We start from the raw sequence: 1,086,196 nt of genomic DNA, 5'->3' as shown, positions 1-1,086,196 counted from the left end.
ATATTTCAAGTCAAATGAATCTTTGGTTGTGTCTTTCACAGATAGCTTGAAATTCTGTTTAAATGTTGCACAACTCAAAGCTGAACAAGAGATGAATGAATGATTCCCTTTATTTTCTGGAAAGGCTTACATCACAGTCAGTGAAATGTGACCATTTCCCAGGGTAGTCCTGAGTCACTGGTTGGTTAGTTCAGCCCCTTTTTTAACAGTTTAATCAGAACAGCAGCGTTCCGCCTTCATGCAGCCTCTCCGTGCTGTGTTCAAACAGGCAGAGCAGTCCCACAGCCGGATGGATGTCAGAGTAAGAGGGAGAGCCAGTGTGGCGGGACAGACACAGTTTGTTATCTAAAAATCATAGAGTGGAGCAGCAATATCCTGGTTTGTTTGATTCAGTGTAAACAAGCAAAGGTGGAAATACTATAGTGATGATGTCTTTAACAGCTTTAAAGACATCATCACTATAGGCCTATGTGACAGACATGGGGCCGTAAACACAAACGTGTTCCCTGATAAAAAACATGTTTACTTCCTACTCTGTTGTCATAATAAAACTATTTTTCATTTTTTCTGTGACATGAGATGAAGTCATTTTACAGACTGAGAGAGACATCGATTACAGTTTGCTAACTTTAGCCACCATAAGCTACGAGTGTTAGAGGAACAGTGAAACCTCCATTTGCAATAAATTAATGGAGATTTTTTTACAAGATTTTCTAACTTCAGACTTAATTATGCAAGAGGAAGATCTGCAGCACTTCTCTAGTCTAGATGTGCATCCATGTGCAGAACCTTCTCCATCATAAATAGCCAACATTTTCCTTTGTTTTATAATAAACAGCATCTCCTTCACATTTATGCATGTGTGTGTGTGTGTTTGTGTAAGTGTTGTGCACATCTCAACTTTATGACAATTTTTTGGATGAAAGAAGTCATGTACATGAGTATGTATTCATAACACTGGCAATCCAGTACAGCTTGTAACACCCCCCCCCCCCCCCCCCCCCCCCCCTTGCTCTGTTCACCATAACATGTTTTTCTAAGGACTGAAAACACACAGAAAAGAGTGGCTCTTACGTAATGACCATTCTGACTTCAACACAATCAAGTCATACATCGGGTCAATTACAAGGTCATTTGTTGGTTGTTTCCTTTTTTCATACATAAGCATGAGTCGCAGCCATATGATACCATTTCATTTCACATTAACGATGGCTCAGCCAGCTGTTCCTCACATGATCATTCACTGGAAACCAAAAACATGTTTTCCACTTATCTAATTAAAATATGTATTCAGTTAAATAAATGAATGAATGTATGATTTGTCAAAGTCTGTCTACTATTGTGTGATCCTGCATGTTGGATAGGATTTGCAGGTTTCTCTGTGACAAAAGGTGAATGTACCATATACTGATTTTATATACGTCTTTAAGTGTATTATATGTTAAAGAATGTGAGGGAAACTGCAGTGGGGTGTAGCAGAGTTACCCAAATCATATTTAACAGAACATTTAAATGCAAAGTTGATAAACAAATCACTTTGTTTCTGCATTTTGTTTCCGACCCACCACTTCAGAAGAGCATCTTCTCAAACAGGCATGTTGAGGCTACGTGGACAATAAGAGACCACAGGAACTCTGCTTTCCTCGGGTTGTTTTGTGTTCTCTCCTTCACCATCGGGACCACAACACAGAGAAAGCTTTGGAGAGGCTTATTTCCTCCTTTAAAAAATATACTAATTTGTACTTGAAACCCTGCAGGAAAACATAATAGACAGCAACTGGAGATTTTTCACCTCTCATTCAAGAGGCTTCTTCAGCGCTGAAGACTCATGGCAGGAAGGTTATACCTTTATTCCACTTTGACATTCTACTGATGAGGTAACAAGAAGAGGGATTGGTGTTTCACCTCGATGTTGTCACTGAGCTGTATCAATGTTTTTGCGTTAAAGGGAGACCTGGAATAGTGGGACAGATGCAGACACTGTTGTGTTACTCGTCTCATCTCTGATTTTCAGAACGCGGCCATGCAATCTGAAATCACCCATACACACAGGTAGAGCCAACTTGTCTTGTCTTCTGAGCTGCAGCATAGTGGGATCTTTGTCTGAACGCTGCCACTGACAGTTGGAGTGACCCAGGTATTTAACCTTTGCAGTGTCATTGTCAAGGTCACTGAGGTCACTCGGCCCATTGGTGCTCCTGGCTGTTGTAACAGAAGTCGATCGAGTTGTTGAAGTCACCTGAGGCCAAGGGCAATTGGTCGTGGAATCTTCTGAGGAATTAATTCTACACGTCCACGGCCGCCCTTTACACTTCTTTCAAACAACACGTCCCTTATCCCAAATAGGTCAAGAGTGTCCCTCCTCCCTCAGGTGAAGACAAACTGCTGCTTCTCATCCTGACGAGCTGGTCTTTCTCTGTTGAGCCTGTGAAGCTATTTCACTGTAAAAGGCCCTTTTCACTCTTAAACTGGATGAAAGACGGTTCACTTTATTACTCAAGAATGGAAAACACTGCATTGTATTTTATGACAGACCATAACCAGAGTTTCAGATGTGCTATAAAAGTCAATGGTTTAAATCCTTAACTGACACTGTGACATTTTCTGGCCTCTACAGTTTGACGACCAAACATAATTCTTCCCCTGGTATCTTTTCTACATCAGTGGGATGGAGCTCCTGTAAGTGAATGTAACCTCACAAACCAGGCTGTGCTGAGACAGAGAGGGTGAGCCAGTGTCTTTATCGTGGCATCTTCCCAAAAGAGTAATTACACAGAAGAGAAAGAGCTGTCAGGACTCAATCCTAAGCAGAAACTGGGAGGTTGTTGTTGAAAATACTGCAGAGATGTAATCACAGGTCGGCAGGCACCATGGTTCCAGGGGCAGACTTAATATGCTCAAGAAAGAGAACGTTTCTACCGTGAAGACCTGCTTTCCTGAGTCCTTAAAGGCATAGATCGCCAAATAATGAAAAATCTGCTGATTATCTACTCACCACTATGCCGATGGAGGGGTGGTTGAAGTGTTTGAGTCTTAGTGGTAAACAGCGGTTCATCCAAATCCAATACAATTGAAGTAAATGGGGGCTTTCTTCATCCAAGAAACACTAAGTAATTCTCATTTACACCAAGTCTTAAGCCTAAATGTCCGCTAGAGGAAGTGGCGATGCTAGCGACATTTAGATTAAATGTAACTGACACCATTTCGACCATGAATGTGGGAACACTTGGATGTTTTTTCTGGTGTTTTCTTATGTCCGAGGAAGGGGTCACTTTGGCTGCAACAGTCTTTATCCTTGAAGATCGGTAAAGTGGGGAGTAGATAATGAGTGGATTTCCTTCATTTTGGTCAACTATCCCTCTAGATATAAGATGGGTGGGGTGACAATAATAGATCTTGACTGCAAGTGCGCATGCAAGTTCAAGTCTCATACTATTAACATCATTGTGTTAACACCATAATATCACCTCAGACGTGACCTCTCACAGTTTCTATGAAGCATCAGAATACACAGAGCCGTGCAGAGGGATACAGATGCAATGATTTAAGGGAACCGCTGTCAGTGGGACACTCGTAGGAAATTGGAATCAGATGGAGATTAGACAGTAAGGAATATGTTTCCCCCTCGGAGGTAAAGTGAGGAGAGAGGACGGGCTGGGGGGAAGAGGGGGGGCTGTGCCGTGCAGCTTATGGCAGCGGTGACCTGTGAACAGAGGAAATTGACTTATGCTGTAAGCCCAGCTTCTCTGGAGAGCTAATTTACCCGTCTCCCTCTGGACATTTACCTTCGTCTGCAATAAATCAGGAAAAAACGGACTGATTTAAATTCTGTCTGCTTTTATCTGTTGACTTATTGTGTCTCTGCGGTGGACAAACTCATGGAAAAAGAGTCCTCGGGGAGTTTCAAAACAGAAAAACAACAAGTGGTAACTCACACAGCACAGAGTCCCTTTCTTTTGTTTTCTGTCTGGTGGGTTGGGGGGGTGAGGGTACACGCAAACTACAGCATTGCAGTTTTAAAACACATAACCGCTGCTATGTTTTTAAAGTTCTGGAAATGCAGGGAAATTTGGAAACTGTTGGAAAATCGGCCCTCGTTTCAGATTGAAAACTCCAGGACTGAATTGTAGTGAGGACGAGCAGTAACAGAGAGGTTTGGAAATGATAGCACGCCCACTTCCTGATTGGTTCACGACACGCCTGCCAGCAATGAAGGCAAAACATCGTTAACACCCGGTCCGAGACAAGAAATTTCACCTTACACCGCCTTTGTCTCCATGCTTCATATTTTTCTGTAACTGAGCAACCAACCAACTGTCGAGTAGAAAAATCAACTTCCTGTTTACATCGGCAATCCCACGCCCAGTGTGCGTTAACGGTCACGTGACATGTGTTTTTAAATGTGTTAGAAAGGACATTCTTTACAAAACGGAGCTCAAACGACTTGTTTTGGATCAGCTGGTGGCTGGAGTTGTTCTGCTCCTGTCGGGTCGCTCGGCAGACAGCTGTGCTTCCAGAGAGGCGGTTGGTGAAGAGCAGGAAATTATGAGACGTGTCAGAACAAGACTGATATTTTCAAGCTGCACATTTTTCTCCCTGCTGGAGACTTCTGTCTGTCTGTTTGGACAAAGCACTAAACACACACACACACACACACACACACACACACACACACACACACACACACACACACACACACACACACACACATGCATACAATCAGTCTTACACACACTTGCGTAAGCGCACACTCATTCGCCTCTTATTCATACTCAGTCATGCATGTGCAGATGAAGACTGACACCTACACACCACACATTATGAATATGCCTTTTGATCTGTGTTATTCTGCATATTGTTTCTGGGAATCAAATGAATGTGCAACAACTCTAGCTTTTAATAGATTTCTATGATGTGATATAAATATATATTGTATGATTTCTGTGTAAAGATCACTAGATATTTTTGGGCTAATATGCAAAAACACCCAAAACAGGTGCTGTCATATGGAAAACATGTGACTCAGGGTTTCTTATCGTCCCAGGTGATATTCTACTGATTCCATCAATACTAAAAGATTGAGTGATAGTACAATCAACAATCAGATAGTATAGAGCAGCACTTCTCTGGGTGTAAACATGCTGAGATATGAGCTTTATCGCCCTCATATCTCCCACATCTGGGATCTCTCTCTCTCACTCTCCATCTCCCTCATGCTCCCCATGTTCCCTTTGTTTTTGTTGTTTTTAATCCAGCAGTTGTTGCATCAGCAGAACCGTTGTGTGTGTGTGTGTGTGTCACGCTGAAGTAGCTTCTGTTTTTTTTTCCACATATCCTGATAAGCAGGTGCATGTACGAGCACAGACTTGTGATGTATGTCCCTCTCCCACTCTCTCTCTCTCACACATACACACACACACACACACACACACACACACACACACACACACACACACACACACAAACTGTACACAAACACAGGAGCACGAAAATCCCTACCTACCCAGAACAGGAGTGGATTTCCTTTTTCTTTTTTTCCTGTGGTTTTTGAATAATTATGTTTGTTATGAACAGATTTGCCGATTTCTGAGACTGTTCAAACATTCAACACAAGCAAACCTCAGCCTCATTCAAACATCTGAGTGTATATTCAAATGTGTGTTTGCCTGGTGTAACATTGTATACACACACACACACACACACACACACACACACACACACTGCACACGCCCACCACACACTTACAGCCCTGGGACATTACGTCTCATTCATACAAATTCTACATCCAGACCTGAGCATGTTCTGTTCTGACTGTGACTGGATTCGTAACAGTTTGGTTGATCTCTTTAATTCTCCACGTCAGCTGAGGAAAACAAAAATCACACCACTTTGTCGATTTGAAATGTCTATCACTTTTAATACCTGCACTAATATCAGAACACTACATTATCTCTGCCTCCTTCACGGCATCTCTCTCCTCTATCCAGATCCACCTCGGAGGGAGACTTTCCTGTTTCTCCCTCCGTCTCTTTCTTTCAGCTGTTTGAAGAGGAGGCGTACACTGACAGCTCTCGTCACCACCTTCCCTCTTTATGCAAAAAGCAGCGTCGTGGCCGGATGCCACGGGTAGGCACTGTAAACATCACTCCCTTTCTCTCCCTCCCTCCAACACAATAGCGGCAAACGTAATTGAGGCATGCGAGTCTGTGGCTGCCGTATGCCAAACATGGGCCGGATAAATTGCTGGGAAGGAGGTAATGGAGGGAAGAACTGAGAAACAACGTGTGCCTTTGATTCAATCCCTCGTGAAGGATTGATTCAAATCTACGAAGGATCAAATTTACTTGAAAATTAAACAAAAAGTTGTAAAAAAAAGAGATAAAACCTGGATTTTCATTTAGCTTCTTGTTTGTTAAAATTCGTTAATTTCTCATCCAGTAGTCATTAGGCTTCAAAGTGTTATTTATATAAGTGTTACGACAAGTTGCTTAAGTACGGCCCTTCCTGGTCTAAGAGGAGCGCATCTCTCCCTCCGCTCACTCGCCTGCACGCTGCAAACAAGTCTGGGCAGCTTTGTATCTCATCCCTCTTTGGATAAACACAGGCAGGAAATGAATGTGGTTTTACAATGATTCACTCCATACTGGAAGCATTTGCTGTCAAAGAAATCCATTCAAAGCAGCTTTGGCTTCACATGTTTACTATTTTCTTTTGCCCTGGCAGATATGTATCTTTTCATTTGCTTATTTCCTATACCTCTAGAACACACCTCATCCAGGACACATTCAGGTTGTTTTGCTCTAACTCGAACAGTTCATGTCTGAGTTTTGAAGAATTTTGACAAAAGGGAGCATTTTCAACAACTTTTTTTCCCATCTCCCTCTTTTCTGCTCTGCTATCTTTATAAGTGGAAAGTCAAAGTGCCAGAGGGCTACAGCTTTAACCATGGAGTACAGCTGGGGAGGGACTGTCAGCCGGAGTAATGAGCTTTACCTTTAGCTGAACCATAAAGGCTGGTGCCTGCCTATGGGCATCGCTGCTCTGAAGTGAGGACAACACACAAACACTTGCACATGTACACTCAACATCTCCCTGGTTGTAATATGACCCCCCCCCCCCCACACACACCACTACCACCATGTCCGGCTACAGTCAGAGGCTCCGGTTGTTGTTACAGAGGTCCTTGAGTGACCATTGTCAGGAATCATAACTTGCTGAGTGTGTGCGATTTCAAGGTATAGAAAACTATGACTGATCGACCTCAACATGAAATGTGCTCATTGGCTGTTTGTGAGCTATGGAACTGATTTTAAAGTAAATTCCTTAAAATTATAAATGTATTTGCTCAATGGTCGTCCTGCAGAATGTGGCCTCCTCACACATAATAACTTCAAAAGATCACATCTTTTAGATGGCTTTATCATTTAAATTAAAAATTATAATAGTATGATCATATAATTTAAAAATCTCAAATTACATTGCATTTATGTCATTATGTGGAACTTTACTTAACGAGGAACCAAACTTTTTATAAGTTGATATAATCTTTTACTGTCTTTCTTACTCATGAATTATTTTAAAATCATTTTAAATATAAATGTTTCTTTCTTACCTTATCTAAGCAATGGATGAAATCACTGCATGTAATATATGAGTAATGTTTTGAGAAGACAGAAGCAGATACATTGATAACGTGACTCAGTGTTTCCTCTCAGCTCGGCAGCATCTTACAGCATCACCGCTCACTGTACTTGTCTAATTCAGCTGACTGGAAATAAATGATGTAAGGCTCTAACTTCTATTCAGTTTCAACAAGATGAGACATGCTGATGCGAAATAGAGTTAATAGCAAATGCTTCCCGATATCCAGATTGAGAGTCAAAGACCATTGGGCCTTATTAAACCAGGGACTATCTCTTTTGTGGACTGGAAACAACAAACGCAGTCATATGATCCAGAAACAAATTGGATCACGCATTGTAATAATACACAAAAGTCATTATATTCGCATTGTTTCCACAGTCGGCACCTTATGACCAGCAGCACATCCATGGTTAAACGTTCTTCCCTTCAAAGGTTAATGTGAGCAATTTCAAGGTGTCAGCAGAGCCACTGTGCCGCCTGATGACCGACAATAGGCCCTGATGCACCGTGAGCTCATGTGCAGAATGAGACGTAATCAAGCAGTGCAACATGTTTGCTTTTAATGTTGATATAGTCTAGTCCTGTGATTGCTGATGTGCTTTTGTGCAATTGCATGTCACTTGTGCATAATATGCATGACTCTCTCTTATAAGGGAAACTAGAATGCCACCAACCTCCACCGAGGCCCAACAGACCTCTTATGAAACTACATTTGAATTCACACAAACAAAAACTGCTCTAAAAACTCACATGTAGGTAGAAGCTTTCCACACTCACATCCTTCTTCCAGCATTTCCTCTGAATAAAAAAACATTGAACTCATCATGTGTGGTAAGAGCCGAGCTGTAACGGCAGCAGGTGGTTTCTGCTTCACCAATGTGACGCAGCCGCTGACGTGGCATTAACCTCCCGTGTAGTCATGTGCTCCCAGGCTCTGTCCGCTGGGCTTGGGAATCAGCCATGTGTCGGGCCGGCGAGGACACGAAGAACGGATGAACAGTGAGACACAGACGGATCAATAATTCCTGCTAATCCATAATCCCGTCAACAGTGACAACAATAAGCGGCGAATGTTACTTTTCCACTTATTGTTTTTTATTGATCCATGATGTATAGTTGGTGCTTAAAATGTAATTGAATTAAAGACCTTTTATTTTTATACTTTTGGTTTTTGCCTTTTATTTTGTGAAGCGCTTTGTAACCTTGTGCTTTACAAATAAAATGATTATTATTATTTATTTCAGCTGTTTTCAGAGACAAACAACTTAAGGACCAGAGGAGCCACGAGTGTGATGTCTTGTTGTTGTGTCTCCGTCCTTCTGACTGTAGTAAACCAGTGCAGAGCGCTGTGTGTAAAACACAGCACACTGTGTGTTTACAGGCCTGTTTGTTGACCAAGCAGCTTGTTCCCATTACCGCACTCGGGCCTAGGTGAACAAGACTTGCTTGTACATTTGTTAGCAGGGGAGACGCCAGATGCTTTTCATTAGATAGATGAGCGGCGACAACCATCCTGTGTAATTTATCTGTTTTTGTGTCAGGGTGAATATGAAAGAAGACGAGGGCTCTTCCTGGTGTTGGACTGCGTTTGTGTGTGAAGGGAGGTTGTGTGAGTGTGAGACTAGAAGCCACCGCAGCAGATAATCCGGCTCCAGAGCTGAAAGTTGTGTGACGTGGCAGGTCTGCAGATATACGGTTGGTGAGGTTCTCTTTATTCTGCAAGAGGCCGGCGGAGGAGACGCAGTGTGTTCCCTGAGAACCCAAGACATCTGCTGTCTGTGAGAAGAGAACACAGGGACCAGGCCGGGGACTCAGGGGGTCCCCCGGTGGTCCCGTCCACACTGGCACAGGCCGTCCACTGACCGACTAATTGGTGAGGGGCCTGTGTGCGTGAGCGGGTGAGGGAGGGGCGTCTGGGTGGCAAGCCAGAGAGGAAGGAAGACAGGCCACCTCGTTCCCACAGGGTAAGGGAAGAGGAGAAAAAAAACAGCGACCAAACTACAGAAGAGGACAGGAGTAATAGATGCCCCCCCCCCCCTTCTCCTTCCCTCTGTAGCCCTTCCAGACCCAGACTCCAGACTAGCCTCATCCTTGTAATTTAGATTAATTTCTTCCACATTTTCCTCAGGGATTAGGCAAACCAACCCCTCCGCCCCCCCTCCCGTCCCCAACACACATACTCACAGGCACGCACACTCGCCTAACCCCCCCCCCCACCATACTTGCTTAATGCTCTCATTATTGAACTACATTCCCCTCACAGCTCACCCCCACCCCCGGCTCTCCCTGCACACACACACACACACTCTGAAGTTAAAAAACTCCCTCATCGCTGATCAGTGTTGATCTTTTAAGGTCATTAAATGATTCCCCTGATTATGTGAATGAAACTGTTTCGTCTTATTTAACTTCATTAATGAAATGGTCCGCTCCAAAGTCAACTCGGAGTTATTGCCCTTTCAGATGCTGTCACAAGATGAGTTATTAAGTATTTTCACTACGCCGCTTTTGTAAATGAGAGCAATTATTGGCCAAAGTTGCCTGTTATGGAACAAAGAGGAGGAGTTTTCTTTTTCGTTTTTTTTTCCCTCTCATGTCTGAGAGGTTTTCTTGTAAATAAAGGATTGTGAGCTCTTCGCGGAGCATCACTGAACTGGACAGCGACAAAATGAGATTGTTGTCAGAACGCTACAAAATCCATTTCACAGTGAAACACACGTACACGTCTTGTTCCTCCAGGCAACAATCAAGTTGTCTGTGTTGTCCGACTGCAGTTGAACACAACACAGCAGGGAAATACCAGCAGCGTGAGTATACTCACCGTACCTCCAGGTGTGTGGACTTAATGCCACACAGGAGCGAGTCACGCTGGGAGCAGACGTTCCTCAAAACAACAAGAAAATACTAGGACCTGTGTAAATCCAGAAATGTACATCTCAGGCACTTAGACATTAATCACATCACGGATCTTTTAAATGTTGTGATTCATCCATCAGTTGTATTTTCTCTGACAAATTGAGATTTACCATTGTGGTTCACTGGAGTTTGTGTGTTGTACTGAATTCCTTTCCTATGTACAGTACATCTTACCTTGTCTGTCTTTATCCTTTTATCTTTTATTTTCTCATTTCCCACTTTCTTCTACCTGGAAAGCACTCTTTTGAAATCTGCTTCATGTAGCCAGTTATTCAGTGTGAATGTTATTTGTGTAATTTACCTAAAAGTATCTGAGACACATTTATGAGATACGGTTTGAGTAGTGAGACAAGAACACAAGATTAGACTGCAAACTAGAAAGGGACTTAATAGAGCACCAGCCTCCGCCAAGGCCCATCAGTTCCCATCAAGCAATTTAATGATTCCATGTAGAAACAATAAAAATGTATAAAGAAATCCTTTATTGTCTATATTGGTAAAGACAGTGATGAATAATTCTGTATTAAGATTTAATCGGTTCTTTCTTAGCTCCCATCCTTTCATTAACTTTCATGGAAATCCGTTCATCAGTTATTGCGCAATCCTGCTGATAACAGCCAAACAAACAAAGACCTGTCCTCTGTCCTAAGCACGTAACTCTAAATCAACATAAAAATCTTCATTGAAACAAGCATTTTAGAAACAAACATTCATTTTAATTTTGTAACTTTTTTCATGCTGATACTTTTCCCAGAGAGATTTAGATTAGATTAGATTAGATTTCTTTATTTATCCACACAACGGGGAAATTCACTTGTTACAGCAAAAAAGAGAAAAACAGAATTTAAATAACAGTGCCGAAGCAACAATAAAAAAGAAAGATCAAAATATATACACTACTAAACTACACATAATGAGAGTAAAAATATACAGAAAACAAAAACAAAAAACAACCTGCAAAACAGACACTGTGCAAAAGCAGGTACTGGGGAGAAAGTGGAGTGATGTAAGTGTTATTGTAATGAAAACAAAAGTATTATAAGTAATATTGCAACAGTAGTGACCATGATACAGAAAAAATAATTAAAAAGTAAGTGACCATAATATAAATAATACTACAAGATAGTATAAAGGAAAATATAACCACTAACTGTGCTTGTTTGTACAACTCGTGCTCATAAACTTGAACATAACTGTGCCTATAGAGAACTTTAATCCTTTGGTTGAATTAGTTTTACATATATAATGTTTGGTTGCCTGCTTTAAGGGACGAGTAACGTCTCCTCTGACACAAACTGCTCCGCTGTTCCACAGTTTCTCACCTGTCAGGGAGGAGTGCTCCAAGATTTATTCAAACGAGGATGAATGAAAACATTTCAATGAATTTGGCTGAAATACAGACAAACGTGTGAGGACCGAACCATCTCCTGCTCTGAAGTGCCTCTTCTGAAGATTTAATTTGACTTTCATTCTCTGTCCCATCTTCTTTCTGAGAGTTTCCTAAATGGCAATCTAATCATCTGGAGATCGGTTTGCTCCTCCTTTCTTTTTTATAGCTCACATTTTATCCTCAAATGATCATCTTGCTTCCTGCATTTATTGAACTAGACCTTGACTCCTGATTTACACATGAGAATCTCCTGTCATCACGATGACTTATCGCTGATGACATGGGGTATTAAGACTTGGGTTTAACTCATAAAGTGGTTTCAGTGGTCGGGAAGTGCAAGCAAGCGATTAGTCTGACTGCAAATGAGCCTTAATGTACAACAGATTTCAAAGGCAGTCATTGAAGGGAAGTGGTTGGGATGAATGGAAAAGGGGGTAAGAGTGAAGTTGTAAGTATGTGGGAACATGTCGAGCGCGATGATGTGAAATGTGTTACAGTATGGGGTGTATAAAAGTAATGCAATGATTGGATTGTTGGAAGAAGCTGATTTAATTTCCTGTATTTTTCTCCCTGAGATAAGTTTCTAAAAATGAATCTCTTCAGTAATTCTAAGACTATTTTAAAAAACTTTGAGCCCAACTGTATGAATTACAACTGGATCTCTGATTTCAAAAACTGTATTATCTAAATGCTGTACAGCAACTGAATATGGAAAAATCTGTACTTGGGGGTATTGTATTAGAAGAATTGTTTTAAATTGAAGATTTCTGTTTCTGTATGTCGGTTTATAATTGTATGAATATGCTTACATTTCATGAGCTTACGTTCCCTGTCAACTTTTATGAATCACAAACAAATCATGAAAGCCATTATAAACTGTTATCTTAGCACTATATAAGTCTTTTTTTAAAGCAATTCATGCAAAAATATTTTAATTCGATTTTAGAAAGAAAAATGTTGCATCGAGTTTGAACTTTTTGGCACATTTTCCATCTTTCCTGACAGTTCTGTCATGTGACTTGCTGTGACCTACATATAAAGGTCGTTCAGTCAGAACTGGCATGAAATACAACTACACTTCACTGAGTCTGGAGTTGACAAGTAGCCCTGGGCATCCTAATGAGATCAAAAGATTCTATTAGTATGTCAGATATTATCTCTGGAAATAAAAGGAGTATAGGAGTTTTCTTTTTTTCCATAAAAGGCGGAGAAGGGAAGGCAGCAGGTAACCTTAACAAGTCGGCGCTTGCCTTCGTTTCCCAGCTTCATGGGGTGTGTCAGAGGTGAATTAGTCAGAATGTCTCACGGTTGAGACGAAAACGTCTGACCAGTTACTATGTTGGTTGTGTTGTGGAAAACACATGGTGAGGGATGACACATTAAACAGGTGCATTGTGGTCTGATTGGAAAAGACTAGGTAGATTTCTGGTGGTAGACTTTAACTGTACTATCTATACGTGGTTTTTTTTCACTGATATTAAGATTAAAATTGAAGAGTTCAAATTTAAGACGATACTCATCTGACATGTTCTACTAGAGAGGATCTCCTGTGAATGGGAGACGTGAACGTTTAATACGTCTTTGAAGATTCTCTCTCAACCAGTTTGTGGTATTTATAAGAGCTATAAAAAGGCAATTGGACGTTTCACCAACAGCTTCAACCAACAGCTCATGGCCGCTCATAGCAACCCCTGCAAAATGGCAGAATGACAATATGAAAGACAAAACAGACAGGGAAAGAGAGAGAGAGGGGGGGGGCAGGATAAATAATCAAAGCCTCAGTCACAGGGAGAAAGAAATCTTCCTCTTTCTCCCTCTGTCAACCTCCAGCAATACCTCCTTCCCCTTTTTTTTTTTCACCACCTCCTCCCACTATTCACTCTCTCTGAGCCGAGTGTACGAGCTCACGCGAGTAACTGAAGGCAGTTAAAGTCAACCGCTGCCAGGGCAGTGATCCTCTGAGTTGACAGGTCTGGTTAAACAGGTTCTGAGGGGAGAGGCTGATACTTGTTTTAACTGCAAGGTATGGCCCACTACTGCTGCTGCTGCTGCTGCCTCTGTAGCATTCAGCCTGGCCGGTGTGAGACGCTGTTAAACCCACTGACCTCCAGTGCAGGATATGTACATGTGCAGAGTTTGTTTTGTCACATTCACCTGGTTATAGTCGAGAAAAGTTTGTTTTTACTCATATAGAGTTCAATTTGTCGGTGGTGGTGGGTGGGGGTCGGCCTGTGAGTTTAATATAATGTGGCATAACGGATGTTTTTAGTTTTCTGGATGAGATCAAAGACAAATTTCCCGCTTGGTCTGGAGAATGAAGCTTGTTCTATTTTACTGTCTGCAGCACATATGAGGAGTAATGTTGACACAATACACCGTGGTGGATCCCAGCACTGCAGTTGTTCTTGTATGTCCGACGTTAATGCTCAAATGTGATTCGGTCAGCACTGGTTTGGAGTTACTCTGGCTCAGCCGTTTAGCAGTCCCCCCCCTGAAACGCATAAACAGACAGACCACATGAATCAGCAGGGACCGGCCAGGCAAGTTATGATTAAGCAAGCTTGCGCCACATGTAAATCCCATCTGCAGTTTTGCATTGCTTTGTTTTCGCACACACATCAAAGGAATTGTCATCTGCAGGGTGAAACTTGCAGTGCCACATTTGCAGAGATGAAATTCACCTTGAAACTCAAGACTGTTCACAGGGAGCACACCTGCTCCACAACACGGAGAACACAGGGACTGTCAGCGAGCCGCGACCTTAGGAAGACATGGGTATGAAAGTGATGGGCTTCCAGCACAAACTACTTAGTATGTGTCAATAGCTTTCTAAGTTTAAACATGAACAAGACACTTGTCCGCCCTCAGCTATCTCTGCTCATCACATGATGTACTTTTGAGGTCCATGCCTTCACTGAACCACACAGCCTATTTGTGATGCTAAGTGAGAGCAGATAATGATGGCTACTGTTCCCATTCGTTTGGGGTTTTTCTTTGGCGTTTATTAATAGGAGAATTTTCCAACACATGACTAAACCATCATCTGTGAAATACTGCTGAAAAGAAGGCTACAGAACAATAGGGCTATCCATTAACAAAATGTGTGTGTGTGTGTGTGTGTGTGTGTGTGTGTGTGTGTGTGTGTGTGTGTGTGTGTGTGTGTGTGTGTGTGTGTGTGTGTGTGTGTGTGTGTGTGTGTGTGTGTGTGTGTGTGTGTGTGTGTGTGTGGCCCCGGCGACATCACTGACTCACTGAATCAGACTTTAGTCTTTCTTTTTATTTTCATTTTTCCTGAAACTTTAAAACAGTTTTTTTTACATATTTTCAAAAAAAGGTATATCATGCCCACTTCCTAACCTCTACTCGATAAAAAACTAACCCATTTATAAAAGTTTAACACATCATCATCATCATCATCATCATCATCATAAAAAGTTAAACCATACACCAGAATGATACCATTATTTACACAAGCCCATTAAATTACAACATAAATTAGAAAATATTTACATCCAGAACAAGACACTGGATAAAATTCTATGTGTGGAATTTAATGTCTAATTAAAAGATTTTTTGAAGAAGGAAATATGTACATTTACACACACTCTCACAACATGCATACACGCCGGCAGGACTGAACTGGTTGGTGGGTTGATGTCAACGTGAGGTTTTTAAATACTAATGATGATTAATACCTAACAGTCACAGAAAAATAACATGTTCTCACTGCCTGGTATAAAAGATAGAGTAACAATGGAAGCACTGCTATGCCTGTAAACCACATGAACACTGAAGAGGCTTCTATTATAACAACTTTGAAGTCTCTGGTTTCTGACCAAACACAGATTGACAAACCCAAAATCGTCATTTCTTATTCAGGCTTACATAAGACTCAAATCATCTCTCGTGAAACAAAGCACAATAACACTGGAGCCATTTTGAAGTGGTTGTACAAATCAAGCATAAAAAAGTAAAGAAAACGAAGTGGATATTCTTCTCTCTCTTTTTCTCATATAAAAATTGTCCTGTTGCAAGTCCATTGAGACACAGGAAATCAGTGGATTTGCCTCCAGACGGAGCAGAAGGGGGAAAGCTGAGAGGAATTCACAGCCACAGCAACTCATCTTGAAATGATGTCCTCTAGGGAGAGAAAAAAACAGTATGCACTTTGTTCTTTTTTCCTCTTCTTGTCAACAGAGTGCAGGTCCCATGGTTGTAGCGTTGGCACATTGGCAACTGCATAGGACTGCAGAGTGGTCGCCACTATAGGGTCTGTAGTACATCTTCACAGGAGGCGCTCCCGTCAGGATCGGTCCGCGGGCGTTAACCTCGAGGTGCCAAAACTGCAGCCGGCTGTGACAAGTTTTTTTTAGAAATCCTCAAACTTCAAAAAAATATATGAATCTAACAGTGCGAGCATACAGTACGTTCATACACAGTCACGCACAAATTCAGCTTTCAAAAAAAGACAATACTAGATATTGATTTTCAAAAAAAGTCCAAAAGGGCAGACAGGGCAGCGAGATTAAGGGGCTAGAGGACGGGGGGGGGGGGGGGGGGGGGGTTTCTCAAGTTCGTAGGGATTCTCCTTTGAGCTCTCATTTCCTGTGCTTGTCCATTTTGTCGGCAGATTTGCTTCCACTGTCTGAGGATCCCTGGGTGTCGTTGCCTGAGCTCAGGTACATCTTGTCCACTTGTTTGAGCGCCTCGTTCAGGTAGTTCTGCAGCGAGGTCATGGCGGCGCAGATGGCCGGAGAGCCGAAGCCGTGAGTGATGAGGCTGAAGTGGGTCAGGCAGCCTTGGATTCCCTGCTCCATGATGGGAGCCGGCCGAGAGTTCCCCAGAGGCGATCGATCCTGAGTGAGCAGGTCGGTGAACTCCTTGCAGATTTGCCTGAAGGTGGAAAAAAAAACACTGATTTAGGAGGACAGGGGAAAGTGCTTAGATTGACCACATCGACTGATTCACTGTGGCACGAGTGCAACCAGATAACACTGCAGGTAATTCAATAAGCAAAATGATCCGGTCATCCAGGAAATTCTATGCAAACTCTATCCATGGACACTCACTTGGCAGCGAGGAGCATGTTCTTCCGAGAGTTGACCTCGTTGCGTTCTACGTGCGGCCGGCCGAGGTATTCAGCGATCGCCTTCGCAGGGAACTCCGTCTCACACACGTAACCGAAGTCTCTCGCTAAATGAACAGCTTCACCTGAAAGACAAGAACGAGGAATAAATGGCTTTAGTCAGAGATGAAACACAGATCATCAACGCAGCAGTTAAAGGTGAAAAATGCCCCTGATCTCAAACTCAGGCTCTATGTTTAGGAATAAATACAGATTCTTATTATTTATATATACATATCACGGCCTGCCCTTTCACGCTAGTCAGAAATGAATTGGAAAGCTGGTCAGCCTCAGCAATTTATCGATTTACAGCTTCACACTAGCGCTCGGCTTTGGACGTGATTACCCGAGCATCAAGGCACATGAAGAGAAGCAGCTGAACTACAGAATAATCAGCTGGGCTCAGTCTTCTGGCCCCCGGCAGGAAGAACTAGTGAGATGAACATATTTCCGTCTTGAGGGTGGTTTGACTTGCATGGTCATAATGGGTTTATGTGGATAAATGCTAGCACAGAGTGCCCACGGCACCAACAGTACCACTTATTGATAGACACGCACATCATTTGAGGACGCAGGCAACCATTCAGAAGCACAAGATTTAAGGTCAGCTGGGCCTCCTGGCGAGTCGAACACAAGATAACAAGGCTTAATTCAGCTTTGAAGGTCTCGAAATAACACAAGCCTCCAGTCATTCTCCTCCACAAAATCATCAGCCCGTTTAAAAATTAGGCATGTAGAGGAGCATGGGAGAGAGAAAAGCATGTTCTACCTCAGCCCGCGGCAGGTAGCTGTGATTCAAGTCGTACTGTGATCGCAGCCAGGCCTCCCTGACTGATGAGGATGTTGACAGGGGAAGGTAAAGGTGTTGTGTCATCATCAAAACTACGTAACGGCCTGACTTTGAATAACTGAATAACTGTGGCCATGTTACACGATAAAGGTGTTAAATATAAAGTGTTGGTCCACTCTCTTTGACCAAACCCTCTTCTCTTCCCCATGTCTCTGCTCGCGCCTCAACCGGTCGAGGCTGGTGGCAGATGTTGGGTTTCTCTCTATAAAAATGCGAAATTTCAAGCTCACAATGTTAAGAGAGCTCAACGCTATAAAAAGAAGACTTAATTGAATTTAATCGAAGTTTGTTTAGTTTCTGACAGGATTATACAATTGTGCAGAGTCAGTGCGGAGATGTTTATTCGCGCTATTCTGTTTCTTCATAAGGGTTCAAAAAAGACAATAACCTAAAAATTAGAAGACTGAGTTAAAAAGGATGATATCAGGTCATTGTCGATAACACAAGACATCGGTCAAGAATCATTTACTCATTCATTCTGATTTTGGCGAAATGGACAGAATCACCATGGGAATAAAAGGACAACATTGATTTTTTTTTTTTGTTTTACTGACACAAGTTCCTCAAGATGAAAAGCCAGTGCTTAAAACACAAATGGACATTCCTACGTGCTATAGAGCGACATTCCAGTCGGTGCGAACAGCAATTACACCCGAGAAGCTGCTGTGAACCACTGAGTGACATGGCATACCTTCTACGAGTGAGGTAAGCAGGGTGACGTTGGCGGCCTTCCTCCTTCCTGCCGGCAGGTTCAGCCCAATTTTATCCAGCTTTTCTCTCAGGGAACGCCCGCCATTTTTTGACTTGGCTCTGCAGGAAGTACACAAAAACACAGGGTGAGTCTACAGCCAAAAAGTAATTCATGGATTATTCACAATAACAGTTTTTCTCCCATAGGTGTGTTTGCTCAGGGGGCTTAGGGAATTAATAAAGGATTTGGCAGGATTTGATTATCATGATTATTTATTTCTTTTGGACAAACATGATGTGAAACGAACAGAACAATCCAACGACTGGAACCCATACTGTAAAAAACAACTTGTCAGATGAGACCTCTCACTGGGACGCTCTCATCCTACACTTAAAAAACTACAAGAAACACACAAACAGCCTCTCCTGACCTAAAAAACACTGAAACAATTGATGGCTCCACTCAAAAAAAAGCATAGCAGAGAAATCACTCATACATGTGTTTGCAGAAACACTTAAACTCAGCACTTGCCATGGCCAATTCAGTTTTCCGCATGACAGGAGAGGAGCAGGCTATGAGGGGGAGCATTTTCAGGGAGGCGTGTGTGTGTGTGTGTGTGTGTGTGTGTGTGTGTGTGTGTGTGTGTGTGTGTGTGTGTGGGCCCCCACTCCTTCACCCCCTGCTCCCCCCGCTGTCCCTCAGATAACTATCCTCCTATTGCTATATGACCTACTTAAAAACTGACTATGATTGTTTGTGTGTGTGTACATGTACGTGTGTGTGTGTGTGCACATGTCAGCACTAACACATACACATGGGAAGTGGCAAACGTGCACTCCAAGCACAAAACGCTCCAGTCAGGACATACTGTAGCCTCCCAGTCCCTCAGCAGACTGCCACACTAACATATGTGCCATAAGGTCAACTGCTCTGCCACGGATAAATGTACGCACGCGGCGGCGCCTGACAGACGCACAAACACACCCAGTGACTCTTCAGATCGGGACTAAACTGCGTTGATGTAACCTATCTCCAGAGGAAGCAGGGAACCAAAATTGCCGACCACACAAAGAATGTCACGAACCTTACGCAGAAAAACACACAACTGATGAGCCACAGCAACTGAGCCGAGTTGTGCCTTTAGAGAAAGTCTTTCCCCATGAGCTGCTGAGCTTCAGTTAACAGATCACAGGCCGTTCACCACTGAGACAATCACACAAGCTTATCTAGAGCTAGAGCAACACAGCTCTAGATAGAAACCAACCAAATGAGTTATGCTCTGCATGGTTAGTTACCTTGATTTTTGTGAATCAGTGCAAGTGTATTTCTATGTATTTTCTAAGTATTTCTATGTATTTCTTAGAGTCTGAGCACTCACCTGCGTAAAACGCCTCCCAGCAGCGATGCGTTGAGACACTCGGGGGGTGACAGGCGTCTCTGGACCTCGGCCACGGTGACCTTGTACTTGGAAGTGGAGCTCAGCAGGGAGAGGCGGCCCGGGACGGAGCAGAACACCTCGGTGGGATTTGACACCATGCCCAGCAGGGACTCTTTCTGGAAGGGAAGACCCAGCGCATTTCCTTTGGGCAGAGTGATGGGACCTGCAGGGTGTGGAAGAAAAGCAAAAGGAACATGTGTGAGAGAGTGAAAAAGGAAAAAGAAATAGAATTGCAACAGGATTTGTTTACACGTGTGCACTTTTCCCGTGTGTGTCTGCGTAAGCTCAAATCAGCGAGTGTGTGTGCAGCTCTAAACAAGTGAGAAAAACAGTGTCTGCCACACTAAAGTATACAAAAAAATCAACTGTTGAAGACGGTTGAAATACTGTGTGGTTTTCCAAACACTGGATGCCTGCTGGTTTTTAAAAATGCCCTCATGCCAAACACCATCCACAAACAGGTACACACACACACACACAGACGGCCTCTTCAACTGAGCCACAGATTTACCTCAGAACTTTAGTAACAGAGAGAAATGTGTGTCTATTTCTGGCTGCCCCCCAGCCCCTCCCAAAGAGAAATGTGTTCACAGATTCAAAGACGATAAAAAACCAACCCACAAAAGCACTGACAGTCATCAGACAAACACAACAGTACAGCACAACTACAAAAAAAACAGGGCTATCTTCATCCTCACCCGCAAGAACGCCCCCCTGATAATAAGTCCTCTGTAAGCGATCAAGGTTCCTGCCACCTCGTAGTCCTAATACTGAGACAGAAATCACAGAGTCACATGGGCGCTGCAAGGCTCCTCTGGGGCACATGCTTGGGAATGACATCCCATTGTTTACAAGTGGAAAACCTAGATCGCCCATGGCGTGCCCTTAAGCATGGGAACAATATAATGAGCCATCACTGATTTATGTAACAAATGCAGACAGGCTGGTTTACTGTGGCGTGCACATGGCTCTCTGCTTGCGAGCGTGCAACACAATACTCTCACACTTTGTGCAGAAATGTATCTAGCGTCTATCTGTCTATCTGCAGTATTTTTCTTGAATATGATTCAAATTTTAAAAAAAGAGTGAGAGAATAGCAGAATCGCTGGAGCTGATCTTTTTCTCTCTCTAAACTCAAAGTCTGTTTCATGGAGCCGCGATGACAAAAACAGCAGGAGTGAGTTCCCTTCAAAACAGTTCATGTCCCAACAAATTACTGAGCTGTCCTTCACATGCGAGCCTAATGCCACACCCCACCCAAAGCTGGTTCTGCAGAGCCAAGACGCTGCTGCTTCGAGATCAACTCGTAATTTCCTGTTAACGTGATCTGAAAAGAGCTGCAATTGCGAGCTTAGCCGGCCTAGAGATGATCCGAAGCTTTCCTCCGCTCTCGCACTCAACACCGAGGGGTTGTGATGTTGCTCAATTTTCATGTCATGTCAGCTGCGGCACTGACACTTTACTTTTTCTGTTTTTGTTGAAAGGAATCTGTTTTGTTTTTTCCACTGGGCATCCATTCAAGCACCTTCACTAACAGAATAGGCTGAGCTTAGATAAGTGCATCTCACGGTTAGGAGGATTATCACTGTGTGCAAGTGTGAGCAGGAGACTCCTCCTTTGCTCTGGCCTCAGACTGAGTGGCGTGACATGTCACTATAGAAGTAATTGTTTTGACATTTCTAAATATGAAGAGGGTGAGAAGAAAATGTGCAGTCCTTACAATACATTAAATTGCTGCATATTTATCTAGTTGTGGAAAGACACAAGAACATCAGGCGGATTTTTTCAAAACTTTTACACTAATGGTTAGAATAATCATAAACATGGTATTAACTCACCTTTCTTGATGACTGTCTGATCGGCCATTATAATACTGTGGTCATCTACATGCTGGCAAAGGAGAAAAGAGGAGGCAATAAGCAAACACATGCACAACTGAAAAATGACAGACGTAGCAAGCTGAATTTAATTTCTGCACGGCCCATATAAATCATGCACTTTAAAATCTGCTTTAAATTACCATTTCCTCTTTTTTTAGCCTATTTTCTGCAAAACAAACAAAACAAACGTATAAGGCCTGATTCACTTGTGAAGGTTTCTACTGGGACTTTAGTGACCTTTGATTATTTTTAATCCTCTGTGTAATAAAAACAACATCTCTAAATGTTACGATATGCAAACAGAGCGCATCAATTTTCTTTACTGCATGATTGTGTGTATAAAAGAAGATTAGTCATGCTGCATACTTGTCTTGCAACATTAGAGAAATGACTGTTAGACCTTTGAATGTCTCTTTTTTTAATACAAATGCTTTTTATATTGTTTGCACACATCTTATTTGTTTCTGTCAATAACATAATAATTATTGCCCATATTGTGTCACAATCACATGCAAAAACATGGCTTCCACACAACTTCAGCTCTAATTTCCAATCATCCACTCACTTGAACATCCTCCAGTCCGTGGCCCATGTCATGCATGCCCATGCTGTCCCCGATCCCCGACGACTCGAGGCTGTGTGCGTGCGGGGGGAGCAGCTCCGGCCGGCGGAACCCTTCCCTCCTCCCCCCGGAGGAGCCTCCGTCCAGGCCCAGGATCTGACTCGCCAGGCCGCTCCGTGCGTGCGAGCCCAGCCCGTCCTGGCCCTGGCGGCCGGGCCACTGCTGCTGGTTCGACGCCGGCGACTGGTGCAGGGAGTTGATGTTGAAGGGGTCGCCCAGGTGGGAGTACGGGTCTCCGGACTGCGGGTAGTTGATGGGCTGGTAGGGTGGGGGGAAGTAGGGGGGCTGGAAGTCCGAGCTGGCCGAGTGGGAGAGGGCCGGGGACGGGCTGTAGAGGTGCTGGCTGACTGCCGGCAGGTGAGGCAGCCGCGGGTTCCCGTTGCTGCTGCCATCGTGTCTTTCCTGGGGGGGGACAGACAGGACGGGATGAGACAGAGGACAACAACACGGGGGGACACATGTGTCCCTCAAGGGAGTAAAGTGACTTTCACTGTGTCCACTGTCAAAACTAAAATGTTGTTAAAGAAGTTAATATAAGATTATGTGACATTTACGCGCCCATTCGTCCTCTAATAAAGTTTTATTTATATTTAATTATGGTAATTCTCACTGGTTAGTAAAGGCCAACATCAATAATGAGGCAGCATAATAAAGTGAAGAAGAAAGAAGTTTTTATATGACTATTTATTTTTAATTATAATTATTTTTAGGTCAATTGCTTCTGGGGTTTTTTATTATAAAAATACACATTTAATTCTAGCAAACGCAAAACATTTTTTTTTCAAAGTTTAAAAACTTTTGTCCACCTATACTGTCCGCCATTTTCCCTCTTTTGCATTACTTTATATTTTGTTAGGTTTATAAATATGGAGAAAAACCATCAGCCATTGTTGTCGTTGAATCGCAAAGTTTCCATGTCCCTGAAAAGGCAGTTTGGTTTTTTTTGGTCTCTTGAGTTTCTCTGGAATAAACTCACCTCGCAGTCATCCTCATACTTCACGTTGTCGGCTAATTTCCACAACATTGTGACAGAGGAATAAAAAAACCTCTCTCTCCTTTAGCAAAAAAGACGAAAAAATATAAAGATCTGAGATAGAGACCGTCGGCTGCGCGTTTTTAAATCCAGGTGTGACCCACTGAGGAGCTTCCTGGTGCTCGTGACACTTCTCGCTTCCTCTGGACGGGTCGCAGGCTGGAGGAACCGAGGCAGCGGACGGATGGTTCCGGGCCTCAGGTGTGAATGTCCACGGCGGCTCTGGGAGAGAAGGATCCCGGTGGTGTGTGTTTCCCCTCCGCTCCGGTCACTGCTGTGCAAGTGGGCGACGGCGGCGGCGCATTGAAGAAGCTCGACTCCCTCTCATGGACGAACCGGAGACGTTCAGTCTTATTGGCGCAAAACGTGAAGTATATCTGCAGCCGCGGTGGGCGTCACCCTTGCGCCATGATGCAAGTATATGAGATGAAGGGGGGGGGGTTATTGAAATATGGCTGATTGGCGGGAGGGTGCACCAATCAGAGGTCGGTGCGTCTGTGCCGCTTCCAGACATGTGCACCCACAGGGGCTTCACTTTAAAGATCCATCCCACCCCCTGGTTTGTTTTACTCTGTTTGTTTTCATATCCTCGAGTCACTTCAACCATGGGCTTTTATTTTGAAGAGGATCACCTGCACAGTCTGGATCATATCTGGATTCCCCTCACTGAAACAATTCACCCATTTATCAATGAAAGGACTTGGCCTTTTTGTGTATTTTTACTTGTTGCTATAGATGTGATGCCTATCTCTTAAAAACAAACAAACAAACACAATCAATAAAAGAACCCTTGTTTTACTAGGTTGCTAGGGTACCGAGTTCTGAAGCTGAGTACAGTATAACGTTGCTATGGGATGGAGCTGCTCTACAATGTTTACAGTGTTGTCAACGAGATTGTGTTAAACAGGCTACATCGATGTGACCGGAGGTAATGAAGTGTTTAATGGGATCTATTATTTATTCATGTATATATTCTTCGGATTTTACAGGAAGGCTATGTCACTATATAAATCATTTGCATTATTACAGTGACATCAAAGTTTATTTTAATTACAACGTATTAAAATTTACGTATTATTTTAATAATCGTTGTTTTTATAATAATATAATTATTCATATATCCTCATCCAGCAGAGGTATAGAATAACAGCCTTCGCTCCAAAATGACTATTCGCTTAAAATGAAAAAATGCATTTCTCCCCGAGCTGAATTGATTCATTAAAGAATAATGTGCGTTGAAATGAAACCCGGTCCTTTCCTCCTGTGGGTGCTTCACGGTGTGGTGTTGAAGTGCTCGTTACAAACCGCAATGAGCCTCAGGGGCTTAACAGCATCACAGTCTGAAAAACCCTCTAAAGCTCAAAGGAGCTCAACAAACAACTCTTACTCAACTTCATTTACATTTCTGGTGGAGCTAAAAAAGAAAAAACAACAAAGCTGCTTCTGGAGCTTTTCACATGCACCACATCTCCAGAAGAGGCCTAATGATATTTGTCTTTTTTTTTAATTATAAGCACCTAACTGCGTAATTATGTGGATACACTTATTCTAGTGTTTATAGACACTAATGTACTCCACGTCCATTAGAGGCTATTTCATTCATTAGCGGGGTGCAATTTGACGAGCAGGCTCCTACATGTCAGATTATAATTTGTGAGATTAATGGAGAGACCTTTGTCTTTGAGGAGAACAGCCTGTGGCGTCCGTCCTGCACCCAAGCTGTGATGGACGTCTGCGCATGGGAACAACAGGACGTGGGCGACTGAGGATTATCTTTTCTGGGGTTTTTTGTGTTTTTTTTTTAGCGAGTTGGTCCTTGGCTTGTCGTGATGCGAAGCAGAAGTGAAATGCGCACTGATTACATGTGATTTAACGGTGGGATCTATAAGGAGGTTAGGCACGCCTGGCCTGACGGTGAGCTTCTCTGCAGCCCCGGTACTCAGCTCGTCGCTTTAGTAAAACCGGCTCAGCTCAGGAAGTCAGGTGAAAGGATTGAAATGCATACAATGCAGGAGAAATACTAGTAATAATAATAATAATTCTTACTATTGGTTTGCTGTAATTTAACTTTCCATAATGCAAAATAAAAGAAGTCTGGCGTGGCTTTTTACGTTAAATTCCATTTTTTGGAACACCCAATAAAAAAGTCCCTGATAAATACCTAAATAATATTTAGGTTACTGCAAATCTTGTTAATACCTATATTACCTTTCATATATATATTTACTATATATTACTTTATATTACATTATATTTGTCTTGGCATTATTCACAGAGCATTTGAGACCTTTATGATAATTATAATAATAAAAATAGTACATTTGATCTGTTAAGCGCTTTTCAAGAAATTAAAAGACACTTGACATATCATTTAAAAGAAAGTCACATTTAATATTAAAACATGAAAAATATAATATCCCCATCATAGGAGGTGAGTTTTCAGAGCAGATTTAAAAGGGGACATTCTCCTGTTTTCTGTTTTCACAAATAAATAAATCAAATTTAGGAATTAAATCAAATTCTACTGTGTTTTTAGTATATCATATTATTTTAGTTAAAGTATTTTTTTCTCAGTTTGTCTTGTTTACGATCCAGTAGCTTCAAACCACATTACTCCAACACGAGTGGAGAAAATAATCACAGGTTCTTCCAAAAAAAAAAACAAAGCTCGCACGGGTCCGCGCCGGATTAAAACCAGGTGATTATCACAGGAAGTCAATAAAACACTGTTAACAAAAATCAAACCAGCGATAAATATGGTGCCGGTTAGATGGAATCGTCCGGGAGAAGCAGAACAGACGCGTGCACTCACCCTCCAGTCTATCCTCTCCAGCACAGACATCTGAAAGGCTCCGGTCGCAGCGGGTGAGTGAAACCGGCTCAGTTTTACATTGCTGACTTCACCTGAGGGCCGAGCACTGCGCATGCGCCGTCCACCGTGATACACCTGAGTGGGAGTATATCAAAACAAATGATCAATAGATACCCCCCGAAAAAACTCAAACTTTTATTTCCTATATATAATTATTATTATTATAATAAAGCAACACGTATAGTCAAATTGATTACGGTGAGGGAAAGAGTTTAATACATTAAAATACATTGTTTGTTTTGTAATATTAAATCACTATATAGGATTACACTTTGGATTTATTGTTAAGTTCATATTGATCTGCTATTGATGAGTTTTAAAAAGAAAAAGAAAGAAACAATGTCACACGCAGAAAATGTGGCAAAGAATAAGAAGTGGGGGAATTTTCAAGATGAGGTAATTCCACCCCCCCCCCCCCCCCAGAGCCACATCGCCCCGGGGGCTGACTCGAAATAATCTGCTTTCAAAAAGCCACTGAAGCTTCTTTAAAGGCCTGAACTGGCTCCTGTTATCTGATCTGCAGAAGACTTCAGCTTAAAGTAATGATCAGATCAAAGTGTCTGCGCTGCTCGGCTGAGAAAGAGAAGAGAGCCTCACCTTCTCCGATGCGCGGCCCCGACACCTGCCCCAGTCCCATCAACATCTCACATCAGGATGGGAAACGACCGTGCGTGTCGTTGAAGCTTTTATTTTGCTGTAAAAACTATTGCACTTTAAATGCAAAACACCAGCTGTAGGAATATTGTATCAAAACACTGGAACGGTTGAGGCCTGGATTCTAAATTTCACTTGATTTCCAAATATCCATGCTGTCTCTCAATGGATGAAAGTTGTAAATAAATGTAATAAAAGACAAATCTCAGTGCAATTCATCACAAATGTCACATGAAAATCAATTGAAAGGAAAATTGTATTTATAGCAGTAAATCCGTGCCTGGCCTATAATGGCCCCTGACTGTTCCACCATTCACTATATGGTACATTACTCGCATTTTTATAAACATCCATTCAGAATTAAAATAAATCTTTGATATTTGTATTCTTTAATTGGGGGGCACATCAAGCAAATATGTGGTTTAGGGGGAAAGTAGTTAAACTAGTGATTCTATAGATAGATATTCTGCATTTGCTCCTCAGGCTAAGTTAAAAAGTCAGAAATGAAAGGTTAATTACAGAAGAAATATTCATACAAGCTCATGTGTTTCTTACTATTAACGCAGAATCTCTCTGAACGTTATTTAACAAACTGTATGTGCGCAGGAATATAAATGATCACTGAACAGAGAAGCAGCAGCTGGATGTGGAAGAGAGGAGCCGCTGTTTGTTTGAATGTTCAGCCGCACTGATTGGATTATTTATGGTGGAACTTACATTTAATGAGATGCAGGCAAACTCTGCTGTGCGGGCTCCATCCAGTTTTATTCACAGTCCGCGGTTCCGTCGTTTCATGCAGTTTCAGGGGACGAGCATGTTAAGATACACACGTCTCTGCTGCCGCCTAGTGGCTGCGTGCTCACATCACAATAAGGCTGATATGGTTTCAAGTTTGCGTATACAATATTTGTTAAAAATTTTAAAAACATCACATCATTTAAAAACTCAATGTACACTTCTCAATATTGCTACTTGTCATATTTATTCCAAAGACTTGCATATTTTTTTTCTTTGAAAATGACACTGAATGGTTATTTGAAGTCTGACGTGTTATTTTTACCTTAAAAGAAGTGAAATTACTTTGTTTAAATAATCAAATTCACAATCTGCAAACACATCTTTCAGCACAGTGTTAAAGCAAACACTCTTTGGAAAGTTCAAACATCTAAGTGAATAAAACAATAGAATGCTTACCTCCACCAACAAGTAAGAGTCCTCTTATGAAACCACATTCAGATTCTCTAGATCAAGCTTTTTATTTGGATTTACACCAAACTTCACACACTCGAAAATATATCAGTCCCCTAAACAGGTCAGATTTTTTTTTCCCACCACGAGCTATGAATCATTCTCAGATAAATCAGGGACAATACCAAAATATCTCTCCATTGTTTGAGTTGATGCAGACAACATTGGTCACGATTGAAACTATTTAAATAAACAATTTCACTTATGCAGACTAGAGAGAAAAAGGTTTTTGTGGTTTCTTTAACACAGTTAAAAGACTGGACCTTGAATCAGAACTCATTTAAGACTTTCTTAAGTGAAAAAGATTTTCCTGATTTCAAGACTTGAATCTAAACCGTGAATGTAAAAAATATATTTAGAAAAGCCATTTATCACATATTTCCATTTTTTCACTCATTTGTTTTGTTGTGATCAATTCTTCATTATATATTTAATGTAATAATCGAAGTAGAATAAAATGAAAACTATTTTCCAAACAATGGATGTGTTTTTTTATTTCAACATGTGTTATTTGACTTTTGAAATACGTATCTGTACTGTGCAGGAAAATATAAGGATGGTAGATTTGTATTTGAAATTATTTAAATCGTGCAAATGTTCAAATGCAGAGTTGCTGCTGCCCATTTCTAGAGAAATGAAATTCAGCCCACTTACTGTAAATATTTTGGAAGTTGGGGGAAGTGCAGATCTGCAGTATTACAGTGCACACACACAAACAGGATGTGACAGAAGCTGATAGACGAAGAGCTGAAGACATGGCACAAACGGTGAGTCTCCTGCTGCTCATTAGTTACAGTAGATTTAGTTTTTGCTCTTTTACAGTGAAACAGTTTTAAGTTTTTTGTGAACATAAAAAAAAGTGAAGAAAATACAGAGTTCTGGTCCATAAGGGGTTGACTGAACAGAACTTAAGTTTTATAAACTTTAATCAAATGTAACTGAACAGAATCGGATCTGAACAAAGACAAAAACAGATCTAACAAAGGGGAAGAAATATAATGACTGATCAGAGCATTTCATAAACAAAAGGAGCAAACAAAGAAAAAGAGACAGAGAGAGAGAAAGTGAAAGTGAGTTGCAGAGTTTGGTCTTTCTGATTTAATGCTGCCTCAACTTCTTCACATCTTCAACAGAACGTCTTGTTGTCTTCACCTTTGATGATTTAATGCGTGAACGACGAGGACGTTCATTTCGTGGGAGTAAAATCAAAATAATGATAGAGTTCCAACAAAACTAATGAAACAATGGGTTCATTTGTTTTCTCCCATCAAACGAAAAACTACCTTTTTTCACATGCACTTTATTCAAACCACTTGGTGAATACAGCACCTGAACAGGTGGATGTTAGACACACATGTTGTCTACAATCTAATCGATGTCAAGTGAATGTGGTCTCAGTCCACGAAGCTGACGACCACAGGACGTACGTATCTCTGACAAATGTTCAGTGCGCTCCATGAATTACAATGTGAAACCAAATCTAAACAGATCAAATGGAAACAATGTTGGTTTCAGACGTTTTGGTGTGAAAACGACTCCAGTAAATTTTCCCACAAGTCCTGATTCATTAGTCGAGTTTCTTTCGTACGTCAACCTGTGGCAGGGCTGTGTTGTCGTATGACCCTCGTGCTCGTGCACACACACAAATACGACAGGAAGGCACGATGAAGATCCCTTTGATCACTGCACCTTTACATTGAATATATGTCCAGTTTATCATTTATATTAGTATTTCATGTTTTTTTTTAGTGTAATGCAAAACCAGGAGACCTGATCGCGATAACCCATTTGCTCTATAAGCACTGGGTTGTCTACATTGGAGGGGATGAAGTGGTTCATTTCGGTAAAGGTGGTGAGTGAAGTGATAACTATATTCACGTTAGAATATAACAATGGCATGACGTGTATTTCATGATGGCACCTTCCTCCTTTCCTCTCTCTTTGCCTCGCTGTTCTTCCTGTTTGTCTTTTCTATAAAACACACAGGTGGTGGCTCATCTGGCTCATTTGGCTCATCTTGCTCATCTGGCCGCGGAATAGTGAAGCGTGAGAAGTTCACCAAAGTGGACGGCTATCCCGATGGCCATGTCAACAATCTGCTGGATGAAAAGTACGTTGCTCGTGACCCTTCCATCATAGTGAAGGAGGCCTGTGCGATGGTGGGCCCACTGCCAAAGTACGACGTTGCCGGTTACAACTGTGAGCACTTTGCTACCGAGATGCGATACGGCAAGGCAGAGTCTCGACAGGTGTGTATCTAACTGTTGTGCCCGTTAACCTCGTTAACTCTTCCACAGCAAAATTAGTGGGTAGATGTTGTGTTTTTTAAGGCGATTGACAGTAGACGAGTCTTCCTTTCTGTTTTCTCCACAAAGTGAGTCATGGTCTTGAACGCTCCGCTAACTGAGAAGCTCTCTCTACAACTCTGATATGACTCAAAAGAATCAAAGAGACAGGATTCCTTATAGTTATCTGAAGTGCATGTATTGGAGATACTGATATTAGGGATATAAAACATTTCTGATACTAATACATCAGCTGATATTTATTCCTATGGTGTCGTTATCAAACCCTTATTACATAAGAATGTAAATGAGGCTTGATATTATACCTTTTAATTGTAAAATCTACTTTAAATTAATATGAATACAAATAAAGCATAATAAAGCAAATATATAGAGCGTGAAATGAGTGGAAACAATTAAAATGACCCTCAGAAGGAATATAAATTTTCTGAAAGGCTATTGCAGAATAAATAATGATTAATTGAAAATACATCTTTAAATAGTAGTAATAGTAATTTAATGTTTTTGTTTGGTAAATCTGTTTTATAAACACTTTTAAACAGGTAAAGTTTAGTTAGTTTGGTTAAGTTTTTGCAGCCCACAGGGAAACCACATCATAACATTATGTACAATCGGGTTTATAATAAACTCAGATGCCATGTGAACACAATGAATCGGTAGATGATTTATAATAGAGTAAACAAACTTTTGAAACATTTCAACTCTAATCACAGCAGAACAGATGTAGTTAAAACTCATTTTATTGAGCCCTTTAACTTTTTATTTATCTGTTTATTTATTTATTTAACACAATCTACTGTGACTGAATGAATGCAGATGTGAGTCCATTGTGATATTTCAAACACTGCAGGAAGATGAACAAACTCTTAATCACTGGGTTCATCTGTCACCTTCACTGTGTCGTGTACATAATAATCCAGAATGTTAAACCAACCATCTCACAGCCATTAAAGGTCCAGTGTGTACGATTAAGGTGAAAGGATCTATTGGCAGAAATTAAATATATACAATAATACTTTTGATGTTTCCACTAGAGTGTTTCATCTAAATTGTAAAAAAAAAAAAAATTGTTTTCTTGAACCTAGAATGGGTTGTTTATATTTAAATACTTCATATGAAAATACTCTATATTTAAATACTTTATATTTACATCAGGAGCTGGTCCTCTCTTTTGAGGCACCCATGCTTTTTACAGTAGCCCAGACTGGACAAAGTAAATCTTTTGAGTTTCTATGAAGCTGCCACAGGTTCTCTCTCATGTTCGGAAGGGGGGGGGTGTTCAGCTGCAACCTGACACTTCACCACTAGATGTAACTAGATTGAACCTTTGAGTGTGGTTTCATAAGGGGACTGTGGCAGCGCTTAACTGAGTGACATTCAACTCGTCCAGATTCTGATTGAATGCAAAATTATCAAAATGTTTTGACCTTCAGTTTGTCGATTGTTTAAAAAATAATGGTTTGTCTCATTTTTTCTCTCGTAGGTGAGAAATGCCACTATTGTTGCCACCGCCGGCTACACCGCAGGCACCCTAGCCGCCGCAGCCGGCACAGGCGCCGCACTCGCCGTCGGAGCCCCCGTTATTGTTGCAGGATGCGTAGTAGGTGGGGTAGTGGCTCTCTGTGGTGCTGCGATGGGCTTTGATGATTTGTTGTCTTAAGAGGAACAGGAAGACATGAAGAAGAAAACAAGAACAAATTCAAAACACTGGCAACAATGAATGTTTGCATGTAGCTGACAGTGATTATGATTTAAACTTTTTAAAAATAAACGATTTCACTCCTGCAGTGATAGTGTCCGTGGTCATAGATCAAAGGAATCTTTATTTCTTGCAAAGGTGACGTCTCTCTCTCTCTCTCTCCTTCACCAAAAGAGACGATGCTGTCATAACTCCACTGTGCATTGTCCTATCACCACCAAACTACTGTCTCATGATCAGAGCCCAAGCCTGAACAGCTCTATGTGTCGATATTTCCTGTCATTATTTATTTTTTTCAGGCAAAACGCATGCAACGCTTTAAAATGCATGTGCTCGGCCCCGCCCAGTGCTGCTTTGCAGTCCTACTAATTTAAGAAATATTTTATTGTTGGTACTTTCCAGGGTTGAGCAATCCTGGTTATTATTATTATTCAGGCAAATGAATTGGCTTTAATTATTATTATAATTCATTAAATGTTTATTTGTATTGGCTTTTTGAGCGCTTTAATTATTATTGTTATAATTCATTAAATGTATATTTGTACTTATTATGTTCATATTAATTCTTCAGTGAAGTAAATTTAACTGCTCAAATCTGGCCAACAAAAAAACCTGTAGGCTCAACCCACTCCTGTCCTGGGTTAAAATACGATGTTCACACGGCTCTTCCTCTTCACAAGAAAGGAAACAGGAACCTCGGAAGAAGCCCACCACTTTGTCAGCCGCACACTATGGTATATACAGTAATATCTCCAAACCTCGCCCTGAGTCACAGAGGATAATTTAATTTGTAGGACAATCTTTTTCCCACATGTAGTTTTTTTTTTTTACATTTGAAGAATCGTTAACCATTAACTTCAATTGTGTTGGATTCAGCTGCAACTCTATTTATCCCTGAAACTCCAAAAGTGTGTTGTGGACACAAACACTTCACCCACCCCTCCATCGGCATAGTGGTGAGGAGATAGAGTACCATCACTTTTACATAAAATATCTGGTTCCTCCACCAGTGACCCTGTCTGAGAAATCGGCTGTTATTGATCTGCTTGTATCTTTAGAAAACACTGAAGGATACTCATGGGACAACATGTTTTTGACGCCAAGAAGACAATGTCGGTTTTAGTCGTTTCGACCGACTCCGATGCCGTCAGCTGCTTCTCCTCATCATCACACTGAAAACTAACCCTCACAACATCACACCTCTTACACCTGAGCACATGGAATCTGCTGCATGTGGTAAGATATTTGTATGGTTTGTTTTTAGTGTGGATCTCCCTGTGAAATGCACAACAGGGATTTGCTGCAGCTGCCGTCATCACAGGAAATAATTGCTCTACATTGCACTTGCTAGCTCTGTGTAACCAGGCATCAGGTTACAGAAGCAACACCAAATAACGGCAATTAGTACCGCCTTGTATTTCTAATATACACGGCACAAAACATTAATACAGGCTGTGGAAATCATTGTGACAAACTATGCACTTGAATAGAAAATTTATTTTGACATTCGCTGTCCAACTGAAACAAGAAGAACAGAACATTTTTGAAAGTCCAACTGTCTGAAGAAAATAATTTTAAAAAAAGAACACCCATTAGGAGCTGCTATAGAGATATGGACCTGTGACAATGGCGAGTGACATCAAGCCTATATATAGGCTGTCCACTAGGAGACGTCAGAGTGACAGTGATAATGGAGTCACCCTGGCATCAATTCTCAAAGCACCGGTGCCTTAGGACACACTGATGGAGGGGAATACGTGGGGGAGGCATTAGGAGACAAAACAAAGAGTCTGGACAGCTTGGGGAGCCATTAACAAAATGTTCACAACAAGTAAACACTGAGCTGCTGGGGATCGGAGAGACACGGAGGGAATGGGTCCACATAGTGATGGCATTATTAAAAGGTCATGAGGGTAATGTGTGTGTGACTGTATGTGTGTGTCTGTGTATATGTTTGCACAAACTCGTCTTTGGATTTTTTTTAGCGCCAAATTCTCATTGTAAGGACAGTTGGATTGCGTGTGTGCGTGTGTGCGTGTGTGTGTGTGTGTGTGTGTGTGTGTGTGTGTGTGAGCTGGGTTTGCTGAACCAGATTCATCAGTAATCTATCGTAAATGGGTCAAAATTTCTGGAGCAATCTAAAAATGGTGGCCTCTGCTTTACTGGGTGAGAGCTACTAGAAGTGATACGGGGTATGGGTAACCCAGTTCGATGTCTGATCTTTAGTGCGCTTGGCGGAGCTGTGGGTCGTGAACAGGGACTTGAAGACTTCAGACCTCTCCTCCATTTTCTGGAAGGACCTCTTGGTTGAGGACTTTGTGTCTTCAGACTTTGTGTCTTCAGCAGAGCTGGAGGTTGTGGAGGGTCCAGCCACGTCTGGGGCGAGAACTGGCAAAAGAAAAAAACAGGAAGATTAGCACAAAGAAAAACAGGGCAAAGACAAGAAAGGAAGGGAGTAAGACCTAAAATGGGATCAGGTTTACCTAAGTTTGTCTCTCCTTATTTTGTTATTTAATTTCCTTTCAGCCTGTTGATTTGTGAAGGAGCAGCGCCTCTACTACGAGTCCCCCAGGAGGTCGGAACTCCACACCCTATCTCTAAGGCTGAGCCCAGCCCAGGAAAACTCCTTCTTCCATATTGCTTATGATTTGAAATTTGGACAAACTATTTTTGAATGCTCTCTGGACTTTGCCTCGGTAAAGACATAACTTAAAGGCAAACAGTTTACAGAGGATACCCACCGATCAATCAGAACATTAAAACAAGTTTCTATATTCTTAACCCTAGAACACTAACGTCAGGTGTTTTTTAACCGAGCGAGTGTGGTCATGGGTTTGCCATTGTGTTGCTGCTGTCTGAGTGGCATTGGTCCTTGAGTAGCTTCAGTCTGCTCACTCACGTCATAGAAGGTCGGCTAGTATCCTGCTCCCATCCCTGGTTTTTCAATTTTTAACCAATGTTAGTGATAGAGGGTAAAATATTTGTTGAATATGATATAAGTAGGGCTGGGCAAGTTAACTCGTTTCAATGGAGTTAACTCGAGTTAACTCAAGTGATGAGTTAACTCGAGTAATTATTTTATCTCGTATTCACTCAGGTTTGATTATTTATTGTTTTATTGTGAAAGTCAGGCTTTTATTTTGTGAAGGTCTGTTGCTGACTGCTGCAGAACAGGAAAAAAGAAAATAATGCTGCAGAACAGGAAAAAAAAAAAAAATTGGCGGATAAACAATCGAGTTAACTCATCACTTGAGTTAACTCGATTAAAACGAGTTAACTTGCCCAGCCCTAGATATAAGTTGTAAATGATGGAGGGAGACTGTGCCTTCACCGGACATGTCCCAGGAACAGCTCTATTATTTATTTTTTTAGGAATTTTTCTTTAACGACTACCTAATTTTTCACTAATTTTAGAGCCTTTTTATAAGTTCCCCCCATGATACCTTTTTTTGGTTTTATGGGATGTTGTATCCTTTTTTTGGTTTTATGGGATGTTGTATCGGGGAAAATAAAAGAAGAGTACTTCAAATTGCCATGTATTGTACATTAATATATTTTGATAAGAAGTATTTTTCATCGGGTATATTATATTGAGTAAAATGTATCCCACGTTAGTGATGGTGTTCTAGGGTTAATGGCATCCTACTACAAAAGCCATAATCCCCAGTGGAACAAAATACTTTCAAAGGCATCAGATACACCAGGTAATACAGTGAAGACAATGATCAACGAGGGGAAAAATATGCCACCAAGATCAGGATGTTCCTCCAAAACAGATTAACAGACGAGGAGGAAACTGGTCAGGCTGCCAAGAGGCCTGTGGCAACAATAAAGGAGCTGCAAGTATTCTTGTCAAGCGCTGGTTGCTCCATATGTGTTAAAACAAAATCTCCAGTATTCTTAGTGTGGCTAGTCCATGGGATAGGATCACAAGATGGAAGCTTTTTCTCACAGGGAGAAAAATAAATAAAAAATGGCAACCGCAAAAGAGGATTTAAGATACGGAACGAACCAGCAAGAGCCTCAAACTGAGGTGACCCGTGAAGTGAAATGTGGAAAATACTGCTCAGTCAATATGTGTCGAGCTGATATATTCCAATCACAAAAACATGCTTCATCAATTATTACTTAAAGATTGTGCACACTGATGCATTAATAATTTCTATAATTTTAAACCATTTAAGTTGTTTTTTTCACTTGATTTTGATAAGTTATACAAAAAATTCTAGACTGAAAAGTTCTGGGGAATGAAACCAATATATTCACTTAAAGTTTACATTATAGTTTTGTTTGTCTGTATTAATTAAAGCAAAGTATAAGCTACATGACCAGTTACCCTGACTACAGCTCGTGAGAGGGAGGGAACCAGAATAGGACAATTTTATTAAGACGGAGAATAATTCAATGTTCTCGGAGGAATCACAATTTGTCCAAAGATTTCTACGTTTTGACTCAAGTAACACAAAGCAGCATCGAGTGCCTTTCAGCCAATGTCCTGTTCACTTGCGAGGAGAAATCCTTTGATTGTCCTCAAACTGAACAGGAAGTCATGCCAATGCTTTCTGAGGACAAACAATAGTGGAGTTCTCGGATCTAACTTCCCTAAAAAGCACTAAGAGAAGGTGTGTTTAATAAAATAGACATGATGAAATAAATTCAACCATCATTTAGACCATCACCTAACACAATACAAATCAGGAGATGAGATGTGTTAGGATCCAGGTTACTTACCCCAAGTTATATCACATCACCGTGTTCTTAGTATTTACTGAGTATCTGTATTTCATGTGAGATAAGTGTTTGGGATATCCACCAAACTCCACTAAAGCACATTCAAAACAGGTATTCAAATAAACAAGGAGGAAAGGCTCCGGGGTTTTGTTAGCAGCTGGATTTTGTTTATGTAAATGCTGATGTGATCTATCTCAACAAAATAAATGATGCCTCCAACAGGCTTTACACAAACCTGCTGGTGTAGACACAGTTTCAGCTTCTTTGCTCTTCTTTGATTTCTAAAACAGGAAAGGAGATGTACTGATTAGAAGGGGTACATGCAAATCATTCTCAAGACACACATACAATGGTCAAGTTTATCAACTGCAACCACAGATTATTATTTTATCATCTTGGATTATTTGTTATTCAAATACTTATTTTAACTCACCTTTGTTTTGGCGCTGGCTCGCTTTGCTTCCATCTTCTCCCTCAGCTTCTCCCCCTCCTCCTTGGACCCATTGAGAAATACAATGTTCTCGTGTTTGAACGGGTCCCCACACTGTAGAACAAACATGACGCCTTGGTTAACTGCATGGACATATATAGATAGAATATAAATGTTGTGATATCTTAAATCACAAGTTGAACTCAGGAAACATCAGGTCTCAAGATGTTGATTTTTTTTAAATGTACTACTGCGTCACATATTGTGCCATTGTGGAGCAATATCTGTTTCAAATGTATTCTGTGGAAAGAGCATATTTCCAAAGAACACAAAATTAAGCGGAACAACTCTGTGCACAACAGGTAGGAACATGTACTCCTACTTTCACTTGCAAAGCATTAGCTTGTTTATACTGCCTGATGGAAATCCCAAGACATATTTGGAGTTCAAGAGACCCACATTAGTATTCAACTGATGCAAAGTAAACATGCAAATTCAGCTGGTCAGTCAGAAATGATGATATTCAGGAGACTTCATTGACCAAAGATGGCAAAGCAACTCACAGTCACACTGCATTGTACACTATCAGCAAGAATAAAACAATATGAGCCTTCTCTGTTTTTGTAATCGAGTTATATCTAGAAATCTTTCTGTTTTGGGGGTTTTAGTAGTCTGGGATTTACCTACGCAAGTGCAACTGATTCATGAGGTGGATTAAGCCATTTAAAGGTTTACAGACAGTATATTATTGACGACCTGGATGACACATGAGTTAATTTATCAAGAGTTTGTAAATCTTTACAAGTACAAGGGAAAACACAACCATAAACAAGCACAAATATCAAACCCAGAGTTACCAGCAGGGGATCTATTGTGTGGCCGTAATGCGGCCTCAGTGGGTGTGAACTCCAGCCATGTGCTCTGTTCAACACAAGAGGGATAATCTCAGGAGCTGACCAAGCAGCAAATAAATTCAGTGGGCGCTGCTCTGAAGTCAGTCACTCTGCTGTTGCTACTGCCCACAATGACACAGGCCACTGGTGAGCTGAGCACCTTATCATCGAGTCAGTGCACAAGTCGACCAGAACGTTTTCTTTACCCGAAAGGACGACGAGAAGGTGAACAAAACAGATTAACTGGTGGTGGCACTCGGAGGAGTTTGATAGGTGCACCTTCAACTGGGGAGATGGACTGGAATTTAACACATCTGAGAGAGAAAAGGGAAACTGAGAAAAAACTATGTGAAGAACCAACCCACCAGTGATTAGGGAGCTGTATGGGGGAGGAGAGTGGTTAAAACCTCTCAGAGAAAGACAGAGACAGAGACAGAGGCGAGAGAGAGAGAGAGAGAGCGAGAGCGAGGGGGCGGGTGCATAAGGTACGACTGTGCCTGTGTGTCAGGTGTGTGCGTTATTGCTGGTAACCAGGCAGGGACTGACTCAATCTCATGGGGATGTGGGGGAAAGTGACTCAATACAACCGGAGAGAAATATCACGCAGAGATCACACTAACGAACCAGTTTGGCTCAGACGCACGACAGAATCTGCTCCTGCTGTCATCGCTGCTGTTGCTGCTCATGATGGGGATGACTTGTGTTCTTTGTTGTACTCTGGATTGATGGTAACAAGACATGTGGAATATCTGTTTCGGTGACACAATGCTTGGAACAGGCCTCTGATGTCGGTTTGCTTCTTCATCATACGGACTACAGACTGAACTGCCTCTGAGGTAACTGCCTACCCTTTGGATTTTTTTCTTGACACACTGTGTAGTAATAAGGTAAAAAATATATATTATCACAAAGAATATCAATTAGTATCCGTAACATTGAGGTTAGGCGAGCCGCAAATTCTTCCTTATTGCGTGTAGGGTAGTAGCTGGTTTGTTAGTAAATAACCCTGAATGTCACTTACAGTAAAATTAGGGTTAATTGTCAATAAAGACACTAAATAATAAGACTGAAGTATTAAGATGTCAAGTTTGTGAATTAGGCATACAAATGCTAACCTTATTACACATCACATAGTAACTTAATAAGGACTATAAATGGCAAGTATAATGTCCTTCCTAGGCTATTAAATGCAAAAACATAACAATACTACATAGTTTAACAACATGCATTGTAGGTTACATGCATTGTAGGTTATCAGGAAGCAGACGTGTAAATGATTTTGAAATCGGTTTGAAACCATTTGGCTATCTAAAATCTCACAAAAATGTTGTATGTTTATTTATGCTATATGTTGTGCCTTGCAGATGTAGGTCCTGAGTTTTTAAATTATTTTTTTATTCAGTGAGCCAACTTCACTTACATTATTTCGAGCAAATAAATAAACATCAGTTATTTGTTAAACTTAAAAAAAAATATATGGTTCCGTATCCAAAGAAAACCAACGAATATTTTCAAAGACCCAGACTTAAAATATTTAGTTTTTGCTTGGAATCGGTTTCATCTTGGGTTTTTGTTGGAGTAGTGGAGTCAAAACATCTCTTTACAGGTGAGAATTATTCCAGATTGATTAGGAAAATCTTACGAAAATGGATATGTGTATATATATACAAACACACACAACTATATTCTGCGGAGAGTAAGAACATTTCTGCTCACATATTAGTGAAGGAGGCCAGTTGTCTCTGACTAAATCTGGTGCACTAAACTATATTTCTTTTCCACCTACAAACTGTCATCTATTAGTGCTAACCTACATAATTAACCCTATTCAACATCCCTTGGGGTTCAGAACCTGAATGAAAATAACCAATCTAAATGTCTTTTTTGCAGGAGTTGTATCTCTGGTGGTGCTTTCTGGCTAAGGTGAAGTGGGGCTATTATGTGGCAGCTTGAAGGGGCAAAATGCAGCTTCCTGTTATGCCTGGGAATGAGTATTATTATTTGTTCCGTTATTTACTTGAGGGTCAGTATACCGACAGCACCCAAGCCTTCAGAGCCTTCAAGCTGCAGGCCCTTTTGCCCTGAATGTGAAGCTGTCCTGCCCGGCACTGAGATAGGAGACGAATGGCTCCGCCGTGACTGCCAGGTACGTTTTTCTTTATTATGGGTACCACTATAATAAATATAAATGATTTTTGGATCAAAACCAAGAAGAAGTAGTTTCTTTCGCAGACATGTCACTCTCAAATCTCTCGGAGCTATATTTCCGTCGAGGAATTATTTCCGGCACAGACTCCCATTGGCTCTAATTTTAATTTTTACAGAAATGTCTGGAAAAAGCAAAACGGAAAAATAAATCATAACTCGCGCCCACAGGCCCATTTCTTAACTCTCACCAAAACCTGGTTGTTCTTTAAAGTCTTGGGATTCTCAAAATGTTTTCATTTTACAGATAGGAATTAAGGTTTTTGAGTAACAAGCATTTGTTTGAGGAGAGCTCTAGAGTGTAGAAATATATCTGCCCCATTGGGTCCCATGTTAATTTTCGGATGATATTTTTGGAATGAGCAGTACGTTTCTAACTTCCTCACACGGCCTCATTTTTTGACTAACCAATAATATAGATATCTGCTCGTTCATCCAAAGTCGTGTGATTCTCACGCTGTTTCATTACACAGATAGGAATAATAGAATTTGCATTTTGTTCGCGACATTCTCTGACACAGGTGCGGTCGTTAGTGAGGATACACACGCAGAGGGAGGGGCCAAAGGGAGAAAGGGAGACAGTGGGATCTTTATATTAACTACCTCAAGGGTATTGATCAACTCTGTAGTTAGTGCAGGGGGTAGATCAGTTGGACAGTGACTCAGAGGTGGTGAGGTCAAGTCCAGGTGTAGGCAGAGCTTTAACATTGATTTTTCTTTGTTTTTCAGAGGGGGACTTTTTAACTCTATAAATATACAACTTTCTATGATTTTGAACAACAATGTGATTGGCTCTTCATCGGAGCCCAATCCTGAACACATCTATGAGTGTGTACAGCCATGGCCAAAAGTTTTGAGAATGACACAAGTATTGGTTTTCACAAAGTGTGTTGCTTCAATGTTTTCAGATCTTTTTATCAGAAGTTACTATGGTATACTGAAGTATAATTACAAGTGTCAAAGGATTTTATTGACAATTACATTAAGTTTATGCAAGGAGTCAATATTTGCAGTGTTGACCCTTCTTTTTCAAGACCTCTGCAATTCACCTTGGTATGCTGTCAATTAACTTCTGGGCCACATCCTGACTGATGGCAGCTCATTCTTGCATAATCAATGCTTGGACTTTGTCATATTTTGTGGGTTTTTGTTTGTCCACCCGCCTCTTGAAGATTGACCACAAATTCTCAATGGGATTAAGGTCTGGGGAGTTTCTTAGCCACGGACCCAAAATTTTGATGTTTTTTTCCCCGAGCCACTTAGTTATCACTTTCGCTTGATGGCAAGGTGCTCCTTCATGCTGGAAAAGGCATTGTTCCTCACCAAACGGTTATTGGATGGTTGAGAGAAGTGGCTCTCCGAGGATGTTTTGGTACCATTCTTTATTCATGGCTGTGTTCTTTGGCAAAATTGTTAGTGAGCCCACTCCCTTGGCTGAGAAGCAACCCCACACATTAATGTTCTCAGGTTGCTTTACTGTTGGCACTGCACAGGACTGATAGTAGCGCTCACCTTTTCTTCTCCAGACAAGCTTTTTTCCAGATGCCCTAAACAATCGGTAAGGGGATTCATCAGAAAAAATGACTTTACCCCAGTCCTCAGCAGTCCAATCCCTGTACCTTTGACAGAATATCAGTCTGTCCCTGATGTTTTTCCTGAAGAGAAGTGTCTTCTTTGCTTCCCTTCTTGACACCAGGCCATCATCCAAAAGTCTTCGCCTCACTGTGCGTGCAGGTGCACTCACACCTGCCTGCTGCCATTCCTGAGCAACCTCTGCACTAGTGGTACTCCGATCCTGCAGTTGAATCAACTTTAGGAGACGGTTCTGGCGCTTGCTGGACGTCCTCGGGCGCCCTGAAGCCTTTTTAACAATAATTGAACCTCTCTCCTTGAAGTTCTTGATGATCCAATAAATGATAAATTCAGGTGCAATCTACCTGGCAGCAATATCCTGGCCTCTGAAGTCCTTTTTGTGCAAAGCAATGATGACTGCACGTGTTTCCTTGCAGGTAACCATGGTTAACAGAGGAAGAATAATGATTTCAAGCATCACCCTCCTTTTAAAGCTTCCAGTCTGCTATTCTGTCTAAATCAGCATGACAGAGTGATCTCCAGACTTGTCCCCATCAACACTCTCCCCTGTGTTAACAAGAGAATCACTGACATGATGTCAGCTGGTCCTTTTGTGGCAGGGCTGAAATGCAGTGGAAATGTTTTTTTGGGGATTTAGTTCCTTTTCTTGGCAAAGAGGGACTTTGCAATTAATTGCAATTCATCTGATCACTCTTCATAACATTCTTGAGTATATGCAAATTGCCATTATAAAAACTGAGGCAGCAGACTTTGTGAAAATGTATATTTGTGTCACTCAAAACTTTTGGCCACGGCTGTATGCAGTGATAGTGATAGCGCCATCAACTGGTCAGTGTGAAGATGAAGTGAGCAATCGGTCCCAAATTCCAGACTCATCAGAGCACTAACCTGAAGAGATCTATGAGTGTGTATGCAGTGATAGTGATAGCACCACCTAAATCAAGTCTGCCTCGCTCTCTTTTAAACCAGTCAGTCTGTCTTTCTCTCTCTATCTGGGTTTCTCTTCTAAACTGGTACATTTTCTCTCTCTCATAAAGCAGCCAGTCTGTGTCTCTCTCTCTTCCCAACCTTGATCATGTAACATGCAGCTTTAAAAAGACTTTTTCTGGAGCCAGCAGCAAGCACTAGCCACCCATTTGAAATTTCTCGGCAGGAGGAATTTTCTAGTTGTCTATCTTCTTTCTGCCATTGTGAAATAAACATTAAGGGGCAGGGAAGCTAACTCAGGAAAGAAAAATGAGTATACTGACAAACACCAGTAGAGACCCTTTAAAAGTTATATGAGTAAAATTAAGCTTTAATAAAAGTTGTATTGTATTATTCTTGTCTGCAGGTGGAAAGCTATATCCTGAATAGTCAACTGCAGTGTTCCAATTTGGCCAGAGAGCTGCACTTCATCACAAGACCTCTGAGCCGTGAGGAGGAAGACTACCCTTTAGCATTTATTTTGACTGTTCACAAAGAGCTGGAGGTTTTTGTGCGCCTGCTGCGGGCCATTTACATGCCACAGAATGTCTACTGTATTCATGTGGATGCTAAGGCTCCATGGGAGTACCAGGAGGCCATACGGAAGCTAGTCAGCTGCTTTCAAAACACTTTCCTCTCCAGCCACAGCGAGACGGTGACCTACGCTGGGTTTTCCCGTCTGCAAGCAGATGTGAACTGCATGAGGGATCTTGCCCAGTCCAAGATAGGCTGGAGGAAGGTGGTGAATCTGTGTGGACAGGATTTCCCTGTCAAAAGCAACCTGGAACTGGTGCAGTACATGCAGAGCAAAGAGTGGAGGGACAGAAACATGACGCCTGGGGTGAAGCAGCCGGTGCATATGAGGCACAGGACAGAGTTTGAGCACCTTGAGATCACAGGCTTACATGTTGTTCTGAAAAGGATGGGGCTGAAGAAAAGTCCTCCTCCACATAATCTGCAAGTTTACTTTGGAACAGCCTACTATGCTCTCACGAGGCCCTTTGTCTATTTTGTTCTAAAAAGCCCAATAGCACAGGATCTCTTGGAGTGGTCCAAAGACACGTTCAGCCCAGATGAGCACTACTTCGTGACACTCAACCACGTCAAAGGTAGTCTTTGTTTTGAATTGTTACACAAACACGCTCCCACTGCTGCTAACATTACTTTTCTGCCCAACAAATACCAGTATAAAGCTATTAATTATTAACTGGTCTGATTATAATAGGTAAACACTCGGGAGCTGAAACACAATACAATCAAAGGTCAAACTGCACATTTGACTGTTGGTATAGTAGAGTAAAGTAACACTTCATTGTCCCAGGGTACTTATTTACATACCTACACAAAGAATCATTAGTATACAGGTTAAGGCCAAAAGTAAGGTAGTCAAAAATTCACTCATATCAGTATGACAAGAGAATTTAAATAAGGAAAGTAAAGAAGAGGAGGCATCGAATCACATCCTCAGCTAATCAAAGGCCAAAAAATATTTGTTAAAGCCAAAAGCTGATGCATTTACCTCATGTATCTTTTGCAACCCTATACAAAAACAGTGCTGAGAGTCCAATAAAATGACCTCTGGTTACAAGTGGTCAGTCAGCAAGCTCACATTTATTCCCTCTCCCAGACAGGTATGCTCCCTCCTCATTTAGACCGAATTCCATATGTCCTGAAGCTGGATGGGCCAATCACAGCCATTTATCTGAAAGATTCTATCAGCTATCGAAATAGTATTACACATACCGCAAGATATAGTTTCTCATATTCTTCTCTGAGGTATGTTACACATTTCGTTGCTCTGATTAGTAAAAGTTCGGTTCTCTACCAGTTGATAATGTTCCAACAATCCCAGGCAGAAGCAGACTTGTATTTGTACTACTGGACCTCTGTCCCCGGTTCCCTTTAATAATGTATAGAGCAAAAGAAGAAACTCTCTTATGAAAGGCCAGAACTTCTCTTTGGTCTTCAGACAAAATCAGTGCTAGGAAAGACTGTTCATTAAACAGACAAATTCATCTACCACTGGACCATGACTCTGCTCTTTACTGTGTAATAAGCTGACCATTAAAGAATCAAAGATCAGACCAGTCTTATGCCATTAAGCACCTAATTGGTCTGGCGTTAGTCATTAGTGTTCAAGAAGAACAAAAGTGGGGAAAGGATGCAGCCCTGAGGGGCCCAGTGAAGGATGAGAGTGTACTAGATCTAGATCTACTAGAACATTCACTTGAACTCTCTGTTTTCTGTTTGTAATACATGAAGGAAACAACACTTCGCACTTACTTTTTATTCTTTTGAAGTTTGACTGGTGCTTGTTTAATTAATTTATCTTGTTGTGCCCTTCAGCGATGATTTAATGGCACCCGACTTGAGAATTAGATCCACCGGCTGATTACCTCAATGCAACCAACTGTTAATATTCCCATAAGAGTCCTGGATTCGAAATGAGCAGTCATTAACATTTTCTTTTACAGATTTTAAGGACATTCAGTTACAATTTCCCCTAAATTTCCACAATTGCAATTGTTGCACACTGTAGGTTGCTGTCATTTCTCACACTTGTGTAATGCTTGAGCCCAAAGAGATCAATAAAATGTTCCTCCTACACCAATGGAGAAACATGGTCTTGATAAGGGAACCGGCCTAATATGTATCCTTGAGTTGAAATGTCACCAGACTTGAAACCATCAATACTGATATTGCTATGTCAAACAAGAGACTCGTGCAGTTTAGAGGGGGAGAGTGTAACAAGGTTTATATACTGTAAAACTCATTAAGTAGAATTTTATCTACTATTTCAGCTGTGCAAAATCTCTTGAAGGAGCCTTCCAAGGGAGGGAAACTATCCAGCAAGTTCGCTTTTCTATGTGAAGCATCCTGTTCTTTCTCCCACGCTGTGCATGTACCACTCCCAAAGAGGGCTACAGAAACCCCAAGAATTCAATTATCTTGTATAACAATGATTTGTATGATCTGATTATGTGTTTAAAGAAGCTCCAGGCAGCCACATAAATGGAGAATGGGAAGGAGACATCCGGTCAATCAAGTGGAAGGATCAAGAGGGGAGTACACATAACGGCTGCAAAGGTACAGTACTGCAGAGCATGTCTATTTATAGAGGTATTAATTTATTGATTAATAACTGTACTACAAGGCTTAACTATGTTCTAGCTTCATTCCTGGTGCTATGAAAAAAATTCTCTTACGTAATTTGTAAACAACCATTTACTGCCAAGACAGTCCATTTTTGGTCCTATATATGGCCTTTTGTCTGCAAACAGGATTATAGGACCATTTACTGGCTAAGATAACTCAAGATTTACTAAACAGAAGAACAGATAGGAGGATTAATTTGATATGAAGTCCCCTGTAATAGGTTTAGTCAGTGCTTTATACGATCTTTTACTGGTAGAAGATGTGATTTTTATTTAGCAATGAAATACACACAGCGGGGTCCAAAAGACTGAGACCACTAATATAATGTTGATGTTACTTTCCAGGGCACTACGTACGAGGCATCTGTATCTATGGAATACAGGACCTGCCTTGGATCATTGAAAGGAACAGCATGTTTGCCAATAAGTTTGCGAGAGACTCCTTTCCTGAGGTGCTGGACTGTCTGGAGCAGTGGCACAGAAACAAGGTGCTCAGCCAGTCGACTGTTCCCATAGAGCCATCATGGCTGCTGGCTACACGGAGCAACTCAAGCAGCAGCAGCTACTTTAACAGCAGCGCTCAAGCATGACTCGCTGTTGACATCCTCAGCAAAAGACTGGCTACATGCAGTTCAGATGATTTGCAATTCCAAAAGGTGTGAGCAGGAAAATACTGCGCTGAAAACCAAGGGATGATGCACTGTACATGTCGTAAGTCTGTCGCATGACTACGGTTCACTGATATATTTGCCTGTATATTATTTTTATAACAAGGGGATAATTTATATAAATCAGAGAATTGAAATCTCTTTGCTGTACCGTAATGCATTCAGAGCAAGTGTTCGACTCTTTATAAGAAACATGCAAGTCAAAAACTAATACCATTTGGAACAACTAGAAGACACAAAGTATTGAATAAACCACTGTATATAGACTTAATATCGTTTAATTTAATCAAATATGCAATGTTGTTCAATTCAATCTTTGTCAGTATGTTGTCCAGTTTTACAAACTTATGTCTGTCAAATCCTTATTAAATGAATTAAGGAGCTGGTGTAAAGAAATAAAGACAAATCCAAGAATAAGCTCTGTTCTCTTTTTCTTTCTTTGCTTCATACTAATGTTCACTTTAATGTGTGCAACTTCAGTCAGAGTGATTGTAGAGGTTATATTCCGGAGTTGTTTCTTTCCAAAATACAATACAAAGGAATACTCAATTCAAAAAGGTAATTTAAATAATTTTCTTCAAAATTAAGGTCAGTTGTATTTCAACCATGGAGCACTGTGGTTTCAGAATCTGTTCCTTGCTAAGTAAAACTGATCTGTGCTAATATACTTCACTTCAGATAACAGATAAAACCAGGGTGACTCTATATCCTTTACACTGCAATTATTCAAAATTGTGTCACTGTCACAAAGTGGTTGAAAAGAGAGACAGACATTAACCTGTACCCATGACTATATACCTAGTTTGACTGCTGCAGCTTTTAGTTTAAATGTTCTAATCCAAGTGTAACCTGTGTGGTCGAAATTTATCTTGAGATGTGAAATAAAGAGTTTCTCAGATTAGAGTTGCCTTAGTTAATACTAAGGGTTACACATTCAGCGAGGGTGCTCAAAGTGGAACTCCCCAAAGACAAAAAAATCAGGTTCTACTACATTGTGGTGTTTCTAAGCATACACGTTGTTGAGGAAGCGATTCCAGAAGTCAGGGTTAACACGAATAGTGTAACATCACAAGCTAGACACTGATCAGTGAAGGTTTCCATTACACCTGTTAATTCTGAAAACGTAGTTTATTTCTGTGCTGAGGCTTAAATCTTCCTCTAAAAGAATTTAACAGAAATTTTAAGGAAGATATTGGTGAACAAGGCCCAGAGTTCCTTTTTGAGCCAAGATGAGATACACTAATAACACCAGTTTTCTCAAACATAAAAGCCCTGTGTACTGTGTTAGCAGATATAAAATACGTTTCCATTTGATTTATTGTATATAAAAGCATATACAGTAGTAAACAGAGGTTAGAGGACTAGCCCAGGTAATGTATTTTTTCCTTTCCTAGCTTGTTTTTTTTGTCTACTTTTGTGGGTGTTGAATTTTGAATAGAACAAGCCATCACCTCAAAGGATGCGGTTGAGGTGACAGAAATGTTTCACACAAGTGACACGACAGAAAAGGCAATGTCAGCCCAACAGCTGCGGAAGCTGCATGTGAAGATGTAGCTCCTCAACACAAGACAGGAGTGTGCAGCTCACACACAGCACCCCTCATTACAAGTGTGAAAACAGTGTTTGTGCTAATAACCATCGTTTTTATGGAAGACATCAAAAAAAGAGGTACATGCATGTTGCAGGTTGAAGTTAGAATTAGACATTTAGGGGAAGACCGTCCAAAGCAAACACTAATGTATCAGGAAGCTTTCACCAAACAATATTGTGATTGAAAAATACGACATGATTTACAGATGTCCAAGAACTTTTTACTTTTTTGGGCTTCGTACTTCCTGCAAACTTTGGTCGGAATTTGAGCATGTCTATGCCCTGAAATAATAATGATAATAATAAAAATAATCCTTACAATTTAAATAGGGCCTCACTAGGGCTGCTCAATTAATCGAAATATATTCGTGATTACGATTATTGGGTCAAACGATCTCCAAACTACTATAATCGAGTTGAAACGATTATTTGACATTTTTTTCTAAAGAGACGCGCATGCGCAATTCGGTCCCTCCCCTAAAGCATTCAACGCGGCCCCGCTGACTGGCACTCGCTCTCAAGTAGCTGTGAAGTGAAGGAGGCGAGTTTTGTGTTTCGGGACCGGAGGTATTTAAAAAACAGCGCGAGTGAAAATGGCAGAGGGAGGGCAGCCCCGTCTGATCGACTCTTCGAATCCGACGAGCAGCAGCACACAGTGTAGCGGCCGCGTGGCGCGCATCGTCCGCTCTACAGCGTGCAGCCGTCCGGCTGTTCACACCGGACCCGCGCGGGTCAGCTCGCGATTCTCCCCTTTTTGTTGTATGGAACCGGGCACCGATATCCTGCATGGTTTCACGGAGGAATAAGACACGCAGCCGTAATCGGTGTTTACCAGAACCGGAAGTGACTGGTACTTCCGGTTAGTCATTTAAAAAAATAAGGGCACATATTAATAATCGTTGAATAATCGTGATTTTGTTTTTGTCCAAAATAATCGTGATTATGATTTTTTCCATAATCAAGCAGCCCTAGGCCTCACCCTGTCTCACTCTGTTCGGTGCTCGGGCCCTAAAAAAGTACACTTTGTCAGCAGTGTACGATTTTATTTAAATGTATACAGGGTTTCCCCCAGAAAACTTGCTAAGCCTGGTGGTAGGATGGCTAGAAGGCAGCCGCGGGGGAGGGGGTGTTGAGTCGAGTCGGATTTTGAGCTGGACACCATTGTTTCTTATACTCTAAACATGTTGCACTTTGTTTAATATGCACACCTAACTTTTTTATTTTGAAAAGGGGTTAAATAGATACTTTGATATCTTTTTGAGTTGCACTGCTGACTTAACTTATAAGCCCTCTTTTTTATTTATTTTTATCAAGTTGGAGTTGCTAGTTTAAACCTACAGTTTTGCACTTTAATATTTGAGCCTTTGTTTACATTTTGTTTTGTGCTGCATTAACATAGCAGTCAGGCCTCTTATTTCAGAAACAATGAACCGTAACAGTTTGGTTACCAATAAAAGGTAAGCCTACTACTTCTTTGCTTTCAGCCAGCTACTCAAACAGACAAGCAACGAAATAACAAACAAACAAAATACACAGGCAAGTGTCGGCCTACTTTGAAATAAATTAAACACAGAACTTTGTAGGGCTATTTGAGTCCTCCTCATATTTGTGGAAAATGTATGAAATAAGAAGTACCCTATTTTTAAATAAATAAAACCAAATAGCTGCAGCCTAATCGTGTAACGGACTAGGTTTATGTTTGGGTTTGACTTATGTTCAGTAAAACACTGTGTTGAAGGAGCGTTCTGATGTCTGACGGTCAGTGAAGGTGACGTATGTTCAGTAAAACACTGTGTTGAAGGAGCGTTCTGATGTCCGAGGGTCAGTGAATGGGTCTGGGTGGGACATGTGACTGTTTGGACCAATAGGATGGTTGCTTGGGGATCGGGGCCATGTCTGTGAACGGGGCTCAATGAGGAAGTGAAGTGTTGTTGATGTGCGCGAATGACAGATTTTTTTTTTTTTTTTTTTAAATAAAAAAAACAATCGACGCTTAGCCTGGCGGGGGGGAAGCCTGGCGGCCCGCCAGGCCTATACAGCACTGGGGGAAACCCTGGTATATATATCTCAAGTTTTGTCAATTGTACAGGAAGCAACCATATGTAGCCATATTCTGATGAGTAAAGTCATCCCATAAACTATGTGCATTTTGAGGGAGTTAGTCAGTAATTAAGTCCTTCGTGTCGGTGAAATTGTTACATCATCTACAAAGTTACTACAGGCTACACAGACAAAAGAGGGAATGGTTAAACAGGAGTGACAGCCACAGGGAAAGACAGGATGAAATAACGCTCACCTTATGGCAGATTTCTGTCTTGACCTCCTTCAGGGCTCGCTCGGAGAAGACACAGCCACATGTTTGCAGGTAACAAAACCTGAAAAAGAAAACATATACTGATTATTATAATGAATAAAATTATATTAAAAGAGAAATGCTTCTTTCTTGAACTTTCCCAGTCTCTCTCTTTTTGGCTTTAACCTGTACAAAGTGAACACAATTCATAACTAAGCTCTTCTGTGTTTGTGAGAAGATACTGGTGACATAACAATGTATAGCTTATTTTAACTTAATACTGAATGTCATACAAGCAAATAAATCATAACACAGCTCATAGTAGACACAGAGGCCCGTAGAAAACACAAAAATAGAGATATCCTGAATTTAAAGGAATATTGTGATCAAATGTCACTGAGCGAGGAAGTTAATGGGTCTACAGCTGCGCACAATTGAATGGAGAGGCTTCCTTTAAAATATTTCTTGTTTGTGATTGATGAGTATTCTTGGGTTCTTCTTCTTTATGTTGTTTACCTGTGCTTGCCATTCATCTCCAACCCAACGACAGGGCAAATAAACAAGCCACAGTTGATGTCCTCATAACGGTCTCCTTTGGCATTTCTTCTTTCTCCCTCCCACTCAGGGTTATCGGTCAAGCTCAGCTCCTTTATGTCCTGGAAATGGACAGGAGGAATGAACATGTAAAAAAAGCATGAAACCACGCAGGACATCTAGGAGAAATGCACATGGGCATAAACCCCAATACAAATCGGAAACTTTGCAGAAGATATTTGCGACATCGTTGTGCAGTACCTTTATCCCACGGATGTGTGTAACAGTCTCAGTGTTGGGTCTCTCTGCAGTTTTATCCAGCAGATATTCGATGATTGCATCTTTGTTAAAGAGCCTGAAACATAGCACAGTTCAAACGTTTAGTGCATTGCGAGTTTCATCGTGGAGCAATTTATACTTTACAGTTGTAACAAGGCGGATGATTTAGCCTGAGTGAAGATGGACATGAAGTCAACCCTCACCTTCCCAGGTCGCAGGACACGATCGGACGTCGGAGTCTCTCCTGGCTCAAGGCACAGTATTTCCATTTGGCGGCCAACTCTGCATTTTTATCGACCTGCAGGCAAAATCAAAGCACTACAATCAAATCCTATTCCAGGGAGAAAGTCAAGCTCATGAGTCCATGAGCTCTGTCAGTGATGCTACACATGCAAATACTGCTTTTACAACTACAACGCTTTCAATCACTATCTACTAAACACTGTGATTTCTGCGTCTCATATTCACCAAATTTCTCAGGATGACGTGTCACACTTAACAGATGAATTACGTAAAGGATTCACAGTATTAGTCTTTTAGCTTTGCCCTCGATGACGAATGTCCTATAATGGTTAGCTTATATATTTTTGAGGACAGTTAGCTAGCTTGTTAGCTTAACTTCGTGTACATATCGAGTTCGACAGGACATTAAATGGGTTAATTATGTGATGTATAATTTATTTAATGGTTTACAAGATCAAAGGCAGAAAATAATGCCGCTAGCATGCTAGCTGGCTAAGGGTTAGCATTCTACTAACAGACTTCCACATCGTCACAAGGAGAAAAAGTTCAAACTAAACAAACATAACAAACCTGCTCGACTTTCTTCGGGCCTTTCACCAACTCGTGTCTTTTGGGTATGGTCCCACCGTCACATCCCATCTTGAAGAGCCGACCTGAGACGTCTACACAGCGGGTTAGCTCGATGTGCGTCACAGCTCCACACAGACAGGAAGTCCCTGGGTTGTAAACAAACTCCGAGTGACGTGAGCTGCAAATCTCGCGAGATGTGTGGCCGGAGCGTATGTCGCCATCTAGCGGCTGAAGGCTGTAAATACTCAAACCCCAATTCAGGCGTATTTTCTATCATTGGCCACAGAGCGGAGGCATCGCTCCAAAAAAGAGTATTATAGGTTCTGTTCAGCCAGCAGCTCTGATGGAAGATCAGTTACCATTAAAAAATACATTACAACATTTAAAAAATATATTTGTGGAAAGATCAAATCAAATATGCTTTATTTCTCAGATGGGGAAATCCTTCTTGTGCCAAAGTGCTACAGCGGCTGCAGAACCGTACATTGTGCAACAAACAGCAAAAAACACTGCACAAGGAGATATGTGTGAGACCCCAGAATTATAATGCACAATAAAAGCGAGTTGAAGTTTTCACCTGCCCTAAAAACGCTTAAAGTGATAAAACACTAAAAGAATATAACACATAAAAGATGAAGAAAAGAGAAAAAAATGGCATGAAAACCTAAAAACCAAGGGCAAAGGTTAAACATGGCCGAATCAACATGTTTCCTCATTGAGTAGTGTGATAGACGTTGGGATGACTGAGAGCTTGAGGCAGTCGATCTTACACTCATAGGCTCTGTAACGTCTGCCTGATGGTAACCGGTCAAAAATAGAGAACAGTGTGTGTGGCGGGTAATTAAGGATCCTATCTGCTGGTCTGACCACAGAACCTTTAGATGGTCTGAAGAGGAGAATTGTCCTTTTCATCCATCACCTTCAAAGCCGTTCAGCAACTATTACCAAGAAGAACTTTAGATGATAATCTTTCATGATGGTTTTGATTACTGCACAATCGTTCATTTGTAAAATGAAAAAGTAGATGAAAAGAATAGGACCTTCTCAAGCAGAAAAACACTGAGCTGAGAAAGGAGGATGCACTGTACACTTCTTAAGTCTGTAGCATGACTACAGTCACTCACATATTTGTCTATTTGTTGTTGTGATAACCAGAGCACAATTTATATACCAACGAATCTATATATGTATGTTTAGGCATAATATTCTTTAATTGAACCAAAAATGCAATGTTGTTTAAATTAATATTTGTGCGTATTAAGTCCAGTTTGACAAACAAACTGTTGTCTGTCAATCTTTTTTTAATAAATCTAGGAATTGTTTTTAACAAAGATTCTCCCTCTTATGATGGTTTTGTTTACTGCCTAAGTATATATTTCTTAAACCAACAAGTACCTGCAAAGAAGAGGATCTATTAAGGTAATAAGTATAAGTATGTTACAGGAAGAAAAAGGAAGGTTTTGTTATGGTACAATAAAATCATAACTTCAGCATATTGTAAGTATTATACCAAAAAAATTGACAAACATGTACTCAGTATTGCCATGAGAAATTCATGTTAACAGTAAACCAATAAAATGCTATATCCAAACATGGCCTTACGTAAACCACCAAACACTATTGTAGTTGTGCATGTAATTATGAAAAAAACAACTTCCCCCACATTACTTCACTCCTCAGCTGCCCATCCATCCATGAGACGTTCTCAGCCAGCCATTAAAGCCAGGACTAGTAAGTGACATTAGTCTGGCTCTCAGGCCCGGTGTCAGAGTGGTCTAAAGATGAAAGTTTCCTTGGAAGACAGTTCAATGAGTGCTAATGAGATCTGTTTCCTGTGCCTTGCAGGCTGCAGATTAGTTTACTATCGATGGCGCTGTCCAAGAGCGACCATTAGTTTGGGGAATACCCCACCGGAGACATCTCTGGCAGCATGACTGATAATCGGAGTGGAAGAGAAGACGGAATAAAAACAGACCGTTTGACTTCATTTTGGCTGAAAAAGTAGATTTCGACCTCTTTGTGTTGACCACCAGCTGCTGCTGCGGTTTCGCGAAATGAACAGATACAAACACAAAAACATGTCTCCATTCTGCACGTTGGTTTCGATTGGTTCTTCCTGTAAATTATAAATTGTGTTATGCGTCTTATTGAATTTGCCCCCTTTCTCACACAGAGCTAAATGTTTAGTATGGATTTTCATTAGAGACATTGGAGTGAAAGCTCTGTTAGCAAACTATCTTGGAGAGAGTGGAGGGCCCCGAGCTGATGGTGGAAACCCACACCTCAAGAACGTGCACTGCACAATCGCCACTGGACAAAAGGAGACAAGAACAATGGTCCGCTGTTTCAGTCTTGCGAGTTTTGTTGTTTTCAAAACTTCAGAATTAGAGCTGCTTTCTTGGGAACAGTGTATTTTTTCTTAGGGTCAAAGTTTGTTCACTATGGCCTCTACCTGATGCACCTGATCATAAAAAGTTACTGAGAGGTAACATGCTTTTTTTTTTACTCCTTTCAGCTCTAATTCAAGACACAAATTGCACAATTAAACCCACAGTATTTTGGAATTCCAAGGCTTATCCCAAAATGCCTGTTAATGCTGGAGCTGCACGATTAAAAATTCATAGTTTATTTCTTCTCATTTACTTGATGAGTTCAGAAATCATAGTTTTCATATGATAGAGAAAGATGGGAGTTATCTAAATACACAGAGATGCCCTGACATGACAGTAAAATGACAATTGGGATCGGGTCGCAAAAAATTATCATTATTATTGCACATTACCTCAAACTATAAGTACATTTTTCACATAGTTTGGATTTCTGTTCAAAAAGTTTGACACTTAGAAAATTAGGCAGCAATGTACAAATGGGTTTATTCTAACAAAGGAGGTTATGTTTCTACCCCGGTCCGTTTTTTTGTTGGTTTGATTGAAAGCTAGTTTATCCAAAACTACTGGATGGATTACCATGAAACTTTGTGGAAGGATGCGGTATGTGTCAGGAAATAACTCATTCATTTGTGGTGCGGATCTGGAACATAGTGAGATGAGTGGGTGTTTTTTTGTTTGTTTTTTTACGTTTTCACAGATCTTGATGAAAAAAACAGGCATATTTAAAAGACTGATACCTGTGCGTGTGTGTAATCTGGTGCAGCTTGATTAGATTTAAGGAGAATGTCGGACTTGGTGGAGGTATGTGCTCTGCTAAGTGCCTTTCTACTTCATTTAGTTTATCACATCTGACAAATCCAAAGCCAGAATGTGTCACTTCCAGTAGATCCTGATTTTAACCAATCACATCTTCTCTTAACAGTTGAATCTGAAGAGTTTCCTCCCAGACCTCCTTCTCTGACCGACCCTCCCACCACACACACTCATATCTTCCTTACCCGCTGTGGTGCTGCTCAGCACGGCTGACCCAAAGAAAACCCCAACCACCAAGCGCCCATCCAACCTCATGTTTATACTTCCATGATGAGTCCAACCTGCCCAATCAGACTTCCCCTGACTGGCCTTGAACTGAAACTGTATACATCTTAACCATCCCAGCCATCCGAAGCAGCCAGTGGAGACCAAGGCTGCATTAATTGCACCAACCAGCGCTGGTAGAGCACCGAGTCCAATGCATTTAGCGTCTCTAATTGGGGAGGAATTGCTTTGTTTACATTGCCGCTGGTGGATAGAGCCGGACCCTCTGCAGCCGACCGAGCTGAAGCTCGAGGAAGGAGGAGTCTGGAACTGCCTCGTCCCTGTCGGAGCTGGGCGGAAATTATTTGGAGCAGAGTTCAGGGATATTTACTCAGATTTATCAAGAGGAGGGAAATGAGATGAATCTCGTTTTTAACCTTTAACTTGAATTGATATAATATCAATTTGATCATTTGTGTTAACTTGGATAATGTCATTTTATGAGAGGATCCTTCTAAAGGGCTATATTGATTCCTAATGTAAAACCACTAGGGGGGATAATTTAATTATCTAATAAATATTCAATTGACAATTATTAAATATCCTTAAACAAGTGAAAATAGAGGGAAAAGTCCCCTTACATTTTCCAAATCCTCAGGAATCACCTTGACATGATGATATGTCATATTTGAGCAACTGGAAGCAGCAAGCAATTAATTCATTTTTTTTATTTATAAAATCATTAATCATCTGATAGAATAAATTTATTTCCCTATGTGACATGACTATAATCCCCAAACCCCTGAGCACAAAAGAGATTATATAATATAGAGATGGATAAACCACACATCAAGAATTCAGTTATAAATTCATCTTCCACCGCAACACTTCCCCTCAATAAAAAGTCTGTTGTGGGAGATCTTAATTCAGAGACCACTGTACTCACTCACCTCTTACGCCGTGTATCAGGCCATATTCAAGTTCATGGACCTTCTGTATAATGAGAAATCCAAAACCCTGGAAAAAGCCCACCACATCCAAACACTGCAACGGGTTACCACACACACAAATCGACCACAATTATTTTCTCATTCCTCTTTCTGTTTATGTTCAATCTCACATAGCTAGAATGATGTCAGTTGGAAACACTGCACATAACAAATTTTTCTATCCTCCTGCAGTGGGATAAACCTGCTTGAACTTTTGCCACATATCGATACAGATCTTTGATTGCACTGTAAAATATACCCCCATGTATTCTGGCGTTAGGTCATAAACAGGGAACTTCAGCAGAACTTCTAGTTTTTTTGTTGTAATTTATTATATGATCAGAGTGAAATCCCAAATCGAAAGTTATTTTAGGTGATTCAATTTGGATTTGGGAACGCTGCTGCTGATGAGTCAGCAGGAAGAAAGTTAGGTTTTGTCAGTGTCTCTCTGCGTCCAGGATTAAACCGATAGAGAAAAACATGCCCGATGTTGCCATGATTCCTTCAGCAGATGACGATGGACCGGTTTTCCTCGTTGCACCAGCCTGCTGCCATGTGACAGTTTTAATCCGGCAGCTGTGCTGAAGTGAACAGCTCAACGTTTTAAAAACTCCACAAAGCACTGGGACCTTTTCATGATATCAGCCAAGCCACACACACACACACACACACACACACACACACACACACACACACACACACACACACACACACACACACACACACACATGGACACCTGGACACATTTTTACCATCAGCCAGCTTCTGATTATCTTTTCCACTGTGGCAACACCAGACCCAACACTCTGCAGACAACAGAGCCACAAACAGATAAATAGATACATGCACACACACATGGCTCAGATACACATGTATACATTCGCTGTCTGTATAAACAGACAAATATGGGACACACTCGCATACGATCATTGGTTCCTCTTTGATTTCTGTGACTGTGGAAGGAAAGTCTCCATACATCAGTGGAGGCTATATGAATGGAACAATTGGTTGTGCGCTGGCAGCACAGGCTCAGTCACTTCTCATTAGCTTGACGGGATCCCCGAAAGGTTCTGACAGCGTCCTGGCTGTGATCGGCGTGGCCCCGGGTGATGGGGACATACCTGTGGCTGCCTTGAGTACTCATGTGGGCACGTGGTGGAGACGTTTCAAGCGCACGTAGCAGCTGAGGCCTGGCAGCAGCGGTAGCAACGGTTCTGGGTGTTTGCGCCAGCCGCCGCCTCACCCTACACGTCCTCTGCATAATAAAACTCACTCTCACTCTTTTTCATTTCGCTCTCACCCCATCTCATGCTCTCTCTCACACACCCCTGCCCACACACACTCACATTACACCGACGTGAGGGGAAACGGTGGCTGATGCTGTGCCTTGCTGAGCCCAGCGCCGGCTTAGAACGTGAACCAAAAGTCTATTTAGAAACCAGTTGACGTTGTTAAACTTTGGAGGTTTGCAGCTTCCCATGCTTTCGGTATTGATGCCATGCTAAGCTAAGCCGACGGGCTAATGGACCCAGCTACATATGCAGCAGTGAGAGTCTTTTTATCAATCATCTTATCTTAGAATTAGCAAGAAAACAAATAAACTTACCTACCCAAGAGTTTATTAGTGCTTTAATATTAGGCCACATACACATACAACATGGTCTGTGTTTTAGTCTGGAAAGGCAGAGACGGCGATATTTTGAAACTAACCTCTTGCTGCTTGCTGATTGGGCTTTTTCAGTCAAGAAGTAACCTTTGCTGATTTGTCAGGCTCCTGTCACATGACTGGCATTGGCCTCAGCCACCAGTATAGAACTTATAATGCATAATTGTTGCTACAATGATACAAATAGGAGACAAGCTGTTATTCAACCATTCTGTGACAATTCTGCAACAAACAACCAAATGCTTCCTGTTCACACTGGCATGCGCAAGCCCAGTGTACATAAGTGTTCACGTGATATGCGTTTGTATGGACGGGGATTAGAACCCAGAACCAAAACGCTACTGTGCACTAAAATCCTCTTGGTTTGAAAGCAGTTTTCAAATGATCCTGAGCTATTTTCTTTTGCTGTGTCATATTTGCAATTTCCCTGAGAACCAATGTTCTTGTGTCAATTATGGTGTTTTCCATGTGTCCACTTTAGGACACCACCCATTTCTTCTGTGATCTCTTGGAAATGAGTCTGCAAGCATTTTTATTCAGTCGCCTCCAAAGATGTCTCTCTGAGGGGTCTTTGGACGAACACATGTTTTTAATAAGCCTCTTTGCGTCTGGCCTTGCATAAATGTTTAGCAGCGTTCCTTCTGGGAACTGGGGCCTGTCTTTACAGTGGAGGCTAATCAGCTGTAAATTCTCTTTTAAAAAGGAAAGGAGGGCATGGAAGGAGTTAATCTCAGAGGCCCATTGCACTCTGTGTCTCCCAGTGTATTCTTTCTCTCTCTCACACACACACACACAGACATGCACACTCCTTCTAGAAAGTGCAAAGGAGGGGATGATGACAAAAAGGGAAAAAAGAGGAGAGAAGAAAAGCTGGAGGCTTTGACAAATGATCTAATAAACAGGTAGGGAAATTACAGGCTAGGTGCCCGCTGGGAGAGGAAGTGGGGCAGTAAATATCTTTTTAAAGCTGTCAATAAATTTGCAGTGCTGAGTTGAGAGAAGCATCCACGGTTAGAGGCGAGAGCAAAGGAGATTGGGCTCCTGTGTGAGAACAACTGGTTCAGTGACGCATGCTGTGAGTGTGAGTAAATATTCTGAGATATGACACAATGAGAGAAAGGTGGGGAAATATAGTGGAGTAGAAAACTATTGATTTTAACATAATTTGCTCTAAAAGACTATTTAAGTGTGGAAAAGTTTAAAATGCACACATGCACAACTTTGTATAGCTTCATGTTATTTATCTTTAAATGTGTATATATATATATTTGGTTTGAATACTCTCTCTCCGTTATTACCTTATACTTAAAATATTTGTATTGTCTATATCTCCATTAGCACACACTTCTTTACAGTGACAGCCTTGAAGTGTTCTGGGGGCGAGACACTGCAGTTTACTTATTCCTGACTTTTTTGACCCTTTATTCTTCTTATGCTCTTGTGTTTTACGGTTTTGTGTGCTACTGGATGCCTACATTTCCCCTTCGGGATCAATAAAGTATCTACCTATTTATCATTTGGTATAATTGTATTTAACGATGAGAGATGTGAATTGCGTACTTGTTCAGATGCAGGTGAGGAGCCGTGAGACAGAGCCATCGTTTGTTGTCTGTCTCCGTGCGAGTGAACGAGCGACGATAGAGAGACTGTTATCACCGGCTCTGCCCCCGCACTTGGCAGGGAGTCTGTCAGAGTCTAATAAAGTTCACTGACACCACCGTGTCTTTCCCACACCTTTCAAGCAGCCTCGTTACTCAGCAGCTCAATTAAAGCTGATTTAAGGGTTCACCTGTGTGCCTATTGGCAAATGTTGCCCCCCCGGGCGGTGCTTCCGTTTGACTGACGGGTTGATGAGATAATGACAGACAGCCACAGGTCTCACCCGCAGTCACCTGTTCCAGCCCTGCCACGCTGATTGGTTAATCATCCAGGCGAAGTCGACCCTCCAGAAAATGTGAAGCTGCAGGAGTAGAAGTAGGAAACAGTGAAGGACACAAGTGTAATGAGAAAATTCTAACTGTCTTTGTCGCCTCAAGTCGTAACAAAAAGACATCTGACATTTTCACATTCTTAATATTAACAAGGTTGTTATCCAGGACAGCTGTTTCACTGCTTTTAGCAAATTGAATGTCAAGAGGTCTTTTAAAAGTCTTAAAAACTATGTTGAAAAGATGTGGTGAAGTTAAACATCTAGACGGAAAAATGAACAACTCAAAGTGTTTCTCTTGTTAATAACAAATGTAGGAAATTGGAATTTCGGACCTCCCAGTCATCCCAGTCATCCCGACATAACAATAAAAAGAAAACATGCATTTTTTCTCCCCTTTGCCCCGTCTTCCTCCATTGTGTTCACAGAAGATTGCCATTAGTCACTGTGGTATAAAAATAAAAGATGGCTCTTTTTTTTGTGCCGGCTATGATGGGCAGTATGACATATTTTTCTAAGGACAGGAAATCTGGTGTGACACATTATCGGCTTTGTGATCACTCATTACCGAATATGTGCGCTCTCTCTCTCTCTTTCTTAAACACACATAATCACAAGGTCGCGTGCTCGGCCACAAACACAACAGAGGGTTCTGAAGATATGCAAGAAGAAGCAGGACATGGATACTTTGTTTAACACCTTCCTCCTCACCCTTGGAGCGGACCCTCTTAAGTTTCTGTTTGGTAAGCAGAGAGAACATCCCTGAGCCGCTTCTGTTCTCCACTTCCCAGGAGCGTTCTCATCCCGAGGATAATGTTTCACTGCTGCAGAGGTGTGATAGCAAAAAGGTCTGAGACCTCCAGGCCAATTAAACACAGCCCGGATAACGAGTTAGACCACTGCGTTGGGTGTTAGCATCTCTGGTGTCCGGGTTGATACACATAAGAAATAGTAAATGCCAGTAAGTATGGTACTGTTTTAAAATATGTCATTTATGAAAGATGTGGAAACATCAAATCAATAACTTTATGCCTCTTAATTCAGACTGAAGAAACTATATTAGGCCCCTGCTGCCTACCAGGCGGTGAGGCAGTGAATTAATAAGGAATAATGCAGTTATTAGTTCTTATTATTTCACCTTAGAAATTTAGATGAGTTCTGTCTTCTTTCTGACCCAGAAAAGTGAATTCTTGCTTTTGTCTTGTCACTATTGCAGTGCACTATACTTTACATGAAAGTCAATACTCAGAGTCTCAGCTTACAGAATGCTGCCGCTGATATTTTAACCAATAAAAAGCACATAAGGCCTATTTCTCTCTAATTCTTGCCCCCCCTTCATTTGCTGCCTGTTAAATTCAGGGCTGATTTTAAGATTATTTTCCAAACTTTAAAATTTCAGCACAGCCGTTATTACAGAGCTACTGATTCCCTATGACTTAAACTGTAATCTGAAATCTTCCAACCAACACTTGCGAGTAGTTCCTGAGTCAAGTAACCAAAGATGAGACTTGCTATCACGTTACCTGTTGCATAAAAACATATTTTTATAGAAAAGACCTTTAATGCATGAGTTATAATTGTTTTTAAATTGTGTTATTTATTTCTTATATTTTCCTTTATCTGTCTTTTTGATTTGTCTTTGTTTGGTCTGTGCTGTTTTATTCCCATGGAGTTTCTAAAGCAATTTGTAACCTTGTTTAGATAAGAGCAATATTAATAAAGTTGTATTTATTATTATTAACGTGCAAATCAACACATCCATAAAATGTGACAGCTATCGTTTGGCTCATGATTGCAAACTGTTGTTGTTTTCATTTGAAATAATGAAGGATACTCAGATGTTTTTTCTCCAAATAGATGAAGCATGTAGCAAGAATACACAATCTTGTGTGTTCCTTGTTATCAATCAATATCGTTTTAACACATTCCAATACTTTTCCAGAATTTAATCGAGACCCTCTTGATCCAAAGCACCGTAGCCATCTTACCTGGTTGCCCTTCAGACAGCTTCGGCTAATAAATGCCACTCTTAATCATTCTTCCGTCCCTCACACACTTTTGGGTTTAATTTTGCCTAACTGTGCCAGGGACCAAGGTTCAAACCCCTGTGACATTTATCCAGCCGCCCTTGAAGCAGAAGCAGGAGCTACCAAACAGGCATCACTTCCAATCATCGTCACGACCTCGGAGCCCTCGGAGAACAAGCAGCCTGAGTCGAGGTCTCCAGTTTCATCTGCTAAACTTCCTCAAAACCCCACAGGCCTCAGCAGCGCTCCCTGGGATCTCCGTTCCCTCCGACCCGCTGCTTCTCCCTCTCCTGCAGGAATGCGTGTGTGTGTTCTCGCTGAAAATCAGACGGAGGGGAAAAAAATCACTGCAGGATGATACCGTGTCTTTTTCAAGCCATTATCTTCTTTTTTTTTTGATGGGCAATTGACTTTGGGAACAGGAGTTTGCGGCAAGGGAGGGGTGGTGGTGGTGGAGTCGGCCGCTGCTTGCCAGTAGGAGCTCCGGGGCCTCCTGCCCTGCGCTGCTGTGATGCCTCTGTGCTGAGTTTGGCTTGGCCCGCGTCTCTGCACTTGATGGTTTATTCATATTCAGCGGTGCAGGACGCTGTGCCATGAGGTTCCTCTCACACTCCATATGTCTGCAAGGGAGTGACAGAGGGGAGGTATGAATCCCAGCTCTGCTGCACCGGCCTTTGAAATGCTTTTTACTCTCGTCTTCAGATTGAAAAAGCCGACACCACAGATTTTCCTCTGAAAATGTTTTACAGCCAATCAAATACGTTTTTTTTGCCACAATAATTCGATTGTAGTCTACTCTACGTCTATTCATGCGCAGTGTAATCTATTATTTTTCCAATGTTTGTTTTATTCTCATCAGTTCCATTCTACTCTTTTCTTGTCTTTCAGACTGGTTTAGTTTCTAGTCGACATCAACCCCATGAATTCCTGTGGTTTCTTCAGCCTCGGAGATACTGGAAAAAGAAAGACGTTACCAAATAAAGCTTGTGTCCATCTTTACATCTGAACAGGGAGAAAAATTTGGCAAAATTTAGGCTTTGCGTATGTTCCAGCCTCCCGTTCAATCATAACCCTGCATTTCCACAACTTGCACGTAAACACACAACTTGGTTGAACGGCACCACGACCAAAAAAGTCTAATCTCCCCTCGGCCATTGTGTCGATGGCTTCTATCTGTCAATGAACAGGAATACTTGCTATTCACAAACAAACAACATCAACTTCCCCCTTGAACAGCCCAGTCAAAACAAGCGGCAAAGGCTGGCTTGTCCGCACTGCCCCACTTAATCAAAGCCAGATGTCTCCTCAAAAACTATTTCTCTCTTTTCCTCACTGCACCCCTTTCTCCCAGCGCTCGCTCCCCTCCTCCTCCTCCTCCCCCCACATTCCCTTTCCTGTCTGAGATTGTGTAGACGGCTGGTCCTCGGCAGTCGTGATTTGGCTCTCGTGTCCGTCTTTCTGTCTTTTTCTCTCTCTCTCTCTCTCTCTCCCCCTCCGCTTTCCCTCCCTGTCCCCTCTTGCTGTCTCCAGGATCAGCATCTTGTCAGGGAGGCGTGGACCTGCGTTGACCCTTTGCAGCGTTCACAATCATTCAGGGTGAAGAATTAGACCCACATGGCAGATGCTGCCAGTGAAGTGCGTCCTGCGGAATAACTTCCAGTCGATCCGCCTGCCCATTTGATGTGATGGCGATTTTGAAACACATGCCACAGCCTGCCCGTCTCACTAAGAGCCCTCGACTCCCTCCTGTTTACTTAAGCTTGAGCCGTGTCCCTTCAGCTACAGATCTTTGAAGAGAACAATCTTGTGGCTGTCGACACACCATTCTCGGTTTGTCAGGGCCGGAGCCAGGCAAAGAGGGATTGCTAAATTACTTTTCCACCTCAGTGCCGAGGGAAAACACCCTTTCCCGGAGATGCTGAACAATACAGGCAGTCCTTCAATGCTAACTGCTCTTTAGGGGGGAAACCTCTGGAGCTCGTCCCCCCGCTGCTGCTGCTGCTCTCAGCCGGGGCTATCTCACTCAGCCTCTTTAATCTGAGAGGCAAATAGCCCCCAGTGTTGTCCTTAGAGTCCAGGCACAACTCCGGGCAGCTCAATGGGTCCTTGGAGAGCAGCAACAAAGGCACGAGGGGAAGTGTTTGAAGTCGGCGTGGTGATTGGCACTAATTTACTGGCTTTTTAGCCCCTTTTTGTACGTGTGCGTTACATGATCGTGTAAACCCTCACAGAATTAGCAGCGATTTATTCCACTGCACGAAAAACAGGAGCAGTTTTGTCAAGAGTGTCAAATGTTCAGCGTCATTATGTGGAGACCACAGATGGTATCTGACGGAATCTGAAAGTCTCTTTTTCTTTCTTTTCTTCACGGTTGCAAATGAAAACAACGGCCAAACATACTAATTTAGTTTCAGCCTTCATTTAGAAAAACATTAAGCAAAGATTGAATGTAGATTATTTAACTTTTTCCAAACTTAATCACATTAATCACCGGGCTATTACCTCAGTTTATTTACAACATAATCATACTTTAGAAAATTGTATATATAATCTTGAAAAATGGCTTTACAATATATTTAACCATCGTCACATTATAACTCAACAGTACTGAGTCGAAGAGCTCCATATGTTACATGTGCCCTTGAGTTATTTTTACATTCCATTAAAATGTATGTTGAGTACAGTATATTACCAGCGCTGGCAGTGTTGCAGAAGGAAACAGGCTGATGGGGGCCATTTAAAATACAAGCAGACTGGCTTCCTCTAGCCTATTTCTATCATTTCCAGACTTTGTTTTCTTCTGCGTGGCGTAACAACCATAACATTTTCAGAAACCTCCATTCCGTAAAACGGTATGGAAACAGTATCAGAACCAGGTATTGTAAAATAACTCCTAAGATTCTCTTTTGAATTTAAGTATTTTAAAATCATCAACAATCAATTTTTCTAATCCTGCTTGTTAAATGCTCCTTCAACACTTTCCCTCAGTCCCATAGATCTATCAGGCTGGACTTCATGCCTGACTTGCAGGCTGTGGACGGTGCTTCCCTGCTTCACTGGCATCGAGGGGATGGAGGAAGGGGCAAGCGGATTCTTGAAGGGGACACTTGTGGGAAGGAAAAGGGTCTCATTGCGAGAGATCAGCTTGTGTAAACATTCAGGTTAATGAAGCTCAGTGGGCCTAATCCTCAGCCCTCTCCCTCGCTGTGGCCTCAAACCCTATCACCCCTCCCCAGAATCCCCAGCCGCCCCTACCCCACCGCTTTCCACATAATCCTTTGCAGGAGTGGGCACTGTCAATCAAAAAGACCCCAGAGAAGAAAGGCAGGGGAAGATGCAGGCATGCACTCGGTGTGTAGTGGTATAAGTGTTTATATTTGCATACACCTTTGCATGGGATTGTTAGTGTTGAGGATACCTTACCTGTGCACAAGCATTTGGTCGCTGCATGCTTTAGGATGGGATTCAGTTTGGGGGGGATATCCTACAACTTCAAACCATATGAGCGGAGAAGGTGGAAGCCGTGGGTCCAGACCAGGACTCGGGGGTAATCAGCAACATATGAACCGTATACGTGCGAGGGGAAAAGGGGATAAAGGAGCAACGATGGTGAGGACGGAAAGGCAGGTTTCCAGGCTAAGCTCTCAAAATACTGACATCACACATTGTAGTCGGGCTTCCAGGCCCACTGAGCTGAAGGATATTATTGTATATGTCTATATGTACGGCCCCGAGGCAAATCGCATATAAAAGAAAATAACTAAACAATGATTTTTGTGGTTGAGCAATGAACCCGCTGAGCATTTGTGTGCAAGGTTGTCGAGGTCCAGACTCTATCAAGTGATTGTATGCTGCATATGAATTGCAATGGGCATTTATAAAATTTTATGAATTTGTCTAGTGTTACTCAGGACCTGTCAGTGTAAAATCAATCAAACCCTACTCTATATATATATATGTATGTAGTTGTAGTAGATAAATAAAATATCTTTTTTAATAATATTTTATAATTATTTGAGCATTGTTTTATTTTGTTTTTAACCAAGTGGTAAAGCCAAAGATAAATTTCCATAGCGTACGTGAAGAATAAAGTTTCTAACTAACCAAGTAATTCAATATTGCATTAAATCACATTAAGATCAAGTCCAGCTGAGACGAGATGTAATGACCTGTCAGTGGGACCCTCCCTCATCCTCTTCGTCACTACTCCCCATGTAATGGGCCCTCGGCAGTTTTCTGTAATGAGCAGCAAATTGAGACTTGAGACGAATACTTATCATCAACTATCTAAAATGTATTCCTGCAATGCAAAGTAGTGTAAATGCCACGGACACCTCATCATTCCGATGTTAATACACAAACTCACTCAAACGACTGTGGTGGTTGTGTTGCCCTGTAGAGTGATGTCGGACTCCGGGTGTTTCCCTGTGCGTAAGCAGCTTTGCATCTTTGTCATTCACTGGAGTTGCCCTAAGGACCAGTAAACAGTATTAACTCACACACAGCCCAGCTGGCGGGTGGCCACGGCATCATGACACAGATACCTGGGGATAACGTGCAGGTGTTTGTGTGTGGGATGACATGTACAGTATGTGTGTGGTTGTGTGAATAGATGCGTTTTCACTTCCTTCTTGGCCAACTCCCTGCACTGTCTTCAACAACAGCAACAATACGCTCACAGCCCAGGGACAGAGCCCGAACTGGCCATTCAACTCCACTGTTGCCATATCAGTTCCAGCTCGACATGAGGGCAGGGAGGAGTTGTACACTGAGCTGGTGTTTTATTCATTTTTTTGCTTTTACCGTGGTTTGAAAGGATTCTTTTTGAGACAGGACAGTGAGTGTGGGACTCTGTTTGTCAGGTGACGCCTGTCATCTCAAGACAGAGGACATTTGCCCCTTAAATCACCTGAAAACCTGAATCATTATTCAATTCAGAGAAAAGCAAATCTGACAAAACTTACATCTTTGGCATCACAATATTGGCAAACAGTAGAATTAATAACATTTATTGGATTTATTTCCCCTTAAAAACGGCAGAAAGAAGCCGCTGCTATCCTCGTAAAGGTGTGCAGGGCATGCAGGGTAATTTTGGACGACCCCTTGACGCCATGACGAGACATGGCAGTATTAACTTTCTGCCCATATCTGGCCTTTGGTCTCTCTCTCCATTTTCTCACAGTTCTCATTTCCATGTCTTCTTCTACCTTTGCCCCAACCAAAGGTTTGGCTGCCGTTTTATGATGGCACAGTTATTGTGATGATCTTGATTTATGGTCTAATACGCTTCTCCCTCATTTATTCCTTCTCCCTTGGTTCCCATAAATCAGTGTGGATATGGAGCCAAGCTTGGCTACGTGCCACTCGTGCCACAGCAAAACACACCTCAAGGGACGAGTAGGGCCTGAAAAACAAGGAGGCAGGGAGGAGGGAGAGGGTAGGAGACAAATCAAACGCACCTGAATAGCACCAAGATCCAGTCATTTCCTTTCACAATAAAGTCAGTGACATTTACTGTTGATATAAGACCTTTTGCACTTTTTAATCACGAACGCAGAATAGGAAAACATTTGTTGGACTCTCTCAAACTATTTATTGGCAGAGCTGTCATAAAGTTTTCACATTGAGCTTTGAAGGAATAAAATGAGCCTTGTTAACACCACACAGACGAGTAGGCTTCTGTTCTCTGAAACCTGATGGTGGCAGAAATGGTGAAAACGAGAGAGAGAGTGAGAGAGAGAGAGAGAGAGAGAGAGAGAGAGAGAGAGAGAGAGAGAGAGAGAGAGAGAGAGAGAGAGAGAGAGAGGTAAACATGGGGTGGTTTGGGGTTCCCCTGGCATTCTGTATCAAGCCAGAGGAACACAAACATGCACACAAACCACACACACCCACACATGAATGCCGAAGTGTTCAGTCCGGCCGCTGGCTCCGAACCAACATTAACACGTTACCGTCCACAGCCACGTGTGGCACCATCGAGTAACACCGGGGTGTCGAGCCAGCTTTCTTCTTCTGTGGTGAAGCTGCTGTGTGGCACCAGAGAAAGGAGCCAGCAGTGTCCCTGCCAACTCCCCCCTGCCCTCTTCTTCTTCTGTGGTGGTGGTGGAGCTGATGTGCTGTGGTGACAGGGGTTGCCTGCAACACAGCGATGGACCCTCACTTGACTGAATTATCTCATCAGGGTCCTTTTATTAGGAACTCAGCAGGCTTATTATTTTTATTATTAAGGGCCTGTGTTTTCATCCTGAGGATGCCAGGCTTCAGTGAACACAGCTGTTTCTCCTCAACTCCTATGCTTTCTTTACTTAAGAGGTGCTTTCGCAAAATGCCGTTCAGATATTTTTCTTCAGCATCCCCCCCGCTCCCTACCCGTCCTTCTCACTGGTCTGGCTTTCTCTTTCTTTTCTTTTTTTCTTCCCTAGGCAGGATTAGGCCAAGTTTAACAACCATGTCTACAGGATGGAGTGACAGGCTAGTAAAATTATGTTGAGCACAGCGAGCCAGATAATCATTAAAGTATGAAATAATAGATCCAAGTTGGCCTGGTTTGTCTCGAGCCTAAACATTCAAAATGCCTTTCTCAACTTTACATTATAGGAGCAAACTTTGATGTGAATTATCTGTACCCAGTTATGTAATAATGGTTAAATATACCTCCTTAAAAAGAAAGAAATGACCACAACAGCAAGGGAGTTAAAGGGATTATTTGTCATGAACCTATTTAAAACAGACATTCGTCCTCCAAGTGTATAATTGCTGAACCGTTGCATTCTTAAGTGGTTTATTGTCGTCTATCATTCATCACACCCCCTGTGTCTTTCAGGAGAGGGTCATGAAGTGAACGTAGAGACATCAGGCTGTCGGCTAATAACCTGGCAGTGGAAGTCTGATCAATAGCGCGTCTCGGGTTTCTCATCACCGAGAGAAAGTGTAGCAGCAGCTGTTTGAAGCTTCAGACTTGACGTGAACTGAGGAGCTGCACGATAAGGCGAGATGTGTTCCTCACAGGGTCTTTACATTTATATGTGCACTTCATGTCAGAGATGATAGATCAGGTTAAAGTGCAGCAAAGAAAGAGGTATTGTGGACGCTCGGCATCCACTTTAAGAAGGAGGCTAGTCCACTATCCTGTGAAAAGATGAAAACCAACAATGTATTAGTCCGTCTCTACTTTCTGACTCATTCAGTATGTTCCAACTGGATATGTAAATAACAGCGATCAAATCAAGCTTTCATTATTTATAAAGACAACTCATTTCTTATAATAAACAGTGTGGTTTTTATTCAGCAAATAATTATATTTTGAATATTTTCAGCCATTTAGTCTCATTTATTAGTAAAATTCAACTCATTGTTGGATTTTGGGGGTTTTCCGTGTAATTTCCTTAAACAGTTGTTTTTGTTTTTAAACAAACCAAATGGAACTAATTTTGCCTTAAGTAAGATTTAGTATTTATGACTTTTAGATTGTTTAAAAAAAATCATCTGAGGGGCGTTATAGTTATTCATGATTGTAATCAAATGTTATTTAATCACATTAAATCATTGGATGTCGTCTGCTCATCACAACTATCTAGTTCTAACATCCCATGTAAAGCCACCAGTAGTATTTAACAGATACCGCAGACCCTAGTTGTTCAATAATTCAGACCAGACCGTAGGAACTATAAGGCCCCGTGTTCACGAGCTCCCTAACAACTTCTGAGGACTGTGATAAAGACGGAGACAACCAAGAAACATTTCTCACAAATTCAAACCGTGCAGCGGGAGCTCAAGCCGCGTTCAGAAGCAGAAAACATGATTCACACATTGAGTCACGCAGACACACCAGCAGCCATCGCTTTTTATGGATCCCGAAAGTCCTATTATCACAAAGCTCGGGCAGCGGAACAGGCGCGTATCCTCCGAAGCTCTGTCCCAGCGCCCAGTGAGTCAGGCGTAATATTGGCTTTTCAGCTGCCGGGCCTATATATCGCTCTCAGAACCGCTCAGACTTGTCAGAATCCCAGTGTGGTTGCTGCTTTTACGAGGACAAAGGTTTTTTACCAGCGTCTCGATCTGGCAGCGAGTGGATCTGCGTGGATCACTGCGGTGAAAAGACCGAATGAAAAACATTTTTTGGAATAATAGCGATGAAAGGGAGATAACAAAGTAAGACGGATCGCAGAAGTACAACTCGGTGACAGTTTGAGCAAATGATCTGTCGGGAACATGTTGTGCTCCAATGAAAAATAAAGACATTCAGCTGTGTAAACCTCCTTTAAATGTTAAAAACTCCTGATGCTGCGTTTATTGTAGATTTACCCTGTTGAGAATTGCATGACCTTTTGTTGGGGCCAACGTGCAGTTTAACTTTTCATGTGCCCAGAATGTTTTTTTTTTCCACATAGGGTAAATTTAACCATTGAGTCATGCTTTACTTCTTCACCACAGCTCGACAGTGGTGAGACTAGACGTAAAACCATGTAGGGGGGGAGGGTCACTCATGATGTTAAGAAGAAAAACACTCAGCATCCATTTGTCATGGTCCCAGGACAGTCGGCCTCTACTCTCCATCATGCTGGTTGTTAATCAATAAAGTGATTACCTTAATAGAATGAGCGGTGCCTTTTAAAAGCCTCTTTACTTGTCGGATAATAAAATCCGCTGATACAGAATCTGTTCCTGATCAGATATGTGAATTATTGATAAGCTAATTGAATCTCTGGGGCAGGGACACATGGGGTTGTTAATAATTGAAACGTCATCTGGATTAATACGTATATGTGTTGTCTTGTTAACACAACAAGAATTTAACCGTCATCTGACTTTGATCGCCCTGAAATTTCCCCCTCAGCTGTGTGCAGACTTATTAAAACCAAGCCGCACGTCCTTCACTACCCAGCCTGAGTAATAACAGGGTAATGCAGTAAGTCAAACAGTCTTGTTCTAATTAGGTGTGGTTGTGTGTGGTGTTCCAGCGCCTGTCGACTGCTCATAGACACGACCATAAACACTTCGGGGCCTCGGCGCTCAGCGGACTCGCGGCGCAGTCCTCGGCACAGGGATGGATCCAATAATGCTCTCGTCTCTTGTGTTTTCTCTTTAGAGGGAAAAAGAGAGAAAACACGACGATCACAAGGCAACGTTGGTGCAAAAACAAAAGAAGGAAAGACAGTGAAGAAGAGGGAGGAGGGGAAAAAACACAGAGGGTACCAAAACAAAGAGGATCTCAGATCACAACGTGCACAGAGGGAGCGTGAGACACAGGTTCACTTCATCTCGACATTAAAAAAATATTTGACAGCCGTTTGTTTAAAATATTGTATTTATAAAACCTTCTTAAAGAAGAATGGGGCATAAAACTGAGCAGTTGGGGTTTTGGTCTCTAACTGATACTTGAAGAAAAGTCATAATTATATTGCTAACTTGAATCCAGAATTATAACAATATACTTAAAAATGTATACTTTTAATATCCAAAAATTATTATTATATGCTCAATGAATCACAATGTCATGCAAAACCAAACTAATTTCCGTGATAAAGGCAAAAATGCAAAAGTATTTTTTATTTAAAAAAGGTAGAAGAGAAATGCAAGTGTGTTTTAAACATACAAGCAAATAGATACTTGATAAAAACTAAACTGCATCTATGTGTTGAATGGAAAGCATCACAAGAACAGGTGCACATAGAAATATTAGATACATCATAGAAAAAATAGATACTACACAGTGCATGGATACACAAATAGTCACGAATAAAGAGAATCAAGTGTCTTGTGTTTGCAGTTATAGTGGCATGATATCATTTTTACACTTCAATAGTTTTATTGTCATCATATTTTGTAGATTTCTATATATCTGTCATTCAACATCTACAGCAGGTGTTTAATGGCGCAAAACCAATAACTAAATCTAATTACTTTAATATGAGGAAGTATTTAAATGCTCCATTGAGTAAAGTGATGTTGTTGACGGTTTAGTAGTTTCTTGTGTGTGCGCTCTGTAGTGAGGTGTTAACACTGAAACTACCTCTCTCTCTCTCTCTCTCTCTCTCTCTCTCTCTCTCTCTCTCCGTCCCTCTCTCAGCCTTCAGGTGCACCTGGGCGGAGTTTTCACACACTTTGCAGTGACAGGACAATGTGTGGAGAGGTGAGGCCACGGTGAAAATCCACCGCCTGGAGCCACCAAGCAGACCAGAGAGGAAATGAACACATCGCTTCTTTTTTCTTTTTCTTTAACTTCACACCTTTACTCCAACTCTCCTCCTCCCCCTCCCCTCCCTCCCTCTTTATCTCTCGCTCAATCACCCCAGGCATCGAACTGATAATCCAAAAGGTCACCTGTGGCCTCCCTCTCCCGTGTTCTCGCTCTCTCTATCTCTCTCTCTCACCCCTCCCTTCTCTGCTTCTACAATGAGGTGAAAAAGAAAGAGAAAACCAGCCCGAGGGAGTTTCCCTCCTGATCACCGGCCAGGTAACTCTGGGAGTCAAGCAAGTGTCTCGTCTTCTCATCTGCGAGTTTCTCCCTCATCGCTTCCTTGTTCTCTGAGACCCGGTTCCTCCATTCATGAGGGTGAAGAGGTGCAGAGTGTAAGCCGAAGCGTCAACACTCTGAAGTTAGTTCACGTCTTTTCTTTTTTCTTTTTTAAAGCCATCTCAATTTTCGATTTTACCCTCAAAGATTAACGTTTACAATATTGCATAAAATAAAAAAAGGCTTATATTCCTGTAATAGATATACAATGTTAAAATAAAAACTATGTCCGATACATCTTGGCTCTTAGAGTGAAGATAAGATAATTCTTTATTGATAAACACGGGTGGAATTCAGGTATTGCAGCAGCCCAGGTACAGAATAAATACATGTAAACGAGAGAATAGAATTTAGAAAACTATCTCTAACAGAACAAGACACAACAATAAGATACGTAAATGTAAAGTAGGGCCAAACAATATAAATACATATACACATATTTAACATATTTATAGAGCTGATAAAACAGAGAAGTTTCATGCTGCTGACCCCCGATTCAGTTTGAATACTCTGCGGCTGCGTTTTAGTCTGGATGGCGAAGATTCTCACAACCCCTTACTGATTTGTCACGACTTTTCATCAGACTCTTACAACCTGATGGAAGAGAACAACCACCATTAACTTTGGGCCACCAGTGAAGAACGGGATGAACCATGACAAGCGTCTGCCGGCCCTGTTATCTTTGCTAACAGCTGTTCTGCAGTTTTTATGATGATAAAACCGCTGACATGTGTAGGAGACGAGACATTATTGTCTGGTCGTGACAGTCTGTGGTTTCCACTGCTGTTGAAGAGTCTGAGGGCGGTGGGCACATTTGTTCTTAGGAGGGATAGACGATCATACTTTATTCATATATTATATCTATATTGTGTTGGCACATAGCAGCTTTCACAAGCGCATTTCATATTTCTTAAAAGAGCCTGACAATGTAATTTTCAAAAAGTACAGTTCATATTGTTCACCTTTCAGTAACAAATCTCCCCTATCATCCATTAGCTTCCTGCGCGGCTCTCAGGTTTCATTGATTTGCAGCAGTCGATTCTGTGACTTTGTGGAAGCCCTGGGTGGCAGGGGTGAAAGGTCAAAGGTCAAGGGTAGGTCACTCGCCTGCATTTCATTTGGGATAAATTATTAACAACACAGCGAACAATCACGTACAACATGTCCTGTTTGGAATGAGCACTAATTATCGATTTAAGTACATTGTTCCTGTTAACACCTATTGAATAAACATCAAGCAAGAGTTTATCCAACTGCTTCGAGAGACTTAACGGCTGAAACGACAAATGAGCCATAATCCTGAGTAAGAACGTGGGCTCTGCTGTTTGCTCTGGGTATTAAGTGTTGTGGTGCGTCTGACTCAGACTGAGTCAATTTATTATCCTCATTAAAAATGATCGTTTTCCTCTTTTTCAGACGTACGATGACATACTGTGAAACTACACTTCATTATCCATGGATATATTTCTGAAGGGATGTGAACACAATTCAAACATTAGGATTAACTGAAGCTGCTTCATATTTGCCCTTAGCTGAAAAGAGCTTAAGTATAAGTTTACATGACACCTCAACGTGGTGGGTTGGATAAATGTGTCTCGTGACCACATTCAGTATCTTAAGTTAGTTTTATTTGCTTTATCTTCTTGTGAGCTAACGGTTGTTGTGACCCAGAGAGGGAAAGCAACTTCTTCTACATCACCTCACTGGTTTCAGACTGAACTATCAATTTTGACCATGCGCAAAACTCCAGGATAAAAAGAGAGGGGGCCATACATGAAGAAGACACCGATGAAGATGTCAGCTTGGAAAGACAACCAGATAGCTCGAGAGCTTGTGGAGATAAGACACCGCCGTTGATGTGATGTAAACAAACATCTGATCGCCTCAGCGAAATTAATAAATGATGTCCCGCATAGCGCGCCAACCCTCATGTCTGAAAACGGCTTTAGACAAAAATCTGTTTCAGATTGCAAGGCAGTGGGGATTCTGTATCTCAGGAAGCCACAAAGGAGTTTTAGAAATTCTCCCTTTTCATTCAAAAAAAGACACTCTGACTCTTTGTGTCTGTGATGTTTAACTTTTTCTCTCTTGTTCTCAACTTTGTGGTTTCCAGCTTTCTGTTGTCTTTGTGGAGTGTGTCAAGATTTATGAGAAGAGACGCAGCCTCAGCTTGATGATGATGATTCTTAATTTTATCGCACCAACTGCTGTTTTGTACTTTATATCTGAAAATGTGTTTCCTTTTCATTCTTTCTCTCCGACCCTCTTTCATTCTTTCTTTCCCTCTACCCCGATCTTATTACTCTCTCTACCCTACAACTCACTTCCTTCTGCTGACAGTGATTAAACCTTTTCCTCGCCTCCCAATAGAAAGGCAGAAATCACACAGACGTGCACATACAGGTCATGTAATGAACTCTAGTTTCCTTTAGCCTTCCAGCCATGGGAATCCAACACAGCACATCCAGCGATGACATCATGCAGTACCCAGGTCAAATGTTATATCTTATCATTATCATAACAAACCCACATAAAAGCGTTGGCTCTGTGGTTGATAGGTCATGAACCTTTGCACTGTACGGAACCGTTCTATATCAAAGAACACGTATTTTAAGATGTCAGGACTTTGTTTGTATTAAGAAGAGCAGTCTATTCATGTGATGATTGTCATAGGAGTTGTATTGCTTGCTGCAGACAAGAGAGGGAATCCCCTCCTCCCTTCAGTTTTGTTGTTACACAACAATGTAAGACAGCCACCTAGTATTGTTTTTTGGATATAATCTTTTCTTTAAGCAGGTTGTGTAATTGCACTTGGCAATAATTTACATTTATGAAGATGTTATGAGTTATATGAGATCCAACAGAGACATGGACCTTTTCACGCTCAGTGCAACTGCCCCAGGGTAAGAAGAAGATTTATGTGCAATTACAGACAACACACGAGGAAATGTAATATTTGTGAGATACATGTCTGGAGACAATGAACCTCATTGTACATACGTTTACTGAGATACTAAAGACAGTATCACACATTCTTATACACGCAACAAATACCAGTGTTAGCATCACTTGGACCAATGGGTGTTTTTTTTTAAAATTACTTTCATAGTTTGATGATCTTTAGTTTCAACTTTTGTCCAGACTGAAATATAACTAGTCAGGATTACCATTACATTTTTTGCACACTTTCATGGTTCCCAGAGGATAAACCCAAGACCTTTACTCTGACGTCACCATTAAGGGGCAGTGGCAACTATTGCATGCAGTGAATTATTGGTGTACAGAGGATTTATCCCTATGACTCTCTGACCCACCGACTTTATAATATTTTTAAATAATACATGTATAATATTTTTATATGAGCATTTATTTTTGTAACATTTTTATATTTATGTTTGGACTTAACTCACCAAAGCAATTTCCTTATATGTGTAAACCTACTTTGTAATAAACCCGAATTGTAATTCCAATTCTGGCTTTTCCGCTAGTACCTCGAAGTTTTGATTTATCCAGTGAAACATCTCAACATCTGCAGATCATCCAAATGCAAAATGAACATTTCTGAAGGTTCCTTGACGTTTCCTCAAAGGCCACAAGGAGTTTAGAGTTTGTTTTGACCGATATGACTCAACAACTGTTGGATCGATCGCCTGGAAATTTAGTTCCGATATTTCTTGTTCCCCTCAGGATGACCTGTCGGCTATATGACCCACAAACACCTCTCCTTCATCCTCAGCTTCACGTTAGCACTTAACTCAAAGCACTGCACATGTAAAACCTATGTTAAACTTAAAAAACTAAAATTGGTGCATGTTTTGAGTCCACGTCGATATGAACACACATTAAATCCCATAAATAATAACCTTAGATATTTCACATAGTGAGAATAGCTTGATTGTCAACACTTCAAACCGCAATTTCCGTAACTAAATCTCTCTGACTGCTTCGAATACTGCGAAGCAAAAGTTCAGTTTCTTATTTCATCTCAATGAGGAAGTTTTCCCCATGTTTTTCTTTAAACACTGAGGTCAGAGTTCGGGGTCAACAAACACAACAGAGGCTTGTGAATGAGTCAGCACTTTGCTCATGGAGACAACAGCAGAGCAAAATGATTGACACGAGGTAAAAAGTGACTAATGATCGGAATAGCTGTGGTAAATATCATTTAGTTTCCAACAAGTTCATTTACATTTTTTTTTCTGTGATGCCAGAAAATGCAGAAAACATTACCTGAAGGAAAAAACCATCCACAAGGACTAATTATCATCGTCTAACAATTTCACACCTCCGTCAGAAAATTGTGCAGAAAAAGAAAAAACCCATTCATTGTCAACACAACAAAGGGCCGTGTTGTTGCGAAACTATTTCACACCATTCCTCAAGTCACATGGACGGAGCAGAAACACAATACTCTCAACCCGCCTCGTCTTTGTCAGAGCGAGCGAGTTCCCCAGCGCTTTCACGCACGGATCCTGAAGTCCGATGATTCCTGCTCGGCCGTGGGAACTCGTAACGCTCGGTGCGCACGTATCCGTCTCACCTCTGGGCCCGCGCGCAGGAAATGGAATTGTTGAAAGTGTGTTTTTGTGTGTCGCCGCACGGGGTGTGGGTGGAAGGTTTCAAAAAGCAAAAAAAAATGGCTGTGGAATTTTCTCAGGAGATTGTCCATCACACGAGGGAGGGAGGGAGAGAGGGAGGGAGGCAGTCTGAGGTTTTTGCATTATTTGCATACAAGAGTGGATTATGAATCATCAGCAGTGACAACAAGTGCCAATTGTCATTTGAGTTTCAGGTTTGCAGTTGAGTTTTCATTAGGCAGACAGGAGTTTACAGTTGTGAGTCAGGGCGTTAAGTGTTATTCTATCACTGATAACCATTGTGAGTGATGGAAGTGACATTTCGTTGACCCGGGGTTCACACAGCATGTAACAGTAATTTCACACAGGTTGACACAACCACTGTTGTGTTTGTACACATGGGAAAACAGACAGAAGAGTCAGATGAAGACTTGCCCCGAGGATGTTCAATTCCACATATCCGCTCAGACATTCCTTCAAACATTTAATGCGGTGTGCTACAGTTCCTGGGTTCGGTGGGAAACGTGTCCGCGGACGAAACACACTTTCTCACGGATCATCGGTGAAAGCCAGAGGCTGCTGCAGAGGATGAGTCGTAACCACTCAGTGAATGAATAGAGATATTTAATGGGATTGAATGACAACCACTGGGGGGATAGTGCTCATCCAGCAAGTGAACGCCTTAATGATGTTTATATTAATGCAGTCAAATCTCAGCTTCTTTAAATTCCTTCAGCATTCAAAGCTTTTCAACTTATAATCACAAAACAAAGGAACAAAAAAGCAAACCCTGAGTCCAGCTGCTGACAACAGATGAGGCTAAATTCACTGGTGGTTTTCGAGGTCATAATTTGTGGCGTTTGTACAGGGAGGGACAAAATACCATGAACACCTCACTAATAGGGTTCAGCACAGCAACATCATAAAACCACAGAGTCACAAATCACCGGAGATGAATCATCGCCTCACTGTCACAGGTTGTATTTTTCACAGGTCTGTTTTAATGGATCCTATTCACTGTGCAGGTATTTATATGAACGTGTCTGCCCTCTGTAGAAACTGGAACAGAGCTTCACTCCTGCACTGTGACATCTATGTTTCATGATCTGAACTTAACCAGTATTCTCAGCTTCGAGGTCCAGTGACCATTAAGAGACGATGAATTTAATGCTGGGAGCCTTCCACATATATGCACACTTACATGTGCATTTCTAATACTATTTCTCATGCTCCACAAACATTAGTCATCTTATACAGTATATCAGTCCGGCGGGGCAGCTCCTGCAGGCTGGGGTTTCATCCCGCTGTGGAACCAACTCCGCCTGAGGCTTACAGCCCCAAACATCTGTTGTAATTTCTGTCAAATTGAATTTTTATTACCTGGTCATTAAAGCCCCAGCAATGGCAAAACCAGATGGTTTCTTGCTGACCTTACAACTGGTTCTTTTTTATGGCGTTGGTGAAAATTGAACCAAAGGAAGCCGTGCGCTTTATAAAATTAAGGCAATCATTCCCACATTCCTGAGACATGGGGGGCACTGGGGAGGGCAGAGCAGCGGAGGGGTGCAGAGCAACAGTGCAGGGGAGTATAAGCGTAATTTTGTATGTGTCCATGTATTTTTATGTGTATAAAGTACATGTATGCATGTATGCAGCAGTAAACTTTGTGGGTAAATTCCTGCAGAGTTGGGGTGGGGCTGCACACGATCAGTTTTAAATAATGTGGTTTTATGATTTTGCAAAACTTGGTCTGTGACAAAAGCGTTATCAGAACATAAATGCATCTCAAATATCAAGCAAATTGTTTCTAACATGTTAAAGAAAAAGAGGCTGGCTGTTCGAAAAAAGGTATCAGAACCAGTTGTCCTGCGTTTTTAAGCAAAACACTTTGATTGTAAACTATCAGCATTTGGATTGTTCCGTGTCAAATTGTGATCTGTAATATATCACGTAGTTAAAAAAATTTAAAAAACGTTCCCTTTTCGTGCGTGTGTTCCTGAGGGGCCTCTTGGCTGCTCGGTTAGAGGCCAGGGTCAGTTAAATAACACTCACAACATATAACCAGCATGGGTGAGGGCTGTCTCACTGGGAGGGAGGGCTGCTCCATCACTGGTCCCTGTGGGGAGCAATGGAGGGATGCTGGGTGTGTTTATTAGAGACAGAGGGAAGGGAAAATAAATGTAGAAGAGTGAGGTTGGAATTGTTCTCTGAATAAAGGATTCAGAAAGCACCTATGATCAGAAAACATTCTCATAGAGATGGGTAAAGCTTGAACAAATGAGAATTATAATGGTTGGAGGTGTTTGCACAGGGAGCATGAGGGTTCACTGGATGAACAGATGACAATTAAAACAATAAGAGTCATGCTGAGGCTCCAGAGATAACAGGTTAGATTCTCTTCACCTCTGTCATCAAAACACCAAATAATAAAACAAACAGAATACCTCCTGTAAGAAGGATGTTTTAACCATTTGCGGTGGTGCAACACTTTACCAAGACATTTTTTTCTCCCATCTGTGATTGTAGAAAGAATCTATTGGTGTGAATAGGGTGGACAGGAACAGACAGCAAACAGAGTCCACTATTAACATGTGATCACTGCCATTTGTTCCTCAGAACACAAACAAGAGCCTCACTCAAGATCATGTTCGTATTCTTATCCTACATTTCTCTTATATTTGTTGCCGAAAAAGTTAACAATAAAATAGCCTGTTTGTCGGATGGCTGCAGCTCACAGATAAAGCGGGTCGTCCACTGATCAGAGGGACGGTGGTTCGATCCCAGGCTCTTCCACTCTACACTTGGGCAATACACTGAACCCCAAATTGCCCAGACAGATGTGTTGGCAGTGTGTGATCGATGTGTGATGGAGAAAGTGCGACACACAGATGAACTTTGTGAATGGGTGAATAGAAAAACTGCACTATAATGTGTTTTGAGTGTTAATCAAGGCTAGAAAAGTGCTTTGTAAATACAGATTATTTACCATATAGTCAAAATTAGTGAATGACGGCTCCTTTCTAGTTATTTATTTACTTAAAGAAAAGACATATCTGGCTGTAGAGGGAGTAACTGGCACAAAAATAAAATGAAATTGCAGGAGGAAGATGGAGATGTGACCTAAAATCAGCAAGAGAACAGATGTTGAGGATGTGTCAGAGTCACAGAAGGAAGATTTGGGATTGAGAGTCAAAACAGACTTTATGCTTTGCAGGCTGGGTCGAGGATTCATCTAAACTCAGATGTGGTGCTTATAGACCTCTTCCCTCTCTCACCTTCTCCTTTCCAGCTTTTCTCAGAATCGATCAACATAGGATAATAATGTGACGTTTCATGTCGATGTTTCACACAACGTATAGTTTAACTTTAACAGCCGTTCAAGTCAGATCCCTGCCCGGCTGACATCTTCTTCATTGCTCCTCTATAATCTCGGGAGCACCACTTTCCCGTCTCACGACAGGAGGAACGCCGATGACACACTGTGACAGTAACTGTGTCAGAGGACACCGCCAGCTGGCAGGAGGATCCACAGACAGCCGAGCGAAGCCATTGGAGGAAGAGAGAGACAATGGCAGCTTTTATTTCTCCACCACACATTCCAGTGGAAGAAAGGAGCCTGGCCGCACGCCTGCTGTTTGAACCAGAGGCGCTAGTTCATGGCGTCTGGGTCACGGTACTTCCCAGAGTCACTGTCATTTTCTACCTCAGTGTTGCAATGTCACAACACAGGAGGGTTTTTTTCCAGTGTGTTATTGTGCAATTTTCCTTTCATCAACAACATGGGGAAACATTTGTGTAGATTGGTCGTTGACATCACTCCGTTGATGAGATCAGAGCTGTGCATCAAAAAAGAGCCAATAAAAACAACACACTCTATTTTTAACATTTGTACAGTATATTCACCTTTCTGCCCGGATTCATCACGTTTCGGAGAATTACGATATTGTCCGTGTAAGTTTAGTGGCAGTTTAGTTCAGCTCCTCACAAACAGAGGAAAAGCCTTTTTTTTTACCTGTTGAGAAAGTTGTATTGTCATAGTTAAATTTTTTTCTTTGACTCCACTGACGTCTTCACTCTGCATTGACAAATCAAATCTTAGGTCAGATCAACTTTTAAAGCCATAATTTTTCCCGGAAAAGAACAGGCGCAAATAACAGACGTCTGTGTGACCACAAAAATAATTTTCCTGGATAACATTCCCAAGGAAACGTGTAGTTATGGCATCAACAGCCAGAAATGTCCTTCCATGACCTGCTCAGCCATACCTCTCCCTTCACTGTGAACGTCTCACTACGACCATGTTTAATGACAACCCTGAACACAGTCATCAAACACAAATCACTAATGAGTAAACCGCAAACCGAAGACAGGGTTGAAGCGATCTCTGTTCCGGGCCAATGCTCCGAAGCTTCTCTCCAGACTCATCAATGTCATCACTCAGCCGGAGATTCCAGTCCGTCCACTGACAGCAGTCCCAGTAAACCAGCGTGCTCTGCTGTTGCATCACGCCACGCTCACTGTTTACTGACTGAAGGCCCTAAATCCTTTCCCCCCCGACAACAAAATGTCCTGTCCTCCTTATACCAACACCATCACTCTTTCAGCTGACAAGTGCCAAAAGCAACAGGTCCAGTCACATTCTTTAGGGGATTTTGGAAAGAATTCCTGTTCAAGTAGGAAATTACTAGCTGAAGATATTCCTGATAAGAACAGTTGGGGAAACAGATCGGTGATTCGAGGCACACAATGTGGGTTTTGTTTGATTTAAAGGGAGTCTTCTATCCCAGCAACTAGTTGCACCCATGCAATGAAAATATACTCTCCTCAAATAGGCCTGTAGCTAGTTGGGATTTGTCGATATTTCATGAATACGAGTGTAGTGCCCCATGTTCTAAGTTTGTCTGTTTGGAATGGGCTGTTTTCTTGTCCTGTGGTGAAGCTGGTTGCAGCGATTGAGCCACTGCGAGTAAACACCGACTTGAGTCCACGGAATCCTGAAGGCTTCTCCCTTAATTCAAAGTTTTGTGAAGCTTGACTCAGTTTGCAAAAAGCAGAGGTGGAGAATCAGTCGGTTTCATTCCCACCGTGGTGAACGGGCCGTTGTCGTGAACACGCTGTTGTCTTGATCGATGTCACTTATGTTGATGAGTCCCGGAGTTGCTAAATTCAAAGTTTATTATTCTTCAACGAGTGCACCAAGTTGTCCAAATCACACCAAATTCAGCACTGCACTTCCTTGGGCCCCTAACACATCGTAGATTGACCTTAAGGAATGAAAATGTACATTTATCTGACAAATGGCAAGTATGAAGCCGATAGGAATGGTTCTTCGAGATATTTCCTCCACATACAGATAGACAGAGATTTCTGGACTAATTAGATCTAATGTAGCAGCAGAAAGTTCCTCCATCTCCTTGTCTCTCTTTTTTGCTTTTGTCCTGACACATTGTTTAAAACAACACCTTTTTTCACACAGGACACGTGTTGTTATCCAGTGTGTTTGAAAGCCATATCACCCTGGAGGATGTTCTTTTCTTTTCTTTTGGAAAGGTCAGCGATGCAGACATGGGCCCAGATGTGAAGTAGCACGAATCTCCCCCAGGTGCCCTCACATATCCATGTCTGCGGGTGTTGAGACGAAGTCACCCGGGGCTTCCTGTTGTCCCCCGCTCAGGAGAACCTGTTTCCTCCTGGGCCAGGGCTCCCAGCTCCAACACACTCTTCCTCATGTTACAGAATACACAACGAGACAATGGCACAAAGTCGGGCACGTATGAAGCAGACACACAAACACTCACACATATATGTTGTCATTATATTGAGCAAACACAGAGGCAGAGGATGAGACACCTGCGTGGTGCCTTCGGGGAAACGTTCGGGGGGGAAAATATGATGGTTGCGCTCCGGCAGACAGAATTGACAAATCTTGCTTTTCTTCAGCTCAGCGGTTGTTTTTAAAACTCAACCCACATGACCTGTTTTGGTAACCTTGAAAGATCTTTGACTTTTCCCACATACACCACCATGAGCAGGTGATATGCTGCAGGCCTACAGGGTTAAATATCAGAATATGATCATGAATGTAGAAAAGGGGGGTTGGATGATTTAAATGAAAATGGAGGATGTTAAGGTTTTACTGTAGAAGACAAATGTGCAGATGATAGTTTATCTGTGGAGGATTTGGGATCTTTAAGCTGAGTAAATCAAAATAAGAGAAAAGATCTGATATAGTGGAATAATTAGAGGTTATATGTCATATTTGATTAATTCCACAGATTATAAGAAGCTTTCCCCCCTCAACACAGGCTATTTTACGTTTTTAGTTTGAGAATATTTAATAATAATTAATAACACATTTGATCAAGATTTATAAGTCCAAGAATTTAAGAGACTTATTCTGTATTTGCTTGTTATGTTAATTTACATTTATTTTCAATTCACAAAATTTAAATTCGAGCTGCAAAAACTTTGCAGATCAGGATTTTAAATGTCAGTCAATGCTTCCTCATTAGCCAACTATCCAACACAATATGTACGATTTGAAAAAAAAATTATCACATCAATCTATAGCTGCAACGCTGAGATTCTAAAATAATTTATTTAAATGCAAAGTAGTTATTTTACCATTAAAAGTTATGTGCACTGTACAAGCAGCACTGTAAACCACAAACACCAAATATATCTCACTCAGGTTATACCAATTTTTTGTATGTGCAATGTTACATATCTTATGTGCAATCCTATCACATTGTATATATTCTGTTCAGATGTATATGTCATGTTTACATTGTATATATTGTTTCTATTTTTATAATTTCTCCTTGTATTGTATTTCTTTTTCTGATATTTCTATTTTCCCTCATTTTTTCTCCTTTGCCGCTGTATGACAAATTCCCACAGTGGGAATACTACAGGATTTTTACCTTATCCTATTTTGAAAATGCTAAAGTACTTTTTCTTAAGTATAATACATTATCGAAAGCAAGGTGTTGACATATTAGCACCTTCATTTGATGTGTAATAACTGCAAATGTAAAACAGAGAAATGGCCCCTGTAAGTCATTTGGACACACACACACAAACACACACACACACACACACACACACACACACACACACACACACACACACAAACACACACACACACACACACACACACACACACACACACACACAAAGACAGTAAAAGATAACAAACCCACTTGATAAATAAGTCAACAGCCTGGAGTTATTTACCACAAACTAACAAATCCTCATGTGTGGAGGGCAGGCAGGGAGTCTGCAGCTTCACACGGGCTCAGTGAATAGTTCTGAGGGTCGTTGTGTCAACAAACGTGGAGAAGAGCCCTCCACCAAACAAAGATTCTACGCACAGATAGAGAGGAGAAGAGGAGGAGGAGGAGGAGGAGGAATAAATGAGAGATAAGGATTTGGAGGGGCGGTGCACACACACACACACACACACACACACACACACACACACACACACACACACACACACACACATGCACTCACACACTGCTCTGTGGGAGGAGGAGGAGGAGGAACCAGAAATCTTCTTCGCTGGTGGAGTTAACATCACTTCCACACCGCCTGCAAAGCAAACGCGCTCCTGACGCTGCAGAAGTGAGATCGATGTGAGAGAGTGTGTGTCTGTGTGTGTGTGTGTGTTTGCAGAAAGCTGTCAGCTGTCAGCACCCGGAGCCTCCTGACACACAGCCTGCGCTTCTTCTTCTCCTTCTCCCTCCTGTTCCTCCTCTTCCTCCTCTTCCTCGGCCCGGCTGCTGAGGGTCCGCAGCGCCGCTTCTCCGTGCCAGAGGTTTGCGGGACGTGCGTGAGAAGTGCGCGGAGCCTCGTCCTCTGGGCATGGACACGCAGCTGCTCCGACTGGAACTGGGATTTAGCTTTTCTGCGTAATCTGCTCCCCGAATAATGGTAAGTGAGAGATCTTCCCTTCTTCTCCCGCAGTGGAGCTGGCTTCTCTTCCCTCTGCACCTTGAGTTCGATGCCATCTCGTTCGTTTATTCTGGTCGAACCATCAAATTAATTCAAATAACCTGGAACATGTCTCTAGTAAATGCATGTCAGCTTCCTCTGTGCTCACATGTAGATCATGGTATTAAGATGAGGACGATGCACCCTTATAGCCCCTAGCCCCTCTTGTAAGGATTCATAAAATTTGATTATGATGAGTATATTACAGTTATAAGATTATGATAAAGTAAGCATAAAAATGACAATTTAATTTCCTAACTCCCTCCAGTCTAAGAGTCCAGCTGTTTCCTCCACTCAGTTGTACTATAATGCAAATATAATGTTGAGAATATTGAATACACATGTATATATTTTCATGTCGTGTGTACGTTTCGGAGAAAATAAGAAGAAGCAGATATTGTTGTTATGATAATATTTTAAAGGTAAAGGGACCTCAGAGGCCTGATGCAAACATTAAATGCTTGGTGAACTTTTAGGCCTTTAGGCGACCCATCTTGAAATGCACAACAACAATAATTTAGCTGATGCAAAAGAGAATTGTGACCTGTATTTATATTTATTGTGTAGTTTCACATTTTCTGTCAGCTCTGGATACTGTCACATATTCTTATTTTTTCAGCTCCTTTACATTAATAATAGTCAGAAACAGAACACTCTCAACTCGTCCATCAACAAATCTCTTATTTGTGTCTGAGTGAGTCCTTGAATAGATGTGGGAGGGGGGGGCAAGTGTGTGTGTCTGTGTGTGTGTGTGTGTGTGTGTGTGTGTGTGTGTGTGTGTGTGTGTGTGTGTGTGTGTGTGTGAGGCACCTTCTCTTTTGATTGAGCTCCTTTGTTTTTCTTGGTGCTGCTTGAATCCGTGCAGCACTTTCAGCTCGGGCCTAAGTACAGAAGATTACACCCAAATCACTGACACCCACCGCTCCCCCCCCACACACACCCTCCAGCAGCCAGGCAGGGACCCTCATTAACTAAAATTAGGGGGGTGCCTCGCTAAGCATTTTTCAAAGGCCGGCATTCATATTTTTCAAGGACCCCTTCATGGCTCCAGACTAGAAACGTACCCACTGTGTTTTGCCAACTGTTTAAAATCGGACCCTCAAACGGTTCTATCAGCTGCAGAGTGTGAGCAGCAGAGATCGCCCCCCCCCCCCTTGGCTTTTTAAAAGAAATGTAAATAAACAGTTGAGAAGCCAAGAAATGTGACGTCGCACCTTATTGCAATTATTATAATCTGGTTGGATTCAAATAATAATAGATACATGATAAATAAATAACTGGAGCTCAATTAGAACGTGTGTTTTATGAGAATGTATTGAAAACTAAATTTAGATTTTAAGGCTCCTCTAGCTGTGTTTTTATTTGAGTTTTGCACATTGTTGTTGCAGGAAAAGCAAAAAGAAACTGCAGAGAAATGTGATTCCTATACCAAAAGTGTCACTTATTTCTGAATTTTAAAAATAACCTGGACGCATGTTTTCTCTTTGTCAGTGTCAATTATCTGTCATGTGACGGGTCGTGGATTTCTCTAAATCTCCTTATGAAGCAGTATTTTTAACATGCAGGGGTCCGAAGCGGGGGGGGGGATTTGAGGTGTGCTCAGACCACATACCGAAGGTGTGCGCTCGGGTGTGTTTGATTTAACACTGTGGTTCTTCTCCTAATAACATTAGGCCTCATTTCTGCACTCCCTCTCCCCCCGACAGGCCCGGGACCCTCTCCCTCTCTCTCCCTCTCTCTCTCTCCCCCTACAGCCTTTTCCTCAGGCTTCATGGTTCTTATTACCAGCTCTAATAAATTGTGAATAAGCAGCAGCCCGAAAAGTCCCGAGCTGCGGAGAATTCCCCATCCTGTAGCACCAGGCACCCCCTCTTAAGAAAACACAAATTAATTCCAAACCCCTCTGTAGCCAAACGTTTGTGGAATGATAAATATTTTCATAGGAAGTTCTGCTCTTCCTGACTTTATCTGCACCAATTTCATTATATTTTCTATCACGGCTCTTGATGTCTTCTGGCTTCCGTGCATTTCTCTCCCTCTCTTTCCCTTTCTCCTCCTCTTCTCTCTCCCTTTACTCCCTCTTTCTCTGTCTCTCTCTCCTCTCTCTCTCTGGGAGTCAAACAACCCTGCTGACCTGAGCTTGAGGTTACACCAGACCTGTCATGTTGCCTCATATAATCTTAAAAGATCTTCAATCCACGCTGTCAGTCTGAGATGAAGCCGTCATCCCAGAGATAAAAACAATAAAAGCCATTCAGTGTCAGTATAGACGTCACAGATCGATTTGCTGCACTGAAGTGAAAATGTTCTGCATCTGGTAAAGTCAAAGTTTGAGACTTTTTCATTTAGATGCAGCCTTATTGAATTCATGCTCAGTTTTTATGTCTTTGTTTATTCAGAGTTTATCCATCTAAATGTACATAATCCTAATTTGACAATTTAGAGAAATTTACAGGAGAATGCTCCAACTCTTTGTTCTTGTGCATAACAGCAGATCAAGATGATTTTTAGCATTATACATTAGTTTTTGCTCAATTTGACAATGACAAACTCATTCAGTAAATAATTTTAGTATTAATTCAAGTGCTGTTGAAAATACCATTAAATATTCTCTATAAATGTATTAAAACACTAAAGACTGCTTTAAAGTAATGCCTAAATATTTGTTTATTTGTGTATATATTTATTTACCTATAATTTATAGTAGTATCACTATCAACGTACTTCATGTAAAAAACATCTGTAGGTGCAAATATGTCCACACTAAGGCAGCATTCATGTATATCTCACATGTGCAGCTGTCTCACAGCTATTTTGTACAAAGCAAAATAGATAATTATGTGTTCATTTAATTTTAAGGCTTAGAAACAACAGAGAGGTGATGTTAACTTAGAAGAAAGATATTTAATTTGATTAAAAAATTTGATTCAAATTTCACTTCCTCTTCTCTACTCATTATGAATTTAGCCAACGTTTCCTTTGTGAGTATTTGCTTTGCATCTTCCACACTTTTTACAATACATTTGTGTGATACAGAAGCTTGGTCATTAATGGAACAATACATTCATATCAGAAGAAGTGTGTGTGTTTTGTTGTGAGACTTCTTCATCTTCACATGCGTGTCAGTGTGTTCAGTGAAATGAAAGATCAGACCTCTGAAGAGTTGCTTGTGACACTATTGGTTAATCTTCTTTCCTCTCAAACAGTTTTTAGGCTCAGAAGTGATCACTCTCTTCCCCCTAAATGTCTCCCCCTCTCCCGCTCTTCCCTCCCTTTTTTAATTCCCCCTAAGCCACGGAGAAAGAGAGAGAGAGCGAGCGGGAGCGAGTGCCCGCGGAGGCCTCGTGGTGATGTGTGTGTCAGCAGGCAGCAGCTGTCTCTGTGGCGATCTCCGCTCTCCTTATCATATCCTGAGAACGGTGGAGCCACACACATCGTAGCCGAGCCACTGTGACCATATTTCATTCCTTCGTGCTTAATAGCCGTTTGGGTACTTTCCACTGAAATAGAAAGTTTTTTTTAATAATTGTCCCAGTGGCTCTGGGAGTGTTTTCTTAGGTGTCAGAATTTTTCCTCTGCATCAGTTTTCCTCACTAAGATAAACAGGAGTTTTTCCATTTTCTGCTATCTGCATTGATCGTTAATAAAGGGTGTTAATCACTCTCTTGCTTCCTCTTTTTCCTCACTTTCTCTCTCTCTCTCTCTCTCTCTCTCTCTCTCGCACACACACACAGTAAATCTACCAGTAAACAAGTAATTGGACCTCAGTCCGCCTGTAACGCCTGCGAGCCTCAGCTACCAGGGAGCTCGGCCCGGCCAGCTGTTAGCAACTAGGGCGGCCACTCGCCATCGTCTGCCGAGGACACTGATGGAGGGCCAACCTTTCTGTCCTAATGACTAATAAAGCAGCGGGTCTGGGAGTGTGTGTGTTCATTAGAGAAGCCAGGAGCACTCATGCAGTCAGGCGTGTGTCAGTTTCGAGTGTGCACGTGTGTGTGTGTGTGTTGGGTGCGACCGCCCTCCCATCACTGGACCAGATGTTTTTTACCTGGGAGCCAGACCACCATCTGACTGGGGTCAGCCTAGTCCTCCTCCAACCCCACACCCGCTCCTCCCGGGGGCTGCTGGGAGGTCTGCCAGCTGTCCCTCATTCTGACCCCCCGTCTCAGGGCACTGGTTCTGGGGGAGAAGGGGTCTGGGCTCTGGGGTAGGTGGTCCTTCTCGGATTTGGCAATATTACCAGTGGAAAATGATTAGGGGTTGTTATGAGAGTGAGAGCGCCGGGGTATGGGGCAGTGGCGGCGAGTGATGAGGAATGAGAGAAAGAAACAAAAAGGATCAGAAAGCCAAATTCTGTGAGAAGTCATTTACAAGAGGAGTGAGGAGCATGTGCTGGAGAAACAGAGATAAAGACACTGGCATTGTTGAATTCAGAGCATTTGATTACTGGGGGATGGGGGGGGGGACTCCCTTCTGGCTTTAAAGCAGACTTGTAGCAGGAGCTAGTCAAGTGGAAAGAAAAGGCCACCGGGTCTAAAGTTACAGAGAAGAGAGTTGGCAACAGGTTCACTGCTGCCAGAGATTAATTAGAGCCTCTCATAGAATGACCCCTATTTCTTTCAAAGCTGCTCTGTGTGTGTGTGTGTGTGTGTGTGTGGGTGGGTGTGTGTGCGTGTGTGTCTATACAGGGATCCCTCTCATATTGAACCGGTTGCTCAAGCCTCCTGATGTATTGTGCTTGATGCAAACACCCCAGTTGAGTTATAATCTGGGAACGAGTGCTGATCACACAGATAATAATCAGGTGACAGAAACCTGGGAACATCTTACTCTTGTGCTTTTGCTTTTCGGTGACTCAGCAAATGTCCGTGTTGCACTGTGGAGTCGACGAAACCCAAACAGGTTGCTGTCGACATTATCATTCTCTTTTTGTTTATAATGTTTATTTACTTACTTATATATTGTTTTTGATGATGACATCTCAGAGTGAACAGAAACAGTATGTTATTAGTGTGTTAAGTCTAAACATAAACTCAGTATTCAGCTGGAATACTGAGAGTTTCCTTCACAGTCTGCACATCCTCCAAAGTCATTACTGGCAGTGATGATGCTGAAATTCATTGTGTAATTATTATGCTGAGTATCCACAGCTTCTGCAGGATCTCCTCTTCTTATTATCACTCTGCATGCGGTCGCTGTGGAGTAAAGGAGTCAGTTTGCTTAAAAGCAAGTGCTTGTTGGACACACACGTACACACACACACACACACACACACACACACACACACACAGCGACACACACATACTTGGAATACATTTGCTTCTTAATGAAGACTCTGGTTGCTGAGGTCAAGGTGGGTTATGAACACCGAACATCTGTTAACAGACCACCAGCTCCACTCTGCACAACTTATATACAAAATTCAATTTGCTCTTTGAAAATGTTTCATTTTCTACAATTCTCTCTTTTACACCACTTCACACCTTAGTATAATATAAAATAATTACATATTGTGGCAAACGCGATGGCAATTTGTGAGTTTTTGGAAGCTCTTTGTTGGAGTCAAAATCATCTTTTTTTAAATCAATTAATCATTTAAGTAACTATTTTATACAAAAATCCAAATGAGCCCTGGTCCAAGTTTTATAACATATGGTTTTGTAATTTTTGTAAATTTTAAATCGTCTGGATAACAGGAAATTATTATATTTGGCATTGTCACAAAAATAACTGGTTCAAGAATCAATAATGAAAAAATTCTTAGTTGCAGCCTTGACTTTGAGCAGAACTGAATCATTCTTGTGCTTTTGGATTGTATTTTTTAATCATTTCTTTATCGGTGCAGAAATTCATTTGGTGCATATCTGGTTTAGAAGTATTATCAGAGTTTGAAGCATCGGAAAGTTCAGCTTCTCTGTTTTTATTGAGATTTTAAAAAAGACCAGAAGATAAAAACTGTTGATCTTAGGAGGTGTCGGCTTTGTTTTTACTTCTGAATGTGGAATTAGTTGGGAAAAAAAGGCACTGTGATGCTAAAGCTTATATTACCGAGATAAGATGCTGGATGATTTACTATCTTTCCTCTGCAGTCTGTCGTGTTGAACTGTCAGCCGTGTGTCAAAGGTGCCTAAAGAGGGCAGAAGCTGCCAGATGGCACCGATCTCAACCACGGAAAAGCCTGATAGTGTCACACAAAAACTAAAATACTGGCCCCTTGTTCTGCGTCTTTTATCAGCCACTGAGAGAGAGAGAGAGAGGGCGAGAGAGAGGGTTTTTTTGTGTAGAGATGAATCAAGCTCTCACACCCCCCCTCAGGCACTTAGGCAGACTGTCCGAATGTGGGGCTCCAGGTGGGGTCCCATATGGCACCATAACAGAGCCGAGAGTCACCTCGTCCCTCTGCTGATCCAGAACCATAATGTTTCTAGAAAAGGTCAAATGATCAGAGGGGGGGGCACAGACTCTGGCCTGTTGTACCCAGTCGTTAAAAAAAAAACACTGACACAGCACATATATTGACACTGCACACAACGTTCTATCCCAACACACAAACACACACACACACATCAGACGCGTGACATTTTATTGACATTTTTGATTAATGTAAATAATTAATTTTCTTAGCATGCAACATCCACAACTTCTTCAGTTCACTTCTTACATAAAATGTCGCATGTGGATCCTATGGAGTTAAGGGCTCAATAAGATGAAAATAATCTAGTTGTTGAAAGTTAATTAGATTAAGAAATCTTTTTTTTCTTTAAATGTATATTAACACTTGACCAGAGACAGTTTTGTTTACTGCTGCTGCCTTTAAGGACAATTTTTTTTCTGCAATATGAATGGATACAGTTGGTGTTCACTCCCTAGTCAAATTAAACTCTTCAGTGGAAACAGGTTTTTATCGGCTTTGACGGAAAGGAGACACCTTTGCTGAATGCACTAATTTGGAAAGACAGCAGGTCGACAGGGAGCGCCTCAGTATTTGCGGCATTCGTGACGTTGAACATGAAACTCTGGGCAAACTCCTCCACTGGCAAGGGGGCATTTCAGCAGTTTACACAGGTCTACAAAAGAAAAACAAGCTGTGTAAACTCTATACTATTTTCGGCCCAAAGATCCCCTGCAACAAATTGCACACAGTTGTTGATATTAGTCGCCTAAATATGTCCATGAATTATTCTGTGGGAAATCCATGGAAAAATAGCAATACAAAATAAAAGAAATCCTTGACCTGCACTTTTGTCCTGATCCACACCAAAATCAAATGGGTTCTTTCTTGGTCCATGTGACACCCATGTATCAGGTTCAGTGCAAATCCAAACCAACGGATAGGGGTTAAAACATAACCTCCTCGGTGGAGAGTCAATCTACATAGTTTTAGATCTTCAGTTGTTTTCGAGCAACCTTGTTGTGAGCACGACTCCTCAGTTGACACCGAGGGATCATCAATGGATCAACGTGTCTGTCATCTTCTCGTCACTCAACAGCCTAGTTGAACATGTTAATGTGCATAAACCCCGTGTATTCCTTTAACTGTATCAGATGACATGTCAACTTAAAGCACAACACACCATCCTGTGATGTAATCCGTCAGCACAAAGGCTCGAATTCGATACCCGTGAAAGACGCAGTGGTCTAGCAGAACCCTGGGACCCAGGTGAAGCTGGTGGGACTGGCCTCGTGGCCCTGTGGCCTCCTGTGGCCCTGCTGGGTTTGTTTTAGCTTCAGTTTCAGCCCTCAGCCCTCCACTTCTCTGCTGAGCCGCGCTCGTCTTCCCTCCGGTGTCCTGCCGTTCCCATGGCCTTGTGCGCCCTGCTCGCAGGCCTCACCCTGAACCAGGAAGTGCCTTTGTGTCACACACAGATTTCATGTTTGTGTGTACATGCATGTGCGTGCATTTAGGACCGTTGCAGGGATGCAGCTGAAGTCAAGAGGACTCTGAACAGGCTTTCATTTTTGATCCCTGCAGGGAAGCACACTAGCACTTTCCTTGTTTTTCCTGTGTAGTGTTGGATCAGTGTGACTCTCCTGAGCTGCACAGTCTGTGATGTGGGACGGATCCGGCTCTCTGATCAGATTCAAACTGGTTTAATGGTCATTTCTGAAATGGAAATAAAAGCTTAGCAGAAACGCAGAAAACACATGAACACGTGTGTTAGATTGAAAGTCATGATTTGATGCCTACTTTGGTGGTTTGTTATTATTACCTTTGTCTTCACCCTTGTCCATTTGGTTGTTGGTTGGTTTGTTTTAAAGCATGATTACACAAAAACCACTGGACAGATTACCATGAAACTTAATGGAAGGATGTGGTATCGGTCAGGGAATTAAAATTTTAGTGCAGAACACGATCCTGCGCGGATCCGTGATTTGTTTTATATATAAAAAATATATATATTTAATATTGCGAAATAGGGTGTTTTCAACATTTTATTGATTTCTCAGAGAATAATTTTAAAAACACTTTTTACAGTATGTGTTATTTGGTGCAGACCCCCCCCCCCCCCCAAAAAAAAACGTATCTAGTGAATCTTAATGTGGTTGCATAAGGGGACTGTTGGATCGATTGAGCCAATCAGTTATAGAAAGTTGTAAAATAAGTAAATTTAGACCCAATTAGAAGATAATAAGGCCATTGATACCTAGTTTTTTTTCATTCTCTTAAAGGCTATTATTGACAAACAGTAAATTACCTCATTAGTGACAGATTTACAGTCTGTTATCTTTATGTCCATTAAGCTGACACTGTGCAGGTGGATTTTTGGTCCCAGAGTCCTTGCGGCTGCTTCACGGTAGAAAAGCACTTATTTACTCAGAAAACACCAAACACCATCGTGGCTGTTTTCAAAGCCAGGAGTTCAGCGTCATCAGTGGAGCTGACACAACACGAGATGTGTTTTCTTGCTCTGTCCAAGTCGTTAATAACTTGAGAGCGGCGCAAACGTTACTGTGACTCTGCCCAAAGCTTTTAATACCACCGACAGTGACGCTTTTGCTCACATGTTTCTGTCTCTTTTTCAGCTTTACTTTCCCCCCCCTCCCTTCTCACCTTGATCCCTCTCTGCTGCTGTAAAAACCCCGCTGCCCCTATAATTCATGACTGTCATCTGTCTCTGTCGTAGTGTTGTCAGAGAGGTCGGAGGTCAGGCAGTTAGCTGCAGCTCTGCGGGACTGGAATGGCCCAGAGGCGAAAGAGACGGAGACAGAAGGAGGGGACAAAGACAGAAATTAAATTAATGGAATATAGCTCGGCCTGTTTTGCACAAATAAACAAAAAGGTTGTGGTGATGTTGTGGAAACAAGAGAGTTTAGACTCTTTTTTTTAATTCTCTAAAACACATTGTACATGCAAACACTGAAGCAATATGCCCCTATGCAGCGATTTGGTCCCGACCTGCTCCCTCTTCAGTCAGCATGAGGTCGGTATGGATGTTGGACCATGGTTCCGTGAAAACACTCCAGTTCACCCTAAAGATGCTGGTTACGGTTATGGTCTTTTTCCTCAAACAGGTGCTGCAAAATATATTATAATAGAGATGTACCTCTAATGGAACTCATTGTGTTGGTCCTACAGACAAGAGCAGACGTACACCTGCACGTTTCTCAGTACAGCTTCGATCACCCACAGTTTAGATTGACCACCACCTTGTGTGATTGGGATTTAAACTCTGCAGTCTGCAGTAGTTACTTTGACTAATTCATGTTACATTGACTTTTTCACCTTCAGCCTACTCATATTGTCATGGTAATGGTTTGGGCCGTAGTACACGATAAGTATTTTATAGCTCCATAGTGAATATGCATAATACACGATATACCCAATAGTTAGAAATTTAAATCATTAATATCTTAATGACTTTGATTAGTTCAGTGTATTTAATACCGAATGTGCTCATCAATGCCAAAAAAAACAGTGAGAATTCGTCACAGCAGTCCTGCTCATTGAGTCACAGAAGTACACTACAACCCCATTGGAAAGTGTATTGCATATTTCCCTCTGTCTCACTGTGTCACCCTATCTGAGTGTCTGTTGTCTTACAAAGCTCTATTGTCTCTTCTTATCATCAGAATGTACGCGAGACATTGTGCTGAGCGGAGGATCATGACTAACTCACACTCTGCTCTTATTTAGAATCTGGACCGCAGCCTAGCTCTGGGTGCTTTTCCTGGTTTATTTCTTTTAAGAAGCCACATGAACAGAATGAGTCAGCAGAGGTGCAGCGGAGCGTTTTGTAACATTTTCCCAAGAAACAATGTCACCTGTCAGGGTTCTTTAACTCATCTGACTGTCAGACCCCCGCTCTTCTCACCGATACCACATGTATCTTGTTCTATAAACCTTCTCGCCTCTTGAACACGAGCACACGGAGAGAATCGCTCCTCTCGCCATCCTGATGCAAACGGAGCCTGAGGCACGTCGCCGGGTGTCACTCCCCTGCACACCTGTATCCTGACGCCGTGTTTCTTTGCTATTGTTTCCACAGGAGAGTTGACGGCTTGAGAGGAACCTGACGAACAGCAGCGTGACAGGATAAAGAGGAGAAAGCTACAGAGGCAGGTGAGAGAAAAAGCCGGCTGCAGAATAACAGAACAGCCTCTGGTCACAAGGACGGAGCAAAACAAACTGTAGATTAAATGTGAGAAAGTTTTCAAACTTGACAAACATGTCTCTCTGTGACATTTTAAATTTTTTTTCTTGAAGCTGTAGATTTTCCTCCTTGTTCCTCATTTTTTAATCTGTTTTCATGTGACTTTTCCAACAGTGCCTCATTCACAGAGCTTCTCATCGTCTATTTCAAACTCATCACGTCTAATACAGGTGAGCTTTCGTCGTTTGTTTATGAAATTAAGAATTTATATCTGTTCTGTTATCTCTCCATCATTCTATCTATCTCTATCTCTGTCTCTATCTCTATATCTGTCTCTATCTCTATCTCTATCTCTATCTCTATCTCTATCTCTATCTCTATCTCTATCTCTATCTCTATCTCTATCTCTATCTCTATCTCTATCTCTATCTCTATCTCTATCTCTATCTCTTTCTATCTATCTATCTATCTCTATGTATATATATATTTATGTATCTCTCTCTCTCTCTGTCTCTCTATCTATCATCATTAAAATGTTAAATACTAACAGATTCAAGTCTGTTGGAAAAGAGAACTGTGAAAGAGGTCCGAAAGTTTTTTCGTCCCTATTTAGAATTATTTAAATTTCAGATTCAGATTCAGCCCAGCACTTCCCTTTTAATCCTGTTTGCCGCATTCATTCCTCTACTTGTTAACACAAAGAGAACCTGTTAATATATTTCCATGTCTCTGACAGCTGAGCATGAACTTCCCCACCATCACCTCAAACCGTGACACATGTTGTGGTTGTGCATTTCCTCATTGTTTCTTCTTGCTGCAGGACCAAGCGTCATGGCTGCTTACGGACAGACCCAGTACAGCCCGGCGCTCCAGCCGGCGGGACCTTACGCTCCGTACACTCACCACACGCAGGGCTACAGCATGCCGTCGTACAGTGAGTACACACGTCCAGAAAAATCATCTCTAAAGAAGCTAATGAAATGTTGGTCATGTTCCAAACAGGTATTTAGATTCTGCATGTCAGAATGACTCAGCTTTTTTGTTCATGAACAAACCCGATATGAATGTCATCCGAGGACAAACCTTCACCAGCGCCCAACCCTTCCCTTAAATTCTGCAGCAACTCCATCACCATCATTTAGACATAGTTATACAACTATTAAAGAACGTGTGAATTATAGATTGAATTGAATCCATGTTATCTTGTCACCACATTTAAATGAGCTAGATCCTGATTTTTAATTGGCTCCGCAACAAATGGCACAAACACAGAAATACTAGTTTAATAATTAAAACAAGATCAATTCATTATTCCCTAAGAAACAAAATGTTAAAGAAAGTGATTTAAAGGTTATTGGATCAGACCGTTTGTCCAGATCTTTGAAATAATCGTTCCACCGGGTTTCATGGTAATATGCAAACAAACAAACAGACAGGGGTGATAACATAAACTCTTTGGTGTAGGTAAAGAACAATATGACAACAACTACGTACAGTATAACTCGAGGAAACGAGACAGATGACACCCAGTGTGTAAAGTGGTAAACGTGAGATGAGCACACGTTTAATTTGCAATTGCAAAAAGCTTGTTGTGATATATGAGGAAATGGTGTTGAGGTTGTAAGAAAATAATTTCCATGAGTTAGACAAATCTACATGCACGTTCATTCAAATGCATAATTTGTTTTTATCAGCTAACCGATCAAAGCCCCAGGGATAATAGTCAATCAAACTTTGCACTAAATCAGTTATTGACCGATAAGTCTCCTCTGTCTTCTCTAGGCTTGGTGTGGATACGGTTGAATATACAGTAAATGTTTTGCTTTCTCTACAGATATTAAAACAGAGGACGGTCTGAGTCACTCTCCAGGACAGACCACAGGACTGTTGGGATACTCGAACTTCAGCAGCTCGACTCCCAGTCCGAGTCTCTACAGCTACTCACACACACACGGTCAGTCTGAAACTCTGTAAACACTGAATATAAGAACACACTCTCACACACAAACCAGCACGCAGACCTTTCACTATCGTTGAAATTACTGGCAGGAGCATCCTTCCTTATCCTCCCAACTCTTGCACTCTTTTTTGTTAGCCCTCCTCCTCCTCCTCCTCTTTCCTTTACTCTCCTCTCTTCTCGTCATCTTTCTCTCCTTCCCTCTGCCACACCTGTTCTCCATTAGCTGCGGTCTGGACTCCTGGCGTCAAAAGTCTCCCCACCCCTCCTCTTTTCTCGGGGTCAGGCCCCCTTTCTCCGCTCAGACCAACAACACAGCATGCGAGCACTTGTGTCTTTCAGAGAAAAAAAGAGAGAGAGAGAGAGTAGGAAAACAGATAGAAAGAAGGGAAAAGAAATGTCGGGGGTGGAAGAAAAGAAAAACAGAATAATGTAGAAAAACAAAAGATGGGTATATGGGCCTTTGCCAAACACCAACTTCATGTAAGAAGTGGTGGTATGCTTTGGTGTGTGTGTGTGTGTGTGTGTGTGTGTGTGTGTGTGTGTGTGTGTGTGTGTGTGTGTGTGTGTGTGTGTGTGTGTGTGTGTGTGTGTGTGTGGGTCTGTGTGTGTCTGTCTGTACACATTCCTCAGTCGCCCGGCGCCCAGAGCATGACTCGCTCAGTGCGACTTTATGGCTTTGAAAGCAGCGTAAAATTGACCTTGTGTGTGAGAGGTCGGGGGTTAAGGTGCATTTTAGGGGGGGGGGGAGCAGCAAGACCCTGTTTTCCACTGTGAGTCAAATAGAGACAAAACGGTAAAAGAAACTGTAAACATGATGGGTGGATGGTACTTTGAATTTCCTTGATGTGATTACATACTGTAAATCCAAGGTTTTAAAAATGCCTAGGAAGTGATACTAGCACTAAATGTAATATGAACTTGCGCTTTGAAGACAGTGTTTTCCAAATTTTTTTTAAGTTTGTTTTGTTGAGGGATGTAACGTGGATGTAAAGTGTAAGTGCACCTACATGAGCAAGCGTACTGTTAAATGGTGGCTTGTTTTTTAAGTTAGCTTTACTATTGTTCCTACAGTGGAAAGTTTGAAATACATCAGTCAACCATGGCCAACTGCATGATCACACGTCAAACTGACTTTATGAGTAGTCTCATCCTGTCGAAATACATTTGGCTGTGAACCAAGTATCCTCCTAGTATTAGACGATACCGTGGTTGTATTAAGTTGTAATTATTGGCATCAAGCAATGTTGGGTTTTGTCAGGTTTTTGGTCGCTTGCATGAGAATCACTGTGTCACTGAAATCTACACCTTGAGCATTCTTCTGTGAAACAAACACCAGTTGAGCAAATTAAGCCACGTTTGAAACATCCATTCTGAAACATTGCAGCGCAGGCAGAGAACAAGCTCAAATCAAAATCAAGATCAAAATGTCTGAGTTACGAAAACGTAGTTGAGCAAGCTTTACAAATGCATTACAATCTTTTGCTGCTTTTGCTAGTTGGCATTATCAAGGAAGTTAAAATAATTTAAATCACGTTGCAGCTCAATGTCTGATTTTGAAGGTGCTATGTTTTCTGGCATGTTATCAAATTGTTGAGGTGACGTGAATCAATTTAAATGTCAGTAACTCCGATCAGTCCATTTGATTTGATTTGCTGTCTGATGTGACATGTGATCGAGATGCCAGCTGGTTTATGTAAACTTAAAGTATTCTGTTTCCTCATTGGGAAAAGAGATTATCACTCATCCAAATAGTTGTAGATTGACTCTGTCACCTCTAATTGTTCACCAGAAATTAATTTTACACTAATTATTGCAAGTTGCAAGTTATGATTAATTTGTACCCATCCAGCTAATTGCTGAGAAGTGGGAAGACAGCTCTTGTGAACCGAGAAACACAAGCTTAAAGATAAAAGTTAAAACCAGAGGTTATCTACACTTCTACACAACCGGAACCCTATACCTTATAAACATCCATCACAATCTATAGACTGACCGAGCATATCAACATTTATTTACTGTATTTACCACATATTTATTGTGTAATGACAGATTATTACTAACATACAAAGTACCTAACTTTGTTTTTAGCTCCAAGATCTTTTAATCGTTGTCTATGACACTGAGGGCCAAAGATAAAGTAAAAGTTATGGAAGTGACACCAAGCCTACAACACTGGAATTATCCTTTATCACAACAGTGTCATTACTCTTCAGTAGTGCTGATTTTTAGTGGTATTCTGTATAATCCTGATTCAGACCGTGAATTTAACGGGTTACACTATCAGATTTCCAGCCTCCCAGATTCTAGTTTTCCATATCTCTCCCTCTTTAAGAGAATATTCAGATGTCAGACATTACACAGGAATGTAAATATCCATGTAAACACACTTTTGATGAAACCTCTCGCAAACGACAGAGCCTTCGATGACTGTGCTGCTCGAGAGCCCGACTGTTGGACCAACAAACATTGTTGAGCGGCGTGCAGTCTGAGTTTGAAGGACAATGTTCCCAAACAAAATAAATTTGTTTGAATATTTTTATGCATAAATCATTAACTGCAAACTTCAAACGGTAATAAACTGCCACGACAACCAAATGTTTGGAGGATTTCAGAATGTTTCCATGTCATCCATTATACTGTACACAATACTCAAGGACACACACACACACAAACACACACACACACATTATACAAAAAGCCATCAAAATACTATGTGTACAACAGAAACCAAATGGGGACTATTGGAGCCTTTCTGTGTTTACTCCACAGACCTCCTGTATTTTCCCTTCAGCCGCTTTGAAGACTGTTGTGTTGTTTTGTTGGAGGTTTCACTGTGGTTCATCCATTCAGCCATTACTCTGGGTTTGTCATGCACTGTGGAGAGGAGAGGAAGGAATTAGGGGGGGGGGGAGGGGCAGGAGACAGCAGCAGTGGATTGATGGAATGAATTGAGAAAAGAGTTCAGCTCGTCAGAGGAGAAGAGACTCCGTCCTGATGATCACCGAGGAGCAACGGTTAGAAGTCAAACAGGATAGGTTAATTACGGCAAAGAACCGCAGCTCAACTTTCCAGCCCTCGCCTCTAATTACTGAAACGGCCTCTCCACCACACGTCTTAATTCATCAGGAAGCAAATCCCACCCTTTTAAATCAACACTACAGTTGGAAACCAAACTCGTCTGCGAGTGTATACCGATCTGTTTTATGTTTGACTACATGATATCTAATTGCAGTGCACACAATCATCTGTCAGCTGAGGTCGAGCTTGTCAATAAAAGGCCATTGTGTTACATCTCCATGTAATTGTGTTTTACCTGAAATGAAGCGACAGGTACATCAACACAACAGTCACAACAATGGCGATCGTTTTAGACTCTGGCTCCAAATGGTGGCGTTCGTATCCATGATATTTAAGCTACATTTCTGAGTATTAGAAGGAAGTGGACATGTGTTGTCCATCTTCATATACAGCCTAATCATTTTATATTTGTTCTTTGTAACGAATTTTCAAAAACCAAGGCCCTCAGTTGTCCCCATGCTTTCCTATCTATCATTGAAAGGTGTAAATCATCCAAACATCTGCCTGAACAGGTTCAAATTACCTTTCTGCACAAACACAATTAACACACTCTTTTGCAATCAGTGTCAAAAGTTCATCCGTTGTCTCTCGGCTCATGCCCAGCCCTTCTGCAAGTGATTCAGAAAAAAAAAAGAGAGAGAAACACTTTGTGAGATATTCAGCCGACAGGCAAACAGACAAGAGGTGGAATGAAAGTTTTTTAATGTTGTCCAGTGCCGTGGGTGGAGGTGAAGAAGACGTAATTAATCAGCCACACAAACAGAACGGACAGACTTGACGGGAGGATGCCGGAGTGAGACAGTGTTTTACTTTGGTTAGAGAATGGCTCGGAGGAAGACATTCCTGCCTTAGCTTGAGTAGAAACGGAGAAGACTCTCACCACAGCAGCAGCAGCAGCAGAAATAGGATTTTCCCACATGTATTTTTGTATCAAACATAATTGTCACTCATCCAAGAGGAGATTAATTGACTGGACTTGGTTTGGGATAATTGTAGATGAGTCGTTGGTCGTCACCCGAGACCTCGTGTGAATGGTGAATATATGATAAACAATAACTGATATACTTCACTCCAGCTCCTGCAGCTCTGAACTGTCACAGAGTCAAAGTTTACTGCTCATTACGTCCACCGCTCAGTTTCAAATATCATATCAGATGCTGTAAAATCATGACAAGTCTAATCTCCCAACATTTAACTGAATGTAATAGTTTTTCATGCTGCATGATGTATTATCATCTGATAGTTTGTTCTACTCGTCATTTCTCAGGTGCTGGAATTCCATCTGGAATATTTCAAGGCTCCCATGCAATCTCCAGTACAACCGCATTCAACCCAACCCAGCAGGTGTGTAATTCAACCTCAGCCAATGTTTACTGCTGAGATGTGTAAAAATCCCCATAAATAATGTTTTAATTTAGCTGCTGTCATTTCTCTAATACCCGTGATTTACTTTTGCTTGTGTATATTTAGATTTGTTTGTGACGTGCTTGTCTCTGTGTTGACAGGAGTTTTCAGCGTACTCGAGCTACAGCCAGGGTCAGTACTCTCAGTATTACAACTCACATCACTACAACAGCCCGTACCTAACCGGCAGCAACATCAGCCCTGCCATCACGGCTCCGTTAGCCTATCAGCATCCAGAGCACCCGGTCATGCTGCCCAATCACAGCCCAGAGTCACACACAGGTGAGGGGGAAGTCGACCACGTGTCCTTTTTGTGTATTTTTCACAGTTTTTCTCCCATATTGAGATAGTAATTAGATTCTGCTCCAATTAACTGCAACACACCTGATAAACAGTGTCAGGACAATAGGGCAATTGTTTTGTATTGTTTTCTTTAAAGTGTAACGTGAGTGCGATCCGGCTCATCTGTAAAGAAACAGCTACAGTTTTGCATGTGGAGCCTTTAAATTTGTTCAAGAGGAAGGAGCAGCCTGGCAATCAACCCCCAGGTGAAATTAGTTCGCTGAACTTGAGGAGAAGATTGGACTGACATGAGATGATTTCTCATCTGTCTAATGAGAATCGACAAGTACTTTAAAGTGTTTACTTGATTGTAAGAATTAAAGTTAATGGTCTTCATGGTCTGTATTTATATTCAGAATAGCGCTTTTCTAGTCTTAATGACCACACACGTTCTTTTCACACACATTTATGCAGCCAAGGATCAAACTCCCAGACTTCTGGTTAGTGCACGACCCGCTCAACCCCCTGAGCCAAAGCCGTGTAGCGTAGTTCTAAATAGTATTTTTAAAATATTGTTGTAAGTTTACTAACTAATAACTAATTAACTCTTAAGTGCATTTTTTTCTGGGTTCGACAAGTTCTGGGACCGACAGTACAAGACAGATTTAAAAAAAAGAAGTATATAAGAAATATCTCAGACTCTGAAGTTTAAAAAGACGATTCGGCAACTTCATTGTGTGGCTGTGTTTCTCAGCAGAGTACCACCCACCGCCTAGTCCCCCCACACCAGGTAAAGAGGAGGGGGTCCCAGCCCGGCGGGGGTCCGATGGGAAGTTGAGAGGCAGGAAACGAGCGAGTGACCCGGCTCCACCGCTGGACTCTGACATCGAGGTAAACACACACTCACACTGTGGAGAATTATCAGTATTTCTCGGCACTATTTATCTTTCTCTCTCTCTCTCTCTCTCTCTCTCTCTCTCTCTCTCTCTCTCTCTCTCTCTCTCTCTCTCTCTCTCTCTCGCTCTCAGAGACACACAGACTTTCATGAGGTTAACATTACATATCTGTTATTTCACTGCAGCGGGTGTTTATCTGGGACCTGGATGAAACCATCATCATTTTCCATTCGCTCCTCACGGGAACCTTCTCCTCACGATTTGGCAAGGTAAGGCCAACTCAACCGCTCCCTCTGTGTCGCTCACTGTAAGACGTGCACGCTCTCGGCTCCTCCCACTTTCATTACAGTTGACTCTGCAGCAGGTAGCCAGGTACAGTTTGGCACAACGTCCTCACAACAACAAACTCTCCAGCCAACTCGCCCTTTGTTTCAGTTGCTTATTTGACTAACAGTCGAGGGTTCGAGTCCACAACCTTTGGCTCTCGTCCCTGAGCATTTTCACACGCTGGCTGTTTTGCCTTGCTGCCCTCTTGTTTCTTTTCATACTGCACCAAGGTTGTTTAGCTACCCCAGCATCCTGCGGCGTGATTGACACCCAGCGGGGTCTTCACATAACAGACCGGCAGCTGACCAGGGGCGGACAGTGGTGCGTTTCTTGTTGTTGGCCGCGGATCCGTGTTTTGAATTCTCACGGTCCCCCTGCGGGTTGACACAAGGCTGATGGGAGTTTGAGAGCAGCGTCTCTGATGCGTGCGTGCATGCCGTTGTTTCTTTTTCTTGTCTTCCTCTGCCACGGAGAGAGAGTGGGGTGAAGAGGAGGGGGGATAAAAGAGGGGAGGAAGAGCCAGTGAGCGAGAGATAGAGAGCAAAGAGAGTGGATGTGTTGAAATGTGACTCATGTGCCAAAAATTCCTGATTCCTCCCACCACCCAAAAGGCCCGGCTGCTGGATCCAGGGGAAGCTCAGTTGGACGGATTCTGACATCAAAACTCAGACATGCAGCAGAGGAGTTGAATGAGTGACAGCAGAGAAACAGATTAACAATCCAAAGCGTCAGGGCGGCTCACAGGGCTTTATTTTCTTCTCCTCCTCTTAAATGTGCGGCCTCTGATCAACCATTCTACATTTTTTTCTGGCATGAGCTGTCTCCGCTCTGAGTCCTGGGTTCGACACCCTGACTCTTCCCATGAGCTTATTAAACTCTCATCATAAACAAATGTTTTTGATGCGTATAAACGTGAAGGCAGGTCCGGGCCCTGCAGCGGTAATAACAGGAAAGACAAATGGATGCGTTGAAAGAAAGTTGTTTTTTGCCGGCTCGCTGAAGAGCCAGAGGTGAACGCTGGAGATCCACTCGAAGAGCCGCTCCTCCATTATCTCATCCATCTTACAGCAGCCCCCCCCTCCGCCATGTAGTGTGTGAGTGTCCCTCCGGAGGCCCGTCTTTCATATCAGCCGTCCCCTGCCTGACAGTGAAGGTGGGAACTGAATGAATCAGGAGCTTTCCCTGTGAATTCTTGTCTCAGATTAGCAGACGGGGATTTGTTTGTCTCTGCAGGAAGGCGATTACAGATAATTATTTCAATTATTAGATAAGCAGAACAAACCTCTCTTAAGCCCTTAACTCCTCCCTCTTGATCCTTTGCATTCATCTCTTCCTTTTCTGGACAGTGTTTTGCAATCCTGCCCCTCGTCCTATTCTCCTTACTCCTATTGAACTTCTGCCGCCCTTAGTCCCCAGTTACCCTTTTCTCCTTGCACCCTTTTGTTTAAGAGGGGAGGCGGCAAGGGGGGGGGGGAGGTTTAGTCATTTTCACCATTTACCCTCCATGTGTCATCAAGCCCGTTTCTAAACCTCAGAGGAGCCAGGAGACAGCTCTGCTTGGCAACTCGTCTGATCTTCACCTTTGGCTGACACCTCTCTGTTCCTCCCGTCTCGCTGTCGGAGACGAGCCAACGCTGTGGAGCAGACGACACGGCGAGCAGACACACACCTTCTTTTGTGGTCGTGAACAACAGCGCGCCCAAGCTGTGTGTCTTCCTGCCCATCATGATTTACGCGTTTATCCGGGTGATGGTTTAGTGTCTTCTTATTGGCAAACAGAGCTGAAGTTGGTGCAACGCTACACTCAGGTATTTGCTCTACTTTTCCACTGGAGAGGAAACGAGCAGAGAGACCTGGTGGTGTGAGGTGTCGATAGAAAGAGAAAAATGGAAAACATCTAGAAAAGGAACGATATATCATTATATCATTTACCTGCTCTTTGTCCTGGAATAACGATGAAATCTGTAATAAGCTCCGGCGTATTTGTCGGGTAAATAGAACAGAGGAAGCCATTTTCAATAATCATGTGAGCATGCTTAACAATGATATATATATATAAATAAATCACAAGTTGCTTCTTTTTTTGCCTCATCACAGGAAGCAATTGATTTTCATCAATTTCCTTCAATTTTATTTAATTACTCTCGGTAGAAACTCGGTGGAGCTGTGTATCTCATTAGTGGCGTGGCCCCAGGGTGTCGGCCTGTCTGCAAACTCTCTGAAAGAACTATCAGATAAACTGATGGATCCATTTGATTCAGACTCTCTTAGTGCCCGGAGGATAACTGTGGATAAATACGACTGCAACATTTTTTGGCATTAATCAATCTGCATCTCTGCCAAATGTTTGGTCTTTTGCTCGTAAAAGAACTCAAACGGAATTAATTAAATATCAAATCAGTTACAGAAGTAACCTGTCAATTCATCTCCTGTTGATCAATAGACAGATTCAGCTTTTATTCTCATCCTTTTAGGTGTAGAACTAGCTTTAATGATTCTGTTTCCTGCACCATCATCAAGTCAGAAAGTATTTTGTATATTTATTATCATATATTAGTACAACTAATGGCCTTTCCATCATGCTCAGCTGTATTTTGTTTGCACGCTAACAAGAAATGTGTCCTGAGTCGCCCAATGAGCCCTCAGCTGCTCAACTGACGTCCAGAATTTAAGTATTATCGTTGGAGGCAGTGTGCACTTACTGGTAAAAAGATAAGACTTAGACGGAGAAAGCGAGCTCATGCAATGACATCTACAGATTTATAACGAAACATCTTGGGTGGTTCCAACTGTAATGTTTCCAATTCCTCATTCTTCTTTAAGTTTCCAGTGCATCGCTGCCTCCTCCTTCGCAAACCAAAGTGATATTTGTTTGTTTGGCCTGTACATACACAGAGGGCGGGGGGGGGGGGCAGTGGATCCGATCAGAAACCGTCACTCAGGACACATTCTACCAGCAGGTGTGAGCTGACCCACTCGTGTTCGGATCACCCAGGACGCAGGTTAACGCAGAGGCGTGAGCCCGGCCCCGAGTCAGGAGCGATAGTAAAGATAAGAATCGGCGTTTGACTAACACATATGATGAATCGCCTGTTCACACTTGCCTCTCCCTCAAACCTGTTTCTGTCAATCCCAGTGAAAAGGAAAGAGAGTTCGGAGGACGAGCCCGGCAGCTGCTCTGACAGGACGAGAAGAGTGACAGGACTCATAATGCTGGATCTGATTTAACTGATTATTCTCTCTGTACAAAAAAACCATCAATCTCAGCTTGGTTTCATTATTTATGAATTCACTGTCAGAGGCGCGGCCGCTGAAGTGACAGAGAAGCTGTTGTTTTTACGTCATTTGCATTAACGAGGTCAAACCAGTTTTCACTCATCGAAAAGTGTATTTGACACAGATCATAACTGAGCCTGAGGGGGAAGTTATTTCCACTTTGCTACACATATATACATTTAACAAATACACAGCTAAGCCTTTAAGCCTCGGAGCGATTTGTGTGTAAAGTCATTAATGCTAAGGTGTGTGTGTGCGTTCTTGTGTGTGTTTGCATCAGGACTCGTCCAAGGCCGTGTCTCTTGGTCTGTGGATGGAGGAGATGATCTTCAATCTGGCTGACTCCAGACTCTTCTTCAACGATCTGGAGGTGAGTTTTGAAAACCGGCGTCAGAATTGAATTTGCAGAAAATCCAAAAAGTTGCAGGACGACATTTCGTTCTGTTGACTGCTCTCTGAGATTCTGTTTCCTTTCGATAGTACTACAACTTTTTCGCATTTTCTTCACTGCCCACTTGTTTTTATTCAATTATGTTGATGTTATTTACATTGCATTTCCTTACTGTAATTTGGAAAATAGCAGCAGTGACGGCGTCACCACAGCTGACCAGTAAACCCTCCCTGTAATATCCCAGCAAGAGCTTTGACATTTGCAGTTTTTTTTTCTGCCTGGCACGAAGCTCCGAAGCTGTCGTTGCATAAACGTCCGTCCTGCTTTAACACTTACTGCAGCATTTTCCAAACAATTTGCCTTCCTGAAGCGACGCTCCAGCTAGAACAGTAAAAGGAGGTGTTGTTCGCTGCTGGCGTCCTCGCTCTCTCCCAGTCCGACTCAACCCGCTGCCTGAAAACCCAGCAGAGACTTCAGGGCGACCTCTGAGGAGAAATGAAAGGATTGTACCGCCTGCTAGCGACCGAACCGTGCACATGTTTTTCATCCTGCATTCCTCAGCCTTCCACTGACAATGAAGAAAAAAGAGATTAGCGAGGGCTGGCCCAAGAGAGAGAGAGAGAGAGAGAGAGAGAGAAAGTACACTTTGTGCTGTAATTATAGGTGTGTGTCTGACTATCCGAGAGGAAAATTAGTCAAGTGGGAGGAGGAGCAGTCGAGCAGAGGGTAAGGAGCCAACAGGGCCATTTGCAAACCTGGTTTTTATCCCCTCCTTTGTTGTCAGGGCTCAGAACAAAAGCAACGGTCGACTGACAACTGCTGCTGAGTCCTCAGGTGCAATTATCCTGTCGCTCTGGAAGCAGTAGCAGCGGGCAGGAGTTCACCTTATTGTAATCGGTGACTGCCTGATTGTTTGACATTAGCAATCCAAATAGAAAATGATTGAGAACCAATGATGAGATAAAAGCTGCTTTCAGACATGCACGGAACATTTTCCTGAAATTATAACTTTTCCTGCCAGCCCCCAAGTAAAATGTCCAAATGAGCCAATGTGAGAATAAAGCAGGGAAATGTGCTGATGACGTTTCTAGCATGTGTCCCTCGTAGGTTAAAGTTCAAGTTAAGTTAAGTTGGAGCATATTTGAGTACAGTATTGTATTTGCATTGTTGGGTCAGTAGCAGCATCTGTGCCGGGTCGCCTGGCACCTGAGTGGGAGGAGAGGTGTAGCTGGGGGAAGATGAGGTAGCGTCTCTGTCTGGCTCAGGAAAGAAAGACTGAAAGGTGATAGCAGATCCTGTCTGTCCCGGGTCACTGCCTCACAACACGGAGATGCACCAGGACTCTGTCTCTGCACATACGTGTGTGTGTGTGTGTGTGTGTTTCTCTCTGTGTGTGTGTTCATGTGAAGACAGAAGGTTGTTGGATTTAGAGGCTTGTAACTGCAGAACCTAGAAGACAGAGAAATAAGAGAGTCCTTTTTTTAAGAGGCACTTCCTGTCAGCTTTTTATGCTTCTTGTTTTCGTTTCGTCCAACGTCTCCAATATTAATAAGCGCGGTCAAGTCTCTGATTTAACTGCGCGATGCTTGAAGTGCTTTGGCTGCAGCCGCATGTTTAAACTCCAGTGTGGTTTTTAATCCCAGTGGTTTGGTTGATTTCATTAGTGTCCAACAGAGAAGAACAGCGTGCACGCTACTGCGCTCGTCAAAGACAATGAGCCTTTCTTCAGGGGATGTTTTTTTTATTGGATGCACTATAAAAAAATTTAGATTTACTTTCATTTCCTAGGTGGTTACACTCTTTTCCCCGTATTGACTGTCCTATGCCTGTGGCGCCTCCCTGTCTCAGGTCCCGACACATTATTTCCTCTCTCCCTGACTTTTATTTGAGCTTTCTTTCTTTTTTTTTGTAGTTGCTATCACTCTCAGAGGCTCCCCTAAAGAGGAGAGACCTGTCTGTGCAGAGCTCAACTCTGAAATGGATCTCCTGACATATCCGCTCTCCTTTTCATTTCCCAGGAATGTGACCAGGTTCATATTGATGACGTGGCATCAGATGACAACGGACAGGACCTGAGGTAAAGCTTCTGCTGTGTAACTGTTCTTAAAGCTCTGCTGAGCCGCTCTGGTGGTTCGACTGTGGCTCGTGAACCAGACTTGCCCTCCAGGCTTTAGTGCACAGGAGGAAGAGAAACAAGAAGTAGCAGGGAGATGAGACGAGGAGTGTGTGTGTCTGTGTTTTCATGCATGCAAGCATGTGCATGTCTTTTATTTTCCCAACATCCACAGCCGTATAATATGTCGCGGGATTATCCAACGCTTTCATTCCTCATCAGAATATCTGTTTATAATTCCCTCTGTCTCGCTCCGTCCAGACGTTTTATTGCATTAAACTTGCTGAAGCACTTTCAGGAGAGATCTGACAAAGTGCCAGACTGCACCAAAGCACTTTTCTCCAGTTTGTTTTACTGAACTTGGCCTTTTTCATCTCAAAGTTTTTTTTGTATTTACCCACGCTGGATGTATATACTTCATGATTTCTTACTGACAAAGCTTCATTCATTGCTACGTTCATTTTTAAAGCATTTCTTGTCCCTGACATTTTTTGCGGTTGCACTGGCACAACTCCCTAAATGTGATGAATGGTTTAACCACCGCCTTCTTCTTCATAGCCTGAATAGTTTGAATCAATTCCTAGAGCACAAAGATTTATGCAGTTGTACCACTTCTTCAAAACACTGACGATAGCACCATTATAAGATGCTCAGGGAAGAATACAGCGTGTTTCTGTCTTTATGATCTACATCCTGACTGTTTCCTGTATTGCGATCCCGCAGCACTTACAACTTTGGGTCGGACGGCTTCCAGAGCCCAGCGGGGGCCGGCTCTCTGTGCCTGGGGTCGGGGGTCCATGGGGGGGTGGACTGGATGAGGAAACTGGCTTTCCGATACCGCAGAGTCAAGGAGATCTACAACACGTACAAGAATAATGTTGGTGGTAAGCTGACGATTTATTTACACGTAACACTGAGACTTAAAGGAATTTTCTGTTATCTTGTATGTGAAGATGTTTGGACTATGTCAACTTCTCCGATGGCCAACTTGGGTTAAAAAAGACCAAATAATGTCAAGAACTGAAAAAAGTGCGGATTCAAACCAAAGTTGTATGACTGGGATTTATTAGTTTTTGATGCAGAATGTAGACCTTCTTCACTAAAGTGCATCTCGTGCTGTATTTCACTAACCAAACAATTGCTGAAGATCAAAACACAGCGAGGATATAACCATAAACACCTGCTCCTTCCAAAAATGAAAATCTTTCTAAGAAAAATATTTATTTACCCATGTATGACCTATTAAACAAACTGAATCACGATGTGGTGAAGACCCGCTGACAGCAACCAGACATGTTTGTTTGTCAACCAGGACGATGAGTCAGCTGTTTTTCAGCAGGCTCTGACTCTGCTGATTACTCCCGGCCGCTCCAACTCGGCTGGAAAGCATGTGTCTGAGGTTTTGGCTGCAGGGTTTAATGCGAGACAGTCGTCCGTCCAGGGAACTGCAGAAAGTCCCGCTGTCGAAGGAAAGCCGTGTCTTTGGGTTCAGGTTTATGTGCTGGAGCAGTGGGGGGGTTCAGATCGTCCCTGACGGTCGGACTTGTGTCTCTCAGGTTTGCTGGGCAGCCCCAAGCGAGAGGAGTGGCTGCAGCTGAGGCGAGAGATGGAGGTGCTGACTGACCTGTGGCTGACTCAGGCTCTCAAAGCTCTGGCGCTCATCAACTCCAGGTCAGTTCCTGCTGTAATACATTGATTCACATTTGATTTATAGCACCATTTGATATTTTCTTAATATAATACAAATAAATTTGAGTTGTTGCTGTTTCATTTATTGTTTAAGATAAGAAGTACAACATGTCACTGTCAAATAAACAAATGTGAACTTATACAAAATATTGTAGCAGTTTAATGTGAAGGTAATTTGAACTTCTTAATGAAGTTGGGTCATTTAATCTTTAATATTGCATCATATTTTAGAAGCAAGCTAGAAGATAGTAGCTAGAAGCAAGCTAGAAGATAGAAGATGTAGTGCCACAGTGGCACTACATGAAAATACTAAAGTAAAGTACATACACATCAGAATATTATAGTACAGTGTAAAACTCAAGTAAATGTACTTTACACCACCGGTCTTAAACGTAACCATATTGTAATTGTGTGTGTTTCAGGCCGAACTGTGTGAACGTGTTGGTGACGACCACCCAGCTCATCCCAGCTCTGTCCAAGGTGCTGCTGTACGGACTGGGCTCAGCTTTCCCAATAGAAAACATATACAGTGCCACCAAAACAGGTGAGAGAAACAATCACAGATGATAAACACTACAGGCCTCAACCTCCGTTAGACTGTTTATCTAAATGTAACACTTCCACCTCTGGTTCTCCCTCGTGTCGAAGGCAAGGAGAGCTGCTTCGAGCGCATCTCCCAGAGATTCGGGCGGAGAGCAGTGTACGTGGTGATAGGAGATGGAGCCGAAGAAGAGGCTGTGGCCAAGAAGGTACAACTCACTTTTATATTATTATATATTCAGTGATACTGCTGAAAAATGAGCCAGAGCTCATCGTTTAACTTTAAAAGACACTTGATTTCTGCAGTTTCTTTGTCCAAGTTTTTATTTATTTAATCTTTGATTGATTGATAATCTGCCTCAAATAAACTTTGGATTTCATTTTTTGTTTTCCTCAGAAGAACATGCCGTTCTGGAGGGTGTCCTGTCGGCCTGATCTGGAAGCTCTGAGCCATGCACTGGAGCTGGACTACCTCTAGAGGGCGCCATTTACCAAACTCCACTCTTTTTTTCGATCTGAAACTTGAGACGCTCCTGAGTACCTGAGTGCAGCCGGGGGGTGGGGGGCTGAATGTGCCCCCAGAGACTGATTAAGAGTCAGTATTTGCTACTTGGAGTGAGCCCCCGGGCGGACAGTTTCACAGCCTGAGGAGCTGTGAGGATCTGCAGTTTATCTCCGACTCATAAACATGAAGCCAGAAGACCTGGACCAAAAAGACAAGTGTAAATTAAAAAAAGGGACCAAAGCTTCATAACCGACCCCAGGAAAAGTTTTTTTTTAATAATTCAGTTCATGTCAAGTTTATGGCAACAAAGAATGCACTGAAAGCTAACTCTTACATCCTTTTTTAATGAAAACACAGTGAGTATGTCTGCACGGAGGAAACGTTCAGAATGGAGTTAGACTGTCTGTGTCTTTTTTATATTTGTTGTGACTCGGCCAACGCTATTTTAAAATCATGGGATAGATTTGACATCCAATATTATTTTAGAATCGCTTTTTTATTCACGTCAGGTAGATAAACATCACATAACATTCTCCTCATAGTTAGAGGCTATTGAAAATAGTCTGTGTTTTTATCATTAAAATGTGAGCTATTTATTATTGGTTCAATTGGTTTATATAGTTTGGGAGCTTTACATGGAAAACTTTCCCCTTCAAAGACCAAAACTCTGCTCTTGTAAAATATGTTTGGACGTTGTCTTGAAGATGCTGTATCATAGGATCCGTCCTTTTCTGGGTTGTACATGTTTTTCCTGTTTTAATTCTTCTTTTCTGTCCTTGTTTAATTGTTTAATTTCCCAATAACCTGTTTGTAATATAGATGAACTGGTATGGTTGTGCATGTGCCGATTACACTGCCTGTCAGCTTAGCTATGATCTGTATATAAAGCTTTATTGTCGATTTGTTTTGACAGAGTGAAAAATAGATTAATAAAGATAAATTAATTGTATTGTGGTGGAACGGCGAGTTGAGTTTCATTTGAATTCACTCAATATAAAGACAAATAAAACATAAGACAAACAAATGAGTGAATCATTAATAATCATGATTTGCATTATATGTAACTGTCAAAGGATTTAAAAAACGGGCACTGACCCGAAATGAACTTTTTCTTTTTTGAGTAAAAGTCTCCCTCTTCAGGGGATAAAGAGAACTACAATAATAGTAATCAACATTGATAGATTTGGCTTCTACACAAAACATTTCACACATCATGTACTTAAACAAATTCATTTTGCTTTATTTTGATAAAAAAAAGTACAATATTACATTTTAATCTTAATCTTTTTCAATTTCAAGTAAAGATGGAGATTTTTCAACTATCAGTGTTGATTGTCGTGGCTCAAGCACAAAAATAAATAAATATCAATATCATGAATATAAATAACATTAACATTATATACACAGCAACAGGAAAGCATGAGGACGGCAGCAGGATGTGTTTTGTTTGTTACAAACTGGATGAGATGTTTCTGAGGCACAAAACAGTGATGTCACATATGTGAGAATCTTGCCCAAACACAGGATTTGATCTAAGCTCTGTTGACAGAGACCATCTTGAAGCCCCTGATAGTGGAGTTGATGTTGATCAGCGACAGGTTCGCCTGCAGCATCCTCATTCCCACCATGCTGGGGGTGAAAGTGATGCGTTGCTCTACTTTCCCTCCTGGATGCAGCGGCAGCATCCTGCAGGAAGAGACAGAAGATGAACATTAAGTACTTTTACTGTGGAACTGCCCAAACCGGTTCCTGTGTTCCCTGATTTGTTTTCACCTGCTTGAACCTGACTTCATTGAACCACTTCACATGGTGACAGCCAAGTTAAGCTCATTTTCCCATTGTTAAACTTTATACACACATTGTAGCTAACTGTCAGGTTATATTTTCGCAGCTCATAAAACAACAGTGCCTGCAAATAATTATAGGTCTGGATTTGGATTGAGCACTGAACAAACACATAAGCAGAAGAACACAACACGCCCACATTCCATCAGCATGGACAGCCTGTCCTGCCATGTTCTGCCCGGTGACACTCCTTTTTGGTTACTGTTCCTTTCATTATTCTCTTTTATTTGTTTAAGCCACTTGTGATGTGTTTCTACAACAGTAAACATTCAACCCACAAAAACCAGCTCTCGTCATTCTTACCTGAAGTTAATCTTGCCCTGGACGAGCCCGGCCCCGGCGATGGTGAGCACTCCGCTCACCATGTGAGAAAACGGGTTAGTGAAGGTCACCACAGCCGTGTGCTCCTTGTTCGGCACAATGGAGTCTTCATCTGAGATCTGTTGGACACGTGTGTTTTAGTGAAGCTTGAGAATCCCCTTAAACTAGCCCTGAAATCACCTTAAAGTGAGAAAATATCCCGTATATACTAGATATGCTTTTTGATTGAAGATATATAATTAGGTTTTCGTAAACAGAATATTGAAGTTTTTGAAATTTTAAAACCACAAATGCGCATTTTTTTCTGCTCCTGCACCATCACATAAATTAGTTAATGTTCTAGATGTTTTTTGAATGAACATTATCATTTAAATTAGCATTATTTATTTAATATTTATTAAGTTCTTTGTTGAAATTCATTATAGACCTCGTGAAAGTTTGATCAACTATTTGCTGTGTTGCATGGAGAGAAATTAAATGTTGAATAAATATCTGGTGGTATTCTCTTAATCCCTTAACGTAAGTGAATTTAACATCTAAATTTAAGCAAAAACTGGTGAAGCAAAAAATCCAAATCTCCTCAAAGTACCTGTATGTTGAGCTGTGGGCTGGAGATGTTGAACTCCTCTGTGGCCAGAACCCGCTTGTCACTGGCCCTGTCCTCCAGGACCACTGCCAGGTTGATGAGGTTGTCCCCCACCACGTCCTCATACTGGGCCGGGAGGATCTGATGCGTCAGAGTCTTGACTGCAAAGAGTGGGCGGAGACGGTGAGTGAGTGAAATTCATCATCTACTAAATCCACAAACGTCTGTGGGATATATATCTTGTGAACTGTTGATCTAATCGACTTCATACTCATCATGTCTATTATAAACTGGCCAAGAAAGTGCAGTGCCGAGTTCGAACATGTCTTTTTGCATTTTCTAACTTCCCTCTGCATCATAAACTGTTTATAAAAAGCTCTGCACTCAACGTCCAGCACAAAAAGAATAAGAAAAGTGAGAGTGTGTAGTAGCACTGTTGTGAGGAGGACTCACTAATAAGGAGGAATCATTCTAGAGTAGCTCCGGATCATTAACTCAGGCCAAGAGAACAGCCCATTCCAAACAGGCAGGTTTGGAATGGGCACTTTTTACAATTTTACAATAAATTCTGAAAAGCACGATAATGCTTCATAATTGATAAATCTGAGTTTATAGTCGAGTGAGAAGTAGATCTACCTTCCATGGGTGCCAGCTGTATGAGGCCCTGCATTTGCCAGAATGTGTCCGAGGGGCTGTGGTTGTATTCCTTGGCCTGAGCGTTGAGATGCATTGTCATGGTCTTGGCAACGCGTTGTTTGTTCATGACTTTCACGGTGAAGCTGATCGGCTCGCCGGCCACCGGAGCCTTGTCCAGGTTCAGGGAGACGAACACTCCTCTGGACGAGTCTGTGGAATAAATGCGACGAAATCCAAAGGGTGAGACCATGTGTGATTGAACAACTGATAACTCGGATTAACGTATAAACAAATTGGAAAATAGAAACGTACCTCTCCTCAATGTTGAGTCGTCTGATGTCCCGGAGCTTCTGGATGAGATTGTGGAAGTCGGACCTGTTTGGTAAAGATAAACAGATAATGTGAGCAGAGTGGGAATGATGGATTGAAGTGAACACAAGGCCACTTCTCTAAATCAGCTATAGGGAGCATTTATAAAAGTGTCTGGATCTTACTTTTGATGAATTTGTAGTCTCCTGTGATTCTCTGCATTCTGGGGAACCCAACAGCTTTGGTGCAGGTGAGGGATCCCACTTTCTCTGTGTCTTTGTTGAGGCCCACCACCCGGCCCTGGCTCACGATGATGGTGTGCACGTCGGCGTTGACCTCGGCGCAGACGAAGGGGACGTCGTAGAGCAGGTCCGTGCGCCGGTCCTTGATCGCTTTGACTGGAGATGGACCGCAGCAGAACACTCCTGGGGTGAAGGGAGAGCCCGGGGAAGAAAACAAGAGGGTTGTGTTAGAAGGAGGTCAGTTGGTGGGATTTCATGTTATATGATCGAGAATGTTTCCCACACACCTCCACTCCTGTTCTGAGGAGTCGGGTCCAGAACCTGCCAACCGTCCATATCAACTCCAATGTCCGGACGAGTCATCCAGCACTCCACCCAGACGTGGAAGTTCCTGTCAACGGCGGGGGAAAAAGAAGATTTCACTGAGCATTGAATTGCTATCATAATTGTTGTTGTTTGTAATTTTTGTGTTATGATTTTTTACTGACCATATGCTGTCATTGCTGTGTTTCAGCTTCTCCCCCTTCTCGCTGTAGTACTCCTCGATCGTCAGGTTGCCGTTGGTGTCGTGAGCGGAGTTGAAGTTCGTCACCACACGACAAGGAATGCCAAGAACTCTCATGACTGAAAGACGTAATCAGAGAAGGGAACACACACACGTTACACACTGATGATGGTATCTGACATTGCACAATGGAAAAAAAAAACAATGACCCAGCGAGACATCAGACGTGACAGATGTTTTAATTTCAAGCGTCTGTACATTCTGGGTGATGTAACTACCTGTGCACATGACGGCTGCAAACACCCAGCACTGCCCGTACTTGACTGGGCTGTAGCTGGACTGGGCCCACTGCCTCAGGATGTCACCGCTCCCAGTCCACACGGACGGGTTCAGTCCGTCCTTGAAGTCCCCGGACCAGTTCCCTTTCAGGACGCCGCGGTCGTCTTCACAGTTGATCTGAACATGGAACAGAGAGAGGAGACACGTGTCATTAACCTTATCCGTGCACTTTCAGTTCCCATGAGATTGAAAAGCAAGTCTGGGCACCTCGCTCTGACATGGTTGACATCTGACATTGCTCAGTTTGCCAATTGCAGTTTAATAACAACTCTCACTGACTGTTGTGTTTGGTAATTGCCTCATCTCTGCATGCGACATCTAATGATCCAGAACTTCGTGTTCATTTTTAGCAAAATCTGGCAAAAACACTGTCCCACCTCAGGCCGTAACTTGTTTTTAATAAGCAGGTTTCAGGAGAGATTTCTCATGTTGTCATGCAAAGTGAATGAAAGCACGGATCAAGCAGAGCAGCAGCAGGAGGAGGAGATATGAGTTGTTCCCTCACCATGGCAGACACCACCCGGCTGATGTACACGGGGTTGTTCCTCTTCAAGTAGTCTCCTCTCCTGTTGTGCTGGTGCTGGGGACTGACCTGCAGCAGATTCAGACACGCCTCCAGAACCCCAGGCTCGTACTGCATAGGGAGGAAGAGAGAAAGGATTCGATTAAATTCACTGCGACACACAAATGGCTTAAAACAGGTTTATAAGACATTATTATTTAGAGAAAGAAAAATAACTGATTGGAAAGAAATAAACTAGAAACCACAGCAGCAGCATTAATCATAACACTGAACAAATAAACCTTTTTCCATGGTTTAGAACCAAAGGCTGCAAACTTTAAGCATTCAAATTAATCAAACATTACATCCTGTCATCATCCGTCCAACAGAACCTTTTCATTTCATTTACTATCGTCATATTAGGAGCAATACAGAAGAAAATGTGATTTAATATTTCTTCATTCACACAATTCACACAATTCACACAATTCACACAATTCACACAACCTTTTGTCCTCAGGGTTGTTTTTGTATTGTTGTTGATGAAAGTCAAGATTTGTGATTTTGTGTTACCTAAAATGTGTATTGTATTTAAACCCCTTGTTTAATCCCTCTTATATTCTGATGGAGTTGAAGCCAACCAAGACTAAAACAAATTTAGAAATATTCAGAGGCATTTTTTATTCAATAATACAGCGCTGGGTTATCATTAGTAAAGAATGTTAGGAGTTTTTTTCATAAAAAAAGAAAATCTGTTGAAAAGATCATATTTCCATACCTGATCAAATGACCACGGCATCGACACAAGGTTCATAGTCGTCCCCATGAACAGCAACCCAGAGTCGTTCTGGACATATTCCTCTTTCTGGTCCTCAAAGGGAATGTACACCGAGTCTTCTGCAGGAAATAAAGCAGACATTCAGCTCATCGTAGTGATTTCACATTTTAAATCTTTATCCTCTTCTCTCAGGTTAGAATCACTGAAGGGGTTGCACAGTCCAGCACTAAACTATATCTTTAAAAAAAACATGTCTGGTTTTATTAGATAACTGCGGCTGCCCTGGTGAGTCTGGTTAGGGTTAAGTATAAAGGGTTTAGGGAGAATGGGATTTCAACAGCTACCCATCCAAAACACTTTTTCATGCCTTCACTTACCAGGGCACCAGGGATTGCAGACCAGGATGAATTTGCCGTAGGTGCGCGCCCGCTTGCTGCCCTGAGAGAACAGACTCAGCTGGAATCCGTAGAGACCAACTGGGGCCGTGGAAGGAGAGGAGATGTAGATGGAGACATTCTGAGGGTCCAGGTTGTCCTGGTCCATATAAGCTTTCCACTTGGTTGAGGACACCTTATTGCAGAAAGTGACCGGCATGATCACATACAGGCGGCCTGAAGGAGAAAAGAGAGGAAGATTTAATGAGTCCAGACACCTACAGAGCCGTAATCCAATTAGAATTCAATGTAGGTCTAGTTTACCCAGCATGACTTTGACCCTGAGAGAGTCGGTCGTGTGGTTGAAGGGTCGGCCCCCCAGCTGCAGACTGATCCTGAAGGTGGCTCCTCTCCGCACCACCAGGGACTTGGAGCTGCTGAAGCCGTCGGTCTTGTGTCTCTGCAGGTTTTCTGATCTTTCCAGATCGACATCTTTGATGATTATGTCTGCAAATCAAGAGAGACGATTGGTGAAATTGCTCCAGAAAAAATGCATTTGCCTATCAAATGGCACACAACCTAAAAACTTCTCTCTATCACAGATGACTAGCATGAATAAAAAAAGTTGAATAAGTTGAATAATAAAAGAGTAAAAGGGTAAGAGGAAAAGAGAGTCGAATCTCACCTTCCATTTGCTAGTGTGTCTTTCGGAGCAGTGGTTGAGTGCGTGTGTCCCTTGAGTTGCCATCCACAGCCTTATAAAGCCTTGCCACACCCCTGGTATTTGTAACCAAGGCCCTGGAGGCATGTAGCACAAAGCAGGCGCCACGCGATGGAACACCGCTCCTTGGCGTGTTCATTCCAGATGTTCAGATTCATGCGTAAGGACGTCCTTGGTCGTGAGTAATCAGACCAGCCCAGTTTGACAGGGTTTTGATCTGAAGTTCTGAACGAGCTGTTGCACAATTCTGTGTGAAATTGCACCGGGGTCAGATGGTTTCTACTGTAACCTCAAACAGTGACTGTGTTGTTTATTTATCCGTGTTTTGAATCCGTCATTTTCCATTGACTAAGTTCAGTGTTTAATAAAAGTTTAACTGTACATACTGCTATTGTCTATAAATTGACTTGAAATATTTTACATCCATTCGCTTTCTCAGAGTATTCGTCAACTCCTCCTTGTAGATTTCTGTGGAACTGCACAGGTTCAGGAGAAAGTCAGATCTCCTGTGAGTAATCACACCCGAACAAGATCAATGAAAGATCATGGATCTGGAGTTGATTACATTCGTTTGCTGGACAAGCCTGTGTTGTGAGTGATGAAAGAGCTTGAGTCCGATTACAGTAGCAACATGTCACACAATGTCTAAAGCTGAAATCTACAGAAGATTTTATATAAACAGATGTTTGTGTTTTACAAAATCTCTGATGAAATATGGATCGAGACCATCAGGCAAAACGTCATCGCTCCTAATTACACTCAATTGGTAAGATAATGAGAATTGATGGAACACTTGAGAATTCTTTTCATAGAACAGGAATATAGACATGAACAATCTTGTTGGCTCAACCTTTCTCTCTCTACCCCCCCCCCCCCACACACACACACACACACACACACACACACACACACACACACACTCTTTAATCAGCAGTGACTGCCCTTGAAACTTAGACACCGTGACTTCTGCCCCAGATCAGTGTGTGTAGGAGTTCTCTTATTCCCATTAATTGACTTGCCACCTCTGTACAGTGGAATCATGTCCAGTCACCTGCTGATCACGCCTGGTATGTACAATATGGGAGAGTCATTTTTTCTGAATGAATATTGACTTATTGTCACGACAGGAGCTGCTGTCTGTTCTATCTTCTGGTTTCTACCTGGTGTCTTCATATCATCAGAGTTAAATATAAGAACTTGAATAGATAAGATGTATAGATATATAAGACCATTCTACAGTTACAATAAATAAAGTTTCAATTTGGTCTATGGATCATTTTAGGACTTTTAGGATCTAGCAGCCGGTCAGACAACTTTGATTAAGACTGAAATATAAAACTATTGGATGGACTGTCCCTCAATTTCATCCAGACATGTGTGGTACCTAGATAATGAAGCCGTATGACTTTGGTGATGCTGAAGCTGTCTCTGCTATGTCTCTCCAGGTATCCAGATGTTCAATTAAAGACGTTAAGACAAATTTAAGAGAAGTAATTGTTCCTGAAGTCAACCTCCAAACTTGAGTTACACTTATTCAATCTAACACTAGTTTCCCTTAGGGCTAGAACAAAATAAATGGGGTAACACATTTTAAAAGCAGTTTCAGAGACTCACACTTTTAGCTCATTTAAATTCCAATGACCACTTGCTGAAACAGTACCTGCATTCTTTAACAAACCACAAAGTAAAAGTCATGTCTTCCATGTTTTATTTATGTCAAATTATGACAGTAAAAGTATTAATTTAATGTATCCACTCGCAATCAAAAACATTATATATAGCAAATTCTTTTAATTTAAGTTTGCATAACATCAGTTTAGACCCTGGATGGATGGAGGGATGGAATGACTTCAGTATGGGACATTTTTAGAAAGTAAGTTGCAGTTCAATCAATTTACATAGTTGAATTTGCAGATGTGACGATGAACCCTTTGAACACAGAAGTAAACTGAAGACATGTGACGACAACACTTTTATTCAGCCCTCATTGAACATTGGAGGACACACCTTCCCCTTTGGAACTAACATAAACGTTTGCTTATGTATTAGAAAAGTATCCAGTATTTCTGGTGGAGGTGCAGCAGGGAGGAGCTTGACGTCTGAACAAACATTCAAACATTCCAGCAGAGTAGATACACAACAGAGCAAACACACAACATGTGAGTCATGTGCTCACCTGCAGTACTTCCGGCGGTCGTCCTAACAAGCTGCACACTTTGCAGAAAAATACACTCGGTGCTAAACTTGAAAAGCTTCTGTTTTCAGTTTTTATTTATTGTGTATTGCGTAATTTCAGTTGTCACAACAAATTGCATTAAAACATCTTTTACCTTTGACTCTGCAGCAGTTGATTTTATGGATCTGGGCTGTTTGTCAACAACAAACTGACACAAATAACCAATCAGCCGCAGGGAAAACGCTTCGGACAAAGACATGGACACGTAAAGCTGGTTCGGCCTAATATCAAAGACACTTTAATGTGCGGACGTGCTTCAGCTCCACATTCGGCTAAAAACAAATCATGAACAATGACACAAGAACATAAATAGGTTGGCGAATCATAAAACTCACAATCATACAAAACACGAATCAACTAATAATTGAAAGAAGGCAACATTCAACATCACTGGAATATTAGTAAGTACTAGTAATGACACATGAGAATGTTATTCATCATCTGCAGGACTGTGATGCTTTCTGGTCTTAACCAAGAAAAATATATCTCAACTACAACTACAAGAGCAGAATGAGAAAAACAAAGTATATCAGTTATACTGCTACTGGCCCAGTTTATTTCAGAGATGATTAAAAGATCGCTTACTTATTAAAAAGCTCTTAAAAGTCGTGGTACTATCTACTGATTAGACTTATCTTCAAACTTTTCAATTGGGCTTTTGATCAAATTTTACTGATTCATTTACAGGTATATACTTTTAATCTATGTTAAATATCTGGATTGTTTTCATATTAATATTCTACTTTTCCATTTCTGGTTTTACTCACCTCAATACATAATTTATTGCACACTTAATATTATGAATTTATAACTTGTGTTTCCTTCCAAATTATGAAGGAATTTCCTCAGCTCCTCATTTGCTGTATTTATTCATACCACAGTGGTTTATACTGTTCTGCGGCGAGCTTTAATCATATTCAAAATAAAAAGCTAGTTTCACTTTTAAGCCGCTGTCCTGGGTTTATTATAAACAAGGAAGTCGGTGATGTCGTGCCACACGTTGCTGTCGTGGTAGAGGTAGTTCATGGAGGACTGCAGTGAGGGCTGCAGGGTGTGGGGGTGGTACTCAAACAGCCACAGGACGACGCCCCACACCAGCGTGGCGAAGAGCGGGAAGGGGTCGCGTTTGGGCTGCGGCACGATTCCTTTCTCCACGGCCAGACGAGACAGGGCGAACAGGATCCTGGACAGCAGGTACATGTTGATCTGAGGAACATTGAATAAATCGGTTACAGACTTTGGTTTGGAAAGATTCTGCAGAAACAGAGGGTTTTTTCTGGAGGCGTGTCAAACCTGGCTGTTGATGCTGTTGTTGCTGCCAAACACCAACCAGCCGCCGGCACACGCTGCCAGAAAGGAGTGGGACTGTAAACTCTTCCCCTGGATCCTCTGCTGCAGGGTCTGAAGTCCTTTGTATGTGAACACGAAGCACGCCAGGTTACGCGAGTGGGTGTAGGTGGCCTTCAAGATGGCTCTGAGCTTGTCCTTCAAACTATGGATGGCAAGAGAAGATACACATAGATTCAGATTCAGATTTAGACAAATTTACTGATCAAGAGGACACAAATTTTCAGCTTAACCTATTCACGATCACACACACAACATCCAATATGATACAGGTCAACAAAGAGTGGTCAGCGAAGGTCATCAAGATAAAGATAAGATAAGAATATATATATATATATAGCAACATGCAATACATAAGTGTGAGAAATATAGAAAAGTATGAATGTAAATAAACGTATATATAGTGTACAGACAGGAAAAATATGTGCAGAATGAAAATAAATAAAGAATATATGATAAGGGGGTAAAATAAGTAGCAATAAACGACAATATAGCTACTTTAATAATCCTAAGGGTAAGTTGGGGCATTGATCACACCTCAGGGTCATGTTGTGTTGATAAGAAACTGTGATTTACAAACACAGTGAATCATACCTGCCACTTCTGAAGAGGAATGTCATCACCAGGGCGTGAGGGGCTCGGATCTTTGCTCCATACCTGAGAAACACACACATTTACACAAAGTTACCAAACTGTCATGAAGAGTCAACAATCTGTTCCCTGGAGCTGCTGATGTTCCCTGTCAGCTCGCAGCTGATTGGTCCACAGACACACTACAGATCTTTAATTTAACTTTCTACTGAACTGAGCTTATTGTTTTTTATAACGAGTTCACTCACACGACTCCGTTCCGGAATCCCTTCAGAACAGCCAGAGCCGCTTTGTGTTTCTCCTGCTGCAGCAGGTTGTTGACGGTGAACAGCAGAGTTCTCACCAGGTCCGACCCGGCAGCCGCCATCGTTTCTGACGGACAGGACACGGTGTGGCACACAAGCGACGTGTCACAGAGAATGGTGTCCGTGGTGCTGCACCGCGGTGAAGGTTCCTACGGAGTAACTCCAGCTAAAAACCAAACTAGATTTAAAATGAGTTTAAAACGGTTTCATGCTATAAGATTTTTGTTTTATGTTATTAAATTTTTTTGCATTATTAAAAATATTTTAAATAAATCCACATTTATCAAAACACAACACTTGAGAACACTTTTACAGTTTAAATGGTTTGAGAAATAATATAATTTGAAACAGGTCATGCTTTGGAAAATTATTCTTTCATTAATGATAAAACACAGGTGGAATATTTCAGTGAGCAATTTCTACTTAATGTTTGTCTGGTGGTGCAGCTATAGAGCAATGCTTCATAAAGCCATTAGTCATTCAATTATTGCATGTGAATGTGTGGACATATACATGTGAGACCAAGAGGTAACGTGCAGACACATTTTGTGACACATTTCAGAGAAATGTACGGGAGATTAAAAACAGATTACAAGAGTCTGAGCAGACGTTTCAGAAAAGAAAAGATGCCTCATGTCTTATTTAAGATATCAACATGTTGACACTCCCAAGTTTGGATGGTGTGTTCAGCGGCTACTGATCCTGCAAGTTTGAAGAAGACTGTTAATAAAATAACATCCTCTACTTGAGGTGAATGTAACAACACCACAAAGTAGAAGCTCAGAAGTGAACTTAAGTAGAAATACAGAATCAGCTAAATTTATTTAGGATATCAAGAAGTAGATGAATTTAAGTGGAATGCTTGTTTCTGTATTCAACTTGGTCTGAAGGCAAAGTTCTGAACAGACAGTTAAGCTTACTGGAGATTATAGCATCTGGTTGGATGGGAGCTGTTTCTATAATATTTGCAACTTTTTGATGTGCAAAGTATTGAATATTGTTGTTGAACAAATGTCAAATGAGTAAATGATTCCCTCTAACCAGTTTTCAGGAGCTCTTACAGCACCACCTGCAATTTGTTTTTGCAGCCTCCATTAACCTTTTCAGAACTACTATTTTTCCACCAATAGTTTGTTTTCCTCTCCACAGGCGCCAAAGTGCTGCTCATTGTTGGATCTGTTGGTTTCTCTATCATTTTTAAGAACTCGACCTTTACATGTTATGATTTGGCACCTTAAATTGTATTCAATATTTCCTTAACATCTGCTGACCTTTTATTCTTTATTCATTTGTTTTTTATTGCCATGTATGTTTTGAAGAACTTTGTTTAGATAAGTGCTAAACAAGTTAAATTACTAGTAGTGCCCTGTATATTTCGACAAAAAAACATTAGAAATCACAAGTCATAATTTAAAAAGATTTATTAAGCATACATAGTCATCTTTGAGTTCACGTTGGGAAAGTTTTCAGAGTGAAAATATGATATATGAATAGAATGGGATGAAGAGACAGTTTATGTCGTTTATGAAGGGATTTTGCTTTGATAATTTCTGGTGGTCCCAACTGGAGCGGCTCATGTAAATCGCAGTAAAAGTGGAGTAATTAAGGATTTACACATGAAGTTGTATTCATTTTTTTCAGGGAAATCAACAGGCAGGTGCACAGTATTCTTTTTATTTCCTTTTCCAAATGCTGGGAATATTATATTTTCATATTTTTTCATGTTGCTAAAGAATATGAAAAAAAAAAGCTGCCTTATGTTTATTTTGAAGAAATATAGTATAGTCAACTAAGGTGGAAAAATAATTAATACAAATGACACCTCCAGGAGCCCAGTGTTAATATCATTTTATTACAGTTTTTTTCCTCAATCAATCCAGTTCATTGTCACATGAAACCCATTCTCCAAATAAATAGTATTCCACCACTGACCTTCACTTATCAAAACAAAGCTTCAGCTTCCAAAGAAAAGAAAAACTATCAACATGATTTACAATGTAATCGTCACAACTAAAAACACCATTTTGCATATTTCTATACATTTAACTGCCAAATGGTGGGAAACACAGCAGTGATTAAAACAGTGAAGTGGTTAATTCAGCCAGTTTTGAAAGTCAAGGTGCCGTGTCACTAGTTGGAATCTGTCAACAGGTTCAACATTTTTAATCACAATTCTTTTTAAGATAATCATCTCGTCACAAGCCGGGACTCTGGTAGCCACACACAGAGTTTGTAGGTGTGTTTGTATATTGAATCGCTGCCAGTGAACGAATACAGGTGGCGTCATGTGACTCATCTGACGCGATTAACTTTTAAGCCGAAACTGTTTTTTCCTGAGGGTCAGAACACCTGTCTGTTCAAAGATGGGAGAGATTAAATCAGTATAAGAACAACCAGCATATTTTGTATCAGCCTCATGAAACTAAATGGTATGAAAAAAAAACTTTTGCGTTTAGCTGGAAACTGAAGGGAAGCTGCTGAAATTCAAATTGTATTAAAGATTTTTCAGAGATGTGGGATACATATAGAAATTTCATCATGTAAGGATGCACCACACCACCTATACACAATACAGAGCGGTTTATTAGCGATTAAAAAAATATCACATTAAAATTCATTAATTTGGCTCCGTTCATATTACCCAACAAGACTGATGAATACACAGTAGGGACACAAGTTAATATCGTGTATGAATAGGAATCCATTATTGTGATAGGCCCGGTAAGAAAATCTTTCAAATCCACAGTGATGAAGCAGGTCAAGAACTTTGAACACCTGATTATTTAAAAGTGCCTAAAAGGACAAATCAGTATTTAAAAAAAGAACAGAAACTTAGTGGGTAAAATACAACCAATATTAAATATGTTATAATTCAGAGGATGTAAATAACTGTTGATGACTGAAGTCAAATGGTTAACATAAAATTATGGGAAAAAAACCTTTGGTGGATCGATTCCATAGATGTTCGATCAAAATCAAACTCCTGAAACTAAAAGAAAACTCTGTTGTTTGACATTAGTGGAGCTATTTTTGGAAAAAGACACAAAATGATCTATCTCTGTACAAATCTTAATACCTCACACCCTATAAAACTAGGGATAATTACTATTATATTAATTCAAATCCTACTGATCAGTTTAAGCCTGCAACTCAAGGGGGTCCGCTGCTTGTGTCAACTATATGCAAGGATATTTACAAAAACTGCTTTAGTCCCTTCACGAGTGCAAGTTTCTGTGTCTTAATCAGTGATCTATGATGATGCTTAGTTCAGGATAACTACCAGAGAACTGGCTACCATTCCGTGGGTGCACGTCGTTATTTATTTTCCTTAACGCTCCCACATCATCAGTACCAGCTCGTCACTATCCAGAGACCCCCGCACTCATAAAGGGAGTTTTCTATTATGGTCAAACAGGCTGATGTAATAACACACAGCACAGATTTAGGGAAGGCAAAGTTCATCAAAGCAAATCGCATCCGTAGTAGTTTCACCACATTTCATATTGGGAATTTTAATTCAATATTGTTATTAAAATAATGAAACAAATCACTTTTGGCTCTATAACTGGCAAACGTTTTCTACGAAACTATTGCACATAAAAAATACAACCTTTCTTAAGAACAATCACAATGGTCTTACTGCTTAGCTATGTTCAAAGTTTGATCTCATTATCATTAAGTTAACAAATTAAACCTGTAAAATAATTCTTACAGATAGCATGATTATAATTATAAAAGTTGTTAAAAGAAATTTCACATGTGCTATGGGTCAGTCCAATAACGTGGAGAAAAATCATCCTTTCATCCTTTGGGAAAAAGACAAATTAAAACCCGAGTCTGACAGATCCAAAACCATACATGTGCCTTTTACGTCGCTTTGAGATATGAATCTTTTTATTTCAAGTCAAAACACACAAGTATGGTTCTTTGCTCTGAAATGTTTCGTTCTGCATAGACCCCAAAAAGGCGGCTGCTAAGAAGTTACTACTGCAGAGATTCACGGGTAGCAAGTGTAGAAACTGCACTTGCGTAATGCGCAGCGAGTGCAGACACGACAGAGCGAGAAAGGCGTCTCTTCTCTTCCACCGCCTGATGATGGGCTGAACAGTGATGAGTAAGATCATCTGGATTAGGGAGCAACTGATGCGTGATAAGTGAAACAGGGTCACTTTAGGTCTTGTGTGATGCAAACTCAAGTGAAACCGTCTCACCGAACAGCTCAGAATCAGCTGTGGCTGCATATGGCGAAGTGGACGTAAATAAAAAACTTCTTACATCCATCTACCAGTTATCAGCGGCTCCTGGCTGCAGGCGGAATCTGTTGGAGAGTGCTCTCGTCTGAAATGGCTCCTCCAGACCCTCCTGCAGGTCCTGCTCTTATTGCATCACTCCTGCCCGAAGCCTTCAGTCTCTTCTATGGCGAACATGAGTTTCTCCTTCATCTGCTCGTAGCTCTTGTACGGAGGGAGGTCCAGACGATTAAAGCTACATGGAGAAATGAGAGAGAAACTTTATCTTGGATTCAATGTGTAACCTCTAATCATAAAACAAAACAATGTAATGGCAATCAATATTAAAAAAATGCGATGATGAATTGTATTAAATTTCAAACAAAGATCATACTTTACACATCAAAGATTATTACCCTTATAATTGTTTTAAACAAACAATATCTGATGATCAAAAAATGCTTTGACTTTCCTCCCTGTTAAATGTTGCCACAATAAAATGACCTGGTTACTAAACCTGCTGTAGTTGCTGCATTAATTATGTATGATGCTTCATAAAAGCATTCACTAAACAAACTACTGTAACCATTCTAAATTGAGAAAAACTGCATTCTTACATACTATCATACAACTATAAATACCTAATTAAAGATCAACAACAAAGGAAGGCTTGAGAGTGAGTTGAATGAGAAATGACTCAGAGGGTTTGGTCATCAGGTCTGTTTGGATCAGGTATTTCACCTAAACCCTCGAAGTGTGTGTCAGCAGACGCAGGTCTTACCATGTGTGGCTTCGTGGAAGCCAGTTGTCTTTGCCCACTTTCTCAATGCAGAACTTTTGGGGACCGTTGCTTCCTGTATAAATGAATAACCATAAAGACAATTAAATAACATACTGTACAATCCGTGTGTGTTTGTGTGTTAGTGTGTGTATTTTGGTTACCCAGCAGGTCAGAGAAGCCACCAACAGGAAGGCGGCAGGTTCCTGTGACAAACTGCAGCAGTCTCATCCTCTTCTCATTGTCCATCTCCTTCACAAACTGTCAACAGATTATTCGATGTTTGTAGCCCTTAACAAATTCAGGATGATACACTAATAATTAAAAAAATCTACAATACTCCCACAGTCTCATGTTATTTCTTTATTTTAATCAAAATATTTGTACATTTTTGGAGTCACTTGAGATTGACAGTCATTGTTTTAGTCATGGCTGTCAAGAAATCCCAAATCTACTATTATGAGAAGTGATAAATCTGTAATAGAAATGGATCTTACAGTTAGATTTGAACACTGCAGTCTGAGTGCGTGTAACAGGACATGAAGAATGTACCAACCTGCCAGAACCAGAGAATCTGCTTGCTGCTTCGGGCATAGTGCCTGTAGATTGTGCTTCGCTGCCAGTCCACCAGGTCGATCTCCTGCATTCCACACAGCATCACCTACAGGCAAGAGGGAAGCAACGTCTTTATTGGATGTATTCAAATGTTTTTTCAGAGGACCCAAGTAGCCCAAATACTTTCCAGTTTTAATAAAGGTTGGGTAGAATAGTACCTCCAACTCTTTAGCATCAAAGTACTGAAGATATTGCTGGGGCAGGACTTCATTGAAGCCCTCAAAGAACGCCTGGGTCTGCTCCTCCACACCTCTGGACAGCCGCCACTCTGCCACCAACCTGAAGACAAAGATATGAAGATTAATACAATGAACTCACACAGAGTGAAGAAGAACTGTGAGTGCACTAGAAAAGTGGATATAACCGAGCAGGATTGACACAGATGGTGGGTGAGAGCAGAAGGACGCAGCCGTACCTGATGTATTCCTCCTTGTTTTCCTCTGTTACTTGGAGGTTCCCTCCATCTGGTTTCAGATCATGGGTGGTCACCTCCCCCAGGATCTCCTTGTCGACTGAGAAGAACATCTCCAGAGCACACTCCTCTATGTTATTATCCCTGCAGGCCAGAGAGTCGTCATCAGTATCAGCAAGTTAAAAATGGAATATATCTTGATGTGTACATTTAATATAAGGTATAAACTAGGCTACATCACAGCAGATGACCAACAAGCCAGTTTAGCCTGATCTTCAGCCCAACCCATCATGCACATTGCCTTGAGCTACCCCCCCCCCACTAACTTGCACATTACAGTGTGCTTCCCCAGACCTACTTGATCCATATGAGGGAGTTGTAAAACTCTGGATCTATGGACTCGAGATCTTTGAGAGCAAGGGCTTTGTTCAGGATGCGCTTGTAGAAGGGCAGAGAGAAGCCTGTGTCGATGAACTTTCCGTGGAACAAGGCCTGAAAAGGAAAACGAAGGAGTGATGAATTTCCTGGGGCAATATCAATCATGTCATTACCACCTTGTGACTAAATATTGACGTGCACTTGGGAGTATGTTGCCAAATAGTTAATTTACCATGGCAATGAAGCGTCCTATGAACTTGAAGTACTTCAGGTGATCCGGGTTGATGTAAGAGGCAGGGTTGATCTGCAGACAATAGTTGTCCTTGCCAGCATACTCAAACAAACAGTACATGGGGTTCAGAACCTCATGAGACAGCAAGAAAAACCATTCCCTGAAAAAAATGGAACCGCATGACAAAAAGAAGTTTGGGTGAGGTGGTTTGAAAATCTTGCAGATCAAGATAGATACCATCACAAGATGATACGCTGTGATTACAACAGCTTTAATGTTTTGTGAGGTAAGGGTGGCATCCAAAAAGTCACACATGATGACAACACACACCTAATGAGTCACATAATGGAACTCTAGGCAAAATTCAGTGGAACTAACCTTGCCACACCACCATAGTCCAAGCCCTCCTCTCCGGGGAAAATGATCCAGAGTCTCCGCCTCAGATCTTGAGGGTGAAAGCTCATGATCTGTGAATGCAGAGAGAGGATTTAAACAGTTCCACACAAGCAGCTGACAGGACAGTGATGTGAAACAGGAAAACAGAGGGAGGGGACAGTGTGTTCAGATCATCACCTGTTGAAAGGAATCCTCAAACAAAGTTTTCCTGCTGACGGTAATCTTGATGTGCTGAGCCATTGACATTTGCTTAAAGGGAAGGAAAACATGAAATATATATAAATACTTACATTTTAGATAACGTGTAGACTTTGTGCACCAGCAAACTGATTACGTACATTAACCTATCTCATATTCAAGAACTAGGGGATAGATAGAATATATCATATCAATACATAATTATTATAGTAAACAACGCTGTAAATTTTGCTGAGCAACAGCGACCTCTGCAGCCACCAAAAGCCAGTGGCTTAACGGTGGATATTCCCAAACCAGAAGTGCTGTCGCTGTAACAAACAAGCCAATCTCCATTTAGTCATGAACGCTATTTTCTTCTAGCTTCTACTCTTTTTTAAACTGATCAACAGCTGAGCATTACAGTTGTGTATCACTACAACAGTCATTCAGGGTGCAAGGTAGATATGAAAGAGGCAACGTTCTCCTTATTGCAGTCAGCATACCATTACAAAGATTTGTGGCTATTCTTTTAAAAAGGTATGTTTTCAACAGTTTTCTACTTAAAGTAAGTTGTATAGATGAGAGATGCAGGATGTAAGCACCAGTGTTGCACGTACCTGACACCAGAACCGGAAGTATTGCACTTTGGCTTTAAAGTCCCTGACATAGGTTATCTGTGGCCCATTCTCACTGTGGAAAAGATCAGAGGGAAACTCATCAGAAAAACAAAATACATTTAGATAATGTGCTGTATATGGGTTGATGACAGAGGCCTCTGTTAAGGCTTTTTCAGGTTTACACTGCCCACAAAAGATCATGATGAGGATCAGCAGACATTACACTGATCTGATATAAATGTATTTAAACTAGGGCTGTCAAAGTTAAAGCGTTAATCTATGAAATTATTGTGACCTAGATTAATGCGATAAAATATTTTAACGCAGTTAACGCAGCTTTGTTTACATCCGGTGTGCGGAAGAAAATTCAGCTCCTTGAGCAAGCTGCCAGCGTCGCCCTTCAAACACAGCCCGTCAAATGATTAGTCCCATCTGAATGAAAGCACAGCAAACTGCACAAGGACAGCAGGAAGAGTGGCTAGTTCAAGATGTTGCCACCCGGTGGAATTCTGCCTTGGAGATGATCAAACGGATCCAGCGAAACAAGGGTCCGCTCGCTGCCACCCTGGCTCAGCGCTGGCTGAACTATATTTCTTTTATTTTGCCGTGTCTGTCTTATTTTGAAGGCCCACAGCAGGAACTTCTGGGGAATAGTGTAGGAGCGCACCCTTTATTATCTCAGAAGCAGTTTCCCCCGGTCTGAGTGAGTTGTGTCGCTCTGTCTGTTAGTGTTTTAGTTAGTTTCTAATGGTTATTTTAGTGTATGAAACTGGTTTAGTAATATGCAACTTTTCTTTTGTAGATAACTGTGACTGTGTCCCGTTATATGTTACAGAAAATAAAGTTAAACTGTTTCACTAAGCCTGAGTCAAGTGAAGTGAATGAAGAACGCAGCAGTAAAAACAGAGACCGTCACACAGGCAACTCCACTCTTTCCGTCCTCTCATGTGCATTTTTTTAATCTTCCTCGAACTGTGTGTGTGTGTTTGTGCGCATGTTCGTTTGTGTAGTCCTACGCCGGCTGCACACCGGACGCGTAAGCGTCGCGTAGATCCCTAGCACGCCGGGGCCAGGCTGCACACCGGACACGCTGAACTCCGCGGCGGTCATCCTGCGATTCCTCTCCGTGATCACACATACAGCTGATATTTGTCATTAACTGCAACGGTGTCCCAGCATTTGTCCTTTTTAATGTTGTCTTTAAACAACACAGCCGAGGATCGTACAGCTCACTGTACTACTTCTCCACTTCAATTATTAATTTAATGTCATCCATCTTCAAGAACTTCTCCGCAGTTTGCTCCGCTCAATGTCGGGTGTGGAGGGTAAACTACGTATTCTTCACTCAAGCCTATGTGGAGAATACGTATTCGTAATGGTGTCTCAAATACACTTTTTTTTTACCTTTTACTAATCTGGATGTTTCACTGAAGAAAGAAGCAGTGTAATTTTTTCCAAGGACATTGGGAATATTTTCAGCTGTTGTTTTTAAATATTTATTTTTACAAAATTTATCATACATGATATTTAACGACATGGCTGCCACTTTATAGGTAGGTGTTATAGGCCTGAGTCTCTTTGAAAAAATAAAATACAGGCTGTCTGAAGTGATTTCTTGTTAATTCATTAGATTTAGTCTTTAGAAGAAAAACAAACTTTTAATCACGATTAATCGCGATTAATGAATTTCAAAATGTGAGATTAATTAGTTAATTTTTTTTAATCTTTTGACAGCCCTAATTTAAACATGAACTAATACAAATCTTTATCTACTCTCGTTTAATTATTTACCCTGGGTAATGCAGACCATGGTGGATATCTCAATTACATAGTTCTTATGACTATAGGGCTCAAGATTATATATATATAAAGATAGACAGAGAAAACAGCTGTGAGACAGTTTACACCAGATAACTTACAGTGAAGATTTCCCCGTTCGAGGATCAATGTAGGTTGTGGTTCGTCTGTTGTGATCCACAAAGTACGGAATGCCATCCACAGTGAACCTCATCTCCCAAGCCTCTGGCAGAGGTTTATCATTCAGCAGCCTGAATAATACAAGAGGGAATATGCATAAAAACAACTGTGTGACATTACAAGTGACTCTGGGGAAATTAATACAAATGAAAGTGTCAAAGTAGACAAGACCAATTCTACACAAGTTAGTAAGACCATACATATCTTCACATTGGAATAATAGTTAGCAATATGTACAATATTATATTTTCCTTAAAACAAATACCTTGGGGTTTGTCAATATATATTTTATTCAGCTAAATTACTTGAACGCGTTTGTGTCCAACTACTGGACATTGTTAGTCTCCAATAGAGTAGAGTAGATGCAATATCTGTCACTCAGATCACTGGACCAGCTTAAACAGATTCTCTTCTCTGAGCTTCCTCATGAACACTGACGCCGAGTTGGTGACAGATTAGCGCCTCCCACAGGCAATGAGGCAAAAGTGCAGTTTAGGTTTTTATCCTTATTGAAAATATTACATAACACTTAAATGGTAGAATCATTTTCATCGGTATGACAAAGAATGTCATTGTCAAGATGCACACACACATAAAAAACACACACACTCACCCTTGCCTCCTGGGGTCCTCCCACTGTGTCATCCGAGTTGGATGATGAACAAAATACACTCTGCCATTGGTGTCCGTTCTCTTTTCTGACATGAAAAAGAAAAAAGAATGAAATATTTTCTGGGTATTCATTTACTCTAAAACATATCTACTAAAACATGCTATTTTACATCTCAGTGACAACACCTAAATGTGTAATACTCAGTGTTATTTACCCCAACCGTGAGGCAGAGGTCCCAGTGGGTCAAACTCTTTATTGGCTGTATTTGCCAACTGGTCTTGGAGCTGAACAAGAAAGGAAATGAGACACATGTTGATTAAGACGAAACGGAACAACTGCATTTAGCAATTTGTATGAGGCAGTTGCTCCTAATCTAATATACCCTCAAGGGGCCGTAGTGTTATTTTGTAGGACCCCGAGATGATATGTGGAGGATAAACACACTCTTTGTAATGGTTGTAAATCTGTATTTTGTGCAGAACCTATAAGCTTCTCTTTCAGTCTGAAAAGTGAGGATTAAACTAAATTCTCTTTTTCTTAATGAAAAAAACGTGAAGAAATGTTACGAATCTTTGAACTGTGTTTCACGAACAAAGATATTGACTAAGATTGTGACTGCTCTCACCCCATAAATGAACCTCTGGTTAAACTGCTGCATGGCTCCCTGCAGCTGGCTGCGCTGGTTCTGCCACTCCTCATAGTTACGCACTGACTCCTGTGTGGGACGTTGCCACGTAGTGGTTCTGGTTATGTGGTCGACGTAATACACTCTACCCATAGGGTCCACCCTGCGCTCCCACCTACAGGAAAAGGAGAACAAAAAGAAGTCAGTGCTGAGTCAAGATTTTTCCATTTTAATATGTCTATAAACTAAAACAGCAACAATCACATGAGTATTGATGGTATCAAAGATAAGTTGTACCCTGAAGGCAGAGGGTCAGGTCTCTCCCAGGTTGTCCTTTTCTCAATGTGATCCACATAGTACATTCGCCCGTTTTGGTCCACCCTTTGTTCCCACCTCCATGAATCCAAACAAAACAAAACAGACCCAAATAGAAAAGAAACAGGTTTAGAAAGGAAACCAACAGTAAATATATTCTAGAACTGAAAAGGAAAATAGGACATATCGTTTCCTATCGTGCTCTACCGTTTATTTAATTGAGTCCCAAATCTCACAATTTAAGGTGTTATTTTTATCATTTGGTTGAGACTTTATGTTCTTGACTTGACACAGATGCATGCAGGGAATTTGCATCAACTCAACACAAACAAACATGGAGGAGTGTGAATGTCACTCAGAACTGGCTAATTCTGAACAGGAGAGGGACAAATACCTAAAGGTGTGGCTAGTGCTTTAACTTGGGTGTGGTTATGGTGTGAAAAGGATAACAGATCATTATACCATACTTTGCTGGTCCCCACAACACACCAACACCACTAACCTCTTTTACCACATACACAAGAATCATATAAAACCGTAGAGTGTCGACTGATAAGGGAAGTACAGTAAAGTGCTCAAAACAAACCCAGACTCCCGACAATACAAGAGGCTGTTGTCTCTGACATACAATATTGAAAGTGGCAGCCTGTGTAGCTCACATCTGCAAAAACTTCAAATTATAACATTGATAGAGGATTTCACAGAAAATGTGCTATGTCGTGATCTGCATTGTTATCTTGATATAAAATCATCTAAATCAGGATGTGCTCTTGGTCATATTGAACAGCCCTATCTATTAATTCTGAAAAACAAGCAAGTGTCTCTTTACCCTGGTGCCAAGGGACCGTTGCTGATGGGTGTGACTCTTGGAGTTGCAGCAGCCACAGCATCTGGCGCTGTGGCCTCTGGTTTGGGACCAGATGCTGTTGGTGGGGAACTTGCAGTCGCTGCTCCCAAGTCATCAGGCTGATCTGAACCTGCACTGGCAGACACCTGAGAGGAGCCGTCAGAGGGTGGGGCTTCACTCAGCTCACTAGGGGAGGAACTGCTAGAAGAGGCTGTGGAGAGGAGCAGGGTCAAGGGCAGAGGAGAGAACGAGAAGTGTATGAATTAATTTGTTTCTTCTCTGATTGCAGGATTTACACAAGCTGTTTCTGTATACAAAAGAAGATCCAGAGGATGTGAGACTGTGAAAAGAATGTTATTTTGTATAACTAGAATGTTAAATGAATGAGGCAATAAATTGGAAAGTCCCTAATGTCTCTTTGATATCTTATTTCTGGTTTCCTACTTGGTGAGGCTGCAGGTCTGCGAGGCGTTGGAGGAGGAGGTCGGTTTGGTCGGGGAGGACGCGAGCCAGTGGAGCCCCCTGGTGACCGCGGTGGAGAAGCAGTTCCATTGACAGCCTGACCATTTGGTACTATTACCCAGTCCTCAGAGCCACTGGAGGGGGAAGTGTCTCTGCTTGACCTGGAGATCAAAATGCAACTATTACCACTTACGTCACTCTACAGACAGAGTATGATTTTTGACCAAAAGTAAAATGAGATTCATGCCTCATATGCTTTTCTATTACCAAACCACTAAACTAATGATATGCACAAACAACCATGTATGAGTCTAGAATTAAAAGTCTATCAAACCTGTTTCCAGTGTCTCCATTTTGTTTCGCAGTTCCATTTTGAACAGCAGCTAGAATGACATAGACAAAGAAAGCCACTGAAATGTATGCAAACAATGTTACATATCGCACCTCTGATTACATAGCACAAGTATGTCATCTGAACTCACACACTGGGACGGCAACATGCCTTCTGGTTTGGTTCAGTGTGCACAAGCAAAGACGGCATGACAAGAGGTCTTCTAAATGGCAATATAACTAGAACAACTAGCACTAACTATAGAAGCCATGCCCACAACAGAAAGCTACACAGCACGCCATCAAACTCAGAAGATTAACATTCAGCCATTAAATAGAATCAACAGTTAACTATTAAATAATTTTGTTATCAGTGTAAGAATGAAATGTGTTAGTTTTTATTTCAGCAAAAGTTGATGACTGTGAAACTGATTACAAATGAAAAGGAAGAATCTTGCAGTAGACTAATAAATTAAATGGCTTTGGATTGTAACTGTGGTCAATCTCGTGTTTCTTGTCGTGTCAACCTCTGTATGAGTTTTCTTACCATGTTCTGTCTCTGCTTGGGCCAAGGTTTCAGCATCCACCTGCATGCCGTCCAGACAGACTGAAAGGTCACCTACAATATCCTTGGGGTCCCTTTCGGAGTGCAGCTGCAGTGTCTGCACCACCTCACACACTGGGATGGGGACGACATGTTGAACACATGAACTCATCACTCAGTAGCAGAAGAAACGCAATAAAAACATTTTCCAGGGTTGCACTGAACTAGACACAATGTCCCATGTATTCATGCTCTTCCTCCTGACACTATGTTCTGCCCTCGGGGAGTATGGCACTTTAAAGATGGCAGTATCTGTCAGCTCAAAGCACTTTAATCACATGAGGCAATGGGGTCAATATGGACAAGACTTATGTCACCTGTTTGTGGGTGCTGACCAGGTCTGAAGGAGGCCATTTTAGTGAGTTATAAACACACTCGGAGCACAGAGGATGTCATTAACTTAGGTAAGGCCTCTATCTCGGTTAAGGTTGTTGCGCTTATCAAAGCCCAATAAAGCATTCCCATAACAAATACCTGCTGATAGGCACTCTTACATATTACATGTCCGAAATTTGCACAACATCTGCCAAATATAACATGCTGCTGATAGACATGGGCGCACAAAACAAATATTGAAAGTGAGATTACAAGGGATATAACTTGTTATTATCCTGAAATATATAAGCCTGCAGTGGGAGCTCTTTCCTGATGACCTCATAATGTTCTAGGGGAATCAACCTCCCCCTGAGCCTGGAACTAATAATGCCATACTCTACTTCTTCAGCAATATTTCTCATTCTAGTTACTGCAAACAAAGCACAATATGTCCAGACAGCAGAATAAGATCCTAGTTGTCGAATGTCAAAAAGTATAAATATTAGTGAGAAGTTTTATATATAATTGATTGACTTTTAGAAAGAAAACAAATGAAGATACAATTAGAATAGCCCATAGAAAGTAGTGTGAACTCACATTTCATTTCATTACTCCTGAGGCTCTCAAGGATTTCCAGTGTGGCCATCCCCAGCAGGATATCAGCCTTCAGTGTCTGGTGGCTCCAAACACGAAAGACCAGTTTGCTGACCGGAGTCACAATTCTGTAATAAAGTGAGAAGATGAAATGGGTCTGCAGCCGAGAACAAGATTAAGGATGATCTGCACAACTGCTCGTTGTCAAATAGATTTGATGAAATCAATCTGAGGGAGGTCCACGGTAAAGGGCTAAAACTTATTCTATACATTTGAATTTGTAATCATTGCAATGGAATATCTTTTCAGTAGAACCATAAAAGCCATTTGTTGAAGTGCTTCTGCTCCAAATGACGAGAGTCTTACTTACACTGTGAGAGCCTGCTTCCATTTGGGACTGTGCGTGTTGTTGACCTTCTCTGTCTTCTTTGACTGGCCGTCCACAGCTACCTCAACATACGGACTGGGGCCGAACCAGTTCTTTTTGTTTTCCTTCAGCCTGGCTGAAAGCACTAGAACGAAAACAGCAGCATGTATTAAATTAATTACTACAAAATGTTAACCAACTTTGGCAGCGACTATCAAAGGGCAATGATTAGCTGCCAAGAAAGTTTGTCTGACATTCAGTCCAAAACATCATGTCCGTAGCTACTTTTGATTTGCTTGTTGTTACCACACAAACCGTCGTCAACAGAAAGTAACAACACATCATCCGCCATCCAAAGCAAACGCACTAGCGGAATGAAAGGTGGGTGCAGGAGATAATGATAATTGTTGCTACACATCCCAGTGACGCACTCACACAGGCCCCACAGAGACACTCCCCTGCACTACACAACACCACACAGTCACACACACACATCCCTGTCCACTGCTAGTGACTGATCTGTGACTGGCATGCAGCACACACATACATCTACCTTTGCCCCAACACTAACCTGACAGTTTCCAAAACAAAGATTGAACGACCTTCACCACAGCAACTTTATCACAATTCTTACAATTCTTACAATAACAACAACTTACCCGTGACTTGCAGTTGGGACTTCATGGTTCATCCATAACACTGCAGCCTTGTTCGGCTGCACCTGCGACAACTACAACCAGGGAGAGCAAATGTTAACATCGGACACTTCATGCAGGTGAACTATTTAAAGAGTGAGCGGGTGTGTAGTCTGCTCAGGTACACCACAATAGCCTGGCTTTACCTACAATGGCAACTATGGATTAAGAAGTAAACCCAACAAAAACAAAGGGCTGTATTTGCCTCTACAGTGAATTAGTGTCTCTACAGCCTTAAATTATGAATCCACAATAACATTTCAGATGAGTTTGTATAGTGCATGAATGTAACAAACTTATTTTCCACATATTTTTGACATATCTTCCACTAAAAGGCAGCATGACTTAATTCACTGGCTTTATCTTGCTCTGGAATCACTTGCTGTGAACATGACACCTCTGTTGCCATGTCTGCTGAATGGAGATGTGAAATGTTATCGTTCAGACAAAACACTGCGACCTCAAGCAGTGATTTGTGTCCCAACTACGTCAAGAAACCTTCCATAACAGAAAATCCCTTCCGTAACTCGGCCACTTGTAAGCCTCACTAAACCAGACCATAGGTTAGCTCCTCTGCTGCGGGCGGCTCGGGTGGGTTGACACAGGTAAAGTCAGATTATCTACAGAGACTCAGAGAATCCACATAAAGTTAAAAAGGCGACATGTTCCCTCGCTGCTGCCTGCAACGTGAAGCCAGTTGCCCATACAACATGTAGCTGTGCCTGTTAGCATCGAGGCTAGCCAACAGGAGATTTAGTCGTCAAGACAACTTCAAACACAACGTTCCACCGCGATATTGTCCCGGTGTTATTCACCATAAGGATAATGGGGATGTTCTGAAGTGTGAATTTCTCACAGAAAGTGTGAAGTTCCAGCAGCTGGAGCAACTTCGCTCGCCGACCGTGAGCTTTAGCATCAAGTGACGTTCCTGATGCTAACAGCAGGCTGCTAACTCATTAGCTCCCTTCGTCGGCTGGAGGAAATCGTACATTTCTGATGAAATGACCGATGTGACAGCTCGTACCTGATGTGAGGAGACGACGGGGAGACACGGAGACTTTTGGTTTTCCCCGATAACTAGCGTGTTGACAGGGAGCCGCCTGCCATCACCAGCACGGAGTCGTGTTCCGTTAGCTAGCACAGGACCTGCTTTTCCGGTGCAGCGTTTCAAAACAAAGGAATGCAAAGCTTTAATACTTTGTGTTAATACTGAACATTACCTATGAACTTTGAAGTATTTATTGCTTTAATCTCATGAGATTATTACTCAAATTTTTAAAAGATAATTTAAAGTCCCAACAATAGCAACCATCGATAAAAACAGGAATGCTAATAAATGAGTGTATCTCTATAGAGTTATCACATTACATTACATTACATGTCATTTAGCTGACGCTTTTGCTCCGGTAACAGAACTAGATTTAGTAATTTTTTGTTTTTTTTATTCAGTTATTATTTTTTTTATGCACCTTAACTGCGTTTGGAAATGTGCAATATAAATAAAATGTATTATTATTATTATTTCATATTTTTTTAGTAGCAGTATTAGTCTTAGTGTGCTAATTACTAGTAGATGAATAACCATATATTACTAGTCATAGATTATTTTCATTATTAGCAGTAATATTGGTAGTATTAGTATTATAAAGTGTAAGTAAGATAGAAGGGCATTATGGTCACTTGTTCACACTTTTATTTTGAAGGCTCAAACGGTACGACGTTGGAACTGACACTTACGTCAACACAGGATACACTTTTTACGATTAAATAATTACATAAATGTCAGTTTCACTAAATTCGTATTGTGTGTCTGATTCTAACGGTGTTTTATCGTTTTGATAAATAACACAACTAGGACGGCATTACACCGATGATGACGCACGCACGCCACCATTGCTGGACACGCCCACGTGATGTGACATCCTGTCGCTCGGTCTCGTGACACCGGTCAGCTGTTAACATCCAGACTCGGTCCCTGGTTTTAAATGTCGTGTTGTTCTGTTCAGTAGAAGAGTAAACTGTTCTGAGATCATCTCCACGGCCGCTGAGGATGTTGTCTCGACTGCTGAAGGAGCACCAGGCCAAGCAGAATGAGCGGAAGGAGCAGCAGGGTGAGGGGCTGCTTCCTGTTAGCTCCGATGCTAACGAGGCTAAAAACAAAGCCCTCGGTCTCCTCTGTGTCTGTGTTGACGACTTGTTGTTTGTTTCCCTGCACAGAAAGACGAAGGCGTGAAGCCATCACTGCAGCCACCAGCCTGACGGAGGCCATGGTGGACCACCTCAACGTCGGGTAGGGCTCTTGTGATGGATGCTCGGCTGTGTGGCTGCGGTCATGTGCTCTCGAGGGCTGTGAAAGACCCGAGCAAGCCCTACTTTGAAAGTTGATTTCTCTCAAAATTGTACAGAAAAACCTTCTGAAACTTGACAAACAGACAGTGGAGGTCACAATGAACAAGAGTGAGGTGAAATATCTGTGTCACCCCCTCAAAATAGTATTTCAAATGAGCAAGTTATGAGTGCCATGATACAAAAATGTCATTTTCATTAAAAAACATATTTATAATAATCCATTTCATTATAATTGTTAATGTCTTGTATGGGAAACAAATCAATCTCCATAATAAATCTCATTTATGTTTCAGTTTTTGTCTTCAGCACTGTATCCTAAGACCACAAATAGACCACATGACCGCAGTGCTGTGTGGTAACTCACACATAGCCAGACCTACTAGTGGTGATGAAGATGATAGATGATGATGAGGTTATGGACAAGTTAGGATGGGATATGTAAATGGTAAATGGATTTGTATTTATATAGCGCTTTTCTAGTCTGATGAAGACCACTCAAAGCGCTTTACAGTACAGTTTCACATTCACCCATTCACACACACATTCATACAGTGCATCTACTTGCAGCACTTTGTTATTCTATGGGGGGCTATTGAGGGTTCAGCATCTTGCCCAAGGACACTTCGGCATGCAGATGGTTCAGACTGGGGATCGAACCGCCGACCTTCAGGTTGGAGGACGACCACTCTACCCCTCAGCCACAGCCGCCCATGTAGTAACACTCCAGTTACGGAGAGGCGGTGGACTAGCGGCAGAAACTTGGACTATGGGCAGAAAAGGTCTCTGGTTCGACTCCACGGAGAAACAACAAAAAGACGAACCTGGATTGATCTGTCCAAAAATCCAAGTGGATTCTCCCTACCCTGTCTAGTGCCCCTGAGCAAGGCACCTTACTCCCGCAACATCTGCTCCCCGGGCGCCGTACATGGCTGCTCACTGCTCTGTGTGTCCTGCACCAGATGGGTTAAAAGCAGAGGTTAAATTTCCCTCCTTGCATGAGTGTGCTTGTGCATGTCTGTGCATGTGTTTGGGACAAATAAATGTATCTTAATCGTATCTTACTCAGTACCCATTTGCTGGCCCAACATGACACAACACAATAGAAGCCATCACTTCATTTGTTATTCATTGCCTTGGTTGAGTACTGCCCTCCAGCTTCTGAACCAAGTACATTAAGTTTGTACTCAAGAGTTATTTTGCCTGGTTCACTTACAGATTTCAGTCAAGCTGACCCACCCAGGGTGCCCTACACCTCTTTCTGAACCGATAAAATAAAGCAATCTATTCCTGGCAGTGTGAAGTTGTTCCAGTGAGTGAGAAAACCACAAATAGTACATTGAGATTGTGAAAGTTGTGATTAAACCAAGACAATCAGCTTAAAGAACCAGAGTCGAACCGAGAGACCATTGTTGTGTCGCTCGACTGTGAAAAAGATTATGACCAAAATCCTTTAGTGACTTGAAAAGATTAAGACTTATTTGAATATTGCAGAATATCAAGAGGATAAGTGGACAAATTAATGGCTCCTGCGTAGTTAATACAATTTCATTCTCACATGCCACAGTATATATATAAACACAACTATATATGTTAATGTATGAACTGTACTGCCTCTCTGTTTTACTGTAGGGTTTCTCAGGCATACGTAAACCAACGTAAGCTGGACCATGAGGTGAAGACTCTCCAAGTGCAGGCGAGCCAGTTCTCCAAACAGACTGCTCAGTGGATCGGGATGGTGGAGGGCTTCAATCAGGCCCTTAAGGTAGGATACGCCTTTTCAGGAATCTATTCTTATAGTATATAACATCTTATGTATACTTTATTGAACCGGGAAGGTCCCATTGAGATATAATAGCTCTTCTGCCATGGAGTCCTGGTCAAGGCAGGCAGCCAAGTTAGGTAAAGCCTTAGTTGTAATTTGTTACAATATGTAACAATATAACTTTATATAAGCATGTACGTTTGGCAGTCGAATCATCTCCTGAGGTGCCTCTGTTCCTAATATATAGAGTTTAATTCTCTAAAGGATATCTACTACCACATTCCACAAATCAAATTGCAACTTTTAATGAGGGGCAGGAAAGTCATGGTCATGCCGATCACTCCGTTCATGTTGACTTTCAACGTGCTGTGAAAGAATGACCCAGTCACACTATAATGAATTCTATGATTCAGCTTTAATAAAAAAAAAATATCACATACTTCAGATTTAACCATATTCACTGTCTCATCCCTTGGAGCAGCAGTTCAATTTGCATTTTATATACAATGCTTTATCATCTTAACTAAAAGCAGGTTCATTTTTAATGAAAGGGCCTTGACACTGAGATCTGAGTGGATTTGACAGGTGGTAGAATTTATCAATAAGTTGCTTCCTTTGCTGTTTTCCAGCTCATGTCATCTTCACATTGATATATTTGAAGCTTGGAGATGTTAAAGACTTGTCTGTTGCTGCTCCTGATGAGGTGTTAGACTGGTAAATGTAAAAAAGTGTCAACCGTTGTCCTCTTCTTCTGAACAGGAAATTGGTGATGTGGAGAACTGGGCACGGAGTATTGAGATGGACATGAGGACCATTGCCACAGCTCTGGAGTACGTGCACAAGGGTCCAATTCAGTCTGCTTCCTCATAAACTACATGGGAAACACTGGGATGAAACAGAAATCCACCTGACCCCTGTCACAGAGATGCCAGCAGCAGGGACTCTGCTCGTATGCACTCTCTCTGATTGGGCTAATGCTGAGGATTACTTTGTGCAGAGCATCACTGCTTCAGTGGGAGCTACAGTATTAACCAGGGCGACCACACAGTGATGCTGGAGTTCAAAGATCAGAGAGTAAAATGAAATTGGTCTTGAATATGTGACAAATAACAGGAAATGAGTAATTGTGTGGAACAAACTTGAACATTATTGAATTGTTAAGGTTTTGCATGTAAAAACTTAGTATTTTCTTTTAGTAGAAGGTTAAAGGGGCCCTGCAACGCCATCTGTAACACTTGAACATACATCAGTGTGATAAAAACTGCTTAACATGACCGCATATGGAGAAAGTTGGGTTTATTATAATGCATCCAGCCACCAGGGGGCGATCAGGGTGATTTGGCTTCAATTTGGAGAGCTGTCATTTCGTCCATATTTATATACAGTCTACGGTCTGTTGTATCTCCGCAAAGCATTTAGTAAGAAAGGCCTTGTTTCACCACCTGATAACTAAAATATGTCTATTTTTATTTATTTTATGTCTGTGTATATTGACTGCTTAACGTTTAGTAACCATTTGGTGATCGAACATTTTATTTTTAATAAAAGTTGAGAATGATGTTGGCGTTTCTTTTCTTTTGAAAATAAACTAAATTGATTCAATCTATAGCACAAAAAATGTTTATACATGAGGCTTCACAAAGAGTTTTTACAGAAATGGACAGAAAAGTTTGCATAAAGGACCTTATTTGTAAGAGGGAAGTTTAAGCCGGAAAAGGATTCTCCTGTCAATATGTACTGAAACACATTTAGTTAAATGCTAACTTAAAAAACAAACACTGGGAGGCCAGAAGAGATGACAGTGAGTGTGAGAATTTAGACTAATGTATTGATAAGCCACAATACGCAGTACAGTACAATGGTTACAGTCGACACTCTGAGACGTTAGCTCTTACATAGTATACAGCATTTATTGTTCAGGCTTGTAAACTGATATACTGGGTCACTGAATTCAATGAGCCAATGAGATTATACACATTTTTCAGGGTATACACAACGTAAGATAATCGCAAACATAAAGTATGTTATGCCTGCATTTACACACAGAAAAATCAGGCTCTGAGAGTTTTGGCAATATTTCTTCTCAACTGTTCGAGAGAGACTTTTGGAAAGTAGTTAATGCTCTGTGAGAAGTTGGAATATGTCCAATAAATTCTTTGATATCCAAGTTTGCAAATTGTACAGGAGAGTCTCTCTGCAAGTCCAAACACTTTTAGTCTTAAACACACACACACACACATTGTGGATTGGGGATTACCAATTGCGGACTTGTCTTAAGGGATAAACCAGAGGGATAAAGCCTCCCTCTGACCAGCCTCTGAGTTAGGACAGAAGAAACACCAGAAAGGGAAAGGGAAGAGGACGGGGAACTTCCATCACTTCTTGAAAAATACGAAAGGTAAGATAAAACCCTTTTTTTTATAAATATCTGTTTTATTACTGAATTACCAATGAGTATTTTTTCTGTCATGTATGTTGTGGCTCAGTTTTTTCTCGTCATAACATGGATCTCTAATGGTGATGGTCACAATTTATCATAGTGGGATCTAAATGCGAGCTTACAGCAAAGAGTAATTCAGTTTTCAATTTAAGGTTTGTTATATCTAATCAAAGTAAAGTGATCGTTTATTATTATGTCATATTTTGTAAGTTTTTATCGATATATATTTCCTAGTGTTATGAAACAAAATGTAATATTCCTAACTTGAGCTTTAATTTTACAGGGTCATTAATTTTTTAACCGAACAGCAACAGCATGGACACAGCACCTTATTTAAATCTGCAGCCAATTTGAATATAATGGTTATTTTGAACCCTGTATGTATATTATTCTGGTATTCTAATTAATAAGCCTGAAAAGTAATTGGTTTTCTGCAGTGAGCAGCTTAGGCAGCTCAGTCACGGGCCTTACAGTTATGCTTCAAAACAATGCACCCCCCACCCCCCCTGCCCCGGCTCTGGTGCTCTCACAGATGCCTCTCTTTCCTCCCTAAGACTCTTATCCAAAGATTTCTCATGTGCCCAAAGCAGTTCTGTATTACCCTTACCTAAGGCCCTCAGTGAACAAATTCATTGTTCTCCATAGTTATCAAAAAGGATCAACAGACCACATACTTAAAAGCAAAACAACTACATTATTATGAAATCGAGTAGGGATTTGATTGTGGGAATGCCTGGAATTTTCTTGTGAGTATTTCCTCATTCTGTTCAAGTCCCTGAAAAGGAGATTTGGAAGTTGGCCGTGTCGCTACCCAGTAACTTTTGCTCAACATGTTTTTTCAGTAAGCACCAAGTCCTCCAGGTGACCAACACCCCTCCTCTAGTCCTGGAAGCAGCATGGATACACAGATCATCTATAACCTTTTAGGGTAAGAAATACCAACGGGTCATTTTGGGCAATGATTTGAACACATTTGATATATTTTGATATGTTCTAAATCCACATGATCTCTCTTTCAGGGAGAATGCTTGGTTGTACGTCTGCACCACCTTTGCAGTAGTGTGGATTCTTGTGTGGCTGTACAGAGACAACCTGGAGATCGAGGAGATCACGGACAAGTACGTCTTTGTGAGCGGCTGCGACACCGGGTTTGGAAACCTGCTGTGTAAGAATCTCGATCGCAAAGGTTTCCGAGTGCTGGCTGGCTGTCTCACGGAGAAGGGAGCTGATGATCTGAGGAGGCAGGCGGGCCCCAGTCTGAAGACTGTCCTCCTTGATGTGAGCAATCAGGACAGCATCCAGAAAGCCATGGAGTTCACCAAGAAGGAGGTTGGGGATAAGGGTGAGAGATGATTTTCTTGATTTAGAAATAAGAGATAACTCTTTATTAAAGGCCCAACTCAACAAAAATATCGTCTATGTCCTCTGTAGGCCTGTGGGGTATCGTGAACAACGCTGGACGCTCACTGCCGATGGGCCCTTCAGAGTGGATGCAAGTGGAGGATTTTCACAGCGTGTTGAAAGTCAACATGAACGGAGTGATCGGCATGACCATGACTTTCCTGCCCCTCATTAAAAAGGCTCGTGGCCGCATCGTAAATGTAGCGTCAGTGCTGGGCAGAGTGGCCGCAAATGGTGGAGGATACTGCATCTCCAAGTTTGCAGTGGAGTCTTTCTCCGACTGCCTCAGGTGAGAGTTACGACCCGAATTCACAGAGAGAAGCTCAGAGCAACTTTCTGAATACGGCAGAGTTCTGTTAAACACAGAGAAAGTATTTTGTGTCTTTTCCTGACCATTACAACGGCCTCCAGTATATTCAGATCATTAGGAGAAGAAGTTATACAAGGCACACTCTTTATTGTGCATGCAATTTAGAGTGCTCACTGTAAACATTTTCAGTCATGTAAAAGTGTCACAACCTGGATCAAGGCTGAACAACGAAGGGAAGACCACACTTGAGTTAAACCCAAAAAGTTCTAAATAACACCAAAACCAAATGCTATAAAAGCCAAACTATTATTTGTGGTAGTATTTATATTTTTGACATCTACCAAACTTACTTACTACAACATTAAACATAGTCCAGGACCCAAATATTATTCATATCAATGACTTTTAACTGACCTGTAAGGCAGGAGTAAATTCATTATTAACCGTTATTTGTTTCCACTTCTAAATCATTTATAAATTGTCCTTTCATGGTAATTGTTTGTCTTTTATTTATAGATTATGGACACATGTTAATCTACATGATCTTTACTTTACCCAGGAGAGATATAAACTACTTTGGAATCAATGTGTGCATCATCGAGCCGGGGTTCTTCAAGACGGCGGTGACGAGCCTCGACCCCATCGAGAGGGAGCTGCATCGCTTGTGGAACCAGCTCAGCCCTGAAGTCCAAGCCAGCTACGGAGACAAGTACCTGGACAAGTGTAAGTACACACCAGGCCACCGGATAGGATTTCAGTGGACTGTAGCACCTCATATTGACCTAGATTGGCCAAACACACAAGTCTGCCAAGGCCCCAAATTCCCCTTACAGTAAATATAGCTGCATCAAAATTTAAACACTCATAGATGTTAGTCCCTTAGTTAATATGCCAGATAAATGATTAGTTCTGTTTCTGTGCTTCCTCTCGTCAGACATCAAGGTCCAGCGTCTGATCATGAACGCTGTTTGTGACACTGACCTCACTAAGGTGACAGGCTGCATGGAGCACGCTCTGACGGCGGCGCACCCCCGCACCAGATACAGCGCAGGCTGGGACGCCAAGCTTCTGTGGATCCCCCTCTCCTACATGCCTTCCTTTGTTGTTGATATCGGACTGAAGCTGGTGCTGCCGCGTCCTGCAAAGAGCGTGTGACTCGTCATGACCTAAAAGAAAAGAAATCTATTCACAGTTATCAGCCTTTTTGTTTCATGTCAATCGTGTCACTTTGATGAATTATATATATATATAAATATATCTACCTGTAAATGCCTTTGTGTGCAACATCTGCTTGACACTTTTAGACAATAAAAAAGAAAAGTAATGCATTTGTACTATAACATTTGCTGAATTAATATTTTGTCAATTATTTGTGTTCCTTTTTGTGTTTGAGGCCAAAATAACTTAAATTTACTGTTTAGAAAAAGTGTTATAGCAGAAACAAATAAACGGAAAAACCAAAAGCCACAATGAGAAAAACTTTACCTGCATGACCTGGACCATGAAATATCCTCCGCAGGTTACACTGAGGGGAAGCATCGCCATAATTGATCAATTATCGTTTTACATGTATCGAAAACTTTTGTGGAAGTTATTTTCAAGTTTTGAAATTGGCTGACTAAATGCTGAGTGGGCGGGACACCTGTGTGCTCTCCTCTGGTTTGCTGCTGCAGCTGTCACTTGGCTGACAGCTGCAACATGAGGTGCTGCAGCTGTCACACATTACACCCCCACCCACCCCTCCACCTACCCAGCCCCTCACTGCTGCTTTCAAGTTCACATCGTAAAAATAGTTTTGTTTATTTTCAAACAACTCACCTGATGATATATTGTGAGTCCATATACACAACGAGCCTTTGATATTAATTGTATATATTAAATCTTAATGTCAAATAAATACACGTTCAATTTAAGTGTCAAAGGCTGAATCTAAATCGAAACATCAAATCTAATTTTGAAACACTAAATATAAATGTTCAATCTTATCCGTCCTCGTCAGTCATTGGATCTAAAGCGGGAGCAGCATATAAAGTGTTGAACATCATGGAAATGTCATCATAATGATTCAGCTACACAATCTCTAGAATTATTGCGTCACTTTCACACGGACAGTCTTGTGGAAAGGTTAAATTCCCGACCGCACGTGAAGGCAGCAGAACGCACATGCAGTCAGTGACCTGAGTCGCAGATAATAAAACCTGCTTTTAAACTTAACTGTCTCGTTCATCCGCTGCTTCCCCAGACTGTGGCTGCGGATCAGCCGCATCATGTTGTGTGTGAGGCCGCTGCGGCTGCTCTCCAACTCCGTTCAACTCCTGAGGAACCCAGAAGCGGCGAGGAAGACACTGGACATCCAGGCAGGAGCAGCAGGAGCATGTTGCCTGAGCTCCAGATCCTCCACTGCTCACATTGATCATCATGTCAAAGTGTGAGTGTTTGGTGAAGAGCTGATCACCTACCTGATGCTGCTGTGGGGGGGTCCACACCTCCACTCTGCTGAAAGACAACAAGGTTCACATTCAGGAATATTCACACACCTCTCCACGGATCCCCTCAGGTCAACCAAGGTTTCTCTTATCTTGACTGCACAGGACAAATAACTCACTTGTGCAAGATGAATACTTTTTATCGATTTGTGTTTCCAACAAATCAGTGAATCAACCTTTATTTACACACAAATGTAATGCTGTCAACTTACAACTACACCGGTTGTGTTAAGGTTTAATTTGCACAAAGCTATCTCACACACTTTAAAAACATTAGATAACGCTAACGATATAATATTTTTGTACACAAACACCCAAAACAGCTTGAATGCTTCTTTTTACGAGGTTACTTTTCTCTTTACCAGGGATGTGCAGTCGCGGCCTCTCAGCTCCGGAGTGGACGACATGCTTTTCTACGCCATCACAGAGGGAAAGGACCAAGTTCCCATCTCGCACTTTACCTCAGTGAGTAGCTGAAAACATCCTGTTTGTCCGCTGCTTGTATCAAAGACTTTATATTAAGATTTGTATCTCCACCTTGCAACTGTACGAATAGAATGAAGCCAAAATGTCTGCTATACAGGCGCCGCCATCTTGCATTGGTGACGTATTTTGGAGCCAGAGTTCGTCTCAGTCTCAGGTCATCGTGACATTTCACAGTTTCACAGTTTTTGCAGCAATAAATAACAAGTTAAAATCAAACGTACTGGAAAAAAAAAACACTTGAACAAACATCGATTTGATAAGAGCCACATAATGTGACATAAACCATCTCGGACTTTTACTTTTTAATTTGGCCCATGCCCCATATGTCAACATGGAGGACCTTTACTGCAGCCAGCCACCAGGTGGTCATGTCGCCATCTTTTTATATAGTTAATGTTAAATATACAAAACTTCTACTGTATCTATGGTGTCCATCTCTGTGCGCAGGCCCTGAGGAGAACCGGCCTCCATCCGTCCGACCCTCGTCTGAAGGACTGCATGGAGAAGCTTCGACAGGCCGTGAATGACTCTGCTGGTGAGGCCATGATGGACAGAAAACTTTTCCAGAGGTGAGACGGCAGCAGATTGGAATTATCTCTATAGCTCCTGTCAAACACACACAGTTGGGGCCGCCATGTTTTTTACCGTAGCCCAGGATGGACAAACTTAACACCTTTTTTGAGTTTTTACACAACTGAAGGATTCAGCTGCAACATACAACTTCACCACTAGATGTCACTGAATTCTACGCACTGTAACGTCAAACTAAAAACACAGACATGCCAACTGACCCAAGATGTGAGATTAAATAGAATCAATGAATAGAAAATGACTGCTGTGATTAAGTCCTTCGGCTGCTGCAGATACTTTATAGTTTCCACTGACCTTTTGCACACCGGCTACTAAAGTACCTTCTATATCTGGACACCTCCTCTGGTGCAATGATTGGTGTGAATGCATCATGATCCGACTGGGATTTTGGAAGTAGCTTGCCTCGCATTGTTTTCAGATTTTAGGAAAGTGTAAACACAATCCCTACAATGTGTCGACATCTCTTCAGCTCATATGAGACCACCTCAAATTACCCACACGTCGGATTTGATCCGGAGATTAGACAGATCCAATCTGAATCGTGTCTCAAAAATTTAAGGTGGAAACTTATAACCTACAGATTATAAGTTTCCACCTCCCACAGATTAAAGATGCCGTTCCTCAGTAACCCATCATGTGCTGTGTTTTTTTTTTCTTTTCTTCCTTTGTGGGAAAAATAAGAATTGATTTTCACTCAAAGTGATGGACTGAAAACGCAGCAGATGAGCAAGTCAAACACGGGAACCCACGGTGCATCTTTAATGAGGATCGCTGTCTGAACGCAGCGGATTCAGTCACAGAGCTGACGGGAAACATCACCAGAGATTCCTCTCACTTTATTTCCTGTTTCTTAGAGCGCCGCCTCTCGACGCAGAATTGACATCCATCTCGCCGCCAACTGTCTCATGGGGTTTTGTTTTCCATTCAGCACCCTTTGAAGTCATGACACCGAACTATTTTTAGTCTGACCTTCTCACAACAATCCATTGTAATGAGGGATTTGTTGTATGTGACTTGCTGCGTGATTGTCTCTCCGCTTGTTCCAACCCCTGGTCCCTCTTTTTTTAAATTTCTTTTGTCCTCCCTGACTTTACTTCACGGATAAGAAGTGATTCATGTCTATTTTAAATGTAGGATTAAAAATGTGGAGGAATTTAGAACCACTAAAAACTGAGAACACATGTATGATGTGATGTAGTCAAATGCAGCACTTGAAGCTCATGATTTCAATGCTCAGTGTCTGAAACGCTTTGATTTGATGCTGTTTTATTAGTTCAGACAGAAAGTGCATGATACCAACTTTAAACCTTATTCGCCCACAATGTGAAGGTCTAGAAATAATTATCACTGTTTTATAAAATTCAGTCGAGAAAATAAGGTGGATGTTTGAAATTCTTTATTATTTCTAGAATATGTAATCTATCAGATATTTGCTTTCAGATAGGACAAATGATAACACAGCAAAAAAGGTAATTTAGCTCGACAATAAAAGCTATGATATGCACAGATATGTCTAATACTATTTAAGTTGATTATCCTGTAGGCAGCCCGTGGTGTAAGAAAATAAAAATCCTCTGTATTTACCATCATGCTGATGAAAGCATGTTGCCCAGTCCGATCTCTCTTAGCTGCTCTGCGCTCCCACAGAGAACGAGGATATTACATTGACTTGCATTCATTTCCTGGAGACTTACTCTAAAACTCAACAATAACAACCTCTTACCCAATGCTAACCCTACTGTGAACTTAACCTTAAGCTAACCTCAACCTAACGTGTCCTCACCTCAAACTCGACCTTTGGAATATGTGTCCCCAGAAAGTCCCTGGGAGAACATATTTAAGTCCCCACAACATTTGTAAAACCAAGATCACACACACACACCACACACACACACACACACACACACACACACACACACACACAAACAAATAGTATATAAACCATGTTATTGCAACTTTAAAGTCTCAGTAACAGCACTGTAATTTTCTGTTTATTCGTCCTGAGAAACTGTCTGTAAACCTCACATCTCCTGTCAGTTGGCATGTCTGTGTTTTTGGTTAAAGGTACAGTAAGTATAATTTAGTGACTCGAGTAGAATCTAGCGGTGAAGTTGCATGTTGCAGCTGAGTACCCCTCAGGTCATCCTCTCCTTCCAAACATGACAGAGAACCTGTGGTAGCCTTCAGTTGTCATAAAAACTCAAAGGTGTTTAGTTTGTCCAGTATGGGCTACTGTAAAAAACATGGCGGCCTCCGTAGAGACAAGCCGCTCCCGAAGTAAATAAACAGTATTTAAATATAAAGGGCCCATTCTATGGTTAAGAAAACAACAATTCCTACAATTTAGATGAAACACACTATTGAAAACATCACTAGGATTATTTTATATTAAATTTCTGCCGATAGATCCCTTTCACCTAAATCTTACACACTGGAGCTTTAACTCACCTCTGCTCTGTTGTTGTTCTTTCAGATGTGCTGGTGGAAACATCGTCCTGCTGATCCAGGCCTTCAGGAAGAAATTCATCATCCCCGAGTTTGATACATTCGCACAGAAAATAAATGAAATCTACAAGAGAGTAGGAAATCAAACTGATGGGAAGGTGTGTGCTGCATCTGTTTGTTTGTTTCTCAGACATGGAAATGTTAATATAGAATCTGTTTATTTTGCTATTGAGGGGCCTTTGGCAGAAAATGCACACTGTAAGAATCCCGACTGTGTCCCACTTCTCCAAAATTATTTGCTACTTACATCTTCTCTCCTGCCGAGCCTTTACTTCTGACACTTGTTTCAGAATCTTAAATCGTGAGATCTGATTGTTAGTGTTTCCCTTGTACATCCTAGGTTGCAGACTACATCCCCCAGCTCGCCAAATTCAGCCCAGAACTCTGGGGCGTGTCTTTATGCACAGTGGACGGCCAAAGGTAGGAGTTACAGACTCATACTGGACAAAATAATAGAATATTAACTTTATTTGCATTGCACTTATCTAAACAAGGTTATAAAATGCTTCAATCTCACCACAAGGTTCATTCAGTCTTAGATCAAGAGCTGTCGATCGTATGAAACCATCTTCCTTTGCAGATGGAGATTTTAATTTTCGCCATTGAATTATATTAAAGTTTAAAATCTAAAGAATTTTTCTCCACGCTGCCTCAAAAGTTGATATCGATTTGAAGGATGCTGAGGAACGATGTGGTCGAAAGCTCACAGCTACTAAATGGATCTAAACTATTAGATTGTTATAAGTCTATAAATTAATTGTTATATATTTCAGTCATTACAGTTTTTGAGTAGTACTCTCCCCATTTTCTATTAGTACCAATGAAATGTGCAGTAACAAGACACCTGATCCTCAAACTGCCCAGTGCTGCTGACTGAGTGATGTGATGTTGTGACTGTGATGTACCTGGCCTCTTTATTCATTTTCCTCCAGACACTCGGTGGGTGACACCAAGCAGCCGTTCTGCCTGCAGTCCTGTGTGAAGCCCCTGCAGTACGCCATCGCCGTCCACCAGGCGGGAACAGAGAAGGTTCACCAGTATGTGGGCATGGAGCCCAGCGGACTCAAGTTCAACATGCTCTCACTCGATGATGAAGGTGTGTGAGGCCTCTGCACTGTGCGGTTACATCACAGATCTTGTAGAAAAATGGATGTTTACTCTGGTTCTGGAAAATTAAGCCTATGCGGAAAAAGGCCAGAAACTTGTATTCTCTCTAATGACCAGCAGAGGGCGACTCCATTGGCCGCTGAAATAAGTTACTTTCAATGGAATTATTTATCACATCAGGAGAGGTTTTCTCGATTTTGAGTTTATGGCCATTTTAATCTCTTTTTTTAATTGAGAAATGATTAAATAATGAAAAAGGCTTGAATTGTATTGTATTTAGATTGTTTGTGTTTTTCACATCGACTGCTTGTTCACAATGCTACTGAATCGAATTTAAAACAACAGACTGCTACTGACCTTCAATTTATTTAAATGTGTTGTTTGGTTTGCACCTCAGTAGGTTAGAGCATGCTTCATACAGACACAAGACAACATGCATAACACAACACACACCAGGTCTTCATGAGTTAATGAATTGTTCTGTATTTAGTTCATATCTAACCCTGTGTTTGGATATGGTCTGATATCATACGTTGAAGTAGCAGAAAAATCCCAATGAACTTGACTTGATTCATGGAAAGAAAACTCCCATTTTCCACCGAACTCCTCATCAACACTGAACCTTATCTTGTCGTCCTCTCCTGCAGATAAGCCCCACAACCCGATGGTGAACGCTGGGGCCATAGTGATCAGCTCTCTTATCAAGGTAAACACAAGCAGACAAGTGCAGGCCGCTGTGTGAAAGTTGAATCAGCGCCGTAAATCACTCTCCCTCCGGTAAAAGTCACCGACACAAAAACATAACTGTGTCAACTTGGAGGTGCAGATATAAAAAAAATGTTCTAGGATAACATATTTTTTGAAGAATGCATTTTACAGATTGTTGCATCAACAACATGCACTGGCTGTCAATTATTTTCTTGTTTTTCGTCCTCTTTTATAGTTTAATTTAAAGAAAACATCTCCTACACATTTCTCCTTCTCGTGTTTTATTCTAAATGACCCTGTGTATCCCGGTAATGTGCCGTGCATGTCCTGGTTCAGAGCCGGCAGGTTTCTGAATGAGTCGGTTGTTGTGATGATGATCATTAACGACAAAGCCTGGGGCGGGAAATGTCGTTGAGCAGCAGTAGCAAGTTACGAATATAACTTCAAGGATGGTGGAATATTTGGCACGTTCAAGTTGTGTTACAGATTCAAACCAGAAAAAACTGGGATTAGAATCATCTTTTTTTGTTTTTAAGCATGTTTCATGAAATTCTTCTTGAACTCTACCTGGACTCTGTTTTATAATCTCCTCCTGTTTCCCCTCTCACTGCACCAGCTGATAAACGGATGTTGAGTTGTGCAATCACCGATGCATTCATGTGCTGTTTCACACTGCATAAAAGCCAAGCTGAAGTCACACGTATTGTTCATGAATGAATGTGGCAATCACGATATTTCTATATGAACCCTTTTCTCTCACTCTGTTTTCAGCCTTGTTCAAATAAGGCCGACAAGTTTGACTATGTGAGTAACTTTCCTCTTTGTTAAAACCATGAATTTCAAACTGTGGCGTGATTATTTTACTGTGCTCACAGATGCAGCAGTGCACATAAAACTATCGTTTATGCTTAGGTTATGGAGTTTGTGAAGAAGATGGCCGGCCAAGAATATGTTGGATTCAGCAACGCCACGTGAGTGCACTGTCAATCATTTAGAGATATTGTATTGTTTAAATATCTTGGTTTAACACACCTAAGTTCTGAGACCGGGCCTTGGCAGATTGCCTGTCCGCCGCCCCATTGCATTATTGATGTTTCGGTATCGACCCCTTCTGCTCGTACCTCTCAGGTTCCAGTCAGAAAAGGAAACGGGCGACAGAAATTTTGCCATCGGATATTACATGAAAGAGAAGAAGGTCAGTCACAGGACGTTTGCTTGCTGCGTTAAAATAGGTGGGATTATGAATTATTAGTTTCAATTCTCTTACATCTGTTTTAAGGAGAAACAAGACAATAAATCATTTTATTATTGATATAAAAAGAACTGAAACCCTGATAAACTACCATAACAATTCCCCTAAAGCCACAGTGACGTCTTTCAATGTCTCTGTAAATGCTCAATGATAAATGGAGAAAAACAGAAAATCATCTCACAGGAGAAGCTCAGGCCAGAGAATGTTTTGAACACATGAACCTAAATAATTATTTAAATCATTTTTTAGCATTTAAATCATCAATTCATTAATTGCATGCAAATATACAAAACAATACAATAAGGTGATATTTTGAAAAGCTAGATTTTATTGTTGTGTGGTGAAACATATTTTCAAAATGATGAGATCCCTGATCACTTTTCTGATTATGCGTCCTTTCAGATTTTTTCTTTTGATTTTTAAGCCCAATAACGATAAAATACAACATACTCTTTTCTAAAATAATATTTTTTTTTATGTTTCCAGTTAAATATTAAACATCAATATTTCATCCATTGTTGTTGCCATCATCAGTTTGCTCGTCCAATCATCTTTAAGGCCAATTAAACTCTCTCTGTGCAGCTGCTCCATATGTATATTACATATATTTCCCTCCATACATCAACACATTTCCAACTTAGTGCAGTTATGTGTGACCTTTTGACCCTGGGAGCTGTGTTGTAGAAGGTGCCAGAATAAGTCAGAGCTTTATGAACTGGTTTAGATATTCTGGATTTTCTGGTAGTATAGTACAATGTTTACAATCAGTCAAATAATCATGTTGATTATATTTAACTCAACAGTGTTTTCCACCAGGAGCAGATATGATCGATGCCCTAGATTTCTACTTCCAGGTAAACGTCATGAATAGAACATTTCATTGAACAATTCTTAGTTTAAATGAAAAACATTTCCACCCTTAACGGTTTCTGCTCTCAGCTCTGCTCAATCGAGGTGACGTGTGAATCCGGGAGTGTCATGGCGGCCACTCTAGCCAACGGGGGAATTTGTCCGATCACAGGAAAACTAGTCCTGAGTGACGAGGCTGTGAGGAATACTCTGAGTCTCATGCACTCGTGTGGCATGTATGACTTCTCTGGACAGATGGCGTTTCACGTGAGTAACACAAGGAGGTGCCACTCCACCACTACACAAATCAATGCCATTAAAAATACTGTGTTCCCATCCCTCAGGTGGGCTTACCGGCCAAGTCGGGCGTGTCTGGTGCGATACTGCTGGTGATTCCCAACGTGATGGGAGTGATGTGTTGGTCTCCTCCACTGGACAGAGTGGGCAACAGCGTCCGGGGAATCAACTTCTGTGAGGCAAGAGCGAGACACACACTGATTATTTTTGTAGATTTGTACCAAGGGAAAAAAAATCTGTTTGTTGTGAACTTAAACCATTAATATCCTCAAGATGTAAAAAATGCAATGGAAAACATCATGGTGACTGGGCAGCAGCCATTAGCTTTGACATGCCTGTGTCATGCATTGTGTTTTCCCTATTTCTTTAACGGTCAATTTGAGCTGAAGCTAGACGTTCACTGCTGTTAGTGAGAGGGATGTGAATATAAAAGTATATATATATGTGTAGCGTTTTAATATATATAACACAAGAAAGTGCAGGAAAAAATTATATTGTTTTTATTGATGGCCCACAAGAAAGAAGGTAAACAATTCTTACAAAATGAAAGAATATTCGAGTCCAGCTTTGTGTCTGCGACATTATAAGTTGAAGTTTTCCGTCTTTAGTTGAACTGCTGGTTTTCATCACATTTTCAACACAAGAAAACTCCTGTAGCATTTCCCTCTTAAACTCAATAAAAACTGTCTCTCTCCCTCAGGAGCTCGTGTCGCTTTTTAATTTCCACAATTATGACAACTTGAGGCACTTTGTGAAGAAGCAGGATCCTCGCAGGCAGGACGGGGACGACAGGGTGAGCTGCTCATCGGTTTGTTGATTTTTAGATTAAAAATATGTATAAGTGCTTTCTTTATGTTTCTCCTGTGTGTTTACAGAACAAGTCTGTTTTCAACTTGATGTTCGCTGCCTACAGTGGAGACGTGTCGGCCCTGAGAAGGTTCAGTTCCTCATCTGTGTGTCCTATAAGATAAATGAGCTTGTTCTGTCCCATATACAAATGTTGCACAGAGATATTTTAATGTAAAGAATATTTTTGTATTTAACATGTAAATGGTAAATTCTTTATTCATCTCCATCTGGTTTGTCATGGAACATATTTTTGATTCCTCTTGCTGCTCGTTGATTAGCTCAAATATGAAAGCAAAGCTAATATATGCTAAAATGTTCATTTCTATATATAAACATATTTTCTTACTGTTTTTATTTACTTCAGGTTTGCTCTCTCGTCCATGGACATGGATCTCAAGGACTATGACTCTCGGACAGCTCTACATGTGGCTGCAGCAGAAGGTAAGACCCACATGTTCTTCGTCATTTGTGTTTCTTCAGTTTTAGTTTAATGAAAAACCAATGCCAGCTTCTCAAATGAACTATACAAAACATTTCTGTAACCAGAAATAAAGATTCTGGAACATGTCGTGGCAATTTCTACAATCCCACTACCAACGAGGAAACGAGACACAAAATTATCTTACAGTATTGTCACACTTTAATGCTCAGAGCATGGTGCATACCACAGAGTTTAGTTGTAATATGCACCCAGATAGAAAATATTTCACTGTCTTTATACATTTGGCTAACCACTCCCATACTGGAGGGGGTGTGTTAAACAGTCAAAGGTTGAGATTCTTTGATCACATGAATACAACAATGCCTAGTCGAGGGCAATCAAGGCAATATGCATTTAGTGGCTACAGGAAACACAGCATGATCAAAGAGAGGAATCAGCAATAAACATTTAGTGTAGAGAAAATTAAGGTTACAGTGGCTATGGTAATCAGGTCAATACACATTCAATAGTACAGGAGGCAGCATGATAAAGGTTACATTAACATAGAGAAAACCAGGTTACTGTGTCTAGTGATTCAATCATGATCAAACAGAGGGGAAATACATGATTATAATGGTCAAACTGTTATATTTCCCTTACAAACACAACCATAAAATATGACAAATATGAGTTAATATTAAAACAAAACAGATAATAACACTTCACAAATAAAAGTTTTCATATTGGCGAATATTGGTAACCATAAATTCCGACACTGATATTTATCCTAAAGGCTCAAATCAGCCTACTCATAATCAATCAAGCCCTAATCAACACTGATGTTAGTTATATATCAGTAACAGTCATTGATGGTGGCAGGTGGACTTTGGTCAAATGCTAAACTGAGGCTGTCCTGAGACCCTTTGACCACCAGGCTGCGCTCTACCTGTTCAGCTACAGAATCCAGCTTCGCCCTTAATGAGGAGCGGTTGTCACAGCAACACAAGAGCACTATTAGTCACACTAATTTATTTCTAGAGATAATTATAATTAGCTGTCATTGTCAGAAACGAGAACCACAATGTATAACTCCCACTCTCTGTAACTTTATTTTTATCTCTGTGTGTCATCTGGAATATAGTGTGTATCTGTGAGCGACGCACACACAGAGATACACTTGTTGAGTTATTTGTTTTGACGCTCACCAGTGTAATGAGGTCTCGCTCCATTTGTTCTCATGATTAACTGCAGAGGTTCAGTTCCTCTGGCTGACTTTACACAAGACCACTAATTAACCAACTCACTTACACTTACACTCCTGCGCCATATGTGTGTCTCCTGTTGTGGTTTGAATTCTGTCTCGGTGCAGATTGAATGCTCCGCTGCAGCGTTTTCTTCAGTCACATTCTTTTTCAGAAACTGATGGTGAGCGAGTCATTTGTTTAGATCATTACAAAACAAAGGAATAATATACCTAAATCTGATTCTGAGTCGGATGGTGAGCGCAGGAGGATATTGTTGTATTTTTAGAAGCTTTATTTGTTTGCCTCTGGTGAGAAACTGTTATATCTCCTGTTTATTCTCAGGTCACATCGATGCTGTAGTGTTTCTGACTGAAACCTGTAAAGTGAATCCGTTCGTAAAGGACAGGTGAGTTCAGCATCTTTAAAGTCTTCTTCACAGCTCCTTATTTAATTATGATCCTATATTTGAACCCATAGTTCTGTTTCTTGCCGTCCCTTATATTGCAGACAGTATTTAGAGGCATTTTATTTCCTATATCGATTCTCCTGTGGTGACGCTGGTTGTAGTTTTCTTTCTGAAACTGTAAAAGTAACCTGTAGATATTGAGCCAGGAAGAGAAAAGAGCTGTTCACCTGTTTATTCAAAGATTATTTGCATTGAGCGCATCATTGGTCCAAATCAAACCAAATTCCAGACCATGACAAAACATGTCAAGTAAGTGTAGAGAATTAGATGAACGGTTCTGGAGACACGTGAGCCACATACACACAGACAGCGATTTCTGGAATTATTTGACAGATTATAAAATAGATATATCTAACAGCACGGCATTAAAACAGAGATTAACATATTGCCTATAAGGTTTATTTAAATAATAACTTCTTAGAGTGAACCTTCGATCTTAAATCCTCTTTACCATTGTGTGAAAACTTTGCTCCATAATCTATCGGCTCACTTCCCTCTTCATCACGACCTTCACCTCTCGCTGTGCAGGTGGGGGAACCTGCCGGTGGACGACGCCCTGCAGTTCGGACATGACGAAGCCGTGAAGGTGCTGAAGGACTATCAGCAGCGAACGCAGCACACTGGGGCCGAGCCCTCGCCCAAGCTGGGCACCATCGAGGTCATGGTGTGATGGTGTGAGGGCCGTCATGACAACTGTTGATACGTATTTGTGGAATTGAGAGAGAAATATCGATCGACCTGTGCCGATCTATTCCATCTCTGTGAATTAACTATGCAAACTGGAGTTTACAACAGCTTTTTCTAACTTATAACAGTACTTTTGACTGTTTCTGTTTCTATTCTCTTATTTGACTATGTTGAAAACTGGATTCTACATGATCCCAGTAAAACTCACGGGAGGTTCATTGTATATGTTTTGTTGTTAAGCTGTAAATACTTGTGCTGGACCCCTGATACAAAAATGAATTATTTTTGGTGTTTTAATATTTATTCACATCTTAACCTGACATCACCAAAGATAATTTGTGTTGTAGAATATTTTGACATTGAACACATGCATAAAACTAGTTTTTTATTAGATTATATTTCTTCTGCCGCCTGTAGTTTAACTTTTGTTTGATTTCCTGAGGTTATTCAAAGCACCGTGCAGGCAGCGATTTGAAATATTAAGCAGCATCCACTAGATCACCTGAATACATGAGGAAGAAGCAGCGGGGGGGGGGGGGGGCGGAGCCTGAGCTGGACTTTTTTATATGCTGCTATCAGAAGTGTGTGTTTGCATATGTTTTTTATGAAACTGTAAAATAAAGTAATAAGAGCTATTCAGCCGTGGCTACAGTTAATAAAACATGCTGAGTCATGGCCAGAACATTTGAACTGAGTTGGTGTGTTTATTATTTCTAATTTAATTACATTTTGACAGACTGTTTCTTTACGTGCCCTGTAGCCAATATACACGTGGAGACAGGGGTGGACTGGCCCTCTGGCATACCGGGCATAATCCCGGTGGGCCGTTGACCCAATGTGGGCCGGTCTGGTCCGCTATGTTGTTGTTTTGTTTTTTTTCTCTTCTTCCTCTCTAAATTCCCTCCAATTGGGCCGGCCAATTGGCTACAGAGGGCTAGCAGTGTGTTGCCAGCATCGACACATATTATTGGTCTATTGTTTGTCATTGTCAATCAATCATGGGCTGACAGGCTCAGAGAGCCCCGACAGTGCTGTCAATCACATCACAAACCGGGGGCGGGACCTCATGGCATTGGCGGGGGGGGGGGGTCGCGGGACTGGCTGCTGCTGAGACAGAAACTTAACTTAATGGATAATAAGAGTAAAAAAACGCCCGGGTGGCGCTGAGAAGCATCGGGAAAAAAGCTGAAGTCTCTGGAGGTGGAGGCTGCTAAATGTGCCAAACTGACGGACCTATGTGGTGCCGGGTTCACCAGCCCAGCAGCAGCAGGTGCGCCGGGAGACGAGCGAGGAGGACTCGACAATGATGAGCGAGTGGAGGCAGACAGGTGAGCGCGCATTTTCAATTTTCAATACATTCTCCAAACTGGCTCGTTACTTGAGCAGCGGAGGTTGGCGTCGCACGCCTCTACCCACGGCGCACCCCCCTCTCTCTCTCTCACTCTCTCACTCTCTCTCACTCTCTCGCTGCCCCCTCCCTCCTGAGATGTGCAGGTCCGGTGGCGTGTTTGCCGTTGGGGGGGGGGGGGGGGGGGGGTGCAGCGCTCCGCAGGTTCACCTTCAGAAATCTTGTTACGACTTTTACTTCCTCTAGAATAGGATAAGAGATAGTGTCTCATTTTGTGTGCCTATAGTATAGTGGTTATACTGTGGTTTATTAATGTTCTTGGGCAGACACAAGAGGCACTTGTTTATAGTTAATTAGAAGTTCAGATGCACTGGTCCATTACTATTTCAACCTCAGCATCTAGGGTTCAAAATTGGTAAAATTATACATTATATGCATATTGTTGTTGTAATTTTTCAGTCAGTTGAGATAAATCTTGAGGAGAAACATTTTGGGTTGTTTTGTGTCTGTATAGACCTACTATAAAAAGCACTTTGCATTTTTAATTTTAGTTCTTGTACTTTTGATACTTAAGTACATTTCGACACCAGATACTTTTGATACTTAAGTACTTTTAATATGAGCTACTTTAAGACATTTAGAAGACATAAGTTACGTCAATTTAATGGCAGATGTGCTCGGCTAATTATGTGGGCCGGTCTGAGCCAAAAAATGCCCGGGCCGTTTTGTTCTCCCAGTCCAGCCCTGCGTGGAGATCATTGTTGCATACAAAATACACATTTTTATTTCATCCAGCAGGTGGCCCTCCACCCTCACAGAGCAAATGTATGTAATCTTAACCAGTGAAGCCACAGCATCCATTACACTGAACATCCCTGCAGGATGGGAACATTATTAAACAGGCAGACTTCATATCAGACCGACCTGATCTGCTGCAACCTCAACACTTTGTCCTGACGCCACCTTCCTCCTCTGCAGCAGCAGGCAGGAAGTCCTGCTTCAGCCGAGCAGGCGAACCTCCACCAGCTAATGAGAAAACACTCACTGACTAAATATTTTCAAATACAGATTTATTCTGCTATTTGGATTTGACTCCTGCAGGTGAAAGGCCTCTCCTGAATTACATAAGACTAATGTTGATGTGAACTTTAAATAACAACAACTTTCCTCCTCTAAGTTGACTTATCTATTTATCACACTTTTCATGGCGTCTCCTGGATAGACGACCTCTGACCCCACTGAGCAGAACTTGAGCAGTGACTTTAACTTTCCTCCTCTCAGTTGACGGAGCTGTCAGCAGCAGCAGCACTGGTTTGTTCATGTCGCAGCTTGCAGATGAGTCAGCCTCTCTTCAAAAACTCAGTATATATATATCTCCCTGTAGTAAGTCACACAGGTCGTTCATGCAGATGTTTCCCATCTCACGATTATCCAGCACAGTCGAGGCCGCTGTGAAGCAGCTATTTGTTTTTCCTCTGATAACCACTTAATCTTTCTGACAGCTCAGTGACTGATGAAGGTAGATTCACTGAGAAACTGCATTTTTCCTCAAGGTGATTTTCCCCGATGCACATTTTATGGAGATATTTAAAACATTTAAGAACATGTCTATTTGTGAATAATGAGGCATTGAATTTAATTGATGACACTCAAGGTAAAATTCAACATATGTGTTTGCGACATATGTTAATGTCATATTAATATTCTAAATCAAATTTATTTAATTTGGTGTAATTGAATTGACTCTGATTTTTGTTTTGTATAAATCACCTGTGTGCAGTGAAACCCTGCTGTTTAGTTTGTTGTTGTTTATACGCACACATGTCAGTAAACACATTGTTGCAGTTATGAATAAATAATATGCAGCTGGCGTAAGTGGACGACGGGAGGATTCTAAAGAGTTTCTTTCCTTGCGCATACTTATCTTAAATTTTGTCATTTAATAGGTCTTTAAGTTAACATTTACAATTGTGTGATATATTTTTTGTCTTTTTTCCATTAAAAGCTGTATTTAACAATCCCTGTATGTGTCAGTGAAACTTTTAAAATACATTTTGGAGCCAAATTTCATCCCTCACAAATTAGCCGATATAACTGGTAATTTATCAAATCTGGAATAGATCTACAGGGTTTTATTCTCATTAACCTAAAATACACTCCACCTCCACTCGTGCTTTTCTTAAATCTTAAAAAGATCAATGTCTTTTACACAAAATACAACACAAGCAAAACTCGTTACAGTGAAAATGACATTTTATTGTGATGGAGTCACACAGAAGAAGAGATGAATCCCGAGTCTTCTCCCGTCTCCATGGAGACTGTCCTTCTCAACCCATGATCTGGCAAAGAGAGGATAAATGAATCATTACGTGATTATCCTCAAGGAGCTGAACAAAATACTGAACAAATAAGGTGTAGGTCTACAAAATGAATAGATGTAGAGAAGAGATTGTGATTATACTGCAATTGCTGTATATGGCTATAGCGTGATTCATCAAAAGACGTCATCACTTCATGTATAACTCACAATAATGCAAATGTCATGACTGTTTATCTTTCAATTTCTCAGTGGTTGTGTTAAATACTGACGTTGTTCATCCAGCTGATGTAGGCGGAGGAGCGGGTGAAGACGGTGGGCTTCTTGGTGGCGTTGCAGCCGGAGGAGGACACGAAGCTGGTCACACCGTGGACCACCCACTGGCCGTTGACGCTGCAGTTCAGGGGGCCGCCGGAGTCACCCTGGATTCAGAGATAACACAAGAGACAGTTCATGATGGACGTCTTTACTTCTGCACGTTGAAGAAGTGCAGTTTTTCAAAGAGCAACATGTTCCCACCTGCTTCACACATCCTCTTTTAATCTCAGACAGCCTTGAGCAAGTTTGTGCACAACATGAGCTTTTTGTGCAGCTCAAGCACTACAGTCTGGATCTCTGTGAGTGACTTATGGCCCCGCTGATGCAGCAAGTAATCCCTCATGTGTCCTGCAAAGTATCTTCCTTGACAAGAAGGGGTCAGGCCTCAGCTCTGACATTCAATTTTACTTTTCCTGGTGGAGTAGAACGGAATTTTGACAAGTTCCTTTTCTGTGTTTCTCCCAGTCTGCTTGAACTAAACATCACTCCTGCCATCTTAATCATAGAAGAAGCTCTGGAGGAACTGGGTTCCATATCTTACTCTTACCTGCTGAAATAAGAGCCAGATTTTAATTAAGGTTCATAGTTGCTAACGACTGTAGATCAGTTAATCGATCGGTTAAACACACTAATGAAAATACATTTGGCATTTGTTAAAAGATACTCTGTCCAGTGTTGATCTTTTCAATTTTATAATAATGCAGTTATAAATGTTACTAAGCTATTAATTAATGCTTAATTAGGTGGTCAATATCCTCAGCATCTTTAAGGATAGGGTAATAAAAGGTGGGTATTCAAAAAGTCTAAATTATTTTTACAAATTTTTGATTTTTTTCCTCGTCACTCTAAATAATACTTTCTTCATTTTTTTCACTTGTTTAAATAATCTCCTTTTTATTTATTGAAATATACAAACAGGTGTTACCCTGAAAAAGATGTCAGGCTCCAGGTTTACTGTCAAATAAAGTGAGAATGGATTACCCGGCCCTCACTCACCTGGCATCCAGAGTCTCTGCCGCCACCGGCACACACCATGGAGGTCTTCACCGTGCTGCCCCACCATCCGTAGCTGGTGCAGGTCTTGTGGTCAACAACAGGCAGGGACGCCTGTTTGAGCTGAGCAGAGAGCTGACCTCCGGCTGAGTACGACACAGAAACATATATCAGCTTTGTTGCTGGATGTAAACACCGAACAGATTAATTCATCATGTACTGTATCGTGATGTCCCACTGACTCTGGGTGCGTCCCCATCCAGTGATGTAGCAGGGGTTGTTGTGGGGCAGGACCTGACCACTGGGGGGGAGGGCGGCCAGCTGGACGTAGTTGTTCAGGGAAGCTTCAGAGGACAGACGCAGGAGAGCAATGTCCCACCTGAGGGTCAAAAGAGACATGTCCCCGTATGGTCAAGACAAAATAAATATGGTAATTTTAAGACATAAAAATATGTATTCAAATGAGCACACAAATTGAAATATCCAGATAATGCGGCTGTTATATGAAACATCATGTTAGAAAACAGCTTTTTAAAATTTTTCCTGACTTTTACATGTTTGCAGATATATCTAGATTCCACTTTTATAACGTCTGATATACATGTATCAGAATTTGCTGTTTTTCTGTGCAAAAGTGGGTCAGACCACGACTCGTGATCATCGCTCACCCTCCAGCCACGCTGTTGGAGTTCCAGTTGGGGTGGACGTAGACGCGGCTCACGCTCATGTACTGTTCTTTGCCTTCGTGGGAGTTCAGGTTGTGTTCTCCAAGAACAACACGCCAAGTCCTGGAGCTGTGGAGATAGAAACAACAGAAATGCTTCATTCCTACACTGTCTGCCAGCGGATTATCTCTAATAACCTGACACACATTGAAAACCAGTCCAATTTTTATATAGGTGCCTTAGCTCTGCAATGACACCATTGGGAAATATAATGAAATATGTTAATGCAAATGTTCAGCTTTTACAACATGTCTCCTGTTACTTCATCCGCATTTCTTATAAGATTTAGAACCAGCAGCTAGTCCTTGATGTATGAATCACCCACCGGTCCACACAGTGAGCAGCGGTCATGACCCATCCTCTCCTGACCAGGGTTCCTCCACAGGTGTGGTGGAAGCTGGAGCCAGATTTATACTGAAGAGAGATCTGACAAAACCACAACAGAGAGAAATTACAACCACAACAAAGGACCTTCTCTTCACATCCTTTATTGTATCATTATTTTGTCTCTTTGGTTTAACATATAAAATATTAACCATAACCCTATTAATCCAATCACCTTAGTGCTTTAGTGATTTAAAAAATTAATTGTTCCAGTTTTAACCTGAAATTAAAGTGAGTTGTGATGAAAATATATTTGCTCTTATAATGAATCTTAATCTGGTCACTCATTCTTGGCACCTAGATATCCAACCTCTCCCTCCACAGTAAGGTGAGTCCAAATGATACCAAACCAGCACCGATGTGGAATTAACATCGGTGCCACAGCAAAATACCAACGTAAAAAATGTCAAGAGTATTTTTATGCAGTGGGTTAAATGATCTGAACCCTTGTCCCTCCACTGAGGTCCAGTCAAACAAAGCTGCACCGTACCTGCCAGGGCCAGGTGTTGGCTGGGGCCACTGAACCTCCCACAACTCTCTCCTCCACACTGTCCTCCTCCAGATACCTGGGCTCGGGCTCCAGCTGGGCCAGCGCTGAGGGAAACACAGGCGACAGAACAGTCAGACAGGAAGCGTTCAAGCGTTTGCAGAATGAGAAAAGAGGAGAGGAATCAGACGCCATTTACCGAGGGCTGCGAAAGAGATCAACACCAGAAACCTGAGCATGTCTGCGGTCGTCTGAAACTTCCTGTACTGAAGACTTCTGTCCACCACTCTTTTATACCCCATGTGTGTATGTGTGTGGGCGTGTCTGTGTGTGTCCACCTGTGTCTGTCTCACCGTTATCACTACAGTGGATTCATTTGTGGAACAGCTGACTCAGCCATGGATCCATTTTTTTTCCACAAGTAACAGATTATATGTATTTATATATATAGCCCGATATTTGCCCAGAGGGACTTATCTATATGTGCAGCAGATGTGTCGCTCTGTCCTCAGACCCTCATGTCACTGTTTGCTGCTTTAAGGGAAATTTACGATTTGTCAAAGATAGAAAGAGGCTTAAAACAGCTCCCACCAATCGTTCAAACCCATTGTCAGGTGCATTTTATTCGGCTGAGTCCATGGTTATAACTGTTCACTTATAGTAAACCAAACTGAGGTGAACAACCACTGAGATAAGTCAAAAATCGTAGCTTTAATGCAAAGTATTGTCGTACTGTGGTAGATGAAGATTATGCTCAAAGTTACTGAGTGGGATGAAGACATTTAGATGCAAAGATCATATCATATTTTCTGTAAATGAAATGTAAGCTGGAGCGGCTGGAAACATTAACCACCTTGGTAATACTTTCAAACAGTAGGAAAGTATAAGAACTTATAGGGTTGTACTCTAGGGTTGTTTTATATGTAATAAGTGGGACTTGTGCTACAGGAGGGGATCAGCCTGTAGAGCATATATCATGGAATGATCCACAGCTTTCAAGGAGTGATATTGTGCTTTTTCATTTTTTACTTCCCTCTGGTGGGTTACATATGTTTGTTTGTGTTCATAAAAGGTCTGAAAAGTTAAAAAGCTCTTCTCCACAGTAAATACTGCTCCTAAAACTCCTGATACAGAAATCCCAGCTCCACCGTGGGCAACAGTTAGAGCAGCTGAGCTCCACACACACAGAAGGTAAATGGGAACAAGCAGTGAGGAGGTACAGTAATGGGGGGGCATGCATTGTGCAGCCTGGCCTAATGCAAATTACTTGTTTTGATTAATATAGATTAATAGTTTTATTATGATTGTTTAAAAGCTTAACAAGCCCAAGGCTACAGGGCAGTATTACACATAAAGGTGTTGTTAAGTATTCATGAGGCTCTGTGGATCTGATATTACTCAGTGTGTGTTCAGTACAGTTAAGAGCTGCTGCAGCATGTGGCTTGGTTTAAAAGAGAAACAGATTGGTATTGTAATGGACATGGTGGTTTGGGTAAATTAGGCAACACACTGAGACAGATAGAGTTGTTACTGAAGTACATAGGCCTGGAATGTGAATTTAAGGCAAAATGACCAAGTTTGAGCTTCATCTTTCAAGCTGTGTACCAGTTTAATGGAGGTTCCAGGAAGTAGACATAAGCAATATATATTTTCACTGTGCAAATACCAACCACACATCCTGGAGCTGCAGAGCAACACTACAGACAACTCATCACTGGCGTGCTACACGAGATCTAAGCTCTGTTAGCTGCTCATCTGAACCCGGACCACAGCAGGAGAGGATTACTGTGCATGTGACCCACAAACTGCTGCTGCCTCACAGTGAAACATACTGAATCTATATCTGACATATCCGTCTATATCATCAAGCATTTCTAATAATTTACATCATGGTGACTTTCTTTTTGTCCCATATCAAAGACAAGTACCTAAAATGTGACTGTGTAAACAACATGAATAACACAGGAAAAGAAAAACACACAAACACACAAACACACACACACTTATATATTCATATTATAACAAAAAGAACAATTGCACTAATTTTTTTGATTAGATGTAATGATGAGCCTGGGAATCGAACCCTCTGGTTAGAGGATGACCTGCTGTACCTCCTCAGCCACAGCCACCTGTAACCTTGTATACAGAGTTGTGTCTTAGAGGTGTGACATCTATTTATAAGAGTTTTAAAATATCTTGCTAGAAACATACATAACAGTAATCCTCTGATAATAAAAGCATAGCTGAGAGCGGCTATATTTCAGTATCTTCACATAAAGAACAGAGCCCCCTAGACCCTGCTTTCACCTTGTTTATGGAGGATACTATATGTTTCTATAAAATAAGTTCTTCATGTTTTCTATCATTGATCAGATTTCACATAAAAGGGTGTGAGAAATGGATCTGAGCGAAAGAAGAAAGAAAATAGTCTGTGTGTGTGTTTTTCGGATTATAGTCTGATTCTCACTGTAGACAGACACTTATCATGCCTCGAATGTTCCCTCTGGTAGTTACCTCAGCACAGCCTCTTCCTTCTAAAATGTCACTAAAGCACCACAGAGGCAACGCAAAGGGCAACGCAAACCTTCGATTTATTAAACACCAAACAGAGAAGCTGGTGATCAGAGCTAAAATTGAATAAAACTTGAATTTCAAAACTACAGGCAAAATGCTGCAGAACCAGGTTCACTCAGGGCTGCTGGTTCTCGGCAAACAGATACAGATTTATTTGCAACATGGTCGTGTTGTTGCTGCAGCGGCTGCTCGTCAGTGCACTCGTCCTGTTTCTGTCACAGACGGAACTTGATGTTCTGAGCGAGAAAAAGTTGACTCAGAAGTTTAAGAGTAAGATAGCGTTGGGATTAGATTTGCTGGGTTTAGATGAATAAGAACAGGATGAATGTGGATGACGGTGTGTAGACATCATATGATTAGGAGTGTCAACATGTGAAATTTCATCGGCACTTCTCATTTTCACACAAAAATCTGAAAACTGAAAAATTGATCTTGAAACTGTTTTATTGGAGGAAGGTTTAAACGGACAAAGTCCCAGAGAGAGATGAGGCCCAACTTCAAGGATTGTCCATGACCTGCATGGAGAGAGTAAAGCAAACATTCAGTCAACTGCTTCTTAATGCTAATTATTTAACCTGCCAATCTGTGGTAGTTAGGGGACCAGGCTGCAAAGTGCATTAAGTGATTAAAGTAAAAGAGTTTGTATCCTTTGGCTTTTTTCGCAAGTTTTTACTCTTATGTTTTTATTTTCATCACTGACCGAATACATCCATGTCACGTAGGCAGACACACGGGTGAAGACCGTGGGCTTCTGGGGAGCATTGCATCCCATACCCGACACGAAGCTGGCGACACCGTGGACATAATAACTGTTGTTAATCCAGCAGCTAAGCGGACCACCGAAGTCTCCCTATACAGTAACAACAACACAAAGAAGACACACACAGACATGACATACAGTCTTCACTGTAAGAGTTATTAAAGACACAATGTTCAACACTGATTATCTTTGCAGGGGTCACATGACATTTCATACATAGGAATCATAGTGGGGAAACTTCTGCTGATTATGAGTGACATCTGTTTGAACAGGTGTGTTATCAGGTGGGGCTCATGTGAAAAGCTGTATTTTTTAGTTTGAGTGGATTTTTCTCAGCTGGTGAGATAATGGATTAATATTTAACAGGTATAACCCTGGGTTTGCTTGGTTTCTATTTTTTGATCTGTGTACTGAATAGTTTCATACTAGCAGACTCACATTGCACGCTGACTGAGCCCCTCCTCCAGCACAGATCATGGTGGTCTTGACGGTGCTGCCCCACCAACCAGCGCTGGTGCAGGTCTGGTGGTCAACAATGGGAAGTAAGGCGTATCTCATCCTGTCGGACATGCTTCCATCAGCTGAGGGTGCACAGGGGAGTCAGTGTCAGATACTGGTTTACAGTCTGAACAATGAATGTGAGAAGCTGCGTGTGACTCACTGGAGATGCGTCCGTATCCAGTGATGTAGCAGGGGGTGTCGTCAGGCAGCATCTCAGCAGAAGATGGCAGACCTGGCAGCTTCACATTCAGGTTCATGGAGACGTCAGAGGACAGCCGCAACAGGGCGATGTCGTTACTAAAGATTAATAGAAATCTGACTCCTTTGCTATACTTCAATTCTTCTAGTCTTATCGTCACTGTAAACTGTGGCCATATTTTCCACAAACATCACCAGAAACATCCTGACCAAAAATTAGTGAGTGACTTTTAAAGAAATAAACTAATCAAACAGAATATATTATAACATCATTCAATTCTTAAATTCAGGCCCAGCAAGTTAAATAGTAATGCTGGAGAATAGACCCGTTAAAAAAGACGTTTATCTCCAATATTCAGTAAAGAAACTTCAAATTCTTTAGAATTCTAAACAGAGTTTGGTTTATTCATTACAGAGGCAGCTCTTTGGGATAAGGAAGCCGGGGATCATGGGTAATATCCACCGTCCAGTTGTGTCAGTTCAGTGAGTGGGAAAAAACTGAATCGCTCAGCCCAACAGGATTAATGACCACATTTGACTGCAGAGGGCGCTGTTGCTCAGTAAAAGTTACATTGTGTTGCTTTAAATGAAATCGGAGGTTTCTTTCCAAAGTGTTTTGTCTATAATGGCAGATATTGGAGTAGATTAACAAATGTCCTCACCCTGAGGAGATGCTGTAATTGTTCCAGTCCGGATGGATATATACACCGATGACATCCCTGACTTGCCCTGCCCCGTGATGACTGTTCAGGATAAGATCACCCATGACGGCGCGCACGGAGCCGGAACTGTCACAGCAGAGATTAGTACTTTAGTTTCCACATTGAAACATAATAGAAACAAAAAGAAAAATCATGTCTAAAATTTGAATAATGGAAGGTTGACGGTATTGTATGTGTTACCTGTACACACAGTGAGCAGCAGTCAGGACCCATCTTCTACTGATCAGAGATCCTCCACAGAAATGGTGATACTTTCCATCCGAGTAGAACTGGAGAGAAACCTGGAGCAGGACTCACAAAATATTCTCATCAACACAAAGTCAAACGGAGCCTTAAAAAGAGATTGAAGACCATTTCTCATATGAGTCATTTTCAGTCTCACAATATCTTTATAAAGACAACACGCTCCAGTTAGATCTCAACACATTCAAGTCAAATTGAAAGTGATGTAAGTTATCAAGCCAATGGATTATATGAATAACTTTTTGCTAAATAGAAGCAGTACTTTATTTTTATGTATTACGACTTCATGGAAATTATTTTTCTTAACTTCCAATGAGATACGTATGAGATGCCCATATTTATTTCCTTGCCAAATGTTCAATAAGTGGCCTGATACCATTGTTTCATCTGTATGCTGCGTAAGAGAACACATTGAGGTTAGCTTAGCTCCGCATAAAGAAAGGGAACAGTTCAATAATTACAAATAATTTCTGAATTGTCTTGTGTGTAATTACTAAGGCTGTCAATGTTAACGCGTTAACGCGTGTGATTAATCTGGAAACCTTAACGCGTTATTTATTTTTTTACGCAAATTAATCACATCACCAAGTCTGACCACAATTTCCTGCCGTAGTCCTCCAGCGCGGATGTTCACCTGCCTGCGGGTGAAGAAGGAGCGAAGTGATGAGTGAGGAGACGGACCCCGGTGTGCTTAACGGCAAATTTAGATTTAAAGAGCTTGCGAATGGGAGTTTAGATAAAACCAGAGTTGTTTGTACATACTGCAGTGATGAACTGTCTTTCCACCGTAGTACAACGAGTCTGAAGTACCATCTCTGTGCAAAGCACCTCTTTGCTAACACAGATGCTAACACCGAGACGAGTTCAAGCGGTGCTCGTCAAGCTAAGCTGGCGGAGTGCAGCAGAGCCGGCTCTGTCAACAAGACGACAACAGCTAAGCTAACTAATGCTATCGCTAAATGGGTCGCAACAGACTGCAGACCCATCAACATCGTTGAAGACAAGGGGCTTTGAGACATTATCCAGATCGCCTCAGGGGACCCATCCTACAAAACGCCTTCGAGGGGAACTATTGTCACAAGAATCCATGAACTCTATGGAGGTGAAAAGGCAACGAAAGTGGAGCAGCTGGCACGAGCTTCATTTATTGCACTGACAGGAGACCACTGGACATCAGTAAGCAACCATAACTACCTTGGCATAACAGCTCATCTAATAGCTGATAATTGGCAGCTGCACTCGTTTGCGTTAGGTGTAGTGAAAACAGAGGAGAGGCATGACGTTGCTAAAGAGTGGGGGGATAACGAACAGGGTCATCACTATTGGAACAGATAGTGGTCGTAATATGGTAGCGGCAGCCAGGAGTCTACCAGTCGAGCATATGCCTTGTGTAGCTCACATTATACACAAACGATCACAGTGTCTCTCCGTGACAGCGGGTTTGATGGTGCATTAGCCAAGTGCCGTAAAATAGTCGGACATTTTAAACTCAGTCCTGCAAACACAGCAGAGCTGAAAGTTCAGCAAGCTTCCCATGGACAGACAGAGGAGTCACTCATCCAGGATGTATCCACACGCTGGAATTCAACACTGGAGATGATAAAGCGTATCCAGCACAACAAAGAGCCACTGAAGGCAACACTTGCCCAGCAGAAGCACAACTTGGCCACGCTAACCTCAGCTGAATATGACAGGCTAGCAAATTTGGAAACACTGCTGGGGCCATGCAGGTAAAGTGATTTTCCTAGTCTCAACTTATTTATTTTCTCCAATATATTTTATTTTAGAAATAATTTTAGGCCTGTCCACTATATGGGTGTTATGAATGAAAAAAGTAGTCTATAATTCTGTCTTGTTTGTGTGTTTGAAGGTACGTTACTGAGCTCTTGGGGGGTGACAAATATGTGTCCTGCTCTGTGGTCCTGCCTGCACTCTGCCACCTTCTGCGTACAATGGAGGTTTCAGATGTTGACCCTGCCTACATAGTGCGCTTCAAGGCTGCATTCAAAGGGGACCTGAACACACGAAAGGAGAACACAAACCTGTCATGGTTAAAGCTAGCAACAGCTCTAGATCCCAGATTCAATGACCTCAGGTGTGTGCCCAAAGCAGAGAGGGAAGAGGTGTGGCAAAAGCTGAGTCAGATGCTGAAGGACAGAGAAACTGAATCACAGCCCTGCAGCGATGAAATGGAACCAGAACCACCAAAGAAGAAAGTGGCTCTCCTACTGTTGGGGTCAGAGTCAGAGTCTGATGAGGATCCAGATTTTAATGACAAAACTCTGGACAGGTATAGTGCAGAGCCCAGTGTCAGCATAGACACATGTCCACTTCAGTGGTGGTCAGCACACACTGGTGCCCATGGTAGGATGGCACATCTTGCACAAAAGTACTTGGCCACACCTGCCTCAACAGTGCCATGTGAGAGACTATTTTCTTTGGCAGGCCACAGAACAGAAGAAGAGGTCAGCTTTGTCATCTGAAAATGTCAACAAGCTAGTTTGCCTGAGTAACTGGTTAAAAGAAAAGTAGACGATTAATTGGTTGACTGAAGTCATGTCACACAACACCTTTGCACACAGTTATTGTTATTGAAATAAGTGTGTAAAAGGACTGTTCACTTTGTTTCTTTTAAGACACTTATGACATTCAGTTTATAATTCAGCTTTCAGCCCACTCAATGTAATGTTGACTTTATTTGGGTGAAATGTTACCTCAAAGTTTACAGACAAGCTGTTTATATTTACTTTGTAGCAGAAGATAACAGTTTCTCATATGCTTGTCTTCTATTTAAGTTGGCAGCTCGTTATGGATGTTGTTGGCAAGGCCAAGCACTCCATGAGACTTTGTATTCATTCTAATGATGAGGCCCTCTAATCAGTCAAACTTCTATGCAGTCATAGAGTAGAGCCCAAATTCAGAGGCGTGTTTACTACAGTGGCACACAGGTGCCCGTGATGAGCAGGTTAAAAAAAAGACTGTTTGCATTGTATGGGTGTTGTTGCTTTGTGAATTAAGATATTCTAATTGGCTGAGATGTAAAATAAAGTTTTAAAAAGCCCTAACCACTTTGTCATACATTTCTTTATTCAAACACCGTAATTGTAAATAGTAGTATTTTAATTGTGTGATTAATCATGATTTATCACAACCTATTGCCTTGATTAACTTGATTAATTTTTTTAATCGATTAACAGCCCTAGTAGTTACATATCACCATATTTTAAAAACAGTAATATGGGGCATGGTATATGGAGAGTGAAATCTGCACTGTGATGACCGTGGAGCCGAGGCCACAGTAACAAGGTCCCACCAACATACACACTACATCACAAGTAAATCTCAGCTATCAATCAAGACATTCCATCCCTGTTTTGTACCATCAAATAACTGATTAAATCCTACTGAAAAAAATAACATTTAGTCAGATAAAACAACCCCACTTTTCCGTAAATAACACATTTGATTAACTTTCTTATGAAAATTAAAGAGAATGTGGTTTCATCTGCCTTCTACTTGATATTTTTTGAAGAACTGGATCTTGCACCTTAACAATTTAATATTTAACATTCAGCTTGACTGTGTGATTCTGTACCTGCCAGGACCAGTGGTACTCAGAGCCCACCGCCTCACCTCCCACAACTCTTCCTGCAGCGCTGCTCTCTACGAAGTTAGACCCAAGCTCTGACTCAGACAGCACTGAGAAACACGGGGAAACTCATTATATCATCACCGGAAACATCGCCTCGTGTTTATTATTATCCTCAAAGACAAAAAAGATGTTTCCATCTGTATCGTGTTTTCTGTGCGGCCTTACCCACCTGTGGCTGTTAGAGCAGCGAACAGCAGGAACACCAGCATCTCTGTGAGGCCCGTGTGTTTCTAAATAGCAAGTCTGACTCTTTTATATCCTGATCTGACCTTCATTTGATGCGGCCCCTCTGCTGAGCTCAGAAAAGCACCTGTCGTCGGTCACAGACTTTATCTCAGTTTGTGATAGTGTGTGACAGCGTGTGTAGCCGTGGCACAGCTGTGGTTGCGTAAATGTACTGATAACAAAAAAGTCTTCTCAGCACAAACAATTTGGGCAAGTTTATTTTTTGCAAAACAAGTCGAAACAAGTGCAGAGACACAGAAGATGAAAACAGGTTTAAACGTGCTCTGTCTCCTGCAGCGTGGAGGACTCTTGTTTACACCAGGATCTGGAAAAAGAGGAGAAGTGATCAGACATCTTATACGATAAAACGCTGTAAAATAACATGGCTCTCTACAAATCAGTCATGCTGACCGAGTCCATCCAGTCGATGTAGGCGGACACGCGGGTGAAGACGGTGGGCTTCCTGGGAGTATTGCATCCGTAACCGGACACAAAGCTGGCAATTCCATGGACGTAGTATCTTCCATTAACCAGGCAGTTCAGAGGACCACCAGAGTCACCCTGACAGGAGTAAGGATGAATTGATTATATATATAGATTCAGTGTATACGAATACAAATAACACAAAGTTGACTTATCTTATCGGGAATTACCTTCCTACTTAAGTTTATGATTTAGTATGTGTCTCTGTCTCAGAGGCGTGGACTCACATTGCATCCAGACTCAGCACCTCCACCACCACACACCATGGTGGTCTTGACAGTGCTGCCCCACCAGCTGCTGCTGGAGCAGGTCTCGTGGCCGACCAGAGGAAGATAGGCCTGTTTCAGCTGCGCAGATATGCTACCACCAGCTGGACGCGGCCACATGTGAAGGATAAGTTAAGTTGAGCTGTATGGTAAGAATACACCCAATGGAAAACGACAGGTGCCCAGAGGGATCATACAGTCAACTCACTGGAGGTGAGACCCCATCCGGTGACGTAGCAGAGGTTGTTGTGAGGCAGGATCTGGCCCTGGGGAGGCAGAGAGCCCAGCTGGACGTAGGAGTTCAGGGTGGCCTCAGCTGAGAGACGCAGGAGAGCAATGTCCCACCTGAGGGTCAAATAAATATGTCCTCACATCGGCATGTAAAGCTTGTGAAGTCTGCAGGGCGATGGACCAAACAGAAGGAACCAATCACAAGTTTGAAACCAGGGAGGACAATTTGTCTCTTGGTTAGACCAACACTTTCTGGATGGGATGTTTGTGTCCCAATATCAGTTTCGATTGCACAAACATGTTTTAAGAAATTGATTCCTTTCAAAAATGGTTTCAACAAGGTCAGGACTGCTTTTAAAGTAACACATATCTCTCTTTTAAAATTAACAAAAGCCTATTGAGTCTTTTTCCAGCAGAAAAAAACCACAATCCTCACCCTTTAGCGACGCTGCTGCTGTCCCATCCGGGATGGATGTAAACTTTGACGACATCCATGATCTGCTCGCTGCCACTGTTCTTGTAAAGGTCATGTTCACCCATAACAACACGCCATGTCCTCTGGCTGTAATAAACAAAATAAAAACACAGAGAAACTTTTATGCTATTATATGTTATTATAAATATTTTTGGTATCATTGATTAGATACGTTTGTGACTTAAATGACAGTAAGAGCCTCGTGAATTTAATAACAGAATACATTTTAGACCACAAAACACCATTAACTGATGTCTATGTTTGTGTCACTTGACTTTCTAATCAATTCAATGACTCCGGTCTGGTGAGAGACAGTTATAAATGAGAATGTGAGAAGTGTTCTCATGCTGGTGACACGGAAATACATCATAGCTGGGTCTTAAGATAAGAGTAAGCAATGCATTTGAAACAAAAGAAAGCTAAATAATAACATTTAAAATGTGCACAACTGAAGAAGAGTAAGTCTGGTTTATCCTCATATGTTACCTGTCCACGCAGTGAGCAGCAGTCATAACCCAGCCTCTCTCAATCAGGGTTCCTCCACATGTGTGGCGGTATGAGCTTCCAGATTTGTACTGAAGAGAGATCTGAAAGTGGAAGAAGCAGACCTTCAGCAGCCGTGTGTGGATGGCACTGAGTAATTCATGAATCTGCATTTAAACACGGAAGCTGCTCTTGACTCTGTGTTCCAGTAGTTTACCTGCCAGGGCCAGGAGTTGGGTCTGGCCACCTCACCTCCCACCACTCTTTCCAAGCCCTCTTCCAGATACCTGGGCTCGGGCCGGGGAACGGCCAGCACTGCTCAAAGAAAAATACAAATACAAAACATTGGTGTGATTCATATGTGGTTTCCTACAAACCTCACAATGTTGTTTACTTTCCACCGGCAAGAGAAAGACCAAATTAAGGAGGCCTGGATGAAATGGTAGATCAGAGCATCTGCAACTCTTGTGTGTTGACTCAACTTAAAACAAATGAGTGACTGGATGACAGGAGAAAAGAGCGACTGAGGCAGAGACAGATAAAATGGAAACATATCTCAGTGTGTGTGATGTCTCTTTCCTACCCAGGGCTGCGAGACTCGTCAAAATCAGAAACCGGAGCATGTCTGCAAATTTGCTGGAATGTTTCTGCAGCAGAGGAACGTCGCTCTCCTTCTTATATACGTCAAGTTGACCTTCAGCTGGTGCAGGAAACCGTGGAAATAATTTTCCCTGTGACAAAAGCCAAGTATGCACCTGTGCTGTATCTCACACAGTGTTATCTCAGGTGCTTACCACACACCTCCTGCTTTGACCAGTGGGAAATGCTCCGGAATGAAGAATGACACATAGACATAAAAGTTTATCTCAATGCCACGAGTCCGAGTGATTTAAAGGTCTTAGACGGGTTTTAGAAACATATCTTGGTTCATGAAAATCCACCACATTATATCAGGGGATTACTTATAGGAATAAATACATACTGAATGAATGACTATGTAACCAAGTGACAAACATCACAATGAAACCCACAGTTTCCAAAATGACCTTTCAGTGCGTGGAAATTAATATTCTGTTGAAAGGCAGTGCAAGTTTTTATGGTTATTTACATGAAAACAGACTTGGCCTGAATGAAACATGAAGAAACATAGCACACACTATAATAATAATCTTTTCCTTCAGAGTTACAGTGATAAACCTTCTTCCTGTGACTTGTGACATCATCTGGTTTAGATGCTTATTCTCTGTCAGTGTTAAGAACCCTAAAGTCATTAGAAAGGTTTAAAACAACATTAATGACATCACTATAGTACTGAGTAAATAAAGACAGGAGCTGGAGAATTTGTCAATAACTAATTCTATATACATATATATATATATATTTGAGTCTATTGACAAAGGACATTATTTGTCTGAATCTGAAAATGCCAAAAAAGAAACTAGTACAGCAGTTTCAAACACAGAATATTATAAATGTTATTATTTATAAGTAATTTTATATCATTATGTTATAGTTATTTTTACGTTTTATGAAATAGTGGTCCTTTTTTATATTATATTAATTAGATTTATTATAGAAAATAGGGTTGTTTTGGACCAGAAAATAAAATATTTGTGCAGTGATGAAACACAAGACAGTGTTACAGCTCAACACTAGAGGGGGTTAAAGACTAGCACGAACACAGAATCTCAATTTGGTCCCTTGTAGGATCTGCACTTCTCAGGAGACTTATTAACACATGACATCCTGTCCTCAGAACCTAAACTTCATACAAGTCTAGTGAATCTGATGCAGATTTCTGTGTCGCATTTCAATGAGATCAGTGGAAACATTTGAAGACAAAGTCAAAATCTACGTTTTCAACTGGTGAGATTTCAATCCAGTGTGAGAACTGAGTTCAGGAAGATTTCTCTGACCTCTCTGACACCGAAGATGAATTACTCGATAATGACTGTACGTGTCTGAGTAAAATATAAATATTCATGTATATTTAAGCCATTTATGCGTACTTAACTGGTCATGCTGCTTCAAACAATAAGTGTCTGGACAATGGGAAGGCCTGTGATATGTCCCTCTTTTATAAAATAGTCTTTAACGAGGCAGAAAGTCATTAAAACTGTACGGATTTGGGATTATTGCCTTATCGGGCACTTATTAAGATAGCTTGGCTGACTGGTAATTGAGCTGGCCCCCTGACACACAGGCAAAAAAAGGTTCTTATGCAGCAAGACTTCCTGATCAACAGGGGCATCACATTTTCACCATTTTCACACAGCGCGTCCTCGTCCCCTACGAACTCCTCCGCGCAGCCCTCCACCTCCCCAGCCTTCTCCTGCAGAGGCCTGATTCAAACGTGGAGATCAAAGACAGGAAGTGCTGGGGTTGTGTTAATTAAAGATGTTTGTTCATGATACAGCTTCCTCTCGTTAATGAACAGTCGATTTAGTTCCCATAAAGATGGCTCACATGCGCAGGCAGGAAATTGAGATTCAAAAAAAAATAATTAATGGGATGCACTGATTGGGTACGAGATAGGAAGTCAGGGAGGGTTATCTCCGGGTAACTGTTGATTATGTCAATGTGGCGCTATTTGAGCAGATCACACTGTGTCAGAGAAAAGGCTAACACTGATGCCGATATACATTCATTCATTCTGGCATCCTCTGTAATTAGTGCTGGTGTGCGGAGCTGTTTTTATTAGAAATCCTTGACTTTTTCTGAGGCACGGTGAGTAAAATAGAAAATGAGCGGAATGCGAATTGCGTGAGAATAATGGAGATATTTGCAGATACCTATAGTATGAATAAGAAAGCTGCTCTGCTGTTGAGCACGAGGAGGAGCACTGCATTGTATTTGTACACCGGTGCCTTTAAAGCAGTATTAAACAATTAAAAATAAAAAATGCATTATTTGTGAGCAGCAGAACAAGCTGTAATCGACAGTGACACATTATACAAGGACCATATGGGGTCAGATATACACAGTCAAACAGACATAAGACACATCATTGTATAGCAACATCGTTACTTATGGTGACTCTCAATGAACAGCAGTGAGAGAAAATAAAATAAATAAACATGATGAGTAGGATTTCCTCAATCTACTATATAGGTGGATTGCATTCATTAGAGCGTAGACCTCCGGCAAGGCCCAACAGTCCCCTTATGAAACCACATTTTAAATTCAGTGTTTCATCATGATCAATGAGAGAAACTGAAAAATAAATTCCTGGATCTACTTCCTTATCCGGGTCCACACCAAAATGTAAAAGGTTTTTTACTGGCCCACACTGAATTCTTCCAAGTTTTCCTGGTAATCCATCTAGTAGTTTCTAAGTAGACATGCTAGCTAACAAACAAACAAACAAACATACAAACGGACAGGGGTGAAAAGGAGGTTACTTGGGGGAAAATAAGTAAAGGCATTCGGATGATGGAGGTAAACAGTGCAAACAGTGCAGAATAAAAACATATTGCACAAAAGCAGAGGCATGTGAGCAGAAACATAATGTTTGCTCTCTGTATATAATAAAACAAATATATATATATATATATATATATATATATATATATATACATGTGTATATACATTTATTGTATATAGAACAACCTGAAACACAAATTCTCTGGTTAACACCAATAGCAATGAGCCATTTTCAAATCAAAATCGGTTATTTAATTTGAAAATATCGCCGCTGTAAGCAGTGAAGACATTTCATAATTTGATTGATATTTATACGTGAAAAAAACTATTTTTGCAGTTGCACTTCTTGCCATTGGTCTAAGTACAACAGTGAATCACTCAGAGATATCATTTGACAATATCTTTCTGTGACCGGAGTTCGACAGAAGGGAAACTGTCACAGAGTCATCTGGTTCTCACAGAGCTTTTTATTTTTATTATTTATTTGTCTCTCCTTGCTCCGTCTTTAACATTCTCTTCGGCTCTCTGGTGTTATTATGTCAATAAAAGTCTTTACTGTGTGTGGAGTTGCAGCGCTAAATAACTGCGCACCATGGCACTAATCCTCACACACTCCACAGGGACTCGCAGCATTAGCACTTTCCCCTGCTATCTGAGGAGGTGTGAAGGGAAGCATCACAGCTGCCATGTGTCCTGCCTGGTGACAGCAGAGAAACTGATCCACTCGGCTGTTTGCAACCTTTAATTGCAATTATATCACAGTGAAAACAATCAATACATCCTCCTACACACCCTTCTTTCACACACCCACTATCTCTGAGGAACCTCCACCGGCTAACTTTCCCTCTCACATTTCCTCCCTCTCTCCTTTCACCCTGCCTCTCTTTATATAAATATATATATATGGAGAAAAGGTAACATATAGGCGTAGGGCGATGTGGTTTATGGGGGGGGGGGGGCAGGGACGAGGTGGTGCAGCAGCAGGAACCTGCTCCTGGAGAAAGATGATCTGCTGTGGCTGTGAGTGCCTGATTGATCCTGTGGAGTTCTGTTCATCCATCTCCGTCCTCCAGCGAGATGCTACTGCGGCTTTCACCTCTGTTGCTGCTCGCCTGCTCCCTCTCCTCTCCCCTGTTCCCCCATCATGCCCCCGGGCTCAGCTGCCGCCGTGCTGCCGGGTCCTGGCCCTCGGCTGCAGCAGTGATAAGCTCTAGTGGAGTGGAAAAGGAGGCTACCGCTCTGAGCCTCCCTCACTGGGTGATGGAGGGAGCTGGAAAGGTGGATAAAGACTGGCTTTCCACGTTGCCTCATCCTTGTCGCTCTGTGTGTGGCAGTGGTTAGGTCATTAGGCGGCTTTTTAAATCTGATATTCACTCATTAACTGGGAATTCCCGCCTTGAAAAAATGTTAAGTATCACCACATGAGATGAAATAAGCTCTGGTATGAAATTTGTGAGCAAAAATGTAAAATGTTTTGATGAGGTGGATGAATAAGTGTCCGTATTGGTACCAGTGTTACATGGACATCTAATCAACTGCCTGTCTCGCCTGTTTGCAGGTTTCTCACTGCGCTGCACATTGATATCTTTCACTGACTGTCAACGTAATTACACACCCAAGAGACACGGAAGAAAATTGTCTGTCTACAGTGTATGACAATTAGCACAATTTCGCAGAGAGGACATCAGTCACTTGGAATAAGTGAGCTGTGAAAACAGTCACTTGTTCATTTGCAGACTAATGTGTCGCTGTTTGAATTACAGAATCCATTCAGACAATCAAAGGTAGCGTCTGTGTCACAGCGATGGATGATGAGTGATGGGCTGGTGACACTGGGCAGTTTGATGATGCCTGAACATGATCTGACTTTAACAACACAGATCAGACATAAGGCAAACATCTTATTTGAAAATCTGCTTTGGGTTCTGTCACTTTTTGCGAGAATGCGATCTCTGAGCTTCACTGGGTCCAAGCGATGCATAACTTGTGCCTGCCTTCATGAACTTGGATAATTTTGAAAAGAGAAAGGAAATGAAGTTAGAAATGTGAGTGAATGGATGGCCACAGTGTTGTTCTTGTTATATGATGCACATAATCCAAAGAAGCGGTGGATGTTAAACATGATCATCGTTATATGAAATCAAATAAAAACTCATCTGCTAGTTTTATTTCCTGAGTGTTGCATTTAAAAAGATTTGGATTTATAGTAAGACATAAAGCCAGCTGACGCCATGACGAGGGCCTTAAGGTGTAATTAGACAGAATGGTGTGTTCTCTAACTTGTTGCAACACAACTAACCCTAAAGATATGCATTCACTGAAATAGCAGATTAGGTTTTTCAGATGTAAGTGTTCCTCTCCCTCTTCCTCTGCCAGGCACACACAGATATTTCATGTGGATTCACTGAAAATTCATGCTGATTTATTTGTGATAAAAGTGGAGGGGTTCTCTCGCCTCTGTTTAATTAATTCTGTCTTACTGAGGTAGCAATGTGAGTTAAAGCTATTGATTTGAGCCCATGTGACCATCCAGCTGCTCTATAAATCATAAAAAGGGAATCTCGGAATGTCTCTATCAAGAAATTTCCATAAGTCACTCTCACATCTCTTAGTATGTATTATTTAAATTCAAAGGTTTATAAGCATTACACATGTGAACATTTTTAAAACAGGACTTGAAAACTCTGTGTTCTTAATTTTAACCAAAAATTATTCAGAATAAGTACATACGCACTTCTCATGGTCAGGAGTAAAACATAATTGCTGGTGATTTGATTTTCAATTATCTTGGTAATGAAAATTATTTCTTTCATGGCATATTATAGACTAGGTGCCCACTCTGCTCAGCTTGTATCTCGTACATGCAGAAGCACAATGCAATTTACTTTACTGCCATCCTCTCTCAAGTAGAACAGCGAACTGTGCAGCGGACCACCAATGAAATAAGAGACCAAGACAAAGAGGGGGAGTGAGGGGCTCGAGTGAGGCATGCGTGTGAATATTTAATTAGCTGTTAATGAATAGAAGCCATTAGGATTAATTCCTCCTTACGGCTAATTCAAATGATCTTTTCCACTCCTCTGGAGAGCAGATGTTGGTGTGCACGAGACTTAGGTGGCGTTTTCCTTCCTGTCCCTTAATGGGGCTTCAGCTGCGGACAATAGCCAATCATTTAAACTTGTGTAGCGGTAATGAATCAAGTCATCAGCGAATATGCAATTAGTAGCTATTCTCAGCAGCTTCCTTTTCTCATAAAGATTATAAAGAAGTGGTGCAACAATTGGGTTATACCTTCTAAAAAGTAAAACTTAAATGTGACCACGGTGAAAGAGGATCATGCCTGCGAGCCAAAAAATATGCAACATCACATTAAGCATTTCATCGCTTTTGCCCGGCGCCTCGATTTGTTAAAATGTCAACACCGTAAATGTAAAATAAATGTAAAGGTCTCGATTTACCAGCTCTCCAAATATCTCCAGACACTCATCTTGGATCGAGCCCGAGGCTGAGAGCTCACAAAGTTTGTGAATGATGATTCCAAAACTTTTCCTCCACGGGCGCAGGATCAATCTTGCTGCGAAGAGACCCGATGCTGTATCGAGCTGGAGACACAGATAAATAACCCATGTTCAGACCCAATCAACCACTCTAACAGGTGCAGGAGTGGCGGTGGTAAGATGACACCAGACCTCCACATCCACAAATTGCTTTCCACCATGTTCTCCGTCTGTGCCAACCACACACTGATATCAAAGTGAGTCCAGATTTAATGGCAATTCCTTTAAAAGAGTAGTATAGACTTAGTGACCGAGTAAATGCTCTTCAAGTGTAAGATTATAAGGTGGTTTCCTACCTAACACTCAATCATTTGGCTTGTGAATTAGTTCTGCAATCAATTCCCTCAAGAGTCTGATTTTGCAATTGCCTACATGAAAAAACAACTCCAGAATGGAGGGTTGTACACTTTCTGCTGAGCGTTAGCAGCCTGACATGATTTGCTCTTAAAACACATACTACAGGGACCAAAAGTCTGAGACCACTCTCTCTAAAGGGGAAAGTAGTAGCGGAATAACACGTTACAGAGCCGAGGAAGTAGGGAAATACCCTGTGAAAGTTGCATACATAAGTATAACATCACTTGACAGAGACGGCATCTTGTTGAACTGCAACACAAATAGCTCAACAGGAATATCAAGGCTTTCCCCTGCTTTCAATAAAGGCGCCCTTGAATGATAATGATCATTGCCCAGTAGGATAGTGCACATTTGTCTGGGCTGGGACCTGCAGATACTCATTATTAGATCTAACGACCATCTGTCTATGAAGGCCTTGTCTGTCACCCTTTTGATGATGTCATGTCCTGGACCAGTGCCGGGAGGACAGTTGCTTGGAAGCAGCTTCTGGGTGGGGGCTTGAAACAGACTTAAATCATCGGGGTCAAGAGCCTCTTGCTCCGTCTGTGTCCCGCTTGCCTGACGATAACTAAAAAGACTTGTCAATGGGACCCCAGAGTGTGTTGGTATCCCCTGCCAGATCCCTGTGAGCGGGCTGGCACACCACGTAGCCTTGGCCAAAGTAAAAAGCCAGTCAGCGTGGATTGAGCAGTGAGGACACAAGAGAGGAGAGGAGAGATTTACTCTCACCACTCGTGTAATCCCAATGAAATATTAAAGGAGACTTGACCTCACAAAAGTGTTATGGAGACAAACCTCTTGTTTCCCATGTGCCAGCATAAATCATTTCTCCATGTTAGTGCTCTACCCTACAGTATGTAATACACTTTACAATATGCAGATCAGTATTGACACAGATTGCATTATTTAGCAGTTAGCTAATAAGGGTGCGCAGCTACTAATCGACCCTTAGCTTAGCCCAATTCCTTCCAGTGAACGCCCGGCTATCACGCTAGCATGTACCGCAGTGTGTTTGCAAAGATACCAACAACAGATTTACAACTCAGTTCTAAGACAGGGTTAGGGTCATTTTTTAAGCGGTTGTTCTTCGGTTTCAGCAGGTTTTCAGTATGATAGGAAGATTTTTCATTTCTATCTGATGACTCGGTTTCATCGGCTGAAAGGCAGACAGCCACCGTCAGATATTATCAGCTGTAGGCTGCAGCTCGCTAATGAATTAAGCTAGCAGTAACTCAGTGGGAAACAGATGGGGAAAGCGACATGAGGACAAAAGCAGAAAACAACAAAACTGAATTACAGGGCCGCAACACATAGATTAGGTTTATTATTCATTGCGCTCATATTTTAATGCAATATTTTTCACTGTTACAATGGAAAAGGCTGAAAGGATCGGGACTAACAGATGCTTTTGCTAAAAAAATCCAGCCTCTATAGCAAGTTGAGTGTTCTAGGATTGAACAGGGTTTTCTGTTATATTAAAAAAAGCATAACTTGTAATTGTAATCAAACAAAATAATGTGTGTAGACCAAGGTGATTTCATATAATGAGCAGCCACTGGACAGGCTTTTGCTTTTGGATATTTTGGAGTTTTGTAAAGTGAAGAAAACATGACTAATGGTAGATGTGGATAAATAATCATAGGAGTTTGGAAAAATCTGTTGCAAAAGCTGCCACACTGGAGCGAGCCATCACAAGTACATAAACACGTACACTGACCAATCATGACAGAGGCTGTTGACATTGTTGTTTGCAGCAGTAGACATGGAGGATAAAAGCAAATAGCCTTAAGAAAAAGGAATCATCATCTTTGAGGGAGCACACAGACAGGAACATCTGTTTTTTTATATTTATATGTCTGTGAGGAACCATACAAAAAGGAATAGCTGCCATTATTGTATTTTGTTCCTGCTTGTTCACAGTGGCACTTTGTGAGACCACCCCCGTCCCTTCTTACTCTTATGTCATGCATTTAAATGCTTGGTTTAAAGAAAAAGCCTTTTGTTTCCCCTATGACTAACAATAATTACTCCTGTTTTTTAAACAAGTATCGATTTAAATAACAGTTTTATATGATCAGGGTAACAAAAATGAGATTTGTTTTTTTGTCTGTAAACGTATATAGGACAATACAACCAATTCGGGAGTAATGGCTCCTTCCAATTCTGTATTGGACTGATAACAGCAAAGCTTCACAAGTTGATTTTCAAATATGTGATCAAATAAAAAGATATACATTTTCGGCATTTTGACGATTTTGCACTGTCACTATTGTGTCACGGTCAGTTAATGGTGAGTATTTTGAAGATTACCACAAAAGTGCTTTTGAGATATTTTCAACTATTCTACACATTTGACATGTTCACTGTCAGTCCAAGGGAATAATCGTTTTACTTCCAGATAGATGGACAATAAGGTGAAGGTGACATGGCGCAGAACAGCAAAATGCATGAGAGAGACTTTCAGGAAAGACAGGCTGTTCTTCCAGAAAGTTAAATATCAATCTGAAACAACAAGAAAAAGGAAAGACAGGCAGCTGAAATCATGAGACAGGACAGGACCCGCATTTAAGAGGGATTGGCTGCTGCTACTCCTGTCATGAAAAGTAATGTTTTAATCTAGTCCAAATGGTTCTCGATGGTGTAGTAAACAGCTGAATCATTTGTGGGCCAGGAGGTGGAGGACTACAGTTGGTTTTTGTATAGTTCATCTTGCCTATCTGTACAAGACCCACACATTTGTACCCTGACTCTTACTTGATAATCTGTGAGTATAATTAGGTCTTCCTCCTTTCATGGAAAATCTAATATTTCTTTTCAACTTCTGAGCTTTCAAGATGTCCTTTCTAAAAAAATAAAGAGCCACTTTCATGGTGTCAGTTGATGGAAATATATTCATGAGCAGGAAAGCTGAGACAGAGCTGAACAGCCTGTAAAGAAAGCAGCATAAAGCAAGCACCGTCAGACAGGCCTATTCATCCAGGTTCCTCTGAGGAGCGTTACACCATCAGTTTACAAACTAATGCAAGTGGAGAGAAGTATCATCTCAGTAAGCAACTCAATCATCATAGACAACTATCATAAAACCTAAATTTGGCTAAATGTACAACCGAGCACCTGCTATCAAAGTTCACCTCAGTAATTCAATATCTATTGTCGTATCAAACCCACTTGTGTCACCGCTTCTACCCAGAATTCACATCACCTGACAGATCAGAGCGTGGATCATCTTCCTCGCACTGCTTGCTGATCAATATGAGATGCAGGCTTTATAGACGTCTGCCACGTTGTCACAGTCAATACTATGGCAAATGGCAATTATGGACGCATTATGAACAATTTCATGGGTGAGCTCCCCTCGCATCTTGGCAATATGGCTTCTATGACATATTTGGCACTGGCACTCTTGCGACACATCTGCCTTATTGCCTATGTTTGGCTTACTCACTCACTCTGACATATTTGGATGTTCCACTCAGTCAGCTACACAGAATTGGTCAAGGGAGAAAATAGATTTGTTTGGGGATTTGTGTGAGTCTGTGTAAAATAGTGTGTATGCATGCATTGACACTCGATATGAAATCATAAATAATGGGTTTCTTTGGATTTCTTTTTTTAAATTAAACTAGAGTCCCTGTGTGCCATATGTGCTTCAACCAACAGCTGCCAAAATGCCTCTGGTTTGTAGATGATGATCAACTCCAGAAATGCACTGAAAGGCAAAAACAACTTTGCCAAAGCTCTGCATGGTGGAGAATATTCCTTTTTTTCTATTAATGCTGAACAATCCAAAACCAATTCCACTTATTCTTGTAGATTATCTCAGAGCTAGGGAAAATTGAACAATAATAACCAAGCTAAATTAACGCATTGTGTTTCTCCTGAACATAATTATATTTAATTATAAACAGAGAAATCTAGCAAAAGCAATTCTACCTTACTAAATTCACCCTGCGCAGGACTAGAGTTAGTCAAGTTTGTAAAATGTACTGTTTAGGTTTACCCTAAAGGTCTTCCGTACTGAAGCTACACACCTGACTTCTGCACCACACACTTCACCTCTGTATTGTGAGTGTTGGAAACGCGGTGTGATGTTAGCCCTGCTCGGTTCTCATGTCTCATCGGCTTCCACGGTCATGTGACATAGGCCGAATAAATATGTTACGTCTGTTCTGGCACGAATATGACAAACTTACCACGACTGATGCAGCCACCCATGTTTTTTACTTATCGATATTTTTTAAATTGAATCAATACCAAATGAGTTGTGATTATGAAAGTATCGATCCCGTACAATCCATCCGCCCAGAGCTCAGAGGTCACATCATCAAAAAAAAGCAAAGGTACTGGAGCCAACAATGAATTTTTGAATTAGAAATGAATAAAAGTTTATAATACAAAATAAAGTACTAAAGTTGGTCAAGTTATCCCGTTATAGTTTTTATCAATCGTCTTCTAAAATGCACTGTTTATTTTTGTCCTTACAGGCTTCCATACTTGAGCTACTCTTCTGACTTAACTTAAAGTACGAAAGCCGCCATTTTGTTAAAATTTAAAGATAATTTAACGTTTAAAACCAGGTAGATTAACGCTTTGTGCTTCTCATGTACAAAACCACAGGTGACGTTTTGTCCACAATTCACTTTACAAAATAAATAAATATCGTAACTTTCACCGACAGAAAGTAAAAACTAGCTGCTAGCTAGTTTTTAGACATGTTAGCTAGCTGGACCAGAGGAGCAGGGGGTGAGTTAACAGACATATTTTGTATTTATTTTGTATTTATATATATATATATAACTCTATATATAACTCTCTCTCTCTCTATATATATATTTATAGAGAGAGAGTTATATATATATAACTGTGTGTTTTACTACTACATGTATGTCCTGGGTGGAGGCTGAGACTTGTCGGAGTGACACGGACGTGGGGCTTCGTCACCCGGCGGAGGACACACGTCGTCCTATCCCTGCTCGCTCCTGTCCGGGGGCGAGTTTAATTGATCCGGGCAAACCGCGAGGTGGCTTCCCCCTGGATCCAGGGCACCGAGCTGCTTCTCCGTGGAGCCAGGATTCCATCCCACATTTAGCCTTTTATTTCTCCCCACAACACACTCGTACTGGAGGAGAAACCAACCGGCATTGAGGGACCCAAACCTGGCCAATTACCCCCCGCATTGTGGAGGCAGCAGCCCGGAGGAGGAGGGGATGGAAGCGGGCAGGCGAGCGGAGGAGCACCGGGGAGGCAGCGGGTCTGTGACGGAGCCAGCTCCTCTGTGAGGCAGCTGTGGACAACCCGGGACGTCGGCTGCGATTAACCCGCTGAAGGAGGCGAGGAACCAGGGGGTGTTTGTCAGTGTGCACCCGTGGTGGAGGTCGACGAGGAGCCGGGGGAAGCCGTGTACCCAGCAGCCAGCTCCTCCACGCCGGGGAGCATCGCACCGCCGCTCCGCTGTGAAGCCGATCGTCTGGTTCTCTCTCGCCGCGGTGATCCGTCATGTTGTCTCCCTGCTCAGCCTGATCTTGTTTTTTCAGTATTATTGTTTTTTATTGTCACACAGAAACTGCCAGGTGTTTTTCTGCGTGAAACCCAACATCAACTCTGTGGTTCTAGAGGGAAAGTGTGCAAGGAGAGACCGGGATAATTCATCGTGGAAGTGTGACCCTCCTCCTCCTCTCCTCCTCTCCTCCTCCTCCTCCTCAGCCGAGGTACCACACATGCTTTCTCCCCCCACCTCCACTTTTCTCGTGTTTTTGTGCACGCTAGAGGTGTTTTGAGGAGTATTGGCGTTAAAAAAAAAATGCGTAAAAGGCTGCGAGTGATGCAACATCTCCCACGGGCTGCATGAGAAACACATGCGTGGCAGGGCGTGAACTTGCAGACACTTAACATCCTTCCCATCACTAAAGCATCTGCTGATCTATAAAGGCTCATTCTGCAGACCCCCTTCCAAGCAGCCATCCCCCTGAATCCATCCAAAGTCCTCATCATGGATCTCAAAGCGGACTCGGAGGACCTGGACTACAAGCGACCTGCTCCCATCGAGGTGTTCGCCAGCAGGTCCACGCTGCACGGCATCTCGCACATGTTCACCTACGAGCGGATGTGCATCAAGCGCACCCTGTGGATCTTGTTCTTCCTGGGCTCACTGGGAGTGCTGGTGCTGGTGTGCGTGGACCGAGTGCAGTTCTACTTCCAGTACCCGCACGTCACCAAGCTGGACGAGGTGTCCGCCCCGATGATGAATTTCCCCTCGGTCACCTTCTGCAACCTCAACTCCTTCCGCTTCCACCGGGTGACCCGCAACGACCTGTACCACGCCGGGGAGCTCCTGGCCTTGCTCAACGGCAGGTGTGTGTCTGTGTGTGTGTGTCTGTGTGTGTGTGTGTGTGTGTGTGTGTGTGTTCACTTCCCCATTGTGCTTCACACTGTGCGTGTAGTGCTGCCACATGGAGCAGCTCTACCTGTTGGTGTATGCATGTCTTCCCACAGATAACTCCTCATCTTTGATTCCCTGCCATGGAATTACCAAGCCACCTCTTAACAGCCACTTTCTTCCAACATGCACGATACAACTAACGCATAGTCAGCACACGCACACACACACACACACACACACACACACACACACAAACACACACACACACACACACACACACACACACACACACACACACACACACACACAGACACACACAAACAGACGCTTGGATGATAAGATTCCTCCTCAGGGAAAACCCATCTGTGAGGATTTAGCAGTTGTTGATTCGGGATTTGAACGTGTCCAATGCACAACACCAGGCGACCGCGATAAGACCGAAACATTTATTTGGGTACATTCTTCTGCAGTTATCCCATAGCTCAAGACCAATAGACGACTAATTCCCTGAAACTCCCTCTTTAGCTGCAGTAAACGGTGTTGATGCTTCATTTGTAAGGCCCAGCAGTTTAAATCCCTCAGGTACGAGCGAATGTTGAACTTTGGGGTTTAAGCTTACGAAATGCAACTTTATAGATGCACTGTAATGTCTGAAAAGTCTCAGGTGAAATCCTTAAAGTGCCAGGAAGTGTTTTTACACCTGTCTCGCAGACCGCTGAGAGATGTTTGGACATGATTGAAAAAACATGTAAAATCTTTCACGGGTCTGTGTGAATGTGAACTTGGACTTGACATTAGCCTGAGGTGAGAAGGGGTTGAAGGGTGTTGCCTGAGAGTGGAGCAGGCATGGCATTAGAACTGGTGATTTAATAATGTGGTGACATTACAGATCACGTCAGCTGAAATCCACATTGCAGACGTAATCTGCTGTGTGTATGAAACCCAATCTATCAACATTCAATGTACCCCCTCACATCAATTATTGGAAATATGTTGATACAGTTTTTAATCTGAAAGGGTGAGCAGGAACACATTTGTATCACAGATCATGTGAATCCCACAGGTAACAGATAATGGAGGAGCTATTTCTAAGTGGTTATAAAATGATGAAGGAGAAAAGGCCTCCTGTGTATTTTCCTTGCTTCATCATTTTACAGTCCATGTGATACGCATACCTCAATATTGGATAAGTAGATGAGTAGATTTTTAAATCCCCTGCTGACGAAGTGCAGAGAGACGTGTGTGATTCACAGCTGCCATCCCCTCTCTTTACACTCCTTGTTTTCTGCTGTGCTTTGATCATTCAGTCTTTTTTCGGCAGCCCTGACAAGCTCACTGCTGTCGATATTCAAACTTCTGACTTTAAGATTTCCTCACTTTTTCTGTTCCTAAGCCACCCAGCATATTCTGATCACGTTCAGCAGCACAGTGCAGATGACCGTCCTCCACTCCATACTCGCAGCTAGAGCCGTCTGAAATTCACTCACACACACAACCACTGCTCGCTGCCCTTATGCAGAAATACACATGGACGCGTCTAAATACCCTTTTTCACACATTATTCAGTGTATTTTTATCATATTGATCCACACAGCTCTGCAGCCTGAGGCACAGCTGGAGTGTGCTACATGCTAGAATGACATAAATTCAATTTTCCCATTTTCATACTGAATATCGCCACTCCATGACCTCTATATATGCATCCATATTACAGGTGATAACCTTACAGGAAAGGAAATGGATTCCATTGCTCGGGGCTGCAGTTGGAGAGCTTTATGGTGTAGATTTCAACCAGTGTCCATACATCCTACGTGGATTCATTTCTCTGTGTTTGCACAGACTGTTGTAATGGCAAACCATTAAAATATCTACATGCTGAATTTACTAGTGCAGGTCCAGCCAGATTTCCGGGATGAAGTGAGACGTGAAAATCATAAGGACAAGAGCAGTGAATATTGAAGAGGGAGGACACAGAAAAATGAAATCAGTGGCACTTGCTCCAAGTGACTTTGGAGCGAGCTGGCTTCTGACGGAGGAAGGGGACTGTAGAGGCAATTAACTTGTGTCTCGTAAGCTTGTGATGAACAAGTCTTTATCCCTGTGTAATTAGTGCTGTTTGTTAAGCTACAGAGTTGTCCCGCTGATTAGCGCTCTGGCTCACTGTTCCTAGCCCCCTTGCTTTCCTTACACGAGCCACACACCCCTCTACTTCCTCTACAGATCGGTTCAGTATGTGATATTTTCCTAAATTATTACAAAACCAGGTTTGTTGGTAGGTCAGTCTCTCACAGTCCAGAGGTAGAAAAGGTACCGTGTGATAAGGACTATAGATTAATAACAGAAGAACTTGAACCTAACTTGTAGATAAAGAAGTTCTCAGGGTTTCCTCTTCTAAATTAAACATTGATTGGGTGGAAAACACTTTAGTGGCAAACTTCTAGATATCAGGCAGCGTGCTGTTGGCTTTGTTAGAAAACGGCAGAAGAAAAACAAAGTGCTATGCTGCTGTGAGACTTTGTCAGGAAGCAGCAGCGGTATCACTGATGCCAGGCTGTCTTAGATACAATGAAATTCATAGCTGAACTGTGAGTTACTTCACCTTAACTCACTCCACTCCTGCAGTCATCATGCAAAAAGAAAAATCAATCCCACAAAAAAACCAGATCACTTTTTCCTTATTGTTTTTGCAGGTTGGAGTCACACTTGGTAGTGTGGAAAATTACTAGTAATTTGCTCAGTTTGACTTGAATTGTGTCCCAATGGCAATTATATGATAATTAATAAAAAGAGAGGTCACTTTGGAAGTAGGTGTGGGTGATGTAGTGCACGCTGCCAAAAAAGCGTTGAATCAGCTCATGAAAAGTCAGAGAAGCGAGTCCTGTGCTTGCACAGTTCTCAAGCTTTAACATAACCTGAGCTTGCAAACATGCTGAAAAGTCACGTAAGCAGGTTGTGAAGTGCCACAAAATGTGACGCTCGATAACTTTAACCGTGTTTTCTGTCTCAGCAAGATCACAGGTCCTAACCAGGATTTAAGTGGTGTAAAGAGAAAAGTGCTGGGGAGAGGATGGAGGGAAGCCAGATCATTCTGCAGATAACAGGAAAGCAGAGAGATGCCACTAAAGCGGATTTTTCAAATGTGGGCTCATTTTTATTCATATTGTCTTTTGTAGTAATTGTGTTGCAGAGAGAGGATTAACAATGGACAGACATAATTAGGCAATTTAGTATTTATTAAGGTTTTTAACAGATGAAATGTGAGTACTTTGGTTCTGAATTTCACTGCCAATTGGGCACTGGTGCCTACTGGACCGAATCACCTCTCAGAGATACGTGCCTCATTTCGATGCCTCGGCAATGTACGGAAATAGTCGCCCTGCTTACAGACGATATAAACCTCATGTACCAAGTTAACAATACATTGTGGTTGCAACACACTCTGTATATGGCTCTGGTAGCACGTCACTTTAGCCTGCAGCTACCTCGAACTCTAGTCAACAAAATGCCTAAAGCTCAATGGCCACAATTGTGGTTTGTGTGAACCCATAGCAAGCCAATCAGCAGGATGTTGGGGCATCCATGGCCCCTGCCGCCAGGAGTATATTTAAGTTATTTGTAATTCAAACAGTTAATAGATCATATTTTAAAATTCAATATCCGATTTGCCTTAGAAATACAAAAGCTGTACTTATCATTGAGTGTTTTTTATTTAAAAAAAAAAACATTGTTTAATCACTGATACTGATTTGTAAGAATAGATTTAGCACCAAGGCAAAACCCAAAGGATACCTGGAACTAGTGATAAGTATATTTTGCTTCTTTTGTTTGTTTATACAGTTGCTCATCAGTACAATATAGATGTGTTTGGGTTCACCCCACCTCTCAGTGGCTCTTGATTGCATTTCTAGGATCTTGTCCAGAATGGCAGTGTGTGCTGCATTGCCATTAAGATGTGATTGTCAAAACTCTGCCTCCAGGAATCATTCCAGTTACTGCATTTTCAAGGAGACTGCACAAACGATACAGTCCTCGTTAGTGTATGACTTTAATTAGCGCAGAGTGGATAATTACCTGATATTATATCAAGATGTGTTACACATTGCTGTGTCACACTGCCTTGAGATGTTCACACATCTTAATACAATTTCCAGTGGATAAAGATTTTTGCTTGTTTATATAAACATGTATAAGTGAGTAAGTGAAGTTTTGACAAAGTACAGTTTTATGACAACATTTTCACAGTCAAAGTTCAATCAGCAGTTGCTCTTGTAGCCTCGCTCCTCTCATTAGGCATCGGAGTGATGCAGATTTTCCTTCATTCGTTTTAGACACCACAAGAAAATTAAAGTGGTTGTGGCCCGTAATCCAATTTAGCCTCCCCCGCCCCTATGTAGCGAGTTTGCTGTGATTGCTTTAGGGAGCAGTGGCAGGGCAATATTAAAAATCTACCCATATTATTGTGATTGTATGCGCTTCAACTAAAGCCTCCTGACTCGGGGATCTGAGCACAGCGTCTTAAGTGCTCTCCTGGCAGCTTTGTGTTGCCTATAAGACACAGGCTCAGGATAAAATTCAATTAAGTTCAGTATACACAACATCAGGCGGTATCTTCTTATTAGACTTAAGCATGACAGTATCGTGATGCAGTGCCTGTGTGGGCGAGAAGTACTTTAGAGCTGAGATTTTTCTCTTGCCATCAAACATCACACATCTTTTTCCGTGATTAAATCTGACCTACAGGGCTACGTGTTTTCAGTCATTACCATCATCGTTTCACTTCCAGACAGCAGCTAGTAATAACTGGTTTCATACCGGCAAATATTTAATTTTCAATAAATGTCCGTTTTGGGGTAAGACAATGGTGAATGAGCCCTGCAGTGTTTATTAATTTGCAGTTTTATGAGCTGTTTTTCTGTGGTGACGTTCCTGGAAATAATAATGAGTTCTGTTAATGTAATCTCGATGAGCAGATATCGGAATATGAATGCTGAATACTTAATTGCTGTCAGACAGTAGTTGGTCTGTTCTGAAATCACTGCTACAACAAATAATTCCTACTGCTGCAGCTTCACATTAAAAGCATTTAACTAAAACAAAACACAACTCAACTTTTGTTATATAGTAGTCACAGGAAATGCCAAGTGTTTGTCAGCTTGGCGCTTACTGCTAATGTTCATCAAAACTTCCTCTAAGACAACGACGATTGTCATAATTATTTGACAGCAGATCAGTTCAAATCTTTGTAGGAAGTAATTGAACAAGGCTGCAGGCGACACCCTCACTGCACACATCCATTACCCATTAACCCCACACAACCTTCATTTGCCTTGATGTAATTTCTACAACAGCCCGATTCTTTAATTTGTCGTGTATTCAATCCATGAGCAAGTGATGTTGGCTGTTCTCCTAATGAAAATGTAAACTAAAACACTTTGAATCATTGATGTTACTGTTCAGTGGGAGTGATAGTTGAATCTTTGATCAGTTATCTGATAAATTATGTTTGGAATAAGCTTTGAAAAACGCTATCTTAAAAAAAAGTTTAGATGTTTCTTGTTTTTTTATGCTTAATTTGACGGGGATATTGCGTGACATTCAATTCAACACTTGTTAAGAACGATAGTTTCAATCTTCTCTATAACAGCACTGCTTAAGAAAAACAATGATAGATTCACATGTCACGTCTGTGTTATGAGAACAGTGAAGAGAAACCGTCTTCATTTCAAATTACAGAACATCAAGTCTCACGTGGTGAATATTTTTTATTTCATTCTGTTTGTAGCAGGTAAACAACACTGCAGCTGCAGAACATATTACATTTCTTGTAATTTGGTCGAAACATGAGTTGAGAACTCGTCGCCAGTTGAATATGAAGGCAGCTCTTACAAAATAAGGAATCTAGTATTTCATATTTTATACATGGATCAACTTACATTATTCCCATCATCAAGGGACAACATCTAGCTCTTGAGCAGTGACAAAAGCTTGACCTTGTGGAATTAAAACAAATCTTTGAAGATTTACCACCAATTACCATTTGAGATAGTATCCATATCCACGAGAAATAACACTGCTGTCAGCATCCACAAAGTCATCCACAGATTTATTGTATGAGGAGAGGCGTATGCTTTTGTCTCTCATGGTTTGCAATTCTAATTCTGGTTCTCCTCAGCTTGGGCCAGACTTATTCATGTTTGTGAATGTAAACTGAGCTGTCCAAAATTATTGCAATATCACAATACATGAACCCCATTCTAAGATGGCTGCTGCTCTCGGGCATCCCACACAAATTCATGACTTCATATCAAAAGCTACACCCCACTTCAGAAGTAACAGACGGACAGACTTCTGTGTTGCTTGATTCCCAAAACCATTAAACATGCGTTTACTGTGCTGTTCACTCTGATAGACTCCGTGTGTCCTAACAAATTGTTCTCGTAAGTGTCTGTCAGTAATGCTTAATCTTGGCGCTACATAATTTGGATGCGTGTTCCACTGATGGCCCGTTGCTCAGCGGGGGTCATCAATGAGCTGTCCTCTCTCCGAGCGAGGCCACACTAGTTAATTGAGGTTAATTTGTATCTGGGAGTGACTGTGGGCAGGTGCTGGAGGATGATGGTGGCTGTCAGCAGAGGCATGTCCCCCCCCCCCCCCCAATGTTTTCCTTCCGTGAGTGTGGAGATTGAGTTTTAGTTTGGTGTGTGTCGATACACACAAAATGAATTCAACTTTGTCATGTGTTTTGGAGTGAAGAGACACAGAACAGGAGAAATTCAAGTGTGTGTGTGTATATGCTTCCCTACGTGATACACCTCATTACATTTTGCAGCAGATGCTAGATGAAGCGTTTTGTTTGATTTGAACTTTATGTAGGCTTTCCTAGAGTGTGCAGAATCCTCAGCATGAATTAAAGCATTATGAGCATTGTTATGCTTACAACGTAAAAATGTACTGCCACCACAGTTAATCCTAATTATTTGGCAGATTGATTAACATGATTGTGTGAAAAGAAATATTCTCCCTTCTCTAAGTAATGAGCTATTTTCTCCGAATCAGCAGTGACCGTTGTGGCTGGCACACCACAGCTAGGCTGCCACTTTCAGAGAACGTGAAAGTGTTTGTTATTGTCAGAATATTATAAATATGCTCTTTTTGCTGCTTATCTAATAATTTCTTACTAGTTCATCTCATAAACTGTATATAAAGATGGATTACTTGGATGACAAAGTTGGCCATCTCGCGCTTCTCGCATCATTTGGAGCCAGATTCTCAGCTGTCTATCATGTTGTTTCACCCACTTTGTTTTTGTATGAAATCAAACAGCGAAAACCAAACGTACAAGAAATATGAACCACACTAGTGAGTGAAGAACTAGGCTGCTGTGCACTTGGATTTTCATATTTTGCTCCATATCCCATCTGCTAATATGGAGAAGGTTGGATTTGTAAAACATCTCCCTGCCAAACTCTTTAAATTTGTATTTTTACAGGGAGTTGACATACAGCTAAGGCTGAATCCCAACTAATCCATTTAAGTTTTAAAAGGCGACACACCTGGCATCCAAACTAGTCCCTAGAACAGAGACTTTTGTAAATGCGGCATTACACAATTTAGTTTGAAAACTTAGCCTCAGTGTTTTAGACTACAAGGACAGAAATGGAAATGCTGACGCAGTTATCTGGCTGTTTGGGACCTTCAGTCATGACATATTCTCCCTGAGTTGTAACGCACCTTTTTGTAATGTCATCCTTTTTCTGTGTGGGCTCCTTTCCGATGGCTTCCTCCATCGATGCATAATGCTCCAAGTACCACTCAAATATGGTGTACTTATACTCATGTTCCTTTCAGAGTAGAAAAACCTGCTTCCTGTTTACACCAGCATGTCTGCCAAGTGTATGTGAATGTTCATTTAATGTACTGTATTTTCAGGAGTTTCACTGTTCTATCTCTGGTAATTCCTTGACACTGTATCTGTTTGAAGATAGTGTAGGAGACTTCAGAATTGCAGTGAAAATTAGTTTGACCTTTTTGAAATGTACTTGTTTGAAGTGTTTCTTGCTGTTCATATCTGGAGTAAGCCTTTTCATAAAACTGTTTTCTTGTTTCACATACAGGAAGAGAGAAGCTAAAAAAAGACAAAAAGGAGATAAACCCATATTGTGATATTCTTTGAGAAAAGGTCCAGGTGATTTATGGGATTAGTGCATATGCTTGTGTGTTTATGAATGTGCCTCGTAATGTTCACATTAAGTAATTCCAGAACATTCTTGTCCAGGTATGAGATCCGGGACCCGCACCTGGTGGAAGAACATGTCATGCAAGTCCTGAAGGAAAAGGCCGATTTTGACAACTATAAGCCCCGGCCCTTCAACATGCGTGAATTCTACGACCGCACGGGCCACGACATCAAGGAGATGCTGCTTTCCTGCTACTACCGGGGCATGGAGTGCAGTCCTGAAGACTTCAAAGTGGTGAGTCTGGAAATGTCAACAGTTAAATGTCCTCTGCAGTGCCAGCTGAGGCCTGCCAACGCGTTTGAATTCCAAGGTCAGCACTGATAGAGTTTATTATGACGTCTATATCCTTTTGAGCATTGTTGAGCAATCATCGCTTTTCGGGGAAATGACAGGTCAGGATATAGATGATATTGAATTGGACCCCATCAGTCCAGATCCGGAAGGACTGAGAATCGTTGTATTCCACTGTGATGGAGTCACTTTGAGAGTATATCATTGTTCTATGTGCAAATCTGATGTCGTGCTGGCCCTTGTGTGATAGTTTAGTCTCTGAAAGGCTGAGCAAACCTCTCATGAAAGATTGAAACTTGCTATTTTGCTGAACCCTGGGTCAGTACCATAACACTTGCTTTATGAGTAAGAAGTTTAAAAAATCTGTTGCTCTGGGAGATTTGGTGCCACTGTTGTTTTTTTCTTTTCTTTTGTTTTATATCCTGGAACCTGTGTGGCCTTTTATATCTGCTGTACAGTATACAGATTTATCAGATACAGCTGTAGTAACAGCCCCTAAGCTGCCTGGAGTGCGTGGAGCTTACCTTGTCCTGATCGTCATCTTATGGTTGTCATCAGTTTGGTTGTAAATTTGATTTCATGTCTGTATAGTAATAGCGGTAATTTTTGCTTCAAGATGATGACTACACAATACGATCATTTCTTTTGTAATGTGTATTTTGCTGATACAAAGAAATGAACAAAAACGATCATAACTTTACTTGGAAATATTTTGTTTATTTGTTAGACATTTGGAAGTCTGGTTTTTTTTGGGTGGTGGACAAGAAGCGCACAGTGTTTTTATTTTGGCTTTTTGTCTGACAGCGGCTACTTACTACGGCTGGTAATAAGTATGGAGTTGATAACAACATTGACTCTAAACCATATATTTAATGTATAATACAGTCGGGGTCTGAAATTAACACCCGTCAAGTGCCAGATGTGGGCAGATTGTCCGTTTGGGAAGTAAATCTCAGAAGAATAACCGCCCCACTGGCAGGTAGATGTATGTACCAAAATAGTCAAGTAATAAAACACCATCCTGAGAGTCTGTACAGCTTTTTGATTTACAGCCCAGCTCTACACACAAATGCACACACACGCACACGCACGGGCGCACACACACACAAACACTGTCACAGCTCCACAAATGGATCTTACATAGACTTTATTTTTCTAGAGACTTGTATTAACCCTAAACATAATCGATAACTATCCAACTCTAACCTGAAACTTTACATAAGTGGAAATGTTAAAAAAATAACTGTCAAATTTCTCCTAGGGACAAACACAAATGAGGATCCTCAGAATATTGTCTTTGTTAGGGGTCCTTGCCTGGAAGAAAAATTCTTAGTATTTAACCGCATGCTTTTTCTTGAGAAAGTAGAGCTTTTTTGCTTCTGAATGGATTCAGTGCAGCTCCTGTGAACACCATTTAGTGTTGTGCTCACCTTGCTGTCACTTGTAAAGTCAAACCTGTCATAGCCGTCTTGGAGATAAACTGGAGATTCTTATAACGGACTCTCTTTACAGAACTGACCCTCACAAACTCTATGAGCTTTTTAAAGTGTAGCAGAGTGCTTGGCTAGCTTAAAAAAATCCTGCCTCCTGCTTTTATTTGCCATTTTGCATAAAAGCAGTCACTTTACTCATAACAATAAAGGTGTGCTTCACATGACGAAGCAAAGTGCGCCTCCAGACCAGTGCACCAGTTTGACAAATAACGTTAATGTCTGTAAGCAGAAAATGTGCCTGAAGACGAGTGTAAATCTCTCTCTCCTGTTTCACTCCTTACTCTGTCCTTCAGTGGCCCTTAGAGGTAGAATATCTCATGCTCTGAGGATCTCTGCCCTGTATACCGTAAAACCATGTAGTACAGGAGTGGGCTGCAACACGGCCCACTTGGTACGGCTCCTGTAATGTGCTGATGTGTCCACATTTACTGTAGTTAGTTGTGCTTATGGCAGATGGTGCGTCGCAGGGCTCTGCTGTATTAATGCAGTTGTGGACCTGGATGGAACAGCTCAGCAGAGAGTACTAATGGGGTGGAAAGAATCTTCAGTGTGATAGCAAAAGAATAAAGAAAGGACGATGAACACTCCCTCCACCCTCTTCCTCCAAACCCCAGAGCATGGAAGCAGTAAAACTGTGATTAACACTGTCGGCAGCTTCTGCTTGTTTACCCCTGGCATCTCCACCGTGCCTCACTAGCTGCTCCCTGCCTGGGGAAGATAGCCAGAAACAAATGGTCTCTCTACATATGGCATCCAGGCTTCCAGTTGCAATGCAATGTTTTATCTGTGCTAAATAGGAGTCAGGCCGCAGCTATAGAAACACTGAATAGAGGTCGTCTGCGAGGGAAAGGTGAGAGGTTTGTAATTCCATGTAATCTTCTGATGGATGTATGGTTTCTGATACTTGACAGCTTCGACTGTGTCAGAACTGATTTCACACTGTTTTCAGGTTCACATGCAGGTATTGAGTCAACCATTATCCAATCAGAGGTACTGTCTCTGTCTCTATCAGTTAATCGTCACTGGTCCCAGTATGCAATGAAACGCAGTACTATATAACCAATTTACAGGCGTTGCTTCGGGAAGCATAAAGAATTGCTTAACACCCTCTATCTCTAGACCCCCTCAGTTCCACTTATTGTGTCCCTGCCTCGCCTTTCTCCTCTGAAAGACTAATTAGCAATGCAGAAGGCTTGGCTGACGTCTTTTAGCTCGGCTGATATTAAAGAACAGCAGGGAAGACATTTTTGCCCAAAATGAATGGCCTTCAACTCCTGATTCAAAGCTGCAGGAGACCATACAAAAAGTGAGACTAATACAAAGACCTTTTAAAGAAGCGATGACATACTGACACGCGGATAAATCACCATTGTAGATAATGTTATTGAGTACACACTTTAGTCCTTCTCACTGTATCCTTAAGCAATTATCTGTAGATAACATGCTGATAGGTGATTGATGTCACAGTGTTTAAGCTATTCCAACTTGAGCACTTCTAGACACCCACGTCTGATTTCAATCGCCAGGGAAAACTCTGACAGACTTTGCAAGACTCAACGCTGAAGGCGAGGGGGTTAGCAGAGAACATCAGGGAAAAAAAGAGAGAGAGAGAGAGGGAGGGAAAGCTAGGACATGAGAGAGAAAAATATGAACTAGAAAGAAAGAGGAGAGGAGGAGGGGGAGGAGGAGGAGGAGGAGAGACTGAGGCCCAGGTAACAACAAAGTCCTTGAGATGAAACTGAACAAAATGGTCAAGTGCAGCACAGAAATACAAAAACACAGAACAGTAGCTGCCACACCAGCAGCAGCAGTAGAAGTGCTATCAGGAGACACAGGTTTGTGCCCATTTACTCTCAGACGCTGCAGAGCTGCTGTATCTCCCGTTTCCACCTGGCCAGTGCCACAAAGAAGCATGGCCGCTCAACAGGTTCCTCCTATCCACTCCTATATTTGAGTTAAAAAGGGAAATGTCAGGTGTTAAACCTGTGTATAAAGACGACATGACAGATCACTCAAAGTGAGGCTAAATAATTTAAATTGCTCCCTAGGGGTTTGCCTTTTTTGATAGGATATGCTAAGTGTGAAAGGGGGGGTGGGGGGGGGAGACAGGATAAACACACAGCAAAAAGCTTCAAGTGGGAATCTTACTAGCGACTGCTTTAGAAGACTGTAGCTATTCAGCTGCCTATGGTTGGTTTGAATGATGATGATGCTATAAAATGGGGTGAAAGGTCACGATGGACAGCTGCGATACCAAGGCTTCACATCATGATTGCTACTATGCATACTGCGGGGTTAGATATTTGAGATGTGGAGATGTGTTCTTTGGAAGACCATACATGACTTAAGTATAAATAAATAAATGTATAAATAAATACAGAAATAAATAAATAAATGCATACATAAATAAGGAAATAAATACAGAAATACAGAAATGTATAAATAAAGGTCTTAAATATATTTCCACATTTCTTCATTTCCACATTTCTGTGTCCGTATGCTAATGAGAAAGGCGGGCCTAACCGCAGTCTCATGCAGGATTGGTAAACTGAGCTACACACACACACACAGGCCCCGGGGCTCCGCCCCCCACACCACCACACAGTTGCTCAGAAGCAGAAGCAGTGACTGAGATCTGAGCTCGTCACTGTGAAGCAACCGTTCAGTGACTTTGTAGAACAGTGGAAACAGTGAAAACACTGAGTTTCTCTGGTCACATCTGCTCAGAGATCAGCTGCTTCATGGGCAGAGCAGAAGTTGCAGGTGGTTTGTACCGAGCTGGAGTTTCTGTTTCCTCCTCCTCTCTGCTCTCTCCTTGTGCTCAGTAGAACACGAGACGTGATGCTCACAGTCAGGATAACTGACACATAAACATCCTAATAAAAAATAACCTTAATTAACCCGCTGAACTTGAACTAGTTCATTGAACTGGCTCAACACTGCAAACAGCTTCTGGACAGGAGTCAGCATTTAAAGGCAGAAGTAGAAGGGCTGGATCATTACACTCCTGTGACCAGTCCTGCATGAGACTGCGGTTAGGCCCGACTTTCTCATCAGCATACGGACACAGAAATGTGGAAATGAAGAAATGTGGAAATATATTTAAGACATTTATTTAAACATTTCTGTATTTATTTCTGTATTTATTTCTGTATTTATTTATTTATACTTAAGTCATGTATGGTCCTTCATAGTGTCCTTCTATACACAGTATATGTTTCTAACCATATACACAAAAGAAAATAATAGTATTCTTAACAATGTATATCATGGTGATATATAGAAAATATCTCGGTTTCTCTCTGCCAGTGGCGAGCTCACTTGTTCACATGGATGCATTCTACTTATAGCTCAAATGTTCATAAGATGTTTGGTTGACTGTGTAAGAGCCTGATTTGTATTATTCCATGATTTGAATTATTGACAATGATGTGAAATCATCAGTCGGGTCAGTAAGGTAAATCAGCTTAAGGAGATGTGAGGATGTCCTTTGATCATTAAATTGCAAATTGATAGGTTTTGTTTAAGTTTATGAACTTGACATTTTAAGACTTTCAAGCTTAATTGAACTGAGACACAATTGTCTTTGAACAACATTGAAATTATAACAATACTTTTTCTTACCTCCTACAACTACATCTCTGTATGAGGAAACTTCAAAACACACAAAAGCTTCCTGAAAACGTTCTTTACTATTTTAACGCTCTAAGCAATAAACTATAATTTTACCTTCAGCAATGTTAGCCTGTCATGCAGGTAAGTGAATAAAGTTTTAAGATAGCCTCAGTGAAATATTTGTGAGGTTAGTTAATTGTTTATTTAGATTTTTTCATGTCCTTTTAGTAGTTCCAGTCAGGCCATTTACATTCCCTGTCAAATCTGTGACTTGCCCCCATCACCCAGCCTCCCTCCACCTTCAGCTACCCAGACTCTTACATAATCACTAATCATTCTATTGAGCTATTGTCTCCATTTGAGCTGTACCTTGACCACCAGAGTCCACCCTTGGTGTTACAGATAAGTGTCGGTAATGAGATGAGATCAATAGAGAAAGCTTTTAAGAGACACCTGCTCATGGATCACTTTTCACAAGCCCTGTTGTAATCAATGCAGATGTTGAAGTCTTTGTGGAACATAACTCTCCCTTCACAATCGTTAGTTCTTAATGAATGCAAACACTCCTCCTCCATGCTCATGTAAAGCGATCCCTCAGATAAGTAGCATGGGTGTTTTTTTTCCCTTTGTGTTTTCAGGGACTGCGTTTCAATGCTGAGCAGCGGTGTTAGTTTAATGGTTTAGACTTTGAGCTGTGGCAGCTTCACTTCTGATTTCATAAGCATAACAAAAACCCCAATGTAATTTGATTATAGACTTTTGAATTGTGATGACTGTTGAGGCCGAGTGGAGCACCTGCCATTTGTGATTTTAAAAGTTCAACCCTGCTGTAATGCCCCATTCCTCATCAACTGTTTTTGACACACCTCACCTTTGTTCCACCCTTTTTTAGTCATTGCTATTCACGTCTCATCCATCAGCTCAGAGCCGTTTTCTCTCTTGAGGATAAATCAATCAATTTGCTATTACTGTAGGACTCTTGAAGACATGGATCAATTAGGTTGTTGCTGAGTAATGGATGCATCCCTAATGAAAATAATTCCTTCCCTCAGAGTGAAACAAGGCCAGTGGCTCTCCCTGAAACGAACCTGTCTTTCAGTCTCATCATATTGCAATTCAAACAGGAAATTTAATAATTAGGAAATACACATTATGTAGGTGGCCCATTGAAAACATTTTTTCAGCCAATCAAAATGTTGATTGAAATATCTGACACCAAAGTCATTTTAGGTGTTCAGCAAAATATATTGTTCTCAAGTCCTTCTCATGAACAACCATTCTGTGTTCTGTTTATTGTTTTGTCTGATTAGTTTAGTTTTTAAACTGGAAAGCTAAACCAGGTGTTTTTCATTCATTGCCCATGTGTAATCCATGTGTCTTCTGTTTTGTTAAGTTTACATCTTCTCTACTATTACTTGGAATGGCAGAAGTGCACATCAGTTTGTTTTTTGGTTGGTTTGTTTGTTTGTTAGCTAGATTTGCCCAAAAACTACTGTATGGATTTTAACAAAATTTGGTGGAATGAATTAACACAGATCAGGGAGGGACCCATTCAATTTTGTTATGTTTTTTTTTTATCAATTTCTATAAGTTTTTTTTGTGACCTTTTCACTGATAACTCGGGGAGTTATTCATCTGATCTGTATGAAAGAGAGGGGACTGATTCTTAGTCTGCAATTTGCTGCAGTGTTTCAAGGGATCTATTGAGCCTTGGCCGAGGTGTGTACTCTCCTGAGTACCATCTTAGTTTCTATTCTGTTTTTCTCTCGGAGAGCACTGGATATATTATATTAATAATTATACCTAGCTAATGTTTTATATACAACTTGCCAAATGTTTAATCACTTATAAATAAGTTGTAAAATATTGTGATAACAGTAGTTTTTAGAAGGGAAAGATGTTTGTAACACACATTGTGATACATCATTTATGTATGTTAACAACATTTAGGACATTCAATTAAAACGGTGTGGGTTTATAATTGTATTTGCACACTGTCTGACATTGGTGATCTTTGCGCACAGTATATTTATGTCTGGTTTTTAAAGTAGAAATTGACAAATCAAGAGCAAACGCCACACTGAGCGATTTGACAGCAGCCAATCCTGCTCAATAGCCTAGTTTTCACTGGTTCTGTGAGCAGGGAACGCAGGGAATCATAAGAGGCGTAGATTTTCTGTCACGGTGCTTTTAAAAGGCCCGACTACAGTTTGTCCCCCTGACCCCTTTTACAAATACACAGAAAGGCTGCTTTCACCTCTTTTTTGTATTTCTAATTGCTAAGTAGAGAAAGACAATTTTGACAAAGTAGTTTCCTGGTGTGTGAGGTGCAGGTTGGACAAAAGGTGAGAATAGGAGGGAAACGCGGATTAAGGCTAATTTAGTAACATTCAGCGGGAGATCAGAGAATCCATTTATTCCATGTGACCTTGTCACTGCTCCCACCCTTATAAAAATGATTTTTAATAATCAGTTGGGTGAGGGAGACGTGCAATGAAGGGGTTAGGGGAAGAAGGGAAGAAAGGGAGGGAACTTATCCCTTAAAGAATCAATTATAAACACTTTGGTTGAGATCAGAAGCAAGGGATGGCTGCGCAGGGCTTTAGGGGGAGGGAGAGGAATAGAAAGTGGATGAGGCAGGAAAACTGTCCTGAAATAAGAATGTCAGTGTGTGCCAGCGGGGGAGTCTCTGTTTGGCTGTGGGTTGGTGGTGCTGCGCTCCGAGTGGGAACAGGAGGAAGGAGGTGGGGATTGATAGACACTGAGGGAGCGCTGCAGCGCACCAGCTGAATGAGAAGCAGGGTATACTGGGCTCCGTATGCTGAGGTCCTCCCTGCATGCACAGTGTTTAAAGCTCTCAGCTCTCTCTCAGTTCGCAACACTTGACTGCAAACAGTGGATGTATGGTTCAGATTGTGCAGACAGTCGGAGTGATTATTCACAAAGCACTGGCAGGTGGCACACTGCTGCATTAGTCAGCTAATTACCACCCAGAGTCATACTAGCAGGGTTGAATTTTTCTTTTTTCATTTTTTAGTAGTTGAGTAATAACTTGGAGGAAACCTGTTACATTTACCTCGGTACATTACTTTCTGTAAATTGTACTCCTCCCTCCAGTTCATTAAAACCGTTTGAATATATATAAAAAAAATCCCTGGGAAAAATGATTAATGGTTTAGGTATTTAAAGTTGATCCATATAATTATATCAGCTGATTGATGAATGAAAGCACGCTTATGTTCTGTTTCCCATGGTTACATGATGTAGCTTTTGTCTCAACAGTAACATTAAATATGACACTTGGTGAGGCAAGCGACAGACACGTCAAAGAGGTGTTTTATTATTTCACAGACGACAGGGTACAGATACTGTCATCATGCGCTCCAGCGTCTGGGAATAGTTGGTGGATTTGTAACACCACCAGCTCCCCTTGGGATGCAGCTTGTTCATCTTCCCAGTCGCTGCCTTGGTTATTTTTTACTTTTCCTCGTCTCTTGGGTAAATCCAGTTCTTTTAAAAACACTGCATCGACTTTCAGTTGACTTCAGAGGTTTTTGAGTTAGCGGAGCTTCTACATATACAACAACACTAATGCATCGTTAATTGTGTCCTTGTTGCCCAATAGAAAAACAAACCATTTACTTTATAACAAATATTTTTTCCTGAATGCATCAACATGTGCATTAGTGATGCGTGGATTGCAGTAACACCCACGGACTCGCTTTTAATCCGCGGCTGGGTCGGCAGGGTTGAAAAAAATTGTATTTCTGATTAATAGCGGATGGGTTTGGGTGGGTGAAATAGGCATCATACATCATTAATGTTGGAAATATTATTTTACATTCTCAAAAAGACTGAATCTTGTGCATTCCTGCTACGAGCACTGCAAGCAGGCGCTCATTTAAAGGAGGCAGGCTCATCACTGATGCCAGACGGAGTCTCACTGTTTGTGCATTTTTACAATTTATAGTCAATGGAAACATAGGACAATATTTGTCCAGTGCAGAGGGAGTATGTCTTTTGTGTATTTTGGACCGCGGTAAAAGGATGTGCCTGGCAAATCTGAAAACAGGGAGAAATTGAGATGTACTGGGTTTGTTAGTGGAGGGATAAGCATAGATAGCTTTTAAAGAACAGGTGAAAGGTAAGACCATATAGCAATATGCTATTGAGTCGGAACAAAGCCTTTCTCTACTGATATGTTTTAATCTTGTGATGTTTTGATGTTTATTGATGAATACATCTGTGATTCTCTCGCTGTGAAGAGTTACGATGACGTGGCTCTGATGTGTTTGCAGCACGTCTTCGCAGCCCCGGTTAGTCACTCATCAGTCAACAGTTGTCAACTGGATTAATACAATATGCTTGAGACTCCTTGATGAAAAAAGGGACTTGTCACTCAAGACTGAATCAACATCCATGTGTCACTGTCTTTTGTTTACTCACTCAGGCAACAGCTCATCCATAGTCTATAGCATTTGTTACCTCTGTCAAAGAGGTTATGTTTTCCCCAATTATAGTGCTGTGGCTGTGTCTGACAGTGAAAATAGGGCAATGGGAATATTGTCATCTCAGTCATGTCAGGGGAAGACCAGATTCAGAAATGCTCAAATTTTTTTGGTGACCAAACATTGACCTTTGTTTGTACAAAAAGATTTTTGAGACAATTCTTCATGGCAACTTGTGTTGCTTTCTGTTTTTATGCCTACGCAGTGGTGACATCTGTGACTAGAGGCATTATGTTTTCAGCATTACGATTTCCATCCTCTCATCCATCTGTTCATCCATCCATCACATTCTCGTGAACAGAATGATATTTGACACAATTTCATACACATGTCCCTTTGGATAAAATGATGACACTTCACCATGACATCCTAATATTATGCAGAGGTCTAGACTGCAACTCAACACAGTGGACCTCTCAGATTTTACTCCTACAAGGAGATATATTTGCTTAAAATCCAAGAATAGGGATTATGGCTGCCTCGTGTATCCTAAATCTGTTTGGTGCAATTGGTTGAGCTCGTACTTATCCATAAAAAAATATGCAATATGCACATGAACAGTAGGGGCAGTGCAGAGGCAGATACTCACCTTGGTCACATCATCATTGATTTATTTAATTTTGTTGTTGTGATATGCTTTGCTAACAGATAGTTTGGGGTCTAGGGACAGCTGGACCTCTGAATGAACAATGTTGGCTGCAGTATGGGGACAACTAATTCCCACTTGTATCGTTATCCAACCAAGACACCATACCTAAGAACACACTGCATATAAGAACATGTTGGAGAGATCGGAGCTTCAGGAAGCAAGCAAACACACGCACACACAATGTGAGGATGAGACACAATTCACATACACTTTGGGTAGAGACTTCCAGTAGAACATGCACACGCACACGTCAGCACTGGCAACAAGACTCAGAACAAGGGACAAAAATTAATGGTGCAGATATTCAAATGAAAAGACGCCTTTGCAATGCGATTCAGCCTCTGTGTATTCTTCACGAGAAATCTTCAACAACACTATATGCATAGTACAAATCTCGCAGAGTACACACAGCAAGTATGTGAACAATTACGCTCCGAGTGGATCTGGTTGTCCACGCAAACATCAATATCTTTAGCCCTTAGAGTAACACTGTTGAGCACTGGAGGGTCAAACCAAACTGTTCTCAAGTTCAAGGTGTCCTGTGTGAAGATACTGACTCAGGTCTCCAGTGATCTGTATCTGGACATGAAGTAGTGGATCAAACCTTCACAAGAAAAAATCTGCATACCTTCCAGCAGTGTTTCAATATTTATCCTCGCCTGCAGGATCCCAAGAGATTCTTTTTTTTTTCTTTCTCAGCCTCATTTGTACACTGTATGAATGTCACTTTTTAATGTTTAATTAACCACATTTGGCAATTCGTTAAACAAAAAGTAACTTTCTAACTGCCGTAACCCTGGTGCTGTATCCTACTTTCTTTCCTAACCTTCTTCCTTTCCGCTTAAGACAACTGTCAGTCATTATCTTTTCATGTCGAGCTTCCTCAGTTCTCAGGCTCTTTATCCCACTATTCCCTCGTGATGGGCTTTTCTTTTCTTTCTTTTTTTTTAAACCAGCAGCAGGGTTTGGTGATGGGATTTGAAGGCATCAGAAATCACTTACAGTTTGCTGAGTGTACAGTTTGCACCAGCCCAGTTCAGTGTGTGCAGACCGCAGAAAGGTGCAGGCAGCATATTCATGCAGTCCATCTAATTTATGGCTTTCTTCAGTATTAAATATGTGTGTAGGTTGCTGGGTGTGTGTATGCATGTGTGCATGGAAACAGGTCACCCTCAGTACAAAGCTCCAAAAATAAAATATCCAGCTCTTAGAGCTTCTGCTATACAGTAAGATGCTGACCTGCAACTTTGTCGGTTAAACCTCCCAAAAATCTACTTCATGTTCTCTTTTTATCTCTTCTTCACTTTAGGAACATTTAAGCAGAAAAGTTGCCAATTTCTTTGGTTGTAATTTTCTAGAGTGGAGCAGTTCTGCTTCTCCAGCTGTTTCCTAGTGATTGAGTTCATGCAAGTGTGTCGTATATGCATCTGTTTTTAATTTATGTTTACTCTAAAACCTTATGTTGTTTATATTTTCAGACATTGTCTTTTACTCTCGACACTGTTCTTCTCGCCTGTCGACCACTCCCAAGCGCTTTACAATTTATGAGTCATTCATATACAAACATTAATCATTTGGTGCTGTTGGATGTCCATGTCTTGCTCATGGACACTTGGGCAGTCTGCCTCCTGAGCCAGGCTGCCGCATGCTGCTGTCATACAGGCAACGAAAAACCATTTATGTTATTCTGCAGCTCTGGCCACCGCAGCATTTTTTTTATATAATATGGGAAAGTAATTTTGTCCTAATTCCAGACTGACGGTGAAAATGAATGTGCCAAGCCTGGGTTACAAATCAGTAGATGGGGGGGATGACAGCCGAGTGGACCCAGCTAAAAAACTGTGGCTGCACCGTTATTTTGTCACAGAGTTTACGTTCCTGCTTTTAGTACCTGAGGGGCAAACAGCTGGGCAGATGAGTACTGAGATTATTGTTTATGGAAGGGGGGGGTTGTAGTAGAGTTACGATAACCAGATCCATTACCTACACAGCAGAGGCAGAATCTGACAAGTGTCTTACTCCACTCGTGCAACCTTGGGAACTGTTTCTCTTGGCTTAGTTCAAATTCTGGTGACAGTTTATGTAACACTGTGTCTTGGTAATTACAAAAAGCCTAACAACTGCGACAGCACATTTTCCACTGCCCTTTTGTTTGTCGTTTTACCCTCGAAGGTATTTGTTTAATTGCTGAAAGCCTTGTGCTTCATTTCAGGCACCTGGGTCATGTCAACCAGCCGTGCTCGGGCTTTTATTAGACATTCATTTTCCAAGGTACTTCTTATTTCACTTCTGTGACTGACTGAAAGAGCAGGAGGTTATTTCATAAGTCTTACAATCGGTGAGCACTAACTTCACTATCCTAAAGAAAATCTTCTGGTTATGTATTAACGCTTAACTTGAAGTTTTTGGCCAGATAATGCCACTTTGATGAAAGGACTCTTTTTGCCAATTTTCTATGTTGTTGTGCATGTACCTGTACACGTTCTTCACAAAATGGTTATTTTTCACCTCTTATCATGAGAATAAAATCAGTTTCACTTCTGCAAAACCAGTTATTGGTTGCCATAAAACATGTTTGGATAATTACAAACGATTGAGATAAATTCACCCACATTTCTATTGACGGTTCAAAATTAAAAGTCTGCGTGTGTTAGTTAGAAAACAGCAGGGTTCCTCTTGGGGAAATGATTGGTTGTCATAAGAAAATAGGCTTTTTCGATTTAACGATGAAGGTTAAATCACTTGAAATTACAGATTTCAATAGAAGAATGTACTTGTCTCCTTGTTTATGCAACATTTCCTCGATATTTATCAGCCGGAGCTCCTCAAAAGCGGCCTTTCCTCTGACATTAGCTTCAACACTTAACCTTTACCAGATGGACACTACAGTGTCTGTTTTTTGGGTTCAAGGCACTAGACAGAGTCACAGCTCGAATAATCACTTTGTCCAACAGGCTATAAGAGGATAATGGTTTGTGCTAAGAGAGGGACCTGCCCTTCGAATTCCTTTTTGCTAGTCCTGCTCATGTCATGTCTGGGTGTCGCAGTGTCTTTTCCCTGAGACACAAAATGTAGCCAGGCTTAGTTTTCCAGTTCAAAGCCTGGTTTAGTCGGGTAGCAGAGAGTCACTTCATGTGCGAGAGAAATAAAAAGCTTCCACTTAACCCTGCTGTGCATGACTTCATCCTGCAGATTATATTCAGCTGACTGAAGGTAGGAGGGTCAGTGTGTCGAGGACATGGGCATGTGTTGGTTTTCCCATTATCATTTGTGTCTACTTCCTGAAGATGACACAGGTCCAGGAATGAATGCATTTATAATCCACCTTGCATCAGTAAAAGTCTATCTACACTGAAACTCCTGATATCAAAGAGACAAATACATACAAATGCATATACCCCAGGCACCACCTTTTTCATCCTAAGATATTTGTATTGTTTTTGTTTTTTCATGAGTGTTAGAAACATGCTCACAAACTGTTGGTGAATCCTGCTGAGGATCTCCAGCTGTGTTCTCACAGAAGCTCATTTGAACTTTCTTCTGACTTTGTTGTACCAGATGAAGAAAGTGTGTACTATGTCCAGAGGCTCTCACTTGGACATTTGTTATCTCACATACAGCCCCTCCGGAGAATGGGCCGGAGGTTCTCCGGAGTTCAGTGCATATCTGAAAGCAACAATGAAACAGGCTGTAGACTATGTCTCTGTATGATGTCATTTTTTAACTTCATAGTGATGTAATAATATAATTTCGTCCACATGATCATATATTGTTTTATATCTAGATAAGTTTCAGGTCAATTTGGTTTTGGTGCCAGAAACACTAGTCTGAGGTTGGTATTAGTATGCAAATCAGCCTGAAAAAAAAACAATCTGTTGTCCTTTTCAGGAATTGTCATTCCACCATCAAACACATCATATTGATATATTTATGCTATACCCTGCGTGTGCTGCATGCTCGAGTAGATAATAATGCGGGCGTGTGAATTTACAATTTGTGTGTGCTCATATGCATGATTACATGTATGCATATCCCCAAAGCTTTCAGCAGGAGTGCCATAGGTCAGTGCACTGAAGTGCGCCTCAGATTTTCTAGAGAGAGAGGAGACCTCTCGCATTTATCAGGAGTGAAGAGAGCAGCAGTAAACAGCCATTACTATGCACCGTCACAGTTTGGACTCGCATTACAATTACTGCCTGTCTTTTGGTCGGAGTGGATCTGCTCGCCCATTGGTGTCATATAATAAAATGTGGGATACCAAAAAGGCATTTTTTTTTGCAGTTAAACAGTTCATAATGAACCGTTTGGGTAATGAGGCGGCGAGCCGTGAGGCAGAGAGGGACAATGGCAAACATTGCAAATGGCAGCGAGCGATGGGTCCACTTTGTCATTAACCTGCCCTTGCCTGTCTCTGGGAATAGGCTTAATTTCCTGCTAGTAGTCCTGATATTATTCCCTCCTCCTTTTCCCTCCCATCAATATTGCATAGGTTGACCACAAGCTTGACATGTGCATATTATGTTTCTCTTGCTAAAAGTACAGAACTGACATAATCCAGCATGCACAGATGAGCTATTCTTTCTTCTCAGTCTGTGTCTGAGTGAAACACTGAAGCACTTCAGACATCATTGATCATAAGATACATGTATCTTTCATGGGCAACCATTCACCAGCCACTATGCTTCATTGTCACCTTGGTCATCATGGCCGGGGGAAACGGAATCTTTCTCATCTCACAGACAATCTGTGTGAATATATATATATATTTATAAACCACTAAACCTTTCTCCCTGTTGGATGTTCTGTCTTTTCTGCAGCTGTGATACAACCACAGGGCGATAGAATGAAGGTTAGAGAAGCGAGCTAGTAAGTGAAAGATTGTCTTATTAACTCGCTGGGAAAATTTGGTTTGAAAAATAAATGTGAAACAATCCTCAACATCTAGAGCTGAAATACGCTTGAGGAACACACTGAATCCAAAACGTGCTCGGTGGCCACCAGTGAAATACTGGTAAGCTTACAAGTGCAGAGGGAGAGGAGGAAAATAAGATGATGAAAAGGCTTTGTCATTTGTAACAGGAACGTAATCAATGATGGCAGGATGTCATCACCCGCAGACTATTTTAAAGTCCATATTTTTTTGGCCTCAAGCAAGGATTTCAAATGGAAATTAAATCTTTTATATTTATATCTTTTTTACAGTGGTGCAGTTTGATTTTTATGAAAGCTGTGGATATTTGAATAAAAGAAAAAAACAAAAAGTATGTTTTTTGAGATACACAGGAAAGTTTTATGTTATGGGCTGAACTATTTTCTGTTCCATATGAGACAATTGCGAAGACTTTACGGCTCTGAGAACTTAATTTCTTTGAGTTTATGATCAAATGGCTTAGTGGAGGGTCAACAAACCACAGACTCTGGTTTCTAATCTCAAGTGAGCCAATTTAATGCCAACCACCCGGCAGTTTATCTCAAATTACGTGCTTGTTTTTCAAGCCCTTTTTAATATGTGACCAGACAAACACCCTCTCAGGATCCTTACATGACCTGATAATTTCATATTTTAATAACAGACAGATTTCCAACACAAATATATATAAATTACTTTGGTAGAGGCTTTTTGAAAAGCATTTGTAAAGTAAATGCTCAGAGGCACTTTCCACCATGATTATTCTGTCTGTATATAATCACCTCTGTGACTCGGAGCAGTGTCGTTACGGAAGTTCTAACATTACTGAAATCAATGTTTTCTCTTAAGTGTTAAGAATTTCCAAAAGCTCCAAGTACCTCGCTCAATAATTAGTATACCAGACATACAGGAGTCAATTTAACCTTTTACGTTGCACAGCATTGGCAATCAATTTATAATTATGAAATGTAATACCTGACAAATGTTTACTATGAGGGAGCAATTTGCACACTTCATCCGTCTCACTTGAGTATCTGTGTACATGAAAGATTTATTTAAACATGAATTCATTCACTAAAACTTGATGCATGAACTGGTTTATTCACAGATCTACAGAAGGCAAACACAGTTTCATGTCCACTTTGTGATGATTTTTAAACGCTGTTACTAGAACATCCACCATCTTAGATTTCAGAAAATCTGCGCAGGTATCCTCATTGCATTTAATGAAGAACAAACATACACTGATCAGGCTTTGAAGAGAGAGGGTAATGAAAGCTGATCAACACTGGCTGAGCATTTCCCACTGGCAGGGAAACAGAGATTAAGCAGAAACTCAGTTGCAAGAAGCTGATGTTCCAGTGAAAAGACACAGGCCAAGAAGACAAATGTAGTTTAATGGCAAAGTGGTAAGATGGCAAAACCAACGGGAGAAACCACGGTGGGCTGCCACAGATAGAGATATCGGTTTTTAAAACTCAGGCTGAATTAAAGAGTAAGACGTGATGCAATGACTGTTTAGAAATAAAAAGCTTTCAGTTTACATAGGCCTAACAAGTAAATGTTATTCATACTTCAGTTTTCACGAGCTGATATTAAGGAAAACAAATGTTTTTTCTTGGCAGATGCAAAACAAAATTCAACACTTTGCAGATTTATTCATATTAAAGGATTTTCTTTTCATATGAACAAAGCATGACTTTTTTCCTCCAAAATAATGTAAATTGTGGCATTTGTTGTTATGAGGCACAGAGCATGTATGGCATAATGTTATTACCTTTTGTGCTTTCAAAATAAACTTCTGTGTATTACAGAGTTTCACTATTACACAAAATGTAGTAATACTTTCTGAGCAATAAGCAATGCTGGCGGGCCTCTGAAACTAAGTGGGTAAAATGAATGGATGTGTCAGACAGCAGAGGGAAATGTGATTTAATATTCCCTCTTTGGCTGCAGATGATATGCAAACTTAATTGAATTGTGTTACCTTATTCGTGCTCAAACGCTAAATTAATATAAGCAGATAGTTTTCCATGTTAATGTTTGAGCTTTTAAAACACAGAGACTGAAGAGTAGAAAAGTCGCATAAATAAATCAAAACCTTCATCTTGCTCGCTCATTGCGTTTAAGATAATAAACGGGAAAAACAATGTCTATTATCTATAATCCTCAGCTCAACATTGACAGCTGTTGGTGACACAGTGAGAGGGACGTCAGAATTCCTCTCTCTGTTGCATCCTGACAGCAGAGACCACAGACTCTGACTTGTGTCCTGACCGAGGTAGGCGTGTGTCTCATAGCATGGTACACATGGGTGTCATGAATATCCCAGGGTCTGCTGCAGCTATTGAGCGTGAGCGAGTGAAACTGTGATCTAGCATTCTCACACCAAACGTACACATAGCACAATAGCACTTCAGCCAACACCCATGGGGGTAATATGAGTCCCCCCTTCCCTGCTAAGACACCATAAAAGGCAATTAAACAACTAATCCGGTCGAAGCCAAACAAGGTTGTTGAAATGGAATAGAGCATTTAGGGGTTGACTAACACTTCAACTGGAATGGGGCCTATGTCATGTTTCTCCTTCCAGTGTATTGAACGTTGGAAGCTGATGAGTGGGTATATGGATGGGAAGTTGCAGCTTTGAAAATGTGTCTCTTGTATTGCATTTCATTGTATCCTCTTCCACTGTTGTTGTTAATCACATCGTGTGAGCAGGTAATGAAGTTTCTGGGCCTGAAGAATGCAGTAATCCATCCTAATAATGGTCTTCTTGGTGTGGTTTACATGTTATTGTCTCTCACTTAGTGAGGGAAATAGGCTTCCCAATAGGTCAGTGCAAACAGCTTAACGGCCAGACACATTAGAGATGTGTTGATTGTATTTGTGTATGCCTGTATTCACAAAGGAAGTAGCAATATGGCATATTCATATGAGATGTATTTAATAATCGACCTAATTCCACAAACGTCTGTCTGTCTCTCTGTCTGAATGTGGAGCGTGTATCTTGCAAACCATCCATCTTATTGACTTCATACTTGGCATGTGTATTGTTAATGGTCTCGGGAAGTGCTGTACCGAGTTTAGTGCAATTTGGACACGTTACACGTTATCAATAAAAATGTGAATAGATAGACTACCAGCACTCTGGCAAGTTGTGTTCAAAGTAGAACTTTCATTTTGTTGCTGTAATGCTTTATGTCAAGCTGAATAACACAGCTTTTATTTTGAAAAGTTGTGGACTTCAGTCTGAAGATTTTGGTTGATTAAGCGACCTCGGAAAAAGTAACATGTGATATGAAAAACTAACACCAGTCAAGTAAATCATATCTGAACAAAAATGAAGCAAATTCAGTTTCATTTTATGAAAATGCATTTATTATAAAATGTTAATTTACAGACAACCCAGGTAGGATTAACACAAACTTAATTCTGCACCATAGACTGTCTCTGCACACATTGTCGAACACACAATCAATACAAAAGTAACTTTATATTGAACAGTTTGAGGAGGACTCACTAATGGCAAGGCATATTTCAGAAGCATCAACACAGGCCAGGCAAACAGCCTTTTCCAAACACACATGTTTAGAACGGGCACTGCATTAGTAATAATGATAACATCTAACAATCGGGGATTGAATAATGAATACACAGTTTGAAGTGAGCTCCAGAAAGTAGGTCACACATGCTAAGAAATGTGACCATAATCTTGATTTAAACCCCACAACAAAATAAATAAGCAAATAATGCAGAAACGCCTTATGTATCCATTCTTCAGCGACTTTAAACCCACAAACAGTTGCATATGCATAAATTTCACAGGCAACCCATCCGACTTAGCCTGAGTGCCTGTTCCTTCGCTGCTTCTCGAGCCAAAAGCTTTGCATCATTAGCCACCCAGGACCTGGTTTACCCCTCATTCCTGTAATTAGAATCCAGCCTCTGCAGCTGAGATACGACCAGCAGCTTAGTCTGTTCAGATACTTGCTGGCCGTGCAGCTGCGGATCCTAGATGCTCTCAGAATTAAGGGCAGACTTTATGAAGTGAATCAAGGCCTTACATGAACCCGCCGTTTGGGGAATATATTACAATTTCTTCAAAGAAGAGGGGCCCGCTGAACGAGTTGGTTGTCATCTATTGACTCATATTTCATTTAAGCCACAAACGGTCCAGAGGTGCTCCCCTCTTCATTATGACTATATGTAAGCCCAGACCACCTCAGGGTCAGTTGACTTCAATTATATAGAAACAAAAACTAATCTGTTGCTGGTTTCCTTCTGGGTGTTGGGACTCCTAATGTTTCGCAATGTAATGAAAATGTTCAGTCACACTTAGAGAAAAATGAAGTTATTATTCTGTCAAAGCCGATTCTGGCCCTCAGGAGCAACGTTTGGCGGCAGAGACACGTCTGTGTCTTAGGTCATAAAACAAAGGGTCAGGCAGGTTTGGTCTTTATGTGTCTGAGCAACAGTTGCTAAACCAAGAAAGGAAAAATAGAAAGTTGTTGATTGATTTGAGATATTCACTTCTATACAGGTCTGTAAAATGAAACCTTATATTTTCAAACATAAACCTACATTCTTTGTTTCAGCTTTTTGAAACCTATATATTTTGAGACATTTCCAACATGTAAACAGCAAAGAATATCTACATTTAGCTGGAAAATGTCAAAGTCAAGGTCCCATTTACTCTCATGAAGTGGAATCTACTTTGCCTACAGGTTACATACAAAAGCTTATCTCTCATTAAGTCTGAACATTACTACTGCATATTACTCTCTAGGTACTACCTTTGTGACTGCTACTAATTGTACTACTCCTTATTCATCACTGAGAGCTGCTATACATAATATCACTAGTACTTTTCAAATACTACCATGGACTCCTGTTTAGCTATAAACAACTCATAGCTACAACAATCTTCTTTTAAAATCGTTATGCATTATGATGATAATTCACCATTAGTTGTGCTAGTGCAGCTTCTCTATATATTTCTTTCTTGCCTTCATTCATTTCCTGTCTTTTATTTATTTTCCTCTCTTGTCTGCATGCATGTTTTTCTCTCTCACCCCGGCCTTACTTGAGAGGAAGCATCTTTTCAGGTTCAGGTTGTACTATTGACTATCTGCTCTTTCTTTTGCTGCTTTTATCATCTCCACTAAGGAGGAAAGTATTGCTGTTTGTCCATTTGTCTGTCCTTCAGCAGGATAACTAAAAAAAAATTAACAGATTTTTTTTGAAATATGGTAAATGGATGGGATATGGACCAAGGAAGAACCCATCAAATATTGGAGGAAGATTGCCTTGAACTTTGTGAGATACAGCCTTTTTTGATGTAAAATTAGGAATATTAAAGGGACTGATCTCTTTGTGTAATTTGGTGCAACTTGATTGAATTTTTAAGGATGGTTGGGCCTGGGTGGAGGTAATTTAGTTGCCGTTCTTTAGTAGGCCAAAGGCTTTTTGTGGGTTTATACACATTTGGATTATTACTTTTTTTATAGTCTTATATATAATTTATATAAAGTACACGTTTATTCTAGCTATTGGATCATCTAGTGTCTTTTATCATACAGACACTAGATGTCTGTACTAGATGTTTGCTTTTGTGAATGGGTATTTGTGATGCTTCAAATATGTTATTTATCTGTTTTGATTTGTGGACTAATTCTAAATAAGCATGACAGCATATTTTGGTTTTGTTTTGTAATTTTTCTGTATAATTACCATTATAAGGTAAAACTGAAAGGAAATAGGGGGAACAAAAAAAATCCTACTCCCCGTTTTCTTCAGAGAGATAATCATTTTTTGCTCTGACAAATGGTTTTCCCTTCGTTTTCCTCATTACAGTTAATGCAGTATGTTGCAAATAAACAAATAATGGACACAGGCCAAACAATAAGCCTTTTGTGAGGACGCCTAAATTCTCTACTCTGCTCCAAGTTCAGATTTGTGTCCTACTGCATCTTGCGTACAATGCAATTTGTTTTCCATGTTTTCGGCGTTTATCAACAAACCACACTACAGCCTACATATTCCAACTGGATGATTATATCAATGTAGCCACTGTGCATGGATTAGAATGAAGGAGAGATTATCTGTCAGTTTGTGTGTGTGTATGTTTGTGTGTGTATTGGATGCCACACAGTAAATTGCAACTTTTCTATTTATTGCAGTGCAACTGTGTCAAAAAAGCTAAGACTGGGTCAGAAAATTGCCAAAGAGGAGAAAAGTATGTATTCTTGTAGAATGGAATACATATACTGTGTGTACATATATACATACAGTGGTTTATGGTAATGCAGTTGGCTCTCCTGTAGCCCTGGCTGGGATGATGATGATGATGAGGTGCAAATCTAAAAGCCATTACACCTCCCCATGAGTTCTATTATCACCGCTGACTGATAATTGCATTGGGCTGTGGTGCTACGAGAGCGACAGCCTGGTGCTGGTGCCTTTCTTTACAGTGCCGGCAGATATGATCTTTGAGTGCACTGGTGCGAACACTGTGGACTTTTCATAGTGGCCTTTTGTGTCACATGGGCCAGACGGAGTTGAGACTGTGCGATAGGAACAGGAAGAAAAGGGCGAGGAAGTTAATGTTAATTAACAGAGAAGAATGAGGGAGGGGACGGCAAAATCAAATCTCATTTATGAGAATATTTACTGGCCCTCTGCTCCACTTTTTATTCATCCTTTTCTTTCAGAAAAGGGAATGGAGAGGCTGGTTTTTACCATTAAAGGGATGATGGGTCATGCAAGGATGGCTAAGTGGAGAAAGGTGAAGTGAAATGACATCTCTCTCATGCCATCACTAAATTAATGCTGTTATTACTTTTGTAAGTGGATTTTTATCCCTCTATATGCGTTCCCTCTTTCAGTCACTGATATTTAACTTTAGATGAGCCAGGCTGAAAAGATTCCCGAAGGAGGAATCTGTTTGTTTCAATGGAGATTTTTTAATGAGGTAGCAGTAGCCAAGAGGTGAGGATAATAAGCTTGTGGTCACTGGTGAGATTTTCAGTCCAACTGAGAAATGCCTAGCAGGAGATGTGAGAGAACACACTCCATTTACTGATCAACTAAACCGCTGTGATGCCTCAGAGCAAGGTAGTGATCTTAATTAATCCAACCGAGCTGCCCACCAGCAAACATTGTTGTGGTATTAACAAGCTTCTCCTAAGTGTGTGTGCGTATTTGCCATTGCTGAAAACGACAGTCTGTGCGAAAATGAAAAGTATACCCAGTCTTTTTTGTGGTTTCTTCCCGATAACAGAAAAAAGCAGTTGAAACAGGGAGCAACCACCATCTTTGGATCCATGTTAAACAGGGAAACATGCATCCCATTCAATCATTTACTGCTAAGGAGACATCATAAAACTGAACATGCAGTAGATCAAAAGTTTATTTGTATGTGCCTGTTCTCACTAGGATCATTATACACATTTATATGGATGTGGTGAAGCAGGCAGAAGGCTGCTCATCTCCCTTCCCCTTGATCTTTGAAAAAAGATGCATCTGCACTTATTTTCTGTCTCTCCTGCCTCATCATTACCTCAGAGATCTGCCTCCATCTCTCTCTCTTGTTTAACCCGGGTTGTCCATCAAGAGCTCTGCTTTGATATTCATGTAGTAGCATGATTGAGATGCGAAGCAGATCGTTTCAAGGTCCGAGGTCATCTTCCTCTCCTCGGTTGTTTCCTGCTCACCTCTGGTACCTTTTTTTCCCCTCCCTTCTCCTATCATATCCAATCTCTTTTGGATCTTCTTCCTCCTGTCTGTTGCTTCTTTGAGGTTGTATAACTGATTCAACACCTGTATCCCATTGTCTTTGGTCAGCTTGATGTTTGTGTAAGGAATTAAGGTGAAATAATGGAAGGAAGAAAAGAAACAATTTAATTCTTTCACTTTTAAAAACGTTGCATCTTTTGTTTTATTTTACGCTGTGTAAAACATCACAGACTGTTTCTTGCTCTCTAGTCTGTTTCTCTCGAGGTATTCCGAAGTAGCTTTGCCAATTCGCCTGCAGCTACCACTGGTGGGGTATAAAGAGTTGGTACTTTGGACTGAAGGATAAAATAAACCTACTCCTAATTGTTGAACTTATGTGAGGCTCGAGAAAAGTTGTGACCCCCTGAGAAAAGCACAGAGAAAGGACTAAGCCACTTGATCTGGTTTTACCCTGGATATGTGATTTCTCCCTGCAGACTGAACTAAACTGAACCGTTACCCTTTGGAGAGGCGGTGGACTAGTGGCAGAAACTTGGACTATCGGCAGAAAAGCTCTCTGGTTCGTCTCTGGTTCGACTCCACGGAGAAACAACATAAAGACGAACCTGGATTGATCTGTCCGAAAATCCAAGAGGATTCTCCCTACCCTGTCTAGTGCCCCTGAGCAAGGCACCTTGCTCCCCCAACATCTGCTCCCCGGGCGCTGTACACGGCTGCCCACTGCTCTGTGTGTCCTGCACCAGATGGGTTAAAAGCAGAGGTTAAATTTCCCTCCTTGCATGAGTGTGCTTGTGCATGTCTGTGCATGTGTTTGGGACAAATAAATGTATCTTAATCTTAATCTTTTTTGCGTCACAGTGTCTCTGAGGTGGTGCTGTAATATTGTCTTTGTTCACTTTGTCACATATTTGTCAGTTCCTTTAATTACAATGACAGCGAGAACATGCTGATGTGCTGCTTGGTGCATGTTTCTGAACAAATCTGGTGTAACTCCTGTCACAAACTGTTAGTTTACACCCACGCTGCAGTCCCACACACACACAGATGCCCATTCATCTTTTTTACGCACACTAACTCAAACTGATACTCGTATCATGCCATGCTAGTAAAGTGTGATGCAGCCGTGGCCTTTTGATACCTAGGTCTTCTAAGTTGTAGGAGGACAAGCTGTGTAGACCTCCGATATGTGTTAGCTCCCCTCCGGCCACAGCATTTGCACCACTGACCTTTTCAGACAGGCCCATCGCTGGCCATTTCTCTGAAGCCAATATCTAGTGATTTATTTCATTTGGCTGCCCGGGTACATCCTCTCGGCTGGACCGCGCCGCCTTAGGCAAAGATAAAGCTGCGTTCTGAGCCCTGGGGGGATTCAGCCGCTGTCATATCCCCACCCTACACAGAGAAACACTACCAACGCAACAGCATAGGACAGGGATCAGCATTAAGAGTCACATGTGGCTTGGACCTTGTCTGTGCTTTGCATTGGAGTTCTGGAGTATGACCAGACACATCAACCCAACCACTTAAAATGGTAAAACTGGCAATAAGAAAAAACAGCATTGCATTGTTCGCTGTTGTTTGACAACCAGGCCATGTCTTCAGGGCAGAAACCCTTCTGTCTCTGTGTTAGAGTGAACAGCAGTGGCAGGGGAAGGGAGCAGCGTGTAGAGGAGGCTGGAAATGGACTTTGCAGGACGTGGACCTATAGAGGCTCGCCTGCAGCCAGACCATTTGGTATTTGCCCTCTGAGGGTCGTGCCAGTAAACTCTCAGAGGTCATCATGAGAGACAGCATCCATCCCACACACTCCTACTCACTGAGAATTTCACAAAGTTTTTCAAAGTGAGGGATTTGGAGTGTCATACTGGGTCTCTGTTGGTGCATTGAAGTGCAATAACCTCAGTAGTTTCCTCATTGAAAATGTCAAATGGCAGGTTTGAAATGAAGCTTCTGGATTGAAAGCTTAAATGTGAGAGTAGTCTCAGGCTCTCGTCGTCACTTCTGTTTTTTACTAGCACTTTTTTTTATTAGACGTTTACAGTTTTACCTTTTGAAACAAAAGGGAAAAAGAACATCTTGTCATCTGTTACTCAAGTATCCATTCACATACATTTAAAGACATGTGATGAGAGCCTTAGTGTCATGTGTCACTCAAACAACATGCATCAGTCCATCATGTGCAGCTTATTTTGAGCAGTTTGTCAATCCTCTTTTCATTTTCAGTATATTTGCACTGCTGCTTCACTGTTAAAACATCCATAAAGTTGTACCGTCCTCTGCAGCTAGGAAGGAATCAGTGGCAGATACCACTTTCCCTGTGTGGGACACAGTTCTCCAGGCTAAGCCTGAGTTGTAGTTGCAATATTTTTTCAGTTGATTGTGGCACACAATGTTGTACATAGATAGATGACTTTTGGTAAAGGTAATTCGGTATTTGGAAATAAAGTAACACACTTCCTTTTTGACTGCACGAGACACATTCCTCCTTGCTTCTAAGGCCCCCCCCCCCACAGACAGCACACCAAATAAATGCCAGGGAGCTGATGCTTCTGTCACCACCACCACTGCTGCAGCTGTAGTTAAAGTCCAGTCTCTCAGTTCTTCCCTCACCCTGCTGCTCTCCCTACGTTATCATCATTCCCCTTAATATACAACCTGACATTAAATGTTTTAATATTATCTAAAGCTCTTGCTTTTAACTCAGTAGTGATAAAAACAGTCAATGGGGACAGGCAACAGAGCAATGTTTGGATTTTCAACATTACAGACACTTCTGCTGTTTTGAGTTTTTCAAATGGTAATTTGACAAATATGTTTTGATGTAAAAGAGTTCAGTCGTAGAGATTCAAAGGATTTAAGCTGAAAAAACATGATTACATCTATGTCTACTCTCTACATTTTGGAAAACACACTATGCATGATACTGATAGTAGGCAATTTTCCAGATTTTGTGTGTGTGTGTGTGTATATATATATTTATATATAATCTGACTCACTTTGTCTTTGTACTTCACCAAATATACCCCAAAAGACTATGAGACTATGTTAAGATCACATAACCATTCTAACTCAGCAGATGTCTTTTTTATTTTAAACAATCATTCAGATACAAACACTGCTCTTGTACACCAACACACACACACACACGCACACACACACACACACACACACACACACACACACACACACACACACACACACACACACACACACACACACACACACCTCGCACTGTATGTGCTGCTAAGGACTTTTTATCTTGACAGGTGCAGATCACTGTGCACACAGACATTGCGGCTTCAATGCAAACCTACCTATGTGTACACAAATGCAAATTTGTCTTAATTTAGAACCCATCAATGCAAAGCAAATATTGACCACCCCTTTTCAACTGAGGGCAAATATGGACAGTGCTGTGTTTTCAATGAGAGGACAGACATTGTGGTTGTCTGGTGAAATCTATATAAGCTGTCAGCATTATTTGTGCTGAATTGTATTGAAAACATGGTACAATAATATAGAACAAGGGATCAGAGCATAGATCAGTTTTCTGTCCAGTGACAAACGTGGACTGTCTTCTCAGTATTTATCAATTTCCCATTCACAAAATGCGTTTAAATTGTAACTGGGAAATGGATCTAATAGTGAGAAAAGCTATCTCTAAAAATGTTATTTTCTTTACTGTGAAATGACATCTCTCAAAAGCTTTATCTTCCCAGTGAAACTTCAGTTCCTGACAGAAGTCTGGGAGAAGACGTTGACAGATCTTCCTTGATCTTCTTTCCTTGGGACTCTTGTATCAGTAATATCTCAGATGACAGAATTCTCAGTAGTTCATAACACATTCAAAATGCATGATGTGTTGTGATCTTAGTAAAAGGGGGTGACTCGCACTTTTCCTTGAGTAGAAAATCTGTTACATCTGTTCCTTTGCTACTATCGCTCCGCGCACTTCACTGCACTAAATCTGTGGCATGTCCTCAGGAGACTTATGGTAATCAGTACCTTAAGTACAATTAAATTAAATGTGGGAGCACAAAACAAGAAAGGTCACAGGACCTCATCACAAGATCCCCAGATCCCCAGATTGTTCCCCAGATCCTCCAGTGCACATGTCAAAGTGTGATGTCAGTGAATAGATATGGTGTGTGTTATTGGGTTAATGTTACTAGTAGTGCTATGAGTGTTTGTTAAGGCTAGAAAAGCATCATAATCTTGCAATACATTTTTTTTTATCAGTAAAGGAAACAGTGCTTGTTTTTTTTTACGCATTTTAAATGTAATAAAATATAAATAAACACATTTTTTTGACATACAGTAACTGCTAAACTTAATACATCTTTTTAAAAAGCACTGGAGGGTTTGAGACGAGGGCAGCCCTTTCAAGGTTTAAAGAATCAAACTAATTATCCCATAATTTTGTTTCTGAACATGTTCAAGTTAAAAAGATGTTTCTCATGAATCAACTTAATCCTTTAAAACATCACCTGACTCATTGCTCCTTGTATTTCAAGCCACTGAATTTCAGTATCTGGAAAGACGACTCTTTCCAAGACTATTCAACTCTTTCCAGTGCTGTTAGTATTTATGAACATGTTACACACAGAATATATTAATCAGTGAAGACCTCTTTTTTGTATACCAGTCCTTATGGTGAAAACTTACAAAGTCCAATCGAATATCAGAAGGAAGTGACACATTAAACACATTGAGGCCTGCATTTGGTTAATAGTGCAAAAATATACTGTATGTTTTGAAATGACAAGATAGATATGAAAAATTAAGGAATGTGGCTTTAATAAAAGGTTGTTATATAAGTTTGTAGACATGTGGGGGGGACCTTTTAAAGCTCTAGTGCAGTCAACACTGTCAGTTGGGGGTTATTCAAAAGAAAAAAAGTTGTGAGCCGCACAAGCTTGAAAGCGATGTCAATACGTCGATGAGTGAATGATGGTCTTGCTGTTTTTTGAATTCTGGCTTGAATATTTATTTATGCTGTATGTGATGAAATCCATCCCCTGCCGCCAAAAACAGCATCATTTATAATCCATGTGTGAGCACTACAAATTACATACAGTGATATTTCAAAGATGGAGTAGCCTGAGATGAACTTGTTTCATGTGACAGGCTCTGGCAGCAGCAGCAGCTATGATGACGACACAAGCGATGCAGTGGCTCTTTACTGAGGGGCGTCGATGTTCTGCATTATTTCAATGTTACATAAAAGAAATCATTCAACTACAGCAGACAAACCTTGAGAATGTGATTAACTACCTGGCGTCGTTCGTGTTTGGCTCAGGGACACTTCTCACCTAAAAGACAAACAGTGTTTGATCACACAAAAGAATTTGAAACAAGTCGTCTCTCTCTTTCATGTCCGTACAGTTGGAACGTTTCACAGAATTCAGACTCTCTCTCAATCCATCCGGCAGTGGAGCTATTCGCTTATTATGTGTCTCCCTGTGTGGCAGACAGGCAGTGATCGCCTTAGGGCACGCGACCACAGTGTGTTCACAGATTGGACTTCATTAAAGTGCAGAAGATTGCACCGGACAGGGATCACACCCACCCACCCGTCTCTCTCTCTTTCTCTCCCTCACTCCGTCTCACTTGACAGACTGAACTAGTGTCCCGATGGCTGAAATTAAATATACAAGCAAAAAATAAATAAATAATGTGGGCTGGGAAATTGATGAAAGTTATCTTATTAAAACTTGAAAGAGGGATGGAAAAAAGCTGAACTACCAATCGGCCAGCTGGCCACTAAGTGTGTGTGCATATGTATACATGCAGGTAAGTGGTGCAGGTCATCACAGGCTTGGAACGATGTATACTTTTTCAAATCTTGTAACCTTGGCAACGTCCCCAGTAACAGCTTTTCAATTTAGAACGATCTCCATCCAGACAAATGTTTCAGCTCATTAATAGAAGTAGCCACCGTCCATTTTAAAACACATGACTATGTACATATGATGGTCATGTGTTTACCGCTGAAAACAGAAAGCAGATGGTTTAATCTGAAGTTTGATGCTTTGCTGCAAAAGACACCAATGGCGAAAAGTAAGACAAGGGATTTCTTTGCTACCCCACTGGTACAATTTTGAATCTTCCATTATGGAAATATATATATCTTTTTTTAATTTTTTTTATAAATTAATCAAGTCCAAGTAATTTTCAAGATAGTTTTTCCTTTATTACAACCCCACAAATAAAAGATGTGATGACTCTGTTCTCAATTTATTTCACGCTCAATAACCCAGGAGATTGTTTCTCACATTCTGCAAATGCAGACTAACACTTTGTGTCTCTCACTATTTGGGTGTTTGGTTGGTTTAGGTCTCTGTGAAGGTTTGGATGTGTGGAAATGCATGTCAGCAGTCCAGCATGCTGGAACTTTGATATTTCTATGTAAATGAGCGCTTGCTTTCTATGGTAGACTGCAGAGGGCATGGTAAACATGTAAACAGAGTGAGGATGTTTGCTTGAATAAAATATGCAAGAGCCCGGTGGTCTCCAACAGGTTCTATTTTACTTCTGCAACTTGTGATGTGGACAGACATTACAATCCACAAGATGGGACAAAGTAAAGGAATAGAATACATTTTTCTGCCTTTCCTTTAACTTGTGTATCTATTAGTAAAGAAGAGTATTGAATGATACGGAGGAAATTGTTTTCCACATTGTGACAGAAGGAATGTAGAGTATGCATGTTTTGTGATGAGCTACTAGTGAAGAAGCTGAAAGCTCCTACAGACTGAGAATTTGAAGGCTGCCTTGGTGCCACTGCAGAACTGATAGAGGTAAAATTGTACATTGTGTGCCAACCTTGTGCATTTTCCTCCTACAAATATCTGAGTATGTTAGTGTGCTGGCAAAACCTGGTAAGGCCTTTTGTTAGAATATTAAACAAAAGTAAGTGAACATATCTGTTGAGCTGTTTATGGGCCTGATCACATGCAACAATAATTCCTTGAGCTGTAAAGCAATGACGATTCCAAGCCTGGTACATTGACCTGCCTCTGCAGAGTTCTATAGACTGTTTGCACTTCCTGATGAGGTTGTCATTCTGAGGAAGAAAAGCAGTTAAGTTAGCATCTCTGTTTGGGACTACCTGCTGCTGTGAGTTGTTCTTTTAAGTGCTGACTCTTCCAAAGATGGTGAATGGTCTGTATTTATGTAGCTTTTCCAGTCTTGATGACCACGCAAAGTTTTTTACAGTTCAGCTTTTTGCTATTCAATCCCAATGACTGATACATATATGTTGCACTTCTTTACACAAACAAGCAGTTTTGGGACATACAAAAACTAAAAATTAAGCTAAAACAAATGGGTAATTTGTAAAGATAATTTCGGAATTGCCTGAACAGAAAGGGGGTTAGGCTTTCAAAGGTTTTACAAAGAAATATTTTGTCATTTAAGTAACTTGTTGGGATCCCCAGACATGGGATACTCCTCTTATCAGTGCCCTCTGTCTTTAAGACCATTCAGACTCATGCAGATTAAATAAGAGCACTTCTAACTGTTTTTATCATCTCTTCCCTCCGTGCTCTTGTTAGCATGCAGAAGACTTGCAGAGCACACTCTGGCCTGGAGAGAAACGTTAACAAGGACAAGAGACATCAGAGGAGAGTGAAATAAAGCAAAACCTAATATATTTGAAGAAATGGTTTTAGAGGAACTGCTGCCTGCTTTATTTTTTTTCAAACTACTCAGACAAAGTTATCTGTATTACGTGTCCATTTTACTTTCCCCTTGAATGTCTGGCAATCTGCAGACAGACTACCTCACTTAACCTCATGTATAATAAATGGATGCTGAGAAACTCAAAAAGGACGTCTTCCCACCGAATGTAATGTAGACGCTTTCGAAAACAGAGGATGTTGCTTCAGCTGGGATGGTTTGCATCAGAGTCCACCATGTCTTACTGCAGGGAGTTTAATTTCAATTTGTGCTTGGTGTGTTGAGCGGCCATCCCCATCCTGGGAGGTGTCTTTCCAACATCCTTATACATAATGTATAGGTTATTTGAAATCCTGAAAGTCCCAGTTAAGTTTGTCAGTTTAATTCATGAATAATTTCCACCTTGTTTTCCCTGGGCTTGTTACGCCTTCTCTCCTCTCAGATCCTCTCTCTATCCTGCTGCTCTGTGTGTCTCTCCTCCTCAGGCACTTTCATGTGTATGAAAAACCACACCTCATCTATCTCTCCCCAAACCTAGAACCAACAAAGTCTTCCTGTTTAGCTTTCTTCTCAAACCTCAATCCTTCTTTGTGTCCTTAATAGCCTCCAGTTCCCCTGTTCAGATGGGTATTTCGAAACCTGTCATGGTGACCAGATGGCCCCAGATGTTGAAACACACTTGACCGGTTAAGGCCCTCTGATGAGAGGAGAAGAGAAAAATATGTAAACCATGTGGAAATATTGTTGCCGTTTAGATATGAACCTCAGATGTGACTCGGTTTGTTATGATCTCTGGTGAGCACTGGCTCGAGTGTTCACTGTTGTTCTCAGTACAAAGAGTGTCGCAATGACAGGCTAACAAAGGATCTCTCTTAGTAAAGTGGTTAAAGAAATGCGCATTCAGCAAAGTCTTTATTTACATTACATTCTCGCTCCTCAGTCGACCTCTCCCGGGAGTTTTAAAAAACAATTCTGCATCAATAACAGAAGGATCATCTTCAGATACTCTTCTCTATAATCTTAAGCAAGCCCATATTACAAATTGGAAAGTACATCACACACTGCAGGATGTTATTATGATTAAGTGGCACCAGCCCACTCACCTAATGTGACCTCATAAGAAAGCAGACGTAAACAAAATGGTGAAAACTTGCTCCAACGTTAAGTAGAAACGATTCTGGACGAGAAAATGTTTCGAGAAACGTGTTCAACACAGGATATCGATTCTTCCGTCTAGGTTTTAACTGGCATGTCAGCAGCAACATGCTTGCCGGCGTTAGCCTCAGAATGTTTACTCAGAATGCTCTGTTCAGTCTGTGCCACTAGTCGGAACATTTGATCATTATCGGGGCGGCAAAGATTATACTGCAGACGGTTCAGGAGGTTTAAGAACGGCTCTGTGACCCTTTACACCACCAGATAATCTAGGGCAAACATCAGTTTTACCAAGGTTAACGATTTCCAAATTCCTGAAGTTTTTTTTATTTTTTATATTGAGTTCTGTGTCCAGCGTTAGTCTCAGCCCATCTGCCCCCATTCTGTAAAACCTGAGCATTATTTCTGCCTGGTGGACTTAACACCAAGTTTTGTGAAGCCAGAGGAAAACAAAGTGTGAGTAAACGTTTGGCTCTTTCAATCTTTCTCCTCCTCCAATCAACTTCCTTTCCTCTATCCAACTTCTTCTCCCTCTCTACCTCTCGGGTCTCAAGGCCATCCAGCACCATCCCTGGACCCAACAGTCATTCAACCGCCCACTCAGGTGGCTCCAGCGGGGGGAAATTGGAGCCATGCATCACTCCCCCGTAGATTGACGATAGAAAAATTCCATTACAGTCTGTAACATGTCTCTGGAGAGATGTCCCAAAGAGAGGAGGGAGGGTAGGCGGAGAGGAAGAGAAAGAAGGAGTGGGAATGTTTAAAAGAGAGAACAAGGGAGTATTTTGATAAAGAGTGTCCAGCTAGGGTACAGACATGATAAAAGGGTAATGGCTGCAAAGAATGGCCATTACAATGTATCACTGTCATACCAGCAGGACCAGAGCAGCTGCGGGACTATTTGAAATGATTCAGCTACTCTCTCCAAGGAGCTGTGACACTGGGACTACGACTTTAATCAGTCTCAAAACCAGCGCACATTAACACCACATGCAGCCGTGCACCTGATACAAGTGCACAGAAGAGCACCCGCTAGCAGGAAATCATCCTCACGAGAGACCATTCCTTCTCCATGTGCACAAACGTGTTCCCATGGGAACAGGGCTGTGAGATATCCATTACAGCATTGCTCCTCTTATCAAAACTATAATCTCACCGGTGAGAACGGTAATAAAGCTATACATGAAAAAATGATCTGCTCGCGGGGCACATTTTGTGTCTTTTCATACAACTTTGGACTGTCAAAAAGTTATTTTTAGGGGCGCCATTACCTTTCCCTCAAGTTCAAGCACTATCCTACAGAAGCTTTGTTAAGCAATTCGTTAAGCAATTCGTTATTAACCAACCGCTTAAAGTGAATATTTCCCGGGACAAGCGTGATCACTATAAGCCGTTTCCACAATACTAGAATTTTGTCCAGAGGCGGAGGATGCACGAGATTTTATTGGGGGGACCGACTCGCAATGCTCTATGTAGGAAAAATCCAGGATATATAGAAAATTCTACTTGAATGTGTATTAGGTTTACTGGATTACATTGCAGATGGAATTGAATTCTTCCTCATCAAAAATAACATATCAGATGTCCACAATTCTCCTTGCTCACAATTGTCTTTCTTATGTGATCCTTCTTCCCAGGACAAATTATATTACTTTCGCAATTCATGTGTATTGGACTTTGCGTTCCACATATGCATTATTCAATTTTTGGATATGTGGATATCTGATATATATTTTTACTATAAAATACTCCCATATCTGTCCGGCTGTTACATTATATAAATGTGATATCACATATCCAATATAAAAACTTTTCCAAATATCATTACATTTCTTTTGAATATCCAAAAATGCTTAAAATCCGTGGGATATTCAAACTTTTCAGATATTATTAATAGGATCCTGCATGGAGTTTCTTTCCTATCCTCATTTTAAAGAGTGTGGTCGTCCTTCATTTCTTTGTTCAGGTTGTGTAACTCCTTACCCTCAAACCTCTGCCCTCTCTCTTAAAGCCCCTGCTTGTGTGTAAATGAGCTCGCCTCAAAGCGGTTAAACAGCTCGTAATGGACACTGTACGAGGATAAACAAGTGCTCCTGCAATGAGGCAGATTTTATTGGTCTATCTAAAACCTGGCATTCTAATTGGCTGGGACATTTTCACAGGGTCATTTTCATAAAAATTGGGAGAGCAGAAATCTGAGGGCAGAATTTTCCTGAGCAGACTGAAGCAGCCGGAGCACAAGAAGGACTCTAGTCTGAGCCATTTGATCATTAATTTACAATCAGTAGGGACTTAATTACACCTGCTCATTAAGGCAAATGTCTAATCAGCATCATTTGATGGCAACTTAATGACATGGTTTAGAGCAGGGGTGTCCAAACTTTTTATCCCGAGGGCCACATACAGAAAAAAATACGAAGGTCTGGGCCACTCACGCCGCCACGCCCCCCTGCCCTGGAGCGGACTGTTGACAATCGCGTCGCTCAGGGCGGGGGGGGGCGTAACGGTGTTAACTGAGAAGTACAATACAGTGGGCCATAGTCCATTACATTACATTTAGCTGACGCTTTTATCCAAAGTACTTATAATAAGTGCATTCAAGGGTACCCGAGGGTACAAACCCAGAACAAAAAAAATCAAGAAAGTACAATTTCTTCAAAAATAGAGCGAAACTACAATAAGTGTGCTATAAGTAAGTGCCATTTAAGTGCTACTAAATTGTTAGTTTCAAAAAAAAAAAAAAATTTTTTTTAATTTTTTTGAGGCGGGCCAATTTAAAATGGATGGCGGGCCGCAGTTGGCCCGCGGGCCGTAGTTTGGACACCCCTGGTTTAGTTTTTGATCAGACCAAATTATTTGCTTCCCAGTTTGGTTTGGTTTGTTAGGGCGGTGTGTTGAAGAGGACGAGTAGAATGATACATCAGAAACTGGCAGATTAATTGTGAAAACACTTTTTTTTTGTAATTGTCTTATCTTGGATCAAACGTCCATTTCCAAAGAGCATCTATTTTCATGATATGAATATGTGCTTAGAAACTATCAAGAACGATATTTTTCATGGCCCATAGGCTCTGCCATTTTTCACTTATGATGAGTGTATTGGAGACGCTCATTCATCTTTTAAGAGTGTCTCCAGTTATGATGATTCCTCTTGGGCTTGAGAAGGCTTGTAAAATAGATTATAGGGTATTAAGCCTCAGTATACTTTTGGGAAACGGGGGTTTACAACTAATAGTCATATGTGTGAGATTTGTTCCTGGACCGAATGCTCCGAGCTACAGGTGCGAGTGCAGCATCAGAAACACTGGACAGTGAAATCGAAACCCCGAAGACGGTGAGCAACAGGCGACTCACCTGAAAGGAAAGGAAAGGTCAGGGAAGTGTTTTCATGATGACAGGAGGCGATAATTACTTGAGCAGGCATGTTTCACAATAATAGGATGTATCAATACCTGATTATATTTTTTAAATATGTCATTCACTATAGTTTTAACAGGCTAAATTCTTTGTGGCACAGATCCAACACGTTGCTGGAAACAGCATAAGATTCTGGTCCATGCCGACGCGATGGCAGCTTTGTCACCTCAAGTAGGCAGTGGCATTTAAATGATGCTCATTTGAAATGGCCCGATGTGCAACAAGAAAATATTCTCCACACCATTACACCACCACTGGAAGCCTCAACCTATTTGCACAACATGCAGTAATTTCAGCTTTCAAATGTTTGTGTCACTGCAATAGCAAAGCTGCTTTTCAGCTGGTGCACACTAACACAGAGGAGACGTACTGTTTGTGAGAGCCACTGTGGTAAGTGTTTGTCTGAAAACTAAGAGCACTGTTGTTTCATCTTGCTAAGAATTTGTTTTGTTCTTTGGTTGAAGGGTTTAAGTAAAGGAAAATCTACCAGTTAGTATTCCTGCAAAAGTTGTACAAAACCTACCAGTATCAGCTGCTGGGGGCTGGGAAGGAATGTTTTAAAAGTAACATGATGTTTTAATTATGGCTGTTGAATAGGGTTGCTGCAATAGTGTATGTTACATTGTTTTCAGGGTTAGGGGAAGACATTTCCACACTGAGGTGTCCCACTTTTTAAATGTTTCATGAATAACATAAAAATGTAACACAGATAAAATCAAGTTGCTGTTATCTGATGTGCTCTGCAATTTTACTTTCATATTTGACCAACATTTATTGAGTATGTATTCAACTGACAGATTTCTTTTTGGCACAATAGCTATATCAATCAGAATTATCCCCACATGAGAGATCACAAGAGAGACAGAGGAAGAGGAAATGTCCCCGCTATTAAGAGAAGGACGTCAACTCTGAGCTGAACTTTCACCTTCTTAGATGTGTGGTTTTCAAATGCTGTCTTTAAACAGGTGCGGATGGAATATTACAGGTGTTCTGCTGCGACTTCTGTTTTCAAAGCTGCGGTGAGTCGATAAGATTTTACTGACACCAGCATCAACACGCTGACCCCCATCTCTCATTCACTGTCACAGAAAAGAGCTGAGGTGAACTACAGCACAGTGAGATGGACGGGAAGGAGAAGAGATAAGGTGGACAGGGAAGGAGGCAGTGGTGAAAGGAAATGAAAAGGGAAGGAAGAAAGAAAATTAAAAGGGTATTATGGCTTAACACTACAAATGGCAGATCAAGTGTTTGTAAATATCACCAATTAATTTAATTCACTCTGTCTTTGTGTTAAATTTAGCTCTTTATTATGTTTAATTGATTTAAATCAAAATGCATTACACGGCAATCTGAAAGGTTTAAATTTAACTTGTAATCTTAACTGTATTACCAGTTAATGGATCAGTGTTGTAAATGCATTTGTAATTTTCCTGAATAACGACAGATGGGAGTATATTAAATATAAAATACAAAATCTATGACTAAAATGTTGTTTCTCACCTTGTTTTACCGCAGTTCTTTTGTTATAATTGGAGGCCGGCTGTGGTGCTTAGTGTTTCTTTTCTTTCTTATAATCATCATGTGAATTTTGAGAATTTTCAGTCAATTTGGTACTTATAATATTATTAATATTAAAGAGGAATTATGAAAGTGTCATTTAAGTCTACCAGGAATGTTGGATTGAAAGGTTGTTTTTTAGTTTTCCTTTACTTCCAAATTGTTTGGTCTACTTTTAGTCACCAATAAAATCAAACCTTGTCTACATCTAGGCAACACAAAGTATGAGCTTGTGTTCATCTAATTTCACAGCTCACATCCCAACAACTAGTACAATGTTGCTAAATCACAAAGGACATTTTTTAATCTCAAAATGAGCTTTTTGTTAAAACCATTACAAATACTAAAGCAACACACAGAGACATGAAACCTTCTATGATCAGCTGTGTTTGGCTCATTACGCTCACTGGCCAACACGTGCATGTTTACAACTAGATCAAATTCAGCTCAATACAGCAGCTTTTGTGTCCAGCATTGTCTGCCGACTGCATTTTTATTTAAGCTACTTTTGGCAATCATGAGAAACTCTGTTTATCATTTACGATCGATGGATAATCTCCTCAAAAACTACAACCAGTTTTATCATTTGGAAAAAGCTTTTGATTCAGGGTCCTCCGTGATTTCCATGATCATTGTCTCTGTTATCATAGTGTGTACAAGGCAGGAAACATTTTGTTGCTCTTTTTTCAAACTAAAGAATTGCAGGCGGTTTATCGGGCAGCCAAGAGTCAGACAGGAACAATCTGGGTTTGTAGTGTTGATAACAGCAGCAACTGAATAGGACTCTAGAACTGCATATAAGTTTAGAGCCATCATGCCTGTCCCGCTGTAGTTCCAGAGTCTTTGAATGTGAACAGAGACAAAGATGCAGCCTCACCCCCAAGACTCTGTTTGTGTTTCAGCGTCTGTGTGTCTCTCTCAGCACTACAGGAGCTTTTATGTCTGATGATGAGGCAGATGACAAGAGAACAGGTTGAAGGACTAATGGCCTTATAAACAGCTGGGGTCAGCATGGGAGGGAAAAACCAGAGAGACCAACAGAAATGACAGCTATTTGGACAGGGAGACTGGAGGAGAAGCAGACAGGGATACAAGAAAGAAGGAAAGGTATATGGCCTGGCAAAGAAACAAGTAATGACTGCAGAGAGGAAGGACTGGGAGGCAAGCATGGCGACAGAAAAGAGGAATAAACAGATTGGTAGGACGGCACACACACTGTCAATCTGCCTTCCTACTGAAATCCTACCGTTTCTATCTTAATGCAGCGTGTTGTGTAAATACATCACCTTCCAGTTGCTGATTGTGTGGAGACTGGCGCACAGACATATTTAGACAGAGAGAGAAGGAGAGAGAGAGAGATGATGAGAGGGAAAGATGGTTGGAAGTAATCAGACAAAAAAGTAAGAAGACAGACACAGGGGCAGACAGAGGAAATCAGATGGGCTGGGACCAGACAGAATACTGCAGAGGCACTGGGTGGCAGACATCAAGGGGCGTTCCACCTGCTGAGGTCCTACATGAAGGACATCTCTTCTCTGTGTGTGTGTGTGTGCGTGTGTGTGTGCGTGTGCGTGTGTGTTTTATTATCAATGCACGGTATCTTGTTTGGATGTGACCCCCGTCGTGTTTACGCTCCAGTGTTGGTTTATCTTTGCTTGTGGGTGTGCATCTTTGTGTGTGTGTGTGTGTGTGTGTGTGTGTGTGTGTGTGTGTGTGTGTGTGTGTGTGTGTGTGTGTGTGTGTGTGTGTATGTGTGTGTACTGGCTTATCTGTGCAGCGTGAACTGAATATGTTTGCACCAGATGCCAAGGAATGCCACATGTTGTAAAAAAAACACTAAGCACGTAAACAATGAATGGTGCTTATAGTTGCATCTGTTCATCCACTTCAATATCCTTCCATGTTGCCTTTCCTCTCTCTCTTCTACCCCAAATCAAACAAGCGTATTTTTCGCCATGAGAGACACGATGGAAATCAGTGCCGCCATCACACCTGATATAATTTGATTGATTCAATTCTAGAGACAATGTGTAGTTTGTGATGTAATTACTTAACATCTTCTTGCACTGGGCTCAGCACAAGCTTTGCAAGAGTCTTCTGTAAATAAATATTGTATCTAATCAAATATGTCAATCATTAAGACAATGGTTCTCAAGCTGCAGCCCTTAAATCTCAGCTTAAGCCAAAAGCTGAATTGAGCAGGATGGCAGCCGGCAGTTTGACGTGTAACTAGCATCACTAGTATCTGTGTTGTATCCCAGTGTTTACTGGAATAGATCCATCAATAGCGTTATTAGAGCCACCTCTCCTTTTCCCGATATGGCGAGTCACAGTGTCCGCTGTGAAAAGGAAGGTCTGAGTCATAGACGCTATTTAAAGATTGACGACAGCTCCCCAAAAGTAGAGTAAAAGTGACCTGATCGTCCCCTGGTGGCTGGATGCAGTATAGGTCATATAACCCTGACTTGTCCTTGTTAGTGGATTGGACAAAGTAAATGAACACTTATTAATAATAATAATAATAATAATAATAATAATAATAATAAATTTGGCTTTGATTAGTTAGATGCTATAAAAACAATGTGAAAAATGATGGTGGAACACTAACGTCGGTAAGACCTCTAGCGTTGCTCGCTACTGCACAAAATCTGTCTCCAAATGTTGTCATATAGGATGGCAACATTCTTTTCAGGGATATTTCGGCTTTATTTTTGTACAGTGGGAGGATGCAGAGATGCATCCTTCATCTTTATATAAAGTCTTTGGTCTGAGTTCTAATGAAAGATTAACATCAGTACCCTGATGATGCTTGCAAGGCTGTCAAGATTCAGGTTGAAAGGATTTATTCAGAGTGCTGAATTGGACTGTGGTGATGTTTTTTAAATCTCTGCTCTTGTAATGACCTGATTGTGAAAGTCTTTGCTTTGATGGATTATATCAATAGCACTATTTGTCTGTTTGTTTGCTTTGTATTTGATATTTCTTTTTCGAAAACAGAGAAGCAAGGAAATTGATGTAAAATAGCTGAACTGTTTCAAATTGTTTCAGACCTTTATCACATAATCTTTGAATTATACACTAATATATGAAACAGCCTTTAGTATAACCTTCTTTCAAATGATAACCAGTGGCTGTTATCTAAGATATATGGTACCTATTTCTGGAGCGGGGTAGAGGAGAGGCTGCAAATAACCAACACAACAGATATTAAGTGTAAAACTGATGCAAAATTACAAACATCAGCCACTGCCATCTATGAATGTTATCTCAGTTGTGAAAGGCCCTTGGCAACAGGCGAATATTGGCTGATTTCCATGTTTGGCTCATAAATCAGTGCATCTCTACTCAGCTATCTTACTTGTCTTGACCAGCTCACCATGACTCGGAAGTTCAGTACCAATTTTAAAATGCTGACTCACTACTGTGAGGGTAGGATGGCCCATAGGCTCTGCCATTGGTTCACCTCTATTCATAAGCCAATTCTGGGTCTGCTCTCAATATGTGTCTGCATCATGCAGAAAAATAGTAGACAGTAGTCTTTCTGTCCTTCACATAAATACATTTATTCAATATTTATTTCTGATTTACATTGGGATACACAGATCTCCTTTTCTCTGAATCTGATTCAGATTTTTTGTTTCCAAACTAAAGAGACTTGATGATAATATAGGTGAGATGTAATTGCTCTTCATCTTTTTATCAAGTAACATACAGTATGAGACTATAATAACACAACACTTACCTAAAAATGGAGATGCATACTCCACATACACATTTATATTGTTGTACAAGGTTTGTGGAGTTGTGTTGTCACAATTTCCTTAACAATACTTACACTATTCCTTATGAATTACATACTAATCCAGCATTTTGGTCACTGCATTGTTAGCATGTGTTTACATTGTGTCACTGTGTAAAAAGTGCAACTGGAGGTGTTTGTAGTTCCGCGAGTTGGAAAAGGAAAGCACCTTACAAGAAATTGCACTTCAGGAATATAATGCCAGTTCCCTGTGACCCTGCAGTGAGTCTTTCGACAATCCACTACTGGGTTATTGTGAAACACCAATTTTGTCCCTAGACTCTGTTAGTGGTTGAGTAATGTGTCAAGATGCCAGTGGCTCTGCTTAATCAAACCTCCAAGGAGGGTCTTTATTGACTCACAGAGGAGCCCAGCAAATTTGGACTTTCAAGGCCCTGCACGCCCACAAATGTAGTTGAGTTACTTTGGCTGATTGGACCTCGGGTTGAAATTGGGTGAATCTATACTAGGAATTACCTAAAACTTCAAAAAATACATGCAATAGAAAGAATGGGAAAAGTATAAGCTGTCTTTATCTGACAGGAAAGGCTTAAACAACAGGAGCGTGAGGAAGGTGTCAGTCAAGTATGATGTTTACAGTTGATGAGTGTGTGTGAACACCGGAGTGACCACAGCACAGCAATAAAGCACTATCTTCTAATCCTGTCATGAGCTCCACACATCAAACTTCCTGACATATAAGCTGTAACTTTATGTCCTAGCTGGGATATTGTTGGTAGACATGTTGGACCATTTTGTACAAAAGCAGTCAAGGGAGTCTACTATGTCTAGAAGAAGAATCTTCACATTTGTGTAAAATCGTTACGCAGTTGTACCGACATTATTAGGTCACCCCCCCTTAAAAAGTACAGAGTACAGTGCCCACCACTATTGTGCCACTCTGCCTATGCAAAGTACAATGCATTGTTGATACAATGCACCGCTTAACATTTAGAATCGCCCACATGCTTTTCAGCAAACACTCAACAAAAAAGCAGCAAAAATATTAAAATGTGGATTAAGATATGTAGAATGTATTTGTTTTTCATAAAGCTTTCACTCAGAAACTCACATCTCTCATGTGTGAGCTGCCACCGCCTCCTAAACCAGTGAACATATCTGATAAAGAGACAACACAACAAACCCAACAGCCATTAGCTCCCTGTTCCCACTGCTGTCTGCTTTGCCAGGGATTTACTGAAGCCCCACTGTATTGTCTTGCCACAAATGCTGCGAAACATCTACATAAACAACACGTGAAGTCCAATGGCTCCTTTCACTGGCAGCTCAGAGCTGGCCTGCCTGCCTGCAGCCACAGTGTACTGGCTGTGTGGTGGCTCACTGCTGGGTATTATCTCCTCCACGTCCATATGCCTCTGTGATGGGCCGTCTCTGGGCTGTTTGTCGGTGTCTTCCTGATTTCCCCCAACATATATCTTTCCCCTCCTCTCCCTTTGTCTTCTTTTCACTGTCTTTCTATCTCGGTCTCACACACATACCAACAAGGCCGGGTGACAACACACTCAGCAGTTATCCGTCTCTCTGCCTCCTTTCATTCTCCGTCTTAAACATTCACACACAGAGTAACAACACACAGCACAGTAGCTCCTCTTGAACATCATTCCTCATCCTTGTGAAACTGTGCTAACTGAGGGCCTGTTGTTTTTTTTTGATCATTTGAAAACAAGCACACTTGCTGTAAAAGGATAAGACGTTTCAAAAGCCAACACTTAATTTGTTGAGAATTTTTTGTTTAGCCAATTCCTGATGTATTTTACTCATTTGTGCCACTAGTGTCCAAAAACTAAAAACACATCAGTGAGCCACATTGTAGAACCAGGTGACATCTTCCTTTATCACTGTGAATATAGTATGAACCATAGACTATATATTAGAGAGAGAGATGAAGGAAATGCCTGCTCCCAAAGAAATTTCCCCAGCAAATATAGGTTTCCCTTTCTTATTAAGATAAATTAAACTCTATATTTGTGACCTGTTTTTGAAGGTTTTGTTAAAACAAATGTGCTGAAGTGGACACAGAAGTGGGAAAAAACTGAGTCACTGGAAAGTTGCAAAGTTTTTATTCCAACAAAAATGTAAAATAAATAAACAAGGAGCAAGACTGATTTTGTATCTTCTGCTGACTTGATAAGTCCTGCAACATGTGGACTGAAGATGATGCCAGCACAGGCAGTCCCTCTCTGCCGGGGCTGGTTCGCCCTGAAGCTGTCTGTCTGCGTTTTCTTTTCCCTTCTTAGAAACCTGCAGGAAGGTGTTGGGAAATACGCCTGGGATATAGTGCCTCAGGCTCCTGGTGTTCCTGCAGTGTCAGTGTGTGTGTCTTTCTATATGTGTGTGTGTGTGTGCACATGAGTATGTCTGTATGTCCATGTCACGGACAGCGGTGATTGATGTGCTACCTGTCCGATCCTGATTAATAACACTCCAGGCCGATGTCATGAAGCATACTCCAGCAGCATACATTCATGCATACATAGAGACACATGGCAACTCAACCGTAAGTCTGCACATATGATGTAGATGCTTCCTCTGCTACTGCAAACATGTGAAATACAAACAAACATTAGCATAATATACTGTGTCCCCTCATGCGTGGTACTGTATCACCCATTTGCCAAAAGATTCAGTCCGCCGCTGGAATCGTAAACAACAAATTGGTCTCAGTATTTTAGATATCTGCTGGGCATCCGACCAAGTTTGATCTGGAAAGAAAATAGAGCATTGGAAAAAGAAAAAGAAAAAAAAAGGAAGTATCACATAAAATAATCATATTATACACAACTATATATTCGTTTTTTTAAAATGTATTTTCATTAATGAAAAAATAAGAATAGCAAGTTTTGTAAATAAAACTCATAATATTGGATAATAAAAAGCAAAAAAATTAAGGCAAACATTCCATCATCACCTTTATTTCCAATGCATTATTATGCAAAATAATCATATTGCAAACTACCATGATTTATATTAAAATGTTTCCTAATTAATTAATTAAAATTATTAAACTTTGGGCTAGTGATCACAGAATAATAATAAAGGATTCATTTCTGTTTGATTCTTATTCTGCCCTTGACTCCGTTAGGTGCTTCAGTTCCCTCGAGCTCTCCTCTTCACCCCCTCATCGGCAGCACAGCTATCCTAAGTGATAAATAGGCTTCAATTAAGGGCCTGCTTTGTAGACCGCAATGTGTCATCTCTGCCTAGGTTGCCTTAACATTTATTCAATAAGGATTCAGCAGTGAGCAAGAGAGAGGGAGAAAAGACAAATGGATCTGAAAGATTCCACGTCATGTTCGTCTGCTATCAGGGAAAGAGCCTCGCAATGATTATTGCACTGGCGTCGCCACCGCAGTTAAGCGTTGGTGTTGTATTCATCAAAACAAGCTTGAAGGCAGCTCAGTGTGATTAGGTTATTTCTTGGCTAACTAATGACTATTATTCTTCATGACAGGAGATTAACTGTGTGTCTGTGTTTACTCCGTAAACAACCTCCGGCTCGTTCCACAATGAGTTTTGGTGCTTTCCCAGAACGGTAAAGAGAAAACTTGTAAATTGAGATTTGATGCTTTTCCCTTTTCACACAGATACATCTTATACTTGAAATGGGTGTTGGTGGGATACCTAATGGGTGCCGTATTTGTTTGTTGCCTTTTTTTTCCTTTGGAGTCTGAGGCAAATGTGTCAGTGATGCAGAGCTGAGGAGAAGAATGAGGGTTACCTGTCTCTGTTTGGCTTTAAAATGCTCATTACTGTGACATGGTGCAAAGCAACGCAGGTCACCTTGGAGAGAATTGCTTTTCTGTAACATTTGATTAAGGACCCACTATGTCTTGTGCCTTTTTGAATACCATGAAACTCTGTTTAAGCCGAGCCCAAACTGACATTTCAGCAGAGAAAGCACTGTCATACATTTATGGTCTTATAAATATTGAGAGCCATCATGAGGCCCTTTATCAGCCGTGTTCCCAGTCTGAGTTTGTAACAGTGGAACGGTTTGATATTTTAATCACAAGAAGCATTTGTACAAGCCAAACATGGGAAAAAGTTTTAAATGAGAGTAATGTGATTTAGATGAACTAAGTCCAGCTGATTTTCTGCCGTGTGTGTACGTGAATTGTCTGTAAACCTCTAGAGCAAATATCCGAGCGAGAGGCTCTGGACTTTCTCTGTAGCTTCACCGTCCAGCCTCCTACAGACCCCATTCTGCAGACATCCTCCAGAATTAGTTTCGTAAACCGGCTTAAGTGTGTGTGAGTGAGAATCCCTCTGCTAGTTTGATTAAATGAGGGTCCTGGTAGGTTGTTTCCTGCCAAAGTAATGAATGATCTGTTCTCTGTGGAGAAGTTAAGAGGAGAGACGGGAAGGGGAGGCTAGGGGAGTGGAGGGGGAGGAGTTGGGCAGGGATCAGGTAGTAGAGTAAAGTTGAAGAATGGATCGGCACAGAGGTGCGGTGTGGAATTAAAAGGAGACTGGATAGTGACAGGGGATGAGAGAGGGAACACACTGACTGAGGATCTTCACCAGAGAAAGCTTCGATTAGCTAATTTAACAGGATTCAGCACTTGTCTTAGTTAGTGCTCTTTGTTCTGAGAAGTTTAGTGAGATGAACTCTGGGGTCTGGAGCATTCATACGTATAGATAAGAGAGCTCTGCATGAGATGTTGAACATAATGCAGCGCCTTCATCACTTATAGCTACTATAGGGATACGTTATGCATCTACATTTATGTGTGTACCCCCGGGGATCAACACACGACACCTTACAGTTTGTTAGATCTCAAGACGTGCGTATAGGTACGTGCTGCAAGCGAAGCACTAGTCATATTAAACTGCAGGAGGCTTTGATGTAGTCATTTCATGCCTCTAAATTTGTCCCAGCGGATCCCGTCACTCGGGTCTGCCACAGGAATCACAGCTGAATGTATGAAGCCACATTATCATGTTATGACCGTGTTTCTGGCACCAGGGGCTGATGACTGGTGACTGGAGGCTCTGCCACCAGCCAGCAACACCTTATGAGCATTACCAGTAGAAAATGTGGCTCATTTACCCACTCTTCATGGCATGTAGGTGTTTGTATGTTCCCGACTTACAGCACGTAACGATACGTCTATCAAACTGAAATGTGTAGTGTGTTCACATAGTACATGAGCTGGTAGGTGTTGCACTAAAGTCAGGTGGAGAGCAGACACCCTGTCGTCTCATGTGAATGTGACATCTACATGAAACGGCCTCTGCAAGCATGATAACTAACTTATACAGCTCCTGTCTCCATTTAACAATTTTAATTGGTGGCGTTTGTTCAGATACGTCTTAGATAAGGGCTTGTGAGTAGGTTGACGTAATAGAGCTGAATTATTTGACACCTCACAGCTCCATGACTGTGTATGTGCGTGTGAGGGAGCATCGATGCACTTGAAATATTATTCAGCCTGGGTTCCCCCTGCCCATCTGTTCTCTGCGTGTTCCACTTGCTCAGCCTGGCTTGTTTTGGGTTGCGTGTCCCCCTGCAGGCAGTCATTTAAAGACATGCATCCATGTGTCTCTCGCTCACCTCTGCTGGATCCGCTCAGGGGGGTTCGGCTCTGTAAGTGAATTGACCTCTGAGCCCCCCCTCTGTGTGGGCGTATTTCCCAGAATGCTCGGTTTGGAGGCAGCGTTCACTGGGCACCTCATTATGTTGAAAGAGAGGACTCAAGGGAGGCAGACAGGTTTTTGGGAGCAACATCCCTTCTGGCTGCGCTTCATAGACTTTTCTTGGCAGACGAATTTGTGTTTTGTTTTGTTTTTTTCGGTAGTGTTTGTTTTTCTCTCCTCTCACTCTCGATTGCATTGTTCCATAATATTATTATGAATCTAGCATTTTAATTGAGGGTGGTGCCTCTGAGGTTCGATTCAACCCAATTTAAAGTGGTTTAATTTGAACCCCGAGGTCTGTGCTCAGTGTTAATTATGGGAAGTTCAGCTAACAATTAAATGCATGCATGTCTGGTGTTGCATTGAGGAAGAGGGCAAGGTGAGGATGAGACTTCTAGCGTCTTTGGGAGCATTTATAAAACACGCACATTCTAATAGATGTTGCTTGGTGAACGGGTCACCGGCCAAATAATAATCTCCTGTTTCTGGGAACAAGATAATCTGATGGTTAAGTAAGTGTAGAAGCTGTTAATTCCAGGTGTCTTTGAGGTTTAGGTTATACATGCCCAAGGTTATAGAGTTGAGTAGCAAAATGGAGTTTTATGCAGGACTAACATGTGGTTTATATTGTTATCTCACTTGAGACATGTGCTGTGAATTCCCATGGCTTCTTTAAACACACCCTGCTAAAAACGAGGGATTCAAAGTACACATTTGATGAAGTGTGTTTATATGCTGTGGAGACCAGATGGAAAGAAGCAGCACACAGTACAAATAAATATAAGGGTTCTGGCTGCAAAACAAATTCCATTTCACAGACACTGCAGTTTGCTGTTTAATTAGATTAAACCAGTTCAGCCTGCTGAGCTCCTCTCCCAGTGACGCAGACCCTCCAGTCTGACACTGTTTGTGAGTTCCTCAGAGTCTCCTTCTTGGCTCAGTGTTCGTTCTAATTCGTCATACATGTAGTCTTGATCCAAGAGGTTTAATATTCACAGACAGTGCTACAGTTCACTAAGAGGTACTGTGGATAAAGATAACCTGTTGCAACGTTTTTATCCTTCAGCTTTCTCTTTTCCCTATTTCTCTACCAAAGTTAAATAAGTAAAGTTTATATAATATGATTTAGAGATAGTATTACACATAGTTAATCTTAAGAAAATATCTATATGACAAATTCTGTTCACATTAAAAGAACCTTGAAGATAAATACATCTGCTGTAGTAGTAGTGAGCAAGGTGAAGAGTGAGTCTGCCCATTTTTTTCCGAGTTTCTTCGTACAATTACTGCTGTTGGCCAGAGTGATGAACAGTGACAGAGGCCAGGGACACCCATTCTGCTGAGGCCATCACTCACCACTGCCTTTACGGACTGAGGTTGACAGATTAATAATATTGGCTCTGACATTCAGCATTTTTATGGGATTTTAGAAACTTTGTTTTAAATCCATTTGTCAATAAAATGTATTAAGTTAAAAAAATCACCACTTTGGCTCCGATGCAGCCACCGCTCTCTGTCTGCAGACAGCACTTGAACAGACACCCTCCTGAATCACAGAACGGTGTGGTATAAATTGTGAATGTGTGTGTTTTGCACGCTCTATTGAGCGTGGCAGTGAGTTGCTGGTACAGGCACACTGCTCTTACTCTTTCTGGCTGCGTTTGTGACCTTTTACAACTCACAAACATCCCTCCAGGAGTCTGTCATGACCTCAGGAACATGATAGACCAATGTGCACACCTACTGAGCTTTCAGGTAAACAAGACCGAAAAATGTTTATGTGAATGTCTACAACCTCGGCATTCCGGATTAGTCTTGCAAGCACATACACATGTTTGGCCTTTGACTGCATATATTTTATGAGAAGAACAAGGTGGAAACAGAGGTTTATTTGTGTCTCCTACACTAACCTCTGATTTCAATAAAAGTGTGAGATTGCACAGCCCTGTCTCGGATGTTGCATCCTCAAATAACTTCAATTTATTGAATTGTTTCAATGATTCATTTAATAAATTGTATTCCTAATTATTTTGTTTTTAGAAAAATATCCGCTAGCTACATTATATTGAAAGGCAAGTTTTAATGAGGTACTAATTTAATAAAAGGCAGCAGAGTCACTAGGAGGAAGTCTGGGCAAATAACTCACACACCAGAGACTTCACATCCTGATCTTAGGTTAGTTTTTCAACAAAGTGCTCCATTGTAAATTAACACATTGTGTCTCAAGTCACGTTTTCTGTATTAAACCAAACCACAAGCTTTTCCTAAACTGTGAATGTGACAACATAACCAGTGTTTCCCATCAACTTCTCAGACTGTAGTGGCTTGTCAAAGTCTTGTTTGTCCTGCTGGTATGATCTGAGCATTACTTACACTTATCATAATAAAATGTTTTATCTCAGGAAAATGTTATGCCTTTATTTAACGCATTTACTAAACCCCTGGTTTGATGCAGCAGCACCCGTAATCCAAAACAAATTTCTCCCACGCGAGACAAAGTAACCTTAAAATATACCTTAAAATATATATATATATATATATATATATATATATATATATATATATATATATATATATATATATATATATATATATATATATATATACACTGCTGTAGCTCTCTCTCATAACATCTGTAAAGTTTTATCCATCCTCTACAGCCAGACAGAATGAGGCAAATGCGTTTGCTTTGTATGCTCTGGAGACAAGCATACATTTCTCATCAGAAAGGAGACAGGCAGACCTGCCCTCTATGTGCACCTGGCGCACAAAGAAGAATAATGCATGTGTGTTCATAACATAAGAATCAACGCTTCATTAGCCCAGCTCCCCCATCTCTTCATCTCTACACACATAAATCTAGGCTGTTTGACAGATGTTCCCCTAGTTTTATTTCTGCAGTTGAGACATCCAGAGACGCAATGAACTACTTTTTACTCATAATTCATTTATTTTCTTTGTTGCAGGAGAACATGTTACACCAGCCTCCAGATACAACTGCAGGTTAATAACACGTTCATGGCTGACCAAGTCGATTAAGGCTACGAGCAACCCATAATGAAACACGTATGGTAAAATACAAAAGTTAAGCATTTACGCTTCATTAATAAAAATAGAATAGCTGTAATGAATAACCTCATGAATGTCTGGTGCTAAAGTATAGGATGAGTTGTTAACCTAATTTAAAGAAAACATTCCCACCTACTTTCCATACGTAATAATGGCAGAGAAGATCCTGTTGCTGTCTTTTAAGAAGAACTGAAAGAAGTGGGTCTTCATGGAAGGTGACAGAGGTTTGAAAAAAGTTCTATGAAAGTCAAAATCCCACGAAGAGAAAGTCAGTATAGAAATTAGGGTTATCGATGTTGGATGATTTCAGAGCTCTTTCTAAAGCTGTCTTTGGCTTTGTGTAGTTTTTGAGGGTGTGCACGACTGCAACAGTTAACAATGAGTGATTACAAGGATTAGTTCTCTAAGCACGTATTTAATGTAAGACTAGATATATTTTAAGTTGTCTCACAAAAACCTGCAGTCATCATGTATAGAAGGAGATGTGCCCCTGGACAATGACATCTCAATTTCCCCAACAAGAGAATCAGCCATCGTTGAAACACACATGGCGACTTTAAATGTTGAAGTCAGTTGTCACTGTGAGCTGTGAATGAAGGTTTCAGCTCTCCTTAAAGATGGAGCAACCCTGTTTGTCTCCTTTGGGAACACAGCTTCTCTCATCAGCCTTTAGCAGCTCACAGCGTTGGCGCTATGGCAACAGCGCAACAGAGATCACGGAGGCAGCCCAGAGAAATCAGTGAGGAACAATGTAGCATACAACAGATAACATCAGAAGTCAACATTGGTGCAGAACAGAGGCTGGAGATGGAGGATCTGGGTTCTGCCTCCCTTGCTATCGCCGCTGGTGACAAAACTATTTGAAAATGGCCAATATACATATAGACTTCTTAGGAATAAACGATAAAGATAAAAGTTAACCTCACATTTAAAGGAAACAAGCAATTTCAATAAGCAAAGTCTTTTCATGAAAGAGATTTTACCAAACTCTTTGAAAGTTATTGTTTGAAAATATCTGTCACCTGTGTTCACATGGGCTGTTTGCCTGCTCACGTACAAAGAATAAAAGCCTGAGAAGGGAAGGTATCATATGTTAATACACGTGTTAGTATGTGTGAGCGTGTCGTACATAAATACATGACAAGTGGTGGAAGAGGTGCTCCATTTTATTTTGTCTTTCACCTGAAAACACTTCTTCTCTCTGTGAGGCTGAACATCACTTAAGGCCATCCCGCTGTATTTATGAGTCTCTCTATCCATGTTACACCACTCAGTCCCTCATCCACCTTCACTCATTGCATTGGATTTAATTGAAATGCCACCATGAATAATACCAAATGGCCGTGGTGGAGGGACATTTGGCTCAGCTCCACATTTAAATGTCCTCAAATGAGTGAGTGGCAGCTGTGAGGATCAAGTGTCTTCAAAATGACATTTGCCTTGAAAGAGGCAGTGGTAGCAGCAGCTTTGGAAGAAGGGGGTGAGACATGTTCGGAGTAGCAATGACTGTCTGAGTGACAGAGGAGCAGAGGAGAGGGAGGGTGGCACTGGATCGCTCCCTCTTCAGATTGCCTCCTCAATGCAATTTATTTCTAAGTTTGATTCAGTCTAGTGGGATCCGAGCAGGCCATTGAGCATCGAGATACACATTCTCTTACCCTTCAGGCGGCCCATTCGTCGAGATTTGGCTTCCCAGTGTTTAGAGACTTGTTAGCCATCTTTCTGTGGTGGAAAATAGGTGGAGGTGAGGAAATGTGCCGAGCGTCAACCCATGCGGGTCCATTAAGTCTCCTTCAGCTTTCATCTTACCCACAGATTGACTGACTCAGGGACAAAGTTACACCGTTGGTTGAGTGTTTCGGTCACGTTTCATAATAAATCGCCCTAATGCATCTCATTCAATTCCCTGCACGACAACTGGCACAGACATGAACGAACTTTCAACCTGGTCTGTCAGTGATTATTGTACAGCAGCCCGGCAAGTTCACAAGGTTTGATAGTTTCATGTTAGATTTCAGTCATAGTTTTTTCACACTTAATATTATGATTATTGTTGCACTGAGCTTTAGAGGAATGAAAACAGAAGGTTTTAAATGTGTTAGTTTGCATGTTAGCAGCAGTGCTGTAGTGAATAATCACATGCTAAAGTAGAAGTACTAATACTACATTGTCAAAGTACTTGCAAATGTTAATTGAAAGCATGTGTGTATTAAAATAAAATTATATATTTATATTTAGTATTTTAAATCCAACTGCAATAAAGATAATGTTTATTATGGATTCATCATCTGATTATTTTCTCTATTAATTGATTGATTATTGTTTTGTAAAAACAATAGGAGGAAATGCTTACAAGGGTGATTAACAAACCATTATTAAAAATACTTGCAAATTAAATGCAAGTTTGTGACAGTGAAGCCAGACCCATCCAGTCTGAATCTTTCATTTAAACACTTACACACAAACTTGTGTCAGCCCCCTGAGCTGGTAACATTGTGTGTGCTTGTGTGTGTGTGTGCTTGTGTTTCTTTATGGGGTCAGATCAGGGGTACTGTGTGTGTCTGTAAGTCAGACTTTACTGACTGAAGAGACAACAGAGATGCAGCCAGTGTCCATGATGTGGAAAATGATTCAGATAGCTTGTTATATGGTTCACCTTTATAATCTGTGTATTAAAGTTACTAGTGGGGCACATATGGAGGCCTGAACGGAGGGATGATGCTCTTTAACATGGACGAACATGTTGGAAGTGTTCCCTCTTTCGGGATCCACTTTGTGTCAATGACCCTTTTTGGAATATGTAAAGTAATCTACTGCTGATTTCCTCTTTTGGTGATGGAGATCGTAAATCGTATTCTCTCTGCCATCTACTCTGTGTGTGTTTGTCGAGTAGAAGACATATGAAGGCATCTGTTTGTTTGTATTTTTCAATACCGGGATAAATTACATGATGGGCTAGTAATCAATTATCATAACATGACTCTGGGATATTACTACAACACTACACACTTGTAGAAGTAAATGTTGCTCACAGCACAGCCGTTAAGTCTAACTCAGAGGGATTATGTCAGGTAGCAACATGTTTACAATGTCAGCCATGTTTCACACTGTCATACTGGAACAGCTCAACTGTGAACTTTGAATTTAGTGAAATCATTTAACATTTTAGATGCATGCTGAACATGTTTTCTACCGATAGATTGATATTCACCATATTCCATATATAACAAGGGAACTGCCCCTAAATGGCTGCATTAGATGAGAAGCATTGGGTTTAACAGTAATATGTCAAAGTCTTTAATCCCTCTTCAATTCTCTTTTAATGACTTTCCTTTCTGGCTCATCAGTTTTTCAATTGACTCTTCATTTTCTTAAAGGATTATTTTTCTATTATGTAAATGCAAGGAAATAAACACCTAGCGACAGATGGGGAAGAAAGATGATTCCGGTGCTTCCTCTTGATTTACCATCCCCCCCTACACTGACACACTCATACATGTTGTCATACATGGACCTAAATGTATGTGATGCATTAGACACTCACACTCACACTCACACTCACACTCACACTCACACTCACACTCACACTCACACTCACACTCACACTCACACTCACACACGCACACGCACACACACATACACACACACACACACACACACACACACACACACACACACACACACACACACACACACACACACACACACATCCACACACAGGCCTTCATTAGTTCCTTTCTCATCATTGTTTACCCTGGGCAGAGGCAGGGATGCTCCACTGGTTTTCACATCAATCTGCCACAGCAGTAGCATCATCACACTCCCTGCCTCTTCTTCGGTTCCCTCCCCCTTTACGCACACACACACACGCACACACACACACATGCACTTAATGCACTGTTGCATCTTTCAACGTCCCTTTACCAATGCCAGCAGGAATGCATATATTACACAAATACAAGCGAGATACTCAAGCAACACTTTCTGTCCGTTTCATTACTCACAGCAGCGGTGGCCGTACACACCAAAGCAGACACACACACACAGACACATACACACTCACATTCAAGCAAAATGCTCTTAGTCCTGCCAGCCTGTTTGTGGCAGATGGTGGCAGACCCACAGCTTCTGGCACTGCTCTGATCTTGCTGGGAGGGAAGTACCAGACAAATGAACAGGTGATGGAAGGAAGTAGTTTTTTCTAAATGAGATTTTAATGGAATTCAACATAACAGAGGCCTAAAATTTGGAATAATGACAAAAAACTTTTAAATTCTTGTGTTGAATATTTGTTTTATGGTACCAAGATAACCAGCTAGTGTCAGGGATAAGGGCTTATTGCAAAGTTAGCACAACTTGTGTCCACCCAAGTTGAAAATAATATTTTGCAAATTCACTTGTTCTTTTTCCACTTGCTCATAAAATCTTCACTGCTAAAAGTGAAATCGGTGCCCGAAGCTTCAGAGTGTGACCGTTTTGGTTGCGAATGGGACTAAACCTTTTCTGTGGCTGCACCGGTGCGCCTGACATTTAGCAGGTCTGTCTACGTGTGCTTATGTGTGTAGCTTTATTTGTTATCCCCACCAGCAGTCCGCGATGACCTACCCGTAGCCTGACTCTGATTGGATCTGACCCTGTTATGAGTGGGGTAAAAAATAAAGAGTGTGTTTATGAAAGTGTGTCCGGTACAAAATTAGAGAAAAACTGGATTTCGGATTTATCGTCACATCTGTGCTCCAGCCCTTGATCAGAGGAGGTAACCGCTCCACTACCTGTCTCCCCTGTCCCCTGATAAAATGTCTAATCCTGACCCAATGTCTTCAGCAGAGATAACCTAATCGGACTCTGAGCTAGAGCTGCAATTTCAATAGAGAAAAAAATCTTTATCTACACCTTTTTTTCTGTTTACAATGTGAATGGAAACAGACAAAAAAGGTCATGTTAGGACACACGTTAATAAAAGGCCAGTAGTATACATAACGTTTTATCCTGGTTTTGTTAATTTATAAGTATAAGTAAGTATTGGAATCCAGACATGTTGAGTATTTTTTGATACATGTTAAGTATCAGTAGGAGGCCTAATTCAACAAAAAATATACTGATGTTCAAGAATAATCTGAATTTAATTATGTGCATTCGTTTAAAAACCCTTGTATTATTGTCATAGGAATGAAATGGCAAAAAACATTAAAGAATGTATACCTCCAACAATGCCAAACACTTCTCCATGTGTCTGTCTAGCTCTGATATAGAAAAAGGAAGCAGACTGCACCAAGTTGTACAATCTCATAGATCACACCATAAATATGTCAGTTTTTTACATTCTCAGTCAAACATTATATGTCCTGAGATCCACACCCTCAAAATGCCCTATTTTGTTAAGGAACGTGATTTAAAAGTAATTACTGGATCTTTTCCTTTTTCCAGAATCGCACCAAGATATATTGTGTTCTTCCCCGACCCATGTCCCATGCCTAATGCCTCTGACACATAAAGATACCTCCTTCTTAGCATAGGTAAATAAAACAGAGATATGAATCGAATAACATCTGATCTGATTTTAATATTTGTACTCACACAGCTCCAGTCTCTGTGGTGTTCACGTTTACTAATTGATATTCTAATTGATGATTTTGTTGACCACTCCCGTTTGAGTTTACATTGTATTAATGTGGAGTGTCACACCTTTCAAACCTAAGGACAGGTTGACCTTATGAAATGGAGTCGTGGAGTTGGACGGATGATCTTTATTTGTTTGTGAAAAGGGCAGCTGGAGATCAACAATAATGGGTCTCCTGCTACATCGATTAATGATACAACGGCACATTTGTAAAAGTCCGGCTGCTGAGTCGAGGTGAAGAGTCACCAAGCTCCTGAACCACGATCAGCAAAATGTTTTTTTTCAATCAAATACAGAGATTCATGTACTCTCTTTTGTATTTAATAGCTTATGTTTAGCATCTGCACACATTTGTATGCAATGTCTTTCATCGTATTGATAAACCACCATCACATTTAGTGAGTTTTAAGAATCCAAAAGGAGATTCTCTGCTTTTAGACGTTAGAGTAGCTGCTTTCAACGCCTGGACTGCAAGAAATTCAGGGCAGGACAAATGAAGGATTAAGGCATTCTAATCCCCAAGCAAGGCAGTTAGCTCTATGTTCGCTCACTGGAGATATTTACAAGCCATGAGTAGAAGTGAATGTGAATGTGTGGATCTTGGTAAATTTTACATGGCTGCAAACTTGAAACTGAGAGCAAATAGAAAAGACAAAAGAATAGCAGAGGATAAAAGAGACAGAATGCATTAAAACCTACGCACAGAGTACAAACCACACATAAAATTAAAACGATCACGAAGATGATTTTAAATGTGCATTCATTTGGCTCCTCTGAAATGAGGCCATTCCAAAAATCCATTCATCCATCGAGGGTCGCCGATGGAGCTGGAGCCAATCCCTGCTGTTATTGGGCAAGAGGCAGAGGTACACCCTGGACAGGTCACCAGTCCATCTCAGGGCCAACATACAAAAAAACATTAACAACCACAGTTAGAGGCTCCAGTTTAACAAACCCCATTCTGCTTGTCTTTGGACTGTGGCAGGATACCACAGTTCAAAGAGAAATCCCATGCAGACGTGGAGAGAACATGAATACTCAACCCAGACAGACCCAGGCTGAACTGGGATTCTGAACTGGAAGGCAATAGTGCTAAACAATAATTAACTGCCCTGTTTCATTCCATCCCTGCAAAAAAAAGGAAAAACAAAATTATTCCACTAATATACATGAAATGCACAAATTTGTTATCTTGTCCCCGCTATCATAATTAAGGCATAAGCATATTCCCAGAGTTTGTGTCTGTAGCTGCTGTACTCATTATACCAACAAGCCCTGTGCAGCCAACTATTTAACACAGAGATTCAAAAAGATTCTAGAAGATAAGAACAATTTTAAGAGAAGATACAGAAGTTATTCATATCGTGGATTTGGGCATTTTGTTACAAAGTAATTAGTAAGAGGAACCAGGGCTGCTGCTCCTCTCCTTTTCTTTCAGTTTTTGAAGTGAATCTGCAAGATGCAATCTACATTTGAGAAATAAACCCATTATTTATACTGTTGGAAGCCAAATGAGGTACGTCTATTAGATGGAATATTCAGGCTGCACCTACCCTCCTCTCAGGAAAGATGATAGTTAGCTTCAAAGAAAAAATAATATGCCATGTTTGTAAACAATATGATGAAGCCATTGAGGTGGGTAAGTTTTGAGGCAAATAAAGACCGACGAATATTTATATTGTTTGTAAAAATTAGTACTGTCTGAATATTTGTATTGAAACCAGAGCCTCCCATTACTCCCTGTCACTCCCCACTGCAGTTACAGTGATTTTTATATCAGGGCTTAGTGCAGTAGGTGCTGTCAGGCAACCAATCAGTCAGAGAGTCCTGCTGTTATGGTCGTGCTCTGACATGTTGTTCTCTGACCCCTCCCCCCTGGATGACCCTGCTTAGCCCACGTATATCACTCATACTGCACTCATACTGATGGACGTGGGCACCGGCCAGTAGATCACCCTGAGTTCAGACACTTCATTGACAGTGTCTGAGTGCATGGCAAAGAGGAATGACCTGACTCCATCTTTACACGCTTTACCACAGTTACCTGCCGTGACAGAGTGGCTGCTGTTATTATCGGTGTGTCATCGTGACCCAACGTGGACCTGGAGTCTTCCACCGCAGCGGGGAGAGACCACAGGGCTGGTTTAAAGAAGTTTGTGTGTTTATGTGTCAGTGGACGGATTTTATCAACACAACAGAGTTACAACAGTGCAAGATAAAGTCATGAAACTTTACAAGGGTGTTATCGAGATCAAGATACAGACATAGTTCTCATGTGCACTCTCAGAGTACTCGCGTAATAAAAATTACTACTGACTACTCACCCTGGGTCAGAGTGTTATTTTGTCGTTGGGCGTCTCGACTGGTGTGATCACATTGTATGTTGTGTTTGTCTTTAATATTTACACATTATTTTTCAGACTGCTTCAGTTTCCATTTAAAATGACACTGACATGCACATTCAGAATTCTGCGGTTTACCCATCAAAGTATAACACAAGCAATCTATGAATGGTCATTCAATTAAAAACATAAAAAAACTAAAACATGGTAATTCCCTTTTTTTCTTTTCATACAACATTGGCACAGCGTGGTTAACTTTAAATTGACATTGTTTTGTTAATCCTCTTGTTTGAAATAGGAAATAGACGATGCTTGGGCTGAACTTTGTATTAATCGTACATATTTACTTCTCAATACATTTCGCAGTTTGTACTCTTGTCACTCACCCTTCACCCTGAGACCATCAACTATTTCTTTACGCCTACAGTCGTTCTTTCCCCTCTGGCACACTTAGTGAATCATTCCAGACAGCTTTTTAAATCACACAAAGCTTTTAATATTTTTAATGGGATATATATATATATATTTAATTTATATATGATTGATCAGGTTCTGTCAGCCCAGTGGAGACAGTTTGTCCAGCCACTTTCCTCTCCGCTCCTCTGTGCTGCTGACAGACAGACAGACAGCTGGTTCTGATTAGAAACGTCCAGTGAAGGTCAGAGTCGATTTGTAGTGAACAGACTTAACATTTCCACAGCACTGACACCCTGCTCACGTCTCTCTCTCGCTGTGGACTCCTGGTCAGACTTCCAATCAAAGCTACATTCCGCTGCTGCAACAACTGAACAATTGCGACAAACTTCTAATGTATTTTATGCGTGTGTGTTTGTTTGTTTGTGTGTGTGTGTGTGTGCGTGCTTGGTATGTGTAAATTATATATATATTTTGTATATAATATCATACATTTTATTATGAGTACCGAGTTATAAAGGGGCCATCCTGTGTTTTTCAGCCTGGGCCCTACATTTGTAAATGTGTGTGTGTAAATAAATGTTTGGAATGGGAGCCGTAGATCGCCTCTGCAAGCAGCCACAATGTTATCTTATGGGGCGACAGTCCATTTAGTGTCCAATAAAAGTATTTTATCTTCCACCAATTAAAAGGCTCAGATTGTTGTTGAGTCTGGCAACATTACATATGTCTTACTCAACAAGAAGTACTTGAATTCCCAATTAAAATTAAGGCTCTTTCTTCACAGATTGCATGCTGTATAAACTTCATACAAGTGTGTACTTGTGATAAATCTTCGTGCTTTGACAGTATCTCTCAAATAATACGAGTTCAAATCCTCTCTAAAAAGAGGCTCATTCTCTAAATATGCTATGCCTTTGTATTTCGTAATAAAATTCCCTAGAGAACGTTTTTGATTTACAGCGCTGTGTGATCGCTGTTTCTCTATCATGTTCCGTAGATACAGACGGCAGCTGGCCGCCCACTCCCGTGTTTTCAATAATTGCCATCTTAAGTCAAGGTGTACTGCAGTTGCCAGTGTTGTGGGTCTGACTGACAATGTAGCACATCACATATACACTAAAACAATATCTGTCATCCAAACTGGAGTTGCACAAGGTAGACAGGCACCAGATAGCTCACCACACTCACAGACTCTTAGCTCAGCTCTGTCTTATCTTTAAAAACGGCTCATCAGGAGGTCTTCTCCTACAGGGTCTGCTTTTTGATGATGGGGGTACAAGAACCTTTGTTTCATCACTTTGTTTCTTCAGTAGAAACCTATGATAGCTTTCTTTCACAGGGCCAGAGTCTGTTTTTTGAATAACTCTACAAAGTAGGTCATTTTCTATATTTGTATTATATAAGTTAGAGTATTGATTTTGAAATGTTTTGATTGATATTACTGTTAATACTTGTCTTACGCCACTTCTTACACAGCCTCACAGTCATTGGTGCAGGATACATTTTGTGCAGATATTCATGATTCATCGTCATTCTTAATGTCTCCTTTTACATATTATGTAAAAATCCCTTGTTTTCTTGGCATAGGTTTTGCATTACAGGTTATCCATACAAAAACATGTCAGTGTGATTTGTCTTTATAATGCAAATGTCTCTGCTGGATCATTGCGGTGATTTACAGTTCAAACAATGGACCATACTAATTATATGCATCTGAACTCAAATCCGTCCAACTACTCAATGGACATCACCGTTTGTCATTCCTCACGTATCTCGGTTATAATTAATAGTGTCACGTACACTGATGAATGAGACAGTTTGCTTTTTAAGATAATTGAATATTAAAGAGATGCAGTTTGCAGCACTGAATCCACAGGTGTTGATTCCATGCACGAATAAGATTGAGAGCAAAACTTAATTTAAATGTAATAGCTATTGAGTAATGCTATTTGATTTGTTGATTTGTTGCACCGGCTTACCTTAAGATAAATTTAATTAGTAAGGCCTTTCATTGCCTTAATTTATATGGTATTTTTCCACTCTTAAGAAAATGTATAGCGCTGTTGGCTCACAGTGACTGCATTAATTTTGTTAAATGGTTTGGAGATTTATTGAAAAGCACGTACTTTGCATGAATTGAAGTTTGCTGTAAAGATTAAAGTCAAAGAACTAATTATAATATTCAAGGTGAAAATGGAGAAGGGAAAGAAACTGTAGGCGATCCTAAATCCTCAATGGCACCAACCTAAAGGTGCTTTGTCTCCTGTTCTAGGAGCCGGCGATGCTTTAAAACTACAAAAACAGCTGAATCCATCAGTGGAAAGCACATGGATTTTTTTTCCTCTTTAATGAGCAACTTCAAAGCAAGCTCAAAAGCACTGTTTAAGTGTCCTTCACACACAACAAGCGTGTTTATTTGGGTTTTGCGCTGTACACACCTTGTACACTTTTTATGTCACTGCAGCAAAATGACATCTTGAAGGATGGCCGGATTTTTGCTCGTCATAATATTGCTTTATCACCTCCAGCACCACAAGAACAGTAAAGGTGTTATTATTCTTCTCAGTATTTTACCAGTCTACTCTCTGAAGGAATGCACTGTGGTTACACCCCCTGACCTCTTCTCACCGCCCAGCAGCTCATTTTCTGTGTCCACACTCGTAGCAGAAATAACACACATCACTGAGTGTTGTAATTGCTGACACATTGGAGCTTAATAGGCTATCTGGGCAGTATGGATGTACTGGTAACACCTTTTTCTTCTTCTATGCCAAGTTCTAATGTCAGCTCAACGGTGGGTCAGGGCATTCAAATTTTACAGGACTACAAACTGTTTAGCTTCTATCTGAAGGAGTCATCTGGATTGTGAGTCTTATATCGGTACTGCACTGCAGCAACCCATTTCAAAATCTATAATGAATGTTTGGTTTTGTTGCTTGAAAAATGACGTAAATCATTAACACATTATTGTAAAAGCTGCTTGTTAATTGTCTGTCCATAGATTCAATGATTAATCTACAAATCCTATCTCTTCTATTTGGCATTCTCATAATGAAATCGTAGCCAATCTGAGTTTCTCTAAATCAGCTCAAACTGCAGTGTAAGGCCAATAAATGGGTGTAGTGATTCACTGCTCCCTTCTGTCACATGGGGCATTGATAAATTCACACCAATCAAGAATATTATATGAATTAAACGAGATATGCAAGCCCTTTATACAAACTGGATTTCTAGAATATTAGTTAGATTCACTGTATTAACAAAATTGTCATATTAACACAGCTGATGCCACATATATGTTGCATGTTCATTCGAAGTCAAGAGGATGGTGATGAGGGAAGAAGTTAATGTGCTAATGTACAGTTGATGGATACAGTTCCTCTTGGTAAAATGTACTTGGTGGTTTAATTTGAGGATCAGAAAGCTCGTCTCTACTGAAAGCGTCATGTACATTAGTTCATGTAATGGCACCACCACACCATTAATAATTGCTTCCAGCTGACATGGAATGAACTAACATTTCCCGGATTGAGACGGTCTAATAGCCTGTGGAATGAGCTGCATTACAATCGCCCTCAACGATGTGGTCACATTGCATTACTGTGTATTTCTGAAGGGAGTAATCGTGTGGATTTTTGAAGGACATGTAGGATTTTATGAGATAAAATGGACGTGTCATCGCTGTGATGGCCTGCGGAAAATATCCAATTATCATCATCTTTCAGCCGGACACAAGCTTGTAGCTGCACTTAATTTATCATATCTTACTCGCTAAAAGCATGAGGTCAGTGTTTGTCTTGTGATAGAGGCTGTGTTTCATACTGTACTATAAATCCAAGCCCTGGAGGACATCAACTTAAGTTTTAAGAAGTCTTGCTTAAACTACAACTTTTTCTTGGAGATGTGTGATGTATGTGGGAGAAGGGAAGGCATACAGCTATTCGGTGAAGCCGAGACTTCTGACTTATATCTATTTGTAAGAATGAGTCAAATTTCCTTTGTATCCATTGCTGTGCAACATGCTCTTGTATCACTGTGTCTGACTGAGAGCTGAATCTCAGGAGCTGTGCTACAGAAAGGACAGCTGGTTTTGTCAGCTCTGGTGTCCAGTTGGTGTGGATTGGACAGATTGACGCTTCCATAATGTTTATGCATTACTGAAGTGTCATTTCAAGTATTCAATCCCCTTAGGAAAGAAATGTTGTACTTAAATTGAAATAGCCTTGATTCTTTGCGTTGTGAGTTTTTCAAGATGTAAACTGTCCTTGCATGTTGACGATATTGCATCACATAATTAGTTGATGAGTATTTGTCAGCCGCACATTTCCTGTTGCCAATCTTCCGTTCTACCACATCCCAAAGGTTTTCTAATGGGTTCAGATAGGGTGACTGGGAAAACCACTGAAGTGCTTAGAACTTATCGTCATGTTTGTGAAACCAGTTTGAGGTGACGTTCACATTGCAAAAAGGTGCATCATGCCTGAAGCGGCCATTGGTAAATTGTGGACGTTAGGGGATGTGCATGGTCAGCAACAGCACTCAGATTGTGTTTGGAATTAAAACAATGGATTAATGCTGTTGACAAATATCTTCATGCCTCAGAAATAATTGAGATTCATCTGACCAGGCTACTGGGGACAATTTGCCTAATTTGGGGAAATATGGCATAAACGGAATCCCTTTCATCTTTGGTCATTGGATACAATCTCATAGGATCTTGTAATAAGGTATAAAAGCAAATGAATATACAATCATTGACACATGAGATTAACAGCCACTTGCAATTTACAGAATTTTAGCAAATGACAAACATAAATAAGCATGACAATCCAGATCTTGATATTCATGTTTTCATTTATTTTGAAAGAAAGTTCTAGTGTTGAAACTCTTGCCACAACAGACAGTAGCCCCCCTGCTGCTACAGTGACCAATGCAATCTCAAACACAGCCCTGCAGGGCCATTTGCTCCAATTTGTTAATCTGGTCCCATCTTCCACCTCCTCCAAGAGGGTTTAGATTGTCTTTTGATGTGGACACCAATCTTCTGTGGTATCTGGTCAAGGCAGTAAATGGCCTAATTTAACTAATTTACAACTGTGGTAAAGGAAATAGTGTTAAAGCGAGGGTGAAACCTATGGAGGTATCCTTCAGGAACATTTAGGTTTGTACTGTTCCTCTCAGAAATATCCTACACTATGTTTTTCAATTCAGCATTTGTGAGACTGTTCCCCCTGCAGTCCAGAGTTCTGCTCTTGGCTGACAGAATTTATATGGTTTAGTGATGTTGTAGCCTGTCCATCAAAATGACAAAACCGGGTTTTCCCAGATGTTTTTCTATTCACCAAAGTTGTAAAGAGTGGGTACCTGAGTAACCGTAGTCTTTCTGTCAGCGTAAACATGGACATCTCTTTAATCCTTTCAGGAACAACACTGAACAGCCACTCACTACAATTTTAATGTAAACACGGGCGTGTTTGACAATTGTAGGAGATCAGCAATTTCATAAATTCTCCAACCAGCAAGCAACATTAACATAGTTGTCATTGTTGATAATCAGAAGTGAGCACTACATATGTATTGAACATTACATAGAAAAATCTCATTTACACTCTCCTGTTATTCACAGCAATGGAGCATGGAGACAATGACACTGAACTGTATGTTTGTCCCGTAAATGTTCCAAAAGCGGGATGTCAACTGAGTTTATGTCATGTTCTTCAAATTCTTCCTGCCTGCCAAGGAGGGTTTGGGTTAATGGTTTGACTTCATGGATTTTCTAACAGGTTATGGGTGGGATTTCGTCTGGTGCTGCCAATGTTCAGTCTGACAGGTAGAGAGAGGAGATAACGGTGGGGTTTGGTTAAGAGCACTCCTCACAGCTCTACATTAAACCATCTTCATTTTCATATCATTATGGGTTAAAGAGGACAAATACAGTATATACATGGTACTATGTACAGTGTCTATATTGTATACATATCGTTATGTTACGTTACGGAGGGTATGCATTGTCACTCTTGCGCTTATTTTTTTCAGAGTCACAGTGTATTTCATGACAGTAAACAGTGAGTATCAGAGGACTCTGACTCTGTCCCGTCTTTCACTGTAATCATGTCTCAGATGCTTATGTCATTATCTAAGGAGTTGTCACTATTGAGAAACTTCCCCACACGGCCTCATGTGAGATAAAAGCAATATTTTTCCTGATTCTCATTAGGAGCAGTTGAGTCGCACCACCAGCACAATAATAAATGACAGAGGAGAAAACACACAATTAGACTGATGGTCTGCTGGGAAAGCAATGACATTCAGTTATTTCATGTTCTATATTTAGGCGCTGTGCTTCACACAGACGTCACAAGAGAACTAAGGAGACCCCTGGGATGTGGATTCGCACATTTTGTGTGTGAGTGTGCACGTGTATTCAGGTAGCCATGTGTAAGTGAGCAAAGACTGCTCATTTATACAATTGGGACCTCAAAAGGTGTAGCAATCAATAAAAGACAGAGGACCAAAGGGCAAAGAGTCATCTCCCACTCTAATCACCATCTTAACCTTCAACATATCTGCAGGCCTGACAGGCTGCTCACGGCCAAGCTGCTGAGAAGATGCACCTGCAAATCCAGACGTGTTGAAAACTAGTTGAGAGGATGTGGAGAGAAGATGCATAGAAAAATACTAAATGTAAGGCTAACCGAAAAATGCACAAAAAAGTCATTATTTTCACAAACGTGTAGTGACAGATTCATGTTTGTGTTAGATTTTGTGTTTGATTTGTGTAGCTTTTATAAACTATGTCATGCTAGAAGCTTTTAATGTTATTTCTCTCTGGAGCAAACACAAAAATAACTATTTTCAATGTGGCGAGGGGAAGGAGGGGCGACAGAATTTCAGTTTTCTGGTGTAGTCTACTACTGAGAGGGAATCTAGACAAAGAAAAACTGACACTCAGACTTGTGGTCACACCGATTCACATTTTCAAAGGACAACTTCTACCTCTTTTCTAAGACATCTCCTTCCTTCCTCCATCCTTCCTCTTCTTGAGAGCAAGGAAATTGCAGTTTATCCACCCTACTGTGTTTCCTTGTGCCTCCATGTCTCCGCTCCGCATTCCCCATTTGTCTTCTTTTCTCTGTTGTTGTTTTGTCTGTTTCCCTTACTATCCTTCTTCCTCACAGAAAAGATAAGTGCCATTGGGTTTCTCTCGCTCCATATTGTCCTCCTGCTCAGAAAAGTCTGTCTGTTTTTAATGAGCTCTGCGTCTTTGGCTCTCAGCCCCGGGCTGTCCACTACTGACCTGTTGGCATTTACTTCTCTCTGCCTCTCTCCTCCTCCTCCGTTCCTTTTTTCTCCCTCCCTGTGAAGCTTTTTTTTTCTCTTCGATTAAAAATGAAATGAATTGGTGTTCAGTCTACCTAAACATCACCTACTGGCCACTACGACTCAAAGCTATTATTTACCAATCGTCGTGGTAGCAGCACAATAGCTTACAAACTGCACCTTTCTACCCACAGACAAAAGATCAACACATTCAAAACATTCAACACATTTCTCCTCAGCGGAGCAGTTTTTAGGAACAACTTCAATTTCTCATGAGATAAATCTCTGCTTTCATTGCCTGAATTACAGTAAACAGCTCACACCAATCTTTGCGTCTTTCAGGTAGCATTTTCAGCGCAATAAATAGAGTTGAACAGCTGGCCTATCAGCCAGACATCTGATCTTTAGACTGCACTCCATCAAACTGGGAGGCAGTGGGCACTTGATGAGTGCCATGACCTTTAGCAGCATATCTGCCACAGCGGCCTTCGATCACGGCTGATTGGGAGATGGGGCTCAGTCACTGGCCAGACCGGAGGTGGTCTTCTGCTGCATGACTGGATGCTGCAACTGCTCCATTTCATTAATCTTCTCTGCAGTGCTCTGAAAATTGTACAGACACACTGTATTTGTATCAAGACCGACATCACACACACACACACACATACACACTAGGGATGGGCATTCGATTAAATTGTCTTAATCGATCGTCGGGAGATTTAATGACGAATTTTCGATTAATCATTAATATTTTTATATTCAAAAATTCACTATTTATAGGCTATATAAAAATGCAGTGAAAATAAAAAAAAACAAAGCGTGTTTCCTCATTCAGATCTTTATTACAAGATGAACAAAATATGCGCTGCCGTAACCTCAAGCAGCGGAGCCGACAGCTAGAAGCCGGTGCTACTAAACACTAATAATATAAAAAACAAGCATGTTAAACAATAACTTAACCACAAATATATAATACTTAGGTCTGACAGGTTTTGCCACATGTAACTAAAACTATCAAACAAGGCACCGAGTCGAGAAAGCTTCATAAAAATAACTAGTAACTCACATACAACTTCAGCACCAGCCTACTGACTTATGTTGAGAAAGATGACATGTAAACATGCTCTGGAGTCAGACGCGAACGCAGCCTGGTGACCGTCAGTCCAGCTGCTTAAACAACTCGCTCTGAGAGGACTGACGTCGCCGTGATACCATACAGTCTATGCATGATACACAGGTAGCTCCGTGCTAACTTGGCTAGCCTGGGGAACGTTATTCTCTGCTCGTTGTGCATCGCAGCTCCTCCGTGCTAACACCGAGTTGATGCTAGGTTGAGAGTGAGACCGAGAGCAGGACGCGCCGCCATTAACCAGCGTCGGATGTGCGTTCTTCAAGTGGTACATCATTTGAGTCGTGGCCGAGTTGTATTTAAACACAGCTTCGCAGTGTTTGCAGTGAACCAAGTCATTGTTTAATTCTAAATGGTCCCAAGCTAAACTTCGCCGTGACTTCTTCGTGTTTACTTTGGAAATGGTAACACGGTAACTCGCAGGTAACTGAGTAGGTCTGTGGCGTTTTTTTCAAACACTGCCCCCCGTGGTCAAATGTGTAATTACCCAATTAATCGATGAAAACATTATTTCATCGAGGAAATTCTTAATGATCAATTAATCGATCGTCGATTAATTATGCCCATCCCTAATACACACACACACACATACACACACACACACACACACACACACACACACACACACACACACACACACACACACACACTCACACACAGATACACACACACACACTTCCACAAAGTCTCAAGTCAGGGTCTGCAGTCTTTGGAGGACTTGGTCTACGAAGGCAAAATCAAAATGAGACGTTCTGGTCTATGGAGGATTTATTCTTGCGTCACCGGCTCCTGCTCTTTCCATTGTATCATTAGCTAATTTGAGCTGTTGCACTTGACTTTTACTTGGCCAGCTGCATGCGTAGCTCTTCAGCTTCACCACTGGCATGCAGTGAATCTTTGAGATAGGCTGGCCAAGAGAGATCCACATGTTGGCTGCTTTAGTTGTATTTGTCAATCGCTTTGAACGAGCCTCTCATGGGACCATTTAGTTGCCACTGTGATGTAGTTGCACTTCAATTGCAGCCTCCACTGATTGTCTCACTTTGCCCCTGAACTTGACCACCCAAGCATTTGCTTTTCCCAAGTGGGGACATGACCAACTGTCCCCAATTAACAAGTCTGCAATTTGTGTCCAAAGGTAGCCTATTATACATGCACACACACGTACACACCCACACACTTGCCCGCCCCATGCAGTGATATGACCTATACCTCTCTGTAATTATCCTGGTTGTTCCGGGGTTTATTTTTTTTATTCCTGATTCTTTGTGATGTTGCTCTATACTTCTTTCATTTCCGCCTGCTTTTTCTCCTCTGCACACAAACGCATATTACTAACCCCTCAGGTGCACTAGAAAGTACATTTTGACCTTTCCATTCCGCTTCAAACTATTACCTCTGCCAAGTGTGAAAAGAAAGACGTCTCTTGTGTTCCCTCATTATGTAATAGGTTCAGGTGCCTAGAACTCATTAAAAAACAGTGAGATCTGACAAATGCAAAAATCTTTTCGTCTTATGTTTGACATAAGCTACACTGTAGGAATCAATTGCGATAACTGTAGCTTGCCAAATACACAGGTTATGCTTTGATATTATTGCGAATGTTATTAATTAACAATAAGCGCATATTTTTCTTCCTTCTGTACATCAGTGTGTGTGTGACTGCCCTTTGATTCTGTACAAAGAGGAAAGTCAGAGCAGCGTGTTTTTATCAGCAACACACTCCGATGGAGAGATAAAGCAACGTATGCAGGAGCTGTTGTCAGCCTCCGTCTGAGTCTGTCTGTCGCTCCCTCTCTATCTCTGTGCAACACAAGCCACCCACAGAATCAACTGCCATCTCTGCTCCTCCTCCTGCTGGCTTCCTTTTCATTCCATGTCAGAGCAACTCCAACTCCCCGGCCTTTTAAACATGCTTTAAAAGGAGCAATGCATAGACTGAATGCATACTGACATGGACAGGGAGCTGATGCCCCTATCGGCAAGACAGCCTCCTTTGTCTGTGCTTTCCAACACTGTTTCAAATCCCTAAAGCAAAATAAATCCTTTTTTTGTTCGGTTTTGTTGAGGTTGTGGTCTTTTTGGTAAAAGTCTTAATATTTTTGCTGATCCATCTCTGCTGAGCCTGCGGCTCTTTTACCTTGTCCTCACTTTGTTTTTGACATAGTAGCATAAATATGGGCCTTTTTAGGCACTATCTGAAATAATGCCGTCCTTCCCCTTGGGAGGACAGTCCCTGCACTTAGTTATTTACAGTATATTAATATTTACTTTAATGCGAGGTACAACTTGTATAGTTGTACAAGCACAATGCAAAAAATGTGTGATGTCCTCGTGGGCAAGTCTGCAGCCTTCTTGGCAACACCCCAGGGGGGTATTTAAGGCTAATAAGACAAGGCTCATATCTAAGTGAATTGGAGAGATTCACAGCTGCACTTTCAGGGATCTCTGGGAAAATAACAGCTGCTTGTGCAGAATCACAAACGCAATCTGATAAAAACAGCTGAAAATGTCAGATTTGCCCCAAAACAAGTTGTGTTGGCTATATAATATAATAGTCGCAGCCTCTAAATATTTCAAATTATTAAAAATGTCAATATCTAAAAAGCTAAATCATTTTAGTTTAATTTGTTTCAGTCAAGGCAGTAAACACATGAGACCTCAGCACCCTATAATAAACAGGAATACGCCGTCTGTCTCCACAAAGGAAGAAAATACAGGTGTTGTCACTGAGATTTTTCTCTGTTGTTCGACAAATTATGTGCGTGAATTGGTATAAACACTATCTGGTGAATAGGCTGCCGTGTATGTCAATGAGTGAGTCAGCAGTGACCCTCACTGTATTCTTTCCACTATATGAGTTAATTCACTGTTTATTTGTGTAAATTGAAACCCCATAACGGAGGGAAAATTGTGACTTCCCATTCACCAATTGTACATTAAATGAACACGGCCCTCATCGGGGACACTCTAAGGGCTTCGGCTCATCTTTCGTGTCTGTGATGTCACATAACATTGAAAGTCTGCAGCGTATACTCCATGTGAAGTCAGTAACCAAGACGTTCCCTCGCAGCCACCTCTGCTCCCATGTGAGGCATCTTATATAAATCACAGCATATTCTCACCATTGTGTTGTTAAATTGAGTTGTGAAGAAGCTGCTAAGAGAGACGGTCAAGGTAATGAATTTCCACTCACTGTGCTCCAAGAGATAATTCTCTGCTGTGGTTTGCATAACCTATGAGCCTGACAGGACTCTAAGCCATTTTCACGCATAGAATGCAGCTTCCCAAATAGGAGGTTTGGGGTTTTAGAGAAGCTTATACAAGCAAAAGGATTTGAGCCTTCCTACGTCTCACAGGAATACTCCTGAGGTTGTAATTTCTGTCTGCAAACATTCACAGACACAAGACACCTATGTGAAATAAAAGTTAATGTTTTCCAAGTTAAGTGCCTGTGTTGTTTGACTGAACAAAAATAGAAGAGTATTAAGAACTAACAAGATAGTTATCCAACTACTTTACATGCATTTATTAATACAGGTAATCTGTATTTCTCTCTGACCTCCTTCTTCCCGTCTCTTTCCCTCCCTCCCTTGTTCTCTCTCTCTGATGCTATCTCACCAGGAGGTTTTGTTTCCAAGGGCATGTGCCGGATCAGCGTTTATTTTTTTATTATTTTCCCCAAAATGTGAAATACTCCTCAGCAGTGGCTTTGGGCATCTAGTCAATGAAGGCATGCGAAGTAAAGGACTTCAGGATTAGCGGGAGGTACACCAGCCAGCTAGGCAGGCCAGGGGGGGCATCACTATTTGCTGTTTAAATGGCCCAAGGAACACCTATTATTTTCACAATCATACAGAATTTCTAACGAAACCCGGCACTGATGTGGCAGGTTGGACTCAAAAAAGCAGGCGTCCAAATGGAAACCAGTGCTCATTAGGAGAGGAAGCTATTGATCCAGTGCAGCACTTCCAACGTGCTCTGGTTCCAAGGCTGGCTAACATCGTATAGATCCCAGTCAGACCTGTTAACATCCTTCCTGCAGTGGACCATACTAAGTACAGGTGGGATTCACCCGAACAATATCGTCAATGTGTCTAGAGAATCGATCCCTCAGACACATTATAGGTGGTCTGGGACACATGTGGCCGTTCTTTTAGCTTTTTGAACAGAAATGCATTCTGGGTCACATATAAAGAACCCATTACTCAACTGATGTTTTCTGATACAAGCATTACTACGCCTCAGAGCACCCATTAGTTGATTTGTCAAGGGCATCACCACAGTTTAAACCCTGATCACCCTAACATGACTCTTAATGTCTCGTAGAGGTGTTCGCAGCACCTATTAACTCCACTCTCGTTCTTTCTCACTCGTGACACAAACACATTGATAACAGACACGTCTGACCGAACTCAGACTCGGTAAACACAACATCATTTGGTCTCAGCGTACTGAAATAGTGTGTGCAAAATATTGAAGGAAGGCAGATCTGATCAAGTGGTGACCGACTGAACTAGAGCTGACCATTGGGTTTGAATCTCTTAGGACGGATGTTAATGTCGTCTCTGAACTGTCCTCTGCTTGAATGGCACTCATTTCTATTTCAGAGGTGAGCACTGAGCAGTATGCAACGAGTCTCTCCCTCCTGAGAAGGCATGAAGGAAACACGAGCGCATAACACACATCAGATAGGTAACACTGTGCCCAGCAACCCAAGCGAGACTTCATCAGAAATATTCCTCCCTCGCCCCCCCTCCCCTCCATTCTCCCTTTGTGTGCCAGCTACAATACAGCACGATCAGACCTGTTTGTGATATCGCACATCAAAGACTGAGTGAGTGAAGTAGCACAGAGGCTCATTTCCATACCAGTCCAACGCGTTCCGGAGAATCTGTCTCGCGCTAATACAACAGCCATCATTACAGCGATGCAAAGGCGGGAACGAGTCAGTGATTCATTCCAGCGTGCTGCTCCAGAGCTTCATTTACAAGTGGATTTTTAATTCATTAGCTGCATAATAAGGTTAATGCAAGACAGAATAGAAACTCAATTGGGAATTCCCAGAAATTAATAAAACATGAATTGTAACTCTGAAATGTGTTGAGGTTTAGGGCGGAGGAGAGATGCTGCTCATTGGTGATCCAGCTGAGTGAGTGACAATCAAGTAGGGCTCAGAGTAAAATATCATAACATAATGTTTAGATTAGTCGCGCCTGTTTGCCTTATCGCAATGTTGAATTATCGGAATTAACTCCTCTTGCACATTATCCATATAACGTATTACAAGTTTATCGTATTATATCATTATATATATATATATATTCCACCAAGTTATATCTACCATATATTTATTCAATTCAATTTTATTTGTATAGCGCAAAAGCATACCATACATGTGAAAAGGTTTGGATCTTTGCTTAACTCTCTCCAGTTAAATCAGATGAACAAAAGCCCTCCATTGTATAGTTTTAAGGTTTGATCCCAACGATTACATTTTCCTTAATAAATTGGCAGACTTGCCTTCTGAGTGTAACTTCTCTTTTCTTAAATTAGACTGCCAAATAAATGTTGTAGAGAGCCGGGCAGCTTTGATTGCCTCCAATCAACTTAATGCCCATTTTGTGCTTTCTGCTGCTCTTTAAAAACTTAATTGCAGCAATGAAGTGTTTGACTCTGAGTAGTTTGTCTGTGGTAGACGCATCTCAGCTAACAAGCTTGTCAGCAGTTCACACGGTTCAGCGGAGTTACCTTGGTCACGCAGCTTTAGACGATAGGACCTTTTTTTCTTCTTTTTTTTCTGACTTGTCGATCATGCTGCTCGCTGTGTGAACATGGATTCAATTTATCTTCTTCCCAGGTGAACCGTCAGACATATTGTTGAGCGTGCATCCTCACATTTGATCACTATCCCACCCGTGTCACTGTCTGGAAGCGGTGTTGGTGTATCGATGTCTGGATTAGTTTTCTGCTTCCTGCTGGAAAAGTTGCAGTTCAGTCATGCTCAGAATGTCAACTTCATATATATTCAGAGATTGTTGGACCCCGGCAGCTGCTCTATGCACGGAATCTACCAATTAAATCCACAAACATCTGTCTGTCTGTTTGTCTGTATGTGGAATGCATATCTCGCAAACAGTTAATCTAATCGCCTTCACAAATGTATTGTTTAAGGCCCAGGGAAGTGACGTGTCACACATGATATATTCAATATTAATGAACTTTGAATAAACAGGCGAGTAGCAGTTAGGTTGTCGCCAGATAATTGGGATAAGTTTATCATTTTTATTCCAACATATTGGACGGACAAAGACCATAACTCATTTACTCTGTTACTGTATATATGTATATACTTTATTCTACTTTATTTTATTTTATTTTATTCTATTTCTTATATATTGTTGTTTTTCTTATATTGTTGTTTTTATGTTCAGTGCACCAACGACACCAAGTCAATTTCCTATATGTGCAAACATACCTGGCAAATAAAAGAATTCTGATTCTGATTCTGATTCTGATTCAGGGGTGTCTAAGGTGCGGATCTGCGTCACGACAGCAACATTCATTCTGTTTGACAATTTGTCTTCAAAGTAAAAGCACAATAGTCGTTTTTGGTGCCGTGAAGCTTTATATTGAGCAGAATTACAGAGCTTTTAATTTGAAAAGTTGTGAACTTGGCTCTAAAGGTTATATTGAATGTGCCGACTTTGGAAATAGCTGCCTTGCTATGTTAAAAAAAAACAACAGCAGTCAAATAAATCAATCCCATGGACACATGTTAACAATAATAGAGCAAAATCTGTTTCATTTTATGATAAACACTCTGATCTCCATTGCAGATTAACCAAGTAGAATAAATTCAAAGTTTTCTACCTTCACTCTTCACCATATACTGTTTATAAAAAGCTCTGCACACAATATCCAACATGCAAACAATAACAAAGTATTGTTGAACTGTTTGAAGAAGACTGAAGCTCTAGAGCATTAACCCAGGCCAAGTAAACAGACTATTCCAGACAGGCGTGTTTAAAATAGGCACTGCACTAGCTTATATACATCTATACACCAGTGTGTTTTTGTATATACATTTTGTGAGCTAGTGTTGGTGCTCCAAATATAGATGTGTATCAGTACCTGTGTTTATCGAGGCAAGAAAGAGTGATGGGCGAGCTGTGAGGCCTGCAGGCGGGGAGAGGGCTAAATGGAGACGTATCGTTGCAGGTATAGTTCTGCTGTGCTACTCCACAGGCCGGCTAATGAGGAAGTTTAGCCACAGGGGTCTCTCTATTAAAAACAACAACGGCAAGAGATGGAAGGAGAAAAAACAACCTGATCTCATCACGATCTCTCTGAGAAAAACAGTGGTGAAAGACCAGTTCTCAATCAGATTGGACAGCTACATCCCGGAGGTGTGGTTCTAAAAAAGAGGTAGGAGTGGAGGGGAAGACAGAGGAAAGGAGTGGAGGGAGAAGAGAAATAAGCGAGAAGAAACAGTTTTGTAGAAGAAAAGCTTGTGTTCTAGGTGAAATAGGAAGATGTCGGAGGCAGAAGAAAGAGGGAGCGAATGAACAAATGCTTAAATAAGAAAAATATGGCGCACAAAGGAGAAAAAAGCCCACAAGAGGATGAAAGAAACGAATGATAGATTTCCTCCAGGAGTGTTTCTTCAAAAGATTTCCTCAAGAAAGAGCTGCACTCTGCCTGAAATTTGTCAAAGGCATAGTGGGAAAAAATACACTTACAGCTCAATCCTGATTTGCTGTCAAATCCAATACATCAAGGCCACATAAAATGATGGTGTCAGTGTTGTGAAAAACGGTCGTGTTTTTTACTATCATGTCTGCAATGTTTTACTTCAGCTTGCCCTGTGCCCCGGGGCAGAGATATGATGTTGTTTATAAGGTTACAATCTGTCGACTGGATCATTTTTTGAGATAATTGTTGCAGTAATACTGACACACACACAGGTGTAATATCTGTGTCTACTTTTTTTGGTACATTACGAATAGTAGCCTCTGGCAGAGGTATGTGACTTTTGTGAGATAAAGCCGAGACAATCGAATTAAGTGAGTGTGAAACACAAACACAAGTCTTAAATGTTGACTCAGGATTAAAATCACGGTGAAGAATGAACACTCAAAATGTTATAGTCATTACTGTTCAGTAAACAACGTCTTTCTCCTGAATGCTCCCATCCGATTGTCATCTAAAGAAAAGGTTGACATCTTTAATAATATTTCTCGGTGATGTTTCAGTTTGTCCTTCTGTGTGACTGTGTTGTGAAAGACACAATCCAGGTTCGATAACTCTTAGTTAAACAAAAGCACACAGAGTTAAAACTGCAGCTCATTAAACCACAAGAGGCTGTTCTTCATTTGAAGCTTTTAATCCACAGCAACAACTCACTTTCAGTGAAAGTGGCCAGCAACTCAGGGAGAGCATATATACTTAAGCCAGTTTATATCAGGAAACATCTACTGTTAAACTATATGATGCAAGAATTTGCAGCTATTACTTAGTGACTGTGTTTACACAGAAATAATGAATCAGGGAGTCCAATGCGTGGATCCATAAAAACAAAGACATAATATGTCACGCCTGTTTTAGGTCAGTTTTGTTGATTATCTTTGATAATTGGGATTATAAATGAACAGTCAGTAGCTCTGCCAAGGCCCAACAATCCCCTGGAACTCCATTTAGCTGAACTAATTGCACACACTCATAGATTTCAGACCCCATAGCTTATTTTTATGCTTTCATGCCGCCGACAGAGTCGTGAACGCTATATTTGGAAAATGCCTTGAGGAAATTTCATTGAATGTGTTACTAACGTTGACTCAAAGATGATCTGATCAGATTTTGGTGGAAAGATCCAAGGTCAAGGCCACAGTGACCTTACAAAGCAAATTTTTCACCTGGTGAAAATGAAATCTCTGGAATGTCATCAAGGAAAGATCAACTCTTGATTTTCGTAGCCAAAGGTCAAAGTTACAGCCCTCAAAAAGTATGTTTATGTTTTTCTCGAACGTGATATCTTAAGAACATCTTGAGGGAATGTCTTCAGATGCTTGAGTCTCACTCTCTTCTCACCCACCCCTCCATCTTTACAGTGCTGAGTAGGTAATGAGTGAATGTTCATTTAATAAGTCTCTCGATAATTCAGTGGCTGTATTAAGCCCTCAACTTGAGAGAGATGCTACACTCAAACCTGACACACTCATGTAGTGATGCAGCCTATTTAAGACACTCACTGTTTTCCTCTGTTTACTTAAAAACTGTCTTTTGCTAACACGTCTGAAAAAGCTTGCTTCCTCCACATGTCTGTTTCCTGTTCCTTGTCACTTCAGCTGTCAGCCTCCTATGACTCCATTAAGCCTGAAGCAGATTTCTCTTTTTTTTTCAGTTGGTATTTTCCGTCCATGGCAGTTTTCCCCCTCAGGGTTTACCCTCCGAGGAGAAGCCAAATATCGCTGAGTCTCTCCACTAAGCTAGATATTTGCTGCTTGTAGTAACATACCTATCAAGATGTGGCATCAGTGTTAAGGTTGTGTTTGGGCACCTGCAGTGTAAGCTCCGAGGCTGCCAGCGCCGTTCCATTGCGTTCTCACAGATATGGTTTATATCTAATTTTCCTTATGCTGTTATCATTTACTGCACCCGGGCAGATGTTTGAATTGATAAGAAGAAAAAATGGCAATGATTATTAAGATGTCATTATCAAACCCATATGACAAACAAATGTATCTGAGGCTTGATATTTTAAAGCTGTAATCATTATTCCCTGCATTGTTTATTCTGTAAAATATAAGTTTACAAATTGAATTTCCTAACATGGACACAGATATACTGACTCATATCAGCTGATCTTTAATCGGCCAAGCAATAGACTAGTCAGGCTTTTGTATGTACAACTTTCATAGATGTAATAAACTTCTCACCATTTACCTACATTTGCAAAAATACTAAAACTAATAACACACACTGAAGATGGACAAGCGAGCAAATTAAATAGTTTTCCATGGAACCAAAACCTTCCCTGCTCATGACGGTGTCGAACCAATGGAAATTAGAATCAGGGAACAGATACTCCATTAGGTAGAATATAAGGATTTGTCTCCAAGGATAGTAAATTGAATTCTGTTCGGTTTTGGAAAAATAGGTTTTAATATGCCTGTTGGGATTATTATATAATTTTATAGTTTTAATTGATTAATTAAGAGGATAATCAGAAGATTAGTCCATCCTCGACAGATCTTCATTATCTGTGGGTGAACAGTGTTAATATTCTCTAATAATGTAAAGACAAGATGATGAATCAACTAATAGATGAACTAATCGGCATTTGAATAATCGTTCATTACAATCATTAGCTGTGGTTAGCATGTTCAAAACGTGTTTAATGAAACACTGACGGGACAGCAGAGGTGATGTGTTCCAGCCGTGCCCCTCGTGTACACGTCCTTCTTTTTCTCATGTGGATCGGGACAAAGTCAAACTGGTCATTAGCTCCATCGATCTTTTTTAAGCCAGCTAATCACGATCGATTTGCTGCTGGTCACCGGATTGGCTCCATTGACATCACTGGGCTGAACCGTCCCAGCTGGTCCTTCCTATGTGCTAATGACAGACAAGGTTAGTCTCCCTCCGCTCAGAAGGTTCGACTTCTATTGACTCTCTTCTAAATGTGTCCTGCAATGTCACTGAGGCAATTAAAGGAGCTGTATTTTAGCGCATCTTCGCAAAAATGAATTCAGGGTTTAATATATCACGACTCAAGTATTGGTCATCAAAAGAAATCCTCTGCAGAGCCTTGTCAGTAATTGTAATGGAGAGGTGATATAACACCAGTCGACACCCTGCAGTGCAGTGTTGTTTAATCCTGCGAGTTCCCCCCCATTTCCTCGCATCTCCTGCTTCTCCATCCCTTTCTTCATCCTTCATGCACCTCCCTTCCACCCCCCCCCCCCCCCCCCCGTAGGAGTGCCTGATTCATTTTCCCAGTAACAGCCTCAGTTCCCCGTGATTTATATGTTTATGGTCATTACTGACGTTGAGTAATATATTTCCTCTTTTCCCCCCTCTTCTCTGTCTTCCCGCGTCTCTCTCTTGGCAGAGCCCTGGGGTCCTGCAAGGAATATCAATTACTTTGTTCCTGTTTAATCACAGCCCTTCACTCCCTCTCACGACACCACTTTAAGGCACAAAGAAGTTTTAGCCTTTGAGTCGTCTGTTGTTTTATTTTGTCCCTTTAACAATAACCAGCAAAGACCATTGTTCTTATCATCTGAGAACAACGATGCGATTTGTTCTCATTGGTAATAAATTCTCCTTTCAGCTGTGAATTATTATAATCATCTGTTGTTGACACTGACACTCCTGCGATGTATTAATGAGAATCTATTCACACTGGATCTTTATTTCTGAATTGCTGCTCATGTCTTTGTTGTTGTTTTCTGTCCTGTGGATGAATGATTGTATCTATTCCGGGATGTGATCCATATCTGATTCCAGTTAAAGTCACAGAAGTCAAAAAGAGCAGAGAGCAGCTATAATAATATAACCATCTATTTTCTTGGCCTTTGTGCTTCTCCAACTTTCCTTCACACATTTCAGTGCAGGGTCGTTCTAGTCTTAAATGCAGGCAGTGCTTCTAATTAAAATCAAATGTGGTGTTCTTCACCCCTTTACATCCATATACATGTTCTATTGTCTTCATTGCTGAGGCTAAACCCCGTCAAGATCCACAAGGAGAAATATGTGAGAGTGATACTGTCACTGCAGCACGGAAGAATCAGGTTTTTAGCATGAAATAATACAGGCTGTACATGTTCATGAGATCAGTACTAAATCTATATTTTTACAGCTTTGCACTTATTTGAAAATGTAAGGTAACAACAGCAATCACCAAAAAAAAAGGTAACTTAAGTATTTTGTCAGCAAAAAAGCCAACTGTATGGATTTACTTGTTTCTTTGTTTCCATAAGTCAGATTGCTGACCAGCCTTATCAATTGTTTTGGTAGAAATTATAATTCTAATTTACAATATATAATGACTTTTGTCGAGCAACCAAACTGAATTCATGGATTAATTGAAAAAATAATCAGTAGATCAATTGATAATGAAAATAATCCTGTGTTGCAGCCATAGAAAGTGATGACTAGTAGCAGAGAGTCATTGATTCATGGATTCCAGATAAGCATGCACAACCTTTTCAGTGCACTCACATTCACACATGATAAAAATGCATTCCTGACTCAGAATAGCTCAACTGGAGCAGCTCAGGGTTAAGTGCCGGGCTCAAGAGCCGGGTCAAGTACAGTTGTGTGGGTTTTATGTGTCAGGGCAGATGATGTTTATTTACTTTCACTGCACAGCCTTGTGAAGGTATTTAGTCCTGAGCGTGAGGCTAATGTGACCCACCAGCTCAAATAGAGGCAGTTGGTGTTTGGTTGGGAAAATATGCAGATAAACAGTATTATCAAATGGACAGACGTGCGTTATCACCCGTCTGACCTTCAGTCATTTGATGCACAGAGAGGAGAGAGAAAGAGGGGAGGACCAGTGAGACCAAAGTCAACCTCGTCATTACTGGAACCTCGTCATTACATCAAAGTATCTTCCCACAGTCGTTCTCTCGGAAATTCCTGGATAGCATCAGCTTTGCGCTGCCTGACAGAAAACAAGCTCGGTTTTCATTTCGGTGACTTTATTTATCATCCAGCTCCTCTTTATAATATCCAGCTTTCTCAGCACAGAACCCTAATGAACCAGGACTCTCTGTACAGTATGGACTCCTTTTTTTCTCTTTGAATTTAAATAAGCCCAGCCAGGTAGCTGCTCGCAGCATTTTTCAAAGAGGACTGGTGCCATCCCTTATTGGCAACATTTCATCCCCTTAAGTACAGTGTCTTAAAGTGACTTCAAAAGCCGATGAGGGCAGTCAGTTCATTCCCTTGCATAAGAAACCCAGTGCAGAAAAGTACTAAAGGCTAGTTTTATTAAACTAAACCATGGTAGGGTAAACCCAAACCTACGTAAGCCCTTAATCAGTGAAATAAAGTGTGGCCATACGACCGCTTTTGGGATCTCTACATCTATTATTTAGTGGGAGAGAAACATATAAGGAGCTTACAGGCGGAAGGAAAACTAGGAAAAATAAAATAAAATATAATAAGCAAGATGCGAGTAGCACTGTCCTTATCAGTCTGATAACAGAAGATGCTTTGCCTCCCTAAGCTGTGTTTTCACTGAGGAGTTTTCACTGCCTCTGATGCAAATATCATCTGGCTTGTAAATTGGCCATGGTGGTATAATAGCAAACGACTTGATGCTGTCACTGCACCTCCTTGGGACATAGTTTAATCACTGGCTCTTTTTGATGTCGACGCCGTGTGGGTTTACTCATCAAGCGCCGCTATATTTCTAATACACAGTCGCGATTGTATTCCTTCTTTCCCCTGAAAATACATTTTTTTTTGCATCATCTTCATGCTGTGTGCCTCAAGATGCCGCAAACAAGTTAATTTACACGTGAAGCGGAAAGTTGCGTGTTAAAATACATCTGAGTTATATCCAAGCACTCTGTGTTATAAACCAAGCACAAACTAATAGTTTTATGCAGTTGAATAATTATTTTTGCAACTTTTGCCAAGGATAAGATGCCGAGTGAGAAAGAATTAAAAAAGATGAGGGTCAGAACCGTCTCATCTACCACCACGAAATAGAAGTGACCTTGTGTCTCTCTGGGCCGGCCGTCTTCGGAGGCTGAATTAACTTTCCCCATCACTCTCACCTCCTCTGATGTGTATGGCATACATGCCACAACACAAGCCTGCAGCCTCATGTTTATTAATTTCTTTGGGCGAGAGATCCTCTAAATCATTGACCCTCTTTTAGTGCCTGGTGCTCCAGCTGAGCATGGGAATGGGGAGGGCATATTGATTTTGCCCCCTTCTCATCAGTAGTCCGGCCCTTATTTGGGATGAAGAAATGGTAAATCTCATATAGCGAGCTGCTGTCAGGGCCTGTCCGGATCCTAATCTTCACTAGCTGATGGTTCTCTAATCTTTTTACCATCTACTACTCATTAAAGGCTGACGAGGTAAATGTACAGTGTTAAAACATCGCATTAATTCTCAGGACATTCTCAGGAACTTGATAAAGGAAAGTTTTTTTTCACAGCTTGGATATGACACAGCAGCAAAAAAAAATGCCTTGAATACGTTTTCCAATTTCTTTAAGATAGACTGGTACGTGCTCACAACAACAGAACTCATTATTCTGTTAACAGATTCCTCGACAATAGAACAAAGCCCCTTTGAGAACAGACTTTTGTAATGACCTTTCCCTACGTTCTTATAATTCAAAGAAAATAACAGCTTTCCTTGAGATCATATATCTCCTTTACTGCTGTTTTCTTGACGTCAGTGGTCACTTTAAAGTTTTTGTTGCATGGAAATTGTGCACCCTCAATTGTTTTCTACACTTCCTTTTCCCTAAGCTGACCCCTGGAGGTTACATTTAAAGGAGCAAATGGTCACATGACGACAGACTCATTACGAGCTTATTGAACAGCGGGTCTTGCTGTCTGAAGTGTGACTGAAACCTTCCACCCACTTGCACCTCTGCTCCACTGTGGGATGGAAATTAATTTGCCCCGGATGGGAATTTCAGACGTGGCGGTATTTGTTAACCACGGTACACACGGTCATGGAAGCGGTGAGTGTGTAAATGTAGCAGACTGATGATTGATCACGTCGATGGATGGATGAATGCATGGATGGATGGCCAGGTGGTAGCATGCATTATTAAAGCCTCCGGGGCTACAGGCTGTTGAACAACCCTCTTAGTGAAATTGGAAAAATCAGGAGCTGTCAGAGATCCTTTCCCCAATAAGCTAATTTATCCACTTCTTTGATACATTTTGGGGTTTACTTGATGATACAATGTAATGTGGTTAGCAAATGAGCAAAAATCTAATCTTGTTTTAGAAAGTGATGAGGGCGGCGCAGTCCTGTGAGTGCTTGCTCTCTTAGTCCTGCAAATAAATTGAGGTACTCTCAATAATCTAGTTATAAACTCCCCCTTGGAGCGCTTGTCATATTATCTGACATGACAAATAGACCCAAGCTCTGGCTTCTGGCTCCCACCCTCCCTCTCTGGCACCCTTTCTGCTCTCTGTTGTATTTTTATTTTTCCAACCACCCCCTCTTCAGTCCTCCTTCCTCCTTCTCTCCTTCTCCCGCCCGAAAAAAGTGGGTACGGAGATGCACCAGGTGCTTTCGCTCAGATATCCATTCGTGATTGGCCATGATGAGGCCATTGAATCTGGCTCAGCTGAGCGTCCATCATGTGTCAAGGAATGGGCGGCGCTACAGGAGAGAATGTTTGTTTGGCACTTGAAAGGGTCCTGCACATTGTGTAGCAGTGATAGAGCGGTTGTCAGCGTGTGTTTGACTGAAGGACAAAGGGACAGGGGGAAAAAAACACTCAGATTGGTGCTGACTAGGCTTTTACAACATTTGCACGTACTCGCTCCCAGCTGTGCCTTGACATGTGTGTATACAACTCTGCTCTGATGGGCCTTGTTAGCGCTCTGGCCTCGGAAAAGCAGCAATGTGTGTTCTAGCTCATAACTGATTAGAGTGCCGACATGAGTTGGTGCCTGCCAAAGCTCTGACTCATCACGACTTGATAAGTACGACAGTGGACATTATTGCCCGAGCTCTGTAACCATTTGTCTGAAGGTAATACTTGAAATTACATTAATGTTTAACTCATTTACAACAAGAAAAGCCACAGGTGCAAGTTGAACTTTAAGGTTGGGGAATTTACCCAAAAAATTATCTGGGGAAATACAAAGCAAGCCGCCATGGTCTAAATTGTTCATGGGAAAAACTAATGTTGATGATATTATACAAAATATATAGATAATCTCCCCACATGCAATTAGTTAGCCAGCTGGTTAGTAGTGACAGACTGTGCAAAGTACCATCTGCACTTTATCTGTCAGTCGACTTTTTTCAGACAAATCCTGCTGAGGAACTCCGGAGAATTGGATCTGGACGCAGTTTCCTTTAACACATGCACAATGCAGCGGGTGGGGGTTCTCTGTTTAAAAGAAACCACAACAACAACACCTCCACAGAATTCAGGTGAGGGTTGGTTGCACAGACAGGATGTTGCATACTGGTTCTGCTGCAGAGATCATATGACTTTGATGACATTACATCGACACTTGGGGATGGCTCCTATCATTAAGTCTCTTCACATCTCAGTGTTTTTTTTCATTTTTGTGTATGTATTAGTAGGAGTGCCATCAACCCCCTCAATCGCTAGCCTTGAATCTGTAATCACATCGACTTCTACAGATTTTGTGCTTCCTTTAAACTTGGGGGCCAGGCTGGGAAAGTCCGAAAACACACACATATACCTCCTCTGGAGAATCTGCGTCGAACCTCCGGATTTCAGTGCATGCCTGAAAGCACCTGAAGAGTAAATGTTCTTGTCACAGGTTACACCACTGCAAACTGTGGCAATAAAGTAAATTAAAACTTTGAATCCGAGTGTGACAAAGTTAGGCCAGTATATTTCTATAATTTATTGTTTTTATAAAGTAAACTGGGGGTGTTGGTGTCACAGGATTAAAACTTTGAAGAAAAAAGCACGACCCACGCTGAGTTTCGAGCAGACTCGAGTCTTATTTTAGAGCAGTGCAAAATTAATGATATATCTGTAGCATGAAATAAAAGTTATGCACTGAGACTAATTTCTGGTAGAATATATACAGTAACAACACTTTCAAAAGGCTTTTAAAATACATGTAAAAGGCACAATACATATGGCCATTCCTCTGTGTCATTTGCATTAATGTCAGACAAGACACAGTCAAAACCCTTTTACTAGTCACAACATTCCATGTATTACAATAAATATGCAATATGGCTGGTAAAACCTGCAAAAAAAATAATCCTTATTGTCTATTTAAGGGGTTTAGACTCAACAAATGCCTCCATATGGAAGGAGTTAGCTGCAAATGTATATGTATGCAACAATGCAGATGGAGGTCCTGAAAGCAGTCTCAGTAATTACTGATATTAGTGGCGAGATCCCCAAGCTGTGTGACTCTGGGCCTGCCCTGATAAATTGGCTTTATGAAAATGCCACCGAGTGACATATTTAAACCATTCAGCTTGATAGCTGTGTCCCTCTCGGCTCTTGTATTAAAAGACAGCCTGCATGCCCAGCTAGTATTGCTCTTAGGGGGAGCGAGAGAGAGAGAAAGAGAGCAGGGGTGGTTAGGTAGAAGCAGGAGGGTGAGAGAAAGAGAGAGAGAGCGATAAAGTCACAGTGGATTAAACAGGCTGAAGGAGAAAAGGCTGATTTGGAATGTGTGCAGAGGAGGACAGGAGACAGAGAGACAGAGAGGTAATAGGTTGGACTAAATGATAATTACATTCAGAGGGGAACCAGTGCTGCCTTGTTATACAGCCGGACAGACAGCCAATCAGAGAGCGGCTGTCGTGGGCCTGTCGGTCACAGCCAGAGAAAAAAAGGACAGGACTTTCTGACTCTGACCGAATACACTGGTGTTTCCATGGAGTCCATTGATTTCAAAAGTAGATGTATGATATCTCCATTGATTTCACTTGTGTTCATCCGCTATAACCCAATCTGCCATCCATCTCCACTTTAAGTGCAGTGCTAATTACACTGACCTTAACACCACTGCTCCGTCTCAGTCTAGTCTCTTTTTATAGTTCTTACACTAAAAGCACTTGATGGCCCGACTGCCGCCAGCTGCATATCATCATTAGATAGTCATCACTACACATTGTGAATTTCAAGCATGTCATAAATAGCCACACCACTTGAGATGCAGCGTGCTCGCGCGCCTCCTGTAGCTCGCTCTCACACAAGCAAATATTTGCCGGCGTCTTTGGCTTCAGTCTGCATCACAATGAAGTCCCTCTTTAAACTGTTCACCGTGCACTGAGCAGCCCCTTGTCTGCTTTCCTGTCATCTGCAGCCACGTCGCTGCAGTGTGCAGGAGAAAGAAAGAGGTCCTCTCTGTGAAGGCTTGAGATGGTAGAGTCAGCGTGTGTCCAAACCAAGATCTGCTTGTCACTGTTAAACAGGTAGTGACACAAACCAGCTGCTTCAGGGAGCAGTTTTCTACCCGAAGGCTGTGGGCTTTTACAAATGAACCAGCCAGATTGTGTTTGACATTGAATTTGCCACTGACCGTGATCAGTCTGTGAGTAACTCTGAGCAGGGGAACCTCGTTTTTGTTTGGTCCTCGAGATTATTTTCCGGTATTTTGGACTTTGATAGAGTGGAGTGAAGCAGAACAACAGTTCTGGGGAAGGTCTGTTTTATTATCATAATAAACGGACAAAAGGACAAAAATCAACCTCCACCATGTTGCTTTGTTGGAGGAATGGTGCTGTGCTGAAGTGCTGTGTACAGATGCCCTGTTTGTACATGTGATTGGGTGATTGTGACTTGTACTGTTGAGAGCTTTGAGTGGTCGAAAGGAAAAAGCAAAGTAAAGTCTTTCAGTAATAACACATATAATTATAGAATACTATTTTGGATGCTGCTACCATGGCAACGGCGATGGCAACGAGTATATTGCGTCATTTTTTACTGATATCTCACTTACCTGAGCCTGGATACCTGCTGGTGAGGATGGTCCCCAGCCACACATGACAACGTCCTGAAGCACAACCAGATCATACAGTAGACAGATTCCTCTGATGATAGCATACCGGTCAACACGCTCGACTGTGAACCCATCAGTGAATCTGCTACAGTGAGTCTGTCATTTTATCATTGTCCCCGAGTCTGCTATCGGTCAAGGTCAGGTTTAAAGGAAGTGCTCTGATGCCACTGTGTTTTCCTCATATTTCTTTCGAGCACCGCTGCAGTATATACTTCACACCTCTCGCTTTGTGCTTTGGTGTTATTTTTTACCTTTTGTTTTGTTTTTGATCTGCCTATATTCACAATGTGGGAAAAACTGTCTTTTAAAAGTTTGAAAAGACAGCCGATGAGACATAAACAAACCTTGCATATCTGTGTTTTAGTCTTACGGTGCACCAAGGGTTAGTGATAAAGTTGGGAAAGGTGGAATGGAAAAAAAAAGGTGTAGAAATTCACTGCTTTCCTCTTCTTGATATCAAGAGATGTGAAACGCTGTTAAGCAAGGAAGCTTTTCCTATTGACAGGTAAGCTGCAGCTTTTAAGTCAACATGAGGAACCAAAATATATAACAAGGCTCAAATATCTATCGTGAACATTTGTTTTTTTTTGGGCTCAATCCAATGATCTCTTCTTTAATATATATATATAAAACCAGAAGCTTGACTACCAGCGTCAAGAGCCTCCTGACACTCTTGAAAAACCTCTGTTCCAAAAACATGATTCCACTTGTCATCTTTTACCAGCCAAATAAGTCTAACTCTGTGTATTGTAAATATAGAACTGGTTTCCTGAAGGGCAGAGATCTTGGAGAATATGCTGGATATGATTATTTTCAATGAGGAAGATTCAAGTTAGACACGAAAGACGATGATTCCCAGTCGAGGCACTTGAATAGCAGCACTGGGTCAACGTTCTCAGCATGCATCAGAGGGGAAGTTGACACACACAGAGGAATATGCAGAGTTTATATTGATTTCTGTGTATGTGAGCTCTTTGCTTCATGTGAGAGGGAGCTCACAAGGCACTGTATAGATGTGTTAACCAGCCTGGTATATAACATCTGGAGTCATTAACATTGTCTTTCATGCAGGGTAAATATCGGTTAAAGATGCTGTGCAGGAAACTCAAGAAAGAAAAAGGGTTGATGGAAGCTGAAAAGAAAATCTACGCAATCTACGAATAATCATCTGTATCGTGGGCTCAGTCACCTTTGCTCTACTTTAAATGAGAAATGTGCTGTTGGGCCACAACAACTCACTTAAAATATAGGCCATTGTTTCTTTCCGTATTGTTTGCTCCTATCAGGGGAGCTTCAGCGTATGAAGCTGTGTGTATCAGATATCCCCATGTTGAAAGATTAAGACGGAATATTGTGTTTTGGAGAACGGCATCATTGCCTTTGGCCCCTTCCTCATTCTACCACAGCATCTTCTGGGAATGGACCGAGCTCGTTTCTTGTTTATTCGCTCGTGGTGTTTCATGTGCAGGCCGAATTCACTGGATCCTGCAATAAGGATTTATGAATGCTAGGCTATTGACTGAAAACTGAAAAGATATTACAAAAATGACGTTGCCTCTGTTGCCTTTTGTAATATCTTTATTTTGTCATCTTGATTGTCCTTCTCGCCTCAATTCAAATTCTGATTGAAAGAAGATTTATGAGGTTCACAGATATTATCTGAAAGCATCACGTGTCCATTCAGTGTGTGTGTGTGTGTGTGTGTGTCTGTGATAGAAGCACAACTCAGATACGTCACATAATTTATCTTGAAGCATCAGCATCCACCCTGTCCTCTCTGTGCATGTGTGTGTGTGTGTGCGTGTGTGTGTGTGTGTGTGTGTGTGTGCGTGTGACTATATGCATGTTCTGAGTAATGGGCTTTGTGCATCCTCTGTTGCTGACGGCCAGGATGTATCCATGGCAACGCCAGGTCGATCCTAGCTGAAAGCGGAGCTGGTGAGGGGGACTTGAAAGAGAGCGTTAAACCCCCCCCTCTCATCTGGCCTGCGCTCTTCCCACTCTGACCATGGCGAGAGGCCCTGTTGGAATCCCGGCCCGAGGGGTTACATACTTCAGCTGTGACCGAGGACACTCGCATCACAACACTGCCACCTTTTGAACTAATGTGAAAATGAACTCTCTAAACGTTCTCACGATTTTTTTGTTTTTGTTTTTGTATTGTTTTCTGTGCTGTAAATTGGCTCAGGGGTCGTTTGTTGAAACAAATGATTTCCCCAGAAGACTGAAAGTACCAGAACACGAGGGTTGACAGAGTTGACAGGAAATGAAGGGATAAGGAGATGAAGATGGTCTCCAGCTGGATGTGAATCAGGGCGGGTTAATGGTACAATACGCGAGTTGTGTTGCTGTTTAATTCATGTTATGATGAAATGTATTTCTAGGGACAATTTGCTCTTGATTTAAAAGCCCAAAGCTGTATTTTATCAGTGGATGAATCCAATGGCTGTTTTTAATGTAATCTGTAGCTTTGTTGACCCTTTTTTCTGCAGATGAAAACTTTCATCAAGTTTAATTTAGGGTTTGACACAGGAAACGTCTTTTGATATGAACTTCAAACAACGTGATAAAAAACGTGACATGCTCCTGCTTAGAATACGTGACAATATTAACAAAAAATACACAGTGAGACATACAAAGCACCAGTAGAAAGGGCTGTTGTCATCATGTTTTACCTTCTTCACTCCTTCATACTGATGCCTGTCAGCTCCTCAGATGTCTTGTCAAAACAGTTTCAGCCCCAGAGAGAGGAGGATAAAATGTGCTGCTGCTGCCCCCTGGTGGACATCAACTTGCACACTGAGGCAGAGCATGATGTGAGAGCAATGAGTAATGACAGGCCGGGTTGAATAAACATAGTTAAATGGGGAAGAATTTAGCAAGACAATCATGTTTGGTTCTGGATTTATTTCTTTGAGAGGAACATAGAAGTCAAAACAAAGCCGAGATTTATTGCCACCCTGTCCGCATCAATAAATCTGCCCTGACAGCGTAATTAAGATATTTTGGCAGAACGGACGTGAACCTCAATCATCAGATTCCATTCAGGGGGTCAGTGAACGCCTTCGCACAGTATAATTTCCCCGGCAGCAGTTTCACAAGCAGCCATCTTGTGCCACATCTGGGATGTAAGCGTGTGTGAATATTCATGCGGTGGCACGTCTCAGAAGGTCCAGACGCTGCAGCTGAGGGAGCGCTGTGACCTTCTTGTTAGGTCAGGCTGAATGCCAGAGGCGATCTAGTAATCACTACAGCCGTACATATTCAAAAACCAGCGGCTACCACCAGGCGCTGTTTAGCAGGCTCCACGACTCAGCCAGATCAAGGTCGAGGCCTTGGTGCTTTTGTTTGCTCTTTTCAAGCTTCAGAGCTGTAGCTAAACACATATTGACCAAGTCTGCTGCCATTCTCACCCGCTCAGTTTCCGCCTGATGAAAACACGCCGGCGGGTTGTTATGCTTGTAAAAGCTCAACATGATGGATCGGTTTGCGTAATGTGCTTCCCGTTGGTTTTACAGGTTTAATGTGGCTGCTCCTCCGAGGTATCTGTGGTATCATTAGCTTTAGGTTTTTATTGTAAAGAATACCGTCATGGCCCCCCCCTGACTGCGTCTAAGGTTTCCTTCTCTGGCAACTTCGTCTTTCTGAAATTAATCTCAGCAGTCTAATGGAGGTGGATCAATGCGGATGGATCGGTCTCTTACATTTCCTTTTCATAACACAACCAACACCACCGCTGGGAATCTGCATTTATCTCCATGGTCAATAACGAGAGGATCAATTTAAGATTATGTTCTCTCTCTCTCTCTCTCTCTCTCTCTCTCTCTCTCTCTCTCTCTCTCTCTCTCTCTCTCTCTCTCTCTCTCTCTCTCTCTCTCTCTTTCCTACTTGTTCATATGTATGTCCAGTAAAGCTGCTCGCCATAAAACAGCTCAAGGCTATGTGGGGGTTTGTAATTCGAAAGTGATCTGTTGTTAATTGGAGGCATTAGAGTAGATTGCTTGATTTTCCTCCTTGGTCTGTTCCCTTCACTTTACTTAGTACTAGACAAGAAATCACTGAGTCGCTTTGATTTCCCTGAAATTACACATCGTAATATCAGATCTTGTAGAGCATATAACGTGTTCTGACAAATTCCAGGATGAGAATCTTTTTCGGTTGCTCGTCTGAGTTCATTTCAGTAACGGCTAAGTATGATTTGCATTCAATTACACAACTGTGCTGAGTTCATTTTCCTTCTGAAGTGAGGTCACGCCGCACAGTCAAATCAGCAGAAATAAACAGCCTATGCAGAGCTTTTGCTACTGTACACCGGCTGCTTTTCTCTTTCACTGTCTCTCCTCCACCATGTGAAACCTTGTGTTTTTTTTCCTGTAAATGGTGAAACTGCCCCGGCACGGTGACCTGTGGCTGGGCCCTGCGGGAGTATTCTGTTTCCTATACTCCCTATGGCCGCACCTTCTTTGCTCTCCTCCTCTTACCCCCACTCCCTCCTTCTCCTTCTCTTCTTCTTCCTCATCTTCTTCCTCTCGTCTTTGAATTTGTACTAAGGGATGGATCTGCCCCAGAGACACAAGGACGAACCCGAGGCAAGGCAACTCAGTTCAACTCAGAGTAGATGTGAATGGCGGTGAGCAGAGTGTGTGTGTGGTTTGAGTTTCATCTTGTGCTCTTTACTTCACATGATGTTTTGACGTCATCTGGGACAGTGGGTTTGATCCGCTCTGTATTTTGATTGACACAATTCAAGTCAGCCGACTTTGAAGCAGAATTCATACTTCCCTGACATTTCGAGAGGTGTCTGGTTTGTGACTTCCAGGATTATCTCAACTGATGGTCTTGCGTCACCACTTCTGTTCTTGAATAACTTAATTCCTTCCAAGACGTTGGACTCTTTAAGGACCAGACTTATTGCTTTAATATTTCTATGCGTTAAAATTTATTCATCCTGCCACCATGCCGGTCCGAATCATGTGCACCATCTCCTTTGCTGCGGACGACGAGCCCAGCAGAGGATATGGCAAAGACCCATTTGATGACCACTACAAGCCCGTGAAGAAGGGTTACGGCGAGAGGGAATCGCAGGACTACCTGGATGGAGGTAGTCAGGTGGGTGATTACAATGAGGAAGAGGACGAGGTGGGGGAGGTGGATGACCTGGCCACTTTCTGCAGCGGTTGCTCGCTCCACGGCGCCAACCATGTGTTCGTGGAGGGGAAGAAGTTCGGGGTTCGTCAGGGTTTGTGGGCGACGGTCTTCACCATGGCACTGTCTGCGTTCTTGTTCCAGGTGGCCGACAGGGTCATGTACTACCTCTCATACGATCACATCACCATGCTGGATGAACAATTTGCCAAGAACATGACCTTTCCGGCCGTCACTCTATGTAACTACAACTTTGTGCGAAAGTCTCAGATGAGCTTCAGTGACTTGATTTTCATGGGACCTCTGCTGGGCTTCGAGGAAGGTATGGCCCCCGGGTTCCCACTTGCCGAGGAGCCCGATCGGCTGCCGGGCTCTCGCTTCAGCATGGATGAATTCTACACCCGCACTCGTCACCGCATAGAGGACATTCTGCTGGAGTGTTCCTTCAGAGGTTTAGAGTGTGGTCCTGAGAACTTCCAACAGGTAAGAAATGCCTTCCAGATAGTTTGAAATATTTACTATTTCTGGGAACAAGCATATTTTTAGTTGGACACTTAATTTACAGCAAGCGTCTCTAATCTGTCTGGTAGAATTGATGGTTTGGTTCCGTCAGTTATATTTCTTTTCCCATTTCCCAAAAAGGAAGAGAGGGAGGCTGTTAGATTTCAATAAGGGCGATCACATATTGGATTTCATTGTAATAAAATAACAACGTCCTGTAAAATCTACTACTCAAGTTGAAACTGTGATACCACAATATTTAGAAAAGAGAGGGGAACTTTGTAGAAAATCACTGATCCTGAAGAAAGCGTTAATTTGCAGTAATACAGTTACTTACACTCTTAGTCATTGCTATAAATAAAAGTGAATTTTTCAAGTCAGCGTATCTGCTTTAATGAAACTCCATTGTAAATAACAAAAGACTAGACATAATTAAATCAGGTTCCATTACTTAATTGGTATACTTGGCATACAGCTGTTTTTATTGAATTAAACAGGCACTGGAGAAGTGTCCGTGTTGCTCAGATCAATTTTAACTGCAGTCTGATGCAAGTCACACATTTCCTGTTGTTTTGGCATTTTTGGTTGTGTTACTGCTGCCCCATGCACATCAGAAAGCACTCAGGAGGAAGTCGGAATTACCAAGTAGTGTTGACAATATCCAGCTATTGGCCTATTGATTTGCTTGACCTTTGCACAGATACAGATAGGTATGTGCGGACTGCTAATGGATGTACTAGCGTTACAAGAGCCGCAATTATATCAGCGTGTAAAAGCAAGTACATGACACATTAATCTAATTTTAGACCCGATCACACCAGGATCTGTGTTGTTTGTTAATGTACCGTTTATTGGTATCATGATTGTATCCTTACTTATTTGACTATCAGTGAAAGAAGTTGTTAAACCAGCGGCCGAATAAATATTTTGGTCATCGACAAAAAAACAATATTCATGATTTGTTGGGCAGGGAGAAAAGTTTTGCTTCGACAGGTCACTATAAATCCTACTTTACTTATTTTTAATCAGGTTTCATTATCTTTTCTGAAATATGCCCAGGTCTGACAATCAGTATCATTTATGGAAAATAGTTGGGTGTGTGGACAATGTCCTTGAGGTGAAATAGGACCAGCTGTCATCCTCTGTTGATATGCTTTTCTAGACAAAGTGCTGTGACTGCAGTGCAGTCTGCCATTTTATCAGCAGTGGAGGCAGTGAGCAGACTGTGTTCAGTGACAGATATGTGTTTGATTTGTTTGAAAGGTATTATTTAAATCCTGAATGATTGATTGATTGATTGGTAGTAATATAATAAGTGATTAAATAGACATGTCAAATCAGTGTCATGAATCAGAAATATGATTTATTTATATATCTATGTGTCTTAAACGGACGTATTAACATGTCACAGGAAAGATAAAACAAACGAGACGAGCAGAGTGACATGACATAAAACACTGAACATCTGTCTCAACGGTGATTTTCATCAGGAAGTTTCAAAGCATCAGCCTGAAATGAAAGCAGCTCTGACATTATGAGGTTGGGATCTTTAGAAGTTGAGAGCAGTGGAGGGCTGCATCTTGTCAAGCAGCACACACACTCTCTGAGTTTAGGGAAAACAAGAGTGTGGATGTGAAATGAAGGTCCTGGATGGTGAAAGTGTGGAAGTGAAACCTGGAGAAGTAAAGGAGACGTGTGAATACGCTTTATCAGCCTCAGCAGATGGTTCCACAAAGGTACAAATAATTAAAATCAGTCTCTTTATTTGCGTGGTAGCGCGTGCAAGCAAAAAGAAAATTAATGATTCTGCAGTAAAACTGAATTATTGCCGCAGTGAAGAAGGTGAAATGGAAAACAACAAAACTAACTTTATGAAGGTTGAAAGTAGTGTCACCTCACAGAGCTCTTTTTGTCTTTGGAAACTTTACAAATCTTCACTGTGAAGCTATCCTGCTTGTTGACGCAAACAGCCAGCATGATTTATCCTCGGCATAAAAAAGAGGGTTAACTTTAGCTCTGACAGCTCACTATAGATCTTACTCTACATATTTTTAGTCAGAGTTCATTATCTTTTCCAGGCAAAAACCTGAATTATGTCCAGGGCTGACAATCAGTATCATAAATGAAAAAGAGTTGGGTGTGAGGACAATGTCCTTGAGGTGAAATAGGACCAGCTGTCATCCTCTGTTGATATCCCTTTTTAGACAAAGTGCTGTGACTGCAGTGCAGTCTGCCATTTTATCAGCACGTGGGGAGGCAGTGAGCAGACTGTGTTCAGTGACAGATAATGCCGCCTTGGAGCAGTTTAAAACTCATTCTTGCTTTCCTAACGTCTTATTTTGAATTAACTGGGGATGCTTCTTCGATCACATTATCATGAAGCTGTGACAGGCTCTGGATTCAAATGAGTAGAACATCTGTTGTTGCACCAAGTATCTTCAAACAGTCATTGATCCAAACTTTCCACGGATCTTGGTGATTCTGGTTATCTGCGTGTGATCCAAATAAAGATCCGGAACTAGGATATGAACATGTGGTTTCTTAAGGAGACTGTTTGACCTTGGTGGAGGAACAGTATGCGCTCTATTGAATACCGCTCTTATATACTCTCTACCCATTCATCCATCAATTATCTATACCACTTGTCCATTTAGAGTGGCAGGGGAAGCTATATCTGCGATAACTGATAACAGAACAAACTGCAATGAAGCCTTCCGAAGCCTCCTCTGCGTCATTTATGAAAGAGTCTAACTATCAACATGAACATTTGATGAAGTTGTGGATTATTTCATGTTAGTCTCAAAAAGAGGATGAGACTTGTTTCCTTTTTGGTAATTAATGCAAATGAGTATTTAGGAAATAATTTCATGTAGCCTTAGTGGTGTGAGTTGTCTTTTACAGATTATGAATGTCCTGTTTGTAATGTATATATCGTTTCTAAATGGAATGATGAGTACATGCCTGCAGGTTTCAAGTCACTCCATTAAAGATAAAAACCTGACAAACATGAGTGACAAGTAATTATTTCTGTATCTGCTCTAATTAGACTAATTACCTCTGTTGACAATTTCCCTTGAATCCTTCTGTATGACAGGAAGCCTCCATCTAAAGTAATCATGATTATTCCTTCAGCTCATGCACCGTCATGCAACTCTAATGAATCAAGGTTTTCTCCCTATTTGTGTAATTTGTCTCCATAGCAACGTTAAAATGTTCTTGACGTTGTTCAGGACAGGTTTTATAAGCAGCTATTTAAGGAAAGCTTTCTCTCTAAGACACTTGGTTGGTGATTTTGTGTGTGTAGATACCTGGTAGCTCAACAGGCACATTGATTATGCAAAAGTATGCTGAGATAGACCTGTATATTTGTATACACACACACACACACACACACACACACACACACACACACACACACACACATGCCGCGTATGTGTCAGGATGAAAGATGAAGGATATCTTTGAACATTTAGAAATCCAGTCTTTTCTTTTCTACCTGTACCAAATGCAATGCAACAAACAGAATATGTTAAATATTGAAGGGTATGGCAGTGCCTATATGTAGACCACAGAATATATAAGGACGGGCGACATGACAGCTCCCCAAAAGTGAAGCCAAAGCATCTCGATTGCACCCCTGGTGGCTGCCTACAGTAAAGTCCATAAACCCTGCCTCCTCCATGTTGGTGGATAGGACATGAACCAAACAAAAAATATAAAGAGCACATCAAACCGATTTTTCTGGAAAATTGTTTCTATGGTTTACCAAATTCACCGGTGGGACCTTAATCCCGTGGCTCCACTACTGCGCAGACTCTGGCAACAAATAACCTCAGAACAAGATGGCAGCAACTTCCATCTTTATAAAGTCCATGATACATTCAGATACACACACCCCAAAGACGCGTGAAACCTGTGTCATCATTTTATTTATATAGCATTTAAAACAACTTGGTTGACCAAAGTGCTTTACAGGTGTAATGGTACAACAAAAGGACAGTAAAATTGTATACATCATAGTGCAAGTAATACAAATATAATAATATTATTAATGTAAAATAATTAAAATTAAAATAAATGACTAATGACTGTGTTGTCTTTGCTCAGGGTAAGATACAGAGATATAGCTCTAACCCTGACCAACATATCACATTAACTGTATTGTTCTCTCTACAAATGTACTACAGACATAAAGTTTTGCAAGCAGCAGCCTATGGAGCTCAGTGTTAACAATGGATTATATTATAATAAGTCTAAAGTTGTAAATGTTGTTCAGTACTTTATAAGTAGATTTTAGTCTAGATGAACTGAAGCTCTTTTCCAGTGATCAAAAAATCCTTAAGGGAGGAGTTGAAACCCAAAAATGTAATTAACATTTAATCAGTGATCAATAAAGAATCAATAAATAATTACAGCTTTTAAATCCTGCACTAGAAAGTGGTGCAACAATATGACATCTGCAAATCACTTACAAGAAAAAAGAGAGAGCACCATTAATGCTAACAGGCTCGCTACACCCTTATGTCCTTTAGGAAAGACTTGCTTATATCTATACAGCAGCCTAAGTTCACCCCACAGCATGCATTATGTATTACCGCTGTCATTTTCCTAAGAAGAAAATCAATAGAGTCTATTTATTTTGTGTAATGTGGTAAATTGCAACGCCACAGGTCCGAGTCTGGAGAACCTTGAACTCCTGCTGGAGCCTGTTTATTTTATCTACTAAAGAGCAACTAATGTTCCTGCAGCCCTTCACTGCTGGTGGACTCGGGGGGGATAAAGTGTGTTGATTGATTGGTTTCTGTCTCCCTCTGTCTCCAGAGTTTCTGTCCATCGCTCTTCCCTCTCCATCTCTCTGTCCAACATCTCAGTCTGGTGGTTGAAAGTACGTTACTGTGTGTGTTTGTGTGTGTGTGTGTGTGTGTGTGTCTTGCTCTGGGCTGGATCAGTAGTGAAGCTCGGCTAACGCCCTGAAAAGAGGTGATTCGGGTTGCAGCATTTCTGTCTCGGAGCAGAATGTGAGCCTCCCTCAGAGAAGTGATCGAAACCCTTGCTTCCTGCTCGGGCCACAGCCCATTAGATTCAGCTTCCCTTTCTCCCCAGCTCAGCATTGTCAACAGAACCAGCCAGTGGCTCCGGTTACGCCCTTCTCCTGTCTTGTCAAGAGCATCCATCCGTGCACCCCAGGCTCAGGCTCTAACGGACAGATACCCAGACCCGACTAAGAGGGAATATTTTATTTTCTCAGAAAGGACAAATTAAATGCCAGAGCTCGCCTCAGCATCTGCTGTGAGGGCTTGTTACGGTTTCGGCATTTCTTTTAAGCTGCCTTTGGGCAGAGATCGTATCAGGGAAACTGTAATGTAATTATCCTCGGGCATTTGCCATGATAAATTAGATGCCCATAAATTGTCTTTAAAAAGAACAGCATGGTAAATCAAAATGTAACGGTAAAACAAATTAAAACATCACAAAGAATAAAGATTAAATGAATATTGCGCCGCTGACACTGAGTGCGTGCTGAACTCGTGCCGCTCGTGGTGCAACAGTTGCTCGACACCTTGTGCAGTTAGGCTAATTAAACTGTCGCTTCTTCAAATGGAAATTGATTTTTTGCGTCTCTGTAATGTGGAATCATTTTGTGATGTATTTGATCTGTCTTTGGTCAAGTGAAGTGCTTTCATGCAGCCTGATGGATGTTCAATTCTCAGTGTTTCATTAGTTTGTTTAAAATGCAGGCGGCACAACAACACACTTAATAAGTGGATTTAAATGCATCTGTGCATGACAAACTGCCTGTTCTTTGCACGTAGTGTATGCACGTGTCGTTTTAGTTCTTTGCGCCTGACCTCTTCATGAACACAGTGAAATGAGATGAGGGATTTAAAATTTCAGGTTATGGAAATGAGTTTGATTAAGAAAAAGTATGGGCTCAGTCAGAGAGTGGCCATTAACGCAGTGCCCCTCTCCTCTCAGAGGTGACAGCACAAGACCATCAAATATTTATGGTGACACTGAAATGCCTATTGCTGTCTGTGACTTATCTCATGTGCTTGGCCATTATTCTCAGATCACAGGTTCAGAGGTGCCCTCTTTTAAGATCAGCTAGAGCTTATCACTTATACATTTAAAGCAAGTCTGTGGGCTGAGGCTCAACTAGATTTTAAATTTGATATTTACAGTAACTTCAATTTGATCCAATATTTCTCTTCCAACTCATTTCAAAAAGTCTGATGATCTGTGAGTGAAAACTCTGATATTCATCAAAGCTCTACTTTGATTTCAAGGCTTTTCAACATGTTATTCCCCTTTTGCTGACATGCACTTAAATCAGAAAGTGGTCACAAGGGGGCAGTGTTTCACAATGAATTTTTGAGCATAAACTGGCTTTCATGGAGCCTCTTGCTCTGATGTGCTCGATGCAGTTTCTTTTATCTTTTTGTGTATAACAAATAAACGTAACCCCATCTTTTATAGAATCATTTGACTCCCACTAAGTAGGACATCAGGATCTCTGCGTTGCATCGACTGTTAGGCTGTAAAAGAAAATCCATAATAACCTTTCAGCAGGTTTTCTTTTAAACAGTCTGAGATTAAGCTAGACCTCTGCACCTCCTCGTGGTTCTGTGTTAAGTGGTTGACTAGGTTGTTTCGGTTGATTTACCATGAAAGCAGGTGATGAGTTGTTCTGTTGAACATATTGAGTCTTGTGAAGATGTCTGACGTCTCAGGGCAGTATCCACCATGGCGTTGAAGGTACTCTTTGAAGATATAAAAAACCCAGATGACTTGACAAACTCCTGGCTCCAGCTACTTCTGGTCAAGCTTGTGTATTGCGTGTGCATGTGTAGCATGCGCATCTGGCCAAGCTGTGTGGAAAGGGCTTAGAACAGAGGGGGGAGAAGAGTTTATAGTATAGAGTTTTGCTTATTCCAGAGTTTTGCTTACTGCAGCTTTAAAGCGTCGTGCAGAATTGCTGCCAGCAGTTGCATTTTTTAAAAGAACCATTCCCCGAGGGATTAAACTCTATTTGTGTGTTGTGGGGATTAAAAAAAAAAAGAAATATTACAAATTCCAACACGAGCTGAGGTTTGTTTACTGTGGCCACAGACGGCCTTGACAGAAACTCATCCCCTCGTTCATTCTCCACCTTCTCTTCTCTTTTTATCTGTTTGTTTGACTCGCCTCAGATCCCACCCGTTTCAATTAAACCTCTCATCAGTCACCTTTTGAAGGCTGATGACGAGAGGTGCAGCAGTAGCCTGCTAGAACGAGGCCAATAGGACATAAGGACTGTCTCATTTAAATTGGACGGATATTCCTCTCTCCAGCATGAGCCAACACTTCATAACACAAACGATAGTGGATCATTAAAGTGGCATAAATGGAAGGACAGACCTTTCGCTATACTCGTCAACGAAGATGAATGACACAATGATGTGTAAATGAGGGACACCGCAATTTTGCCGGAGCAATTATATATGAATAAGACATACGACAAGTGTCCTGAACAGAGCCAATAGCCACCTACAAGTAGTTCATTAGGCTGATGAGAGGTCTTTAATGGCTTCCTACAGGGTTGTCCTTCATATCAGAGCTGGAAAAAAAAAAGAAGTCTGGCTCCAAATGACAGAAAGGATGTCAGAGGAGCTTTAGGGAGAAAAGGTATCGTCAGCTTCAGAGAATGGCTCCGTGTTTTTCTTTTCCATCGTCTTCTTTAGTGTGTCTGTCAGTGTGTGTCCCCACGTTAGGGATGTGTGTGTTACGTGTGCAGGTGGATGCCCAAAGGCGATTGGTGTTTATGGACAAAATGGTATTTCCTGCCTCCCCTCTCCAGGGTTTCATAGGTGACTACATCGGTTGTGGTCAACGGGACTCCGTTAGGAAGAACATTGAATCAGCAGGACACTTAACCTCACACATGTATCCACGTTGACATTATCTATTTATATTTACGCGTTTGTGTGTGTGCAAGAGAGTTTTAAAACACTGTTTCAAAATGCATTAGTATGGATGTAGCCTGATTAGCCCCGGTTAACCTCTGTGGCAAAGTACCTGAAGTGCAAATGATCTCAACATTGTAAACACACTTGCACTGAGCTAATGTTAGCGGGAGGTCTATTGATTGATTGGTCTTTGTTTCATCCCAGGAACTGAGAGTCAATCACTGCAGGTCGGCAGCTGGAACCTTTGGGCAAAGCTGGAAAAGGGGCTGATTATGTTATTCAGCAACACACACAGCGAAACACAACTCAAGATTGAGATCGAGTGAAAGAAATATATTCATCAGTGGGGAGGTGTGTCTTTTTTAATTCCAACCTCCACCTCCCTGTTCAGTCAGCCTCAGACCAGGAGTGATTAGGGGGACGAAGGCAAATAAATCATGCCGGCAATTAGCAGCCTACTTTGCACACAAACACACACCTGCAGATATAACGTACACACACACACTCATGGGGGCCATCAGCCATCATATTGCTCCCAGTACATGTATCTCCAGAGGACCCGTTACAGTGACGACTGAAATGAAATCAAAATGAAAGATCCATTTAGGTGCAACCCAACGTGCAGCCGGGGTTGGACCTTTTCATCTTTTCTGGCAGTCTGATCTTCCACAGTGTGTGTGTGTGCGTGTGCGCTGTGTGAGTTTTCCCAGAGAGTTGTCAGCCAGTTGGACTTCTATCGACCCTCCTTCGTTAGCCCTGCTTCCCCTGCTTGTCTGACATCCCCCTGACAAGGAGAACAGACACAGAATTCGGACGTACACAAATTGCGGCGACGGAGCTGGAATAAAAGCATCGGTCCAGGCAAGAAATCGATGAAGTGTTTTGTTTCTTTGTTTGTCATCTGTCAGAATATGCTGGTTAATAGCATCTCATAAGCCTGTGATTATAAACTGATCTTAAGCTGGGCAGAGACTGAAATTAATAGGACGTGACAGGATATCCGTGGAGGATCTCCGCTTGAGAAGGCTCTTGATCGTACTTATACAGAATTAAACATCAAAGCCAACTCGGTGTAATCTTATGAAAGGGTAAGACGTTTATGATTCAACTTGCCTCTCAGGGAGAGGGCAGGTGGTACTCCAGCTTGTATTCCTGTAAAAACAAACCAGATTTAAGGATATATATTATCATGAAGAGAGGGAAGTGTGCAGGTGTGATGAAGGTATACATGTAAGAATCATTCAAATATGTAGGAACGTTCAAAAGGCTATGAATTTTAATATTATTGTCTTCCTTGCCAAGTAATTAAAGGAATTAAAGTAATAGTGTGACATTTTGGAAAGAATACAAATTTCCTTTTATTTCCAAGAGTGATATAAGGAAGATTGATGCAGTCCAACTTAATACGGACCCCTTTTAGCTTATTACCCATAAATCAGTATTTGAGAATTATGTTGAGTAACAAGAATTATATCAAACCCTCAGAGCTCATAAATTAACGCATGATATGTTCATTTAATCCATAGTCCAATTTTAGTGATGAGCTATGACTTGTCGCACAACAGTTTATTTGTGTGCCCAACCCTTCTGTGCATCAGCTGCAGCTACAGCGCTGGTTGGCAATGAGTCACTGGTGTCAAACCTGCTACATGCTGTCACTGCACCTGCTCCTGGTTAAAATATCATGACTCCAGACCCGTGCCTGACACGATTGATCAATCTTTTCATCTCCGTCGCACAATGAAAGCACATGATTTCCAAAATGCTGAACTATTAATACATTCCTAAAACCCCACCGCTGTGTGAGTGCTTTTTGACTACCCTGGAGTTCTGAGCTCCAGCGTAGCAAACACACCTCCACAAATAATAGAACAAATGGAAAGGATTTGGTTTTACAAGGATGATTCATTTGTAAATGTCAGGCAGAAAGGGACCATTTATTTCACAAAGGGCCATTCATTCATTTCTCTCTGAGCGGCAAATAGGTGGCATCGGCCCTGCGGGGACTGGGTGACTGTTCGCTATAGCTAGGAGCCGCACTCTGAAAGTCATTTATCACAACCATTTCCCCTTTCCCGAACTCTCTCCAGCCCAGCTGTCATGATGCTGCCGAGATGAATTAGCGGTGTCATCCTGTGTTTCTCTGTGCGGGTATAAGGATACTCTTACTGCCCCTGGGGCTGTAAATATAAACCTGCTCCATCTATCCACAATAGTTATACAGTAAGACTCCTGAATCCATTTTCAGATCAGTGCATTGATGTATAACAGGTGGCCATTCATGGGGGTAATGCCACAGTCGAACCTTTAAAAACCTGAAAAGAGGAGATTTTGGAAACCATCCGAGCTTGGTATCCTGCGCATTGTTCAACACACCAGCTATTCACCGTGTTTAACCATCTGGTCCGAGGCTGACTTGTGCACGCCGTCGCTATATCCGTTTTTTAAGTGTTTTCAATGCAGTAAAACGCTTCCCAAGGCGGCGCTTCACATGCTACTTTACAGCGCCAAGACTTCACACAGTGCCTAAAAAAGCTTCTTTAATGTACAATCACTGCTAAATGGGACAAAGTGGGCTTTTAAAGTCCCAAAGGAGTTTAAATGTTTTTATTTGGCGGTTTTAAAGCACACCACATTGATGCCGGAAATGTTTTGGTTGCCAGTTTGTTTCACTCTTGTCTAGATGGAGAAGCCTCTTAAACAAGCTGCATTTATATCGCTTGACACTTGAATACATTTCATGAAAGAAACAAGCAATGAGATTTTGTGGAACAGAGATGGTTTTAAAATAAGAATTTATACAGGATTACCAAACATAATTGATGTTCATGGTATTGAACTATTTATGGACGATTTAAAAAAAAAAGAGTATTGCACTACCATCAAATCAGAGGCCTGACTAGAATTTTTTTTTTTATCTGATTTCAGCTGGGGTCAGTGCCCCCCTCGCCCTACCCCTAGATGCGCCCCTGCATATGTGTACAATTGGTGGATTAGCCCTTCATTTAGCAGTTTCACTAGTTTCACAGCAGTTTCCAGTATGACGCTGCCAATCCCACAAAAAGCAGAGATGGCTTTCAAGCAGACATTACTCTTTCACAGCATGCACCCTATAATTAACTATGTTATGTTCAGGTTGGCACTGCGGTGCAGTCGTTTGCACTGTCGCCTCACAGCTGTGGGGATGTTCTCCCTGTGTCTGTCTGGGTTCTCTCTTCAAAGACATGCAGCTTAGCTTCTTTGGTGTCTCTAAATTGTCTGTAGGTGTTAATGTGAGAGTGATGGTTGTTTGTCTCTACCAGCCCTGACAGGGACTGGCGACACGGGTGTACTCTGCGTCTCCACCACTGGCAGCTGGGATTGGCTCCAGCTCCCACACAACCCTCAAAGGAAAAGCAGTATAGATAATAGATGGATGGATGATGTGTACGTAGCAGCACGAAGGTTCTACTCATTTATGACACTTATTGTGCCGCATTCAATAAATTATATTAGTTTAAAAACCAAGGACAAACGTTCACAGCACACAGCAGAGTGTGTCTGATGACGTTCTTCAACTTTTAGCTTTGTTTCAGTGTCTCAGCCTGAAGCTCTGGGTTCACAGGATTGCAGAGAAGCTCTTGAACTTCTACCACTGACTCTCATCTCACACTGTTCCTACAGTAGAGTTGCACTTACCTGACGGGTTATTTAAATTCGTATAGCCCCAGAGATTAAAGAGGCTGCAGGAGAAGTGGCTTTTGTGACATTTGTCCCTTTATGGCAGATCATGTGCACAATTATCCTCAAAATTGTGTCTGTAAATCACCACCTGCTCCTCTGACAGCCCCCGCAGCTACAGGACCATGACTGCCACTGCTGCTCTCCATGCCTCCTCCCCATTTCTTTTCCTTTGCTCCATCTTTCGCCGCCTCCCTCCCTCTCTTGCGTTCTCTTTGCCTGCTCTCTGGTCCCCCAGCGGGAGACACAGAAGAGACTGCAGCAACCAGAAGAGCCAGAGAGAATATGGAGATCACAGAGAGAGGGGGAAAGAGAGAAGCAGAGTAAAGAACAAAGGTGTGTGTGAGGAGGGTTGACATATAATGTTAAGACACGCAGCAGAGAACGGCAGAAGGGGGGGGAAGTGCGTTGTGTTCATACCCTGGCAAAAACACTTGGGGTTTGTACTGTAGGTACTGAGGGTAAACAGAGAGTCTAGAGAAGTAATGACAGCGCTAGAGTTTGTTCAGCCAAATAGATTTAAGACATAGTGGTGAGGCGAGAGGTCGGGAGGGAAGCTGGGCAGCGTTGTTTGCCTGGTGGCATGTAGTTTGACTCAACTCATGTCAAGGTCCAGGTTGGCCAGCACCCCCCCGGTGTGGACCCAGAATGACAGTTTGATTAACTGCCGAGCACCTCGACACCCCAAGCTCTCGCAAACACGTCTTCCAGCATCGGAGCAGGCAGGCAGACAAACAGAGCAGCATGGACCTCAGAGGCTCGTTTACTCCTCAGCCTCCACATTTCAGAGAGGATCTTAATGTTGCTTCATTATCTCCCTATTCAGATTAAGAATTAATACATTTTCATTGATTTGCAAGCTCAATAATTGCAATCCACAGGCTCAGTGTAGTTTATTTTATTAAGATTAGATAGATAGATGGATAACAGTTCATTTGAATGTACCACACTTGCATTTTAAAGAGCTGTATTACATCATGCTGTGATCACGACTGCAGATTGTCTCCCTTTGTGCATCATCATTTATTACAATCTATCTGCAATAATCACCTTACTGTTGTATATACTGTATGACAGTATACATATTGTAGTACAGTCCACAAAATGTACATAGTTGTACATTGTTCTTCTTTTTACATTCATTTTTTGTATTTTTATTGTAATCTTTTCTTTTTATAAATCTATATTTTGTTTTGCAACTGTAATGAAACCCAATTTCTCCTCAGGGATCAATAAAGTATTTATAATTCGGATTCCCAGTTCCCAGTTCCCCAGACTCCCAATCAAACACTTTCTCTTCCAACTATCAGCAGATTCATCAACAGGCAGATTTATCAAAATAAACTTAAAGCCCCTATATAAGTCTGCAGTGCCTGCACTGTAAACACACAACAATGTATTATAGGCTGTATTATTCTCAGCACATCTATTCAAGCATAGGCATTTCTCCATGGAGACCTTGGGAGAAAGTGTAAAACAGAGAAGGAAAGAAATTCTTAGAAAATAAATATATAAAGCAAACAAAAAGACGCTAGTAATAAAAGAGGCAAAGATGTCTTTCATTGTTTTATATAAATATATTAAAGATGGGAACTTTAAAAAAAAAAAATCTGCCCCCGGTTTGAATACTAATTGTGGTGGTTTAAGGAAAACTACTGCATGTAATTGAGCCCTGAGCATGGAGCACACTGCCTGCCAAAAGGTAGCCTGGCTAGCTCGCTAAAATCACAAGATATGATATGACGTAAAGTGGCGGCTATTAAATTTCGGTGCTTGTCGCTGTCATTTTCATTTATCTTTTTAACCTTTAAATGCTTCGTTGGCCCCCCCTGATTGAAATTGAGGTCCTTTTCTCATTTGGAGGAACTGTCAAAGCTGCAAAAACAGCCATCTACTGATTACTCCCATTCACATTAGCTCCCAGCGATCAAGCAACTAATACACTGTAGAGTTTAATAGCCTGCGAGGGGAATTCATGACTTCAGTTTCCAGCAGATACTGACATTTGTGAACTGAGAATGTTTTCCGTAATTGCGTCCCTTTTTGTTTCACTGTGGCGCGGCTGACAGGTCTGACTTCCAAAATGTGTCTATAAATTTACGCGGCACGCCGTCAGGGTGTTAACCAAAGTCCCCATCAACGCACCATTCAACGGTTCTCAGATTCGTCTCAATAACATCATTGAAATGACTTTGCAAGAGACGGATTCACGCTCACAAAATGCTGATTGAACTGTCTGTGATCATTAGAATGTCGCACTGTAATTCCATTTAAAGTAACAGTCCTGGGCTGCCTGCAACTTGTGGTTTGGAGAGAAAGGTGATTCAAAAGTTCTGCTGTGGGAGTGTAAACTTTGGAAAGTCAGTGGGTTTTTTAAGCCAATGTCTACATTGAGAAAGAAGAAAACAGCTTTTTTATGGGATTTATGTTTTAATTTCCCTGTAATACCTCGACTAAGGAGGTTGTGTTTTCACCCTATTTGTTTGTTGGTTGTTTTTTTTGGTAGCAGGATTATGTAAAAACAACTGAATGGATTTGCACGAAACCTGGTGGGAGGATGGGTCAAGGGCCAATAAACAACCCATCGAATCACGGCAAAGGAGCAGATCAAGGATTTTTTTTTAACTTTCTTTATCAAAACGTGAATGGAGACGATAGCTGTGTCTCAATGGAGGGACCATGTCCTTCAGAGTATGAAGACCGCCTCCTTAAGGGGCCGTGTAGACCGTGAAGGCGACAGTCTCTGCAAAGAATTTCTGTGATCGCCGTCACTAGCTTGTCCCGCTCGTACTGCTTCTGATAAGCAATAGAGCTTCACTTTGACACGTTGAGAAAGTTTTAAAGGCCGATGGTTTTTCCTAACGTGTGTTTGCTGTCCGGGTGAGTTGAGGCATTATATTTAAGCATCTGAAGTCTCATCGCTTACAGGCTCTGAACAGCGGTTTGTCATCAAGGCACAATACATCCTGGGATAGGTTTAACCGAGGTGGACACATTTGTCGACCGCAGTTGAAGGAGCCTTTGAAATGTGACAATGACACAATCCGTCTTCAGATGCATGCAGCCTCTGAGGGATGCAGCCCCTCAGTGGAGACACCGCTGTTTTCCCCGATCCAAATAATTCATGGAAATCAGACATGTTTGGGGATTTATATCTATGATGGGGCAATTTTTTGGAGTGTATCCAAATAAAAAGCAGGATGTTGTTGATATAAATATGGTAGTTTAGTGTCGTTTCCTTGGCTTAGCTATAAGGCTCGAGTTTAAAGGGAGTGTTGTGCGTTGATCGCCATTCCAGTCCACTGTTGATTCATGATGTATTTTATGATCCAGTCAATTAAACAGGATATTTATTTACGCCTCAGATTCTTAGTTATTAATAGACCAAAGCTTTAACCCATAACAAATATTCCCATTCGCTCCCATAATGGGAACATTAGTGAAACTCTTAAACTGCAGTTTCACATCAGCGTGCATTTGTTATTCTGTTGTTGTTAAAGTTGCTGTGGGATTGTGTTTCCCTGTCAAGCGGGTGCATCATTATCCCTTCATCCAGACGGATTAGCTCGTTCCACAGAGCCTCTCCTCTCCGCTCCTCTCCTCTCTCTGTCTTGATGAGTTGGCCGGGGAAACGGTGTTGAAACAAATGCTGTTGAATGCCAAAAGTGTCAGGCTCCATCTCAGGTGAATTCTAATGCACCACCCGCAGTATTTTCAGACATAAATTACAATTACATGTTCACACCACAATGTTTACGCCTAGAATTCAGTCACTGTTTTGCGTTGGATTTTTCATTCATGTTGGTTTGTCTTGTCCTCTCATTTTTGTACTCGCCTGTTCACAGATGTGATTGCTCTCTATGCATGACATCAAACTGCACTGAATCAAGCATATACTGGTACAAGCATTGAATATGCGACGGTGGGATCTCACTCCACCGTTATCATGGGCCCAAGAGCAGCCATTCCCCATGACACCCCAAACATTAGTAATCACCCGAGTAAATGACTTGTTTGTCCTCAGAAGGGACATAATGGTATGTGCTACAGAATGCTGCCGAGGAGGGAATGAAAGTGAAAAGTCTTAGCTGGCCTAGTCCTGTTTGAACCACTCTCATGTCATCCTCTATTCCTTGTTGTGCTCAAATTTGTGTCATGTACTATCTTTATGTGCTATTAAGTAGACTGCAGTTGGTTAAAATAGAGTCTGCAGCTCAGTATTCCCGTGAATGCAGGATGTAGCGAGCCCTTTGTGTAGCAAGGCAGAAAATCGAAAGATGTGAGAATCGGGCTGGTTGATTCATGGGGAGCATGTTTATCTTTAGTGCGGAAGGCTGGAGTTTGCGCCCTTTCACTGACTTGCAATTAGAGATCAGCTCACTGCAATGTAGTGGCTTGATTATACTGCACTTCATCATATCATGCACAGATACTGTAAAAGACAAGAGCATCCGATGCTTACAAAAGTGTAAGCATCGGACATCCACGTACAACATTGCAGGTCGCAAAACTGTTAAACGCTAAGATTCACAACTATTAAATGTCAATTTATTTTTCCTTTTTGTATTTTTCTATCAATTTTTCATATGATAACATTGTGCACACCAGGTTAATTGCTGAGATGAGAAAACACTGCATATCACAAAGTCATCTGACAGGGCAGAGTACTCTGATGGGTTTTAAACCAGCCTCCCGGCATGGCTTGTTTAATCTGCCAGGGGCCGTGGGGCCAAAACTGACTTTACATGAGCTGGGAAATGTGGAGAGTGTTTCTATGCTGCTCTACGACCTGGTCTTATGCGTATGATTTTTGAAATAAACAACATAACATAAAATTGAAATGATAAAGATTCAAAACAGGAGCTTCTTAAAGACGGTACAATCACTCACCTTCATGACCATACAATGCTTTATTTGTGCATGTTCCAAACAAGACATTCAAAATACATTTGGAAAAAACGGAAAATATGAAAGCCAAAACCACCACACGACTGCCAAAGTAACAACACAGCTACATGAGCCACAACACGTCTGTGAAAGTGACAATGCAACAGCCACAACACAACTATAGGTACAGGCACACGTACCACCCATAAGCAGGAAGAACACAAACCTTTTTGCTTGCTCCAAGCACCTGTACCGTTACACCTCAAATAGACAGGCATTACATTCTAAGTGCCAACTGATTTATTCAGGTTTTCACGCCTCACTTTACCCATATATTAACACCTTGACCGCAGTGTGTAACTCATTGTCAACATTCCTTGTCACTCTCTTTCCTTGTGGTTGTGTTTCGGTTTCTGTTGTGTGGCTTGAGCAGTCTTGTTGTGGCTTCTGCAGGTTGTGGCTTTTGGGTTCTTCTTTTCCTTTAATGCACTTTAGAGACTTCTCGGTCACCATTCACCAGAAAGTGATTACAAAATATTTACTTCACCACGCAAACCAATCATCCAATCGCAGTGGTTACATTGGAAGGGACTGAGGTTGCTGCTCAGCCTCGAGTCTGTAGCAGTTACCCAGTTTGCCTGGTCGGCAAGTAGCCCTGCCACACTGATAGCCAAACAAAAGAGGAAGGCAAAAGGAAGGTGTTATGGTTTAACTTGCATTCCATGTTGACCCTGGTCCTTTATGAGTTGTGCAAGAATGGATTATTATTACCAACAGTTACTCAGTTTTTCCTTCGATTCAAGTGTTTTGTAATCTGGTTAATTTATTAGCATTTTTCCTACATGTCTGATTGTCTGGCTGCTCGTGGCTTTTGCCCTGTTAGACTTCTTTGTAGTGATGGCACCTTGTTCCCAGACACACATTAATACACACTGTACCCAAAATGTAGGACAGAGAGTGAGAGTCAGGCCTGCATGAGACACAGCTTTTACTGTGAACACCAAGTGATGACTACCAACCAAGCATGAACCTCCACTTAACCTACACCCCAAGAGAGAAGGATGGTGTTTATCAATGGTGCATTCAAGCCTCTGCTGCTCGCCGCACACAGGTTTCCCTCCCCGCAGCCGAACTGGGACACTGCAGGGTCGAAACCCCCATCAAATCTGAGTTAGGCTCTTCAGGAACTTTTTGTTGTCCCCATAACGTTTCACATCTTACTGTGAAACGCATCAGGAAGTTGACAGTCAGGAATGTCCTCAAAATCCCTATGGATGTGAGTCTTTCCTTCTTTTTTTAAATTTGTTATCCTAAACATTTAAAATTCAACTGGTTGAAGAACACTACTAACTTCTATAGGATAATGCAGTGTCCATTTTTTTAAGGAAGAATGCAAATTAGGAGCCAGGGGGGGTGCGTGTGGGTGTGTTCATGTTTTTGTTACCTCTTTCCAGATTAAATACTGACTTTATAAGGACCAGTTGACCTCATGGGGACCAAAGCTCAGTCCTAACGAGAAAAAAAATAATTTCTTACATCTTGGTTAAGGATGCTAAAATATGAAACATGGTTAGGGATAACGTTTTGGTTAATTTGTCCACAATGCAAAGTTCTGTGCAAACATTAGGGATTATGGTTCATGTGTGTGTTGGTGCCTTTAGGATATTTTTCAGCATAAACACTGACCTTGCCAGGACCAGTTGACCTCATGGGCACCGAATGATGTGTCAAACCTTAATTTCTTCTGTCTTGATTAAGGTTAGAGGTGAGATGGGAATCGTGGTTAGGTTAGGGTTAGTCATGAATTGGTCAGGGTTAAGGTTGGGGATAAGGTTTTGGTTACAGGCTGTCCACAATGACGTCAATACAAAGTCCTAAAAGGGATAGTTGCTCCAACCTGTGTGTGTGTGTTATTAGGAGCCAGGAGGGATAATGGTGTGTGTGTGTGTGTGTGTTGGTGTGTACATGTTTTTGTTACCTCTAAGTTTGCTAAAATATGAATCATGGTTAGGGATAAAGTTTTGGTTAATCTGTCCACAATGGACCTTTTTCAACATAAACACTGACCTTGCCAGGACCGGTTGAGTATTTATGCGTCAATTCTTAATTTCTGCCGTCCTGATTAAGGTTAGAGGTGATATGGGATAGTGGTTAGGTTAGAGTTAGTCATGAATTGGTCAGGGTTAAGGTTGGGGATAAGGTTTTGGTTACAGGCTGTCCACAATGAAGTCAATGCAAAGTCCTAAAAGGGATAGTTGCTCCAACCTGTGTGTGTGTGTTATTAGGAGCCAGGAGGGATTATGTGTGTGTGAGGAGGACGAGGAAAGGGAGGCTGAAATTGACAGTGAGAATGATATGTTTGTGGTAGGGTGGTGGGGGGGGGGCAGACAGAAGAAACATGTAATTACAATATGACTCTGGGTTTTTTAACTAAATCCACAGTCTCTCGGAGTGATTTCCTCCACATCTTTCAGAGACTAACTGCTGGCAATTTATAAAGATATAATCCCCTGGACTGAATGTTGGTGCACAGTGTGGCTCAGTGAATCATTGTGAGACTCACTGCCCCCCCATCCGCGCCACCAGCTGCCTCTCAGAGCCCGAGGAGCAGCGAGCGGAGCTGCGCACTCCTCCTCCCTCAGCCACACGAGCAGCAGGCAGCACTGTGGCACGCGGCGGGACCCCCAATGTCCCCAGCGCGCACCTGCGTCCCTCCACCATGTGCCAGGGTGCCCAGTCCGGATCCAAACCGGGACCGGGCTCCCTCACGGAAGCCGGGAAGCTCTTCCTGAAGCACAGCACCCTGCACGGCTTGAGGCACATCTTCCTCAGCGGCTCGTACCCGCGGAGACTCGCCTGGCTCCTGGCGGTGCTCGCCGCCCTGGCGCTGCTCTTCACCTGGTCCTCCAACCGGGTCCGCTACCTGCTCTCCTCGCCCGTGCACACCAAGGCGCACATGGGCTACGCCAAGCGGCTCGTGTTCCCCGCGGTCACCATCTGCAACCAGAACCTGCTGCTGCCCCGGCGCATGAAGAAGACGGACATCTTCAGCGCCGGGAGGTGGCTCGGGCTCCTGGGGAGGAACTGGCAGATGTCCCCCGCTGCGAGGGAGGCTCTGGCTCCTCTGCGGGGACAGGAGGGAGGGAGCCCGGCGCCGGACGAGCCCTCCTGGTCCCCGCTGTCCCGGATCCTGGACTTCGACCACTTTCTGCCTCCGCCCCGGGAGCAGCAGCCGTCCATGCGGCAGCTGCTGGACCGACTGGGACACCAGCTGGAGGAGATGCTGCTGCACTGCCGCTACCAGGGGGAGCTGTGCGGGCCGAGGAACTTCAGCACCGTGAGTCAAGCCAAAGTTCCCCCCCACCCACCTCCACCACCCCCTCCCAACAGGTTGATGCATCTCTCAGAGGCAGATGCAGCTTTTTGCATGAGGCTGAACTGGTTGTAATTGCCTGTCACTATCTTCTGTGGATGGATATCAAGTGGCTGTGTAATTAATTGGCTTTGAAGCCATGCAATCAGCAGGCTGCGCACATCTCTCCGCACTGTTGCTGGGCTATGTGCCTCACTCGTTCAATTAACTCTCTCATATATAGCTTTTAAGCTGCGGCCATGTAAATGCAGCAATTACATTCCTGCGTAGTCTCACGCTGAGCACTGAGTGATTTGTTTTACATATTTGTATTCCAGCCGACAATACAGCTCCACAGTTGCTCTTATATTCCTGTAGTTTTACCTAAATCACTTGGGAAAGCACTTGATGTGTTTGTGTAATATTAGCTTGTTCCAGGGGCGTCGTTAGGCCTGTTTTAGGGGGGCTGAAGCCCCCCTAAAATGTTGTTCAGCCCCCCCAAATAATTATTGGGATTAAAAAAAAAAAAAAAAAAAATTTAATTAATTTTTTTAAATTAAACTATTGTTTTACACATGGACAAGTTATTTATAACTCTAACATGCTATATATGTGAGTGCGTTTCTGGTTTTTATGTTTTCTCCCGCTTCAAATTACAATCCAATAGCCTCTCATAACACTTAACAATAAAAGACCAGGCACTAGGACCTTGGGGAGTCTGCATCGCTGCTGCGCTGGCTTTCTCACTCTGCCAAGTAACGTCTCTCATCAAGACAGCAGGATTACAGCCAAGGAGTTTAGCTCATAGTAAATGATGCACAGAGTGAAATTGTAAGTACAGGTGGTTACAGAATGTGGCTATCTGTAGTTTCTAACGATTGTTACCTGCTTAAATTTAGGTTTACTTGAGGCAAATGAAAGGGAATATTGTAATGAGCTATGTTAACACTAAGCTAGCTAGCTAGCTATTTTGTTAGAAAATGTCTCCAGTGAGCAAGAGTGTGAATGAGCAAATTTGAAATGTAAGAAATAACTATCGACAGCTCTCTATTCTTTGCATTAATATCTATCTCTAGTATTTTAAAACAATAATATCAGTGCCTATAGAATGTTGATGTTTATAATCAGTTAATGCTATTTAAAACTAAATGTCATAGTGTCCCTCATAACGCTATTTTACCGGTATATCATCCAATTCATTGACCAGATGGATATAAGAAGATTCTTTAGCAGAGGTGACAGCTCCGCCCTAGTCAAAACAAGTATATCCGTCTTTCCTTTACAAGCAGGAAAATGATTTCTCTCTATTTGAGAAAAGTTCATATTTGTGTTGTCAAATTTCACAATGACCCTGAAATTCTGTCTCTTCTTTTATCTTATACTGAATGAATGCAAGCAAAGATACAGAGAAAAATCACAGTCTTTCTGATTGTCTGAAACACTGGATATCCGCAGCCCCAAATGAGCCCAAAAAAAATTGGCGCGCGCTGCGCGCGCAAACATTCAACGTCCTTAGGGGCTAAGCCCCCCCTTTCTTTCAATCCTAGAAACGCCCCTGGCTTGTTCACATTTGATCGAGCTCTCTTTGAGTCTCGCTTTTCACTCGTAGAACGTCTGGGTTCAACATCAACTGATGTCAAAAGTTGACTCATTTCATTGGAGACCATTTTAGAACACAGCACGTTTCTGCTCTTCCCCCCCATACGGTCTGAACTGGTCTCTACTCTGTCGTCCATTCCCACCGGATCAATGTGTTCACAATCCTGTGCTCACAAGAGACCAATCTGGCCCTAAAGAAGTTTTATGATTCATTTAGCAACGCTTTACAATGCTCCCTGACTGTGATGAGGAGCAGTCAGGCCCGGGCTCGCTGGTAAACTGCAGCCCCATTGACTGCACTTCACTGTTGACTGGAGAAAAATATGAAAACCATTGTTCCCCTCTCCCACCTCTTTAACAAAATCCGTTTTCAGTTAAGTAGAATTTCGTGTCTTGTTTGAAATAGTTAGATCTTTTTTGGTTTCAGCAGACGTGACCGAGTGTTATTTCCTATTTGTATCTGAAACCTCTCGCCTGGGTGGTTGCTCTCGGCCTCTGTGGCATCAAAACATATCCTCAAATAATGCATCAAAGAATCTGCCTCTCTTGTACTCGCAGATTTAAAAGCAACACGTCCGGAACCACAAGTCAAGTTATCACAGGCAGACACATTGCTTCTCAGCAGCATCTTTAGGAACGCTCCGTGTTGTTGTTGTAGAGCATTTTAAAGGGTGACCAAGCAGAAGCAACCTGTTTCGGAGATAAACATTGAGCCCAGCTCTGAGTTTGGGGGATATGTTAGTGCATAGGTAATCGATGCTCGGCCTCTGGGTGAGCAAGATGAGCTGTCGGCGTGAGTCAGGCCAATAGAATCAGTCACACTTGAGAAGTAGGTTGCGGAAGAGGAAGGCGAGCCTGTCCACGTACAACGGGCTTCGGGATCTATTGACTTTTGTGCAGGAACCCCCCCCATGTGGCCGGGGTCTCTCATGGAACTCGTAAATTTGGTTTCCGCCCCTCGGCCTCATCAATCCATCCGTCCCTCCATGCAGCTGCTCAATCCTTCGTTATCTGTTTCCTGGAACAACACACATGCTTCATTCTCTCCTCACTTGCAGATTTTGTAAAACATTGATTTCAGTTACGAAATCAACCCGAGAACATAGCCAGCCTCTGCCCCCCCCATGTCCCCGCTTGACTGACAGTTTGAATCTTAATGGAGGTCCATTTTTCTCTTTTTGTTTCCTGTCTGAAATATCAATGTAATGGGTGCATTTTTAATTTTATTGTAAATATAGTCTATAACACTTTGAGAGAAAATGCCTCATGATATAAGTAGTACTTAAAATGTTAGTGGACTGCATTTCTATAACTCTTGAGTTTGAACACACATTTGAAGCTCTTTACAGTGAGTCACATTCATACAGTGATTATATATATATGCAGCACTTCTACCACTCAATCATGTGTCTTGCCCAAGGACACGTCAACATGTAGACTGGAGGAGCCTTGGATTGGACCACCAGCCTTTCCCACTAAGTTTAGATCCACTTTACCTCCTGATCCACATCCGCCCCCCCAGTTCTTGTTCTTTGCTCTTTATCTGCTCTCACCAGACTCTCAGCTCAGACACAGCTTCCTCCACACTTTGCAGAGTAGAAGTTTGCACGTTCTACTCTGTCTGGCAAAACTCCACCACCTCTCTATCTGCCAACTGCAGCTTCATTAGTCGCCAAGGCAGAGCAGACATACACATTTTATTCAACAGGTGTGAGTCCCTTGCCCCCTCTTGACTGGAGAAGCTCTGCTCTCAACTGTCTCACTCTCTCTCTCTCTCTACATGCACATTTAGCCCAGACCTGCTCTCTGATAGCTTTAGTCAGAGGCATTTCGGAAACGTTATTAGAGGTTTGAAGAAATAACCCAATGGAATATATTCAATTTCTAAGGTATTTCATAAACCCAGCCTCCTTCATGTTAGTGGATGGGACATGGACCAAGCTATAAAAGATTATAGAGAACACATCAAATAAATTAGATGGTTTCTGTGATTACAGGTAGTTCTCATAACACTGAAGGGTTCATTTTTCTAGTAGCTTAAGTTATATTAGTTATTGAATAGTTATCTGTATAGTGGGAGGAAGGGGAGACAAACTGTTCATCATTACATACATTCTATGTTCCCTTCCCATAGCTTTTATGTGTTCCTTTATTTTTTGAACACTAGTTAATGGCCTATACACCACAGTGACAATATCAAGAAATCTGAGTTGATTCACTGCCACACTGGACCCCGACAATCTTTCATAGGTGGTGTTTTTGTAACTGTCACAACACATTGCACCTTGTTGCTCAGAACCAATCTCGAAATCAATGGAGAGGAGAGAAAGTGGTTCATCGGGGAACTTTAGGGAACAGCTTGTGCATCCTTGTCACATTGTCATGTGAGGATAGCCAAGGGCCATCTCAACAGCCACGGCCTGTCTGTCTGTGAATTATTTATCGAAAGAGAGAGACAGTGACATTTCCCCACCCTGGTAGAACGACACAGGGTGATGTCTCTCTCTGCGTTTTTCCTCACACAGGTCGGTGCGCTTTAAATATTTATCTTCTGTGTTTACAACTTACAGAGATATCATGCCTCTCTGCTTTAGATGCAACGTGAAGGGCTCAGTGTTCAGCGGAGCAAGAACCAACCTCAATATGGGATTTACTCACTCGGGAAAAGCTGCTTAAGAAACGCAAATATTTGTTCACCCGTAATGCTTAATGTACTCGAACTAAAAGGTTAACAGCAACAGATTACTAATGTTTACCATCACTGTGTATAAACTGCACTCATGCTGCCGAGAATTAATTTGTTTTATCCAAGAAACGGTTTTGTGTTTGGGGATAATGGGCTTTCTGCTTCAGGTAAAAGGATTTCTCTTTACCAAAATAATACAAAGCTGCAGAAACACTCTCAGCAACAGAGGACAAGAGAGAAAGTTTGATAGAAAGACAAGAAGAAACGTGTTGAGAGTAAACGTAAACCTCAGAGCTACAGCACACAGTGAAGATTCTGACTCCCCAAGGTCAGCACCGGCACCCACCGCTGCTCTTCACTCCATGCAGCCAGCACAATCTCCTGGTTACCACAGCAACTCTGACTATACAAGCCTCCTGTAGTCAGTCACCACATTATCAACACTTACACGCAGATGGCAAGCAGGGGTGGACGTACACACCTCCATGCAAATACTACAGACACACTCATATTCATGCATGCTTTTTCACATTGTTGTATGTGTATGCACACTTGGGAACATGCACACAGATAAACACACACTCACAAACATCACGGTTGTCTTGATCCGCCAAATGCTTTTCTCTTCTCAGTGTGATCTATGCTGCCTCTTTCTCTAAATGTTCTAATTTATCTCTTGGAGATTCTGTCTATCTGAGCTGTAAACGGGTAAAACCTTTAGAATAAGTCGTCCGTAGAAGTTAATTAGTTGTAGATTTTTAAATAAAACATGGCTTGTTTGGCTGTTGCAGGATTTAATGGGGGAAAAAAACTGTCTGAGACTTAAAAAGCAGTAGACATTTCCTTCCTGCAGGCTTTTCCCTGAGTTGCGGATGCAAGGACGCTCTGATTTCACAAGATTTCCCTGCATTTACATTCCAAAAAGCAATGATATGCAGTGATCAGATTTTAGCCAGAGACGACTCTGCGACTAAGATGGATTTCAGGGCCATTTTATTGATGTTTGGAGTCTGCTCTGGAGTCTCCGCACATAGGCGGGCGTTGCAGCCGCTGCTTTTTACTCAGTTTTTCAACTTACGCACTTGAAAGGTCACATCTCATATTGTGTCGACTATCAGACTGCTTTTTATTACATTTCGCCACTTTGCGTCTTAAAAGCTCCTATATACCCCGCGCCATGGGAGGCAATCTATCGTGGCTCACGCTTCATTCTCCCGCCCCACACTCCACTGTCCAGGTTTCACGTAATACTAACTTTTTTATTGTGAGACATGGCTGCAATTTTTTCTCTCAGCTCGGTGCATCTGCCGTCTGTGACATCTGAGTAATTTGTCACGGACGGCCAACGTCTGATTCATAAGTCGCCTGTGTGATAAACGCCTCGCTGTGTGTTCCCAAGATCCTCACAAAGCACATTCACATGATGGGAAGTTGCCACCTTTTTCTGCCGCCTCAGCAGAAATACAAGCCATTTGTGTCGTAATGCGGTTATTTTTACTGCCATGTTACACCGGAGCCTTGTCTTTTATGGATGTTGTTATAGACGGACAAAGAGTGGAAGTAAGAGACTTATTTTCTCTACACAATCCTCCCGTTTTGTTTCTTTTCACCATTTTGTCTTATTTATGTCAGGACGTTGAAGGTTAATGGTGAGTTGATTTGGAGCTAGGTTGTTGTGATTGTCCAGCTAGACAAGCGGGAGTAGGGGAATGTTTTATTTTGGATCCCGCCCATGTTTTTTCATCCCCTAATGTCTGATGATTTGATTACACATCCATTAGTTCACTGGCAATCATGTCTTTGCCAATAGGTCACAGATCCCTGCTGCGCCCCCCCCCCAGCATCCCTCCAGCTCATCCCGTTATACAATGTGTGCCGTCCTGTTTGCATCGGTGGCCGTGTGTCGCCGAGATAAAAGTGGAACTGGAGCATGTTGAGCTAATTCAATCGGATGCTTTGAATACATTCGGAAAACTCAAGCCAGATGATGATTTGATTAAAGATGAAGTGGTTAAGTGGATTTCAAGCACCAATGCCAAAGATTCACTGGTTCCTGATTTGTAAAAGTGAATATTCGCTGTTTTATTAAGTTTTCTACTATATGAAACCGAATATTGTTTGTATTGTGGTCTGTTCTTAGATTTTTGTGAACCACATAATCGATTGTGAAAATAATCAGCAAATTAATCAAAAGCAATAATTATCGTAAGCTGCAGGTTAAGATTTGATGATGATTAGGGCTGCAAAACAAAGATAATGTTGGTCTTCAATTAACCTGCTTATGGTTTTAATTATGAATCCACAAAAACTACATTATGTTTTTTGTTTTAAGTGTTCAAAACGGGCGTTAAAAAAAGCTGATGTGTAAGCAGCGGGAACCAATGAATGTGTGTAATATTTATTTATTTAATGATTAAAGATGCTTAATTGTCTGTCATGTGCATAATTGATTCATTTAATAATAGTTTCAGCTCCGATAATGAGCCATAGTTATGAAACACGAGTCATTACCTCTCTTTAAAACATCAACAGTCTGTGTTTGAAATAGAAAAGAAACCGCAGCAAGTTTTTGGGAGATTTGTTTTGATGCCAGCTGTCGTTGTTGTTGTTTGGGAGATTGCTCAGGCAGAGGATATCCCGGTTCGGAATAAAAGTCGTGTCAAGCTCACTCAAGCACACAGTGTGTCATGCAGCACCGAGAGCAGGGAGAGCTCCGTACTGTATATCAACAGCATCTTAACAGAGTAAGTCCTCTGAGGTTTGTGGGTGTGGGTGGGGGTTACTCTGTGTGCTTTCTTATTTGCTTCTGAAACAATCTCCCACTCAGCACCCCCTTTATCTGCACTCCTCAAGGATTCAACATGTATAGCTGGAAAATGAGATTTCACTCCAGGGTCAGGGGGGAGAGTCATAGGTTACTTTTCTCTTGTGTCAACTCACTAAAATCTTTGTTTATTCTGTGTTTTTCAGATTTTCACACGCTACGGAAAATGCTACACCTTTAACTCAGGCCAAGATGGACGACCCCTGATGGTGACGATGAAGGGAGGGATGGGAAATGGCCTGGAGCTGATGCTGGATATCCAGCAGGATGAATACTTGCCTGTTTGGGGAGAGACTGGTAGGATCACCTGGAGGATACTTCATAAGAAACATCCCGTGTTCTTAAGACTGTAGCTAAAACCACATGATGTGTATGTTTGCCTATAATGAGTTGAGTTATAGAGAGAATTTTAAATCAGTTCAATACCAAACTAGCAACTTATTTTCAGTGTCGGTGCTTTGAGAAGGCTCAGGGGGAAGAAGTGATTTCCCTCTTATCCCTCATATGGAGGCCTGACTCAGCTATACTGTACTCACTGCAAGTCCCTTCTGATGTGATTGTAAAACCATAAATCCATTTCACTGCAGTGAACATATGCATACTTACGGCTAAATAAGATTTGTCCCAAATTTGCACTTATTATGGACCTCGATTTTTCACATTAGTCAGACGCAGAAGTAAGTTCAGGATGAAAAATACACTCTTTTTAATGCAGAGTGCTCAGTTCACAGGAATTAGGCCAACAGAATCAAAGTGCCAAAAAAACTCTCAAAGATAATGGTCATACTCTTAGGAACTGAATGTGGGACGATGAACTCTAAGTTGACAATATGAACTGGCAAAACACAGGAGGAACACACAGATACTGTGTCTCAATTCAGCCCCAATTCAGGGGCTCCATTGGGTGGATCCTCCTTGGGTCAACCTGTCCCAGGATTAATTGTGCTTTAGTGACAAAGCATTTTTCAAAGAGGTAATGGAAATGAGACAAGTGATGCTTCACTCACTCATCAGGCCTTAACTCAAACAAACAGCTTTGTTCAAAAAAACAAGGGACATCAAAACGTTCTCATTGTGTCCAACTACAGCTCCATTGCATGACGACAGCCTTTAGGGCGAGACAAGCTGTTGAAGCCGATCCAGGAACTCCTCTGTCAACCAGACCGTCTTATTTTGGTTCAGCCTTTATTGTCTATGCAGCTCACGAAGGAGGCGCAGACACAGTCCTCGAAGGAGGTGGCCCCTGAATTAGGACACCGCTAGACTTAGGGCACGGTCACACCAACGGGAATGTAGCAGCGGCAAACGTTTGCCTCCTGGTTCACTTTCAATCTGTGCAAGCGAGGAGGTGAATAAAACATTTGCCTCCTTTGCAAAATCAAATTGCAGCATGGCTTTGTGTGGAGTTCAACTTTGGTGAACTTTGACCTTCGATACTCGCTTCGCATTCACATATTTGTGACCATGCCCTCAATACTCAAAGGGAGACGATGAGACACAGGTGTGAGATATAAGGGAAGGTGTGGGTATCAGATGCAGAGGAGACACCGGAGGATCAGAATTGAAGAGACCTGATGTGACTTTAACATAAAACGGGAAACAAGAAGTAATTTAACCAAACATATGGATGAGACACTTCTGTGAAACATTGTCCTTAATAATGAGAGATGATCCTGATTAATAGATGGTCGGATCATTTGAGATCCTCTCACTGTGTCCATGGATAATATTGACTAAACCGTTTAAAGACCTTTCGATATTGTTGAGGAGAATTTAATTTCATTGGAATATAATTGTGTCACTTTTCCGCTGGGTTTAAAGTGCACATGAATCAAACAAGCAGAGAACCATATGGCCGATATGAGATCAATGCAGTCTGGAGCCTCATCCCTTCAGGGTCAACCCCTCATCAACACAGTGGAGTCTCCTCGGTGCTGCTCCACCAGACTCTGGAAGTCAGATTTTAATGCTGCCGCGGCCACTGCTGTGTCTTTGTATCAATATTTAATTCGCTCTGAGAAATAAATGTAAAGAGTTCAGTGTGGTCACGAGAAACACTGCACACGAAGCACAAAGCAGAAGGCTGTGATCTGAATGTAATATTTAAATATGAAGCTGCATCTACTCTAAATGATTTAATAACTTTATATGTTGGTGGTGTAAGATTATTTAATGTTGAAGGGCTTTTATAAGAGCAGACATGGTGGAAAACTAAAAATCCAATCCCTATAATACAGTGATTTTGTCTTGTAGTTTTAATTTTTACCTTCACCACCAAGGTTTGGTTTTCAATTGTGTCTGTTTATGTATTTTTCAGCCAGATTATGTAAAAAGTCTTGAACCAATTTGAACCAAACTTGTGGAGTAATGGTGCATGAGCCACAGAACAACACATTAAGTGTTGATCTGGTTAAAGGGCAGACTCACAGTTTGTCCACATTAAAATGTTTTTACATGAAAGACAAAACGGCCTTAACAGAGGTACACAATAAAGTGCTTTCTAAACTGTTCTATTCTAACCTTGTGAGATAGGACATTGCATCTCAGTAAATCATAAATGGGTTTTGATTTAAAAAAAAAGAAATCCGACATCAACATGATGAGATCTATGAGTTTGGTGCAGATGATCCGATTACTGCCTTTCTCTGTAGGATTGTTTGGCCTTGACAGAGGAACACTCTCCACAGAGTGGCCTTTTCCTTCAACTCAATTGTTGTTGTTGTTGTTGTTGTGGATCTCTGGAAAAAATATCAAACCGCTGATTCCTTGAGAATCATATTCAGTTTATCTAGCGACTGAACGCTTTTGCCATTAATTCTGAAATGAGACAGATTGGCCCTGATTAATCCCATTACACCAGCATTTAGCACCTGTTTTTTAATCTGGCTGAATGCCCTGCAGTGCATCATGTGCCAGACAAACATCTGGGGCCTCATTTATCAAAGCACACATAAAAAAAAGTTAGTTCTAAGTGCACATGTCTGTTCCTTTAAGAAAAAATAAATTAGGTATTTATCAAATGTACATGCACATCTTCACGCGTTGAACATTGATGAGTTTTACATGTTCTACATCCATCTCCCTGTGCACATGCATTAACATAATCACACTCAGAATGCCAATCAACCTGTTAGCCTTAATAGAGAGTTATGTGTTATGGACTAAAGCAGCACATGAGAAAGAGCTGCTTCTCCAAAAGATTTATGGACCTGAGTTTCACCTTGTGTGTGTTTCTGCATTGTTACTAGTATTGTTTTTGTTGCTTTGTGTTTTAAAATATGTCTTCTATTTATAGCATTACTTTGTTAGCATACAGTTAATTATTCTGAGCAAATGCGGTCACGCCGCATGAGATGCAAGTTTTGCAAAATGGGAAAGTTTGCCTTTGGAAAAGCTCATGTTGCTGTTAACGAATTGACTGTACAATGTCCAACATCTCCATTAACGTTTTACACCTGAGAACCTGAGATCTCCAGAGTCATTGATAAAGAAGATGCCAAGTCAAACTGGCTTTTCCAAAAATAAAAGTTGATTTCCACATGATTTGCTTCACACAATGCATCCACTGACACAATTCTACTCTTTTGATGCAATTAATTGTTAATCCTGAACACTGATTAGCAAATGTAAACACATTCTTAACAACACGTTCTCCACAGGTGCAAAGTTATTCATGTAAGAGAATCCAGACATAAAAGAGGCATATAAGGCAGAGTTTTATTCTGAAACATTGATTATTTTATTTTCTAAATAACTAAAATGTCCTCAAGAACAACAGCTACAGTTTATCTATTGATACACGCGTCTGTGTTTGTGTGTAATCAGTTTTCACACAGTTATTCCTGTGTATTGCTAGCCTGGGTGCCAGACGAACTTACCCCCGCCCACAACATTTTTTGGTCGGGAAGTTCGGTCTGGAGTCGCTCCGTTGGCGAGAATTTATCTCCGAACAGAAGCTGTTCGGACCAATCAAATTGTCAGGGCGACTTTTTACAATGATGGACAGATGATCAACAGTTACGTCATTAATCACGTCACCAAAGAGCGCTTGGGTTGACTTTGTTTTCCACAAACATGCCTGCCGCTGGAGAGCTGAGATGTGTAGATGCTGCCATTGAGTCTGTAAGTTCTCCGTGTATCCTTAAATTATTTTTACAACACAGGCAAAAATCATCTTCTTCTACTTCTTCCAGCGTACGTGCAGTTGAGCTCTGTTGACAACAACTATGCGTCGCTCAACATACGTCACATACTACGTTGCTCTGATTGGTTGTAGGTCTATTCAATTGAGCGAAGAGGCATTTTTTTCCCTGGTGCGGTTGAAACACGCCCCATAATCACAGCCTAATGGAGCGGTCTCAGACTCATATTCTGACTAGAATCATGAGTATGACGTCAGGCTAGTGTATTGCTGGATGTTTGTCAGTACATCTGGTCATAAGTGGTTCTAAATGTATTTTAAGCATAAGAAATTGATGAATTCATCCCTTGCATACAAATGATTGGAAACAAGGTTTAAAGCTGGAGTACTTTCACATATAAATTACATTCAAGCCTTTGCCAACAAGTTCACACGGTGTAGCACCAGTACCGAGTAAATCTCTGTATTTTATATCTGGTGGCATTGGAGACATTCCCGCGCTGAAGGATCAGTAAAGATTTGTTTGCAAGAGATGAAGTGGGGGTGTGGTAGAGCCTATATGGTGGGAAAACTTTGGAAGCATCCAAGAAAAGTTTTTTTTAATCTGATGTTACAGATAAAAAAGAACCTTATTATATTGGGAAGATGAAATATCGTGTAAAAAAGAAACAGATCCACCAGCGAAGATAATACTCATAAGCACGTGTTGAAAGTGTTGAGTACAAACTGTCACCATCAGGTCTAAACTAATGGTTACCAGTTTAAAACAAAATCCTGAATATTGCATGAATCCATTTTTTACAGCTACCTTTCCTGTTCAATGTTACAAAGGGGCAGGAGTTTATCACAGCAAACACCAGGTTAGAGGCAGGTTACATGAGGGACAGCACGCCGGAGAGTGAAACTGTCCATCAGTATAAAGACGCCCACATTCACACCTACGGGCAGATTAGAGTTTGTACCTCTCCTGACCTGCTCGTGTTTGGACTGTGGGTGGAAACGTTTCGACCAGAGGAAACCCAGGCCGAGAGAACATACAGACTCCACACAGGAACAATACTGCCTGGCATGTTGGCTCAAGATAACCCCCCCCCCCCCCCCTCCCCCGGTCCTTTCCTCAGTAAGGATAAGAAAATCACAGGCGAGCACAGCAGGCTACATTGAAAGTGAGATCCAAGAATATGTGTGCGTTGGCGGCTGTGACAAGGTTATAATTTCCTTGTTAAAACCACTGCTGGTTATATCGACTTCTCTGCCAAGCACATTTCTGTGTAATTGTTGCATACCTGGAATTATTTCACAACAAATCACAGACAAGGAAATAACTCGGAGGCGCCTGAACGTGCTCGAACAGCGTCAAGTATGATCGAGTTTCCACTTCATTCCGAGGTTCCGTCCAAATTTCATTATAGCGCTTGTATAGGGATGACAGATGGCCATGACCAAGAGCAAAAGGCAGGAAACAGGCATCCTACTTCATCCCCGTGGCAGTGCTCAAAGGGACAAAACCTTCTGAATCCTGCCCGCCATCGGAACAACAAGGGCAGCCGGGTAACTGCAACTGTGATAGACATATGTTTGAGCCACTGTGTCATTGTGATGTTCCCCCCCGATCTCAGTATCAAAGAGGCCCATCTGCGTCATTCAGAATCTATACAGCGGAGTGCTGCAGTGAAGGGAGCTGTCAGCTGTATTGATTTTCCTTTTATCATCATCCTCATTTATTTATTAATTTATCCATTCACTCTTGTTTCCCCTTGCAGTAAATAAGACTCCTCTGGGGCACATATTAAAGGAAGTCCATCTCCTTTATGCTCTCGCTCTGTACCGGCTCACGTTAACTCCTGAGACACCTCAGTGTGGCTGTCAACTCTGCAGGTTCATTGGTTTAAGTAATGAAAAAGCAAAGAGCCCCTGTTAGCTCAACTAAGGCTACAGCTAAATGCGTTTTCCACAAGTTCTCATGGGTCATTGATTTTTCCGGCTCTGTTTTTATCTTGACAACGTGTGCATACAAATCGTCTTCCCTGTTGTAACCGTCCTGACCTTTTTCTTGTCAACAGACGAGACGTCGTTCGAAGCCGGGATCAAAGTTCAGATCCACACCCAGGAAGAGCCGCCGTTCATCGACCAGCTGGGCTTCGGAGTCGCACCCGGGTTTCAGACCTTCGTTTCCTGTCAAGAGCAACGGGTACGTCTTGGGGAGGGGGGGGCGGCAGAAAGGAAATAAAGAACATGCAATATTATATGTCTGCACAGGTTGTCAGGAAGAAACTGCAGCTTAACATGAGTCAATCTAACGTTTGGCAATTCAAAGATATGTTATGATGATAAATACAATAATTTCCTGTTCTGTTTTAATAATGAAAATCTTCATTTCTAAAGCTGTTTGGTGCATTGATGTAACATGGTCGATTTCAGCTGGAAGGCTGTTACAGAGTCTGGGGGCCTTGGCAGCAAATTCCCAAATGTATGCTGGAGCGTGGTGTGATTTAAATGTAATGATTAAAAGATTTTCGGAGAATGATGAAAGTCGTTCATAAAAACAGGACTGAACACTGACATTAAAGCCAAAGTCCTTAATGTCTGGCTTAATGGAGGGTGGCAGGTTTTCAAATTTAGCATTAAATTCTGATGTGTTAAATGATCCCAAAAATAATGTTGTGTGTCGTTGACATATCAATGGGAGGAAAATTATGTCACATATTCTTCAGCCAAGTTTTCTCAGGGCTTTGAGCAGAGTTCTGACAGTCATTAGATTGTGCCATTTAGAAAGTCAGACATGTTCTAATCCTGACAGTGTGTCAGCATGGCTCTAACCAATTAGGATTTATTTTCTGTTAAGTTGTCTTTTTTAATATAGTCTACTTTAGAAAACCTTTCAATAAGCAAACATGTTTCAGTGTCAAAGTCAAGGCTTTTCAGACATTTTCCAGACTTTGCCTTTCACATATGAAGAATTCACAGAAGAATTTTCAGGTCGTTCCAGGTCGACATCTTTGTTGGTGTCTTCTATGTGTTGGGATATTTATATTATTTCAGTTTAATGCCCACTCTTGCTGGGAATTCTCTGGGAATTTTCCTGCTGTATTCTAACGTAAGCATCAGCACTCCTTCCAGAGAAGATCCAGAGCAACTGACCAGACTTTTGCACTCTCACATCCATGCCCCTCTGGAATATTTCACACTTCAGTGCATTTTTGAAAGCCGCTTATTTTAACATGGAAAATCACCTTGCCACCATGTTTTACATTGTGGTCATAAACTGGGACAGTGGCCGACAAAATCGATGTTGTATCCTGGAATCATTGAGGGTATTTTGGAGCTTTCAACATCCAGCGTGAGCCAGGTGACCCTTCCGGGGAGGATCAAGCCCTGGCCGGAGTCCCAGTAGCACTCACTCTCTGCTGCTCATTCCCCTTGATCCACAAGCATCTGGAGGCTGAGCTGTGAGGCTCCTGATGGCTCTGCCCTCGTCTCCCCTTGTCACTCCCAGCAGACTCACTGAGAGCTTCACTGGACTTTTTCTGAGCCACTTGGTATCTCTGTCTTTTGAAATTTTAAACAGACGGCACCAGCTGTTCAGTTTTGCAGGCTTATCAGAAACTCTCTCTCTCTCTCTTTTACCAGTGTCAAGGCAAATATGACTCATTTATGATTTATTTAGAGCTCCACTAGGTAATGTTTGAAGAGAATATTGACTTTAATGACTCTGTTATGTGAAAAGGTGGCTGGTTCTAAAAATAATGAAAACATTACCACACAACTCTGTGCTCTGCTCAGATTCTAACCTCTGGTAGCTGACTGTTATTAGTTTTCCTGCTTCACACACGGACGTAACCTGGAGTAAACATGAAATACTGTGACGCCTCTATAACAGCAAAACAGCTCAGTTCATAGAGACATTTATTTTTCTCCCTTACAAACATTTCCAATCAGTAAACAGCCACTTGTATTTGCACATCTACTTTAATAATTTATATTTAATGTTATTTTATACCTCCACTCTACCACATTTCTGAGGAAAGTAGGGTTCTACACCTATTAACAAATCACTTTTTAGTCTAAGATTTTAAATATAAATAAAAATGTTCTTTGCAAGATTGAACCAACTGCTTCCAACTTTTTTGGCTTGCGTTCAGAAAAGCAGTGGTTTGTCACCGTCCTTCACAGCTCAGAAGTCTGTGAGATTTAACTACTTTTTCAGGTCCAAGGTGGATTCAAGTTTGGTGTTATATTTCACAAAAGAGAAAAATACCAACAAATTCTATGCAGAAAATGAATACAGACTGGTGTTTCAGTTTTTTTCCCTCTTTCCTAACCCATTAATCATGTCACGACCCCTCACACTTATCTTCTGATTGGAGACAGAGCCAGAGCACTGGACTAAAATATTCAACCAGCTACAGGAATAAAATACCATTTACACATTGTTGCATCAGTATTATACTAATTAATAATGTATCTCTAACATTTTCTAGACAATTTTCCACAAGTTTAACAAAGAGACTTATTATTCTTCTCATATTTTAAATAAATTTTACTATAAAAGATTTGAATCCAGAACCTATTTGTGAAGGATCATTCTACCAATGTTGTATTGATACTTAAACTTGAACATAGTGATTCCTATATATGGATTTTCCCGAGTGTGATTCACTGCATGTGCGTCAGTGGCCGAGCCACAGATCACAGTTACACACTTGTCACCGGACCCGCTCCAGCCTCTGTCGGACCCCGGGGAGTTGAAGCGAGCCCCCCCACATTGTAAGCACTGCACTCTCAGCACAATGCTGCGTTTTCAAGGACAAACGCGACTCCACTTTCACAGAGAAGAGGCTGAATCAATCCTGTGCTTCTTTCTCATCGAAGGGAAAGAAGTCTGCCCGAGGGTCATCAGTAACCTGGCAGTTGGAGCGACAGCTACTATTATTTTGTTTAATGTGATGGAGGTTGAAAAGACTGTTTTGATTGCTGGAAATCTGATGCTGAGCCTCCAGTGTTAAACCATCAATCCCATAGCGAGAGGAACTGTGTTTGTGGGGCCCCTTGGCGACCTTGGGCCCATGTGCAGTCTACACACCCGGGGCCTAACAACTCTCAGAAACTTTCCCCTGTCAGTTTGTAGAACGTCCCACAAAATGTGTATCGGTCTATTCCTCTGAAATGTGAATAATCCTGCAGGGCATGGTGGCGATCGTGCAGCCAGACAAATCTTATGCCATGACTCCTAATCTGCTACAAAACCATGCCAAATGAATGGAGGAGAGAAAAGGGGATGAATTTGGGCGAGATCTCAGTCCTTCCACGTCCCCCCCACTAGTGAGTGTGTTCCAGTGTCGACGCGCTGCAGCAGGATTTTGCATGCTGCCGATGTCGCCTCTGTAGGAGACTGTCCCTCTTTGTTTTTCTCTCTATCTCACAGGCTCCTTTTGCTTTTTCCGTCTCCAACATTCATTACAATTCCTGTAACACTGTTAGTCTCTTTTTAATATGATTCTCCACCTCTCTCGCTCCTCTTCTCTTCCTCCCTATTTATTTATTTATTTCATTGGCTGGCAGGCTCGCTCTTCATTAATCTAATGCAGCTCGGTCACATTTATTCCATTCTGTGCTTCAGCAGTCCTGTAGTGCTTCCTCCCAATTAACATATTAAGCAACAACTTGACAATGTTTCCTCACTCAGCTCCTCTCCATCCCCCCGTGCTGCTGTCCACTGAGTCATGCTGACTTTCTCCTTCCCACCTTTTACCCTTTCAGTTTTGCGCTCCCTCGCTCCGTTAATGACGGGGGGACTTCAGGTCTCAATCTTTCCATGATTTGTTTTTGTCTTCATGGTCGTTAAACAGCTAACAGCACACTAAAATGTCATTAAATCTCTCATGCCAGATTCACTTCTTGTGCAGGGAGAATTAAGCTTTTGCAGAAGTTTAATCAGGGTGGAAGTAATGTTGCCACTCGGTGGTTGAGGCCGGCTGAGTGGGGCTTTAGAGAATTCTGAGGAATGGAAACAGTGACCTCTGAGCACGAGAGAGCCATTATCAAGTCACATGGTTCCACCAGTTGATCCAATCCATGTGATGGGCTGAATAAATACTTAACTAGCGATTATCGATTGGCACATTTTACCCAGCAGTGATGGCTTTTATGTTTTATGTGACATTGGCGAAGGTCCTTCATGTGAAAAACAGCAGAGGAATCATTAAAGTCTCCAGATTAGATGGGAGTTGGAGATATCTGGTTTTCTTGGTTGCGCTGTACCGTACCTCTGCATGTGGATGAATACTGTATGTGCGTGTTGAACATCGCTGTGGGTTATTAGTAACCAAATCCAGTATTTGACACACATGGCTGCCTCCTGCACTTCAGAACAAATTGTAAAACGCAGTTTTCTAAATGACAACACTGGCCTTTAATTTATTGCCGTGTGAGCACTCAGTGATGCACTGTTTGGACTGATGAGATGAAAACACACGGGCGATTTTATAGCTTCCTAATTCATATCATGCAGCTAATTTTGCCCTTCCGTTTTTTTCCCCTGTAAGATGGCTGAAATTTTAATGAATAACTAATAGCTAATATTGTAAAATGATATTCAAATTGCCAAATGCAGCCTGCTGAAACATGAGAGAACATGAATACATCTAATATAAGTTCTAAAAAATGTAAAACTGTATAGTGGCCTGATGGCTGCACAATTACATTGGTTTAATAAGAACTGCCTGAAATGACAGAAAACCCATCTTTTAGAATAATGTATTTGCACTTAAACCTTTTAAATTGGTCCTTGTCCCACAGATGGAGGAGGCAGGATGTATGTGCAGTTAGCAACCTGGGGGCAATCGAGATGTTTTGGCTTCACCTTTTGGGAGCCGTCATGTCGTCCATCTTTATATATCGTGTGTATTCAAAACACAAGGAACACAGCACAATGCTTTGCCCTGAAGTGAATCTGTTTAGAATGAAGCTCTGAGAACATCACAGCTCTACTACCCAGCTGATTCAGTTCCTGCATGAAGAGTGGGCTGCACAATGACAGCACCGAGTGAGACTAGGAATAGGAGAAGCGTAGGAGAGAAGCTCCCACAATAAGCACCACTGCACACATGTATTTACCTTGGAGGGAGAATGAGATTCACCCTCTGTGCCAAATACAGTAAATGTGTAATAAGCAAAGCAACAAGCGTATATTCCTACTGACAGAAAGCTTTAACAGGGCACAGATCAGGTGTGTTTTATAATTAAAGTGGTTTTGCTTCTGTCTCTCTCCCTCAGCTGACGTACCTGCCTCCGCCGTGGGGCGACTGCAAGGCCTCAGCGATGGACTCTGACTTCTTCAGCAGCTACAGCATCACAGCCTGTCGCATCGACTGCGAGACACGATACCTGGTGGAGAACTGCAACTGCAGGATGGTCCACATGCCCGGTAGGCCCCAGAGGAAGCGTCCCATCACTGGATATCTCTGTATTTGATGGAGAGGATCCACAGTGTCTGCAGTTGTGGCCGGCAGTCCTGTCGTCTGAACAATTCTTAAGCTTTTTGTCAGCGACTGCAGAGAATCAGATACTTTCGCACTCCGGCGAATTGGAAAACTCTCTATTTTCACTTTGTGTTTGTGCAGTGATGCTGTCGACCCTCTGCATTTAATCACTGTGTGGTATCTGAGATGGCAAATTGAAAAAGGCTTCGGCTCAGAGGAAACGTTTGGATCCAGCCTCCGTTAACCTTCACTCTCCTGTCCAATAAGTGTTAATGTCTCTATCCTCAATCAGGGTCACTTTGAGCCGCGTGTTGCATGAAGGGAGCCAGACAATCTGCCCGTGTGATAATCAGGATTAGCTGCTACCTTGCAATGATTGTGCAGTTGATTAATACAGTTACAATCCAGTGTAGATTGTTCTCCGCTCCCGTTCATGTCTCCTATCTCCGTGTCAGGATGAAGCAAAACGCAGAGAATCAATGCAAAGGGGAAATAATTTACAAAACATCCAGGACATGTATTTCCCCCCCCCCGTGTTGTCCTGATAGAAGGGTGAGGGACGGCTCGGAAGACGGAGAGGGGGATGGACACTAATGAGAGGCAGTGAAAGTACAGAAAAAAAAAGTGAGATCAATTACTAGATGAGATCAAGGATGTAACATCCAATCATGATAATCAGAGTAATGACATCGTGTGTAGAATTGATTACAAGCGCAGATCTCCTTGTCGTTGGTGCATCTTCTTTCCCTCGCTCCTACTTTGTGTTCGGACTGTGAACGCTGTGTCTCTTCTGCCTGTCCTCAGGAGACGCCCCGTACTGCACCCCCGAGCAGTACAAAGAGTGTGCAGATCCCGCCTTGGGTAAGGAGATAACCCAGCATGCTGCATGTGTGTGTGTGTGTGTGTGTGTGTCTGTGCTGTGTGTGCGTATACACTGTTCATTGTGTTGCCTGTGCCCCATTGCTCGGAGCCTCTGATCCAGGTTGATAACAGATGATATGACGTGTTCAGCCCGATGGCAGCCCTTCTCAAATAGTCCCGTCTGGCCTGGCACTGAGACTCTGCTTCTCACACGCCCCTGTCTCTCCATCAGCTGATACATTTCATTTTTCATGTGTGTTGCCTGCTTTCTTCTTCCTTTTATTGACTTGTTATTTCAAGAAGCTGGCCTGTGGCTGCTGCTGCTGCTGTCCTTCCTCCTCTGTGGCCGCCTGTCTTCTATCTTTTTGAGTTTCTTATAAGAGTCTCTTGGGTCTCAACTCCTTTCACAAGTTTTCTTTGATGCCTCTCGCTCCGCTGGCATTTTGTTTGTCATCCTAGGGCGGCAACAAATCTATCGGTCCCAATGGCTGCTCTCCTTCAATCTCTGTGTTTTCTCTCTCCCTCCCTGTCCACTTCGTTTCTCCAGACTTTCTTGTCGAGAGGGATAATGACTACTGCGTGTGCGAGACGCCGTGCAACTTGACGCGCTACGGTAAAGAGATGTCCTTTGTCAAGATACCCAGCAAAGCCTCGGCCAAGTATCTTGCCAAGAAATACAACAAGACAGAGCAGTACATAGCGTAAGTCACCGATTTTATGTCTTACTTGTACTTTGTCTGTCCTATTTTTATTTTATTACACTTCACTTTTTATTCCCTTTTTCACGTTATCATCTTGGTGCAGTTCGGTACAACCAGTCTATTGCTGGCTACTAAAGAACTTCACATGAAGCAGAAAAATAAATGTCTATTAGTGTTTTGTATATATATTCAATTTTGGGGGTTTGGTCAGGAATTCATTATTACCATTCATGGAATTTCACTGCAGTTTTTGTTTTATAAAATGTGTCCAAATAAATTATTGTGATTGCAAACAGTAGAAGGCAAACTCATTGTATTTTACAGCAATTCGATTATTTTCATGTGACTTTTCACACATTTGCCAAATTTATTGTGTATACTTGGCCAGGACTAATGCAACACATCTGAAATGAATCCCTTCTCTAATGTTCAATTTATATTGAAACTGTTTTATAGAGGGGATGACTCAGACCTATGGCAGCTTTAGAGGATGTGGCTGGTGCTGCTGTTGAGTTTGTTGCATTGTACGGAGATGAGATCTGTTATATCACCTCCCCTCACTGGACACAGTAATAGAAATGCCTGCAACCAGCTCCAGTCAGGACAACAATCATACAGTTGAATCATCGCCCTGATGAAACCGTTTCAGAATGAACTGAACATGAGGCCTGAAGTTCGGATTCACTGCAGGATTGTTGTACCAGGCTGGCTCAGTTTTCAGAGAGTTGTACCTAGTGTATAAAATAAATTTCCCTTCAGCCTCATTACGCAGCCATACTTAATATTTTGTGCCAACTTTCTACCAGCTTCCTTTGTCTCCTTATGTTTTCCTTTATTGTTTCTTTCAAAGGAATACAAAAAGCCAAGTTTATTTGTATGCACATTTCAACAAGGCAATTCAAATTGCTTTACATACAATATAAAAGGCATCATGTCAAATTGTAAAAGCAACACGAGACAATACAAAAAGAGATGTTAAAGAGTTACATATAGAATACAATAAATGACATAAGAAATAAAAGAGTGAGAGTAACTGTGCAGTGTAAGAGATGATTGTTTATCTGATTTTACTGGAAAACAACAGAGTCGTTGGTATTGATTTAGAAGAACTAAGAAGTGCAGCAGACCTGCAGTTCCCTATATGTGGAGCATAAAAACTGAAGCTGCTTCTTTATCTTTAGTTTTGACTCCGGGCACAGAAGGCAGACGTGTTGCAGACGACCTGAGGGCCCTGGATGGTTCATAACGTAGCAGGAGATCAGAAGTGTAGTTTTGGCCTCGAGCCATTCAGTGCTTTATAAACCAACAGCAGGATTTTGAAGTAAATTCCCCAGACATGTTCACACATTTACTTAAAAGACACAAAGTCTCCCTCAAAAAAAAGCTCTCACTTTCTAAAACAAATCTCAAGTATTTGATAATCATCCATCTGGAAGAATTTATATTGAATTAATGACATTTTATGAACGGTGCAGCCCTTAAATCATCATATAATGAACTAGAATGGCTCTCCATAGAGCGTATACCTCTGCAAAGGCCCAACTGTCCCACTGCAACCAATCAAGCCGCACCACAATCCACACACTCATAGATGTCAGTCCCCTGAATATGCATATGAGTCTTTTCATTGAGATTCATGTATTATTCTTGGTGACAATGTTGAATAACACCAGATCTCACAATTTTAAAGAAATCTGTGCCAACATTTAATAGGTTTTCTTGTGACGTGCTCCATCCTTCCACCTTTTTGTGTAAATCCACTTTGTGTTTGGGAAAACAGCAGGAGGGCAAACAGCACCTCCTCGGTGGAGATAAGAAATAATGGACTTCTTTTCCTGTTGTTTCCAGGCTTGGTTGTAGAAAATTGTGTAACAGCAGTGAAATGATTTCAAGAGAATTTCTAGGAATGAAAATGCTGTAGTTGATAATGCAGGTTTATGCTTCTGCCATTAGTCCCCTCTCCTCTCTAATGGGTTTCTCACTGTATCCCTGTTTAGCCACACAGTGCTGGTAATTCTCAGATGTGCTCCTGGTCCCGATCATGATGCACTAAGGCTAAAACCTGATGTTTACAATCGTTTTTAATCGGATTAAACCTCTTTATCACACAAACAGCTTTGAAGCCACATTGTAATTCTCTCAATACACAAGGTCGTGTCATCTATGTCAGTCACCAGCATAAACAAGAAGGGGAAAAGTTCACAAAGACAAGTAAGATTTTGTATTTGATTGAGGATCTCCAGTGTGTCGGCTCGAAGGCTGCACAGTAGCTGCTGTAACCAGATCACCCGCTCAACTCAAACCTGCATTTTTACTCATTGAGATAAGGAAATAGAGAATACAGCTTCCAGTCAAAGATTAACTGAATCAGCCAAGTACTGAGTGTGTCTTTGCCAAATCTACTGAAAAGCTCAAAGTAGTTCAGGGAAATACAGAGACGACACAATAACAGTTGAATCACAAACCCTCCCCTTCTGTCTTCTGAAGGTTTTCCCTGTGCACAGATGTGAGTTCATCCAGTCAAATTTTTTTTTATTGGCTGTATTTCCGAGCGAGTGTTTACTGGTGTGGAACTGACGTCTGTGGCAGTGCATCGTCTTTCCCTCGGGACCCATAACCACACGGCATTATGGGCTGTAACTGGGGGCAACTGGTTTGTTCCCATTGGGGTACATGGAAAAATTTAAGGAGTTTTAAGTGACAAGTCTAAACCATAGACTGTATAAAAAGATGGATGACATGACAGCTCCCAAAAAGTGAAATAAAATCATCTTTACGTCCCCTGGTGGCTGGCTGCACTTTAGGTCATAAACCCTGCCTCCTCCATGTTAGTGGATGGGACCAAAATATAAAGTCAAAGTACACGTTGGATATTTTTTCCTCAAAGATGGTTTCTTGTCAGTTCGGTAGTTCTCATCACTCTGATATATGTACAGGTGCTCGTTTTTCAGTACTTTTGGTTCCAATTCTTCATTTGATGTAATCAAAATGTCTGGAAAACTCATGATTGACAGCTGGAACTGAGTCATTACTGGTTGAGTGTGTATATCTCCACAATTTGCATAAAGTACTGGATGAATGCTTCAAATACAGTTGATAAATAATTCAAATGTTTTTTCAGGATGTGAATAAATAGCTGAGCTAAAGCGAAAAGTAATGAATGGCTGAAACAGCTAAAAGTCGGAAATATGAAGCACATGTGAAATAATTGTAATAATTGTGTAATAGCTCAAAAGAGTGAATAAACTGATGAAATATAATACTAGTAAATAGTTTTAAAAAGGTAGAGGGACTAATCGTTGAAATACCAAAACGATAATCAATAAACAGCTGAAAATAAAAGTTAAGTTAATAATGATCAACTTAAATATAAGCAGTAAACCAGCACCCCAAGCACAAAAAGGAAAGTACAAAGTAAATTTGAGGTTTTGATCTCGACTGCAGGGGGGAGCGGAGTCAGACTCACTCCTCAGAGAGGATATTCAGGAGTCAAAATAACAGCCTGCCGTGCCCAGGGCCTTTAAACTAATCCTGTCCTTTTTTCTTTCTGCTGAAGTAACAAGTTTGAAACTTTAACATGGTACAGACCCAAACAGCTCTCTTCATTTCCCTTGTATTCCTCAGTGACCTTCCCTTTGGGAAATTGCAACAGGTTATTTGCTAAACTTGATGCGTCGGCCCTGCTATCAGCAGGAAGTTGCAGTCGTCGTCTCCTCCTTTAAATCTCTGATGAGAGGAGATATCTGATAATGTGACTTATGACTGTGTGTTTCCCGCTCTGTTTACAGTGATAACATTCTGGTGCTGGATATCTACTTTGAAGCACTGAACTATGAGACCATTGAACAAAAGAAAGCCTATGAATTGGCCGGTCTTCTGGGTAAGGAGCTGGCTGTCTCAGGTCTCACTATGCAACATGGAAGATACTTTATTCAGAGTGACAGTAACACAAAGACTTGTGGCGTTATTGCGGCTTTTCATTTTAAAGTCTAAGTACATTTCTCATGAACTTTTCAATTTTACTCCACCACGTTTATCAGCAAATATCTGAACTTCTGATCTACTCCACTACATATTTACAGTGCATTGCTTTTAGTGCTCAAATATTTTGTATAAGTTATAATTAATGAGATTAGTTCACATCGTTAACATTAGACCCCGCCTCCTACAGCAGCACTCTCAAGTCGAAAAGTTATGTGATACTTTTACTTTAACTTGATACATCTTTGCATATTTCCATGTACTTTTACTTAAGTAAAATATGTGAGTGCTTACTCCACCACCGGTCAGTTATTAATTTACTATTTGTGATTTTTGATTGATCTTTCCAGGTGACATTGGAGGTCAGATGGGTCTTTTCATCGGAGCCAGCCTCCTCACCATCCTTGAACTCTTCGACTATCTATACGAGGTAGAATGTCTCATTTTAGAAAAACGTCTCGCATTATCTGGAGCCTTTTACTCTGATAAAAAATTTAAATCTGTGGTACAGTCAATGATGTAACACAACAGCCAGAGCTAGGCATATATCTTCTACACTTTGCCTGATGGGGCCAGACACTGTGTGTTTCATTTTGTCCTGTCCAGTATTGGACTGACAGTTTTTTCACACCAGTACGTGTTTTTGTTTGCATGACTAACACCGGCCTTCACAAGCCTGCACCTCATCTCTGTGACGTCCTCGCATCTTAGCTGCAGCAACGCTGAATACATTAACATTTTTGCTCTATTACGTTTTAGATTAGTCAGGACGTGTGTGTCTGTTCTCGTTAGGGTTACCCTGGGCTGTGTGGTTCTGCTTTACCTTCTCTTCTTCCAGAGACTTCTCTTTGCGTATGTTAGTCCTTGATTGAAGCTGCTGCAGGTGGACAGGATGAAAGGCAGCTGCAGCTTATGTGCCTTATCCAAGGAGAAACATGTTTATAGACGCATCAAATTGATCTCATTTGAGTCTCAGCTTCCTCGATCCTTCGGTCCGGCTCTGAAATATGTAAAGTAGCAAAAGGGAGAGGGCATTTTAATGCTCTCCGAAAACACGATGAACTGTTGTGCCACCTAGACAGTGCATGTCTCCGCCAAGGCTAATGCCAAGACTTACCATGGGAAAGAAAGTTGGAGAAAAAAACCTGGCTTCGCAAGTTTATTCAGATCTGCTCTGAATTTTACTGAGTTCTGACTTGGGTTATTCCCAACCCGTACACAAAATGTCCCGGATAGCGTTTTTTGCATAATCCTGCCAGACGGATAAACAAACTGGAAAAACACTCAGTAGAGCACAAACCTCCGCCGAGGCCCAATCGTCCCCTAAAATCCAATCAAGCTGCACCAACCAAAGTCCAAAATTTGACTATATATTTATTTAACCATTAATTATTCCCTGGGAAGTTTGTGATATTATTATTATTATTATTATGATTATTATTATTTTTATTATTATTATCTATGAAAATAAATTCCCGGTGCTGCCCCCTAATCCAGGTTTTTTCCAGGTTCTTCCATGTCACATCCTTTCACCAAGTTTCATGGAAATCTGTTGGGTTGTTTTTGCTTAATCTTGCTGACAAACAAACATAGAAACCATATAAGGTCACTGAGGTAATAATGTGTTTTGATCCCAGAAGGTCAGTGATGTCTTTGCTTGCCTATTTTCAGGTGATCAAGTATAAGATGTGCCGCTGCATGAAGAAGAAACACAAAGGCCACAACAACAACGACAGGGGAGCTGTGCTGAGCCTGGATGATGTGAAACGCCATGTCAGTAGGCAGCTGCTATGTACTATCACTGTGTCTCACTGAGGTGGTGATGGAGGGAAGGGAGAAGCAAACGGAGGAATTCGGGGAGGGGAGCAAAAGACTTGAGAGACACGAAAAGGGAGGGATTGGGATGTGAGGGAGCGAAACTTGAGAGAGAGAGAGAGAGAGAGAGAGAGAGAGGGAGAAGAGTAGGAGAGCGGAAAGTGGCTTGCATTTAATCAAAGCTGGGGGACAGGAGCAGCAGGGACAGTCTGGAATTAGAGCTTCAGAAGGTGTGACAGCTCACTTATTTCCAAGTGTAAATGCAGCTAGATCACTTTAATTATAAGTCAGAGCCCGAGCACAGAAACAGGGAAGGAGGAGCTGCTAATCTGAGCTGCTCGTGACTTTACTGGGGGTTTTTTCATTATTTTTCTGTGTAGTTGTCATGAATTAGCTTCCTCTCGCCTCCTGGCCCTGCTAGTTGCTCATGTCATGTGTTTTTATGACTAAGATTTTCTCCAATTTGTTCTGGACGTGATGCCACCTCCGCTGTGCTTTTTCCTTCCCTTTATCTCACCGCTTCATCCTCTGCTCATCACTTCTTCTTCATCCGCCTCCGTCCTCCATCTTACCATCTTTCTCTCTCGTTGTCAGGCTCCTTGCGAGACCCTGCGTACACCATCAACGTATCCTGGCAACATGCTACCTCATCACCCGGCCCAGGGTAACTTTGAAGACTTCACTTGCTGAGCAGACCCCGAGGTGGGAGCATCAAAGTGCGTGTTATGCAACCAAAGCCAACCACACAACAAGAACTATCCAACACGGGGGAAGTGCGAGGAACTCATACGAAGTCGAACAGAGGCACTTTGTTTTTCCTCGAAATGGAGGACAAATCCAAAACGACGAAAAAACTTTCACCCGGGGCCGAGTGGAGAGGATATCCCAAATATAAATCTGTCAGTTAACTCTTCTGTCTCTTCTGTGTTTTCCTCTGGAATACTGCCGCAAAGGATGCTCATGGAGGAACCTTGCCAACACGGACCTCTCTCTTTCAAAAGACAAAACAAGTGTAAAAAAATTAATAAATGAATAAGGGAAAATGTACAGTTATCTCACCATTATCAGAAAAAAAAAGAGCCCCCATGCCTTTATATATAAACACAGCAGAACACAACAGTTTCACACGCCACTGGCCTGCTGGTGGGACACACACCCATACTGCTTACCCCACTGTACATGTAGCAACATCTGTAACCGTTGCAGCGCTCTCCATGAAACAACAGCTGGACTTTGTGTAGTTTGTTTGCGAATGTATCTATGTTCCCAGTGAGTGTAGTCGGGGGTGTGGGGTGGGGTACTTTCAGGGGGGTCGTGGCGGCCGTGGTAGTGGTAGAGTTTGCATCATCTACCATTTAAAACCTGTACTGGTGAAGATTTCAGGTCTCATCATGTAAATGCATGCTTGTATTTGTCCAGTGCATGTTTTTTAGTTTCCTTTTTTCATTTTGAACATACATATAATTACCAAGTTTGCCTCAATGCTAGACAGATGATACATCCCATGTGTGTTTCCGTGTGCGTGAGTCTGTGTGTGTGTGTGCGTGTGTGTGCCAACATCCCTACTCGAGCAGGTACAGCGAGACTCTATTTTGCAACTGGATGAGCTGCAATTTAAATTTAATTTGTCATCCGTTTTCTTTTCTTTCCGTTTTCACATGTGCCAGATGAGTTAAAGCGTCTTCATTCGACTTCATTTCTTCTTATCTCGACTCCTGGATGAGGTGACGTCGTTTTTTCGTTCTTTGTTTGTGGGGGTTTTAAATTTTATTTCTGTATCTGTATTCTAGTTGCAAACGTCTTATCAAAGCACAATACCGCCAGTATGTAGAGGTGATGTAAAGAAAATGTACTATTCTTCTTGATATATTGTCATATTATTAATATCGTATTGATCCAACAGTTTTTTCGGTTGTTTCTTTCTTTCATATAAAACATATTCAGTATTGCCTGGGAATCCTGTCTTCATCCTCCAGGTAAAAGACTGGTCCATTTAGTTATCGCAGCATAAATAAAATGTAAATATCATCTCATCTGTGAATTTTTCTTCTCTAAAGCCTTCGTTTGTCTTTTTTTTGGGCAAAGCAATGTATTTTTTTCAACTTCAAATGCTGTGCAAATGTTCATTAGTAATCATGAGTAGCCCTCAGAAAATTTGACTGAGAATTCCACACTTCATCCGAGACGTGTCGCTATCTCTGGTTCCTCCAATCAACATGTTATCGAGTGTTTTGCTTCATACAACGATTTCTTGGAATTGAATCAGCATTACGTGAAGGGGTTTGAGGGCAGGAGGCTGCTAATAACTAGATATTTCTTATCTGCTTCAGCCGTTCATTTTTGCTGCAGTTCAACAGCTTCAAGCAGCAACATTGACATTTTGGGAGCCTCGTGCTCTTGAAATGTAATTATACTTTCAGCTGCTGTACGACACAGGGATGGATGAAAGACGTCCCACACGGCCGATACAAATTTTTAAGAAGATTGTCAATAAACCAGCAGCCGCATATTCTACTTCTCGTGTATGCTACTGTACATGTGTAGCTGCCGAGTGCCATGCTCCTGTTTAAACAAGCAGCGTGGTGATGAATGACTCTGTTAATATTAGAGCCCAGTTATTCGCCCTTACACATGGTCGGCCCCAAATATCCTGTTCGCTCCTCAGTCCCCCCCATGTGACTCCGCGGCTACCAGACATTAAGGGTTGTTCTGTGACTGAGGAGGAGTTTACTTTTGCCTTATCATTTTTTCGTGGTGTCTGTGAGTGGGAAACCAAACTTCAACATTGTTCATCAAATGTGAGGGTGCATTCATTTTTTATTATTCAGAGGAGAAACCTCAGCTGGTTACCACACATTAGTAACCAAGTGTTAAAGCTCCCGGGAGCCAGCTCCAACATCCCAGCCAAGACTTTCTTCTTTCCCTTTTTTTTTTAATGTTTGAAACAAGAAGGGTTTTTTCGTTATTTTCTGTTGTACCTGCCAAGTAGACAAATTAATCAAAAAAATAAAAGTTGATGCTGTTCATTTCCTGCTGGCATTTGTGTCTTTGTCTCGGTGACAGCCACGAGTCAGGAGATTACAGGCTGGGTCAGGATACAGGAGAGCTGCCGCCCGGTGACATAAATCCTGCAGAAGATGCTTGTTGCATCCTGATCAGGCTCCTGGGGAAAAGCAGGTGGGAGGAGAGGAGACAAACTGGAAATCTCTTTAAGTAAATCTGAATTCACAAAGATTTCCACCAGTTAATTGTTGTTACCAGATCCAGAAGTTTCCTCATCTGTGCTCTGTGGATGAGGTTGAATCATTTGCACTCATTTCACCTTCTAATGCAAACATGAGAGATTGACTCCCTCCTTGTTTTCACCTTGTCTGCAGCCAGTCGGTGGACGGTATAGAAACCAGCTACCGTGATGAAATCGGTCCCAAACTGTCGTAAACGGATGTAACACCCTCAGCTAATCACCACAAGCATCTGTGTGATATTTACTTGGGGGGTCATATTCATGCAGGGAACTTCTTATGATTGTTGTTTTATTTTAATGAGGGTTGTTGGGAGGATGTCTGCACCCACATCTGTCACTTTAATCAGGCCGGCTGCTGTCACCCAACATGTGCTCAGACTCAGGATCTTTATAGACCAGAGGTATAATTTCCTCCTAATCCTATTGTCACGTCTTGTTATCAACATCAACAAGGATATTACACTCCTGTTGCACAATCCCTCAATATGCTGTCCAGTGTGTATTGTGAGTTTCAGTCATTAAATGAACACAAATACAAAATTCATCTAGTTTGGGGCTCGTGTAGTAGTAAACTGTATCTAGAACAAATGGTTTTGGCATAGTGTTTGTGTTTATTTAATATTACCCTTCAGTTAATTAACCTTCATTTTCAGTTTTTAAGTATGTGATTATTTATGACTTTTATGATCAGTGTTCTCTCTGCTCCACCACATGTACATCAGTCCCTTAAACATAGCTGGTCTTTTAATTTAATTATTCCCTGAGAAATTGGAGAAAATGTCGAAAAATACAATGTTAGAGAAAGTGAAGTAAAATTGTGAATGCAGGACTTCATGTAACTGAGTAATTCTACTACTATTGCTCAAGTAAACCACTTAATACTTTTTCCTTCACTGCCCCACCCTAGTTTACGAGACTATACTAACACTGGGTCAAAATAACTTAAAATAACTCATTGCATATGAGATCAGGGAGGAATATGACTCAAAGTGTTACATTTTGATGCAGTGGTTCTCAGTTGTTATTATAAGACTGTGATATAATATTAGATCTAAAGTTACGGTACAGAAATAAATATTTAAAGTAGAACTGACACTCCAGCTTGTCTCTGTGCTCTTTCTCCAGCCTTCATGTCATGTGAGTCACGTCAGTGGTATAAATTTATCCTGTCAGATCTGTCAGTGCAATTAGGATGCTCAGCCATTTGTCAGAGATAAGGCCGCGGCCGGGCTCCTCTGGGCTCCACTTTACATTCAGCTCGTTAAGGGGATTAATAATTATAGCGCAGTCAAATTTCACAACACAGAAAGACGCCATATGAGATTTGGAGACTGGAGTCCGCCTGATTTGTCCTTTCATTTGTTTAAAGTGTGAACCCCGGCTCATTTGTTAAATATCAGGCTGTCAGGAGGCGGACAAAGGACAAACCTAATCAGCTGTCATCGCACACACAAAGGATGTAGAATCCTCTCTGGAGATTTGAAGAACAATGCAGTGGATCAGATGCTCCAGATTCCTATAAATGTGGAATTTGCGACACTTTGTTCAGAAATACACAATGTGTCCCCCGTCCTCCCTCATCTGACTCGCAGGATCACACACTGATCAAACACAAACAGGCTATGCAAACAGATGGGATGCCGTGTTCAGTACTGTTGTAGCTCCGTACTAATTGGAGGGAGAAGTGTAATGACATCAAAGTTTGGAAACAAGAAAGTGTTGGATTCCTTGTGCACGACCCCAGCTGCTTACACACTCAAACAGAAACCACCACACAGACTCAACATCATCTCTCACTGGCTCGCTAATGTAACAATGATGACGATGTAGATTTGAAGGTCATTAAAAACCGTTTAACTTTAAAAATCCATCCTGTCAGAGAGGTGCAAATTAACAAGGTCGGAGTTAAATCACTTATTTATGAACCAATGCTGTGATGAGAGAAATTAACAAAATATTGAAACGAATTTATTTTGATTTGTGGTTTTTGTGATAACTTGTTTCATATGTGGACATGAGGCATCGACAAATTCAAGCATTGGAAAACCAAAAGTTCCCACTTATACAATATAAACTTTTGCCGCTGTTAATACTTTCTATGTTGTAATCGTTCACAGGTAAAGATTAAACAAAGTCATTATATCCATACAGGTCTATACTAATGTTTTAAACACGATTATTATCATATCACGTTGCAGCATCAAATAATTAATTGTGTCTCTTGTTCTTCGCTCTATGTGCAACGACCTGGACATGCTGCATGATTTTCCGAATTTGGGATCAATAAAGTACATCTATCTATCTATGCATATGTCTATATATCCAACCATCTATCCATCTATCTGTCCATATTAATACTTTACATTTAAATATTAAATTTAGCTGACGCTTTTATCCAAAGCGACTTACAATAAGTGCATTCAACCCCGAGGGTGCAAACCCAGACAAACAAGAATCAAGAATGTACAATTTCTTCAAAAATAAAGTAAAACTACAAAGTGCTGTAAGTAAGTGCCACTTACGTGCTCAAAATTGTTAGTTTCAAAATGTTATTCAAGGTATAGTCGGAAGAGGTATGCTTTTTACTTTGCTGCGGAAGATGTGTAAACTTTCTGATGACAGGATTTCGATGGGGAGCTCATTCCATCATTTAGGAGCCGGGACAGCAAACTGTTCTGATTTTGATGAGTGTTTAATACTTGAATTTTGAATGCAGGACTTTTACATGTAACATTAGTTTTAAATGTATATGTTTGTATTTTGTCGATAGAAAAAGATTTGTGTCTTCCACCGGGAATTTAATGAGATTCTGCTAAATCATTTTTTTTTCCAATAATCAATAACCAGCTCAGTGTTGCTGCAGTACCCTAGCCCTCCAGCAGGGGGCACCGAGCCTCCGCAGCCACTTCCCGCGGCTCAGCTCTCGCGATAACTCGGCTGCTCCACCGGCGGCGTCATTCACAGAGGAGATGGCGGCCAGAGGCGGTTTCCAGACGATACCTCCGGGTGGCGGCGGCGGAGCAATGGGACCTGGACCCCCGATACCGGGTGTGGGACCAGGCATGGGGCCGGGGACTCCCTCGGGAAGGATGGGCCCGTCGTCGGCCGCGCAGAACCACATGTACCGCTCCCCGATGCCCGGGCCTGGATACCCGGTGAGATATCGCTCCATCTTGGCTCCTGACGTGTTAGCCTGTCCGCTAGAACAAAGCCTCCCCACCGCTGCTGCTTTGTCACTGGCGGCTAGCTTCCACCTCTGGGCCCCGGCTCCCCTCGACCCACCGCCCGGTCGAGGAGCAGCTAAACCCCGCCACCGGCACGTACACACAGGGACCACTTTGACCGAGTGTGAGAGTTTGTTCGCCGGTTTGAATCCGCCGAACCTCCCGCCTGCTAGCGTTAAAGCTTAGCTAGCTAGTTAGTCACGGTAGCCCAATTAGCTCCGTTGGCTAACGAGGCTAGCTTTCCAGTTTACTGCTCGGTTCTCTTTACTGAAAACAAACCATTAACTATCGGAAGTCATTTAAATTAATACTAGCTCGACAAAGTGAGCTTCTGATATCTGGTGGTTTTTGACTTTGCGGAGTTTGTTTGCAGGAGAAAGTTTAAAAGGCTCGCACAGCTCCGTGGTTCGTTGTGCAGATTCTGAATGAGTCGATGCTAATCCTCAGATATAAACAGATCACAGGAGGGACTCGAACCAGGACCAGGTGGTACAGTCTGTTAAAGACAGATCACCCGCTGGAGCTCTTCAATTTGTCTTTTCCCTGCATGTAGTGAAGCTGCAGGCTGCTGGAGGTATTACACGTCCACGCAACTAGTCCAAGATGGTCACTCCATAAAAGTCAATTACATGACTTTGATCCTACTTGTTCAGTTAAGTCATCAACCGACAGAGACAATAAATAGCCAGTGTATTGGTTTTGTTTTATTTTAAGTCATTCAAACTTTAAGGTGTGTTGTTCTAACTTCTCAAATAGGACTTTTCCCTCATTATTACCACAGGATGAACATCTGAGGGAAGTCGATGTTGTAGTTCCGATAAGTAGAAGAGCGGATTCATGGAAGAGATGAAAGTCTTTTGTGACGAGTAGTCTACTGCAGACTTCTTGCTCTCTGGAGTTATAACAGGATCTGTTCAAAGTATTTATCCATTTTCCATTTGTTTTACTCTGCACTTGAAATGAAAAGAAACTCCTTTGTCAGGGAGGTTCATTGAAACATTCAATTTTATAAAAGTACCCTGATCGTATGTAAAAGATTTCTACTACTATTGTCATTGAATTAATCAGAGTAACACCCAACCCTTCCTTCTTATGCAAACATCAAAACCCATAAATACATAGGGTAAGGGTTAATGTTCATTTCACATTTTTAACCACTGGACACAAGATGTCTCCCACTTCACACGTGCTGTGCATCTAGAAAATATTTAGACCTCTTCGGCTTTTAAAAAAAATGTAAATTCTTCATCAACGACTGGCTTTCAGTAAGAAGAAACGTTTTGCCTTTTGCAGACACATCTGAAACTAATTGACAATTTCTCCAGATGCAATTTTAACAAAGTACATTTTAGAGCTGAGGGGGTTTAAAACCTTGACCTACACATTATTGTCACGATGTTGGTGGATTTGTCCGTGTGCGATTTTGGGATTATAACTATAAATCTGATCTTTTGTGCAGTGTTTTCATTAGACTTGCATCCTATAGTGGATCATTAGTGATCTCCAGCTAATATACTGTTTCATAGAATCATGACAAAAATCAGGTCGTCAATGCTGATCTGCAGGGGTTGAAGTGTTTGCTGCCTAGCTACTGGCAGCCTGAAGCACGAGTGAAAGGATAGTGTATATTTTTTTTCTCCAGCAGCCTTGACTGCTGTCAGTCTTACGAGCTGCCTTTCACCACGTAGTCAAAGAGGATTCCGTACCCTGAATACTGCTGAACTCGAGTTGTTCTCGGGTAAACCAAGGTTGTGCTGATGTATTGTGTGAAAAGCACTTAATGATCAACATACGGTCCCTTTTCTGCCCACACTGCGCTTTGTGGAAAAGGTAGAGCACAAACATCCACCCCGTGCTGTTGACAAGCCAATGTCCGTCACTCTTCCTCCCCTCCACCCTTTCACCACCGCCTGAGGAGATAGTCCCTTAAATTATCTATCATTTGTCAGATTGGCTCCTGGAGGGAACACTGCAGTCAGAGATTTTTCATTCATCGGCTTCTTCTCGCCCGCACTCATGCAGTCAGGTGCACAGAGTCGCCTCTTTGAGTTTTTAGCACACGGTTTGGTGAGTTGGTCTCAGTGTTTGTTCGGCTTTTACTCGTTGGAATGAGTTTGCGTGCACGTTGCTGCTGCCTCTTGTTGTAGGACAATCGATGTTCCAGGCAGATGTGTCTTTAATGAAAAAAAGAACATCTTGTTTTAATTCTGTTTGGTGAATTATTTGACATGAGCCAATGTGCTGCTTATGTGTTGTTGCTTATTCACATTTCAGCACTGAATCGTTTTGTGTTATCGAATCCTTTGTCTTATAGCAGATATGACCACCATATTAGACAAAACACGTACAGAGTAAAGTGAAAGGATGTGAGGATCGTGGCTATTAATCTGCCTTTTTCTTTCCCTCAAACGCCATTTCAAGGCTCTCATCACACACGCTGACCTTGGAAATGCAGGGTGCTTTACAAATGAGCCGTTTTGTTCTTTCACCGTTTCAGGCGTTTTTTTAGATTCACTGCAACTCGCGGACCCGTAAATTAAAATGGAAATGCACACATTAATTACTAGAAATTATTCCTCTTAGGAGGCATGATGATTAAGATTCACTCTAAGCGAACAGGGTGTTTCACATCTCTGAGCACGCATCCATTCCTCTTTTTGAAAAATGGTTTTCAAGAAGTGTTTAGTGAAAAGTGATTAAAACTTCAGGACAGTGTCCAGTTAACAGAAATTTACCTCCAGCTAAATTGCTCGTGTTTGAGTGGGGCACTTTCAAAGATTGTGACCTCTTTGTGTGGGTCGGGACAACGGTTTAAAGTTGGAATATTATTCATATTTTGAGTTATGGACCGGTGCAGAGCAGATTCCTGCACCCGAGGCGGAAAATACGAAACACTGGCGGAGTCTGTTTCACATCTGCAATACCTCAAAGCAGATGATCAGATATTTCTGTGCTCCAGATTTAGTGGCTGTAAAAAGAATCCCCAGAAAGTATTGTCTTTGTGTTTTTCTTACGATAGTAATTTTGACTTGTCTTTTCTGTGCAGAGACCGGGCATGCCCCCCTCCAGCCGTATGACCCCTCAGGGACCAGCCATGGGGCCCCCAGGATACGGCAACAGCCCTGTTTCTCGCCCTGGGATGCCTGGTGTGATGGACCCGTCTCGTAAGAGGCCAGCCCCTCAGCAGATTCAGCAGGTTCAGCAGCAGCAGAACCGCAACCAGCAGTAAGCCCCCCCCCCCAGCCCCTTGTTATGAGTCTTTGTTACATTACTGTTGCAGAGTCTTCACCTCCGGATGAGGAGAGAATGCACAGAGCTGCCTGACTCACTCTCAAACATCTTGCTTTGTTAATTTGTTTTTACAGCACAAAGAAGAAGAAGATGGCTGATAAAATTCTACCTCAAAGGGTGAGTATTAGTCAAATTCCTCTGAACAGAAATCCATTTATTTTGGCCTTGCGTGTGTTGGAGAGATTATATTTGTAAGTCCATTCGAATGTAAATTCAGATGCTTCAAAAAAGGGTTGTTCCTGAGAGCTGTGTTCAACGTCCTAGGAGTGTTTGCACTTCACAGTATCGTCAGTGTACTTTGAGTGGACTGCATTTATCTGGTCCTTTTCCAGTCTTATCGAGAGCTCAAACCTTACCCACTTTACAATATTGGTTATATTCACACTCGCAGTCATATAGACGGTGCTGTACATACAGTGTTTAACAGGAACCAGGGATCAAACCATTAACCTTCTTAGTGGGTGACCACACTACCTCCAGGTTTCCTCAAAACTGCCATTAAAAGTTATTAAAACATCTTGTATTACATTTACAAAGGTGTTGAATATTCTTTCTAGCCTGCTGTGGGAATTAATGTTCCCTATAAAAATATGTGTGCGATTTGACCAAAATCCTGGGAAATCTCAAAGTCGTGCAAAATACTTCCTGAACATTGTGCTGATCTGTTGCAGTGACTGGAAGCACATGTTTAATGTAATTGCTGCGAAAGAAGGTTCAACCAGTTATTACATCCAATGATTCACTTACTTTCTCCTCCAGCATTGTGAATATTTAATGCCCATGATCAATGCAGACACATTAGCTCAAGCTTATCTTATTACCTTGAGCATCACTGCAAAGAACCAGATAATTTAGCCGGGTTCACAAACCTTTTCTCATCACTAATGCACAGCTCCTCTTTGAGATACAGAGTAACTAGATAAATTGCTGCCATAACGTTTAAGAATCAATACATAAGGATATGGTTGATAACTGACAGGGAATTTCTTGAGGCGTAATCTCTTGTACTTGTTTAATGTTGCTCCAGTTGTTACAAGTATCTTCTCTATTGTTCCAGATCAGGGAACTGGTCCCAGAGTCTCAGGCTTATATGGATCTGCTGGCTTTTGAGAGGAAGCTGGACCAGACCATCATGCGCAAAAGGCTGGACATCCAAGAAGCCCTCAAGAGGCCCATCAAGGTACGGTTTCATTTAACTCTTGACTGCCTCATACTCTCCTGTTCGAACCTTAAATACATTTTAAAGTCATATAGCAGTTTCCGTTAAAGAAACCTAAGGTTGGCCACTAGAGTTATTTATCAATATAGATATCAAGCCAGTGTTGAGTGATAGAAACGTATGAATTTAAAGTGAGTTTGCCTTGACTGATTGTTTTTAGCAAAAGAGGAAGCTTCGGATCTTCATATCGAACACCTTCAACCCTGCCAAGCCGGATGCCGAGGACGGAGAAGGCACAGTTGCATCGTGGGAGCTGCGTGTTGAAGGACGTCTGCTGGAAGATGTAAGCTAATTTAAACACTGCACATTTTATTTCCCAAGTTGTGACTGTTGTCTAATTTAAACATACTTGTGTGTGTCTAATTCAATATGTCATACTGTAGGATGTACTATCTAGTGGGTACTAACAAAAGAACCATTTTTCAGTTTTGCATCATTTTTTCATTAAGTTGTCATAAATGGTTATTTGTAATGGAGCCTCTTTCCCTCCAGTTCCTTGTAATATTTATATAGCAGTGGTTTAAGCTAATATCTTTCTCTTCCATTACGCTTTCTTCAGACAAATTAAAAAGATAAAGCACCAAATAACTCACTGGGACTCGTAGTGCTTCTGTCTGTTTCATTTTGCCCTTCAGTTTAATAAAGAGACAAATCAGATATTGGAGAATTCCCTCTCTAGGCATAATTTGGTGGCAGTTTGGTGTATTTGAATATTAAACAGATATTTTCTCTTATGTTTATTTAATTGTTTGTCATAACTATTTAATCCTTGGTATAACGACAAAATATTTCTTGTGTTGATTATGATTTAGATCAAATGCTTCACTTCACTGGAGCGACCAGACATACATATTGCACTGATAATTCAAACCAAATAGCTGCATTTATTTCCGAAAACATGAATAACATGAATAACCTGTGTTTTGCAGACAGCCGTGTCCAAGTATGAAGCCACCAAACAGAAGAGGAAGTTTTCTTCTTTCTTCAAGTCCCTGGTGATTGAGTTGGACAAGGACCTTTATGGACCAGATAATCACCTTGTGGAAGTAAGATCACTCACTGTGTATCTCAGTATGTACGTCTGATGTATGTATATATATATATATATAATATATACCGAGATAAGTACAATTCTATAATAATTAGGGGTGCAACGATTAGTCGACGTCGTCGACAAAAATCGATGACAAGAATAGTCGCCGACGAATTTACTAGTCGATGATTCGTTGGTTACGTCATAGCACGTGTTTTCGTGCCGTGCAGTTGAACTAAACGTCGTTTTACCGGAGGTGCTGATGAAAGCAGCTGAGGAGTGAGCCATCTCGCTCCCTTCCTATCTCTGAAAGTCGCGCATGTGCAATAGCGTCAAAACACGGAGCAATGCCGGCCTCCGCTGCAGCAGCATCGCGTACCAGAAAGTAAACTGTTCGGGAGAACTTCACCCGTAACAGCCCGAAAAAAAACTACCTTCAGTATTTGTTGCAGCGGACCTCCTCTCCATGGAAGCAGGAAACGTGCATGTGAGGAGGAGGAGTCACGTGTGACATCGTAACGGAGACAATGCGGACTCGCCTCCGTTACGATGTTATATATACACATTCTGTGCGCAGGATTATAGCATCCATTACAAAAATATGGTTTAAACTTTTTATTAACAAGTTTAAAAGCGAATTGTTATCCTATTGCCTGACAAACGCCTTTTATTAATCATAATTATTTAGTCAGAAGAAGACTGTAGTTTCGTTTGTTGTTTTTATTAATGTTACTTTCCCTGTCATTTTTGTTAACAGGAAAAATGAATACTTGATTTTTAATTTATTTGTTTTATTAGCACTTTGCCTGTACTTGCTTTTAAATGGACAAAAACTTGATTTTTCGTTGCTTTTGTGTCAACAGTACCCTTATATGCAACAAGGTTTATTTAAAGACATTTTTTTGGAATGAAGTAACAATCTTTTGTGCCTTTATTTTCAGTCATCACATGCCTCGAACAACCTCAAGCTAAATTTAAAAGCTGTTTGCTAAATAAGAGCAATTGAGAATTTGTGTCATTCATAATCCGATTAGTCGATTAATCGTTTCAATAATCGGTGACTAATCGACTATCAGAATAGTCGTAAGTTGCAGCCCTAATAATAATAAATAATTTAATAATACCACTATGGCATTGTGAAAAAATCTGGTATTGTATTAGCATAAAATTAAACTCTAATGTCGAATTGGAAGAAATGCTGCATTGGATTAGTGGTCACTGATTTTATGTTCAATACATCCTTTCATGTTCAATTAACGCTGAGGATCTTTTGTAATTGTTCCACTAAATGGAAGAATATCTGTTCATAAACTGATCAGTAAATTCTTGTTAGTAAAATGTCCGTCATCTCTTTTAGTGGCACAGGACCGCCACCACCCAGGAGACTGATGGTTTCCAGGTGAAGAGGCCAGGTGATGTCGGTGTTCGCTGCACCGTCCTCCTCATGCTTGACTACCAGGTAAATGCTCAGTGGTTTTTTCCGTCTGTCAAAACATTGACCAATTTGCCAGTCACAATGGACCGTGACATATATTTAAAGAAATATCTTCCTGATAGATAACCTGAATCACTTTCTAACAACAAATTTACCTGTTCCAAACAGCCCCCTCAGTTCAAGCTGGACCCCCGGCTGGCTCGTATGCTGGGTATCCACACCCAGACCAGACCTGTTATCATTCAGGCCCTTTGGCAGTACGTCAAGACCCACAAACTCCAGGACCCTCATGAGCGCGAGTTCATCAACTGTGACAAGTACCTGCAGCAGGTGAGTGGAGCCCTGTAGAAGTTTAACACATCTTAAAAATAGTTTTGTTATATTAACATACAGCAAAGGGGGAAAATGAGATTAATCCAAGTGGTGAACACAAACTGTAGCTGGTGCATGAAGCTGGAATGATAGACAGTCTCATGGTTGTCTTGGTTAATTCTCACTCCTGAAATTAAACAGTCACTCTCTTCTCCTACTTTCTCTCCTTTTATGGAGTCTCTCTTTCTCTCTGTCACTGACTGGTTTCCCTGTGAATTGGCAGAATAAAAAGATTTAGTGAAAAGAGCAGAGGAGAATGTATTTGTTCAGAGTAGATATGTCAAACACAAAAGCAGCTGAGCAACAAACCATCATGGGCACAGAACTAGCTGCAATTAAGCCTGGGATATACAAAATCAACTTTAATCAGGGTTTTCATCATACGGTGTAAAAGGTGATGCCATAAAAACTAAAATCCAAATTCCAGCATTTGAGAAGCTGAAACCTCAATTTTTACTTGATAAAGAATTTGAGTGAATTATCAAAGCAGTAGCCGATTTGTTTTCTGTCGATCGACTACTTGTTTCCACTCTATTGTTCAATTTCTCAGCCCTAAGCAAGAACTAAGCTTAAAGGCTCAGTGTGTAGGATTTGGGTGAAAAAGATCTATCAGCAGAAACTGAATATAAAAACACAGTGGTGATGTTTTCACTGGTGTGTTTCATCTAAATTGTACATGTTGTTGTTGTCCTTACCCTAGAATGGGCCTTATATTTAAACACTTTATATTTACATTAGTATTGGGTCCTCACTATGGAGACAGCCATGCTTTTTTTACAGTAGCCCAGACTGGAGAATCTAAACACCTTTTGAGTTTTGATGAAGGCTACCACAGGTTCTCTTTCATGTTTGGAAGTGGTGGAGTGCCACATGCAACTCCACCACTAGATGTCACTAAATTCTACACACTGAACCTTTAAGAAACTCATTTTCTGTTTATCTGAAGGCCACTGTGGGTTTCCCCACACAAGCCTGGAAGGAGAGGGTGAGACAATGGGTTTTCAGTTCACCACTAAATCCCACACACTAAACTTTCAATCTTCTTAAAACATATGAAACTACAATTATGCCTCTAATTTTATTATATTTTTGTGATGTAAGTGGTCAGGTTCTCTCTTACTCTAATCGTGAGTTGTTTTCATTGTTTCAGATTTTTGAGACCCAGAGAATGAAGTTCTCCGAGATCCCGCAGCGCTTGCATGCACTGCTGATGCCTCCAGAGCCCATCATCATCAACCATGTGATCAGGTACTGGGAGAGTATTAGAAGCTGGATAAATGGCTTGTGACACTAATTTCCCTGTTGAACTGTTGCAAAAGGAGAAGTTGCAAAAACATGATGTAAAACTTTACTTGCATACAATACAAATATTAAATCAAAGTAGTTACCAGTTTTCCATTGATCGACCAATTTGTTAATATGTATTTAGGTCTTTAGTGTGTTATGGTCTGTCATCACGTGGCTTTTTTAACAGTGAACACACAAAACAAATCACTGTATAACCTGTATTAACTTTTTTTACAGTGTGGACCCTAATGACCAAAAGAAGACTGCTTGCTATGACATTGATGTGGAAGTGGACGACACACTGAAGACCCAGATGAACTCCTTCCTGCTCTCCACTGCCAGTCAGCAGGAAATAGCAGGACTGGACAACAAGGTAGAGCCGTCACCAGCTCTTCTTTTTACAGATGTCACAGAGTTTTGTGTTTGTCCCTGAGATTTATGGACAGAAGTGTGTGGTCACAGTGGCCAGTTGTTTCCTTTTTCATGCAATTTCCATAGGGTAGGAAAAAAAAATTTGGGGGTTCTTTTTCGTTCCTTATAATTTGTATCAAAAGTCTTGTCAATTTCCAGCTTCCATCGGCTCTAACCTCAATTTCAAGCGCACTCGACTTAAATTTAATGTGAAAGAGCTATTTTCTTCCTATTGTGTGAACCTGCTGAGGCTAATTTCACACATATCTGCTTCCTTGAATTGTTGCCGGTGTATTGTTGCCTTCTCTCTCGTCGGTATTGGGGTCTTTTTGACCTCCTGCTGACAACTATTACCTTGACCGTGATGGCTACAATCACATTGATAAGACATGGAGCCGTTCCCTGAAAAGACGTCCTACTGTGTCGTCTTTGTTCGGAGACAAGTCAACAATATAAAATCAGAGAGTTTGTTTTCTGTTGCGAGGCGCCGCTCTTTTTTTTTTTTATATACTTCAGTCAGAGTTTAGATTGCTGATATCTGATACGGTTCGCAGCAGAGCCTGTATTGGTTGTCTCAGCCATTGTTGACACACAACCAATCTTATATAAACTCAGATACAGGACCGACTGCTTTTATTCTACCTGTGTTCAAACCACTCTTTTCAAAATACATCTTTCATGGATATAATGATGTGCATTTTGTGTGTTATTAGACAAAAACACAACGATGAGGCCATAGAATAGTGAATCTAGTTTTTCTGGTGTTCCGCACACTTAGAGAATGCATCTGTTTATGTTCAGCGTTGTGGAGAGACTGATTAAAATGGAGAAAGCATTAGAACATGTTTAAGAGCTTCAGTACCATCTGAATCATTTTCCTTGAGGTGTCACTCTGATTAAGAGTTTATTTAGGTTAAGTTTTTGTTTTTGCTGCTGATTTCCAGTGCGTAAAAGAAATTATAACCCATCTAGGGCTTAAGTGGTGAAGAAAAACCTTTATCTGTCCTGAGCAAAGTTATCTCTTGATGTGCTATTTGATTAATCTGTCTATATTAATATTTAATCAATACCTAATTCACTGCTTAATTCCCACAGATCCATGAAACCATTGAGACCATCAACCAGCTGAAGACCCAGAGAGAGTTCATGCTGAGTTTTGCCAGAGATCCTCAGGGCTTTATCAACGATTGGCTGCAGTCCCAGTGCAGAGACCTCAAGGTCAGTGTGTCAGTCATCACCTAGAACTCCTAGAACTGTATCGTTAAGTGAACTTGAAGCACTCTTTTGTTTTTGATCCACTCTCGTTGTAGATACCATGTTGTTTCTGCCTCGAAAAACAATTCACCTTCGAACATGAATCCAAGCTGTCAGTGGAGCTTCTTTAAACGTCTTTGTGCTGCAGCATGCTTTTAAATGAGAGCAAAGGTGCAGCCGCGTTAAGTTTTTAGTTTGTTGTTGTGGTGTCAATTCAAGAGAAACCACTTTGAACACTGAAGGTCTTTTTGGCTACATGTTTGTTTTAACAACACATAGATCAGATGGATGTAGAAGCATCACCACCTGTTTCTCCACAGACCAGTGTCACTGGGGCGAAGTGCTTCACTGCAGACTTGTAGTCTTTTGAGTTGTTAGTTTCCAACCAGAGACACTTAGTGCCCTGTCACTACTGTGGTGGCTTCACCCACCTGCCTCACGAAATTCTGTTTTCATGTAGTGTAAAAAGATTTGTGAAGAAGCCCCTGAGTTCTGACCATCAAATCACTGCACTTTGTTTTTTAGCTGCTTCTTAACACTCAGAACGAAACAGGAGCACATTGAGCTGTAAACTAAACAATTCAACTCTCGTTAAAAACTGACTGAACCACAAAACTATGACTCCATCTTGCAGCAGTTGATGGAAACGGGTCAATGCCTCCTGATTGGTCCGCTCTCAGACACCTGGCAGGAGAGATGTAATGTTTGTTATAACTGAGATATGACATGAACACACGTTTGCTTTGTGCGATGTGGTTTATGTTTCTCTTTTGTGGACTCGAGAACTTTTTTTTATAGCCCTTTTGAGGTACATTTTGTGATTTGGTTTATAACATAAAATGGACTCCATTTAAAGCCCATTCGAAGGCAACAGGTACAATCACAATACGTGTTAATACTAGACAATGAATGGAAGGAATCAATGACGGAAGCAGAATTAGTCGATGTAATTATGATTCAGTGAATACAAGAAACCCGCACTTCTAAATTCACACCATCTTTACCACCAACAGATGATGGATACCTTGTCATTTAAACTATTGACAACCACTTGACATTCGCTAACGTCTCAAACATCAAATGGCAATCCGATAAATCAGAATAAATCCAAGGATAAACACACACACTGGCATTTGGAACCCTGAGTAATCTTTAAGTTCAGAAAACGTCTTGCCGTCTAGCCGTGTTTTGCTGTGTCACAGTGACATTGATCTAAATCCAAGGTTCATCTGCGGAAAGACAAAACTTAAATGATGTAACTGTGTAGACACTGTCCACACAAGCTGCCCCCCCCCCTCTCACACACACACACCAGGCTCAAGCTGCTATCTCAAGTGTGTGACAGGAGCGCAGAGCATGTCTAACGAATAACAACATGTCTGACTGGATTCACTCCTGCAGAGGGAGACGATTACCTGCTGACCACCTGTCATCCACCTGCAGTGTGGAATCTGTGGAGTCCAGAGCTCGCTGGCTGCTCCACTTCAGCTTATCAGAAAACAATATATATATATATATATATATATATATATATTTTTATCAGCATGGTCATCGTAACTACAGTCGTTGTTTGATTCAGTGTCTTCAACAGAATCCTTCTTCCTGTGTTTTTGTTTTCTATGTGATTTGTCAGCCTCTGGGCTCATTGAAGTTCTCTTTATCAATGTTTATTTTCTGTTACCAGACCATGACTGATGTGGTAGGAAACCCAGAAGAAGAGCGTCGGGCTGAGTTCTACTACCAGCCGTGGGCTCAGGAGGCCGTCTGTCGCTACTTCTACTCCAAGGTAATCACGCTCTCCTCCGCCCATTTTTCCTTTACAACTTAACCCATGCATTTAAAAAAAATGTTCGGGTCATCCTCTGACTCTTCCTCTTGCAGCAGTGATTATAGTTTGTCTACAATTCAATCAGGGTTTATACCAAAGAGTGTAACTAAAGATGGATGACACATCTTCCTTCTGTTGTACAAAACTGAGGCGAACATATCCCTGATAGTAAGTGCTGCTATCCCAGTAGTTATTCTGAACTGGTGCCGTGGTTTCAAGGTCCCGCTGATGCATGTCCTCGAACAATTGTCAACAATCAGTCTCAGCTGTCTATCATGACAGTTCACCCTGTTTTTATAGCATCAAATTATTAAAATCAGACATAGCAGAACAATTAATACTTGAACAAACAAAGTCATGTCGTCTTTCTTTATATTCAGTCTATGATTAATACCAGCAAATATAATATATAAACATAAATACACAAGGAAAGAGAAAGACGGGGAAAAACAAATCCTAAAACTTACAAATTCGTACAAACAAACCTTGATACACAAGTAATGCTCATTCCTCTTAACGCAGAGCCAAATGAAATATTTCCTTTCCTTGCCTGAGATGTTCTCCTCTGATCACATTCATGTTATAACTCATATTTCCCCACCGCAGAGGCAAATAGCTCCCCTGTTTCCTAAAATTAAATTTACTAATGCCATATATGATGATAAGCCATTTACCTATGGATGGTTTCTTTTTATTTTCCCAGTTAAGAGCTGGCAGCCCTGACGTGCATATTAACGTGTGCAGTGCTCATTTTTCATATTAAACTCGTGGGGATATTAATTCATATTTTAGATCTTTAAGTGTAATGTATTGAAACCAACTGTCAACATCCGTCCTACATTCCTTCACCACGCTAGTGCTCATCTAACACAATTTAATTTATTGTATGTTCCAGGGATCTAACTTTGAAATTAGTGAATTTTAACTGAAGTAACTCAAACGTACACATCAGCCATTTATATCTGTACCGTATTTAACTTTTCTATTGTTACATCCTAATTAATGAAGGCGTGGAGCCTTTTTTCTTAAATTTAAGCGTTATAATTATTTTATTAATCGATATATTTGCACATTATTTTCTTAGACTTGATCATTTGTTTATGAAATGTCAGAAAATCAAGATTAAACATCTGGACATAACTTCATACAAACAGTGATGTTGGTCCAAGGTTTTATTGAAACCTTTAAATTAATAGTTTTCTCTCTTTTTAAAGTCGGAGCTACAGATACTAATCATTTTCTCATAGAGTTTACTATCATTTCTAAGATGGAAGTTGATCCATTTATTATCATATCATCGACGAGAAGCAGAAAAAGAAAATCATTACAATGGAAAGAATATTTAACATCTTCACTGTAAAACTAAGATTAACCAAAACAATAAATTGATCATCTTAATAGTTCCCAATGAATCTGTTTAATGGAGCCACATCTTCGTTTATTCATTTCACCTTCAGTGCTAATGTAGAAACACTCTTCAGTCTTGGTCCTGTTGGTTTAATGACGTTCACAGGTTCATCGGGACGTTGCTGATTTAAATCTGTGTGAAATTGTCTTTTAGGTCCAGCAGAGACGACAGGAGCTGGAGCAGGCGCTCGGCATCAGGAACACCTAAAAACATCTGGACACGCGGCAGATGTGCTGTCAGAGAAGACTGATGTGTCTGAGTTTGTGGCGGGCGGGGGAGGGGTGCAAACTTCTTACCACTGGCCTGCAGACGCAAGACAAACCCAGACAGACATAGATACTACATGGTTTTACTGTTATATAGGATTTTTCTTACTTTCAGTAGCTACTTCCACACTTTTGTACGGAACTTCTTGAGCACAATGTATTTCCTCCTGCATGTCCAAGGTTCAGGCACCTGGAAGCATTCCTTTTCTCTCCATACGTACAAACAGACTGAACTCAGTGTCCCGGGGTCGTAACAAATCTTTAAATCAGCTTGAATTTGTTGATTCTCTTTCCCCCCCGGTCTGGAAAGTAAATTTACTTTGTACACTCCACCTGACGCTCGCCCCTTCAGTTAGATATTGATCGTGACTGTGTTTGTAATCAATCCAATCACTCATTGTTTTCTTTGGACAGTTGGTGCCGCAGTCGGTCCTGACAGAAAATGCATTTCTGTGGAAAAGCGGTTACTTTTTGTTTAGTGCCATTTAGTATGAAGTTGTTTTATTTTCTTCTTCTTGTTCATTACCATTGATCTTTGTTTTTTATGTGTATTATACAGTACTTGTCTTGTTAGATAGTACAGATTATCAAGGAAGTAGCTAGTATGAGTACCTCTAGTCTATATAGTTTTGTACATAATGAGCAGAAAAAAACTGAAAATGGATGTGAAGTAAAAATTGTATCTCTTATCCTGACAGATCTTTTTCTTAACTTTTTGTCTACGCTGCGATAGTTGAACCAGTATTTATATTAATCGGCCCTTCGCTCACGGAGCCCAGTGATTTAGCTACTTCAGCGTAAAGAGTACGTAAAGTCCCGTTTGATGAACCACTTCTCCACAGGGCTGAATCCACTCAGCATTCATGTCGCCTGCAAGTGGGAGGAGTTAAATCTACTGCTCATAGTTTTGTGTACTTTTGAACATGTGCAGAGAAGTTAAGAATCACTTGAGCTCTGTTTCACGTGTGGACGAGCTGATGTGAAGATTCGTTGCTTCTTTGACACTGCTGAAGACCTGACACCTCTGTGGTTTAATGGTTGTCTAACTGATGAAGATGAAGACGAGGGTCCTGGCTGAATCTCTTGTGTGTTTGCATTTCATTAACAAATTCCAAGAATACACTAATGTGGGTTTGGGGAGGTGCATGATTTGGAACGAGTTGTGGGAACCTCTGGGATGTAAAACACAACACTGGTTGGACTGCAGTAATATTTTAATCTGCAGACTTTTTCATGGACCAAACCTATTTTTCTGTATGTTCTTATGTTATAATAAAGGATATGTAAAATGTAGATGTATGTGCCAACTTCTTTTGTTAGTGTTTTGTGTTTATAATGAAAAACCACTTTCATTTCCCTCCATCGATTTACAATTGATTGCCTCAATTCATTATTTGTTTTAGTGCAACAAATGTTTAAGAAATTATTAAAACTGTACTTGAGTCAAAAACTGAAGCCAATACATAAATGTAAAAAAAATATATTAACCCTTTGATACACAACATGGGTCAAAAGTGACCCGGTGGAGTTTTAATTGTAAATATCTTTGCAATAAATTTATTTCATCATTCAGAATTCCAGGAATTCCTCAATTAACTTGTTTTTGATCATTACACATTCTTATTTTTATTTTGCCTTATTTACTTTTTTAATAAAAAAATTTTTTGTATCACTACACCTCTAAGGCACAACATGGGTCAAAAATGACCCGTATTCATTTCACATGTTATTTCATGCATGGCTGTGCTTCTTTGCTATATATTTTAAAATCTATTTATTTAATCATTTAATATAACAAAGTATTAATTAAAATATCTTGTTTTTGATTACCACAAATCATTATTTTCATTTTGTCTGTTTTAATTTTTGAACTAAAATGTTTTTTGTATTACTACATCAAGTTTACACTCATGGGTCAAAAATGACCCGTATTCATTTCACATGTTATTTCATGCATGGCTGTGCTTCTTTGCTATATATTTTAAAATCTATTTATTTAATCATTTAATATAACAAAGTATTAATTAAAATATCTTGTTTTTGATTACCACAAATCATTATTTTCATTTTCTCTGTCTTAATTTTTGAACTAAAATGGTTTTTGTATTACTACATCAAGTTTACACACATGGGTCCAAAATGTCCCATGTATGCAAGTGTGAATTTGATAGGAGCCTTTGATTTGTAAATGTTTGTAGTTAGGAACATGTTTACTGTGGACAACCTTTCACATGCCACACTTGTCAGAACTACTTGTCAGAACTAAACGGGCTGCTTTTGCACATCTGATTCATGTAAGTCTTATTTTACAATTGTTTTACCTAAGAAAATATTTGATATCTTGTGAAAAGATAACTGCACATAACATTTAACATTATTTCCCTCTACTGGTGGGAAAGATAAATATGTCCAATATTATTAGCTAGCTGTTAACATATTCTCTTTTAGCTAGCTAATGTTAGCTTATGTAAGCTAGGTAAATTCTAGCTAATGATAGCTAGGTCAACATGATTTAGTTCTGACAAGTAGTTTTGACAAGTGTGGCATGTGAAAAGTTGTCCACAGTAAACATGTTCCTAACTACAAACATTTACAAATCAAAGGTTCCTATCAAATTCACACTTGCATACATGGATCATTTTTTACCCATGTGTGTAAACGTGATGAGGTAATTTAGTTCAAAAATTAAGACAGAGAAAATGAAAATAATGATTTGTGGTAATCAAAAACAAGATATTTTAATGAATACTTTGAAATATTAAATTATTAAATGAATAGATTTTAAAAGATATAGCAAAGAAGCGTGCTAATGAATGTGAAATGAATACGGGTCATTTTTTACCCATGGAAGGGTAGTGATACAAAAATGTTTTTTATTAAAAAAGTAGAAAAGGACAAATGAAAATAAGAATTTGTGATGATCAAAAACAAGTTAATTGAGGAATTCCTGAAATTCTGAATGATGAAATAAATGTATTGCAAAGATATTTACAATTTAAACTCCATCGGGTCATTTTTGACCCATGTGTGTAAACCTGATTTAAAAATACAAAAACTATTTTAGTTCATAAATTATGAAAGATAAAATGAAAATAAGGATTTGTGGTAATCAAAAACAAGATATTAAATGAATACTTTGAATATTAAATGATGAAATAATTCGATTTCCAAAAATATAGCAAAGAAACACTCAGCCGTGCATGAAATAACATTGTAAGTCATTTTTGACCCATGTTGTGCCTTAGAGGGGGTTTGCATAGCTTGTGTATCAAAGGGTTAATTATACCACACTTAATTTCCGAATCAAGTAAAAGTACACAAATGTTGAAAATAAATGTCTCCTCGCTGATATATCATAAAACCTTTAATGCTGATGCAGGAATATGTTAACAGCAGCTGGTTAAGGTGGAGCTACTTAATAGTAAAGTTGTTGAGACTTAATTTCTGGTCAATGTCTTTTTGGTTAAACTACCAACTCTCACCAAATTCTTCTTAAAGAATCATGGTCGAGAACGGTTTTGGAACCACTGGCTTAATAACAGACTTGATTCGGTTTTTTTTATTTCCATAACAATCAGCCATCGAGTCTTTCCCAGACACTTTGGTATCTTTGTTTCTTTATGCCTGACATCTGCTGGTAGGAAAACATGCTTTACTTTAGTTTTTTAATATATATATTGGCCAATATATCAATTAAAATTCATTATATTGTTGAGGTATCTACTGTTTTTCAATCCCTGGCCTTATTTAGATAAAAAAAATAACTTGGTATAATGGACAGTATGCCATGATCACAAATGTTGTTTTGCTCAAACCTGTTTATGAAAAATAGTTTTTTATTTTTAATAAAGTCAGTGGTTCAAGTTAAGACTATATTAGTGTGACGTGAGTCTCAGTTTGCTTTGCACAGGTACAGTCAGAAGAAAACTTAGTACTTTCAGTACTTTTCAGGAAAAGTACTTTTATACTTTTACTTAAGTAGAGAATGTGTGTGTGTAGTAAGTTAAGTAGAGAGTGGGGGGCGGAGCAGACCAGCCAGGAGCAGAGGGAGGGCCTGGGCCTCCTCAGCTGTTTGTCCGGTATATAAACTCTGCGTCTCGGCCTCACTGCGTCTTCGCACCGGCAGCAGCAGCAGATCCGTCTGGAAAGTTCAAACACAGGATGGCAGCTCCGAAGAAAGTGTGTGTGATCGGCTCTGGTAACTGGTGAGTGGAGCTTTGAACTATTCTGATGCACTTCTGCAGGTCTGAGACTGTGGAGTTAAAACCAGTGGTGGTGCAGGTTTATCAATGCAGCTGTCAACAGTATAGAACAGTCACAGGCACCATAGCTGTGTTTTTGCGGCCTGGATAAGATTACAGACAATGTTTCTTTCAGTTTTTGAGTCTAAAAGTTTTGAAACTTGGCAGCAGGAAGAAAACTTAAGTCCCAGTGAACCTGAACGTGTTTCATGAGAGTGAGATGAGAGCAGAGAGGAGCTGTTTGATTCAATGCTCAGAGATCTTAGTATGAGACTCTCCACACTCTTTGTGTCATTAAACAACATTAGTGTTGAATCAGCTTCGCCCTCAGCCTGCGTGACCTTTACTGCAGTCAGTGAAGCGTCACCCTGGTAAATGTAAAAATAACACACCCTGAAAGTACTCTAGTGCAAGTAACAGTAGAAATATTACAATATAAAAGTACTGTACTAACAGTAAAAGTGGAAATAACACAATGTAAGAAATACTTCAATACAAGTTGAAATAACACACTATAAAAGTACACTAGAACGAGTAAAAGTAGAATTTGCCATAATGTAAAAATACTCCAGTACAAGTTAAAATACAAATATCACACTGTTAATACACTCCAGTATAAGTAAAATTATATATACCGCACAGTAAAGGTATGTATTGTTGTACTGGTATGTATGTGTAACTGTATTTTTGATATATATATAGTTTTGCTTTACTAGACGTTTACAAGAGGGTAATTGGACCAATTTATCTTTGATGATGCATCATGTTTTGTTAGTAAATTCTTATTTGACATAGTTATTATGTTATATATTTGTAGTTAAAAGTACAATATTCCACCTCAGTGTCTTGTAAAGTGTTTGCAGATAATAGAAACATTCAGGTCAAAAAGTGATAAAGTAAATACCAATGTAAAGACTTTAGTTCTGTTGATATTCAATACCATGTGTTTCAATGAGAGGTTTTTGTTTTTCATGTCCAGTGTTATTTTTGGCTGGAAAATCAATCAATCAATCAAGTTTATTTGTATAGCCCACATTCACAAATAACAATTCGTCTCATAGGGCTTTAACATTGTGTGACATCCTCTGTCCTTAACCCTCAACAAGAGTAAGGAAAAACTACTAAAAACCCTTTTCACAGGTAAAAATATGTAGAAACCTCAGAGAGAGCCACAGGTGAGGGATCCCTCTCTCAGGATGGACAGAAGTGCAATAGATGTCAGGTGTAAGAAAACATCATCAGGATTTTTAGCAGCATCGATGAGGGTAAACATTTTTCAATACTATGTGTCAGGCAGTCCCGCTGCAATCACAGTCTCTGGCCAGTAGCCAGCAAGACCACGATCCAGCATCAGGATGGGATCCACTATAATCCACAGTCATTGTCCACCGCCGCCAGTTAGAATCCATTATCAGCTGCCGCCTCGGTCGTGGTCCCTCATCATCCGATGCCAACGCGACAAAGGATCCTCCATTACAACGACGATCAGCTGGCACGATACAGAATCCACCGAACTGGATCCACCATTGCGACCTCTGACGCGCGATCCACAATCATAATCCACGGTGTGGCCACAGCTGTGGCCCTGCATCCGCGGGCGCTAAGGCACAGAAACTCCGGGAAAGGGGTCAAGTTAGTAACATGTACTGATGAGATAAGAATTATCTTGTTGTGATAAATATGGAGAAAAGGAAGGAGAAGCAGGAAAGAGAAGCTCCGTGTGTCTTGTGTCATAAATTCCCTGTGCGTCTTAGCATCATCAGGGGTTTTTGCCATTTAATCAATTTTGGAACATCGCACTAATTACCTCTAACTATAAGCTTTATCAAAAAGGAAGGTTTTGAGTCTACTTTTAAACGAACAGAGCGTGTCTGCTTCCCTAACTGAAAGTGAGAGATTATTCCACAGGAGTGGGGCTTGATGGCTAAAAGCTCTGGCTCCTACTCTACTTTTAGAGACTTTAGGGACAACAAGTAAACCTGAGTTCTGGGATCGGAGTGCTCTGGTAGGTTGATATGGAACTAACATCTCTTTAAGGTAAAGAGGTGCCATATCATTAAGGGCCTTGAAGGTGAGGAGGAGAATTTTAAATTCTATTCTTGATTTTACAGGAAGCCAGTGTAGCGATGCTAATACTGGAGAAATGTGCTCTCTTTTCTTAGTTCTCATCAGGACACGTGCTGCGGCATTTTGCAGAGTCTTTAACGACTTGCTGCTGGAGCCTGATAATAGTGAATTACAGTAGTCCAGTCTCGATGTAACAAAGGCGTGGACTAGTTTTTCTGCATCTTTTTGCGAAAGAACATGTCTGATTTTTGAGATATTACGCAAGTGGAAAAACGCGGTCCTAGAAATTACTTTTAAGTGACTATTAAAGGACAAATCAGGATCGAAGATCACTCCCAAGTTCCTGACTGTGTCATTGGAAGCCAGTGTTGGGGAGTAACGGAATACATGTAACGGCGTTACGTATTTAGAATACAAATTATGAGTAACTGTATTCCGTTACAGTTACAAATTAAATAGATGGTATTCAGAATACAGTTACATTGTTGAAATCAGTGGATTACATGACGGTACTTCTCTGTTTCACGAGTTTAATCACTGTCTCGTAAATCCACCGGAGGCAAAGCCCCCAGGAAGCAGCTGGAGACCAGGGCTGCCGTATAGCGCCCCGGCCCCCTGCGGCGTGAAGAAGCCTCACCGCGACCGGCTCGGGACCGTTACAGGCCCGGGACCATGGCTCGGAGAGAGTTCCGTCGCTACCAGAAATCTACGGAGCTGCTGATCCGCAAGCTGCCCTTCCAGCACCTGGTGAGAGAAGACCGACCTGCGCTTCCAGAGCTCCGCTGTCATGGCTCTGCAGGAGGCCAGCGAGGCACGCAGGGTTCACACCGGACGCTGAAGCGCCGGGCAGCGCTAATAATATCACCCGTTGACCCAGTAGTATAAAAGCATATAGTCACTTGTTGCTCCAACATTAACTGCAACAGCGTCCCAATTTAATTTCATCCATCTTCAAGAACTTCTCCGCTGTTTGCTCCGTTCAATGTCGGGTGTCGAGGGTAAATTACGTATTCTCCGCCCCCCCCCCCCCCCCCCCTCTCTTTTTATCTTTATGACTGCTTGTGTGTCTGTATGGAGGGGGGCATTTAATAATGTGATCGGTCAAATTGGTAAATTTAAAACTCCAGGACAACAGAAGGGGAATACAAACTATGGGATGCATGCTTTATCATTTATATCATATAAAATATGTCATCAATATCGTTTAAAATCATTTTTCAGTGTGTTTCCTGGAGCGATATGCTCGTGTCAAGCGCAAAAAATAGACGTGACGCCGAAACGATCGCTGCACGGCGCGAGGCAGCCTTGGCCTCCGGTAGGACCCGCACAGAGGTGGGAGTGGATGGGAGCCGGACATCCAGCGGGCCCGCAGCATCGGTGGAGAGAGAGTTTAAACTGCTGCTGCTCCCCTGACTATAACAACGCCGCAATCATACACTTAAAAAATGCAATACAAACCGGAAGTATTCCAAGTATTCAGAATACGTTACTCAGATTAGTTAATGTAATGGAATACGTTACAGATTACATTTTTGTGCATGTATTCTGTATTCTGTAACGGAATACGTTTTGAAAGTATCCTTCCCAACACTGTTGGAAGCAAGGGCAATGTCATCTAGCGCAGCTATATCATTAGATAATGTTTCTCTAAGGTGTTTAGGGCCGAGTATTATAACCTCTGTTTTATCTGAGTTTAATAAGAGAAAATTGCGGGTCATCCAGGTTTTTATGTCCTTGAGACATGCTCGAAGTTTAGTTAATTGATTACTTTGATCAGGTTTTATTGACAAATATAACTGGGTGTCATCCGCATAGCAGTGGAAATTTACCGAGTGTGTCCTGATAATGTTTCCTAGTGGAAGCATATATAATGAGAATAAAATTGGGCCGAGCACAGACCCCTGTGGGACACCATGGTTAACTTTGGTGCGCACCGATGACTCATCATTGATTTGAACGAATTGGGAGCGATCAGCAAAATAAGATTTAAACCAGTTTAAGGCCGTTCCTTTAATGTTAATTAACTGTTTTAGCATCTGAAAAATCTTTGAAGTCATGTGATGTGAAATGTTTACACTACAGTCGAAGTAAATGAATGGAGCTCCATGTGTCAGCTGACATCTGATAACTATTGAAAACACTTAGATACGTCAATGTCTCTGAGTCAGTCATTACTTTGGACTGTAAGAAATATACATTATACAATTAATAAATCTTAAAAAGCCCAGTGTTAAAATGGTAATCCTCATGTGTCTCTCTACGTGTCCACAGGGGCTCTGCCATTGCCAAGATTGTTGGCGCCAACGCAGCCAAGTACGACCAGTTCGACACCACAGTGAACATGTGGGTGTTCGAGGAGACGGTGAACGGACGTAAACTCACAGAAATCATCAACACAGACCACGAGAATGTGAAGTACCTGCCCGGCCACAAGCTGCCGCCCAACGTGGTACGACAAGTACACGATACTGAAATGAAGGAAATAGGAGGAAAAGATTTCAGAAACTGAACAGTTTGCTCTTTTACCTGAGTGAAGTCTTGATTCCTCTCTTCCTCAGGTGGGTGTTCCAGAACTGGTGGATTCGGTGAAAGGAGCCGACATCCTGATCTTTGTGATCCCTCACCAGTTCATCGTGAGAGTGTGCGACACCATCAAAGATCACATCAAGAAGGACGCTGTGGGAATGTCTCTCATCAAGGTAACGTCCACACAGAGGTCTGTGAGAGCTGTGGTGTTTCCTCTCTGATTGTCTCACGTGAGTTTTGTGGGGGGGTTCTGTCTCCTGCAGGGCATCGATTCCAGTCCGGAGGGTCTGAAGCTGATCTCAGAGGTGATCCGAGGGAAGCTGGGCATCACCATGTCCGTCCTCATGGGAGCAAACATCGCCAACGAGGTCGCTGAGGAGAAGTTCTGTGAAACAACCATCGGTAGGAGTTTAATACTCGATGAAGCATGTGGGGGGGGAAATGGCAGAAACTCAATCTGCAGTGGTGCATTGGTTCAAAGTTTCAACAAGCAAGTCTACTTTTTCTTCTCAATGTTTTATTTGTCTTTATTTCCTTTATTTGTCTTTTGAATTATCACATTTCTGATATGTTGGAATCATTTTTGTAGTACCGTATAGTTTGAGGTTTTTTGTTTTGCCATTTTATTGTACATTATAGTATATATTTTAAATAATCGCATTATAGAAACTGATTATTTAATCTTTTCTGATAGGGTGTAAAGACAAAACATACGGGTCCATGCTGAAGGAGCTGATGCAGACCACCAACTTCCGTGTGACCGTGGTGGAGGAGTCGGATGTAGTGGAGATCTGTGGAGCTCTGAAGGTCGACTTCTCCTCTAATCTAATCTGATATTCAAAACCATTAGAGAGCCAGCAGACATTTCAATTTATGTTTGTGCTTTAAAATACACAAGGAAACATGCATAACAAGATGCTCCAGATGCATATTTATGAAATTATGTTTTTGTATCTACTGTACTTTCACTTTAAACTCAGGTTAAGCCTTCTTGTCTATGATGCTGCAGATGTGTTTACATGCTGGTCAATTTAAAACTTTTCTACTGAGAACTTTAAAATTACATGCTTAAGATGCTTGACCAATAATTGGTCCAAATGTTTTGATTGTACATTAGATTGTGATCGTTTGGGTATTTCTTTATATCGAAATAATATTCAACAGGATGTATATTTCATAAAACCAGCAAAGAGATAGCCCCAGTCTTTAGTGGCCATTTAGAGCGTAGTCCTAGTAGGTATTGGTACAAAGAGGCTTCACAGTAACTTGTCCTCTGTCTTCGTCGTTGCAGAACATCGTGGCGGTCGGAGCAGGTTTCTGTGACGGTCTGGGCTTTGGCGACAACACCAAGGCAGCTGTGATTCGTCTCGGCCTGATGGAGATGATCGCCTTTGCTAAGTTCTTCTGCACGGCGTGCCCTGTCTCCCCCGCCACCTTCCTGGAGAGCTGCGGCATCGCTGACCTCATCACCACCTGCTATGGGGGACGCAACCGCAAGATCGGGGAGGCCTTCGCCAAAACAGGAAAAGTACGAGGAGAACCTTTTCTCCCCGTGTGTGTGTGTGTGTGTTCATCTTTATCTGAGATAATAACGTGAAGCCAATGATCTCTGTGGTCAGACCATCGAGCAGCTGGAGAACGAGCTGCTGAACGGACAGAAGCTCCAAGGTCCAGCAACTGCGATGGAGGTCCACGAAATCCTGAAACAGAAAAACATGGTTGACAAGTACGTTTGTCTCATATTTGATCGATTGTCTCTTATTTTTTTAAATCATATATTGGTTTTTTTACACTTTGGTTTTTGCATTGATCAAACGAATAGGATTCAAAGCTTTATTTATTTAATTTCAATGTAGTTAACCTAATGCTAAGCTAAGCTAACTGGCTGTTAGCTGTAGCTTCATACATCAGTGTGAAAGTGGTTTAAATCTAAAGCTTCATTCCAAAAATTCCCCAAATGTTCACCAGCTCCTTCTTAGTCCTTTCCACCTTTCTAACATCCTTCTCTGGTCTCTCCAGGTTCCCTCTGTTCACCGCTGTTTACCAGATCTGCTTCAACAGCCACCCGGTCGCTGAGTTCATCAAGTGTTTGCAGAACCACCCAGAGCACAAGTGAGGGACCGACGCTCGGGGAAAAGGACTTTTTGCACTAGAAAACCAAAGAGTTTATATGATTGAGACGTCAGCTGAAGAATGTGCCTCATCCTGACAACTCCAACAGAGAAAAGAAAGAAACCTGTCCTCCCTCCGCCTGAGCTGCTGTGTCGACCTGCTGTAACGTCTGACTCCTCCTCCCCCTCCGCTCTAACGTAACGATTCTTAACTGTACGTGTCGTCAATCTACCAGGTCTTAAAAGTGTGAAGAATTTGAGTTAAATACACGTCACCCTGACCTGGATGTTTGGAAATGTTACATCATGTCTTGGGTGTCAAGTGCCTTCTCACCGTGTTAAACAAAGCACTGAACACAACAACCACAACCCCCCCTTTTACCGAGATGTAACCGATAAGTGAACAAGGTTTACTTTTTTGAATAAATGATTGTTAATGGTGTGTTTTCCGAGTTGTCTCTCTGACTGGCTGGTGTGTGTCTGCAGGATTCCCTCAGAGAGAGTCTCTGCAGCAGCAGCCTCACCGTAACCCGACCCGAGCTCAACCGCGCTGCCACTCTAAACGCTTCACCTTTACCATTTTCTACCGTGTTACTGCAACCTTTCCCTGAGCACATGTCCTGTCTCAGTGTCAGGCCTCGGAACTGATGGTCGTTTGCTCAGCAAGATTAAATAAAGACATTTCTGTGTTTTTCAACCTACTTTATGAAGAGGTTTCTTATATTCTGTTGATTCACTTGAAAACATCTCTGGGGATTTCTGTTAAGATGCAAGAAGGCCGGTGTGTTTTCATCATTAGCCATCTGTCCCTCACCATGTGCCGACGTGTTTGAAGGCCGCTCAGTCCCTGTAAGGCAGAATGCATGAGAATGTCAGCTGAAGGCCTCAAGAAACACTGTGGAAGTACAAATACTACCACAGCTTTTATCAAAAGCGATTTACAATTGTGCATTCAACCATGAGGGTACAGACCCAGAACAACAAGAATCAAGAAAGTACAATTTCTAAAAAAAAACTACAAAGTGCTGTAAGTTAGTGCCATTTAAGTGCTACTAAATTGTTAGTTTCAAAATTGTATTCAAGTTATATATATATATATATACATAAAACACAAAAATCCTTCCCATGGACGTCCTCTCTTCCCACTTATATCTTCACTTTTTTGTGTTCATCAGCTCATTACCTCTGAAGTGTTGTTGACGTTGACCTTGACCTGGTATCAATTGCAGTCTGTTCATTACTCGATTCCCTCGCTGGAATTCCCTTGCATAGTTAATGAGTCAACTGCCCGGTGAGATTTCTAATAATAACGTGCTCCAGAGAAGCAAATGTCCATCTATAATTAGACGGGCGGACAACACTGCAGCTGCCTCATCCCCTGCAACACCAGTGGAGGGAGGCCTCTTTTTGAAACACTAAACCATTGTGGTGTAGAGTGACTGTTTCATATTTCAAATTGAACACATTTTAAAGGGGTCCACTCTCCAAACATCTGAGCTGGCCTGAAGTGGCCTCAGCCTTTTTGACCTTATGGTATGTTTGAGCTGTTGCAGAATATTCCTTGACACTGTGTAGTTGTAATACACCCTCTGGCCACTTGAGAGAGCCACCTCCTCAGCCACGAGCCCATCACTTATCATCCGCTGTGATCCGCTGCCTCTGATAAGGAACTTTATGAGGTGACCTATCTGCTGCTCAGAGGACGCAGGTCAAACCAACACGTAAGTAAAGAGCACAGCTTCGATAGGACATGTGAGACTGTCGTGTGGCTCCAACAGAGAAACACCAGGGAGGTTATGACATGTCCTGAAGCACTGAACCCATCCCTTCTCCCGGGGAGGAGGGACTCAGTCACTCCTGCTTCCTCAAACCAGCCTCCATCTGTCAAGTTAACTGGTGAGAGACAGAAACCACAGGAAGCTCAGCTGATCAACTTTCAAAACTAACACAGGGACTCTATGAGAGAAGAATGAGAACAGCTGGATTCGGTTGACAAAGCGAGAAACTACCCAGGGGCCCGAGAGCCACGAGATGAAGGATGGAGGAACCATTGTAGCGGAAATTGTCCTTCAGTAATATCTAGGATCTAGTATCGAGAATTTTTCTAAATTGGGGGCCTTACCGGAGCCACAATTTATACAGAGGTGACAATTATACATCTGACATCCATGCACCATTACTGATTCAGTGAGGTGCACATTTAAATCCTTCCATATTGACTGTTAGCTCTATATTTTGGGAAATGTTCCTTGTTTAAGCTTTAAAAGTCATATTTATTGTTAGTTTTGTTAGTGAGTTATTAAGACAACTGACAGGACAGGGATACTCCAGTGCCCCCCCCCCCCTGGCCCAGCCCCTCCCAGATAGCTGATGTGAGACATTATTGGCCAAAGCTGGGCCAGAACTATTTTTGCTCTGTGTGATTGGCTGTGCTCAATAAGTTCAGAGAGAGAGACTGATACGCCTGTGTTCAGGACCTCTCTGACTACCTAAATACTTAATATCAAACATATTTACTGTATATATTTGGATATTTTTCAAAGTAAAGTTCAACATGTGTAGAGTCAAATCAGTTAAATTCTGGATATTTCAAAGTACTGTAAAAACACTTTTCTCAATAAGTTCAGAGAGAAACTGATATGCCTGTGTCCAGGACCTCTCTGACTACCTACATACTGAATATCAAACAATTTTTAATGTATAGATTTGGAGATTTTTCAAAGTAAAGTCCAACATGTGTACTATCAAATCAGTTAATTTATGGATATTTCAAAGTTCTATAAAACACTTTGCTCAATAAGTTCAGCGAGAGACGGATATGCCTGTGTTCAGGACCTCTCTGACTACCTACATACTGAATATCAAACATTTTAACTGTTTAGTTTTGGAGATTTTTCAAAGTAAAGTCCAACATTTTCCCTTAGGAATATATCATTTCTGGATATTTCAAAGAAGGGTAAAAACACTTTGCTCAATAAGTTCATAGAGAGACTGATATGCCTGTGTTCAGGACCTCTCTGACTACCTACATACTGAATATCAAATATATTTACCATATAGATTTGGAGATTTTTCAAAGTAAAGTCCAACATGTGTCCAATCAAATCAGTCTATTTCTGGATAATTCAAAGTTCTATAAAGACACTTGCTGCTTTAATGTATAGATTTGGAGATTTTTCAAAGTAAAGTCCAACATGTGTACTATCAAATCAGTTAATTTATGGATATTTCAAAGTTCTATAAAAACACTTTTCTCAATAAGTTCATAGAGAGACTGATATGCCTGTGTTCAGGACCTCTCTGACTACCTACATACTGAATATCAAACATTTTAACTGTATAGATTTGGAGATTTTTCAAAGTAAAGTCCAACATTTTCACTTAGGAATATTTCATTTCTGGATATTTCAAAGTTTTATAAAAACACTTTGCTCAATAAGTTCAGAGAGAGACTGATATGCCTGTGTTCGGGACCTCTCTGACTACCTACATACTATATATCACTCATATTTACTGTATAGATTTGGAGATTTTTCAAAGTAAAGTCCAACATTTTCACTTAGGAATATTTCATTTCTGTATTTTTCAAAGTACTGTAAAATAACTTTGTTCAATAAGTTCATAGAGAGACTGATATGCCTGTGTTGAGGACCTCTCTGACTACCTACATACTGAATATCAAACTCATCAAACAATATTTACTGTATAGATTTGGAGATTTTTCAAAGAAAAGTCCAACAGGTGTCCACTCAAATCACTTCATTTCTGGATATTTCAAAGTTCTATAAAAACACTTTTCTCAATAAGTTCAGAGAGAGACCTATAGAGAGAGATATGCCTGTGTTCAGGAACTAAATTGATAGTCAAATGCTATTCATAAAAATGACACTCGAGACAATATATACTTCTTGTGAATATAATTCAATCCATTTCTTTTTCAATTTTGCATTTTGTATATGCTCCATGTCAACAGTTTATTTTGAAAAACGCTTTGGATGCGTTTACCATCAATGTCAGTATATGCGCGCAGTAGAATGTTTGTGTCGGCTGATTTGACCACAGTAGCAGGAGGTATGTGGGGCCGGATGACAGAGGTCAGTTTGGGGCCACATCTGTTTGGTCTGTGTGTGGGCAGCGGTTTCCTGTTTTGCCTGGCTGATGGTCCAGTGTTTGGTAATATGTAACAAAAAAAAATATCATCCAAATCAGAACCAGACAAACCAGTGATTCTCTGTGGATGTTATTCGGCAGGTGAGTGGTTTACTTCTTGAATACCGTTAGGTGTCTTATTTTGATACGTGAGGCGGAAGTGGAGCCGCTGGTGAAGCTGTGGAAGAGGAGGAGGAGGGAGGAGGAGGAGAAGAAGAAGAAGGAGCTGGTCAGTCATCAAAAGTGAGGTAGAGGCAGAAGTTTCTCAGCTTTTCCCCGTGGAGGAGGAAGCTGTTTCCCTGTGGGGGGGGGACGAGCTTCCACCAACATGGCTGCTCTCTCCGCCTGGTTCTGGAGCGAGCGGTTCTGGCTTCCACACAACGTCACCTGGGCGGACCTGGCGGACCCGGCGCCCGGGCTGGAGTACCCCAAAGCCGGGCATTTGCTCGCCGCCTTGCCGCTGGCCCTGGTGATCTTCTCCGTCCGGATCTTCTTCGAGAGGTTCGTGTTTTCCCGGTGTTTCCCTGTGATGGTTCCCGCTTGACGAGGGAGGACCAGCACCACCGTGTCATCATCACTACTACACAACACTACTACACAACACTACTGTTTAAACTGACATCTTATTTCCCTTCTTCACGATAAACACGTGCAAGAAACTACTTTAAAACACACGGACTTCAAATGCAGCCATTCCCCGAACTCCTGTCACATATTCATGAGTAATCGATAACCGATAATCTGATTGATCAGATCTCATCTGATGCATGTGTGTGTTTGTTTGTGTGTGTGTGGTTGTAAAAGTTGAGCTGTTTTCTACTCAGGTAATAACGTGATGACGTGATATTGGACAACACACACACACACACACACACACACACACACACACACACACACACACACAGACACACACACACACACACACAAAGGATAGAGTTGTCTCCATGGCTTCCCCCAAAAGGAAGACAAGCCCCCCAACATGAGTAATAACTGGACAACACACACACACACACACACACATGCACACACACACACACACACACACACACACACACACACACACACACACACACACACACACACACACACACACACACACACTCAAAGGATAGAGTTGTCTCCATGGCTTCCCCAAAAGGAAGACAAGCCCCCCAACATGTGTAGTAACTGGACAACACACACACACACACACATGCACACACGCACACACACACACACACACACACACACACACACACACACAGACACACACATACTGAAAGGATAGAGTTGTCTCCATGGCTTCCCCCAAAAGGAAGACAAGCCCCCCAACATGTGTAGTAACTGGACAACACACATACATACACACACACGCACACAAACACACACACACACACACACACACACACACACACACACACACACACACACACACACACACACACACACACAAAGGATAGAGTTGTCTCCATGGCTTCCCCAAAAGAAAGACAAGCCCCCCAACATGAGTAATAACTGGACAACACACATACATACACACTCACACACACACACACACACACACACACACACACACACACACACACACACACACACACACACTCACATGCACACACACACACACACACACACACAAAGGATAGAGTTGTCTCCATGGCTTCCCCAAAAGAAAGACAAGCCCCCCAACATGAGTAATAACTGGACAACACACACACACACACACACACACACACACACACATACACACACACACACACACACTTAAAACACAAAAAACCACACCAGACATTCAAAGAAAAGTCTCTGATGGCAGTTTTCTCATTTGAGCTTCAGAACTTATTACTGTTAGATCTGCACTCACTTTCCTCTCACGTGTTTGATCTGCTGTAGATGTGTAGAGTTTCCTTTCCCACTCTCTAAAATCCTGACAAACTTGTAATGGAAGTTTGCATTTTTGCACCAAGCTGCAGAATAAAAGCACGACGGGGAAGTGGTGCTAAAAACACCCATTATGAACGTTTTTATTCCATTTATCAAGGAACATTTCCATTCTTACTTTGCTTTATCAAACCATAGCTATAGTGTCTTTGTTTGGACAGTGTTAAAGCTGGTCTGAGGTCAGATGTCGGGCTTCAGGATATAGAAACAGTGCGATACAGTACTTGAACATATCAGCAGTGATATAAGATAAAGTGGAGCTTTATAATGATCTGGCTCTCTGTGCATCATCTCCCAGGACTTTAATCACATGGCACTGGACATATTGTGCATTGTATTCAATGTAAAAGTTCTTTCAACTGATTGAAAGAAATGTAAACTCGATGCATATTGATGCAGCCATTTGGAAATAGTCTTTAAAACTTTTCTCCATCTAGCTCAGCGCTGACATCACCAGGACTGTTATTTTACAAGTACATGATAGATGCTTCAAATACTTTGAATATAAGAGTATTGTGTAATGTCGCCCATTTCTATCATTAGTCAACGACATGGCTATAAAGTATTATTTGATCAAGGGTCACATGGTAATGAGGTTTTACATAAACTGCTTGCTGTAATTGTCAGACATCAACGAGACAAATACAGGGATTACACCTCAATGCTTCACACATAGAAACACTCAGGCAACGTAGCTGTTTGTAAAGGAGTGACATAAAGTATGCTCTTCAGATTCATACTTTTAATGTCTGTTAATATTTGAAAAGGTTTACGTGCTCCAAAGTTCAGAAAACACATCACTTGTGTCTGTTACTGTTGATTGTTGCAGCCATAGAGAACATGAGTCTCTGTCTGAAACACTTGGTTTTAGCTCCTGTCTCTTTAAGGCCCCCCCTCCCGGTGAAGCCCAGTCTGCTCTGATTGGCCAGCTGACCCACTCTGTTGTGATTGGTCAATGGCTTCCGGTGTGTGTAGGAATATTCGTGTTCCGCTCTCGCTTTTACTTAGCTTTGTTTAATGTCACATAACATCACAGGGATGAGGAAGTATCGTTTCAAAGTTTCAGGATCTTCAGGAGCAGTGTTTTCTGTGGGAAGAGGAGCTCAATTCATTTATAATCCATTTTAGATACACCAAAAAACATAGAACACACAAGAGGAGAAACGGAACAATTGTGTTATATCTCCTTTAAATATTTCTGTAAATCTGTATGATCCAGGTATAGTGTTGTCACTCTTGGCCGACATGGCACCTGCATGGCCGGCGTCAGTCTTTGTGTGTTTGGTCTGGACGTGGTCAAGTGTCTGTAGATAAGGAGCGATCAGATATCGGAGGTGTCTGAGTCGAGCTGCTGAGGCGTCTGACCTGGTGCCTCTCGAACAGGATCCTGAGTCCAGCTTGATCCAGGTGGATGTTATCAGAGAGTTCACTCTGTCACCGCTCGACACCCTGAGCGGCCGCCAGGCTCATTCATTTATTTATCAGAGAAAAACATCACACCACAGCTTGAGTTCCGCCTCCTCTCTCTGTAACTAACACACACACACACACACACTTCACACTTCATTGCCACAGTTGTTGAATTAATTCCATGAATAACCCAGTTTTCTAAAACTGAGCTGATTTAAGATTTACATTTTTTTTCTTTATTCAATAAACCAAGTTCTCATATCGGTGCATCAGAAAACATATGCTGAAAGCCAGGATTTTTTCCGGCTTTATACTTCTAAAAGAAATTTAAATGACTCAGCCGCACCATTTCGGCATTGAGCAAAACCTGTGTTCTTTGGAAAGCACAGATCATAGCTCGTCTTCGTCATACTGGTTTTACACAATCTTCTATGTGTGAGAACTTGCCCTAAAGATGAGATGATCTGTCAATATGTGAGAATCGTCACAGGCACTTTTTCCTTCGAGTAGCTTTTCAAAGTTCGTCACTTCGCTGGCCTCTGCTGCTTTTATTTACCTTGGTCCTTCAAAAGAAGAGCTTTTATACATAACCATGAAGCTTGTCTTCAGGAGTCCTCTTTTATCTTTAGGCAGTTCCTCTCTCAGACTAACGGGAAGGCTGCCCCCCCCCTCCCCCCCTTTGTGGACCAGTTTCTTCTTGTTTGATGGAAATCACGGCTCTGCTGTTGGCTCTGACTTTGCAGCCGGGCTGTTCTGTGTGTTCAGGCCCTCGTAAGCCTTGTCATGAGTTAAGCTGTGTTGAGTCTATTGGACTTAACCTGGATGTGTTTGGCATTAGGAGTAGACAGATCTGCTTTATAAGTTGTTGTTAAAACTGATTCCTCTCAAACAAACTCCAAGTTATTCTGTCTCAACCCCCGAGGAAGCACAGGAAGAGACTGTAAACTAAATCCTTTATAGCACGTTTAACATCCTTCTTCTTATTTCTCCCACTTAACCGGCAAAGCTGTGTTAGACACAAACTGGAACTAAACAATTTAAATGGAAACCACAGTGAAACGTGTCTATGAATAGAGCTGAGCCGGTTCCTCAGACCTGGCCCTGGCACTGGGAGGTTTCCCCCCCGTGTCAAGGTTGTGTCCAGCCTGCAGGCGGGACCACACCGTGCCTTGTTACCTTGTGTACGTCCCAGTGGTCCAGTTGTGAGGAGGAACAGGGATGTTTTGACGTTTGACACAAATAGATTAGCTCGTCTCTCGCCTTTTCCCCCGTCCTGTTGCTGCAGACCGGCGATAATCACTTCAGACTCGGGCTTGTGGGAGTTATTTCTGTCGCTTCGCCCTCCTGTGTGTCATAAATCCTAAAGGCCTGTGCTTACAAGATAATGGAGACTGTTGCATATCTCTGTGCTGCATCAGCTCATCTTCTATCTCACCCCTTTGATTGAATAACAGTTTAATAGAGAGATTGTTAGAGAGCGATTGACGGTACCTATTATGCGGTGAATCCGACTTATCGGCTGAATCATATTTATATCACCTTGCTGCACTTGAGCTTTTAAGCAATCAAAGGTCCAAACACTGATCTCTGCCTGTCGACTGTGCTCGTTAAAATGGTTTTATGCTCTAATGAGATGTGGTGTTGAGATGTTGATTGTTGAACATCATCAAGTCAGATATCCGGTCTAATGTCTCTGCAGAATACACTTTATGTTTTTCACGTGCCCACTCCCACCCTGTCATCAGGCCAGTCTACTTTCAGTGACGTCACAATTATTCCATATGTGAAGTGAAACTGCTTCACAAAGGTCATTGTAATGTGGGGAAGTTAGACGTCCTCTTTAAGAAAACATTAAAGAACCAGATTTTGGCTCTATACTCAGTGTGTAAGATAGAATCTGGCTCTTCCTTTTTCTTTGAATGAATATGTGTATATAATAAATACACCTGCGCAGCGTAGACTTTATACAGCCCAGTAGTGACTGTGATCTACTTACCTGTCCCTGCTTCAAACTAAATACCACTGAAGATCAAGAAGTACACAGCGCTGAAAGGTAAACCAGGCTCCTGCAGGGAGACAATAAAGACGAGTGGTGAATGGTTTTTACATCAGACAAAAGGCCTTGTTTTTTGTCTCTGTCCCACGGAATACAATGGGTCAGGCTATTCTGTGGTGAGTGTCAGGTTCCCTCCGCCAGGAAACCTCTCCTTGTACACGGCAGAAGACAAGAGAGGTTTTATGATCAAGGAGATTTCATTATGAATTCACGATTGCTAAAATGATACCTGAAGAACCTGATAATATCAGGCTGTGAAGGAGCACTGGGTGAGATTTCCAAACCACCACAGTAAAGATGAGATCACTAGAAACCCCCTTCTTTTATTTCTTTTTTTTCTCTGGTTTTGCAGAATGTGTTATTCCCTGGGGAAGAACATCCTAAAATAAATCCTGGATCCACACAAACATTTTTAAAGGGTTCTTTCTTGTACGATGTCCCATGCACTTTTTTGCTTAATACTTCTGTAAAACCAACAAAATGCATGGTTTATACCAAACTGTAGATTTGACCGTATATTCAACATGTTTTGGTTGTAAACTGTGGACAGATTACTCACTCAGTCTAAAGTCGGAAAGCTTCTGTCACATTTAAAATTCTAGAGGGGCGTAGATTTCCTCTCGTCAGTCACTGTCACTAAGTTCCGTCTTCACTCCACTTTTTAAGCCGGAGGCATGAACTTACTGAACTTTGCATTCCTGTGGAAGTTTTATGTCCCGACAGAAATAATGACAGTTCACAAGTGACGTCTTTACAAACAGACCAAATGATTGCTGCTCATTCTAACCGAATACTTCAGATAACAGCGTGAAATGATCGATTTGATGTTTTTGACCTTGTGTTCAGTTGAAGCATGAATATCTGGCTCTAATTCAAACACGTACTAAACCCTGAGCCGCAGAACTTAGAGATTGACCTTGTGGAATCAGACCCTGCTTTCACTACATGTCTCTTGGTCTCCTTTAAGTAATGAATATTCGTCAGGAATTTCTTTTTTTGCGGCAGCAGGGCACACAGCTTTGTAAATGATTTATTGAATCTTTTTGTTCTGCTCAACAATGGAACAGTATTTAAAGGGGTAGTTCTCACAGTTTATTTTGGCTTGAGTTGGCACAGGAGTGGATATTTATTTAGGTACATGGGTAGTTGTGAGATTTGTTTGTCCAAAAACATGAGAATGTTTCTGCTGATTACTCTTGTGTTATTACACTTTATGTTGCTGATAATCTTTCCCCAGACTGAGGGCGAGTCACAGGTTTATGAATTTGCCAATTAACACTTGTTCAACTTTATATCTGAGCTACTTCTTCTTTAAAGAAAATGGACTGATGCCTTATTTGGACATGCAAGAAATCTTTCTCACAAATAATTATTTATGGTCATAATACACATAACAAGCCCACGTGGTTATATCATAGCAGAAAGCACAAGTGGCCAATAACAGCTAATACGCCGTTCTCTGTGCATGTGTAGTATCTGGATCATTTACGACATTCCTCAGAGCAACATTTATGTTGACCTCAGTCATAATGCAGAACAAACACACACAGGCGAGGGTCACGTGAGGTCACAGGGTTCCCATCATGGAGGAGGCATCGACGAATCACTGGGGGGATTTTTTCAGAATCTCCCCCTCAGCATGTGTTTCCTGTGTTTCATCCTCTGATGGTCATTAGCTCGCAACACATCAAGCACCCGGTCTTGTCTCTTCTCTCCCTCTGAAAACATGTGACGTGCAGCCAGAGGAAGATGAGGGATTAACACAGTTTATAAAGGTGGTTTGAAAATGACTGAACCAGACCTGAACCTGTAGCTTAGTGTGATCAACTCAAACAGATTAATCCAACTTTTTGTCCAGGCCGTTCTCTGACAGCTGATGTGATATCACTGTAGTAGAAGTAGTAGTATGACTTGGTTGGGCTTCAGTCCATTCTAATGCTCTGTGAGCAACTCTATATCACTACTGTTTGACATGTATTATCAAAACGCTTTCAAGTTACATTCATGTATTTTTCCCTGAATGGTGAATGTGTGAAGTTCAAGTTTTAACATCACATCTCACACGCTGACCTCTGTTACAGATTTATCGCCAGCTTCTGTGCACAGAGTCTCCACCTTCAACCAGGAGTTGGAAGAAGAGCTCAGCCCAATGCAGTGCTGGAGAAAGTTTATACATCCATCACAAAGGTTGGATTTTATTTTTGACAGCGTCTCTTTCTTTTATTTACTTTTTAAAACAAGCATTTAGGTGCTGGAGTATGAAAAAATTGTTGAGATTAGGAGATTAGACCGATTTCCCATGTTAACGAAATGCAAACATTCACATCCCCACATCGTACGGGGCTTTGTTTCTCCCCTGTTGGATTCAGTAACCCAACCTGAAGTTGTTTGCTGTTTCTTGTCCCTCTGCACAGAGTCCGGACTCCAGACATCTGGACGGCCTCTCCAAACAGCTGGACTGGGATGTGCGAAAGATCCAGCGTTGGTTCAGACACCGCAGGAACCAAGACAAGCCCAGCACGCACACTAAGTTCTGCGAGAGCATGTAGGTCGACGTCTTCTGTGTTCACCTTTAACCTGATCTGCAGGCTTGAGCTAAGAAACCACTGGTTGTGTTTGTGTATGGATGAAGTGTCTTTCTGGAGACAGCACTGAGTTAAAAAAAAAAAAAAAAGTTGTCCGTTCCTTTAAGGCTTCTTTTTTCAATAATTTGGATTAAAATTAAAAACACACATCCAATCACTTCTTTCTAAGTATGGGTTCTGGCATCATGTTTTGTTAATGTTGGAGCAAATGGATGTTAAATGTTTAATGTTGTTTCTCTCTCAATCTTGTTTCTTGGATCATAATCTCCTCTCTTTTTTTCTAGGTGGAGGTTAACATTCTATCTGTGCATATTTATCTATGGCTTCCGGTTTTTGTTGCAGGTGAGCAGAGTCTCAGCGTGTTTCTTCATTTGTTACACAATTTAAAAGCTGGATATATTTCCAGTACGTTATGGCATAATCAGTGGTTTACTAAAATAATGTTTGTTTTCAGTCCCCTTGGATGTGGGATACACGACATTGCTGGTACGGTTATCCCTATCAGGTAAGATGCAGTTCTATTCTCTATATAATCTGTAATGCAGTCCAATTCAATTTAAACCTCAGAAATTAAAGGTAAAGCAACAATATCAAGAACTGAACAGGGCTTTTGTAAAACCGTTTTTTATTGTCAAGCTTTACTCAGTTTAAAATAACAGCCCTAATTCTCTCTATATTTATATTTCAACAATACAACTCACAGATAATCAGGTGCTGCTTAGAAACCCTGTTGCTAAGATACTATGACCTTTGCTGGTGCTACTGTCGAATTACATGCATTCACCCATCGTTCGTCCCTTGGGTTTGGAGATGTGATGATACAAAAAAGGAGATAATGATGTTGTTTACACCTGGTTTGTTTCCCTCTCACATCTCTAGTTGTATCAGACCAGGTCGAGCTGTTTTAAAAAAAAATAATGAGCACAACTGATTTATGATTTTTATTTTATTTCTCTCAACTGTAGATTTATATGGAATTTAAAATAAGGTTGAAGGTAAATTTGAAAATAGTGTCAATAGCAGTCACACAGCAGTAACAGTAAATTGTCCTGCTCAGTATCTTGATCACATTTTCTTTTAAAGTTTAAGGTACATCATCTCCTCTGTGTCCTGTGTCAAGTATAGACAAAATTCCGTAGATCCTAATAAAATAAATGTAATTGTGCTTATATCTAAAAACAATACAAAGTTAAATATGCTACAATTAAATACTGTATCCATTATTAACCTTCAAACCATGTTAAGCTCTCACTCGTCGTTCAGATTTCAGTCTCATACAGATCAGATTTCCATCAGTAAACGTCTCAAGCTGCAGGTTCACGTTCAGATTTGTTGTTTGATTACAGCAGGAGGATTTAAAAATGCTTCACAGATACGTGTTATCTGTCTGATGCTCTTTCAGACGGACAGAGTTTCACACCCTGACGCACTACATCATGCTTAATCTGCTGTGTTGTTGAAAAGGAATGACTGTGTCACTGAAAAACACAGCTTCTCACGTCTTATCGCCAAAGAAACCCGACGATCCATTGGACCGGGATGTGTGTGTTGATTTGCAACAGTGCTGCTCAGTGGTGGTCACCTGACGTCCTTTAACTATCACCTCTGTGGAAAATCTAGCGTTGTTTCATTTAAAAGAATAAGATTGTTCTTTAATGCGACTCCTTAAACCCGCCTTTCCTCTCCTCTCTGTGTCTCCAGGTCCTGACCCCGGGTCTTTACCACTACTATGTGATCGAATTGGCCTTCTACTGTTCACTCATGTTCTCGCAGTTCTCCGACATAAAAAGGAAGGTGAGACAAAACGACTCTGGCTCTGTGAGACTAGACACTGGATCCTCCGCAGCTGCCACTCCCTGTTACACGTTTATGTTACTACGTCTATTGTTCATCATTTGGCAGCAGAGAATGTCTGTCTGTCTGTGTGTGTGCAAGACTGATGCAGGTTGCAGGTTTTTCGAATGTGTGCACATTGTTGTGTTCATTTTGGAGAGGGTCATGTGGGCCGAGCGGATGCTGCTCGCTGAGTGAAGGCCTTGTATTTTCAGCACGAGGGCGCCTGCAGTCATGTGATTGTCGGATGGAGCAGGCCTAACTCCATTAGAATGACAGACATTCCACACAGTGCCAGTGTATTAGAGCTGGAGTTTCAGCCACAGTCACTTGCCTTTATTGTTTTACATGCTTTCGCACCACAAATGTCTGGAATGCGAGACTGAGGCAGTCATCTAATGATCCTCGTTTTAAATTGACGTCTCGATTTAGTTTTAATTCAGGGTTTTAATTTCATGATCTCATGGTGAGATGAGGCCAGTAAAACTCATCTGATTTGTAGATGTTTGTGTTAAACAAACATCTACATTCAGGAATTGTGGGAATCGTTTCTGCTGAAATCGATTGCAAATCAGAGCCCTATGCAATCAAACAGCCCTGTGTTTGTGTGTAAATAATCCTGTGTTTGTGTGTAAATAATCCTGCGGCTGTGGCTGAGGGGTAGAGTGGTCGTCCTCCAACCTGAAGGTCGGCGGTTCGATCCCCAGTCTGAACCATCTGCATGCCGAAGTGTCCTTGGGCAAGATGCTGAACCCTCAATAGCCCCCCATAGAATAACAAAGTGCTGCAAGTAGATGCACTGTATGAATGTGTGTGTGAATGGGTGAATGTGAAACTGTACTGTAAAGCGCTTTGAGTGGTCTTCATCAGACTAGAAAAGCGCTATATAAATATAAATCCAAATCCAAATCCATTTAATGAGGCTAAAAGCTGTGGAAGCTCCACTCAGTTGCAAAGTGAATATTCATTCATAAGTTGTGTGTTTATATGCACATTAATGGGATATTTCCAACAGGCTAAAGAGACAGTATTCAGGCTACAATAGTGATTTTAAAATGTGAAGAGATAAACAGATGATTCTTTAAAGATTATTTGAAGAAGATGATGATAAAGGTTTTGACATTTGACCTAAATGCACATTGATGTTCCTCTTGTTTTAAAAGACCATTAAAGTTTCAGAATGTAATCTGAATTATTTTAATGCAAGTGAAAGATGCTTTTATAAAGAATCCGTAGACAAGACGATACGACTACAGGGGAAATCTGCCGTAATAAAGCAGCAAAGGGGAAAGTAGAAATGACACTACTGTTTAAGTTATAAATAAGTAAAGATACAATATAAACTCAAGGAAAAATAAAATATTTAAAAGAATGAGAACAGTGTTAGGATAATATGTACAGTGTAACTTGATTGCACATATATAAGATTGAAATTGCACAGATAAATTAGTTAACAACCTGAATAAGTTATAAAAGGAGCAGTTCAAATTTTTCAGTCTTACAGTAGCAGCAGCAATTCATGACCAAACACATTGTTGACTAACTCAACAACCCACTGTCTGCAGCTGTCAGTCCAGGTGACTTGATGGTCAGATGCACACATGTCCCTGCTCTTGTGTCTCTGCCTCTTTGTCTGTCTTCAGTCGGTTCCTCACTGTTAATCTGTTGCATGAAACAAGTGCCTCTGCCGGGTCAAATTTCATTTGAGATCATTTTCCCTCTGTTTGCTCTAAAAGAGTTGAGCCCCGGTTTCAGTGTTCATCAGGAGTTGAGTCCACGCAGCGACACAAAGGGATCTGTCCTCTCACGTGTGTTTCTGAAGGCTTCAGGTGTTCTACTGTACATGAGGCAGTTGTAACATCTTTGTGGTTTTCTGATGAAGTCTGAGTTTTATCTCCCATCTGTTGATAGTTGACCTAAATACTGATGTGATGTGTGTGGCTGATAGAGGGAATAAGGTGATGATGCCAACAGGAAACGGTCATATTTCTCTGCGTTGCTGTTTTTAGCTTGTGGATCATATTCCTTGTAAGGACCAGGGTCTGTTTGATTTCATGTATTATAAAGAATTAAATGCTGTGGTGCAGACTAGAGCTATTACACTGCATCAGATAACTCAATTGAAACAAACATCATAAATACTTAATGCCCGTCTCGCAGCACAAAAGAGAATCGTTGTACAGTGAAGGACTTCCTCGTGAGTGCTCCGCTGTTTGATCGGCTCATAAAACATTCATGAGCCAGGAATCACCAGACGATTGATCCTGAGGGGGACGTCAATATCTGTCAATTCATCCAATAGTTGTTTAGATGTTTCTCCTCTCGATGCTGACCGTGTGTAACCTCTTAATGATTTCAGGACTTCGTGATCATGTTCATCCATCACCTGGCGACAGTCGGCCTGATCAGCTTTTCCTACGTCAACAACATGGTGCGAGTCGGGAGCCTGGTGATGTGCGTCCACGATTCCTCTGACTTCCTGCTGGAGGTCAGAATTTTTATAAATTGCACCAAATTTGTGTTTTAACATTTTTCATTTCATTTAACTTCTGATCATTTCTCTTGGATCATAACCTTCTAATTGAGATTTTGATGCTTTATTACCATTTTTACCATTATAACATAAACTCACACTGTAAATAAATGACCCTAATACTTGATACCTTATTTACAGAAGTTTATATTATATATAAAGGGGCCACTACCTGTAATGTATGATGTGATGTGCCATTCCATTATAAAGATTTACCACTCAGATACTAAGGTAAAAAGGATAGATTTAAAATATAGAGTTAGGCATTATGGCTTCACATCAGTTGGTTTCAGAAACAATAGATATGAAAAATGATTGTTATTTCCAGTCACTTTCCCTTGGCTAAACTTCAAATGGCTAAAGGGCACGACTCCACAAAACCTTTTGATAAGTTTGATATGAGGAAGAATAGAAAATCTTCACTTCACAAGACTTATCGTAATATGAACTCATTTCTGCTGTTTTCTTTTCCCACAGGCAGCCAAGCTGGCCAACTACGCCAAATACCAGCGCCTGTGTGACTTCCTCTTCATTGTGTTCAGTGTGGCTTTCTTCCTCACACGACTCATTATATATCCAATATGGTGAGTTCTCTGTGACACCTGCAACCTACAACCTCAGCATGAATAATTGATCCCTAAACTCTTACAGTCTATTACACATACATATCATATATCATCACCAAAAGTAATTCGAGCTGCTACATTCAGTGTCTTGGTGGGGCCGCAGCTACCTGCACTGAAATCCATACCTTCTCAGGGGGGACGCAGGTCTCTTAACAACCACCTGTCCCTCAGCTGGATTTAAGGGACGTGACCTCCCCCACCACATAATGTCCCAGTGGATCTGTCCCTCACCCCCTCAGCTTCCAAACGGGAATTACAATCTGTGATGTTACAATGGGCCTCGTCAGAGGAGTGGTAAATGAAATAATTAAGCTGGACATCTTGTTCGCTGCTCGGATGTGAGACTATTAGTAAATGTCCCGTTCCACTTTCTGAAAGCCCATCGAACGAGCCTTCACTCAAACGTCCCACCATCTGTTTGTCCCTCTGTTTCCTAGGGTCCTTAACTCCACTATGTTTGAGAGCTGGGACATAGTCGGGCCGTTCCCGTCCTGGTGGGTCTTCAACATCTTACTGCTCGTGCTACAGGTGCTGCACATCATCTGGTCCTACCTCATATCCCGGATAGCTGTGAAAGCCATGCTGCGCGGAAAGGTGGGTCCCTCACTGTCAGGCAAATAAGAAATTAATCACTAACTATTTGGGGGTTTGATTCTCAAATAAAAAAGGTATTTGAAGATTTGCTTCACTTTGTTGTCACAGTTAAAGATGCCACCTTCTGCTCTAAGAAACCTGAGATTTCCAACCACATCTTGACCTTTTAAAGACCACATTTTTGGTTCCTTAATTAGTCATAAAACCTGCTGAGTTAATTGATTGTTTTCCCGCTACTACAACATGCAAGTAATGATCAGGCGTGTCTTTGTTTTTCTGGTACAAGCACCTGTTTGTCTCACTTCACTGCATGTGACAAAAATAACTGCTGTGGCTGTCCTCTGTCTTTACAAGTATCTGTGTTTGAACTGCTGAAATTACACTGTACTGTACTCTGTAATTTAATTCATATTTACTGACTTAATAGTTTAAAATAGACAAACTCATTCCCACCTAAACATTTACTCCAGGGTCATAACAAGGATTTTCACAGTATTTATTGTGTTAATAGCAAAGAGAGCAGCGACCCAGTTGAACCCGAGTCTCTTCAAGGCATCTGTTTGTGATCAGAACGTGTTTATTGACACATGCAGGATAACATCACAGCTGTTTTGGTGATGAAGTCACAACGTTGAGCTGTCTCAACACTTTCTCACAGTCTGTCCCCTGGTTTTCTCTGTCCCCTGACTCTGTCTCATCTCTCTGCAGACGCTGTTTGTTTCCTCTCCCTCTGGAATGAGAGAGGGAGATCCCATCTTTCTTTCTATCTTTGTCCAATGAGCCAAATCCTGCACTTCGCTCTCGCTTCTCTCCGTTCGCTCTGTCCGCTTGACAACTTTCACCTTCTCTGTTTCTTTGGCTGTAAGTTTCTGTTCACCCCCCCCGCTCTGTTGTGATTTCCTCTTACACGTCTTAATTCCCTCTGTGCTCTCCATTGCCAGAAGGATTTAGTGTAGCTGCTGTAACGGTAGATCGACACTTGGGTTCCGCCCCACTCTCACATAGAGAGCAAGTAGAAGGACTGATGAGTAAAGTAATAACAGTGACATGAATGTCAAGTATGTCCAACTGTTTCTCATTAGGCAGGAGTGTGTTGAAATGTTCCTACACCCCCACCCTGTGGTTATGATGAACACTAGTAATTTAAACTAGAAAGACGTTTGTTAGAGTTCTTTAAAAAGAAACAAACAAACTGTTACATGCTAAACTGAAAGTTTCAGGATCAAGATGCAACAGATAACATTTATATATAATCTATAAAGGCACATCTGACTTCCAACCTTTTTATTTTTTGCTTATGACCTATTGATATAAAGTGACACCAAATCATTCATTTCACGTCTTTCCGATATTTTCCATGAATTTACTTTTTAATTTTTGAATAGGCTTTAAATTATGAAAATAAAAATTGTAGCATTTCACAGAAAGATGCATACGAAATAAAAATAACTGCTTTTTATATCATTTGTGTTGGAGGTTTTCTCCACATTTTCTCAACAATAATCTCACAAACTAAACAGTAAAATGGGAAAACAAACAAAAAAAAAAATCAACCACTTGTCCAGATGAAGTTCTGGATCTGTTTTAAATGTTCACATCTTGATTTTTTTATTAAATAGTACCCTCTTCCTTCTGGTGCTGAAGAGATTCTTCTTAGTGAGAGAGATGGAGGTCAAATTACTCAAGAAACTCCTTAACATATGGGTGTGTCAGTTTTATATTAACCTGACCGTGAAACAAGTGAACTTGACTTTCATGTCATAAAACAACAGAGTGGAAAGTCAAAGCGTTTTATGGGCAGAATGATAAAGTGCCACTTGAAATGTCTCATATTAGTCATTTATAGCAGTGATTAAGATTTTGTCAAACTTGTGTGGCTTTAACTTCCTCTTCCTCCTTATATTCCCTGTCTGCCAGGTGTGTAACGACGTCCGCAGTGACATTGAGAGCAGCTCAGAGGAAGACACGCCCACAGAGGGCCTCAAGACTCCTGCTCACTCTCCCAAGGGAGAGAACGGAGAGAACGGCACCAACGGCCACTGTGCTGCCTCCAAAGCTCAGGCACAGCACCGAAACAGCTGGTGACATGGAGCCCGGACCCTGGCGCCCCCTGCAGTTTATACCCTCACGCAGCTCCCAAGCGCTTAGTCTGTCTCGTGACTGTCAGTCGTGCAAGCTTCACTCTCACATGAGACACAAGCAGTGTTCAACCAACACATGACACCGACAGTGAGTGTGCGCTGATGAACTGGACAGACGCTGTAACGTCGTCTTTGAACAGCACAACTCAAGAGGTGAGACGATATGGAAATCAGTTGGAGCAAGTGATTTGGACGTTGAACCACGGGATTTGTTTTGCGCCGTGTTTGGCTGCAGATGTTCGTCGGTGTCGAGGTTCTCTCCCAGTTTTAATGGTCAGGTGAACTGGATTACTTTTGTTTCTGAGGGTTAATTTACAGTGGAACACATAGGACAGAAAACTCCTGCTGGGGTTGGCTTTGTCCTTTCAAGGATTTTGCACTTCTCTTCCCAGATATAACAAGTCACAGCGGTTGTTATACATGGAATATCTGCTTTATGTGACCAAAAGTGCAACACACTTGAAACTTCAAACTGTGGCCGTCTCTGCCCTTTGAAGGTTTTTATGCTTTTACCCTTTAACCACAATGTTTGGCCACTTTGTGACTCGTTGTTTTGTTCTGTTTTACAGTTTTTTTAACTTCTGTTGAGACCAAATGTTTATGAAATTGTTTGATTGTTGTTTTACTACCGATAGAAGATTCCAGGTAAGAGGACCAAAGTGTCTGTTCTCACCGAGTGCCTTGTAAAAATGTTATTCCAAATATATTCTGTTGTTGAAAGACACCTTTCTTCGAATCGCAGTTCTTTCTAGAAACACTGTTACACTGTTTGGTTAAAGGCATTTAATTTAATACAATACAAACGATTACAGCCATCTTCACCTCTGACACGCTCATAACAAGGATGTTAATGTTGTTGATTCATTTTCAGGGTGAAGTTTTCATTAACAAATCATCCTTCTTGCGAGGACACAGTAACCTCACATGTAAATCGGCAAACATCACGATAAGAATAATCATCTTTGTGATTTTAGTGATGGACAAATAAAGAGGAGGAATGGGGGGGAAATGTCCACATGTGTGCAAAGAGGAGATCAGTCCGTCTGACATCAGTCTTTGAGGATTTCAGGATCCTGGTTTTCTGCTGCCAGTTTCAGCTGGTTCTGCTTCTGCACGAAGCGGTACCCTCGCATGACACACATGTATCCTCCGTACATCGTTAGCAGCATCATGGAGCCGGTGAAGGCCCGATAGCCCAGGTCCGCCAGACGCTTCCCAGTAACCATGGTGAGGAACCTGAAGGGACCAGGAACGTGATGTCAGAGCAGCAAAGACACAAGTCGTTTTACCCAAGTTATTTATTGTTGGCTGATTTAAAAAGCTGGGATTTTATAGCACCATTTATAATGTGTTCACTGTGTTAAGTTGTATTAAACAAAATACTATTGTTACAAAATGTTACTGTTATTTGATTTTCCACCATCTTATAAACATAAAGATATATATACAAACCAGCATACTGCATTCTGTCCACATCACTAATACTGGACTCATAATAAATGATGTACTTTTTGTTTTGGTAATTGCATTTCATACTGATCTGTCCTTTTTTAAGGGAAATAGTATTTAACACTTTAAGTGTATATAATAGTTAATATTTTACAGATAGTTGTTTTAGATAAAACAAATAAAAGCTGATAAAACTTGATATCACTGTTAGAGATTAACCAACAAGTAAAGCACAAGGTAAAGCCAGGTCCACTTCAACTACAGCCTCCAACTACTTCTTACATATATGTACATTGTATCAGTAATTATAAAAAAGGTAACTTATATTAAACAATAAGTCAATTTTAAGTAAATTATATCAAACATTAATCCTGGACCTTAAAGTACTTTAATTTAGCTGCCTTACAATAAGTGACCATGAAGTAACCATGAGGGTACAAACCCAGAACAAGAATCAAGATTTATTTCTTCAATAAAGTACTTGAGAACATTGATGTAGTAAATCGTGTGTAATTGAGAGTATGACAGTATTATGATAGAAATCTAATTGATTCTGTAAAGTATTATAAAACAATGCAAAAAAGCAAAACTCTACATGTAAGATTAAAACAGTAAATAACAACAACTCTCCCAGGAACAGGGAAATGTGAGTGAATGAAAGTACTGTGATTAACTTTTAGTTTTAAACCTGTGTGGCTTTAACTTCCTCTTCCTGTTATATTCTCTGTCTGCCAATCAACGACATAGACTTTAATATCATCTGTAGTTGAGCTCGTTCGTGTTTTAGTGAAGTGTTATTAGCATTTAACGAGTATCTCTCCATGTTAGCATCCGTCGCTCAACTTGATCACTTCTCACATTGTTTCATCGACTTCCGACAACTCCACGTGTTTGTCACATCTTCTACCAGAACACGAGCATGTGAATTAAGGTCCTTACCTTTTATTCCGAAGCTGAAATCAAACGCAGGTGGTCGCTGTCTGTCTCAATGTCAGCGTGAGGAATTAGCACTGGAGCTAACCTTCGCTTTCGTAAGCTACGGAATCCTAGAGGGAACTTTTCTCTCCAGCTCACAAACCTGCGAGGAAAGCTGCAGAGCGTCATCTACCGACCCGGAGAATATTACATGTCGTGCCTTTGTAGCAGGTCTTCACATCAGAAACTGTATAGATTCTGTAATAAGATTAATTATAAATTAATACATCAAGAAATATGTGGATAAATTAATGAATCAATTAATAAAGGTAGACATATGTGAATTATATATTATGTACTTATTTATCTTTTCATTTATTTACGCATTTAATCTTGAATTAATGAAAACAAAATTGTATTTATATAAAATAACCTTTAAATGTCTCCATGAACTTTGTCGATGTTTAACTGTTATTTTCATATCACCACAGGTCGACTGCTGTCCTGGTTTCCACCCGGACGCATTTCAGAGACGCACGTGTTTACGATGGCAACATGTCGGACAGAGAACGAGTCGGTGGATGAATCGAAGGATCCCGGAGCTGCTCCTCGTGGAAACTTCATCAACTATTACACCTTCAACCCTCCGGAGAACCGACTGGGTCTGATCCCAGCTTCACTGCTGCGGGACTTAGGTCTCAGCGGCGGGGGGAAGACTCTGCTGCTGGACGTGGGCTGTAACTCAGGGGTGAGAGAGTTGGGTTTACTTGGGTTTTAACAATATACTGTATATACAAAGATAACTTACATTACAGCAATAATAAAATTAAAAAATATATATATCACTTCTCCTTCTGTATGCACATTGTTGTCTTTTCATTCACACTGTAATCCTCTATAACATGTGTCTACTTTAGGAATAACTCTAATATCTAGAATAAAATGTGAGATCATATAAATTTGAGGTTTATCTGTAAAGATATGAAAAGACAGAGGCTGAGATATCCTGACACCATAACCTTAGATCCTACATTTCCCACAATGCTCTGATAATCTTTCCTTATAGTTTAACGCCAAGTTGGAAACAATTGAGGCAGAATACATTTAAAAAAGACTACAATTCAAATATTGAAATATTAAATAATGTGACTTTTGACACTACAGTTAAAAAATCTAAGCCTAAAAGTGTAAAATAAAAAGATAGTTAAAACAATTGCAACTGTAAAGATGAAAGGATTGAGATCAAATGTTTTAAATGTTCAAATGGTAAATCTGGACTTAATTCAAGGTTGTGCTGTATTTTGTTCTACAAGACAGTTCTAATAGCAGCACACCTCACAATAAATACAAACAAGTTAATGTATCAAATGGTTGTATTGCTCCTTTTAATTAGCACTAACAGCTTTGCACTCTGTCCCTGTGTGAATGCCAGGACCTGAGCGTAGCCTTCTATAACCATGTGGTGCAGCCGCCCGTGTGTGGAGAAGAGCCTGAGGGGAGAGAAGTTCATCTCCTGGGATTCGACCTGGACGAGGCTCTGATCCAGCGAGCGCAGGACGCCAACCCGCTGCCCAGCAACGTCTCCTTCATCCCTCTGGACATCACCACAGACACGGAGACGCTGCAGGCCTACCTCAGTGGACACGGCTGCTCCCTCTTCCACCTGAGTCTGTGCCTGGCTGTCACCATGTGGGTCCATCTGAACCACGGAGACTCCGGCCTGCTGCAGCTCCTCTCTCACCTGGCCTCCATCAGCCAGCACCTCCTGCTGGAGGCCCAGCCCTGGAAGTGCTACCGCTCAGCCGCCCGGCGCCTGAGGAAGCTGGGCCGCTCGGACTTTGACAGCTTCAAGACCCTGAAGATCCACGGGGACATAGCGAAACATGTCCGGGAGCACCTGGAGAAACACTGCGGCATGGAGCTCATCCAGAGCTTCGGCAGCACAGTGTGGGACAGAAAACTGCTGCTGTTCAGACGGACGAGAAGCTGAGGGAGAGAATCAGGTTTTCATCTGCTGCTCAGGAGCTGCAGGGAGACGATAAGACAGAACCAAAGAGACAAATGTGAGAAAACTGTTTCTGAGCATCAATTTATCACAAAATAACTGGATCCAACTTCAAAAACAGGGATATTTGTATTTATCTTTGTTTTCTACTTTTGTATAAATAAACAGACTGAAGACATTACCTTGGGACCTGGTGATTGATATTTTTTTTTGCCATTAAGTTGCATTTTACCCAACCGTTAATCTATGAACTGACAAGTATGGTACTTTGATCTACTCGGAAAATTAGGGACTGACACTTACAATTATTTTCCACTGAAGATGACTGCTCTATTACTCTATACATCAGAAAGCAGTGAAAAATGTCCAAAAAGAATTTCGACTGAGGTGACATATTCCCTGTCGGTTGCCCTGACATCAAACAGAAACAGAAAATCAGACCATTCTCACACTGGAAAAGCTGAATCCAGAGAAATAAAACCTCAGACCTCAGAAATAAAATCACTTTAATAAGGCAGGATAATAGAAAAGATGTGTAAATATACATTTGTTAATTTCTTAAATCATTCATTTAAGAACCCCAACACTTGTTTGTGCCTCAACCCTGAAGTTTCATAAAATTAGATGTTAAAATCACTTTCTAACTAGTCATAGCAACACAACACTGATTGAAAGTTCATGATTCTGACCACTAGTGTCTTATTTCCTTGGTTGAAGCACCTGAAATGATACAAAGACACAGCTACAGCAGAATGTGTGTGTGGGGATCTATTGGAGGGGAGCTGCTGTTAATGGGTGTGACTGAGTTGTGTCTGACTCAGTAAGGTGCTTGATGAGCAGGCGTGGGATAGCTGCTCAAAGAGAAGCAGAAGTTGAGCGTGTCTCCTCATCACCATCTTAATTGAATAGGAAAGTATTCTATTAGGCCGACCCTTTACCTGAAGTTCAAACACTCCTGTAACCCTAAGATCTAACACGACAACTGTTCACTTCATGAAAGTCCAACCAGCACCAGGATGATTAAATGATACAAATGTATTTTTCAATAAAGCATCTTGTCTTTATCCACACTGACCAATACAGAGTAATCAGAGCTGATCGTCACAGGCAATTTTGCAAAAGTAAAACACAACATCAATCAAATTTTCATAATTTTAATTACAGAATACTAAAAATAACATTACATAAAATGTCTTTTTAAAAGAAACCATTGAATATTACAAAGGTTGTAAATTTTGTAAAGTTAGGATATAAAATCTTTGAACAGTGGTGCATAATTGAAAAGAAAAATAATTTTCATAAAATGTATATATTAACTGTTCTACTACATAAAAATGAGATGGACACAAATTGCAGACAGTTGAGATGAGTAGACACCGCCATTACTGCAGTGATCTCTCCTTTTGAAGGAAGAAAAGACTTGAGATGCACAGCACACACCACAATCAGCTTAAGTTCTCAAGTTATGTCTATGTTCAAAAAACAAAAATAAGGGGAGAGGTTGGTGTCATCATTTACAACAGAGGAAAACAAACAGGCTCAAGAGACTTAAAAAAAAGTGACTTGGTGACTGCTCCCAATATTCACACATCTCGAATGGGGTTAAAAACCCGACTACACTGGCCTTGGTTCCATAAACACATACCGTTTTCCACAGGTTTAAGCTGTACAAAGAGTAGCAGGATGAGAAACCTCATCCGTTAAATCATTTCACCAAGACAGGGAAATCCTGACCAGTTGTCTTTCAGTCCGTTAACACAGCCGTTCCTATATTCCTACTGTACAACTGTCCGGTCAGATCCACTGAAAGCTACCATGGTCACATATTCATATCAGGAGGTCAACCTTTAAAGAATTGGAATAGACTATACACAAAAAGGGTCGGGGGGGTGAGGGAGGGTGGGCATGCATGCATAATCCAACAGTGTGCTTGCTTTTCTTCCTCTTCTCTGAACTTGACGTCACCATGCGGCTACATCACCGTGAGCCCTTGTTTAGATGTTTTAGTCGACGCCACAGATTCACTCAAAAGGAAAAATCACCAGTCGATGCGTCCGTTCCATCCACAGCAGTCTCTCTCATCACGTGTGACACACTGGCCAGTCGTGTCCAAAACGAGGTATTTCACGCGTCTCCTGCCATTCGAGACGTGTCATGTCACATTTTTGGTAAACAGACACAGATTTTTTTTTTTGGGGGGGGGGGTAAACAGTTCCTTAAGGTGGTGTTTTTAAAATGTCCGAGATATGGTTTTAATCAAGGGTTACGCTGAGTGGCAGAATCACTGTTCCTTCTATGCAGTAGTAGTGGTTTCAGTGGCCCGTGCAGACCAGGTGGAGAAACGCAGACGAGAGACAAATTAAAATGAAAAGAACAAGAGGTGGTAGGAGGGAAACAGACAATAACCCAGAGGACATCTCACAAGACGAACGACGTCTCAGACAAGAGGCATGTTGGAGGAAATGAGGTGAGAGACACCAGCAGAGCTACGTGGTTTGGCTGGTCTGTTGCTCAGACAGCTGTAGTTTCTTTCACCAGGGATCCAGGAGCTGCTGCTCATCATGTAAGCTAATAATGCTGTTTAGGTTCAGATGAGTCCCCCTGAGTTAGTGCACACATCAGAGTCCGGCAGGCCTCGCCCGCTTGTTCATTAAGAAAATCCACAAGAAGAAGCAACAAGGAATAATAAAATCAATTCTGCAATTTCATGATTAAGCTTACAGTTAGCTTTGGAGAGAAGGAGCCCGTTTGTAGTTCTACAAATCTGTGACCGGGGAAGGACTGAGTCAGTGTTGTTAGTGTGGAGGGTGAGAAAAGGTTCAGATGAAAATACGGCGGCTCCTGCAAAGCGATGCAGCCGATCTGTGAGTCCTGCTCATTTCCTGAAAACACTGAGAAGTTTGCGGTTTGTGTTGTGAACATAATGTGTGCTATGTAGTGCCCAACCAGAGACTGGGGTTGTGTTTGTTTGAGCGTGCTCACACTTAAAATCTGAACATCTGACTTGATTCTCAAGTGGTCGTTGGTGCAGGTCTGCCCAGCAGGCGAGTGGTCGGGGGATCGGGGGGGGGGGGGGGGGGGTGGGGGGGGGTCTGGTCGGGTGCTGGTGTTGCAGGTCGCGCTGACTGTGCGTCAGTCAGACAGACAGGTAGGTAGACAGGCAGGTGGGCTGTAACAGGAGTCGGGGGGGGAGGGCTGAGGTTAAATCAAAGGGGCTGTGTCCATCAAGCCTTTGTTGGGGTCCAGGCTGGAGGAGAAGCGGACGTCCCGGTCCTTGTCAGACTGCAGCGCCATCACTGTCTCTTCCAGCTCATCAGAGTAGGCACAGCCCGGCTCCTTGAAATAAGCTGTAGACCCAGAACAAAACAAAACTCCTTTAGTCAAAATCTACCAGCTAAAACGTGTGAAAGAAAAGAAACAGAATGAGGAATACGTTTGCTTATGTGTATATATAAAGCCCCCCTTTTCACCAAAAAACACACAAACACCAACTAACATCTGGCTTTTAACTGGAATGAAAATGGATTTAATCTGCGTTCACTCCGGTTTCGCATGACTCCGCAGTAGAAACAGGTTTTTATCTGCTCCGATCAGTGATGATGAAAACATCCGGGTGAAACCACTAATTTCTCCTGTATTTTGTCAGTCCAGGCGCTCATGCTGAACCACTTTCTGCACATCGTTATGACGTGCACTGAACTTCCCGGCAGTTGACACAAAAATAGCACGAACATTTCCTCGTTTTTTTTTTTTTAATTAACGTGCAACTGTGATTTTTTTCTTCATATTATGAAAGGTACAAGGCTGGCAAGACAATGAGATGAAAGAGCTTCTCTGGCACATTCATGACGTTGGACAGGAATCACCAGGGGAAAGAAAGACAAAGGCAAGCTCCTACACAGGCAATGGGAAAGGATCCTTGAATTAACTGAACCTAGGATGTTGTGTAGAACTGACCAGTTGGGAGTTTTACAGTGAATTATGGTCCAGTAATTTTATCAGCGCATTTTCAAAATCGTAACTATTCCTTAGAGTTACAGGATTAATTTGCACCAACCTTTCTCCATGACGCTCTGTCGTAGAGCCTTGGCCACAAGTACACGGACGTTAGCAACTGGGTCTGATGAGAGGCTGAGGAGGCTGGGCAGGAGGTGCTGGCTGAACTGCTCCATGGGCATACAGTCCTCCTCCACTATAGCCTAAAAGACAAGGACACATACAAGAGAGTTATTCAAACAGGCTGGTAACAGAGCTCATTTCAGAAAATACAAAAGCCATCTCATCAGAGAGAGAAGTTGACAAACAGGCTTGCGGACAAAGAGTTTTTTTCCACTGTGGCTTCAACATAACACAAAGCTGGACTCATCGACAAGATGACAGATAAGAACGTGACTAATGATGATCACTACATAACAAGAGAGCTGGTGTTTAAAGTTTGTATAAAGTATCAATCAGAAAAGTGTGTTTTAGTGAGAAATCCAGAAGGAAATAGTATTACAATATTCCTGAAACCATACATAAGATAAAAAGTAATATTTATTTTCTCATTTCATTTCTATTTGCCAACAATCAGAGAAGCACTCAAAGAAGAGACACGGAAGCTGCTAATCCACCATGTGGTGCAAAGACGTGAGACACACACACCTGGCAGATGAAGGCAAAGGCCTGCCTCCCGACCCACTTGGGACAGTGGCAGAACCTGACAGTGAGCTCGTTGATGAAGTTCATGCCCAGATCATCGGCACCACTTGCATACAGCTTCTGGAGGATCTCTACAACCTGAAGACACAGAAGGAACAGTTCAAAATCTATCTCTTAACCAATTAAAGTGGATATAACTTCTATTAATCTACATGAAAAACAGCTAATTCTCAATGAAAGTTGTTAAAAATGTGCATTAAGTTTAAAATCAGACACTTGACTTGTGGATTGAGTCAGTCAAGGTAGTTGTAGAGACTAAACTGAAAGCTGCAAAGACTGAAAACTTCACACAGTCCCATGTGTTTCAAAGAATAGTTTTAAGATTTTAAGAAATATACTCTTTTTGAATATCTGTGCAACAAATTTGAAACAGATTTGAAACTATGAAGCCAAGCTAGGACGATCAAATACAACCATCCGTCAGGACATTACTTTATCCCATAACATCATCCATCTGTGTGACTCATTTCCCTTTGGTCTTGACCCAACCATGTATTACAACAGGCATGTTTCCCCCCAAACCAGATGTTCCCTACAGCAGCAGAGAGAGAGAGAGAGAGAAAAAAAACAACATACCAGTTTGTATGAGATCCACCTGACCTCCGAGACTTTGTCAGAGCAGAGTGTGAGTGCTATCTGTCTGAGGTAGTCATACACATCGTAGTGGCTGTACAACTCTATGATCATGATCAGCTGCCTGGAAGGAGACAGGGACACACGGTCAGCAAACACAAGGGTTATAAAAATATACAGGGGAGTAAAATAACCAAAAGAGTTTGTTGGGATAGAACTTAGTAAATAAACAGCTGAATAGATACCAGTAGTAAACTGACTGAAGAATTCAATCTAGCCAATATACAATGTGACAAGAATACAGGCCTGGCATTCTGTCAATCAGACCTGATTAGAAAACAGTCTGGATAAGAGTCTGCTCCAAATGTAAATAATTGTTTCCTAAATCCTTCCTGAGTGGAAGAGGAACAGGAGACGTACTCTGCCAGCTCGTAGCGGAACCTCCAGTTGCGGCTGTTGTCCGTCACCATGAACTCCTGCAGCTGGTACAGATATTCTCTCCTCTTATCTGCGTGCAGCAGCTGAAACAAGGAGATGCACATTAGTTATATTTCATAACAGGTTCAAAGTCACTTTTGTAATCATGTTGCAACATTTTCTTGCCCTGTGCTTTCTAATCTTGAGATGAGTTTGAAAAAAAGCCGACTGAACTTACTAACGTTAGTCTGAGTAAGTATTGTCCCACTTCGACCAGCAGGAGATGAATCTATTAATCTTACCTTGAGGAAGTCATACAGATGTTTGAGCACGCCAATGCGGACCTCGTCCAGGTCTTTGAGGAAACCGTTGAAGATGGGAACCAGATCGGCTGCCGTCAGCTGGTCTCCCAGGATAACTGCCAGCTCATGGATGGAGAACGCCAGCGTACGCCGCACCTTCCACTAGGAGCAGGAGAGAAACACAAAAGTGACAGGTTTATTTGGAGCAATTGTTCTGACATTAAATGTGTCATTATTGCAAACGTACACCATGGTTTCCCATTACTCTGCTCACCTGCACATCAGTAGCCAGGGTTTCATACGTGTCCTTGAGGCAATGCCAGTTCTGTCGTCCCAGAGTGAGAGCGACCCCCGGCAGGCTGAAGGCACAGTGTTTGGCTATTTCCGTATCCACCGTCTGGGCCCGGGCCGGGTCCGTCATAGAGAGGTACTGATCCAGCAGCTGCTGCGGGATAACATTCTGCAGACACAGCGGGAGAATAATTATTTAAACAAAGAGGAACGAGGATGCACAGGGAGAAGGCGTTTAATAATACATGTCTCAGCAAATCAGTACCAACAGTAAGGAGCAGATCAATATCTACAGGATGAGTGAGAGTGGTGCTGACTGACCTGGAGCTTAGGCTTGTCCTCCATCCCTGGGCTGTGAGCCAGGTCTTCCTTTCCCTCCTCTTCCACACTCTCTATCAGTTCAGACTCCTGAGAAAATAAATATTCACAAACAAAACCATTAGAGACAAAACAAGCGAAGTACCAATAAAAGACATTGACCTACTGTCCCTGAACTAAAGCTGCAGTTATAGTTGTGTGTAAAGGCGGTTGAAGAAATAAAAAGAAGCTTGTTGAAGAGATGTTTTTCTATCTCACTTATAGAAACAATCTTTGGATTCGCTACGAGACAATAAGGGTCAGTTAACCATCCTGAGTCAGGGCAGTCCTGTGAACTGTGGTGGATGCAAACAAAGACTGTAGTGATTCACTCTGCAGTTTATGGGACTGTTGTTACTCAAAGGACCTCACACTGTAGGTATCTTCTATGTACCATTTGAAATTAAAATGCACTTTTTGTGGATGTTGTTGTAACTGACTTCTGTTATCCATGTAGTTACTCAGTACATCTGCCACATTCAGCCATATAATAAACTAAAAGTTGTCTGAAACGCCGCGATAATGTGAATAGCCTCATACTGGAATAGGTGAGTTAGGTGAAGAGTCGTCCTGATCCTCCTCCTGGTCCTCTTCCTGGTCCTCTTCCTGGTCCTCTTCCTGGTCCTCTTCCTGGTCTTCCTCCTGGTCCTCTTCCTGGTCTTCCTCCTGGTCCTCCTCCTGGTCCTCCTCCTCCTCCTCCTCCTCCTGAGGCTCCGTCTGCGTCTCTTCGTCACCTTGCGCCTGGACGGGGCTCGACTCTGAAGCTGGAAGAGTTTCCATCGTCTGCATCTCTTCTGTGTGGCTCTCCACACTGTCTGACTGAACCTCCACAGATATGCTCTCCTCAGACGGGCTCTCCTCAGACGGGCTCTCTGTGCCGCTCTCAGGCTGCACCTCTGACTGCGGTTCAGTCGGGCTGTCGTCTGCTGGACTGTCGTCTGCTGGACTGTCGTCTGCTGGACAGTCGTCTGCTGGACAGTCGTCTGCTGGACAGTCGTCTGCTGGACAGTCGTCTGCTGGACAGTCGTCTTCTGGACTGTCCAGCTGGGCGGCCTTCAAAGCTGCCGACAAAACCTGTACTTGAGCTAGAGGAAAATAAGATATGCAAAATGTTATCCATATGCCAACAGATGTTCAGAAGTAGTTCACAAATACTCTGTGCTCTGTCTGCTCACCTTGTACATCAGGGTCATCCATGTGTGGTTGCAAACAGTCTAAAACCTTTTGGATCTGGTCGCTAGTGGCGTTGCCATGATTGGACTTGGAATCAGGACAATTATCCCCAGGTTCATCCTCATCCCTCTCTTTCTTTTCCTCATTCGGTGTCACGGCCCCTGACTTGCGACAACTCAGCATCTCCAGTTCCCCGCTGATGTCTGGTAAAGGAGACCTCCAGTAGTTGAAAGAATTAAAGTTCTCGTCTGTCTTGTCCATCTCTCTTGTGTTCCTAGCATTGTTTGTTGTCATAGGGCTGCCGTTGCGGTTCGAGACAGTGTGGGTGTAGCGGTCTGGCCTCGCTCCGGGAACTGAACTGTGGTTGTCATCAAAGCTTTGCATATCCTCATTGTCGGCTGTCGACACGTGTTCTGGGGACGGAGTTGCGCGGCCGTCCTGGTTGGGAAGTGTGTGAGCGATGGTTCTTTCTGTGCGGCAGCCGCTGATGTCGGAGCAGTTCAGGGAGTTGAGGGAGCAGTCGCTGAAATTAGAAACACAATTTATAGATACGGCTTGACAAATACTATTTATACAATAGTACTTTTTATGGAGCTTATCTTGTCATAAGCAATTAGTTGTTAATGTTGGGCACAAATTGCGGCAAATGTCAAACTCTACAAAAGTAACATAACTTTTTCTGGCACAAGGCATTAGACTTAAATTAATTTTATTAACTTGTTTCAGCAGATAAACTAAAAAAACATTCTTTAATGATTAAGCCCAGTGATCATGACTCATTGGGCCGATGATGCATTTGTGTTGACACAAACTTGTGTAGCATATTTTATTAGTGCCTGGACAAATACTCAATGAAATTAGAACACAATATTTATCCAACTTTTCCTAAGAGACATAAACATTGAACATGTGCAACGTTATTGTTTGACCGGACTGAAAGAAACACCAGTCTGTTGCTGCAGCAGTGACTGAGGGTCGGGGGGGTCTTACCCTTCCAATGTACACCTGGGTAGCTCTAGCAGGGCACCGTCCTCTCTGAAGTAAAGGCCTGTGCTGGAGGGGTTGGCAAAGGTGGAGATGAAACGTCCCAATGACTGAAAGGCTGCTTGGCGCACCTGGAAGTGGAGCAGGGAGGAATCTCTCAGTTTCACTGTCACTACAAAGATCTGTTTGAAGACTAAACTTTATCTTTATAGCCTCTTTCATACAGGTTAGAGCCTCAACAGTGACTAAGCAGTTAACAAAGCAGAAAGAAATGTAAATAGTAATAGAGTGAAGTAGTTGGGTATTAGTGAACAGTATTTCTGCTCTGGTCCATTGATTACGGAAATATTATACAGATGTGGACACATGCAGTTATCTTTGTACTTCGGTCTTTTTCAAATGTGCAGACTGAAAACGGTGATAAACACTCCAGTTTAAAGGAAATTTTCGATGGAAAGTTTGCAAAATTGCAAGTAAAATCTTGTAACAGTTTGAGACTGTTCTTTTTCTTTATTACTAACATTTCACTTAACAGAAGTGAAACAAATTAAAGAAAAATGAAATGTAGACAAAAAGTTAAGTATGCAGCTGAGACATCAGGAACTAAACGGTGCAAACAGCACTGAGGTAATGAAACTTTCTCGATTCCACAGCCAAGCAACAACAGCAGCACTTTTCATCATAGTGCAGAGGAAGTTACACATGAATGTTCTTGTTGTTTTATGCAACTGTAGGAATTATGATGTTTTGTTTTGTGTGCGTGTATTCGCGTCCTACCCAGCGGGACTGGTCACTGATGAGACTGATGAACAGGGGGGACAGTTTTGACCGTCGCACCTCTGGAGAGGTGGAATTTGAGACCATCATGAAGCACTCGGCACAGGCTTTCCTGATCCCCCACAGACTGTCTGAGCACAGATCGAAGAACTTGGGCATCTACATCAAAAAGAAAAACCAAGTCAGTACAACTCAGCATTAACAATGAGGGTTTGAACTGTAAAAGGGGCGTGACAGCAATCAAACTATCTTTGACGCACTAAATGCAATGCTCTATGTTAAGTATTGACTCAGGAAAAGCTTGACGAACACTAATGTTTAACTTTCATGTTGCATAATGACATAAGTGTAAATATGTGCATTGAGTCTCAAGTGTCTCACGGTCTCACCAGTAGTTTTTCTGTGGCTTCCTGGCCCACAATAGAACAGAACTCGCCAAAATTTGCCGCACAGACCTGTAGATAAACAAAAATAATACAAACATAATAAACACATTGACAAACAATGGAAGAGCCAAATAAACAATATATGATTAATTAATATGAATTAGATTTGATGTCACTAGAAGCTAGCAAAGAGAAGTTCTAGATTCTCAAGAGCACGATACATCCAGCAACAATAATAGGAAAACTTCTTATTTTTTAAAACATCGGGTGGGTTGTTAAATTCCTCCTAACTCGAATCACATACTATCTCAGTGGGATTATTCTACTAGCAGCTGTATGATATGGTTCAGTGACCGTCGCAAAACAACATGAGATGTGTGAAGTTGTGTTCCTGCAATGTCCTGGGGTTGTCTGTATTTTCATTATTTATGAGAGAAACATCCTCCATTCTGGCATCTGGAAAAATCTTTTAACTTTTTAATACAGCAAACTCTATTTACAAAACGCTACGTCTAATCCAAAAAATATTTTATAGCATTTTCTCTGCAAATCGATCTGAATTGGTGTCATCTGTGTAAAGTTGTTTTCAGTGCTGAATAATGTGGTGGGAAAAAATTACACATTTATATAGAGCTGAACATTATTCACCACATTTGACCACCTTTGCAGATCCTAAAAAACGATCCTCCAACTGGCACCAGATAGATCACAGAATTAACATTCCTCAGAAAACAACAGTGTAGTGTGGGCTAACTTGATGCACAAAACCGAATTAAGCCAAACTCTCTCTCTTATTGAATTTATCCTCATGGAACACCCAAAACACGGTTCAACTCCAGCTCGAACAAGTTGACCCATGTTACTACAGGTTAAAAACAGAGTACCATAAAGTAATTTCAGACTGGTACAACCTATATCCTGTATGAGTTGGAGGATATACGTGTGGTGTGGGGGTTGTTACCTTGCGGACTTGGAAGAGTCTGGCATCACTGCACAGGTCACAGAAACGTGGCAGTAGCAGATGCTCCACTGTGTCTTTGCTCAACATGGTGACAACTTTACACATGATCTGTAAGAGGGGAGATATGGGGAGCAGTTAGTGCCATCACAACTCATCCTGCGCTTCATTGTTCCACTATTCTGCACTGACGACTAAAAACTTGCAGAACATTTGTAGTGAAGTGAAAACCGCCACAGAGAGAGAAACCATCAGGGTGTATTAGGGGTAGAGAGGAAGTGTGTGTGAATTGTATGGGATGTGGGAGGCAGGGGGGTGCTTCAGGAGGCTAAATCTGATCTAGACTGAGTGGAGTGAAAAGCGAACACCCAAGTATAAATAAGAGAGGAAATAAACAACCAATTTCAATTGTGCATTAAAATTAAGGATTGTTTATACTGTGACAGTTTAATAACATTACAAATTAAAACTTATATATTTCAAAAACAATCTCTCCAGGCATCAGTCATGCTCCATTTACTTAATAAGATACAGGCACTGACAGATCACCATGAAGCTATAAAATAAACTCACTGTCTCTCCCTGGCAGCATGGGACTCGCACCTAAACTATAGCCGTTTTTATTATAAAAGTATTTATCCCACAATAATGACACTTAAAAATATATGAATTATGGAAAGTCTTACAGCAACAGCCTCTATTTTGTAGTCATCGTCGCTGCTGGGTTCTGTGAGGTCGATCAGAACTGGACATACTTTGGTCTCCATGTCAGCTTTAGAGATGAGGCCCTGCTCCAGTAGAACGAGCAGGGCTGCCTGGCTCGTCTTCCGCACCTTGAAAGATGGAAGCAAGGTTAAAATCAGTTTTAAAATAACAATAATAAATCTGATTGTTTAAAAACATTTAATACGTTTAAACTTAATTGTTCATTAGAAGTGAATGTTTAAAAAAAAAAACCTACCTGGTTATTTGGATCAGTGAGATACCGGACTACAATTGGTACCAAGTATCTTGAGAAAGCGGCTGGGAAGTTGGGCCGACTCTCGTGTAAAAACATGGCAATGTTTGGAACCTGCTCCATCAGCTCAGCTCGCACTGTGGGCTCTGAGGAAACACATCACATTATACAGTTAATGAACAAAGATCAATTACATGTGTTACAGGGTGAAAGGTGTGAAAGATTTAAACATAAAAGATTTTTAATTATGCTTATCGAAACAAAAGAAAGATTGAATTGGAGACTAATATACGGTTGTTCAAGATTTATCAGATGAACAGGAAAATCCATCTACCTCCATCTTCTGACATTCTGGCAACTGTCTCCATGACACTGATAAAGTCATTTTCATTGTCACTGAACTCCCGAAGCACATCAAGCAGGCCGCGAGCCACGATCTGCCTAGAAAGCAACAGGAGCTTCAAGTTAGTAGACCGCCTGCCAATACCTACAAGTGGTGAGTGCGACAGCGTAACACACAGCACTGACAGAGCTGTCAAGTGCCTTACACAGACACACACGTGTACTTGAAAATGACCAGAGGGCTTGAACTCTGCGTAGCCGAGAAAAGCATGACGACTGCAGTTGAACACATTTGTGTGGCGACCACACGGCAATATTTAACATTTGCAGATGAGCTGTGATAATATAAAACCACATAATGAGGATTTTTTTACCAAGTAGAGCATCATATTAATATCCATTCATTTATAAATTAAAATCAAATATTTTATAAACAAGGGCAAATATGTGTTTCCCACACAGTTAGTTATTTCTTCTATTACCCCAATATAAAAAAAATCTCAAAACATATTGATATTTACTTTTAGTCTTCCTAAGAAAATAATTGCGTGTTAAACAGTGTGTAAAACAGTCCACAGCCACATTGAGACAAACACAATCCATTCAGGGCTCTACTTTAAGTCACTTGGCATTCCTGCAGTATAGAGTTAGCACAGGTATGTGATTAGTAACTACACAGGAACGCAGACAGTGGTTCAGATGACTACGAAAGAATATTATAATTACTTGCGACATGTCAATCTCGCGTGTCAATTTCTGATGCGAGTTTTAAGATATAGTATTTTAACGAATTCCATAAATATAAAAAGACAAATAACAAAATGACGCTGCACAACATTACGCTATTTTTCGGTGATCCATCCCCCCCCGGTTAGAGTTGTAGAATCAACTGTTACATTGATCTTGCTCTATAGTCAGTCTGAGAGTGAGTGTTTAGTCTTGTTGCGGGTGTTGTTTGAGCACAGGGCTCCACTTACCTATTGAAAACATTCTCACTGAAGGCATACTTCTCTAGCCTCCCGAGAGGGGTTAGGTTGTCTTGTCCAGCATCGAGGAAGGCTGTAATGCGGATTCCGTCACACTCCGAACCATAGTCATCAAAGTCATCAAATCCGACTGGGAGGGAGGGAGCATGAAGTCATTTAGTAGTCAAATAAGTTGGAACAGGGTCACAAATAAATGTATAATGCCTACAAAAACAAAACACGTATAATAGGGACACTGACAGATGTACCTCATTAATTACAATGCCATGCTGGAGCCACTGACTCAGGCTGAATGTCAGGGCTAAATAACCTCCAACGGGTATATAAAGCAGAATGGCTCAAGTCCAACTGATTATTCCATTAAATCGTCCAACCATAAATACACACTGACTTTGAATTTGGAGCTAAACACTGTTTCATTACCCTGGCTAATTCAGACAACAGGGATTGCTGGTCTGTATAACTGCTAATAATAGCATGGTGTGAAACCTTGAAATGCTGTTGACAGCTTTAGATTTCACAAGGGTGAACGGGGTTGGCCAGAAAGATGACACCTCCATATATACCTCCCCACTGAAGGGAAGAAAGGTCCTCATACAGTATATGCAATAAATTAATCCCTAAATCCAGAGGGTTTTCATGTGGTTTTGAAAGCAAATTAAAATAAACAGAATACTCACAGTCATCCAAACCACAATGGCCATCTTCAAGGTATAAAGATAGACCTGCAAGGAAAATACAATTAGAAGGGTGAAGGGTCCATGGTGGCAAACTTGTCATCAACATACCATAACAGAGTCTCTACACACCACTGTGCCCAATAAATTAAGGAGTTCTGGATTTGCAGGTATACAAGCTGCCATTTACTAAGAATGGACAAAGTCTCCTTCAAGAACACCGGCAATAAATCAGTGCGGTCTTGCTGATTAATCATAGTAAAACAGAAACTCTGTGCTCAGAGTTTTGATGTGAGAAGAATTCAAAACAAGTCAGGTAATATCCGAGTATGTTTTTCCTGGATCCCTAAAAGAAAGAAAACACTTCCGACAAAAAAACAACTGTCGGAACTGCTTTTTATTTTTTAAATTATAATTTTTTCAAGTCAGTTAATTTGAAATAGTCAAGTTCACATCGATGATCCCCTCAGCGAGAAAGATGCTGTATGTCACAAAATGAATGGGACTATCATCATTGGACATTGTGATATGCATAATGTTCAGTGTATTGAAACCTAGCTAAAACAATCCAATACAACAGTCCTGCAATAATTGTCTCCTGCTTGAGGGTTAAAGAGGTCAAACAGTACATTGACTCAATTCACATTTCCACATATTCTGTTTAAAGTCCTTATTTAACTCTGAGACACCTCCAAGCTCAGTTTGTACTTTCCCCCTTTAAAAAACACTTCACGTGAAAACGTATTGCCGACTATTATTTTAAGCTAACTAGCGCTGTAACTCGTGAATATTTCCATAATCCATTACTGTTGTTTTTTGCCTTACTCCTGTTGAGGGTTAAGAACAGAAAACGTCGCACCGTGTGAAGCCCTATGAGACAAATTGTGATTTAACCTAATGTTCGCTATAATAGTGAAAATGTAAACTTCTCATCCACATTTAACTTATCTTCAACTTCAAAAATGTTTTTTTGTCAAACTAACAGTAAAAAAACCTAACAGATATTCAAATAACTATTACATAAAGGAAGAAAACAGCTCCAAATTGAGGTGTTGTGACTAGAATTCAATTCATTGCTTGGAATTCACTTAAAATGATACATTGCTGTAAATAAATTGTCTGTTGAGCAACCAATTGATTAATCGACTTATAATGTCAGATCTAATGTAAATAACGAAAAGTGGGGAAACTAGAAATAGAATGCAGGTAGTGACCCAGAAAAACTCCTGTCCAGCTGGAGGACAACTGTATTTTCAGACGATTAAACGAGTCCAGCAAAAAGGTGATTTTAAACGCCTTTTGACACAATGTTTTTTTGGCTGTATACCGAGACTACACGAAAACTCTCTATCATGTTTTGTGTTCAGTAGCATCCAGTCCGGTAGACACAACAATAGCAAAGTGTGGCAGTCAAAAGAAAAATCAAGAAATAGACCCCAGGGAGAGAAACGTGGTGGGTCGGCTAATGTCTGTGTTTACAGCTGGGCAGGCAAGGGAATGTGTGATCCAAATATAAAACAACTCGCATCTCAATCGGAAACAAACAAAACGTGGTGTTTCGTTGAGTGGAACTTTGTAAGGATGCAATGAGATTAACAACCGGCATCAAAAAGCAGATCCAAGAAGCACAACATGTCCTCTTTGTTGCGCTATAACGCAGGATTTCACCAGCTTAGGGCTGAAAATGACTTTAGCAACTTGGCTAACGTTTAGCTAGGTCACCTCGCTAGCTTGGCTACAACAACAGTTCGATAATAAACACGATTCACTGCGCGTGGTGGTGTCTTACTAATGCAGACAGATGTGATTCGGATACTTAATCACATCTGCTTAGAAGTTAATCACTCAAACGACGCATCGGAGTCACTACTTTCGACAGTAGCTTGGGTTAGCTCGCTGGCTAGCGGTGCTAAGTTTGCTAGCCTAGCTTGTGTCCAGCCCTTTCGCTTGACTTGTTCGCCAGGGAACAGCACAAAGGTGGTGGAGCATGGCGGGGGGCCGCGGCTTGAACCGTCCCCAGTCCCCGGAGAAAGCAACGTGGCTCCCCGGGAGTCAAGCGGGAATGCACGGGAGGGGAAGAGGATTTTAAAAGTACCATTACCTGCCATCTTGAGTCCTGGCTCGGCTCTGTGGGGCCGCCGTCGTCCCGGTGTGGGCTGTCACCGCCGCACAGCTGTCACTCAAACTACTTCCTGAGAGCACTTCCTGGTGCTGGTGTGCAAACCACTCCGCCGCCAAGTGAGCCTCTGGGCCGGGAACACACTCCACAGAGAACCCGCTACGAACACGAGCCCGTGGGCTTTGTGTGCGTCTCACTCACTGTAACACGCACAACAACACACCCGCGCACGCAGACACACACACACATAACCCGAGCCCAGCAGTCACGTGACCGCGCAGTTTCAAGATGGAGACGGGGCCACTGGGAAGCTCCAACGGTTAGCTTGTTAGCTCGTTAGCTCGTCGACTGCAAACCCCCGCGAAAATGGCAAACGTCAGCTAACCCCGAGGCGCTAATGTGGCAGCGCACGATGAGGATGAGGTAAACACGGGAAAGCAGCGCAGGAACTTTCACGACTCGAGGAGGAGGAAAACTGTCAATGGTCGTCAGCACCAAAACAAACCAGTTGTGACAGAGAGGATATCGATATGGCGCTGAGGGAGCTCAAAGTGTGTCTCCTGGGGGTGAGTTAGCATCGAACCCCTGTGTGAACACGTCTGTGTCCGGTTCGGATTTGTATCTGTAGCATCGGATGAGTGTCGCAGCTCCAAACGAGGCTGGTTTGTTTACAAGGGTTAAATGTGGTCATCAGTGATCGAGAAGGGGGCAACACATGCACTTTAATCTTAATTAACTTCACGTCTGTTCACTTCCTTGTCTGTACTTTAAAATACTAGTGTATGTCTCATTGACCACGTCCAGACTTCATACAACAACACTCATCAAGCCACACACAGCAGAGATACATCCCTGAAACATTACAGCATCCTCACATCATCTCCTCCTGCCCATCATCCTACCAGCAAGATTTAAAACATTGTTTAGTTCAGTCAGTTGACACAAAGATAATCGATGGATTGATAAGTTGCGTATGAAGCAAAAATGACAAAATGTTTGTCCTTCCAGCTATTCAAACGTGAGGATTTGCTGAAAAACTAATTTGAAGTTGTCACCTTGGTTTATTGGGAACCATGTGCATTTTCACACGTTGTAGACCAAAGGGTTGCTTAAAAACATCAGTCAGAATCCATTTTAACTATCTAAATTACCATTACTTCTGCTAATATCCACACATCTCTCACATGACAGCATTCATCCACGTCTAGTTTTACCTATAACAATAGCATAAGCCATCATTTTCACCGCCACTTGTTTGTATTGCTGAAGAAACATGATCGCCTACATCCTCTTCATCGGCTTATACGTTTTTTAAAAATATCTTTGTCAATTTTTACTGCATGTGTCCGAATCATTCTCAACATGAACAGGAAGAAGAAGCAGCAGACCAAAAATAGAAACAATGACGTGATGCAGAGCCAGATATTGTGCTTCTATTTCTGTGATTATACTTCTAGTAACTGTTTAGAAAGCATCAACTTTATTTGGTCTCTTTTGCAGGATACTGGCGTTGGAAAGTCAAGTATTGTTTGGAGATTTGTGGAGGACAGCTTTGACCCAAACATCAACCCAACAATTGGGTAAGTTCCTGTTGTCTCCCACGCTAAAGGCTATGTTTATTCTCTTCCTGTCTCATCCGTTTTGGTTATCGTTGTTACAGTGCATACATTCTCCTTAAGCAAACCCAGGCGCTGTAGAGTTCTATCAGTCATCAATAATTGATCACACTGAAAGATTTTCTCAACTTGCATAGTGTACCACTCTCAAAACCAAACTATTTTTACATTTTCATACATTTTCCTCAGAAAATGTAGAAACGTGCCCAATCTTACTTTGTTAAGGACAGTGGTAAATTAATTTGCTGCATCCTCCACTTTAAATGGATCCACTCCAAAATGTAATGGGTTCGTCCCCATCGCTCTGCCAAGTCTGATCCAAAGTGATTGTGTCAGCAGGATTGTGTAATTCTGCTGACAAATAAATGAATAATAAACCAACAGACAGACACGGGAGAATTCATAACCTTCTGGTGGAGGTAAGAATGAAACAATTCCAATACAGGATTGTCAGGTAAAATACACTAGACTCAACATTACTCAGAATACATTAAAATGTATTGAAATTATTTTTCACCTGATAAATCTGCACTTGCAGAATTAAAACCACATTTTGATGTCGCCGACCTCAGAAATAAAGTATGAGGCTGACTATAATGAAACCATTTCCTCCTGTTTTACATTTGAGATGTGTTTTTTTTGATAAACCTCGCACACATTCTAAGATATCTTGAATCTTCAGCTGATCCGAGTGAAGATGTGTTTTTTTTTCCAGTGTTCCTGACTTTTGTAAATCACTATATGAGATGAATATTGTTATAATATAACTAATGTTATACGCGTCTCATGAAGCCATTTCTCTTCACCAGGGCGTCCTTCATGACCAAAACGGTGCAATACCAAAATGAACTACACAAGTTCCTGATCTGGGACACAGCGGGGCAGGAGCGGGTTAGTACTCTCCTTGTTTTTTGAATGGGCCTTTTAACAAAGCGGAGGAGGATAAACATGTGTTTTTCCTCAACAGCACACAGTTTTTATATGATAATAAAACACACAAAACTGGTTGAAAAGGAAGTGAAAAAGCTGACGACACGTGTATGAACCACTCCCTGAACCGGCCTGGAGGAATGTGAACAGTGCAGTTGTTCATTACTTCTGATAGGGGGCAACATTTACCTGTCTATAGGTACAGTTCTGCCCCAAACTGAAACTTCTGGTTTCAGGAATTTAAATGGTGTGTGGTGTGATTTGGATTTTCCTTCTTCTGATCATTAAATTTTTTTTAGTGTGTTATTATGGTAGGAAAAATGCATCTGTAAAGATTAGTTCCATTTTAAAATCTTTGTCCTGCCTCTAATTTCCATCTCATTTCTTCTCTCTCTCTCATTGCACTCATATTTAGAGCATGTATAAAAAAGGACCATTGCTTTTCTTTTGTGTGATTTTAAGTGGCACACGTCACTGAAATATGTTGTCTGTTGGCAACGATCATGTCCAGGTGCTCCCTCTTACATAATCTGGAGGCGTGTGTGTCTGCAGATGCCATGTTTGGAAAGCTTCGTGTCCACATCATTTTGTTTTTACTAAAACCATACAAACTGATGACATGTGATACCAGAAACAGGATACATCTTGGTGTCTGAATGCAGTTTTGGTGTTAAAGCCTGTGAAATCGACACCAGGCCTCAGACAGCAACTACTTTCTCCTTTGACACCCTACATCCCACATTTGTCTGCACTATCTCTCCACATCACTTCCCTACACATCACTTCCCCTTTTGTGTGCATGTCTTTCTGTTATTCTCATACACAATCCTTTCCCTGCTGCTGTCTTCTCCAGATAGGTGAGGTAGGACGCTGCTTGTTTTTGTTATCTCCCACTCTGAAAGCTTTGCCCTCTTCAATGGTTGAGGGGACAGCAGTGCAGCCATGTTTAAGATAAGATGAGAGGGAGAAACAAAAGCTGTCTCGCTCCACTGGTGTGTGCTGCCACTGTGTTATCTGAGAGTCACTGCCAGAATGCCTGTCTTTTTCCTCTTTGTGTTTTCCTGAAAACAATCTATTTTCCTCTTATTCTTTTGTGTTCATTTCCATTTTTAGCACCTTTTTTTATTTCCTCATATCCACTTTGTTCACTGTATTTTCACAGAGTTTTTTTCATCTGTGCCTGAAAAAGTTGCAACATTCCGTTGGTACAAAGCTGCTGTGGTATTTTAAAGCCTTTCATGGCTTGTTTTCTTACCTCTGTGGAGCTTTGGCCTATCAAAATCTGTTGAGTTGAGTAAGGGGAGTACAGAGCCAGCCAATTCACATGTAAGGGGAGACCAGGGCAGTAAGGAAAAGCTCTGTGATTTCTACACTCCACAATCCATATCTCAATACCACATGAGACCTTAGGAGCACATCTGAGCCCAGCTGTCAACAGCCATTCCAGGCCTCCCCCTCCTCGGCGCTCCGTCTCACTGAAAACAAGCAAAGGGAACCTTGCATCTGACTGAAACAGGAGGGTTCCTTTCATTATTCACCCAGCTTGTGGTCGCAGCAATTAATAAGCACTCACAGGGTATCAGTGGGGCTGTTTTCTTGGCTGCTGTGCGGCCAGACGACTGGCCTCGGTGTGATTGCTCAGGGTTAAGGCACAGATAGACCACACAGGACTGGCGGTGCTGCAGCCCAACACTGGCCAATGAAAGAGACAGCACTCTCTTCAGAGCCGCTGCCAAGTATCCCAAGTTGGATATCCATCGCTGGACAGGCGGCCAGTAACAACTATAATTATGTGGAATGTGTGCTTTTCCTGAGGTAACAGTGTCACTCCAAGATGAATAGTTTATTTCATCGTATTGTAATGGAAAATAGAATTGGCGGGAAAAAAGGGTCATTCCAAGTCTATTGAAGACATGGGGGCTTCTTTTAAAATAAATATAGTTAGTTAATACAAATTACATTCTGTCATTAGTCTGCTTAAAAGCACATGTCCAGAGGGAGTCAATATTTTCCCATGTAAGGAGTTGGAGATGGAAAATAATCATCTGGTCAGTTTCAGATCTCAGTTGCCAGTTTATTAGATACACCCAGATAAAACTAATACAGTATTATATACAAGTCTTATATACATAAATCCTGCATGATCACAAAGTTCAGGTTTTCTGGAATTAGATTTAGAGAAGAGCTGATTCAACTTTATGGTAATTTTGGTGGGCTGTAGTTCGTGGTACTGTTGAATGAGGGTATAGGCAAACTAACAAGAACACCTCTGTGTGTAATACAATAAATACAACTCAACAGCCTTTTATTTCTGTTACAGGTGAAACTCTTATAACAATTATAACACAGTAGATTTATGTGGAACAATGCCTCATTTATAATATAACAGATCCACATCAGTAAAGTAACGAGTAACTTTTATCAAGTGATTTTTCTCAAGCGTAATGAATTAAGCAAAAAGAAGCAGTGAATGTAAAAAAAAATCCTTAGAGTTGTTTTAAAATGTAATATTGGAGTAAATTTACTCAGTTACCTTCCGTCCCTGGAGCTAAATAATGCTAAAGGAATTAGAAATAAGTCTTTTTCTGTCTGCTGCTTTCTTGAAATTGTCGTAAAGGCTGTTTAGACACTATGCTGAATATTTGTGCAGCTTAGAAACTTTAAACTGATGATGTAGTTTAACCATTTCTTTCCCTTTAGCATGAGGTTAAAACCCCAATACGTCTTGATATGTTATGACAGCAGGCTAATTTGAAAAGCCAGCTTTCACGGTGCCCTGGAAAGTCTTTTGCCAGAAAAATACCAAAAGCTGGCACAGGAAAAAGAACCCCCTGCCTCCCAGGCAGCCAGGGGTGGACGTTCTGCACATGTTGTTTTGATTATGGAGGGCTTTGTGATGTGTTGGGCTGAGATCAAATGTATAGTCTTCCATAAATATCAAAATCCTAACAGCTTTTGACACATTCTGCTCATCTTTCTCTTGATGGCTCCCACATGTGTGAGGTCTTGGTGGAAAGACGAGCCGAGCAGTTTTAAATTAAACTGCTCGCCTTATGGGCTCAGAACACCAGGGCTCTGGTTTTATGAAACTGTGTCTTTTTTGCTTATTTTTTAAGGTTTTTGTAAGTCAGTTTTATTGAGTCTAATGGAACTCACAGTGAGAGTTATCACCACCTTCTGGTCTTATGTAACAGATAAGCCTTAGTCTATTAAAAGCCTAGAGACTAATTCTTTGTCAAAAATGCAATAGTGCAATTATAGAGAAATTATATTTTTAGTTCTCATCCAAGAATGAAAAACTGGAAGTAAATCTAGTGTCTCCAGAGATGAGCCGTGATTGATCGTCTTTGTATACGATCTTCTGAATTGTTATTTTCCCTGATCATCTTCTGTTTCACATGGTTTCAAAGCTGCATCCATATTTAATGATGTCAGTAGATCATACAGTCTAGTTCAGACAGAGATGAATCTCATTGAGAGGCTTTAGAGACGTCCTCTTCCTCCCTGTCCAACAGTGGACCTCCTTTTTTTCTTCAGAAGAATTGTTACATTGTTTTATAACTGTTTCCTTTCTTTGCCTTCCCACAGTTTCGTGCTCTGGCACCGATGTACTACAGAGGTTCGGCAGCAGCCATCATTGTTTATGACATCACAAAAGAGGTATTGTTTGCTTTTTTCTCTTCAACCACTAATCCACTAATTACTCAGTGAATACTTTCATTGATTTAGTCTGTGTCTTTTCCTGAAGTTTGATATAATTTCGTGACTGAGTTCATCTTGAGAATTAGTTGAGAAGATTGATACCGCTCTCATTTCTGATACTACAGCTTACAGTATAGCACGTTGTGGTAATGTGCTAAACAATTTCATGGATTGGCCAAGAAATATCCCATGCCATATCCCCCTGGTTTTATGCTTAACAAGCTAACCGCCTGCTGGCTTCAGCTGCGTATATGTAACATACAGACATGGGAGTGGTGCTGATCCTCCCATCTTACTCTCATCACAAGAGCAAATTAATGTGTTTCCCAGAATGTCTAACGATTCCTTTAACCTTTCTCCAGAGATATGATGTGCTGTCTGTTTATTAGTCCTCTCAGTCAAACATGCTGTTTACTCTTACCACCAGGAGTCCTTCCAAACACTGAAGAACTGGGTGAAGGAGCTGCGTCAGCACGGGCCTCCTAACATTGTGGTTGCCATCGCTGGCAACAAATGTGACCTGTCTGATGCCAGGTGAACCTGAGTTAGAGATAAAACTGGCCCCTACTCATAAGTTTTCTGTCTGTTGTTGAAACATGAGGTGGACAGGAGCTGACTCTTGGTCGTTTCCAGTAAGAAAATTGTATTTGTTTAGAGTTGAACAAATAAACCTCATATTTGAGTGTTTAAGGAGTATTTAAAGAATGTGTTGTTGTTCCTTGATGTCTTCAAAAAAGTTGAAATACTCCCAAACTATGATGCATATTCACTTTTGGTACTTCACATATACATATACACCATCAATGGAATTGGTGGATTGTCTGTATAGCTTGACAAATGAACTGATTACCAGATCATCCATGAAATTGGACAATCTGTGAACATATTAAAACATATTAATTTTGTATTTACAGGGAAGTGCCAGAGAGAGAGGCCAAGGATTATGCTGATTCCATTCATGCCATCTTTGTAGAAACCAGCGCCAAGAACGCCATTAACATCAATGAGGTGTTTATAGAGATAAGTGAGTGTGTTTCTCCACCATTTGGTATTATTGACCTACACATCCTCAAATTCCTTGAGTCTTGTACTTCTTTAGTTAATCATTTTCACAGCATTAACACAATTGACTTCTGAACTGCTTATTTTAGACTGGTTAACTGTGTTTTGAGCAGTGTTGCTGAATAGAGGTACTACTTCTAAATGTGTCTAGAGTGTTATCAGTGTTAATGTGAAACAGAGCTCTGACGTTGATGAGCTACTTCAGGATAAGAAACAGATAATCATGAAGTAAATTGCTCAAATGCCAGATAAGTTGGAGTTTCCTTAAAAATAAGATATACATATTAGCGGTGTACCATTACCATATTACAATGTACTAAAACATCTTATACTTACATGAACTTATATAATACTTACAGTACTGATTAAACAGACTTCAGAGCGGAAATTTAAATGTGTTCCACAGATTTAAATACTTTTTATGCTGCAAGATCTTCTGTAACTGTATCAACACATTTAGAAATTGACCTGAGTAGCTCAAAACACTAGTATGAGAATTTAGTAATATATTAGAGTTTTGGAATATGCTTGTTATTCAACAAATCCTTTATGATCTCACTAGATCTACCCCGAAGAACCTGAGTTTAAATCAAGTTTAAGGGTGAAACTTTTACTTCCCCAAAAAGTCTGTGTTTGGGGAGTAGCACTTTCTGAATGCTCTGAAACACACAGGTTGGAAGTTTAAGGGCTGTCTATCACTATGTTGTAAAGTATGCCAGCCTTTTTTGTGGTGTCACTTCACATGTCGCCACATGCAAATAAGAATGTGTTTGTCTCACAGGTAGGCGGATCCCCGTTGTAGAGGCAGCAGGAGGCACTTCAGGAAAAGGTTTCAAACTGGGACGTCAGGCCTCAGAGTCTCGCAGGACGTGCTGCTGATGATGCCGGTGACTGTTCCCACATGACCTATGACCTGACCTTTGCTTATTCTCTGCGTCCCCGACCTGCCTCAGCTTACAGCTCTACACGCCCTCAGACATCCTGCCGGCACTGTTATCCGGGTGCGGCAGTGTCACTCTGATCATGATAGTAAATGCATTTTTAAAGCACTTAAAGCAACACTATGTAACTTTTACAGAGAAACAGCGCCCCCCTGCAGCCACGTGTGATGATAAATTCCGATTTAGCTGGAGCTTTAACTGCGTAGTCCCACTCACAACACACAACTGAACGGTTAATATTACAAGTGATGCTTGGCTTCTTGAAGCTGCTTTAACAACTACACCGAACTCTTGTGTAGAATTCCTCATATTTTAAAAGTTTCTTGACGGAAAATTAAACATAAACTGTAGTTTTTAATGACTTCGAAGTCTTTTTAACAGATCTGCAGTTCAGCAGTTCACCGTGATTCTGACAATTTAAGCTGCGACGATCAGTCACTTAAACACAGGAGGTCGTCACATAGAGCAAGAAGAGAGGTTCAGGGTGAGGAGTGGAAATTCTCCCTATTCCAAGTCAATGAACCATCAAACTAATGTGGAAGCTGCTATTTCAAGGTAATAAAAAATACATAGTGTTGCTTAACAATAGCAAATCATCATGTGTCATCTGTAAGTTGCTTGCAGGTGAAATACTTTCAGAGCACAGACAAACATAGTTGCACAAACACACACACAGACATTCTGGCTTCTATAATGTACTCCAGTCTCTATATGGTTTGGTGTAGTCTCATGTTGACCAGAGGCTCATCAGATTTATTCAGAAGTGACTTGTAGCTGTAAATTTGTACAAATATATTATCTTTCAACAAAAAGTTAATTGACAATGTTTAAATCTCAACCTCAGATTATTCTGATAATATTTAAGTTATTGCCTTTATTTTCCTGGGAGACCTTTCCCCCAAATTTCTCAGCGTTATGAAGGATCCATTTTTATAATTAATGTGTATCATCAATTATTAATTAGATATTTCTGATCAAAGAGATCAATGTTTGTACCAATCTCTCATCTTAACGTTGGCTTGAAGGATAAAAGTCAAGAAAGAGGGTGCAGGCTTGACTTACATTTGTTTTCATCAAAGCAAAATATCAAAATGGTGTTTTGATCTCAGCCAAAATCAAACAGTTGAATATGCAGAAAAAAAGGTGTGTATACATCTGCTTCCTTTTAATGATAAAGGAATGGTTCACCATTTTTGGAAGCACTCTTGAGATGAGAATATTGATAGCTCTCTTACATCTGCATAGCTCAACATGAAGACTAAGCCAGCCTATCTGTTATCACCTCTTTGTCTTAATGCTAAGCTACGCTAACCAAATGTTTGTTATCTCCTTCTAATGAATGCTCAGATGCGAGAGTGGTCTTGATCTTCTCATCTAACTTTCCACAAAGTTAAGAAGCATATTATCCAATCTATTCCTTTAAATCTTGAATTAGTGGTTCTCTCTCATTTGTCGTTCAGGATATTTTGATCGTCACTTGCCTGCAGACGATAACAATAACTTAAAATTGCTGTAAAACGTAATCTCACTTTTGAGAGCAACCCAACCGTCCTCGTGTCCCAGTGACGGAGCTTTAATCAGGGCTGAAATCTCTGACTCTGTTGGTTGTCTTGAAGCTGATTATAAGCGAACAGTTCCAGCTGCTCACATGTGTTCCACATTTCCACTTGTAATTGCTGAAGAGCCATGAACAGGCATGTGGATGATGTACCCCACAGTGCACAGAGAATCCCGCCGGTTGTTTCCAAACATTACTCCAACTTAATTTTTCTTAAATCTCCTGTCTCTCTGCAGACCTTCGCTGCTACTCACTAAAAATTTTACAGGCAAGGCCAGTTTTTCTGAGGTATTGCCAAATTCTTTAATTGTGCGATAAATATTTTTCATTCTCCCCCGGGTCACATATACAAACTTGCTTTACTAGCTGCCCTGTGATGGAAACAATACGAGATCTGAAAACTCGACCTCGTTCAGAGGAAGCTCAGATTTTTGGAGCTTAAATCTCCCCTCAGCAGAAGTTTATAGGTGGAGAATCAGATGTAACACTGTGTTGACATGCTGACCCCTTAATGAACCTTTGTTTCCATTCCGCTCTGTATGCACTTTTTTCCAGCGTCTGCTTTCTGAATTTCCTCTCTCTTCTGTGCTTTTCACCTAAATGACAAACTCATTGTCGGGCCAGATTTCAATCATGGTACAGTTACAGCTTTCACAGAGCCACATCATCACCCGCTTTCTCTGTGATCCTTATTTTATGTTACAGCAATCTCATTTGCCTCTGATATTGTTTGAACTTCAGCAGCAGTGGATCAATGAGCCCACACTGACTTATTCATTCTGTGTAATTTCATGCTTCCCTGGATTAGCTCGTTCAGTCCAAAAACCTATTTTCAAACTTGCCAAAAGAAATGCAGATATGGTCTTAATTAGACTGCATCCGCACATTTATCCACGTGAATGGAGTCCTTTTCTGTCAGCGCATGACACTTACTTTGCCTTTGAGCATATTAATGTAACTGATGAGTACTGTGCTGAGTAGCGCCGCCTTATCTTTCAGGATGATTTTTTCTGTGGCGTGCAATAGTTGTTATAATGACAAAGGTAAAATGTGACCTAATCGGAGACAATAGTTACAGAGTGATGTGTTCACACAGAAAAGCAAAGGCTTGTGCAAAAGATCTCCAACAGGATAATGACAGGTTTATATGTACCTCATTGTATGTGTATTTGGTGACCGGTTTGCTCATCCATCATATGACAGAGAGTCCAAACACTCTTCTGTCTTTGATAATTCACCCAGCATGACATCATGATAGCAACACTCGCTACAAAACCTCAGCAATCACATTAAGAAGGGAATCACTTCAGCTGCACTTTTGACTCACTGACTTTGTATTAATTGGCTCCTAATACGAACTAACGCTGTCTGCAGCATGTTAATATGCCTGTGAAACACTTTATGAAACATTCTTGCACGGGTGTCAGACTTTCTTTAATATCCCATGGTGTTATTTTAAGGTTTTGACTGTTTGCTCAGCTCGTATTGCGATGAAGACGTTGGTGCCAAATAATGTCAAAACTATTTTACTAAATCATGCATAATTAACCATTTTTTATTGTTGTAATATAATGAGTTAAAGTACTAATCGCATAAAATGCTAAAAAAATATTTGAGTTCTGATAATGATGACATGTTTCCCCCTCAATTGGAAACAGGAGGCATGAATAGTGTTTGCCAATTTTGCATTGAAAAATACCATTAGTCTCGGGCTGGCCCTGGGAATGTGATTAATCTATATTGTGTATATTTTTCAGTGTAGATAAATACCATCAGATTGCACACAAATCAATGACTCTATTCTAGTTTAAGCCAGTTGTGTGACCACAGTGGACTTGTTCACCATTTGCAGTGACACCATCTGAACTGTAGTCACCATATTTAGCTTTTTATTAAATTTCATATTGATTGTAACAAAATACCTGAGAACTTTTGTTTGCTGTGTATTTCCAAATGTGTAAAAAGGGAATCGTCAATTGTTTACTAATAAAAGATTGACAAAAAATACAATGTGTGCCTATATGTAGTTTTTTTATTGTGAGACTCAAGAGACATGTGTGCATTAACTTATTCCTTGGGGATACAGTAACAATGTTGTTAGTGATTGGTTGTGTTGTTAATTTGGGAGCCAGAAGTCTGGCTCTATATATAAATTAGACACTTGAGATGTGTCAAGGGATTTTCACTGCAATCCAAGTAGCGCTCAAGAGGTCCGAACACTTTTTTTGACAACCTCCCAGAATCCCCTTCTGCTGTATATACTGCACACAGCACTGGGCAAAAGTTCCAGGCACTACAAGTGATATGAGGATTATTCAGAAATAAGGTCATGAATGTTTTTTGATCAATCAGTTAATTTCATGGAAAGTCCAGTTAAGTTTCATGAATTGAATAAAAAGGGACTTTAACTGCAAACTTGACATTTTGATCAATTAATAAAGGCAAAGAATCAGAGGTTAGACGTATTACTATTATTATTATTATCAGGATGTCTTGCTAAATGTCAGAAGGGATCGGCTCCAGCTCCCCTCGCGACCCTTAAGACTATGTGGTATAGATAATGAATTAATGAATATATTATTATTATGAGTCATAGTTGGAGTAGTATAATTACTATTACACCAAATAATTATAGATTGAGTTTTCCTGAAAGGTTGCTGCACCCTTGCCTCCCTCTCTCTCTCTCTCCCCTTCCCTCCCTCCCTCCCTCTCTCTCGCGCGCTGCAGAGGCGGTGACGTCACGGCGCTGTCTCTCACTCCCTTCCTGCTGCATCACAACAGCCGCTAGCAGCTCCAGTAGCACCAGTGACAGGGGGGGCGGCCACCACCACCACCACCACCACCACCACAGGATTTATCCGCCAGCCAGCTCGTTGACAGGGAGAGGGGGGAGAGAGGAGAGAGAACCCGACCACCACCACCACCCAGCGGACCCTGCAGCGCCCCAGCGACCTCCTGACTTCAGGGGCTTGACGGACCGGAACTCGGCTGCAGCGCTCCAGCCCCGCTCCAGCTGCTGGGACATGGCCAGGCCGGAACAGGTTCTGCTCCTGGAGCCTCCGCACGAACTCAAATTCAGAGGTAGGAGCCGAGGGGAGGAGGAGGGCCCGGGGAAGGAGGGAGGAGGGGTGAGGCGGAGGAGGGAGGGAGCGGGGCCAGGCCCATGTTTTGGGAATCAAACCAGTGGCGAAGCTGCTGTGCTGGTCCTTCTGACCTGCCCCCCCTCCACTGAAACCCGGGGAGGCTGCTCGGCAGGTCACCTAGCTTAGCTTCACCTAGATTAGCTTCCCACGGCTAAGCTAGCCGGGCCCTGCCACTAGCCTCCTGACCGCAGCCCCTAAAGTCCCCAGGGGGCAAATATACCACACGTCACGCCCACTGGGGAAATACATGCCCACCATGATAAACAGGCCGCAGCATTATTATCCTTTACTTCCAGCAGCTTCCATTGCACACGAGCTGCTAGATCCTTAGCAGGTGTAGCTAGCTGTCATTAGCCCCTGACAGCCAGGGGTAATCTAATAACATGGCAGCTGAAAACTCTGCAACCCCTGCTGCCTCCTCATGTAGCTGCAGGTGATCAACATGCCAGCGGCCTGGGAGGGACATGCACCCCGTGGTTCAGTGACAGGTCTCACTAATGGTACAGAAACTTATATGGTTCTATTGCATTCGTTCTGATCCTGATAGAGTTCAGTGCAAAGATCTCACTTTAGATATGTGTGCACAGACAGACCTTCACTCCTGATACACCAAGATGTAACCATTACTAATGATAGACAGCACAGCATCATCTGAGGACAGCCTGTACTCTGGTTTAAGCAACATAACGTGACACCATCACCGTTTCCATCCAGATCCAGCAGTGGAGCTCCTGTGGCAGCGGTCAGACTTCCCAAATTGAAAGTACAAGTCAAACACAGAGCCTCGGTACACAGTGGCCGTGTGTTACCTGTCTGACCTGAAAGCTGCTGTATGTTCCTGCTGTTGTAATGTAAAATATTCCTCTGTCTTTATATAACGTTCCAGAGCTGTGACCATATCCCTGGAACTAACAGTTCATTCTGTGCTCAGGTTTCCTGAATATGATCCACTCATTACTATATACAGCTTTTCATAATTATCTTGGGTTGTGGTCTGACCTGTGTCTAAACATCTCGCTGAGGGCGTTTGCTCGGAGAACCGTCTGGATGGGTTTTTGGAAACAAGACATTAAATGACATTAGTGACAATTATTGTATTGACTAAATTAAATAATCAAGAAATTATTTGTCGCATTACTTGATAAGAAAATTAATAGTTATTTATCTGCACCCTGATTACACTGTTATAGTACTTTTACAATATTTCACACATTAAGGTGTATTTATACTGAAGCTACCCGTGTATTGACAATAGTAATGCTGTGTCTTAAGATGTATCAGACAGAGGGTCACAGTGTCAGAGTCCCCTACCAGCTTGAGCATTCAATAATCAATCATATACAACAAGGCGTCCTGTGTGGAAATAATGGACAAAGCAGACCACCTGACCCATGCTATAATGCTGACTCTTGTTATTTCTTTCTTTTGTAGACACTTACAGGACACCTCTGAGCACATGACATCACAGTTGTACAATTATTTATAAGTTATTCTATGTTTCACCAAATCCCACCAAAATTGGCACTAAACCTCAAACTAAACTCAGACTTAACTAATGGAAACTCCAGTAGATATTGATTAACGAGTGTCTCCCTTATCGGAAACGGATAAATTACTTTGTAGCTGAAAGCAGATTTTTATGTAATTATGAGGAAAGTTTCCAGCTGGACAACATAGGACCTTTTGTCCCTCTGTATGTTTCGTAAACATCCATGTGTTGTGGCTGAACAATGTGTCTTGCTCAATAAACTTGACAATGGCACAAATCACATGCCTATACTCAGGTCCCAAGTAATATGTAGGCACGCAGGGTGAAACTTCAGGAAATAGGGAGTGGGTCTGTCAGGAGAAACTTGTAGCTCAGACCATCTGTGGACCAAATACTCTCAGATGTTAAGCTATGGACTTTTAATTTTTATCTTCGTCAGGGGTAACGTTAACAGATCTCTACAAAAGCCTTCCAGACCCCCCAGGTTTTATACCCTTTTAATTAAATCCAAACTTGGAAGACGACAGATTCACATATCAACTCTTCGTAATAGTTTTTTTACAGCCATTTGCGGTTTTCGTGAGTTGGACGGTGTCCCAAGAAACTTTCAGGAAGCAGTGGATCAGGTGTACAGTAGTCAGTGGCGTGGGTCTCTTTCATTAAAAGCCTTCAGATGTCAAGCCAGGATTGTGTGGGTCTGAATTTCCTCTCTGTTTTTGCTCAACGGGTACGGGAAGTGTCAGTTGCTCTGGCTGTTTGTTGAGCTGAAACATTATCTTCAATCTGGTGTATGTGCTAATTCTGAAATAGCTCCATGTTTTCCTGCAGTGTGAGGGTGAGTCTCTCAACTGCAGACCATACCTTCACCACAGTTGCTACTGTAGTGGCCTTATTTGTTGTTTCATTAGGAAACTACTTGATTAGAAAACTAAAGGTGAGGTTTGTACATAAGGCCACAAGTTCAAAATTATATTTGGATTAATAGAAGGTGGTCAACAAATGCATGTTTCACACTTGACACTTTTGAGAAGTCGTAAGTTTTGCCTTTCCTAAGAATCTTTTACTGCTTCAGCTGCTTGAAAACATCACCAGATCAACAAGGTTTTGGATCCAAATCAGCTCATGTGTCTCTCACCATGTCCAATAATTACAGATCATAATACACTGCAGTAAAGCAATGAAAAAAAGCAAGGGACCTCTCTCATAGACATTGTATAAATTCAGAATAATGTTTGTTCTATGTGGTTTTTAACTTGTGGAAAGTCTGAAAATTAAACTTGGTTCCCGTAAGATGTGAGGTACTGGGATTTGTCATTGCCCCTAGAGAGGGATTTGTTGGATTTAAACTATGCATATCTGACCAGTGAGGGTTCACTCCTAACAGTATATGTAATATGCCAATAATGTAAAAGGAGACTCATTAAAGTCCAGCCTTTCTCCAAGGTCAGTGCATCAGCCAGATGAAGTTTTGGTACTTTTCTCACTGGACATTTTTTTCACAACTTCAAGTCCGCCATATTAAAAACCTGCAGTAGTTGAATTGGCAGTAAAACCCTGTTTACCCACATGTCAGTTCCAATAAAGATAACATGTGGCTGTAGATTGAATTTGTCATAATTCAATCCACATCCAAAAAGGCTTTGGTAGACCACATTTAAATGTGCGTGTACACATGTAATATATGTTTAATAGTGTTTATTCACTGGTATTTTACTAAGTTAATCTATCTGAACATTCCTATTGTTCAAACAACTCGTTGGAGCCTCTCTTTGCTTTGTATAAAGTGTGTTTCCCCTTTTTTTGCCTTATATAGTCCCGGATTTTTCTGTCTCTTTCTCTTATTTGCTTCAAGTCTTTGATTATCCAAATTTTTTTTTTACACCTCTTAAATATTACACTCTCCGATGACATTTCAGAATACGACTTTGTCAAATAGTACACACAGACTCCTGATCTAACCAAAACTGCGTTTACAAAACAAATGTTCTAAGTGTCCACCTTTTGTCTTCTTTCTTCACAGGACCATTCTCAGATGTGGTCACCGCAATTCTCAAGCTCGCCAACCCAACGGACAGAAATGTGTGTTTCAAGGTGAAGACGACAGCACCACGCCGGTACTGTGTGCGGCCAAACAGTGGAATTATCGATGCAGGCACCTCAATCAATGTCTCAGGTAATAAATGAGAAACTTTGCCATGAAGGTACTGTAGAATCATGTGACACTATTTAATTACTGATTTACCAAGAGAACAGTTTAACGTATAGCAGCAACACTTTCTGAAATAATTAGTGAAATCTCCAGAAAATTAATTTGACAGGTTCGGTAATTTAGTCTTTAGGCAAATAAAATAGAAAACATTTGCTTGTTGCAGCTTCTCTGACTCGAGTGTCTGGTTATTTGACTACAGGTCAAACCAGTTATGCAGGTTGAAAGTGTTATTTCTTGTAAAGTTGGACTGATGTTTCTACACTACAAGATTGATGATGAAATTAATAATGTATTACAGCCCAAGTCGGTACAGTAGGGACTTGTGAGACTGCATATCTGCATATCCACGATTGTGGTCTGTTTTTAATCTTGATTAGATAAAAACATGTGGCTAATTGTGAGGAAGGAACTAAAATTACTATTATTTATCTTGTATCTTCAATGGGTTTGGTCTTTTACATAAACACTATACTCCTCTTTCATTGCAAAGTATTCCCCATGTTCTCTAGTCCCGGTCCCTCATGGCAGGCCTCATTCCCAGTCAGACACTTTGAGGGAGACAGGTACAGTCTAGTGTTTCCACACTGGGCCTCCTTTGCCATTTACAGCCACAGACTCATTTTACAACCTCTCCTATCTGGTGTCAACAACTGCAAATGGTGTCACTGGGGCCTGCTGTCAGCAGTGGGCGACAAATCAGCACAGTCTGCTCTGTCAGTTAGATTCATTTTTCACCCGTATTAGGCTGAGAAAGGTCACAGGTTCGAGTCCCAAAAGAAGTCTGCTTTTCTGAGAATCTAGTCTGCAAACATGTAAGTGTCACAACTGGGGTCCAGAAATCACTGAACTACGACAGCCGGCACAGTCTGTGACCTCTCTCTGTCTAATCTGTCTTCAGGGAGAATTCAAGCCTACATAGTTCATCGACGCAGTGCACTTAACAAGATGGCAAGGTCTTGGGGTTACTCATTTTACAGGCACTGTGTGCTTTTAAATCAATGTTATAATATTTTGATGAAAAAAGCAGAGTTTAATTTAAAGACCCTACATGGATAACTGGCACCATTGTTTTGACCTATTTTGGTTGCTTCTCCTAAGGAGTGTGTAGGCGTGAACACTAATGACAGACATTTCCCTCACTTTTCCGTTCATTTTGCTGCACCTTTTAATTAATGGTGCTACTCCAAAACCTATGCCAGTTTGGCCTTTTTGTCGCCACTCTTTTCAATTCAACATGCAAACGGTAAATGCCACGCAAAGCATTATATTTATCATCAGCAGCGTAACCAGTGAAGGCTAATGAACACATATTTCAGGGTCAGACTCATTCACAGCAACAGGAACATTTCCAGAACATTCAGGCAAAGGAAGGCACCTCGGTATAGCACGCAAGAGGCAGGACATGACATATACATTCTACTGTGGAAAGCACAGTGTTTTTGTCTACAGCTATTGACTCCTCTGTAATGTTTATTTTTGCCTTAGGCAACAATACTACAAGCATTTGGGCGTATCTGCAAAATCAACAAAAGAGTCAAAAGATGAGATATTTGTATTCTTCCAGTTTCACGTTCGTCACACGTTAGAAAAGTCATCAATACGCTCGCATTCCGTTTTTTGATAGGGGGCTGGCAGGAAAAGTTCAAACTGACTCAGACGATTGTGTTCTCACATACAGCCCCTTGGAAAGTTTCAGGAAAATGTTCAGTCTTCAGTGCATGTCTGAAAGCAGTTTAAGTCTCAGCAGAAGTCAAAATATTCTGAAAGCACAAATAATCCCCAAATCATCCTTATTGAGGTATTCAGGCAAAAGTAAAGGATTTATAACTTGCCGCTGTTCAGTTTGTCTCGTATTTCAGAATTTTTTATGACAAAGCAACACAAAAGCTCCACAGACATGCACTCTCACTGAGGCGAGAGAGAACCGTCTGCCACAGGATACCTACAAACCTCAGATGTGTCATTTGCTGGCTTAGCTGAGGATAGACACAGTGCTTTTGAAGCTCAACCCAGCTGTAACTGTATATGTTGAACGTAGCCATGACCACAGGAATGTTGCGGGGATTGATTGGTGTTATGTTGCAGCATCCAGTGGAAAAATATGTGGCCTGAGTGTTTCAAAAATCCTTGTGTTCACAAATAGTGAGCTTCTTCTGGGAATTTGTCAGAAATTTGTCTGTCATACTGGGGACGTATTATCATTCAGAGGGAGCCAGGAAGCAAAGAACAACAACTCCCATGTTGCAGTTATCAGAATGAGCTTCATTAGCTTGTCCTTGCACTCATTCCTCATTTGTGTGTTATCACAGGACAAGAAAATAAGTCTCCTTTCCTAACCAACATCTGAGTCACACATTGATGTTCATCACCATCATCGCCACACCAGTGGTCTGTCACCATATTCACAATTAGTTATGTGCCACTGTCAAAGTAGCACATAACATTGTGTTGTCATTATTTTGTTATCTTTTTGAGTTAAATATATTAAAATTACTTAATTCCATGTGGTGTTTAGATTTCATCAATCTTAGCTAAATCAAAAGTGAACTATATGTGGCAGCTTTGTTGGACTCTACAAATAAACTAACATTAAATACACCACAAACACCATTATCAAAGGCAGGTTCATTGTTCATTTAAAGTTTAGGACGTTTGATCGATCAGCAGCTCAATGAAGTGCAGAGTCTACTGAAGTTTTTGATGAATGGTTGTTCAGAAAATCGAAAGTACAGACATAAAATATTCTACATAAACCAGGGGTGTGGGAACCTTTTTCCAAATAGAGCCATTTCAATCTTTATAACATCCTTTATTGGCCATACTAAATCATTGAACACATATATCAAGCTAACCTCTCTTAAGCAATGGCTGGAACTGTTTCTCTTTGGCAAGGCGTCTGATGGTAGTGATGATGATGATGCTACATGCAAATGGGTTTCCAGGTTCCGGGGAGTCAGTGTTAATCAGAATCATATTTGCAGGAAACAGCGTTGAAAAGAACAGCTCACAGTAAATTGTCCCTAACAGAGATGCAAACTTCGGAGCATTTCCCCTAAGAGTGAAAAAATCCTCGGCACGCAATTCATTTTACAGAAGTCTAGCAGAAAGAGGTTGTTGTACCGAGCTTGAGCATGTTGTTGCTTTGCGATGGTTCTTCGAGACAAACGGACACTTTGGAAGAATTTAGCTTTGGGCAGGTCGAGCAGCTCCGCAGCAGCAACAATGCCCAACCTCACAAGCTAGGTTGAATTAGCATGAGCTGGACTGAATGAGGTTTCAGCTTCTTAGCTTGTGACTCGCTGACTGCTCAGCAAGACCTCTGAAGACATCATCCTGGACTCAAAGAAACTGAGATTGATATTTTTCACTATTGTTTGAGATTATATTAACAAATTAATCAATTCTAAATTTTAGCTATAAATGGCACCATGAATTTTGAACTAAATCAAGTCATGAATGTTGACAATTGTTATATCTATAGCTGTATCTCAGTCGATTGACAGAAGATTAATCTGCACCAACTTTGATAGCTGATTATATATTTAAGCCATTCTTTTATCTAATATTTGCCAAACTGTCTTTGGTTCTAGCTTTTTTAATGTGATTTGCTAGTTTCGTATGTTTTATTAGGATTAAATATATATTATATATATATTTATATACATATTCGCTGTTGGCTATATAAACTCTAATATAAAGAATCGTCTGAAGGCCTGATCTCAAAGCACTTCAAGGTAAATTGTTTGATGTGATTCTGTTGTGAGCATCTTCTCTTGCAAAACAAAATGTATAAATGACAGGAAAGGAACATTTCCTTACCGCTCTCCCTCAGCCCTCTACGTTTTCCATTCATCATCAACAAGCAGGCAGGCCATTACCTTCGTGTTGACTACAGTTAGCCTCTGTGAGTTTTATGAATGTTTACCCAGCATGAAGACAGAATACTTAATCATAACATTAGCAGAAGTAGCTTTTTGTAAAGGTGTGTTCAAAGGCTGGAAATCAAAGATGATTTAAATCTATGTTTTTTTTTCATCTCAGACTTTGGCTCTGGACCTTTTTTGTGTTGCTCAAAGAACTTAAATGCTTTCCTGCCTCCCCTCTCTGTTATTGTCCCCTTGGACCCGAAGGTAGATGGCAGCACAAATTGATTCTGACTGAAACAGGACGTTCTCAATCTGTTCAAGCCGTCTGTTTCTGGTTTGCGATATTGAACTGCCTTGATTGCTGTAATAGTGCACTACATCTCTGAGGTTTTCCACTCTAGGGAGAATTGGCATGTGCCATATACGAAAACCATCCTAATAGCTACACCAGCTTTGAAATTAGGAGGTCATTTGTTTCTAGTGAAAGCCAAAGAATCACGCAGACATTGCAGACATAGTTGATACTGATGTCAAAATATGTCTTTGAATTACACCCTCATTTAAAATGGGACAAAAGATTACCCATCAATAGACATTGTCGTCTGTCCTACTCTTCTACACTGGCCACTTAAACTCCAACACTGGCATAAGAAAGTGATTATTAATCATTGTTGAAGCTTTAAAATTCTCAACTTCTCATTCATTGGAGTGACATCAAATAACACACCACAGACTGAGGGGACTGCTGTGGTGATGTGCTAAAGTGGTATTCCAACTCCACACCTGCTTTCTGTTAGAGTGATATGTAATGTTAAGGAAGAAAAGGGCAGAGTTGGAAGCTGCTAGCAAGATTACCCCCTTGGGATGTTTAGATCTGTCAGTGTTTCGCTGTCATGGTAACACAAACATAGAAATAAATCATCTCAACCACTTTTTCCAAGCGGCAGGGGCAGCCCCCAGTTTCTTGAAGACGTGGAGGCCCTAGTTTACTGTTTGGCAAATACATGGGTATTTGATACTCACTAATTCCTCCAAAATCCAAGGAGTGAACACGAGAGTTGAGAAGGGGAAAGAGATGGAAAGTTGCTGACTAATACTAATAGCTGGCGTTCCACAACTACTTGCATAGGGCAGAGAAGCTTCACCCAGAAACCATATTATTTACCTGCCTGTCTGCTGCAGTTTGGATGAAAAAAAGAAACGTACACTTTTTCCTAAGGCTCCTGAGGATGAGGTTTAGAAAGCAAATCAAACCCGGAGAGTTGTTACAAAACAAAATGAATGTATTCATTCTTTGGGACTTCATGGTATGACTTATCTTCTGTGCCCTTGGTTGGCTCACAATCCCAGACCCCCTGCCCTAACGTAGAACTCTAATATCTCTACAGAGCCTCCTAACCTTTCTTTACATATGACCAAAGGAGAAAACGTGTTTCCGCCTATTCTGACACTGATTATCATTTTCTATTTCAGTTATGCTGCAGCCTTTTGATTACGACCCCAATGAGAAGAGCAAACACAAGTTCATGGTCCAGTCCCTGCTAGCACCTCCTGACATGACTGACATGGAGGGAGTGGTGAGTGTGTCCGAACATCTAAACGTCATTTTTCACCATTATTCACAGTATGTTTCCTTTCTTTGTCTTGAAAACAGGTATTGTATTTTGTAAAGTAATTCATGATGGTCCTGATAGTTGTAACTTGTGTGCTTGCAGCTGTTGTGACATGTTAAACATCTCTAAATTACTAGTGACGCTCCTGTGAAAGTGTGTTTTGATTACTGGAGGCTTTTAATTATTTTTGTGTTGTTATTATCTATATTCATTATTAGGGCCCGAGCACAGACATCAAAGGTGTCTGGTGAGACCCTATTGAAATTGTAAGGATTATTATTATTATTATTATTATTATTCAGGCAAATGAATTGGCTTTTTGAGGGCTTTAACATGCTCAACTTCTTACCAAAATTTGCAGAAAGTTAGAAAGTGGTGAAAATTTACGTATTCTGAAGGAATTTTCAATGGGCGTCGCAAAATGGCTCAACGGTGCCCCCCGAGACAGCCCGAGACCCCCGGAAGGTATTCCCATTGACCTATCTTCACAAAAATCGATATACAGGTGTATCATGACCAGACAAACAAAAAAGTCTCTGGGTGCAATTGGAAAAACACAACAGGAAGCCTGCTATATTGCATTTAGTGGCCATTTTGGCCATATTCCACATTTTTTCTTTGATACACTTGTACCAGGGTTTTCATCGGATCAACTTCAAATTGAGATGAGTGTCATCACGACAAGATGGAGATAAAAACTGACTGACGGATTTTTTTTTAATCACACAGTGTGACCGTGGCGTGGCGTCAAAGTTTGATTACACGCCATTAAAACATGATGTTCTGTAACGCGGACATACAGGGACCATGAATCCTTTGATTTCAGTCTTCCTAGATCAAAGGAAACTTTATGTCTTGCAAAGGTTACGTCTCTCTCTCTCTCAGAACTGGTTATTTTTGTTTTTTTCAGACAAAAAGCATGCAACGCTTCAAAATGGATGTGCTCGGGCCCACCCAGTGCTGCTTTGCAGCCCTAAAAATGTAATATTTTCATTTTATCATTATTATTATTATTATTATTCAGGCAAATGAATTGGCTTTTTGAGGGCTTTAACATGCTCAACTTCTTACCAAAATTTGCAGAAAGTTAGAAAGTGGTGAAAATTTACATATTTTATTATTACTACTGCTCTCCACAAATTGATTCGATCGACTCATTGGGAAAATGTCAGTTTCAGCAAAAATGTAATTAAAAACTAAAAATATATTGATTTGGAATTTTAATTAAAATAGTTTTTGGATACAGCATTACTTTTTTGTGTGATATTACGACTCATTGAGAACAATGGACAGAGCAGATCCTCCCTGAAAACAGTTAAGCTATTGATAATAATGTTAAAAATGCACGTTGACTTGGAGCATAGTCATATTTGAAGCCAAAGCCGAAATGATTAGTAATTCCAAGTATTAAAACAGCAGTTGTGTTGTTTGTTGAGTGTCTAATTCCAATGGAGATTAGCTTCCGTTGGAAATTTCCATTTGGTGTGTGATTCAGCTTTGGGATTATAAATTCTAAAAGCAGGCTTCTGCCCCAGCTTTGAATACCATGAAGGTTGAATATGAAACACAGCTTCTTTATTGTGTTATTTTAAATGATCTCCACACTATACAGTTTAAATAGATGCAATATCAAGTTGAGAATAATATTGAATTCACTTGTCTAACATAAGGAGGCATTAAAAAGCATTCAGCTCCATTTACAGACATGAACATGAACCTTAGTTATAGCTTTTCTTTGTTTCTGATTAAGGGCTTCCAGGAGAGCTTACACACCTCTCAACCAAACTCCAACAATTTGATTGAACTACAAAATGTCAGCAAACTCTGTCAATATTGTTAGCTTCGTCAGTAAACCAGCTCATCGACCCATAATGGACAAGTGTCTATTTCAGCTAAAACGTAATTGATTGAATGACCAGCTGAAGGGCCAATTCATGTTAAATGATCACTGACCTTACTGGTAAATATCTTTTTGATTTTGAAGTACCTACAAAAATGCAATGTAAATGTCAATATATATATAAATATCCACGCCTACTAATCATCATGGTCCACACCATCATGTGCAGACCAAATGGTGAAAATTGTATGTAAATAGAATTTAAGTTGTAAATGAGGCTTGCTTCCTTTTGGCAGTAGGTGTTGCTATAACTATCAATACATACAGACTAATAGATCTGTTGAGGTCAGAAACACTCTGTTGTTTCTCTTCAGTTCGTATATATCTTTCACCTTTGCAACAGTCTAAGACAGGGCTCTTCAATAGGCGGCCCGTGGGCCGAATCCGGCCCTCGAGCTGCTTTGGACTGGCCCCTGGAGTGTGCTCGAAAAGTGCTCGAATAAAAAAAAAAAAAAAAAAAAAAAAAATGGCACTAACTCATAGCACTTTGTAGTTTTGCTTTACTTTGAACCGGGCCGTGGGTCATTTGGTACCAAAGAATAAACAACTTACATTATTTCCGTTTTATTTATAATTTGATTCTGATCGGTATTTTATTTTGAAAAATGACCGGATCCTCTCCGTTATGACTCATGCATGTCAAGACGCTTGTCTCGGTCAAGTGACTTTTTCGCTAAACACAAACGCACACGGTATTTGCCGGACCCATTTGTCAACAAACCAGGTGAATCCAGCATGTCTGTGCAAGGAGAAGACCAGCTGCTGGAGATCGCAAATGACGGCAGCCTTAAAAGTATGTTCGAAAAAACCACTCCACAGGTAGCCTGGATTAAAGTCACGGCAGAATACCCTGTGCAAAGCGGAGTTTTCTGCTGTGACGGCAACCAAATTGTTATGTTGTAAATCAATCCAGACAATTCAGAGGCCTACAATGCAGTTTTATTTTGTATTTGTTGGTGCACTTGGAAGTTGTTCTAAGTAAATTCTAAACAACCGGTACAGTTCACCTGAACTGAGTGATTCATTTTGAAACACATTTCCTTGATAGACTACCATGCACTTTTAAGTTGTTGCAATTCTATTCAGTTCCATGCAATACACTTTGTTGGTGGAGATACATTTGATTCTGCCTGTCACTCAAATCCGTTTAATCTTAAGTATTGAGGATAATGACCAGTAAAGTTGTGTTGGTACAGCTATGTACAATGAAGTGCATGTTTTTGATAGTTAATTGCATTTCTCCAATTATCTGTTAATATGGATTGGTTATTGCTCACCTGGTTTAATTTTTGAATCCTTGGGCCTATGTTGTATAGCTTTTACAAAATAAAATATATTGACTCCTTCAGTATGTTGTTGTAATTTCTTGTTACCGTGATTACTCATATCCTTCGGCCCCTGACTTTGCCTCAGTTTCAAGAACCGTCCCCAGCTCCAAACTAATTGAAGAGCCCTGGTCTAAGACATCATAGGAATCTATGATCCCTGAAACTGATAATTCACACTGACAGCAAAGGCCTCTTTGCTTAATGAATCCTTTGAAGTGTTTTATATAAAGCCTGGGTGGAGTTGAGTAGTAAGTCACAAACAAGTGTTATTCTTGCATCTTGACATTAGCAGATTAATCACCTGAACAAGTATACTCAACGGTGCAGTGAATTGAGGAAAGATGAATCCAGATTGGTACACGAGATGAAGGCCCATCAGCGGAAACATTTTCAGCTGTGTCTTGCAGAAATGAGGGCAAAAGTGAATGAATTGAAGAGCAGACAAGAACTACAAAAGTTTATATGTTTAGTCACCAAGTTATATTGTGCAAGAGGAAACTGCTGAGGTTGAATGAGTGCTGTCTAGAACTTGAGACTGTAAAAGAAAAGTTAAAACTGACGAGTTGTGCTAGTATTTAAATAGCTCAGTTTTTTCACGGCTTGAACTTATTCGAAAACTCACTAAACTTTGCGGGCGCATCAGGCCTCCACCAATTTCATTTACGCAAAAGAAGGTCTAACGTTTTGGATTTTGTGGCCATTTGACACTAGCGGTGTGCATCTTCACTAGCCTCACGATTCGATCACAGTCAGCAGTCAACGATTCGATTCACAATGATGCATGGATGCATAAAACTAGAAATATTATACTTATACTAGTATACTTAATAGACTGATTGATATGCGTTTGAAAATATGCTTTTGATTTTCTTTATCCTGAGTGTTAGTATGGCTGGTCGGAATCATTTCAGACTTACTTTTTGCATGTTTCCAAAGATGCTTCAGGGAGAACTTCATGAGGAAATTGAGGAGGCACATCTTGGTCTTGATTCTGAGTCTCTCTGATGCTGAGCACCTAGATGATGGCTCCTTTGATGACATACAAAACTCATCTTCTAATATGTCATTATCAAAGGAGCCTTCACCTGAATGAAGAAGGAAGAATAAGCTGTAAAAGAATATAGAAAAGAAATACCCAGTCACTCATGAAATAACACAGGAAATGAATATGGGTCATTTTAGAACCATGTTGTGCATTAGAAGGGTATAGCTTGTGTATCAAAGGGTTAAGGCCGGGACTTTCATCATAGGTGGGTATTTTGTTGCTGATTGTGTTAGAACACTTCATTTTCACGCTGATCAATATGTGGCGCTATGACCCTGAGGTGATATTGACATGTGGAGCTATTCAGGCTGGAACTGTGATCATAGTTGAGTATTTCGGGTGCTGATTGGATAATGCACAAGGGAGTTATAAAAAAACGTCCTTTTCATAATGAATCAGTAGGTGGCGCTATGACCCTGAGTTAATATTGACATATGGAGCTGCTCAGGCCTGGACTCGCGAAGGATCGACCTTCGCAGTTTTTTAAATGTTTACACGGTTTAAGGAAATGTCACAATTCTGACCGTGAAGGTCGTATTACTTGTCTGAGCTCATTTGAGCTGTATATTGCAGCCAGTGCATCAAAGTGTAAACCTCGTGTTTTGATGACTCATCAACAGGTGATGCCACACCCGCGAAATATGGTGTTTTCTAGTATGTTCAAGCCGCCAAAAATGCAATAAATTTTCCTGAATAATCCATCGGAAAGCAATAGGGCCTTCACACTGTCGCTGCTCAGGCGCGAATAAGGGACCACTACAGGAACCCTGTTTAAACGTGTAAAGCTGAAAGATTTATACATGTCTTCTCTGGTAAAGGATTTTTACCAACCATAACAATCTTTCCTTTTGCCTTAAATAATTCTAGTGGAAGGAGGCGAAACCAGATGAGCTGATGGACTCTAAGCTGAGGTGTGCTTTTGAGTTGCCACTGGAGAACGAGAAAGCGGTAAGTGACAGCCTGTGCTCTCTCTCGCTTCCTTTCTTTGTCTCACAATGTTGGTCTTTGTTGTAACAACAGGTTTTATATCAGAATGAATGATGCATCTCATTGCTTCGTTCGAGGATTTCTCACTAATTGACCGTAGCACACAATGTGTTTTATTTTCAATTGATGGTGTCATTGTTTATTTATGCTGCTGCAGGTTTTCACCATGATGCTTTTTATTGCTTCTCTCTGAACAGAACAACTTTTGTTTATATTTGTGCCACATACAAAATGATTAATGGGGCTAGGATGTCTATTGTTATTTTTGTTGTTCTGCAGCATCCCACCTTTTTACTACTCTGCTGTATCTATCTTCTCTTTCTTTGTCTCAATCCTCTGTCTTTATTTCAACTGTCCCAACTCAACCTTCAAATCTCCTTCTCCTTTTACGCTTTCTCATTCTTTATCTTTCCATCTTGTCTACACTGTCTCTGACTGTTTAGCATTATACTGTCCCTCTACATCTCCTCTATGTCAGTCACCTTTCTCTCCTTGCCTTACACCCATGCTCTTGCCCATCGAGAACCCTTCAGAGGACCACTTTCCACTTTGTTCAGTCTCACATGCAGTTTATTTTATTTGCGATTTTCTCTCGCAGACCCCACACAACTTGAGAGATAGCTCAACACGATATGAGCAGAGTCCGGAGGTGAAGAAGATCGTAGAGGAGTGCAAGACGATGCAGATGGAGGCTCAGAGGCTGAGGGAAGAAAACAAACAGATTAGGGTGAGTAAACGGGGGATTTGTTTACTCTCCCACCACCTCTCTGCCACTTTCCACGCACTTCCTTTCTTTCATCATGTCCTAATTAGTTCCTCTCCTCTTCCCTCCGCTTCAGGAGGACGACGGTCCGCGGATGAGGAAGGGCAACACGATGTCGTCTCAGCACCCCTCGGTGGCCATGAAGAAAGAGGAAGGGTTGAGCGTCCGATCCGTGTTCCTCATCCTGCTTTTCTTTGTGGTGGGCGCCATCGTGGGCAAGTTCGTCTTGTAGAGGGCGGAGCAGTTTGGTCGGCCGCAGCATGCTTTCGGGGGATGAAAACAAAACGAGGGATCTGGGATTTTGGATCAGAAAAAGCCACATTCTCTAGGTGTGTGTGTGTGTGTGGGTGGGATGGGGGGGGGGGGGCGGTACAAGATTCGATTCAGCCTAATTTATGTAAAAGAAAATAGAAAAAATTCAAAGATGATGTACATGAGGAAAAAATGACAACATCATCTTATGAACAAACCTGCTGTTCCAGGTCTTGCCTCTACGTAATCATCACATAATCATTCTGGCTCTCTTCCCAAAGGCTCATGCATACAGATGACTGGTTCTGTGGGGGGGGGGGAGTAATGGAAACGTGATTTAATGCTCGTGATTCAGACGAATGGATTTTTTTTTTAACACCGGCGAAGTAGCGTTGGTGCGATTGAGTCAGTTTCCAATTGTGCGAATGTCATTTACGTGTATCGTTTTTCTTTTTCTAAATCACAGAGGCCAGACCTTACGTATATATGTATACGTAATCCCCCCCCACCCCCCTACACTGCACAGTATATCCAGGTGTTTCTTCCAGCTAAACCCCCTTTAAGGAAGGGATGTACCAGAGAGATGATCCACACAGTCGGGGTTTCACACAGGGCTATCAAACTGACTCCTGCAATCAGAGGCTTTGTAAAATCAGCTCGTCCTTTGGTTGTAGAACCTCGATCAGTGTGGGAAACACTACAGCGCAGGTATTTTCTTTCTTCATGTCCCGTTTTGTTTTAAGTCCACTTTACTCCCATCACCTGGTGTTCACCACAACCCCGCTTGACAGAGGGGGATGTTTAATTGCATGCATTCACACGCAAGTGTTGCATTTGGACTTTTGAATCTAATTTAATTGCTTTTATAATTGTCATAATGATATAATATGTCATTTGGTTGTAGGTTTGCACAACAACATTTTCTGATTTTGTTTTTCTCTTAATTTCTGTTGCATTTTTATGATTTAAAGTAAATTCTTTTGTTTGTTGTTCGGGTTGAAGCATTTAAGAATTATCACAGCTACCAGAAATGAGATTTGTATGGATTTGATTCTTCTGTAAATGTTCTACAGATGAAAGACTTGCCTTGTGACCTGTCTTGTTATTCTCAGTCCAAGAATAAACTACACAAAAAAAACAAACAGCACAAATTGTTTCAGCTCCAAATTTTGAGGAATAAAAGCAGTGGAGAGTCTCTCTCTGTAAAATTTGAAGGAAAAAGATGAATTGGTAAAAACTTTTCCTAGTGAATCCATGTAAGATGAGTGAACAGCCGTAAATTCCCCTTTGCTAAACCAAAAATAAAAGATGACACTGCTCCAGCATCCTTCCATGTTCAGCGGAGTGGAAGATGATAGAATTGTCCGGTGGGTAAGAGACTAAAGACTTTCTACTGTATCTCTGTCAAGTTGTTGGGTTGAGGATGACTTGCGGCTTAAGGGGAGGGCAGTGCAGACCTGTCATCAAGTCTGGGTCACACAGCACTAGCAAACAGTTCTTCTTGTTCACTGAATTCGGGTTGGAGTATTTGAGCATTTAATGCAAGGAAAGTACTTCCAAGTACCGGAGTATAGTGTTGTTGGTACTCCAAGTAGAAATTTTAACAAACACAAATAACTGTGTAAATGCTAATGGATCCAGACCCAGTTGTAAAACTATCCTGACTGAGTCTCTGAACATCACCATGAACAATGTAAGCAGTCGGGAAACTGTTTTGTATGTATATAAATAGATAAATAATTCTACCTGAGAAGAAGATTAATATACCTAGTCAAGTAGTCTCCCTGGTGTACAAAAACAACCCAACCTGGTTGGACTATGTAGCATCTTAATAAATTAAATGAATAAAACCCCATATACCCAACAGTGTGAAGTCATTTCCTGTCACGCACACAGAGGCTGCAAGGTGCTTTTCCATTCATATGATGGTGATAGAATTGTGCAGCATCACTTTCGGTTCAGGTTGATTCCTGCATTTAAATGTGTGGTGGTTATATGATGTGTTTGTGTGTCTAATGCTCGCTGCAGCCAGTTGTTCCCACAGAGGTTCACTTCATGTGGACTCAGGATCAACAAACTACCACGTCGATTAGTTCAGTTAGATGCTGTTGTGTCTAATTGTCTGGAGAAAAATACAGATGCCTGATGAGTTCCATCTGGATGAAATGTTGCATGAAAGAGGTCGAATTGCACTCGACAGCGCAAGTCTCCACCAGGGCCCAACAATCCTTCACATGACTGTATAATTTTTATAGAGAAAAAAACAGATACACTAAATTCTACCATTAAAAATCCATATGTAGGCATCAGGCCCTTAATCCGCATCCACAGAGATTAATGTGTTCCTCCTAGGTCCATCCCTCTACTGAGTTTGGTTTTGCATATATTTTTGCATAGGCCTAAAAAATATAGCACCATAAATAAATCAATTTATGCTTTTTTTGTATTTGTAACAAGAGACAGAACTTTGGAGACACAGTAAAAAAAACTCAGCGTAGAGTAGACGGACTATTCTTCATCTGCGTGGTTAGACGAGTTGAAAGGCTTTCTGGAAATTCAGGTTTTTAATATCAAAGCATATCAGGCATTTAGAGAAACAGATGTTGACCAATGCAACTTGCTTGTAAAGCTAATGATCAGACACAAGAGGCACAAACTGGGGATGCATTCAGCCCTGTTTTGAAAGTCTACTTACATGTTCAAGTAAACCTCAAGAGTTTTCCTATTTTGTCACATAGGCTAGTCGGGGTGTTTATCCGGGTAATTACAAGGTGATAAGTTACTGAGGACATCACATGCCCCATCACAAAAAGAATAATAACGACTGTGAAGTGACAGAAAACCATCGTGCCGTATAATTACGACTCTTCTCTCAGCCAGGCCTGCTGCCACTGACAGCTCGAGGCCGAGCTGGCTTCTTAGTTGTTACCACTTTGCTTGACTTGGCAGCTCCACAATTTGCAGTGGGATAAGAGGGTTAGAAAATATGGGTTCGAGGAAATTAATGACCCCTTTGGATTTCTACGGGATCTGCAGCCGTGGTGTCGAATAAAAATAAAATCCCGGTGATTCATCCAGTGTTATTGTATCAGTAACAACCAGACAGTGTTTCTGTCTGCACCTTGCGGTCGGAGGCAGAAGAGTGGAATTTGTGTCAGGCACCCCCCCCACCCCCACCCACTGTGCACCTGGGCCCGGTAGCTCCTCAGCTGTTTGGCTTGGCCACTGCTAAACACAGCTGCAAAACATAACGGTGGAAACCAACCGATGTGATTTCACCTTTTTACAGTCAGCTGGGAAATAATCCATTTCCAAGGTAAACCGCAGAGCAATGTTTCAAAACACAGAGAGGAGGAAAACAACAAGAAGTCCTGAGGTGCTCACCTGAACGTGGAGGGTAGGTTAACCTCCGCTGGGACCGTGGTGCTCAGATTGTTTTTGTTTTGCTTTGGACGGCTGGTTGTTTCCTCCTCTTTCCAGTCATCATTTTAACATTCAGCATCTGACTGAGGAGCTGTAAAATTTCATTTTTAGAGCAGACCTTTAAAAACGTCATCAGTTCAGTTCTCAAACAAATTACGCAATGTCTCATTAAAACATTATTTATTATCAGTGTTATTTATTTTAACCGTTAAAAAGAACCCAAGAATTTCAGGATGAAAAAAGGGAAGAGAAGCAGTTTTTTGAAAGTGTATCCAGATCACATCACACACATCTTTCCAATGAATGTGCATTAGATAACTGCTCAGCAGGGACATAATGACGACTTCATTAACTTTTCTTTCACTTGATCCTTCTCCCTCGTCGTGACCTGGTGCTTCTCATTATCCATTCTGACCTGAATGAACCCACATCAGACGCTGATCTCTGACCCCAGACTCCACGTCTTCTGGAGGACACAGCTTGTTTTTGGAGGCTGTGATTGATCTCGAACCATCAGCCTCACTCTTATCCTGTTTCAGTGAATCTGGTCCTCATTGAGCTTTGTGCAATAATGATGTCTGGCTGCCCTGAAAGCTGGAGGACACATAAAACTGTGCATCAGCCTCAGACACACTATTGTTTTTCACTTACACGGATTGAACATTCAATCTCCTGCTTTATCGAAAGGTTTTACACATGACACATGTTTAAATCTGCCCTTAATTTATTACCGTCCTCGAAGTTGCACAAGTGAAACCAATATCTGACATGAGCCGGATTTCATGCAAATCCACTTACAAGAGGACCCTGTAAGAGTTCAGCGGCCATATCGCTTTGAGAAGGACGCGCAGTTTGCCAGTGAGGTTGGAGGCAGGACAAGTGGCAGTGAGTGATGGAGACTGGAAGAGTCAGCCTGCGGCAGATCTCTTCAGCAATAACCCATTCAATCACTTGTGTGATCTTAACCTTACAGCAGAAACATGACCCGGTTTAACAAGCCACCAGAACTGACAGATCGCACTCAGGGGAACGCGTCTGTCACATCGAATCCCCCAAAGGCCTCAAGTATATTAAAAAAGTTGTCTTGTAGGAAATGTTGCAAGTTACTGTTCATCTGTTGTGTTTTTAGGTGCGAAGAGCAGATAGGATTATTTTCATTTGTGGTTTTCTGGGATCTGTTGTGTCCTGTGGGAAAGAATAAAGTGGTTTTGACTATAACTGTTAGTTTTCAAGTATTCTAACAGTTATAGTTACATACAGTTACTTTTTCAGATTCACTTTCATACAAAACATATATACTGAACACATATACACAAAGATATACATATATCATCGATCAAACCAAACATCTTTGGCTTATGACCCAATCCTGTGGTTCCAAATGGAAGAACTAGCTTCCCTTTGTCAACAACTATGCAATACTAGGTATATAATAAGTATATAATGTTGCTTAGACTCACCAATGCACACAACTCAGAGGGATCTATTATAGGTGTCACAGGGGTGCCTCACAGCAAGAAGGTTCCTGGTTTGAATCCCAGTTCAGCCAGGGTCTTTCTGTGTGGAGTTTGTATGTTCTCCTGGTGTTAGCTTGGGTTTTCTCCGGGTTCCAGCCACAGTGCAAAGACATAAAGATTAGGGTTGGATTGATTAAAGACTCTTAGTACTTATACACACTTAATATGAACATGTGGTTTTTGTGATCTGAAGTGAACAGCTCTGAGTGTGTGCGTTCACACCTGGCATTCAAATGTGGCCCCACATGCTTCTCGTGATCGGGTCTCAGATCGGATCTCACCTCCCTGCTCTATATAAACAAACATGTAAGTCATTTCTGTCCACGAAGACCAGGTTGTGTTGCTTTTTACCAAGTCTGAGAGAACGGGTGTGTTTGATGTCGCTGTGTGTGTGTGTTTGTTTGTGTGTGTGTCTTTGTCGTCACGGGTGAGCGAAAGTGAGGTAGGGAGACGAGACAGGAGAATCTAAATGAATCTCGTGCGACTTCCCTGTGAGGAATGATTTTACAGATTTAATTATATTTAATTTATGTGGCGATCAAATCAGCAAGAAAAGAAAAGACGTTTGATTCATAGTGAAGCTGCACCGGGTCAGAGGACATCAGCTGAGTGGGAGGTCCTTCATATGTGGCCCGCGACGGATTTACGTCCCCCCTTTTAGAAGAATGTGGACACATGTTGCCTCCGAATCTGGTCTGGTGTGATCGGATCTATATCCAATCTGAGGAATTGGCTCCAGCTCCTCTGCGATCCTTAGATGGAATTATGTTTCTCTTCATGTATCATCACTTGTTTTTGTCATTTCAGAACGAGCCCTTCATATCTACTCTGGGAGTCGGCCAAGTTGCAACACCATGTTTCTGCAGTAGACCCGATTGGACAAACCAAGCATAGAAAAGGGTGTTTAGTCGGGTTTTACACACAAAGATTCTGCAATCTCTAACCTCACCACTAGGTGCCACTGGATCCTACACACTGTTACAAAGTAGATAAAGGAAATTACTAGCTGTTTCGCGGTGTTGGTTCTGTTAGGTGGTTGGTAAAGTAAACAAGCGTGAGGTCATGACAGAGAGGAGCCCCCTTGTCTGTTTGGCATCAGATGAAGCAGGAAAGTGCAGTCGCTGCACTGTGGGCAAAACACATTTCATTTGTCCTTAAGCCAAATAGACACATTTCTCAATAGAAACTCATTTGTTTCAACTGTGGCAGTCAACCTATGGCAGATGCTATCTTTTACGAGGCAGCTGCAGCTCATATTCTTATAGAAATAATAGGATTTTCTTAACAGGGCCTGAAATTTGAATGAGTGAGAGCGGTTGGACGTTGCCCGTACTACTGCACTGATGTCATCTCAGTGATGTGTGCGTGTGTGTGTCTGTGTTCACTGCATATGCAAGATTTTTATGGGCAGGCAGGAGATGGGAGGGGGGGGGGTGAAATCCTTCTGCTGTGTTTTCTATTGAGTCTCCATCCAAAAGCAGCGCTGACTCTTTCTTACCAGAACATTTATCAGACTAAACCACCAAACTGTATGTGGTTTGGAAAATTGGTTTAGCTGAAAGGAAACTCCTTAGGGCTTGTTTTGTTTTTCTTTTCTTTTTTTACAGTCTATAGGAACATTCTTCCAAAAGTCGTATTACAGGGGTTTGGGTCCTTCGCAGTCCAACCCTCTGAGAAGTCTACAGAAAGTCAAACAACAAACTCAAGAGATTTATTTTCATAAATGTCAGCTCAAGCCTCACATGTGTTGCAGAGATCCATGTGAACGACGTGAACTGCACACAGGACGGCTTTCATGCTTTTTCTCCCGTGGCCCTTAAGAGTTTCCTCATCACATTTGTTGCTGGATTGACACAATTTTGGACGTGATTTCTAGTCTGGAGGATTTCAACTGCTTGTTCAGTGAAGGAATTTTGGCCAGTTTACTTGTGTATGACCACGTGTCACCTTAATTCTTGTGTTACTTGGTTTGATACCAAAATATTAATTAATTCAAAGTTTCACACAATGAAACGATTTTTATTTTATTCTCAACAGAGGTGCTTTAGGAAATGTTCTCATTCTCCATCTTTCCAACACAAGATCAAAACTACTCTCATGTTGGTCTGTTAAATATGATATATTAGACTACAACTATAGATGGTTATTTTTCAATGAGGATGTATATCATGTAACTTACGAAGCTTCAGAGGTGGTGGAGTTTGTTGCCTCATCAATCAATCAAAGCTTTACTTATAAAGCACCTTTCATGCAGGTTAGTGCCGAGATTATGATCGACAATATGATGATAAGACAGACATGAGGAAAAAAGACCAAATGAAACAATTAACACAATTAAACCAATTAAACCACATTACAGAGCCATATGAGCTGTTTCCCACTTTTTCCATTTTTATGCTAAGTAGAAAGTAACTGAAAACACAGCACTCACACTTTACTTGACTAATTTGACATTTTTTGATTTAGTACTTTTATTCCACTTGATTTCAGAGGGGGAATGTTGCATGAAATAATATAACGTAACTGACGTAACACACCATGATGTGACATAGAAACAATGCAAACCTGACGTAACAGAACTTAACCTAACACAACATTAAATGAGATAATATAAAATGACGTAACATACTGTGACGTAATGTAACGTAGCATTATATAACTTAAAGTACACATTGAATATGCATTGATATACAGTCAATTAAATCACCCAACAGTTTATACAAATAGTCAGAATTAGCTCCTCTGGACGTATCAACATCATTAAAATATTGCTTTTGTGTGAATACTTCATATTCATGTAATTTAAGCTGATGTTATTTGCACTTTCTCAACATATGGAAGGCAGTACTTTTATTTGTAACGTAGTATTTTTGCAAAGTTTATGCTTTTGACCACACAGCTCTTCTTGTGACCCTTTGGCGGCTGCCCCATTTCCGAGGCTGGAAAACCGCTGGACTGAACTACGATAATGAAGTAATACAAATTAACCTCAGTTTAATACCATTAGTTCAGATAATGACTCAAATTAACCTTGTGCAAACACACACACACACACAAATGCATTCCAGAATGAAATCATGCTTTTTACTCGACTTGCTGCATCGGGTCTGTGTTTTATCTGCTCGTGTTCTGTGGATGTGTTTAATAATCATCCACTGGGACTGATTACTAACAGGCTAGCCACTGCGCTCCTCTCCGCCCTGACAGTCTACTTTATGGCCCACAACAGAAACCACGACCCCCCCCCCCCCATACCATGCTCTCAGTTATCAACACCATCCAGCCATCTCCAGCTCGGTAAATCTATGCGGTTCCGGCTGGATTCACTGGTTTCAACAAGGTTTATTAAGGTTTCGGAGTCGGCCCAGCGACATATTGCACACATCATTGTGCAGATAAATGCTGTTCATCCACCCTCAGTTTTTCTTTCAATCAGTGTCTGTTCCTTTTTTGTGTGTGTGTTGGCTTGTGGGGGTTACAGACCTATATACTCCATCCAAGCCTGGAGGATGACCTCATGGGGCGAGCAGCTGCCATCACCATTCTCGCAGGAGTTAATAGGAACAGTATGTAGCCTTTGGAACAGACTACCTCCTGCTTTCTTTCTCTCTTTGTCCCCTCCAGTTCAGCACCAAAGGGCCAACTAACATAATTTTACCTTCCTTCATAGCGTATTTATATTGTTTTCACATTTCTCGGAAAACCGCCTCCCTCCGTTCTCATTCATTCTGCCTCATTTTAAAGATGTATGACAAGTTAAACCCACCAAGGCAGGGTAGTGTAATGTAATCCTGATGTAGTTCTAATCAATAATTTAGAATTAATAAGTACTTGTAAGTGATTGACGTGACAGCCCCATTTATCAATCCACTCTGCGGCTTCCTACAACTCAACGGAGCTCTTTGTTGTCTTTCAGCTTTTGTTTTGCTCTCATGGCAAAGAGCACTCTCTGCTCTCCGAGCTCCAGTTTGGGCTGCGGCACGCATGCATCTGTTTTTTAGAGATAAAGCTACAAGAACGAAGAAGTCTTTGGGTTTTCACCCGATGATTGCAACATTTTCAAGTTGTTTCAGCGTAAAATGAATCTAAGATGTTACTATCATGTTGTGCTTCAAACACATGCTTCAGGAATCAATGAATTATGGATTGGAGATGAATCAGCTGGAGTCTACAAAGGCAAAGCAGTGTCACCATCTCCATGTGTGACAGCAGGCTGACTGGAAGACCCTCGTGAATTTAAAGGCCTCTTGTTGCCTTCAATGTTTTTCATTTTGAAAAAAAGCCTCTTATATCCAGAGCCTTCAAGTCTTGCCTTTGTGAATTAGCTTGTTAGCAGCTAAATTTGCCCTCAGCTGATGCCGGCTTTACTTCCTGAGGAGGCTCAGGTCCTTCCACGTCTGCAACAAGATGCTGCAGATGTTCTATCAGTCTATTTTATTGTATTCTAACAATACCATTACCATCATATCATCAGTACTATTACCATCATCTTGCCACTGCACCTTATCTACCTATTTTATTGTATTTTATCTTGTGCTTTGTGTTTTTTTATTCTTTCTACCTCAATATTTTTAATTTTATTCTATTGTATTGTATTGTATTTTATTGTATTCAAATATACCGGCTGCTATGACAACTTCATTTCCCTTCGGGGATGAATAAAGTACTCTATCTATCTATCTATCTATCTATATGTGAAGTTGGTTGAGATCATCTAATCAACAGAGCTAAAAGGAGCATGAATATTGCTTTTGATCATGTTTATTAAACTTGTTTTTCCATTTAAGCTCACTTCAGGACTATGTACAGAATCTTTTTATGAGTGTTGCATTTGTGAGAAGGTATATTGTAGAAAGTGACATTTCCATGCCTTTTTTAAAATTATTATAAAGCAGGTCTAGATGCTGTAAAAATACTGTGTATGTATGAAAGCACTCACCATCTGTGGAGAACTGCAAACAGCCCATAGTCAGAGACTGTGCCTTGAATCCAGCCATTTATTAGATTTTATACTTCTACTCCACTTGATTTTTGAGGGGAATATTGCACAACATAATACAACGTTACTGACGTAACTTAGCTAAACATAACATTAAATAATGCAACCTAACGTAATGTAACGTAACATTACTTAGCGTAACTAAACAAAACATAAAAAACATAACACAACGTGAGGTAATGTAACGTAGCATCAAATAACATAACATACACGTTGCATACGCATTGTTACACAGATAATTAAAAAGATAATCCGTAGATCTGTAGTTTTGTGATCAAAATCTTTTTGTAATCATTTTAACACAATTCTTCCTCATGCATGCAAAGATGAAAACTGACTTCAACTGAAAGGCCTGCAGTCATTGTGTAGAAGCAGGTGTAAGGATTTTACAGATGTACGATATCTCTGTGGAGCATGACGCTTCGCTTGCTTCAGTCATAACACAGAAAATCTGGATTTATATATATGTCTATATATATTTAAATATTCCTCTGTTGCCTCCTAACTGCTGCTCTTCTCGGCTCATTAACTGTCAGAGCGACTGCGAAATCTATTTTGTTGGCCGGCGGCTGTGCGCTCTCACGATGCTGTGTGCATCCAATCTGATATCCTTCTGTTTCCAGCAGTCGGAATCTCTTGGGTATTGTGTGAGCCTTGTGACAGTTATTTGGCAGATGAAATGGCAACGCACTCACCTTCTATCTGGGCTTTGAATCAAAGGAACACCAGAGACACGACAAAATCCTGCTGGGCCAAAAGCCCCCATCTTCTGTTTGCTTTTTTACAAAAAGTCAAACTGCAGCTTTGGGACAGAACCACAAATAAACTCTCATGTCTGCTCGTCTCGGTTGCTCCCTCCACCACTTTGTCCAGACTGAGATATCCCAACAATGATTCAGTGACCATGAAATGTTGTACACACGTTCGTGGTTACTCTGTTGATGAATCCCACTGACAAGTGGGAGCCTCTGACTTTCCTTTTAGCGCGACCATAAGGTTAATATTTGTGGTTTGGCATATTTTAACAACTATTAGATGGATCACCGCGAAATTTGCTACAGACTCACATATCCCCTCAGGACGAATAGACTGAAATTTTAGTACAAAAAGACATTTAGTCAGAACAATTGTATGATTTTCTCTCCCATAAACTGTGATTAAAGTTGGACAACCTGTCTCCATTTAATTCTGTTGAACGAAGATGAACCTAAAACATCTAGAATTAGGGCGGAGCAAATGTATCAGTGGCAAACCTCCGACTCCCATTCACTTTCAATCTGTTCGAGTGGGAAAGACGAATAAAATATTTGCTTCCTGTGACGAGGCAAATCACTGCATGGCTTTGCAAGGAGTTTAACTTCGGTGACCTTTGACCTTCGATATTGTGAACGTGCCCTAAGGGTGCCACCATCTTGTGCTGTTTGCGTAACTGAATGATGTTTAATACCATGTTAAAGTGGGAACTGCTGGGTTTCTTTGTAAATTGTATACTTTTTTATTTTATATCATACATTTTTCGACATAGAGTTTTGTGAAGCACTTTGTAACCTTGTTTAGATACGTGCTATACAAATAAAGTTAAGATTGTATAATTATTACAGCATCAAATAATCTATTAAAGGCACATTTAGGGGGAAAATGTATTTGACCATTAAGTTTAAGATAACATGGTTGCGAAGTTTATTACCCACAATGCAATATTCAGCTTCACTTTTGGGAAGGTGTCATGTCGTCCATCTTTTTATACAGTCTCTGTTTCATCCCAGTCTGTGTCCATTTGAAAGACTAGTTCAACACAAGTTATTATGAAAAGTACTTTTTTAATACACATAGAAAAGAATCACTTTCTTAAATGGTGAAACTAACAAAAAATATTAGACCCACATCTTTTTTTATCAAAAAGTACATAATAGATGGTTAAAATAAATATTCTTCTGATTTATCGTGACAGTTGAAAGAAGAGCAGACTAATGCGCTCTCTGGAGATAAGGCCACATTCCACTCTACAGTGGGATCAGACCGATGAAGAGGATATGTGTTAGAGTGCAGACATTTTCTACGTCTTCTTCTTTTCTTTCCAGTATGTTTATATATATAACAAAAAAAGATATGTACAAAGTGCATTAGTCGAACTGCATCATGGGGAAACGTCCACTGGAATGTCCATGGCTTTCATCCCATGTGGAAATAACTGATTCCCTGTTTCAACGTTGTTATAATGTAACTACAGGAAAACAGGATTTATTTTATAAAATAAATGAATTGATCTGTGAATTGAGAACAGCTTTTTGATCATTATACTCAAGGGACATGGTTTAAAAGTATATAAATGTATTTTTACATATTGAAATTATGGCACCTGTATATATGCTGAAGGTTTATATACAAATTCGTTTTTAGGTAGAAACGGAGCTGAATTTAAGAGTCATTGAAGTGAAACTACAGGCAGCATCTGGAAGCCAGATATTAAAAAATGACTGAGCTCTCTTGAATGTCTCTTTTCCAGAAAATGTCCGTTAATGACTTTAGCTGCAAAACAGGTTGAATCAGTCTCTAGAACAAGCTGCACAGCAAAGATGCAAACAGCAGCAGCACCAGCTGTGCCCGTCTCTCCGTCCCGTTGGCTGGTAACTGGACTTGCTTGTTGTTAAACCCTGATCCATGGTGATGAGAGCGCTGTGTGTCCCCTCCACTGCAAGGCACCAGGGGGGCTTGAAAGGAGGTGGGTCTCCGCTGCGGCCGGTCGGGACTGGACCCATCAGTGGGCCTCTCCCCGGTGAACAGCAGGGGGTGTTTCCTGTGGTCCAGCTCCGACTTGAAGAGCTCGTACTCCTTGTGCGGCAGCTTGATGCCCAGTACCGTGCACCCGTCTGTGGGGGTCAAGTCCTGCTCCACTCCGACTTGCCAGTATCCAGCCCGACCACACCTTCCTGGCCTGGTGCCGTTCAGCAGCTTGGCTGTGGGCTCCTCCATGGCCGTGACTCTCACCTGGGTGACCTTGAAGACCAACTCTGTGGCCCCTGAGACCTTGACCGAGGGGTTTCCCTGAGCATAGTGGCCAGAAGCTCTCAGGGTGAACGTGGGTTGTGAGCAGTCGGGGTCGAAGTAGTGATGATAGGTGCCCTCCCACGCGTGCTGGTCAGGGTCAAAGGTGAAGTCGCGAGTGAGGAAGAGGACGGTGGGACGGGTCTCACAGTGCTGGCTGACCCAACGGCCGGCCAGAGCCAGAGGGGCTGCAGGGCTGCGGGGCAACACCGGGGGGCGCTGCTCCGAGGAGCGGTACACCAGAGCACACACAGGGCATGGGTGGATGTGATGCTGTGAAAGGGAGGGATGAGACAAGAGTGTTTTCATTATCATTGTATATTTTATATCATGTTAGTATCAATATGATGAATATTTTTTGATACATTTCTTCATCATTTCCTCGTCACATTTAAAACGCATCAGGATAATATGATACTTCAAACCTCAAGGGAACGTTTCTAAATGGTGTATTTGTGTTCAGGCAAAAAAAAAAAAAAATATTAATATTATTAATCAATTTTAACTGAAATGATCAAACGATTAATCAATTAATAATGATAAGAAATTCTTCAGCAACGATTTATATGTGATTTAAAGGCCAAGAGGATGTGTTCTGTCGCTTAAAAATGTTTTATATGGTTTATACAAAGGTCCCCTCTTGCCCTTGTGTTCAGCCTTTCAGGAACAACTTGCCTTAGTAAATACACTGAAAACAAAAAGAGGTTGTAATGTCTCACCATGGCGTTCTGCAGCGGCTGCTGGTAGCCTGTGGGTCTATACTGGGTTCTCTGTGTCCAGTCAGTGTGAATGTCTCCTAAGAACAGCTCCTGGATCTTCCCTCCATGGCTGTGATGCTGCGTCTCCAACCGAATCAGACCCATCTCCATCATGGAGAAACCCAGCGCTGCCAGACACCCCCTCCCTGCCCGGGTGTTGTACAGCTCGTACAGCTTCCCCGGCACCACCCGACTCAGGGTGGGACGCACGCAGGCCGCAGGCAGCCGGGAGGCCAGCCTCTGAATGGCTGCCGGGCTGTGGACCACGATGCCCACCTTGCTCGGGTGGTGTTCAGCTTCGGTGCCCCCGCGGGTGATCCAGGAGGCCTGGCGCAAACGAAGCTTCCCCAGGATCTTCAGGGAGTAGGCCGGGTCCTCGCAGCTGCTGTCGGTGTAGTAGTGCTGCAGGGCTTGGAAGTGACGGCTGGGGTGAAAGGTGTAGGAGCGAGTGAGGAACTCTGGACCGGGCCGAACCTCACATCTGGACACAGAGCGACAGGGTGGTTAAAAGTAGATAATAATACAACAAATACACATATTGCCTGTGCCAGCAAAACATTCATCAAAGCACCTTCATATCAAACCAGCATCACTCAGCACATGTCAGCCAGGGACCGGGCTTTACTTGGCCACAGAGACATGTTTTTGACATACTGACGTAAAGTACCTGTGGCAGCTGTTCAGATTTGATCAAAATCTTTAAAATAGTGTTTGTAAGTGAAACTGACTCCTTTCAATAGCATCTCAAAAGTACGTCAAAACACACAGATCAGGGTCTCAAGATAAGTCCAGTCCTCAAGGAAGTCGAGGATCATGTCCTTGTGTCTGTGACAGTTAATCTGACTCGACTCCAAGTCAAAGGCTCTGGTCGGATCTCCCTCAATTTAAATCCCAGTTATAACAATGACTTTTATGCAAAACAATCCTTAAGGTTTAAAAGTTATTAGAGACTCTGAATTTGAAAATATAAGGTAAAACAAATGTTGAGCTTCAGAGCTCCGTTGAACTTGACTCTCTGGATCTCTGGAGCTGTAGGAATGAACGTTACTTTTCCAAAAATATTTTCCACATATGTCACGTCTCACACATTCGTCCAAAATCTCCCATTTGGTTTGACATCTGGAAATTGTGAAGGTCACAGCATCCGATTCACACAGTTTTCATACCACAGGCGATCGCTCGTAGTTTATACAGAAGCATTCTCCACTAATCTGATCCGCTTGTAACTCTAACGGTTCTGTAGCTGATAGAAAAGTTATAAAATTGTAGACTTATAAGGTTTAAGTGAATCACAGCCATGACTTTACCTTGTTGACACCCATGTGCCGTCCAGTCTTGGGGGGACGTCCGCTGTGATTCCCACTCTCTCCTGTGGGTGGCGGTACTGACAGTGGGGCAGCCACTGCAGGCCTTCGCTGAGGTTGGAGGAGGAGGAGGAGGAGGTGAAGGAGGCCGAAGGCACTTCCCATAGTTTACTCCCGGTCCCGGCCACAAACACGACTACAGAGGAAGGAGAAGTCAGAAAACAGTCGAGTAAATAATCACTGAGGCTTCATTTAGATTTCCAGGCAGGAAAAACAGGGGAAACCAAAAGTATTCCCATCAGAAAGGGTTATCAGCCTCCTCCATCAGAGGAGGAGAGCGAGCTGGAGCCCGAGGGGGGGGACGGGGGGACGGACGTTCACATCTTCTTTCTGTTACATCTAAACATAATTCTGGTCGAGTGCAGGCTGTAGTTGTGGTACATTTCCCATGTATTGAGTCTGTGCTATAGGATCCATACATGGCTGTGAATCAGGACGCTGGCTGCGGTGCAGACAGGTTTGGCTTGTCACTTCAATCGGCCTGCAGCTGCAACACACAGCCCTTGTTATTGTGTTTGCTTGGGGGCAGAAGGTGTGTGTGTGTGTGTAGGTGATTGTGCATGAGCGTATAGTCTTTGTACAGGAAATATGCATTTCTCTCATCGAGAGGAATCAAACAGTGCGTCACTGACAGCAGCAGCCGGCCAAGCCAAACACATCTGTCCATATTATGACTTGAGAAACACTTAAGGTGATGAATGTTCTCGCCTTGAGTTTCCCCAAACAATGACAGTAAAGTTAATCCGAATGAAAGCACGATTCACTGCATAACACTTATTGATCTGACGCACACATCTGGAGAGTGTAACTGCACTTTCTGCTCTGTGCACTTGTTGCTGAACGGAGAGGTGTGTGCGTAGTCGACATCAGCGAAGGCCCGAGCACTGTGATCTGGAGGATTGTCCGATTGCATTTAAACGTGAGGTAACACGCCGGGGTCTGTGAATGTGTGCATTTCTGTGTGTGTGTGTGTGTGAAAGTTACGGCTTCAGTTTCATTCTCCCAAAACAAACGTCAGAAGGCAAAAGGGCCGAGTTCTCACAGACATCTCCTGTTTTCTCTCCGACTTTTTCACCTGTGTTTTCTCTTCTCTCCTCTTCAGGGTGAATTATCGCTTTACACTTCATATTTTGCAGATATTAAACTTCACAGTGAGCTTTGTGTACTTTTTTTGAGCAAAGGCATGCAGCCATGCTAACTTTATGCTAGGCTAAGCTAACCAAACCATCTCATGACCTAGACTTATACTTGTCCGTATATTAACAGACAAATACGAGTATTATCCTTCTTATCATTCAACTCTTTACGATAGGTTCTCCTAAAATGTGAGGTTTTTGAAAGAAAGAAAAGAAAAAGGCCGCCACTATTTGATGATTGATCAATTATTCATATTTTTAAGCTCTGGACACTTAAGTCTCTTTGGACACTGAGACATTGTACAGACTGGTTATTTTTTCACATTTTCTAAACAAAACTAGAACGGCTCTCAGGAGAGTGAACACTTATAACAAGGCCCGACAATGCCCTGATGCAGCCACATTTAGATCTGCTAGATCAGGATTTTTATTTTGGATCCGGACCAAAATTTTTTTAATCATGATCCATCAGTAATTCTCTGGGAAATCGATAATAATGTCCCCAGAAAGGCCTCATCTGGCACTGATGGAAAAAAGTCCTGCATTTGCCCCTTTGTCTCGATCTCCACCAAAATGTAATGGTTTCTTTTCGTGGCCAATGTCCCATCCTTCCACCAAGTTGGACTGGACATGGGCGAAACCATAACTTCCCTGACAATCGATTTTTTAAGGACAAATTCAGCAGATTATTCAGGAATGAAAATAATTGTTGTTTTCCTTTTCCCCCTTTCGCTCCCTCGTGTCCCCACAGCTCTCACATTCCTTCTCTCACTTTCTAAACTTCCCCGGGACAGAGAGACAGCTTTATGGAGGTAATCTCACTCCGCTTTCCTCTCCCTTCACTTAAGATGCACATGGGGAGCGGATCACCTGTCGAGCCTCCAGTTGAGCTGGGACTCAGCTGTGGAGGGGTCAGCTCAGCAGATCGCTCTCTTCCCCTTTTTTACTGAGCAGACGGAGCCGGAGGAGAAAGGCCTCCGAATGGAAAGTGTGCGACGGTGCCATTTTTTCTCCTGTAAAAGGCTCCAAGATGGAGAGGCGTTTATTAACCCTGTTAGTAACAGAGGCAGGATGTGTTTTATTCCCTCTCAGTCCTGGAATGCTTCCCACACGCTGACCACAACCACAGACGTGTGTGTAGAGTGCAGTCATTTCCAAGCATCCTTCCACCTGACACACACACTCACACACACACACACACACACACACACACACACACACACACACACACACACACACACACACACACACACACAAATAACCTTCTATATTAGTAAGGTCACTCATTGACATAATGCATTCTCTTCCCACTCACCCTCTAACTCCCACCCTCAGTCTGTAAGGCTGATGCTTAAAAGGCCCTATGCTTAAAAGGGTCATAACAAAGATGCACAAGTACACACACACACACACACACACACACACACACACACATGACACAGTTCTAGACCTAAAGACCAAATCTGAGATGAAAGCACGTTTGTCCTCCGTCTGTCTCTTTGACGAGATGATTAATGCTTCTCTTTCCTGTCGGGGACACTGAAGTGCATGTTTGCAATTTCCCCCCCCCCCGCGCGTGTGACGTGTTTGTTTATGCTCCGTGTCACTGCAGCTGGAGAGGGAACCCGCTCAGTTGGACCCAGCTGCACCCCCACAGGAGACCTCGGAGCAGAAATACTAATCAGGATCAATTCATTTCCACGGCGCCTTGCAAGTCCCTGGGTCGGCCTGTTTTGTGTTACCCCGTCTTTGTTGCTGTGTGCGTGCAACATGTTGCCTGTAGTGGTTTCAGTGCCTGAGCAGAGAGGCTGGAGTCACAGCCTGGGATGTGGAGTCACCCGGGCTGCTACATTTGAGTTTCAGTTTGTTTGCCAAAGTATTTCTATAGAGTGATTCTTAAGGTCACTTGTCATTCAGCCCCGCTCGCTCCCTTGGATCTCATTCCAGTTGGGCATATGGTTGCATTTACTAAAAGAGTTCTCATAAAAAAGCAGAGCTTAGTAAAACAAAATTGCTCATCGTGGGGTTTTAAGTATTCTTCTACGAAAGGGCCTGGTCCAACCACAAGTGAGGCGATGTTGTAATACATATGATAATAACCAAGCGCCGTCTCAATTTGGTGGAGTTGGGGGACTATTTCAGTTGATTCACTTCCTACATAGGAAGTCAAATATCATTAGTTTTACCCTAAAACGTCTCCAGTGATTTATTATTTTTCGCTCTGGACCCTCAAACCTCCCACTGATGCAGTCCACACCTCCCAGTGACAGAATAATACCCTGTTTCAAAAACACAGCATTTTACCAATGAAAATTAGAGGACGTCCGGTTCAACCCTGATGAGAACGGTGGCCTCTGACTTATGAGCTATTACATATTTATATGTAGAATTAAGGTTTACTGAGAAAACATTATGATAAAATGCTTGAATTCCAAGGTGTTGAGTGTGAAACTCATTAGAAAGCAGTCGGCTAATTACAGTGTTGACACAACTTCATAATTAACAGATAGAATGAGGAGCTTTCAGAGATAGTAAACACTCATTATTAATAATTTCTCCTTCAATAATTTATTGAGGTATATTAAACTCATATATTGATGAACTCTTCTCAATTTAATTACACTTCTGTGACGTCATCACATCACTAGAATCAGGCCATAATAAAAACCTATGATGTCACGTGCTCTGTACGGACAGGGGAGCAGAGCACCTGCCAACACCTGGAGCTGTCATTGGTCAGTTCAGTCACGTGACAATCAGCCAATCAGCACTGGACATTTCAGCAGAAGGTCTCCCGCATTGTAACTTTAAGATTTATTGGTCTATTGAAAAATCTTGGCATTTGAGAAACAGTCGAATACAGATATAGTTTGAATATATTCTGTATTGTTTTTGCACTATTCTTCATCCATCCATCTTTTTATATATTGTCAAATTTTTGCCCTTTTCTGAGGTTAATGTTCACTTGTATGTTCGTTTACGTTGTAGCTACAGTCAGAGCAATGCTAAATTGGAGTCATATTCCACTTACTTGGCCAAAAAAGCTGATTCTGATTCTTACAGATCATGAAAACAATTGTTGGTTTTGGCCTAAATGAGAGAAGGCATGTCATTCTCCTCATGAAGACCAGGGGCTGTTGATCAATACAGACTCATGAGTTATGTTGCAAGTTTTAGTTAAAGAGCAGGCGAGCTCATCTGCATAAAACCTGAGTACACAGTCACAAGCAGCTGAACAACACGTGTTCATGCACTACAGACAACACACTATTCACCCCGCAGCGCCACAGTTCCCCCACAAGAGGTCAGTGCAGCCGCCTGTGGCCTGCGTGTGGTCTGGCTGGTCAGTCTGTCATCACCAGTGACTCTGCAGCAGCCGGCCGGCCTCGCCTCATCCCACTGATTACCGGCCAAAGTCATCTACCTGCCCGTAAGCTTCCACGTCTCCGGTCTGTTTTCCACAGGCAGAACAAATGCACGCCTGCACGCTCACAGAGACACACACTGATGTACAGTAGGGCCGCAGAAGGGATGCCATTTATACAGGACCTCCAGGCTGCACTCTGTTTGTTTGTTTGCATTTGTGATTAGGGTTTGGCAGCCGCCGGTCTCGTCTCTCGCGCGTCTCATCCGCGGAGCCAAAGTCAGAAACCGGTTTAATGCACTCCTTTATTCTGAGCCATCCTGGAAAAACAAGAACCAGACGCAGGCACTTTTGATTCAGGCCTAGCTTTGCAGAGGGAAATCAAGTGCTTGACATTTAAGTCAAGCCAGTGCCTCATTCATTAGAGAGAGACGCCTTTGTCTGATTCCTAGTTCTCATACTTGTTTTGGCTTTTAACCGGAGAATCACCAAACCGGCCAAAGTGGAGGCCGCGGAGGTGAAAGGAAATCGATTCTCTCCCAGAGAAAATGTTGTTGGTGAACTGAAATGATGGCAAAGTCCTTCATGTTCCAGTATTCTAACTGCTTCCTTGTGTGTTTCCTTCGTTCCGAGCCCGTTTCTTTCAGTGTGGCTGCTGTGTCTACCCCCCCGTGAACTGTACAGCCACTCTCATCTCTCTTTGCCTCAGTGCTGCAGGACAAAACCCACCCGACTGTCCCTGAAGTGCCCGTGCCCTCCTGGCCCACATCCCCCTCCCCTGATGAAGAAGCTGTGACGCTCACGGCTTATTTCTCCTGGATGGTTCTCAGATTTCTTTTCTTTTTCTGCCTTTGTTTTCTTTCTTCTCTATCTCTGTCGGTGGTGGATGAGGTGAATGAAGTTTGTCAGGAGGATGGGGGGGGGGGGGGGGGGGGTAGGGCGAGGCGTCTTCATGAGCTGCAGGGACATGATTAGTGACGAGTGTGTGTGTGTGTGTGTGTATGTGAGCAGAAATATCAAATGCTACTGTAGCTCAGAGATTCCACATATTTAGGTGACACCCCCGATAGGTGTGATCAGATGGAGAGTCCGGACTCTTCTAGGGTTGTAGAGTGAAGGAGTGTCTCCTTTATTTATGGGCAGTGAATAACAAAGAACACTTTTTATAATATTCATCTTTCGCACACATTTATTTTTGAATAACTGTCACAGGCCAAAGGAAGAATAACTATTCTACAGTTTAGAAAAAAGTCTAAATGAAAAGATATGAAAAATAATATGGAAAATATCCTTTTCTTTATTTCGCTATATCTTATGACTGATTGGAAGGGTCCTCATTCCAGTGTTGAGAACCATTGTTAAACAATAAATTAAAAATACCTTGGGTTTTTGTTTGGTTTTCACACTGGAAACTACCCACATATCGATGAATACAGAGATTTCCATCAATATCATAATTTTGTCCACCATCTCACAGGAGACACAACCAGCTGCATGTCATAGAATGGTCAGAATGGTCCTGTCTTTTTCCATTAATAAGGAGTTGCGCTATACTGCTGTAAAACCTGTTTTATTATGCTGTAGTTGTTGCTTGAAAGACTAAATGAAAGTGTAAATCTTTTGTACTCCATCAAAAGTGTCTTTAGTCAACTCATCACATCTTGGGTCTCCCACAAAGAAACAGAAGATACTGTGAGCCAGCAGTCTGTTTCAGTCTCACCAACCAAATGTACGTAGGAACAAACCTCCTCATCACATATCTCACTGCAGCCCAAATTAATATCAACCCTCAAACAAACTTTCGGTAAAAGCCCGTCCACACTCTGAGATGTTCAAATGTCCGACACCAAAGTTTACAAGTGTGGCACAGTCTCTGGAAGTCCGTCCCAAACAGGGGTTACTGTGAGAAACGCTGACCGACGGCCTATTTCCAGCTTTGGTGACCATGACTGCCTGGTTGTGTGGGAAACATGGGACCAAAATCACACTGCGGATGTCGGATCCACATCTACTAACCAAACAGGATACAGCATTAAATGATGAAGAATGAAGAGGCTTGTCATCAACAGCTTGTCAGCACAATTTTTTAAAAACAACACGCACGAATGTGATGGAGGCAAAATGAAAAAGACGGTTGAGGGGGAAGGCATATGAGGATGTTAAACTTTCTCTCAGTTCATCACAGCTTCACCGTATATTCAACACACGTTCTGAAAGGCCTCAAAATGTTCTCATCTCATACAATCTTGAGGCAACAAACTTACACAATTGCTGATGATGCAGAATGTGCTGTGGTCTTGTGACACCACAGGTTGAATCCCAAATTATCGATGTAATCAAGTTCCTCAAATCTGCAACTTTAATGTGATTATTGAGATTAAAAGAGCCGGAATGATTAACCTATTATTTGATTATGTAATAATCAGATTTAATGAGCAATATACTAGTGAAATAATGTGTACAATTTCTGGTTGGTTTCTGATTCCTGTTTTTCTTTGTAGTATCACTGTAAACTACATGTTAATGTGTTTTTTGACTTTTGGTTGAACAAAACAAGTTTGAATTGTACAGAAAATTCAGACTTTGTTCTCTTTTGATTCTTCATAAACTAAGTGATTTATTTATAAAACAAGCGTCAGATGAAACACTGAATCCATGTTTGTTGCTTATCGGCCTCGCTGCTGCTCCGCCCTGCTTCTGTTTCCCTCACTTCCCTCCACGCTTGTCGCCAAAGTCAGGCAAAGGTCAGGTTGATTTAGAGATTTAGAGAACATGAGGTCTGTTGTGTTATTCTAACCCTCAGTCCGCCTACCCTTTTTGGGCTTTAACCCCAGTGTGTCTCCCAGACCACGAGTATCCCTCTGTCCCTGGGGCAGCACATGTTGTCTTTTCATCACAGTGTAAGCTGGTAAATCCAGCGGCCTCGTTTATTTAGAGAAGGGATCTACCGGAGTTTGCCCAGTGGACACCGATGCCAGGTCCACTGTGGTTGCAGTGGAACTCTGGCTCCTGTTCACGAGGCAGCATCGTGCAGAATGGCCCGTCGCTTCTCACACCCTCACCCCCGAGAAAACAGCTGCCACATCAAACCAGCGCATCCACCTACTCCGCCGTGTCCTCATCTTTTCATCTTGTCTGCTCTATGAGCTCAAACAAAACATTTCTGCTGCTCTTCATCAGGCACTGATGGATGTTTAGTTTTCAGGCTATCACACACGAAAGGAGAGCCCTCATTGTGAGCACCTGACATGCAATGCTGTGTCTCTTCGTTTGAGAAGTTGATAGCGGACAAGAGAAGTTGATGGTCCGTTGATGTTTTGGAGCTGCGATTACATCGGTTATACCTTAATCAAAAAGATCGGGTTTGGAGGCGTTTCTTTGGGGGAGATCCAGTCGGTGTGTGTTTCACATACTTGGAGAGTGTCATGTTTAAAGTGAACTAATATGGGCCGGAACTTGAACACTGAATCCAAGGTTTCATTTAAATTAATGTGATCAAGGGGTTGGATCAAGAAATATTCACATCCAGTTCAGTTCAGTTCAGTTCAGTTCAGATCTTCATTGACCCGCGAGAGGAAATTCTTCTCTCCGCCAGACCTTATCCAAACATTTACGGTAAAGTCTCTTCTGTAACAGCACATCGGAGACTTTTATCTAGAAGACTGGAAACAGTGGTTCAAGACCAGCTGTTTGTAGCTTTAAACTTTGGGTTCAAAGGGTGATCAGTGTGGAGTCAATGTGTCAAAGTCAGTGTTATTTAAAGGTGGTTATACTGCTGATATCTCCTCCTGATCCATGGCTAGCTGTACTTTCTGTGTGAACAAAAATCTAGTTTAAATACAACGACCAGTCTCTATTTGGGAAAATTAGAAAGGTGGACGACCTGTATTGAAAAAACACTGTTCCAGTCAATCAGCGACAAGAGTGTATGTGCTTGTGCAGATGAAGATGAAGGTCTCTCAACCAGAAACAGCCAATGTCCATGGGAACTGTCAGAACCAGTATGAGCTAATAGAATGCCAATCCTCATTCTTGAAGCGATTTTAATAAAACACAAGGAAACATTGACTGTTACATCTGGAACTTCTTCGTTATACTATCGAGGGATGAGAGGGCCTGTAAAATTATCCTCTGAAAGTGTACACCGCGAATGTGATAACTACTGTTAGCCACTGGGAATGCTAACACCGCTATCTCATGGGACGCTAATCCCGCAATCATTTTTTTTACAGTAGCAGATGACAGCTAATACAAAGAAGATAACGATCTAACGAAAGGCCGAACATTGAGCCGCTTCAACGTGGAGAGACCACCGGGAGATGAAAGGGATGAAAGGGATGAAAGGCAATGGCAGGTGGGTAACATTAATTTTCTTTAGCTCACTGATGTCTGCGGTAGCTAAATCCTTTTGAGATCAGTGGTTCACCTCAGAACTGTGCGTGCGTGGATGTGAGGGGTGGAGCTTCTGTGGGAGCAGTGACAGGAGGAGTGTGTTTGTTTTCGTCTTGAGTTCAAACTATAGTCTTTCCCTGCAGTTGCTTTCCGCCACTTTTAAGGCGGACGGGAAGCTTTTCTCATGCAGACAAACAACATTACACTTGTCTAAATTCATCTCAATACAAAGTTTATGGTCCAAATGATTCCACTCTGTATCAGTGGCCCTTAAAATTAATTTCTAATAGGTTTTCAATCTGTCTGTTTGGGGCATGGATTAAGACGTCCCATACTTCTCTAGAAAACCTTCCACAGATATTGTTCCAGTCTGTTAGTATGCCCGTGAAACAGCTTCATCAGTGCTAGTTGGAGGGGAGGAGGCTGGTTTTGGGAGGCTGTCTCCTGCCGCCCGTCACCCTAACCAGCCCTGATGGGTAAAGAGCTGAGCATCTGCGATCGAGGCCACGGCGGCTGGACAGTCGGCTCTGCACAGCAGCCTGAGGTGGGGTCAGTAATGGCGGTCTCCTGTTATTCTAACAATTAACATAATGGCAACATTAGTTCCAGGGCCACGCTTCCCTGCTCCTGGGGAACCATTGTTTAAAGGCACAGTTCCTTTTCAAGACTCCACTGACCACTGATGCTTTGAAGACCCTCGCCGCAGCGGAGGGGGGACACAGACCGGGCATTCATAAGCCTAACGTCAGCACAGGGAGTGTTTTTATTTTTCACGTGATGATCCACATGTTGAACTTTTGCAAATTGTTTGAATTGTGACAAATTACATAACAACTTCCTCGTAATTATGAGTCTGTCCATTTTAATCTCTTCCTTTTTGTCTCCGTGTCCTGCCCTATGTGCTCCTGAAGCTGAACCCCCCCCCCCCCCCCCCCCCCCGAAAGGGTTCGGCTGATTCCTCACATGAGAGACCATTTATCTCATTGTTTTCATACTGGAGCGGCTTTGGAGGACAGAGGCAAATCTGCCATAATCTTTAAAGATCAGATTCTAATGGAAAGATTTACACAGCAAATTAACTTACACCGAAAAAAACAACTTTAACACATCATTGAGTTGGTGGAGTTATAAAATTCCTGAAAAGGTGAAAAGAGTGTGAACTATGTAAAACTGAAACGTGGAGTGTGACCTTGAAACAGTTTGTCATAATTTTTGCGTTCAGGATTTACTTGATTACGCATTATTATGTTATAACGTCACAGATACTACATCACGTTAGCATGAGTGTTTCTCTGGTTAAAGTTTGAGTGACTACACCTACCACAGTTGACAGTTTTCTAGCTAGCTATAACTTTTCCCTCAAATAAATCATATCAGTCTTTGAATTGAAATTTGAAGTTTTTCAAATTTTTTGAGGTGGTTAATAATATAGACATTTTTCGGACATGTGACAAACTCAGAACACATGTCTTCACATGGACTTTCAACATTTTTTAAACCCAGGACGACAACATTTTTTGGGATCAAAATAAGGTTATAAATAGAACTTAAATCAGACTAAATCTGCATCACTTCATGGAAGAGAAATATATCAATAAAGAGTTGCGTTAAAAAACAAAATATATATTCAAAAAGCTGTGCAGACAGTGGTTGCACTCACCTTGCCACAGCAGCCAGACTCCCCTCAACAGGTGACTGAAACGTCCGCTTGACATGTTTCCTGCTTCCGCACACTTCATTCACACAAACACACACACACACACTCACACACACTCACAAACTCACACACTGCTCTGAAAACAAACTTTGATCCCCGGGAAATCCAAGAAACAGAGAGGCTCCTGTCAGCGAGAGACGATCAGGCAGGATATCACCATGACAGGAGCTCATATATAAAATGTCCAGTAATCCCTCAGATGAAACTCTGCTCTCTTCTTCAGCCAGACTTCTGTCTTTCCTCTTCTTCTGTTTCTTCTTGCTCTTCTTCTTCTTCTACCTCCACTGCTTGGCTTCCATGGTCAGTCTGTGAAGAAAGTCCTGAGATGGAACCTCTCGCTTCATGCAACTTCTCCACACTGGTGCTTCCCTGCAGTTGGTGAGAGAGAGAGAGTAAATGCTCTCTCTCTTTCTCTCTCTCTCTCTCTCGTTCTCTCTCCACCCCCCCACACCTCTCTCTCTTTCTCTCTCTCTATCACACACTGCTGGTTCACCACTGTGCAGCCCTGTGGATCTGTTCCACTTGATGCATGTGCAGCCAGTGTGTGTGTGTGTGTGTGTGTGCATGTAAGAGGGAGGGAGTGTTTTGTGTGTGTGTGTAAAGTGCGTCCTGTCTGGCTCTTAAAGTTTTGAGTTGAGAGGAGGGAGGAGAGAGAGGGAGAGAGATGGAGGGAGAGCAGAGATGGAGAACATTTTAGAGTGTGTGTGTGTGTGTGTGTGTGTGTGTGTGTGTGTGTGTGTGTGTGTGTGTGTGTGTGTGTGTGTGTGTGGAGGAGGCAAGCTTCAACTTCCTAAAGTAAGAGCTCTGGGGAGCTGTTAGGCTAAGGTGTAAAAGTGCAGTGGTGAATAGGAATTAACACTTCAGCCAATAAACCAAACACGTTTTTCACTTACTGCATCGCTCGCTGTATCCGGCCATGTTGTTTGTTTTTAATTATGCTTGTAGAGATTTCTGAAAGTTAAAAATGTCAACCACAAATCTGGGCACATACATAATTAATCCAACAAGCAAAACCAATAAAATAGCACATTGAAATAATTACAACATAAATGGGGCAACATCTATTGGTAATTATTCCTCCTTGTGATTAAAGATTCAAAAGAGACAATGCTCATCATTTATTTTAATCCAAAAACACAAAACAAGCCTTGACTGACTCCAACTTTTAATCTTTAATCTTCTTGCCTCTTGTTCTTCTGTATCAGTAACAAACTTCATGTTCATTCGTCTGCCCCAGTTTCCAGACTTTGATGTGCTAACTTGGTGACGCTCCCTTTTAATTATCCCTCCTCTCTGCACTGACAGTGAGGATATTCCAATGGAAGTGATGGGGGACGAAATCCACAATCCTCCACGTCCTAAGCCACAGGGGTTTCAATCCCTGGCTCCACAGGTCTGCATGATGAAGCAGCCTTTGGGAAAGCCAGTAAACGCTTAATTACCCCAGTGTGTGAATGATGGTTGTGATAGAGAAAGTGCTGTGTACAGAAGCCTTGTATGTGCGTGTGTAAATGGGTGAATGTGACCTGCACTGTAAAGCACTTTGATTGGTTTATGAGTCTGTACACAAACAATCTATTCCATATTTTGAAATAAAGTAAAAAGTAAGAATTTTTGGCTTTAGCAATCGGACATTTTCAGACGTGAACTCTGGAGAACATCCGCAGATGTCTGAAAGCAGCTTCAAACAAATTCAAATCGACATTTTCCAAAGTTAGATCATTTTGGTACCGGATGCCCTCTTTATTACAACCACAGGCAACATGGACATCCATCCATCATCCTATCACTACTGCTGGTCCTTTGAGGGTCACATGGGGACTGGAGCCAATCCCAGCAGTCACTGGAGGAGAGGCAGGGTTCAAGCCGGGAACCTTCTTGCTCCCCCAAACGTGAACAGCCACATGGAAATATTTTTTGTCTTGGTCATCACTTCATACACTTTTCTCCAAAATTAAAAATGACGTATTGGGTCCTCAGAAAATATGGGATTTCCTATAGCAGAGAAAAAAAAAGTCCTCTTAGTGTGAATGGTGCTCGGACGCACAGCATGACTGAGATTGAGGAAGTAAAAGAAGCTCAATGGCAACGTGTCTGAATGCCAGATCTCCTCTGAATAATCCACAAACCTTGCTGTGAACAGTTTTCTTTGGAATTACCCTCTACCGAAAAAATATTCCCAATGAACACTACTCACAGTCGGATCTGTGGCTTATGGGGAGTAATGGGAACACCGTTTCTGGGAATAGATGTTACTGTTGACATTTTGAACGACATTTTTCGTAACGCTGCGAGCACCACAAATGAAATTCCATTCGCTTTTCATTTTACTCCTGCAGGATAAAATCACATAGACGGGTATCTGTTGCATATAAAACAAAAACTATCTGCAAAGTACGATAGGTGAGCGGGAAAGAGTGTCTCAAGTAATTTGTGTGATCTGAACTTTTACACTGAGAGAAATTCGCCCATAAAGAAACGTCTAGATTCAAACCTGCAGCAGCTGCAAACACACACAGTTTGCACAAACCCATATCACACCCCATTAGAAAGACACATGAACACACAAACGCTCCAGTCACACTGATTCATCGGCTCCGTGCACACATGTGGTCCGACGGAGCTGTTGACACTGTTGACCGCTGCGGAGGTAAAGAAGGGTTTCAAAGTGCCTGCCAAGTGAGAGTTGGCAGCACATCTACGACGGGTGGGCTGACCAGAGCCCTGGCACACGGTCAAGGGTGCATACATGCCCCACACCGCTACACACACACACACACACACACACACACACACACACACACACACACACACACACACACACACACACACAGTGGCCAGCGCAATTGGGCTGAGTAATTTTATCTATGGCGCAGTGTTTTCTATGGCAGGTTTGTAATGCATCATCTTGCTTGTATTAAACTTTCTTTGCCAATTGTCCGTCTGCCTAAACCTGTTCCTCCTGAGTCGAACATTCACCAACTCAGAGTTTCTCACAGTCTGCTCGCTGTGTTGTCAAGGTCATAAAACACCACATGGGTGAGTATTAAAGGAGGATTCTGTCGTCTTTTCCCCCTTCCTAGAATCTGGATCCTATTTTTGTATTTTCTTCCATTGTTCCTGTCCGTAGTTATAATGCCGCGCTCCCCGAGCTAAGTCCCGACATTTGGGAACACTCAACCTTCTCTAAAAATACAGGGAGACAGGCCACGAAACATGAGCAGTCAGACAATGTGAGAATTTCTAAAGTTCCTCTCCTGGCTTTGGTTATACCCATGAAGAAAAGTCCCTTCATGGATGTAACTCTACACTTTTGCCTCATTTAGTATTTCTGCATCTACAAATATGCAAATTGAATCCACTCGCCCCCCTTGTCTTCAGCTTCACGTCTCCTCCTCCAACACACATACCTCTGCTTTTCTCATGTTTGGTCTGTACTGTACGTTGAACAGTGGCAAGTGGTGATATGAGAGTGATCCAGACACACTTGTTTAAACAGGAAACCAACATCGAAGATGGAGAAGAGGATTGAATTGAGCAGGGTCACCGACAAGTCAATGAATGGTAATGTCATTGGTTTTATTAACAACTTAACAGTAGAGAAGTACAGAAACGACTAAGAATTACATGTATCAAATCGAGAATAATGCATTGCTAACACTAGTTTTGCAAAATCCTGTGAAAAAGTGATGCTATGATGAAACAAGAGGTATGCAAAGTTTATGGAAAACTCCTCTGTGAGGGGATTAGACTGGTTCTTTGTGATGGTGAACCCTGGCTGTCTAAGTCAGTTTACAAATTTCTACAGTGCCGTTCCATGTTGGAAATATTAAATCATGGTGTTGACTGCTTATGCCACTCATGTCAACATACTTTATACTTTTTAACACATGTTAACAAAGTATAAACGGGATTTCAATTGGCGGAGGTACTTTAAATGATGGCTCAAAGACACAGCAACACACAAAGTTCGTTATACCACACAGACTTTGCAGATGGAGGGTTGGGAAAGATGTTAGAATGAATATAAATTCCAGACTTTGACATGAAAATCTCAAGTTCTCTTCCTGACTCATAGATTTGGTTAAATTTCTCTATTAGAAACATATATGTCTCGTGTTTCAAGTGACAATAGATCATTATACACCAAGAATCCCAATCGTTACATAACCAAGAGCTTTGAGTAACTTCTTTGAAACACTCAGTACCAACATTTTGTGACTTACCAAATATATTTATTAACAATGTTTGCTTAACCTAACTTGGGCGGGGGGGACGGGTTCTATTTGCTTCAAAGTTTGTTTGTATACAGTAGTTGAAAAGTATGAATTTGTTGATGTAATGAAATTGGGGACAGTGTTGCATTAAAACTTGCCAATATTTACTTTATTTAATTTAAACATTTGAGTACTGCAGGTCCGAACAAGACCTTGGTGTAAAGTTTTAAAGTTTGGGATCTTCCAGTTTAGATCATTTGCCTTCGCTTATCGTGCGTTTCAATCAGTCACATGGTCTGACTCCTCGTCTCTCCTGCCTCGTCTCTCTTAGGACGGTGCCATCCTCGCTGTCCACAGACGACGCAGCTATTATTTGAGGGGTTGATCTGATTGTTGATCAGTGCCTCTGGCTAAATGCTAACTTGCTGTGACAGACCCCACAGAGAGTGAAGAGGAGGGAGGACAGACGCCGCTGATCTCTGATCCCAGATCTGACAGCTGGCTCCCTCAGGAGGACACTGCCCGGGGTGTCAGCAGCTTTGATCCACTCAGGGTCCTCTTAGGAATGCACACACACTCAAGGACACACACTCGCACACACACACACACGTACTGCACTCTGATGTCGATGTAAATGGATGCACATTTTTTTTAATCTCACACCCGGTTCTCCCTTTCCTGTCTCTGATACTCAGCCTCACACACACACACACACACGCACACACACACGCACACACACACGCACACACAGACACACACGCACACACTCCACTGGGGCCGGCCTGCTGGCACACACATACAGGAGCTGGCATCAGTTGCCTAAGAACACACAGCGCTGTTTTATAATCAAATAATTTCTCAATCCTGAAACTAATACCTCTCCACCAAGCACGAGCTATCAACTGTGCTGGGCTCTGTGTGTGGTGTGTGTTTGCCTGGGCACATATCCTACATGTCAACACACACACACACACACACACACACACACACACACACACACACACACACACACACACACACACACACACACACACTTGAATAAGCACTTACACTTACACATGGGCCACATATTCACACAGAACTTTAGACTGGGTTCATTCATGCTGGTCATTTCGTGTTCTGGTGGTTTGGACCAAGGCCCATTACCATGTCTCTATACATGCTCATAGCGCCCCCTGTAGGACTCAGTGGGTATCAAAGCATCTGCATCTGAGCAATACCTCAGCAAGGAAGGTGATAAAACAAAAAAGAACAGACAACAGTTACAAATAACCAGTGATTTTGGCGAGCTTGATGTAATTTAAATCCCATCCAGAGCCAAGACGTTTTATTTTAAATTGGATATCTGAGGGTTTTATGTAGGGAAAATTACTTTTTTTAAATCAGCTAAGTGTGAAATTTGATCGCTGTGTGAAAATGGAAGTCAAAAGTGTTTTTCCTAATCTAATGGATGGAAGAAAGAAAAATGTCAGCTACCAGGAGAGAGAGAACTTTAAGAAAACATCAAATTAGTTAAATATCTCATCATCACATGTTAATTACATATTTCTTTTTGTATTAATACTTTTACTCTTATTAAATTTCTCCCTTGCACTGCGACCATCTTGTGCTGCTTTGTCATTTGTGAATTTCATCTAAGGAGTATCAATAACACATCTTATCTTAATTTATCTTATCTTGTTTTATCCCATTTGTTCCTCAGAAGGTTAGGCACGTGGTGAGTTCACCTGGAAAGCTGGTGCAGACTTCTTCATGCTTCCGTGATTTTTAGGCTGATAGAATAAGCTCAGTAGAGTCTTTCTATTCAAGTAACTGGACTCAACATCACTGCCTATGGGAGCCTGATCAGATAAAAACCTGTGTCAGTGGGTTGTAGGGAATTCTAGAATAATATGAGAAATGTATCAGATGAAATAAAAACATAGTACGTCTGAAGTGAGAACCACACTTGTCTCTAGAGCTGTAAAGGAGCAAAGCTGGAGCAGGAACATTTTCCTCTGGGAAAGATCAATGTAATTATGTGTAACATAAACAAGGCCTTAGTTTTGTGAAACTGTCTAAATTGCATTAGCCTGAACTAAAACTGGCCCAACACTTCAAACCAGACCATGGAGTGTTGTGTGTGTGTGAGTGTTAACAAACTCCCCCTCCCGACACACAACCACACGTGATGCTGCAGATAGCACACTGCTCTTTAATCATCATACACTCACATAGAGCTCCAAACGCGCAGCAGGGAAACACACCCAAATTATTCTTCACCTTTTGTCCATGAAATTTCACCGTGAAGAAACTAAAACCCGAGTGCATCGGTGCTTTGGGTTTGCTCCAGCTGTCGTCCTGAGCTAAACACTGCAGATCCCATTCAAGGTTCTGGGGTTTGTTGACCGCAGTGGGTGGCGTGACCAGGTGAGGTCTGAGACACTGTGATGTTGTGATGTTTCCCTGAATATGCCGATGAGAAGATAGGCAGCACGTTTGAGTCTGATGTTGTAATCCCGCTGCAGATGTCGAAACACGTTACGGTGCAGGCGAGAGGAGGAATGTCATTATGTCTTCGATCGTTATGGGAGCACACAAGAACTCCGGGCGACTTCTTCTTTCTGTCAGCGTGTATCTGCCACACTGTGATAGATAGTGGAAGCTTTTAAATGGAGTCACTGATGTGTGGAGACACCTGTGACATGCTCAAACTTTTCAGAGGTAAACTTCTTATTATTATAACCAATGTGTGTCTGCAAACAGGGATTCAAAGAGGAGCCCTGGCAGCTGAGGGTCCTGAAGTGTCTCCTGACAGGGACAGTGGGAGCCAGATGGAGTGTCTCTGGCAGATCCACTCAGGGAAAAGTTGAGCAGATATTCAGAAGCACTGATCGCTAACAGATGATTACCAACCAAAGTTTTTTTTCGTGTTTCTTATTCCCAGGCTGCAGGTTGCCACATCTGCTCCACAGTCGCTCCCACTCTGCAAAGTTTCCATCTCCATTAGTCAAATGAAACAAATCAGGGTGGGTTTACACTGCCGGCACGTTGGCAAAGATTTTCTTTTAAACACCATGATTTCAAAACAGCATCATTTGTTATTTTAAATCAATAAGTGTCTTATTGCTAAAGTCATAACTTTGCAACCGTGACAATGCACAACAGGCGTGTGAAGTTTGAGATGTCTTTACAGGCTGAAATGGTGTTAATGGAGCTGTAGTAGGAATAATTGAGGGGATAAGTGGCTGGTGTCATGAGTTTGTGTAAGAAATAGTTTCATCAAGCTGTATCCCAATTTAAAAGCTGCATTTTAAGACTGATTGAGCCACAGCGGCACAACAAGGCTGTCTCTTTTTCAAAGGCTCCTCCAAATGATGAAGGATCCACTGTAGAGTAGAGGCCTGTGGCAAAAAGGAAGATGGAGTCTTGGCCCCGGATATCTGCAGCCTGCACCAGAAGCCACAAAATATTGGCTGTTGACCCCAGAGGCTAATTTGTCAATCGATCATAGCCGACAGGATCAAACCTCTTAGGAGGGAGAGAGGGAGGGACCGGACATTTTGAAACTGCTCATCTTATAAAGGTGAGGCCACCTAATCAGGAAGATCCTGCAACCTGAGGCCGTTGCAGTAACTAAGAGGAACAGAGATAAGTTAATGATCCTTTGTTAACGCCGTGTTAATCCGAGAAAAACATTATGTAATTTTCACCCATGGAAATGCAACCTTTTAAAAGACAAACAAAACATTTGTTACTGTCTAGTTTTATTAAGATATTCTAATGTCACCATTGTTTTTACTTTAGTCTTGGCATTTGTGTCTCCTTCTCTGATTTCAAATTATTATTCTTTTTCATTATTATTTTATGATGTATTTACTCAAAACTTGTTTCATAAATGAATAAAATTAGTAATTTGGTGAATACTGTTCTCAGTATATCAGTACAGAATGTTTTCAGTACGTGTGGCCGGAGTGGGAATCAAACCTTTAACATCTGGTAGCTTTGGCTGCTTTTGAATCTACTGGGTCTCCTGTAGAGGAGTTCGGGTTCCACAGACGTTATCGACAGGACGAGGAGGTGGAGACTTTCCACACTTTCCTCCCTCTATTACTATCTTCACTTCTAAGAGTTGGATAATCTCGTGGCATGTGACATATCTCTGCTCTTCTCAGTCGGAGCAGATATCGTAGAGCGAAGTCCTGCTCTTGTGCAAGATTGTGCTACCTTGAAAATGTGCCGCCCCCCCCCCCCCCCCCCCCCCCCGCAGAGCCTCCCAGGTTGCTGTTCTCATCATATCTCCATTTCCATTAAGCCTCTGTGAAATTACTGAGAGACTTCATCATGTGTGAAACGTTCTGTGCCTCAACACAAGTGTTTCTCATTAGTTTAATGTTTAAATGAGCCCGTGCCTGGATTGAACATGTGTTTCAATTTACGCCATGTGAGGATTTCTTGATGTATTTGCTGCTTCGCGAAAAATTATCTCTCTGTCACTGTCCTCCAAAATGGAAAATCGAGTCGGCACGTTCACGGAATATACGTCCAAACTGCAATTTAGATGAAGTATTTCTGCAAAAGTAATTCAATTACGGCAAAGTACTGCACGGTTCAGCACCGCAGCTATTTTAGGGTTGCAACTGTGGCGGTGAAGGAATATGTGTGTGTAAGGGATGAGAGGGAGCGTTTAACATGCAATAAATACATACTCTCATCTAATATCAGTATCTGGTATCATTGTTAAAACAACTCGACTGAATGAGTGAATTAGAATTTGAACCCTGGGAAGGTTACGGCTGCGACAGATGTGGGCAGGAGTCACATCTGGTTGGTAAAGCGTAGAGAATGGAGCTAATGGGGTGAGTGGGTGAGGGTCCGAGGCTGGCAGATGTCAGCAGAGGCCGCGCCTGTTATTGACATAGCTGCCATCTTAGGTCTTCTTTTCATCCGTCAGCCGGAATTGACCGAGCATCCCCACTGCTTTGTAATATGACCCAGATGATGGATCTCCTGCTACAGGGAATGTGCACGCGCATGTATAAAGGAAACACTTGAACAAACACACACTCCGCAGCCACACGCACAAACGCACGTGCACACATTAGCACTCTACTCTGTTGTCGCTGTCATCTGCCATTTGGATCCGTATCGCTTGCCCTCGCAAATCTGCGGCCGTATTATTTTACTCAACTTCGGCTGGCAAAAGAAATTTGGTCCCGAGCTGCAAATAGGATCCTGACATGCAAAAGTCGTGTCGGATTAAATCCACGGGCCGAGCGAAACGTTTCACAGACCAACTTGAGAGGTTGACACGGCTGATGATGATTTATGAGCGATGTAACACGTAATCATCACATTCTTTTAGCATCAAACCCCAAAAATGTGTAAAGTTATGTAAAGCGTGGGGCACATTTGAATATTGAACATCGGCCTGTTAGCGGATTGAACATGTGTTTTGATTTATCACATGTGACGTTCACTTGATTTATCCCGTGGAGCTCACCAGCACCCACCCGCCTGGTTTTACAGCAATGCCATTGTACACTGTGCAGTAAATCAAGCACACCTCCAATATTTCATTTTCAAGTGACCCTGGTCGGGTGCTATTGTGTCTCATATCCTCTGGTTTTTATTGCCTTATTCAAAACGTGGGTGCATGAAAGAGGGAGGGAAACGCGGAGGGAGGGATGCAGCGGTGGCAGTCTCATGACTTGTCACATTCCACTGGAGGTCACAGCAAAACCTGGTCCCAGTATGAAAGATTATAGGGAGACATGAGGAGGCCGGGCGAGGTGAGGGCTGATCCTGACCACAGATAGTGGCTCTGGAAGCACTAACAGCACTTCCACCACCTATGATGGTGGTCTTTGGGGGGGGGGGGGGGGGGGGGGGCTTCATTTCACGTGATTACACATGTGAAGGAGACACATGCTGATATAAACAGGGTTGAAAAAATGTGCGTCAAAGAGGCACAGCTCACTCGATTAAAATAATAAAACATGTACAAAGGATGGGAGGAGTGAGAGACAGAGATTTAGCAGACTTCCAAATGTGCAATACCACAAAATGATTCATCTGATGAATGTGGAGGGAGAAAGAAACCACTTCTTTCCTAAATTGAGCCAAAACAAAGCTAAAAGGCGAATGAATGAATGAGACATGTCAGTAAGGGAAAGTTATGTCACTCTTAAAAGTTACAAAGTGCTTTACAGCAGCACCATAAAACCTCCAAGGATATGGAAAGTGGCCAAATGAGAAATGAATCAGAATTTAAAAAGAAGGATAAATTAAATATAATAAAAATGTGGAAGCTGATCTTGTACTGAGGGGAAATTAAATCAAGTCAAATCATGATTCATGTTCAGCCCTGGATGGTGGAAGTTTTGACAATGTTTGATTTTTAGATCTGAGGGCTGTCACTGTTCCTTTTGTTTTCATGTTTCCCAAAGTGTTGTTAATATATTATCATGAGAATAAATATGTTTTAATCCAAAATGTTTACACTTTTCTTTAAGTGGGGACACTAAGTATGTTTATCTTTTTACTTTCTCTTTTCACTCTCGATTTTTGCAGTTTGCATTTTCTTCCCTCTGCCTCTGTTCACTAACTTTGTACAATATAAACGTGACAAACCTTTTTGTGAGAGGAGAAGTTTTACGTGTCTCCTGCGTGATCTGTTTTTCCTCAGTTGTAGGGAGGCCGTGATGTTGCTTTTACTCTGCTGCAGAGTGAAGAAAGACAGTCCTGGCAAGTGTGGTACTAAACCACAATACCTCACAACTCAGAGCAAGAAACGACACTAGCGTGGTCACCATGACAACATTATAGGTGATAATTTGTCAGCGTTATTCTGCTCCTCCCGAGCGGCCAAACCCCCCAGTTACATCTGGTGAGTCCCAACCCGCAGTGTTAAATTACTTTATGTGTGAACATTATCACATAACTCTGCTGGACGTCTCAGATTTATAGATTCCAACAAAATGTCACTGAAAAATCAACATGTTTACAGCAGAGCATCCAAAGAGCAGCAGGGATTTGTCCTGATCTTGATAAGGTTGACAACTCACATGTTTCTCTCGCCTAAAAAAATCTGCCTTATCAGAAGTGATTAATTGCTATTTGTGGATGTTGCTGTAAACACGAGCAGAACGATAACACGATAACGTTAAGTCGACATCAACACTTGTTTAACAGAGTTTTGGCTCCGGGCTGGATCCCAACTTCTTTCCTGCTCTGTAGCCTCAAAAGAAGCGGGTGAGATTCGCCTCAAATGCCTGTCTGAGGAGTACCGAAAGTAATTTGAACGCTGTTCTTGAACCATTTGGAGTACATGCATGATCTTGGTCTCTTTGAAAGGTAACATTCTGACCTTTCCCCCCCAACAGTCAGAATCACTCTAAGTGCCACTGGCATTGAGTAATAACAGTTGGCAGTGTTGGGAAGGATACTTTCAAAACGTATTCCGTTACAGAATACAGAATACATGCACAAAAATGTATTCTGTAACGTATTCCATTACATTAACTAATCTGAGTAACGTATTCTGAATACTTGGAATACTTCCGGTTTGTATTGCATTTTTTAAGTGTATGATTGCGGCGTTGTTATAGTCAGTGGAGCAGCAGCAGTTTAAAATCTCTCTCCGCCGATGCGTCGGGCCAGCTGGATGTCCGGCTCCCATCCACTCCCACCTCTGTGTCGGTCCCACCGGAGGCTGAAGCCCCGCCCTGCGCCAAGGCTGCCTCGCGCCGTGCAGCGATCGTTTCGGCGTCGAGTCTATTTTTTGCGCTTGACGCGAGCGTATCGCTCCAGGAAACACACTGAAAAATGATTTTAAACGATATTGATGACATATTTTATATGATATAAATGATAAAGCATGCATCCCATAGTTTGTATTCCCCTTCTGTTGTCCTGGAGTTTTAAATTTACCAATTTGACCGATCACATTATTAAATGCCCCCCTCCATACAGACACACAAGCAGTCATAAAGATAAAAAGAGAGAGGGGGGGGGGCGGAGAATACGTCATTTACCCTCGACACCCGACATTGAACGGAGCAAACAGCGGAGAAGTTCTTGAAGATAGATGACATTAAATTGGGACGCTGTTGCAGTTAATGTTGGAGCAACAAGTGACCATATGCTTTTATACTACTGGGTCAACGGGTGATATTATTTTAGCGTCGCTTCAGCGTCCGGTGTGAACCCTGCGTGCCTCGCTGGTCTCCTGCAGAGCCATGACAGCGGAGCTCTGGAAGCGCAGGTCGGTCTTCTCTCACCAGGCGCTGGAAGGGCAGCTTGCGGATCAGCAGCTCCGTAGATTTCTGGTAGCGACGGAACTCTCTCAGAGCCACGGTCCCGGGCCTGTAACGGTCCCGAGCCGGTCGCGGTGAGGCTCCTTCACGCCGCCGGGGGCCCGGGCGATCTTACGGCAGCCCTGGTCTCCAGCTGCTTCCTGGGGGCTTTGCCTCCGGTGGATTTACGAGACAGTGATTAAACTCGTGAAACAGAGAAGTACCGTCATGTAATCCACTGATTTCAACAATGTAACTGTATTCTGAATACCATCTATTTAATTTGTAACTGTAACGGAATACAGTTACTCATAATTTGTATTCTAAATACGTAACGCCGTTACATGTATTCCGTTACTCCCCAACACTGACAGTTGGAACACAATTAAGTAGAAGGTTTTTATTTCCGCCTGAATATTTTTTGTTAAACCGATGCCTGCAGATGACTCTAGCTGGGACTTTTGAGCTGGAAAACACACTGGGACCCCAGCATGAAGCCTTGACTAGCCGTGGTTCAAATTTGATAACAATACCCCAGAAAATGAATATTTCACAGATTTTTTCCTCCGGTCATCTGGTTTAAAATTTATACAAATAAACATCTTTCATGTGCTTTACACCTAGATGCTGGCTGCGCTGAGATTACGCAACAGCTGACTGTGGCTATTCTTTGATGTAATAGTGTGTTTTGGACTGATTATGTTACTGGATTGGATCGTCTGGACCTTTGGCAATGTACCAAGACTGTTTTGGTTGGAATGTTATCGATCTGTGGATTAATATGAAGCTTCTTAGGTGAGTGACGTCGACTTTGTGATTGTTTTTTTTGTGTTAGTGTCTTGACTGAGACGTTAATTGTACCGGCTGTGGTGATCGGATCTTGAAATGGTTTACATCAGTCGAATCAGAAGAATCTTAGCTTTCTAATGATATGTTGCCCTCTAAACTTTAAAAACGTTCTGATACTGCACAACCTCCTCTGTGTGTTCCTCACTCTCCGCAGCCGATTAGAAGTCTGTTGAACATGGAGAGAACGCCAGGTGAGAAAAACACGAGCGCTGGAGACACATCAAGCTTTGGATTGAGCCTTTAAACAAGAGGAGGGAAGCGTTTGGTTCTTAACGCCCCAGGGTCTCAGATCCTCGTGTCTGATTCTAATCATCATCGCCTCCATCTTGTGCCGCTCCAGGTCTGTAATCGACTCTGAGATGTTGATGCTGACAGATGTGGTGAGAGCAGCCAAGGATGGAGAGATAATCAGAGGCACGGATGGGAAGCGGCAGGTGAGACCACAGGGGAGATTGTGTGCCTCCCCCCCCCCCCCTCTCTAATTTCATACCTGCAGACAGGTGCTTGGCAGGGCCCGGCATGCGTGTGAGCTTGAAGGACGGGGGGGCAGAGGGAGGGTTGGGAATGAGGAAGACCTTCAGACGGGATCAAAGAAGGTCACGCTATTGCTTCTGTTTCATCCCCCCCCCCCCCTCCTGCTCTCTCCCTCCTCCGCTGATCTGGAAACGATAGATTTCATTCCTGCATTCGCTCCTGAAGAGGGGAAGTGGTGCCGGGTTACCGGGGGGGCGGAGCCAGAGGAGCTGAGGTGGAACTAAGACCGAGAATGCAGGGACTTGTTTGGATCGCTGCAACGCTCGTAATCAAAATGAGAAATGTCACGTTTTCAAAACCAGGAGGTGAGAAAGTGTCTCTCGTCAATGCATAGAGGTCAAGAAAGAAATCAGACATTTAAGTTTCATGATCTACTACAGTGGTGTCTTTTTATTAGAAGATCTGGAAGAATATAAGAAAGGAACCTGGATTGTTTTCACTCTGGGTTGTTGTGGGACGAGTATTATTTGCCATGACATTTGATCAGACGTTCATGGTCCCCAGAGGAAGACTCCCAATGATACGATTCCTCTTGTCCCACCATTCATAGATATATATAAAGACTAGATGTCTCATCTGTGTTGCCGGCCAACGGAGCCGGACGTCACCACATGGCGGCCATCTTGCCAGAGGTTGATCGCTCACCCATAACATTGTGTTGGTAGTGGTAAATAACCATAATCTGTTAAATTTTCAACCGATTTTGAAACGGTCTGGTTGGTTATAAACGTCAGAGATGTAGATATGACACTGCATACTTATGAATAATTATGTTATTTTCTAAAAATTTAATAATTTATGCAGTGTCATAACTACATCTCTGATGTTTATAACACATCTAGTCTTTATATTTCTATGCCATCATTAGGTTGCATGTGTGGTTATTGGTGAACTCTCTCATTCACTGTTTGATGGACTTTATCAAATTTGCTCCATACATTCATTCATTGACTTTTTGTCTGGTTTTCCACATTTTAATTGGTCCAAAACAGTTCATTGAAAAAGCTTGATTCTGAAACTGATCCATTATCCGCAACTATCTCTAAATCCAATCTAAGAAAAGATCATATTTAATCATCTACAAAGTCATTTTAACTCACTGAGATTATTGCTATCTACCATCTGTAATCTCTGAATGTGGCTCGCATATTTCAAATACTCTTCATCTTATCGGTCTCACACTTGGCAACTGTTGAATCTGATGCAGTTCGGACAGGACCCACGTGTGAGAACCACAGAGGAGACCAGGTTCAGGGTTCTGGGAACACACAGGTGAACAGCTCCTAGTCCAGCAGCTTCAGGTTCTAAGACTGAAACTGGCACTCCACTAGTTTTGTATGATGCACTGTCCCCTTCACACGTGCACTCATCATCTGTCTGCATATCCTCAGTGATTTTTGTTTGCTTTCATTCAGCTGAGTTCTCAGATCTGGACTGAGGCTGAGCCGAGCGGTGACAGGCGCCGTGACCAATCCCAATAAGAATCTAAAATCTGCAGCTCATTAGGATTGATACAAATACACTGGTTTCACATGACAGCACTTTCTCTCATATTCATATTAGTCCTGCGCCTCCATGATTCCTGCGTGTTATTCATTAACATGTTGGTTCCAGCCGTGCTCAAAACTCATTGTACTGTATAATTCTGCGGTTCTCTATAATAACAGGCGTCCGATTTCAAGGCCTTATGATGTTTAATTTATGCAGACGCCATGATTCCAAATCTGTGGAGTCTTTATAGAGCTGCTGGACGATGCATATTTATGGCTGCAGTCCCTTTATGATTTCTTCTACTGTAAAGGAATAACAGCCCGGCCAGTCGAGGTACAGCCCCCCCCACCACACCCCCCTCCCAGGCCATTATTTACTGTGGTGTTGTACCTCGGAGCACGCAGCCGTGATACGGGACAGGAGGCATGCAGGGAATTAAATTACACCCGAAATTTAGTGATCCTTCAAAAGAATAGGCTCCCTTGTTGGATAGGTTTACCTACATCCCCCCCCACCCTCCCCTCTCTCTCTCTCTCTCTCTCTCTCTTTGGAAATGTCTGCAGGAGTAAATGGCAAAAACAGGTCAGAGGGAGCAAGTGAAAAATTCCAAGTGGAGTGTGGAGCTGGTTTGTGGCGGCAGTGTGCGGCTGACATGTTGGCTCCTGCGTCCCGGGCTACGACAGACCTGCTGGAGGTTCGGTTAGAGAGGGAACGGCTGATGTCTAATTACCTGTTGAGATGTGGTTTGGATTGAAGCGGCTCCTGTGACAGTGCGTCTTTCTTCTTGATGAGGAAATTACAGTCTGCAGCCGGGCTCATATTCTCTTGATTTGCGTCTTGAGGTCTTCACCTGCTCCCCTGCTTCTTCTGTACTTTGAATTATGTGGTGGAGGGAAAAAAAGGAAAAATTCCCCCTCATCAGAAGTGAAGTCGGTTTATTTTCTCTGCCCGGAGGAGCTGGAGCTTTTCGAAATATTTTGATTGCGTTTGCTAATAACACCCTGCGATGCAGAACGGATCAAACAGGCCGACTCTCCAGCTCCTGACTGCTGAGACAATCACATTGTATCATCTGCACTGGGTCTGCAGAGCTCGGCCATTGTGATATTATGTGCAGGGGTAAACCAGTGAAGCGTGTGTGTGTGTGTGTGTGTGTGTGTGTGTGTGTGTGTGTGTGTGTGAGTGTGAGTGTGTGTGTGTGTGTGTGTGTGTAGTGTGGAGGCAAAGAGGGCAGATACAGGGCAGGGAGGATTATCAGGCTGCCCTTGATAACACACAGGTGGCTGATCTTGGGGCTTAGGGGCTGACGCTGTCCCTCAATCCACCACCTCCACACACACACACACACACACACACACACACACACACACACACACACACACACACACACACACACACACACACACACACACACACACACACACACACACACACACACACACACACACACACACAAACACAATTCCTGTTTCCGGTGCGTTGCAGTATCATGGCAGAGCTCAGGTTCCTGCAGCTTTAGGGCTGTGGCGAGTCGGGAATGGGACGAAACAGATAGTCAATGTTAAACTGTGCCAGTTCGCGTGGAGGTAACGGGTTATTGATGGAAGCTTTATTGTCCGAGGGATCTGTCCGAGCCGCCTCCGGATCCCGGTTTGATTTACAGTTTAACGGCCTGTTGCCCGAGACATGAATAACACCGTTGCAGAAGAAAAAGTGCAGAGAGAAAAAGAAAAAAAAAGGGAATTTTATTGCACAAACAAAATAAGCAATTACTCTCGACGTCTCTGCAGCACATTCTTAAGTGACAACAATTCATCTTCGATTTCACACCAGAGTTTTTCCCGTGTAAGACCCCCATAAAGTGAAACTCTCTGTGTGTTTGCTTCTGGTGTGAGTGTGTGTGTGTGTGTGGGGGGGGCGGGGGCTGCAGAGAGAAAGGCTTGACATTTATGGATGAGGTTTTCCACCATCTCCACTATCCGGTTTTTAAAAGTTGTTATAGCAGCGAGCCCCTCTGTGTGCAGCGTTAAGGGCCCAGCTCGGGGGGGGGGGGGGGGGCTCAGCTGACAGGACCCGGGGTGGCTGCACTGTATTCACTGAGGCTCTGTAAACTGCGGCCGTGATATGCACATCCATCACGGCCCGGCGGCATGCTGGGTTTCAGGATGGAGGTGCATTTGTTAAACTGACACGACCAGGGGGTTGGGGGGGGGAGGAGGAGGTGGTGGTGGTGGGGGGGGGGGGGGGGGGGGGAGGGAGGTCAGGATTAGGGGAGTGGGGCAGAGCGGGCCGGGGTCAACATTAGGGTGTCGGGGTAGAATGGACTGCGTGGACGAGGTTATTCAAGATTAGGAGATTCTTGGGGGGGGGTTAGGGGGATAAGGCTCCATGGTAGCAGGGCTGGTCGCTGGAGAAATCCCACTTGTTCTTTTACAAGTCTGTGCATTATTAGCAGGGGATTTGGGAGCAGGGCTTGGAGTGGATGTTGCAGGAGGCCACGTTGTAGGAATTTCATTAACAAAGCAATAAACCGGAGGAAACTCAACGAGGCGAAAGCTTCAGAGCTTCAGGAAACTGTTCTTCAAAGCCGGCTCGTGTTAAATGGACAATTTAGCCGCATCCGTTCACCATGCATATATTATATTGTAATTCAAAGTATCCCTTTGTTCATTCAACTTGTGATCACTCTTTGTCGTTTGCCACGTGACTGAGTTTGGTTTATGCTGCTGCAGAATATTCATAAAAACATATTTGGAAGGTTTTCTTCTCTTGATTGATGCTCCTGGAGGAAGTGCACAGAGGATTCAGCCCATTTATGTCTCAGCTGTTAGATTTTCATCTAAATTATTTTATTGATGCTCAGTTTCCACAACGAGAAATAAAAAACACCTTGAAGGACAGAATGAGTGCAAGTAAAAGTTTCAAATGAAGGCACGAGCTCAGACCTTTCTTTGAAGGCCAATAATGTCTCTGAATAAAAGCAACACACACAGACACACACACCGACACACAGACACACACACACACACACACACACACACACACACACACACACACACACACACAGACACACACACACACACACAAACTTTTCTGTCCCACTTGCCTCTGAATCTCAACCTGTTTTGACCTTTTCACCCTAAACCAGTGACTCTCTGTTCACAGCTGTACACCACCAGCTCAAATCCTGAACTTTATTTAACACCAGCCTGAGAACTATTTACCATATGAGAGAAATGTGAAGAATGTTGACCGTTTGCTCGCTGGATTATGAAGCGTAGATACGACATTGTTACTGGAGACGGATATAAATACTTTAAATGTAATTTTCCAATCGTGGAAGCAGCAAAAAAAAAAGTTGCATTCATCTTCATCATTCTGGGTGGAATCCAGGAAGTATCCAGATCCTTTACTTCACTAACAGTGATAAAACTAGCCTGTAAAAAGATTGCCTTGTAAGGGTTACTGATGTTAAATTACATTCATTGAATAAACTTTAACTGATGCATTTGGATGAGCTGAGGCTATTTTTAACAATTTTATATAATGAGGGTGTAAATAAGGATTATAATGATTAAGGATTATAACGTTTGGTTTGAAAAAAAACAAGGAACTAGCAAGGAAATAACTAATTTCCTCTGAAATCATAATGGGGCATGAAATGAAACTAAAGTTAAGTTAAAAACTCCAAAATCCTACTTGTACTTAATTACTGCACCACCGGAAATCTCAGGGATTAAAAGCTTTTAAAAGAGTTTTTTCTGTAAGAATGAAAGAACTTAAAGACTCCTTGAGACAACAATGTAAAAATGATTGTTTTGTGTGACCGCTCCCCTCCACCGCCGCCCTGTAATCTGGACTAACCCGGGTGTCTGGCGATGGCAGGGCCGGGGTCGGAGGATGGGGAGTAGTGACGCTGACAAGGTACATCAAAGCAAAGAGAGGAGGGAGGGAGGAGGGGGGGCGAGGAGACGAGGAGAGAGGGGAGACGGAGATTAGGTTGACGGAGGAGCGAGAGAGAGAGAGAGAGAGAGAGAGGGAGATTATGGGTCAGGAGCAGGGCTGCATGGAAAGAATGACAAGAAAACAACAGGTCTGAGCTAATTATCTTGTTCTTCCAGGGCTTATCAGCCTCTGGCACGGAGACGTTAGTGTTTGCACGATGGGAATCTTCAGCAGGAAACCCAAAGCATCACCACATTTGGGATCGATACAGATAAACCGCAGCCAAACACAATAATTAAACCTAACGGTGACCCCGGTTAATGGGGAGCGTCTTTATAATCCTCGGGGGCGTCTGCTTTATCAGATTCCATCGGGTTGGTCCAGTTCGTCACTCACTCAGACAGTCGGCTCTCTTTCCCGCAGCCAAACCCTCCAATCACACATAATGATTTCCATTTGTTATAGCTGCAGGCAGAGAGTGAATTCTGGTCCATCCCAACACAAATCATTTCCTAAGACTGAACCAAAAATAACTTTATCCCTCGCTTCAATGTTGACTGGTTTCAAACCTCCTTCGTTTAGCTCTGAACTGAGTTTCATCCCTGAAATATAATGATATGCAGTGGATTTAGCTACGAGAGACAATTTGATACCACGAATAAGATTAGAAAATACATATTAAAGTCTGTAATCTCTGTTACGTAATGAGAGATCAGAGAGGGGAACATGTCAAGGAGGAGAAAAGAGGATGAAAACAAAAGAGAGAAGACTGGGATAAAGAGAAGAGGAGTGGAGGAAGAAGAGTGGCCTGGTGGAGAGGGAGAGGAGGAAGAGGATTAGATGGGAAAGGAATAGCAGAGGAGAACAGAAATGAGGAGGAGGAGGCAGAGGAGTGAGAGATGTAAATCACTTTGAGACCTTTCTGTTTCACACCCCTCGGCAGCTGAAAACCCAAACGTCCACAGCAGAACATCTGTTGTGTTTGGCCTCCTCTGCTCTCTCCTTCTCCTCCGCAGCCAACCTCCCTAACAAACCCTCGGACTCGCCCTCCCCAAAAACAGCTTTATCCATCTCTTGTATATAATAGATCTTTGACCTGGGAGAAGGAGGAAGAGGAGGAAGAGCAGGCGCCAGGGGGGTGGGCTGAAGGTGAGGTTACAAATATATGAGCGTCTCTGTGAGAAGAGGCTGCCCTGCAGGAAAGGAGCGCCTCGGCTCGTCACATATTTCTCCAAACACAACAGCGTCTGGCTGTAATGTGTGGTTATTATGGATCGCAGCTTTGCTGATTCAGAGATGATCTCATGCTCCTCTGGCAGGAGATTATCTTCCAGTCGTCCTAAATAGCATCTCAGATTCTTGTTTTTCTGGACACATGCAGCTCAGAAGACTCAGCGGCCTGTCCAGGGAAAACATTTCTAAAAGTGACTGAATCAGGCTCTTACACAAACAAATACTTTCTTGTGAGGAACACTTAATAATTGTGGTGAGTTTAAAGATCCGTGAGCTGCCGTCAAACTTCAAAATGTCTGGAATATGGAAAAATAAATAGATCCATATCGAATGCTTGTGAAAACTTTCAATCGTCTGTGAAGAAATTGAATGAAACTAGAATGACACTCAGTAGAGAGAAGATGTCGCACCTTGTGCAGATTGTTCAGCCCTATGAGGCAAATTGAGATCTGCAAATATTTGCAATATCAATGTATTTCTTGATGCGTCCGCCAAGGTCCAACTGTTTCTTTAAATCAATCAAACTGCACCAACTAAAAGCTTGGATTTTCTCCCTGATCCGTATCTGCACCAACATTTTATGGGTTTCTCCCCCAACCCATCCTCCACCAGGTTTTGCAAAAATCAGGGGACAAACGGACATGGGTGAAAACATAACCTCCCTTGAAGAGGTAATAAAGGAAAAAAAATCAACCAAACTACCCTGAAAACAAAGAAAAAACTACATTAAAAGTGATATAACAAATCTAAGTGCACTTTCTTGTACTTGTTAAGTGTTTTCAGTTGCCACATGGAAAAGATCTGAGTGGAAACGCTGACAAAAACCTTGTGATATCACATTCAGAAGTTTGCTCGGCTGAGGGTGAAAAGCTCCAAGTGATGAAAACATCACTTACGTGTGGTGAATTGAGGCGACTGTGATCGTCCTCAAATTCATGCATGGAACAAACATGAAGGTCACTTTTTCCATCAGGTTTTTTCCGTGGCTTTCCACATCCTCTTCCTCAGGGACGTGTTATTACGTCTTTGACAATGTGTCCAACACAAGAGTAGAAAACACGAGGACAAATAGTCTTTTCAGGCATAGACCTACTTTCACCATAAAACTGCAGCAGTGGCCAAAAGCATTTTGACTTGTAATCAAATTCTAATAAAGGTAAATCTACCTAATGGTTCTTTTTTCTTATTTAATTTGACATTACGGGGGAAAAAAATCATTCAACCACAAACTTACAACAGTCCCTTTATTTCACACACTCATAAATATCAGTGGCCTTAATGTGCCTGGTTGTTTTCATCACTTATTCTCTGAGAAATCAACAAAGAAAAATGCAATGTTAAAGAAAGTTTAAAATTATTCTGGATCCTTCCTCTGATCCAGATACTTAGTGCTTCTCCTTATATGTCAGTTTCAGGACTCTAAAGTTGTATTCATCTGTTATCATAGATGATGCCACTTAAACTGGCTGGTGTATCTCTATGCTTCTGTCTGTCTCCTGCTGGTTTCCTGGAACTTTTCCCCTGTGTGATATTGACTGTCTCTCGTCCCTGTCAGGCTTTTCCCCCCCGTACACTCTTGTCTGTCTCCAGCACCTTGCTAATCAGACCCACAGTTGCTCTTTGTCTCCTGCCCCTGAAGTCCTGTCAGGCATGTTGTCCAATAATAACCCGGCCAGGTAGCTCAGCCATGTGGAATTTGACATTATGTCCTGGGGCATGCCGGGCCCCCGGTGGGAGAGTGTGAGTGGACGGGATGCAGCCAGTGTCAGGCTTTTCCACAGAGGGCTGCACAGTGTGGGATGAGTTTCATCAAGAGGAGCTGCAGATAATGAAATGGATATAAGGCTGATATTGTTGTATTATCATGAATTATCATCAAATCTCATAGAAACATAAACTTCATGAGCCATGTTCAATGATGTAAATCATTGAATTAAACAAATGCACCATGACTCATGTATGCTTTTTTAATTTAATATTTCAACATTTCTGGCTTTACTTTGAATGGAAACACTTCCTTGAAGGATTGAATAGGTAAATTTTTCATTTTACTCTTCTCCAGGGAATAGTTGAAAAATAAAATACAATAATATAATGAGAAATAATGATCCTGACGTCCTGGGCAACCACTCGAGTGAAACAAATACGATACATAAAATAAAGGTCAATAAAACAAAAACCCCAAAAAGTAAAATAACATAAATAATACTGAAACTGTTACATTGATACATTTTCTTAATTTTTAGCGAGATCTCCCGATACCACTCTTATTAACATCTTCATTTAAATTTACAAATAACTTCACATATGCATCTTATTTAAGGTTTTTGGTACTGATTTGTCTGACCATTGTCTTGTTTTGTACCACTGTATTTTCTTACTCAATACTCCCCCTTTAGGATGTTTTATTGAGATGATTTTTACAAGTTCAAATTAAAATGGGGTGTGAAACTTATATGTGAAAAGGTGTAAACCATGCACATCATAACATGCTGTCATTAACTCTTAAGGCAGCAATACAGCTGTAAACATGCTCTAAGAGCCTCCAACATACTGCGGGTATGATAATCCTGCAACTATAGTTTTCATGTAAACATAATATATAACCCTAAAAGCAGGGAAAGCAACACAGACAAGGAGACGGCACTAAAGTTTGATAGTTAGGCTGCACATAGTTCACCCTCCTACACTTCTCCTCAGTCGCCCTCCCATCTCCCTTCTCCTCTCCCTGAGGACCCGGGGCCGCTGGCTGCAGAGGCGCGGTCACAGTGATTCATGAGCGCGGCGGAAGGAATGTGTATGAGCACCACATGTCTCTTCAGTTACATGCTTTACACACACACATACATGTACACACACATGCACAGGTGCTGCAGCAGGGTATGTGGCGCTGAAGGAGGCCCTTGTTAATGTTGGCACCGGCTCTCAGCTGTGCCCTGTCGCACCACTGGAGGCTGTGTGGTCACTGGCTGATATATGGGCTGCTGCACAGGAACAGACGGGCCATCCCATCCATTCATTATGGAGTTACAGTTGCAGGAGACAGCACAGACAAACTCTGTATTCTGTCCAACTGTCAAAGGCAAGTAGTGACTCTGATGTGTCTCAATATTCGGCCCATTAATTATCCAAAGACAGTGTGTTGTGATGCTTGTTTTTGTTTCACATGTCCAGGACTGAGACAATCTTTGAGATTTCCAGTGTGGATTAACGAGGGACAGTTTCTGCGAAGAGAAGTTGCTGCTCGATTAAATTTTTACTGCCTCAAATTCCGCAAAACATGCAGTCAATAATTTTCAGAGGGACTATTTCTTTGGTGTAAAGTGGTTCCAAAGAAAACTTTTCAAAAATAAGTCTGAGGTCCATTCATAATAACCAGGAGAGTATTTGGGGGGATTTTAAAATGAGATTTATTGTTATATTACGCGCCACAAATTAAATTACTTTCACCTCTGTTGCTTAGAGACTGAAATCTCAACACTTCATATATTTAACTCTCTGTGTGGCTGCATGCAGGACATGAATAGGGAGCTTTTAGCCACACTTGCACTTTATGGGTGATTCACTAACATATCTCTACAACTACTGGACAGATTTCAATGAAACTTTGCACAGTTCATTGTCTTCAGAGGATAAAACCTACTGATTCCCATGATCCTCCTGCTCCAGCTCCACCTGCAGGTCAACCTTCTCACTTATAGTGTGAAATACCTCAACAGCTTCCTAATGGAGTGGCAGCAAGTTGTGTCAGTCATGGTTTCCAGAGGATGAACCCAAATCACCTTGGATATTTTGCCTCAGGACCAATATCAAGTTAACTTTTTCTAACTGCTTTAAGACCACATGACCAATGACATTCCAATTAGCTTTAGCTTTGCTATAGTGCTAATTAGCATGAGTTAGCATGCTAACATGTAAAATAAGATGGCAAACGAGGTCAACATCATAACTGCATGGTACCTTAGCATGTTAGCATTGTTCATCCTCACAGAACTGACAATTGTGGTTTTATGTAAAATGTCTCAACAACTATGAGATGGATTTCCATACATTTTTGTACATGTCTCCGAACTGTGCGGCATCATCAGGTCAATATTTCAGATTGTTCCAACTTTGCTTTATGACAAAATGCCTGTAAACAAATAACAGTTCTATCTACTTTAGTTTTGCTTTGTTTATTGTAGCAGATGTTGCTATCATGCAACACTAAGATAATGGACAGGCTAGGTTTAGCTTGTTGATATTAGCATTTTGCGGCACACTACAGGCCTCATGAACTGTCAGCGTAACAGCATTGGAATCTGTCTTGGTGATTGTATTTTTAAATATTGTCATCATTAAAAGTGAAATTTAATTCACAATCTAAACTACTGTCTTGAGATGGCAGCAGACATCAAAGGAGCTGATCTCTAAAAATAAATAAATATGAAATTACCGAAGCTGCATGGATACAACTGGAATTAATTTGGGTGAACCGACCCTTTAAGCTTGAATATCACAGAGAGTTGAACCTGTGTAAATATTAATATTTCATACTCGGAGTTGACAGCTGTGGCCCCATTTGTTAATCACAGAAACGTATCACTGTCAATGGGTTAAAAAAAGTCCAAAAATGTCGAAAATGGATAAAAAACACCTTGTTTTTAATTTGACGTCCCCACGTTTTTTAAGATCTAATTGGCTATGAAAATGTTCAGTATACCAAGGGGTTACAAAAATTTGGCAACCTCCATCGAGGGCCACTGAGGTCACGAGTAGGTCACGAATTTTGAGCTGATTGTGATGACATGAAACCACTTTCCATGATAATACGTGCCTGCTGACAACTATCTGTACATTCCCATTCGTGTGTGTGTGTGTGTGTGTCTGAGTGAGTGTGTGTGTTTATTTCTCTGTCCATCTTTCGTTCACGTTCTCTGGGGCCAGAAGGTTTTAGCTGGTGAGAACGAGACAAGGACGGCAACTGGCAAACAAGCCAGTTCGTCAGCGACGGAGACAGCTGAGTCCTCTGAGAGCGCAGGCGTTAAGAGACGCATAGAAATGTTCACACTAAAATGAATATCACCTGGAGATAGCGTGCTAGTTTACATACCGTGTCTGTGTGTGTAGCATGTGAAACCGGGGTCAGGTTGGAGCTTGTTAGGATCCCTGTCCGCCGCTTCTAACAGTTTCACCTGTGTCGCGTTCGTGCATGCATGTGTTTGTGTGTGTGTGGAGGTGTGTCTTTTACCCTCAAAGAGACCCTGAACACATGTCTGCATGTGTGTGTTTTGTGTGTGGTTTGCACATGCAAACATTTATGTGTAACCAGAGGAATGCAGCGGTGCCTCACTTCAGAGGGCCTGCCTTTCTGTGGGTGTGTGTGTGTGTGTGTGTGTGTGTGTGTGTGTGTGTGTGTGTGTGTGTGTGTGTGTGTGTGTGTGTGTGTGTGTGTGTGAGACCTGTAATGGTTTTCAGTGAGGATCTTAATTGAACCAACTTTTGAAAATCGAGCCTGCTGTACAAAAATTATGAACGAGATGGAGGTGAGTTCATGACATTTCATTGTACTCAAACCATATTACAGTTAAAAGCTGCAGTGTTTCTTTGTTTTTCGTCATTCTGAACCAGACAGGTAACTGAGCTGGACCCAAATAAACAAACTCATCTTTTTCACTGACCTCCTCACAGCTCATTCTTGTCGAGCAGCTATCAGAATATTATCACTAAATATTGAGCACTTTATAATAGTCTCCATCAAAGGGGTCCGGCCTCTGGGAAAATTACCCTGGACAGTTTCAAGTGCCGTACAACATTAGAGACAGAACTCTGAGGTTACGCATTCCTGGCCCTAGCTGGTTGCTGTCTACAGCTGCTGGCCGCTTGATGAATGAACCAATAGCGTCCTGGCTAAGTGATGAATGGACCAATAGAAGATGATGGATAACAGCGGGGCGAGGGGGAGCGGATGGTCTCAGCGAGGTCCGAAACATGAATGTAGCAGCAAGATGTTAGAATCAAGGGAAAGGGGATGGGAGGAGAGGGAAAGAGATAAAGAGAGATAGAAGAGACAGGTAGGGTGGGTGTGGTGATAAGTGAGAGGGGATGGGAGTGAGAGGGGGAAAGAGAAATGTGACAAAGTGTTAGTAAGAGGAGGAGAGCTGACAAGCGAGAGAGGATTGACGAGCAGGGAGAAAAGTCTGAGGAGAGGGAGAAGAAACAAAGACAGATAATCCAAAAGAAGCAAAGAAAGAAACAACACGGACTCTACAGACATGCTAGCTATCATGCTGATGCTCAGGTGTAACATTTTCCACATCTTTTATCTTAGGCTACACCCACACTAGTATGTTTAAATGGGGTCATGTGACAGGAGTTGGACGAATCAGTGAAGGCTACATCGTGAACGCAAGACCCAACCATCAAAGGGTTGTGTCTTCGTCATTGTTTCCAAAATATCTCAGATTCTGTTTGTCCACACTAGTGAAACTGTTGATAGAGAACATAAACTTCTTAATAAAATGTTTACTGATGTAACAAATTAATTGACTTCTATAGACTCTACCTCTATTTGTATCCAATAGAGTCGCCCTCTGCTGGTCCCTGGAGAGACCACGGGTTTCATGGCTTCGCTTTGTGGACGTGGAGTCTTTGTCCATTGTTATACACAGTCTGGTTGAAAGGCAGATGAAAGGAGGGAGTAGTGACGCGATGATGCACAGAGCAGAGGACTTGTGCTATTCATGTGTGTGTGTACAAATCCATCTATGCCATAATTCCACATTCATTAATAGGATAGAATAAAACCAGACAAATCTACCTGGCAATCATTCAAGAACCGTTTCATGAGACTACGTTGACGAAAGGCACTGTAAAAGAAAACAGGAAAAACAAAAACACTCCTTCGAGGCCACGCTGCAGAGAGATTAAATCCGCTTCTCGTTCTGACATCAAACCAGTGGAAATATTTTCAGTTCTCTCCACGGTGTATGCACAGGTTTTCATGCGTATCAAAACTGTCCCGACACAGCTCTCACCTGCAAGTCAGGACTGAGCCGCAGACGTAATTCCTCCCGCTGGGACGACTGAAATCAGTAACAGCTACAGGGTGCAACCTCGTGCCACGCAGAGCTAACCTGTGGCAACTTGGCAGCGAAACTGTCAGACAGTCATGCAGGTTTGACTCCGAACATCTCTGTCAACACAGCGTTTCGCAACAAAGGAAAACTGATTAAAGTCCGCACACCTGTTCATCCTCTGATATCAAAAAGAATCTCGTGTTTCTATTCAGGAGCTGTGCACCGTGTGTCCTCCAGAGTGTGTGAGAGTCATTAGCTGCAGCGGAGCACAGAGGAAACTGAAAGGGTTGTAGGTACGAGTGGCTGAGTGATGCTCCGTGGTTGAAGTTGGTTGTTGATGAAGAACATGTGGGTCGTTTTGAAGACTCTTGCCTTGAAGCAGAGGCGAAGAAAAAGAGTGCAGACGGAGACAGAGAAAGATTGTTGGATGCAAGGATGAGAAATTGGTGTGAAGAAGTGAAAAAGGACGGTATCGGAGTTAACTAGACTCAGTGGAGCGCAGACCTCCGCCAAGGCCCAACAGTCTCTTTAAATTCAATCCAGCCGTGCAGCTAAACCAATAAAACAACGCGAATCATAAAAATCCTGCTCTTCGTCGCAGAACATGAAACCACGTTTAAATATTAGATCTGCACCAAATTGCCCACACACTCTTTTCATCAAGATCCACGAATCGATCCCTGAGAAATTAGTGAAAATGTCAGAAAAATTAAAAAATACATCTCTCAATGTTAAGGAAAGTTATTAAAAAAATCCACGACGTGAACTGGATCTAATTGAATGGGTTCAACCGAACAAACTAGAACTGCAGTAGAGGCTCAACAGTCTCCTCAGATTAAATCAAGCTGCACCAAACTGCACAAACTCAAAAAGATCAGTCCCCTCAATAAACCTTAGCTTGCAATGTTAAAGAAAGTGAAAGATTCGTTGGCCAATGTTCCATATTTACACCAAGTTTCGTGGAAATCTGTTGTCAGGAGTCAAAATAAGAGATGCCACACAATTAAATACATTTAGAAGTAAACAGTAAAATCTAAATGGGTGCTTTTAGAGATTCATTTTAGTCTCATTGATGCATCAAGACGTAAGCAGTACTTTTAAATCTGCAATTGGTTATGGTGAAGCTGTTTTATACAGTCAAAAATAATCATATTTCCCAAGTGTCTGTTTTTACAGTATAAAACAATTTGTGAACTAAATTAAACTAAACCAAAATAGCACAAAGTTTTCCTCTGAAATCTGGAAAGTATAAAGAGTTTAAAGTGGTAGAAAATGGAAATACTCTAGTAAAAGTACAGTTCCTCAATATTTACATAAGCACGATACTTTCTGTTTCTCCACTGGCTAATATTTGTGCGTGTAATATTACAACTTCATCATGTTTTTATTTTTCCAGAAGGATTCTTACAATTTAAATCTGTTGTTACTGAAACCAGAACCCCGCTGGGCTTCTGTCTGTTTCTTCTGGATCCATCTGACGACCAGCGAGCCAGAACATCGGTGAAGTCCACTGCTGCTGATGAAGATCTCAAATCACTCTAATAGCAAAATAAATATATTGTTGGCTCTAAGTAAAATATAAGAATTTTTTTATCTGACTTCTGTTTTCTGTTGAAAATGTGTGTTTCATTAGTTACTTTTCGTTCGCATCTGTTCTGAGACTTGTATGTTTTAAATGTTCTTATCAGTGTTTTATCTGTGCTTTTATTTTGCACATTGACTTTTGGGGCAACCTCGATTGAATTCCCTTTGTTTGCTGTCTTCTTAATCTTTAACTTTCTTTTGGACCATAGTTGTGACTTCTGTTGCTTTTTCGCCAACTACCATTAAAATTCACGAAACAATCCGTGGCTGAGAAAAGTGTTTACTAATGATTTTTCTGTGAAGGTGGTTGATTGACAGTCACGATGCTGGAAATAGGAAACAGAAACTTGGCCAAAACCATAATTTCACAGCTACGGGTCATTTAGCAGCGAATGGCTCTGATGTCTCCTCCTGCGCCGCCTGTGTGCCAGCGAGCGTTTGAGAGAGAAGGGCAACCTGCGCCATTAGAAAAACAAAACACCACTGTTATACAACTTCTCTCCAGGGTTGCCATGCTCCTGTCACTGTAATGAGATGAAAACAAACAGTAACTGTAGCTCTCGGCATGTGTGTGTCTGTGTGTGTGTGTGCACGTGCAGACACACTATATTCTTGTGTGTATCTACATTACTTTCTTGTCTGGTATCAATGGCAGTCACTTAGAGAGTGTGCGTCAGTGTGTTTACTGTTTTCACAGATGGAGCTCTGACACTGTCTGGATAACTGAGATAAATGACTCGTGCTGCGGCTCAGCAGATGGGAAAAACAACACACACACACACACACACACACATAGACACATACACACACATTTCCATGGACACGTATGAACACCCAGGCCCTGCATGAACACAGTTATTAATTGATCTGTTTGGGCATCAATTAATTGCAATCTGGCACCGACACTAGATCAACAAGCCCGCTCATTAACACAGACTGTGTCTCTGTTGGAAATCAAACACATTATCAGCTTATATGTTTTTGCTCCTGATCACAGCGAAGCACAAACCGCAGGAAAGAGTAGCTCCTCATTAGTTTGGGGAATCGTCGGCTGCCGATTGGCTCGGCCTGGCATCTACTTCAAGCCAATAACCAGCAGAAATCATCTGTGATCAATTAACAGCAGCAGTTACTTTCAGAGTTTTTGTTTTTTTACATAAAGCAGCAGAGAGAGGGAACAATGTGCCAGTGAGGTCATCCGTATGTAATGAACTTTAAACCACAGCCCGGTGTCATGAGAGGGAGTTCATGAAAAATGTGTCACTGGTCGTCATCCATCACACTTTCTGTAAATGACTAGCAAAGGTCAGGGTTGTTCAGTGGAGGCTGCCGCAGCAGGTGGGCTCTAATCTCCTGCTGCTGCTGCTGGTCGGGGGCTGAACTTGGCCTCTTCCTCCTCCTCCTCCTCCGCTTCCACTGAGTGTCCTCAGTACTCCTGACAAATACTGCCCCCATGTGGGCAACAACACCTCAGCAGCTCTGAGTGAGGTCAAGGCCCGACTGTCACACCCTCTATCAAAATGTTTCTGATTTACTGCCCTGTCATCCGAGCCAGTTTCCCTGATGTTGTTAAACCTTGTACACCTGTTGTATTCATACATTTATCAGATATCAGAGTGTGTCATGGATACAATATAATCCTGGATAACTTTCCCCTGGGTTTACACAGCAGGCAATCTGACACTAAATGTTCTCATTTTACACAGAGGATCCAAAAGTCACAAATTAAATTTTCCCTAAATATCCCAGTAACCCAGGCAACCTAAACAATGATGATCTGTCACAGGCTCAAAAGCCAACTCACACTTCATCTCCCTTCAGGTTTCAGTTCTTCACTTTAGCAGGAAAGAAGCTGTGTTCAGTTCTCAGGACTAATACTGTTCATACACGATCCAGCTGCTCTCAGCGCTTCAGTTTCAGCTGATATTATTTTTAAGTTGATGGACGTTAAGAGATCTTTTCCTTTCAGCCTCCCACTTCAGCAGAGCTCAAATATCACCACCTTGCAGTGATTCTTAACCATTTCAACGTTTTAAGTCCTTGTGTTTAAACTTTCCCTTCATAAATCTCAACTTCTGATTATTTCAACTTTTCAGCACCAGTTTTTTTTCAAACTGCCTTCAAGTGTCGTAATAATTCCGTGAATGCCGATGCTCTCGTCTCACTTCTCTAAACTCGTTGCTCTGCGAGGACGTGACTCATCCCTGTGGCCGTGGGATGTCTCCAGGTTGAAGGACAGCAAACACACCAGCACACACTCTTATCAAAACACATTTGAAATATAATTTATTGCACAACATAAGATCAACATAAAGTGGCACGATACCCATTTCAATCCTGTTACATCAGGAAAAAAAAAGAAGACAAAAGTTCTTACAAAATGCTCACACCTTCGGTTTAAGATCGTTTTTTTGACTTAAGAACAAAATGGCCATAAAATTGCAAGATCAGACCAAACTGCATAGATTTATAAAAAAATAAACAGCACAAAAAAAAATGGCCGAGACATTAAAATATGGCACAATCAGACCTTGGCTACTCATACTTGTCATGAGCCCGTCCACTTCCACATTGTCCCAGTGACATACAGGAGGTTCAGTGCATTGGAACAAACAGGGGGGGGGTTCCCAATTCAAAAGAGGAAAACACTTATTATTTTAGAAACATACGTGTCAAACCCAATTTTAATTGTCTTTTTGCAGATATAGAGATTTCAAACAGAGTATGATTTTATATTATTAAGTCCAATATTTGGGAAAAAATAAATAAAAACATTCCATAAGCCTCATTTACAGTCGCGTCTTATCTTTATGAAAACGTTTTGGGAGCAGGCGTGTGCGTCACTGTAGAAACGTCAGAGTGGAGGTGCACTTAAAGAAGAACTGTACAAAAACAAATTACATGATCGTCACAGTCATTTTTAAGATACTATTTACATCTTTGACTTCATTTTTCATCTCGTACAACAGCCCAAACTCACTTTGTCATCGTGGCTTCAGAGTCATACACGTTACTGATTAATGGCCGTCGTCTTTCATCATCGTTTCGGGGGGGGTTTTGCTGCACCTGGGCCATCCTCTCTCTCTTATTGCTGCATGACTCGTGTTTTGTGTCTTAATATTATTCGTTGGTATTAATCTATAATCAGATCTACTGTTTCTGCATCAACTACGTCATAAAAACCAAACCACCATGAAATGTGTGACACTCAACATAAATACCTGCCATTTGAAAGTGGCGTACATGAAAAATCAACCTTAAAGAGCTACAGTATGTACAGTATGAGTGAGAACTGGCAGCAGTGGATAGCAATACAAAATTAAAATCGGAAGTTGATGGCAAAAAGGTTCCTAAGTCTGCTTATATGATCCCCTCACCTCACCTGGACCTCGAGTTAAAGGAAACATACACATGTAGATGTACATTACAGCATAAATACAAACCCAGCCAGTGGTCAAGAGAAAAAACGGCACAAAAGCATGCTAACTGGTCTCAAAATCAACTCTCATAGCAAGTCATAAACACAGTTTTTATTAGGGTTACCTGATTAAAGTTTTACAGTTTCATTGGGGGCAGCCTGGTTGCATATTTTTTATGGTGGTAACAGCTGGGAAGTGAATAAAAACCTTCAGCAAACAGAGTCAGGTTGATCCGTCCTGTCTGCTCACCAACACGTGTCCCGGGGGAAATGGTGCAAAGTTTAAAAACCCAAACGAGCCAGTTGATAGTAAAACAGTATATACATGGACAGCAGTAAAGAAATGTGAATCGTTTGGCACAGAACACAGCAGGCTCGAGCTCTCAGGGTTTTCCCGTCTTGAGCCGAGTCTAATAATAGGAATCGGTTGTCGGTGGCCGTGTCAGCGTCTTAGTGGGTCACATGACTGTTTGACGGCCGATTTACGCCTCAGAGGAAACAAGCTGGTATCTGTTAAAAACCGCTCTGCAACGCTGACACAACCGTGCCGATTATTTTCAAGGAAACTTTCCAGTTAAATCAAGATCAATCAACGACAAGCATTCAAACGCTAAATCGATTTGAATCCTCGCCGTGGTTTGGATCCACGAGGCCACAACGCTTGTTCAGCACGTGTCAAGAAAAACATGGAGTAAACGAGAGATAAAGACCCAAAGTTTTATTGAAATTTTAACCAATTTCCAGCGTAACAGCACCTGCCTGTAGTGGTAAATGTATCCTGGAACTAACGTGATAGTGGTTCTAACAAACTCCTCCGTTCATAATCGGAGGAAAATAAAGAGAAAACAGGAACTTGAATCTGCTACTGACCCACACGTGAAAACCAGGACATTTATTATCTGAGTAAACATAAATAAAGATGCAAAGAAGAGTTCCAGAGCTGAGTTATTTGGACACACTTTGAAGAAGCAGCACTTGAGAAAAACTGGAGAGAGATACTGAAAGTCAGACAGAAGTAGAGAGAGGCAGAAAGGAGATAAGGGACGAGAGAGACTGACTTGCCTTTGGCACCTGAGCCTCAGCGGCAGTGCTCTTCTGTGGGGGGGGGGCGGGACCGGAGACAGAAGAGCGAAGAGGGAAGGTGTCGTTAAACAGCTCATGCTCGGCAGAAATATCCTCCCTTGGCCTTCTCTCTTCAGCAGGAGGCTTCTCCCCCCCCCCCCCCCCTCTTGCTCCATCCTGATTCGGCTCCTCCCACATCAGTGGCACCTTTCAAAAAAGAAAAAACACGTAACCGCAAGTGTAGTCCCTCAAATCGAATCAGAGCTTTTGTCCAGCAGGAGTTCTCCTATTACAGCTACAGGAGAACCTAAAGTAAACAGTGAGTGCTTTCAGGGAGGAAGGTTCTCCGGGTTCTTCTGCAGCAGCACGGGGGGGGGGGGGGGGGTTCTCTGTCAGTGCTTCTCTTGGTTCTGCTTCCACAGAAGAATCTGAAGTTCCTCCTGGCTGAGTTTAACAGGCTCGGATCCTCTCACAGGCTTTCCTCTGAGGTCGGTTAGTGCAGATCGTTCCGTGTTGAGGTTCCCCCCCCTCCGGTTCGGTTCAGTGTGTGGTTCTATAGGTTCTCCCCAGGCTGATACTGGGGTTCTGTGGAGGTGAAGTAGTCCTCTAGGAAGCCCTGCAGGTACTCGAAGGTGGGCCTCTCCTCCGGGTCCTTCCTCCAGCAGGAGAGCATGAGCTCGTGGAGGGAGATGGGACACTCGGCCGGGCAGGGCATCCTGTAGCCGCGCTCCACCTGGTCCAGCACCTCCCGGTTCACCATGCCTGCCCACAGGAACAGGAAGTGAGATTTAGAGGAACACAGATCCTCTTCTTTAACAATACAGTCAAAATTTGATGGATTAAATTAGCATTTTGTGTGGCAAGAAATGCATTTCTAGAATATTAAATGATCTATTCTGTAGTTTTCATAATTTTTGTGCTGCAGTTGTCTTCATTAATTATACATTATTGATATTATTCCATCTATAATCTATCAGATAACAGTTCAAAACTCAAAATATTTCTTCCACGATCGCAAAAGATTAAAATATTCGCGGCAAATCCTAATATTTCTGATTCTGGATCCGCTGAATGGTTAATCAATGAATTGCCATCCAGCTGAATGTTTGAGCTTGTTCTATTCAACAAGCTCTTGTTTGAGTGGGCAGCTGTTTGGTTTTATCACACATGTCTATGTTGGTTTGTGGACACGTTACCTGGATAGGGGACTCTGCCTTTAGTGGCCAGCTCTGTGAGCAGCACGCCAAAGGACCAGACGTCCGACTTGATGGTGAAGCGACCGTACAGAGCGGCCTCTGGTGCCGTCCATTTGATTGGGAACTTAGCTCCTAAAGGGTCAAAATGATCAAAATAATAAAAAATGGTTACAAGTGAGTAAAGTTTAAATGCAACATGCTGCAGAAAACAGATCGAAAATCATGTGGGTTCAGATTTAAGTTAAGACTGGTCCTCTGTGGAAAGACGCAGCGTGGACTCACCTTGTCTTGCTGTGTACTCGTTGTCTTCGATGAGTCTTGCCAGACCGAAGTCGGCCACTTTACACACCAGGTTCTCTCCCACCAGGATGTTGGCTGCGCGCAGATCCCTGTGGACGTAGTTCATCCTCTCCACGTACGCCATGCCCGCAGCAATCTGGACGGACCGAGCGAGGAGAGACATTTTATATTATTAAGAATCATATTGAGGGTTTGAGTGTGTGCATTCTGGGTGGTTTTATGTGACAGAAACTTGTGTAATTTTACCTGAGCGGACATGTCAACTAGCTGAGGCAGACGAAGCATCTTCCCTGCATCCCCTTTGAGGAAGTCCAATAAGCTTCCTGGGAACACACGACCAGAATTACAGTATGAAGAAAACGTATTATGACTAAAAAACCAGATATGTTGGCCACCACTGAATTCTGCATCACCTTGGCTCATGTACTCTGTCACGATGTAGATGGGCTCCTCGGACACCACGGCGTACAGCTGGACCAACTTCTCGTGCCGCAGCTTCTTCATGACCTGTGCTTCCTGCAGGAAGGCCTCCGGGGACATGGTGCCGGGCTTCAGGGTCTTGATGGCTACTCGCGTCGTACCGTTCCACGTACCTGTGAGGAAACAGCGTTGTTAGGTTCAGCATGCAACTTCTTTAATAAAGCTCTTGAACCCCTCATGTCATAATATAAACTTAAAGGAGCAGTTTGATACCTTCCCCAAATTTGCCGTTTGATACAATAAGCAGCTGGTTGGCTTAGCTTAGCATAACGACTGGAAACAGGGCTAAACAGCTAGCCTGGATGTGTCCAGTACTATAAATGTTATTTTACTCATCTTATCCTATCTAATCTATACAAAAACCTAAGAGTAAAACAAACAGTTGAGAGGTTTGACCAAGACCAACACAAAATATTATTATTGTGATCATTAGAGGAGCCATTACTGTGCAGATCTTATACGAGCCTTATATTTAACAAGCTCACAATCTTTTCATCTCCACCAGGAAGCAAATATCCCCCTAAACATCAAACCATTCATTTAATTGAAGGTATAATATCCCTTACCAGGATTTCCGTTATATATACTTTAAGAAAAGTGCAATCCATCTTTTTGTTTTGTACATTCAATGTAGGACCTATTTTATGGGTTCATTTAATATGTGTAGGAAGGGGAAAGTGTGGAGCACTGACCCATCCAGACTTCTCCAAAGCAGCCCTGTCCCAGCTTCAGGTCGAGGCGGAGCGACTCGCGGGGGATCTCCCAGGCGTCCCGGGCCAGCCCCTGGGTCTGAGGCTTAGCCACCGGACACACGTCTGAGAGAGCGTGGCACAGCCCATCGGAGTGCTCTGAGAAAGGGAGGGAAATGAAAGAGGAAGGGCGGGGTTAGAGCAGCAGGGTTGTAAAACGGTTAAACACCACAGATATTGACATTTGTGAGCTGCTGTAAAGTGCAAGTGTCTGATTCCTCACTGCGGTAGTGGAAGACGAGCTGCTGTAGGCTGGTGAACTGGGTGCGGGAGGTGATGTAGAAGCCGCCGCTATCCAGCTTCCTGATCTTGTAATGTTTAACATTCAGGCCTTTGGTGTTGTCATAATCCAGCACTGACAGGCAGTACGCCCCTGAAGACGGAGGACAGACAGAGACAGGTTAGAACAATAAAAGCACGAGTTCCTCGGCCTGTGCGACAGCTGCTCTCTGGAGTTTTCCCAGCAGCTGTGCTGGGCTGTCGGCCCCCCGGGGACCCTGAAGTTCAGCTCACACTTCATGTCCTTGTACATGGACAAACGCTGGTCAACTCTGAGTTTACCAATTGTTGTACAGAAAATGTTCATAAAACTAAAAAATGTTTTAAAGAAATGAGAAAGTGACAATCATATTCCATCAGAAAGTAATGATTGAAAATAGAACCTTACAGTTGTTTAAAACAACCCAACTTGTATAAATGTGGTTTTTAAGAGGTGGTTCAGAGTAAAGAGAAATATTAAGTAGTTTTACTGCCTCATGGTCATAATCCTCCACCAACCACTCACCAAACAGGTTGATTATCTCAGTTTTGTAGTATAATAAAGGCCAGAAGAGGATCTTTACAGAATATAATGATGATATTTTGAAGTGTACCTTTGACCCTTTAGATAAAAAATAGCATACATTTCATTATATCATCATTTAACGATTTTATCCTTGCAGATATTTGTAATAATCAGGTTAAGTTAGGTCAAAGTGTTCATCCTTTAGACCAAGTGAACGTTTGCCCGGATTTGAAGAAACTTTCTCACATCTCATTGGAAACACAAGAAGGGGTAACATGTGGATAAGCAGATTTGATCCACTACACACACATTATGAATAGTGGTGGGGGAACAAAAATCGATTCTGTTCAGTATCGCGATATTTTGAACCCGCGATACTATCGATACTGTTGCACAAAGTATTAATTTAATTTAATACTTATTTACAATTATATATGTAACAGCCCCTGGCTGGCAAAGCATGAAGAGGAGAGCTTCAGAGTTTAAAAGATACCTAGTGTGTATGTATGCGGAAAGGGTGTTCTCCACTGCAGGAAACATAGTAACGGCCCAGGGGAGCACTTCAACATCTGAGCATGTTGACCAACTCCTTTTTCTGAACAAAAATGCCAATATTCGCAAATTAATTTAACATTTTGTGTCATGACCTTGCAGCCAACTGGACTGGACTCTAGAAGTACACATTTGTTTATTTTTCTCAATTTGATTGAAGCTCTAGGTTACTCTTATTTATATGATTATTCTCAGGTTTATGTTACTCTATTATGTCTGCTTTATGTTACTGTATTGTATTTAAATAATTGTAAGATACGTAAGATAAGATTCATAGAATTAAATGTGACATTTGAAGTGAGTTGAACAGTCTTATTTTCCTCATTTTGCCTTTGAATAATATGGGGGACATGAATCGCAATATATCGCAGAATCGAATCGCAATACTTGCAGTATCGCAATATATCGCAGAATCACAATACTATTGAATCGTCACATTTTTGCCAATTCCCACCCCTAATTATGAACCAGTGGTGCATGATATCAACATCACCACAGAACTGTCCCAGCAGCCAAACAATAACACCTGGTTTCTGGATCTGTGTTGACCAAAGGGCCTTCACGCTGTGTAGGGCCCCAACAACAACAACAACATTAACTTTGACATTTTCGGTTTATATATGCGAGATGAGGTCCTCTAACATTATCCATTAACGATAACTACCAGCAGCGAGTCACGACTTGTGTTCTTGTTTCCTGCTCTAACATGATACACACACTTTAAGCAACATATGACCTGCAGGCCTCAGCTCATCCATCACAATGTCAACCTCACATCTAATACACTGACATCTAATACAGGACACCTGCTGACGCCATCACTCCTCCTGCCAGAGCTCCTCCTTCTCCTCCCCCTGTTCCTCGCACTTTCCTTTACCCCTTTTACTGTTACACCCGCTCTGTGTACGCCCCCCCCCCCTCTCAGTGTGTGTGTGTGTGTGTTGGGAAAAGAGGGACTCAAAGCTGGGGGGAAATCCAGCACCCTCCTTGGCTGACCTAGTTCTGGCAGTGATTCACCCCTCTCCATTCACAAGCCCCCACTCCACTCTCCCTTTTCCCCCCACACTTCCTCCAAAACAAGCCCCCCTACTGAGTCCACCTATGTCACAGGGACCAGCTCTCACTCTCAAAGAAAGACATAAATCTCTGCCACAAGCACAGTGGGGGAAAGTTAACAAATGGCTTGATTATGAGAATACTGCTCTGTAAATTAAGTCCCTGAAGAAGTCGTTTCAAAGGAGGATCACATCCGCTGCACAGAGAAAGCTCCCGGGACACCGAGGAAGTGACAAGACTTCCTGTGAGTGCAAAATATAAATGTTCCAGTTTTTAATAATCATGTTGTGTAGTGAGAACTGTGTTGGATAATGCATGGGTTTGCTAACAACACCTTTTTCTTACAAGGTCATTATTTTACAGCTTGATTAGAGCTGCAACAAAACAAATGTTCTTCAGGATTATTTTCTACTTCTAACAATTTAATATATGCGTTAAATAAACAAGATGAAAATACTTTAAACATTTCTCAGGTTATGACTACTAGTCACAAACATTAAGATATTTAATTAACTGGCATTTTTGCATTAAAAATTACAAACAAGTTATTAAAAGACTCTTTCAGTTGACGCGTCTATTGCAGCTGTAAATTTGATTCCCACCGACAATATACACAACTTCCATCTTTCCATTATCGTTACTGCTTCTCCTTTCCGGGTCCCCTGAATCTAACCAAAGTTACATAGAGCAACATAGAAGACACCATTCTCTCTATTGCAAGTCAGTGAACCATCTAAATGATCTTTGAAGCTGTTTGAAGGTCAAATAACTTCAATGTCATTTTAAATACTTCTCAAAATAGCAGAGAGTCCCAGATGAAATAGTATGAAATGCAGAGGAGCCACTAGAACCAGCTTGTTAACACCAGTGGACTGAGCGGGACGTGAACCTCTCACCTTTAGTGGTCTCGCTCTCCCTCACCAAGAAGGTTCCTCGTCTGTTCTGCAGGTTCAGAAGGAGCCGCTCGGAATCCCGACGAGTGATCTTCCCAAAGTACCACCTGCAAAAGTGGGCCGAGGAGAACAAGGTCAGCGAGAGGTTACTACTGTGCGTCTGGAGCAGTCGGGCAGAGACACACTCAGAAGAGTGTATAGAAAGTCTGTATACTCTTTGTATTAGCTTGTAGACAGAGCCTTGTTTTCTATCTGTCATCATAATGCAAAGTCAGAAAAAACTGCATTTAGGTTTTACACTGAGAATCTCTGTAGGGAACGAAAAACTGCCAAACAAAGTGCGAGAGTGAAATAAGGAGGAGGGTTATGTACTCTTCTGCTTGGATGGAGTCGGACGGAGCCACGTAGTTGCTGGGGATGTAACCGCTCTCGCCCGTCGTCAGGGAGCGAGCGAGCCACCAGTCCCCTTCTCTGAAAGAAAGAAAGAGAGAGAGAGAGAGAGAGAGAGAGAGAGAGAGAGAGAGAAAGAGAGAGAGACCAAAGACAGTCAATAACACACAGAAAACTGACAGGAGACACTGTTTCTATTCTTTAGTTTAATCATCTGCCAGTTTAAGATACAAAATGTTGAAAAATATAACACTGTTGTTCTTATGCTTATTTTTAACTGACAACAAATTCAACGAAAATGCCAAAACCAACAAATACTTGAATACTACAAACACTAAGCTCCCTGTCGTGTCAGCGGATTAAATCCCAGACCAACTGGTTCCTACTAAAGATATAAATCTTTCAAATTGGCTCAGAAATATATAGTTTACATTTTTGTAAAAAAGGCTCTAGTCACTGTAGCTTTGAGTCAAATTTACTCAAACAAGAGTAAATGCTGAAGAAAATCTCTGTGACCAAAACAGGATATGTGTGAGCAACTTAAAACAAAGTAATATTTTAATATTATCATTACAATTATAATCATTAACATAATTATTATCTGGCATGAGACCAGAATCACCAGCTTACAGCTTGATCTTTTCACTGGATTTGTTGCCAATAAGAAGTCAGGACATTCACAGTCTCCTTTAAATATAATTCTAAATATCTGCACAACAGGATGATTCACATTTGACACTTCTCAGGGAGAGAGTCTATATCTGAGAAAAGTTCGTACTGGACTGAAGACCAACATTGTTCTTTGCTAAAAAAAGAGACATTTGAAAAAATTGGTGTTTTACAAAATGCTGATTTCTTTCCACACCATAAAGCGCAGTGATGTGAGGAAAAACAGACTGTTAAGAGAGGAAGTGGACGGACACATGCAACCTTTTGTTCCACACGCGGTCCCCCAAGCTCACAATTTAGGCTTTAAACTGTATATCCAGATTTATGAATGCACCAAATCACTCCCCAATTCATCATAGTTACGCTACGAGCTTGACCAAACAAATCCGTGCAGCAGCAGAGGGACTGTGAACAAAAGGTTGCAGAAGATTTCTTATTGCATTAAGTGTTACTGACCTGAAGCTGTACTTTTTCCTAGGAGAAACCATGAAGCATGAGAGAGAAAGAGAAGGGGGAGAGATAACAGACACGGCAGACACATCAAAACACGGCAAGGAGACGTGGCGACGGCAAAGCAGCAGAGAGAGAGAGAGAGAGAGTTGAGGAGCTGGATGTGGGACAACACAGCGGGGGTGCACAGACTGCAGGGTTTTCTAACTTAACTTTCATTTGTAATATTTCTCTCAATTCCACAATAGAAGCGTCTGATTAACTTTGCATGAATGATCAATTCCTCACATCACAGGGGGGACTTCTTCTGGACTCATAGTCTCACTCAACATCTCTTCATGCTTTGTAATGGAGACGTCCCGTTTCCTTGTTTAATATTAATGAAAGATGAATTCATTATGTTTTTCAAGCCCCTGCTGTGTAGTCCCACACTATATGTGTATTAAAAAAAACAGCAGACCAGACTTATGCCAGGTTATGGAAAGAGTGCAGAGGAAAAGACAAAACAAAACAGCATTGTTCTGATGTTACACACGCGTGTGTGTGTGTGTGTGTGAGTGTGAGTGTGTGTGTGTGTGGAAACTAATGCACTCCTCTTTGTTATTTGAGTAAAATCTATGTTCTGTTTCTTCAGGGACCGGAGTGGAAAATATTGCTATGACAGATTTGTGTCTCAGGCTACATCCATACATCTATTATTTTCCACACTAACACACCTGAAGACGTATATGCGTGTGTATGTGCTGGTGTACACAGGAAGCACTTGGTTGTTGGTTGCAGATATGTCGCAGGTTGCTGGAATAACAGCTGGTCTCCTACGCATGTCAGCAGTTGTAGGCTCTTTAACAGCTGTCGGCGAAGACAACAGGGTCAGCTTTTGCGATTCTGTGTTCTACACTGCAGCCGAGGCCAAGGCTGGTTGTTTTCTTCACACCAGCTCACACCAGCTCTGTTTTTGTGGCTCTAAAACTAGAAGTGTGGACTCCAGGTGAATCTGTAGCAGAGTTAATGCATCAGATGAAATCATAGTGTGGATTGCAGCCTCAGTGATTGTGATGACAACAGTTGTCCTGTGAATGTGTCTGCTCTGCTTTCGTCAACAGATGGGAAGAATCAGAGTCTGGCATCTGCGTTGCTCCACTGCTACCGACTGACTCCCACTGTGTTCATTCACACACAGGATTCTGCAAGCTCACATGTGCGTCGACAAATCTGCTCATTTAGATGTTTGTGAAGTTGTGGCATCAGAGAGAGAGAGGCGAGAGAGAGAGAGAGAGAGAGAGAGAGAGAGAGAGAGAGAGAGGCACAGAAGAGGTGATTCTTACGTGTTGTTGACAATCTGCAGCCTGTCGCCTTTCCTAAAGGTCAGATCAGACGCTGTCCGTGACTCATAGTCATACAGCGCCACAAATGTAGTGACACCTCCTGCAGGAAACAACACAAATACACACAAACATGAGAGGAATATATATATTTAGGGAACAATGTCATTTAAGCAATGGAACTTCCCTTTTTCTGCTCCTATTCACGTTTAACTTCCATAATCCAACTTTAACAATTCAAATCAGGCCCAGGATAATAATTTGCTCTATCCACTGTAACGCTATAAATCTATTTCGCCCCGCCGCTCCACATCTGTGTGAAATTATTTGCCGAAGCCTAATGAGAAATATCGACGTCCAGACTTGCTTGTGAGCGATCGCCCGTGAAGGACAGAGCCATCATATCAAAGCTTTTCCATTTTCTGCGAGCGTTCTCCCCTTTCCTTTTAATGAACCTGTGATCTGAGCCTGGGAACACTCCAGCTCATCATCGATCGGGTCATTGGATGCACGGTGGGGGGGGGGGCAGCCAGCGGAGCCGATGCACCAGCAGCATCTCCGCTCTCCAGCTATCGGGCAACATTAACCTCAACCATCTGGCCGGGCTAGACACATTAGAGCCATCAGACTTCAAAGGTTTAAAGCCTGTTTGACGGCTGATGGTGGGAAAAAGAAACAACTTCCCGATAACGCTCTGTGATAATGTAACTCACTGTGAATCCTTGCTTTAGATGCTGGTCTCTTTTCTAAATGAAAGCAGGTCTACGGGCTGACTCGGAGATAAGTCACGATTGCTTTGGTTATAATTTGTTACTGAAGAAGCAGCTCAACAATTTTCTTGCCAAGAGTCAAATGAGAAGATTGATACCAAATCTGTGTGTGAGATGAAGCTGGAGCAAAGTAACAGCTCAGCACAAAGTGACTGGGAATGGAAACAACCCGCCTGCCGCTGTCTAAGGTAAATAAAAATGATTCACACAAATTAGACGCGTGAGATAAAGCATGAGGAGTTTCCAGCTCTTTACACTAAACTCACTGGTTGCTGTAGCTTCATATTTAGCACACAGACATGACGGTGGAATCGATCTTCTCATCTGACTCTCAACAAGACTACACACTGATGTATTTCCCATGTAGAACTATTTTAAAGAGCATTGTCACCATTTACAGTCACGCTCTTTGTTCCTCAAAATGACCCATTTAAAAGGTTTGTCACCAAGAAAATTCCCCTCATGGACTAAAATAGTTTAAATGTTCTACACCTTCCATTCTCATTTCGCCCTCACAGCTGTTGAGGAAACTTTTCCAGCTACTGAGCTCCACCCACAAGTTACCAGGATTGGCTTCTTAGGTTTGTGACATCACCACCACCTGCTTTTGACTGCAGTTTTAATGGTGGATATATATGGTGCTGGTTATTTCAAACAAAATGTATTTTTTTCATATAAAAGACCCGAGGGGGACATTTTCAGCATGTTTAGAAATGTCTACTCAAGAATAGAACAGTTATTTTCTTGAGTTTGTCCAAACTTAACCAATCTCCCGACAAGTCCCTTACCTGCCAGCGGTCCCCTCTGGGGCGAGGTGATGGTGCCCGTGTGGTCCACTCCTCCGAACAGAGCCAGCTCAGGAGTGTTGGTGGGCGCGTGGTGGTGCTGCCCTGGATGACCCCGCCTCCCCGTGCCCACCGCAGGGCTCCTGTTGGGAGTCTGCGTCTGCTGGGAGGGGCCCAGGTGGTGGAAGCGCCCGCTGTCCGAGCCTGTGCCGATGGTGCCGTCCAGGCTCATGGAGCGCTGGCCGGGCTCCTTGGGCTTGCTCTTGCCCGCCCCCATGTGCAGACCTGGGACGAGAGCCAGAGATAAGTATGACTGCAACACTTTAATTCCCAGGGGATAAAAACCAGGCGTCTTTTGCATCGTTAATATCTTTGTGTGGTTGCCAAAGAGGACGGAAATGATTAGTCGACTCCGACAGAATAACAACTGCCAAATCTTTTTATTCATTTCTTATATGATAACATCCATTTGTGTTTTTTCCAAAGCAAAAACATTTAACTTCTCAAATATGAAAATCTGCTGCTTATCTGTGTTATGTCTATGTTATTTTAATATCTTTAGACTTTTGTAATGGTTTGCTGGACACCTTATGATCAATAACAAAACTAAAAGTTAATTTAATAACTTTTATCCCAAAATCACAACTTTTCTTGTTAAAAAAACTGCCTGATTGTACCGAGTTCTGTGTTTTACAAAACTCAACTAACAGCTGCCATCAGGTAAAAAGAATTTACCCAAGAACAGAAAAACTCAATTGATAATTAAATCAAATTTATTTAATCCTGTATTTTCATATACATACTACATATTGTATGAATGCTGCCTGAAATAACTTTCAATTCATGCAGACAGAAGATTAAAAACAGGATCAGGAAGTGACTGTGTTTTAAGATTCTTTTCATTGCCCTCTCTTAATGAAACACGTCCCCGGAGCCTCGCCCTCATCTCTGGAGCCTGGTCCAGTCCTTGGAGCCGCTCCAGCTTCGGTTAGAAACGTTTAGCATGCAAATACTCAGAGAACAGGACACCTCGAGCCAGTCGACACACACACACACGTTCAAGGTCATTCCTATCTGTTGATTCAATCTGCTCCGAATCAATAAGCGTCTGCGAAGGAAAACAAAGCTTCAAACAAAAGAGCCCTGGTGCCGGTGAACCGACGCGACACTAACAGCTCGGGCTCCTCCTGCAGATAATTACTGTGGACGGCTGCCGAGTAGGACTATTGTGAGCTGATAAATGCAACAAGTCGAGAGCGCACTGTCATCAAGAGCCCAGACAAAGACAAACTTGCTCAGACAGTCAAGTGCAGCCACAGAAAACTGGAGTGTCCACACACAAAGTCCAATCCCACCCCTGCCCCCCCAAGGCCCTGGAGAGTGACTCACTGTGAGGCTGGCTACCTCAGGCCAGCTGAAACACAAACACTCACACACATGCAACAGCCTTGTTCCTGTAGGAGGACAGGCAGTCTCCCTTCCAGACAGAGGGTATTCACCATATATGAAGATGTGTGCGTCTGTGAGTGTGTGTTTATGTGTGTGTGTGTGTGAGCAGCTGTCCCTCCGTCTTTGGGAAACAAGACTCTGTCGCACACCCACCCTCGCCCACCCTCGCCCCTCACATCCTTTTTCCAACACATGCATGTGTCGCTGTAAGAGTTTCCGACACACAGGACGAGGAGAGCGAAGAACCCATGAGGAGAAAGGAGCTGCCAGTGGCTGGAAAAAGAACGTGTGGGTGGTTGTTGTTGTGTACTGCACGGACAGCTGAGGCTTAGTGGGTGTTTTAAGTGTAATGTGCAACCCGAACATAATTACACAGGTACGGGGATTCTCAGAGATACAGAAGGATCCCACTGCGGAGGAGTGTGGGCGTGTGTAAGCTGCAGAGTCGAGTGTGTGCATGAGCGAGCACGAGAGATGTCAAACACACACGCACAGTCATGCAAGCTTTGATTCAACCCTTGCCAGTATGAAATCTGGCTCACCGGGGGGGCTAACGTATCCCATGGTGCAACACTGAGTCACACAGAGAAAGGCCTGCAGAAAGCGACGGACAGGACTGAGTGAAGCGGGTGACCAGTGACCTGCCTCCGCCTCTCACGTCTACCAGCTCGCTGAGGATCCAGGAGAGCCCAGACGAGTGCAAGACAAAACACCATGAAACACATTGGGATTACAGCCTTGGCAGATTTAAAGCAGTAATGGAGGCACTTATGCAACAGATATATTTAGCAGCCCACGTCGTCAATATATGCAAACAAACAGATACTCGAGGTGCTAGAATCTGAGGAAAGAAAACGATTATTGTCGTCAAACAGCCAAAGCTGCTTAAACACTGACTGCTGATGTGCTTTTTTTTTTAGGGGATTGATTGTGTATACATGCAGTTCAACCACCGGCTAAATTTAGAAGAGAATAACAAATCAGCTGATATCCAACTGAATGTCAGGTTACTTCAATTTGATCTACGCCAACTGATTAGAAGCTCTTCACAGGCTTTGATTTGGGACTTCCTCCTGACTCCTGCCTTTACCGACCCAGAGCTGCATCACAGATCTGCTTAGTGAACTAAAGTGAGTCCAGAGTGCAGAGCTTTAAGAGTCGGGTAAAAAGGCAAAGAAGCTGGATCGATCAATCAAATTATAATTGCATTAAGCCCATATTCAGAAATCACAATTTGTCTCATAGGGCTTAACAAGCAATCCTGCGAGCCGCTGCCACTTCTCTTCGTTCTTCTATTGTTTGATGTTGTCACATCTTCAAGCAATTGGATCAGACCAGGATCCGAGCCCCCTTTCAGACCTGCTATTTTAGGTTTGACTAAACTTAAAGTAGGCAACAGTACAGTTTTGTCAACATTAACTCTGGTTGTGTATCATCTTAAGCATCAATAAAATCAGATCTATAAAACAGAAAACAGAAAAACAGAAAAAAATGCTCATCACAATTCCCTAAACCCAATGTGATGTCTTTAAATGTCTTGCTTTGTCCAACCAAAAAATCCAGATGCCCAAAATATATATATTATACTATACTGTAAAGCAGCAATTCTAACACTTTCTCAACTCATTGATTAATTGATTGATCTTTATAGTTTTTGGACAAAGCTAATATCTTCGTCAGGGCCAGTTCCATCGTGCAAGTGTTTGGTCCGACAGGGTTAGAGATGAGACTAATCATCGAGTTCCAGCACACACTGATGAGGAGAGCTAATGCTCCTCCACCGGCTCTGCAAACACATCCTGATATAGAGCAGCACTCGTGTCCTCTGAGAGTCGCAGTGCACACAGTGTCCAACGCTTTCCAGCGGCTCCTCAGGACGCTGAACTCACAGCAGAATACCCTCGAAAGCCTCAGAGCCTGAACATGTAAACAACAGAGCCCCACGCCTCTTCCTAATATGGTGTCAAAGTGTCCTTACGTCAAGAAGTGCTAACATGTGAGTCCATCCAACATGACGAATCGGGGTAAACGAACATGACTTATAAAGATCTGATCAATTAAAAAATAGAGATTTTGTAAAATCGGATTAAAATATAGTAGTATTAATATAAAATGGGAGATGAAGTGAGTTGTTCCATCCAAAAAGGAGCACGGAGGAATGTGGGGGAACCAGATTGCACCACAGCGCTCTACGGCTGCCAGACACTGCAACAAGAACAGGCACCTGAGCAGTGGGAGGCCAGGATGAGGGGAAGGAAGCGAGGAGGGGGATGGAGCGGGGGGGGTGAAGGGGGCACAGAGAAGCCCTTTTTTTCTGTTTACCCAGGATTTAAATAGAAATCTTATTTCGAAAGGAAAAAAGAAGTTTTGACTCTGATAAATCATAAATTATTAAATCCCAATGATCACAGTGACTGATTTAATTTGATTGGTGAATATTTGAACTTTTTCTGCTAATAATGATTTCTAAATTGATTTCTTATTATTTAAAGCTACATGGGAAGCATTTCTGGTGTGAAAGGTGCTGTAAAAAAATAAAGGTATTCAACGAATTTGAAGGATATGATAATACACAGATTTGCTGATCACGTGAATTACAGCTGTGCCTTGATGTTCATTAAAAACATCCCAAAAATAACGTTCATGACGAAAACAAAAACTATATAAAAAGTCCCAATTCACTGAGAATCCACAATTAACTTCATATAGGCCGCAATTTGACATTAATAAAAAAGTGAGCTAATGGAGTGCTGAGGAAGCTGAAGTAACATTAACTCTATAAACAGATTCTAAATGTGAATATATAGAATCTGGAGGGGAGGAACAAGATGCCTCCTGGTTTCAGGTAAATACTCCAGTGTGGAGAGCAAACTGGGTATCGAGAATCGTTGACATTCAAGGTATATCCGTATATCGACTACAAAATCGTTGGTATCGTGACAATACCCATGTAATCATTCTATATTGCGTCTCCTCTCTAACTCAACCCAGAATAGGAATAAGTGAGTGAATCCAGCTCCTGTACGAGTCAGTGCTCTGCAGCCAGCAGCACAGGTAGCTGCAGTGTTGTCAGGTTCACAGGAACAACTGGGCTGGATTCGATTAGAGAGAGTGTCTCTGCTCAGACAAGTTCTGAAATGTTAACTTTATTTACTGAGGTGAGTCAGTCTGTTCTACTGCACAGCAGAGGGACATCTTATTAGAGACACCTGTAACCGTGGTAACAACAAGAAGACGGAGACAAGCGTAGCCTTCAAATGTATCAAAGACAACAATTAAAAAGCTATGTGGGAAAATGAGTCTGGATTTTGAGAAACCTTGATGTGACAAAAAAGTAACAAAATTCAATTGACTTATATTTGAGCAGAATGCAATTTTATCAAATAAAATGAGGTCAACAGTAAAACGAAAACCAGCCGAACGATGATAAATAGAGGCTCAGCTCAGAAGCTGTTCTCTGAGTGGTTTGTACCTCAGAACCTGGAGAGCACTTCACTATCCGCACTACATTCATCACTAACCTGTGTCTCTCTCACAGTCTCAGTGTTGACCGAGTGCTACAAAATCTATAAAACTGTCTCGCCACGTGAAGTGAATACACAGGAAAACACTGTGGAGAGGGGGGGTAGTGTAAGGGCCACAAGCAGAGATGCCTGACAGTAATGAAAGTTAATAAATCAGTAAGGTCTGAAAAACACCTTTCAGAGGAACCACACCGCATCAGGAGGATATTCTCATTATGTGTCATTTGTACATGTGCTCCAATCTGCCCCTTGGATTGAAATGACACAAACACACTGTCATTTCAATTTTGATATATATACACAAATATGTCAAAAAAACTGTTTGTAGTCACGGCAATTCTTCCTGTGCCAAAGAGGTTATGTTTTCGCCAGGGTTACGCAAAAAACTACCAAATGGATTTCAACAAAACTTGGTAGAAGGATGGCTCATGAGCCAAGAAAGAATCCATTAAATCACGACGAGAGATAGGGAGTTTCTCTTTTTACATTATCACCCATTTCCCAGGAAATGACTCATGAATCTTGATGGAAAGAATCAAAGTATATTTAGAGGAACTGAACTCAACGAGTGAGATTTGGTGCAGCATGATTGAATTGAAGGGGACTGGCGGGTCCTTGGTGGAGCTATGTGCTACTGAGAATCATTCATGTTGTGTTTCAGATGCAAGTGATCTCAGAATCCACAGTTCTGGCTGAGTGTAGAAATATGTTGTTCAGCCAAATAATTAAAATCTTTGACCGTCTGATTTTACCAGATGAGGTGGCTTTTCTACCACAGGCACAGTCTTTTCAGGAATGCTGGCAGCACGGAGAAGGACGTGGCAAGATCTATCCAGACTGAAATATCTCAACAACTGCTGCATTGACAAAACCGACTTTTTGAACAGACATTAATTATTATTACATCATCTGAATAATTACACTAAGCTGTTTGTGTTTGGCTCCAGCCCCTCAGCTAACCCTAGTCCCTCAAAACGATAAGCTGTACAGATATATGATGGATGGAAAACATGGTAAACATTACACCTGCAAGACATTAGCAAGACGGCAGCTGTAGACTCACAGTTTCAGGAAAACAAAAAGGGAACTGCAACTTTGGAAAACCCCTTTAGACTAACTGTGATGTCTGATGATACAAAGCTCTTTTTTCCCACAGTATGAGGATCGTGGATTTTATCTTGCCAGGGGGGAATCTCTTCATAGCAGACATGGTTCCGGACAGACGTGACCGAGGGAGGAAATGAGGGTTAACATGCGAGTGCTGCTGTAAGACAGACTTGAATAACAAGGGATGTTGCGTGCTCCACGGCATGTCTTTACCTCAGGCCTCCCAATCATCTGCCCGACTTATCTATGAGGGAAATTATCTGGTTGTATAATAGAAACTGAACGAACAATTAGCCTTGATGCTGAAGATCCATTCATCCATCATCTACACTGCTTAACCTTTTGAGGGTGCCTGAGGGAGTTGGAGCCGATCCCAGTGGACATTGGGCGAGAGGCGGGGTACACACTGCCAAACAATCATTCACACACACACACCTTCAATCTAAATATTTGGTATTAATCTTACACTACTCTGCATGCCTTTGGACTGTAGGAGGAAACCGGAGTACCAAGAGAAAACTCACGCAAACACGCAGAGAACATGCATACTCCAAACAGAGAGACAAGGGATCCGAAACCTGAAGGCGACAGTGCTAACCACCGGGCCCGATGCTGAAGACCCATACTGTAATTGTTGCCAAATTCTTCTTCAAATTGTGTGTTTAAATGCAACTCTAATCAAAGGGTAATGTCATGATGAAACGTTTCAAACCATGATTGTGTTTCCTCACATCTCCTCTGCCTGATCAACATTTGTGCTCCTCCATCTGGGGCCGAGCACACTGGAGCCGCACAGATCTGCTGAGGCACATGAGCCCATTTGGCCATGACAAACCTCACTGAGTCACAACAGACGGTAACAGTTGCCACTGTGCTGCGGAGAGCCCAAGGAGTTCCAGCCAATGTTTCAGTCAAATGGGAAAATTACAGTTTGCCCAGGGGAGGGGAGGCGAGGGAGGAGCGACGACCGAACGATGGCTCCCTCAAGATCAAAATGAAAGGAAATGTGCACATTAGCGTCACTGTCCCATCCTGCTATCTGCTGATGATAACATGAGGCAGCACAGTGCACATACATGTTTCATACGCACATCCTCTATAAATAGCCGGATTCGGAGGGACAGAATGGGCAGTGGATTGAGAGAAAAGGGCCAAAGAGGAAACAAAGCAGTCACTTTAACTATCAAATATCGTCCCATCACAGTCTCTTGTCCGGTCTGCTTCCCAAATCTTTCCCTTAACCACTCTGAGCCCGTTTGAAGCTGTTCCACTTCACGTTCACTCGTCCTCAGTGACAAACACACAGATGACACGTGAGGGGAAGAAGAGGAAGAGGAGGAGGAGGAGGAGAGGAGGGGGGATTGTGGCATTCAGCTGATAAAAACACACTTCCGTTTGCTGTCTATCTTTCACTGGGGGGGGCTCCGGCTGCAAATGATCCAGGCTCTGGGAAATGGCTGCTACAGCATGATTGATGCTATGGAGGAGGGCAGAGGTGGCACATTCTAATATATATTCATGGGAATTTCATTAATAACAGCACATGATCTATATTAAATTCACAGGCAGCATTTCTTTGTGGTTTCTCTGGGATATTAGAATAAATTGAAGGTAATATGCATTCGTCTCGCAGCCTGTCTAACGACTGAAGCAAATTACATCTGCAACAATGAATGAATTCATCAAACGGTCAATCAACAGATCAGTGACACTTCTGAAATGAGAGTAACTGCTTTCTGTTTTTGTTTTTTTCATGGTAGTAAACATATATTATTGTGGGGGTTTCTAACTGAAATAAAAACAGGACATATGAAGGTGTAACCTTGAGGACCTGTAATGAGCCATTTCCTGTATATCTGTGACCTTTGTATGGATTAAACAATTTATCAGGACAACACTTGGCGGATGGATCAATAAAGAAATGCTCTTGAGCTGCTGGGAAGACCAACACCAGTCTGTTACTGTCCTGGGAAAGACAACACTGTATTTATATCCACTACACTACTCAAACTAGGGAATCAGGATGTTTTCCTCTTGCTGTATGTCACAGTCCAGTCACAGAGATCCAGTGTTGATCTTCCCCTTGTTTGTGTGACTTAATCCAACCTGAATCCACAGCCATATGGAAATGAGCTGGAACATGCCCCAAGCTCCAAACCGACAGTAAATAGATTAGCCACATAATTTAAATGCTATTTCCACCGGATTAAAAACACCAGTTGTTGTCAGCAAAGCAGCTTTTTTTTTTAAAGACACAAGGGGTGGGGTGGGGATGTGCCTGTGCCAGAGAAGCAGCTGTCAGGATGATAAAAGGAAGGGATTGAATCATAATAATTATAATAATAATACAAATATTTTTTTAAAAGAGGGGAAAAACGTCTACGGTTTCTTCAAAGGATCCACGCCAGGTGCGTAACGTGGATTTGTGAATGGGGAGCGAGGACTAGAAAGGCGACAATGCTGCTGCATGTGCGGCCTGATGAATCTAAACAGGTGCTGGTGGTGCAGCTCCATTTTGAATTTCGATGGATTGTTGGTCTCTCATTTGTCCGCGCGGTCCAATTTAAAGCGAGTGGGATTCAGGATGGTTTGGGTCTAAACGCGTGAGGCCGGAGGATGCTTTGTATTCGGCGTGTCGGAGGTTCCGAGGAGAATCCACTGGCACAAACACGAGCCAGTGAGTGGCCTGTGCAACAATGAGACCCAGCGTGAGGAGGGGGCTCCAGACTGGGAAACACGCAGCATATGAATCAGTATAGAAATGATATAGAAATGTCCCGTTAGGTCTCCTGCTAACTCACCTTGGACGCGTCCGGAGGTTCAGCCCGAGCACCGGAGCCTCGCAGCGGGGAGCCGGGTTCGATCGGAACCGGGTTAGATCGGAATGGAAGCGGGCGGCCAGTTGCTGTGGAAACCTCGGACCGGCCACCAATCCCATTTAGCGGATCCCGGCTGAATCGCAGGAGGAGGAAGAGGAGAAGGAGGAGAAAGAGGAGGAGGAGGAGGAGGAGGAGGTCATGGTAGAAGCCGTGTTCGGGAGCAAAGGGCTCAGGATGGAAGAAGAGGTGGGAGACGATGAAGAAGCAGGAGAAGAAGACATGGCTCGTTGGGAGAAAACCACGGGATCGTGCATCACTGGAAGCAAATATGACGAGTGTGGGCTTTTTTTTTTTTTTTGTTACGCTGTTTACGCAGCAGCGGTGGGAGTCAGGGGGATTCACGTCGCCTTGCGTAACTTGACGCCACCACGGAGTAGTACAAGAATAAAAACATAATGAATGAATAATAAAAATCATCATAGCATCTACCGCTCATTTTGTACTATTGTTATTGATCTAATAACAACAAGCCTCGTGTTCACCAGAACACTGAGTGGAAAGGTCAATCGGTTGCTAAGCGACAAGCACATCGCTGTGAAGAGTTACGTTGGGTTTGACGTCAACATTCAGATTCTGAGGCTACGCGACGTATTTAGGGATTTTTATACTCACATGAAACAACTTCAATTAAAGTGAAAATATTTTTTGAAGCTGTTACAAAAATCTGTTCATGAAATAATTATAAGGCTTATTCATATTTTTCGAATAAAATGTTAATAATTTAACTGATAAAGCTTCAAAATAATTTTCCAATCGGTTCGAGTGTTAATCAGCAACTGATGGTAGGTACCACTCACTGGAGACAACTTGAATTAAGGATCGTGAATAAGGTTTGCAATAAATATTAACATTTATTGACGATTAACTTTCTGTTATGTGGAGTATTTTTTCGATGTAATGTCTAAACGTATATATTTTTTAAATACGATGACTTTGTTTTATTTTGATTGGAGAGGTTTTCCCTTTGAAATGTTCATGTTTTTGTTATTTGACAAATTTTTACATTACAAGTAATTTGGCAGATGCTTTTATCCAAAGCCACTGACAATTAGTGCATTCATCATCTATGAGTTACCTTTTTATGTTGCCCAAGGGCACTTGGGCGGCTGTGGCTGAGGGGTAGAGTGGTCGTCCTCCAACCTGAAGGTCGGTGGTTCGATCCCCAGTCTGAACCATCTGCATGCCGAAGTGTCCTTGGGCAAGATGCTGAACCCTCAATAGCCCCCCATAGAATAACAAAGTGCTGCAAGTAGATGCACTGTATGAATGTGTGTGTGAATGGGTGAATGTGAAACTGTACTGTAAAGCGCTTTGAGTGGTCTTCATCAGACTAGAAAAGCGCTATATAAATACAAATCCATTTACTTCAATATGCAGATGCAGATGGGGAAGTCTGAGGATTGAACCAATGACCTTCTGGTTGGAGGACAAGAACTCTACCACCGCATCTATTGCCATAGACGCCGTGAAATTATTTTTGGTGTTGATTGCCTCACTTCATGTATACGGTTCGTACTTAAGTCTGATCAGATTTTTTTAGGCATATACTGGCAAACTAGACCAACATCATAAACATAAGACCCACACAGTTGGATTGTTCTCACCTTTCGCTCCATCTTGGATTATGTACCAATAGAGTGTGTTATGAATTGCTTAATATTGTCTAAATTTAAACAAACATCAGTTTATTTATAAAGCGTTGTTTTCTGGTGCAAAAAACCTAACTTTACAACAGAGTTGAGATATATTCTGCCATTCAAAAGAAGTATGTTATAAGGACCGAACACAATCCTATTCCACATCATTAAACCAAACTGGAATTTAGCAATGAATCAACACACCTGAGGCACATGACTGTATAGTGCATTTAATTGTTTGTTACAGTTAAAATATAATTCAATCAATGATATTCAACCATAAATGAAACTAATGCAAAAACATTTAGCCAATAAAAATACGTTGCAGGCCACAAACACCATGGCAGTTTGCTCCTCGTAATGCTATGTTGATGGTGAACAGGACACAGTTCACTCTGAAGTCTCTCAAGTTAAGAACACAATATATTTTAGTGTTGTAGTAAGACAGTTTTTTAAACATGTAGTGATAAACACAAACACTCACACTCACACTCACACACACACACACACACACACACACACACACACACACACACACACACACACACACACACACACACAGAGCTTTCTATCGCTTCTTCTTGCTCTCTTTCTTTGGCTTCTGTCGGATCTGAGGAGCTCCTCCTTTAGGTTTCTTTATCTGTTCAGCAGCTTTACTATCCGTGGACTCGTGCTCATCCTGTGGAGCAAACACATGAGGCATGAAACACCTGGCGGTTTCAAAATAAATCTTCTGAGTCATTCAAATAAGGTGTGAAAACACATGATGCTAAACATAACGTGTGATTTGAAGATATATTTAGATGATGGTTTTGCCACAATGCCACAATTTTATCTTATCTTCCCAGGTAAATTGAGTTTAAAAGTAAAATGTGCAGAGGAGGTTTTGTAACTTGTGTAAATAGATCCTGTTAATACAGTTTTCCAGTTAGCTTGGTCTCAGAGTAATCTGCATTTAATAAATGGTTCCATAAAAGTTTTTGGACACACTGCAAACAAAGACATTCCGGCGTGTTCCAGCACTTTCCCTCTGTCAGCACTGTTGCTGCGATTGCAATCTTTCCTATTTTTCTAGCAGGGAAGAATGACAGCAGGATGAAATGAAGACATACTGTGGAAAGTAATTAGTACATCTGATGACGGCGGCTGGAAATAGAATAATTAGACGTTGGATTTAATTGCTCCGGTCTATAAATAATCTCCCCTGACAGTTAGTTAGTATATAGATTGAGAAAGTAACCCTTCATGGCTCAGTCTTTATGGACATTAAGAAATAATGTAGTCTGTAAAAATGAATGAATCTGACAAACTACTGTATAGCCCAAAAGGTATTACTAAACCAGGCTGCAGAGGGGAAACACAGTTTGAAGGAGGGAAACACTTCATCACACAACCCCCTCTCCTCTTGTCCTCCTGGTCTGTACGTCACCTGTTCATGCCCCTTGGATATGGGGAGGAAAATAGCCAGGATGCAGATAAACTGGAAAATGGCGCCCAGAAACAGGCCATAGCGCAGCACGCTCTCAAGGAAGGTGGGTTCAGGGACATCTGGAGGGGACAGGTCCAGGTCTGCAGACATGATGCTGCTGGATGTTCGGTGCAGTCGCTCTCCCTCAGTGACGTCTCTGTGTGAACAGCAGCAGCAGCACAGAGGAGGATCAATGCAAGTTATTCTAAATAGAGGCTTACGGACGGGTCATCATACAACCCCTCATTCATAGAAATAATGTGTGCAGAATACATTTAATAAGATGTACTTTCTAATATTATTTCGATATTAATCTTCAAACTGTTTATACCGTTACTTGAAAAGGTATTCAGTGTAGAAAATGTCAGAAAACCGCATAAAAAGCTCAGAAAGAAACTCAGACGTCTCCCCGAAGCAACTTCTTAATATGTTGTTTATCATATGAAATATTATCATATAAAATAAGGATCAAAAGTTCACACGAAATATTTGTGAAATTAAGTTGAAATTCCACTGACAATGGTTGAAATGGTTATTAAAGTGGAAGATGGTTAATTTACTTTCAGTCAACTATCATGATATAAAACTCTCTCTATATATAAAAGATAATATATACACATTACACACATACATATATACATTTTTTATATGTATACATGTTTATGTTTAAGTATCATATATATTTTAGATTTGCTGTTACATTTTCACATCTTGTTTAGTTTGTTCTGTGGCTATCCACCTTTCTATCCCTCTATCAAACCATCTCTCTCTCTCTCTCTCTCTCTATCTATCTATCTATCTATCTATCTATCTATCTATCTATCTATCTATCTATCTATCTATCTATCTATCCTTCTATCAAACCATTTATCTATCTATCTACTATCTATCTATCCCTCTATCAAACCATCTCTCTATCTATCTATCTATCTATCTATCTATCTATCTATCTATCTATCTATCTATCTATCTATCTATCTATCTATCTATCTATCTATCAAACCATGTATCTATCTATACATTGACTTGTGGCTTTATATCATAGATGAATTTATGACAAAGAGAATCTAAGAAGTCAGATGTGTTCTTCTTTCGCTACCATGGCTACAGTAGGTTATCGATATAAATCCATTTAGACGTTTTAATGTAGCAAAACCCTGGGAATAGATCATACAACTCTTCACTACGTGGATCTGAGCCTCGACACAATGTTTCCATGTTTGATTTCAGAGAGGAGAACATCTGTACCTGTGGCGGGAGAACTTCACTCTTCTTCTTCGTTACAGGACAGGTAGAAATATAGCAACCTCCAGAGTCCTCTGAACACAAAGAGGCTGCTTTATTTTACAAAGGTAGGGCAAAAAAAAACTTCCGCTTCACGGAAGTGATGTCATAAATCTAAGCGTCGCTTCCGACCTGGGAAATGATTGTTTTGAAAATGTCGCCCCCTATAGCTTTTGTTCAACGTGGATTAATTTTGAGGCACAGAAATGTCTCCTTTAGACACATAAGGAGGTATTATTCGAATACCAAATTTATATAACCATCAAATAATTAGTGTTTCCACTGAACACTGTTAAGTTTTTTTTAAATAATAAAGTCAGAAATATATATATTTGTGCTCTCAGTATCAGAAAACATGGTTCATTGACAAGTAGGTTTACAGATACAAGGAATTTGCTGTGCTGTGTTTGTACAAGAATATATCTAAAAAAATATATAAATAGGAAAAAAAATATATATTTATATTTGTATACTAGAGAAGGGATTGTGCAATGTAGAAGATATTTATAATTTGAAGTAGTTTGTACAGTTGTCTATTATTGGCTGTAGGACATTGAAGTGTCAAAACACACTGATTCATTTAAACAGATTTATTATAAAATATTTACACATGTTTACAAAGAGCCGTTGTACAAGTATATGAATGGAGAGAAGATGGAAAACAGACAAGCAGTATAAGTATGACACTTGAGTCTTTAGCTAAATATTTATGACAGTATTGAAGCAACAGTGATCGGAGGGCAGCTAATGTTTTTTACAGTGAACCACCTCCCTCCCTAGTTTCACAGATTCAGTGACACATCTTGAAATAATGTTAACATGAGCATCTAATGGAGTCTTTTTAATTTCTTCTTTGCCTCAGGTTTCCTTTTATCCGATAGATTTTTCAAATGTAATTCTTACAGGTGAAGACTTCTTCTGATAGATTAAAGATTTTGATGTGTACGTTTTTAATTTTGTTATGCTTTGGATTATGTTTGCTTGAACTTTGGATGTTGTGGACACCAAGGCTGCTGCAGGTCTCCAGGTTCACTCTCCATTGTGGCCTTTCAGGTCCCTTCTGATGATGTCATTCACTGGAAAGCATTCAAAAAAACTGAGTGAGCAAATTTAACGGTCACTGCAGGAGTCTGGATTGTCACTTTAACATGAACCGGGGACATTGAGGTTTGTGGTTGGTGCCTTAACTGTGTAGCATTTCGTTAATGTCCACAGGATGTCTTAATTGTCATGATCACAGATTATCGACAGTTTGCACAAATTATTGACATTTGGGCTGATCATCTATTGATATCAAACAGCCGGTACTTTCCTCAGCTTTCACTATTACTCCTGACTGATGGACGTTTCTGTTCTGTCTCTTCTTCTTCGTCTTAACCACATTCATTTGCCTGTAAAATACACTTCCTGTTTCTGTCTCATCACAGAGTTATAAACAGAAACACCCAACCTGTGTGTGTGTGCGTGTGTGTGTGAAAGAGATACAGTCATACTGATACTCGTGGGAAAGTGAATAGAAAGGCCCTACAAAAAACCACAAGACAGGATTTGCAGGCGCACAGTAGCATTGTGCTTGTTTGCATTTGCTGACTGGACCACAAATTCCCATCTGCCAAACAGTCTGCTTCATAAGAACTTTTTAAAAACTCTGACAAAGATGAACCAGGCAGCGAAATTAGAAACCAGACAGACAAGATGATGTAAATGTATTGCTAGTGACTCTTTATACATGTACAGCTCAAAAAAGTTGCAAACTGTAGCTACAAGTTGAGGTGATTGTCAGACTGTTGGTTTTGTCGGACACTGCCTTCCTAGTGCTCATGTCAGAGAGGTGTGAGTCGATATAGAGGAAGTTCAATCAGCATGTCCTCCCCGGCACACTGACCGGTTCTGGAGAACAGTATGAAACAGTTTCACTCACCATCCTCCAGGTAGGCATAGCTGAGGTTCTCTTGTTTGACTGTGACCTTCTCGGGAGCCCACTTCTCATGGTTACCTCCACCTGGCTCCACCCTGCACACAGCCCTCCCATGGCCTGGACCGTGGGTAAATCTTGTGGGCGGCGACTTCCCGAGTGGCAGCATCGTCTGCTGTCTTGACATCAAACAGGAATCACTAACATGAGGACCTTCGAACAGTTTGCCCGCAGGGGTCCTGGCACCCACGCACTGGCTGCGGGTGGAGGCAGAGTAGGATGCCATCGGGGAATCATTAAGAAGGGTTGTATCACAGCTGCTGTAGTGTTGGTTGACAGTGTGGTACAGCATGGGACTGGTGATCAAAGTGCCGGCTCTGGACTGGTAATAGGCTGATTGGTCATCCAGTGGATCAGGTGTTAACACGCAGGCTCTGGGGTCCATGTTGGTCAGATGGTACAGTGTTGGAGAAACATTCAAGGCTTGAAGGTGGCTGTCCTGCTCCAGGTGATGGTAGAGTGGCTTCACCGACAGGCCAGGGACTGGGTAGCCACATGAATTCAACCGATAGTCATCTAGTGGCTCTGCTTTAACGGCTAGAATATAAAAACAAAGATTATTCAACATTATCATCAGAGTCTATCATTAGCTCGCTGGGGACATGACAAGAGGAGAACCTAGTTGATGCTAGCATCTCTGTGAGGTCATAGAGCCACTTTGGGCTAAATGGTACATAAGCATATAGAATGCTCACTGTGACAATGCTAACATGCTGATGCTTTGCAGGTATAATGTTCACAAAAGCTGTGTTTCTATTCAGCGCCTGAGTCCTTTGGAAAACCCGATCTATACAACCGACGTCAGTGGCATCCTTCATTTGCCGGACCAAATTTAGATGGTCTGGTCTTCGTATTGTATCTCCAGCCTGTTCTGTTGACCTTTCAGACACTTTCCCAACATTCTGCATACCCCTTCATCACCTAGCTAAAACAGTTAAATACCTATGACAGGAGTGTAGATGAAGTGCTGAGGCTGACTGGCATTCTTCTTCCCGTTGACGACGTAAAAGTTGACTTTGGCCGGGTGGCAAATGGTTCGGTCTCGATATGGTGGGACCTCAGCAAACAGCATGTTCTAGAACAGAAAAAAAGATCATGTTTCAGACAAACTGTCATAGATCATGGCATATACTTCCCCTGCTGCAATCGAAATAAAATTATTTTTGAGTGTTATTGAATTTAGCGACAGACAGCCTGGATAAATCTAAATCTACGGTTACATATATGAATAAGTTTGTCTACAAAAGTGAAAGTGAACTCACAGCTTGTGTTTTATCTTTGTCAACCGTAGCCTCCATCTCCCAGATTTGCTGCCCCTCTGAAAACAGAATATAATGTGCAGGTATTGAAATTTGAAAACAACAGTTTGACATTTTGGAAAATCCACATATTTCTCTCTTTGCATAGAGTAAGATAAGACCATTGATAAAGATTTCCCGACTCAACAAGAAACGAGTTTGCAAGATATCAATCCTGTCAGTGACTCACAGTGCAGCATGTGTACACAATTTATTCATAGCCAGTGGAAATCTACTTCATGTTTTAGGGTTAGTTTACTGTTTTTACATGCAGTGTCTGTTTTCTACCCACGCTTAAAAACCAAACAAAGAAAAAAGCCTCTGCTCTGGGTCTGAATCAGTCTGTGGAACCACATCCTGTAGCACGAAGCCCCACGCCAAGCAGCAGGGAGGCTTCGCATGCAGTCATCTGTTCGCATCCTGCTCTCAAACCATGCAACCAAACTACTTTGTGTGGGCAGAAGGAGCGCGAACAGGGTGTGAAATTTCCACGTAGACAAACAGTACATTTGAAAAAGTTTGTACCAAAGTTTAAAGTATGGACTGACGGAAGATGTTCCATTCTAACGGGATGTCGAGAAGGAAGCATCTGGGTGTTGTCTATTTTAATTGTAAAAAAACAGTTTCATATGCAGGTGTATTATATTACACACCACACATACAATCATTGTTACTAGGCATGAAGTTGTATATATCAAAAGTATAGCTCAACATTTATGGAACATACAATAATTAAATTTCTTGATGAAAATTAGATGGAAAGACTAATACCACAGTCATGGTAGTATAGTAAAAGTCATTTACTTTGGTTTAAAAACTGGAAACAGAGGGAAACAGCTAAGCAGGTTCAGTTTGAAAGTAACAGAATCAATCTGCCATCATCTCTTAAGCTCATTAAACACATTGTATCTGCTTAGTCGACAATTTGTGTTTTTACAGAGGGAGAGTTGACATGCTTGAATATTTCTTGGTCATGAAGATTGACTTCCTGGAGTTTGGTCTGTCGCTGCACCGAGCCGATAAGCATTAACCACTCTGGTGTCTGCAGTCAGGCCGTGGTGATCACATTGCATAATGTTTCTTGGAAATTATATGTTGATACTATGTCTGCTGCAAAATGAACCGTGTGGTCATGTAGACAATAAAGTACTGAAGTAAGAAACCTAAACAATGGCAAGGTGAGGATTTTAAACGTGATATATGAAGGAAAATGAAATTATTGAAAAACAGACAACAAAAAACACAACAATACTGATAGGGGTCTAGTGTAAGTAAGGTTTTCCTGTTTCCAGTCTTTGTTCGAAGTTAACGAAGCTAGCTTTTAATTTATGTACAGACATGAAAACTGTGTGAAAACTCTAACTCTCCCCAAGAAAAGGATAAGCTTGTCAGAGTTAACAATTCCAACATCCAGTGGTCAGCCAAAGATCTCCTCCTCACCTTGTGTCTTCTCAGAGAATATCACCTTGGAGTCAGGGGTGAAATTTTGTCCAGTGAGGACCATCTGTTGACCCCCGAGCACCGAGCATAGGTCCAGGTCCTGCCTCTCGACTGCAGGGAGCTCCTGAGCTCGCTGGGCTGAGGAGACACAGGAAGGTAGAGCTCCATGAAAGACCAAGCTCGACATTTCCTAAAATATCCGATGATTTTAATTCCCAAACTGCAGTATTGACTGGTAAAGCCTGCAGGGCATTCCCATTATAATGATAATGTAAAATGATAAAATATTAAAACAGTTGCACAAATAAAGAAGAATCATAAAATTAGCAAACTTGTTAGCAACACAACACAACAAAGCTTTTTCAAACATCAACCATCATGAGCTCCTGCAATGGACCATATATAACAATAGAAAACTGAATGTATTGTGTTAATCAAAGTTTTAGTTTTATTATTAGCATATATAAAACATTTACATAAAATGATTGGTATGAAAAAATGGATAAAAATACAATACTGGATCTTGTTAACCAGCAGTTATCATGAATGAATCCTTACAGCATTCAATGGGCTCAGAGGCAACTTGAAGAGACACGGACCGGCCTCCAGAGTGGGGAACGTGGATCTGAAACACCAAACGCACACGTGTGTTCTTGCGTCCGATGTCCGTCTCACCGTTCCTCAGTTCAATGTCGGCATTTCTCAGCTTCAGGATCCCGACACAGTCGATCCTGTAAAATTGAAGAAAATTTCGGTGAGTTGAACAGGGTTCTGAAAGTACACCACAAAACTGTCTTTGTTCAGACACAGTCACAGTCAAATTATACTTGATTGATGAGTCAGTTGTAACCCAGTTTTTTTGTGACATATTTATTTCGAATAAAATTTATTTTTCAGTTAATCTATAGATCAAAGATTTTTTATTTGCTGTAAAAACACAGCTTCTGGTAGGTGCTTCCTGGAAAACCTCTCTGGCACACAGGAAGTGATGCATTTCAAGTTTCTGTCAGCGCCAACAGCAACTTGTTCAAATGACAATATAAATGATCGCGGATAACATTTGTGTAGAGACAAGAGCATTTAATACACACAAATACAACAATATTTCAAATGCAAGATCCAAATCAAACTTACTAACAACTCAATTAACTGTATCTCTGCATCTATACCTTTGAGAGATTTAATGCAAAAATCACCACATTGACTTCAGATTGCTTAATAAGTCTGAGGTCACAGGCAACCATCCTAAAATTGTGATTTCTTGCCTTATTAAGTGCATTTGTCAGTTATTTGTTTTGGTTAACTTGTATCTGATGTCTCATACTCACACCACTCTCATATGGTTCTTTGGCTCCAGAGGGATCTCCAACACTTTGGTCCCTTGGATCATCATCTCCATACTGTGCGTGGTGACGGTTTTCCCCGTGACGCGGTGCACCTGGTAGAAGGCGTGGGGCTTCAGGAGCCTCTCGTCGGCTGTGCCTATGAAGACCTGCAGCCCCAGTGGAGCCGAGCCTTCATACCCACAGAGCTGGTGACGGTGACAAAATGTGATCAAACCCAACGCTTCACACGGAAATTAATTAACTATACTACTATAAGACCATTAATGTGCATGACAGCAGAGACCATCTCTCTTCCCTGTGGGGATGATGTCACAGGTCTAACTGGCAGAGCAGGGACACTGCTTTCCATAACTTGTTTTTGCCACAGCGCCAGCAAAACCAACACAGGCTTATTAATGTAGTAGACCCATGTACAAATACTTATATCTTCATTGTAAATATTAAGGAACTTTTTTTTTGCAGATTGAAACAATTCATGCATTAATGACTTGCCCTTGTGGGAGTTCTGATGTCAAAGTGACATACGGCTCTTTCTTTCATTTGCATAAACGTCTTTACACAAACACATTTTCCAGGAAGCACCACCTACATTTATAACCTTGTGCTCCCGCTCTGTGACGAAGATGAAAAGTGAGAGTGATCTGTTTTCTTTGTTTCCTTCCTTGCATTCACACAAACAAACCCCCACAACCTCCGGGCATAAACGAAAAGTAGAAAGGCACTCAGAGAGATGCTGCACCCACGCTGCATACGGTCTTAAGATGTGCAACACTTTAACATGTTTATGTATCGATAGCTTTAACCTTTAAGCACCGCTATATTATGACCTTTTCCAGAACTTAACAATTACAAGAAGGAGGCAGGAGATGACGATTAGTACTGCATTGATATTTCCACTGTAATATTTGATTCAAACTGCCTGATTTATTGGTAGAGGTGTAAAAATCTACCTGAATTTCTGGGTGCCCTCCTTTGGGTGTTTTTACGGCGCCGCGGCTTCCCTCAGTCTCGTAGTGAGCTCTGTGGTGAGACCTGGGCTGCTGCCGGATCAGCAGTTCATACTGACCAGACTGGCTGGGTAATTGCTTGTCTAGCTGAGGAAGTGGGGTCACAGAGAGACCACTGAGAGAGAGAGAGAGAGAGAGAGAGAGAGAGAGAGAGAGAGAGAGAGAGAGAGAGAGAGAGAGAGAGAGAGAGAGAGAGAGAGAGAGAGAGAGAGAGAGAGAGAGAGAGCAAAATGTCGACAAATTGTACCATATTTCATATTTTATTTCTTTGTATTCTTTGATTTTTGCTTGTATGTTTGAGCTCATTAGAAAGACATCAATTGTCTATAGCTCATTAAGGAGGAACAACAACACACCTGAAGTTTCCGTGTTGGACTGGATGAGAGGGGGGCCACACAGCTGGGACCATGTAGACCATGTCCGGCTTGACCCCGGCTCCAGACCTACCAATCCTCTCCTGCTCAATGGCCCAGTCATACACCTCTCCATACACACAGTCCTGCCTCTGGGCCTGCCCATGTGCACCCTGCACCAGGACAGAGGGCACTGGTCTGGACAGACTGGAGCTCCATTCCTCCCCGAGACCCTGAACCTGGGTCTGGAACTCTGCTTGGGCCTGGTGGAGATAGTGGGACCCCTGCTGCTCGAGCGGAGAGGGGATGGGGCTCGGGCTCCTGGAGCGCTGTTTGACAGGGGTGCCACCCTGAAAGGAGTGGGCCTGGACGTAGGCTCGCTTCCCATGTGGCGAATGGGAGCGCTGCTGGAGAAGTGGTGCAGCGGTACGTTGGTGCTGTGGCAGGAGAAAGGGCTCATCGGTGACGCTGTTGCGAGGCGAGGCTCCTGGAGAGGAGTTGGCAGAAGAGGTGTGGATGCCCTGGAGGCCCGGGCAGAGGTCTAAGGCGGTAAACCCTACGCTACAGCCACTTCGATTGGAAGGAGAGACACATGGGGACGCTGCAGGAGAGTAGGTCTCTGCTGCCCATCCTGTGGAGGAGTTGCTGCTGGCAGGGCTCACACACTCCCTGTAGCCTGCCAGGACTTTGGAGCCAGGGCTGGGCTGGTGGGTCTGCGAGCTGAGGGAATCGCCTGAGGGAGTGATCTCAATCCTGGGGCTGGGAGCCGGGATGTTCTCTGGTCTGGATACCAGGCCCAAGGACTCAAACACAGCCCCTGACAGGTTGTCCCTGGTGGGGCTGCGAGAGGAGGAGTTGTGGCCGGAGGCCGGATGGATGGAGCTGGAGACGTACGCAGCGTGATGGTCGACCACCAGCAGAGGAGGCTGCTTGTCATTCTGAAAGAGGACAACTGGATCATCTGAAAATAACAAAAGCAGAGAATTTATTGAATACCCGACCACTTGGTGTTGATAATTACATCTATGTCTTTAATTGAACAATCCAGAACATCTCAAAAGACTGTTTTCGGTGGAGGTTCAACTTTCCTTATCGCTCTGTAAGTTGCATTTTGAATCAGGACTGGCTTTCAAGATAGATCTGATGTCAATATATCCTGCAGGTATGTGCATGCGTCTTAAACTCAGATTTAAGGAACACAACTTTGTAAATTAAACATGTTTTGGTCTGAAAAATCCATAACCCAAATTTTATTATAAAATCTTTACTTGGCAAGTTATCTCAATACCTATCTAGTCTGTTCATATTGTCCCAACAGCTACAACACATCACAGAAAAGTTTTGTCAAAGTCTCAACTTCCCAAACAAAGTTTTTGCTTTAATGTAGAGTAGAGATGTAAGATATCCTGAACTTGGAATCATTAGCCTCTCTTGGCATGTTTAAAAATCATTTTCACTGCAATTAAAATGTACTTTTAATTTTGCACAATTAACTTTTGCCCTTGATTTCCACTTCTGTTCTATGCTTTCGGTCAATGTGTTTTTGTATTTTTTTGTGTTATCCGTCCCTGCTTGTATTTAGTATATATACAGTTGATGAACCTTTTTCTTTATTTGAGTCACGGCCCATCTTGATCAGGACTCCTTGACAGAAGATCGTATCTATGTCAATGGGGATTTCCTGGTTAAATAAAGGATGAGTACAAAAAAAAGTGTGCTCATAGAGTCAAAGTGTTAAAAGTGTCCCTTATAATAATCGACACATTAATGTTATTGCACAGTTTAGTAAATCAAACGAAGATTGTGAGTGGATCAAAATTCAAATTGTCTCCCCTGTTAAAAGTCATAATATCGCACTGTTTCTTTCACTATGTTTCTAAAAATAATGTTCCTAGACTGAAAGAAGGGTCTAGATTTCTTCCACCTGTTGTAAGAGTAACATCAGTACCTGACAGCTAAGTACTCTCTGAGCCATTTCACTACAGCTACACATTCAACACACAGTCACTGCTGATGAAACACACAGTACAAACTGCAATGGGAGATATTTGATTAATTCTCAAAGTAATTACAGCGCTTATAAATATAAACATATATCCTACCTTTGTCACAGCCGACAGGGAAATCCTCTCCAGGTGGGTTATACAGGAACAGGTCATTGAAGTCCAGCTCCTCCTGACTAATGTCGCGACCCAGACTCTCGGTGGTACCCAAACTCATGTCCAGCTCTGAATGTGTAGATTCCCCCAACTAAACAACTTGTAATAACTCAACACCTAATTCAAGCGCTTTATTAAAAAGCCGTCAGCGAATTAAACTAAATTAAAAGTTCTATCTAAGAGGAGTTTAAAACATTAGCAGCTGCTCAAAGAAACCATCCTCCTCCGAGGCACAAAGAACGAGAGCTGGTGCTTCCTGTCACGGCTGATGGTGACAAGCAGACAGGAGGTGTGTGTGAGGGTGAGTCTGTGTGTGTGTTTGAGTGTGTGTGTGTGTGTGTGTGTGTGTGTGTGTGTGTGTGTGTGTGTGTTTGTGTGCGTGTGTGTGTGTGTGTGTGTGTGTTTGTGTGTGTGTGTGTGTGTGTGTGTGTGTGTGTGTGTGTGTGTGTGTGTGTGTGTGTGTGTGTGTGTGTGTGTGTTTGTGTGTGGGTGTGTGTGGTGAAGGTGTAACCCATGACCTGAATTTGTTTTAACAGTCACATTATGGGGACTTGTCTTCCTTCAGGGGACGTCAAAGGTTTGAATATATCATACAGGAAACTAATGTAGGTTAAGTTAGTTTGGCATCATTAGTGTGCGTGTGTGTGTGTGTGTGTGTGTGTGTGTGTGTGTGTGTGTGTGTGTGTGTGTTATTTACACTGGAACCTGTTGGGCTGCTCTACCACATATACACATTATAAGGTGTAGCATAAGTTTAAACCTTTACAAAATTAAAAGTGAATCTAAAATACAGTTGTGAGAAATCAGAATATATTACATGTGTGCACCAAAAATAGTAGCAGAAAATAAGCAGAAAAGTAAGTGCACGCAGCTTTTGGCCACTGAGCGCCAGTATTGTACAACCTAGTCCACACCCAAGTTCGGTTTCTCCTTTAACTTGAGTATATTTTTGTCTATATAGTTGAACTTATACATGATGTTAGTAAAATGTTTGAGTACCACACAAGTCACTGATATAAGTTTGATTAGATTGTGACTTATTGTTGTTAACTAGTGTACATGATGAGTCTCATCCTCTCGAACTGTCTTGATTTATTCATCATGGATGATCATGTGTTCTTCAGCTCTTCTGACCGGTGAGGCTGATGAACCAGGCGTTTTATCCACTTCACATGGTGATGTCACCTGATGTCACATGTGACTCTTGAGGCCACACGTGAGTCATCTGAGTCGTCAGTAACATGAATCAATGTGAATCGATGTGTAACTTCCAATCAGAGTATAAGGTTGGGTAGTGTCAGAAACAGTATGTGTTGTTTTTACACAAAATCTCAAGGTTATACACTAGTCAATGTTCAAAAATTCAAATTAGATTAAATTCATCGAAATATATATAATAGTTTGGTATAATTAGACACATATTAACTATTACTTGATTCAACAAATAGTCTTTTGTATCTGCATTAATCATATGTGAATTTCATGTTTTTGTGTTGACTATAACTTAAACACCGACAACAAATAAAGCATCTTCCTCCCTCATCAGGCTGATGTCACAGTGTCGATCAGCGGCTCTGTGGCTCAGTCCTTTGTGGATCAATTTCAAGGAGTTTGATCCTTTCCCAGGCCTCAGCTGCAGTTTTAGTACAGATACTTAACTACTTATAGTAAAATCACAGATATGTTCCCATTAGCATTCGTGTCTAAAAATAAACTTTACTCATGCAATTTAGTCAACTCCTTTCTGTTGCTTCCTGTTCTTGATAGATACAAAACATGTCTTTAAGCATGTTCAAATCTTTGCTGTGCTACCGTCCGTCAGTCTGGTTTCTTATTCACACTTTCACCTTTTCAGGCCATTTAAAAATCACGAGGGAAAGAGGTCGGCAACTCCTCACCCACGGAGAAAATATTTGATTCTAAACATGTGACCTCTCAAATGACTTTCTTTCATTTGAAACATTTATTTAGAATCTCCCTTTGCTTTTCCTGAATAGGATTAGATTCATTTGATGTTAAAGAAAAAGCTAAGCTGCTTTAATCTTGCCTGTTATTATTTGAATCAAGTGATTGAGCCACAATCTGGAGTTTGTCTACATGCCAAACTAAACCTTTTGATTTCCCTTTAAGCCCATTTCTGAAGTTATAAAATTTCAATCAAAAGCTCTAATCGCAGAAGTCTGAAAAACAAACAGAGGCTTTGTGTCTTTAATACATTTATTAATGTATCCATTGAAGTGAATAAAATAGGTCTCTACATAAAACAATGTACATTATTACAATATTATAATTGCACTTTTATATACACAAAGAACTATGACACAAGAAAAAAGCACAACATTATATATAGCTTGAAATCTACATACATACATGTCTGAGATGAGGACATGAACATTAAGATTTGAGGACAGCTGCCTTCGTACAACATTCGATTTGTACATAACAACTGGTATTTTGGTCAGTCATTAACGGTCATAGGTAATATTTTTAAATAAGTTTGAGGTATTTACGGCATGATTACATGTATAGTAATTTGTTTGTCTTTTTGTTCTATTTACAGAGCAGCAATACAGGGAGTCACTGGACCAGCTCGGGCCGTGGCGACAGAGGAATCGTCTTCCCGTCACTATGTCCAGAAAAGCTGAATAAGGATCCTGAGAGGGAGAGAGGTAATTAATCATTAACAAAGAAATACCACACTCAAGAGAATAGTTCATTTTGGGAAATACAATTTGTCGCTTTCTTGAAGCGGGCTAGACGAAAAGATTGATAGGCGATCCAACTTTTGCTCTCACCTCATCTCTTGATGAAGGCAACCGGCAGTTCTCTGCTGGGAACCAGGAGTCCTGAATGGATCACATCGAGCGGCTCATTGTCTGTGGCCACGATGTCGTAGTCTCTGACCAACTGTTAGAGGGACAACTATTTCAATTCAATTGTTAAGATGCAACAAAAAATATTGAATGGATGATTTCCTGTTGATTGATTGTATAAACTGAGCTGGACTTGGTTTATCTTACCCAGCACATGGCCAGCTGCAGCTGCAGCTCCGCCAGCCGCCGGCCGATGCACATCCTCTTGCCGATGCCGAAGGGAACGTGGGCGAAGGGGTTGATGGTGCTGGTCTCTCGCAGCCATCGCTCGGGTTTGAACTTCTTCCCGTCCTCAAAGTACTCCTCATTGGAGCCCAGTGCGTGGCTGTTTATCATCAGAACAGTCTGTTCATGGAGGAAATAACAAATAAATCAATATTTTCATCATGCAAGAACAGTGGCAGAATTCTCAGTATTTGTTCCAGACAAGTTAAAGAGATAGTGCAGGAGATTACAAGGCTACAGTCCAATAAAGACCTTTTTACTGTAAATCTATTTTACATGCTCTATTAGAGTTTCTCCAGTCAGACTTTGTACAGTTCTTTTCTAACATGCTTGATTCAGACATCAGTAAAATGTAAATGAATACAAGAATGTAATCTGCTGATGTCAGGTGTATGGCAACTAAGAGCTAAGCCACTTACCCCTTTGGGAATGGCATAATCTCCCAACACAGTGTCTTTGTCCAGGGTTCTGCTGGTGAAGGGGACTGATGGCGATAACCTGGAAGAATTTGAAAAAAAGCGCATGGGAATATGGACTTGGTGAAGCTATATTATAGCATGACACACATCTCTAAGCTGTTTAACAGCAGCTAAACACACAGAGCAAGATAAGGTGAGATTTAATCTCCAGTCGGAGGTCATGTACATTCCCTGGATGATGTGGTAACGGAATTAGCTTTAAATAACATGTTTGACAACTTCTTCTCGTGACTGCACGAGAAGAAACAGAAACTGGTTGGGAAGTGATTGGAACGTGACCACATGGTATATTTTAAGCTGGGACCACTGGTTGTATTTAGTTATGCCACAATATCTCATGAAGCTCGGTCTTGAGCCCATCATGTGTGAGTTCTCCTTCTTAATCTCTGTGGTACTGGGTGAAATCATGACGCTGCCAATGAGTTTTAACTGAAACTCTATACTTAGGGTATAACATTATTATTATTGTTATTATTTTTATTATGAGGCTATATTTTATCATTACATTATTATTTATCATGCATTATGTTAAAAGCTATATTTTACTTTTGTAGATATTAGTGTGCAGCTCTTTTGTATCAAAGTGCAGCTAATGATTACTTTCATTATGAATTTAAGCTAATTACTTTATTCAGTGATAGATTTATAGTTTGGTTTGTTAAAAACTCCAATTTCATCCCAGTTTACTGTAGGTGTGTGACAGCTCAGCAGGGGAATCATCCAGTTATATCTGTGCCCCAATTCTACATATTCCAAATTGGATATTTATTTTTGGAAATATCTATCAGTAATTCCCCACGGCTCATTTTCTCGATTGAGTCTTGATTCTCTGCCTCTCCGACTCTCTAATCCTTTTTTCAATATTGGTAATAAGCAAATGAACATGGTATGACTGATTTACTGCTGACTGATAGGAATTAATTTAATTAGATAATTTAAACGAATCATTAGATGTTGTGTCGTGTCATGTAGAGCAACTATCTCTAACCTAATTGTGTGCTGCAGATATGCTGTCCTGCATTTGTTGCAAGAACATCTGCAGGTTTCTCTTTCAGGGAGCATAAAGCCAAATCCAGAGGAAGAAGAAGATTGTTCGCTGTTGGCTGAATTTATTGATGTAAAGTTCACTTGCTCATAATGTAACCGTATCTGTAGGATGTGCATTGGCAGCGTTGTGGGTGACAGTGCCTGGCCGTACCTCATCGACTCCTTGAGGCAAGCCTTGAGGTAGGGCATGCTCTTGATGTGCTCTCCGCTCGGGTTCTGGTCAGCAGGCACCGCCTCTTTAATCTCCTCCCGCAGCCTCCTCTGGGCGCCAGGGTTACGTGACAGGTTGAAAATAGCCCACAGCATACCGTTGGCGGTCTGAGAAACATAAACACAGAGAAAGAGGGAGAGAGAGGGAGAGAGAGAGTGAGGCAGAGAGGAAATGTCACTTAGTGAGGCAACTACTTTTAGTGCATTCCTCTGTGGGGTCCTGAAAGGAGCTGAGGAATGTTCCTCAAAGGCTCCTCAGTTACGTCCACACCACACATATTTTCTGCAGCACCTGTTTGTTTTACAGGCTGAACAGATTTTTTTTCTTTGCCCCACTTGGAGCAAAATAGGCGAAAGGTAAAACATTCTGAACTCGTGTTCAGAACTGTAAGTGGGTGGGCTCCATCTACGTAATCACCAATGTCATTTAATGAATGGGTCAAATATTCACAAATCGAAAGCTGGAATAGGCAGAAGTAGCTTTATGGAAGAGTTTGACATGTTTATTTGTTTTCTTGGGAACTATTCCTGTGAATGAGATATTTCTGCGCAGCTCCAAACATCACTCACCGTCTCCACTCCTCCGATCTGCAGCTCTGTGATGGCAGCGTAAAGCTCCTTCTTCGAGAGGTTGCTGTTTTGCAAGATGTCACCGATCAAATCGTCATCAGCTCTCTCTTCAGAGTTTCTCTTCAGCTTCTTGTCAATGTAGACTTTGGCTGAGGAAACACAAAGGAACAAATAATGTAGACTGACGTATTTCCTGTGAATTTCATCACATATTTTGGCAGATGGTGATTTTGGGTCACATCTACATGATGTATAGACTAAAAAGTACTTTGGTCTTCATGTACACATCTACAAAACAATTACAAAAGTTCAATAGGTTAAATATATTTTATTTTCAATATCTTGTCTTATGTTTGAATGCCTCTGCCAACCAGTCAAATGAATGTGTGTGTATTAAGTGTATTTTGTAATAATTAGCATAGACAGTGCCCAAAGCCTTTGACCTTGCATCATCCAAATGGACGTTTGTACCAGATGTCATTCCTGTGATGTTGTCATTACAACAACAGGGGTGGACATGTGGTCATAGTGACCTTGACCCTTCACCTTTGACTTTTTTTTGACTTTCACCTTTGGCTGAGGTAGGACATAAACGCTGCCTCCTCCGTGTTATTGGTTGTGACACAGACCCAAACCCAACTATAAAGTTTCTGTCATTTAGGTAGTTCCTCGTCACATGTTTGTCCAAATGCCCGTACGTTTATTTTAAATGAGTTATTTTGACTGCTGGATAGTGGGAGGAAGCGGAGACACATACTGTAGTCAATCTTTATATACAGTCTCTACTTCAGTCCAAGTTAACGTTTGTGCCCAATTTAAAGAAATTCCCTCAAGGCATTCCTGAGACATTGCGTTCACGGGACTGGACGGACGAACCAAAAATAAAATGCCTCCAGCCAAGACCTAAATGCCACCATCATGTCTGACATTAACTTTCTACATGTAAATGTGTAGGTCTCATGTTTTGTATTTACATGTTAAGTAAGGCACTAAATCATATGAGACTCCAAGGCACCAGCGAGGGCCTTGCTATTTTGGTTCTGCCATTCCAGTTCAACTTGTATGATCTCTGACTGTTCATCAGCCATAAGCTTATTAGGGCAGAGCATCATTTAAATCACATGACATTAAAACGACTAAATGAATGACAATCCGCTGCGATTCAAAATATACTAAACCATGCTCCATGTAAGTATTGTGCGTGTTTGTTTTTGTGAGGCAGCGGCAGCCGCGTAAACAGCACCATCTTCTTTCTCCCTCCATGTTTCACCCCCTCCACCTCCCGCTACTACAAATATTTGACAGATTTCTCCCTCTTAGGTCATGCAGTTTACTACAACTCTGGCTGACATTTACCGAGGTTGCCAAGTACACAGAACCCTGAAGCACCCGGTTCAAACCTCACTCCTGCCCCTCTGTGCTTTCCTGATTGGAAGTGGGCTAAATCTATAGCCTGGTATCACCAGCTCGTACATGCATAGCACGACACCGGCTCCTGAAGTTGGTCTGAATGTTATCACGACACATTGTTGCTTTTCGTGCGTAACATCATGCCAAGTCGCTACAGGCTTGTTCCTTAACCTTAACCTGAACCCTTACTGAAACGGCATTGGATGACATGTGAAAGGCTGGAGATGCATGGTCAGTAAATGTCCTTGAACTATTTATACACCATCCCATGACACCGTGTAGGACCAGTGAAACAAACTGTCCCAGGACATTTGGAAACGATGAGTTTGTGGAGGTGCAGGTGTGGTACTGGTGTTGTGTAAACTTGGGTGTGTGTTTGTACCTGTGCTGAAAATGCGGTCCCACGCTGCGGTGTGGTCCTGCCATGTTTTGGTGTTGAGGCACTTGTGAATCTCCACCGGTGTGACCATCATCATGCCGAATGTGCTCATCATCTACAAAGAGGACAGAGGGGAAATGGGATTAAAACTTAAACCTAATCATCTTCACTGGAAATCCTTGATTTAATCTTTTTCAAGGTTTTTCTCTGTGCACCCACTGCCCTGGGCGACCCTCGTGAGCCTCCACTTATCATCTCTTGACTTTAGACCATATTGGTTTGCCCCAGTAAATACAGCAAGAGTGTGGATCAGATGCTGAACCGGCTGCAGTTCAGCAAACCCCGGCTCCTAGTGAACCTGATGAACTGCACTGCTGCCGTCAGCCTCGGTGTCAGGACACAATGCTACTATGACAGGATGACAGGTGGCATCTACTCACGGTTTTCACAGCTGTGATGAAGTTCATGGCCTCCTCGTTGACCTCCTCCTGCAGCAGACCGAACCTCTTGTCGTAAAGGACCAGACAAATGGCTGAACCACAAAAAAAGTGCAGAGAGTGAGATTCCAAACTCAAATAACATGTAGGTTCAGAGCAGAATACATACTTTCAGATATGAATAATAGAAAAGCAGGTATAAATAATCAATTGATTAGTCTCTAAATCATTTATTTGACAATAAGATGATTAATTGATGAAAATACTTATTGTTTAAGTCAACTTTAAAGTTGAATATCAAATGTTCTTTGTATCTTCAGCTTTGTGACATGTGATAGAAAAGGCATTTAAAATGACACATTGAAAAAACAATTAATTGATAAAACACTCAGCAGAATAAAATCGTTACAAGCTGCAGCTTTAATGAATAATCGAACAATAAAAAATGAACCTACTCTCAAACGACCATTTGTTCAGTTCGAAGTACAAGTCTTCAATCTTCCCATTCACGTTTATTTGTCCAATTCTGCTGACGAAATCCTCCAGCACCTGTTTTGCAAAAGCAGAAACAGTCAAAAACCTCAAAAGTAACTTTAAATAAAACAAGAAAAAATAAAAACTCTTCCAAATGTTTCAGGCACCGGAATCTCACCTGATTGATTTTGCGATCCAGCTTCACCACCTCGGTGGGTTTCATGAGCTTCTGCTGGAAGACGCTCCTCACCCTCTGCCAGTCTTTCCCCTCCCTGCAAAGCAACACGTTAGGATCCGGCTCTTTAAAGAACAGCAGCAATAAAAACAGCTTCTGCTTCTGCCTCTAACTCCACTTCAAACAGCGTCCTGGGGAGCTGTGCGTAAAGGGATGGAAGGAAGGAGTACTCACAGGATGAGGAGTCCGTACGCCTCGTTCCTCAGGTCCCTGTATGCTTTCCAGGGTTTGATCTCCAGCCTCTGAGGGTAATTTCCCTCCTTCCTGTAGAGAGCCTCCAGCAGGCAAGGTGCGCCAATGTGCACGGACTCGAAGGAGCCCAGCTTCATCCGGAACATCTTTCCGAACTTCTTATGATAATCAACCTAAAAGAAAAGACATCTGCTTAACATTTTTTTCATACTTTTTTCCATGCACAATTTTCCTTGTGCTACTGACTGAAAAACAAGCTCCATTCTACGATAAAAAACGATAATATGACTGTACCAGTGCCTCGTGCTGCCTCGTCAGACCTCCTTTCCGCAGGAGCTCCACCAGGCTGCCGACCAGGGGCCAGTTGGTGGGACCCGGAATCGCGTCCAGGCTGTGCGCCCTGGAGGAGGCGGCGTGCGGGCACTGCGCAGCCTGCACCGCATCCTTCTGCTCCAGCACGCACACTGACGAGGTGGGCTGGAAGTGCTGCAGCCCAGGCACGGACTTCTTCCTCAGCAGCTCCACGATCTGAGGGACCTTCTTGATCTGCGTCCTCATCCTCTCAAACTCTCTGCTGAAAATAATTTGACAGAAAAAAAAACAAAAAAAAAAACTACTGTTCTGAGCAACTCTTCTTTCTTATCTCGGGGATGGATGGGGGGGTTCCCTGTGTCTTATTTCTTGGAAGTGGCACACCTTGCTGCATTATATATATACCCTGACAGTGTTTATTGCCGCCGCGCACCGAACCAATCAGGGGCCGGTGCTGCATGGTGTGGCCGTCGAGCCTACCATTCATTTATGGATCCACGTTGAGAGGACCTGACCCCGGATAGACCAGAGGAAATGCCCCCCCACCCCCCCTCCTCTCTCCTCCCCTCCCCCTCCTCCTCCTCCTCCTCCCCTCGTATTATAAATAAACACGCAGACCGCAGCGGAGGTGACGCGGTTCGCTTGAACCGTGTTTCAGAGCAAGAACCGAAACTTTGGCAAAGCAAATACTAGTGCCACACTTCTGCACCGTGGGCAAATATTTGACAGATTGCAGGTCGTGTTTGTGTGTGTGTTGAGTGTGTTTGCTTTGCTCGTGTTTTGGAGTGTGTGTTCTTTGTGGAGGGCATGAAGGGGAGGGGGGGTTACCTGAGCCCTTTCAAAGCAATTACATGTTGTGAATGTTTTATGGGATAATTGCAGATCAAAAAATATCTCAAACACACAATGGGTTGGTTTGAATTTGCCATACTTCGTCCTCATCGTTGTATAGGAATTGGAATTGTCCTTGAATCCAAACGTTTTCAGATCAATTGAATCAAATGTGGATTTGCAAAACTGTCCCAAGCTTTATAAGGATAAAACGTTGGTAACACAACCCACAGAAAGCTGTAAAATTAATCACATGAGCATTTTACTTTGGACAATTTAACCTGCAGGGAAACATCCCTCTTTGCACACACTCACACACACACACACACACACAGGTTTTTGCAGCTCTCCTTATTAGGACTTTGCATCAGCTTCCATTAGTCGTGGACAGCCTAACGCAAACCTTATCACTAACTTTAACCACGACCAATTCCTGCCTTACCCAAACCTTAACCCAACCACAACTCGTATCGTACCTCTTATCTTAACCAGGAGCTCAGAAGTTTTGATCATTAAAGAACTGGGCTTTTGTCCCCATGAGGACCAGAGGTGGCAAAGTACTCACATTCTCTACTCAAGTAGAAGAACAGATACCTGTGCCAAAAATGACTCAATTCAAAGTATATGTATTGATGATTTGATTTAAATAAAAAATACAATATATAAACAGCAAGGAATTGTCTTTTCTGTGCTCAAACCACTCTGGATATTGGGAAGTCAGCACTTGACGATGCAAAATAAAAATAATGAATAATTTCTCTCAAACCCATAAAAACAAAAGTAACGAGACTGTTTTGATGATATAAGGAGTAGAAAATACAAATATTTGTGTTTAAATGGTAAAAATAAATATTCATCAGAAAAATAATTACTCAGGTACAGATATCGGAAAGATCCACTTGAGCGCAGTTACAAAGTATTTGTACTTTATTACTTCCTCTGGTGAGGACTACTGGTCCTGTGTGTCTGCTCGAAAGGTCCTTTAGGTAAGAAAAATAGAGCACACACACACACACACACACACACACACACACACACACACACACACACACACACACACACACACACGCACACACACTACCCCCTAGGAGCTGGCATGGCTTAAATAACATGTGCCGGGGCCCAGTATTATTACCCTGTAAATTTCTCATTCACTGACTCAGGTTGCATCGCAGCGCCCTTGATCTCTGACTGGTGTTTGCTGCGTGTTGGGGGGTGAGCGAGAGCCTCCCCAGGTGTAACACACACACATCAATCACCCCCCAGCCTCCAAAATAAAAGACAGAAAGAGAAAAAAACTGCACATACAAGCTCATAGGGTTCATTTGGCTCCCTGGGGTTTAGAGCACGGCAGACATGAACTAGTATCACATGATATAAAGCAGCTTTGCCAGTTTGTAATTTTTTTTTTGTCCATTTATTATTAATATGGAATGGAAGGTGCCGTGTCACGCGTGTGTGTTTTCTTGCTTGACGTTAGAAGAGAAGATCAACACCGGTTTCAAACAGCCGGTCTGGAAACATCGGCTTTTAAAGCTCACACACGTTTTACACGTTGGTTGTTGTTTTTTGTTTGTTTGATCTGCAAAAAGAACTTGTGAGCAAAAACACACAAGTTGCAGTTTTACATGTTGCAAGTCCGGCACAGGAGTGTATATTTTGGCAGGACACTGTGACTTTCCACGGTTTCCGTACAGATTAAGCAAATAATGAGGTTTCGAGATGCTAGAAGATGGATGTGTTGCATTAGAGCAAAACCAGGCTCCGTGTTTCCCCCTGTTTCAAGTCTCTATGTGAGATTAAGTCAATGGGACACATTCATTATACAGATACCAGAGTGCTATTCATCTAATTTACAACAGCAAATATATTATATATTATCAGCAACATGTCAATACTGAATATAGAGTAGTAGTTCAATGTTCAATGACAACATATTTGTTTTCTGCCTAAATATCCGATCTCACATCCACTTTGTGTAACAGCAGTAATATTAAACTTCACAGTGGTTTTAGACCCAATATGGTTATTAATATTTAATCAAAACCACACTCTTATCTTCCCAAACCAAAGTGTTTTCATTCGGCTACATAAACGTCCAAAGAGTCGTCCAACCAAACCAACCATTAGGAGTTTCTGCTCCTACATAGCCTGACTTCCTCCTTTTGTCCCGTCATAATGAATACAGCCACTAGAGGACAGCTTACAATAAAATGATGAGGTGTAGCTAGTGTAGCTAGTGTATAATCGTAATTTCTCAAAAACAGGTAAGTGCAAGTTAAAGAAGAAACTTTAAAAAAACAAACTTTTCAATGTAACATCAACATCTCACTTCGGCAAAAATCTCTTCATTCACCCAATAGATAGAATTTATTTCTAAATAAGGTCCACTCAGTAATAACATGTGTCCCATGATGCCACTCAAAACCTTTTATTAGACCATTATGGCCACAGACAACATCCAAGAATTTCAAACTTCATCAATCAATCAATCAAACTTTATTTCATATCATGTTGGTACAGATTCATGCAGATCTCCACGGCAATAACAGTACAGAACAAATGTGTGGAGTAAAAACAATTTTTGGATTAAGAGAAAAATTAAGATACAATAATGAAAAACAATAAGAAAGTTAAAATAAACAGATGGAAGATAATGGGAATATAAAAGGTAACATATTCACAGCCTATATTTTACAAATTTCCCAGCAAATCAACATATGCCACAGAAATACACGACTAACCAAAACGGAAAAAACAATTGAATTAGGAGTATTTCATTTGACTTAAGTCAGCATTTACTCACAGACTAACTACTCAAATTGGTTTGATGAATCTCAGGTATTTCTACAACTTGAAGAGAAACTGTCCTCTCTCTCTCTCTCTCTCTCTCTCTCTCTCTCTCTCTCTCTCTCTCTCTCTCTCTCTCTCTCTCTCTCTCTCTCTTGATGTTATTGCTGTTATTAACGGAACAGCAGGTTGTTGAGCAAGGCTTCATCCCAGGACTTCAACCTCGCAGTGTCCTGGTCTGGTCTGGCATATTGAACACGAGGTAACACTGGCAGTGTCACGGCAGCTGGCAGCACGCACGGTGCAAGTCGTACAGAAAACATGTTTTGTCGTGAGGTTGTCTGTCGGCAAATAGTGCGACGCAATAGCCCCCCTCCATGGCCTTGTGTATAAGTGAGAGAGGGCTGAAGTGTAATAACTGTTGACGTGTGTTTGTTCGATTTCCTCATCAGGGGTAATCAGCGAATATTTGTCAAGGAACATTTTGTCTTTCCATATTAAATATTAGCTGAAACACAAGCACAAGTTGTTTTTGGAAGAAACTGCGATAAGTTATCGCAAATGTGTTGCACAATTTAACACAACTGCATTAGCTGTGTTTCTCTCTTTTGTAACTATGTTTGATTCAGATGTTTAGTATGAAGGAACAAAATGTGTAATTTACTCATTCATGGAACACTGATAACAATAAAAATAATTACCGTTTTACAGGTTAAACTCAAAAGCAGAAAATTTGGTCTGAAAAATGACACAAATGAAAGTCAATAATATCTCTGGTTTTTATTGTGTTTGACATAGGAAAAAATGAATTTGCAGAAAATACAGAATATAAGTAAATAGCATGAATCAATATCAAAGCATTATCAGTCCATCGTTAGCTTGGTTAAAAAAGAACAAGGACTAACTTTTTCAGCGGATTTTTCTCTTCATATCTCTTGTGTCATCTTTAATAAGATGATTTGTGTAAAATAAAGCTGAAGCATCCTGAATCAACTGAACTCCTCCAGATCCTTGATCACTCAGCTCTCATCTCATCATCTCCTCACTTAGATATCACCTTGATCACCCCCCGACTCCACTTTCTTTGTGTCTTACGCTGAAATCAGCGAGGGCTTTGTAGTCGGGACATCGGCCGGCACAGAGATAAGTGAGGAACTGAGATAGGGGGCAGTTGACCTTCTCAGGCAGCAGCAGCGGAGTCATCAGCACACAGGGCAGGCAAACCTGATGACTCAAACTCACTCACATCCCAATTGACTGACAGGTCAATGGGTTCGGTGATCGGGTTTGAAACGGAGGTTGAACCGTATCTACGCACATGCGAAGGAGAAGCACGGCCATGCATGCATACAAAGATGCACATTCATCTGTGGGAGTACAGGCACACATTCATCTGCGTGGCGAGAGACCACCGTGCTCCTGGAGGCCACAGAGGAGGAGATTAGTCTGGGATCCTTAGTTGAGATGGATATGCTCCGTACAGTCACATCAGCCGGAGCGGTCGCATGACGACGCTGACCTAGAATGTGAGGTGCCCCCTTCCACGAAGCTCACTCTTACTAAGAATGAAAATATTTACGACAGAGTCGGAGTGAAGTAATGCATCCTCCACCCTCTGCCCTACATCACGCCGGCTCAGGCTCCCACAGAGTTGACAGAAATATTCTTAACTAGTGTTGACAGTGCCGGCAACAGATTTCCCCGCTTGCTTTTTAACTACTTATTCTGTCATACAGCCTTTCCTCTTCACCGTTACTCAGTGTGTCCCGATTCGTTGCACTTTCTGTGTAGCCATGATTGTGCATTAAAATTCTTGATATCAAGCCAATTTTAATATCACGAAACATAAAAGATTTGACACGCTGACAAACAAAGGTTTTATTTATTTCATGGGTGCCACAACAGCCTATAGATTATTTACTGTGGCCAGAAAGTAGGTCACTCCTATTGATAAAGAAGATGGGGAAGAGCTGGAGCTGGTGAGGAAGGAGATTTCCGTGAACTTGCTGACCTCCTCCTATACACTGAGGCTGCAGGCTGCTGGCTGCAGGCTGCATTCAGCGCTGCGGCGGGAGAGGCCTGCTCAGTATCTGGGTCAGGATTCCCTGGATGGAGGAGGACCCACCTCTCTCCTCTCTGACAGCAGCAAGCTGAGGAAACAGAGAGCGCTGGGACAGAAGAGAGGCTACAGGCCTGTTCTTGTTATGTGGTATGTATGCAAAACAGTTACAGTAAAATGTTTCTTCACAAAAACATTCAGAGATGACTTCACAGCATCGGGAGTGTCAGAGCCCTTACAGGACATAGATAATGGATGGATCGTTGAATGGATGTTGATATCAAGTGAAGTTTGACTGGTCTTGTAGATGTCCTGGGTTAAAATGCGTTAAAATACAGTAGAAACCTACATTGGCAAACTGTACCGGTAGCTGTGTTGTTTAGGATGAGACGCGTGGTTCAACCTGGAGAAGTCACAAGTCTCTCTGTCCCATTATCTACTTTATAAAGAATTTTTTGGTTTGTATTTAAAATTGTTTAGACTTTAAACTTGTTAATTCCTGTTTTACTTTGCAGGCTCTTTTCTTGTTTGTCTTTTGATTACTTTACTTCCTGTAAAGTGTGTTCCCCATACCCCAAAGTTTTTTTACCTGTTCCCAATTATCCTTATATCCCTTGTGTATATTAATAATTATGCATCCATCCATTACCACGTATCCTTTGAGTGTCATGGGGGAGCTGGAGCCAAACCCATTGGGTGAGAGGTGGGGTACACACCCTGGACAAGTCGCAAGTGTTTCACAAACAACCTACTGCCTCCGATCAACGTAATCCCCAACTGCATGTCTTTGGACTGCGGGAAGAAGCAGGAGCAGCCGGAGAAAACCTACACAGACACAAGGGGAAACATGCAAACTCCACACTGGAATACCCCGGTGGAACCAGGATTCAAACCTGAAACCTTCTTGCCATGAAGTACCACCACATGCTATGTTTCACCTTTGTGTGATTACATGTATTTGCCTTTGACAACATCATTAAGAATGTACTCCGTGTGTATATATGGATTGTATATGTGAGTATGTAGATTAAATGCTCAGAGGGTGAGTGGGTCATGAACACTAACCGTCAATGGCTGATTGTTCTTGACTGTCATGTATTTGTTCTGCTGGTTAGAGAGCAGCAGCACCTTGAGAGAACAGAGACTAGAAGTCAGTGAGCTCTGATATGCAGCTGAAGACGCTGACTTACTGTAACTGCTCTACTTTCTGTGGGCGCGGCGCCAATAGATTAACGGGTGTGATCGTTTTTAGGAAGTGATGTCAGTGAGTGAAGGAGTGCAACAAGTGCAGTAGCAATAATAACTACTGATCAAAAATAAATGTTACACTATGACTATTATGCGGCGTGTGTGTCACCATCGCTGCCATGACCCCAATCAATTCGTTGATTACATCGTTGGCACACTCCGGTGAACTTTGACCCCTCCATTGACCTGCACCTCAGAAGTAAATTTGTCAAAGTTTTGACCCACAGATACAGTACACCCCCGGGGCCCCATCAACTCATCGCCCTGCCTCTGTTATCTATGATAAACAAAGGCTCCGGGTGGATGTCATCATGCACCTATGTCCTGTCAGCCTGCCTGATGGGGGGGCATTCAAACGAGGCCGTGCATGGCAGAACACAGAGAGGTTTGGACGCACACACCCACGTGACTCATCTGAGCTTATTCATGGTGGTTAGAGAATTAAAAACATCCTTTAGCTGGTCCAGAAAAATACACCTTTAAGGTCGCTGTGTTCTGTAAATCTGAAATTAATAAGCCTGCTCTTATGAGCTATTTGTATCCTAATAAATAATCATTCTCATGGATACAAACTCTGAATGTGATAATACTGAGCTGTGAAAAGCATAAAGCAAAACTAAGACTGGATCTCAAATACTATTTGAGTAAGTAGATTAGTTTTGGACTTAAAACTGTATATATATTTTATTTTCTTTCCTTTTTTTTGCTGACGGCTGGATATCATGTTCCAGGCTGGTAACTTATTGACTAAAGGTAATTTTTAAACATAAATTTCTTCTTTTTAAAAAAAAATTGCATCATCGTGAACAAATGTAAATGTATAGAGCACCTTACTACACAAATTGTTGCTCTGAAACACACGCTTATGCACACATTAAAACTGTCAACTTCGGTATGGATCCTCCTTCAACACCATTCGGTTTGTTTACCCATCTCACAGCGTTATGAACCATGGGTAGTTCCCTTTGCAAAGAGCCTGTAGCCATGGCTCTGTGAGGCTGTACAGTGACAGCTGTATATAATGCTGAACATACAAACCTCGACATGGTGGTGGTACATTTTAACTCAAGGGATCACAAAGGTCCTAAGGGCCCATCCTCTGGAAACCATGAATATCTGGACAAAGTTCTGTGAACACAGACTTGAAAAGTTTGTTATGAGCCTTGTTCAGAGCCACAAAGTGACTGTAGGGATACATTTCTCAGATCCTGCCAAACAGCAATTTGAGCATAAGTGTCAAACTTACAAATGACGCATGGATATAGATATAAGAAAGTGATATACAGTAAACAACAGTGGATGAGGGCTAATATCGTCCGTTTGTGGGGAACTCATATCTGCTCACTGGGACTACATTAGAGGTATTTTATTGTATCTTGGTGTATGGCGTGTAAAATAAGTGTTATCTGGCACATACCCCATCTAAATCATAATTTCCTGTGATGCCGGCTTCAAGGGAAACTGGAGATGAATAGTGGAGGTCAGGTTTAGGTTACAGGCAAAAAACAGACACAGGGAAACAGACTTTCTCACACACCCAGCAATGTTACTACTTATGTTTCTCTCGATGTCAAATAACTCTGTGAATACAAATAAATTGGTTCCACGTGAGCCGGCTGACTGATGGACTGATGGTGATTCCCCTCCACTGACTGCTCAGCCTCACGGAGCGGAGTCTCCTTCATTCAGAGCATGTGTGAAAAAATGTCTAAGAGCATAACAACCCTCTTTTGTAGGGCAGTGGTGTTTACTACAGGATGATGGACTGCTACACTCATTTCCACTCATTCCTCTGTTATGAGGATTACCCAGAGCCCTGGTTTTACAGAGAAGGAGCCCCCTCGCAAACTTCCAGGAAAAGTTGTGCCTTCATCTTTCCCATGACAAGTTCCTTCTCATTCATAAAGACAGAGCAAGCAAATAGAGGAGCCTCACATGGGGGCTTTTTAGGGACAGGGGAGGGGATGTGAACACACCCTGCCACTCACCGGGTGAAAAACATTCCTGAGCGTACAGTAACATTCTCGGGTTTCATTGGGAAAGGAACCGCATTGCTCAATGACGTAGTAAACACAAGGAGCGAGAGTCTCAAAAGAATGGAGATAAAGGCCATGAAAACAAGCATGTTGAGGCAGTGCAGTAACTCAAACGTAACCCCCACCAACATCCACAGGCTCTCAGTGGAGATGGGCTTTCATGTGGGCAACAACAAGTTTTTTCATCAACTCTTCCTTCTCCAGACAGGAGTTGTGCAAGGCCGTGTTTTGATCGCTCTCTTTGGGAAGATTTACTGTACTTGGGGGGGGATGAGGGGATGAGGGAAAGAGAAAAACACACCTGTAACCATTGCAGGGGAATAGGCACTCGCCCTGTTGTGAGTAGAAGATGTAAACCTGCAAATAGGCCGGTGCAGACCACCTAGAAGCAGTAGAGCACTCGAGAATCACAAACGGCTGACAACCCTCGCTGTTGTTTTGTTTTGTTTTCAATTGTTTACATGAGAAGTGTCTGCTTTGTGACCTGTACACAACGACATGAAGTGGGTGTGAACAGTGTGTCGTCAGTCAGGATTTGTTGAATACAGATACAGAGAGAGGGGTTTAAACCTGCGTGACTACCTGACAAGATGCAGTATAAAGTCTACTTTACCTTCGCTGTCATCAACAACCTTAGGAGTCAAGGGATATTGAGTTCTTCCACAGTTAAATGCAGTAATTGTAAGAACTCTGTGTTACATCTGAATAATCAGATCTAGCCTTTCGCCTCTGGACATTCTGATCAAGGTTCATGTCTCTGTTTACCTTTGATTTGCAATTTTCAGAGCACATTTAAGACCTTGTCGTTCAAATATCATATTGTCAGAGACAACAAAAACGTTCTAGTTGAAACCGGCCTTATGCCAGAGAGGAGGGAGTAGTCCAGTCTCAAGAAAACAAGTGTATGTATTCCTTTTTCCAAGTCTGGTTGTATCAGTATGGGTTTGATTTGGAGATGGTTCTGATTTGCAGGAAGCAGGACTGGACACCTTTTTTAATTAGTGCTTGAAAGTTTAGTTTTGTGTCAAACAGGGTACCAAGGGTGTGGCTACAGTCAATGTGCTTGATGGCGTCAGGTGGATTGAATAAAATTACTTATGACCTTGAGTTTTTGAGTTGTAAATACTTTTTGAGCCATCAGGTCTTGGCACCGATCCAAGCTAGAGGGAGATCGGACCAGTCACTGCACAGCCTCAGGGGAGCCCTGGAAACCACATCCACACAAAGCTCCTGTAGGAGAAGGTGACAGTCCCCTAGCTGTGTGCTCCTCCTGGTGGGCTTGTGGACCCACACACAACAACTTAGGCTTCTCCGGCATTTCCACAACACTTTCACCACTGCAGTTGTAGTTTCTTGGTGAACTCACCATCACACAGCAGCTAGGCTTTCATGATCATCAGGTCCCAGCAGAAGGTATATCTGTGTATCATCTGCATAGCAGGACATTGTGGTGTCGGAGGATTTGGCCACGAGGGAACATATAAATGGAAAATAAAATTCTAACCTAAAATTGCACCCTGTGGTACATCACAGGTAAGCTGAGTTTTGGAGGATGTGTATTTTCCTATGGTTATGGAGAAGGTTCTTTCTAAAAGGTGGGAACTATACCAACTAAGTGCAGTGTCTTTAATGGTAACCCAGGTTCTAAGACGATCAATTAAAATGTCATGATCTACATTATCAAAGGCTGCACTTAGGTCCACGAGGATTAAAATTGCGCTCTCTCCTCTAACAGCTGCTAAAGGACAGTGTCTGTCCTTTGTAATACTCTGAAACCTGATTTAAATTTCGATTTCGATTTCGATATTCCCATCAGCCGCAGATGTAGAAAATTAACATTGATTCAGAAGAGGATCAACAGTTATTCAATAGTTTTAGTAATTCAGTATTGTTTGTTCTCGTTGACAGTTTTTGAAGGTTTATCTCTATATTTTGATGTATGATTGACTGTGCACTGTAATTCCTGTTTGTGTGCTTTGGGAACACAATTAATTAACTTTTCCACTTTCAGCCAAATGTTTTTTTTAAACTCTTGCAATGACACACAATTGGAACACACATGCACGTCTTAACACGTGCACGACTCAATAGACTTTGTGATTATTCCGCTCCATCATTTCTGTCTTCTTGCTTTCTTGCTATGTTGCTGTTTTTCCACCATTTTCACACATGTTTACAAAGTCTTCTGTGGTTCCAACCACCATTTATGCTGGTTGTTACCACATCTGTCTGGCGTCGGTGTTGATGTCACGGAGCAACAAAGCCCTGAGGTCATCAAGGTTGATCAGGGCTGGCCCGGCTGTTTTGAAAAACACGGTCGTGTATGAAGCGGAGTTTTTTTATTTGTTTGTGTCTGTACAAGGTAACGAGGGCACGGAGACTCTGTTATGAGCTGTGCAATTGAGGTGAGATATTCGTTGCAAATTGAGCCAGCCTGTTGAGTTCAGAGGGGTCCTTGTGTACCCTGCTCTGAACTCTTGCAACCTCAGTGTGTGTGTGTGTGTGTGTGTGTGTGTGTGTGTGTGTGTGTGTGTGTGTTTGTGTGTGTGTGCGGGGTGAAAGGGGTGGTAGTGGTAGGTAAATGAGTGAAGGAGCTAAAAAACATGCACCGGTCGACCTTGCCTGTGCCAACATGGTGGAAAGTGATGCCCCCCCAACCCGCACACCCACACACCCACCCACACACACACACACACACACACACACACACTCTTTTCCCCTCAACACGTACTTGTGTGGATGTGACGGTGATAACATGCAGTACCTCGTGAAACCGTGTGCGTCATTAATGACGTTTCCAATAGATCTTCAGAAGTGATTTATTTATACATAAAAAAGAATACATTTTGTGATAGATTTGCATCATTTTTTATGTTGAAGGTTAAAACCCAGCATGCAGCAAAATATCTTTAATTTAGTCACATTAAGAGAACACATGAACCAGCACTACTGGATAACCCCATAACAACTGAATTCCACCACTGTTCACACAATGCTGAGTTTTAAACAGCAAGATTTTTGACAGTCAAAATTGATTAGGACCCTAAGAAAACACAAGTTAAGTCAGAGGGGTAATAGTTTGGGTATATTTTCCTCAATAGAAATATTTAGTTAAGCCCAAAATGGGTAAGAGAACAAAGGCTGTAAACAATATCAATCTTTATTCACTGAATGAAATCAGTCTATAAACAGGAATTTACTAAATCACACAAAACAATGTGTATAAATTGAGCTCGATTTGAATTTGAATTTGAAATGTCTTAAAACTATATTTAGACTCTTTGAGACCCTTTTTGCGACAAATTTGTCACGAATGAAAGGATCCTGATTGAAATGATATGTCAATTTGTGGATTTTAGGAGTCTTGTGGGTCTGGGGTCCATGGGTATGTGGTAGCGCTGCCTGGTTATGTTTGCAATGGTAACTCTTTATCATGACACTTGTACTGGTTGTAAGGTTCCACTGACTGTACAAGTATTTTCGATACAGACGTTTTGTCCATTAGTGGAAACAAATTGTTTTACTCATGACTGATGTGTTAAGTTCAATGAGTTAATGTTACTATAAACCATTGGCTGTCTTGACGTGAAAAATACGTAGCAGTACAGCTTGTTTGTCTGAACTGTTGGTACATTTAATACAGTGTTCAATGACCTGAGGCAGCAGGAGTGCGGAGGGAGGGGACAGTGGATTGCAAACCAACAATAAAAAGTTTAACTCACTTCAAAATGAGGCCGGAAGCACAGATCCTAAAATGGTGGTGCTTTGGCTCTGGTTGACTTGTTTTTGTCAAATGTTGATGTATGAACTACGCGTGTACAGTGTGTGCGTGTACAGGCTCACTGTGCATCCATGTCGGATGATAGTCGGAGGCCAGCGGGGCCACAGAGTGACTGACCTCTGCTCAGATGTTATTACACCAATGAGGCCGCCCATCTGATCGTTAACCCCTCACTGCGTAATCACACCAACCTGTATGTGTGTGTGGGTGTGTGTGTGTGTTTGTACTCTCCTCTGCGTCTCTCTCCATCTCTCTCGCTCTTTCCTAACCCTGTTTTTTTGCTACTGTACTTGATTTGACGGTATTGATTTCTCCCTGGACCACCTCCTCAAGGCCTCAGGACTCTGATCTGCTGTTGACTTGTTGTGATCTTTTCTGACCACGGACACAAAGTGGAAAAACACTCTGTCAGTAGGAGAGAGGTGTCTTGTGTCTCTGTGGGCTAACTTCCTATAATCAGAAGAAAACTTGGAGCACTTTAACTTCTGGTAAAAGTTTCTTATAAGAGTTGTGAGGTGTGGTTACTCTTAATAATGCATTAGTGACAGTTTATTGGGTGGTAAATATTATTTCACTGTAGCGGAAGTCATTTTCTCCCAAAGGGCGCTGTAAAACTTTATTTGGCTCTGTTCAGCATTAAGTTCAGCTTCTATGAGGCCTGATTTTATTGCTGTAATTTGTGTTGAGTTACAGTGTGTAGTCGGCAGTTCAAAACTAAGTGTGCGACAGAGTGAAAAGTTCATTTTTTGTGGCCGTGTAGGATTAGGAGAAATGAAAACCAGGAGTTCAGGAAGAAAGGGATTAGGGTGAAGTGTTTCATTTGACAAAACAATGTTTCTGAGTATGTCACATGGAGTTCATCAGTAAGTGATCAGACTTTATTGTTTTATGGCCCTTCGTCCATTTCGGATTAAGAGTTAAACAAAGGTATTAAACATCTAAAGGTCCAAAACGAACCAAGCACATATTGATGATACTGTATTTGTAATTACTGCTGTAGCTCACATTCATCCAGTTTGTTATTATAATAATCATGAAATCAGATTTTTTTTAATACATTTGCAAATAAATTTCAAAGATATGTGTTGCAGCTTTAATTTCTGTCTTAATCACTCAACAGGTACATTTAATAATAAATAAAAATAAGAAAGGGTCTGAACGATCATCAATCAATTTTTAAAATGACTTACATCATCTTTTATCAAAGTTTGACCTTTTTGAATTCCTCTGTCTGTGAATATCTCTCTTTTTAAATTCTCTTTCATCTTTCTGTTTATTCTTTCACCATTCCCTGTTATTGCTTGTTGGACTGGTCCTTTGTAAATTGACATCCTCCAATGCCTTATCAAGCTTTTGGCCACAGGGTCAAAAAAACATTTAGTTCATGTCGCCCATTTACGGTAACACGACACAATCGGTAAGCTTGGAGCCGGGGGGGGGGGGGGGGGGGTGTGTGGGGGGGGTTTCTGTGCGTGTCCAGTGGCCTGTTTATTTGTTTGACCCATGCTGTGTTCTGTATTAACGGCCCGCAAAGGAAGTCAGGGTCCTGCGGTCTGCTGCCTCCTGGTGAGCCCAGAGGAGATGTCCGTCTGTTTGTCGTTACAGGGTCGATCTGTCAACATGACCTGATCAAATAACTATTACACATTTTGGCAGTTTGTGCTCATGCTTGTATCAGTGCGTGTGTGTTTGTGTGTTGGAGGGGGGGGGGGGGGGGGAACTAGTAGCTTCTTGTGAAACCATGGTCTCTGTTCCATTTGTTGGACACGTGCACAAATGTGTGTGTGTGTGTGTGTGTGTGTTATTGTCGTGTAAGATAAGGTGACAGTTTCATAACATCGATCAAAACAGCAGATTGATACCTACAAGGCTGCAAATGCTGAAATATCCACTCCACTCAGTTTTGCATTGTCGCCCTAATTTCATCTGACTGAAGCAGACTGGAAGCTAAGGTTGTTTTCGACTGTTCTGAATCTCTGCCTCACTTTAGCTCAGATGATGAAGCACCAATCCCGTGTCAGGTCTGCTTACTGTTGCCATTACGATGAGCTCACCTCTTACTCTGGGAAAGTGCGAAAGTTGAATGCCCTGTAGATGTTTACATTATTATCCATCAAGCCATAGTGTCAGGGAATGTGTTGCTTATACACACTCTAATAACTTAATTGTTTATGACTTATATTAGGCCTGTGAGGTCTGGAGGCCTCTGTAGGAATGCTTTAGGTTAGATGTTTGGTGTCAGGAGTGGTCACCCTGTCTCTGGTGAACCTTGAGTCTGTATCTCATGAGAAACATTTACATCTTGGCATGACTCATAGTGAAGCTGCCAATGTTCTGTTCCCTCCTATTAAGGTAACAGTAGTGATTCTAAGTGATGGGGAACAGACTGGTGTTCATGGGAATATACAGGTTGGAGTGGCAGGTGAGGAAATCCAACCAATGAGATGAACCTTCAGGCTCAGGCATACTGACGTCCCTCTTAGACAAATTGGCAAACAGGTGACACTTCAAAAGTTAAGGGACCATTAGCATTAGAATTAGCATTAGCAACTGAACAACCTGATGAAATGTGGATGAATAAACCAGGATTACAGCTGATCCTTCCTTCCGTCCTTTTATTTATTTATTTTTTGTTTTACAAATCAAACACTCCTTTTTATCTTTTTTTATTATTGCAGTTTTAGCTATCGTTTACCTTCTAAAAAAGCCCCTGGCAACATCTCACAATTCAACTCAAACCTGTATGCTGTATCCACTTTTAATAAATGATTTGTATCGAGTCAATTCATGGTGGCAGCAGGTTAAATGAGCACATTGATATCCCCTGTGACGTGTGCGAGGTGTTTCAAGGCCAGATGAGATATATAATCTCTCCAGTTTTTTCTGGGTCTGTCTCATATCAATGTTAAGGATCAACAACTTTACTCTGAGCTCCCTCCACATGTGTGGGCTGCTTATCCTTATCGTATCTTTAAGGACAGGCCCAGGACCCTTGCGGCATATCCAGGAGCAGCCTCTTGTTCTCATGTCTGTCTGTGTGTCTGTATGTGTATAAAATAACTCAAAAAAGCAGTGACGTATTTTCACAAAACCAGAAGGGGGTGTTCCTTGGAAGGGTATCTCCAGATGATTAACTTTCACAGCTGATCAGTCAGGGCGAGGACACGCACCCAGTATACTCTTAAACCGGCTTCAAACATGACCTTCTGGTAAAGTCCAGAGAACTGGGTCCGGAGTTTACCTAGAGTTTGCCTTTTAAACATGCACAATGCAGCGGGAGGTTCTCTGCACAGACGTCTTTCTGTATATATGCGGAGGAGGATCTGCGGAGTTCAGTGCATATCTAAAAGCAGCTTTACAGAGCAGGGCTGGTGTTAAACTGAGGTCTCTGCCTACTGAGAACTGTAACCTTGTCTCATGAACACACACAGCAACATCTGTCTCAACTGAGTTTCTGCTGAATCCTGCCTGCACAGGACCCTAAAAACTTTATGAATGTTTAAACAAGCTAGCGACGCAGCTAGGATTTCTCTCAATACTGCCAATGCTCAATCTGAGTGTGACAGACAAGTAAATGGGTTTGTGAAAGACACAAAGAGCGAAGTGAACTGCACACAGCTCTACAGTAAGGTAACTTCTTCAGTTAGGGCAGCAACTCTGACCCAAAACCTACAGCTGCTGATTCTCATCCCAGCCTCCTCACATTCAAAACAACCCCACCATCTGCAAAGATCAGGGAGGCACCTTTGAGGTCAAGACAGGCTTTTTCCTTCATGATAGCTTCTGCCAGACTGTCACAATAAGCCTGTTTGAAAATGTTTCAATCAATATGACCCTTAAATATGACTCAGTGCCTGTGAAAGATTTTTAACAGTGATGCCGTTAAATCTGATGTGTTAAGTAAATAATCCATTTAAAAATGAGTCGACTGAATTCATGATTGTAAGTTCTGAATGATACACAAACATTTAAAGTTAAAACAGACAACCTCCCAATTATATATAACTTTATTGATGTATTTGTTCAGGGGTTGTAAAGTACAAAGGAAATGTTTATCCCTTTTCTCCTTTCTTTGTAATGAAGATTAAAATTATAGAAATGTTAGGACTTTTGTTGAAAACTATAGCTTAATGTGTATTTCTCAATAAAAAATGTTATTAGTTCCAGTTGTATTTCTTCAGTGTATTTGCTCACAGCATTTGCTGATAAAGTCCAGGGTCAAAGTAGCTCCTGCTTTTAATGAGGCACTGAGCTGTAGATATACAGTATCCTCTTAATTTACAGTTTTTGCTCATGAAGACAAAATTAATTATGTTATTATTTACTTTGTTTTATCCTGTAGATTTGTGTCAACAAATTACCTTTTCATAATAGTTCATCACTTGACTTATTTATGTTGTTATTATTGTTATTATTTTCCACTGTTTATGCTACTTTTTCCCCAGTTTCCCCCTTAATATTTAAATATTCCTAACTTGATTGTTATTATTATACTATAACATTTGCTCTTAAAAAGTAACATAATCTGTTCTTGATCGTTCACTGTACATGTGTGTAAAAGAACAGCATGAAAACAGTTACAGTAAATCCCATAGCTGCTGTTGTCGATTCTCTGGCCTTTAACAACACGAGCCTTGATGTGTTTGTCCCCTCAGCCTCTCCAACAGCTGACACACATTCAGTATTGCCATGTTGTTTGGCTTTTTCGCAAGTGTTGAACTCAAAGCCTTTGACGGACAGATAGAGCACACACAAATACTGCCAAGTGTTATAACACAGGCAGGAGTAACTTTACCTCTGGTTTCTCAATCTCACTGTTTGCTTTGGAGCGCTGCCAAGTGTCATTCACCTGAAATGTGTGTAGAGATGAACTCAAAACAAGTGTCATGTGTTGGTGTTAGTGGGTACAAGGGGGGACAATCAGCAAACGCATTATCGAGGTGAAGATTTGTGTTTTTGTGAGAAGAATGTAGACAAAAGGGTCAAACACTTGATTTATGTATTCTGTATATGAACAAATAAAGTTAGTTGACAATTTTAAATGCATGTATTATATTTACAATGACCTTTTTGAAATGTTCCAGCATAAATTTTGTAATTGAAAATAGATTTTGCATTATCTTCTTAGTTTACACCAGGGCAGCCAACAAACCTCTCCATTTATGTTAAACCCAGTATTTTCTCATGAATGTTTTAAATATTTGGTTTCTGTGCTCTGTTACATGTGACATCTACTGTACTTCTGTTCATCTTGGGAATGGGATCCTTCACATGTGACTCTCTCTGAGGTTTCTGTGTTTTTCTCCCCCTGTTAAAAAGGGATTCAGGGTTTTTCCTCACCCGAAAGTCAATGGTTAAGGACTGAGGATGTCACACCAGGTACAGACTATGAGGCAATTGTGACTGGGGAATATGAGCTATACAACTCAAACTTAATTTCATCTTGGCGTCCTTCGATCAAGGTCACAAAGATCTGGACCTCTGTATTTTGGTATGTAAGAAAAGTGGTAAAATAAACAGACTTTGATGCTGCAAAAATGTGCACAACCAACTTATTCTTCACCTGATCACCAGCATCATTGCTTGTGTTTGAGGGAAGTGAATCCTTTGTTTGTTACCACATAATCTTTATTTAACATGATGGCTCTTTGATTACGTCAAATACACCAAACATTTGCATCTTCTTTGCCAAAGACCAAAAGGTGATCATTCTCATCGGTTTAAAAATCTGTTCTATAAGTTACATAATATTCATAATTGAATAAGCAACAATTAATGTTACAAAAAATCTTTAACCATCTCTGCAGATATATGTATAATCATCATTGTTTCTACATCCTGATGGTGCGCAGATGAACGTGACATCATCTCCTCACGTGAGCCCTGCCCACTTCAGTCCTGTGAAAAGAGAAATTCCTCAAGTGAAAACAACAAAACTGTCAAACCTAAGCAGCACATCGAGTGTTTGTGGGATCACATAACAAACATTTAAAGGATGATTGAGAAAAATAAGTTTATGGGGCCTTTAGAGTGAAAACAACAACGTTAAATTCCCATTGGGAACTACAGATAAAACATTTATTACAAGCCTGACTGGATCCATTCAGAGGTTTTTCCACATGGTTGTAAATAAGGTAATATACTGCGGCATGGTAATGTTGTTCCAATGGAGCCAGAGCTCCTCTGTCCTGCTGTGTGAACAGTTGACTGGTCCTATGCTGTGTGTGTGTGTGTGTGTGTGTGTGTGTGTCTGTGCTTCCCAGTTATTGCCAATGGGGCACTTGGGGATGTGGGTCGCTTGTTTTCTTCCCACAGAAACTGTTCTGGAAGTGTGAGAAGAGGAAGTAAAGACAAAGTATTCAGATCATTCAGTTGTAGGTGAAATCTGCAATGAAAATGCATGGTTTAAGTATAAGCTGAAATCTGACATATAGAATGAGCATGAGACACTTTAATTTTAAAAGCATAAATCACTCAATTGGCCAAACCCACATTTGAATGTAATGTAATGTAATTGTCGCCACTATATGTTTATTATATATGTGTTCATTTGTGATTCCTGTTACTTGTGTCAATTGAAGACTCTTCTAAAGCTTTGCTAGGTTTAAAACAGTCACAATACTATGTCAAGAGCCTCAAGCTATTTTTCTGTTGTTTTTTGTCAAATGGGTCCAGCTGCGTCTGTGACCAATGATAACATAATGGAAACTGTACATAAAGCGAGAGGGGTTCCAAATGTGAATTGGTCTGACGATGCCGGGCTAATGATGGCCACCAGCAACAAGCTAAATGTTGTGCTTTTGTTTTTATGCTGGGTGAACAACACTGTGGGAAACACTATCGTCTTTGACCAATCAGAAAGCTTCAATTCTACAAACTCCGACCCAGGTTGAACTTCTCATAGAGGAACTGAGTTCTTCAAAAGGTTTCTGTTCCCTAAGGAAAAGTTCCTGTGGTGGAAATGCAGTACAGAGGCAAATTCCTTTCTCCACATGAGCCCCATTCAGGCGCCCACTCACCTGAACTGTACAGCATGTTCTGTATGAAACACATGGAGCTTGAGCAGCAACATGATAACTCACCACACAGTCTGAGGTTCTCTGTCAATGTTAGAACATCTAAATACTCATTTCAATGCTTGTTTTTTTCAAATCAGAAAAAGGAAATTACACAGAAAAGTGTGGTTGCTCAGAATAAACTGTCTGATCAAGTGTTTACAGCCGTAGTGTGGATTTGAAAACTTTGGCACCCCTTAGTGGTCCAAACCGAAATGGCATTGTGGCTAAATGAGTGAGCTGAAACTGGTAGACTTTGAGGAACAGAACTAAGTATGTTCGCTCTAAGTATTTTCACTGTGTAGATAGTTATTTCAGTGTCTATTACTTGTAAGAATCTGAGTACTTCCTCCACCATTGGACTGTGCCATGTAAACTCAGGTTATTTCTAACTTCCTGATTTTAGACTTAATTTAACTACTTCTCTCTCATGAAACAAAAAAGTTTTCTTTATTGTCATTTTCTCAGGCACAAACGTACAATCAAAAAATAAATACCTCCTTCTCTACCATTAGTTTTATTTTAATAAGAAGATGTTTAAAGATAATCTAACTATTCAACATTAAGACTGTACATTGTAAAAAACAAGGAACGCATACCCAATGCAAGTATTGTAAATGTGCTGTAGGATTCCTTATAGCATTGTAGGGGGGTGGCAGCAGGTGTTATTCTGTGATCAACAGTGTGCAGTACTAGTAATGTCAAACCTGAAATGAAAGTGTATGACTATAAATGAAGAACAACTGTATTATTCCCATTAGAGTTACTGATTGCAGTTTCCTGCAGGGCCGCTTCTTTTTCTAATAGGTGTAATATACTAACACCTGAATACAGTTCTCTATTAACGTACTTTGCTTTTCATTATTATGAGTTATATTCAACTGCAAATTACAGATATTTGACCATGTGTGTTCTATATGTGATAATCTGAAAATCTGTGAATGCAAAACTGTAACTAAAGGTACTGTACTGAACCTATTAATTTACACCAGAGACGTGTCTCAGTGTTGTTTAGATAAATAGCGCCCTCTACTGACAACACAATAAACAGCCCTGTCTGTAAACTTGCCTTCAAGAGTCTGTATTTAATGTCTGAATTTAAGTAAAAGATGTAAGCAAAAGTAAAACCTCCTTTGTTTTTAATCACAAATTTAAGAGTAAAAAATTATGATATATCAGTACACTCACTCCATATTGTGTATAAGGAGGTGGGATTGGGAGATTTTAGATATTAAATGGAGACAGAAATAGACACGTTAATCAGCTGTGAAAACCCTGACTCACGCAGGTAAGATCTTGTTTCTCTGGATTAAACTTCTTTTCAGTAGTATGAGCGATATGAAAAGGAAGAAGTTACACCTTCATTATATAGGTTCTTAAATCACTTATGTGGCTGCACAGGGGCTTTAAAATCAGGGAATGCAATCAGGGCATTTGTGTGTAGGCTGGAGGGGATCACACACAGAATCTGGTACGTCCTTGGTAGTGGGTTTATTTCTGGCATTTTTTATGTGGGGGGGTGGGGAGGTAATCACAGGTTCATTTAAGATATAAAATCACAGTATTTGATACAAAAAACACAAAGCACATAATCAACAATTGGTTCATCATGATTCAGTAATCTAAATGAGTGTCTTGTTCAAACCAATTAAGAGGTGTCTATCCACACAGTGCAATTGGTCCAACAACTCTCAAAAGACTTTGTTACTCATAGCTCTACAGTTGCTTTTCCATTTGTAAAACTGAGACATTAGCCAGCATTAAAACCCATGAGGGAGCATCAGGTTTGATGCCCGACAGGACGTGGCAGAACCCCAGTTTCTTGTACAGGGCCACAGCAGCTGTCTGGGTGGAGCTGGTCTCCAGAGCCACTTTGGAGAAGCCTCGTTCCTTACAGAAGTCAACCACAGTCTGAGTCATCCTGGAGGCCAGGCCAACCCGTCTGCACTCTGGTGAGATGATCATTCTGTGCAGTTCCCCGTACTTTTCTTTCCCACTTTGTTTAGCTAGCACAGCCACTGTACCCATAATCTGGTCCCTGCCATCAATCTCAGCCTCAGCCACCCAGAAACAGTCATCAGGTCTGCTCAGGAAGTTCCCAGGGATGTCCTGCATGTCCGTCTTGAGCCTCATACTGACATAGCCGGCATATATCTGATTACAACAATAGAAGACAAGGCCCATCCAGAGTCCTGGTAACAAAACAGCCACGAACACAGAGCCCAGGTGGTAGCCAGCAGCGCACAGAGCCAGGGTGATGGCGAGGAAGTGAGGCCTGGTCATGCTGTTTTGAAAACACGGGTAGATGTGCTCCAAAATACCGTTGCTGAACAGAGCGAGCACTGTGTCCCTGTCTGAGGGACGGTACCGACGGATCACCAGCTGCATGACCAGAAGGGACTAAATAGACAGGGGAAAGAATAATAATGATCATGTGAAATTGTTATTGCACTTTTGGTAAATCCTTAAGCATAAAGGTTACAACTTTGTCTTTCATTATCAGTTTATCCTGCTGATTATTCTTCTTAATCAATCATTTGTCTATGAAACATTAAAAAAAATTAAACCGTTTAATTCGTGGTTTCAGAGAACTTAAGTTTATGTCTCCAAATTCCTTTTTGATTATTTCAGTCATAAACACAAAGATGTTCTGTTAATATCTTCTCATTGCAGATTATAAAAGATAGTTTAGACCTTAGACTTAAATGTATTGACAATACACCACTGTTCACACACATACACACACTTTAACGTGTAGTCAGATACACATAATGTCCTTTGAGCGTAAACGCACATACATTCTTCTTCTGCTTCTCAACTTCAGATGTTTCATGCACCTCACACACACACACACACACACACACACACACACACACACACACACAAGGATAATGAGCAGACCTCGGCCAAAACCCTCCCTCACACACACACACACACACGGTGCGTCATCTCAACTTTAGAAGTTCCCATGCTCCTTATCAAACAAGGAGGTTGTCATACCTTTTTTCTCACAATATTTCATGAATCACTTCATTATATTAGTTCTGAGACGTCCTCTCTCATGTGCATGGTTACCAGTTCGTTGCTATGGTGGATTCCTGTCTCGTTGCACTTTCTGTGGTTTTGCTCTGTGTCTGACCTTGCGTCTGAGTCGAGAAGATTTACATCATTCAAATTGAGGGAAACAGTTGTAGTGTTATCTCAACGGTCCCTCTCTTGACAGGTGTTAATCATACAGGTGGTTTTCAGCATCATCAACCCGCGACACCAGGACTGCCTTGTGAACCAGCCAACTAGGCACTGCCCCGTGTAAGATACAGCAGCTTCCGTCTAGTCTCGACCAATCCTAGAACCTCTGTCACACCCAGTATATCGATATATAAACGATGTGCGCACTTTGTAAAAACGCCTTTTTTCCTGTCAGCCTACTGCGTAGGACTGGAGGCCCATGCATGGGCCCATGCATGTCCAATTGCTTGACACCGCTGTTTCATGACCTGTGACCTCTGAATAAACTTGCTTAATTTTAACTTGAGAACGACGACTCCTGCCTTTGATTTCCACCCGCAACAAATGTTATTTCAGTTTTTTTTTCAATCTTAAGCCTTTTTGTTAATTATTAAGCAAGAAAACTGACATCAATGCTCCAAGACTAGTGCTGGGCAATAGAACAGTATCAAGAGTTGTCACAATGTGATTTTCTAACAATGGCAACATAACAAAATAACACACAGTTCATCTATCTCAGATTTGTAGAAAAATTGTATTTGTCATTCTTTGGAAAGGTTTAAAACCAGATCCTTCACTCAGGAGCAAAAAACACTTAACTTAAACAAAGACAGACAAATTTAACGTTATTAGTATTATTTTTAACTATAACAGTGCAAACAATGATTAAAAGCAACTACACCAGAGTTAATTTGCACTTGTTGTTCCTGAGCAGAAGTAAAACAGGACAATACAAATAATAATAACAGTAGCCCTACTACTAATAATACTTTTGCTACTACCTCTACCACTAACAATAATAATAATGATAATAAAAATATTATAACAATAGCATTACTACTAATATCAATGTTACTACTCGTCCAGGGCTGAGATTGAACAGGTCATGTGACACACAAATCATTGGTGTGCAGTTGTACGAATTCAACTCACAGCAAAACACCAATCAAAAAACAGCATCAATTATTTTGTGTGTAAGCTTATTGTAAAGAAAACCTGCTCATTCTTACGTCAGCCAGGGAACTTGGAGAAACTGGGTCTTGTCCACGAACAGTCCAACTGGGCTCTGAAGAAAAACTACAAACCTGCCCAAAGGTTAAACTTTACCCAGAAAGACTCAAGCTCGACCTGAACCTTTAAGACGACCTGCTCTATTGTTGTTTTGTTGCATGGTCAAAGTTCGGGTTGGAAATCCGTTACGTGATCATAAAAAACTCGCATGAATAAGTGACTAGGTTCAAACCGCTGCTCTGCACTTAATGCATGAACGCTTCTTTTTCTTCTTCTGTTTCTTTAGAGAATCCTAACGGAGGTGTATCACCACCTACTGGGCGGTTAGAGTCCTTACATTCTTCTTACCCATCCAGCTTCTTGCTGGCATGTGAAGGTTTTTAAAGATCCATTTACCCCATTTGTTCCATCAAAGTACGCAGTAAGTTTCTGTCACTAACATTATTTGCTAAAAACAATGCAGATGCAACAGTTTCTATGTGGATCCTTTCCAATGAGATGCAGTGACAGAGAAACTTACTGAATTACCTTTCACTTTGATACATTTATTTAATATATGTTGTATCCCTAATTATTCTTCTGTAATATTTGTCATATTTAACTTAGACTATTTCTTTTCATTATAATCATCATTCAAGTTTTTCTTCACGCCACGATTCATTTCTTGAAATCATTAAAGTTTGTGTTTGTAAGCTATCAAATGCAGAATAAACTATTACAATAATGAAATGGAGTGATGAAGTTAGTTTGATGTGGTCTAATCGAATCCTTCTAATCAAACTCTCTACTTTCCTGTCCTTTCCATTCAAACTTGTTGTGTCTGGTTTAGTTTTTTTGCCTCTTGTGTTTTGCCAAATGGTTTATTTTAATACCTACATGAGTTAGTATACAGTTTGACAAGTATTCCAGTCACTAATTCCTTAATTCCTTGGAGTGTATATCTAGTCAGCGCTGATATTGTAGCTCTGCAATGCAAACTTCTGACTAAATCTTTTAACAAAGGAAACACAGCTTGGGAGAAAACTTAATGTTTTTTAGGTTCCATCGAGTCAACAATAACCAAATAATTAATTTAATGTGAAACCTTACTGAATCAGGACTTGTGAATGGATGTTGACATATAATTGGCACCTCTGGAAAAATTGTGGCCCTGTTTAAAATAATGATACGAAAGGATAAGATAAGACTTTTCTTTATCCCAGAGGAAATTCTTGTGGAAGCTTGTGCCAAAATTACAGTACAAAACAATATAAAGTAGAGTCTTGAATAAAAGTGAAGATTAATAAGGTGATGAAGTTGTAATGAAATAGAATTGAGGCTTTTGAGAGGAACTAATACTACAGTGGCAGTAGGAAGAAATTAAATTCTAAATAAGTAAGCATATGGGATACTGCAAATAAATAAATTAATGAAGTTAGTTAGATAAATGAATAAAACCATAAAGTTGAATAAATATATACATAAATATTTAAATTAATAAATTTAAGCAGATAAATATAAAAACTAATAAAGTTAAATAAATAAACTTATAGAGTTAAATAAATGAATAAACTAATAGTGTTAGGTAGATAAATAAATAAACTTATGAAGTTAGTTAGATAAATGAATAAAACCACAAAGTTGAATAAATATATACATAAATATATAAACTAATAAAGTTAAGCAGATAAATATAAAAAATAATAAAGTTAAATAAATAAACTAATAGAGTTAAATAAATGAATAAACTAATAATGTTAGGTGGATAAATACATAAACTAATAAAGTTAAATAAATAAACTAATAAAGTTAAATAAATAAACGTATAGAGTTAAATAAATGGATAAACTAATAGTATTAGGTAGATAAATACATCCACTAATAAAGTTGTACGTGATTGAAGGACTGACAGCGGCTTTAGCTTATCCTGTGGTTGCCTAGCAACGCCAACTCAGACACGTACCGGGCTGCTTAGCTTTGAACGCCTCACCTGAAATATTTCCACTGAATAAAACTAGATTAAAACCGTTCAGATAAATGTCAACAATAACAAAACACGTAGTTTAACGTGTCGTGAAGAATCGTAACAAACAGTTTTTCTCGTTGTGTTTCCACGTTGTTTTTAAAAGGGCGCTGCGGCCCGGAGGTCCTCGGCGTTAGGACCCGGGAGCAGCAGCGGCGGCGGGCAGCAGACACCGGTTGATGAGCGGCTCGACTCCGCATCACACCCCCGACCCCCTGTCACTGAAGAGCCGCTTCTCCGAGGACCAGGAGCCTGGAGCCGGAGGTGAACCGACCCAGGAGGAGGAGGTGAACTGACCCAGGAGGAGGAGCAGGAGGAGCGGGCACCAGAGAAGCCAGACACCCCCTTGTTTTTGTGTCTTCTTCTTCTCCTTTCTTCCCCGCTGTCCATCAACGTCAGCCCGCACCGTGAGAAGAGGGGGACCCGCCGCTTGTCTCACCGGCGACCACCATGAGCCAGAGGTTCACCGTGTCCAAGAGCGGCGGCGAGCGGCGCCCCTCCGACATCCAGGGGGAGGTGAACCAGCTGTTCGAGGGGGACGACCCCCCGGCCCGCGGCGGAGCGGAGGCGGAGGACGCCGCCGAGGAGGTGGTGCTGGTGCTGAAAGGTAGGAGCAGACACTTCACTCATCCCCGGTGTGTGTTAGCTACATGCTACATGCTAGCAGACCTGGAGCCCGGCTGCTGCTGCTGCTGCTGCTGCTGCTGCTGCTGCTCAGCGGCTGTGGACAGATGTGTGTGACTTGAATGTGTAATAACCTCTCAGGGCTCCGTGAGCAGAGCCGGTTCAAACACCATCTTCCGGACATTGTTCCCATTAGATAACTACAGCACCAGCTCGTATGGTGACAGGTGTATTGTGCGAAAAATGTTGGAAGTTGCGTGTTTGTTCTGTTTCGCTTGGTTTTCCTAGGATCTGTGATTGGCTTCCATTCAAACGTATTTTTTTTTTTTTTTATCATCAGTCATCTGCAGTGGCTGTGAAGGGCATCATTGTATTTCCCCTTAACCCCTCATCTAATCAGACAGTAGCCCACGTGTGCTCCTTGTCTCCCCATCTTTAAAACCCTGACACCTTTATGACCTGATTCATACGATTTATAATTTATTATATTCAAGCAGTTTGTACTTAATCATCAGTCCATGCTTTCACATTCCACTTAAAAGCTCAGCACGAGAGCAGAGAAACCACTTGCTTCCCCAGTGTTAAAAAAAAGAAAGGAGATGTCAATGTCAAGTGTGCCTCAGTGTTGTGGACAAAAGATTTGACACAGTGGCAGCGATCAAAGTGTGTTATCAGGCTCTGTTGTGACTGTAGTTTGTAAAATATCATATAGAGGGAATCTGATCAAGGAGGAAGTCAGAAGTGATCTCCATTCCTTCCAGTAGTCCCAGTCCTGTTGCTGAGGATCCAGATCCGTTGTGGTTCAATCTTGAGATAATAGGAGCCCTGGAGAAATTCAAATCACTAGCATGTGAACGTTTTTCTAAAACGAAACAAACAAGATATGAGTGGAGACTCAAAAATCGAGGCATGAAGCGATCTGTGTATTCAGAGAATCTCTGTACCCCCCAGTGACGGCTTTAGAGACGCCACAACAGTTCAGGGCCGGTGAAGTGCAAATAAAGATTTCTCTGCAAATGAATCAATACATTTCATCCTGTGCTCAGGCTGTTATGTTAACGACATTTTAGCTGTACCGGCCTTTCTCCCTAGATTCCCATAAACGCCTTTATTGCGGCTCTAGATTCGCTGCTTCTCTGGGCTTTTCTTACACTTTATGGTATATACTTACCCGTCTCACAGGACATAAGACTATCACTGGATATAGGAATAATACGCCTCATTCCCTTGTCTTGAAATCATTCCTGCTGCAGCCTAGTTATGCTGACAGATTTCTACTATTAAGCCAGCTAGCCACTTAGGCAGGGAATGAAAGCTTTTTAATTATCAGCCCAGCACTCCCCTTCATTGCTACATGTAGCTACAGAAAGCCTTGGCGCTTCAACCCATGCAACCATCTCCTCCTGTGAAGATTAATCAACATAATAATGCCTCCTCAGCGTTTCTATACTCAAATGCCCCTGGCATGTATCAATCATTCCTCCGGACATGAGAGATGGCTGGTGGTGGTGGTGCGAACAAATCAAACCATCTCCTTGTGTTCCCCTTAAGAGATGGGGAGGGCTTTATTGAAGGACTCCCTCTCATATATGCAATGCTCTTGCTGAGCTGCAGGCTTGTGGAGACTGGCGTCGCTGCATCCACTTTCCTGGTTGCCATGGTGATGCAGTACATTTTTACGAGAGTTGTCTAGCGAATGGTCTGGCGGTGACGGGGGAAACACTTAAGATAGAGCAAGTGACATTATGGAATCAATCTTTTGCACGGATGGTGTGATATTTTCTCTTGACATGATATTTGTTCTTGGTGATTTGAAAATGTTGCATGAGGGCAAAACATTTTTGGAAATATATGTTTTGGGTTTAATATTCAATTTATGATTCAAACCTTTTAAATCTTAAAAGCTTTTTTTATTTCTGCTGTAAATTAGATAGAGTTAGATTTTAGGGGACTACAGGTTATGGTCATTGTGGATCTATCTGTGGACATAGATGCTTAATTGGTTCAGTTTAAACAAAGGCTTTTTAAAAATATAATTATACCTAAAAGTGTCTGTAGAGGTTTTGTCTGCGCACCAATCTGAATCTGTCAATGCAATGACTCCACCTTCGACGTTTCCCTGCTATGTAATTATTCCTGTGTCTAAAGCACGGTTCAGAACGGTTCCTGCTTTAGCTGGTGAACAGGAGCAATATCTAAATTATTCCCTCTTGGCCTGCACCCGTGATCCTGATTCTATTGATCCACAGGGAGGTGTGAGCTCAATCGGCTGAGCCATCCTGATAACCGGCTGCAGAAGATCCTCATCTGGCTGCCAAGAGGTCTCTATGCCCTTGACATTGCAGCGGTGTGAGGAGATATATCTTCGTTAGATCCGTTTGCCCCCAGTGGGATGGGTTCCAGAGGGGCTCAGGATTTGGCTGGGTGTTATGGCCAGTTGGCAAAGTAAGGGAGGTTTTAAAGGGAGGTTTGCAAGTCATTCAGAAAAAAAACATAGTAATTCCACAAAATGGTGTGGCCGTGGGCAAAGTGCAGTGCCCTGCATCTAAGAGAATTTGCATTAAAGCCTACACCTGACAGAAATATGACTTTTTGTAAACATTATTATCATTTAAAATCACGTTGGACAGCAACCTGTGAATGCATCACTGCCATATATTTTATTTTATGCGTTTATTGGACAAGGGAAATGCTCATTGATCAAACGAGACCTGTAAATGTTACATGTCAATTCATGATGTTTTTATGGTGAACATAAATGGAAAGCTGCCGGGTGTGCTATTCAAACAACCAACAGACAATAGTGAAGATTTGGAGTTGAATATTTTTCCACCTGATCAATAAAATACTAAACTATTTAAGTCCCTTTTAGCTCTGTTTGGTCTCCACTACCTCCTAAAGGAAATATCTGTCTGCTGCTAAATGCTCCTCTGAGTTTTATCTCTCTTTGTGATGTTTGGTGTTGGTGTAGGTGTGTTTATCGAAGCTTTTCCTTATATCCAATATCTTTGGTTATGAGAAAGAGAAACACAGCAAATAAAGTTCAGCAAATTTGCTCATTATTTATTTGTATTTTTACATTGCATATGCAAAAACAAATTAAACAACAACATGTTTTCCGCATTCTATATCGACCATCAACAGCCCTGCTCTTTAAACTTTGCCATTAGCCATTAAAAAACTCCCATATCGGTCTCTAGTCTCATTTATAATACAATCTATTATTAATGCCCTTTTTGTCCTTGACTCTTGCGGTTTCCTGCCAGGCTGTGATTGCCCAAACAAGTTGTAAATCTCTCTGTCTCTGTACTTGTGGTTTATTTGTATTCATGTCTTAACAGAAACTAGCTAAAGAGTTTTGAACAAAACACACGTATGGACAATAACAACTGTGAGCCCGTCTGTCGTCTTCAATGTTTTGGTCCATGAACGGAGAGGACGACTTGGCCGAGGTTTAGTCTGTGTCAGGATGTCCTCTCTCGTTTTGCAGTCTAGGAGAGAGAATGACGCAGCACATTGACAACAACCGTAACGACAAAAGAACAACACAACCGCAGGAAAGCTGCAAAAAACTGTTTAAATTTGAATGTGTGCGTCAAAGAACAAATAGAGTTGTTGCATGAAACGAGTGTGCAATTTTCCTTTCTACGCACTTCCTTTCACTCTGATACAAATGGTGTTTTACTCTGTTCAGCTCGGTGAAGCGCCCTCTCGTTTATCACCGCCTTCCTCCACCAAACCCAGAGCAGAGCACCACAGACCCTTTCTGAATTATTTAAGAGCAAGACCTACAATATTCTGGATTTGTTCCTATTATCAACAAACCCAAACAATGTTGTAGTTGTAAATCTTTCTAATGGGTCATAAATATAAACGTTCATTTTTCTTTTTAATCCCTTAGTAATTTCCTGGCTGCTTATGGCTTTTAGTGGCAATTATTCACAGTAATAAATAGTGAATTTGTTGGGGAATATTTTCAGCAGCATGACAAAGTATGTGGGTCCAAAGCAAAGTAAACTACAGTGACCATGTTGGTTCTTTAGTAATGGAGAAACCTCCCAGTACAACTGTCCGTCCTGTTAATGTTTTTAAACATGTTACTAACCAACTGTATCAGGTTGTGCCTGCACAGCTAATAGCGGCAGTGTGTGTGTTGTTAGTATTATTCACTCATCTGACTTCAACTGATGCTTGAATCCAGCAGTAATTGTGTTTCCATGATAATGAGCTGGTGCACTGAACAGATGGAGGATTGTTTCTGTGTTTATTCAGGCACATCCGTCGCTGTGCAGTAATAAAAACCATGTAAATAATAGACAACCTCCTGGTGATGTCCAGTGGTGAAAAGACATTGAATCACAATGGCTTATTGTGGGTGACTCATGTTTTAGGATTAATATAGTGGTGTAGCTTGGAAGAGGGTGGACGGCAGTGTGGGAAAAGCATTGTGTTACCGGTCCTGTCTTTTGTGTATTTAACAACACATGTATTTATCAGCATTCCACATGAAATAGATTGGGATAGAGATGTGTAGGTTTTTTTTGGGGGGGGATAAAAGTTACATTCTCTTTTCTTTGACATTTAAAGGCAACTATAATAATCATTTTATATAACTTTGAGCTCTTCTTTTCTCAGGCAAATACGACAAACAGGCAGTGTGACATTCACAGTCTATTATGAGCCATCTTTCTAACACTGTTGATTGTGATTGTTACTACAAGGTTTACGTTTATGATAATTCTTTGCCCCATTATTTAAAACAACTTCAGGATGCAATAGAATAAGCTGAATACTTAAAATACTTACAGGCTGCTATAAACAAAAAGCTAATCACTCGTATGCTTATGGGTTTAATAGCAGTTTATTCAGAAAATTTAATATGAAGATTACTTCAACTATAGCAAACAGAAATACAAAAACAAGGTGCTCCTTCTGCTCAAGGTTGCTCTTGTCTTGAATCTTTCAATAATCACATTGTCAAAGCCGGGCTGGGGATTTGAACATTGTAGCCTGTCACATCCAGGCCTGGGTTTGTAACCTTTAACGCTCCACTGGCTTTACCTTCCCTGCACATCAGGAACAACAAAATGGCAACGCAGAGCTGTGAGGACCTAATGAATACATGTTGTTTGTTTTGAGCTGATGCGCTGGTGTGTGTGTGTGTGTGTGTGTGTTTGTGTGTCTGTCTTTGTGTGTGTGTGTGTGTGCTGTATCAGTGGGGGAATGGGGAATATGGAAGCTATTGGTTTGTTTTCATAGCACCTGATCCCTTCTTTTTTCTATCCCAGTTGTATTAATGTTGTTGACTAACATCTGTGTCCCAGTTCCACATGGTGTATTGATTTATTTAATCGTGTTGGAAATGTAAACTCACTGTGCATTCTAAATTAGCTTAATGTTGATGAACACTATAATGTAATTCATGATTCAACTTAAGGGGCTGCTCAGCTGGATTCAATATAAATACACAGCTCTAAGATGTCTTGACAAATTTATAAAATAGTGATATAAATATAAAAGAATAATAATTAAATCACTATATAAATAAAAACATGTAATTTGATAGATATTTAGCTTACACAAATGGCAGATGTTTTCTTAGGTCACAGTTGTTATCAACGTCCATTATTAGAAAGCTCTCATTCCCAGTAGATTATGTGCTTTCTTTTCCAGTAATTGCCGGAACAATATCTAAAGACTATAATGTTTACTTTACTGTGGACATGGGAGAGGCATCTTTAACCTTCCACTTACCTTTCTTTGTCTTCTTGCCAGTCTGTACCACAGTAATTTCATTAAATGGCTGAAATTTCCCTCTCAGAAGAGCCATTGATTTATAATCTAGCCGGCCATTAAATGCCATAGCCTCTCCGCCATCACTCACCCTCCTATTCATTTTTTCTGTCGGAGGGCGAACCATCAATACTGTGCAGATCGATTCAACTCATACGCCATTATCTCTGTATGCCCAGTCCATATCTAATTTTCCCCAGGGCTGTTTAAATGGAGTCAAATGGTCAGAGGCTTCTTCAGGGGGTTGGTAAGTGTGGCAGAGAGGTGCGGTGACATTGTGCCGACAGCAGAGGGCAGCCAATTTAATGTTTTAACGATAGACACACAGCATTGATTCTGTATCAGTGGCTGCTGGAGGGATCAACCTCTTCACTAAACATTAAATATACAGATATGTAAATGTACATGATATAGCTGTAACTGTGGCTTTTTGAATTCGAAAGGTGTTAAAGTCAATATGAATTGAAGAGGTGAACGTGAGAAGTAATCGCTCTGCAGTGACCCAGATGCGTGCAATACTCTGCGGAGACAAGAGGGGGCAGTTGTGTCCTGTCTCTTAATCAAGAGAACCATCGTCTGCATAGATTCCTTTGAGTCAAAGTCATGTGGTAGAAAAACCTGATATGAGAAGAGGGATCAGGAACCCAGCGAATTACACAACAGTCTGCGTGATGTGTGTGAGCGAAGGTGTGTGAGTGATGAGAAGAGAGTGTGTGTGTGTGTGTGTGTTGTGTGTGAAGATGAGAGAGGATGGGAGAGAGAGGGAGAAGAGGAAAAGGTAGAAGCACAAGTGGGGGGGAGTAAATCTGCCTTAGCCTAGAAATCCTCGTGCCGTTATGTAACCCTGTCTGCAAACAGGGGGAGGTGTGTGTGTGTGTGTGTGTCTGTGTGTGTGTGTGTGTGTGTGTCTGTGTGTGTGTGTGTGTGTGTGTGTGTGTGTGTGTGTGTGTGTGTGTGTGTGTGTGTGTGTGTGTGTGTGTGTGTGTGTGTGTGTGTGTGTGTGGTGGTGGTGGGGGGGGGGATTGGGACCAATTGATAGAAAGTGACAAAATCCTCCTCACATGCAGGCAAGCTGCAGGGCAGACCTCAGTGACACTAACATGGGACGAGCGGGGTAGAGAGGAGGAGAGAAAACATCAGCGAGTAGAGGTAGAACATTTTCCTCTGCCACGCAACTCCGACTATGACACATCCATCTCTGGTCCACACGATCAAGCAACTCGGACAATCCAGGCTGACTCTGCGGCGCAGCTGCTGGTCCGCAACCTTTTACACTCGAGATTTCGATCATGCCTGTGTTCTCACATAGTCACCGACGTTAGTATCCCACACGGTATCCTGCACGTTTGTCAGGCCCTTCGACAGCATCCTGTAAAAAGTGGCTCCAGATGTCTTTTCTAAAGGTCTTGTGTGTATATTTTTCACATTTATTTATTTTCCCTGCCCGTCAAGACAGACCTGGATGTTTCCTGGTTTTATCCTGGGAGGAATATAGAGTAGTTCACATATTTGATATTTATCATAGTGTTTACTAGAGATGAAAAAGAAATGCATTGCTCATGCAGTGACAGAAAGTTGAAGATTATCCATGTCCTCGGTCCAAGGGCAACAAAATACCATGACACCGAATATTTGCTCTTTTTTTATAATTTTGTTTAATTTGCCCTCAATTATATTGTCGTCAATTGCTTGTATATCAAACACATTATGTTGTAGTTGATCCAAAGCTTAATTGAGAAATGATCAGCAGATTAAAGAATTTAAATCCAAGTGACTTCATTGTGCATCGGATGTGTCACTGTTGGTTTCCTGCTGTTGCAGTTAGTTTCGTCACTCTGAATTGATTTATTATTCCTGTGGGATCCGCCCTCTCCTGTCTCAACACTGTCAGGATCAGCCAAGTTTCTCCGGAGTCTTCATTCACAATTAAGAGCTGAACCTGGACGTCATCGAACTGAATTCTGTCATTATGTTCCCCAACAAACAATATGCTTATGAAAACGAAGCAATGACTTGATGACATGATTGTTTTTATAGGTCATCATGATTTATTGCCAGAATATATCACTGTCATCAGATTTTGTGTGTGTGTGTGTGTGTGTGTTGTTTTGGTCTGATTTGGAGAGCACTCCATGCTCCAGCTACTGAGGCGATGGAGGCAGGGAGCAGCAGGCCAGAGAGGCAGGTCATGGATCCCCACGGGGCCGAGCTGGTATTCAGGAATTCTACCAGGGTTTCCTGTCCCCGAGGACCGGCTCTGTCTCTGTGCAGGGAGATAATTTTCGGCTGGGACTGCATGTTAGGAGACATAGTTTTTTTTTTTAGTAAACTCTAAAGGTGGATGCGGTATGTGATGGAGGATTTGTGCCACTAGCTAAACGACTTTTAAGTGTGTGCCCTGAATTTGAATTTTGTGTTGTGAATATGAATAATGTTTTTTTGGCTGGCTGGCTACAGGGCGAGGTGCCATAGTGCTGCAGGAGGGAGAGCATGGCCTCACTGGAGTTGTTCCACAGCCCACTTCTTTCCACAGTCCAAGGGTTCTGTCAGCTCGTTGCGCTTGGTTGGGGGCACACACTCTCCATCTCTCTCCAGCTCTCTCCATCTCACTCCATCACTATTACCATGCATGCCACTGCCGCTGCGCAATGTCAAGAGGGTGACTGTGGAGCAGGCCTGGGTCAGATAGGATTTCCAAATACTTCTTATTGTCTCCAAGCGCAGAAGGATTGTGTCTAAGCCACATATCTATTACAAGGGGGATTTGGACATTAATGTTTACAGAATCAGTTGTTTGCTCTTCCAACAGCTCATCACGCACTCACACTTTGAGTTCTCCAAACAGACAAAAGCATTACAGGTTGTTGTGAATAGTATTTGGAACATTTCCTGCCATTAGGAGTAGGTCAGTACAGACACCTGTTCTGTTCTGTATCAGCCAGCAGTAGAGATGCAGCCAGAGCAGTTTTAGCTCCACCAAGAAGGTTTTGTATGGATAACCATGACACTTTGTGGAAGGATGCGTAATGGGTCAGGCCCATTACATTTTGGTGTGGATCCAGATCAGGGACGGACATTTCTTTCAGTGTCTTTAACTTTGAGAGATTGGACTTTTTTTCTACTTTTTCTGAGGGAACTGATATCTGATATATCAGTCTGTGCAATTTGTTGCAGTTTGATTGAATTTAAGGGGACTGCCTTGGCAGTGGTATATTCTCGATACCGCCATTCTAGTTTTATTATGTCCCAATATGGTTTGTTATAAAAGTCGGTCAAAGAACATTCTTCCATTTGGAGTCTGGGCCACAATGTTCTGCAAAATTTGACTGTTAAAATAAACCAACATCAAGCAGTCAGTAATGTCTGATAACTAATGTTACTGTCCCAGTGGCAATACATGATCGTTTCATAAAAAGTACCAATTATGTTAAGGATTTAATTTGTAAAAACAACTTGTCAGAAATTAGAAAATTAGGTTTTTGATTATTGGCTAAGAGAACCCTGCTTTGGTCCTTTTGTCTCTTCAGAAAATTAACTTTTGACTTTCTAAATTTCCAACCTCTCCAATTTTCTCTGTCTTTCTGGCTTGATTCTGTGCTTAGGGAGGCTCACATTATACTGTAATTGTTGTTGTGTCAGACTGTGGCTTATTGATTCACAGTGGCCGTACTGCAAGTAATAATGAAGATATCAAAAACACTAGTAATTGTCGTGTTGAAGATGTTAGTGGTAAATGTTTAATACTTCAGTCCACTAAATTAAATATTTTGCAGTAACATTATGAAAACTGTGTCCCACTCTACTCAAAAGACTTTAACAATGTTTACTGTTGCACAAACACACTTTAATATTAAATATGTAGGTGGGTTGTGTACTGCACAACATGGTTGCACAACAGTAATAAGCTTATGGCCTGGTGCTTCTTCAATTACTATAATCACTTAAAGTTTTGAGTTTGATTGTTTGTTATTAACTCAAGACTTTATCGGACTGTATATTTTGTAGTTTGTCATAATGGGCTTTTCATGTGTAAATTGTATTAAAATTCTGTCTGAGGAAATAGCAACGCAACACACAAAATAATAGTCACTTTGTAGGCATGCAAACAGATGTATGCATAAGCACATGCACATAGATTCAGCGCACAAACCATGGATGAAAACCGTGGGATTGGACACATCGAGTACATTGCATAAATTGTGCAAGTGTGGCAGCATACACAATATTTTGTTTGCTTGTTATGGTTCTAGCCTTGTTCTTATTAAATCAAATATCACTGTATGCCAGGTTCCGTCATTCCCATCCACTCTAAGATTTGAGAAAAAAAACGGAAACTATTTTGTGACGGGATTCAAACCACCGGCGATGACTGTCAGTAATGAGAATGTTGGGGTTGGAACACCATCATGTTGGCTGTGGTTGAGGCGGATGTGGTTCCATCAGCATGGTCTCTTTCTGTCAGAGGAATTCTTTTGTACTATTCAAATTTATTTTTAACTTCAGAAAGATACAAACCCTCATATCAGTGAGAGAGATCATGAATAGATAATTATCTGCAGGTCATTGTTTTCTTTTCTTTTTTAAATGAGGCACTTTTTAACTAACTTCATACTTTTTGGTGCCGTCTCTAACTTCTTTCTCAAGTCCACTTTAAACACCAGAGTTGAAAAGTAAATGTGACTTGACATGCATTGTGCTTTTGGATAAAAATAATATTTTTCTTTTAGACTTCAGCAGAACTAAACCATTTGATTTTGTTGGAGCAAAATAAACAAAGCAGGCCATCGCATTGTCGGAGGTTTATGAACTAAACGCTTAAACTAATGTAGTCTAATGCAGCAGTCCAGTGATAAATCCTATAATGAAGATTACAATGTTTGCATTCAAACAGTTTTACAAAGGTCTTGATTCAACTTTATGATCAGTCTGGAGGCTGCTGTTTGTGCTGCTGTTGAATTGCTGTGCATTAAACTGCCAGCAGAGTACATTGAGAGTGAGCAAATTCTCCGGAAGCGAACCAATAAACCTTTGACTTCCTTGTTTGAGGAGATTCCAGAAGGCCAACATTTTTTAAAGTGGTCAAAGATAAATTAAAATTTTCGTAGTTGGCCCAATAATTTAAATGAATATCCCCATCGTATTGATTTAGCATTCATCATACCTTCTGTGAAGGGAAGCCTTTAATATGGTCCATCTTTTAACTTGGCCCTTTGACCCTCCATTCACTCCTGTCCTTTTCTACAAGTGCACTTAGTTTGTTTAGACACATCCATCCATTATCCATTTTGGGGACGGGCCCTACAGTTGCTCTAAGAGTGGATTGAGTCATGACAACCCATTAATCCTCTCCCTTTCTTTCTCTCTCTGACACTTGCTCTCTTCCTCACCTTCCCTTTTAATGTCTCTGTGACCTTCCCTTTATCTCCTTGCCAAAAGCCGTCTGCTTCTGGAGTCGCTGTAACTGCGAGTGTTTGAGGAAGGGCTTATGATGAAGAAGGCGTTATGATCCTCTCTCTCCGCAGTCATTTGTTTTCTCGCCGGGCGCTTGTCGTCGGCCAGGTGAACTACAGACGTGGCAGCGTGATCTATCTGCGCCGCAGGTCCCCCTGATGTGCGGATAACGCCCACACTCCATCAGTTCTAAGTATGATATTCACATGTGGCACTTTTTCACCCACCAGCCCAAATCTCTCGCTCTCGCTCTCGCTCTCGCTCTTGCTCCCTCTCTCTCTCTCTCTCTCTCTCTCTCTCTCTCTCTCTCTCTCTCTCTCTCTCTCTCTCTCTCTCTCTCTCTCTCTCTCTCTCTCTCTCTCTCTCTCTCTCTCTCTCTCTCTCTCTCTCTCTCTCTCCTCTTGTGTTGTGCTCATTCAGCTTGGGGCCACTTTCCCTTCCTTTCTTTCTGGCCCACTGAATGGATGGAAAAAAAACACCGGTACGTGAATAGGTGTTTGGTTGGCTTGTTTTCTTAATGGAGGGAGGATCGGCAGCCTGCGCTGCCCTGCATTGTGTGTGTGTGTGTGTGTGTGTGTCAAAGAGTGCACAGATGTTTGTTGCTTGTAGCAGCAGGGATCTGGATTGTCTCTGTGAATAACAAGGTGAAAGGAAAAGTGAATTCCTGACATCTTGGATTTTACCCATTACAACCCCCCCACCCGCAACAGATCCCCACCTCCCACCCCAATTGTCATATGAGCTAAACCGAGATGGATGACAAAAAGGTTTATTGTGCGTCTCTCTTTCTCTGTCTCTCTCTCTCTCTCTCTCTGTCTCTCTCTCTCTCTCTCTCTCTTCACGCACACACACACTCCGTCATACTCTCTCCATTCATCTCTACACGATCCCTCTTGCTCTCTTTCTACCTCTTCGTACCGTTCTTTTTTTGTGACTGTCGTTACCCCCCCCTCTCTGTATTTTTTGACTCCCTCTCTTTCCTTCTCCTCTCTCTATCTTTCCTTCTCTCTCTCTCTCTCTACCCACCCCCTCACTCTTACACCCTCTCTCCCCTTGGTTTTGGTGCAATGCAGTGGCTCCACCACCACATTGGAGACACAACAGCATTGGCAAACGAGGTCTCTTTCTCTCTCTCTCTCTCTCTCTCTCTCTCTCCTTCTCTATCACTTTCCTTCTCATCGTCTCTTGCATATACGAGCATGCACACACACACATGGAAAGACTGACACTTTCTACTTCCTATTCTTTTCTTTTAGCCCCAATTCCCCATCTCTTTGACTTTCTTCCTCTCTCCAGGCTTATACCGAGAGCAAGAGACAAAGCCTTGAGAATCAGCAGAACACTCACCTCAACCGTTTCCTTATCAAAAAGCGGCGCAAGTTTCGAAATAAAAGGCACAAACACAATCCTTTGCCCTGATTTCCATATGCACAATCCACAGCCTTCAGAAGCCCTGTATTTCACAAACGGTTGCAAGGCAACCACCTCTCCAGTTTTCATTATGGATCACTCTCTGATTTCTGGGGAGTAAAGACATTTCATAGATCTTGGGGAAGAGGAAGAAGGCTCAGTAAGATGCGTTGCTTGTGACATCTATCACACCTGAATAGACCAGACGAGGCACTGTAAAAGATGAGTGGCATTGTGTTGGCTCAGCCCTCCGTCATTCTGCATCTGCCATCTCCGATTAAAACACATTGGATGAGGGATTCTTCTCCAGTGTCTTGTTTTACCCAGCTAGACATACCAACAAGCTAACAGGGGGATTCCAGTCACTCTCGTAGTATAATGAAAAAAAAATGGTGTATCTCACCTGTTCTTCTTGAAACAATTCCTAAATATCACTTTGCTACTTCTCCTGTGAATTAATACACGTTCTGTGCTCTAGTCTTGCAGAAGTAAATCTGTAAATGCTGGGTCGACTTTAATTAAATTACACTGGCTGTGTTTGGTCAAGTACAATGAAATAACAGGTCACGCAATGTTTTTAATAGTTTTTGGACAACAACAGACGCTTTGTGTTACAGAGCGATAAAAAGCTTTATCGAATTGTGTCAGATGAATTAATTCATGGAGCACATAACGTATATACTCAAGATCTATTGTGTAATCAATTTGTTTCTCACTTTCTGTAGGCACTCAGCTGCACGTTAGCCTGCTGCTGCCACAGAAACATGCAGAATTAGACGAGGCAAACCCAGTGTGAAGCATCCCTCGTTATAATCCCAGCTGTATAAGGCTAACACTCCCACTTGTGAAAACCCAAAGCCGAGCCTGTGATTTAGAATTCCATGTATGCGTTACGTAATGCTTTTGTCTTTCATGCTTGAACTCCTCTCAAGGCACAGGCATAGTTTATTAATGAAAGGAATTGCATGATTGTGTGTGTGTGTGTGTGTGTGTGTACTTGCATCAGCGAACAATAGCTTATATCTATCTGTGCATTCTTATGCCTCCGAGTGCAGTGAGTGTACTACATGTGTGCATGTATCTGGTCATGCGTGAATGTGAGTGTGTGTCAGTGTGGGAGGGGATTGTGGGGATTCCTGTTCACTTGACATGAGGAGCCTGACAACATGGCCACCCACAACTATGAAAGGTCATGGACTGTCTTCCCTGGAGACCTATAATGTCTTGTCACAGTTTGCACGTATCACCCACCTATGCCACATGACATATGTGACATGTTACGAGCACTGAGTGAAAGGCCCACAGATTGTAGCTAAGTAATAACCAGGAGTTGTTCTTGACTACTGTAGCTGACAAAGTAGACTCTGTACACTAAGTGTTGTTGTGCTGTGCCCTCCTGTGAATTATTCAGACATCCTGTCTTGTTGAAGTTAAAAATTCAGCCTGGTAAAGTCTAAAAGTTGAAAATGACATCACTTGTGTTTCTGGTCGAACTGTAATCTGAGGTTTCAGAGTCAAGTTGGATTTGCCTTTGAGCCCTTCTAAGAGTTTTTCTTTTGTAGAGTTAAATTATGTAAATCTTCTGTTTATTTCTGTGTAGTCTGATACATTTAGTCTTTCCCTCTCAGGTAATTTCATACATATAGTGTATCTGATCCAAAACAAAAACAATACAATTAAAAAACAGCCAAAAAAGCAAGGTCAACAATTTTTTTTTATAAAAAAGTTCTAAAAATGTTGTTTGTCTTCAGGTATGTGATTGGAGATCACAGGGACACACTAAAATCAAATAACAACCAAATAGCAAAAAATTTTCGTCAAATTCCACAAGGCATTTGGATTTGTGATGCCACCTTCTCACTGACGGTTAAATTCCCTGATCTGTATTTGTTTGTCTTAGCACAACTGATGAAAATGATCAAGAAAAAACAGATATTTAGTTTGTAATTTTATTTGGATGTTTGTAAAGTGTTTTGGATCCATACAAGAGTGAAAAAGAGGAAAAAGGGGAAGCATGAACACATGGTTGATAAAGCTGCTGCCTGCTGTGTCATATTAAAGTCCATTGCAGACCAAGTACACATTAAACAGACCTGCTGTGCTTCCTGTCTGCCGACTTCAGAGTGAGACCAAATTTCAACTAAAAACCTTCTCAAAATAGAAAGAAATAATGCAAATGCTTTTTCTCTCTCTTCCTCTTCTTGTCACTAAATTTATGTGCATTTCTTGTCTTGAGTCGAAACAATGAAAAATTAGGTGATTAAAAAGGAAATTAATTCAACAACTCAAAAGGTCACCCATGCGGAGGTGGATTGTATAATCCCTGATCAATGGATCATTGGAGCTCTAACCACATCAAGGTTTGTGTGAGCACCTGCTCCTAACGTATGGGTCACATTACTACATGCCCTGTGTGTGTCAGCAGCTCATGTTGACGCTGTCATTCGCTATCTCCACGATAGGCCCAGACGTGGGGACCTGTCTTGGCCAGCCTTGGTTTTAATTGAAATTGATTTTTGTCTCCAGCAAAGGAAGCTGCTGTCACAGATAAACAAAGATGTAGCTGCGTTCAAATCTCCGAATGTGTCTCATTGGTTTCTGAAGCCTCATAATTCTGGAGTTGTGCAAAACTATGTCGTTTGTGTTAACGTATCCTTCTGACAAAGTGTTGGCTGAAAATATACACAGAGATGTTTGTCAGCGCACCGAATTCATTCTTCATGAAGTTACGACTATTGCATATTATTCTCCTTCACCTAATTAATAGCGTTTGTTTCCGTGCTTGCTGTGTGTAATCATCTAATGAAGCCATTATTTCAGATGCAACCGTTCCCTCACTCCTCACACAATAAATTACTTGTCTCCTCTATCTCGCCATACTTATAGTGTGAATATTCACCATCTGCGTGGGTGTATATCAGTGAAAAAATTGCCTGTTTTTTTCCCTCCTTTAATTAGGAAAGTGGTGACGAGGCGCTGCGGTGCACACAGGCTTGTCCTTCGGCATTAGGCTTAGATTGACCAAGTGCAATTGGCCGAGCTGTTTGTGTACACCTCTAATTGAATTGCACAAGACCAATTGAACCCCAAACTGCTCTCTATCGAGTCAGATGTGGAGGTGAGTGTATTTATCACTTTTCCAAGCCGCGCTGAGCAGATAACCACTCACTCTTCCTCATACCTAGTGTTGTGCCCCTGAGGCAGGTAGACACTGCAAATATCAATTCTGTGGTTGCCACCACTGGAGCTGTGTCCACATTTATGGCTTCCTCTGTGGTGCCTTGGCGAGCTTAACACAAAACCACTCTCTCTTCATGGTTAAAGGTCTTGACTGTCCCAAATGTCCCACACAGCCCTGCGCTATGGACTGGACTGTCGAATCCCAGTAGTCCTTTAGAGTGGTCAAACATTTTGTTTTCTCACTTCTCCCCCGAGAAGCTTTTGACAGATGAAAAAATCCCTGTGCAGAGAGAGATTCTCATTTTCTTCTCTCTCGGTTTTTCTCTCCTGTTATTCAGGGAAGGAATCCAGCCTCAACGTCACAATGTGCTATTAACGGATGTGCCTAGGATACCGTGTAGTCAAGGAAACCATTTAAAATAGATGCAGTTTATTTTTTATTTATTTATTTCACAGAGGAAGGTTTCTGCTAGTGACACTAAGTTGTGCAAGGCATGTAAAAGATGAATCCGTAAAAAAGATAATTTTCTACATGGTGAAATTTAAAACACTTGACTTCTTGAGAGCTCCTGAACATTTCATTAACGCTTGATGATATAACAGAGTTCAGTGGAATTCCTTTGCCTTCTGACTGGTCTGATTTGGTTTCTCCTTGGCAGCGCGTGAGATGTGGGAGAATTTACAGAGTGATTCATCTCACTACTGTGGTATCTGGCTCAGTCATAGAGCACCAGTACAAAAACTAGCCTACTCTCAGTATTGAGCTGCACCTTTAGAGCACATGAGAAATATTCAATTCCGTCTATGTGAATCCAGCAGAATAATGGCCATTGAAAGGTTAATTTGATGAATTCCAATTTGAAGTTTAGAGCTTTGAATCAGAAGCTTTATTTTTTTTTATTCCTGTATTCGTTGTTTACCACTAAAAGATCAAACACAGAGAAGTGTATCTTTGTTATACCCTACGTTCAGAATCTTATCTTCCTGTATCTGCTGCCTATAATCAAAACCTGCATGCCACATCTGTACAGTAAATGTCATGCCTTAAACATTCAACCAGCTCCGCCTTACACTGCGTTTATCATCCCTGAACAAACCTAAGTTAATTAATGAAAGAATAATTAGCAACACTAATTACCCTGCCGTCAAAATCTCTGAATCAGTGTTCGTCCGACTCGGACACCAGTCCTCACACCTCAAAAATAATTTAGTATGTGCTTTTCCCTTGTGGATCCATAAGAGGCTTATGCATTCGCCAAACATTGATTTGATATTCTCTGCTGACACGTGCACACTGTGATGGTCATGCTTGTAATCCTGTTGGCTAAATATGCTTAGCTGTGAAAGCAGATTAAGACATGGCTGTGTTTTCTTGGCCAGATATTCCCAGTGGCCTGGGTGATCTAAGCAAGAGCTTTGAAACATCTGTCCAGTGTTGTTATGTTTAAGCATGACCTAAGGCTGCTGTTCAATCAACTCAGCGGAGCAGGTTCACTCAGTGTGAGATATATGAGCATCATATATAACTCAAACTGAGTGTTTTCATGTTGTTTTATGCCTGATGAATTTCCTGGTGGATGGAATCACAACTAGGAATGTAAGCCATTATGAAAACATGATTTAACAAACCTAGAAATTATGTTCACATTTAACTTATTTGCAACAGCAAACGGTTTTGCTTGAAATATCATGTAAACATTTTGAATATTTATATTTTTCACTAGTTTTGTGCAGATACATCTTATCATGTCATATTCATGTAGGTGCAAGTGGAGGAGGGCAGATGACATTTTGAATGTTAAAATTTAGAAGTAGTAAAAATCTATCTAGTAGTATGAATTTTCCAACTTCAGATAACCACTTAAGTGGTTTACTTTTAATTTGTACCATGAGTGATGTGTAGTTCAGAGCAGCTATGACTGAGATTGAAAAATGAAATGGAACATGATGTACAGCGATGGAAGTCCCATTATAACTTCACCCTTGAATGTAAGAATGTGATGTTCCTTTTTAAAGGTGAATTAACCTGTCTGGGTTCACTCTGCACATCTTAACCTGTCGTACTTTGCAGCTAATGAGGCATCGTTTGTAGACGCACTGTATGATCAGGGAAAATTACGAGAGGCACAGACATAAATCAGCTTATAATTTAAACTTTTTCTGGAACGGCTCTTTACACCATCTCTCTCTCTCTCTCTCTCTCTCTCTCTCTCTCTCTCTCTCTCTCTCTCTCTCTCTCTCTCTCTGTCTTTCTTTCTCTCTCAATCACTCTCTCTCACACACTCGTCCACTCACACACAAACATATTGACATGTCTGTCATGGTCACATTGACCCCTGTCGAAACTGAAATCCAGCCCACATCGATGGCCCGTTAAAACGTCCATAAAGTTTTATAGTATTGAGAAACCCTAAACCCATTCTGATGCCATCTGTAAATGTAGAATGATGCCTTAGAACTTGCAACCAACATATACTCACAGCTGCTTCTATCATGAACATTTTCTTCTATTTCCTGCGACCAGGTTTATCATTGTAAACCACTAGAGGCCTGACTGCCAGGCAGGCAAGGTGAGAGGAGCGTGCCTGCTGTAGGCTGCATAAGGCGGAGGAGGGGCACTGGACTGGAAGAGGGCAAAGCTCTGGCAGTGGGCACCACAGCCTGGCACATGAGCAGTCAAGTGGAAAAGGACAGTCTGGTGAATCTTGGACTGAGATATGTAGGATTGATTAGAAAAGGAAACAGAACAAATAGACTCCTGCCATTTGCTAAATTACAGAAAGGGGAATGTTATTAAGGGATAGAAAAAATCTAGCAAAAGCAATATTGTATTGAATGCATTAAGGATATAGCTGTGTTATATTATCTCTGCAAATACATAGGAGTTGCTAACTGTGTGTAAATGCAGGTAAAGCTCATTTGGCTAATGGTCCTAATACATTTTCATTGTATACGTTGGTCAATAGATATCGGATTACTCTCAAATCCAGCCTCGCAAATTGGGATTGAAAACTCAAATGCTAATGAGTCATTTTGTCGGATCACTTCAAACATGATCCGAGCCAGCAAGACTGAGTAGCATCTGGATAGAAGAAAAAAAAATCCCTCAACTTCTATTTACAGTGCATTGAAGACACGGTCCATAAATATTGGCTGTCAGCGTGGGGCCCCAGCCACAAGAAAAGCAAACATTGCAGCAAATCCATGCTGTGGTATTTAACACATGAGACACAAAGATGAAACAGCGAAGAAGAAGAATAAAGAAGAAGAGAGAGCAAGAAAAGGGAAAAAAGAGTGAAACAGTGAGACTATCAGACCCACCGCTCGGGATATTGGACAGGAGTACTGTTGCCATGGCAACCAGCAGCCCTTGCTTGGTATTTGGAGCAGCGAGTGGAATTACTGCAGAGGATTTGATGTTCAGTACACATCTGGGGTCAGCTAATATGGCGCTACAATCAGCTACTCCTTTGCTCGCTCCACCCTGCGCTCGCAATCCCTTGTTCGGGACACGGCGGCTGGCACCAGAACCACCGGCATTTGAAATCTCTCATTGAGCGCCAGATTAACCGACAGCTCTCTTCATCCTGACAGATGTTTGTGCAGCCACGTACGATGTCGGATTGGCCGACATAAACAGAGCATGTGTTGGGCTAGTTTAGAGAGCCCCCATTATTGGCTTTGCGAAGATTTATGTGTTTTTATATTTTGTCCAGCCTTTTTTCAAAGCTGTCGGGTTTGAAGGTCAGTGAAAACAGACTGATACATATTTATCAAAGAAGTGTTCACGCTCGGCAGACCTTGGGATTCCAAATTAAACAAGGATTCACATTCTACATTCAGAGTGTTGCCTCGTACTCAAATTTTTTATTTGATGTTCAGGCTGATAAATACAACCTTCTTAGATAAGATGAGGTACAGTGAAGCACTCCCACAGATTTTTTTTCTACAGATTTTTTACAATGTTTTTCACTCCCACAATACATTTTATGATTTGTTTGTTTGTGTACACTGTGCAGCATGTTTGTTTGCACAAGTGTGCACCTGCTTTTGTGAGGAGTGGAAGAGTTTCTACCTTAGACATTTTACAGATGGACGAGTGCGCTCTGAGTTCACCTCAGTGATTCCAGATGCAGAGCATGAATCAGCCAAACCTTCTATTCTTTATTTTTTTAAAGGTCTTTGTAATAAAATGTGCATTTTACTTTTTCCTCAGCAACAATTTTAGCCCTCGTCCTATCAAATGAATTGATACTATTACATGATATATTGCACTTATAACCCTAACCCTAACCCTAACCCTAACCCTAACCCTAACCCTAACCCTGATCAAATCCTAAGTATCAGATAGTGTTGGAATGAAAATATTTTGAATTTATGGTAATCAACCGTATTTAGCCTGCCTCGGTCTGCTTGTGACAGTGAGGTTCAACACTGAAAGCATTTCACTTCATTTCAAACCAGGTGGCTTTTTAAAAATGACATCCTCATTAGAAATAGGAGGAACAGACACAACAGTATTGAGAGATGAGTAGCAAACTACTTTTCACACTGAGAGAAAAATAGTCAGCCTTTAAAATCTTGTTTTGATCTTATTTTATTAAACCTTCTTTAGCCTTTGCACCTTCAGACATCTGTTAAGCTCTCCCTTCTCTGCATGACGCTCTGAGTGATCATCACACAGCAGCATGAAAGATCAGATTGAGAGCAGCTATTTTCACAAAGAGGCTGAAGGGTGTTAGGGCAGTTAAGTCACAAATAAACCCAAATATCCCTTTTATTGAAAAACAAAAGTATTTTGAAAACCACACACTTCCCACTGTGCACTCTGCCCACAAAAGCAACCTCAGAGCTGTCAGCGTCGTCATGAAGCACTTTGCAATTTGATAAACAAGTCTCGTACATTTGTGTTAAGAGGTTGTTTTTTTTCTGCGCAGGGCACGCTCGCCTCGACGGAACTTCAAATAAATACCTTTTTAAATTTCAAAGGATGACACTCCTATATCTCTCTTGACCCTCCTTTATTCGCCGGTTTCAACTTTTCACTTTGGCTTCATTCATTCTTTCTACTTGAGTTGGTAAATCTGCTAAAAGGGTTCAATGTCACACCAGCATTGTCATTTAAATATTTGAATGACTGTTTCCCATCCACCAGGAAAAGAGGACGCCAAGCACTTTGAGTCCATTTTTAGCCTCTGGTTGTAGATCTTGACCGTTTTAACATCCTTCAACACACACCTTCCCCTCGCTTTTACCACACTCTCACATGCGTGTACTGTACACACATACACACACACACACACACACACACACACACACACACTGAGGGGATTTTGCTCGAGCCTTTGAAGTCTACACAAGCAGCAGAATGTTCCAGAGAATAATTAAGAATAAGGAATATGAAGAATATGATGATTTAGCAGTGACCCAGCGCGGATTAACGCAGTCAGCCTCGCCATAAATGGATTCTGTCCATCTTGGAGTGCTTCATAATCTCAGTCAAGTCACACTGCACACAAAGAGCCGTTCAGTTCAGAGAGACCCACATGCATTCATCCCTTGTTTGACAGACAACGTTTTTTTGTATTAAAGATGTTACGATTGACTGTGTGTCACTTTTATAGATTGTGTACATACACGTCATGGTTGTAAAAGCACCCCCCCCCCCCACACACACACACACAGGACAGCTGATCTGGTAATTAGCGAGGCGTAATGGTCAATGTTTGTTTGTCAAACAGCGGACAGCGTGATCACTGTATGTCGACCTTTTTCAGCGAGACAAATTCGTTGTTGTTTTGTTGTGCTGTCGAGAGAGAGGGTGATTCGTTTGAAAGCGAGTGGCTGCACCACCCCCCCCTTGTCATTTTTGTAAACTGAACAGGGTAAACAAACTCATTCAGCGACATAATGCTCATGGCAATCAATTTTCCACGAGTAAGGCACGAACAATGCGCCGCTGCTGCTAGCATTCAATAAGGAACTGTGGCAGAAACACACTGTCATTGTGGAATTTGACATGGATTAGGTTTCCTGTTTTGCCGGAGTGATGTTTTCTAGTACAGGACGACGCGAGTGAAGGCACACTCATTCATCAAGGAAAGGTTGTAAGTTTACACCCGAGTTTGATTGAGGAAGTGCTGTGGAAAAAAACAAACTAGGGGCTCCACATCAAATCCATTGCAGTGTTAAATGTATTCTTCTCTTTCATTTGTCTCGTATTTCTTTGTCCAGGGTTGTGTCGCTTAAAGAGTGTCCACCCAGCACAGACACTTTCTTAATTTATATTACCTTGTCTGGGCTCTAATCATCCGGTAATGTCAGGTGATGCACAAAGAGATACAAAGAGCTTTTCACTGACAAATGAAATTCATAAGGCTACCGTCTGTTGAATTTAGACGGAACAAAATGTACCTGTATTGATGCACGGTACAAAGGGTCTTAGACGGATCCACGGGGATCCGTGTTATTCAATGCGTTTCTCCCCTGTGTGAATATTTGATAGAGAGAAAGAGCTTACTGCGTCTCCCTGTGTCTCTGTGGATGTAGTGGGGATAAAAGCTCCCCGCTTCTCCTCTCACTTCTCTTAAGACCCGAATGGTTTTGTAGCGTTCTCTGATCTCTAAGGTCTAACATGAGTTCAGACTTCGCCACAACCTTCAAATATTGACATTTTCAATATAAACAAGTGTAAGAAAACCAGACTCGCCGTCGTTTGTCATTGTCATTATATAAGGAGTAGATTGTTAATGAGGAGGCAGAATTCCTGTAGTTAATTAAATTATTATCAGAGCGAACCAGTGGCCCCTCCTCTTCGTGCTCCACTCTTCCTCCCTCCTTCTGTGTGTATTATTCATCATAGAGGACTCCTGCCCTGCTTCCCCAGGCTATTTTTACCCAGCATGCCCGTCACATTAACAGAGAGCCCCAATCCCCTGCTGCTCCCAACAGCAAGCCACCCTCCATCTGGATCATGGATTACATCGCTGTCTTTCTACCCTTTCTCCCACTCTCGGTACCTCTGAGGTGCCCCCCCCCCTCCTCTCTTCCTCTCCCACCACCTTTTATCCCCTCCATCTCTTCACCACTCCACTAACCCTCCTGCTCTCCATTCCCGCTCCTGTTCCTGTGTCTTTCAATCATTCATATTAGTGTTCCCAGTCCCTCGGGAATACTCACTACACATCTCTTCAGAGCACACAGCCCATCGCCTGCTGAGCGGGTGGAGCGGCGTGCCTGACATACCATCAGTCACCTCCTCAGCCAGGACTTCACTGTAAAATCCTGCAATATTGACATCAAGTTTAAAATCACCTCCAGCCAACGCATATTGTCTGTTATTTGTTAAAAGTGTAAATCAGTGAACAAACCTGACAGAGATCCTGAGGCAGATGCTCAGTGCAGGCCGACAAAAAAACAACTAGCTGGGTTTCCCATTTAGATGCAGACACACGTTATATTACATAAGTGCCCAGGCTGATATATTGTATATACGCTTATTGCAGGTCTATCAGTATTATACAATATCTCCAGCAAATAATTATAGCGTCACAGAAATGTCAGAGGTTCGTTTCCATTCCAATTTCAACTGCAAAAACCGAATCTATCCTGATGTGTATATAACCATTGTCACAATTCTATGCGACTCAAATTTCAAATAAATAAAATGTTTTCATCAGATATCAGTCTCATGCTGTTTCAAGTCTGTGTTGATAAAAGGGTGATACATGATGTCTGTACTAAAAATGTCAGACTTTGGCCGCTCCTATTTTAAATGCATACAATATTTTAAGTATTGTATGCATTTATATTTATATATAAATGAACTGTGTCCCATTTCAAGGCCTCAAGACCAACCTGGCAATCCCCATTAGTTCCAGGTTTATTCTGAAAAGTTTGGGTCTACATATTAAAATAGAATGACATTTGCATCAAAGTATCAACTCTGATCTGATCAACACTTCAATTGGAACTATTTTCCAATTTTTTGTTTTAATGTCATTCTTGGATTAGACCAGATGATATTGTGATTATAGAAAAAAACATCTATTGTTTCATGTTGCGCTACATCATTCCCAAACCACTCTTTACAATTAATTTGACAGAAAATGCGCTGTATCACAACATGAATTGTTAAGTTGATAGGTTGAAAGATGAGTTTTGGCTGTGCATTATAGTTATATTTCATCCGCACTGCAATAAACACGCACATTTTCCCAAGAATGACAGAGGAGGCAGATGAAATGTGAGAGTGTGAATGCATCATTTAACAAAAGAACAGATAAGGTGGTTTTCCATTTCATAATAGCCCTAGAAACTTTTTTAGTATCGTGTCTGTGAGAAATGCTGTGCTCCCAGGCAGAACTTAAGCATTATGCAGGGAGTTGACAAAATACACACCAACTAAAACACACTGTCCTTGTTGTGCTCTCTACCTCTGAGTCCTGTACAGGCTACACTACTAATGTAGAAAACTACTATATTTTGGGATGTGTCAGAGTACCTTTACTTAATTACTGTACTTGTTTTTTCATGTATCTCTACTTTAACTCTACAAAATATAAGTCAGTTAATATCTGTACTTTCTACCACTACGTTTTTACAATACATTGCTCTGCACATGGAATGGATTTGGAAGAGGCCATTGCTGAGCCATTAACTAATATGATGACAATTCTAACATTTTCAGTAGCATCATCTGCAGCAACTAATTAATATGACAGAGTCTGTACTACTCTTTTATTAAACAAAATATGCTAAGCACGGTTAATGATGCAGTAGTCCACTGGGAGTAGGCACTTAGCACGTACTTTTGATACTTTATTAATCATAAACTAAGTACTCACTTACTTTTACTCAAGTAGAAAAGTTAATATGGTAAAATTGTATTCTTAATTGAGTAAATTTGTGTATATTTATACTGATTATTTGCTCTATCCATGCAAAACCAGAGATGAAGACTAGCTCAGCTTTAGAGACTTGTAGATAGGAAATGGTCTCAAAAACTTTGGCTTTCTTAACCAAGGCAGGATCGTGTACTTTTATTCTAATATCTCACAATCTTCATGGTTTTTATATCATGCATCAACATGAGTCCGGTAATATATTCAAGCACTGTTGTTGAAGGTGGTTCCTTCAAACAAAGACATGTATGTCTGGACTTGTCCTCCTTCATCATGTTTTCTCAGGAGCTGAGCACACTTCATTCATTTATAATTAGAGTTCAGAAGGTCACTTGTTTAAGTGGAGGCTGAAAGCATCAGGTCACGACCAAATATGACCACAAACCTGGATGCACATATTGACTATTTACATTCATACAAATATGTATAAATGCAGAACTAAAGGTTTATGGGGAAAAAACTGTGATGCACATATGTAAATGTGCACATACAAATTGCCCAATTTCTCTACTGTAATTTTTAAAAAGTATATAAAGTTCAACGTGAATTGCAAAGCTTTTTATAGTTTCCCCTCTCTAGTTATTTCAGCAGATTTTTTTTTCTCACCTAAAACACAGAGCACCATTCCATGAAATACTGAATGTATGAAGCCCCCGGCGAGAGTCCTTTAGGACATTTTTGCATAAAAGCAATCCTAGGGCACAATGTCAATTAATTTCTAATGAGTTCTCTATCCTTCATCAAATAAACAGGGCCTCCTCCGAGAGCCAGGGCCTGCTCATTACTGGTGGTTATGTTTCAGTCTCAGAAAACACTTAAAGAGACAATGAGGTGCTCCTTCTGCCGTGTCCCCTGCTCCTGCAACACTTTTGTTTATTTCCCATTCAAACCCATTTCCCCTCGAGCTAGAGCAAAGTAAATATTTTATAAGACCCATGAGGTGACATCATCACCTTGTCTGTATAAGACCCCAAAAACAATCTGGCTTGATTATAACCTGTTGTCTTGTTATTTTTTTCAATCTGAGCTGATGTGATTAAACAGAAAGAAAAAAAAAGTCCAAAGGCTTGTTGGTGGAACATGTTCAAATGTTGCTTTAATCTTTATTGATCTTGAAATACAATATTTTTCCTCATGAGAGCAAGTGAACTGCCACCTTAACAAGACCCTGACATGACCCCTAATCTATTGTTCCTCCAACCAAATAACTTTGACAAAAAGTCAATAGATGTAAACCCCACCACCTCTACCACCTCCTCCTTCACCACCACCTACTTTGCACTATTTACTTAGTACAGGGTTTCATGAATGTCCCTGATGTATAGAAAAACATATCCACGCTGTATCACTACACTTTCAGAAAGGAATAATTACATCTGGGAGGAAGGAGTGTCTCACAAAGTAGTGATTCCTCCCAGGGTGTCTGCTAAAGCATAACGAACGGTTTAATCTGCCGGCCAATGAAAAGTGTTTATCGTTGTTATTCCTGCTGCATAGACATAGAGAACAGACATAATGGGCGAGACAAGAGAAAAACTGCAGTTTAGTGTGGTTTACTGTTCACATAAGACAAAATGGCTTCCACTACAACACTTGAAGTCAGAAATGGTGTTTTTTTAACTCATCATTATCAAGATTATTGCGTGTTGTCATACCTGGCTTCTGATTGTTTGTTTTCTTGTTTGTCAGCAAGATTATGGAAAAACTGCCCAATAGACTGACACACAGACTGGTGTAGGGATGGGATATGGATTGAGAAAGGTGGATAAAGGGGCAGATCCAGGAATTTAGTGTTTAACTGTCAGGCCTTGGTTGAGATATGCACTCTGAGTTTTTCTAGTATTTGAGGAAATATCCTTCCTGTTCGTATAAATTCAGGTGTTACAGATGTTTATTCTTCTGAAAGAGGCTAAAAGTTGCAGTTTTGCTCTGGATCTCTCGGGATAGACGTGATGGATTAGCAGGATGATTTTCCACAAGATTAGTCTACATGTGTGGTAAGGGCCGCGCAAACATTTGAAGCTAGAGACCCAAAAAATGCCAGTTCTCAGTTTAGGGTGAGAAAATCAGGAATAAAGGATCAAAGGTGTGAACTCAGTTTTTAATTATATCACAGGCTTTCAGAATGTGTCAGACGTTAACACAACAAGGTGGGGCTGATGTGTTTTTCCTCTTAACACTTACATTATTCAATCATCTTTAATGTTCTGCTCTTGTACTAACACTTCCCCCCTCCAACTTAAAGACATTCACTCCTCTTTTGCATCCGTCATGACTTCACCTCACTCCCCTCCCCTCTCTCTCCCTCTCTTCTCACTACCTCTCTCATGTCCTTGGAGCGTCCTAACACACTTCACATTAGTTTACCTTCTCTTCATTTAGCTCTGTCACTTGTTCTGTCACCTAAGTCCGCTCCCTCAAAGCCGACTCCCCGTCCCCGCTGACTCAGCAGCTGGTTTCTGCGGAGGCACTGGTTTGTGTGTCAGGTGAGAACAGGTGAAGCCGCAGGGTGCACGCTGACCTCGCTGTGTCACTTCCACTCCGACTCACTTCAAGTTTGTTTAAGATGCCGCCACTTTCCTCGAGGCTCATTTCAAGCTTGTGCGAGCAACATGGAAAAGGGAAAGAGGTAGCTGGAGGCAGGAAGTACTCTGGATTGTACTACTGTATGGCAGATTTTTACAGCGTGCAGTGTTGGATAAATATTTTTTGGACAAACATTTAGGATAACAGCATACAGTGTACTGTCCATGCTTTGTTCAGATCCCCTCAGCTTGAAACATTCGAGTCATAAAGTGATAAAACATGTAAAAGTGTATTTTATAGCTTTGTTCTGGTTTTTGTCTTAACCTCTCACTCCTGAGATGGAGCAGCTGATGGTGCATGTTCAGAGACACGTAACACAAATAGACCCGTGCAGATAAAGCAGTGGGACAGAGTAAGTACTGACTATCAGAGTGATGCAGGGAGTGAGCAGCGTTTCCCCCGAGTATCAGAGTCAAATGTAAAACAGAGTGCCGAGCATTCACATTAGAGTTACATTATATTCATCTCCCCTTCATGAAACATTCAACCTCTCTAAATATTGCATATCTCGTGAAATTTTGTTGATACATCAACCCCTCTGTGAATAATTAATCCCTCCAGTTATCCTCGGTAATAATTTTATGTAAGATATCAGCGACTGCAGTTTATAGGTTATAAGGGTTGTGGTGCAAGAACTTTTTTCTCATTAAATTATGACTTCATCTCGTAATATGTCTTTTTCGTGTTTAATTACATCTTTATTCTTGTGATATGTTTCTTGAAATATTATACTTTTTGTCTCTTCAATTTGGCCCTAATATTCTGTTGTGTTATTCACTCTCAGGAATACTTTTGATAGTTCTTTAATTCACTTTTTGTTAATTACATTTTTGACATTAGTAAATGCAATGGTATAACAGAAATTACGAGAAATGATAAGGAGAAATACCACAATATCAATCATTGTTATGAAATCCGCACACAAACTGTTGGATCTGAACCTTGAAGGTAATTTGCAGCAAAAAAAAAAAAAAATCCTGTTTTTATCCGTTAAAGAATTTCAACCTGAAACCATTTGCATGTTTTCGATTCCTTTCTGACTTATATTGGAAAATTATAAAATGTTAATTACTCGAATGAACATAATATATGTAAATATTCACATTCTCAATGTTCTTTTGAAGTCAGGTGGTGTGAGAAAATTAAATGAACTGGAGTTTGACGCACAATAGCTTTGTGGCATTCATACAGTTACACAGGCACTTAAGTTAACCAGCCAGCCAGCAAACAGCCTTTAAGAGAGATGATAGTTCCCCTCGATGTATGACTGTTTTTCTTTAAAAAGAATTTTCACTGTGAATTACAAAGTCAGAGAAGTAGAACCAGAGAGATTACTTCTCCTCAGTCCTGGATGTCCAATAACTCAGGTGAGTGGGTAAGTCATGTTGGGAGGTGGGCCCACTCTGTGTGTGTATGTGTGTGTGTGTGTGTATGTGTGCGTGTGTGTGTCTGTTAAAAAAAATGCCAGAGCCAATCACCACAAAGGATTTTAGTGCCTATGTGCTTCCTGCTCCAGTGGGCAGATACGATTATAGCATTTAGATTCAGAAGCAGACATTCTCTCACTTCAGGCTGAGTAGATCACCGCGCCTGTGAAAACCTCAGCAGCGGCACTACATCAACAACATGCTGCTGCCTTTGGCTCTAATTTGTGGATGCACTAAATCAGACCTCCTGTACATTTTTTTCAGTGTCTGCGGTTCCAGTTAAGCTCTTTGTGTGTGTGTGTGTGATACTATCTACCGCCTAGTTCTGCCACCTCACTGAGCATGTGCAACCAAAAACACAAAGGTTTACGATTTGTTTTTTCAAGTTTGCTTTACCACAGGATAAACTTTTCCAGCAGGTTTTAACTCATCCTCCGCATCTTCTCTCACTAAGACGCTGTCAAAATCTCTGAGTGCTTTTGCACGGGAGGAACAACACTCTCTTCCCTGCTTGTCTCCCATTTTCAGTAAAACACTGTTCCATGTAATACAGGACATTTGACAGTGTAGTATGTGTGGACGTCATTTCAGCTTCAAATCATAGACTTTATACAAAGATGGATGATGCGTCTCTCTACTTCCTACCACTGCACAAAAATACAGCCAGAATATCCCTGGTACTGGTGCTATTTGGAGCCAGTCTGCTCTGCAGCGATCGTGTAGTGGAGCAGTGCAATCAAGGTCCTGTCGAAGAACATGCTCCACCAATCACCCTTCACTCTCAGCTGTTAATCAATCATGGCGTCTCACCCCAGTTTTTATAGCATTAAATGATTAATTAAAACCAAGCTAATCAGAAACATGAACACTCAAACAAACATCGGTTTCATGAGTAATGAAATGACATAAACCATCGTGCGTGACGTGTCCTTTAGAATTTTCATCTGGTAGAATGGACGAGTTGGGTTTAATTACCTATACTGCAGCCAGCCACCAGGGGGCCATCCAGATGTTTTGGCTTCACTGATGGAGAGCTGTCACTCCATCCATCTTTATATACAGTCTACGCTTCACGTACAGTGTGCCTACTAACTCTAAAATAATGGCAACGAAAAGCTATAAGTGATTATTAAACTTACATCTTATATTTAAAGCTCTGTCACTGCTTGTTTAAATCAACATGTGCAGTGTATGAAGTTTAACTTAATGCTTTGTGACAAGTTTTTTTATTCATTTATTTGGCAGATATCCCAGAAACAGTGTGGCTGTGATGATTGATTGAAATTATGACAAAAAGACATTATACAATAAACAGATGAATGAAAAACCCTAAACCATGTTGAACCCAAAGACACAATGTCAGCGTCATGTCCTGCACTGCAGAGGTGAGGTGACACCCTGTCTGCAATTAAATCGAGCGGCGTGCTATAACCTGAAATGATCTTCCTGCTTGATATAGTCGTAATTCTATCAGCCACGGGCCGAACTCTAATCTTATTATCTGTTGTTAACGGAGTTGGGGTTGGGTGGGGGCTCGGCAGTGATGGGGATCTCCACAGGGCAGATTACCTCTGCATTATCCACTCAGAATAGGACATTATCACCTATCACGAGCCAGAGGTGTCGATTGATCCAATCACGTTGTCCCTCTAGTGATGCGGGCCACTCCCATCATCAGTTAATTATAGGGAAGATGAGACACTTTACTTCAGTGGATAGATCTGGATCGGCCTGCTGGTGTGTGAGTGTACTGCATGCTGCTCTCTGCGGAGCAATGTGATTCACATGTGAACACAGGTTTTAAAAGATGCTTTTGACTCTGCTCACTGAGAAAAAAAAAAATTTAGAGGAATGGTTTTGTACATATTTCACACACCAACAATATATGGACAGTGTTTACCAAGGTTTCAGCCTCTTTTATTTAAATGAGTTGTCCTGCTGTCGTGTACAAACAGTGCAGCTCCAGCAAAACTATGAATATAAAGGAAAGCAGCATAAGTCTCTTCGAGCTTTCTACATATGCCAATGCTTTTCTCATATTGTGAAAATCTTCCACAGAGGTTGCGAGTGCATAGTTGGGTTCATAAATTTGTCAAAACTGAGACTTTAGTTGAATTTCATAAAAGGTACTGATTTGATGGAAGAGTCACGGAAGGACCATTGATACTGAAAGGAGCCTAAAAATTTTGTTAGCTTCAAATACTGTGCAGGATATTCTTCCTTATTGATCAGCCACGTCTCGCCTCTTGTCTTCTTATCCAGTTGACCACAAAAGCCAAGCTCAATCCATTATTGATTCTCATTTCGTCAACTGATAGAATATATGACAAAAAATATATCCATGTGCAAACATAAGTGAATCTTCTTCTTTCAAATAATTAAGTGTTAAGTGTTTGATTTATTATATTGTACAAGTGGGATACATAGAAACAGAAACAAAGCAGCCATGTTCAGATATTCTCCTTGTCTTGTTTTGCAACCAGTACAGCTAAAATAAGACAAAGCACAAAACAAAGCAGTCATGTGCACATTCAGCCATTTCCCCTGATCTTAGTTTTACTGCAATAAACATATCAGTAAAATTAGATATCAACATTTCATAAAGGATATGTGTTGAGCCCAATAAGTGCCTCCTGTTCTCAGTGGTCATCTTGCGTACACACTTTTCTTTTTCTTTTATTCAACTTGAATCTGAATCTTAATGGATTAATGCTGAAATTAAAAGCCGCTCATCAAAAGGCGTATTTCAGGTTCAGTTTCCAGGTTCAATGTGTATTCTAGGACAATGTTGCATTAACACAAGCACAGCCATACGAGTGTTGGTCTTACTGGCATCAGGACCCTTCTCGTCTGCCTCTTCTCATCCCCAGATGAAGGGTTGTTGACTGGCTGAGTATTTGCTCTCAGTCATCGCTGCAGCTGACAATTTACCGCGAGCAATCGGACCAATTGCTGTCAAACAATCAACACCATGTAGCAAAGTAGCCGTACCGCTGGTCAAGGTCTGCAGATTAGTGGGAGAAAATAGCTTGTGTGACTTGAAAAGCAGAACACGATGCACTCTGCTAACTAGCCATTCAATACCTGGGTGTTGTTTTTTTCCTTTCCACTGAGAGCAGATGAGTGTTTTGGTTGGAAATGTCATGTTAGTGCAGACTAGCTTATAGGCTCACTGTTGCAGAACGGACAGAAATAGCAACAAAGGTCGATGTGGCATAAAATTGACATCAGATTGCTTAATGTAGGAACAGTAATGAGGTGACCTTTCATGAGGAGCGCATAACTTGCAAGCTTTGGTTTTAAGCACATAAACCACACGAATGAAGGATTATGAAGGAAAAGTTTCTTAGACGTGTTATATAAAAACAAGACATTTTAAGACAGGGGCCATGGCACAACTTATCCTTTTAGGTGTTGTTTAGAAAGCGTAGACGTTTTTAGATTCACTTGAAATAAAAAGGGCATGTTATATTTGTCACATTGTCTTAATTCCGGTTCAAAAACCCTGATCTGTTGGTGCATGGCCCATAAGTTTGTACAGCTGCACAGGAGCGGAGCAGATAAACGATGGCCCTTTTTAAAGCTCACCAGATCCGGACATCACATCCTGTGGCCTTTTTTTTATGAGAAATAGTGCGTTACAAACCAGACACAGATCACACCTGGCTGCTAAGTACGTACGGCTGGATACCCTCATATCTTTTCTGTTTTAGAGCTATTTGATGTTGTGTTCAAAGACCTGTTCTCCGACATAGGGCCAATGTTCTGACACAGAAAAACAACAACGTGTTCATGCAGCATCCCCCTTTGAATTATTTTGGACTGAGATGCCCTTTTCAAATTGAGAGAAAGAAGTCAAATCCAACGATACACCGATTTTTCTCTTATATGAAATTTCTTAGTAGGGCGGCATGTGGGTTGGTTATTACTGTTGTCTCGCAGCAAGAGGATTATCGGTTCAAATCCCTTTTGGGCCGGGGTCTTTCTGCTTGGATGCATGTTCTTAGGCTTCCTCAAAACGATTAAGGTTAGGCTAATTGAAGACTCTAAATTACCTGTAGGTGTGAATGGGAGTGTGGATGGTTGCTGTTTGTCTCTGTATGTTGGTCCTGCGATTCGCTGGCCCCCTGTCCAGGGAGGACTCCGCCTCTCTGTTAACTGGGATTGGCTCCAGCACCCCCCTGGGACCCTTCAAAAGGATAAGCGGTATAGATAATGAATGGATGGATGGACATTTTCTTGGGCATTACTTTTTCCCTGCATTGTACTGCCAATGTACTGGGTCCTTAGTCACTACTATTAAGAAACTGACTGAAGTTTTATCTAATTTAGGAAAATATTTCTTGCATATTCTACAGCAATCATAAGAAGTAGTTGTTAAAAAAACATTTGCCTGCTTTGCCTGAATCACCTTAGGCATGCTGCCTATCCCCACTTTACATTGTATTCACTTGTCTGCCTCAGAAACTCCTCAATGAAAGTTTTCGCATGTGTTAATGGTGGCTCCGTTCCATTTAGGTGTGCCAGCAGCCAATACAATGAGCCAGCGATGCACATTAGCAGAGTCTTGGCTGAGGTGCATCAAAGTGGAACGCAGCCATTGTTGACATAGCACCTGACTGACAAGTCAACTGAGCAGGGGATGAAGTAAACATTCAGTTGCTTAGAATTGAAATTGGGAGTTTCGTGTATTTAGACTTTTTGGCTTGAGATGGGTCTATAGGAGTGTTCAGCATCAGGACCAAAGATTTAAATGTACAATATGTTACTTATACATGTTGTTGTCCCATAATCTTCTTGGGTCGCTTGGTTCCCCCTGTGTGTTTGCACTTCTCATTTTGTAATATTAATAATGTAAAAGCGCAAGTCTGGTAATTTTTAAATATTTTAATGATTAATTTCGACATGTAATATTAATAAGTTAAATATTAGTGGTCATTATAGAAGTGGCTAATTCTCTACTGACAGCCAAGCACCAAAAAAGGTGTTTCTGCTGAGATGGGTCGGTAGTTTATTCTGTATTTGTGTGTGTGTGTGTGTGTGTGTTCAAAATTAGTTGCCGCCACAGTGGAAAGTCTATAAAAATCCCAACCCACACACTTTTAAGCCTACGGTAACCCCTGTCAACCTTTCTACTTTAGAACTGCAGGCAGGACATTGTTTAGTGTTACACAACAGCACCAAAATGCATCTATTAGTAACACATAAAAACCGCCAGACCATTTCTCCTTTCAAATTTGAGTTTTACTCCTGAGAACGGAGCAGAACGACCCCCTCCCGAAATTCATCAGGGACGTACAGTTGGAGAACGGTTTCTTATTTTAAACACATCCACTGAATCGTTTGCCACAAATTTGCGGATGTGGCAGCAACTCTCGTACTAAAGATAATCCCTCTGATCATGTTTCTGTGGAGCCCGCACCAAACATTGATTTGTGTAACACTGGATAAATCGCCCCCTTTCTATCTCAGTCAAGTGTCTCCTCTCTGACGTAAACAGATGTTCTCTGCTCCAAAGCAGCTTACATGAGCAGTCTGTGAAGCCCTGTAGGGTGGTGCTGCTGGGAGGAAACTGCCTCCAACGCCTCCGTGTTGTTGATTTCATGTACCGTCTCATTGATGCACTGTTTGAGTGAATTATAAAAACTACCATTAGACATACGCATGTGTGTCTGTGTGTTCCACTTAAACTTTACGAGCCTTATATGTAAATATAAGACCAATTTTCTGGTCTGACCGATCTGGGGTAGTGATCATTGCGGGTAGAGGACAGAAGATGTAGAGCCATGCATGGAAATGTGCCCTCATTAGTTTCTGTTCTCATTCTCCGCGCTCTGCTTCTCCTTCTTCTTCTTCTTCTCTCTGTTCATTTCTCTCTTTCTGTTGCTTCGTCTCTTTTCTTTGGTGGAAATAAAACTGGGTCATATCCTCCCTCCTACACCGCGGCCTCAGTGGTTTAAATGAAATAAGGCGGAAAAGAAGGAGGTGAATTAACTCAGAGCTGGTGGATGTGCAGGGAGATGGAGATGTATGGATGGCAGTGTAGGCATTGTCAGTAGTACACACACACACACACAATCACAAACCTGGTGAGCTTGCGTAGACTCATAAAAGGATATGAGGAGTCGATTTAGGAAACGATTCAGTCAAATAAATGCCGTGCCTTTACCGCCTACATGCTGTGGCTAAAGTATGTAAATGCATACTTTTGCGAGCTGTAGCAAACACTATATTATTGGCTCTGCTTGTGCTCAAGCTGTGCACTTGCACTCAGACATTTTGTTGCTTGGACAGATTTCTTGCCCTCCAGTTTCAACTGTTCTTCTCATGTTCACGGAAAATGTCTGCTCTCGGATTTGTCTTTTGCTTTTTTATTTTGCTCTTGGAATTCTTTGAGCAACAAGTTGGTGAAATTTCTCAAACCAATAGAGCACCAGGTGCAGGGTGGACCGATGAATTGTCCTGCCTGTCCTGAATTGTCTGCTTCCTGTGCGACCTCTAGGCTTCTCACTGTCTATGCCCAGGATCCTTGATATTAAGTCTATAAAATTGTCCGGTGTAATTCCACCACCCAAGTTATGCTTCAGAAATCCCTGCTGAGAGTATGAAGCTAGATTATCAATATGTTTTGACAGTTTCTGACACTAGGGGCAGATGATTAATGACTGGACGCGTTGCACGAGGGGAATAAACAGACTTTATGAGCATAATCAGGCTCATTTATATGCTCTTCATTCATGTGGAATGAGCTGAGAAATTCAAAAGGTTTTGTAAACCTCAAATCTTTAAACTTATAGTGTAGTGTGTGTTGATGTAGCATATGCGTACATATGAGATTGCATGTACATGTAGGTGTGATATATGTTGCACTAAATCAGCTCTAGCACGACTTCTATATCACATGTATATAACGCCTGTGTCTCCATTGTGGGTCTATTTGAATTGTTGCCATGTTTTCAGGTTAGGTTGTGTCTTAAACATCAAGTTGCATGTGAGGCATTTTTGACGTTTGTTCGCCTCCAGCTCTGACACGTACATACAATGCTGCTTGTGTAACACCAGTCCAGAAGCACTTGAATCATATCTCTTCTCTCTCAGCGCATCTCATCCACTATTGTGTGTCTTTTTCTCTCCTGTACAAGATACATCTCACCGCTGCTTTTCTTCCTGCTACATCTTTATCTAACGTTTCAGACGTTTCAGCATGGACTGCCTGCCGCCACAGCTCAATACTTCTGTCAGGTTCACCCTCTTAATGTGAGAAGATGTCAGATACTCCCTACACACACACACACACACACACACACACACACACACACACACACACACACACACGCATCCATACAGATGAGGTACACACACAAATAGACAAAGGTTACCTAGTTATTAATTTTAACTGCATTGTTTCTAAATTAACACAAACATTTTTAAATGTTTCTGTACCACATATCAGAATTAGCAGTGTATCTGCAGGAAGAAAATAGCTGCTATTATAGCCGCACTAGTGATTTATTTGCTACACAATAGCTAGACAATGCATGCAAATTTTGTGACATGCATTAGTTTGCAAGATTATTGCAATAATTTATGATAATCTGTGCATATCCGTAACCAATGGGAGGAAACTAAGGCCATTTTAGGGTATAGGAGAAATAAAGATAAACTGATAAATGCTTGGTCACATAAAAGTTGTTAGATTCATAGAAAATTCCTAAATTGATATAACTATTCTCACATGATTTGCTGTATCAATTCAGATAACTGTGGTTTGAGCCTACACCACCTACACTACCTTTAACACCCTCATCATGTAAAAAGAGTTGATGACCTCAGTGTTAGTCCCTCGTTTTTTCTGTCTGAGATCCAGTGGCTGCTGGGGAAAGATTAGTCGATTGGAAAGCCATCGCTCTGAGATCGGCCGGCAAGCCTTATCGGATGAAACATGTTTAGAGCAAACAAAAGCTCAGCACCGCTGTGTCCAAACACCACCGGACCACTTTGATCTGCTCACTGCTCCTGTCGAGGCTACAAGAATCTCCCTCACATCTTGACACGTCCGTCTTGCAATCAAAGCCGTGTCAGATGTGGGGGCTTGTTTCTCCAGACTGCCCCAGCTATTCTCACATTAATTACTTGACAACCCCTCAGAGGACCAGGAGGTTATGCCAGCCCTGCAGGTTGTCAGCACTTAACCAATCTCTGACATCACAGACGTGCAGTAGGCTCTCTGCTTCGCCCAACAACATATTGTTATGCTTTATAGTCGTGTAACAATATTCCCTGTCATTAGTGAGTCCTCCTTAAACTGTTCTTCAATATACGTTATTGTTTGGCTGATGGATGTTGTTTGTAGAGCTTTTTATAAACAGTCGGAGGTGCAGAGTGTTAGAAAACTTTGTATTCATCCGAATGTTGCTGCTATGAATGCTCTGTGCCAGTCTGATGCAAATAATCAGATTCACAAGTCTGGCAGGTCAGATATTACTGCTTGCAGGCTAGTTTTGGTCGTGAGCCATGAGATTCTGGCCGCTGCTTTAGTTTATCTGAGTTCAATTCGGTCCACAGGCTGAAGTCACGCTGCCCCACCCCACTGACTACAAGGCAATGTCTTTTCACATTTTTAATTTATAATAATGATAATACAAATTATATCTACAAACCACAATCGTATTTTAGCCGCAAAATGTTATAACAAACACGTATCGCGTGTCCACATCAAACCAAATATGACATCACACTTCCTCCGGCCATTAACATACCAAGTGTGAAGCCGATAAGATGAATGCTGAGGATGTTATGAATTCCACAGACAGACTGACAGACAGACATTTGTGGAATAAGTAAGTAGAAGGTACTGAATAAATTGTTGCCCTTCTCTTATGTTTCCCTCTCATATTCGATGATCAGGGTCTGGGTAATATTCTTGTTGCAAAATCAGCGTTTTTCTAAGCTATGATTAAATTTGTTTGTGAGGAGAAATGTAAAAAAACAGGTTTGATTGAATAAAGAGATTTCAAGCAGTGGGTGTGAACGTATGATTTAATAAGGGCAGTAAATGGAATCCTCCCAGTGTCTCCCGAACAGGATCCATTATTGTTCACAGCCCCTCCGGAGAGCAGGGGCTCAATTCAAACTGTTACTATGCAATTTTCTTGAGTCTGAAAACTGTTCTAACATAGTTTCCTACAGATAATCTGATAACTCTATCATGTATATCCTGTAGAGGTGGTGCATGCATTTGTCCTCAGGCTTGCCATAGGAGGAAATTAGGCCGCGCTTAGAGCTGAGCCTGATCAGATTTACAGTGAGACGGAGAGAGAATAAGACACCTGGGAAATCTTATGGAGCTGAACTCATCAACACAAGTGCTTGAATGTCGTGCGAACAAACTGCGATCCTCAAATAGTTTCACTAGTGCTCTGCAACAACACATCGGCCTCATATTATGTTTACGGAAGTCATTTTTGCATTTACATATTTCATTTCCAAAATGGCTCAAAGTAGAGACAAAAATTCATAATTTATCTCAATGCAGCTTCAGTTAGATTTACCGCAGCTATCATTACATGAGGGCGACGTTGTGGCTCATTCTCCATCAAATCGGATCATAAAACATCTAGAATAGTTTTAATGGACTCAAAGCACATTTCTTTATGAGGCAAACCTGTAGTGAATGTCATGGTGTTCGGGTTTAGAGCGGTGGCTTCGATGCATCTAACACGAATGCAGACTGAGCCTTTTCTTGCTGAGATGTTTTTTGACAGATCAAGAAAGCCAGCGTTTTGCATTATTTAAGCACAAATGCCTTCTTGCACTCAAACATCTTTTTCTAATTTCTGACTCAGAGGGAATTCAGGGAGAGAGTATTACGGATGCTGTTTCATTCCAAAAGTTTTGATGCCTCTTTTAGCCGAACACTCTGAGACGAGCAGCAAAGAACTGACTCAAGCTTCCTCACAATTTTTGTTACTTGTCTATTTTTGTCTTTGTGTCTTTTGTTTTCTCTCCAGTCGAAGTTTAACTCTGTGTCCAGAGCTGTAGTCTGTTTGGCTGCTGGTGTGAAAGGGCTGCGTGCCCTTGTCAACGTTTGGAGGTGCTCAGACAGACCATAATGATCTGGCAGGAGTCCAAGACAGTGCAGCACATGAGGAGACAAGGTTCTGCTACTGATACTGTAGGTTAGGAGTGTGTCCTCTCTCACTTTATCTCTGACAACAACACAAGTATCCTTGAGGGACTCACCACTGTGCAGTGAGAAAAGGTGTTGCGGTTTAACCTCTGACAGGGTTTCTGCAGTTTTCAACAAGTTAAATATTTATTTTTTAAAGACTTAAAATCTTGAGTAGTACAACTGTAGGTTTAGCAGTAGTGCTATTTTTTACCTACAAAACTCGAACGTAGATCCTTCCCTCCTTTCTTTTTACGACTCAGCTCATATCCATTTGCTCCCTGTGTCTCTTAAAGGCCAGCCATCCTCCTCTCCTCTCCTCTCCTCTCCTCTCCTCTCCTCTCCTCTCCTCTCCTCTCCTCTCCTCTCCTCTCCTCTCCTCTCCTCTCCTCTCCTCTCCTCTCCTCTCCTCTCCTCTCCTCTCCTCTCCTCTCCTCTCCTCCCCTCTCCTCTCCTCTCCTCTCCTCTCCTCTCCTCTCCTCTCCTCTCCTCTCCTCTCCTCTACTCCCCCTCTCCTGTTTCTTCTGATGACAAAAGGTCAGTATATGTCAGCACGCCCTACTCAGAGACATAATTCAATTTCTTTTGACCATGGCCTGTCATCGTTGAAGGTATTTAGAGTGTTGGAGTTTGTCTTCTTCATTAGCCTGCTCTTGAGTAGAGCGTTCCAGGTCAATATGACCACGACTCTGTGTAGTGAAACATTACTTGACCAAGGATTGTCCTTTACCAGTTTTGAGATCATGTCATTTAAATGAGGCTGTAATCGAACCCTTGAAAATGAAAGTTTAGACTTTTTGAAAATGACTCTCTCAAAGGTATTCCTGAGGAAAACGTGACACACAAACTGAACTGCACATGCACTCGTGTTCATATTCACATGGAAGCCAGCTCACACACATCTGATCACGCACAACTTCAGTAAAATGTGTGACTCATGCATCTGGCATTTAGACATCAATGCCTCATATTAGTAAATGACTCCCTTGACCTCTCTCCTTCTTTCCGTCTTTCACTCAATCTCTCTGTATAGTTACCAAGCACAAACAACAATCTTGTTGTAGCTGCAAAATTTTATAACAAACAATAAATAAATATATAAAAATGCTGCCTGTTGACTATAATGCTCCAAGGCGCATGTATTTTTACACACTCTCGCATACCAGCACTTTCTAGTACACACTTCTAGTCTCACTGTAGTATTACATGCATCTGCTATTCTGTAGTTTTCACTTCCTCTGTGTGCCACACTGTGGCCCAGGAATTGCTTTTGGCAGTATATCTGATTGTTGTAAGGGTTTGGGCTAATCCAATAACAGGCCCCTGTTTGTAGACAAGACACTGTTAAGTTGTCAGCAAGCCATGCTGTCTAAGAAAGAAGAAAGCCTTGAAGGTTCCTGACTGAGTCAGCGGTACATGCACAGAATAGTGCCCACGGAAAATGTAATTGCTTAAATTAGACTTTCTGGAAGCTTGAATTGAACTAAATGGCAGAATCTGAAATTATCTCAATCAGAAACATTTGCTATAGAAGCTCTGAGTGAAATGAAACGCTGTCGCTGCACCAGGAGAAGAGCACCATCCTTTTACCACCACTACATCTGGTCAATGAATTTCTCTTTTTTTGGATAATGCAGCTTAATTAGATTCAGTTTTGTTTTAAACAGTCTTTAAGCCAGTCACATCAGACCTATATAATCTGAGATGGTTGGAATCCCCTTCTAACAACCTTTTCAACAACATTCAGATTTACATCCTAACATCAAGTTTTCTCTGTCATCACTTGATCTGGTGTTATCAATAAATGTTCTTTGATTTTGAAACTGTAACTGAACCTTCTGTGTTCAGCCTCTGTTGGAGAACAGCTGCTGTGCCAGCAGGTCCCTCTGCTCCACTGCTCCCAGTGCATGGCTTCTGTCTCCCTCACGTACCACTGAAGTTCTATTGAGCTATTGCACTATTTTGTAATCTTGCAGACACAATACTAGTTTTTATCTGCAGTGTGTGTTTCTGAACATCTTAACCTGGTTAGAATATAGAGGTCCAATGACACATTCAGTAGAGCAGTCACTGCCAAATTGATCTAGGTATAGTTATCTAGGTATTTCCTTTCATCATCTGCCTGATGATTATGAATTACGTAGCCTCATCTGTTGCTTGCTGTCTCACCCCACCCCTCCTCCTCTCTTTGAACCTCAACTTTCCTCACTCTCTCTTTTCATGCATTTTGTTCAAAGCAGCCTAAACACAGCTGAGAAAGTTTTAGGGTCCAAAAGATCCAGGCCTACAGAGCCAACAGAGCAGTGGTTTTACACTACCTGCTATAGCATTATAAGTCTACAATTCATCATGCGTGACTCCATGGTTCCATATATGAATCAGCAGTAAAAGTATTGAGTAAGTTGAGTGGCATGCAGCCGCTTTTTGAATAACTTTAATTGATTGTGAGTGCATTTTGACATTTTAGATTTTGTAAAGGCAAATCGATGATCTATGTTAGGACCAAGTCAGGGTTGTAAAACAAGACGTTACATTGCTCAACAATGCAAAACAACAAATTAGTCAAGCTTACATTTGGCTCTTTGCCTACCTTGTTTCTGTCTTAATCAAAACATATTGCAGAGATTTGGCAGCCTGCGAGCTCACGTCAGCTGGTTTGCTCGTGTTTTAATTTCTGTCGGCCTTCTCATGTGGAACTGTTGTATCAGAATGTGAGGTCAGAGTTTGGTGCCCAGGCTGTTGACATTTAAATGTGCACCGAGGGAGACTGGAAGTGATGATCGCAGCACACCACCTCTCTTTAGGGAACGTTGGCGTCCACAGGTGGATGTGGACTGATTAAATGCTGCATGTAAGCAGCTGCAGTGACAATGAAGCATTGTAGTGTAGCAGCAGCACCTCAGGCAGGTCAGTGGAGTGGGCTGAGCATCGTCCGTTTAAATAGATCACTGGGGTTAAAAGGGTGCACTTGATGTGCGCTGAAGATTGTCAAGTATGTCACATGTGAGTGTTGCAGTCGCACTCGTGCTGTCTGTTTGAACAGGCTGCTAGATTTGGCTCAGTTTCTGCCAAATCAACTGCTTTGCTCATCAAGCTCAACACGGATTAGTGGTACCATGAAATTCATTGTTATCTGGGATAGGAGGGATGTGAACTGGCTGCCTAAAATTGCACAGACCCCTTTTTCCACTCAAACGATGATAGTCTTATAGGTACATTGATTTCAGTAAACTATACAATGATTGGAATGGATCCTAGACCTACATTTGTTTATTTGTCACAGTAGCCCACCATGTTACCAAACAAATACCCAGTGCCACCAGTGGAAATCACGATTGCTGCTACAATTACATACCTTAACTTTAGATAAAGATATTGGTGCACTTCTCTCTCAACATACATGGAAAAATAATTATTTCAATAATCAATTACGCGGTACAATCAATTTTGAAGTGAAAATAAATAAGTTTGGTTAGAGACTTATACTTAATGGAAGTTTTTGTATTTTGACTTCAATCATCAATCAAATTATTCTATAATGACCGTAACTGTTAGTTGCAGTTGTTATATATAACATGGACCAAAGCCACATACCCCAGTATATAATTAATTTTGTTATGTATGTCCATAATTTAGCTTTTAAATAAATACCTGTATTCCAAAACGTATAATGCGACCAATGACCATTTATATTATTTGATAAGAAGGAATCAGTTCTCCATCCACACTTTAGATTTGGCCGTCTGGTCTGAGACGTGAGTGGGAACCCCAGGTTCCCTCTATCAGAGCGTCATAGGTCCGCTGCTGCTGAGATTGGAAAACCTGCTTCAAGGACTACCATCTTAACAGCACTCCATCAATCCGGCCTTTGTGGTAAAGTAGTTAGAAGGAAGCCACTTTGAGTAAAAGGCCCATTACAGCCCGCTTCCAGTTTGCCAAACAGCATTTAAAGGACTCTGAGAGCATGAGGTAAAAGATTGTCTAGTCCGACGAGACAAAAACTGAGCCCTTTGGGCAGAACTCCAAATACTATGTCTGTTGGAGAGCAGGCTCTGCTCATCACATGGGGAATATATCACTATACTGAAGGATGGTGGTGGCAGCATTGTGCTTTGAGAATGAGGCATCTCAGGGGCAGAGAGTGGACAGAACTGAGGGAAGGATGAATGCAGCCAAACACTAAAATATCTGTCCTTGAAGAAAACCAGCTCCAGAGTGCACTTGACCTTAGACTGGGGCAACTGTTCCAACTTACAGTATGACAATGCCCTGAAGAGTACAGCCAAGACAAAACTGGAAGGGTCTGTCTGTCCTTGAGTGGTTCAGCCAAAACCCAGACTTAAACCCCATAGAACATCTGTGCAGAGACCTGAAGATGGCATTTCACAGATGCTTCCTTTCCAATCCGTCTCTCAAAATCTGCTTTCCTGACCCATTCTCCACCAAGTTTATCCATCCAGTAGCTTTTGCATAATCCTTCTGATTATCAGACAGACAGACAAAAACACAAAAAAGACAAAAAACTAAAACATATCCTCGTGTAAAAACAGAAAATGTGTCTCTTTCTGAAACGACTGCAGCACAAACGTCTGTATTGAAGTGCTTCCCCAGGATTGTGGGTGGAGTGCAGTGCAGAGTGCCTACATCAGTAAAGCACCCTTTATTACAGTAACCAATGCCCTTGTTGGTAATAGATGCAGTTTAATAATGTGTTTTTTTCAATGTTTACTTCAATGTCATTCAAAATATAAGTCTCTGCCTCTCCAGTCGATGCAAGAATCACCGTAGCAACCAATGGAAACGATCCGATTTCATGTCTGACTGATTGCTTGAAACTACACCTACTATAATCAGCATTAGACAATGACAAGCAGGTCATTCAGGACATAATTGAACCACCTGATTGCCGCAGCTCTGTAAATACAAAAGCGCTCCTCCCGTGGATATTATAATTTAATTTGTGCTTGTCTTTTTTGGTCACAAATAAACTGGCTATGGGGTGAGTACTAATGAACAAACAGAGAGAAATGTATCTGTGCACACAGCGAGAAACACACAGCAAGAAATGTAGTGTCAAGCTTCAAGGTATTGGTTTTTTGTCAAGATAATTGTAGCTTGGCAAAACTGGTTTTGTTTGAGACATCGGTAATGCATTTATTCACTGGAGCCGGGTGTGTCGTTATATTTTTCCTCCTCCTCTTTTTGTCGGAATCTATTCTATGCATCAGCACTACCATGACTAAAACCAAGATTAATTGCTTCATATCTCCCAATCGCTGGCACATAGAAAGACACGCGGACGCACACACACACATACACACACACACACACACACACACACACACACACACACACACACACACACACACACACACACACACACACACACACACACACACACACACACACACACACACACACACACACGAGCAGAGTGTCTTCTTCAGTACACGGTGTACCAGATCAAAATGAATCTGCATGGATCAAAACGAGAGCAGTCTAATTGACAGTGAGTATTCAGCGTTGTGCCGCACGCCAACATGCACGTCGTCTTAGTTGGAACCAAAAATCTATACGAGGCAGCAAAAAGAAACATAAAAGATAGAGATAACACTCTTCTGTCTTGTGGCTGCATATGGAGCGGAGAAGCAAGTGTGTATGTGGCGGTGCATCTAAAACAAACACTTGCTCCAGCACCCGAATGCAGAGACAGTGTGTCTTTCTCCGTGCGTGTGCATCTGTGCACGGCTCTCCATGTTTATCATAACTGCATACAGATGATGTTGATAGGGGCTTGTTCTTCCCTTGAAGAAAACAGAGGCTCTATTTGCATCTGACATTAAAGAAAGGAGGGAGCACGGCGGCTTATTACAAAGCCGACAGGAGGAGAAGCCGATGCATAATGCACCTCCATGGACAGAAAAAAGCCGAGCAGTGAGGCTACCGCCTGCTCGCTCTTCTAACAGCATCAATTCTGCTTCCCCAATCATCTCTCTGTCTGACAGCTGCAATGAGTGGAGAGAGGCAGGGTGAGGGAGGGGAGGGGATGACTAGATACAGGAGAAATCACACCGCCGTTTGAATATGCAATCAGTTTGGCCGCTACAATGACTGAGCAACATCATCTCAGCAGTGGAGAGTGAGTGTTGCTTTTTTTTGGGAAACTGTGAGTGGGTGATATCAATATCAAGCAAGGAAGAGAAAAAAGAAACAGAGAAGGAGAGAGGGAAGGAGGGAGAAAACAAGTGTGCAGCTCTGAGGCGTTCCATCATCCACCAAACTCCTGCAGCTTCCCACTTCCCTCCTCCTCCTCCTGGAGAAAGAGAGAGAGAGAGAGAGAGAGAGAGAGAGAGAGAGAGAGAGAGAGAGAGAGAGAGAGAGAGAGAGAGAGAGAGAGAGAGAGAGAGAGAGAGAGAGAGAGAGAGAGAGAGAGAGAGAGAGAGAGAGAGAGAGAGAGAGAGAGAGAGAGAGAGAGAGAGAGAGAGAGAGAGAGAGAGAGAGAGAGAGAGAGAGAGAGAGAGAGAGAGAGAGAGGCAGCAACAGAGAGAGAGAGAGTGAGAGAGTCACGCTTACAAGCCAGTGGAGAAGAGGAGGATCTACAAAGGGAGAAAAAAAATCCTTCTCTCTCCTGCTGCCTCTCTTCGTGCATCCTACGGGCAGCGCGGAGCGAAGAGGAGCGCGGAGGACCCGGCGAGCATCTTTTCTACGCTGCTTGCCCGCAATTTCTGTGGCTGCACCACAGTGCGTGGAGCGCAGGGGAGAGCCGCCGAGAGCTTCATCGGTGACACCGCTCCGCAGCCGAAGAAGAGCACCGGAGAGGAGCCAGGATGCTTAACAACCTGACCGACACGGAGGAGGGGGACGGGGGAGTGCAAAGCCAGGGTGAGTGATGGGATGTGTCATGCAGTCACACACACACACACACACCAACACACGTACAGTTAACAGGGATGTTGACATGGCAATGCAAGACACACACACACTGTACATCTGCCCATGCAAATACATAGAGGGGTCTCCGAGAATTACATCACAATACACATGCATGATTTAGATTTACGTAAAACAACCTGATGAAAGTGAGTGGTCACCGGGGGAGTGTGTGTGTTTGTGTGTGTCTGTGTGTGTGTGTTGGTGTGTGTGTGTGTGTGTGTGCACGTGTGTGCGTGTGTGCGTGTGTACGTGTGTGTCGGTGTGTGTGTGTGTGTGTGTGTGTGTGTGTGTGTGTGTGTGTGTTACAGCATGGTACGGTGGAGGGGCCCGCTTGCCTCCACTGCTGTTGCTCTTACTGCAAGGCTGTTGTGACAGGAATAGTAATGGGCTCACTCCATACAATGGATGGAGAGTGTAAGGGCATTACAGCACACACACACACACACACACACACACACACACACACACACACATTAACCCGCACACACACACACACACACACACACACACACACACACACACACAGAAATACATTCATGCACATGAGGAATGGAACATTTTCTGGTGCAGCTGCCCTATGCTTCATCCATTCTACATGGCAACGTAAATATTCCCACCACATATGGCACTCGGTGGACAGGCGGCATGTGTTCACTCGCACACAAGCACGCACACAAAAAAATATAAAATAATTACTCGCACGCTCTCAGTTACAGTTACCAACCCAGCATTGCTGCTAATCCCATCGCCCCCAGCTGTCAAACCCAGCCCTCCATCCAATCCCCATCGCTCAGCCCGGTCCTCAGCCTCTGCAGGCTTTCTGAAAAGAGAACCTGTGGGTCGCTGGCTTGTGCAGAGCTGGGATGTGAGTGCTCTTTTACCGTCTGTTCAGCTGAGAGCACGTACTTTCTTAGGCCCCAGAGGAAATTGAACCGGTGCAATGGACAAGCTCTGCACCTTTCGGAACAGTGTGAAGTCATGAATGCAGAACAAGTCCGATAACTTTAATTTTCAGATTTCACCTTCATACTCGGTGGTTAATTTGAGCTGAGGGTGATTCTTCACTCGCTTTTGCAAAAGCTGCAAACCAGCTTCATCTCTGCTGTAGCTCTGCACACATCTCTCTCTCTCTCTCACTCTCTCTCTCTCTCTCTCTCTCTCTCTGCTAAGGCCCACCTCTCTTCCTCACTGCCCTCTTTTTTCCCCTTATGCACTCTACATTTGTCTCAGTATCTTTTTTTCCTTTTATGTCTCCCATCCTGTGTTGTGCACAAATCTCCCTGTTGTTGCCAGTCCTGGGCTTTCAGGAATGCACTGGAGAGACAGGTTGCGGATGAGAGAACTATGCCGCTGCTTCTACCTGTAAGGGCTTAATGATAAAAATAGACGAGTGCTGGGAACATGAATATTTAACTTAATGCGGGCATCTCTTTTTTTTGTGTGGGGGGGATTACAATTGTGCGCTTAGAGTATTGACAGCAGTTGTGAGAGGCTGGCAGGGGTATTGAGGCATGACCCCATTTATAAGTGCGACAAATTGGAACCATCAAGGGCAGCTTACCAAGCGCGTCCAAAGCCACAAAACAAATCTATGGTTTGAAGTTGTGTGCAGAGAGGTGTTTTAAAGTTGGCACCCATGTTCCTACATGTCCCATTTACCCCCAATCCCCAGGATAGTACATGACTTACACCTCTTTTACACCAAAATTAGCAGGTATTTTTAAAGTTCTTAAAACACGTGTAAACTCGCAAAAAGAAGGCCAATAAAGGAGGTAGCCTTTATTTTTCTCCATGGTTCCACGTCACAAACACACCTGAAACTGAGAAGCTCCTCCCCTTGATGTTTAGCCAGTGTTGCCTCCTGCAAAAATCGCTGTTGCACGTTGTTCCAACTATGGAAAAAAGTCAAATTTGGACCTGGACTTATTCAACTCGTCATAACATTGTGCAGAGAAGGTGCTGGTTCATCACTTAGGCTGTCAAAATAAAGAAGTGAGTAAAAGCCGATTGTATCCATTCCCATTGCAACCGTTTCTAAGGTTTCTAATGTTGGTGGGTTATTTTTTTGACCAGTGGAAAAGGTGCTTTACACACACACACACACACACACACTGGAATATGTGTGTGTGTGTGTGTGTGTGTGTGTGTGTGTGTGTGTGTGTAAAGCACCTTTTCATCTGAATCCCAGCACTGCTAAGCCATTGGTGCAACAACCTGAATAACTCTGTTTAGTCATCAGTCCGACGCAGGGCAGCGCTCTTCTCTTCACGGAAGGAATGTCAGAGGCTGTCGCTGTCCACTCTTCTCAGTGCTGAAGCTGCCCCCCCCCCCATCCTCCTTGACTCCAGCAGCTCACGGCTGCGAAGCGCTGTCCAAGGTGCTGATTTATAGCCTTCATTACACGGCTGGGTTATAGCCCGGGAGAGGACAAGCATAGGGATTTGCATAAGGCCTCGGCATGGAGGGCTGTGTGTGTGTGTGTTTGTGTGTGTGTGTTTGTTTGCAGCTGTGTACTTCTGCACTGCACACTATAAAACATGCAGAGATGAAAGGAATAATTCTCAGCGAAATAAAGAAAACAACAAGTAAACTATAAGAGGTGTGTGCATGTTCAATCAGGGCCAGATTTACATATTCATAAGTTGTCACGATACCCTCGCTCCAAATTGTTAATTATCCGCACGCATATTTTTTTTCCTCCTCTAAGCACTTGAGAGGTGGAGTGCCAGCAGTGTGAGGAGGCAAGATGCAATCAAGAGTTGAAGGGAAGGTGAAGTTTCAGGGATCCATTTGCAGCAGAGGGGGTGTAATGGCAGAGCAGGTCTCCATTTTTGAAGCACAAGAGAGAAGCTGTTACTGTCTGAAAGATGGATTGATGTGGAGAGACGGATGGCAAAAAGGACGGGAGGGTTCAAGAGTTGTTAATTTCCTTCCTGGCAGGTGCAAACTAATGTTGTGTTATATGCTGCGTTTTAAGAGTTTGTTTTCTAGCTCACACGGGTCCCGGTTTGTGTGTCGCTTTCTGGTGCGCAAATATGTGGAGTACCATTTAGAATTAAGCTGTTATTGCTGCTAATGGAATTCGGAGATTAATCAATTATAACTTTTAAAAAATTGAAAGGATGTTTTTGTTATCGCGTGTAGATTGATGGGCAAAATGGTGATTTATCAGTAAGTTTTAAGTCTACAATAGTAAAGGGATCAGAATTCTTGCTGCCACTGCAGCTTGTATCCCAGCAGGAAAAAGAGGTTTTAATGGCAGGTGTAGGCTGATGTTGTGCTATATGCTGTGGTTCCGAGTTGGGTTTCAGGTCATGGCGTGTTTCTCGCTTTGGGCAGAGAACCATTTTACATATTTTCACTATTGTTAATAAATATCCTTCCCCTGCTGAATCATGTAAAGTATTCATTCCATCATCCTAACAGTGATAATTCACAGTTTATATGATGTTTGCTTGGACAGTCAGGGCACTCATTGTTTATGATTCGCCATAAAGAGGAGCTGTGAGTGTTCAACTGCCCTTGTTATAAAGCAAAAGTGATTTCATGCTACTTCTCCGAATGTTTGTTCAGGTTTTCATTTATGTTTTCTGTCGCTCATTATTGTGTCAGATCGGTTTATATGCTCTGGTTTAATGAGTGGGTAGTTTTCATTATGTAACCAGAATAGAATATTGCTCATAAGTTCTGCCCTGGACAAAGTAATGCTGTATGAAGAGCGGCTCAGCTGGTCGTCTGACAGCTGCTGGTTGGGTCACTGCAGATAGATCACCCTCTTTTCTCTGGAGGCTCATTTAGAGAACATGGCAAAGATTATTGCTTCTTTTACATAAGATTAATTTTATTGATCCCATGCATGGAACTTGAGTGTCACAAAATAATCGTTGTATGGTATGAATAAAGACATTTTTTACAAATTTTTTAAATTGATAGTGCTGATATGACTGTCAAAACATGAAAGGTAATCAATGACATGCATCAGTTCAGTGAATCCCTTGTGCATGTGAAGGTAATTTCAATAGTGTCCACTACTAACGATAAAGTCTGTCTTTATAACAGAATGAAAATATATTGAACGGCGCCTCATAAAAGCTTGAAAAACAGGGTTTGATTTCATGAAAATTACAGATGTTCTGATACTAATTCTGATACTTGGTGTTTGGTACCAATCCAATAGTAGGTACAAGTTAATGTTTTGTCTCTGCGACTTTCAAGTGTAAAATATTACCAATGTAATGCTGATATTATGGCTAGCCCTGGCTAACGCTACCCAGCCTGAAATCTCTTCCTCCTGATACTAAAGTGTTTTTCATTGTTTTATACAATTTTATAGACAAAACAGCTATGAGGAAAAAATGTATTATTGTTATCCAACCTTTCATTCCATCATCCTCGCATCCATACATCCATCCATCCTCCTTCCTGCTCCAGCCAGTCCGCTCTCTTGGTCAGAGCTGTGAATAGGGTTGTAATGTAGTTACAGTATGGCTGACTGCATAATACTGCAAAATGATCCCCAGGGCCCTTTCCTTCGGGAGGCAGTTGTTGTGCATGCTCAACGTCATTATTCTCTGTCTACACACTTTGCAACTTATCTACTGTGAACGGAGAGAGAAAGAGAAAGAGGGAGAGAGAGAGAGAGAGAGAGGGAGATTGCTTGCTTGCTAATACAGAACCACAGGCACTTGTTACATGGAAAGGTACAGCTGCTCTTAAGCTGCACACACAAGAACGATTTCTGCATTTTCAGTAGCTTAGTGCTTAAGTGTATCCTCTCCACATGAGTAGAGAGACACACAGGCCTATTGTGGCATGTATTATGGAATTGTATAGGGTAAGTTCAATATGCTATTGCCATGTCAACCAAGTAGGATGTTGCTGTAGACCACTATTGTTATTACAGACTCCAGTGTATTTGAAAGGGAAATACTCAAAATCAAAATGGTATTGACCATATCAGTTTTGCATAATGTTACAGCCACTGATTCAGCTCCTACCAGCCCTTTTCCACTTCTTTACATTTTAACTCTATTTCACCATACCATGCTTATTAAATCACCCGCTTAAGACTCTGTGCTGTTTCCAGCCAACCAACCACCGAGCAAAGGTCCAAATATAGATTGTAATTATATATCGCTTAATTTAATTTATTGAAGGTAGGTATTAATGAAACCTGGTTACAAAGGCTTACGCAAGAGCAGGGCAGATGAATGGGGTTTGTTGCTAATAAGAGTATGAGTAGTGGGTGTCCAGATATAATGGATGGGTATTCATTCATTGGTTTGTCAATTAAAAGGAAGGAGAGTGTATTCAGTTGTGAAGTGCACTGCTTTCCAAAGCTCGCTGTCGACTCAGTGTTCTCATGAAAGGCTCAAACAAAATAGGGGGCTCATGCACAAAAACACACACACACACACACACACACACACACACACACACTGATGCTAAGATACAACCATTAGTCATACATGTTTTACCCGACTACCAGCTGTCCCTCCCTTTTCTAGAAATATTTATTTAGCATTTCACTACCATCAACTTCAGTGGTGTCGCATTTCATATACATTTTATTTTAGACTCTAAAACATAAATAACATAACATTGATTGCATACTCATGTAATTCATGTATCGTATTATTACAGCAGCACAGAGCCCCGTCCAGCTACACAAACAGGGGCGGGGAATTACAGGCACCGAGGTTTTCTGAGGTAAAAGATTTCAAATGGATGAATGGTCACAGGGAAAGATGGCGGGTTTTTTATAGAGGGGGAGACGAGGTCAGTGGAAGTGAGGGAGAGAGATGAATCATGGGAGAGGAAACTCAAGCAGCTTGAAAGCAGGAGCCTTTGTCTTCTCTCTTCCCACTTTTAGAAAGGTCCATAAATGGTGCAATTTAAATACCACTGTCAGAAAAAACGACGCAACTACGTCAAAATATTTCCCTTGATTTCTATATATAATGAAAACATGAAGATAAATGATGACATACCAAACGATGATCAATTTACTGGAAGTCCCATTTTATTCCACCTGGATTATTTCTTCAAGACAGGAAAATCCAGGAAAGGATAGGCTCAGATTTGTATTGTTGACCTTTACATAAATCATTTTGATATACAATGTTTAATCCAAAACTAGCCTATCCATACTCTTTATCCAAGGTTACAGTCGTATTATTACAAAATCCCATTTATATACTATGTCCAGACTGTCCAGATTTATCATTTTGAACAGCATCTGCAGCCGGTCACAGAAAGTAGTTTCCATAATCATGGTTATCGTGCAGTTGTCAGACATTTTTGTTCATTGGAGGCGTTTCCCGACCTGCTGTCATTGGAAGACTGTCCAACAGCATGTTTCTAATTCTATTCTGGCCACAGTGGGTCATAATAATAAAAGTGTTCAACAGGAGGGAGTTTGGTGTCACGGTCAGTCACAGGCCATTTTTTCAAGGTCAAAGTTTGATTTTTAAAATGAAAATCAAAGTGGGGGCAGAATTCTTGCATGAGCTACGGGAATTCATTTATTTGGGTTCAACAACTGCTTATCACACGGCCACGATGTTACTTTATGATGGGTAATTGTTATGTTGCCAAAGGGCATGCTGGGAAAAGAAGGAATTCATCAAAAAAAACAGATGAACCAGCCTGAGGTGAAGTACATGCAGCGGAAAAGAAGATTACAACCTTAAATCAGAATTATTTTGAGTTCATTCCATACATTACATGCTTATAAACTGATGACAACACGTTATCTGCAGGAGGAGCTTTTCCTCTAACAGTCTTAAATGTGTATCAAGTGTTTGCCGTTGTCCCATAAAAAGGAATCCATTTGGTTCAGGTGCACAATTCTGTGTGAATCTGCAGAGAGCGGATAAAGTAAATCAGAAGTTGACAGCACACGCTCCACATCAGTCGGGGAGTGACACATCCTTTCCCCCGCTTCCTTATTGAAGAGACCGAAGTCCTTGATGAGTCTCTCAATTTCCACCCATCTGACATTACTGCAAGCTGACCTGTTCCAGGAGATGGAACCATAATGAAAATCCACGTATTGATTTGCTCTCACTCATGCACGTACTGGCTGTGATTTGGCTGCTGTGCGGTTGAGACCATCGTCAGAGCCGTGATACTCACTCGGCCCAGAAGCATCAGTCAGTCACTGTATTGAAACTTCTGTATAGTGTGTGTGTGTTTGTGTGTGTGTGTGTGTTTCTGTGTGTGTGTGAGCCTGGCTTCATCCCATCTTATCAAGCTGTTTTCATTTGGCTCAAGGGAGAATATTAACCATGTTGGTAATGTGGATTGCCATGGTTACAGTCTGGGCTGTTGGAAATCTTCCATATATTTACTAAGCATTAAACCTTTACACTGAGGTTAAACGTGATGAGCAAAAATTCAGCACAAACGGCCTCTCTCCAGCCATTCTTCAGCTCCTACTAACAAACCGCTGCTGTCGTGCATTCATTTTTCGTGAGGAAAATACAGTATTTCAGTGGGGGGAGTTTCCCTGGTGGATAAATCATTAGCATTTCATAAAGCGCAGAGAGAAGTCACGTTTCTCTCTTTCCGAGCTCACACGTTACCTCTGCGTCACGGCACACTCTCAGTCTCCCTCTCCGTCTTTGAGGAAGGAAAACAATTCTTTCAGCTCCATCATTAATTGCCTATGTAACCACCAGCCAACTTGTTTTTCCTTTTCTTTCATCTTAGAGTGCAGTTATTATGCAGTATGGGCTCACCATCACGTGCCTGCCTGGCCCTGAGCATGTGTTCGTAGATTGAGTGACTCTCTGCACGCTCATATTCAAACTTGGTGTGGATTCATGACTAAAACTGAGTCCACACAAGGTCACACACGTTCTTTTCTGCAGATTTATCATAGTGCACCCACACCTGTTTTAAAAACCTCAGTCCTTCCAGAGCTGGGTGCACGTACACAAAGCTCACTTCCACTCCCACAGTTGAACATAAATGGATGAAGAAATGCCCTCAAACCTCCGTTTACACATCAATACGTCCGCCTGCTCCGTCGCTCTCTGGACCGTCAGTGAGGAGAAAGCCAAAGAAGTGCTGTTTTGCATTGTGATGCTTCAGTGCTGCTCTCCAACAGCATCAGAACAGCAGTGATTACACGCAACATTTATAGCGCTCACACATTGATTTAACACAGTGAACCATAATTTCTTATTTATTTTTTAAATGTCCAAACGAGGACCAACAATTTCTCTTAAAAGGTCATCTAATATTTTCAGAAATCTGTCCATCTGTATGTAGCTCGCATCTCAAGAATCATTAATCGTTTCGGCTTCACACTTATAGTATATTAACTCTAACCCAAGGAGGAGCAATGTCGAATTCACAGCAGTTTCAACACCTAATACTTTTATTATTAATACATTTGGAATAAACAGACATCCAGAGATCTGTAGCAGCGTTTATCACGACAGCATCGCGTTCATGATAATGGCAACAGCAACTGATTCTCCGGTTCAGGGTTCTCTGTACTGAATGTCTTTATTTGCTGCGGCTCAATTACTTCAGGTCACTTTTACAGTTTCATAAAAAAAGGTGCAAGCTACATCAGCCCACAAACAGCCCAATCCAAACAGGCACGTTAAGAATGGGCACTGCGCGAATTCATAGAAGTTAAGACAAGTGTAAGCGTGGGAAATCATTTATGCACCATTTTGCCTGCATAAGTCTGGCACCTGGCGACTGAGTCAGCCAGCAGCAGCGGAGGAACCCATTATTGTACGTGTTAGGAGGAGGCGTGAGGGGTGGTGCTATGTGGACACACAGTTTCAGCTGTGGAAACCCCTGCCTGCGTTTGAGCGTGGGAGGAACCTGTGTTGTTCAGCATGGGAGTGTGGGGTGGCCGTATCTTTAAACTAGAAAGCAGCTTAATTGGTGGGTACGAGTGGGCAGAGGGATTGCAAGGCGACTGAGGCCAGTGGTGGCGTCTGTAGAAGCAAGAAACGGCGCCTGGCCACCTTGGACGAAAATCAAACGCACAGCCGCTTAATTGGACAGGGGAGGGTGGTGGGGGAGGGGGGATCAATCCCTCACAGCCTGCTTCATCGCTGGGACTCTCGTTCTAGCCAGCAGAACACCAGTGGCCTCTCTACACACACACAAGCACACACACACACTCACAAAAAGAGGATACAACATTTGGGACACACTGGAATTGCTAATGAGAAAGATGGGTACAGCGCCAACATCATGCTCTTGCATAAGAACTCCAGTGCACAGATTGAGGTTCAGATCATGCAAATGATACAACTTGGATGATGAAAGAAGGTTTCACCAATTAATTACTCTCAGCGTTGCGAACAAGTCAAACTAAACTAATGAGGCAGCTCTGATGTAGTGGGAACTCATGGAAAGGGAGGAACACAAAAATAAAAGCAGATTCAAAGTGTTGACCTCATCTGTGAAGAGCACAACATCTGTTTTAATTTGTCCTGACATCGGTCCACTCCACCTCATTCAGACATTGGTCGTTAAAACAACATGAGGTGTCTTGACTTTTATTGCTACCAAGGTTAAACGGACTGGTGCAGAGTAGGAGAAATGATTAATGATACACAGCGTAAATTTTCTTAAATTCATTAATGAAGCATTCACTCAAATGTTCCGTCAACTCAAAGGTGTTAGATTTATATATATATAAAAAAACACATAAGGAAAAAATCCCCATATCTAGTATATTGTTGTGGCTCTGAGACCATAGCAAATAAGGAAAGGACGAGCAAATGTTTTAGTAAAACACAAATGTTTTAATTAATTAAGTTATTTTCAAGCATTATAGCAATTTCAAGAAATAACTAAGTGGCACAGTTATAACAAACTATTATATCAGTGCACTTATCATTTAACTAATTGTTGTGAGGTCAATATTTTCCAAAAACCAATATTCAGTATGTTTATTCAGTTTGTTTCTTCCATAGCACTAATGAAATGGCAGCTTCACCTTCAGCATGTATTACAAAGGGTCTTTACTTTCTTTTTCACCATTTACTTTAAATCAGATGTTAACATGTTGTTATTTCATTCACTAGCAGTTTCTTGACTGGTTATACATCATAATAAAATGTATAGCTATATTGGTGCATAAAATAACATACACGATGTAATATAATTTCATCCATATTGTGCTTCCATAGTAATAAATCAGCTGTGACTGGGCAATGTAAACTGTATGGACTGTGAAACAGGAACAGGATTCACTCGTAGGTGCAAAATCAATAGAGATTATTTAAAAATAATTTGTAGAATTTGTACCTTTTATAAGCACTGGTATATAGACTATGATATATGAGTTTCAGCAAACCGCCTGTTAACCACTGTTATCAAAATTGATATGGACGTTTCCACCGATGGAAAATTAATATCGCTGCCTCATTTCCTCAACCTGCTGTCCAGATGCCGTTGTCCCATAAAGACTGACAACGATTATAAATCTCCCCCATTTGTGTGATTGACCTCACTAAAGCCCAATGATCCGTTTGTAATTTTGGCTAAGACTGTGAAATGGCCACAACTGGTGATAAAGTGCGAGTGTTCTCTGTCTTTCCAGCTTCCCAGTTAGTTAGTTCCTGCCCATTAGCGTTCCTATAGGACGCCATTAGAGGATAATAAGTTCATTTTATATTTATGTTTAAAGTTTTTTGGTTAGCAGAGATGGTTTTGCAGGGGTTTAGGGGGGATGTGGGTGGAAGGAATAATGAAATGTTTTCCAAGGCTCATAATGCAGAGAACAGTGGGGAGCCTCAGCAGCACTTTCATCATCCGCGTTGCTCGTGTAGCTTTTCACTAAAGAAACCAATATACCAGTAGCAAAAGAAACCAATATCTTCTTTATTCCAAGCCCAAAAAGTGCAATTCACATAAACCCCTATATCATCCTAATAATAATTCCTCTTTACTGCGTCATCACATAAAAGGTGGTATTAGTTAATAATGCACCCTCTCATCCTGATGTCTCCCCTGTGCACTTGCCTGTGTGAAGTGACAGATAAATGTATAGGGACATTACTGGATCGGGGCCATTACGTCGGGGACACAAAGAGCAACGCTGTAATTTGATCATTTTCAATGATGGGGCCATCAGTGGAGCTGTTTGTGAAAATTGTCATTCATTGGAGAAAGAGAATCCCCTTTGCCCCGGTTTGTCAGAACAAACTGTCGACGAGTAATTCTATGAAACAGACATAACAACCTGAGTACTTATTATCAAGTTAATGGTCCAATTTATGATTGTATTGCAGTGTAGTGTATATGCCCATAGAGCTGTGGGAGGTCTTCATATTGTATTTTTTATCGGATATGTTTGTAAGGTATGTAGAAGTAGATTGTGTTGATGCGTGTGTTATTAGTTAATAGCTTCTGCGACCTTTCCTTGAACACAAACACACACACACACACACACACACACACACACACACACACACACACACACACACACACACACATCTCTACTGCATAAGAAGTGGTAAAATAAATGCACAAACAGTATCACGGGGCGCATATTATTTAACTTCATTTAATAATTGACAATACTTATAAGCACTCACATTCATATTTCAGGTGCATCTCTAAATATTTTACACAATTTTATTTCCCACTCTCGCAGGCGGCAATCAAACTCACTCTCTCACTTATACATCACTCACACACGCACACACACCTCCCACAGCAGCCACTCCATACAATCTGACTCGATCATTGGCTTTCAGCCTGTCACTTAAACACAGCCCAGCTAACTGGACGTATAGATGCAGAAGTATAATCTCACGATCAAATATTTATATCCCAGGGTATGAATTTCATGCACCGCTCCCCAGAGTATAGTGTCGCCTTTGGCTAGGGCCCACCACTTAGCTCACGGTACTACAACACCTCTCTGTGATGCTCTTTCCGTCTCCCTCTATCTGTCTCTCTGTCTGTCTCTTTGACAGCAGCTTCGTTTGACATGTCTGCATAACTGGTGGCCAGGCAAGCGTCTGGGGCTGATGTGCCTAAAGGAAGAGGGTTTACCCTTTTGCCTCGGCCCAAAGAGCCTATCAGCATTCTTAGCAAATGGAAAATACAGAAGAGCGTCTGTCCTCAGGCGTCGTCGAGACGTGCCACTTGTCTTGGTGCTCAATAGCAGCCCATTCAGCCATTGTCACACTGGGAATGCAGCAACTCAACTGGAGATTGAGATTGGTGTTGTTTGTGCCGCCGCGTAAATACGAGAGGATTTCACGAGGCACTTTGATGATTAATGTTTAGCAAGCAGGATAAGAGGATATTCTGTCTCTATGGATTTAGTATTTACATAGGTTTTATTCATTTTTGTCTACCTGACAAGGTGACATTTCCCTCTTTGGACCTCAACCGTCAGTTTAAGACTTTATATTTTTAGGTAACGTGTCTTCAGCTGCTGAATGCTTTTATGTTAAAAATGGATGAAGTGACTGCACTGTGAAGGAGCTATAATTGCCATTAGCTCATTTTGCCTTTTTCAGCTAATTGTTTCCATTTTTAAAGCACAAGTTACTTTCATAGGATTGAGTTGTTTTTTTTAAGTGGTTCAACAAGTGTTTGGGTTCATTTTCAAATTAAACACACCGCTATATTCTGCACAAAGAAATCTAAAAACCCACCGAACTCTAGATGTTCAACATTGATAAAGTTAGTGACTAGCAAGTGAAGACAATGCAGCATTAGGCAGATGAATAGATAGATATTTCCTTGCTGGAGAAACAGAGGGAGCTAATATTGGACTGGCATTCACCACGTGCACAGAAACATCAATCAAATTTAATGTTAATATTGCTCCATCTTCAAAACGCCAAAAGAACATCAGTTATGGCTGCGTTTTAGCTGAATTACATAACTTCAAATCCAACCAATGCACATCCCCGAGTACGTGCATTTACTGTGATATTTCGAGGTGTCACCAGCAGCAGGAATCACAGACGCCATCAAAAAATATGAAGATGTTTATTGGATCATTGTTCTGACTCGGCCGTGCCTGCCGGTGAGATATTTGATGAAACCTGGAGCTAAATTGATTCTGTGAGCATAACAATGTAACACGGATTGCCTGTGTCTCTCGACGCTCAACAGCCCTCTCGATGGCCACAAAGAAATTGTTAAATGTTAGCACCTCACGTTCCATCACACTGATGGGTGTTTGCGGCTTATTTTAACACCAGTGAAATATAACAGCTTTCTCAGTTGACGGCGTGTCAGTCTTATCTTTTCCATAAGACTGATCTCGATAGATGCCGTCTTTTCTTGTCCATGTTCCTGCTGCACTATTCATCAGTATAACTCCCTGAATGAATGCATTTATTCTGGTCATATGGCCTTTATGGTCTTTATAATTGAATAATGCATCCAAAGACTTCTGCTAAGGGACATAAAAGCCCCCCGCCAGCTTCTTGAAATAGAAGCCTGCATGTTCTTCCATTTTGTCTTATAATTCATAATCCATCCGAGGAAAGTTTTCAAGCAGCCCCATATATTCTCCGAATGCCTCAAATGAAAAGCTGTCACTAGTGCTGCTTCACATTTTACAGGTTTTTAATTTTTCAAGGGCTGTCAAGTCAGGTCTCTGCCCTCCCAGCTCAGTTCTCCGTGCTCCATGTCTGTCTCCAAGAAAGAGATTTCTACATGTATGCTTGAATCTGTGAGAGTGAGAGAGAGCTTTCCTTGACCTCCATTCTGTAATCCCTGGACCTCTACTCACACACTGCTGATCCCTCATTTGCTATCTATCGTCTTCTTACTTTCCCACCCTGTCATCTTCGTCCATGATGTCTAGATTATTAAATCCAACACGTCCTAATCCCCTCATCCTCCTATTCCGCAGCTGCCTCCCAGATTGGTCATCAGACCGCTAGTTTTTTAGCTTAGCGTAGCCTAAGACTTTGGCTCGGCAGCTCTTTATCGCAGCTGAGCCTAGCCTCCGGACCTGTGTGCTGCCCAGTCAGCGAAGAATAATGTAGTTTTAGTTATTTTCAGTTGCTAATTATTGTGCTGTGTTAACCAAAAATATAACAAGTTCATCCATGTGAGACTTCCCTGTGCTCCATTTACTCTAAAAAGCAACGAACAAACTCTTTGATTTAAAAATAATTCTTGCCTTACCCCCTCCCTTTTTTTTATTTCCACTTTTACTTCCTCTCACCATCTTCTCTCATTCTCCACCCTCTCTTCTCCGTGTCCCGGACGTGGTTCCTACTCCTCTCGGACACGATCGCTGCCGCTCGTCACACTTTCCCGTAATTTCATTATCGCCGGCGGTGCCTAGGGAGAGAGAGCGGAGGAGCCTTTGATATATGGGAGGCACAATGTGCAGGGAGGAAGAAACAGAGGGGCTCATGGGATGGGGGGGCTGCCATCACTGCTCAGGCACATCAAAGGATTCCTCAGCAGATGTGTCTAAACAAGATGGCTGCCAGGTCAGCTTAGTCAATTACCTTGGTAATAAGAACAGGTTGATGTTTATGCTTCCTGCTCCGGTCGCTGCACTGCTTTGTTGTTTTGTTTTTCTATTATTCAGTGGGCACTTCTTTTCTCCTGATCTTTGAACTTGCCTTGAGCTTTTAAAATCAGACTGAAGTATCTTTTGATCACTCAGAGAAAAGTGACTTTCTGCTGTGAGGGGCCTCTGCCCCGTGCTTTCACTCCTCAGACAGACAAATGGAGAAGAAGTTAAAAAAAGAAAGACATGCCTATGGCTTTGTTATTTCCATCTATGGCAGCTGTCACCCTCTGTTTCTGAAGAGGAAGCAACAGGGAATAATAATCTGTGTTTGATATGTTAAGGGCCTGAAGGCCTGACAGGCATAATGGTACATAGATGACCAAACCAGGTCTGACTGAATGAGGCCATCAGATTCATATTTTGGATTTCAGTGCAGAGGGCTGTACATTAAGGAGCCCCCAGTTTAAACTCAGTTTTTAACATATAGCACCAAACCCTAATGTTTCATCAGCCTTGCTGCTTTTGAGGCAGCTTCTCTTTCAGATGATAAATATGGATGCAGATGGCATCAAACAAATGTTACGCAAACATCTCTGCAGCCTCCAGGGTTACTAAATCTAAATGTTTGACTTCTTTCAGGCCTCTAAATCACCCACGGCTCACTTACAGACAACAGCGCCTCTGAGCCAGGTGCATCCAGAATCCGTTTTATCCCGAGAATAAACTATTAGGAGTATATGTATAAGTGTATTATCCATCCTTCAGGTGCATCTTGCCGCAGTGAGAATATTCTTCCGAGCCTCACTGCTGCTGTAGCAACCGGCAGTCTTCCTGGCTCCATTATTCAATAACGCAGGCAGCTGCCTCTGGAAATGATATCGGCAGCAACATTGTCTCATGCATACAAATGGGAAGGTTAGCATGTGATCTATCCTGGAATGGGTTGTACTCCAGCTTCGGCAGCGAGAAAAATATGGTAGCAGGATTAAAGTGCTCCCCCTCCCCTCTCGCGGGGAGTTGTGAGATGTCCACTCTGTCGGATGGACAGTGTATTTGACGTGTTATCGGTTCACCGAGAGCATATGGAAGCTGCTCAGATGGCCAAGCAGCGGCTCGGCTCATATTTTCTTGGGCGAGAGCGGGAGGGAGAGATAGAGAAAGGGACTGCATGCATCTCCAGCCTTTATCCTCGGCTGCATGACTAGTTGCTATAGCAACATGACTTTGCATTCCTTTTCACCTGCCGTTTTTGATCAATCCTCAGTTTTTGCTCCCCCTCGTCAACCTCGCCTTATCCTGAAACGCCTCGCCTCTGCGGCTGACTTACTTGAGAGGACCGCCGTCGCGTGTGCTCTTCTAATATCTCTAATGTCAGATAAAACACTCTGACTGTCATAGCGGTGTACTCATCCTCACAGATAACAGTGCCCGTTGTTAAGGTCCAGAGCAGCATCGGGATCCCTACGGTGAAATAAGAGCCACAATGTGCGACACCATCATTATCTCTCCACTGGTGCTGACTAAAACACTCCCTTTAATTCAGGGAACACTACTCCTACAGAGCCTCTCTTCCCCCAAGTTAATGATTCATCGGGAGTCAAGGGACTGTGGCCGGTACCGTCCATCATGGCCCCACACACAAATCACATATGTGTTTTACAGAACCTGACCAGAATTCCATTAGATCCACAGCACATCCTCCCTTCTTCTGAGGGAGAATAGGGAAATTGCGCAGCCAGAAAGTAGATGTGACCAATTATGTGCCACACACACACACACACACTTTGTAATGTATTTGAACTATGTGTATGTGTCAAAGCTTCCATCAAGCGAGCGCGGTTTTCCTGGAACAGTATTGAGCTAATTAGCCTGTTTTAATCAGGCAAGTGAAAAGAGGAGCTGTGTGCGGGGTCCTGCGTAATGGGTGGATAGATGGAAAGTGACAGTCAGTCCTGCGTGAGGAAACCAGGCATGCGGGGAGTAAAGCCTGAGCTGGAGGCACTGAGGCATGATAACTCGGCTCTCATTTAAAAAGTACATTTCTACGTAGTGATATCTGCATATAGTGCTGTTCAAATAGACAGTATATAGTCAATATATATGCACTGTGACTAAGATTCATGAACAATCACAGGCACCTATAGGCATAGGGGCAGAGCAGCATGCCAACATTGATTTATTTCCTGTGCTGCCGATTTCTCATTGGACAAAAATATATACGGAAAACTTACTATATAGTCTTTTTCTCATTCACTGGCACAGACACGCATGTATATTTATAACATGCAATGTTCCGTTCTATCTCCCTTCCCCCTGCTCGTACGTGCAGAGATATCATACACATGATTCTAATGCACATAATAATTTCTGCAAAACTAAAGATTAGAATGAAGAATTATGTCGGAACTATCTGTCTTTTTTATTATATGAAATATCTGATGACCTTGCTGCTTAGATGTATAATGAGATACTCTTACACACAGGACTGTGAGGAGAGCTTTGTGGCCGGTAGCAGAACAGATATGGAATGCAAACGTCAGGAAACTGATAAAAAAAATGTTGCTTTGGAGTTTAAGAGAGTGAAAAAAGTGTTTGTATCGAGTAAGGTGTGGTTACAGGGAGGAAAAACATACAGGGGAGATTTGTTTCTCTTAATTAATGCACATGGTGTGACAAGGTGGCGCTAATGTCTCAACTCATTAGCACAACATCTGGAGTAGGTCACACGATCCCGCCAGAAAGCAAACAGAGGATGTGACAGGAAAATGCACTCCAGCCCATCACAGGGGAGCCGTATATTTGTCACCACATACATATGCATGCATGCACAGTGTTACACAATCCCATACACACACATGAGCAGAGATTCCCCTTGCAAAAATCACTGCAAAATTTAACCATGTGCACTTTCTTCTGGGTTTCCATTAAAACAAAGAGAGCAGCGGCACAACTCCTGGATTTCCCCACAATGATTTGGCTCAGGATGAATTGTGCCGCGGGTTTGTGTTTATTTTGGAGGGTAAATCATTTATCTCCCTGGGGGGGGCTTAATTGCTTGAACTTGGGTTTTTGTAGCTGCAGTTCGGTGTGCACCTTTATGTCTGGAGAGATAGAGGAGATAAATAACACAGGGGGGAAATTAAAATAAGGAAAGTGTTACTTGTTGTTCCCCTTCCCGGCGAACCCTCACTTCCTCACACTCCTGGTGCCGTCACGCTGTGGGCTGTAAGGACTGAGAAAAACAGACGTGGGTCAAAAAGTGGCCAGATAGTTTCTGTGTTAAGTAATATAGAGCCTCAAGGGACAAAACAGTGAGTGCAAGAAAGTCGCTGGAGAGTTTTCGAGATTCGTGTCTGAATACTGGGCCATTGTGATGAACAACTTGCTCAACTCTGATTGAACTGTCCTCATTGATGTGTTTCTTCAACTAGGTCATAGCAAACACTCCGAAACCATTTTCCAATGAAGAAGTTAACGATTATCTTGCCCACAAACTCCATTTGTTCAGCAAATTAGATTGGACGGCTGATTTGACCACTAATGGATTTTTCTACCTATTGGAGAAACAGTTTAAACAATCACAACTTTTTATTAAGAGTGTGGGGGACTTCTTCTTATTTCTTAGTTAGAAAGCTACATTTTCAAATAAATAGCAACAGACACCTGGTTCAGGAGCAGATGAGATCGACACAACAGCACAAGTTAAGATTCAGGAGGAATTCCTTCTGAATCTTAATTATCTACTAACAGATCTGATGAGCATAGCTTGCCACTGTTACAATTAACTTAAAACAATGAATTTAGCATTTTTCCATCTGGTAGACCGAGTTAAGTACCTGCAAAGATGTTGTGAAATCATTTGTTTCTCAATCTATTTCACAGGTTCAGAATGGTGATAAGTAAAGATTGTCTTTTTTCAGGACAGATATCAGAAATTCAAAGGATTGAGCAGTATTTTTAACATCTAAATCAGCTTATGTGATGCCGAGTCAGCTGCAAGGATTTATTTTATTATAGCCCCAAGCTACGCACATCATCACAGAGAAAACACATTGACAGCTGCAGGAACACAGGTGAAGATGTAATGCTAGGGACTGTGTGTTTCATAAAGGCTCACAGGTCTGGCTGCAGCACATCAGTTAACAGGTCCGGGTGGGATTTGACTTTGAGATAATTGTAAACTCTGGTCTTTGTTAATCGGTAGGCATTGGTTGGTCCACACCATCGGATTGTTTGGAATAAATAACGAACATGTGGTTTGCATTAGCAGTGATTGCTAGAGATTGCCATCTGCAGATGGACGTGCAAATGGCCTAGCAGATTGCCATTCTCAGTCTAAAGCATCTAACAATATGCAAACCTAAATGAAACAATCTAATTTCAGCAAATGACCTCCATCATTAAGAAACTGGGGGATGTGTAATGAGTCTTGAATTACACAGGGAAACCGGTAATGAACTATCAGAGGTATTTCACACCCTCAGACCAAGTATTTGCCTTTTAGCTGCAATCATTTGTTCCTCATAAACATTCAAAATGGCCGATATTTCATCTTTGGAATCAAAGTCTTTTTGCGGCTGCTGGAGATTTTTTCCCAAGGTCAGGAGACGCACAGATACAGTTTTCTGTCTCTTGGTGTTTTTTGAGTTTCTGTTGGCAGTGCCCATCATGGAAACCTCTGCGGTGCCTACATCACTACGCCAACTCTCAACCATGCCAGTCAGCAGCAGCAGCAGCAGCAGCAGCAGCAGCAGCAGCAGTACAGCACAGCTAAGTAGGTCACACTGCAGACACACAAGCTCCCGAGCTCGTGCAGGAGGAAAGGAATCGACAGGGAGAGAAAGATGTGAGATGCAAAAGAGGCAGGCAAAATAGAGATTAAGAGAGAGGACGATACAGAAGATAAAGGAAGGAGATGAGCAGAGAAAGATGAGTGAGGAGCCAGGAGATCGGGAACGAGAACTGATAGCACTGACTGAGAGGAGATGGCAGCTAACTGGAAACCAGGCAGTTGAGTCACGAGAAGAGAGGAGCTGACTTATACGTGTGGATATGTGGAAAAACAACGCTAATGTAGGATCACAGCACCGGATGACAGAGAGCACTGCTGACTAATGCTTCATGTTTTTTTATCATCGTTACAATATGAACATTTAGTTTGGATGCATCATATCTTCACAAAGGGCTCTCAACAGTTTGGGGCAGTGCCTGAGTCAAACATGAATGTTCCTCACCAGGTTATAGGGCGATATCACACCTACCTTGTCTGGTTCAGACCTCTGGACTTTTCTCTTTAGTCTGATCTGACATTAGAGGTGTGAAAGGTGCTGCCAGATTTGCAGTGTGATAATTCTTTAGGAAAGTTTGAACTTTCTGGCCAATTGCAGGAGGGTACACAGAACTATCACTGCCTCAAACCGCTGCCACCTCAACACAACTCTGCATTTTAACATGTGACTTATCAGAGCCCTGGATGCATGGGCCCTGTATTAACAACATTTGGCCAATCAGATGATGGATTTGATTTCCGGTTTATTTTCGTCTCTTGTTAATACGCTGGGGTTTTTCGGGGGGTAAAAGGATTACAGCAATTTCCAATGCCAACTCAGACTGCGTCACAAGCGCACAGCACAAGGCTCAGTCATCTGTGCTAATACTGTGGCTTCACAAAATACATCTCCACAACCTGTGCTCACATTTCCAGGCACTGATGATTTACAAAATTAGAATCTTCTAATGTTTTTACCTTGAAAGTGCAAAGTGAGCGAGAGTCTGAAAACAGTACAGTCAACTTTTCAACATATTGCATAATTGTTATCAAGGGTTGGGGTCACAAGTAGCTTAGTTCCATTCAGTTGTTATCACAGGTATAATTTCAGGATTCATCAAAAGCAAAGACAACTGTTGTTCTGCAATATCTTCAGATTGCCTTGTTGATCGACTACCTCCTGACAAAGATCAACATTAATATATCATTAACTGCAGTCATGTTAAACAGCTATGGCCTTGTCAGATAAACCCGTGTCTCTCTTTTCTACACGCACCTCTCAAATTCAATTATAGATTGCGGCATGAAATCTAATGTCTAGTTTCACATTTATGAGATAACGTGCACGTCAGAAAATGTATCATTTAAGCTCTCATGCGCTTTTTTGCATTTCAATATGACAGTGATTTAAAGAGATTGAAAGTAGTGTGACTTTTATGAAAGAGTTGTTGAAAGTATAATAAATGAGAGAGCTAGAGACGTGTCAGCTGAGATAACAAACGATGTGCTTTTTTGACTCCGGATAAGCTTCGCCTTGTCAAGGGCACAGAGGAGAAGAAAATGGTGTAAAGATTGATGGTCAGAGCCCTCGGACATCGCAGAGACACATTGGTAACAGTGACCTTACTGCAGCTCCGTTAACACAGCTCCGAGAAACAGGCATTTCTCTTCTGTGGTGGAAACCCTCTACCTCTGATCCATTAAGATAATACAGCTCAGCTTCTCTCTTTATTTCTCTCTATCGCTCCACGTCTGGTCAGAGCCTCTTCTCTGTGGTAACACGTGAGAAGTGCCGCACTGGACAGACTTTTTTCCGAGAGGACATGCACTCGCTCACATTGTGTTAACAAAGCGCACTGTGACAGTTTAACACCCTCATCATGTAATTAATACCTGTGGCTGTGTCAATAGCCTGTAATGCCAGTGTCAACGCCCTCTAATGGAAACACTTACATCAGTGCTGCGTCCCCCCTCCTCCTTCTCCTTGAACTGTTTGCCATGCAGAGGCCGTGCAGCTCGGCAGCCCTCCTGCTCTGCTCCCAGCAGGGGCAGGATCAGGAGAGAGTGACAAGGGCAGGAGGAGAGGAAAGACTGAGAGAAACTGAGGTCTGCCACGTTTCATACATGTAGCACTGACTGGTCTCCATCACTGACGGCTGAGCTTCTGTCATTAGAGGTGTGCAGCTATCTGAACTGGGTTTTTCACCTTGCCTGCATCTGTCCTCTTTAAGTACTGCAGCAGAAATGAGTAGGTAGGCTATACAGTGCTGTGACAGAGAACTCCACTAATAAGTGATCTATCAATGGATTGAAAATGCCATGGCAACAGCTGCTTCGTCCTCCTCGCTTCACTCCTCTGTCTTTAGTTGATTTGATTTCATCTCTGGCCTTGAGCCTGTTGAGTCTCCGCCAACGATGGTGACGAATGAAGGACTGTTGACTGGGCAGTGGGGAGCACCTTCTCCCTTCAGGAGGCTTTTTACCACTGCCTGTGTGATACCATTCAAAGGGTAAGGCTGGCGTTATTCTACGTTTTTCCCTCATTGTCAACAAATGCCATGAAAAGAGCTAAACCAACGAGGTGTCAGTCAAGTCTGTTGAACCATTGGTTTGTGTTGTTTTTCTGTCTGGAACAAAACTATAAGGAATGAGAGGAGCTACAACAAAGGCTTTTAGTACATTGGATCTGTCAAAAGACACTAGTCTGAAAAAAATTTGTCACAAAAGTATTTTATGTTTTTCAAAAACATTCTCTCACCATGAAAATGTTTAGTAATTGGTGCATGTGTTAGACATTGTTCTTTTCAACAACAGATTGATACACAGTTGATGCATTAGTATTGAATTAAATACAAATACTACATATTAGCATTCCATCGTTCATGTTCACCACGCATGGTGTTGCTATACTGATGTTTTTTCTTTTCCACAACCATTGACTACACAGACATTACTTATTATTAGATTCATCACTTAAATTATTAGAATCACTGTCGCCTCACAGGAAGAAGGTTGGATGGTCAGTTTTGGCCTTTTCATATTATAAAAAGGTTCAAACCAGTGTTAACAAATGGTTTCAGGCATAATAAAACGTTTTAAAACGTAAATGTAGCAGTGTTGATGCAGAAACAGGTTTTATACTACTAGTTTATTTCCTTTTTTCCCCTATTATATAAACTGTATTTGTATCCCATTAACTTTGGAGTGGTTCAGTGGAGAGCTGGTGCGTGCAGCACCACCTCATCTCCATCTCGTCTACATGTTTCCTCCGACAGAGTCTGAAGGACAGACAGGAGTAATTTGCTCGACCTGAACTGGCTCGCCTGTGGCATGGTCAGAGGCAGCAGAGTGTGAAGGGGCTCGCAGGCTCACATGAGTGAAAATAAATAGCACTGCTCAAAGTTCCTCCACATTGCAGGTCTGCTGCTGTTGCCAAGCCCCTGCAGTCTGTTCCGTGTTAGAGTCACCTTTCCAGTTTGGAGACGTAAGTGCGGACGACAAGTTGATGCATTTCTTTTTAATTAGAGAGCAGACGTTGACACAGGTAGCGAAAAAATGTAAAACGATTAAAGATTTATTCAGACCTCTGCCGAGGACACAGTCGCTGTGCAGGATGGGACGAAGCTCGTAGATGAAACTCAAAATGACGTCCCATCAGCCCATCACTTATTGCTTCAGTCGCAAACACCAAACCAGGACGACACTCGAGACCAGAAATAGCCCTGTCACATCTTCCCACTGTTTTTAAAGTTTTCACTTCTTCTACTTTTTGGTCACGGACATGTCATTTCTGCTGACAACATGCTGCATGTGCATCTTTGATCATACTTGAGTGTTGCTATTTCCTTTTCACTTGAAACACGTAGATGCCAAGGCAGAAATAAGATATGAGATTGCGTGAAAAACTACTCAATTCCTTTCTTTTATAATAATAACATGTTCTTTCTCTCAGGTCGTGTGTGTGTGTGTGTGTGTGTGTTCCTCTTAGTGTGACTTTCCTAAACGGTAAGAGGCAGGAAACTGTCTGTTGAGGAAAACTGGTGCAATTATTCTCCGGCACTGATTGATGGCGAGGCGAGTTCCGTCTAATGTTGAGTGTCCCCCACACTACATGCCCTTATGCTATGCAGTCAACACACATACACACACACACAAACACACACACACACACACACACACATTTTGTCAAGTGCAATGAAAAGGCGTCCAGCAGTGACTTGTTGAAACTGAGCATTGGAGGGTGATACATCATCAAATCCCCCTCAAATGCAAACACTTGCTAAGCCGACACGTTTCATAAATCACCTGAGGAGGCAGAGTCAGCGTGTGCGTGTGCATCTGTGTGTGCGCGTGTGCGTGTGTGTGTGTGTGTGTGTGAGAGAGAGTGTGTGTATCTTGCTTGCATGTCCGTGAATCCGCCCCTGTTATCCTCCTTCAGGAAGTGACCTCTATTTACCTGTCATACATCGTTACCTCCCCCAGCGCACGCACGCAAGCGCTCACACACACACACACACACATACACACACACACACACACACACACACACACACACACACACACACACACACACACACACACACACACAGAGCTGCTGCAGTGCAATGCAGCAAGTCACAGCTATTCATTCCAGTTGTGCACACATTACCGGCTCAAAACTGGAGGGATCGTTTCATCAGCTGAGAAGAGGTTTAAAGTTTCCATGAAAATCCTTGATGCAAAGTAAGAAAAGAAGACAAACGTCCAGCAGAATTATTTTTTCCATTAAAGTGTAGGAGGCATCGCTTTGAAGAGGACACCACGTACAGACAGACAGAGAGAGTGAGGCCGTTAAAATGTGCAGCATCATGGATACTAAACACGAAGTCTCATTTTACAATGCTTACAAAAGCATATGCACACTGCGTCCCCCCCCTAACACACACACAAACACACACGTACACACGCACACACGTACACACGCTCTGTAGGGGGGGGTTGTGTAACATGTAGCGCGAGCAGGTAGAGGGGCTGTCCCCGCTGTGACATTGGCCTTCGGTAGATGAAGCGAGTCGGAGCGGAACAGATCCAGCCCCGCGCTTTGAGGTCGGGCTGCACCCAGAAACATCCTTTGAACTTTTCACGCGTACGGCCTCGTGTCACTGGCTAATTAGCATTTCATCGGTATCCACCTTTCAAAGGTAGCGGGCAGAGCAAGGAGCGCCACTCGTGCACACTTCTATCAAAAGGGCCACTGTCCTCCACGGTAAAGACTAATGTCACAGTTTGTAAAGCCGCTGCAGTTAAACGTCCGATGTGCTCAGGTCATTTCACCTGACACAGAGAACAAATCACAGCTCAAAGACCCAGCCTATGTACATGCATTACTATTATATCAATATAGATCATAATAAGAGATGAGTAAGTAAATTTGTCAGTTAATGGAAGAATATGGTTCGATATATTTTGGGTCTCCCTATTTAGCATTTGTAAGCAATATACATGGCTTATAATGTTCTTCAATGTAGTTGTACAGCAGCTTAATATTTGTGTGTGTTTAAATGCAGAGTATTTGTCCACATTTAAAACATCACCAATGAAGGCTTATTTTATTTTTACAACTGGGTTTCATTGTGTTGTCATGCAGTATCTATATATCTACAGCAGCCGGCATTTACAGCTGCTCACAGGACTTCAGTCTAATCAAATATTGCTTACAACTGCATTACAGTGTGGTATAAAGCCTTCAGTAAATATGAGGGTGATTTAAACCATAAAGTCTTAGTCTTTATTGATTTGAGTTATTTGTCATTTTTCCAAATGCCAAAAATGAATTGTTCCAACTTTACTTTTTGATGATAAGTTCTATATTTGTGGTTCAAACTGTTGGTGGGACTGAAAACTTTTTGATGATGGATGAATCTATTCATAGATAAAATAATCAAGATGAATCAACTCTGACAGTAGTCATTAGTTGCAGCCCTGCAGTTGTGTCAGATTATCGTTTAGCTGGATTTAATGATGAATGTATCCAGAGTTCTATTAGTAATCTTCTGGATTCTTTCTTAAACAGAGCCAAACACAGTTTTTGACACCGTCCTCTCAGGAATAACAGTGTCAGTGATTTGTGAAGTTATGAGGACCTTGAGCAGAAGTGTTTATTGTCACAGAAATGTGGCGATCTTGCTATAAATGTTGTTAAAAAGTCTGCAAAAAGTCAGGGAGACATTTGCCACTGACAGCCAGTACTGGTTTCTTCTAAGCATGAACACGAAAAACCAATGACCCAGATCGAATAACCATTAATCCAAATCATGATCTTTCTTCAACATCACTAAGTCATGTTGGGATCCTAAACTTAGCCAAACTTTAATGTTTCTGGACTATGTTGTTCTTTTTTTTTTTTAGATTTACGTCTAAGAAAGAAACAAAAGGTCCACAGACAGGGTCGTGAAGAAAGCAAAAACTAAGGGATGATTTAGGATTTCTCATGGTATTTGTCAACTGTAAGGTAAACATAGAAGAACACCAAGATTTCCTTAATCAAACTAAGATAAAATAATAATAATCTGCCACCCTTGCGATCTGATAAGTCATTAATTTATGCTCATTGTCTTTTTGATTCAAAGGAAAAAGGCTTGATTACCTGATTAAAGATTTGGCGTTAACAGTGCGTCTTGATTTTGTAGCGTAGCCAGACCGATGTTGTGTCAGCGCTCCTGCAGTAATCAGATGGCTCGGTCAACCTACACTTCCAAGGCTTCTGTCAGATGTGTGCTTAAGGGAAGCTGAAGTGTGCTTAGGAAGAGTGTACTTATCTGTGCCTTGGCAGATGCGATGTGCTGCTCGTGTTAAGACCAGTGTCTCATCAGGGGAGATCCACCGACAGAGGGGCTAAGAGAAGACCACCAGCTGCTTGTGAGAGGCAGGAAGGCAGGAGGAAAGGGGGGGGGGGGGGGTGATGGGAAAGACGCGAGAAAGCGTGAGTAGGAAAACAGGCCGGTGGTGAGGACTCGAGGAGGCGGCAGGAGAATTGAAGAAGAAGGGGATCAGGTCAGCGGCGACGGATGAGATTAGACTCAGAAAACATATTGGTGAGATGATGTTGTTTCATGGATGAGGCAAGGTCAAGCTGAGCGCGGCTGCAGACCCAGAACACTGTGTTCCATACTTGGTTCATAAGTGACTCAGCTGCGCATCACGTGTGCATCTCCACTACATGGAGGAGATTGTCACTGTCGATTTAAGGGTTTACATATTTTTCTTTGTTAGGCTGCATATGTTTTTTTCTTCCCTGAGGTGATGTGGTTGCAGAAAGAATTGAATTAAATGAGCTTTGATGTTGCATATAGAGCATATACACAATTCCTTGCAGCGCTACACGCTCAGACATTATTTCATGTTGAGAATATCTCCATCTATAGTATGTATGTTCAAGCTGTAACCAGGCATCCACTTAATCATATTATGTTATTGTTGAACTGATAATTAAATCCATGAAATGCTAATGCTAGTTCTGTGACTGTTAAGTAAAAACACAAAAATTTAGTTTTTATTCATCCAACACAACTCATAAAAGTAAACAATATACTATGACGGTAAAATTTTAACATGGAAATACAACATAATGAACTTAAACTAATAATCATTGGGAAACAAGACCAAAGATCTGCAGCCACACAACACGCAAACTACAAACACTCCTCACAAATATGTTGAATATTTACTGATTTCCGAATACTAATTAAGCTTTGTGACATTCTAAAATTAGCTTATTAGCATAAAACACATATTTGAAGAGGCTATGAGATTTACGAGCAGGAATTTGGATCTTTGAGTCTTTGCTTAAGTTTCTGCATAAATTGTTATGTAAGATTATTAGAGCTCTCAAAGCAGGAGTTTTTCCGTAAATGATTATCATGTATATAATAATGATATTATCACAATATCTTCACAAATTTTTGAGAAAAATTTTATTGGATTATTGCAGCAGCCCTAAAGACTGTGCAAACCATATTTAAATTAAACTCACAAGGGAGTTGTTACTTCCTCACACACATGCACGTCTGTCATGTCAGCCGGCACAGGCTCGTGTCTGCTGACAGGGTGTCTGAATTCATGTTTTATTCAGCCGGAGCGTGTCTCCCCCCCGTCACTCAGACAGGCTGAGAAGATAGCCGAGCACGGACATGCCATCAGTTCCCACCTTACTTAATCTGCATGCGCAAGCACGCAGACCTAAACACACATGACACACACACAGATAAAAAAGTCTCAACGTACACACACATTCGTTGAGATAAATTGCACCATTAAGTAAACCAAATAAACCACATGCTTAATTCTTAGGGCCACAGAAAAAAGTCAGCAAACGACGAAGCACTGACAAGGTAAATTCATCACACAGCAAAATGGGCAGATGACTGACATCCAAAAGACAGCGATCACATCCAAGGTTACCTGATTAAACATCGTGATAGTCAAGAGCGGCGTCGACACATTTCAACCTCTCCGTCTCGCTGACAAGCAGAGGAGCATCAATCCTTCACTGACTGCTTCTTTGTATTTTAAGACATTTCCACTGAGCATGCTGGGATACCTCCCCATCTCTCACGGTGAGTGTAGAGGACCAAATACTGCCAATAAATTATTCAAGACGCAGTGTTTTTGACTGCCATGTCTGAACGCCTGCAAAATAAAGAATAACGGTCTTACTCCAACCAGCACCAACAGTAGGCTGGTTACAAAACACAGCACACTACACTGTAGAGAAGATCTTGAACTCTTCCTCCTACTGTTTGGTATTGACTTCACTCAAGCTGTGGCATCATTGTCCAAAAAAAAACCCACCATTGATTGTTAGTAGAGTCACTGACCTGTAAGCGATTCTCAGGGACAACAAGGACGACCCAAAATGGTGGCCTGGTTAACCGCCACTTGATGGGAATCCATTTAATCTCGCTGAGGGAGACTCACTGGCGGTTCTGCCAGTCCTGTGGCTGGAGGCTGGCAGAGGTGGCTTGTCAAACGTTCAACAATACACACAGCGAGAGAGGACAGGGATGGATTAGCAGCCCACTGGCTGGATCGAATGGAATGGAGGAACATCTCTCGAATTGGCAGCCGAGGAGAAACGACTTTGATCGTCATTTTGTCAGCGCTCATTTTGGCCTTTCATTTCAATCTGAGACCAACAGCAAAAACAAGAGCAGAGCCGTGTCGCTGGCATTACTTAGTTGTCTGAGCATTTCTGTTGTTGTCATTCTTGTGTCCACGTAGGGTAGATGAGACATCAGGGTTGAAACTCCTCTCTTTGAATTTAGGCATAAATACACACGGTTTGCATCAGTTTATAAGGTGAGAACATAAAGTATTCACCTAAGGTGCCAGGCTAACAAGTATTTTTTATATAATAAGTATGGTATCAGTATCATATCCTTAAAATGGCTAGAGCTCATATGTCATTTTAAGTGGTACATTAATATGATCAGTAGCCTTGGAGCAAGTCAAGCAAATTGGCATCTAACTTTAAAAGAATCTAGCTAGTGTTATCTAAAGAAAACAAAATAAACCCAAGAATCTGCTGATTAAGACTTTGAAATGAGTTTGAATCGTTTAAGTAAAACTATTAACTGGATCTTGATTAGTAGCATTTAACAGATCGAGAGTAGAGTCTGCATGTTCCTCCCACAATTAAAAAACATGCAGTTAAGGTTGGTGACTCTAAATTGCCCATATATGTGTTTGTCTCTATGATATCAGCCCTGTGATAGACTGGCATCCTCCAGGAAAACCCACAAGTGTTGCTTCTAAAACCAATATGACTCTGAGGTGATATGATCAAATCATATGTACCAAAAGGTTCATATAAATGTTATATAAAATGCGATATACTATATAAAGTATTGCTCTAACTAAAATAGTGAACCAAAACCTTGAATCCAATGTGATTTCAAACAAGCAGACTCACTTTACTTTACTTTCTGGAGATACAGATTGTCTGCCTCTGAATCCTGAAAAGGTTCCAGTCAAGGACAGAGGGAACTTATGTAATATTCAACTCTCACAGGACTTCACTTGTTTTGTCCATATACTCAGCTCAAGTCCAATTTATGGTTTCTGCCACTGTGTAAAGTTTCCAGGAGAGAGAGTTGGCTCTGCAGTGGGGCAGCTTTGAAAAACACGCACACGGCAGCAGCGGCAGCAACACACTGTTCACCGAGCTCACTGAATGTCTTCCGCCTCACTGCCGATGGTAAACCACATATGCGGCCCTGCTCGAGCTTCATTTATTAAAGTCTGCGTGTTTGTAAATACTGTGCAATAGCAAGTTTTTCTTCTAAATCTAGGTTTTTCTTTTTTTGCAGTATGAGCAGAAATACAGCGAAAAAATAAATCTAGTGGCTTATCTGATCCTGTTCTCCCTCCTGTTGAGACTGGAAATATTGAGCCATGGGAGCTGGTGAGGGGGATCACAGGTGTGGTGAGGGTGTAACCTGTAACTCGACATTGTGATTTCTGATCCCCGCTGAGCAGCTGGGACACCTCACAGCTCTGAATCCTACAGTCCGTATCTTTTACTCAGTTTAAACGTGGTGTGTGCCAAAGAGGCCGGTGGATTGTGTGTGAGATGGTTGGATCTCGATGGCAGACGATGTCCTTACGAACGCCCGTGTTTGGACTGAATGGATTCCCTTTGTCAATCTCTTCCTCGATTTCTATCTCTGTTCTGCCTTTTCCCCCCAGAGCTCATATCCCACTCGCCACCCCTCCCTCTGCTGCAGCCATTTCTCTTCTCCCGCTGTAACACTACTGCAGTCACCCTTCCAACCTTTCTTTCCTCTTCATCTCCAATATTCTTTCCCTTTTTTTTGTATTTCTACTCCTCAGTCTCCCTCTGAATATCATGCTGCATGCAAAGATCTATAGTAGAAAAGGCAGAGAGAGTCAGATTGCAACAGAAGAAAAAAAGAGAGTGAGAGAAATGACAGCTGGCTGCATTCATCACCTGCTAGACTGTCGGCAAGAGGAAGGACTGCTGCGTCTTAGCAGCTACAGTAAAAATCACTGCATATTTCAAAGTACAGTCATGTATGTATATAAATGCACAAGACAAGCTGCCTTGTTTTCAAATACATTACAGTTTTCAAGAAATATTCTAAATTTCAGTATTTAATCCACTTGTGTTACAACCGTAGTGCTGTGCTCAAACTTTGCTTTCAGTCTGATTTTGGAAGTTTTCATCTTGACGGTCATAACTCTCGTGCATCTATCCCCAATTCATTACACATGAATAATAATGAGTATAATAACAGAGTAAACACATATAAACTGTTTATTTTCTGGTATAAAATGGCCAAAGGTTTTTGGATTTGACCCGTCGCTTACGGTGGTTAATGCCTAACTGACATCCCTAGTCAAACTGCTATTACAATGCTTTCACTTTTTTTTTAAAGCTCAGATGATGCAGTAGATGTTGTGTAGTTAAATGAGATCGGTCAAAACACTCTTTGCAATTCAGCATTTCAGCACAACAGAAATTAACAACTGCAAGGGGACCGATAAACAGAAGACTTAAACCACAGCACAGCACTCAAAAAGTTTTATGTTTGTATTTTATGCCTGTAAAGTTTTATGTCTGTATTACGGAACCATTTTTGTTTGCATAGTTCCATGATGGAAAAAGACTGGCCTGAGAATAGAAACATCCCAGATATAATAATTCTTTAATCGCCTCATGTCAAATTGAATCAGTTGAATATTGATAATTGATCATCAGGTATATTCATATTATTACTATCACTATTATTATTTTATTTTCCTTATTATTGCTTAGAACCCACTTAAAAAAATTAAACTGTGTGTGGGTCTGTAACAAGAGTGTAGTACCCAAACGTTCCACATCATGCACTTTGATTAACGATGTATAGTTTTGTTTATGTTAAACACATGTTTGGCTTTTCACTGTGTTCAGAAGTGTGTGTGTGTGTGTGTGTGTGTGTGTTAGAGAAAGAGAGAGAGAGTGAGTGAGAGAGAGGGAGTCATTGAGAGAGTGTGAGAAGGGCGAAGCAGTATCATTCACTGTCACTAAACACTGCAGTCTCTGGCGCGGTTCCACACACGGACACACACGGACATGGACACACACAAACAGAGGGACGCAGGATGCATAATTCATAGGATTAATCAAAGGCAGACGAAAGCCACAGTCTTTGGGTCCACCAGGACACAGTCTGACACACACACACACACACACACACACACACACACACACACACATGCACACACACACACACACACTCAAGTGAGCAGTGGTTCGCACTCGCCTGGCAGAATTCTGCAGAGGGTAACGGAAAGAGAAACGGAGGTGAAGAAGAGGAAAAAGATGTGGAGACAGACCGGATAATTTTTCAAAAGGCTCCTTCACTTCCCTCCTGCCTAGAGGCCCCTCACTTACAACTTCCACTTCCTTTTTTTTATTTAAAAGATACTTCTGTCTAGACCAAAAGAGACAGAGGAGTGGAGATAAACTCCCAGAGCTCACCGGCTCTAACTTCCTGTTTCAATTGCCCCTCTCTTTCCTCTTTACTCTCTCCAGAGTACATCCACAGAGAAAAGGGCTTTTGTCGGAGCCTGTGCTAAGGATCCAAAGTTTTAAAAAACTGTTTTTGGGCTGCGTACTGCATTAATGTTTTATGAAATGCAGATGACTTGTGCCCATAAGAATTTAATAAGCTATATTTAGCACGGAAATTATCCTCTGATATGATCCGAGGTGAGTCCTTTTTGGAGGTGGCCTCACTTCTGGGGTGATGGGACGTGGTTGTGTATGTTTGCCTGGTGCCACTTTCTCTCTCCGTCTCTCTCCCAGGGCGCAGCTGCAAAAAGCTCAGCTCTTAAAGCTTTCATCTCTGTCTAAATCTAAACCAGTGTTCCATGATTTATTTATCTGCCAGAGACTTGAAATATCCACCAACATCTGTCCTTCTTCCACAAGATGAGCCTCGGCCTTGCGGTGGTTCTCCGGGCAGAGCGGTCACACACACACAGAGACAGACACACACACCTTCACAAATAAATGGGTGTTAGAAAACCGGGATTCACACACACACTCACAAGGGCACATATACTGTGCACTATCAGTAAGTGACTGGGGCCGCGCTCAGCCGTCCAGGTAATGCACCTGTACAGAGGAACCCGATAAATCCCTGAATGCTGTGGTCTTATCTGCCCGGGCCAGATTGAGGAACAAGGCTCAGGGTATTTTTTGTGTGTGTGGCGCCGTCTGTCTTTCTGTTCCTTGGCTCTGTTTATGTCTGTCTCTCCCTCCGCTTGCTGCAGTGCTGGAGACTGCAGTCTGTCTTTCCCGACTCCATTACTTCTGCCGTTGGCGTTGATAGGCTATAAACTCTCCTCATTATGAATGATTTCTGGCTCTCTTCTGCTCCGTCACCTTCCCTTCCTTCTTTTTTATTTTCTGCAAAATGTCTTTGGGTTGATGCAAGGTTACCGTCCTCCCCTCGTAGTTTAACTTAAAGTTGCAGTGTGTAGAATTAAGTGACATAAAGTGGTGAAGTTGCATGTTGCAGCTGAAAACCCCCTCACCTCATCCTCCTCTTCCAAATATGAAGAAGAACCTGTGGTAATCTTCAGTTCTAATAAAAGGGTGTTCAGTTTGTCCATTCTGGGCTACTACAAGAAACATGTAGACCTCCATAGAGAGGACCCCCCCTCTGATGTTAATATAAAGTATTTCAATATAAAAGGCCCATTCTAGGTTAAATATAACAGCAATTTGTATAATTTAGATGAAACACACTCGTGAAAACATCACCAGGTTTATTTTATATTAACTTTCTCTCAATAGATCCCTTTCACCTAAATCGTACACACTGGACCTTTGAAGGTGCACTTATCAGTATTCTCATATTAACGATATAATGTTAATGACATTGTGTAACACGAAAGTTTTAACTCAGAGATGAATCATATTTTTTTTAGCATCTTTCAGCTTATTATTTGGGTTTTACTGTCAACGTTCTCATGAATAGAAGCATACAAATAACACATATGTGTTGTCTGGTAAACAAACGACACATCTCTCTCAAACTAGCAATTTTATCAACTTTTTCACTGTCACAGCTTGTTCTGCTGCCCTCTGTGCAATATCAAATATACTTGTTTCAGGATCATTATACTATCACATCACGGTCCTGGAACCTGGTGAACCCACTTAGGTATTCATAAAAAGTAGTCCTGGACCAGGTCAAGATGGAGCTGCTGCTCATCACATATCTGAACACGGCTGCTATTGAGTTCAGGACTTGTATGACCTGCTCTGCTTGTTCACCCGTAAATCAGCAGAATTTATGCTCTTAGTTCCATGCAAATTAGTTTGATGTAGATGTATCCGCTCAGTCTTACGCTCCGACATGTCAGCTTGCTTTGACTTTCAGAGAAGATGGTGAAAAGCTTAACTGATGTTATTTTCAGCCACGTTACATAAGAAGTGTCTGTCTCTTCTCATAAAGTAGTAAGACGCTGCACTGTTGGCAGGCCAGTCAGCACAGAAGCACTAATTGTGTTGCATCACAGACATGTTTGAGGATGTTTTAGTTCTAATGATGCCGCTCTCAGTCGGTCAAAGGAATATTAGAAAAGTTTTGCTTTTGTTGACGATAAAACTGGACCGGAATGCTGCACAGCTTTTTTTAAGAGGTTTAGAAGTCCGAGCTTTGCCAGGCCAGTGGAGGCAGACAAACCATCTGGGGCTGTGGCAGTTTTCCCAGTTGTAAAGTGGATCTGTGAACCTGAAGTCGGTCCAGTAAACAGATAAAAAGTCTCACGCTGTTTGGAGGATTTGCATTAGAGTGATTAACGAGCGTAGTAATTTAATCTGTGTAAACATAAAGACAGAGCAACCCTCGAGTTACTGAAATGTGATATTGACGGAGCAAAGAAATAGAAAAAACAAATGGTAAAAGTTGGACTTTCAAAAAAGCCCTATAAGTGTGTGTGTAAATGGCATAAACTCCACTTTAATCTGCGCTTTGAGTGGTCGTCAAGTCAAGAAAATACATTTATTTATATAAAGACTAAGTATTAATTAATTTAGATTAAATTTATAGGGATTGATTTATTGTTGTTTTCTAATTCAGGACAGTTTTATTTCCAGGAAAATTGCAACTCTCCCCAGTCTGTTTGTCTAGTCTGCTGCAGGATATAATCGCATTAAAGTCAGATTATTACAATAATGGCTACAGTTGATAATAAATCATAGAAATTATTATTCATCTTTCACCATCTTACTCTCTTTTCCTTGAATTTCTTTTTATATCTTTCAACTCTATTAGTGAGTTTATCTTACGCCATCTCAAAGTTGAACGCTGACTCACCCCAATGTGTTAGATTTATTTTCTGTGTCCACAGCCTTGTCTATTGACTTTGTTATTGCCCTGGAGGAGAGAGGAGTGAAGGTTAGAAGACTTGAGGGGTGAGGAAAAAGGGCAATAGGGACAGAAGTGTGAAGGAGAAAATGGAGGGAAGTGTGAGAGAGAGAGAGAGAGAGAGAAGAGAGCACAGGGATGTGGAATCACACCTGAGAGGAGAAGGAGCGGAGAACGAAATAAATGAGAAAAGAGAGAGGAAAGAAGGACGTGCCCTCTTCCCAGTAAAGTCCTCCGGGCTTCTGGCTAGATTGCTTTATCTCTGACTTCGGGCCGGGGATGGACGGAGAACATGGCCACATCCAGGGAAGGAGGAGGGGTCAGTCGGGAGAGAAACCACTCAGGTGTTAATTTGCGCCTCGGTTCACACCTCCAGCGTTCCATCATAGAGCCAGAAAGCTGCAGGCCTGGCGAGATGATAGCCCTGTCACCTTCGATCAGACCCAGCAATCACATAAACCATCCCTACCATCGATAACACTCCCTCTCGTGTTCTGACTCTGCCAAGATACCTCTGTGGTCCTGTCACAGGTGGCTGGGCCTCTCTCATTGGAGCTCCCTTTCCTAAAATGTGCCAAATGTAATAAGGGTGTGATAGTGCTTGGCTCCACGTCCAGGCCTGGCACCAGCGCACCGACAAGGAAATTATGTTTCTGAGTTAAATTGGTTTCCTGGCATGTGATAAGTTGGGGAGAATTTTTAATCATGACCTCATGAAAATATGTCAGCCTGCGCAGCTGCTATCGTTTCCCCCCATCCTGTCATCTCCCTCCCGTCCTCCCGCTCCCATCTGATTCTCGCCCTGCGTCGTTCCTCCTGCTCCACTGTTCTTAAAAAAAGTAAAAAAAGATAGCGGGTGTAGGACACCTTTGCTCCTCTTCCAATTACCTCACCAGTGTGTAATCCTACCACACCTCACCTCTCTTCCCACTCAGTCCTTTTCGCTCCCTGCTGCTCTCACTCCCTCACCTCCACCCACGCATTTGTGTTTTTTTCATCTCCCTCCTTCATCCCTCCAGCCCTGTTAGGCTGCATGGCTCACCAATTACAGCAGCAGAAGCAGCGAGCTACAGTCACTCCCACAGGCAGTCTCCATGCATGCAGGAGGCATGCATGGAGACTGACATGACACAGGGTTTCCTCCCATAGCCAATCACCACCTGCGGGAGTCTGAGCAGCGAGTTATGACTGCAAAGTAAGGTTTTGGCTTAAAAGTCTTTTTAAACCAAAAATAAATATAACAACGCTTTTTTCTGTATTTCCACTGTATGTCACAAAACAAGATGCATGTTCTTCCATCATGATTCCAGTTCATGGTTAAATCTCTTTATTTTGATAAGAGAGAAAGCATTCGAGTCATTCATATAAAACAAGATCGCTAGGCCTCTTCTCTGGAAAACTGTGATGGGCTGTTTTCTTCAACCCATCGATTTATTACCTCTACCAAGAAGCTTATGCTATCACCCCTTTCCAGTTGTTTGTTTTTCATCAAGATTGCACAAAACAACTCGAATGGATTTCCACGAAACATGGTGGACAGATGCTGTATGTGTCAGGGAAGAACCCATTACATTTTTATTGTGTATCCGAAGCAGGGGGCGGATCCAATGATTTTCTTTCTCCACTTTCTTTAACACTCTCACATAAGGTGTTTTTCAACACATCCCTAACCCTATTCCCAGGAAATAATCGATTATGTGATTATTGATAAAATTTAAGGGAACTGTTGGGCCCTGGTTGAGGTAATTAATCTTTAAACTGAATAAACAATTGATGTTTCCACATTTCTGGTAAAAACGACTCCATTACTCCATTATCTAAACAATTCTAGTGTATTGTCTGCATGCCTTCCAGCTCTCTAGTTTATTCTAATTTGATGAAGACAAAATCAAGATACTTAAGCAATCTACTAAAATGTTTCGTCATCTGTTTGCTCATGTCAGTTGAAGATTGGAGATTAGAATACTGATAATGTGTGAGCAGAAGCCGAATAAATTTAATTCTATGATAAAAATGATTAAACTCCTTACAGTACATAGAATGCATCATTTCAACACCATGTCTGGCGCTTGTCGCCCCTCGGACCCCTGCTAAGACTTCCCCCCCGTCGACTGCACTAACAACTAAAAGGCATAGTTTTATCCGTGTGTCAGTCTCCTCCTGTGTACAACCACCTTCTGTGCCTGATGTCAGATAGACAGGGTGCTGCTGGGAAGGCGTTGCAGGGGTCTGCCATTAAACAAAAATTAATCCTGACGTGCACAGCTACAGGCGAGGCAGCGGCAGCGAGGGGAAATTGGACCGAACCCACCCATTCATCACCAGGCCTCAAACAGTGACATGTTTGGAAGCCCGGCCGACTTGCTGAGAGCTGCTAGATGCTCTCATGTGGCCCCGTGTGCACAGACATCCTCCCGTGTCCCTCCGCTCTCGGCTCAGGAGCCAATCAGGAGCGAGGATCTCTGTCGGAGGGACTGTGTCAAAGTCATACCCTGTGAGGCAAGGCTGCATTAAAATTCATCGTGGGCTGAAGCAGCAGCCTGAATACAGATCAGCACACAGGTCCTGTCCTGCAGCACAAAGAGGAAAAGGGGCGTTTGTACATACAGCAGGTATCAGGCCACCTAAATATATGTAACTACAAAAACAGATCATGGGCGAGAGCAGCAGGCTGAGAGGAGAAGGATGAAGAGAGATGGAGGAGAGTGGGAGACAGAAAAAGGGAGACTGAGATCCTGTTATACAAGGCTGTTGTGTCTGTGATGTGGTGCAGGAGCCATGATAGGAGGGAATATCTATTTATGACAGTTTGTGTGGGCAGATGTGGGCATGTAACTATAAGCTGTTGCTATTTTTTCCTATCATTGTGTGTAAAACGTGTACATCTCTTACAATCTCCTGTTAAATTCAGTATTTAAAGAAAAAGGACCATGGATTCATTTTGACTTGTTCTGTTTTCATATATTTTTAAGTAGAAGCCCCACAGCTGAGAGAGAAACTTATAGAAACTAATCAAGTTAAGTTTATTGGTTAAGGGCAGGTCAACATTTATTGTCTGTCACCTTAATGGAATTTGGATATAAGTTCACCACCCGTTGTCCCTGTACACGTATCATGTACAAACAAAAACAAAATACTACATAATACATTTAATTTAACTGTATATTCATTTGTCATTGCTGGGAAAATATTATTTTTGGATGATTCCAAACAGACACTAAATCACAAAATCTATTTATGTTCATATGATTTCATCTAAAGCTGAACTCTGTCCCCTGTCCCTGTTATCTGCTTAATATCGCATTGCCTTGTAATGTGTTGGGGTACACTCTCAGTCCTGGCTGGACTGGAATTTAGATTAAAGTGAGTTTAATCTTTCACCTGACTCCACCCAATATTCTTGTAACATGTCACAGAGAACCTGATCGTGTCAGAGAGAGAGAGAGAGAGAGACAGACCTATGACATTGATTGCCAGACATCAATTAGTATGTGTGGGGACATTAAGAGAAGACAACAGAATATGCGACTGAACTCGAGACCTGCTTGAATTTGGCGGTGCACCAAGGAACAATGGCGAGGAACGCAGCCAGAAAATCCAACTTCGTCTCTTTAATTGTTTGGTTCCGTTTCACCAACTCCATTTTATTTCTTCATTCTTCCGACACATGAAGCATTTCTCTCTGGATGCAAATTAAATGTCTCGGCGGGCACGTGTACTTAAGGTTTACTCCATTCGCAGTCTAACAGCCAAAAGGACTGTCTATATTTACCTTTATGCATGAAGGAGCTGGGAATTAATTTTGATCGTGTATAAAAATCCTAGGTATATTTTTTTTCTTTTTAAAGAGGATGATGATCATTTTTCATGTGGCCCTACTTTACATAAAATGGCTAAAATCCATCTTCCTCTGCCCAGATTAAGACAGAGACTAATTGGTCGAGCCACCTCTCTACTGCTGTTCAGCACAGTCTGAGCCAATCATACACACACATACACACACACACACACACACACACACACACACACACACACACACACACACACGCACACACACACACACACAGTCGTGTCTCTGTGTCTACAGATTTACCACTTAACCATACTTCTCTAATCCTAACTTTAACCTTAAAACATCTCTACCCCTTGAATTTAATTAAATTATTTATGTTATAAGGTCTTGATTTGGCCCCACAAGGAAGAGAAGTCCCCATAATGTGAACCATGTGTAAACAGATTTAGGGTAATGAGTAATGCCGGGACCACTCACACGTACACACACATACATGTACACACGCTCGGAAATCAACAAGTGGTCCTTAAGCCTCTGTTGAGTCAGCTCCTCAAGAATCAACATCTTGCACTTTGGCTTTTCCCCTCGAATTCACTCCTCTGAGAGGGCGAGCAGTACGGCAACCCGACACGGAGCAGGAGAGAGAGAGAGAGAGAGAGGGAGCCCCACTGGCTGTGAGAGGGAGAGAGTGAGAGGGAGAGAGGGAGAGAGGGACAGCAATAACTGTGACTGTCGCCACCTCGACACTGTACAAGAAGGATCAATAAAACAAAGTCAAACATTTAATCCTCTGGGGCTCCTCTGTTCAAAGATCTGCAGGATAGCTGTAACCCACAGAACGAGAGCAGTGGAGCAGGCCTCCACTCATTTGAGGTGAAAGTTGTCTTTTGCTCTCAAACACGGCAAGTGTCCAGCCAGCTGGTGAGGCTCTTAGTCATAGATACAGGAAATGGAAAGTAGGTGGACATCAAATACAGACACGAGAGAAGCTCATTAGAAGGACAACATACACATATTTCTATTCAGTTTATAAAGTCATTATTTTCTCACAGCCAACCAGAACTGAAGGGTTCCTGCATAAAAACAATTCATATTATATATTATGAATTAACTAAATATGATGATGAATACCAATATGTCATAGTGTTTAGTGAACACAGGATGTAGTGCATGATGTGATGATTTAAAGTCCCACAGAACAGTGAATTACAACACAACAGACATCAGTAGAAGATTAAATATAGCCAATGTAATATTGTTGAAAAGTGTAATTCAAAGTCACTCTTATGTCAGTCGAGTAAAATGCAAGTGAATTCAATATAATATTTATAATACATGATATTTCTCAATAGGGAAATTAGTGCCATTATAATCTCCGTTTTAGTTTTGATTAATCTGTTGATTGGAAGTGTAAGAATTACAATTCTCATAATATTTAATGAATTAATTTTATTTACAGTCTTATGTGGTAGAAAACTACATATCTCTGGGTTTTGGACCTTTGATCAGCCATTCAAAGATTGAGACATTTCATTTAGAAAGCAATGAATTGTTAACTCAATAATTTAATCAGGAATGAAAATAATCAATAGATTGAGTAGTTTTTAAAATGTAAAGTCTTTTAAATGTCAATAAATAGATAACAATGTTCTACAGCCCAGGGTGACAATTTAAAAATCTTACCAACAGTCCAAGTAGAAAAGATAAACATGAATAAAATCCTCCTTAAAGACTTTAGAGCTGGAAAGTGTTTAGTGATGGATGAAAAGTACTGTCAGATCATTTTAGATCAATCTGTTGTCAATGTTATCAGAGAATCGTGGCAGTCTACCGCATCAACCTCACTGATGCTGTAAATAATGGCCTAGCTCTTCACTTTATCACTGTGGAAATACAAAATCTCTACCACGCCACAAACGAGACACCAGAGTTAAAGTAAAGTACAAGTACAAGTTAAACACCAAACTATAATTTGCTGATCACAGGACGCACAATAAATATGTCCATTAAAGACACACCCATTCATCGTCTGTTTATATCCAATACATTCACAGTAAACTGCTGCTTCGGTGAAACGTCAACGAGACGAAGATGAGAGGAGAGTGTTGATTCTGGGTTTTTGTGGGTAATTTATAAGACGATCACATGCTCAGTGAGCAGCAAAGCTCTGGATTTTGACCAGAGATGGCGACGGGCTTTGATAGTGAGAGCCATTGTCGGACGGATCCCTCCAGATTGAAGGGGGATAAGCTGCTGGGGGGATGCGGGAGGAGCAAAACTCTTTTGGGCACTGTCATATTTCCGGAGAGGGGGGATCCATCACCGCTTTGATGATGGAGTTTTAATTATTAGACGATGAGGAGAAATGAGCTGTGGAGAGATAAGTGATAGGATAGTCGTCTGTGGGGCATTAACCCTCCCAGTGTGTGGGTGTGGGCGTGTGTGGGTGTGTTGTCTATAGTGTGTGTTACAAATGAGCTGTCAAGACACTTGGGGAAGCATCATCATTTTATTCCATCACTGTCAGGTGTAATGTTACAAAATCCAAGTTAGTTTTAGGTCCGGAACTTGATCGTTGTGTTGTAATAACCACACTGTGTTGCTGCAGCCTCTGTCACCTCATTTGCAGTAATGAGGACAACAACAAGATCAAATTTGTTATTTATTATAAGAATACAAGAAAAGCCATTAAGCCTAATTTGCTAGGAAACATAGAAAAGCAGCATATTCTCACATTGGAGAAGAAAGACATATTGAAAAGTTGGTATTTTTCTGAAATTACTTCAAAACTTCAACAGTTATTGTTCTTTTTGTTAGATTTTCATTCCCAAATATCTACAGTTTCGGATTATTCTGTACAGAGTAAACAGGTGGAAGGTAACATAAAGGGAGTGTTTTCAAAATGTGCCCATGATTAAATTAAACACTGAGGGTCAATCCTGTGTACGTCGCTGTTAATCTCATCACTGCTACAACCGGCCTGTATCCTGCACTGATGCACATGGCGTTTAATAAAATCGAATCTTCCTCACGTGGTTCGAAGAGGGTTAAAAATATATTTTAAAACAAACAACTAAATAATCCACGTGTTCTGAGAAGCCTGTCGGATGCTCTCACCCAGCTTGTAACTGCTGTTAACCTGCAGGTCACACACAGAGCTGAACCTTAAGTGCAGCAGAAGCTTTTACATTTTGCAGCCGAGGACTTAAGTGTGTCTCTCTCTCGTTCCTCTCCCTTCTGCCCCTCTGCGGGTGCCCATTTCCAGTCTGGCTGCCTCGTCTTTGTCTGCCTGAGCTCATATCTCACTCTCTGTCACTTTCCGTTCTCACCCCATCTATCTCTGTCTCTCTCTATCTTCTCATCAGCACCCTCATTCTCTTACTTTCCTTCTCTTTGCATTAACGTCCCCACCCTCCTGCGCTCTTTTCCTGCTCTGAATCTTCATTCTCCCCCGTCTGAGTGGCCCTATTGCTCTGTCTCTGTAGAACAGTGTGCTGGCTGCTATCAGTGCCCCAACGTCATGGCACATGGCTGCGGCATCCTGGCTATAAATAACCTGGTCTCGCGGTGCTCGGTCCAAGACAGGACTGAGAGCCAGAGGGAGAGCAATCTGCCATCTCCCTCAAGAGATGCTCGGAGGAGAAGGTGCAAATAGGATGCCAAACTCTGCGCCAGCAAGACCTTCACTGTACTTGATGGAAAATAGCAGTTCTAAATTTAATTATTCTTCCAGACGAGGGCAAAACAGTTCAAGTACCAAGGCTAATGTGCTCTAAATTGTGATGTGTAAAATAACCAGATTCTCCCTGGTTCCGCATGAGGCTGGAGAAGTGACTGCCTCTGTGATCAACTGCGTCAAATCAATAGTTTGGCCTTGTTTTTATTTTTAATATATAATTTTTTATCCTGGACATGTTAAAGAATGTGAGGGATAAGATTAACCTGCTTGTTTGATGACAGTGAATCAATATTTTTAAGTCGAGGTAATTAAAGATACCGCTTAGTTTCAAAGGCACGAGAGGAAAAAAGGAAAGATGCATCATTGCTTTTTTAGTTCTGGTCCATTAGACACCGTGTGGTCAATACCTTTCAGTCTCTCTGTGATGAGTCAATGTGAAAATACTTTGAATTAAACACAAGCGCAACACACTCTTTTTTACTTCTTTTCATTTAATTGATTCACTTCTCCATTTATTTCATACTTTTATCTTGCGGCATCTTCACAGGTCAACGATTTTACTAATGCTGATATTGTTACATATCCTGTATAGAGAGACAGATTTGGCCCGTGCCCTAGAATGTGAACTCACAGACAGATGCTTCTTGATGGAGTCATGATGCCGACAACAAGCTGTCAATGAAATCACATCGCACAGCTTCTGTGTTTTGATATTTAAAAAGCCACTGTGTTTTATTACTTTATTTTTGTTTCATTTCTTATTATTTCTTTGTGGAAGCTCTCTCTAGCGATCCCAGTGTTTGTCACTGTAGCGACAAACTGATTGAGATGTTTGCCTTCTTGCGATGGCCATATGGAATATATAGCACTTCACATATTGTGAGTGCACACTCCATTAAGTATGGTTCTGTTTCTCTGCATTTCTGACTGTGGGCGCTCTGTGGAGACGACAGGCCTCCCCTCCTCTTCTGGAAGATGTCCTCTTGTTCGAGCCGTATGTCCGTGTGTCTCTCTTTGCTTAAGCAATGGATTAATTAATAAGTAAATCATTCATTTCAAAAGTCAATCTCTTTCTTTGAAAAGTTGTTGTTGGTTGTTAGGCCACAAACGGGTTTTTCTTGCACAAAGAAAGTGGCTTGTGCATTTTGCTGTCGTGCTGTTTGTCGTCTGTTGTATTTCAAGTGTTAAAGTGAAGTGTGTGTGTGTGTGTTTCTTGCAGGCGACAGTAACCCCAAGGAGAGCAGCCCCTTCATCAACAGCAGTGATGCTGCCGCAGAGAAGAGCCAGCAGTATGACGGCAAGAACATGGCCTTGTTTGAGGTACAGTCACACACACACAGACACATACAATGTCTTGTTAACACACATAACCAGGCATGATAAAAAGCAGGATCATAGATAATAAGTTGAATAAGTTACTGCGAGCAAATCTCACACTGCTACAGGAGAAAGTCTTTATGAACTCGCCACAGCTCTGCGCAAATGTATTTTTATTGTGTATCTCTGTGGGATGAACAAGAACAAAGAAAACGAAATCTGCCGATGAACATTTTATTTTGTAAGCACTTTATTTTTCTGCTCTAACTGGGTAGGAATCCGCAAGGGGGTGTGGAGAGTAACACGTTACGTGAAATTGTTATTGATTTCCAGTGATCTAATGAAACACTCCTGGAGTTATGGAGTTCACTTGGCTGGCTCAGAGGATTAAAGGCAATGATGAAAACACTGACTCCAGACTGTCCTGTCTCTGTGTGTGTGTCTGTGTGTGTGTCTGCATGTGTGTGTGTGTCTGCAGGAGGAGATGGACACCAGCCCCATGGTGTCGTCTCTCCTCAGCAGCCTGGCCAACTACTCCAACCTGCCCCAAGGTAGCAAGGAGCACGAGGAGGCCGAGAACAACGATGGCGAGTCATCGCGCAAGAAACCTGTCAAGGTATTAAACAGAGTACTTGTTGAAACTATACGTACATGCAGCACACAGAACATGATTCTACACATTCATTCTTAAAAAAATACTGCAATCATGCATGTTGTGCAAAGAGAACACAACTAAATTAACACATTAAAGTATATTCCTAAAGTTTGTGTTTGGCTTTTCATTGCCTCACAGTTTGATACAGCTCAACTTCACCTGAAAGAGTTTATACTGGTTTTGCCAAGGGATTGTTATTAAGTGGGACCATTATAAATTTGTGATTTCCATTAGATTACATCAGTTATTTTTTTAACACATTCACTGTAGAAACAGAATATCTCCACCAGTTTAGAGCTTGTCAATCGTCCTCTGTGGATTTTATAAATCCCTTGTTCGTGTGACTGCATTGCATCTTAAATGCTGCTCACTAATGAGTTCCTTCCACATCTCACCCCTCCTGGTTTGTTCTGCTGTTGGGTGTTGAGATGCCAGAAGGAAGGCGTTTACTTTACAGGCTGTTTTTTTTAACTCTCGTTCATTTCATCAACAGACAGGCAGCTCCATTATTAATCTTGTGGAAATTGGTGGTTTTAGCTGCACAGTGAGATGTAATATATTACTGGTGCTGATTATGTAAATAATGAAAGCCGTAATGACAATTACTTGCAAAAAAGACTAGTGGAAAAGGGATCGATCTACTTAACAAGATAATTCACATTTTTCCACTACTTTCCGTTTCTCTTTCACTGTTTCACTTTCACTCAGGGATCCTTTCTTCTGTCTGACCTTGAAGCAAAGTCTCCTCTGACGATGACCTTGAATGCTAGTGAATCCAGCAGATATACTGTCTGCCTTTCCCACAAGGAATCAATATGGTTCCTTTAGATATACAGTTTAAAAACATTTAAACCCAACAGTGGAGATAAGGTTTAGTCGACTTCATCTTCATAGTGATTTCTGGATATGATTAGTTGATCTCCTGGCTTCTATTTGTGACTGCTAGTGATCACACAATGCTTAGCCAGATGCTAACACTGCACTGTATTGAAAACGAGTGTAATTCTGACACAGAAACCCCAAAACACATCCTACAGCCACACATGTAAAGAGAAGGTTTTTCTTGATGGCGTTTGTCTGTGGTGAATTTTACGAATGTCTGGCTGCTCTTTTATACATAAGAAATGCAATGTTAATTCTGCGACGACAAGAACTTCCTCAATCAGTTGATTACAAATCCCCCCCATGTTTAGAGACGTAGTGAGCTGGGGTCCACAAGAAGAAGGAAGGGGGAGGGGTGTGAGGATGAATAGATGAGGATAAATGCCATCTTGTTTCCTTCCTCTCCATTATGGCAGATCTTTCCCTCCCCTGTCCATTTTGTGTTTGGAACAACCATCAATATATTTGACACGGTCCGACAGTACCATAAACAGATAAATCAATATTAGGTCTAAACTAAATTCATTAGTATTGATCAAGCTCTTGAAGGTCATCAGATGTGGGATGAATTTGCTGTAAAATTTCTATTTACCAGCTCAATATTAAACCATGCACCTCAAGATTAGAATCCCACACCTTAAATTGACGAAAACACTGAATACATTTGAATGAGTAAACCGTCAGCCTGTGTCAGCAGAGCATTAAAGCATTGAAATTTCATATTTGATCGACCGCAGGCTCTCTTTCCAGAGACAGTTTCTCATTTCATCCAGATTATCCACAGACCTCTGTGTGTGTGTTTTCCGTGTTTTCGCTGGAACAACTTTACACAGAATAAATCACACCCCTGGAAACAGTTGACAGGATTAAGAGTAGTAGGGACACTATTTCAGTGAACGGATGTAATTTGCGTGCCTCGGCCCTCGAACAGGGTTTTAAAGCTACTCTCTGTTTTGTCCTGATTGCACAGACGGTGCAGGTAGCATCTTCAGACAGCTACAGCCTCCACTTGGGAATTCAGCATCAGTTCAACACTTTGCTAGTGCTGCAGCTCGCCCATTATCCCAGCTCGCCCAGTTTTTAGGTGTATTTGTCTGTCTCTCCTCGGCGTGGCTAGCCCTGGGATGCGGTCTAATCACCCCCCTGTCACCTCAACCCCCTTCAATACTTTAATTAGTCTACACGCTACAGCAAGCTGCTGCTTCTCCAATCAGAGGTCCATTCCACAGGCAATCTCTCCATCGCCACGAGAGGCTTTTCATTAAGGCAGCCTGTGGCGCTCTATCGCTCGCACAGCGACCCCTCTCTCCCTCCCCACTATCGCCTTCCCTCTCTATTTCTCACTCCACTCCCTCTTCCTCTCCCTCCATCTCCTTCATCATCGCTCCCTCGAGGGAGGGAGTAAGTGAGTTGTGAGAGAGCGAGAGCAAGGCAGCGGTCTGTCTTTGTTGCAGTGTGAAAGCCAAGATTAGAGATTTGGTTGGCGTGTGACAGGAGGGAGCGGTCTGGAGGTCGCGCAGGTTAAGATGGAAACCGGTCTCAGCTAATCCGTCCGCAATTTTCTCTCGTCTGACTTTATTCCTTTAACACAGGAAGGCAAGAGGGTTTATATGGAAGCTTAAAACTCACAAAAGGGACAAAAGAAGAGGACACTGGTTCCTAAAGATCTGAGGGGTCTGTTATGTTTTGATTCCTCATTATCAGAAATGTATTTGAGTCCAAGAGATTTGCCAATTGAGCCGAGCTTTAGAATCCTATTTTCTTGAACCAAAAGGAATCTAAAAGACTACAGGGTTATGTTCAGAAGTGAAGTCGTGAAGTATTTTTTGTGTAATCCTGATGATAAACAAACACACAGAGGTGAAAGTATATTTACCTCTCAGGCCGAGATAAATATGGTGCATTTGTTTAATATATTTTTCTTTAGTCCCATTAAAATCCAAAGTAATGCAGTAGTATTATCTCTATAAGATCTTATGAATGAACTACAAACATAGCAGGAACCTATTTACTCATATAAAGTCATTTTCTAGACAAGTGCTCTCGCCAAGAGTTACAGGAAAACCATACGCTCCCTGCCTTTGATTTTTACAGGGCAATGTTCCCTCACATAAACGTTTCCTTTCCTCTCTGGGCGTTTTACGATCCCTGCTCTCCGCTCTGTCCTCCTCGTCCTCGTCTCCCTCCACCGCACCCCCTCCCTCCCCCCTCTCATTAGACTGGTGCATCGGATCAGTATTCCCATCAGCCGCCTTCTGAACGACGTGCCCTGATTAATGTCAATTCATGTTATATATTACAGCAGCGTGCATATTCATCGCTGAGCTAAACAGACATTTCACAGCCCGGCCAGTAAGTGAAGACTCCAGGCGAACAGGCTCAGTGGAGGTTTCTGTTTTGTAAAGGACTGATATTATTATTATTATTATTATTATTTGGCTGTTTATGCTTTTCTTTTGCACCTTGAGTCTATGAAAGGTCAAGCATCTTCAGACTGTTTTAGCATTTCCCAATGAAACAACTAATTGAAAACATAAAAATGTCTTCATGTTATAGATTTGTGTGAAAGAAGAACTTATTCATATATTTGAAAAAAATTCAAGGGCTGGATCAGAACCTGCAGGCCCCCTGACATGTTTTAGATTGAGCTGAAACAGAATAATAATCCATTTATATCTTAACTTTTTGGTTTATTTTCTCTTACTTTCTTTATGAAGTTTAGTAATTGTTCGATTTTCGACTCACCTGTCTCCTCCTGCTGACCTGGATATCAGATTAAATATAGATTCTGTTCACCAGAACATGTCCATTAATGGACAAGGAGACTTCCAGGCTTGAATTGGATAGTGTGGTTTCATAACTGGTGGCAACACATGAGGCATTATGGGGTCTTTTAACCTAGAATATTCTAGTAACCCATGTAGCCGCTATTTCGAGGTGGTGAGGCCTCAGCACCACAGAGGACTTTCGGCTGTTGTACCGATAACCAGTGAATAACGCTTTTACACACACATGCACACACACACACACACACACATGCACACTCACTCACACACGGTGTTGACCGCTGAGTGACTGGTTCGTCCACAGCTGGTCAGGGAGGCTGATGTTCGCTGGCCTCTCCTCTTGCTGTCTGTTCAATAATTCAGCACACCTGAGCAGAAACACATTTGCCCTATCAGCTCCTGTTTGGCCAGCAGAGCGTGGAGATGGTGTTACAGCCTCCCAGTCTGCCTCCCTCCCTGTCACTACCTCCCACCACCACCACCACCCTCTCACCCTCCTCACCCACTCCCCCCTCCACACCTCTGCCTCTCCCTCCACTGTAATGAAAATGCGATTTGTCTTTACTTACATAACACCAATTCCGAGATAATGTATTTTTGTTTACAACACCGGCGTCGGTGCGTATCACCAAAAACTCTCAAATCTCTTCGTCTTCCCAAGTAGACATTTGACAAATGGCTCCTGTTTTTCCTCCTGAGATGTTTGTTTTCTCTTTTCTTTTCAGCTTAGCGCCCGTCATGTGTTAGAAACGCCATCAACACCATCAACGCTCCACCGTGCTCGCTGTGAATTCTCTGTATTCTCACGAGAGCAACTGACTCGATTTACGTTCGCTCATACAGCCGCTCTAGAAAATGTCCGGCGTTCAGTGCAGGTCTGAAAGCACCTTCAGTGAAGAATTTCCTATTCGAAATAGGAAATTGAAAACCGAGTATTCACTGATGCGATCCCACATTGGTGCTTAGAGCTGGCCAATAAAGACACATGCAGCTCCAACAACTTAATAAAAATTTGACTACACATCAGCAGGGATTTCACTCTGCAGTAGCTGCTGGTTCTGCTGGTGAGCATAAAAAAAAGTGATTTAAGCGATGACGCTGGTTTTGTCAGCCCATACAGGTTGGCAGGGAGTCCCAGAGCCGGAGGGCCTGGATGTTTCCCTTCCTCTCTCCTGCAACTGTGTGTAGTCTCCCCCACGTTCCACAACCCCCCCCTACTACCCTGCCCTCTCTCTTTCATTTTCTCTACCCTGCAGCTAGACAAGGATATGAAGTTCCTTTCACCTTTCCCTCTTTAATTCCTCTCTTCTGAAAACCCCTAACGTCTAATGGAGAGGAAGCGCGATACCTTTGCTAGCCTCAGCAGTTCAGGAGATGTCCAGAAGAGATAAGAGTGTGGGGGGGAGAGAGGAAAGAGGAGGAGAGGAAAATAACAAACATTCATTGAAAACTACAATTTCACATCGTACATCATTTGTCATAAACTGAACATCAGTAGCTGATGCGTGTTTTCTGACCAGCCACCTCAAGGTTTGGTGAAGTTTAAGCTTCTAAACCTACTTCTTGATAGGAAGACATTCCCATTATGGTTAAAAGAAACCAGTGTTGACTGCTGCTTGGAGTCAGAACATAAACTATTAACAAGTCAATTTGGACAATTCAACACTTCATGATTTAGCTCCATAGCTAAAGGTCAGTGTGAATTCAGATGCCCTTTTATGGAGCGTCATGATTGTAGACAGGCACATAGGAGAATGCTGGTTCCATCAAGAAATAGCCAAATAGAATTAACAATTTAGTTCTAGTTTTTATTTGGCCCAGCACCGTGTGGCACACACTCATAAACACTGTGCAGTCCCCTAAACATGCCTGAGGGTTTCATCAAGATCCATTTATATTAACCGAGACAAATCAATAAATATGTGGAAAACCTCCCTATGGAAAAGAAAGTCAGTTAATCACCCCCCCCCCCCCACGTTTGGATCCGCACCAAAATGTAATGGGCTCTTCCCTGACAAATGAAGAAAGCCCTGACGAAAACATAACCTCACCTCTCATCTCAACCAAATGATTTCCCTAACCTTACGCTGATTGAGAAAAATTGTTTCCTAAGCTATTTACAAACAGGTGTCTTACTCAAAATGTAATCACTACAACCAGTATCGATGTTGTCAGGTGATATCGTTGAGTTTCCCATGTCCCAGTCACACGCTTCGTTGACTGAACCATCCACCCAAACCTTTTAGCTGAGAGGTTATGCGTCATTGCATTTCCTACATTTGCCTTCAGAGCGTTCTTGTCAGGAAGCTTCAACGTAGATTGTTTGTGACTAAACATGTAATGCAGCAATGTTATTTACATGTCATTGTAGTGAAGACAGTCTTTGAAGCAAGATAGATTTTTTTTTTTCCTGTGCACCGTGTTTATATATTGCTCGAGTGGGCTTCAGAGCTCAGTGGATCTTGTAAATGGAGTCCATCTGGTGGGTGGTGCAGAGAGACGGAGAGAGTGGAAGCTCCGGCCCCGGTGAAAGGCGAGTGGTAAGTGGTGGGAGAGCAGGAGGCAGCGAATCTGAAGTGGGTGCCACAGCAGATGCACTGAAAGGTCCTGTTGTGTGTCTAGCGCACCTGAGCCAGTCATTCAGCGATGTGACGACACTTCCCAGCGGGTCGGTGGGCAGCTGTGCTTTCCAAGTCCAGTGGTGCCACGCAGGCCTACCTGTGTGTCTGCAGCAGCCACTGTTCCCTCTGCTCACGGTGGCTCTGTCTCCAGGGAAATCATCACACTGCTCGCTCCCAGCCCATTAAACAGACACTCATTCTGTGTGTGTGTGTGAGTGAGCACTATCAGGGAGGACTGCATTCCCCATGCGCACATGAACAAATGAGATGCCAATTGAATGAAAATAGAAAAGCAGCGTTTTAACTAAGCGTTCAGCCGTATTTCCTCAACAGGGTCATTGATTCGGCGCACACGATAGCCTTCCATCAGTTTCAGACTATTTCTCCATGTAAAGTCTTTACAATCCTCCATTAGTTCACCTTGATTTTTTAGTTTTGGAGATTACTTTGCAGAGAGGTTGTTTTATCAGGCGTTCAGCTCCTCAGACTCAGTGTAATCGCTGTCTATTATCTGTGTCTGCTCATCTTACGTAACACACAGGATTTCCAGCAGACAAACACTGTTTTAACAAAGCCTGCCTGTTGTTGTGTGTGGATTATAATGTATCACTCGGCTGTGAGATACCACAGACACTCGTACAGCGGGGCCAACACACCCAGCCTGATTCTCCATTGTGTGTGGGGGAGCAGGCGGGGAATGAAAATGACATTTTGTAGTCTGGAGAGGGTTAGTGCCTGTTTTGCGTGTATTACTCTCGAGTGTTGTGGGGCATAAACACCTTTTCGCTGTAATATTACAGTGCAGATTAGTTTAATCTGCAATTTTATAGTGGCGCTGTTAGAGTGGTCTTCCTCTTAGTCGACATGTGAAGAAAAACAGAGCAAAAAGAAGTCACTGAGGACCTTAAGCTTCTCTGACAAATTATTCTGCCACGATTTGTATCTCTTTTAGTTCTCACCGTGCAATCTTAATGTGCTTCTGTGAATTTACAAAGAAATGCCTTTTTTTCTTATCTCTTTTTGATCAAATCAACAATCTTTGAAGGTTATATAGATATATATTTCTTCGGGCAACTCTTTTTTTCCCCTGTTTTGATGTATTTATGTGTTTGAAGTGGAAACAGCTAAAGGTTGACTCAAATAAAAAATGCAATTTCGCCTTTTTGACTTCACATAACAAAGTCACTGAAGTTTCGTTTTTTTAATTGGAATCTCCCACCTTGAAAGGACGTACAGAGCATTCACCCACTTGAAGGTGTAATGTCTGCTATTGTTCAGTAAAAGCTCACAGGTGTTCCCTTTAATAACTTACCTGTTATTACAAACTGACCTCAGCCCACTTTGTGCAGGCGCAGCAGTTTGGGGTCTAACAACAAAGTGCTGATCACAGGGAAACCTTTTCAGCCTGCAACACCTGACTGCTAATGTGTCTTACACACCAAGTCCCTGAAGGACCCGCCAATGGAAACTCACTCTTTTTTAATTACAGCATTGCTACTGTGGGAGATTTGTGAGATCTAAAGAATTTAGAGGTAAAATTGACCCTAACACCCCCGACACCCTCTCTGCTGACTTACTGACCTTGCGTACCTCCTCCTGTTTGTTGTTCAACACCCTGTCTACAAATGTTAGTTTTGTGCGACTACAAACATCTGCTCCTCAACTTCTCAAACTAAGATAGACATTAAATATTGTCATGTAAGCAACTCAGAGGTTTCATTGTATTTAGGGTCAAACATTCTCTGTCAATCAATCAATCAGATTTTATTTGTTAAGCTTAGCAGTTGCAACATCCTCTGCCCCTCAATCCTCAAGAGGGAGGAAAAACTACCCCAAATGTTTTATAGACCAGTCTCTGGTCTAGGTTTAATTCAGTTTAATTGTAAAGGTTTGAATATTTACAGCAAATGTTGCAAAGGCCAAGCAGCTTATGAGTGGTCAAGTTAAAAGGAAAAAGAAATGGCACTAAAGAAGCGTATAGTTCTTTTATTTTATTATTTTTTGTTCTATGTTACTTGTGAGTAGTTGTGACATTTCCTGTCTCTGTCAGAAAGAAGGAAGTTCACCCCCAAACTTTCTGTCTCATTCAGAAATATTGACATGGTCTCATCAGGTGGAAAGTGCCTTAGTTAATTAATATTACACTTTACACTTTAACCTCACTTTAGTGTATCTGATGAAGTACAACCTGACAGTGATACTGGAACATGGTTGTAAACTAGAGGAAAAATATTCTACTGAATTCTCACATAATAAAAATGTAATTTAATGGGACTGTGCCCATTCAGGGTTCCAGTATTCATAAATAAAAGAACTTTATTTAGCACAGGGTGAAAAACTCCTCTGTGCCACACACTGAAGGGCACAGTGAGTCACCGTCTCATTTGCATAGTTAAGACAACAGACAAACTGTGCACATCATTATCATATAGTGGGGGAGGTGACAGAGACGGACGAGGTTTGTTCTGCGCTGATCCCTCCAGCAGCCGCTGATCTTTGATTAAAGCACAACGAGGCTGAAGGTTGAGAGATTTCCTCCTGTGAAGATTAAGTGGTAAAAGAGCCATGATGGCAGGTTACGTTTCAGCTGCGTGGAATATAACTTGTACACACACACACACACACACACACACGTACATAGAAAATGATGACAAAGTTGTGATCAAATTAGCAGTTTAGTTCAGTTCAGTTTGTTCATTTTTTTTATGCAGCAAGTCAAACGTCAGCACAATAAAATAGCAGAGTCCAGACTCTACATTCATAATTCAAACACAAGGTTTATGTGATACAGGCAGAGAAACACGGCACAAGATAAAGTACCAAACTGTGAGTGGAAACCAAAAAGCATGACTACTAATTACACGAGCTGATGAAGGGAAAATGAAACCTGTCATGTTTGATTTTCAGAAAACTGAATCTGACCTGAGGGGAGGATGTGAAACTCCATAAAAGTAGAAAGGATGGTCTGGATTTGCTATAATGGATTTTGCTCTTTTGCTAATTAAAATGTCCGACGGTCACGGCTGCAATTCACAGATGAGTTCAGTTTCCACCTTGAGTCGTCATTTTGAACCTTACAATTTCCCTACATACAAATTACTGAGAGGGGTTAAGATATATTCACTGACGGACGTGTAAACACACATTGATTTATAGTTTGCATCAAAACCTCCCCCCGCTTTTCTGCATATTGCCTCAGTTTTCACATCCAGGCTCAGGATTGTGTCATTTTAAAGGTTTCCTCTGGAGTTTTTCAGCACTAGTTGTGCTGTAGAGAAATTTTGAGACAAAGGCAGTTGAGAAGAAGACGATGTAGCTTTCGAACCTTTAAGAGAATCAACTTTAGAAACGTTTTGTGAGACAGAAACTGCATTCGACATGTTTGTCAAGACTGAATGTGTCAGTAACCAGGTTAGTTGCACAGTGCAGATGGTATTAATACATTTAGATGAGCATTATACAAAGTACATTTTACATATAATCAAGCATGTGATAAGAGACTATATATTATTTAAAATTTCACAGTATCATATAGAGATATTGCTATATATGCTTAAAGTTACAAAACGGTGAGACACATGTGATGCAGTATTTGTGCTAGTAACAAATATGTGGATCTGATATAATATGATGTAAATCAACATGTTTAGAAGTCGTTTGTTCTCGGCTGCATCATATGTTTTCAGACGACTTCACTAATTACAGTTCCAAGTGTGAGTTTGCACTTCATTTGTCTAAAGAAAATTAGGAGATAATTATATTTGTGAGACTTGTTTGGACTTGTTCCGTCTTCTCCTCTCTGCAAGCAGCACATTATTAGAGCTGGGAAACAAAACAAATCACATAGTGTAGCATCAGACAGGGTTTGATGTCGGCCACTTCTCAGGGTGATTTCATTAGGAGTCTGGATTATGAATGAAGCATCTTCTTTCAATTCTCAGTGCAGGACTTTTGTTGTGAAGTGCCCATCGTGTTGCATCAAATTTAATAACCAACCACTAAAGAAATATGAAAGTGTCCAAGCTTCTCCACAGAGCCTGTTGTTATGACACCCTGTAATGGAGTTGGTTACGAGGGTGTCTTCTCTTATACATGAAGTATTCACATGCTATTTTTTCCTCTTACAATTCCTCTTACTGGTGAATGAAATTTTGCACTTTACATTTTTAAACTGACCATTGAGAAAGTGAGGACAAATATCAGTGATGGTGATGATACTGGGACGTCCGTCTGACAGTCTGTAAACTGCAAACAGACACAAAATATTGCACACAATCTAATTCCATGTGACGGAGGGTGTCAGTATTTCCAAATAAAAAAAATGTATTTAGATAACTGACAAGCAGATGATGAAAAATCGTATCTATCACACACTGAAAGAGACAGTCACAGTGAGTTTATATCCATGAGACTTTTTGAACCATGGTCTCTCTTCTCCACTCCGCACACAGCGCATTATTAAAGCTGGAACAGGAGCTTCTCTACAGAAATCACATATCAGACACAGTATAATTCGTTTGATGTCAGCCTCTTGTCAGGATGATTTTATTAAAAGTCTGGATTATGAATGCAGTATCTGCTGTCACTCCCGAGTGCAGCATTGTTTTTTTGTTTCAAAATTCTTGACATCTTGTGTAGTGTCAATCATGTTGCAGCATATTTAACCACAGAGGAAATAAAAAGTGTTCAGGGTTCTCTCCAAAGCACATTGTTATTCCGTGATGCAATTTTTGAGCAAAAATATTTTTTTTACGATAACTTGTCTGATTGATTAAACCGACATTGAGAGTTTGAATAATTTATCCTAGGCATTTTAAACTTTTACACAATAAACAATGCAGCAAAACCAATCAAGATAAAAAATACATTTCTTTGTCTTAAGGAATCTAAGTAATCATCAATAATCTTAATTTTTTTCAATAGGTACATAAATGGTATATATCACGCAATATACATGTTTATTATCAGCATTGGCCCCCCCCAAAAAATTATTTAATTTTAACTTTCAGATTTGTTAAACAGCTACTGGCTGCAGCCTTATATTAACCGAGACATGAGAGTTGATTCAATGTCTTCATCAAAATGCAAGTATGGGCAGCTTTCCCAAACTGTCTAACTATAATATAATATAATTAATATGCACCCACCCCTGAAATTATGAGCGTTAAGTTGACATAACAAAAACTCTAATAAATAAGCCTGATTCAGTAAGCCCTAAGTTGTGTAGCCTGGTGGAGCTTGACATCTCCATCTTGCTAAAATTGCTCAAGTAAGCAGCTTCACTGAGGTTTTGATTGTTAAACCTTTTTTGGGAGAAATCCTCAACGTCTTCACTGACTTTACATAATAAGCCAATCAGCCACTATTCCTCCTGTTTGTCTGAATTAAAGCACAGAGCTGCAGCACAGGAGGCTTGTGCCCGCAGTGTTATCGGTGAGGTAATGATGTGACTGTTAAGGTTTGCCCTCTCCGGGTAAAATGGGTCATGTCTGGATATCGGCATAATTACCCTTCATTGGTCAAACTGTCCTTGGGCAGAAAATGAATTTTTGTTCATTATGTACAGGGTCGGCCGACGTGTCCTTCAGATTTAATATACACCGTCAAGAGGGTACAGTCACCCACTGAACATGTTCCTACACTGTACACAAACAAGTTGGTGCATACAAACACACACACACACACACAAAGAACGTCTCACAAACCTTCAGGAAAGAAAATCCCTATTAATCAACCTGAAGATCGACAACATATATCTTCTGTCAGTTACGTACGTCAGTTGCGTACTTTCTTTCAGTGTAACAGCCTTGAAAGTGATTCTGTATGAGGACGTATAGTACAGCTGCCTCTTTGTCCACTTATCCACATCAGGGACAACAACACTGCAGCAAAACCAACTAATGTAAATCCATCACACGAAAAAACCTGGGAAGGAATAAAATAATTCATCCATCCATTGAACCGACCAGTCCCCTGGCTGCCTCGTGATGTCAAAGTTTTCTTTGTTTCCTGGACTCCGAGTAATTAATGTTCGGGAAATGAACAGAGGATTTACACAAAGCATTGTGGGAAACAATTAAATTAAAAAGGGGCTATTTAAAAGTTTTGTATGTGATGAAGTCGGAAGTACTGTAAGCCTTTTAATCAAGGCGCTGAATTGCAAAATGCAGTGTGTTCCTGTAGGGTTATGTGTAAATGCTTGACACCCTCAAAGTATTATGAAGCTGCAACAGAGGGAGGAAGGGAGGGAGGAATGTGGAGCATCTATTTCAACCCAAATCCCCATATTACAATTCCAAACAAGATAGTGTTTGTCTTTGCCTTAATGTCAGTTTAAGTGTCTGTAGCGTGTTTGCATTGTTTTATCCTGTTTGCTTTGAATGTGACATTTGGAGAAGCCACATAAACTCTAGCAAATCTGCACACTGTATTTTCCAAGCATGCACGGCTTGTGTGTTGACTTTCATCGACACACTGAAATGTAGTTGATACTTTGCATCTGCTGTGTTGGGGTTATGGGAATATTGTATTTGTCGTCTTATAGCTGAGAAACCTTAAAAACCTTAAACCTCATTCATACACTCACAGGTCATTTTAAGGAACAGAACGATCTGTAAATCATGGTGAAAGTGGTTGGGGGTTCATGAATCCTTCCCCAACACTGAATGCTAATTGGAATAACCTCTCCCTTTGTCCTCCACCAGGCCCCCCAGCTCGGCACTCTGATGGGCGTGTATATGCCGTGCATCCAGAACATCTTCGGAGTGATCCTCTTCCTCAGGATGACCTGGTTGGTGGGAATCGGAGGCGTCATTGGGACGTTCGTCATTGTCTTCATTTGCTGCTCCACGGTGAGTGTGTTACCTACTTTTCCCTTAGCCCGTCTGTTGAAGCACACTGGGGGGGTTTGGCCTGGTTTAAAATTAGAAGTTCACATGTTTCAAAATGCACCAGAGTCACTTTAAAATGGAGAGCAGCATGTTATAGCCTCCTCCATGTTCTATCACAGCTATCTCTTAATAAGACCCTTGGGAATAGTGTCGATCGTTATCAGCAACGATGTGAATCACTGATCAGCAATTCTATTAATTTGTATAACATGAAGGTCCTTGATTTGTCTCACATCCAGAGATCAAGTCAGTGGATTAGTCAAAACAGCCACCTGGTTATTTGTAATGGTTCCTCACTTGATGGTGTAGAAATTGTAACACCTTAGTATATTATATTATAAAATAATATACACTGTGATAGATGATCGTTATCATCCACTCCTCCTGGGAAGTCAATATCTTGGTCATAATTAATTGTCTTCTCTCCCACCTCCTCTGTGGAGTCTAAAAAACAGCCCAGCACCGAGCCGGCCTTCCTAATTAGTTCGTTCAGTCTCTTTCTGTCTGAAGCCAAGATTTTACTGCCGCACCGACCAATGCAAAGACTCATATATTGTGTTTCTGTCTCTAAATGCAGACTCTAAAGGACATTACTCTCCTCAGACAGACAAATAGGTCATTCATGTTGTAGGACCACTTAGTCCAACGGATAAGATTGATCATATTCTTATAATAAGACCAAGAAGAAAAGTGGGTCTTTACTTTTCATCTCCCTCAGTCTGTTTTTGGCCCCAAACCCATTCACACCCACTGTAGTGAATCTTAAAAAAATTGGTCACAATTATGTACAATTATGTACTGTCATAGTTTTTTAAAAGGCTCAGTAAATTCCCCAAACTATTGAATACTGTATTCTTCACCAAATGCAAAACTCAAACAGGAGTAAATGGGGATTTTGTTTGGTAATTTCAGCTTCCGTTGAAATTTCTAACAGCCAGGTGGTGCATGTGGGGCTTAATCAAAATAAACTACAGACAAGGACAGTTAAAACTTTATGGATTTTGTGATGGTCCACCAGCCCACTGATGCGCCCAGGTGCTCCCAACAGTCAGTCTGACTGTGATGGATGGGTCTGTTGTCAGGGTAACAGAAGTGACCAAGGAGAAGCTGAGAAGAACAATGACAAGCAATAGACAAATCACTCACATCCTGTTAAAAGTCTTAGCATAGCTTCCCTGGCCTCTCTTGCATTACTCCTCAGAAAACCAGACCCCCGCACCAAACACTGGGTCTTACATCTGTTTATAACGCTTCTTATCACTAGTCATTCATTCATTACCTGCTCCAAAGCCTCCAAAGTCTTATTAAGGCAACATGTCAAGGAAGGAGGTTTCAACTTTTATCTTATTTCACACAATTTGATCGTACTGATTGTTGTGTGTATTGTTCCTGTAACTGTCGTCACATTACGAAAGCTAAGGAACCTATCTGGTTCCAAACAGGGTTCTCTTCCAGGTATGCAGAAAGTAGGAGTTCTTTCATTGCTCTTGTGTTTTATAAATATCACACATTCAATCTTTTAATAGAACAAATTGGAAGATGACAGACTTCGATGTTCCCCATCTCCAATTAATGTCAGCGCCACAGAGCTGCAGTCATGTGTCAGTGTGACTTTGGCGTTGGACTGACACCCCGTCGTGGCCCTGAGACTTGAATTACAACAGACACCGTCCCACAGGATCGACGGCGGTGCTGTCACTGATCTGAGGAGCTGTTTCAATTGATTGTGTTTGACTTGTTTGATGCATTTGATTGTCAGGGAGCATATATTGTGTCTCTTCCATGAACGCTGTTATCTGTTCAGTAGAAAGGAGGTGGAAGCTTTTTACCTGAAGTTCTTTTCTGCTGAAAACATGAACTATGTCCCATGGCCACTGGACAGTGTCAAGTCACATTACATCTCAATGAGAATTTTGCTTTTCAATGTATATTAGCTGAAGTGAATCGCCAAGGATGCTTCAATTCAAAGTGCGTGGTCCAGCAGCTGTAAAGCAGCTGTGGAGGTTGTGTAGCTTTTCTCTGGTTTGCTCGGTGCGATGTAGCAGGACTGTATGTTGGCATGTCTGTGTGTTTGTGCAGCCTAGATTCTCCTCTAGCACAGAGTGTATTTATAGAACAACCCCCTCAAATCCCAGCCATAGCAAAGTTGCCTGCACAGACACACAGGCAATATGCTTCCAAATCATGTTTCTGTGTAGAGACTGCCTCAAACGGCACTCTGAGTTTGCATGGAAACTGATATGATATGCTGAATATCCTATTTTTAATATTTATTATTCATTATATCCCTAAAATGTAGATATTCAAAATGAAACGTGGTCGGTTATTTTTATAAAGGACACAAAGGACACAGTGGACTAGCCTTGTGCAGAATGCATTTGAATTTGATTAATATATCATTATAAAATAGTTTCCTATTCCCGTTTTAAAAAAGCAATAATTTAATCATATTTCATTTTAATATTGGTATGTTCATTACCTAAAAGAGAAACTAAGCCTTGGGAGAAAAATAAATTGCGCTCAGTTTTACGCTAAAAATAGAGTCGGAAAAATGAGGAAAAAAAGCCTTGAAGATCAAAGCTTGTTCAGACTCGGTTTGACAGGAAGCCACACAAACACACACAAACACACAAACACACAAACACAGATACTCACATCTGCTGCACATTTATTATGTGTGCACGCACTCACAGACATTAAAGCTCCCTTACATACACATTACATTGAATGTATGAATTCTTAAAAGTATATTCCACTTCCTTCCTCCCTAGCTCTCAATTTATTTTTTCTATCAATGTCCCTGTCCCTCTCACACACACACACACACACACACACACACACACACACACACACACACACACACACACACACACACACACACACACACACACACGCTTGTTATCAGTCACACGGAGCTCATTGTAGAGCCCCGGGGCGATAAGCCTGAGCATGAGCGGTGTGTGAGAAACCCCCACCTCTTTCCTCCTGAGCTCCTTACATAACACATAACCACCTAGCCCTCCAGGGGTTGCCAGCAACACACCGCAGAGTGTGTGTGTGTGTGTGTGTGTGTGTGTGTGTGTGTGTGTGTGTGTGTGTGTGTGTGTACGTGTACGTGTACGTGTACGTTTACATACATGTACCCAGAGATCCCCACCTAAGTGAAATCCACATGACTTGAAGAGCGAAGGGATCACACGTCCTGTAAAAAGCTCAATAATATACAGCGTGATCCCATGTTTTATTCACATGTTGGGATATTGCTGACAGAACACTTTTCATTAGCTGCTCAGCCACAGCGACGCACATCTGTACCTGTCCAACACTCCCACTGGTTGTTTCCCCTCATGCAACATTTTGACAGAACATTAACAAGCCGCCGAACCTTTGCATGTTCCGTGAATCATTACTATATGAAGAACGTGCCTCCATGTGGAACAGCTCTGACACGTTATACCATTAACCACGCATTACACACAACCAGCCATTTTAAAAAAGTCTGGAAAAATGGCGTTCTCCGAGCCAGAGAATTCTAACATGCTCTCTGTGTGGGGGTATTTTTAGCCCAGATAATGAATGCAGCCCTGTCACCAAGATAAAATGAGGTTTAATATTCTTGATGGAAAGTCATCTGTTGTTTGGCCTTCCTCATTACTTCCAGGTCTTGAATCTAAATGCTGCAAGGGGAAGGGTGGCCTGCCCTCTGTCGTGACTCATTTAAATGCTAAGGATGCTTTTCTCCCTCGGTCCTTTTCATTTTTTACCCTCATCTCTTTCGCTTTCTCCAGACCCTTTTTTCTCATTTTCCTGTCTCATTATTTCCTCTCGCTCTCCTCCTTTCTTTTGTTTCCTTATGCCTCTCTCGCCCCCTCTCTCTCTTTTCCACCTTCCATTTCCCAGCTCTCTCCTCATTTTCTCACTCATGCTGCATCCCGTCGTCCTCTTGTGCTCGGTAACAATCATCTTCATCTCCTTCACCGGAGAGTTTTTTGCCTTCTGCTGCGCATTGTCCGCCGGGATTCCGTGGGATAAACAGCACACCGAACTAACTATTCTGCATTTATGTAATGAAGCAGCTAATGAAACACGCTCTCAGGGCAGCTTCGAAAACTCCATTCCTGTCAAAACCAATTTCTGCTCAACACTGAGGTCAAGCAAAGGCCAAGGCAGAGTTTGTCTGTAGCTCTGGGAAGAAACAGCCCCGGTGTCCTTTGCAGTCACAGTCGGTGGGATGTGGTCTAGCAGACTTTTCTTAAAAATGAAAATTAGCCTCTCCTCAAAATACATTTGGCTCAGGCTCGACGATTACGTTGGCTTGGTAATTATTTACGTTTTGCTTGCTTAAAATGAAATCCTTACGTCTCATTTATAAGCTGTCTGCTGCTACACCTCATACGGACGAGACAGATGGCAGATGGCATAATCTGAGGTTGTCTACAGGCATGGAGGCTTGGAGGCCAGACAGCATGTAGGGTCCTCCAGACTGCAGAGGGAGGTGGCATTAGACGGTGTATACTTCATCACACGTACTCTCAAACCATCACAGTTTAAGGTCACCTGCATCGCCTGAAAATGGGACAATAAAGCAGACCACAGGCTCTGGGACAGTGGGAAGAGAATACTGATTATTCTGCCCATTGCAGCAACACTGGGGACGGGAGGTAAAGTGACAACCACCCACCTCAAGGGAAAGTAAAGGACAAAAAAATATATATTCATTTCCTAACTGGATCTTTTTCATCCCAGCTTGACATTGGGTTTTGGTCTATTTACATTTGCAGCAAAAAATGTGTGTGACCTTCCAGCGTCAATGCAAACTTCGCAGGCTGGTTCAGATCAATCCACTGAGTTGCTGACAGCAGCTGATTGATGACGTTCACAACGTCCACGTCTGCAGCGACGCCCAGAGGGTCGGTCGGAGTAGAAGTAGGACACTGCTAACAGTAAAGATAGAAGTGGCCGGACAGGATTCTTAAAAAAAAAGAAAAGAAAGGAAATTCAGTCATATAAAAATGACAGACAGGCCATCAGACACTAACCTGAGGACAGAAGTGAAATGACCAAACCCACCTGAGAGGACATGGAGCTCTGAGAGGTCACAGTCGTCCTTGAAAACTGTCTGGAGGTCATTAGACAGATAAGAAAATGGTTTTGTAGAGATTTACACTGAAAAACATAGAGGCATCTATAATAATATTATATATCTATAATATGAATTATCCAAATCAAGGAAAATAAATAAACTGATGATTCCCTGCTGTATCTGTCAGGTTCTATGTTTTCACATGTGCAGTTTACACAGACTACGGTGGCAAATTTCTCACAGAAAATGATAATTGTAAAGACAATAGACTCCTGATTTGACACAGAGGTTATTAATCCACTAATCTAAATATCATTAGCTCCACAATCATTAGTTTAAAGAAAGTGAGTTCAATTGTGTTAAAATGAGAAGCTTGTGTAAGGAATCAGGAAGGAAGTCAGCATCACCAGTTGATGCTCAATGTAGACAACAAATATAAAGAAACAGTCTTGTTTTTGTATTGTAGGATAGAGATAATTAGACCTTGTAATTTGCTCCATACATAAATAAACATCAAATGTGAGATCGTAATTTTGTTCAAACATAACTTGAATGCTAATTATAAAAGCCACTTTAGTTATATAGCCACATTATTACGCTACGTTAGCCTTTTACGGGTGCAGGTAAACAAAAGAGGGTGACCTACATGGTAGTAAACAAGTGAGCTGTACATAATGGTCGCAGTTTGTATTAGAATGGATAATTAATTCATTCATTATATCTGAAAAACACGTGTTTTTTTGCTTAGGCAAAGGCTAAAAACAGAAAGCAATCTCCACATTCAATGCACAATCGCACAAGCATTATCACTGTTTAGAGTTTATTACCTTTTTATTGTCTCTTTGTTGGTTTGTTGTTGATTTGTCAGCAGGATTAAACCAAAACCTGGTGGAGGGATGGGGCATCACAGCTATGGGGAAAACTAAAAAACCTTTTCTGCAGATTTGATAAAAATGACAGTTAAATAACTATATTTAAATAAATTTATCTGCGGATTATCTGCAGATTGTGATGTTAACTAAACCAGATATATATGGTGCTGAGATCTCGCACAATTTTGTACAGATTTTTGTTTTCCTGTTATTTTTCTTTCAGAGCTACGCACGTGTAGGCTTGTTTAGGTATGTGCTCAATTCACCATTCTTGAAACATATGTAATCCACAGTCATGTACTGTATAACCCTCAATGTAACATATATTAAAAGTACTTGTAAAGATGTGTAAATCGTAGGAGTCCATTGGTGGATGCTCGATACAGTTGTGCGGTGATTCAGTGATTCAGCATGAGACTCAGTACCTCTGCGTGGCTGCTGCCCACATCAGATAAAACACTTAAACAATTACTGTCTTATCTGCTGGGGTGGGAGAAGAGCTTGTGGCCTCATTAGAACCAGATTAGAGGGAAGAACAGAGACCAGTCCCACTCGCTCTCGAGTCCAGCAGGCCCTCAGGTGACACTAACCACATTACAGTCTTCACAGAGATAGACGTAGTGATAGTCAAATATACCCAGCATGTCGTCCTGTGGCTGGGAACCACCACACTGTTCTCCAGCAGAGGCCTCGCTCACTCCCATCTTAGTCCTGCTGCTCTGAGATACTTACATGGAAAAACGGCTCAAATATGGAAAATAAGAGTAGTTTGATTTCATCATCAGCAAACGCAGTTCAGGAACACGGCAATGACTAATTTGTGATAAACCCACTTAACAATTACTAAAACAAAGGCTGTAATAGCAATTTATGTCTCAGTGAAGATGAAAAAAAGAATATCAATACAGCAGCGAGGCAGGAAAGTAGAAAAAGGGAAAAAGTTGGGGCAGAAAGAGGCTCCGACTTTCACCAGCCTGCTCTCACATCTCCTCCTCATCCTCCTCTTTGTCTCCATCGCTCTCTTTCATATGCAGACAATGCGAAAAGACACTCAGAAATACAACAATTGCATTTGAAAGAGTGATGAAATCTTAATGTCGTCTTTGTACTGTCACACACACTCGCCCTCTCTCTCTCTCCTCCTCACTCAGCCTCACAGTTTCTCGCTCTGTCAGTTTTTATTATTCTGCTCTGTACTTCGGCTTGCTGCTTCTCTCTCTCTCTCTCTCTTTCTCTCTCTCTCTCTTCTCTCTCTCTCTCTCTCTCTCTCTCTCTCTCTCTCTCTCTCTCTCTCTCTCTCTCTCTCTCTCTCTCTCTCTCTCTCTCTCTTTCTCTGCAGGGCAGTGAGGGCTGGCTGTTTGTGTTGCAGGCAACTAGTGATCTCCACTGTAGCATGCCCTTACATTTCTTCCAGTGTTTTTTTTTCTTTCTCCCACTCAATACCGGAGTTGTGTGAGAGTTGTCATTGGTTGTTTGAATTTGCTCTGACAGCTGCTGACAGGCCCTGTGGCTTTATTATTTATCTAATAAACAAGCAGGCAGCTTCAGCATTTAGAGCTGTTGTAAATGTCTGCTGTTCCCATGTTAACTATGAAGCAGTGTTGATGTTATGCACCACAGGCCTGACGACGTTATGATGGACAACACTGGGAGTTTATATGTTAGGACTTTACTTAATGTAAAAGTAGGACTTTTTCTGATATTTGTGCTTTTTCAGTTTTGTGAACTTTCCTGACATATTCTCACATGGACTCACTCTGACATTTTCCTGACATCTTACTTGGGGGTTGGGAGGATAAGTTGCTGAAAATGTCCAAAGCAGCTGACTCTGACATTTCCCGTATTCAGCCCCTCTGGAAATGTTCAGTGAATGTCTGAAAGCAAATTGAATGACTCCCTTGACTTGTCCACCAGGAAGTAATATGCTTTTAGTAAAATGTCCTGATCATGTGCTAAGGGAAATTACCAGTTGTGAGCTTATTGGCACATTGGTAGCTCACCTGGTTTCTCTTCTTTCTCCGTGTCCTTTCCCGTTCACTCTCATGATCATGACAGGCAAGATTCCTAAATGAAACAAATCTATCAGAAAAGATTGTAACCATGATAAACTAAATACCAGAGAGGTAGTGTGTTAGCAGGGTCATTACAAGCATATTAAACTCAACAGTGAACTGTTAATAATCTCAGTATATGTGGAGTGTGGTAAATATGATCTAATCTTCGTTTTCTGCTCCCTCTCTGTTTAGACCATGCTGACTGCCATCTCGATGAGTGCCATCGCTACCAATGGAGTAGTGCCAGGTGGGTGAGCAGACGCTGGCACCACACAGACATCACTGTTTGACGCTGTCCGCTTCTAAATTTCTCTTTTCGCTGATTGCTTCTGGCATGTTGCACCCAGCACAGCTTGATATCCCCAGAAACATTAAACGCCTTAGTCTGGGATCTTGTGCACTTTAACATGTTGTCGCACGGCATTAGATACACAAAATAAAGCACTGGCCAAGTGCCTGACATGTTGAAGTAAATGTATTTGTTTGAATCTGCCTGCAAACACAGTAATGTAGACATTAAGCAGTAGTTGTATTTCATAAAGTGAGTTTACATGGCAATGATGGAATGAGTCTAAGCAGTTGGTGTGGACAGCTTGAGTTGGTGCAAAAGAAACAGGCCTGTAAAGAAGTGTGAAACCGTACTGAACTTAAAACACTACATATCTCTCTGTAGTAACTGGGACCAGCCTTAATGCTGCTGCAATGTTCTGATTGAAGTCTTTATCTATTTATGTTCAGTGTGAGAAAGTACAAAAAAGGCAAAACAAAAATAATTACTCAATTACTGTAAAACAACGTGACAAAACCAAATAGGTGCAAATACTGAATAAGCTTAATCAATCTATGGAAATTAGAAGTAAAAATCTATGAATTTTAGTTATTTTTCAAACAAAAAAATGTAAAAAATCTACCGTTGTATCTTTGTTTTTAATTAGGGGCTTTTAGCTGTGGCTGTACAGATTCATCTGTTATTTTGTGCTCTGGTAACATGATGGACATTATTAATCAATTTCCCACATCTTAATTTGTATAAATTCTTTAAGTTAACGGACGTTGTTAATGTTTTTCACGGCTCCAAATTGGTGGCATCCCCCTGACAAACCTAAAGAGTAACAATAATGTGTCATTAAAATATAACTTGAAAAAGAAAATGGAATGACAAACTCTCCTGTACACATAATCAAATCATATGTAGTGAAATCATATCAGTTGCATAGATTGATTAACGATTAAAAAATAAGTAGGATGTAAATCATATGAATATTTACAGATTAACATTACACAGATATTTCAGATTTGTTTGTGTTAATGTCTGTGTGTGTGCGTTCGCAGCGGGAGGAGCCTACTACATGATATCCCGTTCGCTGGGCCCTGAGTTTGGGGGAGCAGTGGGAATCTGTTTCTATCTGGGGACCACCTACGCTGGAGCCATGTACATCCTGGGGGCCATCGAGCTTCTCCTGGTGAGAAACATCCTCTTTACTCCTCAGATCTGTCTCTTCGACAGGGCTTCATCATTTCTCGGTTTGATAAGGTTTGATAATAACATACCGTTGTTTGGAGGAGAGGGATCAAGATGAGTTAAGGATCAACCAGCCAGTCGTGAGACATTAAGGACGTGATTAAGCCCAATAACCTGACTAATATGCAAATGTTCACATGACAGCACACACACAATCCTGAAAAGGATATGATGCATATATTTTATTAGAATTTCACAATAAGTAAATCGCATCATGTAGATTTTTAAACCTCACTGGTATGTGTCCCCTTGATTTCGTTAATAGTTCTTATAGTTCCACCAAAAACCACTCAAACACAAACTACAGATAATGAAACTCAACCCTCATCTTCTATCTTAACACAGAATAACATATTCGTGTCACGTTTCCGCATATTCTTAAAATGTGCTTACGTTTTACAACCTTTTAGGTTAAGATGAGTTTAATATAGACCCGATAAAAGGGCTCAGTGATCACAGTGACACAAAGCTATTCATCATTTCAGTTTACACAGTAACATCTGTAATCATTGGTCAAGTCCAAAAGACTTGAAAATATATGCCTGCATAAATAACAAATATTCAATGAAGCTGCTTTAGATATAAAGCAAAACTATCATTCTGGATTTATACATCTTCCCAGCTGCCATGTTTGTTTATTCGCCCGACTGTAAATTAACAGCAGAGACAGATCACGGCCCAGTGAGTGGGTTCATGTTGAGAACGTCAGCCTCCTTGAAATGACATCCATTCCAAGCTGATTCATCCGTGGAGTGGCCGGACTTATGTGAGCTGGAGGGGAAATGATGGGTCAGTGTCGCCAGGTTAGAGGAGGGTGACCACTCAAATCACAGCTTTTCCTTCACATCAATGAACCTTTGAACGCAGCGCTTTAGATTTTGTCAGAGCAATAAGGCAGTGAAAAAAGCTGCTTTCAAAAGGAAGTTGTGCCACAATGTGGAGCTGGTGGACCCAAATACAGGAGCCACAGATTTGGGTAGACAAAGAGTCCTTTATTATAGGCAAGTGTTAGGAAAAGGAACATAACGCAAAAACAGGATCCAAAGAACAAAGATCAAACCTCAACATGCAGGGAAACACATGGGAAACTGGGAACAGGAGCAAAGTACAACGCATACGAGCAGAACTAGGTGACAAAGAGTAAGGGAGTCACAGAGAGTTAATACACAAGGGATCAGAGAACACAGGTGAAACACATTCTGAACAGGTGCATACGATCACAAAGGAGAGGAACAGGACAAAGGTGAGAAGTAGAGTCACACAAGCAGCACAATTTCAAAATAAAACAGGAAACGGACAACTCAGGTAAAAACAACTAAACTAAACCAAGAAAAATGTCCATAATCCAAAAGCTGTTTAACCACAGGGATGTGTTACTTTCTCATGGTCAGTGGATTTTAATCTAAATCCAGTTTGTCAGAATATAATCTGAGAACACCCTCTGATATTCCTGTAATCCTTGATGGCATAATTATGTGCTGCCTAATAACTGACACTTCAGTGCGGTAAAATGAATGGTGAATTAGTAAATGCGGCAAAGCCTCTGTGCTCCAATTAAAAAAGAGGAAGTGAGCGCTGCACCACTGTGTGCCGCGTCTCAGTGAAAATTCTTCTCTCCTTTTATTTTCCACCTCGGTTTTCTTTGAAGCTATTTTTTCCTGAGCACCGTGTTCTTCAACGTGGAATCTGATAAATTGATGAAATGCAAGGATCTTTCATCTCGATCTTCATTTCTCTCCTCCTCCTCCTCCTCTTCCTCCTCCTCCTCCACCTCCATTGCTCTTTTATGAGATGCTTCTTCCACTGCAGCCCATGCTGCATGGAGCACGGGGTAATTATGCAAATAGCAGGAGATCAAGACACTGGCGGAGTAACAAGACCACTTTTTGAAACAGCTCCCGTCACTTTGGTCTCCTGTTATCAACATCCCAGAGTATGTTTTATTTTTTTTTCCCGTATTCTCCTTCTGGATTCCTCTAATGGATATGCAGAGTTTGATCATGCCTAGAGGTTAATTCTGTCTTCTGGGTCAAAGCTGGCTTAGTTTCCATTGTAAAATAACAATCCCTGCAGAATTGTAAGGAGCGGATCTGGAGAAGGCTGATTTGAATGTGTTTCATCCTTCCACCGAGCTAAGAACACAAACTGATGCAGCTATTTTAGGAAGCACGAGCAGTTCACAGTGGAGCAGGAGATTTGTTTGCCTAGTGATATGCTGTTCTTAGCATCAGCTTCTCCAGCCAAGTGGCCAAAAACTGAGGCACGATTCCCCACTCGTCCCTTTTCATATTCTCTGCTCTTTGTGGTGATTAATCAGTTTGGGTGGAAACCAAGTGATTATATAAAAAAAAAGAGAAATTCCCATGCTTATGTAACAGCCTATCCGTGAATCATCTAAAGCGGATGACAGATACTGACGGGATAATTAGGGGTTTACCGTTTTATGTATGATGGAGCTATTCTTAGATTGGCCAGTAGTAGCAGCGTAATAATGGCAGTTCATTTCGAATATTAATACCATGCTTGAGTTCTTTAATTAAACCGAGTTAAAATAGCAGCCAATATTATGTGTGCTGCTTCCAGCTCCATCAGAGGACTGTTAATGTGAGCATCACATGCTTTCACACTTCACAGAGTTGTCCTCCTCAATCACCTCATCCCTCGTTGCCTTCTCACCTCTCTTTTATTACATTTCTGTGTGCGAAATTTATTAAATTCAGCAGTAAACAAAGAGCGAGAGGAGCAGGCTGGTGACCTGAAATCTGCCAGTTAAAAATCCCCAGACAGGCCGGGGGGGGAGTGAGGAGGGGAAGTGGATGAGTTGCATTCCTTAAACAACTAGCACTGAGATGCCCTTGAGCTAGGAAGGAGATCGTATATAGAACCTTTATGAGAAAAATGCAGGTGTGATATCCCCGGATACATAATGGTTAAAAAGATTGTGATTGAATCTCTGTACTTCAGATCTACATATATCCCAAAGCGGCCATCTTTCCCCTGGAAGGCCTGGAAGGTGCCGAGGCGGAAGCTGCCCTGCTCAACAACATGCGTGTGTACGGCACCATCCTGTTGACCTCCATGGCCACGGTGGTGTTTGTCGGCGTCAAGTACGTCAACAAGTTGGCCCTGGTGTTCCTGGCCTGCGTCATCCTCTCCATCCTGGCCGTCTATGCCGGCGTCATCAAGACCGCCGTCGATCCTCCCGACTTCCCGTAAGCAAAGACATCCCACAACAGAATATATAAGATTAGCAAGGAAGTAAAAACCACAACACTGATATAGATGGAAACACCTGGGCGACAGCACACCAGATGTTTGAGCAGGAACACTAGGTTTGATTGATCTGATACTAGACAGCCATCTGCTGGGAATAAAATTGTTTAGTATTGTTTTTTTCTCTCATTTTCCAGTGATACTACCGCGCATACAAATACTGATCATCTGAACATTATTTTAGAATTCATTATTTAATTTGCAGGCTTTTCCCTTGTAGGAAAACTATATTTTTTATATTTGTGTCAAAGTCATTATTTGAGAATGTAATTACTTCCTGCTTTACACTGAAATATTCATTAAGATACTTAACTCAACAGTTTACAGCCCAGTTCAGAGCATCTTTAACCTCCAGACATACAGCTCTTTCAGGTTTAGTTCGTACTTACTAAAAGTTTAGTTTACATCTATTTACATCTGTGGTTACTTCCAAATTCATTATAATTTTTACATGCACCCACCAGCTACTACAACAACTCCCCCTTCAGACATTTTGTGCCTTTCTGCCCTCCAGTGTGTGTCTCTTGGGGAACCGCACTCTGGTGTGGAAGACCTTCGACGTGTGTGCCAAGACCGTTGAGACAGCCAATGGGACATTCACCACCCAGCTGTGGAACATGTTCTGCGATTCACCTCTGCTCAACGCCACCTGCGACAAGTACTTCGTCGAAAACAACCTGACCCAGGTCCAGGGCATCCCGGGGGTCATGAGTGGAATCCTGGCAGGTTGGTTCATTCACTCTGGAAGTAGAGTAAACCTGCTCCTGTTCCTCAGAGGTTTTCATGTTGATACTAATCAAAGTGAAAACAGTTATGTCCATCATAAGATACAAAATGCTTGTCTTTTTTTAAAGCACATCTATGCAACTTTTTTACTTTCGAATAGCAGCTGCAAAATGAGTTTGCTGGCTCACCGTCTTCTATGTAACTTCAGTGGCTACGATGTGTAGCTGACTGATGGTTGAAGCTTCAATTTCCAGAATCAGGTCCAGCTAATTCAAGAGTAATGTTGAACTGTAGATCAGTTAAAAAGACTAAGAAGTCATTAAAAGCCTGTTTTAATCTCTAATATTCAACAAGGAAACTTTTAAAATACGAGGAATTCTAAACAGAGTTTGATGTATTTGTCACAGCGTCTTCTGGTTCTGGAAGCAGGAGATCATGGGTAGTGTCTACCGTGCATTGGTCTTTCAGTAGCGAGTGGACTAAGCAGTCAGAGCTCTGGTCAACACATTGACTTGACCTTTTTCTCTCAGACACTGGAGCCCATCAGAATCTTGCTTGGCTGCAGAGGGCGCTGTTGCTCTCTAAAAGTTACATAGTGTTGCTTTAAGATGTGACAATGTCTTTAATCCTTTTATTGACCTTCAAAGGTTGGTGAATCGTTTCTATAGGCTTCGTACGTTCAGAAGATATCAGGTCATGGTTTCAACATCAAGTTTACACGAAACACTCACCTGTTCTTTTATTCCTCCCCACATCTCTCGTATCCACCAAGAAAACATGTTCGGGAACTACTACGAGAAGGGCGACCTGATTGCCAGGAAGTACATGGACTCAGTGGAGGAGCAGGACCAACCTCTGACCAGCTCCAACCGCTACGTGGTGGCTGACATCGCCAGCTTCTTCACGCTGCTGGTCGGCATCTACTTCCCGTCTGTGACAGGTGAAACTGTTCTCCTGACTTTACTCAAATAATGTTCATGTTCTTGGTGTGAGAGTTTTGCACTCTGACGTTAATCGAAGGACTATGACCTAAAAGACGAGGTTTTCGTCAAAACTCATTTAAAATGTGAACTCACTCTGCATCAGAATCTGTGTTATACATGTGTAGGAATAAATGGACATTCTGCTGCTTCCTAGCACACACCGTGTGTTGTTTTCATGTGTGTGAATCTCTGACCGTGTGTTTCTTCTTGCCAATCTGTTCAGGGATCATGGCTGGCTCCAACCGCTCCGGTGACCTGCGTGATGCCCAGAAGTCCATCCCCATTGGAACCATTGCAGCGATCACCACCACCTCCATAGTCTGTATCCTCTCACTACTGCCCCCTGCAGGATAATAAGAAGCAGTGTCACATTTTTTGAGAGCAAATATCATATGAATGGACTTATTTTCACAACATAATGTGACCTTCCAACATACTTATCAGCCCAGGTAAGATACATTACTATTGCTGCAAATTAAGTTTCATTTTGACCGTGTCAGTATAAGACATCTTAAAATTCTCCTATCCACTCAGTGATTGGTCAAACAGTCCTCGTCCACTGGTGCAAAGCCACATTGATTGGAGCTCCATAATCCAGGGGCATTGTTTTAAAGTATTTTACTTCATTTGTCTGCCTGTATCATTCATGGAAGTTGACCATCTTTTCCTAAACCCTGATGGTTTTGCTAATCTTTTTTTGCTCGCACTTTCCACCGTCCTCATACAGTATTTTGTGTTGTATATTTGTATTTTTCTGTCTTCTCTTGGCGACTACACACAACATAAAAACTCGATGTGATTATAGACCTCTGTATCCTCTGAGGCAGCCATGTTGAATGTCTCTCGCACTAATCTGCTCAGGATCTAACCCAATTTGATTAGGAACATCTAATCGCATCACCGAGCTGCCTTTGCAATCACAAGTTAATAAAGCAGAAGGATATTAGTTACAATGTCACTGATCTCTGAGATATTACCCCAAACTAAATCGATTGATGTCTTTTTTCCTGGCAAATCAAGGTTATTGATTTATTTACAGATCATCAAATGCATCATCAAAGTAAAGGCTTATACATTTTTTTTTTAAAATTAAGCTGATCAAATATTGGATATCCCCCATCTGAAAAACATACCCCCCTGTCTGTGTGATTAATTTTCTGATCCACAACTGTTCAGACATGTCCAGTGTGTTTCTATTTGGTGCCTGCATCGAGGGCGTGGTCCTCAGAGACAAGTAAGTATTTGTGTTATGTTATCTTTGCTACAGAAGTGCAGCAAAAAGGCTGAGATGTCATGTGTTTGAAATGGCAACCTTTTCCCCATCTCCCTTAGGTTCGGAGAGGGGGTGCATGGGAACCTAGTGATTGGCACGCTAGCCTGGCCGTCACCGTGGGTGATTGTGATTGGCTCCTTTTTCTCGACCTGTGGGGCGGGGCTTCAGAGTCTGACAGGAGCTCCTCGGCTCCTGCAGGCTATCGCCAAGGACGGCATCGTGCCCGCCCTCCGGGTCAGTCTGCCTGCTCAGTTACATAACATGTGCTTAACGTTTCCCTCCTTTCAAATGATGACTGACAGGAAAACTCATTTCAAGCCGGCATATTTTTAAACAGCAGTGTTTTTTTCTGTTGTCCCTTCAGATCTTCGGCCATGGGAAGGCCAACGGAGAACCCACATGGTCCCTCCTGCTGACAGCTTGTATCTGTGAGAGCGGAATCCTCATCGCCTCCTTGGACCTGGTGGCTCCCATCCTCTCCATGTGAGAACTGAAGCGATCTCTAATTTGCTTTCATTTCTAAGAACAAACTGTGGGAGATCTGGGAGCAGCCAGTCCCCGGCTGTTCCCTAAATAACACCAATGTGCTCAGGGTTGAATTCGTCACACAAAAGGAGCAGATCCCTGTTCTGCTTAGGTATTACACACAAATGCCAGTAGATGTGACGGAAACTGAGCCAACACACTCCTTGGACAGCTTTAGTGACATCTCTCTGTTTAATCCTAGGACATAAGAAGAGTTTTAGAAGCTTTAGAGTGACTTTCTGTGTTTGTGTCCCCTGCAGGTTTTTCCTCATGTGCTACATGTTCGTGAACCTGGCCTGTGCCCTGCAGACGCTGCTGAGGACTCCAAACTGGAGACCTCGCTTCAAGTTCTACCACTGGTCAGTTCAGCGGATGCAGAGGGCTTGGTTCTTGTGTTTGAACCAATTTTCAAATCCTGAAATATGTTTGTACCTCTGTCTAACTGCATCTGTCTCTCTCTCTCGCTCTATCTCTCTCTCTACGTATCCAGGGCTCTGTCCTTCCTCGGGATGAGCTTGTGTCTCACCCTCATGTTCATCTGCTCCTGGTACTATGCCATTGTCGCCATGGTAATCGCCGGTTCCATCTACAAGTATATTGAGTTTGCAGGGTGAGTGAAGTCCAACCCCCGGAGAGATTGGATACGCTGGCTGCTTTTTGCATTTGCCTGGCATGCGTGTTTCTACTATATTTTAAAAGTTTGCGATTTCAAAGCCCACAGCCACAATCGTTTTAATGTCTGTGTAGTTTAAAAGAGAGATAGATGTTTGCACTTATAGCTCCACTGTTTGTTTTGGGCTTGAGTAATTTATGGAAACATGCGCAGAACATTCTCCTTATAATATCAATAAGATAAATAGCTCATTGTATACATTTCCCCCCTAGTTGTAATCGTTTTCTCTTTACAGACATTTTACATCCCTCTAAAGGGTTGCCTCTCTTTCACGAAGTTTTGCTGGTTCAGCCGAACTCTCAAAATGTTGCTGCTGGTTCAAAAACTTCCCCTGAACTTAAATATTTTGTTAACACTGGATATAAAGACACATTTTCCGACTCCAGTCCAGAGTTCCCTCTCAGTAGATCCTCACCGGCCTCCTGACCCCTCAGGCCCGCTCTGTAATCCGGCCTTGCTTGTAATGGAGTAGCACAGAGCCGTGCGCACACTGAGTATTTAAGTGCTGTGATTCCCTGTGCTGAGTGACATTATGCTAACTTGACATTTACCGGTGACGATCAATCCCTATTCGCTCTGCATAATGTGACTTGTTTCAGTGCTTCAGCTAATGAATAAAGCTATTGTTCGTGTTTTGTTGTGTGCCTCAGCGCGGAGAAAGAGTGGGGAGACGGGATCCGAGGTCTGTCCCTCAGCGCTGCACGCTACGCTCTCATGCGGCTGGACGAGGAACCCCCCCACACCAAGAACTGGAGGTATGAGACCCTCCCTTCGTTTCCCGCCATCCTCTCACTTGTCCACGATTCTCCTCATCTCAGATGTCAAACTACAAAAAGTGTTTGTGATTCCATATTAACACATCGACCCTCTCATGCTGTTTTTCTCCGTCTCTCTTTCTCAACTAGGACTTTTACTTGGCCAACTCAGCCATTTCTTTCTTCATGCCTTCATTTGACTCTTCTTGCCCTTTTCTACTTTGTTTGTCTACCTCCTTTTTTTCTGCCCTGTATTTTCACTTCCTCTCCCCTCTCTACAGGCCCCAGTTGCTCGTGCTGGTCAGTACGGACAGCGAGCAGAACGTGGAGCAGCCTCGCCTGCTCTCTCTGACCAACCAGCTGAAAGCAGGGAAAGGTCTGACCATCGTTGGCACCGCTCTAGAAGGCACCTACCTGGAGAACTACAGCCAGACCCAGAAGGCAGAGCAGGTCGGAGGCATTCAACTGTCAAATCTTTCAAATTCTCAAAACAAAAGAAATCTCGTCTTTATTCTTCACAATTACAGAGGATGAATAGTGTATATGGACTTTTAGAAATATACCTTGGTTTCATACTTGAGGTTTTTCACTTGTTATCTTCACCTCGGTGACGATTGTTCTCTCCGTCACATCTTTATAGGCACTGCATAAACTGATGGAGACTGAGAAGGTGAAGGGCTTCTGTCAAGTGACCGTGTCGTCGAACATGCGTGACGCTACATCCCACCTGCTCCAGGCCAGCGGGCTGGGAGGCCTGAAACACAACGCTGTGCTGGTCTCGTGGCCGCGCAACTGGAAACAGGGAGACGACAATCAGACCTGGAGGAACTTCATTGGTGGGTTACAGGGAAAGAAAAGGAAGAAAGTGATTCTCTCCAGAAAGGACGGAATCTGATTTGTGTGGCTGATTTTTTTCAGACACAAATTAATTGGTGTTTAGCTGCTGAGCAAATCCACTTGATAAATCCCCACTAGCTCCAGCTTGTAGCTCAACCTGCTATTTAACCTCTGCTGAGGAAAAATGTCAAAAGAAAATCTTACTAATCATGCAGTGTTATGTTTTTAAAAACAGGGGGGATATATTCAGACATAAGAGGATGTGATGCTACAGCAGAATTATTCATCACAAACAGATTTCTGCCATATGAGCATAAAGTAGCTACTTATAAGTGTCAAAACTTCCCATTGAGGTCAAACACAGCCAAACAGCTAAATCCCAAAATAGTTTACGCTAACGCTCACGCTCGCTGCATCTGTTTTTTTTTCATTTCCACAGAGCTGGTCAGAGAAACCACAGCTGCTAACCTGGCTATGCTCGTGCCGAAGAACATCTCGGCCTTCCCGTCCAATGGAGAGCGCTTCACTGAGGGTCACATCGACGTGTGGTGGATCGTCCACGATGGAGGCATGCTGATGCTGCTGCCCTTCCTTCTGCGACAGCACAAGGTCAGTGTGAGAGAAAGAGACCAAGAGCTTTAAACCTTAAGCACAAACCTAATGGTAAATAGGGTAAATACAGGCAGATTCAAGCTTCTTACAGATTACATAACTACTTTTAAGAAATTTAATTTGAGGTTTAAATACTCTGAGGTGCGTAGAAAACAGCTTCAATCATGGGACATAAAATAAGGTTTACAAATGACTTAGTCCCTATGTACAGAATGTGTAACAATTTATATTTTTTGTTCCTCAGGTTTGGAGGAAGTGCAGGATGCGCATCTTCACCGTGGCCCAGATGGACGACAACAGCATCCAGATGAAAAAGGACCTGACCACATTCCTCTATCACCTCCGTATCGACGCCATGGTGGAAGTTGTAGAAATGGTTAGTTAAATGGTCTTGTGTTTAACCAGTAAACACGTATACAGAGACACATCTATAAGCACTTTAATCTCAACGGTTACGTAACAAGAGGAACCAGCCTGCCTCTGGCTTGTCTCGTTGCTCCAGTAAACATGATAAGCATTGTTCACAGGCAAGGAGCCAACGTGGATGCATGACTGCCCCTGACAGCCGCATTACTGAAGCCTGCTGATTGGTGTAATCACACCATGAAGCACAGAGTGGGTTAAGGCCTCAGAATATTTTAAACAGAGTACTTGTCAGATTGTCGAGCAGTATCTAAAAATGACATCTTTCCCAGGTTGGAGTCAGGGGAAAACAATTCAATGTGCAAATCCACTCAGAGCGTGACAAGGTGTCATTTCTCCAGCTTTTTAATATCCACATTATTATTCAGTCACTTTTACAAATACAACATCGTGAAAGCATTAGAACAAAGACAGTTCAAAGTGTGCTCCGCTCTATCCTCATGTTTGAATCATGAACAGTTTCTTGCCGGGGTTTTTTAACCCAGCGTTTCAAGAGTGGCTCTTAAAAAACAGATGTAGACATATTTTATTTGCGATTTGATCAGACGTAAGAGAACGATAAAAGAAAAAATAAACCTTTTTCTTTCCATTTTCCCTGTAGCACGACAGCGACATCTCAGCCTACACTTATGAGAAGACCCTGGTGATGGAACAACGGTCGCAGATGCTGAAAAAGATCAACTTGACCAAGAACGAGCGGGAGAGAGAGGTAAAGTTTTGTGGTTTATTAAAGCGCATAAACTTCTCATGACTTGATGATTTGACTTGGACATGATTCATCTTGACTTGACCCAACGTGACACGTCTGCCCCTCTGGACAAAAAGCATATCCACAGTTAAATCTGAGCAGGACCCTCCATCGCTGTTGACTACAGGCACTGGTTTGCTTTTGTGGATGGAAGCATGATGGTGTTTGATTGAGATATCAATGGAGAAAATAGAAAATATTGATCTCACTGTTACATCTTTCAAATTCTGTTAAAATGCTTGATCCTCAATACAGTTAATATAGTGCATCAAATCATCCTCACTTTTACTTTCCATGAATCAGTGAACCCTTGCGGTGATATCAAGGACTTGTTTTGCTTGTCCTTTAAAAAATATCTTGGTACCATAAAACAATATCTCAGCCCGAATGACTTCTTTCCTCTCCCTCCTTCATTGGTCTCATCACAGATCCAGAGCATCACTGATTCGTCTCGCGGCTCGATCCGCCGCAAGAACCCGGCGGCTGTGACCACCCAGCTGAGCGTGACCGAGGAGCCGCCTGCAGCCACCAAGGAGGAGAAGCCCGAGGAGGAGGTAGGATCAGAGGTTCCAGCAGCCGACCTCATGTGTGTGTGCTCACATTCAGGAGATTTAACACATGACGAGGAAGATTGGAAAAATGTCCAATATGAGTTGTGAAATAAATAAAACCAAGAGCCCATTTTATACAGTTTTAAAACAAAGAATCAACAACCAAACCTACTCAATAAGTTGATAGAAGACAGAACAAAGTAACACACACTTAAAACATGTTCATATAAAACTGCAATGACAAAATAGAAAAACGAATACTCTGTAAGATTTGAATAAATATTAGCAATTTTGTAAAATGTAGATGTTTGCTTTCTTGTTGAGACTTTGATTAAAAGTTTGATACAGGTATAATGTCTGTAAAGTAGAAAGCTGGTTAGCTTAGCATAGCATTGAGATTGTAAACTGGAGGAACCAGAATCCACCAACCAGAACCTCTGAAGCTTCATAAAATCTTCCAGTCAACACTTGTAGTAGACTTGTGAGCACTTTACATTTTTTAAATCATTGCTTAAACATATTTTTATAGGAAAGTCTTTTAATGTCTGATTTTTAAATGTTTTATGTTGTTCAGCTCATTTCTGTTCAGTCCGTTATTTTATTCCCATGTATTTTCTAAAGCACTTTTTAACCTTGTTGAGATAAATGCTATACGTACAAATTTTTATTTTTTTTGAGTATTTATTTACAATAGTTGACATGTATGTGTCTTGATTGTCTCTATCATCCAAAGAGTTTTGTTTCTCTTGTTGTTGTGCTCAGCTGCACAGCTGCTGGCAGTAGCTTGATATTCAGCACAAAGATATGAGTCATAATAGCTTCAGTGGTTTCATCTCACTCTCAGCAAGAAAAGGAATCAGCATATTTTCCAAGTAGTTGAACTTTTCCTTCAACAAACACATTTAAGCCCGAGGTAAAATCATTTGATTACAGAAATTAAATCTTCAAGAAACTCCTCAAATCTCAATTTTTCACAAAGACAAAGACACAATAGATTTATTCTCTCCAGCGAACATTGTAATTATTGTTTTCTGTTCTGTTCTTTGTTGATTTTTTTTTGATTACTCTGTACAGTGACCTTTTTTAACTTGGCTGTATGAATCCCAGTTATAATGATTATTATTGTTGAATAATATAATATTTCTTGTGAAATGATATCACTGCTTATTCTAAAAAAGAGATATTTAGAGTTGAGCAACACATAATTCTTCTCAATCCCACTTCTCCCTCCTCTCTCTCTCTCTCTCTCTCTCTCTCTCTCTCTCTGAACACTGTTGCTCTCTGTGCTTTACCTGCATTTCCACCTCCACTGGGACTCTGTGAACCTCCCATCTATTGTACATGTAAATCCACGTCCGTCCTCTTTTTCCTCTCGTCTCATAGTCAAAGTCGGCCTCTTCCCCTGTGTCCCCCCCTGCTCAGGTCCAGCTCATCCACGACAACACCACCCCAGCCAGCCCGGCCACCCCGGCCACCCCCCTGACCCCCGGAGAGGCGGCCCAGAGCCCCGGGGAGCAGGTCCAGATGACCTGGACTGAGAAGTGCGACGGAGAGCCCGACAAGCCGCCCGGCGCCGCCACACCCGGGGGGGCCATCAAAGACATCTTCAACATGAAGCCGTGAGTGATGCTCAGTGAACTTTGACCTGTTGTAAAGGTGAATTACAAAAAGAGCCTGGAGTTATTCTTCTAATCTGCACAATATCACAATATACGAGTGAAGACGCCAGAACGCTGTTAAAGGAGTTTAGGGTTGTTTGTAGAATTTGGAATTTGTAGTTTATTCATGTGTTTCTCTTCTTACCACGCTGCAGTGAGTGGGAGAACCTGTAAGTATTGAAGTTCCTACAAACCCCATTCAGTCCATTCACATCTCATACTGACCAAGCTGGCCACATGAGCACATGAGACTGGAATATTTGTGTGTGAATGAGCATCTGTCACCTCGACCAGCTTGGTATCATGAAATGCTGCATAACATGCTGTATAAATAAAATACAGTTTATTCAGGCCTTCGTCAGTAGGACCGAGCTCGACCTCCTTTGCTCTTTGCTCTGTCTTCTCTCAGGAATCAGTTCAATGTGCGACGTATGCACACAGCGCTCCGGCTGAATGAGGTCATCATCAAGAAGTCCTCAGAGGCCAAGCTCGTCCTCCTCAACATGCCCGGGCCGCCCAAGAACCGGACCGGGGACGAGAACTGTATCCTTCATCCTGAGAGTCGAGGGGTTTACTGACATGGTGCAAACAGAGCTGCCTTTCCACAGATCAGAGCAATCTCTCGTTTGTCCACTTGGGGGCAGCAGAGTCAAGCTGTTAACAGAACGCTGATATATTAAAGTAAATAAGATGAAATTATTTACAAACAGTGTTATATTAACATACACATTTAGCTCTTTGTCATTTGATTTAAAGGCTCATATTGGTCTAATGGTTAAATTTTTTTGGGCTTAAAATGAAAAACAACACTTTGAGAAAACTGCAAAAACAGAGTAAATAAAAGAAAGTTGCAAAAAGAAAAACAATGAGCTGAGGGACCCTTTAAAACCTCTCTTTAAATTATTATAGACAATCAATATCGTAAAAGGGCTGTAGATTATAATTATGAAATAGTTCTGCTCTGGACCTTTATATGAAAAGTACCCTGACATATCTCATCAGTCAATTGAAGGTCGCTTTGTATAATAGCGTCTGCCAAATGACATGTCATGTAATGTCATGTAATGTCATGTGATCCCTGTTGAGCGTTTGATTGGCTGCTTGTTCTGTTTTGCTTCCTCCAGTTTCTTTAACCCCTCCCCCTCAGACATGGAGTTCCTGGAGGTCCTCACCGACGGCCTCAACCGGGTCCTCCTGGTCCGCGGAGGCGGCCGCGAGGTCATCACCATCTACTCCTGAGAGAGCAGCCCCCCCCCCCTCCCCTACCACCCCCCCAACCCCCTCTCTGCCCTCCCCTCAGCCCCCCTCCCTGTGTCACCTGAGCTCCTTCATCAACGCTGCCTCATCATCACCATCACGACCGTTTCTTTGTGTCAGATCCTCTCCCAGCCGGCCGACAGCTCCGCCCAGCTCCATCACCTCCTGCTCCAGCACCTCCTGCTCCAGCTCCTCTCTGCCCCCCCCCCCCCCCCCCCCCAGCAGACCCACGAGCAGCATCACATGCTCCCACACCTGTCATCCTAGTCTCATAAGCTACTCTCTCTGTTGGGGGCTCTGGACCAATTTAGATGCTGTGTCTAGATTTGTCCTTCGAGAGACTTTTTTCTTTTTGTTTGGTGACCTGTCTGAGTTGGAGGTCACTCAGTGAAGAGGAGGAGAGGGAGGAGGTGTGTGTCTGTGTGTGTGAGTTGTTGGCTGAGGTGTGAGCGCACATGCATGTTTGTTTCAGTCTGAAGATTCTTCTTATTTGTGTTGATTTGATACGAGTGCGACGTGGAAGCAGCTCCTGCTCAGAGAGAACCAGAGCTGCGATGAGCTCTGTGCAGGTTGTTGGTTCCAGTGTGGTGATCGGACACTTTCAGTCAGGACCAGTGGCTGGAGGAGGAGGAGGAAGAGGAGGAGGAAGAGACAGCTGCGTATGAACTGTGACATTCAAATCCATGTTCGGAAGAGAAGACTGAACCAGCACGTGGATCAAACCTGCAGATTTATCTCCAACTTGCTCAATTCCCTTTTTCCGCATGAAATCCTCACAAGCGCGTGTGTGTGTGTGTTTCTACTCCATCACTTGTCTCTCCATCCATCCTCCTTCTCCACTCATCTCTCCAGTGGCTGTTTGATCCCTGTCGCCACTGTTAGTGCCAAAAAAAAAGGAAAAGATTCAACAAGGCTATAGCTTAGTCTGTAGAGATTGACACGTGATTAAACTGTGAATTGTGCGTTTCCTCAGCAGGAGGCTGGTGTGATAGTGGAGTCAACGCCACTAATCCACCCCCCCGCCCCCCCAAGGAGATCATCATCGCTCGCCAGCACCCCCCCCCCCCCCCCTCTACCCTCGTGTGGATCACTGTAAATAATGTACAAGCTCTGGCGCGTTGTTCAGTATGAGTGTAGTATTTTTGTGACATACTAAAAAGCTTCTAGTGGAGAGGAAACATTCCGTCGCTCAGAGAGACGGCTCGGAAAAACTTTACATCTTTATTTATTGGATTTATTTATTTATTGGATTTATTTATTTATTGGATGGCTTCGGCTCCCCGTCATAACCGTCACCGTGACAACAACGAGCACCTGCACCCGCACTGCGCCGGGAAGAAACTGCTTCAAAAGATCACCGATAAATGTTATTTTTTCATCTTATAGAGCAAATATATGTATTTTATGTTTATAGATAGAAGTTACACATATATTTACGAGATCAGACTGTTGTATCTCATTTTTCTGATTGTCACTCAAAGATCTATCGCTGTTTTTGCCAAATTTTAGAGACGTACACGTGCCATATCAAAGTATTTTTCAAAGAGACATAGTAATTCTATTGGATAAGTCAGAGGGACCAGAGGTGTGTTGGTGCCACTGGTGTGTTTAGAAGGTTAGAAAGTGATCCTGGAGATGATGGAGGCAGATGTTCAGACAACACGATGGGTCACATCAGCTCGTACAGATGTGTCTGAACATCTGTCCACTGCTCGTCTGCAGGGTCCAGTCTGAACCAGTAGAGAGGACAATGGCTGCTGGAGCTGGGAAACTCGCTCTGTCCACAAGACTGAACTCTATGCAGTAGATTCTCCAGAGATTTTATATCCTCTAGGTTGGCTAAGATTAGAGCCACACACACAGACACACACACACACACACACACACACACACAGAAACACACACACACACACACACACACAAACACACACACAGGTCCCTGACTGAATGACTGGTGAGAAAAATCATATTTAGGTTTAAAAGAAGAAATTTTAAAAAAGTGCATCTTGGAAGGAATGTGCAATAGTCGTATAAATCCGGACTCATGTGATCATGTTATTTATTTTTTTACACATATATTTTGTATATGTAGATTTCGTAAGTGTTCTAAAAAAAGAAATTCCAGAACCATCTCACTCTGACCAAGGACAGCTGTCACTTTACTTTCAATATCTTTTGTTTCTTTTCTCAAAGAAACTGTTTTTGGTCATTTGCACTTGTAGTAGAAATATAAATATAAACAAATACATATATATATATAGATATATCTATACATATATATATACCATATAGGAAAGCAAAACAAATTAGTTTGTAGAACTATTTAAAACAGTATTCAGTGTTTTTAGTGTTGCTTGAATGTCGGACCGTATGTTGTGAATGCTGCTAGTATCTATAGATTTATTTGTACTGTAAATAACTAGAGCGACTTTAAAGAGATGAAGGGTATAGACATACATATCAGCGGTGGGGGGGGTCGTCTACAGGACAAGGATCTGGAACCATTTGGCTCGTGATCTCTGGACAGGGTTCGCTTTTTTGTTTGTATTAGAAATCGACACTGAAAACCTTGATGCAATATTATATATTAATATGACAGCTGAGGGCAAACTCGTCACCCTTTGATTCTCTTTTTCAAAACAGAAATGCTCTCGTGATTATTCTCACCTTTGACCCCATCACTGAAGGGAATTTTAAAAGTGACAGGTTGTTCATTTATGAACAACCTGTGAACAAATTCATTTATTTATGTTGGAATATGAGTATTTGTGGTTGATCTGCTCCACGTTAGTGTCTGGGAAACGTTTTGAACACGCCCACCTTTGACCCCTGTGACAGTGAAGGAGCGGCCACTCCCACTTTTCTAAGATTTCCCGGCTGCCGACTCATGAAGATTTTCTTTATCGAGATTGTCGACTTAACTCTCGACAAAAAAAAAAGGGGTTTTTGAAGAACATGGCTGTTTTGGGATCGTCTCACAACATCGCCTGCATCAACTGAGCCTTTTAAATTGATTCCAAAAGAAAATATATATCTGATGTTTATGGGAAACGTTTGTGGGAAATGAGTTTATTTATTGAATTCTAAATGTTTTATAATTGCTGTTTGCATGGTACTATGTGGCAGTATTTGTTTTAGTGGTTTCTATAGTGATGACTTTACTGTTCAAGGTGCGGAGGTCAGAGGTCGGACACTTTGAGAACTCGGGAGTAGTTTGGCTCGACCTTGAGAAACAAGTCTTTTGCAAAAAAATATGAAAAAGTATGAGTTCACTATATTGTTCCTTGTTATATTTCACTCACGCTCAAGTAGTCTTATGTAACGTAAAAAAGGAGATTATGAGTTTGCGTATGAATGGGCCTGGAGGGCGGTAACTTCACCCGGGTGTAAATATATATCACTGAAGTCAGAGACACTGTAACCGACTGGTGTTGTCTTTTGTTGTACACTGTTCTATCACTGTGGACGAAGTCTTAGAGTTTTGTAAGATGATTATGTGCAATATTGTTCTCATATCGGAAAAAACTTCTCATTCAGGCTTTTGATTTCCACAAACAACCTGGAGGCGTCTCACGGTCGGTGGAGGTCTCAAGTGTTCATCGCAACCGTGGCTGAGACAGCGAAGCACTTTAACACTGAGGAGGTGGGGCGGGGTGGGGTGGGGGGGCACTCTGTGACAGGATGGGTCTGCAGAAGCATGGGTGGGGGGTGGGGGGCAGGGGGTGGTTGTCCCCACAGCACACGAGTGTATTACAGCCAGCTCGGACCCTCTTATATCCCATGATCCACTGCGGTGGTAACCCGAGGCAACCCAGTGACCCGCCTGCTGATTTCATTCCCATCCTCATCATTTGAGCGTTTTGACTTCACATCCCAGCATGCATCACTCCTCTGTCCTTCCTCCTGCCGAACTCCTTGAAAAAGAAAATAACAGTAACCGTTAACGATCTGTAGTGCTTTGTCACTCAATCTGTGAGGTGAGCCCCCACCCCCCCACTCCCCCTATCTGCCCATCCAAATCCACCCTTGGCCTCCCCCACCCCAGACCACTAAATCCACCCCCCCACTCACCCCCCCCCCCAGCTCTGTATTTTAAATGTGATTGCAGTATATTTCTGAAAAATTATCAAAGAATATAAAACTCGCGCTTCCAATTCTGGCACCGGCTCTGCTTGGACGTCACCACATAGCCACCCCCTCCCCCTCCCCACCCCCCCACCCCACTGAGAAACCAGCACGTCCCCCCCACCCCCCCTCCCAGACTGATCCACAGATCAGATCCTTCGCCTGCACAAACTGTAGCATGAGACAAAGCTGCCGGTGATCATTACTCAGTCTCCATCCTCACGGATACTAAGGGCTCTGAACACATCTAGTACCGGGTTGAGGAGGATTTCCTTAACGACGCCAACAGAGGAAGTAAAAGAAAAAAAAACTAAAAATAAAGACAAATCCCAGATTATTGCAGAGAGGTCACCCAGTCTGAGGCTGAGATAAGATCGTTCCCTCCAGCGTCGGACAGATGTGCCTGATGCTGGGGGGGGAGGGGGGGGGGGTTAACACTCAAACAGCTGCATTTACATTTCACACAGTCGAGCTCTCTGGGAGTCAGAGAAGATTTTAAAAGAAACTTTGAAGTGGCTATCAGTGGAGTGCAAGCAGAGCCCTGGTCCAGTTATGTTGTGTATCTCAGTGCATGCATGAAATTACCCTGAACAAGGTGTATTGAAAATATATTGGGTGTTTGTGGTATAAAAGTATTTTGTTTCTATTAGTTACAAACTTTTCTTTCTACTAGATGCGTTTTTTTTCCTCTTTCCTTAGGACTGGCCAATCATTGTATCCGAGATGAATATAATTAAATATTATCATATTATATTATAATTATTATAGTAACAGATTCTATTTTTATGGTAGATTTGTTGAGGTGTCAAACGTTATATTCAGATGAACTGATTACCAAAGTATATTTCAGTTTAATGATAAGTGTGACACCGATGTGCTCCAGTGAATTAGACCTCAGATCAGTAAATCCTGTTCACCTCCTCACTAAAGTTCGTAGCAGTTATCGGTTACTACACAGGAATATTTTATTCTAAAGGATATAACTATCGGGAAGTGCCAAAGTATTTAAAGATATGCCTGCTAGTGTTCAATTTGCTAATATTTAAACCTTTTTAAATCACCAGCTGTGGTTCTATAACTGTATTAAATATAAAACTATCACCAAAATAGATTTTTAATTTAGGGATCGGCAGCTTTTAAAGGAAAAGTTCAACTTTTGGGGGGGGGACATATTGCTTCTATTAAAAGATATAAATCTGGTTTGTTCAATTTGGACAAAAATTCAAAATGTAAATGGCACAAAGCTGTTGAGTGGACTAGTATCTTGCCTGTAAACTGTTGCTAGGCAACCAGTGGAGGCAAGGGAATGGTCAGTTACATAAAATCTCACCAAACAGCAATTTGTCATTTTTACATTCAGGTTTTTGTGACACTTCAATTAATTAGTAATATTTAGAGGTAGCGAGCTTTATATTTGACATGAGTGGTATTGGAAATATGTGAATTTTCCAAAATGTCTTTTCCTTTAAAAGTGTCTATAACCTTTTGAAAATCCAGTTTTTCATTTGAAAAACCAGTGGCTCCCCCAGTGGAACCTCGTCACTGTCCAGACGTGTTTTTAATTCACTGGAGTCGTGGGAAACATTTTGTATGGATGCTTTAAAAATGCAAACGGCTGTAGATATAGATGATAAACACAGTATATACACAGAGAAAACACCTGTATCCAAACATCACTAATATGAATTTTCTTTTTCCTCCATTCTGAAGTTCATTAACTCTTACTTGATACTGTACCTAGTCTTATGGTAATGCTGTAGTGTGTTCTTTTCAGTTCTGTGGGAGTGTGTATGTGTGTACATGTGCACTTGTAACTGCTGGGGGCAGGGGTGGTTGTGGGTGAGGGTGGGACGGGGCTACGTGTAAATAAATCAAGTACAGTTAGTGTGGAGGTGTTTATTTTTTGTGTCAGTGTAAGTTAAATATTCTAAAATAATAAAAAAACTAATGTATTATTCTCTATTGTGTTTCATGGTACATTGAAAAGAGGAAAAAAGTAGTTTTATCTTACATTTCAAATGCTTATATCTCTATGGCTTCTGGCGATACCCGTTCCATTTTATAGATTTGTCAGCACAAAATGCAATAAACCAATACCATTTTATTACAGCGACTGTGTCTCGAGTTTTTAATCACGTCTTTGTTGAGAATAAAACTTGTTACAAATTAACGGACTCTGCAAAACTATAAAACACACAAGAGGTCATGTTTGGAAAACAACACAAGTGTCCATCAAGGGCCATGATTCACTTTACACATGCAACATATCTTCATTGTCTAATCCACACGTAAGAAGAGTCAATTGTCTCCTGGTTAATAATAATAATTGAACAAAAATTTGACAAATCATAAAATTTTACCAAGTGACAACACTGCCAAGAATAAAGAGATTAATAATAATTAAAAAAAAACAAAATTAAAAAGCAGTTTACAAAAACTTTCCGACAGTCTACCTATACACAGCTGGTAAATACACTTCAGGGAATCGATGTGGTGTCTACGCGTACAAGGGGGAAGAGTGGGCCTCTCGTTAGGAGATTAATTCATCTGCCGCAGCCTGTCAGTAGTGTCGGGGGTACATGGACATGGGGGGGGCCTGGCCCATGCTCTGTGCCGGGCGGACCGCCTGCTGCTGAGACGCCCCGGAGCCCACCAGGTGGTTCAGAGACGGCCCGCTCTGGATCAGGGTGTCCAGAGCTTTCTGGACACTCGGGTTGTCAAAATTGATACCTGAAGTCGAGCCGGGGGGGCGTTGACCCATTGGTGCAACCGGCATCCGGCCCTGTGGGGCGCCGTAACCCTGGGATACGGCTGCAGGAGGGGCGGACATGGCGGGGCGGGGCAGGCCCTGGGAGGGGGGCAGGCCCAGGGAGCCGTAGGCCTGTGACTGGGACCCGGAGGAGGGAAGACCCCCAGCACCTACTGAGGAGCCCGAGCCGCTGGTGAACAGGCTGAGGATCTTGGCCTGCAGCTCCTGCTGGTGGCTGGAGTTGGTCGGGGCGCTGGGAGCCGCAGATAAGAACTGGCTCGTCTGTTGGGGAGCGAGAGCAGAATGGGAGGAAGAAGAAAGTCCTGCAGCCGAGGGCGGGACATCAGCTGGAGCTGCAGCGTGGACTGGAGCTGCAGAGACAGACCGGCAGTGGGAGTGAGCTGCAGACAACTGCTCTGCATCAACAAACTAAACTCAGGTTTTTCAGTCTACAGAGTTTACAGTTCGTTGTAATTATTCCTCCGAGCAACATCAACAGAAAAAGAAAAAAGAAAGTTCCACTGTCACCAAAACCAGAGCCGGACGAATATGACATATTATGAGGAGTTGTTAGTCAACCTTTCTCACAAAGACATGTTAATGAGGTTTGATATTAAACAATATTAAAATCAATATAAAGAAAACTAAAACAATATTTTGAACTTGAAGGAATTAAATGTTATTTTTATAGAACCATAAAAGCATATTTTCTGCATTTGTTTAAATAAAAGTTTTTATATAGTCAAATATAAACAGACAACCTATATGTGAAAGGTTTGGTCGATGTAATTGATAAATCAAACTCAAATCAAACTAACTGTCACAAATGCTTTTACTCAGCTCAGTGGAAAAACTGTTTCTGTGGAAATGTTGGGAATTTTACATAAGAAAAACTAAATTCAGAAAAATTCCCACTCAAGCACAAAGTTTGAATGTTTCCTCACAGAAAATAACTGCATTTCTTTACGTCCACTGTCAATTCACACTTTAAGAATCTCTTCAGGACCCACAGGTCAGTTTTAAGACTTCTGGAAAAAGACACTTGCTCATTTTAAAGCTCCTACCTGACAGCGGGTCCGTTACACTTCGTACCAGACGGACTCGTTTGTCCTTCAGGTACGCGATGAGACTGTCCAGTTCCTCGGGGGTTACAAATCTACACAGAAACCAGAGAGAAACCGGAATTACTGCAAGTGTTTCAGGTTTTAAACTATCTGAGAAGCTGCAGGTCCGAATGAAAACACATCACAGACGTGTTCATGTTCAATTCCCCTAAGCTCCAGGTTCTACAAGGCGATGAAGCTGATACCTGTTTTCAGACAGCAGTGTGATGCCAGTGAGCACAGAGATGGGGTGGCTCTCTCTGTCGGGCTCCCTGAGTAACACATCGTCGGCCATCTTGGCGGCCTTCCTGGCGATCTCCTCGCGCTCTTTTTCGCGATTTTCCACTTTGTAAGAATCGTAGTTGTGGGCAACGAGCATCATGGCATCCTGCATCGGCATGTTCCGATGTTCTGCGGCGACAAAGACACAAAAATGTGTTAAACAACAGAAGCTGATCCAGATTTTAGATCAGTTTCTTTTTTATCAGGTTCTTGCTGTGGTGTTACCTTGTGGCGTTCCAAACAGGATGTTGACAGTGCAGGAGCGGTGCACCTGGTGCTGCTGGGTGATGATGATGGCGAAGGGCGTGCGGGCTCGGCCAACGTCCTCCAGAGCCTGGGTCAGAGAGACCTCCGTGTTGAGGAAGATGAGGTCCACCACCATGCCCAGGTCGCGGACCTTCCGCCCGACCGTTTCAGCGTACTCCCGACAGTTATTTTCATAGCAGAGGTACACGCAAGCAGACGGACACACACAGACACACACAAACACACACACACACACAAACAAACAGGAGCCATATGAAATGAAAACATATCGTGTACTGACAGAACATTTACAGAGAGGTTTCTGGTCCAGTGTCACCAGCGTCTCCATCAAGAGAGTGAACTTACTTCTGAGCCTTGTTGACGACGATCACCGAGCAGTCGACGGGCCGGTCAGAGTCGTAGCGCCGCTGCAGCTCTTCATAATACTGTCGATACAACTCGTTACGCCGACGCTCCTCCGGTCGAGCTCGGTCCTCGGCTGTACACGAGGGGAAGGAGGAAGGAAAGTTTAAAGTCTGGAGAGTTTCTTTTGTATTCAAAGTACGATTTTTAATTATTTGACATGAAAATAAGAAACCACATTTCAAGAATCTGTGTAATCGATAACTTCATATCAGAACTGCTCAGATCCAAGAAACGTTTAAACTCATCACTAAAGAGAAACTTCTCATCGAGTGTGAGACCTTGTTTTCATCCCACATCATATTCAATAGTGTAATTCTGAAATATTTATGATAACGTTTTATTGCTTTTAGCATTTTTTATTTATTCTTTTTTTATAGACATCTTTTAAAAAGTGTTTATTTTATATATGTTTATATATACATTTGGGGTGGGAATTGGCAAAAATGTGACGATTCAATAGTTTTGTGATATTTGGGCCACGATTCAATAGTATTGCGATTCTTAACATATTGCAAGACAGCAAGTATTACGATTCGATTCTGCGATATATTGCGATTCATGTCCCCCATTTTATTCAAAGGCATTACAAAAAATGAGGAAAATAAGACTGCTCAACTCACTTCAAATGTCACATTTAATTCTGTGAACAACATTGTCTTCTACACATTAACTGAAGTGCAAAAACTTTGTCCTTGAGCATTCAGGACACAGGACCTTTGTAATTATTTTCTGAGACCTCATATGTTCTGAGCTCCCAGCACATAACTTAAAATTATTTAAATACATCAGTCTAAAACTCTCCTCTTCATGCTTTGGCAGCCATGGGGCCGTTACATATATAATTAAATATTGCAAAAATTTTAAATAAAGTATAAAAAAAAATTAAAGTATGCCACAGTATCGATATAATTGCGTGCGCAAAATATCGCGATACTGAACAGAATCAATTTTTTCCCCCCACCACTAATATATATATATATATATATATATATATATATATATATATATATATATATATATATATATATATATATATATATATATATATATATATATATATATATATATATATATATATATATATATACACACGATATATCATAATTTCATTACAACTGTATATCTACCCTCTGGCTCACGCCGTCCGTTCCAGGGGTCTCTGTACGGGTCCCTGTAGGCTTCATCCTTCCGGCGGTAATACTCCTCTGCTCCGCTGCCGCTGCGGTAGAACCTGTCCAGGTCTTCTCTGCTGTGGGGACACATTTCAGGTTGAGAATACAACGTTAACACTTAACTCTAGATTATCGACTGATGGGCACAATGTGTCACCTGAATGCAGGATCCCGTGGGTCGGCTCTGGGGTCCCCTCTCAAGTCAGCTCTGGGGTCTGCTCTGAGGTCCGCCCTGGGGTCAGCTCTGGGGTCTCCTCTGAGGTCAGCTCTTGGGTCCCCCCTTGGGTCCGCTCTGGGGTCCGCTCTGAGGTCAGCTCTGGGATCGCCTCTAGGGTCCCCCCTTGGGTCAGCTCTCAGGTCAGCTCTCGGGTCGCCTCTGGGGTCCTTGTCTCTGCTCTCTGAGCTACGGTAGCGGTAATCGTGGTCACGAGAGTGGCCGGCAGGCCGCGCCTCCCGAGTAGAATCCCTCGCATCGCGGCTATCACGTCCATCACGTCCGTCACGCACATAAACAGGTGAACGGGACCGAGGCCGTGGCTCTTTGCTGTCCCCGTAACTGCTGTATGGGGCCCTGAGAGAAATGTGATCAATTAGTGCAAGAACACTGATGTTAGGCAGCCTATAAGAAAGTAAAGGTTGATAGGAATGTCAATCCTCAGCTGGAGAGGACAGGACTACCGCTGGTACGGTCAATTTCTCCAATATAAACATATTCAGTCACACAACCGAAGCAGCTCAAGACAAAGCCACTATCGTGTTCTCACAGGGAATTAGCGCAAATTCAATCCAGGAGGCGATTCGGGCGGGTGTCCTTTCAAAGATTTTTAAAATTCCAGTGATCCTTGAACGAAACGATATCGACTTGTCGACCATTTGTGCTTCACCGACCATAAATCCAGCTCTTGAAAATACACAAGTGCCCTGGTTGTTAGGCCTTTATGAAAAAGGCTGTGTGTTTTGTGCCATTTAGACGAGTTTGCTTGTGATGATTTGCGTTCTTTCGGCAAGAGACATTTCTTTTCCAAGGAACGTTTCCAAGTACGTTTGCTTCACGTTTTCGCCCAAGAAATAACTACAACAAATATAAACGAGTGACTTTGGTGTCTAGTCTTTTGACCGGGGTATTCATGTAGAAGTAAACTGAAGAACTTTCTGTATTTTTCTAATCCTCATTAAGTTTCACTTTCTATCCAGGACCATGAAAACGTTGCTCACTGCTGTTAAAGAAGCTTGGGAGACAAAGGGTCTATTTTTAGGCCAATCCACATTCCTTTAGCATAAAGAATGGATCAAGGATCATACTTTAATAACCATCATACATGTTTGAACTGGTTTGTGCATTTCCCGAACCGAACCCGCGAACTTGCCCTGGACGAGTGTTTAAGGTTGTTTAAGTGGCACCACACAGAAGTATCAACGTTCAGGTCTCACAGTAACTGACCAACGAGTGTAATGCTGGTTTTTACAACTAATTGTGCAACGGAGAAAGGTCCTTTATATGTGGTTCCCGTAGTGACGGCACGTTGTTAAGAAATGCAGGCGACATTCCTGTTTGTGGTTTTATATCGTTCCATTCATCAACAGTCGCTCGTGGCAGCGTGTCAAGAAATGTAGCGGGTGGCAGCTGCCAACGAGTCGAGAGCCAGGTCGATGTACAGCTGCGATTTGAGACGTTTAGTGTGGAATCAGACTTTAGGACCCAACTGCCGGTTTGAAATCCTAAAATAAACTCTGCTCTTTTTCCTCTGTTTGAGGAAGGACAGTGGTTCGAGTTATTATTTGGAGTCATGCAAAACTCGATGTATTTTGATGAGCAACTGCAAATGTGAACATCCTTTAAAACCCTTTTTTTTTTCAACGCATGTGTTTGGCTCCCGGAAGCAGTTTCAGGAACTAAATATGTGACACACAACTCACGCACAAGAGCATTAAATTGGTCATTTGGAAGGAAATCTTTAATTTAGAGTTGAGTTTTGTTTTTCCCGTGAACCATCACAAACCTATCTAATTGTAGGGTAGGTTCCACCAAGCGACTCCACAACTGGTGGAAATGACAGTTGAGGAAAATTCTAAATACGCTTTTTTCAGAGGCGATGGAAGTTCTTCACACCCACTTCGCGTTACTTTACCTTCGAGGAGGGCTCTGCTGGATTTGAGGTTTAGCTTGACGTCGCTCCACTGCCATATTTACATCTGAAAATAAATCAATCCAAACGTTGAACATAACAGTGACATTTAATCAGCAGCTAAAGTGATCACGCAAAATGGAGAAGTCGCGACAATAATTCCACGATCCAAATGAAATGAGGTCCAACGTCCATGTTTGAAAATCCAAACTGGACAAGATGTCAAAATGCAGCAAATCGATTTGCCAAATAGATTTGAATAGAGTAAAGGATGAAGAGGCAAGGAATTCTCTGCTCCTCTTCAAATCTGACAAGAGACGATAGCAATGTTTGAACATGTTAATCGGATTTCAACTTGAAATTCATCCTTCGGAAACTCCCACAACCACATTCAGAGCCACGGTGGACGAAATTCAAAGACTGTGTTGCAAACAAGAAATTTTAGAGATTCAGGCTTTGCCAGAATTTAATGGTGGACTTATTTATTTGCTTTGTCAGCCCAGATTGTAACATATCTACAAAAAGGCAGATTTACAGTGAAATATATACTGATCGAGTATTTAAGACTAAATGCATGAGGAAAGCTATCATACACAACATTAACCATTTATCCTTAAAACATCAGATTTGCTATTTTTAAAATTAAATCAACAAAATTATTATCATCAGGATCAGCACTTAATCTGTTACGGCCCAGGTGTATCACAAAGAAAATCTGATCTTTAACAGGCTTGGATTTGCTGATCACTGTACACGATTAAAAGCTTTTCCCATTCAGCAAGACAATCACACCGTCCAGTTGAGGCTTACCTATTTTATAACCTTTATATATTCGACCCTTTTTGGCCGCCTTTGCAGCTTCCGCTTCCTCAATGTGTTCAAATTGAACAAATCCAAACCCACGAAACATGGACACGCCTGGAAGAGGAAAATTTTAAAATGGTACAGACTTAGGATCGAGTTGGAGAACAGTTTGGAAATCTACCCCTAAGTTATCCATAGGAATCATACATTTTTACATGCTTATATTTCATGAAAACGTGCCTTAATTTATTGCTGATACTAATCTAAAATATTCGTAGTAGTCTTAATCAAACTCGGTTATATTGTGTTCATTACTGACCGATAACTTTCCCGTATGGGGTGAACATTTCTCCTAAATCCTTCTTTTCCATGTCGTTGGTCGGCAAATTCCCCACGAAAATCCTTCTCTCCAAATCCCGAGGATCAGTGCTGCTGCAGGAGCGTGAAAAGTTCCCCGGCGATGGGCTGCGACTTCTTCGGCGAGACATGACTTGATCCTGAGGTTCAACTGGGCTCTTTCTTCGTTTGTCTCAAATGCTTGAAATGTTTGGTTCGGTCGCTAATAAGCTTCGTAAAATTGACGTCCAAGATCCTGAAACATGTCAGTGAGGTAAAATAAGAGATCAAGTTCCCTGGAGGGAGAAGTTTTAGTGGAACAGTCATCAAAGTGAGACAGGAAATGCAAATGCAGTTGTAAATTATTTTTCACAAGCAGCAAATACTCGAATTTAAAGTAAACAGTGCTTTTCAATATCCACCATTGTTTTGTTATATTCATACTATATTATGTATTATATTATTTATTGTGCCTGGCATTTCTCCCACACATGAGCATGGCAAGTTATTTGCTCAATTAACTCTGCATATTGATCTTGCCTTGACATGTTGCGTAATTCGAGGCACTTCATTATTAATGGTGAGTATATTAAAAAATGTAAGTAAATCCACAGTGAAAACTTGGTATTGTAACCCAATATTTGCTCGTGCAGGGATGTAAAAGCTTCACATCACCCACCTATGATTTCACATTGCTTTGTGGTTTGGGACGGAGCTGTTGCGCGACGTGCAGCGCCTGCGGTTCTGCGTGAGTCGGTAAATCGTCACGTAGATCAACCTTTGCATTCTTTTATGTGTCTTTGAAAATTAAAATTTTTGCATCTCGAAAAAATCCATTTGACGCCGAGCTCGGACGTTTCTGCAGGTGGGGAATCAATATAAATGCTTCCCATTGGTGACCGATTTGAATCCATTTGAGCTCAAGTAATTATCAGCGGAATTCTCGTCAGTTTTTTAAACGGCTTTGAGTTGTGGAATTTCGCAAAAAATAAAACCATAAAGCTGCTGTGCTGTTGTTGGAGCAAATGGCTCATGTGCCCATAAAAACACAGAGCTTCAATTGTGGAGCATGATATGGCGTGGCAATAAGTAGTTTAACATTTTTAAATGTAGCACCTTAATTATTTATTTTGTTGTAAGAAATAATGCCCCTCTAGGTCTGCAAGTCTGCATGAAATCACCGTGGAGACGGGTTTCGAACGGTGTTTTCTACAAATAGAAACGCGGCGTTTGTTCAAATCATCCTCTTCGCTTGAAATGGTTAAAATGTCTTCAGGAAAATCGCAGAGATGAAATGAAATCGTGAGCTTGAGGTTGCGTCTTAAGAATCTTAAGTATAATTCGATTTTGATGTGGCCTGGGTGGCACAAAGTAAATGATTTCAGGAAAAGGAAAGTCTGGTTGATTTCAGTAACAACACAAACATTAGGAGAAATTCGGAGGTGAAAGCCTTCAGTTGCATTTCAGTGATTTAATTTACAGAAAGCTTTTGAGGGAGCAACACTTGACATACCTTAACTTGACACTGGATACGCTGGATTCTGTGTCCACATAATTTAACAACCACCAAGCACCTAGAGAGAAAGAAAATTTAATATTTACATAGGTTGAGAAATACATTCCTTAAACTGTTTCCTACGTCCGAAGTAGTTTTATATACTACAGTGGTTATGTCTCTCAAAAAGAGAAACTAGTAGAAAACAGCCATGTTCTGTATGTGAGACGAGTTCATCACAACACAGCAACACAGAAAACTCTAACACCACATCAAAGGTCACCTGTCACATAAAAGGAACATGGTTTCATAGATTTTAAATATATAATAATTTATAGCTGTTCTGATAATAACAGGGGTGAAGCGATCTATTAGATTCTACTTTATCTTTCTCTCAGTGTAAAAATGGAGATACAGATAAGAGAGGACAACAAATAACTGAACAAATGAGTTAGAGAACGATACAATTAATATGATATGTAATAAAAGTCAATGTACACAAGTCATCTGGCTCCTTGGGTTGTGAAAAGTGCAAATTGTGCAAAGAAGCAATTAAAGTAATGCAATGAATAAGCTGAATACTGCAGACACATGGAGGTAGGTAGGTAGTTTGAAAAGTTAGATTTCTTAAAAGAGTTGTGTTTTTGATTTAACCGATTTACATCTCACAACAGAATCAACGAGGAACAATCGGGGGGGCTGCATAAAGCGAACGAGCCGGTTCCGATGCAACTGACGAAACATACGTCACAACACCGGGTTGTGTGAGTTTATCATAAACATGTTAATTAGGTTAATCCAAACAAATAAAGACCCAGTCACTACAGATTAACAACGATCATGTGGTCGCGTCTGTGTCGGTGGGTGCACGTAGCTGTGTTAGCTAGCTAGCTAGTTAGCTGCTTCGCGTTAACGGCTGGCTAGCATCGAGCTAACACCTCCAGCTACACGGTGAAGCTAGGTGGAATTCAAACGCTCGTCGCACCGCGTGTCCGTCACGTTTAAGACACAAAGAGCCGATTCACTCACGTTCTGTTGTGTCTTTTCTCTCCGCTCCCAGAAGCTAATGGCCGCGGACACACGGAGGGTTTGTATCGCGGTCTCCTCACAAAGCTGCTTCTTCTTCTTCGGTTTCATTCAGCGCAACATTCATCGTCACTTCCGGTTCGTCCGCTGTGGCCTCAGCAGCTGTCATTTGTCCACATTGCCCCCAAGTGGCTATATGTAAAACTGGTTGTTCAGGTGGATTTCAGGTGAATAAATGTTGAAACTCTCAAACAGTGGTGTTTATGACGCATGTAAACGCACTTATTTTTCAATCTTCATATTATACACACATTGTTATTGAGTTATTTGCTTTGTTGTACCTATTTTCTTGGGGAACGAGGAGCCGATCATAAAAGATTATTCTTCTTTCTGCGCCTTTTCATTTGAGATTTGCCATTTTGTGTTTGCTTTTAACCCTAGAACACTAACTTCGGGTGTTTTTTACCCGAGCGAGTGTGGTCATGAGATTTTCATTGTGTTGCCGCTGTCTGAGTGGCGTGGGTTCTTGTGTAGCTTCACTCTGCTCACTCACGTCATAGAAGGTCGGCTAGTATCCTGCTGCCATCCCTGGTTTTTCCATAGGTACGTGATTTTTACCCGACGTTAGTGATAGAGGGTAAAATATTTGTTGAATAAAATATAAGTTGTGAATGATGCAGGGAGACTGTGCCTCCCAGGAACTGCTGGACCGAAGAACAAGTTCCCAGCTCTATTATTTATTTTTATATGAATTTGTCTTTAACGACTCCCTAATTTCTCACAAATTTCAAGGCCTTTTTTTTAAGGGTCCCCCCCATGATACCTCTTTTTCGTTTTATGAGATGTTGTGTAGAGGAAAATAAAAGAAGAGTTTGTCAAATTGCCATCTGTTGTTGTACATTTATATATTTTGATAAGAGGTATTTTTTATCGGGGTATATTATTTTGAGTAGAATGTACCCGACGTTAGTGATGGTGTTAGTAATTGTACGTTAGTGTTCTAGGGTGAAATCCCTTTGTTCGGTCGATGAATCAGTCTGTGGGAGACTCCAGAACATTCGTCCATGCTGCTCCTGTGGTGTCATCCAAGTGTCCGTAAGACACGACATTCAAATTCGACTCAAAACAGCGTCATTTAGACCAAGTTTTTGCGCTACCGGAATTATTGATGCTAAGTGCACCCTGCACGTACCCTTGGACAAGAGCTTGTTTGCAGGTTTGTGTGGGTGCGAACAAGAACACAGCTCCAGGGGAGGATGACACAGTGTAAAAAAAATGGTGTAAATGGCACAGTTTTGAGTTGAATTTGAATGTTGGGGCTAATGGACACTTGGATGACACCACAGCAGCAGAATGGAGGAATTCTTTGTTTTTTTCTGGGTCTATTTTTTACGTTTGAAGAAGGAGTCAAAATTTATATGATAATAGTACATTTAAATTTTTCGGAGAACTATCTCTTTATCACTGATAACAAGGCCAAACCACTTGATGACGCTGGGGTGCACAACTGAAGGTATGTCCCTAACATCCGCTGGTGGCCACTAATACCTGCTAACATCTACTGGAAGTTGCTAACCTAAATTGTGCAGAATACCTTCAAACGTACAAGGGATATTCACCAAATTGTCCTATATTCCAAATAAATAGAGCTTGACATTAGGTGCCCTTTTTTTCCCTCGGGCCCCCCGGTCCCGCGGAATGTGTGTTTCCGGCCCTGCTCCGCGGGGCCTGCCCACCTTCTCTCCCCGGGACTCGGAGCCTCTGGTGCGGGAGGAGTCAGTCGCTCGCACACCACACACACCAGTCGCATTGTTACCACCGAGCCAAGATGGCAGACTTCGAGGAGCCCAGCGACGAAGAGAAGGTATCATGTATTCACACTGTGCTTGTTGATATTGAATGTGTCTGTCAGGGAAATGGCGGCTGTGCTCGGAACCCGCTCGGCTCAGCCTGGGTTTGACTTTACTGACATCTCGCCTGACATCGTTCCCGAGCTCACAAACACCTAGTGCCAGTGAGGTAACCCGGGTCAAACTGGTCCCTGGTGGGTTGATGGTCTCACATGATGCTGCTTTAGCACGGGTCGGACTTTATTCTAACTTGAGGGAACGGTGAGCTAATGCTAGCCCGAAGCAAGTCGAGCTACTTCCTGCATTTACAGCGAAGGATCGTGACAGAGCATCGTCCACACCCACTGTCCACAAACTATAGATACATCATATAACATAGTGTACATAACAGTGACGTATTAGCTGCTGTTTACAGATGTAGCTTGCATAGATAGATAGATAGATAGATAGATAGATAGATAGATAGATAGATAGATAGATAGATAGATAGATAGATAGATAGATAGATAGATAGATGTGTGTTACATCAGCAAGGTGTCAGGCACAGAAGTAAGATGTCAAAATATCTAAAAACTATTCGAAATGCAATATCAAAATATAAACAATGTAATTAATAAACACACATAGATAGATAGATAGATAGACAGACAGACAGACAGATAGATGCCTTATTGAGACATTCCTGTGTTACAGCAGCAAGGTACGAGGCCCACAACATCAACTAGATGTACAAATATAAGATCAAAATATAAACAATATGTTTGTACGTAATTGAGATGCAGAGAGAGCATTGTACATAATGTATACACACATAGAGCGAGTGCAATCTACATGTTGTAGTGTGTGTCTACAATGTAAATATAGGTGTGGAAGGTGCAGGTATTAGGAGGGGGGGTGGGGGTGAGATAATCAGAAGTTGAGTGTTGTCTACTGGTTTGTGACAGGGAATGTTTGGTGTACTGGTCCTTGTTGGGTCTCAAGGAGAAGGCCCTCTGCTCTCTGTTCAGTATCTGGCCCGGAACCTTTTTATTTAGCTCCTTCTTCTCAGAGCAGATCCAGTCCGTCTTCCTGCTGCGCCGCCGTCTGCATCGTGCTGCTACTTGTTGTAAAGTAACGCTGTGCATTCCTCAAGCTGCCGGACTGGCCAAGGGGCTTCCAGCTCCCAGCCTTACCGCAGTGAAGCTGCAAACGAGGAAATGGTCGAAAACAGGGCTGATGCGTACGGCAAACTAAATGATCAAGATCAAAATGTTTGTCAGTGGCAGATGTCAGATGTTTCTAAGTCATTGGATATAAAGGGGCAACGATTTATACAGGGACGCCACTTGTATGACCAACATCGATGCTAAATCCCTGATTCAGTAAGGTGCAACTGAGCAGAGAACAACAAACACAAAACACTTTATAAATCTGATCAGTCGTTTGTTATACTTCCTCATTGTCCTATATGTTGAACTTTTGTTATATTGTTATTGATGAAAATTATATTGCAATAATCACTGAAATTGTTTTATTACCCGGCCGTAATTGCAATTTAACTTCAATTCGATATCTTCTTCTAATAGTGTCTTTATCAGATATAATCTCATACTGTAGATTTGCACGGTGGAGAATCATGGCCTGAGCCTGGAAGTGCTTCCTGAGCTCTGAATGGGCGATTCAGGATCATAGTTAATCTAGGTTAGTCATTGTAAAGCCCCCTCTGCCCCTTCAGCTGGATGGCCCTGTTTGTAGGTCAGTGCCAGCTGCAGCCCGGAGGCTCCATGTCCCTGTCTGCCTGACAGACGGCTTCCCTGTGATGATGGCCCGTCATGGTGTGGAGGTGGCAGTACTGTGGGTCACCGGGAATCTCACGTAAAAAGAAGAATGAATTGTTCTGCCTGATGTAAACTTTGCTTCCTCTTAAAGAGATACTAAACCGAAAAAGTATCTGCTCCCCACTAAGCAGATGGAGGGGTTGGTGAAGTGTTTGAGTCCACAAAACACTTCTGGGGTTTCAGGGTTAAACAGTGTTGCAGCCATATCCAATACAAATGAAGTGAATGGCGACTACATCTTCAAATGTAAACAAAAACAGCAGAAAATGCCTTCAAACGTCTCCTGTGGTGTCATCCAAGTGTCCATATGCCCCAAAATTAAATTTCATTTATATCGGGTTTTAAGGTCTAAATGCAAGAGGCATTTTATGTTGTTGTTTTTTTACATTTGAAGACATGATCAGCAGTTAGATAGATAGATGGATAGATAGATAGATTACTTTATTCATCTCCGAAGGGAAATTAAGTCGTCATAGCAGCCGGTATATTTGAATACAATAAAATACAATACAATAGAATAAAATAAAATAAAATAAAATAAAAAATATTTAGGTCAATTGTATTGGATTTTGCTGCAACACTGTTTAACCCTGAAACTCCAAAAGTGTTTTGTGGAATTAAACACTTCACCCACCGCTCCATCAGCATAGTGGTGAGTAGATAGTGAGTGAATTTTCATATTTCAGTGAACTATCACTTTGACTAAGCCTGGCCTTTATCCTGCCAGTCCTCACTGGGTGTCAGCACAGCACCTTCCACAGCCTCTTCTCTCTGTGGCTTTGACACCACATGCTTACACTTGCATACTGGCTGCTAAGAAAAGCCCTCGGGCAACATTCCCTTCCTGCCGTGTAAGGAGTGGCCAAAAGATTCAATAAGCCCTCAGCTAATAAAGTTAGCAAACTGCTCTCTGCCTCACTCTAGTGGTTATCTGCAGTTTTTACTCTTTATCTCTCACTCTGTGTGAAAGATAATAAATAGACTTTCCAAAAACCAAAGGCCGCAGAGTTAAGCAGATTGCTGTGATATAATGATACCTGATACTTCATCATGTTTAAAGTTTTAAAGGAAATTATTTTCTCTCTAGGTTCGTATTGCAGCTAGTTTTGTGATGCACGCTCCCCCAGGAGAATTCAATGAAGTCTTCAATGGTGAGCCTTACATGTGATCGACATATTTAGGACCTTACTGTATTTACTATGTAAAAAAAACGTAAATGCTTATCTCATGTTAATTCTTTTATTTTCAGATGTTCGAGTTCTGCTGGACAATGATAATCTTCTCAGAGAGGGTGCGGCTCAGTGAGTTTTAGCTGTGTTTTGTGTTTTTACTGTATTATCAATAATTAAAATGATACTATAAATATAGTAGTACTTTGTTTTTATGTATTATTTATATTTTACATATTCTTTCTATATATTTTGTATGATAATGCACATTTTTAGCGTATTTCTTATTTTTTCTACATACTTCCTGTTTATATTTATTACGACTCTAGATCGATAAATCTATCTATAAATAGGTCCATTCTTGTTTGGAGCAACTGGTGATCAATAATGTAAAATATGAATGTTGACTTATTTATATGAATCTAACTTGTTTGTGTTCTCCTCTGTTTTAGCGCCTTTGCTCAGTTCAACATGGATCAGTTCACCCGGGCCAAAATTGAGGGATATGACGATCAGGCAAGTTGTTCTCTAAAAGTATTTAGATCACTTGTTGTCCTTAATTAACCGACTGAAGTGTCATCGCCTGTCTACATCACTTCAACAATTCTTCATTAACTTACAATAGTAACACCAGGTTTCTCTGTCTGTTTCCCCCTCAGGTCCTGATAACAGAGCATGGAGACCTGGGTAACGGCCGCTATTTTGACCCTCACAATAAGATCTCCTTCAAGTTTCACCACCTGAGCAAAGAGGCCAGTGACCCCCAGCGCCACGAGGGGGAGGCCGCCCTGAGGTCATGGAGGGACGCCTGTGATTCCGCCTTGAGGGCCTACGTCAAGGAGCATTACTCCAGTGGAGTGTGCACGGTAAGATCCCTCAGCCACTCTGCACTGTAGCTGTCGATACACACAGCGTCGCCCACTCATCGTGTTTTATCTGCCGCAGGTTTATGGGAAAACAATCGACGGCCAGCAAACCATCATCGCTTGCATCGAGGGTCATCAGTTCGAGCCTAAAAACTTCTGGTAAAGTTGATAATGATCACATTGCAAACTTCTTAATCCAATTCAGTCAGACGCTGATGTCATTGATGTGTTATTGTGTTATGTGTATGTTGTCAAATGTACTCATCTACATTGTCTTCCCTCAGGAATGGTCGCTGCCGGTCTGAATGGAAGTTCAGCGTCTCACAATCTACCGCACAGGTGGCTGGAGTTTTGAAAATACAGGTATGTTGAGTGATTGTGGAGATTTGTGCGAGCTTTGCTGCAAGGTTAGCTTTGTGTCACTGTTTTGTGCATCTCAACAGTGTGTATTTCGTCTGTTTATTCCAGGTGCATTACTATGAGGATGGAAATGTGCAGCTGGTCAGCCATAAAGATGTACAGGAGTCACTGACTGTGACTGTGAGTATTTTGATCCTGCACATCTATTTCCTTTTTATTGAAACACTATTATAAATGCATATTTAAAGTTAGTTTGTGATGATAATGCAGAAGCAATTAGAAAATAATTTGATGTGGACTCAATATGGGCATTTCATATTGTTCACGAGTGTTTAAATCATTAAATTAACCCATGAGTGCTTGTTTTGGCAGAGTGAGAGCCAGACCGCCAAGGAGTTGGTGAAAATTATTGAGGATGCAGAGAATGATTATCAGGTATGTGTGCGTTAAGAACCTCGGGTGTTCCCTCAGTATAAATGCGCATGAATACATTTTCATGCCTCCATGTCGGCAACGGCCATGACAAGAGGCTTCATTTTTTCAGGCTGCTCATCCGTCCCATTCTCACAAACACAACATCTCAGGATTACATTTTAGAAGTCAAAGGTTAAGATGACTGAGCTTCACTCGAACATTATAATATTCTACATTCGGAATTAGCAAACCTGAATACGTGAAAGCTAAACATCTGTTGCAGTTGTTATCTCTACACCAGAATACTGCAGGGCATATCTAAGACATTTTTAGTGAAAACATACCCTTCCAAAATCACAGTTTGTTCAAAATAAAATTGGACTTGCTTGCCATTCTCCTACAGCTCACACATGATGTTTTTCTTGTTTATTTCCACTCATCACAATAATAAACTTTATTTATACAGGACCTTTCAAAACACTGTTACAAAGTGCTTTACAAGTTGAAAAAATTAAAATTTTAAGGAAAACATCAGGAAACCATTAAAGGCAATTTGAAGATCACGCAGCATTAGAGCACAAATACAAAAATAGCGTGGGAGTCCTGACAGAAAAGGCCCATTCACCGCTGGTGCTCAGCCGGGACTAAGGAACGGTTTATTCTGCTTATCTGGAGGTGACAGATGAAATCAGGATGCTTGTTGACTTGTTTTTCTTCTTTGTTTTGGCAGACAGCCATCAGTGAGAACTATCAGACCATGTCAGACACCACCTTCAAGGCCTTACGCAGACAGCTCCCGATCACCCGCACCAAGCTCGACTGGAACAAGATCCTCACCTACAAGATCGGCAAGGAGATGCAGAATGCTTAGAGGACGGGGGCGGCGCCGGCTGTGGTTACGAAAGGCTGATGCTTGAGCAACGAGTGGGACGCGTTCCACTAAAATAGACAGTGCAGCTTCTGTCAAGCACCAAGAGGGAACGCCTTTCATTCAATATGAAACTGAGTGATGTAACTGTGACTCATTTGTAAACATATTGTACATTATTATTTTTCAACAAATAATGCCTTTTAGTGTCACTGTGGAAGTGTTGGGTCGATTCCCGCCATTCAAACTCTCACACACACACACACACACACACACAGTTCATCATCCCTCGGTGCTTCCGATGGACGCACGTCCTCCGAAAGCCATCTTCAGCTTCATGTAGCAACTAGTTTACTTTCTATAAAACACAACAGATATTCTTTAAGAGCTTCCAATACTTCTATAGTTCTTACTTTATTAACAGAGGGCAAATACTGTATGCAATTTAGATATGTTATCTGACTGGAGAGAGACTTAAAAGCATTTATGTTTTTCTCTGGTTCCACGTCTAAACCATAGAAGTCTTTTTTTTTTCTTTTCACTGGCCATATTTTGTTTTCCCTGTTTAAGTTCACTTATTTCTCTTTGACATAGGGAGACACTTTACTTTTCATGAATACTCCTCCTCCTCCAGACTGAGAACGAGTTGGTGCCCTTCTGCCTGTTGTTTACCTTTTAGCTTTTGCTATATTTTTTTATACAAACTGTAAGTGCATTTATTATTCTTGAAATAAAAATGTTGCAACAAATGATTTCAAGAAACGATAATTTGTGTACATAATGGTTTTAGAGGGCGTGGTCACAATATTTGTTTTCAGCTTTCAAATAAGTTACCACATCCGGTGTTTGCCACTTCAAGAGACACCTGGCACTTATTCAGCTGCGACACTGAATTCTCAAACTTAACCTTTTAATGGAAATTCTTTCTTGGTGGTTGATTATCACAGTTTTAGATGTGCCTAGACCAAATGATCAGTTTGTGTATAAACTCATGGATATAATATAATTGATCAGAATACAAAACGTATGGTTGGGTGAAACACAAACTTTTATTTAAGTTGGGTACGGGTTAGTTAGGTTCGTCACTTAAGTAATTTATCAAGTGAAAATTCAAACTTTTTGAATATGACCGTTTACGACTTCATCGTTCTACGCTCATTTTAACATTTAAAATACTGATTAGGTTTTGGTCTGTTATTGAATTGTTATTGTTAAAGATCTAGTTCAGCTAATCAAATGCAACAGCGCATCCTTTAAAACTAAATATTGAAGTTTAACCAGCAGGAGACCCCTTGATGTGTGACGTGATTCTGGTGAAACCCCCCCCCCAGTAATAGGGTGAAGTTATTGGAATATGTTTATCTTATTTTCGGTGTCACCACAGCTGTCCTCAGAGAAAGGCGCTGTCTGCTCCACCCGATGCAAACAGTCAAGCGGCGTCGAGTCAAGGTTTCGCTTTCGACTTTCAGGAAGTTGGCATCAGTGACTCTATCTTCCGACCCCTCGTCTCATTCCGCTGCTCCTCCAGCGACCTGCAGGCAGCATGTCCTCCGATCTCCACGGCTCCAGATGGAGGATCCTCGATTATCTGAGAACTTATGAGGAGAGAGTCAGCGTCCAGAGGCTGCGAGACTTCTACAATGAGTTTAGAGGAAGGTAGGCAGCAGGACAGCAGTGTGTGTGTCTGTGTGTGTGTGTGTGTGTGTGTGTGTGGGTGGGTGTGGGTGGGGCTCTGATGTGAGCCTGGGTTGTGTGTCACATCCTCTGTTGTGTTCACAGAGGTCACCCCAGCTTCTCCAATGTCCTCAGTGCTCTGGAGAGGTCCAACAAAATCTTCATAGAACACAGCATCGTCTACGTAATGGATGAACCTCAGGTAGGATTGTTTCTAGTGTTAACTCCGGACTTGTGTCGCTGCATTGAGGACAACAAACTAAACATGAAGCATTGTGTTATTTTTACTTTCTCTTCTGTAGCCCAGATATGACTGCGACCAGTGGCAGAGGCCTCGGCCCCCCCGGCGGCAGAGGCCCATCTGTGGCCCTGAGGAACCAGCTGCAACCTCCCCTGACCTAGAAATGTATTTAAAAAGTCAATCATTTGTTGCTTCCAGTTTCCACACATGTGAAGTTTTGATGCTTTCCTTTCGATACTGAACTGAATATCTAGAAGCTTTAGGAGACTGCTATAACCGTTCAACATTTTCAGTGACATCCGACAGACTAAATAAGTTATTTGTTAATTGAGAAGTTTAATTCGGTGGCTATTGGAGCTCAATGCACTGTAACTGTTGAAGTTCTTGGTGAGAGAAATTAAATTAGAATTCTCACGTCGAACTGTCTTTTATGAATTAAGTTAGACCATATTATTGTGGTGGTGAGTTCTCAACACCACAATGTGGCGCAGAAATCTGACCAAGAGGAGTTCCCGTCTTAGGTTACTAACCCTAACCCTAAACCACTATCGTCAGAAAAGGAAAAAACTTTTCATCCACTTTTAATCAGCACTAGATCAGCGCCAGTGCTTTTGGTCGCAAATATTTTGTTTCTTACAAGGTCAAGCGAGGTTCATGCACAAAATGTGAAATAAAGTTCATGGAGCAGAAAAGCATTACATACAAGGTATAGCAGACAGTAAAGTATTTCCAGCACAGGCGGTGAGTTATTCTCCCCTCGGCCTCTGCTCCTTATCTTCAATAATGAGGAAGGGTATCTGGGACTCAGATGTCAGATCCCCTCTATTTACAAAACTCAGATACAGGTAACACAGCTCACACATACTGTTGACATCCGGCCTTCAGAGGCCGACCACAGACAGGAAAGTTATATTATATATACCATACTATATATTATCTCTGCTCATGTATACGGTTTCTGCTGTGTAACCCGCCTCACAGCAGATTCACGAGGTTTCAGTCTCTGAAAGCTCCGTGACGTCAGAGCCCCAAATCTGAAACTCACTGGGCTAGTCTCCTCTAGATCTGCATAGAAAAGCACGCCAGCGAATGTTCCCTCGTCTTTCAGATCTTCACATGTCCGCATGCTGTAAGATCTGCCTGACCTTCTTTGACAAAGAATAAATGTGCACAGAAAAGACAACTACTGTCAGATCTATTTTATTTCCGAAGCCTCGCCAGGTCAAATTTCTACCACGGTAGATTCTTGGAAGCCGAGTTAAGGGAAATTTGTGTTTTTAAGGTCATTAAACGTCTGTCTCTTTGAATGATAGATGTTGTCATAGTTAGTATTGTACATCTAAGAGAGCGCAAAGGGTTTAAAGTCTCAGAACCTCTTCCAATATCAACCACCAGGATGCACTGAATTTATTTCTTTGCCAGTTCAACAGTATAAGCTTTCTCTCTTGCAGGAAAAGGCTGATGGCCGACAAGAAGGGCATCGAGATCACCTCAAACCCAAAGTCAATCGAGGGCAAGGTTCAGTACATCGCAAAAACTCTCAGAGAGACATTCCTTATCAAGTTCCACATTGAAAATAAGGGCCGGTACACCATCAACTTCACCGACTGCTCTGCCCGGCCCAGGATCCGCTGCTTCACTCTGGAGGACGAGATGAGAGTCACCAGCGCATGTCCCGTCTCCCTCAATCCTGGTGGGACATCTGTGTTTTGATTGAAAAGTATAAATACTGTAGAAGTTATTAATACTTACAGTTCCTCTTTATTTTTCCAGGAGAAAGTTATGAAGTTGTGGCTCGGTACAAGCTAAAAGATCATGGATATTCCCTAGCCATGATTTACTTTGAGTTCTTGCAAGTTGATACCAAATCGGCATCTGAGCCCTTCTACATCGTGAGGGAGATGGTCGCTTGTACCAGTTCCCCTCTGGCTGTGGAACTGGGGCCCGTGGCTCCTTACAAACCACATCAGAGGATCGCACACCAACAGGCCGCAACCATCATGGTGCAGGGAGAGCGTCATGAGATGTAAGTTAATTCAAATCTGATTGTAAAGTTGAATGGCACTCAGGAGAGCACTTACCTCCACCGAGGCCCAACAGTCCCCTTCAATTCAATCGAGCTGCACCCCATTTCACACACTCATTTGTATCAGTCCTCTTAATAGGCCTGATTTTTTTAATGAAGATCCATTAATGACTCCCTGGGAAAGTGGTGAAAAATGGCAAATGCAACGTGTAAGGGAGAGAAGAAAGCAATCCTGGACTCATTTTTTATTTTCCACTGAAGCCGCTTTCTGACATGACCTGCGGGTAAAATCTAGATAATTTGCCGCTGGGTTTACCCTCAGTTTGCTTTTCACTCATGCAGAACACAGCAGGAGGTTCTCTGCACAGACAGGCTCACAGCAGCAACACTGGTGTCGGCTCTTATCACCACAAACTGTCTTGTAGTCTTTTATTTCGCTGTCTTTTATGTGTGTGCATTACTTTTTCACCAGGATGTATTTGTTTTCTTTTTGTTATTTTTTATCTTTGTGTCTGTCGCACTTTAAAAGCAACATCAAACCCCCCACACTCGCTCACAGTGAACACAGAGGGGGATCCCCGGCTGTGTTCACACATCCGCTCCTGTCACTCTGTCACTCTGACATCTGTGTTCACGCAGGCACTTCCTCTGTCGAACATCCGGAGGAACTGCAGAGTTCCCTGCACGTCTGAAAACATTTAAAGTTAGATGGACATCTGTTCAGTAGTTTTTGCTTAATCCTGCTGACAGAGGTGAAAAGAAAATCTCCTAAATCTCACATTTTAAATCAATTTAAATTGACTTTTCTGACCTGGTGTTGAAAAAATAGCAATGCTGCTTCTACGAAATAACGTGTAGAAGTTAAATCAATTGCAGCAGGAAATCCTGTGTTACCCACTTCACGCCAAATATTTGATTTGGAGTTGGATGAAACAATTTTCTTCACTTTGACGTTGTTTGAAAAGAGGAGACCGCAGACCCAGAACTTACAAGTAAAATGTTTATTACAAGAAGTTTCACAGGTCAGGACGAGCTCTAGAGACTCGGAGACATCACACAGCCAAATGGTGAAAATCTGACTTGCCTTCTGCAAGACAACAACATTTATAGACAGAACTGGGTGCAAGCTGAGAGGAGGGAAGGTTTGAGTCCTCCAATGGTAGAAGTGAACGTGGTGGGACAGGTTAACCTTTGAGACATGGAGACACTATCTACATGTAAATCCTGGAGTGAAATTTCAACGGCTCAGTGTTCAAAAGAAACGTTTGAACACCTGTCTGTAGATTGAAAACCACAAACTTCACCTGTAGGTGTGATAGCAGGGGCACCTTCCTTGCAGAACCTGTTTGCATATTTTATAATACACTGCACGGTTCAAATAACGTTCAGAGTAGGAGGAATTTAGCAGAGCGCATCTGAAATAGTTCTTAAAAGTCTAGACATAAGATTCAAGGCACCCCAGGACACCAACATGTCATTGCACTTCACAACCATGCTCAAAAGATCCATCAGCTACTAGCTAAATACACTACTACTTGTAATTGAAATTGATCAACAAGGGAACTGTAATTGTGTTCTGGTAATGCTGATTACAATCATGATGCAATGTTGCATGTTTTGTTCTTCTCTTCAGGTTCTTTGTGGGGTGGGCAGGTAAATTAGGACACTTCAAGTACCCTCAATACCTAAAGAGACTTGCTAAACAAAACCTGAAGGACTCCGAGAGCCTTTCTCCAGCTGACAGATCCAAACTGGCAACAGTAAAGTGAGAGAATTAACCAGCTGATAAACATAACCATGCCTGTGTCGGGTTGATTGTCTTTCTTTTTAAAACCTAGTGCCTGTGTTTGTGCCGTGCCCCCCAGGAGCCGCCTCAGGGGTCCCCTGGAGATGAAGAACTACTCTCACCGGTTCAGGCTCCTGCTGCACCTGGAAGAGATTCAGGTGGAGGTGGAAATCGGGAAGTTTGACCTCCACAATCAAACCATGACTCGGGACGAAAGCAACGGAAAGCTGCTCACGCTCAAAGTAAGACCAGCTCAGTTCAAACATGTTGCCCTACTGTTGTTATAAGAAACTGAGTCTAGTACAGATGACTCAGACAGATTTGACTTTGACATTAACTCCATATGTTCGGACATTGTCACTGTTCTTTTAAAACGCGTGCACCTGCCACTCAAGAGCAAATCTTGATATGACTTGTTTTTGGATGAGACCCATTCCCTTGTTTAATTGGTGCCTTTTGAATGTTTTTTTTTATTCCGCTGATATATAATATATCTTTCTGTTATTCTTATTCTGTCATTGGCCTCTGAATGCTTCCTAATCTACTCTGAGCTCAACGTTCTATATATATATATATATTTATATATATTTTTTTTACAACAGGTTCCTGGTGTTGCTGAGAATCGGCCATCTGTAATTAGTGGAGACTGCCTGAATGTGTCCAAATCTGGGGTCACATCAAAGCCACTGCCTGTTTACTCCGGAACAGTTCACAAAGTCGAGCTGGATAGTGTGAAACTGAGCTTCCCTCAGAAGTAGGCATTAGATTCAAGATACTCGTCTACTTGAATCCCAGGAAAAAAGGACCTGACCTCACATGTTCCTTTCACTGTGCTTCCTTCTCTCAGGCTGTTGGATGTATTTAAAGAAAACATGGAGTTTGATGTGAAGTTTACTCAAAACCGGTACCTTTTGAAGCTGCAGCATCGGGCAGTGGAATTGGCAGCTAAATATAACCTGGAAGACGTGCTGTTCCCATCTGGTGCAGCAGCGCCTAATCCCTCCCCTATACTCAGGTCTGGTGTCGATACACAAGAAAGAACAAACACATACAAAACAAAATAACACACAAGCCACGATCCGGTACAACGCCTGCAATACTGCTGGTGCCGCACTCGTTTACAAGACCCAGAGATACTTAAACTTGCTTCAGTAACAGGGAGTTTGTTACTCATTTTCATTTGAACATTTAAAGAGGGTTAAACATTGCTCAGCAGATTAACTTCACCACCGTTTTACATTTATTTATTTTAAATATCCCACCACGGTGCATGGTGTAAAGATTATATCATCTGTCACTGCAGGATGTTTGACAAGAATCTGGAAAACAACCCAGAGCAACGTGCTGCAGTCCAGCACATTGTAGCAGGATCGTCTAAACCAGCTCCTTATCTGGTGTTTGGGCCTCCTGGAACTGGAAAGACAAGCACTCTGGTTGAAGCTATGTACCAGGTATCAAGTATCTGTTGGTTTTAAAAAGAAAAGAAATTTGCATGCAAAAAAGAGGTTATTAAAAAATCCTAATTGTCATTTCCAGATGTCTTAAAAAGTTGAAAAAAGCCTGATATCTGTTTTTGATGCTAAAATATCATGATTTGCTTTTTTTTGGGTCTTAAATTGAATATATTTTTATTGTTTTTCAGACAAAGTAATGACTTTACCTGGACATTTTTTTTACCTCTACCAAATGATTAATAGATAGAAAATAATCAGAAGAAAAATTCAAAATTCAGTTAAATATTGAACATTATTGCCAGATTAGACAGACACTGATTATCTCACTTTTCTTGATGTGTTAAATTGGATGATCCTCATCTGTAAAAAGTGATGTCATATATTTTCCTGTGACAATCACATTTTATCAACATCGTTATCGTAGTCTAAAATCTGTCATTCCGTCAGCAGTTCGATGTTTGCGTTGCCAGGTTATCATGGCTGATCAATCAGCCCACATCCTAGCCTGTGCACATTCAAACAGTGCATGTGACCTACTGTGGGAGAGACTGATGAAGACCATGGATCCTCAACGGGTTTACCGCATGTACGCCAACTACCTAGACCTAGGGAGTGTCCCTGAGCACCTGCTGGTGAGCATCAGCAGATTTTTTAATACATATTTCATGAATAACTGTATCTTATTAACACATGTGTTCATCTGTAGATGTTATAGAGTGTTTATAAAGATGGACGATATGACTATGCCTCGAACGCCGACTTGTGGCTGGCTGCTGCAGAGGCCATGATTCCTGCTCTGTCCATATTAGCATGTGGGACTCAGAGAGGGTTTCAGTCCTTTTAGGTCGTTCTTATCACACCGATGTTTGCTAAAGTGCTCATGTTTCTGAAATGGTGGGTTTTAATAAGTAACTTGATGCTATAAAACCAGAGCAGAATGTCACGATTGAAAGCTGAGACTGCAATTGGTCCACATGACGGATATTTTGGCTAAATATCTGGATAGTGGGAGGAAGTGGAGACACGTCATCCATCTTAATTTACTGGACCTTTGACGTTGGGAATAAAAAAATGAAAAAGAAAATCAAAGAAATGTACACGTCAGTAACTCAGGCAAGAACAAACACATGTTGACCAGTCTTCACATATCAAGTTGACCGTAGTGATTTGATTAGTTGGTTTTCTTGAAGAATAGAAATGTGTGGTGCAATGAGCATGAGTTTATTTTTTTTTCTTCTTCTGACTCTTCCAGGATAATTGTAACTGGGATAAGGAACAGGAAGAATTTGTGTTTCCAGAAAAAGAAACTCTGATGAATTCCAAAATTGTAGTCACAACTCTGTTCACAGCTGGCAGGTAAGACCTGGTGTCTTATAATTGTTATTAATATAGTTTAAGTAGGATTCTTTACATCAAGATTCATGTTGCACTTTCATTTTTCCTATTGTGAACATTTCTGTTGCTCGCATTTCTTTTTTGTTTAGACTCGTGTCTAGAGGAATCCCACCCGGTCATTTCACTCATGTGTTTGTGGATGAAGGCAGCCAGGCAGTAGAGCCAGAATGTGTCATCGCTGTTGCAGGTAATCTCAGAATATCAGTATTATCAGTAGGCTACATTAGGGTGGGCATTTATCAACACACTTTGGAGCCGCACTGGTAAAGATCTTAATGACATTTTTCATTTAATTAGATGTAGAAACTCATAGAGCTTCAATTTTATGTGTATCAAATCGCAGTTAAGGGAAATATGGGCTAAGGAAATATTAACTTTTTGGGGGGATGGTGACTTTGACTGGTCATGCAGTATCTCCCCTAATACAAGTCACAGAGAAATGGTTCTAATATCGTTTTAAAGCTAGGTGTGGAGATGTCAGTAACGTGTGATCACATAACCGAAAGAGAGAACGAGTTGAGATTGTCCATTGTCTCAAATACGGTCATAATCTTATAAAAAATGCCAAATATCCTTGTGAAAAGCGCTTAAATCTCATTGGTCAACATGTTCACGCTGTGTCACAGGTCTGCTCAACCCAAAGGAGGGGGGTCATTTGGTGCTGGCAGGAGACCCCATGCAGCTGGGACCCATCGTCCAGTCTCCTCTTGCCTTGTGTCATGGACTTGGTGAGACGTTACTTTGTCTGCATCCATCTCATCCCACTGTGTTGTTCCCACTCCAGGTCTTCTCCTGAAAGGTTCCAGAGGGGCTGCATGTGGGAACACAAATGCCCGACATTCTTCTCACAATGACAAATGTCCCGAGAATGTCCAAAGTAATAAATGATTGCAAGTGTTGGGCGAGTTTATGACGCTAATAATATGTGACGGATACAAAACTGTAAGCGAACACAAAAGCAATACGGATATGTCAGGGTGAAGAAGAGGAGCAATGCACATAGACGAAGATTTCAAATTCGAGAGCTTTCAACCACACAGGGCTGTTGTTGTGCAGGAAACAAAAACAAGTGATTTCCTCAGCATAAGTCGTTTCCTGCCTCCTGCGTGTTCAAAGCCAGACGCCACCAGTCACCACAGCCCTCTAGACATTTTCCTGTTCATGTTCGTGTCTGAAAACGGCTTTTGACATAATGTGAAGATCTTCAACCACAGCTGGTTTGGTTTCATTTCCTCTTTTTGTCTCTGGTTTTATAATTCAATGATCCGCAGGACTTTCTCTGCTCGAGAGGCTGATGAAATATAACGACCTGTACAAGAAAAGTAAAGACGCCCGCTTCGTCACCAAACTGCTGAGAAACTACAGGTGAACTCTCGGTTTTCTCTTATTAAAGCTTTCCGTTAGGAGTGAAGGAAGTTTGATGCTTAAAACTCTTCTGCTTTCCTTGTTTTCTCCTCATTCAGGTCTCACGCTGCCATTCTGAAAATCCCCAATGAGCTCTTCTATGACAACGAAGTGCAGGAGTTTGCCGACAAGTTGGACCGCGAGACGTACTGCAACTGGGAGCCCCTCCCAAAAAAGGTGTGGCCTGACATCAATAAAGTTTTAATTCCACAAAAACATCTCAATAACTTTATCAGGAATTCTGAAAATATCTTTACATGTTGATGATGAAGTACAATAAATTATGTGAACTCTAAATTTATATTGCAAAGTAAAAAATGTTGTCACAGTTTTTGACATAATTTTTGCATAATTGTGGACAGGGCGTTAATCTCATGAGTGTCTCTTTTAATTATCATGTCGTTATCAACACTTTTGATCTAAGTTAATTGAAGACATCACCCACCTTCTAACTGGCACAGATAACAAGACAGAACTCACCAGACACATTAGGCCTCATAATTTGGGGGGGAAAAGACAAAAATAATAATTACAAAATAAATCTTAATTGTTATTAGGATGAAGGGGAAACGCCCTGAGAGGTTTATTCAAAGTACATCATTTAGGATCACTCTGTCTCTGTATCTACAGGGTTTCCCAGTGATCTTTCACGAGGTCATCGGGAATGCAGAGAGAGAGGCCAACAGTCCGTCTTACTTCAACGTGGCTGAGATCGAAGTTATCGTCGACTACCTCACCAAGCTGATGGAAACACAAGAAAAGAACGGTCTCCCCAAACTCACTGCCAAAGACATCGGCATTATAGCCCCCTACAGGAAACAAGTGAGACTGCAAATGTGTACAGTAGAGGTTTGGAGAGAAAGTTAGTTTCATTTTTAAAGGAGACATATTATGCTTTTCTTCTCCTTTCCTCTAGTGTTTTTTTTTGTGAATATAAAAGGTCTGCAAAGTTAAAAAGCACAAAGTCTGTGGTAAAGGGAGCTTCTCTCTCTTTACATGTGACCTCACGATGTCCCACATTTACCCCCTAACGAAACCAGAGCTGCGTTCAGCCCGGACAAAATGTTTATTTTAACACCCTGTTGTGATACGCAAGCTCCACAACTATAGCAGCTGAGAAGGTCATTCTCGGTGTTGGAGAAAGAAGGTAGACAATGTGGGTTTATATACGTGTTTAACACTTCAAAATACTCTTGATGTTACAGTCTCTGCCAAGTGTTTCAGACAGAGGCTGAAAAGAGGAGCGGCAGCAATGGACAGTTTGAGGATGTGATGTGTTTTGTGAGCATTAGACTACATAAACCTTTTCAAGTTGAAGCACAAATTAAAATGACAAATTAAATGATCAACCTGAATATGAGCATGCTAAGTTTCTTTTGACTAGTCACTGGTCAACATTGTTACTTTTCAAACAGGTTGAGAAAATCCAAAAAGCCCTGAAGTCTGCCCGGGCACTGCGTCAGTGGCGTGAAGTCAAAGAGATCAAGGTAGGTCATCCTGCCTTTAATACGATTCTCTCATCTGTTCATCTGAAATAAAATCACATGTTGCGGTTTAATCCATTATGTTTAAAAATTGAGAAATGTTTCCCCCAAACAAATTGAAATAAGATATCTCTCTGCTGTGATGTCAGGTGGGGTCTGTGGAGGCGTTTCAGGGAGACGAGAGGAAGATCATCATGGTATCGACCGTCCGCAGCAGCATCAACTCCGTCAAGATGAAAGAAGATTTCAACATCGGGTTCTTGGCAAATCCAAAGGTCTGAACCATCCTTAAGGGTGCTGAAGAATTTGAATATGTTCACCATCAATGTCGTTATTACCCCAGAGCATGAGGGCCACTTAAAGGGGGAACAACTGTCTCTTTAAATAACAACTTCACTCTGATATTATTACTTTTTTCTCATTAAGTTACAACTTTATTCTCATATTATTACATTTCCCTCATTTAATGGCAAGTTTATTCTCATGAGTTAATTTTGAAATCTCCGAATGCTTCATCTGTCTTTCTTCAAATTGGCCCCGACACACGATTGTAAATTATGAATCTCTTTTTGTATTTTCAGTTTTGTTTTAAATTATGTATTTATTTTGCAGAGGTTCAATGTGGCTGTGACGAGAGCCCGTTCTCTGCTGATTGTTGTGGGAAACCCTGAGATCCTCAACAAGGACCCCACCTGGAAGAAGTAAGTCAGAGCAGGGCACAGAGGACGAGAGAAAGTTACAGCACTACTAGAGTATTCACAAGTATATCCCTGACTGTGAAATCCGAACCAGACAAAACAATTTCCCCTTTCATGTCTTTAAAGCTGCTCTTCTGCAACGTTTTGATATTTTCTCTTTCAAGTTTCACATTTCCTTTATATGAGCACCTTAAAGACATATTTACCATTGTCTCTATTTGCAGGTTCATCAGCTACTGTGTGAAGGAAAAGGGTTACACTGGGTGTGACCAAAAAGATGATCTTCTGTTGACTCTGGAAACTCTGAGCATGAGAGTGGATTCTGAACGTTAGTTGATCTGTAATCTCTGTAAAAACTTTGATTGCCTGGATCATAACAACAGTTGAAATAATAATATGTTGTACTTGTATGAGAACAAAATTTGCATTCAGGTTTATACAACTTGAGAAATTCAACTTGTGTCTTTTCTCACGTCCTGTTACAGATGAGAGCTCCCTCCAGCAGCGTGTGGACCAATAGTTGAAAACAGAAAACCATCTGCAGTGATATTCCACACTGCTAATATACAATATTAGTTTTTTTTAGGTTTAACCACATCAGCATCAATTAATTAGGAATACTTCCATGTACTTCTGTAACCTTTCTACCAGCAGTTTTGCATATTTTGATGATAATGCCAAAGTGAATCAGTAAATCTGGTGTTTGACTTTTCCCTCTTTGTCTCTTCAGTGTCTGTAAATAAAAGTGCAGCGAGTTTCAATCAGCTGGAACAAATAATTGCTGCACACGAGCAATTCATGTTCAGGGTTAGACGAAACCAAACGGGACGTCTCAGTCTTCCACAAAGAACTGACCAAGCATGGCGAGTCGCTCTTGTCTCAAAAATAGTTTATTAACAATGTTCATGTTCACTTCAGATCAAACATCCACGACAACACTTTTCTGTTTACAAAGCATTATGACAATGAGCTAAAAATCTGGATCCTTTTATCGTTTCGAATACCTCCAGAGAAAGAAAGAGAAAAGTTACGACACTGAGCAGAAGCTGTTCCCAAAGATGGTGATGCTTAAGCGAGTGTGTGTTTGTGTGTGTCTGTGTGCGCCCACTATAAAGACCCATCTTTTTATCATGCATGCAACAACATTGTTAGAACAACTTTTGATATAGTGGCGTAACATAATGTGCACAGATACACACAGCAGTATAGCACATGCCGCCTTGTGATATGTTCGACACCATGTTCAACCCTCTGCTCGTCTTCTGACGAAAAGCTTTCATCGCTGTGTGGAGCTAAGCTAAGTCAATCGACCATTTCTGCTGACCTCTAAATCTGCAGAATTCCTTGGCATTAATCTTGCCGACACCCGGGAACATCATGCCACGACAAGAACGCACAAAACGTGAAGCCTCACTGATAAAAAATCTTCTGAATCTGTTGAATCTTGTCACCAATGTGCCATTTGTTGACCGCAATGATGCAATGAGTTAAAATATAGCATCCTCCCTCTAAAGATCTGAGGTAACAACATTAATATGGTGCTTGTGTGCGATTTTAACCAATGCCCCCTCTCTTCTTCTTCTTCATCAAAAAGAATATGTAATCACGTTACACCTCGGCTCAGCCAGTATGTGCTTGTGGCCAGTAGAGGGTGTGAAGCTGTATTTTACATCATAACACATACAGACTTTGCCAGCTGGAGTGTTTGGGGCCCATCCTGGCGTTATAAGCACGTTTCATGCTACATCAAAGATACCGTTTTTGCAACACACACACACACACATTTCTCCACCTTCTCACTTAACCGACAGCGACATGCAACCAAGGGACAAGAAGAGAACATGAAAGAGCAACAAATGCGGAGTGAAGAGTCTGTTTCTGAGAGCAGTCGATGGGCTTTCACATCGAATAATAGTCGGGTAATACACAACAAACTTCTTGGCAGCGGTGACCATCTCCGAAACATCAAAAATCGCAGTGGCTGCAGACGCATGTTTTCTGGAGATGTTGGTGAAACATGTAAATTGTCGCAATCTGTCACGATCACAGATGAGACTGCATTCAGAGGTAGAATCTGAATATTTATGCCGTAAGAGCTTCGATTTCGGCAAAAACCGATGACACCCTCTGCTCTTATCTGAGTGGTTCAAAGGTCGGAGCTTTGTGAAACAGGTCCCAGAGGTCGAGCTCGCAGTGCAGCTGGTCTACCTGCTGTGGGAGAGGACGACCGAAAGGCACACCAGAGCAGAGAAGGCACCATGAGGGGGGGAAAAGAAACTCCTCAAAACGCCACGAGCTCCTCCGAGACATGTGAAGAATGTTGCCTGACTGGGAAAGTCCACACGCACAACGAGACACTTCCATGACTTGGCAAACCCATTCAACACACACACACAAACACACACACACAGAGCGGGTGTGACAGGCTCGGGTGCATTGTAGTGCCGTCACTCTCAATGAACAAACAAGGGAGGTTTCATTAGAGCGTGGCCTTCGTGCGATTCCTGTTTCAGCTGTGTCATCTCCCCTGTCGCTCCGAAACAGCTATTGTGCATAGTTGAGTCATATTGGCTCGTGTCTCGATTGGCCGGTTCTCATCCCTCCATCCACGACCACTAAACAATCAGGGGGAAGCGGGAAGCTCACGACTTTGGTTAACCATGTATCACATTATTTAGACAGCTGCCGTCTTATCTTCAAAGTGAGCGGACTGGAAAAATGTTGAGGGGAATGCTGACAAAACAAATTGAGTCAAGCCACCATTTTTTTGTTGTGCTTGACGATTTGTCGACGGAGCTGAAACTTAGTTACGGCTTTGAAAATGAGCGAGTGTGCGTGAAGGGGCCGTCAGCTGAAATGTTCGCTGGCTTACAAACACGAGAAATTGATGGTGGTGTACGAACTTAAAAAAAAGAAAAGGCACTAGCTCTTGTGGTCAAAAGAAATCAACGTTCATTCACTATCCCGGCTGCAACCATGACAAACTGAGCTGGTGCTAACAGGACAAGACGTTATTCATGAAGAGGTTTTTTTACAAGCTGAATAAAAAGTTTGTGAAGAACAATGTTGCAGAAAATAATGTGCATCTATCACGGCCGCGTTACATTACAGATGCAAAGAAGAGAAACAAGTAGGAAACCTTCTATGTGTATTGACAGATAGGAACTTTAAACATCAATTTCTAACGATGGTTGTAATATAGACAAAGTCTGTTTCCTGTATAAGGGGTGTTTTCATTGGATTCATCTGCCTGCGTCTTATCGTGAAATGCGAAATACAGTACAAAGATGCCATTTGGTAAAAGGTCAGTTCTTTTCGTGTGTTTGTTGTTTGTTTTTGCTCTTTCCCTATTGGTCGGTTGTTTCCCCGGCGTCCGAACTGCTCACAGCAGCGCGCAGCCGCCTCTCTTCTTGCGCTTGCGGACCTGCAGCGCCGCCCTGGTGGCCATCTCGAACACCTCCCGCACGCCGTCCTTGGTCTTGGCGGAGCACTCCAGGTAACCGAAAGCACTGATCCTGCCGGCCATGTCTCTGCCTTCATCCGACTTCACCGGCTCCTGCAGGGTGAGACCACACACACACTGTTAGGGACTGGGGGGGGAAGTATTAGATGTGAGAGGAATTCAAAAAAGGGAGAGGATTGTGGGTTTGTTTTTTTAGCCTGAAGGAAGATTTGGTCTCAATTTGTTTAAAAAAATAGACGAGAGTTTTAGATTTGTAGTTTAAGTTTAGTTCCTATGCACATTATTGACATTCTTGCATTTAACTTGAGTATTCTCATTTTACGCTGTTTTATACTTATAAAGTAAATCTCTTCTTAGAAGTTTTTTTGTGTAACTCCGTTTTATTCCCCTCTTTTTTATGAACTGATTCTCTCATTAGCTACGGGATTTCAGAAGGAAATATTGCACAATGCATTAAATCATTAATTGATCAAACTAGTTTTATCATTAACTATTTTGATGATTCATTAAATATCTCAGTTATTTTTTTCAATAAATGTCTTTGTTTTAGAAATATACCAATTATAGAGAAAGTAATAATTAAGATCAATATTAAAAATAAGTTTTCATTGGAAACTCATAGATCAACAACATGTTCAGTCCCTCCGTTTTTTTTGTATAGTCCCTTATAAAACCAAATATACAAAATTGTACCAGTGCTTTTAAGGTGATTAAAACCAAAATGAAAACCTCTTCAAACAGATGAAAACTTGAACCTGACCATCAACATCACAGCTTAAACATGCAGAGCCAACAGTGTGTGTGTGTGTGTGTGTGTGTGTGTGTGTGTGTGTGTGTGTGTGTGTGTGTGTGTGTGTGTGTGTGTGTGTGTGTGTGTTTGTGTGTGCGTGTGCGTGTGTGTGAGCATGTAAATCTGAAACACTTGAACTGATGATTTCACGCTGCTCTTTGTCTCCTGATTTCTACAGAAAGAAAAAAGCTGACAGTGGCGTCTGAAAGAGCCGGAGACAGACAGAGAAAAGGCCTCAGTGGCACGATGTGTCGTTCTGTGACACAATGAACAGACATGTTGTCGTCATCGTGGTTTGACTGACACACCAGAAACAGATTTTTACAGAGAGTGTCAGGAAGACAAAAGACACAAAAACATCTCTTTTATAAAAAAATGACATCTCATTTCACTTCTTTTTTTGATTTTGATTTAAAAACCAATTAGGATACATTGTTGTAAACCTTCGCTGATAAATATTTTTAATTAACGCCTGAACTTTAGTTCTATATTGTCATTTTACTATTGTTATTTTTTTATTGTTATCTATGTCCAAGAAGAGAGATCCCTCCTCCAGTTACTCTTTCTGAAAGTTTTTTTCATTAACAGATTTTTTTTTCTTTCCACCTTAAAAGTGTAAACATGTTGAAAATCCCTTTAGATTGATAATTTTGTACTAAATAAATAAAAGTGATGCAGGGCTTCAAGTTTCACTTTTGCTTCATCCTTATGAGGTACCGAGATTCATGAGGGAATACAATTATTTAAATCATAAAGCAGCAACATAAAAAGTAACAACTTTCTAAATACATCCTCACATTCCGGGGAGATAAAGCTGTAATATTAATGGGACAACTTTACTATTTCGGTAGACAAATTGCATGAGGAAACATTGTGTAGTGTTAATAAACCTTCCAAAATTACAGACCCATTATTTCCAGGGTCTTTGCAAAACATAACGAGGATATAACAGAATATTATTTTCCCTTTATATTTATTCTGTCCAATATTTTAACAATCACAAATTCACGAATCACAAAAAGCCAGACATGTCTCACTTTTTGATTTTATCTGCAATTCAGGAATTTGTGAAACGTGACACTGCCATTACTCACAATATCCATGGAAGCTGTATTCATAAATGACATTTATAGGTGAACTATTCCTTTAAATTTGTCAAAACACAGTTGAGACGATTTAAACATGAAGGTCTGCTCTGCTACTTTAACGAAGAGACCTTCACCTCAGCTGAACACCCGCAGACTCATATTCAAAGGTTGTGAATATGAGCATTAATAATTCAGACTCACAAGCTGAACCCCCGGGACATGTTTCTACGCAGCACTTTTCTCCGGCGTGGAACAGGTGCCCACATGTCACGTTTAGCTCCATCTACGGCTCATTGACCTTCAGGGAGAGACGGCTGTACCTGCTTCATCTTGGCCAGCTCTCTCCGCGTGTGCTCGTCGTTCCTCAGGTCCTTCTTGTTCCCCACCAGGATGATGGGGACGTTGGGACAAAAGTGCTTCACCTCAGGCGTCCACTTCTCCGGGATGTTTTCTGTCCCCGGAGAGAGAGGGAGGGAGACAAGTGAGCGGAGATGCTCGGGAGAGAAACTATAAAAAGGGCAGAGTCACCGAGCAGAACACTTCTGGTGATGGATTGCTCTGCAGACGGCTCCAGGCGGAGATGTTTTAGCTGCACTAATCCCAGCTCCCATCAAGGCCATTAAGGCTTTTAACAAACAGCTTGCTGAGCTGAGATGAGTCGCCTTGTTGCTGTGAAGAATACGACAGCGAGGATACATGAATCTTACAAAGCTCGTGTATGTTTTTATAAGTTTCTCATACTGCTGAACATCTTAGGTTTATTTTGATTTTGTTGTTTAAATGAGGGGTCGGGAGCCTCGATGGGGTCGTAAAGTTATTTCCAGAAATCAAATCCAATTTGAACCACAATTCCTAATATCCTATTTTAGCCTTAAAAGATAAAAAGTTAAATTTGAAATAAAACCATGCAAATAATCCTCACAACAGGAAAAGTTCAAATAAATATCGTTCTGCATAACCACAGTTGCATTTCTCTGGCACGGTTGTTTTAAGGGATGATGCCCTGGTTTAAGTAAAGGCTATACAGATAAAACATTTCAAAATGAGGGTTCTGCACGTAAGCAGTTGATTACCTAAGCTGTCAGGGCTGTCGATGGAGAAGCACATGAGGATCACGTCTGTGTCGGGGTACGAGAGAGGCCTCAACCTGTCGTAGTCCTCTTGGCCGGCAGTGTCCCACAACGCCAGCTCCACCTGCGACCAAACAAAAAGGAGAAACAAAAAGTGAAATGCAGCAAAAACTTACATCTGTGTACATGTACACACGTGCTGCACAAATCTTGTGTTTTGGGGATTTTTTTCCTTCTACTTCTTATTATCTCCATGATTCGTTCATCTGTGTCATTTTCTTGACAATCTCCTAATAAGATCCTGTCTTAGGGGCTAAAATTCTAAATGAGCTGTCAGCCCAGGCTTGATGCAAAAATGTTGCTCACCGTTCAGGATCCATGCACAAACATTTAACCAGTCAAAACATCATTAGTGAGCTAGTTCTTTCTTTCTTGTCCAACAACAGCCGGAACTATTTGGAACAAGACGTACGAGCCTCAGAGCAGCGGACTTCCCAAAAGGCCAAAGTGAAGACATATTTGGAATACCTAACCATGGGACATTTTTCTGCTGCAGCCACACATGCATACCAGGGATTTCGATCATAGCTGGTGATTTGTGCATAACACTGAGGCCGCTGTGGTCGTGCATGAGAGCGTCAGTGCACAGATATTTACTTCTCGTAGCCGCGAGAGCTCCGACCTTATCAGAGCTCCGCACATCTGTTGTGTTGTCAGCGTCGTGGAAATGAACTTGGGGAACGGGCCTCATCCCATTACACCGCTGATTAATTCAATTAGGGAAAGTGGGAGATTAGCGAGCATCAAACCGGGAACCTTCTGTCCCTGTGCAGACATTAGCTGCCAGTCTTCTCTCCACTCTGCTGCTCCTGAGCTGACTCACAGTTTTCAGGGGGAAGAAAACTTTTGCAAAGTTTCGAGGCGCCGGAGCGACTGCATGACAATGGATTCTGCTTTGCCCACAGAGAGCACATGCATCCGTCAACCGGGCCCAAAAATAGACGTTTGCAGAGGCAGTAGGGTGGGAGGTGGGGGAGGAGGGGGGTGCGCACTGGTGAGACGAGATGAGCAACGGGAGCAGTTAGGTTCCCGGTGGACTCGGTGTAACGCCTCAGAATTTGTGGTGAAGAACAAAAAGAGAGGGGTGGGGGGGGGCTATTTTTAAAACATGCCCAATCCACTGAGGGTGAAAGAACGTTTATATATCCTCAAGGGGGTAAAAACTTAAATTTAGGGGCTGGGATCACAAATCTAATCCAGCGGTTGTATAAGGGCCATTTCCTATGACAGAGATCCTCTTGAGACCTGGAGGGGGGGGGGCCTAAGGAGGCCTACGGTCATATCTTTCCCAAAATGATCCCCTCCTAGACCGATGTCCATCTTGAAACTCTAAGTTAACATTTCCTGTCCAGATCAGCAAAGTTAACCCCTCCCTGCCGCCCCCTGTCCAAGTGTGCCCAGGACAGGAAATGAGAAACATTAATCGGACAGGGGGAGGAGGAGGAGGAGGAGAAGGGGGAGGAGGAGGAGGAGAAGGGGGAGGAGGAGGGGCGGGGGGGGGGGGGTTGTAAGGGAAGGAGGGCGATTGCCAGGAGACATCCCTGTTCTCTGTCTGAACAGGAAGCTGGGAAGTCGAGTCATTTCCTGTTTTGGACAAGCGGTGATCCTGCAGCGGTGGTCGGCTCAGGAGAACAAAACCCCCCCGACATCACAGACCCACTGTGACTCGGACTCGAACGTCGCTGGAAAATCCCCGTGACTCAAATTCAAGACGCCACACACTCTGAGGAGTGGGTCTAAACTTTATCTCAATGTTAACATAGTGCACAGTGGACACACAATCTAATACAGTTCAAATTTGAAAGACTTGATAGTTATTATTGTGCAATTGTTTATTGTTGCCGATATGAAAAGTTATTTCACAGAATAGTTAATAATAATAAAGTATTAATAAGGAAGTACGTGTATTCACATTTGAATTTTATATAATACAAATAATGAATTGTTAATTTTCTTAATTCAAGTTCTATATAGTTGTAATATTTATATTAAAGTTAAGGGTTAAACTGTTAAATATCAAGCCTCAATTAAAATTCTTAGTCCTAAAAGTTTGACAATCTCTCAGGAATCATTATCAATTTAACAAATTGTCATCAAACAAAGGGACTTTCTGAACTGACTTCTAGACTTTCTTGAGCGTCAGATTTACAAACCTGCTTTCCATCGACCTCGATATCAGCGATGTAGTTCTCAAACACTGTGGGGACGTAGACTTCAGGAAACTGGTCCTTACTGAAAACAATCAGGAGACATGTCTTTCCACAAGCTCCGTCCCCGACGATCACCAGCTTCTTCCGAATGGCTGCCATCTCTGTCGGGGGAAACAAGAAGAGCGTCTTCACAAGCAGTCATCACACATTCAAACCAAAGGAAGACTGCTGAGTGTCAACATGATCAGACGAGAGGCACAGAAGGAAAATAAACTTTTAGTTTTTGCCATCGGGGGAGATTTCATCTGTCATGCTGCGAAACAAATGTGGGCCAGACAACACAGTCACACTTTGTCACCGGTGTGTGTTTCCCCTCTACAGATATTTAAATTATTTGTAGACTTTGCAGGAACACGAGACAAATCAAGAAGACGCCGTCACACACAAACGTTTCTCTGCTCGTGCTGCGTGGGCCCGAAGCAGAAGACATCTCTGTCTGACGGTCCTGCATCACGCTGCACCTGTGGGAGAGAGAGGCCTGCGATCTGCACATCGTCACAGACCCGGAGCCTACAGCTCTGCAGGCCGGGCGAGAGGAGGAGGAGGAAGATAGGATAGTGAGGGAGAGGAGGAGGAAGAGGGGAGGGGTGTTGAGACAAGCTGGGACACGAAGGAATGCTCTTCTATCAGGCTCCTTCTCCACCCAGTCAGAGCAGCTGGTGGAGGAGCTGCTGGTGTCCCGAGGCAGACAGAACGATACTCTGCTTCTCTGCTCTGCATTCTGTTCTCTTCAGGAAAACTTCAGCAGCAGCATAATACTGTAATTATATCGAAATTATCATAAAGGAACGAGAACTCAACCTGCCACCGGCCCATATGTTGTTCCAGTGTTCAGGCGAAATTGCTAATCTAATTGCATTTCCCAACAAAATGACATCAAGTCAGACTAAGTTTGGATGCATCTGTCAACAAGGTTTAAATTTAAAAACTGCACTTTGATTCCTCCGCAAAAATATGACAAAAGGAGAAACGTGTCTGCAGCAACCCCAAGCATCTTCCACACATGCACTGAGGTCCAGATGTTTTCAGAAGGGCCTGTACGTGAGAGCACAGATGTCTGAGTGTGTTGCTCCAGACATTTTCTAGAACTTTTCCTGCAACCCCCCCCAGTAAAATATCTCGAAAATGTCCAAATGAGCCAGTGTGAGAATACAGTAGGAAAATATCAAGAAGATTCCCGGTGAGTGTGTGGGTGTGTTGATCATTACGGACATGAAACGGATTGATACAGACATCAACCTGAAATGGAAACAAGATCTGAGAGCTTTTTGGGGATATGTCAAATATTCCAGGTGTTGTTGTGAACGCACACAATCTCCTGCTGCTTTGTTCATATGTGAAACACAAACTCCGGTAAATGTCCGAACTCTATTTTCCAGACATCTTTCGAAGTTCACGTCTGAAAACATCTCCAGAGTGGAGGAGTGCTTCAGCTGGAGCAGGCTGGGTGGGGATGAGATAGCAGCGCTGCTGATGGATGATGCTGGAGCTCTGCTACCTGGGAGCAGCTGTGCCAGCTGTGAGTCATTTGGCTCCTCTCCTCATCCACTTTCTAACAGACAGTCGTGACAACAATCCTCTTCACCAGGGAACACACCTCTCAGAGAGAAATCCTGTTTTAGAGCTGTGGGCAAAACACAGAGCAGAGTCTGGCCCTTTAACCAATTTAACCTCTGACAGGATGAACCTGTCCTTCAGTGAGTAGCATCAAAACACAGAATTCATTATGTAAAAGGTCTTGAGTTACTGGTAAAACTATAAATGACTTGGTGCCATGATAGATGAGAAGATATCTCTAGATGAATTCTAAAAATATTTGTATCTATTCAGGGCAGAGGAATACTTGACATAATTTGACATTTTTAAGATAATATCTGTCAACATCTTGAGAAAACATTTAACTGATAAGCTTGATCAGTTTGTACTGTTTTGAAAGAAAAATAGACAACAGGGATTTTATTAAATAATAGTTTTGGGAAATACAGTTATTCCCTTTCTTTTCAATAGTTGGATGAGACGATTGATCGTTGTCTGATTTGAGTGTGGCTGACATGAAGCTTTCCAATCAGCTCAGTATAAAGACTGGAAAGTGGCAGCTTGTTAAAGTGAGGGGAAAATGTCCGTTCCAGTATCCAAGAGCCTGAAGTTTGTCCTCAAGCATCTTGTTCAGTCCAAAACTCAAAAATATTCAGTGTTAAACCGGAAACCAGCAAATACCAGAGATCTGTGCTCATATTTCTCCAGTCAAATACTCCCATTTTCAATCCATCAATTAACAAATAGATTGTTAAATGAATTGTTGCAGCTCTATTTAACATTTTAAAGTGAAAAGTATCCATTAAAAGTGAAAACGTATAATATAAATATTACAATAGTAAATGGGTTGAGTCACAAAGGGAGCAAAGATCGCCAGGAAAGAGCCATGAGAGTCGAAAGCTAAAGAAGCCATGAGAGGAAATGATTACCCGGCTGTATTTCCATGTGTATTGCGTCTTGGCATAACCAGTAGCCCTACTGGAAACTTTGGGTGTGTTGGTGTGTTTGACAGTTTTATTGAAATGTGATCATGGTTTTTAATTATATTTCCTGCCTTTTACCCAAAGGCCCACTCCTCCTGGTGCCATGTTGTGTGTTCCAGCTGCAAAGGAGGAGGCGAGTGGTGCCAAAGACATGAGACTGAATGTAGGACACTGCAGCAAATTACTGGAGGAGTGCTCGCACCTCTGATTTCTACAGAGTCGAGCTGCCTCCATTCAAAATGTGCTCATCTCACTGATACTTCCATATTTTATTCAACATCACATTTTCACATCACTAATATCAATAATGATGCTAAATCCTTAAATCAGAACAAAAATATCTGACACTTGTTCTCACACGAAAAAACATTTAAATTGAACTTGTGTATAAATCCTCCCTTCATAGGAATTTATACGATTTGTGGTGCCAACGATCCGACGCTGGCAAATGGCTTGGTCACATCCTCAGAATGGACCAGAACCACATCCCTAAGTCCACTCTAAGATGAACATCACCACGAAAACATAAACAAGGTCTCCCCAACATGGCTAAACTCAAAGAGATGGGTCCGACATTGGGAGAGGCCCAACACGTGACACAGGACCAGATCGAGGCGGATCGTCGATTCCTTATTTCCCTCAATAGACGAAGAGGACTGACTAGCTCATCGAGGATTATAATGTTTTTAAGGGTAACAAAATATGAGGAACACCTCCCCATATAACTCAGAACAGTTGACTGCAGGGCCGCTGCATTTAATGGGTTTGATAGTGACTGTATTCACCTTGTGCCTCGCAGAGAAGTGGACCAGATATTGGCCCGAACTACATGATGGGCTTAACGCCAAACAAGTGGGAGACAGCAGCGCCGCGGCCTCAGAGGCTCACCCTGTGAAACAAAACAATCCACTTCCTGTTCCGAGAAGCTTGGGAGGAGCTTTTTTGGCTGCAGCTCTGTTTGGACAGGCCTCAGCAGAGCCGGGACGCAGAGAGAGGACTGCCAGAGGCAACACAGCACATGCTAACACGCACACGCACACAGTCCCCGTCTCCGCACGACACTGTCATAGCGTGTCCTCGGTGGCGGGGACAAAACATCTTGACAAAAAGGAAATTGTGCGTCACAAACAAGCTGCGAAGCCTAACACTGATGCCCAATCAGGGCGCTGATGGCAGCACCAGCTGAGGAGGAGGAAGTTCCAGCAGCTGCCAGCATCAAATGATTTCCACTGCTGTCGCCGTCCCGATCAAACCTGTTCGTCCTGATTTCAGCTGCACGTTCACATCAAAGCCTGACCCCACTCTGCTTCAATCCAAACACGAGAATGGGAACCAGTCGTCTGCAGCCAGCCAGTATCAGCCGGTCGACCTTTGACCCACACACACTATTGAGCGAAAGCATCAAGGTGTCACTGGGAGATGAAGTGAATTCGTGGAAACCGATGAATTCCAACACCGTTCTGTCAGCTCTGAACAAACATCCCTGACTTTAGGGCGGAGGCTTTATCCATTCACCCGTCGCTCTGCCTCTAAACGACACCGCTGAGACTCGGCTGCTGGTGCAGAGAGATTTGTTCTAACATATTCATGAAGCATTCACAACACACCGAGGTTGAGGGAAGACCAACGATAACTGTGAGGCAGGGGAACAAATCAAAAAGAGAGAAATACTGGAAGGAAAACAAACAAGTTACCACTGAGGAATATGAACTGACTCAACTGCTCTTTCAGTCAAGGTTCTCCAGATAAAAGTCTGCATTTTATATTTATTTACGGGGCTAAGCTCCAACAGAAGTCAAAGAACAAATATGAAGCTGGTTTCTGATGGTGATCTATTTCTTCTAGAACCTTTTCAGCTCGGGCCCAGTCGACTACAGCAGCAAAAAACAAAAAACACCTCCGACACTGCCTGTGTTTCCAGGTCAGGCCTTGAAGAGAACGCAACTGTAACGATCTTATAACACATGACACATCTTTAAAGTAAGTTTCCTCCAGATAAAACCGCAAGTTATCAACTCTTCACCATGAAACAACAGTGTGTAAACCTCCACCCACTGTTGTTGGTCTTCTGCTTCTCTTGGTTTACCAGCGCTCCCAACTAAAACATCTCGGATTCTGCTTTGCTGGACTTTATTAGAGTAGAATGTTGCACAGATAATGTTCAGTTCTGCCATGGATTGATAAAGGAAGACTACTGCATGATTTCATAGGGGACATCAACTCTTTCGGTCCCGTGAGAGTGAACGATCCTCGGGTTCAGCAGTTGCATGTTCAATGAACGGGCTCTTTGAGTGAGGAAGAGAAAAATGGTATTGGAACAACTCCAGTCGCTCTAGTTATCATTATTTTATCTATTTTATCTCAATTTAAAACTTTGGTATTGTCAGCTATTGCTCAACTAAACAGGTAATTTTAAGACATCAAAGCTGTGATCAAAGAAACTGCAACATGCAGCTGCTTTTTACTATTTTGGGAGGTTTTGATGACTGAACTAGAATCAGTCAATCAGAGAGAACAAATCTCCGACAAGGCCCAACAGTTCACTTATGAAACCACATTTCAATTCACCAGATTCAGAGTTCTTCCCTGACTGTACCGCATCCTTCCAACAAGTTCATGTGGTATTCCGTCCAGTCGATTCTGTTTGAACTCACTCTGACACTGGAAAACGCACATTAAAACCTGTTCCAAACACAATACTAGGGGCCTTTAAAATACACAGTAAAGCAAAACACCATTACAACCTACGACTATTTGAGCAATGCCCCGGGATAATGAACACGCCACCTCTCTTTCTCTGAGGAGGTTTCCTGAGGCTTAGGGGCCAACGGGAGTTACGCAACCAGCTGAGCGGAGTTAGCGGCGAGCAGAGAGTGACCCCCGACCAGCGAGGTGGCGCTGCCTCTCAATCCTCGCACGAGTTTAATATCGACAACATCTGTGGACGAGCATCAAGCGTCCGGCCGACAGAGGCGTGCTGCGGCTGACACGATGATGATGATGTTCTGATAATAAGCAGGAACGTGACGGGAAACGAGCACAAGTAGGATTGTTGTGCTCGTGGAACAGGCTTCACTGGGCTGCACCTCTTTCCCTGATATACACACACACTGCACGACACTAGAACTCTATATACACAGGAGCTTTAAAAGGACATTTTCAGTTCAACTCTGGCTGCAGATTCGTCTTCCAGAGCAATAAGAACAAGGATTGTGCAGAGAAACATTTGCTGAGGAATTACAAGTCCAGTCTGAACCTCTGCGGAACAACACTTAATTTAACAAGAGAATAAAAATGACTTTCATATTCTGCAGAGACGGTTTTTTTTACTGGCTGCAAAATGCCCTCTGGCATCGTTGGCACCGCAACCACAAGTCATTTCTAATAAGGCTGGTATCCCCCCCCCCCCAAATCCTTTCTCAGGGTAAACACAAGGTAACAGGCTCTGTTGTTGTTTTTGTTGTTTTCTGTCTGAGAAATGAGCCAAAGTTCAAGCTGCCAAAATCACCTTAACCCAAGAGTAAAAACACAGGAGGGAGAACAGATCACATGCAGATAGAAACACGACCATCGCCAGGTCCCAGAACACAAGGGGAAGATTCAAATGCTTGTTTATCAGGACCAAAAACTGAAGTTTTCACTTTACTGTCACAGCAGGGTAAACAAACTTCAATTTCCATGAGAGTGAAGCTGGAACCAGAAGATATTTTATATTTTTGCCCAATATATTGCTGATGCATTGTGTAAGCACTGAAGAAGAGGCGTAACACATAGTTCATCTACATCAGATTTATAAAATATTTTGCTGTTTTCCAAGTTTGTTGTTCTCTGCTCGTAAAGAAGAGTTAAAAAGCACAAACTTAACTCAGAAGCAAAGAAATCGAAGAAAAAAATCATGATGATAATAATACATTTTATTTGATAGTACTTTTAACTATGTAAAAAAAATACCCTAATAATTATGATATTGACTGATATAATAGTTGTCCATAATGTCCAGCCCCATATTTAAGTATCAAAATTGCTCCCAATGATTACTGGTAATAATTTAGGGAACATTTACTGCGTCCAGTTCATCACTTTACCAGCCTGAGATCTTCGATAAGGTGCGATTAGATATTCCAACTGGATGACATGGGCCTTTGCTGTGGAACAGTTTACTTTTCCTCTGTTTTCAAATATCTCTCAAAACTCACAATCAGATTTTGATTTAGTAGAATATAATTTACTGTCTTTGTTTTTAAGTGACATTGTATTAATTTGCGTATCATCTTTGGGAAGCACTTTGTTACGGCTGTTTTGAATTGTGCTATAGAAATTAAGTTGTTGTTATTGTTATTATCATTATTACTATCTGTGCATTTTAGAGTTAGACTAACCAAGTTATCTGAAGACATCAACGCTCAGCCCTGGGAACCGACAGTGTGCGTGTGTCTGAGAAATGGGCCAAGGTTCATAAACTGGCAGAGGCCGTGGGTGTGTGTGTGTGTGCGTGTGCGTGTGTCTGTGTGTGTGAGACAGAGCAGACAGCCGGCGACACTGGCTCCTCCACCTCCTTAATCCCAATGTAAAAACATCTTATCGGACTAAATGTGACAGGAGGAAGGTGCGACGTCACTAAGTTGGTCACCGCTCCAAAAAAAACTAATCTTATAAGAAAGCTTGGGGCCCATCCAGCATTAATGACTGGCATGTAGCGGCTCCTGGGCACAAGTAAGACGCTGTGGGCTCGGGAGCATTCAATTGAAACGTTAGTGCTGAGCTCTCTTACACAACAGCAGGGAAATAAACACAGCAGATCAGGCCAGCTTCTCACATTCTTTGGGGCGGTTTGTTACAAACACAGCAGCTCCTCAGACTCACTGAGTCATGGCCTCACTGGTACACCCAAAACAAAACAGATCCAATGTCCCAACAGTGAATCAGCCCATGCAATCAAAGCAGGAATGATGTTCGTAGTAAGGCCTCAAGAGGACAAGTAGATCAGATTTTAAACAGAATATGAAAATAACTTTAGAGATTTTTTATATAAAAGGGTATTTTGCTGTTAAAGGAATAGTTCAAGATTTTGCTTGCTTTCTTGAATCAGTTTGGAGACAAGATTGTTATCAATCCTACTTCTATGGATTAAGATGCATTAAGAAGCCTCCTCTCACTTTCAGATGACCTCACGATCATGACGAGTCTCCAGGAAGTCACTGCTCCCAGGAATGGTATGACACGCAACTTCACAAGAAACCACAACTTGTCATCTTGATATAACCAAGCTTCCTGCTTACTATAGCTAATCTCAACCAAATGTCAGTTGACGAAATTTGTCTCAGCAAAAAGAGAAACCGAAAGATATTCAGTTTACTGCCACCGCAGACTCAAAGAGCATTTTGAAAATGGAGAATAAAGTTTTGGGGCATTTCTATCTCCAAAAATCAATGAATTAGTTATCAATATTGCAACCAATCAATACTGAATATTGTTACTCATTTAGAAGAATTCCGAATATTAAGTGGGTCCAGCTGATTAAATAACAGATTTTCTCTGTTTTCTATCATTAACTTGAAATTCTCAACACTTAAAAAACCACATAAATTACTACCAAGACAGAAATCTCACCTCTGGAAACTGTGATGAGCGTTTCACTCATGTTCTGGGCTTTTAATTTAAAAAAAGATTAACTGTTAATTATTACATCCTGATCAAACATATTTTAAACATATTTTAAGTAACAAAAATAACATCTGTTTGTACATTTTGATTATTATTTCAGTCTTTAAAGTGTAAGAAAGTAATTAAACGATGTCCATCTCAATTTTCCACCGTCAATTTTTTAAATTTTTTATAATCTTTATTCTCGTCAAGCCAACAGTCCGCAGCCCAAAGATACTAGAAAATATTTAACCTATCTTAAAAATATTTCATTTATTTTGTGCACTTCTTCCTGGTTTTGCTGTATCAAATGTTTGTTGCATTGTAGCCAAATGTATTTTGATGTTTCAACATATTATCATTTATTTGTGAATCGTAAGTTAAGTGACACCTTCCTGTTTCAATTACATCAAAAGCCCAGAATTAATACTTCAATCCACATATTTCTTCATGCAAAAATCTCCAGTGACTCAGATGTCCTCCTCCACATGTTTGTGTTGTGCTTGTCAATGACTGTTTGCATCAAAAACAGAGACACGGGAGTGTTAATAGCGAGGAAATGAAGAGTCCCCAGGAATAGAAGTGGCTCATTAAGAGCTTTGCCATGAGGAGTTGCTTATTGAGGTCGCAGCAGTTGCACAGACTGTTCCCAGCAACAGGATCCGATCTGCTGCTCGGAAAGAAATCATCTGTTGAACACAAACACACCCTGGAGACTGGGAAACATCCACTGGTTTGCACCTCATCCCAAATGAGAGGGGAAACTACAAAGATGAGCAGGAAACCAGGCGAGGAGAAGCCACCACCTTGTTTCTCTGAGAGCCAAGTAAGTGATCTGCAATTAGTCTCAGATCAGAGTCCAACTGCAGCAGTGTGTGTGTGTGTGTGTGTGTGTGTGTGTGTGTGTGTGTGTGTGTGTGTGTGTGTGTGTGTGTGTGTGTGTGTGTGTGTGTGTGTGTGTGTGTGTGTGTGTGTGTGTGTGTGTGTGTGTGTGTGTGTGTGACATTTACCTGTCAGCAGCCAGATGAGGTGTTCTTATATGGATATTAGTCCCAGCTCGCTCCTTCTTCTTGGTTGTGCCACACACACACTCACAGTGCACACACTCACTCACTCACTTCTTGCTGCAGTATTCGCTAATTTCCCAGAGAGCTGCTGGAAACCGGGGCAGAGCGGCAGGATCCTCCCACTGACACCGGAGAGGAGCAAGAGCTCACTCACACACTGCTGCTTCTGCTCGACACCTTCAGAATAAAACGTGTCAGGAGAGTTGAAATAAAACCACGACAATCCCTTCCAACAGTCATTTGGGTAATGACGTAGAGCAAAGAAAAATAATCGGGTGCATCGGGCATATAGGTCAATTTAAACATATACATGTTAATAATGAAACCCTCTGTATTGGCTGGAAATTGTGTTGCAGCAGGTGTTTGTGTGAGACAGTTTGCAAGTGACAAAGGATATTCAAATATGCTATTCGAATATGGTGATATTAATTGGTCTATATATGCGAAGAAATCAGAAACTCATGTTCCAACATTTCTTCAGACTTTCTGAATTGTTCTGACTTGAGTTGGCGTTCACATGAATTTACTCAGTCAGGGCTAATTTGAACAATTATTTTGTCATGCATATTAGATGAATGTACAAGGAGGTGATTTTCTCACTCCTCGCCTTTTGTTTGTTGGTTGGTTGAATGATTTGTTGGTTGGATTTCCATTAACTTGGTGGAAGGGGGGGGGGGGGGCATAGGCATAACAACCCATTACATTTTGGAGCAGATCTAGAGAAAGGGACAAATCCATTATAATGTCTTCCTTTATTTCCCTTGGAATGTCCTTACATCATACATCCGTCTTGACAGAACAACTATATAATGTTTCTTCATATCAACAAATCTCGTGAAAACACTAAAACCAACCATGTACCAACAAACTATGCACCCGGAAGTGAACCATGTTTAAAAGCTTAAAAAACTGTGTAGGAATTCCACTCATATCCAGAAATTTTTATTCTCGTAGCTCCATGTTACTCTTATTTTGAAAGCCAGGCCCTGTATATCCGGTGTTGTCATGGCGACCTGTGTGTAGCTTGACGGAGTTGCTGCAGGCTCCCGGCGCCCTCCTCCCCTCCCCGGTCAAGGATGACATCATCTGTAGTACAAGAAGACTCGTGCAACAGGAGCGAAGGGTGTGGATCTCACCAGTGTGTCCCTCTGAAAAACAAACTCACCAACAAACAGAGAAAACCTGCAGCAGCCGTCTCCCAGGGGAACAGCCACTTCCTGCAGGAGCCACACCTGAGAGGTTATATCAATAGTAACACAACTGGACATGCAGTAACACAAAATAATGATGCAATGAAGAATACGCATGAGCTTACCTCAGCTCAGAGGATATATGACCTAGTATCACAACAATAAAAAACATTAATATTAGCAGTTATGTGTAATTCTTACTGATTGACAGTGATCCACGGTGGACAAAGGCGGACTACCTTTTTAGTGACATTACTTTGCCTCCATTTCAGAGGAGCATGTTGTTGTTGGCAACCTGTGACTCCTCTACATTTATTTGACCACCTTTGTGATGACTTTACTAACTAGAATGGAACTCAGTGGAACACGTACCTCCGCCAAGGCCCAACGGTTCCCTGACATTCAATCAAGCTGCACCGAAAGTCACACATTCCTCTGAATAGGTCAGATTTCTATCATCAAGTTTCATTAAACTATTTCCTGAGAAACTTGTGAAAAGGTGAAATAAAAACCTGCTGAATGTTAAATAACCTGGGAAAGAAAATGGCCCGCCAAAGTTTCAAGGCCAAAGTCTTATCCTTCCACCAAATTTTGCTTAAATCCATTTAGTAATTTCTTGTGTGATTATGCTAACAAATAAACAAATACACAAACTGACTGACTAAAGCGAACATGGGAGGGAGGGAGATGTCTGATGTCTCCCCCACAGTCAAGCTCTATTCAGGCCAAAGGGGAGGAGCCTGTGTGGGTGGACAGAAGACGCTTTAAAAAGAATATAGAGCAATTAAAATTAGCTCCTGCTCAGCAGCTACAATAAATTACTGCCTGTATATTATAGCCTCCATAAAAATAATGAACTGCTGTAATACAATATAGCATAATTAAAGGGTCCATTTTAATATTTGGTGTTCTTTGTTGTACTAGATTACTTTAACAATTTTGAAAGAAAGACTTTTATGTGCAGTATCTTCACAGAATGATATCAGCCGAAGTATCTCAGTATATTTCTCCCATTTGTGTCAGTATTAAGGATGATGATGAATATAAATGCTTGACATTGACATTTGTTCCTATTTGGTGTAATAATAGCTGCGTTTCAACTCAAAGTCAAATGTTAAGTCTCAGGAACTATTTTCAAGGAACTGAATGGTTCCTTCAGATCACTGCTAGCTTGTTTAAAGCAAAAGTCAAAGCCCAGTTTGAAGGAAACTATCAGAATACAAGCTCAATACCTACACATTGGAATTCAATATGGGCAGAGAAAAAAAAGTATTTAGTATTTAAACAATTATAAAGTTAAACCATTAACAATCAAGATTTAGGCGTTGTGCTACATAAAGAAAACTATGTATCATTGATACTTACGTTTAAATACTTTACACTTTCTGATTTCTCCTGAAACTCTTTTACAGATAAATGTTGAGATTAGTTATGTCTTTTCTGTTTGTTCTAATTCTAACTCATGATGTGAATAACTATCAAGTCAGGACTCATTAATATCATTGATTTCCGTTGGTCTGCGAGTCAATGACACAAAAGTGTAAATAAAAACATTCAAGGCATTTGGGAAAAATCTGATTTATTTCTAAACTGGTCCACATTCCTCTTCTACCTCACATTTCGGTAGCTCGATTTCTAGGATGCAACAACTTTTTAAACAACGAACAAGTATGGATAGAAATGTAAAAAATATAAATGCGGATACTGCTTCCAACCAAAGTTGACTTGAAATATATGGATAATCTAAACTACAGCATGATACAACAGAAATGGTACAAAAGAGGGATCCAGTACATGAAAGGGTATTTAACATTCTTAGCTACGTCTAGAAGGATCAAATTTGTGCAGAAAAAAAGTCCCTCTCAGTCTTTATAAGGCTTTAGTGTGAAGTTTCTCACATCTTGCTACATCAACACATTTATCCTCAGAGGGTTAAACCGGAGCCGATTTAAGGACATCATGACAACTTCCTGTTAATGCCGTGGTACCAATATTGGCTGCAATTCCCCTAGAGGGCAGCAGCGAGGTAGTTCTCAAAGAATGGAGCTAAACGGCAAATATAATTTATTTACACGTGCTTCTAATTTTGCCAAATATAGCATTGTTTATATATCTATTAAACATAATACAAATGTTGCTTTTTTTTGCTAACAGTGAGAGCGATTTTGCCTATATCGAGCTAGCATTCTGCTAACACGTGCTAACTGGTAAGTTATGGATTAACGACTGATTTCGAAAGGACGCCGTTTCCTCTCCTCACTCGGGGACGACCAGGGGGAACAGCCAAATCTAAATTAGGCTTTGGTGAAACTAATGGAACAACATTTACTGTTTCTACCCCTAATATCAAAAACAGAGAAATTTCAATGTTTCGTTTACTTGTTACCTGTTAAGAAACAGCAGTAAAATGGAAGGAAATATTATTTGATCTGAACTCAAGTGAAACCCTCTGTTCTCTTCACGGCGATGAGAAAATTAAACAAATCATCTTTGAGTACATTCAGTAGAAAGATATCACAAATCAACGGGCTACCACAGTGTGCAACAAGTCATCAGGTGCCTCATTGATCTATACTGACTCAGAGGAGACACAGAGACAGAGACAGAGATGGATTCTGTTCAGGTTCTGTGCTGTAAAGGTCCATTCCTCAGTTTTGTAACAACCTCCATGCTTCTTTAATGTACAGACATGAATCAATTTTTTTTGTTTTGTTGTTTATCCTTTTTCTTTTCTTTGTACAGATTTCCATCCTTATGCCATAGTGGCATCTCTTTGGTTTCCTCACATTCCCTCCTGCATTCCAAGTAAGATTGTAAATTAGATTTTTTAGAAAAACAGAGTCACATTTAGGCCATGACCTGAAAATTAAGAATCAGTTCAAAGGTTTGAAAAGCGTTCTGGCCTCGAACATGAGCAGGAAACAAAAATACTACGAGGGTTTTTAATTCTCACTGGCAACTGTTACAAACAGCAGGTCAAGGAGGCGGAGTTTGACTTCTCTTTAAAACGTTGCTGAGAATCTTCTGTTACATGACGGTGATCGAAGGAGATGGGATCCCGGGTGTGGGCTGACGTAAAGCGGCTGGGACGGGGTCTGATCTAGAGGTTGATGCTGCTCAGACCAGAGTTGTTGCTATAGTAAGGGTTCAGGTTATTTTATGAGTCATATGTGGGTTGACACAGGGTCAGCGGTTCAATGAAAAGTGTCATATGACGAAATAGGTCAGCACAGCAAAGGTGTTTTTCTCTCCCGACGCCCCATGGGTCCGGGGGTTGAGGGAGCTTGGAGGGACGGTTGGAGCAACCCTGACGAGTCAGCGCTGTCTTAGCGGGCCACTGCGACATCACGTCATGTCTCTGACTCGCTCCCCGCCAGCGGGATGACAAACACGGTGATGTCATCACCTGAGCCCAGTCTTTCATTGGGGAGCCTCCAGCCGCGCTCCTTCAGCACTCCTCGAGACCTCATCAGCAGGTCCTGGGCCGCCAAGGTGTACCTGTGTATCACACCAACACACTCATTACACCAGTGAGACACACTGTAATTTAGCACAAGCTACAAACACACATACAACACACGGATTCATGTTTAATCAAGTAACTATATGATAGGAAACACATTTAATGTGTCATATCATATCATATCATAAACATCTGAAACTTCACTAGGGGCCACAATTAGTTACATATGTTTGTATTTTATAGGTTGATCACATGTTTTCTCATGTATAAACTTAATATGAAATGTATAAATTGTATATGAAGATGGACGACGCATCTCCACTTACTCCACTATGCAGATGGATGTATAGAATTCTCACATAGATCTTAATTGTTCACCATCTAGTGGACAAACTGAGTACATTATATTTAAGGTTTTAAGAAACTGCGGTTTTCATGTCATTTTCCTGTCCACGCAGCACATGACAGAATTTGTAGCTAGAAGCAAAGCCTATAATGTAAAGGATTATTTGGCAGACCGCATACCTCATGGGATCAGAGGGGTCACTGCCGGATAAGTAGGCTGACACAGCATCTGCCACTTCCCTGTCCGTGGTTACGTCCCACAATCCGTCTGTGCCCATGACCAAGACGTCGTCTGGGCCGTGCTTGTTTTCGGCCATGTTATAAACTTTCACCTAAGACAGAAAAAACAATATTTTTTCACCATGCAGTTATGATAAAAAAAGAAGAAAAAAACAAGACTTGGCATATGAAGAAGGCATTTTCTAATCGTGTGTGAAATTGTGCTGAAAAATTACTGGTATGCAAGAGACATAACCTCCGTTTGCAATAGTAAAGCTGCTCTTGTTTACTCACATAAGCTGAGCCACTTATTTCAAGCGACTTATAACAGGTTTTGTATGGTTCAGCAAGAGTTTAAGCAGTAAAGACCTGATAATATTCCTGGAGCTTGACAGGGAAATGCAAAACAACATCTAGCAAGAGGACGTAAACAGAGTTTGAACTCAAAGAAACGTGACGAGTGTCAGGATTCTGTGCACTTCTGACCTTTTTCTCAAATGACATCTTCAACAACAACGCTGCGCTTATTTAATTCAGGGTAGACAAGTTATGAGTCTTATAAAGCAGCAGCGGAGCTAGTATTTTTCTGAATCAGGGGCCATAATTTACACAGAGGTGCCAATTCTATATCCAACATCCATGCACGGTTCCTGAGTCAGTAAGGTCCACATTTAAAGGTTCAATGTGTAGAATGTAGGGACATCTAGTGGTGAAGTTGCATATTGCAGCTGAATACCCCTCACCTCACCCTCCCCTCCAAAACATGATAGAAAACCTGTGGCCTTCCGTTGTCATACAAACTCAAAAGGTCTTTAGCTTTGTCCAGTTTGTCCTTTCTGTTAGTAAATGACTGAATCATTTAAAAAAGAAAGACTGTTGACAGAACAGGGGCACTTTAGGGGCCAATCAGATTTCAGCTGGGCCCAGTGCCCCCGGTCCCGCCCCTGGAACCGCCCCTGTTTAAAAGTCCTTATATTAATCTTTAAACTCAGTTTATAAATACATAGATGACATTTGTTAATATGTCAGAGTGCAATGGGAATCAGAGCTACAGTATATGAGCACTTCTTGGCCGTATCATTAAAGTGTGATGTATTTACAAATCAAAGTTTAATCTGCTTTTAGCTAAAGCCCAAGACGAAAGCCAAAGAATGTGCTGCCAATATTCATCAGGCTTCTTCTCATGTTGTTTTTGGCAAAGTAGAATCTTATTTTCTTCTTGGCCGCCGGCCGCAGACTTCCTGCAGTGACCTTTGCATCGTCTGATCAGTCACTGAAACACCAGTTTCCACAGATAATCCTCGTGCCAAGTCAGAGCTGAGTGTTTACCCATCTGAATCTTGAATTTTGCCTTGTTGAAATTACTTTGGTTGCTTTGATCACAGGCACACAGACTTTAGGTGTACTCACTTGTTTCTTTGAATTTGTAATTACACTGGATAAATAAGTTTCCATCATATCTTAGTCTGTAAGACAGAGACAGAGCTTCGAGCAGTGCCCAGAGTTTCATTTTGAGCAACAGGCTACAAAGCGAGTGCCAGAGTCTGACAGCTTTTTGAACATATCCCAGGAACAAAGCTCCCGTGACTCCTCACTCAGCGCTGCCATCCAGAGCTGCTCCTCTGCTTCTCCTCACACTCACCTCAGGAGAACATGAGAGGAAGGGCTTGATGTAGATGTTGGAGTTGTACACCTTCAGTTCATGGTCTCCCAGCCCGCGGGTCACGCCGATTGTGGCCATGACACGAGCCTGCGGAGGAGTAAATGAATAAAGTTTACTTCGTGCAGCAACTTTCACGGAGCAAAGTCACAGAGGGCCACAAAAAGGTAGAGTTTAATAAGTCTAACAATAAAAGAACCAGATAATAAATCTTGATGTTACATTAGGAAAAGTAGTTTTCAGAGTTTTTAGCTGTTTTTTAAAGGTGTCACCAAAGACAACAAACACACACACACACCCAAACACACACATACACAGGTTATTGTTCTGGGATGTTCTTTACTTCCAGGAAAATCCACTTGTGAGGAATTATCTAGAAAAAAATGTGTTCCCTCTGACAACAATGAAAACAGAAGAGTTCTCAGGTCTCATTTTCTACCCACAGAGAAAAAAACTAGAAAAAGTAGAATTTAACAAACCTAAAGATGAATAATTAAATTACCTGTGTAGACTAGACACATGATTAAATAATAACTCAGTTGTGAGGGGAACAGAGCAAAAGTATCTCAACAATGGAGGCAAATGACTAATGTATTTGCAGATATCATGTTTCTGTTGCTGATAATCAAATTGTCATAACTTCAAATTAGGAAATGATTCATAAATGCACAGTAATTTAAATTTTGTATTGAAACTTGGATTAGGGTTAGGGTTAGGGTTAATGTCTCTTACCTTTTTCCCCTCCCCATATATCAGGGGGAATTTCAGGTCATCTTCAACGATTGACTTGTAAGCCCTACGACAAAACATCAAACAGATGAAAGTTACTGAAACAAACACAACTAGTCCATTCATCAATACGATAAATAACTGGAAGTAATTTAAAACAAGAAAACATTTCATAAACAATAAAACTGATTATTTTGGGGTTTGAACACTAAACGTTACACAATTTAAAATCGAAGAAAAGGCATTATTATTTTTATATTCTTATTCAATGTTTTCAAAACTATAAATTCTGTCTATAAAACAATTGACAGCCAAACAACTATGAACATTAACTGCACAGAACAAATTGCCCATGAAACCTGTGAAAACTGTGATTATGAATGGAGTTTACCAGCCGGTCATGGTGTGGTCTCTGTAGAGCATCTTCTTCCCCAGCTCACTGTGCTGGATCCTCCGAGGGAACTCAATGTGAGTGAACTCATTACCCAGAAGCTCCGGCCTCAGGAAGCCCTGCAGGGACACACACATAAACGAGGCAGGATGCATCAAGTCACAGAACAAGAGCCTAAACGTCTGTCACCTCTCTTTAGTTTTTCAAATGTGAAACTCTCTGAGGTTGGATGTGTTGCAGACAGTTTGCAGAGCTGTGAGCTGGAGACTGAAGCCACTAATCATCTCCCTGTTTTAGGAGGAAACACCATCCACCCACACTGTGACTCAACTGCAGAACGATCAGCTGCTGAAGAACATCAGGATGTTTCACTGTCCTATAGGTCATCCTCAACATCCAGGAATATCTTTAACATTGTGAAATAAGAAGTTCTGTAAAATTTAAACGATTTCTTCACGGATCTAGATGAAAATTATCAGGGATGTTGTGATATTAGGGACAGTTCCAAATAAACATCTGGATCCAGTGAATTTGAATGTGGTTTCATAAGGGGACTGATTGGTGGAGGTAAATGCACTCTGAGGGACATTCTAAATGTATTTGTCCTAAACACAGACTTTTCCGCTGGTCTTCTGTGACTCTGCATCATGTGAGGTAACTCCGCATTGTCATTGGCTGAGGGAGAAAGCTGAATAATGCAGCATTATGGGATGCTTTCAATTCTTTGGGCGAAAGTAGAGCGCTTGTTTTGATGCAGCGGATGTCCCTGATTAACGTGCATCAGAATCGTCATCGATTAGAAATAGAGATCACGTATAGTTTCTGTAATCTGTGTTTTGGGATATTTGTGACATAAAACATAAAGATTACCAGATACTGCAGCCGCTGCCTCTCCGACTCAGGTGTGAACTCGTTGGTCATGGGTATCACTTCATTGTTCCGTATGATTATGGCCCTGAAGGGAGAAAGAGGGAGTTGACAAAGCAGTGAGATGACAGAAATACACATTTCCGCTTTTTTATGTTTTCAATGCACAGCAACACTTCACATGAGCAGGTTGGTGCTGGCTGAAGAGGATAACATGAAGCTGCAGTGTGCAAAATTAACCTCCAGGGGGCATAAGAGAAGCCTTGTTGGAGAGGGTTTCCCCATGAGTATAAAGTTTCATGTAGTGGAGAGCTCTGAGACTGAATTACATTTATCTTTATATATTTATTTTACAGTTTTACTCACCTGCTGTCTCCAGCATTGGCCACATAGAGTTTCCCCATTAAATCAATGGCAGCTAAGGCACAGCACCCACCAGAGATGGCATACGATGCTTTTTCCTTTTCGATCAGCTCGTCCTGAAATAAACCAAGAAAGAGTGATAGGCCACAAAATCACTTACAGATGTTTGAAGATACAAAAAGAGCCAAACTCTGAACACGCTTTGCTCTGCTCACCATCTGTTGGAAGGCCGTCTCTATGACTCCCATCACCAGACTCTCCAAACTAACCACCTTCTCCATGTGGAAGCGCACCGCCGAGTCGCTGATGGCATCGGGGTCCTCTGGTTCCTGGGTAGCCCCTTTCTTTGTGTCCGCCTGGTACGGGCTGCCGTTCTTGGCCAGGCAGATGGGCGGTGCGCAGGTGGGATTCTCCAGCAGGTGGCAGACTTCTCCCAGGCGGTCTCGGATGAGTCGGTGAAGAAGTTTGGAGGCCATGATGGCGGCCCCGGACCCTGCATGTCCGTCATACACACCCCAGAAGTGGAGAGGAATCCCTGTGCCATCCTAAAGGAGGAATTTGTATAAATACATAATAGTTGACTAATAATAATAATCCTACAATGAAGGATGTGGTTTAAAAAGCTCCCATGAGATTATATCTGTGAGCAGAAGGCACAGATTTACGAGGGTTTACAGGCTGTGAAACTGCAGCTGGTGACATTTTAAATGCTACGCAATATGTTTCCTCACAGGAAATCTAGATTATAACATTATTGGAAATGTGGCAAGATATTACAAAATATTTTCTTTTAAAGCAATTTTGAAACACTATAGAACATCAGTGTTTGAGTAATACAAATTCAGAAGAATGTCTATGCTGCAGGGGGCGACAGAGACGCACCTCCGTGTTTGCAGACATGTTTACAGGCTGAGTGGGAGCAACTGATGCACATGCACAAGAAATCTGCCTTCTCCTCCCATGCCAGAAAGGGGGGGATGGGTGCAACAAGGGATGATGTAATTCATTTACACAAAGTGGAGGCTGGTGCGTGTGTGTGTGCAGTTCGTTCAGGGCCCGGCGGACTAAAACAGATATTTATCGACCGAACGAGTAAACTTGTTTAGGAAGAAAACAAAAAAAAATTCCTGTGCGTGATGGAACCAGTCAATGGGTCCACGGGAAAGAGGAGGAAAAAACGTCATCATCACCATCTTCATCATGCTCGACCAGGTCAGGGGCCTCATTTATAAAACAGTGCAAGGGATTAATACTAAATGTGTACATGCGCACAAAGGTGGGATAATGGCATACGCTCAAAATGGCGTCTGAAAGATCTGACCTTTTTTTATAAGGGGCAACAGACTATCAACGCATCATCACCTTTTGAGATAATTTGTTGAACTTGTTAAAAAACTATTTAACGCCAGTAATTCTGTCTTTTAGCTTTGTTTTTGGTCTCTACCATCTCCCAGGGGAAATATTTTTATCCCCAACAGTGAAGTCAAATCATCTCGGCCCCTGCCCCCTGGTGGCAGCCTCCTCCATGTCACCGGATGGGACATGGGCGAACTGTGGCTTTGTCGCTCTGAGTGACCACTTTGATACAAGCACTCCCTTGTTCCACTGTTAACATCACTCAGTGTAACACTGAACCCAATGTGACAGTATAAACTGTACACAGAAAAACAAGCTGAGATAAAAAGGCAAATCTTAAATCCCAAAAAACACTTGATGTATTTTGAACCACTTGTTTCTGATGTTTGGGGAAATACCAGATATTTTTGAATGATATTATGAACAGTGTAAAATGATATGTCCCACAGGAGATGGAGGGAAATTACAAGTTGAATCCATTGAAAGCAAAGGGGATATGAAAACCCCACAGTTTGATATGAGATATCAACACAACCAAAGAAAGTGTGAGGAGGTTCAAATGCATCGCTGTTAAGTCCACTCCGCACAATTTAAAATACACTATTCTCCTCAGACACCCTCAGGACTTATTGTTCAGTTCCCAAAACATTATCACTGAATATTATATATGGAGCTGTCGGCCTTTGACCAGACATTTCATTTCCTCATTCCCTAAACTCCAGTGTTAGTGTTTGACAGGTCGGCCTCTCGCTCACCCCGTTATCCTCCAGCAGACTGGAGTTCTTGTGTTTGCCGCTCGGCTTCCTCACAAACAGCTTCTCGCTGGACGCCTGGTCCTCGTTCAGCATGCTCTTCCCGGCGTTGATCACCCTGACGGAGACAAGAGGCGGAGGAGGAAAGGTGAGCCGGGAGTCAGATTACTGAGAGTGTTTGTTCGCAAGAAAACCTGATTACCAGCAGACAGGAAGATGGAGAGAGGAGAACAGAGAGGGAAAAGAGGCAGGATGCACTCGTGTCCCAGAGGGAACTTGGAGGATGAATTAAGTGTTTTTTATTATGAGCTGATGCCGGTGGAGGATGATGCTTTTAGAGTAATGCAGTTTCATGCTGCAGTGCTGCAGTGGACTCTCCTGGAAGAGCAGAGATGCAACGAGTAATGAGGATATGAGACAATGTGCTTCAGAGGTTTGTAATTGTATAAAACTAAAACTGTGAATAAAAAAGAATGTCACTCAATAGGGCACATACCTCTGCAAGGGCCCAAGAACTCCCTGAGATGTAATGAAGATGCACCAAGTTTATAAACTCTCATAGGTATCGGTCCCCTAAGTATACCTGAGTCTTCTCATCTAGATCAACGAATTACAACTTTGAAGATGTGAAAATGCCCCTTTGATAAAGTGATAAAAAAAAGAAATCCTCTACCCCCTTTTTTTTAATAATTCCCCATTTTTCCATTCTGTTCCTTGTCTTCTTTATTTTTATCGAATGTATTTTTATTATCTTTTATTTAGTTTGTCACTAATTCGATTTTAGTTTTGTTTTTCAATATCTGTAATATCCTCTAATTTCATGCATTTTCATTTCATATTTGTTGTCAGGTCATGCATTTGTCGTGCATCTTTGCTTTATAACTAAGTTTAAGTCTAAGCTCGTCATATAAAATGTTCTATAGGATCTCACCTTGACCTTAATATAACATGGAGTCGTTTTTATCGACAGTTAATAATAAAAAATACAGATGAGAGCAGCTTTAACTGCATCATAAGCAACAGCAGTACCACATTGTGCCGATTCTGAACACGCAACTCAAGCAATTTGCTGATTGATTTTCACATTGTTCTGAAGTTAATGGAAAATAATGTCTGCCTGGACCAGTTGTAAAAAAACAGCACATTTTGCACATTTATTTTTCAGTGTCACAGAGAGAATAAACATTTTGTGAACATGCAAACATCCAGTGGTCGAGTCCTGTGAGCTGCAGGACACATGAGACAGACTAAGACCAGCTGCAGATTGGACCTCATGCTGATGCATTACATCACATCTTCAGTTTCAATTATATATAAATGCCCCATTAGCTGAAAAGTACTGCGTAATACCTCCTGCACATTCTGAGTAATTCAAGTGCTGCCATTAAGATTCCTTTGGAAACTTCTGCAGGGAAGGGATTAGTAATTTATCAGCTGGGAACATCATGAAGGGAAAAGGAAAGAGAGACTGAAGTGGAGATTGTCAGTTGACGAAGCCGAGGACAAACTGTGCAGTCAAACAAAAGAAATGAGAGACAAACAGCGGAAAAATCTCATCAAAACAAGACCTTTGACCTCCCCCTCTGCAAATAGTTCATCTGATTACAATCATTAGAGAAAATTGAAGCTGGCAGCTTTGATATCAGAAATATGAGCCAGTAAAATGCGCCCACTGCCCAAATCTGGATTATAAAAAGCCCTTTCAGTTTCTAATCAGCTGAAAGCAGTGGACAGGCGCCACAGTGTCCTGCACTGTGCTCTCTGCAGTACAACTAATGACACAGAGGAATTACAACTAATGACACAGAGGAATTCAGACTCTTTTTTTTTTTTTACCTGATTTTCTGCTTAAGTCAGGCTTCTTCTATTCAGGATATCTGGACTCAGACAAAAAAAGCCGTTCCATCCGTGTTGGAGTGCGATCACAGCAAATCCACAAAGTTCTGCCAGCGCACTTTTTTCTTTTGTATTCTGAGGTTTACTATAGATTCAGCCTGACTTCACCTGGTGCTCGGTTCTTCTGTTGAGTTCTGCCTGACTGCTGCTGGTAGAAAAACATGCACTGAAGCTTTGAGGAGTATATAGAAAGCTGGCTTCAGTTTCAGAGTGTATGCTTTTTATTTTTTGTTATTGGATGCATCTGTTCTAAGGACTGCAGTATGTTTGACTAGCTAAAAAAATACCCTCAATAAAGATATCATTCAGAAATAATACATGCAAATAAATAAAAAACTCCTATACTGCTGAAGTAAAGTCTTATAGTATTATAACAATAATAAAGCATATTTTACTAGATAATAAATTACTTAATTGTGCTTCCAGCTCAAGACTCTTACAACTATTCCAAAGAGTATAATTAAGATACACTTCATTACAAGATACACTCTGCATCACTGTTTTTACATATAGTGCCCATACAGATGTGAGAATATATTTATTTTTTCAATTATTAATTATTTTCTTCTGTTTTTGTCCCTCGTCGTCAGTTAAATGTTTTGATCTAATATTTTGTATGGTGGTGGAGAAGTTGATGAGAGTATTTCTTGCTGTGTAAGATTCACCTCTCCCACAGCGAATAATCAGCAACCAGTCTTCAATCACATGCGCTCAATGAGCTATAATTATACATGATGCGATTCTGAAGCACACGCTCGAGTTTTCCATAATGTGACTTAACTCTCTCACATTTCTGCGTTTCGGTCACATGTTTCCATCACTTGTGACTGAAAACCAGGTTTGTCCTATTTGCTGCAATAGTGTTTCTCTATTCTAAACCCTGTCACTGTAAGTCAAACGGGGGAAGTTCAAAAGCAGAAGTTGAGGGTTCCAGTGAATTCTGTTATTGCAGAAGCTCGACCTGCAGACGTCATGAAATTTGATGAAAAAGTGGCTGAAAGTTTGATTTTCTGCTCTGCATTAAAATAATCTCTCTGGAAAAAATGACCAATTCTCGAAATAGTTCTCGCTGTAGTTTACATACAGAGTCGAGCAATGGACTCCAGGTCTCACATATCCTCCTGTTACAGGCAGGTGAGTTCAGTCAACAACAGATCAGTGGTTCTGAAGTAACACTCGTATTTGAAATTGTTTATAACTTTTTATTATCAATAAGAATTTAAAAAGTAACTTTACTACTTAAGTAAAAGTAAGTAAGTACTTTCTTTTGAATATACTTTAAGTTTTTAAAGAAAAAAGTACTTAACCTATTCCCTAATGCAACAGTCCAATACATCAACATGGCTGCGTCTCGGCTGCGGCCTCTTCCGATGCAAAATGGTTAGTTGACTTTGAAAGAGGCGGGGTCTGATGTTACCTGGCTGCTCTGATTGGATCAAGTTCCTCTCTCGGAACGAATGTAGTGGAGTAGAAAGTATAGATACTGTATTAAGATAGATAGATAGATAGGTAGATTACTTTATTCATCCCCGAAGGGAAATTAAGTGTTTGCTGATATATGTAGTGGAGTAAAAGTATCTGAAAATAAATCTACTAAAGTAAAGTACAGATACTTAAAATATGTACCTAACATAGCAAATGTACTTGAGTATACCCACCACTGCTATTGGTCACTATGGTGTTTTAAGGAATTTAGTGTTACAGATAAAAAGTGTGGACCTGTTTTCAGCAGCCAGGTCTGTTCTGTGTGTGTATCTTATCACTCGGCTCCTGATATAAACACATTTCACAGTGTAACACCGGCCTGTTTGAGAGGCGTAAGACAAATTAAATGTGAAAGAGATAAATCCCTGGTTGCTGCTGAATGAAACCGCCTCAGTTTGGAAGTTGGCAGCTGGACAAACACTGCAGGGCTGCTACATAAAGTCTTCATCTGTGGTGTGAGGAATTATTTCTGTCATATTTCGGATTCCTTTTCAGGGAGAGGAAGTTGCTGGTCATGGTGCAAGGTACATGGTGCAATGCTGAAATGCAAGCTAGTAGGTGCGACCTGACAGAAACAGACAGCTATAGTACAGCGGTGGATTGACTGTTGTTTAGAGCACGAGTCGGGTATTGTAATTAAAACCTGCTGCAACTTGTAAACTGCACCTTGGCATCAGTTCAGGATCTGGACCCAGATCAGTGTCGATGATAGCATGTGAACTATGGGAGTTAGAAGAAAGTTTTTGAGGATTCAAGTAAAATCCAGTTGAAAAATTATGTTTTCTTCATTCATATACAGTACATTATAACAGTGAGTAAACAACCTATAAGTGATATTTTCATGATATAACATTGCAACCACTGTTTTTCTACATCTCCCTTTCTTTTAAGTCTGTTTGTTCACTTATATTACTTTGATCATCTTCAGTAAAAATCACACCTGTACTGTTAAACACAATTTGAAGCAACACAAAGTCTAGTGGTACACAAACTTAAAAGACTATGAAATATTGGAGCATTTTCAACTCATTGGCAAAATAGGCCAAATGATGCAGGACAGATGTTGACCTGGGGTTGTTGTTATTGGACAAAGTAAGTTGTGTCTTTTGCTTGTTAACTTTGTTTTGTGCGGTTCTTCTTGACATTGTGTGTTTGTGTCATTAAAGAAGTCGACTCGCTTGTTTATCATCAGAGGCCAGGTATGGTTCTTTGGCCTCTTCCCCACCAGCTTGTCAACAGATGCACATGTGTACAGCTGTCAGCATGGTGAGCCTCAGGCCGCATCTTATAGTTATGACAGTGGATTAAGGATCCCACCTGTAGGGGGCGCCTGAGGTAAGCCAAGACAAAATCGGACTCGTTGTTGTCGCTGTGATGTAAACACCAAAATCACGCTATTTTTCCAGCATCTAATAATTTGGCTAAAAAGTGATTTGTGCGTTTAAAGCCTCTCCATCTTCTTAATCCTGTATTAAAAACGTCTCCACCTGTGTGAGGTCAGGCCAAGACAACCAAACAGGTAAGACAATGAATTGTCCTAAGAATAAAAGAGACACACTAATGGAGTGACCTCAAACTGAAGACATGGAGGACATCAGGACGGACCTTCACCTCCACTGTGCCGATCGTTTCACCAGAGACTGAGATGCAGCTGATAGATTATCTCTGCTCTGTGGGGATTATTATTTCAGCTAGATTTTTAGGTTATGTCATATTTTTGTCCAGTCTCCATGCATCACAGTTAATTTACAGCTTTGAATGGCTCTTCTCTCAACCATATCAGCCGTGTGAGTGGATTTATAACTGATCAATCCCTAATAAACACTGCTGTGGATTCACCCACTATCCTGTGTTCTTCAATACTTGCTTATATATGTTATTTGTATGTTTTTTTCGTAATAAACTTGCCATAACTATCCTATTTGGCACATTTCAACTTCATCCCCAGGTCTCAGCACGACATGATTTTTGAAAAATGTTAAAAACTGGACCTTTGACCTGAGGAGTCGAGGGAGATTGGGCTGGATGTCAGTGTCACTGTCAGTGATTCCTTAGGCCACAATAAAAACGAGGAGCGACACAGACTTGCAAGGAACCAGGGCTCTTTAGAAGTGGAGGACTTTTCCCCTCCAGAGGCCTCGGACATTAGTGTTGTGGAGGAACAGGGTCCTGAGCCACATTGGTTTGCCATTGGCTGCAGCCAGTGGGGGATGGAGGCCGTCTCAGAATGGTAATGTGAAGTTGTTCTCTTAATGATAGCAAACAAGTTTGAGCAGTAAACTGTAAAGATAAATAATTACCGGGAATATCTTTGTAGCTCTTACCCAGAAACATCCAACAAAACAAATTCAAAGCGAGACACTGCCATCCCCTTCAAAACACCTGTGTAGGTTGGTTTTGAGCTTAAAAAGTGATTTAAGGGATGATTTTTAATTTGGGTGCATTGTCCCATTAGAATTAACAAACATGTGTTACCTTTATGACCTGATTAGAGCAACAATCTGGTTTTACTGCAGTATTTTTCCAAGAGTGGCAATCTGCTGTGTTCAGTTTGTATTTGGGACTTTTGTGTTCCCAGGGCAGAGGGTGTGTGGACTCTCTGGATTTCCACTCTCTCTGCACTAAACGAGCGTCGACAGCTGATGCATGACCAGATCAGCCGATTACACTGTGTTGTAAACAGCGCCGCTAATGCTGTAATTATTGTTTCGGTGACATTGCCTCAAAAGTGATTTGCAGCAGAATCCACAGGACGCCACTGGTGACGCTGCACATTCCCACACAAAAACCTCCTCCTTCTTCTTCTTTTTTCCATCCTCATCCAACCCCTCTCAGTCATCCCTCTGAGACCAATGTCGTCACAGATCTCCCCCCCACCCCCCTGTTGAGACTCCCTGTAATGAGTCAGCCTGTATTTCTGCCTCCATACGGTCCTGGAAGGCAGCCAGAGGTGGTATATTACTGTCAAGGACTGAAGCTGTTCACTGCTTCATAACTCCTGCAGGGAGGGGGGGTCTGAAAGTGTTTCCCCCTCAGAGTGCCTGAACAGCACAATCTGCTACAAGAGTGTGAATGGAAGGATGCTGCATTGATTCTACCTGTCGGAGCACTGCAGGTGTATTGGACTACGAAGGCACCTGCAGTAGAAATCATTGGTGCACAAGGTCTGCACCAATGTGAAAGATTTTTTTTTTATGAAAGACCAAAGATAAGATCTGAAGTGTGAAGCACAGACACAAACACTAAAAAGCCCCTGAGGCAGCTCAGTGGCTTGTTATGCAAAAAGGACAGGTAGACGTTTCCTGTTTTCACTTTTGCATCTCCAGTTTCCAGTCAGGTGACACTGAGGTGGAGGCTGCATTCACAGATCTGTGAGCACAGATGTGTCAGGGTAATACCAGGGAGGGTTTTGCAGTAATCACAGCTCAGAGGGACTGATTCACATGCACCTCAGCAGCAGATCAGGGGAAGAACAGTGCAGTGGAGGCTACGATACATCTACAATGTATCTTCAATGTATCTATGATACAGAAAAGGGCCATGTTGGCTGGTGCAGCAGTTGCCGAGGCTGCAGCAGACCTCACACCTCTCTGCATAACAACATATGATCGTTGTGGTGTGTTGTGTGGATGAGCTGTTGTGTTGTGTGAATGCATCGGGCCCACTCACTCTGCGTACCCCGTCCTCCAGGGGAGCCTGCAGCCCCTCTGCAGCGTCAGCACAGGCCGGGTCGCGTGCTCCGTGGACAGCTGCAGCAGCTCCGGGCTGAGCTGCAGGAAGTCCGGCCGGCCGTAAGGGAACCGCGGCGGCAGGCTGTCCGCCCCCCCGCCGCCCCCCGGGTGGTGGTGCTGGTGCTGCTGGTGCTGCTGGGAGTGCTGGTGGTGGTGTCCGTGCGTGGTCATCCCCCCCACCAGGCTGGACATGGCGTTTTTAACTTTGCTGATCATCATCGGCAGCGACGCTCGGGTCGAGGGTGAAAACGAAAGAGGATCAGCCGCGATGCGAGGTGCTGACAGAGGAGGAGACAGACGAGTGAGAAGGCGTCCAGTCGGGGATCATTTCAGGAAGCGAGTGTCTTCTCCTCCTCGGCCCCATGTGACAGACTCAGGCTCGATGCTTCTCCTCCTCGGCCCCATGTGACAGATCCAGACTCAGGCTCGATGCTTCTCCTCATCGGCCCCATGTGACAGATCCAGACTCAGGCTCGATGCATCTCCTCATGCGAACGATCTGGAGCTCTTGCGGCTGCGCTCACACTGAGATCCAGCAGGAGGAGGCTGCGTCTGCCCAGAAGGATGGGCTTCACCCGGGGGCTGGAGACTGCTCACCGTCACATACCGTCACAGGAGACAGCTTGTACAGGCAGAAGAGAAAGCGTATACAGTTAGAAACATACCATACTGCCAAAAGAGACAGGTTATACAGTTAGAAGCACATAATGTATCATATACAGTCAGATTAATCATAATATAAAGGCAGAAGAACATCATATACAGTTAGAAACATATCATACCTGTATATAGTCAAACAAATACCATACAGTCAGAAGAGACAGCGTATGCAGGCAAAAAACATTATATACAGTTAGAAACACATCATATATCATATACAGTCAGACGAGACAGTATATACAGGCAAAAATCATCGTATACAGTTAGAAATACATCATATACAGGCAAAAAACATCATTATATACAGCTAGATATATAATATACAGTCACAAGAGACAGCATATACAGGCAAAAAACATAATCATATATCATATACAGTCAGAAATATACCATACTGTCAGAAGAGACAGCTTATACAGGCAAAAAACATTATATACAGTTAGAAACACATCATTTATCATATACAGTCAGAATAGACAACATATACAGGCAAAAAACATAATCATATATTAAATACAGTCAGAAATATATCATGTACAGTCAGAAGAGACATATTATACAGGCAAAAATATATTATATACAGTCAAAAACATACCATACCGTCAGAAGAGACAGCATATACAGGCAAAAAAACATTAAACAAAGTTAGAAAGACATCATATATCATATACAGTCAGAAGAATCATCATATACATTCAGAAACATATCATATATAATTTACAGTCAGAAACATCATCATATATCATATACTGTCAGAAGAGACAGCATATACAGTCAGATATATATTATATACAGTCAAAAACATACCATACAGTCAGAAGAGACAGCATGAACAGTCACAGGAATATAATTATACACAATTAGAAACACATCATATATCATACACAGTGAGAAACATATCATATACAGTCAGGAACATACCATACAGTCAAAAACATCATCATATGCAGTCAAAAGAATCAGCCTATACAATCAGCAACATATGACATACAGTCAGAAACACATCATATACAGTCCAAAATATAAATTTAGTCAAATAAATTAATACAATATCTTACACAAACCAAAAAATGTTTATCAAGTCTTTATTTACTAACATTTTTTCCACAAGGTCTGAGGTCAAAGAGAACCCTGGAGGGGTGTATACCCAATGAACGAAAGATACACATGTATATGTATACGTATGTCTGTGTATATTCACATAATATGTCAAACTAATTTATAAATCTCTTCTGAATAATTTATGAAGATTTGATAACTGCTCATGTTCTTTTAAAGCGTGTCGTGAAGATCTGTCAACAAATCCAAGTGTTTCAGTTAGTTCTCAAACTGGATTTTTCTAAATGACAGGGAGCTGGTCCGTGATTTCATAATATCAGAGCTTGATTAATATACTGACTAATCACTGCAGTTGTTTGTACATCTAGTGATTTGGTGTTTCAGTAAAAGTTGTGCACACTGAAAATATGTGACCACTGATTTAACTGGGACACAAAGACTGTAGTTTTTAGTGAAGAGATGTTGTTCTGGTGCAGTGATTGAAGAAGAGCAGCCTGTGTTACATGATCACTTTTACCTTAAGGTCAGAGTCCGTCTTTCAGCTCGCTGTGGTCAAGGAGCGAGTTTGAATCTAATTACTGGAACAAATCACTGTCACCAGGTCAACAAAACATCCACTGTCCTGTCCTCACTTCCTGCTTGTCCCATCAGTCCAAACTAAACATGTCAACGGAGCCTGTTTGTGGAATTTTAATGTTTGTTACTGGGGATTTTACTGACCTTTGGGAAAAGGCAGCATATAAAGTTCATTCTTCATTAACTTAAGTCTCCCACAGAAGCATGTTTCATTTGTGAACTTGTTTAACTGGGGAAATAAAAGGAGAAAGCAGAAGCAAAGGCAGATAACATCACTAGATACATTAACCAGGTACTTTTCATTTATTTGGGTAGGCTATTTCTTTCTAGATTTTACATACATCATTAAGTTTCAATTGTATAACATATAACAGTTAACCAACTACAAAAGTAAATTGATGCTTAGATATAAATATATCCTTTCATCTCAGTACGCTCCATAAAGTAGGCCCACCACTACTTTTATTCAAACCTTGTGTAAGTATTTGCATTGGTAGTTAAGTAAAATATATAGTAAAATGTAAAAACTGGTTATTCTTTTCTTCCTTTCTATCTTTAAGAAAACCCCAAAAAACTAAAGTTTAAATACAAAAGTACAGACAATAATATCAATCCAAAAATGAATATTAGAATAGTATGAAACTTTTAGGGGACATTTTCCTGCATTATAAGTAATCTTATTTTAGATATATACATTTACTGAGAAACACTTTTACTTTAGGACTTTGAGAATTTTCACTGTGAGATACTTTTATTTTTAAACGTAACAAACCACAGAAAGTGTGTGTGTGTAATGCATTGAACTTTTATTTGTGACAAAGAAACGTTTGCATCTGAGTGTTTCATCCAGTAGGTGGAACCAAAGCACTGTCAGATGTGACCTGAGAGCAATGGCTCGAAGGTGTTGAGGAAAAAACTATTTGTTCATCTGCTCAAAAGAAGGGGGTCATATCAGTCTCACATGTTTGAACTGAACCAATTGTGACTATTTTGTAAGAGCCACTGGTTTATTGCTGTCCACAACATCACATGCTGGCAAGTGATAAAAGAAAATGAAATGATTTCCTGTGCCTCGAGGGAACAGAGGAGAAAATGTATTTTCGCTCCCTGAGATGAAGGAGGCTACTCTCAGCAGCAGCGGATGAAGATTTAATCTCTCTACTGATGAATGAGCCACTGCTGCTCTGTCAGAGGCCGCTGAGCAGTTCTCTACCAGTTCACACTTCAGAAGAACCAGTTCAGAGTTCAGTTCATACAGATGGAAATCAACAAGTTCATATTTTAAGTCTGCTCTGGATACAAGGAAAACAATACAATTACACAAGGATTATTTTCTGTGATTTCTCCTTGTGTGTGTGTGTGTGTGTGTGTGTGTGTGTGTGTGTGTGTGTGTGTGTGTGTGTGTGTGTGTGTGTGTGTGTGTGTGTGTGTGTGTGTGTGTGTGTTTTACTCTTGATGAGGGTTAAGGGCAGATGATGTCACAACTTGTTAAACCCTATGAAACAAATTGTGATTCGTGAATATGGGCTGTACAAATCAAATTTGATTGATTGATTGAATATATTTACTTTATATACTGTTGTGATTACATATACATTCATATACTTATACATACTTTAAATAGATTATAAATATCCTTCTAGGTTGACATGAACAATTCTCACCTTGACAGAAGATTTATTCGCCTTGGATAAATACATAAGAACTGTACAACAACACAAGTTCTGTATGTATAATATTATTAGTGTAACATTGACTGCTCTGGTCTGTTGTTGTTGATCACAACCCCCAGCACACTCTCACAGTTCAGACTAAACTGAGCTCATATTTAATGGTTTTGCGCGGACATTACTTCTTCCTCTGTGGCTACAGCTCCCCACTGGTATCTGAAAGAGTTTGTGAAGTTGGAAACTCCATTAAGGCGAGCCCCTGATGAAAACCCATTAATGGCTCCGCAACCGGGATTGAGGTTGGGCGGAAAGACCTGGCAGTGCAACCGCAAACAAAGCCATAAAGCCTGATGTAGCTGCCTCTCATCGAGCATCTGCAACCGAGGAAGAAAAACTGGCCCGGTGTCTGAAGACCTGTTGAATTAAAGGGGGCATTAACTGCAGCTTCCTCTGCATTATTGATGGCCGGCTCCATTCCTGAGGCCATTATGCCTCCTATTTTTCCTCTTGCAATTTTCTGCTAGACATCCCACTGTCTTCAAACACACTCCAGTGGTGCGGGCGAGCGAGGGTTCAGGCAGAGGCCTTGCAATGCTCCCTGCAGGGTTCTATTATTTTTTGCAATCAATGTTGGGCCACACAGCACCCACAAGTGTGAAGCGAAAGTAATCACAGGTTGACAAGAGGGAATGATAAGTGTTATGCAAGCAGCAACCCAGAGTAACCAGACCTAAAAAGGCAGCTCTGCTCTGCTCTGTGAAGTGCCAGACGCCTCAGACACCTCAGATGTGAGCCTCTCTTTGCCGTGTGACCTCCGAGAGACAAAACCAGGGACTTTTATTAGATTCTCAAGCCAAACGCTCACTAACGGGGGGGGATTACATCGTGACTCACCTCAGCTGCCACCAACGCTACATTTGTTGTCGAGCTCTCGCACAGTCGCTGTTTTATCTGCTGCAGCACAGCTTGAGAAGCCTTACCTCGCGGCTGACCTCATCCTGTCATATGATTTAATGAGCGGGAGCTGTGTCACAAACCACGGTGTCAGGAGGATGACAGGTTAGGTCTATACAATGCACTAAAGATTAATGAGGTCATCTCCTCTGTGTGTGTGTGAGAGAGAGAGAGAGAGAGAGAGAGAGAGAGTAGAAAAAAGAAACTTGATGACTTTGGAATCAAAATAAGAGCCTCTGTATTCATAGGCAATTATAAAGTGATGTGAGGCCCAGCTCTGGACTACATATCAGCTTTAAATGTTATAGCTCAGCCCGGTCAGTAATAATGGGCTGACATTTTTTTTTGGAGTGAGTCTCCTGGGATTTGTGTCTTCTGCCCTTTGATTCCACTCGTGTGTGTGTGTGTGTGTGTGTTAGTAGATGGCTTTGCCTTTATGATGATAACACTTTGCGAGGGTTGTCCGAGATCAATCAAATTCAAATCCAAAATGCCTGCCTCCATATCTCCACAGGCTATTTTAAAGGTTGGTATCGATTATTCCACCCATCCCGGCCTTTCGGGGCAGCAGGCGAAAAAAAGAGACTGCTTGAGAAATGGAGAGATGATAATGCAATTACTGGAGAGGGGAAGCCTTTGTGGACAGGGCAGCGATGGTGCTTGAGGAGAGCGGGAGGTGAGCGTCAGAGGCAAACAGAAGAATTATCATAACCTTGGGAAGTAGTCAGTCAAGGTTTTCTGAGTAAGGGGCTGATGGGATGGTCAGCATCTGTGAGAGGGATCCTTTTTTTTCCTCACCCCATTTTTTCTGTTTTTGTCACAGGGGTGGCTAAATATAAATGGTTAATGGTCTGTATTTGTATAGTGCTTTTCTTGTCTCGATGACCACTCACACACACTATTACACAGTGTGCAGCACCTTCTCTATCACACATCGCTCGCACACTGCCGCCACAGCTGTCAGGGGAAATTTGGGGTTCAGTATCCTGTCTAAGGACACTTCAGCACACAGAATGGAGGAGCTGGGAATCAAACCACCAACCTGGAGTGGTGGACAACCTGCTGCTGTAACTACTGAGCCATAGCTAGCTAGATGGATAGATGGATAGATAGATAGATAGATAGATAGATAGATAGATAGATAGATAGATAGATAGATAGATAGATAGATAGATAGATAGATAGATAGATAGATAGATAGATAGATAGATAGATAGATAGATAGATAGAGAGAGAGAGAGAGAGAGAGAGAGAGAGAGAGAGAGAGAGAGAGAGGTAGGTAGGTAGGTAGATAGGTAGATAGATAGATAGATAGATGATAGATAGACAGACAGACAGACAGACAGACAGACAGACAGACAGACAGACAGACAGACAGACAGACAGACAGACAGACAGACAGACAGACAGACAGACAGACAGACAGACAGACAGACAGACAGACAGACAGACAGACAGACAGACAGACAGACAGACAGACAGACAGACAGACAGACAGACAGACAGACAGACAGACAGACAGACAGACAGACAGACAGACAGACAGACAGACAGACAGACAGACAGACAGACAGACAGACAGACAGACAGACAGACAGACAGACAGACAGACAGACAGACAGACAGACAGACAGACAGACAGACAGACAGACAGACAGACAGACAGGTAGGTAGGTAGGTAGGTAGATAGATAGATAGATAGATAGATAGATAGATAGATAGATAGATAGATAGATAGATAGATAGATAGATAGATAGATAGATAGATAGATAGATAGATAGATAGATAGATAGATAGATAGATAGATAGATAGATAGATAGATAGATAGATAGATAGATAGATAGATAGATAGATAGATAGATAGATAGATAGATAGATAGATAGATAGATAGATAGATAGATAGATAGATAGATAGATAGATAGATAGATAGATAGATAGATAGATAGATAGATAGATAGATAGATAGATAGATAGATAGATAGATAGATAGATAGATAGATAGATAGATAGATAGATAGATAGATAGATAGATAGATAGAATGCAATGAAACTGATGTATAAGTAGAGGTAGGAATGGATTGATAGATTGGTACAAGTGGGGGGGTGGATAGATCGATAGGTAGATCGAGCCCTCAATATAGAATCTGAAAATGAAAAAATAAATATATAAAATAAATCTGAAAAACAGTAATGAATGCTGTGAATCAAACTATATATTTTGTAATAATTTCATTCATTTTTATTTGAGTTATTTTAGAAAGTGTCTCACTAGATAAACTCCTGCCTGTCACTATCACTACCACCACTGGATGGCGCTACAGCACCGGCGCAGCGCCTCCACCTTGCCGCTGCACGCACCCTGAGACGCATCCTGCTGCTCACTCTCTCATCTCATGTCTCCAGATGCACCCCCCACCCCAAAAAGAGTGAACCCCCAGTAAGGCAGCGAGTTGTGTTGGAGGCAGGAACCTCCGTCCTAAAGCCCCGGATCCACGCGGCATGAGTCCCGGTGCGGAGCTGCACGGTCCCGCCGCGAGGTCGCTCCGCTGGGGGGGAAGTTGCTGTGAGTCAGAGCCGGAGGAGCAGTAACTTTTTCCAGACTTGGAACAAGTGCATCAGCAGCATCAGCACCAGCACCAGCATCAGCATCAGCACCAGCACCAGCAGCACCAGCAGCAGCGAGTCTCCAGCAGCTGATCTCAGACCGGCTCCACTCTGAGGATTGTGCGTCTGCAGACATCTGACTTTCCAGCGGCGTCTCCATCCAGATGTGCTGTGTGATGCGTCCTGACGCCACAAGGAAATGTCTTTTCTCCTCTAAACAGCGGCTCTCTGGTGGTTTTTTGGGGGTTGACAATGGAGAATAAATGAAAGGGGACGTTTCCCGGGATTAAGAGACTGCACGACGACAGGTAGGTTATCTCCCTTTTATTTGTTCTATTCTCTCAAACTGTGGAACAAACATGTGGTTGAATTGAGTGTGAATGATTAAATCCAAACACTCCTGATGGTTAATGTCTGACGCCTGTTACAGCTGAATCAGCCGAGCAGCCGAACCTATGAACAAACTCAGCGGATCGATTGGAACTATCGATTGTTTCCACTATAATAAAGAGTTATTAAGTTGTTGGGGATAATGGCTGAAAGGTGGAGAACAGGTGGAACTGCAGGCTTTTCATGTCAGACTGATGCAGCAACATGGAGTCAGATCAAACGAGACGAAAATCAAGTTTCCTTCTTTATCAGATCTGCTCATGGTTTGGTGCGTGAGGGATAAAATAAACTGCGTTCAAATACAGAAGGAAACTTGTTTTGCATCATGTTAAAATATTTATAATTCATATGTGAGGCAGGTGACGTGTGTTGATTCCATCTGTGTCCAGAAAGTCAGTATTTGGCCATGAGATCACAGGAGAAGAATCGAAAACCTCATCCTCCTTCCTTCCTTCATTCCTGTCTTTCTTTCCTTCTTGCTCTCTCTCTCTTTCCGTCCTCCTCACATGAACTCCAATCTATTATGTTTCTCTTTGATTTCATTATTTTATCTCCTTTCTGTCATCCGTCCATCTCCCTATACTCTCCATCCATCCACCCCCCCACCTCTACTCACCCACCCATCCATCCATCCCTCCCTCTCTCCCTATACCTATTCATCCCTACCTGCACTTATACATCCATCCATCTCTTCCTCCCTCTCCCTATCTCTACCCATCCATCCATCCATTTGTCCCTCCTTCCCTATACCTGACTATACCCACAGATGAATCCATCCATCCATCCATCCGTACCTACCTACCTGTACTCATCGATCTATCCGTTTCTCCCCCCTCCCTCCCTGACTCTCCCCATCCATCCCTCCATCTGATGCAGCAGATGACATCAAATGTATCCCCCTCATTGCCTATCAATCCCTCCCCCCATACCCATCCATCCATACCTACCTGTACTCATCCATCCATCCATTTCTCCCTCCCTCCCTCCCTGCCTATACCATCCATCCATCCATCCATCCATCCATCCATCCATCCATCCATCCATTCATCCATAGCTACCTCCCGAACACACTCCTTTAAGAACACAATATTTTCTCATTGGGAATCACTACTGAAAATAATCATGTATAAAGGGGAATGTAAAAAACCTCAAACACAAACATCTCTATTCAGCTTGTAATGGGACCTGGAGCTCGATTCCCCACATTGACTTGATTCATCCCTCTCACTCAATCCAATATCTGAATGGAGAAGAAACCAGATTAGAAGTAAAGTGCTGTTAGAGTTGTTGGACCATGTCGAGAAGCCCCTCATGGAAACAGGGGCTTGTATTTGCCGTCAGCTGCCTCACACTCAGAATTACATATTTATGGTTACACTTACACACCGCTGTGGACAATTCTCTTTCTGTACAACCCCTCCCTGCTCTGAACCCACCCCTCCCACTTCCTCTCTTCTTCTTTTACCGTCTCTCTCAGTCTCAGTCTATCTCCTTGACCCCCCCCCCCCACTGTTCTTTTATCTGCCCTTCATCCCCATGACAAGCGTTGTGCGGTCAGCTTTTTTTTTTCTTCCCCTCCCTTCCCCCCCCCCTCAATTAGTGCTATCATCGCATTTCATCCTGTGGAATACAGGGATGGTAATAGCCTTACACTCCTATTGCGTGGTGATACAATTCAGCTGTGATTAATTGAAGTCCCCTCAGAGAGTCAGAGGAGGCGTAAATCTTTGCCTTTCCCACTCACTGACAGGCCGGCCATTATATTGTTTTATAGATCGCCGTCAGTAGCCCTTGAAGCCGCCTGCGGCCCACTGTTGTTCTGGAGGGTTTCATTGTGCAGTGTTATTGGTCGGTATTGCTGACAGGCAGAGCAAAGGCCACCCTGGGACTTCTGGAGATGGGATCCCGGTGACAGTTTCCCTCTATTTGACCGTAACAGCGGAAACTCTGAAAACATATTTTTTCTTCAATGGTCGTCGTGAAAAGTGTGAATTTGTTATGGAGCTAAGGGGCTTGGAGGGAAAGTTTGTCTGTACATGTAAACACAACGCAGCCATAACCTCACCACACTGCACCATGGCATTCCTCCCCTAACAAATATGGCTGCTTCTGCAGGTTTTAGTGGCAATAAATCCTCCTCGTGCCTCTTAATACACAGATTAGCTTGCAGTGTGTGTGTTTTCTAAGCCACCATCTCAGAGACAGACATTGCAACAAACAGCCGAGCCTCACGAAGGCAGATCTCAGACGGGGGCTTGGAGAGAGCGAGTACTTGATATGCATGAGCCACCAGGTGATTTCCAGAGGAATAGGAACATCGCGGATAAGAGGCTTGTCTCAAGTTTTAAGGAGCCACCCCAGGCAGTATTTGTGTTCTCCGGCAGCTTCCTTCTCCCTCTGTCAGATCAATAGGCCATAATATGAGAGTCTGGCTTGTGTTTGCAGGCACAACACAAGGCAATACACACACTGTGGCTTTATATTCCATACATCCAAGCACAGTGCTGTGGAAGTTGCAGTGTTGGAATCGCCTGTTGAGGCTGCAGTCCAAATGTCTCCACGTGAGGCTACATCTTTCTGTAGTGTGGACATGCTGCACGTATTAGTGGATGCTGGATACATATAGACCTGAAAGCCTGGTGTCTTGTCAGAACATAGCACTGCAGCACCATGAGTTGACCATAAAATCCTGGGTGTTGCATCATTGCAGAAATTCTGTATTCTCCACCAGCCCTGCAAATTTGGCTTAGCGGAACAATAAAAAGTCAGCCATCTACTGTATCTACATGATTACACCCGATTTCAGCATTCACTGCTCAGCCGGGTTCATGGGCAAATGTGTTTCGAAAGCGCAGTTTGTTCCACCTCTCCTAACGCCGACTCGAGCTGCTCGGGTGAATCCGTCGGGTGTTTAAAGGGAAATTCACGGCCCCACCGTAGTGAAGGAAATGCAGCATTGTGACACTCGTATGCAGCTCCGTCATGTACGGAGGAGGAGGAGGATACGGGGAGAGCATATCCTGTGTTTTATGGAAGCTATTTAAAGGAGCATGCCCAAGATGGTCTTGCTGCAATGAACTGTAACCACCGACAAAAGACCAAGACAATAAACAAACAAATTGGTTTCCTGGAAGCCAGCAGTGTCCCACTCACTCGCACGGGCTGATCCTTGCCGATGCGGCAAGCTGTTTTTTCCTCAGAGATTAGGCTGTGAAGCACAACTCCATCTCTTATTTATTCATGCTGATTTGCTGTGTGCATGTTTGGTTATGGGTGTGTGTGACTCTGTGTGTGTGTGTGTGTGTGTGTGTGTGTGTGTGTGTGTATGTGAGAGAGAGAGCGAGAGAGAGAATGAGACAGAGAGAAGAAGGGAGAGAGAAAATAAATATGAGTGTGTTTGTGTGTACAGCTGAAGTATTTGTAAATGTGGTTGTTTTCCTGACAATGATGTGCGTGTGCCCATCACACATGTGTGAACAGGCTTCTGTATCTCATACTGCATTATTAACATGATGGGCTCAATCATGTTCAAGATCACATGACCCTGCTCATGTCGTGATTTCAAAGGCATCTTTCCAATAATGTGTGTTTAAATTCCTGCATTTTACAATTTAAGTTTGTTTTGGATGGATTTCTTTGCCACCTCATATTCCATTTATCGCTGGGAGAGGATCTTCAGGTTCCCCCCCGGCTCTTGAGTTTATAGGTAATAAACCTGTGTGAGGTGTCGTAGAGTTGGAGCACTTCTACATCTTGGGTCATCTTGAAAGTCAGCTAAAAAGCCCAAAGGATGAACAACAGGATATGAAAATATTAGTATAGCCAATGGGTACGATGGATAGATTCCCTGACACATGTCCCATAGAAGCAAACTAACTTTCCTCAGCCCAAATAGTCTTGACCACCCTGAACGTACTGGTGTGCACTTACGGAAGAATCACATGACTCTTCCAGGGAATTCAGCTGGACGCTGAGGACAGTGACGTACGGGTGGAGAAGAGTCTTAGCAGAGCTTAGGAGTCCAGTCTTCCGTGGAGGTGGTTTTCAGCTTTGTCGGGCATTGGGCTTCTCCTCCGAGTCCCCTCCTCTTTCTCTCCCCTCCTTCAATGTCTCTGTCTTTGCTGCCTTCCCTTGAGCTAGCCAGTGTTTGGCAGCTTTTCGCTCCCAGTGTTGTGCCTTTGCGCTGAATTCCCATCAACTCCGTCTCCAGCTCAGCAGCGATGGAACTTAATTCTCCCAAGCCCCTTAACCATCCGCCCCCTGAAAAGGTTGGGGAATTGCAAATTTTGAGAAGCACCACTTCTAAACCCATGACTCCTCCGGGAGTGAGGGAGCGCTCAATTCTTTCCTTGGCAGATTCCTCTCTCCCCCTCTGTTTCCCTCACTTGTGGTGCCTGAGGGTCCACAGCAATATGTTTTTGCTTCTGCTCTTCTCTGGTGTTTTCAAGCTCCACCTCATGCCTGTAATCATTAGGCTGCAATTTGACCAGAAAATTGCAATTACGGGGTTTTTGAAAAAAAATAAAAATAACGAGCCAGTAATTTCCTGCGCGCCTTATTCCTTTGTTGACAATGCAGGAGCATGGATTCCTTGTTGTGCTTTATAATTAATCGAGTCGGACTCAATAAAATATGCAATTAATGTCAAAGGTCTCTCTCCCTGTGCATCACACAGGAAGCCTGGGTGTTTCCCTCTGGTTTGCACCATGATTTTGTCAGTTTTCATCATTTTGCCCATCTTTCCCTACATCATGCAAACAATATGTGAGTTGGATCATGTGACCCGACATGTGCCTTCATCACGAGGACCCATCCAAACCAGGCTCCTATCTTCAAAAGAGACGCCCCCGTGTCGTTTAACGCGTCGTGCAGGAGCCGGCGTCGTAGCCTTGATCTAATGCCGGAGATGAGAATGAGAAATCTGGGTACTTGTGTTATCTCCGCCATGATAGAATTAGCTCAAGGGTAGCTGCAGTTCACGCTTCCCTTTCATCCGTTCAAACACACGCTGCCTCTGTCAGTCAGCTACGTGCACAGTGCACTCGCACTATAAATACATACAGAAGACTCACTTTCTATTATTCTTATGCAGTTAGATATTTTTTCCCCTTGCCACATTATAATGTGATTAATTGATAAAGCACTATGAACAATCCTTTACTGGGATTTATTCTCGACATGTAAATATACTTTTTCCCTCATGCATGTTTGACCAATGGTTGTCCGGGAGGGTGTCACATGAGCTCATGGACTATTTTCTAGAAGGTCACTGCTCCTCCCAAGTAGACATACTGTAAAAATGGGGCCTGATTGTTACAGAACTAAATTAAAAATAATACTATATTTGATATATTCTGTCACACATATAACACACTTTTATTTTGGACTAAGAAATTAGCTGTTTGCTTGGTTTCTTTTCATCATGTTATAGTTTGGGTGAGTAAAATAAAAAGTGTACAGGCAACATAGAAGAAAATCAGGAAATAGAAATCAATTACACCCCAGGGACGGTGTAAACAAACCAAGACATAAATGGATAGGTCAATGGGCAAAACTACCAAAGTGTTATCCATTGCTTTTTCAGGCTTTTGGACAGAGAGCAAGAGGTTTTAAAGTAAAATTTGCATTTGAGTTATTATTAGTGAATTTCATGGTTTATTTTCCAATATCTTCTGCTATGAGATCGTATGTGAAGATGTAAAACACGTTTCCACTTGCTCCAATTATCCAGACATGGAGCTAGAACATCCAGAGAATGCGCTGTAGCGATCAAGGGATTGAGCTGTGGAAGCAAGGTTCCATTAAACATTAGCTCAACCAATCACGCCTCAGCTGTCAATCAAGACGTTTCACCATATTCTTATAGCATCAAATCACTATTTAACTCCAAACTTACACATGAACAAACATCCGTGTGAGAAGAAATATCGATGAAAAACTTAGTTTGATGTGTACTTTTAGTTTGGTCCATGTCCCACATATAACATGGAGGAGGCTGGATTTATGACCTATACTGCTGCCCGCCACCAGGTGTATATATACAGTCTCTGATTCCTTAACAGAGGTTCCAACAACACCTACGATTACCCTTAACACCCCTCTCTGTGCAGGTTAGCACAGAAACACAATACGTTAAATCCCAAAATTTATCTAAAACAGAAAACCTGCTGGTGTTTTCTGGTTCAAACCCTGAATGAGGCTGTGTGTGGTCCTCTACTGTTTCCTTGTAGCAGACTGAAGCATTTCCTGTTCGTGCCTCACACTGAGATTGATGGCATCAATTTTCAGATACAAAGCAGAATTATAAGCCCTGGGATGGAAAACAATTTTGTTCCTTCTCCTTCTGTGTTCTGATTTGTCTTCCCTGTACTCTCTCTCTCTTTCCTTTCAACACACACACACCCACACACACACACATACACACACACACGTACACACTCACAAGCACTCTCTCACCACAGTGTGCAAGGTTACTAATTTCTCCTGGGCTTTGGACTTCGGCGTGAGAGGAGAAAATGAAAGAGAGAGGAGAAGCGGTGTTGCACTGGCAGCTCGGAGGAAGCCGCCCACATCGGAGGAGCCTGATATCACCTCTCATCTCATCTTTTTTGATTTCTTTTTATTTTCCGCTGCTCGCGTGTCTGTTTCTGTCTCAGGGCCCCGAGCGCCCAGCATGCACCGACCCTCCTCGGGACTGTGTCAGTTAAATCTTTGACTCCATTTACACTTGGTGTTTAAAATATGTTCCTTCGTATCCTTGAATCTAGATGGGAGTTTAACCTGGTTATATTTACACCTGTTACCAACATGTGTCTCCAGTGTTCACGTTGAGATCTGATCGCTCTGTCCAGCGCACGTCCCAAAGAAAACATCAAACCACAAAAAATATAGAAGAGGAATAGAGGAAGATGGTGTTTATCGGCGCAGCTGTGCTATTGTGTATTTTCTTGCTTTGTGATTGGTCTCGTCTTGTATAGCGTGAGAACTAAAGAGAGCGCTGCTTTGTGTGTTAACTGGCTAATGGCTCATAGCTGCTGTTGCGTGTGGTTATTACTTCTGCCCATGGAGTCATTGTATGTGGATTGCCAACACAATTGCGTTTGTGTTTCAATGTGTGTGTCTGACCCCCTCCAGAGGTGGTTTGACTGATTGGATCACAAGCCGTCCCTGATGCGTCTTGGATGCATTTACACCTGCGTGCTCATGTGGTCAGGCTTTATCCGATTGTAATCTTATCACCCAGAACACATTTGAATAGGCCACCACATGGGAATGAGATATTTGTTTACTCCACTGTTTCAGGTATTGGAGACACATCACAAAACATTGTGCATTGTGAGGAGACACCGGAAAAGTTTGATGCTCTTGCATCCCACTCAAGTTTAATTGTCATTGATTTACTTCTTTGATGATGACATTCATCTCTAATTTAAAAAATTTAATTTATGTGAGAGGTTTTCTCTAAATTCTTCAGGTAGATTTGAACATAGATTTGAAAATATTGAAAAGTAGTAGTAGCTATATCATTATTTATTTATTTTAATATTGAATCAGATAGTTATCCAGTTTCTAATAAAACCCGAGATGGTTAATGTCTGTTGATGGTGGTCTGGTGGTTTGGGCTATCAGCTGATGATTGATTATTAGCTTGTTCCTGCTCCAAACTGTAGTTAAATTAAAAATTAAAACAAAACAATTCTTGATAAATTCCAGATTACAATTGGTATCATTGGAAGAGACAACAAAATAGGTAACATTTTTATTTAATGCAAAAGTACACAGCTTGCCTGAACTTAAAATAGAATGATTATATTGTGTTTTACATCTTGTATGCAAATTGTGGACGTTTGTATCTTTGCTTTACTTTCAGAATTATCTCACCCCTACACATTTGCTTCTGTGTTTTTTACTCAGTGATGGAACAGACAATGTGATGAAGACAGAATTGTCATCATATTTGTTGGGATTTCATCCTTCTCCTCTTCTCGTGCACTGAAATTAGTCCAGTTTTGATCGAATCATTCTCTGGCCTCTGTTCCTTCATACAATCTCTCCACTGACTATTAATAGAACATTGCCACATCACAGCTCGTCAGTGCTCATGAAACTAGGTTGAATTTTTCTTCTAAAAATGCTCAATAAAAGTGTCTATTTGTGGGTTTTGTCAAAATTAGGCCTTCAGAAACGAATCAATGCTTTCATTACAATTGTCAAAGCTAGCCGGAAATTGTGCTTAGCTTGTTCTTATTTCACCCTGGTAATGACATGACGCAGCCAGTTTGACCTCTGACCCCGGACACCTCTCTGCTTCACGATTTAAGAAATAATGGAGATATTTTTGGCTGCTACTCCCTTTGTCCCTCCTGCACATCTCTTAACACCTTTTCCCTCGGCCCTAATTCATTTAATCATTTAAATCCGGCACCTCCATTATTGATGTCCCCCAGCTGTCTGTGGCCCTGGCCTGGCCTCCTGCAGCACCCCGATGCAGAGTGTGTCTGGATGGACACATTCCCAGGCTGCTCATTAATTGATGCCTCAGTTGACGCCAGAGGGCTAATGCACTTTCACTCTCTGCTTGCTTTCCCTGCCGATCCACTGTGTCGTCTCCCCCCCCCCCCCCCAACACGAAGGGCGTGAGGGGGTTCTCGCAGAAAGCTGGATGTCATGAATTTGTGCTAAAAAGGTTCAGAAGGTGCATTCACCCCACTGGCCCTGTAAGAGGGAAGACTATGTTAGAATCAGGGTTAGATCTGAGGGAGGGAGTAAGTTCACGGCCACGGGAGTCGAGACCGGAGTGGACAGCAAACCTTTTCTCTTTTTTTCTACCTCTCTCTGTCCTCGTTTGGTTTCTCTGGAGCCGGTCTCCGTGTTCTCTCCCTCGTTCGGCTCAGTTTGTGGGAGGTGGCTTCCTCCTCTGCTGTTGCCTAATTTGAAGAGCAGTCTGAACCAGAGGGGAGGTTTGTCAAGGAGTTCATTATACTGAGCTCTCACCACAGGAAACACAACATGAAGGATACAAAGTTAAGTAAGTAAGAGCTGCTAAAATCATGCAAAAAGGAAAAAAAAGGACAGCAGGAATTGTGCTCAGGCAAAACAAGAGCTTTGTATCTTCTTTGTCATCCTTTCTCATCGGTTTTTTAGTTTTAGTTGTAGAGAATTCATGTCACTGCTTTGCTATTTTTTTGGTTTGTGACCCTGGAATAAATATGACCTTGTATCAGGGCTAGCTTTTCAGGAAATAGTCACAGCCTCACACTCGTTTTAAGCAGAGCTGGTGGCCACTGACTTCTTTTAGACATGCAATGAGTGTTCCAGAAATATTCCTGATGTTGTGAAAGCTCCGGAAAATCTCCTGCTCCAAACCCAATTTACTGCAGTTTGCCTTCACGTGTGAAATATGCAGGCCAAGCATTCACAACAAGAGGAAGGTTTCTGGAGCATTCACATGAGGAGCGGTGCCTGGGCACAGCAGGAGGCCGGTCATGATGTATCACGCTGCATTTTTGTGTAGATCACATCAACACCTGCGTTGGCCCTTATCGCCAAAAGCCCTCAACAGTCATTGTCTTTCCTAGTTGACATCTTAGCTCAGGAACATTTTTGGACTTCAGTGCATGTCTGAAAGCAACTATATTTCCCCCCTCTGATCTCACCATAGTTGGGTTCACTCCCTGCACCATCAACACAAGCCTGTTCAGTCAAACTCAACCTTGTACAAAATGTGAAACTCTCAGGTACTTTTCCCAGGGCCTTTATTCACTGGCTGTCTATTTTTTACGAGTAGGGGACTCATTTGAGTCGTTTTTAGTGGCGTAAAGAGTCCTAATACGAAAAGCTAAGATTTCTTTGTCTTGTTAATAATGAGACTGACCCTCAGGCTGGAAAATCACTGTCAGGCTCACATTGAATAGTTTCTGTCTGCAAGTATAAGGTTAATGTAGTGTCCTCTTAAGTCTCAGCAACTGATCCGACAGCAGCTTCTTCAAGGGATTTCTCTTGTGATTTCTAAAACCTGACCATGACAATATTGCTGTGTTCAAATGTGAAAACTTTTGTCTCTTAAGTGTGTTTTCTTTCCCCCCCTCCTGAAACACAAAGCTTGCAGCACAGCGGCCTGTCGCGGATGCCCGAGTGCCAGCCTGACCGCTATATTAGAACTGTGCAAGAAATCAATTCAGGAAATATAGAGGCAATTATTTTGTCTCCCACATTCGCTGACAAAGTAGCAGCAAACCGAGCCAAGAAGAAAGTACGGAATTAAAGAGGGGTGGGAAATAAATAAATCTCTGCTGTGGGTGGTGTGCATGTTGTGTATAGAACATGTGCGTGCTTTGAAAACGTGTATACATCTACACAGCAGACGTTATTAATGAGGAGGGTGAATGTTGTTGATTTGCTGTTGAAGTGATCAATGTTTCCTCAGTGAAGAACGCTACTCTCATAAAGTTGTACAAAAATACAAAATACATTTACACAGTTGTACAATTCAAGTGACAACATCCTCAGGAATCATTTACACTGTATAACGATTGAGCTCAAAATATAAATATCTCACAACAGCTCAGTAATCTTACAAAGGTCACCTAAAAGTCCATAAAACATCGTAGAATATAAAATGAAAAATATAAAATACAAACAATTTCCCAGGCATGTGAGTGGAGACTGAAGCAACCATCAAATTAAGACGTTTGTGGATCACACGTCAAATCTGATACAGCTTAAATCTGTCGATACAGAATATCATAAACCATGTAAAATAAACCCTCATAGCATTTTAAACCTTTTTTAATGATTACATATTTCTATGGCTATAGTCAGTCCCCTCTAAAAGTTATTTATACATGTAATTAATCCTTACAGACTAGTGTTTTTTTACATTACAGACCATGCCTTTCATTGTGTGTGTTATATTTAAGCTTCTGACAAGATCAGGACAATAAATGTGTATTCAAACAATTAGAAGGTTTGTTAACATCACATCTGAGGCAAAACATGTCACCGATTGTCCTGGTGTCGTAAACTAAATACAGCGAATTAAATCAGACTTTCTCATCAACAGGTTGTGATTTATGAGTTTGACTCGCCACCGTTAAATCCCCCTCATCATCATCAGTATCTTTTGTAATTCAAAACGAGTCCGTGATTGATTCCATCTTTCATCGCCGGTGTTAACTGTGTGAGTTCTGGCATTTGCTCCCTCATCAGAACGCAGAACTTCATTATGCTCACTGGCCTCTCGCGCAGGGCGTTTTTATCAGCCTCTTATTTTCCTGTCAAATGAGGTGTGCAAAGATCAGCTGTAAGCCATCAGCTGCAGAGGCCAAATGGAAGGGTAATATACCCCTCCTTATGCAAAGATGCACAGCTGCGAAACTATGTATTAGCATTTGGGAACAACTCAAACCTCATAATCCTCGAGATAATTAAAATTCCTGCTGTACGGCCTATTATCTGCAAATGAGGTCTATAAGGAGAAAGAGAGGGAGTGGGGGGGTTTGATAGCCGCTTGACAGCTAACAGTTTGTGGAGCTGCCATAGAATTAATGTTGTGAGACCTGATGGACTGAGTTTCTGTATTCAGATGTTGAATATCTCGCCCTGGAAGCGCCCCGGGCACCACCGGGACCACAGCCACGGACATGGACTTGTATATGTGCATAACGTCGGGGGGGTGTGAATGCATTTCCCCCCCATAGTCCTGCAGCAGGGACCTTTCCAAAGAGCGTGTTCTGTGACGCTACTGTAGGAATCAGACAGAAAATCATCCTGAAAGAGACGACCAAATATTCCCGGGAAAGGAAACGGTTCTGGCTCACTGATGATGAACTGTGATATGTTATAGAAGCCGTCTCTTCCATCTGTTAAGAGCAAGAGAAAGGGGGAGAGATGAGACTGCAGTGATGGTCGTCTGTTTGACTCCTCCTCATCCTTCCTCCCAGGCATTTTAGTGTATGTGCATCGCAGCATCTCTGAAGTTGGACCTGCTCATCAAGTCTACCTTGGACAGATAAAGGTTAATTCATTCAGCTCTTCCCTGTCAGAGCCTCCTGCTATACATCACTATACAGCACGAACATCACACACTGAGCGTCCAGGGATCTTTCCTTTAAAACACATATACTTTATTTACATAACAACAATACAAAAGAATGAGAAATATAGACAGAAAAAGCTAAAAAATTCAGTGTTCGAGATGGGAACATGGCAGCTTGAGCTGGCTCGAGCGAGTCAACAAATGAAATACAGGTGACCCAGGTTTGACCTTGTTTACTCAGACCTTCAGACTTTTCAGTTTTGTCCGAAAACTGAACAAAAAACACAGGTGGCAAAAGAGTCTAGGACCAAAGCCCGGACCAACGGACCCACATTTTGTCTGACCAAAGGATATGATCTCGGTCTTGATCAACCTGAACCATGGATTCATTCATTTCCATTCTCAAACTCTAGTTTTCAAACCTTTGGACCAAGAGCAGGAAGTTGGGACAGCATTGAGCGATGAAAAAAGTAATAATTATAATATTGACACAGACGTCCATTTGGTGCAATCGAAGTGCTGCACTTCAAGTTGTTGATGCTAATACCGTAATCATAATACATTTGCAATCACATTAACGAAATGAAGCGGTTCATTTACTCAGATGGAAAGACTTCTTCTCGCCGAATTGACAACACAGCGATAATAGAGCCACGCCCGTCTACAAACTGATCAATATAGAGTATAGATAGACTCAGCCACACAGAATTCTAAGTTTAATGTGAAATTTTGAGTCAGTAGTGCTATAGTCGTGTCAAAGTTAACTTATCTGGCTAAAATATAGCCTGTCTGCTGGCTGAGGGTCATGTTGATGATGAATGTTTCCTATTGGGAGGGTGTAGTGTGTTTGTCAAGCTCTCACCTCTCAGTGACACATCAGTTCCACTGTAACTTTATTTTCAGTGGACACATTAGTGATAGTGGTCGTTGCTCGGAGCAATTAACTAAGAATAGATTTAATTGCAGCTGTTGTTTCTGCAGTCGCCTTACAACAACCTCTTGCTGTTTTAAGTTTCCTGTTTTATTGGTCGTGTTGTTTCCCGAGTAACACTTGGACTGAAAACAAGTTGTTGTTATCACGGCTGTGTGCAAGGACTGCAAATTTGCTCACTCACAGTTAAGGGATTATATTCACTGCCTGGAGTCCGGACTCGGAATAAAGGATGAGCTGCTCCACAGCTTCGTCCCTGCAGCCGAAGGCCATGCAAAGCACAAGTCTTCCATTATTTCCCTGTGTACTCCACTGTCACACGTTCCTTCCATGCACTCGTCTTAACACCACAGCCCGTCTCTCGTCAACAGCCACAAAGTCCCAAATTCTCAGGCGGCTTGAAACGGTAGATTGCTCCTTCTTGTTTTGATAATCCATCAGCCATCAGTATCCAGATGATCCACCTCCTTTATGTCTGATGCTCTTGGGTTCTGTGTGGATTAACACTCGACACATACTGAAGGCAGCGGCAACAACGCCACTGCAAAACCATGGGTGGTCAACCCGGGCTGCCAGATGAGTGAGGGTTTTTGCCTTGGAACCAAAGTGGTAGCTCCGGTTCTTGGCTTCAGACCAAATCGAGCCGTAACATTTCTGTATTTGACCATCTGTTCTCTTCATTTCAACACTGACTGACCATCACCATTTGTTGACTGGTGAGTCTTATCAACCTACAGTGGTTGGCTGTGATCTGTTATCTGGGCTTGGCCCCGTCATGTGCTACTCGGACACGTTCTTGCTAGAACTCCAGTGAAAAACTTGAGACACCGGAACCATATTTCCATATGAATCAAAACATCAAATAAAACAGAGACGTGTGAGGCAATTCAAACGTCTAGACCCAAACATCTTCATGAAAACTTCATTAATATTTCCTTGCAAGATTACATCCGTGCGTGGGGACTGTGTGGGTGTCTTTTTGGGCATTGCCATGGCAACAGAACCTTGGTAAGTCATACGCCGTTCACTTCTGATCCCCCATTTTTTCTCCTTTAAACATAAACAAACGATGCAGTTGGCCACCGACCCCGAGGTATTCCTTCTTTTACTTCTTCTTTTTCTAACTTTAGTAAAAAAGTGTGTGTTCTTGTTCAATTCATCAAGATACTTTCAAAACCTTTGATGTAATACATCTGTTTTAATTTTCAGCAACGGCAATAGGAGCTGTTTGTTTTTCCTCAGTGATCATCCTCACATGTAATGAAGGTACGGTTCAGGGCGATGTTCATACGTCTTTTCATCTTGCAGCTTTTGCCAAGACTCCCAGCCTTTGATTTCGTTGTTGCATTGATTGTGTGTATTATTTGTTTGCTGTGTGTTCATTACGTCCACGGACATGAATATCTGTGTGTTTGCATGCGTGGGAGGCACAAGGCTCTGCTTACGAGTGCCCTGGTAGTTGAGCCCCTCTGAAGAGGTGGAGCAGACACTGACCTCAGACACACCTATTCATCATCCCGAAGCAGGGAGTTCATTAAAACAGCCCACACAGCCTCCCAGCCTCCTCTGTGGCTCCTGAACCGCAGCCAGGCGGCTCTGCTAAACAAACAGGGTCAGAAAGTGATACACATCAGAACAGCAGAAACAAACGCTCAACAAAATATTAATGATGGTGATGATAACAAATCCTCAAAAGAAGAGAAGCTGTTGGTTTACAGCAATATACAGCAATGTACTTTTCCCTGATTATAAGTTTTAAATTTATACTGATGCGGTTTATGTTGAGACTATGTTTACAAAAATATAGTTATTAATACAAAAACTCATTTATTGCTCTGGTAAAGGTATAACAAATTAAAGGACATTGTCATTATCATATGTTTTTACTCCTTTTTGGGGTTTGTCTGTCGATACCATTCTTGTGAACACGCTATCTCACAAACGCCTAGAGGGAATATCTTAACATTTGGTTTGAACACAATACCTCTGGAACACCCCCAGGGAATCCTTTCAAATGTGTGACTGTAGGTCAAATGTCAAGGTCACACTGTAAAGTCCTTTCTTGCCTTGTGAACTCGTTATCTTCAAAAGATCTTAAAAGATTCTTTCAAAATATGGCATAAATATTCACATAGTGTCACAGATCAACTGTTCAGATTTGGGGAATCAAAGGTCAAGGTCCCAGTGGCTTCACGAAAGATGTTTTGGCCTCTTGAACATGAGATTCACTTCAGAATTTACCAGTTGTCACTTGTGCTCAAAGTTTAACGGAATAGATTTAGGTGATTAAGGGTCACAGTGACCTCATATGAATCTGGAAAATGTTCATGTTCATGTTTCCACACGGAATCAAGTTCCCAGTAGCTAACACTTCTCGTTCTTCTGGTGTCTAGGCAATGTTCGAATAACGTGGGAGCCAGAGGGAGCCGAGCTCCCAGAGAGCGAGGACTAGCTCCAATGAAAGCAACAAAGTCAAAAATCTGAGGGGGTCTCTCATATCTGAGATGGCTGCCATATGTGACATTGTAATTTAATGTTAAATAACGCTCATTATCCATCCCTGTGTGGTCTCTTACTCTTACCATTAAATATAAATATGTTAAATTAAAATAGGATACCATACCACGGGACATAGCCAGACCGTAGCTTACCTGACGTTCATGAACGCAGCATGACTGCACTTCACCACCACACCACTAGGCTGTCGCAAACCCCCGCATAGTTGATACGATCAATTTGACAGGTCATAAAGTCAGAAGAAGAAGCCGTGTGTCTTTAGCTTAACGTGTTTTAGATAAATACATCTAAATCTACAACTACAAGAAACATCACGGGCAGTTATGCCACCGAAAAAAAGGCCACCGGCGATTTGTGCAAGAGAACGTGCTGCTCAAATAGCGCCCGAGTAACCCAGACGCTCGTGGTTCCTTTGAGGTAGCCTACGAGGGAGCCATGCCACTGACTAGCGCGGCTAGCAACCGGGACCGTGAGCATCTCCGTCCAGCTTCGTGGGACGAGCAGTTGGCCAGGGACGAGTGCCGGCCAGCTATGAGGGGTTGCTAAGCGACGGACTGACAGCAACATCAACGGTGCACGTGGTGGTCGTGAGTAGCCCTTGTTGGGCGCAGAAGAACACAGTAAAGGCCGGCGCATGCTTCTGCGGCTTTTCACGCATTTGTGACACAGGACTCGTTGTCATTCATGGTTTTCCAAGCGTTGCACGTGTTGCCATGCAATTCCCCGCCAGAACAATAGGCGGAGTAATGCTTTTTGTCGAAGTCGGCTCTTCTTCGTGTGTGGCACCGCCACGGCGGCTCCTTAGAGCCTTTTTCTGGCGGACAAATCCGCCGGTCAGTGACGGGTTATACTAGTGGTCATAGTTTCGGATCTCTTCTGCCAAGTGCTCTTCTTTTTGGTCCATATTCGTTTTTCTAAATCTTCCGTGGTTTCCGCCAGTATTATCGGGCATGAACCGGAAATGCGACTCTGGAAATGATGTAGTTAGCAGACCAATCACAGCCTTGCCGGCTACGTGACGCAAGAAGGGAGGGGGGGGGGCCAACTTTTTTATGAGATAGAGACCCCCTTAGAGACAAAAAGATAATTCGAACACTGTGTCTAGGTGTTGATTTTAAGAAAAGACGACTTTCCAATAGTATGAAAAGTAAATTTCAAACATCAGACTTTCATGTTTTATCAACTTGGCCTCTGTTAGATTCTCCACTTTGCTCTAATTTTCAGCTACACAGAAGAAAACAGAAGCGCGATATAGAGAAAAGGGTGAGAATCGCTGCTGTACTGACTTTTCTCCCCAATTACGGTGCTTAATTTAGATATAAGGAAAATGCAACACTTGGTGGCCGAGACCTTTTCTTTTACTAATTCTTAAAGGAATAAATCAGCACCAGTTGCTCAGTCATTTTAAACTATATATTTTAAAAGACAAACCTAGAAAAAAAAGTTGCAGCCAAATTGTATCAGCAAATCTGAAAGAGCACGTCCATAATAACTCACATTTTACAGTGCACATGATTGATATAGTCAAAGAGATCTAAAGACAAACATGTTAACTAAATAATCGTTTATTGAAGATTATGATAATCTACATGTTATTGGAGTGATAATTTTATTGTTTTCCCATAAGACCTGAGACCTGGTTTGTAAAGTAAACTGACGGGAGATAATAATAAACATATGAAGAACATCACAGATACAGTATCTGCTGTAGGTGTTTTCAGAAACCTGTTGTTCTAACCCCTGTAACCATACATGTACATATATATACTGCATGGATATGTGTTTGATCCTTTGTTAACACTTCTATACCCACATACCTTATGTATAAAAATACGTGTTATTTTCCTGCACTTTTATTATTTTTAGACTTCATGTGTGTACATTGAAAACACATGCAGCTAAGCACATTTCCTCCACTGCTTCTCTGATTTACTAGCCTGACGTTGTCATACTCATTATTCTAGTCAGAATATGAGTCTGAGACCGCTCCATTGGGCTGTGATTATGGGGCGTGTTTCAACGGAACCAGGAAACAAAATGCCTCTTTGCTCAATTGGATAGACCTACAACCAATCAGAGCAACGTAGTATGTGACGTATGTCAAGCGACGCATAGTTGTTGTCAGTTATCTGTTTCACGAGTTTGTTCACTCTATAAATAAATCAATGGAAATGCTGCAAATGCCGCTCGTATCTCCACCGGAGGCAAAGCCCCCAGGAAGCAGCTGGAGACCAGGGCTTCTTGTGAGAGCCCCGGCCGCCGGCGGCGTGAAGAAGCCTCACCGCTACCGGGACCCGGGACCTTCCCGGTCCCGGGACTGAGGCTCTGAGAGAGATCCGTCGCTACCAGAAATCTACGGAGCTGCTGATCCGCCAGCTGTGCTGAAGAGCTCCGCTGTCATGGCTCTGCAGGAGATCAGTGAGGAGAAACGGCAGCTAATCGTTTTTTTCAAGCATTCACTTCCTTGTTGCTCCAACATTAACAGCGTCCCAACATGTGTGTTTTTTGTCTCATATGTGCTGAGGAGCGTAGCGCGCCCCCCCCCCGCCCACTCTCTTTTTATTTATATGACTGCTTGTGTGGCTGCAGCATCGGGGCCAGCTGATAAATTAAACTTTTTATGAATCCCGTAGGAGTACGGCAAAAACATCTGTTCGATCTACAAATGCCTTGATCGCGTTCCTCTGTTCCTCTTTCAAAATGAATGCGCTGTCGATGTCTCTGAAACAGACTCGATGGCAGCATCGACACATCTCAGCTCATAGATATAAACACTATATATGACTAAATATGTCTCAGCTCTCCAGCGGCAGGCAGCGTTCTCTGCTGACGTGGTTGACTACGTCACTGCAGATCATCTGTCAATCATCGTATAAAGCCCGCCCTGACGATTTGATTGGATCGACCAGCTTCTGTACGAGCATAGTTTCTCCCCAACGGAGCGACTCCAGACCGAACTTCCCGAACAACAAATGTTGTGGGCGGGGCTAAGTTCGTCTGGCACCCAGGCTACTGATTTACTGCAAGTCTGAACACAAGAAATATCTATAAAAACCTCTGAATCTTTAATGTTGACGAAGGCACCACAGACTTGCAGAGGTGTATCATTATTTCTTTCAGCGAGTGTTACTCAAGTGTCATATAACGCTGTGCAGCCTTTGTAGGTCTGTTGTGGGTGTAATATGTAACAATTTGAACTTTTCTTTGTGGCTCATGCATCCTGTTGTTCTCTCGACAACCTCTCTTTGTGTTGCCTGGAAACATTACTTATGTTTAACTATCCCTCCCGCTGTCCTCTCACACATACGCAGCGCAGGGAACCGCCCCAGGCTGTTGAAGTGGGGAATGGAGGGGTGGGTGAAAAAGTGAAATACAGTTTGTGACCAAACAACCTCTGCAATTCATCGTAAAGAAAGATGTTAATGTCTGAACAGTGTTTATGGTCTTTTTCCATTAGGTTTATATGAACATACAGCATTTACAGTCTACATATTGTAAGGATACATTGAACCTTTTCTCCGAAATACATAACACAATGTGATGTATCAAATATATTCAATTATATGACAATACCATTTATATTTAATCTTTTATAAGTAGTTTGACATTTAGCTCCAATTAACAATTACCCACCTTGCCAAGATAATATGTATTTTCTTTACATTTAGCAATAATAGGCTCAGGTTTAGGAGAGTTCCTGAAGTTATTGCTGTTTTGAATGTTAGCTTTACAGTATTGGGCTTTGAATAATTCTGCATGAAAAGTATTTAGAATTCCCAAAAATATAATTTTATAATAATGAGCCTGAGAGGAGGTTGACAAAACTTTGTTATGTGTACAATGAATGACAAGCTGGAGCCAGTAGCTGGTTTTAATAACTTTTACCCATCGCCGTCCAAAGCTACAACAATTAAAGGACTTTTAAGGCTCATAACCCTTAAAAACTATAACTTGTCATTTTTACATAGATTTTTCTTTACTTTATCACTCTTGGACTCATGCCAGGCTAACTCCCTTGTTCCAGTATTTAAAATAATCAAAGCTAAGCTAAGCCTTTTTTTTCTTCTAATTTTAGTAAATTAAAATGTTTATCTGCATCCCACTTCATAGGGACAATGGCTGCATGTGAAATCTGGTGTCTATCGTAAGAATGTGCAAATCAATTACTATTAATTAAAACTCTAAGGTCTGTGTCTCAGTCCATATTTACCACATTTTAATCTAGTTGAAATCGGGTGTCAGATAACACTGAGAGCCAAACACATAACCAACATCACTTCTAATTACCAAAATTGGAAACGGGTGCCGGTTAATTGCTGCTCAACCAATTAATTTCCTTGCTTCATTCCCTGGTGGTGCACGGCGGCGTGGCCCATTAATCTCCTGCACTCACCAGTGCAGCTCAGTGAGCCGACCGAGCACAGTCCGTTACTCAGAGTGTGTCGGACGTCTCTGTGACCAGTGGGCTTTTGGTTCTCTGTGTGCACAGCGTGAGCGACTTCTGAAGTGACCCTCGCTGAAACGCACGACAGCTGCACATGCCTCATTGCACTCCACATGGGTCACTGTGAACCAAACCATTTTAATGATATACATTTTTCTGCTGTTTTCAAATAGTAACTACTCAGTACGAGTTCTTCCTTTGTGCACTCTCATCCTGTATATGCTCTTATATATATATATATATAGGAAATATTCAATAAGCCCTGCGAGCGGTGGATTCTGGGTTTTTTCTTTGTGTGCTGGAGGAGGGAGGGGCGCTGGAGCAGATGTGGCATTTAAATGGCCTTCTTTTTGGGGAAGCAGGTGGTTGTGTGATAGCACCGTGATAGATCATAGATGTCATCTCTGGCTCGGCTTTGTTCTGTATTAGTACTAGCAGAATGAGTTCCCGTCTTTGGTGCTTCAGCGGCGCACGCATGGATGTACAAGGACATTGAGACACGCACGGACCCACACACACACACACACACACACACACACACACACACACACACACACACACACACACACAGCGGCCTCAGCAAACGTTCAGAGTGTACTCGTGTGTCCATGCATACACGCACAGGAGCACACACACACACACACACACATACACCTGCAGGCTAGAGCCGGCCAGCGATGATAAAGGAACTTTTTCCACCCTGAAATCCCACAGCGCCACCCTGTCAGACCTTTCCTCCTCTCTAATGACCTGTAAAAGTCCACCAGCCCAAAGAGCCAGAGCATAATGCAGTTTGATGTGGAAAATGTTTTAGTCGGATGTGCATGTGGGAAACACGTGATTTCCTGCTCTGAGCCAGTTTTCTTTCCAGCGTGCACCTATAGCACCGTAATGATTTTGCCGAGCAGTAAAAGAAAATAAAAAAATAAAACTAAGTGATGATAATCCGGTTGTATCTGATTTTATAATGATGTGTGTGCCTGTGTGCGCTCTCCTCGGGGCCTGTTACATTTCTCTTCTCACCCTCTTCCCGAGGAGAGAGGGCGTTTCGAACGAGCCCACAGCAAACAGGACTAAAAATAATGACTATGTGGCTCTGTTTGAGCTTTGCTGCTCTTTGCCTTCCCCTCAGGATTAGCTCTCTAAATACACACAGCGCTGGAGCGGCGGTGCACCTCAGGGCCGTCTGCCTGCCTCCTCAGTCATTTTCTTAAAATATCCGAAAGCTTTATTGATCTGGCCCCGTCAGCCTTGGATGCATGAGATCTCTGCCATTTTCAATAAGGCTTGTGTGTTTTTGTGTATGCGGGAGCCTCTTGTTTGCTCGGGCTTTTTTGCGAACGCCGAGGAAAGAAAAAAATCCAGCTGAGAGAGAGAGAGAGAGGGAGAGAGAGAGAGAGAGAGAGAGAGAGAGAGAGAGAGAGAGAGAGAGAGAGAGAGGGAGAGAGAGAGAGCAGCCGAGAAAGTGTGCTGCTCCTGTTATTATTAGCCCATAATGACATCATCTCTCCGAGGGATCGGGAACAGAGTTTGGGAGCAGTCGTTCCAAACATCTGATTTGCTGCTCCTCTGCGTGTTCTGACAGCGCTCCCTACTGCTCAATTAGTTTTAATCAAATGTTTACAGTGCACTAACAGCTTGGAATTGTGTGTGTGTGTGTGTGTGTGTGATAAACATGCAGAATTTTACTTTGTTTGAGATAATGGCCCCGCACGCTAATTAGTTTGCCGCTGGTGCCGAAGTATTCACGCCGTCCAATTGCAGGCGAAGATTTGAAGCAGCGGGAAATGGGGATAATTGAGCTCCCACTGTTTTTTTCTATGTGTTGCTGCAGATCTTTGTGTCCTTCTTACGTTATTATTTTTCTCTCACTGCGTCTCCTCCTCTCCTGTCCGTCTCCTTTAATTCCCGTCCTCCATCCCTATCGCTCCCTCTCTTCTCGGGTCTTCAGCTGTTTTCAAAAATACATCAATGTATGAAGCGCATCAAGTCACAGACTCCCCCCCACCTTCTCCCCCGGGGCGGTATTCATAAAGTTTCAAACAGTTGCCCCTAGTTACGAAAAATACTAAGAAAATTCATAGAAATGTGTTTTCTAAGAATTTCTCCTCAAGTCAGATGAAGACAAAAGTTTTAAACCAAGCGTCTGAGCTCTTTAAGGGTGGAGGACTTTCAAGAGCCTTGAGCGTCTCTTTAGTAGAGGCAAATAAATTGTGTCATTAAGTTAAGATTACTTTGACAGCAGCTTTAAATAGATGGTGCAGCACCTTTGTGTTTGACGTACAGTGATCTCAACTCTGGCTTTTAGATTTCAACATGTAGCGACCACTGCTTATTTCTCTCCACAAAAAAGGGACATATTTGACCCATGTACAGGTCCGTCCATCATCCATCCATTAAGCTATACCGTATTTATAAGTATTCTCCAAATGGTCAAAAAAACTCTGGCTTTGTCTGCAATGGGAATTGATAAATTCAGCATTTGCTCCTGGGTCAAAGGGGTTTTTGACTCCGGGTCCAATCGACAGTGATGGAAACATCATTTCCCCTTATTCTTCTTTATTTTGTCTGAGGTCTACATACGCTGACTTTGCAAATTTTTTCCCGGCAACGTTATGATCTGCAATGAACAATGTCATAGCCATGAATGTTTGTGTCATTATTTTTTCATCTCCAGAACAAGGTGTGCAAATGTGCAGGGTTTTCCGTGGGTGAGGACTTTCTTTGCTTGGACTTAATATATGAGAGCTTTAATATTCCAAAAGAAGATAAATGAAAGGAAAGGATAAAACCTAAAAAGCATAATATGGGCACTTTATTCGCTCTCCAACACCTTCCACTTGACCTGCTGTAACACAGAAGACCACATTTAAAAAAATTATTTAATCGTCCTGGTGGCTTTTCTGGTTCTTTTAATGATTTTCATTCCTTGTGAAAAGGTTGAAAGCTGATTTTCCTGCAAACCAACCCTAAAACTGCACAGCTGAAAAGATGTGTGTTTAAGTTAAAATTTATTTTGAAAAATAAGTTAATTTTTATGTTCTTATTATTATTCATAATTTAACCCAGTTTTTGTCACAATGTTTTAATAATAGCATCTAAAGAATATTTTTTAATAGGTAATTTATCAGTATCAGTAATTTTATACTAGCTAATACCAGGCATCGGCCCCTGATTCATCCATCTGGGACAGGCTGGTTCCTCAGTCACTCCCGAGCTGCGACTCTCTGCTATAACTGTGTGGATTCTGGCTCCTGGTCTCCGCAGCCTCTCATCCCTCACATCCCCAGATTTGGGGCCTTCCTCCCCGGCTCCATCTTCCTTCCTCTGTTTAATTCTTCATTTTCTGCCTCAGCTCCCGCGCTTCCTCACTCCCACTTTGCTCTGACAGCCTCCCTCTCTCCCTCTGCACCCCCCTTGTGAGTGTCACTCCTCCAGCTTCTGCCGCCTGCCTTCAGTGAGAGACGCCGCACATGGCCCTCTGGTCGCGGTGGAGTGTGTTTACTGTTCACCGATGCTCTTCTGAGAGGTGACCTGATTGTAGCCTGGAGCCCAGGTAGTTTCTCTATTCCCAAGTTTTATCAGTAAAAGACCAATTACCTGTTTCTCTGAGATGACATTTAAAGTTAATTTAGGTACAATAAGCAAACAATGTTAACGAGAAAACACCTGAAGGTCAACAGCCGTGTGGTTTTACTCAGTGTGATTAAAATGTCTTTGGGAATTTGACAATACTATTGAAAGTCCTTTTCACTAAATAAAGCTATCATTTAAAGGTATAGTTCATCTGTCTCATAATTATGAGACTGAAAGCAGAAAATGTTTGGTATTTTTCAAATGATCAAAAATAATTTGAGTCAACATATCAATTAAATGACAACTTCTTCCCTCAATACCAAATTGCAGCAAAATCAATACTGCATTTTCTTTGGCCACTAATATAAAGCTGATAAGATGAACAGCTGAAGATTTGTGTTTCACATACAGACACAGAGATTTCTGGAATTAGTAGATAAATAAAAGGGTCCATGTTGTTTTTATGAAGTTGGCTAATTTGGCCTCTTTCTGATCCAAACCCTGAACATTCAAGGTGCGTTTTCAAATGAAAAAACTCTGTTGATACGTTTGTGCAGAACAAATTATCTCAACACAGAGAGAACCGAGCACAGGTTTCAGTGGTAAATGGACTTCATTCACATCGTGCTTTTCTAGTCTTCAGGACCACTCCTGCTTTACACCACGAGTCACATTCATCCTTTCACAGCCATATTCACACAGCGCTTCTTCATGCCACGCAGACTGGAGGGATCACCAACCCTCTGGTTAGTGGACGATGAACAGAGCTTGTTGGATGTGTAGGTGGATAAAGCACCAGTGATCTCATAAGCTGCACGTGTGTTTCCATCACAGGAAAAGCGACAGCCACAATATTTAGTCGTTCCGTCACATCGTGTGGTTCCACTGAGCTGTGGCCTAATAAACCTGAGGGACCTGTTCACAGCTTCTCTACAGCAGCGTCGGATCTCTGTGGGTGTGAAGTGTTGGCGAATAAACAGAGGATTTTATTCTGTTTTAATATGGACATTTTTCTCTACCATCTAATGAAATGTCATGTCACTTACAAGACAAAAAAACAAGCCACCAAAAAATGGTGTGTTTGTCTAAAAGTTTTTTTTTTATTTTTTATGCGCAGCAGGAAATAACATTTGGATGTGATATATTTCTAAGCTTTCATTCATTCCATCACCCAGTCGCCATCTGGTGCGTTTCCAGTTGGCAAATAATGAACAACAAAGAAAAAAGCACTTCCTTGGTCTTTATCCATTCTGTGTTGTTTTGCCTTTGAATTATACTTTAACTTTAAAAAGAGATGGTAGGAGGGAAAAATAATAAGGCCTAACACTGCATATTGAAAAACATCATTCTGAATTGGCTTACATCCACATCTGGAAAAAGGAGTGTTGATTAAAGGATAATTCTTAACCTGCTGTGAGAACGAGATGCCGGAGATTCTTCACTAAATCCATTAAAAGTGAAACTGAAACCAACCTCCAGATGCTGATGTCAGTTGTAGTTTTTAGCCAAACTTTATATTTCCTGCTGCACCCTGTGACTTTGTGTCTTGTGCATATACTGTTCAGGGTTTCCCCCAGTGCTGTATAGGCCTGGCGGCCGCCAGGCTTCACTCCCCCCCCCGCCAGGCTAAGCGTCGCATGTTTTTTTTATTTAAAAAAAAAAAAAATCCGTCACTCGCGCACATCAACAACAGTTCACTTCCTCATTGACCCCCGATCCCCAAGCAACCATCCTATTGGTCCAAACAGTCACATGTCCCACCCAGACGCCTTCACTGACCCTCGGACATCAGAACGCTCCTTCAACACAGTGTTTTACTGAACATACGTCGCCTTCACTGACCCTCAGACATCAGAACGCTCCTTCAACACAGTGTTTTACTGAACATAAGTCAAAACCGAACATAAACATAAACCTAGTCCGTTACACGATTAGGCTGCAGCTATTTGGTTTTATTTATTTAAAAATAGGGTACTTCTTATTTCATACATTTTCCACAAATATGAGGAGGACTCAAATAGCCCTACAAAGTTCTGTGTTTAATTTATTTCAAAGTAGGCCGACACTTGCCTGTGTATTTTGTTTGTTTGTTATTTTGTTGCTTGTCTGTTTGAGTAGCTGGCTGAAAGCAAAGAAGTACTAGGCTTACCTTTTATTGGTAACCAAACTGTTACGGTTCATTGTTTCTGAAATAAGAGGCCTGACTGCTATGTTCACAGCAAACTTGAATTTTTTTTAATATTAAGTAGGGCTGCCACTAACGACTATTTTTCTATCGATTAATCTGACGACTATTTTAACGATTAGTCGATTAATCTAAACGATTAATTTTCCTCCAAAAAAATCAAATTGACCATTTCAATTCAGTTAATTTTATTTTGATAACAACAAACTGTATGTCACCATATAATGCAGCACAAAACAAAATGTAAACAAAGGCTAAAATATTAAAGTGCAGAACTGTAGGTTTAAACTAGCAACTCCAACGTGATAAAAATAAATAAAAAAGAGGACTTATAAGTTAAGTCAGCAGTGCAACTCAAAAAGATATCAAAGTATCTATTTAACCCCTTATCAAAATAAAAACGTTAGGTGTGCATATTAAACAAAGTGCAACATGTTTAGAGTATAAGAAACAATGGTGTCCAGCTCAAAATCCGACTCAACACCCCCCCCCCCCCCCCCGCGGGTGCCTTCTAGCAGCCCTACCACCAGGCTTAGCAAGTTTTCTGGGGGAATCCCTGCTGTTTATAAAGAGGACGACATGACTGCTCCCCAAAGAGTCTTGACTGCACCCCTAGTGGCTGGCTGCAGTACAGGTCATAGATTCTGCCTCCATCATGTTGTAAGTGAAGGGTACATGGGTCAAACTTAAAAAAAGGACTTGTCAAATACATTTCTTCTCATCCAGGACCAGGTGAGGACCCATAAGTGTCTTTTAATTGAGGCAAAATCGGTGCAGGAAGAAAGTCCAAAAGGCAAAGGTACAAAATCATCCCAAAAATCCAATAATCAATAAACAGTAAAAAACACTAGGAAACTAATAAGGGCTGAAGGACTGAGACGAACTAGTGACGATGCCAGAGAAACACAGGGATTAGATACAGACGCTAACAAGACACGGTGAAACTAAGGTTGAGTAATCAACAAAGGATGAGATTAGATGAAGACCTTAATTGATCCTCCATAGAGGGAATTCACGAAGGAGGGAAACAAGACAAAGACGGAAAGTAAAGTGCACAAGAGAAAGTTAAAATTGTTCCTGCAAGTTTGTTTAGTGCTACTTATTTGATGTTATAAAAACGTCATCAAAGATCATGATTGACAGTTCAGACTAAAGCAAAATTTGGCTCCCTCCCCCGATCACTACTGCGCGGACTCTTGCTCCAAATGATGTCATAAGTACAAGATGGTAGCGTCTGTATCCAGGCTGTTTCGGTGGAGGGTTGGAGGAAGTGGACATGGTGTCATTCATCTTCATGTATGGTCTTCTGTGTCTTTAAAATATGCCAAACTGCTGCAGATTCATTGACAATAGCGGCAGCAAACCTATGTAAAGAACATTATTTGTTCGAGCTCTGCTTTACACAGAACGTCAAGGCCAAAGCGTTCCCGTCAGCCATTGATTGTGTGATTGCAGTATTTGTTGACAGCTGTACTTGCGGTCCTTTAAATAGCAGGAGGTAAATACTGCAAACAACTGGGGGCTGATTGAATATGTTTCTAAACATTTTTATAAAATCAAGGCAGGAAGTTATAGAAAGTGAAACAGAAACGCAGAGCCCTTGTGCTGTGGTTGTATGGATCCAATTCTCCGTGTGGGTTCCATCCTCTGTGCAGCCTAATGAATCTTTCTCATGTCACTTGTGTCATGTCCTCCTCCAGGTGATTCACTGCCTGCGAATCCAACTTTCTGCTCTCCGTGCTTCCTCAAGCACGACCGGCTCCCCCTTAACAGATTCCTCACACAGAAGACAGTCTGGCAATAAAAGCAGATATTCATGCCCCAGCGTAACGTTTTGTCAAAAGATAAAAAGCTTTCCTTCCTTCTATCTTCCTTTTCATCAGTACGGAAGAACACAGTGCGAAGAAAAAAACCCCCCTGCACTGCAGTGCAATGTGGAGGGTGTCATTTGTAATGAATAGCCCTGAGGTAATTAGAAACACGCTGCTCTTCCAGGAGAAAAACAAGATCTTGAAAAAGTGATGTCGAATAAATGGAAAAGAGATAGAGGAAAGACAAAAAAAACTGTCCAGAAAAGGATGAAGGAGGGACGGGTCCTCCTGGCCCGAGAAACAGACGCCAGGTACTCGGCTGTTTGGCAGAAGACGCTGTGGGATGTTGCCAATTTATCAGCCAGTCTAGCAAGGAGGCGTCACACTGTCTCACTCGATACGCTGCCTACTTGTCTTGTCACTCACCAGCGTGTTCGAGTGATGACGGGCGGTTCATGAGCCTGAGTTTGAGTCGCAGCCGCTGAAAGACACCGAGACAAGAGACAAGGAAACGATTCAGTGGTACTGAGAGCACGGTGCTTCTGGGTTTTTTCAGCTCTCCAAAACCGTTTTTCGTAAATGAACTCTGGAAATGGATACCGGACATTATCTGGACTTCACATGATTTTGTTCAACACCAATATTGGACCTTATTAACATAAAGTCTTTCTAAGGTGACCCCTTCATCTGCGTCTTCCTCGTGTATCGCCCAGCTTTTTATCGTCCTGAGATTTTAGTTTCCTTTCTGTGCTTTTTCAGTTTTAAATCCGTCACAGAAATCGACATGTTTCTGCTCTTTCTCTCGTCTGCAACACATTAATCCCCCATTTGATTTCAAAGACAACGACGAGACACAGAACCCAAAGTCTGCGAGAGGCCTCCAGCCCCGACGGTTTGAATCCATCATCGTTTCCATCCCTCTGCTCTGTGCCATCCTGCCGTTGGACGGATTGATCCCCGATTAACTGCAGCCACGTGGACAAGGTGAAGAGAGTTTGTCATTGCTGACTGGGACATGAATGAGAGAAGAAAGATGCAGACAGTAATGGAAAAATCAATATTCACCATCTTGAATGTCGAATCGAGTTCCCCGGTGAAAAGATGGCCGACTCAATCTGATAACATCGGTCACTCCGTCCTAAACAGATGTTTCAGTCTGTGCAAACTCCCCTGATCAGGTTGATTCATTCTCTCTATCCTGGTATGACCAGTTTGTTGGTTAGTGTGTCTGTGTTTGTGCGTTTCTCCTTTTTATGTGTTTGTGTGTGTTAAGAGAGAAGGAAACAGATGCTCATGGGTGAGAAAGATGTCATCACACACCAGACGTCTCATTGTTGGTTGATCCAGCTCCATTCTTTCAGATGAGCTGTTTTGTGTGTGTTTGCAAATGATTATAACCTGCAAACACACAAAATTGTTTTTAAATGAACACTTGAACATACTTCAGTGTGATTAAAAACTGCTGTTTTAGTTTGGCCCATGTCCCTTCTGCCAACATGGAGGAGGTGGGGTTGATGACCAACCAGCAGGGGGCGATTGAGACATTTCGGCTTCACTTTTCAGGGAGCCGTCATGTTGCTTATCTTTATTTACAGTTTACGATTCAGACTACAAGATAGAATATAACAGCACATCTCTGTTCGGTAAATATTGCACCCATTACCTGTGCATTGTGTGACTTAACAGTATTTTAAGTATTTGAATCAAAACCCTTATTTTACACATTTTTCATGAAATGTGCAAAAATTGTGGAGTGGAAAATATATGTTGTCAGGAAAATACAAAAGCTAACGTTGCTTGTAAAATGTTATGCTGTCGCTGCCAAACGACAGTAGAAGAAGACACCTGCACTTTGGGTTATTGGTTCTCTGGAGTACATTAAATGCCGACAACTCTAGAATAAGAAGAAGCCGTGTTAGGAGCCGATGACATTAAGATGTAAAACAAGCATAAAAAACTTTGGAGCCTCGTGCGCGGAGCCATCTGATGCCTCCGAAAATCGTTATCCGAAACCTTTGCTAGGTTTCACGTGGATATCCGACTTTGTAACATTATATTTATGAAAGTAAATACATAAAACCATAATAGGATTTTTAACAGTAGGAATATATTTCTTTCAATAAATAATAATAAATAAATAAAGAATAATCCAATAGAGGATATTTATTCAGATTGAATACACAGTAGCAAAATTAAAATTCTGGATTGTTTAATGTGCTTCTGTCAGTTTCCTGCTGGACTCCACCTGCACCAGAGGACTGTGTTTGCACTCGTCCGTCAGGTGACACATATCAGTCTTACTTTGTAAAGCAGCATAACAGAGCTGGGCTCAATATCACAATCCTCTCAGGCTGCAGGATGATGATACTCACCTACACTTGTTTGAGATGTGCCAAGAGTCTGATGGTTGTGTTAAGAGATCTTTTTTTGTTACTTATTGTGCTTTTTGTCTGTTACTAGAATATGCAGTCTTTTTTCTAAGGTAGCCTAATAGAGGAATATTTTATTCAAATGCATTTTAGCAGCAAGAATCTAGAACCTCACAGAAAGTCACTTGGAAATACAAAAAACCAAACCTCTCATTACAGCTATTTATTTGTTCACTGGTAAAAGAAACCAGACAAGAGAAGCTGAGTGTTTTTGCAAACAATGAGCCTGATTTCTTTGGACGTGGGCATGATATTTAATAAGTCCTCGAACATGATCGCAGCTGGAAACATGTTAAAGTGCACAAATGCCCAAATGTGATCGTGTTCCATGGGAGAGTTTTGTAATGAGGGCTAATTGTTTCCAGTCATATTTTAAATGAGTGTCATTTTGATTGACCTCAATTGTCAGATTTACTTATACAGTGCATGCACATGTTGTGGGTCATGTGTTGTGTACCTTTTATTATTCAGGTTATTCTTTATTAGCATTTTGTTGACCTGTTCACGTCACTGCTGGAAAGCAATTGCATGTTGTTCTGCACTAGATTTTCGAATACTTAGGAGAACAAAAGAGAAAAATATTAGAGGAGGCAATTCTTTGATCAAATGTAGGAAAAACCGAATACAAAACATAAGGTAGAAAAAAACAAGAACATTAGCATCAGAATAAGCTGTGATATCCAGGTATTGCAGGAACATTTAGTTTTTCAAAGTGCACATTTGCGCACAGTGTAGTTTTATTTTTACATTAGCGAAATGGGGGGAAGTCTTAGGTGCCTATTTTACATTCATGCTGGCAGATAATTCACCTGATCCATGCAAATGCATTGGTATAATTTTGCTTTCCTCAAAATGAAATAAAGAAAAAGGTCATTCTCGCTGGAAACCTCTCTTCTCCTTATCTGCACCTCTGCTGCTAAACAGCAATGCAGAAAGGAGGCTTATTTTTTTACGAGCTGTATAGTACACCTCGCTGCTGGGAAGGTGATAGCGTATTCTCCCAGGAAGCTAAACAGACATCTGCCAGAGGAGGAAAGAGGCTGAGAGGTGTAGGGAGACGGAAGGAAACACAGATGCTGCTTTCACACATGCATGGAACTCCGGATATTCCCCTGAAGTTTTCCGGAGGGGGCTGTATGCGATGTGTGTGAAAATATCCTGCTCAAGAAAAACAAACATTTTTTGACCTTGACCTTTGGCTACTGAAATGAAATCCAAGTTTGAGTAAGTGTCTTTGCCAAATGTGAAAGAATTGCCGCAAGACGTTTCAGAGATATCACATTCACAGGGCAAAAAAATGTGCTTTGAGAAGTCACAGTGACTTTGACCTTTGACCACCAAAATGTGATCAGTTCATCTCTGAGTCTAAGTTAATGTTTGTACCAAAATTTGAAGACATGCCCTCAAGCTCATCGTAAGATATCACACTCATGAAAAACATGAACATCCTTTGTGAGGCCACCCTGAACTTGGCCTTTGACCTTTGACCACCAACATCGAATCAGTCCAAGTGAATATTTGTACCAAATTTGAAGCAATTCCCTTAAAGCATAGTTGAGATATCACGTTTATGGGAATGGGACAGACGGACACATAATGGCCCTCTAACGTGATTTCAGATGGAATCATGTTAGAGTGGATGAGTGGAGAGGACTCTTGAATAAAGAGGAATATGTTTAATGCGTCAGAACCAGAGAATCTCCTTTCTGCGTTGTTCTTATGTGAAAGGCAAAGTTGGGAGAAAGTCTGGACACCATTGTCTGGACATTTTCCAGTGTCTAAAAACGAGAGAGAGAGAGAGGATACAACAGGGACGAAAAGAAGATGAGCGCAGAGGAGAGATGATTAGATGAGGAGAGGAGGGGAAGAAAGCCTTGGAGTCTGGAGTCAGCAACATGTCACACTGCTCTCCAGATTAATCTGCACCCACAAGAGGCCGAGGAAGAAACCAGCGACACTCTCACACACCGTGTTTGTGCAATCTCACTGGACACACTGTCAGGTAATGTCCACGCCTCGGAAAGGAACATGCACACATACATACACACAGCAACTAATTGGTAAGTAAGCTCCTGGATCAAGCAGAGGTTTAGCATTTGTTAATTCTGAGTGTGTGTGTGTGTGCGTGTGTGTGTGTGTGTGTGTGCATATGCTAACACCTCTAAGATTATGCTAAGCAAGTTTATACAATCCACTTAGCATACAGGCCATAGTAAAGTATTAACATGCACAGTCACAGGCCAAATAAATCTGGGTTAAAAAAGAAAATAGTGGTGCAACTACGACAAATATTTCTGTCATGCTTCGGTGGGTTCTTTAATTGATGACACACAAGCACAAACTGGTTTTGTGTTGTTGCCGGTGAGGTAAACACTTTCCCTTCACGTCGCTCCTCTCCCGGTGGCTGATCTGAGACGGAGGAATGAGAGGATGCTTCACACGTAACAATGTGCAGGTCTGAGAGTATAAATAGATGGATCTATTTCCAACTCCTTGAAAGGTCTCATTAAAACACACGCTCGTAGACTGATGTTTGCCATCTGCATCCCCGCCTCAAATCAAAAATGTCAATCATCGAGGCAAATTTTTTAAAGGAACACATGTGTAGAGATGAGCCTCCATTGACTTCCCTTCAGCTCAGATCAGCTGTCACCACTCTGCCGTGAAGGCGACAGCTCGTCCCGTCACTTTACACAACTCGTGTTGTTCCCGCTGCCTGGTTCTCGGGGGGGGCTCCTCGCGAGGAACTCATTTGTGAATCACCGAGTGTCATTTATCACGTTATTGACCATTTTTAAAACAGTTGACAGTTTCAATAACAGCACGTCTGATGTGACGTCAACTTGTTTACAGTGTTTCTCTGCATGAGAAGCTTATAGATCACATGTTCATCAGTGACTTCGAAAGTCCAAAGCGACTGTTTGTTGAGTTACTGTTCTCAAACACTGATAATCTAACGGCAGATTCACCACTAGCATCAATGGCTCCCTAACTTCAGTGCAGGAGTCTTGTTTCTAGTTGACAACCATTGATGTTGCTGCAGAAATGACAGCTGTCAGAATCAGAATAAATCAGTTGAAATTAATCCATCCATCCATTCATTATCTATATCGCTTAATCTGTGAGGATTGTAGAGGAGCTGGAACCGATCTGTGAAACTGGAAGGATACAAATACTGAAGAATAGAAAAGAGGAACTGAACATGTGCACTAGAAGTCTCCGACAAAGATGTCAACTTGGAAATTCCAGAGCTTTTGGGGATCCGGGCCGAATCCGGTATTTAAAACCCTGTGCTCCCTCATGTGCTGCCTCCAGCGTGGTCTACCCAAGCACCCCCCCCCACCCAATGATCAAAACATGTTGTTCTTGTTTTGAACAACCTGCTGCAATGCAAACAATTGTAAGGTGGAAAATGTCAGGTCTTTTCACTCCTCAAAATGATGTCACCGGCACAAGATGGCTGCCCTCGCATCCAGGATATTGTAGCTATGTTTTAGAACAGTGGGAGGAAGAGGAGACAAGTTGTCCATCTTTATATTCTGTCTATGGAGCTGATAGAAAGCACTTGTTTAATTGATTTAATATTTTTCATGAAGTAGATTAAGTTAATAGTCAGTTTGTCATATTTTCCAAGCACAGGAACAAATGGCGTTGAACATGTATGAATTAACTTTTTTTCTTTATGTTGTACACAAGTTTCTGACATCAGGGCTTCATGCTCTTGGTAATCAAATGATCACACATCCGTTGCCACATCTGTATTTAAAGAAACTGTACCGTGGCTGTGCTTTTTCACTACAGGATAACTGTGTTCACCCCGAAATGGTCAATAAAAAGCCAGACACAACAACAAAGAAATCAATTGGAGGATGTGAACATTTATTTAACACCACCCGACCGTCCACTCTGCTTTCCTCCTCCTCTCTGTTAAATAGAGTTGGTTAAACCTTCCTCCATCGCTAAAACCCATCTGTTTGGCCAATCAGGCCTCTGCCTAATGCATGACCCGCTCCGTGTCCCAGAGCTGTGTTTAATCCAGCAGCTTACATTAAAGAGCCGGTGGGGGGGGGGGGGCTTCTCTGCAGCCGCCAACACAGGCCGGACAGGCGCTAATACGGAAAGCGTTCCGAAAGCGGTGGTTAGAGGAATTAGTGCGAGTCATGCACAGATCTGAGGCCGACTGGACTCCACATTTTTCTGTTTAATAGCCTGGGCTCTTCCTCCTCTCACCTGCCCCCCCCTCCTCTCCATATGTGGGTGTGTGGCTCGTCCCCCGGTGCGTGGGCAGCAGCACTAAGTGGAAAAGAGTGTTAAGTGTGGTCGAAAGGGATAGAAAACTGGAATAAAGTGGGAATCGGCTTCGGCAGCAGCAGAGGGTCCTGTTCACAGCAGTGGCATGGTGTAAGGTGACATTTTAATGAGAGATGTTTAGTGGATCATCACCGGGGGGCCCCCCCCCCACAGAGTGAGTTGTGCTTTCAGGTGAAAAGAGATGCGTTTGACAGGAAACGCTGCCTGCGAGCTGTCACTCACCTAGGCTGTTATTGCTCAAAAGTTCTCGCTCTTAGACCAGTGGTTCTAAACCAGGGGGTCCCGAGCCCCAAGGGCGTCGAGAGATTTAGCTTCCGGGGTTGCCGTATGGTTACAGAGTAAAAAATATGATAAAATGACATGTTAAAAATAATATAACAGATTCTAGGCTGGAGAATTGTGTTTACATTGCATCCCCTCCAGCAGTGAGAGAGATTTGCCTTGGAAAAGATTTTATTGAGCGTGTTTGTGCGAGTCAGAAAGTGTTGCTGTTCAGCGGGAGAGAGAGAGAGAGAGTTATAGTAAATACAAAATCTACAGTGCCTGCAGCACATTGGACGGCACCTAGGAGTTACACTGTGTGTCTGCTGCAACTTAACAAAACTGTCTGGACAAATAAAGCGTTATTTACTATCTGTGGAGATGCTCTGATGCCACGATGTTCCCCTTTCAACACTGATTCAGATATCTGGACGGCTCCTCCTTTTTTATCTTTATCTTGGTGACCTCCTCATGCTCTTAGATGTCATGTTCTGTATGCTTTATGAAATTTCAAGTGTTTAATCGGCAACACTAGTGCAACCACTTAAACCTGAAGTTTTGTATGTGGTATACTTCGCCACTGGAATCATCTCTAATTATTTACAAATCTTAATCACAGCATTTACAAAAGTCTCTCTCTCGTCAACCGTTCACTTCCCTGTTGGTTCCCCTCTGTCGGTGGATCACTACTATCTGGAAAAAGTGGAATTAAGTCTTCTCACAGCTACAAAAAGAAAGCTGAGGCTAAGAGCTCAGTCACTTGTTCTCTCTGTCTGTCACTGCTCTGATTCAGTTCTATAGACAGCCCTCATCACTCATTTCACCATCTCACTGCACAAACACCCCCTTTCCTGGCTGTGGAGCCTTGAGTTATCATATGCCAAAAATACTTCAGACACCATATAGTGCATCTACTGGGACATGTGAAGGTGCAGGTTAGTGTTCCTATAGGAGGAGGGGTTACAGACATCAACCCGATCATGCTGGAGGATTGTGACTCAGAAACATTGAGAGCCACTACCATAGATGACATCTTTCCATTTCACTAACTCCTGTCTTGACTCATGAATGTTTCAGCCTCAGGGTCTTGGGACCTGTTCATTATATCAGTGCAGTTTGTTTACAGTTTTTTTCCGTGTCTTGTATAAATCGAAAGAAACATGTTCATAGCTGATACTCAAAGCTGCAACGCTGTGATAACACAATACTTCAGAGATGTTTGAGGCCCACAAACCAATGTCGGGATTATCTTTTCATGTGCCCGTAATACTTGAAGAGCATTAATTCATGTCAACAACTCGGGCAGGTTTCCGCGAATATATTTAAGGCTGTTTGACAAGTTGCTGATCACAAAGATGCATTTTATGAAACAGAGTTTTTTTAAGTCCCGTGACGGGGATTGTTCAAGGCAAAGATTTGTGGGTCAGATAGCAACCATAAATCTCTGTTATTGAAAATGTCACTTTTCAGCCCAAACAGCCAACGACAAAAACACAACTTCTTTTTTCCCCCAAAAAGAATAAACAAAAACCAAAGGGGAACAAAAAAAAGTTAGTCTAGAAATATGTTGTGTAGAGACAGATAATTGCGTCCCACCGTCCTTGATCTGGAGATTGCATTTTTCATTTATGGAATAAAGTACAGAGCTGAGGAAAAGCCTTCAAAGAGTCTCAGTGAAAGTGATAACACAGCACATATCAACATTCACCTGACGTTAGGTAGAATGCCATTATAATATGTGCTGTGCTATCGTTTCGGGGCCGAATGCAATGAAAGCAGTTTTCAACCTTGGGGCCTTGAGCTCGCCTTGCAGGCTGGCAACTGCACCACCAATTACTTCACCACAATGTCAAGGTTGCAGCAGTTTCCCCATTTTGAGCAGCTCCCCGTGCTGATGTCTGCTCGTGAAGCTACTGGGATCCAACAACATTGTGCTTAATATCAGACATATTCGTTACTTTAACGTTTGATATTATAATTTTACGTCCCTTTATGTCTTTGTTTGATTGGCACTTGAGGCGTTTAACCAAATGTCCTTTGTGGAATGGTGTGAAACGGTGTCCGAGCCCGGGATTAGTTTGAGACGGCGATAAGTGAGCAGGCAGGAACTAATTAAGTGTTGCCTAAGCCTCCGAATACAGTTTCATATATCGGTAATCCTGTACGACCTCAGTCACTGGAGACCAGAGATTGTTGGCTTAGACTCAGAAAGCTGACTTATATATAGAATGATGTAATAGATTTCACTTTGTCCATTAACAGATCATTTGACGCTGTAATTAAAAACAGCTCGCGATGATGAATTAATCAGTTCCCCCGAGTGGGATTGTAAGATAAGATGCGAGCAGTTCCTCTCACACCGGATAGCAGGAGGTACGAGCAGTGTCTAGATGCTTCGGAGAGGAAATTGACAGCGGCTGTGATTCCAGTGGATCTGCAGATAACTATCAAGGGTGAGGCAGTGTAAGGAAATAACAGATATGCATCGCTTTACGTTATGAACTTTATACACAGGCCTATAAACACCAGGTTGAAGTCATTTAAATGCGGCACCCACCTGGGTTTTTTATGTTCCATCCGAGGAGCTTTACAATTTTACTGCTTGTTATTGAGGTGGCATATTGAGCCGTTGGTTAATTACAGTTAAATATCTTGTAGTTATTTTCAAATAGAGGAAAGGTGGAAAATATAAAACAGAGGCTGGCAGATGTAGCCGCAAATTACATTATATTTATACAGTATATAAATCAGATCAATATTTACTCAAAAAAAGTGAAGGTTGTGGTTTTAAACTTTTCTTTATGAGCAGAGAATGACAAACGATAAAGATAAACAGCAAAACATTTGACAAATCTGAGGTCGATCAGTTTTATGTTGTTCCACCTCACTGCGCTTGAACAATGTAATAGCATCCTATAGATAAATATAGGGCCAACGTTTCCTACAGAATCCCGTGGATAACGGGGGGGTGCACGCACATGAAGATCACTCTCACATGCAACAGATTTGGTTTGACAGCTACACAGACTAAAAAGTGAAAGATAAATGCTTGCATGAGAGAGAGAGAACAGCACGCCACTTTCTTGTTAGCGCACAACTGCTGAAACTGAGGTTTACCTGTGTGGACGGTAATAACATTATGGACCAAAGCACGAGCGAGCACGCAGCAGAAGTTAAAAAAAACGTTTTGGGTTCATTTTGATATTGTAGTGGGACAAATTGTGGGGAAATATTGGGAAACACTGTTGGATCTTTGTCATATTGCGATTGATGAAAATAATATCGCAATAATCATATTTATATTGTTTTATTGCCCAGCCCTATGTGGAACTATATCTTACAGGTATATGTCAACAGCATCAGAAGAATAAAAGACAAAATAAGAGAGAGTCATTTGAGAAAGTATGTATCCCTCTCCCATCAACATGAACGTATAGCCTGCACCATATGTTTAACCCAAGGCTCTTCCTGCTTGTTGCAGCACTGACGTGACACCACACTGACACGCTATAGGAGGAACTATGAGTAAAGGCTGGCGTGGGAGCTCAGGAAGGGCTGCTGAGAAAATAGCTCTCTGCTGCTCCTCTGAATTGTGATGAAACTTTTTTTTTTAATTGTTTTTTGCCTTGTAAATCCACTTTGTTTTGATGCTTTGACAAATGGGCAGTTTTATTAGCTTTGTGTGGCATTTATATGACATTTCTAAATGACATTTTCACTTCTAAGCTTCTTTACTTCACTTACTTACTACAGCAAGTTCTGGAAATTCATCCATCTCCAGAGGCCTGAGAGTTAAACATCAACTTCTCTCAGGCCTCCCTCTCCCATCACACCTACATCCTCGCCGTGCTCACTTGTGACGCAGGAATCATCCGTGAGTCACACATCCAAACGTCTTCTAGCAGCAAATACCAGCTGGTAGTTGTATTGATTGACAGTCGTTAGCGCCCGCCCCTGACTACGGCTGTCTCTGATTGGGTAGAAGGGCCCGGCTTGCTCAAAGGCATAAGGAGTGTGTCGGCTCTGCTGCCAGGCTGCTCAGGGTCTTAGTCGCTGTTGTCAAACTGCATCTTTAATTTGGGACATCTGTAGACTGTTTAAAAAATACATGATATGACAGCTCCCCCCAAATAAAACTAAAGTGTAGCGATCGCCGCCTGGTGGACGACTTCCAGATGTCAGTTGATGGATCATTGTCCAAACAAAAAAGTAAATGCTCACTGGATTTGTCAGATACAGTGTCCATCGTTTTAATGTTCATTCAAGTGTTGATTTTTCTCTGGTAAGTTTGGCTTCATGAAAATGGGGTGAAACATCATGATTGACAGCTGAGACTGACTCGCAATTGGTCAAGAATGTGTATCGGTGGGATTTCAATACCACAGCTCCATCCTCTGATCGCTGCAGTAAAGTCTGTGGCTTCATACCATGTCATCGGTGTGAGAGGGCTGCGTTCTAGAATATATTGGTTTCATAATGCGAGGTGGATTTGTCCATCTTATAGACTATGTCACGTGTTAGTTAACGTAGTATGGCAATGTCTCCTCTGAAGGAACCTGCAAGGAGAACAAATGCAAACTCCACATGGAAAGACCCCGTCTGACTTCCAGGTTCAAACCCAGAACCTCGTTGCTGTGAACCACTACATCACTGTGCTGCTCAAAGATGGAGTCAGCTTTGTTAAATAATTCACGATTGACGATGACTTGGAGCATAAGGTCGGAGGAACTGACTTGCATGAATCAACATCTCCAGTCTCCGGCCTCTAAAGTATTTTTGTTTGTACATCTAACCTCCCTTAACTATCTGCTCTGTTCTGCTTCCTATGACGTCTGTGCAGAACTTCTCGATACCTGGACTGGGGAATTAAGTGGCCAGTGAATTTAATCCAAGCAGCAATTAAATTTGTGTTTGGCAAAACAAATGAATAAATGTTATTTGTTGGAGAACGGGTTGCACAGTCACAGCTGTCACTCAGCTTTAATGATAAACTGCCTGGTGTGTGTGATCTCTCTGTTTTCTGGGTTTTAGATTTTGTCTTAAGGATATTTTGCATCTCTTATGTGACACATCTTTCAACAGCTTATTGTTTTCTTCCTCTGATGTGAAAGGAATGAAAATAGCTTGAAATTTAGGAAAAATATAAGCAAATTATTGTTAACTGTATTACGGCTAATGCAAATCCCTCTGGACGTAGAGCAGCCTATAGATTCCATTGTATCCTGCAATTAGGTGCAGCAGCGCTTTCTCAATAAGTCACAGAAGACATCCTCGCCCAACTCACTATAGGTGAAGCGAATAAACAGTAAACAGTTCCCACATGAAATTGTCTCGAAAAACGCAGCCTCATTTAAACTTTAAATTAGCTCGCATAAATAAGCCGGAGTGTGCCCGGAAAACACAAACACACAGCTCCCCGCTGGAGAGGCACAAAGGAGCAGCACAGAACAAAATCTTTTGAAGGCACTCTTAAAGGGGAATTAAGCAGGCCTGTCAAAAAATTAAACAGGCTCTGGTTTGAAAAGGGATTCTTTTAGCTCCTCTGCCTCGCCGCTAAGTCTCCCAGAATGCATTGGGGCTCTGCCAAGACACTGCAGTCCGCATTGCAAATCTCTCTGCCACGGAGGGAAACCTCACGCAGTATGTTAATACCACTTATTGTCTTACAAAGAAAACACTTGAGCAATGTTTTCCCTTTTAATCCCGAAATTAAAGACTTGAGTTGGTGGTAAACCAGCTCATGACTTGTTCATGTGAAGCTCTCTGCTGTAGGTCGTTCAGGGATGCGTCGGGTTGAAACTCAGCAGATTTCTGATTTGCTGCTGGACCGCCCTGCATTTATTCACTAAATATTTCATTTCCCAGCTCTCTGTTGCTGTTCCTCTGCATAGACATATCGCCATTTTTACTCCTGTGTCTATCACGCATCTCCAAAGGGTCCAGCTGACCACCTGTGTTCAGATTTCTGTCTACATCACTTACTCTCAGAAAGTTGTGAGGCTCGTTAATAAAATCAAACTCATGTTTACTTTCAATTGTGAACTCAATTAAAATCACAGTCAGGGCCGTCATCAGAGAAAGTGTAAATCTTTTCCATGGAAACATCCTTGAGAAGAAGGATTTTACATGAAATACTAAAGATCAAATTCGAAATTGGATTATAGCCTTCTCTTGTTTTAGTATCTCATCGGAATCTTACGTAATGTTGACTGTGACTTTCCGTGACCTTTACTTTCTATGATCTGTTTATTGGCTTCATTACCAGTGTTAATTCATTTTATTTCAATATTTCATGTTTGTCTGAATTGATCCACTTAGTGCAACATTGGCTGGTACTGCCACTTCCTCCTCTTCTTTGTGCTTCTCTCGTCTAAGTTTTAGTTTCATAAAAAAGGAGTGGTTTCATTTGGATGAGTGTGTGTTTGTGTGTGTGTGTGTGTGTTTGTGTGTGTGTGTGTGTGTGTGTGAGAGAGATGCTTGCATAGACAACAGAACACAGAAACCCTGTCTCCATATGGTGCGAGAAAAGTTGCCAGTTGAGCGTCTTCCATCAGGAGAAAGTCAAATTTGTTTGGTGGTTCAACTTTTTAAAGTGAAGCTTATATGCTAACAATGGAAAAACCAGATGACAGAAGTAGAAGTTGTCTAAATAGGCCAGTCATGATCACTAGCACTGAGCCACTCTATTCTCACTTTATTCTCTCTGAAGTAACAAATGCTAAGGTAAGCAAACAGAGATCAGTTGATGATAAAACATCTTCCAGCACCAGCAGTTTGCAGTTTGTTACTGTAAAAGGATAAAAACACTTTTGTTGTGTGAAATTGTTGTTTCTGAAATTCTACAGGCTCTCTGTTGAAGTCGAGACTGTCCCGCCGTGCTGCGGAAATGTCTCGGTTACTGATAATGGCCAGGAAAAGGAAACTTTAAAGATAGGCCTCTCACAAGGAGACTGACCGGACGACCGGTTCATCTTATATTCATAACGCTGCCTTTTTGCTCTTCAATCAGATTGATTGTTTCCTCCGAGACGTTTCGACCTCTCAACAAAGTCACAATATCGGACAATTTCTAAGCCGTCATGGACCTGCAGTGAAAGAAACAGGGATTCCAAACAATGAAGTCCAGGAGTCACAGTTAAAAAACAGATATAAAGGAAGAAATTGATTTGGACAATGTCTTTTAAAAGTCTTTTCAGTTAAGCCTTAGCTCAAGGCCAAAATATTTTTGACTTTAATATGAGACTAAAGGAAAAGATGAAACTGGGGAAATGTGCTTGTCCGTCAAGCTGGATTATTTTTTGCAGCTTTTAGGGACAAAACAAGTTATAGAAGAAAAGTAGTGGATACATGGGATTAGCACGGGCTGTACCTGTCTACGTGAAGCTATATGTTTCTGGACAGCACATAACACAGTTTTACCTAGAGCCCTTATAACATATTAGTTACACTGATGCAGTACAAACTTGTGCTTGTCTGACTTTCTCTAATGCAGAGAAGAAACAATCTAGATAATATGACAAATGCTTGTGTCTTTTCAAACTACCAACATTATTTTAACAGTTTGTCTCCAGCAATTGTCTATAGACAATATACCAGACATACTGTAGTGATTTGGACAATACTTCACTTATATCTAGTGGGCGCCTGTGGCTCAGGAGGTAGAGAGGGTCGTCCACCGGCATTCTGGAGTGAGTCCTTAAGCAAAATACTCAACCCCAAATTGCCCCTGACATCTGTGCAGACAGTACATGAATGATGTGTGTGTGTGACTGGTGTGTAATAGAATAACAGAGCTGCATATAGAAGCGCTGCAAGAATGTGGTGAATGCAACTTGTACTGTAAAGCACTGTGAGTGGTCGATAAGAGAAGCTTTTTATGAGTACAGTGTCTATCTCTCACCTCAGGCACACCTATTACCACTCCTCTTATTTGGGTTCTGTTAGCAGTTGCCATGTAGTTGGATGTAGAGCTGCCACCAAACTGGGACCAGGACAGGAGGGAGGAAATACAATACAGTTTCACAGGCATCTTTTACCTGGACAACACCGGCCATTAAAACCACTAGAAATAAATGTGAGGTGTCCGACTAACAAGCTCCAACAGGAAACTAAACAGCTCGGCTCTGTGGGCTCTAACTATCTTTACCTCCTCTTCTCTCTCACTCTGTGTCCTGTGTTTGCTTGTAGTGAAAAACAAATGTTTTTCTGAGGTTCCCTGGTCCGAGGGAGGGAGACAGACAGAGCTACCAAACATCTGTACGCTGCAGAGTCTGGGAGGGACAAAGACTGCAGCTCTCAAAAAATATATATAACATGGACAAAGATGTAAATCTGGCATTTAATACAAGAGTGATAATTGATGAAAGAAGAAATTGACACACTTAACAAGATGTCTGGTTCTTAGACTTATTTGTAGTACATGAGAAGAACAAGTCCGATGTTCCTCTACATTAGCATAATTCAGCTGATGTATTCTCATAATTCTATGGATTTTATAGCATTTTATCTTTAGATATTATTCTCATTACATAATGACCTTATTCTCAAAATGTCCTTACTGTTGAGGATTTGGCCACGATTTTTACTTTTCACATATACTGTGATAAACTCGTATACGTATTCATATACATATTCATTACTTATATTTCCCTGAGTAATCAATACCGGTGCTGATTATTGTGTCGCGTGTCCTCCAGCACACACAGAGCACCAGAGCCCTGATGTCTGTGTTGGACTTTTCTCAGGAGAACGGCGTCGGCACTTCCCACAAAAGTAAAGTTTTTAAATTGCTCTGAGAATTATCTTGTCCAAACATGTCAGAAGACGCAGTTACTCAATTACGGTGGCGGCTCTCCCTGGGCCATCTGCTGTAACAACTTTTATTAACAACTCCCTTATGAAAAATGAATGCAAACATTGTGCAAACTCCCCGCTGCCAAGATTGGTGAGAGGTCGCTGGGTGACGTCAAATCCCATTTAAAAGGTTCTTCTTTTTTATTATGGCACCAGTCCCGACAGCCAGTGTAGAGGAATTAGATAAGTGGCAGTGGCATGAAAAACATGCAGTCGACCATGTCTCAGTATATCTCAGCTCGGTTTTCCTGAGTGTCAGTGAAAGCCTCTCACTGTACGTTATAGTACATGAAACATCCATCTCAGCTGGAACCACCCGCTCTCTGCTTTCTTCCTCCTGCCAGATGGTGATTAGATCAGTTTAGGACAGTGGCGAAGCGCCCAAATGTTGCCGGAGATGCAAATTTTGTTTTTCTTTTGTGGCCCGCTCGCCCCTTGCTGTTGTTTCTGCATTTTGTCATCTGGTGTTCAGCTCTTCACGGGTGACTCACTTGCACGGACAGTGTTTTTACCGTGCCCAGATTAAGCTGGCTTGTTCCCTTTCATGCTGTGCGACTCGGCTTCATGCTTGCTCGTCCCTGTTGCCACGCGTTGCGCTGCGCGTTTATTATTCATGAATGCATGCAAAGCTACTTCTGCTGAGGCAAATGGAACCGGAACCCTCCTTGTGCCAGTGTAAATAATGCATTTGGCACGAACGTTCAGTCTTTCAAAGGTATTGCCGGACATTTAGGGCGCTGGAGCACAGTGTTGTCTTGGAGCTCTGTGAATACTGGCCCATGTTCTAAAGTGTTGCCCTTTGGAGCCTGTGGCACCGACTCCTCTGGCCTAGAGGGGGGCTAATGAGGTGCAGTACAACAGTTCCATGATATTTATTTTTGACCCAACACTTATGATGCAGAACAGAGAGTCAAGCAGCAGCAGCAGCGAGGTGACTCATTACTTCAGAGGTATCATGACTGCTTGTTTTTCTTAGAAAATTCTTCTGTGCTACATTCTGACCATGGACATGACAATACCGATCAAAATTTATCAAAATTTGAGACACTTTTAAGACCCAATACTGATTCTGCTGTAACAGAGTCAGGAGCCCCTTAGCAGCATAAGTGTGATGTAAAAATGTAATTAATCTATGTAAAAATATAGTGGATGAAATTCAAATTGGTAACCTTTATACATTAGATTTTCATTGCCACTAGATGTCCTCTTTAAGACTAGAGGGGAATATTCAGAAATATGTGAACCATAGTATACCATAACAAATAAGAGATGCTTCATCAGCTGAGAAGAGCTGGTACTTTGTTGTCATGGTGACAACGACAAACAGGTGGCTGAAGTTGTGAAAAGTACGTGTTTGGGAAAGTAGGAAACTACTTATGGTTTGTCTCACAATAAGTGTTTCCCCAAGGTTACAGGACCTTTGTCGCCAGGGTTATGATACTATGATCAGAGTTTATGTTGTGAAAACTCCTATTTTCTCGGTCAACATTAAATAATGATGGAAGCACCGCAACTCACACAGTGTTTGATTGAGGAGACTAAGTGAAGCAGAATTAAGAGAACATGTTTAAATGAGAAATTTGGCCTTCCCGACCGTAGTCTGTATCTCAACATGGATGACACATGTCCATTTCCTCCAGTTGTACAAAAATGACAGTGTTTCCCCTACCATTCTATTAGGGGAGCGCTGCGCCCCCCCAACGGCACCTCCCGCCCCCCCCTGGAAGATCAAGTTAATTATTTATTTTATTTTTTAATATAGCGCCAGATCTCTACATAAATCATTTAAGGTTACATTTCCTATAAGACAGGTCTATAGCTTGCATTTCTGTCTCGACATGGTCGCCCGGTTAGATTTCTCCTCTGCTCTCTGTATTGCGCACGGCGGAGTTCCATCCAAATGCGCGCACACAGACACGTGCGCACACACAGGTGAGAAACCTCCCACCAGCGGACGAAGAGCATCCATCTGAAAACATGTCCCATGAACCACCTGAGAAGCAGTTACAAATATCCGCGTTTTTTAAACGCTCCCAGGTGGAGATGGTAACATCCACTCTCCTGCGAGGAGGCTCCGGGTCCGAGTTCAGAGAAGAGTCCACGTGTTGCACGCCCGGCCCCAGACAAGAATCTTTTCAGTCACCACCGGATGACAGGTTCTGACCCAGCTTGGCGACAAGACTGATCTTGGTAACTTAACTATTACACCAGACGCCTGGCTGTAATCACGGGTCGCGCATTTGTCAGCGCCGGTCAGCCCGCGATTCTGCTTTCTCCGCTTGTTGTATTAAACCGTGAACGCACCTCGCCTCGCAACCTGAGCCTGAACCATTATTAACCCCGCTGCGTCACTTCCTTCTATCACTGTCTAATCTATTTTCATCAGACCATTGTTCAAAACCGGCAAATCTGACGTGAAAACGAGGGTTATGGCGAGGTGCTCTATTCTAACTAGTCCTGTTTGATTGCTGTGGTAACAGTGATTTCAGGTGGTAGAGAAGTCGTTATTATATATACATTTACATATGGGAAGATTTCAAGTAGGATCTCGACTTTAGTCTTCTTTCACTTTATGCGCATGCTCCATGACGCCTTTACAGCGACTTCAACCACTCCGCTCCAGCGTTTCCGTGTTTTCGTGACAGGGCTTTGTGTAGACGCGAAAAACATAAGTATCGGATCCAAAAATGTTTCCAGATTCCGGCAATCCAGGTTACTTATGGAAGTCAGTAAATACATACATTACATACATATATACATGCATGCATAAATAAATAGATAGATAGATAGATAGATAAATTACAGTTCATAGATAATGAATAGGGGATTATTTCAGTTCTCTTTTTGGTTTTAGGAATGTTCTGTCGAATACGTAGACAGCATAAACAGGCAGTTGTGAGAGGAAACCAGACCCGGCCATTTATAGAGTCTCCCTGCCAGTCCTACAGAAGGGACAAACTGGACAAACACATGTCTGAGCATCCGCCGGTCAGAAATCCAATGTACAGTTCAAAATCATTAAAAGAAACACATTAACATCATGATTCCTTTAAGTTTTTGTGTCCGTGTCCCCCCCCCCCCCCCCCGCGACGCTCTCCCCACTCTCCCCCCCCCCCCAAAAGCTGTAAACCTAGGGGAAACACTGAATGAAACTAAAATATCCTGGATAGGGAATCGGCCATCTTGTGGAGTCAGAGTCTGCGCAGTAGCGATCGTGGTGTTGAGCCAAAGTCCCAACAATACACAAATATCAGTGTGACAACATGAAACGTCCCATCTAATAACATAAGGGAGACTGGTTTTATGAGCTATAATGCAGGCAGCCACCAGGGGACAATCCAGAAGATTTGGCTTTACTTTAATGTCGCCCATCTTTTCAGACAAAATGTCCAAAAACCTGTTTTTAACGTAAGGTTAGGGTTCGGTAAGGATTTGGTTCAGGGAAGTAATTACCATGGCCAAGGTTAAAGTAAGTCTACGTAATGTTTGAATACATGGATACGTGACTGTGGTGCTGGTAGGTTGAGTTCACTGCTGCTTTACTCATTCTACTCTGCCTTCATTTCTGGATCTTTCTTATCTGTATATTCAGTCACTGCAGCTTAATTGTATGAGGAGCTGAGTGAACACTGTTTATTCTAGAGTGACTTATATTGCTTTAAAGCAGCGGAATAATTTTCTGCTCCAGCAGGCACATTGTTGGATGGAATGTGGAAGTAAAGCTCGAAGATCCACTTAGCATTACTTTGATCTTATTAGGGCTTATGGCTGGCTCATGCATTCAGTGTGTGTCAAAATACTGTTCATGGTTTTTTGAATATTCATTTAAGTCGGTATATAGTACAGACACAGGCCAAAACAGCATTTTGTGGCTGACTTAATATCAGATGTGAAAACACGGCAACTTAGGGGGAAAATACTAAACAACAAACCTGCCTGGTTGTTTATAAATGCAGATTATTCTACAGTAGCCACGGCATCACAAACTCGGTGTGAGTGGAATGTTTATACAGCATTTATCACAGTCTGTGATTTCTGACTAGGTTTCAGGTTCTGCATGTTATTGTTGTTTGGAAGCTCTGCCAGTTTGAAAAAGATCTTCACTCATTCAACGCTTCAAATTAGAGATTTTAACCTGGAAAGATCTAAATAAACCTTGAACATTGCATCAGTTTATAACTTGGAGCTGTTCAGATGATAATTGAGACCAGATTGAATGTCTGTCTGTGTTATTTCACAAAATGTTTATAACCAGAAAATGTCCAGTACCATAACTCCTTAGTTGTATACATGTATTAAGTTTTTCAATGAGATTTAAAGGAGTGTTTCAAGAATTATGTTATTATTTCACTGAAATTATGAAGCATCTGTATCCAGGCATAAACAGAGGAGTATATGAATGTAAAATCTTATTAAAACCCATGAATACATGAATCTTTTGAAGGTTCATTCATGACCCAAAGTACATTTATTGTGAAATCTGCCGTTGCCCTTCAGCAGCAGATGAATTGTGCTCGATTGTCATAGAGAGTGAATCATTCAAAAATAAATAAATTCTCAATTGAATGATGCAATAAGTACAATACATTAATACTCAATATACATGTGAAATGTGGATACATATTTAATAACAAGTGGTATTGTATAGTTAATCATTTATTACTTATACACATGCGGGCACATATATCAATAAACACATACAGATATCAGCTTACAACTACATTATTTCATGATATACACCACTAATCGATTATACATTGCAGATTAATTCCAAACAAGTAAGGACTCATTTTATCGACATTATTCTAAGAACTGACTTAATTCCTGGAGCGGACACTCTCAGAAACCTATTAATATAAATGTAACTGTACAGTACAGGAATTACTTTTTCCCTTTTCAATTTCCGTCCTATCCTCCTTGTGATGCTTGGATGGAGACATACAGTAAGTCCAGTGCTGTGTGGTGCGTTATTTGCATAAAAACAAAGTGTTATTACACCGTCAGCAGTGTTTCAAAGCCTCAGAGTGGCCGACTCTTCCTCTGCTCCCTGTGCCTGTGCTCGGTGTGATGATGCAGGAGGACGGCTATCTGATCCCTGCTGTGCAGCACCGTGTGTCCAGTGGCACAGAACATGCTGTGAGGACACAGGATGAGTCAGAAGCAAGTAGACCTCACTGAACCACAATAGCGGGGGAGATGGAGAGATAGAGAAGGGCAGAGCAAGATAGAGGGACTAGCCAAGTGTGTCAGAGTACTCCGGCTCCACTGGGACGACCTCTGCCTTGGCACCCGAGGGGAGGTTTTCCAATAGGTCTGAGCCTAATGTTGGCTTCTGGAACTAAGTACTCGGCCTCCTCCGGTTTGCCGCTTCCAAAATAACACCACCCCACGCCTGGCTGGGAGCCAGCATTGGAACACGGCCTCCACCTCTGCCCACCGAGTTTACTGTTGTCTTTCAAAACTCCTATTTTCTCGGTCAACATTAAATAATGATGGAAGCACCGCAACTCACACAGTGTTTGATTGAGGAGACTAAGTGAAGCAGAAATAACTGAAACAAACACTGCTGCTCCGTCTGTGTGTGCTAATATATTTGTAACACACATTGACGGTCAGAAAAATGGTCTGAATAGAAGGCAATTTGTTCAGCAGATATCTGGGAGCCATTGTTAAATAGTGCAGACTAATAGGTCTGGGGACACTGTTGCCCCCCCGGAGCACGGCGAGGGGAGCTATAATTGAGTGGTTGAAAAACACAGGTGAGGGAGGACGACTCACACTTTTTGCCGCATGATATTGACTGAATTGATGTGTTTTGAACTCACTCGCTGTCAAATCGCTGAACCTTCTCCTCCTTGTATATATACAGACAAAATAATACCATTTCCCTCAGTTATGCAAATGTGCATCTACAAAGCCCAGTGATGAAATTGATTAGTGTGCTGCACACTTTCCTTACATTTGATCACACTTAGTACAGATGTTCCGATATAATTTTTCTCTCACCGCTTCTGATTCAGAAACCTGGACTTTGCATATCGGCTCACACCAGTTATCCATCCTCACTTGTTCAACATATGTTAGCAGCTGTATGCTACTTACCCTGTATGATATTTTATATTATTGTTGTATTATTGTAAACATGCCTGATTGTTTTTTACTCTCTTAGAAATAACAAAAAAAAAACAGTCAATTTTAAGAAAGTAGATGATCCACATCTCCACCGAAATTTGATGGGTTCTTCCTCAACCCATACTGTAGCCTTTTCACCAAGTTTCATGACAATCTGTAGAGTAGTTTTTGCATAATCATTCTTTAACATTGTGTACATAACGTCCCTGTTGAAGGTAATTATGTTGTGTTTCCCATCTTTAGAAGAGAGAACTGCTCTTACCCATGTTATCCTTAAATGATGGAGAGCAAAAAGGTCTGCATTAGGAGGATTGGCCGACACACATACAGGGTTTTCACTCGCACACAGTTTGATGGTGTGAAACCGATAGGTCAGTGTTGTCCCTAGTGTCCATCACAACCATAACCACATGTTTCCCATTGTACCTAGAACAATAGGATTCTAGTGGAAATAATGGTCTTATGTACCAGGGCTCCAGACTAAATGGTTCAGTACCACAATAAAATGAAATGAAACCAAAGGTCTAAAATGACTTACGGTTTTTGAAATGCTTTGCAGCAGTACCACTATACACAGCACTTTACTTGATGGTCCTAACAGTGAAAAGCTGACAGTAGGTCCATTACACTGCATAGGTTCAGTTAAAAGAAAGGCAGAAAAGAATAAGGCTATAATTATTGCCTTACTAATATGTCCAAACCAACCTTATCTCAGTTTAACTGAATTTATTTGAGATTTTCTCTGCACTGACAGCTTAAATGAGGTAAAACATGCTTTGGATTTCGATTTTCTAATATGTTTCGCCTTCTCCATGTGATGCTGTTATATTTACATACTTATAGTATCATGCAACTGACTGCCAACAGGGACATACGCTGCAGTGTTAATTGGGTGTTTGATTACAGGCTATGCAGAATTCCCTGAGAAGTTATAATCTTGTCAGTTAATCAGTCCTGCTCGGCTAAAACTGTCACCGCCCGGCTGCACGGTGCTCGTGTGTCACTCGCCATGGCAGTCGAGATGTGTGTTGTAGAAATGTGTTTCTTGTTTGCAGTTATCTGCAGGATTTCTTTGGGATTTGTTTGTAGAAAAACACACACATGGGGCAAATTCCATCACTTTATGGTAATGGCCACTGCCTCGATCCATTCATCGAAGGATTTAAGTGGCCTGCGTTTCCTCCCATGCTGTCCTCACAAGCCCTTTCCAACCGCATGTCTACTGCTGCTCACCTTCATCATTATTATTTGAAGACCGAAGGAAAAAAAGAACAAAGAATAAAAATGTACATGTCAGGCCATCTTCTCCATTCTTAGAATTTGAGAGTGTGGCTGGACTCTTGGTGCGGAACACCGTTCTTTAACAGAATAAATTATTGTTCCAACAGTCCCAGGTTCTGACAGAGAGGGACTTTGAAAGGGTGGTGCAGTGGGAAGTATGCCCCTGGATTGATCCCATTCTCAAATCCTCCATAGACCAGATTGTCTTCTTTTAGTTCGGCTTTCAGGGAGTGCAGGGACACAGCTTTTATGACCATAAAGTCCGCTGTCAGCGTTCATTTCACCAGTAAATGAGAAACCTCTGGTTTAGTAGCCAGAGAACAGCAGATCATCACTGAGACTCTTATATTTGTAATTTTACGTTGATGTTGTCATTTTCTCTGCAGCGATCATGGCTTCTCCACTAATTCAGCCAGTATACGAACAGCAGTTTCCCAACACTCCAGAATGGTGTCAAACTGTTTAATGTCAGTATGCTTGTGGTTTGTATGCAGATGCAATGACTGGAGGGGATATGATGTATACAAATACAGAAAAGCAAGGCCCAGGGGTCTATGAGTTAGCGCTCACACACTGAAATGAAAGAGTGTATTTGACATAATAAAGCAGTGACCCATTCAATGTAAAGAGAACATACTGTCTGATCTACCCACAGTGTTTATATGCTGCACATCTCCCAGCATGTCTGCTCTTGTTAGGAACACATCTCCTGATGTTAAGTGCATTTCTTTGACTCTAACCGGTAATTAATTTTATAAACCATCATGTGTTCATAACAAGGTCGTGGAACCAGTCCAACACTTGACCTTTTGAGAAATGTGCATAACAACAGGAGTGAGTCATTAATTCCATCTGTGAAATTATGCTTTATTGTGGAAAAGCTACTAATATCAACCAATGACTTAATTCTTGGTTTGTTTCACGTGTCTTTTGTGGTGATGACGAGAGGAGACATGACAGGCGGTGGCCCTGAAGTGCAAAACCACAGCGACCAATCAGAAAACACTATGGGATAATAAGAAAGTACAATGGGACATAGGAAAACAGGCAATTCCCAATTATTTGCAGTTGTGTTATTTGATATTTCATGTTTTGCACTCCATCGCAGACTCCTGCACCAATATAACAACATTTTGGATTTAAACCTGACAGACTTGAATCAGTGTTGTGAGAATTGAAAACACCATATGTGTCACTCAGCCATCCGGCTCATTGCGATGCCGCTTCACACTCAGCTTTTTTATTGAGTGTTTATTTGTTGTTGGCAAACCAGCGCACAGACTGGAGTCGCTTCCCTCTCATGGGCCTCTATGAAATACCAGTCTGGTCTGGTGTTTGGCTTCATATCAAACGGGTTTGAAAATGTTTGCACGAGTCCAAGCCGACATCTAAGCAGCACCTGTTTCTTGGGAAGCAGCTCAGTGAAGTAATTTGTCGTGTTCATACTTCATTTAGCTCTTGTGGTGTTCACAGTGCGGTCAGCCAAGTCTCCTGGAAGACAGAATTTAGTTTTCAAGTTCTTTTTAAACGCCGGAGGGAGGTGTCTGTGAGGGTCAGAGCTGCCAAATGTGAAGTACAGGTTTTCAGAACACGGAATTTAGAAAAAGGTCACGATTTTTGTTAAATATAGAAAAGTGTAAAAAAATACAGATTATTTATCGTACAAATTGTCGATGTATAAACATAATTTGTTTGATGCAGGGTTGATATGCAGACACAGTTACACAACATCAGGCCATTAACAGATTAGCAGTCCAAGTTGCCTGGGGGCCGGCTGCAGTATTCACAAGTCATTAACTCTGCCTCCTCCATGTTAGCAAATGGGACGGAGACCAAACTAAAAAGTCAGAGCACATGTTATTACATCTTTTAATAAACTATCACCCCAGCACAGACTCTGGTCCAAATGGCATCAGAAGCTCAAGATGTTTGCACCCAAATCCAGGATATTTTGGCTCAGGAGGAACCGTTGTCCATCCTTATAAACAGCCCAGACCTTACATGCACAGTTATATCGGTTGTATCTGTGTAATAAATCATCTTGATGTTAATTTATGAGCGTACACAAGTGGTTCACAGGTTGGAGAATATCTGTTATACCCAAACTGATGTGTATGTTTTCCTCCTGCATGGAAAAATCCGACTTAACCTCTGCCTAAGTGGGTTTGCTCTGATCGCGCCATTTCGTGATGAGCCACCTGCTCTCGGTGTCACATCCATCAGGTGGAATAATTTCCTGCTAACCAGCTCCAACAAGCCACCTGAACACAAGATGCAAATTGGATGCTAGAGTACATTTAAATCTAGTTTAGAATAAAACCAGGCTTCCTGCTGTCCGAACCACAAAGCTATAAACACTCACAGACGAACTGCTTGACATTTCATTTTCAACGAGCAGGGCAACGTGCACTCAAAGTCCAATTATTTCTCTCGAGTTTGGCTGTCAGAGAGATTTACTAGTTTTCTCTCGTCTTACTATCAGTAACTGCAAATAAGTAAAGATAAGACGGTGAACCAGGGCTGAAATATTTAATGTGGGTTTATAAGATGAACAGAAGTGGATCAAACTAAACTGAAAGCGAGATGGAACCATTGAGGACTTGCATTATAAATACTGAATTAGCAACACAGCTTGGTCTCTGCTTCTCAAAAGTGAAAATATTTCTTTAATCATGCAAGCGGTTCCTCTGATTGGGTGTTATGGGCGGTGTTTGTGGCTTATTGAACCAAGCTGCAGGGAGAGCAGGTGAAAATGAGTTATCTGGCTCTGTGGGTGTTATTTTCACCGGCCTGTCCCTGATGAACAAACTAAAAGATCAAATCAACCTCCTCCGTTACACTGGATGCTGCTGCTACTGATGCTCTTCTGTGACTTAATATCCTGCAGAAGTCAGACAAATTCAAACAAGACCTGTGGGTAACCAAGAGTTGAAGCCTATTTGAAGAAGGTTAAGATTGAGTCCATTAAAGGGCCCCAATATGTTAAAGCTACCTTGTAGTGTGTTGCATTCACTCTATTATCCAATGTATTCCAGTTATTTTTTTTATTTGAAACTTGCAGTGTGTACAACCATGTTTTCAAGCAGGAAACTTTATATCTAACCATGCATGGGCTTCTACATGTGTGTTGGCATCAGATACTGAACACTTCCCCAGTGGTTAAAAACTTACAAGGGTAGAACTGACATGAAAAAGCCTTTTGACTTTTGTTGGAATTCCCAACTTCTCTCAATGAGTATTAAGTCAATTATTTGACATCATGATTGTTAAAGTGTCAACATTTCAGAACTCTCAAAATGTTGCTTGGAAGTTCTTCTTGGAATCCTAGACTGTATATAAAGATGGATGACATGCCAGTTTCCTAAAACTGAGGTCAAAACTGCCACCTAATGGCTGGCTGCGGTATAGGTCCTAAATCCCTCCTCCATGTTAGCAAATAGGACATAAAACTTCACATGTCTTTTTTTAGGGTTTCTGTTATTTCAGGTAGTTTTATCAAGTGTTTATGATCCTGATTGATTTAATTTGTTTATTTGATGCCATTGTAAATGAGGTGAAACATAATTCATTGACCTGCGATTGGCTGAGCGTGTTTATCAGTGGGACCTCGATACCACGGCTGTGACGAGGCTCTCCACATATCACAGATGGCAGCACACATATCCAGGCTACTGTAGCTTCATCTTTGCACAGTGGGAAGAAGTGCAGATGCTCTAAATGTGAACTGCAGGCTTCAAATAGTCCCTTAAAAAATCGGTGGGTGATGTTACAGACACTGTGCCTATTTGTCTTCAGTCTGTGTTCCCAAAACATTCTGATTGTGTCAGCTGTCTGAGACTGCGGAGCGAGAGCCTCCCGCTAAGATCTCGCCCAGCTCTGGCTGTCAGTACAAAGGCAGGCGCAGCAAAACATTTCCCTCACATGTAAGCCTCTGCCAGATAAGCAAGAGTTGATCTCTGTGCATGAAACCAAGCATTTTTACTAATTTGAGTGGCGGCACTGGAACAGAGTTCAAAGCCGAGCTGTGATTTGTGACTGCTTCCACACCAGAGAGGAGGCCAGTGCCGTTGGCAGTGAGATGAGCCACTGATTGCATTGCTTGTTCCGCTCTCCACGGGCCCCTCAGATGGTGATGGAGAGAATTACCGAACAACAACCCTCTGAAAGTACAAGAAGATTACTGAGCGGCGCCTATTAAGACAGACCACACAAACGGCATTACTCACCTCCCAGGTAGTGCCATGACAGCAAGTGGGCGAGGGGAGACAGAGAGCGTAAACAGACTTCATTTGTTCTGTCTCCAAATCTAAATTGGTATTATAAATTGCAGTGTGTAGTGTGTATGTGAGGATGCAGCCAGATGCCTGCACAACACACACAGTGCATGCCATCATAATTACACATGAATGTGATATAACGCTTTGCTGACTCAGCATGCAGTAAATCACCTGTTTAATTTATGTTGGTAAAGAAAGCTCACACAGTGTGGATCTGTGGATGAGGTTGTGCATAAAGAGGCCTGTAGGGTGCAGTGAGGGTCCAAACCATATATCATGTATAATAATGGAGGAAACCTCTCCACTTTCTCACATGACTGTCCAGAAATTAAGCTGAAATATGTGGGTTGCGAGTGCTTCCCCCTTGTGGATTTGGAGTCTGTGTAGTAATGAGGGGGGGTTGGAGCTGCTGAAGCAAGGTTCCACCAATACACATATCAATCATGACGTTCACCCCATATTTATAGCATCAATTAACTCATTAAAACCAAACTTACTGGAAGAAGGACCTGAACAAAAATCTGTGTGACCAGAACCAAGTTACATTTGTTTGATCTATACTTCAGCCAGCCAATTGAGACATTTTGGTTTCACTTTACGGGAGCTGTCATGTCGTCCATCTTCATAAGCAGTATATGGTCAAGTCACATGAAATATGATATTGTGTTATGTTCTATGTTACGTTATTGAAATGTTGTAAGTGTCAGTGAAACTAAGTTGTTGAGCTAAAGGCTAACAAGCTAACCATTCATGAACATGAAAATACACAGTTGTGTCAGATCCCTGAACCTCTCTGTACTGTCCCCCCCCCATCAGGCATTTTGTTATTGGGATTTTTTTCATTATGTCATTGAGTAAATAAGAGGAGGGGAAGTAGGGAAGCCCTCAAAACTAAGGAGCTTTCAAACTGACAGCCATCGTCACGGACTTGTTAGTTTGGATGCTAACTCAGTTAAGACCAAAGCAATGGCCCTACTGGTACCAGTCTCATTACTTTGTGTAAACCATTGCTCCCATTTCTCCTTGTGGAGCAGTTAAACTCTGAGAATGGAGGTCGGGAGGAGGAGGTGGTGCAAAGATAATACGCTACCGGAGCTTTTTCTTTCTCCACCTGTTTCCTCAAATGTAAAAAATGCAGAGTTGACATGCTATTGTTCAGTTGCACACATTTGCAGATCGCAAGTCAAGTCGTCTATCTTTATATAAAACCACTAAAATAACTGGTTTTGGCAGATTACTCCCAAACACAGGCAGAGCGTCCAGTTAAAGCTCTGTGGATTTTTGCTTCTGCGATTCTAGGAGTTACTAATATTGACCAAGTCACAGCTCTGTGAGCTTGCTGGCCTCCGCCCGAATGAGCCAGCCTGCTCATCATTTTATGTAATGCAAAAATGGCTGATTATTTTTGTGTGTCTTGACTGTTTTGTTTTCTTTCTTCCAGAATGCGGAAGAGGGACCTGCAGAGCATGTGCAGAAGGGCGCTGCTGCTGACCATCTGTATGGTGTCTCTCTGGGGAGAACTGACCAGTGCATCGTCACACAGAAGTCACATAGGTACAACACAATGCATGTGTTTGTTTTGTTTTTCAGGGACGAAAAACTAAGCATTCAAAAACACACAAATATTCAATATCTGCTGCTTTTGGCGGATCAGCACCCCTTACTGTAGAAACTGAGGATTAACAAGAAGTTCTGATGTCAACTTCTTTTCTCTGTTATATTCATTACCCATGAAAAGTCAAAAAAGCTAATAGAGGAAATAGTTTTTAATGTTTTTATTTGAGCTTTTGTGCAGGAGGCAGCAGCAGCAGACTGAAATGCACAAGCAGGAAGAAATGTCATGGCCAACAATGTCTTTTTTAAAGAAAAGCGAACAAATACATGATTACAGATTGTCTGGCTTTATTCTTCACTGTGTGTCTTGCTGAACAGACTTAAACAGACACAGTTGAGGAGGACAGTGCATAGCTCCTTCAATTTCTCTGCTCTTTCTATTTTCTGCTTGTTGATTTTCCAGGGATTTGAACCATCAACCTCTCAGACGCTCACTGTAGTCAGACACACTGTCTCCTGTCAACTGCTTTGAGAGATGGAAAGATCAGCTCTTTAGCTCTTTATGCCTCTGAAAATAGCATGAGACATTTTAACAGCCGTTTTTCCATTGAACAATAAAGAAGGACAACATCACGTGTAGGATGTTGAGGATGGATTGACGCTGGAGGATAATCGGCCTGGTTTTCAGTCTAGTTTAACCTTCAAGACAGTTTATGGGCGTGTTAGCGGTTAAAGGCTGATGTGAGCAGATTATCTGATCCGGTAATGTGAGGTGTTCGCAGACATAATCTTAATGTCACCAACGGAAATCTCCCCAATTTCAAATCAAGAGTTTGATATGTACGTTTTATATTTGGAAAAACTTCTGTGGTATGAAAGGAACAGTGATTGGGCGAGTGAGCAGAAACCTGCAAAAGCCAAAGAGAGTGAGCTGCCCGGGAAAAGTCACCAACCAAATGTTGCCAACTTGAGTTTAGAATCAATTGAAAATAATGTTTTTTTCCCCCTTAATTATGATTTTTAGTACAAAACATTACACAAACAAGTTCCACCAGTAGATGAGGCCAGCAGACTGCCTCTGTGAATTTCACATTTGATCATGCAAGTTTCTCTGACTTCCCAAGTGTGTGGTCAAGTTTTTTCACCGACTTGATCCTGAAAACACTGGTTCATCAATCCCAGTGTCACCACTGTGTAGCCACATTCACCCCACTGGCTCCTTAAAGAGAAACTGAAATAATTGCTGAGTTTTCTGGCTCCCTCTGCTCAGCGGCAAGGTAATGATGCACTGTAAGCCTTTGTTTCGTGCACATGGGAATGCAACAATTTAACAGTCGTGCAAGTCAAGCATCACGGGGAAGGAAGTAATACCAGTACAGCAAGTGTGTGCATGCATCTTCATGTGTGTGTGTGTGTGGCAGAGAACAAGACCTTTCAAAGTGATTTCCCTCAATGGAGAGATGGCCTGATCCCTGGGCGTCACGGCAGAAACTGTGACTTCACATTGAAATAATGAGCCTTATTCCTCTGGAGGAGAAACCGCACAGGATGGTTGGAGAGAGGCATCTCCATGTTGGACGAAAACAAAAAAGAATAAATACGACCAGCAAAAGACTTTGATAGAGCATAAAACCCCACAACCATGGCGAGACAGAATCGCACGGGAGAGGATTCACATTGTGACGAACAGGAAGGGTCAGTGCACGTTTCCATTCAAGTCAGAGGTGGAGGAAGCAGTTAACTCTTTCTAAGTGTGAGCTGACTTCACCAGAGATAATTATAATATATTGTTAAAAGCAAACTCTTTTATTTTATTTCTATTTTTCCCAAATTCACTTAAATAAAACTCAAAACAGTCAGGATGCAGAATAAAGTGTCTGTTTGCTGGTGTTTGTGTGTCCAACATTACACTGCACAAAGAAACTGAGGAGCTGCTCACGACATATATTATACATTGGTTTATATTATTCTGTGAAGTTGGTATTTTATGGAATTGGGACTGGGTTAGTTAGAAGGATTATGCAAAAACTTCTGGATGATCACAGTGAAAGTTGTTGGAAAGATGTGATTTGGATCAGGAAAGAACCATTACATTTTGTGAATGTTGAAGCTTTGCAAAATATGAAGTTTGTCAATATTTTCCTTGATTTCTCAGAGAATAATGCATGGATCCTGACCAAAAATATGTATGAGTGTATGTGATGTGGTGCATATCCAAATAGAAATAAAGATCTAGTGAATGTAAATGTGTTTTCATAAGGGACTTATGGGCCTTGGCTGAGGTTCGAGTGTTTGCATAAGAATTGATTTTGGAAACTCCAGCAATCAAATGAGTGTAATTCATACTTTTGTTCATGTTTGGCATTTTCTACACTCTACATCCTTCAAAGAGAATCTCCTGGTTTAATTTCCACCTTCTGATTTAATCAATACATTTAATATTTACTGAATGTATTTGATGGTTGCACTGTAGACTGACAGTAGAGGAGTAAATCCCACTTGTTTGACTGCAAACATGTCGGATAAACCTTCTAATCTTCCGGCTAACATCACTCTCTCTTTGCTTTTGCATTTGTCCCACTCCTGTGGTTTGTGCGCTTATTCCAGTGATTTATTAGGGGCGAGGGTGGGAGAGAGAGAGAGGGGGCTAGCAGAAGTAGCCGGGCCTCGTTCTCCCCGGGCTGCACTGACACTTAGGTAATCACGCAGCCTGTCCCTGAGCTACGGAGGTCAAGCCAAGGTGGACCCAATAAACAAACCTCTTTAGCCCTTCTGTTTATTGAGGTGGGGGCTTCACCGGAGCAATTGAACCTTTCACCGGAGCCCGGCTGGAGCTCGGCGGGCTCGCGGCACGCACACATAACCTCCTGCAATAAGACCACCGCATCCCCCGGAGCACCATCTACATTCATTAGCTAGTCATGAAAGAGTGGAGAGGGAGAGTGGGGGTGCGGGAGGAGAGTGGAGAGGGAGAGCGTGATTACAGGGAAACCTTTTGGCTGGGCGATTTGTCGTGGAGCCGGCGACAGGATTTGGACTGATGACGTGACCGGGTCAGATCCGAGCCTCATTACTCAGCTCTTCACACACTCGGACACTTTTGTTTTCTCCGCAGTAACTCACTTTGTCTCATTTAAAAAGAAGCAACAAAAAAACAGAACAGCAATCAAGCTCTGTGCGGTTTGTTGGTCAGCGTCTGCGAGGGCAAACGTGGTCGAGAGGAAAACAGGCATGAAAAACCCGACTCCCACTGAGGTTGTGTGACGCAACGTGGCAGCAGCAGCAGCAGCAGCAGCAGCAGCAGCAGCGGTCCTCTTGATATAGAATTGCTCTGAGCCGTGCCATTTACAGGTCATAAACTCGGTTACTTTTTTAAATATAAGGTATTTAGCCGCACGGCTCGTGGATAGCTCACAAATTCAGTCAGCACAGGGTTTAAATCAAGGTCCTGTTCTATATTCACACACACACGAGGGGCCATGCTGCCTTATTAATAAGATGAAACTGTGCAGTGGCTCTCATTTGAATTCAGGGGGAATATTTCCATATTTGCTTATGGTGGAGACTTTCTAAAAACTGTGTGATGCACTCTAATGGCTCATTCTCAAGCTGATTTTCATGCTTCAGGGGATTTTTTTCTATTCTATGTAAATTGGCTCTACCTTTTTTTTTATTTTTTATTTGACTCTTTGTCTCCAGTGTTTCACATTAGGATTCTCCAGAGCACAAATTAATGGCAGAATCCAAAAGAAACCCCCCCCCCCCCCTCCCTGCTGTCACAGTCAGGTTAATTTTTGGAAAGGATATTTTAGGATGTGTAACATTACAAAACATTGCAGAAGAAAATATACTGACTATGGGAATTAGAAATGTTTCCCTATGGCAAAATGGAGGAAAGAATAAACGACTGAATCAGGTCAGGAGCTTTTCATGCTGAGGGACACTGTTAGTTGACCAGTGGAGTTTAGGGAGTCACTGGTCACTGGGCAAATCTCTCAAAGATCAGACGGCATTACCAGTTTCAATTATCTTTCGGCTTTGCGAGGATGCTGGGAGTATGGGTGCTTGTCAATTAGAATAATATGATTAGTCAACTATAAATATTATCTGTCCAACTTTGAACAGCTCTGAAGTAGATTGAGTTACTTTGTTCTGAACAATGGAATTTAACTTTGTTCAATAGTAAAGAAATATAAAAAATGTATTACTATGATTCTCTTCTACTTTTCTCCTCATTCATATTTTCTATGGAGCCTCAAGACTATCAAAATAACGGGAAAGTAACATGGAAAATCGAATGTGTGTGTTGAATAATTAAAATGGAGAGAAATAATGAAGACAAATAGAGGTTTGGACTTGCTATTAATCAAATATCTTTGGTATTAATATCTCCAACTTACTCACTGCCAACATTATGAGGGTAATTATGTGTTAAGTTTGTTAAGTCACTGTAGGAATTTTTTAATAGTGACCTGCCAAGACTGCAGATGAAAGACAGATAGATATCTCAAAGATGGCCCCCACTCACTTGAATAAACTTGCACTCTCAGTTAATAAGCCAAAAAGTTTTGGGGCTTCCTGAGTCTGTAGATTTATGTTTCTGCTGCATATTAATTCCCAGTCCGCCTTTAAACTTTACATTCTGACAATATAGTGCAGATAAAATAATGCTTTCTCAGGCACTGAGAATGAAATAACAAACATAAGACAAATGAAAAACATTCAAACATTAAAGTTTCATGAAAGATAATAATGACCATATCTTACAAACGCCTCTTTTTGTGTATTTTCTGTTTTAGTTTTTGTTCCAGCACTTCGAGCCACAGCAGATTGAGTGTCGATGCCATTGCCAGCTCACTGAATACATCCATGCTCAAGACATGCAGGGACACAGCCACCTCCTTATTACATCAGCATGAGGAAGAATAGAAAAGTGGTGACAAAAAAGGGAAATATTGGACGGGAAAATAGGTGATATAGATAAATAATTATATAAACTAAGACCAAAAAACAGAAGGAAATACAGAGTGCATGAAAGAGGTACAGAAAAGTACCAGAAATTAAATATTGTTTGATAAGTGGTCAAGGAAAAGGAAAACATATTGTAACTCCCTATTTTGTTTCACTCTGAAATAAAATAAATAAATAAACTTTAATAAGCACGAATCAGAAAATAACCTCAAGTCCCTGATTGGGAACAGACCGTTGGCTTTCACAGGCTTCGTATCACAGGTCCGTTAACGCCTCTGTTGTCAGTCGCACGACAATTCAAATGACATCACATTTTGCTCCGAACCAACTGGACTCACACTCCGTGCATGTTCTGCCTCATTGTTTTCCATCAGCAGCTCCACTACACGTGTTCCTCAGGTTTACTGGCCCACGAGGAGCGGCCTCTAATGCCATACATATTGTATCTGGGTCTCTCTTGTTGTGTGATAGAGCACATCAGCCGGCCCACTTCACACGGCAGGTCAGCGTGGACCCCTTGCCCAGGGATAGCATGACATTATACAGAACTGCGACAGAGCAGGTCACCCCCCCCAGCCCAAGGATGCTGCTGCAGAGCACTCGCCCTGACATTTGGAGAGCAGGTGGACGACACTGTGGTGGAGGGAGATAGCGAGAGGAGAGGGAGATTGAGATAGAGATGCCGGGCTGTTTGAGATGCACTGGGGGGATGACAGGGGTCAGCTCGCCCCATCTCCCGGTGGCAGCTACTGAGATTAGAAAACCATCAAATGTCCCCTGCTATCCACATCTGAATGGCAGCTGTATAGATGAGCCTGGAGTGGCTGCGTGTGGCCTTGCTTGTTTCCTCTGTGTCTGCGGCGGTGCAGCCAACAGAGGGGAGCAGCGGGACAGGGGGGGGTACTGTGGAATACCAATAGCTTAACTTTATTCACATGCTCCGAGGTATTGTATCATATGGGTAATGTCATTGTGATAAAAACAAAGCACTCTTTATATTTCAACTACCACACAGAGGTTTGAGAGGAAAAACAACAGTTTCATACAACTTCGTTTTTCATTGTTATTATATTTTATTTGTTTAATTTCACCTTACAGGGAAATTGCAATGAACAATTATCATATGTGCATATTCATAAATTTATTCATTTGAAACATGGTCATTTTACATCAACATAAACACACAAAACAGTATTACACATTGTTAAAAATCAACTTGTTGATATGACGATAAATGAAAATGGAAACTAACATATATAGAACAAAATAAGTCAAATAAATACATAAATAAATACAAACATGTTCCATGTACTACCTGTCTTGTTTGCACCTGAAAAATGTAGGATTAGAAGAAAAAAAAATCAAGGATGAAACCTTTTCCCATTGTTTCATCGTTCTAAGGCATCAGGTACACTGATTAAAATTATCAAATCGCTAGCATGTAGGGATTCAATTTTTTTCTCTCTCACAATCATGAGAAAGAGGAAGACGTAAACAGGAGTTTCACAAGCCCCCTTGAAGGACAAGGTTATTGGAAATAAAAAATAATATATTTCCCCAAATAGTGGTTTGTCCCCAGACTGACTTCTTCCTTTAACTTTGACCAAACCTACATGAGCTCACCTCTTCGTGAGGGTTCAAGCGGCACCTGTAGGAATCTGTTCTGCACATTAATGACATTGTGGGCTGAAGAAAGGGTCTAGATGACCATGTGCTGCCTGTATATGTGATCGCCGTGGCAACAGGGGCATGAAGGGGATGTGAACCTCTATCTTGAAGAGTGAATCCATCTCTGAAGTATCTGACCAGGAGAGGGCAGCAGCCAAGATACTGCAGAGAACACTCCAACTCTCAGGCCTTTGTTATAGAACAAGAGCTTGATTCAACACAGACACACCACCTCCCTTGTAGGGGTGAGAGGAAAATGTTTATTTTCACACAAGCAAGCTCCACCATCAAAAGACGTTCCTCTGGTGGCGTCCCCCATCACCCTTCAGAACGGGTTCACTCCACAGCCTCCTCTAGCTCGATATGAGTGTCGTTTCTTCCTTGATTTTCCGACAGTAGGCTGATGTTGCTGTTATTTACCGTTTCGAGACCTTCCTGCAATTTTTAACAGCCCCCCCCCCCCAGTTGCTTTTTCCTGACGCCAGGCCCGGGGTGTGTGTCTGTGTCTTTCCTTGAGTTCTCGTCTTCCACCAGAGTCCTGAGAGTTTGAGTATCAAGCTCTTCCTCTTCAAATGTTGTACCTTACAATTACCACAGGACAACTTTAAACTTCACCTCCAACATATATTTTATTTGTATGTATAAATGTTTACATACATGACCAAAATGCTTGTTCCTTTGCGTCCGCGTAAAAAATGTTTCTACAAAAACTTTACCAAAGGTGCAACTTATGAATAAACAACACTTTTCTTAATCTCTTCCCTACATAACAGTCAGTACACATCTGATCAGTGCAAACACTGACTGGGACGTCAGCTCAGAGTAGAAATCGGTGTTTCACCGCCACCGCAGATAGGAACCAACACTTTCAGAATCAGATATGCCGGCAGTCGTCTATCTCCATCCCCTCTCCAATTACAGCTCAGATGTAAACCCATTATCCCTCGCCACATTATGAGTTACCTCTAGCGATTCCGAAACTCAAAAGAAATGAGGATTTTTGGGGTTTTGATAGAAATCGGAGGAGCGCCTGGTGATAACGATTAGAGCTGATGAATGCAATTAGTGGAGAAGTGCTAACAGCATGGCGGTAATTGGGTCTTACAAACTGAAAGCCTGCCCTTACCCGGCAATTAGAGCAACCTGCTTTAAAGTTAGTCAATTGTATTGCTGTTAATGGCCCATGCTCGGGTGCAGCTCAGCGTGAGGAGGTTCTGTCTCCTCTCGAATCGGCCGCGGCTCAGATTTTCTGTGCTCGGCTGAAGAATTTGAATGCGTTGAGGAATTTCAGATCTGATTTATTAGTTAACGCCGGTGATTCACCGCTCCACAGACTGTGTTGTGTACGAGGCTGTGTGATGCACGCTGATGCATTACATTAAGTTTGAAATTAGTGACGTTACAGTTTATCTACAGTGACACTGTTCGGCTTTCAAACATATTTTTTTCTGGTATTGTCGCGGAATACACAGCAAAGGAGAGTGAAGCGTCGTTCACTCTGACACAGTTTGTAAATTTTTAATCACATGACTTAATGGTTTGGCACCTTCAGTATTTCCTTCTACAGGATAAAAGATGTCGCATGTAGGAAATCGGACATGTGTGAGACGGGTAATTTAAATTAATGAGCTCACAGCTCACTGCTCTGTGATCACCTGCATTGTACATTCACTTTATACAGTTTCTTCATGAGCAGATACAATTAATTTGATCTCTTTGGTGATTCGACTACAAGTAACACTAATGTATATTCTATTTCTGATCGAGTGCTTAATTTGAATTCCATATTGTTCTTTGATAGATAGCTCTGGATTGAGATTCTATTTTTGGTAATTTTGGCAGTTTGAATTTGCCTACATGCAAAGTTTCACCACATTAACAATGAAATTTACTATTCAACAGTTACATTTAGATTCAAAATATAGATTTAACATTTATATTAAACACAATAGATTTAGCGTCATTTCATAATTTTTACAAGAAGAGTAAACATGTTCACATATATGGTAAAAACACTCCATAGCCAGGGAGGTTTTGGTTCTAATATAAACAAGGGCAGACAGAATTTAAAGAAATCTGAGACGTGTTAGCGTAACATCAGCTCTCATCTGACCACGGCCGACATGTTGGGACTGATATCAGAGACATCAGATATCTGAGCCAAGACACTGTTTTCCAGTCGTCGTACACTGTTCAACCGTTCCACACCAGTCGAACGATTCTCCACACAAAACACAAACACATTTTGGCTCATGCCTATTAACAGCTATCTGCATACGAACGCAGATAAATTAAAACGCTATTAGCCGATGCACTCTGGTCACTGTGTCCCACCTCTTCTCTACACGGACCCTTTACCTGCAGGGTCTATTCAGACGTGACTGATCGAGCTACTATTAGAAACCAGGGCCCAAAATCTTGTTCCTTACACACACTGTCAATAGAGATATGTGAGGACCACAGAATGGAGACAGTCAGAGAACACAGGATTTAAATTCATTGAAATCTCAAGGAAAGTGTATTTGAACTTAAATAACATACATATAACCACAATCTTCTCTATCTACCACATCCTGTCCAACATCGGCATTTTCATATGAAGCAGGGGAAAAAAGAGGAACTGGATCCAAAATGATTGTCTGAGAAATCTGAATCTGAACTGCTGCTTCAAAGAGCAGCGACCACCTGCTGAGTTTATCCACAGTTCAACCTCTTAGTTTCACAAGGTGAGATGATGGTTGATCAATCGCAGATCAGCTCTTAGAACATAAATAAACTCTCAAAGTAAGCGCCTGTAGTCGAGTTATGATGGGTCAGTTCGTTTATAGAGTGCACAGATATATTTAAATAAAAAGAAAGCGTCATTAATAGAGAAGTTGAGCCCAGAATAATTAATTTCGGGGACAAGCTGTGACACTTGCATCATTATCACCCTTTCATTTGATAAAGCAAACTTGTTATCCAGCAGCTATTTTAACATCCCACAGACATGGAGCAATATAAGTGTTAAGTCAGAGTCGTGCCTTTCGAATGTAAATCCTACAATCACTGAATCACTAACCCTTTACCTGAGGGAAACACTTTCCTCACCACCTCCAGTAACTGGGAACTTTTTCCTTCTGCCCTTTGGTGCTGAGCAACATACAGTTTATTTTAGAGGTTTGTAGCTGGGAGCAGACGCCTGCTGGCACAAATAAACCCTATAAGAGCAGCTAAGAGATGCTAAAATGTTCCAGAGCTCTGTAGTTACTGGCAACTTTTTTTTCATTCTGTAAGGGATGTAATTTGATCCCTTGTTATTATAAAAATAAACTATAATCATAGCTGCTTCATCCATCCAGCATCTTTACCAGAGAGACTCTAAGCAGCTATCAGACTCAAACCCAGATCCCTCTGATAACAGGGACAACCACTGTTCCACCTCGCCATTGCATTTGATCCGTAGTTATTCTAAAAGCATGAATCATAGCTTTTTCATCCATCCATCGTTTCAACTTTTCTTTTGAGGCTTGCAGAGGAGCTGGAGCTAATCCCTGCGGACGGGTCACAATTTCTGTCACGCACTTAAACAAACAAGCCTCCACAATCTCATTCACAGCTATGGGCAATGTAGAGTCTCCAATTAACCCTATGTGTGTGTATTTAGGCCCTGGGAGGAAGCTGGAGAGATCCCACGTAGACACAGAATAAACATGCAAACTCCACACAGAAAGATATGTCAGGTCCTTTCCTTTGCCTCACTAGACCCTAGACACGTGCACATAAGGAGAACCTGCAAGAGCCTTTACATATCGTTCATCTATGATGTTATCTTCAGTTATATAAAGTCTAATCAAAAGACCAATACTCTCCAACTTGCTCTCATTAATTTTGATCAGCTGAAATTCAACTCACTCTTCTCCTTCTGGGGGCCGGTTGCCGGCGCTCAGCTGCCATTAACACCAGTGAAGCTTCCCAGCAGCTTGACATCTGTCTCCACACCGGAACACAGTATTATTTCAAGATGCCTTAGAACACGTCAGGAAAGTTTAATGTCCTCTCTAAACACTAATTCCCTGTACTTACTACTACAGATTTGTAGCCCCCAAATCGTAAATTGAACACATTTGCTTTAACAGCTGTCCCCTGAAACCTCTTTTCAATGCAGTTTGATAATTTAAATCCTGACAGACATTTATGAGTGCTCATCTGTAGTCGGGCGACGTCGGCTAAGGAAGTCGGAGAGAAACTCGTCAGCCGCTCAGCCTTGGGTGTAGTTTCCTCTTTTCTTTTTAAAGTAATGCTTGGCTATGGCCTGATAGTTATTCACTAGAGGCTGGATACTGACTGAATCAAGTGAAATATAAGCTTCTAAAATGCAGTCTATCAATTGCTTGCCTCCATCTTGCGGCTGCGCTCCGTGATTTCCTGCCTTCTGGCTCACATCTCCCCGCGAATAAAGTGCGGCCCATATCGGACCATAAAAACAGCAGCCGAGGCTCAGCATCAAGTTTATGTGAATGGACTGGAGCATAAAATGTAATGGGTGGAACCATTGGAGTTCCTCTGAAATGGCTTTTTTAAAAGGTTTGTCGACATATTTTTCAGCAAGATGGTCTATTAAAGTGAGGAACATATATATTGAGCTGTCAGTGGGTGGACAGGTCAGATGCTCCTTTAATAGTGTCCTCAGGCGGTCGGGGGTGCAACGGGGGATCAGTGCCGGTGGCTGCTTCGCCACTAATGAGATAATATTGTTTTCTAGAGCAAGGTTTGATTCAGAAGGTTAAATACACCTCTCAGTTAGCAGCGTTGTTAATGTAGTTACATGACGGCTTGATTTAGAGGACGGTGATTTCTGTTCTTCAGCTTTGAGTGAATTTAAGCGAAGAGTTCTTCTTATTTTTCCAGACTCTTCCATTTTTGCTCCACTTCTGACACACTCTGTCGTCTCCTCCTCCTCCTAATGAAGACGGATCAGTCCGCCGCACAGATCATTGTGGCTCTGTCATTGTCACAGAATCATACAGTTTAAGTGGGGACCCTCATGCCCCCTCTAAGTTTAACCAATCCTCTTTTTCATGACACGGTGGCTGTCAGTCAACTCCAAGAGGCATCAGTGGGATCTGCCCGAGATGAAAAACATTGGGAATCCAGTTGGCGAGCGGAGATGTCAGCCGTTTAGAGCAGACATGACATCCACTTGACAGATAACCCACATGTGTGCATGTCAGATGAGAAGCCCGAGACAGGAGAAGAGGATCTCTAGTTCCTGCCTGCCTCTGTGGAGCCCAACACAGACGTGGTGCAGCTCGACAGTGACAACGCTTTTAGAAAATCCAGTTTCAGATGTGTTCTACTGTTCTGAACGTTATCCTAAAACACTGCAAAGCAAAGTTTAAAGGTTCAGTGCAAACGATTAAGGTGAAAGGGATCTATTGGCAGAAATTCACAAGTGTGTTTCACCCAAACTCTATGAATTGTTGTTGTCCTTACCCTCGAATAGGCCCTTTTTAAATACTTTATATTTACATCAGAGTGGGTCCTCTCTATGGAAGCCACCATGTTTTTTACAGAGTTTTTATGACTTGGAAGATGAGGGGTGATCAGCTGCTACATGCAACTGCACCACTAGATGCCACTAAATTATACACACTGACCCTTTAAAGCATTTAACCCAAAGTGAATAAAATTAAAAACTTACTTAAAGGAGAAGAGTCTTGTCTATATATGTGAAAAACTGATTATTTGTCCAGTTAAAGCCAATTCAAAACGTTCCGTTGAGCCTTGTTGAGTTTGCAGCCACTGTGGATGTACATTTGCATGGGGAAATACATTTGTCGCAGCTGCATTGCTACAGAGATAATGTTTCTATATCTGCTTTAACCACAATCCATATCAAAGACCGAGCTGAGCACCAAAGGTGACCAGGTCTTTTCTGTCAGGGCTTTAGAACAATGTCCCAGAGGAAACCCGTCCTCTAAACTCCTTATCCTCCTTTACATCTCTGGAAAAGACACATTTTTGTCAGTGTGCTCACTTACTTCTGACTTACCATCTATTTCATTCGGTATATATTTAATTTAATCTTGTTTTTACTCTTTTCTCATCTGTAACTTTATTTATTTTTGTACTTGGGCTCTCATTCTGTGTGATCTTCGAACTGTATTATTTATTTTTCTTGTAAAGCACCGTGTAACTGTGTTTTGAAAGGAGCTGTAGAAATACATGAAGTTTACTATTATACCAAACAAATCAGCAAATCCTCAGCAAGCATCAGCAAGTCGGGGTTTTGTTGTCCATGGAATCTGTTCATGACATTTTCACAGTTGTGTTTACGACTCGAAGCTTGGAGTTAGTGCTTGGGAAAGGATTTTCACCTTGGTTAAATATTGTATCTGGAACCAGGAGCTGGAACCCATTGGTATTTCTTTTGTTCTAAGACCATGACCTTTCCCGAACATCACAGATTTATTTTTTATTCATATAAACGCCGTCATGCTTATATTCGGTTTACAACAAAATGCACTTTGTGAATCCATGATGTGGAACGAGCCACTATCAGGAATGTGATGTGCTTGGATATGTTCTTGTGAGCTTGACAAAAACAACACATGGACCTGCTCCTCCAAACATTTATCCATGGTACTGCTTTTTATCCTCTCCCTAACATGATGTATTATTTTTATCAGGTGAAATAATGTTTGTGATGCTTCTGCATCATCTAACATTGTTGTTTGGCCTTTATAAATATTTTCTGTTTTATTGATGTTGATGTATGAGCAACACAACGGCTTAGAACAGTTTGTTCCAGTCTTTAAATTGTTCCTAATATTTTCCTTGCTGGTGCAGAGATATTATAGACCGTTGTTTTCTCAACCAAATATTACTCTGGTCCTGAAATGTATCCCAGTTCAAGTTTTAAGTCAAGTTCAGTAAAATAAATGCTGATTCTCCAGTTTAGGGAAATGGCTGCTGTAACACTCCGAGGTTCAATTAATCTTTCCCCACTTGCCAATATTTTTGGTACAATCAGATAAAACTCTGAAACTGCAATACAGCAGCCAAATTAAATTGCTGTCTATGTGTGACATCAATCCTTTTGAGTCTTTGCCCAGTACTTTCTGATTAGGTATCTGATAAAAAAGGGCCTATTATTATCATTTTTATTATGAATACTTGTACAGTGCCCGTACTAAACCTGCCTGTTCGGCCTGGGGTGATGCTATGGTTGCAGCTTTCTTTCTGAAACTGTAGAAGGGACTTGCAGTTATTAAGCTGCGGCAAATAAAGACCGACTGCAGGACCACTGCTGCACAAAAAACTGTTCACATGTTGTCTCAGAGTTCAGTGGAGCTCGACTCAGAAACGCTGAACCTCAACTTTGAGAATCAGCTGTTATTGATGTGGTTTTAAATGTGCCGTCGGGAACACTCTGTTGTCATGATCGTTAACGACAGATCTGATGATAAGTCCTGGCCGCCGCTACAATGCTGTGGTGGCCTGTTTATTCAAAGGAGGAGCAGTGTTGTTTAACCCAACACTTCTTCTCCTCAAACCCTTCAACAACACACGTGTCAGGTGTGAAGCCGATCAGATGAGCTGCTCTCAAGATGTGCGAGCCACAGACAGACAGAGAATTATTAATGTTTAATATTAGATAAATCCTGCCACAGCAGTCACTTGGAAATGAGATGCAGACGATCGGATGATTGAATTAAATATAGAACTCTTTATAAGATAACAAGCACGTTTTGAACCGGCGCTGCACAAATTGGAGAAAAGTTGCAAATAAGAAAGACGATGAAGGGTTTTTTTCCTTTTTATTTTTTTTAAACCTTATAACTGATATTTCATCATTTGTTTTGTGAATAACTTCACACCAACAAACAAACAAGTACTAATTTCAGAGGTGGACAATGTAAGACTAACAGTTGCAGCTTTAATTAGCCACCTTTTTCGTCATGGTGATACTGTCTCATTTTGAGATGTGACTAAAAAAAATGTGTGGAGAAGGTTTCTGGATCTGAATAAATGAAAGTGTATGTAGTGATAGATGTAAAAAAAAAAATGTAGAGAGAGAGCTGACTTCTTAACTTATTTTGGATGCGGCAGTGTTAAGATGAGATGATAAAAAAAGCAGACTCTCTCACACTCAGACAGACAGAGAAACCATATGAGCCGAAATGAGAAAAAAAATACTATAATGGCTCCATGATGTGTCTGAACATTTCTTATTACATTTTTAGTGACTGTCTTGAGAATGAGTAACCGTGTCAAAACAACACTTTCTTCGCTGAGGGCTTTGAGTGTGAGCGTGTCTCTTTTTTGGGCCTGTGCTGCTGCTGCTGCTGTCCCTGGATTTAATAACTTCAGTAGCCTTTCACTTATAAGGCTGTATGATTCCTTGAGGGACTCCAATTGATCAGTCAGTGGTGGGCTCTAACGTCGTGGCAGTCAGATGAATGGCACTGACATGGACTTCATCTAAACCACTAAAGCATACACTCGGGGATTGTGAGAGCCCACTCATCTGTTTCTGTATTCCTGCTCTCTGAGGACTGGAGTCAGGGAGTCAAAGATTAAAAAGAGAAAGCTGGTGTATGAGGACAAAAAGACTGATGAGCAAACAATATACGCACTTTATTTTGGTAATTGAAAGGCTCCAATTCGTCGGCTTGATTGTCGAGTACTGAACCTCTGAATGTAGTACTGGAAGTAATTCCTCAGGGGGATATTCCAGTATTTATCAAACAAAGTGAGATGCTCATATGTTTTTCCAACATGACTTTGGCTCACCGCTTCTCCTGTATACATTTCAGTTCAAACAGGAACACTGGCAAGAACAACAAAGAAAGGAGGGAGGGGACGATAACAAGAATCCTACAGCTTTCTAGAAATCTTCAACATATTTCAACATAAATGCTCCAGGTAGTTCTCCACACTTAATGACAAAACACATTGTTTGTCATTTCTTAAATGAATCCATAGTAAACAGTTGTATCAGTATCTGACAGAAAGTAGTCCCCTGGAAGCTTCTGTCGCTTTTTTAGCAAACTGCTCAATATACAGTCACACAAAATGGACTGTTTGTGAAGATGACAACATGACAGCTGCTCAACAATACACCTCCATTTAATGGTTGGGATTATAGACCAAAGTACAGCTTAAATATATCTTTCTCAAAGATGCTTTCTGTCATTTTAGTGTTAAGTGTTAATATTTGGGATAAGTTTGGTTTTAATAAATTATCAGATGCAATACAAATGTGATGAAATGTCATGATTGACAATTGGTCAATTGACAATAGTCAATGCAAAATGGCGGCACGTGTTTCTGGGATGTTTTGGCTTCCTTTTTGTACGGCAACTCATCATTCGATCTGTTTTGGTCTCCACCGCCTCCTGAAGAAAATATCTAGCTCTCCGGTCTCTAAATGATTCACCATGTTCACCAGCTACTCACTGTTTGTGTCCCTCTGCTGTTTGCTGCTGGCCTTCCAGTCGGTTTATCAGTGTTTTCTTTGAAATCGCTGATTAAAGCTGAAAGGATGAATCAAAACAGAAGTAAACAAGAAGAGTAATGCTCAGCAGAGCAGGGTGATGATTCTCTGAGGGCTCGTCATGACCAGCAACTCCTGTCCCGTTACACTCTGTCATTTCCCTCATTGCTGGGTTGTTTAAAACTATTGGAAATCCATAGACGGTTTATTCTCCTTTCTCTTTGTTTGTGTTGCACGATTCCGCTTCTTCCTTAATTCCTAAACCGAGCCGTTGAATAAAATGCAATCCTGACCAATATTCATAAAAGAGAAAATGATGAGAACAACATCCATGTTGATAAATACTGATTTCCCTGTGGACCGGGCTCCAGCCTCCGTCTCGCTCAGACACAGGCTTATTTCTGGGGTCTTGCTGGGCCTGATTGTCAGCTCAGCAGGTTTACAGCTGGGTGGAAATGAGTCAGGCTTTTCTGAATACGCTAATCCAATTAAACGCCGCTCTTGTGAGAGTTCTCTTCATGTTTCTCACCAGGAAAAGTAATGAATGTTTCATAAACCAATACCTCTGTGCGTCTCTGGTGTGTTTGCTGCCACATTAAAAAGATTTCAGTTATTTTTTTTATTTTTATTCACGGTGGCCATTTTAATTGTTCTAGCTGGATCTATTTTTAATGGACCAGTCGACATTTCCTTTGACTGAGTGTTATGGCTGTGTGAAGCTGGCAGCTGTGATCTTTAGCACCTCATGCTCAGTTTTACCTGGGAAATATGCTGCAGTAAGCCTGTGTTCAGCATCCAGAGGCTTTGTGACTCATTGAAATGGGTTATCGCTAGCTGGAGAAAACAGTGTAATTTGAATCATTACTAATTAATCAGGTTTCTCTATTGAATGGCCTAAAACCTCAGTTTTTATTGGATGTTGCTGTATCTTTAGTCTGGGCCTGTGGCCACGACGTGACTCTGCTTTCCCTGGTTTCATCTTCCCCTGCATCTGCTGACTGTAAAACGGACGACTTGCAAGAACGCTGTGTGAGCCCTGAGACTGAAACAGAAAAGAAAAAAAAACCACACTCACTGTATGTTTTGCTCTGTGTCCTTCTGCGGTGAGAGCGCACAGAGGCAGGACTTGTTGCCTCATGCCTCAGTGGATAAGGGAAGTTTGTTTCCTGTCAAGGACGATACGCCGGCTCATGTCAACAAAGTGGCCGAGAGATAACATTTGACGTGACGTTAATTCGTCTGAACATCTTTAGGCGCTCAGCTCGCTTGGCTACGATTGGTCTGTGTCAAGTGCGCTTGTTTGATCTTTGCACTTGATTAGTTCTCTTTTAGAAGTGACTCGCTGTAAATTGTAAGTGGTGGGATTATTAAAGCGTTAAGCTGTAATGGGCTTCTGTAATTATGTTTTTTTTTTACGTCCATACAATCTCGGCTCCCTCAGCGAGTGGGAGGATGTGCAGAAGTCTGCAGCTGATCTTATCTGTGACTCTCTGTTAACTGAATTCTCTCTGTGTTTCAGCTATTCCTTTAAACATCCACCTGTTTCTGTTGCTCTGATGTCAGTCAACCAAGTTCAAATTAACCATGAGGCGTTTTTATCCTGATACTACCCTGGCTGATGCTCTGTAACAGGTCATTGAACATGTGACTCCCGACTGTGAGGTGTTCTCTTATTTCTTTATTAGTTTTTGTCCACGAAGCACCTTGGAGGAAACTCTTATATCTATTATCGTATTCTCCTTTTTATCTGATTGTGCTCAGGAACTCTCTGGAGATATCATAGAGAGTTTCTTCCGGCTACATAATAAGCCACTGGTGCTATCAAGAGGTTTTCGTAGGTATAAGATTGATACAGATGTGTTTTATTGTACTGTAATTACATACTGTATATTGACATTTAGGAACTATTATTCTGTTAATTGTATCATTGTCAGCTCTTGCACATATTTTATTATTATCCAGAGACTGACTGGATATGTGAGGATAACATTGATTTAAGAGTTGATTCATGACTGTGTCCAATATGTATTTTGTCAATTCTTCTTCTAAATGTGAATCTTTATTTGACCCTTGGAGGAAAATTGGTATACTGCAACTAAAGGATGGATTTCTTTATTTGGTAGCGACAGTGGAGATAATCACAGGAGGACAGGTATTGCAAGAGAGACGAATTTGACATGTGACAATGGTTTGAACAGGGGACAGATCGATTATGAGGTATTTGTTAAAAGGTAAAAGGTTCCTGTTCTTAAACTGTTTTAATTATAGCCATTAATATAGTCTCCTTTCAAAGTTATGACCATTAAGTGATCAACCAATGTTACAGAGACACATACATGGTAGAATTTTTTTTGTTTGTCTCACTTATTTATGCATTCAAATGAAAAGGGAATAGGACGCATGTTGTAGTAGTTTTCCCGATCCCCCGACTCTAAACTGATCCTGTGTCAGCAGCTGTTGCTGTGATGTTAAGCAGCTAAAAACGCTTTGCTCAGATAGAATCACATGCCAGAATTTTGAAGAACTAAACCCTCTATACTGCAGATATTTTGACTTGTCACAGGCGGATCAGCGAAGGTTTATATGATAAAATATATGATGGCTGAACTGAGCTGCCTCTAAATCTGGGTCCTGGCATAGTTTAGTCTGGTTACTGTTCTGACTCTTATACTGTGACGCTACAACCAAACAGAGCTGAGAGTTCATTTCCTCAGGGACTTCACCTGTTTGTGCTTTTTGTTCAATCAGGATAAATGTATATAAAAATATCTGCTGTGAAAAAGGCCTGTGAATAATTTGAAATTATAGACGCAGACACATCAAAAGTATCCCCAAAGGTTGGACAGTCTATTTTTTGGAATGCCTAATATGTATGCACATTATTAAAGGAATAAATATGTGAGTGTTTTCTTTTTACTAGAAAGATAAATGCCCCTCTCCCATCTGTTGCAGTACAGCCTGCAGCCCATTAGCTCATTTTAGCATAAAGAGTGTTAGAGGGGGGGTGGACGACAGTGAGCCAGGCTCTGTCCAAATGTGACGTAATGTTCCTCTCAGCACCTCTGAAGCTCACTAATTAACAGGCCGGGTGCTGTTTGTTTAATCTCTGCCTCGTGGTGATGATTCGTCGCTCCCAGCCAAGAAGCAGGTAAAACCACAACCTTGAGTTTTTACACTTAAGTTAGGGTTTTTTATATCTGTACTGCAACTTCTTCCTAGTTATAATCTGATACATATGTGATGAGCTGGTATCAGTGGGCCAATATGTCTCCCAGCCTCTAATATCATCTGTGTTAAAGCAACATGTTTGACCTTGTGCTCCTGTTATCGAAATGTCGTAACCGACGCCCTTTATCACTACGGGGATTCAATCGGATTCACATTAAAGGAGACATATTTTTGTCTTTCCTCTAGTTTGATTCATAGTTATATTGTGTATTTAAAAGACAAAATCCATTGTAAAGGGAGTTCAGCTCCCCCCGTAGATAACACTGCTCCTGACGCTCCTAAAATGTGACATCATGATACCCCGTCTGGCTGTTAGCCCGGAACGCCCCAAAGCATTTACTATTTGCACTGGAACCAGATGACCAATCACAGTAGAGTTGGTCAGCTGGCCAATCAGAGCAGACTGGGCTTCATCTGGAGGAGGTTTCTTAAAGAGACAGGAGCTAAAAGCAAGGTTTCTCAGCAAGGAGAACAATCATTTGTTTTCTGAACATTACAGCATTTAAACCTTCAAGTAATAACATGAATTTAAATTATGAACATGAACATGAGCACAACATGTCTCCTCTAGGACGTCACCGCATTCCAAACACAAAGGGTGAAAGGTGCAGAACAGTAATTGCTCAGGCATTTGCAATGTAGTCGTTAAGTTATGGATGTCAACTTTAATAAGTGCTTTGTGACGTAAAGTACTTATTATTAAAGTAGGTCTGTCATGGCTGTCATCTTAGCAAACCTTCAGTTTCCTATTGAGCCTTCAGTCATGTTATTGTTAAGCAGAAAAAAGGATTTCTGTCACTGGTAAGATTTTTGAATTGCACCAAATTACTGCAGGAGGAAAACGACTAAATTTCCGGGATTTCTACAGCATTTCTCCTCAGTGACGGACATTTTCTGGGACTTGACAGACATGTGGTCGAGATGGGACTTTTTAATACAACTCAATAGGCTTTCTTTGTTCCATGACAATTGAAACATCCTGTGCGTCAAACTGGCACAAGACATATTTGTAATTCAGGGTTTGCAGCTTTCCGTGAAGTCTCGCTGTCAACAACGAAATGAACGCCGGCCGTCTGCTTTCTCACGTATCCCCTGTTGTGCTTCTATTACTGTATCTTGCGCTTGACTGACCAGGTGAGGCCAATGTACAGCCAGCCAGTCCTGCAGCTGACAAGTTGGAACAGCGTGTTGTTCTTGATGCCTCCCTGAATGTTAGATCAATTGTTTGATTGCCGTAGAAGCTGAGAAAGACCAGTTGCTCTAAAGCTCGTATGATTGGTTCTGTGATACGGACGATGGGAGAGTGCTTTACTCCAGTGACTGGCAACAACTGTCAGGACAGAAACGAGCGTAGGGAGCTGTTCCCAGGAGGTTAAGTCTCCAGTGGAATTTCTAAAGAACCTTCTGAATCATCTTTTGCTTTTAATATAAATGTGACCTGTGTAAGTGAATTTAGAAAAAAGATCACCTTCAAAACACTGTATGTACATTAAAAAATAACGTGAGTTAGATTGACCTTGAATCTATAGTTATACAGTCGTTTTTTGGAACACAATCCATCCATATATAACCAGATCTATTAATGTAACCCAAATGTCTTCTTTTTTATTAATGCAGCTCTTGAATTAGATGATTGATTTCCATTTCCGTATTCATCTCACAAAAATAATAGTATATTAAGGACTGATTTTCCTGGTATTGTTTATGTAATAGGTTTAGGAGAAGAAACGCGGGCTGAAGACAACAATGCAAATTTTGCTCATGATGACATGTTTTTGCTGCATAGCCAGAATATAGGTTAACAAAAGGAGAACAAAGAGAAATTATTATGTCTTAATAAGACCACAAAAAAAAAAACACAAATATATCAACAGTAGCCAAAGTCACAACTTAATTACAAAGTAGCGTGTAAAAAAGTATTTAATCCATTGACCGTGTCTAAAGATAGACAACATGTCTCCACTTCCTCCCACTTTCCCAGAATAAAGCCAAATATTCCTTATGGCTGCCATCTTGCACATTTGGACCGAAAACTCAGCTCAGCAGTGATTGATTGATGGAGCCGCGGGATCAAGGTCTTGCTGATTCACTCACTAAATCAACGTCAGCCGTCCATCATGACGTTTAACCCTGTTTTTATAGCATCAAATACCTAAGTGAAGCAAATCTTATCACCACAGCAGTGTGATAAGAACTACAATAATGATTTTAGTCCCATGTCCCATCTACCAGCATGGATGTGGCCTAACCTCAACCCTCCTTATATATAGTATATGATATATACAATATCAGTAAACAGAATACACATTGGTGCTTTACACTGTCGAGTCAACACGTGTATTTTTATCCTGAAAGAACCTCAGAGCAGAGTCTCATATCTCTTCAAACACACCTCCTCTATCTTCATTTTATTATCTCGGTGTCTCCTGGCGTCGTGTGTTTGCCATTTCACTGAAAAGCACAACATGAAGATATTTTATAAATAAACTTGAGGGGAGACTGTTCCTCTCTTTTTTGGCTGCCTGCCTTTTGTCACCACATTAGCCAACCGCTGCCTGATGAACGTGACGTGAAGTCAGAGAGAGCGCGGTGGGCAACGTGACGGGTGAAATAAGCAAATTGAAAGCAGAGTGCATCTGTCAACTCTTCCTGTTTTTGTCAGAGGACTCACACTCTTATTTATAAATGCCCCGCACCCCCGTAAAAGTAATGACAGGTTTATATTTTCTGCTTTGAGATGTTCTGCACCATTCACCACCAACTACTGCACAGCCCTGTGTAATTTACAGTGTTTGATACTCTGCACTTTTATAAACGGGAAAAGAGACGGCTTGTCAGAACCCAATTTTCTACCAGTTTAATTCAATCAGCACTGGTAGAGTTCAGGTTTAGTCTTCAATAAATTTTCAATCTTTCAATTATAATACAAGTACTTCACTTAATATACAGAACATATGTGTTCATATTGCTTATTTGTTTACTGCGTTGTGATATTTGCTGTTTATGACAAGTTTCACTGTTTTTTAAAGTAGCAAATTATAGAATTTATAATTAATGCAACAGGCCTGTGATGAGATGTGAGAATCAGCAACCCTCTGAAAAGCGTAAAGCAACGCTGTAATACTTAGAATTGGGGTCAAACTTGAGTATCTAGTTGTGTAAGTTGAAGTTATTTAAGGTATTTTTTACGTGTCTTATTTGATGGGTTCACCTGGGAACTTTACTCCAAAACAAGCTACAAGAACTAATGTTTATCTGTTATTAAACATGAAAGGGAATGTTCTCGCTACTAAATGTATAATATTGGATGATAATACCAATAGATGGCCATACCACACATAGTGAATATAACGCTAGATTATGCACTGAAGTTGTGTATCCATTTAATTTATTCCATCTTCCTCAAACTTTTGCAGTGGCAGACTTTTGTGCAATTGGGACACACAAAATGTTCAATATTAAAACATTTGAAATAAACGGGCGATCAGCACTTTGTAGCAGCAGGGCGTGGGAACTTATACTCAACATCATTAATCAAGACAACAGAGTGTTCACGATGATGAGGACGGCAACTTGTTCTCCGGTCTGAGTGGAGCTCCAAAGGACTTTTACCAAACAGACAAATTTCTTAATGTGCGGCCGTGATGGTGCAGCCTCATGGTGCGGCTGCTCCCTGAGTCTGGTGTGTCTTGGTTGCAACCAGCATTGACACAGGCCACACAAACAGCCCATTCCTAACAGGTATGTTTATACCAGGTATTGCACAAGTGAAAACAAATGATTCATGAATATTATTTCATTATTAACAACATAAATGTTGGAATATAAAGCGTCATTTAATTTCAGGAGACAAGCGTTTTCAATGCAGATGCTTTAGAAATGCTGTGATATTCAAATGAAAGTGAATCAAGTGTCTCATGTCCGGGCGTATTACGAGAAAAGTAGAACAAGGTAGATTCCCTCCTTTTTCCCCTCTTCAGCTCGGTGCAGCTCCTGGTTCCATATTGGCATTTATCAGTCAGGGATCAATGAATATGATTGTGGAGCACAGTACTTTGCCTCAGAGTGGTATTGATTGGGCTGAAGGGTTGGGCCTGGTGCCAGTTCTCGTTAGTGGTCTCTGTCCTTTCACCTTTCTTTGTCTCTCATCTCTCCGTCCTGCTGACGTGGGCGGCGGCTGATTCTAACTGATCGCGGTGCTAAGTGCCAGAATGGAAATGGATCGATCACAGGTGTTCTTAGCCGTGTACACAGTGTCTCCTACGTGTGTGCTGTTCCCTTTACCGCCCTCACACCCCTCTGCTCCCGTCGACACCATCTAAAGCAGCGGTTTGTGCTGGGGACAGGGTGTCAGGGGGGGGCTGGTGGTTACACAGATCATTTTACAATCAGGGGCTAAATGGTCATTCATCTAATGACGAAGTGTCCTTGTGCATCACGTTGAAATCTTACCTGCCCAGAGCTGCTGTGCTTATACGTATTAACTCATGAGTGTTACACCGAAAGGACATTTGAAGAAACGCATCATCATGCAACCATCATACTGTGGTTGTTTTTAAGCTCGGTGAGGCCACTAGATAATAAAGTATAAGTAATTTTATTTATTTGCTAAATAGTCATACAATCATATAGTAATTTCATGTTTTTCTTTATTACATTATATTTTCCAAACAAAGGGGGATCAAGGAAGAAGTAAGCGGAGAAGGTAAATAAATAATTGTCAGATAATTATAGGCAATAAATCCTGACATCTAAAATAAAACCAAATAACTGGTAATTTTGCCAAATAAACATGAGCATGCACACTAATACAGCACTACAGTCATTTAGTTTAAATTCTATTATTTCTAGTATTATTTTTACATTAATATCAACTAAGTGGCATCTTTTTTTTTAAAATCTTATTTTTGCTCACTGAAGTAAAAAAAAACAAATGTGATACAAAATAAAATAGGACAGATATCATTGAGATAAGATTGTGCCAGATTTTACGTTCATATTGTTTTCTTTTTAATCCTAAAGGAAAACAATCTGAATCTAGTGTTAATGCTGGAATCTTCCACCACAGGTTTAAAGAAGAGATGAATAGATATTGCAAAGAGAAAAGCCAAAAAGATTTTGTTGACATTTTCACTATTACAGATTTGTCTTATTGTCTCTCATAGTCTGTACTTCATAACGGTCAGTTCACGGTTGTTTCTTCTCACATGGATCGTTACCAGCTCCGGCCGACCACGGCGCCCTGGTCTCTGACCCCTCATCCTGTCCACACTGCATGGTGGTTCAGGGTCCGGCCTCAGAGTCAGCGACCTCGGCCAGCAGCTGCAGATTTAATCAGATCTCTCCACACGGGCAGCCCCGACCAGCCGCTTCCTGCACCTTAATGAGTCCAGAGTCCCAGCCGCAGCTTTCTTTCCTCCTTTTCACAGCGGAGAGGATACGTACATGCGGCCAAAACTACAGCCAGTGATGCATTTCACGATGCAAGACAGGCAGACAGATGGAGGAAGTATTAGCGGCTATGAGTGTGACATCTGTCCCTTGACACTCTATTTTGACAGCTCGTTTAATTATTATGTGGCAGTAATATAAAGATATAATGTAATTGTAGAGCAGTCTTGATGTGAGCCCTTTCAAGAGGCTGACTGCAAACACATGCTATTTGTTTTCCTTTATAATCAGGTGATTTACAATGATTGTCTTTGCTCCTCTCACCTCTGGTGATTACCTATTGTCCATTTGCAACTATTGCTTAAACAAAGTTTGAATATTCCATCAAAGCTATTCCCCCCAACTTTTGAAATTAACTTTGACCGGGGGGCGTGCTGGTGGCTTAAGATAATCACATCAAGGGCAAGGAGCCTGACCTGTTTTTGCATCAGTAGGTTTCTCCTCGGTGAAAAGCACTCGATCGGCAATTGTTGTCTTGCCTTTTGTGGGAATGTGAATAGCACCTTATTGATTGGAAGCAAAATGTTTTTAATGTTGTAGATGAGATTTCTGGATTGCTGGCTAATGGGGAGATAGAAGCTCGCTGCAATCTATTTTCAAGTCAAGACCCAAATTGAAAATCTTTGCAGGCATAATTAAGGCTTATCTGAAAGGAACGTCAGAACTTTTTCACCTCTTTAAAAAAAAGAAAATTCTCTTGCCACCTATCCAATCCTGGTTGTTGCGTGTAAATGCACAAACATGCTTGGAATGGTTGATGAGTCCATGCAGAAGGTAATGAATATAAGATGGAGAGCAGTATCGATGTTTGGATTGACTTGATGCCGGTGGTTGTGCTTGTGTAAAAAACAGCCTTCTTGTTTTTAATATTGTGATGTACGCATGTGTAATAAGCATTTTTCTGATGTTAATGAAGTCGTTCTTTAGAAGTAGACGTGTGGTTTTTAATGTTCAGAAACTTAATTAGTCGTATCCCAACAGAGAAGTTCACCCTCTGTTCATCCTCTGGTCGGGGTGCAGGCTCGGTGGATTGAGTGTGATGCTCAAGGATACTTGGACAGGTGGGGTCACACTGGGGTTCACAGCCGGGGTCCTCCACCTGAGGGATGACCTGGATTTCAAGGAGGAATTGTGTCTGGATGTTTGAAACCAGAGCACCTCAGACATTACTCAAACTCCCTCTCAGGACTTTCTTCACAGCAAAGGAGACACGGAGGCTCACTGCTGATGAAACCCTGTCGACCTCATGGCAGAGCTACGTTTATATATTTGATTAAAGTTTTACCACCTGCTCATGTGAACAAGAATTTGTCTTCATCAATGACACTTCTTCATTGAAACATTGATTTAGCACTGTAAGTTCCTTACTTTATAAACTAGGTTGGCAAGGAGGTAGGTGATATTGAAAAATCATAGATCATGAAATCATTGGAGATTCATATTATTAATGAACTGTCTGTGTATTTACTACATGGCTGATATTTGCTTTTTCTCAAGAGTTAAATATGAACATCAATGCCTCAATTAGCTATCTGTATGTTATATTCTGGAGCTAAAGCTAGCAACCGCTTAGCGTAGCATAGCAATAGACTTGAGCTAAAGGAAAACAGGTGTTAAATCTTTGCAGCTCTGAAGTGCTGGTTGATAGATGTTGTTTCCTTTTGAAAGAGCTGGAGTCTGTTAGCTTAGCTTAGCACAAAGAATGGAAATGGGTGCTTTAAACAGGCGTGTATGTATGTATGAAAATCAACAATGGGTTGATTCAGTTCAATGTAGCCTGTAGTCTGTGTAGTCTTAAGCTGCTTTCAGACATGATCTCCCCAGACACTAGGCATTTTCTCTGGACTTTCTCCTCCTGGCCACGAGTATATGTTCCGTAGAAATTGATGTGAGAACCCAGCAGGGGATCTACCGCTGGATTGATAGCAAGCGAGTGGGGGGTTGATGGCTCTTCTAACACGCGACAGACACAAAAATGAATAAAAACAAAAAGAAAACAAATGTCTCCGGGTGTAAAAGCAGTGACACATAGCAGACACCAACAAGAGAGAGCTTGTGGTGTCTGTTTGTTGGTACCATTCAGATAAAAGTATTACTGTTTCAATGTTCTCATCTAGCTCTCAGCAAGAAAGCAAGCAGGAGCATTTCCCATAATGTGTTACCATTTTTAAAAGGTCACAATAAATGCTTTGTGAGGATTATGTATTGAATCTGTTTTATCTTGCTGTAGCAGAATTGTCAGTAAACCCCATGGAAATAGTAAAACCAACAACGAATTGAGATTTCACATATTTATTTGGAGGAAAGGGGCTTGAGTCTAAATGCCTTTAATCTGTGTACATTAAAGAAAATGCAGGAACAAACCCATGCTGTCTGAATGACGCCGTCACACGCTTTCTAACCGTCGCCTGTGTTTCTGATTTTCAGTTCACGTGAAAGCGGGAACCTGTGAGGTAATTGCAGCGCACCGATGCTGCAACAAGAACAAGATCGAAGAGAGATCCCAGACTGTCAAGTGCTCCTGCTTCCCTGGACAGGTGGCGGGGACGACGAGAGCGGCTCCCTCGTGTGTAGACGGTACGCCAGGCTTCTCATTACACTTTTGCTGATTACGGTGGAAATGTGGCGCGCTGCAGAACTGTCACAGCTGTCACTGGGTCTCTCGCTGTTTATTTCAGGGACAAATCCAGCGATGAGAGGTTTGTATTTGTGGAAAGAAGAAGAAAAACAAAACACAGTCTCGAGGTTTTCACATCTGCTGTTTGTCCCAGAGGCTTCAAAATCTTTCAAATCAAACTGCCCACCGGTTCTTTCTCTGTGTGGTGTTGTGAGGCCGTATCAGACCCTGTGTTCATCGGCGCAGACAGAAGGCCAGGTCATTTAATATCTTGTCAAAAGTGGCCTCCATTACAGGCCAATCGATCTCCATCTCCTCCTTTCACTGTAACAGCTCTGACAGGGGCTTCCTCAATTCTGACAGATCTCCCTTCACTTTGGAGATGAAGCCGTCTCTCCCCTGTAGGCCTCCTCGGAGCACCTCAAGACCTTGATGCTCCAACCTCTGCTGCACGCTTTATTACCCCCTCCAACATACAAACATCCGCTCACAACACTCAAGCTTGACACGGACCTGCAATTCAGACCTGAAAACACAAGGTGGGTCTGACAGGTCTCCGTGTCAGCCACAGATCAGAGGATGCTCTCCTCAATCATTGTGAAATATATAGAAACTGAAAGCAACACGATGCTCTTTCAAACAGCACGTTGTTAATTGCCTCCACTAAGTCTGTTCCTTTCCGTCACTGTTTTCCTTCCTTCGTTTTACCCGCAGCGTCGATAGTTGCACAGAAGTGGTGGTGCCAGATGCATCCCTGCATGGACGGGGAGGAGTGCAAAGTGCTGCCGGATCTGAAAGGATGGAGCTGCAGTACGGGAAACAAAGTGAAGACAACCAAGGTGGGTTTGACTCGCTAAATACTCGTGGGCAGACTTGTGGGTGTAAATTACCATGATAAAAAGTTTTTCTTTTTTCTAACGTGGCTGCAAACTGCCAGATTCACCGCCTGGGATAGTAGCTTTAACAAAATGACCCCAGAATAATGGATGGGTGCTGGATGAGTGTTTGAAAAAGAAAGAAATAAGAGCTGCAGAGAGCACTGGAGAAGATTTAATTCTATCAACTTCAGACGAGAGCAGAGTAGAGGAGGCAGCAGGAGAGGAGAGCAGTGAGTCACACGGGAGAGCCAGTCAAGTGTTTCTGGAAGCAGGGGGCTTACAGTAGTACAAAGAGGGGACTGAGGTTCAGTTACATCTGGACCTTTGTTGTTATAGTGTAACTGAACTCTTTATATTGTGTTTTACTTAAGCTGCTAATTGGGTTTGTTACAGTTAAACGCTTGTGTACAGTGGGGGAGGGGGGGCGGACAGGCTCTCAAACCAAAGTCAAGACTTCTACTCATGTTCATTACTGTGTGTTGATGTAACTGTTACACAATACACAACTATCAGTACACCTTTAAGGTATTAAAGGCATTTCCAATATTTTTTTTGACTGATGGGAACACAATCACTTTATTTACATTTCACAACATGTTCACTAATTCATCCATTCATTCGAACCACACTAATCACATTAAAGGTTTTAAAATTACGTTTTTTTTTTTTTTTTTATTTAAAAACATTCTGGTGTATTTTCCTAGTTGACCCTTTTGTTTTTGTCTTTAATGCAAAATGCTCTCAATTGAACTCGGATGTGGTTCAAGGAAATGGACCAAATGACCAAAGACTGTAAATAAAGATGGACATCTGCCTAAAGTGAAGCCAAATATACTGGCTGCAGTATAGGCCATAAACCCTGCCTCCTCCATGTTAACATATGGGGCATTGACCAAACTAAAACATGAAATGGTTTTAAATTTTTTAAAAATGGTTTCCGCCATTTTAGGTCATTCTTATAACAATGATGATCAAGTCTTCATTTAAAGTTATTTGAAGCTATAAAAACAGGGTAAAACGTCATGCTTGACAGCTGAGACCGACTGGTGATTGGTCGAGCTCATGAAGTCAAAAGCTCATGATACCATCACACGTGTCTTGGAAATTTTTGGCATTTTTTAGCAGTGGAGTGTTGACAAGAATTAATTCGGTATAAGGGATGACTTGAGACTTGTAGTTGTGAACTGACAAACCATGTAATTTAAGTGCAATTAAGAAGTGATTTATTATGTTTGATTGAAAGGCAATTAGCACTGTAGCTTGATGATGAACATACCACAGCTCTAATCAGTAATCTTTAATTGCGTTCAGGGAATTCATCATGAACTGCAATCAGAGTGTGTTTTAAATTAGAAGCTAAATACAAGAAAAAATATCTAAGGTATTTAAGATGTCAAAGTTATTCAAGAATATACCTGATCTAGAAAATTAACAAATACACAACATGACATTTGTCACAGTCTTTGCTGTATAATTTCACAAACGTTTGATTTACAGGGAGTAAATGACATAGAGTTAATCTCGTGAAGATAATAACTTCAGAAGAAAACGTTCTGATGAGCACTGGAGAAAAAAAGCTGATGCAAATGGAGAAAGTAAATATAGAAACAAGATTATCACCATGACACTCACAGTTCTCACTCTGTGATTAAGGTGAGAAAATAAAATGTGGAAGCACCCAGCAGATGATGACTTTTTTAAATGGAAAATCAATTATCACTTCTGTAATAAACAGTGTGAATGTGCACCAGCGACTTCATTGGTCCAAACGGGAAAAGTTCAGCCTCTAAGGAATCACAAACACATTGTCGGTGTCTGAGGAGAATCCAGCTCACGTGTCTCCACCTCGTGGTTTCAGCACTGAGGGGAAGAGAGAGAGAGAGCAGAGCTTGAGGTGGGTCCGCGCCTTTGAAAAGTCAGAGCTGGCTCGTATGAAGCTTCCAAACTGCCGGCAAGAGAAAAAACAAAGGCGAGTGAAAGAAGGAGACACAAACAAATATCAAACAAAATCCCTCCAGGAAGCGGAATCACCGAGCGGGATGTGCTGAGGCAGAGAAAGCCCCAGTTCTCCCCGAGATGAGCACAGGTAGCCTGGACGTGTGTTTTAGGTTTTCAGGGTGGGGTGGACCTGAAGTAGATGAAGGTGCTGCGTGGGTGTGGCACTGTGGGCCGTTAGCCACCCGTCACGGCCCAGTGTTTGACTCACCAAACGCCTGTAGTTGAACTGCCTCCTCCATTATTCATGGCTACAGGAGGCTTGGACAAAGCAGAGCCTTTTTATTTTAGCCGGGTTAATAATTCATGCCCTCTCTCACAGCCACGGGAAAGCAGCAACAGAGGCAGAGACAAGCAGGGGTCCAGGTGGCGAGTGGAACCCGTCAGAACCTCGACTCTTTTTTGATTTGGGAGTCAGCGGGGGTCGCTCCATGCCCGTGGCCTTGCTGCCTCCCACAGAGATGCAGCAGAGGACAGCCTGTGTATGCTAGAGGGCTCTGTGCCCAAGCTTCCTGGATAGTTAACATCATTCTGAGAAGTGAGCGGAGGGAGGGCTCTGCTGAGGATCCAGATTGGGAGCACAAGTGTTGGTGTGGTGACTGTTTCTGGGAGGTCTTCGGAATTACAATTCTAACGCCTGCAATTTCTCAGAAAAGGGATGCCGGCCTTTTTAATTGCTCTCAAAATGCAGGGATTGAAAAACATGTAACACGCCTTGCATAGTGTCCAAATTAGGATAATAAATATGCAGAGATTTTGTTTTTATAAGGGGTTTAATTATTCTCTGCTCAGTTAAGTCTCAAGTTTTTCCGTAAAATCATCATCTATTTTAACTAGTGAATTTCAAGTCAGTGAAGTCTGTTAAATCCAAGTAAGAAAATAACATCAATTAATGAACGAATAAATGAATCAATCGGACTTTATTTGTAAAGCAATATGTAACACAAAGTGATTTACTAAATAAAAGCACTGAAAAAATATCCCCTTACCCCCCTCCCCCCTCCACCCACAGAGCAAAACAATATTAACACAAGCCGAGGAAACGCTATCGTGAATCTCATAAATTTGAAATGAGGAAACAGCAAATGCAAGTAAACAAAGAAAGATAAGATGATGAAGATAAAATAATGAAATACAAACAGGGATGTGAAAAAATAATGCAGCAATCTGCGTATTTTGCTATAACTGAGGCCGTAGGGTTGAATATTTAAGGTATAGTCATATATATCTGTCTGCTACTACTTTAAAACACAAAAACAATAACAAAAATTATCTCAAATCTTATTAAGTCAGAATAAACATAAATAAAAGATCAGTCTTTTGTTTTTGTGTGATGTTAAGTTGCTCCAATCAATATTTTCAGCCTATAAATATACAGAATAAATACATGTGTGTGGATGAGAAGTATCACCTGACCCCACTGAACATTTCAACATGTTTCACTTCATTGTTCTGTTCGTTTATGATGGACTTTGTAATTCAGCTTTTGAGATTTGCTCTGTCAATGAAGTTTTCTGATAGATGTAAATAAGCAACTTGTACCACATTAACTTCACGGGGCTATAAAATGCTAAATAAATAAATAATTTGTTCCAGGAAAATATGGATTCTTCATCAAGCAATGTTGAACTGGTCATTTTCACTTAATAAAAAGAAAATAAAGATGAAATACTGGGGTACACTGAGTATTGATGAAGAATATGAGTTTCACTACATGGATCAGGAGACTAAACTCTACTCAGCCGCTTCAGGATATTTTCAGGATGTCGGTTTTCCACCAAAATCATAGTTTTTCTTTATTATTAGATTTGATGTATTCCTTGTGTCACCTGTTGTTGATCCTATCTACATTATAGCTTTTCATCCAAGACAAAATAATGGAGTAAGGGCAAATTTATTAAATAAATAAACCTTATATCAGAGTGGACAGAGGAGGAGCTTGTTCTTCTTCTACTGCTTCAAAATGTGACGTGATGACCGAATGCAGGTTCAATAAAATCTGAATCAATCCCGTAAAGAAAACAGGCCAAGAGTGCAAAGGCCTTCTGTTTAACACTCTGCAAAACACCAGTTCGTAGACACAGTGTAAATAACGGTGCAGACAAACTCTTTGGCTGCAGAACAAGCCTTGTGCAGTTCCACACTGTAAATCCTTTCTTTTCTGATGTCCACCGGTGGCATGTTGATAAAAAATGATGGTGTCATTCCACCTCATGATGAAGTTACATCAATAAATCAGACGTGTTAACACCCCGCAGGCCCCGGCGCGGACCACTCCAGTTGTTCCCTCCTCCTCTGCATGTCCGGGAGCAGCTGGTTTTATAGTCCTGCTGGTAACGTCAGGAATTATAACCCCAGCAGCTCCTGCTTTTCACTTTCCATCAGTCAGAAGGCAGATGGAAGAGAAGCACAGAGCCTCACTGCTCGACAGCTTTATGACATTATCGAGAATGTGCTGGAGGTTGGTGATGGATCGCTGTCTGAGGTAGAGGTTTTTTTAAGACATGATGAACATGGAAATTTACTCCAACCCTAACACACTTAATGCTCACAAGCAGTTTCGTATTTGGTTTTTAATACATTGACGTATGTTTTTTATTTCTCCCCAGTTTAGTGTGGATGAATCTCGTGCACTGAAATCCTCCAAACACTTTGACAGTAATCTAATCCTTGTAGATCCAAACCCAATAAAGAAACTGCCTCTTAGAAATAGTTATATTATATATTTATATATTATATATTTATTTATTATAATATTTTTTTTACAGTGAGTAACAGCAAATATATTTGAAAGCTAACTTATTTGTGACAGAATAAATGATTTACCTCTCTTTCAAGTCATAAATATGAACTAATCAGAGGCATTTCCACTGAAATCCTTTTTGATTTCTTCCAAAATATCTGGACTAGAGCATAATTAATTGTCAAGGTTATGTTTAGAGCCTACAGCCAAGTGGCGGCCCCCTGAGACGTCACCCACTTGTTTGTGAACTCCTGTTTTGAAGCCTCTACTTGACGCCATCTTGTTTTTGTGTAACCATACTTGCAGTGGAACCTGGCGAAGAGCTGGAGGACATTGTATTACCCACCTACCCTTGCAACCTACGCCGACTAGAGCCCATAGCTGTCAATCACAGTATTCATGTCACAGTACAAACATGCTTTAACGCCTAAGAACTAAAAGGAAACAGGTTCCAGGCACCTCAACATTGGCCTTAAAACCAGAGTCTGAATCTATCTTTATATACAGAACATGCTTGAGATACAACATGTCCATGACCCTTTCCCCTTCAATAGAAACCAGTCATCTTTCACTAACTTAACTGAAGTGCTTATGTTGCGTAAAGGATTCTTTAGATGGGATACGTGTTGTTGTTCACTGAATACAACGCAGACACATTTAGACATCTGTATTCTTATGTATATAAGAGATGAATGTTTATGTTTAAATGAGTATATTAATGAAATAATTGTCATATGTATACTTGTAGTTCAGAGTAAAGGAAATAGTAATTATATGTTTACACAATAAGCTGACTCTGGTTGTAGGAGAGACTGTGGGATGGTGACAATAGGAATCACTGGTTTCCCACCTACACATCCCTGGTGATCCTTCACTGGCTTCTGCTAATGAAGTTCCCCGTCTCTCTTTGACCTTGGAAACAGCTGTTGAGGGAACAATCCCAATCTGACCTCCTGGTCCCTGAAGGAGCTGATCTGGCGTTTTTTCGACCAGTAGATTGATTTTGCTCAGTTCAATGTAACCGAAGGAGATGTTCAAACAACGATCCGTCCTGTGAGATGTGATCACAAGCGTACAGCTTCAACAGTCGTCGGTTCACACCTCGTATTAAGATGCATCCTGAATGCATCTCCTGTGGCAGCATGTGATCGGATCTCACTTCCTTTCTCGCTCTCTCTCTCTCTCTATGCAAATTACGTTGTTTTTTAGCCAGTTCGACTGCACAGATGTGTCTATTGTCAATTTGTTTGTGTGTGTGTGTTGGTGTGAGAGAGCGGAGACGGGAGGCGCTGAAGGAATCAATACACGTATAGCGTTACAATGAAACAAGATTTTTGAAATAATTAGAAAAACACAATGTGGCAGGATGTCGGCCGAGTCCTTCAGTGTGGCCCAGAATAAATTTGAGCTCAAACAAACGGGATGTGACCACATGCGTCCCAGGCCACATCTGAGTCCTAAATGTATCTTGGGTTCATCAAGACCTGGACTGGGAGCTCCAGTATTGGGGGGATGGGGTGGACATGAATTGATGCTTTAAATCATTGTTGAGGTTGAGTCATGTAAAATCGGTTCCTTCAGTTTCGATGCCTCTGGAAAAACACTGTGTGATTAAAACATTTCAGGACTTAAAAGCTGGAGAGGGACATTTAATCAGTGGGTTTCCTGGAAAGAGGAGCTGAATCATTCTGTTCATTATTTGTTTATGTTTATGGGCCATTAAGACATTGCTGCTGGGTTGACATTGACCATAAACTTGTGGTTTTACAGCAGAATTGAAGACTGAAGAAGTTTTTACCACAATTCTGTCAAGATCCATTATTTAATTATGAATATTCAGAGGTATATTTGTTTCATTGCTGGAGAGCCTATATGCTGTACACTATATGTTATGTATTGCATATATTAGAGGAGGGCTGATTCTGTATACAATATTAGGGAGTAATATATTTATGATACTGTTGTGTTGGGCAAAATATATATTTATATAAAAAATGTGGCATTGATTGATCTTTAGATGTTGTTATCAAACGTAAACCTAACATAATACACATCTGTTCCTTATTGTTTATTCTCTTAACCTTTGATATCAGAGTATATCTAGAAGGATAAACGCAGACACCGCCATGTTTTTGAAAAGCTCTTTTTTCTCAACCAATTTGCTGTTTGACCAATGTACATATTGTAAATGTGAAAAAATATTGCGTTATCTGGACAATTGGATACAATAAATGAAAGCATGGGGTCTTACTTTGTTTGTCAGTGGAGCTTTGAACCGACAGCTGACCAGTCAAGTGTGCTCTTTCATCCTGAAGCAGCTTAAAGCATCAAACCCTGAGGAGCTGCCCCCCCGGTTCCCCTTTGTGTGTTTCCTCACTGATAACCCACACAGTGACACCCACAACACCACAGCATGCTAATTGCTTTGATAAGGTTTCACTCTGCTTCACGTTTTTGTTATTCTGTTGCCAAGCTAGAACAGCCTCTGGTCGGGTGCAGCCGTTACCAGAGGGCACTTTGTTTTTTTATGTTGTCGGTCTATCCATTTGTTCATTCATCCATCCACTCCTCCATCCATCCATCAGTCTTCATCCATCTATTCTCGTGATCACGTTATCTCAATGACACTCGTGGGCGTTTTCCTCAATCAGGCACAAACCTTCATTAGGACGCAAGGTTGATCTGGTTAGATTTTGTTGATTAAAGGTTAAAGGTCGATGTGTCTCTTATGAGGTCAAATCAATTTGTATATATGTACCATATATACATCATTTCAAAACCTGCAATCATCGGTTATTTATTGTGCTTCCATTAGAAATATGCTGAAGGCTGTCACTAACTAAATTTGCCCCTGAAAGTTGCTGAGGCCAGAAGTGAGTTTATGTCCTCTGGATAAATCATTTTAATCTGCTGTCTCACACCTTTGATTTCTAATTGTCCCATACAAGTGCAAATCAAATTTTGGCTCCCCGAACATTGTGCACTGTGTGGTCAGAGCAGCAGAAACCTTTCACTTGCATCAGATGCATGAATGCAAATGCCAAGACTGGATGTGTGTGTGGTAAAACCCTGTTGGGTCGAGTGCGGAGAACCTGTCAACTGTTAATTGATTGACAGTATGGGTGTGTGTGTGTGTTTGTTGTGTGTGTCGTAGTGCCTCCTACAGCAGAGGGCAAGTCCAAAAGTTCCTTGTGTTCCACTTTTAAAGGGCGAACCAACATTCTCTACCCACAGTATTTTGGGAGTGCTTAAAGTGAAAGTCGCACAAACTGCATCTTTCAACCCTCCCGATTAATATTCATGAAAATGTCATTCATACTCATGCCAGCGGTCTGCCATTATGAATAGTTATATCATCACTGCTTGCATGGAAATCACAGTGCATGATGTACATTCCCGGTGTCTGACTGAGCTGCTCACTGTCTCCTCACTTCGGCTGTCGAACACCACAGATGTTTGAATTCTAAACATGCCAGCTGTGAATACACACACCTTTAGCCTGTCATACTCTTGACAGATACAGCTATTACTGGGATCCAGTACATGAAGGACAATGCTAACTCGCTGATGTGGAGCCGGTATTGTTTACAATGTAAAGAAGGATGTGGGTTTAAGCCAGACAGCTGGTCAGGGCCTTTAAAGATGGATGGAAGTCACTGTTCATTTCCTGTGCAACTGTCAATGTTTAGTGTTTATTATTATAACCATGATGACAAAGGTCCTTAAAAATGTCCCTGCATCTAATTTGTTCTTTTTCTTTCTTCCTAGGTCACACGATAGTCGTCCGTTTCCAGGACAACGTAGTCTGGAACTGGGCGTCACATCTTTGAGGACATTTGGATATCATGTCTTTTGAGATTTTGGTGGACACCAGGGACCAACAAGGACAATAATCACGGATATTCCACTGGACGAATGGAGGAAGAGGATCAGGAAGCTTCATTAAAGACTAAATATCCAAAAATGACTTTAGATGCAGCAGCTGCAGAAGCTGTCTCTGCCCAGCACATCTCTCTTTGTATTATAGTTTTATTCCCATGGACTTGAAGACTCTACCATGAAGAAAATTATTGACTTTAAAGACTGTGGATTACACCAGGAGAAAAAAATATCACCTTTAAAACAAAACCATGTGATGTGAAGCTTTATGTGTTATTTTCTTGCCACAAACAACCCCCGAACTCTTGATGCATATCTGTGTTGAAGATCTAGTGAGAGCATAAGCATTTTCATTCCTTTCAGCCTTATGGAGCAGATATCTCTTCTGCTTCTTTCTCTCTCGGTTGATTGGAATCCATCCCTTGTTCGGCTTTCTTTCATTTTTTTGGGACGTCAAGACTTCGTTTCAAAGACACGAGGCGAAACTACGACAAACAGCAGAACCCTGAAAAAATGGAATCATGTTTGACCACAAGTCAACGAGGGTCAGCACAGCCAACTTCTGCCAAAATGTTTTAACTGTATCTGTTGTTTTCAAAGCCTGGTGACAACCATTGATTACAAATGTCAGTATTATCTCAATAAATTTAACTCAATGGATATAACTCTTCTCTATAAATGCTCTGTTATTGTTCATCCCAGAATCCAGAAATTAACCAGCTCACTCTGCCACCTTCATATTTGGAGCCATGGTTGCAACCAATCACAAGCCAGTGTCAGCTGTCAATCATTGCGTATTATAGTTTTTATGAAATGATAATTGAGACATTATCTTATTAAGTACACACTTACTGACAAACATCGTCATAATGATAATCTATCTTCTAACAACAAGACAAGAAATTCAAAGGTTTTTACTTTCTTATAACTATTTATGTTGTTTTATGGCGACAAAGCTGCCCCAAATCTCAAAATTAACTAGTTCATAAAGAAATCTGCTTCTGAAATCATGTTGAGGAAGAGACTGATAATTAGCTCGAGCTCTAAATCAACACTAATCCTCTTTGATGTGTATCCAAACCTAGATGTTGTCATCCAAGCCTCTATTCTATCCTGTTAACTCACCAACAAAGATATTACATTTTTATTTTGTTTTGTAGTTATTGTTTGTCTTTCTTTTTTTTTTGTTGGTCAGAGTGATTTCCCACAAGGTTCAACTTGACAGAACTCCCCAAAGCGCAGTTTGTTATTAAAAGCTTAGAAAAAAAACATCCTGAGGGATTCGGGCTCGGCAGGGAGCATCAGGCTGGGGGGGGGGGAGAAAACGGACGAAGACACCGGGGTTCAGCAGAGGAGGATTACTTAACCCCGGTGATCATGTTAGCTTTCTCGGTCTGTGGGGTCCAAGGGCAAATACAATGTACATCCATGTTGACATTTATATTCTGTATACTGCAGGTTCCTATTATTACTGATATCAACATGCAGCTCCATTCCCCTCCCTGCGGAGGCCAGGCAGGTTAGAGGCAGGTGTTTGTGAGGAGGCAGAGAACAGTGGGAGATGTATTTATATTTCACCTGCTTGTGATATTTACACCTTTGGGACAGGAGGCCATATAGTATGTACATACCATTAGGAGGAGGGAGGGAGGGCGTTACTTTGATGTGATAATAAGCTACATTTCTGAAATGTGAATTTTCACTTTAGCTGTTATTTTCATGGCTCTAGGGCAAAGACCTGCGAACCACCATGTGCAAGAATGACAATTTAAAGAATTCTTGCTGAATGTGGTTTTCAATGAAAAGGCATTTCTTATGAAACTTGCATTAATCCACACGCCGGAGCGCGGGAGGCTTCAGTCAATTGTTTGCATGTCTCGACTCCGCACACACCAGCACCTGATGGGGAATTTCATATTTTGTAAGTCAATTTCTGTCTGTAATTGAAACAGTGCATTCACCGCAGAATGCTCCTTACACTAAACATAATTAATTAAGCAAAAACGTAGAAGGCTTTCTCCCAAAGACCAGACCTGAGGGAGCGGTGCTGGGGGTGGGGGTGGGGGGGGGGGGGGGGGCTGCCGTGGTTAGCGAGCCAGGTTGCCTCTTGTTTGGTTAGAAATCATTAAATTACAGTAATGACTAATTTCTCATTCCTGCGTGCAATCCGCCGGAGACCACGATGGATTTAATAAAGAGCTGGCGATGAATTACAAACAGCGCGCTGGCTGAGGAAAGGCTACGTGATTATACAGAGTAATTCAAAAGTGCATTAATAAAACAATACAGAAACATTGCTAAATCATTTGAGATAAAGGCTATTTGCATAATTCATTAAGATTAATCAGACCAGGCAATCCACCGCAGAGCTCCAAGGAACAGAATGAGAAGACATGAATCCATTCCCCTGGAAAAACCCTTTCTATCTACAAACAATGATACAAATCTGCCCTTGGATCAGAGAATTAACCTCAGTGCACCCTGCAGCCCCCGAAGCGCTGAAACACAATCCATCACTCATTCACCTTTGTGTGGGCTAATATTCTATTAATAATGAAAGATCTTTTCAAACCATAGCTCCTCTGGGTTTTGTCGCTCAGCCATAAAAGACCTTCATAAACGTTGAATGGAAATGTATTCTATGTGTTGGGAAACCGCAGGGAGGAGCTGAGGCCTGGCTGTTAAACAGGTCTGTGTTCCCGCTGTGCTGGTGGTTCATTCACTGCGGTAGAAACGAGCTGATGTGGGATGGAGTCGCCTGTTGCTCGGACACATCTCCTTTAACCAGTGACCGGTCCATGGACACTAAATTAAAAGGTGTGGTCATGTTCTGTGTCACTACAAGGTCTAGTTTGATCATAGACTGTAAATTAAGATGGATGAAACATCGCCACAGCACTGTTGATAACATCCAGCAGTATTTGGGCGAGACTATGAAAAGACAAAGCTATGATGTTACGTCCAGGCTGACCTCTGTCCCGCTGGCTGCTGCAGGTCACTGTAACATCTCATTTATCATCGATCTTGAAATGTGCTCATGATAATCATTTGAGATATTTTAGGACAAGTCACCCTTATGATTTTGAAAGTCTTAAACAACTTACATCATCCTGACTTGGTTTTGTCCACATGAACATAACTCGTCAACAATTTCTTCTAAAGTACCTTTTCTTCAAGCTGCTAGTTATAATCTGTTCTATGTCAAACAGCCGTTACTTACTTGTACATGTACTTAGCCACGTCAAGTGCCACTCTAATGTCTGCAACGGATGATAACCCTGCTAATAAAATTCCTTGAGGTATATTGTTCATAGCTGGATTCATGGCATGTTTACAGACTGATGCTTCTGAAGCTGATGATTCAAGTAAATTAATGCAATACCCATAACCACAATAAAACGGCAATTTGAGCTGCAGTCAGGGAAAGTACAGACATCTTATTGGAAGTTGAAGTCACCTATACTTCTTTAATGGAAAGCCATTATCAAACTACAATATTTGTTCTGGGGTCGAGTTGCAGCTTTGTATCTGTAGAAATCATTTCTTTCCTGTGATGAGGGAAAACTTTGCAACTTTAAATTGCAGAACTCTAATAACCAAGTTGTTTATTGCAATGTTATTGAAACGAAGAGAGATATTAATTAGAGATTGGGGGAGGCGCCCAGAGAAAAAACAGAGAAACAGCAAAATGCACATTTGGATCCGAATCGAGACGGGGCCGTGCACTTCACGAAAATCTGCACGGAAAAAACAAAGCTCTCGGTTTCACAAACACCATCTGTTGGGTTTGCCCGGCTTTATCTTGACAGGATGAATTAGTCTGGAAAACTGTCAGATACACCACGCAAAAATTAGATTTTCTCATTTCCTAATGAAAGCTGACAGACTGTAATGAAAAACTGCTCCATCTTCACAACACCCCGGATGAGCTGGAGAAGTCTGGCTGGAAAAAAAAAACCTCCATCCTGCTTCTTTCTTTTTTTTTAATAATCTAATCATGTTGTTCTCTCTTTTCAATATCTGGGGTATTTTTCCGTGCCTAAATTGGACGTTGTAATTCAGTTTGGGTCGGAGTTTGATGTTATTTCTGACGGCTCGTCAACCATAAGCAGTTTATTTTGAAGTGAGTTGTGCCTCTCTCTCTCTCTTTCTCTGTCTCTCTCTGTGCGCCGCTGTGACCTGAGGCATAATGGGATTATCCTGCTCAAGGCGAGATGTAGATGCCTTGAATTCTAATATCAAAGTATCCCTCGCTGTACCTGACCCCTCCTCCTTCTCCTCTTCCTCCTCCTCCTCCTCCTCCTCCTCCTCCTCCTCCTCCTCCTCCTCCTCCTCCTCCTCCTCCTCCTCCTCCTCCTCCTCCTCCTCCTCCTCCTCCTCCTCCTCCTCCTCTCCGTGCTTCTCATGCCTGACTGGGACTGGGTGAAGCGATTAGCCGATGAATCACGACAGCCTGCAAGTCGCTCACACATCCCGTCGAGGCCTCTTATCCAAACTTTGCTCTCTGCTGTTTACAACACACGCTCCACATTTCACAGGCACCAACAACAACAACGTCTGTGTGGTTCCAGTGTCAGCCAATCGTGCCGTAGTTTATCCGTGGATATGTGAGTCTGAAGCAGTGCAGGCCGGACCCCTGTAGGCGCCAGGGTCCGAGCATGGTGTTGATGAGACATTAGTGCCCTCATCAGTCCCACTCTCTGCTCCCACACTGCATTATCACAATGCCCTCGGGTCAGCCAGACGTCCTGCTGTAATTTGAAAAGGAAATTATCTTTTGTGGAACTTACTCCGACGGACCCAAGGAGGAGGAGGAGGACGACGACGAAGAGGGATGAGGGAGTCGGTGTCCATCGGCAGCAGGGAGGAGGAGGAGGAAGGGGGGTTGGTTGATGTAAAGGTGGAAAATACAACTTCCTTTCTAGGAAACCTATGAACAGGTTAATGGGAGTCAGGTTTGCAATGAGCTGGTGCCTGGTGTGGATGGACAGAGAGCGAGAGGCGGAGACACAGAACCACATTCTGATGGATTTCTAACTGTCTTCTTTTTCTCCTTGGCCCCATTCTGTGCCACGTTACTTTGCCTTCAGTATAGTTTTTTTCTCTCTCTCCTGCATTTCTGGACGCTGTAAATAGAATCCATTCCTTTGCTAATGGTCAGGTTACACTGCACACCAGGAGCAGGTCCCAGAGCAGTGAATAAGTGATTTAAGTCATCTTTATGTTTCCTTCTGGAGGTGAAGGTGGGGGGGGGGGGGGGCGGGGGCAGTGGGCTGTCCTTCTGGTAAAAGGTATCCTCCATTATGTCCGGAGTGCGGACATGTAGAGTGCCTTCGTTTATAGCTGCTGGGTCAGTTCAGAGTGAAACATCTCAGAGTCTGATACCTGCGAAAGTGAGTTCCAATCAGGTCAACTCTGATCGCATATTTCAACACCGCGATGCTACTAAGAAGGGACGATGCTATTTTTGCTCAACTGCTGTTTTGGATTCGCAAAGAAGAAGTGATTTCTGGGGGGGGGGGGTAATATAGGAGGAAGTCGAGATGTCCATCTTTATTTACAGTCATTGGTTCCACCTACCACTACGCCTGAGCAGCTTACGTCTCCGAAAGCAAAGCAACCTCTTTACTCAACTGTAAACTCATTATAGATTTTGTTTCATGAACTGATGTTGATAAAGTGGTGATCAAACGGTTTGTTCCACCCTGATAAGCCCTCACACCATCTCACAGCCACTCAGGTAGAAATATTACTGTACATCCCTTTAATCAAGTGCAAGATGTAAGTGAAAGTCGGAATCCAGCCTCCTTTGCATTTGGTGCCATCTGGACACAGCTTACGTTTGCATTTCAACTAAAACGCACAGAGAATTAAATCAACTGCTCACATCTGTGCCTGAAGAGAGATTTAACTTTAAATAAAAAACGATGAGATGGTAACATTTCAAAATCATTGAAAATGTTAAATTCCATATCAACTCATTTTGTATTTAGGGTACTCTTTCACTACCGTCTCATCGCAGCCATATGGAAGGGCACAGGTAAACCTCGGTGATTAATACAAATGGTTTATCCGAGTAAATAGCTGGAGCTGCTCACTCCAAGCCAAAGAGTGATTTAAGATCTGTGGCCCACGAGGAACGAAGGAACTTCCTCCAGCAGATGTTCCTGACTAATTATCTATTGTAGCGCAGATCCCGCAATCCCTCGAATCCTCTGTTGTCTTCCGGTGGGAGCCTGGTCATCCCTGCTTTATATCCTCGGCTTGGTCTCCACTTACCTGGGGCGCTCCTCTCCATCTGTGAAGGGATCTGGAGAGACACACAGACCGGCCCACCAGCAACATGCAGCGCACACACACACACACCTTTAGCTGTCATTTTCAAGTGCAAACGCGCCCCTATCCTGTTGTGTAAGCTCATCGGGAGGGGGAGTTATATAAAGTGCAACAGGCCACAGCTGTTGTTTTAAGTGAGCTTTGCAAGAAGTAGTTGTTACATGGAGAACAGGTCTCTGATGGAAACAGACCTTTGGACGTATTATCTTGTTAGCATCATAAAGCAAATTCTGACCATTAATTCGATGTTTCCAATCCAACAAGTAGAATTAATTCAGAGGGTGAAAAGCGAGAAACTGAAGGACGGATCACTCATAAGCCATGTGAGCGGATGTGACTTGATCTGAACGTACTTAAACTGTGGTGTGCAGAGTTAATGCTTTGTGAATCCCTTTTCAGAAGAGTTTAGCCTCTGCAAAGAAAATGATTTCTCTGCGATGAGCACGTTGGCACATTTAAACCGTTTGAATAATTTAACGACCGAGCGTTTACATGGGGAGCAAATTGAAACACACTCACAAACACAGCCTGAATATTTCAGGAGGCCAGGTCAGACAAAAATGGTGACTTTAGGTACATGACATGAAACAACAGAATGCCTCTGCTTCTGTCAGCCGCCTAAGACTCCCCAGCTCTTTACTGGCATCCTCCACTCGGACTAATGGACAAGCTGCTGGAGAAAAACCCTTCTTGCGCGCAGGGAGAGCTCCAGCTCCACCTTACACAACCCTGGACAGAGCGAAGCAAGAGCTCGGATGGATTAAGATACGCACGGCTGCCTTTTGCAGTCCTGTCAATGTGGGCTGGGTGTCTGCGCGGCACAGATCAGAGAGACACAGGAAGGTCATCGCTGCTGGGAAAAGGAGGCAGTGGAAATATTGCCCTGACAAGATGGAGAGTGACTTTTGCAACCCGAGGCTTGTGTTTCAGATTAATCCATGTTGGCTGATAGAAGAGGTGAACTCAAAGGAGGTGTAAAAGGAGGAGTTGAAGGGTGTTGGTGTCACCACCTCTGGATTCGCAGCGTCCTCCTCTGAACAAGTTTGACCATGAAGAATTTTGGAGGAGGCCTGATGGGAAGCTGTTAAATTTCCTGCCAATCTTTCGTAACTGGATGCACGGTGTCAAACGTTATGGTACGTGTCGAGGATCCTTTATGCTGCCTTTACATGTGCAAAGAGATAGGTCCATTTTGTCCTTTCCCACATGCTTCCATGTGTCCTTTACATTGGCAAGGTTGTCAAGCAGTAGATCCACTAGAGGGCAGCACATAGTCGAGGGTTTCTGACAACAAACATGGCGACAGTAGAGGATATTTTTTATTGTTATATATTGTGAAATTGTACCTCTAGAGTACCTCTTGCTGTCCGAGCAAAGGAACAACATACGCCTGTCCTGTGGTTGTCTTGTACTATTGGTTACACTGCCCCTGGATGATTTTTGGTGGAACTGCCTCAATTTCACTTTTATTAAGACTTGAATAGAATTAGGACAGAAGCCTCCTTCTATTTCGTAATATATATATAATGCTGAGCACAAACAAGCCTTTGATACATTTTTAAATTAGGAATGATTAATGAACAAAGCTTATACTTTACTGATGATGATCTGATTCACAATAGATGCCAGTAATTGGGATATATATATATATATATATATATATATTTCTGCAACTGTTTGGGCCTCTTGTCTTTTGTTGTCATGCTTAAAGTAAATCTTTCAACATGACTCTTTCTGGGGTTCTTTTGCCAAAATCAGTCACAACTATATAGTTTTGTTTTTGAAAAATACCAAACAATTTCCAAAAAACAGCAGCGCCCTGTATCTTTAAGTGAATATTCTGCAAACAGGAGTAGAAACTGTGTTTGTTCAGGACTATTTTCTGCTACTGATTCACAGTGCCTATTTGTGAACTAATGAAGGAACACCCAGTGCTAAAACTTGGGCTCAGTGATATGTTTTTTAATATTTCTCGACAAAACAATTCTTGGATTAGTCCAACTGGTTTAGCTATTTTCACAGCATGAGTTGACAATAAGGGAAAACATCACCAGGTGTAAGCGAGTCACATTGTATCTTATCCCCAGATCTATTTCTCTCCTGCGACAAGCGTCGCTGTCCCCTGGGAAGGCTTGTCTAAAAATAAGAAATAAAAAACAATGATTTGAAACTGACATTGTTATTAAAGAATTCTCAGCTCAAAGATCTTCTGTGAATTCAGCACTGAAGTAAAAGCAGAAAAACAGACTCGTGAATCAGAGTTGGAAATGATTTCCATCCAGGAGCCATTACCAGCTGACATGAGACGAGAGGTGAGCTACACCCCCGACAGCACGCCAGCATATTGCAGGACTGACATGCAGAGACATAAAACCAGTCACACTCACAGGCATTTTATGGTCTATAATAGACCTTGATATGTGTGGAAGTTATTTCCTTTGCCTATAAGCAAGTGTTTTCTATCCACATATCTGTTGTGCTCGTCTCCGGTTCATCCCAGTTAGTTTTCCCCCTTTATGACTCATTAGGTCTGCACAGTTATGGAGCCGTCATGCAGCTCTCTCTCTGTTTATTCCTCGGCACGTTGGCAGTCTGGGTCCGGCTCTGGCACAGCCCAGAAAGGCCTCAGCAGCACTCTCCATTAGTTTGGCTGAATCAGGGTTGTTAGCCATTTTTAATTTCCCATTAGACCCACAAAAGCTCTATTCATGTTCCCCTCTCAGGTAACTCATTAATTTGCGGTGATGCATATGAGATGGTGAGAGAGGGCGCCGTGCCAAGAGTTGGTTAGCATTTTATTCATAAAAGAAATACAAAGTGGAGCAGATGGTTACATTAGGGACTGATGGTACTGACACAATGCAGCGTGTGAGTATGTCTGCGTTTGTGTGTGGGTATGAATAAATTAAGTATCCTCTACGTGTGTGTATTATATCGGAATATTAGGGAGGGGGGATGTGTGTGGAGTCCATATTTCCTCCCTTTGATGTATCTGTCTGGGCTCTGAAGTCCTGCATATTCACGCTGGGGTTCGTGAACATGTGCAATCCACAATCCATTACTGCCACTTCCTGTTTTACAGATCTAAAGACAGAATGAGACCTGGCCGTGTGTTTGGACCAAAAAGCAGTGGAATGCTTTTTCACATTCGTGCCTGACTGTGAGAACGTGTGAGGCCGGGAACAGAAGGAGTGCTCGGCCCCACGCTGCAGGACTTCACTTCCATTAAACTCCACCAACTCCGAGTCTCAGCTCACTTGCCTTTGTTCGCTCTGTTCTCTGCATGGCACCACCGTCGGTCACCGAGCTTCCCACAGATGAAGCACCACTGCATAACTCTGCTTTTATGAATGCACTATCGGGGAAAGTTGGCTCTGCTGTGGATTTAATTATGTGATATCACGAGAGTGGACCAATGAAATACAACTTCATATCTCATGTGATCTTTATCTAATATAAACTGGAATTAGGGCTGAAGCTAATGGTAGTTTTTTTGTTATTGAAGAATCTCCTGTGGCTCAGGAGATAAAGAGGGTTGTCCACCACCGGAAAATAAATGGTTCGATCCCCGGATCCATTCCTCATGCTGAGGTTTCTTCTTCGTTTACGGATTGTATTTGATAAAACATGTGTGTTGAAGTGCTGCATGGATGTGTGTGTGCAAACTGAGCTTTAAGTGGAAAATAAGACCGGAAAATGTATATAAATACAATACATTTATCATTTTAGCTTGAAATTCTAGCAATTTACAAAGAAATTGGCAATAAAACATTTTTCAAAGCTGTAGAGACCCCACACACATTTCATTTGAAAACAACTTGTTGTTTTAAAATGATTAAATAATGAATTTATTTTCAAGTCTCTTTACCTCTCAAACTCATTTTAATGTATATCCCATTCACACATGCATATCTACATTGGTTAACCAGCATCAGAAGCAATTAGGGATTCAATGTCTTGCTCAAGGACACTTGACAGCTGGTATTCAACCCGGGAACCTTCTGATTACTCCATGGCTTCTCTACCACCTGAGGCATATACCGCACACTGCAGCTTTGATTGACACGAGGCCTTGAGGGCACATGTCAATAGTTTTTAAATGAACCTGCCAACGATAACAAAGTACAGGTACAACAGAATGGCTGATATTTTAGTCTTGGAATAAGAATTTGTATTAATATGAATGATTGCAGTCGTATAGATCAATGGGCGAAAAGACGGATGATTTATTGACTGTCTTTATGTTTACCCATGGTGGTGTGGTAACGTCTTAGCATTTAGGAAAAAGATAAAAACACACAACATGCATGAGTGATAATAATCATATAAAAACCATGATGTCACGTTGAAATCAATTCAGGTCAAGGTCTTTCTCTGTAGGCAGCAAATTTAAAAATCAGTATGTCGATTGTGAGATAAATACTCATGCACACATAGAAAGGTGTTAAACTCTAGATTCTATTGGCAGTGGCTGGTTTTTGATTAAAGCCCCATAAGGGCAGGCTATTGTACTGGTATTAAACTACAGCTCACATTCATCGGCTGTTCTGTGCTCTGAAATCATGTTTGACTTTGAAATTATAGCCTACGTCTGAAAATATTAATATCTATTGGAGGCAGAATAATCAAGTGAAAAGAAGTCAAGAATCAGTGTGTCAGTGGTGAGCATATATTCATATTATTACACAAGCTATTGGGTTAAATTCCGAACTAATGTGAGGTATTAGGTTTAAAGCTATTACATAAACACCCTCTGCAAAGCATTAAAATACATGTTTTCCTAATTTGCAGCCTCCTCGACGATAGTAAAAAATGTGAAATGTGAAAATAGTAATCAGTGGGAAGATGAAAAGAAGCAGAGGAGCCCTTGTGGAAGAACCTCTGAGGGGCTGGAGACACTGCAATTATAGAAACTATTGACTTGTGTTTCCCGAGGTATGATCAATTGCAGCGAAATAATGACATCTCTGTGTTGTTTTGACCCATTCACAGTAAAGGCAATTTATTTTGTGTGACAGGCGGCTTGCGAGGGACAACTCAGCTGATGTGAGCCGCAGATCAGGGAGAGGAGAGTTCTCTCCGCTGGAAAACTAGAGGAAGGTCGGCACTTTTGGATGTGACCCTGAAATGTGTCCGCCAAACGTGTGTTCGGAGTCTGATGAGTTGAAAAGTTAATAACACAAATGATGTCATCGTCGTGGTTTTATGAAAAGGTGCTCGAGAGCTGGACTCAGGAGGCGGAACACAAATTAGAGCGAGCAAACAACGTAAGAAAAGTGTCAAGCTGAGGAGAAATCCTAAAAAAAGACCCAGACAAGGTCGAAATCATTCATGCACAGAACACAGTGTTGGGAAGCTGAGGCACAAGGTACAGGGACAAATCTGGTGGAGAGCAAGTGGAAGCTGAGAGTTGGAGCAGGGAGCGGATGATGGAGCGAGGAGGAGGTGAGTGTGGGGCAGGTCAGGTGGGAGGGGCCGGGTCCGACATGTCAGCAGAACAAGAACAACTGGAGAATATGCTACTTTTTCTTCTTCTGGCCGAGTTCTACCTTGCGATGAGTCAATCTCATAATGTTTTTGTTCTTCTTTCTTTTCTTTTCTATTCTTTGTTTATTATAAGTCTAAAATGTGTTTATTTGTGAGGTTGTACTTGCCGGCATATACTGAGAGGCGGTAAAGTTCTGCCCACTTTGTAATTCTTCCCTCTCTCAGGAGCGGAAAATATTATTAACATATTTCAATGTGACGCAGCGCAGTAAGAACACCACACTGTAAATACGACCTCAGTGTTCTGCAGTATTCTCAGTAGTATTCTACTGTTCCCTCCATGCAGCCTTTTCATCTCCACTAACCCAACTTATAAAGAGTCAGTGAAGTTTTTGAGGACATCACAACTCTGTCAGCTTTTAATGAAGGATAAAGTTTATCCTTGGCATGTATTCAAAAGGAAATTCCAGTGGGGATTTTTTCTTGAATTTGTGACATCACATTTTCCATCATGAATTATTAAAAGTTGAGTTGACATATTTCTCATGAATTACATATCAAAGTTGGGTTCAAATTCCTTTGTTGTAATTAAAATATAACTATGACCATATGAGTAGTTTGTTTTTTAGTTGATTGCAACCTTTTTTTTGTATATTATTTGAACTGAACTCACTTCTTAATTCCCTTAATCTTGGAAAAAAAAGGTGTATATTAAAATCAAATATCAAATCTATAGTCTAAAAAGGGTTTTTGTTAAATCTTCATATATCAGTATACAGGATTATATGATATATTTGTGTATTTGTATATTGACAGTTCTTTGATTCTTGTAGTTTGCTCTGCACCTGTTAGATGTTGTGTGACCAATGAATAAAGTCATGAAGAACCCACCTGTCAGTCAACATGGCGCCTGACGCAGCAGGTGGAGGTTCCTTTTTCTCTCTCTGGACTCCATTCCTCAGCATCTCGGTCCCCTGCGGGTGAAACTCTTGATTTCTCCTCTGTCGGACTTCACGTCACTTTCATCCCGAGTCTGTGTGGACAATGACGCTAACGTGGACGTGCTGAGCTCCAGTTCATCACCCGGAGTCAGATCCGCTAAGGGCCTGTCCGCGCTGTGTGAAGCCGCAGAGGAGATCAACTGATCCTGCTGCTGCGGCACGGGACCTCCGCTGATGAAGATGAGGAACACTCTTCATCGAGCTTTGCTACTCATGCTAACATGTGTCTTGAAGCTCCAAAGCTTTAGAGTTTAGCCATAGCAACTCTTCAACTTATAGTGCATATGAGCAAAAACTCATATCATAATATTTCATTTATTTAGATTTTATATGATATTATCATCAATATTGTTATTATGACTGTACAATGGGTGTTTTTCAATATCAATAAGGTTCCTCACACAATTCTCTTCACTGAGTTTTATGGAAGATATGTTAAAATATGTGTAGACCTATTGAAGTAGTTGAACACAAATATAAGAGTCACTTGCTGCATTTGAAGAACAATGGTTAAAATATATCATGGTGCGATGGGGATGTTTTCAAACCCTGAAGACTTATGATGGCACTGGATAATATTTCACATCTTCAGTTTCACAGCAGCGAACAGGGATCCTTCCTCTGGGCCTTGATAGATCACAGAGTTTGAGAGGTTGAGAATGAATCACATTTTTTCTTGTAGCGCCTCGTTGTGAGGAATTAAAAAATCTACATCACATGAAAATCCAGAATTCTCCTTGTGCACTGGTGACGACAGAATGAAAGTTGTTTATTTTGAATGCGTATAAAGTTTGGTTACCTTTTGTTTCTAAATCTTAGAAAAGTCTTGATTGCACTAAAGGGTATAAAATATTTCACTTAGCATTCAGACAGCAAAACAAAAAGGCTAACTCACTATATAGTGGATTATATATTGATTAGTCAGGGAATCTCAGACACAGCCATAGACTCACAAATAGCAAAGGAATGTTGGTTCACAAAGCTGGAAACATTTAAAATACACTTGGACTGGTGATGAAAGATCATAGAAAAAATAACATCTGCCGTTTAACAAGGTATATTTGTTTGTTGTATGGTAATTGGAGAACCAGTTTTCTGGTTCTGTTAATACTAAAAGATTTGTTTTTTTTTGTTTTGGTGGCTCAGTAGGTGCTTGTTAGCCCGGGGCGCTCAGTGTGCAGATCTCACTGCTCATTCCAACCTCTCACATCTGACTCAGGTTAACATCTCGACTTCTGCTTTAAATGCTCACCTACCTGTGCTTTTCACTTGTATTTCACATGGAAGTAATGTCTCTTTGTCTCTTTCGCTGTTTTGTCTTTTCACCGTCGTTCGGCAAACACGCTGTGATATTTTCACGCTGATGATTTGCACAGTGGTGAAATACTGCAGATGTGAAATAACTAACAGCTATGAATACTCATTTTGTAAAATATTATGCATATGTGTGCATACATTATGGTTTTGTGCTGAATTAATTTTTGGAGCATATTTACTACTCTTATTTCGAGATTTACTGGTTTGCTAAACACTTGGTCGAGGGGTGATATACACAATCTCATGGCACAATTTGCCACACATATGAGGGGGGTATAGTCACATTGACATTTCCTCCACACACTTCACACTCCACCCACATTAGAGACACATCTTATTTTAGAACAATGGGATTTACGTGATAGTTTCTTTGACATTTACACTGTGGATCTCCTGTTCTGCACTGTGGCTTTTATAGAGTTGCACAGCCAATCTTAAGCCTGTTTATGTACCGATTGTCAACTCCTGCAATCGAAGCTGTTTAACATTTCATAGGAAAGAATTTTCTGCTTCAAGCCTTGAATTCATATTCTGATGTTTAGTAATACATCCTGCATATAGCTGGTGTGTTGTAGTGTAATGTTGGTGTGTTTAGGTGATTCATTTATACATTAACTGATATAGGAAACAAGGGACGTGTGGTTTAACCTCCTACTGTCCACTGAGAGGAGTTTTATTGTTGTTGTGGTGTCTGTTGTGATGAGTGCTGTGTTTCTGTGTATGTTTCTGTTATTAAATGTGGGAAGGTTCTTTATTCTTTATGCTTTATCAGTTAAAATGAGGAATGTGGAACATCTTGTTATAATTTAGGTTTCTCAAATAACATAATATTGCACCACATAATCATATGTAGCAGGACTTCGAAGGGATTGTGTAAGATACTGAGTTTATTCTGAGGAAAGGACGATTACATCTTTGTGAATTTTCATAGAGGGTTAAATCATAATATTTCACGTGTTTTGAGTGAAAAGTGTGAAAAGAAGAAGATTAAGACTGTGTGTGTATTGTAATTGTATTGTAATACAACAAAGAGCACACAACAATGGTATTTTCTATCCCATAAGGTAGTTGGTATGTTTCCTTATTCCAGGCCACTGTTAAGCAGAAGATGTTTACCCTGGCATCACTCCAAGCCTTTTCCTCACTGTAGAGAGGAAAACATGTTTGATGTGAGAAATATTTCCACGGGGCTTTCACCAGTCATTACACCAGTGTCTTAAAATTAATGTAATAGTGATTTATTGACAGTAAAATGCTACATTTAGCACTTCATTCAGAGGTAAAATGTTTAGCATATAAATGGAGCTTTTCCTCGCGGACCTGTAAGCGAATATCTGGTTAAGATGGAGTAGCAGATCGAAGTAATCATCACTTGGTTTTGCTTTCCTCCAAAATGAACTCCTCTCGTACACTCACACATCTGTATTTCGCTCTGACACTGACAAATGGGACAATTGGGGACAGTAGAAAAAAGTACTCCAAGTCCTCTCGCTTGTTCACCGAGAACGATCCATCAGGCACCCCCGACCCCTCTGCCTGTGCCTTTTCCGCAAATCGCTTAAATCCAAAGCCCCAATTCCACCCACACATCCATCCTGACTTTATTGCTGCATTCTCTCATGACTGAGTGGCACTTCTTAGGCACACAACCTGGTAATCCTTCTGCAGGAGGAGGATTGGCCGGGGCCAACTGGTACCTGTTGTTTGGCAAAAGGTCAGTCTTCTACACCGATGATCCATGGTTCGGTATCGTCTGAATCGTATTCTGATACTGATTCTGTTCGTCGATTTCCAGTTCTCATTGAGTCGTCATTTCCCCTGAACTGAAACTAAAATCCAACAACAATGACTCTGCATGGAGCACTGATTGGGTATTTTGCCAGATGACTGATATGAGGTCTGTAGTTAAAACAAGCTTTAGGATAAGGCTGGCAACACTTTACATTCAGCCGACACTCAACTAATATAATGAAAGGAGGTAAATCAGCCATGAGTTGGTTCTACTAACAAGTTTATTATTTATTCTGTCGTCCAAACACTATTAAAAAGATGTCAGTACAGATTATAAATTTATTATTTTGACTCTTGTTTACACATTGTCCACCTACAACATCCTGGTGCCATGAATACAAACTGGTGCACAATATATAAAAACAGAATGGCATCAGTAGAGCACATACCTCCGACTGCACCAAATTGCAGTTACTAATAGATATCAGGTAAACCATACCTGATATTTTCATCAAGTTCCACGATCCGGTTCCTGGGAAACTGTGACATTGTCAAATTAGGCAATGTTAAAGAAAGTCACATCCCTCCCCTAAGTATTGAGGAAATCTGTTCATGTGTTATTTGCATAATTCTGCAACAATACACAAATAGACAAGGGTGAAAACATAAGGCTTGGGTAATAATTTACTGTTTAAAGTAGTTACCAATAAATGCAGACTTGCACACCCCCTTTGTGCTTTTTTTTAAGAATCTGATTTGTTTCATCTGATTTGTCGACAGTAACAGTAACAATAATGAAGAATAATGCCTTTTATGTCTCCCCTTGTACATTTTGTATTTACATACTGTGGACCATAGTAGCCTGAGGGTAAAGTCAAAGATACCGTGCAACTTGCATACTTGTGAACTCTCTGCTTGTGGCTCCATTTAGTTTGTGGATTATCGCTTGAGGCTGAAGCAGGAGTAACGCCTCACTCTTTACATTAATCTCTAATGAGATTAACTGAGATCTTCGCGTCCATCATCAGCGATTTCACATAATTTTCACATGTAAACTGCTGATGGTTTCACAAAGTCATTCATAACAAGCCCAGCAAAGGACTCAACACAGCTAACGCCAGCGAGTATGCATCTGTGATAAGTGGTACATGTGAGGGAGGGAGATCGGCAATTGCTTTTCCGTTTTCTTAGTGATGAAAGACTCGGCAGCAGGAAGCACACATTTCATGACGCAGTATCTTTAATTAGTCGCCAGAGTCTCAAGAAAACAAAAACGGCCGGGAGAGGAGAGGAGGAAGAATTGGGAGGGAGATGAGGTTGTTAATTCCACTGCTGTCGACTTGCATTTGAGTGCTCATTTATCTGAGAGGGGGGGGGGGGGGGGGGGGCACACCCTGTTGTCTTGCCGAGCATCTTTTATAAAAACCGGCATTAGCACTTCTGCAGCGCTGAGGAATTATCGGGGATGTTTCACAAGAGAGATGTGCGGAGAGCGGGCGAGCGAGGGAGACGGATGCCTGTAGCATACTGAGCTTCTCCTCTCTCTCTCTCTCTCTCTCCTCTCTCCACTCGAGGCCTACGAGCTGGCAGGTGAATCCAAAACACTTTTTCACGCAGGCAGAGTTTCTGTGAGCCTCTCGAAGTACTGCAACAAATACCAACCAAGTGTGACCGCTCCAACGCTCCATGTATTGTTTTACAGTTAATTGACTCAGTGTTGACAAAGATGGAGTAGCTCGCTCCACTTGTTTCGCCATTAGCGCCGCCGTGATACCGGCAACGATTCCGACATATTTTCTTCTCCCTCAATTAGAGTAATGTAATCTGTTTATACATCTCCATGCACCAAAAAATAAAAAAAAACACCCATTGTAATTGGCAGCCAGACAATTAATTTAGCGCGCAATAAGTCAATGGAGATTGAACAAAGGGTTATGTTTGTGTCATTAACTCGGTGCAATTGGCAATTTATATGCTCTGTGTTAAGCGCGTGAACATCTACGCACGCATGCATATTCATCGCCATGGCCACTAAATTCACGGAGCAGGAAGTCTGAACAAAGGTGACTGAGACGCTGAACCCTCTAACCATCCATCATTATGCCGGCTCGAAGTGCTGTGGGAGGCTGGATGCGGTGCTGTGGTTTGTATGTGTGCACGCGTGCCTTTTGAGTGTGTGTGCGTGTGCATTTGTAGAGTGAGGCTGACACAAGTTTCTCCTCTCTCCCACTCTGCCCGAGGCGCTGGCACCTCCTCTTCTCCCCGAGCCTCGTCAATAACACCTCTGCCACCTCCACTCTGCCCAGAGGAGAGCAGCACTCAGCTGGGTCCGGGGCGCAGCCAGACCACCCCCCCACTCCTCCTCCCCCCCTCCCGCCACCCACTCCCACTGCCATTAATCCACTCCTTCGGCAGACAAAATCCATCTCCCCTCGGCACCTGTTTGACAGAGGGTAAAAACAGGGATGAGATAGCAGGGCGCGGATCAATCCCTTCGATCCTCTTCTCCATCTCGGCAGTCGTTCATCAGCCGGTGGTTGTTGTTGTCGATGCTGGTGTTGTTGTTTGGCTTGACACTGCCCCAGTCACTGTAAATAGGGAAGCTGAATTATAGTTAAGCATATTATAGGAGATATTTCAAAGGGTGAAACTATTCAGCAATATTTCCATAGCTCTGTGGAGAAATGAAGCTGTATTAATATTTTATTATTTTTCAAGATTACATTTTTTCTCTGCCTTGACATCTGTAGCTGAAGAGATGAGTTGCTTAATCTTTTCATCTATTTTCATTATCAATTAAAGTTATACTTTGTTGTCACATGAGATAGTAACTGAAAATCTTTTTGGTTTTCAACTGCCAGCTGCTACAAAAGAAGCGATTTTATACATCACTTTGACTCTTGGTAATTACTGTGATCATATTTACTATTTAAAAAAGATGCATCATTCCAGAGGCTGCTGATTGAGTCAGTGGTGTCTTTTTAAAGTGGTGTCATCATCAGTCACTAATCTTAACCATGCTCATTCTTGTATTCACGATACAGAAGGTTCCTTAAAGGTTCAGTGTGTAAGATTAAGGTGAAAGGGATCAATTTGCAGAAATATAATATAACATTATCCTTGTGATGTTTTCACTGGTGTGTTTCATATACATTTTATGAAATGTTGTCCTTACCCTAGAATGGACCTTTTATATTCAAATACTTAAGAGCAGGTCCTCTCTGTGGAGGCCAACATGTTTTTCTACAGTAGCCCAGACTGGACAAACTAAACCCCTACACTTTTTTTGTGTAGACCTATTTTGACTTCCCACAGTCCAAAGATTTGTGGGTTTGTTTAATTGGCGACTTGTGGACGTATTGTTTACAAGCTCCAAATAAAGACATGCAAAGGTACTAGCACCTGTCCTTGGTGTACCCCGCCTGTCGCTAAATGTCAGCGCTCATTATTATTTTATTATTAGTTTGCTTTTCTTTATGATTCAAACCAATATGTCTTTGAAATAGTCTTTCATCATCCAAGAAGAAAACTCAGTCGGTTAGAGGTGAAGCAACTTTTATGATGTGTTTGCAGTAACCTATATGCCCTAATGTTCCTGTTCCTGCCACTAGGCCTCTTTCTTTTAATGATACAGCAGCCGCTGCAGCGCAGCTACTGCTGACGAGTTGGGACGGAAACTTTGATGTCTGTCCTTTGTGTGTCCCTGATAACACATGGCAGCTTTAAAGTGATCTGTGAAGGGCAGGGCGAGTGTCCCCCAACCACACTACATGGTGAAAGGGAGACGACATTTTTGTATGAAGCAATGAAATCTATATCTTTCTTGACTTAATGTAAATACAATTATATGTTTATCATATAAACACTCAAAATTGTATTGTATATCTTAATAACCCTAGCACAAAATAACCTTGATTTAAATCCTGTGGCAGGAAGAAAAGGTGAATTTATATAAAATAATTCCATTAAGATAACAATTTGTCAAGTGGAATAGCTCGTCTGTGGGATTACTCTGTATTAACAGCAAGATGTTTGAGTCCTCCCCTGTCTCGTGCACACACGTCACAAAGGAAAAATGCAGAAAAAGAATAAAAGATCGGGTGTGATTAAAAGCCTTGTGTTGCACCCTTCAGGGAGATGACTCCACTGCATGTTGCGCACATTGCAGCACAAAGACTCTGCGACATCTTAATGATCCCAAGGACGACTCGGCCACAAAACAGCATCGGTCCTGCTGCACATCATCAAAAAGCAAGAAGACACGGCTGCAGCAGGCGAGGCTGGACCACGCACGATCCTGTCTAAAGGAAAGAAAAGGCTGTGAACTCAAGATAGCAGCCTTTTCTCTCTTTTTATTTTTTAGAAGGATAAAAAGGGAGCATTCAGAATGCACAAAACCAGTCTACAAGTGACTTCTAGCACTTTACTTTAGAGAGATGTTAATGAAAGACCTTTGTTTGCCCTTTACGGGGAAGAAGCTGCTTTGTAGGCAGTATGTAGGTTGTATGCAGTAGTTTTTATTGAACATGTAAAGTATGTGAATGTCACAGAGGGAATTGCTTCTCTGAACTTACCTTGCTAATTGTTTGATTATTGCGCCAATGCTTTGTTGCATATTTGTTTCATGTATTAGAAATAGAGCGAGAAAAACTATTGTTCAAATGGTTAATGTCTGCAAGTCGCAGCAGATGTACGACTCCCAGTTTTTGCTTTATTGCAGATGACATTCGGGGTGATTCTTTTCAAAATGTTGGAGGTTTTAGGTCATTAAGATCTTCTGGGAACAGACAGCATTGTGTTTTTTTTTTTTTTATATATATATATACACTTATAGAGCTACTGCTGGGTCAAAAGTCAGAAACCAATTTCCTACAGGGCTGCACACTGTACAGATTATGTGTGAAGTATTGCAATACCCTGCCATTAAAATGGTACAATACCATATTTTACAAGTATCTGTACTTGAATGACAGTGTTTTAATAGGTGCTGGATTTCCTATTAGTTGTGTTGATCTGCAACAGGTGTAGTGGATGTGCAAAGCAGTTTTAACTCTCAAGGTGTCAAGGAGTCGATAGGCAAGGCTGCTAATTCTCTTTCTGCAGAACTTACTTGGCTCAATGACGAAGCAAACACAAGAAGAGTTCAGCAGTTATTCCTCTGCCCTTATTATGTTTTTGATATAATCTGCTATCGTCTCTGGTATATGAGAACAGCTACAAAGAGAGAGACTGACTTTCAACCACAATGGCTAACGCATACCGACGGTAGAAGTATGAGTTGGGTGTTATGTGCTATGTGTGTATTGTTAGAAATGTCATTATTCAATCACACAAATGCGACCACTTGAAATTTCAACTTCATGACACGTCGATTTTTGTGAATTATTTCTCTTCTAGAAAATGTGCCAACTCTGATTTAGTCTGACTAAATGCCTTGTAATAAGTGATATCTCAAATATGAATTCAGCCATCAAAGGATCCACGGGAGCTCAAGTAGCAGAGACCTCAGGTTATTGCATAAAAAGCACAGATAAGACTATGACCTTGATCTAATGATTTACAATATTTTAATTATCAATATTTTAAATGTAGTCATTCATAACCTGAAACATTCCTACATCTGTAAAGAAAACGAAAAGCGCAACAGTACATTGACTACGATGCCTTTCATTGATAATATAAGATCCTCCATCAAACTCATTTTACTGAATTTATTGAGCTTTTCTAGCCTCTGAGTTGACGGTGACAAATTTCACCTGCACAGCTGGGATTCCTCAACGCGGCCCGATCAGGTCACCTGAGCAGCTGAGGTATTGCACAACAAAACAAATGAATTCTTTCTCACCATGTGACTCGTGCACATGGATGAATATGGTTTTATATATTATCTGGAGGGCGATGGCAGCATTTTCAAAGCATATTGTCTCCGGGGTCGAGAGCCGTGAAGGATTGTGCAGTTTGTTTGTGCGGTGACGTGGCGTGGCTCTGTTTTATGTATGCTAAACCACAGGAGTCCGAGATGCCCTTGTGTGACTGAGTGGGCCATCATCACACCCCCGACGTGATGTGCAGGCTCACACAGTGTGCTCCGGGTGAGGTGAGAAAACCAGGGAAGTGCTGTGATGTGCCGAATCAAGAGTGAGCTCGGGAGCGCTGCTTTGAGCCACGAGACGGGAAAGATGACAGTTCAGATGAAAGTGTTCCTCTGGATTAAAATAAAAGTTCTGAATAAAACAGATGGAGAGAGTTTTTAAATTCACAATAGGAATCGTGGGTGGGATTGAACAGCCGGTGTTTCATCCTGTTTATTTGAGGACCAGCGCATAGAGGAAATAAAGCAATGGAGATGTGAACTCTCAAAGTGGCGTTCTGTCCGACACCGTGCACTGGAAGCTAAGTCCTAGTTAACATAAGATGGCAGTGGACCTTTAAGAGTGTCATGATGCCCAGTGTAAGCTGTGGGGATTTAAGCAGGAAGCTCCTTTGGGTGTGATTCAGCCCGTCAGTATCCCCACAGTGTTTTTCCCTGTCCTATTGCGGGCGGATCATTATTTCACTGTAGAAGATAAAAGGAATATATATTCCCAGCCTTTAATGACTGGAGCCGTCTTGTTTAAGACGTGACAGACTTGTTGGTGTCAGTGATAAAAGGTGTGATTGCTCCAATAAAATAGAAACCACGAAAACCCCAAGGAATGGAGTTAAATAATTGCACCAATAACTTTTGCTGAAGTTTCCCTTTTCTCCCCATACCATTTATATGCTAACCATGTCCCTGAGGGTCCCTCCCCCTCTGTTTAATTTCAGCTATCCCCATTTAATCAATTTTCCTTTATCTCAAAGCAGTTTGAATGCAGATACATTCTATTTAATTTTTTTAATCAAGGGTACATGTGTGTGAAGCATCAATTATTCGATGAAAAAAGACCCGACAGTACACGTTCACATTGATTAAATAGTCTCACCCCCGAGAAGAGTGTGTTTCCTCTAAAGTAACTGAATGTGATGATCTGTGAGGTTCATTGGCTCATGAGGTCAGAAGAATCGGTGTGATGGAGAAAGAGAAAGAAGAGAAACGGGCATGGCGCACAGGAAGGGAAATGGAAAATACTAACAGCATGAAAACAAGCTGAGAGGACGAGTTTGGGATGAAATCGGCTGGTCGGTAGTCACAGGGCAGAACGGAGCATCAGTCCTGTCCCCTTGAGAAGCCACATTCAAATCTGCTAGATCGATCTTTTTATTTGGATTTGCACCAAATTGCACACAATCACTAATACCAGTCCCCTAAATATGGCTGAATATGAATTATTCTTAGGGAGATTTGTTGGGATGCAACAGATCACAATAGGATCAGCGTTTTTAGACACATAATAATTCTTCGGATCAGCAGTTTTACAGTGAACCAAAAGAAATTCACTTCCCTCCATAATAACGTAGGAAATCTGTGAGTTAGTGTTTTGATTCCTTGTAGAGCGGTGAGCAGCGTTGTTTGCCTCGTGCTCGCTCTTCCTCTTCCTCTCGCATGCTTGCACAGTCGTCTTAGCGTCCACACAGTCAGACCTCATAGTACAAACTGCCGCTGTGTGTGTGTACCTGTAATGTTCAAGGTGTTCTGTCAATAAAGCTCAAGGTTGTCTTGTGCGACAATGGCTACATACAAAAAAGCAATTATTATTTTTGAATCGGTAAAACTATATTTTACACCAATATGAAAACTTCATAGTCCTAAGCATGTCTTCCAAACCGTGGGGGTAATCCCTAAAGATCATAAATCAACTGCGGTCCATTAAACCATTACAAATGCATGTAAATGTCAAATAAACACTGTATCTCACAATGTCAAATAGAGTGGGAAATAAATTCCTGGATCCAGGCCATAATTTAATGAGTTCTTTCTTGGCATATGTTCCATCCTTCCACCAAGTTCTGTGAAAATCTGTTCAGTAGTTTTTGTGTTATCCTGCTGAATCAAACAAACAAACCTGGATGAGAACACAACGTCCTCGGCAGAGGTAATAATGCATTCAGGTTTACATAGAGTGGTGTATCATATCTGTACATAGAATGCAATCTGCTGTATGTGATGCAAATTGGAAGTATCTAATGTTCCTGGCTAAGTATCTTTTGTACTTCCCCTGCCCATTGCCCTTTTAGATAAAGTATTTAGACTTCTCCGACTGGGCTGTAGGCAGTGGCTTTCATAAACACACTCTCAGGTTGCCCTACAGTGGGTTCAGGGGCGAACCACTCACACTCGACTCAATTCCTTCCAGTAATCAGCGCCGTCTCGTTTGACCCATTTAGTGAAACATTATGCTTACCCAGCTGGTATGATTTCAGCCGCCTTTGCCCTCCCCTGCCATTTCCTCCCAGGCAAACTACCCAGATGAGAAATTCAAGGTAGTGATGAACAGACAGACTGTTAATAAACCTTTTTTATATGAAGCCTTCACAACATTAGCCCTCCTCTACCTCACTGCTATTCTCCTAATGGAGCCGCCACAGCCTCGGTTTTGCGAGAGCAGCAGCTGCAGCAGCAGGCTGCCTCTGATCCGCGTGACCCCGAGAGACGGGTCCAGGGGCCGGGGCTGCCTGTGGAGAATACAGATCAACCTCCTACATGTCCTGAACCCTGCCCTCTCCGCTCATTACCTCTCACATTCACTTACTGGGGGGCGGGGGTGATGCCGAATACACCTCCCGCATGACACATTTTGGTGGAGAATGTGCAGTGATGTCGATGCACACTCTGGAATGCGATGTTGCCACAGTGTGGTTTGGTGTTGGTTGGTTGTAATCGGCCCATTCAGCTGTTTGTGGCTGGAGGATTTCTCTGCTGTAGTCTTTTAACCTAAGACTTAATAAACAGCGCTCAGGCATGTCAGCTGCTGTAATTGCCCACAGGATGACTAATTCCACAGTCACTCAAATGGATGTTTTATTTTGATCATTTAGGAGATACAGTGCATGAACTCCAAAAGAAATGTCTCACAGCACCCCCACTGAAATCCAATACCTCGACAAAGTTAACTATTAATGAATACCAATAAATAACGATGAAAGCAGTTTATTTGCTCCAAGGACCCGTGTTCAGAGCTTCTGTAGTTGGGCTTTGTCTCGGGGCTGTGAAATGTTTTTTATGGATAGGTAGTAATCAGTTACGCCATAAAAACAGGTGGAACAAAATGATTGCTCTGGGAATTACAAAGTAAAGTCTCAAGTTTTTCCGACGGAGTTCAAAGTGAGGTCCTAAACTTTGGTTTTAAAGACTTTACAGTGTGTGCTCTTTGCCAAATCTTTTACCAATCTCGATGAATATTGGAAATGAAAATTCAACATTTAAGTGTTATCATATTACCACAATCGTCCAGGCCTGCACAGGTGGTAACACCTGTTAGAGGACCTTTTTTCCAACTCGGTTTTTATAAAGCTTTTTTTCTATTTCATTGCCTCCACCATCAAGGTTAGGTATTAACCCGTTCATGGAAAAGCCGAATAATTCAATTGTTTTTTAATCTTTTATCTTTTGTCACAAAATGGTACTTTTCTGTTTTATCGCCCTATTTGTTCATTGGCAAATTCTTTCACAGGATTTCACAAAACTAAAACCAGATGATGTGGAGATGGGGCGAGTGCTGGTTAGAATCCACTCAACTCTGGCTCAACTGAATTCCATTCAAGTTATGAAAGAGTTGTGCTTCAATGTGACATTTAAGGGTTGGCAGTTTGAATTTGTGTCTGTCGGAACACATGAAACAAGATGTCACTGCAAACGAAAAATCAAAACCAGCGCTGCAGGAAAAACTCTCCCTTTGCTGTTCCACATCATCGTCCGCATCTTCCACACAATTGTAGTTTTGCCATAATACGGATACAGACTGTGGTTGTGTTTCGTAGAAGTGTCATTGGTGTCAAGGTCACTCGTTGTAAATCTGTTTTAATTGTGGGGTTGACATTCATTTGCGTCTCACTTCATTTCAAAGTGTTAAACCAGACGGTGACAGAGACGATGGGTTTCTGTTCCAATCCAGCTTCTCTTCAGTAAGTACTCTACCAGTACTGCAGATGTGCTCTAACAGTATTGCCTTGTTATAAGTGGAGATGTGCTCTTGATGGTGGTCGTTATTTCCACATTCACAAGTAAAAGATGCACAAGTGCAGAACAGTTGCACCTGCAGCGCTGACTTCACCCTCGCTTCAGATTGTCCAGCTGTGCAGGTTCAACAAAGCTCACTTGATCATTATGCTGCTCCGTCACATCGGATTGAAGGCCCTTGTAATGAATAATTATAGTACTGGGAACGAACATGGTGGAATACAAAGCAAAGAGGGAGTGAGTGGGGGGGGGGGGGGGGGACAGGTGTGTGCCATGAATTATACATCTGGAGAAATGCCACCGCGCCGCAGATGAATGCGTTTCATATTGTCTCGTGGTCGCAGTCACCAAGACATGTGAAAGGTGAACCAGGGTTTGTTTTTTGTTTGTTTTTGTTGTTGTTGTTTGTCCAGGGCATATGTTAAATTGTTAATTATCCAACATTCTTTCTTTTTATGAGTAGAATATTTATAAAAACCCATTGTGGGCTGTTGTTTTTCCACATTTCACTCACACATCAGCAGGAAGAATCGTGAAACAAATACTGATTAAATGAGTCTGTTGTCCTGAAGCAATCCCTCATACTTTTGTGAGTGATTGCACTGTGCACCATAAAAACAACACTGGTAACTCAAGACTTAATGGAGAATGGATTTGAACTGTTAGTTCTTCGTCCTCTCACAGCCGTCACAGTGTTTGGCTGCTTTACAAAATGTTTGCTCTGTAGACACACACACTAGCCATTGATTGATTGACTGAGTTGTTTCTTCTCTTTCTTAAGCGGTGACAGACATAATTCTTGGTTTGATGGTTGGACTGGATTAATACCATTGGGCCCTGTATTGGTGTGTCAGTGGACTTTAAAAAACCCGTAAAGGTTTTACTGGACTTGTAATGTGTGCCCATTTTACATGAGGCTACAGAAACCCCTGCTGGTTAAACTAGACAATCAAAGCACTTTTAAGCTGATTAACTTTGAAAGACTTGTTACTGATGGACTTTAAAAAGAGCCAATAAGGCTACAAATGACCCATAATGCAAATGTAACAGGCCTTAGTTACACTCTACACAAAAAAACATGTCATAATGAATGAAGATACAGTATATAGTCATTATCTATTAAATACAACTCGTTTTTTCTGTTCACTCAGATTAGGCGAAAAGCTGAGGTGCTGAGGTCTTATAATTTTTTGGCAAAACCCTGAATAAATGTGTCAAAGAGACACAATGTATTTGTCGTTTTCGAGGAACGTGGCACATTTTCTGATGTGATGCAATCTACCTCTGGGGTAATTTGTTAATTATGCTACATTGAGATTAATGAGCGGGGACAACTGCACATGCTGCATTGCCTGTGTAGTAACACTTGTGTCACTCAACACAAACCACCAACACACACGCACACGCAGACACGCACACGCAGCCACACACACACAAACACACACACACACACACGCACACGCACACACGCACACGCACACACGCACACACACACACACAGGCTCTCTCTGGTGTCCTTGCTCGAAGCCATGTGTTTGCCTGCGCTGTGGGTCGCCGAGTTGGGAGCAACAAGCCATGAAGCGGGGGGGACTTCCATCTCCACAGTTCCACCGGCCCCTGACATCTCCCTTCTGGCCTTGATAATATACCAAGGGGCAGTTGGGCCAACTTATAAACCATGATGACCCCGCAGTGCTTTCTGCTTCCGCGCCCCTCTACAAGTCTTTCCACAAAAAAAGCAACCAGATAAAATTCCAGGGAATGAGTGAACCGTGCCAAGTGATCCTCACATACAGACCTCTGGCTACGTGGCATCACATGTGACCTTCATCGGCCTGGCCTTTGTTAATGTGCTCTGTGTTTCAGGGACAGCGTTTGCATGCAGACCAGTTATTGCAGATGGAATGAGTAAGAGCTTTGTATAACCATGACGATCACAATATGACTCTCTTCTGCAATAAAGTAACAAATCTGATGGGCAGCTGGTTAACAAATAGTCCAACTGATACGTATTTTCATTTTTAATCCCTATGCCATTCTTCTCCCATTTTCTAACTACAGAAACAAAATCTGAGATTAAAAAAATGAGAGCAGCATTATTGGTAAATTCTTGTGAGCACATAGAGGAGTTACGCAAATGTATAAAGGGCTGGAACCAGCAGACACAAGACTCAATGCAAAGGCAACATCATGAATGTTAATAGTAGTGCGTTACGTCATATACTGACGTAAGTGAGTTCTCGAGCTGGACTTAGCTGCTTTCCATTTCAAGTAGTTGTTTAAAGCAGTTCAACAGTTTTCAGCTACGTCCCTTGTGTTCGCACCTTCCTACCTGTTTGTTTATTGGTTGAGTAGATGACGATGAAATTTGGTTTTGATCCGATACGGACAAAGGAGTGGATGCAGTATTTTTAGGCTATAAAAGGAATGCCTTAATGTGACATTAATATATATACCATCAAACCAATAAATTAAATGCATATGTTTTCTGATGTTTGCAATAGTGCTGGATATTATGTAGGTTTACTGAGACCTGCTCATTTGACAGAGATGCAATGCGGCATAGATGAAATATGACAAACAGATGTGTGTGTGATAAAAGACAAAGGCAGCAGACAGGTGTGTGTGTGTGTGTGTGTGTGTGGAGGTTGGGGGAGGATGACTCATGTTTCTTATTTCTGCTCCCAGTGATACCTGCACGGAATAAGGTGGAGTGTAATGTTGACGCCGTCAGTAATTGGTTACCTTTCACTGGTTCTTCTGCTGTGATTTGAATACGAGCATCCATTCATGGTCGAGATTGAAATCCCACTCGTGTAATGACATGGGGTTTGCAGGATGGAGATCTTTAATCCCTCAATTTGTCGAACTGTGCGACTTCAAGACTGGTGCATGTACACGTGTGTGTGTGTGTGAGTGTGTGTGTGTGTGTGTGTGTGTGTGTGTGTGTGTGTGTGTGTGTGTGTGTGTGTGTGTGTGTGTGTGTGTTTGTGTATTTATGCACATATGCACCCACAAAAGGACGTTATGTTGTCTGGAGCTGTCTCATGTCTCACCTCTGCCATCCTGTGCCCGTCCTTGACAGATCGCATGGATATTGGCTGCCTGCTTAAGAAATAACACCTCCCATCAAGTTGATAAAGGAGCTCTGAGGACTCCGCTTCTCTTCCCCTCCCTCTCTCTCTCTCCCTCTCTCTCTCTCTCTGGGATGTTTACATCCAATCCTCCAGGTCGTCATCTCAGCAATGATCATGTATTCAGTGGGGATTTTCGGGGGGGTAGGGGAGTGGAGGAGGGAGACGGGAAGTAAGTGCTCCTACGGGAAATAAGGGTCACCTCTTTAATCTCCAATGCGGGGGGGGATCTCTTCAGCCGGTGTGCGAAATGTGAGCGTGTTGTTATTTCCGCGGGTTGTAAAGCCCCCCCGCCCGCCGCTCCTTGTATACATTACACATGTGTTGCCTGTAATCTTACAGTTAGTATTGGCTCTTGTGTTGATGGAATATCAAGCAAGGTCACGAGCTGCTGGTGTGCAGCACCGGGGCCCTGGTCGGGGGGGCGGGTGGTAAGAATGCTGAGTTTGAAACCTTGTGTGGACAAAGGTGATCAATCAGTTCAATCACCTTCTGATATGCTCACTCTGAGTTAATGTGGTGAATAGATAAAGCCGTCATCAATAGAGATCTGATATGTGATTCTCCATGACAGGAGGTCAATAAAGAGAAGAAAGGGTACGGGAGATATATATCAGCAAAACTGCACATTTATATGGAAATATTAGAAAACAGTGAGTTGGCAAAGAGAGTTAATTCAGTGTTGTCCAATAATAATACTGCATTAATTAGAATAATGTATATTTTATTTTCAATGCATATACTTAAGTGCAAAAATCCTAATCTTTATTACTGGTTATTTCAAATACAAATTGTATAGATAAAATTGTAATACTGTGGCAGGACAAGGAAAGGCAGAGACGCAGGTACTGCTTACTGTTGTTTAATCAGTAGTCAGGAAGAACAGGCACATGTTCCCCATACGGGAAGTATATATAGCTACAGACTTTACATTTCCCATCGACCCACTGGGTGAGAGGACACACCCATGAGTGCACGCCACAATACTATGATTTTGCTGATATGCAGATGAAATAGCATCTAGTTTGAAATTGAGTGAACATTTTTGAGTATCTATTTAGGTATTTAGGAATCTTGCATAAGTTGGCTGAAACCAAATTTAACAAAACACAAAGTAAGACCACATGCTGCTTACGTTCTTATTTCAATTCTTACCTATGATCACTGTCTTATGTGTCCAACGCTTCACACAGTTGTCTTGTCCACAGAGTTTGTGTTATAAAAGCAAACAGGATTAACCCACGATGCATAATATTTGAATGTCAGTGTCATGATCGCTCTCTCTGTCCTTACATTGATGCCCGAAGGATTGTGACAGAGGCAATGTTAGTAAAAGTAGGTCGTGGGTAACAGACTAATAACCTTCTTCCAATGTAAACCTCTGCAAATTAATATAATTGGATATCAAGTACATGAATGATGAAATGAATGTCAGACATCTGACATCGACGAAGAAAAACTTAGGTTTTATTGAAAAGCTCCACAGTGACTCAGAGTTTAAGTGTTCGGTTCCTGGAGCAGAAAACTCAGAGTTTCTCTCGGCAAACTGAGTTTTCATTAAAGCTACTTTCCCTCTGGCCTCGTTGATTACCCGCTGGATTATTGGATGCCTAATGGGAGGTTTACTTCAGACTTGACTAAGGAAACTTGCCGCCGACATCTAATTGTCCTGAATTTATTTCGTCCAAGTGAGTCATTCTCTTGGATGGGATCAAAGTAGTAAAAGACTCAATAAAGGAGCCAGATATTTCCCCCAAGAGCAGCTAGAGACCGAAAACCAGGCTGAAAAAACATGAATACTGGAGTTACATTTGCCAGGTGGACAGAAACACAACATCAAATGAAAGAGTTTCTCTGAAAATTGCTAAATGTGTAAATAAGCAACTTTTTACAAGGTCTTTTATATAAACAAGGTAATAATTCACTGAGCAACCAAAACATTATTACCATTCTGCCAAATTTTGCTGATGTTCCTCTGGGTGCCACTGAAACCGCTTTGGCCCACAGGTTCCTCGAGACTTCTGAAGGTGCCCTGTGGTCATCTGGCATCAAGACATTGGGAACAGTTCCCATTAGTCCTGTAAGATGCGAAATAAACCATCTAAATTAACTTTTGCCCCCAACCAATCACCACTAGCTGTATTGTATGACTTGCACCAACTTCTAGGGATGAGAATGCAAACATGACATCGGAAGCTGTGTGTACGGTACATGCTGTCTTGTGCTTGCCTTAAAACCCTTCATCTCTTCCAGCAGGGGGCTGTCAACTGTGCTCATATTGTGTAACGAAGAGAACTTCGTTCCCTGGAGCTGGAGATGGGGTGGGGGAATATTGCACCATACACTTTAATAATTGCACAGGCGTTGGTAAACAGTGCACTTTATTGGTATATTTGCACACTTAAAAACAGTTAACCGTTATTGATTGGTGTTACATTTGTTGTCCTTTGTGGGTCTGTGCTGGTGGGTTCTGTGGTGGCCACATGCACCTGCAAAGAGAGGGACATGAGTTAAGGTGCAACAGTGTGCAATAGTGTGTGTTTGTGTGTGTAATGTTACTCACCAGTTCTCTTGTCTCCAGGGTGTTCGGGTAAAAGGCCTCCCCAGCAAACACGCACCATATTTATAGTTCCGGGGCCATCCAAGTGGTGATTAGTGTGGGTGTGGGAGGATTGGGGTATGTGATTGTTGTGGGGTGTTGGAATTGGGGATGAGGGGGTGTTGGTAAGTGGATGTGTGTGTTTGTGGGTATGTAGTAGAATGATGGGGATAGTGATAAACAGGGGGGTGTTGTCAAGGGGAGAGCCTCGCTGGATGGGGAATGGTTTCTCCCTACTTAATTAGGCCCCTATATAAGGGGCCATTTTGTTGTCAGACTGAGGTTGTGTTGCTGCATGAGGTGGAGGACCTGTGCCAGGTGCCTGAGAGACACAATAAACTCGTCTTGACACACAACTATCCTGCCTTGGTTCTTCTTTTGCGGTACGGTCCAGCCGTGAGCGTGGTCATCCTAACATATTGGTCGATGTCACAGATGAAACTGGTGCTGAAATGTTAAAAACATCAAACATGTTCGTCTGTCTGTTAGGATGGTGCTGGTTGTTGTCCCCGGAGTTCACACCCTTGTCCCTCAGGGAAGAGGAGGATTGGTTTTCACTGTTGTTGATGTGGAGCAGACCATGAGTCTTGTTATTTTGGAGCTGTAACGATCCAGGCTTTATGTTTTGTTCCATGTCAAAGTTGCTCTGATGTCCAACAAGTTGATTAGGACAATTGAATGACCTTGACATTGGCCAATCTAGTTTAACTTTAAGCAAGTAATTGAAGTCTTGACTGACCATAGTCATAATTTGATTCAGAAAAAAGCAGAAGAAAAGAAATGCTGATTAGTCACCATACTATTGATTTACTGATCTGAGCCATACACCTGCAATGACAGTCATGTTATCTCCTCGCTCCATTGGTGACTTACGTGCAATAATAGGTTATTGCACGTAAAACGTGCTGTTGCACTTGATTGCCACTTTTCTAAAAACCTTCATATGGGTGCTCTGTAAAATTGCCATGTTACTGCACTGTCATGTAGTTCTGCCTTTTTCTTTGTCAAGTAATATGTAGAAAACTGATGATTGAAGCTCTCCCAAAAACCGCTCATCCAAAACATGTGGGTGCTCAGCAAAACACCCGTTCAATTTTAAAGATCAGATGAGAGGTTATTGAGAAAATCAGAGTCCACATGTTATAGTTCGGTAATGATGACCACGGTCTGTCTCCTAACACGCAGTACAGTGGCCAGAGTGGTTTTAGCTTGTATATATATTTATAGGTAAAATCTCGAACTGCTTCTATTGGGTTGATTACCTCAACAGCCACTTATCTACCAACCGACTGAGAGAGATGATCCCTGGAGGAAAAGAGAGGAACATAATAAGTGGAATCGCTTTTAAGACTTCTCGTTCATGATAAAATGGCAGAAGAGGAAAGCGTATCGGTATATTACATTACACAGGGACGTCTAGAGATGCATCAGAGAAAGTCAAAGTGGAAGAGAAACTACAGAGACGAGCGCAGCACTCAGCAACACCAGAATTTTTCCTCCAAAATTATTTCTAAATGTCTTTACAGAAAACACTTGCACTCATGCTGCATGGCTAACAAGCAGCTGTAATCGCAGCAGTATGTTTCATTTTACACGTTCTTTGGCGGACGCTCCTCGCTTATTAAATCTCTTGCGTACTGTAATTTTACTGAATAGGAAGTCTTGCTCACAAGTTTGCACTGTTATTTCTGTCTTCCCTCCCTCAGCTGCCTTGGCAGCCTCGCCGTAAAATCCTCTGGGAGTTGTCTCGACAAGAGTCACCAGCTTTTTTGGGGTTGAAGCTCTTAATTACACCGGGTGTAAATGAGATGACTGAAGAGAGAGGGCTGGCGTGGCTGGCCAGGGGCCCGTGTGAGGGTGACAAAGCTTACAGTGGCACAGCGGCACTCAGCCTGAGGCTCTGCACAGATGAAAAGAGGACATAAAAAGAGACATAAGGCTTGTATGCTAATGTGTCAACTGCGTAAGCTGGCAAGAGGATGAGCAAAGCCGCTTCATCTCCAGTGCGCAGCAATGCAAAGCAGATACAGTAAGACACGCATTACACTAATTATACATTTATGCTCTTAGATGCGTGTGGATTTTGCTTGGACGTGGTGAACGTGGCAGATTTCGATCAGCTATGTGTGCAAACAAACCCAGATGCTCAACTCCGAGATGTTTCAACAGCATGGCAAATGACTGTTTATGAATAATACCATTAAAACTACGAAGAGAGAAAAACATAGCAGCATAATTCATCCTCCGTGTGTGTCTTTTGGGAGAGATCCAGCATGATTACGTGTCCACCGTCCACAATGTGAAAGGTGCGAAACCACAATAATAGCAAACCAGCTTCAGCAGTTAATGAGGTCAGAGCCAGAGGCAAATTACATAGAAGCGTAATACAAGGGTATCATTTCACAACACATATTTAACCTTGGAGGTTGTGTGTCATCGTGTCAAAAGAGCCATCGCAACCAATCATCACAAACACTCGTGAAGTGTTGTTTTTTTTATCTGTGTTTAATCAGTGGAATTACAACATAATTATGGAGTTGGGAGAATGAGCAGTGATTCACATAATGATTTGTTATATTATGTTTACTGACATTAATATTCTACCCTTTTTCTCTAATGCATAGAATGTGATGCAGCGGTCAAGACGATCAGAAGCTAAAAATGTTAAAGGACATAGGGAATTATACAAATGTCCTCTTTCTCTTGAGGGAAACTGTTGCATGGTAATAACCATATACCATTGCCTCTGAAACTCACAAATTGAAGCAAAATTTGTTTGTTTAATCCAAACAAAAATCCTCATTGTCGTGTTCCCAAAATGGCGACGCCCTAGTGGTGGCCTGTTGCAGAAGCGTTCGCTCTTCTGTTGCCTCTTTCTTTTCTATATCAGTCCTTTGTATTCTATTCCTCTTTCATTCTTGCCCTTTGTTACTTATTTATTACCTATCCTGAGTTATTTTTTCCACTATCCCATTTAGATTATCTCATTTTATTCTACCGTATATTATCTTATCGTATATTATTGTAGTTTCATTGGCGGTATACGCCTGAATATATCTTGGTGAAGATTCATGACAAATGTGAGTAGTATCAATTTCCAACTGATCCTTTAAACGAATGATGCACGAGCATCCTTGGTAGGCAAATGGGCATCGGGCATGGCTCATAAACTGCTGTTGCAAATCATTCTCCCCTCTCTCCCTCCCCATGCTTCCTGTCTGCCTCTTCTATACGACCTCACTAATAAAGTCAAAAATGACATCGTGGCCTAGCTTATGCTGATCACCAGAAAAGCACAACCGTTCACCTTATACAAAATGTTTATAAATAGTGTTTTTGACTGGGCAATACTCATATTCATACTGATGTCCAAACTTTGGAAATCTGGAAGTTTTCTACTCTCTAAATTGTGTCTCAAGTTCAAGAAGCTAATAAGAGAAGGTGACGTCAAGAATACCTTCCACCACCCGACTCATACATGTGTGTGTGTGTGTGAATGGTAACTTGGACACGTATACTATTTATCAGTAATGTTACAGTGACTATATTTGCAGCTTTACTTCAGGGTTTTTTGTGTCAAAACAGCGAATGAGACCAGCAAACACAAAGTCTGCTTGCTATTTTAGTTCCTTCGGATAAATGCTGGCCTCAAAGGTTTTGTTTTCATAGGGCTTAAAGAATGCAGGGAGAAGGCGTCAGTCGGCGAGCGGCTGACGAAAAGGCATGAAAATGTGGTAGAGGGGCAAAGACAGAGGGTGAGAGATGGAGTGAGAGATGGACACAGAGATGCGAGGGAGAGACGGCCAGAGAGAGACTGAGAAGTTGAGAGAAAATGGGATTTGGTCGGGGTGTTTTGGGCTGCATGCTCCATTTGCCCTCCCTGACAGAGAGGGAGAGTGACGGGCATTGGCAGGAATTGAATCAGTAGATTAAACACCCCCTCCTCCTCCTCCTCCTCCTCCTCTCTCTTCCCATCTCCTCTCTCTCTCTACTCACCTCCTCTCTTTTCTCCTCTCCGCCTATTCTCCTGTTCCATTGACGGGGGGGAAATGTGGTGGAGATTGCAGGCAGAGATGTTCTTGCCAAGAGTAGCTAAGGAGCCTTTGTCACAGGTAAGATTGATTGGGTGATTAAATATCCAGCAGTAGAGTATTAGTAGCCACTCTTGACTATTAGTGCCAGGCAGCAGCAGGGATGCATTAAGAAAGTGTCCGTGGCAAAGGCTGAACCTCGAGTCCAAGTTATCAAATCCTCCGTGCTATCATGATTCACTCCAGCTCAGCTCAGCTGCAGCAAAATCGAAATGTCGAGGGCATTGACTTGAGGCCATATGTGAGAAAGGGATAAACCCACAGCACATACAGCAAATATATAACAAATGTACGTATTGATGTATCGCCAACGCCATCACCCCGTTTTATTTTTCATGGTCAAAGAAGTCATCAAATCTACGGAGGCCAGATTGAAGAACATTCTGAGATTCCTCCAGTTGAGACTTCAGCCGTGTTTCAATCCAAACTTTTTCAATGTAATAAATCTGCAATATATTATTCTTAGATTATGTTTATTTATACGTTTTTGATTAATTTATAATTTTGTCTTTTAAATATCAAATTCAAAAGACTTAACAGTTGTCAATCCGGCAGAGCAGAGAAATGTCAGATCCTTTAGGAACTGTTGCAAATGTTGTTTTGCTTAAAAATTGAGCTAAAATGATTAATGGACCGATCGTTTTATCATTAAAAATCGTACCAAATTCAAAACAACTTTATTTCTTCCCGGAGGGCAATTCTAAGCCAAATAGAACATGTCAATAAAACAAGTTAAAAACAGGAAATGGAAATGTAATATCTCGAAATGTAATGATTATCATGATACAAAAAGTTAACAAACTTTTATTAAAGCGATTAGAATTAATCTGTATTCTGAACTGCTTCTGGTCACAGGGACCTGCAGTGAATGACACGTCTCTGACAGATTCCCGGTTCATTACAGAAACAAGACACTGCTGTTAGCGGCTGCAGGGTTTCATTTGCTTTCTGCTGAGGTGTTGAGTTCTTGTCGCAGAATGACTGTAATCATCCACTCTGGATAACCTGTAAAGTGTGGTAGTTATTGTACAAGTGTGTGACAAGTGACAAGTTTTTACAAGAGGACAATGAGAACCCTGTAGTCAAGCTTTTGTGTTTCTTTCTCTTTAAAATTGTCATTCTTTTTTCGAAACAAAGCTGTACTTACTGTCACGATTAGTCAAAATCTGAGCACATGACGCGAATAACTTTTAATTGATATTCAAATCGTGATGATGTGTCATTTAATACATTGTGTGGGTGCAGCTGATGTATTCAGCATATTTACATTGATCGTTCTCTGAATTGCTTTGCTCTAAATAGGCTGAAGTGGTGGAAGATAAAATTCAACAACTCTCTCTGGCCTGTGTTCTCTCCCATCTGCCCTCTTTGATCTCTGCATCTGTGAGGTGGAGTTACAGACTCCAGACGACTGCTGTTGGAAATCGATGGAGCCGAGCTGGAGAGTTTGATCCAGAGTCGCTTCCTCTGGCTTTTTTAACTCTTATTCTACATTCCTTCCTTCACGAACAATCACATTTGTAGCTACGGCTTCGTGGAGTTAGTCCACATGGAGGAGATGTTATTCAAATCAGCAACACACTTTACACTTCAATTAATTTGACAGTGGTATTTTCAAAATGCCATGTTTTGTGTTTAACACAGGCCTCCAGCCAGAGTTCTGAGACTTGTTAACTGTCACTTGAAAATGAATAAAAAGTTAATGTGATTAGTTTGTATCTTGGATCTGGCCTTGGATGGGGCACATGTTTCCAATTAACATTTTCATTTAACTGAGCAAATAAAGTGATAGTGACACCTAAATGAATCAGAGCCCTGCGGGTTCTTCAAAAGTCTGAAAAAGCTCAAAATGCAGTTCCGAATCAGATTGGCAGGATGCAGTTTGTATATGTGAGCGGTTCAGTTCATTTGAGGGATTTTTTTTAATTCATATTTTTGAGGAGCATGTTTTGAGTGGTATAACGAAAATGTTGCATATTTTGCCCTTTACATTTTTACAAATTTCTACAGTAAAACCACTTGATGCATTTCATCGGACAGTGAGGTTCAGCCTGAAAAAGAATGAGGGTAAAATTCTTTGTCACCTCTTAGAGATTTAGTTTACTTAATATTAATATTTTAGAGGAGCTTGAAGTTTGAAGTGCAATAAATGTAGCAAATTTTCTCCTTTAAAACATCCAGGTTTCTACAGTAAAGTCATTTGAAATTTGACCTGCATGAGTGAGGTGGAAATTCTACTGTCTCTACCTGTAGTTTACAAGATAACTTTGCCTTTCAGGGTTTTATTATCTGCGAGGAAACTTATCTTGTCTTCAATTATGGGGAATTATAAGTACTGCTGGGATTCCAATATTCCTTCATATCTGTTGTACTTGACATAGATCTAATACTTAATTCATTATGGTCCTAAAGAGTCTTCAATTGTTGAAAACTGCAGAAAACCCTTTGACAGAAGGTGGCAGTACGGTCGTGAGTTGATTTAGTAAATGGTTGTAAATGGTAAATTTGGAAAATCAATATATTTCTGCCGCAACTGTTATATTTATATATCTAATATCTATAGCAACATTGATATTTGTCCTTTTCCTAAAAGATATTTTCTGACAATAAATTATATTCTTGAGTTCAGCCATCACAAATAACAAGATGTTTTTTCTACATCATACGTAATTTAATGTGACATCTTCTGAACCAGCAGTTTTTGGGAGAAAAAAATCCTTTTCCCGCAGCCAGCAGTCGTCCTGCAGCTGACTCCATTGGACTTCAGCCACAGTGAGCTAATGTGTCATTTGCCAGGTAGATAAACCCTGTCCTCCGTGCACTGTCTCCCAAGTCACTGTGGACCCTGGACGCTTCATGCTGACCTTTACTTTGAGGTTGTTACACTGACCCGGAAATTCCACAGTGCTGATTGGTTTAGAGGCTGGAGATGCAATCTGGTGATGAATACTGAAAAGGTCAAGGCAGCCTCTCCAAAGCAGAGCCACTCTGCCGGGTTACATGGTGTCCGGGATGCATCTGATAACGCCTCCTCCGTCAGTGTCTTTCCCTCTCGTTCATTTCCCCTCTGTCCGTTTGTTGAAGATTGTTTCCGAGGTGCCGCTCGTGTGTCTCTGTCCTCTGGTGATTTCTCTCTGAAATGATATTCAGGAAGCAGAGATTACACAGCGCCCTCCTGAGCAGCTGGCTTTTCTATTGACACAGACCAGAGAGTGATCAGATTATTTGAACAGAGGTCTCCTCGCGGTGTCTTGTCTATTAGTCTGATACAAAATAACAATCTACTGTAAATATGAGCTCAAATGTGCCGTTCAAATGTTTGAATTTAAATTTGTATTTTTTCTGTGTAATTATTTAAATGTCCAAGCAGGATATTTAATTGGGGTAAAAAGCTTGAATTAATGTTTGTGAGCTCATAATGATGAATAGAGAAATATATTAAAAAAACTCTATCTCTAAACTTAATTTCCAGCAGCAGTTATATGTAAATTGTCAGTCGCTAAATACAAACAAATTTGTCTCTTGTCTCTTCTTTTTTTTGACCAAAAAGTAAAGAGTAAAAATTGTAGCAACATTTTGAAATTCAACCCTCTGCATCACCGACCGATCGAAGAGACATTTCCTGATATTGATGGCATTATTTCAGAATCAGAAAAAGTTTATAGACATTATAAGTGCCGTTACAAGGAAGTTAACAGTGATGCTTCTCATTGATTAAAAATGTGTAAAAATAAATGGAAAAGAACACATGAAACCTAACCCTAAATAAACTGTGGCGTGGAAATAAATAGCATTGATCCGGTGTTGACCGTGAAGGTCGAGTATTACACAAGAAAAGATAAATAGTCACTGCTCTCAGATCACTGGTGTTTGGTTTGTACTTAGTAAAAGCATATGTACTCGTTAGGATCTATGGTTTTAAGTAGGTAGATATATAATAATGTCGAGGCCGGTCACACTAAGTGGCTTAGTGTCCAAAGCTAATACAATCTTCCCTCTCTCCTGTATGTGCAGCTATAAACACCAGCTAATTATAAGATGACATGTCATGGCAGCGTGTCTGTGATATTTGTTTTTAAAAACCAGTATAATTATCTCCCACCTAAATTGGTCTCTCCACTTTTTGCCGCTTCAAAATGTCAAAGAGTCTTAGCAGAAAAAGACATATTAAAATATCAAATCTTGCTTGTGCTCTTACGGCTACATTTCAACCCACCTGACACCCACTCTGTGTTTCCCTAGCATTTCCATAAAGGCAGAATAAATATTGCTCCCTATTTGCAGCGTGTAATGTCGATACGCTATATCTCACTCAGGGCCTAAATGTCACTCCAGGAGAGTCGCGACATTTTTGGTAATGGCATATGGTTGCAAATGTCAGGAAAAGTGCATGGCTGATGAGGGACTGTGACTGCTGTCTGACTCTGATGCAGCCGCAATGCATCGCTTTGATACGGGGGGGTACAGGCTCCTTCATGTGACCTGGATGTGGATCAAGATCAAAGTTTGATAAGAACAATCTGATACGTGCTCTTCAACAAATGCATAGGCCGGTGTTCGTCACTTAGAACTGAAACGTCTGTTCAGCTGAGCTCTGTGACACCGGCCAGGAACCGAGACGTATACAAGGTGTAGATAAAAAAGTCAGGGTCTTTAGTTACTGGGTAAAAAAAGTCGTACTCAATTCGTCCAGCAACTAGGGAAGAACAAGACCATATATAAAGATGGACATCATAAAGCCTAAACTAAGGGTTTTTATTGCCCCCTGGTGGCTGGCAGCAGTATAGATCATAAACCCCGCCTCCCCCATGTTCGTGAATGGGACATGAGACAAACTTCATGTCACATTCTGGTTTAATCGTTATTTAAAAGTTTGGTCATACCAAAAAACTAAAAAAACATTTTTATGAATATTTCTGAGCCGCTTTGTTTTGACTGTTGCTTCATGAGGCCGACCACCTTGAAGAAGATAGGCTCCTCTAATGCTCCCAAGCCTCTGTCACATGCGCTGGATCCCATCTGCCTCCTTCTTTGTACACCTTCAAGCATCATCTTTTTATTCCTACCTCTGAATGGGATTCCATAGTAGCACAAGATTATCATCTATAGGAGGAATGTTTTTTCTCTCTTATTCTCCCTCAATTTATCTCCCACTCTGTCTCTCTCTCTCTCTCCCGCTCAGTACTCGACTTGCCCTCCAAGGCCTGAGAATGATTCTGACTTCAGAGGGATATCTCCCCCTCACATCCGTGGCTCGCACCCTGCCAATGCAGAGTTAGCCTTTCCTTTCATGCTGTGCCCCTGGGATTATCATATCAATCTGCGTGACCTGATTACCAGGCTGCGGTTGGCTGCCAGAGCACTGGATCAAGCGATCCCTCCATTGCTGCCGTCTAATTAACACTACTGTGTCATTGCTGCACTCCCTCACTGAAAAAAAAGTAGTTTGGAAGCTATTCTTGTCTCGTCCGCAGGGTCCTGATGCATCAGTGTTCACGGGATGGATGCAGCGTGTACATAGAGCGGGGGATTTATATGTGCAGCTCAAATCAACAGTCCATTATTCTGTTAAATGCTTGAAATAAAATGAATAACTCAAAATGTTGATAATCAACCAAAATGATCAATCGATTCCTTGGTTTGGAGAATGACAGCAAAAATAATCAATATTTATTCGAGTTTAATATCTATTTCAAAATTAACCTAAAAGTTCGACTAAGTTTAGCCAGTTTGAAAATTCGCCTTGTTTTGTATTTTTATAATTTGAACCCTCTTGGATTTTGAGGGTTGGTTGACTGTCATTATGGAATAAACCCTAAACTAATATCTTAACTATTAATTGAGAGAGTCTTGAGTCTTAGCCCATCAATCTAAAAACCCTCCAATAAGGCAAAGAAACTACATAATATACCCGTTTGAAAAGCTGGACACATGGCATTTTTTGCTATTTTGACTTTACAAAATGACCCAAAACTATATTTGCCCACTAATTTTCCTTTTGACAAATTATTCTTAAACTCTAAAAACAAGCAAAGTGAAGATGTCACCTTGGGCACTGGAACATCGTGATGGGAATTTTCATTCCGTCGCAGATTAAAGACCAACCTGTTAATCGGTTGTTTAGTAAAATAATGAAAAGATTAACTGCCAGTGTAAATAACCGTTAATTACAGCTCTGTGATGGGGGTGTGATTCTCTGCTGGTGCAGCCAAGCTGAGAATGTTTACAGTGGTGCAGATCAAAGCATCTGCAGAAACGGTCGTTTGCATGATCACAGGCACATCGCTGCGTTTGGGATTGTGTGAAGTAACAACTGCCACATCACCACTGGTTCGGGGCTCACCCACTCTGATGGATATTAGAGGGAGCTGTTCCAGTGGCCTGTCATTAACAGGTGTGTAATTAATTCCCCATGATGGGCCGGTGTGACATTAATGTGGGTTGACTGTGTGATGGTCCGCTCGGCAGGACTCAAATGACGACAGCCAGCCAGACGTGTCCTTGTCACCCTTGTGTCTGTGTGGCCTCATTACTTCTCTGGCCAGTGACACTTCTCCTCCCCCTCCCTGCTCCTCCGACGCTGAACTCCACCTCCTCCTCCTCCTCCTCCTCCTCCTCCTCCACCTCCTCCTCCTCCTCCCTGGCACGGTTTTGCCCTCTCACGGCTGATTCGCTCTGTGCCACCGGACGGGGGGGTTTATTGTCGAAAATGGATTTAGTTTGAAGCGTCTGAACACCGACATTTCAGCCCTTTTATTCCTGTGGAACCAGGTGAATCACTGTCTGTGTGTGAGACGTCCTCTCATCAGGTCGCAAACAGGTTCCTCATTGCACCGAGGACAAAGTTGTTTGAGATGTCAGCCCGTGCCAATAAATATCTGAATTATTCATTACTAATGGAGAGATGTATAATGTCCCTGTTTAGCATTTTAGCATAATTGATTCTCATGAAAAGATGGAATAATAAATCACTGCCGGCCTTCTTTTACGTGAATCATCCTCCTGCATTATCCGCCCAGCCCTTCTCTCCTCCTTAGCAATGTTTTTTTCATTTGCTATTTGTATGCCTTTCATTACCTATCTGCTCCCCGGTGACATACCAGTAATAGCCTTGGAGGCATGCTGGTAAACAGTTTTGACAAATTAAAATCACCCAGCTCAAGTGAAGAGACTAAATCTGTAAACCAAAGGAAGGAGGAGGGCGCTAGCTCTGTTTTCTAATGACAATGCCGACTCGAGTGCTCTGTGTGGTTGCCAACTGCTCACAGCTTAACTCGGCAAGCTGTAGCCACAAAATGATTCATTCTACTGAAATCTACGGTTTTAAGCCCATGAGACAATTGCCCCCTCAGATGTGTCATGCGTGAGAAGGCTATGATAACAGAGCGGCGTTAGAAATATTAAATTGTTTTCAATGAACCTCGTCCTTTTCGCCACTGCGTGCTGCCGTTGTCTTGCAGGAGTTTTCCCGTATGGTGATTAGCACCTCAGGCTCCCGGGCTTTCATAATGAAAATGTGTGTGACGGTGACAGGCATGTGACACCGATTGAAGAGTAAATCCATTAAGGATGAAAAACATTGTTAATCCTGTGAATATAAAAACACACGTTTGTGGCAAGCGTATTAAACCTGAAGGAGGCTTATTAATCCGCAGGCTACTCTCCTTTTTTATTCTCCTCGTATAGATCTGTTTTTAAACACTGCTTTATTATACACTCTCCATATATATATCTGTGAAACTGGGAGCTGTGGCCAATAAATGTTAAAAAGGAGAAATAGTCACTAGGTATAAAAATATTAAATCTTTCTTAAAAAATAAGCGACAAATCCCATTTGATGTAAAAAAATATTATCTTGACGAACTGCTGGAGGTTCTTGTGCAAGATAATCACTACAAAAAATGTTCTTAACTTCCTGCTCGACAAAATCACTTCCTATCCGAGACACCATCCATCTTCATTTCCCATCATGGCTCGCTGACAGGGGTTTCCATCATGTGTCATTATTGGTGCATGAGGCAACTCAGCGGAACAATCCGCCACTCAGGGAAAAGCATCAATCACCGACTCCTTGTCCCGGCCTGACAGCTCAGCTCAGACACGACAGTAGCCGTTGTCCCAGCATAAGTGCGCACTTGAACCTGGGCTGGATCGGCCCCCGAGCTGCAACATGCTGTACACAATATGGGTAATTAAGATTAGCGACTGAATAAGTGACAGTGGTAATACATGCCTGAACGACTTTAAGGGTTTAGTTGGATAGATGAAGGAGGAATAACTGTCAGAGCAGAGCCTGAGCAGAGGCAGCGCTGATAGGACCCACGATGGGAGAGGAAAGTAGATGGTATAAGACATTCTTTCCACAGACTATAGATTGCAAAATAAGAAAAGCTGATGAGGAAACAATAAGACTTTCTCTGGACATGGACAATATCTTAAGCAGAAATGTTTGTTGTCAATCATGGATGCATCAGGGAGACTGGGCAGAGGAACTGTACCATCACCAAATCTGCACTGCCCTTTGCAAAAAAGGAGTATTATAACTCTAGAAAGTCAAGGGGATGACACACCATCAGATTTCATGTGGAGTGTCTGTATGGGTCAGAAATATCTAAACACTGGCTCTCCTCATTTAAACCATTGTTGTATCTTCTTAAAATGTCTCCAAGAATGTCACAGTGCAACTTGCAAAGGTATTATCAGCTTTTTTCAATTTGACATCGATTTGGCTTCTTATACCTTATATCAACCTTGGTTTGCAGGAACAACAGAAATATTTACTGGATTTGGGTAATCGTCTAACCTTACTCTGCGTCAGGGCCCGGTCTAGACAGGCATGTATGAGGGGGCAGCCACAAATCTTGAGGGGGCATTGTGCCTTATTATATTATTATTATTATGAATTTGGATTTAGTTTGAGGGGGCACAACATTTATTTGAGGGGGCCAGGCCCCCTCTTGCCCCTGCCTAGACCCGGCCCTGCTCTGCGTACTGCTGTCCAGGACTAGAGAGGCCTGGAAGTAAGACAGTACATACTAAGTAAGGGATTATAAAGCAAAATCAATCAAATAGATGTGAACCATAAAAATCAGGTGGTTCCTGAAGGGGATGCTGTGAAAGTGTGAGTAGCCGTGTGGGTGTCACAGGAGTTTTTAACTACACAAGTGATGTTTGACCCCATAAACATAAGCCAACACTTGCATTGACAAAATGTTAGTTGCATTTTAATACACCTTGACTTAAGAAAATGTTGTCTACAGATTCTGAATGTTCACCTGCAGAATCTGAAGTCAAGGGACAGGATTGTAGGGCCCTGTGTCTGGGTCCTGTGTCTGCCAATCACATTAGAGTAAGCTTCAGTTGCCTGCAGGTAAACAACTTGTGTGCAGAAGAGGTGGAACACATGCACAGAAATGCTTTGGCTATAAGCTTTTGAATTTAAAAGCTCTTAATAGAGATTAGCCAACATGTTGTCTGGATTTAACACATCTACAGAAAGTATCTGTTTGTGTGGAGTGTGTATGGAGGATGCAGGGTCTTTAAAAAGATCATCAGCCAGGATATCAGGTGTGTACAAAGGAAACCCCAAAATATTGACATCCCTAGAGGCTGTCTTCATCAAAATGGACGACTGACAATAGTTAATATTTGCACTGAATCAACAATTCTTCTTAATTCAAAACTGGTAATTATGGTACCTCAACCGTGACATGATCCCAACATAAGAATAAGGCTGTTGAGTTGCATAATGGGAATTGCAGGATTCTAAGATCCGGGCACCGTCCTTTGAAGGTGTTCAACGAGCATGAGTCCCAATGGTCGACACCGAACATCCTGCAGAGATAATATATCTCACCCGCCTGGAGATGATTTTAAGTCCTCCAGGAGGAGCTGGAAAACGTTGCTGTGAAGAGAGATGTCACGGGCGCCATCGCTTGACCTGCTGTCGCTGTGACCCCCCGACCACAGGTAAGTGGGAGATTTGGGGAGATTGGCTCATGCTCCGGCCTAAACGTCAGGGCCCTTTGGCATTTTCTGTATTGATGTGATCTTCCACGAATCCTCTAGATTCACTTAATGTCTACCTCAGCGCACTTTGAGAAATCATATACTGAATTCTCCAAGTATATATTTTTCACATGGAAGCTCACCTAGAACGGCAAAACTCAACACACTACACAAAAACAATGGAGATACATCGGTACTCGAGTTTCCAGTCACCGGTGAGGCAGATCAATCGGGGGGCCGCAGCCATCAGGGAGTCCTGGATGACATTCAAAGTCATTCCATAGGACATTGTGTATTTCAATAAATAAACAAATAAGAGGAGGTGGGGGGGGGGGGGGGGTAGAGTCATACTGATAAAAAAATAGAGAATGTAAAGCAAAGTGAGTGTTGCTTGGGTCATCTTTTAGATCTGAGATGTTGCGACTTGGTTTGACTTCAATTAAATCCCGGGGGAGGCTTCCCAGTCGATCTGTGATCTTTATCACGGAGCTGCCTCTCAGATCTCTATCTCCCCTCGGCCGCCCATGGGAAATAGAGACGACTTTCATGACAATGGTTTGGACTCCATGCTATTTCTGGCAGGCTCCTCTCCCTCCTCTGCCTAACAATGCTGTGACTCTATTGACAACCTCAACCTTGAGCAGCGGTCCCAGGTCTGACGGGCCCCCCCCTCCACCCTCTCAGCTTATGATTTCAAAGCGGTCGAGTACCGAGGTTGAATCTGTTTTCTCTTTTTGTTCCCTTGCTGGAAATGAGTGACTCATTGCTCAGCTCACTTGGGAAATTTAGCACCACCACCACCGGTTTTGATAATTCACATCTGAAAAACTAAAATATTTCAGCCCCTGGAATAGATTTTCGTTTCGAGCACCATCGGGAAAAAATTATTCACATAATCAAGCTATTGAAAAACAAGTCAAGTTTGGACCTAAGAAAGAAATTATGCAAACGCAGATGTACCTTTTTACATAAATGCACACACACACAGACACACACACACACACACACACACTCACACACACTCACAGTAATGAGGCAGCTGCAGCGTGTCTTGCTCTCCTCACAGCCACGATCAACGCAGACCTTACTTAGTCCCTTAATCTCTGGCTCTCCACCCTCACTGGAAACTGTCCTCTGATGGTTAATTACCTGCTTTGATCTGGGTCTGTTCCATCGGCATGATTATTCACGTTCTGTGATTGTGCTAAATATTCACGGGGGCCTGTAGCTCCGCCCGGCCTGAACAGCTTCTCTCCGTGTGGGTCAGCTGTCTGTCTGCGTTTAAGATGTTAGTGTTTGGAGCTTGAAACGCTGAATGCATCACCAAACAGTGCTTAGATAGCAGAGTTCGAAGCAAGATGATTGAATCTTCTCCTCAGACTCACAGAAAATTCAATACGGCAAAATCTATTCCTTAAAATTCCCCCTCAACTCTCAAACCACATGCATTTACTAGACGTGTGACATAACCATGTTTTTGTACAGCATGATGATGTAACTGCTACAAGTAAAAACTGCCAATGAATCAGACTTAATTACATCTAATGAGAGTGATTATAATTCAGATTACGATGGTCTCCTGTGTGTTGTTTCAATTTATTTAGATTGAATGTTTCTGTATGAGGGAAACCTCAACACAAGAAATGACAGAACCTGATGAACTAATATGTGTGTGTATGTGTATTGTGGTTTTTTGTAATACATACAAAGGTAATAGGTTTGGAAAAAAACTAATAAAACTCATGCAACAACACAATCTAGTACAATATCACTAATTAGAGCCTTTGATTTTTGATTAATTGTTTGAACAATATTCGTTTCAGCAAAAGTATCAATCAATAGTTTGATGCTTTTCTCCATTTTCTAAATGTTTGAACAAAAGAAAATAATAATTCCTTCCAGGATCTCCCAAAGTCCAAATTTACACTTTCAAAGTTAATGCTGTCGTCTAACAAAAAGCAAAGAGATTGGTTTCTTCTTTCCTCTCACTGAGATGATGAAATAAATGGAAATTCAGGAGGAAAACATCACTTAAAGATTGGTTCATGATTAAAACAGTTGCAGAATAATTCAGTTATCAAGCTGATTAATTGTTTCAGCTCAAACTGCGAACACAAGTAGAGACTGTTTGCTGGACAGCTGTTATATTTGATATTAGGCTACGTATATAGTTTTTCTGGTTCTTATATATTCGTGTGACATTTAAAGAGTCTAGAGGCTACACAGCTTGTTTATACAGTGGTATGTATATTTCCTAATGCCATGACACTGACATGTTTTGCTTGATCTTTGTCTCTTTAGCCGGTGGAGTAGAAATCACGTTGCACATTATACCCACTCACTGTTCTACACGAGTGAAGAGAAAGGGCTTCAGCACAATTCACAGACACTGGTGAATCTCAGGTTGTGTAATAGAAATGTTGTACGTCTGGTTTCCTCCTGTAGAAGAAAATAAGGTAAATATCCGCCTTCAGGCCACAGAGCACAAAGGTTCAGTCTTCCGATAAACTTGAGTTTGTGCTGAAATGTCTATTGTTAAGTTTTTCCACCATGTTGTCAATCTGAAGTCTCGGCCTTTACTGCACAGAGCCACATTCCAATGCTTTGCTTTTGACTATTTCGGGAGGAAAAGTCATTTGGTGTCAGCGCACACGCGGCATTTATTAATTATTCTTCCTGAATTTGTGCCACGAGCTCTGAAATCCCAAATCACTCACATGCTGTTACTTGTGGGATTGCGTCTCCTCTCTATCAGCGCTCACTCGTAGGTGGCACATGATGGATTTCGGAGCCGTGCTCTTTCCATCTCTTGACTGCGGAGATTGCCTGGGGATGCTGGCGGGTCCCTGACAAACAGGGCCTCCTCCATGCCTCACCTTGATCAACATTCAGTGTTGCCCCCTGAATCCATCATGAGCTGTGACAACACGCCCCATTCTGGGCTTTCTATATCATGGTGGATAATGTGGCTGCCCGCTGGAAGCGGCTGGCGGTGGTGATGACGATGATTATGATGTAGTGCCGGTCTCAAAAATGGATGCAGGACCTTTTATTGAAGTTGGATGTATATAGCATTTTTGATTAATAAATAAATAGATGCACTCATCATTTAGATCTGTGTCAGGGGTGTAGCAGTCTGAATAATGTATTATACAAGAACGTCCTAAAGCCACCACAACATCAAGGTGGACCTTTTCTTTTTTTTCTTTTCTTAAATTTACCGCTCTCAGGAATAATCATTATAAGAGAAGGTTGAACAGGAAATCTTGTGTCCTTCCTTTGTCCTGCTGGGAACCAAATGATTGCTCATATTACATTTTACAGACATAAAATGGATTTACGCATTCAAATCACGATAAAGATCATAAAATAAAACCTTATTCGAAATGGAAACGTTGACAGTGACACAAAAAACACGAGAAGGTGGTTTTCAAACGCTTCTCACCCACAGGCAGACGAAGCTTTTAAAAGTCCATAACTGACAGATATTTGAGTCCAGTTAAGACAAAACCGTGAAGTCCTTTCTTCATCATCGTCGCTACTAAGTGGTCTTTAATCAATCTAAGACGGATGACCCCGATAAACTAATGATATTTCTATAATAATCGCTTGTTTGATCTGACATAATTATTGATTCTAATCTGCTCGTCTGCGTGAACTCATCTTGTGCAAATGTTTCTGTACAGATTAACTGCCACTCTTTACCTCATTAAGCTCCGTCAGATGCCTTTTGTCATCATCGGGACGTGCTGCGAGCGAGGCCGCCAGACAATTAAATAGAAATCCACATCATGCAAATGCAATTCGTAATTATCGCTGCATGTCAAGAAAAAAATAATTTGCATGTTATTTGATCAAACCCCTGCAGACTGGACCGCAGGTGGAGGCGGAGTGAATGATGCTCCGTCGGTAAACAAAGATCTGACGGCTGACACGAGTTGTTATTAGTCAAACGCTCCTTTGGAATAATGCTTGAACAATTAGATTTCATGAGGGATGCTAAGCTGTTGTTGTAGATCCCCTCCCCACTATTACATATACAGAGCCGCTCATGTGAAGAACACATGCATGATGAATGAAGTGTGTTGCTGTGAATAGTGTGTAATTTCTTCAAGAGAACTAGTGCAGTGTTCCTTTGAATGGTGCAGTTTGTTTGGGCCTGTGGTGATGCTGGTTGCAGCTTTTCTTTCTGAAACTGTAAAAGTGACCTGCAGTAAATAAAGAGCTGCTGCAGGACTCAATACACTGAAGCCTGACCTGCAGGTGCTGAACCTTTCGTGTGTGCGGAACTCAATTTGAAACACAATGTTTCCGCCATTGCAGTGGAAACCCAACTCCCAAAGGCATTTAGGTAGCCTCTTGCTAACAATTCAGACCGGGCTAAAGCCATAACAGAGTGCGACTTGTGCCACAACTTTCTGTCCAACCCCAACCAAGCCTGACCTGAACCAAACAGGCAACTGTATTATATGTACGAAACCAACCAATGACCTGAGACCAGCAGCTTAAAAATCAAGTAGAAATCCCTGTGTGACCAAAACCCAACCCGCTTATTAAATCTGTGAAACTCAATTCATCAGCAGAACCTTGAACCAAAGAATCAGCCGTCGTTGTTATGAGCGTGTGTTGTTGTGATATAGTGTCACTTATGTTGACGAGTCCCTGCTGTCCCTGCTACAGAGCGCTGGTCGCCTTAATTCAAACTTTATTAATATTGAACAAATCACAATTCAAAATTCCAAACTGCACCTGATTGGGCCGTTAGAGAAACACATTCAAGCTGCCAGGGGTAAAGCTGTAGATCGACGAGCCACAGACACATTTGGAAACATTAGATAGATTGATGCTCACTATTGAAGAAATACATTCCCCAACAAAAACACGATTGCTGCAGGATGCACCCCGAAACAAAGCAGGACGACGCCGCCGCCTCATTCGGGACCTTGAAGCTAATTTTGCAAGAAAACCCCTCGCTGCCTTTCAGGACGAAAACAGCTTGAAACAGACCAAAATTTCCACAGTGAATACGACTGACTTCAAAGACTAATTTCCGTCTCCCTCTGTGTCTCCTGCTCCCTCGCTGCGGTGTCGCTGCCATTCCCTCCAGATGACTGCTTTTATTTGATATCAAACTAATGAGATTTCCATTCTCAAAGCATATCCTCTCGCTCCCCAGTCTTAGAGAAGATTCCATTTATGTATATACCCTGCAATGCTATTTGTTTTGCATATTTACATAAGACATATCAATCCTATCTATATGTTTTCCAAATGCCAATGTTTTATTCATATATTTCTCTATCATTTGCTTTTCATATCCGCTGCCACTTACACTGTCAGAAAGAGTGATGTATTATTGGTGTATTGAACACGTAATTTAGTTTGCAGCTTATGTGGGCGAAAGCTTATCTGCCTGAATACGCAGACTCTCAATCAAACAGAGAAATTATAATTGATATTTTTCAAATAGATGTTACTGAAAAATGACTCTGCTTGGAGGCTTTTTTCCAGAGTGGCCCCGTTGTCTTTGTCTCGGAGGAACCATAAATTAAAAGTGGTATAATTAATAACACCATATGCAGTCATAAATTTAATGCCGGTTTCTATTGTGCCATGCCGTATATCTGACTGGAGTCGAAATGGAAACAAAAACAAAGAGCATCTCCTCGGAGCTACGCGGAGAGTCGGGCGAGAGCTGGGAACTTATACTCCGAGTGTGATTGACATGCCGGGCGAGAACATGACAGCGTACGCTCAGCCGAGCTGGCAGACGCCGCCTCCTCCCTCGCTCAAGAAAACATCAGCTTGTGAGCGACAGGAATCATCTTTAATATTCGTCTCTCTTTGGCCCCGGCACACAAGCGACGCCTGAATGCACACGCACACACACACACACACACACACACACACACACACACACACATACACACACACACACACACACACACACACACACACACACACACACACACACACACACACACACACAGACACTGGAATAGTCTCGCATCAATAGAAAGAACAACAGTTAAGTGTTCAACACCCGAGTATGAAATATGTCCTCCAGAACTGCTGGAGCATGTCCAGGTTGTTCTCCACTCACCACCTCACTTTGTCTGCCTCCATACGTTTCCTTTCCTTGACACATCATACTCTCTTCTTTTTTCTTTTTTCTTTAACACACACACCAGCTGCACACAAACACTGAATTATGGATGAACCCTGCGACACTGTGATGATACATTTGTCACATCCATACGAAGTCATTCTTTAAAGGGACGTCCCTCTTTATGCCACCTGGAGTTCATATTTTGGCACTTGACATTTACGGACGGCCCTGAGCGCCGATGTCTCACCGCTGCCGACACTGAATCCAGAAGCTGTGGACACTGACACAGACGAAGGCCTGGAGTGGTGCAGAACACGAGTTCTATATGTGGGCTCAGCTTTGAGGTCCAGCCGTTCCTTTGTAGTGCAGGAATCAAATGTTTTAAGAAGGAGACACCTATTCTTTGCTCTCCTTTTCAAAGATACGCATGATATGCTTCCAGAAAAGCAGCAATCATACTAATGAGTATCTGTTTAAAGGTGAAGTACACCAGTTTTAGACAAGAAGTTCAGTTTACTAATTATAATTGGTGATATCTAGTTTGTCAAAGCAGTTATAGAATGTTATCCATGGCTCTGGAGCAAGGACGTCTAGAAAATAATGGGCCTCATTCACAGATATCTATTTAAGAAATCGCTTCTGAAAAGAAAACACGTTCTTGAACTGCAGAATGGATGAATATGTCTTCGTACATAGAAAGTGTTAGACCACCCCAATGCCCATAAAAGGAATGGCATGAGACTGCAGTGCTGTGTGCACACAGAGAAATCACAGAAACTGAAAAGACCATTGAAGAAGCCAGGAATGATTGAACAAATATCTACAGACGGCGCCGCTCCAAACTCAAACCGTGAAAAAAAGTTGTTATGTTTTGTAGTTTCAGCATAAAATACCAGAAAAAAACAATGGAATACAGTTACACATTCAGAGAAAGCTGAAGTGAAAAAACAATTGCAGTATAATCTCAGATTTGAAGTCCAAATATATACTGTCAAACACAGAAGAGAGATGTTGTCTGAGCTGGAGCAGAGCATCAGTGGAGAAAACAGCACTGCAGGTGAACCCTCAGCCTAGCAGCTGTGGATCCCTGGCCTGAGCCTGACCGGCCCGTCGGCCCCCGACATGTCAGCCCAGGTTCAGACACAATGTTCTGAATCATATTCGGGTTCAGGTTCTGCTCGGTGCTCAGACCTGAGTGCATCTCCTGAGCCGTCTCTTGTCATAGAACAGAAATAATCTTTGTGAAACCTAAAGATTGTTTTTTTTGTGATTAAATATCATCTGCTGCTTCTCTCATGTGCATGTAAACATTATTGATCTGGCAAGTTTTACTGTACTGTGTAGATTATTTGATGAGGAAAGGTGGGTTGCAATATCAGCTGATTAGTGGACAGGTGTGGTATGACAGGCCCTGAATGGAAAAGTTTATTAAAAGGCACAAAACCGACTCACAGATCCACTACAGTCGTTCAGCAGGAGAAGCGGAGGAAGAGGAGGATGGAGCAGCTGCCGCCATGACAGAGTGGTTCAATTCAAAGTAATCACATTTTCAAACATCCATCCTTTTCTTTGCTCAGACCAGTATCAGTCACTGTGTGGGGTTTTGAGGCACATAAATTTAACTGACTGCACATGTTACTCTGTCGGGCACAGCTGCGTCTGAGTCTACAAATCCTGCGCGTGGTATCATCAGCTCCACTTCTGTTTAGCATAAATTTACATGTTCGGTCTGGCAAAAATAAATAAAAAATATCATAAAATGGTCCATATTTTGTTCCCCCTCATAAAACTAGTATGTGATCCGTCTGTAAATATGAACATCAGATAACCAAACACACAGATTGATCATGTGCCACTGTCTTTAAAGTAACAGCTTGTGGGACACAGTGAAGTTGGAGCCATGCAAGAGGAAGAGTCCAAAGACGCCTTCGCTTATCAGGCCGCTCTGCCTCATGCATATATTTAAGTTATACAGAATGTACATATTCTGACAGATAGATAGATTCGAAATTAAGTTGATTATTTTATTAGAAATTAAAAAGTTTCAGGGTTGAAAACACAAGATCCTTGGTTGAAGTAAAACGCATAATTGTACATGTCCATAAAATGTTACTTACCTTGAATATATATAGGGCTGAATGTTTGTTAACCCTCTGAAACTCTACGCTCTTTATGCTGTGGCATCTCATTTCTCATTTTTCATATCTCATTCTCTTACCTTGAAGTGTAAGAGCCATCTTTCAACCTTTAAATCAGTCTGCAGTCACGCGAACAGCCAGTTTGTTCACACGGGGCTATGCCGCTGATGTGTTTCCCCTCGTTTGACAGGGTTATCTTCCTAACACTTTGACTAATCTTAAACAAAGCTCAGAGATCTAAGATTTGACTACACAAGCCTTCCTCAATAGCGTTTTGCTCCCCAGAGGTGATGTAGCTAATGTGTCATTCTGTCAACCCTCTAATACCCTTACATAAGCTCTGTGCGTGGGGGGGAGAAAGAAAACAAAATCCACTCGCACTGTTGTGCTGGAAAACAACAAAAAACATAGAGTCGGGAGATGTCTAGTAATATTCAAATTAGAGCCGGAACGATATGGATGTAATATCCCTGATATTAGGGAGTAAAAAGTCTTAGTTCACATAGTGTTTGCTGCTGTGGAGCTGCTATGTGAGGTTTCTGGTTTGACTTTGATTTTTATAGTTTAATCATAAACTTTATTATAAATAATTAAATATATTATTTATCTATTTAGTTGTATCATTCTTGCAGTGTTTATTCTGTAAAAAAAAGGTTGAAATCTGCACATTTCAGTAAATAAAACAAAACATACTGTTGATACGGATGTGAAAGGCTCGTGTGGACAGATTTTATCAACCAGCCAGAATCAGTGGTGAGGGAAAAGCCCACCAACGGATGTAAATGGCCCTTGAGACATGTTTTCAGATCTGACTTTGTGGCGTTCCTTTCAATTAAAGATAGTTTCTTTCATTTTGCCGGTCGGTGCTGGCGTCTCCTGGCTCTCAGGTGACCAGCATGTCCCCCAACTGCCTCTTCCAAGGGGGGTCCTGATTCAAATGAATTTCCATTACTGAAAAACCTGGCTGGCTGGAATAAATCATAATAAAAATGGAACTTGTGGCCTGTCATCCCTCAAAGATCAGCCACCTTGGGACACTGCCGAAGCCTTCCCCCATCATATGCCCCAGTGAAGCAGAGACGATGGGAAAGAGCATGGAGAGGATTTTTGTGCCAGAGGGAAAGAAGATTTTCAAAAGAGATTAAAATGCAGTTCACTTTTTAAAGGTTTCCTGTACTTCCAAGTCTATAACCCAGCAGGTACATCTGAGAGTTCTCCCCAGAAAAAAGAGCGCTCACTTGTGTCGGCAGCTTTCTGCTTTATGACTGTGTCCGTTACGTCTGAATTAGTCTGATAAATCATCCATGTCATACAGGAACAAACTCGTACGCTGGGACAACCCAGTCTCATCAGGAAACGTTCAGTGGGAACGTTGGTCCACTTGGACAAACGTTTCCATCTCACAATCTGGCCTATCAGATTGTGAGATGGAAACGTTTGGTCCGCCCATTGTTTTGCATTGACGTGTTTTCACGTCACGTGACTCCCGAGTTCCCGTCTCCGGAAAGGAAAACATGGCGGACAGTCCTTGTTTTTTCAGATAAAAACATGATTTTGTAACTTAGTCTGGGCATAAAAATACTTTCTGACACCATTTCTAGCGAGAAATGTGGTCTTTGCTTCCACAGTCTTCAGCCAGTTTGTGCTTATGATATATATTTTAATAGTTATCACGAATCTTTTTATCGTTGCTATGGTGGTTGCTATGACGCTGCCATGCACACAACGTCGTAGCGTGCTGTTTAAATCACCGTCCCTGCGTGGTGTCGTTCAGTGATTGTGTATGTTATTCATGTTAAATAATATTAATATTTGAGGCTAGATTACACCTCTAATGCGAAGGATCTTGCGAGTCTGTTCAGAGGCGGACATGAGTGTGACACCGGACCGAGATCGCGAACGGACCGGAACTGACGTGTGGCTGGCGTAAAAAAAGGTTTTGTAAACATTCTGTCCATTTAACTTAGCGCTGTCATAAACACGGACCATTTGGAAGACAACGATGTCATCTTCCTTCTGTCAGGTAAGTAGTTTATTGTTTTTAAAGATCTATTACGATCTAGGTTCACAGTCCGAGTGCTGAGACAGCGGATGCGGAGTCCGTCGTTAAACACAATGGATGCATTTCTTCAGCTAATATGCCATTGTTAGCCACATGCTTCAGCCCACGGTAGCATGTGATTACCTGGGAGGTGAAAACATGGTTTTTGAAACCAGTTCAAGACGCTTAGCTCATCATTAAGGGACGCTACAATATAAATATAAACATGAATTTGATTTATGAATGCTTTAGATTAATAAGGAGTGTATTTCTCGACCATTACTCCTCAATAACAGATCAATTTGGTTTAATGTATAGTATGCAATATGACAATAATGTTTTCATGTTATGGAGTTGCGATTCATTTTATAAAACAATTGCTATGTTCTGTTTTTTAATCAAGGAGGATCCAAGTGAAGCTACAGGAGTTTCATTAACGTCAATAACTTGGACCGAACAGTTTGTTTTGCTTGATGAAGAGGAGGAAGGGCAGCCTGGAGAGAAAGAGAAGCCGGGTTGAGCCCACTTCCATCATCCACGTACCACAAGGAAGATGAGGGGGAGAAATTATCCTACCATTAAAGAGGTACTTTTAAGTTACATACCAGAAACACCATTTTATATAATGTGCCAAATATAAATTTGTATTAAATCCCCAAAGTACGCTGGCTGAAATACAAGTTAATATCACACTGAAAGAGTTTTGATCAATCATGCTTCCCTGCTATGGTTGTTCAACTGGGAAAACAACTTTTTCCAAAGGAAGGCAAGTAAATTTAAGGAATGCATCTGCAAAGTTTTCCTCTGTTATGTATAATGATGACCCCCATCAAACATTTTGTTATTAATAATATTTACACCTTTTCATTTATACTGTTTATTTCTGTCTACATGTTTGAATTTGCCTTCATTAGTTTCAGAAAAGAGCGATGATGTATCGGTCAGTGGGGCGGCAGCACGAGACTCCGCAAACTAGTCTCTAAGCAAAGTAGACGAAGGCATTGAGGTTGCGGCCTGCCATCATTATTATTTTGCTTAAGGGACTGAATACGTTTCATGCAGAAATATTAGCATTTCCCTTATATCTACCAAAACTGCTTGTTTCACAGACTGCAGTTTTGTTTTGATCCGATGTGGTGTGCAAATACTAACCGTATATCTGCAATGGGTTGTTGTGCATTAACATTTGTAACTCTATTTATATAGAGCTTTTCAAGAAGTGCAAGTACTTCACTGAGGGACAGCTAATACAAGCAATATATATATCTTAAATCCCTGAGATGGGACAGCCTCTCACTTGGATGTAAACCAATTTTAGAACACATTTGCTTATACTGGAGATCTTTTAAATTAATGTCCCAGAAATGATTTCTGATAGCAAACCCCTGCCTCATTCATTGTAGTATTAATGTGTTTGAATAAGTCAGTCTGCCGATTACCAGCTACTGATTTAAAGTGAAACATCTATTGCTATCCTCTGTGTTCATTTCTTTAATGTTAAGAATGTTTCTCATACGACCTTATCAGATTGCATTGTGAAACATCTGGGTCACCTACTTTTAGTGTTAACAAGAGGGTGAACTTACTTATGACTGGATGTATTTAGCACTGATACACAAGCTTGATGTTACACATCTTAAACAATATGATATGGTTGCCACTTAGACAACAAGACCTGTGTGCTTTGCTGTTACGATAACTCACTGAACCTCAGATAAAGAAAAATTAATTTTCTGACTTCCGTTACTGAGTTACTCTCTACAGAATGTAACGTGCCCATTCTACTTCAAATCCATTGGATCATTGTGTGTTTATGTTGCTTAAAGCAGAGCATTCACTGCTTTAATGTAATCAACATCTTATCTGCCAATATCATGGTGTAAAAGTGCAAGGAAATACCAATATGTTATGATCAATGTCATTTATTGTGCACAAACATTACATTAAGGCATCTGCTGGAAATTATATGATCAACAATTCTCAGACGGCAGCTCTGGACAAAGTTCTGTGACTCCAGGTCTGCCCGGATGGTGTGATGTAAACAGGGGGTTAGCATCAGGAGTGGAAGCTGCAGGAGGGACCGTGGAGCTGAGGCAGCTTCTCTTGAGAATAACTGAAGAACACAAACAAAACATAGTGTTAAATTATGAAGATGGTTCCCTCTGATTTTTTTTTAAAAACATAAACGTCAGACAGGTCCCTAAAAAATAAATATGCTAAAGCTAACAGCTACCAAACACCAAGCTAATAGCAGGGCCCACCAGTAGCAACAGTAGCATGGCAGCAGATTTTATTTAATCACAGCGCTCACATTTCTTCATCAGTGGAGAAGTACTTCGCCATGTTTCCTCTTCAGAGGAGGATTCCTCCAAACCTGCTGCAGCCTGCTCAGCTTGAACTCTGTGGAATCTTCTCTTGAGCACGCAGACAAGGCCCTCATGTCCCATCTCCATAAATGCGTCAGTACTACCTGAGAATATATGATAAAAAACAAAACGTTTTAAAAGTGCGTTTGTATGTATATATACACACATACAAGGCTTTCTTTTCTGCAGAAATCCATTTCCTGAGTTGATGTCTCTGCTTATGCCATCTAAAATGTGAAACCAAATATATTTTTTGTATACCAATACAAGATGTCCAATGTAACACCAATAAAATCCAGTCTACTACACTAACATTTTAATGCCTCTGCAATAGCGAGTCGCCGGAGGCATTACTGCATGTTTTCGGGTTGTCTAACTGTGTATTTGTCTTAAAGTCAAAAGGTCAAGGCCACACTGACCTCATGTTATGGTTTCAGTTGTCAAGAGGTTACAGTGACATTTATATGAGAGAAAATATGTAGAAATATGTAGACGGACACTGCACTGGTTAGTGATGTTCTCAACATTCTTTGCACAGTCTGTCAAAACAAAAATAGAGTTACAAATGTTAATGCACAACAACCCATTGCAGATATACGGTTAGTATTTGCACACCACATCGGATCAAAACAAAACTGCAGTCTGTGAAACAAGCAGTTTTGGTAGATATAAGGGAAATGCTAATATTTCTGCATGAAACGTATTCAGTCCCTTAAGCAAAATAATAATGATGGCAGGCCGCAACCTCAATGCCTTCGTCTACTTTGCTTAGAGACTAGTTTGCGGAGTCTCGTGCTGCCGCCCCACTGACCGATACATCATCGCTCTTTTCTGAAACTAATGAAGGCAAATTCAAACATGTAGACAGAAATAAACAGTATAAATGAAAAGGTGTAAATATTATTAATAACATAATGTTTGATGGGGGTCATCATTATACATAACAGAGGAAAACTTTGCAGATGCATTCCTTAAATTTACTTGCCTTCCTTTGGAAAAAGTTGTTTTCCCAGTTGAACAACCACAGCAGGGAAGCATGATTGATCAAAACTCTTTCAGTGTGATATTAACTTGTATTTCAGCCAGCGTACTTTGGGGATTTAATACAAATTTATATTTGGCACATTATATAAAATGGTGTTTCTGGTATGTAACTTAAAAGTACCTCTTTAATGGTAGGATAATTTCTCCCCCTCATCTTCCTTGTGGTACGTGGATGATGGAAGTGGGCTCAACCCGGCTTCTCTTTCTCTCCAGGCTGCCCTTCCTCCTCTTCATCAAGCAAAACAAACTGTTCGGTCCAAGTTATTGACGTTAATGAAACTCCTGTAGCTTCACTTGGATCCTCCTTGATTAAAAAACAGAACATAGCAATTGTTTTATAAAATGAATCGCAACTCCATAACATGAAAACATTATTGTCATATTGCATACTATACATTAAACCAAATTGATCTGTTATTGAGGAGTAATGGTCGAGAAATACACTCCTTATTAATCTAAAGCATTCATAAATCAAATTCATGTTTATATTTATATTGTAGCGTCCCTTAATGATGAGCTAAGCGTCTTGAACTGGTTTCAAAAACCATGTTTTCACCTCCCAGGTAATCACATGCTACCGTGGGCTGAAGCATGTGGCTAACAATGGCATATTAGCTGAAGAAATGCATCCATTGTGTTTAACGACGGACTCCGCATCCGCTGTCTCAGCACTCGGACTGTGAACCTAGATCGTAATAGATCTTTAAAAACAATAAACTACTTACCTGACAGAAGGAAGATGACATCGTTGTCTTCCAAATGGTCCGTGTTTATGACAGCGCTAAGTTAAATGGACAGAATGTTTACAAAACCTTTTTTTACGCCAGCCACACGTCAGTTCCGGTCCGTTCGCGATCTCGGTCCGGTGTCACACTCATGTCCGCCTCTGAACAGACTCGCAAGATCCTTCGCATTAGAGGTGTAATCTAGCCTCAAATATTAATATTATTTAACATGAATAACATACACAATCACTGAACGACACCACGCAGGGACGGTGATTTAAACAGCACGCTACGACGTTGTGTGCATGGCAGCGTCATAGCAACCACCATAGCAACGATAAAAACATTCGTGATAACTATTAAAATATATATCATAAGCACAAACTGGCTGAAGACTGTGGAAGCAAAGACCACATTTCTCGCTAGAAATGGTGTCAGAAAGTATTTTTATGCCCAGACTAAGTTACAAAATCATGTTTTTATCTGAAAAAACAAGGACTGTCCGCCACGTTTTCCTTTCCGGAGACGGGAACTCGGGAGTCACGTGACGTGAAAACACGTCAATGCAAAACAATGGGCGGACCAAACGTTTCCATCTCACAATCTGATAGGCCAGATTGTGAGATGGAAACGTTTGTCCAAGTGGACCAACGTTCCCACTGAACGTTTCCTGATGAGACTGGGTTGGCTGGGAGGTTTAACTGGTTGTTCCGTGATTGTTCTCGACCCAGAGACATGTCAGCTGTTGTGAAGAAATAGAATAAGGGTGCGCGCCCCTCTGAAATGCTCGAGCAATTAGACAGGACGGAGAAATGTCAGGCGGAGAAACTGTGTGTCCCTTGGAGCAGTTGGGCAAATGTGGTTTGTCACTTCTCGCAGACATTAAGCCTGTCAGCAAGTCACACTGCAACTCTCTGCTTCTTTCAAATTGATCCTCAGGGAATGGGTGTATACACTTCTTTTTTTAACTGACAAGACCGTGGCCAAACGATCAAACATATATATATTTATTTCCATCTTCGCTCCTACGCAGCTCATGGGATCTTTATGAGGAATCAGATCTGCAGCTCCATCTTGCTGTTTCACACAATCGGATTCTGTTGTGGTTAAGTGGCTTTGCTTAAAGAACAACTTAATAACTTTAGTTTGGATATGCTGCCCTCACAAATTCATCTCTGTCACATTGTCCCTCTACTTTCTACGTTCAATACATTTCAGCCATTTCCTGCAGTTTCAATGGAATATATTAGATCATAGAACACATGTTGGGACATCTAGGGGCTGGTTTCATGACCCTAAATGTTGTGTGATTTTGTTTGTTTGTGTGTTCTTACCTGGCATTCAGTGACAGTGAGTTTTCCCACCATTAGACTGTTTGGTTGCTGCAACTTTTGCTAATATATCCATTTCTACATTTTCAGTAAATTAGTTTGTATTGCAACAAACAATAAAGCTGACAAAATAATAATTACGGTGGTATGTTCCCAAGATAAGTTATTAATATACTTTCAATCAAACTGAAATACTTCCTTAAATCCATCCATCTGGAGGAAACCTCTGGCTGTGTTCAGTTAACTGACTATTTTGAGCTTCACAGATTTTAATCACTTTTGCTATTTTTGATTTTTCCTTATGCTTTCTTTCGTGTTACCTTCGCAGATGCAGATGCTATGTGATCTCAAATGAATTGTGTTGTTGTGAGTGTTATAGTGTAATGTGCAGTTTTTTTTTTTCAATTTCAATTTAATTGTATTTACCATAATTTCTATCTAAAAAGGTTGGAATCCGAACTGATCTTTTCTTGTGAAGTTTGCTCGTCCTAACATAACGTTAACATAACCTCTTCACACTTGTTTTCACCTCACCTTTCTATACGTAGGTCAAACACACACTATAACACACTAACACACGCACACATACACACACACACACACACACACACACACACATAAACATACACATACACATACACATACACATACACATACACATACACATAAACATACACATACACATACACATACACATACACACACACATACACACACATACACACACACACGCACACACTCACAGGCTGAAGAAATTATTCCTTTTCCCTTCAAGAAGCTCAAAGGTGCCATAAAAGAAAAACAGAGATGAAAAAACAAAAAGGAACCAATGATAAGAAATGAACTGTGTTGAAAACAGACACTTTTCTAGCTCTGCATCATTCCGACCATAACGCCACGCTTTTGCCTGTAGTCAGCATGGTTTACTCCCCCCCCCCCCCCTCTCATTCACCTCAGCTGAATTAGTACATTCCCCTAAACTCTGTCCTGATGAGGAGTCAACAGTGAAACATGCAGCCCGAGGCGTAGATGAGAAAAAATAAAAGCGATCACAGGAGATGGGGGAGCAGATGGCAGAGGCAGAACCTATGTGAAAGTGCAGATGCTGTTTGGTCCCGCGGTGCAAAGCAATAACTGCTGCTGTAGTTAAGTTATTACATTCCTGGAATATTTAAAGATAATCATGTCTTTCACTGATGTGCAATAATGTGAAGGAAGATCCTTCACTGGTCTCTTTGAGGTTTTATTACAGAAAAACAAAGTGACTTCTCTGTTTAGCATTTTTATCTTGTTCCCGTTACGCGTTGTTGTTATTGCTCTGCTTTTCCTTCTTCTGGCCACAACCCAGCTCACCTGCGTGATATTAAATGTGTGTTTTTATTTTAAGTCTCCATTCACCATTGGACATTTTCAGTACAGAAAAAAAGAAGTTATTGTCGCACTAATAAAAAAATTTATGTGAGCAAATCTAATCTTTGTAACAATAATATCCCTAATAATAAAAAATAATATATTTAATTTACAAAGCGATGTTAACAATGCTTAAAGACACTTAACATTGGTAAAAACTAAAGTAGGTAACTAAACCCTCTAAATGTTTCTTTATCACACATTAAAAGCCCCTTGTTTTATACATTGTTGAACTTTCAATCCCTTGCACACTTTCTCTTTGCAGAAGTAGACACAAATTTACAACAAAATGAGACACATGTGTACCTCCATACATGTCTGACTGACGGTAACCTCCATGAAAAGATACTGTTAACTTGCAGCTAGCCTGAAACTATAGCAAAGTATAGTCTCTCTGGATCCTCATCATTCTTTCACAGTCAGCAAAGAAAAGAATACCTCTACCAGTTTATTTATTAAAAGCTCTCAGTTTCTTATAGTCGGACTGAAAAGCAGCCATGGGTGGACGTAGCCTTTGGCCAGTAGCCTGAAGCTGACTTCCAGAAGTGGAGCGGTGATGGACAGGTGCAGGTGTTACTCACAAGCTGCCACCGCGGAGCTGGGGCCGCCGATGCCACAGGAGAGGAGAGAGCAGCAGAAAGAGACACAGGGAGCGTGAATGAGGGAGAGGCTGGAGGTTTTTTTGGCTCCAAAATGATGTATCTGTTCAAAGTCAGTGTGGCAAGATTCCTATTTTATCTACATGACCAATATCAGTTCTGATTGCTCAGTGTTTGGTTCCTGTTTCAGTCCCTTCCTGCTGTGACCATTCAAGTGTTTGAACTTTATCCACAACCACCTCAGTTTGGTTGTCCTCCCATCATGTGTCATCCTTACAGGTGCTCTGCTCTCTGTGTTGACCCTTCTCCAGGTGTGGTCCAGCTTCCTCCCACATGCAGTCCAGACACATGCAGACGTGTGTAGCTTGTCTCTCCGCCCAATAACCGGTAGCTGGGATTGATGGATCTCCAAAGACCTTACAGCATGTATCAATTTGTTGGTTATTCGCATTTCAGGTTGAGAACAACTGTCAACTTCTGACTATCAACCGACTATTAAAGGGGAATAATAGTTTTATTGGTTGTTTGTCTCTTTATGTTACTGCTGCAGTACACAGATGACCTGTCCAGGGTGTACAGCTGCCTCTCGCCCCCATGACCCTCTGAGGATAAGCAGCATAGATGGATGGATGGATTGGATAAATGTTGAAAATGTATGTCAATGTGTTGACAGCACCACAGATGTTTAAAAAAAAACATGCTGACTTACATAAAAATATACTATTTACATTGTTTTTCACTTGCCGATTTTCCAACTTAATATTGCCCTTTGAACATCTGGAAATTAGCCCCTTTTTTCTTTTTTTACAAGCTTCTTGGTGTCTGTCCCGCCATGTTGACTCTCCCTTTTACACAGTCATCGATTCAACAGCACTACTCCCCTGTTGTTCAGTGTTTGTGTTGTGTGTCCGTGCCTCACATACAGACCGAGGCAGAGGAGCAGTCCAACTTCCCTGCCTGCGTCAAAGAGGCTAAACATGCAGAACGGGTTAATTCAAATGTCTTTAGTAGGAATCTCCATGTTTGGATGTTTTGACCTTTGTTTAATTCTGCTTGAGTGATAATTCAGTCACTAGCTAGTCTTGAGAGCTGCGTTTGAAATTCATCACACGACTCATGAAATATAATTAGGAAAAGCACCCTGGGGAAACATGTTTTTTAATAGAATATTTACCTCAATTGCCCAATTTACATGCGCCATAATTGTTTTCATCAATATGAATGTGGAGAAATGACACATCAGTGTTTTCAGTAAACACTTGAGCAGTGGCTCCACTTGTGTGTCACACACAGAGAGAGAGAGAGAGAGAGAGAGAGAGAGGGACTCGGTTGACTTGATGAGGACAGCATCGCCTCTGGCTGGATCTGCCTTTTCTCTGCTGTGAAAAGAAGAGATCATCTATCCGTGAGAAAGGCAGAGTATTATAACGTGTAGACAGACTCATTGTGATCCTGTTCTGCAGCTTTTTCAGGATCAGTTTCACGCATCCAGCTTGATCGTTGTTAATACATCCAGGCAAGTTTTTTTGCAGCAACTCCGCGGAGTCAAACCGTGGAGTCGAACCAGCATCGAACCAGAGACCCTCTCCGCCAGAAGTCCAAGACTCTGCCACTAGTCCACCGCCTCTGCACCTCTATTAAGGACATTGTTATGAATTTGCTGCATGACCTCTCTCTCTCTCTCTGTCTCTCTCTCTCTCTCTATCTCTTTCTCTCTCTCTCTCTCTCTCTCTCTCTCTCTCTCTCTCTCTCTCTCTCTCTCTCTCTCTCTCTCTCACCCTCTCACCCTCTCACCCTCTCACCCTCTCTCTCTCTCTGTCACACTGTCCCAGAAAAAATATCTTAAAAGAATAACAAACTGCTGACCACTCTTTTTTTTTTTTTTTTAAACAAACACACCTTGAATTCCAGAGTCTCAGAAAAGCCACCAAACAATCAGGTCCTGCCCTTTTCAACAGGCACGACACATAGCGCAACAAAATTAATGATCTTATTATCTTAATGTCCATAATTTCATGCATAGCCGGTTGCTAATGCTGAGCTCATGATTCCACCCTTTGGTAAATCATTTGACCAGACAGGACGTTTATCCAAACCCAGGTCATCATCGCACATCTTGTATCACAGTAAATATTCTCAGATGTGTGTCATTCACGAAGCACTTGCACTCAGTTATACAGAACGATCCCCGGCAGCGGAGAAGTGTAAGGGAGGCGGCTTCCGTGGGAGGCCGCTGACCACGTGGGCCTGTGGCCAAGACGTTTCATTCTGTGGCCACACGGATAATTGAACAACAAAATTGTCATTTCAGGGACCAGTGCTCAATGTCCACTCTGTTCCCTCTTCCGACTGAGCGGCTGATTATACACATCTGCTGTGGTTTCACATTACTGTCAGACTCTTTTGTCAAGTTTGAAATGATTCCCAAAGAACTGCAGCAGTGGAAAGCCGGAAAGAATAAATTAACACCTGAGGTTAATGACGCTTCTGCAAACTGTGACTTACTCTGCAGGTACATCCTCTGCTGCTCTGCTGCTCTGCAACAATAACAACAAAACAAAAAAAGACCCTAAAATAAAGAAACTCAAAGAGAAAGGATGACGAACATTTGTCTTTGAAGGTTTATTTTCGGCTTTTTTAGCTGCAACTCATTTTTCTCATTATTTCAAATCCATTCAAGTGCAGATCACAAGCGCAGATCTCTTTTATCCTCTTAGTGTGAGCCTAAAATCACGAGCATCAGAAGGAATAAAAAAACAAAATGAGGCACCATGGTGCGTCACATAGAAAAGGGGTTATCCTGTTATCACCTCCTGCCACATCATTGGACTTTGTTGATGTGTGTGCTGCATTTGAAAATGAAATGGACATTGTGCAAACACACACAGACCAAACTGGAGTAAAAATCATATTAAAATATAAAAATACAATGCATATTTCCTGGTATTAACATCATCCAAGCATGGATGGGAAAGTTTGAGCTATCTGGAATAGTTGTAAGTTTCTCCCGGGATAATTAAAAAACCTGTATCGTACGAGACAAAATCTGTTGATGTCCATCAGGGTCCCAGGACAGATTCGAAGAGACAGATGTAGGGTTGGAATCGAAAATATCCACTCTGAGATCTAATGCCTCCAGTAAATGTCCTTAATCTATGGTGTGATAAGTTATTTCTGCAGACAGCAGGGACCCAGGATAAAAAAGCATGCTTTTGTTTGAATGTGTGGGGTTACACAGAGGGTAACGCTGCTGTAAAACGCCACAGACATCTGGAGTAATCAGAGACATTTCAATCTGAGATTTAAATGGACTGTGCCCTGCTTCCTCTCTCGTCTGCTGCATTGTTCTGTGTAGGACGAGATGCAGAGATAAACTGTTTTCACGGATGAAATAACCGCAGAGAAAATGTATCTATTTTTGGTTAATCCGGCATTATAACGTAATGCAATGTCTCCATAAAGTAATCCTGTTAATTGATTTGCAGCATTTTCTTACAATGATCTAATGCATTCAGACATATTAAAGAGTTTGATACTTTCATGCTGTTTAGTAGAATATAGTGTCAGGGCCGGGGGTCCCGAGCTGAGACGGGGCCTCTGAGAGTGGCTGATTACCGCAATTTTGTGAGAACACACTTAAATTCCATATTCAGGAGACTGCATGCAACTATCTTTCTGCCAAAAACTTTTAAATTTTGGGTTTAGTTGAAGATTGAAATGTGTGTGATGAGTCTGGGATGGTAGTTGGGTCCTGCACTTAAAGCTTGAATGCACAGCGCTGCATGAAGCTGAACTTGTACCTGTGACACACACTCACACATCCAATGGAAACATAGCCTTCAGCCAGACATGGAATGCACAGTGGAGAATTTTTGTGTATCTGTATTCTCTAAATTATATGACACTTCTTTACGTGTATCATGGAAACAAATGTTGGTATCTTCTATCAGTCATGTAGCTTGTGGGAAAATCTGTAAACATAGGTTTGGTTAGATTTGAATGGCTCCACCCACCTAATGTTTCCTAATTGAGGAAATACGTCATGGTTTTTATCGACATATAGTTCCTGCTAAAGATTTAGCAAAACCTAGCTTGCTCTGAACCCAGCGGTCAGCATAGCACAAATCATTTTCTATCTGAGATGGCTTTTACCGGCTGTGGTGTATTTTTGGGATCAGGTTTTATTCGATGTGGGGCTCCAGGGTCCCTTTTGCCCGGGGCCCCCAAAGTCGCTTCAAATGCTCTTGTATAGTGTCATTCTGCTGAATCATCTGCGTGGTCCATGGTCTAGAATCAATATGTAAGTGTTCTTGCTACAGTTGATATGTTTCATACTTTTATATTGTATCTTATTAATGTTGTTGACCTGTTTGAAGTTACTCTGGCAGCATAACAACACGCTGCATGTTGTTTAACAGTGTGTTGCCCCCCCCCCACACACACACACACACATACACACACAGGCTGCGCTGGAGTGTAGCCCAGCTGGTAACCGAGGGTTACATAATGTTACTGTTGTACGATTCACCACCTTAAAAGACCTCGGAGAAACCCAGCAAGTCTTCTCACTGCTGCAGCAGCAATCTGGGATAAGCCAGTTTAAGACCAGCTTCTTCAAACACAGTGCCAGTGTGAGTCAAAGGTTAATGAAAGGGCACTTGGTTGGGAGGATGAAGACATGGCAGCAGGCAGAACTAGAGGGATTAGCCCTGTTCTCATATCAAAGACATCCCCAGCCAGGGAGGCTCAATATGGATTTTGTATGGAAATCTGTCTCCACTGCAGAGATATTGGGTCCAAGTGCAGGTTAGCTGTGCTCTTGATCTTCTCTCACACTCTCTCCTCACACACACACTCACTTTCACTCCGTTAACACTCTAACCCATTACGCTGCGGATGAAAGTTGACTATAGACATTGTTTTCTCTGATTTGGATCATATTTCGGAGTTTTATTGTATAAATCAAAAAATTCAAACACTTGAACTGCAAAGGTTTGAAAAGTCAAACTGCTGCTTGTTTGAAATATAACAACAGCTGTTGTTAGTTTGCAGAGTTCTCAGCTTCTTCTTTTTCAGTGGATCCGGTTTCTGTTTCAAACCAAATTATTGTATCTTGCAGAGCTGCGTGTTTCCTTAAGAGCTTTAAAGAAGCTTTTATTATCAACTGGAAATGTTGTCAATTATTTTCTCATTTATCTGATGGGTCTTTTGAATGTTAAGACATTGTTATCCCGACTTACTAGATAGCTTGTTTCGTAAGGCAACATCCCAAAGCTCAAATATATCTTTATACACAATTAAAAATAGCCCTTAATTCAGAAAACTAGATTTGTTTGTATTTGTAGATTGGTCAGTTTTGAGTCTTGATTGGACTTTTGGACGAATAAAAAAACAACATTAATTAAAGTATAAATTAATGAAATAAAGACCATTCTTGTTGATTACTAATAGATTAATTAAATAATATAGTTTCAGCTCTACTTTCTCACAAACACAAGCTTCATTAAGTTGGTGCAGAACCTAGAGAACCAACACAGATTTAAAGGAGACCTATTATGCCCATTTTACCACAAGTTGATATGGTTCCTTGGGGTCTTAATGAAATGTCTGTAACATTTTTTGGTCAAAATACCACAAGGATCATTTAAAACAGCAGCCTTTATACCCTGTCTAAAACAGCCCTCTTCAGAATGACCTGTTTTGAGTCCCCCCGCCCCCCCCCCTCTCCTCGCCCCGCCCCCCTCTCACCACCCCGCCCCCCCTGTCAATCACACACACACACATCCACTTTCACGTCTTAAATCTCTCCTTAGCATATTTAAGGTTGTTAAAATAATTTTAAGTCACTGTCCTACACATATATTTCTGTATTTGTTTGTTGTGTTTCTTCATTGAAGCTACAATTTTAAAACTACAACACCTTCTGATAAGGATGTACATTTATTTAAATACATGCATTAGATATGTGTGTATACAGTATTTAATTGTATGTGTATATTTATTCATACAGGGCATATATACACACGCACACACACAGACACACACACAGATAGACACAGACACACACACAGACACACACGCACACACACAGACACACAGGCAAAGGGATGTGGGGGCTAGCTTTCGAAGCTAACACTGCTGCAACTTTTGCGGCGAAATGCACTGAGCGAGCCCCCCGGCACCGGTACAATGCAACCGGAGACCGGGGGGGGGGGCCTCCGGTGGTGGCGCCGGGCTCCGGGCTACGCGATGGCTCCTGGCTACGGTGGTGCGAGGCAGCTAGTGGAGGCAGCTAGTACGAGGCAGCTAGTGAAGGCACTTAGTACGACGCAGCTAGTACGAGGCAGCTAGTGGAGGCAGCTAGTGCGAGCCGGAGCGCGGAGCGGAGGTCCAGTCGGAGCTCCGGCCGGCGGAGCTCCCCGGCGTAAACAAACACATCCACCAGAAGCGAGCAGCCGACATGGAGCCAGCAGCCCCTCAGCGAGCCCGAGCTGAGGAGGGAGCTGTGGCAGGTAACTCACCCCGACCGCAGGCTCCGTTTCCTCCGCCTCCCACCCAGCTGATCGTGAGATCGCGGCTTCTGCCCCGGCAGCCTCCTCCGTGATCACGGAGCAGGAGCCGCAGAGCAGGAGCCCCGGCTCCGCGTTCACGGAGCCGGGGCCGGAGCCCGAGCTGAGGAGGGAGCTGTGGCAGGTAACTCAGCCCAAACGCAGGCTCTGTTTCCTCTGCCTCTCACCCAGCTCCCTGGCTGGTTAGCTCTGTCTTCTGAAGCTGGAGTCACATGAAGACATTTGTGCTGATTTGTGCAGCCCAGCACTGAGCATCTTGGGTGTGGAAGTCGACTCATGCTGCAGTTAGCTTATCCGAGTGTTTCCAAGGCTTGCAAGACTTTAATGGCGGCCGGCCGAACTCCGATGGACTGAAAAAGTGGGTGGGTCGAGGGGTGGTTCCAGTGGTGGTTCGAGTGGTGGGGGGGGGGGCGTACTACATGGGCATTTTTGACTAATACGTATTAGTTTGGTGTATTCCCATTCAAGGACATCTAGAGTATCGTTTCTGACATAGAGGAACCACAACAAATCGCGGGAGTTGTTTTTTTCCAGAGTTTCTGGGACGGTAGACATGCCAGATACCCAAATTAACATGTAGAAGCACTACAAAAGTGAAATTTTCATAATATGTCCCCTTTAATATAGGAGTGTTTAAATCATATAAACCATGTAGGAATCATAAACCTTTGTTGATTAAACATATGCCACCGTCATTTACTGAAGTCTTAAGCCAATAAACATCATGCCAAAATGTTATATCAACCATGGAGATGCTCTTCTCTTCATGCTTCAGAGTTTTGAAGGCATTTCCGTGAATCTGAGGTTTTAAAAAAATATTTCTTTCTATACGTTCACATTCCCCTGCTGCTGTCAGTAGTGATGGAATCAATAAACATGAGTGAACAGGTTCCACTGACCAAGAACAAAACACCACGCCGACAAAGTCTGACATGGTCACTTAGTTTAGCCCCCAAACACAAGCTGGTCTCTTTTTCTTCATTTTGGGACAGTTTGATCGTTTTCAAAGTTTCTTTTTGCATTTCCTTATTTGAAGCAGTCTATTATTGTCTTTCTGTTCTTGAGACTAACTTGAGCTGTCGTTTTGTGCCTCTTTTTCAGTCTACAGTTGTTTTTTTACATGAAACTGTATCAGACACAATACAAGCAGAGTTGCTGAGCTCAGCATCGCCTTTACACTTGATTTCATAATGCTTAGTTTTGAGCTGCGTCCCTGAGGTTGGTTTATTCAGATTTTACAACCTCATCAGACTGTTTAGAAAGATGGATGAAATCATGGCTCCCCAGATGAAACCAGATTATCTTGACCTCCAGGTTTGTGGATGGGACATTGTAAAAACTAAAAATGTCAAAGTACAAGCCCAAATACGTTTTCCTCAAAATATTTTTTCTGGCATTTTAGGTAGTTCTGATGTTTTTCACTACTGTTCAGACTCAGGCTCCAAATGATGTAAGTCGAATGCAGCTACATTTTGGATTAATTTTAAGTTCTGGATACTGGAAGGAAGTTGAGACGTGTCATAGTTTTTTATTTACACTTTATGGTTTCAACATGTCTCTCACTGTTCAGCTCCTTTATTGGGCTGCAGCTATGGATTATTTCACTGATCCATTCACTGGAGTTACTGGAGGAATTGTTGTAGCCCCACCCTCTATTCCCATGCAACCAAATCCTCTGATAACTTGTGGAGGTTCGACACTGTTTGTCCGATATCGATTTAAAGTGAAAGTCAGCACTTCAACGTGAAGTAACGCGGCGAACATCGTGTCAGAAGATCTTTTGTGTGTGTGCTGGTGTAAAGAAAATCTGTTTTTTCCGTGTGTGTGTTTTAGACAGAAGGGAATTGTTGTGGCAGAGATGAATCTGCTGTCCTGCAGCCGTCCTTATAAATTGGGTACGGCAGCATAATATGGAGCTACTTAAACACTTTGCTGCCTCTCCCTGTGGTCCCCCTGTGTGACAGCTTCTCTCCAATATGCTCTGTAGAGATAGGCCAACTGGATTTTCATAAAACTAAGCCAGCCCAGTTGTTATGACAAGATTTTAATGGATTTACAGCAAGTCATTAACATTACGCTTTAGTGTTTTCGAGGCTGTGACGCAGTGTGGTGTCATGGGATGTCAACAGAATAGATAATGTGGAAAATCTCACTTAATTATTATCTTGTTGCACAGAAATGTCTATTTTTTTTAATTAATAATGATTCTTCCTAAATGCTGCATATACTGATCAATTAAGACCAGAGCTTAAAGTTCCCATATTGCAGAAAAAAAAGATTTCCAAGTCTTTTTTATTTTGAAACAAACCAGCTCACTATTTAAATATTGTGAAGTCATAATAATTATCAATCTTAGAAGAATGTCATCACATCTTTGCCCTCTGCATTTGTTTGTATGTTTGCAAGCTGAGGAAAATAAATATTGGACAGATAGAGAAGAACCCATTGATTTGGATTCTTTCTCCAATTTCCCTGCAAATAATTCATGGGCCTCTACTGAGTGCCATCCTAGTTTTCAGTCAGATTTGTTTCAGTCTGTTTGGCTCATTTCAGTGCTGGATGACAATTACCGACTTACAGTATTAGACTATGATCCATTACCTGTGGTTGGCCTGGCCTTGAGTCACTCAAAAAACAACCAGCCAATCAGAGGAGAGACCAAAACAGGCCCTGGGAGAAGTGTGAGAGATTAAGCTGTGAACGACTGTACTGAGATGATTCTTTTTAACCCAACTAGAAACACATTTCTTTCTTTTTGCTGCTGCCTCCTATCAAAATATTTATAAATCTATCTGCGACTGCTGACGTTATATATATTTGTTTGTGCCGTTTCCGTACTTTCTGGTCAGCAGAACGCTCGGAAGAAATTTGAGGACAGCACGCCAGTTCCCTTTGTCCGGGCATCGCCGAGCCCATGCTGACTCTGGACACCTGCAGAAAGAAATCCTTGTCAAACATGAAGGAGTTTGTGGTCAGCACAATCTGAATGAGCTCTGAAATGGCTGCTGTGTTCAGTGTACTTTGTTTAGCAGAGTTTGGTTATTCTGGGTGAAGAAAGAACTCAGCTGCCCTTGGTCCTCTGGTTCAGTGACGTTGCCGTATAGAGACTCAATATCCATATTTTAAACCAAAGATTAACCCTCTGAAAACTGGTGACCCCTAAATGACATCAGGTGATGTTGTTCACATGATCCTGTTTAAATAATTTTAAAATAAAAACTGTAATATCTAGAACATTCATTCTTTTTGAAGTAGAAGGCCAAGATCAATTTTTCTGACCACATCACTTCTTATGCTCATGATGACATAATTAAGTTTTGTTATGTCCAGTGAAAAACCTGTTGATAATGTGTAGTGGCAGCAGAGAGTGGCATCACACAAGGAGAGAACAATGGGAATATTTCTAAAATTACAAAATCTACATCGTTCAAATAAATCATGAGGTGTTATTATTGTCATGAAATATTATCATCATGTTCCTATATCTTCAAAAACGTTTGGATCAGTATTTTTATGTTAGTAGCCAGATATAATTAAATAACTTGTCAGATTCGGAATTAATTTTGTTGCACTTTAATAATTTATTATGGTTTACAAAATCTTTTAGCGTTGGTTGTACTGACTGAAGTGATTCAATGATTTATTTTTACTCCAAAGGGTTTGTGCACCACTTTGTGTTGCACCAGGACTGTGTGTGTGGGGCTGGCACTGAACCAGGGTGGTGTCACTCACAGAAGAATATGCCAAAGCACATCAAGCTTTGGCTCCACAGGTCATTGTGTCAGTGAGATCTATTCCATGTTGGTTTTGGTTTGTAGGGATAAAGAAATGGAGGAGAAGAACATTGTCAACCTCAGCCTTCAAACAAGCTTTGGGTCAGAAGTTTCCAGAAATCCAAACTATCCTCGTGGGGTTTTTGGTCTTTTTCAGGAACCGGAACCATCAGATCTGTAAATATTGTATTATATGGATCTGGGAAGTTTCTTATCCAGTTGAGCTTTAATAAAAGGTTGGCTTTCAAAGTTTTGAAAGTAAAGTTTTAACTTTTCAAAGACATTATTGTGAAAATAGGTGAATATTCTGAAAACATGAAAATCAAATCCTCGTTGTTAGAGTGGATTTTCACTGATGATGAAGAAGTATGATCATGTTTACTCCCATCGGCCTTCCCACAGATTTCAGAAAGGTTATGTGTCGGCCCACAGCAGCAGAGGAAGTTGTTATCCAGCGAAACTATTATGTAATTGACTGAGTTTTTCTTTTGGTGTTTAATTTGCTTCATGATTATTACACCTGACTTTTAGACGTAGGCGGGAGCAATATCTCTGGAGCTGAGACATCAGGGAAATATTGCACGTGTTTTTTTTCATATTTTGACCAACACTATTCTACAGTCGTTTTTCTGATACTGCAGAGCAGTGCAGTGATTAAAACAGACTTTTGAAGTGATACCTGCCTACACGTGTAATAAAAATGAAATGCTAATCGCCCCTCTGTAATACGCCTTAGAAGCTACGCTAGAAGAAAATCCTCTCTTCTTCTTCAAAGTGCTTGTGGTTTTTCAATCTTTTAGGATCATTTTACATTTCTGTGCAGGTTCCCGTTGCCCCAGTACAGCTCTTCTGGTTCTGCACTTGATATAAATTCGTAATATCTGCTGCAACTTTAACCTCTAGCAAGCATTACGTGTTATTTGTGTTAGAAGCCAAAATATTGTTCAGGAAATAGCCGTTATTGTCAATAGATCCAGCTGGAGGTAGTTTTTATTTTTACAATGTATAAGTTAGAATCTGGCCCAGTGCTGACTTTGCTCCTCCATCTTTGTTCAGGAGCTTAAACTGTTTTGATGTTTAAACTGTTATTTCGAAATGAAGGTAGACCTCAGTCTGCAGATACTGTGTGATTGACAGCAACAATATGGATTAAAAAACATTTCCAAAAGATAGCGCTGGACAAACTCAAGGCTTCAGAACCGCAGTTCACATTTTTCAGTATGACCAGTTCAAGCTAATTAAAACAATCCTGTGTTGACGGCATTATAGCACTAAATCCAACTTGAAGTGCATAACTACTAAGAATTATTAGAACACTATTAACATAATATGTGAAGGATCATTTAAAAGGGGACGACCCTGTCGACTCATTACAGCTCCATGTCTCCTCACGTGTCAATTTTGAAGGAGACAGCTCTAACATCAGGATGAAGTTTGGTCCTTTACTCACAATTGTTCGCTGTATTTCTTTGACACCACACACATGTTGTAGTATTCTGCAGACAAGAACGGGGACATTTTGAAGAATGTGCTCCCAGGATTTACTTTGAATCTGTGGAGGACGAACAGCAGAGTCTTTCTTGGAGGGCATCTCTGTAACGTACACTGAAATTCTCTGTCTAGGTTTTTTCGAGTTGAGTGCCAAAACCAAGTCTCATAATTTCTTGACGGTTTGAGGTACAAGCAGTTTCTCACCGGCCCCCCTACAGAACATAGAGGCCTGGATGGAGAACAGGTATTAGCCCCATAGATCATGTAGAATTAGCAGCAGGAACCCCTGTCAGCCCAGACATTGGCACTTAATCTTGGACTTTTGGCAGACTGTTGCCTTAACAGGTCAAATGATATCTATAAATCAAGGATCCCCTGGCGGAGAGTGAGCGGGAGCCAGAGAGAGGGGGGGAAACGTATAGAGCTGCCACTGAAACTCCAAGGGGAATAAATCCTGGTCATAAAGCCTAACCCAAGGAAATAATCCAGTCTATTTCATAAAGGATTAAAACCTCTAAAGAAGATTGATTGCCTCTTTTTTTCCTTCTCTACGTGATGTAATCCTAGATTATGGAGACCACTTGGAGTTAGATTTTAAAGAAATTTGCACAGGATTAATGGTGAAGAGGGGCGTCCATTCTGAAAATTGCCTCTGGGTTGGCACAGAAAAAAGATGCTCTTTGAGGTTGTCATGCTGCAATTCAAGTCTGACACGTGAATTGTGTCTAAACTACGGAATCTGATCTAGAAAGTGATTTTTTAAATTCTATAGAACATGGAATTTGTTTAAATGTCTTTCCAAGAGAAACCAGTGAAACCATCAAAACCAACAACCACACAACTAGCCATGACTAAAAGAGACGACTATCAACTGACAAAACAGAATTATTAAAAGCAATCAGAGAGGAAATTAAAAGAAGATCAGATAGAAATTAATTTAAATTTTCAAAAGCTTCTACCAAAATATTTCTAATAATATTGAGTGAAAGTAGCTGGATCTCTAAGGTTACATGTGTAGTTTGTCATTTTTACTTTCTCATATGATATGAAATAAATGAACTATATGCACATTCAGTAGATTTAAAATGTAATATATGACCTTTCCAATGTAACATTTCCTCTGTCACCAGTTTATTAGGTACACCTGAGAGTAATAGAGACCAACACCAACCGTTCCTTCATGGAGGTTAAACTGGTGTTTGTTTATGGTTCTGTTCAATTGTATCTCTTTTGAACAAAAATATATATTTAATACAAAACACCTCTCTGTATACTGCACTACTGTTAACCAGTGCTACATAGGTCCCTCACAGTTATTGTGAAGTTTTGACGGGATGTGAGGAATTATCTCTAATACCAAATCATTCTCATATGTGTTCAGTTTGTTGTGTTGATACTGAGCATAGTTGTGGACACTGTGAGCAGAGCGTGTTGTGTCCTGGTGTCCACAGTGGGACACGGACGAGCACTGTGACAGACAGACGGGAATATCAGGTGAAGACAGTCATTAATGAAAAGTAATCACAGGGTCTGGTTGGCTGTGGAAGTCAGAGTAGAGGAACGGGACGTGGTCATGGAAATAGAGGTTTCTTCATTTGTGTGTGCATGTCTGTCTATCTGTGTTTGTGTGTGTGTCTGCATGTGTGTGTATGTGTGTGTGTGGAGAGAGAAAGCAGACTTCAAGCAAACCGCTTCACCACCCATGGAACTAATTTAAAGTCCTCGTTTAGAGGCTGTCACACGAAGGGCTCTGACGACCACTGATCTCTGCACATTTACCGTCACGGGCAGCTGTCAGCGAGTTGACAGACAGGCCCCCCCCAGCTGACTGATTACATACAGAGCCGGAGTGAACTCTGATCTGGTGAACTTTATTTTCCCTGGCAGGCCAAACGTGCGGTGCATGCTTCAGCTCGACGGCCATTCCGGGGGCCCGCCCCTCCTCAGACCCACTTCTCCATCTCCTCCATTAACACCACATCCTCCCTCTATGAATAATCCGTGAGAGGTTATGATTTTTTAAATTTGAGGATGGGCTTCCTGTAACACCTTTTGAAAATGAAAATGAAAAAATAAACACCTTTGGACAGTTTTAGCGGCAGCCTAAATAGAAGCTCAAAAGATTCTCCTCCGTGCTCTTCTCCAGGGCACTAAGCTCCAGTATCTCAGAAGACTGAATATCACCCGAACACCTCGCTTATCCTCAAGTCTGCATATTTTATTCCACGACACAGAGTATTTAATGGGATTTAGGTTTTGCAGAAATTGTCAGGGAAATTGCAAATGAAAGAATTGTGCCGATCTGTTCATCTGCCTGCTGTGTGTGTGTAAGAAGGCTATTTTAAGGCTAGCCGGGCACACGTTTATCTGCATCCAGTGGGAATGGAATAATCCCAATTCATTTCAAGATTAATCAGTAATTGCTTTACCTCCAAACCGCACCTCTCCCAAGTGGGCTCCCATTAGTGCATTTGCTGAAATATTTGAACTGATTTCAAAGAAGCAACCCTCTGTATCTACAATAAACACAAGCAAATGGAGAAATTACTGCAAGAAGTTTATAATTATAATTAGTTTCAGAAACTTCAGGTATTAGACTTTATGTTGACTGTTGGTTTAACCCTAAAAAACATGAGGATGTCACTAAAATAAATGCATACTGTCATACTGGGATCCATCCAATCCATAATTTAAACCACTTATCCGTTGAGGGTCACTGGGTTGGAGCCATTTCCCAGCTGGTGATTCACAGGCAAGAGGTGGGGTACGCCCTGGGCAGGTTACAACTCCATCACAAGGAAAACAAAGAGACATCCATGTTCAAAACCTTCTATTCAAAGTTGCCTATCAACCTAAGCTACATGTCTGTGGACTGGGGGAGGAAGCCATAGTACCTGAAGAGAACTCACGCAGAGAACATGCAAACTCCACCCAGAACCTTCTGCTTTGAGGTGGCACGTCCAACCAAAGATTGAAAGATGAACTCTAATCATGTGTTGTATAGATTTTTAGTTTTCAGCATAAACAAACCCAGAATAATATTGCTTGATTTTTCTATCACTTCTAGATGCCTGAGGGTTTTCTATACAACCGCTACTCTCTGTAGCTGATTGTATTTTAACCTGAGTCTGTTACACATCAGCTTCTGTCGCTGCTCATTAGACATGTGTAAATGGTCACCAATATAAAAAACACAATATAATTCAATAATACAGACTCCCAGCTCCTTTTTGTGGATAAAAACTCTGAAAACTTAATTCTGTGTAATGACGATAAAACTGAACATAAAAGCTCAACTTTCCTAAATTTGGATCTGTGTATTCTCACAGCCCTTTCAAGACCCGTCCCAGAACTCAGCAGAGCCTCAGTGAAGCCCTTTGAACATGTTGACGTATAATAACAGATCCTCTATATACTTTTTACGCTAACGGTTGAGGTCAAAAACAAAGACAGAAGCAGGTTTTCTTCATCTGTCACTGTGCAAAGTGAGGCTGCTGCTGACATCTTTCTCTGCCTGGAAAAAAAAAGAGAAAGCCATCAAATAAGGATTCCAGCCTCTCTACCTGCAAATCTCCCTCCATCTGCGGATTAGATTTAAGTCCTCCAAAATCTTGGGCTGGTGCTACATCAGAGGATGTGCGGTGCGGGGGAAGTTACGTAACTCATTAAGACCGCACTGCTCTCTCCTGGGTAGCTTCCTCATCCTTCTAAACTTGCAGCCTTTGAGCAAATAAAGCCATATAAGACGGTTGAACTATAAGACACCCGCAAACTCTGTAAAAACTTTCAGATCTAACAGCTTGAATTCAACTTGAGGGCAGCACATTTGAACCGCATCATTAAGCGTCATTATGCCCGTGGCTTTGCTTTCTAATCAGCAGCGTTAAACCCAACCTGTGCAGTGTAGATTAACAGCCATACAGGAAAGGTTTTTTATTTCAAGACATAAGGTTTGAGCTAATATGGTTCAGATCTCGAATATATCAGTATATAATTATAAGTCTACATGAGAACTGGTATATGCGAGTTTGGTGTATAATTCTTCAGATGTAATTGTAAAAGTTTGACAAGTTGTGATGTTTTTAATGCATATTCTCTCTGACACCCTGTCGGCCTCTCTAATAGCTTCTTTGTCCTTCAGGAGGATTGTGGTCTCGGGCTTCCATTACCTGTCTTTCACGCAGCACATTAGAAGAACATTGCTGTGATTGGCATTCTGCATTAGCAATCCCCTCCCCTGCCCTTTTCCTATTGTCATTCCACGGCGGCGCCGGGCTGCAGTGTTCTCCCTCACTCTCTCTGAACTGCCATGACAACGCGCTGGAAGAGCCTGACGAAGCCCGAAGGCCTCCTCAGTCAGGAGGGCTTTGCTCGCCTCTGCAGATGACTGCACCGTTTCCTTTATTTGCATGAAGGAAAACAAAAGGCACGATTGAACGGGAGGATAAGGCAGCCCGGCTCAAACCCGCCTGAGAGACTGACCTCACGTACTGTAGTTGGCAGCTCGCAATTTGCCAGAGGAGCTTGTGGCGTCTGCAGGGACCAGAAATTATAGAAATATTTCTGTGTGGGTTTAATTACAGCCTCTGCTTTGGGTACTGAAATGATGGTGGGGCTTTCGGCTTCATCCCTCATGTGTTTAACTTAAATATTGATGCGGATCATAAACACTAAAATGATTCTATGTCCAGATGATTGTATGTTTAACTGGCACATGCGTGATGATGATAGTTTAAAGTGAAATGGAGGAGATACAGCAACATTTTGGCAATTTTGTCTTTGTTTTTGTCAGATAAATGAGAAGATCGATACCAGTGCTCTACCTAGAGAACTGATCCAAACTGATATAATCTGGGGCAGGACAGCATTATATATTGTTTGACATATACATTTATTTTAGTAGTTGCAAAATGTGAAATAATTAGTTAAGTTTGTGACTTTTTCAGGATCATCTTCATGAGTTTGTTACCGATTCCAGATGTTGATCTTAATGATCTTTATAGCACGGTATCTTGTTGTGTTGTCACGTGTCACTGTCTCAGCGTTAAATATCAGAAAGTCACGTGATGCACATAACTATCACTTAAATCACCTTAATACTTGAGAAAAACGAATACGTTTGCAAGTTCTCTCATGTTTTGTGAGTTCTCTCTGGGTCCTCTGGCTTAGGTTGATTGGTCACTTTGAATTGACAATAGTGTGAATGACTCCTACTCCTCCACGACCCATAAAGGAGAAGTTGTATAGATAATGGATAGATCGGGTGACATTGATATGCATGGAAAATTAAATTGATTCCTCTTTCTTATTTCATGGGCTATTTGGAATTTTGGTTATTTATAAACAGTAATAATTTCCAAATAATTCAAAAAGTAGTATCTGACTTGGGTGTTGATTACCATGGTAACTGGAACTTTGAATAAGTTAGTGTTCTGACAACAATTACCACGTACTGTTCTAATGAGGACAGTCTGCCAAGGTCAGATTGCTATGGCAGAAAAAAGAAAGAAATGGACTGTAAGGAATTGTCACTGCTTACACTTCACAAAGTATCTCATAGTTTTACTACCAAAAATATTTTCCCTATTAACTTTAGAGGAGAGCAGTAAGTTGCAGTTGGCAGCCTGCTCACTTTTAGAAGCCCACTTTACGCTTTAAAAGTGCTGCATCTGCCAGACCATCAGAGGAAAACGTGCCGCGGAGGCCTCTCCTCTCCTAGATCCCCGGCTGCTTTGATGCCTCAATAGACCTGCAGCCAATAAGACACAAAGAGAGGTGGAGAGATTACTGATGCAACATATCTGAGTTTATGGCTGGATGAAGCACTCCAGGGCACAGGAGGAAAGTCAGATGCTCGCACTGAGGAGAACTTCCAGATACAAGTTTGGGAGATGGTTTTTGGTTGTTAATAACAAATAATTTACCTTCCATTTAAAAATATATTACAACAAAACCAGAACGTTGTGAGCACTTTGAAGGGGATTTGGTACAAATGTTGTCTCAAGGACGAGCTGATTAGAATTTAGTGGTCAAAGGTCAAGAACGCTGTGATCCTACAACAAACACAAATGTTGTTCACTCATCTCAAGAACCCTCGAGGGAATCTTTTCAAATTTGGTACTACTGTTCAAACGAGGATGAATTGATAGATTTGGAGGTAAGGGTCAAGGTCAAGGTGACCTCACAAAAAACTCTTTATTTTGCCTTGTGAACAACTCGAGAATCCTTTTAAACTAGTCACAAATGTTTACCCCTTTAACACTGATTAGATGTGGAAGGTCAAAGTTCAACGTTAGTGTGGCTTCAAGTTATTCTGGATGCAGTACGTTATTAACACCTGGAGGGAGGCACACAACTCTAGAGTTTGGATTCTGTTTGTTAGAATTATTTAGCATTGTTATGAGCAGAATTATCGGATATTCACTTCATATTTCCTTCACCCTGTACTTTTCTTCTTCTCTTCCGCTTGCATATCTCCTATTTCATTTTTTGTTCAATTTTATCTGCAACAAAATTGTCCACTTCACTCGAATTTAGAAGTAACCTCTGGAAACCGGGATGAGAGGCGCAGAGGCTGTTTCTCCTGTTACTGTAGATAATCTTCGGGATATGATCGTGGATGCATTTAGCCAACTCGCCCTCTGCATCAACCTTGCCCGGAGCTAGTGTGGAGTTAGGGCAGCATGCCTGAGGCCCGGCCGTGTCTGAGTGATTAGATAAAGCAGGAGAGGCCAAGCGGTGGGAGCCGTAGCCAAGTTTCTGCTGCAGTGGCCACTCTGCGCCCGGCAGCACATCAGCGAGCGCGACAGGAGGCTGTCACCTTCTTTATTCACGCACGGCACCTTCAGCGCTGCGAGCCACCATGTTGATTTGTGTAAACAGTTTCGGAGCTGATTAATTTTCCGGAGCAAAAATATTCTCGCTCATTTGTGCGTTTGTCATGCCTTGACCATGAGCTATGACAGCACCGTTGGCTGGGGAACACTGTTATATATATTTCATGCAGCGTAAGTGCGGCTTTTTCCCCGGCCCTGCTCTATGGTAATGAGATTCACTGAGGTGTCAAATACGGCTCTGGGCGTATTCCCATCTCCTAGTTCAGGTCAGAAGAGACCGACGCTTCGACAGTTGCAGATGTAGCCGAATCATGTCTGACATGACAGTGAGGGTCTGCAGCAAAACACTTTGGCATTTTCCTACACAAATAGGATGTCCCTTTAAGACCGGGACGCAGCACAATCTGAAAATGGCATCTGATTTGACTGAGACGGGCTTTTATATGCCCATGAATCCATTACAGCCATGTTATTTATCCATCCATTAAATCAAAGCCCCAGGTGCTGAAATGCATTTGGGGGGAAAATGTGAAAATCCCTGATACAACAACAACAACAACATGTGGTCCCATCGCGAGCCCTGGGTTTATTTTTTTTTCCCGAGCGCCGACTATCCAGCGAAGAGGAATGTTGGTGAATGGGATTCACACTGCACCAAGTCGTCAGTCAGCGTGGAGTCAGAGTCGTCCATAGCAGACGCTCAGGGGATTCATGATGTCTGGGATGATTCAGCACTCGCCAGGATTCCTGTCATCTCAGTCGGATGGTTTGAGTTCTAATCTTTGAGGACAGCCATGTGACTTATTCGGAAAAATATCACAGCGCCGTCAACGTGCGGCGTCAGAAGCCAGAAGCCAGACGTATGCAAAGTCCTCACTTGTGTTGCTGATACAAACGAGTAGTCAAGCTTATGGAGAGAGAGGGAACGACGATCATCGGAAAATGTATAAGCTATGGTCATGGTTTGGCAGCTGTAGTTCCTGTTAACTATGCAAAGAAGCCAAATCCACCTCCACATCAATTGGATGACTTTATCATACATGTTTAATAGCAATATCTTCTAGTTTGTTTTTAAAATATTTAGAATAGAATACCTTTATTGTCATTGTATGATGATATTTACAGTGCCACTCCATGAGGTGCACAGGAACATATTAAAAAATGTAAAAAGACACAACTCACCATACACACAGACATGTAAAGTAGGGGTATAAAGTCGGTGGATCGCATATGATTATTGCACAGTCCACAGAAGAAGTGCACACTTCCACTAGTTCAGATAGTTAGGGCTTAGCCGGCAGTTTTGATGTTGTGTGTTAATCTTTGAAGACGGCCATGTGACTAATTCAGAAAATATCACAGAGCTGTCAACATGCGGCGTCAGAACCCAGATGTATGCAAAGTCCCAACTTGTGTTGCGGATACAAACGAGTAGTCAAGCTTTTGGAAAGAGAGGGAACGACGATCATCGGCTGGGCAACGTACCTGCGCTCGCTGTGCATCCGGCAATGCTAACTTCATTATATCGTAATAATGATGTCATTGTAATCTTTGGTACCAAACCATTTTCCTCTCCCTCTTTCCCCCGGTCGTCGCTGCACTGCTGTCGTTGCATAAGGTTAATTATCTTTCAGGAAGAAAAAAAATCCCGTCTCCATGTGACTCACGGCGACATTCGCCACGCAGATGCACCGCTATCTCCCGGCTAATTGACAAGCGCTTCCAAGCTCTGGTGCCCACAGGAACACGCACCATCTGCACAGCCGTCCATAAACTATTTTTTTTTTTTCCATTTTCATTTTTAGACAAATGCATATTTGACGAGCAGGTTTTGTTTGATTATCTGCCTTAATGAGTCAAAGGTTTTGGTCCCACAGCTTTATTGACATTTTAATGGGGGTGAGGGGGAGCTGTTTGTTTTGTTTTGGAGTGTGAAAAAATATAAATTACAAAAACCCTTTTAGGCGTTGTTGATGCCTTTGCTAGTGTTTTACATCATCTGGTGACGGAGCAGGGATTTTTCTAACAGCCAATAGAAAGTATCGCTACGCAGAAACCCAAGCCTCCCCAATCCCGGCTCCTTTCTTTTTTGAATGCTTCTTTCAGGATTATGTTCCTCTGAGGTCGTTGCATTCTTTTTTAATCCCCTTACCTTGCTCCCTGGCAGATGTTTGCTTAATTTTGGCTTTGCATGATAATAATTTACTTTTGTAGAAGCTGTAATGCCACAGAGCCGGTAAACAACAACAACTGGCTGTTAGTGATGTGGTAAACATGAGCCGATAAAGCGTCTAAAGGTGGACGTGGAGTCGGCAGCACACGTTTACTTTACTGTACTTTACTGAATGGCCCTGTGTGTGTGTGTGTGTCCCTGTGTGCCACCGTGCCCTCTCCACCCCCCATGGGAACCGCAGCATGGGCACTACTTCACAGATGGAGTTTGCAATTGGAGACCTCCAGTGAATAATCTTCTCATTACTTATCATGATGAACTGTGGCATGCAAATATCAATAAGGGACCGTGGTGAAGCAATCCAATTAAGGCCTAAAACCAGGAGTCTCATTAGTGCTGAGTCTCTGATAATGCAAATGACACCCCACCAGTAATCAACCTTGAATATAAATGGCCCCGGCAAATCCACCACTACAGGTGATTGTGTCTACCTGGACGTGATTAGAGTCGAGCCAATGCTGCTCTGTATGCCCCCCCCCCCCCCCCCCTCCATTGTGAATACAATGGCCATAAAATATGGATAATAAGCTTGAACACTCTTAACTGTGGTCTCAGCTCTGGGTTTTTAAAATTTACATCTTTATATGAAATTTGGTAGAACCCATAATCAAGTCTTGTCATCTTCAACCTCATCGTCAGAACTAAATGTCCTGGGATTATTCTGTAAAACCGAAAATGTAATTTCATGGCAACGTGTTTGAAATGCACATATATAAATATATGCAAAGAAGCCAAATCCACCTCCACATAAATCAATCTATCTTTCTCATACAGGTTTAATGACAATATCTTTGAGTTTGTTTTTAATATATATAGAATAGAATACCTTTATTGTTATTGTATGATGATATTTACAGTGCCACTCCATACAGTGCACAGGAAAATATTCAAAAATGTAAAAAGACAGATCTCACCATACAAGAAGCTTTATGTAAAGAGTAAATTATAAATTTCATGTATACATCTATTTATTTTTTACCAGTTCATCAAAGCAGATGTTGAAAAAATTATAGATTTAAAAAAAAAAAGACATATAAAGTAGGGGCATAAAGTGCGTGGATCGCAAATGATTATTGCACAGTCCACGGAAGAAGTGCACAGTTCCCGTAGTTCCGCAGGTTTGGGCGTAGCCGGCAGTTTTGATTTTGTGTATTGATTTATCATTTGAATGGCCTCAGGAAGGAAACTGTTCATGAGTGAGGAGGTTTGAGTTGTTTATGACCTGTAACGCCCTCCTGAGGCCAGCAGGTCAAACAAACAGAGGCCAGGGTGAGAGCAGTCCTTTAGAATCGTCCGGGCTGTAGAGAGGTAGCAAGTGTCTTGGAGTCGGGGAAAGATCCACGTCAGTCGGGCTTTACCACAGACTACCCAGTTGAGGGCACTGCGTTAAGAGTTGACATAAATCTTGAAGAGTTGAATCATCCAAAAATGAAACCATCTCCTGAGAGCTTCACCCTCAATTTACACCAAGCAGCTTCCCTTCCCTCTCATCTGGAGGTGCAGAATTCACTAAAGTATGTAAAACTGAAGTTAACTGGTGCTCACTTCCAGGGTCGTTGAACATCAGCCACACAGCAAACACCTCGCTATGCACATTTTAAACATCGCTCCCCTGAGAGCACAAGGCGTTTTTAAATGTCTCCTCAGTCTTCATCGGTTTAGAAATAGTTAATTAGGTCTTTTTTTGGAGCTGTAATGCAGGAGACAGGACGGGTCAGCACCAGCCGCCCGTCAGCAGAGAGGGAAGAGAGACGTGATGCAACAGAGATGCAACCTGACGGAGAGATCCCTCCGAGGCATCAGACTGTGTCGGTGGTCCTCTGGCCAAATCACGCCAGCTGTGGTTGATGAAGCACCCACACTGTTAACTGGTCGGCAAATTACTGTGTACAGCAGTCTTAAAGATGCTGCAAAATCGAAAACATTTCATTTCACTAATCTCATTTGTGTAATCCCGGCATAAGATGTTGTTTTTGCACTAATGTTGAGATGTAACGTGTTAATTAGTGACAACCAGGGGAGATGTTCCCACTGGTTCCAATCTATTAAACCTAATCTTCCCCCAGCTCCATAATTACATCCACAGATGTAAGAGTGGTATCAACTTCCTAAACTAGTCGTTTAACTTATCAATTGGAAGGTTATGAGAAAGTCGAACACTACTGTTTAATTCTCAATTATATGTACTTTGTATTTTTCTAATGTTCCTATCTCATAATTTGTGTTATTCTTGTATTAAGCCATGGATTTCAATTTAAAATTCCTGGAGGGGTGTCTGAGAGATTAAGCTGTGCAGAAAAAGATCTTTGCAGTTTCTGCTCATTTCATCTTTTAGTGTAGTTTAGCTTTTATAAGATTTTAATATCTTTAGAAATGTCAGCGACACCAGCTGCAGAGTGGAACGTCTGGCCGCTGTGCCACAGATCTGCCCATCACAGCGAAGAGGACGTTTCTTGAATCTCCTATTTCTTTTTTTTCTTCCTCCCTGTCACATGCTACATCCTCCTCTTAGCTTCTCTTTTAGACCATGACTTCTCCCCGAGCTCTTTGGCTTGATGACACCAGTCTCAGCACAACTACAACTTTTCAGACACGTTTGATTTCGTCAGGTCCAAGTCTGCCAATGCAGGCTTGCGTAAGGTGAAGCTTTCCAAGATTTGGCAAGAGTAAAATGGAAGAGCTGTCCTGCCAACAAGCCGGCGGGAGTTCAGCTCGAGTGGGAGAAAAAGACAGTGAACTGGAAGAAAAGTCATTTTTAACAACTTCCCACTTAGACAATTTCACATCAATAGAGAGTGCACCGCATCCAGCTGCTCCACTCAACACGTTGGTTTTATTCAGAAGGAAAAACAGAGGGATGAAACAAACACTCAGAAGCACGGTCTATAAATAAAAACACATACGATTCAGAGGCCACAACTGTGTGGATAACGACATGGCTGCAATGGGTGCTCCAATGTCTTGCAATTTCCAATTTGGCAGCACTTCAGATCACAGCTATCATCTTCCATAGCTGTAGAAGCACCATCTGTTTATAGATCAGCTGCATTAGATATGTCAAAGATATGAAGCGGGTTGAAATATCTTCATGTTACAAAAGTGCGTCAAACCTTTGCAAAACTTTGAATGGTGATTTTAGTGTAAATATCCAGACTGTAATATTAAGGGAACTGAAGGATTGTTTAAATGTTAAAATACTGCTTCTCCTGAGGTTTGTGTATTGTTTTTGTACATTTTAATAAGGAATTGTCACATATTATATATGTTTTTTACAATTATGCACCTAAATTTTGGATCCTTGTAATGCCATTAAGTATTTGTGAAATTCAGCAATTCTACTTCACTGTTACAATGCAGAAAATTAGTTCTGTAATGAATTATTAATCGTAAGTTTCGAGCAACGTGTTCACTGTTCATTAATGCGTTACAGCAAACGGGGGAAAAAAAAGAAATCCTCCACAAAGAAATGAGGCAAAATCTGTGGAAAGTGTAGCTTGCTAGGGAAGATATTTATTCCTAAAATCTGCTTATCTGTCTGATCTGACTAATGCTGCTGCGTGTCATCTAGCAGCTTGATTAAAACGGCTGTCGGCGTGTAACCAGATTACTGAATTATTCTTTATAGTAAAACTGGATGTTCTGTGAAGTGCTCCAGCTGTGAGCCTTTCAACACACGTTAGGAGTGAAGTGGAGCTCATTAAGCAGGATGGAGTGTTTCCAGAGGAGAGAAGTGTCAGCTTCCTATATACCATGAGGTGAGAACTTCTCAAGGTTTGTTTGAGAAACCTCGGGATGCTCGGCCGTTCTTTACTGTTCTCATTTTTCTTTCGTGGAACTGTGTGGTGGTCGTCAGGAGCAGATGTTAACAGTGACAACAATGGCTGATTGAATACTTGAAATCCTTTCTCATGATATGTCCTTGACTCAAATATGACAAAAGCAGGCTTCTCAAGCTCGACCCATCGAAATGTGAAGGAGTCTTTAGTAAACACTTGATTGTAAGTTGCTGCTGCTCATGGTGCTGAACGAATAATAATGCAAGTCACAGCGAAAGAAACAATTCATCTCTCCAGTTTGTATTATTTCATTTTCAATATTATGTCGACGTAGTAAAGAGTATTTTATAATATAACGACATCCTCCTTGTTATTGGTTACTGTATCAAGCTCATTTGCTGATATGCTAATTATTGAAGTTTCACTGTATGTCAAGCTAATGTCTTATCGTACACTTGAGCTGGTCCACTCTTTTGTGAATGTTTAACCGCTTATAATATGTGATGAATAGGTTTCGTATACCTCCTTCAAAGAATTGCTTACCAGCTGATACCACTGCTTTAACAATGGCATTGGCTTGTCCGTACCAATCTGAGTCAAACTAACTGGTCAAAGGAGAAGTTACATGTTACTATGTCGATGCTCAAGGGGGGAAAAAAACAGGAATGCAAAATAAGAGATGTGTCAGGCTCAGGAGCAATGTTTCCTACGGTTAAATCAAACCGCACTTTTCTTAACAATGTTACAGAAGACACAAAGTACTCTTATATACTGGGCAGACCTTTTACATTCACAAAAATCAGTTTGACACAAGACAGGAAAGAGAAAAACCTGAAAAGCATAATACAGGCGCACTTATGGAAGAAGCCAATTATGTTACAGATTTTCCCCCTTATATTTAATTCCTCCTCCTCCTTAAATTCCTTCTTTCTCAGCCCTCTCACGTCCACACAATGTACCTACATACTGAAAATCAATTTCAATTGTTCAGGCTGTTGGAGGGTTTTCTATGAAAGCACATAACTTTAGTTACAGGCGGATACTGGTAGAGGAGGCCAATCTGCACCGAGCTCCCTCTCAAGCTCAGTCGGCTCACAGTCGGTAATATGATGGTGGGCTGACACTCCGAAAAGCTCTGAGCTGCCTTGAAGAAAATCCAATTATGATATGTGATTCCTCTCCAGAAACAGATTACCTATCTCACTAATGACTTTTTTCCTTCCCATTCATGCCCTCTCTAAATGAGACGATTGAGAGACTGAGTGGCTGCAGGGATGGTGATGACCATCTACTCCTCACAGGTCTATCAGATGGACAGTTGCCAGTATGTATAAATACTTGTCTTGAGATTCTCAGGTAAATGCAGTTCACTTTTTTAAGGATTATTCACACTGCTCCATATATATATATATATATATATATATATATATAAAAAAGGCAACAGAGAACCCCTGATTGTATATTTAATATAATGGTGTCATCAGGGGAGGCAAAGCAGGACATTATCTGGGGCTCTGAGCTGAAAGGAGGCCCCCTGAGAACGGATGATTACATTACTCCAGAGCAAAGAAAATGAGAATCTAAGTTTTATGATCAGCTACAGTTGACTGCAACGGCACTAGGGTTGGTTATCGTTTGGTTTTGTTTCATTAAGTTTGTCGGGTTCCTCCCTTTACACAAAATTGTTGCACATCCCGGTGTCGGAATCCAGCCGCACTTTCCACCATTTAGATTTAAATCTTTTACTGTTGTATCGACTTGAGGAAGCTGCTAGCTAACTATAGGTTAACGTTACATGATACCAGAGCCATGCAGAGAATGTGTTGCCCCCTAATGAGCCCTCATGCCACCAGCTTTCTGCCAAAAGATTAATTTTCCGATAGTTTTGTTGGAGATTAGAACATCTAAATGTGGAATGTGTAATATTTTAATATAGTTGAGATGAATTAATTAGTTTGGTTATTTTTAGGGCCCCCCAGGTCTCTTTTGCCAGGGCCCCTGAAGTCCCTTGATACACTCCTGGGTGCTACTGCAACATAGTGCAACTTTTCCGCAGAGTCAGCACTTCTAACCAGCGTCCTTGTATTTTTTTTGTTCCTAAAAAATTTACGTTTTCTCATAAATACCTTTTAAGTGATGAATAATTCCACAATTCATCCATACCGCTCACTGAAGCCTCTATTTCAGAGCCCTGCAGGCATCACACGGATAATTAGAACCTGGAAAGCTTCCTTAACCGCGATCATACTGAGATCAGCTACTGCAGAGATTGCAAATCATTTTGTGTATAGTGTTTATTGACCACGTTTTGTGTGCTGAATATCTGCAATATGTAAATCAAAGCAACTGTGTGTTGTGCAATTGCTAATCATGGGTACGGCCTGACTACTGTATCTTCAGGCCACAATCAGAGCAGCATCAACCAGACGGGGGTATTGGACTAAACATATTGGGGATGATTCTTTTATTAATCCTGCAAATACTGAACCTACAGAAGGCTTATTTCCATCTTCTGGGATTTCACGTCATTCCACACAGTATAGCTTGAGGATAGAATGCCATTCTCTCTCTAACACACCAAAGTGTAACTACCGCACCTGCACAAATATCCCTGCCAGTGAGCCTCTGATTCTGCCTCCAAAGCTCTGGCAGCAATCCGGGCACACTGGCACTCAGGTGGAGTACCTGCTGCCAACCATTAGAGCTCCACACCTGAGGCTAAGTGAGCAGCAGTAACAAAAACCACAAAAGAACCAGCTCAGCTTTGCAGTGTTGTTGTGTTTTTTTTTTTTTGTTTTTTTTACCACCTTCAAACCACATTGAATGAGGGACTCTTTGTCATTCCAGGACTCGCTGTTTGCTTGTTCAAGCCAAAATGAGTTTTACAGAACAAGAAAGCTCAGTGTGCACTGTACGTCACTGCTGATTTCGTCCTGAAAATGTCAGTCGTCTTTCCTTTTTAGCTTATTTCGTTTTTTAGAGTCTCCCTTGTTTCGGCAGGCTTCCCTAAGAATCAAGCGATCAGGAGGTGAGTTGTAGATTCAAGGAGAGACGCAGATTGATGGTCAGCGGACAGATGGACAGAGCAGCCGTCAGAAGACCCGGCTGACTCCTCTTTTCTTCCTCGTCTTGAGTGATCAGAATCTTCATTGGAATTCAGCAACGTTCATGGTTGGGTAGTTAGCATGTCTGCAAGGTTAACATTTTTAATGCAAGACTGAGGGATTCAGAGAAGTGTTCCTTTGAAGTTTCTTGTAGGAGTCAGAAGGGAGGCTGCGAGGCTGTTGAAGACTGTATGCGATATTGACATTAAAACTCAACACATAGAATGATGCCAATTGAAATTTCATAGTGTTCCCTTCGGGAAGCTGGGGAGTTGGGCATGCCAGTGTGAGATGAATAATGAAACTCCTCTCGCTTTGCTCATTTTTTATTTAATGTGGAACTCTCCTTTGTTGCTCTCCGAAGCTCCACAGGAGCCTGTGTGCTCATAATACAGGTGTAGAGTCAAAGGAAGGGAGTCAAGTTCTTATTTTACACATGCATGAAACTGGGCGTGAAGGTTAAATGATTATGAGTAGTCTTTTGTTGTGGATTTATGGATCACTGCTGGCTTGTTGTTTGTCTTCACAGGCTGAATGTGTAAAGCAGGCTTTTGTAAAGAGTTTGGGCTGCGGTTCAAATCTCATTTTCACTTCGGGATTGACAAAGGTACCTCAGGGTATAATTGAGTCATGCCATTGTGTGTATATACACACACTTACACACACACACAGCCAAAATGTGGAGTGCAGTTTTCCCTCGTCTTCTCACACATTCAAAACGGGTCACATCCACTTACTCACACTGCCAGTTTAGCCCATAGGGACTGGAGAGGTACGGTCACTTGAGGTTAACTGAATTCGCCGGGTGCACGATCTCGCTGGTGCAATGGGCGACTTTAAACTGCTGCATCTCTGCCCGCTTGGAATACGACTTTGCAAGAGGCAGAGGTGTTGCCAAATATAAATGATGTAAGAGTACTGCGATAAAGTGACACACAAAAGAGTAAACGCGTATTAGTCCACAGTTGAGAGAAGCCTCCGAGCAAATGTACAATCTTTTCTCTAGAGCCTGACGGATTTATCGGATAACGATGGACCAATATGAGCCTTTGGCAGACATATTGGTATCAACTGTGTTTGCTGATGCTTATATTTGATAGAATAAACAATGCACAGTAGAAGTCAGTAGAGCGCACACCTCTACTGACCCAGCTGTCCCTTTGTGCAACCACACTTATATTCACTAAATCCAGATCTTTATTTCAATCTGCACCAAATTACACAGACTCATAAAACTCAGTTGCCCAAACATACCTGATTTTCTTCATCAAGATCCATGCATTAAAGAAACTTAGGAAAAAAACGCTGGTTCCATCCCCTGATCTGAGTCTGCACCACATAATGACATCTTAGGAATGCCAATTGTTTAAAATATGCATTTATATACGTTTTTTCATTTTTTTGGGTATCGACCCCCCTGAAAATCCATTTTGCTTGGCCTGTCTTTATGACATTTGCTCAAAACTAGTTTCAGGAAAGAGATTTGAAACTTTATATATTCAATTCATTCTTCCTGAGTATGTACTAATAGGGGGTTGGAGCGTGGACGGAGGCGGTAAAGCTGGAGAGAAAAGATTGTACTGCTCTATTATTGACAATAAGAAGAATATGAAACAACACCAGCTTCAATCCCAGTCTCTCAGAGCATGTTCTGTAGGAAATCTGACGGAGAGCAAAAACCTGTTGTATAGTCATCGGGCCCTTTTGAGAATTTGTTGTATAACACAGGGCTGCAACATGAGATGGAGACTCGACACAGCACAGCTAAACTGTACAAGCTCTCGGCTGAGCTACAGAGGCCGGGCTGCAGCTCCTCCTACAAGATTGAAATCCAACCAGTGATATAAGACACGAGTATCCATCCAGACAAAATGGCACATTTGTTGTTTATTCCTCTGAGCCGTCGTTGTAGGTTTCACGCATTCAGGCGGAGATACCGGGGATTCAGCAAAACAAGACTTTTTAAACATCTGTTGTTTTCCATTTGTCAGAAACACCTGCCCTCCACCTCCACCTCCACCTCCACCTCCACCTCCCTCCTGTTGCATCTCCTCTGTTCCTTTTTTCTTTTCTTCTGACACTGTTGCCTTCAGGGACTCTGAATCATAGCTCATCTCCCAAAAGGTTAATAACCTAATGAAAAGTCAAGGGCATCTGTTTGAGCCGCACCACAGCTCAGTGCTTTGGAAGCAGGAAAGAGGAGACAGGAGAGAAAGTGCCACGGCGGTGTATTGGATTTTGATTTAAGCAAACAAAGGTGGTCACCCTTTTCAAGCCCCAGATGGAACGACGATGGAGCCTCTTGGCTTTTTTATGAGATCATGAGGTTAGAGGGGCAAGAGGGTTGTTTATGTCTCCCATTATGATATTGTCTCTGAAGTATTTGATGGCCGGGCAGATGCTGCGTGCTGCCAAATATTAAGAAAGGTAGGGTTACAGGCCACGCCGTCAAAAGAAAAATGATTCTCTTAACCTTTGTGATATGAATGCAATCTTTTGCTCAACGTGCTGCAGAGGATACTCTAACTGAATGTGTGGTGTGATATCACAAGTCTAATTCTAATTCTTATTCCATTGAAAGGAAGTTGTCCTAAAAAAAAAAAGAAGAGCAATGGCGGCTCTCGCATTTAGGGAAATTTAGGTTTCATCTCAGGGCTTCCTCCAGGAAGATTTTCTCGTTTTTAAAATCCCCCTGAGAGCGAAAGTGGCTCCATCTGTGAGTCCACAGAATCAGTGAGTCATGCTAATTAACAATTACATCCACAAATGGCCATGTTAATTCACTTAGGGGGAGGTCATTGTAATGCATTCTCATTTTCAGAAAACTAGGACTGACATGAAATTAATACACCTAAAATAAGTGGCATTTAAGAAGCAGAGTCCTCCAGTCACTGGGGCAGCTGCAGGCGAACACACTCTCTGTCTCTATCTTCTGTTTGAACCTGTAGCTCTCTCAATTTCTGATTGAAATCAAATTGTCCTCAGAACAAAGCTTCTGTCCGACACACACACGTCCACACGTCCAGCGTCTTGTGGGAGATCGCTCTTGATTTTCCACTTGTTTCTCCTCAAAGACGTGTCCTGACCGCTCGTACACAACCTTTGGCATTTACATCAAATCCGATCTCCAGCAGAGGACATATTCAGTTTTATTTAAAAAAGTTAGCAGCTTACATTATCATTCTAATCTGTATAGATGGCCGATTTCACATTTGTAATTTGAGAAAAAGACAATCTACCACAAATATATCATCTAGAATTATTGGTTCCATAATAACACAAACATTTATGCTAAGGAAATGGAATACCTTGTTATTTAGAGGCTGAAATATACCTTAACGATCCTATATATTTGCATTTAGCCAATTTCCGCTGATATACAGGGCCCTGGATGATTTATCCGTTTGGCAGAGGTATTATTTACAATATAGATGTTTTCAGATATTAACCATGAAATACACTTTCAGGATCTTCTTGTTAGATTAAAAGAAACATCTATAACACATGTGATATGAATAAAGAACAGCTAACACCTTTCAACAAATAAAAAAGAATCTCTTTGGGTAAACAAAATATCCACCAATATGTCTTTTCTGTGACAATACCTAATTGCAACGAACAATTAAGAAAACATATCGGGGAGAAAAAGAAAGCACACAATCCATCACAGCCTTCAGACGCCCTATCAGGAGATTACTTGATAAATTGGCCTGCCTAATCTAGATAACATGGTAATTTTTCAGTTTTTAACGATTTCCTCAACGAGTCCTGTTGGAGGAAACTCCTCAAATAAGGAGAGAGCAGCCACGCAGATGGTAGAGGAATAGAAATTGTTCCTTTTCCTGTTTTAGTGAGAAAAACGGCCGAATTTTTTATTTTATTTCTCAAAAGTAATTCTGAAAGTTTTAAACATGGATTTATTCAAATACCATTTTTTTCTATTCAGTGTTTTCCAACCAGTGAATACAATTATCTGAACCCTGTCGACTTGTCATTTACACACCACACAAATCCAATGACTCGTTCCCATCTGCATTTGCAGATAAACAAAAAAAAAAAAAATCCAATCCTCAGACTTTGCTGTTTAAGCCCAGAGTTCAATTCGAGCTGACAGATTCAGGGGAGCTTTTCTTTGTAACCTGTGCTTTCACCATTAACCACAGAATGGGAACCAGCAACCCTGGACATGGAGCAAATTGCATCAGATGCTATCATCAATCTCTATCTGTTGGCAGCATGTCTTATAAACTTGCCAGGGCTGAGGAGCCGTAGCGTTGAGCTGTATCTCAGTCACACAGATCTGTTCAGAAAGTCCTGTGTGACAGCCCATGAAAGACCTCCTTGATGAACCCTCTGCACCCCCGGGATTTTCAATCTAATCCAAATAAAAGAAAAACAAACAATTGTTAGAGCCGCTGACGTTGCCAAGCTGTGCTCTTATTTTGTAGGTGATTACATGATTATAATTCTGTTTTTCATAGGTATTGCAGTGTTTGGAAGTAATTATCAAATATCTCGATAACAAATAAATCCTGCCACCTTGCTCCATGATGCTCAGGCAATGTTTTCTATTGTCTCAGTTGAGTTTTGTACTTCTGAGAGAAGTGGCTCATCTGGTATTGGATGGATCGTCTGCAAATGTACGTTTCTTCCACAGTTTTAATTGTAATAATTATGGAAATCCCAAATGTTTTCATGTAGCACCACCAGCAGGTCAGATTCTAACTTCAGTTCAGTGCCTTGGCTAATGACCATACACTTTGTTGTACTAGGCGCTAATTGGCATAGTGTACGATAATAGCATGATAGGGTTAGACAGTGTTCAACAGAAATGAATGTCCTTACAACGTTTAAACTGACCTACAACTAAATATATTCTAGATTCTTCATAGTAAAAAAGTAAAAGCTGCGTTTCTCACATGTTTTCTAAACAAAAAACAATGAATGTAATGTGAATGTAGTTTCAATCACTACTGCCTCCTATGCCTACACTTACAAACTTACACTACCACACATGTAGTATAACATATAATTCCCGCATCATAAACCCTTGTGATATGAATTAGGTCTGACATACAATGGTTATTCTGAAGACATTTACCCAAATAATACTTTCACAACTTTCAAATGGTATTAAATTATCTCAAAGTTAATATTGTTGCTCTACCATACTAGATTTTCTTTTACTTTTCACTGTTGAACTCATATTGTGAGTATTGCCCCAAACATTTGTCATAGTCTTACACTCATAAATATCCAATACTGAAACTTTTTTGTTCCTCGACTCATTCATAATATATCAGCTGCAGTGTTTGGGAAGAGGAAGTATGTTCTGTGCTGTTCATGTGTGTATGTTCAGCCCTCTGCTGTATATTTCACAGAACTTACAGAAACATTCAAATACCACACAAAACCCACATTACATTTCTATAGGTTGTGGTTGTTGAATTATGCTGACAAGACACTTACATACATGCATGTTGAACATATACTTGTGATTTCCCTGCAGAATTACAAGCCTTTCTGAGCCGTTGACAAAGATCTTTTATCTCAGGTTTCAGAGAACGTAACTCCCCTAAAGGATCTGCTTTAACGAATAACAACAGCTTGTCTTTCGGTTTTTCTGATCAAGCCGACTTTAAAGCGCTCCTCAGCACCAAAAACCCATAAACCCACTAATGATCTACGACTGGCTGCCAGTGTTGAGGGTTGCTCTATTTCAGCAGCTCTTCATCTTCACCATTGCCTTTGATTCAGATGATCGCTGCGTTTTTTACTTGACAGAAAATGAGTTAACACCAAAGACCCAGTTTTCATATGTTGAACCTCCCTCTGTGGTGCAGGTTTGAATCCAGGTAAATGGTAAATGGTAAATGGATTTGTATTTATATAGCGCTCAAAGCGCTTTACAGTACAGTTTCACATTCACCCCTTCACACACACATTCATACAGTGCATCTACTTGCAGCACTTTGTTATTCTATGGGGGGCTATTGAGGGTTCAGCATCTTGCCCAAGGACACTTCGGCATGCAGGCTGGGGATCGAACCGCCGACCTTCAGGTTGGAGGACGACCACTCTACCCCTCAGCCACAGCCGCCCTTCAAGGTACATTGATGTTTTCAACAAACAACATACAATAAATAGCAAATTCATTAAAGAAGAACCCATAACATTGGGATGAACAGGTGCTTTGCTTATGACTGTTAATATAAATTTGGGCAAATAGGATATTTTTTGTTAATTCATATTATCTTACAGAAAATGTATTTAGTGTATTTGGAAAATAGACAGCAGGTTAGAATATAATTATTAACATTATTTTTTTCATTTAATAGGACGACTGATTTGATTTATTTAATTATTTTTTTGTTCGAGCTGAAGTTTCACAAAAAGTATTTTTTCAATTTATTATCATATGTAAATCACATCAAAGTTACGTCATTAACTATTATGAGTCACATATCAACCTGAAGCATTTATTATCCCCTGGTTGACAAATTATAGCCCAAGATCATCAGGTGAGATATTGATGATCCCCAATCATTTTTAAATGAATCATGTACCGTTGGTTTATTGCTTTATAAACCGTTCAGTTTGATGCGATAGAATTCTGATCAGGAGTCTCTGGGTTATTTAAAGTCGGTATGAACCTGCTGGGATTTGAGCAGTGACCAGTTTAGGTGCTCAAACGTGTGTGAATCTCACCGTGGCTGCCCTTGTGCTCGCTCTCAATGAAATGAGGCGCAGGTCGGCACTTTGCTCGCTGCTCCACACTGTCGCCCGAAAGGATCAATATCCAATTCAGACTACAATGCCTTTCGCCAATAACCACCTCACAGACTGAATCACTTCGTCCTAAAAAATCTGTCTCACCTCCACTGCCTTTGTCTGCCGCCGCCTGGGACTTAATGAGACGTCTCTATGACAACGACAGCTCGTGCCAACGTCTCCACCTTCACCGCCGCTGTCATCATCGTCCCCCTGCCTGTAAAACTGCTCATATTACTGTCAAATACATTCACTGGCCACTTTTATTAGGTCTTCTGCCACCATACAATCTAATGAAGTCTAATACAACAGCTCAGCCATAAATACAAGCTTTACAGGGATAATAATCTTGTCAGAGGAGCATTAATTTAACTTAATGTTAGTTATAGTGCTGGTGTTGACCTGGACTACATTTTACTGAAAGGTGTTTAGGGTTATTTGTTATTTTTTATTTTTTGTATTCACCACTGAGGAGGGAAGAATATTAGAAGCACATTTTAATAAATTATAAAGTCCACTTTAGGAGAGAGACTAAGGCTCAACATGAAACCATAATTAAATTCACCACATCTGATTTAAATTTTGATCTGCACCAAATTTCACACATTCTTTAATATCAGTCCCCTAATTATGCCAGAGGTTTTCCCCCATCTAGATCTTTGAATTATTATCAGAATTCCTGGATCTGCCCACTGATCAGGATCAACACCAGTAAAACAGGTTCCTTCCCCGACCTTCACTCTGTGCACTACTTATCGTGCGATACTTCAAACTAACTGACAGACAAACAAACTAGAGACAGAACGATTTATCGGTTAGCTGGACATATCAGTCTCTGTGTTAATGTTTCCTGATGTGCACTGAGATAACTTTTAATTTACACAATAAACAAAGCAAGAAAACACATTGGCTGTTAAAACATTTAGTCTTTTAGTCGGTTGTCCATAACAAATTGTAGTTATTGCTATTGTTTATTCTTTTTTGAATGTTCAAAAGGATCAATACAATATTAACTAAAATATTTACACTTTTTTTGATTCATAGTTCCATTCATATATGTAATTGTATATGTTTTCTTTTCATTTACTTTTAATTTTTTAACAAAGTTTATGATTAATCTGTCACCAACCTCCCAAAATCCATACTGGCCCTATTTCAAACTACAAACTCGTATATAAGCTGAGTGAAGTGTTGACTATAAAAATTCATACACATTCAGCAGAGAGAAAAACTTTAAAACGTCTCCACTTTATTCACAGTTCAAATATATTCTATGGTGTCAGAGTTGGCAGTGATTTACTGTTTGTGTCAAAATCTGCTTTAAACTCAAATATTTTTGACTTTGTTGAGTTATTATTCTCTGCATTGAAATTCAACATGCTCGAGTGCATATACTGGAGATCACCGCCTGATATTGGCCTTTATAATGAGCACAACATTAACAATCCATTTTCTGTGGTGGACCCATTTATTTTTGAAGTCCATAAACCACCAAATATATGCTCCTGACAGTAGCCCTTATTAAAACTGGTGTACGCTTGTCAACACAAGGAACTTCTCATTGGTGCAGTGGTCGGACGTGATGGAAGTTTTGCATCGGTACTTGTAGTCAACAGCACGAGACCTTTTTAATTGAAGCATCTTTGCTCCTAAAACAAAGCCATGAAGTAAAAGATTGTCCGTGGATTAAGTTAAAATTATTTCAAGGGTTTTAAAAAGGAAAGCTGCTTTCAGACATACGCTGAAGTGCAAAGTCAGAGTCAGTTGGTCTGGATATTTTTCAGTTTACTTTTGAATATCTATGGTTTCTGATTGTTATGAAAGAAAGAGTGCTATAGTCTTCATTACCAAAAAACTAGGGCTGTCAATAGATAAAAAAAAATTAACTAATTAATCTCACATTTTGAAATTCATTAATCTAGATTAATCGCAATTAAAAGTTTGTTTTTCTTCTAAAGACTAAATCTTATAAATTAACGAGTAATCACTTCAGACAGCCTGTATTTTACACAATGTTGTGGTTTTCAAAGAGGCTCAGGCCTATAACACCTACCTATAAAGTGGCAGCCAGGTCGTTTAATATCATGTATGATAAATTGTGTAACAAAATTTTTTTTAAAACCAGCTGAAAATATTCCCAATGTCCTTGGAAACAATAACACTGCTTCTTTCTTCATTGAAACATCCAGATTAGTAAAAGGTAAAAAAAGAGGTGTATTTGAGACACCATTGGTACTGTCATCTTTAACATTGAACAACACACACAACAGCATAACAAGTGGCCTTGGTAAACTGAACTGACATTCAAATCTGTCATGTTAAAGTGCAAAAATTTAAAGTGCAAACAAACATGAAAATGAAAACAGGAAGATCTCTGCTACTTCAAAGGTCCCACCGTATGCCCATTTTACCACAGTTGATATGGTTCCTTGGGGTCTTAATGAAATGTCTGAAACATATTTTGGTCAAAATACCACAAGGATCATTTAAAACAGCACCTTGTTACCCTGTCTAAAACGGCCCTCCTCAGATTGACCTGTTTTGAGTGATGGAGACGAAGATACAATCTTGCAACCATTTTGTTTTGAACCAGAGTCAGGTGGGCCGAAGCCTGGCTGCTAGAGCCCCAGCTCCCCAGCGCAGACCCAGTGGGAGCAGTGGGGGCTGGATCAGTTACGCCGGGTTTACACCGGGCGCTGAAGCGACGCGTAAGCGCAGCGCCATGCTTTAAATAACAGCTGACTCCCATCCACTCTCATGTTAATCCTCTGTGTCGGTCTCACAGGACGCTGAAGTGCAGCGCTGCGCCAAGGCAGCCTCGCGCCGTGCAGCGATCGTTTCGGCGTCGAGTCTATTTTTTGCGCTTGACGCGAGCGTATCGCTCCGGGAAACACACTGAAAAATGATTTTAAACGATATTGATGACATATTTTATATGATATAAATGATCAAATATGCATCCCATAGTTTGTATTCCCCTTCTGTTGTCCTGGAGTTTTAATTTTACCAATTTTACCGATCACATTATTAAATGTCCCCCTCTGCCCCCCCATTACAGCCACACAAGCAGTCATAAAGATAAAAAGAGAGAGGGGGGGGGGGGGGTGTGTGTGTGTGTCTACGTACTCTCCCCATAGGCTTGAGTGGAGAATACGTAATTTACCCTCGTCACCCGACATTGAACGGAGCAAACAGCGGAGAAGTTCTTGAAGAAGGATGACATTAAATTAATAATTGATATGGAGAAGTACAGTGCGCTGTATGATACTCCGCACATGTTGTATAAAGACAACATTAAAAAGGACAAATGCTGGGACGCCGTTGCAGTTAATGAAAAAATATCAGCAGTATGTGTGATCACGGAGAGGAATCGCAGGATGACCGCCGCGGAGAAAAGCGTGTCTCTTGTGACCAGCCTGGCGCCTGCGCACTAGGGATCTACGCGGCGCTTACGCGAGGCTTCAGCGTCCTGTGTGTCCAGCCCAGCGCCAGCGCGCTAGGGCGCTGCGCTTACGCGACGCTTACGCGACGCTTCAGCGCCCGGTGTAAACCCGGCGTTAGCTCCAGCTCCCACTGCCCATAGCCCACTGCCCATAGCTCCGGTTAGCAGCCCGGTTAGCCCCGGAGCTACCCGGACCTAGCGCCGCACAGGCGAACATGCGCACCCACACACACACAGTTCGAGGAAGATAAAAAAGTGCACATGAGAGGACGGAAAGGTACGGAAGCGTATTGCATTCACTTGAAAAAATTAAAAAAAGCTCTGGGTAAAAAGTTTGAAAAACAGGATTTTTCCCCCTTTTTTTGAACTTTTTTTTTCTTCCTGTTTTTCCGAGATAAAATCCTGTTATTCGAACTTTTTTTTTTCCTGTTTTTCTGAGATAAGTCCTGTTTTTCGAACTTTTTTTTTCCTGTTTTTCCGAGATAAAAATCCAGTTTTTCGCTCAAATTTTTTTCCATGCTTTTATTTTGAAAGTGACGTATAGCGTCCATAGACGTAGTGTCAAATAAACCTGAAAACATCAGTCGAAAGTCTCGACCATCTTTCGGGGGATATGCTACATATAGGTAGAGGATAGTTTTTATTTTTATCCAGTTAGTGGCTTTATTATAGAAGATTGATGTGTAGTTCTTGTTATAAGCAGGTTGGTAGTTGGGAATCTTGTTTTGAAAGGGGTTCTAACGGAAAAGGGTTCCATCGATAGAGAAAAGTGTGAAGGAAAATAAACGAGTGTGGTGTCCCGATTCAATAACCATCTCTCGTGTCCTCTTTCGGCTGAGGCCTCCTGACAGTATAATGGACCAAACCGCTCGGCTACATTAGTCTGTTGCAGGTTCAGGCTGATGCAGCAGCAACCATACTCCATGCGTGTGAGAGCTTCAGGCAGGATTAAGGGAACGCCTTTTCCGGAGAAAACTTAACTCAGAAAAACAGGATTTTTATCTCGTAAAAACAGAAAATAAAAAAGTTCGAAAAACAGGATTTTATCTCGGAAAAACAGGAAAAAAAAAAGTTCGAAAAACAGGAAAAATCCTGTTTTTCGAACTTTTTTTTGTTTTTTACCCAGAGCTTTTTTTATTTTTTCAAGTGAATGCAATACGCTTCCGTAGAAAGGAGTTGCCTGCCTGGTTCAAGTAGCTTCTCCAACTTCTCCAGTTCAGCCAGCTCCGGTGAAATCAACATTGAGATGTTGGTCTTGTGCTGAGCCAGGGTGGCAGACGGGACTTATCTTTTGACGGGCTGTGTTTGAAGTGCGTCGAGGAATTCCTTCGCACCGCTGTATAACGTGACTTTTTTAAATCCAACGCAAAATATCTAGTTTTCCATACATTGTCAATAAAATGAGCTGTGACACCCAGGTAATTGTCATTGCTGACTGACGTCCAGTGGTCACCGGTGAGGGCGACGCTGGCAGTTCGCTCAAGGAGCTGAATTTTCTTCCGCACACCGGAAGTAAACAAAGTTGCGTTAACTGCGTTAAAATATTTTATCGCATTAATCTCGGGCACAATAATCTCATAGATTAACGCGTTAATTTTGACAGCCCTACAAAAAACACATTTCAAAGTGGTCAGATAAACGAAATTGAGTTATTGATTAACTAAATTCAATCCGTACCTGGTTCGGAACTTTCTGTATTATGAAGGAAGTCTCAAAATATACAGAATATTTATATTGCAAAAATGACTGTTTACACTTTTTTCTATACTATTATGAAATTGTGGTATTTTTTAATGTGAACAGACCAGTTCAGGATCCCTTTATAAAAATCAAAGGGTATGGACTTATATCAGACTCTGTTCGTTATTCCAGCTCTCTCTATAATCTCAATAACCAAGCTCAACGGTGTCATCCCCCCCGACACTGGCTTCATATTAGCAAACCCTCCCTGTGTTGTTGGGTTGTCACCTGATCCTCGTAACATCGTATTTTGTTGTTTCATTTGGAGGATTTTTCTCTCACATGTTTCAGTTGAAGGAAATTAAAACTGTGACCCAAATATAAATATACCTGTAATCCCGTCATACAGATTTGATTATTACTCACCGAGTCCCACTCCGTCTAATACTGTCCCGCTAAGTCCTTTTTGTTAACAATCCAGATATTCAAGGAGAAATCACATTTTTACACAAGCAAATCTTAAAGAGAGTTCTGGCTCCGAGTCGAGCTGCAAAATAGTCTAACAAATAATTAACAAATAAATAAAACATTTTGTCTAATAAGGGACACCCATGAGGAAAGTAGGACGCTCAAATACACACAATCCACAAAAAGTGAAACAAGCTTGTGAGGTTTCACTACAATCAAATTGTTTTCCTGTTCAAGGTTAATCCATTAACTTCAGAGCTTTCAGCTTGATTTCATTACAAATAGTTTCAGGGTTTTTTGTTTTGTTTATTTTCACTTCGAAACATGAAAATTATTAATAAAGCAAAGCCAGGCAAGTTCTCTTCCTGAGATAGCCTCATTCAGACACTGCCTTAAACTAACAATAAGACATTAAGAATATATAAAACTTTAATAGAGGCAATTCAGTGTGTTTTCAGAGGCAAATAATAATAATACAAATTTAATGTTTGAGATTTAAGAGGATAAGTTTAGAATTTTTGGTAAATTGCATAAACTGACAGCCACTCACATACTTTTATCAGAGTATATGGCTCCCTGTAAGTGAAGGCAAAGAATCTTGATCGCCCCCTGGTGGCTGGCTGCAGTATAGATCACAAACCACAACTCCTCCACTTCATGATTGACAGCTAGGACTTGCTTGTGATTGGTTGAGCGTGTGTATCAGCGGGAAACTCAAAACCATTACACTCACTACTGGGCAGACTTTACTTTGATATTATGTCGCAAGCAAGATGGCGGCACCGTTACCCAGGATAGTTTGGCTTCATTTTTCTACAGTTGGAGGAAGTGGAGATGTGTTGTATACAGTCAATGGTGTTAATTGTTTATATTAAACAAATCTTAAATTAGGAATATAGAAAGAGAGTCAGGAGGGTGTAGATGAATCCTGTTGTTTGCTGACATCAGATATTAAAGCGATTGAAGCTGGGTCGTGTTTTTAGATATTCTGATCTGATAAAAGCACAGGGAATTATTTTTTCTGTGAGGTAATGATTCCCCTTCATGTTAAATCTCTGGGATAAAAAAAGATTAATACAGCAAACGTGTAAAATCAACCTTTTTTTTTACCGTGACCTTTTTTGCGTTCCAAGTTCAACCAAATCCGATGCTCAGCTCTGCGCTCAGGGAGCTGTGAAAAGCATCATCATCATCCAACACCAGCGGCTGAGAGATCCTGACATTTAAATAAAAGATGATGCAATTCAAAAGAAATGCCAGGCTTCATAGAAAACCTGATAACACGGAATAGCTTTTACTCCCATTTCATAAAGAGGTCCTCACTTGAAGGAAGCATTATTTTTATCTTCTGTGCTACGTTGCCAGAAGATTAAACATTCATGGGCCGCTTCTTTCATATTTACATACGCATTTCCCCTCTGTAGGTGTTTTTCATCACGGTGATTCACTAACCTGTCCTTTTAATTGTGCCGTTGAATTTCGAGTCGCGCCTGAGCTCTGATTCAAACAAGCAGGAATTATGTAAGCTAAATTCCAGCTTGGATTTGTGCACCTGAGACGTTTGGAAGTGAGATCATTGTCATGTAGCCTCATTGTCAAAAGACAGCCGCTGATTAATATTTCATCTCTCCAGCCTAGGAACCGCTGCTCGCTGCTTACAGATGTTTGAGCATTAAAACATCGTTGTGGCCCGTGGAGCTTCCTGTGTTAGAGGGTTTGGATTGTTCAACTGTGCAAGTAGGCCATAAAGCTGCATTTGGTCCTTTTGTCTCTTAATAAAATAAAAATCTGCATTTTGATTTAAAAGCTCTTTTTATTCGCTCCAGCAAAGGAGATTATGTAAACTAATCTTTAAAGTTATTTTGCTTAGACAGAGCAACATGACATTTAGTTATCAATTCAGTTTTATCTAAGTAGCGTTAGTTTGAATGTTGTTGATATTTTAGCAGAGCCAAGATGTTAAAACTGAGAACAGCTGTAATGGCTCACATACAAATCTGATTAAACTCTGAAACATTAGCAGATGTTAATAAAAAAAATAAATAATAATCAAAGTTAAAATTGAAAACTACAGAGTAAAACATCAGTTACAGCCACTTTAATGTATTTAATTACAGTGTTGAAATGAAGCCGTCTGACAACCCAAGTAATTTATTTGTCATAAAACATAGTTAAAACCAATGCAAATTAAAATTCCTCTTCATTTGCAGCATCTCCAAAAGGGAATGGATTCAGGCTCCATCTCTGCGCTGAGTTTGGTTGAAATCAGTAGAGCAGTTTTTGTGTAATCCTGGTCACTGAAGAGCCAACACACATTCCAGTGAGACAGCGTGAACAGTAGCACACCCTGAAACTGCTTCACCCTCATCCAATTATAGCCAACATTAATTAAAACCAGTGCTTTTCATGGTTTGACATGTGAACATGTCTGCCATGAGAACGACCTGCAGCAGGTCACTGTCAGGAGAGCTCAAGGTGAGTGTTGACATTTCTCTCCTTCCTCCTACACGTTCAACACAAGTGTCATCCTTCCTCTTGACTAAAGAGATCAGCCTACGATATATACGTATTCTTGTACTTTGAGTTGGGGGGGGGGGGGTCATCTGACGTGGACAATCTGCTGCTCTGCTGCACATGTGAAAGAGCAGGTGAATCTCCACTTTTGTTCAAAGATCATCTGAGACTTTATAGTGAGTTTCAGCCCATTTTTCTTTTTGCTGAGTGAAAACAAAAAAAAACATGGAGAGGCAACTTTCTGCCATGATGGACCAAAAGGGCAGAACAAACATCCCATAAATATCAGACGTTCATCTTCTATGAAATCCTGTGGAAAAATATCTTAAGACTCATCTTTGTAATCTTTAATCTTACATTTAGTGATGCTGTTTAAACATTTTGATATATATGTGTGTGTGTGTGTATGTGTGTGTGTGTGTGTGTTATGTCATATTTTACTCCAGTTCATCTGAAATATTGGAGTTGCTAAGTACTCAGATGTTCAATTTGAATCTGTGGGAAATACCTTGAGCTGCATTGCATGTATGTGAGAGTCGCTCTGCAAAGGAGGTTTTATTTTCACCTCTGTAGGTTTTGTTTGTAAACAGGATTACACAAAAACTACTGGACGGATTACCACTCAACTCTGTGGGAGGATGTCCTGTGGCTAAGGGAGGAAGCCATTCAATTTGGGTGCAGCTCTGGAACAGGGGGCAAATCCAGGAATTTGTCATCTCTTGATTACAATTGTAAGATAGTGTTTTTTAGAGTATATTTCATGTATCTTAATGAAAAAAATGCGACATATTCAGGGAAAAGATATTTATGTGACATTTGATGCAGCCTGGTTGAATTAAAGGGGACTGTTGGACCTTGGAGGAGGAATGTGCTTCACTGAGTCAGATTTTGGTTATTTTTTTAAGTAAAATACAGTAGAAGCAGCAGTTGCATTCCAGTGCTGAATATGTAAAAATATCCTGGGTAACTGTTAACTTTGGCTCATACAATATGTGCTGCACCTACAGGACAGCATGGTAATGTGTTCTCTGCTCCTCTGTCCTGCTCCAGCTTTCCACTGCCTCGCTCCCTGGAGGCCACCGTACGGCATTATGAGGTATGAGGTATGAGGAAGCTCCTCTCAGGCCGTTAGCCCCCCTGCAGAGCGGTTACCACAAGTCCACCACGCACGTTCAGAAGGAAGCTGCCAAGCAAACCAGGCTTTTACAACAGGTCGGGATTTGTTGATGTCATTATTGTTTTTTTGCAGTATAAATCGGTGGGCTGCGAGCTGTTGTCTCATGCATCTTTGCAGTGATGAATATTGCATTGGATTCCTGCTTGACTGGCCAGCCTGGGCCAGTCCTTAATAAAATCGCTGTGAAATGGTGAGGTAAATTATGCTCTAACTGCCTCGGCACCAATTAATTATTCATTGGCTTTTCAAACAGTCCAGGCCTACATACTGACAAAGCATCCGATGGCCAGGCTGAATTATTGCTCACAGAAAGTTCTGTGCGGCAGAAATAAAGGATTATGTTTGTACCTGTCATGGAAACAGATGTATAAAATGCAAATGGGATTGTATTACAGGCTTTTTCACTTCCTCATAACTTTGTTTACCCCGTGTTTGTCTTAGAATTTACTGTTTTTATTCACTGAAACTGTGAGATAATGGATGTGGTTTGTATTGCACTAGAGCCACTCTGTAGCTAGAGAGGACGGACACAGATACAGAACATGGCTCAACAAACAGTCACATATCTTTGATCTACCAATTCTTCAGTTGAGGTTAGCGATATCGGTATTAATGTTATTTTAGCTGAAATGAAAATTTTTACAGAAAAACCCTGTTGGAAATTATATCATTGTGTATTTTATTTATGTATAGTTTGTAGTTATTAATGAAATGTTTACAAAGATGTTTACAATTTAGAAAAGATGTGCATTTGCGTTTATATTAAAATGTTTCTTTTTTATTTTAAGTGATATACATTTGTGTTTGACTGTTATAGGTTGTTATTTTTAATAAAGTTTAAAGGTAAAATGGTAAAATATCAAGTGTCAAATACGTTTTTTGTCATAAGATTTTGATAGCTAAGTATATATATATATATATATATTTGTCAATACTGTATAGATCCATAGCTGATCAAAAGTTTAAGACCACAGCCTTTAAAAGCTAAAATCTGTGCAAAAATTTGGATTCCATGTCATTTCCTGTCAAGTAATCGTGCCATCGCTGCTGAGGTTGGACGCAGTAAGACAGTCATTTTGCTCTGCTGATGAACAGCCTACTTCAGTTAAATTGTTGTTTTCAATAAATTGCCTGCTCACAACTTTTGGGCTCTTGTTCCCATTTCTTCTGTTTGCATTTTGAAACTCTACTTAAAACCTTCCTAAGATTCAACAGTGCAAAATGCAAATTCATGCAATTTTTTAACTGGTCTTAAGAGTTTGATCAGGAGTGTATGTCTGTGTGTGTGTGTGTGTGTGTGTGTGTGTGTGTGTGTGTGTGTGTGTGTGTGTGTGTGTGTGTGTGTGTGTGTGTGTGTGTGTGTGTGTGTGTGTGTGTGTGTGTGTGTGTGTGTGTGTGTGTGAATAATTATCACATCCTTTCTAAATGGTCAAATTTAATTTCAGAAAGAGACCAAGGTTGAGCTTCGGCTGCATGATCCATTATTTTACTCAAGCATACGCTGCCTTTTTCTTTTTACGAGCCTCAACGGGGAGGAAGCCGCATCCTAAATTCCTCTCCTCACCTCGGCCTATTAATGAGAATGCCAGTGCTGATGGTTTTTATTTGCAGCATGGAAGCTCAAGGTCTCTGGAGCTGCTGAAAAAAGCCCCATGCATATACCTGCGCCACACTCCGATGCCCTGTGTCTAACCGGAGAATGGAAGGTGCAGCCACTTTGCATGGGGAATTTCTAAGTCAATTTTCCTAACTTCCTCAAGCGGAAAATAAGCCGAGCACAGATAAGATGGGAGCGTGTGCGTTGGCGGGCGTGTAGTATATCTGCTTTATGACAGCATACAGTGAAAACTCCTGTCGACTATCAGCAGGGAAGCAACTGTAACTCAAATGGCGTTGCATAAATATTCCCCCATCAGCTCCACGGTAATGTAGACAGCTCATCCGACCATTTCTGGCCCCGATTTTGTTTTGTTATGCTTTCATTAGGTGTTAGCCGGTATATATACTTCACTCCTCGAGCTGACAAAGCCATAAAGCTATGAATTCACGGATAAATGGATTTACTAAAAGCTCGGATAAATGCTTGCGATGCAGCCATGGCATTGCAGAGACACTAATGAATGCGGTTAAAAGCCAACACATAACTACAGTGAATGAGTCATTGACCCGAGCAGTCACACTTGAGGAGAATTGAATTATAAAATGTTTGAAAATATTTAAAACTGTGCAGCATTTATAGGGAATAAAAGCGTCGTCGTATAAAACGTCTTCAGAATTTTCTTTTATTTGTATAAATGTGCGATGAGCAGGTCTGAGAAAGTTGCTTTAATGGACTGTCCTTATATTTACAGTCTGCCTTTTTTTGATTTTTCGTGACGTGTCCTGACAACTGTTGGATGGCTTAACATGAAATTGGTGCAAACATGCATGATCCCCTCAGGATGAATTTGAATGTGATAATCCTTAATTATTTACGAAAAAAAACTACTGTTTGTGGATCAAGATCAGGGGCAGATCCAGGAATTGTTTTGCAGAAGTCTTTAAACATATTTCATTGATTTCTCTGAGAGGAATTCATGGATCTTGATGGAAAAAATCCAAAACATTTAGAGGATTTATATAAATGTGTGCAATTTGAAGCAGCTTGATTTAAATTATGGGGACTATCGGTGGAGGTATTTAATCTACTGTTTGCCACATTACTAAAATATTATTTAAATATTTCTCATTAGTCTCCCAAGCAGCAGAAGAAGCAGAAGCATTCCAGTCCTCAGACATCAGACAGGTTTAGGGGACTGATATTTGTGTTTGTGTGCAATTTGGTGCAGATTCAAATCAAAAGTGGAGGTACGCATTATACTTGGCGTCATTGTAGTTTCAAATATTTCTGTTTATGAACAAATACTTGCAAAACTCAGCTGTGCTTTGTGTTTAGCATCAATCAAAAAATATAAACTCAGACGTTGAACATTATATCTGCTTAACAACAGCATGTGAGCATTTATCTCAGTACGTGTCTTCTGTAGACTTTTGGTCTTTTCTCTTGTATCTCAGAGCTAACAGGAAACCTGGATCAGAGGCACGACTTCTTGTTGATCCTCCACAGCTCAAATCCAGACCAATGATGCATCCTTCCCAATATGTAACACCTCCTGTGTTTGTTCACAGCTTCTGCAGGAGGAGCGGTAAGAACACAAATCAATACATGCAGACACATGGAATACAAACTGTCCTCCTGTAAATAAAAAGAATGACCACGGCTGGTTTGTGGAAGCAGCTTATTACGATCCAGAGTTATGTGAAGAGGAGGATGGATGAGTGTGTCTCACAAATTCTTTTCCAGGTTGGACATTAAAACCAGTTCATATATTTTCTTGGCTTTCCTTGAGAACAAAATGAACAATAAGGGTATTAAGTATAATTAATTTCAAATACTTGTCTCAAGGTAGAATCTGTAGAATAAATGTGACATATATCTGATGTGGTTTTGTTCAGGAGGCCGCAGCCTCACACCAGCATGGAATCTGTTTGAAAGGTTGAAAGAACATAAGTGTTTACGTTTTATTAAACATTTGTAAAGATTTTATACTTTTCTTTCGCAGTTTGCAAAGGATTAAATTGAAGGATGAGCAATTCTTTCTGCTCATCAACATCAAGCATGCTTTTTCTGCTTGTAATTCAAAGTAGAAAATAAATAAAATATTGAGATTCCATCTAATGCTTTGGAGGCCTGTCTTCTACTGTGGCTGATCAATCCAATGCAAAATACACCTTGTCCACAAGGTGTCCCCATCCATTAACATATTATGAGTCACATGTTTTGTTTCACAAGGAGGGTTTTATTTTATTTGGAACATCTCAGCTTCAGCACAACATCGATCACACCATTTAATCTGAAACAGCTTGCTTGTGGTTGTCCTGCATAACTCACCATCTTCATTACGATGTCCTGCCACTCTGTGAAAACCGCAGCTCAGTCTGTCGGCCACGCGGGAGGCGCAGATAATGAGTGGAATTCAAATGTTGTGCCCGAGTTATGTGCTTGTTGCAGCCTCGACTGGAGCCGGGGCCCGAGCCAAAGACTCTCATGGCGTAACAGTGCACTTGTCTCTCAAATTGTATCACTCAATAGACGTGCCATCTGGCCGCGCTCGTAGGTGCAGGGAGATGGGGATCCGAAAGAGAAGCAGTAGTAGAAAAGGTCCAACAGAGTAGAGACAATCCGCAAAATCACTCTGAAAAGCAGTGACGTATCCAGCGTAGATCTTTGATGTCTTTTCTATAGCGAGGAGGAATATACTTGGGCCACAAATGAGGATATTCGTTTTTATCACCGGTAATAATAACATTAATGCCTGTATCCTCCAGATAATAACCTGTTCCATGTCCTTGATGTGTAAAATAATTGAAGGGAACAGTGTGAAATTGCCTCTTAAAAAAGATTTGAGTTGGATCGGAGCCAAAGTGCCGAGGCCGCAAATAGCAGGAGATAAATCTGCTGATGCACGTTTTCCTGCATAACAAATCCTCATGATTACCCGGCTCTGCTGTGTTTTGTGTGAATGATTTTTCTGGGGCTCAATCAGCGGCTCAGTCATTCAAAAATGGATCCATCCTAACCTCTCCCCGTGAAGGCTTGAAAACTCTGATCTATGGTACTGCAGCAGGAATTGACCCTCATCGGATAAACCGCTCCAAATTGCCTCGCTGATATATAGCAGGCCCTTGTTACTGCTCTCCCCCCCCCTGTCAATTTCCCCTTCCCCTCAAGGTCAGCTCTCCATGCTGTTGGACAAAGTAGCAGAACAGCTCTCCCATTATTGCCTGCCTACCTCACACACGGCTCGCTGTGCCGCCGCCCCCTCCGCCCCTCTGCTCCAATCACATTACAGATACTTTAATGACTACCACCACTTCCCTGCAGCGCCACGGGGGGTTAGAGGGGGAAGAACGTGTTGACATCACAAAATGGCTCCAAATCAAGGAGATACAAGGTTTAGATAAACTGTTAAAGCTTAGAGGCACTCGGCTTTAAAAAGCCTGTGATGCCTCAGAGGTGTGTTGATCAAATTAGCCTCCAACAAAACCTAAAGTCACTTTGTCATTTCACTTGTAGGACTAGATGCAATTATTAGCACCACTAAAGAGGTTATGTTTTCACCCCTGTTTGTTTGTCTGCAGCACATTGATCTAAAAAACAACTACCATGAAACTTGGTGGAATGAGGCGGTATTAGTCAGGGAAGAACCTGGAAGTTTGGGTCTCTTTCTTTAACATTGCGAGAAAGGCAGTTTTTTTTAAAGATTTGCTTTGATTTCTCAGAGAATAATGAATGGATCTTGATTTTACAGTTTGGTGCAGTTTGGTGCAGATCCAAATAAAAATCCTGATCTAGTGAATAAATGTGGTTTCATTAGCGGACTGTTGGGCCTTTCTGGAGGTATACTAGCTAATTTCAATTTGACTTTTTAATATTGTCTGAGTTATTTAATCAAATATCTAAAAAGGAAGTCCTAAACGAAACGCCACAAACCGAAAATATTGGGTTCTAATTCCTTAAAGGATTGATTAAAACACTTTTCAGACGTAAGAGAACTCAGCAGGAGGTTGTCAAGCTCAGACACATTCTCAACAATAGGAAAACCTCTGGAGGCTGGAGGCAGTACATGATGTATAAAATGCCAAAAGCTTTAGAAACCTCTTTGTCAATGATATTTGTATCTGTTTTATTTTTCAGTTTTGTGTCGGCCTCGTGTTAGAAATGTCAACACACCCACTCACCCATTGTGCGTTTTCCTACTTTATTCTAACATGAGCTCACTCTGACATTTTTCGGACGTCTTACCAGGGGCCTGGCAGGAGTAATTCCAGAAAATGTCCTCAGCACCTGCCGTGGACATTTTTGTTCTTGCATGCAGCCCCTTACAGGAATTTCAGGAAAGTGTCCAGATCTCAGTGCATGTCTGAACACAGCTTAAGTGACAACACAAGTTGTTTATCACAGCCCCCTGAATAGACACAGCATGTCTGTTTCAAAAAATTCATTCACCCGAGAGTTTTCTGATTTCCAGGCTTGGTTACGTTCAGACGGTGAAAGCTATTTGTTCAAGGTTACGGAGCAGGATTGTGGTTATTGTTTAAATAGAAAAAAGACAATGTTGACCGACACTTGCCCATCCACCGTGACTGTGAGGTTACACACTGTCATTTGAACATCATGCTACTGCACCGCCACCTTTGCACCTGAGAGACGACACTCTTCTCTCAGCCGAGAGAGGAATCCCTATCAGGAAAACATTGTTTTCTGAGGCTTTACTTTTATTAAGATACTGCACCTTTTTCTCTCTCTGGCTTCGGTATCTTCCTGTGAAACCCAAACACATCATACCATGGCAAAGTGAATATCTTACATCTAATCCACCTTTGTAGGCGTCGGTTCTGATCTAAACATCAAGATCTGAAACATAAAGAAATTATTGTGAAAAGGAGAAAAGAACAAGGGACGCAATGAAATTGATGACATCGGTGACATGTCATTAGTTTGTACTTTATCTCACATTTACCTGACGATAATCCACAGACAGACCAAAGATATTTATTATAACCAGGGAATAAATGACAAGTCCGATGGTCGTTCAACAGAGAATTAATCAGCTCCTAGTCTTCGGTGATATTTCAGGAAAAAATGTCAGATATTCCCAAATTGGTGTCAGTGTTTAATTCATAGACTCAGTATAAAGATGGACGAGATGACAGCTCGCCAAAAGTGAAGCCAAAGTGCCGATATAGCCCCCTGGTGGCTGAAGCCTATGGCCCGCGGGCCAACTGCGGCCCGCCATCCATTTTTAATTGGCCCGCATCAATGTCTAAAAATATAATGTATAAAAAATTTTTAAAAAAACTTAAAATTTAGTAGCGGTCAAATGGCACTTACTCAAAGCACTTTGTTTTGCTTTATGGGGCCAGGCTTCTTCGACAGGGGAGAGGCCGGTGCATGCTTTTTGTAACTATACGACAAAGCTACGCAAGCCTCACGCAGCCCGCAAGGTTGTGATTGGTCCGCTAACTACATCCTTTCCAGAGATATATTTCTGGTTTCATGCCCCATAATACCGGCAGAAACCAAGGAAGATTTAGAAGAACGGATATGGACCAAATAGAAGAGCACTTGGCAGAAGAGATCTGAAAGTATGACCACTTGTATAACCCGTCACTGACTAAATACAAGGACACGCAGATGACCTGCAATTCCTGGAAGGAGATCTCGGCTGACGTCGGTTTGCAGGTTGACGAATGTACGAAGCAGTGTAGAAAGATCAGGGACAAATTTGTCCTCCAGAAAAAGTAATAAACAGTCGACAAAGACTGCCACACACAAAGAAGGTGTCCTTAAGGTTGTCTTCGACAAAAAACGTTACTCCACCTAGTGGTCTGGCGGTGAATTGCTTTGCTGACTTGCTAGCTGTCCCTCAGAACGCCACCACGCCACGCCCCCCCCGCCCTGAGCGACGCGACTGTCAACAGTCCACTCCAGGGAAGGGGGGCGTGGCGGCGTGAGTGGCCCAGTCCTTGGTATTTTTTTCTGTATGTGGCCCTCGGGACAAAAAGTTTGGACACCCCTGCTATAGGCCATAAGCCCCACCTTCTCCATGTTAGTGGACGGAACTTGAGCCGACCACAGTCAAAGAGACAGTTTCTTGTCACTTGTCATAAGTTTGGATTTAATTATATCCGCCGTTATGTTTTCACCCCTGTCCACAAAACCTGGTGGAGCGATGTGGTATAGGTCAGGGAAGAGGCCATTACATTTTAGTGCAGATTGATTGAATTTAAGTTAGTTATTGGTTTGTTTATAAGCAAGACTTCACAAAAAAGAAACTTGGTTTATATATCAGGGGACAACTCATGACACTTTGGTGCAGATGCAGGATTTTATTTTTACTTCAACATAGCAATAGGACTTTTTCAAATCCAGTCCGTTTAGGGAAACTACAGTCATGCTTTGCTACTGACGACTGTGTCCCCTGTCTTTTTGTTCCCTCTGGAGCTAATCTATGTATCTTTAGTTGATGACAGGCGCTGCTGCCACATGTCAGCGTCAAGGTCCTCACTTCATCTCAAATGCTCTGTTATCAAACACTGGGATCCCTGTGATAGCGGAACATGCCCCGATCATACATGCTTTATGTGTGCACACAGTAAACCGCTCTGCTCGATGTTTGCTGTGTGATGAATCACCACCAGGCTGTTCACTCTCCAGAGATTAAGAAAAACACGTCGGATTCATTTTTCTATTTCTTTGTTTTTCCACCGGACAAATATGTGCCGTGTGAACAGTGTGTTTATAAATTGCATTTGATTTGGGTGGGAAAGAGGTTGGATTTTATTTATTTAAAAATGAAATCATTAAATATTAAAATCTATAAAAGTGTTTGTATCAGAAAAACTCTCTCTTGTGTATAATGAAAGAACACAAATAAACTTCCAGACCTCTGCTGCTGGAGGTTTTTCTCTTTGCACAAATATTTGTATTTTATGATGCAGAGCACATTTGATCTTTAGTGCGAGTTGCTCTTCCAGGGGAAATTTAGCTGTTGGGTTAGAAAAGTGCTTCAAAATGTAAATGTTTAAAGAAAGTAGAACAGAAACCTCTATTTAGGTTTAACATTTCTTCTTGTCATACTGATAATAAAGACCAGATACTGTTAAAAATAATGAGGCAAATAACAAAGAAATGAGATAAATCCACTTGTACCCAAACAAGAAGGGAGTTTGGGTTTTGTTTGATGTGGACTGAGGACATAGAACATGCAAAAAAAAAGATAAATCACTGTTTCACAACCGAAACCTGTGATTTTGTGTGTATAACATGCATCGTCTGATTGTGTTTTAAGATGGAAGTACCTTCATATACTCAACTTTCAATACCAGCTCTTTATTGAAAAACTGTGCAAGCGAGGCAGGTGCATCAAGTGGCGGAATGGAGAACAAAACATGAAGGTCCATGGTCGCACACGGGTCCAGCCTGTGGCCTCAGCTCAGCACAACGTATGGTGTGTTACAATTAAAGCCTTTTGCCGGAAGTATGTGGAGCCGGATGTCTGTCAGCACAAAGGAGCGCTCGAGGGAAAGAGAGAGGGTTGACTGTGTGTGTGTGTGTGTGTGTGTGTGTGTGTGTGTGTGTGTGTGTGTGTATGACTGATGGAAGTGTAGGAGGCTTGTTAACAAACAGGAGATCAAAACAAAGCGTGTGCAACTGAGATATTTATCAGAAACCTTAAAAGTTGCAGTTCCAGCATGGTGGTGTGTGTGTGTGTGTCGCTCTGTCTCAAACTCTGTGTTATAACATTGAAATGTGCTCTGACGTGTAACAATACCTCATGAATCATTTGTGATTCAATAAAAATACACATGTGCGTGATGCTGGAGCTCTGGCACGGACCTGCACACTCTGGTCTGTCCGAGCACATTAGGATTCACAGTCAGCCGCGTGTTGAGCCACACAGCACGACGACAAATTAGAAAGATTAGGTTGTGTAATGTTGTTATTGCACTCAGGTGTATCTAGAAAAGAACCGTGTTGTTGCTGGTGTAATTATTATCCGGGACATACCCCCGTTCAATGCAGACACAGCTGGAAGCTATGATACATGGTCAGGTTCATTTAAAGAATTACAGTGGACCCAAGGTTTTTAATCTTAATGTAGAATTTTATATTTGAAGATTGGGATTTAAAAAATGGAAAAACATGTTCTGCACTTATCCTTATTATCAATGTATGACAAGTAAATGCTTCTGCAGTGATGCTAGTGATGCTGGACTTTGTACGCCCTCTCTTTCACACATGGTCAGATTTTGCTGCTAGGTGGAGGTAACCGCCCACTGTCCTTCAGCAAAAGCTGTGATTGGCTGATAACAAAAATCAACTCTCAAGATCAGACTTGGCGGAACACTGAAAACACGAGTGCAGGATTGGTACCATGATTCAGAATGTACATGTTCAGCTCGGACCTGCTACACCATTACTCCCTCACTCTCGCTTGCTAAGTAACTCACGCCTCCAATATACCAGTGGTAACTAAAAGAAGATGATTTCCTTTTATTCATAGTTTGTGATAAAGTTTACAGTTAAACTGTAAAATATCACGCCTCAATTACATTTTTTTTATATACCCTATAAACTAACCATGCACATAGCTAGCTCATTAGCTTTGTCACCAGTGTGCAATGAATCCTGGGATAGGTAAGCACTCAAAATGGGACAGGGTGGTCACGCCGCTGTGGTTCAATCAGAATTCAAACGCAGCTTCTGAGACACAGGTTATCTGTCTTTAACTTACAGTGACGGACACAGGTCCACTTACGACAAAACTTTGAAACTAAAGTTTGATCCACAGAAACTGTCCTCAACACCACTCCAGTCTGCGTCGCCTGAGATAAAACAGACTGTACTCTGAGGATCCGAAAAGTCCATTAATCCTCATGTGATAAATGCGCTGCCTCAGGTCTCATTGATCTAATAAGAGCATTATATCCTTTAGTAAGCCATTCAAGAGACTAATGTTCCCTGAACGGCTTTCTCAAGCAAATGATGCATTGCTGCCGGAGCCGGACGGACCTTCAGTCACTTCCAAGCTCAGTGTCTCAGTGACTTGTTACTGGCTTTGTTCCTCGGAGAAACTCTCTGCCAGCGCCGGCTCCTCTGTCCTGAGAGGACCCGCAACAAACACACAAACAGTTTGTGTGATTAAGTCGGTGGGGGGGGGGGGGGGGGGGGGGGCGCGTTGGGGCCTTTTCTACACTGTAGCAGGTGAAAGCTCGGCTGTCAATGCAGCCACTAAATGAAACAGATGTTGTCCTACTGGTATGTGTGAGCTAATTGGTTTTTTCTTTAACACCCTGCCCTCACACTGACCCTTTATGAAGCCTGCTCTCGCTCCCAGTTCAGCTAACTGGGATTTACTCCGCTCTCATCTCCACCACCTGCCTCAGTGAAAAGGTCATTTCCACTGACATCTGACCTGTGGGTGTCAGTTCTATGAGCCAATTACATTCAGGTACTTTGTTAGGTTCCGGGCTCCACTGTTGTTGTTTTAAAAAAAAAGAACTATCCGTGTTCTTATTATATGTCTGTATCAAGAAGAGGTAGGTACTGTACACTTTATGTGGGGTGGGATTACTGCATGTGAACACAAGGCAGATCAGTCACAGTAATGAACAAAGAACAGTGGTGCTGTGACAGAGAACGCCTCAGCTTGATTGGGAATGTATACAATCATACTATAGCTTTTTATACTGTACAGCGGCTGTGTTTCACATGGCTGAGCTAATCAATTTTAATCCCTCTGACGCATGCTATAAGGTGTTTTACTGCCGTGCTTCCTGATCGGCCTTGAAACATTTGTTACCAGACAGAAAGGAAATGTAATGATATGTTTAAAAAGCAGAAAATAATTCTGCAATTTTATAGGCTTCTGTTTTTACTGATCATCAAACCGTTTTTATACTTACAACAGCAGAGCAGTTATTTTGGGGCTAAAGTCTCAGTTCATTTTTACATTGAAGGATGTTTTCCCACCTGAAAGTCTGAACCCAGTTTAAAGTCTTTGTTGCATTTGATCCATTAGTTTTTCATCAAATATAAAGCATAAATATAACAACATTTAAAACACTAGGCTCTAACATACAGTCCCAACAGGTGGTTTGTGTTTGCTGCAGCTACAGAGACGTTTGGTCTGGTTGTGACTTTTTTGGTGCAGAAACTCATTTCACAGAGTTGCAACTTTAAAATCCTTTTTACATGACTGCTGTAGAAAGCTGTACCACCTGCAGCCTGTTTACTATAACATAACCCCTGACTAAGCATGCCCCCCCACACCCACCCACCCTGCCCACCACTTCTCTGGTCCTGACCGCTCATACAAGAGGATTAGCACAATTAACTCCCAGGGCACCGACAGCTCTGACACGTAGCCCACAGACACCCAGACGTGATTGGATGTGATGTGAGAGCGGATGGTATCATGGTGCCTGAGCTTTTGAGTTGAGATCTGCTGCACTAAGAGTCACTCCACCGATAAAATAGACAGATTCCTGCTCCTCTACTGGTCAGCGAAAATGTAATTATTTGTGCTGAGGGATTCCAAAAGGAAGACAAAGATATGAACAGCGAGGCTCAGACTGTAAAAACCTCTCACGATTCACACAAGAGATACAATCAGAGCAAGGCGTGCTGTGGTGATATGCTTTAATCTGACAGAAACACCGGAGTCCTCTTCAGATTTAAAGCAGATATGGCAGCTAACAGTTACTTTGCATGCAGACAAAAGACTCAGAGTCTGCATCCACACTCGTGTCTCTCTGAGGATGTTTTTAATATCTGTCGACACCATCTGTACCTTTAAAAGCAAATGCAAGCCCATTTTATTACAGTTTTACTTATTTTATTAATTTTTTTTTTTTTTAACCGTGCCCCTTTTTTCCTCTCTTTCTTTAATCGGTTACTGTGGAGCACTTTGTGATGTCTGAACAAGGAAGTTTCTGTATAAATAGATCAGAGTCGTTCCAATTCATCCTCGAGGGAACAGCCGTGAATGTCTGTATCGAATTCCATCGCAATCCAACCGACAGAGATATTTTTAAGATTAATCTAAAATATTTAGAGGAAAAGTCAAAGGATTTACCATCTAGATCTGCAACATTGTAATCTACAGGATTCATCCTCTGGGGACCATGAACCATGTCTGTATCATGATCATGCTACACTTTCACAATCTGCTGAAATATCTTGGTCTGAACAAAAGTGGATTAGGGATCAAGATTATCTTTATTTTCCATGAGAGGGCAGTAGTTACACGTCCATCACAACTATAGCTGGCAATAAATGTATATATAAAATTACAACAGACTACAATCCATGGAAGGTCTGAGGACTTTTTTAAGCATAGGCCCGACAGAGTGAGGACATTTTTGGAAAGTGAGGACATTTTGACCGGCCCTCACTTTTTCAAAGGGCTGTTTGAGGGTTAAGACTTTGTTTTAGGGTTAGGCATTTAGTTAGGATGGTTATGGTTAGGGTAAAGGAATAGGGAATATATTAGTGTGTGTTAGTGTCCTCACTAAGATAGAAGTACAAATGTGTGCGTGCATTTGAGTGACTGTTTGTCCACATATGAAAGTTTATGTCCCAAATTCTTTTCCATTCTACCAACTTGTGAATAACCGACCCCGGGAGAAAACTAAGAATTGTTGGCTGTGCTCTATTGAATCCTCAGGTTGAAAAGCAATAAAAAAGGAAAGTTCTTATTGCAGTGAAAGAGGAAAGAGAGGAAAAACATAAAACAGCGCAACAAAGACAAATCATGTATCAAGGATGTCAAAAAATGTGAGGGCACTTTGCCGGCCCTTTCCTTTCACAGAGTCATTAATGGCTCCTCGAGGAGTTCAGCATAAAGGCTCAACCAGCACTGACCCCTGAAGGTTTCAGAAATCTTTCTTTCAGGTGGCTGACCCGAAACAATGTCTAAATTGACATGACGCTGATAAATCAGCAGATGCAGGAAAACAGTGTCCCAGAAAGCATCTTATCTCTCAGAGTGCAGACATTCTTCGATATCCTCTTAGGTCACACATGCTGGACGGCCACGGCGTGAACTACCTTGTGTGTGCGAGCCCGGCACATGACAGAGGGGTGGAGAAAGTGTGGTAGGGGCACGGCACTAAGCCTCCCGCTGCCTATAAGAAGTGGACCGACCCCAGCGTTTAGCACCGTCGTGTCCAGATTGTCCAGCCGTTTGATCCGGACACTGAACGAACTCAACTTTTCCACTTGAGTCACTGGAGGAAGCAGATGAAGTCTGAGGCCGAGGTGCCACGGGCAACGTCAGGACTGTCACAGTGGATACGGAGCCACAGATCACGTCTGGAGTATTTGTGAAAACATATGCAGAGATATTTCTTTTTCCTTTCATACATATTCAGAGACACTGAGTCCCATTCAATGATGTCTGCGGCGTGTTTACGTGCCTCAGAGACTGTGTTTATCTGCAGAGCTCATCTGGCCTAGTTGGAGAGCTCCTGCCAAGGTAAGAAGACGCCTGACAAAGACGACGTGCAACACCCGGCATCTACCAGACGTTGCTTTAAAAGTAATTACCTGCATTGGAGTATTCTGTTTTCAGCCTGGATATCCACGAAAGATGTATTTATTTGTCAGTGCTGCAAATATATGTGAGGGAGCCACATCTTCCCTGAACAAATATTCAACACACTGTTCTTCATCTATCATTAATCAGACAAATTCACTGGATCTAATGAGTGGTATTAGAAACCTGCAGGTCAAAGGAGGCCTGTGGGGTGAATGCAAAATACTTTTGCCAGAAACTAAAATGGGAAAAAGAAAATCAAGCAAAAGAAGTAGAATTTGATGTTAATTTAACATAACTCAAGGTACATTTACTGTGAATCACACGAAATCTATTAAACAAACATTTGGCTGATTAAATAACTCAAGAGGGGGAATTTAGACAATCCACTCCGGGTCTGTGGAGTTGGATGCAGCGTTTAATATTTCTGTTAAAATCTCTTTATGCATTGACTTTCAATCCTGCTGTGTTAGTGTCCTCTGCAGAGCTGACCCTGCTTTGTGCTGATATCTGTATGTTGTCAAGTGGCACTTTGAGGCTGCCTACTTTAACTGCTTTATTTAGACCTGATGAGAGAAGGTGGTGGTGGTGGGAGGGGAGGGCATTTGTCTGCTTACATCACTCTCCTGTCAACCTTAAATTAATCAACTCAGAGAAATGTTTGATAGCTCACATCTTCCCCTGCGTTTTAGAGCCAAGACGATCCGTCCTCTGTATGAAATCAGTTGTATTCATTATTCCAGCACTTCCTGTCATTCCATTGTCCCGTCTGTCTCATCTCGTCCCTCTGTTCATAATCTAATGTTCACGATTGAGACGTTTTTAACTTTTTCTTTAAAAACACCCTCAGAGTCGTCTCGGTGCTGCCAGCGCGGAGCTTCTCCCCAGCACCCTGTCCTATTTGAGAAGCCTCGTCGATGTGCGGTGCGTCTATTTTAAGACAATGAAAATCTTTTCTGCTGACTTTCATGTGATTGTGCAGAACTTCTGTTGTGAAAGAGGAAAAGCTGACGGCTGTGGATCCAAAACATCCATCTCTGTTCTTCAAACCCTCTTTGTTTGCACTGGTTTGATCAATGAAACACAGACATTTCTGGTTGTATGCTGTTATTTTAATCTGGACAGAGCCAGGTTAGCTGTTCCACTGTTCCTCTAGTCGTTCTGCTAAGCTAAGATCAGCTACACCGGCCCTGCACTTCCTGAAATGATGAATTATTCTGTTTATCGTTAGTAGGTTTAAATGGTTCCCTGAGAACATCTCATGTGTTCGAGGCCTTGTTCCACAGTAGAACACTCAAGGGTCAAATGTTGATATGTGATGATGACCAGAGCCGGACCCATGTGGATTTTTGGCAAATCCGGATACTGGTATTGGGGGGTAAAACGTCCGATTCCAAAAAACCGGCCGATATATAAATGCAGATACCTATATACCTGTGAAAGGCTCATTGGTACATTTGTATTAGCTAACCGATAGGTGAGCTTTTTCAAAAATCACCTGTTTGTATCATCTGTTATTCCTGATACGTGTACCGCCCCCTGCAGACATCACTGTCTCTGTTCAACTTACAAGATGCCGAAAAGTTCCTGATATTCTAATATATACAAAACCACTTTTATTACACTATTTTAACTTTATGTGTTGCCTGTATGCAACTTTAATTTGTTACCCCCAAGTGACACAAATTCCTATGTCTCCTCCTTTACCTAATTTATCTGCAGAATAATGCAGCAGGCGCTTTTACAGCTGCATAGCAGCAGCTAAAATCCCAGCTCAATAACAAAAGTTCTTTAACACATTAAATATTCACCACTCGCTGCACACAACTGGCCTACCCAATAAGTTTCCACAACGCTAAACTAATTCATCAACCAAATCAAGTCCTCCTTGGCTGAAAAACACTATATCATCCCCCACTCCCGAGGATCGCAGCGGGCTATTGAGCAGTGTAAATTCAACCTGTATCCACGGTCTGATCGATGTTCTCCTCGAATAGTCTCCTCTGTGTAAACAATACAGTAAAACCGCTTGACTCTGCAGATGGACTCTTATTCATCACCTCTGAAGTGAGACTGTGGAGGATCAGTGGGGGGGGGGAGCTCAGTCAATATCACGCAGAGAGCAATTCAAAGCAACGCCAGGCCACGAATGGCGTCCGGAATCTTAAACTCTGTTGTCGAGTTAGGGAAATGTTTTTTGACAAATCTGATCTTTTGGAGTACGTGCGAGGTTTCGGCAGAGCAGCGGTGCTGAGTGGTGCTTAAAGGTCAGTGTGCCGGGGTTGCACTGTACCGCACCCTGCGCTCCACACCTTGATGCTTAACGTGCACAATGACTGGATTCAAAAGTCCAGTCAGTATTGTGGATGAGACAAAACCAGCGTCAGGGGGCATAAGGATCAGAACTGTCACACAGCTGTCAACGTGAATATTTTCTACATAATGAAGGTAAAATATATTTTCCAGTTCAGATGTGAAAAGCACTTACTGGTGGTTGGACAGAAAAGAAACATAACTGTGTAATTAAAGGGTAAAAGGGTTTGCATAACTCTGGAAGCAATATTATGTTTTACCATTATGTGCTTAACGTGAATACTGCTTATTTTATTTTTTTTTCAGCTTTGAAGCATTTGACACCGACGCCTCTGAACAACTTTCTATCAGATTAGCGGAAGAAAACCTTCGGCGAGAGTTGCACTGCACCCACGTCTCCTCCCCACACCCATCATTAATGGTTCCGTTGAAATGAAGTGAAACCTGCACAGAAAGTGGAATTAGAAAGTCAGACCGACTTACAGTTCTGAAAGGACAAACTTAACAGGTGAACTGTGGCAGACGTGAGTCACATCCATTAACCACACAGCACCACATCGAGTTCACTCCTATTGGAAGATCGTTGAAAGTTTAAAGGTGAACCCTGATGACCTCAGGAAACATACAAACTAAAATCATAGTTTAGTTTATTTTTTTAATCTGTATAAATGATTAAATGTTAAAATAGTCATATCTCCCATTTACTTTTATTACTTATTTAATGTTAAAAATAAAACACTTTCATTGCTCAGTCAGTAATGTAGAAAGTAATATTTAGGTATTGAAAATGGCTCATTCATTCATTGTCTTTAATATTGTTGAAGTTACTGAACTTAACTATTTCATCTTTCAGTCTGTAAATTATCTTCGACAATAACATAAATTAATAATGATTAAGAGAAACTTGAATTAATCTAAAATAAAAATGAATTGCTTTTTTCTCTCCTGAACAGGTCCTCATATTTGAAAACCGTGTTCAGTTTGAAGAGGTGGTTATATTCCAGTAATAATGGCGCCCGCCGTTGGTGGTCCTAAAGGCTACACTCCACCCGAAGGCGGCTGGGGCTGGATGGTGGTGATCGGGGCTTTCATATCAATTGGCTTCTCTTATGCATTCCCCAAGTCCATCACAGTCTTCTTCAAAGAGATCGAGGTAATCTTCGACGTGACCAGCAGCCAGGTGTCCTGGATCTCCTCCATCATGTTGGCCGTGATGTATGGCGGAGGTGAGCTATGACTGAAAACACAACCTGACCAACGCGGCTCTGTTAACGTTTGACACCTGGCAGATTTATTCAGGCTGTGTCCGGTGAAGAGCCGATCCATTACTGTGAGCACTGTCACCTCTCAGCCTTGGTTTGTCCACATAGAGACCACAGACGCTCAGAATTATGATGCAGCTTAAATCAAACATCTCATACTGAGATAAAATAAAACTGTATCTGCTGTTTGAAGGCGTATCTGTCTCTGGGGCATGTGAGGGGGTTTGTAGCCATGTTGTTTTCCCCTGTGCTTTTAGAGTTTGGTCGTATTCCTTCACTAATAAGATGAGCGGTTCTCTGGGTGATGTCACACAGGTCGGGCCAGTCCCGTGATGATCAGGCCTCGTTCTTGAGGGAACACTGAGAGAACAAAGTTCAAAGCAGCTCCCCTCGTCCCTGCAGACGGTCCGGCTCTGAAGTCAAAACACTGCGGCTCTCTTTACCCTAATGTGTGATAAACTGGGAAAGATGATGACACAGGCAACTTTCTCTAATCTCAGGAAAGTTTTTTGAAAGTTGCCTCAGCGTGCCAAACTGATTTGAAGTGGAATCTCTATAATATACCAGCATATAAAACACTTTATATCCAATCTACTTTTTCTGGCATGAGGCTAAAATTTATTTGCAAGATCTGCAAGCAATCAAATAAAAGTAGACAGTATTTTCTTGCTAAGCTGGAACTGCTAACATTGCATATTGAATGTTTTAGATAAAGATTTATATTGTGTTTTTTACTACATATTTTCTATTAAGGCAAGTTTCCACATATCTGCCGTTAAAGGAATCGGTGCTGCTTATGCAAGTAGCTGCAGGGTGACATGCAAGCTATAGAAGAGGCAGGGGCAGCTTTATCTGTGAAGCACATTTCATACACAGAGGTATGAGTCAAGGTGCTGTACAGGGACATTGAACATTAAAAAACACATAGACACACAATTACATGAAATCAAAAGGCCAATTTCAAGCGAAATAAGAGAAAGTGGTAGGTGAAGAGGTTCAAACATGTTAAAGACATAAAAAGAATAAAAACCTTACAGAAATGTAAAAATATGTTAAAGGATTAAAATAGCACCCAGAAAAAAGAGAGAAATTTATAAAATAAAATGAAATAAATTATTGTATAACCTTAGATGTTGAAAGTGAGTTTAGTTTTTTTAATCTGAATATAAACGCTGCAATGGACGGGGGCGGCCTGTGCTGGATAATGACTGAAGGCTGCTCTCTGATTGACACTGTTGATTTTTCTTTCATTTTTCATTGTCCACGTATCCATTATCTTCATCGCTTTTCTTGGAGGGTCGCAGGGGCAGCTCGGGAGGTTCACCCTGGACAAGTCTCAGGGTCAATACACAGAGAAACGACAACATCACACTCACACCTACAATCGATTTAGCATCTCCAATCAACCTGACCCCACTCTTCATGTTTTGGGACCATGGGAGGAAGCTGGAAACCCACACAGACATGGGGAGAACATACAAACTCCACGCAGCAAGGCCCCATCCGAGTTAGGGTTTGAACCAGGAAACTTCTTACTATGCCAACCCCTGCAACACCATGAAGATATTGTGTAATATCAGAAGCAACACATAATGAATTTCATCTACTTTCACCGCTGTATAAGTGATATTTGCACCTCTCCTCACAAGTTTGGAGCCTCAGTCGTCTCGATGTCTCTCAATGTCCCCGCGTAACTTTGCCAGTTAATGCAAATGTTGTCTTTGTACATAAATACACACTGATGAAAAGGAAGCTATGCATGATAATTGAAAGTAAGTGACAAGTTGTTTCTCGGAGCCGTGAGTGGATGACAGCTGACGTTGTTGCTGTTTGTTCAACATTCCGAGCACACCAGCGGAAGTTCATTAACAAGTCACTGTTGCATACCTCCGCACTCCTTCAATTTGGGATTCATTACAATAATATTCCACATTGGTTTGTCTCTTCTTTTTTTTTTTTTATCCGAAGCTACTCTCCCTGCAAGGCGGAAGGAAAAAACTCATTGTTGGGAGTGCGGTCTCTCTGTATTACAATTTAAAAACCCTTTGTCTTGCACCGTGCTGGCAAATGAGACTGGACAACCACTAAACAAAATCTGTCAGTTTCCATTTGGGTTCATTGGGTAGTGCAGGGATTTGGCAGAGAGGCAGAAGTGTCTCCTGCATGGATCCTCACACTCATTTAGGCCAGTTGTTATAAGCTGTAGATGGAGGTGGTTTGCGGTGACCTGAACCCTGCTTTGGATTTTCAGCCATTTGTTTACAAGTTTTTGGGATTTTGTTGAATTGATGTAGAATCCAAGTTGCATGCATATTAATTAGTTGGTTTACTGTTGCCTGACACAGACACACACACACACACTTGAATACTCCCACCCACTGAGTTGCTTCCAATAATCTTTTCAAATGTGTTTAAAGTCCATTTAGGAAGAATTCACAAACAAATCATTCCTATGTCAATTTATATGAATCCCTGAACCAAATAAGTGATTATTTCATTACAGCTTTCATGGTTTTTCTGACAGATTGCATTATTAATGACAGGAGAACACATCTACTGCAGTGCAGCACTAACAAAAAAGCGATTGCATGAGTTGTTTGAATGCGTTGAGCCACAGATGTGGCACCAGAGCCCTCTGGTGGTTAAATGTTGAACTGTGAGTTGATGATGGAGTAGATATCAGCATCTCTCTGTTTTAATATGCATGTGTGTTTGCTTTTTATTTTGCTTTTTTTTCTGTTAAGGTCCCATCAGCAGCATCCTGGTGAATAAATATGGGAGTCGTCCTGTTATGATGGCCGGAGGATGTCTGTCTGGATTGGGCCTCGTTGCTGCCTCGTTCTGCAATTCTATTGAACAACTGTACTTTTGTATTGGAGTGGTGGGAGGTACCTATTTTTACTTTTTTTATATTTTTAAATTCAGTCACGACTCAACCATTTTCTTGCCTGCGCACCGTTGCCCTCTTGTGTTCTTGAAAAATAATAGCACACACACACAAAAAAAGAAAATAATGTTTTATTTAAGCTCATATATTTAACGTGAATCATTTAAAATCTTTTAGGTTTGGGTTTGGCCTTCAACCTCAACCCAGCCCTCACCATGATTGGAAAATACTTCTACAAGAAGCGTCCTATCGCTAATGGCATTGCCATGGCCGGCAGTCCTGTGTTCCTCTCCACCCTGGCTCCTTTGAACACCTGGTTCTTCGACCGGTTCGGCTGGAGAGGAAGTTTCCTGATCCTCGGCGGCCTGCTCTTCAACTGCTGCGTTGCCGGGTCCCTCATGCGGCCCATCGGACCCAAACCCAGACCAGTGGAGGAGTCCACAGAGAGCAAGACTGTGATCCAGACCATCAACAGCTTCATTGACCTCTCTTTGTTCAAGCACCGTGGGTTTTTGCTTTATATCATGGGCAACATCATCATGTTCTTCGGCCTCTTTGCTCCTTTGGTGTTCCTCAGCAACTATGCCAAGAGTAAAGACATCCCTAAAGAACAAGCAGCCTTCTTGTTGTCTGTGCTCGCCTTTGTTGACATGGTCGCCCGGCCCTCAATGGGCATAGTGGCAAACACCAAATGGGTGCGGCCCAGGATCCAGTACTTCTTTGCTGCGTCTGTGCTGTACAACGGTGTGTGCCACGTGCTAGCTCCCATGTCAGTGGACTACAAAGGCTTTGTAGTTTACGCCATCTTCTTTGGGTTTGCGTTCGGCTGGCTGAGCTCAGTGCTTTTTGAGACCTTGATGGACCTGGTGGGAGCTCAGCGCTTCTCCAGCGCTGTCGGCCTGGTCACTATAGTGGAGTGTGGGCCAGTGTTGCTGGGCCCCCCTTTGCTTGGTAAGTACATCAACCAATATATGAAGATGACGGACATGTTAATGAACCCATATGTGTGATGTTAGGCACAGTGGAATGAAACCTGACCCTTCTTGTCTTCCCAGGAAGGTTCAAAGACATATATCATGATTACAAGTACACGTACCAGGGCTGCGGGATCATCCTCATCATCTCCAGCATCTTCCTGTTTGCGGGGATGGGACTCAACTACCGGCTGCTGGACCAAGAGAAAAGAGATGAGGAGAGGAGGGCCAGGGGGGGAGGTGGAGAGCAAGAGTCCAACAGGGACAATGCTGCCCAGGAAGTGGCGGACGCTACGAGGACAGACGACACCGTCTAGCGTTCTGCACCACGCTAGGTTACTGTTTCTCCAATTTAATATTGTCTGTGAGATGTATATTATATATCATATTCATTAAAACAGATGCTTGCGTGAAGCAGTATAGAGAAACAATGTTCTGTTTCATAATGCATTGTATTTGAGGACCACCATAGAAATCATCGCTTCATTTGCAAAACCATGTAAAATATTTACACACCTATTAAAGCCCTTTAAACTTTTATAAAACAATTCACATATAATACCTGATATTCTACCATGAACTGTTATAATGTGTTTGTTAGACTATTAAATTTTACTTTGCCTTTAATGTCACTATAACATATTAATATGTTGTTTTTTTTAAATTTCAGATTGTATCACTCTTTACTCTTTACTGCAACATATTATAGTAGCTAGTTTAATATATAAATATTAAGTAACATTTACAGAGCATGGTTTATTTTGTAAAAGAGAAAATTAACATATATGAAAGAGCATTATTAAAGTATTCACCGCCCTTGTTCCTTTCAAACTAATTTTAAAGACATTTTTGTGTTTACAAAGACCTGGTCGCACCCTATTTGCACTTTTTGAAGGTTTTAAAACCCCCTCATTTCCACAATATTCTATATTCCACAAATGTGTTCATGTAATCTCAGTTCCTCTCATGAACTTGCCTTATTTTGGTTAAATGTTTGATGATGAATGATGCAAATTATTAATTATTCTTAGGGCTTTGAACCTTGTTGCACATTCACGATAGGAAAATGACTACAAGTTCATGTAAATTTAACAAGTTTCAGAAAATTCAATAAACTGTCAATTGACAAGAATACAAACATGTTCACTGTATCCTCAGTTTATATTCTTATTTTATTATAAGGATACATTTAGACAGGTAGCAGTAGCTGTAGTAACAGGTCTGCTATTCATGCTGGACTATTCTGTACAAAACTGCTTTTTCACTTGTGCTTTCTCCTGTAGAGAAATGTTCAAAAATTATAGTGAATTTTCGGACATAGACATAGTTTCACAAGTTTTCGTTTCATTCATTCTGCATAATTCATGTTTTTTAAGATGCCGATGAGTTAAATTAGACCATCTAAAGACTCTGAAAGCTTTTCTTCTTTTTTTATCCCCTGTCAAATTTATTTAAGGCTCCATTGATCAGTTTCTACTTGTTTGGCCTGTCTCCCACTTCTTTTCTGAACGTACGATTCCGTCAATGAACCTGCAAACCTCACTGAATCCTCAGCTGATGGTCTCAAAGTCTTGGCCTGGCAGCGGCAAATGCAATATCTTGTACTTCTATTTGTCCCATAGGTCTTATTAAATGATGGGTTTGAGGTAACAATAGCCCACATATTTCATCAGAGTGACCAGAGTCTCCGCTTTCAAAGTCTGGGGCTTTTTGATGGACAGCTGCTTATTATGTGGCCCACTGGTCAGCTATTGGAACAACAGACTATTTGTTGGTCACTGTCTATCTGGGGTGACATGTACTGTATATTCCATCCTACTTGAGGTGGAGAATACCATATTTTGCTTTGGTAAAATAGCAAAAACTCAAAAATAACCATAACACAAATAATTATTCTGCTTTTAAAGTTTTACTGAAGTAAAAGTATGAAAGTTCAATTAAAAAAAGTAAATTCATGTTTCAGAATAGCCTATTATATATATAATGATCTAAAATAAATGTATTATCAGCCTTTATTATTATCTATTATTAACCAGATTAGTGTCATTAAGATTAAAAATCTCTTTTTACAAAGGAAAAATAGCAGCAACACAGTTTCAACAGTAACAAGTTGTTTATTAACATTAGTTTCAAGTAGTATTTTTCATGTGTGCGTTGACACAGGGTCAACAGTACAATGAAGGAGTTGGACAAGAAGAACCAGCTCAACTCAGCAGTGCAGTAATTACAATAAAAGCAAAGTAGAAAGAGCTTAATACAAAAAGTCTAAATGCAATACAATAAAATATATAGATTAAAGTATATACTAATTAATTATCTCCCACAATAACAATACACATCAGCCAAACAAAACATAACACGTATGACCTTTCAATTCCACTAATTCAATTACAATAACCCGAATATTATTTGTAAAACATAACATATAATAAATATAAAATATAATAGACAAGCTTATAATTGCTTGGACACATGACACATACATTACTTTCCAGCTCTGTATGAGTATTTGAATGGCATCATCTGTGTTTTGTAACTAATAAAAATCATTATTATAAAAACTATTAACTCTCATCCCTCCCATGTGAGTGTGAGTGTAACTTTATATATACCCTGTCCGATAACGGACGCAGGCACCTTGTCGACCGTTACAGCAGAACGACCCGAGCTCTCATCAGCGAACGAGCTCACCTGGACTGCGTCACAGCAGTTTAACGGTTAACCGCAGTCTAACGGTTACCGTCCGTCACGTCCTCCCGTTTCTCTACCGGTGAAACCTCCCGGTTCACGCAGGTACGTCCCGTTGTTCTTTACCGGGAGAATAACGTCGCCACAGCGGAAGCCCGGTGTTTTAATTTGTCCATCTGCGGTTTTATTTTTGTTTTACTGGGAGTTCTGTGAAGTTAGCTAACGTGCTAGCTCCGCATGCTACACCCCCGGTTAACTAGCCTGCTAAACCGAGTTAGCATTAGCAAGTTGAACAGCAGTCAGGTGAGTGGGTTGAAGTCAAATCCTTGCCGTGCTTTCTCACATTATCATTAAATTTACTATATTAAATATTTTTTTCTTTGGATAGAGAGTTAGCCATGCTAGCTTTAAAGCTAATTCAACTACTGAAGTGCTACAAATTAGCTTCCTCTACAGTAGATAAGATACTTGTCTTCACTATTTGATGACATTTTAAACTTGTCGTTAATCTCGCTGCACAACATTTATTCAACAGATGTTGCTACCTGATGAAGATTTGACATTACAACTTATTTGAAGCCTATAAAACACAGAAACTTCCTCTGTCATCAATTATCTGGTGACTTCTTTACATTCAATATAAAGAAAAATGTACTTTTAATACCATGATTAGTTGGGAGTTTGAATCACAAACAAACATCTAATAGAGTATGCTTACATTGTTGTATTCTTATCTATATTGTGTGTTATGGATTTGCATACTTCCTCCACCTCTGCTAACTACTATGTGTTATTGTGGTTCTTTCAGGATGGAGCGAGACCGAGCTTTTAACTTCAAACTGCTGGTGCCCCCCCGGGTCAACGCCGGTCAGGTGTCTGCTGTGAGGCCTCAGGAGGCTGTGGACAAGTGCGGTGATTTCATGAATACATTACAGCAGGTGAGCTCCATTAACAAATAGTTAAACCGACATCATATCGATGAATCAAGTAAAAGCATCGTGATGCTAACTCACGTCTGAAAGAGGATTTACACTTGGGAGCACTGAAAGTTTCATGTATGGAGACAGCTTAACGTAAAAGATGTGACTAATATTTCTATAATTGTTGTTTTTTCCTCTAGGAGTACAGTGTCTACTTCGACAAAGGGCAAAAGATGGCTTTTCCCGATACAAGTATGGTTACACCAACTAAACCCACCAGACAAGGTGTGACACAACACTGTAAATATAGTTTCAACACAATTATCTGGTTATTGTTCACGTTGTAAATGCATTATTTTCTCTCCTTAAAAGACTTTCACAAGATGAAAGTTGTGACACCGATGGAAAAAGATGAGGTAATATTTTCATTGTATGGAAATGATAAATATGAGGAGAAATATGTACTCGGCTTCTACAACAGTTCTACAGTATCTCGGTTAACTTCCCATCATTGTGATTGTTCCCCAGAATAAGAGTAATCATGGGCAGCTCTATACCAAGCTGCTTGATGAAGTTGATAAAATTAAGGTCTGGAAGGTCAAAGTGGATTCTGACACATTGCAGAAGGAAAGAAGACTCCAAGAAAACAAAAGAACAATAGAAACTCAGCGCAAGGCCATTCAGGAACAACAGGTGAGTGTCTCTCTCTCATACGTGCAGATGTTTTTAACCGCACATTTGAACCCCTTTTGAAATATGTATGGTGTTATCTGTTGTGTGTGTCCTTTTTTTACAGTTTGGAAATGAAAGTCTCAGTTTAAAGCTGGAGGAGCAGATCGGTGAAAATGAGGATTTGAGGAACAAGTATGGGTTTTGATAAATGTGATTTTTAAATATGTATGACAATATAGGTAATTTAGTGTTTTATTTGATGAAAAATTCATGTTAAATGCAGAAACAACGCAACCAGGAACCTGTGTAACATACTGAAGGACACCTTCCAGCGGTCAACTGAGAAAATGCATCTCTGTAAGTAAAAAGAGCCGCCCATACATGTCAGACATATTGCTACGGAGCAGAAAATACAGAATGTTTTTACCAAAATTTATATTTTGTAGTTGAATCTGAAAGAGAAGAAACTCATCAGCTCTTTCTGGAAAACAGTGAAAGTGTTCAGGTAAAACACATATATATTTGTCATGATAAAGTATTTATATAAAGGATTATTTGTTGGAAATTGTTTACAAGTAATGGGATTTTTTTCTGTAGAAACTGATTAGAGTATTCGAAAACCTCTGCATTCGAGTAGAAGCTGATCAACAGGAATTGCACAAAGGTATGATTTTCATCGCAGTAATATAAAATATATTATAATTTAATCCCGAAATAACAGCAAAGACTACATTTTTATAATAATTGTATCTTCTCCCAGTGAAAGAAGGCTTGCTGCAGTTTGATGAAATCAAAGAGAAATATTGTCAAGAATACAACATGAAGGAGGAAGAGGTTTGTGAAAAAAAAAGATTAATGTATTTTGGAACTGGACAACAAGCTTTGAAACAACAATTGAAGGATGATGTTGCATTGACAGGTTGCAGAGCTTCAAACAAAACTTAGGAATAAGGAAAATGAACTACAAGAAATCCTGCTTGACCTGAAGGAAGCCCAGAAGCAGGGCAAACAACTTCAGGAGACCACAAGTAAGATCATGATTAGATAAGATAAGGTTTTTGTAGCTGGTGACAATTTCGTCTGCAGTGTCTCAGGACCCTTGTTTATCTGCTTATTAAAATGACAGAAATAAATATATCAATCCACTGAACACCACATGAAATCAACTGTTCTTTTAAGTTAACTTCAGTTTGAGGATTATTAGTGATGTTGAGATTATGTCATATCCAGTAATTACTGCTCTTACAGATCAACAAAATGAACTTCTGAAAAGCTCACAAACCGAACTGGAATCTCTTTTTCAAAAGCTGCAAACAGCCGAGCATCAGCGTGAAGAAACTCAGGTGAGTAGGTTGAGATTGTTGTGATTCTCAGTGAAACTGGGCTCTGTTCTGCTGTGTTCTGTCGGCATTGATTGACACATTATTACTCTCTCAAAGAAAAATCACGAAGCCACGGCTGCAGCGCTGAAACAGAGTAAAGACGAATGTGCTCAGATCATCCAAAGCAAAGACTTAAGCTTGCAGGAGCTGGACACAGTTAAAACTCAACAAGCGGAGAAGCTGGAGCAGATTCAGACAACCGTTGAAGAGCTACAGAGTTCATTGGCCTTAGAGATGCAGAGGTATGTTAACTTCTGAAAACTTCATATTTTTTGGACAAAATACAGTTTTTACTTGTATCATTACATTCTTTGTTTTTGACTCATTTTCAAGGGCTCAAGAGCTTGAGGAAAAACTCATGGCAAACAACGAGGAACTGGAGATAAGGCGTGTCGTTTTACGTAAGTCCCACCGTGTGAGATATGTGTTTTTATGTGATGCTCTGTCCAGCTGAACAAAACTTTTTGAATTTTTTTAACAGGTGAGTCCAAGGAGCAGAATGCTGAGAAAGACGGGCAGATCCAAATCCTTGAAAATGAACTGGTAAAGAGTCTTTTGAAGAAAAGTCTCTATTCTTTATGCACTTGTAATATAAACATTGCTGAAAAGTCAACATGTATATTGTTGTTCCTAGGACATAAAATTAAAGTCCCTTGAGTCCATGAAGGATAAGGTCAACATAACTGAAGTCAGAGTGGAGGAACTGTCTGCTGAGCTTTCAAAGAAAACTGAAGAAGTCCAGCTATTTAAGGTGAACATAAATACTTTATCTCAGGAAAAAAATATGTTTATTTGAATGCCTGATATAGATTCCTTACAGATACCTTAATATAATGTACATTATTTGGCTTTTATTGCTGCAGAGTGAATTGGAAATGGCCTCTGCTGAGAACCAACTACTGAAGAAGGCTTGTCAAGCTGCTGAAGAAGCACAAGAAGATTTAAAAAAGAAATCCACTGTGACTGAGGTTTTAATGCATTTTCATTTTCTTGCTCCGCTTTTGGGAAATTTGTTTTTATCATAAAAAAGTGTTTGGTAATATTTTGTGTTTTTTCTAATACCCTCAGCTCAAAGTGCAGGAGCTTGAGGGGCAATTGTTTACTGAGAAGAAGAAAAATAAAGACAATACGGAGCAACTGAGGAAAGAAGCCACAAACCACAAGTGAGTTCATTACATCCAGCCAGGCCATAACGTCAGCTCATAGAATATTAAATTAAACTGTCTAATGTTTATCTTTTGTCATTTTAAAGAGCAAAGTATGAAGAGCTGTTATCTAACTTTGATGAGCTTCAGTCTGAGAAGATGGCCGTTCAGCAGCAGTTTGAGAGTGGATCGTCTAATGCGAAAGCTACTGAGGCAAGTCTTCATTAATTATCCATTCATATGTGATCTCATGAGTCCATTATCATGTGTAGACGTTTGGGTTGATAGTTGGATTGTTTCATTTATTTGTTACTTACAAATACTGATTGATCAGGAGAGTGAAGAGAAGGCTGCAAAGCTCACAAAGGAAATTCAAAGACTCGAGGAAGAAAACTTATCTTTACAGTGAGTTCACAGGTTAGAAACAAAAGTATTTTTTGAGAATGTGTAGTTTTGAAGATTAAAAATGGCATATTTTGTTAAATAGCGAGGAACTAAAGTCCATTGATACCAGATTCCAAAGGAAATGTCAAGAAACTGAAACGATGCAGAAGAAAATTGAAGAAAACGTAAGAATGCTAACCAGAATAAGCATCAATACACAAACAACTCTAAATGGTTCTCAAAGTACTAAACATAGTTTTTGCTTTTTGTGTTTAGTGTGAACTTCTGCAGGACGAAGTTACAGAAAAAGAAAAACTGATCAAAACTGTGGAAGCAAAGGTGATTTTAAAATACTGAAAATGTTTAAATGTTTTTATTCTTTTTGAACTTTACTGGAACCAACAAGAAATATTTTGTTTTTCAGTTGTTCAATATCAAGAGGAAGATTGAGGTTAAACAAAAAGCCCAGGAGGAATACCAGAAAGAGGTTTGTGATAAATGTCAAACTATAACAATTGATAAAAGTTTCATGTTTATTTAGCTTAACAGTTTGTATCTATCTGTACACTATCTTTTCAGAATAAAGTGCTTAAGAAACAAATAGCAAAGGAGATCACGAAATCCAGTCAGCTTGAAAATGTGGTATGTTTATGTTTTAAATTTTCCAGTTTGTAATATTCATATAGAAGATTTTAATGAATATTGCCTTTTAAATTTACGTGCATACTTTTGTCTTTAGATCAGTGATCTTCAGGATGAGTCCCTGAGCCTTAAAAAACAGAACGAAGAAGACCAACAGGAATTGCTGATGGATCTTGAGAATAAATCAACCTTCACAGCAGAGCTTGAGAATGAGGTTAGTTAAATAATGTTAAGTTATGTGCCACATTTTTAGCTGCTTAGAATAAACAAAGAAGAATAAGCGCATCTTGTCTCACAGCTACAGAAGCTCAAAGTAACAGCAGCAGAGGCCGGCAAGAACAAAGAGGAAGCAGAACTCAAGTGTCAACAGAAGATAGCAGATATGGTCGCTCTTATGGAGAAACATAAGGTAAAGCTATCATGTGACGTATGTTGTGTCTGAAAAAATGTTCCTGACTGTCAGTTCCAAACAAGAGATGTGTCTTCATTAGAGCCAGTACGAGCGCATGGTTGAGGAAAAGGATGCAGAGCTTGAGGACAACAAGAAGAGGGAGTCGGGGGCTGTTGCTCAATTGAAATCCCTGGTATGAACGAAAACACTTACATTTATATATGTCACAATAAGATAATAAATCAGTTGTATCCTAATATTTTCCAAAATTATTTTTCTTAAATAAGGAGTTGGATCTCTTGAAGCTTAAGACTGAAAAAGATGAACTCAAGAAAGAGCTGAAGACAGAAATAACAAAGATGGTATGACCTGGTTTGAATCAATTTTATTTTTTTATTGTGAAATGATAAAGTTTTTGAGAAACACTTTTTCTTGCCATTAGGAAAACCTACAAAAGGAGCTCATTGATCTGAAGAAAGAGATGTCATCAATGAAATTCACTCCACTGTCAGAATCAATGACCGAGCAGGTAGAGAGTCTCTCCAACTGCAAATATTCTACTGAGGACATTTGTTTTTCATCACTTAACCAACCAAGTTATGTTCAAAATTGTAGTCACCTGCTTCAAACCGTAAACAAGACGGATGTTCAGAGACTCCAAAGGAAAGTGCTTCAAAGAGATACGTGTTCAACTTCTCCAGGACCAGGAGAACTCCCTCAAACAGCAGAGATGATGGAAGTGCTGCCATCCTGAAGAGCGTGGTGAGCTTACTAAAACACTTGTCTCATTTCAGGTAAATTCTCTAATGTTGACGTGAATTGGAAAATAAATCAGGTAATTTGTATTCATAAGCAGCTGTCCCTGAGATTTTAACTGGCATGGTCGGGCCCTGAAAACATTTCAGTTAAATACTGTGTATTGACTCACCTGTTATTCATAATCATTCCATCATCACAATCAATGTTTTCTGTTTTCAAGGAACCTGACACTGAATCTCTCAGATCCTCATTCAGAACAACACCAAAGAAAAAGGTAGACACCAGTTAAATATCTGTCTAGTAATTCCAGAAATCTCTGTCAATCAGTTTGTGGATTCATTAACAGGCTCTTTGTGTAGCAGCTATGGATTAATAAAGTAAATAGAGTGATTTAGTTTAATCTTTATCTGTCGATTTAAGAATACTATACATGATATTTGAAATTGATACTGACTTTGCATCGTAGGACTTTCACAACGACGACTCGAAAGCCTCTAAAACTATGACCAACAAGGTTGGCGGAACATCAAAGATCAGAGTAATATACTGTATTATTCTGACATTTTCCCAAATGAATAAAAATGTCAGTGACCTTTGCTGACATTTACTCTGTGAATTCCCTTACAGTCCTACAGGATAAGAACGCCACCTTCTGATGAAAAAGCAGCGCGCTGGAAGAAGACGACCATCCAGCTCGACCCTAAGTCTGACAGCTCTGATAATAATGATCTTCTGGTGCGTGTTTTTTTTTAATTTACAGAATCTTTCCAATAATGTGTGAATTAATATTGGATTGTCTGTGCAAGATCACCATAAGAGCTTATTTGTCCTGTTTCTGTTTTTTCTCTTTGACAGACCTTTGCAAACGAATCAGCATCAGTTTTTTCTGCTTCACATTGCAAACTCAACACCTTCAAAAAGGTAACACATTACTTATGGGTGTAGTTAAAAATGATATTTATGCATGAAAACATAAATATGAACTCTATTTTTTATCTGAACACTTGATGATTCAGAGCCCTGCCTCTCAAAAGTCACCCGGGAACTTCCTGAAGTTGGCTGCAATGAAGAGAATGAGAGATGCTGGTTGGACCGCGGTGACCAGCTGTGACAAGAAGAAGAAGAAGAACAGCGAGAAGATCTTTGCATAAGTACACAAGTTACATGTCAGATAATCTGTATTAACATATACACAGGTTTTGTATAATATGCTTAAATAATTCTGTTAGGCATCAAATAGGAAGTGTTAATAATAACAATTAGTTTATTTATTTACATGTTCAGAAAGTGTTGTTATGGTTAAACAGTGTTCTTGGATGTTTATATTCTATAATTTCAATATCTGATGTTACTTGATGCGTTACTGATGTTCTATGTTTAGTTTATATTGCTGTTATGGGAAAAGGTGTGTGAGTTATGTATTGAAATCGTATATATATTAATCTGTTCTCGTTTTGACAGTCATATAAGTAAAGGTGTTCAAATAGACCCGTTCTGCTCTTGTTTGAATGATTTCCTCATTTTTTTCCTTCCTCATGAAGACATTTCTCTTCACATTGGTAGATGAAGAAACCTTGTGGGGGTGACGTCTCAAACGCTAGTTAACTGTCTCAGTGAAGGAACTCGAGGCGAAACCGAGATTGGTCGTCGGGGACTGCAGGTGCATTATCGTCCATGGGATGGCCGTCATAAAGTCCTCCAGAGATTACAAGCGTGTCATCATCTGCTACAAAAGCATCTGTTGAAAATAAATGGGTATTATATTACCTGCTAATGAAACATAGAATGGTTCGTATTGATCGTGCGATGAACAGGGAGCTCCTTACCCGGGCAGTCAGAGTTGTTTAGCGGCTGATGCAAGTATTGGATTTTTTGTCTGCATCTTCGAAACATGAATACGACCAGGGACACGAGAAAAACTCCCAGTACGACGCTGAAGACAATTGTCAAGTTCTGTTCTGAAATGTTCAGTGTTAAACCTGGAAGCACAGTGACAAACAAAGTGATAGAAGTTAATAACGGCACGGATTAATCACACTCTTATGATTAAGGCGTGGAACCTGATAAGTACCTTGTGTGGTTGCGTCCACTGAATGTGAAGTTGTGTTAACAGGGGGAGTTGAATTTGTGCTTGTAATTGCTGTAGTATCAGGTGTCCTTGTGTAACCTGTTGTGGTCTCACTCGCGTTTACTGTTGGAGTGAGAGCAGCAGGCGTGCTGGTCATCAGGGTGGTGCTGTTTGTCAGAGGAGCCAAGATGGTTGTTGACTGAGAAGTCTGTGGGTGGATTGTAGTTTTGTTGAGTGTTTCATTGTTCCAGGTTGTGCTGCTGAACGCGGTTGTTGTGTTCTCAGTCACTTTTGAAGTAGAAGCTGTGTTTCCCACGGTGTGCAATGACATCATTAATTCAGTTGTTTGTGTCATGTTGTTTGAGACAGAAGGTTTCGTTGTGGGGGAATCCCCTTTTACTGTTTGTGCCGCAGCAGAAGAAATGGCCAAAAGGCAACAAGTCAGAGCAGCAAAGAGGGTATCCATGTCCGAGTCCTGAACTGGGAAACAAAACAACACGGGCTGAAAACCCTTCCAAGAGAAGCACTGTACATTCTGCTCTGGTAAAACATCTCTAATGTAGAGAGAGTAAATCATCTCTCTACATTATTGTAGCAACATTCAGTTTAAAGAGTGAGTTTGTTCACTGGTGTCATAACGCAGCTAAAACAAATATTTACACCTGGTACTTTGTGTTAGAAGGTCTCATACTCTTACATATTACTTTTACGTATTTGCAGCAGGAAACGACTGAACACACTAAACATGACTTAGTACAAACCAAGAAATTACACAACAGTCGACTCTTATCTTTACCGGAAACATTTCTAATCTCCCTCTCGTGTGAAGTATGTATTAAGTACAAACTTTAGTTTAAAAGTAAATAACTTTTACATAGTTTATTCACTGATTTAAAAAAAATAAGGCTCACCTCTTGTCGTCCCTTTGACTGAAAACAGTAACTTCTTTGAGTTCCCTGGCTGCAGTGAGTCAGCCTCCTCGGCTGAAGAGTTGAGTTGCTGGCATGGCTGCAGGTAAAAGTGGGCGGGTCAGTGCTCTGCAAACTTCCTCTTTGTGTGTTGCCATGGAGACAAAGGGCACGGCTAAATAACCTAGATCAAAGCTCAATCTTTCTCCGTCTGTCGCTCGCTCTCGCTCATTTCAAATACATTATGCATACCCAGAGTAGATTGAGCTGCTTTCTCAAAGCTTTCACATACACATGTTTACAGTCAACAATTTGTACAAAATATTTATTAACAAGTACAATTTGTGTACAGGTAGTTGATTTGTGCTCAGACAAATCCTGATAAAAATAACCAGGAAATGTACAAATAGTCATAAACCGAACAGCCGGGCAACAATCATTTTCCAGTGTGTCAGAGTTAGCTTGAGGTGAAGCAATGCAGCGTTCACGGAGAACAAAGGGCTATGAACCATATCGCAGTGAGTTGTGTCTGTGATACTGTAAGTGCCCTTTTCTCTATTGTCCTGATAACAGTTACAACATAATAAAACTCTGTCTTTATGGATGATGTATTTTGAAGAACAGTGCAGAACTGTTGTCTCTGCTTTGTCTTGGTTTTTAAGCACATCAGGTCGTTAGCAGCATAAATGTGCACGTTTTTGCATTTCAATTCTAGTTTTTCAACAAATTCTTTAATACAAAATCTAATCAATTATCTATATTCAGCAAAATGTTGAAAACATAAAAATGCACAAACGAGTAGTGGAGTTAATTTTCTTTCTTTTTTTATCAGCACAATAAATGTAGATAAATAAAACTGAGAATGTCTCCATGATGAACAGGACATTGACGGAGCTTCGTTACAGCTTGGTGGATTTTTCAACTTTGCTCTTCAAATCGAAGTCGTCCGCGCTTATATGAAACTCCGTTGAATCCTTCTGTGTGACATCTGACACCTGTAGTGGGTTAAGAACATGAAGAAGCACATCAACACCACGACGGACCCGGCTGTAGAGTTGTGAGATACAATAAGAGACGACATCGTACCTTTGATTTATTGAAGAAGCTGAAGCAGATGAGGTCCTTTCTCCTCACAAACAGGTTAGAGTTCAGCTTCTCTTGTTTACACCCACCTAAAAAAGCAGATTTATAAGCCAATAACTGTTAGTAGGTTATAACTTTAAACATTTACAGGAGGGCAGCTGTACTGTTCCTATGCAGTGGAAGTGGAGCTGAAAGAAGGATATCTTACCTGTAGCGATGCTCACCAGCAGACCACACACCATCGTGGTCAGTGTGCCCAGCGGACAGAGGTAGAGGTAGGAGAGGGAGTACCAGGAGTCGGCCAGAGCTGGTCTGAAACTGATACACAGAGAAAAGTCTTCAAGTTTCCAGGTCAAACTATTCCTTTAGCTTTATAACTATTACGGGTGGTGATAACACTGTCAAAAACATGTTTAATAGTTACATTTGAAGTCTAGCAGCCACATAAGGTCCAGTTTTTCATGTACGAACTATATATATTTGTATATACATTTAAAGTGTTTGGATCTTCTCTTTGCGTAAATGTGTTTTCACTCTGGAGCTGTTCATGTCAAATTCAGCATTTATCTGGATGTATATTTAAAGTTTGGACAAAAGTTTAATTCTCAAACACAGTCCAGAAAAGCAGCGGTTAGTAAAATGTATTTTCAGATCTAATTCTAAGTGTTTTCGATATTAAGTCAGTATTCACTTACAAACTGTGACTATATCGTAAGTTTGAATACGATCAGATGAACCTTGGTTTTCTGGAGCGTGACTCACTCAGGCTGTCCGGTGGTCCAGGGAGCCATGGTTGAAGCGTTGAAGCAGCCCACAGTGGTGACCTGGAGAGGAAGCGTCTTCTCATCTGACGGTGGGTAGATCTGACCTCCGATCCCCACCCACAGAGTCAACACCAGACCAATGATCAGTCCCAGTAGTCCTCCCTGAAAGGTAAACACACAAAATTTTCTTAATTCAAAAATGTCTGTGATGTCAGAGGGCGCATACATTCTGGTAAATACTCAAGTAGATACCGACCACTGAATTTGTTGTTCTGAAAAGCATGCCCAGCAGGTAGAGACCGAGGAGAGGCCCGCTGATCATGCCAAATATGGACAGAGCTGCCTGAAAATAGACGATTGTGTGAGGAATTGTAGTTCCTCGTATTCACCCTGGGGTGGGGCTGTAGAGCAGTAAATGAGCGTTACCTGCAGAACACTTCCCATCATAGAGGCAACTCCTGCCATTCCGATACACACGGCTCCAAAGAACACACCTTTGGAGATGTAAGTTATAGATGTAATTATAAAACTGAAATCAAAGGAACAATCTAATCACAACTTCAAATGTCTACCCATGAAAATTACAAAACAACATTGTATCTGAGTCATACATATTTGGAATTTCTCTTTTAGAGATAATTTGTGATTAATGTAACCTTTGTGTGAGTTTTTCCAGGTGGGTTGTGCAGCATTGTTTTTTTTTAAATTGAAATCACTAGTCTGCGAAAACTTAATCCAAACCTATTCATAAATCTTAATTTACAAAAGCCCTAAATATGTCTTCTTTTCTTCAGGCACATCTGCAGTAATCTTAGTTATCTAAACAACTGCACGTTGTCAGGAGACAGAACATTCTTAGCCATAAGTAGGCGTGTTGTGACAGCGTTGTGTGTCCAGGAATCTGTCTAAATCCTTTTTACCCTTTTTGACTATAGAGTTGAAGTGCCAGAAACAATTCTGGTCCATATAGATTTGCTAGAATGATCATGAAACAGGTTTTTAATTGGATTCCATTTGGTATTCTGTTCCTTTTTTTTTACATATATTTCCTTGAGTTATTACCTGGGTAAGACTAACGACATTGTTGTATTGTGTAAAAACACCATACAAACCCAAATGTCTGTATTACGCAACAAAGTTTGTTGAATTATTTCCCTGAAGCTGTAATGTGAGATAAATGCAGAAGTGGAGCCATGCCCTCGGTCTCAGCCTACCTCAGGTTCATTGAACTTCCGTGTTCCTGCCTGCACATGTTTGTCTCATTTAATCTACCTGATTGAAACAGTTACTGTTTTTGCTTCGGGTCCTGCAAAGTCTGTTTGTCTTCACGTGTGCGTTTCTGTAATGAACTAGATTTTGTTATTTGTCTTTGATTATGTTCTAAATTGTGTAGCGGAAATGATCAGGTTATTGTTCACAAGATAAGATAACTTAAATGCCAGTTGAGCGACTCCATCACCGTAATTTCAATAATGCTGAATCCTCTTGCAAACACAGATTTTTAAACAAGATCCATGAATTCTTTTCTGGGAAACAACCTATCTCGCTAAGTTAAAGAAGGTTGGGAAAAATCCTGCATCTTCGTAAAAATGTACTGGTTTCTTTAGTGGCTCATGTCCCATCTTTCCACCAAGTTATGTGGAAATCTGTTGAGGAGTTTTTGCGTAACCCTGCTGACTAACAAACCAACTAAGCCACGAACAAACAGACAGATCCAAAACCTAACCTTCTTGGAGGTGATATAATCTTGGTCTCTACTTAGAAGTATATGTTGTAATCCAAGGCGTTTACAGCATTTATTCATAACAATAGTTAACTCTTTTTCTCTTTCACTTCTCTATTGTACATTTTTTTCTTTCATTCTGGCGGCCATCAGAACCCAACTCACTCAGACCCATGTTCATCCAGGTGACTTGTTTCTCTGTGAGGTTTTTGCACACAGGGAGGATGAAGTCTTGCACAGTGACAGCAACCAGGGCATTAATACTGGAAGACACGGTGCTGGAAAACAAATGGATTCATTTAAGATGAATTTAAATAGTAGATTAGATTACTGTCATGTTGTTTAGTACTCAAGTGATGATTCAGGTGTTGCTCAAACACTATCTCCTTATGCCTGAAGCTTAACATCTACTGTGTTTCCCTTTCAACACAGCATTCCTGACTTTGTTTTGAAATAATACAGTTGCCTTTCCTCCCCAGGCCTCACCTCAGAGTCCCGCTGTAGGCAGCAGCCACAAACAAACCAGGGATTCCAGGGTAGATCGCCAAAATATCCATCACAAGGTAGGGCAGCAGCTGGTTTGCAGACACAAACCATTTTACTGTTAACTTTTTTTTTTTAACACAACGTACAGCAGGATGGCCGTGTGATGGGGAGTAAAGAGACTACCTGGTCGGGGGTGCTTATATCATCGTTTAGGAGAGGGTCGCATTTCTTGTAAATGGAATACATGGTGAGGCCAGAAAACACAGCTAGACTCACAGTTAACCACAAGCCGATCATGTTCAAGTACAAAGACCTGAGAGAGGAAAGAGAAGAACCTGTCAGTGCACGAACCCTTCACTCAGAGTCTGTGTGATTCTGTACTGTGTGATGGAATGCTCACGTCTTGGCATGGCCCAAGGTTTTGCAGGAGATGTAGCGCTGCACCTGGGACTGGTTGATGGAGTAGATAGAAACCCACATCACACTGCCTCCGACCACGATGGTCCAGAAGGTGTGTCGCTTCAGAGGATCTGGGTCAAAGCTGGAGTGAAGATCAACGACACAAAACAACACAGAAAAGAGACTTTAAGGGACATTAAACCATAAACTTATGATGTAAATCATATAACTTAATAATGTGGAAAGTCACGTTTAATGCAATTAGGGGTTTTCACCCCTGCCTGTTGGTTTGTTGTCAGCAGGATTACACTTAAACTACAGAATGGAATTCCATTAAACATTGGCAGAAGGATTGAAAATAGGCCAAGAAAGAACACATTACGTTTTGGAGTTTTTTTTTATTTTTCTTTCTTCAACATTGCGAGTTAGGAGTTATTTGACGTTTGCATCTATTCCCCAGGAAATAATTCATGATTCTTTATGAAAAAAACATGCATATTTTGGTTGACTGATATCTATGATTGTGATCAATTTTGTGCAGATCCAAATAAAAGTGCGGATCTAGTGAATTTAAGTGTGGTTTCAAATGGGGGAGCGCTGGGCTTTTGTGAAGCTTTATACTCTACTGGGTTCCATTCTGGTAAATATTCAGGTTTTTTTATTATAATGAGTGCAGACCAGTTGCGTAACAGGGAATTATACAAAAGTTTGATGTACTTTGTTTCCCTGTGTCTGCAAATTTATAAGACACTAAAACTCTGATTCATGAAGCCCCACCCATCTTCAATTGTAATAAAACGAAATAAAACAATAACTAACTGCTTGTGCACTTACTCAAACGCCTCTAGTCGGCCTCCCTGGCCGGCATCTTCCCAGATCTTGCCCAGGCCTCCCTGCAGCACGGCTCCTCTGGCTATTACAGCCACAAACCCCGACAGCATGATCACCATCTGGACCACATCTGTCCAGATCACTGCTTTCAGGCCGCCCTGAAAGATAATCCATGTAAGAGAGTTGAGTATTTACATGCACTTTCGTGAAATACATCATGTTTATAAGTGTACATCATCATGCAGAAAATGTTTTCAGTTTCAGTAACAAGAAACTGCAGCAGGTGCTCAAACTGCTCATTTAAAACCTCAAAGTTTTTGAGATGGAAGCATACTTGGACTGGATTGTAGACTTGATGTGAAAACACTCAGGGTGTACAGATTATGTATTTAATCCAATAAATCATATCCTGTAAAATGTACAGTACAAACCAAAGTGCAGTAGAGGATGCAGACCGCTCCTGTGGCCACCAGCACTCCCCATAGATCCAGTCCAGTGACTATTCAGGAAATAAAATGTCATTATTCATGTTATAAAATGATATATATAACTTTGATTTATTACAAGAACAGGAACAACAAGACGTAGAACACATTCATTTTTAGGTTAAACTATGTGTATAAGAGAGAAAGGAAAAATACAGGCTCAGGTTAGGTTCAGTAAGATTTGTTGTTGTAAATTGACTTAAATAAATCTGTATGAGGAATTTAAATTTGACATGTGTAGAACAGATTTGTGAAAGAGAACTCTGTGGTGAGTTTAACAAAGATTCTCTTTAGTCCATAAGTGAAAAATGACTTAAATAAGAGAGATAATGATAAGAACGATCTTCTATTGCCTCTAACTTTCTCTCTTAGTGATTATTAAGTATAAAAGTATCCAAAATCCCAATCACACTGTCTCTAACTTATGATATGACATTTGTTTTTCACAAATATGAATCTTTTCTATGCATGTACACCCATGGATTTCCCTAACCCTTTACTTAACAGGTATAAACAGGTTTGGGATTGTGTGTGAACATTACAAGCTAAAATCCTATTTGTAGTCCTTATAGAAACAAGGAGAAGTTAGAAGTAGTGAAAGTTTTTTCTTGTTTTGTGAGTTGTTGTGCGAGTCACCGTACTTTGATTTAGTGCAAGAGCTGGAGCGTAGATGACTAAACCGGTGTACAGCACCTGGAAGAAGATACCAGCATTAGCTGATTAGACAGAAGCACAACGAGCATGTGATTCATATTCAAGAATCCATCTTACATAAAGTCAAACGGAAAGAGGCAGCTGCTGTTTACCATGTTAGATTAACCATTTTAATCATCTGAATGGGTTTGTTTGTGATAGTTACCGTCTGTAAGATGTACATCGACGTCCCAATTATCCGGATGGGCCGACTGAAACGCAGCCCCAGGTACTAGAAATACAAGAGGGAATTAGATCATCAAGCATCTTTAAAAAGATGGATTGTGTTGTTTACATCAACTGGTTGAATCCATATCTACAGAAGATTAAAGCTGTTTGTTTCTTTGTTTTTGTTTCTTAATGTTTTAACTCCACACATATGTAGATAATACTTGTATAGCAGTTGGCTTCAGTGCGGCCCCATGAGCCTTTTTATCACCGTAAACAAAGAGATGATTCATCTGCAGCCTTATCCGTGTTCCAAAAGAGCATGCTTGCATTATTGTGTTATATATTATTTGAAAGTTATTATGTGCTGCATGTGTCTTCCAGCCTTTGGGCCATTAAAATGATTTAGATGTCTGTGATGTCTCACCTCGTAGGTGCTGGTTATCCCCAGTCGGTAGAAAAGCGGGACAAAGAACTCAGCCGTGACGACAGACATGATGGCGTAGGAGAAGCCGAAGAGCCAGAAGGCCGATCCAAACCGGTAAGCCTCAGCTGGTGTGCCGATGACCGTGATCCCCGACATGAAGCTGGCGGTGAGGGACATGGCGACCGGCACAGCTGTCATTTGCCGTCCACCCAACAAGAACTCTTCGCTGCTGGTCTCCTTGCGGCCTCGGATGGCCTGGAAGAGACCGATGCCGGCCGCAGCCAAGATGGTGCCAGCAAACACCACATAGTCCCACACTGAGAAAGTGGCCACAGGACCACCCGTACCAACCATGGTGAGTTCAGTAGAAGAAGCTTCCTTGTACAGCGTAGATTCAACAGGATTCCTCTATTATGCAACCTTGCTAATGTTTAATGTTCTTCCCTCTGAATTGTCCGGCAATTGCTCTCAAGTACAGTTGTTCATAAGCCAAAAGAAAAATACAGCCTGAAGACAGCGATAAAAAGAAGCCGTTCAGCTCGTCTCAGAATCTGTCAACTGCCAGACACCAATCTGGGTCATTCATCTTAAAAGTTCTCTTCAAACCTTCAGGAAAGAAAGAACGATCCATTCCGTTGTTTTTCGTCATCTACTACTTTAGAGTATCAGTGCGTTAAGTCTTTCCTGCTGATAACAACAGACGACTGCTCCTGTTCTGATGCACTATGACTTGTTGGTCCCACTATAAACAGTTCTTTACTTGAGTTAATAATCCATCAAGCACAGATAGGGCTGGGGTCACCCACAATTCAGACGATAGTAAAACATAAGGATCTTATGATGTGTCACCGGCCGTTGATGTTGCTCCTTTTACGTTTCCTTCTAAAGCTCCAGGTTACTCAGTAGTCATCGGTTAAATCAGGAATTTCTGCGGCCAGGGAGGGTAAAAGTTAAGGGTTGGCTCACTTCTCCTGCTGTCATCATTACGGAAGCTTTACCTAACACATCCTTGTCACTCCTGCGATGCACAAAGAAGTTTGTCAAACTCCAGAAATAATCTGACGACTGCAGAGGAGACGGAGAAAGTCGGTTTAAAGTGGCTGCTGAAGTGTGAATACTTCTAATATTAATTAATAAAAACGTCTTGTTCTGTTAATGTTTGTAAAGCTGAGCAGATAATGAGCAGCTAAGATGGACACTGAACTGGCCCAGCGCCTTTCATGTTTTCATGATGCAAGCCATTAATTGCACAAACAGCATTAGTCACTGATACACCAGAGAAGAACAGGACATGCTAGCGGTGCGTGTCGTAAAAGATAACGTTTATTAGAGGAAGTTTAGTTCATTGTCTGTAGGGATCAGAAGAGCCACTAAGCAATCGCTTACTTAACATTGTGGCTCAATGGGTTGGAGAGAGAGTCTTTCTCGACAATCATTAATCAAATATATAGATAAGTTCCTGAAGTCCCTGAAGTGTCAAGGTGATGGATGTCAAATTAAAGAACTTTGTTGTCTATCGGAAAAATCCGGTATTGGGACGTGAATGCTGACGTATGTAGCTTTTATTTTCTACTGACTAGGGGAAAAGACAAACACTCTCTGAATGTTCTCTACCCATTTCCAGTGCAGGTTTGTAGACTTGCTGAATGTGGATGTGCTTCAGTGTCACTTTTTTCAGTCCTTATCATTTTCACATGCACACCTGACGTGCATGGAAATATTCTGTTAAAAGAAGTTAATTTTTATTCAAATTAGAGACAGAAAAGGTTTGTTTTGGAAAAAGAAGTAAAACTCAGGTTAATCTTTGACTTTTACTGCTTCATGAAAAACCCATTACTTTCAAGCACAGACTGAGCAATTGGGGGAAGTTGTGACATCTAGTGGACACGGCCTCAGACTCCTGAATCAGGGCGTGCATCCTCTCCTGCATCGCATGTGTTCATGAAAGACATTATTAATTCATGTCATTCACATAATGGACAGAAAGTTTAGTTCTTCCCTACGTCACCGATGGACGATAACGGCCGGTTTACATAAAGGTGGATTATATAAATATCACATAAATCAGACTGTTCAGACTCACAGCACCGTAAGACCTGCAGACCACATCTCTCTTTAAGGTGAGCAAAGGAACAGAAACACACCATACCAATCATTTGATTAAACTCCGTTATTTGATTGTCAATACATCTCTCTGTCCCTCTTTCCCCTGCAGCTTCAAACTGATCGGAGTAAAGAACACAAGTGAACATGGAGACGGCCGTGTTCAACTGCTGGCTCCTCTTTCTGCTGTTCAGCCCAGCTGTTCCCATGTGTTTGCCCACAGACTTCACACTGTATGTGGAGAAGCCAGAGTGTGACTTCTGTGTGGCCATCAACACCACGAGCTGCATGGGATTCTGCAAGTCATGGGTGTGTACAAGAAGAAAACACTAGTTTCTATTCAGCTGGAAGGGTTGGGTCAATGTTTAACCTGTAATTAAGCATTTATCTGTGTAATTAAAGTCTTAAGGAAAGGAAATTATGTTTCAAAATAGCTGCTGAACTTTAGTTTTTGAGTTCAAACTATGAGATACATGAGTGAATATTTCCCTTTTTTTTCATTTTACAAAAAGCCTTGTCCCATTCCGTTTAATTACTGTCATGTAACATAAAACTAGTTGTGACTTTATATAAATACAACGCGAAGCACATTTTTTAGAAATAGTTTTTTCTTAGATGACATAAGGAAGTCATATTAAAATGAAACCCTCATTGCACATTTTTTTCTCACCTGCAACTCAAATCAACACTTAACTAGAATGGAACTCCTCCACCAAGGCCTAGCAGTCCCCTTGTGAAACCACATTTTATTTCACTGGATACATTTTTTTTATTTGGATCTGTACCAAATTGCTAAAACTTATAAAAAGCATTCTTCCATCAAGCTCCATGAAGGAAAATAGTGAAAAATGCCAGATCGTGCAATGTTAAAGAAAATGAAAAAATCCAATTTGTGATTTAATGAGTTCTTTCTCGACCTTCCACTGGGTTTCATGGGAATTCATCCAGTACTTTTGAATGTGCAGAGGGCGAAACATATGTTTTTGTGTGACGAGCAGGAACGCAACTTGAGGGACAGCTTTGGCCCGCGGGTCGTCCAGCGAGGCTGCACCTACGACGAGGTGGTGTATCGCACGGTGGTGCTGCCCGGCTGTCCCGTCAACACCAACCCTCTCTTCACCTACCCGGTGGCCATCAGCTGCCACTGCGGCACCTGCCGGACCGACAGCGACGAGTGCGCCCGCAGAGCCAGCGCCAACAGGCCGAGGTGCACCAAATCAGTCCGACATGTCTACCCATACCCCGGCGCGAGTGACTACATGATCCCTTTGTGATTCTTTTATTTACCTTTGAATGTGTCACTGAAATAACAAAGCTGTAACCACCTGATCCATGATCATGATGAATGTTCTGGGAAAAAAACCCACGTCATCCTTTAGCCTGGGATGGATCCACTCATGTCTGCACTGTGTTTACTGTTTCCCATTGTCCCGGGTGGTTTTATTGTGCCTGTGTAGGTCAGTGTGTCTGGGCTGCAGCTCTGCATATTCCTGGCAGCGTCATTATTTACCCCCCCCTTGTTTGTGTGTGAGTCCCAGACTTATTGTGTTTACTGTGAAAGTGATACTCTGAATGCAACTCAATTAAAGGTGAAGTCTCTAAATAGCTCCTGGACTTAGCTGCTCTTGACTTAATCACATCCTGTGCTGGGCCGTGGCTTTCTGTTTACTCCATAACAAGCAGGGAGGCCAGGACTCCTCCGTGGTGGCACCTCCAGCTCCGGGTTCTATATCTGCCTCCACAATCATTCTGGGAAGAACATGATTGTTTTCACACCGCTTCCCGTTCACATGGATTACCGTGACCGTGTCAGACCACAGATATTTAGCACAACAGGTAAAGAAGAGTCTCCAAAACCTATATTTGTGAGATTGTTCACTGTTGTGTCGCATCCAGTAGAGTTCCTCTGTAGTTCTCCATTCACAAAGGGGACATTTGGGCAGACAGCTGGAGCTTATTAATAGCTCAGGGGGTCAGTTGGAGAATGTAGGATAAGTCTGTCCTCTGACGTCACTGTTGCATCGCTTTATATTATATTCTGTCACATATGTAGTCATAACTTTTCTGTTAGAGACATTTTATATCAGTGTCTCTGTTGATTGTGACAGTTATGGGATGTAACCAAGCCTTATCTGTTCTCCTAATTGGGAGAAGTAGAATTTAAAGATTGTGACAAGCATTTAGATTTAAAGATTCATTTCTTCTGACAGAAAGAGAAGGTCTCAGTTTCATCAGTCACCATCTGCATTGCTCCACAGTTCAAAACGCCTCTGTGCCACTGATTCCTGGCACAATTCATAAAAGTAGGATTATCAAACCAACCTCGGGGCTGGGCGTGAGAGGTTAGATGCAGTGAAACGTGGATGGTAAACCAGTTCATCACATGCTGACACTGGTTCACGTGCATCCTGCCGCCTTGAGTTGGCTTGTACAACTTCTTTCAACCTGACACCCTTAACCTTTAAAACAGTCAGGATTGTTCTATTGTGGGATTTGTAGTCCAGTGGCCGTGTCCTTCGTCCTCCCATGACCTATATGTGTAAGAGGGACAACATGAGATTCATTTTATTAGAGATGTTTGTTTATAGCTTCATTATAATTCATACTTAACAGTATTTTACCTCTCTGCAACCAGTTCCATCTTGATTATAGTTAAACGACCCCTGCATGCACAAAAGAATGTATGTATTTTCATCCATTTTGTGCCAGTGACCCAGAGTCAGGTTACAGTGGCAGCAGGTTAAGCAAGAAACTCCTGATGTCCCTCCTCAGAGCCACGTTTTCCTGTTCTTAAGAATTTGACAATAGGGGAAAGCTTATGGCAAACTTTCCTCTAACTCCTGCAGTTTACAGTATGCTGAAAATTGTGTGGATACCTTCTTCCTAAATCTTATCAATTAAAGTACATTTCACCGGTTGAAGTCCAGTCTGCAACCAGCAGTACAGAAAGCCACATTGCTGTCAGCTCCAAAAAAGTTATTTTGTCTGGGGTGAAAGTTATGTTTTAAAATAAACTTTGAGAAAATGGTAACATCACAAGAACAAGACAGTAGCAATACAACAATAGGAGAATGACGTACAGAAGAACGTTGTCTGTGGCAGAAGTTAAATAGTTTCTTAGAACTGTGTCGTCAATCCAATCATCCTGATGTCTGTCTCCCTCCCTCATCCTGGGAGTTCCAGATGGAAATAAACCTTGCGCAACATACTTGTGTCCCTGTGTTAAGGAAACTACTAAATGAAATGAGATACATGGTCTCTCCCGTGTTTTCTGGATCAACCCCAGGCTCCTCTGCCAGTTGGATGATCCCAGATAATTTCTAATTAAAGGTGCCCAGGAGACATAATGTGTTTTCATGAATAAAATATATGATATAATTTTATGTCAGGTCAGGACTATTCAATACATTGTTCTCATTCTATCTGATCTGTCTGGTGTGGTGTGACTTTACCTGTAAAGCCACATAACTGGAGGGTTATATACTCTGTACTCGTCTATCAACAGTCAACCCAGCGTGACTCGAAAATCATGAGACCGTTATGGCACAATAGTTTGAATTCCCCGTGCAGAGGTGTTTTGAAAACCATAAACCCCCCCCCCCCCCCCGAGATGATGTGGAATTTGCCTCCATCAGCACTCCGGCAAAAGCCGCCATGTGGAGCAGACACCAATCTCTCAGTCATTCAGACGCACTGCACCGCTTTGTTTGCGTTGTGTTCATCCAACTTGAAAAAATGTGGGAATTTTTTCGCTATGCTATTGGCAGAGCCGCCGGGGGGGCCAGCGTTGATCTGTCGGTTGGTCGGTCCCCCCCCCCCCCCCCCCCCCTCATTCTAGACTCATCGTCTGGCTTTTTACCACAACAACTACTGGGTGAATTGCCATTACATTAGGTATAAATATCTAATGTACCCTGACATGGCATTTTAAAATATATCAATATGTGATTTTTTAAATAGTGCTGACCTAAATAGGCCCTAGATAATTAATCCTTATGGCTTTGGTGACTTTTGATAAAGCAGCACCTGTGTGGTTGCTCAACAGCTGTTGAATGAATTTCCATGAAATGTGGTTTCAAATGTTTATGTTTCTCTTCTGTAATAACATTGGTTACAAATACTTGTATCTGTCCTTCAAATTTTGATTAGTCCCGTTCCTTGTTTTATGACCAAATATCTGCAAAACTAATAATATTTCCATCGTCCACTCCTGTAGTTCACATTCACTGCAAATCAGCCATAGATAGCTTGCCAAGACGCTAACCTGATTTCCTAAGATGTGTTCGCATTTAGTTCGCAGGACTACAACAGCCAAAACTTAATCTAATTCTGCCTTGACATCTTTTTTTTTCTCTCAGCGTGCCTGCAAACACTGTTAAGCAACTTTTCAGCTTCAACTAGGAGTGTGCAGAAAAACGCCGGAATCCTTATCGCTTGGAACGCACCTTTCAAATCTATATATGAGATAAACCAGTTTTTATCCCAACAAGTAGCCTCTTGCCTTTTGCCATCCACCTGGTAATTTTCCATTCGGCTGATGCTTGGTGGTGTGAGCACCTGTAGTTACAAGAGTCATGAATACAATAGGCTGTGCAACTGTCTGTGTTGCCACGTCAATAGATATGTTTTATACCTTTGTTTGTCTAAGGTGGACGGACAGTCTCCTTTTCTGTACGATTCTGTGTTGCATTTACACCGTGGCACAAAAATAAGCGAGTCATCCAACAGATGCATGTTACACTGCAACAGTTCACAAATAGAAGTGACTCGCTTTGAGGACACGTTAACGATGCATTATGAAACTATTCGGCTTCCACACCCATGATTATTCTCCAGCGGTGGATTAAGCACACACATTCTTTTCTCTGGGGCTGGACGACAAGGCCAAGAATTTATATCAAGATAAAGAGATTCCATATCACTCGATATCTATAGATATCAGAATCAGTGTCTCAGTGTTATTTTAAGTTTCATTTTCGATTCTTGCTCTGGGGTGAAGATTGTGGTTTTAAACTCTTCTTTATGAGCAGAGAATGACAAACACTTGATAAACTGTTGAACTAAATAAATAAATTCATAGTGCGATAGCCCTATGTACAAGGTAGTTTAGACATCAATGTAAAAAAAAAAACACTTGCCAAATCTTTAGTTTCTATTTTCTGGATTTGGGGCGTGTGTCGTTATTTTATCTTCTTCTTTTGTCTCTGAGCTTAGAATGTGTGCTTTGGATGTTTTCATTATTTATGGACATTTTTCTGATAGCACTGATTGAAAAGAGAAGTCAAGAGGTAATTTTACTAAGAATAAATGTGAGTTGCTGCCCTAACTTAATAAACGTAACGGTGCAAACTCAGACTCACAAACAACTCACAGTCATGTGTGTTTTCTGTAACTTTCCACCACTGAGACATAGCTGTAGACATCTGGGCTGAATAGAAAACCCCAGAGCCCTAGACACCAGAGTGATGTCATGGAGCCACGGAGCTCACACAGGGATCTTAATGCTATGATGCTCTTAGAGAATAACACCGGATCCCTGATGATCCCATTAGGTCCTGATAGTAAACAGTCCTGACGCGTCTACGAGGAAATCACATGACTTCAACTATCTTACTTTAAAAATACTCTTAATTTGAATACTTAAATAATGACAGAGCAATGGTTTTCTTCCGTGGTCCCGCCCTCGTCGTGCTTTGGATCAACTTGATTGGTGGAGCCGCTTGACTGACGCGTCTCTCCTTCACTCACACGAGGAGGTGAATCCGGAAGCAGCCAATCAACTCTCTCGGCATGCACACCGGCTGAACGCTGATTGGTCGAGGACTCGCCGGCATTGTAGACTTCCTGTGTGTGTGTGAGAATTCCACCACGCCCCCTTCCCCCTCATAAAGCCCAGTGGAAATTTCCGTCTTCCTCCAGATCCCTGTCACTCACATCACTGCGCTCACCGTCACGTCTCCGGAGAATCTCTCACGATTCACTAATCCTCTCGGTGAGTTCAAGCTTTGCAATTAACACTTAAGACTTTGTTTCTTCGTAGCGTCGCGAAGTTTTCCACGATAGCTAGCTTGTTCCTCCTTTTAGCAGCGCTATTGTTTGAATGGGAGCTAGCGGCCTGCTAACCGCTACCGGCCGTTATATGTGCGCTAACTTCAAACTTTTACAAACCGGGATCCGGAAGAACTTTTTGTTTCCAACAAGCGTGAATTTGCGTGGCTTTAAAAACTAAAGTTGTGCATTGTTGGACGTGACTCCAGGAGAAAGCGCAGTAAACGTGATAAAATGAATGAATTGAGACCATTCAGAAGTTTATTGTTATTAAAGCTTCTCCTGCAACAAGGCACAGTGTCTGCAGGGGATAAAACAGTTAAATTGTTAAATGAACCGATTCTTCTTTTCTTATGTTTTTTCGTAACAAACTCACTTTCAAAACGTGCAGCTACAGGAGAAATTCGGTTCTGCCCATGTATGGTGTTCCGGTATGCGCAGCAGGACACGCCCACGCGTTTGTACTGTGTTGAGCTGATGAAGCGAGCTCACGTGACTGAGGCCTCTCAGTGGGAGGGGTCTTGAATTTATTTAAACTGAAAACCTGCTCATTCATCCTGAGTTCACACACTTATCTGTTATCTCTCTATCCAGGACTCGGCTCGTCGCTTCCACGGAAACTCTCTTGAATCCACATCTCTCGCTTTCTACATCTTCACTGATCTCAAGGTCGTCATGTCTCAGCAGCACATCAGGTGAGGTTTCATGTCCTAACATGACACTGAGGTGAAGGGCGACAACTAACTGTATGATTTCTTTAGAATCATTGCTCATAGTGAAATGTCAATAAATACTAGAGATCCAAGTAAGTTGAATCGACATTGGTTTTTAAAAAGAAAACAACAAATCCACTGAAGATTTGGCATAACTACTTGACAATTGATCAGAGTTGCTACTAAGGCTGGGCAATAGAACCTTATAAATAATTATTACAATGTAGATTTTTATTAATAATATAGTGTTTTCAGAATATGTATCGCACATTTGATTGTATTGATACTTTTTTGTTATTAGCTTTTATTCAAGTAAAGTACAACTGGCCAATGAGACAATAGTTATTTCACATGTATTTCATCAGTCGTGTTTTCTTGTCTTATTTTGTGCTTGGTGATCTACAATTTTGTTTTAGTTTAAGAAGTGTTTGTTTAGTCCTTTTTAAAAGAAGAGTTTCAAACCACAACCTTCACTCAGGTTTACACAAATAGAAGTAATAATGTGACCTTCATGGTTATTTTTTGACCATGTCATCCAGCGCTTATTGTTAGCAAATAATTTTGATTTCAGTCCCCGACCTTCATTTCATTGTCCACAATCTTACTGTTAATTTCTCCATTAACTCACTGTCGATCTTTTTCTGTTGTCTCCCTTCAGTCTTCCAGCCAAGCTCATTAATGGAGGCATTGCTGGCATCGTCGGGGTCACATGTGTCTTCCCCATCGACTTGGCAAAGACCAGGTTGCAGAATCAGAGGCACGGTCAGCAGGTCTACAAGAGCATGTGAGTATTTTTAGGCATTGTAGTCATACATGGCTGTTTGCCAACGCCCTTGTTTTGCCTGATTCATCCATGTATTATATCGACTAATCCCTAAACCCACATACAGCGCAACTCAGTGAATGTATTTAAAAAACATCCTCCCTAGATGGTGGCTATTCATCCCTTACATTCCTTTATGATGATGTCATCCATATCCCTTTTAGAGGGTGGAAATTTACAGCTCCACCTCTCGGCTCAGCATCTCTGTTCCCTTAGGGTCACTCATCCTTTACCCTGAGGCTTGTTAACCATTCAGATAAATGTATCTGCTTTGAATTCAGTCATAATCTTTTCCTCTGACTCAGCCGCTTTAATAAACTGCCCATGCTAATGACATTTCCCATGCTTTCTTGTTTCTATAGGATGGACTGCCTTGTGAAAACAGTAAAATCAGAAGGCTACTTTGGCATGTACAGAGGTAAGATTCATGCACATCTGAATATTAAGAACCAGAAGGTCCGAACATGTCCACGAAGATAATTTGTAGTAGAGGTTTAACATTGACATATGTACTACTGGGTACTTTTAATCTTTACACTGCAGGATCAGATACAGTTGATGTTCAGTGCATGAAATACTTTACATTTAAATTACATACTGTGGTTATTAGTAGAGTCCGACTGATGCATTTTTGTGGGCCAATGTTAGTTGGTAAATAAATATCCGATGTTTATATTCAGAAAATTAGTGATTCCTAAGATGTCCTCATCAAGCCTTTTATGACAATGAAATATATTTGATCTTTTACAATTTAACCACGAGCTTTATTATATATAACCAAAAGTAATGCTAACACAATGAAACATATTCCATTTTTATTAAGCACTATGAGGTTCATATCGACCAAATGATGTCAGTCGGGCTCTAGTTATGACTCTTTGAATTAATTGTAAAAACAGAAGTTGCCAAAGCTGTTCTCATGCAAAGTGGTTTTGTAGACTCTTGTGTTTTTTTAACATGCAGTCAGTAGCAAATCAGACCAGTCCTGTTTAATTAATGATCAGTTCACTGACTTTTGATGTAGAACAAGAAAATGTGGACATAGCTCATGTGAGGAAAATGGAGACCTTTTAGTCTGGGTCTCAGCCTGTGTGAGGAATGCTGTTTGTCTGCATCTGTGTTTTTCATATTGCAGACGTGGGTCCCCTGGGCTATTGAAGGCTAGCCGATTATGGCGCAGCCACGCTGGAGGCAAATCATTACATGGTTCTTACAATATTGCTCTATTTAAAACTACAGGAACAAGTTTTTGTTTTGTGATTCGACAAATTCTGTCAATAACCCCTTGGCTGTCTCTTCCCTGTCCTGTCAAGTTTGTCATGAATCCTCATCCTCCCTCTCCAGTCTATCCACTTTTTAAAGACTTGATGTTTATCTTGCTCATGTATCTTTGACAAGCTAAAGTCATGTTTGTTTGAGGTTGTCCCACAGATCAGTTTTACTTTACATGCACATTACATAGTCTAGAATTCTGTCTGTTCTTTCACTAACATCTTAACTGACTTGTAGTCTTTCTGTAGACATATATATATTCCTCTCTTCAAACAGTGAGCGCTGTAAATAAACCGACTCACTCTTCTTCATTCATTTGATGTTTGCATCTTCCTCTGATATTCACCAACCTCATTTCTTCTGGCTTGTATTTTGCTCGTTTCTCATTTTCCTCCTCAAACCTTTTTATGTGATTTCTCTTCTATAGTTATTACTGAAATTACTGTAAATTGTACATTTGTCTTTTTCAGATTAGCTCTGAAATTAATTAATTACTCTGATGTTAAAATGAGTGGCAGGGAATGTTGTTTTTGTTTTGGTGCTAAATTAAAAACACGATTGTGGCTCCAGTACTAAATGTGTGTGTTTTTCTTCCTCAGGCGCTGCTGTAAACTTGACCCTGGTCACCCCGGAGAAGGCCATCAAGCTGGCTGCTAATGACTTGTTTCGCCACCATCTTTCCAAGGATGGGTGAGTAAAACTCTTAAAAAGATGGTTCAATTTACAAAAACGTCCCATCACTGTGTGACTCATCATTTCTCTTATCTGTGAACAGAAAAGGGCTGACGGTGTTTAAAGAGATGCTGGCGGGTTGTGGTGCAGGGATGTGCCAGGTCGTTGTCACCACACCCATGGAAATGCTCAAGATACAGTTGCAGGATGCAGGCAGACTCGGTAAGTTTCAAATTTATTGTTATCCATTTTAAATTTGAACCCTGTTGTCCCCGAATGAATATATTTATCTTTTGGTCTTTTTTCTTTTTCAGTGGCCCAGCAGCAAAAGCCGGTCATGATGACTCCATCAAAGATCGGGGCCACTAGCACGGTTCTCAGCCGCTCCTACAACTCTGTGGCCTCAGCACCTCAAGCTGTGTCGGCCACTCAGATTGCAAAGGAGCTGCTTCAGACTCAGGGCATCCGGGGGCTCTACAGGGGACTGGGGGCAACACTGATGAGGTAAAGACAAGGAAGCACATGGGAGCTTGTTGGACCCGTTCCTTTTTTTCAGGGTGTCAGTTTGAAACTCTCTTTTGTTATATTTCTTTCAGGGATGTTCCCTTCTCTATAGTCTACTTCCCATTGTTCGCAAACCTGAATCGCCTCGGAAAACCCTCCCCCGAGGGGCCGTCCCCTTTCTACTGGGCCTTCCTCTCAGGCTGCGCAGCCGGATCCACTGCTGCAGTGATTGTTAATCCCTGTGATGGTGAGACTTGAGAGAAAATGTCAATCTGTAGATAATCAAAGCTCTTGAATGTTTCTGGAATGTTATCTTATGACTTATTTATCTCTCTCCCAGTGGTGAAGACGAGGTTGCAGTCAGTGAACAAAGGGTCCAGTGAGGAGACGTACACTGGTGTCGTGGACTGTGTGAGGTAAGACAGCTGAGTCACTCATCGTTGCACAACTAACTCTCGTTTGTCTCTCTCCTGTTCTCGTGCATGGACTTATCCAACGCTCTGTCTTTGCAGTAAAATCATGAGGAGGGAGGGGCCGTCTGGTTTCCTGAAAGGAGCCGGCTGTCGGGCTCTGGTCATCGCTCCTCTCTTTGGAATTGTCCAAGTTATGTACTTTGTTGGCGTTGGCGAATACATCCTGGACAACTCGCCCCTGAGCCTAATGTCGGCGTGAGACCACATCAGTTTCCTGTCTATGCATACCACCTTTTCGGCGTAAATCATGTAACAACTGGCAGCTACATACCACCAGTTAACAGCAGAAGAGGAAAAAAACTACATAAGGCTTGTTTGACAAAGTCGAAAAGGCTTCGAGATGTGAAGACTTGTATTTCATCTTTTGTATGCTGTGTTGCACTTCAAACACTTTTCAGACGTGTTCAGTGAGGCTGTGGCCAGCGTTGGCTCGAGCTGTTGGCCTTACTGAGTCGAGGGACTCGGAGTCGCAGTGTTATTCTTTCTTTGTCCCGAGACTGTCCTGTTGTGTTCCCCTCTGTGAGGGTGTGGAGCTCGCTCCATCAAAGAGACCGAGGGGTTTTCCTTCATGTTATCACATTTCAATATTGTTGTTTTTGTACCCGTGTGAGCTTGAGATTTATTTTGAGTTGCTGAATGCAGTAGCTTGCAGTATTTTCTGTTTGTGTGTCTTTCTTCCTTTTCCATTGTTGTCTCATATTTCACTTTTGAACACGAGGCTTCAAATGGGAAAACAATGGGACCTATTTACATTCATTCTATTTAAAGGGATCTTTTTATTTTGATTTTTTACTTGAATATACAGAAATTCTGTGATATACCTGTTAAATTGGACTGATCGTGAACCTTCCTAGTGACGTGGGACCAGATGGTTTGAAACCATGAATCGTGTCCTGCTTGGTACTTGACATTAGCGCTTCTGTTGTTTTAACAGTTTGTAAACAACAGTGTTTGTATCTTAATATCTGCAAAAACTTGATGCATTCATGCACAATCTATTGTATAAGTACAATAAGTATAAGCACATACCCTCAGTTTAGAGACTTGCATATGCAGACCTACCATCTCAATCACTGGTTACTGTGTTCTGCCTTAACAGTGGAAGTTGGCATTTCTCTCTGAAGAAACAATGCTCTTGGCCAAAAAACAGCATTAATATTATTGTTACTGTGACCGTGTGACAAATGACTGTTACCTTACTTTGTGTTTGATGGCTTTTTGTATATAACGTGTGTATATATTTATATATATAATTCATTAAAACCTGCAAACCACTCGTCCTGTGTTCATGAATCATTGACTCAATAACTAACGCTGCATATTTTCCTGATTCAACAACTATAAAGGGAATCATACTTAAAATACACAAACATGACTTATGACACGTTCTCTACATATGTGCACAAATATGACACTTTGTTTTAATCCTTAAAATACTGACAATTCCTTTTTGTTATAAATCTATTTCAATTTTCTCTTAATTGTAAAGCAAAGAAAAGATAAAAAGAAAGCTTAATTAAAGTTTATTATTGAAACTACAGGCGAGATAATGACCCTGTAGTTTCCATAACCGGCTCAAACAAATAGTAAAGTGCCACAACACTAGCCAGTAGTTTACTTAATATGTTAAGTAATAACTATGATTATGTTGGAGTTACAGTTGGACAATAACAAAACGATTCTGAAGAAGTCTTATATTTGGCAAGTTCATACTTGATCTTGAACAGTCTTTTCAACATCAACTAAACCAAAGAGTAACTGGGCTGTTTTTGACCTCATGGTTCATATGTCACATTATACGTTTAACTTCCTGCTGTCGTTGGCCCTACGTGTCTCCGGTGTAACATTGTGTTGCCATTTCGTGTGAACCCGCACAGGAACGCTCATGAACCTGAAACCACCACAATTTGCATAATGGACGGGGGGGGGGGGGGTTCCCCCGCTGCATGTTAGTCACACACAGAATCCAGGAAACAGAAAGTAACACGAGAATAAAAGCACCCGGGTGTTGTTTTATTCAGTTAAACAGTGCGACTTCGACTATATTACTCTACAGTTCTCGTCTTATTGGCACACCAACAAGATCGAGATCCACAAGAATTCACACGCAGAATGCAAAAACTAGCTCACTGTTACAGTTCACACAGGATGAGGCGTTAATCAATGACCTTACACGTGAATTTGGACATTTACAGTCAGTTTATCATGAGACCTTCCCGAACCCTTCGTCTCACCTCTACACTTCCACTGTTGTGCTTTTTAAGTATAGCGACAGATCTGCGGCAGGGAGCAAAGCACAAGTCGTTATGTTCACAGATCACATGGAACAGGTAAATAGTACAGTCCCTGGAGGCTTGTTTGTGTGTGTTTGTATGTCCCTGTGTGTGTGTGTGTGTGTGTGTGAGTCAATAGGCACGCGATGGAAAATGAATCATAAAGGGGCGGCTCGTCCTCCAAACATTTAAGCACACAAACGTATGACTGCCATTACAGGCCTTCTAAATGACGTAAAAACATACAAAGGGCACAGAATATATCATGTTAACAGCAGGTGCACAAAACCGGTGTCCATATTTACAGCAAATACACAACATTCCTGGCAGAGTCGGTGTCTTTTGTGTGCTGCGCTGTGGCGGGGGGGCAGCAGCAGTGTAGTAACCAGGGAATGTCACAGAGTCGTGCCGAAAGCAGAGCATGTGTTACGGTAGAGAAACAGAGAAGTGAAAAAAAAAATCTGTGAAGCTGGGGAAGTGAAGGACGGAGTGAAGGTGACGATCCGGCGTGTGGACGTGTTGAGCGTGGCCCGGGAGGAACTGGGAGAGCTGGGATGTGCTGGACTTGAATTTGGGAATATACAGGAAAACCCTCCCGACCAGATCAGGACGGACTATGAGAGATGACATTAGAATGTGACTTTGGTGTTTTTTCCCCTCTTATGCACGTGTGTTGATCATCAATCTCATCATTGGTTCAGAGAGCACGCTGTGAGTCTGGCCGGTGGGGGGGTGGGGGGGTAACTCACCATCTATATAACCTCCCTGCTGTTCCTGATGGCACAACACAGAACCATGCTGAAGATCATCCCTATGATCTGAAAGCACACACAGTTAGGAGGGGTATTGTTAAAAGATGTTTTGAATTTAAAGTTAAGTCTCACAAACTAGTGTAATAATAATAAACTTTTGAGACTATTACAGAAATACACATTAAAAAAAAATAAAAAATACACGACACACACATCAAGGACTGGGACTTACACACACAACACAACACACACCTCACACACTCCACCCTCAGAGACTGCAACTGATAAAAAACATTACTGTACTCTGTTGAAAATGTATTCTATCTTTTGTTTACAGTTATTTGTTGCTTTGTCTATACATTTACACTTAATAATACATATATATTATTATATTATATATTATAATATTATATATATAGTATTATATATGATGGAGAGATAAGCCTCAGGACAGATAAGCTGCTTCACCTTGTTTGTTATTTTGTCTCAGCGAGCAGATCGGATGAGATTCCGACAGTCGGTTGCAGCATTTTAAGGATATTAATCTATTTATATTGATTAACTAGTTTGAAACCTAATCACTGTGTTGCTGTGAACTAAATTGTCCTGTTGCAACTGATGGTGACGCTTTCATGATCACTTTAAGGGTGAAATTCTCTACTAGTTCTTATTGCCTTTTGTAGCAAAATGATGCTGTATCTAATTGTTTTAAGTTTTCATTTGAATTCTGGACATTATCTTTGCGACCCCTCTTCTCAGCTTCTTGCAACCCCCTGTGGTCCCAACCCCTAGTTTGAAAACCACTGCTCTATAGAAAGATAACCTGACTCTTGCAACTTGACGTTCAATGATCCAAAACTAAAAAAAAAACTATATTTCTGAATATTTAGTAAATTCTCACCATTACGCCTGCGACCCCGATTCCGATGTATCCGATGATGTGCAGCTTGTCATTGAAGAAGTCTGTGATTGCATTCAGACAGTCCTGAAAGCAACACACAAAGCGTCACATATACACATACAGACAACCTGCTGATACCTGCACTATGAAACAGTATGTTACAGCAAATCTTACAGCAGCATTGTACTGCCACCTTCTGGGTATACCGTGTAATAGCAGACTTGAAAGTTTTACCTGGGTGTCACTTGGAGCGTCTGCACACAAGTCATTAGACACGTCTGACATGGAACCTCCACAGCAGTTTAACTGGAAATCAAAACACAACAGAAGTGTCACACGAGATACAAAGGAGGTGAATGAACACAATCCAAGTCTCACTCACAGTTTTGTGGTAGATCAGTGCGACGGCCGTGCCGTTCACGTTGGTGGTGTCAGTAATGGAGCTGCTGTAGAACTTCTGGACCTCCTCAACAATCTGCCCATGAGGAAAGATAACAACACAATCAGCTGATTATGTTTCTGAATATGTTTCACAATCTGGTCGAATAAAAACAAGTCATTGAAGTTGGCACCTGTTCCTTGTTTAGGAATCCAAACACACCAGCGGCGATCTCGGCTCCAAAGATTATCAGGAGGCAAGCGAAGAACTGCACAGCACAACAGAGGATTGTTCAAAATGATTTTCATTCTTTTTTCTTGGAATTAGCAGTTTATCAAAAAATGTGGTTTCCTTCATAGAAAATAATTTGGTTCTGCTCATAGATAAAACAGAAAAATCCTTGAAAACAGGTTGTATTGATGCAGGTCTCCTCATTGTAGTAATTTAAGTTTGCTTCATAGTAAGTACGATTTCACATTATTTCACCTGCTGTGCACTGATGAAAAAATCTTGGTTAGGATTAAATGTTAATGTAATAGTCAAACCCTATTTCCCCTGTAATTAGCACCAAATTATACAGCTAAACTAAAACCTTACAGACGAAATAAAGAATTCCCACTAAGAATGTGCAGAATTTATACTTCGTTTATCTTTGAAAGGCCAGTAAAAGGAACACTGAAACAAAAACACTGTAGAATGACGCCTTCCTTGCAGGACTTAAACTCACCGATGCCAGAAGACACTGAGACTCACGCACGGCCCCAAAACATCCAAAGAACCCAACGACCATCATCAACCCTCCGGCACCGAGAAGGATGTACACAGCTGAAAAGAGACAAGAGTATAGAAATAAATCAGGAAATCAAACTACCAGATGTTTAATGTCGCTAATCTGAGATTTCTCAGCCCTAACAGACGAGAGGGACCTAATCATCATGCCGGTTGGTACAGTCACATGACTGCAGTTCAGGGTTTCAACTGAGGAGGGCAGCATGATCCAACTCCTCTCCTGTCTCTGTTGAAGCAGAGCTCATGAAAAGACTCTTGTTGGAGGAGACGAGTAGGTGGAAACTTCTTATGGAGCCTAAGGCCTCCGAATCACCTCCTCCAGTTTTACTCTGGTTATCACACGACCCCTCCAGTGCAGCTACTTAAGATTCTTAAATCCTTAAACTGAGATGAAAGAAGACTGAGACTCATAAACAACCCTCTCAACACGACCCACATGTTTGGCTTATTGCTATTTTGGTCACTTTTAAGTTGAATCTTTTGGTTATTTCCTCTTTAACGAGATACATAAGCACAAACCCTGATGAATGCTAATTTCAAGATGGATCCCTGCTCGTGGAGAAGCACCTGCACCATCCAGCTTACAAATGAGTGGACACACGACCCCCCCGTCTATAAACATCTCAGAGGGCTCAGCACCACGATCAATCTGAGTTAAAGACAAAGGAGCTGGAGAGTCAACTTCCGCTTTCTATTTCATACATTAGTGTTTCTTCCCATTACGAGGACCTGGTGCAGTCGTGGTCCTGCAGGACGGAGCAGAAGCACTGATGCCATCTGTCGGGTTCAAAAGAGGCAAATCAAATTTTCATGGGTTTGATTGCTTCTGAATTACACTACTCCCCACGCACACACTCCCATACCCCCCCACCACCATCCTCTGTGAGCCTGGATGTCGTCACCTTCCGCCGGTCTGCCCGCCCCCCCCCTTTGCTCCCAGCCCTCACGACTGTAACCAGACACCGGGGCCTGGTCCCCGAGGTCCACGGTAAGAGCCTAATCAGAGACATAGACAGCAACCACTGCAGCAATTTAATTAATCCACATGGGGGGAATGCAAGCTGTTGTTTTTGCTGCTGTGGAACAAAAGAGGAGGTAAAGACGCAGAAGGGAGCGAGGGAGGGCGAGCGGAGGAAAATATAATGACACCAAATACACAAAGTGCCTGCTGATGCTGAGGGTGTTTTCCATCACTTTAATACGTCCTCTTTACCACGTCCTCTGAGTGGCACCATCGAAATAACAGACAACTGTACTTCACTTTGTAGGTAGTAAATGAGTGAGTGTACATGTCTCTTTATTTACACTGTGTCACACACTGGTTGTTAACCGGCTGAATCACATCCAGGGCAACAAAGGTGAAACCCCCACAGGGAACTCTGCCACTTTCCCTTCTTACAGTCTGATCCGTGTCCTCGCTGAAGGTGAACGCAATTAATTTATTTGTTAAATAAGTGCAGAAGCTGAGGTAATTGTGTTTTTTCATAGTTCCAAACTATTTCCTGGCCGGGTGAACTAACTTTCTTAACTTTTTGTGAACCTTCTCCAGAGAGCAGCTTCACCTGGTACAGAAGAACAATAGTTTCCCCGGAGGTTTAGAAGAGGAGAAAGAGAACAAGTTGAAAAGAAAAAGTGCACGTGGAAAGAAATGTGAGACCAGTTGGAACGTTAACGGAGAAGTTGATATTTGCATTGAAATGTAAAGCAACTTGAAAAAGAAGCTATCTCACATACTCTACTTTGCATATATAGATAACTGTGATAACTTAGGTGTATCTTTGCAGGATAAAAAACCTGGCACAGTCTACTCTTCTTTTCCTTTTATCACAGTGATGCTCTATGTGATGTAAGGACTGCTCCTAAAGGAGTGTTCACCTGCTGCTCATGTCCTGAGGGAGGCGACCGGTTCCATGACAGCCCGGCAGAGAGCTCATGAAGTGAAGTCACCATTTTAGCTCATGAGCGAGAGAGAGAGAGAGAGAGAGAGAGAGAGAGAGAGAGAGAGAGAGAGAGAGAGAGAGAGAGAGAGAGAGAGAGAGAGAGATAGGGCCTATTGTGTGGACACTACTGAGGCTGTTTGTCCCGTCTACTGTATGTTTTACTCATCCACTGTGAGTTTTAATAGGAGCTCAGTCAGAAGCTCCAGAGATATTTCACAGAAGAGACACAACTGTTCATTAATCAGCTTAAGTCCATTTGTCACCATGTGTGTGTGTGTGTGTGTGTGTGTGTGTGTGTGTGTGTGTGTGTGTGTGTGTGTGTGTCTGTGTCTGTGTGTTATTCCAGAAGAGGAAGAATCCAATCAGTGTTTCTAAAGACAAGTGCTTCTCTACATAACCCATAAACCAGAGCGCTGACACTGATGTGATCCAAAACTCATTTGACATGTTCGTTTCCCCACATGAGGACAAACCACAGGGCGAAGCCACATGTCTGCAGAGTTGAGATAGAAAAGTATTTCCCTTTTAAATGGGCTTAATAACCAAGGATGTTATAAAACAGAAACAAATAAAAACGCACTGAACTGTGAAATGTGGCTGTTAAACGTTCATCACTGAAACATTTATCAGTTAAAAATGGTCACGCCATTCAACCTGATGTCAGCAGGTCTGGTGTGTGAACTCGTGGAGAAGACGCATATTGATTCATATAATCATCAGGATGTCAAAGTGTTAGTTGACACCATGGACTATAGAGGATGGACAACACCTCGCTGCAGTAAAGGTCACAAAGTGCACCTCCTCCATGTTGGTGGATGGGACACGGGCCACACTAAAAAGTCAAAGTACTGTATACGTCAAATACGTTTACAGTATTAGTTATTTTAGATATTTATTTTCACACTGATGTTTGTTACAATTTGTTCAAGCTTGGTTTTAACTACTTTATTTGACGTGGGGTGAAATGTAATGATTGACAGCTGAGACTGCCTCCTGATTGGTTAGGAGCCTGTATCGTGCGGTTCTATCCCCTGATCATCTGTGTGCAGACTCTGGATCCAGATGATCAAGATGGCAGCGTTCTTATCTCGGATATTAACTAGAATGGAGAGCGTGAACCGCCCAGCCTGAACAATCCTACACAAGACTCTCTAGTTCATACAAAGAAAATAGGAAGTGGTCTGATAACCTGAAGGAAGAAAGAAAGTGAAAACAAAAATCCTGGATCTGCAAATGGATCTAACAAATAAACCAACAAACAAACAGATTTAACAGAGTCATCTCGAGGTGTACTTTATGATCTGTGGATGTGAGGTGAGGTGGGATCGGAGAACTGCAGAACTTTTCACGTACCTATGAAGAAGGTGTCGGGGGCTTCATCGCCCGTCAGGAGCTCCACTGTTTCTGGGTCAAACCTGAGCCAGAGTCCCACAGCCAGCACCAGCAGCCCTGACAGCTGAGGACAGATAAGAGACTTGTCAGTGAACAACAAACAGCTCCAAACAAGGTTCTTGTTCTTAAAGCTTTGAGTGACATGTTTGGTGCGAAGCCCAGAAATCACTTCAGAACTGAGGCCCAACGTGTATTTTCTCTTTGAATCCTCGGTCGATTAAGATTCAACAGGTTGTGTCTCTGTTATTGTCTCGTCAGTGAAGCAGCTTCTGATGATCACTGCTTCCGTTTACTCTGAACAAACCACAAATGCTAATGTTTCCCTTGAGTTACTGAAATATCCGCTGGAGGCTTGTTCAGACTCACAAACACATCACAGGCTGGAAAGCTGCTGTTTCTTTTGAATCTCTACAGAGTTACAGTTGACCACCTTCTCTGTGTAAACTCATATCCCATGTATTTATATAATTTGTCATGGTTGCATGTTTATGAGGAAAAAATGATGTCAAGTGTGATGAGTTTGTCACAGCACAGAGGTCATTGGTTCCTGGGAAACTGAGACCAAGGTGTCTCCCAGATAAGATTGTGGTCCGTCTAGATTCTAGACACATCTATAAAACACTGTTTGGCTCCAAATACCACAACACTTTTTAATTTTTTAACACACACATAAAATAACACTACAGAACTACGTTATCCACAAACTTCCATCTTGCCGACATATACATTGTGTAATCTTGTTGAGGGGGTATTTATACAGCAATGCAAATATATACTTAAGGATAATAAGAGTTTAATAAATAAAAAAACAGAAGCTTGGTTTTAAAACATTTTCCCAAATAGATCCAAATGTAAACTTATTGATAACATATCTAATATTTCGTTATCTTTTGTCTTTAGTTCCACTGAAATGAGATTCACTGAACAACTAAGACAAATATAAAACCAAAACTATAACCAAATCACTCATTCAGCTCCAAGAACAGAGATAATCTGCTGTCAGGAGACACAAGAATAAAAAATTTCTGAAACAGGAACAGAACATTTTGTAGCAGCAGTTCTTCTTTTCCCATATGGCTCATCAAAGTATTAGATCTGAACGCCATCGCTGGTCCATCTCCCATGGTGCATTTCAGCCACAGGCTGTGCCAGCCTCACAGAGCCTGGATGATGTAACTCACGCTGGCATTGGCTGCTCGTTTGGCTCCGAACCCCAAAATGACAGCGTAGTGTACTGTACCCCCCCCCCCCCCCCCGGCTCCGGCCACAACAGCTCGCTCTAGCTCCCAAAAGCGCTCAACAAAGAGGCCGCTGTTTGTTTGGGTGACACAAGTGTTCGTCTGACAGAGAGACTCAGAGCACCATGTGATCCACAGAAATGTAATATATACCACATAATTAAGTCATTTTCTAAACCTTATATCACCAAATCATTCCTGATTTTTTTTGTTTTATGGATAAATTATAGGCTTTAAATTGTTTCTGGTGTTTTGTGGCCTAAAAGATTTATCACAGATATAACTACCAATAATTGTCATAATCTGTGATGAAAATAAATTAGTTGCAACTCTCATAACATCTTTTATTTTCTGGGTATGCAATATGTTTGTAATCTATTAATTTTAACCCATCACATGCTGTGAAATTAGATGTACCTCTCAACTAATACAGTAGTAACATTTCATATAATTATCATAATAATAATACAAATAATAGTTATAATAATAATAATACAGTTACAAAGCACTTTACAATAAGCACGCCAAAAAAACAAAAATAAATAGATATAAAATCAGGGAAGGTTTTCTGATAGAAGTTTCTTTTAAGAACAGATTTAAAAAACGTTTCTGACTTCCTTTTGACAAAATACATGTCAATCTATGCAGAATTCACAATATGAGTTGGAGATTAAACAAAAACGTTTTGCACTGATGTATCTAAATCAGTGGACCCCAACGTGGGAATTGCAAGATTTGCTGAAAGAACATTTTCCGACTTTTTTTTCACCCCCATCCAAGAGGATATGTTTTTCACCCTTATCAGTTTGTGTGTTTGTTTGTGAACAAGATTACACAATAACAACAGAAGGGATTTCCACAAAACTTGGTGGAAGGATTTGGTATAGGTCCCGAAAGAACCCTTTAAATTGTGGTGTGGATCTGGACCTGATTTCAACACTATCATTGTTTGTTTCCCAGGGAACCAGTTTGTTTCCCAGGGATAATTCAAGGATCTTGATAAACAAATTTTAGGACAATTGATATCTATGAGTGTGTGACTGTTGGGCCGTCATTTGCCCTTTATCCAAACTTCAAGTTGCAAAAACAGTAGCTTCGTTTAAATGGGTTCCAAACCTTCCAAAAGCTTCAAACCCACTGCTCTAAACCACGTTTCTCCAAATGTGTCTGCCCATCTTCATCAAGATGTGTAACACGAGTCAACTAAGACGAGTCCCTGAGCAGCCACATGGAAAATGAAGTGTCCTCAGCTGCAGGTGGAACCACAGGTAACCCAATCTAAGTAGATCTAATGCAGCACCACAACAAAAGCTTCCAGGGTGTGTACCCAAAACAAGATCAGCCCAGTCTGCCAAAGAACAGCCATCACTCTCCCAGACCTGCAGGAGGAAAGTCACAGCACGACGTAAAATCACAAGACAGCATCTGAACAGTGGGTGTGTTGGAAAAGTAGCAGCAGTCTGCAGCCGTGCATGTGCATGTGCTGCATTACAAACCACACAGATCATCATCAGCGGCTGACAGGCTCTTATCTGATGTTCTATTTAATTATTAAGGGCATTTCATAGATGGAGGATGGAGGATGTTTCCAGAGCTGTGATGAGGTATTAACGGAGTTGAAATGGCATGATGATAGATGGTTGATAGATGAACCCAGGGTTATGAGCATAGTATCAGAGAGAGAGAGAGTGATGTGAATGGAGCAGGTGGATGGAGGGAATCTACACGACTACACACCATCAGCACCACTCCCCCATTCCAGTGAATAATGAAACCAGGTTAGTTAACATTAAAAAAACAGCAGCATCTATAGGCTGGACACTGTGTGAGTGTGAGTGTGTGGAGCAGGAATCACTACGAGGAGGAGGAATCAGCAGGAAAATACATGAAAACAGCTTTTACCAAAAACCAAATTCAGCCCCTGTGACCTAGAAACAGCAAATACTGCTGATATGCACATTTAACCATGAGGAGGAATAAGATCTATTTATAACATCACCGTTGTTTCCATGCAAACGGTCCGTGCATAGGGGGGGGGGGGGGACTTACCCAGAAGATGAAGTTGAAAACGAAGAGCAGATATTTCACGCATTTCATCCCTCCCTGCACTTTAGTCATGATGTCACCTGGTGTGGTCGGATTTCTCCAATCTGCAGCTGTTAATTATGAAAAATCCTATATTTCTTCTTCTTCTTCTTCTGTTTCTTCTTCGTGCAGCTGCACATCCAAACCCATGCACTGATGCGGGGGAGCTACAACATCCCAACAAACAAACACATGCGCACACGCCTCTGCACGCACGGGATGATGGGCTGTTGTTTGCACGCCGCCTGGCCCCGCCCCTCCTTGCGTGCGCGTGCGTGCGTGCATGCGTGTGCACGGTGAGGTATCGAAGGAGGGTGATCAGGGAGAGTGAGGGACCCTCGAGGGAGGAAGAGGAAGAGGAAGAGGAGGAGGTGGGGGGTGTCCCTCGACACAATAAGGATCAGGTTAATAATCGGTGTAATATCACAACAAGAGGCTCAGCAGTTTGTTTGGCTTCTGTCTTTAGGAGTAATTTTTATAGGTGTGATCTATTTTAATCATTTCGTTTTTTTATTTTTACACTTTTCTCAACTGTAACATTTTTTGTATCTGTCATCTATTGCTTTGTGATCTTCAAACTGCTTGGACGGAAGGGGAATTATAGATATGATATTAATAACAACAATAATAATAATTAAAAAATTACAATAACAACTATATTAATAAAACACTAAAGTCAATAAGCAAAAATTATAAAATACAATTTAGCATCTAAGACAACAGATGATATAACCCAAAATCTACCATCAACGACAACAAATGAAATAACACACAATTATTTAAAAGTAGTGGCAGAACTAAATTATAATCTGTGTATGTTGGATGTTAAACCAGTAAAGAAAAGCAGAATGTTTGAGTAAATATAGTGAATTTTAAGACTTGTTCAATTCATTGAGCAGACTCAGATACCAGAGGTCTGTGGGAGCAGCTGTAGAACAAAAGTTTATCATCTCAGTGAGCGTTAGTTACTCACACAGAAGCTTTTCAATCTGTCTTTCATCCGTATATTGTGCGACTGATATCCATGTTTGTTATGAAAATATGGGATCTTGTCTCCACCTGAGTCACATGACCTGAGCTCTGTCACTGACTGGAAACTCCCCTCAGGAACCAAAACCAAGGACGTGACTAGTGTCCTTAATAGGACACAGAAATGTAGCTTATTCTATAGTATAATTTTTCTTTTATTTAAATTATAATAGGTCTCATATTTGAGAAGCTTGAACCACAGACATTGTTTCGATTGACTAAAATTTTCATAATTATCGAAACAGCAGCTGATGGATTTTCTGTCAACAGACTATTGATAAACCGTCACTGCTGTCATCTTCTTATCATATTCAAAGACAGTCATTTCTGTTCATTCACTTAACAACTGTCTATTCATCATTATCTGCATGATGTGCGTGTGTGTATACAGTATGTATAAACAAGTGTCGTAGTGTTTCTGCACATGTCGCCTTTGCCCACTGAATTCACACCGAGTTCCTGTGCAAGCATCTCCGTGCACGCCGGAGCGTCACCAAGAACTCTGTGTCTTCTCTGTGGGCACGAGAGGTCAGTCTGGGTTCAGCCGCTCTCACTTTCAAGCCTCTCGTGTTTGTGCCGCCTTTGTTTGCTGCACTGGTGTGGGAGGAAGCAGCCAGAGACCCCATGTGTGTCTGCCAGAATATCAGTGAGCAGGATCAGCCAGAGAGGATCATGGGACACATCTCGGCCCACTCCTGCTGTTTTCTATCAGGAAAACAGCTGAAAGAAACAGTGTCAGACAAATACAATAGATAGAAAGATAGAAAGATGGAAAGATAGAAAGATGGATAGATAGATAGATAGATAGATAGATAGATAGATAGATAGATAGATAGATAGATAGATAGATAGATAGATAGATAGATAGATAGATAGATAGATAGATAGATGGATGGATGGATGGATGGATGGATGGATGGATGGATGGATGGATGGATGGATGGATGGATGGATGGATGGATGGATGGATGGATGGATGGATGGATGGATGGTTGGATGGATGGATGGATGGATGGATGGATGGATGGATAGATAGATAGATAGATAGATAGATAGATAGATAGATAGATAGATAGATAGATAGATAGATAGATAGATAGATAGATAGATAGATAGATAGATAGATAGATAGATAGATAGATAGATAGATAGATAGATAGATAGATAGATAGATAGAAAGACAGACAGACAGACAGACAGACAGACAGACAGACAGACAGACAGACAGACAGACAGACAGACAGACAGACAGACAGACAGACAGACAGACAGACAGACAGACAGACAGACAGACAGACAGACAGACAGACAGACAGACAGACAGACAGACAGACAGACAGACAGACAGACAGACAGACAGACAGACAGACAGACAGACAGACAGACAGACAGACAGACAGACAGACAGACAGACAGACAGACAGACAGACAGACAGACAGACAGACAGACAGACAGACAGACAGACAGACAGACAGACAGACAGACAGACAGACAGACAGACAGACAGACAGACAGACAGATAGATAGATAGATAGATCTTAACTTTATCTCATTAGTCATTCAATCCTGTCATGAGCTGTAATTATCGCAGATCCAAACTGAAACTATATATCCTCTGAGTTAAAGGGAGTCAAAATCCAATTTCGTCACCCTCTCCTCACCCTCCTCTTCTCTGCTTTGTATGTAAATCTGGTGCGAGAACGTAACCTGATCTCCATCTGGTGCAACTTTGACTCATCCTCACAATCCATAAAAAACATGCCAGAGGGGAAGAAGGCTCCACAAATAATTATTGACCTGGATATGTTTATGAGGTCAGGTCGTACCCGTCTGTTTATTGGTGAATTACCGATAAATTGGCAGAGAGCATGAATTGCCCTTGTTAGAATCCTGACTAACTAAAGTAAATTCATATGTTTGCTTTCGCCAAGAGGCTAAAGCACAGTGAAGACCTTTGGAAAGAAAATAACTGAATTAGATACACGTCATGAGGCTGTCTCTATCTAGTGGACATATATAGATCCACAGTCTGTTAGCTGTAAGGATGCTTTTATGTGTCTTTACTAATTTCATTCTTCTTCTTTACTACATATTTCTTTAAAGAAATACATTATTATTATTGCTGTTATTAGCATTTTCTAAATGACGTGATTAAAGTACACAAATTGTGTTTTTTTAAATCTAACCTGAACAAAATATGTGTTTCTATGAATATTTAACTGTTGCAGTTTTATAAATTACTAAAACAAATGTATATTATTATTACTTACTTACTCTGAGTTTACTGCAATGCACTAACATTTAAATTTAAGACCCGCCCCAAGCATCGCCACCTGGTCTGTTCAGCCAATCAGATTGTGTCCTGCTCTGGATCGATCCCGCCATCCCACCTTTAAATACGGATGAGTAAACTTTATGATGGCGCCCCCCTGCGGAGAGAAGTATGTCACACAGCAGAAACATGTGACCTCAGACTCTGCTGAGAACAAAAGGTGAGTCCAACACAGATCCTCACTTTACTTCTTTTACACATGTGTTTGTGAAGATGCTTCACTAGTGGAGGAAAAGCTGAACTAAACACAAGTGCAACATGAGTTGAGATTCTCTATCGTTTTGCATATGAAAGAGGGTTCACTCTTTTTCTTGTTTGTTTGTTGATCACAGGGCTGTTTTTATATAAACCCTTAAAAAGTGTTAATTCAACACTGGGTGTTTTGCTGGGTAATCACAAATCTATTAAAACATTTTCAGATAAAACGATTAGATAATATTTTGTGGCAGTTTTGTAACGATGAGGTTTTTCTCCTCACAAACCCGGGCTGTGTTTTCAAGCATTCACCACAGATTCACCAGGCTATATTCTATATGATAAAAAATATACATTTCAAACAATAGAAGGTCTCTTTTGTCAGCATAGATTCACTAAACCATTGAAAGCAACACCCCAGCAAACCAAATCAATTGATGAAGAAAATGATCAACAGTTAATTGAATTATGAAATAATTTTCAGATGCTATTTAAGATGATCTCGACTTCACTCAACTACAACAGTAAAATATGCTTTTCCATGAATGTATCTGTAATCGAATACTTTTGAAATTTTAAGGACATTTTCCTGAATATACTTTTGTTATATCTTAGTAACATTTTATTACTTGTAACAAAGCATGTTACAAGGTGGCATTAGTACTTTTACATAATTTAAGTATATTGAATATTCCCTCCACCACGATTAGCAGAAGACATGTTAATCTGGATAAGTTTTATTTGAGGACATAATAGACATGTGCCATCATTTATCCACTAGAGGTCAGTATTTAGTTGTTTCCCAGGCAGTGCAGCGACGTGAGGTAAACACAAGCAGCAGTAAACTAACAAGGTATTTATTAATATTCATAGAGTTCATATTTACAGGTGACAGATAAGACGGGTCTGTGGGAATATGTCTCCGACACATCATGTCTGCAGCTGCTCTTTGTCTCTGTTTCAAGTTATGACTCTAAGCTCACAGAGCTGACATCAGACATCTGAAATGTCAGCTGGGATGCTGAGGAAATGGGCTACGTGCCTGAAGACCGACAGCTTGTACAGCCACTGTCGGGCCTGAGTTCTCTCTGCAGAGCACTCACAACTCTGACATGCCAATTCAAAGAAAAGGACGGGCCCTGATATCATCAGCCAGAAGAGTCAGACTGATGAATCATGGTCAATGCCTTTTTGTGTTGATCCCCCCCCCCCCCTCCCCCTTTGTTTCATATCTTCTGTCGAATGAAGAGCAGGAGGAAAACACAAAGCAAAGCCAAAACACCAAATCACTGGCGGCAAACTGAAGCCATATGGGTTTTCTCTTCTTTTCTTCATCCAGGCCAAAATGTCTTCTTACGTCAACACTTGGGGGGGAAACAACAGGTTTTAGTGTTCATACAATAAACTTCGTCAGGCACACAGTGCTTGTATGTGAGTGTTTAATAAATAACAATGTCAACAACAACATTTGAACAAAAGGTTTCGCTTATATCAGACCTGGGTCAAATTGTATCTCAAATAGCTGTGGGTTCCCGTAAGCTGCTTACAGGGAGTGGGTTGTGTTTAAGAAAACATGATTAGTGGCAGAAAAATCCCATAATTAACGTGTTGTTGTGTTAAAACTTTAAAAAGCCCCCCCCCCCCCCCCCCCTCACACACACACTCACTGCACCCTGAAGCTGCAACTCACACTGCAAATAAGGTTTTCTTATTCAAATCATCTATTGGCCACTAGAGGGCACCACAACCAAGGCTTAAAGCAACACTATGTGACTTTTAACGGGCAACAGCGCCCCCTGCAGCCACACCTGGTGACTAATTCTGTTGGATTCCGTGTTTGAGCGATAAAGTGGTTTTCATGTAGAAAAAAATAAATCGATCAATGCGTTGACTATGTCGTCCCACCCACTGAAAAACAACTGAGAGCTATATCTTACCCAGGATCCCCGGCAACAACTCACTGTGGATACGGTTTGACCCAGGTCTGGTGTATGTACATGCAGTCCTGATACTTTGACCAATAATTTACTTTGTGCCGGGTGAGAAGTCTTTGGTGATAAGTTATGCAGAGGGAGTCACACATGTCTGCATGTTAGCATGAGCACACATGTGTCTGACTGAGTGTGTGAGTGTGTACGTGTGCGTGAGGTGCAGGTCAAGTCTTCACTGCCGCCACGACTTGCGGCTGAGCACGCACACGCAGGCCACGTCGATGCGTATCAGCCTCCACGCCACCAGGTTTTTAAAGGTGGTCAGCGCTCGTACGAAAGTGTGTGAGTTGGTGCAGTAGGAGTTCCAGTGTCTCGCGTCGATTCCCAAACAGCCCGAGCTGCCCGGCCGAGAGCTGTGGCACATGGTCTCGAAGAAGTACTGCTTCTTGTTGACATTGTTGATGTTGACGTCCGGCAGCACAGTCACCTCGTTGCCTGAGATGTCCGTGGCCTTGGTTTTGTTCCCAACCCAGACGCTGATGCTCTCACACACTGAGTACACCCCGCGGTGCTGCGGCTGCCCGGCTCGCCTGCGCGGCCTCCCGCCGGGCACACCCTGGGACGCTGCCGGCTCTGCATCGGGGGGCTGGGAGCTGAAGTGCACCCTGGGGGAGAGTTTGTGGCGCTTGGTGAAGAGTTTGGGGTCCACCGTGGGGATGGAGCGGTCACCTGGATGCTGCTGCTGGGCCGTCGTGGTGGTGCACGAGTCCCCTCCAATGGAGACCACAGCCCGGGCACTGAAGAAGAGGAGCAGGACCAGCATGGACGACCTCATGGGCACACGACCTTGGGGGGGTCAACACACACACAAAACACTGTGTTATTATAGATATACAGAAGATTTACACTGTATTTCCCACACGTTGCTTTAAACCTGACATCCCTGATTAATTTGCTACTTGAGGGCGGTGGAAACACTGACATATCTTTTAGATTATACAAAAAGCGTATTTGTTGTTGTTGGAAAACATTTAGTGGGCTGATGTCTATGAGTGTGTGATTTGGTTCAGCTTGATATGTCTGTTGGGCCTTGGCAGAAGTATACACTCGACTTTTCTATAAGTTTTCTATAAGTCTGGTGCAGTTTCAAGGTACAAAAACTGCACAGGATTAGTGGAGGGTATCTGAACACCAGTATTACAGCCTCAAATATCTCAAAAATATTCTTTTCAGCAGTTTGAGAGCTTTAATTCAGTCTGTGGATAATGACTGAATGGGTGTGCCAGCTCTTCCTTAAAGTAGGACAACACACTTTTCCTAACAATAAAGTCTGAGCTTTGAGAGATGTCTCAAGTATTGCACATCTGTGGTGTAATGGGACTTTGTCTGCTGCACCTCATAACGGCTGCATCCTGATGGCACAGGTTCCAAAGATCAAATTATAATTTATCCATTAAGGCTTGAGATGGTTAAAGGTCCGATCATATGGGTTTTTAACTTTTAAGCTTGAGAGCTCTTTTAAAACAAGTAGTCCATAAATCTGAATGGAGACTGAATTTGTGCATTTAAACTGGAAGTCATTATCAAGAATTAAATTCCATTGTTTTTGTGAACTGTGCACAGTACAATGTGCTGCTGTCTACAACGTTGTGTAGGATTATGAAGGATCTCTAAATGGTGTCTTCTCTGTTTTACTCGGATGTGACAGTACAATCAGAAATCTGCACACGCAACATAAACTTTAACTTTTTTATCATATTGCTTTAAGTCTATAGCCAATACTTATTTCTCATGTTCAATTTTGATATATAAACTGAACCTTGAAATTTAAAGTTTGAGGAAACATTTTCCTCTTTATTCCAAAACATCTGTGATTTAATCTTGAATCTACAAGCTCTCACTTTGATTTGATAATGTTCACGGACATGGAAAATGAATCCATGAGTTTGTCTCTGGTTGAGCTGGAGAAAAAAAAAGAGGAATCATTCCGCCAGAAAGAGCAGAATTCTTTCTGTTTTATAGAAGAGAAGATTCCTGGAAACATCACCCACAGGGAATAAATCTGACATCTCATCAGTTTGCAGAGATTTTCCTTTCATCACGCTCTCCGTGCTTTATTGGCTTGCATAAATTGACAGTGTGTGAACTGTATTTAACACAGCACTAGAGGAGGCGCAGGCGTGTCAACACCTGCGATGGCGCTGCTGGCAGGCTCTGTCAGGTTCTGGTTTATTATATGCTGTGTTTGCCTGAGGTGTGAGGGTGAGCGCTCCTGGATCCACAGCGTTGGCACAACAAATCAAAAGAAAACCACCGCCTCTGCAAAAGTATATAACACGGGCTATGATTGCACCAATAAATACTTTTTAGGTCTGTTCAATTCAGCTGGTTGAACCTCACCACTTAGCTCTGTCTTACCGTGTGTGATACAACATTTGGACAAAACCTTCCTGCCTTCATTTTTATCGCTAAACAGAAAGAGGAGGGTACAGCCTCTCTTATTATTTTTACACTGCGTGCCAATTTATGCGATTGCCATGGGACACGCAGGAAGGTTGTTTTACAGCAGGAAGCAGGAGAGAGAGGGAAAAAGAAGGCGGAAGAAAAGGAAATCAAAACTTTTAAATGAGCACAGTCTCTCCCCAGTGGCAACGTGTCTATTGCAAGAGGAAGTGAAAGGGTCAGGATTCCAAGACGCAACAACAACACTGATGTGACAGAAAGGAGGGGTTCTATTTTCCCATGGACTCTTTTATCAAGTTACAACAATTAAAATGCAGTAATGCTTAAAAAATTTACCACCTGAGGCATTTTAACTTGTAATCTACAGGACATGCATCCGTTTCGGTTCACCAACAACAAAGTCTTAGTCCTTTTTCACAGTATATATGTGGCTAATGAGGACGAGTGGATTTCATTTAAGTATTTTGGGCTTTGTTTTTTCTACTTGATTTATTAAAGGTGGGGAAACCAGGCAGCTTTGATTTCCTACAGCAGCAGTTTCCTTCATTTAAGCCAAACTAAAATTTTTGTGAAATCATCTTTGAGGTATTAAAAGCTGCTTCTAATTAAGGCTTCTTCTTATTATTATGCTTGTGTTGTGTAGAGAGCAGCTTGTTAAATGTTGTGTTTGAGTGACTGAATATGGACGATATGAAAGATCCCAAAATGTGAAGCCAAAAGTGTGGCATGATGGCTTCACTTCTGGATGGAAGTTGAGATACGTCATCCATCTGTATACACACAGCTGTGGTGTGACCCAGCCTCAAATCATTTTATTATTTTAGAGACCATCATCCATCCATCTTCTCACCTTCTCAGTGTCTCCACGTGAACTATAGCACCTCGGAGCCCCCTAGAGGACGTGGTTAGAGCTCGCTGTGTTCTGGGCTCCTGCCATCAGGCCCGGCTGTGGCCCCCATCCAGCGCACCCTCTGCCCTCGTCTGTCTCCGGGAAGCAGCGCTGTTGAGAGGCGAGCAGAGAAAAGTGTCTCTGCCGGCTCATAAACCCACTGTAAACACATTCTTTGTGAGGCTGATACAGGAAGAGAAAGTTAATGTGTTATTCCCGCTCACCGGATCCTCACATACTGAACATACCCAAATAAAAAAAAAAGCAGACCTCCATCATGTAGATTATCTTTGTGGTCAATTATATGTATGTGTGTGTGTGTAAAAAGCAAATTGTGAGCATTTTATGTGTAAATTCTCATTTAATTATGAAAAATGTAGCTTAATGATAACGTTATAAATTCTGTCAGCATTCCTTTACATGTGAGGTTTGACAGAGGGTTAAACACACTGATATGTATACTTATATACCTTAAAAGACAGATATGTATATAGTGAGACATTCAAAGTTTAGAAATCTTTTATAGACCAATGGAAACCAGGTCAAAGCTACACAACAATTTTCCATCACAACAATTATTCCGTGCGGGACCACCGTTTGTTTTTGTGACACAAGCCTCAGTTTGATCTGGATCCTTCACCGCAAAGCAGGAGCCTCTAATTTTGTTTTGTCATTTTGTCTGACTGTTGTGTCACATGTGCTCCAGTGTGTTCATGTCAGCAGCCCACGTGTTCGGTTACATCTTCCTCAGTGTCAGTCACCAAAAACCCACATGAGTAAAGTGTCAAAACGCTGAAAAAGATTCCAAATAAAACCCACAAACACCTCGTCGGCCAAATGAAAATGTCATTTTTGTTCTATTCTTTTAAATTTCTTTAAAAAAGTTATATTCAGGTAAAGCAGAGAACGTTAGGAACAGTCAATAGCACTCGACACACTTACAGGAATTCACAGCAAAATAACAGGAATGTAAGCTCCACATAAACAGAGGTAAATGGGCTGTAAATCTAAATGACACCAGTGTACTCCTGTACAGAATCTACGCTGGCACAGGAGGTGTTCTTGATTTACAGCTTCTCAACAGCGGTGGTCTCTGGCAAACGGAGGATTCAAACCCGTCACCTTTCACCCGCAGAATGGACTGTATAATGTACAAGTCACCTTGACTTTGTTCGACTTTTATCTGTGAGCTCCACTGTCGTCCGCCTCAGCACGTGTCTGTCTTGAAGTCTATATCTAACATGTTCTTCTTCTCTGCAGACAGAAAGAAATCAGCGGCTGGACACTGAGGCTGAATATTTACCAAATGGCTGATGATTAGATAAAAAAAAAACAGTTTTGTGCAAATAGAAAATCCATTGCAGCTGTGTTTTCCTGTTGGCTTTCATGATAATCTCTATGTATACAGATCTGTGTATACTTCGGCAATTATTTGCATGTAAATAGAATAATATTTGTTTTAAGAGTGAAAGTTTATTGACCTATCAATAGTTTGAATTCATTAAAAACTGCTGAGCACAGTTTTATAGCTTTTAATGAATTCTTGAACATTTAGAACTTCTCCTGATCACATATCAACAGAACAACTGAGCAAACTTCATCTGTCAGGTTGAAAGTGCAACGAAGCTGATGCTGGGAATTGGTTGAAAGCTCTGGGAAAAACGCATATTAATGAAAACTAGGTATTATGCTCTAATCTCTGTCTTGATATTAGTTTAAACGACACAGGCCAGGAACAAAAGTTCAAAGTTTCCCAACAGACGTGGATGTTTTGGGTTCTGCTTTGCACAGTGTGTACATGTTTTGCTCTGAAACAACGTACAGTTGTATGAAGTGGACCAACATTGTGTTCACCCTGTATTTGGGATTTCAGTAAACCTTGAGTTGACCTTTAGTTTAGTTTGGTAACGTGAAACTATTACACATTTCGTATGAGGCTAGTTGAGTAAGAAAAAAGGAAATATTTTTGGAAGTGTGAAGCTTAATGTGACTTTCTGTTGTACTGAGCTGACGATTTTGAGTAAATCACGACCAAGAGCCAAAAAGAAAATAGAAATAGAAAAATTGATATCATACTAGTCTGAATCTATTCGTGTCCTTATTACTAAAAAATATGGTAACTTTAGACGACTGGCAGCTGAGCAATTTGAATGCTCATTAAGAAATGACTGAATATCTGCTCTTTAAATCCAAAACCTACAAATTGTCTCTGTCCTATTATTTTGATTCTGTACAACGTGGACGTAACTCCTGTATATCACGAAACAACATTCCCGTTAATAGAAAACAAATGTCTCGGTTACTGTGAAAATTAGATCTTGGAAAGCGGCAGCAGCAGCTACACTCCGTGGTTAGGAACCGTGCAGTCAGCAGTCTCGTCCTGTGGTGAGAGGAGAACGCCAACATTCATTCATGCTAGGTGGGCCACAAATATGCACACAACCGCGCTGTACAACATTAGTGTGCACTGGGGCATCTCGCGTCGCACCACTCATCCAGCCTTGAAGCAGATGGGCTGCAGCAGCACACAACCTTCTGGCGACTGGAGAGCGGAGATATGTGTTGCTCAGATAATGGTGCTGGTGGTGCCACAGTGAAGGAGATGGTATTTCTTGGCACACCAGCCGCCCCCTGTGTGGGCAATTATCAAGCTGGATAATGTGCTGTGTCACCGTGCCAGGTTGGTTGAGATGTAACTTAAGCTTCCGTTGGAAAAAACAGTTCAGGCCTTGCCCAATAAAACACGGTTGGAAGGATGTTGAGCAGGATGTTTACAGCTCAATGTGCCAATGGTAACACTTCAGGAGATGCTGTTGAATCAGGATGAGCCAGATCCTTGTGGAACATCTCCAAAACAGAACACATGACCCTCAAGCAGTGCTGGAGTCATGTTCTCCAATTGGGACTAAATATGAGAAGCAAAAAGTGATATATTTGTGATTGTGTGGTATGTAACTCACCGGTTGCTATTCATGACTGAAGGTTTGGAATTTTTACTGGTTGATTTCTTGTTTTTATATTGCTTTCTTAACTTGCTGTCTCTAATCTGAACGTTTGACTCTTCTTAAATGTATTTTTAACATCAAAGCGCTTTAATTGCATTTGATTTGTTTGAAGGGTGCTATGTAAATAAAGTTTAATTGATTGATGGATTGATTGGGCTCAAGCATCTTTTTAATGATTTGACAGTAAATTACAGGGGATTTGGAAGATTTATATACTTCATAGTAAAGATAATATAATATAATATAAACTTTCAGGGGAAAAATACTTTCTGCAGTAAAATTAATGATTTCTGAATCTATTTGACATCATTAACATTACATTGTTGAGGCTGAGGCATCAGTGTAAAGCTGAAGATGATGATTCAAAACCAAAGGAGGACGGAAAATACACAGTTCCTAGTGACACACGACCATATTCAGGTTTTGGGATCTTCCTCTGGTTTCTGCTGTGAAATGTGTTGAGCCTTATATCTAAATGAAACCATCTGGGAGGTTTACAGGGGAAAGTCCCTGATACATGACATATGACCCCCCCCCCCCTCCTTGACATATGACCCATCACAATGACCCCCTACTGTTTTTTATGTAAGACATCACAAGCCCAAAAGGTTGTGAATCATTAGTTTTCAACAGTATAATTTATACGATTACAAGTACCATATATTTTTACTAAAATGATCTGCAGTAAAAGTAAATTATTTCCCTATTTGATGTAATGAAGAGCATCTAAGTAGTAAGTAAAATGGAAAATAGTAAAGTGGCCAAATAGTAAAATACTTGAGTACTTAGTAACCCTCATTGATCTCAGCTAAATCGATGGCAAACATAAAAATTTTTTTTCAATGACAGATCAATTTTCTTCCACAGTTTGAGTCAACACAGCTGCAGTTAGCCAATTAATCTCCATGGCAACAGCTGCTGAGACTCATGGGTATTGTAGTTTGTACATCCTTTTGGCTAAAAACCTGGATTTCTGCGTAACTAAGTTAAAATATTAAAAACGTATGGACTTAAAAAATACACTCAAAGCATTGCTTAAACATTGAAGAGTCTCACTTGCCGACCTGAAATTTGGAGTTAGGCGATGTGTCTGTGTGTGTTTCATGCCATGTTGGGTTGTTGTTTTCTATGAGCTGAGTTTTTGGAACTTCATCCATCACTGGAGCACCGAGGAAAACTTCTCACCTCAAGCTAAGTAGCTGCTAACGTTTGCTAACGCTCATGAGAAAGATTGTGTGTCTGTTGACGTGTCTGACAGCTGGTTATTCTTGTCTTTTTGTGACTGAGCTGAATGCAGAGCTGCCATGTTGTGTATTTACAGTGTTGTTGTCTGTTGTTGACTTCCATGTTGTGCTGTTGTAAACCAGGTGTGCACAGCTGGTTGTTGTTCTGCTTCTCAGGTGTAAAAAGAAATAACTGTGTGTCACACATATGATTACTTGCGGGGGAATCCCTCATATTCTGTCAACACACTTTTATATTTAGCTACTTTAGGTGTAACCTGCATATTTCTCCTCATCATAATTACTCTGCTAAACTCCTGCTATGCAGCTCATGTTTCTGTATTTAGTGTCAAGCCTGAAGCTTAAAATTGTTGCTTATTTCAATCAATCAATCAATCACTTTTAATTTGTGTAGCTCATATTCACAGATCGCAATTTGTCTCATAGAGTTTAACAAGCTGCGACATTCTCTGTTCTAAACCCACAACAAGAGTGAGGAAAACTACCAAATTAACCAGGAGAAAACACGTAGAAACCTCAGAGAGAGTCACATGTGAGGATCCCTCTGTCTGGAGGTGCAATAGATTTCACATGTAACTGAAAACATCTGGAAAATAAACAAAATTTACAACACTGATTTAGAAGAAACAGTTACATAATGGAAAAGTGTGTCAATGTCTAAAGTATTTGTACATAAGAAAATGCCTGATAGAGAGGACGGAAGCGGCAATGACACATGAATTGAGAAGTTATTGTCAGTAATCGTACAATAATGCAAAGGGCACATTTTATATTAAGCCGTTTTTCATTTATCTTCAGCTACATTGTGTCCAAAAGGGAGAACAATGCACATTTAATATTTTCTATATTTTCTGTGATTGCAGTAACATGTGTCTCAGCCTGCTGTTTTCCATCAGTTTGTTCCTCTGCAGCACAAACACACGTGCGCAGCATAATAACATTAATTGTGTTTATGTTCCATGTAAATGTCTCAGTGAAATATGCATTGTGCCGGCATTGAGTGTTATTAGGAACATGTGTTGTCCTGGCTGCTATATATTAACCTGACAATGGTCTGTTACAGATTTCCGTCTGTGAGGCTCTGTTTTCCTTTACAGTAGCTGCATATGCTTTGAGGAGTTCTCTATGGTAAGGGATCCTATGTATACTGTAAGCACTGGTTTTATTTCCCCATCGTAGACGTCAAACAATAATTGTTGTTTGTGTGTAATGAGGTTTTTGGAGCTGAAGATCATCACTGAGCTTGGTCTATGCTTGTCGGCCCCAATGAGGTCAGAACCTATATCTGTTTTGTTTGTGAAATGGGGCAAAGCTTGTTTGCAATAGCTGGTGTTGTACTAGTGACTATACTTGCTTCAACATACGTACACAATGCAGAGCTGACATTATCTATCATTCACTCAATCTATAGTTAACTGGCAAACATTTATCGCCCTGTAGACTAGCAGTAAAAATTTAAGTGAAAGTGAAAATGCCAAGTTTTCAGTTTCAATCATCTCAAATGGGAAGATTTACTGGTTTTCTTTGTTTTTTTTTATGGCATTAAACTGAAAATCTTCTTCTTCTTGGTGTTGTTAGACATTATGACCATATACTCCATTTGACTTGCTGCACTTGACATTTCTCGTACATCCTGAACAGTGCAGAATGCCATAAATGCTGATTGGAAGTTTTATGGCTCATCGGATTTACTCCTCAACTCACTGCTGCAGTTTTGTTGGATTGAAATATCCTTTAATGTGTGTAAGTGTTACAATTTGTTATTTATTATAATTCAAATACTTTAATGTCCACCATGCAATGTCTTGTTTCTGCTACTGTTATAATACAGCAAAAGACATTAGTTGAGCTTAGTCTATGTACAGTAAAAATACATGCAAAGCAACAAGACAACCTTTATCAGCTGAATATAGCTCACAACCTCTCTGTTTTTGTGCTCTTTTTGTGTGAAAGATCAGTAAGAGGTTCCTTCCCCTGGGATATACTATGGGAAATTACACAAACATCCGGACACTATTTTATTTGTAAACCTGCTGTAACACCACTGCTGTTGCTCATATACAATTTAATGAGGCTTCACTTGAACACAGTCTCCACCTTTAGGCTCGGAGTTCCCCCTGAGGAAACGTGTGGAGGTGTCGTTGTCACGGTCCTATCTCTGTTGTTTGCTTGTAGAGGTTAATGAAGTCTACATAATCAGGGTATATATTTACACAGTCAATATGTGATCTGACCGACTGAACTATGACCCTGCAGCGGATTTAGACGCACTGCAGAGAAACAAAACAGTTCTGTTCCTGTTTGGTTGAATTAACTGACTCGGCAAACCAGTAAGTTACGTGGTCTGCTGGTTCTGAAAGGAGCGGCCACCCACAGCCACTGACCTACAGCTCATTAGGCCTAATGGAGGCGTTTAATGAACCGGTCTGGGTTGAGTGACATGCAGCCCGGTGTGGCACACAATCCTGTCTGCAGCCCAGGAGCAATCCGCCTCCCTCTGGCAGGGGCTGCATTCATATGGTAAAAGTCACACAGTGCCTCCGGTAACCTGATCCACTGAGGCTGGCTCTCATTCAAAGAGCGAGGGAGGTGCAGATGACTTTATCTGAAAGCCACCGCTGGGCTTTGAATGACATGCTGCTCATTATGTTGCCGCGGTCATTCATGCAAACCTGTCGGCCTGGTTGAAGTGTAGCTTTGTGCTGAGTTTGAGTCCTCGTGCTTACAAATTCATGAAATGACAGTATAGTCTCAGTAAAAACCTGGGAATCTACTGTGTCCTTTTTCTTTATTAAAACTATGGAACAAAAAAACTTTTACAAAATCTTGTAGTTTGGGCTTTAAAAAACATGCAATGAATTAATGTATTGTTGACAGGTGATGGTCCTATAGCAAATGTTCAAACTTTGAAAGTTCATTTAAAAATACTCATAGCGACCAGCAATGGACAGAAACCTGGTCCATAAGTTTTAGTCAACTATTATATTACATTTTATGTGTCAGAATTTGATTAAAATACAAGACTCTAACTCACAAACATGTCTATAAATGCTGCTATTACTAAATGCCTATTACATAAAATAAGTTGTATCGAAATAGCTGGAGTACAAGGTAAGTTATAGCAATATTCTGCTTGAAAGTTTACACCTTTGCAGAAAGGTTCAGGATGCAGACCAAAGTGTTTTTAATTATGCTGGCAGCCATCACGGATCAGACATGTAAATATATAATTGTTTGTCTTTTAAAACCTTCCACATGAAAATTAATAAATATCAATAAATTGCAAGATTGCACCATAAAATTACTGAGAAAGGATTTCAGCCTCAGCTGCAATTGTACAGTATGTCCTGTCTCTAGTGTCATTCACATCATAATTAACGGATTAGACTTTGCATGCAGCTCTGATGTGGTGTGTTCACACGAGTTACACGGAGAAGCAGGAAATCACAGCAAGGACGGTGCCTCAACATCTTCTGACTTGAATAGTATTTTCTATCAAGTGGCTATGAAACATCTATGTTCCCTCCTGAGGCTACTTTTTTTACGAGTGACGTAAATTAGTACACAGAAGGAGGTGAAACGGGGGGAAAGCACTATGAGGCATGCAGAAGAGACACGTAATGGCACCGGAGAGTTGCACAGCTTATGCAGCTTTATTCTCAGATTTATTACAAAACCAAGGAAGGTCCCAAAACACACAATGGGGCCTGTTCCTGATTAATGAATTTGCTTCCTGACTGTGGTCTATAGCAGAAGAAGGTGAATTATAGTTCAGCCCTTGCCCTCTCATTGATCCTCCCCTTGGACAAAAATTATGTTCTGGCAGAATGCAGACACTTCAAATTGGAGTCTGATGGACAATAGGCCTGAACCCCCCCCACACACACACACATCAACACGCAGCACAGCAGCTACAGCAGCAGGTGAGCGCTGGCAGTGGGCGAAAGACAGTAAAATACTACAATGGGTTTTATGTGAATGATGGAAAGTCGTGCCTTTGTTTTTCATTTTGACCGAAGATATCCTGAGAGAAAGAAGAGGAAGAAAAAATATTTTTCTCTGATTAATTCTTCGGAAATTTCCTATAAAAACATTATCTCACTTTCCATTAGGATGAGTTTTACTCGTTGTTTTTGGACAATGACTTCGGATTTTCTTTTCGTTTTTCTTTCAGTAAAAATAAACGACCACAAAATGAAAACCCAAAAGTTATAAAGATATAAAAGCCATGTGAATCATTTTGAGTACTGTACTGTCTATCATTCACCACAATGAGAGTGAAAGGCAATACAGTGTATTGTATGATATAAAATGTCTTAAAGGCCTGAATTGAATTTGCTGAACATTAGAGACTCTGGATGCAACACAATACACACTTTTACTGCAGTTACAACCACAGACATGCTTACACGTGTTATTTTGGATGGCTGGCTTCAACACAAACATGAACACCGAACATTACAGTGTTCAATGACACGTATGCAAAGCATTAAAAGTTACATTTAAAGTGATTCCTGCCTCAGCTTGTCCTCAAGTTGCAGGAGAGTGAAATGTCTTAATTTGTCCTTTGGCAGCGAGTATACAGGTTGAGAAGGATAATGACTTTCAATTAAAGCTCATAATTGCCCACTTTCCCCAACATTGTTGTCCTGTTGCATCATATCAGACAACTATGTGGGAAATCGTTTAAATCACAAAGTGGACTTTGGTTAAGAAAAGCAGGGCCTCTGCTGGCAGTTGGTTGTGATTTAAGGCAGATGTGTGAGAGTCTGCATCTCACTCAGACCTGGAGACCACATCAGGTCCAGATCCAGACTGAATGGAGTCAAAGCAAAGGGTGTATCAGAGAGGACCAACTAGATTGACTCTCAGTAGAGAGTCTGGGCCTGGGCCTGACAGTCCCCTGAAATTCAATCAAGCCACACCAACTTACACACAATCACCATAAGCTGCTTTCAGACATGTACTCAACTCAGGATGTTCCCCGGAAATTATCCGGAGGGGCTGTATCTGGGAATGCACGTGTCTGAGGAACTTTTTCAGCCTCAATGTCAGTAAACTGCTGTCTCCTAAATTCACCTGATATTTTCCATCGTAATCCAAAAAGTCTGGATCTGGCCTTTTGTCATGATCATCCCAAAAACTTAATGGGTTCTTTCTTGGCCCATGTCCAATCAGTGTAACAAGTTTTTGGGAAATTAGTTCTTTAGTTTTTGCTTAATCTCGCTGACGAAAGAACAAACCAACAGAAGAGATAATATAACCTCCTTGGTGGAGGTATCAAGAGAACTCAGTACCCCGCACACAAACCACAATCTAACAAACCTCGTGATGTCAAAGAGAAGTGAAAACAGATTCAGAAAGAATGTGTAAAATATCTGTCTTTACATTGCATTGAAATATAATCACAGCCTGGGACAGAAACGACCACAGGAGGATGGTAAATGGCAGATTTAACAAGGACAGTTTCATTACTCACTGATGGTTGTGTTAGGTCTCAGTGCGCTGAGGAAACACAGCTGACCCCAGTCTCTATACACAGGGAAACAAAACACAACAGACTCTGCTCCAGTATTTAAAATTAGTTAAATAAACTCTCACCAGAACGACTCCGGGGGGGCGAGAGAGTGTGTGTGTGTGTGTACGTGTGTGTGTGTGTGTGTGTGTGTGTGTGGTGTGTGTGTGTGTGTGTGTGTGTGTGTGTGTGTGTGTGTGTGTGTGTGTGTGTGTGTGTGTGTGTGTTGTTCTCGGTTTTCATCACCCAGTGGCGCACGCTCAACAATGCAGCGGAAGTTTAGTTTGTCTTAACAGACCTTAGACCTGAGATGAACTCTTCAGTCATTTATCATCAAGTCTACTTCAGAATGAAATTTGGCTCGATTCAGACCTGAACCTAAAGAGCCAATGGGGCCATTTGTAGGTTCATAATTTAAACTTTGGATTCTACGAGGTTCATGTGCAATAATGTTCCAAAGATTCATTGTTTGTCTCATACCACACCTCATACCCTGTCTAGACAACTGACTATATGTAAGGGCATGGCCAGTTTGACTGAATTATAGCTTTGTTGTGCGGTTTGCCGTGGCGAGGAGCGATCAGGAATCCATCTCCAGGATCCTATATAGCTGAAGCCTAACCACGGATCCCCAAACTCAACATTATTATTATTATGGTCTCACCGAGACTGCGTGGATTGGCAAGAAACAGTTAAAAACATGTGAAACAAGGACACAGCGTATCATGGCATACGACTGGTCGATCTGAGGCAACACTTTACCCACAAGTTTGTTTCCTCCTGTCGTCACAACTGGCAAACCAGTAAGAAATGTCAGCGCCCGACTGCAGAGCGTGAGCAGTGAGCACTTAAATCGGGAGCTTTGGCTTCCCATCACACACAATTTACTTTAACAGTGTGCGCTGAAATTCAATAACATATCTAAAGTTTGCACAGTGTATTCCCGGCTTTATCTAGAGGCTTTCTGATCAGCTGTAAACACCAGTGTAGCCATGGTAACAGTAGCATTGGTCCTAGCGTGACAATTGGATATTGAAGGTTGGTATGAAGAAAACGATAGAGGCTAAACACTCTGGCTAACAAGGCTGGAGTAGGACATTTTACTTCTTTGACATGTCTTATAAGGCGGAAGGCGACCTAAGTATGTCTTTAAAAATCCGCCTCATTGACCCAGAGCTGTGTCATGTTCTCAGGCTGATAACGTTGGTAATCATATTTTTTTTCCTAGTCTTCAGGATTACACACAGATTCCAGATCAGATATGGGTTTCAAAACTTGGACGGAGGAGCTGCTTTGATTTCTCAATTCGCTGAAGGAAGTTGTTTGGCCAGACCTTCATATTCCCCAGTGTCCACACTTGACTGGTGTTAAGTCTATTACTCTTAAGTCCCACTAATAACAATCACATGTGTTCTTCAGACAGATCGTTCACATTTGAGGAATTCTTCTGAAAAACGTCCAGACACAGTCAAACGGTTCTGTGTATTTACTCCTGTGGCTGTGGTTATTACTGTTTGTGTCTTTCAGCAGTATTACTGCAGAGCACGAGTTCACACACTCTCAGATTACATCTTGGTTTAGCAGCTATGATATTCTGAAGACATTGTAAAAAATATATTCTGGTATTCAACCTTTTCAGAAGTTCTTGGGTATTTTTTCTCATTATATTGAATTGCAGCTTGTTTTGTTTGCGGTGACGTTTCTTCTGTGTGTCACGGAAATGTCTTGAAAACAATTGTTTTCATTTCCCACAAATGAAAACCAGGATGCGGAGGGGCCACAATGGCTCACAGCGAATGTTTATAGAAGAAAATACTCATATTTTGAGGCTGTACGATGCTAGTCTCAAGTATCAGTGTGGTTTTGACACTTTGGGGGAAACGTGAGTCAGTTTTCTTTTCTGGCTTTTGTTTCATCCTTTGCTGCGGCATCTTGATTGTTTATTTTAGTCTTGTCATATCTGCTTCCATTATGGTCAATCAAAGCTCCTCCACGTCTCTTCTCCTGCAGCTATTGCTTTCGTCTCCGCACTTTTCTGTTCTCCCACTTTATGCACACACTGTGTTCAAATAAGTTCCCCTGCTGTTATGGAGGATAAATAAAGAGACGCCACACAAGCGGTGGTCCTGTGTTTCACGTTTTCTCTCTCCTGCCAATTTGAGTGACCTCTTCCAATGATAATATGGGCTTTTCACAATTATGTTCATATGAAGGGGAATAATTTCATGATCACTTGAAGCTTTGTCTTTCTAGCCATATTATTTGCATTGAGATGTTTTTCTACCATCTTTTTTTAAATTTTGTCCTTTGACTGACCAGTTTGCCTTCTACAATTTGTCGGAAAACAATGATCACTAGCACCAAGAATAGATTGAAAAACTTATTGGAATGAAAAAGTAATCAAGCTTAAAGATCAGTCATTTAAACTGTGTCCCTGTAAACCTGAGCGTGTGAAAGAACAGACATTACTTTGGGATTGTGGGGCTACAGGGTGAAGGTGTAGCTGCTGAAGCTGGATGAGTGAGTCACCGCTCAGGTCTGTGTGTGGCCTTACTGTAACTCACTTCCAGAGACGATGAGGTGCTCCTGCTTGCAGAAACACTTCACTTGAGAGAGGCAGCTCGATCTCAGGCACAGGCCTGTTGTATCTCTGCTGCTCCGCCTCACACATCTTCACTGTTACACTGCTTTCAGCCAATTTGATAAACTCTTATTTACTATAAATATTAAACTACAACTGCCTTCAGGTCAAAAGTGACACCACAGAAACAAAGTCAGGGATGACATCGTCTTCTGTTGTACACCAGTAGGTTTAACAGTGTGTATGTTTTTCTTTACATGTTTTTTAATTGAGTATTATGTTCCTCGCTCTGTGCCTGAGGCTGCAGGAGATGATGGAACATGTCTGCATGGAAACATAGATGCTAATGCAATTAAATATGAAGGTTTAATCAGGTTTAATGCCAGCAAAGGGAAGAAATCACGCAAACTGGAGTAATTGTTGGTAATTACAGTCCTGCTTATTAGGGGGACAGGTGAAAAGCAATTATCCAAATATTCATAATGTGCGTTATCACGTCAAAAGAGTACATAAGACATCTTTAGGCAGTGAGGCAGTAAGAAGTCTGTGCACACGTTTCATCCCGATATGTCTATTCCTTTGGACAACAACATATTTGCTGTCACATAACAATTTCAATTTGATTTAATTCAGGTGCCGGTGTGAATCGTTGTTTTCATCTTGCAATGATCGTATCGGATCATTGATCTATGAATTTAATGGATGAATTGAGATTCATAAATCATTTCACCACTAGTGTATAGTTTCAGATTTACATCGACTGACCAGCAGTTCTGGATGTGAGCAAAGGCAGACAGTAGTCTGTGAATTCCTCCACTCATTCCTCTCATAGCTGCGTATCCCGATGTACTCTTCACTCCTCATCTGCTCTCTATAAAGCTGTCAGGAAAAAAAACTGTTTGTCTTTTTCATTATTTATTGGCACCTCTGTAGTCCAGGAATTACTGTTATTAAACACAAGCTTTACCGTACATCCCATGGAAGCCTTAATGGTTTCTGATTTGCTGTCTTTTTCCTTTGAGAGGAAGCTGAACCCATACATTACCATAGTTTTGATGCACCAGGAATCCAGCAGGGGGAGGATTCTAATAAAAGTCATGAAACCAGAACCACAGTGACTGGAACCAACCTGAATTTCCATGAGGCTTTGCTGTCAAAAGTTTAACTAAACTGAAATTCAAACCGAATCAAACTACATTCCATAAAATGTGCAGCATTGACAGGAGGAGGAAAAGTAGATTTTATGTCTCTGAATTCCCTTAAGTTATAAAACAACCTGTTTGCTTCCAAACGATCAATCGATCAATACTTTGCTGATGTGACTTCAGGTTTATTTTTACATTGTGCTGTAAACTCTTTCAAACTTAGGACAGTGGGGATCAAGGGGGTGGAATCTAATGATCAGAAATGTGTTTACTTGGATCAAGTGTTCACTTTTGGTGTATTTCCATCAGAAGTTTGATCTTAAATTCATTTCAGGTGGTATCCAAAAGGATTTTGAAGATTGAACTTGTTTCTTGCCGTAGAAACCCTGCTGTGCTGCAGTAAGTGCTGAGCGTTGTGTAAACACTGGAGTCGGACTGCGCTCTGCTGGAAAACTGTGATAACACCTTTTCTAAGTTACCCCCACATGTTTTGCTGCTTTATCCTTTATAAAATAACATATATGGCACTATTGATATATCTGTGACAGGCCGATATTGTTGATAAAATAAGTTGAGGCACCAGGCACGTGATGGAAATATGTCCACCTGACACTTGACAAAGTCTGTCCTGGTGTCAAAGTCTGTCCTGGTGTCACTAACTATCCCTTAAAACAACAACAAATGTAAATGTATAGTGAATAGATTGCTTTAAAACACTGCTAGGTAGAACTGGACCTCATAATACTTGTGTACGACTATCGCATTCCCTTGATAAAAGGGACATTTCCTCCTCGAATCTGATAAAAGTATCAGTGACTGTCCACTGCAGATGGATGTTTCTTTGCCTGAACATGTTTGATTCTAGGTATACCTAAGCTTTGACCCCTGGTTCAACTCAGACGGACCAAACAGCATCTGTAACCTGCATGACGGGTCTGAGCCTGGACTGCCAGACCGTCCTCATCCACCTGTGGAACAGATTGTTCCGAAATGAGGAATTTCAGCTGGTGTGCAGAAAAGCTTTACTGACTGCATACCAGAAGAGATGGAAACTGAGAGAGCACAAGACGAAAACTCAAGTCCATTTTTTTACCATCTGCCGCTGCAACACACCTTCTCACAAAAATGAAAATATTTCAAATGATAACAGATCTGCAAAAATTGGAGGGTAGCTTAGTTTTAGGTAGTTTTAACTTTCTCTCAGATCTATACGAGCTTTGGCAACATACTGGCCGACTAAAATGTTTTTAGATTTTTAGGAATAGTTCTGAATTGTTATAAATGATGTATTTTTGCCGGAATCAAGGAGAGCGAAGTTTGGCTTATTGCTAAAAGATTTAGTTGATAAATTAGGTGATCGGTCAGATCATTGTTTGCTCACATCTGAAAAGACTTTTGCAGATTAATTTTCTGTCATAAACATTCTTTAGTGTCAGCTTGTTAAATGTGGTGATGTTGTAAAATAAATAGCTTTGAACTGCTTTGAACAAGCAGTGTGAGCACTTGTAATAATAATAAACTTATAAAGAAAATAATGATATACTGCAGAAGATTCTGATTCAGTATAATGGGCCAGACGAGGACAAGCCACAGGAAAACACCTTCCGTGGATCCCCCACTTTAATTAGCACCTTAAGCTAGGGAGGTTCAGACATCAGACTGAACTACTCCATGTTTAAATCAGCAGCAACCTGTAGTCAAGCACATATGGAGACATGCTTTGAGGCACGTACACAAAATTATGTAATATATCTTATATTAAAGATGTGTTTCTCACGGGATGTCTCACAAAACTAAGCTTCCTGAAGTTGAAGTTTATAGTGTCAGGATGAGCTATTAGAAGTATAGAGCCATTATATGAGTTTACGGTGCTCAAGAGACTATGTGGACGACCCAGGGGTAGAGCGGTCCAACCTGAAGGTCAGCAGTTCGATCCCCAGTTTTCCCCATCTGCATGCCTAAGTGTCCTTGGGCAAGTTGCTGAACCCCGAATTGCCCCTCATAGAGCAAAAAAAGTGCTGCTAATAGATGCACTGTATGAATGTGTGTGTGAATGGGTGAATGTAAAACTGTACTGTAAAGAGCTTTGAGTGGTCATCAGGACTAGAGGAGCGCTATATAAATACGAAACAATTATCCTCTGTTTTACCATTTGTCCATTAAGATGAAGATATTGCAAGATATAACTAAATTTGCAGCCTGTAGAGGATGGTCATCCTTGTCATCTGCATTTGTCCTCGTCCTTGGTTTGATTGCAGTAGGAGTCGTATGGCGTTTGCTGTTTATTTGCCAAGCCAGTGATGGTTTAACCACAGCTGCCAAACAAACTGTGTGCTCAACGTCCCATGTCACAAAACAGGGCCGCAAGTTCCCCTGGAGGGTGGCGCTTAGTGTCGGCCACTGGTTCAAAGACTGGATGATGGACTCCACCCCCTCGCTGCGGAGAGCTAAACCAAGCAGCCACTCATGAAGCTGAACAGAACATCTCTGGACCAACCGCAGATACCATCAGAGAGATTCTTCAAAATGTTGTGCTTTTGTTATTTCGTGTTCATTATGAATCAAAAGTGCCTTAATTAACCACTGAGGCCAACATCCCACCTACAGCCCACCCCCCTCTGATTCAACCGCCCTGACTTCATCACTGCATTGTCATTGAAAACTGACTAGTGACTTACTTGTCTAGGTTCAAAGAAGAAACCTCTGGATTTTGTGGTTTACTCTCACGACAGCTGAACAAAACCATATGGTTTTATGAGAAAAGTAGCTGCTCTGTACTCGTATTTGAAGTGTAGTAGAAATGCAGACCAACACTGTCAGTAAATACTTGGCACACTGTACACCAGCCAATTTCCAGAGTGTTTAAAGTCACCAAACAAGAGGGCGAAAAAGAAAGTATCCAAAATAAATCCTATGCATATTAAAAGGTCTACTTAGTACCTCTATCAAAACAGCATAGCAAGTCTTCTCCAGTATAATCACCTGCTATTATGTCAAGAATGCAATAATTTGTTTCAACTCCGTGGCGCACATAATTTGAGAAATCTACCCTGCAGCTAGCTTCTTGTTTCCAACCCAACATACCACACAAATACAAAAAAACTGCTCTGCTGGAATATTGTGAGAGCGGTACCTAGCCCTCGGGAGACGAGGAGTGCAGGTCTGATCGGTGCCATTGTAACCTGATGAGCCCGAGGCTAAGCTTCAGCAGTTCTGAGAGGATGGAGGAGATGATCAGCTCCCGGTTGAGGCTGATCTTCAACACTAAGCCCTCATCAGCACTTTAATACATCACAGTTTTTATTAAACACTACTCGGCAGGTAACTATCATAACACTACGAAAGAGGAAATGTAAAAAAGTGCTGCATGTTAAAGTTAAGAATTCCTCATAAAACTGTTAATGATATTTTACTCCTCAACTGTGACAACTGCACATGTAAAACCATTCATTATTCAAAAAGGAAAGAAAAATGCGAATTTGTCTGTGCATTTGTTTAGTTAGTAATTCAAATCATGCCGATCCAATAAGTCGTTTGCATTTTATTCAGTAGTCCGTGTAATTCAGTGTGGTAATCCATGCAGTGTACATGTGAAGGTTAAATATTCTACCTCTGCAGAAGCTCTCTCTTCTCTCCACTGATGTGAGACTCCTGGGGAAGATTACTGAAATATATTCCAGTTTGGGTCCAACTCCACAAGATGCCAGGGAGGGGAAGAAGAAACTTCCTTGCAAATTACCCTCAAACAGTCCTTTGTGAGTCTTACACTTGTTTGAAAATTGTTCTGAAAGTAAGTGAGGAGCCTCCGACAGGCTGCAGGCTCCGACTGACTGTGGAGCGCTGCAGGTCCTAGTGCCTGTCTCTCCACTGGCAAGGGTAGATCATTTACCTGATTGTATCATTGAATACGGTAGTTCAGAGAAACTTCTATGAGAGATGTAAGAATTACTCGTATTATAATAGTCAGTTATAACAATTGTCAGAATAAACTGAACAGAATGAAGAGACTCAATCCACTGCAGTTATCTTCTGTTCTGACTTTATTAAGCTATAGTTGTGTTGTGGCTCCATGCGATTTTCTACAGATATTGATGGTCCCTCACAGTTGAATTTTTCTCCTGAAAGATCGTGAAAGAACCATTGGATGAATTTCCAAGAAATCTGGATTTCATTGGTACTCAGAGTGCTTTCACTGAACACTTAATATTTCAAAATCTACAAAATTTTGCTCACAGATTCTTGCTCTCAGAAGATTAGTCCTATCCTGACTTATGTGATCCCGACTTGTCCTCTAGCACCACCATGAGGTTCATGTTTGTTGTTTTTGGTGAGAAGCCTCAATAGCTGTTTGACTGATTGTAGTGAAATTTGATACCTGTCTTATTCATGTTCCCCTCAGGATGAATTCTAATTGTTCTAGCGGCATCTTCAGGTCATACTTTTGAATAATTTTAAAACAACTACAGATCTGCAAAACAAATGCTATATTTACTACTAATTGGAAAATATCAACATGTTAACATGTTAAACTGAGATGGTTAACCTATCAAACATTAGCCTATTAGCATTAGCATTGTGAGCATGTTAGCATGCTGGCTTTAGCATTTAGCTCAGAGCACTCGTGTGCCTATAGTTTTAGTTTTAAACCCTGAGTCATGTGTGATTAAAACCTTAATACACTTAATACACTACATTTCTTTCCATTCATACTAACTCTAAACTTCTTTGAAGAAAATTCTTTCAGGATGAATAAAATATATTTTTAAGTATTAATATTTTTCTTCTTCATACAGCTATTGGGAACCAAAGCTTTATTTTCTGTCTAGTTCAAAGACGCCTCGAATTTTAATGAGTTAAACATTTCAAATCTACCTCATTATTCATCTATGGAAGCGCTAGTTTATGGAGCTATTCTCAGAGGATGGAAAACCCCCAAAAGGCAGATTATTTTCTGCATCTTTGCGATTTATGATCCTACAGAGATCCTAAACATCTTGCATCCAGAATATTATTCATTCATTCAATAATTTGCATTTCTCCTCAGAGGTGTTGCAGGTGTGAGAATTTCCTCCAGATGGCAAATGGGTGAAATTGCTCTACTTTTTTCAAAATGATATAATTGTCGACACCAGGATCGAGTTACACAGCGAGAGCGCTGGAGTGAATAGTCCTAATGTTTCAAGAAAAGATTTTCAGCTTAAAGGTGCGACAGCATAAACTAATCCAGGTGTGGAGAAATTACACGTGTGGCCCCCCCCTCACAACAAGTTTAACTCAAGGTCACTTGATAGTCTGTGTTTTAGTTTTTATTTTATTTTCTTGCCGTCTCCTCATAAATTAGTTAATGGTTGAGGTTTTTTCTTTTTCTTTTGAATAAGGGCTTCACTGTGTCCATATTTATGTCACTACCAACCTCCAACATCTGGATCCTAATATGAACATGTGGAAGCAAAACCTGCTTATCATATTATATGTGTATTACACCCTGGCTTGGATTATTGCTCTGAAGTCTTCAAGGTCCAGCTGGTATTTTTAAGACTGGTCATGGCTGTGTTTTGAATTGCTGCTGTCTCTAGTTTCTTTTTTTATTTTCAAGTGGGAATTTCTCCGTCGCTTTTCTGTCCTACATAATTGATTAGATCCAATTTCTCGATGATGAACGCTACAGTTAGAATCTGAACAACCAGACACCCGGGAAAGACAAGTTGCATCAGTGGTTTCTTCCTGCTTTGGGGCTTTGGGGATTTGAAAAGCTGGCCTCCCACTGATATCCTGTAAAACCCATTTGCCAGAGCCCATTTAGTCACTCAGGCCAGACCAGACTCCTCTGCTGTTTATCACAGACTTTGGACATCTTTATACATTGCCTGGAATAAACGTAACGGAGAAGGAGGCATGGCTGAAAGTAAAAGTGGTTCTGGTCGGGTGCTTGTGCATGGAGGCTCGATTCCTCCTGCAGTAGCCGCAGGTCCAGGTCTGCCTCTGTGCCGCCTGTCTTCCTCTTCCACACTTAATTGTGCACTGTTGAATGAAGGCTTAATGTCCAGACAATATGTGAGATGTCACAGATATAATTTGGGAAATGTCTCCTCGTTCAAATGTTCACAAAATGTTTTTTTTAGTGATTTGGCCTTTGCAAGCTGCCAGTCCTTGGCTATTGGAAACTATGTGTTTGCAATTTATTCCAGTAATTGCACTGCTGTCTGAAGGTCAGGATGCGACAGACTGTACATTACTTATATTATAATCATTGTAATTGGAGAACCCAGATCTGCTCCTATATAATGGGATGTAGGTTGATCATGCAAATGGTAAACTCTTATTGAGGAGGTCAGTTGTATCATTCTCTTTTTTTTTTCTTTATAAAATTGAATGTAGTCTAACATCACGGAGAGAAAACATTCATTTGATAACTTGAAATATATTTCCTATATTTTCCCCCTGGCTGCAAAACAAAACCGACAAAGATTTTTTTGCTAAAGTCAACTTCTTGCCAAAGAAATAAAAACCAGATATGAAATAATAATACATGCATGCCACATTAAACTAACACAACCATTCCAAAACGAAAACCAAGATGTCACTTAAGTCAGCTTGATCGCCCAGTGACATGAAGGGTATTTGGCGAAGGACCACAGATCAGTTTGTGTGTGTTTGCAGAGCGACACTGTAACTCTCAATTTTTTTGGAAGAAAAGAGAATGTGTGCGCTGTGTGGCGATCCACATCTGGCCTTCATCAGCCACATCAACTCAGACCCGGCGTTTGAAGAGACAGCTGACTATGTGGAACCAAGCAGGAAGCAAGGGCTCAATCTTAATTCTATGAAACATTCAGATTTGATTATCACAAAGACATAGCAGAGCAAGATGCAGCCCAGGTCATGTTTCTCTGCAGGCTGTAGCATTCCTGGTCAACAGTGGTTATGTTGCACATTATTTTAAGATGCACGCTTGATAGGAGGTCATATTAAAATATGCTAATTATGTGACTTTGTCCTTGTGCTTATGAATCAACATCGAATTGTGATTGGTACAATGTCCGATGTTGAATTGTGAAAAGTGGCGACTCCAGACAACTGCCACATTATTCATGCCATCTTTTTCTATTTACTTTGTTGTCCTGGGTGTGAACATCAGAGAACATTATAGATAATGTTAGGGATGTCATTTTTTTTTAAATAAAAATATTAAAAAACAGTTTTAACAAAGAGTCGATTAAATGTTGTAATAATCAGCTTGAACTATTTATGTAAGTTTGGAGGGATGTTCCTAAAATCCACTCTCTATTTACTAACCTTTTACTGCTTTGTAATATTATCTCGTCACTCAAGTGCAGCAACAAATACCCAGTGAATATAAGAATGGTTGATTTGCCTTGGTTTGGGTAATATTGCCTTCAAATATATCATATTATTATATAGTGATGTATCGATTACTTTAGTGATAATGATATTTATGGTGAGAAGCTGGTTAGATGCACCTCAAGCCGTAATGCCTCAAGTGAAGGAGTTAAAGTAAATCGGATTTGGGTCTTAGGACTTCAAATCGTTATATCGTCTGCTATATTGATGGCAGAGTTCTTTTCTCCCTAATCAGAATTCACGTAGGGGGCTAAATTTAGTATTGGCCGTGCATGTCAAATAAAAAAGTTGCTGTATTAAATGCTATATATGCTAACCCTTCCACACTAGCTTTTTGGAGCAATTGTTAGGTCTGCTAACAACAGCCTAGCACAGAATTTAAAGTAAGAGTTCTGCCAAACATCTCCTCTATAGTAATATTAGGACAGATCCAAGCTACCTCTTTTTGGGAGTTTGGGAAATACACCTTCCCAAACTATTGTTTTTCTGGCTTTAATGTCCCTTCCACTACCAATCAGTATTGTACTGTTTGTGATGTAAATGGCAACAAATATATGTATTGTCCTGTTAATAAATGAATGAGAAGACAGTTTTAACGCAGCCTAAATATTTTTTAGAATGGGCTGAATGGGTTGCATTTGAAATGATTCAAATTTGTCTTTGTTGGAGTTCATTTTAACACTATTTTTGAAAAATACATCTCTTCTCCCATATCCGGGTGCATGTGAGCAGACTCTATGTTTGACATGTGGCCTCAGGTCGACAAATAGGGTTTATGACCTCAGACAAAAGTTCCAAGTCAGAGAAAATCTTTCAAAGGTATGTGAGCTCTTTTGTCAGATTGTCTCAAGCTAATTGAGCACCTGACCTGAGCAGTGATCTGAAGGGATCTGTGCTCAGACCACCGGCCAAAACCAGGCGAAGCATGTGCCCTGTGACCTGCACTCCACCCCGCCCTGATTAGCCTGGGGCCACCAGGCAGATAGCCTTTCAGGATAAGGCCCCTGAACTCTGGAGGACAATGGACTTGTTGTATTTGACCGAAAAGACCATTTCTGCATTGGATTAAATTTCTTGTAGAACAGAAGAATTCAAAAAATGTCCCAACCACTCTGTGTAATTTCACGTCTGACTGTTTGAGTCGCTACTGTCTTGGCAGTTTAATGATTCTTAAATCCATATCTATGACTAAATTTAGGCTCTCCACCGTTCCTCTTAATTAGGAATATTAATGTGTTTATCTTTTTAGATCGTATAGGCTTCACCAGCTCTTACATGTGTACAAACAACATGCTCATAACTTACAGTACTTCCTGTTCCGCCTTGTCCGTCTCTGTTTCACGACTTGATCCTCAGCACATCTGTGTTTACAGCTGTGTGATGGTGATCGGGGATCTATTCTCTCTAGTTAGCGATTGTTTACAAAGGCTTCAGTGTGTGTAGTTGGTGGGGGGGGTGCGTCGCTCTCCGAGGACAGATTGCTGACAGATGAGCTCTCATTTATCACAGTTGTCAGAAGGATGTGCTGATGGTTCCAACAATCACACCAGGACAGTATTTCACTTCTCTCTGAAGGTTGAATGACCACAATCTCTCACACTCGTCAGTTGTGACGGCTAAACATCGTAAATTTAAATAGGTTTTGAATTCTTATAGCTTTATCTTTTACTTTTCTTGTGTTTTTACCCTCATGTAATGCTTTATACAATATTATTTGATATATTACCTTTGCATCCCAGTTTATTTGTCCCGGTGCCATTATATTAATTAGAATTTTTGCAATGATTCCCCATATCTTGTCATTGAACCCTTATACCAAAGAAACATAATTGAGGCTCGATATATCTGGTTTAACCATAGCCTTTTATTATTAATATTATGAATACAACGACACAAAACACACATACAAACAAATCCATAGATCTTGAATAAAGAAAGTATTAGTTTTGTTGCAAAACATAACCATGAATAAACATCTTTTCTTTGTTGTTTATTCTGTGAAAAAAAAGCTATCATGTTGCTGCATGTATATCAACAAACAAAACTCCTTATTATTTGTTGCTCTGTACTATATTCTGAGATTCAGAAAGGATTTAGCTGAACAAGTATTTTCTGGAAACAACCATCCTCTCATTTTCTTAACAAGTGATCGACCTCCAGATAACACGAGAATGAACAGTTAAACTTCTGCCAGTTATATTTTATTGAACACACTTGCAGTCTGTTAGGCTTGCATCCTCCATGATAGTTTGAAGATTGTTGTTTATTTCTTTGTGATCCTGATGCCAGAGGAAGTACGTCAGTTGAAATAGCATTCTGCCACAATAAGGGTTTTGTGATTGTCTACGAGGAGCTTCATCTCTGGGTTGGCTTGCTGCCCGCTGCCGATGCCCTGCGGCAGCGATTCAGCGCCACTGCTCAGCAGCCTTGTACTGGGGGGTGAACCCAGTTTGACAGAGGAATTTGCTGTCACATCCACCAAGGTTTTTCCATGGATATTATGTCTGCTATTCAGTTGGAATGTTTCCCTTTATCAACTGTACTTGTTATAAATTGCTTATAATCTGACTCACTGGATTAACACTGGAGGTGTAAACCTGCCATTGGACGCATTTCCCATGTTTCACTCTCCTTCCCTTCTGGTTCTAGGATTCTAACATTTTCAAAATCCCTTTGGCCATAGGACACAAAGAGAGAACAACAACTGAGCTTCTAACCTAAACACTGGAAGCGACAAGTTTAGACAAAGATGTGGATCTTCACACACAATCAACATTTAAATATTTCACACTTTGTTGAGGCATTTTCATCGTAGAGAATTATCAATTTAAATAACTTTGACTATGTTACATACACACTTGACCTTATTGTGAAAAATACATCATTTTGATAATAATGTTTACATTAGTTGATTATTCAAAAATTGGTGTTTATGTAAACATATCTACTGATGGCACAATGATAATGTATACAGACAGATTATTCTCCATTCTGACTGTGATAGGTTTTTCTATGCTAATCATTAAACTCCTTGTGTTATTAAGTGCCATGTTCTTCATCTTTGTACAATCAGAGCCAACCTCTTAGTTGCTGTTTTCATTTTTGAAATTAATTGTAGATTTTGTACCTGTAACAGAGTTGCTCTATTTGCATCTCTTCTGGTTCCCTGTCGAGGCCAGTGAACCTAAAAATCCTGATCTGCTTACTCAGCGTTGAAAGGCATATTTACTCCACTTATAAACTACACAATGGTTTATAAGCCTTAACAACTGGAGGATCAAGAGCCAACATGTCTCATGTGGCTTCTAAGCCTTAGACTGATTTTACTACTGCTTCATAATTCAAACAATTTGCTCTTACTCTATTGCAGAATTAAAAAAAAACGCCTCATTATAAATGTTTGATCTTTTACCAGCTTTTATATTTCTGTTTGCATCTTGTTGACAGTGCTGGACAGTTCGCTCCCTCTGTCTCTTTACTTCCTTCTGAAAACTCGTCAATTCAAAGATTCTGCCCTTGAAATCAAATATGGCTGAGGCAGGTCACTTTGTTGAAGGGCTGGAGCGCTGGCCCCTGGGGCGGGTTGGTAACTATTATGCTATTACCCCCAAAGCATGAAGACCCCTGACTACCACACGCACGTAGAGGATCAGGTGACCCCCCCCCCTTCCCCTCCCACCTTTTCAAGCTGCGTATTTGATCAAACCTTCTCTCTCTCACAGAAGGAAATAGACCTGTGTCTCTTGGAAGTTTATGAATACAGTAAAGAGCCAACAGTGTCATTACTGTTTTGATTCCTTACCAGTGACCCCGACAGTGACAGCGAGTAGTGTGTGTGGGGACAACATGTGGGGATAACATTGCAGATTTGTCAGTCTCTCCAAGAAGAGCTGCATAGTTGTGTTCATAAAAAAAGTGCCACAGATTGTTGTGTAACATTTCTGATGTTATCAGGCAGTTGCAGCTTGGAATGTAAAAAAATTCCTGCAAAAGATCTCAAACGAAATGGAACAAGGGAAAGAATATCAGAGCATCTGCACCTGGAAGATCCACAGTTATCACATCTGGGAGTTACAGGTTGTGTATTTGAGGGAGCTGGCTTTGCTTGATCACATTCCACATTACTACTGGAAAACAGCGTAACAGTTACTAGTTCATTTACATGAAATGTAAATGAAAAGTGCATGCAACAGGTCAAGCTGATGGTGAGCGCCCTCTGCTGGAGCTAAAGGCAAACTACTTCAAATGGTCACTAGACTACAGTTTATTTTGAATTCGAAAGAGGTCATTACAGTTCAAATGTAGGATAAAAAGTGACAGCCACTGTAAATCCCACTCTAGAACTTTTCTATCAAACATCCTTAACACACAGCAATTGTGGGTTCAGTGTCTCGCTCCAAGACGCTTTGTCATGTGGACTTTAGAGGAGCCAGGGATCCAACACTGACACTTTGGTTAGACCTGCCAGATATCATCCTGGGGATTTTAGATTTTGAATATCCTGCATTGAATTAGACCGCCCCATGAATCATATGAGGCATTTTTTCTGTAATCGTTCTGTACAAACAGAGCTGGGATTAATAAGGCCCACTTGTAACATGAATGCTAACACGCAGGATGTATCCCAAATATCTGCACACCAGATGTGTTGACTCCATATCAACACAATTCCCATCACGGCTGCTCTCTAACACAAAACACTGATGCACTGTAGATGATTAATGGGTAATCATTTACTGTGTTGATTTTATTGTCTCCCAGAGGTGCAGAGTGAATATTATCGACAGGAACGTTAATAACTCTTAAAAAGGTGCCACCATTGACTGAATATGCTGCAAGGCAATATGTTCACGATCCAGTGTGTGACCTTCAGAGAAGAGTTCACCTTAAAGGGTGAAACAATGGCTCCCGTGCACCCCCACCTAAGTGCTGTTTGTGTCCTTGACCTGCGGAGACCTCAGGCTCTGAAGTTGCAGCGAGCATGTGATTAAACATCCTTAATCCAGTTTGAGGTGGGGGGGTCAGTCTGCAACATGAGACAGCTGAGGTGAAAATAAAAAAAACATGACCAGACTTCGACTGCCATTTTCAATTAATCCATCTGAGGTTGGTTTCCTTTTATAACCGTGCTGCTGCTGCTGAGTCTCCACAGAATTGACATGAGATGGATAAAGGACACCTCAATCTGAAATGAGTGAGAGCTGCTTTGAATGAGCACAATCTATCTGCTGCCCCCCTGTGGATTCACGGGGAAATAGTTCATGTCAGAAAACTAGATTGATACTTAATAGATACAAATCATCCACAAAGTAGCTGTCATGTTTACAGATTGATTGTTGTCGTGCTTGATTGAATCCACTTGTACTGTATTTCACCTTATTCATGCATCCTTTTTCTGAACCAACATCTTGCAAGTGAAATGTAATCAGTGTATGTTCTGTGCATTGAGCCTGAATATTTACATTCCGCTCTACTGCTTTAAATGTCATTTTCACAAACCAGAAAAAAATGTTCTCTTAAAATGTAGATGCTCCAAGTCACGGAGGTGTTTTTTTTTTTTTTTTTCTCATTTCCTTGTTTCTTTCCTCGGTACCCAGCCACTCAATTTGCTATATAGCATAACACATCCTGTTTTGATGCCTATATCCTCAGAGGACCAGCAGCGGGGCAGGTATGCCTGTCTAACTGCTCATTAGAAGAAAGAGGAAAATTAATCCTCTCAGGGATCTTTTCACTATGCGAGGCCAACAACAACAACAGATGCACAGACCGGCTGCTGGAAAACTCCAAGAATTGGTTAATTAAGCTTTTTCTTTTGTCAAGGGGAAGGTTCACCCAGATCGTATCTAGAGGACCCGTGGAAGGAGACAAAATGTCATCAGCAGCAATAGCGGTAGCAGGGCATATAGAATAATGCCCCCGGGGTACGAGCGACTTCCTCTTTGTGACAGCCTCAGAGTGGAATGCATTATGGTCTGACTGGGTGAAGACGTGGTCCAGCATCGTATCAATGATGCACAGTGACTGATTGTTCAAGGACAGACAAAAGCCATGCATGCTGCCACTTTAGAGCGCATGCTTTATGCATGCACATCTGTGAGGTATCCCTGCATAATAATGACGACTATATATAGACGGCAACATGCATTTCAAGCTGCACAGAGCCGTAGAGGAGTGTAATGTAGAGCAGGGTGTCGTATAGGATGCAGAGTTGTGAACGTGTACGATGATGGATTGCATAGTTTTGTGTCACTCTGCCGTGTTTTTGCATCTGTTGTTTGAACGTTGTTTCTCTTCCGATTAAAGCATTTACCAGTGATGTAGAGTCCATTACACTAGTCAGCATGGAATGCTTTATAAAATAACAGTTATTATGGCTCCAAATTATTATATCATGATGGTACATTTGATTGGCAACTTAAAATAAACAGAAATATATAAAGGGTGACTTTTAGAGGAAATTATTTTGTTTCCATTTCATGATTTGCTTTGTAACTAGTGCTTTCACTTGCAACAGAAAGTAATGATCAACCATATCAGTATTATTAGTATTATTTAATCAGTGTGACAATTAACAGCTAAAAAAAGTGTCACGTCTTTGATTGACAGGCTAATACTCGGAAGTGACACTGTTTTGAAATTACCTCAAGCATAATGTATGGTTTTCATGGTCTGACTCTGCAGGTCATCACGTCCTGCTGGTGTCGATGACTCGTTTGACAAATTCATGATAAGTCAAGGACATAAAGAGAGATGTTGTACTTAAGACAGCGGTCCTTTCAGATTAGATTTCAGAGCATCTTGCTTTGTAAATTTATAAAACAAGTTTATATCTGTACTTGTTATGTAGCATTCAAATAAATTAAGGTCTGAAAAAAACATTTAAACACTTAAACAGGACAAAACTGATTCAATCACAGTAACTCAAGATCAATATGCAACTCTATATTTTTTTTATATACATAAAGGGACTAAAAATGTTTGATCAAATTGTACATGAAATTTTCTTGCTGCAGAAGCTTGTATATTAAATTGTTAAATATATATAATTCTGTAATGACAAACTATCAATGTGAGCACATGTGTTTGTTTCTCATGGAGATCATAAGGCGAGACATGAGTCAATTTAAGGGCAGTCTGTTAATCTAAGTGCAGTCTGTTTTTATAGTAAAGACCATATCTGCCAATATCAATACAAGATAAAGTAAAGGAAATATATCAGCCATAACATCTGTCCTCCACTGCTGAATTCACCATCTAATGAAATCCTGCTGCTCTGTTTTAAACTGCAAGCAAAATTTACTTTACTGTCCAAAATCAATAAAACAGTCAAATGAGGATATTGTTTTTAGGAGGGAGTGAAACATCACCTCAAATTCTCCCGGGGGGGGGGCCTTGAAAGAGTGGAAAAAATGAAAATCTACTGATGTGTTGTCCTGGCAATGTGCCGGTTGGATCAGGTGTAGAACACAACCCCGGCTCTCCTGACTTACCACGCACTCAGTTATAACACATGCAGATTCCCGAGGCTGAATCTGTATCCGTCCCTGGAAACACATCTGTTTTTCAAGTGGTTTAGTTGCATAAAAGATGAAAATTTAAAAAACAAATTTGATAAGCATTTGTAGCACAAACACACACTTTCTTTTTTCACCTTTGGTAAGATTCACACTCTGGTACCTCATTGGTGCACAGCTCTTATTCTCTGTGTGTCAGAGATCACCTAAAGCCAGGAGCATGTGATCACCTTGTGACAGGTCAGCATATATAAATATATATATATATATAAATGTGTGTGTCTATGTCCCATCTGTGCACAGATTGTTCTCCTTTTCATAAATCATTGAGCAAAAGCAATTGCACAGACAGGAAGGAGTGCGACCTCCCTGCGGTGTGTCAGGAGCAGCCACTGAGTCCAATATCTCTCACTTGTTTGTTTAGTGAGATGTGCCGGGAGAACAAATGTGAGCGGTATCAAACGTGACACATTTAAAGTCGGGGCGGATGTTTCTGAATGAACGTGTCACTTTCTGCTGTCTTCATTGTGGGCATGAATAACTGTGTCTGAGTGAGAGCCCCACTCAGCTGGGCTCGCTCCAGTAAACGAGCCCGTATTTTATCACATTTGCACAAATATGTTCGCTCAAGATAACAAACAGCGCAGAGGAAAATGGGTGTTGGGTTATGGGTTGTAGCTGCAGTCAATATCAGAAATTACTAATGGGTGTAATATTAATAATAATAATACCAGGGGCCTCTATGTTTAATCAATATATATATATAATGTAGAAATTTCTCTTGTTAGGTTTTGAATATTCTGAGAATGGAATTTCACATTTAATTACAAGTTACATCACCACCAATCCCTGACCCATAGGCTATTATATCCACAGCAAATTAAATGCAGGTTATTAGCATGAATCCTTACCTTTATAAGTAAAAATATATTTTAATGATTTTCACCCAGTGACACGTGCAGATTTAAATTGCACAGGGGAGAAGAGCATCACTGTCAGATCAGTGCAAAGTGTTGGCAGATATTAGCTCTGGGATCAGAGCTGATGAGAGAACAAGCCGGCGTGACTCACCCTCACTTTTTCTGAGTTGGAAGAGGAAGCAAAGTTCTTGATTTGAAATGTAATGTCATATATAAGAATCTTCTCTGACAACTGCTGTTTCACTCCAGTAACAGAACTTTTGATGTCCTGACTCTGGTCCGACTTCCAGCTCCTCGAGTGTGAGGATTTGCTGTTTAACGCAGACTTATTTCATCATAAATCATTGAATATGTTTGGGTTTTGACGGTTGGTCCGACACAAGCTGGCTGGCTTTGGTAACAATGGGTTTTGTTTACAACTTTAGTCTAGCTATAAAATATATGATCTCTTGTATTAATTAGAAACACCAGCAATGTATATATAGAGAGAGAATCAGTAGAATATTTGGTAATGGAAATGTGTGTTTCCAGATGAGAATCAATACAATTATGAGAAAATTAAAAATAGATTTAGTCTCTATTAATATAAGGGGAAATAAAAGAGAGGATGTGGCTGTTAAGGGGTTAATCCTTAATCCTGAATTAGCAGTCAACCTGCTTCTTGAAAGGTTTTCCACAGTAATTGCCCTTCTTTCTATCCCATTTCATCACTGCAGCCAGAATGGGCACGAGCCGCCAAACCTCTGAAAAGAGCCAATAATGAGACTTCCCCAGGATGCATGGGTCCACCTCGGCACTGCACTGCACTGCAGGGAGCCACAAGCCAGCAGTGGAATTGATCACAGTAGGTGGTGATAGTGTAAAACTGAACACACGCCCACAACCAAGCTTCCAATTCATGAGCTGCAGATACGACACATTTAAAGCCGTAAACAATACATTCTGCTCATGTGCTCATTATTGCGGGAACCCCAGCGGTAGGAAAAGCCCGGAGATCCATCTGCGATTGAGATGGTTTCTCTGCGAAGCCACAAGATTTCTGTTGAGGACTTTGAAGTCTGTCCTTCCAAAGCTTCCTGCCTTGTCCTTATGGTTTGGATATGAATCACTCAGGCATTACGATAAAAATTATCTGGCAATTTCTATCTGTTTGTTATGGTTTGGTAATTGTTATAACCATTTAGAATGACACAGCGTGGTCCACGGAGGACGAGAGACCCCTCTACACTCTGCCTGCACAATTAACTCATTATAAAGCACATTAAGATGGAGCTCTCTGAAACCGTGTGCAGCAGGTACAAGACAAGTCTTCCAGATGCACTCTTGGGAAATATGAGGGAATGAATTAAAATACCACCATAAATAGGCAGAAATAAATACTCTAAATAAATTATTACGCCGATTGAATTTTGCACTACACCACTTTCTCCTCTATAATACATTGTCCCTCTGAGCTAACACAGGATGTGTTTTCTTTCGCTGGGTCTTTTCCCACAGCTGTGCCTACGGTCTCTCTCTCTCTCTTTCTCTCTCCCTCTCTCCCTCTCTCCCTCTCTCCCTCTCTCCCTCTCTCCCGCTCTCCCTCTCGCTGCAGATAAAGATTATTGTAGAGGCTTGAATAGGTAACAACTTTAAGTGATATAATTCTCTGTCCACACTTTGTCCTTTGGGTTTGGGCCTCTCATTAAAGATTCCCTCCCAGTGGCTGAGACATTCAACAGACATTCGCAGGTGTGTGCCCTGCCCTTGGACCACAGCTGGAATTTGACAGATCACTGATGGAGACTTTAACGCCACCTAATGGCCCGGCTTGCTTGTTTTAGCGTTTGTTTAGTGTTTTCGGGTTTAGACGCCTGTGATGCTTATAAAACCTTTTATCACATTATATAAAATGTTCTGCTGCAACAGGGATCTAAGTTATAATAGATGTTCTAGAAAAGAGACTGAAAGAACATCCATTGATAAAAGTACTAAATGGAAACAGCAAAGAGATGCATTCATCGCATTTAAGTTTTCATTGATTTATAGATGACGGTTCTCATGTGGACTCAAAGCAGAAATATAAAAGAGACACTCGACGATTTCAAGAAGGTCAGTTTGCTCGTCACTAGGAGCCAAGCGCTGCTCCCATGAAAACAGTCTTCTGAGGCTGAGGAGGATGAAGAAAACTAATGAGGTGTTGTGGCTTTGGCCGTGTTTTCTGTTACTCATAATAAGATTGTTCTAATTGCTGCGGCTTGAGAACTTCATCTAAACCAATTTAATTGGATGTAAAACTGAAAGGAAAGACCAAGTTTGAAATAAATCTCAGATAAGGAGAGTCCAACCTCCCTAACCTCTACAGCTGGTGTCCCAGAGGAATAACTGGAGTAGTAATGATGCTCCTGTCTTCACAAGTGGCATCGGACATAAAACTGTTCTGCATGTGTCCATGTTAAATCCATTCTTCCTGTTGTAGGAAATTAAAGCCAAACAAGTAGGATGTCTCTAATCCTTCTTTGCATATCTTCCTACTTCTGTGTGTGTGTGTGTGTGTGTGTGTGTGTGTGTGTGTGTGTGTGTGTGTGTGTGTGTGTGTGTGTGTGTGTGTGTGTGTGTGTGTGTGTGCGTGCGTGCGTGCGTGCGTGCGTGTGCGTGTGTGCGTGTGTGCGTGCGTGTGTGTGTGTGTGTGTGTTGAAGCATTTGGTGTTTGTGTGTGTTAATACACATGTGGGGGTTCAGCTGCTTATGGAGAAGCAGTCTGTGCTAGTTGGCAGCAGGCTGTGAAATTTAATCTCAAAGTGTTAATTTCACAGCCTGGAATATGGGCAGGAAGATTCCCATTGCATCACTGAGTCTGTGGGATCCCCCCCTCTCCCTTTTACCATGGTTGCTATGGTTACCTCCAGCATGCCAAAATACCATCAAAGCACTGCCAGCATCTGTGTCCATGATGATATAGATTTGATTTGGTCTTAAATACAGTATATATATAATATAGTTTACTGTATGTTATTAGTTGGGAGGCCCAGCAGGGCTGATAAGCTTTTTTATTTTTTATTTTTCTCTTCCTGTCACTCTTTCTCCTTCTTTGCTCTTCTTCTGCACCCTCCACCTCCTCCTCCTCCTCCCACCTGCAGGGCCATCCTGCAGATTGATAGGCAGGATTGCCTCCAGGCGCAACTGGGATTTTAGTCATGCTAGAATGCCCATGTATTGGGACTTTTTTACAGTTATTCATGATCCGGTTCTATTTTTATCTGTAAAATTCAAGGTATTTTTTTGTTATATTGTTCTTTAAGGCATATAATTAAGAGTGGATGGCTCTTGCTATGCATTAGTAGTCATTGCACATAGATGTTACATAATTAAATATATCTCTATAAATGGTGCTGCGTAAATCAGTCCTCATTAACGCTATAACACTTTAAATCACCAATTTCAAATTATTTTTTTAAATATAGACTTGTGAATCTTTCGGCTCATCTCCCGCTTCAGAGTCACATTGTGTTTTCCTTTCGCACGGATTTTCCCCAAAAGGTCAGCTCGCCTCAGGGATATTTGACTCTGGAATACATAAATTGTCCCTAAATGGCATTCGGCAGTGTTTAGCACCATGCCAGTGTTTCCACTTATTTAATGACAGTGTGAAGGGCTGAAACTCCTTCAGTTCAGATCACATCTCTGCCTTCAATTAACTCCCACAGTCGATTCTCTCCTCTAAATGACTAGCTGATATTTTGCATCAGTGTTTTTGTGCTGAGATACTCGCACACGCCTACATCTCGATGCTCACAAGTGAATCAGTGACAACATCATCTTGTCAGATTGCACGAGTCGAGAGAACAAGTAGCTGAGAGGACCCGGAATCAAATAAACATATGTTGTCTGGTGTTGTTTATTATTGGGTTCTTACTCCTCTCTCCGTCCTGGTGATTCCTTCTGCAGCCTGCTCCAGTTCCCAAATGAGCCGATCTGCCATCTCTCAGTGTGATTTGGCAGCGAGACGCGCGCAGCACCAGTCAGGAGTTCCATTAGTCAGCCCATCTGCTCCTTACAAACTGTGGTTCGCACTTCAAAGATGTCTCTCGCACCAGCTATTGCAGGAAGGTGCGAGCCGGAGCATTTTCACAGAGAGGATACAGCAGGGTGCTCTCCTCCAAGACATATTAGAGAACCGAAAAGTTCAAGGAATAACATTTGTTTGGTTTTTCCAGCTACATTGATGCTGTTTACACTCAAATGCTCATAGGCAATGAAAACCTGTTGAATGGAAGCAGTCAATGAATTCTAGAGTTATTTACATTTACACCCTTGTCCCAGGGAAGAATTAAAAATCCATCTGGTATCTGAGTGTTGCACATGCTGCAGTTTGATTGAATGTGTGTTTGCTCCAGTGAGTCCCATTCTAGTAATGACCGTTTTCCCTTTGTTTTGTTGTTGTATTGGCTAAATAATCAAAATGCATGTTGATCAATAATGAAGGCAATCTTAAACGCATCAGTCTGCACCAGGCAGGAGATTAGGTCCCTGCATGTTCCTATCCTGCAGGATTTCCTGTGAACTTGGAGGTTTTACTCTCAACCTGATTCTGTGTCAGATAAATGCAAGGTGTGTGTGAAGTGTGTGTTTGTGTACATGTGTGTGTGTGTTAGAGTAAATCCCAGCGGGCTAATACTCCTCTCTTGATTACTTCGGACCTATTTCCTTCCTGCCATCAACATTTTGTCAAAATATATGACCAAGCCCAGTGCACAATAAATTGAAGAGACTTAATTAGCACCCAGTCCCATGCCTGCGGTCTCGCATCTTCTGAAAACAAACTCCTCTCCGGCCAGATATAAGGCAGCACACCAGCTCTCAGGGGGGTCTTTACGTGCTCTTACCAATCCATAACTGTGACAGCATGTCATGCAGGGGCCGGAGAGCCTGCTCTCCCCAGGGATCTCTAATCCAGGAGGCTGGATCTTTTCCCTAACACACGCCCCCCTCATTGCTACACGACCTTCACATTTCATCGCTGAGATGCCGTGTAGAATTACAACGACACACGTAACTCTTGATACTCGCATCACACCAGGTTACGTCTTCCAAGGCTTCCTCAAGCTGTGCCTCAAAGGCCAGTTTAACTCACAGTTGAAAATGAATATTTGCTGTCCTTGTTTTGGACGTAAAAGGTCAGATGATGCTAATCAGAGGTTTTCATTATTCAGTTTGGGGATTTTTGGTTTGAGCGAAGGAACAGGCTTTTTTTTGGGTTCACACTTGAAAGAGAATCACAGTCTTGAAAAGCCTGTGTTTACTTGTCTTTTCCTCTGTGTGCGTGTGACACACATGCAAGCATAATAACGTATTCTCTCAGTATTCACCAAGTGGAATGTCTCTGCTGTGTTTTGTGTGCTTGTTTTTGAAGTGCAACCATAACAATAAGGCGGAGATGTTGACGAGATGCTGGCTTCTATTCCCTCCATGTCTCCGTATGTGTCACGCTCATTTTTCTGCATCACGGTGGCAGCAGCTGCTCACATTTCCACGGTGATGACACCGACTTACTGAAGCATTTAGCACGTCACATCCAATTCAAGCTCTCAGCATTAACGCACCAAATTTTCAGACCCCTAATTAAAACCCTGTTACATCCCCTTTAAGTCTCATTTACATAACATATGCATGGAACAGATTTGCAAAGGTGGACACTATATCACAGGAAACTGAGGTCTGGCCTACTGACACATGCACTTTACAAGATATTACAAGATCCTTTTTTTTTTGTAGGACAATATGGTGAATTTCATTTAAAATGTTTGAAGGTTCATCAAACTGAGGATAAATTGCCAAGCAGCTAATTTCATGGATCAGCAGATGTCGGTGGCCACAAAGTGAGGAACCCTAATGTCCCAGTGCTGGTCTCTGAATATATAATGAGATGCTAGTAAGTTGCTGATAGACTCTTCACTTTTTCCATCGCTCGTTTAACCCCTCACTTGACTGATTGTAGCGAGGAAAGTGCTGAAGCATAATTTATGACCTTGGCCTTCACCCTGGCTCGTGATGGCTGCGGCAGCGGACGGTGTGAATGTGTAATGATTCGGCTCGAGCAGGGATCACATCCAGTGCACGGCTGATCGATGGACGCTGGCCTGTCTCTCTCTTTCTCTCTGCCGTTATCGATCGGCCAGCGTGTGCCTGCGAGCCAGACTGAACGGACAGAGCGGGAGAGAAAAAAGAGAAAAAGACTCTTGCTCCTCATTTACTCAGTGAGCGGTCCGAGCATTTTCATGTTTGATGGAAACCAGCGGGCCTTCTTTCCCTGAAACTGTCTGCAAAGTTGAAGAATGAAAAAACTCTCGTCATATCTTTTTCAGAGGGGATTATTATTAATCAAATGCCCTCGTCCCCCTCCAGGGCCAGATGCACAATGCCATTTGTAACGTCACTTAAAAGTCCAGCTTCTGCCAGAGTTAATAACTACTTTTTTTTCCCTTCTCAGACTGATAAAAAGTCTATCTTTAGCTGCTTGGAACTCCAGAGGTTTGGATAATGTAATGCAATTTAATAGGCCAGTTTTATCCTCTGCAGGCAGCCAGTAGAAAGGGCCTGGAAATTATGGGAAAACTGGACTGATAGAAATGCTATTAAGCATTTATAAATGCATGTGAGATTGGACATAGGAGTGCTTACCATAGGGTAAGTGTCGGGGGAAATTCTTTGGCTTGTGTTGACAGAGACAATAAATCACCTGCAGTGAACAGAAAACAGTCCTGATACTGGGTGTGATGTGGGAATTGCATTATAACAAGGTGTTGGGGGGGATTTGTTCTAAACCTGCAGAGGCACACGCATGCATTCAGACTCATAACACTGAAATCTGGGCAGCAGTTCTCTTCATGCACAGCAGGACTCTGTTTGTTCTATGATAATCAATTACTCCTGACCCTCATTGTGTTCAGATGCTCATCAAGCCCCCCCTCCTCTGTGATCAGACTCTGAGCGGATGCACTCGACCGGCCTATGTTTACAAGTGTAAACACTGCTTCACGGCCCTGAAGAAAATAAATTCAATGTAATTTATTTATAGCTGTTGGGTTTGAATGAATTGGGTAAAGAAGAAATGAAAAAGGGAGCCGGGGGGGGCTGGGGGGTATGGGAGCGAGGGGCTTATAGCCAAAGGCTGTTCGATAACGAGCGTTGTTGTGAAATGAAAGCGACTCTCCTGCCAGGGTCTGAGCTTTATATCTGTCCCTTTCTGTTGAGCTGATTGCTGTGTGTCTGATAAGTGGCCTTGCACCGCGCACACACATACACACACTTACACAAGTACACACACACACACACATACGTACACACATTAACACAAGTACACGCGAACACACACACAGGGACAAAGAAAACCGTCTGGCTACCTTTTTATCCTGATATGTAACATGTTCTTTCCTCAGTGGGAATGTGAAGAATCGTCTCCGGTCGACTCTGTCACTCGTCTACCAGTTGGAACGGAAATTACATAACTTCAACTTCACTCTTTTCTCTTTACTCAATGTTTTGTTGCCTTGGAGACGGAAACCCAGACAAAACTTCCCGTGTTTCCTGAGATGCAACCACTGGGACGTTGCTAATAGCAGCATGACTTGCTTGCAGCTCTTCTTTTATATTAATATTATTATTATTATTAAGCTGATGTGGCTGCTGTTGACTGTGATGTAGACACATACATGTTTTTGCTAAACAATCACCTCACCACAGATCATCATCAATCAGTTTATTGGAATCAGATTCAGGAGACAATCAATGCTTTGTTGACAAATCTTTCTTTAACCCTTTGATTTAACATGTTCCTAATTAACTGTCCCACACCGAGTTGAGTGGAAACACATTACAAAATTGTACTTTAAAAGTTTTCAATCACCTCATTGTAAGGGTTAGAATGTGGTTAAATATGAAAATACATGGTAAACCCGAATGTGACAAAATGTAAAAGAAAGATTGTATCACAAGCTGCAGGAATTTCTCTAACAAAAGGAATCAAGACAAATCGCGTAACGCTGTTCCTCTCATCAGCAATTAATAACCAGTGCCTTGTTTGTGTCTGTGGGAGGGAAAGTGAAAACAGCAATTGACAATTACTATCATTATATTAATCTGCACATTGTTTGCTCAATTGATCAGGTAATCACTTGAGATGGAACTAGAAAACGTTTGTGTTCTTCACAAATGACGTAAATGATTCATTTATTATCAATATAGTTGCCTATTAATTTCCTGTCAGTTGACAAATTGATTAATTGAGTATGTGTCTCAGCTGTGATGTGAGCCCTGGTTCATGTTCAGAACTTCAGGTCTCCAGAGCCGAGGTCAGGGGTCAAGGGAGATCCTATCTTGCAGGATTTTCTAAATACAGTATTAGCTTTATGTTTGGTTTTATTTGTTCTTTATTATTTTTGTTTTTTGTTGTTGCCTTTTTGGTATATATTGAAGAACTGAAATTTTCTCTCTTTCCACTATGGAAAAAAGCTTTTAGCTTAATTATGATTTGGCGTCAGGGCCTGATGTTAGCAGCCCTGTACTCAACTCTATTAAATATGTCTTTGTAAGGTTGACTATAGTCCACTGTCTAATAAGAAGAGATAGTTTCAGCCTGTGCTGAAAATAAGGAGAGACTCAAACCGGACTGGGGAGGTAAAGGTCATTCTACCTCCGGGCTGCAGAGAGGAGATAAGACCGAAATAAAACATGAACTCACCTGAAGAGGAAAAGTTCCTGTATTTTATGCTTTGAATAATGGAAACAAAATTGTTTCTCTCAGCACAGGAGGAGATATCACACACAAGTGTTTTCTAATTATCTTTGAATTCAGGGTTTTTTGTTGAGTTGAATCATTCACATCATTGTTTGGCGAAAAACATTAAATAATACATTTGACAATGATTTGATGGCATTTAAAACTTTCTTAGGAGGTTGCATGTGGCTGACCTCAGTATGTCTAAACCATGAAGTCTCTGTGGAGCTTTCAACTCCCCGGTGAAATGGAGGATGCACTAACCAGGAGATTCCAGTGACCCAGATAAATGAAATCAAATTGTGGGATTTCCTCCGACAGGCGAAAGTAAACTCTGATTTATTACCTACCTTATCCATTCTATTATCCTGCTATAAGTAGCTGCAGTCTCCGTGGTGGTGGGGTTTTCCCATGCCCTAGAGCTTTACTTTTTCAGGCAGCTGCAAAAGAGGTCAATAGTTTTTCTTTTTCTTTTTTTTAAGACCAGTGTCATCTGCTGTAAATGGATTTTCTGAATATGTTTACAGTTGAGTGTAGTAGATGTTGCCATATTTGGATAGAAGAGAGACTCAGGGGGCGTCTCCT

General features: G+C 41.5%; 44 protein-coding genes and 1 long non-coding RNA gene across 56 annotated transcripts; 21 read left to right on the top strand and 24 right to left on the bottom strand.

The window, feature by feature from the left end:
• Positions 1-16,548: 16,548 nt before the first annotated feature.
• Positions 16,549-26,431, bottom strand: tfap2c (transcription factor AP-2 gamma (activating enhancer binding protein 2 gamma)). 4 transcript variants are annotated; one of them, XM_061070402.1, is made up of 8 exons: positions 23,533-23,580; positions 22,500-22,958; positions 21,893-21,944; positions 20,743-20,824; positions 19,995-20,219; positions 18,617-18,735; positions 17,020-17,161; positions 16,549-16,843 (listed from the first exon to the last, which is right to left on the bottom strand). In XM_061070402.1, exons 1-8 carry the CDS (start codon positions 23,578-23,580, stop codon positions 16,549-16,551), a joined length of 1,422 nt encoding a protein of 473 aa, XP_060926385.1. The 4 variants fall into 4 exon arrangements, with proteins under 4 accessions (XP_060926385.1, XP_060926386.1, XP_060926388.1 ...); XM_061070403.1 differs by having other exon boundaries at positions 19,995-20,217; positions 20,753-20,824; XM_061070405.1 differs by lacking the exons at positions 20,743-20,824; positions 23,533-23,580 and adding an exon at positions 26,402-26,431 and having other exon boundaries at positions 19,995-20,217.
• Positions 26,432-29,077: 2,646 nt separating this feature from the next.
• Positions 29,078-32,456, top strand: LOC133000517 (phospholipase A and acyltransferase 4-like). 2 transcript variants are annotated; one of them, XM_061070463.1, is made up of 4 exons: positions 29,078-29,130; positions 30,113-30,212; positions 30,350-30,612; positions 32,153-32,456. In XM_061070463.1, exons 1-4 carry the CDS (start codon positions 29,119-29,121, stop codon positions 32,327-32,329), a joined length of 552 nt encoding a protein of 183 aa, XP_060926446.1. In that variant the 5' UTR covers positions 29,078-29,118; the 3' UTR covers positions 32,330-32,456. The 2 variants fall into 2 exon arrangements, with proteins under 2 accessions (XP_060926446.1, XP_060926445.1); XM_061070462.1 differs by having other exon boundaries at positions 30,113-30,215.
• Positions 32,457-33,850: 1,394 nt separating this feature from the next.
• On the bottom strand, positions 33,851-52,655 carry rtf2 (replication termination factor 2). Its single transcript, XM_061069358.1, has 8 exons — positions 52,519-52,655; positions 51,909-52,003; positions 51,688-51,781; positions 51,409-51,548; positions 50,896-50,974; positions 37,533-37,643; positions 37,335-37,380; positions 33,851-34,756 (listed from the first exon to the last, which is right to left on the bottom strand). The coding sequence occupies exons 1-8, from the start codon at positions 52,585-52,587 to the stop codon at positions 34,545-34,547; spliced, it is 846 nt and encodes a 281-aa protein (XP_060925341.1). The 5' UTR covers positions 52,588-52,655; the 3' UTR covers positions 33,851-34,544.
• On the top strand, positions 40,362-46,931 carry gcnt7 (glucosaminyl (N-acetyl) transferase family member 7). The gene is made up of 4 exons (XM_061070627.1): positions 40,362-40,568; positions 43,554-44,295; positions 46,178-46,273; positions 46,687-46,931. The coding sequence occupies exons 1-4, from the start codon at positions 40,362-40,364 to the stop codon at positions 46,929-46,931; spliced, it is 1,290 nt and encodes a 429-aa protein (XP_060926610.1).
• Positions 52,656-97,045: 44,390 nt separating the features above from the next.
• On the top strand, positions 97,046-112,648 carry eya2 (EYA transcriptional coactivator and phosphatase 2). The gene is made up of 13 exons (XM_061070272.1): positions 97,046-97,148; positions 98,049-98,168; positions 102,520-102,596; positions 102,758-102,938; positions 103,693-103,829; positions 104,020-104,103; positions 107,718-107,807; positions 109,847-109,905; positions 110,665-110,825; positions 111,498-111,612; positions 112,053-112,174; positions 112,279-112,379; positions 112,568-112,648. The coding sequence occupies exons 1-13, from the start codon at positions 97,046-97,048 to the stop codon at positions 112,646-112,648; spliced, it is 1,431 nt and encodes a 476-aa protein (XP_060926255.1).
• A 1,559-nt stretch (positions 112,649-114,207) lies between these two features.
• On the bottom strand, positions 114,208-119,804 carry tgm5l (transglutaminase 5, like). Its single transcript, XM_061069143.1, has 14 exons — positions 119,798-119,804; positions 119,437-119,619; positions 119,116-119,349; positions 118,739-118,857; positions 117,964-118,092; positions 117,398-117,575; positions 117,103-117,238; positions 116,902-117,005; positions 116,558-116,797; positions 116,376-116,438; positions 116,064-116,273; positions 115,431-115,588; positions 114,824-114,960; positions 114,208-114,361 (listed from the first exon to the last, which is right to left on the bottom strand). Exons 1-14 carry the CDS (start codon positions 119,802-119,804, stop codon positions 114,208-114,210), a joined length of 2,052 nt encoding a protein of 683 aa, XP_060925126.1.
• Positions 119,805-122,081: 2,277 nt separating this feature from the next.
• pxmp4 (peroxisomal membrane protein 4) lies at positions 122,082-124,385 on the bottom strand. Its single transcript, XM_061070158.1, has 4 exons — positions 124,256-124,385; positions 124,011-124,073; positions 123,363-123,561; positions 122,082-123,275 (listed from the first exon to the last, which is right to left on the bottom strand). The coding sequence occupies exons 1-4, from the start codon at positions 124,372-124,374 to the stop codon at positions 123,012-123,014; spliced, it is 645 nt and encodes a 214-aa protein (XP_060926141.1). The 5' UTR covers positions 124,375-124,385; the 3' UTR covers positions 122,082-123,011.
• Positions 124,386-126,143: 1,758 nt separating this feature from the next.
• Positions 126,144-141,024, bottom strand: itcha (itchy E3 ubiquitin protein ligase a). Its single transcript, XM_061069271.1, has 24 exons — positions 140,915-141,024; positions 139,855-139,925; positions 139,199-139,340; positions 138,832-138,956; positions 137,863-137,994; positions 137,320-137,368; positions 136,968-137,146; positions 136,506-136,734; positions 135,659-135,754; positions 135,362-135,536; positions 134,951-135,020; positions 134,737-134,821; positions 134,066-134,194; positions 132,147-132,219; positions 131,530-131,601; positions 131,335-131,423; positions 130,957-131,116; positions 130,705-130,838; positions 130,350-130,490; positions 130,093-130,213; positions 129,876-129,980; positions 129,484-129,580; positions 129,323-129,395; positions 126,144-128,797 (listed from the first exon to the last, which is right to left on the bottom strand). The coding sequence occupies exons 2-24, from the start codon at positions 139,877-139,879 to the stop codon at positions 128,698-128,700; spliced, it is 2,601 nt and encodes an 866-aa protein (XP_060925254.1). The 5' UTR covers positions 139,880-139,925; positions 140,915-141,024; the 3' UTR covers positions 126,144-128,697.
• A 781-nt stretch (positions 141,025-141,805) lies between these two features.
• Positions 141,806-145,559, top strand: bloc1s1 (biogenesis of lysosomal organelles complex-1, subunit 1). The gene is made up of 4 exons (XM_061069590.1): positions 141,806-142,001; positions 142,108-142,180; positions 143,869-144,001; positions 144,761-145,559. Exons 1-4 carry the CDS (start codon positions 141,941-141,943, stop codon positions 144,869-144,871), a joined length of 378 nt encoding a protein of 125 aa, XP_060925573.1. The 5' UTR covers positions 141,806-141,940; the 3' UTR covers positions 144,872-145,559.
• A 1,778-nt stretch (positions 145,560-147,337) lies between these two features.
• On the top strand, positions 147,338-149,307 carry rdh5 (retinol dehydrogenase 5 (11-cis/9-cis)). The gene is made up of 5 exons (XM_061069142.1): positions 147,338-147,369; positions 147,461-147,783; positions 147,873-148,131; positions 148,712-148,875; positions 149,087-149,307. Exons 1-5 carry the CDS (start codon positions 147,338-147,340, stop codon positions 149,305-149,307), a joined length of 999 nt encoding a protein of 332 aa, XP_060925125.1.
• A 1,005-nt stretch (positions 149,308-150,312) lies between these two features.
• On the top strand, positions 150,313-162,638 carry gls2b (glutaminase 2b (liver, mitochondrial)). 2 transcript variants are annotated; one of them, XM_061069657.1, is made up of 18 exons: positions 150,313-150,580; positions 151,004-151,103; positions 151,572-151,693; positions 154,189-154,318; positions 154,561-154,640; positions 155,153-155,316; positions 155,975-156,033; positions 156,807-156,839; positions 156,948-157,006; positions 157,164-157,230; positions 158,091-158,141; positions 158,227-158,403; positions 158,481-158,612; positions 159,134-159,226; positions 159,309-159,370; positions 159,647-159,723; positions 161,290-161,353; positions 161,942-162,638. In XM_061069657.1, the coding sequence occupies exons 1-18, from the start codon at positions 150,420-150,422 to the stop codon at positions 162,081-162,083; spliced, it is 1,773 nt and encodes a 590-aa protein (XP_060925640.1). In that variant the 5' UTR covers positions 150,313-150,419; the 3' UTR covers positions 162,084-162,638. The 2 variants fall into 2 exon arrangements, with proteins under 2 accessions (XP_060925640.1, XP_060925641.1); XM_061069658.1 differs by lacking the exon at positions 150,313-150,580 and adding an exon at positions 150,591-150,709.
• Positions 162,639-165,683: 3,045 nt separating this feature from the next.
• LOC132999884 (elastase-1-like) lies at positions 165,684-168,928 on the bottom strand. Its single transcript, XM_061069678.1, has 8 exons — positions 168,872-168,928; positions 168,676-168,779; positions 168,127-168,227; positions 167,745-167,870; positions 167,319-167,455; positions 167,080-167,222; positions 166,038-166,187; positions 165,684-165,787 (listed from the first exon to the last, which is right to left on the bottom strand). The coding sequence occupies exons 1-8, from the start codon at positions 168,909-168,911 to the stop codon at positions 165,776-165,778; spliced, it is 813 nt and encodes a 270-aa protein (XP_060925661.1). The 5' UTR covers positions 168,912-168,928; the 3' UTR covers positions 165,684-165,775.
• Positions 168,929-171,696: 2,768 nt separating this feature from the next.
• On the bottom strand, positions 171,697-177,532 carry LOC133000247 (elastase-1-like). Its single transcript, XM_061070132.1, has 8 exons — positions 177,492-177,532; positions 177,266-177,369; positions 173,608-173,708; positions 173,368-173,493; positions 172,668-172,804; positions 172,445-172,587; positions 171,947-172,096; positions 171,697-171,761 (listed from the first exon to the last, which is right to left on the bottom strand). The coding sequence occupies exons 1-8, from the start codon at positions 177,529-177,531 to the stop codon at positions 171,744-171,746; spliced, it is 819 nt and encodes a 272-aa protein (XP_060926115.1). The 5' UTR covers position 177,532; the 3' UTR covers positions 171,697-171,743.
• A 215-nt stretch (positions 177,533-177,747) lies between these two features.
• On the bottom strand, positions 177,748-180,123 carry LOC132999978 (elastase-1-like). Its single transcript, XM_061069789.1, has 8 exons — positions 180,069-180,123; positions 179,703-179,800; positions 179,489-179,589; positions 178,964-179,089; positions 178,505-178,641; positions 178,258-178,400; positions 177,959-178,108; positions 177,748-177,872 (listed from the first exon to the last, which is right to left on the bottom strand). The coding sequence occupies exons 1-8, from the start codon at positions 180,106-180,108 to the stop codon at positions 177,861-177,863; spliced, it is 807 nt and encodes a 268-aa protein (XP_060925772.1). The 5' UTR covers positions 180,109-180,123; the 3' UTR covers positions 177,748-177,860.
• A 12,688-nt stretch (positions 180,124-192,811) lies between these two features.
• On the top strand, positions 192,812-338,858 carry asic1b (acid-sensing (proton-gated) ion channel 1b). 2 transcript variants are annotated; one of them, XM_061070269.1, is made up of 11 exons: positions 192,812-193,173; positions 201,477-201,672; positions 319,335-319,485; positions 325,393-325,520; positions 330,605-330,755; positions 331,615-331,671; positions 332,219-332,372; positions 336,161-336,252; positions 336,704-336,783; positions 338,025-338,126; positions 338,763-338,858. In XM_061070269.1, exons 1-11 carry the CDS (start codon positions 192,812-192,814, stop codon positions 338,856-338,858), a joined length of 1,569 nt encoding a protein of 522 aa, XP_060926252.1. The 2 variants fall into 2 exon arrangements, with proteins under 2 accessions (XP_060926252.1, XP_060926251.1); XM_061070268.1 differs by lacking the exons at positions 192,812-193,173; positions 201,477-201,672 and adding an exon at positions 291,485-292,156.
• A 5,523-nt stretch (positions 338,859-344,381) lies between these two features.
• On the top strand, positions 344,382-665,176 carry smarcd1 (SWI/SNF related, matrix associated, actin dependent regulator of chromatin, subfamily d, member 1). Of its 2 annotated transcripts, XR_009678172.1 has the most exons (14): positions 344,382-344,567; positions 347,683-347,861; positions 348,002-348,044; positions 348,985-349,107; positions 349,307-349,429; positions 350,076-350,192; positions 351,537-351,638; positions 351,783-351,944; positions 353,137-353,234; positions 353,511-353,646; positions 354,780-354,902; positions 356,623-356,724; positions 358,328-358,957; positions 665,167-665,176. XR_009678172.1 is itself a non-coding variant. In XM_061069774.1 (13 exons), exons 1-13 carry the CDS (start codon positions 344,382-344,384, stop codon positions 358,379-358,381), a joined length of 1,548 nt encoding a protein of 515 aa, XP_060925757.1. In that variant the 3' UTR covers positions 358,382-359,733. The 2 variants fall into 2 exon arrangements, 1 of the variants encoding a protein (XP_060925757.1); XM_061069774.1 differs by lacking the exon at positions 665,167-665,176 and having other exon boundaries at positions 358,328-359,733.
• On the top strand, positions 362,602-369,390 carry gpd1b (glycerol-3-phosphate dehydrogenase 1b). The gene is made up of 8 exons (XM_061070407.1): positions 362,602-362,645; positions 367,020-367,197; positions 367,307-367,447; positions 367,538-367,676; positions 367,969-368,081; positions 368,566-368,802; positions 368,894-369,000; positions 369,294-369,390. Exons 1-8 carry the CDS (start codon positions 362,602-362,604, stop codon positions 369,388-369,390), a joined length of 1,056 nt encoding a protein of 351 aa, XP_060926390.1.
• Positions 373,863-389,996, top strand: cers5 (ceramide synthase 5). The gene is made up of 10 exons (XM_061069718.1): positions 373,863-374,035; positions 380,999-381,104; positions 381,332-381,462; positions 381,787-381,844; positions 381,957-382,007; positions 383,204-383,296; positions 385,695-385,823; positions 386,346-386,452; positions 386,932-387,088; positions 389,006-389,996. Exons 1-10 carry the CDS (start codon positions 373,863-373,865, stop codon positions 389,171-389,173), a joined length of 1,173 nt encoding a protein of 390 aa, XP_060925701.1. The 3' UTR covers positions 389,174-389,996.
• On the bottom strand, positions 389,998-391,736 carry LOC132999916 (cytochrome c oxidase assembly protein COX14 homolog). Its single transcript, XM_061069719.1, has 2 exons — positions 391,618-391,736; positions 389,998-390,465 (listed from the first exon to the last, which is right to left on the bottom strand). Exon 2 carries the CDS (start codon positions 390,453-390,455, stop codon positions 390,279-390,281), a length of 177 nt encoding a protein of 58 aa, XP_060925702.1. The 5' UTR covers positions 390,456-390,465; positions 391,618-391,736; the 3' UTR covers positions 389,998-390,278.
• Positions 392,140-393,779, top strand: LOC133000535 (pre-miRNA 5'-monophosphate methyltransferase). The gene is made up of 2 exons (XM_061070481.1): positions 392,140-392,341; positions 393,026-393,779. Exons 1-2 carry the CDS (start codon positions 392,141-392,143, stop codon positions 393,581-393,583), a joined length of 759 nt encoding a protein of 252 aa, XP_060926464.1. The 5' UTR covers position 392,140; the 3' UTR covers positions 393,584-393,779.
• ppp4r1l (protein phosphatase 4, regulatory subunit 1-like) lies at positions 396,695-409,827 on the bottom strand. 2 transcript variants are annotated; one of them, XM_061070495.1, is made up of 20 exons: positions 409,582-409,827; positions 407,484-407,528; positions 406,795-406,933; positions 405,810-405,916; positions 405,479-405,621; positions 405,204-405,350; positions 404,521-404,628; positions 403,563-403,628; positions 403,174-403,332; positions 402,403-402,527; positions 401,415-401,896; positions 400,780-401,324; positions 400,204-400,290; positions 399,866-400,051; positions 399,592-399,753; positions 399,293-399,393; positions 398,876-398,996; positions 398,243-398,377; positions 397,656-397,797; positions 396,695-396,945 (listed from the first exon to the last, which is right to left on the bottom strand). In XM_061070495.1, the coding sequence occupies exons 1-20, from the start codon at positions 409,586-409,588 to the stop codon at positions 396,800-396,802; spliced, it is 3,153 nt and encodes a 1,050-aa protein (XP_060926478.1). In that variant the 5' UTR covers positions 409,589-409,827; the 3' UTR covers positions 396,695-396,799. The 2 variants fall into 2 exon arrangements, with proteins under 2 accessions (XP_060926478.1, XP_060926476.1); XM_061070493.1 differs by having other exon boundaries at positions 401,415-401,935; positions 409,582-409,826.
• rab22a (RAB22A, member RAS oncogene family) lies at positions 409,862-421,404 on the top strand. The gene is made up of 7 exons (XM_061070496.1): positions 409,862-410,165; positions 411,100-411,179; positions 412,025-412,106; positions 415,734-415,805; positions 416,275-416,381; positions 416,762-416,871; positions 417,691-421,404. The coding sequence occupies exons 1-7, from the start codon at positions 410,130-410,132 to the stop codon at positions 417,786-417,788; spliced, it is 585 nt and encodes a 194-aa protein (XP_060926479.1). The 5' UTR covers positions 409,862-410,129; the 3' UTR covers positions 417,789-421,404.
• Positions 422,206-438,093, top strand: LOC132999973 (vesicle-associated membrane protein-associated protein B-like). The gene is made up of 6 exons (XM_061069782.1): positions 422,206-422,489; positions 426,061-426,213; positions 431,589-431,692; positions 436,869-436,949; positions 437,587-437,715; positions 437,828-438,093. Exons 1-6 carry the CDS (start codon positions 422,432-422,434, stop codon positions 437,981-437,983), a joined length of 681 nt encoding a protein of 226 aa, XP_060925765.1. The 5' UTR covers positions 422,206-422,431; the 3' UTR covers positions 437,984-438,093.
• On the bottom strand, positions 449,828-464,073 carry apcdd1l (adenomatosis polyposis coli down-regulated 1-like). Its single transcript, XM_061070393.1, has 4 exons — positions 463,662-464,073; positions 453,053-453,245; positions 451,707-452,226; positions 449,828-451,260 (listed from the first exon to the last, which is right to left on the bottom strand). The coding sequence occupies exons 1-4, from the start codon at positions 463,738-463,740 to the stop codon at positions 450,496-450,498; spliced, it is 1,557 nt and encodes a 518-aa protein (XP_060926376.1). The 5' UTR covers positions 463,741-464,073; the 3' UTR covers positions 449,828-450,495.
• On the bottom strand, positions 497,856-516,729 carry LOC132999860 (proto-oncogene tyrosine-protein kinase Src-like). Its single transcript, XM_061069644.1, has 12 exons — positions 516,663-516,729; positions 507,785-508,066; positions 506,230-506,329; positions 503,768-503,866; positions 503,399-503,502; positions 500,334-500,483; positions 500,054-500,209; positions 499,295-499,474; positions 499,128-499,204; positions 498,864-499,017; positions 498,582-498,713; positions 497,856-498,147 (listed from the first exon to the last, which is right to left on the bottom strand). The coding sequence occupies exons 2-12, from the start codon at positions 508,056-508,058 to the stop codon at positions 497,939-497,941; spliced, it is 1,635 nt and encodes a 544-aa protein (XP_060925627.1). The 5' UTR covers positions 508,059-508,066; positions 516,663-516,729; the 3' UTR covers positions 497,856-497,938.
• On the bottom strand, positions 518,896-521,226 carry manbal (mannosidase beta like). Its single transcript, XM_061070092.1, has 3 exons — positions 521,094-521,226; positions 519,807-520,002; positions 518,896-519,056 (listed from the first exon to the last, which is right to left on the bottom strand). The coding sequence occupies exons 2-3, from the start codon at positions 519,954-519,956 to the stop codon at positions 518,946-518,948; spliced, it is 261 nt and encodes an 86-aa protein (XP_060926075.1). The 5' UTR covers positions 519,957-520,002; positions 521,094-521,226; the 3' UTR covers positions 518,896-518,945.
• LOC133000689 (nuclear factor of activated T-cells, cytoplasmic 2-like) lies at positions 521,705-530,967 on the bottom strand. The gene is made up of 10 exons (XM_061070645.1): positions 530,651-530,967; positions 528,552-529,509; positions 528,139-528,310; positions 527,171-527,373; positions 526,401-526,573; positions 525,843-525,980; positions 524,367-524,422; positions 524,047-524,179; positions 523,051-523,641; positions 521,705-522,205 (listed from the first exon to the last, which is right to left on the bottom strand). Exons 1-10 carry the CDS (start codon positions 530,766-530,768, stop codon positions 522,159-522,161), a joined length of 2,589 nt encoding a protein of 862 aa, XP_060926628.1. The 5' UTR covers positions 530,769-530,967; the 3' UTR covers positions 521,705-522,158.
• On the bottom strand, positions 532,907-540,021 carry LOC133000004 (1,25-dihydroxyvitamin D(3) 24-hydroxylase, mitochondrial). The gene is made up of 12 exons (XM_061069831.1): positions 539,533-540,021; positions 539,221-539,411; positions 538,990-539,083; positions 538,793-538,886; positions 538,341-538,432; positions 537,904-538,015; positions 536,112-536,260; positions 535,483-535,649; positions 534,225-534,303; positions 533,728-533,925; positions 533,503-533,614; positions 532,907-533,361 (listed from the first exon to the last, which is right to left on the bottom strand). The coding sequence occupies exons 1-11, from the start codon at positions 539,794-539,796 to the stop codon at positions 533,504-533,506; spliced, it is 1,551 nt and encodes a 516-aa protein (XP_060925814.1). The 5' UTR covers positions 539,797-540,021; the 3' UTR covers positions 532,907-533,361; position 533,503.
• nat8l2 (N-acetyltransferase 8-like 2) lies at positions 560,826-563,833 on the bottom strand. Its single transcript, XM_061070318.1, has 2 exons — positions 563,589-563,833; positions 560,826-561,750 (listed from the first exon to the last, which is right to left on the bottom strand). Exon 2 carries the CDS (start codon positions 561,736-561,738, stop codon positions 561,067-561,069), a length of 672 nt encoding a protein of 223 aa, XP_060926301.1. The 5' UTR covers positions 561,739-561,750; positions 563,589-563,833; the 3' UTR covers positions 560,826-561,066.
• Positions 566,042-693,174, top strand: slc12a5a (solute carrier family 12 member 5a). 2 transcript variants are annotated; one of them, XM_061069773.1, is made up of 27 exons: positions 566,042-566,144; positions 632,321-632,374; positions 655,436-655,536; positions 656,012-656,149; positions 669,182-669,328; positions 677,569-677,623; positions 678,709-678,839; positions 681,863-682,110; positions 682,686-682,897; positions 683,670-683,837; positions 684,104-684,202; positions 685,057-685,114; positions 685,213-685,387; positions 685,518-685,636; positions 685,939-686,037; positions 686,169-686,288; positions 687,002-687,106; positions 687,388-687,556; positions 687,747-687,942; positions 688,383-688,552; positions 688,800-688,931; positions 689,580-689,687; positions 690,155-690,280; positions 691,667-691,896; positions 692,091-692,105; positions 692,345-692,478; positions 693,083-693,174. In XM_061069773.1, the coding sequence occupies exons 1-27, from the start codon at positions 566,042-566,044 to the stop codon at positions 693,172-693,174; spliced, it is 3,504 nt and encodes a 1,167-aa protein (XP_060925756.1). The 2 variants fall into 2 exon arrangements, with proteins under 2 accessions (XP_060925756.1, XP_060925755.1); XM_061069772.1 differs by lacking the exon at positions 632,321-632,374 and having other exon boundaries at positions 566,042-566,198; positions 691,661-691,896.
• Positions 693,175-699,416: 6,242 nt separating this feature from the next.
• On the bottom strand, positions 699,417-709,185 carry ncoa5 (nuclear receptor coactivator 5). Its single transcript, XM_061070363.1, has 12 exons — positions 709,086-709,185; positions 708,075-708,135; positions 706,545-706,817; positions 706,232-706,339; positions 705,425-705,488; positions 703,453-703,866; positions 703,251-703,372; positions 702,064-702,196; positions 701,677-701,894; positions 701,376-701,580; positions 701,131-701,222; positions 699,417-700,437 (listed from the first exon to the last, which is right to left on the bottom strand). Exons 3-12 carry the CDS (start codon positions 706,711-706,713, stop codon positions 699,878-699,880), a joined length of 2,085 nt encoding a protein of 694 aa, XP_060926346.1. The 5' UTR covers positions 706,714-706,817; positions 708,075-708,135; positions 709,086-709,185; the 3' UTR covers positions 699,417-699,877.
• A 1,654-nt stretch (positions 709,186-710,839) lies between these two features.
• Positions 710,840-717,175, top strand: capza1a (capping actin protein of muscle Z-line subunit alpha 1a). Its single transcript, XM_061069553.1, has 10 exons — positions 710,840-710,946; positions 713,837-713,900; positions 713,999-714,050; positions 714,371-714,434; positions 714,578-714,784; positions 714,864-714,943; positions 715,069-715,147; positions 715,253-715,324; positions 715,517-715,579; positions 716,289-717,175. Exons 1-10 carry the CDS (start codon positions 710,911-710,913, stop codon positions 716,427-716,429), a joined length of 858 nt encoding a protein of 285 aa, XP_060925536.1. The 5' UTR covers positions 710,840-710,910; the 3' UTR covers positions 716,430-717,175.
• A 787-nt stretch (positions 717,176-717,962) lies between these two features.
• Positions 717,963-729,292, top strand: mov10a (Mov10 RNA helicase a). The gene is made up of 22 exons (XM_061069063.1): positions 717,963-718,082; positions 718,206-718,302; positions 718,403-718,506; positions 719,793-720,034; positions 720,115-720,367; positions 722,001-722,132; positions 722,233-722,395; positions 722,756-722,907; positions 723,001-723,168; positions 723,457-723,604; positions 724,078-724,239; positions 724,860-724,963; positions 725,092-725,189; positions 725,629-725,730; positions 726,274-726,367; positions 726,466-726,583; positions 727,037-727,228; positions 727,822-727,893; positions 728,040-728,165; positions 728,503-728,591; positions 728,813-728,916; positions 729,074-729,292. The coding sequence occupies exons 1-22, from the start codon at positions 717,970-717,972 to the stop codon at positions 729,106-729,108; spliced, it is 2,868 nt and encodes a 955-aa protein (XP_060925046.1). The 5' UTR covers positions 717,963-717,969; the 3' UTR covers positions 729,109-729,292.
• Positions 729,293-729,462: 170 nt separating this feature from the next.
• rhoca (ras homolog family member Ca) lies at positions 729,463-746,545 on the bottom strand. The gene is made up of 5 exons (XM_061069064.1): positions 746,442-746,545; positions 737,213-737,370; positions 735,003-735,123; positions 734,250-734,380; positions 729,463-732,144 (listed from the first exon to the last, which is right to left on the bottom strand). The coding sequence occupies exons 2-5, from the start codon at positions 737,366-737,368 to the stop codon at positions 731,971-731,973; spliced, it is 582 nt and encodes a 193-aa protein (XP_060925047.1). The 5' UTR covers positions 737,369-737,370; positions 746,442-746,545; the 3' UTR covers positions 729,463-731,970.
• Positions 746,546-749,250: 2,705 nt separating this feature from the next.
• On the bottom strand, positions 749,251-765,430 carry ppm1j (protein phosphatase, Mg2+/Mn2+ dependent, 1J). Its single transcript, XM_061069062.1, has 10 exons — positions 764,884-765,430; positions 757,837-757,951; positions 755,941-756,270; positions 755,729-755,841; positions 755,366-755,450; positions 754,496-754,614; positions 754,108-754,171; positions 753,358-753,465; positions 751,677-751,828; positions 749,251-751,186 (listed from the first exon to the last, which is right to left on the bottom strand). The coding sequence occupies exons 1-10, from the start codon at positions 765,162-765,164 to the stop codon at positions 751,039-751,041; spliced, it is 1,515 nt and encodes a 504-aa protein (XP_060925045.1). The 5' UTR covers positions 765,165-765,430; the 3' UTR covers positions 749,251-751,038.
• Positions 765,431-829,349: 63,919 nt separating this feature from the next.
• On the top strand, positions 829,350-857,734 carry tafa3a (TAFA chemokine like family member 3a). The gene is made up of 3 exons (XM_061070491.1): positions 829,350-829,461; positions 856,688-856,837; positions 857,592-857,734. The coding sequence occupies exons 1-3, from the start codon at positions 829,350-829,352 to the stop codon at positions 857,732-857,734; spliced, it is 405 nt and encodes a 134-aa protein (XP_060926474.1).
• A 66,635-nt stretch (positions 857,735-924,369) lies between these two features.
• On the bottom strand, positions 924,370-926,998 carry LOC133000267 (uncharacterized). Its single transcript, XR_009678182.1, has 4 exons — positions 926,599-926,998; positions 925,995-926,177; positions 924,775-924,933; positions 924,370-924,576 (listed from the first exon to the last, which is right to left on the bottom strand). It is a non-coding gene; the product is annotated as an uncharacterized LOC133000267 (long non-coding RNA).
• A 64,240-nt stretch (positions 926,999-991,238) lies between these two features.
• On the top strand, positions 991,239-995,669 carry slc16a1a (solute carrier family 16 member 1a). 2 transcript variants are annotated; one of them, XM_061070415.1, is made up of 4 exons: positions 991,239-991,455; positions 994,236-994,379; positions 994,556-995,329; positions 995,434-995,669. In XM_061070415.1, the coding sequence occupies exons 1-4, from the start codon at positions 991,239-991,241 to the stop codon at positions 995,667-995,669; spliced, it is 1,371 nt and encodes a 456-aa protein (XP_060926398.1). The 2 variants fall into 2 exon arrangements, with proteins under 2 accessions (XP_060926398.1, XP_060926397.1); XM_061070414.1 differs by having other exon boundaries at positions 994,556-995,333; positions 995,438-995,669.
• Positions 995,670-998,849: 3,180 nt separating this feature from the next.
• sycp1 (synaptonemal complex protein 1) lies at positions 998,850-1,005,486 on the top strand. Its single transcript, XM_061070094.1, has 35 exons — positions 998,850-998,978; positions 999,161-999,245; positions 999,333-999,376; positions 999,489-999,653; positions 999,757-999,824; positions 999,916-999,989; positions 1,000,079-1,000,137; positions 1,000,230-1,000,296; positions 1,000,393-1,000,466; positions 1,000,552-1,000,660; positions 1,000,881-1,000,975; positions 1,001,072-1,001,256; positions 1,001,348-1,001,415; positions 1,001,496-1,001,557; positions 1,001,649-1,001,765; positions 1,001,878-1,001,982; positions 1,002,083-1,002,177; positions 1,002,267-1,002,376; positions 1,002,432-1,002,439; positions 1,002,494-1,002,564; positions 1,002,647-1,002,728; positions 1,002,820-1,002,882; positions 1,002,968-1,003,030; positions 1,003,123-1,003,185; positions 1,003,283-1,003,399; positions 1,003,484-1,003,594; positions 1,003,677-1,003,769; positions 1,003,864-1,003,938; positions 1,004,019-1,004,105; positions 1,004,192-1,004,338; positions 1,004,556-1,004,609; positions 1,004,802-1,004,873; positions 1,004,963-1,005,070; positions 1,005,191-1,005,256; positions 1,005,352-1,005,486. The coding sequence occupies exons 1-35, from the start codon at positions 998,850-998,852 to the stop codon at positions 1,005,484-1,005,486; spliced, it is 3,126 nt and encodes a 1,041-aa protein (XP_060926077.1).
• A 136-nt stretch (positions 1,005,487-1,005,622) lies between these two features.
• Positions 1,005,623-1,007,393, bottom strand: si:ch211-105j21.9 (sialomucin core protein 24-like). The gene is made up of 4 exons (XM_061070096.1): positions 1,007,315-1,007,393; positions 1,006,407-1,006,883; positions 1,006,162-1,006,314; positions 1,005,623-1,006,073 (listed from the first exon to the last, which is right to left on the bottom strand). The coding sequence occupies exons 2-4, from the start codon at positions 1,006,867-1,006,869 to the stop codon at positions 1,005,946-1,005,948; spliced, it is 744 nt and encodes a 247-aa protein (XP_060926079.1). The 5' UTR covers positions 1,006,870-1,006,883; positions 1,007,315-1,007,393; the 3' UTR covers positions 1,005,623-1,005,945.
• An 817-nt stretch (positions 1,007,394-1,008,210) lies between these two features.
• slc5a8l (solute carrier family 5 member 8, like) lies at positions 1,008,211-1,014,724 on the bottom strand. The gene is made up of 15 exons (XM_061069141.1): positions 1,014,371-1,014,724; positions 1,013,942-1,014,007; positions 1,013,724-1,013,775; positions 1,013,029-1,013,096; positions 1,012,601-1,012,755; positions 1,011,768-1,011,908; positions 1,011,551-1,011,680; positions 1,011,368-1,011,456; positions 1,011,047-1,011,159; positions 1,009,585-1,009,652; positions 1,009,415-1,009,501; positions 1,009,157-1,009,320; positions 1,008,603-1,008,712; positions 1,008,398-1,008,483; positions 1,008,211-1,008,306 (listed from the first exon to the last, which is right to left on the bottom strand). The coding sequence occupies exons 1-15, from the start codon at positions 1,014,722-1,014,724 to the stop codon at positions 1,008,211-1,008,213; spliced, it is 1,779 nt and encodes a 592-aa protein (XP_060925124.1).
• A 1,896-nt stretch (positions 1,014,725-1,016,620) lies between these two features.
• Positions 1,016,621-1,017,747, top strand: tshba (thyroid stimulating hormone subunit beta a). The gene is made up of 2 exons (XM_061069140.1): positions 1,016,621-1,016,782; positions 1,017,472-1,017,747. Exons 1-2 carry the CDS (start codon positions 1,016,621-1,016,623, stop codon positions 1,017,745-1,017,747), a joined length of 438 nt encoding a protein of 145 aa, XP_060925123.1.
• A 4,648-nt stretch (positions 1,017,748-1,022,395) lies between these two features.
• On the top strand, positions 1,022,396-1,028,239 carry slc25a55a (solute carrier family 25 member 55a). 2 transcript variants are annotated; one of them, XM_061069727.1, is made up of 11 exons: positions 1,022,396-1,022,465; positions 1,023,116-1,023,216; positions 1,023,893-1,024,018; positions 1,024,420-1,024,475; positions 1,025,193-1,025,263; positions 1,025,929-1,026,019; positions 1,026,105-1,026,223; positions 1,026,316-1,026,505; positions 1,026,598-1,026,752; positions 1,026,846-1,026,921; positions 1,027,018-1,028,239. In XM_061069727.1, exons 3-11 carry the CDS (start codon positions 1,023,944-1,023,946, stop codon positions 1,027,175-1,027,177), a joined length of 993 nt encoding a protein of 330 aa, XP_060925710.1. In that variant the 5' UTR covers positions 1,022,396-1,022,465; positions 1,023,116-1,023,216; positions 1,023,893-1,023,943; the 3' UTR covers positions 1,027,178-1,028,239. The 2 variants fall into 2 exon arrangements, with proteins under 2 accessions (XP_060925710.1, XP_060925708.1); XM_061069725.1 differs by lacking the exon at positions 1,025,193-1,025,263 and having other exon boundaries at positions 1,022,402-1,022,465.
• A 1,764-nt stretch (positions 1,028,240-1,030,003) lies between these two features.
• Positions 1,030,004-1,038,760, bottom strand: tspan2a (tetraspanin 2a). Its single transcript, XM_061070573.1, has 8 exons — positions 1,038,692-1,038,760; positions 1,035,366-1,035,468; positions 1,032,011-1,032,108; positions 1,031,477-1,031,551; positions 1,031,287-1,031,379; positions 1,031,139-1,031,210; positions 1,030,905-1,030,988; positions 1,030,004-1,030,069 (listed from the first exon to the last, which is right to left on the bottom strand). Exons 1-8 carry the CDS (start codon positions 1,038,758-1,038,760, stop codon positions 1,030,004-1,030,006), a joined length of 660 nt encoding a protein of 219 aa, XP_060926556.1.
• Positions 1,038,761-1,044,447: 5,687 nt separating this feature from the next.
• On the bottom strand, positions 1,044,448-1,045,050 carry ngfb (nerve growth factor b (beta polypeptide)). The gene has a single exon (XM_061070662.1). It carries the CDS (start codon positions 1,045,048-1,045,050, stop codon positions 1,044,448-1,044,450), a length of 603 nt encoding a protein of 200 aa, XP_060926645.1.
• Between the last annotated feature and the right edge of the window lie 41,146 nt (positions 1,045,051-1,086,196).

Source organism: Limanda limanda, chromosome 4 (genome assembly GCF_963576545.1).
Source record: "Limanda limanda chromosome 4, fLimLim1.1, whole genome shotgun sequence".
Classification (NCBI taxonomy): domain Eukaryota; kingdom Metazoa; phylum Chordata; class Actinopteri; order Pleuronectiformes; family Pleuronectidae; genus Limanda; species Limanda limanda.
This window is presented reverse-complemented; position numbering and strand designations above follow the sequence as displayed.

Coding starts and splice junctions, on each gene's coding strand:
- tfap2c (XM_061070402.1), bottom strand. CDS start 23,580: ATGTTGTGGAAATTAGCCGACAACGTGAAGTATGAGGATGACTGCGAG. Junction 17,162..18,616: donor GCTTACCTCACTCGTAGAAG/GTATGCCATGTC, acceptor CTTGTCTTTCAG/GTGAAGCTGTTCATTTAGCG. Junction 16,844..17,019: donor AACATGCTCCTCGCTGCCAA/GTGAGTGTCCAT, acceptor TTCCACCTTCAG/GCAAATCTGCAAGGAGTTCA.
- LOC133000517 (XM_061070462.1), top strand. Junction 30,216..30,349: donor GGTTCATTTCGGTAAAGGTG/GTGAGTGAAGTG, acceptor TAAAACACACAG/GTGGTGGCTCATCTGGCTCA. Junction 30,613..32,152: donor GCAAGGCAGAGTCTCGACAG/GTGTGTATCTAA, acceptor TTTCTCTCGTAG/GTGAGAAATGCCACTATTGT.
- gcnt7 (XM_061070627.1), top strand. CDS start 40,362: ATGTGGCAGCTTGAAGGGGCAAAATGCAGCTTCCTGTTATGCCTGGGA. Junction 40,569..43,553: donor GGCTCCGCCGTGACTGCCAG/GTACGTTTTTCT, acceptor TCTTGTCTGCAG/GTGGAAAGCTATATCCTGAA. Junction 46,274..46,686: donor TACACATAACGGCTGCAAAG/GTACAGTACTGC, acceptor GTTACTTTCCAG/GGCACTACGTACGAGGCATC.
- rtf2 (XM_061069358.1), bottom strand. CDS start 52,587: ATGGGATGTGACGGTGGGACCATACCCAAAAGACACGAGTTGGTGAAA. Junction 37,381..37,532: donor GAGCCAGCGCCAAAACAAAG/GTGAGTTAAAAT, acceptor TTCCTGTTTTAG/AAATCAAAGAAGAGCAAAGA. Junction 34,757..37,334: donor AACTGTGTCTACACCAGCAG/GTTTGTGTAAAG, acceptor TTCTTTTGCCAG/TTCTCGCCCCAGACGTGGCT.
- eya2 (XM_061070272.1), top strand. CDS start 97,046: ATGGCTGCTTACGGACAGACCCAGTACAGCCCGGCGCTCCAGCCGGCG. Junction 97,149..98,048: donor CTACAGCATGCCGTCGTACA/GTGAGTACACAC, acceptor CTTTCTCTACAG/ATATTAAAACAGAGGACGGT. Junction 112,175..112,278: donor ATACAGTGCCACCAAAACAG/GTGAGAGAAACA, acceptor CTCGTGTCGAAG/GCAAGGAGAGCTGCTTCGAG.
- tgm5l (XM_061069143.1), bottom strand. Junction 117,006..117,102: donor CACAGCAATGACAGCATATG/GTCAGTAAAAAA, acceptor CGCCGTTGACAG/GAACTTCCACGTCTGGGTGG. Junction 116,798..116,901: donor TCCTCAGAACAGGAGTGGAG/GTGTGTGGGAAA, acceptor CCTTCACCCCAG/GAGTGTTCTGCTGCGGTCCA.
- pxmp4 (XM_061070158.1), bottom strand. CDS start 124,374: ATGGCGGCTGCCGGGTCGGACCTGGTGAGAACTCTGCTGTTCACCGTC. Junction 124,074..124,255: donor GGATTCCGGAACGGAGTCGT/GTGAGTGAACTC, acceptor TGTGTTTCTCAG/GTATGGAGCAAAGATCCGAG. Junction 123,562..124,010: donor TTCCTCTTCAGAAGTGGCAG/GTATGATTCACT, acceptor TGCCATCCATAG/TTTGAAGGACAAGCTCAGAG.
- itcha (XM_061069271.1), bottom strand. CDS start 139,879: ATGAAGTCCCAACTGCAAGTCACGG. Junction 130,839..130,956: donor TAGGACGCTTCATTGCCATG/GTAAATTAACTA, acceptor TTTCCTTTTCAG/GCCTTGTTCCACGGAAAGTT. Junction 128,798..129,322: donor CTTCCACGAAGCCACACATG/GTAAGACCTGCG, acceptor TTCTCCATGTAG/CTTTAATCGTCTGGACCTCC.
- bloc1s1 (XM_061069590.1), top strand. CDS start 141,941: ATGTTGTCTCGACTGCTGAAGGAGCACCAGGCCAAGCAGAATGAGCGG. Junction 142,181..143,868: donor GTGGACCACCTCAACGTCGG/GTAGGGCTCTTG, acceptor GTTTTACTGTAG/GGTTTCTCAGGCATACGTAA. Junction 144,002..144,760: donor GCTTCAATCAGGCCCTTAAG/GTAGGATACGCC, acceptor TCTTCTGAACAG/GAAATTGGTGATGTGGAGAA.
- rdh5 (XM_061069142.1), top strand. CDS start 147,338: ATGGATACACAGATCATCTATAACCTTTTAGG. Junction 147,370..147,460: donor ATCATCTATAACCTTTTAGG/GTAAGAAATACC, acceptor TCTCTCTTTCAG/GGAGAATGCTTGGTTGTACG. Junction 148,132..148,711: donor TCTTTCTCCGACTGCCTCAG/GTGAGAGTTACG, acceptor TACTTTACCCAG/GAGAGATATAAACTACTTTG.
- gls2b (XM_061069657.1), top strand. CDS start 150,420: ATGTTGTGTGTGAGGCCGCTGCGGCTGCTCTCCAACTCCGTTCAACTC. Junction 151,694..154,188: donor GACAGAAAACTTTTCCAGAG/GTGAGACGGCAG, acceptor TTGTTCTTTCAG/ATGTGCTGGTGGAAACATCG. Junction 159,227..159,308: donor GGCAGGACGGGGACGACAGG/GTGAGCTGCTCA, acceptor GTGTGTTTACAG/AACAAGTCTGTTTTCAACTT.
- LOC132999884 (XM_061069678.1), bottom strand. CDS start 168,911: ATGCTCAGGTTTCTGGTGTTGATCTCTTTCGCAGCCCTCG. Junction 167,871..168,126: donor GCTGCTCACTGTGTGGACCG/GTGGGTGATTCA, acceptor CTATCTCCACAG/CTCCAGGACTTGGCGTGTTG. Junction 166,188..167,079: donor GCAGAGACTCTGGATGCCAG/GTGAGTGAGGGC, acceptor CTCTGAATCCAG/GGTGACTCCGGCGGCCCCCT.
- LOC133000247 (XM_061070132.1), bottom strand. CDS start 177,531: ATGCTGGTGTTCCTGCTGTTCGCTGCTCTAACAGCCACAG. Junction 172,805..173,367: donor AATTACAGCATCTCCTCAGG/GTGAGGACATTT, acceptor ATTAATCTTTAG/TAACGACATCGCCCTGTTGC. Junction 172,588..172,667: donor TGGATACGGACGCATCTCCA/GTGAGTCACACG, acceptor GTGCACCCTCAG/CTGATGGAAGCATGTCCGAC.
- LOC132999978 (XM_061069789.1), bottom strand. CDS start 180,108: ATGCTCCGGTTTCTGATTTTGACGAGTCTCGCAGCCCTGG. Junction 178,642..178,963: donor AGCAGCAGCGTCGCTAAAGG/GTGAGGATTGTG, acceptor TTTGACCCTCAG/GTGGGACATTGCTCTCCTGC. Junction 178,109..178,257: donor GTGCTGAGTCTGGATGCAAT/GTGAGTCCACGC, acceptor TACTCCTGTCAG/GGTGACTCTGGTGGTCCTCT.
- asic1b (XM_061070268.1), top strand. CDS start 291,485: ATGCCGGTCCGAATCATGTGCACCATCTCCTTTGCTGCGGACGACGAG. Junction 292,157..319,334: donor GTCCTGAGAACTTCCAACAG/GTAAGAAATGCC, acceptor TGTGTTTTTCAG/ATTTTCACACGCTACGGAAA. Junction 336,253..336,703: donor TGAATTGGCCGGTCTTCTGG/GTAAGGAGCTGG, acceptor TGATCTTTCCAG/GTGACATTGGAGGTCAGATG.
- smarcd1 (XM_061069774.1), top strand. CDS start 344,382: ATGGCGGCCAGAGGCGGTTTCCAGACGATACCTCCGGGTGGCGGCGGC. Junction 349,108..349,306: donor CCCTCAAGAGGCCCATCAAG/GTACGGTTTCAT, acceptor GATTGTTTTTAG/CAAAAGAGGAAGCTTCGGAT. Junction 350,193..351,536: donor CAGATAATCACCTTGTGGAA/GTAAGATCACTC, acceptor CATCTCTTTTAG/TGGCACAGGACCGCCACCAC.
- gpd1b (XM_061070407.1), top strand. CDS start 362,602: ATGGCAGCTCCGAAGAAAGTGTGTGTGATCGGCTCTGGTAACTG. Junction 367,448..367,537: donor TGGGAATGTCTCTCATCAAG/GTAACGTCCACA, acceptor TGTCTCCTGCAG/GGCATCGATTCCAGTCCGGA. Junction 368,082..368,565: donor AGATCTGTGGAGCTCTGAAG/GTCGACTTCTCC, acceptor TCGTCGTTGCAG/AACATCGTGGCGGTCGGAGC.
- cers5 (XM_061069718.1), top strand. CDS start 373,863: ATGGCTGCTCTCTCCGCCTGGTTCTGGAGCGAGCGGTTCTGGCTTCCA. Junction 385,824..386,345: donor CCTCTGACTTCCTGCTGGAG/GTCAGAATTTTT, acceptor CTTTTCCCACAG/GCAGCCAAGCTGGCCAACTA. Junction 387,089..389,005: donor AAGCCATGCTGCGCGGAAAG/GTGGGTCCCTCA, acceptor CCTGTCTGCCAG/GTGTGTAACGACGTCCGCAG.
- LOC132999916 (XM_061069719.1), bottom strand. CDS start 390,455: ATGGTTACTGGGAAGCGTCTGGCGGACCTGGGCTATCGGGCCTTCACC.
- LOC133000535 (XM_061070481.1), top strand. CDS start 392,141: ATGGCAACATGTCGGACAGAGAACGAGTCGGTGGATGAATCGAAGGAT. Junction 392,342..393,025: donor ACGTGGGCTGTAACTCAGGG/GTGAGAGAGTTG, acceptor TGTGAATGCCAG/GACCTGAGCGTAGCCTTCTA.
- ppp4r1l (XM_061070493.1), bottom strand. Junction 403,333..403,562: donor AAGCCACAGAAAAACTACTG/GTGAGACCGTGA, acceptor TTTTTGATGTAG/ATGCCCAAGTTCTTCGATCT. Junction 402,528..403,173: donor TCAGTGACCAGTCCCGCTGG/GTAGGACGCGAA, acceptor CTCCACTTCCAG/GTGCGCCAAGCAGCCTTTCA.
- rab22a (XM_061070496.1), top strand. CDS start 410,130: ATGGCGCTGAGGGAGCTCAAAGTGTGTCTCCTGGGG. Junction 411,180..412,024: donor AACATCAACCCAACAATTGG/GTAAGTTCCTGT, acceptor TCTCTTCACCAG/GGCGTCCTTCATGACCAAAA. Junction 415,806..416,274: donor TTTATGACATCACAAAAGAG/GTATTGTTTGCT, acceptor TCTTACCACCAG/GAGTCCTTCCAAACACTGAA.
- LOC132999973 (XM_061069782.1), top strand. CDS start 422,432: ATGGCCAGGCCGGAACAGGTTCTGCTCCTGGAGCCTCCGCACGAACTC. Junction 426,214..431,588: donor CACCTCAATCAATGTCTCAG/GTAATAAATGAG, acceptor TTTCTATTTCAG/TTATGCTGCAGCCTTTTGAT. Junction 436,950..437,586: donor CACTGGAGAACGAGAAAGCG/GTAAGTGACAGC, acceptor TTTCTCTCGCAG/ACCCCACACAACTTGAGAGA.
- apcdd1l (XM_061070393.1), bottom strand. CDS start 463,740: ATGAAGTGTGCGGAAGCAGGAAACATGTCAAGCGGACGTTTCAGTCAC. Junction 453,246..463,661: donor AGTCTGGCTGCTGTGGCAAG/GTGAGTGCAACC, acceptor CTTCCTCTGTAG/TCGTGTTTGTGGCCGGGACC. Junction 451,261..451,706: donor AGCCGCTGCAGAACGCCATG/GTGAGACATTAC, acceptor TCCCTTTCACAG/CATCACATCCACCCATGCCC.
- LOC132999860 (XM_061069644.1), bottom strand. CDS start 508,058: ATGGGGGCGGGCAAGAGCAAGCCCAAGGAGCCCGGCCAGCGCTCCATG. Junction 499,018..499,127: donor TAGTTGACATGTCCGCTCAG/GTAAAATTACAC, acceptor CGGTCCGTCCAG/ATTGCTGCGGGCATGGCGTA. Junction 498,148..498,581: donor AGGCAGAGTCCCCTATCCAG/GTAACGTGTCCA, acceptor TCCTGTGGGCAG/GCATGGTGAACCGGGAGGTG.
- manbal (XM_061070092.1), bottom strand. CDS start 519,956: ATGTCTGCAGACCTGGACCTGTCCCCTCCAGATGTCCCTGAACCCACC. Junction 519,057..519,806: donor TATCCAAGGGGCATGAACAG/GTGACGTACAGA, acceptor TTTGCTCCACAG/GATGAGCACGAGTCCACGGA.
- LOC133000689 (XM_061070645.1), bottom strand. CDS start 530,768: ATGAGTTTGGGTACCACCGAGAGTCTGGGTCGCGACATTAGTCAGGAG. Junction 527,374..528,138: donor GAGGGCACCCAGAAATTCAG/GTAGATTTTTAC, acceptor CACCGTCACCAG/CTCTGTGGGTATGAAGGCTC. Junction 524,423..525,842: donor ATTCTCTGAGAAGACACAAG/GTGAGGAGGAGA, acceptor TTCTGTTTTCAG/AGGGGCAGCAAATCTGGGAG.
- LOC133000004 (XM_061069831.1), bottom strand. CDS start 539,796: ATGAGGACGCAGATCAAGAAGGTCCCTCAGATCGTGGAGCTGCTGAGG. Junction 538,887..538,989: donor TGGATCGCAAAATCAATCAG/GTGAGATTCCGG, acceptor TTTGCAAAACAG/GTGCTGGAGGATTTCGTCAG. Junction 533,615..533,727: donor TGCAGCTGGCCATGTGCTGG/GTAAGATAAACC, acceptor TCCCTCTAACAG/TTGGTCAGAGACTACGACAT.
- nat8l2 (XM_061070318.1), bottom strand. CDS start 561,738: ATGCAGCTGGTGATCCGTCGGTACCGTCCCTCAGACAGGGACACAGTG.
- slc12a5a (XM_061069772.1), top strand. CDS start 566,042: ATGAGCCAGAGGTTCACCGTGTCCAAGAGCGGCGGCGAGCGGCGCCCC. Junction 685,388..685,517: donor GCATCGTGCCCGCCCTCCGG/GTCAGTCTGCCT, acceptor TTGTCCCTTCAG/ATCTTCGGCCATGGGAAGGC. Junction 685,637..685,938: donor GTGGCTCCCATCCTCTCCAT/GTGAGAACTGAA, acceptor TGTCCCCTGCAG/GTTTTTCCTCATGTGCTACA.
- ncoa5 (XM_061070363.1), bottom strand. CDS start 706,713: ATGTCTCGCCGAAGAAGTCGCAGCCCATCGCCGGGGAACTTTTCACGC. Junction 705,489..706,231: donor ATATAAAGGTTATAAAATAG/GTAAGCCTCAAC, acceptor ATTTATTTTCAG/ATGTAAATATGGCAGTGGAG. Junction 701,895..702,063: donor GTCGTCAACAAGGCTCAGAA/GTAAGTTCACTC, acceptor CGTGTACCTCTG/CTATGAAAATAACTGTCGGG.
- capza1a (XM_061069553.1), top strand. CDS start 710,911: ATGGCAGACTTCGAGGAGCCCAGCGACGAAGAGAAG. Junction 713,901..713,998: donor ATTCAATGAAGTCTTCAATG/GTGAGCCTTACA, acceptor TTTTATTTTCAG/ATGTTCGAGTTCTGCTGGAC. Junction 715,148..715,252: donor CTGGAGTTTTGAAAATACAG/GTATGTTGAGTG, acceptor TGTTTATTCCAG/GTGCATTACTATGAGGATGG.
- mov10a (XM_061069063.1), top strand. CDS start 717,970: ATGTCCTCCGATCTCCACGGCTCCAGATGGAGGATCCTCGATTATCTG. Junction 723,605..724,077: donor TGGTTGAAGCTATGTACCAG/GTATCAAGTATC, acceptor TTGCGTTGCCAG/GTTATCATGGCTGATCAATC. Junction 724,964..725,091: donor ACTCTGTTCACAGCTGGCAG/GTAAGACCTGGT, acceptor TTTTTTGTTTAG/ACTCGTGTCTAGAGGAATCC.
- rhoca (XM_061069064.1), bottom strand. CDS start 737,368: ATGGCAGCCATTCGGAAGAAGCTGGTGATCGTCGGGGACGGAGCTTGT. Junction 735,124..737,212: donor TCGAGGTCGATGGAAAGCAG/GTTTGTAAATCT, acceptor GTTTGGTCGCAG/GTGGAGCTGGCGTTGTGGGA. Junction 734,381..735,002: donor CGACAGCCCTGACAGCTTAG/GTAATCAACTGC, acceptor CTCCGGGGACAG/AAAACATCCCGGAGAAGTGG.
- ppm1j (XM_061069062.1), bottom strand. CDS start 765,164: ATGATGATCAGCAAAGTTAAAAACGCCATGTCCAGCCTGGTGGGGGGG. Junction 757,952..764,883: donor TGGAGGACGGGGTACGCAGA/GTGAGTGGGCCC, acceptor TGTCTCCGTCAG/GGTGATCAACGCCGGGAAGA. Junction 751,829..753,357: donor TCCTCTCATGTTCTCCTGAG/GTGAGTGTGAGG, acceptor TTTCTGTCTTAG/GTGAAAGTTTATAACATGGC.
- tafa3a (XM_061070491.1), top strand. CDS start 829,350: ATGCGGAAGAGGGACCTGCAGAGCATGTGCAGAAGGGCGCTGCTGCTG. Junction 829,462..856,687: donor GTCACACAGAAGTCACATAG/GTACAACACAAT, acceptor TCTGATTTTCAG/TTCACGTGAAAGCGGGAACC. Junction 856,838..857,591: donor GGCTCCCTCGTGTGTAGACG/GTACGCCAGGCT, acceptor TTTTACCCGCAG/CGTCGATAGTTGCACAGAAG.
- slc16a1a (XM_061070415.1), top strand. CDS start 991,239: ATGGCGCCCGCCGTTGGTGGTCCTAAAGGCTACACTCCACCCGAAGGC. Junction 991,456..994,235: donor GGCCGTGATGTATGGCGGAG/GTGAGCTATGAC, acceptor TTTTCTGTTAAG/GTCCCATCAGCAGCATCCTG. Junction 994,380..994,555: donor TTGTATTGGAGTGGTGGGAG/GTACCTATTTTT, acceptor AAAATCTTTTAG/GTTTGGGTTTGGCCTTCAAC.
- sycp1 (XM_061070094.1), top strand. CDS start 998,850: ATGGAGCGAGACCGAGCTTTTAACTTCAAACTGCTGGTGCCCCCCCGG. Junction 1,000,297..1,000,392: donor TCAACAGGAATTGCACAAAG/GTATGATTTTCA, acceptor ATCTTCTCCCAG/TGAAAGAAGGCTTGCTGCAG. Junction 1,005,071..1,005,190: donor CTGATAATAATGATCTTCTG/GTGCGTGTTTTT, acceptor TCTCTTTGACAG/ACCTTTGCAAACGAATCAGC.
- si:ch211-105j21.9 (XM_061070096.1), bottom strand. CDS start 1,006,869: ATGGATACCCTCTTTGCTGCTCTGACTTGTTGCCTTTTGGCCATTTCT. Junction 1,006,315..1,006,406: donor AGTGGACGCAACCACACAAG/GTACTTATCAGG, acceptor CTGTGCTTCCAG/GTTTAACACTGAACATTTCA. Junction 1,006,074..1,006,161: donor AAACAACTCTGACTGCCCGG/GTAAGGAGCTCC, acceptor TATTTTCAACAG/ATGCTTTTGTAGCAGATGAT.
- slc5a8l (XM_061069141.1), bottom strand. CDS start 1,014,724: ATGGTTGGTACGGGTGGTCCTGTGGCCACTTTCTCAGTGTGGGACTAT. Junction 1,012,756..1,013,028: donor GCATCCTCTACTGCACTTTG/GTTTGTACTGTA, acceptor ATTATCTTTCAG/GGCGGCCTGAAAGCAGTGAT. Junction 1,011,160..1,011,367: donor GCCTACAGCGGGACTCTGAG/GTGAGGCCTGGG, acceptor TTTGTTTTCCAG/CACCGTGTCTTCCAGTATTA.
- tshba (XM_061069140.1), top strand. CDS start 1,016,621: ATGGAGACGGCCGTGTTCAACTGCTGGCTCCTCTTTCTGCTGTTCAGC. Junction 1,016,783..1,017,471: donor TGGGATTCTGCAAGTCATGG/GTGTGTACAAGA, acceptor TGTGACGAGCAG/GAACGCAACTTGAGGGACAG.
- slc25a55a (XM_061069727.1), top strand. CDS start 1,023,944: ATGTGTCTTCCCCATCGACTTGGCAAAGACCAGGTTGCAGAATCAGAG. Junction 1,026,506..1,026,597: donor CTGGGGGCAACACTGATGAG/GTAAAGACAAGG, acceptor TATTTCTTTCAG/GGATGTTCCCTTCTCTATAG. Junction 1,026,922..1,027,017: donor GGTGTCGTGGACTGTGTGAG/GTAAGACAGCTG, acceptor CTGTCTTTGCAG/TAAAATCATGAGGAGGGAGG.
- tspan2a (XM_061070573.1), bottom strand. CDS start 1,038,760: ATGACTAAAGTGCAGGGAGGGATGAAATGCGTGAAATATCTGCTCTTC. Junction 1,031,552..1,032,010: donor CTCAGTGTCTTCTGGCATCG/GTGAGTTTAAGT, acceptor TGTGCTGTGCAG/TTCTTCGCTTGCCTCCTGAT. Junction 1,031,211..1,031,286: donor CACTGATCTACCACAAAACT/GTGAGTGAGACT, acceptor TTTGATTTCCAG/TTAAACTGCTGTGGAGGTTC.
- ngfb (XM_061070662.1), bottom strand. CDS start 1,045,050: ATGAGGTCGTCCATGCTGGTCCTGCTCCTCTTCTTCAGTGCCCGGGCT.